Below are 1,005,509 nucleotides of genomic sequence, written 5' to 3'. Positions count from 1 at the left end.
ACAGCAGTGGACAACTACATATTCACTTGCTGATTAATACTTGAAGCTTCAAAGCCCAGAATATGGCTTTCGGGACAGCCCTATTTTGCAGCATCTTAAAATATGAATTAGCATAGCGATAGTGAGTTACTTGCTACAGTTACACATCTAGTATTGATTAAACTGCGACAACAGTGGAGTGTGCAGAGGGAGTGTGGCTGAGCTGAGTGAGAGATGGTGAATGTGAGCCAAGCAGAGGAAAAAATGAGCAGTGAAGTTGTTAGTTTATCAGTAAAGCCTTGTGTCATTCAGACACAACTATTCCTCAAACAAATTAATGAGGTGATCCTCTTCCCTCAGTCTAAAACTCTGTCATTACTTATTTTCTGAATAATAGTTAAAGACTGTGTTTTGTGCCTGGTGCCACAGAAAGGAAATCCTGTTTATGTGGCGTGTTTATGAAGCAGCTGAGCTAGCTAGTTAGGAGCTATTAGGTAACCTCAAGTCGGCCCGTGATCAAAGAAAACAGAAGCTCTGCAGCTCCAGTTAGAGTGGAGACCATGTCAGACTGAATATGGAAATGGGGTGTAACAAGCTTATAATTCAGTGTGATATCAAGCGGACAGGTGACATACCATACTCTCTAAAACCAGACATGACTTGGCAAGCTGACGCCATCAGCTGAGATGGGTATGCATTTCAACCCTCCTGATTTTCTCAGGAGAGAATTGTGTTTGGTTTTGATAATGAAAAGGAATAGAGGGGTTTAAATTTGTCATAAATCGGGAGAGTTTCTGACTGACATTGTACAATATATATAAGCCCTATGACTCTAAAAGTTTACTGGTTGCACCTGGACAACAATACAGCTTGATCAAACCAGACTTCCTGAAAAAAAGAATCCCAGTTTTAAAGGAAAGGAGCGTGCATTTTGTAAAATCTTTCTTTTCAGGGCAAGGGCAAAAGTACATGAATAAAAGAAAACAGATGAATATTAGTTTATGCCAGAGATTTACACAAGTTCACACCACAGGGGTATTTTTTTCTGTAGTCTTTCCAGAGTATTAAAAGTAAAATGATGTTCTGTGTTAATGTACTGTATTATTTTAATTCTTTAAAAGTCACCAGAATGCAGGAAACTATGGGACAGTTCACATTGCTGCAACTTCTCCCTGCAACGCTCTAAAATAATTTTGTCTTGTCATCAGTTGGTCTGAACGGAGTTTTAAAGAGACATGAGGACATACATTTGTATTTCCTGTTTTGAGTGCACAAATGTGTTCACATTGACATTTAAGACAAAACGAAGTCCACTGTTGGTACCTGAATGTTGTAATCAGAACGGCCAAAAAGTTGAGTGCTGAAAGCCCTTAACGGTCGCCATCTTGTGTACTTAGTGGAAGATGTGGGCCTTCTCCACTGGCGCTCTTGACAGTGCCAAGCCAAATCATATCTCGCCAAATTATATTTCCATTATCACTTTCAGCACGCCAAACCATGTCCAAGATGGACCTACTCTGGAGTGTGGCCAAAGCGAGCGTGACCCACCACCAAGTGGGTTGCGGCTTGCTGTGGCCAACCCATGATGACCCTCCTTTCTCCCCCTCGGACAAGCTCCCTTCGTTGTGATACTGAGCTTTTGTGTGTGCAGCAGAGCAGAGAGTTTCTTTAAGTCTCTTATGTTCAGCTCTCAGTACTTCTGTAGCTTCTAACAGAATTTTTGTGTATTGAAATTTAGTTTCTCTCCTGTGTCACTGATTGTATTTTCAGGTATCTGCTTTATTTTACTGTTTCATAATCGTTTTCCACTGTGTCTGAGTCGTGTTAAGTTATTGCTGATGAAACCCCTGAATGAAAGATTTCCTGTTTATGCTGTTTCACAGTACAAGCATTTAAATAAAGAAACTTACAGGGGACTTTTATTGTCAAGAATTTAAGGAAACAGTATGTTTATCCCAGAGACGTAAATTAATGGTTTATCCACTGCTATACTGCCACTTGACACAAACCTCCTTGAGCTTATCTTCAGGTAAAAGACACACCTTCAACTGGGTAGCACTGTTGTAATGGAAATGCAAACCCCTGCCATGCTGGGCTGACAGGCCGAATCAAACCGAGTCAAGCCAGGTCAGCTCTGTGTTTGAGTGTGAGTATGGTGGTCAAGTAAGCCACGGTAACTACAGTGGCTGTGGTGAACACCCAGTTATACTGCTATAAATCATGCATGTATTTTTATCAATAAGTACCACTTAGACAAATACACATATTGTAAAGATTTAGTCCTGTATTTTTCACCTCCCAAGAAACAGAGGGCAAATAAACACAGTGGACAAATAAACACAAATAAAATTAAATGGATGTTCATATTGAATGAAGTCAAATTAAACACAAAAGAATAATAATGCTGGTAGATGTTTTGGCAGGTCACAGTAAAGCATTTCTGATTTACATGTAAACCTACTGTAGTATACACCAAAAGCAAATGCATTGGCTTGAAAATGAGAATAATACAGCCCCTTTAAAGTAAAAAGTAGCTCCTAACAGCGACTGGCATTTAACATTCTGTTTCCCTTATGGCAAATATGCAGATGAAGTTCACAACCAAAGTGGCTGTCTTTTATCACTCCATAATTTAACACTTACACTGAGAGCGACGTGTACCCAGTCAGTGTACCTGAAAGAAACACTTTACTGCCCAGAACCCCACTGAGACATCAAATGAAAGCAGATATCTCCCTTTTTATTTATTTTCCTGAATCATGTTTTTTATTTTTTGTGCGGTCCAGGAAGTATCAGTCAAAATGTTTTCATATCTTTTAATTCTTGCATTTTTTTTTAACGTGCATTCAGGAAATATTAATCAAGCTGCTCTTGGTTTATTCATTTGAAGAATGTTTTTTTAAATAGACTCTTCAAATGTATGGCTCAGTTACACACGGTTAGCCTCTTGATTACTGACATTAAACACAATGAGCTGACACACAGTGGATCAGGCCCGCTGCAGTCCATATGTGTTTCACTTGGGAATTCATACGTTTATACTCCGTTGCTCATGTTGCCCAATATGACATGTAATCACTGCTGAGTGGGAGCAGACAGAGGAGGTGTCATCGTCACAGGAATGGAACACAGGGAATAAAACACCTCTACACTGTGTAAGCTTAAGCAAACAGCGCAGATATGTGAAAAATCTGTGAGAGGTATGCACGGATCAGTCCGCCTCATATCATCCTTCAGCTCGAACTTCAGAAGTAAATACAGTTCACTATACTGATCAATAATTATAATGAAAAGGTGAAAAATGAAAACGGGAGGAAACTGTTTTGGAGCAGATAAAGACTAATTTGACAAGATCACAAAATGATCAAATCCAAATGGGTGAGTTCACCCAAATGAACCCACAAAATATATTTTCTCTAGTTGTGGTTTTATTTTTCCAGATTTTGAGATTTATGTCTATGAGACCTTTTTTATAAACAGCTTATTTGAGGTAATGAAAACACACTGGGCCTCATGAAGAAACCACAATTTTTCTCTTATTAGTTTGTGCCCATGATTTGTTCTTATTGTTAGTATCCGATGAGAAAACTGTACAAGATGAGAAAAACATCTTGTTGTCACAGTGCACTGTCCACAAACCAATGCAAGGAAACTGAAGTTTAACAAATATTTCAATATTTCTAATAATAATTTATTAATTTAATTAATATTTTAATAATAATAGTTATTGATCATATTTCAAATTAAAATATGTATAGTTATATAATGTTTAAAAATTCAGTGTTTCATTTAGTTAAACAAGTCCTCCCACATTTTATGCTTCAAAAATTTGCTGCTTTTATCTATTTTATATCATCTTATATTCAATATTTTAGTCTTTTCTTTTTTCTTTTTTTCTTTTTTTTTTTTTTACTGTTGGTTAGACGAAAACAAGTAATTAACCTTAACCCGTCTGTGGAGGTCAACTTAATGTGATAAAAAGTTATCCAGCAAGTCAAAAAATATAACTAAATTTAGAATTTAATCATTAATAATTTGATATAAAAAAAAAAAAATATTTTCAATAAAAGCATAGAAGGAGGTTCTAGGTTGAATGTCCTGGGTGGATTCTAGATAAAACCCTTAGAATATCAGTGGGTTCTTGGTAGAACCCCTTGGATAGTTTCTAGATGAAACCCAAATTGGTTCTGGGTTTAACATCCTTGGTGGGTTCTAGATACAAACCCTTGAAACATAAATGAATTCTTGGTAGAATCTCTTGCGTGGATTCTAGATAAAAATCTTAATTATGAAATGGTTCCTCCTGGAAATCCTGGGTGGGATCTTGTTTGCTCTTGTTTGTTAGAACTCCCAGAGAAGGTTCTGGGTGGATCCACTGCACCATAGAAACGTTCTCCTTTAGAACCTCCCACAGAACTTTCTGGGTGAAACCTTTCTCAGGTGGTTCTAGATAGAACTCAAATGGTTCCAAGTAGAATGTGTATAAAAGGTAACCACAAAGGGTTCTCCCGTGGGGCCAAGTGAAGAACCCTATATGGTTCTAGTTAGAAGTGTTCTTCTCTTCCATGGCTGCTGCTCCTGTCCCTGTCTGACTGCTGTAAGTCTCCAGGAGACACCATCAGGTGCCAGGAGGACTCTCTGCTCCACAGAGTGTCCATTCCTCATAATCTCTCACACCAAGCCCGGATGTCAGCTACCAGTTTGGCTCTCACCCTCCTCCCCCTGCCACACACACACACACACACACACACACACACACGCTCAGTCCTCCCCTCCTCCCACCCCCCTTGGGCGGCACACATGAGGGCTCTCCTGTGCCTTTTTGGCTTCCTCTCCTCCTCTCCTCCTCCTCCTCTGTCTGTTCTTCACAGCCTGTTTATTCAGCAGCTCCTTGGCAACACATTCACAGCCTCACAGCCCCCTCTTCCAGCCGGCTCTGTTGGACAGGCAGCCCGTCCCTGCTGCCCACCTCTGCCCGAGACAAGTTTCTGATGCGCACGCACTCGCCACCTCACCAGCACCTCACCTCCCACCACTTCCTTCTGCCCTCTTCAGCACCACTTCTTTGCACAGTTAACCCTCTGTCGCTCTGTCTAGTACTCGTATTTCTAAGCACTGCAAAACATTATTTACATCCAAATGAAGATTGCTGAAGATTAGTGTACAGAAAATCAGCTAGTTCCTCAATTTTATCTTGAAACCAAGGAAACTAAAAAGAAGAAAGGGTCAAAATGTCATAATACCAACATTCTCTGCTCTGCTTGGTGCCAGAGAAGTCCATGGGAGATGTGAGGAGAAGCACACTAAAACCCAATATATCTACAGAGTATAAACCTTGATGAAGAAAAAGAAGAAGAATAACGTACTGGCTGGTACTTCCAAATGTGCACTTTCATTTCCTTGCTCCCGGCTTCCAAATAGTATCCAAAGATGATTATAAGCATACTTTACAGTGCAAGTCTAATTAAAATGTCCTCTCTGGCAATTTTTAAAATATTTTTTTATGGATTTTCTGTTAAACACACTATACATTTGTTTGCAGCTTATGCTGGAATTCAAAGTGTACAGTGTCAGTGTGTAGTCAGTTAAACTATTTAGCAATATTTTATTCATGCACAATGCCAGTTAACTGTTGCCTCTAAGGTGCAGCTGCCCGCTAATAGTCGGGACTGCTGCTCCATCCAACGAGAGCTCGTCTTGCCGCATGCCGTAAGTGCATATGCCCCGATGGCCCAGGCAACACTGGATGTTTTTATCAGCAAAGTCAGACAGATGACAGCTCGTAAAAACCAGCACGGTTTGGCAGGGTTTTAATCTAGAAAATGGAAATAACATTGAATGTAGACTGTGACAGAATGAACTGGTATGTAATCACTCGACTAGAGCAACATGTGATCACATTCAGCACAGACACGGACATTAACCTGCAAGCAGAGGAGCAGCTGCTGCTAGCAGTGCTAATGTTAGCTACACTGTGTAGCAGGCTGGCAGGTAACATCAGCTCCAGGCTGTTTACCTGCAGACGCTGTGATCTTCTTCAGTCTGAAAAGGTGAAGCATTTAGTGAGTTGTTGTCATGTTTTGTAGGTTAATGTGTAATGTTCTTAAAATGACATGCATTTCAGCAGCATTAAAATACAATTTGATGATTGCAGATTGTGATTAACGGCTTCAAATGGCTCTTAATACACAGTATTTTTTGAGACAGTGTTAAACATTATCAATTAATAAATTGTGCTCAATTTTAACTGCATTTTGAGTGTTTTCTTACTATTAGACTAGTCGACTAGTCTGAATTAAATTTTGCATTTAATCAACAGGGAAATTAGTCGGCAGGAACGTCCCTAGAACAACTGGATCATTCAAATAATATTCATAAAAGTCATAAATCATACGATGTTGTCAAAAAAAGTGTGCTGAATAAGAGCAGCCTGGTCCAGCTTGCTGAGTAACAAACGGCTCAGTGGACAAATTTTACTGCAGTAGAAAAAAAAAAAGAAAAAAAACTGAAACACTGAATAATAAAGCAATTAGGAAAGTACCAGATACTCTGGCTGAGGAAGTGGAGATTGTGGTCAATGTGCAATAACATTATGATTCTACTGTGGGCAGCACGGTCACGGACTGGTCACTGGTTTGGATGGTTTTTAATTAACTATGTGGATATGGGATGGAAGGAAGGAAGGCAATGATTCTCAAATAGGGGTCCATGGCAAGGTTTCTCATTCATTCATTTAAATAATCATATTTAAAAACACATTTAAAAGGCTTCATAGTTCTACTAATAATATTTTACATTTTAAATCCAAAATACTTCATAGATTATGTTCTAATTTAATAGTCTTTAACTTTTAATAAATATATGGGCTAAGGAGTCCATGGCTGAGAAAAAAACTGACCTCTGTTCTAAAGGGACAGTTAACCACAAAACCAAAAATACACATTTTTCCTCTTGGCTGTAGTGCTATTCATCCATCTAGATAGTTTTGGTGTGAGTTGCAGAGTTTTAGAGATATCAGCCATAGAGATGTCTGTCTTCTCCCCCGTATATTTGGACTAAATGGCCCTCAGGTTACTCAAGATAATCCACAGACCCACTTTCATGTTGAGAACTACTTTCTTTTTGCAGGAGAGCCTATCAGAACTGCTTTAGAATCCACTTTCTCCTACATGAAACTGCTCACAACAAGGTCTGTGGATTATCTTGAATGAGTGGGTCATGACTTTTGGAAAGACACACTGGTTTTGAATTTTCAAATGAGTGCCATCTAGTTAAATTGTATTGGAGAGAACGCAGACATCTCTACAGTCTCCAAAAGTCCAAAAAATCGAGATGAATAAATAGTACTACAGGCCAGGAGAATATTGTGCCTTTTTTTATTTTAGGGTGAGCTGTCCCTTTAAAGAGCCATTCCTGCGCTACTGGGTCCTATTTTGAGCTGACAGCGATTTTGTATTTAAACTTTTGAAACTGTTCTCCAAAGATAAACAACAGTAAATGTCTTAAAGTTGTGTGCACAACATTTACTGCCTGGTACTCAATAAAACTGATGGAAAAAAAAAGTGGAAACCTTAAATACACACTGCTCACAAAACTCACATCAAACTGTCAGACTTCAAAGTGTTGATCAATTATTGCTCAAGATCCTGTCACTGCGATGCCTCTTTGTTGACTCAAATGTTTTCAGAGACATGATTTGGTACACTGTCAAGCTGAAATACAAGATACATTATGCCATTTTGTGTCTTGTTTCCAACTCAGACTCCCAAAACTCAGGTCAGACTGTCAAACTAGGCCATGTTGATGAAATATGGATCAAGATTCTGTAACTGCACTGCCTATTACTCACCTAAATGTTTTCAGAAACATATTTTAGTGTACTGTTTAGCTGTAATACAAGAAATCTACTCACCAGGCCGCCATGTTCAAAATGTAACGCAGGGAAGACAAAGACAGACACATTATACATGTTAGAAAATAGTTGCTGAAAACGTGAAAAGACTGAGACTATGTGATACCGAATTGTGATGTTGGACTGTGAAACTGTTGTTCACAACTTCTGTATTCAGGATTTCTTGGACGGACTTGAAACATGGCTCCGTGACGTGCCAGAGCCATGGTATAGGTCCCATATATCCCATATAGGTCCCACAAACCGACACATGAACAACACTGCCCTCCTGTCTCCACACCCTTTGTAATGGTGTGTTACAAATATTACAAACAGATCAGCCCAGCAGTTCACTTCAGCTCACTTCAGTTCCGACAACCCATCACAGAATAAAAAAAATCCTGTCACCGTCCTCTGGCTCTGGAACCTTTAAGAAAAGAAAGACAAGAGAATATGAAAAGATAATATATCTTGAACATGTAAAATCAAATAGAAGATACAGCTAATAGAATCAGACAGATTAAAAAATTGAAAAAAAGTTAGAGTGGAGTTCCAGTGGAGTGTAAGATACGAATAAGCAGACCCAGACTTCATTTTGTAAAATGCAGTGGCAAGCAGAAAAGTCTTAAGCCCTGAGAGTTGGAGCAGATATCAAGTTTGTTTCACATATGTGGAGTATAAAAACTGAATGCTGCTTCTCCATGTTTGGTTTAGACTCTACTAATCAGCCACGTCCCAGACCATCTGAGAGCAGATTAGAAAAGTATTTTGGCCCCATACCATTCAGTGCTTTATCAAATTTTAAAGTTAGTTCTTGGATATACAGGAAATAAGTGTAAAGATCTAAGAATTGGACTGATGTGATCCATTTTTCTCGTTTTAGTGAGGGCACTAGTAGTAGCTGGATCAGCTGCTACAGAAGATGAATACATGTTAACATACAAGTTTTTCTAAATCTTGCTGGGACACTTTACATTCTTTATATACACTGCCTGGCCAAAAAAAAAAAAAAAAAAAAAGTTTACACACACTAATATTTCAATGGACCGCCTTTAGCTTTGATTACAGCATGCATTCACCATGGCATTGCTTCAGCAACATTTATTTCTGTCCAGATTTGCATTAATTTTTCTCCAAGATCTTGTTCTGATGATGGGAGAGTCGGACCACTGTGTAAAGTCTTCTCCAGCACATCCCAAAGATTCTCAGTGGGGTTAATGTCTGGACTCTGTAGTGGCCGATCCATGTGTGAAAATGATGTCTCATGCTCCCTGAACCACTCTTTCACTATCTGAGCCTGATGAATCATCTTGGAATATGTCTGTGTCATCAGGGAAGAAATAATCCATTGATGTAAAAACCTGTTCATTCAGTATATTCAGGTAGTGAGCTGACCTCAGTTTTTTGGACACATAATGTTGCTGAACCTCAACCTGAGCAACTGAAGCAACCCCAGATCATAACACTGACCCCACAGGTTTGTACAGTAGGCACTAGGCATGATGGGAGCATCACTTCATCTGTCTCTCTTCTTACCCTGATGCTCCCATCACTCTGGAACAGGGTAAATCTGGACTCATCAGACCACATGACCTTTTTCCATCGCTCCAGAGTCCAATCTTTATGCTCCCTAGCTGACTGAAGCCTTTTTTTCCAATTGCTCTCACTGATAAGTGGTTTTCTTAAGGCTACACAGCTGTTTAGTCCCAATCCCTTGAGTTCTCTTCACACTGTGTGTGGCAGTGCTCATATTTTCACCTTCATTAAATATAGCCGTGAGTTCTACTGTTGTTTTTTTTACAATTTGATTTCACCAAACATTTAATAATGTGTTGGACAGTTCTTAACCCAGTTTTAGTAGTTTCATCAGTCTCCTTAGTTGTTTTCTTTGCTTGATGCAGGTCAATAATTTGACCCTTCTGAAACAGAGTAACATCTTTTCTACGACCACAGGATATGTCTTCTGACATGGTTGTTTAAGAAATGAGAAGCTCCTCACTGCATCAGTCAGAGTTCAATAACTTGTTGGCAGCTGAAATATATTAATCACTGCAGTAATTATCCAATGGGAAGCTCTTATCTATTTGCTTAGTTAAATCCAGGTGGTGACTTCTTTTTTGAATGGCAGTGTATATTCTTAAGGTAATAACAGACTATGTCATAAGTCCTAAGGCCAAAACGTACTAAAAGCTTTGACTGATGTATGCTTCTATGGTGCACTGCAGGGTTCAGATTTAAATTCTAACACCACAGAACAGTAGTATTTTAGGAAAAGGTCACTATTGATATGTATCTTTTTATTTCTTTAGTATTATTATTGTTAATAATAGTTTATTTCTTTAATAAAATATTTTCCTCTGAGGGGAAAAAATCTCACATTTTTTTCAGGTCAGTCTACATAAAGACCAAATGGTGTGTAATATTCATGTTTTTGTATTAAGGAAGCAGGACAATTTACATGAGTTTCACTCTGACAATTTACATCAGTGAGGATTTTTTAAACCACAGCAGACAGAAAACTGAACACACGCCGAGGAGATGAAGAGGGAGAGACAAAGTCTAGACGGTTCATCATGATTTACATTAATGCAGCGAAGTGACAGACCTTTCATGGAGGAGACGAGCGTCTGTCTGTTACTGAGACAGATATTTTAGTCACAGAACTGTACAGTAACATTGAGATTCATCATTAAAAAAGTTTTTACATCAGTCTGCATTTCACACACGCTCCCCCTCCCTCCTCTGTGCTGCCTCTCTGTGCTCCTTCGCAGTAAACGCGCATCAAGACATTTTCAGTGCTTGTTCTGCCATATAGAACAATGGGTGTACTTCAAAACATGAACATCAGGCGCCTTTAGTATGTTTCGGCCTTCAGTGTGGGTCTAAAAATCTTTATCTACGTCCATCAAGATTTCTGGCCTGGTTTCACATCAAGACATTAAGCTGAGCACTGACTTTTATCACGTTTATTAGCCTATCCAGTTATTTCAGTTTTATCTCTTTTATTGAAGAAATGTCTATAAATATAGCCACCAAGTCAAAATAATGAGGAGGTTGGGGATGGCTGTATGGATCAACAAAAGGTCCAACATATTCTCACTCCTAATTCGTCAAATGCGATAGCTTGATCAATAGCCCTTCAAACTATCACACTTTAGGTACCCCTCTAATGTCAGTTTTGCATGTGTGGCTCTGCCATCCATCAAGTTAGCAACATTAAATACAAACATCTGGTTAGACCTAATAATAAATAATAAATAAAGGCATAAAGTACTTGGTTAGGTTTAGGATAAGGTAATTGTTTGGATTAAAATAAGTATGTTACTTACATAAGTTAATTTAACATAATCGTAAAGGCCAACTTTACTGTCATTCAGAGTACAATTATACAGTCAAATTCATTCAGCAGTGGGCAATATGCAAGCAAAAAAATCAAAAAAAGGCCAAAGTGCCTGCATAAATGCCATGTGACATACTCATGTTACATATGTGAGTTCATAATATGACATTATGTCAAATAGGTGACGTCTTAAAATCAGTCCTCACTGATTATTTGGGGGATTTTTAGCTTTTATTTGATAGTACAACTTTGGACAGATAGGAAGTGGGTGGGAGAGACGGGGGAAGACATGCAGCACAGAGACACACGCTACATTTGCGGCCCTGGCCACTTCGAAGTGACCTTTGAATCACATCACATTTATGCAGCCGTATGAGATGCACCAGGCTTTCGATGTAGTACAAAGAGGCAGAAGTCCGGAGGGTGGAAGGTGGAGGGTGGATGGATCCAAACACACCTAGGAGGCTTATACAGCTGCTACAGGGCACCATGTGAGCCTGTGTGAGTCGCAGAGGGGTGGTGACAAAATGTTCTGACGAGGTAGGATGAGAACTGGTTGTAATGAATAATAAAATGAAATGGACTTCGGGTTTAATCTCACTAAAATCAAATAAAGTATTTTCTCATCATGGAGATCGGCAGACCTATTTCTATAACCTGGTTCTCACATGAACACCTGACTTTTGACTGTCAGTTAAATTCTGCTACACATAAGGCTCTATGCTGTAGCTGTAGACAGTTTAGATTTGTACTAAATATCAACAGAAGAGATCCACTGGCTGCAGTCATACCCGCAGATATATGGATAAATCACGGACTGGGTGGGGTGGATCATACAAAATTAATATATTAGATTACTGGCAGGTGGGTTTGGGTGGGTAAAACCATCAATGAGGAAAATATTAAACTTAAGGCAGGCAGTAATGAGCAGAGTAGACTCATTGTGCCTGTTGCGGCACCCTTTCTTGCCACATTAAATTTGTATATAAGCCTACAAGAATGTGTTTTATGACTCAGATTTGAATCCCTTTCGTAGTCGTCTGTGATGTGGAAACATTTTCAGTTATAAAATCAGTGGACCTATGGAGTTTCTCTCCTGAGGATACGGCAGCCGCTGTCCGGCATCACCTGCACCTGAATTTGTGGACTCCTTCATCCCATGAATTGAGGGATTATTTCAACAAAACCAGAATTGGCTATTGTTGGTACAGTGAAAAGATAACCCGAGATGTTTTGGTGAGTTTTATTTTGTTTCTCTAAAGTCTGAATGAAAGCTGACGACGATGGTGAAGGGATTTGGTGAGTTTAGCCAGAGCAATAAATCAGCTGATTCGGTTAAACAAAATGTATTTTGCAGTGCGCCGGTGTGGCACAGCGCATCACCTGCAGTCCTCTTCTCCCCTTCCATCGCAGTTAGTTTTGTGGTTTGTGGTTATTTAGAGACTCGTTTTGTACCGTTTACAACCTGTCATGCTGATGCATTGCTCCGTGTACCTCGTCGCAGCTTCAAAGCAAGATTCATCTTCTCTAATAAGTTAACCACCAGTGCATGTTGTCATCAGGACTTTTTTAAAAAGCAAGTGCAACAGAAAAATATATTTATGATTCCCCTTATTTATAATTCCTCATTGAAATATTTTCCCAGTGCAATTTGTAGGCTTCTATCTGTGTTGTCCTGTAATACACACTGACACACTCAACTGACTGAGAGCTCGACTGAAAAAGTAGTGCAGCCTTAGGCAGGATTTATGCCCATCGTGGTTTCCCCAGCGCGTGTCAAAAATTACATCCTATCCTCTATCGGCCCGAATGCAGAGGCTCCAAAAGGTGTTGCATGACTTGGTCGTACACTGGTATGAGCTGCAACCTCTCATTTCAATATAGAGGAAGACTGGGCAAGCAAGATTGCATGTACAAAAATTCTTTGTTAAGACCAGAGTATAGTGACTGGATGCTATGTGAAAGCTACAGGAGGATTAACAGTCTTGCACAAAGTACAGAGTGCTAAAACTGCATCTGTTCAAACAAGATACATCACAAACACCTGTGATATACTATATATTAAATTATGATGAAATATCCACTGATCTCTCTGCAGGGATTATACAGCTTTTTAAGAGTAAAATTAAAGCACTACCAAGGCACCCAAACAATAAAATTTCCAGACTCTTGAAGCCTTTATCATCTCATCTAAATGATTATGAATGCAATTAGAATTTCTACAGCTGTATCGTCACTTCATTTTACCAGCTGTTCATATTAACTTTGATGACATGGTTTGATTATGAGCAAGAGATCAACAGGAATTATCTGTGAATGACAAGTATGATGACGGGATCGTTTAATTCCAGACATTAAAGTATTTTTGGTTTACGTGAGTGATTGTGTGTTGAGAACTTAATTAAGAATACCATACTGGGCAAAAAGTTAAATAACAGGGATCAGGTACCAGACTTCTTAACAGGATAAAACAGACAGCTGTTTTTTTGTATGTATTTCATTTTTATTTTTGATTGACATGTGTGCAAAGAGTACACCTACGTTAGGAAGCAATTTACTATTTATACATTCAGTTATACTGTATGATATGTTATTTATAGTTATGTTTGTGACCACCTCATGACTTTAAGTCCATTATTCACTCAGTTTCACGTGTCTTTCGTCTTTACAAACTCCTCATAATAAAAATATGAGGCTTCTTAGCAGCTACATGTAGCTGTAGCTGCATTTCCTTGTCAATGAGACATTACAGCCATATTCTCCACTGAGACGTCCCTCTGCATGTAAGCAATGGACAGAGCATCTCACCTTGTGTTGCCTTTGTCTTTTCTAACATAATAAGAATAATTCTTCTCAGAAGCGATGAGTTTCATGCTTGGCCATGTTGGAGAATGACGTTTGTCCGATTGAGCATTTTGTCTGTACATCCTCTGGCATTTATGGAAAATACTGCATCAGACAACACATTGAGCATTAACGTATCTGTGCTGGCTTGGAGGTAATGCACCATTTATGGGGGCTCACGCCAGGGTGTCTCGTGCAAGAATAAACAAGGCTTTACAGTGCAGGTGCGGGTCTCTAAGTTAAAGACAATAACTGGTCCAGGTGGGTGGATGATTTATGTGTTCATGCGGTTTTGGGTGATGCCAGAGCCGATCTACACATCTCTAATCAACAGACTCAAGTGACACTGAGTACCACAGATATTATACTGTAATCTGTAAATCAGATTAGTTGTTCAAAATAAATATAGTGTTGCCTTGGTGAAACTGATATTTTTTTTGAGGAAGCAGCTATTTTAGAGACTGCCAGCACATGAAGGTACAGAACACTCATCCTTGACCCAAGATCATAATCTTCTGCTTATTTTCAGCTGTTTCTGCAATCTGAAATATTTTATATGGCGATGTCAGTGCTACATTTGAACCTTGTTGATTTCACTTTTGACTTCAGGCAACGAGTCTGAAATGCAACCACTTTTACTTTTCCTTTGGTTTGTGCTGTTGCACCCTGATTTTTCATTTTTTGGTCGCAGATCTACGGTTCACATTTTTCTTCTAGAAATTAATTAAAAACGAAAAGCTCCTCAGTCAGTGAGTATTCAGCTTCTCTGCAGTGTCACTCCTAATTGCATTCAAATTCTTTTGAATGTCCTTGAGATGGCTGACTCACATTCAAATGACAAGAATGAATTCAAAGGAAACATATACAGTTAGAGATAGGACTGCGCAGACACACACGGTCGCACACATCTGGGTGGGGAGGCTGTAAGACAGAACGCTGACCCGAGCCAAATTAAAGCTGGAAAGGCTTCAGACAACCATGCCGGAGTCTTTGGGAGGGCCCTGGTCAAAGAATTTTGTGGAATGACTTGAAGATAACTGCCCCCCAGTCCAACTCGATCGAGCTTAAAAGAATCTGCGAGAGAAGAATGGGAGAAAATCCCAAATCAGGATGAGCCATGTTGTTGCACGCGGTGCCAAGAAGCCTGGAAGCTGAACCAGCTGCCAAAGACGTGTCTACTAGTAATGAAGCTGGGGAGTTGTTTTTTTTTTTTTTTTCAAATGAAATCTTTCTGGATTTCAATCAAAGTAAAAAAAGATATACATACATATATATATATATATATCTCCACAACTCCCCAGGGACTGAGCAACATAAATCAGCCCTGATGCACAGCAGATCAATGATCAATGATCAATGAAGACCAGACACCAACAACATTGTGGTGTTATTAGTGGACTAATGCTGGAGGAGATTCTATTTCAGACATTTTAATTCATCATATGGGAGAATTCTACATCCTGTCAGGTTAAATATATTTAATTATATTCAGCATTTATATACAGATCTTACCAGGCTACCTGTACTGTAAGGCAGTTGCAAGAAGTGGTGACAAATGTTGTCACCTCCCCCAGGCCCTTCAAGTAACCAGTGACATAAATAAAATATGGACAACACCTCTCCACTTCTTCCCACCGTACAAAACCAAAGACAAAATATCCTGACGTTTTAATTTGAAGCCATGCTTTTTGCCCACACAGCCGGCCAACTCAATTATGAGCAGAGCCAAGCTATCAAACATGGTACGAAACCCCCTTTTTCTAGCATCAAACAACTAATTGAAACCAAACTGATGAGATACATTAATGCTTGAACAGACATAAGCATGATAAGAACTACCTAAAATGACAGAAACCAACTTTGGGAAAAATTTCTTAGATGTGTACTGTTTTTTTGTTTTAGTTTGGCCCAGGCAGGATTTATGACCTGTACTGCAGCCAGCCACCAGGGGGCCATCAAGATGCTTAGAAAGAAAGCCTATTTAACACATGATTACTTTTATGAAACAGTAAAAGTTTGCTTCGTTTTAGGCAACAAAACTACTTGGTCAGATTTAGGAAAAAATCTTGTTAGGCGTTACCATACTATATTATGTAATTTACATCTTGTGATATTAGTGACATGACACATGTAACGTTACACCTTACAGTGTTTCATAATGAATCTCGGTATCCTGGGTAAACGTCTTGTGTTTGTTTAAGCTGGAGGCTGACATTTTATTTTCAGGAGTCCCTGCAAGATTCCTGCACAATGGGAGTCAGTTTCAGTATTGATCACAGGACTAGAATGGAACAGGAAAAAGCTCAAGGTCAATTTGTTGCAGGCACTTGACTGGGGATTTGCGGGAATGGGACAGGATGGCAGCTTTTCTTCTGGGATTAGGACAGTACAGGATGTATTTTTTGGGATGTCATGGCATTGGAATGGGGCAGGTATATTTTTTTGGCAGTGGGATGGGACAGGAGTGAAAATCCACTTCCGTGTCGTGCTCTAGTTTGAGTCATCCATTCACCCCGGCTCCTCCATACACGGACTTTATAAGTCTTTACTACACTGAAAGCCACTATCATCAAATGGGTTTACATTAAGGTCACTTGAAAGCCCAGTGCGCTGCATACAGGTATTTGACAACTCAGAAATGAGAAGAGGCTGTTCATGTACTGTGGCAGCATGCTGGTGCAGGATAGCATGGTGGTGCAATGGTCAGCACTTATAGTGAATATAGTTGAATGCAGAGAATACATTTAACTGTATGATCACAACAATGTTGACCTTTACCATTAAGGTCAAGCGGGAAATAATCAAATGAAATTAAAACAAAGAGAGCAAAGACACAAGGGAGGAGTGGAAATGCTCAGAAAAATTTGTTTCACAAAGGCATTCCTTTGCTATAACAAGACATGAAGTTATGTAGTGCATGTTATGAGGCAGCTGTAGACATAAAGTATAGTCATGGCAAGTGAGTGCGAACTGACCAGTACACTGGACTTTGATGGTATTGTGCATTGCTTTGCATAAGGTCAGACTATTTTATGATTAATTTAGGTTTTACAGTGTTTGCTATATGTGACACCATAGCTTGCCGTTACTTGTTTTTTAGGCTTTGTATTTTAATTTTAGAGATGACTTAAACTTTTCTCTTATTTGTGCCTGAAAGCAGTATATTTTGTTGATGTGCTGTTAGCTTTAATTGAGTGTTCCTGCATTGTAAATCATGTGCTGTTGAGATACAGGTGGAATTACTGTGCTGTTGGTTTTGAGTGTCCCCGTACTGTACTGCACCTGCTGAGATGAGTCGGCTGGACTAAGTCTTTGATTCTTTTTTTCCCTGATGAAGTCATGGTAACCCCAGACCTGCGGAAGATCTTGCAAAAGTGATCATTTTAGCGCAAACCATCTTTCCCTTACCCTAAACCTGTTGTCCTACAACCAAAGCAGGTCTGAACCACAGCACTGTCACATTATAAAACATAATTGGTTTGTGTAATGTGCACAGTGAAGAAACAACACGTTCAAATTCTCTTCTAGACACGACAGTTTAAAAGTCACAGTAGCTATTAAATGTAATGGTTGGTAAAGGTCAGCCTTTGATTTTTATTTTTTCCAATACTACCCATAACTTTGGTGTGAAAATAATGGAAAAAAAAAAGTTCTTTACAGTCACAGTCACAAGAAACTGCTAAAACAAAACATTTCAAAATTGCAAAATAGCAAAGATCTTGCACAATCACAGTTTTCAGGTGTCGTACCTCACCTCAAATGACTGCATTAAGACCTCTAAGATTCCTCCTGAGAGCCCGCCGCTCGCAGCCTGGAAGGATGCAGGTGATCCCTCCGTCTCTGTGGGTATTGAGGGATAGTCCGCTCAAAACCCAGAGAAATGAATGTGCCGGTGAGCTGCTGGCATTGACTGATGTTGTTGTTCCACCTGAAGACGAGAGCATGGTCAAGGGCAGGAATCCGAGTGTATTTATATGACATGTCTGAGCCGCTGGTCCCCCGAAGGTTGAAGGAGGCACTGACCGTGAATGACATCTGTTTTTCAGTGGACAGAAAGAGCTCACGTGTGCAACATGCTCTTTTGTTAATGCTTATTATATCCAATCAGACACAGAATGATGTAATGTCACATTCACATATGAGCAACAAATCTTTTCTTTTTCTTCTTCTTCTTAGTGAATTATTAATTAATATTATTATTATTGATTGCATTGATGCTATTGAATGTTGAACTTTTATGCCATTCTTTGCCTTCTAAAGCTTCAAAAGCTTTCAAAAAACACAATTTAATTTTTGCTGGAGTCGAGAAGCCTGTAAGAATAAACAATATCAGATGTGAAAGCCCACTCCAAACACTTTCTTATGTTGGTTAGCTCCTCCAAAAAGAATAGCAGTAATGTAATGCTATTTTTTAAAATCAAATCAAGGCCCAGAAGCATTTTTTGTTTTGTTTGTTTTCAACAAACCTTTTCAAACAGCTCACAGAGACACTTTGATTTGAAACTTCCCTAATCTATCATTTTAAATTAGACATATGTTCATTTTTTCTTAAGTTGACTTCACCAGTGAGGAGATAAAATAAACCTACTGTCAGTATAAAGGGGTGATACAGGTCATATTAAAGGCATAATATGCAGGATTTCCTCCCCAAAAAACTGTATTGGCTATTGGCTGGCTAACTGCTAGTCATCAATTAGTCCCAAAAAATCCATTCCATTCATTCCGTTCGGGAGCTGTGTTTAGGCCTGGGGGGTTGTTGCAACATGATAGCTAAATGTGCTATAGCTGCCATTAACTAGTTAGCTCAGTTAGCTGTCCTGTGAGATGGGAACACAGCCCCTGAGGTGATTCATACAGGGTCTGACCATGACTGTGACTCCGTTGACGAAGATGAAGATGAAGACATAGCGGGTTTGGGTGGGGACAGGAGGTGCGCAATGGTGGACGAGTGCTGGTTGTTACAAAACATTCAGAATTATCACCACTTATACTGTTAGCATTTAACAGGCATATTTAAATAATTAAAGTAATATAATCAATATGCAATGACTAGTCGACTAACAGCTTGAACTACTACTGGTTGAATCTTTAGTTATCTTACAGTTATTATCAGCCAACAGAAAAATAATCTCTGTCAATCATCACTTTGGGACGTTTCTTGACATCGGCCTTTGGAGAGGTGTGTAGCCACCAACAAATAACAGTGTTCAGGTTGTGAATTCAGGCCTCTACTCAGCTATTACATTGCTGTCTCCCTCTCTCTCCTCTGCTCTCTCTCTGTGAGAGCTGCAGAGAGAGATACACACACATATACACACACACACACAGGCAGCAGACTGGAGCAGAGGATGAAGGATTGCTTCATTGCATTCACACAAAATCTGCAGTGTGTGGAAATGTGGATGTGTCTATTTGAGCCTTAAAACGTCTTTATTCATGTCTTTATTAATTCTCTTCCTGTCTTCGCTAAAGAGGGACACAGTTTGAATCAGGACTGTTGCGGTGAGGAAATTTCCCCTACATATATTTACGTTGGCTAAACAGCGCAGTATTTGTTATTACCATCATTCTTTGTTTTTGCAAATTACTTCATTTATGATGAAAAAAATAAAATCAGTGCAGCAACTATATGTCAACTTCACTGCTCAGAGGGCAGCTTTATGGCCTGAGCAAGCTAGCTGCTGGATGCTATGTTACACAATGTTGCAATGAATTCCTGCAGTTTGACCTGTTTTTTTTTTTTTTTTTCTGTTTTCATATATAACCATATTGCTACCTTCAGCAGGGACATATCATTACCTTCATGTCTATCAGCAACACAAACACACACACATACACACTGGCAATAAGGATCATTGAGCAAAAAAAAAGTGCAACATGAAAAAACAGTTACCAGCATCCATATTCTCATGATTTAGTTGCTTCAAATGATGTTTAATTCAGTTTCTTCCAACCGTCCCTCAATATTACAACATTAGTCCAACATCGCTCCAGCCTGTAGTAACAGCCACATTAGAAACACACTAACGCCGAGTTCAACAGTTTGAAATCAGGTCACAAACAGCCGGTATCGATCCATCTTTGAGCTTGAACCTTTACTGGCCCTTCAGTTGCTCATATTTGGAAGCACTGATTTAATCTTTCAAAACTGCAGTTATTGCGACAGCCCTACTTTGAGTGGTGCATTTGCAAACAGCAACCAACAAATCCTGCATATTCTACCTTTAAAATCTCAAACTAAATTTGACACAGCTGCAGTGACTGTGTGTACACCTCTGTTAGGTGAGACTCCCGGTCGTGTCATGTTTGTTAGCACTGCGTTGCACTTCTTCAAGCTCTTTTTAATGGCTTTTCTAAAAACGGTGGGAGCCTATGTCTCCTGAGAGAACAGGAGGAGTGTGACTGATACATCCGGGGGTTTGATGTCTTCATGGCAATACTGGGAAGAAAAAAAAAAAACACTCTTATTATCTTTTAAAAGCAAGACGAGGCAGGTTTTACAGGCTGTCACCTCGAGGCTGGTCAAATCCTCGTATCACTGACAACGACAGATGATTTTTATTGAAAACCGGCACATATTGGTGTGAGCAAAACACACAGCAAAGCACACAGTTGCTGAATCCCTTCGCATCGAATCCTTCTGTTCTCCAGCGTGGGTGAGGACGCTTGGATGGAGCGGTCTGGCCCGCGTGACTTCACCTACTGTCTCGTTCGTACGAGCGGAAGGAAACAGCAAAGGAAAGATCACAAACCTGCGTGGGGGTTGGAACAGGATGTATGGCACTGCAGCTGCACGCTCACTTCCCCTCATATGGAGATGATTTAGTCTCATGCAGGCAGAGATTAGCCACACGGTTGACTGGGGACCTCAGCAGTTGTATTGGTCTTCTGATTCGTCCCCTTCCCTGCAGCTACAGCCTTGACCTGTCTTTGCATTTAGCCAGCTGCGCCCACACACACACTCTCAAAATTAGTGCTTAATCACACATCCAGTTAACACATCATCATGCTCTTGTTGTCTTCTTTCTCTGGCTCATCTTCAGCACACAAACATGGATTCATCTTATTTGGCAGCGGCCGTGTGAAGTTAAATAATAAATGTTTTAAAAAAGCATTCATTAGGTTTGGCAGGGTCCTTGTCAAATGATTAAATTGTTTGTGTGCTGGAGTAAAGGCCAGAGACTAATAACCTTTATTTATGCAGGAAGTCTAGTCGAGATTAAAATCTGTTTTGCTAGCCTTAATCAAATGTTTGATTGTGGATGTTGGAGAGCATTTGGATATGACACAAGAAGGTTAGAAATGATGGTGAGGCAGACAAACGGAAACATTTTAAAAAGCACGAGGACAAAAGGAAGGCAGAGAGCCTGCCAACTATTTCCTCTATTTGCACGCAGAGATGTGGGGAGGAACTCAAAAGACTCCGATGACTAAAAGATGCTTCAATTTTGTCGGCGCTGGCATAAAGTCAGAAGTCAGAAGAGAGTTGGATTTTAATCATGCGGTTGGGGAGTTTGCACAAAGACCAGAAAACAAGGCCATGCCTTACCCCAGCCTTCCTTTCTCGTCCCTGTGTTCCTGCTCTGGTTGATGTCTTTATTTTTACATGAGGTGTTTTTCAGTGTTTTGTTAATATAATGGTGATAACCGGGTAAACAAAATGGAATACTCTCATACACGGAAACAACATGTGGCTGATTCTTGAGGGCGCTCAGCTAAGGTTATTTTCGCAGCGAGTGGTCCTTTAGGACTGTGCAGGATGTCTATCGCTTTCGTCTTCTGGTATTATATTTGCAGTAGTCAGGAAAGTATTGTTATTGATTTGATGTGCATTTATCACTGTGGGAGAACATAAGACTATTTGCATTCAAATATGTGATGGGAAAATGTTTGATATTGTAGAAATACAGTAGTAGTAGTGATTATATGATGACATATATTTTATGGAATGGAATACATCAATTTTATTTATATAGCGCCAAATCATATCAGGGCAATTTCCATATAGAGACGGTCTAGACCATTCTCTTCATAGAATTATTTACAGAGGCTCAGTGGTTTCAAACATGAGCAAGCACCACTGTGACAGTTGCGGGGCCAAACTTCGCAAGAGACACAATTTGAATCTTTCATGTGTTCACTGTCGCCTGAAAGCAAGAAGGTTCTGAGTTTGAATTCCCCAGCCGGCTGGGGAGTTTGTAACTGGGGCAGGACCTTTCTCAGAGTTTGCATGTTCTCCTCATGTCCACGTGGGTTCTGTCTGGGTACTCCGGCTTCCTCCCACAGTCTAAGGACAGCATAATAGGTTAATTTGTGACTCTAAATTGCCCGTAGGTGTGAGCGTGAGTGGTTGTTTGTCTCAATGTGTCAGCCCTGAGATGAGCTGGGGACTTGTCCTGGGTGAACCCCGCCTCTCACCTAATGTCAGCTGGGATAGACTCCAGCCCCTCTGTGACCCGTGGATGTATACTCATGTTATTTTGTGTCTTGACAATTGAACAGACACGCAGTCCAAGAAAGTCAGCATCAGAAGTCAAAGCAACAATTACTATAGATTTCACCCTACTTGAAAACTAGGGGTATAAATCACACGTTTCATCATGATACAATAGTACATTGATTCTTTGGACAACGATATGATAGTTTCTGATATCATGAATTCTGTCATGATATGTTTCAATTAATCCAGGGGCCTTGATCAATATCAGACAAAATTATTTGTCAAAAAGTAACTAAATAATGTTTCAACAATTTTATGACTCAGCTCTTCCAGTCATTTGTGACACACACACGCCATAGAAATTTAAAGCTAAGTCTTAAACATGACAATAAAGATGAATATTTTCACTTAGATTGTTGAACGCTGAATCCATATATCAATCCAGATCAGTGTATCCTGACACCTCTATTACATTTATCATTCATCCTCATCAACCTGAAGCAACAGTCTCTCACTCTGACGTCCTCTGAAAGCTTGACTTTGTTCAAAACTGTCAAGACAAAATAAGATTCAAACTAAAAGTTCATGAGTGCTCTGTCAGTGGAAGAAATGTTGGTCGGTTGGAGCTTAACTGCTCATTTACGCAAGATGGTGTGTGTCAGTCATTTCACTTCTGGTTGCTCTTCCTAACACAGAGTGTAAAAAAAATTAGCCATAAGCGATCTAACGTTAGCTAAACTGTGAAAATCAACGTTGGCGCCACACGGAGTGGCTAGTGAATATCACTGATTTCGTTATCAGAAATGTTGATTAGCAAAATGTTAAAGCAAATCACCACACATACAAAAAATGTGCAAAGATAACCAAGAAAAGTTAAGTAACCTAAGGATTTTTTTAAAAAAAGCACTATGGGGTAATCACTAAGGTTGGAGGCGTAACGTTACTGTAGAGTTGACAGGAAGTAAACAGACATGCAGTTCATAAAACTGATGTATGTCATAGAGAATAATGTTGCAGTATGATCATCACGGATTTGTTTCAATCAGGGGAACTTATAGGGAGGCGGACTGCTGAGATTTCATAGTTGTTATCCCTAATTACATCCATTTACAGCTCCTCTCTTTTCCTGAACTTAATGTGAAGAGCGAAAGGAATAAGTGTCTCTGGATTGACACTTGTATCAATCATTAAAACCATTCTGGAATAATTTCATTAAACTGTCTATTAATCCCAACCTATCCAGTTAAGGTAATGGGGGCATTTGCGGACAAAGCAAGGGGGGGATAAAAAATGCATGATTTATCTCTGCAAAGCATGTCAAAATAAAGCAATTCATCAATCCAGCTGTTTGCAGTGTGTACAAGCAGGCACTTCAGCTTGCATTAAAGCTGTCTGCAGAGAACAATCCTCATTGGATTTGTCGCATCTGAAAGATTTCCATACCTCTGTTGTACTGTCATATTTGTGACAAAGGAGAATGGAGATTGCAAGAGATGAAACAGCAAAGTAATCCAGTTATTTTTAAAACTATATTATAAACAAGATCAAGTATTATTGTGCGGTGCCAGAGGATGCACTGGATATCATCAACCCTCATGAGAACAGTTTTACAGGACTTAGATTGAATATAACGGCTACTCAAACGGATATTATTTTATTATATTCGACTGCTTACAGGCTATATCTATAAAAGGAAAATCACTTTTCTTCCTTCTTCCTTGCTGACTTTGGTCTGAGCAAGACACAAAAAAAGACTTTGATTCCCTCTTCAGAGAAGCAATAGAGTTATATCTTGTAATTGGAACATTGTTGGTGTTCGTCATGCTGTGAGACCACTGGCAGGTTAGCACTTCAGGCTCATCATGCAGTCATAAAGTTGAAAAAGATTTCACGTCAAGAAGCTTTTCAGAGGACACGCTCATTTAACATCACCTGGGTGGAATTAATTGGATTGAAACAGAAAATTCGGGTTTATTCTTGTTGTGAAATGACACTTATTTTTATACTATGAAAGTACAACAAAAGGTCCTCATTACTTTGGAAAGAACCATATGGGTAACACTTCACTTGCTTGTAATACGTGTTTTTGTTGTTTGTGCAAAAGTTAACTAGGTATTTAGAGATTAGATCCAAAGTGTTAACAATTCCATATTAAGGTTAATTAATCCTTTATCATGCACATATTCACAATTAACTATGCATTTTGGGGTTACTAAATCTAAAGTATGCACAATCCTTATTAGGTTACTTAATCCTATATCATGCACTTATTAACAGTTTATTCATTTTTAGGGGTACTAGATCTGTTAACGATGCTTATTAGGGTTAATTAATCTAATATCATGTACTTATTTACAGTTAACTATGGATTTTGGAGGGTACTGGATGTAAAGTGTGAACAATTCTTATTAAGGTTAATTAATCCTTTATTATGCACTACACAGTTAATTATGCAGATCTAAATTGCGAACATTGCTTTGAAGGTTAATTAATCCGATATTATGCACTTATTAACAGTTTATGGATTACGGGGTACTAGATCATATGTGTGAACAATGCTTATTAAGGTTCATTGATCCTTTATTATACACTTATTATACTTATAACAGTTAATTATGCATTTTGGTGTTACTAGATCTAAAGTATGCATGTATAAAGTATTATAAACTATTATAAGAAACTTATAATCTCACAATAAACATGTTTATCATGCTATTATTAACACTTATATAGTCATATATTCGTGTTAATAAGCATCATTTAAGGTCCTTATTACCTTTTAACTTACACTTGTCACAAGCACCTTAATATAAGGTGTTGGTAACACAGTCACACTAGTGGCTTATAAACTGGAGGAAAAGTATTTTTGCACCAAAAAAAACTGGAGGCAAGAATTAGCATTAATATCTCACAGATCTGTCACCAGAGTGCATCTGCTGCCACTCATTTAAAGACACAAAGAGGTAACAGGCAGCTTGACTGACACCACAGTTACCTGACTTGCCCTGCATTTTTGCTCTTTTTACAGCTTGCCTGTGATAACAAGGTTACACTGGAAGGAGCCCAGGATCTAACGCATGCAGATATTGATGTCATTGTGCGCAGACTGTATGAACCCCTATCAGTTCTGACAGCACTGACACTCAATATTCCTGTTTATTAAGAATGCTGCTGAAAAATAAGACAACGTGGGTGCTGCTGGGGTGCAGAGGAAGTACTGACAGGGATTGAGAGGACAGAAATAGCTGCCTTTATGGTAAGATTTCATGTAGATCTATTATATTGGGCTGGTTAGTCTAATGCAAATTGATGCCTGTCTCTTAGCATATTATCTGTCTCCATCGACTGAATGATACCTGTCACTTCTCTGTGATTTCAAATCATCTTTCCTTTAAAGCTGCAATTATCTTTTTTCTGCCACTTTTTCAACAAGCTGATACAAAAATGTGTTTTGACAACTGTGAGACCCCTTAATTATTGATATTAACTGCATGATTGCTTTCATTTTGTCTGTCGCAGTTATTAAACTATTTAAAGGTCCAGCGTATAAGATTTAGGGAGATTTATTGGCAGAACAGAATATAATGTTCACAAGTATGTTTTCATTCTTGTATACTGACCTGTAAAGAAGTCATGTTTGTCATGTTTTTATCACCTTAGAATGAGCCGATTATATCCAGTGATTTATTAAACACAGAATACTGGATGCAAAGATAGCATCTATTCAGTCCAACAGAAATTGCTCACCCAGGGCATATGCCAAAAAAAGTTTTCTATATGTATATGCTGCCTACATACTTGACATTGTTAATGATGCCAAAGATTTTTAAATCGCTCGTCTCTTAGTTTTAGAAATGTTTTGCAAATATAAAACCTTCATGGCTCAGGAGATATAACTGACCTTGTTTGCAGTTTGTGGTGTCCTGTCGACAGTTTTATAGGTTTCTCTTTTATAATGGTGTCTGCAGTACCGCACGTGGCCACTGGGCAAGCGGCGACACTTTATCCCGTGCTTCATATATCAGTGGCTCATATATATAGATGGCATGGGTCCTCTTCCATTCAAGCCACTATGTTTAACTGCCATGTTTCTACAGTAGCCCAGAACAGACAAACCAAACAGACTCCAGATGTGACCTTTTGCGTTTTCCGCATGTTTTGCCGTTTTTCTATTATATGCTTCTAAGTGATATTCAGTTGTTTGCAATCTACAACCACATCACTAGGTGTCACTTAATCTTACACACCGGTCCTGTAAATTTCTCTTTAACACACTTTGGTCAAAATTTCCGAGGTTTTAAATGTTTTTTTGACTTGACTTTTCACACACAGCCAGAAATGTAGCACCATAACCATTAACTTGGAGCTGAGTTTCTGGCCTGACAGTCCGATTTCATTCTACTTTCAGCTCAGTTTTGGTCTCCACTTCGTGCAAAAATACGTAGTTTCATTAAGTACTCCACTGTGTTCACCAGCTAGCCGCTAGCTTTTTCATGTTTATTACTGAGCAGTGAGTGTACATTGAGTTTATCAGAACCTTTTTGTAGAGATGTTCCAATACCATTTTTCTTCCCCATTACTGATCCTGATGTCAGTCAATACTAAGTACAGATCCAATACTTGTGTGTTAAAATTATATGTGTGTAAATTATTTTTTAACAGCTGTATAAATGGCTGTATGTATGGAATGCTATCAATGTTGTTTTGCCTGGCTTAGGTTAAACCCTTTGTAAAATATCGATAAATACAGATTGAGTGATATAAAACATGACGTCACCATCCTGGGGAAAAGTGGCACGCAGGACGCTGCTGGGAAGTAGCAGGATCAATAAGGGTTAATAAATTATATGGTATCAGATCATGCATAGACTTGCATTCTAGCCAATGCCAATGCCGGCATTTTAGAGGGTATTGGAGGCATTTTTCAATATTGGTATTGGTACAACCCCACCTTTTTGATAGCAAAACAGTAAAGCTGCAGGCTCTAAAATCAAATCAGTGAACCCGATGGGCCTAGAATGCTCTATAAAGCTGAGGGGAAATCGCAGAGTTGGTGATAATTCTCTGATGGTTTGTCACTATGATTGACACCTTTCACATGACACATAATCATTCAAGATGTTGTTAATATGAAAGTAATAACTTGTGCAGCTTCCAGTGAAAACACAAGAGTGACAGTAATGAATGGCATCATAGTCAGAACAAATGATTGGCAACTTGAAGTCACATTTAACCAGTTTATGGACATTTTTGCAATCTCTCAATCAAATGATACGATGACTATATACCACAATAGTGACTACTGTATGCTGAACCTCCAGTAAGGTCAGAAAACATATCAAACAGGTCAACAATGCAGCCGTCAATGGGATCATACATTGTAAAGTCAACTGTTTGGAAAAAAAATAATAATAATTGACAAGTGAATTGTGAATACTGCAAACTTTAAAATGCCCAGAGATTATGCATTAAGGAGGATTATAGATATAGTGTAATGCATAAATCTAAAATCCTTAAACAATAAAAAAGCACAAAAAATACAACTTCATATGGTGCCATATGCAAAAATACACCATTTCAGTATCAGTTCTTTTTTAATTGGGATTTTAAAACAAATTGATTCAAGCTCATTGACATCAATACTTATCATGTTCATCTATCTTGGATGGAAAGGGTAGCAGTAACCCTTAACTTTAATTTTGCAGGCATCTAAGTTTCACCTGTCTGTGTTTTTTGCAAAAACGTGAAATCACATCCTGTCACATGGTCTGCAGCTGACTGGTTCACCATCATTACAAGCACATAACTGAACATGTGAGTACAACAAAAGCATTCCCACATACATCAACCTCATCCCTGTTGTTTTGTCTTCGACACAGGTCTTACTCATAAGGTATGCACAGGAGTGAACTGGACAATAGCAGAACATCACATCATCAACCACTTGTGCTTTAAGTATATTCTCGTCACCGGAAACTTCTGTCCGAGGCAGGCTTAAAAGAAAAAAAACGACCCCCACCCTGCCCCGAGAATGCATCCACTGACCACAGAACACAACAATCACCTCTGCAATCTCAAGAGCAGCGTCTTGATCGCGCCATTGATCTCTGGGCAAACCAGGTTAAAAGCACACATTCATAACACCTGAAAGAAAAAAAGCTTCATAGCAGCTGCACGGAACATTCATTCAAGCTGATTTTGGTATCCTGTCGTTCATGAAATGTTCTAGCTTGTGATGTCTGTTTCTTGGATGTGGACCAGAGCTGAGTGTCTGCTTTGTGGTTGAAAATGTCAAAGAACACCCCCAGCCTCCCCAGGCGTATTTAAATTGAAGGAGTTTTAAACCAAGGACGTTTATTCAGCTCCTCCGCCACTTGACATTAAAACACTGGGGTGATAAATATGACAAAACACCTGTTTTCTGGCAGAGTATAAACCTTCGTCATGAAGTTAATTTATGTATTAGAAAATGTGTGCAGAGGATAATTAAAGGAACGCACTGCAGTTTTTATTCATGTTGAAGATACAGCAAGTCATTCTAAGATTCAAAGATGACTGATTGTTGAGTCTCATTCGCAGCTCGTCAAACCAATGATCTGAAGCGTCGGCACACTCATAGAAATAAAAGTTCCAGAATGGCTTGTCCTTATGGGCTGAGGTTCTGAGGTTCCCTGTACTGTTTTGAAGAAAAGGTTCTATTAGGAACATTAGAAATGAAGAACCTTTGGTCTTCCACAGAACCCTTTTTGGAGGGAGTTCTTCAAGGATTGTTGAAAGCAACAGTGTTATAAATAAATAGATTTTTAGGAACCAGCTAAAATCATTATTGAAGGTTTTCTCAATTTAAACAACAGCAATTAGAATATAGATTGTTGAAATTATAGATGACTACAATATGCAATGAGAATATGGGAGTTTATTTTTGCCTCATCTCAAACAAGAGGGTTAAAATTGAAATCCTTATAAAAAGGCTATTTTTAGATCCCCTTTGGCGGGTTCAAGAAGAGAACCCTTGGAATTTAAAAGGGTAGAACCCTCTGGGTGAGTTCTAGATGAAACCCATGGAAGGTGGAACTAGATAGAACTCCCAGAGACATTTAGAACCATTTCATGCACCATAGCAGGGGTTCTCTGTATAATCTCGCATGTGTGAACCCTTTGAAAAAGTTTCCACCAGGAACCAAAAATGGTTTTTCTATTGGGACAAGCTGAAGAACTCTTAGAATGAGACTCAACAATCACCCATCATACCAACCTATGGTTGGACAAAGTCTACGATCACAGGTAAGATTTTCTGCAGCCTGAAAATAGAACCAAGAGGTGGAACAGCTTTATCTCAGACCACCTGAATGACATTATGCTTAAAGGTTATTATGGAACTCTTGCTCACTGATGCCCAGAATAAACTGCCTACCCCAGCTTTAATTCATCATTACATTAAAATACAGACTTATGTTTGAAATACAAGTACGTAGTAAACAGTGTCTGTCGTTATTGTTCTCAAAGTTATGTTATCGTGCATACTTTTGATTTGCATTACTACACATTAATAATTTAACCTTAACAACAATGAAAGCAGACATGGAGTTTACTGTAATGAGTCACTACATTGACTTTTTATGTCATACACATAAAAATGCTAAAGAAATACTGCCTGGAAAGTTTGAAAGACAAATATTAAAATCTAAGACTCTTATGTGTTTAATACATAAGATACAGTCTACATAAACACTGATATGGTCATTTAAGTAGCTCTAGCTTTTCTCACTTGGTGGTGAATTCTTACTGACTCTGCGGGTTTTCAGAGATATTTTGGATTTTAAGAGGTGTTTAAAAAAGTGATTATTGTTTAATATTAAGTACGAGAGCATCTATTTTCCAAATGAAGATGAACAGAAAAACAAACTCCAGATATTACAATAAAATATTTGTGAATCCAAATAAAAAGACTCATTTGTATAAAAGTCTACTGGTCAATGAGAGAGGGAATTTGAGGACCCCCATGTGGCTGACTTTTCTGGGCCAAATATCACTCTCTCCAAAGTAACCAGACTCCTTTGGTAAAAACAGCAATTTTAGCTCACATATAGCACAGGAGGCGCTGGTCTACCACTGCCTCGATAGGTGAGTTTGTCGGTATGTTTGGGTGACCATAGTGAATCTGAACAGCAAACTAACAGATCGAGGCAGCGGTAGACCAGCAGCTTCTGTGTTCTGCAAAGTAAAATTACTGATCTTGCCAATGGAGTCTGGATGAGTGAGACAGAGCGTCATTTGACTTGTATTTGGCTCATAGAAATGGTGGTTTCCTGCCTGAAAAGGCTGTCTGGCAGCAATGTAAAGCAGAGGAAATACTTTGAATATAGTGTACAGTTAAACTGATATGTTTTTTTTAGGTGGCTAAAATACATTTTACTGCAGAACCTGTCCACAACAGTACATTGCTTAACTTTGTACACCAGTACTCCAGCTGTTTTTTTCAAACTGGGGGCATGTTAACCACCATCTACTGTAGGCAATACAATGATTTTGGATAAGTGCCTTATACAACCCCACTTCAAATAATCCGAACTATCCCTTTAAAGGCTATTCATTAAATATATTTGTATTTACCATACTGGAAAAATTGAGGACACCTTAATAACTTCACATGATATTGAATCAAACTACTTTAAAACAAGACCTCAAAAGCCAAACATAGAAGGAGTTTGTTGAAAACTGCATTTTACAAATTAAATTTGGTTTTACCAATTAACAGCAGCACTTAGTGAGAAGTCAGTCGGTGATATGTTGTTAATTAGACCACCCACTAACCCGAAGCTTTAATGATGCCATCAGCACTGCAGTACCTGGGGGTTAACAATACCGGTCAATGAGTTTTGACTCCGAGCGCTCATTCAGTTTTTAGAGAACAAAGCTGCACGCTGACCAACACTTCTGTCCTAAATGACACTTCGCATAACAATACAGATGTTCAGTCCTCGGTATGAATGTGCCGTGAAGCTGCTGTGATGCTGTGATTAGGTGTTTCAAAAATGCCATTTGATAAATGTATGCGTTTGGAAAAAACAGTGCAGGAATTGTCTGTACACATTTGTACATTTTCTACACACACTACGATGGAAATACAAATTTGGATGCACTATGCTGTAGGACTTTGCCTGAGAAATCATGGTGTACTATTTATTATTCTGGACTGTTTATCATGGAGGATCTGTTACTCTGTTTTGCATACAACTGTAAAAATACAGTAAAATTCAACAATCACATTGCATTTTTTCCTTTTTTGTCATTTACTTAAAAAAGCTTAATGGTATTATACAGATATTGAACAGGACGTGACACAATAATAATAATCTGAATGTACACTTCAATATTGGGCAATAAACAGTCAACTATCAACAGTTACATATGTATTTTTTTCTTTTTCCCTTTTCACATACAAAAAGGTTTGGGGAGACACAAACTCGGTAGTTCTACCATCATCAAATTAGTGCATGATTCAAATTTTTCCCTTCCTCGGATTGACGCCTCTCGCTCTTGGCGAACCAACAGAGAACAGACTCTGATGCAAAGCCAGAAAGAAACAGAAAGAAAACTAAGGGTGGACCACTGGCGCTCTTGGGTTTCCATTCTTCTTATAGGACTAATAGTCTGTTCTTGCTGTTCAATGCTGAGAGAAGCTTGAAGGTTGTTCACGTCTCACATCAGAACTTCAGCAGGTAGAATAAGGTTACAGTCAGCAGGAGGCATACGGAGCAGCGGGGCAACACGGCCGCCCCGTTCACATCATGCATTGCCCCGGGACCTGCAAGAGAAAAACACAGAATTTTCTTCATACAGTGTTAATTAGAGGCGTTCCTAATGAAAATTGAAATGTTGACTAATCTAGTAGGTAAACACAGTGGTAACACCAGCAGCCTACTCTCCTTACAGGTTAACGTCCCAACACATCCTCATACCGAAAAGCCAGAATAGGTCAACTGTCAATTACTTTCAAAATGCTATACATTACTGGAGTACCGGCAGAGACATGCTTACCAGATCTTAAGGGATAGTTAACCCAAAAATGAAAATTTCAGTCATTATCTATTCACCCCCATGCTGATTAAGGGTCAGGTTTATTCTGTTAATCTGCAAAACAAACAATGAAAGTGAATGGTGACCAGTTTTCAAATGTTAAAAAACAACTGGGAGAAAAAAAGAAAAAAAAACAAAACAGAAAATGCCACCATACTAGACAAGCATGTCTAGTATGTGTAGTGTGTAGTATGATGTGCACACCATCACACCACACACACCCAGTTCAGATGTGAATGTGGCTCTAATCTAAGGATCTACAGTGAAGATTCAGGCTAAAAACATGGTGTAAATAACTTTTCTTTAGTCAACCTTGCATGTTGGGGCTTTAGGAGACTTGGGTTACACCAGACGAGCAGTATGGAGGCATTTTATGTTTTTATTCAGTTGTTTTTTACGTTTGAAAACTAGTCACCATTCACTTCCATTGTTTAGGAAATTCTGCAGTGCTGTCTTCCTCTGAAACTCCAGCAGTGTTTTGTGGACAAAAAGACTAAACCCAACCTTCAGCTGACGTGAGGATGAGTAGACAATGACTGAATTTTCATTTCTGGGTGAACTATGCCTTTAACTATATTACATAGGTCATGTGACATAACTCATGTGGCATTACACACGTGGTTTATGGTCATAATTTGGTTAGGTGTAGGCATAAAAACTACTTGGTTAGGTTTAGGAAAAGATTGTGGTTTGGGTTAAAAGAACTATATAACTCATAAAGTCACTCACACACAACATAACACACATGACACACATAGTTTATGTCAAGTATAATGGTTGCAGTTTTTTTAGATTCAGATACAAAAGTATTTGGTTAGGTTTAGGCAGTAAAACTAGTTGGTTAGGGTGAGGAAAGGATCGTGGTTTAGGTTAAAATAACTATGTTATGTATGTCACATAATGGAACAAGCAACAGATGTGACACAATGGATGTCAAATCCATAAAGAACTTTACGTTACTCAAAACTTTATATCAACTTGAAGTTCCACGCAGGACTCAAACCGAGGTCTCCTGGGTCAAAGTCCTGTATTTGTCTGAACCATCCACCCACCCCACTTTCTCCAAATGTGGACTTTTTCACTCCTTATACTTCTGTAAGGTTTACTACATCCACTAGGGGATGCTGCCTGACAATAAAAGGATATATTATATTATCTTGATTCACATATCAGCCTCTAAATGTTTCACTTAATTTGAAACAGTTAAAGAGTTTAAAAAACATTCCATTACTTCATTGTGGGCCTTCATTTTTGGGGTGATGACATTGTGTGCTTACTGTTGAAGGATTTATCCTGGTAAGGCGTGTCCTTGAAAAAATAAAAAGTGCGTAGGTTTGTTTGCAGGTGTATTCACCACTGTTCAACTGCCCTGCCTTTAGAAATCCCCAGATGATCGGTAGGCGGCAAGATCTCCAGTCTTGGCTAGCTGACAATGTGTTGCCTGCAAAGCATAATAATGGATGGACCTCTATTTTGATAAGACTTTTATTTTAATAACTGTTAGTCACGTCTGGTCAGTCATTTTTCAGGAAGCTGGCTGAATCTGCCCACATGCTTGTCTGTATCCACTGTTATCCACGCTGTGAATGCCACACAGGAGGTGTCGTGAGTAAATAACTTCATCGCTTTACACATACATGTTACATTAAAAAGTAGCTGATTTGTCTGTAATTAGAAGGGTTTTATTTGCATGTACTTACAATAGAAAACCACATGCTGCCAACACAATGGGGATTCTGTTTGTTTTCACTCTGTCTGTGTAAGATTGTCTTAAGAGCCACAGTAAACAGCAACCCACTGAGGGGTGTTTGTGTTCAGTTCAGGCTCTGACTGAGCTGCGCACTAAAGAGACTCTCAATTATTTCCCTCCAGTCTATCTTCTTTCCCCTCTACTTTTAATACATCTGTATTTTCACGAAGTAAAGGCCAGCGTACACTGAATCAGAACAGAGTCCGACATGACTGGAGATGTTTATTCCTCTCTTTTATTCTTTAGTGTTTATTGCTCCAGCTCTTGACTTTCTCCTCCAAAGCTCCCCAGAACTCCATTCAGATAAACGCAACAGTGTTGCCAGCTACATTATATCAAGCGACAGTTATTACCAGGTCTTGTTTTGGTGCTTTTTTATGACATTTAATAGTTTAATAGCACAGGGCTGCTAGCACCAGCTACATGTTGCCTCTAAATTATGGTGGCTGTGTAGTGTCACACAGGACAGCCAATAAAAAAGACCCACTGACTTCCCCTGTAAATTTACAGTAGGTAACATGACAGTGCCCATAGTGAACATAATGCTCAAGACTGCTGGAGTAATGTTTTCACATAAATGTCTGTCATTTTGGAACTATTCATACCATATACTTGGGCATTACTATAATAAATAATATATGAACATTTCACCCAGTAAATGTAACGATAGATCTGCATTTTGCCCTCAAGTGTATGAAATAAATATGAAGCTAAATCTACTGTAGAGTTAGTTGTATGCCAGTTTGTCTTACATTTCAAATCAGTGCTTTGCTTCAGTATGAACTGTGATTAACAGGAATTCAAATGTTCTGCCAAGTATGAGCTTTACATTAGTGCTACAATTACCATGGGAACTGGTAAATGGTAGAAATGAAAAGGTACGCTAGTGATTAACATACAGTGGGTGGCCTCCTTCTCAGGCTTGATTTTTTTTTTTTTTTATGTTTTTTTATTTTAATGTGCACAACTGCTAGCATGAAAAAAGCAGCCACTAACATGGTCAGTTCAAACATAAATTACAATAATTTACACATAATTAACACTTTAATTCATATTCAGATGTGCTGTTTTTTTTTTGGTTTTTTTTAGCAATACACAGCATTTATATACTCACCGTAAAGGATTATGCTGGCATTAGTGTTTCCCATGGTGTTAATGGCAACGCAAGTGTAGTTTCCATAGTCTTCTTCCGAGACGTTGAAAAAGACGAGCATGGATTGTTTACCTTGATTCTCTATCTTTACCCCGTTTAGTCCATTGAAGAGCCTGGAGAGAAAGAAAGAAAGAAAGAAAGAAAGAAAGAAAGAAAGAAAGAAAGAAAGAGCAGCTTTCAAGGCTTCTGCTGCCGAGCAGGAAAGAAAAGAAAGCCTAACTGTGCTTTTCTTGAATCCTCTGAGAGGCCATGTGTCTGTTCACCACGGCCCTTTGTCAGATCTCCTGAGAGTATATCCACTTAAAATTCATGCCAACATGAAATTAGAAATATATTTACACCTGCGAGCTGTAAAAGCAATGGCTGAATAGGCCTCACTGTGTGTTTGTGCACTACGTCCTTCGGTGCCACTTTACAGTAAGACTAACCTTTATAAAAAGGTTTTTGATTAGGTTGTAAACATGTTATAAATCATTTATAAGCTGCTACCAAGCGTGCAGATCTTATTAACACTTGTGCTTATTATGTGAACTTTTACTATGAGCATAGAGAAGAAAATAACAAGTCAGTACTAGCCCCACTTTTTATTTCACTTTGTGCTGTTTACAAGGTTCATTAATAGAAGATAAGTCAGGTCAATTAATGCGAAATATTAACACTAAAATACCCTTTGCTCCCAGCAGTCTTTCAAGTGGACTGTTTAACCAAACTCCATTCAAAAAGTAGGTGGACCATATTTATTCACAATAAAATCTTTAACTACACCAGCACTTAGGCTCCTTTCTGATTCATTTCAAGCAGGCACCATCTGCACATGTCACTTATATGACTCTGGCCCTTTCTCAATATGCGTTCTTTCCTGTACTTGTGTTCTTGTGTACTTGAGAAACGTCATCAGTCTCAGTCCAAGTACTGTTCCAATTCAAAAGTCCACATTATCGAACTTGCCATACTTGGTATTGAGAAAGGGCTGTTGTCTAGCTTACAATGCTGTGTGTCTTGCTGGGTTTGAAAAATTATGACCCAAAGAATAATAAATAGATAGGATATAAATGACATTTTTGACCCAATGACACTTGCTGCAGATACCACATCATTAGCTGAACAAAGGTGATTTGTGGGTGTATTACATGGCTAATTGTGTAGTTGGAAGAAGTCATCTCATCTCAAGTTGTATGTAGCAATATTTTCATGATTCCATATCTAATCATATTGAATTAATTAGCTAGAAGACCTAAGTTATAGAGCAGAAATGATGAGCCAATTATTACTTTTCTACCTCCAAATAATTCCTCTGTTGGCCAAGCTCCCTATTGTAATAAATGAATTTCATTTAACATCTTTTATTTTCCATCAGTAAAATAAAAACAGTGCAACATTTTTTTTCACAATGATGGCATTGAATGTCAGACCTTTGTGATTTCTAAATACTGCAGTCAAGGCAGTCATTCATGCCAGAATAGTCGAGTAAAAAAACAACATAAATTTGTCCTTCCAAATTATTTTTCATACTTGAACCACAACAGAATAATTCATCCATAAGCACTTGAACAGAAACTGTCTGCATTATTTTTTATCATTTTATTTAAAAAGGTAAGAGGACATGGATCATTCTGGCCAGTGGGGGCTGCAGCCATGCTGATGGCTGGATATCATGATATTATTGGTTGAAACTGGTTGGTCTACACTTTGACAGGAAGAAAACATGATTGGAGTTTAATGTAAAAATAAATAAAAATTGGCATATAGGCCTAAATTGTCAAATAGGTGCACAATATAGATAGGGACATGATCAAAAAGACATTTTTCATTTCTTCTTGATTTTAATTAGCAGTAATCGGTGACTGGATCTTGCGAAATAGTGAGCAGCCGTGTTTAAAACCTAATTCGAAACTTTTTTGAATAATTCATAAGGGTTGTTTTATTGTTAAGTGGCATCATGCGTTTGTTGAATTTTCTCTGTCTGTTTGTCTGAGTCTTTTGTTAGATCTCCAGCAAATGTACTTCAAATTTATATCAGCATGAAATTAGAAATACATTCACACCTGTGGGCTGTGGAAGCGCAAACACTGAATATGGCTCACTGCCTCGCTGAAGTAAGTGTTCATGTATTAGTGCACTTCATCCTTCGGTGCACGACAACCTTCCTTCTGTTTCAATCATTGCGTTTCCTATCCCTCTGCCACTGTTTCACAGCCTTACACTGTGTCTGCGGACGCCAGTCATTTATTTTATCAGCGTCCTCCATCTTTTTGGTTCTCGAGGACTGATTTTTGTCTTTTGGGGACTGACGAGCAGAGCTTCTGTAGCCGTCAGGGACCATTTAACAGTGAAACATAGGCTGTGTTTACATCAGCAGATAGCAGCTCTGATGCTGCTCATGAACATCTCTGCAGTCTCCAGCCTTCACTTAGAACAGACTGTATTATACACTCTTAGAAATAAAGGTGCTAACTAGAACCAGAAAGGGTTCTTTGGCTTGTCTTCATTAGAGAACCCTTGGGTTCCTGGAAAAACCTTCTATGAAGCTACTTAGAACTCAACATGAACTCCCTGTGTTCCAAAGGTTGTATGTAGAGCTCACCCATGAGGTTCTACTGATAGCCCTTTTAGATTCCATTGATTTTTTTCTAGAACCCATTCCAGGGGGCTCTACCAAGAACCTTTTTACATTGCAAGCGTTTGATCTAGAACCCATCTAGGTGGTTTTTCTGATAACCATTTTAAATTAGATATATTACTTTAAAAGGTCCAGGAGCTATGAGAGGTTCTAAAGGAGAACTTTTCTATGGTGTAATGGTTCCACCCAGAACCCTCTCTGGGGGTTCTATCCAGAATTTCCACCTTCCAAGGCTGCTAACAAGAACCCACCAGGAGGTTCACCAATAATCTATTTTTCATGTTCTAGAGGTTTTATCTAGAACTCACCCAGGAGGTTCCACTGATAGCCATTTTATATTCCAAGGGTTGTAATCTAGAATCCACCAAGGGGGTTCTACCAAAAACTTTTTTTTACATTTCAAGGGTTTTATCTAGAACCCACTGTGGAGGTTCTACTGATAACCCTCTTATATTCCATGGGAACCCATCCAGGGAGTTCTACCAAGAACCTTTTAACATTCCAAGGGTTGATTTCTACAAACCATCCAGGAGGTTCTACCAACAACTTTTTTACATTTCAAGCATTTTATCTAGAACCCACCTGATGACCCTTTTCTAGTGGTTTTATAGTTCGTATATAGTGTTTATAGTTTATAGTGGTATATCTAGAACCAATCCAGTACTGAGTATACTTTTACATTCCTTGGTTTTTATCCAGAACCCACCTAGATGGTTCTTGTTTATATTATGGTGCAAAGAACCCGTGAAGAAAGAGTTTGTCAAGGATTTCAACAATTCTTTAAGAATTCTCTCTTCCAAAAAGGAATCTTCGGATGAAAAGGGTTTTAATAGAACCCTTAGTCTTATAAAGAACCCTTCAATAAACCTTTCTTCAAAAAAGGGTTCTTCAGAAGCACATAGTTCTGGGTAGAACCTCTGCCCTTCAAGAAGAACCCTTTTGGAACACTTATTTCTAAGAGTGTACTATAATATCCTCTAAACCGCTGAGCCCCAAACCCCACTGATATAAACCGATTACAGTGTTAAAATAATAATAATAGTTGCCTGTGGTGTCCATGCCTGTTCTGCAAATGATTTGACTTAAGATTTTTTCTTTATATGAAAATTATGAAATTTCATAATGTGATTAAAATGGAATATTTTGCCCATAGAGTGAAGAGACACACAGAGCTTGAAGGATAATCTCATTAAGCACAATCTGATTTTAAAAAAGGAGCGTGTATAAAGACATCACTTATCAATAAAGATGATGCAGTCTGGCTTATTTCAAATAAGTCCACAGCCTGCAGAGGAGTAGGTGTCTGTTGTGAGTCTGTAATACTGACTTCAAACATGTGTAGCCTGTAGAAATCACAGAGCTCAGAGCAGAAACTTGCCTGCGGTCTTCTTTGTACCACTCAAAATCTGCCCTCGGGACAGCAGAGGCTTCGCATTGCAGGACTCCTTTTTGTCCGACCGGGGTACCCGTACTCCTCGCTTTGGAAATGAAGGGAGGATCTATAAAACAAAGTGAAATTGGTTTTACGGTGGGATATAGTCATACAGAGGACATAACCACATTGCTTGTTGTTTTGGGCTGCATCATACTCCCATTACCTTAAATGTGAATGGACAGAATGATGAACAAGCTGCAGCCTGAGTACAGGCTGGGAGGGAGTTTGTTACATTATTTGGGACAGCAGCATCCAGTTGAATCTTTACTCAACCATGACAAATTATACATCCTCTGAAGACACAAACCCTCATGACTCTATCTGTGTAAACCATTTTATCATCCCAGTATAACTGCAGCAACAGTTAGTTGTAGCAGGCGTAAAACAGCAATGCTTTATATTAAGGTCTTTGTAATAAGCATTAGGAAATAGGTAATAAGGTACTCATAAAATGCTTATTAACATTACTATGCCTTATTAAGATTAAATAAGTGTTCATAGCATCATAAACACACTTATCTGTAGATTAAAAGACATTTAAAAGCACTTTTAAGAAAATTAACAGCTAACAATTTATAGAACGCTTAAGAATGTCAATAAAGACATGCATTTCTTATCATTTCCTTTTTATAAAAGCATTATAAACAGAATGACTAATTCACCCAATATGTCATTGTTAAATCTTTAATAAGCTTTTATTGTTTTTTTTATTTTTATGAAGCAACAAAAAAGCTGGTTAGATTACAAAACATGTATAAGAAATATTAAACACAAATTTACATATTATCTAATTTACCTATTATCTAATTGTTAAACCTTTAATAAGCGTTTTTGTTGCTTTATTAAAATTAATACATAATTTATTGTGCATTTATTAACATTTAACTACACTTTTCACAGCTACTAGATCTTAAGTGAGAACAATTCCCTATTAACGCTAATAAATACTTTTCGCAGCTGCTAGATCTAAAGCAAGAATACTGCCTTATTATGGTTAATAAATCCTTTATTACATATTTATTAAGAGTTAACAATACTTCTGGATCTTAAGTGACAACAAAGCCTTATTAGGGTTAATAAATCCTTTATTGTGCACTTACTAACAGCTTAACACATGCTTTTCACAGGTACTGGAAAGATGCTTTAGTGGAAAAAATCAGAGTTAACTATTAATGAGTGCATAGTTAAGTGCTAATAAATGCATAATAAAGTATGCATTAATCTTAACAATGACATAATAGGTAAGTTAGTTCAACTCAATAAATGTAACTGTAATGCTATTATTCTTGAGCAGTCTATAAACTCTTAGTGAATGATGTTTATAACATGCTTATAAATATCAGAATCTAATAATAAATGTGTTCATGATGCATCTTGTAAAGTCTTAAAAGGACCTTCTTACCTATTAATTAATTCTTATTACAAGGTTCACATTATGAATATTCTGTGTGGAGTATTTCTATAATATTGACAAAACAGTAAAGCATAAATATAAAAACAAAACATTGGAAAGAAAATGAAATGCAGTGTAAAACAACCAACTAAAAACCATAACTTCACACAATCAGGTAGTATTTGAGATACAGTTGTTGGCTTTTTTATGTCCCCCATATGTCCCCCCATGCATGTCTACAGTGAGTGTGATGGTTGCGTCCCTTACAGTTGACGGTGACTTGCACTGTCCTGACATCGGGGCTTGAGATGTCATTAGAAGCAATGCACTCGTACGATCCTGACTGCTCTTTGGTGATGGCTGTCAGTTCCAAATGTTCCCCCTCCGTCACAAATTTATGAGTGCCTGCAGAGAAGCAAAGAAACAGAGGAAGAAATGCATTATTACAGAAGTCCTATTGTAGTGGAAAATAAGTGACTTGTACTGACCTGGATAGAATTTTCACTTCCTACATAAGTGACACTGATGCACATCTTGTATTGAATTACAACCGCCTCAGCAGTAAATTGACCAGACCAACCGTCACCCCAAAGTGGTTTGTTTAGCCTTAACAATCTTTACGGCAGTGCTAGAAGTTATTCGTTCAGCAGCCAGGGCTTAATTTGCACCAGACTTCTATGATGGACTGGCACCTATTGATTGGATCCAGTACCTCCTTTGTCACTATCAAAATATGAAATAACCTTTGTGAACTAGGCTTATTTAATGTTATCTGCTGGTTACTACACACCTTTCTCTACTGATTTTGAGTGATTATTAAGACTGCTCTCTAGTGTTGACAGCAAGTGCCTGTGCTAAGTTGTCCAATGTGCTCCAGGCGCTGTAGATTTTTGATGCATTTTGTGACTTTTTCTTTCCCCCTGACCCACCGAAACAGTACCTGTCTGTGCTCCCGGACCTCCTGATTTACAATTTAAGCCCTGCCTGCAGCTATCTGTCTTTTAGCTGCTCTAGCAGCTCTAGCAATGGCTGAGCCGGTCGTTGGGTCAGTATGCGATGAACGTACGGACTGAAATCTCATCAGCCATTGGATGGATTGTCATGAGATTTGGTCAATCCATGGACAATCATCGTCCCCAGAGGAGGACCACCAGAGTTCATTTTCTCCAATACATTGATTTATCACCAAATACCTCTCAATCTGATGATATTCTCATCAGCCTCAGCTGTGCTTTGTGTTTATTTCTAATATACCCTTTTCCCAACAGCCATGTTGATATGAAATAGTTGGATAAACAAAGGTGTTACCAATTATACGAGTTAAGGTCCCATTCTGTAGTAGAGCCTTTCCAGTGAGCCAACGTGCACAATAGCAGCAAACTGACTGTGTTTGACCTGAATGGAACAGAACTTTAATTTGTATCATTGGGAACAACTTTTTTTTACCCTGCTATTTCATGTCAATATGGCTGCTGTGAAAATGGTTTATTAGAAAACTAAGAGTAGCGGCCTGTCAGGAAAACAACAACAGTAACTGGGCAGGTCCACCATGAAGATCAGTCCGCCTTAAGTAAACCTAACTGTGGCGGAAGCAATATTCAGTAGCAATGGAAATGCAAACAGGAACTTGGCTTGGGTCTGGAGAAATTGTAGCATTTATTCAGAGGAAATAGCCTAAACTGTACACACACTGCACTGCTACATTCACAGCTATAACATTGCACAGTCTCTCTCTGTCTGGCTCTCCTCTCTCAACTGCCTGATCACCAATACACACAAGAAAAACCCTGTCATTCCTTAAAGGAGTTCACGACTACATCATAGCCTACATCAAGGCACCATTGATGTATATAATCTTTAGTTGAGATAATTTACTGTTCTTAATCTTTGAGTTTTAGAAACTCAAAACAAAATGAATTTCAAAATTTGGTCACAGTGAGCTGTGAACATGATCTGTCATTGGTTTGGTGCCTGAAAATTAAATGGTTTTAATTGAAAATATTAAAATTTAATCATTCAACTTCACTTCAACTTTTTTAAATACATTTTTTTAAACTCAAAGGTTCAAGTTAATCTAAAGAAGAAAAGTATTTGGTAAAACTTTTTCAAGGCTTAAAAAAATTGAACTGAGCTCAGAAATCTATTGCAATATGTTATGCTGAAAGTTTGGGTTGTCTCCACTTTTTCATAGACCTACAACAATGATAAATGAAAATTAATATTTTGCCAAAGTCACAAAGAGCCACAGGAGAGGAGCTAAAGAGTCGCAGGTTGCAGACCCCTGTCCTAGATGCTTAGGCCTGGAGAGCTGCCTGGCTTGCGACACACTGGCAGAAACCCTCACTCAGCACAACTTTCAGACTAATTTATTATCCACTACCATTCTCATTCTGCTGTCAAGTTGGCAATAATAAACAGGCCTTTGCAATATCTGGTTAGCTCTAAAGCTCTTGGGTAGGTTTAGGAATAAAAACTTTCAGAAACATTTGTGGATTGGGTTAAAATAACTAGCTAGACAGACACTGAGATATTGGTCTCCCACAGGAAGTGAACCCTAGTGTCCTGGGTGAAATTCCTGTGTTCGACCCACACATCCACCTTGACCCACTCCAAACATAGACTTTCTTGCTCTTTATGCTACCTTTGTTCTTACTCCCTTGAAAGTCATGCTGACAGTCACAAGAATCATTAACAATTTGTGTCCATAGAAAGTTTACATAGATTATGTTTACGTGAGTATTTCATGATCTGCCATGATATTTTTATGGTGTAATTAGTGTTTTGTTTGACGACTCCTACAGAGATGCAGAAAACATTATACAACTGTTTTAAACAGGCTAAGCAGTAATCAACAAGACAGCGGTGAGTTTCTCCTTTAAGCAGTGCATCTACATGTACATGTATTACTTGATTGTTCATAAACTTTAACGACCATCCCTACAGTATGCAGTGCAGATTTTTTTTAATCTGGACACTAATTGTTAGATACCTCTTCTTTTTATGTAATAGTGTGGAAACTTAACAGATGTGGACAATCTTGGGATTATCCTTGTCAAATATCTTAATTCAAATCAACACACCACAGTAGCAGTGCGTACCCGAAAACTGGGATTTGCTTGTTTTCCAAATATCTCCACGGGGCAGTGGCAGCTCAGGGTATGCTCTCGTTACACAAAGAAAATAAACTAATTGCATCGAAACAAGCCCACTTGAGTAACACCACAAATTACCCCTGACACCAGCAATGTTAAAAGCATGTTCTGGTGACAGAGAGACCTTAAGCTATTGCTGCGTGGGTGGGAAAATGGATAGGAGCACTAATCCCAATCAGTAGAAATGTCAATCCAGCAATATCTCTACATTAGCATAATATCATTATGTTTTCCAAATCCTCAGCTGCAGACACAGTTGCAGCTGGCTGGGGATTCGCTGAAAAGGTTGTGGGCTAGGATAATCAGCTTGTTGCATGTAACCAGGGAACTGCTAGCACAGGTAATTGAACATTTTCATCATGGATAACTATATTAGGCAGACTGCGGCTTACAAAATGCTGTTCAGTTAATAGCTGGTAATGTGAGACTTCTTTAATGATGGCCGAGGGTGCGAGGAAGTTGACTGTCAAATTATAATCTAATTACCTCATTGGCTGTGCAGTACACTGGATTATTACTTTCTAGAATGCATATGTATTGCATTATTGTGTCTTTTAGTGTACGATGCCTCGAAAACCTAACCTAACTAACACTGCTTGTTAAGTACATCTAAGTGGATGACAGACCTAAATGTTGTCTTAAATACATGCTACCAAACTATTTTAGGGATCAAACATATTTCTTCTTTGATGGTGAGCAGATAGACACAAACTTGATTCAGATTACTTGATTCAGTCTGGCAAATTTGTCATAAATTGATGATATTTTGCAATCCATCAAGCCAAAAACTAAGCGGTGCTTCAAAAAATAAAATGCTGCTACACTGCATATTCTTAATTTCCTGTCTAAATGGAAAGCACACCCAAATTAGCCTAAAACACTTAAACCAAGTAAATTGAAAGTTTTTCTTGAACCATCTGGAGTACATGCATGGTTTTAGTCTCTTTCAGAAGATATGATTTTTTTTCTCCAACAATCAGAATCACTGTAAGTCCTGCACACTGAACATATTCATATTAAAAGCAACTCACAGCAAATTATGGATAAATGCAACTTCTGCCAGCTTGTTTGAGGAGTTTGTGAGTATTTATCAATCGATTTGTGTTTTGGACTGCTTATGTTACTGGATTATTTTGACTTGACCCTTGCCAAGACATATTTGTTGGAATATCATCAATCAGTGGATCACTTCTGTAATTGTTTGCCTGCTGGTTCGTGGCACTGGTTGTACCTGTTGATGCGACTGCAACTTAAAATGGTTGGTATCAACTGGTCACAGGTTTCTAACGGTACATGAGCACACAAGTTTATATAGTAGTTGCTGGGAATCTTCAATCGTGAGTTGCCTCAGTTTTGTAATTGTTTGTTCGCTGCCTTGTGGTTCTGAGTGTACCTGCTGTTGTGATTCTGTCTTAAAATGGTTGGTGTCAACCAAAATCAGTCAGAATCTCAGTGTGCTGTATGAGTACCCGTTTACATAGTGTATTTTGACGCATATAAGCGGAAGACTAAACATCTGCTGACTGGTTTGTGCAGTTTGTGGATATTTCTCAATGGAAATTGCACGTTTTGGACTGAATGTGAGATTGGATTGACTGAACCTTTGCCAATGAAACAGGACCGTTGTTGCTGTTGTGATTGTATCTTCATTAGCATCAGTCGAAACACAGAACTCTCAAACACTTTGTCGTATGAGCGTGCATGTTTACATAGTAGTTGTATATTTTGACAGATATCAGCAGATGAATGAACATCTGCCAACTGGTTTGTGTCATTTGTTGGTATTTATTGTTGGACTGAACATGTTACTGAATTGGATCGACTTGGATCGATTTGCCAGTGTAACAGGATCATTGTTGTTGGAACATTATTGATCGAGGGGAGTCTCCAAAAGTGAGTTGCCCAAATTTTGTAATTGTGGCACTGATTGTACCTGCTGATGTGACCGTATCTGGAAATGCTCAACATCAATCCAAACACAAGAATTTCAGCTTTCTGAGCATTCGTTAACATAGCAGTTGTGTATTTTCCTCCCTGCCCCACTGAATGCTACGACACTACACAACAAATGAAGGCAAGTACTGTTTCACAAGTTTTTTATCATTTTTCTGCTGATTGCCTCTCTGGTGTGTGTGTGTGTTATGACAACATTGTTAACAGTAACGTTTCAGTGCTCAAACAACAATACAATCAATACACTATTGATTCCTTTTGAGAAACGTGATCATTACACAGCAGGTGCAGAACAGCAGAGCTGACCAGTGTAGAAGATTACAAAAAGTACAAGGTAATGAGTGGACGTGGCTACAATCTAAGTATGACAACATAAATGTCAATCCAAATTACCCAGATGAATGAATATAAAGAAGTCATAATCATCACATATTACTCCGGATGAATGAATATAAAAACAATCACCATCATCATCAACACCCACATCAGTGGTCTGCAGCGATGGCCATAATTCCAGCACAACATCAGTGTCAGTATAGCATGACTGGATGACTAATAAGAGGGCCATTAAAGTACCGGGTGGCAGCCGGCACAAATGAGCGTCTAAAAGCACTCGGCGGAGCACCTCAGCAATATTAGCCATTAGCTTAAGGAGCTCTGCTGCCTCGGTGCCACTCTGCAGCTTTTGTAGAAAGATTACTGCAGGCCAATTACAAGCATTACAGTAAAAAAAGACCTAAGAAAGCAGGAAATCACTTGGTACCTTAACACAAAGCAGGCGACAGCTCCTCTATAAAATTAGTCATACAAAATCAGTTAAAATCGAAAAGGGGCAATGTGTTAAAGAGCTATAAAGGTGACCTCCAACTGACAGAGGCTGAAAGCCATCAATTTTAATCTCACACAAGACTTTAAGTGAATGCTTTTCAGAATCCAAATCACATTTATTACCAAGTAGGTTTTGGTACATAACAAAAAACATCAAGTAAAAAATACGAGGGAAGATAGAAAAAAAAGCAAGTGCTGCAAGTCAAAAAGCAATGAAAATAGAAAATTGACTTTTATCCTTTTTTGTTTTCAAAACAATACAATAGCGACTTTACAGATACAACAATGACAGGGGCACACAGGGACAGAATACACAAGGACAGACCAGTGCAGAACAAAACAAAACTAAAACAAAGACAAAAAAAAAAAGAAAGAAAAGAAATAATAACCAATGAGGTGCAAAGCTTTACACGGCACATGTAATGGTGATGAACTTTATAATAATGATGATGACATTATGCAATCATGTCCTCCCATTAATACTGATAATTATAATAATAATAACAAAAATAATGAATAATATTATCATCAACAATGATATAAAGGGAGGAAAAATAGAAAAGGAATTAAATAAAAATAAATAGAAACATAAGTAAACACATACATTGTGACTGAAAAATAAACTGAGAAAATTGAGAATAAAATCTGAAAAAAATATATAATGAATAAAATTTAAATTTTAGTTTAGGCTTTGCTTCCATGTACCTTTCAGTTGCAGTATAAAATAAAAAAGTATATGGACATGCTTGCGTTTAAAGGTAGTAATACTATCTGGCTGGAACTGTACTTGAGTCACAGGGGCTTGTTTCACGAAATTTGCAATGTGCGAGCTGTAATTTCCAGCCCGATCATTTGTGCGTTCTGACACTGCCACCATTTGTGATCACAAAACGGTTTCATAATACGGTTCCCTGCAACTGTGGACGTACGCTCCATCAAAGACAAAAAAAGAAAATTATATCCGTATATGTGTGATTAGGTGCCACAGTGTGACTGCAAAGTGGTTACTGGTGAGTCACAAAGCGATGATTCATCCATCCATCCCTCCATCCATTGTCCGTAACGGCTTATCCTTGACGGGTCGCGGGGGCTGGAGCCTATCCCAGCTGACACTGGGCGAGAGGCGGGGTACACCCTGGACAAGTCACCAGTTCATCGCAGGGTTGACACATAGAGACAAACAACCACTCACGCTCACATTCACAGCTACTGGCAATTTAGAGTTAACAACTGACCTATTATGTGGCATGTCTTTGGACCGTGGGACGATTCAAACTGGCCTTTCTGTGTGGACTTTGTAGGCTCTTAACGTGTGTGTGGTTTCCTCCCATAATTCAAAGATGTGTGGATTATCATAATTGGCTGGCGACTGGTGACCTGTTCCAGTTGTGCACATATTGTGCACATATTGTAGGATAGAATGGATAGATTTGTTCATGCTTTTGTTCTTTTGAACAGATGGCTTCTACTCAGAAAACAAATAATTACATATCAATCACTTACTTTGCTTTGAGGTCAACCTGTGCAAAAACTACTCATGAAATGAAAGAAATCTTTAGGTTTAATTGTAAAGGAGTCAAATAAGTTTCACAGGAAATAGATCTTGCAGCAGCTCCCAGTGCAGCATGCTGGTTAGAGCAGGTGAAGGTGTTGATATGACTCATGACTCACAAGAGTACGGAGGTAAATGTTGCCAGACAAACACAGGATTATAGTTATTGCTATGTTTATGCCTGCTTTCCAGGTTTAGAGGATTTTCCACACAAATCTGTAAATCATAACTCATAATATTCAAGGGGTGGCAAGATGGTGGTGTGGAGACTTTAAGGGGTGGCAAAAATCTATTGTGATTGATTATTGTGTGGAAAAAAAAACCCAAGCAAAGATACTTTAACTCAAAAACATTATGCTGTTGTGGCACGTAGGTATGGCATTAAATATGTATATCTAAAGGTGAATAAATGAAAGCATTAAATAGTTTTTTTCTTTCAAAACTTCAAACATTTTTCCAAATACCTTTCTTTTTTTCATTGAACCTAAGCCCATCACCTAAAATGTGGCCAGGACAGATCATTAAATTCTATGAGTAATCTCTTGCTGCATTCACTTGCACTTGGACTTCAGAGTTTCAGTCTTGTAAATTTCCATCCAGCCCAACTTTTCATATATATATTTTGAACCAGAGCTGTCCAAAACTGGTGTGGCAAGGCATCTTTAAAAGGTGGTAACTAACACCTCATGCCACCCTCGAGATCTGCCCCTGCTTAATTACTTTAGCTAAAGTAAGTATACTAATAGCATCCTTGAATAAACTTTATTTAGTAACATTTTATAGATACAAGCAAAAGTGGACCACAACAGTCTGCACAGAGATACTTTCTGTGATCTGGAACTGGAGTTAGACATCATCTTATCTGTCTGTGCCCCAACCGATCAAACCCGACATTAGCACATTTACGTGTGGAGGCCGATCCATTTTGGAGGCTACTGGGCAAGGACAGAAACTCTGAAAGAAGAACAACCTGTAATTACTGTTAACTTCTGAGTGATATTGAACTGGCCTCTCTATTTTCACGCATGTTTGAGTCTGTTGTTTTTAGTGCGATGCACACAAAGGTGTGACGACTGCAAGTACTAATCGACTTTCAAAGAGTTGGGTTAATTATGGGGCTCGAAAACAAAAAAACAAAAAAACAAAAAATCTCTCCATTTAACAAGCACTTTTTTTTCTTTCCTCAAAAAGGTTACAAAATGATTATTTTGATCAAGTCGTTCAGTATTCAGTGTGGGGCAAACAGTGTTCAGTCAGGGACATATATGAGAGCATCAACTTTAAATAGCCTGTCATGTGGACTGTATAGATGCCACCAGATGTACAAGCATGACTGAATGAGTCACTGTAAATTCTATATCATTACCGTTGAAGCTTTCATTCAGCGTTCCATTCTTCATGGGGAGGGATGTTAAGCTTTGAAAAGCTGCGGCTGGTAAAGAAAGCTCTCCCTCCCTGTAGTCCATTAATCACACCATGTAATTGTCAGCATCAATATGGAGCAGCGGCGTCCTCCAACACGGGAACAGGCAGATAAATCTAAAGTGTCATTTCTGCATACATAATTGTCCACCTATTTCCGAACAAGACACAGCTGCATACAGGACGTGTGTGTGTGTGTGTCTGCACTGCAAAAATAAACGGTTGGATTTAACTTGAAAAAGTTAATGTCCAGGCTGCCCTAAAATTTTAAGTTGACTAAAACTAAAAACGTGTTGAGGCGATTTTGTAATGATTCAAAACAAATTATACTTCCTTATCAAATAAACATGATATTAATTCAGTTGTACTTGAGAAAACATGTTCAGTAAGCAGAAGATACAAAGCTAAACCAGCAACCCTTCAGTCACACTAACAAACATTAGAAAAACACATTTGATTTCCTTTTACTTTTATTAAAAAGTGGGACTGATTTCAATGCTACGCTGTAAAAATAAGTTATTTGTTTTAAATTAAAACTTTTATTTTCTGGGCCGCCCTAAAATTTTAAGTTGATTGAATTTGAAAACACAAGTTGAAGTAATTTTGTAATGGTTCAAAACAAACAACTTTTCTGGTCAAATAAACTAGAATTATATGGCTTCAGTCATACTTGAAGATCTGTTCAGTAAGCTTAAGATAGTAATTTGAACCGACAACCCTTCATTACAAATAAATTTGACTTTCTTTTACATTTTCTAAGTTTGAAGAGTCAGTTTCTTCATTTCACACAAAGAACTCTTGTTGGAGACACATTGTTCCAATATGTTCCAGTAAGACAATATGTGAAACTGCCCCCAGTTAATTTACTGCATTTTAAGTGTAAGAGAGGATGGAGAGTCAATACAATGCTAACCTTCATCATGGTTCAGAGTGTTTTCATTACTGTGAAAACAAGCCACCATGACTTATCTTAAATGACCTATGACAGCAAGTATTCATCACGTTTTCTTAAATCTATGAAACAGAAGGGTTTCAGGAGAGTTTTAACTCTCAAACAATGCATGCTGGAAAGACAGCCACAGTGGTGGTCATTTCTTCTTTAAAAACTTTAATTAATGAGTTGATTGAACTCATGTGAAGATGTGTTTATAAGTTCTGCGGTAAAATTTTAAGTTTAATTAAGCTGAACAAATGAAACTTGTATATTTATGTACAGTTAATGAGAAAATATTCGATAATTCCACAAAATTCATACATGATTTTTTTTTTAACAAAGTAATCTTAAAATGCATTAGAGACACAGGAAGTTATTTATATTTAGTGTATATATCACATCTATTTTCTTCAAGCTAAAAAAAGAAGGATCTTGAGAGAGAATTAACTCTCAAACAAAGCATGCTGGGAAGTCTGCTGGTATCATCATGATCATTTTTCTTTAGGAACTTTTAGCAACTCATTGATTCATTCAGCTCATCATTTCAAGTCAACAGACTTCAAGTTAGAAGAACTCAGTTCATTGGTTCTGAAGTGTTTCACGAATCGTGAATATTGGGGAATTTAAATTTAATGAACTTATAAATTGTATATTTACATTCCATTAATGAGGAAAGAGGAGTCAGGAGAACCCATGTTTATGTTTATGATTCTGAAAATCAACTAGAGTTACAGAACAACTAAGCTGAATTAACTTGATAAACAGAACTTCTATGTTTATGTTAAATTGGATTAGATGATTAAATTATATTCCTGTCTGATTTTTTGCAGTGTGTGCATGTGTGGCCCTTTTCAGAGGACAGTGATGTGGGACAGGAAGTCACTTGCCCAGAAAACACACTTGAGGACACTTGATGGGAAGCAGTGTGTCTGCGCTGACAGCAGCCAGCAGGTAATTCTAGAGTTTCATGGTTTCTAACCCTCGCTGAGCCCTGTGGTCATTCTCTAAGCTGAATGCTGTATCCAGCAGACGGTACTTGAAACGGTCTATGGTCCATTTGATGGCTAGACACTCCAGCTGCCCCGTCGAGGACGCCGTCTCCCTCAGGACCGGTTTTTCCTGCTGACATCGGCTACCGGCCTTTTTTCTCTCTTACCCCTCACCTTGCCGTCACGTTCCGCCAGTACCCTCTGCCCGAGGCATCGGTCTGGGTGTTGAAGGGCACACTAAAGTTTAGTTGCATCTGCCACCGTCTTTATCTTTTTTTGATGACCTTCTGGAGCCACCTTCGCTCTCCTTTCACCGCTCCCCCAGGGAGTGAAAACACTGCTACAATATGGAGGCCAGTGGAACCGTATCCTCTGGCACTGTTTGGTCTCAGAGGGGGCAGCTGGGTACAGCCAATCCTCTTACAGCCCCTTCCTGCTGCTCCCACAAAGCACTTTCCACAGATTACACACTAGTTACATTATTGTAACACTGTACAGCAGGGCTATAGCAGACTTCATGCATTAACACCATCTCATGCATGACTTAATGCTAGAATAATACATTAATTAATGCAATTAATTCATGCTGCCAATTACATGGCTCCCTCAGTGGACAAGAACAGCGGTGTTTATCTCTTTGGAGATGAAGATTTTTATTTAAGTTATTTTTTTGCATATATGATTGCATATATTCACAGACCTATTTTTCTGTAGGATAATAACCATCAGTGATCCCATTCAAATCTAGAATTACTCAGAGTGACAAACAATTAAATGTGTTTTATAAGATTATAAATATTTTAACATTAACAATAACAAATTTCCACTTATAACCATCACAAAAAAGTATCACAGCCCATGGGAAAGGGCTGGAAACAAGTACAAAAATAAAACCAAAAAAAGTTGTTAACATTAATGTTTGTAATAAGTAAGAGTACTTTGTTAGAAAATCTGAGTTTTAACACAAAAATTCAGTAATTATAGGTGCTGAGACAAAAAGTGTTACAACCGTCCCTGGTCTCCCCTACTTTATTATTTAATGGAGTCTAATTAATTATTTGTATTTAATGTTGGAAAATTAGAAATCAAGACCACTTGTGAAGTTTAATTGACATAGTCGATGATAGTTGCTAAGCAACCAAGATGTATCACCAACTGTGCAAAAAGTGGCAATATGTGTTGGTCAGTATGACCTACAACCAAAATAGGTAAAATATGCTCGCATTCTTTTCTTTGCATTTTCTGTCATTTATTTAAAAAAAAAATATTTCAAATGAAAATACAGACACTTTCTGAAAAAGTCAGGCACCAGCAGCAGTGTATTTCTTAATACAACAGTTACTGCACATATTTGAAAATAGTCAAAATGAATGCCGTGGCTGTCCAAGTGTTAAGGACCATTTTGAACAGCTTTTGTTGCTGACCAAAGGTTTTCGCCTTAATTGATAAGTACAATGGAGCTCTTAAAAGCCTGTTCTCCTGACACTGTTACATCTCTGACTATTATTACGATTCTCGAGCTCAAGCTCTACATCTGATGCTTCAAATGCTCCAAATGTTGCCATTCTGGGAAATAATGTGCACTTTATAGTAGGGTACATGAATTATCCTGAATTCCATCATGACTTCATACATGAAAAAGCATGAATTCATTCATGAAGTACCTCATGAATTGTCAGGAATGTATAAGAATAAACAGTATCTCATGCATGGCTCTATGCAAGAACAGTATGTTAATTAATGCAAGAACTAAGGCACTACAACCACCATGATTATTGAGTTATTAAAGGGACAGTTTGGATTATTTGATGTAGAGTTTTATGAGGTACTTATCTACAGGCCTGGGGAGTAATGGATTGCATAATTGGGATTACAGTTATTTAAAATAAAATATAGTCAGATTACAGTTACATTTAGTAAAAATGGGGATTATTAGCAAGATTACAATTTTGAAATATATTGTAAATTAAAAAAACAACAACGTTATATCACCATGCAGAGTGCAAACACATTACAGCACAAGTTTAATCACCATAGTGGCTTGAAATCTGCCAGTTGCCATTTTATAATTGCATGAAAAAAAATTGTTAATTTTTGGTGGAAATTTTGACATTATCTTGTCTCAACATTACATTTAACATTTACAGGTAAGACCAACCACTAACTTTAACTACACAGGCCAGCCAGTAATGTTAGCTACACATATTCAACATGAGTATTACCTACACAGGACAACCGCTAATATTAGCTACACAAACCAACTGCTAATGTTCGCTACACAGACCCAATGCTAAACAGTGCCTACACAGACCAACCACTAACATTAGCTGCATAGAAAAACTGCTAACATTAGAGGTAATCCAAAAATATAGGAAAGCAAGTTTTGTTACTTCAATATTGCGATAGCTGGATTAGGTTACTGATGACATTTTTTTTTTACAGTAACTCTCCCAACCCAGCTTATCCACAGGAGAGAAGCAGAGAGGACACACACACAAAAAAAAAAAAAAAAGAAAGAAGAAAGAACAAAAAATCTACAAACTCTCTCTCTGTTATATATCATGTGTCTGCTGCAGACTCTAGTCCATCTAGATAGTTTTAGTTCGAGTCACAGAGTTTTGGAGATATCAGTCTTTGAGATGTCTGCCATCTCTCCAGTATAATGGGACAAAATGGCACTCGACATGTGGTGCTCAAAGCGCCAAAAAATTACATTTGAAAAACTCAATACCACTGTCTCTTTTCAGAAATCATGACCTGGGTACTCAAGATAATCCACAGACCTTGTCGTATCATATAGGAACTACTTTCCTTATACAGGAGAATCTACTGGAATTACTTTCTTGTTCCTACGTAACAACTGCTCACAACAATTTCTGAGATCTGATTTATGATTTCTGTATTTTTGATCTGGGGGTGCACTGTCCCTTTAAGTCATGCATGAGATACTGTTAATTCTTGTACATTCTTGATATGTCACAAAGTACTACATGAATGAATTCATGCTTTTTCCTTTTGGAATTCATGATAATTCATGTACCCTGCTATAAAGTGTGCACATTATTTTTTTCTCTATCCCAGAATGGCAGCATTTGGAGCTTTTCTCACACCAGATGTAGAGCTCGGGCTTAAGAATAGTAATAACAGTCGCAGATGTAACAGTGTCAGGAGGACAGGCTTTCAAGAACCCCGTTGTACTCATCAATAAAAAAGTTTCACCTTTGGTCAGCAACAAAAACTGTTCAAAAATTGTCCTTAAAAACAGCTCAAAAATAACTTAAATGAAAATCTTTATCTCTAAGGAGATAAACACCCCTTTTCTTGTCCATTGATGGAGCCGTGTAATTGGCAGCATTGCACTCAGATGGCAAACATGATCAGTCCAGGAGGTGGCACCTTATCTAAAAGGCAAGATGGCTCAAAATGTATGCATGCTTTGTGAGGCCTCTACATAAGCTAGAAGTCATGTCTGCGCTTGTTTCTGGGTCTCCTCTCCCTTATCCCTGTGCTCTGCAACGTGACTAATACAGTGCATGGACGACAGGACTGGGCCCGTGTCCCACGAGGCTCCAACAATTACCAAACTGCTGCAGAGCTGCTGTGATAGCACCGCTCCCATGGGGTCCAGTGCATTACTGCTGGAGCCAGTTTTCCGCTGTTTAATTGTTTGATCCAGTCGTCGCAGGTGAATATTTCTGCAAGCCGGCGTTCTTGTGTAAATCAAACTCTAAATCAAACTCACAAAAGTAGGCTAATTACTTTTTTGCCCGGTGTGCGTTATTGGGGGCTAAAACATCTGCACACTTTGAATCAAAGTTAAAATCAACAAGGGCTCTAGTTTAACGTGTTAATAAGCTGTGCTTTTGAGAATTCCTCTGTAAAAATCTTGCTTTGCTGACCTCAAGGGGTTTAATATCTCACTTTTTTTTGCAGTGACATACCGATAGATCCCAGGACTTGGTGACATCACTGCACCAATCACTGCAGCAAGGATGGTGTGGTCAGAGATTAAACAGGTTTGCACCTTTTAAGCAGAGAGGGCAGCAATACTCTGCTTTTCAGACACAAGTTATTCTTTGAATTGTTAAAGTAATACTTTTTTTTTTTATCTAACTGAGAAACATAAGACTTCAACAGAAAATGTTTGCGTTGTGGAAGAAGTCATAGCCCATTTTCATTCCCAGGTTGTCAAATATGATGCATTGTTGCACCCCTTGGTGAAGAATAATTTCAGTTACTTCAACTCATTCCCATCAGGTGACATGATATAAGGAACCAGAAAGTCTGAGTATGGAGGAGGTTGGATGCACATCACATGTGCCACGTGAATGTCACTTTATTTTAACCCACAACCTTTTCCTTAAACTGACCCAGTAATTTTGTTGCCTAAACATAACAAAACTGCAGCCATTTCATTAACAACATTAACCATGCGTTAAAAAGGCTCCCTGGCACTGACGTAACTTGTACATGCGTATGAGATGCAGAGGGTTGTGACAAAGTCGTCAGTTTTTGATGAACTGGGATGGGAACAGGTTGGAATTCAACAGTTTCAAGGACAGTTCAGTGAACAATACCGGAAACAAACAGAACAGGCTCGACAGGTGCATCGAGGTCAGGCTCAAGATAGTTTTTCTTGACAGGGTCGTCATTGCAAAGTATTTTAAACAAGTTACCATTATCTTATCATTGTTTGGTCCACAGCAATACAACTGCTTGGTCATTGTTTGTGGTTTTTATTTCTGAGTTAGCATAGGTGTAGAGTTGCTAATGTTTTAGTCTGAAAAAAAGGCATCAGTTGTGTATAAAAGTTAACGAAGTGCTAACTGACCCAACAATAAAGACCTGTCTTTATTTATGAAAGTGTCTCAGGTCTGTGGCTGGACATGAACTCAGCAGTTCATTGTGCTTTTCTTAACCACAACCACTATCTCTCCCTACCCCTAAAGGAACAGTGCAATCTGCAAGCTTACTTCTAGATGTTACTAAATCCTGCTCAAACACCTCATCTCACCCTCCCCTTCCATGTTTAAATGAGAACCTACATTGGCTGTGAAACTCACAAAAAACACAAATGTCTCTATCTAGAGCCAGTGGTTGGTTTGTCCATTCCTGGCTACTGTAGAAATATGGCAATGCAACATGGAGACCTCCATGGAGGAAGACCTGCTCCCATGCACACACACACACACATACACACAACACACATATATGTATACATATTCTATTTCTGCCATATTCTGCAAATAGACCCCGCCCCCCCTAAATTTTGCACCTTGTTGCCATGGGCAGATATCTCAGAAACTAAAGCAAAACATAGACTTGTTGACATTCTTTTTGAGGCTTCTTGTCCAGTGGGGTTGGTCAGCTTTGAGTTGCTTATTATCAAGAATGACCAACCAAAACACCAAAAAAAGCTCCACTGTGTGAGATACACTGGCCTAAATCTTATACTCCACCAACAAAAAAAACAAACTTGTGAGTAACAGGTTTTATTAACAAGTGTGGAAAAAAAAACAGCTATTTTCAACACATTAATACCAAAATACCTTCTCTTGGGTGTTAATGAAGTGCTGGATAATTATGACCACAGTGTTGATATAGTATGTGAACTGATTACACTAACAGTCCTGTGCCCTTTTTTTTCAAACATTGCTATTAATATGAACCGTTTCTTTGCCAACTATTTTTTAACACATCAATGATACTAAAACAGCTTCTGTTAGGTGTAATGAAGTCCCTGATAATTATGACCACAGTATTGATATATAAGGTAAATGTATTACAATAACACTCATCTGCCATTTCTTTTCAATATTGACTGACAATAAATAAATTCTATTACAATACAGTGCTATGCAATACTCACTCAATGGAAATTCAACCATCCAACCAACCAACCAAACAAGTACTTCACGGATAACCAACCAACCAACCAACCAACCAACCAACCAACCAGCCAACCAGCCACCCAACTGACTAACCAACCACCCACCCAACCAATCATTATGCAGTTCAAAGTATTTCCAGGCTATCTATCTATCTATCTATCTATCTATCTATCTATCTATCTATCTATCTATCTCAGATATTGATGTTGGGTAAACTACTACTGCCTAGTAAAATACTTTATGTGTCATCAGGTTTACCCTCACTTTAAAGAAAGAGTAAATTCATTCTTTAGGAAAAAAAAAACAAACAACACTGCAAATCATTTTAATTATGCAGAACACAAACTGTCCTTGAAGCCAGTACAATTTACAAGTATTAAAATATGAAAAATTATGTTGTGAGAAACTGTGAGAAAGATGAAAAAGCATCAGTGTGTTTTTGCGAAATGTAAAAACATATATTTTCACAAAGATGTGCTGTCAGAGAGAGGTTTCCTTTCTTGTGCCCTGCTCTAATTTGTGCCAATCTGTTCTTATTACACCCGAGAGCTTGCCATTAGGAAACAAAACCACTGATATTTGTGCAGTAAAACGTCTCAAAAGGAAGCGTAATTAAAATAAATCATGCTTACAAAAGCTTTCTAGTTGTCTTAGAAACCTGTGGCAACCAAAGCTTCCACCTTGGACGGGAGGAATGCAATATAATAACAGCTGTCAAGTCATCACCGCTAAATGCTCTCTCATATCACAGCCACAGTTAGGCAATAAAAAGCAGATTTGTAAAGTGGAGGCGGTGTGTATATTAAGGCAAACATATACTAAACTCTTCTTTGATGTGGGATCAAGAGTGGGTATTAAATCAGTCTTGTTTCCTGATTAGTCAGTCACCAAAACATTAATAAGCTGCTGGACAAACAGTGATGCAGTGCTTTTTTTCAAAAATTAGATTAACAGCATATCATAACATAAAATAACAGTCCAGTTGGTTTAGATCTGCTCAGTATCCTAACTAGCATAGAATAAATCAGTAACTGCCTGGTTAAGACAACCAGAGAGAGCTCATTTTGTATTTCTTATGCTTTTTTTTAATATTTTCAGCTGTAGGGAGATGACCAGAGCCTGTGACCCCAGTGACCAGTTAAAAGACTGTTGAAAGTAATTGATGATAATTGATTATAGTCAATTATAGTCAATTATCTTTTCACAGAAGAATCTTACATCCTGCATAAAAATTTGTGCAGTGCTGATGTTTGGTGATAAATCTCCCTCATAGCAAAATTGGTCTGGCCCAGTGATGGTCCACGCTTGACCCAAATGCAGCAATGAATTACAGATATGGGCCATGACATAGCAAGAGCCAGCCAACTGTATGACCATGGCTGGCCCTTTATTCTGTTCTGATCTTCTGGCAATGGTTTACAAGCGTACAATGTTCAGGCCTTCTGTTTGCTTGCTGATTTCCTCATTTAGCCATTTAGCAATCATGCAAATTGTCTGATGTATGGTTTTGCAAATGGCTTTTCACATTGGCTACTGTCATCATTGAGACACTTTTTGACTGGGCTAGGGCTATGTCACAGGTCATGTATGGCTTCCAGATCTGGATCACCTTTGGACTCTTAATTCATTGCTGTATTTGGGCCCAGTGTCAGTGGACTGCCACAGAAACTGAAACTTGCCTCTGCACCAGTGTAATAATCAGATAATGACAGTGAATATTTGTGTTTTGCTAAGACTTTATACTGTTTTTAAACACAATAGTTCTTATGAAATAGTGGACTTTATTTGGTTAGGCGAAGATATGCATAGATCCAGAGTGCTCATTTGCATAAGTCATTAAAGGGGGCATTGACCACTGACAACAAGAAATTGACCCGACACTATCTGGAAATCAATTCTTCTGAGACTGTATCAGTGCTGCTTCCACAATCAAATAAGGCCTGCATGTTACCATCAAGACTTGTTTGTTTGGTTTGAGGCTAAATTTTGCAAGACAAATGAATGTCTTAATAAGAAATATGCAGTTTAAACATAACTTTACTGATGCAAAAATACATTACAGCACAGAGTCCATTTGCAGAGTATGCAATTGTCCTATAGGACAAACTGCAACAATAACCTGTGATCCTGTCTTTGCTGTTCATCAGATATTTCTGATGATAAACGTGTCCTTGATTGAGAATCGAGAAAACCTCTGATGCATGCAAAATGATGCACAGTCCCTCCGGTCTTTGTTCATACACATACACACACATTAAACAAGTTCATAACAGGTGACTTGTCCTGAGGCTCCTTGGGAAAATTTACAGAAAAAACAATGATGACGCACAATCAAATAAAAACTGATTTGTTTATGTATTGTTCAACATATTGTCATACTCTGAAAACTCCCAAAACAACATATATGACTGGTGGAGAGTACCGGTCACGACAGGCTTACTGGTCCTTATGTAACATAAGTCACATACACAGGGTTAAAACTGTAAAACTGTCACATTATGGTTACGTATAGGCACGAAACGTACTTGGTTAAGTTTAGGAAAAGATCATGGTTTGGGTTGGAATATGTATGAAGTCATATGTAACAAGACTACCAACAGGTCTTCATACCGACACAACAAAATAGCTCAGTTGCCAATTACTCTCAAAATAACCAGCCCACAAAAACACGCATATTGGTAGCAAGTGCATTCGTGTGCATTTATTGTTAGGCAGCGCCTCCTTTTGGACGTAGTGAAAATTATAAGGAACAAGAAAGTCCATATTTGGATGATGTGGGAAGGATGCATGACTGGATGGATGGATGTTGAAAGAAGCACAGGACTTGCACCAAGGAGACCAGGGTTTAAGTCCTGTGTGAAAGAAAAGTAAAGGTAAAGTTATTTGAAGTTTTGAGTAACTTAAAATTTTGTTATGTACATGACGTCCATTGCACCACTTGCGTGAGTGACATCATTTCCGTTATGTGATCTTTTCCTAAACCTAACCACGTAGTTTGTGTGCTAAACCTAACCAAACTGTGACCATTTTACAATGTAAACTACATGTGTTGCATGAGTTATATTGTTGTGCGAGTGGTGTCGCTTCTGTTGCATGGCATATAGCTTAAACCTGGCCAAACTAACTATTTTACAATGCAAAGTATGTAATGCGATGTGAGTTGTGTCACATGACCTAGTTTAGGTATGAGAATGTGATGAAAATAACATTTGACTGGTGGAGAGTAAGGGTTAACTAAGTTATGTAAGTCAAGTGACATAACTCACATGACATTATACACACAGTTTACATTGTAAAATGGTCACATTTTGGTTAGGCTTAGCCATAAAAATTATTTGGGTAGCTTTAGAAAATGATCATCGTCGGGATTAAAATAACCAGAAGAACAGAAGTGAAGTCACTCATGTAATGGAAGTGACATAATGGAAGTCACGTACATAACGAAACCTGAGTAACTTAAAACTTTAAGCTAACTTTAAGTAACTCGAATCCCAAACTCATAGGTGAAAGTCACATGTTTGTTTGAGCCTTCCATCCACAATCTCCTGTCAGACTTACTACACCCACTAGAGGTCGCCACCTAACACTAAACTGAAATATCAGTCGGAATACGCTGCTTGCAACTTGACCTAAATACTTTTTTTTTTTTTTTTGCTGGTGAGGACGGGCTGAAACTACAGTAACCTAAAACTTAAAATCAGTCAACACTGATTATTGTTTTCACAGAACTGTGTTTGACCCTACCATTCATCCCACCTCCTCCATTTGTGGACCTTCTCAGACTTTATACTTCTGTCATGATTCTTACAGCCACTAGAGGACACAACCTAAGACAAAAAATGTAAATTTGGGTTGTAAAAAGCTGCTTGCACAGACAACCTAGACGCTCATTTTCCTGGCGAGGACAGGCTTGTTATATTATTATGCGGCATTATATGCACGTGAAATGTATTTCATACCTTGACAGAAGCTCTTACAGTCTGAGCAGTGAGGCTGTGCAGAAGGTACATTCTAACTTTTCTCCAAAGTCATTTGACTTTAGAAGAGAGTCGAGTCCTGCAGTCTGATTGCAGCAGCTGTACTGTGAGTTCAACAAAAGTAGGGCATCACATAAAGTAGAGCAGCGTTTAGCTTTTCTCTTATGTCTTAAATAAAATATCTGCATTACTGATACCAACCAAAAGCAGTGAAATCATGTGTTCCCTTCTTCAGAAGGGTTTTTGATGTCAAGGTCATATTATATTCCCCTTGACCAAATTCTGCTATACAATGCTCACTGATGCATTGAAATTTGTTGGTCTAGAATATAGGAAAACAGCTATATATATATCTGTACTTTCTACTCTATTAATTTCAAAACAGGTTCTTTAGTTTCAATGCTTGATGACAAGATGAAAGCCAGGCAACAGACGTAACAAGATTTAATAAAAGGGCATAAACAACAGAAAAGAGCTAACAAGGTGAAAATTGTGAAAGGGCAAACAAGATGAAAATGACATGAAAGACAGCAACATGAAGACATGAGCGGTCCAAAACTGTGTAAAATAACATAAAAGACAAAACAAGATTGTGCAAAAGGCATAACAAGATGAATAGAGATGAAAACTATGTTAAAGGACTAACGAAAAAAAAAAAAGACGTATGGATGGATGTAACAAGATGAAAGCAACATAAAAGACATGATCAGTCTAAAACTATGATGTAACAAGGAACTAAAGATGAAACAAGACAAAAAATGACGTAAAAGACGTGATAAAAGATTAAACAAGAAGTAACAAGATCAAAAGAAATGGCATAAACAACATGCTAACTAACAAGATAAAAACAACATAAACGATGCAGCAAGATGAAAACTGTGAAAGGACTAACAATGAAAATGGTATAAAAGAGGTAAGATGAAAGCAACATGAAAACTAAAAACTATGTAAAAAATATAACAAGACAAGAAAGCGACAAAAGATTCAACAAGACAAAAAATTATGTAAAAGGTATAACAAGACAAAAAAACGACACAAACAATGTAAAAGATGTAACAAAATGAAAACTATATAGAAGGACTAACAAGATGATATCGATGTAAAAGACATAAGATTAAAATTATGTAAAATATGCAACAAGACCATAAGAAATGGTGTAAACACTATACTAACTAACAAGGCAAAAACAACGTAAAAGACATAAGAAGATTAAAATGACGTAACAAAAAAGAAACAGAAAGGGGGACACGACAGTGGAGAGAAGGTTCAGTTAGCTTTGCACAGAAACAGCCAGTAGAAATGTCCACCAGAAGGTGACTTTTTACGCAGTAGACAGTACATTTCGGACCTGTACATTTTCACTTTTACTTAAGTAAAAAACCTGAATCAGTACTTCTACTTCTAGAGTCTCTGTACTTCTACTTGAGTACAGAATGTGTGTACTTTTTCCACCTCTGCATAACATGAAATCACAAAAGCTGTCGTACTTGAACAAAATTCACCTTGTCTGCAGTCCTCGCAGGTTTCTGTGATTTCACTTCCACAGTCACTTATGTGTAGATGTTTCAGTGCTGAAAAGAATAGTCTAAATGTTCATTCAAGGGTTTCAATATGGCATGGGAAAAATTTGTGTTTGGTGGAAGCAATTACCCTGCGTGTGCCGCAGTTAGATGTCAGGGTGAAAGTACATTATGTATTTATTTTCTGTATGCCAATTTAACTTGTGTACGCCTTGTGTAAATGAAAGTGAGCCAATGATTTTCTGCATTCTTGAGGTAAAATTATGGCCTCCGCAAATCAGTATATTCTATTTATGTGAAACCCAGTAAACCGACCTGAATCAGATGGTGACGGAGAAAGGAAAGGAGGCAGAAGACTTAGAATCTAGATCTGTCCATGGATCAAATTCAAGCTGTGCAACTGTGATAGATTTGCTGCCTGTTTCACTTCCTAAAAATCAACTGGAAGGGTCCCGTTTAATTTCCAGAGAACTTAATATACTACGAGAACAACGAGAACAATATGATAACAAGCTGACACCATCTTGTCACAAACATTAAAAGCCTTTAGAAACGTGGCTGAAAAGCAGAGTACTAACATACCATCTGCAGTGCCAACATTCACTCATTATTTATTCATTTTTAAAATTACATGGAGTGACCCTGACTGTTCTCAGTTCTGTTTTTCACTGTGTTCCTCTCCACTTTCTGTTCCTGGAGGTTGTATATTTTGTGACACTGTCTCCTGCAAATTATGTTTCTATGCACTAATTAGTTTGGTTAATGTATTTTGGGGGAAATGTAACACCAGGAAAATCACTTTTTCTTATCAGCAGAATAAACATTTGTTATCGAACTTTTTTTCATTTGTTTTCCTGCAACGTTTGCTTCCTGTACGACCAGTGTTTTCAAGGTTAGTGAAATCTTGAAAAAGCCAACACTGGTTTGAAACATTAATCCTCTAGACCTCATAGCACCCCAGAGTGCCCATTCTATATTTCATTATAGCACCCAATATTATAAAATCATCCTTAGTGGATTAATATAGGGGGAAAAGTCCTGAGCTTTGTGTTGTAGGTACATTAAGTTGCCATCAATAACCAGAACTGGAGATATTCAACATAACATTAGATTTGTAATTTTTTTCTGCTGTTAAACAGCAGGGCCTCCCTGCCTCTGTTTGACCGAGACAGATGCTGTTGTCTGGGGTGAACCACACTGTCGGTATGGATGAGGGTCGCGACTTTTCTACATATAAATTCAGCTATTTTTCTTACCAAAAACACTACCTGCTGCCACATTACTGATGTTTGTTCTTATAAGAGAGCTGTGTGGGGTTATCATTTCTCTTTTATTTTGAAAGCCCAGCATTACCCAGTGAAGGATCTGTGATTGTCAGATTCTGAATGTTGACACTTCAGCATCTACTACTACTTTCTATTAGAATGAATTCTAATACAAAGAAAGTAGTTTTTTTTTTCAACGGAAAGAAAGTAGTTCCTACATGAAACTGCTCACAACATGGTATATGATTTATTTTGAGCAAGTGGGTCATGATATCTGAAAAGAGATGTTGCTGTTGAGTTTTTCAAATGTATTTTTTGGCACTTTGAGAACCACAAGATTGGTGCCATTTAGTCCCATTACATTGGAGAGAAGGCAGACATCTCTATGACTGATATCTCCAAAACTTTGCAACTCACATAAAAAATACGTCTGATTTTGTGGTGTCCTTTTTTTAAATTTGGAGCTGAAGTAAAAACCAACAGGTTCAGCAATACACACACACACTGCTCATGCAGTCAGTGTGGATCAACCAAGGCTGCCTGGACCAAATGTGATAACCACCCTGCATTTTTACCTCTGCTGAAATAAAATAATGCTGTATCCATCCACAGTGGGTGTGGATGAGGAACAGAGAGGAGGAAAAAATTGAGTGCCAGTGGATACACTCAGACAGGTGCTGGCACTGGGAATTTAAGTTTAGTATTAAATTTGTCTTGTGGCAGTAAATGTACAGGTTGTCCACGAAAAAATTGCAGAAAAAGTTCAAGAAGGTCACATCTTGCTTCTTAGCTACAGGGTGAAGTGAAGGGAGCAGCAGTGGTATTAAACCAGAGCAGAGGGAGCTGCTCTCAGGCTCCGGAGCACACACTGCCCCACCTTGGTTAGAAAATGTGGATAAAATATGCTGCAATGCCTTTTACTAGGCACCAGTCTCGTGTTTATGCACATATTTTTGAAAAAAAAAAAAAGACTAAATAAATGTTTCAGGTTGCATTAACGCCCATCCGGCGTGGCTAGAATGCAAGATGCAACACCTAGAAGTAGACTCTTACAGAAAAAAAAAACATGAATTTCCCAAGTTTTCCACGTGGCCACATGTAGGAAATGCGACCACATGCATTTTACATGGGAATATAGATGTTATACAATGAAAATGTTCCAAAAACACATTTCTTGCAAAGAACATGTTTAAAACATGGCCCACATATCTCATGTGATTTTGCACATGTGGAATTCATGGATTTTCCCCATGCAATTAGCAAAACTTGGGAAATCTGTGTTTACTTTGGTGGTTCATATAAAACTGAAGGTTAGGATCTAGAAGCAGCTCTACAACTAAGATGGCGAGTGCAAAGTCATTGTGACCTTTAGACAGAGTGGCCACAATTATGAGAGAAAGACCCAGGATGAAAGATGCCAGAATTTTCCTTTGATTGGCTTTTACAAACGTGGGCAACAAACTTAATTCGGTCCTCAAAGACATCAGCCTGAGGTTTGTTTTGTTGATTTGATCCAGCTGTCTGAACCACAGATTGGATTTTGCTCTCTAATCTTTTTGCTCTGTCATATCCTGAACCCTATACAATACTGTGTTACTGACTTATCTTTTTTCATACGGAGCACCAGCTGGCAGCAGAATATTTATATCAGTCTGCATATGTCGCATTTAGCAGGCAGCAGCATAATGTGTGCAGATCTTATACATAAGCAATACATGAGCATGTCATAACAATGCAATCCCCTTTGCCATCCATCGTAATGACTAGATTGACATGTGTAACTGCGGGCATTAACCACACTCTGTTCCAGCTTCAGAAGCTCCCACTGGGCAAACTAATCGTCAGCAGAAGTTGTCACCTCTCCACCAGAACAATGTGCATGATAATGTATTATGCAGCGGCTGTTTTGTCAGCTAAAAGGTGAAGAAGATATCGGCCTTCTGTTCCCACTAGCCATTTAATTCCTGTATGACTCGTGCCATATGCCCTTTAAAGCTCGAGTGGTCGTTTAGCATGCACCCTAAATATTAACCACCGCGGCTTCACTCAATTACCATCTGTCTGTGCAGAGAGGGACCGGCTCAGTTTCACCTGACTTTGGAAACTAAAAGTTACGTGATGGATAGTTGGATCTGTTATTTAATCACATTTCAATGTCGACAAGCATTCATAAATGTAAAACTGTAAACCTTTAATCTCTGCATAATGTGACAGAAGGATCACAGGGAAATTATTTCAGAATATGTAGTAAATTATATTTCGTAGTGTTTTTTTTTCCTTTAGTTAAAGGGGTAGTTTGAATTTATTGAAGTTGGGTTGTATGGGGTGCTTTTCCATAGTCAGAGTACCTCCAGTAGATGGCCATCGACACGCCCCAGTTTGGAGAAGCAGCAGGAGAACCAGCATGGAACCCAAGCAATGTAAAGCTGTGGACAGAGTCAGCAGCATAACAAATTTGGAAATTGCAAGTCTGCTACCGCCTCGATCGGTTTGTAAGTTTCTTTCATCGTTTGATTTTGGTAAATCTGAATTTTTACCCTTCAAAACACCAAAGTCACACAAACAAACCAACAGGTCGAGGCGGTGAGAAGCAACTCCTGTGTTCTCTCAGGTCACAATACTGTTTTTCCAAAGGAGTCTGGTTGCTTTGGAGAGAGCGATATTTGGCTTATATAACAGTGGTTTCCCATCCGAAAAGTCTGTCTGTCAAAAAGATAAAGCAGTAAAGCAATATATATATTTTTTGCACTGTTGGAGTGGTCTCGATTTCCAGTTCCCCTACATTCAAATACAAATAATCAATTAATTATACTGAATTAAAAATAAAGTAAAAATAAAGACCAGAGATGGTTTACACTTTGTGTCAGCACCTGTAACACACTGAATTTTTGTGCAAAAGCTCTCAAATTTTGAAACAAAGTACCCTCACTTATTACAAACATCAGTATTTACAAAGTTTTTGGATTTTGTTTTTGTACTTGTTTCCAGCCTTTCCTTATATTTATGATTATTTTTTGTGATGGTTCTAGATGGAAATGTTTTATTAATAATGTTAATGATGTTAACAATGTTTATATTCCTATAAAATACATTTTATTGTTTGACACAGTATTCTAGATTAATCTAAAATTTGAATGGGATCACTGATGGTTATTATTCTACAGAAAAAGACCACTGTAAAATATATGCAATCATTCACTACACATGATGGCATGCATATAGATAAATATATTAATATATAAATAGATTTGACAAAATTTACATTTTGGTGTTATTTCATTTTTTAAAAGATAAACTAACAGAGTAAATGCATTAATCTCTTAGTTTGGCATTTATCATGAGAGATCATAGTTTGGAAGTCAAAGGTCAAAATGACCACTTACAGCCATTTTAGTAGTTCTGGAATTCTGGCACTGCTAATGTTAGCAATATATTGAATATCACATTAAAAAATATATATCTTGATTCTGTACTGGGGTGTGATGATATCTACTATGATATCACATGGTATTTTTTTTTTATTTATCAGTTTTATTCAATAAAAGGGCTGGTACTGACTGCTGCAGTGTACATACTTAATTCAAGTGTTCATTGCGAAAGTCATTTCATGCCAATTTTTTGCACATGCTGAGGTCAAGGCTGCTACTTTTATTTCATTAAAGAAGGAAAGCAGAAGCACTTTAAAGTAGAACTATTATGCTTTTCCTCTTTTCTGACCTATAAATGTTGTCATAATGTTGGATACTTGTGTTAAACGATTCCAAAGCGTCAAATAATGAGGTTCATGCATTTGGAAGTGAGCCCTGCAAGCTGTTTTGGATGGTTCTGCACGCTCTGTTTTACAGTCTTTTTTTTAACGGTGTAGTAACATTGACGTTAATGCGTGCCAGAGTTACTTATATGGTCATACCCCGGCATGTGCTCTAGGCCTGCCCGCTCCCCCGCTCTGCTTCGGAAGTTACATCGCTGTGCGCTGCTCTGCTGTCTACAACGATTTTACAGTGTTAGCATGTTGAGCAGTGGCTCCCAGAAAATGTTTGTTCGGGAAAGTTAACTTTGTTTAGCTTTTCTAAAGAGGCGAGAACCAGGCAGAAGTGGATAGAGTTGCTTTTTCCTGGCCAGCAAAAGAAAAACATCTCCGTGTTTGTCTGTCTACGGCACTTCACACGGGACTGTTTTGTCAACACGGGCCAATACGAAGCTGGATTAGCTGGTAGCTGGGCTCGGCAGCGCTCGCCAGCCCTTCAGAAGTCCTTGGGAGTGTGACCAATCACAGTGGAGCGGGCTCGGCGGGAGGCGTACATGGAGGAGGGCTGGGGGGTGGAGTAAATTACACAGACTGTTTTCGCAGGATGCAGAAAATACAAGGAAGTGATGTAGTTAGAGGCACAGTGTCCCGAAGATCTACAAAGCTTTCTGTGCGGGCGATCATGTGTAGCTACTCTACAAGAGTCCAAAATCAAATACAAAGGCAAAACACTAACAATTTGAAGTTGGGCTGGACCTCATACCACCCAATTTCAAATAATAAGAATCTGAATTACCCCATAAAATAACATTTTTTATTTAAATAAAAGATAATAATTAAGAAAAACACGTGCAGTGAAACACTAATGAACAATTAATTACAACACTAAATTCAATCAGTGAATCCAAATGAAAAGTAATAATAACGAACCACAAAAAATGTCTTTTCTTAATTGCAAATTTAATCTGTCTAATTTATTTGAAATGAGTTTTCTTTGAAATAAAAGTCATCAACCTTTTTCTGTTTTTAAATCAATACAGAACAAATTCATACTCTGACTTTATCAAAACTAAAAAGGTTCTTCCTGGTGGGCTGAGGTCCTACACAGCACCATTTGTGTCTAAGGAACCCTTTTTTGAAGAAAAGACTGTTGATGGACTCTTTTCTCAAGGGTTTGTCAAAGGTTCTTTGCACCATAATATGAAAGGGTTCTTGGTAGAACCCGCCCCCAAGTGGAGTCTAGGTAGCTCCTTTGGAATATAAAAGGGTTTACAGTAGAATCCGCTGGGTGGGTTCTAGATAAAACCATTGGAATATAAAAGGGTTCTTGTAGAACCTCCTGGGTGGGTTCTAGATCAAACCATTGGAATATAAAAGGGTTCTTGTAGAACCTCCTGGGTGGGTTATAGATAAAACCTTTGGAATATAAAAAGATTCTTGTAGACCTGGGTGGTTCCTTGTTAGCACTTAGAAAATGGAAAGGTCCTTGATAGAAACCCCACAGAGGGTTCTAGATTATACTATAGACAGGTTGTCTCTAGAACCTCTCATAGGAGGTTTTATGAGAAATCTCATAAATGGTTCTATGTATAACCCTTTATATTGAGTTCTAATCAGAACTCTGAAAAGATTTCCAAGTGGAATCTTTATGAAAACTTTCTAACAGAAATGAAAAATGGTTCTCCCATGGGGACAAAATAAAGAATCCTTTATGGTTCTGGTTAGCACTTTTCTTTATAAGAGTAAGGTTACTTTCTGAGAGAAAATGATTCTTTTCTGAGTATAAAAACAAATATCGTTTTTTAAATTCACGCAAAGCGGTGATCAATGGTTCATAAATTCAAAAACCAAAAGTAAAATCACCAGAGTAAACAGCAGAAAACAATGAAACCAGAACCTGTGACTGTGTGAGACTGAACTGAACTCTTGTGGTAGCGCTTAGCTGGTTTTCTATTCTGCTGAGTGACCCCAGCGGGTGTTTGGCGGTAGTCTCAGAAGGTTGCCGCTGAGGCCTCACCTGGCCCTGACTGCACTCACCGAGCAAAGCAGTGGTGAATGTGCCGAAAAAAATCCATGGCACTTGACCGCGGGGTGCACTCTCACTCTCAGCTCCTCTGTCAGTGTTTCGGTTTCTCTCCATCCACTGTGTCCTCTCGTTGCACTGTGAGCTAGGCAAAGTAAACACAGCATGCTGTTCCCCACTGAAGCTTCTGTTTTCGCTTTGTAGTCATATTTTCCTGCTTTCCCAACTACTCCAACATACATACAGTACACTCTGTGGTGTTTACAGTCCTCTGACTATTCTCTACAACTTTTTTTTTTGGACGTTTGTTTGATGAAACTATGCAGCAAGAAATATTTTTCATTTGTTCCAAATCACTGGAGTAAAGAAACGTTCTAAGTAAATAATCAGACTAGTCCGTGTGTAAAATAGAGTGTCATTTCTGTTGTATTCATGCTGAGTTCTTGCTTGTCATCAGCAGTTTGAGGTGAAGCATTTGCTGTGTGCTGGAATTCAGGCAATTTTAATATGACTATGTCATCATTTTCAAATGGGAAGTCAGTGAGGGATCATGTCCATGTCATCGCACTGTGAATCCATCCATCATATTATAAAAAATATTATAATAATCATAAAGAAAGAATTATGCTGTTTGCTGATTTCAACTCAGTTGTGAAACCTCTAAACTCATCCTCAGCACTCCACTAAGAAAATATTTTTATTTTCATAACTTATTACTCATTCAGCTATTTTTGTGTGTATATATATATATATATATATATATATATATATATATATATATATATATATATATATATATATATATATGTATAAACCTAATCTTGAAAAATATAGTACAAGAAAATATAAAAGACAAGAATTGTTAATAGCTAAAATTTATATTTTCAGAACATCATAAAGTTGAGATCTACAGTGCTGCTCATCTTTGCCATATTTTTGCTAGTCGTTTCTGTTTTAAGCATTTACTGTAACTGAAGGTGGAACCTTTACTTGCAGGCTCATTTGTTATTTTTGCCATTCATTCATATTTTATTAAGAGTTGATTACCAATTGATTATTAGTGAAGTTTTTCTTTTCTACAAGGTTTTTCCTTTATTAACCCATAAATATGCAGCTGCCATGAGAGAACCACCCCGACCACAGCCTGTTCACCCTGCTGCTGTCTGACAATAATAATTTTCTGTATATTTTATGTTTTTGTGAGTATAAAGGGGACAAGAACTCTCTTGTTCCCTGTGCTGTATAGTGATAAAAAATTAACATTCTAACCTTGAAAAAAAAAAGAACAAAAAAGTGAAAAAATAATGACTAATTAATTATAATATTGTTCAGAACATGAGAAAGTTTGAATCTAATGGTGCTCACCTCTATCATATTCTTGCCAGTCATTTGCTGTCTGCATTCACCTTAGGATAGGACTTTGACTTTTTAGCTGAATTGTGAAGGTAATTGGTGACTTAAATACAGTAACATTATTATTAGAATTAGTGGCCGTGGCCTTTGTTTACCTCAACTGCAGAGAGATTTAGGCCTCTAATTGCACCTTATTTGTTCATTCATTCATATTTTATTAAGAGTTGATTCACAATTGATAATATATGTAGCTTTTTAATGGGAATTTTTCAAGGTTTTTGCATTATTACTGCATAAGTATGCAGCTGCCGTGAGCTGAATACAAATTTACTCTCCACATATGCAATGTGGTGCAAAGGCTACTTGTCAAATCATCCCACTCTTCTCTATAGGCTGTAAAAAAAACAGTCACCTCAAGTTGATCTTCCAGGTTCACAAAGATAAAACTGGAATAATGAGGAAAGTGTTGCTGTGGATGGCATTAGTGTAACACATTGCAAAACGCAAAACAGAGATTAGGTTTTTCAGGCCTGCTCTGTGATCTGAGGTCGGGCTGCGCCTGAATGCGACATCCCCGCCTTCATCGCCGTCCTCCGCCTCTGTTCCCGTCTGCTCTGTGTGTTTCAGACAGTCAGGATTACGTCTGTATCCTCTCCCTCGCACTGCCTCACAGTTTATTGTTAATTATTGCCGACATGCTACGGGGTAACATTCGAGCAATTATTACATTCCCCGGTGCAAATGATTTCATAATACTGACCATCACTGCTGGCATCACCTCTAATTGCGATATGAAATCATCCCTGGATGAGATGCCCAGAATAGGTTTTCCTGAGACAATTGCGACTCCTTTGTAAGCAGACTAATTAAGAGACTGCTGACATTTGATAAGAAACTAGCTATAGTGAAAATAATGGGAGGGCAAAAGGGAGCCTGTGAGCAGTGGAGGAAGTAAACATTTGCATCTCTAGATAAATGCTACATACAAACTTATTAATACTCCCTAAATGAGCAAAACTCCTCAACATACCCATCAAGATATGATTTGTTTGCCTTTAGAAGTATTTCACTGAAAAACAGCATCAAAATATTAATCATATCCAACCATCTTTGACAATAAAAGCTGACATTTACAGCCATTTAATATTTCTTTCACAAAATTTATAAAAACAAACAAATAAAGGTCATCATAATATTTAATCTTAGTGTAATAACAGATTTCAGGTGAGAATGACACATAGAATATTATTTCCCATTTTTCTCAGAAAACAATAATTTGTTGTGGAATGTGACATTATAATTCTCAAAATGAACATTAGCCATTTTATTTATAAGCCCCTTTTGGCCTAAATATTAGTTATACATGAAGATTTTTGCACTAAAAGAACTCCTGTTCCTGCTGTATTGTATTAATTGTCCTGTTCTTATATATTTACACTAATGGTTTGGGTTTCTGTGTTAGTATTTCCTGTTTTATTTTGTAGTTGTGTCCCCTCTTGTTTCTGTCTGTACTTCTGTCTTTGTCTGTTTTCCCGAGTTCTGATTCTTTTCACCTGCCCCTGCTCACCTCCCATTGTATTTAGCCTTGTGTTCCCTCTTCAGCTGGCAGTTCATCTTGTCTGTTCGTCTCTTCCTGTGGACTTTTCCCAGTCTTTATTCCCCTCTGAATTTTTGGATTATTGCTTTTTCTGGACTTTTATTTCCCTGCCTCACCTTTTGGACTTGTTTGCCTTTGTTGGACTGTTCGGTAAGTTTTTGTTGACTGACTTTTGTTAAATCTTTTGAACCACCAAGTACAGTAAACTAGACTTAAAACATTATTATACAGATGTGTTGCAGTATCTAATTTAATGATTTACTTTGGGTGGGTCTTTGGTAAGTCTTGGTGATGCCCACATTTATAATGTACTACAAACAAATTTATAATGTGTTAGCACCATAGACTTATATTCATAAGCGCTATTACAATAATCAAAACACATTATTACCATGATGCTGTTGTGGCTCAGGATGAAATTGAGTTTGGCACCGTTGCTCAAAGTGCACTGAGTGCTTTAATTGAAGCAATGAAAAATAAAACTAATAAAAATAAAAAATAATATCATAAAATCCATGTAGGAACAAAATGTATATGTTGTAAAATGAATGTAATTGTTTAATGAATCATAACAGAAATTGAGCCTTACTACTCAAACTTGACCCAACTTTAGAATACACAGCTATGAGAAGTATGATACATTTTGGTCCTATGAAGTGTTATGATACTTGACCTTAAAAGGCAATATAAAATGCTTTGTAGTCTGTCAGGATTATTGTTATAACAGTTGTTATAACAATTAATAATTATGAGTGCTTATACTTATAATTATACAGTGTTATAAAGATATTATAACCTATTATAAGTATGTTTATGTACTGGTGGGCCATGAAGGCCCTGCAGGTGGGCCTTGAGAGGTAATTATAAATAAAGAAATGAATAAATAATTAAAATATTTTTAAGTTTTAATTTGATAAGTTTGACATTACTATAAAATATTTAGGTAACAGTGCTTGCAATGCTTATTAGGTTAATATTAGGTTAAAAGGTTAATTAATTAACAGTTAACTAATGCATTTGGGGGTACCAGATGTAAAGTGGAAACAAAGCTTATCATGGCACCTATAACAGTTAACCATGATTTTTTAAAAAAGGTATTATTGTTATTATAAATTTCAGGCTTTTTGCCTGTATTGGACAGTGACACCTGCAGAGAGAAAGGGCAGGGAGTTCCGGGCTGGGGAGCTGGATTCTAACCTAAAAAGATGAAAAATACTGGCATGCTCAGTGTGTGTCCTTTAAACTTTTGGTAGGACAGGGTGCTCTCTGGTGCTCTTTGGTGGGAACACTAAAACGGTGAGCCAGCTTAACGTCCGGCTGGTCCAAGGCACTCTTGTACAGGAAGGAAAGGATAGTAAACAGAGGAATACACACTTTCTCATAGCACGTCTGTGTACAACCCTACACGAGCCCTGACGAAGGCCACGGAGCTGAAACATGTTGACATTTTTTTCTCTCCTTTCCACCCTGTACAAGAGCGCCAGACAAGCCACTCCACTTCTCATAGGGCAAACAGGCCAATCGTTTTCTCGATTCTAACCTTTTTGTTATAATCTAATGATAAACATGTTTATTATCCTATTATTAACACTTATATCGTTGTATCAACACATATCAATGTTAATAAGCATCTTGTAAAGGCCCTATTACCTATTAACTAACACTTATTACAAGCACCTAAAGTGTTACCAATACTTATGCTTATTTTTTAAAATGAAATCTGAACTAATAAAGCAAAGCCATAGGGTTTAAATTCCATTTTATTCTTCATTTATCTGACCTGGTTTTAGAGGTGCTACGTCATAATTATTATTATTATTATAATTATTATGTCATCGATTATTAACACCAGAACATATCCCATATCTCCTCATTGGTATGATTAGTTGTGATTAAAGATTTTCAGATTTCATTCTGCATTTTAGGCGTAGGTGTCATAGAAAGTGTTTTCATCTCTTCTAGGTGCCATTTTTGGAAGAATAACAGCACACATGTGATTGATATTCATCTGTAATAAAGTTAAAAGCGGAGTTCCCAAGTAAATCTATCAATGGAAAGAGATTCTACTGAACAATCCTGGACATGAGTGGGTGTAAAAATTCTAACACAGGCAACAATGACTTCTCACTTTCCCTACAAAAAGAGCAGTTTGCACATCGTTATTTGAGAGCATTAGAGCAGTAGCCACCTAGCACCAGGAGCACTACACATCAAATGGAACATAAAAGAGCAGTTTTGCAATTGATTTTCTTAACAACCAGGGGGCACGATTCATTACAAGTGCCATCAGTAGCACCTCTGAAGACTAGTGGCTTTATTTGGCTCATTCAAGCCGGCACCAACAGCCCGCATGCTTTAATCAGGGGGTATGCATGTGTGCAGGGAAAACCAGAGTGTGGTGCAACATACAACCAGTGATCAGTTTATGTGTGTGTATGTGTGTGTGTGTGTGAGGGAGCTCAGCTGTGACTCATCAACAGCTGCCTAAAAAAAACAGCACCATTGGGCTGCTTGACCTGCTAGTTAGCATTAGCAGGTGAGCCATTAGTAAGCTTAGCTTGCAGCCAATGGCATGAATTCACTGCTATTACAATGTTTTGTTTTGTTTTTTAAACAGTGGCATGGTTTGTCATTTTATTATCATCTCCATCTCAGACATACAAGACAGGATAGCAGAGCAACAAACCGCAGCAGCGCACACTAATCCAGCTACACATCTACCCATGTTTACTGAGCAAACAGATAATAATATTCCCAATATTTACCATACTGGGATGACATAAACACTTGAATTTCTCAGTTTGCCAGTTATTAACTAAATATTGAAGCATTTTCTGTCTAGTATGAACTGATTTTGAAGTGGATGGTGCATTTTGTCAGGTGAAACAGTTTCAATTCCTGGTTTAGATTACAACAGTTTTATTGTTTAATGACTTCTACAACTCTGTAATAAAAACACAAGGGGAACTATGTATTAATTTAAAGGCAAATAATTCTCTAGTACAGGCCAGCCTAAATAGCACTGCAGTGTATTTTCTCCACTGGAGGGGCACACTAGAGGGCAGTTTATCATGTGTTCACTGGATGGGTACTTTAGAGGGCACTTTACCACATTCTGTCCACTCCAATGACACTTTGTGATAGCTAGAACAGCACTGTAAAGGGCACTTTACCACCTCTTGTCCAGAGGGCATTTTCATCATGTTCTGTCCACTTGAAGGGCACCATAGAGGGCGCTGTACCACCTTTTGTCCAGAGGGTTCTTTGATATGTTTTGTCCACTAGAAAGGCACTTTAGAGGGCACATTGCCATATTTTTTCCACTACAAGCACACTTTATTGGGCACTTTACCATATTTTGTATACTAGAAGGGCTCATTAGTGGGTACTTTACCAAATTTTTGGTACATTGCCATACTGTGTCCACTAGAAGGGCACATGGCCACATTTTGTCCACTCGAAGGGTCCTTTAGAGGGCACTTTACCATATTTTGTCCACTAATAGGGCTCATTAGTGGGAACTTTACAATGTTTTATCCACTAGAAGGGAACCCCAGAGGGCACTTTATCAGATTGTATCTACCATAGGGGCATCCAAGAGGGTACATTTGTTTGTATTTTCAAACATGCTGTTTTGGTTAATTAAAAATGGAATTAAAAGGGTGGTTCAGCTCAATTTATGTGAATTATTAATGTTAAAATACCCTCTGCTCCTGATGGTCTTTCGAGTGGACAGACTGTCAAACCAAACTCCATTCTAAAAGCAGCTGTTAGGTCCATATTTTTAAAAAACCTAAGTTACACCATAACAAAGCTTCTTTTCTGATTCTGTCAGCACACATCATTCACTCAGTACCATCATAACCTGTGATGAAGTGTTATATATATGTATATATAATGTATTAAAAATGTTGTAAGAAATATATATATATATATATTTTATTTACAACATTTTTTTTCACCCTAAAGGGAAAATGTGAATACCTGCTCTACAGCAGTTTTGACCACAGCACAGGATGCATGGAGACATAAACAAGACTTGTCCCCTGAAATCTGCACCCAAGTCAAGGTCAGTCTGAAATACAGACAGCGCTGTCCCATTCTGACCGAGCTTCCTGAGCCTCTCTCACTCTGTTGTCACTGTACTTTCACTGGTTTCATTTGCAGCAAACAAACTATACAACAACAGTATGATAATAAACCACAACCATCTTGTCACACACATTAAATGACTTTACAGATGTAGCTGGAAAGCAGGGTATTATCATACCATCTGTAGTGCAAACATTCACTCGTTATTTATTCATTTTTAAAATCAGGTGACCCTGACTGTTCTCAGATCCGTTTTTCACACGTGCTTTTCTTCACTTTTTTTTATTCCTTGAGGTTGCATGTTTTCTTTTGACTCTTTTGCACTAATTGCTTTGGTTAATATATTTTGGAGGAAATGTAACACCAGCCAAATCACTTTTTCTTCTTTTCTCACTATTTTTTCAGCATAGTAACTATTTATTATTGAACATTTTTTATTTGTTGTCCTGTAATATTTGCTGCTTGTATGAGCATGTTTTCAAGGTAAGGCAGCACTAACTTGAAATATCAGACAGAATGTTAACCTGTAATGCTTTTATCCAAAAAGCTTTAAAATTTGCCTCTCATCAGTGCACATACCGATGGCAAACTAACCCTCACAGGACAATTTGAGGTTCAGTGTCTTGCTCAAGGACACTTGAGCCAGAGATCCAACTCACCACCAACCCCTCCATCAACAAACCAGCTCTGCCACCTGAGGCAGGGAACATAATCATGGAGGGATTACTGAACAGATGGGGCCCAAAGAATCTGGGGCCCCTCTGAGCTTCAGCTGCAAAATGTACACCAACTACAAAGACACACAAATTAACTACAGAGAGACACAGACTACTGCAAGTACATGCAAAATCACTACAGACACAAAAACAACTACAGAGAAATGTAAAAAACCACACAGAGAAACAAAATGACCAACACAAAATCACCACAAGGAGACGCACAAAATGATCACAAAGAGCAGCCTAACAACTATAGAAAGGGGGGAAACAAATAGACACAAAATGACCACAAAGACATGCAAAATGACCAAAAAGAGACACAAAATCACCACAAAGAGATGGAAAATGACTAGAAACAACAATTACAGAGAACCAAAATGACCACAGAGAGAAACTAAACCATCGACAGAAGACAAAGAGACACATAATGGCCATACAGAGAGGAAAAATGACCACAAAAAGACACAAAAGTATGACAAAAGAGATAAAACAACTGCAAAAGGGGGAAAACAAGAACAAAGAGACAGAAAAAGTGAGCATAAATATGAAAAAAGATGCAAATTGACTACGGACACTAAAACGACTACAGAGAGAAACTAAATAACCACTAAATATCCAACATAAAATGACCACCGAGAGCCACAAATCAACTACAAACAAAGCGACACAAACCGAAGACAAAGAGACACACACAAAATGATACAAAAATGCGACAACAGATACAAAATGATCACAGACGCAAAACAGCTACAAAAAGGGGCCAAACAAGCACAAGAGACATAAAATGACCACAAAGACACAAAACTACAGCTAGATGCATAACAACTAGAGTATAAAGAGACACTAAATGGCTGCAAAAAGGCACAGAATGACTTCAAATAAATGTAGTGCAACTACAGAGAGAGGCAAAACAAAGTCTGTGTGTCTTACTCCTATGGGGCCCTTTACATATCTGTACCCAGGGGGCCCGTTGTCTCTTAAACGATCCAGGAACATAATCCAGGCACCATGACTGTGTGTTACCTCCAAAACATATTAGCCAAAGCAAAGTAGTCCTATCGGAATGATTTGTGTAAGTAATATACTGTATGTGCGAGCCAGAGGACCACAGTCCAAACCTGGTTTCAGCTGACGATCAGGTTTAGAAGTCAGGAGGGTTTTTTTCCTACGAGAATTTCTAAGAAATTTCTGCATGCATTTCCCAAAGCAGAACTTGGGAGTGTGCCATTAAGAGCCTCTCAGCGTCAGCTGTCCTTGGTTCTGAAGAGGGAGATGAAAACACTTTAAAGTAACTTCACCTTTTTAACTCTGTAAGCTGTGCTGTTATTAAAGATTCAGAAAATCACAGAGTGTAAGTGTTGAAAAGGACGTAAAGACATGTTTCATACTGCTAGAGGAAGACGTTAACCTGAAACCCACGTTGAAGCTGAAATGAAGCAGAATCTTCATGAATGCGCAGGTCAGTTATTTATCATTTCCTGTCATCATTTCCATATGACACCAACTGTGCTTAAGCATGTGGTGAACAGACCATAAATAAAAAGAAAAGTTACACAAAACTTGAAAATACATAATTAGGATGTGACAAGCCAGAAGAGATTCTAATGTTGAACAAAAAAAGAGACAGAGGACAGAAAGTGGCTGTGCAAATGAAGCTCAGCGTAAGTTCAATCAGGAAAACTTTCTTTTTCGTGCCTTCATGCACTGTTCCATACTCTGTCTCACTCCTCCTATTCCCTCTAATCAGGTGATTGTCGGCGTTCACCTTCTTCCTTACTATCCAATCAGATTTTGCCACGGTCACGGTATCGATTGTTTATTTGATTGTCATTCCCAGGCTGTCAAATACTGACATATTGAAACTGAGACTCAACAGTCAACTATCTGTGATTGGCCACTGTCTCCTGTTGCTGGCTAAAACCTGAAAACAGAGTTAAGAGGAGGAGCAGAAGTCTAGTTCTCTTTTAGACCACTTGAATTACAATATGCCAAACGGTTATTAAGTTTTGCACCATTAGGCCTAAAAATAAACTGCCCACTCCAGCTTTAAGCGATGACTCATTTAGTCTATGAAATGTAAAAAAAAAAAAAAAAAATAGAAAAGCTCATTACAATTTCAGAGAACTTCAAATTGCTTCTTTGTCCAACAAACAGTCCAAAAGCCAAATTTACTGTCACAAATGACAAAGAAAAGCAGCAAATCTTCACATTTAAGAAGCTGGAACCAGCTTTTTTTCTGTTCTTGAAAGACAATTGAAACAATTAATTGTCAAAACTGTTGTCAACTAATCATTGCAGCTCTGATGTTAAGCAGTTCAGCACAGCTTCCATCTCACTGACACTGGCCTTGAAGAAAATTTGTGGATTTGATAGAACTATAAGCACTAAACAAAAATCTGTTTGTTTTAGATTTTTTTTTCTTTTAGTTGTGTTTTCTCGCTGCCCAGCACAGGCCAGGTAGTGTACAAAACACACTGTGACAAGAGCGTGAGTGTCTTGTAGTGCTGCCCTGTTGACTAAGTGAAAGGTCTCTCTCCCATTTTAGCTCTTAAAGCTCATGGTGCTATGGAAACTGTGCTGTGGGAAAAAAAAAATAAAAATCTGACAAAAAAACAACCTGCAGAGGAAGTGAACACAGAACACATCTGCCTTTAGTGTTCAGCAGTGAACACCTAGTGCATCCAGTGAATGACAGAATCAGGAGAAACTCTGAGAAAGAAAATATTTTTTTTTTCCCGATTGTGGAGACATTTCTGAGCTGACCCACTGCTGTATATTTAAGGTGGTATGATGCTGCTCGTCACATGCTACGTACGGTCTTGGAGGCTCACTCTGTCAAAAAATCTGCCTGCCCTTATCACCAGCGAGCACAGAGTGCTAAAATCTCCAGGAATGTGGTGTGACGGTGGGGTGTGAAATTCCCAAGCCTGTGTTGCATCAGCCTGATAATTCTACCTGATGATAATTAATAACGATCCACCAGCGAGGCGTTCATGCACACCATCTCAGTTGCACCCCTGTGGCATTTGACAAAGCCGGCGCGGAGACGGCGGGTACACATGCGAGATGAAAGGAAACATGACGTGGACTGGGAATTCGCGTTGCATTCAAGCTTCATCAGGTGTGCGACTGGCTTCATAATATGTAAAATAAATTAATAAATAATTAAAAAGAAGACTGTGCTGAAAATGCAGCTAAGGGTGGCTCGATAATGATATAGGAGCTTTAGTCGAGAAGGTTTTAGGGAGCTCTCGGGAGAGATCACAAACCATTAGCTGTTGCTTTAGGGACCAAAGAGCCTGAGTCTATTCAACAGTTCATTAATGTTTTTGCTCCTTTGAAACCTGCAGGAAGAGTAGCGGAAATATGCCCAGGGGCATCACTGTGCAGGTGGGATGGATTAGAACAAAGGACATTTAGGCTAAAAATCAAGCGAGACAAGTTAGAAGGCTGCAGGATGGAAAGCAAGCATGCATTACTTCAGACAGCTATGTAGTTCTGCAAGCAGATGCAACCTGAGGACAGTGATATTCACCCATTGGTTTGTTGGCGACTGTTTGGCATTACTGGGGTCGCCATATTGTTTTTTTTGCAACCAGAACATGCAAAATTCATATGATAGTACGGAGGTGGTGGGTGACATACTGAGACTTGGGCGGTGCTTGGTTTTGGCCTGTCCGTTTAGCAGCAACAGCCTTCCTGGTTGCAATTTTATCTCATATTGCAGCTACAAAGTAGCATTTTCATTAACATAACAAAAAACATTTTCAGCAAGAAATAGGCAATGTAGTAACAGAATCTTGCTCCATATTTAATAAGCACTGCATAGTTTGACAGTTTGATTGAGTTTCAGGAGGCTCTGTCGGAAACTGGAAGCATAATGGCGGCCGCCTGGTCCCCTGACCTGCTAATGATGTTGCGAGAGTGACCACATGGGGGTTGCCATGTTGATTTTTTGCAGTGGTGGCCTCAGGCTGTCTGAGGGGCAGGGGAAAAATAAAAAATAAAAAGGGCACCAATATGCAAAAAGTTGTGATTCATTTTTGGTGAAATCACTGGTTTAGACTAAAATTATTTTACCATATGACTTAAAGAATAACTAAAAATACACAGAGAACTATTAACTATTTAACCCTTTAGAGGCACGAAGAGGCCAACTAATTTTTCAGCATGTACAGCAACCAATATTGCATTTCTACACTGGAAGAACACCCAAGAGGGCACTTTACCACGATTTGTCCACCAGAAGAGCATCCTTGAGGGCACTTTGTCACATTGTCTTAAAAACTGGACCGCCTTAGAGGGCATTTTACTGCATTTTATCTACCACAGGGGCATCCAAAAGGAGCTAGTGGGTGACATAGTGTGACTTGGGTGGTTTTGGCTGGTCTGTTCGGCAGGAAATAATGGCAGCCTTCCTGGTCACCATCTTTCCTGTGTTATAAAAAACATTTTAAGCAAGGTTTAGGCAATATAGTAACAGAATCTTTGATCAGCGCTGATTAGTTCTACAGTTTAATCTCTAAGTCACAGCTAGAAGGGAACCTCAGACAAGAGTAAGATCTCAGAAGCACAACCATTTTAACCCAAACCTTGCTCCATCACTCCAAAAATAAATATACTCTGGCCTTAATCAATTAATATTTTAGTCTTTAAAATGTCAACAAATGTGAAAAATGCTCGTCACAGTTTCTGAGAGCCCGAAGTGATGTCTTCAAGCTGCCTCTTGCTAAATCAACAGTCCAAAAGACTCTTCATTTACTGTAATGAATGACAAAGAAAAGCAGTACATTTAGAAAGCTGGAAGCAGCAAATGTTTAACATTTGAATCTCAATCTATATTTGATCAATAGGAAACAGAATGGTGGAGGCCTGGTCAGAAAGGAACCCCAGAGAAAGATCAAGCATGAACATTTTAAACCAACCCTAACCGTAACCAGGTGTTTTTTGTCACTAAACCTGCACATGGAGGAGATTTTAGGGCGCTCTCCAGAGAAATCACAAGCCATTAGCTGTTCCTTTGGGGACCAAAGAGCCTGAGTCAATTGAACAGTTGCTCTTCTGAAACCTAGCATAAGAGTAGTTGAAATATGCCCAGGGGCATCACTATGCAGGTGGGTTGGATTAGAACAAAGGACATTTAGGATAAAAACCGAGCAAGACAAGTGAGAAGGCTGCAGGATGGAAAGCAAGCATCCGTTTCTTCAGATATCTATGTATTTATGCAAGCGGCTGCAGATTGGATGATGAATTGCTCTTAGGACACAGCTCCATTATGTTCACTCTGAACCAAAGATTAACCTCTTTGTCAAGACATTGATGTCACACGGCTTTAATGATGATAGGCAACTCTTGGCTTCACTCGCCACTATTTCAATTATACTTACCTGGACATAGAGTGTTTGCTCTCTGATAACCATTATGGCTTAATTAAACATAGCTTAATTATTGGGATAAAAAGTCGTCCCGATGCCAGGAGGCGGCAGGATTCCGCTCCAAAGGCCCGCAGAGGAACAGCCGCGCTTAATCACAACTTAGCCTCCGAGCCGAGCTTCTGACAGCCATGTCCACCTCCGTGGATAAGTGACTGTCATCTGTTCTCTGGCAAACCCAACGTGTGACAGCCACTTAGCATGTAGCATTTCTCACCTCTCTACAGATGCCTTGTCATCCCCGTAGGGTTAGAACAGCAATACCTGTCAGAGGGTCTGTCATAAAAGCTTCAGATGAGCAGTGACAGAAATCCAGCGTCAAAACACCAAATTAGCCACTTTGTCAAGAGCAGGGGAACCTGCTGACAGAGTTCTGGCATATGATTCAGTTAAAAAGCAAAGGCCTCTCTCTGGAGAACTGCTAATGGCTCTTAAGACACATTTTCTGCTTAAAATCATCTGAATTATATCAGGACAGGAACATTTGCAGAGGCAAAAGAAGAAATCAAGGGTTCACATTTTCGCATTCACAGCTGACCTCTGAGGAGACAAGGCGATGTCAGGTAAGGTAAGCACTGATTATGCTTTGAGAGCTGTTTATTGTGAAGGGATTTAAAATTATGTTGTTATATTATATAGCCCACTGTTATATCCCCAGTGTTTGTGCAGCCATGTCTCCTAGAAATTATGTTAACATCCTACAAATTTGTCTCTCTCAAATGCAATTTGAAGAAAATTTCTGCTGAGTTATTCAGTGGCATGTCTTTTCTGTTAGAGGAGATGTGACATTTTACGGTCAAGGTGAATGATGACCAGACAAAACTTAGAACTCTGACACAAAAAATATGCCAGGGACACCCCTCATGTATGTCCCTTGGAATAATTTAGCATATTTTGTGCACAACAGAAGAGAACAACACAAGAAAAATGTATCAGAAAGTTATGAGACGTGTATTAAAAATTTTTGCGCCATCCATTTCAACGCAGAATAGCCAAAACATACACAGAGACACGTCAGGAGAGTGTGTTTCACCCTTATCTGCTAGATAATATACAGATCTATGGAGTTTTCAGATCAGATAATATCATGATTATTTAAAAGAATTAATGTGAAAACTTTTCTCTGACCCCTTGGCAGAGAACCACAGACCACAGGGCCCCTATTTGAATACTACTAGGTTTTGGCAACAAAAGCACAACAACAACAACAACAAAAAAAAAAAAACTAAATAAATCCATTTCTCTGGGGGATTTCATTAAATGCATCTCTGCCTAATCTGTTTCATTTTTATTTTGTAAATACTGACATTTACTTATCCACTTTTCTCGTTCTGTTTTCCCTTTTATGACTATTCTTTTTTAATTTTGAGTGTTCATAGATGGACATTTCATCTCCTAACAAACCACACAGGAACATAGCGCTCAAAAAAAACATCTTTTTTTTGCATGATCATTGCCCAAAAGACTGCCCTATACTGAGTCTCTGTACTGTCAAGATTGTTTCATGTGGTATTTCTTAAAAAGAAAGAGAAGATTGGTCAAAGTTATGCTGATATGAATAAAGTGAACTTTTCAAGTCCCTTTCAAGTGTGAATATTCAACAAGACCGCTGATCTGCTATTTGGTATCAGTATCGGCCTGACTCTGGACAAAATCACTGGATCAAAAAGTATAATCCAACATGATCCATTAGCCAAAACTGTCAAGTAAATGCTTAACTAAACTTTGAGTGACGTGCCTTAAAGAGAGATATGTCACAGCAACAGAGATAAGCAGCATGTGTCAGCTGAACAGTAGCTGAACGTGAGTGAGACCTGTCAGCAGCTGTCAGCATGTCAGCTGTGTGGAGCTATTTTAAACTCAAGGAAGTAAAAAGCAGCTACCAGCCAAATACAATTTATTTTAATTTCAATCCAAGTTTTGAATATTTGAATGAGTGTTCTCTGTGTGACAAAGTTTAAATACAAAGATGCAGCAGTTTTGTGTGACTGAGTCATGTTGTGGACTGTGTGCTTCTTCCTTTATGGGACCGTTTCACAGTTTGAGCATGATGTTTTTTTTAGATGGAGAGGTTAAGCAAAGTGCATCCATATTAATGCACATTAACAGCTGATTTTTTTTAAGAGAGGAAAAAAAGATTAGATAAGAGAAGAGAAGATCACTGACATATCATTTGGAGCAAGCCTATAAACGCCTATTAAAGAATACAGACTATGCATAATACAAAAATATATAGACACATATGACACATATATAGAAATAAGAAAGCAGATATTAAAGTTTATTGTTTTGCATATGATATTGCATTGAGTGATGTTAAATAGAAAAATATTGCTGCTGAGTTATGTTTTATATAGGGATGCACCAATACCACTTTTTTTCAGACTGAGTACAAGTACAAGTACTTACATTTGGGTCCTTGCTGATACCGAGTGCCGATATGAGTACTTAATAATGCCATTAAAGTTCTTACAATAACTTTTAAAACATGTTTTATTTTCATTAGATGTTCACTTTCTAAATGTAACAAATCATTGTTGCTGTTTCCTGCTACAAGTGTAACCATAGTTATTATACACATTAAATTTTTTGGTTATTTGTAGTCACTTTACTGATTTTGTGTTCCTTATTAAGCCGTGTAGTTTACTGGGTATATGATATATTTCAGTATAATAATTTCACAACATTATTATGGACTTGCAGAATTAAGTTTACTATTATAAATGGTGTTATATATGATAATTGTTTCATTATCATTTGCAACATTTTACCATATAGTTTATTTTAACATTTACATGTGTGGTATTTAAGTTTCTTCTTCATGTCCCTCTTGTCTAAGAGCTAATTAGTTCCTACCTGTCATTGTTTAGGGGGGACAGGTATGAGTGTGGTACCATGTATGTAACAGTTTAGTTTATCCTGCTGTGAACCTCAAAGAGTGAAGTTGTGTGTCCTGAGCTGTCAGGCTGTTTTGGTGAAGAATAAGTACACAAAGAGAAGTTGGAGCAGGCGAAAAGACAGTTACAGACTGATGGTGGCAAGTGATTTTCTTCACCTTCGGATCAATTTGCTGAGACATTCAACTAGTTCAAACCCGCCAGGTCTTATTGGACAGCGGCTAGCTCCAGTCTACAGCTGCACTCTGTGCATTTATTTCAGTTTTACATGGACTTACATGGAATTTTATGGACAGTTTCCAAAGTCTCTGCAGTCATTGGTGGATGATGTTGAGGACAGTCCCTTTCTGATGATGACGCCAAATCCAAAAAAAGAGGGTAAGCATCAGCAAAGGCTTGAACTCTGCATCGTGTTGGATCTTTAGATGTTTACTTGTATCGAGTGGCTACTTTTCGTGACATTGTATCCGGTGTGGGGTATTGGAGTAGTTTTACGAGTACCAGTAGGTGAGGACAGTATCAGACCGATATCCGATGCTGGTATCGGTATCAGTGCATCTCTAGTTTTATAGAACTAATATTGCACTTGAAGATATATTGGACAGAACAGATGATAGTTTGGGGCGGGGATAAATAAATAATACAGTCAGTATCAATAGAAATGGTTAACGATCAACATGTTAAAGTGTTAAAATGTTTGCACAAAGGTGAGGTCCAGCTCCAAGATTGTGTTGGATTGGTACTGGTATCAGCAGAAACTCAAGGGCATGAAAAAACTGGTATCAAGCCATCACTACCTATAGAAGAATCTGGCAGCTTGTGTGTTCTGCCATCGGTGCAGTGGCACGTCATGTCAGTCACTCTCAGTGTCTGCTGGTTGGGTCTAGAGGGGAACCCCAAATTTGTGAGACTTTTGCGAGTTTTTTCATGGTTTCTGTCCAAATGTTCACTCCCATGAGATCTTGTGGATCTGGGGTTCCCTTCTAGTGTCTGGTTTTACTTGCTAATAGTGACAGCACAGATAATTGGATAGAAAGCAGCCTCAGTAAGTGATGAGGGTCCCTTTTATTAACCTTATTCAAATGTTACATAGTAGTTAGACTTTGGTTGCAACAACAGTCAGAGATGGATAATGGAGAACAGAAAAAACTGACCACCTCAACCACATTTAAGTGGTACAGTACTGCGTAATATATGTTAAAAATACATATGAATTCACATTTTTCATCAGGTATTGAAGATTTTCAAGAAGAAAGTTCCTTTTTGTTCATATTTTTCATCCATGACACATCGTGATCCTCTGTATATTCAGTGATTCCTTTTAGAGTCTCTGGTCTTAGACAGCAGCACTTTTCATGAAGTAAAGGTTTGTGTATTTTGCATTCTGTTTTTTGCCAAAGCGGAAGTTTGACACGACTGTTGAAGCATCAGAACTGCATGGGTTCTTCCAGACTTCCTCGACATTGTTTTCAAAAGTAATGTTGCATAAAAACTAAGTGTAAAAGTACAAAATTGAATGGTTAACGTCCACTACTTCGACATATTTGTCTATAACAAAGTAATGTGAGTGCCTATAAGCATTAAAAAAGCTAAACATGTTGTTAGTGAATATTCTGCAGATATGTTAAGTATGAACATTTCTTGGCTTGGCAGATACATTTATTGACAATGATTCATAATGTTGCCATAATCCATGCAGCATCAGGTTTCACTACATTTTTGGCATCACAACTCAGTAGAATATGAATGTTTTGAGGAAACAGGGTTGTATTTGAGAAATAAACAATCACATCAGTCTTATTTCAGCTGCTGTGATGCCATTGTAGATAACATCAGCATGAGGATACACTTACTGAGTTACTAATTTAGTTAATTAGTATGTAATTCAGGTGAAATATATAAATCAAATCTGGCTAGTCCAGATGTAGGAGGAAGAAAACTGTAATTTATCAAGACGTCAAGTCATAATTTACTCGTAATTTATCCAGAGTGTGTGTGTTAGTGTGTGTGTGTGTGTGGTGTAATTAAAGCATCAGCTTTTAAAGTAAGCGTAATTGAATCCTCATTAATAACAACAATAGATGTGTGCAAGCAGCATGTCTTTCTGTTTCTTTCTGCTTTGATTGTCAGCACTTTGAAAAACAAAGCCACCAGACAGCGTTTTCATCTTCTCCCTCCCAGTTTTCATCATGTAAGAGCAGATTAATCAGCATCATCACAGTGACAGCGTGGCATTGATCTCTCACTCGTGAGTCTGACACGTTCTGACGCACAGGCGTCCATCCGCTGCTCGGGCAGATAGCGGATGGACGGAGGAGGACTTAAGTATGTTCACTCCTGAGCTGCAGATTAACATGCATGGATTTACTTTACAACTGATAAGCTGAACAAAGTCATGTACTCATTACAAAAGGTAAGAACTGACACTTCACTAAGCCCCTCCTCCAAACGGCAACTGTCCAATCATAGATTGGCAAACATAATTAGGCACCACAGGCCTGTCAAGCTTTTTATTTCTCTACATGTTGAACTAGTGAACATGGGGCTCTGAGAAGAATGATACTCTGTATCTTATTGCACTATAAAAAAAAGAAACACTTCAGATAACTGAAAATTTCAAGACAACTTACCGCAACAGAATTTTGTGTTATAAGCCACACTCCAACTCTTAAGTTTTGAAATAAACTAAAAAATAAATAAATAAATAAAAGATTTGCTGACCTATAATCTTAAATTGACAGAATTTACTTTTTGTCTTTAGATGAACTTTTTTCAAATCTTTTTTTTTCAAACATTGGTCATGGTGGGCTGAGCTTGGCCATTATTTGCCTATAAATGAAATATTTTTAATTGAAAATGTCAAAATATCAAAATATTAACTGTCATTCACTTTCACCTCAGTGTGTTTACTCAATAATTTGTAGGGTGTGTCTAAAACTCAAAGATTCAAGGTTATCTAAGGAAGAAAAGTGAATCATCTCAACTGGTAAAACTTTCTTTTTGAATTTCATTTCTTTTTTTTCTTTTACAAAAATGTAAAAAATGCGCACACACGTGAGAAATTGATTTAACTTTGTCTTTATCTGTTCTAGCATAAGCTGCAAACATTAGCATGTGCAGTCAACTAGCTTACTACCTGGAGCAATCAAAGTGGACCGGTGAAGGCTGCTTAGCTTAGCTCTTATCCAGGGTTTCTTCATGAGGCTATCGTGGTCCAGCTGGTCTGGCTGGTTTTCTGTCATCTGACCATTGTTTGCTTAGATGCAGCTTTAGCTTTAGTCTGTTAGAATTAACGTTATATTGTATGCAGCCATTAAGTAACTTTACGTATTTCAGACCCTTTTATAGAGTTCTTGTTTTAAAATGTGTCTGATGGAAACACTAAAAAGCCAGCTAGTGATGGGCTTCTCAGGAGTTTAAGCATTAGCATTAGCTTGCGTTAGCTAACTTACTTATGAAATTTACTACAATTTTTTTGCCAGCAACATCCATGACTGTCAGCTAGAAATGAGAAGCTGTTTTTCTTTACTTCTCTGTGGAAATGAACAACTGGTGTTCAAAAAATACTGTTAATTTTGATGTTAAATCTGTCACCATCATCACTGTAAACTGTGCAATGTTGTTTTTGTTTTTTTCCCAGGATGGCAGAGTCATTTGATTGGTTTATCCTGATATTCTCACTCTAAACTCTAAACCCTACCCAATCCAAACAACTCAACCTAATGAAAACAACAAGTACAAGCCAATGAGAGTCAGAGGAAGGCGGGTCATGACTCCTAGGGAAAAAAATTGCAAACTGTGTATATGCAGTGTGAGAATGGAAAGCTTGACAGACGTAGCAACAGTAACTAAGGAGGGCAGGGAGTAGTGAAGGGTCACTTCCTGTGGCATTTAGTGAAGGGGAATGACTACTACACCACTGTCGGTGTCCTTAAATGACAGCATGGCAGCCATCTTGCAAGAAAACTGCATATATACCAGCATCCCCCGCCAGAGGCCCAAAGCACCCTTCAGCTGGCTGCAGCTGAAATGCATCAAAAATGCCCAGCATGAGAACAAATGAGGGAGATTAATCATACAGTATCAATTCATTCCGAAGCCTTTAATCTAAAGTCATGTGGCTGGGCTCTTACTTGCTTGTGACCCACATTCTCCCTAAGCAAAAGAAAAGGAGAAAAAATCCATTCACACAGAAGTTACTTCCACTTTCTTGGCTCGGTTTCTCACATCTTGACAGAATGGGGACAGTCTAATTTGATATATGGCGATAAAAATTTTGCTTTCTCAGCAGAGCATAACAAATTATATATTGAAAAATGGTTACACTTTATTTCACAATGCCCTAATTATGGCAAGATGATGGCTTAATTATGAAAAAAATTGCCCCTCTTTGCCAGTATGTAGGTTGCTTAAACGTTTGACAAATGACGAACGCAGAAACAAAAGTAAAGGGGAAAGTGAGAGACCCTGAGTGCTCCATAAATACACTTGCAAACTTGCAAAGCAGTGTGAATAAGCATTGCAATTTTTCGGCACCTAGCAGTGCTGCGTGTGACATAGTACCATATTACTGAACATATGGTAAAAAATGTATTACATATGGCTCAGCAACCCACTGAACTCTACAGGTTGTTGTACAGCAGAGATGAAAATTAAGTTTCCACAACTTCAATCTGAGATTACAAGTGCAGTGCCTGTTCAGAACGTGTGCCCCTTTGGAACCGGCTGATTGTTTGTCCCCTGGAAGTGCTGCTTGCGGTGCTGTCAAGAACTTTCTTTAGAGCCGCTCATCCGATCAACTTCACCCTACAACACTGCACTCCTTTGGGGTCCTCAGACCAAGTGAGAAGTCAATTGGATGAACGGCTCCCAAGCTATGTGGAGGACGGTCTTACACACATACAGTGACAGACAGAGAAATACAGATTCTTTCCTTTACAGCGAGATGATGCGGCTACCAAAATCACACCAAAGTGATCATGGTCACTCAGACATCGTATCTACACACGTCCAACAAATGTGGTTGCAATGACACAAAATGTACAAGAGATATAACATTTTTTAGACTATAAGCCCTGCCCACAGTATTTGTGCAAACATTCAGGGCCAGCTACAGCAAAAATGCATGGAATATTAAACATTAGTAAAAGTAACTTTTTTCTGATTTTGTCCAGAGATGTTCTGCACCAAATTTGGTGTCGATTGCACAAAATTTGTGGAATGAGTTGGGAAAAAAGGGATTTGGACAGTATCTTAAACCTGCATTCTTTCTAATGTCCAGCAGAGGGCGACTCCACTGGCTTCAAAAAGAAGTGCAGTTGTGTGGAATGTTATGAGAAAATGGAAATACGACCTCAGTCAACAGATTATGGTCTCAAACGCTAGTTCATTTTGTAAATTATGGTCCCATTTAGAGTAAAATAGACCATAAAACAGGGTATATTTTAGGGTGGGGCTACCTTGTGATTGACAAGTCATTCTCACTGAGTCCCCAGATGTTATTACAATGCCTATTTCTTGCCTAAAATGTTTTTGGAAAGATGTTTAAGCAACTGTTTAGCTGTAATATGAGAAAGATCATGACTGGGTGGCCACATCATTTTGTGTCTGGTTTCCAGCGGAACCTACCGAAGCTCAGATCAAACTGTAAAACTAAGCACTGCTTATAAAATATGGATTAGTATTCTGTTACTACATTGCCAGTTAATTTCTTCCAGTGTTTTCAGAAACATATTTTATTGTACTGTTTATTTGTAAGATGAGTTCCTGCTGAACCGAAGAGCCAAAATCAAGGACTGCCCAAGTCGCAGTGAGACACACAGTACTGCACATGCTTTAGTTGCAAAAACCAGGACGGTGGCCCCCATAATCCCAAATTTGAGTCTTCACAACAGTAGTATGCAAACTGGTAGGTGACATCACAGTTTGCACGTTCTACGTATTGCGTTTACACCAACCTATGAACCAAACACAGCATGAGGCAGACAACTTCCAGATGTGTTCAGGCCAATCTGATCACACTCTGATTACGTCACTTGTAAGCACTTACAGCGTACATTATTGTGCATTTTTCCTTATCACGATCGCATTTTAATACCAGGAGTAAATGGGATATTAGTGTCACTGAGATTATGTGTAATAAATGTGCGACTGCTCAGGATATATGGAAATATTTCATATCTGATTAAATATATTTTGTGCTCTGATACACAGCAAAGACAGGTTTAGATTTACGTGCTCATCCTGCAGTGATTTACCTGTAAATCAATATCTGACTGAGAGGAGGCAAACTAATGAGTGCTATCATTTCCATATTTATGAGTGACCGTGTCCTCATATAATAGAGAAACACCATATTTCAAAAGAATAACCTTGCGATAAACACCAGTGTCTCGCAGCCTTTCTCATTCGAACAAAAGCTCGCCGTGCCACTGCTGGTCTGCAACAACATAATATCCTTTCACAGCTAACCCCCCCCCCCCCCCAAAATCCCCATGTTGGACTTTTCATGGCATATCCAATAAGTAGCTTGAAAAATTAGAAGTCCTGTGTCATCATGAGCACTAGTACGCTGAAGTAGTTCGGCCCCAGTGAGGCTCTTTGTGTACTTTCTTCTGTTTGTTCTATGTGATCCGTGTGTGTGTGTTTGTTGTCTCTTTTCTCTATCTGTGCTATTAAGTGAAGCACAACAGCAGCCGGGAGTCATGATGCCCTCCCTCCACGGCGCTCCTGCTCCTCCGACAGCAGAATCATTTTTCCTTTTCTTCCTCGGCGCACCTTTGATGATGGGTCACGTTAACTCCCCTGAATGTGCTGTTTATTCCACTTGAAGCCTCCCCGACCCCGCCTCCCGCCGCATCGTAATTTAATTGCCACACGCTCTCCCATTTCCCCCTCCTCGTTCGCCTCATTCATTTCGAATGCATGACCTTTCCTGAGAACAATGATCAATCAATAGGTGTTTTCCCTCATCAGGCCCTTTCAAATTAAAACCGCTGAGTGAATTAAAAGCCTTTCGGAGCAGGAGTTATGAAATGCAAGTGCTGTAACTCTGGCTGGGGAAAAGGCCAGTTATCAGAGGCCTTTACAGGAAAGTTTTTGCACCGGAGATTCATCAGGATACAAATAATTAATCAGGACTGATTGCACATTCTAGGTCATAGGCAGCTGTTGAAGAAGTACTCAGATCTTTTACTTAAAGCTACCACAAGGACTGGTTATGAAACCGTCTCAGTTCTATATGACCTACATTAGCAAACGAGACCATCAGAGAGAAGATTGGCTATTTCTCTGTAGTTGTTCTTAATGGCTGCCACTAGGTCGGTTTCTCCTTGAGATGAGATCAAATGAGACTGTCTTTACATTTCACAATTACATTATAAAAGCTGTTATAACTGCCCAGCTTGTATCCTACTTTGCACGTCCATTAAAAAGTCTGTGACAGCGATACCACATTACTATGTTACAGAATTAAAAAAACTCAGGTAAGGGTAAGCAGAGGGTGCAAAAGTACTCAAATTTGGTGCTTAAGGAGAAGCACTGATTCAACTTCTTTGCTGCTGTAAAAGTGGAAGTACGGGCTCTGAAATGTACTTAAAGTACAAAAGTAAAAAGTCGTCCTCCTCTTCTTCACAGTCATGTCTTTCTTTCTTTCTTTCTTCTCTTTCATCTTGTTACATATTCTGTTGTTTTTATCTTGTCAACAACTTTGTCTTGTTTGCCTTGTTACGCCATCTTACGTAGTTTTTGGCTTGTTACATTGTTGTTGTCTCGTGACATCCTTTATGTAATTTTTGCCTTGTGATGTACTGTTACAATGTTTCCATCTAATTACTGTAGATCTTTGATTTAATTTTGATTTCGTTATATATTGTTGGGTCTTTGGGTTTCTTGTCTTGTTACACCTTTTACATCATTTTTGTCTTGTTACATCTTTTATGTCGTCTCCATCTTTTGAACTGGACCATAACTAAAACGCAACAATGTATTGTTATTTTTCCTGGTCCGAACCAAATGAACTGAGCTACAGGCGTGAAAGCACCCTTAAAGGGACAGTTCACCCCAAAATCCAAAGTTCATCTGCCCTTGGCCCATAGTGCAGTAGTGTAGTGTATTTATCCATCTAGATCTTTTTGGTGTGAGTTGCAGAGTTTGGGAGACATCGGCCGTAGAGATTTCAACCTTCTCCCCAGCACAATGGAACTAGATGGCACTCGGCTTGTGGTGCTAAAAGCACCAAAAATAAATAAATAAATAAATAAATAAATAAAAAATACATTTGAAAAAACAGTGTCTCTTTCCAGAAATCATGACCCAGTTGCTCAAAATAATCCGCAGACGTGAGCAGAAAAAAAGTTGTTATTCGAAGAAAGTAGTGTTGCAGTTTACTGCAGTAGTTCCCAAAGGGTGATAAGATAAATCTCAGAGCTCATGAGATGATTGATGCAAGAGGAAAGAAAATCAAAGTTCTGCTGATATTTTGGACTTTTTGATTTATAGTGAAATACTGGATATTTTAATCTTTCTGGGATTGAAACAGTTGTTTAAATAAAACCATCTGACATGTTTAGAGAAAAGTCCCATCAACAACTTACAGACATCATTTGAGAAGTGAACTGTTCAATCAATGTAGTGGAGCAAAAAAACACAAGTACAATTTCCCAGTAGAAATATAAAGCAACACAAAATGAAAATTCTCAAGAAAAGTATCTAAAAATTGTACAACACTTGAGTAAAGGTACTGAATTTTCTACCACTGGTTGTAGGTGAGCCGTATGTACCAAAGGTCTTTCAGTGAAGTTGAGAATTTTCAAGGAAAAGAAGTGCGGGGAGTCGATCAGCATGTTGAGGTAGTTTTTCCCCAAACTTACATTTAGCAGCCGACACTGAGAGACATCCTCCAGCTGGGCTCGGAGAGGATCCTCTGAGGAACTGCTGCATTATTGATTAGATCTGTTAAAAACACCTGCCTCTGCATCTGGGACCAGTTAAAGTTCCTATAAGGTGTGGCTAAAGTCTTCTAACTGTTCAACCTCGCCTTCTGCAAACAGGTAGGCAATCTGTAGTCCCTCACCACAACAATATGTTGCAAACATGTGTCCTGGCATATTATCCACTTTCACAACTTTGAAACTCCAACTTTATTTCCTGACTCCAAGTCATAATTTTCTGACAAACAGCTCTGTTTGTGCTGTTAACACCGAGACACTGCTGAACTGGCATCATTATTTACCATAACGATGGTTATGACATCATCAGGGTTATTATCTCACACGTTTGTAAAATCATTGTACTATAATAAAGTAATAAACTAATGGGATATCCCCTTTAAAGGTTCAGTGTTTAAGATTTAGGATCTATTGGCAGAAATTTTTAACATGGGGTTGGCCTGGAGCACCCTGGCAATGAGAAGACCTGTTCTTTGAAATAACCTGGTAAATTTTGTTCCTCCAACACTAGCAAACCAAGGATGACTTTTTTGGTTCTTCCCTGTGGCTACATAGTTTAGAGAATATCATAGATCCAAGAGGAAACTGACAGAAGGCACAATTACAAAGTTATCTGCTGCTTCAGCACCACAGACAGCACCATGGATTTATCAACACACCAACTGAAACCAACTTTGTGAATGTATTCCAATACAATTACTAATTACCTGTTTAAAAGTGTAATCAAAAATGTAAAGTAATGTAACCTGATTACCTCAGTATAAAACACGGTGAAATATTTTAGCCTGAAATAGCGTTTTTAGCACTACATTAATAGAGTAATTGGTCGACTGTATTCTCAATTAATTGTTATTTGGTCCATGAAATGTCCAAAAAAGGTGAAAAATTTTGATCAGTGATGAAGATGTCTTGTTTTGTTCAGAGATATTCATTTTACTGTCAGAGAGCAGTAAAGAGACCAGAGAAGAAGCTGAAATTAGAGAAATGTATTTATTTTTTTAATCAAAAGTGACTCGAAATGATTAATTGATCAAAATAGATGCAGATTCTCTAGTCGATTAATAATAGATTAACCAGTGGCTCTCAAACTGTGGGGCAGGACCCCCTGCAGGGGCTGACAGCCAGTGTAAGGAGGAGGGGTGTGGATGACCAGGAGATGAATATGAAGTGATATGGAGCAAAGTTAAATGAATAGGATTTATTTTAGTTTTCTGATGCTATCATGATGATATTAATTGCACTAACATTCAGCTGGGATCATTTAATTTGATATCATTTTTTTCATTTTAATGCAATACAGTTACTGTTTTTTGTATCCAGATTACACAATCCCATTACATGTAATATGTTACTCCCCAAGCCTGGTTGTAACGCATTCATTGTAACCAAACATGGTCTCATCCTATACCTGTAGTTACGGATGGCGAGTTTGTTTCCCGGTATGCTCTTACAGTTACACACACAGGTAACTTAAGATGAAAAATGTGCTGAATTAATGTACACTTGAAAAATAAAAAGCTAAGTAGCTCTTGCAACGAAACTGTGTGGAGAAAAGCAGGTTTCCATCAGCATACAACGGTCATTTGTGTAGCTAGTTAACATTATGGAGAATATAAAGATGCCACTTCCTTTTCTATCTGCAGAACAAAAACAGCTGTGTTGGAAATAATGCAAAATGCACCATAAGCAAGGACAAATTCTGCAAGTGAAAAAAGAAAATCACTCTGTATTATGATACTGTATTATGTTTTATGGCAAATATGTATTCACCGTAAAAATTCGCACAATTCATTCTAAAGTAAGCATCTGGTCATTATATTGCACCGTTTTACTGCATTAATCACCTTTTAAAGGGCTTTCTGCCAGTGCATGGTACAGCAGCTAAAGGGTAACTTTATCGGATCATTTTACTTTCAGTTTGTCTTTATTACAATGATGTTTGTTTTTAAAAATGAAGGCTTAGAGCTTTGTTGTGGTTTCGATCACTCCACAGTCTCCAACAATCACTGTCTCTTGTGAAGATGAGAGACTGTCTATCTTTGAACATTTATGAATGACTAAAAAGTCAATTACTGCCAGGATTTCCTGCTCAAGGTTAAAAGCTGAATGTCAATCACGTCAGATGATGAAATGATAATGACAATCTATTTAGGTCCTTGCAAAAAGAGCCTCTGTTCTCTCATCAGTGGGTTTGCATGGAAATATTTCGTGTTTTAGTTAAGTTACGGCCTGGGTGTCCTAAAACAGGAAGCATCACCTGACCTCTTCAAGGATTAAAGAGCAAAACTCTTTTCTGACAAAAACTTTCGGACAAATGCAATACGTCGAATAGCTTTAGAAGCGTTGATGCATGTTGTGGAGAATATCCGCTTTGATTTGTGCATGCCTCGGCAGAGAAAGACAAAGCATTGGTGAAGTGAAACAAGCTGTTGTGGAGGGAAAAGCACGGCACAAAAGGCGCGGGATCCTCTGCATTCTAAAGCGGGGGAGAATCCTATAAGAGTATGCAAAGCAACAACGCTTGATTAAAAACACACGCTGTAACAGGTTTGGGTTTCATAAAGAATCTTGTCACTGTCGTGCATAAATTACGTGTCTGTACCTGAGTTTCCCAGTTGAGGTTAAAGTATTTGCAGATGACTACTGTGAAGGTAAATTTGAATGAGTTACATCCCTTGCAACTACACTGAGGAAAATGGTTGGCGGCTTTTGTTACATTCAAGTGAAAATAATTGCTTTTTTAAAGGTCTAGTGTGTAAGATTCACTGCAGTCTATTGGCAGAACGAGGCAGAAAACAAATATAATATTCATGCTTTCATGTATAATCGCCTGAAAACAAGAACTGTTGTATCTTTTTTTCCTTAAAATGAGCCCTTTATTTCTACAGAGGGCATGGGTCTTCTTCCCCAGGAGTCTACCCAGTATGCCTTGAGGGAAGACCCTCCCCTTGTCAGCCTCTGCTAAATGTGAACATTTGCCTAGCTGTAATGCTAACCTTTGCTCTACCATTGTCAGAGTTGAGAAACTACAAAACCTGGTGCAACAGCAAGCTAGGGCCTTCAGGGGTCATAGCTGGCCAACCGGCCAGTCGAACGTACAGACCCAGCCTTGAGCAGGCTGTAGCTTTATTTCCCTGTTCACTGATGGTTTGCTCAAATATCACAGCACAAACTATAAATTTACCGGAGAGTGGCTGTGGTCAGGGAGAGCACAAATAACAATAAGCAGCTACACCTGTGCCTGATTAGGACTAGAAGGGGTGGTCTGCGATGTGCTGAAAGGGACAGAGTTGAGTGGTTGCCGTTCAGATGCCAGGTAAGGCTGCTGGGCTATATGGAAAAACTATCATTACTTAGCATTTGACTTTAATTTACTTAAAGTAACTACAAGACTTCCGGTACAACAGAGAGAGGCGGAGTTGGGGCAGGTCTTCCTGCATGGCGCTCTAGGTAGGCATGCCTAGCGAATCATGATAGTCTCTTCCATAGACATATGTAGGTAGATGCCACATTAGCCTTTGGATCATATGTCAATGGCTATGTTCCAGTGTGTTCTGTCCAGAAAAAAAATGCAGTTCCCACACTTACATGTATTTGTTGACAGGCCAGTCTTTCCAGGACCAATTTGGTGGTGACACTGACGTATCGCAGTGACAAGCCGAAGTGGCCAGTGCAGCATCAATGTATTAAACGTCCATGGTCTGCGCTGCTGTGTTTCTACAGGAGCCCGGACCAATCAACACTGGCTCTAGGGCCTTTTGTGTTTTTCACAAGTTTTGCGGCCACCATAGTTTCTCCTCTATGCTTGGAAGGGGAGGGTGAGGTGAGTAGTGCTCAAGTCCTACACACTGGTCCTTTAAAATTTAGCTTTTATTGCTTCATAACCCCCCCCAAAAAAACTGTACAAAATTCTGCACGTCAGTGAGTGTCTTTTTGTGAAGACTTTTTACCTCCTTGAACGTGCAGTGCACTTGAGCCATCAGGATTTTGTGTATGAGAGTGCACAAATGCACTGAATTTCACTGATGATATGTGAGCTTTAATAAGCAAACCGCAAAGCTGCTACTGCTGAGCATGTCATTGAAAAGGTCTTCAAACAACCGAGCATCTCATTCAAGTGAATTAAACCAGCTCCCCCCTCCCATTGGACAAAACCCCTCTAGGACATAGGTATTTCAACAACTCATTATGTTGATATATAGCAATTAATTAGGAGACATTATTCCTCCTAACTCTCAGTCACAAGATAAGACGGTGCAAACCAACTCCTCACCTCCACCGCTCCAGAAGAAGGAAACAGGTGTGAGTGCAAATGTCCACCTACTACGCGTTATTAATGATTTAGTTTCTAGAGGGAAATACTCGCATTGGTTTGGTGATTAATGATGGAGGACAGGAGAGCAGAAACCATTCACTCGGAACAGTCTGCACCTGTCTGAGGATTTCTGATGGCTTTTACCTGCAAAACGCTCCGCATTAGACATCGCTGAGAGCAAATTGGGAGCTCCTTGGTGCACTAATCTTTCCTTTAGCCCCCTGCGCCCGTCTGTTCCTCCTGTTTTCTTTTTTCCTCTCCACCTCTGTCTCACTCACATCCTCGCTGCACTCAGACCCCTCTCCCTTTTTTATACCAGCCCCTCGTCAGGACATTTCCTGAATGCCTTACACTTCTTTCTCACAGCCTTTTGCGCCTTGTGTGGGTGGTGGGGTGAAACAGAAAGTTTGAGTGAGCCCTCCAGGTCCCCTGCATAGCATGCACACAAACACCTACACCGGCACGCCGCACTCACACAACCTAGCACCACTTTTGCCACCTCTAACAGCCAAACAACACCCCACACTCCCACGCTGTGATTTTAGAAGTGCATTTTGCCAATAAATTTGAAAAGAAAGCTTGCTTTGAGACTTCCCAAAAGTACACAGGCCACAGAACAGGTTATTGGGAAATGCTTTTCTCTAATGTTATATGCTTTATTTTCACTAGCCAGCGCTGTGTTTTGGCCTGGCTGGCTAACAATCAGCATCTCTAGACCTATTCCCAAGGCTAGACTTCTGATTTATCGTAATTGGCTTCCAGTACCAAAGTAATCCCTCTGCAGACATGACATCCTTCTGTATCTAATGATTGCTACTAACACTGAAGACTGAAAATGACCAGGAATCACTTTTTAATGTTACTGCCAATTGTTCTAAAATAGGTTTCAAGGGAGAATTCACTTCCACAAGGCAGAGGCTTGGTTTTTACTCCTCTTGGCCCCTAAGACATGCTGTATACATATTAATGCCCGGGATGCTGTCTGCCACAGAGCCATTGCTGTCTAAACCAAAGGCAGAAAAAAGCCTTCCCTCAGCACTTAAAATGGGTCACAAACCATATTGTTTTTTTCCCTTGTTTTTGAGCATTTAATCCCTGGTGCTGAGGGACAGTAACACACACTGTGATCCCACACAAAAGAGCAAAACTATAAAGAAAAGATTCAACCCTGGTCACAAACTTTCTCCTGGGATTAAACTGTCCATTGAATGTGTTATACATTATGTATTTGTCCTCTCGTGTGTGTTTTTGGGGGTGGTGTTAAGATGTGGAGAAGGACATTTCTTCAAATGTGGAACCTGATTCTGAACCACTATACTGGCTCCAGGGAGACTGTGCTGTAACTGATGATCCTGCAATGTGACCTCAGTGAAGAGCTGCCAAGCAAATCAGAATGAGAGTTTAAAATTCTTGTTGGTAGTAGCAGCAGTATAGCACAGGGACATGTCAAGACATGTAAATCAGACTACATATATATATTGCCACAAATCCAACTGTCATGGAGATCCTATGGAGATTTTATGTCTGAAAGAAGGTTTGCACATGATGTCACCAACATGCACCAGTGAACTCACTATACTAGCTGGGTAGTTTCTACTACTAATGGCCAGAGGTGTGCACTCACATAAATTGCACTTGAATTGGACACGAATTGCCAATTTGATGACTTAAGACTGAACTTAATAGCACCAAAAAATACTTGCAATTTCGACTTGGGCTTTAACATCAGTGACTTGTGACTTCACTTGGACTTGAGCCTTTCGACTTGACAATACTTGATACCTTCCCCCAAGCCCTACCTGCCCTCCTTCACACGCAGTCACAGAAAGTGAATGTTGGAGACAGGAGATGAAGCTGTTCATTGGCAGAATAGCATCCAGAAGAAAACAGACAGTATGTAAATCCTGCAGTGCAATGCTTACTGAGGGACTGCTGGGATGACATCAAACTTTTATTAGCACTTAGAAAGGAAGCATAAAGAAATGTAAGCTAAGGGTAAATAATGCTATCAGAGTGAGCTTGTGACTTTGCTTGTAATAACCATGATGAGTCAGGTCACATTAAGCTATGTAGCCAACCGTACATAACTCTACACACCATGATACCGCTCCTTCACTTGGGTGAGACAGCTACAGATGTGACAGCACTTGGTCTTGAGTCAGTCTCCCCCTGCCTTTGTCTTGGTCCTATGATTGACTTGGTCTCAGCCCCTCAAAGTCTTGGTCTTTTCTTGGTCTCCCTCTGCCTTGGTCTTGGTCTTGACTTGGTCTCCCCTTGCCTTGGTCTTAGTCTTGGTCTCCTCTTGCCTTGGTCTTAATCTGGACTTGGGCTCAACCCCTTATAGTCTTGGTCTTGCCTTGGTCTCCCCTGCCTTGGTCTTGACTTGGTCTCAAACCCTCAAAGTGTTGGTCTTGTCTTGGTCTCACCCTGCCTTGGTCTTGGTCTTAATTTGGACTTGGTCTCAACCCCTTATAGTCTTGGTCTTGTCATGGTGAAGCAATACACTCTGGTCCTTGTCATGAATGCACTCCGTGAGTTCGTCTCTATTTAACTGGGTTTGACAACAACACTGATAAAAAGTGGCCTTAGATTAAACGTTAGTTAGTAAGTTCTCTGCTACATCACCTTGTTATAACCATTAAAACTCTTAAAATGTGACAGCGGTCTCTTCAAATCCCTTCTTTAAAGTAAAAAAATGTCATGAATATGCATGAGGAAGTGAAATGTTTTAATCATTACAAGATTGATATAGCTCTGTTGTGTGAGTCTCTGTGCCAGTGAATTCTTTATTGGGTGGCAATCAGGCGCCAATTAGTTTGACCCAGTTTTATATGAGAGAAGCAAGAGTAGATGCATTTTTTATAGGTATTTTTTATTTCAGTATTTTACAGCAATGCATTATGGTACCAAATTCATACTTGTAAAGAGACAAAAATGCATTTGAAGGCTTTGTTGTCTTGATTGTTTGTGAAATTGGACCAATGTAAAAACCGAGTAGAGCAGAAACCCACAGAACCGTGACGTTACTGAATGCAACCACAAATTCAAACCAAGACAACCAATTTAATAATGAGCTCTTGTGAGTCAAGCAAGTAATGAGCATTGGCCCACTCACAAGGATACATTCACATACCAGGAAGTAACTTGGTTATCTGATTGTGATGGTTGAATTTGAAAAATGCCAACTTCAGTCACAGCCAAAGTTTTTCTTGCGGGCGCTCAGCTTCATTACCCTTGTGTGTAACAGCTTTGTTAAAGTCAGGCAAAGATAATATTACAAATAATCAACAGCCAAATGAGTCAGGTGTCATGAATGCTAGAAAACAAATGGTTCTGTGAAGATGTGTCAAGGTGACACGTAAGGTGCTTGTAAGTGAATATGATTCCTGTCAGTGTTACACCTTTCAGGTCGCACCACACAAGATTTTGCACTGTAAACATGGCAAATTATAAACATTGTAAATCCCTAATTGGATCCTTTTGGGTATTTACACTCGTTAAAGGAGTGTTATGTGAGAATTTTAGTTCAGAGTAATAATATGTAACATTTCTGCATTAAAATTTCAACTAAAAATGCTAAATGTGTTTGCTGAGTCGTATACTTACGTTATCCCAAATGTTTCAAATAATGTTCAGATCCATAAGGAAATGGTGTGTTTCCTGCTAGCCATTCCTAGTTAGTGTGACAGTCAGACACATCTGAGAGTGAAGAAGCATGAATCTCACTTCTGGGACCAAAGAAGGTATGGAGATTCACCTGCCAGTACACATTGGAGGAATTTGGAAAATGGAAAGCTTATATCAAGTTGCGAGTGGTTTATCTGGTCCCCTTGTCTTGTCTGTGATCATACTGCCACACCACTAAAGTCTGTTTGTTTCAGCCAATTTGTATGAGTTACCTTTCTGCTTATATACTTTGCGTTATGATATGACACACATCCAAAGTTAATGTGTGTATTTGACTTCCTAGCACGCTGTAATGTTTGGGGGCTGTTTGATTTACCTACCAGAGTAACCCGAATCGTTTGAACCACACTGTGCATTGTGTTGGAGCCACTTGTACTTATCCGTAGATAAACTTAAACTAATTAAAAGATGAATTGTTAAATATGATTAGAAAATGGCTGTTGTATATCCTTTCCTTACCTATGTTTTTGATAACAGGATCCCTATGAAGACCTGGAAGAGGACCTGTTAATCTTAATGGATGCATTACAATGTAAACTTACTCAGGTACACTTTGTGTATTATTACTAGTTATGTTCTGCATGGCAATATATTCATTTTTGTTTGTTTTACACAGAAAATCATCCAACCACATCCTCTCATCCCATCCTATTATCTGTTAATCCCAGACAGTCAATAAGTGGTTAACACGGCTCTTGGATCCTTGCGTTTGAATGTGCACAGAGGTTCTATGGTCCTTTTTTTCAACATCTATGAAAGAAGCGAGAGAAATAGAAGAGCTATGAGTGGTTACCACTACTGCCTCAACAACATGTCTGTATGATTGCCAGAGAGCCTTTCTAATGTTGTGAAAGGGGTCTAATTTAACCATAAGCCATGATTTTCTTTTCTTTCTTTTTTTTTTGGTAATATACCCAAGAAGTTTTTGTGCCCACACTTAACCACATATTTTTCTTGCCAAAATCTACCCAAGTAGTTTTTGTGCTTAAACCTAACCAAACTGTGACAGAAAACTGAAAATAATAAGTCAGCTAAGCCTTAAAAGAAGTTGAAGATGCCATTTAGCCTCACACAGGACAGAAAAAACACTGGGTGAAAGTCCTGTTTTTGATCCATTCACCTACCATAGCGGCCGTGCTAAACTTCTCCCAAGTGTCAGTCTACGCTCACATTCACCAACGAGCCAATCAGAGCACAGCCGTAGTAGCCAATGACAGCACAGTAGGGCTGAACAGTCTGGGTGGGACTGTGCATTTGGTGTTTGTTAAGATAGGGGTGGACACCCATACTCCCTGGTGATATGCTGCCCCCTGTTTGTTTGGAGTATAATTTCAAGTCAAGAGGTCAAGTCTTACATGATTTATCACTCAAGTGTATGGTATGCGACATTACAAGACTAAAATAAAATTTAAAAAAAAGAATAATACAGTGTGTAATCATTCTTACGTAACAAATTCTAGGAGAGTCACAGAAGTCATTAACTTTTTGGAGACACCAGGCAATATATTTACAGCCTAAATGATCTATTTCACCTTGCCAAGGACTGTACCTGTTCTACAGTAGGATCATTTTTGTAGGATCAGGTTTTATTATTCTGGTAACATAATATTTCAGGACCGACTGACTCTGCCCTCACCTTGTCTCACTCCACCACTCTAAATAGAGATGTACATACATTTATCTTTTTTGTTCTTTCCACTTGCATCTCTAAACACTCAGGAACCAATGTTCTACTTTTCCACCACTGTGGTCCAGATGAGAGGAAAATAAAACACTCATCCCGCTGTCTTGGAGGCTGCCCCAGCCATCCTCATCAGCCAAGTGGCTGATATGGGAGGGCTGTCAGCTGATTAGGCCCACCTGGGCCCTTGAGCTATAAAAGATGACTTGTTTGATCACTGTCTCACCCCTCCTCTCACTGGCATCCACCCTGCATTTCTGTCTTTTTGTTTGTCTAATCATTTATGTTAGCTTTGGTTTAATAAATTAGTCTTGTTAGTCTTGCTTTTTCTGTCACAATCTTCGAACCAGTCCGTGACAAATGGGGGCTTGTCTGTGTGGGGAACTGGTAATTTTTTATTGGCCTGCTTGGTATGTTAACAATGTTTTGTGTTTCAGATGTCAAGGTGGAAGATTGATCTTAAGAGGGGGGTTGTGATTCCCCACCTATTGTCTTGTAGGCTGCCCTGGCCATCCTCAATAGGCAATTGGCTGATACGGGAGGCTCATCAGCTGATTAGGCTCACCAGATGACATCTGTGATCAGTACTACCGTTTCCAGAACAATGAGTGAACAGGCAGCAACAAGTCACACTGAGAGTGCTTGATGGACTGTTTTTGCTCTGGGTTCTCCCTCTCAGGCTACTAACAGGCTGCCCTATCCTATTGGCAGTGTTGTGCATGAATGCACTAAAACAGCACATTGATTCAATGTGTTTACATTTTTGGCGAACAGTGAACTGAACATATCTATTTGCAACTAATGAACATGAATTGTGCTATACAGCTGTACAGTGGACTCACAGTAGGATGCACCTACTACATGATGAGCCACTGAAACACGAGTCTGACCTTCAGCCACATCGGCAACAAATTTGAAACAACACATTGCCTTGAAGCATCTTACCAGGCTTAGAAAAGTATCTGCGAGTGAACAATGACCACAAAAAATCAACACCATAGGACTGAGACCATGACCCAACAGCTGCAAAGATCCCCCTCCCAAGTCAAACTCGCACCATTTTGTAAAGGACCGGCAACCTTTTTTTTTTCCAACAGCTATTAGACAGACTTGTATTAAACTACGTTATATGAGAAAACACAAGAAATGATTGTGAACCAGATCATTTTTTTCTGATGACCCTGAATAGGACTATTTTACCTGCATCCAATACATTGAAGTTTCTGGACTTTCTGGACAGGATTGCTCATTGCAATACGACAAGCTAACAAATAAACAAAAAACTGTATGAACGTGTGACAGCTGTTCCTGAGAGGAAGAGACATTTTCTGAAATCACAAATAATATGCCCAAAAGATTCTATGACCTATTTGCTAATACTAAACACTGATGTGATACCACTGCCATATGTAATATCTATACTACAGCTACCTCACAGGATCAAACTCAATCAGATAAATAATACATCATGCACCAATCAGTAGAATCTGGCTGATAATGATCTTCACAGTATGGTCAGAATCAGGGCTGATACCGGCAGATTGGATTGGTGCCTTCAGGTGCAAGAAACAAACCTTTCCATGCATAAAAATTTGGCTTTGATCACTGCTTGTGCTGCCTTGGCACTTGCATGATCAGATTTCCCAGCACTTCTGACTGGACGTGACAATCCAATAATATAAGAAGATAAAGACCTGTATATAGTCATCTGGCTCTTCGTTTTGTCTTTCCACAAGAGGCTTCCATAATGAACAGGAGGGCACAGGTAAGGTTTTTCCCTGGAAAGTTACTGTTTCACTGCATTCCCATTCTCATGATGCTCCCCGGTCTATAGATGGATTAACAGCAGGCTAACTGCCTCTGGGCTGGTTCTTATACATGGTTGGATGTATGCGTGGATTGCTAAAGCCAACCGAGCAAAGGCTGTTGAAATGAGTCTTGTGTTTTTTTTCACCCAGTTGGCCTCCACTGTTGATGTCAGCACTTAGCTGAAGTGTTATAATTTTTTTCTTTTATTATTGTGGACACAGGACAGAGTGAAGGCTGCCCCTGTTGCTTGAATGTCCTTGAGCGTTCTTGTCTCGGAGGTGGTGCAGTTGTCGCAGGCAAGGCTTTAGATGAGGAGATGGACACAAGAGAGGCTGGAGCTGTTATGAGCTTAATAGCAGGAGAGGGTCTGCAGAAGAGTGTGCAGTTGTTGGAAGTGAGAGTGAGAGGGGCACCTGAATGGTTGCACGGCCAAGAAAAACTGACTAGAAATTCCTGCATGCAAGCTGGCAACAACATTCTGAGAAGAAAGGACTATTTGCTTGATATATTACTTATTTTTTTGGCCCTTTGGCTGAGCCCATCTTATCTGTTGGCATTCATACATGACCCAAGGCAAAAAGTAGAATGTCAGTGAGAACAGGTAGCTGTAGTTGTTCACTGCTGCCCTTAAATATTTAGCCAAGCAAAAAACCAAAACTGTTAACAAACCTTTTTTTTTCTAAGAGAGCTTCTTTAACTTTTACTGTCACCCATGAGATCTGTAAAGGATCTCCATCCATTCAAGCATGCTACATGTAACTTGGACAAGAAGATTGTTCAGAAGCTTGAAAGATGTCTCACTGGTACCACTGCAAACTATCGTTTTGCCTTTTAAACAAAGCCATCATTTGGCTGTTTCCTGCATTTTCCACTTGCACTCTGTGGACACAGGTTCTGAGTCACAGCATCTTTGGGGGAGTCAGGTCTCCTAAGAGCAGGTCATGGAAAAGCAAAGATACCACAGACTTGGGCGCTGATCCCAAAGGGGTAAATAACCACACATGGTCGTGTTGTGTTTATGGTTGATTGTGCCTGTAGATTGAGGCTAATCAGAAAAAAAACTCTAAGTAATGGTGTAACTAAAGTGGGCCCTACCATCTAACAACTATTTTTAAAATGGAGTTTGGTTTAATGCAGTGGTGCCCAACCCTGGTCCTCAAGACCCCCTATCCTGCATGTTTTAGATGTTTCCCTGCTCCAACACACTTATTTCAAATGATCAGGTTGTTGTCAGGCTTCTGCAGAGGCTTGATGATGAGCTGATCATTTGAATCAGGTGTGTTGGAGCAGGGAAACATCTAAAACATGCAGGACAGGGGTCCTTGAGGACCAGGGTTGGGCACCACTGGTTTAATGGTTTATCCATGAGAAAGAGCGGTGGAGCAGAGGGTATTTTAATGTTAATAATTCACATAAATTGAGCTCACCTACCATCTAAAAATGAATCTTGTAAACAGCATAAAGTAATGGAAGTGGAGCGAAAAACAACCTGTTTTTTTTACCTCTCTTGGCTCTCAGTGAAAAGTTGCATATTAACCACAATGGCAGTCAAAACAGAGTCAGTGGTTCCCAGCCACAGCCAAGTAATTAGTTTACAGTAACAGTATTACACTTTAGGACCCATATTGAACCAAACCAGCCATCCTCCTTGGTCCCAGTGGAAAAGTTCAGGGCTGAATTTCTTTCTCAGTACACCGCTGTCCCCCACTAAGTTGTAATGAGATCTGCGTTGTTGACCATAGATTACCCTGCACATGTCTTAGGTCAGACTCAAAGGGTAATCAACTGTAACTAGCAAGGGAACCAAGAATAGGGGGCAAAACAATAACTTTACAAAATACTCTCCAGTAGATATCATGTCTATTAAAACTGGGTAACACTTTATATTAAGGTGCTTGTAATAAGCATTAGTTAATAAGTAATAAGACCCTTATAAAATGTTTATGAATGTTACTATGTTACTATATTAAAACTATATACGTGTTAATAATAGTTTTAGTCTTTATTGCAGAGTCCTGGGTTCGAATCAAGCTTGGGACACCCTGTCTTGCTCCACCCTCTCCTGTATCTCTGCAGATGTCATTGTCCAATTAATTCCAAAAGACTCAGAGTACTAATCAATTAATTAAAAATACTAATTAATAATAATTTTAAAAAGCCATGGTTAACCATTAACATGTGCTTGATAAATGATTAATTACCCAGATAAGCACTGTTCACATTTTAGATCTGGTACCCCCAAAATACATAGTTAACTGTTTATAAGTGCATAATAAAGGAGTAATTAACCTTAATAAGCACTGTTCACACTTTAGATCCAGTAAGCCAAAAATGCATAATTAACAGTTAATGAGTGCATAGCTATCTGCTAATAAATGCATAATAAAGCAACAACAAAAGCTAAGTAAACGTTAGCAATGACATAACAGGTAATTTAGTTAATTAATGTGTTTGTAATGCTATTATAAACAGTTACAAGACTCTCATGAGGCTTGTATAAACATTCATAAGCAGTCTATGAACAAGTTTCTTATAAGTCCCTATAAATGTCTATACTCTCACAATAAACATGTTCATTATGCTAAAAACTTCAACACAAACCACCGCACACTGAACTGACTTACAGTGATTTCATTAGAAGTGAACAACGCTTGTTTTCACCTGTGACTGTCCTGCGACCAACCGGCACCTGATCCCTGAGACTGGCTGTGCAGAGGGACTATTGTGTATTTGTTTATTATGCAGTAATCAAAAGTGTGTCTATGTCTTCAACTCATTATATAATTCTCCAGTTCTGCACAAATGCTTCTTGTATGTGGTTGTGTCAGCAGAGGGGAGTCAGTAAGTCAAAAGCATTCATTATTTCCTGTGCGCCCTCTTGGCTATGTGTGTTATTTTATCCAGCTCTTTATTTCCATGAGATGGGTCTTGTCATTGTAATGAAGTGTTTTGTAGGTAAACCATGCAGGGAGATGAGTCTATTTTCTTCTGAAAAGTGTGTCTGCCAGCTCCAATACTCTTATTAGAAGCTTGTATGTCTGCATTGATATTGCAATATTGAAGATGTCTGTTTGAAACAGACTAGAAATCACTACTCTGCCGATTTTGATGAATATTGGAACTCGCAATGAAAGGAGCCTGTGTCTTCTATTCCCCATCTAAAAAGACCCAATACATGTAAGGCTTTCTTTCCAGTGTGGGTGGCACGTTGTGAAGTGTCATGAAATGTAATTTTTCTAAGCATCATTTCTCTTCCAATTTTTTTTTGTGAGACACACCTGCACACATGCTTTTTTTTTCTTCCCCTAGCGATAACTGCTTCACCACTGTCAGCAGGCAATGCTGGCACATTGTTCTCTTTGTAAAGCAACATCGCTGCAAATAGCGTGCCATTCATTTCTGCTGTATAATTCTGTGAATGGCACTCATCAGGAGACTAATCACAAGTTGACAACATCTGTCTGTGCCGCGGTGGTTCTGTCAATCACGTTCGACACTGCCAATTTTTCAAACGATTGGCCTTCACATGTCATGTAAGCTTTTTGCCTCACAATTTACTTGTCACTACTCAAAATCTGAAACTCTGGAAAAACATTAATAAATGAAAAGTAAAAAAAAATAAAAATAAAGCTACCTCTTTATGAGGACAAAATTAGACTTGTTTTAAAGTTTATTAAATATTAATAACCAAAATATTTTCAACATTTAAATGTTTCATCAGCTTTTGTGGTTAGAAAGAAGTAAACCATGATGTTTTGCCAATTATGTTTTGCACAAAGCATAATTGCTGCCTTTCCTTTCTTTTTTTAGTGAGAGCAGTGGTACATTTTTCAATACAATTTGTGGTGAATGGTGAGTGTACAGGGGCTTTGAAACCAGAGACTTGAGTTCACATCTTTAGATCATGTGGTTAGACTTAGGCTTAGGCAACGAAATCATCTCAGTGAAGGAAAGAGTGTGGTTTTAGTTAAAAGTGAGTCAACATATCTGGTGTCATGCTTTGAGTCACTGTTCACCTTTGCACAATTCCTACACCCCACCCCTTTTTACTTGGCCTTGCTTAATTTTCTCCATTCCTGTTTTTTGTAAGTTTGCTCATGTTAGCAAAAAGTGAGCCAACTAGCTAGCCAATCTACATCAGTTAAAAGCTATCTAGTTGGCTAGCATTTTGCTAACATTAGCTATCAGATGTAACCTATTTTACATGTCCCCCAGCAAGATATTTTAACCATCTACAAAATTTATTTTTTAACATAGTCTAGACTCTAGCACATACAGGGAAGGAGAAAGTTGACCGAGGTTCCACTGGGTAGGCCTACCAAGCTTGCAAAGCAAAAAGGACCAGGACTTAGGAAGGGTCAACTGGACCAAAATAACGTGCTTTCCCTAACTCTATCCAAATTCTCACAGTGTCAATGCTCACAACATTATGTTAAGAAGGTGCAATTGTTTAACATTTATGTTAACCCTTTGAGTTTGGCTTGTTAGCATGCTAACAATTACTAATTAACATTGCTAAGGCTGGTCGGTATGTCATTACTTTTGCAGGTTGTTGATCATTAACCAAAATTGAAATTTTGATGGTGAAATTTTAAAGTATCATTCATACATCAGAAACATTGATGTGTGTGACGCATTCCATGGCAATCCATTCAATGTCAAGATATTTCACTTTGGACGAAAGCAGTGGATCGACTGGCCAATGTTGCCATTTCAAGTGCCACACAGCCAATCCTGGCAAAGGCCAACGTTTTTTTTCGCTCCCATGGATTCAGGAAAGAAACTTACTTAAAAACACAAAGATTCAGTTAAAAGTGCCAATGGAAAAGCCCCATTAGTTAACCTGGACAATGAATATCTGGGCCATGACTTCCTTGCCCGTGCACAGCTCACTGTTCCAATTGTCTGATTAGTATCTTGAGATATGAGAATAGAGACTAATCTGTATAAACAGATATTGCCATATGAATGTGGCTAATTAAAAAAAAGGTAATAAAAAGTCAAACCTTCCTGAGATTGGATTCCAACGTACATCTGCCTCTTTTGCTCTGCACATGGACTGTTACCTGCATGCAGCCAGAGCCAACTCAAATGTGATTGGTCAATACTACTCAGACTACAAACAGAAACCAAAATGCCTCAGAAACCAAAATCTTGTCCCTTATTGTATACAGATTCTGCATTCATATGCATATATTACCAAGCAGTAAGCATGCAAATTAGTAGTATACAACATAATTTCTAAGACTGAAAGAAAAGCATGTATACCATGAACACAACAACATAAATCACCAAAATACATAATAGTGTTTGTTATTTTTCTTGAACTCCGCTCTGGAAACTTTAGATGAACTGTAACTGATAGCCAATAACAATAATATGTGTGCTCAGTCACAGCACTTCTAAAGGACGGCGCACATTACAGCAATCGTTCAGTGTGCAGTAATCTGAAAGGAAAGGCACAAACGTGTGTTTGAGAGGGCGTACATTCACAACCTATCCACTTTAATGAGCCTTAATGGGTCGAAGAGATCCATACTGCATTGTCCCCTGAATAAACTGTTTTCCCCCGACCATATATCTTCTAATCCTTTTAGTGGCCAGCAGCCAGAGATTCAGTGGACACTGCTGAATAATTCATGTGCTCCCTGCTGAGTTGAAATGGGGACGGAGACTCGCAGTGCACAAAATAAAGGTGAGACTTAAATTGACATTAAATAAACGACCGTAGAGGCATTTATGGGCTGCTACTCACACAGCTCTTACTCGTGTCACCGTCTGTACTGGAGGATTTATTGGCATATACTGGAGAGGCTCCCCGGTGGAAACGGAATTCATATTAAATGGTGACACAGAATTTGACAATAACTCAGTTTATATTTAGTTAACAAACTTCAGGCTTAAATTAAGCAGTGGGACTTTAATATTGTGTCACCGTTCAGAATTCCTTCTGTCTGCTAGAGGCGATTTTCTCATGTCACTTGTCATTTTCATAGTGAAAGGTGAAGCATCTTTCTGCATCATCAGCTGCTGCAGTACATTTGCTCATGTTCCCGACACCACGCGAGTGTGAAAATCTTAAATGATATGCCGGTGGGAAAAAAAAAACAAAACAACAACTATCACATGGCATGGCAGCTACATTGCAGATTTGAGACTTTGGAAAAATGTGGTTTAACTGAGGGAGAAGGCTGCTCACTTTAGTGCTGTACTAACAGACACAAACACTGTCCTCTGAGGGAACAGTCCATTATCGCTGGTGACAAACATGAAAAGCAAACGGTGAGGAGCTAGTCGGGGAAAATGCCACTCTGCAGGAAAAACATTTAAGATTCTGACTGCCAGCGAGAATTTCTTTGGCTACCCAAACATCTCCCCACATAGTCTCTCTTTTCATTAGTGCGACTCAGAGAAATGTCAAGTAAGATAACCCATTATCTTCCCTGTTGACAATAACACACACACACACACACACACACACACACACACACACACACACACACACACACACACACACACACACAGAGCATACTAGGCTCCCTCGCTACAGATGCCTATATTACTTTTCAAGTGTGATTCTGTTGCTTCATTCACTCTTGCTGCTGTGCATCAGCTCAGGCTTGGTAGTGAGGAGTGACTCCTTGTCTTTCTGCTACTGGAGTAATTTCACATCACATGACAACATACTGACAAATTTTCTGTGATTTTCTTCTTGTACAGCAGAAAAAAACAACATGTTGTTAACAGTGTCTATCAGATCTGTAAATGGGATATAAACAAGTGGTTTGGACCGAGCCACACAACACTGTACCAGTCAATGAGCAATTAGTGATGTTCGTACTCATGCGCAGGATAGCATACGGAGGAGGGAAGATTAAGGAAGCGAAACTGACTATGCATCAGCTCGCCCGTGGGTCAGTGCTGCAGACAGGTTGAGAAGCAGGAGTGTCGATAAATCTGTCAAAAGTTTGTCAAAAGTTTGAAACATGAACTCTGAGCTCTCTGTTTCTTCCACCAGAATCTCCTTTCTGTCCCCGGTTCCCTCCCCTAAAGCTCCCCGGCTCTCAGCAGCTGTCTGTCGGCTCTGTGCTTCAGCTTTCCCCCGGTCATCTCCACACTTGCAATTTCATTGCAATAAAATACGACTTTCTGTCATTAAGGCTACAGGTAACTTTGGGCTGCACATGCACTGGATTTCACCAGGTGCTACTGTTGTTTTCTTAGCAATGTGCGCTCACAAATTTGAGGGGTGGAGCTTCTGAAGGAGCACTGAAAGGAGCGATGAGTTTGTTTGGCTATTTGTCTTTCTGAATTATGTTGCAACCACAGAGTACTGATGTTAAATCAGCTGGAGTCAAATTTTAGCACCTAAGAGCACATCTGGGTGAGAGAGTAACAGAGACAGACAGAGTGAGAGAGAGAATGACATTAAGAATGACACAACGGCCATGCTCAAAATGGCTGAGGTGGATTTGAACATGCCTTAAACCCTTGCACCTAACATGTGCTTTAGATTGACTTAAAATAGAGCCCTAGCACACCTGAAACCAGCGCTGAAGCCAGTGCTGAAGACATCAACAAGACTTAGCTTTTTTTAATTGGCGTTAGCCCAAACCACACGCATGACTTTTCATTAAGTCCAAAACCGTAGTAAAGTACCGAAACAGTGAAGTACTGAAATCTGAGAGGTTTGTGACCCTCTGAATGAATAATGAAGCTGAGCTTGCACTGAACAAGAGGAAATCAGCACTAAAAGAACATGACATCATGTGAGTTTTTATCAGCCTCTATTGGAGACACGCTAATTGCAACATGGACAGGTCTCCTGCACAGCTTGTGGTGGCTTGTATTGGACAGAAATATAACAATATAATAGGGTTAATAACAAGTGCCAAATTCTATGTATATCAAAACACCAAATTGAAGTCGGACCCCAGAGGAGTGTTACTAACTATACAGTCAGTGTAAATGGGACCATCTGGTTGGTGGTTTCGTGTTAGTCATTAAAGTCGTCCCTTTTGAATGGGATTCACACTTCAAACAAATGGTTTGTGGGGAGATCATGATATTCAGAGTAAATACTGGGGAGGGATGGAACTGTTGTGGATGGCTGAGGTGGTGGAGGTCCACTGGGCTGTGAGAAGCAGAATCTGCTGGCTCTAGATAATAGGGAGGGAGAGAGGAACAGCTGGGCTGTAAGCATTCATGTCATGTTGGAGGCTAAGCATCTGATCCTATAGAGAAGCAGTGCATGACTCACACCGCTGAATGCTCAGTGGGAAGCACGGAGCCGACACAATTAGAACACAGAACACACATGCGCGCACACACATACAGAGCTTCTTTGCTCTCCTTCAGGCTGCGAGGTGCCAGCAACAACACGACCGACTGAACCAGCCGTGGCCTCCAGCCAAATCATGGCTGATTGCGGTTGGGTCCTGTCAGGCCACAGGTTCTCCAGCTTCAGCCCCTCCAATCCAGCAAGTTGAAAAGAAAACAAGGCCTCAGTCAACAGATTAAAGAGCGGCATTGTTCGACACGAACCCCCTCGTGGCCGTGTTAACACAATAGCTGCAGATTCCTATCGCACCGGAGGTAAACGGCTGCTCTGCACGTAGGCGAATATTCATGTGCAGCGGTGTTGTGTTGGAGGTGTGCGTTGTGTGGGAATGTCGACACCGGGTCGTGTGAGTAGGAGGGCTGGTTCAGTCACCTTTACACTGAGGTAAGGCTGCTGCAGCTTCTCCTGACACATTTGTTTTGTCAAATTTGTGAATTACATTTGGAAGATAAGATGATGAAAGCTTTGTGAAAAATTCACATTACAGAGTTCAGGTGAGGATTTTATAGATTGACAACATAATAATAATAATAATAATAATAATAATAATAATAATAATAATAATAATAATGCTTTCTGACTAAACTCTTAAAAATAAATAATGCTTTCTGATGCCATTTATGAACAGTCATAAAACATTCTAAAATCAATTTGGAGATTGTCCTTAGAAACTGTTTAGAAAAGGGCAGGCACTTAAAAAAAAAAAACACTATGTAGGTTATAAGATGAATCATCTGTCTATGACGTTCAACACGGGCTAACTTAAACCAATCAGATCAAACTCTTGATACTGATATTAGGGAGTAAAAAATCTAATATCAATAAATCTAATATCAGTATATCGACCAATGAAGATTATCTTAATATACAGAACATAGAATATATAATATATAACACATGTTTTTTGTGTAATGATCCCTCACAAATGGTTAACAATAAACAAAAAAAACCCAAATTAATAAGACTAAATCAGTAAATTTTAACCATTACTTTTAAAAATTAAGAATATATTAAATCTCATTTAGGCTCATATTGGACAAGATATATGCTGATATTAATATAGTTGTGACAGGCCAATATAAGGCCAATAATATTGGTCAACTGATATAGTGGTTGGGCTCTAATTATAAGTTCAACTGTTTTATGGATGCTTCTGAATAGTACTAAAGTGGTCAGTATGCTATAATAGCTCATGCCATAACATACAGGTTTTATAGCTGAAAGTTCCCTTCCTAAAGCACACAATTTTCAATCTTAATACTCAGCATTTTGGCATCTTACATAATAAATTCACTTATGATGCAGCATAGATTCGATCAAATACATTAAAAATGTATTACAATTTAATTACCGCCAGCGCGGAAACGCTATGATTGAAGAAGGCATTATTATAGGTGCATCAATATGTACTGTACTGTACCTAACACACTGTATCTGTGTCTGTTCAACTAACAAAATGCTTTGTCTCTGTGTCTCTATTTGGACAGAAGACCAGAAGTGGGTGTGTTTTATACTGGAAGCCATGTAAAATCGAGCAAATGTCTTATTATCTAACTTAATGTTCACTGGCAGTGCAATTACTTGGTCAAATACTGACCTATAATTGTAAAATATATGTCCACGCCATCATACTGTACTTTTCATCTGTTTCTTTCTATTTGTTTTTAAATAAACTTAATTTTGTGAAGTGTCTGAAGCACACCACCACCTCCCCTTTAACTGGAGGGTATCAAAAAAATCAAAAATGTGAAAAAAGAAAAAGGTTTTATAAAACAAAAGATTCTGTTTTGCTCCAAAACCACAAAATACCTTCCCTGACGAAGGCTGGATGCCGAAAGGCTTCAGAGTTGTTTTGTTTTGAGGTCTAACATGACCATGGCTTGACAATAAAAGCAATTCAAAAGAGAGTTTTTTTGTGATTTTTGTGTAGACAAGTCCCCATCCAGACAGCACCTGAAGCAAACACATTTTGAGTCCAGGAAGTGCTCCTAGCCAAACATTTTTGGAGATATTGCTTTGCATTGGAAATAGAGTAAAAATACAGAAGTATATAAAAAATATCCTACAGCTGAAAGGGAATAATCTTGGTGCAATAAATCAGTGACTGATTACGGCAGATGCTGTCGAGGTAATCATAGAGCTGACTTTTTCTGAATGATAATCACCAACTTCAGATAGAAGAAATATCTGTTTCCATCACATTATTTATGTTTTCCCAAATAACATAATCAGGGGCATCTTCTAATGATAACCTGCTGATGCTGCACAGGCTATTTGAGTCCTTACTACAGTTGATTGTTGAGGTGTGTGCAGGTGAGTAGAGGCAGTTATAATGCATTATAAGTCCCATCACTGTTACCTTTCAAGGCAGCTGAATACAAGTTATCTATTTGTGTCCGCGGCAAAAATGGTGCAGCCAATCAGCACATAGGAGGGACTACTGGCAGCTACAGGCGTGGTTTTAGGTGTGACGATAGCAAGAAAAAGTCCACAGAAGCAACTCATCTTGAAGAAACAACGGCAGCTCATGAAGACGTTAGCGTAGATACCGTGATAGCATCAATTAGATCAAAACTGGAGAGTATTTCTTTGTTGAAAGAAGAGCAAAGAACGACACTGAAGGTTTTTCTCCACGGAATGGATGTTTTCGCTCTTCTCATGACCAGCTTTGGCGAGAGTTTGATCTGATTGTCTGTGTTAGATAGGATAGACAGATGTTTCTTTTTTTTTTTTAAGTGCCTGCCCTTTTCCAAACAGTTTCAAAGGATGACTTCCCAGGTGGTTCTATGACAGATTACCATCAGTCAACCTTATAATCAGTCCAGAGCATCCACCTGACCTTATTATTCATCAGTGGTGGACAAAGTACTCAACCCCAGTACTTGAGTCAAAGTATAGATACTCCTGGTCAAATATATCTCAACTACAAGTGAAAGTTGCTCAGTCAAAATTTTACTTGAGTTAAAGTACTAGAGTACTTGGTTAAAACATACTTAAGTATTCAAAAGTACATGTTTTTAAAAATACTTAAGTATTCAAAAGTACAAATTAAAAAGTACATTTTCTAATATCAATACATGCTGTACTGTTTTCATGATGCATTTACAGAAGCTTGTAACTCTCTGAAACCATCTAATGATGCACTGACCTGCTTGTAGAACCACTCTGCTACACAAAGTCTATAGAAACACCTATAAAAACTTCAGCATAGAAATGCAATCAAAACTAAAAGGACAGATATTCATTTTCTGACGTAACTGTATTAAAATCACTGCATTAAAGCAGATTGAAGTTAACTGTAAGGAGTTCTCCAAGTCTGTTAAATAACTGAGATTTCTTTCTGTCTTCAGAGGCAGTATATACATGAATTATGTGGTATTTTTCACCCCGATAAAAACAATCCAACTTTAAAAGCTACCTGGAATAATTAACAATTATAATAACATCTTGAGATTTAATTTTGTCTTTCTCCTGCCGTCACCATTACCACTTTTTGTTTGACTGAAAGAGGGAGAGTTTGCTTGTGCTTGTTAGTGCGTCTGGACGTATTTCTGCTTTTACATCAGTCCCATTTGAGAGGAGCTACTGTGATTGGTTTCTTTCTGTGAGGAACACAGCATGTGACCAATTGCATTTTAGAAAAGAAAAAACAGCAACAGCTGACTTCAACGATGTGCTCAGTCAAAAAGTAACAACAACCTTCCTAGAAATGTAGTGGAGTCAAAAGTACAATATTTGTCTTTGAAATGTAGTGGAGTGAAAGTCAGAAGTTTCCAAAAAAACAAATACTCAAATAAAGTACAGATACTCAAACAATGTACTTAAGTACAGTACTCAAGTAAATGTACTTTGTTACTGTCCACCACTGTTATTCATTATAAGTCACATCTATAATGAGCTGATAAAGTGCATCAACATTGTGTGTATATGTACATTATGAATGCTTTATAACACACCAAACTACCCCCATAATGCGCTTGTCTGTCTTCAGATGTTGTCTTTATGATTTTGCATTACCATGTGATTCTGTACCTTCCCTACTGACTCACAAATTCAAGCTGCACTTGTGGCTGGAAATTGTCACTGAAGATTGTAATCTGTTGATTTTAAATTTCCTTAAAGTGTCTGAATTTTAATTTAAAATGTTTTCTGTATATATAACACAAAAGGCAAAGAAAATGTGATAATTTTTATCTATTTCATCAATAGGTGGTCATGTTGACCACACAGAAATTTCCACTGTTATGTTGTGACTTTTTGCACAGTTTGAGGTGCATCTTGGTTGCTTAGCAACTACTTATTTCTGTCAATAAAACTTCATAAGTGGTCTTGATTTCCAATTTCACAACATGAATTAAGTCGACTCAATTAAAAATAAAGTGGGGGAGACCAGGGACAGCTATAACACTTTGTCTCAGCGCCTATAACTCACAACTTTTTTTTTTGGTTTATTTTTGTACTCATTTCCAGCCTTTTCCCATAAGCTATATTTAGTTTTTGTGATGGTTTAACATGGAAATTTGTTAATACTGATATCACATATTTATAATCTAATAATAATAATATAATACATTTAACTGATTCTCGTTTTGAGTAATTCTAGATTAGTAAGCTTTAGAAGTCATAGTCACCACTTCTGGCCATTCTAGTAGTTGGAATCCTGGCACTTCTTTAACCAACTGCACACAAAAACCTCTAGTTTACAAATGTACAACATCATTTTCTTGTATAAAGCCCACCCCCCACACCAGAACTTGTAAATAAGATGCTCCTCTCCACTACAAGATATAAAACAGCTTAAAGACCAAAAATACTCTTATAATAACCCTATGTCTTACCTCTCGGTGAGTGATGCTTCCAGATGATGTTGGCCTCAGGTCGACCGACCGCCAGACACATGAGATTGACGGTGCTGCCCTCGTTCACTGTGACGTCCTTCGATATGTTAGTGATCCTGGCGGGTACTGTGGGGGACAGAGAAAATCATGATTGATGTTTTTGGCTTAATTAATGACACGTGAGCAAAAGGGTCCGCCGGTCCACGTGATCAGAACAGCGATGAGGTTAAAAATAACCGCCGGGTTAGGGACTCAATTAGCATGAAATTAGCTGACAAATTTGACAATTCTCTGGCTCGCTGTGGTGTTATACATGATTGATTTTCTTCATCATGTATCTTTGCCACACTGCTCATTAGACAAGCATCAGCCTGATTTGGAGTAAGACGTACTTTCATCTCTCTGACTGGACCAACTTGATCTGTGTGTGCGCGTAAGTGTGTTTGTGTGTGTGTCTGGCTTCTTGATTAAGTGTACCCCGTGAGATTGTAGCCTCAAATCAAGGGTCAGGACTTATCCTTCTTCACTGTAATTAAACTCAGTCTTGGAGACTTGAACTTTAAGATCATTAGTGCAGCAGACAAGATATGTTTTTCTGTAGATTTACAAATTTTCTACTATTTTTCAATTAAAAAATAATCTTATTTTGACCTTTGGGGCTGATAAATGGTATAGCAGTAGAAAAAACAAGCGAAGAGCATTACAGTTGAATTTACATGTATATGAAATTAATAGGGCTGCCCCTGAAAGTTAACGAGTCAAATCATTAGGCAGAGACCCCTCAGTCGACTGAGATTCTAACCAATCGAAGCTGAAAATACACAGGAATAACATTTCAGGGAGGAATTAAAATGGACAAGCACATATAAATATTTCTGGAAAATTGATTAGTTGCTGTTTTTTAATGTGTCTGGGCAAAATTGACAAAATTTCATAATTTTATTTCAAACTTTGACTTTATACATGGCCCATTCATTTAATATTTTCCTTTTCTTTAATAATTCATGTGTCAACTGTTTAAATATTGTAGAAAAAAAACAAACAAAGACAAAGAAAAACATTCTATACCTGTTTGGGCAATGTATCGCTCAATGTATCGACATCCAGTGCCTGATTATCAAAAATGTAGTTCATTATATTTCAAAACCAACATATAAAATCATCCAAAAAACAATTTTCTGAAACAAAGTCACGCAAAATATAATAAACATGAAAAATAACGATGTAATAACAATATAATGATATGTCTACATATGCTGACATTTTGAATTTTGATACAAATTTGACAATTACCTTAGCTGTGACATTGTACATGGATCAATGCAACAGCAAGACAAGCTGTCTTGCAAAGCCAACTTTGCAAACAGAGTCTCTAAATCACAACAAACCACAAACTAACTGTGACGGAAAAAGAGAAGCGTGATAGAAACAGAGCGCAGGTGATGCCGGACAGCGGCTGAGAGTTGTCCGCAGCCTGGCAGGAGAAACGCTTCATGGTCCGCTGGGATTTTATACCTGAACTATGAGCATGACGGACACCTGTCCTATCCGACTGTGTGGAAATCTGATGTTTTCACATCACAGATGATGAAGACAGGCATTAAAACACGAGGCAGGCTAAACAATGAGAGTCATGTGTGCCGATAAAGGAAGTTAGTGAAGTGCTGAACTGTAAAACAAAAGATCAAACTGCTGAACTCAAAATCCTGAGTTGGGCACAGCCTAAGAAATTAAGGCATCTACTATACACACTGGCCACATAACTTACAGCATTTGAATTTTTATTTATACATATATTTGACCATTTTCATTTTCTGTTTCATAGGATGAGGTATTGGTCTCCTGTTTTATGCACAAAATCAATGAGCACTACTCTGACAGAGCAGAAGAAAATCCTCCAGGGTCTTACTGAATGTCACATTTGTAATGCTGCTTTATTACTGCATGATAATGACATTGACAATGTCAGCTCAGTCCACAAAGACAGAGCAACATCTCAGGTCGGTCTGTGAGTTTGCTGTAACCCCACATCTCCATAATCAATAATAATAATATAAAAAAAAATGACATTGAGCATAATTTGAGTCATCATCGACTTGATTTATTTCTCGGGGTATTTCAGAGCAGTTGTCATGGTTCCCTACAGGATTAATAAGCTGCTGTTCTCTTGCTGTCAGCTGGTCAAATAACTCTGTAATTATATTGTTAAAATCTTATCATCAAATGAGATTTCACTCTGTGATTAAGAGTAAGTTTATTTCTTAATTAATCAGCTTTGAAATAATTGAATATGCAATGGTAAAACACAGTCATATAGTTTCATGGAAAGAAAGTTTGAATTTTTTTTTCACCTTTTCAGTACAAATAAAAAGTAATGAATAGCATAGTTATAATGTGTGGTCTGTGCCAGGGGATCAGAGCCGGAGAGCCATGCTACTCTGCATCCCATTGACCTTTGAATTTACCGATTCAATTAGCATGCATTGCTAAAGCTCACCCGATTGGTTGAATTTAGGACACTGTGTGCAGCCTGGTTCTGCAAATGCCACCCAAAAAATTACTGTTGACATGGAACCCAGTTTATAGTGCACTCATTCTTGAAGTCTGGAACAAAACTGTATTTTGAGGGAGTTTTGATTATTTTTAATTTTCACTTATGCTAGAAAGTAAAAGTTCGAATTCTTGGCTATTAAACCTAAAGGGCCAACTTCTAAATTATTACATTTTTACCCAAGTAGATTAAATGTCTTACAGAGTTGACAAAATGGGAAAATCTTCATTTCACAGCATTGTAATAATGAGCGGTCATTTTATTTTTTTAAAGTTATTCAGACTTCTCTTAATGCAAATCAGAAAAAAAACATTTTTAAACCATAATTCATTATTTAGCTTTAGAAGGCTTGACAGGTTATGGTTGAGACACATCTGATAGTAATAAGATAGTAATTTTATTAAAGAATTTTGGTGAAAAATAGAAAATTTCCCTCCTTTTTTAAACCGGGAAATGTGACAGGGATCCTTCGGGTATAGCTAACCTTTTTCATGCCTGATTAAATCATGTTTTGTGAAGTCTGATGTAAAGATGAAGGATATTTGGAACACAACTTTAATGGGCCAATGATTTTCATTAAAAAAATTATTTTAAAAGGAAGATAGAATAGTACATACATAGTTTTAGATTTTGAAGGTTTTTAACACCTTTTTGAAATGTCTCAAGTAGAACAAAAAATAAAGACAATAAAAAAATTTAATAAATGACATATATTTCAATATATTTTGATCAGAAAATGGATTTTTAAATTTTTTTGGTAAGGCACAATTTGTCCCAATCCTTTTCTTCAGAATGGGTGACAACATAATAACATCACTTAAAAAAATGAGGCCCTATCCTGAGATTTACACCCCTCTGTGTTTCCAGCTCTAGCAGCATCATCACTATATTTCTTTAATTTTTTAAGCTAAAATTAAATTATAATTAGTAGTAAGTACTGCACCATTTCTTCTCAGACATTAGCACATTAAGGGTGCACCCATTCACAAAACTGGATCACACAAACAGAGCTGATCACAGAATGAACTGCATTATGAGGAGGACAATTACACGCAACACTCATTCCATGAAATTACAGAGCCGAGTTCAGCCATTAATAGTAACCTCTTTTAACGCTGGCGGACTGTATCGCTATTATTCCAGCAAATAGAAATAGCATCTATACACTCGTGTTGTGCTGTGTGTGTGGTGCACGTACGCACTCACACAATGTATATAGAGATAAATAGACCAGCCCGTGTGGCGAGGCTGCGCAACATGCCAGCGTCACCACATCCGCTGGATGAGGGCGAGGGCACACATCACACTGTCGCACGCGCACATCCTCTGTATCAGACTGTTACCCCGAGTCACGGAGGACGAATTCGACGTGTAAACTCCTGCAACTGACACGAGCTGTGCGTTCATCAAAGCCTTGCTGCGTCCACTCACATTTTCCTCCTCTGGGGGAGTCAAACGTGTGACCTTTACCATACAAGCTCGTCTGTCCTTTTGCATTATTTTCATGTGACTGGCAGAAACTGGCACTTTATCCAAAAATAAAGCCTTCTTATTCATTTAACTCTCAAGAGCTAGCCCTTCACACCCAGAATGAATCCGGAATAACTCCTCAACCATAAGGCCTATATTCATACTTCTAGTCACTTTTAAGAAGCTGAGAAATATTATTATATTTTAAACCTATTTCTATCGCCATTCCAGAGACAAATAAAGATTCAATGAAGGAGAGAATTTAATTTTTATCTTCGCCTAGTATAAAAAATCTGAATTTCAAAGCAATATCACCATTAAAACGAAGTTCCAAAAGCCAGTTACGCAACTGATTGTCTTCTCCTACTCTGACTTATAAAGATATTCTCAAGCACTTGTCAAGTTCTGGTCATGTTGGCTGTGGGGCTGGGGTCAACAACCAACAGCAGTGAAAATGTGACTTTTGTGAGCTTTTAGCCAAGTTTGTTCTGTTTCATTTGATGTGCGCAGTCGGTCACCATCCAGGGTCCTTGCAAGTACGTCAGGTTTAAGGGGACGGTCAAGTAGAGAAACCTGGAGGTGCTGGTGACAAAAGTTGAACCTAGCTTAGCATAAAAACAAGACTTTAGACAGAGCCAGACTAGCTGTTTCCCTGTTTCTTGTCTTATTCAAAGCCAAGCTCAGACTAACTTAACGTAAGAAAGAAGTAAACTTTTTCTCCTTTTTTATTTGTAAACTGTTGGAAATTGATTGCCTACCTACCAGTTGTTGCATATTTCAATGCAAGACTTGTAATGCCAGTTTTTGTAAAATGCTGTTCTGAAAACCAGGGGTCAGAGGTCACCTCCCAAAGCCAATAAAAGCATTGGGAAACTTAGTTAAGTATTTGTGCTGAATACAGTTTTAGAAATATTAACTATATATAATAAATCACAAAAATAAACCAGCCCAGAGGAAAGGAAAAGTTCGAAGTAAGATTTCGTCTTTGTTTAGTTAGTCAGCTCCTGAGAATGACCACTTTCTTGTACTTTTTAAATTTGGCTCTTGAGAAATAGCATTTGTCTCATCTGAAGACTAATTTAAACCCAGCTTATATTATTTTTTTGCACTGATCTTAAATTTGTCAGAAATATTTAGCTCTTGAGATAACAATGAGATCTAAAAGAAAACTCTGTTGTAAATGAGATCTTAAATTTGTCTCAGTGGTCAAATTAAAGTCTTGTTGCTCCATACGTTCATAAAGGAGAAACCTCTGAGACACGAAGAAAGCTTTTGTTTTGCTCCTTTTTTCTCCTAAAGGGGGGGTTAAGGAGAAACAGATGAGACTTCTGTAACCTCAAAATAAATATTGCATTTATTCCTCATAAGACAAATAAAAGATGATTGTGAGAAGTAAATCTTTCCTCTAGGAGTTGAGCTGACTTTATTGTGACTTTATTAAAAGTGAACAACACATTTCGCCCGTAGCTTTGGGCCCTCAGGGAGAGATGAGCCACAGGGTCCCCTGTCACTCACCCTTGCCATTATTGGTGTAGAGGGACAGCTGCAGGACCTGTAGTCTACTGTTTCAAGTTTTTTAGCATTTCCTATTCTGTCGGTTTATAGTGGTATCAGTTTAAATGATAGAAAATGGTGTAATTATTGTAACTCTTTATTAATCTTACTGTTTTTTTGTGTAAGTTGTCATGCTCTTTGGATCAATGTTGAAAATTGTTGAAGCTGCACTGAAAAAAGTGTAACAATTGTGATTATTAGTCACATGATCAATGTTTTTTTTTTTTTTTTATCACATCTGTGAGTGCTTGTGTAATTTTGCTGAGCAAACCTGAAGAAACCACGGGCAAAACTTCACAGTAGAAAGTCACAGTAAAGTCAGCTCAGTGTGCGGTGGGTTATTCTGAGATTTTACCTGGGATGTTCCTGCTACCAACCAGCATCTGATCCTTTATACCGGCTGTGCAGGGGGAGTTCTGTTTAATATTTCATAATATATTTAATATTTTCATATTGAATCTTATGGAGGTGGAATATAGAATTGCTTTGGGCCTTAAATCGGTGCCAAGTTTGAGAAGACAGATACCAGCCTAAATCATAAGTGTTTCACTGCCCTCTCTTTCTTCTGATCACAGCCAGAATCATTCACCCCATGTTCATGTGGTGTTAAAATCTGTTTCCTGACACATTATCCTGGACTCACAAATTAGTCTCTAAACAGTTTGCTCGGTACTACTGAGACTGGGGACAATCTCCCAGTTTTTGTTGCTAAAACTGTTTGGAAACAATTTTTGGGGCGGTGTCATGCAGAAATCTCGTGCCTACCACTGAACAGAATGGGGGCAGAGCGTCGCTTCCAGTAAGGTGCGTCCTTGACAAAATATAAAGTTTGTTAGCAGACTTTCTAAAGAAATAGAAATCCCCAGATGATTGGGTGGCTGAGAGAGTAACATTATCTAGATAAGAAAAAACGTGTCCATGATGCATTGTGGCCTGAGAGTGATCAGATCTGCCTGACCACATCTGGAGGTCGACTGGCTTGTACTGTGTTTGGGTCTTAGGTTGGTGTGAACTAGGGTGATCAGACATCCTGACAGGACTAACTTACTTGACTTCATCCTGTTGGCCCCTAGGGGGAATAAAGGACCACAAAAACTCCAAGGTGTCCCTTTTGGGTCAACTTGCCAGTCCCAAGCCCAGATAGAGGAGGAAGGCTGGGCAGGGGGCTAACAACCATACTCTGTGAAACCCACTGACTAAATCGAAAATGACGGCCCCAAATAATAAGCATTTGTCCTGAATTTAACGGTTAGTAATAGATAATATGAATAGCATATGAATCTGTGAAAACATTCTGATTATACACTTATGTAAGCTATAATTCCTGCTTTTAGTTATTAAAAATGTTTATTTTTGCAAAATATATCAGTATTATTGATGTGTTTGAACTTTTCTCTTGATTCAACCTGTTTTAAACCAAATGATGAGACTGCCGCCCCCACTGTGGGAGGAATTTGTGATAAAAAAAATATCTTGAAAATGTGTTTTCAAACTCCTACAGCTTACTGACAATATTAGCTGCTGGAATGGCATTTAAAATGAGTGTAACACACCTGTCAACTGTGCATAATGGATCATGCATCATGCAAACAGATCTGGGACACTGTGCTTCATACTAACCTCAGAATCTGTAACTTTATTAATAACAAATAATCAGAGTTAGAGTCCAACTTTCCTCTGACTTATTTTGTACATTTTAATCCTTCTGATGTGATATTAATGTGCAACCCTGTGCTGTAAAATGACTAATGATGAATAAATTACATTGATACCTTCATATACAAAGAAAGGAATACTTCTACGTATTACATTTGCTGAATTTACAAGAGGGGACAAATAATTAAGAATGAATAGACAAGTTTCCCCTGAAGCAACAACTCACAAGACTGATTTAACAGCTCAAATTATTCATGTGCAGGTTTTGCTCTGGAAGAGAGAGTTCTGATCTCTGAATAAGGATAACGATACCAGATTAAAGTCTCTGTGAAGGAAAAAGGCAGTTTTTCTTCTTTAGACGTTGTACATGTTAGAACATAGTTTCTGAAAACACTGGTAACTTTGTAATTCTGAATTGTGGAGTTAGACCTTTAATCAGTTGTTCACCATTCCTGAAACATGGTGTGATGACATGGTCATGGTCCCCCAACACTATATAAGCCCTATCAACCAGCTCACGACTGACACCAACTCCCCTCCCCAACGGTCAGTTACAAACATGCCTTCAGTGACTCTCTCAGTCCAAATCAGCCCAGCTGTTTATTTCAGCTCACTTCAGTTCCAACACCTGAACACAGAGGGAAAAAATACCATCCTGTCACCATCCTCTGGCTCTGCTGTTAGATGGAGCCTCCATGTTTCGGGGGTGTGCAGATCATAGTGGTGTTAGACACTGGACACGCCTCCAGCATTTCAGAGCAGAGAAAACTGCTCTTTTTTCTTGATTTGGAGACCTAATTTTATATATTATATATTTATTGCTGCTTTGTATGATCTTATAAAAAACAAATGCAAACAAAAAGAAAAAAATCGGATCGTTTATCATCTGGATAACACATCCAGGCACAGACTCCTTTTTTATGCCAGATGTAAATGCGGTGACTGATGATGGGTGTGGTCAGCAGTTTGACCTGTTGCACCAGTAGCCACATTCAACAGTGATGTCACAGTGTACATGGAGTACACTTCCTCATCACTGCAGCAAGGTGGGAAGTGAAAACAATTGAGGTCAGCAAAAACAAGACTGAAATTTGCTTTTCTCTTCTTCTCATTCCATCTGTTGAGTTACAACGCTTTATTACAGCCCTCTCGGCTATGTTTAGTTTACCAGAGTACCTTCAACAAAAAGTAACTCTAATTTGAAATCCAAGGGTTTGTTGTCTGCGTTTCTGCAAACCCTCAGCACCCTTTCCTCCATGAAAAGCCAATAGGAAGTTTCCAAGAAGTGGATAGAAAGTGTTCACTTTGAGGAAAGTGCAGTGTAGTGCTTCTTTTCTGGCAAAGTGGTGAAAGTTGACAAAAGTTCAACAGTTTAGCAAATTGCACATGATGTAGCGCACAGCTTTTTGTTGGTTTCCTACAAAGACAGAGTGATGCTACACAGCCATCTGGCTGCCTCCTCTGCCCCGTCATTTTCTTTTCTGTGTGGAAACAAAATACACAGAAAGCCAAGCCAATGGTGCGTTCACCAAGCACACAAGTGTCTGTATTTGCGTGTGGAAAAAAAAAAAGTTTCTTATATTGTATCTGGCCTTCATTTTTAAAGTTATCAATTTTTTCACCTTTATGTATTCAGTGGTATTTCACTGAAAGCATTGGTGAACACCCTGATCATATTCAAACAGTTACTCATTCACACCTGGGAGCTGTCAAGTACAAGTACACTCTGATCTTCTGTCCACTGAGCAGCTTCTCTGGAGAGGTTTCAGAGCTTTGCTCAGGGGCAAGTGCCTTTACTTTCCCCAACCCAGATTTATGGTCATGTCTAGATAGGAACCCAAGATCTGGAAAAAAACTCTTATGAGATTTGGTCAAATTGTTTCTTCATTGTCCACCTTGTATAAGCTAATTAAAGGGGCAATTTAATTCCCCCCAAATAAACAAACAAACAGAAAAAACATTTTTCCTCTGGTCTTGTGTCAGATCTTTTTTTTTCCATTATATTAGAGAGAGGGCAGATATCTCTATGGGGAAAAAAGTCATTTGAAAAATTCAAAACCAGTGTCTCTTTCCTTACTCAAGATAATCCACAAACCTTGTTGTGAGCAGTTTCATGTAGGAACAACTTTCGTTCTGCAATAGAATCTACACCAGAACTACTTTAGAATCTGCTGGGACTACTTTCTTTGCTATAGAAAGAAGCAAATTTCTTTATTTCTATTTTTTTTTTTTTTTTGGCACTTTGAGCACCACAAGCCAAGTGCAATTTAGTCGCATTATATTGGAGACAGAGATGGGAAGTAATCAAGTACAAAATACTTCATTACTGTACTGAGATGGATTTCACACCATTACAAGATGAAAATGATGTGAAAGGTATAACAAGACAATAATGATGTAACAAGACAGACATGACGTTGTAAGACAAAAACAACATAACAATACATAAAAAGACAAAAATTATGTAAAAGGTGTAACAAGATGAAAACGACAGAGAGGCAGACTCTCTCATGGAGGAGAGTTGAGGTTCAGCAGCTTTGCACAGAGACGCTCAGGAGAAATGTCCTTCAGAGTACAAGATTTTACATTTAGACTTTGAGTATATTTCAGAGCCTGTACTTTTTCACTTTTACTTGAGAAAAGACTGAGTGGAGACTGTGCCATCTTTGATCGGAGAGAAGGCAAACTCTGCAACTCACACCAAAATGTTTGATAAATAGCACCACAGACCAGGGAAAAAAATCTGTATTTTTTGCTTTTGGGGTGAACTGTGTCTTTAAGTTTTATAATGTGACAACTCTGTGGGGAAGATCTTCTCAGGTTTAAGGCCAAAAAAACTTGGTTAGGTTTAGGGAAAGATCATGGTTTGGGTTAAAATGATTACTCTTGTGAGCTCTTTCATGTGTCTTGGGTTCCCTGAGAGACACGACCCACATTCATCCTCCTGGTCAGGTGGACTGAACCGATGACATTCTGGTCACATGCTCGCTTCTCAAACTTTACAAGACTGGAGTGGTATAGAGGCTGATAAAATACAGGTTTTCAGAGAATAGAAGAAAACCTTGGTGAGTTCTTTTGATCAGCATGCTTAAGAAAACTAGAAAAGGAGGTGATTCTTGGATACAAAAATAGCACGCTGAGGGACCTATCCAAAGAGGAAACATGTTCCTTGTCCAAGTCTATTTTAAATGTAAATTTTTCTCTCTTTGTCTCTTCTGTGATCAACCAAGTATTCAGTATGTTAAAAATGGCTTTTCATCTTGTTCCTGAAAACCGCATCACCTAGAACAAAGAGATATATCTTAATCTTTAATCCTTAGTTATCATAAAGCAATATATCTTAATGCCATTCTTTGAACAAATTTGGGGTCTGGTCGATGGAGAAGAACATCATTTGTTCTCTGCGCATATTCAGATCTGAACACATTCTATTGAACTCTGTTTGTGTACATGCAAATACATGCAAATGCAAATATCACACCATGAAATGGTTTCGAAAGCTCCTGCAATTCATCACACCCAACCGACTGGCTGGTGGAAGCTAGTGTTAGGTGATAACAGTTGTTGTGGAGGCCTGAGTGGCGGATTCCAACAGTGATGGTATATCACAGGGTATTTCGTCCATATGCTGCTATATATCAGCCATTGTCTTCCAGCTATGTTGGCTTACACCACGAGGAGGCAGGAAGAACTTCTGATTTTGGAGGCGTCTGGGCCCTCACTTGGATTTAAGCCTAAACAAAACAGGGGAATTACAGGCTGTGGGATGTCTGCCGACCGTAGCGTAAGGTGGTGTGATATCAGGACTAAGGCATTGTTCCGACTGCCAGCCAAATTGTATCTATAATGATTTTAGAAAGTCTTGATGGCAAAAAAAATACACATGAAAAGTGATCTTTGCAAATAGGATCCAAGCCATATTCAGAGATGGCTTGATTCAGATTACTACAGACAGTCTGGACACTCAGATCAGATTTCAAAGTGTCTTTTGTGTAGACTCACAAGTCAGTCTCCCAGCTTTCGTCACAAAAACAGGGTTGAAACAATTGGAGAGATGAAATAAAACCTCTGTTGTAGAACCAATGTCACCGCCCCTTCATACAGGGGCGGTGACATTGTTTCCTTACTACTGAGCAAAACCAGGGAAGAGCATCATTTCTAGTAAGGTGTGTTCTTGAAAATGAAAAGGGCATAGTTTTATTCACCACTGTTCTTGACACTGTTCAAGCAACTATTTTGTGTTAAAAGTCCCCAGTCGATCGACAGGCAGTGAGCTCTTTGATTGTCTGGTATCACAACACTGTCTTTGCAAACAAGAAGTTCTGCACTGGGACTTGACAGTGGGGTGAGATGATGGATCTCCATTTCTCATGCTTTTGCATTGTAAACTCACATAACTAGTGCACGCAACGACTAATGCCTACGTCATTACTGCAGCAATCCATGCTGTTTCAAGAAAAGAGATTTTTCTGGGTCTTTGTGTGTTTACAGATTTATGAAATGTAAAACTTTGCTATTATAATCATCTTTGCTTTATTATTATTATTATTATTATTATTATTATTATTATTATTATTATCATTATTATTATTATTATTATTATTATTATTATTTAAATTAGAATGTTGGTCCTTTAAAGTTCATTTCATTCAACTCCATCAGTTTTGTTTTTCTTTTCTTTTCCAAAAACATGATCTAGTCAGGGGCAGCACAGTGGTGCAGTGGTTAGCACTGCCGCCTCACAGCAAGAAGGTCCTGAGTTTGAATCCCCCAGCTGGCTGGGGCAGGGCCTTCCTGTGCGGAGTTTGCATGTTCTCCTCGTGTCTGTGTGGGTTCTCTCTGGGTTCTCTGGCTCTGGGAGTCCAAAGACATGCATGCTAGGTTAATTGGTAACTCTAAAATTGCCCGTAGGTGTGAGTGTGAGTGGTTGTCTGTCTCTATGTGTCAGCCCTGTGATGAACTGGTGTGTACCCTGCCTCTCGCCCAATGTCAGCTGGGATAGGCTCCACCCCCCCGTGACCCTTCGGGAAAAAGCGGTTACAGAAAATGGATGGATGAGCTAATCAGGCATGAAAAGGGTCAACTATAGCCTAAGGACCCCTGTCTCACTTCCTGGTTTTAAAAACTGTGTCTATAACCTGTCAACTCCGTAGCACTTCTAAATCAAAGCTAAATACAAATTATGGTTTAAAAATGTATATTTTGAATAGCATTAAGAGAACTCTGATCAAAAATGGCTGCTCAGTGTGACTATGCTGTGAAATGAAAAAAATGTGACATGACCTCTCAACTCTATAAGACATCGACTCCGGCAGATTTTACATCTGATGATGCTGACAGTCACATTTAATAAAAATGTAATCACTAGCAGGTTGGACCATTACAAGGTTTTATAGCCACGAGTTTGATCCTTTAAAATATATAATATATAATATAATTTTCCAGCATAATTGAAGAGTCAACCCCTCAAAATACAGTTTTGTACCAATTGTCAAGAATGAGTGAAACATGTTGAATGAAGCGATCCGGTAGAATTCCTGCCAAACCTGCACGGTGTCAAAACGCAGTGAGAAGGCTTCCCTGCCACCATCCTCTGTTTACAGCAATTAGACTATCGCCACTGAACTAATGTGGTAATGATTCATTGAGGGTAAAATGCAACATGTGGCATCTTTAAGAGGCTCCAAATAGAGAGGGGTGAGGCGCGGTGGTTTGAGGACGCAGCAGGCGCCACTTTCTCAGCGACACTGACCTCCGGCAGAGATGAATGAGCAAGCATCTGTGTGCAGAGCAGGTGACGGGTCCCCACAGCTTGATAATGCCAGTGGCCAGGTGATTAAAAACACAGCTCCCCTGCCACCAGGGCTGCTGGTGTATGTGACTGGGGGCCCCGGGACACGTCACTCTTCATGTCGGCTCAGCCAAGGTGTTGCAGCCAGTAATTAATTAGAAAATGGAATCAAGAGGCTGCCCAAATAGGGAAAGGATGCTTTCTCTGGGTGTTTATTTAACAGCAGGCCTTGACAGATGTGATTGTATTTCTTTGTAAAAGTATTTTTCTTTTTCTAATTTCGACCGTCATTGTGCTGGTAAATGTGTTTCATTCACAGGGAGAGGAGCAGATACGGGGCAGAAGTGCAACAATGTGTCGTTATCTGCAAAGCACAAGAACACGATGGTATAGTATGCATTGTTATAATACCATACATTGTCTGTCAGAATATGAATTATACATTTACGGCAATTCTCCAGTCAGACAATGCAATGGTGTCATATGTGGGGGAACTTTTAGCTCTAACTTTTCCGCATGAGAATGAGAAAAGATTTCTAGAAACTGAGTTTGAAGGGTCAGGACAATGCAGAACAAGAAGTTTTCAAAGTCGACTTAGCAGCAACATAATGCCTTTCTCTTGGGAGTCTTCCCTACCGGTGAAAGAGATATTCTGGCAAAACCGCAGTGTAGAAATACTGCACGACAAGTCCTGGCTTCAGAATGAGGGAGTAAAAGTACATGTATTTACATAAAAATGTAGTAAAAGAGATTAGTTAGAGTTTAAATTTTGGAGGGTTGCTGTACTGGTGTTATGAAGTGAGGTAATGTACAGCTGTGTGTAGGGTCAGCAACAAAATGTATGTGGACAACCTAAAAAAAAAGGTCCACCTAAATAAATCAATATTGGTTTAACCTTCCTCTAGTGTTAGGGTCGGTACCGACCCGTTTCTGATTTTAAATGCATACAAGTACTACATAATTTTTTTTATTGCATCAGGACTTTTTGACTTTGTCAGGAACTTCTATTTAAACAAAATAAAATTTAAAAAAATAAATTTTACTAAATTATAAAATGCTCTGTGTACACTGTACTAAGTACACATCTCCAGTTTACAGCATGCAACAATGGGAAGATTTACTGTAAGAACAGAAAGACAAACACATTGTGCTTCACCTGCAAAAAATATCTCTGCAAAGAACACACTAAAAGTGTCACTTTTTGCCACACATGCATCTAAACACACATGCATACACATGCATGTTCTTGCAAAGAGAGACTTTTATGGACCTAGTACAAACGTATTGTGCCTCTTCTGCAAAAAATAGCTCTGCAAAGAACACACTAGTGTCACTTTTTGCCACACATGCATCCAAAATACACAACACAAATACACATGCATGTTCTTGCACACAGAATTTTTATGGAACTAGTACTTGATTTCTGTTGGTTTGATTTGCTTGATTGGTTGTTGTTTGTTTGACCTTGCAAATCTATATTTTGTATTATTACTAGTTCTGCGGGGAGGCATGGTGGTGCAGTGATTAGCACCGCCACCTCACAGCAAGAAGGTCCTGAGTTCGAATGAGTGGCTGGAGCGGGGCCTTTCTGTGTGGAGTTTGCATGTTCTCCCCATGTCTGCGTGGGTTCGCTCTGGGTTCTCCAGCTTCCTCCCACAGTCCAAAGACATGCATGCTAAGTTAACTGGTCATTCTAAATTGCCCGTAGGTGTGAATGTGAGTGTGAGTGGTTGTTTGTCTCTATGTGTCAGCCCTGTGATGAACTGGTGACTTGTCCAGGGTGTACCCTGCCTCTTGCCCAATGTCTGCTGGGATAGACTGCAGCCCCCCACAACCCTTCTGGAATAAGGGGTTACAAAAAATGGATGGATGGATGGATGGGGTATGCTGTCAAAAGAAAGGTGCAGGAGGCCACAACAAAAATATTAAAACCAATTTTTTCATGGATAAGGAAGCCTAACAAGGTAACCAAGAGGTAAGAAACAAATTGGATGATAAATAATTGTTTTTAGGGTATTTTATGGCTGATTCAAGACACGGGTCAAAACCGACTCATTAACATAAGAGAGAGTAACAGAAAGCTAACACAAGAGGAAGGCTAGGTGTATGCTGTATATAGAACATTTTTACTGGTTTATCATCATCATCAAACTGCTTTTTCCAATGGGAAACCACTGTTATATAAGTCAGATATTGTTTTTTTCCAAAGCCGCCATACTCCTTTGGCAAAAACAGCAGTTATACGTTTAAGAGCACAGGAGTTGCTTCCTCAATTGGTTAGTTTCACTGTGTTACTGTGTGACTTTGGTGAATCTAAACTAACCTTTTAAAACACCTAAGTCACACAATAACAAACTAACTAACCAATTAAGGGGAGCTGTATACCACCAACTCCCATTTGCTGCAAGGTAAAATGACAGTTTTTGCTATAGGAGTCTGGTGGCTTTGGAGGGAGCGATATAGCTGCTTATATAACAGCAGTTTCCCACTGCAAAAGGCCATCTGACAGCAGAGTAAAGCTGTTAAAATGTTTTAAATAAAGCGTACACTTGAACTGACATTGGATAAATACCTCAAAAGTACTTGTAAGCACTTAAAAAACCTGAGCCATCCCTTTGAGTATAAACAAAAGTACTACTAGATTAACATAGCATTACATGTATCTACAGCTGTGAAATCAATATCATGAATAGCCCCAGAAGTGTGGTTGTGAAAATCTGTTATTTGAGGAGTGCAGCAGGAGAGGCTGAGTGGATCAGCTCCACTGACGATTAACAAAAAATGAAGTCTGACCAAGGGCAAGACTTTGTGGACAAGGGGTCTCTCAAGGCTCTCTTCGCTCTAAAATGTGTCTGTGGTTTGAGCCCTCTGTGGTGTTTATATTGGTCAAACATCTATGTGTTGACTGATTTGGTGATGCTCCATTCTGCTGTTGTTGGCTGTTTTATTATTTGTGTGTTTACGTCTGCGCCTGCCAAAGCATCTGAAGCCTTTTTTTAAAAAAAAAAATGTATTGTTGACCATTTTTTGTTTAATGGCGTGTGTTTTGTACGTGATATATTCTGACTGAGTGGTTAAATGTTTATAATTGGGGGTTTGTTGAATGCATAGGCTGCAAAGTGCCTGTCTATAGAAAAGGAAATAAAAGGCTTTTTTTATTGGACAAAGGGCCCCATGATGAGGTTCACACCTGGACCCAGTATGATGTCCACTAATGATTGAATGAGGTAAAAAAGACAATCCTTCCCTAAAAATTCGACAGGTAAACACTCTTGAGAAAATGTATTAAAGAACAAATAGAACAAACAAGATAAGGAGTATACAGCCAAGCTTGGGGTTCTGTAACACTTTAATGTGTGATGAAAACCAAACTATAATAGTTAAACCAAAATATTGAACAAATAGAAATTCCACTGATGATGTTAGAAGTGGATATCCCCAGAGTTCTGTTCACAGTATTTAACTTTAAACTGCACACGGCAACAGACTGGTGGCACTAGTAGGAAAAGTCAAGGGGTTTGCAAAGGAAGATTCATCCTCTGGGGACCAAGAATGTCCAGGACTCAACATTAATGTTTTTTTTTTTTGTTTTTTTTTTTTTCCATTTGTCTGGTTGGGCAAGTGGGTCAGAGGTCCAATTGCACAAAGTCAATAAAATGTCAAATAACAAAGACTAAAGTTGATTGTCATGTTTAATCTAGGGCAGAACAGTCTATAAAACAAAGACAATACTTATGTCCATCCCAGTTTATCAGAGTCCAAGGTCTTTATATGTCTTATTTTATAAGAACAAAACCTGAAGATATTCAGGTTAATATCTGGCCTGGGAACACCACAGGAGCCCCAAAGAGGACTAGGAAAGCATGGCTAGGGAGAGGGACATCTGTGGTGGTCATGGTGGTCTGTTAGAAAACAGTGGATTGTATTGGGAGCAACCACTTCTTGAAATAAGGCAGATCAAGTTCACATCCGCAAGGTGCCATGTGAAATAGAAGAGCAGTTTGGTGCCATGTCTGAAGCAATGTGGATGTTGTCCCTGGCTACTGGGGTGAAGAGAACACCAACCCTGAAGGCGAACCTCTTGATTTACTGGTTAGTCTGCAATCCAACCCTCATCTACAGTCATAAGCTTTGGCTACCGACCAAAAGAATGAGATTGCAGATACAGTCAGCAGAAATGAGTTTCCTTCGCAGGGTGGCTGGGTCGCCCTTACAAGCAAGGCGAGGAGCTCACATATCCAGGAAGCGCTGCTCCTCCATATTGAAAGGGGTCAGCTGAGTTGATTCATTCAGATGACTCCTTGACACTTCCCCGTGGATGTGTTCCAGGCACATCCCACTGCGAGGAGGCCCTGGGGCAGACCCCGAACACGCTCGAGGGATAACATAGCCCATCTGGTCAGGGAGGATCCCCCAGGAAGAGTTGGAGAACATATCAAGGACTTTGGTTTACCATGCTTAGCCTGCTGGGTGAGCAGTGTAAAATGAATGGACAGAATTAATTTTCTTTACCTCTTGATGGTATGTCTTCCCCTGATACTAAACCTTGGCCGTTTATTGATGTTGTATCTCATATATAATCCCAATTAATTCTGTTTCAACATGTCATATTAAAATGATAGAATAGGTCGATTGCCAATGATTCCCAAAACAACATATAAGACCACTGGAGAGTACCAGCGACAAGCAGCACATATGTCATCTACATGACATAACTTAACTAATTCAAAGCTTTAAATAAGTCAACTTTGATTGCTGGTTACAGAGGGGACACAAACCCCTGTCTCCTGGGCAGAAGTCTTGTGTTTGACCCATTTATCAACCCCACCTCCTCCATATGCACCTCCACACTCTTTTATGCCGGTCCCTTATAATAACTGGCATTGCAAATGAAGCTATCAGTTCATGTACAATTTTCCAAGGGGTGTTATCAACCTGTGCAGGCCAGAATGCATCTGGATGCAAATGGGAGCAATGAAATGCAGCCTGCAGCCAATCAGAGCTTAACATGTGACGTAGTGGTGCTTGGTCCGTTTCCAAGAAGGGCAAAAAATGGCGGCTGCCTGGTTGTAATTTTTCTCATATTATAAACATTTTAGTTGAGAAATAGAGATCTTCAGATTCACATTATTCCTTTTGCAATTACAATGGTGAATGTTTGCAAAGCAATACATTCCCGAATAGACCAGTTTGCCTTGAGTGATTTTCACAATTCAACAACTTTAACCACCTAGATCCCATAGCACTCTGTAGACCCATCTGTAATAAAATACTGAAACAATTTCCTGAGCATGGTGCTGTAGATACTTTAAATTGTCATCAATAAACGGAAGTGGGTATTTTCATCACGACATTGATATCTGTGATTGTTTTCCACAGTTAAGCTGTTAAATATCAGGAACTGCCCAGCTCTTACTGTCTGAGGCAGATGCTGTTGTCTCAGGAGAAGTGCAACATAGAGTCAGTGGGGAGAACTGACTGGGTTGCAACTTCTCCACACACTACCTGGTCAAATAAAGTCACACATTTGCCCTGGTATCGTTTTGATAAGCTTATGCAGGAGCTTATGCAACATTTATTTCTGCCCAGAGTTGCATTCATTTTTGCCAAGATCTTGTATTGATGATGGGAGAGTCGGACCACTGTGTGAAGTCTTCTCCAGCACATCCCAAAGATTCTCAGTGGGGTTAATGTCTGGACTCTGTAGTGGCCGATCCATGTGTGAAAATGATGTCTCACGCTCCCTGAACCACTCTTTCACTATCTGAGCCTGATGAATCATCTTGGAATATGTCTGTGTCATCAGGGAAGAAATAATCCATTGATGTAAAAACCTGTTCATTCAGTATATTCAGGTAGTGAGCTGACCATATTTTTTTGGACACATAATGTTGCTGAACCTCAACCTGAGCAACTGAAGCAACCCCAGATCATAACACTGCCCCCACAGGTTTGTACAGTAGGTACTAGGCATGATGGGAGCATCACTTCATCTGCCTCTCTTCTTACCCTGATGCCCCCATCACTCTGGAACAGGGTAAATCTGGACTCATCAGACCACATGACCTTTTTCCATTGGTCCAGAGTCCAATCTTTATGCTCCCTAGCAAACTGAAGCCTTTTTTTCCAATTATCCTCACTGATAAGTGGTTTTCTTAAGGCTACACAGCTGTTTAGTCCCAATCCCTTCAGTTCTCTTCACACTGTGTATGGCAGTGCTCATACTTAAACTATTAAACATAATTCTACTGTTAATTGTTTATTATTTGATTTGACCAAACGTTGAAGTGATCTCCAATCACAATTATTTAAGATTTTTTTCTGACCACATTTCTTCCTGGAAGATGATGGTTCACCATTATCCTTCCAGGTTGTAATAATGTAACCCAATTTTAGTAGTTTCATCAATATCCTTAGTTGTTTTCTTTGCTTGATGCAGGTCAATAATTTGACCCTTCTGAAACAGAGTAACATCTTTTCCACGACCACAGGATATGTCTTCTGACATGGTTGTTTAAGAAATGAGAAGCTCCTCACTGCATCAGAACTTGTTACCAGCTGAAACATATTAATCACTGCAGTAATTATCTAATGGAAGCTTTTACCTATTGCTTAGTTAAATCCAGATCGATACTTTTTTTGGCCAGGCGGTGTATAAATTCAGTGATTTTTCTCATAATCACCATCAGTAAACAGCGGGACCTTGTTGACGCTCACTGCCCGAGATTTAGGCTGTTTTTACGGGTGAAGCGCCACAAAGAGTTGGTAGAGACAGCTGACCACAAATTTTCCACATATACCTTCAGCAATTTTCTCATAGTGTCCAAAAACGGTACATACTGCCACATTACTGCTGGTTGCTCCGATAACATATTTGTGGTGGAAGAAAGTGTGGTCACATTTCTCTTTTATTTTGAAATCCCTGCATTATTCATTCGAGGATCTGTTGTTTTCTGACTCTGAATGTTGACTCAGAAAACAAACAGAGAGAAATGTTGTGGATCATATTTGTTTCAAAATTGACCTGAAGTTACTTTCTCCTCTTTTAGGCAGCCTGAGATTCATTCATCACAGATTTTTTTCAGCAGGTTTAGTGCTACTTGTTGTTTTGTCTGGTGTTTTCAGAAATATGTTGAATCAAATACGATCTAAAAAAAAAAACTAAAAATGACACAAACTTGGTACCGAATTGAACAAGAAATAGTGCTTTTTCAAATGAAAACCATTTGTAATTGTTTGAGCTGTTTGTTTGGGTTGAGAAGGAAAATTCTCCTTTAAGTGATGATACTCAAATGCAGAGACGTTCTAGGATTCTTCTGGGGTCTGGAGGGTTAACAGTATCTGGTGGAACACTGTGGTTATTATTTTACTTTGAAACACTAAAAATACCACGTAAGAAATGATTAAAAAAAAAAAACTCAAATTAAAGCAAAATGTGATTTGAGTTAGATATGAATGAAAAGAACATGAAGGAAAGAAAAGAGGCCTTGCTCAGAATTGTTTTAAGGCGAGTCTGAACCTTTGACATCTCCCAACATCAAAGCCTCTGCTCCTGTGCCAACGTTCGCCAAATCTATAATAGATGCTAACTCTTCTTTCATAACAAATTACTTTGCCTATGAAACATCAAAGGAATCACTGTCTTCCAATCTGCCATCTCATCTCGGAACAATAGACATCCGTGACAGATATCTGGGTAACGTTCAGTGTTCTTGTCAGCGGTTATTGTTAATTCAGAGGCACGCCCAACTCCAGGAGAAGGAACAAGAAAGAGATCCAAACATCCTAGCCTGGGAAGTGCGATAAAACACTTGGGGCGGGGGGGATTGGGGGGGCGGCTGCTCGAGCTTTGGTGAGGTGGAAATAAACTAGGTTAGTTTTCCCACTGGCTGCTAGAACGCACGAGCGGTGACACCTGCCTTCAAACTTCCAAGCTTTCTCAGTTCAAAGGCAGCTTTTCATATGGGACCCATTGCATCTTATGTTCCAGGATCCAGTCCAAAGTAATGACAGCAGCACTGAAGTGAAACCAAATGGCAGGGTATGATGCTCCGCGTAAACATATTACCTTGTGATCAGCATGAGAAAAGCGCCACACACATGCTGGCTGAGATAGCTGGGTCTTTAATTCTTTGTGTCCAGACTTTCAGCCATGTGTTCATTTTATTGATGAGCTGACAGGCGATTAGAAGCACTGCCACCCTCTTGTACGTTTCCTGGTGTAGTATCCTGACCCAGTATATATTTTATACATCTATCTTTATTTCCTCTTATGCAACCAAGCTGTTATTAAATTGACCATAAAAAGGACGTATATTCTGCTTTTCAGATGCGGAATATAAGAGCTGACAACATCCCAGCGGGAGAGCCGTTCAGCATATTCCTCTTTTGTTCGTCGTCCTCCACATACAGCAGTCATGCTAACCCAGATCACTCGCTCGGTATCTGAAAGCATTTGAAAATCTATCTGTAGCCACTCTGTGTGTGTGTGTCAGCTGAATTAGCACGCCAGAAATAGTCTTTAGAAAAGGAAATTGAACATGAAAATCTACCTTTTAGTGGAGAGCAAAAATCACAACCACCAAAATCCCATTTCAAATGAAGGAACAAATACTTTGCTATTAACATTTTACTAATTAAAGTACACATGAAGTCTATGCGGAAAAGAAGGTTGCGCTTCAACAATGGGATTTTCAGTGGAGAGTTAAACCCAAAATCCAGTCAGCATCTTCCAATAAAAATAAATAAATAAATAAATAAAATTGAAAAGGTGGCACATCTTGAGCCTTCGAGTTGAGGAAGACAAAATACTCACATTCTACTTTTTCATTCGGTTCACATCACAATAAACCAAAGCTTGGACGTTTGGGCACAGAGCCTTCATCAGAGCGTTTCCAGTTCAATTTTGGAACATACACAAGGGCAGAGAGAACACAGCAGGGGGTTGGAACCAATTATATAGGAACCAATCACTTTTCTTTTCCCATTCTTCTAGATACGGGGACCAATCACAAATAACCCATGAAGCTCCACAAAACACTCTTCCTGGCCATCATTCACTATTAAGACCATGCACTACATGGGAATAAAGACACCTTTAAATTGGCAAGCACATATATATTTAAAACTTTTTTGAACAATTAATTTGCTATTTTCTTTTATGTTTTGTATAGTGAAAAAAAACCCTCAACAATAGTCAATCAAATATGTTTTGAATGTCGGAAACAAAAACAGTCTTTGAATAAAAATGAGTTATTAACATTTACAAACAAATTATCTTACTCCTGTGTTTATTCTATCATTTTCCCCTGTTTCCCCTAGAATAGAAATGTCTTATTGGAAATGGAAGCTGAACAAACAGGAAAAAGTTGCCAGTGATCATGCAAAAACATGCACACTGGTGAATTAATCAGCAATACACATTTAAGAGGAAAATAAAGAGTATTCAATATTTCACACATTTATATTATTAATTATCAGAGGAGTATAGGCCTAAAAACTTGAACGTATCTCTAATATATCCTTATCTGGCCAATATATACTCAGACACACATATTCAATACCTAATTGTAAAAAAAAATGTAATAAATTTTTTTTCAACACCTTTAAAACCTTTAAAATAACCCTTGAAAAATATAAAAATAGACAAAATCCCGTCAAAATAAAATAAACATAAATAAACATAAAAACTAAGAACACTCACATCATGACCAGTGTCTACGTACACCACCATTTTGGATTTTTGATCGACATGATGAGTTGATTTTTAAACGTTGGCGTGAAGTCACATGACCTGAGTGCTTGATGCATTCCCCCTTCAGTGGAACCAGGCTGAGCCGCCTTAAAGTGAGCACGACAGGAAATACAGCACTGAGGTGATTTACAAAGTGTCCTGATGGAACGATAGCTTTACTTATAGCTAAAGAAGTTAACTGACACAAGCTGTTTTAGCCGTGCAGCTAACCGCCTCAGCCTCATGGTGGACAGGAGCCAATGTGGACCGGAAAACCACCTCGATACTGTTTATTCCCTGTCGTCAAAATGGCCTCCGTTTGCCTTGGAGTCTGTGATTGGTCTCTGTCCGGCCATGTTCACCAGGAACTCTCAGTCTGGAAACAGTCAGCTAATATGACCGTTCTCCTTAAAGGGGTAGTTCCGGTGCGCAAAGTCCCAACATGCCATTTGCACACCGTCACAACACACACACCCAGTTCAGACGGTGTGCATCTGCACATGAACGTGGCTCCAAGCTAAGGCTCAAATTCAGGCTAAAAACAGGCTAAAAACATGGTGTAAATAACATTTTTTAGTCCACTTGGCTTTAGGAGACTTGGATTACACCATATGAGCAGTATGGAGGCTTTTTAGGTTTTTATTCTGTTGTTTTGAAAGCTGGTCACCATTCACTTCCGTTGTGTGGGAGATTCTGCAATTCTGTTTTTCCGTGAGCAGTGCTTTGTGGACTAAAAAACTAAACCCGACCTTCAATCGACATGAGGGGTGAGCTGATAGTGACTGAATTCCCATTTTTAGGTGAGCTATTCCTTTAAAACATTAATGGACTGCTATAGTTGCATGGCAGGGGGACATATGCAGAGGTATTGGCTAATGTCTCCGAAAACGGGAGCTCATTGTGTCAGTAACTCTCACTTAAAGTAACCTGTTCAGTCTACAGTCCACAGACCGGCCTGTGGTCAGTGGCCGGAGGACTTCGCTTCCTTTCATCATTCATTAGAATAAAAGCCTCTCATCGCAGCGTTGTACATGTCGATAATTTCTGTCTCACTCCTCATTAGCGAATCAATTAAATCTCTGCTCGATGTTAAGGGCAGAGGAAGCCGATGTTCTGTTTCAAAACAAGCTGACGTAATTTACGGCATCGTATTCACTCGAAGCAAATCTACACTTGTGGGATATCAGTTTGTTTTTGGTAGCATGATTTATATGTATCAGCTGTGGACTGTATTTTCTAACACACAGCTGTCAAAACACCATGACACAGAGATCAAGACTGCTAAAGTATTCCTCATGATCCCTTATAAATGATTTATAGTCACAAAGTTACAATAGTAAGACTCCACATCCCGTGCAACAGCGCCCATGTGCCACCAACTGCACGGGCTGCTGTGCACCGTTAATTTACATACCCAGACCTGAGAGACTCACATTCTACTGATTTGTGGAAATATGTTTTCAATTGCTGCCCATGGCCATCTACTGTTCGTTCTGTCTGGTTTTTTTTTTTTGTTAGTTTGTTTTTTTTCTGATCTGTCAAGCAAAACATTTCAACATCTGCTCAAGATTATGTGGGGCTTCAAAAAACAAAATACACAGCTCTCTGGCATTCATCATCATCTTTATAGAACTAGACAAACACTGTATTAACACTGTTTCAAAGGAACATGAAGGCAAGGTTAAGGACTTAAAGGGACAGGTCATCCCAAATTGAAAAACATAGATTTTCCCATGGCCTGAAATTAAGTTTTGGAGTTTCGGAGAGTTCGGAGAGTTTTGGAGATGCTAGCTGTAAAGATGTTTGCCTTCTCTCAAATATAATTGGACTCCTCTTGTGGTGTTCAAAGCACCAGGAAAACAAAACAAAAAAATACATGTTAAAAATTCAAAAACAATGTCTCCTTCCTGAAAACATGACCCGGTTACTGATGATAATCAACAGACCTTGTCGTGAGCAGTTTCAAGTAGGAGCTATTTTCTTTCTGCAGCAGAATCTCCTTGAACTACTTTCTTTTCCTCTAGAAAGGATGAAACTGCTCACAATAAAGTCTGTGCATTATCTTGACTAACTGGGTCATGACTTCTGGAAAGAGACACTGGTTTTGGCATTTTTTTTTTCTAGTGCTTTGAGTGCCACAGGCTGAGAGTCGATTCTAAATCCTAATGAATAATAATAATAAATAAAAACTAAATATAAAAAATATGTATGACTTCTCTATGATGGAGCTGAGAGCAAACTGACAGACACACACTTTTTGACCAGATGGCTCAAGTGGGGCATTAACTAATGTATTTACTTATTATTACATGTTAAAAAGTACTCATTTCAAACACATTTAAAGAGAACTAAGAGTTACGTCACTTCTGTCCTCCTGCATAGATGTCAACTCCATCAGATGGAAAACCATAATTCTTATTTGGCTTTGATTTAGAAGGGCTACAGAGTTCACTTTTATGGTTGAGACACATCTGATAGCAATATTATTTAATCATTTTGTCGAAAAATATAAAGTTTAAAAGTGCTTGAGCAGTATTCAAGCCTTTTAAAAAAAAAACAGGAAATGAGACAGGGATCCTTAGGATATTGCTAATACTCTATGTCTGATGAAATCATGCTTATGCAAAAATCTGACAGAGCTGTGCAGAAATCTGGGACGCAACATTTAAGGGCCAACATTTTCATTTAAAAATGGATTGAAAAAAAGATGATTATTAAAGCATGTTTCTGTTATTGTTAGTCTTTGATTGGTGAAGGTTTTTAATCCATTTTTTAATTGGTGAAATTGTGAATTCTTGTCTGGGACAAGGGTGTTTTCTGCCAAAGAGAGCAAGTTTAGAAATTATTATTATTAAGTAATGTTTAAAGAATAAAAAAAATGAAGGATTTAGAGTGTTAGTAGTAATATTTTTTTAAGTTAGTAGTTAATCATTTTTGTGATAGGACATGATTTGTCCCAATTCTCAAGAACTGGTGAATTTTATTATTATTATTATTATTATTATTGTTGTTGTTGTTGTTGTTAAATATCCTAATTAATTAATTAATTAAATATCCTAATAGTTACATCTTACAGACACTAAAATCAAGACAGAAAGACCGTATCAAATCAATGGAGGCTCACATTCAGAAAAGTCTTGTTCATAACACAACACTCCATCGGGACGTATGTTGGGATGATATTTTTTGCTGTCATGTCAGTGTTGTAATTTTATGCATGTCAGGTGATCAAACATGTCAAAGTGTTCCAGTACCACAGGCGCTGATGTTCTCATGTTATTTGAGGCATGCAGGCTTCGATGTCACATGACACAAAAGGCGCTATACAGCGGGGACTTCAGTGGAGTAATCAGTTTGACAGGAAATGTACTGCGCAGCGTGTTCCTAGAGAGAAATGTGTGGCTATTCCCATACGGTGTGTTTGTCAATCTGCAGCCTAACGCCACACTTTAAAATTCCATCAGAAACTAATCATGACTTGTAACTGGTGACTGGTAAAAGTAATATCGGGTTGATTTTACATGGAGAGGAGTGCATCATTTGATTCTCACGCAGCATGGCTTATATTCACAACATGCCCAGTCAGCCTACAAATTAAATGACTGGCAGTGTGATATGAATGTGCACTTTGCGAAGAGGCAGAGTAACCGCCATCGAGATGGAATATTCTCTCGTTCTCCCCTGCTTTCTCCTGCTTTCCGTGTCCAAAGTCTCTTCCACTCCACATCCCTGTCTGCTGTCTTTTCATGCCTGCAGTCATGTTTTCACACAACAGATTTTAAAGGTTTGTGCCAAATTAAAATGTAATGCATCCTGCTGTGCACCAAGAGACTGGCATATCTTACAGAGCACTTTAAATATATTCTGCAGTTTCTTTAAGCAGGTGGAGGCATGGTGCAGGAAAAACTATTCAAACAAAAGCTATTGCTTCCGATCTTTATTCTCTGCCTTAACCATACCTTTGAAATTTACATCCACAGCCTGTATGGATGATTGAGTTGATAGTTGTATAGAAAACTGCATATGAGCTAGTTCAATGTTTAATCTTAAGTATATATGCTGCTGATGGTTGTATATTTTTTGGGGAACCAAATTTTGGTGAGTAGGAAAATGTATTCTGGATCTGACCTTATGTGCCTTCAGTGCACAATGTCTGCTGCCAGCAGGAGTTCTGTATCTGTAATGACTTGGGCAACCACCTCATGGAAGTCAGTGCAGGAGCAGCAGCACACAAGCGTGGCTTTTATAACAGCTGAGGAAAGTAACATTTTACAGCACTGCAGTGGTATACCATAAAACCCCTGCTCCCTCATTATGCTCTAATCTTCACAGACAGCAGAAGACATTCAAGAGTCTTTTCACAAACTTCAACCAAATGCTTTTCTTGCCTCCCAAATTACAAAAAAAAAAAAAAAAACTTCAGTGAACCAAGTGGAGAAATCCACCTCTTTTCTAGCTTTAAAGACGTGCACTGGGTTTCACCAGCAAGTTCTGCAGGGTCTAAAGTCGACACTAGAGCCTTAGTTCTCTACTTGTTAGTTTGTAACTAAATCATCTACTACTACTGGTTGCAACACAGTTTTTTGGAGCATAACGTAACAAGTGTGGACATAATGTAATAACTAAGTAGCCTGGTATTGCTATACTAATTCACATATGTCAGTTAGTCTGGTATCTCTCAGTTCATTTTCAGTTTCCAAGGGCCGTTATCAACATGTGCAGCCTAAAAAGCCTCTGGATACACTTGGACAGACCTACAAGTTATCAGAGCTGCGAAACATGTGAAGTCATGTGACCTAAAGCAGACATCACCTGATGTTCAAGATATAATGTAGTTGTTGTGACCTGAAACATGTTCACCGAAACGTACACCCATTGATTCCACCAAGCACGGCACATTTGCGCCACGGTTCTGATCCATCCTCCGCACGGCCGTAAGCCCCACCAGCAGAGTTTCAGAAGCCTTTCAGTAGCGGAGCGTTTTGCCCGCCTGATTATGTTTACTTGCACAGATTTTGTTGATTAGGTTCTCTTTCCTTGCTTTTTGTGCTTCTACCATGGATAAGCAGGCTATGTGGTTAAACAGTTTCTTTTCTGTCTGTGTTTATGGTCTTGAGTCTGCACAGGTTCTTTTACTTTGAAAATTACTTGTACTCTTTCTTTGTCTTACTTCCTGCCCGTTCAGTCTGCTCTGTGCTAATTCACCGCGCTAATTCATCCGTCAATAAAAGACTATTTGAAGCCAAGCGGAGAGCTGCTTCTGGGATGCGCTGAGGCGCTGCTGGTGGAATCACAAGCATTGTGTAGAATGGCTGTGATCAGCTCCAGCTGAAGTGGCATGTCATTTTAGCCCAATTTAGCCATAAGCCTAGTAAAGCAGTTATTGTTCCTAAACCAACCCAAACAGCGACAATAACCCCAAGTTAAAAAGGCTTTCTGGCTGCGTTTCATACAGCCTCTAAAGGGTACCTTGTGGTTCAGTATCAGAGGTGCTGACAAAACGTTGGTATGAAGCCTTGTTTGACAGTTTCAGGAGAGTTTCAGGAGCCTGAGGCGCCGGACAGACCTGCTGCCTGCAAGCAACTGGATATATCACCAACCAGTTAGAGAAGCGAAATGTGTGACATGTGACTTTTCAAATGTGGGTTGGAAACACTTGTTTGTCAATCAATCATCGTGCAAGACCCCCCCCCCCCTCCCCCTATTAAATAGACAGCTGTGATTTGCAAGACCATATCCAAGGCTGGCAAAATTTTGTTTTGCAGCGGTATCTAAAATGAGCTCAGCGGATTTGTCTGATTTGTCTAAATAAACATAATAACTTGAACAACAATCAAAGATAGAGGTCCATTGTCATGGTTACCATGTGCATTAGCCCTCTGGCTGTCATGAGCCAGTTAGCACATCGTAGTAAGCTAGATATTAAAATATCATATTGATAAATATGTTTCTACTGGATGTATGTGTTGCAAAATGTCTGCAAAAAATGCAAAAAAAAATGATGCAATTTGGTAGAAAACTGCCGTTTTACGATTAATGAGTTAAATCCTGATGACATTTTATCATTTATAGCTACCCTTAAATTTGAAAATACACAGCTAGAATAGAGAAAAAGAAAAAGGTGTGTAGTTCAGAGTTCAGGTAGCATGACATGGACAATTGAAGCAATTATAAAGACAAGGAGGCCATTCCCCTTGTTAGGTATTTGATATTATCGGAGCGTAAGGTGATGCCCTTATTTTCTTCACTACCTGCTCGTCTGAGCCTAGCATCAAAAAGGGCACCGGAAAGATCGACTCATAATCTCCCACAAGGAGGGTGGCCCTGACAGGTCACAGAAGAAGAAAGATCAGGATCATTCATTTATCCAACACAGCGGGAGAGCATCAGCGTATTCCTGAGATTTATACAAAGTATCAGGTTTAATCCCCTACAAGGGATGAGTTTGAATTCACTGATGTGATGTTTGCTCCTCTTGTGTCTCATAAAGGTCATGCAAATGATCCTTCATGTAATTCAAGTCTCAATTCATTATTAAAAATACAGCTTTTCACGCTGCAATAGAAGCTGTAGTCTCGGCATGCGGAGCACAACTGAGGTCCCAAAAATGGGATGAATCAATGGAATGGGAATGGGATACACCATATGATTTACATTCCAAGCTGTTACAGAATCAAGAGAGGCTTACAGGCAATTGGGTACAACCACAGATTTACAGTGAGTGTAATTTCTACAATGAATCAACATCCCAAGTAGCCCAAAATAGGGATTTGCAAATGCCAGGGCCTGAATGTTAAGCCCTGAACAGATAGAGAGCATCAGATTCTGGCTTCGGCGAGCAGCCCTCTAAATGGCTAGAGGCAAACCCGAGGCGTTAAGTAGGCTAACGTGTCAAAACAGGCTAATGTGGCTCCTAGCTTCAGCTCACAACCAAGTTCAATTTCAAAGCACTGCTGCACTGCTGCAAGCAGTCCACAAAGATGCAGTCTTTGGATGAAAAGGAGAGATTTGTAAGGTGAAGTTTACCAGTCCTTATGTACTACCTCTTGTTTATGTAAGGATATATGACCCTGACTGTGCAGGGCTTTACAATTTGTTTCCTGAATGATGACAGAAAGTTACAAGACTATGAATTTAGAGAAGAAAGAGGAAACAAGCACACAGAATATCTATTATCTTTGGTTTGAAACTAGTGGATGCTTGCAAGATTTGTTTCCCTAGGACTGCAGACATCCTGCCAAGACCTGAAAGAAAAATAAAAGTTGCAATTTCATGAAAATCTGCCAATGATTGAAGTGGTTAGATACCATCTGCTTTGCATCCATGTGGCCACACAACCCAGTGACATGACAGAGCATGTAATAGGCTGTCCATCTAGACAGTGACAGTGTCATGTTTTGACTTTCCTTGGCGTGAAAAGGACACACATTGTGCTTTTGTAACATTCAGTTAGACTATCAAAATGAAGCTTGCTGAGAAACATTTCAGGTGACACAGTTCAAGTTTGGTTAGATTTGAAACTACCGAAACTACTTGGGTGGGTTAAAGAAAACATGAAGGTTTGGGTTGAAAAAACTTCTTCCATGAAACAATCGACTTTAACTATTTGTCTCACACAGGAATTGAAAGTCCTGGTTTTTTTTTTACCCATTTGTGTTTCCCTGGGACACCTTGCCAAGACCTAAAAGGAAAATAAAAGTTGCAATTTCACAAAAATCTGGCAAAGACTGCCTTTGTGTTCATGTGCCCGTATAACCCGGTAACATGACAAAGCTGGCACTTGACCTGCCAGACCACAGTGAAATTGTCAATTTTTGCCTTGCCTAGTCGTGAAAAGTAGACACATTTCCTACTGCTGTCAATTCAGCAAGAATAAATGTGCAACATCAAACAAGACTTTCAAAATAAAGCTTACAGAGAAACATTTCAGGTGACAGTCACAGTTTGGTTAGATTTAGGCTTGTTTGGTAGCGGTTTGGTTAGGTTAGGTTCATGACAGTTATTTCCTTATAGCAATCTACTTCAATTATTTGTCTCACATGGGAATTAAATTGTGGTCTCCCATCCACCCACCACAACCTCTAGAGGACTTCGTCACTCTTTACTCTGCTTGTTTACTACATCAATATCAGCCCCTGATGGTACTGCAGCTTCAAATAAGTGTGTACTTTCCACGCCAAGTCCAGCCAGAACGTGACATCAATACTGTATCCCCCAGTGGATTGGATGGTTTTTTGACATGCTTTGGCATGAGATTGGGCTGACATATCTGTCTGCTGCTGTAGAAGTGCCCGCTTTGTTGCCCCTATGGCAGATAAAATATGAGAAATGCCCTTTTGTGTGGCCCAGTGGTCAAGAAAACACGGTAAAGTCTTCATTAGAGTGCCTTTCCAGTGGACAAAGTGTGGCAAAGTACCCTTTAGCGTGCACTTCCAGAGGACAAGAGGTATGGACTTTGGTCATTTTACAAGGGGGATGGTATCCCCCTTTACATTGCCTACTGGTTACAAGACTGAATTTAGAGAATAAGCACACAGGGTGTCCATTATCTCAGGTTTACAGCTATCAGATGGTCTCAAGATTGGAGTGTTTTCCTTAGACTGCAGACACTCTGCCAAGACCTGACAGAAAAAAAAAATACAAGTTGCAGTTTCATGAAAATCCAGCAAAGACTGGAGTGTTTAGAAATCATCTGCCTCTGCGTCCATGTTCCCACGTGTATAGAAGAGTTATGTATGACCAGAGGTATTACATATAAAAACTTTCACTGTATTTCCCCCTTGAATTATGCTCTCAGTGACTGTTCCCTGTAACTACAACACTGGGTTCACAGCAGGGTTAGACAAGTTGTTAGGTTTGATCTGATGATCTGTACCGTGGCACTGCCTTCACTCTGAATCAGCAGATGCTCTGGTACTTGCCATTGAGGATTTTAGTGTAACAGAACTTTCTGTCTGATGTGGACTGTTGATATTTAACTGAGGAGACAGTACGCACACCACTGATGTTTGGAAAGTTGGTGGTCCAGACTTATGCTAATTCATCAGCATGTGCAAAAACAACTGAAGCTGATTTTCATCCAATTAATCTATTTTGTGTGTGTAAACATAGTTTGGTACAGTGTGGGAGATGTTAGCATTCCCAGCCTAATTATTAAAGAATGTGAAGAGTAACAGTGGGAAGCTGCAAGATCTGGGTAGGTGACTGCACAAACTTCTGCATGTTAGCATCCACATGTAACTTCAGTGCGTTTACAGGCATTTAAGTAACCAGGATAAAGTTAGCTTTGCGCAGTGAGCTGATTTCTTAGAAGTCATGTCAAAGACAAACCACTAAATCTAATAGACTTTTTTTTTAACAAGTACGCATCTGCATGATAAAAGACTGCAGACAGAGAAAATAACACCTCAATCCAAATTAAAACTGAAACTTAAAGGAGTATTATGTACCCACTGCGAGTGCAAAAATGTGCACAGCCTTCCAAATAGTGAGACTGTATACTGAATGGGTAGTAATCCTGTTTAATTTACAATCTGTGGTTGAAGCGAGTAGTTTCCCCCGCCGACATTTCAAAGGAAGACGCTGTAAGATAAGTTAATTATTTCAACTTAATATGTTTCATTAGTCTCTGATGGCACACTGTGGTAATTTTATGATTTATTACAGTTAATATTCTTCCTTAACTAACAAAGTAACCTCTATAAGTCTATTGAAATTTTACTTTTGTTCATCTAAGTTAAATTTAGACACTTTTGAGCTGTCTGTCTGCCTACCTGTCTCAGCCTGGGTGGATGTTTTTTTGTTTTTTATTTTCATTCTGGGAGACAATTTGTTCAACAAAATAAGTTTATTTCATTTTGTTATTACTTTCAATTACTGTAAAATAAAATATGAAACTGAAGAGCAGACAATGACAAGTCAGACCATTCCTGCACTAACAGTAATAAGTAAGCTTTCATTTATTTACCACAGCAGTATAGCAGTATTCCACGCATCATTCCTCTCTGCCTTAGCCTGATTCTTCTGGATGTTTATTTCAAACCTTGGTTAATGAGTTAATATGTCATTTGTTTTTAGTCACTTGTTTCAGCTTAATTGCCTTCGTTTGGTTCACTTGGTGTAAATGTACAACATATAGATAGTCAAGTGATGTGTATTGCCATTTCAGACAATTGCATTTGGTGCAATTTGAATTAAAAAAAGTAGTTAATAAGCAACTCAACTGCAGCTGAGGAGCTCTTGTTTCAACATCCATCCCACAGGCTTTTTATTGATTTACTCAGCAGACAAGGCTAAGTAAACATCCTTTCAAGTGGTGTTGTAAATGGATGGAAAATGTAACATGGATGGAATGTAACTGGATATCACTGTTTTCAACTCTGTGTCTCTCTGCACTTTTTGAGGGACCTGGGCAACTAATACCTCTGTCTCAAATGCAGGGGTGGAAGTAACTAATTACAACTACTCAAATTACTGTAATTACATAGATTTTTTGGGGTACTTGCATTCTTATGAGTAGATCTTCTAGTCTGTACTTTTACTTGTACTTAAGTATGCATTGCAAGATGTAATCTACTTACTTACTTTTAGAATCATAGTTGAGTACAATTTGAAGTACTATCCAAACCTTTCATCTGCATTTTTGTAGCAAATCAGGTAATCTGATCACAAATGAGCCAATGAAAACTATGACATACAACTGAAAAACAAAACCAAACACTGCGGCAGCACACATTTGGGGTAAGGACGTTAATAATTAATCACTAATCCATTAATTGCTGTTAAGAATTTAGCCAATTTAAAATTTCTTCATGGATATTTAATCAATAGTCATGGCAGTAATTGCTCATTTGACATTGTGTTATCTGGTGGAGCCGTTTGTTGAATAATGAACATTGAGCTTGGATTTAAAATGACAAAAAAAAGTGACCCAAAGAAAAGAAAAAGAGTAAAAGATGCTCATGACAAAGCTTACATTAGTCAAGATAACACATTCAAATCCTTTCTTTTGTTCAACCGGTCCAAAATCTCAAAAAAAAGGTGATTGGTGCATCCCAATTAGTAAGATATTCATTATCATACTATTAGAAAAAGCACTCTAAAATGTAGCCTGTGCAGGAAGCTGCAGTTATAAAGCAGAAAGATTTACCACCTGGCCTGGTGTACTAAATTAGAACAGATGACTTCTCAGAAGTAGATCAAAACCAAAACCTGGTAAGTGTCTGTGCTAATGCTGGATACTTTGGGCTCAGTCATACTGAAGAATAAAAAAATGTAGCCAATCCTTCTCTGCTTGGCAGTTTTGTGTTTAAAAGATGGATGTGGGTTGAGCCCCTGCAATGGACTGGCTTCCTGTCCAGAGGGGTGTATGGCTAAGCTGCTTCACGCCTCAAAAACAGGAGATAATCTCCTTAGCAATGGGCTCCATCAGCTCAAACAGGGCTTACTTTTAAGACTGAACAGACTGACTTCCCACCAGATGAGTGTACCATTGTTCATTTTTGACGCTCTTTCATCTAATGAAAACATCTCGGTGAAATCAGGTGGAGTGATTAGGATGCTTACATATCCCAAAATTAGGCCTCGGGGTATTACAAACTGCAGGATGGGATGTAAAAATGTCTCAGAGCAAATCATTAATAGTACACACAGTGCTGTTGAATATAAAACATCAAAAGAATGTATTTGAATGCGAGCCAAGGAAGCTGGTTTAACATCTCTGCATGTGTTCATCATGTGAACGCGGCCATCCAGCAAAACAAGAAAATGAAAACAGTGCAGCCCAGGCCAAATAGACACGGAGCTCGGTAGGTGAGACACTGAAAGCGAAAAACATAGCAGCCTCAGGAAAGAACGAGCACTTTTAAATGTGTTACACAAGCAAAGCTTATAGGGCTTACTCTCCAATTTCAGTTATCCTAATGTTGTGGAATATTTCAAATGCCTCATTACTTGCATTTTGCGAGAAAGGGAGAAGCCTCTCTCCTCTCTATAATGAGCCCTGAAGCTTATTAGACCAGTGTGCATTGAATTGAAAGGACCAATGCTCTTTTTTTTTTTTCTCTTCGTCTCTTTATGGCAGAGAAAGGCTTGGGCCCTAATCAGAAAAACACAGAGCCACATCATTACACTTGACGAAACTAAAGAGGATAATCCTGTAGTCCGTTTAGGCTATTTTATAATTGAATTAAATTACTCTTGCCTTCGAACATATCACGGTGCACTGGCATTCTGTTCAGGAGATGCAGTGTGTCGTCGAAGTTTCTCTCAAATGGTTGCCCTCAAACGGACGTATCAAAGGGCTCCACACCGCAGCGAATGTGTGAAGCGGCGGCCATGCAGAGGCTCCCTGTGGTCTGGACCCATGTTGGCAGCACTGCTGAGAGGGCTAAACAGATTAACACAGTCTCTGTTCACTACTTCCTCCGTCTTAACTTGCAGTGGAAGTTATACTATATGACAGTATTAAGCCATGTTTCCACCGAATGGTAACACTTGACTTGACTGTTCTTGCTCTTTTTTGATTTGTTGTGGATTGTATGGCGGTGCGATACCAAGAATCTGGCAATATGATATATACAGCGAAACAGATGCTACGATTTATATTGCACACAATGGCAGCATCCTGGTCATGATCTTTCTTGTATTACAGCTAAATAGTGCACCAAAACATGTTTCTAAAAACACGAAATAGGCAATATAGTAATAGAACTGTCTGTTTTGTCTGTTTGATCTGAGATTCATGAGCCCTTTGTGATGCACTGGACGAACTCACCGAGAATGACCTGAAAGCATACCCTGTTTTATGGTCTATTTTACTCTAAATGGGGCTGTAATTTACAAAATGATCATCATGCTCTCTTGAAGAAGACTTGAAACTAGTGATTGAGGTGATAAACTCATTAGAAATCTGTTAACTGAGGTCATAAATCAGTGACAAGTAGGCTCATTTTTCCAGAGGAGTACATGCAATCAGACTTCTCTTTGCAGCCAGTGGAGTCACCCCCTGCTGATCATTAGAAAGACTGCAGGTCTAAGGCACTTCCACATTGGCTTCATTTTTCAGACCTTGAAGCTCCACATGCTATTTAATAAATGCTCTGTTGTGTTTCCCAACTGCTGGTGATAATGTCACGATGACAATTAACTCTGCCAACATTAAAGGGGGCAAAAAAATAGTAACCAAAAGCTAGTAGAGTTAAGTCAAGCTGAGCTGTGCCATGCAGTAAAAAATAAACCTTTAGTTTCATTAGAAGTCTAGCACCCTTACCACTCTTTGGTATATTAAAGGTCAAAAATCTAGTAAAATAAAACAGAAGAATTTGAATATTTTAAAGGACCAGTGTGTATGATTTAATAGCATCTAACTAGCAGTTTGTTTAACATTCCATCTCACCCTCCCCTTCCAAGCATGTAAGAGAACTTACTATTGCTGCATAACCGCAAAACGCAAAGGCTATATCTAGAGCCAAGAACACACACTCTCAGGGCTCATTCTTAGGTATAAAAAAATGGAATTATTTCTTATTTTCAGGTATTTACACACTGATTAAATCATACCTATGAATATTATGTTCAATATCTGACATATTCCGTCAATATATCACCACAAATCTTACACAATGGATGTTTAAGAAAATAACTTTTCTTAAATCCAAAGTCATGACAAGTTCCTCAAGCAAGCAGCTTTGTCTCTTTGAGCACTCTGTCCAACTTTATAAACAGTTCATCCTGTGAATTCTTATTAGGACTCCCGGCATCATTCAGGGCATCGGGACACTAAAAGGGCATCAAACTGTACAACCACTGTACTGAACATGCACTGCATAATAATGTATATCTCAAGTCTTCTTCTCAAACTATACATGAACTGGGCTAAAGTGCTGACACCGAACGTGGAGTTTGAATGTTACAATCTGAATGCATGAGGATTCCAAACATGGGGTCACACTGCGTGAATGTAAAAGCTGCTCACACAGTGCATATACTGAAACTTTTTCTCCTGCTCTCTCCTCTGAGCCCCCGAAGACTTAATGTGTTTGTGTGTGGTTTAGGGATCTTTCTTTTTCTGCAGCTTTTTCTTTGGAGATGTTTATCAGGGAAAGTTTTTTCTGACTCGCAGGATATTACATGAAAATAGGGTTGGGAATGGAACTCTGTACTTTTAACCAACCGAATTCTGTCTGTACTAGTGACTATCGATTAATGTTAAATCTATCTGAGCCACATTTCAGTACCTGAGAGTGCATCTGGGTGAAAGTGTATGGAGAGAAAGCAAATCAGAGAGAGTGGTGTTGCCGCAGCACCTTGTCCCAATGAGTTAGGGCAAAAGTGAGTCCAAAGCAGTCATAAATCTTGTTAAACTTTTCCAAACTCTTGACACTTGCTGCAATATTTGTAATATGTAATGCAAAGCTGGCCAGGGCAATGTCTAACTGCATCTAACACCTAGTCAGACACAAAATATAGCCTGTCTAATGGTTGTTATCATATCAGGACTGATAAACACAAGTTCATTTCACCTCCAGGAGATCGATCCTTCAGTGGTTTCTTTGGGATTCAGTTAAAATGGTTGCGGCCAATTCTTTGCCAGGATATGTGCCACCTCAACATGCTAACAGCTGTTATAAATGCCTTTCTCTTTAATACAGAACAAACAAAAATACTGTGTTTACATGCAGATGAGTATCCTGGATATGATAGCCTGGTTTCAGTAACCTGAATTATCTATGACTCCAGAGAACACAGAATGGAAGACGTACAAGTTTACAAATTGTTAGTTTCTGAAATTAAGCACAGAGAAACAAATGCTCAGAAATCTCTACAGTAATACAGGGCAAGCTAGTGCAACTAGCCAGCTTAACACTTTGTGAGGCTACTTTCCAAACGCTAATTACTAGACTAATTAGTGAAACACACTTTTTGCTGATACAAACAAAACACTTAACACTGACAAGGCAGTGCAACATAGTGAACAACAGACACGGAGAGAGAGTTATTGTGCTACATGAACCTTACAGCAATAATATAACAGTTTACATCATCAGTGACTTCTGCACCAGTAACATCGGAAAGATACGGTGAGTATGATAAGAAGGAAGTGGAAATAAAAGTGTAATTTCAAGCAGACTTTCAAAATAAATGTCTGTGAACATGAAGAATTCACAGTTTAACATAAATAACATATTTTGTTTCTTTCACACAAGGGTCCTGGAGGGTAAACAGTAGAGTTGACATGTAATATGCCCCTGGCCAGATGCATAATGGCAACTGGATTGTATTATACAGCATGTGGTGATTATGTTCAACCACTACACCATTGTCACAGGTTCTGCTTTTGTTTTTCATGGTACTCTGCCTGCTTTGGGGATGCATACCTGAACTAAATTCTGGGACTGCTCTGCAGCTAGAGAGAGCGTGTTTCCATATACTAGGGTTCTTATGCAATTGACCGTGTTAATGGTAGATTTTTTTAGTGTTGGTATTTCCAGGAGCAAGCTATTTATTTCACTTTTCACCTCGCACCTTCCTGTCCTTCCTGAGGCAGAGCAAACCAGCCAGTCCTGGCATTCAAATTACTGTCACCTTTTCAATGACATATTACCAAGACGTTGTAGTTTGTAAAACACTGTGAAAAACAAAGTAGATCCCAGAAGCAGAAGCTTACAAGATCAGGTTATGGAATGCTCCAGGAATTGGTCATTAAGTTCCCACGGTGGAAAACAGCTAATAGCTTTGCACCCGCTCTAGGAGTCCTGCAATTTGGGCACTGCTCAGGAGAAATGAATGTGCTGCCTCCTGCAGTTCGTTCTCTAACAGATTCTTTTCCTGCACCTTTCTGTCCTCTGATTCAGGAGGGAATCAAACAGAAACAGAGAGATACTGCTCATTCAGTCTATCCACCTCCTACTGCAGACAGGGCACTTCCATGAATGTATGATGATAATGATACTGAAAATTCATCATATTTATTATTATTCCATTGTTGCCTGTTCCACAGCTTCCCTCGCCTACCAAACAGCACATAAAAATGATGTTTGTCCTGATACTGCTTATGAATGCCCGAGATGTTACAGGTTGTAAAACAAAAAGGCAGAACCTGGCACTCAAACCTTACAGGTCCGTAAAAGTTGAGGTTATGTGGAGCTCCAGGTTAAAGGTAGTTAAGTCCCCATTGTGGGAAATGTCTTAAAACTCCTCAAAACATGTTTCACTTTCTCCATAAAAACAGCAGGTATTAGCAATGCTTTTACCGGTTATAAATAAGCTGGATATTCCTCTAAAATAATCAAACTGAAGGATTTACCTACTGGTCTATTACTGGGAATTCCCTCAGGGAAGTTTGATGGAGCTCACAAGCTACCCCACTGGCAAACATTCCAAGTATTTAAGCTTTGCAGAGAAGGACACAAAGGATGCCTCCCCGGCGCGTCTCAGTGTGGTATGTGTGAAGCTTCCTTCACTGGCCCACAGACTTGTGCACCGTCACCACTTCTTAACAGTCCGCCCTGTAATGGCATTTCATGTGAAAGTCGACAGTCGACTGTGCTAAGCCTGATGACACACTTTTTCTTCCCCCCACAGCTAAAGCATCAAAAGATTCTGAGCCCAACAAAGTGTTGGAGTCTACCTTTTCACCAAAGTGATTCTTCCCTGTAAGCTGCTGGAACCCACACCTCACACACTTCTGTCATTTTTACTGTTGGGGCTGTGAGCCACCAGCCTTCTCTCCCTTCAGAGGGATTTTAATAGATGTGCCATGAGTGAAGCATTAGCCTGAGGAACATCCTGGACACTGGAGTTGGACATGGATGCAATTTATTTGTTGTCCACAGACATATCTGCAGTGTACATTATCTCTGACATGTGACCTGATAACTGTCTTTACATTTTCTTTGAAATCAAGCCAGACATGTGGGGAACACTTGCTATGAAGGTAATGTCTATAATGCATTATAAGCCTATTTATGAGCCATTATAATGTATTTATAAAGCTTTACAAAACTAACTATAGATGTTTATATTCACGCATGACAACTTGTAACAATGTTTGCATGAGTACTGTGTAGTATAAATGGAAATAATGTATCATAAGATCAGATTCGTAATGCTTTATAGCTGTGCCAAAGTGACAACAGTGTTTAAAAGAAGAATCTAGAAATAGTCCAGGTTTACACAGCACATTATAACTACAGTGACTTCAGCCTGATATGAAGGCACAGAGAAAAGAAAACAGTTTTAAGACATTATAATGCATTTATCAGGCTTTGTAAAACTCTTTACAAATGTTTATAACCATGCATGACATGGTGTTCATATGTCCTGATAATTGTGCTATAGTATCATAATGTGCGATTGCTAATAGCCTTGCTGTAAGTTTACTTAAAGCTCACAAACTCATGTTATAGCGTATCATGGATGTTCATAAGACATTGATTCATTTTCTGTGATGACACATTAGAACATTTCTGTATGTGTCTTTATACTTGGCTGAAGTCATTGAATTTATAATGTGCTATGTGGACTACTAGATTCTTTAAACACTGTTGTCACTTTGGCATGGCTATAAAGCAATATGAATGTTCATCTTATAATACATTAGTCCACCACTTATAATCCTCCTACAACCCTTGTTATGAGTTGCCATTAGTGAATAAACATCTATAGTTTTAACAAGGTTTGTGTAAGTATTAATTTGTGGACATAATGTATTATAAGATGAGCATTCATAATGCTTTATAACCACAGTGTTTGAAAGAAGAATCTAGAAGTCCAGGGTTACACAGCACATTATAACTACAGTGACTTCAACTGGGTATAAAGACACACAGAAAACTGCTCTAAGACATTATAATGCATTAATAAGGCTTTATAAAACTCTTCACAATTATTTATGATGATGCATGACAGCCTAGATGGGGGTGGTTGAAAATACTGCTCATAAGTTCTGATAATAGTGATGATGCTATATACTTGCAAATAGTCTTGCTGTTACTTTCCTTAAAGCTTACAAAGTCATGTTATAGCGTATTATTGATGTTTATAAGACATTATTCCATTTCAGAAACTTAGAATATTTCATCTGTTACAATACGTTAGAATCATTCTGTATTTGTCACTATACCTGGCTGAAGTCACTGCATCTATAAAGTGCTGTGTAACCCTCAACTTCTTTTAGAATCTTCTTTGAAACGCATTATAAATTTTTATCTTAAAATGCATTAAGTCCACCGCTATAATACTCATATTCATGCATGACAGATAAATCCTGACTGTGCGTGAGAGGTGAGGAACGATCACATTTCAAGAGAAATACAAATTACTGTGCATTTGTGTGTAAACGTAGAGCACTTCATTAAAGGAAATTGTCAGGCTGCTTTACTTCCTTTTAGTGTATATCATTAGGTACTGCAACTGTCAAGAAGATGAACTGTGTGATAAAAATTCATTCGATAAATAGCATGGAGTGAATCCACGGTTCAAGAAATTACTGTTTTTATTTCATTAGCTTTTAAGTACTCAAGTGCTTGTGGTAATGTTGATGTAAGATTTTATAGAGTCAAGTATGTTTTTAAGAATAAATACATAGACAGTGATATAACAACCTTTTTCTTTTTGCACATAGTGGTTCATATCTTACATCCGCTGCAAAGCGCTAGTGGCACAGGTGGATTTGTTTCTTACAGTGACGCAGTTGCTATTTTTGCCACGTCTGCAAGATAGCAAATGAACTTGTGCCTGGTCTGTAACGCCATAGACCAGAGTTGTAAAAATGAAGGCAATACGAAGACGTGGCCGGGCTCATTTGCTATCTTGTGCTCGGCACATTGGTGTCAAAACCCACTTGCGCCTTAGACGTCCTGCCATCTCCATATATTGCATGCTCAAACCAGGACATCTGTCTCCTCCCTTTAAAAAATCTTTTCTCTTTGTTTTCTCCTGGTAAATCCACCATCACGCTGCCACCGCTTGCACTCCTGGTGCACCTGCCCCTTAAAGGTGACGAGAGCCAACTTTCTGATTGGTTTCTTGCTTGCTCAGCCTAAACTTGCCTGTGAATTAATCAAGGTAATCGGGCACAGCTGATAAGTGTATCCCACTGTGCCCTCCTGGTGCAAGGGGTGGAACAGGCAAGACAGCAAAGGTGGATTTGGACAGACCTTGAATAAATTAAACCCACTGCGCCTCGCGCTTTCCAATTGCACTTTAGATCAGTGTAAGATAAGGCCCAGTATGGATGTATTCATTACTTCTAATCTTCTTAAAGAAGGCATTCCAGTGTAGAGTATGACATGTTGAGTATTGTGGATAGACTGTAGCAAATTCAGCAAAGTGAAATTCGTCATGTTGTTGACAACTTCACAAATCTGTCTCTCTGTAGAGCTGCTGTAACTCTTGAATAAAATGTGTTTGACAATGTAATTTTACACAAACTATTTGATGACAGGGAGATAAATCAAACATGTTTTTGCAAATTAACTGTGACAGACTCATCATGATAATTTTTACCTCAGACGAAATTAAAAGCAAAATGTGACAATGTGCTATGGAAACAGTGAATAAATAAAGATGATGAAGAAAAAACGAGCTGGAGTTTCACCTCCTGGGCACTGTTGAGGTGCCCTTGAGCAAGGAACCGAAGCCCCAGCTGCTTGAGGTGCCTGTTTCAGAGCATCCATCACTCCACAACCTCTTCCACAAAAATTGCATGCGCATGTATCTATACAAGCCTCTGTGTGTTAAGTAATTAACAAGGCAGTGAAAAAAAACTGAATTTCCCCCAAGGAGACTAATAAAGAATGTTCTCTAAAATAAAACAAACATAAATTCCATATTTCCATTGTGTTATCTACTTTGTTTTTCGCTGTTTGAGGTTCGACTGGGGCTCATTTAATTATGTCGTGCTGTTCCGCCGTCCTCTTCTGCAATGGCATAATTGCACATGACTGGAAAACCGGCGCCACCTACTGCTTATCTTGAAAAACCAACTCTTTACCAGAAAGGGTCACTCAGTAGAGTGCAGATCTCCACCAGGCAACAGTTTGTGAAGCACCTACTGCAATGCCACCACAACTGCCAGCTGCAATCAGTGGATATTTGAATAATATTTGGATGCAAACAAGTGTTAATTTGCATTTTCTTTTGCAGATGATCTCAAAATCTGCAATATATTTGGATGGAAACACCTATTGTGATCATGTTTCCACTGACTGACCCACCACCGAAAGGCCGCTGTCAGAGTGTGTGCGCAGCTCCTCCAGCCTGTAGATTCACCTCCATGGTAGCGAGTGAGGGAACACACTGTAAGATGGATGAACGTTAAGAATAAGAGTCTCAGGCAGGTAACAGGGGCTTACCAGGGGGCTTTGGAGTTGGCCGGATTTTCTAAATAAAAGCCCCCAGACAGTAAAAGGAGCTTACCGGGGGGCCTACTGTAAGGCTGAGCCCCAAGGGGTTACAAGCTTATTGAAGGATTCATTCAAAATCAAAATCTCAATAAGTTTGTTTCTTTCTCTCTTTCTTTCATTTCATCTTCCAGTCTGCATTTCTTCCTTTCCCTTCTTCTTTCCTTTTTTTTTTTTTTTTTTTGTATTTTTTTAACTGTACTTTTCAACTTTTCAGCAGTCAGCACCTTGTAAGTTGTCAGCAACTTCCAGCTCTCAGACATTTTCTTCAAAAAAGGCTTTTCCAAGTTGAATCTGTACCTCACATTTGCTTTGGGGCTGTGTGAGTAAATACTTTTTATCTACTTCAGGATCATATTCTCAACTACACATGACTGTACTGTGTGTGCACGTGAAATGAATTTTAACAAATCTGAAGTTTTTGCCCACACACACACACTGGTCATATATAATACATTTATAGTATGTTTTAAAATATGTATCCATATTAATAAAAAAAAAAATCTGAAAGTTTATCAAAGTGTAATCTGTTTTTTATGAGTGTTTGAGGCCTTGTATGTTTCATGCTACTGCATGTGGCTCAAACCAAACATATAAATATGGGAACTAGTGTGGACATGAATAGAGGGCTATGAGGGTTGATGTGATCCTGGTGTGATGCTGACCTCAAACTACTGCACACAGAAAAACGAAGGTGCTAAGTGGAACCAAAAATGTTTAGTCAGAGCATAAAAGAACCATGTTTGGTTCCACAAAGAACATTTTAACAAGCGTTAAAGAGCCATTTCAACCCCTGCCTCAAAGAAACATCAAAAAATGGTTCTTTTAGGCACTTATAAATGGTGCTTCAAAGAACTTCAGCAGAAACCACTTTCAAGAAAGTTCTTTGTGGACCCAAATGGTTCATGAAAGAATCTACTTTAAATGATTCTTTAGTAATTTTTCAGGATAAATGATCCTCTGAGCATTTGACCGAACATTCATAGTAAATTACCAGCTACTATTTGAATTCTTTTCATTGTTAATTTACAGTAAATAATTGTAAAATAACAACTATACACTATAAACCCAAATATGCTGTCCATATTCAAATAAATTGTAGCAATCCGTTGCCACAGTTTTCTAGAGTTCATAAACTCAAAAGCTTGGAAAGGAAAGCAAAAGTTTATCAAAGCTAAAATATTTGAAGTTAGCGTTACTTATAGACTTTGATGTACTCTTTGATTACAATTAAAATAAAATTATTGATGAAACCAACTGAAATATTTTCAGTCCATACAAATCAGTTTCATTCATCCCTTATAAGTTAACAGAACTGATACTTTTAGGTTATTTCATGTTTACTTAACTCAGTGTTAATTAGTTTTGTTTTGTTTTTAATGTCAAAAACAGGCTTATTAAAGCTCAAAATCATTAAAATGTGTATTTTAGGGATTTTATTTCACTCATAGTTTAATGAAACATTTTGAGTTTAATAAACACAAAAGAATGAAAAACTACTGTCACCCAACATTTTTAAGTTAGTAGAACTTCCAAACAAATTTTAAGATTTCACTTCTTATTACAAATAATTATTTTGAGCTTTTGGTTTTACAGTGTATATTGTGACCTCACCATATTGATGCCTATTAATTACTGTCAATTAGCAGTATGCTCTGTATACATCTATACCATGGCATAGATTTTGTGCAGAGACCAATGTTCACCAGTCACCTCATTGATTCTAAATGAAGACACGTCTATCTTAGAACCACAGAGCCTTTGTATTCAATGTGCTTTGTCCCTATAGGAGCCAGGCTTCGTCTTACACAACTGTATTATTTCTACACTTCCACAAGACTGATGTTAAGTGTAAATTCTGTGTCGATTATTCAAAATAGAATGTTACGCCGTCATTATATTATTATTCTTTGGAGCTTTGTTTCCCGATTGAATCTATGAAACAAAATAAAAGCTACATTCCAGTTGATGCATTGCTCCATAACTTTAAGCAAGCTTTGATAGTGAATGGAGCCACTGTTGCTGTTATCTGTGATGAAAAGATACGTTATGGCTGACACAGGCTTAAATAAATGGATGTGTAGCTGCTGAGATCAGCTAATGATCAGCCAATGTGAAGGCAGCCAATGACTTTAAATCTGAACTAATACTATAATACTGATTGATGTTCCTTAAAATTTTGCAGTTCAAAATCTCCGTCTTGCAATTCATGTTTGAATAAAACTGTTTTGTGAGGCCAGTTCAAACTCCATCACATCATGTCTTTCGTGGTAACTTAGTTAAATTATTGATTTTTTGTTTCCTTCACATGATCTAATTTGCCTTCATTGTGCTGAAGTTATTTATATCAGATAAACATTTACAAAAGAGATTAATTACATTAAAGTTTCATCAAATAAATGCAAAGTGCAATTTCAGAAGCTGTTTAATAAAGGATTTGTGTTGCATTTTACCATCAAAGGCCCTGTCTACCATTGGTAAAGGTAATTTTTCAATCAAACGTTCTTGGAAAGATCAGCAGAACGTGCAACATTCCACATCCTGGATTCTCAAACTGTGGTTTGTGTACCACTGGCAAGCTATTTCTAGTAGTACGCAGAGGAATATCAGAAATGTTTTCTTTAAGTGAAATAAATAATTTCAAAAATATATAATATTAAAATGCTGCAAAATATATCTAAATCTTATGGTGACAGAATCTCAACAATAAAAAGAAATAATAATTATTACAGACCAACAAAAAGGAAAGATTTGGAATGATTTTGTTTGGAAACATGGATCAGGGAAGGCAGGTTGGTGGGTAAAAAACAGTGACAGAGGAAAGAAACACCAAGAACTCTGGCAATTACAGTATTGTAATTATTGTTTTACAGCAGCCCTGTTTTTGTTTCAACTTATTATTTTTCCCGAGTAAATGACTACATGCAAAGCTACAGAAAAAAATAAAAGATACTGAAGCAAGTTGCTGCATTTCCAATTAATTCTTTTTACATATAATTTAATGAAGTGAAAATGTGTTTTTCTTCCAGTATTCTATAATGAAATACTGATTTATGTGAAAAATCACTCCCTGTTTTTTTTTTTGTGTTTTTATGTTGTAAGTTTTTTCAATGAGAGTTGTTGTCAGTGCTTCAACAAGCTTATTTTGAGACATTTATGAAGTTGGTTTGAGTGAATTTTGGAGCTGAAATTAACTGTTTGAGAGTTTTGAAAAAGTGGCTTTTATTGTTGACGATGCTTGTTAGCAAATGAAAAAAACTGTTATAATTGTAACAGTTTGTTGCTATTATTATTAGTAATTAGCACAGAAATCCAATATTTTGTCATTTAAAAAAATTAAAAACAGACAGAATACACAAACAGGGTCCTTATGCTCACAATCACATAAAGACACAGCTATGTACACATGAGGACATAAACAAAAATACTACTAGATAATGAAGTTAACAGCTGGCCAAAGAAAAAAGCTGAAAAGTGATGTAAATGAGAGATGAGAGATATTCTTGGTGACTAATTTCCCTGTCGATTAAACATAAAATTTAATTCAGACTAGCTGACTAGTCTAACAGTAAGAAAACACTCAAAACGCAGTTAAAACTGAGCACAACGTATCAAGTGACAATGTTAAACATTGTCGAAAAAAAATACTGTGTTTATTAAGAGCCATTTGAAGCCGTTTATCACAGTCTACAATCACTAAATCGTACTTTAAATGCCACTAAAATGTGTGTCACTTTGCATGGTGCAATACAAACAGTATACATAATCCTACAAAACATGACAACAGCTCACTAAATGCATCGCCTTTTAGGACCGAAGAGGATCTGGGTAAATGACCTGAAGCTGACATTAGCTGCCAGCCTGCTACACAGTGTGGCTAATGCTAGCACTGCTAGCAACAGCTGCTCTCCTTGCAGGTTAATGTCTGTGTCTGTGCTTAATGTGGTCACATGTTGCTCCAGTCGAGAGATTATATACCAGTTTATTCTGTCACTGTCTACATTCAACGTTATTTCCATTTTCTAGATTAAAACACTTTTAAAAGCTCATCTACCCGACTTTGCTGATAAAAACATCAGGGGTTGCCTGGGCCATCAGGACATGCACAGTTACAGTGTACGGCATGAGGGGCTGCTGTCTGATGGGTCCACAGCCCTGACTAGTGGCGGACGGCTGCATAACACCTTAGAGGCAACAGTTAACTGGCATTGTAGTTGAATAAAATATTGATAAGTTTAACCGACTAGTATTTCTGGTGCAGACTAGTGAGAGTGGTAATGTTTAATCATGTAGTCGACTAACTGCGCACATCCCTAGGCGTGATGGATATTAGAAGGTGACTAAGAAAAAGACAGAACCAAGAGGTAGAAAGATCAAGAGGCTGAAACAGAAATGAGCAGCTCCCTCCCAGGTGCAGCAAAATCAGCCCAGTCATTCGTCCTTTTCCACCACTCTAATGTTTGCCTCAAACTTTTTGCAAGTTCTGTTTTAACATTTCCTTTTATCTGTTGGAATGGAAATCTCAGTGTAAAGTGCAAAACTGCTCTTTCCAAAACAGTGAAGGTCAGCAGTAAAATCCTGAGAGTCCAGCTTAGTAGCCTCACTGACCTGTGCAACAGACAGGTGGCGCGGAAGACTAAATCCATCCACGCCATTTCCCCTCTGAACTCAGGTCAGGGGAGTAGATAGCAGTGATTGTGTTCTTTGTTGATTACTGTTCTGTTGTTCTTTGACAGCGATGATGATGATGATGATAATGATGATGGTGGTGGTGATGAGTATTTCATGATGCTGCTGACCGTGTCGGTTCTGATGCACTGTCTGAAGTGCACTGTAAGTTTCAGCACTATCGTTCTTTGTACCCTGTGATTGTGAGGTCAACCCAGGGCCGCTTTTGTTTTGCAGAGCCCACAACATTCAGCGCCCACCTCCCCTCTTTGATGTAGGCTTTTTAAGTGTTTTTCATGGTTTGTATCTGTCTTGCTTGCAAAACCGATTGCCCTCCAGGGACAAATAAAGTTGAAAGTTGAAGTTGAAGATGAACATGAAACTGAAGCTCCAAGCTACACCGTTCTTTCCCAGGATAATTTGGGCACTGACATACCCAGGCGGGTGAGTTCAGCAAAGCTCCCGTCTTTGTCTGTTTTAGGGAAAAAAGGCTGAACTTCAGAGCTGTTGATGTGGTCTGTAGTGAGATGGTGCAGTTAGAAACTGATGGATGTGCTCCGAGCCCTGGATTTTGATGATCCAGTGCTCCTGGAAGTTTAATGGTGTGACCAAGACTGATTGTGGTGTCAGAATTCACAGTGGCAAAAATACTTTCTCCTCGACCAATTGGACAACTTTCTCTTCAACCAATTAGACGAGTCCTCCCCACCAAACAGCGGAAAATTGACAGTTTAGAAAGAATTCCAGCAGCAGAGCACTGTGCTGACGGTGCTCAAAACTTTTCACTTAGGAGGTGTCAGTGGAAAAACATGGCCTCCCACTCTATTAACACTAGACCAGCCAAGACGGTCATTTTGACTGTTTTCAAATCTGTATGTGCAATAAAAAAAAATACTGCTAGCTGACGTATCCTAAAAGTGCCCTTACTTTCATTTTTGTATATAAATTAGACAAAATGCAAAGAAAATGTGATCATTTTCATTTATTTTGGCCACAGACGACCATATTGAACATGTGTTGCTACTTTTTATACAGTTGGAGATGCATCTTGGTTTCTTAGCAATTATCATTGTCTCTATCAATACAAGTTCACAAGTGACCTTAGTTTCCAATTTCTTGACATTAAAATACAAGAAATTAATTAATTAGACTCAATTAAAAATAAAGTAGGGGAGACCAGGGGCAGTTGTAACAATTTTTACCTCAGCAGCTATAACTCACCGAATTTTTGAAACTCATTAGAAATAGCAATGTTTCCAACTTTTGGAGGGTTTTAGTACTTGTTTGTTTTTTGTACTTGTTTCCAGCCTTTTCCCATAGGCTCTGATAAGTTTTTGTGATGGTTCTAGGTGAAAATGTGTTAATATTAATGTTAAAATAACATGTTTCCAATCTATAAAACACATTTAACTCTGTCTCTCTCTGAGTAATTCTAGATTAATCTAAATTTTGAATCAAATCACTGATGGTTTTTATCCTACAGAAAAATAATACTGTGAATGTATGCAATCATTACAGTTTAGTACATACAGTTACATGCATATTGATAAATATATAAATAAATTTGACAAAATTAACATTTCTGTGTTATATCAGTTTTATAAAGATAATATAAGGATACTGTCAAGAGATAATAGAGTCTGGAAGTCAAAGGTCAACATGACCACTTCTGACCATTCTAGTAATTCTGGATTTCTGGCACTTTTAGTGTTAAAGAACTTGATTGTGAGTTAAAGAACTGTCTTATCTTATGTAAGTGTGAATTTGTTTGTGTGATACTGGCCATATTGCTCGATAGCAGACTGCAGATTAAATCTTGTGCACTGAATTGCTTTTTGTCATGTCAGAATTGTTCTGGGACTCGCTGTGTAAATTTAGCCTGTTCCCTTCAGCTTTGCCTTTCTTTTATTTTTATTGCAGTAATACAGTATATCTCTATGGCTGCATGCTATAGGCAACATATAGAGCAGGTCTACTTTTGAGCTGATTTGCAATTAAGAGTGCCAATTTATTGTGCCTTCCAAAAAATCTGATGCCCCCCTTCCCAACAACCCTGCTGCAAGGTCTGATTCATAACCATTTCATTAAGAATCTTATAAACTGTATGTCAGCTGTCAAACAGCCATGCACCTGCGAGACATTATTAACTTCAACCCTCCAGTTCATTTTATGCTGCTATCATGCCTTAAGGTCATCTAAATAAATTATGAATATGTTATGAATTATAAAGTTCAACCCTGTGATCCAAATCATTCATACATGCTGTACTCCTGTGAACATGGGCTGAATATATGGCCAAGCCACTGGACGGCCAAACCAATATTCTACAGTTAATTTATTTTCTTAAATGACATTTTAATTCATGCACTGTAAAGGAGACCCAGGAAAATGTGTTGAGTGACTAACTTTTATTGATTTTTAAAGTCCTGTTGCCCCTTCTGCAATGAAGAGCTACTGCTGATGAACACGATTTTATAAGGGTTAAGGAACCTTAAAGACACTGTGGAATTATTATTATTATTATTATTTTTGTTTGTTTTTACCTCCATGGTAGCAGAATAGCATATTTTTAAGCATACTCTTATTTCATGTGAATGAATTTTAGTCAACAGACATTATTTTTAATCTAAGAATCAGCTCATGGTGACCCAGATGAGGGATTTCCACTATTATATATTTTTTTCTTGTTTGTTTGCTTCTTTTGAAAGCAAAGCATCTAGAATCTCTGGTTAAATAAGTACGAAAGAACGTGTTGAATTCCTGCATGCTCTCAGCACAGTATTACACATAATTAAAATCACTATTTGATGCCTCATAAAGGTCAACCCTGCCTATTTAGCATTTATAAGCAGTAAATAAACATTCCATAAATCTTTGTAACACACTATAATGTAGTTATAAGCAGCCATAAGTAAAGTAAAACATAGTTGTGATAATAGTGCATGCTGACACTTGAAAACATCCTTATACATTTACTATTACAGTATATAGTTTTCCATAAAATTCTATAATAAACATAAAAGTTTATATACTGCTTATAAATACTAAATAGGGGAGACTTAATGCAACAGTTTCTTGTTTATACCTTAATTTTTCTGCTAGATGTGCATTGCACACAACACAAGACAACATGCACTATTACAAAATATGTAGCCTTTCAAGTTGGGGAATTCTGCTGAAATGGTGCAAGTCTGTATTGTAAAAAAAAATCTTTGCTAATGTCTTTTCCAGACTGCCAGCGAAAAACCATTTTTGGCATATCCAGACTGTGTCCAGATTGATTTCAGAAAGTCTGAACAACAAACAAACAAACACATGAAATTCTGATCCCATGACAATTTGATCAACAGCTACACTCTGCTATCACTTCTCTGACAGTTCCGAAAAAACAAACAAACAAACAAACATTTCGTGGACGAGTTCATGAGACAGCCAGGCTAGCCGCTACAAGAAACCAGCATTTGGTATATCAGCCTAAGGAACACAAATGCTGCAAACGACAGCCAGGTAATACCCCAGACTGTGTCCGAGGCCAAATTGCTTGAGAACTAATTTCACCTGTCTGCACTGATTGATATTGACTGAAGGAGCGAGATCAAGATTGGCACCAGTGACAGTGTTTTCCCAGAGCAGCTAGCATGGGAGGCCCAGTGTGCCTTTATATGTAAAGTGTTACCATGGTGCTAAACCTAAAGGTGGTGATCCTGAGGGATGCTTACTAAACATATCCATAACTCCATCATTATCACTTCTATCAGTCATTTAATTGTCTAAACTGTTTCTAATTACATCTGTCATTATTATTCATAAAAACCTCATCAACTCCTTCAGATCGCACTAAAATGGCAGGTTTCATTTGCGGGCGTTGGCAGCAGCTCTGCTAAATGAGGAAAGGACAAAAGAGTTAATTGATGTTCTGCTGTTTTTACGACTGAAGCCATATTGACAACTTTGCTTGACGAATCACAATCATGCTCAGTAGTTTGAACGCTGAGATGCTGGATAATTAACTCAGACGACAGACCAACAATACAGTAAAATGAGCCCAGTCAGTACTGTCGCACTGTAGTGTGCAGTGTAAACTAAGTAAAGTCCCCTCATTTCGTGCATTTATTACAATTTCTGGGCATGAGTTCTTGTGGAAGCTATTTTCTGGGATGTTTTTGTTCTTACAGGCACAGCAGGGTATTTGCAAAAAGGTTAGAAACAGGTGGAATACTGATCGGAGAATTGTGGCAATTCAGCATATTCATCTTAGCAACCCACAACATCTGATATAGCTGTATATCTTTTAAAAAGCTGATTCTCCAAAATCCACAATATGATTTGACTTTGGATTTTAAAGTAATGCTTCAGTTCAATTTTTGATTTAAACGTGTTTTATTTTTTAGCAATTTTTAACAAATCTGCCATTGCTAGACTATAGTCTAGAGTCTACAGTCTCAGTTTTATGTCCTGACAACTGTCATTTACATTTTCTCCCACCAACTTAAAAAAACAAAAAATTGCTGTTTTCACACCCAGGCGGTAGGGGACGCTGTGACGGATAATCTGACAAAAGAATTTGACACTTGGAGAAGAAGATGATGTTATGTAGCTTGAAATACAGCAGTGCCCCTGGACAGAGCGAGGCTGCTCGCGCTGCAGCCCATGGGACTCGCGCCGCAGCCCGGGCAGAGAGCACTCCAGCCTCCAGGCCTTTTTGGACAGAGTGTTTCGGCCAGGAGGTTGAGGACACGCACAGCTAACGTTAGCCACACTGGTGACAGCGATGTCACAAATCTTACATTAAGTAATAAAAAGACAAATATAAGAATGTGAAGTTGATATCCGGTTAAAAATGTCTCCTTCACAAAAACGTTTTCTCAGTTTTTTCTGAAAAGTGGATTTTACCAACCAACATTCAAGTGCGTGTAAAAAAAAAAAAAGAATGAAGAGTCTGAAACTATCAGATCTCTTCTTTCTTTTGATATCTTCCATGTTAACATATTCTTAGAACTGAGTGTTCTGTGGGTGTTGAAAAATCTGTGAATTTTGTAAAAAAAAAAATGCTGGCACCGGCTGGCTACTTTTCTTAAAAAAACACTGGCGAGGAGAGAGTTAAGATATCTAATAACTGGGTCCTGATATCAGAAACATTAGAGCACATTTTGTTAATCTTTTCTTTACAATAATGTAACTGGTTTTAATTGAACCTGGATGGATCCTCTCCATCCTTTCTCCCCACACCTCATCAGTCACCTCCACCTCCTTCATATGGTTCGATGATACAACAGTCACATTAGAGAACAGTAACACAAACTTTGAGATGCGATGTTTGGAGTCGGGGTTTTGTTTTATGAATACACAGAAGCAATGCTCCTTGGGTGGGTTTTACAAAATGTTTCAAATTATTTTTTAACAAAATGTCTGACTTGCTAATTAAACAGGAGGGAAACACTGAGAACAACGGCTGCTTTAACAAGTATCTGTTTGTTTCTGGCTTTGCTTCAGGCTAAACTCTGTCCACAATGTTTAACTGTCATTCGAGTAATTAATCTGGAAGTTCATTAGTCTGTTATGGGGATTGGCTTCATGACAAATAAGTCCACAGATTAGATATTTATTTATGAACATATTTAGTTCTATTGAACACTCTCACTTGTACATTTGAGCTCAACTGTTGCAAAACTAGAGAGAGGAGAGTTGAACATGAAGAAACATCTTTGCCTGCTCATAAACATCACTAATGACCTAAATATTTTAGAGCTAACTAGTCACATTTTAATTTTCTACACAGGTCTGTGTGACTATGTGAAAATATTATTGCATAATATAGCCAGCAGATGTCTGGATTTAGAAAAATAACCCAGGAAAAGCACCTCCTGAAACAAATTATTCCGGGCCATGCTGTAGGCACAGCACCTTCATCGCCTTAGGGTTAAAAACAACAGGATTTTTTAGAAGAATGGATGCCTGAAGAAGCAGCCACAATGACCCAGATATCTTCCATACAGCTTGGGAACTGTTTTGAAAGACAGAGGAAGTATACACGCTTAGAAATACAGGTGCTAACTAGAACCAAATATGGTTCTTCTGCTTGTCAAGAATCCTCTTTGATGACTGGTAACCTTTAATAAAGGATCCACTTCTAACAATGTCTGAAATTTCTATTTAGAACCTAACTTAAATAGCTAAACCTAGAACCATCTGTGAAACGTTTCACTCAGAACCCCCTATGAGAGGTTCTACAGAGGACCCTTCTATGGTATAATGGTTCCACTCAGAACCCTCTCTGGGCATTTTAACCAGCACCTTTCCACCTTGTATGGGTGCTAATAAAAATACACCCATGAGTTTCTACCCAGAACCCTTTTATATTTCAAGGGTTTTATCTAGAACCAACCCAGGGGTACCCAGGGTTCTACCGATATATTATGGTACAAAAAACCCTTGACAAACCCTTGACAAAAGAGTTTGGGTGAAGAAAGGTTCTACTTAGAACCCTGTCAGAATTTCACCTAGAATCAAACTTATATAGTTCTACAAAGAACCCTTCAATTATGAAATCCTTCTTATGGTCTGTCTAGAACCTTTCCACCTTCTACGGGTGCTAACAAGAACTCTTATAATTCAAGGATCTCATCTACAATCCATCCACTGGGTTGTACTGAGAGCCTCTTATACTCCAAGGCTTTTATCTAGAACCCACTCACGGGGTTCTACCAAGATAGACCCAGTATATTGTGGTACAAATAATCCTTGATGAACCCTTAGAGTTCTCCAAGGATTTCAACAATCCTTGAGGAAGTCTATCTTCCAAAAAAGGTTTTTTGGATGAAAAAAGGTTCCACCTGGAACCCTTTCAGAGAGTTCAACCTAGAACCTAACATAAATGGTTATACCTAGAACCATCTGTAAAAGGTTTCAAACCCTATGAGATGTTCTACAGAGAATCCTTCAATGGTGTAATGGTTCCACCTTGGATGAAAAGGGGTTCTTAGTTAGACTTACAAATACTGCAGAAGCAAATGGTTCTTTTGGAACTAAGAGTGTACTAGGAATTGAAACAGAACTAAATTTGTAGGTAATTTTTCATTTAATCATTTCAGAAAAGGTCTTCTGAGTGCTATAGAGACCTTTTTACAGGTTATTCCATATTCTACGAGGAACTAAACATCTCCTCACTACCTGACCTGCATGTCATTAGACTGCGAGAGATCAGACGCAAGAGCAGTCCTTTTCCGCTCCGAGGAAAGAGTGCTACCACTGAGTTGTTCTGGCATCTCAGCTGGAAGCTCACTAAACATCAGAGAAGTGGTCAAAGACAAGCTGTCTTGAATAGTAACTGGTTTCATCGTGACAAACCACAGTTGGGGTGAAGCTATAACTGAAGGCAAAATGTTGGGTCCTCCTCCAGAGGCTTCCCTCGGCTTCTCATCATGAAAAAGCATTACAGCCAGGATGGATAGGACAGAGACACAGAGCAGACTGCATGGGGCGAACACTGTGTACGCTCGCTGTGCTGAGAGTTTGAAGCAGCATGTGGTGAAGGGAGGGGGGACAAGTTCAGTTGTTACAGGCCAGCTGAGGCGCGAAGAGGCAGGGGGGCAAAAATAAAATGACAAGCAAAAATTAGTTTGTCTGCTGGCTGAAGATGTTGACTTGTGCTACTGACATCTTGAGGGATTTCAGCAAGTTATTTCTGGCAACACTTGTGACAATAAGAAAGTTTATTTCTGCACTAGTGTCACAGCAACTGCAAGCTGCACAAAACTTCTAGCTGGGAAGATACACTGTATATGTTCAGGCTTTAAAATCTGAAGAAAATCTAACATAACAGATTCATTTATGTACTATTTACTCTTTATGCTAGTGCAATTATATTTAACAATGGCAAAACCACTTGAAAACACCCAATCCAATACATGTATGTATCGAGACTGTGTAATGTTCAGTGAACAGCAGCCACTGAGGCCAAATTTGGCAATTCATGGTGACCCTGGCCACAAATTTCTGCTCATAGACTCTACATTGTGATGATGTTACAGATTTTTAAATCGCTTTTCTCAGTTTTACAAATATCAAACCTCCTTGGATCAAAAATACATTATAGGAGGAGTCCAAATTCACCTTGCTTGCAGTTCAGGGTGTCCTGTCAACAGTTTTACAGACTATTTGTTTATAATGGTGGCCGAGACCTACTTCTTGTTTCTTTTTCTTTTCTTTTTTTTTATCTTTACGGTGTATTATTGTTTCTTGCTTCTGTCTGACCAGAACATCTCATAAAAACAAAAGCAGATTCAGTAAGTTAGCGTAAGGCGGGTCACACCATCCTTGTTAAGTCCAGCTGAAATGAACCCTGGAGCATTTACACCCTTTGTGCTGTTCTTTTGGGTTGGAGTGAATGCCAGACTCAAATCAAACAGCTGCTCTCTGGTCCATATAGAAGGGATGGTCTCAGACCACTGAACTCTGAAGTGGCTCATATGAGCACCTTTCAAACCAATCAGCCTATTCCTGTTGGTGAGTGGTGAACTAGCAATATGAAGTGAGAAATACCTGCATTAGTAAATTGTCTTACGAAATGTTCATATGTGCATTCCTCTAAAGCATTCCTCTACCTGATGGTAGTCTATGATGTACAATCCAGGTAGAAAGTGGATCGTTTGTTGTCTTTTTACCCACTGACAATAGAAACACATTTCTTTGATCAATTTCAAATTGAAAGTCCTGGAGTGTCTAACTGGATGACCAATAAGTGAATATGTCTGCATAACTTCTGCATGAGAAACCAGACCAGCTGGAAAACTGGAACTACTCACATTGATTCGATTCAGGAACCAGATTTTCAGATGTGAATCTGCCCAAGATGAAGTCTCACTGAAGACTGTGCTGTTTGCTATGTTAGGAGGGTAGCTAGCCAGCTTTTGTTTGACAGTTCTGTCGGTATCATACCACTTGGAAAGATAAGTACAAAGCCTTGTCTTGATCTGCTACCATTAGTGCATTACACTGTAAATACAAACTCAATATTTCCTGTATCCATTTCAAATTAAAAGGCCTCTAGCTTATCTGACTGTATGACCAATAAGTGAGCAACATTTCTGCATGACTTGTGGTTACAATTTCAGGACCGTTTGAGTCTTGCCTTTCTGAATACATAAAAAGACAAGCTGGAAAACTGGATCAATGTATCATCCTTGCATTAGTTCGATCCAAGAACTGGACCTTCAGGTGTGAACCTGCCCTAAGAGTCCCATCTCAAGATGAAGTTCCACTTCACAAGATTGTGCTGTTGTGGTGGTGTTTCAGGGCTACTCAATCAGAGGGAAACAACAAGGCTTTTTGCTCATTAAATAAACAGAACCAGAGTCTTTAAAGTTGGGATCAGAGTGTAACTACCACTTGATGTTGATGCAGAGTCCTTGGCTCCTTCTCCACCACCTCTAGTCCTTGGAATACATACGCTATGCATTACAAAGCACTTTAAGATATTATTCTTTGTTGTAGTACGGCTTAACTGCAGTCGGTCCACTCCCTGTGCAGTCACCATGGAAGCAGATGCCCTATATTCCTGAGGGTATCAGCTGACAAGGTCACCAGGCTGATTGATGCTAGCCTCCAGAGTCCTTCTCTGTGTACAGGTTCAACAGCAATCTCCATTTCTGAGGTGCTAGAAAGGAGAGCGCCTGCGGGGACAAAAGGCACCACTAACATCCCCCATGGACCTTCTGATCTGTCTTTGCCATAAAGGTGGCTGTACTGTACTGTATTCGTTCATTTGTAACTCCACGGTGTGACAGAAATCCATGCCCCCTCCTATAAAATGCTGCCACAACACAAAAACTCTCACAAAGTTTAACAAGTGGCAGCAGTTGTATGACTGTATTCATCATGTTGGGTACTGCTAGCATGTGTGTAATCAGGCCAGAGCAGCATTACACCACTGTTGGGCATAGAACGAGTGCCAGCATGGGAGAAATACTGGGCCATGCTATTTCCCTGCATGTCTGTCCCTCTACCCAAATAAACAGCAGCACTGCCTACATAAATATCACAGTCTACTTCACCACATGGCCCCTTTCATTATGCATTGCACTCTTATACAGAAGCCATACAGAAATACAGAACAAAGGGCGATATGAAAGTCTCCACTTGCATTGTAAAAAGAGCCGCTCTTATATCTCTTCAAATGTTTTTTTCTGCCCGAGGACACTCGATCTCAAAGCCTATCTGAAGGAGATTTTAATCCAGAACTTGAGAGAGCTGAGAAATAGATTATACAGCTAGCTTCCCCATTTATATTAGCAAAAATACCTCTTCAAAAACATCCATTCTATTTAAATATGACAAATAAATATGTTATATATGTTACAATTATAGAGACAGACTCATTCTGCATGTAACCCATCCTATTATTAGGAGCAGTAGATAGAGCGCCTGGGGACCACTGGGGTTATTAACAGGAGAATTTAAGTATACATGTTTTTAATAGTGGGGAACCTGGAGCACCTGGAGGAAAACCATGCAGGCATGGGAAGAACATCCAAACTCGACACAGAACGGCTGAGTTATAGGATGTCGCTGACCCCAGCAAGATAAAATAACACATTGAAACTCACAGAGAATTGTTATCTGGCACGTATCTGGTTTAGTTAGCTAACTAATTACTCATTTTGATGCTCCAGTCCAGTTCAGTGTACTAGCTAAACTACACTAACTAACTGAACCAGCATTTGTTTTCATTAGACATTCCAGTATAAAGACCAATAAGTAATATCAACCATTTAAGAAGCCAAGAACTCATAAAAATCATCTCAAAATACACCTCAAGAAATGTAACAGCCACCTCACTGATGATTAAACCAACAAACCAGCACAAATATGACAGTTACCAAACATAAGCCACCATGTTCTGAACAGGCACAGTACAAACACCTACAATGCTGATTTATTTAGTAGTTTCTTAGTTTGTGGTTTGCTGCTGTGTTCCAGCTATAATAGGCATGATGGGAAATATGGGGAGTCATTACAATGCTCTCTGCAGCACATGCAGCAGACTATGCATCACAGCTGAGCAGATGGAGGAGCTAAGTTGCTAACTAGCTTGTGAAATACACTGCTGAAAAGTGAAGTCACCTCATCATTTTCCCCTTTCAGTAAAATTAAAATATAACTGTGTCCCCGACTGCTTGTTATGTAACTGAGGTATCTAGACAGCTTTTGTTTGCCGGTACAGTCAGTAATGTACCAGCTGGAAAGTTAAGTACAAAGCCTCGTTTTGGTCCGCTGCTGTTTACCCTGTTAGAGTGACTACATTACGCTGTGCCCGTATCCATTTCCAATTAAAAGTCCTCTCTCATTTCAGTGGACAAAACCCCTTAATTTCTTATCAAGGCTTTTATGGAGAAATATTTGAAATTACATGCCTTGAAAAAATTTGAAAAGTTTTATGTCAGTCCAACCCTACAAGTAAGGCTGGAAATATACTTGCTTTTAAGTATGAGTTCCCATTCGCACCCCTATGAGACCCTACACTTCATGGCTGCCTCGCATATCCTGCATCCTGAAAATGTCTAAAATTCTGTAAACTGTTTAAATCCAATGTATTTCTTGTCATGAAAAGTTATTCAAGATTTTATGGGCTGGTAAAGTTGCTACAAATGTATCTGTGCAACCCCAAAACATATGGTCATCTGAGCAGGTGCATGACAAGCTGTGAACAAACAGTGTTCAATATACCTGATCATGTAGCTAAGATCCTAAATAAGACTAGAGCATATTTTATGTCTGGTTACCGATATTAAATAGTTTGGACTTGTCTGTCATTTAAAATGTTATTATGAAGGAAAAACCATTCACTTTGTATCATTTCTTTAATGATTAATCAGTTTCTTGAAATTTGTATTCTTACTTGCTTAACTTGCATAATGCTTGTTGGGGCAGGTGCATCCCTCCTCTGGTGTAACAACACAAAGCACTAGCACCAGTGTTTTGTTGGTGTATCAAAGCCCGGCTTCACCCTTTCTGCAGATTTCATGGCGGCTCTTAGTTTCGAGTGTGAGCTCACAGCATCCAGATGGCTGGGTTATTCAAGGTCAGGAGAACGGACAGATAAAATCCATGGGAAAGTATAATTGGGAAGTACTTTCTTGTCTTTGCAAGAATATGCTTGTCTATTGTTTGATTCAAACCATGGCCTGATGCTTCACTCCATCAATTAAAAGTTAATGAGATATCATCGTGAATTATACAGTGTGAAAAATACTCAGTGTTAATTATGATTTCTTGAAAGTGAATAAAAAAGACAATTTATTCTCAAAGAAATACAAAAAATGTTCTTTTCTTTTCTACACTCATATTAAATGGAACAATCTGTGTCCACTTGGGTCGCGGGCAGTCTTTCTTGGATATTGTGTATTCTCTTTGTGATTCTGTGTGAGATATCTGTTTGATTATATGTCAATTTATTCCAGCTGCATGATCTAAACCTCCAATCCAGAGTCTGGGCGGTGGTGCTAATTGTTTGTGGAAAGTCACCACAAAGGAAATAGATTTCATCATAAGAGATAACAAAAGTCCTGGTGCCGACAGTTGATTTAGGAAAACTTTGCAATGAAACTGAGCTGGGATATTTTTTGACGTACTGTGTCCTAAATCAATATCTATCAGCAATCCGAAATTAAATCGAGATTGAATCCTGGTTTCATCGGCAGGTCTAATGCCTGCTGAATTCCATCTAATCACACCAGACTTATTTGATTTGACTGAAGACTCGCACCGGTCAAATCCAGCAAGAGCGACTTGGATTTACAGCTCTCTACCTGTGTAAATGAGTACCCATACTGCAAAATAAACAGCACACAACACGGTTGGAGCACCAATCTTGATTGACACCTGTGCTGTCAAAGTCAGGTGATGTAATAAAAAGAGAAAGTCTGTTGATGGAGGAGGTGGGGTGGATGGATGGGTCAGACCCAGAGTCAAAGATGACTTAAACACAATATCCATAAGTTATGTATGGGAACTTATAGTTTTGTGGCCTAAACCTACCCAAGTAGCTTTAGTGCCTTTATTTTTAAAGTCTACCTGGATGTTGCTTATTTATTAAGCAGATGCTATTTATCTCCATGGTGGAATAGCCTGTATGGCTATTTATAACCAGGTATATATAGCCTAGCATGGCTGAGACAAGCACCTAGGATTCGCTATTTGCACCACAAGTGTAAATATGCAGTGTGGCAATTTAAATGTGCATGGCAAACCACGATCTTTTCCTAAGACTAACCAAGTAGTTTTGTTTCCACCCGGGGTTGGAATAAGCCAATGTTACTATTGACATCCACAGTGATATACCCAATGAGGCTATTTACACCAAAGTATATAAAGCATAGCATGGCAGACTCATGCACCCAGGTGTCCATAGCCAATAATGCTATTTATGCCCAGGGTGTAAATAAGTAATGTGGCCATTCACAAACACACAACAAACCATCATCTTTTCCTAAACCTAACCATGTAGTTTTGTTGCCTGAACTTACCCAAGTTGCATTAGTGCCTTCATTGTAAAGGTCTACCTGAATGTTGCATATTTATTTGGCAGGCATATTCATTAGGCTGTTTGAACCTGGAATAGAATAACCAATGTGCCTATTCCTGCTTGAGGTGGAATAGCCAATGTGGTTATCCCAGGCCAATAATACTATCGACACTCAGGGTGTAAATAGGCTAAATATGCTAGTTACTAGAGTTGGGCAATATGCTAAAATTTTCCAAGCGATCATCGTCAGCCCATCCATTGGCGATCGGCGATACCATTGTCCCCCTACCCACCTTTTCCCAACTTCTCAGGTCTCAGCTGGGAGATGTGCACAAGCGGCGAATTCACTATGTTACACATGCTGTATACGTTCACTATGTCCAGTGGACAAAATAAACTCATAAAGTGTCTACAAATTATGTTTGTATGCTTATTTTCCATTTAAAATGGAGAAATAAAAACCGTTCACCTTATGAATTAAAGTTTCTCTCTTTTGCCGAACTAATACAAGCTTAATTGGTTTGTCAACGCCTCGGAAAACACACTTTATTTAAATGTAAACTGCAATGTAAAAACGTAAAACTCACCAAAACCGTCTTTGTTAATCTGTCTATTCTTCCAACAATCACGAACTCTGGTTTGATCAAAATAAATCCTCACTTTACTGCGTGGAAAGAGTTTGAAGAGCCTGACTCTGCAGAGGGTTTTCCTCTCACTCGTCACCCAGCTTAGCACACTCATGGTCAGCTGAGTGGGTGTGTACTGCGCCGCTGGATGAGAGCGCAGTACAGAGCAGATGCTGTCACTCTGCAGACTGTTACATTAGCAGAATAAAATTACAAATATCGCCCTAAAAATCGGGCAAAAAAGCAATTGTGATGGATTCAGCCCATCGTCAACAGACGATATAGTCGTCCAATTGCCCAACCCTACTGGTTACATAATCTTTACCAAAACTAAGCCACATAATTTTATTACATTTTTTTTAATTAAAAACTGAAAATAGTCAAGTATGTTGAAAAGGTAGGTTAAGTCTTTTTCTAATGACCTATAATCCCACACTGGACTCAAAATGTAGTCTCATAAGACAAGACTCAAACTCTGCTTTTCTACAGAAGAGTCCTGCGCTCAAAAAATGCCCCACAGAATTCTTTCCCACATGTATACGTGTATGTATACACATATTTGTTTTTTAGTTTTGTGTGTATTATGAAGGAACTTGCTGTATAACCCCATGTTGTATAATGATAATTAATTTCCTTGAATCCTTGAATCCATCCTGTTCAAGAATTCAAGGCTAACCCATCCACCACAACATCTTATTTATACACACCTTTTTGCTCTTAAGAACTAAACTAAGTGGGTCAGGTGTGAATAACCAAAGAGCAGTCATGTACCTCTTCTCACCTTAGTTAAAATGGAGACTGTGTATTTATTGACTTTATTGCTAAATTGACCTTGGAGCCCTGCATATGCATTTTATATAGCAGTTTTCTGGTCTATCAACCACTGAAAGCACTTAACAACTATATGTCACATTCACATATATTGCAATTTGTGGTTCAGTATCTCGCACAAAGCTATCGAAAAATCGACCTTCTGATTACTGCATGACCCGCTGTACCTCCTGAGCTACAGTCGCTCCAGATGGGAGCCAGAATGTGTTGCTGTGGCTAAATACAGTCGTGACAGAGCCGGGGGAGGTCTTACCTTGAACGATGAGATGTACTTTTGTGGATTTTGGTTTCTTGTTTGTGAGGATGGAGCAGACGTAGGGCCCTTCATCGTGGACGTCCACATTTTGGATCTTGATGCTGTACTCTGTGACCGCTGTGTTCTCCATCAGGATGACGCGGGGGTCCAGGGACCACTTCTCACTTCCTGCAAATAGAATGGTGGTGCGGTTGAGCCACGCCACTCGAGATACTTTGCTGTCCACGTTGCATCTGTAAGGAAGAAAAACAGAAAATACAAAGGACACGTTAGAGATTTAGGTCTTCAGCTCAGTGCTTTGTCTCTGCTTCATAAAACCTCTAAGAAAAACACAGCTCAAGAATATTTCAAAATGGGATAATTTTGACATCCAGCTGCATCTGATGAGGTGCTACGAAAGGTGAAATTGCTCTATAGAAGGTACAGTTGTGATTGTGGTCGTGGGATTTTGATGAGAAGGCAGTTTTTTAACAGAGTGTCCTGTAAAAACGCCAGATTTTATTCTTTGGTATAAATATGAAATACAAGTTGTTAAGACTTAAGACCTGCAGCTGTTCCTCAGTACAATGTGAAAACGTTTTGTGAACTTGCTTCTGTCTTGTGGAATGGAGGAAAAACAACTTACACAGTTTAATCCTGGTTTAAATTATACATAACTCTATACACAGTAAAATATCATTATCAGCAATATTACATATCTTTGTAACATTTTTCAATTCTGTTTGGTCAATAACAGCATTCTAAGAACTGTTATGTCTTTCTAGCAGATTGTTGCTATGTATAACAAACTGTTGCTATGAAGAACAGACCATTGCTATGGACGCAGCTCTGATTATAGATACTTGAGGAGCAATACATTATTTTTAAATCCATAAAATCATTTTGAAATCAATATCTTTGTTCAAAATATTGACTTTTTTGTCAAGTAACCGTGTATGAAGTGCAATAAATGTACAGTGAGCAGGTCATTATTGCTAAATAAACCCCCTCAGGATGATTCAAGTCCTGCAACACCCTGTCAGGGATTATTTTGCAATATTAACCTTCCCATTGTACATTATCCCTTATATATCATATCACAAAGTCATTGTAATTAGATAAGTGTGGTAGTTTAAAGTCATCAACTTAATTGTCACTTTTACAGTTTATAATCATGAGTTGACCAAATGCCCAACGTATTGCTGGCTTACATCATCGAATTATATTGTTTAGATATAAAAAAAATAGCCTACTAGCATACAGAATGCACTGTATATGAAGGCTGTATTTGGCTCCAGTGTTCAAATCAAGAGCACTTAAACTGAGACCAAATCCAGAGTGTATCGAAACCAAGACAAGACCAAGAATTCATGGAGTGGAGGCAAAGTCGAGACCAAGTCAAGACTGAGTGCTGTCACGTCTCAAGATCTTTTGAGGGAGTAGTAACTTGGATTGTAGTGTTTATGTTGGCGCTAAGGTTGCCAGGTCTGTGTGACAAAGCCAATCCAATGGCCCATAAGACTGGCACTGGCAAGCAGAGAGCATAGGCACAATGTATTTGTGTGTACGAGCTGGTTTGGTAGGGTTTAGGTGTAAATAAATGATGTATGGATGTGTATTTACAGAAATTATTAATGCAATTTGCAAGCTAAATATGTCCACCCAAACAGTGGACAAAATATTCATCCTGTGGCATCACTAAAAATAGCCCAGTTCCACGGAAATAACACAGGCCTGGCAACCCTGATTGGAGCTGACACGAGCAAATGTATATATTACATACATATATAACAAACCTATATCCACATACTACCATCTGCTTTGTTTCAGACACTGATTTGCAGATGAACTCTTTGTGGTTTAAGAAGATAAAATTTATTGCAGAAGATCTGCAAGACCGATTTAGCAACATCTTAACTGGTCTTGAAATGAAACCTCTTTGTCCTCTGAGTCCTCTTTGTCAGAGACTGAGAAAAGACCAAGAAAAATGTGGTCAAGACCAAGTCAAGACCAAGACCTTTAAGAAGTGCTCTTGAGACTGGTCTCAGAAGCAAGGCAAACCTTGAGTACTACAACACTAATATTCGTCAATCAGCCTTTCAAGCCACATGTGTCAGTCCAGGTCTGAAAATAACTTCCATTACTAACTTAAAAAAGCTGCTGCTCCTCATACGGCATATGGCTTATTTAACATTTATCATATGGTTGGAACTTCTAAGTTGGACATACGTGTAGGCAAAAACAACAACAACAAAAAAAATAAATAAATAAAATTTTGGAGTCGTGTTTATGTCCACCTAATAAATGTCACTCCAATAATCACTCTCTTTTAGCTCTGCTTGTTGTCTCAACTCCTGAGGGAAATCTCTGGCTCTTTAGCTGCTAAATGCTTCACTTTGTTTACCAGCTAGTCTTTAACTGTGTCTCTCTGCTGTTTGTTGCTAAGCGTGTGGTTTCAGAGATTTTTCTCTGAAAACAGCTGTCTTCTGTGGCCGAAAATGACGTCACGATGGTGGCGGGAGTGAACCAAAACAGTCTGTAAAGTTCCAGAGCTCACAAAATTCAGATTCAGCAGACGAGTCTTGGAAGACTTATCAGCGGAATGAGCCCCCGTCGCAATTTAAAGTTCTCCTGAGTCCTCCTTGAGAAGTTGAACTCAGGCAAAATTTGTCACTGACTTGTAATGACACACGCGTCATCCTTTAGATCACATCACTCAAGACATGAGAGCTCTCTTTAATGAGCAGCAAACGTATTCACTGCACAAGCACTACACAGAAGTTCATATCAGGATGTGACACGCAGTCCCAGTGATCCAGCGAACACAGATCATGTGCATGCCGGCACTGCCTTCCACCTCGATGCCAAAAAAGATCAAGAGGGTAACAGGTGAAAAAAACAAAGAAAAACAGATGTTTCTGTGCCTCACGTTCCATCAAAATGACACACAATATGCATACCATAAAATCAAAATAGAACGTTCTCTATCTGTTGAAATACAACCTATACCAACTAAATTACCCGGCAGTTTATAACCACTTTAAGATAAAATTTGTGAAGACATTGGTTAGCGTCAGAGCTTAATACATGTGAACATTTTTCTTTCGGAATCGGTTCCAAAATGATACTGTCAGAACAAAACCATACGTTAGGAGTGTATTTACACGTTGTGATAAGTGATGAGAAGAAAGCTTGTGTATATTATGAATGAATTTAACATTTCAGTCCAAATGCATCAAATACAGCAGCCTGGTTAGCGCTTCTATGCTTCAAAGTATGACGCTGTAGGTACCCCTCCGGTGGCATTTCTTTAGGTGGTCCCAGTGTCATGTTTTCATTTGGTGTCAAAGTCAGCTGGTATATAAGAAGTGGACAGGACTTTGACCCAGGAGACCAAGGCTCATGTTGTGTCTGAAACCCAAAGTCAAACTTTACTTCATTTAAACTTATATGACATCTGTCACTTGTGTCATGGGTCCTCAACAGGTAGTGTGGGACCCTATGTCCTCAGCGACTGAATTTTCATTTCTGGGTGAACTATCCCTTTAACTCACCACATAGTCCTTTTTTTATTTAGTCTTGTAGCTAATAGTGCAAAAATATAAGAAATTGAGAAATTCTTTGGAAAAAGAGGTCCAAACTGTACAAACAGCGAGTGAAAACATCACTTCACAGTTATAACCCTTAGTAGCCTTTAGTAGATTGACAAAACATTTTTTCATTTCACAGTGTAGTTGTAATGAGTATTTAATTTTCTCTGAAGACTAATCCAAAAAACCCTTTATAAAATATAATTCTTATTTAGCTTAGCCTGACATGCTATGGTTGAGACAAGTTTACCAGTGCTTGAGCAGTGTTCCCGCCTTTTTAAACCAGGAAGTGAGACAGGGATCGTTAGGGTATAGCTAACCAAGACAAACAAAGACATTTTTACATGAACATTTTTTTCTGTTTTTTCTTTTTTTTTTTGGAAAGACATGACTTGTTGCAATTGTCAAGAACGAAATTGATCACAGAGTTCACAGTTTTAGATCACAGTTTTAGTTTGAAGTACAGGACCCCTGACCAACCTGCTGTATTTCATGAGCTGGTAGTGAGACTGTGTTGAATATGTGTGTTATAGTAATACAATATTACATACAAAGGTATTTACAACAACTAAAAACACTAAATTCTCATTCTGCATGTCATCTGACACCAGTGACAACACACAGATTGTGCACAACAATTACCACATTAAGACTTTTGATCTAATTCATAAAGCCAGGTTAAAACAACAACACCAGCTGGATCATTTGCTGTATTCGTCCAAATGCAAGTCTTTTTTCTGCCAGGAAACAACAGAATATAAATATAACATAAAAGACTCAGAATGCACTGGAGTATTTACACCACTTTAAAGCAGCATTTGGCAGAACATTTACTGATAGTATCAGTATGAAAGAATGGAAAGGCATTTCAGTTCTGTGTGCCAGTTCTTTTTTTTTTTTTTTTTTTTTTTTATTAATGGATGTTATAAATTTGGCATGAGTTTGCACAAACTGTGAAAAGAGTCTTTTAAATCCAAAACACCCTGCAGTTGAAGTAAGCTCACAGATGTGGGCAGATGAATTCAGAGCAGAAAGCATCAGCGCCCGGCTGATTAGTCTGCAGGTCTCAGCTCAACTTATCACATGCGGTCCATACACACATGTAGCACGCCAGGCGGGGGGCTTCACACGCCCAGCAGTGTTTGCTAACCCCAGAGTCACACACACACACACACACACACACACACACACACACACACACACACACACACACACACACACACAATGTTCACAGTAAATAGAGCAAAACAAGAAATTTCAGGTTCACAGATTAACACGTCTCGGCCAAAACTAATGTGTGCAGTCTGTGTGTGGTGCTGAATGCAGGGGATATGGAGGTGTGAGGGGAATTTGAAGGAATGAGGCTGTAAATGGAAGCGGACTACCAGAACTCACTATAAGGAACCTGATTGACAGAAAAGAAAGCTAAAGGGAGCACGTATGAAGGGAGGTGAATCAAACAGGAGCTACTATCAATCTGACAATTACCATGGAGATGAAAAAAATGACCCAAATACAGGGATATTTTTAAGGTTTTAGCTTGATTAATAATTAGGATAACTTAAATCAGCTATCACAATATTGGGAAACTTATAATGCAGTTGTAATACTATTCACTATTTATTATTTTGTACCAAATTGTTTTGGCGCAGCAATCTGTCATATAACCTAACTAACTAAAGCAGACAGCCAGCTCTCACTAAATGGCACATATTATCAGAACGCCCTTTTCGGTTTTGTGTGCCCTGACTTTTGACTTTCTGCAGTGCAGTCATTTTATGTGTGAATGTCATAGACAAAGAAATGTCAGGTGATGTAGTATAAAGAGCGACTAGATCGGCGCACAGAGGAGGTAGGTTGGACAGATAAGTCACTCAGGAGGAGACCACAGTTCAACATTAACTTAGTTTAATTTACATAACATACATTAGGTGCATCATGTACATCAAGATTACATAATGTATGTCACGTACGCAACATAAATTAACATACTAAGCTTACTGTGTGAGTACCTGGTACCGGTAATGTGCTTTTCAGTAAGTAAAATGTGTCAATATCTGTTGTCGTGCTGAAGGAAAATCCTCATTGGGTAACTAATACTGCATGTGTTGTGTTCATTGATTCATTGCAGTTTATACATGCATGTTTATTAAAAATAAAAAAAAGAATTATCCAAAATTCTTCTTTTACTGTTATGATCAAAACGATAGAACTGAAGTTCATCTCTAAGACTGTTCTGTCAATAGTTTTCCAATAATAATACTATAATATAGAGGTGTAACGATTCACTCATGCACTCAGGTCTGTATCGGTAAAAAGCTGAACGGGAAGCCGAAAAAAAAAAAAAAATCATTGCAGCACTAGCGTATCAATGCATCTGACTAGGATGCACATATGTTTCAATTTTTGGCATCAAGGAACAATGGCTGTAACTTTCCTCTGTTTTCTCTTCCCCCTGCCTCTGCCTGTGCCGCTCTCGCTGGATGCCGGCTGCCTCACTCACACAAAACAAGAGCTTCCATAAAAGAGACAGTGAAAGAACAGACATCGCACCGCGCAAGTGTGGAATAAGTTTGGGCTTCATAATAAAGATGAGAAACGCTGCTGCTTTCTCCTGACCCATGTAGCATCACTGTTCCTCCACACCACACTTCCTCTACGCAGTCAGATTCAATCATAACCACAGAACTCTTCAGATGAAACAGAGCAGCAGATCATCTTACTGCAAAAACAGATTTGAAACAGTTTCACAGTTTGTTCAGGGATTCTCATTCAGGCTACAGTATCTCATTTACACATGGGATTCCTAATCAGATGTTAACACCACTATAATGTCCCCTTCTCTCTGTCTCTCCTTTTACTGGATTTAGTAAAACTATCAGGATTTCTTCTTGCAATGAATAGTACCCTACAAACATATCATTGACAGAATAAGAACATAAAGATCACATTGCATTGTGACAGGGCTGAATCATATAGTACGTATAGTAAGCTGTTTAAAAAATTCCAAAGATGCATCATATAATTGAGAATGTATCAAGATGCATATTGTATCAACTCAGTCAGTGACATGCTTGTTTATTTTGTTTCTATTTTTATATATCCTCCTATTTACAGTGCTTGTTTACTTATTCATTATTTACTGATTTTGTTTATGCTTGTTCTATTTTGCTATCCACTTTTCTGCTGTAACACGGCAAATTTCCCTGTTGTGGGATTAATAAAGCAATATCTTATCTCATCTCATTTTATCTCATCTTATCTTACAAATTTTGCAACTTCTGAATAAATGGGTTTCAATTAACAACCTCCGGTTTAATCACCACCAACATCTGGTTTAAACGCTGCCCATTCAGAGTACAAGTATGGATACAGATGCAGATAATGGGGCATTTACTCATCCCTATATGTAACTTACGTTATGTAACATATTTATTTGAACCCAAACACAATCTTTTCCTGAACTTAATCAAGTAGTTTTTATGTCTAAACTTAACCAAACTGCAATCATTTCACAGCGTTAACCACAATGGAGATCATTGAAGGTCAGCTGACTCCACAGAAATTAATGTGAAAGATCTGTGCAAAAAGCAGATAGGTTCCCATATTTAAAGAAGCAACACTTTTGATTCTTATAAACTAAATTTTCATCCTTCTAGGACCATAAAATGTTTTTATCTGCCTGGGAATCACAGAATTATCAATTGATTTAGATAAACAGACACAATATGTGTCAGAAAATCTGGCAAGACAAGAACAAGTCTTTGAAAATCTTCATGTTTTTGCTAAACTCTCACCATGAAGTTGACTCACACCATCTTTGACTTCATCAAAACAATACCGGGTAGAACAATTATTTACAAAAGGAATAGCAGGTTTCCTTCATATTTGCCTTAGGAGAAGTACGCTCTCCACAGGCTCTGAAAGTTACCTTTAAAATAAAGAGGATTATTTATATCTGCAAAGCCTGGAAGAAAATTAAAACATTTGGTCAAAGCCCTCAACAGTAAAAGAGCAAAAATGTCTCTCTTTGAGGAGTCCTAATGGTCTTGAAGGTCTAAAGGTCAGTAATGGTCATTAAACTGTAGCCTCTTTATTTAAGCCTGCTGACGCATATTTTACATGGGATAAATAGCCTTATTTAGAAAGACTGTGAGGCTTACCAGAGCTCAGTATTTCTACACTGTTCCATCTGTTTCTGTCTTCATTAAATGTAAAAAGTGGGCTAAATTAATGAAGAGTGAAAAAGCAAAGAGGAGGGATATTTTATCTCGTGATCTGGCAGCCCTCAGACTGTGCATCACAGAATTAAAGATCATTTCAGCCCTGCATTTCACTAACATCGGTCAGTGGATTTTAACATTAGAATTTTTTTTTCCCCTCTTTGCTTTACATCATATTAACACATGCTGTGCACACGCTAAAATAATATTGACTTTGTTTTTAAACTTGACCCTAATTCGCCGCCAGGTCCACACTGATTAGAAAATTGATTAGTCTATCCTATTTGTCAATATTCAGTTTTCATTTTAGTTTGATTTGGCAAAACCTTAGGTGATTTCCATGTCTCCTTTATTATGGGAAAGTGTCAGACCGTTGGTATTATGTTCAAATCTATACTATAAAGTTTAATTCCTTAGAATTAAGAGTTTCGGGGGAAGTCATTTTCAATTGAAGCTGGCAGCATGAAGCAAGAAACCGATATCTGACAATCGTTGGGTGTGAGGCACTACAAATCAAAGTTGAGCTGGCATTTTTTTTTTTCAGCACTCCAATGATGCAGTGGCACATCAACCAATCATGTTTTTGTTCCACAGCATCCACTTTCTGTCTACCCATGATTCCTGTACTGTGCAAACAATGGAAGAAGAATGTATTCTTGCTGTAAGCCAGTTTCCAGTTCAATTTGACCCTACAATGCAACATCAATAAAACAAAAGCAGCTTGACAATCCCTTATCACTGACTCTACACACAAGCTCATTGAAGTCCGTCATGTTTGGTGTTTCGTTGCTATGTCGCTGGTAGGGTTGGGTGTCTAAAAAATTGCGATACCAGTACCAATACCAGCATCATTAAAGTGATTCCTTTCCTTTCGGTTTGGTGGCATCTTGGCAGACTGAACATCCAACTCCATGAAGTACACCGTGTTCGACTTCACCACACCAGAGACTGTATTGATCGTAGCTACTGTGGTAGTGGGCCAATCACACATTGCTTTAAACCGAAGAACACTTGTGGTGATTGACTGCAAGCACAACCACTTTTTATAGATCTGAGTACAAAAAAGCTGGTATAGTTTGACTGGAGAAGTTCTATATTATTTGGTACTGGCTTATTTCAGCTGATAACTTAAAGGTATTCAGTACCAAAACCCAGCCTATAGTTGCTGTTAATGTGAGCATGCAGTCAGGCAGGTCAAGGAAAGCAGTGGAATCCATAATAATGTATTGGGACAGCATTCACAGTGAGAAAGGAGCATTTTCTGTTGCTCTTGCTACACATTAAAATAGGCTTGCAATATTGCAAATACAGGAAGCGCATTGTATCTGTCACCAAATTTAATTCACCACTGTTTTCTGCCATGTGGGCAAAACAAGGGCTTTTTTTCCAGGGAGAAAAAGTGCTAGCAGAGGTAGTCTGGTTCGATGACCTGCAGGTGACACTCTCCCTACAGTCACTTTGTGAGAACACACCTCCACCACGTTCTCAAGGGTAAAAAAAAAACACCTTTTACTGTTAGGAAGCTGTTTATCACAGAATCTGATTGCAGTTTCTCATGGCATTGCATGCTGGGAGTGTCCCCGCCCTGTAGTTGACCTGTTGATCCACTGGCTTTTTTTTTTTTTTTTCATTTGTCAGTCTTTCACATTTGAAGGTGTTTCTCCTCTGCTGGCTCGTGTAGGAGACGAGGCTGTTTCATTTCATGCTGTGCCAAAATGTGAAAATTCAAAACAGTCAAATGTACTACAGTTATATATATTACATTATTTATATGCTAATTGGCCACAGCAAGCCTAAGGGATTAGTTTTTTTTTTTTTAAATGCCATGCATCATTTAAAAAATCCTGGTAGCAGCAGCTGTACCAGCACAGTGATGCACAGACAGATGGAGCCACAGACTTTACAGTCTCAGGTGAAAGAAAGGTGAGGTTATAAATAGCTTAGACCAGAAAAGCATAACACACTTCTTACTGGTTACACAAATCTATTTTCTTGAATTTATTTAATGTGTCCTACGAAAATGTTAAGCAAAGTGTCTGAATATCTTAATTAATTAATCACCAGGTTTTTTTAACAATTGATTAATTGTTTTGAGTCATTTTCTGTCCAAATTCTTTGATTTCAACTTCACAAATGTGATTTTTTTCTAGTTTCTTTAATCCTCTCTAGCACCAAACTAAATGTCTTTGAGTTGTGGACAAAAAAAAGACATTTGTGGATGTCAACTTTGGGAAACACTGATCAATGTTTTTCACAATTCTCTGATATTTTATGGACCAAACAACTCATCGACTGATCAAGAAAACAATCAGATTAATCAGTCAGTCCCTCCAGGACTTCACAGGTTTTTTGGAGGATTTTTGCAGCGTAAAATGATTGACTGATTGATTGAATGAATGATTTCAGGCTGCTTTCCTAAAAAAAAAAAATAAAGTTTGCAAAAAAGTTGCAATTTTTAAATTCTTTAAATCATTTTTTGAATAATACATTAAAAATCAAAGGCAGCTTTCTCCAAGGAGAATGAAACCGCACTCTCTTCTGACTGTTCAAGCTCAAGATTACAAAAATTCTAACAAAATATCCTTTAAATGTAAATGAAGTTCATCTGAGAGATATTCTACCAAGAAGCAAAATGATATGGAGCTCAAACTCAAAACCAGCTTAAAATTGTTAAGACAACAATAATACCTGTGACAAAATTAAGAAAACATAAAGTCAGTTCACTGAGACATACATGTATGATTTTAGCGTGGGGACTGCTGTGATTACTGAAACTCACAAGACACTACATTGATTAGTCAAATTTGTGGAAAAGTTGTGGTGATTAGACAAAATTGCGAGGTTGCGCAGAATTCACAGGGATTGGCTGAATTTGCATTAATTGTTGCGATTGCAACATCGCAGCTTCCCAGAGAGACTGATCAGTTGTAGCCCTAATGACTATATGTCAAGCTTTGAAATTATAGTTGGCCTGATGAGGTTGCGTTGTTTTGATTTAACAACAATAAATGTCAAACATTAGCTAGTTATTCCACTAGTATGACAATACTTAGGGCCCTCAGGCTACTCCTTTAACTATTAACTTTACTAACTAATGTTAGTATTTTGCTGACAACTACAACAAAAGCTGAGCTCCTCATCCAAAGTGCGACATTAATGTTAACTTTAGCTCATGATGGTTCCATTTTCTTTAAGCTAAAATGATATTAGGAAGGATAATACTGTCATAACCACGACTTGTTTCAAACCAAGTTCAGGGTTCAACAATAAGAGCTGCAATTAAAATGCAATGGAGGGCGAGTAAATCTAGCAACTCACCAGACAGGTGGTCAAAAAGAATTAAACTGTTCAACTATTTTGATAATCCATTAATGTTTGAACTATTTTTTCTATGCAAAAATGACAGAAATGCTATTTTTCTGCCTCTCCAACATGGAGATTTCCTGCTCTCTATTTATTATCATATCAAATGGACAAAACAAAATTTTATAGATGTTGCACCCCTAAATTAACCATGACAATGTCTAAAACACTGGTCCTTTATGTTTCTTGATGACTGCTAATTACTAGAGCAATTTGAACAGAGGCAAGTAAAAACAGACCTAGGGCAAGTAGATTTCTGACCCACAAGCCCAACCAGACTGGTGAAAAAAAAACAACAACAACAACAAAAACATTAACGTTGAATTTATGAGGTGTGGACCTTTCGCTAAAATGCACCTTTGCTACTTATTAATTATGTCACTTGCAAAGAGCACAAATGCCAAGCTCAGTGAAAATGACAAAAAACTGAACTGAAATGACATTGTGACTGTTTTCCATCTGATTTGTCAGTTCTTGTGTATGTTGTGTTTTTCTTTAATACAAGTTTGGACCTGGCTCTGCACTCTCTTGACTGTTTTTTTTTTAACTGACATCTCCTGATATTTCCCTGGAAACCTCACAAACTGGCATCCTGTGCTGGTCAGCAAAACTGCCAAGAACATCACTGGTACCCATTTTGTTCGAGCACCAGTGATATCAGGGAGGTGAGGTGCCCGTACAGAGGTCAGAGGATGCTCAAAGATAACACCCGCCCAGGCCACAGCCTGTTCACCCTGCTGCTGTCTGACAAGAGATACAGAAGTACCAACACTGCTGTACCACCAGACTGAAGAGCAGCCCCTTCCCTCAGGCCATTTATCTCCTCAACTAATTCCATTTAATCAATCAAGGGGGAATTACATCAAAATCCTGCCATACAGTCTTTTCGTGAAGGGTTTTCACTGCCTATCTAAATAAAATATGCAAAAATAGAAAGGTTTTTTTTCATACCATTGCCTACCTACCATTAATTTTGTGACTCAGTGACTTCAGATCAAATCAGTATCAAACATTCTTAAACACACTGGACAAATAAGATACACCTATTATTATTTATTGGATTTTAGTTCTTCTTCTTTTTTATATTAATATTTTAGCAAAATTCAGTATTTTTGACCCACCCAACAGTACCTGTTCACTGGTCACAAAGGAAAGCGCTTTTCCTTCATCATACTTGTCTATACTTTTCCATCAGGCTCTGTACCCTTTTATTTTATAAAAAAAAAATAGAGCCAAGGGACTGAAATGTACATCGAAATATTGCACAGTCTGATTATCTGGCTCCCAAATAAACAGTGTCATTTGTTACAATCTTTGTTTTTCATCGTTTTTATTCCATCTTGGTATAAAATTTTAAATCCTTATGGACACTTTCATGACTCTGACATGTAAGCACACTGTGTACAACCTGAACATGCCACGTTCTCCAGCCCTTGCTACCTTTGTCGCAAAAATATCAAAGGAAAACCTTGAGCAGGGTTACATCACTTTTTTTTCATCACAGTTTTTCCCTATATCATCATACATATTTTGAACCGCACTTCATGTCAGTTATGAATTTCCCACATGTTTTTATGTTTATTTTTTAGTGTTTTCTTTTGTTAAATGATATTTCTATGATACTTATGTTTATGCCTATTCTGTGCTGTCATTTTATGCTTCTTTTGCAAAACAAATTCCCTTAGGGGCAGGAAAGGTTCAAAAAGATTTATAAAGGCTAAAATTGGCACAAAAACCTGACATTTAAAAAAAATGTATTCCCAGGGAGGCATGCCCCCAGACCACCCTAGGGGGTTGGCGTCTTTGTCACCTTTTCACCCCTGACAAGTCTGCACCCCTGGCAAGATATACACAGGTATGTACTGACTTAATGTTTTGCAGAATGCGGCACAGAAAAAGACAAAGAGGTGCAGACGAATGCTGATATCGTCCGTTCAACAAGAAATGTCCCTAACAGCCAAACCTACGCCCCCGCACAGGATATTACTACATTATTTATGTCTATCTCCACTTTTCCTTGAAGAAATATACAGGAACCAATTTTCCACGGGGGTTATTCATTCTGGAGAGAAATGCTCCAGTAGCAAATCCTGGCAACAAACAGATAAAAAATATGAAGTTAATATTAAGGTTAGCGCAACATACTTGAAAAGCCATGCACACACTGAAAAAAAAAGCTGCAAAAAGCACTCACCTAAGTATTTCCTCAGTATATAAATAAAATAGGTCATAAAATGTAAATATAAAAGGTTATCTCCCTCTCCTGCTATTTCCTTGGCAGGTTCTCCGGTGGATTTAGTTGAATGCGTGCCAAGTTGCTGCAAAGGAGAAAAGGCTGCAGGTGAAGGTGCAACAGGAGGAAGCTTTTTTACTCATTTTATTAGTCTGCCTCTGTAGTAACTGTGTGAACACGCTGAGGGAAAGTTCTGGTGCTGTGTTCAGCGCTGTGCTGCTTCATATTCAGAATGGTGCTCACGTTAGCACTGGGAGCTGCTCAGGTTCTGTCCTCCTCTGCCGGCTACTGAGTCACTCCTGCAGAGCTACCAGAGGTTAAGTGCTGAAGGGCACCTTGTCAGTAGCTACTCTGTAAGGAGGGGCATTAGTAATCCTTTTCTTTCCTGCGGAAAACTATTGTTCCCAGCTGGCATTGGGATTCAAAACCTTCCAGTGTCTTTGACCTTTAAAGGGGATTTCGACCCACGTATCTGGAGGGATATCTCTTCATCCAGATAGCCCTTCTTCTTTGGAATCGTCTTCCTACTCAAATCAAAGAGACTAGCGCAGTCGACACGTTCAAAAGCAAACCCAAACACATCTTTTGGCATTAATCTTCAACCTCGCAGATACCGCTTTTCGACCGAGGCAGTTCCAGGGCTGGTTCAGAGCCAGAGCCTAATTTTGAACCAGTTCTTTGTGTTTCGACAGCCAATGAACCGACTCTCAACCCTGAAACCTAACACTTTCCTAGGCCAAGAGAGTAAAAACTGCTACGCCAGGGGCTGGGGGCGGGATTACCATGAGCAACAAAAAGGAAATGTCCACCATTGTGACTCCTTTACTTCAGTTAAGTATCTCATATATTAAATATATTATATTAAATAAGTACAGCATTAATACTGATGAGTTAATGCACAAGCACGTCACTTAATCTAGCAGATTACCAAATATAGTGTAGTATAGTCGTGATACAGTCATGTCTTGCTTGAGTACCTGTCCATGTGATCGATCTGTTGGTAAGGTAGTTTGAAGTTGTTGTGCTTCTTTTTCTTCCTTTTTATTGCGAGTGGCAACCAGTGTTATGGCACATTATTGCCACCTGGGTTTGGGCGATTGGATGAATATATCATGTTTCAACAATGGACTGAATCCATTGCCAGTTGCTTTTTTGTACCAATTTTTGGGGCATTTTTTTGTCATCTTATTTTGCTAATGTAATAGTCTGCAGAGTGACAGCCACTACTTCACGCCACACTGTCATCCAGCAGCACAGTACACACCCACTTGCCGGACCATGAGTGCGCTGAGCTGGGTGAGGAGTGAGAGATAAACAGCCTGCAGAATTTGACTTTTTGCACTCTTTTCAAGCAGTGAATTAAGGATTTAATTTGACCAAACTAGAGCTGATGGTTGTTGTAAGAGTGGGCAGAATAACAGATGGTTTTGGTGAGTTTTATATGTTATTTTGTCGAGTTTGAATGAAGTGAATTTTTCAAGGATTTACTGAGACAATTAAGCTCGTCTTAGTTCGGTATTGGACATGGTGAGCGTACACAGCAGGCATGATGTAGTGAATTCACCGCTTGTGCACATCTCCCAACTGAGACCCGAGAGGACGGGAAGGGGGATGAAGATATCACCAATCACCGATTGATGGCCTGACAATGGTTGTTTGGACAATTTTTAACATATCGCTCAACTCTACTGCCACCTACTGTGTCAGAATGTGAAATGTTTGAAGTTAGTAACTGGAGGCATGTACAGTGATGTCATGACTTTGCTCTCTAAGCCTGTGGAAAAGCAAGTCGGTTCTTGGATGATTGACAAGTTGAATCAACTGTGAACCAGCACTATGTTCTTATTGGTTTCCCTTAAAGAACCAGATTGTAGCATTTAATGGTGTCTAGCAGTGAGCTTGTAGACTGCAAATACTTCGTGTTGCCCTCCCCTTCCATGCATGAAGAAGAACCTATGGTGGCCACGAAACTCATGCAAAAAAGTGAAAGGCTGTATTTAGAACCAGTGTTTAGTTTGTCTGACCTGGGCTACTGTGAAAACATGACTGTGTGGCATAGCGGATTCCATGGAAGAGAATCCAGAGGTAATAAAAACACAACAATTCTTATTTTCAGGTGATTATACACTAATGAAAACATACTTAGGAATATTTTATTCAATTTCTGCCATATCCGTCTATTAGATCACTGGAAATCTTACACACTGAGCCTTTAAATACTGAACTACAGATAAGATGCCTGCACATGATCAGTGGTAAAAACTGCTCTGGTTCATTGTTTTCCTATGGGAAAAGTGGTGACATCTGAGTGCTGTTCACATAAAGTCGACATAACATCAACTTTGACCTTGATTGCGTTTGACCTTTCAAAGTGCGACCAAGGAGAAAACATTTACATGTGATGACATAGCCAGAAGCGACACTTACAAGTATGGGAGGGGGAAAGTGATGGAGAAAAACTGTTTCAGAGTTCCCCGAATTCTGCAACACAATCTCGCCAGTAAAAAGTAATGCATGGAGAAATGTCTGCAGTCAGATGGGGCTGCCAGATTTGTGAACAGGCGTGAGCCTATAGTTTACAAACTTAGCTAAATCCAAGGCTAAAACTGGCTTAGCTGTTTATGTGCGCCAGGCAGACATGACACGTAGTGCTCTGCTTTGCTTCTACAAATCTCTGTACCCTACCATGCAGTGAGCCAAAAGCAAATTTCTTAACATGTGAAGACAGCTTTAGTCAACTAACACTCACTATATGTGTGTTATCTCATTTCTGTGCCTTTTAATGCTGCTTATTGCTTGTATTTTTTTTATTGTATGACAAATATTTAATTTATAATGCTTTGTTTATTGTTTATCTTATAAATGATGACAGATGGTTTGTAACACAGAACCATCTGGGAAGTCGTCCTTAGAAACTGTCTGGAAAAGGGCAAGCACTTTCAAAAAGTACTTTGTGGATAATTAGATGAACCATCTGTCTATTGCGCCTGACACAGGCTAACATCAACTAATCAGGTCATGAAGGTTTCCATGGACGCTTCTTGCTGTCGTCACACCTAAAACCACACCCATAGCTGCCAGCAGTTTCCTCCTCCTAGGGTGCTGATTGACTTTTGGTGCAAAGACAAACAGGCAATTTGGAGCCTGGCAAGATGGATTTACGCGTGATGCTGTGATCTCACAAATCCAGCTGTCTCGCATGATAAAATGTTGCCTACTGCCCTTTTAGGCATGCTTTTGGATATCAGGCCATATTAAACTTAGGTTAAGTAGGTATCTGGAAAATTCAGCAACAATGCAGAAATACAGAAACTGTTCACATAAAGTTCACAGTAACCATATGAAGATGTCACTCACTGATCTGAAGAAGGCTGTCATCACATCTTGACTATTGCAATTCCCATGTCCCTCCCAAAAGTCCACATTGCCTCCAACTCACACAAATTGCTGCAGCTCGGCTCTGAACTGGTTCCAAGAAATGTGACCATATGACGCCTGTTTTAGCTTCATTACATTCGCTACCTGTGTCACTTCCAAGGCCCCGTCTGGGCTGGCACCTCCTTCTGTCTCTGAGCTTCTCTCCCCTTAGCCTGCTTGAGATCCTCAAGCGAAACATTGCTATCTGTTCCAAGGTCACGGCTAAAAACTAAAGGTGACTGTGCATTTTCTGTTAGAGCCCCAAGACTCTGAGATAGTCTGCCTGAAAAGATCAGGAGTGTTGAATCAGTGCCCAAATTTAAATTAGTTGTATAGAGCTTTGTTTCATTTTGGTTTTTACTTATTTTAATTACTTTTTTTTCTCTCTCTTTTGTACATTTTACTGTTTGTTTTATTTGGAATTTCCCATCTAATACTTGGTTTGCTAACACTTTGTCTCTTTTCCTTATGTCTTCCAATACTTTGCTCTGTTTCAAGTTTTTGAAAAGTGCTATATATGTAGAGAAAAAGTTATTATTCTGAAACAAGAAAGAATCATTGCTGAGTTCCACTGAATTGGGGTGACATCTCTATATTCTAGTAAATAACACTGGGAGGTCTGGGTGTATTTACTGTTTCTGTTCTTTGGGGAAAATGTCCTTTAAAAAGCACACACACAGTGTCCAACAACACTTAACACTCCTGGGTCTATTTAGTTGTTCAAATGTAAAACCAACACAGACAGTGCCACATCCAGATATCTGCTGCTCAGCTACAGCAGCAGCTCTGTTCAGCAGGGATACAGAGAGAAATCAATCATAGAAAAGAAGTCACACCAACTTCTGTACTGACAGGAGACTCAGCAGACCAGAATGTAATGCAGACTCTATTCCAGGCTGAAAAAAACAATCCATTCCTGCTACTGATGTTAAATATAAAGTCTACAAAGCAAACTGAACACAGGACGGTTCACCAGAGGAATGAATCAGAGCATTTAATCGCAAAATATAAAAAAAAAAAAAAACTTCATAGTGATAGTAATTCATGTAAGCATGTATTATTACTGAGGTGATGTTAAGAATGACAATGGCAACACTTTATAATAAGATGCCTGTAATAAGTCTTAAATAATAAGTTTTAAGGCCCTCATGTTAATTAACATTAATATGTGTTAGTACAGTACACAACTGTTAATAATAGCGTAATTAATGTTTATTATTAGATTATAGGGCATTTAAAGACACTTATCAAACTGTTAACAGTTTATAGACTATTTAAGAATATTAATAAAAGCTTATTCCTTATAATTGTTTATAACGGTGTTACAAACACATTTACTGACTACAACTTTACTTTTTTTGTTGTTGTTGCTTTATTAAGATTAACACATGCTAAATTATGCATCAGTGATCTTTGCACTTATTAACCGTTAACAATGAGTTTTTGGGGTACTGGATGTAAAGTGTGAATAGTGCTTATTAATCTTTTATTATGCTTAGTAAAAGGAACAAACGCTCTTCTAGGTGAGCTTCTGAGTCACCCCATGTACTATGGTTATGGGCTGGGTGGCATGAGGTCAGCAAGGTTTAACAATGACCAAATAATTAAGTTAATTAAATTCAAGAAATGTTTGTGATGCCATTATAAACAATTATAAGAAACCCCTAAGCAGACTATACACAAGTGCTTATAAATGTCTTATAATCTAACATTAAACAGGCATTAAATGCCATTATTAATAGCCTTATTGACATATATTGCTTGTAAGCACCTTATATGGGCCTAATTACCTATTAGTTAAAGCTTATTACAGGCACCTTGATATAAAATGTTACCAATAACAACAGAGAGTGCTGTATGTAACATGCACCTTCATGTGATGTATTTAGGTCATAGCTTCAGCAGGGTTTTTCCCCAACTAAGGAAGACACCTTGCTGACAAGATGGCACATGAGGTCTGAAACCTTCACATCAGACAGCAGACAGCTTTCAGACTGGCTGCACTGAGCGATCCAGTAGTTGGAAAGAGGCCAGCAGTGGGTGGCTCTGTCACAAACTGTCCTGCTGGAACACTCACAGAGTGACAACCAGTAGATTTTTCTCAGATGCACTTCATGACAGCACGGTTTGTGCTCTGTGTTGTGATGGCACTCAACTCCATCCATCAAGATAAAGTTATGGCTGGTTAAGGGATCATTGCAGTTGTTTGTTTTGCAGTGTCGGTCGGTCCAGCACAATAGCCCAACCTGTAATATCTCAAAACCTATTGATTGGATTGCTGTGGTATTTGCATAACAGTCATGGTCTTTGGATGATGATGATACCTGTAGTGCTCTCTTAGCCACAAGGTTCAGATTTTTATTATCTAGTTCAGTCTATTCAAGGGGCTGCCATGAAATCTGGGACAGACTCTTCCATGGTGCCTTGAAGATGACCCATGATGATTCTGGGGATCCTCTGACTTTCCTCTGGTGTCATTATCAGGTCAAAATGTCCTTAATCCTGTGGTTTATGAACAAATACCTGCAAAACTAATGACATTCCCATCGGCCTCAGGTGTACTTTGCATTCCGTCCTAATTAGCTAATGTTAATTGTGCTAATTAGCTAATTAGCATGCTACTGTACTATACTAAGATGATGAAAAAGACAAAAGATTATAGCTGCTAAACTTGACAATGCAGACCAAGGTTCACCACTAATTTTTAAAAGTGGTTGCCAGGATGGCAACCTGGCATCAGCTTTTGGCTGCCAAAACTGAAAATACATTTTTAGTCACATTACACTTTGAGTATACTGGCATCAAAACTGCAGTAATACTGTACATTTCATCAGTACTCTTATCTATAATAGACTTACTTTTTAACACTTTATTATACATATTTCAACATGCTTCTTATTTCTATTCTTGAACGGGAGCGGCTGTGATGTAACCCAGTTTCCCCCCAGTGATCAGTAAAGTTAAACATCAGCTTAACAGTGTCCCCACTGGAAAGGCAATATCTAAATACCTCTATTGCAACAAAGTGAGGGCATGTTTTACTGTTTGCTGTCCCTGTTTGTTTTTATATGTGTAAAAGCCACTGGTGGCTAGGGCCAAGACATAGTTGCCAGTCTCTCAAAATGGGTGCCAATGGCAACTTGGCAACCATTACTGTCGAGCCCTGCTGGCATTGTTATTATGAGCATGAAAGCATGCTTAATTTAGCATGTAGCCCAAGGCACTGCGGTGCACACATATAGCTTTAGAGCTGCAGGCACGGCTGTAGACCCGTCTTGTTTGCAGACATCACCTCAAAGAAAACCATCACTTAATGATGTCACAAGAAATTTTTTGATCAAAAAAAAAAAATAAAATAGAAAACAGTGTTTGTGATCCTTTGTTATTTTCCATACAGTGTACCTGTCATTACCAGACAACTGCCTTTGGATGAAGTTAATATTGATTCTTTACACTTTTTATTTATTCATAATACTGAATCCCGAGACATCTTTGTCAGTACAGTACAGGCTTTTACATGAAGAAAAAAACACAATTGCAAAAATCTTTTCACAGTTTCCCAGAAATGTGTCTCCTCAGTGGATGTGTATTTCTATTTTTCACTTCCAGCTCGTGGACAAACACACTGCTTTAGTGTCACAATGTGTCATATTCCCATATTTCCCTCTGCAAAATAATTTCAAACTCAATAACTGATGTTCTCTGTTGTTACTTTGCATTCTAATAATACTCTGTGCAGGGGATTTCATAAACTGTGGGTGAAGATAAAAATATCTTCCAAATTTATTGTTTTGAGCAAAGCTTCCACAGCAGCCGCAGCAGCAGTAGCAGCCACTCTGGCTAAAATATGTATTCCTGAAATAAAATAAACAGACATGAGGCTTGGCTGCTGTGTCACACTGAGGTTACAGTGATTTTTTATGTAGTGCCATTCATCCAGTGTGCAGTGGCGGACTAAGGTTGTCTGAGGGACAGGGGCGCAAAAAAACGGGCACCATACTACGAAGCGCATTTAATCATATTTTTTTTCCCTCAGATGGCATTTTATCACGTTTGTCCACGAAAAGCTCACCCTAGAGAGCATTTTATCATGTTTTATCCACTAAAAGCTCACCCTAGAGAGCATTTTATCATGTTTTATCCACTAAAAGGGCATCCTAGAGGGCACTTTATCATGTTTTGCCCACTAGAAAGGCACCTTAGAGGGTACTTAAGCATGCTTTGTCCACTGGAAGGACACCCTAGATGTTTTGTCTATGAGAAGGATGCCAAAGAGGGTGCTTTATCACACTTTGTCCACTGGAAGGGCACCCTAGAGGGCAGTTTATCATGTTTTATTGTCCAAATGGGCACCCAAGAGGGCACTTTTGTGTTTTCTTTTTAACACAGGGGCCCCCTCCTTGAGTCCACCAGTGCCAGTGTGTATGCACATTTTTATTGCTCTTCCAAGTCTATACTAGCCTGTCCCTTAAGTCCTCTCCTATTTGCTTCTGTCCACCTTAAAACTTTATTTATTGGTTATATTTTATTTTATTCTGTTGACACTGCATGAAGCCTGCCAAGGTGTCCAAGCACACTATAAAAGTCCTTGTTGTGAGGTTAAAAAGCAGCAGCACCTGGTGACTGGAGGAGTCTAATGCTGGTTTATATCTTCACCAGTCCAACACTGTTGTCAACAGCTGCATGGAATGAATTGGAAATGACTCCTGGAAAATAGGACAAAAATGACAAAACATAGTAGAATGCTCTCACCTCATGTGGTTATGTTTCTCACCTAGAACACAAACTTTCGGAGCATGTTCTCCAAAAGTATGTAAGTATCAACTGTGAGCTCTTGATATATGAGACATAATCCCCAGAATGACAATCACATGAGGACTGTCAACATTCTGCTCACCCACCTAACAGATACGCTGCTTTCTACTATTATTTTCCACACCTAGAATCCGTTTCATTTGATGTGTGGCACACCACTGTCACATTAATATTTCAGGTGCCAGACACAAAAATGGTAACTAGAGGTGCATCCGAGAAGCAGCTGCTTTCTCAGCAGCGTTCGACAAAATAATAAAATATAAAACATCTACAGTATATGCCCAATGAGGGCTGTGTACTAAGACAGAAATAGAAAACAGACACTTCTGTGAGTCGGATCCCTCTTTGTGTGCTGACAGGTAGAGTTTAACACAGAATCTCTGTATAGTTTATGGATAAAAACACTTAAAATATATATATATAGTCCCTCTGACCTGTAGTGCTATTTATCCATGTAGACTTTTTTTGGTTTGAGTTACAGAATTTTGGAGATATTGGCCATAGAGATGTCTGCCCTCTCTCCAATATAAAGGAACTGGACAGCACTAAGTGTTGCGGTGCTCAAAGCGGCAAAAAAAAAACATTTTAAAATCTCACCGGCAAAATTCCAGATATTATGTCCTGGTTACTCAAGATAATTCACAGACCTTATTATAAGCAGTTTCATACAGAAACTATTTTCTTCCTAATTACAACCATCAACCGTATCACTGTGCTGGAGGAAGTGTGTATCTACTCATGGATGAAAGGTCAGAGTCCTGCAGGGGGTCAGGTACTCAGTGGGTAACCTACAAAAATTTGTAGGAAAAAAAAAAAAAAAAGTAAAAAACATATTTATATAAACATATGGGTATATTTTTGTTTGTGGATGATTGTGCAGTATTTTTCACTATTAAATACACTAAGCCTAATCAGCTACCAGATTTTTTTTTTTATTATTGTGAATGTCTACGCCACAACCTTTGACCCCACATCCTGCCAAATAATGGGACGTCAGTGTCAGCAATGTTGGCTAGCTGGTAGCTACAATGGATGACACAGACAAAAGCCAGAGGAGAATAACAAATTGGACAATACATCATTGAAATTTGAATTGGACGTTCGGGAGAAATTTGGTGTGATCAGAGACCGTGACAATAATGTTGTCAGTGGCTTTGCTGCTTGCAAAAAGTGCCAAAGAGGAATAGAGGAAACACATCAGCAGCTGCAGAAGCACAGCTGCTACACCAATGGAAAACACAAATGAGTGACTGTGTATGTGTATTTAACAGGGATGCACCTGCATCCAAAACGTTATTCAGGAAAGCACAAATAATGCAGCGGAAACAGATATTCCTTCTATCTGAAGTCGACCATTATTATTTTTTAAAAATGTCAGCTCCATGATTACCTCACCAGACATAAAAAATGTCAACAATTGAATTCACTGAGACGATTTCCTTCACCTGAAGGACAATTTTATGTGCTTGCATATCTCTTCAGTTGAGAGTTTTTATTTCCAATGCAAAACAGAGTATTTTCAATTTATAAAACATTTTCTCAGTTTCTGATTTTTCAAAGTGGTGGTGGTGGGTTTCAGACATTTCATGAAACTTAGTTTAGCTAAAAATAAAGAGAAGGAGAGATAAATGAAAAGTACAGCATGAGGATGGGGAAATAATTAATTATATGCTGAAATTAAATCATTTTGATGCTTTGTGGGCACAACAATTGTATTGCCAATGAACATTAGGTTAGAAAATATTACATTTGCCTGATTTAATATGACTCCTGATATAAACCATACCTAATTCTGGTCTTCTATCTGAACATAGAGACAAATAATTTTGTTGGTTGAACAAATACAGGTACAAATAACAAAGTGCACCTCTAGTGTTTCATCATGGGTTGGGATGCAGGACTTGTGGGATATTAATAGTTCTCGGTGGGTCCAGAGCTTTGTGGGTGCGGGCAGGTGCTGGTTTGCAAATCTGGACCTGTGCAGGACTCTGCGACAGATCACAGCTCAGCAAAGGAGGACGTCATTAACGTTTACATCCTGTTTTGTCACTGGAACCTGACACACCATTATTTAGTATGCAAAAGCATCTGAGAAGTTGTCTTTTGAAACTGTTTGGGAAAGGGCAGGCACTTTCAAAAAAAACCTTGCCAGGTGAATGCATGAACCATATGTCTATCACATCTAACACGGGCTAACTTCAACCAAACAGATTAAACAGCAGAGCTAGTTTGTAAATCAAACTCTGTGAATCATTAATCGATTGATCACCATTAAAAATTTAGACAATTAAACATGTATTCATGGATATTCAGTCAATATTCATGGCAGTAATTTCACCTAATTTGACATTGTTTTGTAGGGCAGAACCATTTGTTGGATAAGGAAAATTAGACTTAGACTTAAAATGACAAAATTGGAAAAAAACACAAAATTTGCAACCCAAGTTTGGAGAGGTGAGAGTAACCACTGAGCAGAACTGAGAACGAGTTGGGAGTAATTCAGACTGAAGATCTGGAGAAACAGGAAGCCCTTCTGATAATGCATTAAGCATCAAGTAACTAATACTTTGAGTTATTTTTCAGGGGAATACTTTGTACTTCAACATAAGTACATTTCTAGCACCAGTACTTTCCACCCCTGCACGCTTTCCTCTCTGCAGTGACAGGGTTAGCGAGCGGTAGAAAGAAAGTAGTTCCTACATGATACTGCTCACAGCAAGGTCTGTGGATGATCTTGAGTAACCAGGTCATGATTTCTGAAAAGAGACATCGCGAATGAGTTTTTCAAATGTACTTTTTGGCTCTTTGAGTACCACAAGCCGAGTGCCATCTAGTTCCAGTATATTGGAGAGGAGGCAGACATCTCTACGGCTGATATCTCCAAAACTCTGCAGCTTTCACCAAAACTATCTAAATGGATAAATAGCACTACAAGGAAGGAAGAAAATACGTATTTTTGATTTTGGGCTAAAGTGTCCCTTTAACACGGCTGGTACAGCAGCTCTTGCAGACCTCACAAAGTTGTCACAAGACAGTGAAATGCATTGTTTTGTGAAGTGCTGTGTGTTTGTGAGATATGAGGCAGTATTCACAATGATGCTGAACAGCAACAGAGGAGCCACAGACTGCCACACACAGAGTGAATGTACTCCGTAATGATCACCACGCTACACTGCCCAAAATGTCAGCACCTGTGAAAATTTCCATTTACCATGAATCTCCGCCAAGTCCTGAATTAGCATATCTTTAGCATTCTGTGGAAAAGGAGTTTGGAGAATGTGTGTGAAAAGAGAAGGTTACGACACGGCGAGTCCTCGACCCGCGGAGTCCCTGGGACAGGACGGGTGACAAAGGATTCATATTAAAGACAGATTATTGTTTTCTCACCACACAATGCCTAGCCTTCAATCCAATGGACCACACTGGATGAATAGCATTACTCATACTGTCATTTCCTACTGCCACTGCAGGGTCAGAGGAGAGCGCCGTATGGGAATCCAGTTCTATCACAGCTCTCCATCAAAGTCAAGACGTGAATCAGAAATAGTGGAGAAATACTCCCCACAGGACACGTGTGACAGACATTTTAAGTATGGAATATGTTACCCACTGCCGAGCCACTGGTGACTTTGTGATTTTAGTCACAGCTAATTATTTTTTGGGGGGGATATTACAAAAAAGGCTTTGACAGCTAAACATATTTTTTTTTAAATATATATTGAATGGTTCCCATGTAAATGTCTGTCAGCAAGAGACTGAAACTTTTAGACACCATGAGATATTTCAAACCACAGCAGTGTGACCTTGTACAGTGTACTTTAATGCACCAACACGGTTCGTACTTATACATACAAATAGGTGAAAGAGAACAAAATATGAAGTCAGAGAATAATAGAAAAAACTGTTATTAATGTGTACAGTTTGACCTACTGAGCTACTACCTGGTGTTTGGGAGGAATTTAAAGCAAACAGTAACTGTTTTTAACTACCAGGTATCCATCCTAATATGGGCATGACCATCCTTTAGACTAAGACTGTCTTTCATGAAGCTTTTGTTAAAGTTCACCTCAAAATCAAAAGAATATATTTTTTTCCCCTCGGCTGTAGATGTCTGTCCTCTCTCCAGTATAATGGAACGGCACTCAGTGTGCTTAGAGCACCAAAAAGAAAAAAAAAAAAAAAAAAAAAAAAATTGAAAAGTTCAAAATCAGTGTCTCTTTTCAAATATCATGACTTGGCGGCTCAAGATAATCCACAGCAGTTTCATGTAGGAACTAATTTCTTTTTATTAGAAATAAAGTAGTTCCTGTAGATTATATTGCAGAAAGAAAGTAGTTCCTGCATGAAACTCACAACAAGGTCTGTGGATTATCTTGACTAATCGGATCATGAATTTTGGAAACAGACACTGATTTTGATTTATTTTTTTTTTTTTTGTGTGTGTGTGTGTGTAATCATCACAAGCTGTGTGCCATTGAGTCCCATCATATTGGAGAGAAGGCAGACATCTGTAACACCACTGGTCAGGGGAAAATATGTATTTTTGATTTTGGGGTGAACTGTCCCTTTGAGGCATGCTATAGAGGGCACAGTCTCACTCCAGACTTGCCAGATTCAGCAGCTTGGTCTTACTGTAGGTAATCCTCCAGCATCACTTTTGAACATGCAGGGCTCCACGGTCACGTCAGCAATAACAAATATGCAATATCAGGGTAGACTGTCAAAATAAAAGCACAAAACCTACTTGGTTAGATTTAGGGAAAGATCACAATTTAGGCTGAAATAAGTATGTTTCATAAATTCATGTATGTATTGTAATGTATGAATGTTCTGAAACATTTTTAAAAGAAGTCAATGTGGATTCTTGGTTTCACATGGAACACAAACCTAGGGTCTGGGTCAGTGACTTTCAAAGTGGGGCCTGCGGCGGGGTTTGGGGAAGGGGGCAAAATGTTAATATATATACATATATATATTATCATTATGTGATTTATCATAAAACATAATTTGTGATGATATATAACACTTGACAATCTTTCCTGCTCATCTTTCTAATTGGCTGACAGTCAGAACAGCAGCTGCTCTACTCCTGAAACTCAGAGCTAACTCACAAAACAGAGATGTTTTTGACAAGGAAGTAGATCAACAGCCCAGCTGCAAAAAATCTTAAGAAGTCCTGGCCAAGTAAAGCTTTCAAATATGATGCAGCATACATGAAGTATGGATTTACTGCTGCACTTAAGAATGGCTAAGAGTGCCAAATCACTGCTTTGAGACAAACGCATCCTACAGAGGGTTTTCTTTCAGCCCAGAAAGTGAAAAAGACAGTCATTAAAGTTTGCTGTGACCTCATGTCCACAAGTATCTATTAGGATAAAATGATGAGGTGATGATATTTTATATCCAATAAGGTCAAAAGTCAACTTGACTTTATAATATTCTCTAAGTCTCTAAGTGAAAAGAGCATGTTTCTCACTAGAAATTATTCACTGGAATCACACATGTATATTGAGAACATCCATTTTGCCAAAAAAAAAAAAACAATACACTTAATACTTTTTATTAAATTCTGTTACAGGTCAATATAGTGATAAGTTCCTAAATAAATTGCTTCAAAGTCTTCACCACATACATTGGTACATACAAGGATGTAAACTGTAACTTGAATTGTTGGTGGAGACACACAACTGTGAGGCAGTAATTCTAGTTTTGACTATATGACGACTGACATATGACTTCTCATTTTTCTTAACCGGCCACTAGGGGCCACAAGTGAGCAACAACCTCTTCAGTTTGAAATCTTGTTTCAGCTCGGGACAACTTTGCAAATCTGCGCTGGTTGCATCTGGCAGTTATGGTGGCATTGCAGTAGGTGCTTCACCATCAGTTGCCTGCTGGGGATCTGCGCTCCTCTCCTAGTTAAAACTTGGAGTAAGATAGTAAGATACCAAGTAAGGTCCTGAAAACTTCCAGCATCGCTGTGCAACGGTTTTGTGAGAAATGAGAGAAGCCCTTAAAATTAAGATTTAAATTTATAATACAAAGTATTGCTTTTCAATAGCAAACCAAACAGTTGGAACATATTGCTACTGATGCCTGCCATCTGCTTCTATTAAGCGTATGCACCACCACTTTTTTATGTGTGTGTGACATGCAACTGATACCAAACTGGTCACGTTCATCAGAGTCGGTGCATCCGCTGCCTAGACTCTGTGCAACAGCACACTGCATAAAAAAATGTTTTAAATTAGGCGAAACAACTGAAGCACTATACTGCTGTCATGTCACGCACATTTGCATAGATCCCACCTGACCTTATTAATCTTCCTGCACCTTCTTGGAAAACTTAGTTCTATTAAACTCCTCACCAGAAGCACCAGGACAGCTACATATGGTGGAAACACTTTAAGTGCTAATGCTCTATGAACACAAGGCATTCAATAATACAACAAATTATTACCATAAATTATTCATAATTATTCACTCAGTATTCATCTATTCAAGGTCACGGGCACTGGCTGGTATATACACCAAATGGATGCGACTGCCCTGTCACAATTAATCATAAGGAACAGATAACTGGTGGGCAGCCTCGGAGCTCATGTCAAGGATTCTTCATCATTACAATGGTGGGTGTAAGCAGGGACAGCTTTAAGTGCACAGTGGCAGTGTGATAATGTGCAGCACATGCAATCATTACACCATTAGTGTTGTTTCTTCAGAAAAACAGCTTGAAGCGACAGAGAAAACTAATCTGGTTTATAAGTGATGCCAGTCAGAAACAAACACATTTAACAGAGAAAGTAGGCAAATAACACAGACACTAACAAGAACTCTGCGCCTCCAGCCTCAAGTGCAATGTAAGCCAATTCATGAGCAAGCAACTCAGTGCGAAGTCTGGTGTCCATTTGAGTGGGAGGGAATGACTGTTTCATATACACCTGATGCAGAACAGCTGGAAGGGAACATCAGCCAGAGTCAGGCTGAGGATAACACCTGAAACTCAGGCGGGCATGAGATCTGAACAATGGATGGTTAGCAGCATTTATGCACATTCATAGAATCGTGAAAACCCCTTTGTTGGGATATTTAGTATTAATAGCGAGTTAACGCTGAGACAAAACAGACCATCGCTACACTGGTGGGAAAAATGCCCAAATCTGAAGCTCGTCTGAGTGCCAGATTAATTTAATATGCAACATGAATGTGGACAAAACAAATAAAATAACCAGATGTCACATTGGACGGACTGAATGAAGCCTTTGTGGCACTGTTCATGCACATTTATGCATCTTTTCTGTGGCATTTTCTTTGATATATGAGTAAGAATAACAGCCACAAGATATACAAGTCATATATCTTGTTTAATCATGTGTCATATCTTGAAATGAATTACATGTAAATGCTTTTAGAAGTAAATTCAGTAGCCATTTAATTTTGTGAATCACAATGAATTGTTTTTTTCTTCAGAAATAGTATTCATGTGTTATTATTTATGATTTATGACATTTTAGCTGAAGATATGACACTGATAAATGTTTCAAATGCAACCAGTTGAGAATAGCCACACAGCATCTTTTAAGCTATTTACACCTGGCCCCATAATTTAGTGATAAAGAGCAACCAATTCTCCATAAAGAAGACGCTGTGCTGGGTGAATGGGTTAAATAGGAGAGAAGGACTATTTGCCAAATAGACCAGTTAGAGTAAATTATAAATTTCTTTTTCTTTTTTTTTCAGTTATTATTATATTTGGAGTCATACTTTGGTTGGGTTTAGCCAACAAAACTATTTGGTTATCTTTAGGAAAAGATTATGGTTTGTCCCTGCCATGATATTTGCACCCAGAGTGTAAATAGCCACATTGGCAAGGCAATGCTAGGCTATATACACTGAGGTGTAAATGGTCACACCCAGGTGTAATAGCCACATTGGCTATTGACACCCTGGGTGCAAATAGCATTGTTTGCTACAGACACCTCTGTGTTCATTTCTGCCATGTGAGGCTATCTACATCCAGGTGAAAATAGCCAAATCCCAGTGGAAATATCCACATTGAAAATTTACACCCTGGGTGCAAATAACATTGCTGGCTACAGACATCCAGGTGCTTGTCTTTGCCATGCTAAACTATATACACCCAGGTTTAAATAGTTGCACTGGCTTTTCTACCCTGGGTGCAAATAGACACTTGGGTATAAATAGTCACACTCAGTTGTAATAGCCACATTGGCTAAATGGCATTGTTGGCTACAAACACCTGGGTGAATGTCTCTGCCAGACTAGGCTACAGGCACACAGCTGTAAATAGCCACGCTGGCTATTTACACCCTGGATGCAAATGGAATTGTTGGCACAGACACCTCGGTGCTTGTCTCTGCCAGGCTAGGCAGAGACTCTCTTTTCTAACCCTGGGTGCAAATAGAATTTTTTTGGCCACTGACCTTAGGGTGCTAATAGCATCTGCCTTCATGTTTGTAATTATCTGTAATGTTTGCTTGACAGTCTATTGTCCCTATGGAAATACACACACCGTAAATAGTTAATCAAAATGTAAGACATATATCTATAACCATATTGTATTTATTATTATATAAGTGTGCAAAAATAAGCTAATTAACTGCTGGTGACCCACGTCTCATAATTCAAACACAGGTTATTACTCCCATCACTACATCTAGACTTTTCAATCCAAGTGAATTTTGTTTTTAATAATCAAAGAGCAGCAGCAGAGACGGGAGTGTAACTGACTTCTCCATGAACCTCTTTTAACAGTTATACAATGATGATTAATATGTCATTTTCAACTTTCTCCAGAACATGCTTTCAAATTGTCAAACTGGACCAGCAGCTGGTCTTTAATGATACCTTTCTTCAAAAGGAATAAAGAACACATACCAAATATACTTTTATTCTTGCAGGAATTATGCCCGCCTCAGGCAGGGTTTTTTCCCTTAATTGGTTTAATTCCTCTTAAACATGAAAAAAGCATGAATTTCCTATGTGAACAGCATGAAATTCAACTAGAGAAATATGTATTCAACAAACCCAGTGTATAAAATGATATATTATTAAAAAACTATGGATATTTTAACCTTTTTTAAATGATGTTTTCGAATATGTTCTAATCCTGTTCAATATAACCCAAAGACATCGATCCATGCTCCTCGCTCCTCAGCCCCTCCCTACTTCCCCCTGTTGAACTGAATGTTTTTCAATGAATATTTTCTACAAAAAATAACAGAAAAATACTGTCCAAAGCTCTCCAAATACTCACTCTCTAATGTAATTCAGCAGTATATTCTCATCAATCTTACTTAGTGGAGCACAGTTCAGTTCACCAGGTTTATATCCTGTAAAAGTTGGCAAAGCACCCATACAGGGCACACAGCCATGACACACTGCATGCAAATGTAGGCTATTTGGTTTTGCTGCACAAGATATAAAGCTGACAAGTGTTACTGTTACACATGATGGAACAAATCTGCAAAAAATATTTGTTTGAAAAACTGCAGGTTACAATCTGACATACATGAACTGAGTTCTAGCCAAAAAAGATGAAATATAGCCATTGATGCATGATGTCCAATTTGGTGGACAGATGATTAATTCTAATTTCTCCCCAACATAAAATAAATACCTGGAAATTGTGTTACTCCTCAATTTGGGGCTTATGAATATTATCTCAATATTTTTAGGCTAATCCATGAAGCACAGTGTGTATCTCGATAAATACATTTTCTCTAATGTAACATACCGCAAATTTTCATATTTTGCACCCTCGGATAATATTTGGAAAATAAATGCCAAGTGTGAGATAGTAGATCGCGCAACTGCGGTGTCCAAAGCTGTCTGTGTGTGCCTGCATTTGAAATATACTCGGGGTGGGAGCAGGTGAATATAGATCAGCGGGTGTGGTGATTATTAAATACTCTCTCAGCCAGTCACATCACAGGTCTCACCGCTCTGAAACAGCTGAGAAAATCTCGGTTAAACGTGATAATGGCAGCTCGGCAAAGCTTTACCACAGGGAATGTCATGACAGTGTCCCGATGTGGACCACAAATCTACACCCAGACATAGACAGAGTATCAGGTCGGTTTAATAACAATGTAAATAGAAAATAGAGAGATTTATGTGACTCCATCCTAACAAAAAACATAATAATTAGTTACAACCCACCAGTTTGATGTGTGCACAGGTCAGTATGGTTATACTGTAGCAGCCTGGTGTTGTCTTCAGGTGACTCAATGAATGTAAACAAATTGAGCACTTGATTGGTGTCATTACTACTCATGAAGCAAACTGCTGCTGAAAAAGAATGACACTGTGCTCCCTCAATACTGTTTACAACTTTTTCCAGTTGTGTTGCAGCATCTGTTCAACAGGGACCACACTCAGATCATAACACCAACTATTTTTCATTGCTGTCACCATCTAGCACTTTGGATACTGGTGCACCCCCATAATTCCAGATGTAATTACACATTAGAATGACAAATTGGCTTTCAAAATTGGAGATAAACATTCAAACTTCTTTCCACAGGGCAGAGGAGTGAAATAAGGCTGCAACCTCAGCACCACTCTCTTCTATATTTATATTAATGGACTGGCATTGATTTTCGAACAATTGCCAGCACCCAGTCTCACTCTTCAAGACACTGAAGTCAAGAGTCTGGCCATACTGTCTCCAACTAAATAAGGTCTTCAGCAGAGACTGGGCCCTCTTCATCAAGTGCTGTCAGACCTGGGCCCTGACAGTTAGCATGAGGAAGACCAAAATGATCACCGCCGAAAAACGATCAAGGCTACGGGGAAACCAATGGAACAAACAAATACGTATACTTATTTTGGTCAGGAAAATTCTGCTCTTCTGTGAAGGAATTCAAAAAAGACCAATTAGGACATGGGCCAAAATATTTAAATCACTTAAAAAAAAAAAACAGCTGTATTGTATGGCAGTTAGGTTTGCGACCCCTTACAAGGAAGTGATTGCAAAAAAAAGGGATAAAATCCAACTGAAACCCTGCATACAGAGTTCTGCAAACATAGTCGGTGGAAAGGAAAACCCCAAACTCGGCACGCAGGGTTGAATTAGGCCAATATCCTTTTCTTCTAAATATTCAAAAAAGATCAAATGAATTCTCCAGCCATATTAAAACGAGTGACCCTGCATGCTACCATTATAAATTATAAAGCCCTCGTCTGCTAAGAGATGCACATAGAAAGGAGAAACGTCTTTGGCCAACTGGTCCTGAAGCTGGCTGACCTTTCCCCACCTGACATCTGAAACCCCCCGTCAGCCCCGGAGCAGTGATGCTACACACTCAGAAGATTAGACCAAACCAAATTAGAAATGAAGAAAAGGAAAAATACATCACTTATATTGGACACACTCACAACGCAAATTAGAAGCATATTTGGTGTAAAACAGACAGGACATTGTGGCAGACTACAGACAGAAATAAGCAGACATATAAGAGGAATTTCTTCTAATAGTTAAAACATTTCTGAAGTTTAAAAGTTTGAAAGGGAGATATCACTTTTCCTTCTGGGGGAAAAGAATAAATGACAAACCAGTGTCATCTGTAGTGGCTGATGTGCGACTATACCATCAAAACCTATACATAAGGAAAATTTGTTCTTTAAATGGCTGTCCACTGGCATAAGCAGTGTGCATGAAAGGTTTTTCATGCTGTTGGAATATTAAAGATTCTTTTCAGCTCCTGTACAAAATGGCAGATGTAGCATAGAAGGTGTAGTGAGGGTATAAAATGCCTTAACTGACACGTTTGTGTCAATGTCATGCTTCGCTCACACTGCACTCTGCCTGTCATCTGAGTGTGAGGACGCCTTCAAGGACACGGAGTCCATTTCAAAGAAGTCAGTGATGTAAAGAGAATAAAAAAAACAAACTAAAAAACAGCCATATTGCTGCTGTTTCTCTTACTTATTTATTTTCTATATGAGACCATGTTGAGGTTTTTATGACACATCAATAAAGGAGATTGAGAAAAGAAAATATTTCACTTATCTAAAACATGAGGGAATATACAGTAACTGCTACTTTTTCTCAAATCTGTCACCAGTTTTTATTCCACTACACATAAAACCAATAAATAAACTTATTCTGCCACACATTCTTCAGAATTCATTATTTAATACTAAAACTCTAATTCCAATATGTGGTGAAAATGTATTCTTTATATATATGAAATGTTTTGGTTGGCTTTGATGGTTTAAATTTCTAAACTTGCTCTGTGCCAAAAAACACCCTTGTCCCAGACAAGAATTCACAACTTAAAACAATTTAAAAATGTATTAAAAGCCTTCAAAGTCTAAAACTAATAATACTGATATTGAAGGTATAAAAATGTGCTATTATTGTTTTAAAATCTATTTTTCATGAAAATGTTGGTCATTTAAAGTCGTGTCCCAGGTTTCTGGCAACAACAGCAAAATTATTGAAATAATGTTGCTGCCTCAACCATAATATGGTATATAATGCATTTTGATTCAGCATTAAGAGAAGTTTAAAAGATAAAATAAAATGGCTGTTCACTACGACTATGCCGTGAAATGAAAAGATGTGACATTTTGTCAACTGCACCATGCACTGCATCAGGGTAAGAAGAGAGGCAGATGAAGTGATGCTCCCATCATGCCTAGTGCCTACTGTACAAACCTGTGGGGGCAGTGTTATGATCTGGGGTTGCTTCAGTTGCTCAGGTCGAGGTTCAGCAACATTATGTGTCCAAAAACATTAGGTCAGCTCACTACCTGAATATACTGAATGAACAGGTTTTTACATCAATGGATTTTTCTTTCCTGATGACACAGACATATTCCAAGATGATTCATCAGGCTCAGATAGTGAAAGAGTGGTTCAGGGAGCATGAGGCATCATTTTCACACATGGATCGGCCACTACAGAGTCCAGACATTAACCCCACTGAGAATCTTTGGGATGTGCTGAGAAGACTTTACACAGCGGTCCGACTCTCCCATCATCAGAACAAGATCTTGGCAAAAATGAATGCAACTCTGGACAGAAATAAATGCTGTGACATTGCATAAGCTTATTGAAATGATGCCATGGCGAATGTGTGCTGTAATCAAAGCTAAAGTCGATTCAACAAAACATTAGAGTGTGCATCTTTTTTTTTTTTTTTTGGCCAGGCAGTGTATATTCTGTTAATATTACTCTCAGCAACATGTTGAGAAGCATTCCTGAAAATATTGAAACAGATAAATTCCAAAGTGGAAGAGGAGAGTGACAGGAAAATAAAAACGACAAATTTATTTCAATAAATCCAGTACACCGTTCAGTCTCACTTAATTATGTCAGTTCTGTCCATGAATCAATAGTTCACCAAAACTTTCTTGAACCTCTTCAACTCTGCTAGAACGCCCACATCAACAGCCGACATTTCTGTCTTTCAGAGGCTGTAGCAGCCTCAGTTTTAAAGCTGTCGTATGAAATTAGAAGACCTTATTGGTGCCAGTCATGTCATGCTTGCCTGTTGGTAAAGGGGCTAAAGAGAGCTCCAACAGTAATACACAGACTTAGTACCTCACAAACCAACCTTAAATAATGTTAACCGTCCCTTTGAGGCTAAATAAGTATGTATACGGCATCATCTAGAAAGAAATATGTACAAATACTGTCCATGTAGAAGCACTGGAAGAGCTCCTGTAGTTCCTAGCATCCAAATGAAGACACAAACAACATATTTCAATCTGAAATATAAATATTAATGCAGTCATGACATAACATTTTGCAGGATATTTGTAGCATTGACTCCATTTGTACAGTTAAGGTCGCCACCTCCTCAGTACAGCTGACACTGAACACTTGTACATTCAGTATAACAGAAAGTGCTTGAAGGCATTTAAAATGAAATATAGAAAACAAGATAAAAGGTTTTTAAAAAAGTGAAGAAAAGGTAAAAGGTTAGATTTAAATATTCTGAAACTGCAATAACCCTCACAGAAAGAATATATGCTCTTTTTAGGTTAATTTAAAATGAGTAAGTCAGGGCAAGTCTCAGATCATTTGCAAGATTTTTCTAACTATACGTTCAGAGTGGAAGTGCACCCTGCTGCACCCTGTTTTATTTGTTTAAATCTGGAACAGTTAGCAGACGTCTCCCAGCTGATGTGAGAGGTCTGCAGGGTTTCTGCTGCGAGAGCCAGTCACAGATGTATTTTGGCCCCGAACCATAGAGTAATTTATGGACGGAGAGGCAGCGGTCCTTCAGCATCAATTTTACAACACAGTGGAAGCCTGTGAATGAATGTGAGAAATACTGCACTGTTTTCATCTTTTGGACTCTTTAACAGATATTTATGAATAATTCCAACACTGGTGGCTATATCCATTAAATATGTTGTTAATGAACTTCGGCTTTATTAATTAGACAGGGTTTATCTTTGTCTGAGGTTTTAACATAATTAACATAAAGTGTGTGTATCTGTAAAAGGGAGACGCTTGGTATCCACATAATCCATTTTAATTCAGATATCTTGAGGTTGCTGAGGCCTTTTAAAAAAATGACAATGCCAGTTTTTTCCCCTCGCCAAAATTTTGTTTAATTATGGCAGACAGTGGATGACTTTCCCCTTAGTTTGGAGAAGCAGCAGGAGCGACGGCGTAGGAAGCTAAGCAATGCACTGCGGTGGACAGGGTCTACAGCAAAGTGTCTTTTAGACACCTGAAAGAAATCAACATCAGTTTATGTCTATGATATATTTTGAATATTTTCACTGCATTACCTTGCTATCAGAAAGTATTTTCCAACAGGAAACCGTTGTTATAAAAGTTAAATATCACTCTCTCTCAGTCAACTCCTTTGGCAAAATCAGTAATTTTACGTCTCATAACACAGGAATTTCTGGTCTACTGCTGCTTTGATTGGTTAGTTGTTTGTGTTTGGTGAATCCAAATTTACCTTTTAAAACACTGAAGTCACACAATAACAGAAAGAAACTAAACAAATCGAGGCAGCAATAGACTACGGTGTTCTGCGAGGCAAAATTACTGATTTTGCCAATGGAGTCTGGTCGATTTAGACAAAGTAATATCTGGTTTATATAACAGCATTTTCTGTTAAACAAAAGTCTGTCTGATGGCATACACTTAAACTTATGGTGGCTAAAATACATTTTGCTGCTGACCCTGGCCAAAGCAGCACATTACTTAGCTTCCTACACCAGTACTCCTGCTGCTGTGTCGACTATGATAGGTACCTCATACAACCTCACTTCAAATAAACTGAACTGTCTGTTTAATATGTTTGCTATGCAAAGCCATACACTTCATGCTTCTGTAGGGTTAAGCTTTTTACGTTTGACAAAATAAAATGTAATAAAATACATGTGGCCGTGCAGCTGATCTTAATGAGAGCTTCTCACATATATATTACATAGTCTTCCATCAGTCCGTCATGCCAGAGAGGTCAAAAGACCACAAGATTCAACAGGTTTTTTATTCTCATTAAGGGCTTCCCAGTGGTTAGATTAGATTAGATGAAACTTTAATGATCCCATGGGGGAAATTGATGAGATGTCACTCTACAGTTTGAAGAAAGTGGAATGGTTTCATACCTCATGGCACATGGTAAGAATCATCAGAGAACAGTAGGTCAGAGAATTGCCAGGGGGTTTTGGATTTCAGTACTTGACAAGCATTATATGTTGATGCTGGTGAGGGTCACAGGTTAAAAAGGGATGTCATGAATATATAACACTGTAGCTTGAAATGCTGGATTTAAGATTAAGTTACAGGCTTTAGTATGAACTGGTGTGAAGGTCAAACCAAGGATGTGGAACTTCAACTTCCTGCATCAATCAGGCAACTGAAAAAAAATCAGTGGTTAAAGGCTCTATATATGACGTTCACTATCATTAGATGTCGTACTCCAGCATCTCAAACCAAACCAAATGGGCGCATCAGCCCACCAGACTCCCTGACAAAAACAGTAATTTTACCACACAGATCACTGTAAAAAATGGCAAAAAAAAGAAAAAAAAGTCATCAAAACTGTCTTGGTTTGTCTTTCCACTGTTCCAACAATCACTAACTCTGGTTTGGTCGAAATAAAGCCTTAATTCACTGAGTTCGATGTGAAAATATTCTGACTCTAAGGGCCCTATTTTACACTGATCTAAAGCACAAGTGGCAAGCACGAGGTGCAATGGATTAAATTTATTCAAGGTGTGTCCAAATCCACCTTTGCCATCTTGTGCCAGGGGTGGGAGTATATTTTTGCCCTGCCCCGCCCTTTGCGCCACTAGCGCAAACTGGCTGAGGAGTGGGGAGAGAGATGCTGCAGTAGAGAGGGGAGGCGAACAGATCCAGTCCAGCCGTGAAGCTTCCTGGTTCTGCTGGCCCACCTGAGCAAGGTGGAGGAGCAGATACGCGGCTGTCCGTGCTCCTCCTTCTTCTCCTCTCCCACCTAATCCTCATCTCCTCCTCCCACCCTCGCTCCTCTGACCCACTGCGAAATAATCAGAGAGAGTTTCTGAAGTTTGAAGCACGCAAAATTATGCACAGATCTATCTAACCAGCTCTGACAGAGGCACACAGACCTTTTTCTGTCAGTTTGGGCCGGACTCGTGTGGCAAAAATATAGTGTCTTTTATATTTTATATGTTATAGATCATAATTCTTTAAACATTGTTTTTCTGGATCATAATAAACACACAGAATAAACACTACAGCTGCTCCAGTTGTCATGCTGACTCATCTGATAAAGACGATCTAACAGCTGTGATCCCGGCCCGTGTGCACTTTGCAGGTCTGTTTAGATTCATTAAGCTTTATAATTATATACTTTTTCCTTATTAGTGAGTTTATCTTTAAAGACACATGTGCGCACGGCTGTTTAACATTAATGAAAAGTGTTCTGTGATTGTGGAGACTTGTGTGCGCCTCAGCCAAGCACAAGACACACATGAACACTTTTAACTTCAATATTTACATTTTATTGCTGATAGAAAACATGTTCAAATAACACTTAACTAATCCACACACCCGTGTGAGGAAGAGAATGACCATAAATGACGGTGTTTTGTGATTGTGAAGACGTGTGTGTGTGTTTTGGCCAAGCCCGCCAGGTCCTATCTTGTCCTGAAAGACCACAGACTTTGCGCTTAGACCAGGTTTTGGCTAGTCTAAATCGCAAGCGTTTTTTACCCCAATGCACTGAGCACAAGATAGCAAACGCACTGACCACGCCTTCGTTTTGCCTTCATGCTTAGACCTCCCACCCACAGCGGCACAGACCCAGCACAAGTGCATTTGCTATCTTACACACATGGCAAAAATGGTACTTGCGCTGGTGTAAGATAGGGCCCTAAGTCTCAGCTAACACCTGTGAAACAGGCTGCAGTGGCTATAAAATAATCCTTGTAGGCAACTATCAAAGCATGTCAACTAAAGTGTTTGTTTTCGCCACAGACAGGCTCAGATTATTATTTTAAGAGTCTAACAACATTATGGGAAGAATCCCTACAGAGACAGAGCCTTTGTTAAAGAGTACAGTAATTTTACCTTGCAGATTACCATAAGAAAATACTTGATTCAAATTTGACAAAAACAAATATGGCTCAACAAAACTGTCTTTTCACTGGACCAACAATCACCAACTCTGGTTTGGCCAAAATAAATCTTTAATTCACCAATTTAGATATAAACAAATTATTATTATTATTATTATTATTAAATTTTTTTAATAGTGTGACTTCATTCCCTGCTCAGGAAGCCATTACTCCACTATGTCTTTATAGGAAATAGTTGGTTATGCTATATTAATATTAAAAATTCCATATAACCTTATCCAGCACATCCCAAACCTTAAAAAAAAACAGTTCATGCATATTTATGTAAAATACATCATTATTTTTGACAGGACAGAAGTTCCTTAGTTTTTCACATGTATTAACAAAACAGTGTAGTAGCTCATATTTTCCTTTTGCAAAGTGAAGCACACACACAGTAATCTTTCAGAGGAGCTTTTCCAGACAAGGTTTTCAAAAGAAGCAAAGAAACACCAAGTCAGGACACCAATCATCCTGTCAGACAGATGCATACAGAGAGTTTAATCCAGCCAGCTATAGCTACAGTGATGTAATGTTAATCACTGCTGCTGGGCACTGATGAGTCATTTGTACTTCATTTAAAAGGAGGGACTCTTGATTAGAAAAACAATCCAGCTAACTAGGGGTTGCTCTAAAGTTTGGAGAGTTCTTAGAATCTTTAGTCATTTTATTTATGAATTTGTTTTATTTTAATTAATGATATTAATTGATAGCAATCTGATACAGTATTTACAAAATTAGTGCGTATATGTAGGTTTTTTAAAAGTGGCTAAACCTGCTGAAAATAGGCAATGGACTCCTTTCACATGGCCAGTAAATGAGTTTGCCTTTTTCTTCTTTTTTTTCCCTGATGTGTGCCAGAAAGCCAAGACTCAACTCGTATGTGTGCAGAAGACCAAAACAAAGTGTGTTCAACTCTGTCGCTTCTAACTGAATCTCTGTGGTTTGAAGTTTAGTGTCTCTCCTGTGATGCTGTTTGTACTTTCTGAGATCTGCTTTATTTTATCGTTTCATGTTCACTTTCAGCTGCAGAGGAGTTAAGTTACTGCCGATGAAAACACAATATTTTCTGATTTTGCTGCTTCACAATAAAAGCTTTTAGGTAATAGATTAAGCTTTTATTGTGAAGAGCTTAGAGGAAATAAAATGTGTTTATCCACCGTTTTACAGCTGCTTGTGTGTCAGTTACACCTTCAAGTGGGGAAGAGAGGGTGACACGGGAGTGGATTTTCACGCGTCTGACTCCCACAAAAATACTGGTCCCATCCCAATCCCATGACAGAGAAAAAAATAAATCCTTTTCCATCCAAATCCTGGAAGAATGATTCCCATCCTATCCTGTTCCCATCAAACAACATTCCATACACAACTTTACACATGTTTTTATTGATAAAAAAGGAACCAACTGTTATTATGACTCCTGTTTTCATTGGCTTTTGTTCAAGGCCCGTCCCAGTCATGTGAGGAATAGCAAAATTGACTCCCATTCCACTTAGCTGACACGCTGAGTCAAACCAAGTCAAGCCAAGCAGCACAAGGGGCAAAAGGGTTGCAGAACTTACTGACGGAGGTGACAAGCCTTCATTGCCTCTGCCAGAAAAGGGGCAAAAATTAGCGTGTCATGTTCCCATCAGAGCTGGATGAGAAGTTATTCGACTGAAAGCTGATTGTGCCCTTTCACACTGAAGACAAACAGCTAGATGTTAGTGGGTGTTTTTTGTCCAGTGTAAAAGCAGCTTAACTGGCACCCTCAAGTCTGATGTCATCCAGTGTAACTGTCTGCCGGTGAAATGTGTGAAACTACACAGCAGACTGGAGTCCATGTTAACCACAACCAGAGGTCTGCACAGGTCCAACTTCCTCCAGAGGAGGACAGGCACGACCCTGGACCTGAGTCGGACCAGGTCCAGATTATACTGATTATAGTCTAATCAGGTCAGGTAGAGTCTCTGCTCCCTGCCTCACAAACTCTGTCTCCTTACAGTTTTCATTAGAGTTCTTTCCTGTTCAGATGTGGATCATCTGACACACATAACACTGTTGTAGTGATGTGTAAAATGTGCTAAAATGGGTGTAAAATGTTGTTAATAACTGAAAGATATCAAGTTTTCTACATGTCTTAGAGATGAACGTAAACAAGTCAGTGTGCAGCATTTAGTGTGATCTTATTATGTAAAGTATGTCACAACCCTGTATGACTTGAGGAATTCATGAACTTATTTAATGGTGTCTGACTTGCGTAATAATTATAACATGTTTCATGTGTCTCATTTATCTCTAAGCGCTGCGGGGCATTCAGAGCAGTTTCCAGCTGTAATCAGACTGTTAGCCATGCTGCCTGAATGTAAATAGACTGTGAACACAGAGTGTATGCAGTTCTGTGGTGGTAAATAAACAGCAAAGCACTGGTGTAGCTCATAATGGGAGGCTGGCATGTAAACAGTTCCACTTCAGCTGACATGCATTGTTGTCACAGAGGGCTGGTTCAGTATGTAATTGCTGGTGTCGAATGTTGTGGCGCGCTTTCTTCTCGCGCGTGAACACTGGGCTGTGTCAGAGTGACTGGCTGCTTTTTAAGGTGAGCTTATTTTGCGAACCAAATTTGACCTCTTGTTTTATAATACAATTGATTTCCAAGTGTTGCTGCATGGTTTCATTTGGGCCATGTTTCACTTTTGGCCAGACTTAAATGAATAATGGCACTGCTGGTGTTTAGCCTTCCATGTGCATGTCTGTAACTTTCACCTGTTACACTTTTTACAAATAAATCATTATACTTTTGTTTTTTTTTCCTTTAACAAGCTGTATTTAAACATGTTTTGTGTTAAAATACATTGTGTATTGTCGTCGACAATCGCTATTCCTCCAATCAGAAACATGCTAGAGTGATGACACTCACACTGCACATGCTTAGTTAGACCCCCCCCAGCCCATGATGTTTTGTCATGGCTGTAGGATGGGGATAGTTGCAAGTTGTTGCAACTAAGCAACCGTATTAAAACAGACCACACTACAGTATTTTTCAACATAAAAGGAAGGATATAAAAGGATTGTTTGCCCAAATATAAATTTATCTCATTTTTTTCAACATGCACAAGTCATTCTGAAGTGCATATGGAGCCTATCCCAGCTGACATTGGGTGAGAGGTGTTCATCACGGGGCTGACACATAGAGACAGACAACCAGTCACGCTCACATTCACACCTGCAGGCAATTTAGAGTCACCAATTAACCTGCACGTCTTTGGACTGTGGGTGGAAGCTGGAGTACCCTGAGGGAACCTACGCAGACACGTGCAGAACATGCACACAGAAAGGCTGTGTGTTCGGCGCAATGTATATGGCTCAAAAACTGTTATTTGACAAATAAATAATATTATTGTAAAGCAGCACATCTTTTCAGATTACTGTACTTATGAGAAAAAAGCAAAAGTAAAAGTAAAAAGTGAATTTTGTACATTTTTACTGCATTACAAACATCACAGATAGAGTGAAACTGTCTTCGGGGTTGGCGTCAGTTGCATCATCTGACTTTTTTCATTCAAATAAATATCGTGAATGATATGTCATATTAAGTGCTGCATGATATGTAAAAAAAACAGTGAAGTTCCTCTGAAGACTGAAATGTGATATGATTGGTGGGAATGATCATTTTTCCATTGCAATTTTTACTTTTACTGAAAAAAAAAATTAAAATCATGATGATGTGACATTTGTTGTGGGTCTGTATCAAGCAAATGTTTTCTTTCATTTGGAGAACAAGATCTTTAGACTAGAGCATCTCTGCAGCACTACAGTATCTCATCTGTTTCTGCTATGTGGATATTGCACTTTGCCATATTGCGATTCTGATAATACTGAGATTAATTGTGCAGCCCTAGACATATGTAATCATCTTTTAATGGTATGGTCTTGTCCAAATAGACTCTGAGTAAATGAAAGAAATGCAAAAAGTGTGGCAACAGTCCCGGGTCCCTGCAAACACAGATTGTGAAATCAATTTATTTCACGATTGACATCTCAGACTGTCACCACATTTCTATAACACTGTTCTTACTCTGAAAATAAGAGATCCTAAAAGCCAGCTGCTTTCCCATTCCAACATCATTATTCTATCTGCGGTAAAATGCTAAGCAGGAGTGACACAGGCATCCATTTGTGTTCATTTGAATCATCACAGTCACTAGAAACTCATTTTAAACTTATTTGGCCATCTGTAAATTGATTACACCATGCCAGTTTTAGACATGTTCCCCGAGCCTGTGTAACCTTTCCAAATGTTGTGTGCCAGCGGTGGCTGATTACTCTGCTGGGAAAAATAAAATGATACAGATAGGAACAAAATGAGCAAATAGAATGGTAATTTGTTCTGTATCAATTTGCGATATCAGATTATAAATTAAATAAGGGCACGCTGAAGCAGCAGGACTCCCTGTTAGTAAAGGTAGATATGCAATCAGCATCATTTAAGCTCAAACTGACATTTCTCATAAAAAAAACAAAAAAACAGACACACCTAGTACTGCTAAACCAGGGAACAAAGACAACTGTTCACAAACAATCTTCTTTTATCTGTCTTTTGGGTAATAAGTAATGTCAGGATATGATTATGTTTATTCTAATGACGGTTTCTTATTTAGGATACAGAGACACTTAAATATTAGAATGGTGCTGCAACCATGACAAAAATAAGTTGCTCATTTCCCTGTTTTTATATGATAATTTTCACATTATAACAACGTTTTTCATGTCAGTATGACAGTGGTGGACTCAGGCTGTCTTAGGGGCAGGGGCAAACAAAATAAGGGGCACCGGCTGTATGTAGTGGGGCACCAGCAAGACAAAAGTCATTATGCACATAATGATGTTCTACCCATTGGTGGGGCATCTAAGAAGGCACTTTGACACATTTTGTCCACTGAAGGGCCCTCTAGAGGGCACTTAAGCATGTTTTATCCACTGGAGGGGAATCTTAGTAGGCATTTTTTTCACATTTTGTCCACTGAAAGGACATCCTGGTGGTCACTTAATTGTACTGGGTACTTTTGTTTGCAGCAATTTTTCAAAGACGGGGCCACCAGACAGGGGCAGTCGCCCACACACCTTGACGTTTGACCTGTCAGGCAGCACCGCATTAAAAACTGCATTAAAAACTGACAGAATTGAATAAAGGATAGTACATGAGCTCAGGAACACTTTGGAAAACTGTTGTCAGTTTGTTGTTGCATATAAATATTCAAGTAAAGACTTAACAATGCAAAGAGAAAGACATATATCAGCATTCAGAAATGCTGCAGACCTCTTTGGGCCTCATCTGAGATGGACTAACACAAAGTGAAAAAGAGTGCTGTGGTCTGATGAACTCACATTTCAGACTGATTTTGTAAATCATGGACGTTGTGTCCTCCAGGCTAAAGAGGAAAAAGGCCAACCAGACTGTTGCCAGCACTAACTTCAAAAGCCAGCATCTGCGTGGTATGGAGGTTTGTTAGTGCCCATGGCATCATGGGTAACTGTCACATCTGTGAAGGCCATATCAATGCTGAAAGGTACATACAAGTTTTGGAAGGACATTTGCTGCCATCCAGACAACGTCCTTGGTTATTTCAGCGAGACAATGCCAAGACACATTCTGCTCATGTTCCAACAGCGTGGCCTCAAAGTAAAATAGTTCAGGACTGACCTGCCTGCAGTCCAGACCTGTCTTCCACTGAAAATGTGTGGTGCATTATGAAGTGCAAAATTTGACAACAGAGATCCCAGACTGTTGAGCACTTGAATTCATATATCAAGCTTTTTCAAGACTTCAACAACCAGCGTCCTTCACCCCAAACAATGACTGTGTGTTGTTAAAAGAAAAGGTGACGTATTGAAGTGGGAAACATCATCCTGCCCCAAGTTTTTTGGAACATGTTGCTGGAATCAAATTCAGAATTAATGAAAAAAAAAAAATGAATTTAATCAATTTGAACAATAAATAACTTGTCTTTGTACTGAATTCAAATTATTGCATTATGTTTTTATGCACATTTCACACAGTGTCCCAACGTTTTTGGAAGTGGGGTCTGTAAAACTAGTGCTATGGACAAAAAAAAAAAAAACAAAAAAAAAAAACACCCTAGTGTCTGCAGGTCTCTTTGCAGGCCCTTGGTCTTCTCAGGCATGTATGGCAAAATAGTCAATCAAAGAAGAAGAAGAAGAATAACAACAACAAAAACAGTTTCTTTCTGCTTTGGCAGAGGATATTATAGACAGCAACACACAACAAGCTGCTTACCCCAACTGGCCTCTGCTGAACACAGGCCAGGAGGCAGGCTCAAGTATGGGGGTAGACAGTCACGACCCTGCTGCCAGAGCTGAAGCGCAGACAGTGAAGGGGTCAGCAGAGGAAAGCACAAACCCGGAAACCTTTTTTTTCTACACCTGACCCAATATTCTCGCCGTGCAGAAGAGAAGCGCAGACTGCATCCACCATGGCAACATGTCATTCAGTGTCCTGGTGGAGAACCAGACGCTGCCAGCAGATGGGCCATAGTGTTAAATAAAGACTCTTCTGCACAGAGCACCTGAATATATATATAGCTTAACTGAAAATATCTGTTTCTTTTCAGCCATACTAGTAATGTGATTGTATGAGTGGCAATGTCAGTCAGCTGGTCAGCCATCCACCACTTTGGTTCAGAGTGAAACATCAGAGCAACTATAGGATGGACTGCCGTGGAATTCTGACTTGTGGTGACCAGTAAATCGAATTTTATCATCATTGTGCTGTCAACATGAACAATAAACACATTGCAAAAGAATGCCTGAAATTATTTCATGCAACATGCATTCACACTCAGGATGCAAATATCAGACCTATCAGATGGTGCCCCGGATACATGCCATTTGGCCAATTAGATGTAACCCCAGGTAGCAGTAAGCTACCCTCAGATTAATCCAATTTGGTGGTGGCTGCGAGGTTAGCTAGCATGGTGGTTGAGGAAAAAGAGAAGAGAGAGAAATATGTGGTTAATGAAGATATCGTGGTGAAAAAGAACCTCACTCCTGCTATTTGGAATTTGTTTCATTTCAGGAGAGACAAAGTGTTATGGACACAGATACTGTGTGACACTCGAACCACACTGGCTGCATGTATCTGTGGATGAAGGCTAACTGCTACAGCATGCGTGCCTGTGGCGTCCACACGGACAGTGTTTCTGCTGTGGTGCCGCTACTGTTAAAACAGTTGTAAGTATTTCATTTATAGTTTTATTTGTATAGTGCTGAATCATACCAAAATTATTAAATACTTTTCAAATAGAGCAGGTCTAGACCGTAGTCTTTATAAACCCAACTGTTCCCATAAAAGAGCTAACACTGAGGTGACCCTGGTGAGGAAAAATTTCCTTTTAATACATAGAAACCCTGAGCGGATCGACATTCTTTATTGGTGAGGCCAATAAAGGTGGGGGACATCCACCAGACAGAGAGAGGTGGAGGACAGAGAACAGGCAATCGTTGCTGGTATGAAATTACTATGACTGTCAACAGACCATTTTCACTGTCTATTTACATCAAGAAATTGTGTAAAATGCTAATGAAAACAGCATGCGTGTCACATGGAAGAACTAGGTGAGATGCAGAATTTCCGTGGCTGCATAATGTGTGAAAAAACCTAACAGGTTCCATGACACAAGCAACAAAACTAATATCCACACTTCAATATTTGAATAACTGAAGAACTCTAGTGATCTTTTAAACGTCGGGCTGGCAGTAGCTCAGTCTGCAAGGACTTTGCTTAGGAACCAAAGGGTTGCTGGTTCAAGTCCCCCACAGACCAAATCATGGTGTGTGGGCTGGTAGCTGGAGAAGTGCCAGTTTACCTCCTGGGCAATGCCAAGGTGCCCTTGAGCAAGGCACCACACCCCTAACTGCTTGGGACACCTAACTATATATACACTTCAGCCCAGAACTACTATAAAAGTCGACTTGCTTGTGACATTTCAGTCATTTTCGAGTCAACACAAGACTTGCCATGGCAAAGACCAAAGAGCTCAGTGAGGACTTGAGAACACGCATAGTAAATGCCAAAAAGGAAGGGAAAGGGTACAAAAAAATTGCCAAACAATTTCAGGTGCTAGTAGCAATGGTGCAAAGCATCATCCAAAAGTACCAAAAATTTCACACGGTCAAAAACCTCAAAGGACATGGCCGGAAGTTAATAGTGTCACCTCGGCTTGCCAGAAAGATCAAGCGGGATGTTGAAAACAATCCAAGGACCACTACCAGGGCTGTCCTGAAGGAACTGAGTTCAAGTGGTGTGACTCTATCAAGGCAGACACTCCAGCGGATACTGCACCAAAATGGCCTCTATGGATGTCGACCAAGAAAGACCCCCCTGCTTCAACCAAGGCATGTGAAAGCTCGTCTGACCTTTGCAAAGACCTATTTAAAGAAAGATGAAAGCTTCTGGTTGTCTGTTCTGTGGTCAGATGAAACAAAAATTTAGCTTTTTGGCCACAGAGATGTGGCTTTCATCTGGCGAAAGAAGGGTGAAGTCTTTAAACCAAAGAACACAGTACCTACTGTTAAATATGGAGGTGGAAGCATCATGCTGTGGTGCTGCTTTTCAGCAAATGGGCCTGGCAACTTGGTTTAAGTGGAAGGAATCATGAGGAAAGAGCAGTACACCAAGATTCTTGAAGAAAACCTCAAGCAGGCAGCAGAGAACCTGAACCTGGGGGAGTATTGGACCTATCAGCAGGACAATGATCCGAAGCATACAGCCAAGGTGGTGAAGAAATGGTTCCAGGACAATGATATTAACGTTATGAAGTGGCCAAGTCAGAGTCCTGATTTAAACCCCATCGAAAACCTATGGATGGAGCTCAAGAAACGGGTGACAGCACGGAAACCCTCTAACCTCAAAGATCTGGAAACATTTGCAAAGGAGGAATGGTCCAGAATTCCTGCCGATACTTGCAAGAAGCTTGTGAGCAATTATAAAAATCGTTTGGAGGCTGTAATAAAAAATAAGGGGTATGCAACTGATTATTGAGACAGGGTATGAATAATTTTGGACAGTGTGATTTTTTGTTTTCACCCTGTTAAAGATGTTTATTTACACATTCTATCTAAACACAAATCGGTTATGGCTTCAGACTTTCTTTTGTGTCCTATTTAAGTAAAAACTGAGGTGAAATACTAATTTGTGAGTGAAAAAATGAAGAAATCCCTTGTATTTGACAGGGGTATGAATAATTTTGGGCTTAAGTGTATGTATGGGTGCAGCCTCCTCGCTCTGACATCTCTCCGACAGATTTTTATAGACCATTTTACAGCCGACGTCATCGAAAAGCTGCACACGCATTTCAGCAACAGCAGTAGCGGTCTCCCCCAGTCATCCCGACGAGTTATCAAGCTGCAAAGGTTGAATTAAACATTTGACCAGGACCAAAATCACCAAAATGTCTGTTTGTTGAGTGTATGATACTTCATAATCGATAATCCAGCAGTCGATATAAGTTGTTCAAAATTACAATAGGATCAGGACTGTTTCAGAGCAACCGGTGGCGTCTACGGCTGCAGGCTATTAAATATGTTGACTGGACTGGCGACACGATCAAAACGGCTTGTGTTTGCAGCGGCCCACTGACAAGCTGTTGTGGTCCGCCGTACTTCTGTAGCCAAAATGCGCATGCAGCTTTCACATTGTTTACAAGCTGTAAAAGGATCCATAGGTTCTGTTTTGGGATTCCACAAGGGCTTGTAGGTATGTACAAAATTACAATAGAGTGAAAAATGTAATTTTCTCTTGGGGATTAATAAAGTATGCTTACTTCATTAATCTAGGACCATCATCAGGTCAACCCTTTGATTTGTTTAGTATTTTAGTTTCTGACCAAATACCTGCACAACTAATTAGCAAATATTAGCATGATAACATGAAAACTGTAAACCTCAGCAAGCATTGTCATTGTGATCATTTGGCCCACAACATTGCTTGGTGTTAACTGCCTCACAGCATCACTGTAGACAAGATAAGAAAGCATTATAAACAAATACATATTGAAATCATACTGTTTACTGTCAGACTCAAACAATAATAATCCAATAACAAAGGCAAACCACAATATCAGGGAAAACAAATAGGTTTCAAGGATTTAACAGCGGCCTAGATCTGACCATCCTGCTCATTACCTTCAACAGGACAATATTTTGAATATTTTCTGATACGATAATGATGCATTCTTTATGTATTCATAATGCAATACCTCAAAAACCCCACCAGTTAAATTTCTCTGAAACAGGTGGCGAGATGATACACAAAAACAAAAAAACAATTGCGTGTTTGAGGGCTGATGATAGCATAGCCGAGGCAGAGTGACAATACCTTTATAAAATCACTTCATGGAATCAATTTCCTCCTCAGAACAATGAATATTGGAAAACACTGTAATGCCTTACATCACAACCCAGAGCAACCAAATCAAAGTGAGGCTTTGCTTTCCATTACCGGCCGACACAGGAACATAAAACAATAGTGCGCTGCTGCAATATTAAGCAGCCACTTTCCTTTAAGTGTGCTCTAGTCATGCGTTGCGGGGCAGCTGGCCTGTCAAGGTGAGAGTAAACTGGTATGTCACTTGTTGGAAAAACACACACACTTTCCAACTGCAAGCACACACTGCGGTGTTTGTATCGTGTCTGATTGTGGTATAATATCCAGCTGTGAGAGAAACTGTGATCTGGACTGTTTTCAACATCTGGCATGTTAAAAAATTCTCTGCTCAACAAAGACAAACTGCTACCAGCAGTGTGAAACATTTTTACACAAATAGATGTGACATCACACTTTGGTTTTCATGCTTTTTCTGCTTTGTAGAATAATTTGTTTTATTAATAAAATATTGAGAACGTATTTAATGTAAGCAGAGGTCGCTCGGATCGCCACCAGGCAACATATGGTGAAGCACCTACTGCAAAACCACCACAACTGCCAGATGCAAAAGATATGCAAAGTTTTTAATAAAATGTTTTGTACTTTATCAGTGTTAGTTTTTGTTAAGGTGTACAGTGGTACTGTAACCAAGCATGCTGGTTCACCTAATTGTATAAAATTAATAAGGAAACAATAAATGAAACGATAAGTCCAAACTTCTCAATTAAAACATTATTCTTTATTTAGAGCACTTTTAAAAATATTTTTAGAACATTACAAGCTACCAACTGGCTTTGCACCAGTGATATATAAATCAATTTTTTTGGAAAAGCTCACAAAAGCTTAAATTCAAAACAATTACACTTGATAAACAGTGAAGTTGTAGCTATTCAGAAGATTAATTGGTTGAGGATTAAGCAAGTTGCAGTCAGAGTCAGCGTGGTGTCTGCGTCTCTCAATACACATATCAAATATGGTCACCACCCAGATACATAGTGGTGACATATAGCAGCGGCCAGTGAGATATAGTCAAGATAATACAGATAACCAAAACAAGGATTAATTCCTGTCTTACTGTGGCGTATAACTTTAGTGGATCATCACATAATATGTATAGAATTACACTGCAGATGCCCTGGTTGAAGTTGACAAAACTTTCCTTTACTTTATGGATGTCATGACTAAGGACAAAATATGCCCTGCACCAAACTAGGTGAGCCATGTTTTTAGCCTAGCAGTTGTAGCAGTCAATAAAACTGCTTTTTCATGTTTTTTATAAAATTGTGAATCACTGCATCCGTAAGAGGTCCTTGATCATACAGTCATAAATAAGTCCAAACGCCGAACGCATGATCCCCTCCATGGTTACGCCTGACAGAGATAATAATATGTATTTCTTGGAATGTGAAGCTGCAAAAAAAAACAAAAAAAAAAAAAAACAGATCAACAAATATGTTATCTGAGGATTTGAAGGAAATGGAATAGAGACAAAATGATAGTTTTTGTGTTTTATGCTATTAAATATTTTTTGCCTTAGTCGCATTACCCCACTATTCTCTACTGAGTCTTTGAGCTTCATTTTACAGGGAGTTACAGTGTTCAGTGTGTATCTATGATTTCCTTTGTGGATATGAGTCATTAAAAGAGAGTAATATTTGTCTTAGAACAAATATTATGTACTACTTTTCACAATGGCTCTGATGATTCAAAGGGCAATTAAACCAACTGTGGCAAACAAATCCTTATTAGAATGATAGATGACTCATTTCTGCTTTCGGTTCCTTTTGAATATTCATCTCAATTATCAGGACTGTTATGTAGTAGGATAGGGCGCTGCTTTCAAAAAGTTTCTTTTGTTTCTATAAATATTGTCACTAAAAAAATAAAAGCAGTTATGAATGCAATCAACATCATTCAGAGGCTGAACAAAGATATTAATTTGTATTTCATTTGCTCTCTTTTCAAATACTGTACCAAACTCACAGTATGAAAGAAATTCTAATATTCACATGTTGTGCTGTGATTCACAGGAGTTCAACTTCATCTCTTAGAAATAAAGGAGAGAACTAGAACCATTAAGGTTTTTGGTTCCTGTTAGAACCTTTTGTAAAGAGTAGAAAGTAGAGAGTTCTACCTAGAATTATTATACCTAAAACCATCTGTGAAAGGTATCATCCAGACCTCCTACGAGAGGTTCTACAGAGAACCCTTCAATCGTGCAATGGTTTCACCTAGAACCTTCTCTGGAGGTTCTATCCAGATACTTTCTGCCAACAAGAACCCACTCAAGGGGTTCTATTGGGACCCTTTTTATATTTGAAGGGTTTTATCTAAAATGCACTCAAGGAGTTCTACGGAGAACCTTTTTATATTCCAAGGGTTTTATCTATAATATATTTAAGAGGTTATACAGAGAGCCTTATTTAATATTACAAGGGTTTATGTAGAAGAAACTCGGGTGGGTTCTACAGAGAACCCTTTGGTATTCCAAGGCTTTTATCTAGAACACATGCAGTAGGTTCTACCATGAACCTTTCTCTATTTCAAGGGTTTCTGTTTAGAACACACTCAGGGCATCCTACAAAGAACAGGAAGGATGTTATCTAGAACCCACCCAGACACGTTCTAAATATGGTACAAAATATATTATGGTATATTATATTATGGTACAAAAAAATCCTTGATAAACCCTCGATGAAAACATTCAAAGATTTCAACAATCATTGAAGAACTCTGCTGAAAACTCTTCTGGGTTGAACTTTGGCTCTTCAGGAAGAACCCTTTTGGAACCGTTATTTCTAAGAGTCTTAGAGAGAACTTCAACACGGCAACTTCCCTTTAAGTAGTGAAAGACACAGTCCTGTGTGGGGTTGACTGTAGGCTGCACAACAGAAAATGCCGTATTATCTTTGTCAGACATTAACTCTGACTGGCTCCCAGTCAAAATGCTACAATTCTACTGGGGTCTACACTGAATTTGGCCTGAACCTCCTTCCCAGAGTTATAATAAATAAATGCATGACATGTTTTTACTGAGATGTCATTGGACTTGGCATACCCACAGGTTTAACCCGTAAGGCATTCTTAATACTTGAAGCCATAAAACAGACATGTTGCAAACATCTTGAATGTCTAATGGCACATCAAAGGAATTCATAATAATCCTCCCAACAATGCCTGAAGCATATTATCAGAAAAAACAAAGTTTACATGATCAGTCCCGTAGAATTCATCTTTCATGAGTTATTTTTCTCTGATGCGGCTCGTCTCAGGACTTGAAAGTGTCACTTGGTGTGTTGCAAATAAATGTTTCATGAGACTTGTTAAGAAACCGGTCACAAACACAGACAGACAGATCCAGCTCGTCTGATGAAAACAGCTTGGTGTTTTGTATGAAGAAGCCACCAGATTGTTCAGTCACAACATGAAGCAATTTCCTGTCATGTGACAGTGTTCTGGTCATAATGGTGTCAGTGACAGGCTCATTTTAAAATATACCTAAATAGTAGTAGTTTTTTTGTTTTGGCTGTTTTTGGGAAAATGACAAAAAATTCAGTAATAAACTTGATTGAGTCTAAAACTGGATGGATTAAAAAAACACCCCAAAATCACGTATTACTTCTGGCCTGTAGTGCGATTTGTCCATCTAGAGTTTTTTGGTGTGAGTTGCAGAGTTTTGGAGATATCAGCAGTAAAGATGTCGTAAATGGCACTCAACTTGTGGTGCTTAAAGCATCAAAAAAATAAATTTGAAAAATTCAGAACCAGTACCTCTTTCCAGAAATCATGACCTGGTTACTCAAAATAATCTACGGGCCTTGTAGTGAGCAGTTTCATGTAGGAACTACTTTCTTTCTATTGGAAAGAAAGTAGTTCCGGTAGATTCTGAAGTAGTTCCAGCAGCTTCTCCTGCAGAAAGAAAATAGTTCCTACATGAAAAAAGGTCTGCGGGTTATCTTGAGTAACTGGATCATGACTTCTGGAAAAGAAACACTGATTTTGAAGTCTTCAAAGATATTATTATTATTTATTTTGGGGTTTTTGAGAACCACAAGCCAAGTCCCATTATTTTGGAGATATATCTCTAAAACTTTCAGGCTCACAACAAATAAGTCCAGATGGATAAATGGCACTACATGTAAGAGGAAAAATATGTATTTCTGATTTTGATGTGAACTTTTCCCTTTTAAAGGACAATGTGAATGATGTGTTTTTCTGTCTCTTAATACTCTGCCCTCCCTGCCCTCTGTGGCTCTCAGCTAGACCATTAGCTCCTACTCAAGATTTAGATCTAAAAAAAAAAGCCTCACTGGTAAAGTATTTAATTTTTTAAATTGCTTTTCTAAAACAGCTGGATACTAACAGAAAGAAATAGTTGCATTTGTCAGGGACTATTTTCAGTCACAGCGCATCTGGGATAGAGTCAAAAACAAGCTGCAGTGTGTGTGTGTGTGTGTGTGTTCATGGTAATTAAGGAACATGTCACCCGGTGCAACAGTGTGACTCATGGATGTGTTTTTAATAGTTTTTGGACAACAATGGAGCTCAATGGCACAGAGGAAAAAGACGTATCGGGCTTTGATACACACTCAGCACTTGTTAGTGGAGCTGCAACAACTACTGGATTCCACAGAAAATTAATCAGCAACAAATTTGGTCATTGATTATTCTGGGAAGTGGTTTTACAAGCAAGGTGAGATGCTGAGATCTGATGCTTTCCCTTGGCTTCGATTTATAATACACCGAGTATCTTTATCTTTATCTCTAGGCTCTTGAAAATTGTTTTTTCTATTGTCTTGTAGACTAAATGGTTAATATATTCATCAATTAATCAAGATTCAATTCGTTCAGTTAATCAAGTTAATTGATCAAATCAACAGTTGAAGCCCTTATTAGTATGGGATCAATTCAAGTTGGTTTTGGTCATATCATGGGATTTGTGGATGATAAGGCATGGTCAATTTCTTTATTATTGTAAAGAACTCTGTATCCCGTTTGGATGAACTGACTTGTGACTTCACCTGGACTTGATCCTTCTGACTTGAAAATACTGGATACCTTCACCCCAAGCCCAAAGATTAAAAAGTCAGTTCTTTAAAAAGTGTGAATACAAGAATCAAGAATCATTCCCTGAATCAGCTAATATTAACACCATTCTCTCTCAGATCCACTTCGTTTGAACCAGTCAGGCAGCATCCAAGTTGCAGGAGAGAGGATGAAGAACTAATATTACGTCACTGAGCTCCAAGTGGAAAAAAAATGCTATTTAAGATAATTTTCTTCATGCACAAACTACCCGTTGGTCAACAAAAAAAAACAAAAAAACAATTCCAGGATGCAAAATGTGCAGACCAAATGCCAGGAACTATACAAAGGCAAATGGACTTGCTTGAGGTTCTCAAAGACATTTCAACTCTCATCCAAAAGGCTTCTTCAACCGACTAATGGGGACTAATGGATCAGTTAAAAGCAAGCAAGCAAAGTTCATCTATATAGCACCTTTTACAGACAGCAGTCACAAAGTACTTCACAAACTCAAACAAGGAACCTCAAGTAGCTCCAGGTGCCTTCGTAGGGCTCTTACAGATATCATGACCTGAAAGACCTCTAAAACTACAACTTCCAACTTTGTTTGACATTTTAAGTTGTGAGTTGAAAAGTGAGTTGAGGCTAGTTTGTTAAAATGATATTACATTTTGTGAAGAGGGGAATATGACTTGTTTAGGACTCGAAACTCGAAGTTTAGGGCTGGCAACTTGACTCAGAACTTGCCTGGACTTGAGTGCAAAGACTTGAGACTTGCTTGTGATTCGCCCCCTCCTGTCATGCATGAGAGAGATTATACATCTGTGGGGATGTCACTGACTAATTTAACACTGTGATTATATCTTGTCTCCAAGGCAAAGCAAATGGTCGTTCATTTTACTTGACTTTTGTTGGAATAAAACTATAAGACACTCACAGACTGAGCTCAGTTGCACAAGGACATTTGGGGTGTATACCGCTCAAGGGTGTAGAATTAGGTGGGGACAGTAGAGACATGTCCCTGCCAATATCCAGGGATTAGTGAATTGCCCCTAGCAATAACTTTGATCAAAAATTTAAAATAAAACCACTGTTGTCTGTCAATGTCAGTTAGTGCGATTCAGTATTGTTCCAAATCGGCTGTGCTAATTATAGATGCAAAACAATCTTTTTGGGGGTTTTACCCCTGGTTTGGTCCACTACCAGCCTATAGTGTGTCTCTTTTTTCTGACAAAATACTTAATGTAGAGCTGCCCCCTGATAGTCGACAACTTGAATCATCAGTTGGAGCCCCTGTAGTTGAGTCCAGTTGAGCATTTTTTTTTTCCTCTTTGTCAGTCAGTGTGTGTTACAGTTCCAAGATAAACCAGACAGAAGTTTACAAGAATTAAAGGCAATCAAATGTATTTTTATATTAGCTGGTGCATTTATTAAAAAATATCCTTGGGACTGCATACGCTGTCCATTGACTGATGAGAGAGGGTGAATTGGGTGAAGATGATAAACAAGTTTCAGGTTGTGTTTTTCATTTCATGTTTTTCACTAGAGCAACAGGTCTCTAAATCACCACAAACCACACAACAAGTGTGATGGAAGCAGAGAAGAGCGACAGAAACGCAGAGCAGTGTGATGCGCTGTCCGACACCTCATTCAGGTGCACTCGCAGACCACGCAGAGACTGCAGAACAGGTGACACTTGCGTATTTGCTTGTTGCTTGCTATTGTTTTCACAATTGGCAGGCTCGTATTGTTACTGCTAGTATCAGACAACATTATGGAAAGGATCACAACAGTGCGGGACTTGATTTTAAAGAGTAAGATACGTTTTGTTTAACGAGAAACAGCTGTTTAACTGCTCTTGCCAAACTCACCAGACTCCTTTTGCATCATCAGCTTTGTTCAAACTTTACAGAAACGAAATAAAAACCACAAAAAAAACGTCTTGGTTCATCTTTCCACTCCCCACCCCCCCAACAATCACCAACTCTGGTTTGGTAGAAATAAATCCTAAACTCACAGCATTAAGGAACGCTCAGTGTGCAGTGCAGTGGCTGAAGCCTTGGGAGAAATGCTCCGCAGGTCTACTTATTTTATAAATAAGGAGAAAGCACACACATTATTTCTCTATGTGTAAATATTGATATTTTCACATGACAAATCACATAAAAGGGCCTATCTGGTAAAACATATTCATGTAGGCTCGTGCAGGAATTTAGCCTGGCGCACTGCACTGTAAATAAAATACCCAGAGGAATCATCAAATATATGTGAAGGACGGCCAAATCTGATCTAAGGACAGTTACATGACAAATCTAACAAGTTATTCAGACCATCAAGGAGAAAGTGACAGATTTACTGTACACAAATCTATTATTTCATCATTTATTCTCATCCTGTAATCTTAGTCAGCACTCCTTTGGAAGAAGCACAGCATCTCTCCATATCCTCTCACACTGGAGACTGACAGCTTTTACTATGTTTATTAAATACTTGCCCTTTATATTCTACTTGAACATCCACTGACATTTGGATATCAGAGAGTTAAAATACTTTCCCTTTTTTATGCAGTCTTAGGTTTAATCTGCGCCATGAGTGGATCCACCTGCATCCTCTCTCTTTATACATACAGTAGTAAACACAGATGCTCCAGTCATAAATTTGAAGTGTTAATCAGCATAAGACCGGGGCTACAATTAAACCCACTGTCGGATAAACACTTCCTTCTCCAGCAGTCCATGAGAATATTTGATTATGAGTCTCTATTTACAAATATGATACCTGCAAGTGAGAGTTATTGCCATGTGTGCTTGTTCACTGATGTACAGAGCGCTGGCACAGAGCAGCGAGTGGGAAGCATGTTAAATTCGTGTGGTGGGACAGATAAGTTCTGGAGAAGCAGCGGATCAAAAGGAATTGACAGCTCATAAAACTCCTCTGAGCGTTGGCTGTAAGGTGTCAGATCTGGCCCCCTCGGAACCTCCCCGTCCATCCCGCGGCCTGAACCGAAATCCCCGGCCAGATCAAGAGTTCAATTTAACAGGACATATCTCCCAACAAAATTTGCCATCTCTCACGGTTCTATCATCGCAGTCTGTTGTTGGTCCTGCCAGCAATCACAGCCAAGCCTCCCCAGAGAAAGTGCAGAGTTCCTGGCAAGTTTCATAAAAATAGCCCGGGACTGTTCTGTTATCTGGTGGATTTCTGCTGATTTAAGCTGTTCTGCACCCACTTCACCACGTACACCCGAGGAGATTAGATCTTGTACAGAGTCGACTACCTTTTCCCCTGGATGTTCCACTGCACAAATCGCTCAAAAAGGTCATTGATACATATTTCGGCTGTCATCAGCACACCGACCACTTGGGTTTTACCAATTATGAATGTGACAGAAATTTCTTCGAAGGTTGAAAGACTGAAGTGTAAAAGTCTGGTTTAGTGACATTTCTCTAAGGACACTAAAGTGAAATAATTCACCAAACTGTTTCAATCCCATCAGTCTCACCAGTAACCGTTCTCACACAGATTTTATAGGATGTGATAACACAAAAGCTGTACTTTCTCTGTTCATAAAATGACATGTGCTCTTTATTAAAAGCTGCAAGATCACCTTCCAGTGCCATTACTGCTTCTATTTTTAGAATTGTTGGCACCAATCATAATTAAAATCTCTGAATACAGCAGAGTACTGTAGGTGTTATGCTCCACCCACTGAGCCACACGGGAGCACAAGGACTAAATTAAGTCATCACAGACATTTTAAATCTTCTACCTTCAGCACTGAAGCTCCTCAGCTGTGCTCAGCACAGAAGTGTTAGCAAGTCAGTTTTTGTAAGTCTTCGCTCACAAGTCTAAGTTAATTCTCAAATGTTTGCCCACAAGTACAAGGTGAGTATTAAGTGTTTGGTCAGAAGTCAAAGTCAAGTCTCAAGTCTTTGCCAACAAGTCTCACTCTTATGTCTTTGCTCACATGTCCAAGTAGAATCCTCTCTGTTGTTGCTCAAAAAAGTCCAGTTGTCAATAAAGTCTTACCTCTTTGCTCACAAGTCCCAGAAGAGTCTCCATTCTTTGTTCATAAGTCCAATTAAAGTCTTGTGTCTTTGGTCACAAGTTTAAAGTGGGTCTCAAGTCTTTGCCAACAAGTCCAAGTAAAGTCCTATGTCTTTGGTCACAAGTCCAAGTAGAATCTGCACCTTTGCTCACAAGTCCCAGTTAAATCTCCATTCTTTACTCCTAAGTCTGATTAAAGTCTCTGTCTTTGCTCACAAGTCCAAGTCAAGTCTCAAGTGTCTGTCAGCAAGTCCTAGTAGAATCCTGCGTCCAAGTCAAGTCTTAGCCAACAAGTCCATGTAAAGTCTTATGTCTTTGCTCACAAGTCCAAGTCAAATCTTAAGTCTTTTCTCACAAGTCCAAATAAAGTCTCAAGTCTCTTATGGTTGGAAGGTGCATTTGGATACCACAGACATTGCATTTAGTGGGTCTTTTGTTTGGGCCTTGTGTGAATTCATTATCGCCAAAGGTTATAACAAATGGCAGGGTGTTGTTGCTGCAGCTTACAGCCATCTGTAAGTCCCAGTTCTCAAAATCCTTTCCTTTTCAAAATAGGCTCATCACAAGACACAACAAGAAGAAAACAACGTGACACAACGAAAACAACATAGCAATACATAACAAGACAATAATAATGTAAAAGTTACACAAAACTATGATGTAACAAGACAAAAATTACTTAAGAAGATGAAAATTATGCAAAATAAGATGAAAATGTAATGTAAAAGATGTACTACAACAAAAATGACACTGGCGATGTAGCAAGACTGAAACTACGTAACATAACAAAAACAACAACATAACAAGACAAACAAGGATGCAATATAAGTTCATAAGGAGGCGAAAATAACATAAAAGATGCAACAAGACAAAAATGACGTAACAAAAGATGATGAAACAATAAACAACAGGACAACAATGACGCAAAAGATGCAACAAGACAAAAATTATGTAAATGATGTACCAAGACGTAACCAGACAAAACAGACAAGAGAGGGAGACTCAATCATGGAGAAAAGGTGAGGTTCAGTTAGCTTCGTACAGAAACAGCTGGTAGAAACATCCATTAGAGGGCAACTTTTTACTTTTATACTTTGAGTACATTTCAGAGTCTGTACTTTTTCAGTTTTACTGAGTAAAGAGGTTGAATCAATACTCCTACTTTTTAACCTTTCTTTTTACACAAGCATCTGTGCTTCTATACAGAATCTGTGTACTTTTGTCACCTCTGAATGTTACTCTTTCGCTTCTACACATTGGAGCAGCCTGTTTTGCATATTTGCTTGTGATAAAACGCCATGCTACAGGATAAGTGATGTCTCATTATGTGTTTTGCCTGAGCTTTGCCTTGTTTGTTTGCAGCAAAGCAATTTAGAAAAGGTGCAAGTGCTGTATTAACAATGCACTATTTTTATCATATTCTTTGCTTTTCACGGTAGATTCTTGTGAACCTTCAAGCCCAGTGTGACAGCACACAAGTGCATGATTGACTTGTGGGGTAGGTGTAGGACGGAGATAAACTACCACATCTTCCTTTCACTCATCCTGTCAATGATGAGAACAAGAAAGAGTCTTTCACTGGGAACGTGCATGTGTCGACAAATGATTATAATGCTTCCTTTGTGAAACGGGATGATTTGCCACATCATAGAACATCTAGCATTTTGATAGAGACCTCCGCGAGATATTTGATTTGTCTGTGCGCCTCACAAATACCTGCCAGTCAAAACAACTCAGAGGGAAATCGCAGGTGGGTAGGAATGTGAAACAGCTGGTCCCTTATTCTACAGCACATGGAGCTGTGTGTGTCTGTATGTGTGTGTATGTGTGAGTGCGTGTGTGTGCACAGTGTTGGGTTGTGGATGATGATGTGTTCTGAGAGAAAAAGAAAACTGTGTCCTTTTCAGCACCTCGGCACAGCCGTTTGAAATGCATATGACAATGGCATATTGGAAAATTGTGGTCTGCTGGGAGTAGCGGGCATCAGAGGAGCTCAAACCATGTTTTACTCCAAGAAACTTGCAGGAAAACTTTTGCATAATTCATTCAGAAAAAATCATTATGCAGCATTTGAATATTTTCTTCTTATATAGGACCAAATAAATGAGATTTCTCCTCTTTTTTAAGTCCATATCTGCCGACCAGTTTCTGGCATTTTTGTGTTTTATGTGTGGTGTTTTTAAAGGACTAGTGTGTAGGATTTAGTGGCATCTGCTGTAGCGATGACCTTGCCAATTGCTAACACCTCACCTCACTCTCCCTTTTAAAACATGTACGGTGCCAACAAAACAGAAATTAGCATTGCAATCATAGCAATGTTATCTTAACAAACGATCCATTTAACTTCACTATCTAAACATTTAGTGAGAACTGCAACAACAGAGAATTGTTATACATATCGAATCGCCACCAAAGTATCATAATGGTATTAAATCAAGATTTTTTTTCTAAAGTACCTTTCATACCAGGTTTGAAATTTTTCCAGGCATGAGAGGGGCAGCATATACACCTACAAGTGTTCTAACCTGCTGTTCAATGCCAAAATAAGGAGAGTGTTAATAATCTCTGCATGCTCAGTGAATCCATGTAGGTTAGAGTTTCTGGTCTCAGACAGGGACACTTATTAAATTAAAGTTTGTGTATCTTGCCGCACAGGTTCTTTGCAACTTCCTAGACAATGTTGTCAAAACTAATCTTATATAACACATAAAGGTAAAAGTAGGAAATTGTAAAACTTTTATGAGGGCCTGCATTCTTTCGTGCTCATACTACCCAAGCCTAATATATGTTACCTTTAGTTCTGTTTGAGACAGTGGCATTGCTGTGTAGCCAACTATGATCCACAATGTTTGCAATGGCTAAATGCTAAAGGCTACCATGTTCAGGCTAACATATTGTAACCATAGCTTATAGTAGCAGGCTACTGCCCTGAGTCCTTACTGTTCAGGTTGTCATCTGTCATTAAAATATATGTATATATAATGTTGGTATGTTAAACAAATATTTACAGACTAATGATCTGTCACCATGTCAGTTAACTACTGCTTGCACTTTGCGCTCAATTTAGATTCAAAGTTCCAGTCCAGTCATGAACAACATGCTCTCTTGACAGTGATTTACATCAGGCTTAGTAAATATCCCCCTTAGTTTTTTTGTCCTAGAAGCTCAGAATGTTTTGACTGGTTATTAATAATCATGGATTTATCTAGTGTTGGTATGGATGACTAAATTTCTTCAGTGAGGACATCCTTACACTGGACCTTTAAGTCTTCTATGTGCTATTGCAGCTCACTACGTCATTTTTGTATTTCCTCTTTCATAATTTAGAGGTCACTGTCACTTTCACAGCCGAAGCCTGCAGTGCTGATCCTGCTGTGATTCTTACTGTTCTCGTCCTCAGAGATCCGATCGAAAATGAATGCGGCACATGTGCCTTTGATCCAATTTCACAGAGAAGACAAAAGCCTTTGTTTCCATTTTGGCTGATCGCTTGTACAGCGAGTGTTCCTCTATGCTGCGTTTAGTTTAAATACGGTTTTAGGTTATTATCTGGTTTGTTGGTTTGGTGATGGAGCGCTGTTAATAATTCAGCAGCATTCTGTGTCTATCCTCCAGAGGCATCCATCCAGCCAGGGAATCACTTAATGCCTGTCTTGTCCAGTGTACACAGGAAAAAAATGTTATTCCCATAGACATGCATCTCGGATTAAAGAGAATACTGCTGCATTAAGTATACACCGACATGTAAAAGCTGCAGTTTTCAGTTATCCTTTCTGTATCTTACAGCAGCATGAATGACTACTCAGGTCATCATTTGTGAAACAGAAAGTGTTATCAGCAGACCATTAAAGTATCTCCTTAAAGTCCAGCAGCATGAGGTGCCAACTGTACTATCAAACTCCATGTTGATTTAGATGTAACACATCAATAAATAAAGAGCTCTGAGGCATGCAGTACCACTAAAGGCCAATATTAAAACATCTAGTTGCTTCAGGCTCAAAACTTTGGATTGAACAGACTTTAAAACAAGCTGCTGATAGTTTGGCCTCGGTGCATCATGAACGATATGAGCCAGCTAATACATTCCTCAGGGTGGTGGAGGAGATGAGATCGGAGAGCAGAGATATATACCTGCGCACCACTGGGCGCTATCGCGGAATATAATCTGCCACATACATGCAGCTGCAATCTGAATCTCCCCGGAGGCCTCCTTAGCGAGGTTTAACTCGACCTCAAGCTTCGACAAGATGCAAGGGAAAGGAGGGCAGGAGAGGTCTGAAAGCATCATTGTTAAACATCGCTGCTTACCCAAACTGGAGAAAATATTGCACCAACACTGTACACCCCCATTCAGCCATTACCCAATGTTAGACTATCAAAATAACATTAAAAAATTATGTTCACTTGGCTATTTGCACCCATGGTGAAATAGCTGATGTGCTTATTTTCACCTGGGTGTTTATAGTCAGACAATCAACCCAGTATGCATAGCAAACAAAGCTATTTGCACCCAGGGTGTGCCACACCAGTGTGACTATTTACATCTGAAAGGCAGGAACAGCCTATGATATTTTGCTCAATCTAACCAAGTAGTTTTGTTTCCTAAACCTAACCAAACTGCAACAGTGGTATAAATATCCATTGTGGCTATTTACACCAATGTGACTATTTGCACCCATATCACAGTGATAAACTTTGATCACTTTCTAAACCTAATTAAATAGTTGTGTTTCCTAAACCTAACAAAGGGGTTCATTGCCTAAATTGTAACCAGGATATAAATAGTCAGTGTGGCTATTTACACCCGCGTGGCAGCATGTAACTGTCTTTGTGCCAATACTGGCACAAACTGTCTCCATCAGGAGCGACTGCAGCTGGAAGTTCACTCACTGTGAACAGTTTTTGAAATACAGAATTTTTGGGGGGTCTCTATAACTTAAAGATTCAGAACAAAAGTAAATTATCTCTACAACAGATTACAGGTCTGCAAAACTTTATTTTAAAATTCAAGACCTGCTCATGAAACTAAAAATTTAGTAAAAACGGGTGCTTTGAAATTATGAGTTTTCTCAACTTAATTTTTTTTACAGTGTGCAAGTTGTCCCTGGTGTAAATACTTAATTACTTAATCCAGACTCACAGTCTATACACACAATATAAAGCCTGACCATGCCTGTTTGTGATAACTACCTGTGCCTGATGATGTGAATCGAATTTGTTCCACCTCAGTCAATACACTAAGTGCTCTAAATAATCTGTTGCCATGTGCTAATGACATTGAGATGATTATAGCCAGGATTTACATTCGACTTCATGATAAACACAATTAACAGCTCCAGCCTTGTTGACAGGGCTGTTAGCACAAGTGGGTCATCCACACTTGTGCCAGCTACTCACTATTCATCACTCCCTTCAGCCTATGAGCTCAGATTTGCTTGAATGGGCACACTGTACAAGCAGTTGCTAATGCCATGAAAGCTTTCGAATAAATATCTACAACCAATACTACAGCTGACTAAGATAAAGCTACAATGTGTTCTTCTACATGTAATTTAAAGGATAACACTGGCATTGTTTTATCTGCTTTATTTTAATCAACAACTTCCCCTGAAGGGATAAACCGATAATGAATTTATCCAACTAACGAGTATTGTATTGTGTGCAGCCACAGCCTTATGTCTCTATGCCACGCTGCCACTCCGTTATTGCCCCGAGACAATTAAAAACCCATAAAAGAGCAATACTGTTGCACTGGGTGACATATTCCTTCATTACAGTGAACACAGTCCGTGTAGTTTATCCCGAAACTGAACTCTGCAACTGCAGTTTCCATCTCTGGAGAGTAGTTTAATGTCCGGCTGACGTCACTAAGCGTGCTCATAGGTGCCGCTTTGATGAATGGATTTGTTACCTCGTGGTGACATATTGGCTCTTTTATGTGATTTAAAGCTGTATTAGCCTCTGGCTACACAGACAACACTTAATAGGATATATTCATTGATTCATTGATGGTGGAGGTCCTTTCATGGAAATTGCTGTTAACCATTTAAACTCCTTTGAACTGCAATAGAAATGGTTTGCTAGTGTCTACAGTGGTAGTTTTGCTTATTATGATGTCATTTTTTGGGCAATCTTCAAATGCTTTATAGTCCAAAAATCTGCACAACTTAAGATAAAAGGTGATGCAAGTCAGTAAACCATAATAACTGATAAAACTATTCAAATTGTGTCATAATAAAAAAAAGCATCAACTTTTATGAAATAATACAAAAAACAAATTGATCAAAATATTTCTTAATGTTTCATATTTATTTCTTAATGTTTAAATGTTTCATCTGCAGTTCAGACATATCCGAAGCAGACCTGGTCCACTACAACATCCCTGATAAAGGTGTTGCACTGGATCATGTTCCAAGCTGAGAGGACGCAACACACGAAACCACAGCAGGGTGAGGAGAAGAGGACTCTGTGTTCAATGACACCACCTGGTCGAACGCAGTCAAAGGTGATGGACAATGTTTCCCAGATGTGGTACTTTTAATGTGAAGATAACAATTATCGCCCCTATCTTGTTGCTGCTGTTTCAACCTGACACAAATAAAAAAGTACTATACAATTATTTTTAAGTATATGTGTATGTAAATAACTGTACATATTGTTGTCTTTTATTTTATTTTGTTTTATACCATTCTACTCTGAATAAAACTATAAAACTACCTTTAATCCAAGTACTAGCATGGCTGTAAGGTTCTTGACCTAATACTGAGAATACACAGAACATGTAATTCCTAACCATTTACATCAGATTAGTTCTAGCTGGCTAATAGATTGAGCTGGTTGGAAGAAGCATTGTTGGTCCTTTGCTGGTCTTAAATTGACTGGTTCTGGTATATTTAGTAAACCAGCATCTGGGTGGCTCAGCAGGTGGAGCAGGTTCTCCACCACTCATCACAGGGGTGGTGGTCTGATCCTCAGCTCTACTTGTCAACATGTCAAAGTGTCCTTGGCACTGACACTGAACCCCAAGTCTCAATGGTCGGGCCAGTGCCCAAGCTGAATTGACAATTGTGAGCACAGATCGGCCTCTATGTCAAACTGCTGGTTATTATGCCTCCATCACTCGTGTTAGTGTCAGAGTCACACTGCCATCAGTGTGTGAATAACCTGCTGGTAACCTGCTGCAAGCAGGTGAATTATTGTATGAATGCAGCTTGCAGTTGCTCAGTTTATTTAGATGTTGTAATGTTCTAATTGTATAGTTGAGGCTAAATATATTGTAATGCATGGCAGACTTTTTGCAGCAGCTGATATATCCTGTCTACAAGCTTTAGGAGTAACAGATTGCATGTAATGGGATTACATCATTAGACTACAAAAGAAAATGTATTACATGACAGTTAGAGAATAACATTATATATACATTTGGCAAAACAGGGGATTTTTTAGCAGGATTATAATTTTAAAATACATTTTAACATAAAGAAAATGACAGTCAATTCATTGGCATGACTTCGAGTGACAAAATGCTTCTCTGGGTGGAAATTTCAACATTATTTTGTCTTTAAATCAAAAAAGAGGAACAAGATCACAGCACAGTGACAGTTCTACCTTCAGCTGTGGTAAATGCTAATGTTAGCTAAATAGACCAACTGCTAACATTAGCTACACAGACCAACCAACTGCTAATGTCAGCTTACATTTCTGTCCATAATTACCACTATTAATAAGCATGCATCCATGCATTCCAATTACATTCCAACTGTTAATGTTTCTGTCCGTAAGTCATGCATTATAAAAGAAGCAACCAAATATCTGGACAAATGAGAAACCAAAACATTGTATTAGGCTAAACAATTTCATTATATTTCGTAGAGGTAATCTGAAAGTGATGGAAAATAATCATGTTAGATTACTTTATATTGTGATACTTGGAATAGGGTACTGTACTGTCTAGTGTACATTTTTTAACATGTCATCAGTAATTGTATCAGAATACATTTTTAAAGTAAGCCTCACAGCCCTGCCTGCCTAAATAAAAATATCTGTTTCATCCTCACACTGGCTGTAAATAACCAGACAGTTATACTTGTGCTCCCATTAAGATAATATTAAATCATCAGAATGTTTTTCTGAATATGTTCAAAACTATTTATGTCAGGAAAAAAAAAAAAACATATTGAGGTCAGAAATGGGGTTGCTTCAAGAACTGGGCCCAGGGAATACAAACAAATACTCAGTTCTAAATAAGAACAAACACTAAAAGCATTTGGAAATAATCAAGTTATCCACAGCTCGTCTTTGATCTGATCCAACATGCATTCTTGCAGGATCATGTTTTTAGAGCTAGTGCAGGCATATTCATAAAATGGAGCAGACCTCTGTGTTGTTCAGACTTATATCAATTTTGTTATTTGGTCTGGAAATTTTCACATCATTTCACACATATCCTCGCCTGCATGGTGGAGCACTGGGAGTTTCAGCTCTCAGTTGACATCTCACTAACATGCGTGACGGAGGCAGAATAACTACCAGAGTCTGAAATAGAAGTCGCTCAGCTCTCACAATTGTCAATTCGGCTGGGTCGGAGATAGCCAGATTTATCTGTGATACAGCTGTCCATCATCCCATACAATCAGTTTTCCTTATCTTTCATCAATCTGAATTACTACGGACAGCGTCTGATAACTCGCAGCAAATCCCAGCCCCAGGGCGCCAGCCGCCCCGGCTCCGGCATGTGCCACAGTTTTCATTTCCACAATCGCTGGGAGAAAGTGACGGCAGGCGTGATATGTTCTGCAGGTAGAACCATCGCCTGTGAGATAACCATGATCCATCTTGTGAGAGCTGCTCTGCTCATCTTGGTGTATCTTGGACTGTATAACAGATCCAGTGTGCAGGTACACTCTTAGAAATTAGGGTTCTTCCTGAAGAGCTGAGGTCAAGGGTTCTTTGTAAGACAGGGGGTTCAATTAAGAATGCTTTCCATCTACAGAACCCTTTTTGGAAGAAAAGCTTTAGCAAGGATCGTTGAATGTTTTGAGAACTCTTTTGTCAAGTGTTCTTTCAAAGAGACTATTTCAGAGTTCTCCGTACAACCCTCTAGGTGGCTCCAGATAAACCTCTGGAATACAGGGTTCTCAGTAGTACCCCCTCAGTGGTTTTAGATAAAACCCTTGAATGTGAATGGGTTCTTGGTAGAAGCCCCTGGGTGAGTGTAACCTTAGGTGGGTTCTTGATGAAATCCTTAGAATGTTAGAGGGTTCTAATCAGAAAGCCCTGGGTGGGTTCTAGACATAACCTTGGAATGTAAAAGGGTTCCTGGTAAGTAGAACCCCCTGAGTTGGCTTGTAGATAACACCCTTGGAATGTAAACGGATTCTTGGTAGAACCCTCTAAATGAGTTATGATTAAAACCCTTGGAATATAAAAGGATTCTTGGTGGAACTCCCAACGTGAGTTCTGGACAAGACTAGTTCTAGACAAACTTTAGAATTCAAAAGGGGTCTTGGCAGAATGCCCTGAGTGGGTTTTAAATGAAACCGTTAGCATGTAAAATGGTGCTTGGTAGAAGCCCCTGAGTTGGTTCTAGATAAAACCTTTGGATTCTGAAAGGGTTCTTGGCACAACACCTTGGGTGGATTCTGGATAAAGCTCTTGGAATATAAAAGGGTTCTTGGTAGAAGGCCCTGGGTGGATTCTTGTTAGCACCTTTAGTAGGTGGAAATATTCTGGGTAGAACTCCCAGAGAGGGTCCTGGGTAGAACCATTACACCATAGAAGGGTTCTCTGTAGAACCTCTCCTAGGGGGGTCCTAGATGAAACCTTTCACAGATGATTCAAGGTATAATCCTTTATGTTAGGTTCTATGTAGATCTCAGCAAAAGTGGAACCATTATAAAAGATACTACCAGGAACAAGCTGAAGAACACTTTCTAGGTGTAGTTTGCCTCTTTATGTGTCAGAGTGTATTTGTCTCTGCAGCCCAGACGCTGCTATCTGCACACTGCACCAGCCCCGAACATCAATCAGGTGAGGGCCCATATACCTGTGCGTCTCACCTAAACAGTGGCAAGTGCACCTTCAGAGGTGATAATGAAAAAACGCTCTATCACCATATGCCATGAGTATGAGTAATTAATTTGAAATTAACAGGAGAGGGAGTGGGTCCAGGGAGGGATTTGCAGACTGTCTGTGCTCTGGTTAGACGTTGGCAGCCTCCGCTCAGTTGGACGGTTTCTTGTCTGATTCATCTGCTTTCTTGTGCCGTTTCAGGTCCAACGTTCCAGCAGATGCTTGTTTCATAAAGAAACAGCGGCTGCTGCCAATCAGGATCCTAACACCTCACTGATTTCTCAGCACTCCGTCTGAAGACACAAACAACAAGAAATAGCTCGCTTTGCCCCGAAATGTGATGTGTCACTTGTCTTAAAAGGGGAATTAGAAAGGGAGTCAAAAGGTTTCATAATGAATTTACTCTGTATAATGATAGATCTAATACTCTAAAGATTAAAAGAACATATTAAAAAGTATCTTTCAATTCCCAAAGGTGATACTCAGAGATTGGTGTCAAGTTCATCTTTTCATTTTATTTTAGGAATGATATAAATGCTCAAACAGTGTCATCCCCTTTTAAAGAAGAAAATACAGTATGTGTTGTATCTTAAAGGACTGGAAGCTGAGCAATGCACTGCTGTGGACACGGTCAGCAGCAAAACTGTATTTTAGACAACTAAGAAAGCTATATTTAGAATGTTTTAATCACTTTACCTTGGTGTCAGACAGCCATTTCTGTTTGGCTATAAGCCAAACATCACTCTCTTTCGCTCTACCAGACTCCACTGAAGAAAGCAGTATTTTACCTTGCAGAACACGAGAGTTACTGGTCTACCGCTGCCTCAATCCTTTTGTTTGTCTGTGTTTTGTGGTGACTTTGGTGAATCTGAACTAAGATTTTAAAACGAGATATTCACGCAATAACACAAACAAGCTAGCAGATCAAGGCAGTGGTAGACCAACAGCTCCTGTGTTCTGCAAGGTAAAATTATTGTTTTTCCTTAAAGTCTGGTTGCTTTGGAGGGAGCGATATTTGGCTAACATGAAAGTGGTTTCCCATTGGAAAACGCTGTTTGATGGCAAGGTAATGCAATAAAAAATATTCTGAATATAATATACACTTACACTGATATTGATCTTTTTTAAGTGGCTAAAATATGTTTTGCTGCCAACCCTGTCCACAGCAAGACATTACTTACCCTCCAACAACAATACTATTATTGCTTGTTCAAACTCAGGGTGTGTGTCAACCACTGTCCACTGAAGTTTAAGGTGCACAGGGATGTCATTATTTGTATCTTTATGTGTACGTGTTCAACCAACAAAATTATCTGTCTCTATATTTGTATTTGGATAGAAGACCACAGGTCACGTCAGTGTTTTATTTTTTAACCTAAGATTCATTGGCAATGCAATTGTTGTACCTACAAAGCAGTAAAATCATTTAATTCTGACAGTAACTAATGATGAAATTAATTTCCACATTCTACTGTGCTTTATTTTAGATCCTGTTCTCTATTTAATTTAAGCTAAACTAAGTTCTGTGAAACCTTTAAATTCCACCTCCCGTCATGATTTAAACAATATAAAATGTTCTGCACGAAGTAATCATGTCTGATATGTTCTTTTTGTGCAAAATAAGTTCAAATACCTTGTTAAAATGGCTTACATATAGCTCTACACTTCATCTTCATTTAGTATTCAAGGTTTCATGAATATGTAAATCGACGCTGCCCTCTTCACACATCCGACAACCCCCAACCTCCACCCCCACCCCTACCCCTAAGTAGCTGCACCTGGCTTCTCCTGTGGGCTGGGCTAATGATATACAGTATATAGAGCCAGTCCCTTGAATATCTGGATTGGTTCCTTAGGTTCATGACATCATATACCCAGCCTGACTGAATCCCTTTTCTTGAGACTGCCCTTGCTCACTGCAGTTTCAAGAAATGCTCAGATATGACGTTTACTGTATTTATGTCATGTAACACAAGAAAAACACCACATGGACATGTTAACTGGACATGTTAGAAACATGATTTTCATTGGAAGGGGTCTTTAAAAGCCCACCACCACCTCCCCTTTAATTTTGAAAAATCTGATATCCACGTACGGGAATAATCTTGGTGCATTATACCAGTTATACATTTTAAATCATGGATTTTTTCTGAATAATAATGAGCCATTTTGGGGGCCATTGCATTATTCGTGTTTTCCTTATGGATTTGATTGCATCCCTACAATAGGCAATATCCTGTCTATGTGTAATTACCTTGTACAACCCCACTTCAAATAATCTGAACTATTCCTTTAAGAATATCAAGACATATATAAATACATATATATGTGTGTGTGTATACATATATATATATATACATATACATATTTGCGTTTCAGTGCAACAAGAGGAGAAAGGAAGTAACGAGATATTTCAAACGTGCATATGCAGACTCATACACACCAGGGGGATGAGAGGCAGACAGCTAATAACCCATCAAAAGAATAACTGTGGCTGCCAGACCACGGTATCTGCTCCGGGCTCCAGGCTCCGGGCCGAGACGTCCCGACGCTTCACAACATGACCTCCATTTTACAGACAAATCAATCTCTGAACGGCGGGCTAATTGCCAGGAAACTCGCAGCGTGACCCATTAGGCTCTCCGTTCCACCCACGCACACACGCAGTGACATGACAAGCTGCTGAGTGACGTGGAAGGGCTTGGATTTTTGCAAAAATAAAATCAAATTACTTGTACCTTTAATTGGTGGTGCTATCGCACCGCATACTGATTTGTAGTTACACTCTTTTGCTGGCAAAACATCACCTCCTAATGAAAGACTTCAGACGGACCAGTCAGTTTTTAAGTTTTCAGATGAATGATGTTTCCAAGTCTCATTATCTGAAGCCTCACCAGGTTTTGGTCTTAGTTAAAGACAGCAGAGGCAGTGTCCAAATGACCTTGGCTGAACTAACTCTAAAAGGAAGTCAAAACTAACTGTAATGGTCTGGTGGTCCTGGGGGGTTCACTAAATGTGTTTCCTCTAATAATGCTGGACTGAGATGGTTTGATCTGGTTTCACTTCAGATTATGACTGTGACAGCAGAGGGAAAAAATGATTTTGTGGTGTCAGTAACCTATAAATCTCAGCAACTTACAAAACATTTCAAACAAACTTATACACAGGGTTGCCCCAAGAAAGTGTAATTTATTGTAAAGTTTGTCCTTATCAGAGTTTAGCAAGGCTAGGTTTAAAAAGGTAAAAATCTGTTGCACAATTACAAATTAATCTCAGTTTATTGATGTAAACCAAAACTAAGCTAAGTGTAATCAATGGAAATACTTTCTTACCCAAAATTAAAATAAGTATAGACAAAAATAATAAAACTGCATGTTATGGTGACAAAGCAAGTACAAAAGAGAAAGACTATTAACTTCTGCATGCTTCACATTCCTTAAGAAAAACATTATCATTTTTGCTAGCTAGCTACAAAGTTATCACCTACTTACATTGTTTCTAGCTAGCTAAAAAGTTAATTAAGTGTTACACTGTTTACTAGTTAGCAAAAAAGTTATAAACCATTACATTGTTTGCTAGCTAGCTAAAAAGTTGACAAAATGTTACATAATTCATTAGCTAGCTAAAGAGTTAACAAAACATTACAGTGTTTCGGGCTAGCTAAAACTTTACCAAAGTATTACATAATTTGCTAGCAAGCTAAAAAGTTCCCTAACTGTTTACTAGCTAGTTACAAACAGTGGTTCTCAAACAGGGGTCCAGGGACCGCAGAGGCACTCTGCCAGGGACCTGTGAAAAGTTCAGATTAATTTTTTTATTTTCATTTAATTATCATATTTATCATTTATGTATTTACTCATTGTTTTTAGGCCCATTTTATTATTTTTAGTTAAAAACTTAGTTAACTCGACAGAGATGCTCTAATTTATTCCTTTGAGAAAAACTTGGCAGCCATTTTATAAGTTGAACTACTTCAAGTGAAAGTTTAAAGTTAATACTATTTTTTTTTATTGTATTTAATCTCTATTTACAGAAAAAAACAACTTTCTTCATTTTAAATTAGTTTTAAAGATTGGTGCAACGTAATTTAAAGCTAAATCGGGTTTAAAAGTGAATCCTTGTTGGTGCAACTCAGCCATGAAGTAGGACTTTTTAGTTTTTAATTGGTTGACAACAGGACGTACAGATACTATAGACAAAGTGTCCACTCAATAATCAAGCCTTCAAGCGAAACAGCTAACCATATGTTTTTTCCCTTTAAAATGCTTTTCAGGCATCGGCCAATAAGCTCATAGATGTCAGCTCACATCCAGTGTTGCGTTCTACAGAGAGAGGCAGTTCTGACAATGCTCCGTTTTACAGTGTAAAACAAATAAGCACAAGACAGCTGTGCGCTACCCCCGCAATGAGCGAGCTCGCTGTCAAAGCACCCCTCTCATTCTCCGTACCGTTATCTCTCCTCATTTTTTACACACATCCACACTTACATGGTAAACAGCAAAGTACAAGCAGCCCCCCCACCCCACTCCGCATGCAGCGAGACAGTTTCCAAACACTTGCTGAGTAGCTATCAAACACTTTCTTGATCAAGGACAGCTCTGTGCAAACCAGGCCTTCCAGCTGTGGATTGGCAATGTGAATCCACTCAGTGAACAAAACAAGACTACATGGATAGCGATCAATAAAGCCTCCCCATCTTCACTTTAACCTGCACTGCTTGCATGTTGCTATTTGAGCGGCTGCACAACACTGATACTGATGCACAGATAGTCGAACATGAGAGAACCAGGTTACAAATTCCCTTCAGGAGGACATATATACACATCAAGGGTAGAATCAGAGAGGACATGAGTAATGAAATGCAAATCGCACATTGTGTCATGGCTTCTTGGAGAGCTCCTCGCTGGCTAACAAGGTGAGGTTGCACTCAGTGAAGACAGACCTCAATTAAAGACGCTGTTATATATAGTTCAAATGAACTAGCACCTTCTTCAGCATGTAGAAAACACAGTCGTAGACAGCTGAGTTACAGTGTATATTTATATTACAGGCCTATAATGTCTCATCCTTTTCCCACAAACCAAGATTCCAAAAGAAATTCTAATGTCTAAAAGGTAGAAACTTCACAGAGAGAGCAAAAAACTAAACTGCTGCAGCAAGCCAGTCCTCCTGTGAGGAAGCCAGATGTTACATAGTTTGTAGGGATGGCACAATACCACTTTTACATCAATACTGCAACCTTGAGTATCTGCTGATACCAGTACCAATCTGATACCGTTTTTTTCCCTGTCTTCAACAACTAAGCTGTTAATCATACCTTTAATGTATTAATACCTGTCACTAGATAGACTTTGCTTAATCTAGCCATCTAAAAAAATAAGATAAGAAGGAATACACAGCCCCTTAACGTGACTCAGTTATGAAATACTGCTGCTTCGTTTTATTTAAACTTTTTCGCATAGAGCCAGCTAAAATGCTAGATTGCCTCGCCTTTATATTGTTATAATTGAGAGTTTTTTAAGAGGTTAACAAAATGTTACATAGTTTGCTAGCTGGCTTAAAAGTTTACAAAACATTACATTGTTTCTAGCTGGCTAAAATGTTAGTTAGCCTACTTAGTTAGTTTGCTTACTCATGATGGCTTAACAGAAAGGCTTTAAACAGACAGTAAGGGAAAAAAAAAGAGACTGCCAGAGGGCAACTGGCAGATTGTTTTGATGGATCAACTGGAGTTAAAAAAAAGAAAGACACCTTAAACACCACTGGGTTGAATCTGTCCATTAACTTTCCTCAAATAGCTCAATTATTTTTGCTCCATTCATCCTGAAAAGGCAGCCACTTAAAAGTTAGACCTCCTCAAGTGTAAGTCTTGTTATAAGTTAATATCTTGTTTTCAGATGGCGTTTACACAGTTTGGTGCAACTAAATTTAGGTTTAGACAAAAGGGTACAATTAAAGAGGACATTACTCAAATGTTAATCACACATTGTGTCATGACTAGAGATCTCCCTACTCGCTAACAAGGTGAGGTTGCACTCCATTAAGCCAGAGCTCAATTAAATATGCTGTTAAAGTTCAAACACGCTAGCACTTACTTCAGTATGTAGATAACACATAGAAAGCTGAGTTACACTGTCAGAAGTTTAATGAAGGTCAATGAAAGTACTTTGCGATTAAAGCCACACTCTGAAAAGTGTGGATGAGAAAATGTGAAAATATGCCTATATTATCTCCCCATAGTGTATCATGCAGCAGCGAGGAACATCCAGCCTCCACAAGCCGACATCCCATTAATCCAAAAGAAGTTCTGGAGTCTAGAAGCAGAGAATCCAAACTCCACAGGGAAATCGAAAGTCTGTGCCTGAACTGCTGCACAGACGCAAGCTAGTCCTCCAATGAGGAAGCCAGACTCACTAACACTGAGAGAACTTGTTGCAAAATAAAAGTTTTTGACTCCAACCACCATCAGAAACAAAGTTACATGATTTGGGAGTAAACAGCTGGTTCCATTCACGGCTGGCAAAGTGCAAAAGTGCAACATTAGAATTGATGCCAACGTTCAGATTTTCTGGGATAACAGAAGGGAAACGTTCGTTCTTAGGAAATCCAAAAGCAGTCCCATCTGCAGGCAAATTACTGACGCCCGTTGATCTGAGTGTGTGAAGCTGGCGGTGGTCGGTCATGTGATTCCATTTCAGAAGCTGCACTGTAATTGGCTTCTGCTGCAGTCAGATATGTGGTATACACGTGGACTGAAATCATTTACAGAGCTTTTATTGAGACTGGTGAATAGTTGCATACACTATAAAAATCTCATTAGAGTTTTCAAATTAATCTGACTCAGAAATAAGGCTTTGCTACTTGCAAGTAACAAAAGTTTGTTGAAGGTAGAAATACATGGCGTTGAAGCAAGAATTTCAAAATTATATTGACAAGAAAATCCAAGTTGGATTATTTTGAAGAAAACAAAGAAAGGGATACTTCAACCAAAAATAAAAATTCAGTCATTATCTACTCACTCTCATGCCCATCGAAGGACGGGTTTAGTTTTTTTATTCCACAAAACACTGCTGGAGTTTCACAGAAAAATAGTGTTGCAGAAAGTCCCAAACAAAGAAAGTGAATGGTGACCAGTTTTCAAATGGAAAAAACAACCGAACATACTCACAAAATGCCTCCATACTGCACATCTGGTGTAATCCAGGTCTCCTAAAGCCCCGACATGCCATTCACTTGCATGTGCATACCGTCACACCACACACACCCAGTTCAGACAGTGTGCACATGAATGTGGCTCCAAGCTAAGGATCTACAGTGAAGATATAGGGTAAACACATGGTGTAAATGAAGTCTTTCAAGACAACTTGACATATTTGGGCTTTTGGGAGACTTGGATTACAGCAAATGAGCAGTATGGAACAATTTTATGATTTTTATTTGGTTGTTTCTTCCATTTGACAACTGGTCCATTTACTTCAGTTCTTTTCCAGTGAGACCCCAGCAGTGTTTTGTGGACTAAGAACTAAACCTTCAATCATGCAGTGAGTAGATAATGACTGAATTTTCATTTTTGGGTGAACTATTCCTTTAAGGCAAACATTTTCTACATTATTTTGTAACAGATTTTTGGCCATGGGTAGAAGTGATGTGATATCTGAGGCAAATTCTGTTAATCCACATTCTCGAGGAGCTGTGGGTTGACAGAATTTGTGGTGGCAGTGAGTGACAATTTTGTAAAAACCTTGAAAGAAACTATTTTATCGACTGCTCTGTTATGTACGGCTGACTCCTGACTCCTCTTAACCAGCTGACAGGAGCCACATGTCATCAACAACTGCTTCAGTTTGGTCCATTTCACAGTAGGTGTTACAGCCTGGCATTTTTGGCAATCTGCTAGGCTAAAAGCATGTCAGTTGCAGGCCACAATTTAGTCTTTGTTGTGGCTCAAAAACTGACATCCATGGGAAAGTTTGGTCTTTCGGAGCCTCTTTAGATCGACTCCATACCTGATGTGTTATGATTTGCTGAAGTTAAGCATGATATGAGCCTTATAAATCCCTGTTTTGGTTATCTTTGGCACCATCTTGACTGTAGAGGAGCCAAGGGAGGGACAAATGATTGAGATTCAACTCTCCTTTCTTTAGGAAAGGATGTTACTACATTGGACATTGTGTCCAAGGTTTGTCTCCATAGCTTGCTCGTCCGTCATTTCACAGCTCTCATGAATACAAGGTGGATACACGGGTCGGCCTGCACTTCCTGTCCGCCGGCCAACTGTTCCCAGACACATCTGGCAGAGATTTGCACTCTTCTAGTTTTAACTAAATTCATTTTGATAGCATAAGGGCCTTGACACTCTGAGCTGACAGTGGGGCTGAGTGTATCTGACCATGAATGATTATGATGAGTCGAGGCGGCCTCTTAGATTCTTCAGCCACTTCAACCAGTGATTTCACAACATTTAGTGCAGTTTCTCCCTTTTTTTTCCACTCCTACTCTTTGTTTGATTCTTTAATGTTTTAATTTTAATTTGTATTCTGGGTACAACAGGGAAATAAATTGAGTGGTGTGAAAATAGTTGGCAGGTTTGCTTTGTTTATCTCATGACAATGTTCTCATGAAAATACAAATTACTATTATTTCCTCTCGTGCGGGCGCAGTATGTACATGCGTGTAATGTGTTCACGCGAGGCCTCGCAGCTGTCGCTTTGTGTCAGCGCAGGTAATTTGAAGTCGGCTCGGCGTGTCAGGGCTCTGAAGGGCAAAGCAGTGAGTAAACCAAATGACATTAAGGGAGGATGTGAAACACCCCGCGCTCTGATGACTGAACGCTGACCTTTTAAATGTGCAATGCAATGTTAGTCAACCACAGCGTGCACGGTCGACATTAAGCTTCACTGCAAGTATTTATTGTCTTTAATGCATGTGCTTTGTATCAGAGAGTCCTGTGTAATATTAGTAAAGTTACTGCTTCTGATTGACGAATGGCACCAGCAGTGTTTTGTCCCACATCTATTCTCGAGAACTTGGACGAATCATGTCATGAAAATTATTAATACCAACACTTAAAGTCCAATTATATATATATATATATATATATATATATATATATATATATATATATATATATATATATACCCTTCGAAATCTAAAACTAACAATACCCACTGATAATATAGGTGTACAAATGTGCTATTACAATCATCTTTGTTTTAAATCAATTTTTTTCAAATAAAATGTTGGCCCTTTCAAAATATGTCCCCGATTTCCATCAACTCTGTCAGATTTTTACAAAAACACGATTTAATCAGGCATAAAAAGGGTTAGCTATACATTACAAACCCATCTCACTTCCTGGTTTAAAAAAGGTGGGAAAATTGCTAAAGCTCTGGTACTTTCTATTTTTCAACAAATTTATTAAATAATATTGCTATCGGATGTGTCTCAATCATAACATGTCAACTCTGTAGCCCTTCTAAATCAAAGTTAAATAAGAATTATGGTTTAAAAATGTGTATTTTTAAGCAACTTTAAAAAATAAAATGGCTGCTCACTACGACTATGCTGTGAAAAGGAAAATATAACATTTTATCAACGCTGTAAAAAAAAAAAATGTTGGAGTTAGACCCATTACAAGGTTTAATAGCCAACAGCTGGATTTTTTAAAACATGTTTTCCAGCATAATTAAAGAGTAAAAATCAGAACCCACTCAAAATATGGATTTGTCCCACTTCTCAAGAATTTAACATGTGCTTTGCATAAGAGTCCTGTGTAATTTCAACAATGTTCCAGGTTGTGTTTGACGACTGGTACAGGTCTTTTGTTCCCAATAACATTCCGACTCCAGCAGCTCTCACATGCAGGATGGAGTTAATTTCACATCTGCTCTGGAGCAAATGTGTTGATTTCATTGGGGCTGATTCTCCGACAGGCAGGAAACAAAGAGCTGCTCTGAATTGAAAAGTCCCATCTTCCCTTTTGTTCCACCATTCTTGTTTATATAACCGGGACGTTTGGCGTGTTTGATCCTGACAAGTCGAAGCTCCAGGGCCATCAACCAAGGCTAAAATGTTCAATGCTGCTGTCTGGGAGAAAAATGTGCTGAAAAGATATGCACAATGGAGAATGTATTCCTGATTTGTTTTTGTGAGCGCTTGTCTGCACGTCATGTCTATTTGCGATGCTTCCCAGCACCACAGAAACAAAAAAAAAAAAAAAAAAGAGGCCTTTTTCTCTGTTTGGCTATTGGAGGAAAACTGGCAGATTCCCTGCACAGTGAAAGAGAACGCACTGGCTTTCTAGTAGAATTTTCTCCAAAGCAGAGCGACTTTGTAATTGTCAGCAATACGGAGCCAAAAACATAATCAACTTTTGAATACACGCTGGCACAGGCGAGCTCTCCCGCCACACAATGGTTTCCTCCCCACGGACTGGACGTAAACATGTGCGCACACAGAAATCCTTTAAACCGCAGGCGTAAACACACACACACACACACGTTTCACACACACAGTCAGACACTGACCGCACCTGCAAAAGTGTATTAAAGAGGATTTCATCAAGCCTCAGCGAGCAAACCAGCGTCCTGTTTGCCTTTAATTAGAAGCCAGGCCATAATAAGAGGATGGGGCGGCTATTTCCCTGTTTCCCATGAGCAATCTGGGGGACTACAAATTGAAGATGAGTCCTACACATGGCCTAGATTCCGCCTGCAGTCAAATTCCCCTCTGCCCTGTGTAACAGCTTATCATTGTGCAATAACAATGTCAGAGAAAATAGTGCACCTGACGCTCCCACCCCCCCTCCCCCGCCGCACATTCTTGTTATCTATCATCATGTTGTGCTCTCCGTCTCAGAGCAAAGGCAAACCCCGGGATCGGTGGGCCGTGATTGACGTTCCGAGCCTCGCATTAGCCAGGAAACGTTGCTAACTCCGTACCGACATGTACAATGGCGGCACGATAAAAGGATATACTTAACCCGTCTTTAAATGGAATAATAAGAAATCTGCAGCAGCCGCTCGCTTCTAAGCAAAAAGTCTATTCTGCTCTGCTGTGGGATTTCGGGAGCGGCTCCTCCTCTGGGCTCGGTTAAGGTTTGGATTAGGGGCTGCTGCTGAGTTCACCATGTGTGAGCCTCAGTCTGTCGAGCATCTGGCTGGAGACTTGTCCGTCGCTTTAATTTTTAAACCTGTTTCCCCTTTGCTGCGGGGAAGAAAAAAGGGAAATATACATTTCTAGTGCTGCGTATAGCATGGTGGTGTATTTCCAACATATTACTGTGATCTGTCAGTATCTTTGAATGCCATCAGTCCTGGAATCATGTCAGTTTTAGGGCAAGGACACTTCGGCCTTGATAAATACTCATTTATTTGGAGACTGTGGCCAAAATGTAAGCCGACAAAATGGGATTAGTGCATTGTTTGAAGACAAAACAGTATAAAGTTAACAATCAGGAGTCAGTATATTAAAAAACACTACTGAGTTCATTGAAGCTGCACAGTGAATTTTTCCACAAAAAGCTGTCTGTCTTCATATTTTTAATATGAACAATCCATTATGCCCATACAAATTGTTTTTCGCATTTTCATTTATTTTACTTAAAATAAATGAATGATCAAAAGATTCAACATCCACAGTCTTAGAAATAAAACTGCTAACCAGAACCATAAAGGGTTCTTAAGCTTGTTCCCATGGGAGAACACTTTTTGGTTCATGTTAGACCTGTTTTAAAGGTTCCACACAAAATCCTCTATTAGATTTTCTGAAGAGAACCTATCTGTGGTGTAATGGTTCCACCCAAAACCTTCTCTGGGGGTTCTATCAAGGACCTCTCCATCTTCTGAGTGCTAACGGGAAACCACCCAGTGAGTTTTACCAAGAACCTTGTTATATTCCAAGGGTTTTAACTAGAACCCACCCAGGAGCTTCTAGAACCTAATTTGGGAGTTCTGCCTTGTTCTGCCCATGTTTTATCTAGAAACAGTTCTATTAAGAACCCTTTTATCTTTAAAGGGTTTTTATATTCCAAAGGTCATATCTAGAACCCACCTAGGGGGTTCAACCAAGAACCCTTTTATATTCCAAAGGTTTTATCTTGAACCTGCCCAGGGGGATCTATTGAGAACCCTTTTATATACCAAAGGACTTATCTAGAACCATTCCAAGGGATTCTATCATAAACCCATCATATTCCACAGGTTATATCTAGAACCAGCTGAGGGTTATTCTACTGAGAACCCTTTTATATACCAAAGGATTTATCTAGAATCTTCCAGCAGGATGCTATCATGGACCCTTCTGTATTCCAAAGGTTTCATCTAGAACCTACCTGGGGAGTTCTACCATGAACCCTTTTATATTTCAAATGTTTTTATATTGGAAAGGTTATATCTAGAGCCCACATAGGGGGTTCCTACCGAGAACCTTTTTAAATAATGGTACAAAGAACCTTTAACAAACCCTTGACAAAAGAGGATTGTTCTTTTGAAAATTTTAAAAGTTTTTGGATGAAAAATGATTCTAAATTGCAAAGAACTCTTGACAAAGCCTTTTGACAAAAAGGGGTTCTTTAGAAGCAAACTGTTCTGGGTGAAACATAAGGCCTTCAGGAAAAACATTTTGTAGAACCCTTATTTCTAAGAGTGCACGGGACTATTAGCATTTGAGTTTGAAATCAAAGGAGCAGTCAAAATTACTTTAAAGACTTCTTACAAGTTAAACATTGAAGAGACTGATGAGAAACTTATCAAGGAGACACAAGGATGATAGCTGCCAGATTTCTCACTACATTATGTGCCGGTTGGTGGATCAGTTACAACAGGCCGACACTCATAATTCTGTTAATTCACCATCTATCATGTGCGTGTGTGATGGTATTTGAGAATTAGTTTCGGTTGTTGCCGAAATAACCACCCAGTTTGCTGCTCCCCTTTTCATGCTGGAGACATATATGTATTCAAACAGAAGGAAAAGACAGATTTCTGAAGTTTCTTTTGTTTATTTCTATGAATCTCAACAAAGATTTGATTGTCACAATGTAGAATTATAAGTAAAGAAAAAAAAAAAAACATAGTATGTCCCCTGGATGAGTTGATAGTGAGTTTATTGTGTCTTTCTTGATTTTAACACAGGTTACGTACCCATCACTGTGAATTGTAAATTGTATATTACTGAATGCTGCAGACAGATTGGGCTGAAGTTATTAAGTGAAAAGTGAAAATGTTCCAATATTTACTCACTGTTTCACACTTATGTTTCGTGCTACTTCTGCAGCATCACGATGGAAAAGTAGCAGCCTGTCAGATCAGAAACTGATAAACTCTGTGTTTGGTCATAGTTAGCTAACACTGTTTTACAATATCCTGATAAACTTTACAACACACACATTAATATTTACACTGTACAGAGTTTAGCTGCTTGGTTATATGACATAACATTAATTGTAAGCTAATGTTAGCTAGCCTGTTAGCTGTTAATACAGATATATTTGAGGGAGTTGGAGAAATCTTGTGCTACTGTTCCAACATCTGCAACTTTCTACTAATCTACTATTAAAAGGACAGTTCACCCCCAAATCAGAAGTACATATTTTTGTCCTTGGCCTATACTGCTAATCATTCATGTACATTTTTTTGGTGTGAGCTGCAGAGTTTTGGAGATATCGGCCATATAGATGTCTGCCTTCTCGCCGCTATTATGGGGCTCAATGGCACTCAGCATGTGGTGCTAAAAACACCAAAAAATACATTTGAAAAATAAAAAAAGTGATGTAATGTGACGTATTCTCAGTGTGTAACACATGACAATCAGTACATTTACATAAATACATACAGCAGAGATGAGATAAGTTCGTTCTGCAGTATGAAGTTCCACAAAAAGCAACGGGATGTCTTGCATCCAACCTACAACATTTTTTCTTGACTGTCCCTCCATAATACAACATTAGTCCAACATTGTCCCAGCCAGTGGGAGTACAACACATACTGTAGCCTCGCAACATACAAACACCAAGTCCAAGCTGCAAAATAAACAGTAAAGAAACATAAAAAAAGGCAAAACTTAAAGGTATACCACCCGCCACAGCCAGTTCAAAGGCATGTCAAACTGGTCATGTTGGTAGTTAATTTTAGCACAGGAATTATGGCCACACTCTGGGGCATCAATGGCAGTATAATTCCTGTCTTGTGCCACGCTCCCTGAAACAATTATAGCTATTTCAGCATCCCTGCAGTATGTTCAGTATCATATATTATCCTCACCTCTCTACTCTGAAAGGTTCTCAATGCACTTCAAGAAAAATCATTAGGCTGCAGATGAACCGCTGACCTCATACTTGATCTGTGATGCAGACAAGAGCAGGAATAATACAGCTCTTTGCTACATGGACTTGTAAGCTGTCAACACGTCCGGAGCAAAACAGCATCAAAGAGAAGCGACGGAGGAGGAGGAGCAGGAGGAGAGAGGAACGGCAAAATCTGGCGACGCAGTGAAGCCGAAGGCAAAAGGCCATCATCCCCCTCGCCCGTGTATCCTCCGCCACCTCCCTGACCCCCGCTCAATCAAAGACCCATTCAACCTCGGAGTATAAGTTAATACCGAGCCTGGCGCGTCAGCTCCCGCAATCACACAGGTAAGACTGAGACTTGTCTGAAGACGCTGTTTATTCTGTCACCGAGTGGACATCGTGCCTGCTGTTCTATTTAAGCTGTCAAGCATCACGGGCTGAAAACAGGCCCAGCTGGCTCCCTGCGAGCCTTCCACAGTAAGATTGATGAGGGGAAGCCTGGCAGAGTGAGGCCAATACAGGCGAGCCTTTGTGTCGTTCTGTATGTACACATCATTTTCTCTCATTCCACCGGAGGATCAGCAACAGCAGATTAAATGACAGAATGAATTTCCATCAGACCATACACATTGGTTCAAGTGAATCTGTGTAACCATTCAGTGTAACCTGGAATTAATTACGCACGCTTGTATTCCATCGCTGTAATGCCATCCTGCTATTGTACACTAAAACATAATTGATATCTTCATGCATTAAAATCATATTTTATCATAATGTCAGATACAGAGCCTTTTATGTTTTCTATTGCAATTTGTCATACACCATAAATGAGATTTGATATGAAAGTGCAGCAATGCTTCTCAGGAAGCAGTAAGTAAAATGCATGTGAATACTTAGCTTAAAATTACCATAAACAATCATAGTGTAGAGTGGATAGTTATATTTATCCATCAGAAATGGATAGTAACTAAGTACAAATACTTGATTACTGTACTAATCTACTACTGTAGATTACTTACTTGAGAATTTATTTTTCTGGCGACTTTTTACTTTAAGTCCTTACATTTTAGCACATATATTTCTACTATTTCTCCTGTGTCTACTACTAGATAAAAAGACGTAACAAGACTAAAACAATGTAAAGTGAAAACAATGTAAAACATGTAACAATACAAAAATTATGTAAAAAACATAAGAAAACCAACATAACAAGCCAAAAAATGGCATAACAATACATAATTGGACAAACACAACGTAAAAAGATGTAAAATGACAAAATCAAAATTAAAATGATGTAAGAAGATGTAACAAGACAAAAACACTAAGATGAAAACAACGTAAATGACGTAAAAATATAAAAATTATGTGAAACACATTAGACAAAAACATTACAAAACAAAAAATGGTGTAACAATACATAATCGGACGAATACAGCATAAACAGACATAAGATAAAAACAATATTAGATGAAAACAATGCAAAACTTTGCATACGTTTCAGAGCCTGTACTGTTCACTTTTACTTGAGTAAATAAATTGAATCAGTACTTGGAAGAATCAGGAGGGGTTTTTTTTTTACACAGTGTGTGTACTTTTGCCACCTCTGTTACCCACTGACTAACCGCTGCTACATAGGGTGCCATTTCCTTCAACAGTCACTTCCTAGTCTGTGGTCTGTCTGGGAACAAAAGCTTCTCTTCCACTGGCTCTACAAGATAACAACCACCATCATCTCCTGCCTTCAGTCTTGGTGATGGAGGATGGCGCTTACAAGAGCAAGAAGAGAAATTTTATATAAGAGGGTTAAAGCAACATTATGTAACATTTCCACCTTAAAATAACAGCTTCAAATATGTTGTGATGCTTCACTGGCTTGTAATAGGGTGAACGTTTTACGGCACTAAATCACACACCACCAACTGGTGGAAGCTCAGAGCACTGGAGGAGTTTACACCTCGAGCCAAGGGGCTTCGGACTGCCGGTTGGAGGAAGTTAGCGAGGGGGGGGCGGTGCCAGAATGGACACCAGCACTGAAAACCGACCGGACAGCAAAGTAACCGTGCTCAGCCTCTACGCACATTATAGTAAAGGTAAAGAGAACTAAGAAGACACTGATGATGGAAGCTGTGCTAATGACTGTTAGCAAAGCTGTCATAATGTAATTATGACAAATGCATGAGAAGAACTGTCCATATTTACCACAGCGGTGTGTGAGTGGGGATGCCAAATCACAAAATATAACAAATCTTGCATGATGTTAATTTAAAATTAATTTGCTTAGAGTTTCATGATGTTTAACTTAGCTTTAAAAATTATATTGGACTATTTGGAAAGAAAAAAGTCATTTACCACTTTTTGAAAAGAGTAAATTATATTTTAAAGGACCAGTATGCAAGATTTACAGGGGTTTATTGTCAGAATATGGCAGAGGTAAGTAATTATGTTTTCATTAGTGCATAATCAACCAAGTGTTTGGCTAGTAAAATACTTTTTTAAAAAAATGTAAATTCTTTTTTAAATTATGCTCAGGTTTTACATTGAGAAGTGAGATGGTCAGTTTTCTCTCAGATGTCTGAATGTCTGCCTGGGGCAAACTGAGCCACAGTGTCATTTTTTTTTTTAATTAAAATATATCATCGGGGTCCTTTGTATGTGCTCTTAGAATTTCAGCTGATAGGAAACATCCTGAAATAAGGGTAAATGTTTCCTTAAGCTGGTTGTCTCATTTTTCCTTACCTAGAGGGCAAAAATTAGCTCTTCTCACAACGTTTCTTTCAATGGATTATTTCCATGACAAAAGAAAAGCAAATGGCAGAGCAGATTCATTCTTTGCTCTTCTATTTACATCTACATCTACACCTTCTTTACAGCACAACTGTCTTTTCCAAGTTGTGCCAATTAATACCTATAACCAGCAGGAGTAGATGATTAAATGCTGCCACTGCACCTCATGTGTTTCAGCCACATTTTTCAGTAGTCTGCTTAATGTGCATCCAACAGAGCTGATAACTCTCAATAAAATCACATGTCTACACAGGCTGCACAGTGGCTAACATGTCACTTCTTTTTTAAGCGTGTAACTGCAACTCAAAACCTCTTTTTACGCTTCGGGTCCTTCTGTCTCACACACGGAACTAAGATCATTTGTGTATTTGGCTGTGGGCACTAACAAAAGTGTAGCGTGTCTGAGTGTAGCAGTGCAGTGCCTGAATAGATCCAGCTGAGGACCAACTGCAGCACAGCTGGGATGCTGTTTTTGCAACACAGCCAGTGTGGGAATGTGGTAAAATCATCTCAAAATTGGTTATCATGAGGAGAAATTACTTTAAAATTCCTAGTGACTGCACCATTCTACTTTTTTCTTTTTTTTCCAGTTCTGAAAATATATTTTAAAAGATCAAACTCTTGGCTATTAATCCTTGTAATGGGCCAACCTCCAAAAGAATTATTTTTTTATTAGATTAGTCAGATTTTCCATCTGACAGAGCTGACATCCTGCAGAGTTGACATGTTGTTGTTGTTGAGACACATCTAATTTTGACAAGTTTTAACACATTTTTTTGTTTGAAGTTGCAAATTCTTGTCTGGGACAAGGGTGACTAAATTCCACCAGGCGTGGCTGTGTCGCGTTATGGCTGCGCCACGTCAGCTGGAGCTGATTGCAGCCATTCTACACAGCACTCGTGATTCTACCAGCAGCGCCTCGGCACGTCCTACAAGCAGCTCTCTGTTCAACTTGGCTTCAGATATACACCCAGAGTCTAGTTTTGACGGACGCTGCATCAGTTAGCACAGAGCAGATCGAACGGAAGTCATACACAGAAAAGGCAGGAAGAATCTGGGTAACTTTCAAAATAAAAGACCCTGCGCAGACTAATCAACAAAATCTGATCAAGTAAACATAATCGGGCAGGCAAAATGCTCCGCTGCTGAAATGCTTCTGAAACTCTGCAGGTGGGGCTTGCAGCCATGCGTAGGACGAATCAGAACCGCGGTGAAGACGTGCCATACTTGGTGGACCCAACCGGTGACACAGAGCAAGTTTACAAATTTAAAAAAATGAAGCAAACTAAAACTTCCATTTTCATGACAGGACACGATTTGTCCCCGAGTTCCAAAGAATGGCTGTATTACGTCCACATTTAAATGAACCTGCAGTGAACCACACAGAAGTTCTCTAATATTCTAATGTGCAAAAATACATTTAATTTAAATGTTATTCCAGAGTAATTTATCTGAACAGTAGGTTTCATGTACAAACAAGTGTAGGAGTAAAAATTGCTATGGCAACTCTTTTAACGGTTTGAAAAACAGTTAAGGTACAAAGGAACAAACAAATCAGGCGTGCAGCAATGCATTATCAACTTTAAGTAGATTCCATACTAGAGACCTTAAAATGAATGCAACGGCAAAATAGACATGACTCACTTCAATACCACTCTATCTCATTTCACCCACACTTTGAAATGACACTGATGTCTAATGACTGATACTGATACCAGTATTGGATCGATCATCCCAACCTCTAAACTGTTACAGTTCTGCTCCAGTCCAACTTCCACTAAATCTTCCTAAATACATCATGAACATATATTTGTGATTTTCTTGCATTTTCTGCAATTCACATGGCATGGATCCACGTGGCACAAAGTTCATCGTGCGCCTCATGTATGCAGACACCAAATATAGGCCAAACAAAGCTGCGTGCACCTCCTGTCCATTTTTGGATTGAACCCTGCCGTTTAATTTTAGAACCTCCTGCCAAAGGACCGGGAATGAAAATTCGCCAGCTGGCTCTCACCAGCACCTTTACAGAAAACGTTGATTTATGTGCGTAGTCCTTATAAATAATCAACCGAACAGAAAAGGTTTGTACACCTGCATATTATTCCTCTGTTACGCAACAATATAGATAATATATTAACATAGTACTGGCTTGTCTGTTTCCGAAACAAATTTCCTTTGTTTTATTTGCTGGTTTCATTTTGGTTAGCCGAAAACACAACTCTGGCAGAAAATATTACAAATAGTGAATGCTCCTGGTAAGACACCATATGCAACTATCATTCCAGGTTTTTATAAAGCTGACTTTTCGCCATCAAATTTGATTACCCACCAATTGAGTGTTTGTGGTTCATTACAGCATCCTGCAGACGCGCTTATCTGCGGCACCAGGGAAGTAATACCAGATAAATTGATGTTTTGAAGTGAGTCATGTCTACTTTGCCATCGTGCTGAACAGCAGTGAGCTCAGAGTCAGAAACTGTGTATTACAATAACAGCATATTCCCCTCGGATTCATTAGCAGACTCCCACACACGTGTCATAAGTGATCTCTTTTCAAATTAAGAAATCAACACTTGGAGTGTCAGCGCGCAGTGAGACTGCTAATTGAGCTGGAAACTATTCTGAGGGGGTCAGCTGATGGATTTAATAAAAAGGGTCTGCTCTCTGACATTTGGTTTTGTTTTTTTTTTAAAGCAAGAACGCGCTTCTGCAGGAGATATTAAGGTTTGATTTTGAACTGGAGCTTACTGAACTCTGTTTTAATGAAGGTTGACAGATAAGAAATACATTCATAATTGAGCTACATGACAAAAAAAAAAAAACAGACACATTATACCTAATTACATATATTGCTGAATCTAAAGATAAGTGGGTGGTGAAAGATTAAGATCATAAACAAATTAAATGAGAGGATTCTTTGTTAAAGCTTCTTTCTCGTGAAAACAGAACGTCAAAGGTGATCAGTTGCTACTGAATGATGTTTATTCATTATCCTGTAGACACACTTAAGGTCTGTGTGAAGGAGTTTTTCTACACGTCAGAAAATAGTTGCTGAAAACATGAAAAGACTGAGAACTGTGTAGTACTGAATCATGAACTGGTTTGTCGCTAAGCGGCTTTTCGCACGCAAGGAATTTTCTTTGGCATTTTGTTGCACGAGGGTCACAATAAGCATATTAACAGAAAAGACAACACATACAAGTTCTGAGAAGTCAAGCATCTATAGAAATTAGCATCTGTAATATCTGTATAGTTTTAAAATGAAAAGCGCTGTAAAGTGTTTAAGAACTAAGAGGATGGAATGTGTAAAATATTGGCTTCATTCAGACGTTGAAATAACTGATGAGGGGAAAAAAATAATAATTTTTATCACTGTAATTATAATTAGCCACTTCAAGTGTCTATTTTTAACTAAGATGAGGACTGACTGACATTATGTTCATGTACATGACTACTGCAACAGATGGAAGCACGCAGACTCTCGATGTGTCGATGCCTCACAGATTACTCAGATGTTTGTCACGGCACACATGGTGAGAGTGATACGGGTCACGTTAGACAGAGACACGACGCAGCGGTGTGACACGCTGCTCCTGATGGATGTTTGTTCTTTACATTTTAGCGCGTGAAGACCATCACAAGAAGCAGATGATCAGCTATTAATTACAAGGAAAACCTTTTACTCTCAATGTCTTATATTACCTGCATCAGTTCATCCATCGTTTCATCAAAAAAACATAAATAAATAAAATATTGGATGTGTGGGCGGACAGTTTACCACCTCCCACCAAACAGCCTTCAGTTAGAGAAGTTGGCGTCTTCTGTATAAACCTGAGACTTGGTTGTTTATTTCTTTTCTCCTTTTTTTTTTCAATTTTAGGTTATTTTTTTCCCTTTTGACTCACTTTCTAGCTTTGAAAATGCACTCACATTCTCTCTATAACGATCAGCTTAAGGACACTGAACAAAAGTCGCTCAATGTAAACAGAACTCTTGTGAAAAGCATCATTGAATCGCATTTGTGCAGCTTTTTTTTTTTTTTTTTTTTTATCCAAAGCATTTTACAATTTGTGCCTCGCTCGCCCGTTTGCACACTGACAGTGAGCCACCATGCAAGACACTGGCCTAACAGCAGGAGGGCAAGTTGGGGTGGCGTTTTTTTTTTTACCTCAAGGACACTTCAGCGTGTAGACAGGAGGAGTCAGGGATCAAACCTGCCGACCCTGACTGAGCCACAGCCACCTTTTCGGTGTAGCTGCATATTTAAAAGACTCCACATTTAGAATTACACTCCTATAAAACTGTCAGACTCAGGACCTATGAATAAAAATCAATGCAGCAGAATTAGATATATTTTATTTTTTCATTTCACGCCTTCTTCTTTCTCATCAAAATCTGGTTCCTACATTTCCGATTACGGATATTTCGGTCAGAAATTTGTGGCCTTGTCCAGCGTCAAGCAGAGACGAGGAACAATTGCTGATAAGCTCACATCTTTCTAATATACATTTGTTTTATTCGCATTTTTGTAGTTTCCAGCCCCAACTGATGCTGACTCGAGTGACATATGCCATTTGGATACTCAAAAAAACCCTGCTTCAGAGTAACTGAAGCATGAACACATTATTACTTTATTTACTTTATTATTACTTTTTCTCTTCTTGAAACTAAACTTTGTGCATATAAAGGCATCCAAGCAAGTGCTATGGTGGAAAAAGTAGTTCATATGGATTACTGTGAGTCTTCAAATGTGAGTTGCTCAAATTTTGAAATTGTGTATTTGCTTGTGGCTTCAATTGTACCTGTACAAGATCCTGACAATTGTTTATGCACTTTTAGATTACTAATATTGCATAAAGATGTCATACACATATAAATACACCACAAATTCCTGTTAGTTTGGATGTCATATCTATGCAATGGGTTGAAAAGTGGTGATTAAAAAAGTACATATCAGAGAGAGGTAAAAATAGTTATTTTGATGAACTAAGCTGTTATGTGTGGGTGTTGTCTGTGGAATTCATGACGCACAATCAAAATATGAACCAGAATTACTTTTCCTTGAAATGAGTACAGGCTGTTGTTGGCCGTTTGTTCTCGTCTCATTCACTGGACCTGTCCAGAGGAAGGGAGAGTTCAAAATAAGACCTCGTCTTGTGTCTCCTAGATAAAATGTGCTCAACTTTGACCATTTTCTCATTCTTCTTAAATTGGGCTCGTGAGAAACAGCCTTTGCCTCATCCCAGCCTGACACTGATTTGAGTACAACTGAGGATTTTAAAATGTTCTTTTATTTGTCTCACTGTACCGATCTTAAATTAGACTTAAGTAATCGGGGTCTTGAGATAACAGAGAGATCTAAAAGAAAACGTGGTTGTCTTAAATGAGATCTTAAATTTGTCTCAGTGGTCAAATTAAATATCAAAGATCTCCTGGTTTTCTTTTGTTCTGCTCCTATTTTTCCTGGTGGGGGTGGAGGGGGTGTAGAAGAGACAAATGAGACTCCAGTAAGCTCAATATAAGAACAGGATAATTTAACAAGTCATAAAAAGGTGACGATTGTGAGAAACACATTTTTTTTTTCTCTCCTCCTCATGCTGATGTGCCTACATCATAGTTTAATCATCTTAAATAGCATCTCTTTAGCCTACCGTTAACTCCCAATTAAGGGGCCCCCCACAGGCAAGAAAATCTGCACCTCTCTTCCATTAACCTACTAAGAGAACAAATCATTGCCCATACACGCGGCCTCTTTCCCTACCTTCCTATCTCACTTCTGTAGGTGGATTTTCTGTGTTCAGGTACCAGTAAAAGCCTTTGATACTGGCGAGAGATGCATGAAACATATTTCGCCTCAGTGCCTATGGAGCTGTGTCCTCACATGAAAGTTGGCTCGCTAACACAAGGTAGTTGTGTAACCCAGGAATCCAGAGTCTAATTTAAGACAGCCTGCTTTTTCTGGGTGAAGGAGCCACTTAGTAGTCAATAAGAGAGACTTAACATAACCATGTGTCATTACTCTGCAAAGTAAAGCCACCCATTTCTAGACGAAGACGCATGTTTTAAGGCTATGAGTCGGCGCAGATATTGAGGTCTAGCGGCCAATCTCATGTCTTCATGTCTTCCATCATCCATTACCTTTGATGTCTCCACATGCTACAGCAGCATCACTGTGTATCTCTATTCGCTGCCACTTTGTTGCCAGACCTGCTGCAGCCAAATTGGCCGGCTGCTCCACAGCTTCTTTAATGAGGAGATCTCTAACTGAAAGCTGACTGCCTCCCAGTAAGTGGCTTCTTAAATTATTCTGGAGGTTGTTAATCCAGAGGATCTATGGCGGGTGTGAAGAAGAGCTCTCAGGGAACTGCACTATCCAGTGGCATGAGTACGCACACAACATTTCTGCCCAAGATAAAAACATATTAAAGAGATCTTTGATCTGAGTTTAACATCCTCAATATAACTATTGATGAAGTTAAAGATCCCCTTCAGGATAGCCTGCTTGGAATGACAATGCGTGTCTGATATGTTTTTTTTTGTTGTTGGTTTCTTTGCTTTTCCACAAAAAAGTACAACATCAGACCTCAACAATAAGGCTTGCCCATTTCACCGGGCAAGTAAGCTGCCATCTCAGGCAAGTAAATGTGGCAGCAAAAGAATGCAATAATTAATTAATCATTAAAGTAATTTTTCATGCAAAACAGCAGAAAATGCTGTTTTCCAGCCTCTCGAATATTTCTGCTTTTCTTTATTTGTTGTTGCGTTAAACTGAATATCTTTGGGTTTTAGATGACAAAACAAGACATTTAAAGAAATCATTCTGGACTTTGAAAAACTGGGATGGATATCTTTCAACATTTTCTGTCATTTTATAGAGGTTGCAGCTCCAGACTAAACATGACAATTACTTGACTTGAGCTTAGTCTTTATTGTTGTTTGATTACCGCTAAAAAAATGTATACATACATATATATATATATATATATACATATATATATATGTATGTATTTAAATGTACAGGGGCAAGTTAAAACATGACTTTAGGCAAGTAGATTTCTTATCCATTTGCCTGACCAGGCAAGTGACAAAAACTGTTAAATCTTAGCCCTGAATTTCCACATTAAAATCCTTATAGAATAGAGTCAGACAGATATAGTGGTTGACCAATATTATCAATGTATATGTATATGTTGTCTCCACTGCAGGAATGAATCCTAAAACACAGAAATGAGCAGATTAGCCCCTCCAGTTCCCTTGTCTAGAGGTCAATGACATTTTCTGAATTTTCTTTGTTATTTGCCTCAAACAAGGTCCATGGTTAAGAGGTGTCTGAGATTTTCACATTTTTTTATGACAACATAAAATGCATCATCCCATTTGTAAGTTTTAGCTTCTACATACCAAAAAGTGGTACCTAGCGTCTACACTAATCCAAACTCTAATGGAAAAAAAAAACACACTTTCTTTTTGTGGAAGGAACCAGAAAGATGATAATGCCATTAAAAAAAGCACATATTAGTTCAACCTCAAAAATTCCAGAATCTATGAAGTGCAAATTTTTGTTAAAGTCTTAAGTTTTCCTGTGGATACGAGACATCTCTTCTCCGTGCATGTGCACTTGCGGCTTCAAGTTTCTACATCGTACATCTTCAAGTAGAAAATTGGACCAGGATTAATTTTCAAACTAGTTGTGATGTCACAAATGCTGCTCATTATTCCTGCCCCTTAAAATCAGGTTTTCAATGAGCACAGAGAGACTTTCCACTGTCAGCAGGTGAATGTTAAAACAGCCTTCTAGCGTCAAACTCTGCACATCCATCACTCTGCACGGTGAATCTCAAACATCCAAACGCAGCAACAAGAAAAACTTATTTTTGAGTTGAGGGGGGCTTTAATGATAGAGGCTGTTTCTGGAGTTTGTCTTAAATTGTATCTCAAGGCATCTTAGTCCTATCTGAAGGACAGACAAGGACGTCATTAGAAAAATACAACTGCAGCATCTGCAAAAATACCACAAGAAATATAATTATATTCCATTTTGTTGAAGAGACAGTGGTATGATGAAGAACACATTGGATGACATGCAAGAAAATCTCACACTACAAAAATTAAAATAAAATATGAGGACTTCCACTGTGAAAGAAATGATCTTTGATTCACGCCTGACTCCTCAATTTGACTGTTTTAACCTAAGATAACCTCTTGAAAATTCTCATTTTTAAGAGATGATCGTGACATTTTAAGATGTCCCCTTATATGTATGTGATCAGAGGATAATAAAAATGAAAACCATTTTAAGTTTAAAGGCCCAGAACACGATTTAAAAGACCCCTCAGGCCATCTGACAGTGGACTCCTTTTGATCACTTGCAAGAAGAAAAGAAAGCTGAGGAAGCTGCTTTCAAGTTCTCTGCCTGATGATCCGGGCTACAGTATGCTCCACTGAGCTTATCATTCAGCTCAGCTGTGCAGTCCTACATCAAGTACAATATTTATAATACTGTTTTTAATTACACATCACATCATATTAAATTACTGTGCAGCTATTGTCCTCCAATATTTATTCCATCCATGAGTAATGAAAAACATTATCTTTATGATGTAGCACTGTAATGGCTTCCTGAAAACATGATCAATACAAGCAAAAGTTTAGCTCGATAAACACATTTCAGGAAGAATCACACTGTCTGCTGCAGCATATAATAAAGTATGGTCATTATTTGAGTCCAAAAACAGCGGGCAAAGACACATCATTTAAATAACACTTTATTTAAAGGGGCGCGCATAAGACTGGTATGACATGACACCATCATAACCATGACATTACACGTGTCATGAACATGTGTTTGACTTGAATAGAGGAATATTATTTAGATGAGTCATTAAGATAAATATTTTAAAACACTTGATGTTTGGTTAAGTTTTTCAAATGATGCCTAATGATAAATTATTTGTATTACACTGTCATAACCATGACATGAGTTTTTATTAACGTTTAGTGTCATTTAGTCAGCTCTCTAATTTTTAGCGCAAAGTTGACATTGTTTAAGATGTCTTTGTTATGACATCTTGATATTAATCATGATAACATAACATGTCCAGATGATGCCACCTTTGAGGTCAAGGACACTGGTACAAAGGCCTTTTTACAGTCTAATAACACTTAATGATATGTTTATGACAAGTTATGTTTGGTAATTAGGCCTGGTTATGTTGTCTTGGCTAATGTCAAGTTATCATAACAAATACATCTCAAACAATGTCAACTTTGCATTACAGCTGACATGATTGACCTACTGACATTTAATGACAACAGACATAAACATTTATAATGACTCCCTCATATTAGTGACAGGTGTCATGTCATGGTTATGACAGTGTCGTGTCAGATTTCAACACCTCTTCAAACCAGGTGTTAACATAGCTTATCATAAAGCATCATATCAAAAACTTTACCTGGGATACATTAAAGGTTTAAAACATTTTCTTAATGACTTGTCCAAATAATTTTCCAGTATTCAAATTGTATTAAGGGATGGCAATGGTGTTTTTAAGGTTTGAGCCAAACTCAAACCCAAAGTACTGAAATAACCTTTAAAAGGTTTTGCCTTATAATCTTTGGCTGAGATAATTTACAGATATATCCAGTGTATAAATCCTAATCACTTTTGTGATCCCCTAACTTTTGTTCTGTAGTGCCACCAGCAGGTCAAAGTTGTCACGTATAATTTACATTTCTAACACCTGAAACTAAAAGCAGTCTGTGATTTGTTCATTTAAAACACTCTGCATATAGGAATATTGTAAGAATACTACGGGCAGCAGTGTGTCTCGTGGACTCCACAGAGTATATATGCTCCGATATAGTGTAGAATTGAGTATTTATAGAATACAGTTGAAAGAATATCATAATAACTGACAGGACAGAAAAAGGCAAAATTACAAATCTGTCTGCTGTTTCAGCACCACGGATTTATCTGGACACAGACTGCTGATATTTCAGAGCCATGGTCAGAGCCATAGATTATAACTGCCACAAAGCTCAGTCAGATAAATGATCAATAAATCAGACAGATTACACTGACATATCCATTAAACAACCCCTCAGTCGGCGCTCTCTCTGCTGCTCGGGGATGGAGACGGGGGGATGATCAACGGGGTTAACAAGGGGGATGCATTTTGGTCATTTTGCTAAAAGGGGGTGATGGCATCCCCCCCTCAAATCAACGACTATCTACTGCCTAGAACAAATACAGTCTGATGCATTTCTGCAATCCTCCCCCATGAAGGTCATAATGATCAGCTTTGGTTGAAACAGTTTCAGAGGTGTTGATTCAACTGTGCAGGAAGTAATTTGTGGTGCTGATGAGCTGCATTGCGTTGCACGGTAAAGTGTTTCTATTATTTTGTGCACCTCATTTATATTAATGAGGGCGAACTAAATATCAGAAACAACTCTCTGTGTGATAGAATAAGACATACTTTATTACAGCTCAAAAGTTCAACTAAAGTGGCAAACATGTTTCATTATATATTCCTCTTCAACTAATTTTGTTAAAGAAAGTCATTTGGTGTTTTCTCAGCCATTCTATTAAACTAAGTATTCGACGGCTGCTCTGCTGGTGCGAGCCGAGGCTGCGAGTGCGAGCTGCCTGCAACAGATGAATTCAACCTTATTAACTACTGTATTGGTGTAATCACAAGAGGTCAGCCTGCAACAGAATGAATCTGATATGATATGTTCTGTGTTAAAAAGATAAGATATTCCCAGGAAACAGGAAATGGTCTTGATTAGATTTCACAGGAATTCCTTTTCCCAGGATTAAACCCAGACCCTAACAAAGATCATATCATCACATTTTAAAATACAGAAATAAATAGATAAAAAATAAAAATTGTAATGCAAAAAAAAAAAAAAAAAAGATTATTCCCACTAATCGTAGCACATTTCCCAAAATAACTGCCATATGACTTTTTTTTTTTACCACGTCATGCAGCCTTAGTTAGCATGGCGTTTGTTAGCATGCTGACATTAGCATTCATAGCTCAAAGCACCACTGTGCCACTTCAGCCTCACAGAGCTGCTAGTGTGGCTGTAGATTTAGTCTTGTTTAAACAGTCACCACATCTGTCTGATAGATTCTCTGTAAAATTATGTACAACAAAATAAAAACCACGTCCGTGGCCTTTCCCACAATACATACACCTTCCTATTGCTCTCCTATTGACAGATACTTCTCATTTAAACTTTTTTTCTTTCGCCTTTACTTTCTGAAACGTCCATGTCTCCAATTGTAAATTAAAAATCATTACTATTAAAGCCTCTTCATCCGGCTCCTTTTGTCCGTTCCTCACTGAATGGGCCTCTTATCTAATAACCAAGCATCCCACACACAGTAATGTAACATTACGTCTGTAAAAGTTAGATTATTCTGTTGGCAATGAGACCAGTCCCTAACAATCCTGTAAGTGCTTCCTTTGGACAAATGGCTGTATTTACAGAGCTGGGACTTAAATGATAAGGAGTCGCCTTTAGAGATCAATATACTTAACAATCACAATTTCAGCTCCGGAAACACGTTGATAACCAAAAGCACTAAACAGCTTCATAATTTCAATAATAGGAAATGTTTGGGGGCAATTTAAAACTAACAGGTGGATGAAATTAACTTTAACAGCATGAACTCACAGCACAGTAGGCCAGAATAGCATAAGCACCATTACATGTGCTGTACTGGACCATTGAATCCCAGTTGATTAAAGGGCTATGAACCATCTGCCACCTTTTGAAGGCTGGACAAAGAGATTGATGATGTTTATCATGTTTCTATAAAACTCCAGAGGTGGCTTCAGAGCCAGCTCATAACTGGGCTGCAAATCGATATCTGTACGTCAGACGAGGCGAAGCTGGTGGAGGCGCGATTCCGGTCCAACATGTGCGTCTGTGTCTGTGTGTTTGTGTGTGTACTGCTGCCGGGGCCTGAAATTGAGGCATCTGCTACCAAGCACATCCATTCCAAGTGTGGAAATGGGTTTCAAACAAACCAATAAGTTAGCTGAAAATGAACTAGTCCAACTGCAGGGACATTCGAAAAAAAAAAAAAAAGAAAAGAAAAGAAAGAAAGAAATAGAGATTCACATGTGGTTTTCACACCCAAACAGCTAAATTCTGCTCATGGAAGGAAACGGAAATAAATATAACACTCGGACAAAACTGTATTTGAGGGTAGGTTCGATTTTTACTCTTAAATTATGCTAGAAAAGAATAAAAGATCACACTTTTTTCCATCTGTCAGAATTGACAAAATGTTACATTTTTTCATTTCACAGCATTGTTGTTGTAGTGAGCAGCCTTTTTTTTTTTTTTTGTAAGTTGCTTAGAGTTCTCTTAATACTAATCAAAATATACATTTTTATACCATAACTCTTATTTAGCTTTGATTTAGAAGGGCTGCAGAGCTGTTATGTTATGGTTGAGACATGTAAACATTTAAAATTAAAAATAAATTTCATCTGTGAGGTCGTCCACTTAATCGGAAGATTAGCAGTTTCGATCCCTGACTACCTCAAGTCTACACGCTTAAGTATTCTCGGGCAAAATACTGGACCTAACACAGGTACAGCCCTCAGTGTGTGAATGTGAGCGAATGGTTAGTTTCGGAGCGGGCGCACCTTTTGTGAAAGTCTCTGTCATTAGTGTATGAACATGAATGTGATGTGCTTTGAGTGATCATGAGACTCTAGAAATCCAGTCCATTTACCATGTCGTACAAAGTTTAGCTAAGTAATTTTATATCCAAACCAGGGATTTGGGACAGTTTCAGACACATACCAATATTAAGTACACTTACAAAAAATGTTATGCTGAATTTATTTTATTTTATTATGTGAGCAGTTGCACAAAATAAATGTATCTAAATGCAGATATATCTTTTTTTAAGTTGAGTGTACTTATTATTTAACTAATTTCATCTTCATTATATTTATAGTTTTAGTTGAACCATTTTGAGTAGCATTTACCGTGTTTTAAATGCAGTGTACTCGAACTGTGTATATTTAAATCAATTTTATGTTATTATTAATATCTAAACTTTCAATAAATTCAACATTCAGACAAGGACATGATTTGTTCTGATTCTCCAGATATGATGTGATATGTGAAAAGAAGAAGAGGAGGAAGGATATCTAAAAATATTAGACAATTTGAGGAATATTTCTACATGGTCTACGAGATTGGCACAAACTTACTGCACAGGCACTGACTGACTCTGGAGGACTTTCATCCTGAATTTATTGGAACTAATTCTAATCACTTACTGAACTGTTCTCTCCTCACCAGCACACCATTTATCCCCATTAAATCTGCACCATTTCATGCAGATAAAGCCCTTTAATTTTACTCGCGGTGAATCATTGTTGATTACTTTAAAACCCTGCGTCGCTTAGATAAGAACCACACTTACCGTCTCAAAATATACATACTATAAATCTTGTCCTTATCCTTTGCTCTTATCAGTCTTATTTATCAAATCTTTATCTATCTTTATCTCCCTTATCCTTGCCTTTTATAAACTACCACTAATGCACTAATTAATTAAATTTTCTCAGGAGGGCACGAGGAATATTATAAACTGACTAGAGAAAAAGGACAAAGCAAAGCAATCCAGCTGCACTGCAATGTCATCTTCAAACATCTTCACAGATGCTGTGATTTGGAAATTGTTTTGCACACATAACAAATTGTTTTTAATTAAAAGATTGGATGATACCAAACAGATAACAGATATTTGGAATTGTCATTTGTTGGCGTACACATGGAGAATAGCCCTCTACCTTCAGCTGAAAGTTAGAGACTGAGAACACTGAGCTCAAATCTCATTCCAAGTTAAATTGTCAATTTAGGAAGACAGCAGACCGGTGACTTGTTTGACTTTGAGAAATCTGAAGTCCTTTAGTGTTACTTGCTGTAGGTAGAAAAATGTCCAAATGCAGCAGCTTGGTCAGAGCCTCTAAGTTTTAAATTATGATGCTGTAGGTTCATGAGGAGGCGCCATGCCATCGAAGTCAGGAGATGTGTAGAAAATCAACATCTGGAGTATTGTGTCCTGTGTGAAACCAATACTCAACACTGAGTTCTTTTGAACTTAATGTGCATGAGTTATGTTACCTATATTACATTCATAACATGTACACAAGTAGTAGTACATGTAAGTTACGTTACTTATGTTATGTAAATGACATTATGTACATTACTTATGTTAAGTAAAGTTGTTATTTATGTTATGTGAGTTATGTTACATATGTAAACACATAAAAGGCGTAATTATTTTAACTCAAAGCATGATCTCTTTCCTAAACCTAACAAAGTAGTAACATATATAAATTATGTTATGTATGTTCTGTAAGTTACATTACCTACGTTATGTAATTTATTATCCATATGGAAACACTAACATTTATTTGAACCTAAACTATGATATTTACCTAAATCTAACAGAGTAGCAATGCATCTAAGTTATGTTACATATATTCTGTATATTATGTAAATTAACTAAGTATTAATGCACGTTAGTCAGGTTACATGTATTATGAAAGTTACATTACTTACCTCATGTATGTCATGTAAATTACATTACTTCCATAACCACATAACTGATGTAATCTAATCCAAACCATTGATTCCTATACTCAACCAAGTAGTGCCTAAGTTACTTTACCTATGTTTTTTAAGTTACATTACGTATGTTACCTATGTTATCTAAGTGATGCCATAATACATGCTTTGTTGATTATGCTACGTATATTCATATGTACCTGGCATAATTATTTTTTAACCCACACAATGATCTTTTCCTCAACTTAACAAAGTAGTAACGTTCTAAGTTTTGTTACAAATGTTGTGTGTGTTATGTAGTTATGTAAACACATAACTTGCATGTTTATTTTAAAACCAAATCATCTTTTCCTGACCCTAATTAAGTACTAAAGTTAAGTTACACAGTAAGTATTAATGTATGTAAGTTAAATTACGTACATTACGTACATTATGTAAGTTATGTTACAAACATAAGCATGTAACTTACATACTTATTTTCTTGTTTTAAAATGAAACCATCTTTTCCTAAACCTAACCCAGTGGTAATGTATGTAAGTTTCATTACATGTTAGTTATGTCATGTTATGTTATGTTACATATATTACCTTTGTTACATAAGTTATATTAGGGTTGTAAACATCTCACTAACATAAACCTACCCAAGTTTTATTTGTCTGTTTATTTTCTGAGAGTCAATCCAGATGTGATAAATTTATAATTGCTAACTAACCTGCAGAGCCTTGAATGTGCAACACTGACACTACAGGGGCACCAACAGCAGCATAATTTGAGGCATACTGCTTCTCACTGAGCTGCCAAATTTGACAAGTAAGAACGTGTTGCCTCTTAAAATAAAATGTGTTAATTAGTAGGAATGGAATAAGTAGCATTTTTGCTGCACTTTGAAATGTTTTTATCGATACAAGCAGCACATTGAACTTGTCAATCTTTATCAAAGCGCAGCTTTAATAAGTTTGAAATGATGCATGTGGATTAGATCCTGCATCAGACTGCTCTACCTTGAGATTTCCAGACCAATCTAAAGGATTAAATATTTGAAACTGACCCGAAACTCTGATGGATGGAATCCATCCTCGATAAAGAGATTATATATCAAGGCATCAGATTTTCTGCCCCTCAAACACAAAGTAATCTCCTGCAGCCTCCACTCCGATCCCTGTTTAGACTGAATATCTCTGTACACCAATCAATCAGAGCGTGCACAGTGATTTGGGTATGCATTACTCTCTGAGGCCACACGCTTTAAAAATGGTGACCTTTCTGTGAGCTGGAAATACAGTCTGAAGTTAACTGCAAGGATATTAAAAGAATGTCACAGAGAGAATAATAAGTGAGTTCAGTTTTTTTTTTATGCAAAGCCACATTTATTCGTTCTGTCTACCAATTTTATTTTTAAAAAAAGCCTCTATTTTTTAACATAAAAGACTGCTGTCTTTGTTCAAAGAAACACAATTAATTTCGACAATATAATGACCCTGTTAAGCAAATAGTTACTTTTTTCAAAACAAAAGTGTAAGCAGTGAATTACAGAGCAGCATGATCAGTCGCATCGAGACATGTCTCGTTTAAAAAAAAAAAAAACATCACTCTCTGCTTCTAGTCTTCAGATGAATTATCAAAGTTGTGAAGCTCTACAAACTTTTTTTGAAGCAGTGCGCGGCTGTTTTTCTGACTCGAGGCTGATTGCGCCGCACCGATCCAAAGTGACACGGCTCATTTCACCTAAGACAAGCGTATGGATTTAGAGCAGGGCGCCGAGTGTCCCAAAAAGTTTGAAAGTGCACCTGAAAGACAGACCACTATCAAGGCTCGCGAAGGTGGCACTGCCCTTGTTCCGGAGCTAATTTTATCAGATGTACTACTACGGTCAGGAAGCATTCTATTTTATTTGCCGGGCAAATGTGCCACCCGTGAGGCAGACAAATGAGTGCAATGCACTTTGCGGAGAACAACATCATTGACCCTGTGCTCCCTCACAGCTATAGATTTTCCTCCAATGCAAGCTCCATATCCACGGGGGCACAAACAAGGCCTAGCCAATGATTCATTTACGCACTTTTGTACCTGTTTAGGTATTAATCTATCAGGGCACCTTGCCAGAGTATTTCATATGTCACACCACTGTTTGTGCCTCCTTCCAAAACTGAGACATTATCTATTATCTATAAAATCCAGCATTGTTGTCCCTGTGCGTTTACTGTGTGCAAGACAGAAATATTTCTGAACAAAATCTGTTTCATCCCTGTTGTGTGTGTTCTCGCAGTATGTCTTAGGGATGGATTTCTGCAAGACGGGAACACCATCAGGCGAAGAAATAAAACTCTGAAGCTACACTGTGTAATATAAAGGCAGCACACAGAGGGGCTGGCTCCGGTAATGGCTCATGCTGACACACACAAGCAGGGGATGGTCACTTAAAAGTTCAGCCCTGTGGCAGTTTGCAAAAAAAAAATGATGTCGGGCCGCTCGGTTATGAAGTTGCTCATTGCTGTTCTCGGGTTCAATAAAACTAAAAGCTGCTAGAGAGGAATGCAGGGTCTTTTTTTTTTTGCCCCACATCCATCCAAGCTAAGCATGTTAAGCACAAGACTTATTACACATATCTTATGTAACTATTCAGATATGGCATGTTACGCAGTGTGAATTGTTTTGGGTCAAGTAATTCGCCTGCTGCCTTAAAGATCTCATAAAGCAACAATAAACGTGTCTTCTGAGTTTGTCACACCACAGAAATGTGTGATTATTAACCACTCAGACAAACTGACATGATTAAAGTTTAAAGTCTAAGCCACCAGAGGACAGTGACAGGATGGTATTATGATTTTTCTTCTGTGTCAGGTTGTTGGAACTGAAGTGAGCTGAAGTGAACTGCCTGGCTGATTTGGACTGAGAGAGTCACTGAAGGTACGTTCGGAACTGACTGTTAGGGAGGGTGAGGGGAGGCACTTATAATGGCTCAAGCATGTCACAGAGCCATGTTTCAGATCTGCCCAAAAATCCTGAACAAAAGAATAGTTCAAAGGTCTAATTCCACAATTCAATGCTACATCATTCTCAGTCTTTTCACATATTTTCAGCAACTATTTCCTAACATGTATTAAGTGTGTGGAAGAAAAGTTCCCTATTTCCTTTGGACAAACGTTAATGTGATTAAGTGGTTGGATAATTAGTTCAAAGTTCTGTTATGGGTTTTGGAAATGTAAAACCCACTGAGTTGAGTGAACTTGAGAAAAAGTCCAAGTTCAGTTAGCCTCAACTGAAGCATGTAGCCTCAACATGTAGCCCTGGATTCTGATGGACTCCTATGCAAGTGCATCAGCTTTAAAATGTAAGTTCAAATTTTCATGCTTTTTTTTCCACTTTATTAAATGAGTGGACAACTCAAATATTTTAGAGGCTAGCGGGGACATTCAGGACAGTCCTAGTGCAGGCACATAATGCTAAACGATGATGCCTCTGTGTATTTTGTGCTATTTGAGCATTTTAGCCACTTGTGATTTTAAAACAGCAATTTTGTTGCATGCAATGACTAAGTTGTACATTTTCTAAGTAAGACTGCAAAATATGTAAACCAGTAAACTGGTCGGGTTGTAATTGATTGTGCTCATGTTTCTGTTTGAAACAAACTTGCTTAAGTTATTTATTATCATTTTTTTTTAAACCAATTCTAAAATTCAAATAATTGTAATCACTTTTAAAGCAATATGATTAAGTCAGTCAGCCAGTCTGGAGCAGTCAGGTTACATAAATGTACAAATGTAAATCTAATGGACTAAGATAAATGGATGTTTAAGTTCAAATGACCAAACCTTTTTAATTAACCTGAAATAGATTTACAAGTTCAAACAACTACCCTGAGCAGTTCAATCAGTTCAACCAAACTTAGGACACAACAACTGATATTTAATCAAGAGAACATTAAGGTGATGTTAGCCACACACATTTCACTTAATTTAAAATTTGAAGGCCACCCTTTCACTCATATTTTTAAACAACACATTATAATTCACAGTGTAAGTGTACAGGGCTGTGGACTTGATTTAATACTAACTTTAGTCACAGTTAGCCCTATTTTCATTATTATGAAAAAAAAAAACAGTGATGATTCATCTTCACATGTATTAAAGACACACAGTAAGTTTGCATCATATTTTCTTTGAAGCACAGGAAACAGTGATCTCCTGAGAGTTTAGACTCTCAAACAATGCATCCTGGGAAGTCTGCTTATATGCGGATCATGTTTTGTTTTTAGAAACTTAATTTAATGTATTGAGTGAACTCACAGCAGTAAATTAATTAAAGTCAGAACAACTTGTGTATAAAGTTTTGAAGTGGCCTGCAAATAAAAACTAGATATTTTAAATTGATAAAACTTTATTAAAACGTATTTATTTACATTATGTTTATCTTACATTAATGTTATGTTTATACCACTAAATTCCTGTGCAGTATTTTACAGTGTAGTACATGTTACATGACATGATATGATAATGTGTTAGGCCTGAAATTAATCAGTTAGTCTATTAACAGACAAATAACTGGCTGAAAGATTTTTTAATAACCACTAGATCTGCTGATCTAGTTTTACCTTCACCCAGCCATTCTGCAGGTCATGCTGCTGAACTGAACTACGTACATGAAGCAAAACTACGACATCAACCAAAATAGAAGATGCACATGGAGTCCACAGTCTGTATGACCTGAATATGCTCCCAAACAGAAATGTACACAGACAGCTACCGACAGCTGCAGACGCCGTGTAAGTGCAACCTACACGCTTGTGCTTAGCATTTATTATTCAACTTTCAAATGAGGGTGTAAAACATTAACCTGAGGGTACAATGCATGTTTTTGCACCCGAGAACAGGGCCCAGGCGCAAAACTCATGAAAAAGACAGAAGGCGCTATCCAGAGCCAGTGTCTGCTTTGTCTGTTCTGGGTTACGGTAAAAACACAGTGGAAAGGAGCCACTGTGAATACTGTAGTTATTTTCTGCTATATTCGTCCAATGAATCCCTCTAAATCTTACACACTGGACCTTTAAGTTGATGAACTACTCCACCTTTATACCCATAAATCCGCTGAGAGCTCTGCTCAGGCAAAGTTGTCTCCCTCTGGTACACAAAGTACCACAACTTGTGGATTGACTGGACTAATCCATTAAGTGCTGTGTAATGATTCATTCAGTTTAGAAATGTCTTACAGCAATAAACAGAGTCACATAGCATGAAGAACATTATGTTGTACAAAGCCCAAGGTAACCTTGCTTTGGCCCCACATCACTTTCACTTGTAGAAAATGAGAACGATGTTTACTAAAAGCCCACCACGGAGCCATGAACCTCTTGCTCGGTGTTTTTCACTGACATATCTGACCTTATCGAAAAACACAATTCCTGCACACTCCCAGACACTTTTTAGTAAACAATAATAAATGCACACATATGCACATAAATATATCACGAGCAAATCAATCTAAAATGCAGAAAGATGTTTTGACCCAGCGGATGAACCCACAGAGCTGTGAAATGCTTTAAAATGATAATTTCAGGCGGTACAACGGCTGTCTCAGTGCTAAACACTTAAAGAGGTGATTTTCCACGGATGTTGAACATGACCTACAAGCCAGCAACATTTTACCATGTTTTCAAGAGTGAAATCAGCAGGAATAAAAAAGACAAAATAGACTTTTTTTTTTTTTTTTTGTAAACCTGCAAACCCTTTTCCAGTGCAATCCAATGTGCACGAAAAAAAGTAATTCCAGTAGATTCTGCAGAAGAATCTACTTCTACTACTACTACTACTTCTTCTACTTCTACTAGTAAAAAGTAGCTTGTACATGAAGCTGCTCACAATAAGGTCTGTGGATTATCTTGAGTAACCAGGTCATGATTTTTGGAAAGAGACGCTGATTTAGAATTTTTTTTTTTTTTAGGTATTGTTGGACACTTTAAGCACCACAAGCTAAATGCTGTATAGGTCCATTATATATATTGTAGATTATGCTGTAGATATCTCCAAAACTCTGCAACTAACGCCACAAACATCCAGATGGATAAATTGGTCTACAGACCAGAGGAAAAATGTGTATTTTTGGTTATGGGGTGAACTGTGCCTTTGAAGAGGAGAGTACAGGCGACTGTATACACATGGAGTACAGTATATATGTGGACAATATCCATAATGGAGGCCTCATGTTCATGCACACATTAGAAAGCTTTCACCTCGCCGAAGATTAATTATTAAAATCTCTTTTAACATTTAATCAGTAAGGCTGACTAGTGGTGATTTTGTTTTCACTAATGGAAGGTGGATTCTATATTTTCCCATGTATAAATGACATTTAGTTAAAACTGATTTACAGATAACTTTATTTTAATTATAGATATCACAAATTGGTATTTCAGTATGAATTCCTATTATTACAGACATCTACAATAAAAAAAAAGGATTGTGTCCACTATAGATACTTTTGGAAAACATTTTTTTTATTACGATACATGTTTTCAAAAGTGACTTATCTTTTATTTAATTATTGATATCAGTATTTCATTTTATTCTTTTAATGGTTTATGTAACATTGCAACAATACTAATTTCCACCTGTTTTCTCTGGGTGTGCATACAGGGTACATACGATTTTAAAAATAAAAATCAGGTTCCTATAACACACATACATACACCTGTAGGACAGAATCAGAGGGGCAGAACTAGAATTACCATTTTCACCAGTAAGTTTAACGATGACTAATGTAGAACTGAATTTCCAAATGTAGTGGAAATTTCAATTCAATTAACCAGATATGAACAACTAGCATGTTCGTTTTGGATGATATCTCCAATGATATTTTGACTAGTGGAAATTCTTTTTTAGATATCTAAAATCATATTCTGACTAGTTATACAGGGAATTTAAAACTGAAAAATAATTGTTTCTAGTACAAATATTATTTCGACTACTTACAGTTGCATTTCAGATATCAGAAATTACATTCTTATTAGTTACAATTTCTGGCTCATATATCAACAATTTTTACTTGTCAGATTTGAGCTGTAAATATCATTAATTAGAATTGCAACTAGTCAAAATTACATTATGGATATGTCAACTTGGAATTATAACACGTCAAAATTGAATTATAGATATCTGTGCATGAGTATGAATAGAGGTTAATAGTAAAAGCTGACTGCTTGAAATTAAGTTACCAATATTTACAATGGATATTTCTACTAGCAAGAAATTAATTGTTGATAGTAAGAATGACCATTTTGCTTGGTGAGAAATGAATTGTGGATATCTTTAATTATAAGTACTACTAATTATAATTACAATACAGACTGTCAGTGACAATTTGTAATTGAAATATGTCGAAAATGAAACTATAATTGAGTCTGAATAGAAGTCAATGGTTAAAATTGACCTCTTGTGATTAAGTTAGAGATATATACAATGGACGTGTCCACCAGTAAGGAATTAGTTGTTTATACTGAGAATTACCATTTTGATTAGTGAGAAATTAACTTGCTACTTGTTATAATTACATTATTGATTGCCGATGACAATTTGTAATTGAAACATGTCGAAACTGAATTTGTAATTGAGTTTGAATAGAAGTCAGTGGTTGAAATTGACATGTTTTAATTAAGTTAGAGATCTCTACAATGGACATGTCCACCAGTAAGAAATGACCTATTGATACTGAGTATTACCATTTTGATTTGTGAGAAATTAATTGTAGGTATCATTAATTATAATTGTAACTACATAAAATTATGTTACAGATACGCTCTCGTCAAAATTAAATCTGTAACTGAGTTTGAATGGAAGTCAACGATTAAAACTGTCTGGTTGTAATTAAGTTAGAGATATCCACCGTGGACAATTCCACCAGTAAGATAGTCATGATTACATTGGACTTGGAACTAGTCAAAAAGCATTTGTGACATACAATAGCTACTGGCACTAAAAGGTCAAGTCAAGTCAGTCAAGTCAGGTTTATTTATAAAGACCTTGCTTTAAATCTATTATTTACTTCACAGCAGCTCATGTTATCTGCAATTTAATATGCAGTACATAATACCATATGTGGAATCCTAGAAAATGCACTGCCTTGCATATCTGCATGTACAGCAGATATACTTGAGCTTAACCCGTACGTATATAACAATGCATGATAGTGTGCACTCTGCAGTTCCCAGCCCTGTAATTAAAGCTTTATGGCCATGATAGCTTTGACCCCCACAGAAGCCAAGAGTGCCGTCTCCACTTGACAGCAATAAATTTAGCGCGGAGTCAACGGGGTCACTGTCAACAGTCTGCTTTTCATGGTTCTCATTATTCTCAATGCCAACTAAGGGACACTGGTCAGCCAGTAGAAGGTTAAATGTCTACAAATTCAATATTCACACCAAGCGAGCCCCGATACTGAGGTTGGAACTCAAACTGTATGAGCCACGTTGCTTGTATATTTTTTGAAAGATTGAGGAGGATGCCATTCAGCCGCCACTGCAGGAATACGCCGCTCTTTCATTTTGAATGTTTAACACAATGTTGTCTGAGATAAGTGGGCCATGTGTCATAATTATCCCCTCCCGGTGAGTATACTATTAGAGGCGTACGAGTTGGTTTTTCTCGTGAAAGGAACAAATAATAATGATGATGGAATAATGATACTGAAGTTCAATGCTTAATTTTATTCTGTCTTTCCAAAAGTCTGGAGGCCCATTAAATGCTGGGCGGATCGGCCTATTTCTCAGATGAAAAGGTAGGTTAAAAGCGGGGCTCGCTTAGTTTGCCTTAAACATTTGTATCACAGCCAAGATGTTTGTTTGATTCATGCTCACCTCTTTAAACATGTACAGAAAGGGCTGCTTCCTCAGGTGATGTGACAGATGGAAATGGCTAATTACTGCACTTTCATCGCTCATTCTTTAGTCCTGCACTTCAAAAAGCATCAGAAGCTCCATGAGGAACTTCTCAAACATGCGCGGATAATATATGCATGTATCATATGCACTCTTAGAAATAAGATTCTCTCTGAAGGGCTGATGTTTCATCCAGAACTGTTTGCTTTTCCAAACCCTTTTTTGAAGAAAGAGTTTGTCAAGGGGTTTTTAAAAGACTGGGGTTCCATTAAGAACCATTTTAAAGGTCACTGAAAGCGTGAGTGTTTATAATGTTTTCTCAGTTGGAATAATAGTGTGGTCATTGTAACATGGGTTGTATATTTTAGCAATCTATTGGATGGGAGTTCAAATGGTTCTTCATAGAACCATTGGAAGACCAGTGCGTTGTAGGTGAAACCCTTATTTTTTTAGATCAGCCATGGTGGGCTCTACATGAAACCTTCAGAATATAAGAGGGTCTTTGGTAGAACTCGCTGAGCTTTAGATGAAACCCCGGGGATATAAATGGGTTCTCACTAGAATACCATGGGGTGGTTCTAAAGGGTTTTAGCTAGAACCCACACAGGGTCTTTTATAGTAAAAGGGTTCTCCATCAGCGAGGGTTTTCGAAAGACCCATTACACCATGGAAGGTTTTTCTGTAGAACATCTCATGGGGAGTTCTGGGTGGAACCTTTCATAGATGGTTGTAGTTGTAGCCCTTTATGTTGAGTTGAAGGAAAAACCTTCTCAAGGGTTCCACTTGTGATCTTTATAGCCAAAAAAGGTTCTCTTGTGGAGACAAGCTGAAACTCCCTATATGGTTCTAGCACAGCAAGAGTGTGGTATGCTTAAACTAAGTTGGTGACTATTAATTACATAATGCACAAGACTAAAATATCTCAAAGGAAAAAGTGCCACTAGTCATTTTCTGTGTTGTGAGCCGCATTTCCTGGTTTTAAATAGATCTTTGAAGAAGCACAAAATAAACAAATAAACAATGACACCAATAAAAAAAAAATTCAATTAACTGGGAAAAAAGAAAAAGTCTTTGCAGGGTTTACAGACTTTTCATGTCCCTATGTGTAGACAGGAACTGACAGGATCACATTGGCAGTGAACACTATTGATTGGCCAATTACCAACATTGGCAGCATGGTGGCTCAGTTGTTACCATGGATACCTAATAGAAAGCAGATACTGGGTTTGAATCTGACAAACTAGCAAAGATGTTTTCCAAAGCAGACCATACTGTAGGTTTTTAGATTGATTACTGTTGGTGAGTTCATGTGCCCGTGGGAAGGTGAGGAAAAAAAAATGGCTCGAAGAGTGACTGAAAAATCCCCTGATCGACTATATTATCAGTCAACAAACATAAAAGGACACACGCTGTTCACTGTGATGAGTTCAAAGTCTGTGAAAGTTTGTTTTCATATGGCACTGAAATAATTAATGGCACAATGTGTGCTGTCAGATGCTGAACCTTTATTGTGCTGCTCTGTGGACAGTCATGCAGGGATTACAGAAAATGACACTTTGGCACTGACAATTAAAACCTGCTGTAGCTATTAGGTTTTTCGATTATACTTTTCTCTGGCACTTTTGCATCATTTGATATGTAAACCAGAAGAGATCACCCAGAGTGCAGCTTTCTGCCAGGCAACAGATGGTGAAGCACCTACTGCAATGCCACCACAACTGCCACCAGATTTTATGCAAAGCTTTAAATAAAGTGTTTTTGTACAGTATAAACTCAGTTTTCTTTAACATGCATAGAATTATGAAATGGTATTTTAACTGTCCAATGTCTATGATCTGAACTGTGTCCATAGCAATGGTCTGTTCTGTATAATAAGAGTCTGTTATTCATAGCAACGGTCAGCTATACAGAAATAACAGACCATAAAATGCTGTAATTGACCATTCAGTATCGAGTATTTAAGAAAGGCATGTAGTTAAAAAGTTTAGAATCAGTGTGCGAAATACGGGGGGGTCCAGGGGGGTCCGACCCCCCCGATTAACCCATGAGACCAACGAAAGCCTCAAAAGCAAAATTTGAAGGGGGTCTCAAATTTTGTCAAAAGAAATATTTCATTGTCACTAATGGTCACTAAAATGTTTTTTAAGCTCACCATGTCCAGTATTCAGAATTTAAAAAAAAAATACTCACAAATATATTTTGCCAAACGGAGCCAGCCAGTGCTGTGTGTGTATGCAAATAAGCCATGTGCGCACCAAACAAAAGAAAGACGTAACGTTGAGAAGTCAGACTGGTCATATTAAAAATGGCAAGCAAGCGAAAGCTAAACCAGAGTGTATCACTCGCACACTTTGGGTTCACATTCAAAAAGGTGGCACTCAGAGATGAAGATGCTGGTGCAGGTAGCACAGTGGGCCCACTCACTACCAGAACAGAGGATCCTCTCCCACCCAGTGACTCCACAGAAGAACAAGGTGAAGTTGAGGCCGAGTGCTCTGAAGACGCAGCAGGTGCTGGGGTAACGTTAGCTGCTACTGCTGCTAGCACTGTCATATTTGCTGTAGATGGATGGTTAAATTATGTCACACAATCGGTCATACTGCAGGCTCTCATTTGCAAGTGCACTGATCGCATGCCGATAGGTTATACCTGACATTTATTCAGTCAATTGCTCTTGTAAGTGCGCCAGATTGGTGTCAATTGTTGTTGTGTCTGCATTGTAATGCACAACTTTGCCTCTCCTTGTTATAAAACAACGTGCATCCATACAACTTTAGCCAATGCAACCTCCTATGTCAGTGTTGCTTTGCGAATACTATGGGATTATCAAACATTGTTAAGTGTGTGCTTGTGTGCTGTCACGTAGGCTATAGACTGATTGTCTTGGCTTGCATCCATGAAATATTGTAATGTTATAGACCTACTGCATATTTAGTAGAAATAGTTTAGTAGAGAAAATTTAGATCGGTATTGCGCAACAATCGGGAGATGGGGACCCCCCCAAATATTGACGGGTATTTCGCACACTGTTTAGAATATATAGCTTTTTATTTAGAACATTACAAGCAACTATATTTACCACAGTTTAATAGATATAGAAATCTACATTTTGGAGGAACTCACAAAAGCTGAAATTCTGTAGGCTATTAAATAATTTCCATTTCTTTGCCTGTTTTATATTTATAAATTCATCTGGTTTACTTTCATCATCCATTAAATGTAACTGCACTTTTTGTGTGCCTTTGTACAGTTATGGTTACAGACTCTCCCTCCACCTCCCTGCACTTGCATTTTGAGTGTAATGCACTTGGCAAAAAAGTGACAAAACACAAAATAAACAAAAGTAAAGGTGAATAGATATCACGATAATATGGACTATTTTGGTCAGGACGACCTTAAAGAAAATCTGAAATCTTGACAGCCCTAATTCACACTTGATGTTACCTGTTCATTCTAAATTTAATTCCAACAAGGAACCACTATCATGTTGATGTTTTCAGGTTTATAACAAACTAGATTTAATTTTGGTTCAGAATGAAATGAGTTACAGTCTTTATCTCGTATTTATTTATGTGCAGAGATGGTGGCGATTTGATCATCTCCTATTGTGCCGAACTTTCGTTGATCGTAACATGGAATTAATCTGCAGATGCTGCACAACAAAGGCCAACGTTTGACCTGCAACAGACTAGGTAAACCTTGTTTTTAGCCTAGCAGTTGTTAATGAATTGTCATTAAGAGGAGTTAATACAATTTGTGTAAAGCAGTGCAGTCACCAATTTTCGAGTTTTTCCTTTTTTTTTTTTTTTTGAGATGTCCTTGAGAATAAATGTGCACAAAAAATATTAGACTGATGTGCGAGATTGGTGATAGTAGCTCCAGCCTTATTGGTTACTCATAAAAGCGTACATATGAAAAATGCATGAAAACACATGAAAAATACAGCACAAAAATTTGATTACTGAACTACCCTGGAATCATAGTAGCAAAATAAAACCAAACGTTTTTTGATTAGAAATGATGACATGGCACAGTGTCACACCTACTAAGCGTAGAATATGATAATATCCGTTTCCCTGCTATCAGCTCAGTAGGTGAAATTCTGCAAGCTTAACACTCCTCCATCTGCCGTCTCAGTCAAACGGTGACAGGTGCTGGTGAAATGTCAATTAATGTAACACACATACACTCACACTGCTTACAGATAGAGTTACAGTGAATGCAGACAGATGCACACTGATAAATGAGGCCTAGCTTTGGGAAGACATGGTGCAATATGTAATTCAGGCTGAAAAGTGATTACCTGCACTTGGTCTCAGAATTTATTGGACCCATGTAAACGTCAGCGTGACCTTTTTGAGCCGGCCAAACCTGGGTTTAAATCAAATTTGGAAGGCGGGTAAAATTGTGCCTTGGAATCCCCTCGCTGTTCAACAAGCCTGCAGAAATATGTAGACACACAGAATCTGTGTTGCAAGAGAAAACAGGAAATTGTGAAATTCGATTGAAGATTGAGCTTAAACTAATTATACTCTAGGGTAGCTGCTAATTCCTGGTCGGGAGCCACCTGGCAACAGTAAATCACTTCAGGAGCCACCCGTAATTGTCTGGCTGGAGTGTGATACTTTCCCATATCCAATATTATTTGCCCCACTTCCACACCTGTCAATTACAATTTGAAAAGAATATTTCCTGCAAATTGTGCTCAGATTTAGTCACTTAGTATCATCTGTCACCTGCCACACCTATTCACATTCTCTTCTTCTCATTTATCAAGTCAATGAGAAAGTCATTTGAAATAAACTGAAACACTGGCATGGCTCAGTTGGTGAATTTAATGGGTCAAAAATAGTCCTATTAGAGTGATTTCTCCTCTTTTACACAGATGTATTCCTGCCCTGTCTGGCTTCTTCTTTCCCTCTGATGGGGTTTTTGGGCAGTGATCCTGACAGCAGCCCCCAGCTCACCTTCTTTGAGTAACTTTTTTTATTAAGTTTGAACCTCACTGCTCTGTTCACTTCAATGCGTGTAAAGTTATCCACCTGTGCTTGTCAGGTGGGTTAAAGGGATAATTTGGATTGGATGAGAGTGTGGGAGGGATGACAAGCAGCAAAGGGCCTCAGGCTGGAATCGAACCTGCGGCCCCGCTGCAGAGGATATATTGTGCACATTCTAGCAACAGAGCTACATGAGCTATTTAGGACACTTTCACCACTTTACTTTGCAGTCAGACAGCCTTTTCTGATGAGAAACCACTGTTATGTATGTTGTGTGTTCATCAGCAGTAACTTAGCATGAATCTGACGCAGGGGAAAATGAACATGAAAAGGTAAAATAATGCAAACACTTGAAAGTACAAACCATGACAGAGGAGAGAAACTGCATTTCAAGACATAAAGATTCTGTAAGAAGCTACAAAAGTTCTCCTCTCACAACACTCGCTTCTTTGAGGAAGAGGAAAGAGGCTTGTCACGGGTTGGCCGCGGCCGGCGAGACGTCACCGCAGCCCGCTTGGAGGCGGGTCAGGCTGGCTTTGGCCCCGTTCCAGAGTAGGTCCATCTCGGATGTGGCTCGTTGCACCGAGCTGCGCTGAATGTGATAATGGAAAATGTAATTCAGCGCAGTACAGTTTGGCTTACAACGGGCAAAAACCCCAGTGGAAAAGGCCCATACAGAGCTTCAACACTGAGAGAAAAAAAAAGCTGTTGCAAATGCTCAAATTTAAGAAAGTAAGTTTGAGGATTTCCTGTTTTTCAATGTCTTTTAAGATAGAAAATAAGGAACCTTTGGGTTGATGATCAGAATTAAGAATTTACTCACTACACGATTAATTAGTGATTAAATGTTAAATTAAATTAATCAACAATAAAAAATAATCATTAGTTGCTGCTCTACTAACAGTTCTGATTTCACCTATGGAGTTTGGTTGGTATGGAGAGAGCAATATTAGGCTTACTTAACGCCAGTTTCCCATCAGAAAAGGCTGTCTAGTGGCAAAGTAAAGCAGTGAAAATATTCTAAATATGCAACACACTTGAACTGATATTGATTGTTTTAGGTGGACCTTTTTAAAGGACCAGTGTGTAAAATTTAGTGACTTCTCATGGTGAAAAAACAGATCTCAATCAACTTGTCTGCGTTGCTGTGATCCCAAAACTCATGCAAATTGTGAAGGGTTATATCTAAAGCGAGTCTTTGGTTTGTCCATTCTGGGCTACCATAGAAACATGGAGGTGCAACATGGTCACTTCTCCGGAAGAGGACCTGTCTATGTAAATGTAAAGGGCTCAGTCTAAGCTAACAAAAACACAACAATTCTTAGTTTTAGGTGATTACACACTAATGAAAACACACTATTATATTTCATTTCTGTCGATAGATACGCGCTACACATTAATGTTTATGTAGCTAAAATTGCTGTTGTTGCTGACCGTGTCCAAAGCTTCCGTCATCTATTGTTGATGGATGAACGATCCCTTTAAATCAAGCCACTTGTCATGGTAGCTCTCATTTTCCACGTTCTATTTCTGCCTTTCTTGACAGAATCATCTCCCCTCAGATAGTTCTTGTCTGCTTCTGAGGGAGCATCTGGTCTCTTTTCATGTGTGCGGTTTTAAGGGAGTGAAGGGTTTTTGTCATCATCAGTATCAACGATGGCTGCTCTGCTGAGAAGTAGCCTGAAAGAACCTCTGAGAAGCAGGCGGCGAGAAGCTTTGTTAAAGAACCCTGCTGGGAGGGTGAAAAGTTACAGGAGTATAGAATCCAGGTGTTGTATACCTGACTGAAACAAGCAATTAAAAACTTCGGCCTGTCTATCAATAGAGAAAGGATCCCCTCCTGAGTAACCTGAGACAGCCCCCATGAGGAAAAAAGGCTGATTTTCTCCCAGTGCTGAGATGACATGTTTTAAGACCCGATGCGAAACCCGCGACTGAATCTACTGATTAAAAACGATGCACAGAGAAAAGGTCATAAAAGGGAGAAGTTTCTTTAAAAGAAAACAGCTCTTGAAAGACAGAGAGCATTGTGTGAACTGCTGAACAGTGTGATTCATTTGATTAAAAAAGATCAGGCTTCAGACACGTCCCCTGGAGTCCTCAGCGAGAGGCTGATAAGCTGGAAGGTACACACACACACATCAGACAGGCATTTCTTGCTTTGGCTTCCTGGTTTCATGTTCGACAACATGCTTCGTACACTTAAGGGAGTTCTGTCTGTGTGCTCAGCGGCGTCTGTAAATATGGACCAGATGTGCCAGCAGAACAAATATGACTCTATAAACCATCCAAAGCAAAACAAGTGTATACAAGGCTTAAAGCAAGAAACATGTCTGTGCATGAAATGTGTTTGAAGGTGAGGAGAAAAAAAAATGGAGGAAAGGAGGGTTCACAAAATGATGATGAAAAGGAACAAGTTTTTAATACAACTGATATTGGTAGAATAGATATCACTGCATAAGAATAAATCAAAATGTCTCTGGCATTGGTGGAGTAAGCAATTTTGTAATGTTGTCAGCAGTTTTGTTTGCATAGATTAAAAGCAACAGAAGTTGAATATTTTTACATGTATTTTATGAAACATGCTTCTTCAAATTAAAAACATGCAGATGTTGTAAGGCTTTAGATAATTTGTTTTTAATTTGTTTAAGAATGGTGTACATTAAGGTAATTCTTGCTAAAACAAGATGGTGAAGCACCTACTGCAATACCACTACAACCACCAGATGCAACCAGCTGAGATTTGAAAAGTTGCACCAACAGTAGCATGGTCCCCACACACACCGTCTCTAGATGAAACAAGATTTCAAACTGGGGCGGTCGTTGATCACTTGCGGCCCCTGCTGCAAGTTTGAAGTTTATTTCAAGAATCACAGAAGTCCTTGATCAGTGCAGGTCCGTTTATCATGCACGCATGCACTCATGCATGCATGCGTGCAGGTTATTACATGATCCCCTCCCAGCTTAGGCCTTGCAGTGATAATGAAAATTTCACACAGGGGTGATACTACATGGTGCACCATGACACTTTTGAATAGTGTGTACTCTGTTGCTGTGTTGAATTTCTGCCATTTGTTTTGTATGTAGTTTGGGGTAGGAGCTACTTTCTTTTTAGTAGACAGAAAATACAGAGTGCTCACAACAAGGTCTGTGGATTATCTTGAGTCACCAGGTCATGATTTTTGAAAAGAGTCGCAGGTGTTCAATTTTTCCAATTTACTTTTTTGGTGCTTTGAACGCCACAAGCCAAGTACTGGTTTAGTCCCATTATATTCAAGAGAAGGCAGACATTTCTACAGCTGATATCTCCAAAATCCTGCAACTCAGACCAAAAAAAAAACTAGAAGGATAAATAGCTCTACAGCCAGGGGGAAAATATGTATTTTTGATTTTGGGGTGAACTGTCTCTTTAACACAAAACAGGATTTGTGACAGAAATTTACAAGAACATTTTTTATAGACACAGTAATTATCTGTTTTTGAATATAAAATGTCCTCAAACTGGAATTCCAGCAGTGCTGGAGAGCTTTAAACCCTGTGTGCCTAGATGATGAAGAGGATTTATTTAATTTTATCTTTATTTTTTTTCTGTGTAGGTACATACCATTTAAGGTGGAATCAGTAGAATTTATCAGTGCTGTTCCTACACGCACCAGAAAGATGTCAGGCTGCCAAATATCAACTTTGTGGATCGCTCCTGAGCATCCTGAGCAGCAAAATAATGAGAAAATAAGGAAATACAGGCAGCGTCTCTGCAGATACAGCCGCCACCATACACTTCTAGTGAGTCATAAGTGATGATTGAAAGGGATTATGTTTACATGAGTGTATTCATTATTTTTTCTTTAGGAAAATGTTGCATAATGTGCCTTTAAAATGCACAACTGTTGCATTTAATGATCTGTTTTATAAATAATGGATGCATGGTTCATGGGGTGCATCCAGAATAATGACTAAAGTAACATGCAACTGTCATCTTATAATGGATTTATATTTCACAGGTATGTAAAACCTATGGGGGAAAAAAACGAAATTTCTGGCATTTCATTTGTAATTTTTTTCTATTCTGAGAATCCAGACATTACATATCTTTTTTTATTAACACTTGATCAATGTAACCTTTCTGCTTTTTATCACATCGGGGTGAAAAGTGTGCTTTTTATAGCTTGTCTCCAACCCTCAACTTCATATTTTTTACCAAGCGATCATTATAGTCTATATCTTCCTTATGGCTCGCTGCACTTCAAGCCAACCATTAGGAGCTGGTCTGACTGCCAAGACAGCGAGAGTGGGAACGGTAAAGGTTATAAAGTAGCTTACACAGAGAAATTAATTAGATCCTGTCAGGCTTATGGGCTTATTATTTAGACCAGGTTATCGTCCTCCCACATGCTGAAAAACTACAAAAGGTTAATCACATCGGGGTGCATCAGGACGTGCTGGTAGGCAGAGGGAAATAACAGCAAGGAAAACAACCAGAGGTATCAGCTTCTCAGTCCTGCTTGTTAGATAACATGGCCCCAGATTTCATTTTTCAGAAATGGACTTAGAATATGCCGTTTTAATCCAAATTTTGCAAAACCTCAAATACGTTCACTAGGACCATTATTTCACATTGTCCTACCGCCACCCTAAAAAGATGTTTTATGGTAAAACCAACACCAAGCACTTCATCCTGATTCTTTTATAAAACCAAATAAATAAAAAAAAGGAAAAATAACAGATGTGTCCTTGTGCATCCCTGTCTGGTTTTACGGTGAGTGATAAAACAGCTTATTACGGGTCCATACTGCTGCAGTGAATCACACCGAGCTCTATAAAACGTGTTCTGTAAAGTGGAGCTCTCACTGATTTGCCCTCTACAAAGGAATCCAAAGACAGGGATCAAAATATGTGGGTCAAACTCAACACTGACCTCCTCAATTATACATCATCTTCTCTTCTCTGTTGAGTAGTGTGGAGCGAGCACTTCAGCTTCTCTCACTTACAACGCTCGGTGAATGGAGAAAATATATGGCAGCGCTGCCCTGATTAATGAAAGCGCACATTAATTTGATGAATTGGTTTGGTTTGGATTACGGATGATAGTGATTAATCAACGAGCAAGAATTTGTTCAGTCACGTAAAATTTTATTGATCTAATATGAAATAAAGATCTGAAATATAGCAGTGAGAGCACTCGGCATGTTGTCTGATATTCAGTTATGTGTGTTTAATTATGGAGGCCTCTTTGTCTAGATGTGTTTCAGAGGCTATGCAACACTGTCAGAGAAATAAAACTTTAATTCAGTTAAAAAAAGAAAAACAGGTATTGTTTGACATAACTGCCATGCAGGTAATTTATCCTTCACTGATAAATAATATAGTAATTAATACAGTTATGCACAATAACCCCTAACCATTTTTGAGAATTGGGACAAATCCAACGCTCTAGAGGATTTATAAATATGAAATATGTATAATTTATGAAATGTTTTGGTCTGCTTTTATTTCTTTAATTTCTAAACTTGCTTTGTGCCAGAACACCCTTGTTCCAGACAAGAATTTACAACTTCGAACAATTAAAAAAATGTGTTGAAAGCCTTCAAAATCTAAAACTAACAATACCTACTGGTAATGTGCTGTTACAATCATCTTTGTTTTAAAATGGACTTTTTTATATAAATATTGGCCCTTTAAAGTTTTGTTCCTGACTTTCAGCACCTTTTTATGAAAACCCGATTTAATCAGGCATAAAAAGAGTTAGTTATACCCTAAGGACCCCTTCTCACTTTCTGGTTTAAAAAAGGCAGGAATACTGCTCAACACAGGTCAACTTTATATTTTTCTACAGATTCATTAGATAATATATGGCTATCAATTCTGTAGCCCTTCTAAGTCAAAGCTAAATAAGAATTATGGTTTAAAAATGTATGAGAGAACTCTCAGCAATTAAAAAAAAAGGCTGCTCACTACGACTATGCTGTAACTTTAAATAATTTAACATTTTTTGAACACCATAAGACATCAAAATCAGGGAAATCTGACAGAGCTGACATCTGCATTTGATAAAAAAATGAAATCCAAGAGTTTGCAGTTTGAATAAAAAGGACTGCAGAATCTGGGACAGGGTATAAGGGTGGGACAAGGGCATGGAGGGATTTGTAGGTGAGGAAGAGGAGGATATTGTAGGAGATTCGGGACTTGACCGCCAGTGAAGGTGAATGAGGGTGGGGGCGATGTGTGCTGCCAGGGCTCGCTGCGGGTGAGAAACCTGGAAGGGTTTTGAACATACTAGAGCATGTCAGGCAGGGACCTAACCAATCAGAAAACTGACGGTTCAGGTCGTATGACTGTTTTCTGTCATGGATCGGATCATTTTTCAGATCAGCACAAAAAGGGGGATAGGGCTGAGATAAAATTAACTTAAAAACACACTACTAACTCTGCTGCTGGGTTGACTTCTCCGTTAAACAAGTCAGAGTTACGGGAGTCATATATTAATCAGTTATAAAGAAATAGAAGGAGAATTTTATTTAGATAATTTTCACATTATATTTTCTGGTAATGGCAGATGAAACACTACCACTTTTGTCCACAGGGGGCTCCAAAATCAACACAATAAGAAAGTTCCTTATAGGAGCTTTAAATAAAAAAAAGATCTTTAACACTGAAGACAGGCAAAGAGACAAAGCTGCTCCAGTGAGTGAATGAACTGTGTGTTGAAAAATGACAGCAGATATTGTTGAATAAGTTGCAATAAACATCTATTTATTTTAGCAACTTTGCATCAAGATTTAGGGAATTAATACTATAAAAAAATATCAGTATAGGAGAATCAGCATATAGTGCCAGAATATTTTCACATCTCGGTTTGTTAATTGAGGGTTTATTACAGCCAAACTAAAATTGATGATTGTTGGAGCAGTGGAAAGACCAACAAAGATGATTTTGGTGAGTTTCATTTTGTTCCTGTCCAGTTTGAATTAGGATTTGGCCCGCCGGTGAATCACAAGAAAAAACGTTCAGATACATTGGTGGCAGTGATGTTTCTGTGATGTTAGTGTGCTGTAGCTACTGTTTTCTCAGCTTAGCTTCCTCAGTATAGCTAGCTGGCTAAATTGGTTTCAAGCTTCAGAGGCTGAACACAACACAAGTTACGGACATGTGGCGCGGAGATGAAGTTCCTTTTAAAACTGGCACTTGGTGTATGTCAGATGGTCGCCCAGCAGGGATGTGAGAGTTAATCTGAGTTTCTGGCTGAGTGTGACAGTTTGAGGTTCCTGTCAGAGCGACAGTAGGAGGCAGAGGTGACTACTCTTTAGCAAGGTGGCTGAGTGAGCCTCCCTGATACAGTCATAATATCATAACCCATCAAGATGTCTCACTGTGGCCCAATCTTAGTTTGAGGAACAGCACTGAAATGGCTGTTTCTGATTCAACCAAAAGGATCTTACCCTTTACCAAAATGGTCTGTCTCTGTAGGGATCCGTTCCACAGTGTTGTCAGACACTTAGAATAACAATCTGAGCCTGTCAGCTGAAAAAACAAGCACTTTTAGTAGACGTACTTTGACAGTTTGCAATTGCCCCAAAGGATTACAATGCAGCCAATTTCACTCTCTGCTGGCTGCAGCACTCTTGCTCAATACTAGACCAATTTCAAAAACTGTTGCCCTCCTTGTCTCTAATTAAAAAAACATGGGGAAATAGGTTGAAAAATACCAATATTTCTTTTTAATTTAAGTTGTTAGAATATCACAAAATTCTTTCATAAACTGTCTAGAACAATGGTCAGCAACCTTTACTATCAAAAGAGCCAACAAGAAAGGAAAAAAAATCTGTTGAGCTGCAACAATTAAATTCTCTATTTTCCTCTAAAACTTTTTCTGGATTTGGCTTCTATAGCTAGCCTAGGAAGACTGAAGACTAGCCGCTTGCAAAGTTTAGAAGAAGTCGCATGAAGCTGTAGACGTAGGCTTTCATTTGGCTAAATACTAAAATGTTTTTGGTTTTTTTTCCCCCCATTCTGTGTAAGGGTTGCAAATTATGCCTTAATGATTCAAATGAGTCAATTCAATGAATTTGGTATTGGCACCTGGGCTTAGGTTTCAGAATCTTTATCAGGACATAAAAACACAGATTGGTTCTTAAATTACAGTAACATTTTAGACGTTAATATTGCATTTTATTTTAATATAAAAGAATATATTAGCTTTAGTTATTACCTTTTATTATAGCCTCAGGTAACAAGGCTCAACAATAAGGCTTGTAGGGCAAGTAAATCTGGAAACTCACTGGTCCGACCAGGTAAGTAGTAAAAGAAAAGAGTTAAACTATTTATATTTATATTACTATATTATATTTTGATAATTGATTAATATTTAATTTAAGTAATTTTTCATGCAAACTTGGCTTGTTTTCAGCCTCTCAAATGACAAGATTTCCTGCTTAACTTTGTTTAATGACATTTTTCACTATTTTTGACATTGTATGTGTACACTGACATGGTATTTATACATGCAACCCTAGATTAAACATGACAATTTGTCCCTTGTCCCGCCACTACAATCCCATCCCCCACCCCGACCCCAACACCAGACTTGGCAGGTAAAAACTGACTTGGTAATAATTGCCTGTTATGTAATATATGATTTTGTTGCTTCATCTGAACATGAATTCCTAACACTGCACAAACTTATTGCATTTTGCAGTCTGTCTACTGTCGATAGTTGTGCAGTGTCAACAGTTTGCATCGGAGTTCTCCAAGACTGTGAAACAGCTTCCCAGCGTGCCAGTCAAAGGAAGTTGTTTGCTCGGACACAGATGATGGTGAGCACGCAGCAGAAAGGTCACACCTTTGGCTCTTATTGTATAATATTCTTCCAAAAAGAGAGACAGAGAGAGATAAAAAAAAAACAAAAAACAGAGCTGGCTAAGGTGGACCATTTCTGATAAACAAGAACAGCCTTCTGTTAAATTGCCTTTATTGATTTTCCAAAGTTAAATAGTGTATGTCAGAAATGTTTTACAATAGTTTCTCGGTTTTCCCTCCTGTCGGACCTCCATTTATTATCTAAGCAATAGCTCCACAGACTTTCTCTGGCTGACAGGGTGGCCGTACACCACGGGTTAGAAAAGTCACATAATGGTCGCACTGAGTGGAAAAACAGTAGCAAAATGTCCACATGGATCATTCAGCAGCAGTCACTTTAACGGTCCACATGCTCTCTTTTGTAATACACTGGACAAATCTAACTGGCTGATTTAGTCTGAGGCCTGGTAACGATTACCACAGACTAGTTTCGTGATGTTTTCTTTGCGCTGCATTCATCTATTGATTCATCTTCTCTTGCATCTGTCTCTTTGAGATACTTGAGCCTTTGCACGATTTGATGCATCACAAAAGCTCAAATAAAATCTGCCTAACGCTCTCCTCTCCCAAACAATAACTGTCAATATGCCCTTGACCGAGGAGGTGAACTCCCGACTGCTCCACCGCTCGAGCTGCTCAGCGGCCAACAGTAGAAGAGGCCAGCTCCCGAGTGTGAATAGAAGCGGGGTGGTAAAAGTCGTTCTGCTGTTGGAAAACTGAACACTCAGGCTGGATGTAGATAAAAAACATACAAAGGTGCAGATCTCATTACAATTTATAGGGGGGGCGGTGGCAGTGGTGCACTGCAGAAATTCAGCCCTGGATTTTTCCACTGGGACTAAAATTGATAGCCGGATGTGCTCATTACGCGACCTTTTACTTCGAACTGAGAGAAGTAGAAAACAGTTCGGTTTTAGCCCGACTTCCTACGTTAATTTATGCTGTTTACAAGGTTAAGTCAGCTCAATTTATGTGAATTATTAATGTTAAAATACCCTCTCCTTCCTGTGGTCTTTCGAGTGGACAGGCTGTTAAACCAAACTTCATTCTAAAAGCAGGCAGGGCCAGATTTTTTCACTGTAAAAGCTTTAGTTATTCCATTTTTTTACACTCATTAGCACAAATATTTTTTATTTAACTGTACAATGTTTGCTTTTGTAATGAATTTGTTATCAATCATTTAAATTTGTATATTTAAAAAGTTTGGTATCTCCCATCCCTACGTCATACAACCCCACTTAAATTAATGCGTACTATCCCTTTAACATAATAGAAGTCAGTCTCTGCTCAGTTTTAAAGGCTAATCGAAAATGTCTTCCACAAGTTGCATACTAGGGAAGTGGACATAGCCTGTCCAATTTCCAGTAAGCCTGTGAACATTTCAAGTGGACAGACTGTTGAACCAAACTCCATTCTAAAAGCCGGTGTTTGATGGTAGGGATGTAGTTTTTCACAGTAAAAGCTTTAGTTACATCATAACTGAGACTAATCCAGTCAGTAACATCATTAACCAACCTGTGATGAAGTGTTTGCCACAGACGTACTTGTATTTGACTGGCCTGGTACTTTTACAGCATTTGTCTTCACCCCATGATTGACATATGTATGTGGCAAGGTTCTGAACGGATCCACTTTTGCGAACCCGCAACCCACAAAGATGTATATCAAAGGGGTGCCCCTATAGCTCAGTTGGCAGACTGTGCACCCCATGTTCTGAAGCTACTAGTCCTCTACAGCGGCCGCCAGCTCGACTCCCATCTGCGGCCCACTTGCTGCATGTCTTTCTCTACCCCCTTTCCTATCATATCTTCAGCTTTCACTATCAAAATAAAGGCAGAAGCCCCAAAAATAATCTAAGAAAGATGCATATCAGAACTGACCGGTTGACCGCAATTATCTCGAATCTGGACCCGCCCGGATTCGTTAATATACATCCCGCAACCTGACCTGATTAAACGCATATAGACAGTCGCTGACTTGTGTTCTCAACTGGCACAGCAGCTGGGCTCCTGCAGCTGTTGATGTGTTTCCTCAGCAACAATGTGCCTAGCATGTGACAAACAACAGATAATAGTTTTCGGCACTTTTTACAGCCACCAACAGCGTTACTCCCACAGTCTCTGATCACACCCAATTTCTCCCAAATGTCCGGCACGGCCTTTGATGATGTATTGTCCACAATTTGATATTCTACAGTGGCTATTTTTGCCACAGTGACATCCACTTCCACATCCATCAGACAGCCTACATCGCTGTCAGATCAAACAGAGATGTCCCACTGATTGACAGGATCTGAGGTCAAAGATTATTTTGCAGGCTTTCAAAATAAAATCCTGGCGGCTTACATTAGAAAATATTAACAGATTTAAATTTCAAAAATTATACGCAAACATTTTTTTTTCTCCAGGAAAAAAAACATTTTATTTGCTTGCATGTGTTCTGTTATTTAGAGAAATAGATTTTTTTTTCTCATGCAGTTCAGATCACTATGTAGGATAGAACAAAAACATCAAAATATGTTGTGTTTATGTGTGAATTATCTCAAAACTGGAGCTGGCTTCTATTAAATACATATTTAATATGGAAACCCCCACAGGATCTGCACCCAATACAAGATCAAACTCCTGTTCCTAACTTTTGAAAACTTATCATATTCATCCAGAAATAATAAATAAGTCTTATTCAACTGCCTGAGACTATGTCATCATTTAACTGCAGAGATATTCTAATTTAGCTGGATTTGTTTAAACATAAAACAAGTACAATGAATGATGCAAAAGTAAAACGTGGAATTAAGCCCCATCCACTTAGAATATTTAATATTTCATAATTGCGCAAATTCAGAACATGAACATGATTCCCAAATGTGATTAACAGCGGAGAGAGGGAGGGGGGATCAATGTGAAGCAAATCAATTCATTACAGCCAGTGGTTTCAGCCACTTATTTGTCTAATGTGGTATGACATTCTTCCCAGATGACTCCTAGTCAGTTTTATCCATATTAATGAGCACCATCAGCTGGCAGACTGAGACGAATTCCCTCCTTCCTTCCTCGTCCTCAGACACTGAAATCTGGTTGCAATAATAAATCAAGGGCACTTATCGATTTTAACGCGCCTAAACCAGCCACACCAAAACTATGTGCATTAAGATGTGATATCAATCAGAAAGGCAGGGAGCGTGGAGCAAAGTCACTCCAGGATGCTGTAGTTCTCAAGATGGATGCCTTTGATTTTTAAATGACATCCGTTCTTTTTTAAACGACTGCTGTAGGCTTTAAAGGGATAGTTCGGATTATTTAAAGTGAGGTTGTAAATGTCAGTCTACAGTAGATGGTGGGCAGCATGCCCTCAGTTTGCAGCAGGAGTGCCAGCATGAAAGCTAAGCAATGCACTGATGTGGACAGGGTAAAGTATATTTGAGCAACTTAAAAAAATGTGTATGCTATATTTAGAATATTTCCACTGCTTTACATTGATGTCAGACAGCGTTTTCCAGTGGAAAACTGCCATCACATAACCCAAATACTGATCTCTCCAAAGCCACCAGACTCCATTAGCAAAAACAATAATTTTACCTCACAGAACACGGTGGTTGCTGCCTTGATCGGTTAGCTTGTTTGTCATTGCGTGACTTTGGTGAATGTGAACTAACATTTTAAAGTCACACAACAAAAAAAAAATGCCAATGGAGTCTGGTTGGTTTACACTGACTAAGCCGACAGATATATCAGTAGGCCAATATTATTGCCCCAGTATTGGCCTATCACAGCTATATTGTCTATATCAGTATTGTCATATGGATGATACAAACAGAACATAACACATAAAGGCTGTTTTGTTTGTTAAATTTTAGTTTTATAGGCAGCGTTCTTAAATGTATATTTGATCCTCTGACTTAATGGAGGTTTTATGTATCCATAAATATATGGATACATAAAACATAATGTAATGTGTGTATGTGTGTGTATGTGTGTGTGTGTGTGTGTGTTTTACAGAACATATAATGCATTTTTTTGACATTTTTTAAGTTTTAATAGGCAGCTTTTTATGTATTTTTGATACTCTATTTGCGTGTTGTTGTTTTTATTTATAGTTATTCATATTAATTAAAAAATACCATTTCAGTAAGTGAATAATCCCGGTTGACATATCTTTATCAGAATTATTTTACTCCCCAATATCAGTATTTAACCTCACATGACACAGAAGCGACCAGAAGTCATCCTTAGAAACCATTTGGAAAAGGGCAGGCACTTCCCAAAACAAACAAAAATACACTTGATTGGATGAACCATCTGTCAATCAATGACACCCCTGGCCACCAGTCATGCCTCCTAGGACGTTAATTGGCTGCCCCACTTTTGATGCGGATTCTTGTGTGATCTTGTGAATTCAGCTGCCTTGCAAGGTAAACAGGTTTTGGCACCAGTATCGGTTGGACTATACTGACCATGGCCCAAACCTCATACAGCCCCACTTCTGAAATACCCCTTTCACATATGATAGACATCTGGCTGTCATGCTCCTGTCAGACTAATCAAAATGTCTCTTACAAGTTGCCTGCTAACAAAGTGGACTGTCCAGTTTCCACTCTGCCTGTCAGTATTTCTAAAAGAAAGAGTCAGTCCCATTCACTTCTCTCTCAGATCTCTGATTAATACTGAAGGCGGATGGGGTCACTGCAAATGGTCTCAGAGAGCAATAAACAAGTTGCTAATCTAAACATAATGGCTGTAATGCACTGCCTGCTACATGACAGACATGTTCATGGGAAGGCTTTCACATTGTGATCAGCTTGTACGGTACGGCTGGCCGCCAAGTCCCATTTAACAGCCATATTTACTGCATTCTGTCACCACTCGCCCACTGTAGCTGCTTGGTTTGCGTTGAAATTGCTCCATCAGGATTAGTTAAGTGTTCATCACCACACTGCCCTTACAGAGCATTTTGAACACAATGAAAGAGCAAAAAATATTACGTCAACCCCATCCCTGATTCTAAGTATAGCTCAGCTGCACTATCCTTGAGGCGGCATTGGCCAGGGAACAGAATCAATGGGAGGCACTTTCCTCTGCCATATTCCTTCATTAGGGGGATCTGTTTCGTTAGAGGACCGACGGCCAGGATCCAGGACCAGAGGAGAGGCGGGAAAATTAGGAATGATTTGTCTGGTCGCGGGAGGCCAGTGCTTTGTGTTGACAGATGGCCGGAGACATCTCATTTCTGAAATGAGGGAGATCTCGAGTGGAACGGACGAAGAGCATCGCACACGAGATCTCAAGAGCTGCCTTAATGCCCACCAACAGTGCATCAACTCATATGGCAGCGCTTGAAATGTGAAAGCCTGCAGTGATGAAAGTGTTAGTCCCTCACTGCCAAGGTTTTGCAACAAGTAACAGTGCCCAAAAAATGAGAGGAAAACTGCAAATCTCTAGTGACTCCGGCAAGTAGTTATTTTCACTGTGTTGGTTTCCACTCTCGCCACGACTCCGATGTGCTCCTGATGTCTCTGATGTGAATGTTTCTAGTTGTGCTGCACACTGAAATGTAAAGTTCATGACCCCTCATAGTGGCAAGCAAAAGGAGTGTGCTCACACAGAATGTGTGACCTTTCTTCAAGTACACTGTAAAAAAAAAAACATACAGGAATTTAGTGGAATCAGCTGATCTTTTCTCTTCAACTTAGGCCTGGGCGATGACCCAGTAGTGAACAGTAGTTATAGTTATTTATTACTTACTTATTCATTTTAACAATAAGAAAAATGTTGAACAAAATGTTAAGTAGTTTCAAGTAAATGCAATAAATACAAAAAGGAAATTGTTAAAGGTCAGGTCAGCTCAGCTCACCAGTGGCTAATGTGAACAACATGAGATCATTATTTGTCCTTATTTATTTGTATTTCTGAGTGTAAATGTTTGTCTACATTTTCCATCGTTGTGTGGTAACTAACTACCTGTGTGTGTATTGATAAAGTGATTAAATTCAAAATAAAGTGGATTACCTTCAAACTTAAGTGGGTAAATTTACAACAAAGTGGTTAATTTTATTTTTCTTTTACCTTTTTTTCCTGGTGTTTAATAAAAGAACAAATTAGCAATAATTGTCAATAACAACTGGAATTAAACAGTATTGTGATAAACCTTCCAGCAGTGTGACCCGGCCCTATCTCAACCGAACATAATTATGTATTTTTTTTTATTTATTCAAATTGATTAAACCTAAAATGTCTCGTATTTATTTTCACAGCACTTCAGAACTCAAGGGTTCCTCTAACTTGAAGCCATTTGATTTTAAATGATGAGTTGAATAAATGTAGTTTGATCAGCATATTAGCGGACTTCCCAGCATGCATTGTTTGAGGGTTAAAACTCTCCTGTGGCTCTCATAGCTTGAAGAGAACATGAATGAAAATACTGCAGACCATGATGAAGGTTACTACTGAATTAGTTTATGAAAAGTTGAAATTTTAATAAATGTTAATCACTATAAATGTGGCTAAAGAGTTGTTGGTTCAACTTAATATCTTCAGCTTACTGAACAATTGAATTAATATAAAATTTATGTGGCTAGGAAAGTTGATAGTCATTATAAAATTACCTCAAATTGTCATTAAGGCCGCTCGCACACAAACATTTTTTTAGTTAAATCAAATAGTTTATTTTTACAGTGTACCTTGGTCACCTCAGAGCACATGTCCTACTTTTCTAGCATCTGATAGTCATGTTCTCCTACCAGAAACAACTGTGACAGTAAATGGACAAATAACAGCCATTACTATGGGAAACAAGAGCACATGAGCTCCCTAATGCCCCCATAATCACTGTGATATATTAAACACAAGCATTTCTGCTGGGGAGGTCAGTAATTAAGCTAATTTACTCATTAATTAACAGATCTCAACATACTTATCTTCACATATCACATGGGAAGTATTAAAATTAACTTTCAGTCTAACACGCCTTAAGGAAGTAAAAATTCAAGAGAATCACTTTTTCATTCATTATTTTGCAAATATATTCGTCTCAGCGCTCCAGTCCGACCAGATTATCTTTCCCGCCGTGTGACGGTGACAACACACATCTCAGTTATAACAATCAAACACGTTAATTAGGACGGCATCTTTCATCACCCTGGAAATTATAATGTTATCGCCCGACTATTAGCACTGCGACACAACATTTTCAGCATTTTGGTGCAGACTCACAACACACATGTTCAGGACTGTCTCAAACACTGATATTTTTAATTCAATCAAGCTTTGAGTCTTTTGTACTACTTGACCAATTAACAACATACACCTTTGTACACTTAGCCAGGGGTTGAATAGTACAGTGGCTTTGGGGGAAACCCCGTTTTCCTTTGCATACTGCTACTGAACATGCATGTGCGTACATTAAAGTGCGGCATGGTCAATTGTAGGTTTACTGCGAAAAAAAAGGTTCTACAGTTAATACTGCAGATAGTTCATACCGGGGCCTGACTGATATTAGCTGTTTGGGGCCAATGCCGATATTAGGGAGTTTAAAAAAAATCTTGATATTGCTACGTCGGCCTCGTGACAAAGATATTTAACGGAGGCAGAATATTTCACAGTTGAACAATAAACTTAAACCTGAACTGAGGAAAATGATCAAAATAAACAAAATCTCTATTATGTTCTGTTAAAAAAAGGGGGGATTTCATATCGGCCTGATGTATCGGTCAAGCTCTAGTTAATACTGTCAATAACATGTCATACATTTCATAGAGGCTATAACAACAATATAAGGCTGTTTCAAAATAAAAGATACACTTTTATAGAGCAATAAAAGAAAAGAAAGTAATTTTAAAAATTACAAAACCAGCAAGGGGGCATGTGTATGTTTTTTTCTGCCTCTCATATTCACCCCCTCAAGAATCACACTTAATATGATAAAAACAAAGTTCAACAAATGTTTGTTTTCAACTGAAGAGGCTTCTTGCGTTTAAGGCTTTTAAGGCTTTTACAGAGTCAGGTGTCAACATAATCATGTGAGCTTTGTGAATGGAAACCAATGTGAAGAGTTTGTGAAACATAATTCAACCACAGAGACATTTGTTTTTCCATGGGAGGACTTTGCATAAAGCGTCATAGGCAGGTGGAAACAGCTGTTTTGCGGCTTGCAGCTGTCTGTCTCCTTGACTGTCCCTTCTCTCCCCTGCCGTTTACCTTCTGTCTGTGAATTATGACAATGGGGGGGGGGGTGTGGAATAAGGGCTGAAAGTTTAATTTAACACCATGGAAAGCAAGCAGAACTAAGTGGCGTGTTCTGTCTGTCTGTCTGTCTATTGATCTCGTCTGCTCATTTCAGCATCATGGACAGCCGAGCTGCCGCAGAGGCACACACACCACACACAGCACTGTGGAAGTAGGAATGTAATAAGACAATGAACATACAACAATGACATATTATTCTTTATCTCAGGAACCTTAACATACAGAAAATATGAATATCTCAAATTAGGCTTTCAGTCGAGCTTCCATTAGCTCCAAAAAATCATTGTCTTTATTTATTTATCTTATTTATTTATTTTTATTTATGCTCACATGACATGTAGTCAGTTTTATGTTGAATAAAATCAATAATTTGTGTTCACTTAACAGAATAAAAACATATTACTAGAAGAGTAAAAGTGTTATGCAGAAATGTTCTGCTTTCCTATCATAAAACTTCCTGCATTTTGTCAGCTTCTTATTTTCTTGTACCACAATTTAGTAAAATGAGTCAAAGCAACATCAATTTCTACAATGCAGCAGAACTTATAGCAGACTTCAAACTGAGAAAATGTATAACGAAATCGAATTTGTTTGTAATGTTTGTCAGTGTGGTTGAGTGTGTTGGTTCAACTTAATATCTTCAGCTTGTTGAAAATATTTTCTCAAGCTCAGTCAACTCAATTGGTTTTGCAAAGCTCAAATAAAACTTTGAACTAATTGTTCAGCATACATTCAGTCAACTTGACTCAACTGTTTTTGCAAAACTTGAATATAACTAATTATTCAACCTAAGTTCAGTTAACTTGACTAAACTGATTTTGCAAAACTCAAATAAAACTTGAAACTAATTATTCAGCACGAGGTCAGTTAACTTGACTCAGTTGATTTTACAAAACTTAAATTAAAGTAATTATTCAATTAACTCAACCCACTTGGTTTTACAAAAGTAAAAAAAACAAAAACTTGGAACTAATCATTCAACCTAACTTAAGTTAACTTAACTAAATTGGTTTTGCAAACAAATAAAATTAACTAATTATTCAGCCTAAGTTCAGTTAACTTATATTTTTTAAAGTTAAATCAGCTCAAAATTATTTACTGTGCTCATTAAAAGTTTTGAGTGCAAGTTGTTTACAATAAACTTTCAGGTTAAGTGAAAAATAGGTGTTTTCAGTTCACCTGGACCAGGAAGAGACTCAGCCGTTCTTGCTTTGATCAGTCATGATGCCCAATTCAAACTATAATCGATCCAACAATCATAATGTGTGGTCTCTGCTTTACTGCTACCTTTTGTCCAAACACAGTGAGTTCTGGCCTTTAAGTGCAGAGGTAGATGAGTAAGAGGGATGGCAGTGTGCTAAAAAGAGGAAGGAGAAAAGTAGGTAGGAGAGTGAAAGTAGTAGAGCGTAAATTGCCTGGCAGGATGTGGCATGAATGTAAGGTGTTGCTGATGAGTATTAATGATATCAGAAAAGTGCAGCCAAACATGCACAGGGAGGGGACAGCAGAGACAGGCTGTAATGGATGTGGCTGGCTCTCAGAAGTGGAGGATCTAGTTGGACTGCAGCACGGCGCATAGGTTCCTGGATATTAAAAATTAATGACTATCTCAGTGATTTACGACAACACAAAGATGCTGAAACCCAACCTGTGTAAGATGGATGCCCGGGGAATACTAGAAAAAGACTGATGCAACCCTGGCGGACTGACCCAACCCCCATCCTCAGGTACACCCAGTGGGTCCATCTGATGGAGGGAGCTACATCACTGCGTCACTGTTCTTGATATTCAGAAGTCATTTTAGCATTCTGTGATCGTTGGACTGCACAGAACTGAAGAACTCTGCAGAACATTTAACAACACTCCAGTCTAACCACTGCACTCAATGCTGCACTCTTAGAAACAAGAGTTCTAGCTAGAACCATAAAGGATTTTTGTGTTGCGCACATAGGCAAACCCTTTTTGATTCCTGGTAGAAGCCTTTCTAAGCCTTTCTAAAAGTTCCACTCAGAACCCTTTTAGAAAGTTTGACCAAGAACCCAAGTTAAAGGGTTATACCTAGAACCATTTGTGAAAGATTTCACCCGTTATGAGTGTAAAGGTTCCACCTCTCTGGGTGTTCAATTCAGAACCCTTCCACCTTCTCAGGGTACTAACAAGAACCCATGCTGGGGGTTCTATTGAGAGCCTTGGTGTGTTCCAAGGATTTTATCTAAAACACAGTCAGAGGGCTCTACCAAAAACTTTTTTATATTGCAAGGGTTTGTTCTAAAACCAACCAGCAGAGTTCTATCGAAAACCTCTTTTTATAATCCAAGGGTTTAATCGAGAACACAGAGAGCCTTTTTGTATTCCAGGGATATAATGTAGAACATACTGAGAGGGTTCTACTGAAAGCCATTTTATATTCAAAGGGTTTTATCTAGAACCAACTCAGTTCTGCTGAGAACCTTTTTGTAATCCAAGGGTTTTATCAAGATCATCCAAGGAGGTTCTACCGAGAATATTTTTATGGTCCAAGGAGACAGAAACAACCAAGGGGCTTGTACCGAGAACCTTTCTATATTTCAAAGGTTTTATCTGGAACACAGTCAGGAGGTTCTACTAAAAATCTTTGTGTTATCCAAGGGTTTGATCTAGAATCAAATGAGGTCTATCAAGAACCTTTTCATATTCCTAAGGTTTTAGGTTCTAGAGCACAGTCAGGGGGTTCTACATAGAACTTTTTCACTTTCCCACAGCTTTATCTGTAATCAGCCCAGGGGGGTTGTACCAAGAACCCTTTTAGATTCCAAGAATAAACATTCCAAAAGAGTTCTTCAAAGACTGTTGAAATCCTTGAAGGGTTATTTGGATGAAGAAGGTTCTTGCTGGAACCCTTAGTCTTACAAAGAACCCTTGATGAAAGAGAACAAACCCTTTTTTCAAAAGGGGGTTCTTCAGAAGCAGCTGGATCTCCAGTCTGCCTTTTTGGAACCAATATTTCTAAAAGTGTGGGTTGGTGAAAGGTGATGGGAAAAAGCTTCCACTTGTGCTCAACTTGTGCGGTTCACGCTGGTGTGTGGCAACTCTGTGGTCTCTCTGAACGGTATAAAGGTGACTTTTTTTTTTCAACTTAGAATCTAGCACATCTGTTTGTGCTTTTGAAAATCAAATTTGTTTACAGTGATGAGGCAGAGCGAGAGGTTTTCCATCCAACTACTTCTGAGACCGAACAGATCAAAACTAACGGTTGCACTGGATGAAAAACAGGAGGGTTGAGGGAACAATAAATAAATAAAAGATACGGAGCTATGTACAGTAAGGCTTTTCATGTGCTGTGTGGGCAGTCAGGAAAACATCCAAGGCCCCTTCATTAGAGATGCCCCAAGCTGATCCTCTGAAGATCAGTATTTGTGCTGCATGGATCACTATCAGCGCAAATAAACACAATCAAATTCCGATCCTTTAAAGGGACAGTTCACCCAGAATCAAAAACACTTACTTTCCCTTAAATTGTTTGGTGCAAGTTGCAGAGTTTGGGATACATCAGCTGTTGAGATGCCTGTCTTCTCTCAAATATAATGGGACTAAATGGTACTCAGCTTGTGGTGCTCAAAGAACAAAAACATACCTTTGAACAATACTTTCCAAAAAGGAAAGATACTCCACTTACAGGAACAACTTTCTTTCAGCAGTAGAGTCTACCAGAACTATGCTCTTTCTATTAAAAAGAAACCTGACACAGAGGGAAAAAAATAATAATTGTTGCTTTACATGAACTTTAAAATAATGTTAGAATGGTAAATACATGGAAATGTATATGAATGACTGCCTTATTAAAAATATAACATGACTAAAGTTTGCGTTCTTTTTCTAACAAATAGCTTCATATCAAAGAAACAACTGAAAAGTATGCTTGGAAAACTATGGTCTCCCATTTTTCAGGGACTCAGGGTTACACGAGTGTTACTCTGATTTTATTTCTACGAAGCTGCAGACAAACTGCCTTGAGCTGAGAGGAAAAATCTGGGCTTGTTTTGTCATGACTGGGTGGGTTTCTGAAAAGTATTGTTTCAAATGATTCATCGTTGTAAGATCACGAACAAAGAAGCTGAGCTCACTGCGTCCATCCCCGTTATCATCCCCTCAGGCCTGCCTTTGTGAGACGTCCTTGTCTCCCTGCGATCCTGATATCATTTTTAGTCGAAACTAACCTATTATTGTGGTCGGGTTGCATTGCAAGGTCAACATCCACAGCACAATTAAACAGACTAGACATCTTGAAGTCATTACGCCAAACCAGGAAAGCTATGCAAAGGAGCATAGCACAATTGGAAGTTCTCATGACCCGATTTCAATTCTGCACAATTTAGCTGATGTTTTTGAGATTTCTGTTCAGTGTTGCAGAGAAGTCATGCCCGTTTGAAGCATACCTCTCAAAACTCCAAGGCTCTCCAGTCTAGATACACTAACATGTTGAAGCGCAGGCAGTGAACGCAGCGTGCTTTGTCGCTGAATTATTTAATGCGGCTCATATACTCTTAAAACCTTCATCTTTTCAGCTAAAACCTTGGTGTTATGTGCGAGTGCTGATCTGAGAGAAAGAAAAAGCATGACTGGAAGAACATTAGAGCATCACCCTACACTTACAGTATTTTAACGTATGTATCTCATGGCTCATATGTATTTATTCCCTCAGGCTGATAGTTTCTGAACATACAGATCCACAGCATTGTTAAAAGCAAAATGAAACACTTATCCTTGGTTTGTTGTCAGGAACTGCTGAAAGCCTGACAGATTTAATGACATTTCTCTATTGAACAACAGGCAGCATTATGGTTTTATGCAGCTTTCTGAAAAGGCTACAATTAACGGCACGCTTTTGTTTTATGTCTTTTGACGGGAAACCAGACATTCAATCAGCCCACCATGCACATCTCCACCCAGCGTTTCAAGGATCTGTGTGTAACAAGTGTTGAGCGACGACGTTATAAAATGCAGGCTGGAAATAATACCCACCTGCTTGTCATTTCTGAGTGAGATGTGAAAATCACCAGGCTGGGAATTGCTAAGACATAAATCAAAGTGACATACGGTTTCAGTGGCATCAAACATAAATATACAATAAATTCATTTGATATCTCAATATATACACTCTAATGCATATTAGGCACTTAAAGATTATAACATAACCAAATTGTTTCAAAAGCCAAACTACGAGAAGAAAAACTTTAAATTGTTTTGTTTCTGTTAGTTGTATGTTTGTCAGTGATGTCTGCATGTATGTGTTAGATTGGAGATTGTGATGAAGAACATTTTGTTAGGAAATAAAAATTATATTTGCATTGTAAAACTGAATGCTCAAATTACCTGACTTAAAAAGTAGTGACAACTTAAAATTGTTCTACTTTGCTCTAAAGTTTTACTATCTAAAAATGTTAAATTCCAGTACATTTTTCTTTCTTTTGCGTTCATTGTAATTTTTGATTAATATCAACTTCAGTGAACATGAAACAACAGGTTTCGAAACTTAAAATCATTCACTTCTGTTAACATATTGCAGTGTAAGTTGTGAATAAAAATTCTGAGTTGCATTTATTGGAAATATCTGATTGTCTCAATTTTTGAGTACTGCTTACTTGTTCATTTTTACAGTGTGGCAATATTGTGACGTCTTCATAAGCAATAAGCCTGGATGATAAAACAATAGGTGCAACAAGTGACACGCGAACAGCCAATCATTTAACAGGAGTGTTGTTCAGTTGTACCATCGACATGTGACACAACAAACGGTATGGCGTGAGAAAATGAGCGCAAACGGTGAAGAAATTGTAAAAATAAAAAGGACATGACAGCTTGTCAATATTTAATGTCTATCAAGGTGAGATCATTTGTTTATCCTTATTTATTTTTATTTACTTGCATGTTTTTAGGGTTGTGTTAACATTAAAATTATTACCTGTGAGCCTTGATGAATAAAGTGGTGAAATTCAAAATAAAGTGGTTGAACTCCATCCATCTGACCATTTTTTTTCCTGGGCTTTATTAAAAATAGGTAATTAAAAATGATCAATTGTAATATTGTAATGATGTACTATATCGCCTAGCCCTCATAGGTGATAATTCAGAAATCTTTATGTAGAAAGTGCTAAATCAGAAAAAGAAATGAAATGCAGTGCTGCTCTAACTGCAGTGAAGATACAACTAACAAATATTTTCATTATCAGTTAATCTGTCAATTATTTTTTCGAGCACTTAATAAATCTTTTAATTGTTTATCACACTTTCCTAGAGCTAAAGATGAAATCTCCCAATATAAAAAAAACAGCCAGAGAGATTCAGTTTACAATGATGTAAAACAGAGAAAAGTAGAAAATCATAATAATGGAGAAGCTTGAACCAGAAAATGAAAAATACTTTTCTTTAAAAAACAGTTAATGAGTTATTCAATATTTGACAATTATTTTTTTTTTTTCTCAGCTAATCAACAGATTAATTAATCCACTGAACATTTCAGCTCTAAGGTTTGTCATTTATTGTCAATTAATTTTTCATTTCTTGTTCTTTTCTATTTTCAGCATTTCATGTTAAAACTCTAGAGGAGTCAGGAGTCCTGTCCTCAAAATCAAAGACGACAAGGCAACAGATGAAGTTTTCCTTGGGCCTGAAACTCCATCACTGTTGGTTACCAGAGCCATAAAATCTCAATCTGAGCAGTGGGCTTGAGTCCTATTGAGACTGAGACTGAATGAGGAAGTGGTATCAACTGTTGACAGGAAGTGCACAGCTCTAAGTGCAGGTGTGAATGCACCCAAGATGCATCGAGGTCGCACTGAGATGCAATTGCTCAGAACACATTAGGAGGTGGTCTGGGACACACTGAGGGACCACCTCCTCAACTCCACAGGAAACATCTGTCCAGTTTCCATTTGGCTCACTGTGGTACAAATTACATGTTTCGGCTCTTTTACCAGCAGCTGATGTTTGTGAACACACCAGTAACAAGAATATCCCCAGACTCCTGTAAAAAAAATTTTTACAGTTGTGGAGTGATGAGAAACTTCATACACTTTGTATTATAAAATATGGAAATGTTATACATTAAGTTATTTCTCTTTATGTAAAAAAATAAAAAAAACATTGTGGCCATCTGTCTCAGCATGCTGGCTACTACTCTTGGACTGCAGGTTAAAAACAACCACGCATTTTGCAAATGTGTTTATTTGCATATAAAGCAGGGAAGTGAAGCGGCTACCAAGCAAATTCTTAATTATTCGTGACTTCTTGTAAATTCGGCATCTGGAAATGCATTGTGATGCAAGGTGTGACCTCCCGTACTTAGAGCTGTCTACCTGTGATCGGATCACCCAAGACACGTGTTCATACCATGAACAGCCTCAGTGTGAAGCTGACAGTGAGAGAAGGCGCGGAGCCTGAATTTGCCGCATCAGCCTTTCTTCAAACACGCTTCCTTGTCAGAATCGCTCAACGTGCAGCTGGGAGATCACATGATGAGAAAGAAGTGCTACTTCCTACAGCAAGAAAGAGTTCTGGTGTGACTGCACCTTTAGTCCGACAGGCCTGCCATTAGCCACCACTCAGCTCTCTGGCTTACAAGGCTAAGACAGGGACTGTGGCAGGGGTCAGACGCACATCACCTCAGCCCTCTCTGCTAATCTGTCCACCTGGGAGAAGGGCCACGGGGAGCCAAATTATAAAGGGCCTGTCAGTGACACAGCAGTGGAGCCGGTGACACTGAGGGAACACAGCGGCCCTCAGTTGATATTTTCAGTCCCGCACTAAAACACGAATCAGCAGCAGAGCGGCGGTGACACAGCCTTGTGTACGACTCCTCACTGAGAGGACAGCCTCGCTGTCATCAAGTCTGAGTGCTCGGTCGACAATGGTTCTAGGGAAAACAGGATTTACCAGCTGCTCTCCAACTAGGCTCCAGTTCTGTCTCTGATCAGTGTCACAGCTGGATCGCTGTCAGCCACAGCTGAATGAAAAGACTTTTGTCTCGCTCCTGTACCACTCTCCTCGATGCTAGCAGTGGCTTGCTCAACACAGAGGAACAAAAGCCCTGGCTGGTGCAGGCTGACTGGAGTTTCCAAGCAGAGGAGGTCAGCCCTATGAACTCCATTCATGACTATAATGTCATTCATTGTCACTGCAGACACAGGGAATAAAGTGGTATGACCACAACCCCTTAAGCTGGTCATACACTGTGTGAATTTAGAAATGTTGTTGTTTAAAGAAAGAAGTCAAAATCAGTCTTTTTTTTGTGCCTCACAGCAGATATATGCCAGTATCTGACACAACAATGACAAAAAAACAAATGTACGTATTTTTCAAGGTACTTCAGAGTTTGCCTTTTCCTGGCAAATGATTTAAAAATGTCCCATCTTGCACTCAGGGTCATTACTTAATTTGCATCCATTGAAACACTTTCGTGCTTGGATGGATAATACATCATTTTGACTGTTAGCTGCCATTAGTGTGTTACAGAAGCAGGGTCAGCAGCCTCCCAGAGAACATGACGGTCACCATGACCAAACATAGCCTCCAAGACCAACCGGGAATACAGCACCAAGGTCGCTTACAGAATGAAATGATGGAAAAATAGCTTAACTCGGTGCTAAAGTAGCTTAGCTAGCCACTACTGTGGCCAAACCGTCTAATAACAACATCATGTGATGTAAAGTGGCCATAAAATCATTTTTCACATATGCTTACATTGTGATTGAAGTGGCTGTAAAATGCTTTTTTTTTGCATCGTAACCTCCATGAAACGACTTGTTTCAGTCCAATAACATTTGGAAAGTCTAGAAGAGCCACACAATTGAATAATTTTAGCCCCATTCAAGTTAATAGAGGCTAAATTGTAAGTTAGCTGCTCGGCCAGCAGAGGTCTCTAGTTGGCTTGCTGTATGGGCTACAAAATGCGAAAGGTTATGTGGAAGATCTAGTATGGAAGTCAGCTTTATATGCCTCTGAGCAGCTTTTATACTAATGAATGGAGGCTCGCCTCCGACGTTGTATCCAGTTCTCCTTAATAAGTCAATGTACATGACCTGCCATGTCGCCATGGCAAATTCAAACGCTCTTTTTGCCGTTTTCTGCAGGTGCAGCAGGAAATAAGACCCTGACCTCAGGGAATCGACTGTTTCAACTGCACAAGAGCTTGACAAGAGCCAACCAACAGTTCTGACATGTCAGAAATCCATCTGAACATCCGACACCCATTTGGGAGCTGTTGATCGATCTCCACTCCCCCCCTTGAACAAATGATGTCCAAGATGTTGAAATCTGGTCAGACTAAAATGAGTCATGCGGCTCAAAAATCTTGTCAGAAGTCGTCTCAAATGGTGCAGTGTGTGCGCAGATTTACACATTAACAGCTCCCATACACTTTGAGTGGCTCTTCTTGTGTGTCTGAGTAGATACAGGCAAATTTTTAGTGGAAAGATACTGTGCTCCCGCCCCTTGTACGGTTACAGGTCAAAACTAAATGACATTGTCGAACGGCCCAGTGACACTTCACACCTCCATTGTTCCAATAAAGACACCTGGCCATGATCGCAGGTCGGAAGCCAGAAAAGGTTGGTGTCCTTGTCATTGCACATGCGACTGTGGTTGGCCAGGGTGCCTGCATGGTGAGGGGTGGAAATGGAGCGGGGGGGTTAACGTGAACCACTCGTGTTTTTGAGCCCTACCAATGAAACATACACGTGTCAGAGAGTTTGTCTTTGTCTGTATAGCTCTCCCACACCCCCCCACCCACCCATCCATCAGCCAGAGAGCTAGCAATGATAAAGACTGCAAGGACACAAGAACGGGTCAGTCCAGTTTTGGAGTGGAAAATGGGAGCAAAGTCTGTAAACACAAAAACAAATAACGCTTGTTTGAAAGCATGCTTTTTCACAAGCAAATTTCTAACATGAAAATAAAATGCTTGCACAACCTTGAGATAGCATTCATTGCTCCTTTGCATGGAGTCACATATTCTTCATGTATTCAAGAAAAACACAAATTCTTCCACATTTGAAAAAGTAAATTAGAACAATATTACTTTTTAATAAAACTATGACACTAAGCACAAAAAGTACAGGTTGATGAGCAACAAATCAGACTTGTGTGTTTCATATTTCTGAATATTTTCATGAAAGAATACATGACAGGGTGGTAATGCCAGCTGCACAAGCATTTATTAAAAATTTGACATCATAGGTTGCTTATTTTATCAGCATTACTATTTAAAGCCATTAACATGAGGACAGGATGACTAATGCTACTTGTGTTACTGTGCATTTGTTTGTGGATGGTGGGTGAAGGATACAGAGAACCTCCATGTGCTCATGCCAAGGCAGGAAAAAGCATGCACGTCTGCGGTGAAGTGTTGGATCGGCTGCTCCCATCTATCAGATGTTGATTGTACAAGCTTAAATAGTCTAATCCTACCGGAGATTTTCATTATTTGCCTTGGAAATGCTACAAACGGCAGTTTCCAGTGTATTGGTCCACTTTCTCCCAAACTCTAGTAATCTTGGTGTTATATTTGACCCACAATTTAAATTTGAACACCGTGTTAATGAGTTGGTTCAATCTTGTTTTTTCTTCAACTCAGGAACGTTTCGAAAGTAAGACCTTATTCATCAATTTTTGATTTAGAACACGGCACTCACGCCTTCATCTTTTCCTCTCTCGACTTCTGCAATGCCCTTTTCATGTGCCTTACAGACTGTGAGGTTTCAGCTGTCTTAAAAGCTTATCGCAGCAACTGTGCAACATGGATGGATCAACTTGGATATGAAATCAAGTTTGTTGTATGTCAACCATACAATGATCACATCTACTGAATCCTAGGCTACAACGCAAGTCAGTATACAGGAAAAACTCATCAGTGTGCTTCATCCTTCTGCACCACTGTGTGATAAACAATGAAGCTAAATAAGAATTAAGCCCCTGCATTAGTGGGCTTTATGTGTATGGAAAAAACCCAAAGAGGAAGAGGACGAGGGGAAAGTGGCCAACTTGTGATGGCAATTTTATAAAGACAGGTGATGTTACAAGTATTTTTGTAGTATATTAAATATGCCAACAACACACACAACAGTTCTATCAGTTGGTCAGTAGATGAGGGTTGTAGCAGCAGTTACATTATGACAGTGATTATAGTAACTACATTTCTGACACAGAATTTTTTTCAAAGGCTATCTTCGGTCACGAGACCACAAGAATAGCCGACTTCCTTCCTACTTCTTTCACGTTGTAGCCTACATCTTTGGCCTGGGACATCCAAAAATCACACAGTGTCTTACCAAAGATGGGCCACAGATTGCATATTACCCCTATCTGGCTGCCGGTGAAGTCCAGGATCGATTTCAAGATTTTTTTTTGTCACTCACAAGGCACAACACAGCCTAGACCCTGCCTTCATTTCACCACTAAGCGACCAGTTATGTCAGCCAAGCAAAACCTGTTGGTTATACCACACCCCAAGTGTTAAACCAAACGGTCTGGGAACTTCGCGCCTCCCATTAGATCAGGGGTGGGCAATTATTTTTCATGGGGCACCACATGAGCTGACTGATCAGACTGCTGTGAGCCAGACACAGATGATATAAGGTCCTAATATTGGCCAAATCTCTTATAATGGAATGATCAGAAGTTCTATATAGGACACTTCTACTGTTGCTCCCCTTTTCTGAATTACCATGTGATGAATATTTATAATATTTTGTTGCAATGTTCAAAACTTGATCCATGCAGACTACAGGTACAAGAACAACAACATAAACAACATGGATATGCTGCACTGAGTGAATAAAGTTACAGTTTAATATAAAAGACACAGTTCGTTATCATTACCAATGAACACAGAGCTGACCCCTTTCAAAATAAAGGTCTGACAATGGTTTAAAGGTAAGTAAAACACTATTGCCTGTTTTTTCTAGATTTTCAATTTTTTGGTGTTCCATATGATGGCATTGCGGGCCACATGAAACCTTTCAATGGGCTGCATCCAGCCCCCATGCCACATTTTGCCTAAGCCTGCATTAGATCATCTAAGTCTGCTGTCTGTTTCAAAACCCAGTTAAAATCCCACAGCTTTAGGTCGGCTATTATAATTCTGAGGGTGTGTTCTTCTGGCTGTTGTATATATTTTCAAATTTTTAATTTTGTATGCACTTTGCATTTTTACACTTTTAAGTCAAACACTTTGCAACCTATGTTGGTGCTAAAAACAAGTTTTACTTATTTTCTTACTAAATATTTAGTACCCTTATGATCATTTCTAGCATCTCCACTGCCAAAACAGCCAATAGCAACAAGGAATTCCACTGATTGACAAGTAGAAACAATGCCTCCTGTCTTCACAGCTGGTAATAACAAGACAAACTGATATCACTGAGATTTTGACATGTTATCTCACTCACATTTAACAGTTCCACTTAACTTGCAGCTTAATTGCCATCACTTGTAATTTACCGAAAATCACTTTGTGAATTTTTACCATTTCTTCAACACCCGGCATATCTGTTACTCTGTTCGGTATGTCACCCACCTCCCACCCTTCAGCTAATTAGAATCAGATATTTATTACAACTGCCACAACTGACAGAAATTCTGGCAACATTCCAGCCAATTAGAATCAATTATTCACAACGAATCATGAACGGTGGAATAGAAATTGAATTACCTGTACCTGGAAATACCACTCTAAAGACAAACTGGCATCGGCTGCTTGTTTCTCTGCAAGCAGAGTGACACCATGTGCCACTCAGGCATTTTATTCTCCCTGTTGATGTGTGTTTCTAAAAAAGAAAAAAAAAATGTTATATTGCTACTAAAGCTGTGTTGAATGATGCTAATTATTCTGCCGCTCACATCTGCTTAAGTTCCTGTTGGCAGTGGCTTTCTTTATGTGAGAATGATGCCGCTTTGTGTTGCCCTTGACTGTCTTATTAATACAACCCTGCAGAAATCAAATAACACCCTAGGAATGTTGCCAGCTACAGGCAAGCACTCAGATGCAGCAATCTTTCATTTAAAACATATTGCTGGGATCACGCTGGGGTTGTAGTTTCCGTAGCCTAAAAGCATTTAACCCCTGACAAACCTCTGTGAATTGGCTCACTTTTTTTGGGGGGAGTCCTGATCTGAGATAGAAGAGCTTTAGTGTGCCAGGCTGGAATGAGAGTATCACTGTTGAAATCTCTGTTTGTTGGACACCATTCATGCTGGTGACATTAAGCCATTTTAGCCTCAGAGTCACAAATATGGCAGTGTGAGATTTTGATTTTTTGGGGGGGGGATATTATAACAGTTTACACCAAAATACAAACATTTGAATACAGCTAAAACTGCTTAAATAGGCGATTTAACTTTTTCCTATTGCCAGTAGACCTGTGTGCAGGAGAGCAGTGAGAAGTGTATTTTTGTAGTTGACTGAATCTCTGTGGTTTGAAGTTTCTGTCCTGTGTTGCTGTTTGTATTTTCAGGTATCTGCTTTATTTTACCGATTAACGTTCACTCTCAGCTGCGTCTTTCAGTCATGCTAAGTTACTGCTAATGGGGACATAACATTTCCTGACTTTGCTGACCAGTTGAGTCAAACCAAGCAGCACACATGTATGAAAAAGGGGCAAAAGAGGCAACAACCCTTCATCGCCTCTGCCGAAAAGGGATGAAAATAGCGTGTTCACTGGGGTGTCATATTTGCCTCACTGCTGATCAGAGCTGGAGACGATAAATACCCATGACTCCTACAGAATCATGTCACTTGGGAGTAAACGCTGATTCTGCCCTTTATCATTGAGGACAAAAGCCAGATGTTAGTGTGTTTTTTGTCCAGTGTAAGGGGCTTTTACATATATTACAAATTGGTTGACCAATATGGGTTTTTCAATGGCCATTGCAAATATTTCGAGAGCTGGGCAGGTCGATGGCTGATAAATATTGTAATAGAACCCCCTGAGAACCCCTGAGACTCCCTAAAACCCAGAAGGGGTCACTGACTTTGGAAAACAACCTTTTAGAATTCAGTTTAAGAAGTTTATCATTTACAATTTTGCTTTAGTTAGTAGACATAAAAAGTCAAAACTAAATTAAATCTGAGTTTCAGTAGGAAATGACATCTCCCTTTCTCTGTAGAAGTGTCCTGCAGTGGTGATATGCAGCTGGTCATTCTATTGAGGATAATTATTACTACATTATATTGTGATGTTTGGTTTATGCTATGGTTAGCAGCCTATCTGACAAGACCATTTTCTTTTATATTTCAGTTTTATTAAAGGTGGAGTCCAATATGCAGGTTTCATGAATAAATTTACAGATATATGGATAACTGATCTATAAATACAAATGTGATATAAATAAGAAAATCAGTAAAAATACACAAAACTTATATAGACACTATTCTTTAAAAAAAAACTAATTGAAAATAACACAGTAGAAGAAAAGCTAGACATCACTTTATGGGAATAACTCAGATCTGCTCACATGATTATTCCTAAAATATATGATTCTTTCTTCCTCAAGAGTGTTGACAAGGTCATAAAACCACATTTTAGCATTTAGAATGTTTTTACCCTTCCATAACATCTACAAACACAGACAGGAAGCAGAGGGGAACCATTTATTAATCTTAGAATTGGAAATGCGTCTGACATTGATAGAACATTGATTAATCTGTTTTAAACTGTGGTTCCATTGTTCCTCTGTGATCTGGATATTTAAAACCTTTTTCTCCATTTCTCTCTTATGCGAGAAGCGTCCACTTTTTCATCCTGCAAAAGTGTATAAAGTGTAGATAACAGGCGGGGAGCACACAGTGACATCTTGACAATGGATCTAAGAAGCACAGTTACAGTCTCATAAGATGGTGTAAACTTCAACATAATCTCTTATCTGAAGGTGTTTAAAGAAAGTACATGTAGGTAATTTACATTTCTTGGCCGGTTGCCGAAATGATGAAAAGTCCCTGTCAATTTACAGATCTAGTCATGTCTGAAGCCCAGAATTTTCCCAAATTTTAAAGGCGATATCCAGAGTAGATGGTGCAAATGAAGGGCTTCCATAAATTGGCATCAGGGGAGCTAGAGAGCTGAGATTGACATGTTTATTTAATTGCTGCCAACTGCGAGTTGATGCATGTATTATTTCATTACCCTGGAGTTTTGATTTGGGAAGTCTGGAAAGAGATAAGAGAATAGCCCTTTACCCCTGAGGCCTTTTTCTTTGATGGGGTGAAGGCTCGTACTGCTCCTCAGATGAAGACCATCCATCAGGTGAAAATGACGATCAGTCATATCGATATCTCTCCTTCATCAGATTCTCCCTCCTCGCTCATGTCCTGAAGCCGCCAGAGGCTCAAACATTTATGTGTCTTTTGATACGGCCTGTTTTTTTTTCTTTTTTCTTTTTGTAAGATTAGGGCTGAAACTAACATTTATTTTCATAATTAATTTATCAGTTAACCGATTAATAGTTACTTGCCTATATAATGGCAGAAAATGGTGAAAAATGTTGATCAGCGTTTCCTAAAGCCCAAGGTGACGTCCTCAAATGTCTTGTTTCGTCCACAACCCAAAGATATTCAGTTTACTGTCATAAAGGAATGACAAAAAATTACTAAGAAAATCTAAGAAGCTGGAATCAGAGAATTTTATTTTCTGACATTTTATGGACCAAACAACTAATTGATTAGTGGAAAAAATATTGCCAGATTGATCGCCAGTTGAAAAAAAGGTCCAAACGTGAAAACAGGTGCCGCGCATGGATGTTTGTGACATACATGTCCTGGTTTTCATTGGTCCATTTGTGATCAGATCACCTGATTGGCTACTAAAATGCAGATGGAAGGTTTGGATAATCATTTCAAATTGTACTCGGTACTCAACTATGGGTTTAAAAGTAACTAAAGACATTACATCTTATAATGCATACTTAAGTACGTACTTATGATGCATACTTAAGACGACAAAATTTACTCATAAAAGTACAAGTACCCCTGCCTATAGATGCGTCTGCAGACATTTTCTGTATATCGGCCTCCTGGGTGCAGGCGTCGCCCAGTGCTGATTGTTATTAATGTTATTAACGATTATAACACCCTGAGCTACACAGGTGCTTTATTCGATCAGTCCAATTTTGCATGACTTTGTCAGTCAGTTTGTTCCTACTGACTTCATATCACTGTTTTGCTTCTGTTTTAAAGGAGCAACACGTAACACCACTGCATTCAAAATGAGTACTGCCATCCAAATAAGGAGTTGGAGCAAAACATACAGTATGTATTAAATAGATTAAAACTACGTTTGATGTCTACACAAGCGCAACATTATTCTTTGACACTGACAAGTGACAATGAGTCCTATGCTGTAAGTTGATCAGCCTGCTTTCCTGGAAACAAAAGCTGGCGACTGCCTGCCAGACTCCATTAAGATATTTGTCGATTTAACTGTTACAAACATCTACTACTTCTAAGAGATTAATATTGATTTCTAGCGATTCATAACCAGATCGTAACTCATTTGGCATTAATTCTAACTCTATGTAAAGAGAATAAACGTGAAGGGAGCCGTGGAAATTTCAAAGGAAAACTCTGTCAGTCATTTTGAAGCAGGCAGACAGATTTCCTCATGTGATCTGTCTGTTACCCACATGCAAATTAAGTGTAACTTTCTTAAATTATTAATATATTTTTTCCCTTCAGATGACATTAATTACATCACTTATAATATTTTAATAAAGAAGTAAACTAATATTTTGCCATGATGGTGGTGGTCTTACAGTTTATTGTAGAGTCAGACAAATGTATCAAAGATTATTGGCCCAATATTTGCCTATCATTGGTCTATACTGTTATCGGCATATATGTTGTGCTGATATGAAATCTTTTTAAATATATTGGCTGATATATTGATCAGATTTGTTTTACTCCCTAATATCAAGTCAATTCAAAACAGCTTTACTGGCAGTTTCTCACAGATACATTGAAGTAGTCTTTTTTTCCCTTTCTATGATGTATCATATAGTATAATACAATTTAATACAATGACTCACAACAATATAAATCTCTAATTCAGGGTTGGGGGTGGGATGGGGGGGTACTGAATCCCTCAGGCTGTGGCAAGCAGATTCGCATTTAGCTGCCAGAGGAGCTGTCGCCCCTTCACCCAGAAGAACTGTCAGTTTCTCCCCTGGGATTAATAATAATAAGAAGCTATTTCTCCATAGTGGAAGTCTCTTAGCGAAGAGAACTTCTGACAATGGAGGAGGAAGTGCACCTCCGTTTCTATTTCTCCTGTAGCGGTGACAACATAGGCGCTCCTCTCTGGGCGGCCATGTCTGTCTCTGTCTTCCTGTTTCTGTGGACAGGTGGTGGTCACTGATCCCGTATTTGGTGAGGATCAGTCTCTGTTTCCTGTCTCTGGCAGAGTGGAGATATTCAGCCAATTTATAGTCTCTGTTTAGAGTTACATAACAAGTTAATCTATTTTGGGGTTTTGTGTCACTTCTGCAATGCTCCAAATAAAGATCTTTTGATTTATTCGTATCTGTTTTATTCCGTCGTGTTGTGGTTTGTTAATTTTATAATCAGCTGACTGTTTTCTGGGTTCAGCTCTTTGGTTTTTAATGTTTGAATGGAACTGTGTGTTTTGGACTTGAGCTTAGATAATGATATTATTGGTACTGATGCTAAAAATCCTATATTGGTCAGGCTCTAATTTATCTGGTTGTATGTAAAATATATTGGTAGGATGGGGTTAATCAGTCCATCAGTAAGAGCCTTGTTTATGTGGCAAAATGCAGGTTTCAAACACTGTAATTTATTCAGAAATATTAGTATGCTGGTAGAAATTAGTTGAATAAAAGCAGCCTTTTCATACATAATATTTTCAAATAAAAACACAGCAGCAACTACCAATTTCTAGTCTAGACTTCCCATGACGGCGATCAAATCAGAGGTCAACACCACAGCCGCCCTCCTCTCCAAAGCTTTCTGCTGCATGTCTGAGCCCCTGCATCACCGCCACTTGGGTGATGAGCGAGTCAGAGGTAGGCAAGTCGGTCCTCCCTACGTCAGCCTCGGGGCGCGCCAGGCATGTACCGGTTTGCTGTCAAATGCGCAGACAATGCTATCATACAAGCAGCTCCACAGGCCCTATTCCCACCCGCAGAAGCTGGGAATCAGAATGAGAATGATGTTCTTTGATTCCTCTGGTGCTTTCAACAGCATCCAGCCCCTTCCTGCTCGGGGAGAGGCTCAAAGCGATGCAGGTGGATAGTGCGCTTTCCTTGGACTACGGACCGACTAGCTCGCTGACAGGCAGCAGTTCATCTTCCTCCAGGGCAGCGTGTTGGATACATCGCGGAGCGGCGCGGGGACGCCCCAGGTAACCACATTGTCTGCTTTCCGGTTCACTCTCTACACCTCTCCTTTCAGGATTCGAGTCAGGGTCATGGCAGCTCCACCAGTTATTTGATGACTCCTCCATTGTGGGGTGCACAGGTTAGGGGCAAGAAAAGGAGAGCATGAGTCTGCCAAAGAGTCCTGTCTGCTGCTGCAGGGTCGAGCATTCGCAGCTCCACATCAGCGTGACAAAGGAGCAAGAAGTGGGTTTCAGCCTGTCACCGTCCAGGGTGAGGACAGTGAAATGGTTAGCTTCAGTGGATCCAGCTGACTACTTAAAAGGATAGTTCAGATTATTTGAAGTGTGGTTGCAAGAGTTATTATCCATAGTCAGTGTATTACAGGGCTACACGATTTGGTAATCATATTGGTAATTCTATTACAATTTTCATGTTTGCCAAAAAAAAGGAAAAACTATTAGAATCATGATAATGTGATATTTATTGAGGTTTTCACCAAACAAACATGTTATTTATTTTGGTCAAGATTTTTAGGCCAGGTCATCCATGCAGCTCTACAGTACCTCATTATAATTCCCACATGGGAATTGATTTATCACTTCTCTTATTAATTCCTGGTTAATTTTTTTTCTGTTTTGAAAAAGGGTAAACCCATACAAGTTTTCAGTGACAGATGTGCTGTTCTGTCAAATGCAGTATCAAATACATGGCATTCCTGGACTTTAACTCCATATTGTGTTGAGCATATTGCTGAAATGATGTTACAACAAGCACTTCTGTAATTTTTCTTTGTGAGATGAAGTCATGGTTTGGACTGTTTCTTCCTGTCCGCCACGGCCAAAGTCACCCAGCAGCTCTGTGTTCTCTGAGGTAAAATTACAGATTTTGCCAATGGAGTCTGGTTTGGAGAGAGCAGTATTTGGCTTAAGTAACGTCAGTTTTGCTGTCTGACAGCATGGTAAAGCTGCTGCTTCTCCAAACTGAGGATATGCCAATCACCGTCTTTTCCACTTCAATTAATCGGAACTGTCCCTTTAAGTAGTCTGTTGGTTCCACTGAAATGAACCATTTCACTTTCTTCGCCCTGAAAGGTGACGGGCTGGATATTTTCGCCTTGCCATCAGACAGAAAACCATTGTCATATAAGACAAACATTGCTCTCTTCAAAGCAACAAGACTCCTTTGGAAAAATTGGTAATTTAACTTCGCCGTCACGGGATTTGCTGGTCGACCACTGCCTCAGTCGGCTTGTTTGTTTGTATAATTGTGTGACTCAGGTGTTTTGAAAGCTTAGTTAAAATTCACAGAAGTTACACAAAAACACAAACAAATGAACTGATTGAGGCAGCGGTAGACCAGAAACTCCCATGTTCTATCAGGTAAAATGACTGTTTTCGCCAATGGAGTCTGGTTGAAAGGGTGATTTAAGAAAACAGCTGTCTGGTAAAATAGTGGAAATATTCTACATATAATACACTTGACTTTTTTAAGTAGTTCAAATATGTTTTGCAGCTTCAGAGCTAGTTCACCTCTCTGTTTCTCCGGGGCGTGAGGACCGCCATCTACTGCAGGTATTACACTGACTATGAATAAGTACCTTATACAACCTCACTTCAAAAAACCTAAAGTTCTTCTATCAGTGGAGGCCAACACTCATTTGTAATTGCTGAGAATAAAGACGGGATTAACAAACTGATGAGAAAGACAGACTTTGTCCTCTGAGGCCGTGCGGAGCAGAGAAGAAAGGAGATGAGGACTGAACTGAACCCCATCTTGGATGACACTTTTTCCTCCCTCTCCGCGGCGAGGCTGCTGGTGCGGCTACGGCGCGTGATCGCCTTCCACGTCGTCTGCCACGAGGTGCGACAGCGAGCTACTGAGCTGCTCGTCTGTGTCAACAGGCATCAGACTGTAGAATAATTCCAGTCCAAACAGCTCCTATCTGAGGCAGCGTGGAGCCAGCTGAACTGCACTGCCCTGCACTGACAGCTCGAGGTACTGAACGTGCTGCCTGTTAGAGACATGCTAATGTGACTGCATGACCAAACAGTCACATTCACATTACATTGTTCTCAATTCCTCTTTAGGGTCTGTAAGGTTAATTAGTATTTTATACATGTGTTTTCATGTTATTTTGTCCCTTTATTTCTCACTTTCTTTGTTGCTTATCTCTACAGTTTCTACCTTATTTTTTTGTGTATAAATAATAAATTAAATGGTCATGTTATGTTTAGAGTCAGACAGATATATCATTCATTAGCTGATCACAGCTATATTGGTCTAAAAGTAATGGCGCACATGTTGTCCAATGTGAACTGATATTTTTTACAAAACATAATGTAGATTGCTTTTATGTCTAATTAGAGCTCGACTGATGTATTAGTCGACCGATAGTATCATCTTTCACATCTATATCAGTATCAGTACACAACATAATGACGATTGTTGTTATTTGTATGCTTTATAGGCAGTGTTGAGGTTGAATAAATACATATATTTTGCTCTATGTGTCTTTTATCTATAGTTATTCATAATTATTAATTATCATGTCGTCACAGTGTTAATCACATTTGAAGAGTGTGTGTGTATTCTATATTCTGTTTATTATATTCTGTATATATTTAATGTATATTTGTACATCTTACTACAAGTTTACATCACGCTTACTTCAAAGTTACATTCATATATTCTTTTCTACAGTTATGCTTACAGACTTTCTGTCCACCTACCTACACTTTGAGGGCTATTCCTTTACCAAGAAAGAGACAAAACATAAAATAGTTAAAAGTTAAAGATAAATTTGACTGTTTTTTTTTTTTTTTATTATTATTGACATGTGATTATCAGTTTTGGCATCAGTACCAAAAATCCAGCATCAGTTGGTCACAAGTTATGTTATGTGATCTGTCCAGGGAGTCTTCTCGTCCAGTGTCAGGTGGGATTGCTCCCAGTCCCCCCAACGACCCTCAAGGATAAGCAGGTATATTGCATTATTTAAACCTTTTCCACGCCTGTTACAGTCAAATGACATGGTGGTTTATGTCTGCACGTGATAAGGAAACACTGTTTGTAGCCTACTGTGCAAGACCGCATGTGTACAATATGTATGTTTGTGTGTGTGTTTGTGTGTGTGTGTGTGTGGTGTGTGGGTGGAGCGGGGCCTTTTCTCACATTCTCCTACAGAGATGCTGACTGTATTACCACACCTGCTCTATTCTTACACAAACTACAGCACAGCCACAATGCAGTTTACAGTAGAAGCATTAATACATTGGATTTAGGGCTGAGCGACGTGGACAAAATCAAATATCACAATTTTTTTTTTACCAAATACAATATTAATACTCACTGATAGTGTGACAGTATTCATGGCATGACTGTTGATGGGTTGGGAGGGTTACTTTAAAAATGTATTTGGATACAGTTACTAATTACCTGTAGTCAGTAACCTAATCCAAGTACCACAAAAAGTGAAGTAACTTGATTACTTTCAGTTACTTTGGGATTGCCTCAATATAAAATATGGTGAAACTGTTCCACCTAATATAATGTTCTACATTTGTTGCAGGTTTGTCCAGCTGTTCCTTCCTTTGTTGTGCGCAACTGATTGATTAATTGATTGACTGATTTAAAGACAAAAAGTAGTGAAATTTCCGCCCAGTGAAGCATTTGGTCATGGTAACTGTAAGGTAAACTACGGTTTCATGAAGGGCTGCAACTAACGATTATTTTAATAGTTGTTTAATTGGTCAATTATTTTCTCGACTAATCGATTAACAGTTGTTCGGTCTATAAAATGTCAGAAAATGTTGAAAAATGTCAATCAGTGTTTCCCAAAGCCCAAGATAACATCCATGAAACCCAAAAAAATATTCAGTTTGGTGTCAGAGAGGAATAAAGAAACCAAAAAAAAATTAAGAAGCTGAAATCAAAGAATTTTGACTTTAACTGACAAAGTGAATAACTGATAATGACAAATAGTTGTATAGTGATTAATTTAATAATCTCATTAAATGTCAATCAATTAATTAATTAATTAATTGTTGCAGCTCCAGTACATCGTTCTTTATTTTAAAATGGATTTTAAAACAGTAATCCTGCTAATTATCCCCATTTTTACTATATGTAACTGTAATCTGATTACGCCTTTTTTTTTATCTGTAACTGTAATGGACTATAATTACCTTTATTTGCATCCAGATTACATAATCCTGTTAAATGGAATCCATGACTCCCCAAGCATGGTGGCTTCAGAAAGATATTAACACAATGAGATTTTTCATAAATAATCATCAGTAATGTGAATATAATGACTAAGTGGGTGAAGGCAAATAATAAAACTGTGACAAAGCTGCATCACTTTACCGATATGGAGCCTTTAAGACCAGGAAAAGACTTATTCCATATCATGACATAATGATATCCAAGACACAAGATGATATCTAGTCTCATATCACGATATTGATATTATATTGATATATTGGTGAGGAGAGAAAAGATAAGAAAACAGTATATTTCATGTCACAGACAGTGTGACCCTCTGGAGGAACATATGGATACAACTGGAGATCAAGTGTGATAAAGCCGGTGTAGAATCATGGCAACTCCTCATAAGAGTGTTATAGCACTGATGCATAAAGGGTTAACTGATGAAAACTGCCAGAAATAGCCTGTGCCCAGTCTTCCAAAACATTTCATGAAGTGTAACGAAAACAACACAGCCCTGAAAATGAGAGTCATAATTGCATTTGTATCACATACTCAGATCAATACGCACGCACGGCACCCCTCCCAGTGCTGAATTTGAGTATCTGAGCTGTGTGCATCCTCAACAAGACATTAACCAACCGAATCAATAACATTCAAGGGCAATGAGCAGGACACGCTGCACGCACAGTTTGTGCACGAACTTGCAAACGATGCGCATGCAGCGCCAGTAGTTGCGGTTCGTATGGAAAACAAGCGTGTGTGCGTTTTTTTTTTTTCCTCCATATTTATGATGACCTTTAGTAACTCCTGGACCGCTGCACTTGGTTAGCAGGAGGACAGGAGTCCATCCGTCCCCGTGGCGCACAGGAGGAGACAGAATCTGTGAAGCTGTGAGGATGAAATACAGTGAAAGACTTACTTTAAGACGGCGCTGTCCCCCTGTCTCACGGTGATGTTGTCCTTTAATACAGAATCCCCGCTCCTGGCTGGAACTCCTGCAGGTACAAGGAATAACAATTTAAGTCCGAGGACGACAAGGCATTTCCCAGGCGCCGCCAAATAGCCACAAATTCCCATGTTTTTTTTTTTTTTCTGTCAGCTGCGCAACTTCCAGGAAAACTTAGATAAAACCGTCGGATATTCCCTTTTTATGCGTCTTGGAGCTGCGGATCGCACAATTCCCACTCCACGAGCAAGACGCAGCAGTGCCGGAGCTGCGGACGACCTGCTTTCGCTCCAAGTAAACAGGCTTGTTATGAAATACAGTCCGTGTCGATGAACGCAGAGGAAGGAGAAGAAGAAGAAGAAGAAGAAAAGTGTCTTTTCGCCCGACAAGCCGCTCGAGGAAAACTGAGAGAGTGTGGAGGAGAGGAGAGGAGAGGAGAGGAGGAGAGCACCGTGCTGGTGAGAGGACTGCGCACCGTCTCCTCCGCTTCAAACTGTAATCGCCGTGAAATGGATGCTCTCCGAAAGATGCATCAGCCAAGTCTCCTTCTATCTCTGTGGTTTTTTTTTCTCTCTCTTCTCTCACTCCTCGGTGTTCTCTCTGTTTCCTGCTCTGCCTCAGACTGTGTAAAGCTGCTGTGTACACTCTGCAAAAAAAAAAAAAGCTCAATTCGCTTCACTATCTGGTTTTGTTCGTTAAGTAGCGACAGCAGCTCCTGACTACTCTCTCACTCTCCCTCTCTCTCTCTCTCTCCCTCTGTGTGTACGTGTGTGTGTGTCCCTCTGTTAATCGCAGGTAGCATCACTCTCGTGTATCATGAGGAACATATGTTCCTGCAGCCTGCAGTGTTCTCGTGTTCACGGGGTTTGAGGAGGTGCCTCCAAAACTGGGGGCCAGTAGGGACCTCCAGCGGGCCCTCACTTGGCGACACTCCTGTTTAGCAACATGCCAAATAAAAAGCTTTTATGCGATTTCATTAAAGCACACTGTAAAACCAAATGTTCAAAATAATTATTTGTAATACAACTTAAAAACTTAAACTTGTTTTGTTTAGAAGTTCTACAAACTTAGAAATGTTTAATGCAGTAGAGTTTTTAATTCTTTTGTGTTAATTTAACTATTAAAAAATCTGTAGGTGAGTACAAGCACTGTTACACTGCTAAAATATTACTCAGTTACAAGTAAAAGTATTGGTATTAGAAATATACTTAAGTAAAAGTACAAAGTATTTGTGTCAAAGATTACTCAGAGTATTAGTTACTTTTAAAAGCTGATGCCATGTCACCTCTCCAAATTAGGGCTGCAAAGTTTGTGCATTTTCCCGAACCATTAATTGAAAATGCTAACAATTGATGAATCACTGATAATTTATTAGACACAAGTGTGTTTTTTTCCTCATTTTCAATATTTTTCTGTTTAATTTATGTATTTTTTCTCATTTTAAGTCAAAGTTTAATTGTCTCTAATCAACAAATGGTTTAGTGAAAATTGCTGCCACTTCTCTTAATTAAATATTAATAAATACATTTTTTATTTGGTTAAATTCTTAATGGCAAATAATTGATTAATGATTAATCATTAACATCCTTACTCGAAATGTGTGCTGCTGCAGCGTTTTGTTTTGTTTTTACTAAAATGCATCCAGTTCTGTTAACTTCTGAGTTGGATTTACTGGGAATATTTGTGTTGGTTTAATCAGTAATTTCAATTTCATATTGTAATCAAAGAGTTTGGATAAGTGGTTGAAGATGGATGGATGGATCAAAGAGTAGCTGTAACATTAACTCCAAATATTTAAGCTCTAATAACCTCCAACTTTTGAGTTGCACTCAAGAAAATTGTAGCATCTGATTGCCTTGATTTTTTTTTTCTCTTTGAGTACTAACTTTTTTCAGGTTTACACTAATGTCAAAGTTAAGGGTACTTTATCATTTCCTATAGGAGGAAACTGTCTTGAGTGACATCTGCATCAGAGCAGATGTCACAATAAATACATTAAAGGGATGGTTCACCCAAAAATGGAAATTCAGGCATAGCCACCCTCATGCCAGTTGAAGGACTCTCAAACAGTTGAAGTGAATGGTGACCATTTGTCAAACTTAAAAAAACAAGCAGCTTGTCTGGTGTAATCCAAGTCTCCTAAAGCCCTGAAGAGCCAAGCTGGCTTGAAAGATGTCATTTACACAATGTTTTTAGCCTGAATCTTCACTGTAGATCCTTCGATTGGAGCCACATTCAAGAACCTGTGTGGTGTGATGATTTGCACATGCATGTGAACGGCACGTCAGGGCTGTAGGAGACTTGGATCATCCCAGACGAGCAGTATGGAGGCATTGTATGTTTTGTTTCTTTTTTTCCTGGTTGTTTTTTCCATTTGAAAACTGGTTACCATTCACTTCAATTGTTTGTGAGGTTTTGCAACACTGTTTTCCTGTGAAAATCCAGCAGTGTTTTGTGGACTAAAAAACTAAATCTGACCTTCAATTGGCATGAGGGTAAGTACGTAATGACTAAATTTTCATTTGTGGGTGAACTATCCCTTTAAAAGGGAACACATGCAGACACAAACCTCAGATTAAAAAAAAAAAAACAACAACAACCCAGCAAATTACTCACAAAGTCATTCACACAGTCAAAACTTATAAATTACAATAACCTGGTTGGAGACCACACATGTTTTGGGACTAACCAAATATACAAAAAAAGTAGATATAGAATTGCCCTTAAAACTATTTTATTTTATATTGGGAATATTACTTTACTTTTAATTACTTAGAAGACGATGACAATCTCCTGGCTGAGGCTGCAGCCCCCCTCAGTAACTCAATGGAGAAGGTGAAGGATGTTTACTACATGGAGAACATTACTGCAGGGTTACAATTAAGAACAGATGCATGTTTCACAAAGTGGTCCCCAATGACAGTAATAATAGTGTTTTTTTAATCTTATTTTTCTTTTTTTTTTATTCTCCCCTGCTAGTATAAATATGAACAAATGTTATTTTTTAATACCTGTGTACTTATTTATATATTTATTGGTTTTCTCTTGGTTCATGGACAAAATGCATTATTCATCCATACTTATTGGAACAGTAAGTGGACATTAAGGGCATGCTGAAACTCACGGACTGCCTCCTATTTATTGACCACAGGACTGCGCTGAACCTCGGCTCCTCTTAAAAAGAATTAAAAAGAAGTTTAAAAAAAAAAAATTAAAAAACCTTATATTATACAATATCAACTTACATTTTACCCAGCAATCATTGTGGCATATTTTCGTATGTAAAAAAAAAATACTACAAAATATGAATATGTTTTAACAAGAAGAAGAAGAAGAAGTGGGGTTCTCAGTGCAGTCCTAGACCCAAAATCTGCTCTGATGAAGGCTTTGTGCCGAAATACGTGAGTGTTTATTTATTGTGATGTGAGCCAAATAAATGAATGAAATGAGAAAATTTTGTCCTCCTTGACTTGAAGACTTAAGATGTGCTCCCTTTTCAATTTTTTTTTTGGAATAATAATAAACCACCTTTTAAAACAGAATTTACAAAATTGACAGACAAAACAAGAGCAGGATACTCAGGAGGCAAAATAATATATTAATAGTCAATTCATGGTTCATGTAGAATAAGCATAGTTATAGATTCCTAAAAAGACAGAAGGAAAGAAAAAAAACCATGATGGAGATGGGCTTGCCTTTTCATGTAGCTAATGGCACAATTTTAACATGCGTTCTTTGAACACAGGTGTATTTCCCATGTGGCAGTCTGAATCACACTTAGGTGCCCCGTTCTCTGCCCAACACACTACACACCTCACCCCACCTTGTTTGTACCAAACTACACCTGCCAATCAGCTATAGCTGGATAATTTGCAGACCACTCTAACTAACTTTAAACTTAAAATAAAGTTAAAACGAAACAATATACTGAAAGTAATGATCATTAACTTTGCTCCATTGTACAAATCAGTTCTCAGTGTCAACAGAAGCTGAAACATTGCGATCAACACAAAAACACAACACATATAATTAAGCCTTGCCTTCTATTGTTGTCGTTGTTTTGTTTCTTTGTTCAGCCTCAGCAGAAGCTGCTTCTCAAGGTTCTTTGAATCAAGTCGTGCCCTTTTGAGTCTAAAAATCAGTCCTGCGGTGCTAAAAAGCCTCTCAGAGGCAGCTGACAGATTCACTACATGCCTTTTCTCTGCAGCCCTAACAAAAACAGAAGTGGGAAGTAACTAAGTACAAATACTTTCTTACTGTTCTTAATTAGAGTTTTCAGATATCTGTGCTGAGTATTTATTTTTCTGACAGCTTTTTACTTTTATTTCCCGCTTATTAACACAATATCTGTACTTTCTACTCCTTATGTTTTCAAAACAGGCTTGATAATTTAGTTTTATTGCATTGGAGGAGAATTACTGATTATTTTTATGTTGCATCATTGTGCCGTCTTGATGTATCCGTCAGTACATATCAGGTACGACAAACATAAGATGTAAAAAGAGATGTAACAAGGCATAAAACAGCATAGCAAGGCGTAAAGGATGTAACAAGATGAAAACGATGTAACTCGACAAAAACACATAACAAGGCGAGAAATGACATAAAGAGATAAATGGCGAAGGTGTTATAAAATGAAAAATGCTGTAACGGCACTATAAAGATGTCACAATATGAGAAACGACACAAGACAGAAAACAATGTAACAAGATGAAGTTAACAAGATGAAATACATGTAACAAGAAAAAAATGACCTAAAAGACATAAAAAGCAACAAAACAAAAAAAGCCTTTTCACTTTTAGTTGAGTAAAGAAGTTGAATCAGTACTTCTACTTCTACCAGAGCCTTTTTTGTGCACAAGTATCGGTACTTTACTTAAGTAAAATGTGTGTACTTTTGACACCTCTGAAGAAAAGTAATACTCAAGTAAAGAAGAGATACCTGAAAAATCTACTTAAGTAAAGTAACCACAGGTTTGTAGTTTATTTCTTCCTACTTCTGGTGGATGGTAGAGAGAAAGTTCCTACATGAAACTGATCACAGCAAGTAGATTATTATTATCTGTGGATTATCTTGAGTAACCAGGTCATGACTTCTGCTCTCGAGTTTTTGAAAGCCAAGCCAACAACGTGTGAACAAACCACTGGTATATACAGGGCTGGGACAGATTACTTTGAAATGCAGTCGAAATACAAATGATATTTTTTGTAATCATTACTAACTTTGGAAAGATATTGGAAAAAATAATATAAAGTAATTCATTTAAATGAAATGTTGTCCCCTTGACCCCCGCATGGAAACATCTGCACTCATGTCTTTCATTAAAAGTTACATAAGCATCTCACACAGGCGAAAACTGAAAACCTTTGATCGGAGGAGTCATTTTTGTATTTTCTCTCAAATTTAACATCTGTGATGACCTCCAACCCTTTTTGGGAGCCCTTTATTCTGACACTTTTGATTCATGCGTTTTTTTTTTCTTTCTTTTTTTTTTTTAATGGATGAGGTGAAGAAAAGAGTCACTTTCTCAGAGAAGGTTCAAGTCACTGAGAGTCTGAACTTCACTAAACCACACTGACTTTGATGGCTAATGTGCTTCAGTGATTTTTCTCCTCATCCATCATCTGTTTGTAATATATTGGATTACTAAAAAAAATACTTTTGGATTACATTTGGATTACTTCAGAATCAACTGCTGAAAATATTATAATAATCTACCAAAAACTGATTAGAGCCTCAAAATGTTCAGTTCCACAAATATTCTTTCTCTTTTGAAACATCTCCAAACTTTTTGGATGCAAATAAAATGCATTTTTACACGTGATTCTTTTTTGTGGAGTGCTAATAAACTCTGTCAAACTATGTCAGAAGTTATGGTTTGGGCTTTTTGCTTTTATTGGACAGGACAGCTGAAGAGCAGACAGGAAAGGAGGTAAAGACATGCAGCAAAGGCCCATGGGTGGGAACCAAACCAGTGGCCGCTCCAGAGGACTTACGTGGTCCGTACATGGCGCGGACGCTCTACCGACTGAGCTACAGAGGCATTCTTTTAATGAGTTAACAGACTATCATGAATAAAATTACAATGGAAGAAAATGTAATCAAGTTATCCTAATGCAACTACGACCTAATTACACATTAGGGCTGACTTATTTTTGGTAATCTGATTACACAATCTCAATCACATGTAATCCATTACTACCCTACCCTGCTGACATATCCTGCAGCAGTCTGAGATCTGAGTTATCTCCTCTGTCCACACTCCAGGAGCTGCCCTTTAATAAGTTTAACCGACAGAGAGGATGACATACAGTATGTTACTTAATTCAATTTTCAGATTTTCACAGACAGCACATGAGAGACTCCTGAACACCTGGAATATTCACTGCCGTTCTAATTGAGATCACTTGGAACACAAAGTGGGTGACCGTGGGAGCAGCCAGGGGACGGGAGGTTACAAAACAAAATGAGGAATTGTTAAATTTCACAATAATTTAATTCACCTGAATCAGAGAATGAATCAGGGAGACGAATAATAGGTTTCACAGCACTCTTAAATCAAAAAGGGTTGAAGCACTTACAACGTGTTTTTTGTGTGTGGTTGTGCTGTTGAATGATTGAGGACAGAGGTCCGGTGTGTGTGCATCTGGCAACAATGATGTGGAATGCATGGGTCAACCCTTGACCCCTTGACGGTGCATTGTATGGAAAACATTCACCAGTCTCTTCATGAATTTTACTCTTTGCACAACACAGACTTCCAAAAATATATTTTTCTCTTTTGTGTTGCGTAATAAAACAGTTTAGTCTGTGTCCTCATGTGGATCACTTCTTGTGTATTTCACATCATCCCAAGGCTGGATTTCCAATCAGGCAAAGCAGGCAGCTGCAGGAAGCTTCAGGAAAAATCATTTATATATGACAACATTTAGTTTAAATGCCATCATTGCGTGAGTTTTGTGCTCATTTGTTGCACATTCCTAAATGAATGTGTGTTTGATCAAATTTACACAGCGAACCTGGGGACAGGTTGCATTCCAGCACTGGAAAAGTGCAGGTTTTTCATGTTTTGGAGGCAGGAAGCTGCTCGCTTTCAGCAGGTTAATCCAGCCTGAAGATCAGCGTGTCTGTCACTTATATATTTGCAGTCAGAAGTGTAAATGAAGTGAGGACTGAGGAGAAGTGTGACATGCTGTAGGGGAGAAAGGGGGTGAGTGGGTAAAAAAAAAAGAGTCACAACCTGAATCTAGCTATAAACAAAAGTAATCATGTGACCACAGATAAAAGAAGCATGGATCACATTACACAGTGGTAAGAAAAAAATAAGTATTTTTGTCATGCAAAGTTAATTTATCATGCTACTAAATTTATCAGTCTTGTATCTTAATTAAAAAAGATAAGATTCCAACATTATTACATGTTATTTTAAGTCAGTGTTAAATAATAGTGAGCCACATTGTGACACGGTTTTATCAAAATGGGGGATCTGGGGTAAAACATGCCAGTGATGTTGGGGCAAGTTGAGTCAATGGTTCAGTTAACCTCCATAAGTTTAAATAGTCTACATCTGTCCAGAGTAAGCTGTGTATTTTTCTGATATTCTACAGATGAGTTCAAGATGGCAGGCGGAGCAAAAGAAAGACAAATAGCGGCTCCGTTTCATCGGATGATCTGAGGATCAGCCTGTGGCAAAGGACCACGGGACAGACAGAATGACACTGATGAAGTACATCAACAGAACAAAACAAGTTCCCAGAACAAAAACAAAAGCTTGTCAGATTTTTGATGATAACATGGAGCTTGCAGAAACTTGCAGACCAGTGTCACTGACAAACTCTCTTGGACTTAGATTTGAGTTAGCACACAAGCACATCTTTTCTTTTTCCTGAAAACTAACCTTTATTGATGGATTATTGTTCTAAAACCATAATAATTAGATAACTTGCTTTAATATCCATTGTAAAAAATCATACAGGAATTTGGTGGTACTAACTCATCTTTCCAAATGTTATTATATCGAGTAAATTGAACATAAAGGGGTATTTCACCCCAGATTCCCTAATTGTGTTTAATACTGTGTCCTGGTATGAGTACCTAAGTGTCAAAAGCAAGACAAATCTTTCCAAAGTAGTTAAAGTGGGCAGATCAATTACAGGCTGGCAAACAAACCCAACTGTCCTGTCACCACTGCAGAGCACACACATGCCTAAGAAGCAAAATTTTAGATGACCACAGCCGTCCTCTAAATCACCACTTTCAGCTGCTGGCCTCAGGGCAAAGGTACCGAGTCCCCTGTGCAAAGAAAAACATCTACAGAAAATCATTTATTCCTGTTGTCATAAAATATCTTAGTCAGTAGGGACAGGCACCTTTCGTAGTCAGCCTCAGCGCTCAGCACTTTACATCTATTTACTGTCTCTCCTAACCTCAACTCAGTCCATCCAGCACCTGGTGCTCTTTTTGATGTAGCTTCTACTGTGCCTATATGTAAGTGTTTTTTAATTAATTTTTTTTGGACATGATATATTGTGTTTTTAACGTACCTGCCTTTTTTCTGCAGCAGACAAATTCCTGCCATTTGCACGCAAACAGTAGACAATGAAGTTATTTTTCTAAAATATATATTTTTCCTCTGGACTGTAGTGATATTCATCCATTTACTGTATACTGTTTTGGTGTGAGATATGGATCAATATAATGGGACAAGATGACACTAGTCCTATGTTTACAGTGCCAAAGAAAATACATGCATACAAACACTGGGCAGCAATGTCTCTTTCCAGAAATCATGAGTCGGTTGCTCAAAATAATCCGCAGACCTTGTTGTGAGCAGTGTCATGTAGGAACTACTTTCTTTCTGCAGTAAAATCTACCCGAACTACCTTCTTTCTGATAGAAAGAAAGCAATTCCTACATGAAACTTCTCACAAAAAGGTCTGCGGATCTTGAGTAACCAGGTCAGGATTTTTTGAAAGAGGCGCTAGTTTTATTCTTACTACGTTTTAGTGTCTTTTGCTTGTGTCTTAGTTTTACCTTCTTGCTCCAGTTTAGCCTAATTGTGTTGGCCTTCTGTTGTTATTTTGCCTCCGGGGTATCCTGCTCTTTTGCTTTGTCTGCCAAAGCACTTTGTATACCCTGTTTTAAAGGTGCTGTATAAATAAAGTTATTAATCTTATTTTAATTTGGGCTGAACTATCCCTTTAAAATCCCTACTATTTTCAAAACACATAAACATGAGTTATTCTGTCTTGAAATAATGACTTGAATCAACAGTTCAGTCAACACGTTAATTAAGTTTATATGAAAAACATGATCAGCATCAGCACTTCCCAGCATGCAATAGCTGAAAGTTAAACTCTCCTGAGACCTTTCTTTGTTATAGTTTGAAACTTTAAACTCCAGTACAGTTAAATTAGTATTAGTAGTCAAGTATATTTGTTTTGAAATATTGCAAAACCATGAACTTTTCTTTTCAAATTCAAATTCAAATTTTAAGGCGGCCCAGAAACTAATATTTAAAGTTAAAACAATAACTTAATATTTACATTGTCCACAGGTGCAGAGCAACCTGAAATACACACAGTGTGGTAACTATTAATTGAAATAAATGTACTTTTATTTTGCAGTAAATTCAAACGTTTTTCTGTTCTTCCCTATTATAAGATAAAAATCGCTCATTCAGACAAATTCTGACACAATAACTTTTTTTAAGTCAAGGACCCACATAATTATATAAAGTAATACATTTAAAAGAAATGTTGTCCCACTGATCCCTGCATGGACAGAACTGTATTGATGTCTTTAATTAAAAGCTACATAAGCAACTGGAAACCTCTGATCAGAGAAGCCATTTTTGTATTTTCTCTCATTGGTGCTCAGTTGTAGTAAAAATTAAACATCTGATGACTTCTAACCCTGTTTTTTGCGAGTCCTCAGGCGTTGCTTTTGTGAGGCGTCATTTCATACAAGTTCAGACGCTGAATGAAAGGTAATTTATTCTGAGATTTTCAGGTCATGTGTCGGTTTGATGAAAGGGTGATGAAAAGAGTTTTAGGGAAAAGGTTGAAGTTACCGGGAGTCTGAACTTCACTAAACCACAGACTTTGTTTGCTAATGTGCTCCATCGCTGTGTCTCCCCGTCCATATCTGTATGCATGGAGGGGATGCTGGCCACTGGGGATGAGAGTGGCACTTTGCTGCGCATCCGACAGCAGCACTCAAAATTACTATGACAGCTTTTGAGTCTCATGAGGAGACTAAACGGGATAATTTCTTACCTTAACAGCAATTTGGCACGCTGTTAAGATATTGGGACGGGAGGCAACAAAATGACAATGCACCGACAGCTCTGGATGCCGTCAGTGGGGAAGATACAAGTGACACATGGCATTGTTCTCGTCTGCTATCAAATGTTTGCGCAAGTGTGAAAGCATCGACGGCTTGTGTTTACAGTCTGCATGCTGTTGTGTGTTCATCAATCTTGTCTCACATACGATTGACTTCACAGTAAAAGCCTTTGTCTTTACAATAAACACACTTAAAGTGTGCCGCATGAGACAGTGCCAAAAAGACAATTATGTCTTTTAGCAGGTGTGAGGCTTTCTTGAGATTTTATTGCCCACTTTCTGGCAGTCTCAGTAGAAGACAAAAAACTTCAGCACAATGGAAGTGGACCTTGGGGTGTCATTAACAGTGAAATATATTCTCCACATTGTCCTGTGTGTATATCCCATTTCTTTCATTTCCTTCATTTTAAAGGGGGTCTGTTATGTTCATTTGCAGCTCTGTATTTTTATTCTGGGACTCCTCCAGAGTAGCTTTGCATGATTCACAGTTCAAAAACATCCTCATTTATCTTATACTGGCCCTTTATGCGGCCCCTCAGGTCATTCTCTGTCTGAAACAAGTCATTTCAACTCCTGTCTCTTTAAGGGACCCTCTCCCAAAAAGCCCTCTCTCCTCTGATTGGCCACTTTCTAAAATCCTGCTGAGGGGCAGTATACCATAGACTGTATATTAAATAGTGAACAGAGTTTTCAGGTCTGAACAGTGAAGTAAATACAGAAACCTTAAACCTGCATTCTTTCTAATGGCCAGGAGGGGGCAGCTACACTGGTTGCAAAAAAAAGTCCAATTTTATGTACCCTTATGGCAAAATGACCCCATTTCTTACTTGATTTATGAGCTCAATAAACAGTTTCCTAACGAGTTTCTGGTCTCAATCACTACTTTCAAGTCTTCTTCAATGCATCATGATGTTCATTTTGTAAATTATGGTCCCATTTAGAGTAAAACAGACCATGAAGTGAGGTATGCTTTAGGGTGGGGCTACCATTTAATTGACAAGTCATTCACAGTGAGTCCATCCAGTGCAACACACAGGGCTCACGAAATTCAAACACAATCAGATCAAACTGTCTGGTTTCAGAAACAGGTTTCAGTGTATTGCTTTTTTGTTGCTGTTCTTGTTTTTCGTAGCATGAGAAGCTTTGCGCCCAGGCTAGCTACCATTATTTCTTGATAAAAGGACAAACCAAAACCAAGCACTGCCCCACTTGCAATATCACCCACCAGATTCACGCTCTTGTTGGTGCTGCACATGCTCTGTCTGCAAAATCCCAAGATGGTGCCCCCCATAATGCCCAGTTCGAGGATCTCAAATGTTAGTCCACAAACCTACAGTTGGTTCAAACTTGACACCCCACCTCATCCTTTCGCTGGTGTGCTTAACAGCATATTTAAGCTAAGCTCTGGTGCACTGACTTTGATGAGGCCAGGCCTCTGTGATCACTGTACAAAAACACAACTTTATAACTTTATTCGCTGTTTTTTGTAAAACTGGATTATATTATTTTATATGAAGAAAATAAGTCTGCAACTTACTGAGTTTCCTGATGGACAGATATCTCTACGTGTTGTTAAAGTTACCATTAACTGTGGCCAACTGCTGACGCTAGCTAGTTAGCTCAGTTAGCACTGGAGATGTGTTAGCAGGGGATCTGTGGACAGCTGGGAGGGGGAGGTCCTGAGCTGTGGCTCCCAGCAGAAACAGTCAACTAATAGGAGCACTAACTGTATAAATAATTGAGGTAACTAGCTAACTTGCTAAGTTATAGTTAGAGGCCATTAGCAGGCACTTTTGTAACTAAATTTGGTAAAACTAGATTATATTGTATGCAGAAAACATCTCAGTCATTTCTGAAGTTTTCTGATGGACAGATAGATTTGCTTGTTGCTAAAATATCTGCTAACTGCTGCTAACTGTGGCTATTTAGCTCAGTGAGCACTACGGGAGTGTTGGTGTTTAAACGTCTAGTATAGGATCTTTTTCAGACGCGGGCCTGGGAGACCCAGCACGGTCAGTCAGCTAATCGGACTGTTAACTACACTGCTAACTGAGCTAACTAACATCAGCAAATGACAGCTTGCTATCTGTCCATCAAGAAACCCTTTAAATCACTTATAGTTGAGTCAGAGCAGCCAGAGGACATCAGAGAGAAAACCTGAAAATATTTTCTCCATAAAATAGAATCCAGATCATAGTCCTGGTTGGAGATGCTGTAAATTTTCTTTGTATGAATAAACAGATGGACAAAGAAATCTGAGACAAATTTAAAAGTATAAAAAAAAAACGTAGAAAAACATTGCAAACATTGGATTCGGAGCATTCTGAAGACTGAGCTTTCTGTTCACTATGTTTACCTCATTATTTGAAACTGGCCACATTTAATATGAGAATCCAACATTGCAACATTATATATGGCAGAAAACATCGGAAAGCATAGGCCTATTTGGTCCCCTTTAAGCAGCAGCTAAACACCATAATACTCCAATTCAAATCCCAGCAAATGTACAGACTACCCTCCATCATTAGGCATCATGTGTTCAGAAAAATCCTGAGGTTCACGGGTCATTACTTGTTGTAACATATGAGCAGCTCATCACATTTACCAAACTGTTGTTCAGTTTATTCGCAGGTTGTTATTGAGGAATTATGATGATGTCTTGTGCCGGAGAAATTGGGCAAAGATAAGACTTAATTAAAATGATATCTGCCTGGGATGCAACACAAGTCCTGACTACGTGTGCGTCTTAATGGTTTTTAAATTAAAACCCCTCCCTGACCTCAGCAAAATCTAAGATATGTGGTCTTAATTAGAGTCAAGGGTACAGGGAGGGGTGTGCGCTGAGGCAGTTGCTCACAGACACCCCTCCCCTCAGTCGATTAAAGCTGCAACGTTTGGCCATGTGATGTCCTTTTTAACACCTTGGTGGCTTCTTTTATCAATTCACGGCGAGGATAAAGAGGGTTTAATAACGAGGATCGAGAGAAAGGAGGAAGAGTTTCAGGTGCGTGTAGCATTTTCAGCAATCAGTTCTGCACAGCAGTGTTAGGGGGGATAAAATAAGACTGCAATCCATTTCAATCCATGTCATGTGCATTATGTTTTTGACCCTCATTGTTCTGCCTTACAGCGGGTCAGGTACATCCCATGACCTTGCCAACACTCGAGCACCAGCGAGGGTGCCAAGCATGCAGAAATGACAAATTAGAATGGCATTGTTTGTAGCACGGCCCACATGAATCACTCCTGATATATGACACAAACAAGAATGGGCTGAGCGCCAAAGAAAAAACTATGTGGCCTAGATCAACTACCCATGCTCTAAAGGAGGAGGTGGGCATATTGATTTTAGCATGCTCAAATGAACAAAGCCATTTCACTTAAATCTACGTCTTTTTGATTGGTTGCAGCCGTATACAGTCCGGCTCTTCCTGGCAGATTGTGTTTCTCATTTATTTCACTTATACATGCAGTGACATTCACATAATTTCCTGCTGCGACGCATTAACACCAGACCCTGGGTGGTTTATTCAAACAATCCACGCTAATCTTCATTCATATCATGCAAGGATGGGCAGAGCTAGCAGACAATGGACCGGCCTCTGACCAAAGCGAGCTAATACCCAAGCAAAAACATGGGTAGACTGAATAAAGAGCGCTCACTCAATGGATTCAGTCATCTGCAGAAGCTCGGATTCCACTGGCACACGAACAGTAATGTTACGCAACTTATTCATGAGTGGCTGACATCCTGGGGTCAGTCCAGCACAGTTCTGTGAAATGTTTTGAAATGAGAAAGAATATTTAAGTGGCAATGGAAGGAATCAGGCACATAATGTTCTTTTGTATCAGCTAATAGTTAAATGTACAGTATTCAAATAAATGAACTTTTTTTAAGGCAAGTTCAGGGTTGTGTTTGGGTTAAATTCTTGTTTTGTTCAAGTTAGAGAATTGAATTTCAAGCATACATAAGTCAGTTAATAAAAGAAGTCACCCATCTCATGTCCTCAGTTTTCACAGTGTGTCTTTTTTACTCCTGGTTTCAACACATTATCAGGGATTCCAATACCTTCCCACCTCTGCCTCTGATTGGCTTGCCTTTGTTAGTTGGATTGGCTAGGTTCAGGCATGTGAAGTGAGATATAGTAGACTCAAGACCATGTGAGTGCCCAAAGTGTAATTGCTTAATGGTGCCTCCTAGATCTAGCTAAAATATGAATAATGATAGCATGCGAAGCTATATAATTAAGCGACGTAAGCACCTTGTATGTCTGTGTCGATGTACTTTTCCCAGTACCCCATTCCAATTGTAACGGCTAAATTCTACCTGGTGCGGCTGCATCGCGTTACGGCTGTGTCACATCAGCCAGAGCTGATAGCAGCCATTCTACACAATGCTTGTGATTCCACCAGCGACGCCTTGGCACATACCAGCTCTCTGCTCCGCTTCAAATACGCACCAAGTCTATTGTTGATGGATGCCGCATCAGTTAGCACAGAGCAGCTTGAATGGGCAGGAAGTCAGACACAGAAAAGGCAGGGAGAATCCGGTTAATTTTCAAAATAAAAGACCCCGTGCAGACTCACGATCATAAAGACAGACAGAAAACAAAGTATTCAACCAGCCTGCTTATCCATGGTAGAAGCACAAAGAGCAAGGAAAGAGAACCTAATCAATAAAATCTGAGCAAGTAAACATAATCAGGCGGGCAAAACGCTCCGCTGCTGAAATGCTTATGAAGCTTTGCTGGTGGGGCTTGCAGCTGTGCGGAGGACAGACCAGAACTGTGGCATTGTGGTTAGACACCAGAACACTGACCGACACTCACTTCACTGACTGAGGTTCTACCATGATACCAGCATACTCCTGCAACCCTTTTCACAACATATTTTTGACTTAACATATCTGCTGAGTCTCAATTCTGTATTTTCATACTGACCATGTTTTCCAAATTTAACTTGACAACTTAGGCTAATTTACTTGTTTTTCCTATAACATCTGCTTTTGCAGGAACATATCCAGTCTTAGCTACTGAGGGATGGTTTCTATGGTGACATAAAGGGACTCAGTATGGCTGAGGTCAGAGAAAGATGGTGGTTAGTGAACAAAAACCCAATAACATCCACTACCATCTGTCTTTTGTCTTCAGTCTTCAGGGCACAATTGGTATTCATTCTTTGTTAAGTCTTTTACAAAGTTTTTCATCTTGTTTCATCTTTTTTTCTTTTCTTTCTTTTACATGGATTTAGTTTTGTTTCATCTTTTGCATTGTTTTTTGTCCGGTTACATCTTTATGTCTTTCATGTCATTCACCTTGCTATATCTTGCTACATCATTTTTTGTCTTTCTGTGTCTTTTTGTCCTGTTACAGCTTTTACATCTTTATTATATTGTTGCATCTTTTACATTGTTTTTTGTTGTTGTTTTGTTATGATATATACGACTTTTATGTCTTGTTCCATCTTTTTTTCTTGTTAAAACTTTTATGTCTTTTATGACTTGTTGTGTCTTTTATGTCTTATGTTTCATGCATATTGTTAGATCTTTTAGTCCTGATACATATTTTGTGGCTTGTTACGTCTCTTTAGTTTTGTTAGGTTTTTGTGTTTTGTTAGGTCTTTTACATTTTGTTATATCTTTTACATCTCATTTCATCTTTTTTATCTTGTTAGGTTTGCAACAAGAATCATATTTTCTTTGTGTTATTGTTGCATCCATTGTGGTTGACATCAGTCTTGTTTTTGTAATTGTTTAGCCTCCCATGATCCCATGCTATATCACGCCAGCATCAAACAATGATTTTTGTTATTGTTTTAGAGTGTGAAAGCTCCCCTGCAGCATAACTTTCATATTGTGTCTTAAAAGTCCCTCACCACTTGTGTGAACTTATCAGATCACAGGACATCACAGATACTTCCAAAAGATTTGGACACCAGGATCGCCGGTCGGTTAGAACCAAAACTGCTTTGTTATTTAACTGCCTGCTGTGCAGGACTGGCTGGTATTTCTCTTTGAGAACACACAGAGGCAAAATGTTTTTTTTCTAATCAAATAGCAACTTGATTCAGGTCTGCTTTATACTGTGTAGGAGCTTAAGTGCTCCTGGCATGGAGAGCTGCGCATGATTCCAACTTTGATCTCAGATAACTACATCTGCCTCAGTCCTGACTTATCAGACAGCTTTAATCAGACGCCTCGGCTGCAGTCACAGCATGTGGAACAAAAGGCTGTTTATGTCTGTAGCTGGCCTTTCAAATGTCAGGTTGGTCTTCCTTTGCTTTCAAGGAGCTGTGCTGCTGGTCTTTGTCACATTTGATCCGATCCCAGCCCTCCTCTCTCCACCTTTCTGCTAATGCTGCGCGATGTGTTGCAAAGTCAGTCAATGTATGCATGGAGCAAGGGCATGAATTATTTAAGAAGCTGGTACCTTTAAATGATCTGGATGTTCAGACATGGTGTGTTATCAATAGGTGTAATATTCTCTTCTCCCTGAAGATATGCTGATACACACTGACCTCTGTATGACTTTCTAGTGCGCAGGCTTGGGTAGTAGTGGATTACATATAACAAGATTATGTAATAAGATATAAAAAAAAAAACAGGTAACAGTAGTCCATGACAGGTACAAAAAAATAAGACATAATCAGATTTCACATACAGTTAAAATACATTCAGCAGCCATTAGATGTAGTTAGTAAAAATGGAGATTATTAGCAGGATTACAATTTTAACATAGACTTTAAAATAAACAACATATACTACCATGTGCAGTGCACACACATTACAAGACGCACAACACCACTCTGGTCCCTGCACTGAAACCAGCTAATCTGATAGTTGACAAAAATGCTTTAAGTAGGTAGAAATTTTGCCATTATCTTGTCTCAACAACTAATTTAAAGAAATATTTACAGGTAACACTAACTGCTTACATTAGCTATACAGACCAATCGCTAATGTTAGCTACACTGATCAACTGGTAGTGTAAACTACACAGCCCAATGGCTAACATTAACTACACATTAGCTACACAGTCTAACCGCTAACAGTAGCTACACAGACCAACAGCTAGCTTTACCTTTACAGGCCAACCGCTAACATTAGCTACACAGACCAACTGCTAATGTTAACTACACAGACCAACCGCTAACATTGGCTACACAGACCAATCACTAAACATAACTAAACAGACCAACCATTAACATTAACTATACAGACCAACTGCTAACATTACCTACACAAAACAACCACTAACTTTAGCTACACAGCTCAAACTACTAACTTAAGCTACAAAGACCAATGGCTAACATTAACTACACAGAGCAACCATTATTTTAAGCTACACAGGCCAACTGCTTAAATTAGTTAGACAGACCAGCCACTAATGTTAGCTGCACTGAAACCCAGTTAGCTAGCTAACTTGCCAATACTACTACTACTACAAAATATTTTAGGACTCTAAGTGATGTTGTTGGTGACTTGGATGATGTGTGTGAGAATACATTTATGACAGTTCACTTCAAGTTTGAGTTTGAAGTGTGAACAGTACTTAACCAAGTGCATAATTACCATTATTAATCTAAATGTGCATTCACACATAACAATAGAAATATATGGACAAACGATTAAAGAACATAACAATGAACATAAAACATATTAGGTCAAACAATTTCACTGTATTTGCTACTGAGGTAATCCAAACCTTAAAGTAAGTTACATTACTTTGATATTATGGTACTTGGAATAGGTAGCAAGGTAACATTTTTAAAGTAACCCTCCCAACCCTGCTTGTGCTCGTGTTCCAATCAGAAATGTGCACACAAAGCGACCACACTGATATGGAATATGTTAGCAGGGGTCAGAACTGAATGTTCAATATATAAAACTTTTTTTTTTTGTTTGTTTGTTTTTTTTATCCAATCTGTCAATATTCCACCATTTTTAGCCACTCTATTGACTTCAAGTAATGGACATAAAAGCTGCTTGAAGGTCAGAGCTAAATCCTCCTGCATTAAAGAATCCAGCTTTTATGAGAGCCTAGAAAATATGAAAGACATCAACAAGGACTCAGTGTGTATGTTAGTGTATGTTTTTTCAGCAATACTAGTATATTTACACTCCAGGTTCAAAGGAGAAAACATTTCATCCCAAGAACATTTTATCCTTATTGTATTAAACTTTGTATTTAAACTTTACTGGTAAAAGAAGGCCATTGTAGTTTATGAAGCACATATACATCTGGGTGGAATCAAACGTTGGATTGTTGCTCAGTAAATGGTTTGGATAACGATGGCTGTGAGATGGCATTTCAACAGTTACCTAAGGGGGAAATGCCTAATAAGGTTTCGGAGCGCGTTGGGATGAAGAGATAAGACTAATGAAGAGCGAAATGATCCGGCAGTATTTAGTTATGTTTGCAACAAAAGCAGCTTCTTCACAAAACGATTACTACGTCTCTCTTTCACTAACACTCGTAACTTTTTTTTTAGAATCCAATATTATGGCTCATTTACACAAAGTTTCATTAGTAAGGGGAAGTCACTTTGGGAACTGTATTTATCAACACAGTGTCACTGTGATGCTCGCAGATGCACGGTGCATTCACATGCTCCTTGGAGGGTCTCACTTTTCCTAAGTTGGGGAGTTGTTCCTCCGAAATTTGTGTCTTCATGAGCTTTCACTCAGATTTGCTATGACGGTCGTTTTGACCATTTTCAAATTTATATGTGCCAAAATTTTGTTGAATATAAAAAACAATATATATACTGTATTCAGTGTTGTGCCTGAACGGGTTCACTGACAATAGTTAATGAAATTGTTCATATTTTGGGCGAACGTGAACTGAACGTACAGTATTTCTGCCTGATGAACGTTACTGTGAACGCGTTCATTCTGATGTCTGTGAACGGCAGGCTCTCTCAATTTAACTTCGTTCAATAGGGTGCCAGATTTCCATAGAGCCTTCCAAGAGAAAACCTGGCTAAAACACACCATACACAGGCCTTAATATGTAACGGAAAAAAACACCCAATCTGGCAACACCAGCCACCACAATGTCGCACCGCCGCATGCATCATCAAAACACAAAGCAGCATGGAGGCGACAACAACAGCAACATGTAGCAGCAGCACTACCTCAGACTCTTATCATTTAAAACAGTTTTATGAGTAGAAGAAAGTGAACTTATATATACATATATATATATATGTATATATGTATATATGTATATATATATATATATATATATATATATATATATATATATATAACAAAAAAGTGTCTGTAAAGAAAATGTGATCAATTTTACCTATGATGGCATGGAAATTGCCGCAGTTTGATTATCACTTTTCGTGTGGTTAGAGATACATTGTTGTTTCTTAGCAAATATTATTGTCTCTGTCCCTACCATTAATTTGCTGACAGTAAAATACAAATATATAGACTAACTGTCTTAATTAGTAGAATAATTGAAGAATTTAAGGAATATATGAAGTAGGGGAGACTGGGGACGGTTGTAACACTTTTTGTCACAGATAGCAAGACTACTACAAGTAGCAAGATTTTAAATATATTATACAAGCTCAGCTCATTTCTAGCCTTTTTCCTGTTGGCTATTATGTTTTGTCACAGTTGTAGGATACTTTTAAAATAAAAGTTTTATAATCTTTGATATAAAATATATTTAATTGTTTGTTTCTTGTTCTGAATGGTTCTAGATTAATCTAATGGCATCTCTACGGGTTATTGCAGGGCATGCATACTGATAATTACTTAATTACTCTTCACAAAATATACATTTTTACATACTAACAGAATAAATATGTATTTTATGACATGAAATTATAGTGTTTAGAGGTTGAAATGGCTCTAAAATATTGAAGATGTGTTGTGTTTTTTTGATCAGAGCCAACAACAGTTGCAATCTAATACTATACTACAAATTACAGGTGAGCAAAAAGTTTTTCAATATGTGAAATATTAACAGTTTTCTTACCCAACCGAACATTTACTTTTGTCTGCTATGTTTCTGCATTATCTGACATCACCTCTGCAAGTCGACATTCCAAGTTGCTGTTCCAACTTAAGGGAGTGATTTTCCCAGCCTAGAGCTCATTTTTCCAATTATTCCGACACCACATGAATGCACTGAGATTGTGGTTACCTAGGACAAAAGAGTCAACATGACTGCCGCTTCAGCCCTAATGTCAGTTTCATCAACATTAAATTGTTCATTTGTATGTATGCAAATGGAGCCGTCTTTAACCCTAAGGTTATAAACAATTTAGACGCCGACAATAATGGCGTCCAATGTGAAGTGAGAGGAGCCGCTCCCAGTAATGCTTATTTAGACAGAAACTGTCATCCCGGAGATGGATTCTGCTCACTTCAAGGTGAACGCATCTGACTGAGCAATTTCCATTCAAATATTAGTCAAATGGAACTAATACCTTGGGATAGAATGAATCAACCAGTCAGATCATATTTGACACTGACATATGGATGACGATTTGGGAAAGTTGGGAAAAAAATATTTTACATGATGAGGGAATATTTAAAGAGAGGTGAGGCACAATTTCAGATAGTTAATCATCCAATTTTCACATCAGTGTGAGCCAATCAGAAAGTGATATCAGTGATGAATTAGTTTTCAGGGAATGTGTACCCATTTAGTTTGAACTCGCCCAGACTCGTCAGCCCTTGATTCAAAGTATTTAATGAAGTATTGTCTTTCTGTGGTCAGCCGATGCCCTTGATAGCCACAAGCAACTAAACCACAGTAGACCTCTGCATATTCAAAATGTTAATGACAGCCCTTATTTGCAATGCAAGCTTGCCTGAGACATGTTTTTCTAAAAGTACTGCCTGTGATAATGATGCTTCACATCCAGCATATGTGTAAATGAGTAAGTAATGTGCAAAAGATAGCATCATATGCTGTGATCAGCTGGTTCAGAGACCTTTATAGCTCGTCATAGTCCTCTCTCTACCTCGCCATCTCCTGTCTGTATCTGCACTATGATCTACTAAAGGCAAAATGCCAGAAAAATAATTGCTAAAAAGAAAGAAAATGCGTAGGAGATTGTGTGTTTGTTGGAAAGATATGCAGAAAGAAAAGAAACACAAAGTCAATGCAGTTAAGAGTACAAGGCTGCTCGGTGTTGGTATTGATTTGTTCTCTAAAACACATTCCAGATAGCATCATGATGTCAGCTGAGAGGAGTTGGACACAGTAAGGGAAACTTTTACCTCTAAAACAATTTCTGTCCTCATTGAATTGCAGATTAATTGCCAATTTATTTCAAATTGAAAGCATGACTCGGGTTTTTCTGTAGGGTACAAGGTTATTTGAAAGACAAAGTCAACCGCTTTACTGTAAAACCTAAATATGTACAGAAAACCATGGTCATCGTGATCAACAGGGTCAGCTGTAAAATGTATTTTAGCCACCTAAAAGCAATCTATATCAGTTTATGTGTACCCGATATTTAGAATATTTTTTCGACATTATATAAGCCAAATATTGCTCTCTCCAAAGCAACCAGTGACCAGGACTGTAGTTCTATTTGTTTTAGTACTGGAAGGGCACCTATTCATATAGACTACTGATGCGCGAACCATAGTTTACCGTAGGCACTGCAGTTAATCAGAGGAACAGATGGGCTGGGTCATTCAAAATAGGGTGCATCTTCCAGTAAAAGACACTGAGTGCATGTTTACACACGAGGCACAGCAGCACGACTTCTTTGACTGTTTAATTCTGTTTCCTCTGTAGAGTTCCTTCTGTCCTTCTGTTACGTAACGTTCAAGTCATAAAGTTTTTAATTTTGCCATGGTTGTCTGTCTATGTGTCAGCCCTGCGATGAACTGACTTGTCCAGGGTGAACCCCATCTCTCACCCAATGTCAGCTGGGATAGGCTCCAGCAGCCCACAACCCTTACTGAATAAGCGGTTACAAAAAATGAATGAATGAATATCCCACATTACTGCACACATGGAAATGGGGCTGGGGGCTTGTACATATATATGAAAGTACCACATACAACAACAACTCAAAACTCAAACTATCCCTTTAACCATAATAGCACTTTATTCACCTCATTCTCATGACCGTTCATCCAATAATCCATAGTCCATATTTATATAAATTCAACTCTGAGGAATTTATCTATCATATGTTACTTTTCTCCTTTGTTCCCATGCATTAAAAAGAAAATGCAAAAACATTATCAGAGTGTTATTCAATTAGCACCACAACTTGCACCAAAAAAAATATTGAGGTCTAAAAAGCACTGCAGGTCAAGAGAAAAATATGTACTTTTTCCTTTTGGGGTGAACTGTCCATTTAAATTGCCGACACAAAATTATAGAAAGTTGCACATTAAAAATAATGCTTAGTTGAACTTAACAATAAAAGCATATAAAACCTTGGATACTTTGGCTCTTGAAAGCTACTGTGCATTTCAGTTAGAATCAATAGTCTCTCATTGCTTTTATGCATCCTGGGTTAAGGTCATCCTGTCTTAATGTCTTCGTGCAAGAGCTCAGCCGATTGTGCAAGCCTGAGTCGGAGGCTGAGAAAAGGAGGAATTTTAAAGACATTTGCGCCAGAATGCTCCCGACTGTCTGCGTGGGTGAGTGAAACTTTCTACAGCTGAAAGTAATTAAAAACTATTTGCACACACCAGTGCCTTGGGACAGAATATGTGGACTTGTGATCTTATCCACTGGAAGAGAAAAAAAATGAAAGCAAAGACATCAAGTGTATGGTGTCCATCAATGTTGTACATTCCGGCTTTTGTTGTTTGGAAGGACTTTAAAAGCACTAAAGAATGAGGTGATCTGCTGCTGAGTGTTGCCACAGATAATGCCTGATGCTTTTGACCATGACCTGCTTTCTTATTTTCCTCCCTCATACTAAACTTCTCAGTTTTCCTGTTGGGTAGGGAGTTTCAAACTGCGTGTGTATTAACCTGTGCCATGCAATTAAGCTTGACCTTGAACTACAAATAGCTGTGAGCACAAATGCATGCCAATGGTCAGGAACGTTGCACGCCAAGTTCACACAGGACCATGGATCAACCCTGTAACAGCACTGTTTTCCGGATGTGTGTGTGTGTGTGTGTGTGTGTGTGTGTGTGTGTGTGTGTGTTTGTGTTCCAGTGACAAAAACATTGGCCATGATGCTCTCTTTGGAGGACGTGCACTTTCGCAAACCATTCACTGGGATCAGTGTCAAAGGTTCTCTGTTTTAAATTTTATATTTAAAATAGTAAGCCATAATAAATATAATAATCCACTTTGTACTTGATGTCACTCAGAAGGGTGCAAATCTCTGCCAGGCAATGATGGTGAAGCACCTACTGCAATGACACCACAGCTGCCAGACGATAAGTCCAAACTTCTCCATTTAAGCATTTTGTTATTTATTTTGAGCATTAAACAAGGTAAAATTCTGAATAATTTACACTTTGCCCATTCAAAGGTCAGGGCCTGCATGTCCCAGTGGAAGTCGTGCCTTTTCAGAAAGTTCATGTTTTGGCCTAGAGCTGATTAGATCACCCCCAGTAACTGAATTTAATTCCAAAAAGCAACCATTATCATGTTTAAATTTGTTTATATCAAACCAAATTTGATGAAAATCTGTTCAGAATTAAAGGAGCAATATGTAGCAAATTGAGCATGCAAAAATGAGCACTGCAGCTCGAATAGCGAGTTAGAGCCATAGATGGTACATTAAATAGATTGAAATACTAGGTTAGATATGTATAATCTATGGTGGAAGCGAGTTGTTCCCCCCTGCCCCCTCCTCCCCAGACTCAGGGAGGTTCGGGCGGCAGGAGCGCAGGACTCGCACAACATCATAAATTTACAAAAACAAACGCTGACGAGTCCTCCACTGTTAGTTGATCAGCTGATTACAATTGTCAATTGTCTGTCAATGTAAAGTTTAGCTCATTATCCTGAAAACAAAAACCCACGACTCTTAAAATACACACTCTGGATTGTTGGTAAAGTGACTGTCTGTCTCACTGCCTGCAAAACTCCATTTCCATTTTGCTAAATTTAACTGTTATGAACATCTACACCTTCTACAAGATTATTAATGAACTCTTACAACTCATAACTAGACACTTACTCATTCTGCATATGTTCAGCATTAATAGGAACTCCAAATAATATTAAACAGGCAAACTAAAACAGTTACTCTGGCTCAGAATAGAAATTTCAAAGGGAGACCCTACGGTTGGTGCATTGTTGTTAGAGAAGCCAGTATTTCAACTTTACATGTTTCTTTGATTTCTGTCAACACGTTGTGGTCATTTTATGGTTTATTACAGTTGTTTTTGTGGTGAAGTCTCTCATTACACATTTATTAGTTTAGTAGTGGACCTCTCAAATAGCGGTGTTGTGCAGCAATGTGGTACAATTGAGATGGCACTGAAGATAACAAAAATAGGGATTTCTTCATATCATATCATGCCTCACTTCAGTGGATCATAACATATGGAATTAATCTGCTGATACTCTGGTTCAGGATAAGTCCAAACCTCATTTTTTGAGCCACAACAAAGGTCAAAAAGACTAGCGAAGCCTTGTTTTCAGCCAACCAATTATTGATAACTTGTTATTAAGCTGCTTATAACAAGTGTAATTTAAATAATAAGGGCCTTATAATGCTTATGAACATTATTAAAAGGTTACATATTTTTATTCTTATATATTCACATTTGTTTGAAAGGTGCTTTAAAAATAAGTTAAGTTGAGATGGGTTGAGTTCATATTTCATTTACAGTCGTTGTTAGAGTTTCTTGGGTCCAAATTCAGCTCAGGACACCACGTCTTACTCTCCTGATGTTACTGTCCAATAAAGGCTAAATAAATAAATAAATATTAATAATTAAAAAAAAACAGTGCATAATAAAGTATAAGTTAACCTTAACAAGCATTCTTTACCATTTGGATCTGGTACCCCCAAAATGCATAGTTAACTGTTAATAAGTGCATAGTTAATAAGTGGCTAATAAATGCATAATAAAGTAAAGAAATCTTAATAAAGCAAAAAAAAAGAGGCTTGCTATGTTTGTATAAAAAATCATAATGCCTTAACATTCTTAAGCAGTTTATAAATGTTAACAAATGCTTATAAATGTCTTATAATCTAACAATAAACTGTTTATTATGCTATTATTAACATGTACATAGTCTTAACACATTTTAATGTTAATAAGCATCTTATAAGGACCTTATTACCTATTAACAAATGCTTAAGTACCTTAACATAAAGTGTTACCATACGTTTTTCAAGATTCCTGAAAAATTGTGACTCAAGACAACTGCGGGAGGAACACTCGCCACACTAGTGATGTGTCGGTCGCGAACGATCCGGATCTTAGAGCCGGCTCTTTGAAGTGAACGACGGGAACCAGCTATTGATTGGGAGCCGATTTGTTTTTTTCTCCTCTTTTTTTCTGTTAAAGTCGCACATGATTGGTGGTGTGTGTGTGTCTACACTGAGTAGAAGGGGGAGGGGAGGGGTTATAGACACACAACACTGTGAGCACATGAACAAGTGGGAGGGAGACGAGAGAGAACATGTGCTACAGACAGAGACAACACGCTTGAAAGGTGAGAAAATACACTCGTTTGAGATGAAGTCATATATAAGTCATATATATAATCTTTATTATTATCAGACAAAATATCTGCTTGTTGACAGATTAAAACTTCATTGCACAACAGAAGACTAATATATCCAGTGTTAAATATTTTTTTATACAGAAAATTAGTAATTAATATAATATGTGGTGTTTGTTGTCAAAATTAAGCACTCTGCTTGATATTGTAGTACTCTCCTCCATGTTGAGTATGTTGAGTGTATAAATAAAGCCATATAAATAATAAACACTTGATATAATGTATGTTTTTTACATTAGTAATTCATTTTACATTATTTTGGGTAAAAAATAATTTGAGCAACAAAAAATCTGAGGAGCCACTTGGGAGCCGAAAGAGCCGGCTCTTTTTAGGGAGCCGAGCCAAAAGAACCAGCTCGCTAAAAAGAGCCGGAATTCACACACACATGCTTACATGACCTGACCTGATCTCTGCTAGATGTAATGAAGGAAGAATATTATCCACATGTTAAAACACAAACAGTATAACAGTTCAAATTTGTGTACAGCATGTAGAAAGAACTATTTGTCATTCACTAATTGGGTGTTTAACCTGACTGAATAGAAGTTGGGGAGTCATGCTAGTGTCGACCGCCCCCTGTTAGTCATGCCCACATCACCAAAGGCAACAGACATGCTGACATGACTCATCTCTTGGAGCTTTCTGCCTCTGTCTCCCCATCATACATTTTTTTATTCCATCTCGAAATTCAGCGGGAAATGACTGCTGAGTTGCAATATTTATTTCTAACATGGATAATTGTGTTTTCAGAGTTGACAAAATGATAAATTATCACTTACAACAATTACACAGATTAAGTCATTACGTGGAAACTGAGACTTCCTCTAAGAACTGAGATCATATTCCAGCTTTTTACCAATTTCCATATTTAATTAACTTAACTCAATAAAAGGTGATTGCTTTGCCGCCTGTGTCACAACAACACCAGCAAATGGCTCATTGGGGCATTCTGATTCAGCCAGGGCTGTTTTCTTTGGCCAACCAATTTCTGCGCTCACTGTATAAAAGTCTGGAGGGCACAATTACAACTGGCAATGGAAAGGAAAATGTTGGCATTGAGAAGAAAAATGAGGAGTAATCTCACTCATTTTTCTTATCTGTGGAAGTCCAAGAAGCCTGAGAGGGTACAGTATTTCCCCAGATAAAAGCCCAGACGATATTCCACTCGCACAAACAGCAACGCACAAGTACATAACAGACTTTACTATCTGCACTTGGAATCCCTTTTGGTTTGTTTTGAATTGAAGGAGGCAAAAGCATTTTCTTCTCCATCTCAGATGAAGGTGGATGTGACTTTCAGTAAAAATTTCCCACGTTTTTCATTATTTTTCAATATTAGGGATTAAATTCAAGTTCTGAGTCAACAATCAGATGCTGCACAGTTTCAGTTTTCGTTTCGTTGTCTATGTCTATTCACTCTGTTTCAACCCAGGGTTTCTGCACACTTACAGATAAAGATAAGGCTACATTAATATTCAGAGTTGTGCAAGTTATTTCCAAAAGGAATAAATTATATATTACCAGTTACTTTAAAGGGATAGTTCACTCAAAAATGGAAATTCAGTTGTTTTCTACTCACCCTCACACTGATTGGATGTCAGGTTTAGTTTTTCAGTCCACAAAACACTGCTGGAGTTTCACAGGAAAACAGCGCTGCAGAATCTCCCAAACAGTGTAAATGAATGGTGACCAGTTTTCAAATGGGAAAAAACAAAACAAATGAAAGCCCTGACATGCCAAGTTGACTAATAAAAATGTTATTTACACCACATTTTTAGCCTGAATCTAGATCCTTAGCTTGTAGCCATGTTCATGTGCATGTGCACACTGTCTGAACTGGGTGTGATGGTGTGGAAACGGCATGTCAAGACCTTAGGAGACCTGTATTATGCCTGGTGAGTAGTATGGAGGCATTTTATGTTCTCTTTCCAGCTGTTTTTTTCCATTTGAAAACTGGTTACCATTCACCTCCACTGTTTTCCTGTGAAACTCTAGCAGTGTTTTGTGGACTGAATTTTCATTTTTGGGTGAACTACCCCTTTAAGTTGAAAGTTAAAAAGTTACTTTACAATATTAATGTCTGTATAGAGTACATCATTACACTACATTTGTGTTACTTTCACCAAAATAAGTGCCAAAGTACAACTATTACTACTGTATTTTACGCTTCAGGTCTATCTTCTTCTTTTCTGACAATGAAAGTTTCACTCACTTTTTGACGCTCTTTTAGAAAATGCCACTCTGCTGCTCTTGATAAAAGGTTATTTTTACTAAGGTCAAAATTTAACGATTAAAGATCAATGTCATCGTTTCCAAAATTTTTCCCACCCAGTGTCAGCTGGGATAAGCTCCAGCCCGCCAAAACCCTTCAAAGATAAGAGGTTACGGATAATGAATGAATAAATGAATGAATGAATGAATGAACTTGCAAAATTCAAGTAATTTTTATCCAACAAAAAATTGGATTTCAATCCATATTTGTCTCCTTTTGGTCTTTCTCAAACAACATTTTCACTGTCCTTGTTGCACATGAAGGGAAGCACGCACACATATTAACAGGGCAGTCAAAGTTGATTTAATTAAACAAAAAAAGCTAACTGATTTCAGCTGATGAATCACTTTATGCAAATTGAGGATTTTATTCAAGGATTTTACATTTTTTTGGGAGGGTGGTGACATCATAAAATATGACAACATTCATTCAAAGCGTCACATGAAAAACCTCAATTGAAACTTCAAATTGAAAAAAAAAAAAAAAAAAGACATTCAGTACAGCCATAATGTTATGTCATCATCCTCATCCTCTCCCTGCAGTAGTCATCCTCACAGATAAGACGGTGCAGGTCCGGTGACGGAAGACATTTCCAATGCCATGACTTGATTAATTCCACACACTAGATCTTAATTAACTCGTCATAACCACACAGATGATTTGTGTGCCGATTGGATTTGGTCAATGGGGATGATTGCATGGAGTAGATATGCTCATTCAATATTCATTATTTCCCTGTCCCATTTTCTCACGGGGCAACGCAGGTCCTTCCCGAGATCAAGATATCTTCCTTATGTCTTCAAATGCATAAAGAGTCCGATTTAAAGCCTTCATGTTAAATTGATTCTATAAAAAGGTTGAACTATTCCAAAAAATTAATCACTGGTGAATTATTTTCTCCCGGGCTGCATTAAACTATTTTAACCTTCCCAGCGAATCAAACACGGAATAAACACATCCAGCCATTTATTTAACGCTGTGAAAATTGCTTTTTGAAGGCTCAAATGCTTTCCTGAGTCACACATGTCTGATTTCAGGGCCAATGTGTTTGTACCAAATGGTATTATTACAGAGCTAAGACTGCAACAGGGCGCACCTTCCATTTTTAGTTTAACTGCAAGGAAGATGAGTGAGAAGGCTCGGAGGATGGATTTATTATCCTTATCAAAAGCCAAAGAGAAGACAAATATAAACCATTCTTCTGCTTGTGGCCCCTCAGCACAAAGCCCTGGGGAGTGGCATAAAGACAGCTAAAATGTGGTGTTTAAAAGCGTGTTGAAAAGGAAATGCCACAGCGCTGCACAAACCCATAATAATATGATCAGCACAGCACTGTGGGCTCTTTTGCAAACCTGTTATTGTTCCCATCACACCTGCGTTGACTAAACTCCGTGGCCCGAACGCAGTCGCCGCCTCTAATCTGCTCCGAGTGCGCCGAGCGCGCGGGAAAAAAGAGTCTTAATGGTGTCTCGCTTTAGTTATTCCACTTGTTTGCAGGGCTTATGCAAGGTTATAAAACAGCATACTGAACCAGAATAAATGCGGAGACAGAAGATGGTTTGACCTCACACATGACCTTCAGCTCTTCTGAGTTTCACATTATTCACGCTTTTGTCACTTGTGTCACTGCAAGTTTTAAAAGCTGCTTTATTATATGACACAGAAAAGGCACTGTTGAAAAGCATGCAGCAGTGGTGGAACTGGAAGATCTGACTATGTATTAAAGGGATAGTTCACCCAAAAATGAAAATTCAGTCATTTACTACTGACCCTCATGCTGATTGAAGGTCGGGTTTAGTTTTTTAGTCAGCAAAACACTGCTGGAGTTTCACAGGAAAACAGCGCTGCATGACCTCCCAAACAATGGAAGTGAATGGTGACCAGTTTTCAAACATAAAAAAAAACAAGAGAATAAAATGCCTCCATACTGCTCATCTGGCGCAATCTAAGTGTCCTAAAGCCCCGACGTGCCGTTCACTTGCAAACGCACACCGTCACGCCACACACACCCAGTTCAGACAGTGTGCATGACAACAAAGCTCAATGCTAAGGACGTACGGTGAAGATTTTGACTAAAACCATGGAGTAAATGATTTCTTTCAAATCAGCTCGGCATGCTGGAGCTTTAGGAGTACAACGCCGTTTCCCCGCGAAACTCCAGCAGTGTTTTCTGGACTGAAAAAACTAAACTTGACCTTCAGTTGGCATTAGGGTGAGTAGATAATGACTTTTGTACATAAACTGTCACTTGAAGTCATAAAATGACCATGATATGTCACTAGAGATCAAGGAAATATGTTAAACTGAAATGCTAATTTCACTGACAACAACTCTGTAGCTGCAGTGTCTCCCTTTGAACTTTCTATTCTTGGCTGGAATAATTGTTTTTGTTTGCCTTTTTCAAGTTAATTAGAGTTCAAATTAATGCAGAATGTTCTCCAAATTAGTTAGTGTCCATTTATGAGTCATAACAAATCATTAATAATCTTGTAGAGACTGTAAATGTTTATAACAGTTAAACTGAGCAGTATGTTAATGGGGTTTGGGAGGCAGTAGGACAGGCAGCCACTTAACTCAAAGTCCAGAGTGTGTATTTTCAGAGCAGTAGGCATTTGGGTTATGTGACTACATAATAATATTACATTAAATGCACCACGCACCATAACAAGTTAAGACTTTTTTTGTAACACCTGATTTGAGGGCGTGTGCTTAAGAGTGATATGACAGTGTCATAGCCATGACATAAAACCATGTCATGAACTTGAAAGATGACAGCCGACTTAAGATGACTTGTGACTGTAATCATTAAGTGTCATTTAGTCGATTGCTGCGTGTCATTTTTAATGCAAAGTTGACATTGAGATATTTTTGCTATGACAACTGACATTAACCAAGACAACATTTTTGTTTGTTTGTTAGTTTTTTCCCCTCCCTGTTTCTCTTTGCTAGTTTGACTTTGCATTTTGTCCCTATTTTTCCTTTCTTGTTGTATCTATAAAGCCACTAATGTTTTGTTTTTGCATAAATAATAATAATAATTTAAAGAAATACATTTTAAAAAAGAGTTCAAATTAATGCCAAATGTTTGCTAGTCCAGAGTTTGCATTTTTGGAGCAGTGACCGTTACAAACAGCAGATCAGTTTACACTAGAGGACTCGTCGTCCATTGTTATTTTCAATTTATGATGTTGCATGAAACCTGTGCCCCTGTGGAGTTCCTGCAGAGCTCCCACAGAGCTTCCTTGAGTCTAGGCAGGAGGGGATGGGGAAACAACTTGTTTCAACCATAAATTGTACATTAAATAGGATTTAACATACAGTCTATGACTCCAACTCACTATTCAGACTGTGGTACTCATTTTTGCACGTGCAATGGCTATATACTGCTCCTTTAAGATGACAATGTCTTTGTTATGGCAGCTTACCCAAGACTAATAATCATGAACATGCCATAGCAGGCCTCTTTATCAACCTTAATTACAAGTCTAAAATGTGCCATGATGGTTGATGTCAAATAACTTATTCATGATACAGTTATGGTTTCATGACAGCCAGTGTCAAAGCTGAATATGACAGTGTCAACACATAAAGCTGAACCATTTCTTCCGGTTTGATAGTTAGGCCAGCTATGGTATGTTTACGACAGGTTGTTGTCTTGCTTACTGTAAAGTTGTCTTTTAAAAGATATTGTTGTCTAGGATAATGTTGTAAAGTTGACATAAAGATCTCAGACAATGCAAACTTTGCATTAAAAGTGACATGAATGACACTTAATGAATCATAAAAAGTCATGAATATTCATAAATGCTCCTAACATTCATGACAGGGGTCATTGTCATGGTTGTGATTATGTCAGTCTTATGCACACCTCCCTGACATTTCAGAAGTGTATTTTTAAACATGCTTGGTAATTAAAACAGATTTTATCAATAAATAAATAATTTTGTCTTCAACTAAAGTATTAACAGGTAAGGCTGCTGGTATGCCAGTTAACAAGACTGTGAATGTTGTACCAATAGCTGTACCAGACTTTGTGCGAATTCATCCAGCAGACATTGAGACATTTCACTGGATAATAAAACTTTTGATAAATGCCTGGTGGATGACATGTGCTCTGTAAAATAGATGAATTAACTTTTTCAAAAGAGTATTTTGGCATAGCCAGGTAGACTGAGGATGCATTCACCTACGCTAGACTAAAATTTTCAAGGTGAAGTTTTAGAAATACACAACGAATGGGTGTTCAGCAGCTGCTTTAAATGCAGCCACACTAGAGGCTCTGTGAGGCTGTACACAGGCATGTTCAAGGTATTTTGGGCTAAGTACCAATGTCAGCATACTAATATGTTCACATTGACAATGTTAAGAGGCATAATGGTCACATTTTAGCATGTTTGCATGCTGAGGATTTAAGCAAGTTGTAGACTTGTAACATTCCAGTTTACATGTGTTACTTTTTCCAAATTCTTGGCCCTGATCCATAGTTGGGAGTTCACGAGTTTCTGTAATTCATAGCTGCTAACTAGCCTTAGTGTATCTGGACCTCTCTCAGGGTTGCCAAGTCTGTGTGACAAAACCAACCCAATCGCAGATCAGAACAAGCCCAAAACCATCCCAAAGGCCAATAAAATCATAAGCACATCATATGCATGCATGTAACTTGTGCCAGGTCCGTGCATGTACATGCTGATCTGGAGCTATTGATATTAATGTTATCTGTATGTAAAATACGTCCACCCAACCAGTGGACAAAAAAATTTATTCCACGCCAATACTTCAAAAGTAGCCCAATTCCACAGAAATATGCAGACCTGGCAACCCTGACCACCCTACTGATGACGGATTCTAGCGGGAAGTTGTAGTGGCATTCATTGCCAAACACAAGACATGACACTAATAAAGAGTCAACCTGAACATGTCTCACACATTTACCAGCTTCTGGTAAATGCAAAGGAAAATATAATTTTTTAAGGATTTAATTACTATTCAAAAATTCAGCAATCATGACTAATCCATACTAATTAGCACTACACAGAAAACACAGCTGAGGCTAATGGGAATTACTTTTGTAGACATTCATGCTATGCTGTATCTTGAGTGGCACTGTTGCACAGTAGTAAGCACTTTTGCCCCACAGCAAGAAGGTTCTGAGTTCAATCCTTCAGCTAGTCGGGGGAGTTTGTGGCTGAGGCTAGGCCTCTCTGTGCAGAGTTTGCATGTTCTCCCCGCGACTGCGTGGGTTCTCTCCAGGTGCTCTGACTTCCTCCCACAGTCCAAAGATATGCATCTTAATAGGTCAAGTGGTGTGAATTGGAGAGTGAGTGGTTGTTTGTCTCTGTGTTTCAGCCCCATGATGAAACACAGCGCCAGCTCAGATGAGCTCCACCACCCCTGCAACCCTTCGAGGTTAGGCGGTTACAGATAATGAATGAATGATAATGGTGTAAGATAAAAAGTTAAAGCATCACCAGTTTATTAGGTTCAACCCTCTGGGGACATTTGCTCAAAACTTCATAGAAATCCATCCAATATTTATTTATAAGTATGGGTGTAATAGATCACAAAATTCATGGGTTGGATTCGTGATTTTGAGTCACGGATCAGATTATTTTTCAGATCAGCAAAAAAAGAAAAAAAAACAGTTGAATTATTTTTAAAATTCACTTAGCCTTGATCTCAGTCTGTAGTCATAACCAGAGTAATATAATGAAATAATAATTATAGTAATAATAATAAAAATATATGTGCAATCATACGTTAAAAATGACACTATAATAAGAATAATGACAGTAATAATACTGTGCAGTATACTTACAATACTATACTCTACTGAATTATACTACACTACAGTACATTTAATAGCTAATTATGCACTGTACAGTGTAATACACTACTACACTCTGCAGTCTCACTCAGTGTTATGCCCATAACACTACAAGGTGGTGTGATTGGTTAGACATCGCAAGTAATGGCCAATCAACACAGACACACTGTGTCACAGACAGACAGAGACACAGAGCTGCACCGGTGAGCAGAGGGGAACTGTGGAGAAGATAAAACAGCAGAAATCCAAAGTTTCAGTAAACATCACAATCTTGTGATCTGTTTCTATGACGACAGCATAGTCACTCCAGTGAAAATGCCCAAAGTCATGGTCGGGATCTGACTCAAGGTGAAGTGACAGCCGCCTCACAGAGATGTGCTGCAGCGTAAAACACAGAGCGCATCTGTCTTGTCTTTTCATCCCTTCATTGAGTTTTCAGGTATAATTACTTTAAAAAGCAGCAGCGGCAGTAAAACTTGTTTCACACTATGATGTTTACATGTTGTCAGCGGATCGTGTGCGTGTCGAATCGTTGGGGTGGGGGGGTGATCCATACAGAACATGGGCCAACTGTGATCCCTCACATCAAGACATTTCACTGCGTGCTAAAGTGGTGGAGTGACCAACCAACACTGCTTTTACATGAGTCACATTGCTTGCCTGGGTAAAAATACATTTTCCAAATGGGAATTTATTATTAATGTGTAAAATAAGGACAATTTTGGCAACAAACATTGAACTTGTATATGTTATGATAAGGTATAGAGCAGACTGGGTCAGGATGTGGCCCACTGAAAGGTTTTCATGTGGCCCTCAAAGCCATCATGGAAATACAAAAAAATTTTTAAAAATTAGCAAAGACAGTCAGTAGTAGTTTGCTTACCATTAAACAGTTATTATACCTTGATTTTAAAAGGTGCCAGTTTTGTGTTCATTGATAATGATAATGAACTGTATCTTTTATATTAAATTGTAACCTTATTCACCCAATTTTGCACATCCATGTTGTTTATGTTGTTCTTCTTCTACTTTTCTACTGCTACTATCACTGCAACCTGTATGCATCATGCATGGTACACTGTAAAACATCAAGTTTTGGATATTGCCAACAAAATATTAGCCCACAATTCATCACACAGTAATTCAGACAGGAAAACCAACAGTGGAACTGTTCTATATAGAACACTTCTGACCATTCCATTTGAAGATTTGGCCATTATTAGGACCTTTTATAATTTGAGTCTGGCCCACGGCGGCCTGATCGATTTCTCATGTGGCCCCCCATGAAAAATAATTGCACACCACTGGTATAGAGAATTATCCAATGCCTTGTTGTGATTTTACCAAATATATGCTTTGAGGGATGTGAAGTCCAACAGTGTTTCCTGTTCAGTTACACCGATTGATTGACTAATTTCTTTGATTTTTCTGTCATGTACATAAAGTGCCTAACCCCCTTGGGTTTACAAGACACAATTGCAGCATTCAAACATTTCATTACATTTCCTTTCAGTACAAAATCACAGGTTATTTTCAGCTTGGTCTTAAACAAATTATTCTGCCTACTCATCCAAGCTTGGCAAATAAAGTATGCTACAAAAAAAGATTCCCTTCTTTAAGCACAACTTAAGTGTCTTTGTTATCATCCAGCTGAAAGAAATCAACAGAAATGAAGGACACTTACTAAGCTTAGTGAGCAGTAAGTAAAAAAGTACATCCTTTAGATCCTCATACACAGGACCAATAATGAAAAATAAAAACTGAACTTCATTCTTAATTTTACCCAGCTTAGACAGCAAACAAAGCCTGTCTGGAGTGCCATTGAACTTCCAGTCTCTTGAGCTAATGGTAATGTTTGCAGAAGGTTCTACACTACAGACATTCTTCATAAGACAGTAAATTCACACTTTCTGACAAATCGTTCAAGTAAAATAAGGATTTCAACTCATTAGCGCAAGGATGACCAATGCAAAATGTCCAACTTGCACATCTTTTTGGTGAGTCTGCGACCCACGTGTGTTCCAGGATGAGTTGTGTCTCAACCCAAAGCATCCGTAGAGCTGCATCTCTCGCTCCTCTGAGCGATGACCGCACCTAACGCTTTGTTACGGCTATGTCAGTAAAATATTGAGGCAGTTTGGATAAACTGATTGCAGAGGCTGTGCAGACTCATCCAGGCCTCTTTGAAAGGGTTACATCGCTCTCCAAATGCAACTTGATGTACGACCACACACCCGGCTGTCAGTACTGCTTGCTTTAACAGCCACAGTGAGCAGTGATTTGAGGTTATAACACCGACTTCAAATATCGTTATGATGTCATCTGGTGATACTTGATATGATTTTGAAATATCTGCAGTTCTGTGTGTAAAAATATCTCAGCTGTATCTTACTAAGACTACTAAGAGACACATCGTGTGAATTTAAGTGTAGAGGAAAGAGAGTTGTTCAGCTGAGGTGTGACTGGCTCATATTATCACATCCATAATTACAAGTCTATAAAAGTCTCCATCTGGAGGGAGGCTCGCACTATCACTGTTTTAACTAGGAGCTAAAAATTCTGACATAATCTCCCCAGAAATTTGTCATACTTCAGATAATTGCCTGGTGGATACTGACATATGCTCTGTGAACTAGACGAGCACATTTTTCAAAAAGAATCTTTTGGCAAAGCCAGGTAGGCTGAGGACGCGGTCACCCGCAATTCATTTCATTCCCGAGGTGAACTTTGAGAGAGACACCGCACGTGACAGTGTTCAGCAGCCTGTTCAATCAACTGAAGACCTACAAAAAAGTGTCTTTATCCACCGTCACGACTTCCTCCAAATATCACAGGTCTTTGGAAATGACAGTACACCCTTACATTTATTTTTCATGAAAAGTCAAATCTTAAGAGTCCTTACACAACTTTTTTTTTCCCCTTTCCTTTCTCACTCGTCTTTCATTTTGGAATTTTCATCTTCTACTCCTCTGACTTTTTCAAGTATAACACATCACTCTTTATTGGGCCTCTTGGAAACTTCTTAGCAATTTTGCCAGACCTGCTAAGAAAGATGTCTTTGCAGCATCCACAATGAAAGCAGACTGTGAACGAAATGTGAAATTTCCCACCATGAATTGGATGATACGATGTGATACAATGTATTTGAGGACGGGCTGCAAGAGACGGTTTAATTTTGGATTAGGTGTCAAGTTCCAAGGCTTATAAATCTGATCGAACCTTTACTTTTTAAAATTGTATTTATTGTTTATTTAGCAGGGACAGTGCACAACACATGCACTGAACCAGATCTAGCTAAAAACTACTTTTCATCAGGGGCCAGTTTCACAAAGTTATTTCAAACCAGTCTGCACTGTTAGACTGGTCTTTATTGTGCTCATAAATCAGTGTATCGCACAGTTAGACCATTTCACAAAAATATAAGACTAACTATAAGCTAAAAAGTTCAACTCTCCTCCCTGAGGCTGACTCAGGCTTAAGACCCATGTTACCATGGTAACAATCAGTGCCACCAACTGATCTGTAGCGCCCAACAACAACAACAAAAAAGAGGAAGAAAACTCATGGCTCATCATTTGTGCTTTGCTAAGATTGCTCCAGAGAGAGCAACTTCTTTGCATTTTATACTGTGTTTTTAGATCTTTTTTTGAACATCTCTGATGCTCCTTGTATTTCTCGGATTAACACTGTTCACTGTCACTGTCATTCCATTTTTGTGTTGTTACCAGTGGTGGAAAGAGTACTGAAAATCTGTTCTCAAGTACAAGTACTGTTACATTGCTAAAATATTAATTAATCGCAAATAAAAGTACTGGTGTCAGAAAAATACTCAAGTAAAAGTTCAAAGTATTTGTTGCAAAAAGTATTAGTTACTTTTAACCTTTTTTTTTTTTAACCCTTTTGTGTGTTATCCTACAACTGATTAATCATAAATGATTTAGAAGACACAAAACAAGTTTATTTCCTTGTGTTCTTTTTTTTGTTGTCATTTTTTTCTTATTTTAAGTCTAAGTTTAATTTTTATCGTCTCAGTCAGACAGACAAAACAATATCAAATGAGGTGGAATCATTGCCATTTTTATTGATTAAATATCCAGGAATAGACTTTTAATTAGTTGAATTTTAAAAGGTTGTTTTGTTTTTTGTTCTTGTGTCCTGGTTTTCATTGGCCTGTTTGCAATCAGATCAGATTTGTGATTAGATACTTCCACCCTTGATTGTTGCACTCTTTGCTAAACTTTCCAAGTAAAATGTTTTTGTAACTGTTGGAGGACCAAAAGACACGTATTTTCTGCTGAGGTAAAAGCTCTTAATTTACCCAGAATTAATTGCGCCATAGTCCTATTTATGATAGTCAAGAACTAAATTACTTTGCGAAACAGATTTAGACTTCCATCTGAAGTCTGTCTATCTCTTATAGCTAAGCAACAGTCAAAGTCTGTGTCTGTGAAAGCTGCCCCTGTAGTCTGTGAGTGGCCACTACTGATGACATATATCACTTTGTGTAACAACAGACATTTTTACTAGCTGAGAGCAATATAAAAATGTAACAGGCTGCATTTTTGCTTTGCATTTTTAGCTGTGGGTGACTTTTGCAGGGAAAATTACAAATGACTGGAGCAACACAGACTTATACCTAAACAACAGAACAGGTAGAGTGTCAAAGACTCCCAAAACAAAATATGCAATTGGTGGAGAGAACCAGCAACAGGCATAACAGACCTTAAGTATGTGATGGTTGTAACATGGCATAAGTCATGTGACATTACACACAAGGTTAACGTTGTGAGACAGTTGCAGTTTGGTTAGATTTAGGCACCAAATTACTTGGTTAGGTTTGGGAAAAGATTGTGGTTTGGGGTAAAATAAGTATGTTATAGAGGTCACATACATAACGACACTTACACTCATTCTCAATTTGATGCCTGAAACAGGTTCCAAGAAGGTTGGTGTGATTCATCCCCTTGTCTTTTAACAACACTCAGTAACTGAGTGGGAACTGAGAACACTAATTGTTCAAGTTCTGCGAGTGAAATTCTTTCTTGTTCTTGCTTGATATATGACTTCAGGTGCTCAATAGTTTGGTGTCTCTGTTGTTGTATTTTGTGCTGCATAATTTGCCATACATTTTCAGTGGGAGACAGGTCTGGACTGCAGGCAGGTCAGTCTAGTACCTGAACTCTTTTACTATGAAGCCATGCTGTTATAACCCAAGCAGAACGTGTCTTGGCGTTGTCTTGCAGAAGCAGCGACGTGTCTGAAAAAGACATCGTCTGGATGGCAGCATAACCTGTGTGCACCTTCAGCATTAATGGGGCCAGTTACCCATGATGCAATGGGCACTAACCCCCCCCCCCCCCTTTGGTAACAATCTGGATGGTCCTCTTTCACCCGGAGGACACAACATCCATGATGTCCAGCACACTCTTCCACTTTGCGTCACTCCATCTCAGATGAGCTCAGGCCCAGAGAAGTCTGCAGCATTTCTGGATGTTGTTGATATATGTCTCTCTCTTTGCATGGTCGAGTCTCAACTTGTGTTCCTGAGCTATGTAGTATCATTTAAACAATGATGTGGGTTCTTAATGGAGTGCTACCTGAGGGGCCAAACGTCACTGGAATTCAATGTTGGTTTTCAGCCTTGCCCCTTATGGCAAGAAAGTCAGAGTTCACTGCCCCTCTGGTTTAAACTTTGAAGTCTGTTTCACCTTTGACCCACCATCAGCAGGGCTGTGAAACCTTTTTTACCTCCTCATCTTGCCCTGTCCATATGTTGACATGTCCCAGAGCAAGACATTAAACCCAAAATTGCCAGTGTCTTGCGTGGGAACTCACTTGGTCTGTGAGTATGTGAATGGATGAGCAAGAGGCAAATTCCCAGGGGTTCATCTTTAAACTTTCATGCAGATCTTATCAATATATCATCATGCATATCATTTCCAGGTTGGAGCAACTGGTTGTGAACATTAATTAGCCTGTCACTCAAAACTGTACTCTTAATGATGATTGCAGATCCCAAATGAATCTTTGAGTGTAAGTTATTTATAAGGTTACTGAGATAAAATGGTGAAAGCTGAGCTTGAGTGGATTTGATTACTGTAGATCTGAAAGGAATCAGACCCAATTACCATAATGTTTTCAGATTTGATACCTATTTTAAAGGAACAACTCACCCCCAAATTAAAAATACATATTTTTTTTTCCTCCAGCCCTTAGTTCTATTTATCTATTTATCTTTTTTTTTTTTTTTTGGTGTGAGCTGCAGAGTTTTGGAGATATCAGCCATAGAGATGTCTGCTGCCTTTCCAATGTAATGGAAGCAGATGGCACTTGGCTTGTGGTGCTCAAAGCACCACAAAAATACATTTAAAAAATTCAAAACCAGTCTTTCCAAAAATTATGAGCTAGTTACTCATGAAAATCCAGAGACCTTGTTGTGAGCAGTTTCAGTAAGGAACTACTTTCTGTCTAGTGGAGAGAAAGTAGTTCTGGTGGATTCTACCACAGAAAGAACGTAGTTCCTACATGAAACTGCTCACTACAAGGTCTGTGGATTATCTTCATCAAAATTATTTTTGGAAAGCTGATATCTCCAAAATTCTGCAGCTCATGTCCAAACTATTCCATGAAGGACCACGTGGCTGCGGGTTTTTAATTCCTTCCAAGCCAGAGCACGCCAGGCTCAAATCATTTAATCAACTGATGTCAGTCTTCAAACAGCTGATTAGTTGAGTCAGGTGTCCTGTTGGTTAGTTGACTGGTTGGAGTGAAAACCTGCAACATGCCTGCTCTACATGGATAAATAACACTACAGGCAAGCGGAAACATATGTATTTTTGATTTTGTGGTGAGCTCTCCTTTTAAATCCCAACCATAAATATATTTTCATACCCTATTTGTGAGATTCATTTTAACACAACAGCTACTTTCAGGCCATCGCGGCTGTGGACAGTGGTTTATATCTCACTGCAGAACCAATTTGTCCTGACTAGTTTTTATTGGAGGGTGGGTTTGGGGAACAGGTGGGGTCCCCTTACTTAAGACATACGGTGTGCTACAACTCTTCTGATATAATTCCATAAACATATATTTCTCTGTCAGCTGAGCGACACGGAGTCCTTGGCAGTACAGTATGTCTTTTGACGCGGGTGCAAGAAGACAGCGGTTGTAAATAAGTAAGGTCGCCGATGATCTAACTCAGCAATGGTGCTTCCGAACGCTGGCAGCTTGGATATTTGCTTCCTTTGTCCATAAATATCACAATCCCCCTTCATTCAACAAGAGTCTCTCAAGTCTGCGATGATGAATATCCGGCCTAACCCTGAAACGACTGAACAGGCGATGATGACTAATGTCACAGCAGGAAGGACTTGTGGAGCTACAATCCCTCACTGTCATAAAGTTTGCCTCACCCAGACGACCCTCCCCGGGATTTTACCACCGCGCTCTGCTTTGACTTGCAGCCTTTTTGTCATTCAGTATTTATAGATTTGAAGACATATTGTACGTGTTGCTCTTTTTATTTTCTGTACCACAAAGTGCTTGTCAATTTGCTGTAAATTAGTAAGAAGTCAAGTCATACTAAAGCCCTTTGAGCATCATCACCCTTAAAGGGTAATTTTGGTATTTTTCAACCTAGATAGTATTTTCCTGATTTTGTGTCTACGTTATAAATGTACTCAAGATTTTATAAAATGGTACAGTGGTGAGGGACAGCACTGCAGCTGGCAGTAATGAAACTGAGCTACAATGTCATTCTTATGAGCAACTATGCATTTCACAGTATGTGTATAAAGTGCTTGTTTTTGCTACTGACGGGCTCAGATTGTTAAGAAATAACATTTCATAGAGGCGAAATAACAAAAATATGAGGCTACTGTTTCAAAATCAACGAATGCTTTTATTAATCAGAGCAAAACACATGAAATAAAATCACAAAATTGTCTGAAAACATTATGTAAAGGATCACTACAGGGAGAGGACTTTTTAAAGAGTAAGATAAACTTTTGTTTCACTAGAAAAAGCTGTTTTGTTGCTCTTACCAAACTGACCAGACTCCTTTTACAGAAAAGAAACAGCTGCTTCTGCTTCAACAAAAAGTATCTCACTCTTTCACAGAAAGGTCTGTCTTTGTAGGGCTCTTTTTTTTAATGTTTCCAGACACTTCAATCAATAATCTGAGCCTGTCAGCGGCAAAACAAGCACTTGAGCAATTTCAGAATTTGTTGTCCCTATTAGTCACTTAGGCGCACAAACATTGGCAAATACGGTCCTGGCTGAAAAATACTGAATTTACCCTTTAAGAAATATTTTCTGTGCCTCTTCTGTTCTATTTACTTTGCTGTCTCATCCCTTAATATCCACCCTTGACATATCCAGGCCACAATATGCCATTCTTTAAATCTATAAACAATTTCAGTTTGCCTGAAACAGCTCCGGAACAAGAGGGGAAAAAGCCTGCTCAACGTTAATATCAATGGAAATAACAAAAATAGACATGATGTTTTTATCTCTGCAGTATTATTCACCAAAGTACACTGTTAATTGGGTGCTGTTTCATATAATTTGGAAAGAATAAGTGTTTTTTAATTTAATATACAATCTGAATCACCTGTAATTAGTTCTTCATGTCTCAGATGAGTAAGTACAAAGAGTGGGCTGTCAGGACGAGTTGTCAAATTAGCCCTCACTGACATTAATTGGATGTAATTATTTTTCGTGTGTTTTTTTTCCTAGTGTTTTGCAGTGGTATCTTAAGATGTAAGCTAATTGCATGTAAATAGACGTGTCATTCATATCAACGTTCCAGTGGAACATTTCAATTTAATTAGAAACAGAGGAGTCGCTTACTACTACGGTTAGATAAAAGAGAGCACTGGTTCATATTAGCAATTAAAATGTATGGTAAAGCTTTTCTCCTCCCATCTCATGACTCTGAAAGCATGTTTGATCTTACAACCAGCATGTTTTGCTATCAATGATGGATGCAGTAATGCATGTTAACCAGAAAATCTGTGCCAGACACACGAGCTTCACTGGGACAAAAGAAAAGGCGAATACATCCGGATAACAAGGAGCCTTAAAGGGATAGTCGTATGAGGTATTTATCCGTCATCCATAGTTTTCTCCAATATGATGGCAGCCAACATGTCCCCAGTTTGGAGAAGCAGTAGCAACAAAACGTATTTTAACCGCTTAAAAATATATTCCACCCCAAAAAATCAATATAAGTTTAAATGTAAGCTATATTTAGAATATTTTCGTTCATTTACCTTGCCATCAGACGGCCTATTCTGATTGGAAACTGCCATTATGTAAGCAATACAAACAACCTAACCGATCAGGGCAGCGTGACCAGTGACCAGGTAAAATTTGCCAATGGAGTTTGGTTGCTTTGGAGAGAGAGAAATCTGGCTTATATAACAGCGGTTTCTCAACAGAAAAGCCTGTCTTTACCTACAGCAAGGTAAAGAGATAAAAATATTCTCAATATAGCGTACACTGAAAGGAGAAACGTAATATATTTGCTGTACTAAATCAAAAAATTTGGTTGCCTTTGAAATTTCCATTTCGTCTGTTTTTGTTTACCCGTTTCACATTTATTCACTTTAAATGGAGTTAAAATTAATGCAGAATGTTCACAGCATATACGTGTCTGTTTATGAACTGTGAGAAATCATCAGTAATCTTATGAAAGGAGTAAATGTTTATGATGGACTGCACCGACCTGCAGTAGTAGCTTGGTGATATTTCATAGTACTCAGGCTATATACATTAATGTAATACTACATAAATTAATGTGCAAACGGACAGCTGGAGGTCTGTTTACTTGCTGGAGTCGAGTCAAAGGTCAATGTCTCTGTAATCTGCAGGTAACCTGTCTTAGCTTGTCCAGTATTTGGACTCCAGAACTCATTTTTTAAAGCGTTTAAAGTTACATATTTCACTTTAAATAAGAGGCTTATGCATTTAAAAAAAAAGATAGAATTGTTGGAACAACTTTTAAAATAGAGTTGGTAGTGCAAATAAATTAATAAAAAGTTTTGTTTTCAAATCAAGTTAGATGAAGACAGTTGTTTAAGTTAGATGAATTGAATAATCTGATCAACTTAAAATTCTTCTTCTTTCACAGCTTTTCCTTGATGTCAGACAGCCTTTTCTGACCAGAAACTTATGTTAAAGAAAGTTAAATATTGCTCTGTCCTTTCATACAAACAGTAATTTTACCTTGCATAAGAGCTGCCAGCCCAGTATCATTCCCACCTCGTCACATACCAATGATTTGTCAGTGCCTCTCAGTGACTCAGACATGCACAAGGTACAGTACCCGTTCATGTGACTTCAAAGTTTATCCCTTTATCCCACATCTCACATATTGAGACCATGCCCACAGTTTAACTGGCTCTAGTTTTCAAAAGTCAAACCACTGCAGGATGGGTGCTGTCCTAAAATCTTGCTTTTATCCAGTGACTGAAGAATTTTGGGAGAGCTGTCACCACGTGTCACAAAATTGCAAAGTCACAAGCTTTGTGGATTTTTGCAGAATATTTGGAAGACTATTTCTGCCAGTAAAAGAAAATAAAATGTCTCCATTGTAAGTCAGAATCATAAGATATTATAATACAAAAGTCAAAATTATGAGATACAAACTTTTTATCTTATAATTATGACATTTTCTCTCATAACAATAGACTTACCATGGTGATATTATTTCTTTCACTGGCAGTAATGGGCTTCCATATAAATATGATGGAAATGACCACAAAATAAAAGAAACAAAGATATTATTTTTAAGATAAAAATGTTAGAGAGTGCCACATTGTCCCACACAAACACATTCTTTGTCCCACATTTGGTTTGTTGGAAACTGGTCACCCTATACGTCATACAACCCCACTTCAAAATAACCTGAACTATCCCTTTAAGACTGAGTAAAGGATGCTGAACCTCCAACAGTAATGTGGTTGGTGTATCACCAATTCCACCCTTGGCAAATGCACCGGAGCTTGCTCAGATAAGCGGCTGTCATTTGAAATGCTGCTATCTACTGACAGTTTGTAGGGCTCAGCGAAAATAGGGAGTGATGCTGGCGTTCTTAGAGAGGAGGGATTTTCTGTCTCTTATCAACCACTGGACAAACTGACAAGTTGCTCATGTAAAAAAGCCAGGGGTCAGAGTCAATCAAGCCCGGTATTTTGCGACAGACCACTCAAGCATGCTGTCATTTGATTTCCCTTAACAGGTGCTCACGGATCAACATCTATTAGACCGGCAGGAAAATGAGTGTTAAGAGTTTTAACACGTCTCCACAACAACATGCTTCTAATGCAGATTAATGTTTGGGTGAAGGCAGGATTTGTGATTTTGACGTGGCACCGGTGGAATCTGTCAACATTAAAAAGTCTGTGTGTGATAAAATCACTCTAAACACACTTTAACTGCAGCACTTTGAGTCCCTGCAGGAATATAACGGCGACTGTGTTCTTAAAACGGACACTTTTTAAAGCCCGTTATCGCTGACCACGCCTGTAATTTGCTTCTGCCGAAGCCAGCGAAAGGTGCTCAGGACTGCGTATCCTGGGCTTTGTAACGTGGGCTGCATAAACAGTGGCAGCGCAGATGGAATGGGACAGTGTGTGACGCCCTGCCAGGCTTCACTTTTAACCTCTATCTTTAGGGATTCCTCTGAGGTCACGCAGATCGCGCAGTTCCCTGTACAGTATTCTTTTGTCTAATAACATACACAGCATAATAATGATATCTGAGCAACCTGAGTGTGTCCAGTTTTGACCGCTGTATGACTGATCACTTTTTTAAAACTCAGTTGTTTAGTAGCAGAGAAATCTCAAAGGCTGCAGGTTTGTCCACCACTACAGTCATGCAGTTAGACAGTAAAATAAAAGATACAGTGATAAATGATGATCCCAGCCTGGGGTCCAGGCTCCCCTTAGGGGGGCGCCAGAAGTTACAGGGGGTCCAAAAGACTTTGTCTGCTCTGACGCCTTCAAAATCAGATTTGCACGTCAACTAAAATCACAGTTTCAAGGTTCCTACTGCACTTTTCAATCATTTTCAAGCTTTTCCAGCACCTTACAGTTTTGATAAATAAAATATTTATATACAAAATGATTATTTCACCACTTCATCACATTAACTCAGATGTTATTGTGCTATTATCAACCAAAAACATGTTTTGTGATAGAATTCTACAAACGGGGGACAAAAAGGAAATCAACAGGCAACAAAGTTACATGCTTCCTGTTGGTAAGTAGACTTCCTGTTAGGGTTGTGAATTTTGTGCTAGCTCAAATTCTTTCTCTTTTTTTCTTATTTTGAGTTCAAGCTTAACTTTCCTTATCCAATGACTGTCTACACCAGACAAAACAATGTCAAATGAGATGCAATTAATGCCATTTTTGGACTATCGATTAATTATCAGTTAATTCATGTTTAATTGGTTACATTTTTATTTGGCAATTAGTCAGTTAATGATTAATTATGAAATTCCCATACAATGTGGCTCAGCAAATATCTGACTTATTTTACTTCTTTGTCTAAAAAATTAATTAATCAGTCAGGCAGCAGTTTTTTTTTAATGAAAGTAAGTTCAAGCAGTTTCAAGCACTTTTCAAAGTGTTTTCAAGTTTTTCTAGCATCTGTATGAACACTGCAATTTGTACAAAAGTCTGAATACAAAACTATTTAAAAAGAGACATTTCTTTGTGCTAAATTAAAGATAGTAGGTTACTTTGTAGGACACAAGTCTGTGATAATGAATTATTTTTGTCCTTTTGGTGAGAATGACTGCTAAATTGTTCATATTAATTGTTCAGAAAAAAATAATATATTTATACTAGAACATTTACCAAAGGTGAGGCTTCTAAGGCAAATGACATTTCATGCCAGGTAGACACACAATGTGCTGCACAAAGACGGAACCATAACTGGCGTTAAAACCAATTAGGATACAAAATAAAATATATTAAAACCAGCAATCAAGCAGGAAGACAAGGAAGATAAGATAAGATAAGATAAGATAAGATAAGATAAGATAAGATAAGAAAAAACAATTAAACCCAACAGTTGACTAACAAGAATATAAAAGCATATTAGGTGGAAGAAATAAGAATGTAACTTAAAATACAATAAAATAAACAGACTACTGAAATTGGCAACTAAAAAGAAATGTCTAGGTTTAAAAGACAATAGTGTTATGGCACACCTGTCATGATCGGATAGCACAAAACCTAAAGGCAGATTCACCTGTTTTTGTGGAGACTTGGGGAATAACCAAGTGGCCTGTTCCAGAAGACCTAAGGCATCTAACTGGCTCATAGCTTATAAGACTGTCAGAGAGATACGGAGGTAAAACAAGTAATAAAAATTTTAAATCAATTCTAAAACCTACCAGGAGCTAGTGTAAAGACTTAAGCACAGGTGTTATATGATCAAAAATCCTTTTTCTAGTTAAAACTCTAGCAGCTGTGCTCTAGACTAGTTGCAGTCTGTGAGCAGCACGTTACAGCAGTCCAGCCAGCTGGAAATAAAAAAAGCAAGGACGAGTTTTTCAGCATCATCCTGAGATAAAAAGCTCCTGACTTTGGGAATATCGACTCTAAAAAGATAAAATCCAGTTTTAACTATAATTATATTTATATGGCTCTGGAAAGTTCTGGTCAAGGCCAATCCAGACATTTTTTATTAATACATCCAGATGTTTCCACTTGGAAAAGCAGCTGTGAAAAACTGCAGTCAACAATCATTTTGCATCAGCAACATCTTGCAGGTTGAACACCCCTCTAAAGTGCAGCTGATTGAACACTTTACTATTTTGAATGCGAGCCCACAGTGTAGCACTGTAAAATGCAAAGTGTAGGGAAAAGAAATCAAAAGAAAAATTAATTAAATTATATATATATTGGATAACAAAATAGGATACTTAGAGAGGCACTGATAATAATTGTGACTTAGTAGAGAAATGACAGATTGTGTTAGATGTTGAGGGATCAAAGACTCTCTTGCAGAGATGATCTGAACAACCGGCTTTCTCATGTTATGCCAGGTAACATGCAAAAACATTGTGTAGCAGGTAAAAAATATATAAATTCACAGGTACAGGCAGGTGTAAAAATAACTAAATGTGGGTGGGCAGCGGATGAGAGCAAAAAATATGTTTTTGTTTCTGAAGGAGCTCAGGAATGAAAACGTTTGTGCAGTATTTTTGACATCTAAATAAGACCAGAAGCACTGTTTTAAAACTGTGAAAGCCTACGACAACAATGTTTAAATTCACATCTGACCAAATAATAAAGTGCTGCAGTGATGATGTATTTTAAGTTCCGTAGTAAACAAAAGTTGATAATACATTTGCTCAGCACACATCACCACCTTTTTGAAGCATAAATGCAATCAATAGAAGTAAAAATCTAAGGTTACACTATAAATAAACTACACTATGGTCACATGACTTCATGTCACCATGGTCACTATGTGAATCATGGTCAGCGTGACGACATTTAATGTCCAACAAAAGCATTGTTGTCTCATTTAAGCACTTGTTAGCAACCACATTTTTAAAGACACATAAAAGCTTCAAAATTCATAAATGAGGTTTTTAATGATGTATTTTATGCTACAGAACAAAATGTGAAGTTTCTCAAATTTGTATAAACCACAGACCTTATTTCAGGCATCTAACCAAAACCTTTTGACTTTGAGATGAGGGAACCAGAAGCGCTAAGATGCTAACTAATTTCTTGGTTTTAGGACTCATTCCTGCTGCACTCTATGGGCATCACTGATTAGTCCACAAGGTAAGCTTAGCTGCTGGCTAGTGCATCAAAATTCAACTGAAGCGCAAATGCAATCACCAGAAGTAAAAAGCTAACAAACTAGTAGATGCAGCAGCTAGTAGCTCCTTCAAACTTACTGCTGAAATGTGCATCACCTATGACAGACAAATACACTCAAAGGCATTGGAAAAGGAAGATCGAAGGTTAGAATTAAAGAGCAGCGGGCCGTGAGACAATCAATAAATGCAGTCGGCATCTTTCGAACATGCAGTCAGATCTGCTGGATGCACAGCCGCAGGTGACCGTCCCAGGAGAGGAGGAGGTGAGCAGGTAAGAGCCATGCTACAACTGGGCCTTTAAGCTGCTCCTGCATAAAATGAAGGAAAGTGAAACAGACGAAATGGGACTCAGGCTGCACAAACAATTGGAAACAAGATATTGTTGTGTCCACACAGACACCTGCTCCACAGCATCCTGGATCAGGTGGATCATAGTCAAGGGACAAGGGACAAGTAGGACTCTGTTTACACTGATGATGCTTCATGCTCAAACACAGCCATTTAATGTGAGGATGTCAAACATATTATCATCACTATCTTACTCCTGCTGTTTAAATTCAGCCTGATGCAAATTCAATAAATGCACTTTAGATTTATTATCTAGGTGTATATGTATACATGTATTTGTTTTGTTCTACATTTTTATCCATTCAGAATTTAACTAATTATCTATATGTATGTAGTGTTTGTGTGTATTATGAAGGAACTTCAACTTTTTGCTGTACAACACTGTGTTGAATGATTGAATGTAATAAATGTCCTTAAATCCTTTAAAAAGAAAACAAAAGGCATAACTTGATGGCAAAATTAGTCAGAGGTGATGAATACCAAATTGTGCACAAAACACTGTCAAAGTCAAATGTTCAGGGGTATTTTGGTGGGATCAGAGACTGTGCGATTAACATTATCAGTGCCTTTGCTTGTAAAAAGTGCCAAAAAGTTTTAGCTTTTGAGAGCCACAAGCTATAAACATGTCATTGAGGAAATACATCAACAATTGTGGGAGCACAGCTGCTGAGCAATATGACACAATATGACACAGTTGTGGTACCCTATATGCTACTCACAAAAACAAAACATTATACACAGTAAATGGGTGAATAAATAATAAATCATGAAAATAAAACTATTTTTCACAGTGGAATGCTGAGGATAGAGGTAGAATTGAGGTATAATGTATTTTTGACTGTGGAGGCTTTATATTTCATTTCATTTCATATGGTGCCACTCTGTTGTGTTGTGACTGGTTGCATTATTTATCTTTTAAATGAAAAAAACAACAACACAGGAACATAATAAACTGTAACCTGCAATTTCCACCAGGCACGGCTGCGTTGCATTACAGCCTTGCTGCAGCAGCCAGAGCACTCCGAGATCATTCTAGACAACGCTTGTGATTCCACCAGAAGCACAGTGACGCGTTTCAGATGCATCCCAGAGGCGGGTCGGCGCTCTGCTTCAAATATACGCTGAGTCTGTTTCTGATGGATGCTGCGTCAATCAGCACAGAGCAGATCAAATGGGCAGGAAGTCAGACACAGAAAAGGCAGGGAGAATCCGGTTAATTTTCAAAATAAAAGACCCCGTGCAGACTCACGATAGTAAAGACAGACAGAAAAGAAAAACTATTTAACCATGTAGCCTGCTTATCCATGGTAGAAGCACAAAGAGCGAGGAAAGAGGACCTAATCAACAAAATCTGAGCAAGTAAAGATAATCAGGCGGCCAAAACGCTCCACTCTGCTTCTGAAATTCTGCTGGTGGGGCCTGCAGCCCTGCGGAGGATGGATCAGAAGCGTGGCGCAGACGTGCTGCGCCTGGTGGAATTTACTGGTAAAATACTGCAATATCAGTGAATAAAAGTGATATGAGAAACGTAAATTAATGCAAATCTGATGCACATGTGCCACGTGTGTGCATGAACTTTGATGCCACCCTTGCATAAGTCAGAGCCCCACAGAACCCAGTCAACAACCTCTGGAAAACACTCCCGATCATGAGTCTGACTTATATTAATGGGTCTGGATTTGACTTGTAGATAATTGCAGGTAATGAGTCTGGTTCTGGTTCTGAAATATGTGGGAGCAGGTTTGCAAAACTTGACCGGTGCAGAACTCTGGATCTGTCTCGTCAATTAAATCAGTGAATGTTTGGCCCAGGACACCAAAATGTAAAGAAACAGCCCTGCTCACACTAACATAAGGAGACAATATACACACTCACATGCACACTCCATGCCCTTGCACATGACCTTTGAGATTACTTTCCACCTACAACTTACTACTTACTTAATATGTAGTTTCAAATAAATTGAGATCAAAGTAAAGCACATTGTGACTGCATATCCTGCTACAGTATATTTGACCCTATAAGGAACAGTGGAGTTAAGCAGATAAATAGAAAAATGTGATCACATTCATCATACTGATATTACCCTAATTGCATGGCACTGGAGAAGGAAATTAAACCCTACACCTATTTCTATGCCCCATTTGTCAGGAAGTGAATGGCACTTAGAGGTTTAGCCAATGCTGATGAATTGTTGCTGTTAAGGTGTGAGACTGAAATGCTCTATCATTTCAATGAAGTCTCAGACAGGTGTAGTCGGATGCAGATGCTGTAGAGGCAACATGGCATTTGCACAAACCAAATGAAAAGCAGGCAGGCCAGTCCGTAGATAGAGTCTGGGATGTCTCTAGTGGAATGACCTTGGCTAATGCAGCCAAGGCTAAACTGGTTGCCAAAGATTCTGTCTGATCCAATCAGTATCTTGTTCAAAATCAAGGACTTGTGTTTTTCACTTTCTCCTGGGTCAGGGTATTGCCATTCCCTCTGTGAGCTACAGTACAGCCTCAGAGAATTCAGCCTCATCTACCGTGAATCCCTCATGAAAGCCATATTTTTGTCCTTGGGAGTGAAAATGAAAAGATTCAATATAGATCTGTTTATTCCATCCCATAAGTACAGCAGTGTCTTTGATCCTCCGCATGCACACATTTGCAGGCAGCATTGTGTGATGCAACAAAAGGCAGATTGGACTGTAATTTTCATAAAACGGATGGCTCCTCGGAGAATATGCCAGTGGTCAAACAAAATGAAATAAGACTATTAAGAAAATGCAATCTTATAGATGACGAATGACCCTGAATCTAAACCAGATGCAGCCTCATATAGATCCTACAAGAGAAGATAAGACAGAAATAATTCAGATTTTTCCTATTTTGGCTCTGAATGTCTATCATTTCAATCATTTTAAATCAGTGAACTTAACTGGTGCAGCAGCGTTCAGGGCAGGACGATTGCTTATTTCCCAGCTGTTATTGCTACTTCCTGACTGATGCAGTTGTCATTTTCACAGCCATGCTGTTTAAGTAACAAACGTGCTTGTCCCCACTGTTACGTCCATGGGTGTGCAAAGCGGCGCACAACCCAGCACAGCTGTCATTGCTACTTTCTGACCTATGCAGTTGACAGTTTTTCACCCAGCAACTACGTTGTATAGGTACCAAATGCACATGCACTCATCTGTGCACCCATGTTCAGGTGCATTGTGGATACATTGCTAACTTGAGGCAGCAGAAAGTGATTACAATGTTAACCAACAAAATCCTGATCTGAAGTTCAAAGGTGCAGAATTTTATTTAAAGGACACATTAATCAGACAGTAAGATGAGCCTACAGGCGGGTTGACAACACATGAACAATCTGCTTGTTGGGCACCGCACTTAATCCGTTGTTAGTAAAAAAAAATGAACATTCAGATTTATAGCGGATGAACTGCAGGTGGGTGAATTAGGAATAATCTTTTGACTGCTTCGATCACGATTTAATGTTTAACTCTGACTGCCATCAGAGCTGTCTAAAAAATGATTTCCTCTGGAGGGTTTCCTTTGTCCTGTCAAGTTTATAACTGCAGGTTTTAGTTTGGCTTTTTAAATTGATCAAATTTGAATATTTGCTGCGGTGGCATCACTGCGCATATGGACAGAATGCAGCCTCTCTTGTTAAATCATCTTTTACATGATGTCAAGCTGCACAAGCTTTCCAGGTGATTTATTTATTGTCTATGGTATTGATGTCTGAGTGCTTTCTTTAACAATTTTCATGATGGTTAGAGAATCTGTCTTCATTAATTAATGTAGTAATGTTTGCTTTTGCACAGTAATGTCACTGCAGTCATGGTACAGTGTGTGAATGCACACACAGCCTTCAGCCTATTTTATTCACCCGCCAAAGTTTTATGACCCGGCCGACCTGACCCGCAGATTAACTGCAGAGCTTGCATCACTACAAGTGGGTCATTTCAGCATCTCTGTTCACTTCTCGACCTCGCCAAATCCATGATTTAAATAGCAATGCTCCAGACGCAGGCGCACCTGGCTCTCCTAAAGGGAACCTAAAATGACACTCGATTTGGTTTAATTCATGTTACAATTAATTAAGACACTAAATGCAACCTCTTCATATGCCATTTAAATAGAAAAGTGGAGTTGAACATCCCCTAAATGCACTTGCGCCATGCACTTGACATCATGTCCACACATTTCCACCAAATGTGGTTGCACTAGAATTCTGGACCTGTGACATTTTTTGGAATATAAGCCCTGCCTCTAGCATTTGAGCAAACTTTGAGGAGCACCTTTTGCAAAATTGTATGGAATATAACAGATCACAAAATTGCACTAAATTTGACTGTGGATTCCCATGGGTATTCAGCCATACACCCACCATGTGTGAAGTTAATTTGATGAATAGCTGTAGAGAAAATCGAAGGACATGTATGTCTACATACAGACAGGCAGAGATTAAAGTAAGATCATGCTTTATACTGTATATAATAGAAATCCATACTGAACTGATGAAAACATACTGAAAATGTGCTTACCTTGTTTTTTGCATTGTCAGTCTGTTTTTATAATAGTTAGACTTGATATGTCTGTGTTGACGCAGACTTGTGTATCTTTTCATACAGTTTTTTTGCTCCTATATATCACAAGAGCACTGAAACAAAATAAAACAGCAGATGGTGCTGGTTACTGATAAGGAAAGGTTTAGTGGTAAGGTGGTATTTTTTTATAGGCCATCATTCCTCAGTGGAGTTGCTAGTATTGTGTTTCACTCTAAATTACTGTTTTTATCACTGCAGCTCTTGATGAGGGTAAAGTGAAGCATATTTCATTTATAAAATAGCACCTGCAGTCTTATTTAGGCTATTACCTAAATAAACTACGTCCCAGGGAATCACATTAGAGGTGACAGTTCTTGAATGTCATTTGCCGCAGACCTGCATAAAAGAAAAATCAATCCGTTATGCAACCTGGCAGAGTATTGCTGCATAGGTGGATATGGGGGCGAGTCGACAGTAACCTAGAGGTAAGAGAAGGAGGCTCGAGAATGAAAGGTCGATACGCTACACACAGCTCTGCAGCTGGTGGCTGCTTTCACTGCTCATTCTTCATTTCTCATCATTGAGCGTACATAATGATCTACACTGTTTAGCAGAGGTCAGAGGGGTGTCTCTGAACAACTAAGAGCCTATCCACTTTATAATGATATGAAATGTAGATCTTCTCAAGGCCATAACCAGTTAAGACTGGAGAACTGTACACGATAAATGATACTGACACTGAACGTGAAAAAATACCACGGGCACATTGTATTTTACAGTACACGAGAAAGATGTAACAAGCTGTGCTTTGTATGAAATCAGACAAAAGCTAGAGTCTGTTCTTTTAGACACTTAACTTATGGAGTGGCACTAGATTAATCTATAAGGACTTGACTTTGGAGGCGGAGGATGGTCAGTTCAAGTCCAGCAACAACAATACAGAGTGTGGACAGGTTGCATGGAGAGGTATAAGCTGCTGTACGTAATACATGACATAAGTTCTGTTTGTGTGTAAAATATTTCAGGCCCGTGTGTATATAGAACAAACAGTAGACCCTTATTAGAGTCACGACTGGGGTAATATGTATTGTGATTCGATTAGGATACATTGTGATTTTTGCTTCCTTTTTTTAAGACTAGGCCATCAGAGAAAGTTTGAACCATACACCTTGAGAGATTGATTATCATGACTGATATTTCCAAAACAAAAACACGCACATCACGTCAGTCAGTCTTTCAGTTTGAATCACAAGCATTATTGCTATAGTGCATAAACAAGCAGTAAATTCAATACTTTCTAAAGTTACTTCTAAGCCGTCCATATTCATCATGCTGGTGCTGTAAGAAAATAATGGATAAAAATAAAATAAAAAAAACAATTAGAGCCCTTGAGAGTGCACATAACACACATGTGTCTTTAAATTAATGTACTTCACATATGAAACTCAACTTGAAAACTGTTCTTTCAAAATCCTGGACTTGACTGGATATAAAACTGGTTGATAAAATGTACAATACAATGTACCTCTTCGAGTGAGGTGAAAAGTATGAAATATAAATATATGTGCGGCCCCCTCCTGGCACACAATGTCTCTTACAAGTACCGGCTGTACTTTGAGTTTTGACCCTTTGAGGCTGCTGTAGCTGGTCAGTGTGGAGCGCTGAAGCCAGAGGAACAGACTGAGTGAAAAATGTGGAATCCTCAGCTTAGAAAAAGTTACTTTTTTTTCAGATTTTTGATATCCCTATTGTTTTGCTGGGTCCTAATTGTTCAAATGTTGTGGGCAGGGCTTATATCACGAAAAATGTCATATCTCCTCAATGTTATTGCAACCACATTTTGGTGTATGTGTGTAGATATGACACATATGGTGCCATTTGGCCAAAAGGTGGAGCTGTAGAAGCATAATCTTGGAATGAATCTCTATCAGTATGTATGTATGTATGACTGTCCTTTGCATGTCACAAAAAACACTCATCCAATCAACTTCATGCTTGACTGGTGTGCTGCTGAGGACCAAAGGAAGTGCAGCATCGAGTGTGAAGTCACTCAGATGGGCACTTCTCAACAACACAATAAGCAGCACTTCTGGGAGACAAACGATCAGCCCCCTCCAAACGGGTATTTGTTCTGAAGAGCCATACATTATGAACGGACTTGCCCTGCGACAATGCTGCAAGCACCAATACTGGGAGCCAAGAAATGAGCCCACTCCAAACAGGAACAGCCACTGCACAAGTGACTTAAAGATTTCAGGATAGGGATAAAACGATAATCGGTTTTTGAACATCTTCAACACAATAATACTGAAAACCATAATCATTTTGGTGACTGTAATCATGATATTTAATTTTAATGTTTCATCTTTTTCAAAATATTGCAAGCTTTAACAAAACCAGATGAAAAACTAAATATCTAAGTTATAACACAATGTTATTGTAGATGACATAGGCTGTGCTTTAAAACTCAGAAGCCTTGAGTAAATGTTGTGAATGTGGGCAATAAAGATGCCATCTGTCTGCGAGGCTGTGTGGCTTTAGGAGTAATGTATATTACATTTTGGATACTTGTTTTCCATCTGTTATTTTAGTAAAAATATCCCTTGTAATGGCAGTTTAATGGAACTTCTATAAGTCTCAAGATGGCAAAAATTAAAATAGAAAGCTGGTCAATTTTACTTCTTATTAATAGTGGTAATTATAATTTCAGCTAAACTGTTTCACAGATAATTCCATGCAAGAAAGAAAGATTTCTGAAAAGCTTTTCAGTTTTCAATAGTTAAGCTGCACATAGCGTCCTATTGGCTGTTGAGAAAACTGGAACTTAATTATAATTAAACTAAACATCACAGGTGCAGACATTTTTATTACTGCATGGGACATGAGATCTAATGATTTAAATTCTCCACATTTATGCATTTCAGACAGTTACTGAGACACTAAATAACACTACCAGACCAGTGTTGTTCCGATACCAAGATCAGTTTCAGAAATGCCTCTGATACAGCCTCAGATGCCGAATTTGGAATCGGCAAGTATGCGAGCCTATCCACTAATACAATATCTCAAAATTTATATGTTCTAAAATGGAAACATCCTACTTCCCAGCAGCATCCTGACCTGCTAATATTTTTTAACCTGTGCCAGGCTATACAACAGTGTTAATAAATCATACCACATCCATAAAAAGTTGCAAACGTCCTTGGTCACACCACCGTGTAATTAACCACCTAGCCAAAATTTAATGATTAAAAAATAGCTAAGTATGTAAAATTAGGTCTCAAAATTATGGAAAAATTAACAGTTTTCTTTGCTCTGAAATGTTGGGGGTGTGTGCACTCTGCTGTCTCAGTGTTAAATACCACTACAACCTGAAACATGGACACTCTGTCTAGCAGCATTATTGGACATGTCCAGACACGTTTGAGCCACCAGAGCCAGAGGACGGTGACAGAATGGTAATTTTTTTTTTTTCTTTCGTGTCGGGTTTTTGGAACTGAAGTGAGCTGAAGTGACCTGATGGGCTGATTTGGACCAAGAGAGTCACTGAAGGTATGTTTGTAACTGAACATGATGGGGAGGGTGAGGGCGTCATTTGTGAGTTTCTTAGTGGGGCTTGTATAGTGTTGGGGGACCATAAGCTCTGGCACGTCACCGAGCCATGTGTCAGGTTTGCCCAGAGAATTTTTTGTCTTAGTCTTTTAATTTTACTTGATTACACTGATTTTCCAATACTTTTTTGCACTGTGATCTCATTCTATAATATTTACTTGGTTTTTGATGGCACAATTTGGCACAGTTAAATACTTGCTTTCCATTTTTTTTTTCAATATAAACTTAACTTGTTAGAATTTAGAGTGTATAAGGCACTTGTTTAGACAGCTACACAAAGTTACAGCATCAGAATCAGTATTAGGAGGTGAAAAATGATATCAGGACCTGTCCACCTTCCTCCTTTGCAGCAGGCACTGAAAAACAGTTTTGTTAAACAGGAAATAAATTCTCCAACGTGTCAATGTCGGTGGATTTGTTCAAATTATTTATGGTGACAGGTATATTAAAGATGTGGCATTCTAAAATGACAGATCTGTTTATGACAGGGCATCAAGCTTGAGCATATTAGTGGCTAAACCTGCTCATGTTAGCAACTGAAAGCATCAAATTTGACTGAATTTAATTCAAATGAATCTAATGTGAAGCCTAATTACTTTTATTAATGAATACAAACTCTTGGGTGTTTGTGCTTTAGATGATTGGTTTGATCTACATGTACAGTGCACTGTATCTGCACAGGTTAAACACATTCTAAGGCATTTGAAAAGCTGAGAATCAAGGACAATCCATCATACTCCTCTCAGCTTTCAGTGTTAATCAGAGGAGGAACCCAAGCATGAACCAAGGCTAGACGGCTCGCCTGTTCAGTTTTTTTGATTACCCTAATAGTTCATTAACTACTGTACTTCATCAGCCAACGAGGACTCGCTTTTATTGATCCATCACATACCGTTTGATCAGTTTGATCGTTTTGCTTCACTTAGTCGTCACACGGCCCCTGTTTTGTCTCTCCTTTTGCTAATTTATATACAACAGAGAGCAACTGCACCCACAGATCCACTGTGCCAGAGTTTCTATACATGTAAAATATCCTTGCATTTTATTTATCTAATCAAACTTTGCATCAGTAATGACTCTCAGTCTTCACACACTATGGGTTTGATAAGAATAGTGAATAAATTTAATAAATCTAAAATACTGGAAAGCTTTCAAGTTGTATCAGTATAAATTCTGCATCCACAGAATTGAAGAAACAGTAACTCAGTGTTCTTCCTTACCTCTCGCCTATCCTCTGAATTTTACAATGCTGGCCAGAGCTTCTTATTTTCTGGTGCAAATATTGTGTTTTTCAGGGACCAGTATCTACTTGGTGAGACACTGTGGTTTTTCACAAACACAAGCAGATGTGTCTTCTCTTTTATGACAATGTTCAGGGATATTTTTCATGGTTTTATACCTTTTACTACATTTGGCAAGCTGAGTCAGGTGCAGGCTGCTTTGTCATTGTGTAATTGTGGGGAACTCATATGCTGTGATTATCTCTGATTTCCAGGAGATGATAATCAACTGATGAACCACAGCTGTTTTAAATATACCCCCCATCAGCCACAACATTAAAACCACCTGCCTAATATTTTAATATTGTAGAAGTCCCCCACGTTCCTACGGAACAACTCTGGTCTGGCGAGGCCTGGTCTCCACAAGACCTCTGAAGGTGTCCTGTGGTATCTGGCACCAACATGTTAACAGCAGATCTTTCAGGTCCTGCAAGTTGTGAGGTGGGGCCTCCTTGGATCAGACTTGTTTTGGAAGATTCCACGGATGCTTGATTGGATTGAGATCTGGGGAATTGTGAAGCCAAGTCAACACCCTGTCAACACCAGGCCACCTTTTTCCATCACTCCATGATCTAATTCCAATACTGACAAGTCCATTGTACGCGCTTTTGGCGAGGGAGAGGGGCCAGCATGGGCACTCTGACCAGTATTCCAGGAATCCCATGGGACACATTATTTCCATGGGACTTCCACAGGAAGGGAGTCAATTTCACTATTGAGCACAAGACTGGGATGCGACAGGAAAAGTCAACTGGAGTGGGAATTGTAATAATAGTAGGTCAGTGTTTCGCAAGCACTTGTCAACAGATTGACTGGAATGGAATGGGACAGCCGCCATTTTTTGGGGGATTGGGACAAAACAATCTTTTTTTTTCTCTGTCATATTGGGTCGGAGTTAAGAGCATTTTTTTGGGAGTGGGATGAGACAAGTGTGAAAATCCACTCCTGTGTCATGCTCTGATGCGGCCCAAGTAGCGGCATATAGTAGCTCTTCCGTGGGAACGGACCAGATGGGTTAAACTTCCCACTAGCATTAATGACACCTTGGGTGTCCATGACCATGACCCGGTTTACTGGTTGTCATTCCTTGGACCACTTTTGGTAGGTACTAACCACTGCACACCAGGAACACCACACGAGTTTTGAACATGCTCTGACCCAGTCATCTAACCAACACAATTCTTTCTCAGATCCTCATTTTTACAGCTTCCAACACCTAAACTTTGAGAACTGACTGTCTAATACAGTACTCTAAAGTGTCGTGCACAACATACCAAATGCACTCGTCTATGCCTTCATTTTACCTTCATTTTACCTTCATCTTGCCTTCATTTTTAGACCCACGGCCACACAGACCAGGCGCAAATTCATTTGCTATCTTGCAGACGTAGCAAAAATTACAGCTGCTGATGGCCACTTTGCATCGGGTGAAAGACAGAGCCTTAAATGTGATTCACTTCATTTGTCTGAGATTTTAATGTTATGGCTGATGAGTGTATACGTTATGCTTCTGTGTGATTCATAAGCTCATTGGTATATTATGCAAAAGCCAAACTTTTGACCCTCGGTGGCAATGGAAGATGAGTGGTTTCCACCAATCACTGTGTTGATGTTGTCTTGTTAAGCTGAGTTGATCAACTGTAAATTGGTCATTTAAACCAAGCATGGACTTAACTACATCCTACTAATAAATTCAACTGCATTTAATTAAAGGCCACAGGATCTAGATCACTATTTAGATCAGAGAATCCACTCTCATGATATCAGTGCTTGAACTGTAACACAAACACCTTTTAATTTGCAGTTACCAGAAAAAGATAGCAAAAGAGATGTACCGCTGCAGTGGAAGTTCCCACTGTGGAACCCTGACTCCTAAAAGCATATCCTGCTGTTCACGGCCACAGACCACGAATGAGGTGAGCACGACTCACCAAAAGCTGTCTTTACATCTCAGAGATATCAGTGCCTTCAGAATGTGTCTCCTACAAGGTTTTGAAAGGAGCCAACAGCAGAAGCCGCGAGGTTAATGGCAAACACTCTGCTGTGAAAGTTTCTCCCCGAGCGTGTGGACATGCTGGTGTATCTACAGATACACAAGACGTAGGCTGATGGTTTGGTTTATTTACTCTTGTGGAGGAGTCGGGCTTTAGAAGATTCTTACAGCTTTTGTTTAAATGTTAAAAAGCACAGAGGTCAACACAATGTCTTTATTTGCAATAGGTTTGAAATTATATGATGAAATAAAGGATGGCGATGTACTTGACTTTTATGTGCTTTTCAGGCCAGACCTTGCATTCCTCAATCTATTCGTTAGTTTGTTTCATTGTGTGACTTCGGTGAATGTGAACTAACCTTTTAAGACAGAAATTATGTAATAACATTTACCAACAAACCACTGAGGCAGCGCCGGACCAGCAATTCAACTCTCATGTTCTGTGAGGTAAAATTTAGCTGGAATCTGGTTGCCTGGGAGAGAGAGCAATATTTGGCTTATATAATTGCAGACAACAAAACAAAAATATCTAAATATAGCGTACGCTCAGACTGGCAGTGATTTTTTTACACTCCTGCTGCTTCTCCAGTTTATTTCCAGCTCATGTGTCAAAGGTTATTTTGCACCAACAAGGATTCATTTTTAGATAATTAAATCATGGTTTAACTTTTAATTATGTTCCATCAAACTTGTAAACTAGCTTAAAGTAAGGAAGATTCAATTTAAAGCTCAGTTTTTACTCTAAACCAAGATTAATTCTAATTCTGTTGCACCAAAACTTAAACTCAAAACTAAACTTAAACTCCAAGTTAAACCGTGAGCCAGAATTAACTTTAAACTTCCACTTGAGGAGGTTTAGCTTTTAAAACAGCTGCTTTGTTGAGATGGATTAGGAAAAATAATTACCTGCTGAGCCATCAAGAGTGGGTTAACCAACTTTTTTTTTTTTTGCTAGGGAATAAAAAAATTTACACTTACCAAGTCCCAAAAGCACTTGATTTTTTTCAGTTTAATTTAGGTAAACAAACATCTCAATACTGATTTACTTTTAGCTTACGCAAACAGATAAAAAATAAAAAACTGGCTTAATGAATTTTAAACCTAATTTTACTCAACTATGATTATTACAAATTAATTAATTTAATCCTTGTTGTTGCAACCCAGTTTAAAAGTGTTAATATATCTGTTTATAGAGCTTGATTGGTTCTATAAGCTCAGTCGTGACGTGTCTCTTTGGACGTGACCACCTCTTGCCTTTGTTATTTTCTGTTAATGATGAATGATATAAATGAATTATTCATAATGAAAATGATAACTACTTGTAGTTTTGCCGAGCAGTGTCTCGGCAAAAACCACATTGATTGTGACTTGCTAATGAGTAAGGTGGTGAATGTGACAAAGCTCTGCTCACTGCAGCTGCACCAGCTCCCTGCTACACTGCAGAGAAGGCGGCCAAGAAGACACACCTGCTGCCTGCCGTCTTCATGCCTCACTTGAATCTATCATTGTAATTTGCAACATCAGCCCGGTAACAGTTAAGGTTTTGTCACCGTGGATGTGTGGCTGGCACACATCGCTGTTTTGGTTTCTTTGTTTCACGCGGAGGTGTCAGCAGGACGTCCACACAGATCTCAACTGACACCCACTGAAACAGCAGTATGTTTTTTTCATTCGAAACTCATACAGAAAAATAACATGATATCGATCACTACTCTATATTTGTGCCTCTTTTGTGTGAGCGTGTGTCTGTGTACACTGGTGAGACTGTGCTTTGACAGTTAGGTTCACACAACTACTTGTGTTTTCTCTTTTTATTTAGATAACAAAACAGGTAGGGTTCACTTTTTTATGTATATTTTATAAGAACCTGATTTAGATGACACCCCTCATTTACACGGTGCTCTCACCTCAAACCTGTTTGCCTCTGTTTCAAGGAACTCAAAAAAGCGATAATTGGTTGATATGGTAAATTCACATCTGAATACAGTATTATAGGCTCAACAGTTATGTGTACTTTATTTGTGTTCAAGTTCCCAACCCCATTTTAATTGTAAAAGTGAAATAACTGCAGATTTGTCATTTCTTCAGTATGTTTTCAGTCTGGGACATTTAACAGTTATATTAAAGCTTAGTGTAATTAGTGCCATCATTTTACTGAAGGTGTATGAATGTGATTTAAAAAAAAAAACTGTCAAATGACTGGCAGCAACAACTTCTAAAAAAAATACTGTAAAATGGAAGCATCCTAATTCAAATAAAGTGCAAAAACAATCAACTTACAGGAAAAATCTGTAAAACTGTTACTGCTATCATTAATTTCTGGTGTTTTATTGGAAAAATCTAAAAAAGCACCAAAACTTTAGGAATAGTACTTTTTCATTGTTGGTCTTTTCTTTTAGCAGTGAATGATAGATAAAAGCACGTAAAGGGCAGCCATTTACTGCATACTGCCGGGAGAAACTGAAAATAATCAGCTGATAATTAGCTTGACTGTCCTCTGCAGGTAATCAATGCATCTTATTAAACCATTAATCTAATGAACAGCAGTCAATATCAGCCAGTCTTATGCTTTACCCATTGTTTATGCAGTGGTGACGTTAAAAAATAAACATATTAGCTGTTTGAATTAAATTAAAACTCCCTGCACTATCTAAGGAAAATATTACATCAAACTCCCTTTAAGAAGTATGAAATTTAAATTGATTTCTTATTCGTCCATACACACACATAACTACAGAAACACAAGATAAAAAGGCGCATATATCAACAGTCTTCTTGTCGATTCGGCATCAATATAATCCATTTTTTAAAAAGTGTTCCTGCATAAACTTTATATTTTCTTTATACTTTATATTTTACTCACTACCAGCCCCTGTTGGTTAGCTGCATTATTTAAGTGGGAGAAGAAAATGGGATTGAGAGGCTAACCGTTACTTGAGATTTCTCAGTAAATTAAGTGCTGGTTGGCGGATCTGAAGCACGCTGAATTAAACACTGACTCAACCCTGTTAATTCACGGTCTTCCGTGTGTGTGTGTGTGTGTGTGTGTGTGTGACCATGGTTTGCAGCTTCCTGTTTGGTGCTGGAGAGTGAGCCCCCACCTTCCAATAATATTTAACAATATTAAGTTTTTATGACCACTTTACACACAATTGATTAGGGGATATTTTGTTTTCTTTTGTGGGCTCTTTCTTTTTTTTTCCATGGGGCGAGGATTTTGCTGCGGTGGAGCTCAAGTATTTAAAGATAGTGAAGTTGTATGATGCTCAAGGTGAAAGCAAAGCCAATAGCCCATGTTTTTGTGACAGTTGACAGACCTATGTGAAACCGTGCAGTCCTATAACTGCACTGTATTCAAATAGCACTCTCATTCACACACACGGACCATCAGGACCAATTTTGGGTTTAGTGTCAAGGACATTTCAACACATGGAGCCAGAGTTTGAACTCACAGATATGTGCTCCATGGACCTGCTCTACCTGCTGAGCCACAGCTGTCCAAATCTCATAAATGATCTGAATTAGAGACAAAAATGTACACATCTGTATGTTTCGTTTTGAGTGATAGAATTTCCTCTGAAAGTTAAAAGGAGCTTAAAACAGAGGTGTGTCGTTCTGTTTGTGTATCTTGGCATCAAAAGGCAATGACAGTATCTGTCTTCCCGCACACAACATTACAGTAAGACACTTTTTACATCACGTTTCTACCTGTTCATCATTATTCTCTGCAAACCCCAGTTCATCCATGAGACAAAGTGTTGGCGAAGCGTCGACACAGATGCTCAGGACTGTCAAAATGACATGAAAACTTTATGTTCGCTTGACGCAAACAGAGGAACAGAGATCCGCACACCAAAAGGCTCCCGTTTAAAGTATTTATTTGCGTGACGTTTTGAGCTCCAGGCTCTTCCTCAGACAGTTTCTCGTACAGTATGTACAGAGTCAGCAGCTGAAGTACCCATAATTCATCATACGTCCACCATGTGATACATATGTAGCAGGTGTAACAAACCTAACAAGCTTATACATTACACATGTGCACACCAATCAACTTTTTTAAAGAAAAAAATATTAATCATTTCAAATAACTGTATATCCCTATAATTAATACAATATATAGGATTCTTGTTGCATAGATCTACAGATCTATAATAAATATAATCTCACTGGAATATTTATTGATGACATTCATTATAGATCTATATTTTTTGAGCAAAAAAATATTTTTTTGAAAATTTTATTTTTTGAAGCCTGGTACATGAACTCATTTAAAGACTTGTATTATACATTCAAAGGTATTTATTATAGATCTGTATTTTGTGAGAACATGGGTGGATAGAATCCGTATAGATTGTATTTTTTCTTTGAAAATGTTGTTTTTGCTCTCTGACTGGTGTGGACATGTATAATGTAACACAATGGATGTATGATGAATTATGGGTACTTAAGGTGGCGACTCTCTGCACATATGAGAAGCAGTCTGAGGAAGAGCCTCGAGCTTGAAACGTCGCACAAATAAATATTTTAAATGGAAGCCTTTTGGTGTGCGGATCTGTCCTTCTCTCTCTTCAGGTATTTCTTCCACACACATCCCTTTGGGTTTATGGATTACTTAACAAATGACTCTGGTAAAAGTAGAAGTACAGATTCAGTGTCTTTAGCCAGGTAAAAGTGAAAAAGTACAGGTTCTGAAATGTACTCAAAGTCTTCCTCTGAAGGACGTTTCTACTGACTGTTTCTGTGCAAAGCTAACTCAGTTGTGAAACTCATCTTGTTGCGTCATTTTTGTCTTGTTATGTGTTTAAAGTTGTTTTTGTCTTTTTACTATATTTTTGACTTGCTACATCTTTTTTTGTCTTGTCATGTTGTTTTTTCATGTCATGTTGTGCACTGATGGACACAGCAATGTATTATTGTTCCATCCACTTAGATTAAAAACGGTCTTGTGTTAGGAAGGCTGACAATCAGTTATACTCCTCAAATGCATTAAAACTTTTCATTGTTACTTTTACATCATTCTTTGTGTTATATTGTTTTTATCCCATTATGTCTTTTTCTCTTAAGTGCAGGGAAGAATTTGTATTTGTACTTAGTTACTTCCCATCTCTGAATTTCTGTAGGGAAAAGAAAGAAACAAATTTTCTGATGCTATCATTCTGAAATTTATTTCACAAATCTTAACATAAATCTTTTTTTTTTTTTTATCTGTGGTAAAGTGCTGCATGAGCTGCTATCACCAAAACTATCACTTTGCAGTCACTTTGTCATCCATATGAGTTAATATTTACTCCCCTTGGTTCGTTTGTTAAAGGCCAGCTGTGAAAATGAAGTGGACCGGAATTAAAATAAATGTATTACCTTTTTCTTGGTCATTTCATTACTGAAAAGGCAGAAAGGCCTGAAATCCCATCTCCCAGGCAAGCAGGAAAATGTACTCTACAACACTTAAAACGAAACGCACTTGGAATAAAAGCATGATTCTTCTCTAAAAATAGAATCTGAAGACTTAAGAGTACGAGCGGTAAGTAATCCATTATGTTACAAGAGGCTGATGTGGCAATTCTATGCAAGATTACTCCTGATTTCCATCCTGCACCTCCCAAGAGTCAGCTCAGCTGTCACACACAATGTTGGCAGTCAGAAACTGTCATGACACTTAATTTTGTTCCATGAACAATTTCTTGGCAGGTTATTGACATCAAAGTCACGGGGCTTTTTATGAAGCGCTGCCAAAGCTGCGTGTGGATGTGCTGCGTACCACCGAACTGGAATTCTACCCAAAGGAGAAAGCTGCCACGGGGCAGATGTAAAACCCCGCCATATGGCAGAAAGCTGCGCTGTTGATGTCGAGCTATTGAGGATGAACTTGGAGAATATAGCGCCACGAGAGGGCTCCTTTGAAGGATGGCTCTCTGTTATATTAGGTTGGGGAAATTGGAAAGCACTTGACAGATCCCCTTGATCTCCACTGACTTTCATCAAAGGTTCTGGACTGCATAGGAAGATAGCGGGATTATTTCTGAGTGTTTGTAGGCTTTGGTGCTGAATTAGTTATGGCTTAAGAACACAGATAGCCTTCTTGCCATTTAAAACTACATTTGTCCAGAATTTACAAGACTGCTGAGGAGTGGAGTAGGATTATGATGGTGTGGAGATGGAGTCAGATCACTGCGTGACCCGAGGATGTAGAATTCTAGTGATTACAGCTAACAGTTTAATATTAACACTACTGGAATCCCAAATTAAGGCTTTTATGTACATATTATTAAACATCTAATTCTTAGGTATTAATCAGTTTTCATCAAAATTCAAAATGTAGTAATTTAAAGCTGTAATATGTAACATTTAGTTTTTTTTAGCAGCTGATTCTGGTCACTTTATTTTAATCCTTTTAGATCTTACCACTGCTTTTGATTCTGTGGATCATTTGATTTTAATTGAGCATCTTACAAAATGTTTGGTTTTATTCATATCTACAACATAGACCTTTTGGTGTTGTTATTAGTGATTGCACATCTTCTGCAGAATCTCTCTTGTATGGGGTACCAGAGGTCAGTCCTTGGCATCCTGTTTTTCTCCGTTTTCATGTTACCGTGAAATAAAAACATAATATTAGTTTACATTTTGACAACACAAGCATTAAAGATAAATTAGTCACTCTCAGTGCGTGCTTAAATTACATTGAGAGAAGAAAACAACTATGTCTACATATTCATGTAAGAGACTCTTAGCAGCAGAATTTACAAACTGTGTAAGTTGTATTTTCTTTACACTTTCCTGATATTGGATTTGAATTTGACGCAGGTGTCCACCATTTTTAAGAAAATTACACCATTTATTCCGCAAAACAATTAATCTTAAAAAATCTGTGACTTGTCCCACTCAAATGGGTACAACAAAACTTCTCTTCTACCACTTAATTTGAGCAGACTCAACAACGGCAAAGTAAAGCTGTTTTATCGCTTCAAACTCCTTTGATAAAAACAGGCATTTCACTTTGCAGGACATGAGAATTGTTGGTCTACCACTGCCTCAGCCCACAGCAAGTAACATTAGTTCACATCCAAACAAACAGGTTCAAACACCAAGGCAGCAGTAAACCAGCAACTCCCATAGTCTGTGAAGTAAAATTACTGTTTTTGTTAAAGAAGTCTGGTGGCTTTGTAGAGAGCACTGACTTCAGTCCCCTGCTGAAAAGAGCTGTCTGACAGCAAAGTAAAGCAGTAAAAATACTCTAAATTTAGCATATACTTAAACTGATATTGATTTTTTTTTTTTTTAGATGGCTTAAATATGTTTTGCTGCTGGCCCTGTCCACAGCAGGAGGCCTACATTGATTAGCATCCAGGCCGATACTCCTGAGGGAGGTGAATCAAAACGTGCCTGAACAGTCTTGAGAAATGGACTAAAATTAGCTGCCTTTTGAATCAGGTTCCCTTGTAATTATGAATGTTTATTTTCATTCAGATTTTTGTGGATGTTTAATGAGACACTCAACCTCGATACCATGTATGCATTTTTGTTATTTCAAGCCAAATATCCAGAGGATTTAAGGTTCGGATTTGTCTTTGTCACAGGTCACAGGAAAATTCAGCATAGGTTACTGACTAGTGTGATTTTAATAACAATTTTTACAATTTAAATACAGTTGTGGGCGAGGCATTGATTGGCTAAAGTTTTCATTGCAAATCACAATCATGAAGCCGCACTCATACAAATACAGTTTTCCTAACAATCAGCCAGCAGGAAGTCCATGAATATTTTGTCTACGAGCAGAAAAACACACAGGGGTAATCAAGGGTTCTGTTGATGTCTAAAATAAAAAGACAAACATGTTGCACACAGGGTGAAGCTTTGTTAGGTCCTTTGTTTTTACTATAATGAGGCCATTGATTTGCCCTTCAGCTGTAATTATTTTTTGCAGTTAATTGACACGTTCTTAAGAATTTTTTCCTTTGAAAAAAAACATGACATTTTGTGCCCAAATGCCAGTTTAATAAAAAAGTTAAGTGATATTATTAATTACAGCAATTAATATGTACTGTACTTACTGTATGATGACAAACAGCAAACAATTTATAGATGTGTTCTCAAGACATCTGATTATGATAAGATAAAATGGTAACACTTTTTATAATGCATTATAATCTGCTTATAGAGCTCTGTAATTATAGCGCTCATGCTTATATCTATAATTACACAGTGCTTTAACAATAATCATAACACATTACAAAGCAGACTCATAATGTGAAGTATCATAATACTTTATAACTATATATTTATATACTTATTAACTAAATATACAGTGCAATAAGCAGATTATAACACACTTTAAGTATGTTTACAATGCATTATAAAATTCATTATATATGCATTATTAAATTTTGTAATCAAGCATTCATCAATGGTTTTTACACCAGTTAAGAATTCTTCAAAGGAGGGGATAGAACTGTCCAAATATACTGGAAAAGATTAATAAATAAAGGCAAAGATTGAGTTTGGAGCCCAACTCAAACACTAAAGTTTTGAAATAAACTGAAGAAAGAAAATAGTTTTGCCGACTTATAACGTTCAGTTGAGATAATTAACTTTTCTAAACTTCTAAACTTAAATCTTTAATTTGAAAAAACTCACAAAGTAAAACTGGTATTTCAGAAATTGTTATTTGTCATTATTTGGGTGCCCAAAAATGGTTTTAAGTGAAAATATTAAAATTCACTTTCACTTGAAAGAGTCATGAGTATTTCTAAGCTAATTTGTTTTTCTGCGTATAACTACATATTAATGTGTTATAAACAGTTTTAATAGAAGTTTATAAAGCAATGAGGAGTTGCTTAAACTTAAAGAAACTACTAATCTTAATGATGACTGTCGGGATTATAAAAAAAGGACAAACAGAAATTCCTCTCCGATAGTCTCGGCCAAGTCTCTTGTGTTCAATACACACAACTACACCGCATACACTTGAGCACACACCAGACTTAGTCCTTATAAAGATGACCAAAGACAAAAAACACATATCTGCACTCTGACAGAGTCACTGTGGTCATGAATTATAGTGTTAGAGATGTACTCCTAAGTACCAAGAGTCAGCACGCCAGTAGCCATTAACAGTTTTCCCCCATCGAGCCTGTAGAACTGTCCTTATGGTCTGAAAACACAGACAGTAACTGTGGGCAGCCAAACACATTTGAATCACAGTTTGTGGGTGGAACCAAGTTCAAAGTCACACACTGAGTCAGCAGGACAGGCTGCGAGGCCTTTTGGAGTGTGAGTAATACTTCTGACACCTACGTAGTCTGATCTGTCTTTCTGAGAGCAACTGTACCATCAAAACAATAAACACTGGAACACTCCCATCATCTCATCAACTCAGAAAAAAACCCCAAAAAAACTAGCAAACACATGCTGGCTGTTATGAGGAGAGCTGACGACTAATGCAGTCCAGTGAAAGGTCATTGCAGATGTCAAACGGCGGCGTTAGAGTCGACACTTACTCAGACCCAGTGTCACGTCACGTAACAAGTGGCTCTAACACTGTGGAGGACACAGACACCGCAGGTGTGGTGAAAAATATGGAGTGAAACTTAGTCAACTGAGTGTGAAAAGTACACACACAAATTACTCAAGAAGAAGTACAGATAGTAGAAGTACTGACTGATCTTCTTCACTCAAGTAAAAGTACAGGGTCTGAAACGTACTCAAAGTATAAATATAAAAAGTCGTCTTCTGATGGGGATGCATGTGCAACGCTAAACATTTTTTTGTCTTGCTTATGTTGGTTTTGTCTTGTTACGTTTTTTACATTGTTTTCATGTTATTGTGTTGTTTTTGCCGTGGTAAGTTGTTGTTGTTGTGTTAGCTAGCTTTTTTCCTTAATTTTCATCTTGTTATGTCTTTCACATCATATCTGTGTTGCATCATTGTTTTTGTCTTCTTATGTTGTTTACGCTGTTTTCTTCTTGTCATATCTTTTATGTTGTTTTCATCTTGTTGCATTGTTTTTGCCTTGTTATGATGCATTTTTCGTTATGTCATTTTTTTCTTGCTACATTGTTTTTGTCTTGTTACTTCTTTGCCATAATTTTCATTTTGTTATGTCTTTTACATCATTTTTGTCCTGTTACATTATTTTTGTCTTCTTACATCTTGATACATCTCTTTCATAATTTTGATATTGTTTTATCTTTAATGTTGTTTTTCATCTTGTTACATTGTTTTTATCTTATGTCATTTTTATCTTGTTACATAATTTAAGTCATTTTTGCCTTGAGAGGTTGCTTTTGTCTTACGTTGTTTATGTTGTTTTTGTCTTGTCACGTCTTTTACATCATTTTTGTCTTGTTACATCATTGAAGTCCTTTTGTCTTGTCATGGCTTTTTCACGTCATTTGTCTTGTTCAGTCTTTCAGGTCGTATTCGTCTTGTTAAATCTTTTACATCACTTTTGTCTGTTGTGTGTGACACGCACTGAAGGACTCATAAAAGAATAATCTTGTCTGTGTGTTACTGTCCCATTCATTTAGCTTAAAATCAGTGTTGATGGCAATGCACAATTATGCAAAATAAAAATAATCAATAATTCCCCTCAAATACATTAAAACTAAATTAACAAGCCTGTTTTGAAAATATGAGGATCATGTGGTCACTTGCTGGTGTGTGTGTTCATGTTCATGGGCCTTGCTTGCCCCCAGATCTCCCATACTACTGGATCTGTAGCCTTTATGCATGACTGTATTTGAAAAACCTTGAAAAAAACATTTTTTTATGTTATACCTTTTTATGCCTCCATGCTGGGAACAGTCATGGCCAGAGGCATAATATTTTTGGGTCATCCTTGCGAATATGAAATTTGGTTCACATGTCCAATTGACGGCTGATTGGATTTTGGTGGTCAAATGTTACTATGACCTTACAAAACAAGTTTTTGTCCTTAAATCAAAAATGCACACACTAATTATGACAAAATTTCACATAAATGTCTAATAGGATACTTGTAGCACTGGAGAGTAAAATCCAAGATGAATGTAAATGTAATCTTTTACAGTTACTGACCAAAAAATATGTCCTTAAATTCAAAAATCAAAATGTTATCATTATAAAGTGGATACATCCAAATATCTCATCTGGTTACCTTGCAGACATCTGAACTCTTCTCCACTTGTAACTAGCTTTTAGTTGCTTCCGCTGTAATTGTTAATTATTGATGACAAAATAAATAAATTGTGGGGAGTGAGGCGTGAACATTTTCCAGCTTGAGAAGTAGGGCATGCCAGAAAAACTTTAAGAAGCACTGAGTTAGAGGAGGAAGTTTAAAAATGTAGAGATGAGCTCCGACTTCAGATTTTTATTGCGGTTTGTTTTGGATTGTTCCGTGCGTTTCCATTGACATTTTGTTTAATTTATCTCATTATTGGGTGGCTTATCTTGTCTGCCTGATGTCTATACCTTTTTCACACATAGTCCAGAACATGGTGGTAACAACTGGCACCTGGGTAAAGAGTCAGGGTGCAAGATTAGTGACAAGGCAAGAGGAGGGATGGCAAGAAGATCTTTTATTCCATTCACATCTAAAAGTGCCATTTCCTGCAATAAAGACCCTTCAATCATGACCAGATCCTAAAAAACGAAGCATGGGACACCGATGCTGAGAGGTAGTTTACAATTTCAATAAAAAAAATATTTCTGTCCTGTGGTTGATTCAGTAGCACACAACATACAATCAATCATTAGTTTCTATTTCTGTTTTCCATCAGGTTCTGCCTGAATCTGCATAGCTTGTGACTTTGTGGTGACTCTGAGTTTTCCCTGTCGGGCGTGCAGGCGTAGGGCAGCAAAGTCTGTGGCAGGGTAACTTGCACTTGACCCCCTCCTGCACAGCTTGATTGACATCAAACACAGCCCCGTGATGACAGTCATCCCTGCTTTCTGCACAGCCACTGGATAAAAGCCAGATTTTACAGACCGGCTGTTCTGCAGTGGTCTGACGTTTTAAAAACTCGAGTCAAAACATGGTGGGAGGAGGGACGAGGAATAAACATGCTGGTGCAGTCCTGCCTGGTCACCTTTAGAAATGAAGGTTCCAACAGGGTTCTGTCTGAGGGGATGAAGTTCTATCCAGAATCTTCTGAAGAACCCTTTGTGGACGAAAGGGCTCTTTGTAAGATTAAGGGTTCCATTAGAACCCTTTTTTATCAAAAGAACTGTTTAAAAAAGAGAGTTCTTCAAGGATTGCTGGACTCCTTCATCAACAGTTTGTCAACGGTTTTTGTACTTTAATAGATACGGGTTCTCAGTAGAACTCCCTGACTGTGTTCTAGATAAAACCCCTGGAATATAAAATGTTCTTTGTTAGAAACCTCTGGCTTGGGTGGATATTAAACCCCTGGAAAATAAAAAGATTCTCCATAGAACCTCCACAATGGGTTCCAGATTAAACCCCTGGAATATACAAGGTTCTCCGCAGAACCCCCACTGGCTGTAATAGAGTATAATAAAAGCTATATACTCTATTTCAAATACAGAGCAAACACACACACAACTAATATTAACATTCGAGTGCTTATAAAAAAGAATGAATGAAACTAGTGTCTGAAACTAGAAGATCTGTTCTTTTTTATACATATATATGTATAAATATATATATATATATATATATATATATATATATATATATATATATATATATATTCCATGTTAAAATCAGTGAATTCTGTCAAAAATGCTGGCACTGGCTGGCAACTTTATTTTAAAAAACACTGGCGGGGAAAGAGTTAACTGCATGACATTGTCAGACGATGATGAGTGAGAAATTCAAGGTGCGGATTTTCCCCTTCTTTTTTCCTCTTTAAAAAGCACTTTCCTCTGTGTTACTACAAACAGCACACTGCTCTGCATAATTCCATTTATCAAATCGTTTCGGTCAATTAGTTCTTCAGTCTGGCTTTCACCTGCCTCTCAGATAAGCCCCGGCTATCACAGTTACAAACGCTTCCCGACCAACGGTTGGCTGCACTTATTGTAGCAACTTGCGAGGAAGCCAAAACGGCCCCTTCTTCTGAAAACACGTGCATCATGAATGCTTATTAGTGTCAGGTGAGTCACACCACCAGTGTCAGATAGAGTGATACACCTGGTCAGAAGGCAGCACAATGCAACATAAAGCTTTAACCATGTTTGGTGAAATCTTGTCCATTATCATCTAAATCAGTGTTTCCTAAACTTTTTTTTCTCAGGACCCACTTTTAAACAATGAAACCATCAAGGCCCAGTGCACAATAGACTTAATATATGCACAAATGAATGTTCCTGACCATTTTTACTGCCTTCTCCGCATCACTTTAAATCACCTGGACAAGAACTGCAGTGATTATTTGACAATAATAATTATTTTGATGATCAAGTAATCGTCAAATTTCCCAAATTTCAGCATCTCAAATACTCCTTTATGACAGTAAACTGAATATCTTTGGATTGTCGGCAAAACAAGACATTTGAGGGCGTCGTCTTCAGCTTTGGGTGCCAGTGGTTGACATTTTTCACCATTTTCTGCCATTTTATAGACCAAAGAACTAATTGATTAATGGAGAAAATAATCAACCCATTAATCTGTCATTATTTGCAGCCCGATCTTGTTTTTTCCCAGTAAAAATACACACATTTTAAATGCATTATAAAAGGTGTAGTGCAGATATAAATCCCAAATAAAATCTCCCATGATCCGCCTGTGGGTCACAACCCAGTCTCTGAAAATGACTGATCTAAATAATTTAGTTTCTTCTACATACATTTTCTATCATTGAACTGTCACAAACTACTCGCCTCATTAGAGAAGTATATGAGCACAGTCTTCCATACATGAATATCATCAAACTCTATACCAGTCATGATTATGTATATGAATGACTGGACCTCCTCCTGTTCTTCATCACAATGTTCCTGAAGCTTAGACCGGTGGGTCTCATCACGAAGCATAATATATATGTATAGGATGTATAGCACAAATGATGAACCTTGTCATATTAAACAGCAGGCAATGACAGCAGGACCCTCATATTCTACACAGTGCAATTGAATCCCTACCTTCCCTATGGGTTACAAGTTATCAGTGTGTCCTGATGTGTTTCAAATTTGATGTCTTGTCACTGAAGGATGGAAATTTCTTGCATGTTTTAAGAAAGCAAAAAACTCTTCCCCTTTATGAGTTGCGCTAAAGTCACCCTTTTTCAAGTTTACCTGAGAATTTGATGTCAGTCTCGAGACTGGTCTCTGTCTCGCCTCAAAAATAACTGCATGTTTACTGTGCAATGTAAATAAATAAATAAACAAATAAACAAACAAATAAATAAATAGCTGAGATGACTTAAAGGCAATGCCCTGCCATAGATTTTTGAGTTTTGAGCCCAACCCCAACTCAAAAGGTTTTGGAAAAAACTTTTGCGCTGGCCTATAATCTTTAGTTGAGATTTGAGTATATTTTTCTTCTTCAGATAAACTTGAACCTTTGAATTTTACAAACAAAATTTAAAAAAAAATCAAACATGTGTCACAGTGAGCTGCAAACCTGATTTCTCTCTATTTTAAAATGAAAATATTAAAATTTTAACATTTACTGTTACTTCAAAGAATTTATCTAATATTTTATTAAGTACAATGTTTTGAGTTTCTAAAATTCAAAACGTTAGGTTTATCTAAAGAAGAAAAGTAAATTATCTCAACAAAAGATCAGTGGTTGGTAAAACTTTTTCAAAACTTATCAAAAATCCATTGCAGTCTGTTGCCTTGAAATTTTAAGCTTTCTCAACTTTTTCATTTTTACAGGGCGAGGACTCAGGATTTCATTTCAAGGCCACAAATTTGGCTGTGCATTGTCTGGTTTATTTTTTAACATCAGTACTGTATTTGGGTGTAAAAGAAAATCCTGCTGCAAATGTAACCAATAACTTGCTTTATTGCTAATATGAACTTGTTTTAACTGTTAGCAGCCATCAGCCCTTCCCGCCCCCCTTCGCACACACGCCAAGAAAGTGAATGTAGGTCACAGGAGAAGCGGCTGTGGTCGTCTGGGAGGAGATGTCAGACAAATCTCCTGTAATTTGTCTATCAAAACCACAAAGAGTTCATCTTCAAAACAGCATCCAAAAGAAAACTCACAGCAGTGTTTAAATTCTGCAGTGCGACTCTGGGACCATGTCAAACTGCTGCAAACTAGAATATAACACCACTCACTGATATCAGTTAAGAAAGAGCCGTTAAAGAGCTTTTTATCCAGAAAAAACGCAGCTCTCCTTGTACCTTAGAGTCACTGAGACACAAAGAGCAACTGAAGGCTCTAAGAAAAGGGTGTACACACACCCTTTTACTGATGGTGTTAAACAGCGGCAGAGTAACATATACTCCTCGTGCTAAATACAGGCTGACAGTCCAAGCCCACCGTCCACCCATGCTCAGTATCCCACTCATGGGCATCCAGTCCTCGGAGAGCAGGATGGACGATCTTAGGACGTGGATCACGATTCGAACAAGACACTGTGGCACCCTCTGTCCATCAGGTGCCGAACTGAGCTGTCCAATTATCAGAATCCTCTGTTCTTTTGTGCAGTGAGTGCAGGTGTCTGACAGGTCCAAAGGGTTGGTGAAGTCTGTCTCATGACCATAAACTGTGTGATAAATAGAGGACGGTGCTTCTGGGTCTAAAAAAGTAAAGTCATTTCTGTCATATTACTTGCGAAAATAAGTCGGATGATAGAACGACCATACTGCTCACTTGATTTATGACCTCAGTACAGATTTTCTAATGAGTTTATGGTCTCTGGACTATTGTTATTCTCCATTCAAAGAGGGCACTGGAGCTTGAGCCTCTTTTAGCTCATTATTTGGTTTCATCACATGGACAAAAGCATGACTAAAAATGCATGCAACTGTTGTGCCGTGGCTGCTAGATGTGTAAATAATATTGAATATCACAATATTCCAGAAGAAAAATGTCTCAGTGTGGACTGTCAGTATTTACAATGACATTACATGGTGAATTATTCTATTATTTTTGTTTTGCAATTATACAAATTCAAATATTGTCATTTTTTAACAGATGTTTAGGTCATGGCTGACTACTTATTTTATTAAAAGGGGAAGCAGTTTAAATTAATATGAATAACAAACAAAAACAATGTTGTAAACATCCAATTAATTATCTAATATTCAATGAATAAATAGACATTTTTCCAGTAGTACAGTCTTCTTTCTGCATGTGTATCCACTATATACAGTATTGTGTCTGTGGATACATTTCCAAAACTATTAATTGTTTATCATCGTTAGTGAATATAATGTAATAATCTATATTTGTTATGCTAGTCAACAATACCTGGCTAATTTACAACTTGGAGAAAACAGTAAGAATAATTTAGGTATTGCTAATTTCTACCAAGTCTGATGCAATTTGCATTTGAGGTTTTGTTGTGTGTTAAGTTGCACCACACCATTCACTTCAACTGACCCTTTGCTAAGCCCCGCCCTCCTTAGTTACTGTTGCTAAGCCTGTCCAACTTTCGTTTCTCGCATTGCATTTATGCAGCTTACAGTGAGAACAGTGGGAGATTTAACATCGAAATTGGGTATAATTGTGGATTTTGTCGGCTAAAATAATGACTAACAAGCAGATTTTATAAGTGTGGCTGGCTGATTTAAGCTACTGCTAACTCCTTGACTCGGGCAAAAAGTCCATCTCCAGCTGACATTTTAAGGTTTCCATCTGACATGTTTTAAAACAAGAACCCTGTGAAAGTGTAAATGTAAAGTTACGTCACAGCTGGGCACTTGATATAATGTTAATGCTAAGATTGAGACTAAAGCTAGCTTACATCTCAGCAAACATTGGTCAGATGGTGAAATACAGCAGGTCTATCTACATGATAGATGACAGAAATACACTCATTAACGTGGGTAAGGGAAGCGCAGGGACTAGGAGACAGGTCACCCAACCAGATGAGCCGGACCGCGATCGAGGAAAACAACCAGGGTATAAGCTAAACTAACTCGGCTTAGACGTGAGACAGCGAAGGGAAATGCAAAGCTTGCCACCTCTAGTTACGGTTGCTAAGCTATGATGGACAGCTGCTGTTTAGAGGTGGGACTTAGCAAAAGGTCAATTATGACGGGTTTGCACATGCACAACAAATTTAGTTCATTTTGCCATGGATACCTGTGTTACAATTGACCTCCAATCTTGCAGTGGTAATGACAGAGGAAAAATATTTGTGTATCTGCTCTGTGATTCAGATCCGCTCCAAAATTTAATGGGTTCTGCCTTGGCCCATGCTACACCCTCCCACTAAGTCTCATGAAAATCAGAGTGGCAGTTTTTCTGTAATCCTGCTGACAACAAACCAACCAAACCAAAAACATAACCTCCCTGGCAGAGGAAATAAATGATCTTAACACACTACAGTAGAGTAAATGATTTGGGTGAAGTACTGGAAAGATTTGGTAGTTCTCACTGAAATGAAAATAAAAATGTTGTGCTTAATCCTGATATCAGAGAATCTGTTCTTAATGCAAGAAGTAAGGAAGCTCAGTATTAGTAATTCAAGGTAATGTAAAAAATGTGCTTCAGTGTTTCTTTGTGCCTTCTTTTAAATTTTGTGTATAAAAGACTGACAGGATATTTGGAGAAAGAGAAAACAAAGAGGGACATCAACGTTTCAACTGGCCCAACTCAAACCAGCGACATCACAGTTTAACTGGATGTGCCTTCCACCCATAATCCAACAGCACAACCCGTCTTCACACGTTTTCTCATTGTTCAGTATTACTCTCCTCCTGTGCCAGTGTGTTATTTTCTCTGCTACGTAGGTGAGCGATTGACTCTCAGCCTCCCCGCATGAAAGAGCTGCATGACACCGGGGTGAGAGGGAAAAAAAAAAAAAGCAGGAAGCGTTGCTAGCGACCCTGCGTGCCAGGCAACCATCCTTTCAACAAACCCTCCTTTAAGACACAGTACCAGTCCATCATGACTAAAGCCATTCGTCACCTCTACAGCTTCTTCCCGAGAGGTGTCACCACACTTAAACAGGTCTCCTAAGATTCCTCCTAACCTTCCACAAACCCTGAAAATCTCATTTCCTTCTTTAATGCCTCTAGAGATGTGTCTTCAGGCCATTTTTTATATTACAAGTAGGTTTTTCAAACTGCTTCCTTTCACCACCTCAATTATGTTCATGTGATGGAATTTTTCAACATATACTGAAAGACACACTGCAATTTCATACACTGTTTCCCCGCTTCTTGTTTGTGAGCAGCAAGGGAGAGGGAGGGAGAAAGACAGAGGGTGAAAGGAAGGATGAAGGACAGATTATTTTATTTCCTGCTGCCAATATACAGTATTAGGAATTACAAGGTGGAGGTGTAACGGTACCCACTGAAGTCACGGTTCGGTTCACACCCCAGTGTAGGACTGGTGCAAGTTCACAAGAGCGGAAAGAAAAAATCAAATGCGCAAGGATACATTCCTTCTCATTTACTTTGGACAGACAGCAGTGCCAGCCTGTCCTTAATCAAAATATTCATGTTTTGTCTCACCCCTCAGCGACTAATACAGACCCACATATACCTGTTAGTAACGGTACCACAGTTTCAATGTTAAATCAAAAATTATTTAAGTATTTTTCTTTCTCTCTAGCTCCACTTTCTTGCAGCATCTGGCACATATCCGCGACTTAAATGAAAACACAGTTTACCGGCCATTACATCACACTTGACACCATATACATGATCTTTTCAAAGAAGAAAATGTAAGTTGCAGTTGTCAGAGCATGAAGCCAATTAAGTGTTAATCTTTACGAAGAAATACTTCATAGTTTAACAATCTGCATATCCGAATCACAAAACTGAATTGAATCATGATCTTAAAATCTAAAGCCAAATCGAATCATGAATTTGGAGAAAAGTGATACTCCTACCCTACCAAATTGTTATTAAAGATGTTTTATTAAAGATGTTATGAGGTATGGGTGCTCTGGTGGCTCAGTTGGTAGTTCTCAGCAGCAGCCTTGGGTTCGATTCCTTCATGTGGCCCTTTGCTGCATGTCTTCACCGCACTCTCTCCCCCATTTCCTGTCTATCTAATGCTGTCCAGTCAATAAAAGCCAAAAAATAAAACCTTCCCCGATCATTGCTATACTGATGACACCCAGTTATTCATCCTTCAGCTCACTGGTGTGACCCTCGATGAGAAACTAAAACCGTTCTCATTCCAACAGACTCTCAAGGTTCATGAAATAGTCACAAAACTGAGTCTATTACATGTTCTATTTTTTTCTGTGATTCTACCATTGTCAAGTAATAAATAAGCAACATCCTGTTACACTTTCAAAATAAAGGTCTTGGGTAGGTTTAGGCACCAAAACTGCTTGGTTAGGTCCAGGAAAAATATTGTGTTTTGGGATAAAATAACCACCTCCTTAAAACAATTAACACTAACATGAGAATAAACCCTGGTTTCCGCTCTAAAAAAGTCTTACACATCCACCTGAGGTCCTTCCTTTCACCACTTTCTCACTCTTTATGCTATGTTCACTTACTGAAACACTTCTTGTTGTACAAGAATCTATGGATTTCACAGACTGCCATGATACTGGACAACTACTTCCCAGGTTGTACAAACTATTTTGGCAACCCTGCTGTTGACACGCAACAGGTACCCTTTGGCTTCTGTATAGTGACACACTCTCTGGTCAGCTGACTCCAACATTAACCAACATGTGGCAACGGTACACATCCAGACTAACTGCTTATATATACCCACCCCAAGCAATATTTTTGCAAAAAAAAAAACTAAGAAGCCAAGAAATAACTACAACAGAGATGTGATGGAACCATGGCACAACTGATATGTGATTAATGTCAATTAATGGACATCTGGAGTTAGATTTGAGAATTTAGTTTAATGTCCTTGCTCAAAAATGCTGCCCTCCACCTGTCCAAATAGTTATGCACATAAATAAACATAACTAGTTTGTTAGGAATGGACAGAGGAGGCGATGAGACATGATTTTTGTCATTCTGCAGTTTAATAATATATGGAAATGTGGAGAACATGGGAAGATGGATACCATGGATGCAGCTGTGATACACATTTAAACGTGCCAGCGGTTGGAGGAAGAGAACGGCATCATTCTGCTGGCGTCTGGTTGTGATTCTGTTTGTGCTCTGCGGTAAATGTCATGTTCTCCGCTTTATCTTAGATATTCATCTTTGATATGAGTCACAGCAGCCACATACTGTACAGAGTCTGTATAGGAATAAGATGACTGTCTCTGACAGAAGCGTCTGGGATTTTTAATGGCTTTTCACAACATGTTTCCTTTATGAATCAGTCACATACCAGAGTAACACATGAGCACATGCTGCCAGTTATGATATACATACATATATAGTGTGCCAGTCTTATAGTTGTCTAAGTATACACAGCTTGCACCTGGAAAACATGAATCTGATCCATGTACAGTATAAACTATCACTCCCTCCATGCACTGAGAGATATACACATGTTAAATCACACCAATAATGATAAAGGCCTCAAAATTACTCACATCCATGTCCCGCACATTCCCTGAAATGTTGTTCCACCTCTACTACCTTGTTACATCTTGTAACTACAAACCCTGGAGTGTGTTTTGTTTTTTTTGTATTCTAATCGTGTCTGTAAACCTGCAATAACAGATTTCTTTGCCAGCTGGGGGGGCAGCAGAAGCAAGTTCTGAACATATCATCTCCTTTTTAGTCATTTCACGTTTCTGGTCACTTGGTGAATGTGAGTCCAATATTCACCCTCTTTTAGCCAGGTCCTGAGGGAAATCTCTGGCTCTTTAGCTGCTAAATGCTCCACTGTGTTCACCAGCTAACTGTGTCTCTTTGCTGTTTGCTGCTGAGCAGGTACTGTACAGAGGTTTTGAAGATTTTTCTTTTTTTCCCCACTGAAAACAGCTGCCTGCTGCTGTCTACTCTCTACTCTACCTCAGGCTGCAGCTGACAGTACACATGGCCTTTCATTTATTGGTGAAAATCTCAGGCAGTGGTGAAAAAATAAGAAGGGCACCACTTTTACACTGCAGTTAAAATCATTATGCATTTAGGGTGAAACAGTTGAAATTCCTGGTCTATATCTACCATACAGGCATTCATGAGAGCACCTTTGCATCACTTTTTCGAACACTGGACATTGACCCCTGACTCGCTAGAAGTGATCATGGAGAAAAGAATGAGTAGGAAGATAAATGGCCCTCTTGCAAGAACATTTTCATATTCTTGTCTTCTATTTTGCTTACTTTTTTTCGTACGAAGGGTACAAAAACGCCACGTCACATTCAACAAAGGCTCATAACTTCAGCAAACCATGTAAATGATCCATCTGTGCGTATTTGACTGCACGTACACAAGACTTGCGCTTTGTGCTTCATATGTCAGAAAAATGGCATCAATGAAAAAAAATGAGAACTTCACGAGTTTGACGTCCTGCTTTCAGAAATCCATAAAGGAAAATCTGTCATTTAACAGTGTCAGCAGTGAAATTAAAAGACCTGCTAAAGCAAAGGAACGGGAAAAGCAAGCGCTGTTAATGCCGTGTTACCAGAGGGTCGGACTGTCACTGAAATAAAGAAGAAATGTCTTGATATGAAAATTACTTAAGAGGGGAAAAAAAGAAGGGAAAAAAAACACTTGCCACAGCCACAGTAAAGGACGATCGATGACTGCAGTGAGAGGAGGGGGTTAAGGAGACGTTTTCATCACGGAGACAGGGGACAGAATAAGTGAGGATGTGGGTCTGGACGGAGACTTCACAAACCTGCATGTGCAGATATATACGACCAAAACACCTGACAGCAGGTAATAATAGATCATCGAATGAATGATGATAGGCTGTTAACATAATTATGAAGTATAATTTGCTTTTAAAACTCTTCAAACAAATGAAATATACAGTTATTAGTTGAGCAACTTTGGTCTGGATACCAGCAGACTGTCTGCACATGAGTCTACAACAGGTCTGGACCACTTGGGAATTATATTCATAACTGAAAGAAAATTCAAAATACAAGAAAATTGGTGAATGCCACAAGTCCTCTTAATTCACTCCTACGCACCACTCAAGAACAAATCTGTTTGTACAAGTGGTTCTTGCGTGAGGCCCAATATTTTTAGTGAGCTGAGGAGCTCTTCAAGTGACAGACTTGTGATGCACAGGTGCTCCACAGAGAGATTCAGGAAATCCTTTGTACCTGCTGCAATGAAGTTTTTAATGAACACTGTCGCTGCCTGTCGCTGTTAATGCTGGTGATGATAATCTGATGCTGATGCTGAGGTCGATGTCATTGACTGTCGATGTTGTCCACTAAGAAGGTGGACGTATTAAGGATTGTGGTTAATGCTGGCATCCATGAATACTGTTGATGTTGATGTTTCATATAGTCTCACTGATGGTCACTTTATTTTGCTGCTGTGCTCTCCACTTGTCTTGTGCTGCCTTGACATATGTATGCTTTTATATGTTCTGTGTTGGTGACATTCAGTTTGCCTTCCAGCTGGAAAATAAAGTATCTCAAATGGTCAGTGGTGGACAAAGTACTCAACCCCAGTACTTGAGTCAAAGTATAGATACTCCTGGTCAAATATTACTCAACTACAAGTGAAAGTTGCTCAGTCAAAATTTCACTTGACTTAAAGTACTAGAGGACTTGCTTTTAAAAATAGTTAAGTATTCAAAAGTACAAATTATAAAATACATTTTCTAATATCAATACATGCTGTATTGTTTTCATGATGCATTTACAGAAGCTTGTAACTCTCTGAAACCATCTAATGATGCACTGACCTGCTTGTAGAACCACTCTGCTACACAAAGTCTATAGAAACACCTATAAAAACTTTAAAGGACAGATATTATCATTTTCTGACAGAACTGTATTAAAATCACCATTTAAAATTAGATTGAAGCCAACTGTAAGGAGTTCTCCAAGTCTGTTAAATAACTGAGATTTCTTTCTGGCTTCAGGGTCAGGATATATATTAATTATATGGTATTTTAAACTCGATAAAAACAGTCCAACTTTAAAAGCCAACCTGGAATTATTTCTTTTCTTCTAATTATAATAACAGGTTGAGATTTAATTTTGTCTTTCTCCTGCTGTCACCATTACTGAGTTTTGTTTGAATGAAAGAGGGAGAGCTTGCTTGTTCTTATACAGTGCGTCTGGATGATGTATTTCTGTTTTACATCAGTCCCAGTTGAGAGCGGGTTCTGTGATTGGTTTCCTTCTGTGAAGAACACAGCGTGTGGCCAATTGCATTTTAGAAAAGAAAAAACAGCAACAGCTGACTTCAAAGCTCTGCTTAGCCTAAAAGTAATGAGTAACAACAACCTTCTTAGAAATGTAATGTCAAAGAGTCAAAAGTACAATATTTGTCTTGGAAATGTAGTCAAGTGAAAGTCAGAAGTTTCCAAAAAAATAATACTCAAAAAATGCACTTAAGTACAGGACTCAAGTGAATGTACTGTTATTGTCCACCACAGCGTATGGTATACTATTTACTGGAGTAGTGAACAACATTCCCACTAACCCTCAGGTGTAACCAGGTAAAGAGTTATGACTTTTGAAAAACTTTAGATTTAGACACATGGAAATAAAAATTATGTTGTATTTTTTTCCGTCCTTGACCGGTAACCCTGGTGTCCATAATCAAGAAATAATGAACAATGGGGAGGCCAGAACTGTCTGACACGCAGCATGGTTACCTCTCTTACTTAATTAATTCTTGGCCATTTTTTAATAATGATATTTTATAATAATAGTTCTCAACAAGTTACACGTTGGCAATCTTACTACACTTGATTTTTGGTCCTGTGCTGTTCCATTTACCAGGGACTCAATGTCCATTTTCTGTTCCATGTTGGCTATGCGACTCTGTGTCTGTTTTGTCTGCCTGGACTGCTGTTAACCTATAATGGCATAATGGTATCATTGTTATTACATGCTTATACTGATGTCAAACTGTAACTCCACAGTCATAGATAGATTCTCCTGGTCCCAGTTCAGACTCTCTCTCAGGGTTATTTAGTCTCAGCTTAGCTGCTCTCACACTCAACTCTATGAACCTTTTGTACCTCATGAGAGAAACTTTAGCAAACATTTGTTCACTTCAATATCTAATTAGTCCAGTGTGTTTAAAGAAGGGGCCAGAAAGCCTTGCACACACTGTCCAAGTTCAAACACGAGTGTGGTCCGCTGCACAGAGAGCAGATCTGCATCATCAGCGCGTTTGAGTTGAACCTGCTAGCTGGCAGTAAATGCTCTCTCATTCATCACACTGTTTACTAATTAGTTGGCAGGTCAGGGATTTCCTCAACTGAGGAGTCAACACATCCAGTCCTCCATTTTAGTCCAAGAGATTCCGTAGTGTCCACTTACGTCAGTCTCAACACATTAAGGCAGAGATGAGGGCTGCTGATGCTACGTTTGGCAACAGTGAACATTTGACACATGACCATATTTTCTGCAGAGTGGACAGACAGGGAAGATTCTTCTTTTTGTTTGTTTATTGTTGGATTTTCTACTTTGTTTTGCATATTAGGATATAGGGCATATTTACTTGCGAACAGAATAAAAAAATAAACAGCTGTTAAACAGACCCCAGCAGATTAGACAGTCTCCGTCTGGAGGGGATCATGTATTTGTCTCCATTTGTGTGTGAGTATGTTGGATCACTGGACCCACAGCTTGTCCACAGCTAAACTCAGATATTACCAGACTGATCAGACTTATTGTTTTTGTGCACATGCATGACTGTATGATGAAGGACCTCTGTGGTTCAGAATTCTTGAAAACCTTTTTTTTTTTTTATGACTTTTATGCCTTTATGTTTTTTATGGCCGGAAGCATTCTGTTTTCAGGTCATCCCATTCCTCTGAACGCAAAATCTCAAGAACGCCAAGAACGCAGCTTATTCTTGTCACTTGTCAGGAATGCTCACTTGGAGTCAAAGATTAACTGATTGGGTTTTGCTGGTTAAAGGTCAAGGTCACTGTAGCATTATGTCCGTCCTGCTCTCATAAACGCAGTCTCTAATGAATTTCTTCAAACTTGGCACAAATAACTACTTGGACTCAAGGATGCAAGTGATCCAGAACTGATTCAAATCAAATCTTGTTTCAGCTCAGGACAACATATCATGTTAATGTTGGCAGAGCTTCACAAATATCCACTTGTTACATCTGGCAGTTGTTGGGGCATTGCAGTAGGTGCTTCACCATCTGCTGATTGGTGGGGATCTGCTCTCTACTGGGTGCTAGTTTTTGAAAGAAACCACTGAAGCAAACAGCTGTTTGTTTTCTTCTTATTTTTCTTTTTTTTTTCAGTAGTTTTGTGTACCACTTTAGAGTGACAAAACCTGGATGTTTGAACAATTTAGGCAATACTTTTTAACTTCTAACGACTTTTCTTCTTGAACTCCACTGATTGAAGTTGTAGAGTGGTGTGTCCTGCTTAGGCAGACTATCATCGATGGCTGTAGTGACAATAAATACACTCACAGTGAGATCAGATTATACTAATTTATACTGTGTATGTATATTTTCCATCTATACATATATAAGGGTATTGATAGTTTCAATGTGTATGTTTTCAATTAACATCTGTTGTTCTCCCTGCATCAGTGATGTCACAGTGATTTCCAGAAACATAATGCTAATGAACTTACAGTTTTAGACAAGGGTAGTTATAGTAAAGCTAATGTGCAAAGCATCCTGGTACTTGTAGGCACTGCCAACACTGCTCTGCAAGGTCCGATTTGGCTTTTCTCTTAATGTTGAGGTGAAACACACAATTCCAGTTCATGAAAGGACCCAAAACGAGCAGCAGAATATTGTGAAACATAGGCCTATAGAAAGTGATGTTCATATTCATATGACGTACAAAAGTGAAGAAGGATCTGAAGAGACTCAGGGTCAATGAACAAGGTTTGTTTTGGTCAAGAGGCACTTTGAATCAGAGGGAGTGGCACTCAACAGACGGCCTGAAAGGCCATAATTATTTAAAAGCGCTTTTCAAGACACTGACTTTTCCACCATAACTATCGACTGCTCTGTTTTGGTTGCTCTAAATAAAGAAAGGTTCATTATCTTCCTTCTGAAATCCACTGGGATGTATCGATGGAAGCCCTGTTGTGCTGGCAAGTGAGCAATGCTGTCTCCTCACTGGGCATAAATACAGTATTGATTAGCCATTCTACACAGCTTTCACTGTCATTTTTCTACCCCTCTCGCCATGAAGAATTAGTGGACAGTAATCACTCTGCAACCTGCAGGCAGGAGCATCCACCATTAGAGCTGGGCCAGTATGAAACCCAATAAATCATGCTCACACACTCACACCAGATCCACCTGTCACCATGAAGGATTCAGCAAGTAGAGCGTGGAAATATTGCCTTTGTTATTTGTTGCTCTAAAAATCAGGTCAGGCAGTCTCTGTTTTTCTTTTCTTTTTTTTTTTCCTCCCTAACTTTTTTTTTCTTTCTTTTGATAGACTGTGATTTTAGGCACCACAGCTCAGCCAGATCTCTGCAGTTTCAAGCTATTCATATCTCAGACATGGATCCAATATTTGGACCCTGTGTTTGATATTTTATCACAGCCTACTCGAATTGGACAGTTTCTTGGGATTTTCCAAAGAGGGCGACAGCTTGCTGTGAAGGCTGTACAATGTGTAAATCAGGTCCATGTCACAGCCGAAACCAACAGGGAGGCGTCAGTCTGTTCGGATCAACACAGGGATGTTAGCATTCGTATGAATAAGTTTTATACCAAAACGGCTTTAAAATACTCTGTGAGAACTAGAATCTAATCCAAGTGTTACTGAGAAACACTTGATTATTACTGAATGCAGATGAGTAGGAGGCACAGTGTATCATAGTGGGCAGGGGCGGTTTTAGAGATTTGGAGGCCCCAAAACCCAATATGAGGCCCCTCTCCACCTTGCTAAACACAATCACAACTAGTGACCAAAAATTAAACTGGAGGCCAAACTTTGAACTGCTGTCTTACCTCATCTACTAAACTATTTCACTCATTGGTGCTCAGCAGTGGTGTAACGTAAATAAATGCAAAGTACTGCACTGAAGAACAACAATGATGTACTTGTACTTGACTATTTTCAGTGTCTGCTACTTTATAATTCTACTCTGCTTTGTATATTGAGATTAACAACCCAAAATATAAACAACAAATAAATTATGGTGTATCATTTAACTACGCAGCCATATACTGTATGAAGTACTTTAAATCAGCTCCACATTTACCAGCTGCAACAGTGAACTGATGGACACATTCATGCATTAATAATTATAGTCCAGTTATATATAATTCTCAAATGAGTAACGCTTCACAACTTAAGTGTTAAGTAATTTAAGTAATTTTACTACTTTTGTACTTTTTGTGCAGTCTTCTTCAAACCAAATATATATGTACACATATATTTAGTATATCCAAGTTAAATATTTAGTGTTTCAAATAATTTTGTGTATTCAAATAATGATTTAGTATTTCTAAATCATTATTTAGTGTTTCAAAATAATTATATAGTTTCTCAAAATAATGATTTAGTATTTTTAAATCATTATTTAGTGTTTCAAAATCTTGAGTATTTCAAAATAGCGACTCATTATTTTTGAGATAGTAAGTCATCATTTCGAGAAAGATTCACATTTCAGTAACTTCAATAAGTTATTTTTTCCCATCATATTGGCAGAAATGGTACTCCGCAGGTACAGACGTACGGAGATGAGAGCACAGCACGGATCTATCTGTCTGTTTCTAACAGAGACTTTATACACTTCTCTGATACACAACAGAATTGCAGATAAACGTCAGACTGCATGATCAAAGAAGGTTTAAAGTTCTTTCCATATTCACGTTATTCTCTTTCTCGCATCCTCAGCCCTCTCTCTTTCTCTCTGCAGAGAAATAAATTTCCACATCCACGAGGCTGTTCTGGCATCTCCTCTGGCACTCAGTGCCAGACACACAACACGGGATGTGTCTGTATGTAGCGACAAATTCACAAGGCCCCCCTGGTGAGCGAGGCCCCAGGCAATTGCCTACCTATGCCTAATGGTAAAATCGCTTATGATAGTGAGGGATTTATTAGCTGTATTTGCCCATCTGACCCATCACTTTGGTCCAGATCAAGATATCTGGTCAACTACTACTAGGGCTGGGTATTGATACTCAGTACCTTTAAGGTATTGACCAAAACAACCCAGTACCAAATAGTATGGAAACCTATCCAGTCAAATGATACCTGCATTTGATCCTTTTTGGATCCAGATCTAGAAAAAAAAGAAAAAGCTATTTCTGCTCACAGCCAATAACCAAAAACATTTTTGATTTAATGTGACATGCCTGGTTCTGCGGGGGTGTAAACTCATGTGTTGCCATCCCACCAAATATAAGAAATGTGGAAATTTGTCCTCCCCCATATTTTTATAGAAGAAGCTAATTTACCCCGAAGATGTTCGGTGTTAAACAGACACACTGGATGCTCACTGAACTCCTCCTGCTTCGTGTTGGCACACACGTCTACCAGCAACTGTGAACAGCTGTGCGCAATGGCTGGCAAGTTTTTGGCTGTTTTCCCTCCGCAGGCTATCACAGATCTCTGATCAGCACAAGTTGATCACAGGTCTGTTAAATGTATCCCAGAACGGTGCTGCTGTGGATGATGATGAACACATCCGGATGGGTGTTTGTTAGTGTACCACGCCGGATGACGATCTTTTGAAATGTTGATTCTGAGAATATGCAAAAGTACAGACGAGCGTGTGACAAATTGGAACTTAACAAGACTTGTTTTTGTTATCTCTGCCCTGAGGAAGCACCCGTTTATTCAGAATTCATTTTCCAGAGCAGGTTCCCTCAGGTGCATGTGAAACTGAGCATTTGGATTTCTGCATCACTGCATGAGAAAGTGCAGTATGATCTTTTATATGCAGGTAAAATATAGCACAAAGCTAATTATTTAGATTTTTTTTCAAAGAAATTGCTAAAACATCACACACATCACTATACAATCTCCAAGTTTTGGATTGAAATAGTTTATAAAGTTTTGGAAATGGCTTAAGAGATGTTTCCGTGTTGTTACACACTCCAGTTGCAACCTTAAACTCCCAAAGCTGCTCCTCCTTTCATCCTCTCCCACCTCATTTTCTGTGTTGCACAGACAGTAATCTTCATGTCGTCATGTTAGCTGCAGCCGTCCTGGTCAGGCAGGAGATGAGAGAAGCTGCTTAAAAACATCTCTCAGCGGAAGATACACAGGCAGAATCTGTCTACATTACTGATGTGCCGGTTCCCACAACACCGACTGTCTAGCTCAGGTTCACCTGAATGTTTGGAGCATTTTAAAGTAATAAGGTACTTTGTACAATTTTCACTGACTGTACCTATAAATGTTGCTGGTGTATCAGAAGGTGCCACAAAACAATGACTCAGTCCGAGGCCAGTTTTACCCATAAATCTTTCTTTGGAAAATATCCACTAATACAGGGGGTGAAACACTGTGTTCTTTTGTGACTGAAGAAGATGGCTCCATCAGCACAAGCTATTTTTAATTTACCTTGCGTAGGATCAGGAATGGGTAGTGGTTGATATAAAATGACCAAAATCAGAAGTATTATTCTAGGATGTCAGGGGCTGCTGTTGCCCATTTGGGTGTAGGAATGGTCGGACTGGCTCTAATGGAAAAGAAGCCTGTGAGAATTGAGAAACTACTGGAGACAATCCTCTGCCATTCTATCCAGTGTGTTCCCCATTCTCAACTCATCAATTTCTGATGTTTTGCCACCACCCCTCTGCCACTTGGCTGAAAGTGTTGCACTGGTGTTTGACGTGGCTTCAATGGAAAACCCATCTGCGGCTGTATGAGCCATACCGGGCCTTTCAACGTAGTGCAAAATGGGAGAAAGTCATAGAAGAGTTGGGGTGGATGGATGGCTCAGACAAACACAAGACTTTGGAAATAAGGCTTTTGCACATGCACAAAGTTTTGGCATTGTCTAGAAGGGAACACGAAACTTTTGCGATGACGAGTTGTGGAATATTTAACCATAAACCATGATCTTTTCCTAAACCTACCCAAATAGTTTTTGTACCTAAGCCTAATCAAACTGCAACTGAAAATGGAAAATTAAACTGAAAATAAGCCAACTAAGTAAAAAAATAGTGACATTGAGTTCTGCTGGGCTGACTGAAGTGCACATGTGCAAGTTTCACAAATCTCGGGTTCTCTTGGCACAACCAGAAGTTTCAGAATTATTGACATTTATTTATAAAAAAAAAAACAGCAAGAACAACAACAGCAAAAACATGCGAGAATTCTGATGACAGAATCAACCATTTCTGACTCTTAAGCTGTGAATCTGCACAGAGTTTTATGTATCTGGCCACAGGTCCAGTCCCCGTAGCCACAATTACACTACTCGGTATGATACACAGAATTCAGCACCAAATTTCTCAAGCCGATCCCAGCAGACCCTGGGTGAGAAGTGGGGTACACACTTTTCACGAACGTGATTTGCGAACACTGCACAATTGCAAATGTTGGCAGTTTCACGGACAATTGTCATTCACAGTTTGTAGATAAATTCATAAGTTCCACAGTCTCTTACATGCTCCGTCATAAGTATAGTTTGTTTGTAACAAGTGAAACGTGTCGAAATAAATGTGAGAGGAAATGATCTGATGTTACAAACTGCAGTTTGGGTGTGCAAATTTGGTGAAGCAGACCCCTGATATAGACCTCTGTCCTGCAGGTTTTTCTCTGTCACTGTTGATGATAATGATAAAAACCCTGTGATGCCATACTCATATCCCATGTTATTTCATGCATTCACAGAGTGTCTGTACTATAACTGTAGTGAACTGTGTTTGCCTGTTCTTAGTCAGTGGAGCGATATGCCTGCTTTATTTGGATAACAAATTAAACTGTCATGCTAACTACTTACGTGGCCCTCTGTGGTCAATGTCCAACTAAATAATGTTCACGATAAAGTCCATGATGCCCTTAGATATCCAGGGATATACAGCTGCCACATTGAGTGTATCAACATGTGTTTACCCTTCACCAAGAGGCATGGGTAATCTGCTGAACACCATTTGTGATAGGGATTGGGGATTGCAATTATATTGCCATAAATAAGGAAGTCCCTGCCCTTTGTACGCACCAGCCATCACTCCAGATTAATGTAAATCTTAGCTCATTCTCAAATACGAGTTAATTTAGCAGGTGTTTGTTTCAGCTTACAATATCTATGGTACTGAAGCAAAAAAAAGAAAATAATGGACAGTCTGGTTGTGCCATTTTAACAGTATTTACATTATAAGATTCCAAATGCTTTCTAGCTATCTTGGGAAGCTCAACAAATCGTATAAAGCATTTCTTCAGTGTAATAACATCGAGATAATTATTTCTAAGATGTGTAAACAACAGCATAATCCAAAACGGGTATCTTTCATCTACATCTCTAAAGCCAATTTAGCATTAACAAGAGTTTTACTTATATCTGTGCAAAGCAATTATCATAAACCACATTCACTGGGATGCTTAGCAAAATACCTCAGTACACACTTTATTATTTGCCTTGTTCATATCTTTCCAACAGGATGTAACAAGTCCAGACACCTTATGTTTATATGTGGGGTCATTGATTCCCTGCCTCATTCCATTTCACAAATGAATGAGTGTTAGCTCCTTAAGCTAAATCAAAAACACATGCATTTTGCCAAAAATTACAGAGGGTCAAAGGATTGTTCTCAGAGACACAGTGTGCTGTGATCTAATATTACTGTGCAGCGTAAATCAAAGGGATATCTCTCCTAAAGTAATTTTCTTCGTGCTTCCCTATAATGTGGTTTTGACTGGCCTAAATTACACGAGTCGAAAAAGTATGAACAAAGTCAATAACAGACTTTGTTCAAGCGTGCAGCAGAATGAAAATGCTGTTGCTTGTCTTCTGCATCTATATCTGATTTGTTCTGAAACTTGCGAGTTCCTCTGCAAGTTCTGTTGGAAATAAAAATGTTTAATCTTCTGCTGAAGTCACTTGGGCTCATATTCAGAGCTCAGATAAGCGCAGGTAGTGAGGGGTTTGTTTGAAAAAGTGTTGGGAGTGGATTTTTTTTTGCCCCAGTAACACAGCTCTCGCTGTGCACCACCTGAGAAACTGCACAGGCTGGTCAGTGCACTCTATAGCTGTTCTCCATGGTTCTGATTTACAGCAATGCTATTTTCTGCATCTACAATGCCTATAATGCTTGTAAGATTTCTCTGTAAGCATTTTCATGCTTGCAAAAATGTGAGGAAGTAGTTTCTATTTAAAGGAAAATTTAAATTTATTGCAATTCGGACCTTATCTTTCTAGTTTTCCAGCATTTCTATCCGTTATTACAATCTTGTTTGCTTGGAAACCAGACAGATGATGGATGTCCACCAGTGTTGGTTCCAGTCAGACCAATCCAATATACGATGACTGATAGAGGAGCATCACTGGTCCAGATTTGAAAAGTCACAGCACGTTTCGCTACTCTGATTGGCTGTAGGTCTGTCCAATTGCAACCAGTCAGCAAAACCATCCAGCACAGGCTCTCAAAAGTCAGATCAAACAGTCAAACTAGGCAGTCCTGATCAAATACGGATCAATATTCGCTTACTGCATTGCCTATTTCTCATCTAAAATGTTTTCAGAAACATATTTTAGTGAACTGTCTAGCTGTAGCATTAGAAAGGTAATCAGATCGTATTCAATGGCATTCAGAGGTATTTCAGCCTGGGCGTGTTGATAACGCCCCTTGGAAATTTAAAATGAAATGAGAGATTTAGACTAATCCGCATTTGTGAATCAGCCTGGTGGTCAGGCTACAGTTTTGTGCTAATCAAGATAATTGCTGAAATCTGGGAATATAGTAACTTCAGTGGTAGAACTAATAAGCAGTCAGATGAGACGGTCCTGCAACCAAAAAAGACAGCATTAGTTAATTCAAACTGCTGTTATTGAGCCACAAGTTTGCAGAGGAAAGAGGTCGGGTTGGTCAACAAAACAGAAACTGGACTATGGAGAGCTGCAAAAGATCTACTCCAAACCATGATCTTTCCCTAACCGTAACCAAGAGTTTTTTGTCCCCAAACCTAAGCAGATCTTGTGTGAGTTTTGCATATCAAGGGTTCCTGCTTAGACATGAGCTTAGATTTTACGCACACTATGAAAGTTTATTTTCCAGGCTATGGGAAGGCTTTACAAATATAAAACCTTAATAGAAACGAAATAGAAAAAGTAATAATTGACCTCGTCTGAAGTAAGAGGTATCATGTCAAACGTTTAACAGAAAAAAATGTCAACAGTTTAGTCAGATCATCTAAAACTCTGTATTTGTACAAGTTGTACACATCCAAGTGTACAAGTGCTGATAATAGGGACACAATTTTCTCATCCAGACAAGTTGGGAGGCAACTTCTTTTTAGTGATGTCACCACATTCTCAGATCAATAAAAGAGCAATTAAATTAGTGAGTACAGTGTTATTACCCAAGGGAAGGGGGCCAGAGCTACAAAAAAGAAGATCCAATCTGAATTTTCCTTTAACTACACTTAAATGAAGAAAGGAGTCATTACTACAATGCCCTCTCTTGCACCATCAGCTCAAAGCCATGTGAGACAAGTCTATGTTCGTCTTGTCTGAAGGACATTTGCTCAGAGGGGCAATCCGACCAAGATACGTCTCTAAGAATCCTTGTCCTTACACAAAGCATAGCAGGAACTGCCCACGCATTTGCAATGGATGATTTGTCACCGATACCAAATGGCTCAAAGGATCATAGAATGTGAGGTTCAAGTGAATGCTCCGTCATAGGTTTCCTCCATTTCTTCCATAAAAGCCATGCATCGTGATGGCAGCTTCTCAGTGAATCGTTCGCATACAGGTGAAGGACACGTGGGTGGCGGGGATCAACTTTGTATACTTGGAAGCTTTCAAACTCATAAAACCTTGTACATGTATGGATATTGATCCAGTTTTGACTGAGAAAAGAGACACAATCCCTGTATGAGCAGATTTTTTTTTTTTCAGTGCCTGTACAATACTACCATAGGTAGGTCAAGGTCAGCTGCTGAGCGGCAGTCATGGAGACAATGGGACACAGCAGCTCTCCATAAAAACTGCACAATGCAGCCCTGAGGCAGGATATTGGAGTCGCCACTTGAATTAATTTGTGATGTATGTATAAGAGAGGTAGCAAAAGTACAGACATTCTGTACTCTAGTATAGGCACAGACACTAGTGTATATAAAACAGTCTCTGGTAAAAGTTGAATCAGTGATTCTACTTTTACCAGAGACTGTTTTATATACACTAGTGTCTGTACTCTTTACTCATGTGAAAGTGAAAAAGTACAGACTCTGAAATGTACTAAAAGTATAAAAGAAAAAAGTCGCCCTCTGAGAGACACTTCTACAGACTGTCTTTCTGCAAAGCTACTGTAACTGAACCTCACCTTTCCTCCACGCTTGAATCTCCCTCTGCCTGTGTCATCTCATTACATCTTTTGCATCATTTTTGTCTTTTTCACACTTTTTTCATCTTGTCACGTCATTTTTCCCTTGTCATGTCGTTCACGCTTTTTTGTCTTGTTATGTCTCGATGTTTTTTTTTTTACTTTTTATGTCTTTTACATCATTTTTGTCTTGTCCTGTCTTTTACACTGCTGTCATCATGTTACCTTTTACGTTGTTTCTTTCTTGTCATGTCTTATATCATTTTCATCTCATTACATCTATTTTCTTGTCACTTCTTTTATACTTTTTTCTGTTACATCATATTAAGTCTTTTTTGTCTTGTTCATGTTATTTTCATATTGCTTTGTCTTTTATGTCACTGTTGTATCTGTTTTCATCTATCTATTATGTTAAATCTTGTTATGTCATGTAGGTTTTGTCTTTTTATGCCTCTTACTGTACATCGTTTTCTTCTTGTTTCATCTGTCATGTGTGATATGCACTGATGGTTGCACCAGGGAATTGTCTTTTTTTTATGTGTTATTGTTCCATCTGTTTGGTTGAAATCAGTCACAATGTTGGAAAGGTGGTGCACAATGATGCAAAACAAAAATAATCAATACTTCCCCTCAAATGCATTAAAAATAATAACGAGCCTGTTTTGAAAATGTTAGCAGTTGAAAGTAGAGATATTTGTGTTAAAATGTATGGAGTAAATTAAAAAGTTGCTGGAAAAATAAATACTCAGGTAAAGTACAGATACCTGAAAAATCTACTTGAGTACAGTAACAAAGTATTTGTACTTTGTTACTTCCCACCTCTGTACAGTAGCATTAGTTTTGGAAGCATTTTTCTTTGGCTTAACCCCGTGTCTGTCTTTACACGTGCATGACTGTCCTGCTTTTGTCTTATCCTGTTCTGGATCATATTCAGGACATGGTGTTTACATGGAAAATGAAAAATACGGTTATTCATATCCTCAAACACAATCATAATGTTATCTACCTGTCTGATCATTGGTGTGTCACTGTTCTGTAACAAAGAGTGTTCAGGATAAGGATCAGGATTAGATGTTTAGATGCTGCAGTATCCTGGTTTCTATCAGAGTATTCCACATAGCATATTCAGCAACATGAAATTAACTATGTCCCAGTGTCCTAGGGATAATGAAATAGGACCAGGGATACAAAGTGAAACAGTGAAACTTATGATTACAAAAACGCCTCAACTTTTCAAATAGCTGCCTTTTGGATAAACAGACCACATAGTAGGAATTTATATGATTATTCATCTGAATCATTCACTGTCACATAGGTGTATTTTGACATGAGCTAAAAATCTGACTAAATTCTGACTTTTCACTTGCCCCACAAAACATCTTGTAACGTGTATCATAACATCATATAATGTCAAAATGTAATGTTACTCATTAAAGGTATAATCTGTGATCTTATGACACACTCAGTGTGTTGTGTGTCTGTATCTGCACACACTTTGTTCTCTGCCTGTATTTCCTTATTTTTTCTCATCATTTTGCTGTTTGGGACGTTTCACCAACCCAAAAGTTTGACATCCTGATGTCTTTTTAACGCTACATGTGTTCGGATTTGTTCTAACTTTTTGAAAAATACACCAGTGTTACTTTTGGTTGCGTCTTCGTGCTGTTTTTAGCTCAGAGAAGGTGTACATTATCCATCAAGGTAACAGCAGTAGACGAGGGCAGCCAAGTCTGTATTGTCCCCAATCTCGAATCCATCCGCTACCAGCTGAAGATGATTCAGCATTCATATACATTCCCATATGCATGAGTGGATTATGAGACAACGGGCCCCATCATCCTTCCTGCAGGAGCAGGACACACTTTGTGGTTGTTTTGCCTCATTTTGTAGTTGTTTTACGTCTCTGTTTCCACTCTTTATGGTCATTTAGTGTCTTTGTAGTTGTTATTCATGTTTCTGTAGTTTGTATCTCTTTGTGGTCAATTTACACTTGTCTTTTAGTTTTTCTTTTCTCTTTGTGCTTCTTTTGCTCCTTCTGGTAAAAATTTCCTCTTTTTTTAAATACTCCTGTTATGATTTGTTTTAACAATAGAGGGGTAACACAATGACATTGCACCCCACACAAAGTTATAACAATCAATGCGTCCTTTATAATCCTCAACTCTCCATCCCACTCTTCCTTGCGTAACAGTGCATAGTTTCCACAAAGGAATAAAAACAAATAAAAGAACAATAAAAAACAAATAACACCGTAGGTGTGTAACATAAGAAAAAAAGTAAAAGTAATCACAGGTTATAAGTAAAATATATATTATAAGTAAATAAATAAATATGATTAAAAAACAATCAAGAAATGAAATTCAGTTTTTTAAGATACATACATACACATGCATATATACAAAGACACTTTCATACACACACAGCAACAAAAAAAACAAATAAAATAAGAAAGATTTTTTTTTTTATAAAATTTAAACAAATTACAAAGAGATAGAATTAAAAAATTAGAGAAGCTGAGGGGTATTGTGCTGTTGTCTGTGTTTTTGTCTCTTTCCAGTAATTATACATCCTAACCCTTTGAGCTCCTGGGCCTGTGCCCTGTGGGCCTGTTCGGTTAATCCAGCTGTGCCCACATGTCTACAGATTCTGCATTCAGATGCAGATGTCAGTTTAGAGAGATTAGTATGTTCCCCACATGTTGCACCCTTGGTAAGATGAGTGAGGTATGTAACATTTGGCTTTGTGCACAAATGGTCGCAAAAACCGAACACTAAAAACGTGACTATGCAGTATTATTCAAGGTCGTAATATCTTTGCCACAAGAGCTGACGTACGTGTTCTCTGACATGTCATCCAACATGCAGTAAAGGTTTAGGAAAGGTTTAATGAGCAGTAATTTCAAAATCAAAAAGGACAACTTCAGTTTGGAACAATGGTTGTAAAGTCTGGGACCGCTGAAAGTAGATTTCGGGACAGTCGTGGGACACTGAGGAAAAAAAGATCACTTCAAGCCAAAACCAGCAGGTCTGACAGTCAGGCTTCTGAAACCAGGATGTGATGTCTACAGACGCGATAGAAAACCTCGATCAAAACCAGGATACTTGTAAACTCACTGTATTATCCCTGTGTTGCGGGGCAGCTGGTTTACAGTGCCCCTCCACTTCTTGATGGAAAATCCGGGGCTTTAGTTCACTCTCTAAAAGTCTGATCTAGAGGTTTTACAGTCAGTAAACTGTGTGAGCCCACTTGCACACTTTCGAAACATGGTGCATGCAAGCTGAAAGGCTTTGCATAACATTCTTGTCCCGTCACAGTCGGAAGTAAAGGTCAGATTCACTCCAGTGTGCGCAGGTAATTCAAACATAAGCCATTTACACCCTCAAACTACAATAAAAGATATAATTAGATGTATTTGTGTCATGCCAGTTCCTGTGTACCGCCAGCTCTTGCATCAAAGCTTATTCATAACCTTTTGCTTGAGAAAATGCAAATTTGTTTGTATTTGGATCATGGATTGGACTCTGACAAGGAGGGGCAGAGAGGAGAGCAAACCTCAGCCTGCTGAAATCACACATCCACAGCTCAGTACCGCCTGTAAGCCTCAGGTTTGCTGGCATATCCCTACTCTCTGCCTGACTGGGAACACAAGCATTTTTTGTGAGATAAGTCATGGTTTCCAGTGATTATGTTGCAAAAAAACACTGTCATCTTGCATTGCTTTTGACTTCCCATGGTTCACAATGGAGCGGACAGCATCTCTCATTCTGCGCCTTTATGTGGCTTCATAGCTTCATAGTAGTGAGCTGAACAGCCAGCGGGCTGTCTGAGAGGCAGGGGCAAAAAGAATAAAAAATGGCACAATCTGTATGTGGTGGGGCAGCAGCACGCCAAAAGTCATCATGCACCTTATCCCATTTTTGTTCACTGGAAGGGCATCTAAAGGGAACTTTACTACATTTTGGCTACTGGAAGGACATCTAGAGGCCAGTAGCATACTGTCTTGGGCATTAGGTCACTCTAGAGAGCACTTTATCTTTTGTCCATGGCAGGGGCAACTTAGAGAGCACTTTATCATGTTTTACCCACTGGGAGGGCAACTTATAGGCCACTATCATGTTGTCTTGGACATAAGGTCACTGTAGAGGGCACTTTATCTTGTTTTCTCCAGTGAAAGGGCACATTCCATGTTTTGGTTAGTGGAAGGACACCCTAGACAGACCATGTTGTCTTCACTTAAGACAAGAGAGGGCACTTTTCATATTTTGTTAACTGGAGGGCCACCATACAGGGCACTTTACCGTGTTTAGTCCACTAAAAGGACACTCTAGAGGGCACAATCATGTTGTCGTGGACATTGAGTCATTCTAGAGGTCACTTTATCTCATTTCATCCTCTACAAGGGCAACTTAGAGACCACTTTATCATGTTCTGCCCACTGGGAAGGCACTTTTCATGTTTTGTTTATTGGAAGGGCTCCCTTGCAAGCACTTAACAATGTTTAGTCCACTGGAAGGGCACCGTAGAGGACACTACCATGTTGTCTTGGACACTGGACCACGCTAGAGGGCACTTTATCTTGTTTCATCCACTGCAAGGGCAACTCAGAGGGCACTTTATCATGTTTTGCCCACTGGGAGGTCAATTTATAGGCTACTATCATGTTGTCTTGGACATAAGGCCATTCAAGAGGGCACTTTAACTTGTTTTCTCCAATGAAAGGGTACATTCCATGTTTTGTTGTCCAGAAGGCCACCCCAGAAGACACTTACCCACGTTTTCTTCATTGTAGGGGCATCATAGAAGGGACTGTCATCATGTTTTGCCCACGGGGAAGGCACGTTTCATGTTTTGTTTATTGGACGGGCTTCCTAGCAAGAACTTTACCATGTTTAGTCCACTGGAAGGGCAACTCAGAGGACACTTTATCATATTTTGCCCACTGGAAGGCAACTTATAGGCTACTCTTATTGTCTTGGACAATGGGTCACTCTAGAGGGCACTTCACCATGTTTTATCTACCATAGGAAGATCCAAGAGGGTACTTTTGCAACTTTTGTTGTTGTTATTGTTTGTTTTTTTTAATAGCATTGCAACATTGCAGCACCAATCCACCAGTGTGTACAGCTGATTCTGTGATACAGACATCAGTATGAGCAAAACTGATTTCAGTGTGCCCATATTAGAATAAAATGCCCTAAGCACATAAACTCAGAATAATTTATACATGGGTAGATCTGAACACTCTCCCAACCTACCCGTGTTTACAAAACCCATGACAGAGCACATAGCTAATTCATAATCCACCAGGGTCATTGGTTATTTAAGTACAGCTACCCACGCTATAGTTCTCCACCAGGAACGTTTTTCTTTAGCGGGGCGATTAACCTCTCTCGCTGCAAGTGGAAGTGGATGAGACTCTGCCCGGGTCACGGGGCTAACCAAAAAAGGCTTGTCCCTGTGCTTTGCTACCTAAAAGGCCCAGAGGTCAAAACTTCCCCCCCAGCGCCTGAGCTGCTGATCTTTATTCAAAGCTACAACAAGCGACTAACTCGCCAAAATAAAACCCTCTGCACTGACTGTGCAAAGAGTACCAGGGCACAGTCTATTTTAAATATTCACACTGGCTCTGCTGCAAATCCTGCTAAGCACACAGCCAAAAATGAAGCATAGTTTGTGGGTAAAAAACTCTGTGATGGTGGGAAAAATAAGTCATGTCAACTAAAAATACGCCCCAAATTTGTGCCACATTATATTCCAGCTCTTTGAGCCCAGAGCCAGTGAGTTATCAATCAGGACAAGCATCTGACTGGGGCAACTTAGAATAGATTAATGGTGCTTTTAAGTTGCCTAATTACAGCTTTCAAGATAATGAAGGTCATTGCTTGTTGTGTAGGAAACAGAGCATGTCATGTGAGTAGAGAGGAGTTAATTTAACTTGAGAAATGCATGAAAGTCTTCCACTTAAGCCCTGTCCAAATAGCTTCACACCCAGTGCTGTACCTAAAGGGCTGCGGGTGATCAAGTGGGACACCTCCTCCCCACTACCTCTTATTATCCAGCCCTCAACCATGACTTCATCTTAAAGGGTTGGTTCACTCAATTTCCTCCAAATCTATACCTATAAATATCGTGTCTTTTACATTTTGGAGGAATGAATGAATGAGATGGCTGTGTTTTTTCTCCAGGTACTGGAGGAGTTCATACCTACAGGTTATGTTTTGATTTATAGTGAGTAATTAGTAGTGTAAATAGGCTCGGTTATTTATAGTTTACTGTTGAATTTCTCTCACTGAAGACACCACAGCAACACAAGATGGATGTATTGTACATGATCAGGCTGTATGTGTGTTAATTATATTCCTCACAGTAACTGTGTTTGTACTGTATCATTTACTTTGATACAAGAGTGACATTTGGGAAGTTGTAAATGTGTGACTACTTCTGTATAGTTGCTATGCATTGCTTACTTTGATTTGCATTCCTTCATTTACTGCACAGAGCATAGTTTTGCAGGTATTTGGTCAAAAAACAAACTGACATTTTAACCTAGTGATTGTGCTAAATGGAAAGTTAAGGCATCACCAGAGTGATTACAGTTAATCCTGTGCAGAACATAAATGTCTGAACCAAATTTCATGGCAATCCATCCAGTACTTTCAGTCTGGGCCAAAGTTGTGGATCGACTGACCAAGCAATCAACAGACCGCAATCACCATCCCTAGATCCACGCCGATACTGTATTCTCACAATGCCAGACAATGAAGGACCTTGAACGGAACTGGAATATGGAGATGTAGCACAATGAACAGCAGCAGCATCTTCTTTTTTTGTTTTTTTGCTTCCACATTTCAAAAGTGGAACCAGGAAATAACAGGCATCGCATTACACCTCTGCACGTCCTGCTCTGCTTCAGCAGTCCATTTTTGACGGACGCCGCAGACACAGAATAGGCAGAAAAAATCCAGTTAATTTTCAAAATAAAAAAAACCCGTGCAGACTTACGATCAAAAAGACAGACAGAAAAGAAACTATTTAACCATGTAGAACCAACCAAAGTTACTCATTATTATTCAGAAAAAGTCAGCTCCATGATTGTCTCAGCAAAGTTAAAAACGTTGCATCTACCTTAATCAATCACTGATTTAATGCACCAAGATTATTCTTTGGTTATTTTGTTTGTCTGTGCACCTCTAGTATCCTCAGTATCATAATTTGAGGCATATCAGCACCGGTCAAGCCTCTGTATTTGCTGTGTTGGGAGTGAGAACAGGCTGGCTGATTAAAGAGTAATTGTTTGACGTTGTTGAATTTTTAAATGGAATTTTCATTTTTTAAATATTTTTTTCCCTGAGCACCACGAATGGAATTCTGTTCATCTCCACTGTATCGAGGTAGAAGAGATAGATTTCAGATAACCTGGGAAAATAAAACACAGAGGACATTTGCAAACACAAATACTGTGTTACATAATGCAACAGAAACTACACTCAAGCACCCAAGTGGTTTGTTTTAGTCCACCTGGATGGCAGATGCCAAAAAATAATAATAATAAAGGCTGTACTGCAACCTGAAATTCTCAACTTTCTGTTATCAACTTTTAGTTCAACAAGCCTGTATTGATGCTTTTAAGCAGAAAGTCCATCTGGAACTTCAAGTAATTAAAATGCCAGCTAAGAAGTATTTGTAGCTGCATCTGGACAGAAGGTAGCAAAAGACATCTTATCCAAAACCACAATCTTACAATTTTAAAATATTAGACAAGTTAAATCTACTAAAAGGAGTTTTTAAGTGGTTATGAAAGTTTCAGTTTATTACTAGTGCCTCTATAAGACCTACATAAGTTAACAAGACCATCCACAAGAATATTTAATGTTTCTGTACAGTACTTCTTAGCAACTGCCCCCCAGGTTGGGTTTTCCTTGAGATCAGATGAAACAAGCCTGTGTTAACATTTTTAAAAGGGAGTGAACGGTACATTAGGCAGTTAAAAAGAAGCAAGAGGAGATTTTTATTTTGACCATTTTATTTTAGATGTATATTTTGGGGTTTGGGATATGGTAGTAGTACCGCTTTTGTCCACAGGGGGCTCTAAAATCCACACAACATGAAAGTCCCTTTAATACTGATCCCTCTCTAACAGTGTTTCCCAAACTTTTTTTTTTTTTCACTCACAACGCAATTCACAATAGACCTTATAAATAAATCTTGGGAAGAGTAAATTTGCACATAAACAATTTTAACTGCCATTTCTGCATCATAACATATACACGTTAAATACTTAATGAGAAATTAATGAATTTATGCCATCTCATTGTTTATATTTCTTTACATCAGGAATCCAATGCAGGACATTTTAGTCTACTTCATAAATGCGACAAAACAAGTGCATATAGGCGGAATTAAAATGCTCTGGTTGTTTCCTCATCAGTATACACATTTTAAACATTTTATAAAAGTTGTTTTGCACATATAAACATTATATTTGTAGAATTTCTCCCAGAGTCTTGTATTTATTTGGCAACCCAAATAATAGTCATCTGTGGGTCACGACACAGTCTCTGGGAATCATTTTTTATATGACCTACATAAGCAGTCAAGACCATCAACAAGAAGACCGGCTGCTTCTATAGTTATTCTTAAAGAGATAGTATGGATTTTTTGTAGTAGACTGTTTGCAGCAGGAGTACTGGTGTACTAAGCAGTGTACTGCTGTGGACAGGGTCAGCAGCAAAACATAATTTGGACATCTAAAAGAATCAATACCAGTTTAAGTGTACACTATATTTAGAACGTTTTAAACTGTCTGTCCTGCCATCAGACAGCCTTTTCCGACTGGAGACTGCAGTTTCATAAGCCAAATATTGCTGTCTTCATAGCAACGAGGCTCCATTGACAAAAATAGCCATTTTGACCTCACAGAACAGAACAGGGAGTTGCTGGTCCACCACTGCCTCAATCTTTTAGTTTTCTAGTGTCATTGTGATTTTGGTAAGTCCGAAATAAATCTGAAACACTGAAGGCGGCCTGGTGGCTCAGTTGGTGCAGCGTTCGCCCAGTGTGCCGAGACTGTGAGTCCTCTGCAGGAGTGGGTTCCACTCCCACCTGTGGGTGTTTGCTGTATGTCATCCCCCCCCAAACCCTTTTCCTTGTCATATCCTATAATAAGTTAAAGGTGCAACAGCCCAACTGATCGAGACAGCAGCAGTCTAACAGCTGGTGCGTTCTGCAAGGTAAAATCACTGATTTTGCCCATTAAGTCTGGTTGGTTTTGAAGAGAGCGGTATTTCGCTTACATAACAGCAGTTTCCTGTCAGAAAAGTCTGCCTGACAGGAAAGTAAAGTGGTGAAAAAAAAACTAAATATAGCATGCACTTAAACTGATATTGATTTTTTCCGGTGGGTCCTTTTTAGGTGTCTAAAATACCTTTTGTTGCTGACCCTGTCTCTGCTTCTCCTAAAACAATAGGGGGGGGGATAAAGAAATACAGACAGAGGACAGATACAGCCACCACCGCACACTTCTGGGCTATAGGTGATGATTTAAAGAATGAAAATGAATGCACATTACACGTTTAAGTTCCTGGTCAGAACAGTATCTTTAGTAGTATTTCCTTCAGAGCAGTTCATTGCAGTATGGCTTAAGTGATTAAGTATAATGAGTGTGGCTTTTGCTTTGAACACACCAGGGACGGCTCAGTCTGTTTGCCCTTTCCTGTAACTCATGCATAATTGCTTTATTGTTTATAGACATTTCTATTGGTCAAGGAACAGCACACTTTAATTTACTGTCACAATGATTCTCTGCGATCACACGGCGCCGAGTCACATCAAAGGACTCGGACAATGAGACGGGCCTGCGTTTATTCGCATTTTAAAGAGGATACCGACATCCTGATCACTCTGTCCGCCATGCCTGAAAACTTAATTGCCCATTACAGAAAAGTGATTGAAAAGAAGTCCTCTCAAATCTCAAAGACTTTTGTGTCACATTTAAAAGAAAAAAAAAAGACGTGGAAAGCAGCTGGCAGGAGCTCTCACTTCATTCGGCTGTTGAGCTTTTGGGATTTTTTCTATGGCCTCTCTGTTTTTTATTAGCTAGTAATTAACCAGGAGTGGAAACAAAGAAAGGCGGAGAAGGGAAAGAAAGGCAAACCGTGGAATTATTTTCACGGTGGTGAGAGCAAATATAGCATCCTTGGCTTAATCAGCTGAATATGATAATACTTGTAAGTCTCATTGTTATGGAGGCTCCAGTCTTCCCTCAGCAAAGCTCTTTAAACATCTGCCAGCAGCCAGATGAAGAGCCTATATTGTCTCGACTTGCTATATATCCCACACTGTCTCTGACAATTTCCCTCCCTCCCACTATCCATCTCTTTCCTCCTCTATCTATCTCTGCCCGTCGCATGTATCTCCCCCCTTCTCTCCCACCATCCATCTCCATCCCGGGCTCCTTCCTCTCCCATCAGATTAGCTCTGGCTGGGTCGTTCTGCCTCCTGTCTAATTGCCCGGCGGTGGCTGATTGGCGTGTGAATCGCGGCGATGTGAGAGCTGCCTAAATATTAATTGCATGTAGGTGAGGGCAGCGTAGGTGTCGGCGCATCACACGCTCGCTTTCATTAGGCAGGATCATTGCATTGACTTTACTTTTATTTTTTTATTTTTTTTTTTTGTTGGTGATTGCTCCAGCCTGTCCTGTCCTACGACATTTAAAAAACACAACACATATCCATTTGAAAGCAGCAATTTTGGGCGCCTCTGTCATTTGCATTTACCCGTGCGCCGCCACAAATGTTCGTTCCAGCTGAGATAAGTGGAGCGCCGTAAAATGTACATGTTGTTCAAAGCAGGCGTAGCATTTATTTCCATATTATTTGTCAGCATTAGTTACGTCAGCTGAATTCATATAAAGTATCTTCACCTCCTCCTCGGATAGTAGACACATGCAGCTGGCTGGAGCCCGGCTGAGTGCTTGATGGACCGCTATTGGTGCATGAAGCGGATACCCCGAGCAGCCATTGGGCAGCAATATATTGTAAACAAATAGCCAAGATGGAGTGATTCTCATAAAAGTCTTAATCTTCCCTTACAGGATGTGTATGACAGATAAGGCAGGGTCCAGGGAGAGGAGCGTGGCAGGGTGTCAGCTGCAGGTCAGCAGAGATTTTGCCAGAGGGAGCGATCTGCCTTCTGAAACGGCTCTTACACACTCTCTTACACGCATTAGGACTTCGAGGTGGCACTTTACACTACAGCTCGGTTTAATCTAGTATTAGCATGAAAATTAAATAGAAGCAGGTAGTTAAGCGTTTTGCAGCGCTGATTCACGGTTATTACGCAGAAAGTGTTTCCAGGTAACAAGTCACAGCTTTAATTTGCATTAGCCTGAAACAAAAGGGGATGTCTGGAAAACATGTGAGGATGAAATTCAGCCTTGTAACCTCCTAAATCAGAAGCTATTTATTCTTAATAATTTGGACAAAACCGTTTATGATTTTTACTCTCCTTTATGCTGGAAAACATATTTTAAAAGATCAAACTCTTGGCTATTAAACTTTGTAAAGGGATAACCTTTTGGTGATAAATTTGTCTTAATCCTAATCAAAGTACACATTTTAAAACCATAATTCTTATTTAGCTTTGATTAAGAAGGGCCACAGAGTTGATATGTTACAGTTGAGACACATCTGAAAGCAATTTTATTCAAAGAATTTGTTGAAAAAGTAGAAAGTTTACCGGTGCTTGAGCAGCATTGCCGCCTTTTTTTTAACCAGGAAGTGAGACAGGGGTCCTTAGGGTATAGTTAACCCTTTTAACACCTGACTAAATCATGTTTTTGTGGAAATTTGAGTTGATGAAAATTTTGGACACAACTTTAAAGAGCCAACATTTAATTTTATTTATTATTTTTTATTTATTCATTTAAAAAATCCAGTTTAACAAAGGATGATTATAATAGCATACTTTTATATCTATATTATCAGTACCATTAGTTTTTCGATTTTTAATGTTTGTAGTTGTGAATTCTTGTTTGGGATAATTGTATTTTCTGGCACAGAGCGAATTTAAAATTTTGAAAATTAAGGCAAACCAAAATATTTCATAAATTAGATATATTTCACACATATAAATCCTTAAAGACAACATTTTCCCAAAAAATAACAAGCGTGTTGGGAGCTATTAATACTTAGTAAGTTTTTAGTTTTTATATTTTGGTAGGTATTTTTTTGTCCCAGTTCTCAAGAACGGTTGTTGAATTATTAATCCCTCCTAGCTCTTTGGGATTGGTAAGCGCTGATAAGTGTAAACCCCAAGCATTGTCTTTGAACAGGAAGTTTTTGGGGAAAAAAATGATGTCCTCATATGGGGGACAATGGGTTTATTTTACTGTATAACACAATAAGGTTGCCAGTGTGCAACGAAGTATAAAATTGGTTATTTCAATGACTGAACATGGCTTTTGCAAAAACCTAATTTGCAAACAATGTTACACATCTAAAAGCCTTGTCATTTTCCATTTTGTGACTTCTTTGCTCCATCTGCATTCGGCAATCTTTCTGCTGTTGACAGAGAAATACCCTGAAAGTAAGTAAATGTGTTTTTCCTCTGTCCTTTATCCATCTATATTGTCTTGGTGTGAGTTGCAGAGTTTTAGAGATATCGGCTGTTGAAAAAATTAACAGTCATGTAACTTTCTAGAAATCATGACCTGATTACTCAATATAATACTGACCTTGTTGTGAGCAGTTTCATGTACATAGGAACTACTCTCTTTCTGCAGTAGAATCTTCCGGAGCTACTTTCTTTCTAGTGGAAAGTTCTTTCTGGTAGACAGAAAGTAGGAACTCTTATCTCTCTGCAGTTGAATCTACTGGAACTAATTTCTTTCTAATAGAAAAAGTCTTACTACTAGAAACTATTTTGCAATTTCATGCAATTAATTCTTTCTGCAATAGAATCTACCAGAATAACTTTCTGTCTAAGAGGAAGAAAATAGGAATTACTTTACAGGAACTACTTTCTTTCTATTAGAAAGACATGAAACAGCTCACAAGATGTGTGAATAATCTTGAGTCAAGATTTTCTACAGAGGTTTTAAACTTTTCACATGTATTTCTTTGGTGCTTTGAGCACCACACGCTGACTTTCATTTAGTTCCATTATATTTGGTGAGAAGGCAGACATTTCAACAGCTGATATCTCCAAAACTCTGCAATTCACACCCAAAAATAATAGATGGATAAATAGCACTACGAGCCATGGGTGACAATATGTATTTTTGATCTGGGGCAAACCGACCCTTTAAGGAAGGCTGTGTTAAGCTGTGCGAAACTGCAATTTCTATCATTTTTACATGAATTTAAACCAAAAATGTACTTTTAAATGCGCTTGAAAATATTAGCGTGTATCCTTTACAGTGCTACTGACTTTGACTTCACATTGCATAACACTGCAGCTGCTGTCTTGGTCCCCACTACTGTGAAGGGGGGAAGGAGCAGGTGTTATGCTGTGTTTGTACAAATATACTCAGGGGGGATGTTGCTTTTGTCCTGCACATGGGGGGCTGCTCTCCACTGCAGCAGTGACTAAACTTAATGCTTTGTTTACTGCCCCGTTCTATCCGAGCAGCTCTTAACAATGAGAGCTTTAATTGTAGTGACTGCGTAAATGGGGGGAAAAAAAAAAGGGATTCCATCAGCAGTCAGCAGATGCATACTTGTGTTTTTATTTGTTTTTTTTTCAATGCGGTCTGCAGGGAGAAAATGAGCAGTTTTAAGGGGGAAAGAGAGCTCCGGCTAACTCTTTCAAAGTCAGAGGTTGCTGTTTGTCCGGGGAGTCAGCACGCCTCTGAATGCCAGGCTGAGCGAGGCAAAGATGACAGTCGGGAAGCTAATCCTCTGAAATAATTTGCTCGGCAGTCTCTGAACTTCCACATTATCTTCCTCTGCATACGGCTGATGATTTAAACGCCTTAGCCCACTTTTGACAGGTGAATACAGGCCTGAACCGGCTTCCTTAATAGCCAAACATTATGGACCGGCTCCATGTTCTGGCCTCCAGTTTGAATTCCTTGTATACAGAGGGTGCGAGGGACCTTTATTTCAAGATAAGGCGGCTGACAGAGCGCGCAGCCAGAGCCGTGGAGCTGAAATATGCTTGCACACTGGTTTGTAGGCAGTGAGTGATGGTGGATGGCATTATTTGCTGGTTCCTCATCGGTACACAGACCACAACAGATATCTTCATTTAATATGGTCCCTCAAGTATGCCGGTGCCTCACTACACCTGCTGGCACCAGAGAGGACTTGTTTATCCAGTCAAACAAATAAATAAACATGTCACAAAAGCAAACAAGGAAGACTTAATTCCCAAAAGTAATAACAACGCAATCTAATTTATGAGAGATTTCTTTAGGGGCTGTGAAAGGTTCTGTGAACTCAATAATGGTAGAAACTCCTGGGTGAAAAGAAAAACATTCTTAGGAGAACCTTACCGACAGAGTAACAATGTTTAATAAAGAACTTTTGAATGTGTCAGAAACAGTCCTGCTAATATTTAAAGATCGTTTTGATTCCATTTGAAGAATGAAGTAGTCCTGACCATTGACTGTAAATAAAAGTGGACAACATATGAAGCCTTCATATTCTGATATGAGTGCTGCCGTTTGCACTGGTGACGTGATCGGGAGCGAGATTCTGTGCAGCAGTGATCGGGTTTTAGCCGCGGTACCGAGTCCGCTCAATGTGAAGCACCCATTTTATAGCATTAAATAACCAATTAAAACCAAACTGAAACTGAAAAATGAACATGTTAACAAAAATGTAAACTAATCATCTATCTATCTTTCTTATTATTTCTTATATTATTAGTGCTCATGTCCCATCTGCTAACATGTGGGGGGGGGGGGGGGGGGGGGGGGGGGGGTTTATGACTTGTACTGCAGCCAGCCACCAGGGGGCGATCACATACCTGACCTGATAGTGAATGGAGAATTTTATATGATTTTGTTGTTGTTGTTTGTTTGTTTGTTTTCTCTCTCTCTGTCTCTTTTTGGTTTCATGTTATTTTGATCTGGAAGCAGTTTCCCATTTTTCTCTCCACTGCCAACATGATGATACTCTTTGGGGGGGATGACATGCAGCTTTGGTTTTCAACATTAACCAATCAGTAATAAGGAGCCTGGTCAGATCACCTGCCCTTGGCACAAAATGTTTTTTGAAACCTTGTGTCAGGTCAGCCCCGTGATGAACCGGCAACTTGTCCAGGGTGTACAGTGTCAGCTGGGATAGGCTCCAGAGCCCCTGCAACCCTTCATGGATAAGCGGTTATGGACAATAAATGAATGAATGGATAATGGGAAAGTGTAATCGTGGTGCAAAGCAGTTCCAAATAAAGTAATTATTAGATGTTGTAACACAAAAAACATTAATTCATAAGAACTTGTACTCATGTATTAGGCTAAAATTACACTGGCAACTCATAAACACATTATTATATATATATATATATATATATGATATATAGATTCATGGACAAACATGAATTGTCAATATTTTTCATGGCAGTCAGCAGAGCTTTCAAAGTGATGAACGTAATATAAAGAGCTAGAAAGTCTACGTATATGGTGTTTGTTGGTTGGTTGGTTGGTTGGTTGGGGTGGATGGGTGGGTCAAACAGGACTGTCACACAGGAGACTTCAGTTTGGTTCCTGTGTGAGACCTATAGTCAGTGCTAATTGTTTTAAGGAAGTACATATTTTAACTCAAACCATTATCTTTTTTTCTAATCTAGCCAGGTAGTTTTGGTGCCTAAACCTAATCACAAATGTGTCTTAGCAAACTTTATCTTAAATGTGACCAGATGATGCATATTTGTTATGATTATAATTTATTATGATGATGACGGTGGAATGAGAACAACAGGTTGAAAGCTGGGCTGTGTGTCATGGGAAAAATGAAAGATTCATGACCATGAATAGAAATCTAAGATGTCATTTGTTATCCTTCTAATTTTAATGTAAAAGTTCAAACAAAAAACTTTGCTATATGTAGTAAGTAGGGGTATTTTGTGTTGTTATCTAAGAGCACTCACACAAAAAAACAGCAAATTATAGGTGCAGGGAGAAAAAGGTTACAACCCTCCCTGGTCTCCTCTACTTTATGTTCTTCAAAGTCTTTGATGAAGACAAATGGTCTAATTACTTCTATTTGAATTTAGGCAAATTAATGAAACTTGCAAAGTTTCTTTGAAAGAGACCATGATAGTTGCTAAGCAACCAAGATGCATCTCCAATTGTGCAAAAAAGATACAATCTAACTGGGGCAACATGACCATGGCCGAAACAAGTAAAAACTGTCATATTTGCTTTGTCTTTTGTGCATTTTTATATAAAAGCATTTTAAGTTAAAAAGTCAGGTACCAACACTGTTGTATTTTTTAATTCAGGTCCCACCCTCTCACTGGACAAATAACCAATCATACTTGAGGATAATGGGGCTGCACTTGGGGTGGCCAATCAGTGATGACTGTCATGGCAGTTCTAGTGTTAACACATTTTCATTTCTACATCACTCTCTCCTCCTCTTGCTCATATCCGTTACCCATCTCCATCAAAATTTACCCTAATCATACCTTTGCCTGCATGTAACCTGACACTCAATGTAAATAGGTCTGTTCAAGAGCACCTAAGGGTGCTAAATGCATTCACTGTAAAACGCAGTGTAATATTTTCAGTGTTTGGCTGCAGCTCAGTCTTCAAACCTCCATTTAAGGTCCTTTACTCACTTCTCACAGTACATCTGCCACACTCTAGATAGTCAGGCCTCTGACTGTGATGGGAGCCAGATAACATCATCTTTGGTACACTCAATATTTCCTAAGCCAGTGGGGATGCAAGCATCAAATAGCACATATTCCAGCTTATTATCACTGATGTAGAAGTGGCAGGATGAACAATTCAAATCGAAAAACCTTTACTTCAGAGGCTTTTTTTTCTCCTCGCCAAGCTGTCTGCACATGTAAGCCAGCCACACACCACGGAAAATGCCTCTTTTAGTGTCTATAAGATTTAAATAAGTTGGCGGAATGCAGGTGTTTCTGACAAACTGTCTAAAAAGAACATCTTTTGACTCCCGGATATGTTGGTACATCGCGATGTGTCATTACAGCTCAAAAAACAAGGCTGAGAGATCGCAGACCTTTAAAAGCCCCAGACATCACGGGCTTTGTGTATCAAGCAAAGATTTTGTTGCCTGAATCAGACGCTACCTCATGCCGTCTGCTTGGCAGCTGCTGTGCTTTTCTTCCTCTTCTTCTCCTCCCGCTCCTCTTCCCTTCACCCAGACGCGAAGCAAAGTAGGCCGAGGCCTTGGGAAGTCCCTCAAGTTACTTATCTCAGCAGTATGGTTAGACACGAGCCTCCCACTTTCCCCAAATGACTCAGGTTTTAATAGCGTTTGGTTCTCTATAACCTGCTGCGCGAGTGAAAATGTACACAGGTTTTGTTTTTTCGGCAGAGACAACACCTACCACCGAGCTAAATTATGAATCACTTGCTGATGTTTGGAAATATATTATTAAAAGGCTCCTCCACACCTCCACAATACTTTTGGCGAGTGCGTGTGTGTAATGTTCAACTGCTGGTATACTCAATTTGTAAATGATCTTTGTTTACACTCCCAGTGTTTGTATTAACATTCAATTTTGCATTAATGAATATGAATGTGGTCGTCCAAGTGTTGCTTAACTCGCACAGTCTTTTCATTAGCTGTGTTGCTGTCACAGAGCGGTGAGAAAAAGCTGCTCTCGGCTCATATCTGCGCTGTGGAAACGGAGCTTTTCATACAGATTGCACACTTCATCACTGAATTCTGTTCACCCTCACATTCAGTGAGCGAGATTATACTAATTAAATGGGGAACATGTATGAAAAATATGACAGAATGAAATCAGGAAATTAAAAGAATTAAAAAAAAAAATCCAAAAACTGTGTATCCACCACATAACTGAGAAATATTCCTACATTTTGTTCAGTTCAGTTTCTTCACTTGTTTCAGACATGAGCTAATATGTATCAGTTTATTAGTTTAAAGGCTCTATAATCAATTTCTAACTATTGTCATGCAGCTAACAGGACAACAGTTAACACTTTATATTAATCTGCTTACAATATGCATTAGTTATTAGTTAATAAGGTCTTTATTAGATAGTTATTAACATTGTGTATTCATAAGACTATAAGTGTTAATAATAACGCAAGAAAGTTTTTAAGCAGTCATGAGAAACTTGCTATCAGTTAATACACTCCTGAAGAATGTTAAAGAGACAGTTCACCCAAAAATGAAAATTCAGTCATTATCTACTCGCCCTCATGCCCATTGAAGGTCAGGTTTAGTTTTTTAGTCCATAAAACACTGCTGGAGTTTCACAGGAAAACAGTGTTGCGGATTCTCACAGACAGTGGAAGTGGATGGTGACCAGTTTTCAAAAAAAAACCCCCAACAGAATAAAAACATGAAATGCCTCCGTCTCCTAAAGCCCCAGCATGTCAAGCTAACTAAAAATAATGTTATTTACACCACGTTGTTAGCATAAATCTTTGCTGTAGATCTTTAGTTTGGAGCCACGGCACGTGCACACTGTCTGAACTGGGTGTATGTGGCGTGATGCAAACGGCATGTCAGGGCTTTAGGAGGCTTGGATTATGCCAGACAAAGCAGTATGGAGGCACTTTATGTTTTTTTTCCAGCTGTGTTTTACATACGTACCAGATCTTAAGCATGAACAATTCTTATTAATGTTAATTAATTCTTTATTAAGCACTTGTTAACAGTTAACTATGCATTTGGGGGTACCAGAAAGTGTGACCAGTGCTTACGAAGGTTAATTAATCCTCTATTATGTACTGATTAGCAGCTAACTGTGCACCTACTAACAGTTAAGTATGCATTTTGAAGTTACCACATACAATGTGTGAACAGTGCTTATTAAGATTAATTAATCTTTAATTCTGCTATAACATATTATCAGTTATGCAGCTGTTAATAGTTAACCATGATTTTTCTTGAATTATTAGTATTTTGAGGCTTCTTGCCTTTATTTGCTGCAGAGAGAAAAGAGAGGGGGGAGAATAAGAGGGGATGTTCTGAGCTGGATTTGAACCCAGAGTACCATAATAATGACTCTGAACGTGAAACATATTCTTTACCAGGTGAGTACCTGAGGGACCAGCTCAACTCATTGCAACTAAACTCTATTTAGGTTGCACTTTTCATGCAAACATGAAGCCCAGTGTATGGCTGGACAGCATGTCCACTGGGCTATTTAAAGGACATATAATGTGCAAAAGTGGAATAACAGAAAACAAAACCTTTTCTCAAGTATATCAAGTACTACCTTCTGCTGTAACTACTGTCATTGGACATCATATTCAAATCATTGTTTTCTGCAAGTTGTCTGACTTTTTACACCCAAACCATATAATATATACAGTATATGTTGGCAGTTGTACCAGTCTTTTTCAGTTCCTCCTCACTGCAGACACTGTAGCAAACTGTTACTAACAAGCTAAAGTGACAGCTGTCTGTATTTTAGTTCCATTGCCATGTTTCTTAAAATTTGGCAAAACTCTGGCATTAACATTTTAGTATACCTCATCATCATGCTGCAGCCCCAAAATGCAGACTTAATTGTTATTAAGTGCATAATAAAATATGTAGAATTATCAGAATTGAATAAAGCTAAAACAGCTTCAACGATATAATAGATATGTCAGTTAAATGCAATGAATATGTTTAAAATGTTATTGTAAAGAATTATAAGACTATTAATATTCAAGTAGTCTATGAGCTGTCACATTTCTTATAAGTGATTAAAAATGTCTATAATCTCACAATAAACACGTCTATTGAAACATTAATGTTAATTAGCATCTTATGACAGCCTAATTACCTATTAACTAATGTTACTACAAGCACCTTATTATAAAGTGTAACCAGGTTAACCAAGCTTTAGTATGATGGCTGCCAAATGGTTGCCTTAAAGACAGACCATAATCAAGAAATGTTAGTACTGAGAATTAATTGTCATACAAATAATTAGCTACTGATTTAATTGTCTTTTTCTGCTCATTTTATGCCAAAGTAAAATCCTAATACATTTATGATTGTCCTTTCAGGCCAAACAAAGAAGAGATGACATGAATAATAACATAAAGGTATACTATGCCAGATTTTCCTAACAAACAATGTGTAGGCTCTAATAGAATAATCCCTTTCAATCATCACTTATGACCCACTAGAAGTGTGTGTGTGTGTGTGTGTGTGTGTGTGTGTGTGTGTGTGTGTGTGTGTGTGTGTGTGTGTGTGTGTGTGAATCTGCAGAGACACTGCCCTCTGCCTGTATTTTCTTATTTTCTCATTATTTCACTGTGTACGAGACACTGTTCCAACCCAATGCATCTGTATACGATGACCTAGGAATGAGACTCAACAATCAACTGTCTTTCTCATGTGTTTACAAACAACAACAAACAAATTCTACCTATTCTTTCAATATACATATTTAAATATTCTATTATTGAAATATACAAATGAATTATTGACAACGCCATGTAACAATATTCAAAATAAACAACGTAAAATGCCATCGAAAACGTTGTAGTGCAAATTTCGCTACTTGTCCCTTTGACTATAAAAGTGACACGACTAACTAACTGTATAGAGATTATAGGATGTAACGGAGTATGGAATGGTGAATTTTGAATATATACTTATGAGAACATTATAGATCTCAGTTAACACTGACTGAAGGGCAGAACTCAGACAAAAGCCACAATTACAAGTCTACCACCACGGACAGCTCCATGGATTTATCAACGCACCACACAGTTAAGCCTCTTTCACACATGGTTCCCAGTAAATTACTGGGAATACTTCCAAGCACCACCAGCAGTTTTCACCATTCAATTATTGTTAATGACAGGTGACATTTGTAAGGTGGTGGGACGTGAACTGTTTTTCGGATTCTGAAAGGGGGCCCCTGAATTCTCTCTGCTACTAGGGTACGGGGAAGGGGGGATGGCAGGTTGCTACCGAAACTGCCCCTTGAATCGTCAACTGAAAGTGACAGTGGAAACAGGGATGGAAATATGACATTTCTGTTCATCCAGTTGTTATTATTCAGGCAAATGGAAACGATTCAACAATTTATTGGGGTCAGCTCTAATCAGGCAATCGTGTAATAATTGTGACAGGCCTCGCCTCAAGATTTACTTCCAAGTTTTTTAATGTTACGCTGACATTTACATGAAATCCACTTTTATAATATGTATTCAGATGTATACAAACAGAGGAACAAATATATACATATCAAAAGCCAGCTATATCAGTTATTATGCTGTTGCTAAGACATCATCTCATGGTTACCCGTTGCCATAGTAATGCAACATGCTTTCCATCAGAAAAAGTGCCCATCAAAGCAGTGATGGATTTGTGTAGAGCACACAGAAGTGCGGATAGATCTCGACACAGCCAAAAGAATGAAAGCTACTTGGCTTATCAAGGACAGAGGAAGCCAGCTGTGCCACATCTGCAGGGGAAAAACTGTCAGATGTGATAGTGATGCAAAGTAAACAAAGGCGACATCACCAGACAAACACCTGGTTTAGCCAGCAAAGATGAAAAATAGAACTAATATATATAGTTAGTTTTGTCCTTGAAAATCTAAAATATAAGCTGGTTTTACTTTTATGCAGGATGATATTTGCAGACTCTGGTGGGAGGAAGGCTGCTCACCACAGAGTCTGATTCTGCTCGAGGTTTCTGCCTGTTAAAAGGCAGTTCTTCCTCACCACAGTCTGCTTAGTGCTTGCTCATGGTTGGAAATGCTGGGTCTCTTCAAATAATATTATAAAGAGCACAGTGACTAGACTTCTCTTTAAAATATATGCAATAAATTAGCATACTTAAATGTATTTATGTATTGTCTAAATGAAAATCTGTATAGCCAAAACAGCTAAGCGGGTGGCTGAGAGTGGATGAAATAAAAACTGCTTTAACTGCAACATTCAGAAAGGGCAGCACTACCCACCTGTAAAACCTTTTGGATACACACTTATCTAATATTTGTATCGATATATAAGAATGTACAGCAATCTATGGAGCCAATGAAAAATAATTGAATTTGTAGACTACTGTAGAACAGAAAGCCTTTATTGCCAGTGTACAGAATACAAGGAAATTAGAAGCACTACTCCTGATCAGTGCAATAAAAAAGACACAAAGAAAAAATACACAGGAACAAAAACAACCTCAGTAAGCAAACATCCACTGCTGAATAATAGGTAAGAAAAAGAAGAAAAAGCTTAAATAATGACTAAAGTAGAATAGTAAACTAAAATAAAACTAGTAATCTTGAATAGTAAGAAAAAATACAATGAAATATGCACTACAATAGATGTATTATTGCACAAGAATTGTTCCATTAGTATGGATAATTGAGTGTAACATTGCACTAATATATATGTATTTTGCACAAAATAATGTAGTTATTGCACTAGGTCCAGCCAGTTTGCCTTAGAAAGTCTTATGCATGTAACGGCTGGAGTTTATTGTGCCTGAGGAAAGAAATCGCTCTTGGCCTATAGAAGAACAAATCCTAATACACTGTTCGAAGAATGTTTTAGTATAAGATATTTCATCCTAACATAAGGTCATAACTTTAAAAGGAGCAATATGCATGGAACCATAGATATAATATATAATATATGATCCATGGTTGAAGCAAGATTCTTACCACTGGCCCACCCTCCCTATAGACACGGCCAAGACAGGCAGGCTGCAGGAGCAAACTGGCAATAACAAGCGACGATGAGACCTTCGCTTTAAGTTGATCAGCTGTTTATCAGTCAATTTTCTGTTGATGTAAAGGAAAGCCCGTCATCCTGAAAACAAAAGCCCACTGCTCTGAAAATAAACACTTTGCGATGAGTTAAGTGGCTGCCTGTCCCACTGCCTGCCAAACCCCATTAATATTTTTCTCATTTTAATAGTTAAAAATATCTGCGCCTTCTACAAGATTATAAATGATGTTGCACGACTCATAAACAGACACTTACTCATTCAGGCAACAATTCTGCATCAATTTGAACTCTGATTAACGGACATACAAAACAGTTATTCCAGTGCGGAATTGAAATTTCAAAGGGGGAAACCATGGCTGGAGCATTACTGTCAAGTGAAACAAGTATTTCAACTTAACATGCTTCCTTGATCTCTGATAACACTTTATGATTTATAATAGTAAATGTTTTAAAGATTTCTTCTTTAAAGATCATGTCAAAGTCATTAGTCAGCTCAGTGTTATAACCCTGCATAGCCTCTACACTGTGAAAAGCCTGCCTGAGGATGTTATTCAACAAAAACAGTGTCATCTTTCTCACCGCAAACTTAAAGCTTTGTGCTTTAGTGTTCTTTTCTCAAATTCATGTATTGATTATTTATTCTCGTATTGTTGCTTCCTTTTGCGCAGCTGTCTGGTTTTGTGCCTTTATGGTCCTGAAAATACATTTCATATTTTTCAGTCAGATTTGTATCCTTCTCCAATGCCGCCTCTCAATACAAACAAAAGATGCTGCAGCCTTGAGTGCCTTGAAAAATGGTGATAAGCAGAACAATCTTTCCCTGAAACAGGACTAACGCTGCTGCATGTACGCCGTGACAACTTGCATCTATTGTGCTGTAGGTAATAGAAAAGTATTTGTGAAATTATGAATGTTGTGTGTGGGTTCAATTTGAGGAGAATGGTTTGTGTGTATGCATCCAAAAAGTTCCTCTCTGTGTTCTCTCCTACAAGCTAATGCATTTCTCCTCATCTGGGTCTGCTGCTACCAGTTTGTCATAGTGATTTCCCCGTATTGCAGCGCTGGAGCCCATTTCAATTAACCTCCCAGGGGGGGGCGGGGGTTCATCAGAGCTGCACCCGAGGACACCGGCAGTTACAGGAAATCGACAGCGAGGCTGGAAGGAGACGCTCAGCCGTCCACCTGATGCACAAGACGAGAGCAGCCACCCCAAAACCAAAGAATGCTTTTTTTTTTTTTTTTTTCTTGGAACACAACTATTTTTAGCCACCCCCCCCCCCCCCACAGTGGGAGCAAAAATGCTAATCTGCAGCCAGCATCTCTTTGAAGTATAAGAGGATACTTGAGGTGGATTATTTATGGCCATATAGCTGTAGTCTTAAATCCTGTTAAGAAGCCTTCTCTGTCATGTTGGAGGGCTGGTAAATAAATAAAAGTGTGAACATATGACAGTTAACTGAGGATAATGATCAGGTGTGAGCGCTTTTAAAAGCTCCGATCTTATTGCCTCCCCGTCTCAGCTTCTCTGTCTTTCCACTAATGACGAGAGACGAAAAATTAGGCATCGTCATTTGATGTCCGCGACGTGTTAATGATATGGCTGGCCTTTGCTGCAGTGACACAGCATTCAGCAGCGCCAATTGATATGGTAATGCATTATATGTTTATGCTCACATACATATTTTCATTTCAAAGGGGCAACAACAAATGCATGAGGCGAGCAACAACATTTGGAAAATAGGTCACTGCTGCTAAATGTTGATAGTGCTACTTTGCCCCCCAGTGGCTCACAGGCTCAGTGCAGACAGGCGGCGTTTCATTATCATAACCTTCAGGCTGTTGACTTTCTTCCACACAGCAGCAGGGATGGAGATAGGCTGCATGTATTGCTCTTTTCAAATATATGGGTTTAGTTCTTACAGACTTGCTAAAAATGTGCCCTGCATCTGCATGTGAAGGCAGCCTTGTAGTGGTAATTGTATGGAGAAGCAATTTTTTTTTTTTTCAATTTCACATCTTGGATGTTTTTGCTGGTGAGTCATCTCCACGCTGCTGTGATGGATGACTCATGTGTTAAATTCACTTGGCAGAAGCTGCGTTTAAACCCGCTCTATTTTTATTTAATGTATCTTAAAAACCCCTGTCACACATGCAGTTTATCCCTTAAATGTTCAGGAATATTTCCTGAATGGTTACAGGGATCGATATTCGGGGGAATTAATGCCTGTAATGCCAAAACCCCACCTCAAGAATGGTTGCATGTCTGGGCTGTGAATGAAGGCAGGGACAGTGCAGGGACAGGCGTGTAAAGGGTTACGTCTGTCTGACTGTGCAGTCCCAGGTAGGACAGACAGAGACCAGAGAAATATCTGCATTATTTACTCCCTGGGACAACATTTATCTGTCACTCACTGCTGAAAGTACACAACACCATAAAATAAAAACTCTTTTTAGATATAATGGCGCAATATAAACTGAGCTTTATAGTGAAAGAGCAGCCTTACCAGCCAAGAGTCGTTAAAGGCTCTATATTGCAAGAAATAGCACTTATGTGTTAATTACAATGGAGTTTTCCTGACATACTGATTTTGCTCCCCCACTTGCAGTGGTGGACTCAGGCTGTCTGAGGGGCAGGGGCAAAAAAAACTCAAAAGGGCACCAATTGTGCAAGACAGGGCACCAGTGTGGTGGAAATGCTTAAGGTGAAACAATTTCAACTCCTAGCTTAGATTAATATTATTTTATTGGACAACAACCTCTACAACTCAGTAATAAAAAAGAACACTATTTAACTATTTAAAGGCACACAGAGGTCAAATCATTTTCTAGTATGTAGGGCAGCCTATACGGCAGTGCATTGTGTTGTCTCCACTGGAAGAGCAGGAACTTGACCATAATTTGTACACTACAAGGGCATCCCAGAGGGCATTTTATCATGTTTTGTCCACTGGAAAGGCACCTTAGGGTCGAAATTTATGCAGCGTCTGTATACAAAAAGATTTAAGAAGATATATATATATTTTGTCCTTTTGGTAGGCTACTCTATCAGCCACAACTGTGGCCTCTCAAGCTCTGTGATAATGAATCATTATTGTTCTTATAGTGTGGATGAATGTGTATAAGCTTGTTCTGTTGGGTTGTTAAAATTAAAACTGTTAAGCTAATACTAGAAAAGAGACATTTACCAAAGGTAAATACTTAAAGAAAGGAAACAATTTAACTGATGCTTATTTTAGTCAATAACCAAGTAGTATCACAAATTTCTCCAAATGATGCCCCCCTTCAGTCCTGGGCCATAGATCACTGCAAGTATCAAAAGAAATACTCCATTAGCGGTGGTATCACTTGAAGGGTACTGGTATAGTAATTTCTTAAGCAATACTCAGTGCTCATGATTACCAGCGTCTACTGGACCGTCCCTCGACCCTTCTGTTCCAGCACTGCCATCACAGGTGGTGTGGTAAATACAGAGGTGGGTAAACTGTAGTTTGATGCAGTTGATGTGAAAATAGAGGAGTAAACTCTCAGACTCATTTAAAGATGTGAGTAAATTGATTTTACTTGGCTTTGCCTCCCACCGTGCTCATGATTACCACGGTATGGCAAAAGGCACAAGACTGAAATGTTCCTGTTTAAATAGCAAGCTATTTCTATTTAAGGCCTTTTTAAGACGATTATAAATGCAATTTAAGGCCTGTTTTACTGGGACGTGTGTGTAAAGTTTCATGTTTTTCTGGCCTCCCATGCAACTCTAATGCCTTAAAGGAACAGTTCACCCCAAATTCAAAAATACACATTTTCCCCTGGCCTGTAGTGCTATTTATTCATCTAGATTGCTGATTCTCAAACTGTGGTATGAGTACCACTGGTGCCTCTTGTGGTATGCAGAGGAATGCCTGAATTATATTTAAAAAAAAATAAAATTTATTGATTTAAAAACATATACTATCAAAACACTAACAAATTCAAATGAAAATACATAAAATTAGAGATGCCTGAAATTTCACTATCCGCATGCTACATAGTTACAATAGTGCATGTAGAGTGTGCCTTGGTCATCCGTGATTAGTTACGAGCAAAACTGTGATGGCAAGATAGCAACCAGAGGTAAAATAAAGAAACTGAAAATGAATGTTTCAAAAACACTGCAATCGTTTCTCCAACCAGGAGCTATTACAAAGATGAGGAGAACAAGCAATTACGTTAAAACTGAAGTGGATACTTAAGAGCACCTGCTGGCACCAAATGGTGCTAAACACTAAGGTGGTACACTTGGGGAGCTCATTATTTTATGAGGTGGCACATAGTGTGAAAAGTCTGATAAGAACTGATCTAGATAGTTTTGGAGTGAGGTGCAGAGTTTTGGAGATATCAGCAGTAGAGATGTCTGCCTTCTCTCTTCTATAATGGGACTAAAATGGCACTCGGCTTGTCGGGCTCAAACAGCCAAAGAATTACACTTTAAAAATTCTAAATCAGTGTCTCTTCCCAGAAATCATGACCCAGGCACTCCAGGTAATCCACAGATCTTGTTGTGAGCAGTTCCATGGAGGAACTACTTTCTTTCTTCTGTAGAACATACCGAAACTACTTTATTTTCTACTACAAAGACAGTAGTTCCTACATGAAACTGCTCACCACATGGTCAATGGATTACATTGAGTGACTAGATCGTATTATTTTGAAAGTGACACTTTTTCAAATGTATTTTTTTGCTGCTGTGAGCACCACAGGCAGAGAGCCATTTAGTCCAATTATATCGGAGAGGGGGCAGACATCTCTACTCTATGGCTGACGTCTCCAAAACTCTGCAAGTCACACACACACACACACACACACACAAAAAAAAAGTCTGTTCCTTTAAAGCCACAGTTCCTAATCTGAACATTTCCTCAAGGCTTCAAATCTACTGAACGTACACTCAGTCATATTAGACGAAAGTAACAGTGGTGCTGTTCTTTTTTACTCACACACCATATTGTGTGTAGCTTGGTGTGCTCTGATAATTCTGACTGGGCCGCACAGTTTGCATTTTGTGTTTATTGGTTCCAATGTTGGTTTTGTTCTGGACTTGTTACTGCATACAATTTTTTTCGTGCCATTACTCTGATCAATTTTTAAGACCTGTCCAAATAATGTTTAAGACATTTTAAGGACTTGATTCTTCGGACGACACAGTATTTGCTGATATCACAAAGTCTGCCATGAGTTCCATTCAATTCAGGGGCCTCAGTTAGTATCAGACAATATCATATGTCCATTTAACTCATTTAATTCATTCATGTCAACTCACAACAAAGAACTGAACAGTTACAGACATGCTATGGGAATTTCAAAATAAAAGCATATTTCAAAGATGATGATATGGATTGTTAAATTCACTTTGCATTGATCATACTGGATACAACTGATTTCACTGATAATAAAAATAGATCAGTTATTTGTGCTTAAATGAAGTGACTTGAAGTCTCATCTAGAGCCATACAGATATATCGGTATTGGACTATACAGCTACGTATATCTGTCAGTTTCACTACCAGTGTACATTTTGTCTGATTTATTTTCCTTTTACTGAAAATAATGCAGATTGGTCTTTTTTATAGCCAATATTGTATGTATATTGTATGTTTGTATTCCATGTATATCAGATCTTTTTTGCTTGATCCTAGTTGTTCTATTTATGCTTTTTTGTATTTTTAGTTATTTATAATTATTAAAAATACAAGTGAAAGTTTCCTGCTTCACATCCTTGTTGTCATTTTGGATTTTATATATATGAAAATAAAGAATATTGGCTGATATATTGGTATCTGATTTTTATATTTATTCTATAACACCAGCATTGACCCCAAAAGTCCAGTATCTGTTGGGCTCTAGTCTTCTTGATAGGAGATCGTACAGAAAACACGACTTCACTGTCTTTCTGAAGCCTGCAGACGCAGCACACACTCAAGGATTTGGATGTTTAAACAAATATTGGAGCCTGGCTGAGAGGAACACACACACACTTCATAATTCATAGTAGGTTTTTGGAGGCATAATTCCCATGAACACTACTTATCTTTGTTTGTATTGTCACCCTATACTATCATCTATATTCCGGCCCAGCTCTCCAAATAATGTCTTAATTATGAGGAGCATGAAAAGGAGTGACCTCAGAGATCTGCAGAGCACACTATTCATTTGATGAATATATGGATGCGGAATAATTTAAAGGATCTTGCTGTGTTCAAACTCACAGTAATGTATTATCGAAATTAGCGGCCGTGCTCATTGACATATTGTGACAAGCAACTTCTCCTCAGTGCTGGTATAGAAGCCCAGCTGATTCGGCTGTATCTGGTCCCCCATTGTACTGACTGTCACACTGATCCTCTTTGTGATCTACAAAGGGGATGAAGAAGAGGAAGGAGGCAAGTCTTGCAAGCCAGCACATGCTCGCACACGCACACACATGCAATCTGTCAGTCTCATTACTTTCTCACTCTGTCTTTCTCACTTGCGCGTATATCTGTCCACACACGCTCGCCAAAGACACAAACATGTCGGAGCTGAGGCTCATTGTTGCGTCAGGGGACACGGCGCAGCCTGGAGCTACTACACAGAGCTTTACAGTGCTGCAGCAGTGACATCTGTACAGTGCGGGCAGCTGGTGCCATGTGAGGTTTGGCCTTGATTTCTTACACACATACAAACACGAGTATGTACACATTAGTGCTTGTATGTTTTGTTATTTATATGGACAAATTTCCACCTTGAACCATTACAAAAAATCATCATAGCCCATGGGAAAAGGCTGGAAACAAGTACAAAAATAAAACCGAAAAAAGTTGGAAACAAGCATTTGTCATAAGTAAGGTACTGTGTTTCAAAATTTAAGAGCTTTGACTAAAAAATTCAGTGAATTATTGGTATTGAGACAAAAAGTGTTGCAACTGTCCCTGGTCTCCCCTACTTCATTCTTAATTGTGTCTTCTTAATTGTGTCTTAATGAATTTTTTGATCTTTAATGTCAGGAGATTGGGACCACTTGTTAAGTTTTATTGTGAGAGACAGTGATAGTTGCTAAGCAACCAAGATGCATCTCCAACTGTGCAAAAAGTGACAATATAACAGTGGCAATTTCCATGTGGTCAATATGACCGTCTATGGTCAAAATAGGTAAAAATTATCAATATTTCTTTGCTTTTTGTGTAATTCATACACAAAAAACTTTCAGGAAAAGTCAAGTATCAGCAGCACTGCATTTTCTAATTCCAGTTATTGCACATATAACACAAAAACTTTCTGTGATAAGTGAAATGACAGAAACTGCAGAACATACTACTTTATTTTCTTGTTAGAAGTGTAATCATTGTTATTGTGTCCAGCAAGGCCTCAGCACAATCGCCACACTCATATCCTGTCTGCAGCCGTTGGTCTGTGACAGTTCAGAGTGGCTGTAGAACCTCCTCAGACCAGGCTGCTTCATGCTGGCACATCATTTGCCATCTCCTCCAAACTACAACCCCAGGACCAATAAGAGCAGGTGGAGATAACACCTGGGGATAAGCATCCCACCCTCTAATTTGCAAAAACAGCCTTCCAATACATCCACCGTCTGTCGGCGTCAGCTACTCAGCGGCCATTTTTGCACTCGATGCGCTTGATCTGAGGCTAGCTCGCAGGTGAGCTGACACCGAGTGGTTCGGCGTGTTGCTCCTTCCAGCTTGGAAACATCGCTTTATTTCTTGTAGTCAGTCCTGCGAGACTTGTACACGACCCCATGTGCAATTTTCCACAGACTGTCATGCATATAAAGTGGAAAGTATTTCCACTAAGTGAATTCACATTGTCATCCTTAAATGGCTTTTTGCTGAAGGCTTAGAAAACGTAATCCTGCATCTCAATAAGGACGGTTACACCTATCTCCAAAGAATTCCATTCACAGAATTAATCACTCAAAACACATTTGTGCAATCATTTAATTTAGCTTTTCAATATTCCCCAAACTAAACTGAGCCGTAAATCTGTATATACTCGCCTGTTTTCATAAGAGCATTACATCTAATCTACGCTGTCGTCACAGGCAGACATAAATAGGAAAAAATAAATGTAGAATTCCTGCCGCAACATGACGGAGCACCTCATTAGAGGAGGGGGAAGGAATCTGGGTCATCCCGATCATAATATTTCACAGCTGGCAAGTCGCACTCCCATTCAAGTATTGACAGTCTGGGAGGTTTGCATAGAGAAAGCCATTACTATGCAATTACTAAAACAAGTGCAGCCTATTGGAATGGATTAGGCGGTTTATTCTACAAAATAAATATTTCTTGGCATTTATCATTTCATCTGGAGGTCCAAATCGTAAGCAGCGACTGGGATAATCTTGTTTTGCTGAATCGCAGCAGCACTACAAACAAGCGGGGGATTAGTAATCCCTGTTGGAGATTTTTTTTTTTTTCTCCCGGCGAAGACAGATAGTGGCTGGCACCTGGGGCAAGGGCTTGATTTCTGAACAGTAAACATTGATGTTTTCCTCGCTGGAAGAGCTGCAGTCTGTCTGGACAATATTTCATATTGATAATAGCATTTCAGGGCGCTTGAGTAAATGGAGTTGGATACTGCAGGTGACAGCGTGAGGTGACCTTATCAAACTGTGATAAACTGGAAATGGGAAACTGAAATCAAAATACCATCACGGAGACGGAGGCAGGATTCATCTGCTGTTCTTTTCCGGGGCCAGTAAGAAGACGGGGGAGAGAAAAAAAATGAATTGCCTTGTTCCAAAGAAGATTGTATGACATGGTCTTTGGCAACGTGACAGTGCAGGCAGGCATGATTCAGTGTGCAGCTCGCACTCGCTGAGCAGTTTCAGTCTCCGTACGCTCACATCTCACATGAGGTCCATCTTTAGCTGTGAGCACTCAGGCTCCTTCAGTTGAGAGGCACGTCATGCCAAGTAATATGCAAGTAACTGAGAATTAGTAATTAGGTACTTTTACTAGTTACGTCTCTCAAAAGTAATTAAACACACCTTTTTCGATGTAGACATGAAATAGAGTAAACAGGTGGTACCAGTGACACTAAGTAGGGTTCCATTCAGGTCAAAAAGGGTCAGGGTGCTGCTATTGTGCATGTTGGCTTACTGCAAAGGCCCTGCTGCACTAAATGGAACGGGACCTAAATTACCTTAACCCACAGTGGAATTTTATCATTTCACATGTGTTTGCATGAGCGTATGTGTGTGTGATTGAGTTTGGTAGTGGTTGAGACACTTCAAAAAGGAACAGAGGTCATTAGTTCATCAGAATAGAGTCAAAGTCATGGGGTTCCATTCATTTCTATGAGGTTTTTAGGTTAAAAGAGGCATGGAAACTCATAGTCATGGAGCTGTATTTCTCATCATTTCTACCTAAAAGTGCTTTGGAAATTGTTTTTTGTGATTCAGAAATAAGAAACCAGAGATGGTTTTATTGCCAAGTAGTTTTTCACTTAAAAGAAATTTGCTGTGGCATGTTGGTGCATAACAGAAAACATAGTACTAAAAAATAAATAAAGATTAAGGCAAGTACTGTCATTTAAAATAGAAAAATAGAGAGTAGACAATAAACACACACACACACACACACACACACACACACACACACACACACACAAAAAAAAAAAAAAACAGGTGTAAAAAACAGTAAACAGAGATGTAAAAAAACAGTAATTCTTACCAGAGTCTATCTGGTGATCATGTTATCAGAGGAAGCTATAATTCAAGTGTTTTTGTGAAAAAAATGATAAAATGGGTTGTGAGTAACAACTAAAAATAGTATGTTACAGAACTGGCTGTATCTCAAAAACTGCAAGGAGGACTATCAAGTGCTTGATATCAGTGGATTCAAAACAACTTAAATTTCAATAATATGTGCTTTCATCCAGTACTTGGTCTACCAGTTAAGACATGATAAATATGTTTCACATGCAGCCACATGTCTGAACAGTTTCCACAACAAATTGTGTTTCCACCTCTAATAGAAAAATGACTGTCATCATTATCATATCACCATCTATCAACACCTGAGGTACGTTACAATGGGGCTGCTGTGAAAAAGACCTATTACTTTACTAGTTATTGCGTTTAAAAGTAATTAGTTTCTTGGGAAAGTAACCTCTTATTATCAGTAGTAGTATTTCATTGTTCATTAATGCACAGACTATGTTATTTTAGTTTGAACTGTCAAATTTCTATCTATCATTGTACCCATTATCACTGTTAGCAGTTATTAACACTACCGGTCACCAGAGGGCAGCAACAACTCGCATTCCTATGAGTAAACTACGTGCAAGCTTTTAGGCCACGCAACCCATCCTACATCCTGACTGGGTTGATGCACTCCCAATTCCCCATACCATTAAAAAAAAATACTAAATAGCCTGTTCATCACCATAGTGAAGTCTGTGCATTCAGGTGCAGATTATGTGACAATTTGAATTAAATTGCAATAAAGTTAAATACAATCTGCAACATAAAGAAAATGAGTAGGCTGTAATAATAATAGCAAAATTACACCATCTCACCACTAGAAAGTACTATGTAGGATCTGGAAGAGGAAGGCCACAGAGGGTATGTTACATGGACTGTTGGATATGATATATATATATATATATATATATACATATTTACAGTTAATAAATAATTATATAATGAATAGTTTAGATTCTACATTTGTGGGTGGGTCTTGTGGGCCTGAGCCCACCCACTTGTACAACTGGTCCATCCTACATGACTAAACTGCCATTCAAATACACAATAAAGGCTACAAAAAATTGCTTTTGAAAAAAGTCAAAGAAAAGTCTGAACCAATCACAACGGGCCATTTCACATTGATTTCCTCTTGAGTTATTAGATCTTTGTAGCGACAAGGAAGAAAAGAGTGCTTTCACAGCTAAAAGTCTGGACCAAGGTCCGAACCAAGGTTCATTTTTTTGAGACATTGTTTTTTTGATTTCACATCACTATTATCCAAGCAGACTAAAGTTATACCTACAGCCTGTCATCACAGCCTGCGTGGGCTGTGTCTCCGTATATTTTCGCATTAATTGGTTTGACGAGCGTTCGTCTCATGTCAGCGTGTTTAGAATTCAGCAGGTAGCCTGATTTCAGTGGCCGTTTATGGAGAGAAATGAAAGAATAGATTTGCATCATTGACACCATAATAACATTATTATTTCACTACTACCAGCAGCACCAAAGTGAAACAACAACTGAAAAGTATCCACAGTTTTTTTTTTCCAGCTGAGTATTTATAAAGTCATGAGACCAGATGTCAGTTAAACGTGGCCTCTTCCTGTCCCCATGTGCTCCCAAAGCTCATTTTGTTTTGGTGTTTTTCTGTAATTTCCTGTAATTGGTTCAAAAGTCGGAACATTCCAAAAAATCTTTTCACGCTTGACACAAACTGAACTGCTTCTGTTTAATCAAGACTGTGAATTTTGGTCTGGATCAAACTATAAAGACATAAAATCCAGACAAGTAACAAGTGTGAAAATGCCACAAGTCAGTGCTTTAAGGATTTACTTCAATCAAACCAGAATTAATGACTGTTTAAACATAATTGTTTGTTGCTGAAGCTATGATGAGTTGGGGCAATGGTTGTAGTTGTAGGACAGGGGCTGATTCTTGCTTCACTTGATTGTCTCTTGAAAGCATAGACTGTTTCTGTTGAGACAAGCTTATGAATTGACAGCCCAGTGCGCTACTCTCTCACTTGTTAAAATTCAGTATAGTCAATCTAGCTCACCCAGCATCTCTTTTTCTGCAGTCAATTTAAACAAACAACAAAGAATAATCCAGCCAGATCGATTAAACGAGGTGGTGTTTCTTTACAGAATTAAAATGTCAGTGTTCTTAAGGCATCTAAAGGTGTATACACAATGCACAGCAAAAAATAAACTTAACAGATCAGCTACTGTGTTTTATTTTGACACGATTTGAGCAATATACTGATGTATTTACCTTGTGAGGCAGCTGGATTCGCACGATCACGAGATCGTGCAAGAATCCATCTCATCAGGCTTCAAATTATCCGTTTGTGTCCGCACCAAAAGTGGTGCAGCCAATCAGTGTCCTGGGAGGGACTACTGGCAGCTATGGGCGTAGTTTTAGATGTGACAACAGTGAGAAGTGAAGCAAACGAACAATGGCAGCTCCCGAAGAGATTAGTATAGATACTGTGATGGCATCAGTTATATCCAAAAGATGAAGAGTATTTCTTCATTGAAAGAAGAGGAAAGAACAGCCCTGGAGGCTTTTCTCCATGGAGATGTTATCTCTCTTCTACCAGCTGGATTCAGCAAGAGTTTGATTTGATTAGTTGAAATTAGCCCATGTAAGACCTGATAAACAGATGGTTCATCGAATCACCAGCCAAGTATTTTTTTTATTTTTTTTGAAAGTGCTTGCCCTTTTCCATATAGTTTCTAAGGACGACTTCCCAGTGGTTCTGTGTAACAAACCATCTGGTGTGTCAGGTTAATGCTGTGGTTCTCAGTTTTATGATTAACTGACCTGCCACAAATTGCAAAAAAACGCCCCATCTGGAGCCATGTTTGTGTGTTGTGTGCTACTTGTAATAAATACAAACTGTTGTAAGTAAATGATAAGATACCTCTTAAAAAAATTAAAACATGTCACAAATTAACCAGACGCTCATCATTTCTGTCTTAGCAAGACTACCAGTGGGACGGCATCAAAAAATGATCAGCTATACTACTAAAGGTCACTATACTATGATGGGAAACAAGATCACAATAGATTGTATGTTGATGAGGGAATAAGCTGTATTTGTCTGCTATCCTCTGCAGTTATCCACTATTTACACCAAATGTAAGGATTAACTAGCCATTTAAATTTAAGTCATTGTTTTAATTTGAAATAACAATTGTAAAAGTAGCATGTCAAGCTACTGCCTAAAGTCGTGGAACTTCGCCGGTCACATCTTTCGAGCTGCAGCGGAGTTGTTTTAGGAGTTGGGGCAGTCATTAGTATTCAGAAAGTAACAAACAGCAATTTGGCCCTAATTAGGTCTTAATGGCACCTGATCACTCACATACACAAACATGCAAAAGCACACGCACGCAAGCACGCACACACACACACATACACACAAATTGGCCCAAAATGGTATGTCTCTTTCTGAGACCCAACACATGAATATCAACTCATTCTGTCCAAGTCTCTGGGCAACAACTAAGGTCAGGACAAATTGAGAGTCTTCGCAGGAGTGAGTGAATTGTAAATTAGCAAGATGAATATCAACAGAGACGGACGGACTCAGAATAAGATGGAGGGAGCACACACGCACACACACACATATACACACGAGATATGGACTCATTTACATTAATGGTTTACGGGTGCTCTTTAAAGGCGTATCAAAGAGTTTATCTTACAGTACCCTTCAGTGATGAAGAAGACACAGGAAAACTTCTTACCTAGAAGGAAAGACAGAGAAAGTGCAATTAGTTTGAAGGAAACAGACAGAGTGCATGTTGTGCTTGTAAACACACTTCAAGGATATTACTGTCATAAGGCAGTTGCAGCTACATGAAGTGTGTTGACGTAAATGCCAGTCTGAGACAGTGCTATGCTGATTGATGGAGCGTCACGACACACTGTGTCATATCACACACAGCTGGCTCAGACATGCCTCAAATCAACACCATGTTTGATTCATTTCTAAACAGCGTCTTGGTTTAATTTGCTCTGTATTTGAATGTCTGATATTTTCGGAGTCTGAGTTCATTTTAGAGCATTCTTGCCAACTTTTTATGCATCCATTTTTGTTTGGCAGCTTTTAAACTCGCACACGTCTATCATTTTGTCAACTTTGATGGTTAGTTCAGATTATTTGAAGTGGGGTTTTCCGAGGTACTTATGAAAAGTCAGCTTATTATTCACAGTAGATGACTATCAGCGCACCGTTTGGAGAAGCAGGAAGGAATATCAGTGTAGCAAGCTAAGCAACGTACTGCTGTAGACACAGTCAGAGGCAAAACCAATTTTAGCTACCTAAAAAAGTCAATATCAGTTTAACTGTATGCTTTATTTAGAATATTTTTACTGCTTTACGTTGCTGTGAGACAGCCAAATATTGCTCTGTCTCAATCAACCAGACTCCATTGGCGAAATCAGTCATTTTACCTCAGAGAACACAGGAGTTTCTGGTCTACCACTGCCTTGACTGGTTGGTTATTTTGCATTGTTGTGTGACTTTGGTGTAGCTAAACTAATGTTTTAAACATCCGATGTCACAGAATGACCGACCGATCAAGGCAGCGGTAGACAAGCAACTCTGGCGTTCTGTGAGGTAAAATGACTGATTTTGCAAATGGAGTGTGGTTGAACAAAACAGAGTGATATTTGGCTGATATATCTGTATCTGAAAAGGCTTTAAAATGTGAGGTAAAGCTGTGAAAATATTCAAGCACTCTTTAATTGATATTCATTTTTTAGGTGGCTAAAATACATTTTGCTGTTGACCCTGCCTACAGCAGGACATTCCTGGTCTACACCGGCACTCCTGCTGCTTCTCCATATTTGAGGCATGTCAACCGCCATCTACTGGGTAATTACATCATCAGACCCCACTTCAAATAATCTGAACTATCCCTTTAACAAAGTACTATTTAAAGCTGACAAGAACCCAAAATACAAGAAAGATGACATAACCGGTTATAAAAAAAATTGAAATCTTTGCTAATAATAAAAATATATTGCTATAGAACAGTTCTAGGTTGTAGAAATTCTTAATTCACTATTTATACACACAAAAACAGCAGAAAACTGCAAGAAATATGTATATATATATACTATACATATATATATATATATATATATACATGTAAAGCTTTTTCATCCAAACTCATTTTTTGCCCATGTAATTGAAAGTCAATATATGTCTGTAAATCACTGAAAAAATGTCTTTCAGATAGATTTTTTTAAAAATAAAGAACAGACAAAAATGAGAAAGTCCCACAGCAGCACTTTCAGTTGTTTTTGAACCATCTTCACTGATATATAGCCTCCAGAGAGATTATTTAAAACCACACAAGGACACAACAAAGGTCTATTGAGCCCACATGAGATTTTCAGCTCAGTATTTGGTTTGAAACTGTGGCCCTTCTCTGACCATCTACAACACACTGTCCCAGCAGATGTCAGTGTTACTCAAGCTATTTAAAAAGCCTAACTGACTGACTGTGTGTGTGTGTGTGTCTGTACAGCTGAGTAAAGAAAGCAACCTTTCTTTGACTCAGCTGCCAAAATCATTTCCATAGCGAGAATACCTTCAGATTGCAGACACACTTGCCAAAAAGTCAAAAATGCTAAGTGTGTACACAAAGTGCTTGATGAGCAAACATTGTAAAGATGCAAGAGAGGAAGGAAACAAGCAGCTCGACTGCAGCATGAGAGGCAATCGCCTGTAGCACGCTCGAGATCCCTATCCCTTTGAAAGCGGGGTAAGCCAATTATACAAGGTTTGATTTAATAAGTCGAACCAGTAATTTCACTGAGTGTTTGTTTGCTTGTTTGTGTGTGTTTTTGCCTTTTTTTTCCCAAGGAATAATGATTAAATGTTATCCATAATCCCCACTGTCATACATTATGAGAGGATTGTAACTGGATGAAAGATTTTTTTTTTTAAAGTCAGCATGGAAATCAGAAGCAACAATGCTTTCCTGTTTGATACAGACATGTTATTTTTGTCTACATGACGTAGGATATAATGCTTTTGACAAGAAGAGAGTCTTCATGGATTGACAAGATAAAGGGTATGATGATAACAAGACAGTTTTGTGCTCATTCTCAAAAATACCAAAATAGTCTCACCATTTTAGCAATTCAAACCAAACCTTTGCTGTCAGACAGGCTTTTCAAACAGGAAACCACGTTATATACGCTAAATATCACTCTCTCCAAAGCCACCAGACTCCACTGCTAAACACAGTCATTTCAACTCACAGATCACATGAGTTGCTGTCCACTGCTGCTGGGATCAGTTGGTTAGTTTGTGTCATTATTCGACCTCTGTGTTTTAAAGGGTTAGTTTGGGTTCACCAAAGTTGCACAATAACACAAACAAACTAAATGATCGAGGCGGTGGTAGACCAGCAACTCCTGTATCTGAGAGGTAAAAGTACCGTTTGTGCCAAAGGAGTCTGCTTGATTTGGAGTGAGCAGTATTTGTCTTATTTAACAGCAGTTTCTCATTGGAAAAGACTTTCTGAGGGCAAAGTGGTTAAAAAATCCTAAAGATAGCGTACACTAAGGTGTATAATATACGTTTTGCTATTGACCCTGTCCACAGCAGCACGTTGCTTAGCTTCCTGACACACCAGATGGTTTGTTACACAGAACCATCTGGGAAGTCGTCCCTAGAAACTGTTTGGAAAAGGGCAGGTACTTTCCAAAAAAAAAAAAAAAGAAAAACACCTAGCGGGGTGATGATGAACCATCTGTCTATCACATCTAGGGCAAACTTCAACCAATCAGATCAACACTTCCATGGACACGTCTCACTCTGGACACAAATGGATAACTTGAAGCCCGGCAAGATGGATTCTCATGTGATCTTGTGAATCCAGCTGCCTTGCAAGCTAACACCGGTATTCCTGCTGCTTCTTCAAACATGGCTGCCATCTGCGCTTCGTACACTGACTACAACCCCACTTAAAGTCATCTAAACTATCCCTTTAAGATGTATTTAAACTCAGTACAACATTTCATTCCTTGAGCAGTATGATAAGTAAATGCATTTAAAATGATGTGAGGTTTGAACTCATAAAATTATCCCTCTGATCTGTGTTTCTGAAGTCTGTGGTTTTCTCAAATTTACTGACCTTATCTCTCAGATATGATGTCAGAGGGCTCTGTGTAACATCAGTGTGTCAGAAGTGAAGTGCCTGTTGTTCAGCAGCCACAGTAATAATAGAGTTTAGAGCTGTTTTGCCGGATTTCAGCATGCGTTGCAAGCATAAACACGTATTTGCAGCTGACCTTCTCTGTCATCATCACTCATTTTATACATCAATATCGCTGACCTCATAGCACAGCTGATGACTGCAGTATGTTAGCCGCAATCAAATTTCATACAATCTGACAACACAAAACTGATTTTCACTTTTCACAAATTACAGACATGCGATTAACACCAAAACAGCCATTTTAACAATTTCAAATTTATGTGTATACAAACTTGAATGAAACAATTCAGTGTTGCTGCTACCTGAATTTTGACCGTTTTTACCGATTTCGGCCATAGACGGTCATACTAATCACATGGAAATTGCCACTGTTATTTTGTTACTTTTTGCACAGTTGGTGATGGATCTTGGTTGCTTAGCAACCATCATCGTCTATGTCAATAAAACTTAACAAGCTGTCTCAATTTCCAATTTCTCGACATTAAAAATCAAATAATTAATTAGACTCAATTAAAAATTAGTAGGGGAGACCAGGGATGGTTGCAACACTTTTTGTCTCAGCACCTATAACTCACTGAATTTTTGAGTTAAAGCTCTCAAATTTTGAACCCGCATACCCTTACTTATTACAAATAGCTTGTTTCCAACTTTTTTTGGTTTTATTTTAGTACTCATTTCCAGCTGTTTCACATAGGGCATGATGATTTTTTTTGCCATGGTGATAGATGGAAATGTGTCAATATTAATGTTAAAATAACTTGTTTATAATCTTATAAAATACCTAATTACCTAAAATAAACTGTTTCTTGCTCTGAATAATTCTCAATTAATGTAAAACTTGAATCAGATCACTGGTAGTTATTATCCAACACAAAAATACTGCTGTGAATATATGCAACCATTACAGTTTACTACACTTGATGGCATGCATATTGATAAATATGTATGTAAATGCATTTATCATGAGAGTTAATAGGGTTTGGAGGTCAAAGGTCAAATTGATGCTTACGGACGTTCTAGTGGTTCTGGAATTCTGTCATGTCTAGCCTTAAAATCACAGACAGCATCTGCAATTATTAAAAATCACGAGAGGTCCTAAGATAATACTAGTTCCATGCAAATAGGGCTTAAAAGTATGTTTTGCTGCTGACCCTGTTCACAGCAGTACACTGCTTGTATGTTGCTGCTTCTCCAAACTGGCCAACTGACTATGGATCTCACACGATCCCTTAAAAGAAGTTTGAGGGCTCAAAGCACACGAGACAAGACGGTCAGTGCACAAACTATACAGCAGAAATGACACTGACAGTGATGAATGGTAAAGATTTGAAAAGAGAAACAGCCACAGAAACACTATGACTACTAAAACATCTACAACTAGACTAAGAGGAAGGTCACATATGAGGAATATGATTGCAGGGATCATTCATCACAGTCATTACATTTAGAACTGAGCTAAAACAGAGGATTTCATCTGTAGGTCTTGTGTCTGTAATGAGGTCCACAAAGGCAAACGAGTGTTGCAACTCATCCCACTCGCCTGCAGCAGCAAACTGGGCGCCTGTTTCCCTTCTGAACTACATGACATTTGTCTTTGATGTATTTAGCACAAGGATCAGTGCAGAAAAAAAAAGGCATCTGCAAACTGTGGCAACTGTCCTGAAGAGACTCCGGGGAGTCTCTAAATGAGTTCCAAACTGTGTTGTCTGGAAAATAAATGGATGGATGATGTTGCAACAGCACAGACAGGGATACTGATGTAAAGGGTTAGATTTTATGGAGCAGAGCTGTGGGTATTAGAGGCAGATGTCGGGCTTTACTTTACAACAGTATGACTTTCTGTGACAATCAGAAAGTTGGAGAGTGAAGCTCCAGTGGACGGAGACAACACAGAGGGCAGAAGTGATATAAAAAATGCAATGGCATACCCATAAACTAGAGCGTATTCCACACAACACTTCTCAAATCAACACTGGCATTGTATTAATCATCACTGACTGACAGTGTTCGAGGAATATAAGCAACAGATTTTGTTTTAAATGCTGCAAAATCCTGCTCGGTGCTCAGAACGCCACACTCAGTTGAAACAAGTGAGAAGAACACAGACAAAACAGCTGAAGACACAACTCTCCCAAATGAAATAACCAAAATTAACATTGGAAGGAAAGTTTATGTGTGTTTTCATTGCTTTAGAAAGAACTGGGCACATTTTTTTCCTGAGCCAAGTTGTTTGTTTGTTTGGGCCTAATCCTAAACATAGCTGTGTCCTACCAAAAAACAAATATCTTTATTGTAATTATACATGCACAATGAGAATCAGTGGGCCGTACATGAATTAAATATAGAGATGGAATACAAAAAATATACAAAGACAATGCGAAAAGAACAAAATGATGTGGGCATTGTGAATATCCAACCTGTCCTCACCAGAAAAATGTGCATGTTGGTCGCATGTGCAAGCAGCTCATTCCATCTGATAGCTGTTTATTGTTAGGCAGCACCCCCTAGTGGACGTAGTAAACATGTCAGGAGAAGTCCAAAGAGAAAATCTGTATTTGCAGGAGGTTAGGTGAATGGATGGCTCAAAAAAGCGTAGGACTTTCACCAAAGACACCGGCATTTGAGTCCCATGTGAAATGACTTATTTAAAGTTTTGAGTAACTTAAAAACTGGTTATGGACGTCATGTCAATTGCAACCATTTTAAAACTAAAATACACGTGTCGTTACATCATCACACGATTGACGTCACCTCCATCACATGACATACGTAACATAGTTAGTCAAACCAGTATCTTTTTCTAACCTTAGGTCATTAACCGGATTCTCCCTGCCTTTTCTGCATCTGATTTTCTGCCTGTTTGATCTGCTCTGTGCTGACTGACGCAGCATCGGTGTGTATTCTCCACGGAGTGGAGTGCCGAGCCGTTTCTGGGACACATCTGTAATGTGCTGTGGCACTTCTGGGGGAATCACAAGCATTGTATAGAATGGCTGTGGACTGCTCTGACTGTCACAGCGTGGCTGTAATGCAGCACAGTATTACAGTATGTAGGCTACACAGACATTTATGGACTTAAGTATATTACATGTAGTGGTTAAAGTGACGTGTGACTCATATCGCACAATACATCAGCTATCAGATTGACGACAAGTTTGCATTAACTCAATAATTCTCATAATGATTCTTACATTCTCCAGTTGTAAAAATGTGTAGCCTACACACTGAATAAAAATGAAATTTTTATTTCTTGTGTTTCATACTTCAAACAAGGGGGGCAATAAGTTATGCCAGAGACCACCATGTTGGGGCTTGTATGGCCATGACCTCCAACCCCTGTGACTGGCTGCTTTTTTCCCCCACTGGCTGGCTTTACTTTATGTCCTTGTGGAAAAGCCTGACCCACACTACCTCTGGACCTAACAATATGTTTCTATGGCTTTAACATTCACAGTGTTATCTTGTAGCCGAGGCACTGTAACCAGCTGTTGAGAGAAAAATAAAATACAATAGCTTCTCACAGAATGCTAATCCTGCTAGCATATAAAAAGGATCCTGACCCAGAAAGGAGGCTACCTCTATCTCTGGACTGATGCATAGTCTCCCACACACTTTGAAACACAGCTTGCAGAGGATATGTGTTTATTCTTTTTCCACTGTAACCATGTAGAGGTCAGACCAAAATGTCAAATATGGCATATTATTGCAATACACTACATGCAATCTTTCTTATAAAGAAATAAATCTTCAACAATATTTATATCTGTCTCATGCTATAGAACATGAACCTTGCCTTCATGAATGCTAGGCTGCAGATGGAATGAAGGGAATTCACATGTACTTGTTACTGGCAGGTCATTTAATATGAGCTATACATTAACTCACCCACTAGCTTTATTTAGTGAGAAGAAAAAATGTTGCATTATGTCACGTTGTTTCATCATGTCTTCCACAAATAGCAGCCAAACAAGCAGGTTTACTTAAACTGACTAACTATTATGGCTAATTAGTCATATAAAGTGTTTTTAATAAGGAAAGACTAAAATCTAACTTTTTATTTCAAGCCAGACAGGGCTTTTTTTTATTTATGTACTGGCCAATTTTGAGACTTTGAGCTATTTTGCTTCCATAACATATTTTCCTCTAGACTAGTGGAAAGAAATGTCCAAAGTACACATTTAGGTGTTATTTTATTACACTTAAATCTGTTTGCATCTGTAGATTTCTCCTAAATAGATATATAAGACATAGGATGTAAAGTATAGGATGGAGGATTTAGTTAGGTATTGTGTCTGAGAAAACTGGTTTCCATTAAAAATGTACGGAATTTTATGATGCATATCTTTGAAGGCCATTTCTTCAAAGTGAGGTTTTTTTTTCCCAACACAAAAATCAATTCTTTTCTGCACTTACATACAACAAGCTTTCCAGTTTTATTTAAAGTCTGCACGTTATTATAGAAGGATTTGTTCATGTGTCATTCATAACCTGATAACAGCTATTTCCTAAAAGCATGGTGAAAACGTATTTATTTTATTCTATTTTACCTTTTATGTCGGTTGACTGGTTTATGGAGCAATAAACACAGATATCCAGCAATGCCTCTGTAAAAACATTTGACTCAAACTGAAAGGAGACTTTTGAGCCTGGCTTTGTCCAATGTTCAGATTTCTGTTCTGGAAATGTACGCCAATTAGTGCATATCAAATTATATAATGCCTCATTTGCATATTAAAACATAACATTTCTGAAAACCTGAAAAAAATATTGTAACAGTGTTAATGTCAGTAATTAGCTGGGGAAGTCTCATGGTAAAGTGTTACATTTTTCCCCATTTACATCCCTGTTGGTGTCTTATGGATAAAATACAACTGACAGAAAAGAAATCAGAACACATGTACCCTGATAAAATACCAGTTGTAAGAAGCCTGCGGGGTAAAAGATTTTACAATGAAGATGTAAGTGGGAGCAATTTGAAAAGGCTGAAAAGGTTTCACAAGTTAAAGACAGAACATTTTGGTAACATCCTCACAAGCGCAGACAAAGTGATGCCTGACATATTATTTCTGGATGGCTTGTTGTTTGGTGCCCTTTATGTGAAAATATCCAGCATTTACTGTTGAAAGAATATGCCATCCTATCTGTCAGCTGAGGCCTCGGCCACGTGGTTACGAGCATCAGAATTCTACAATAGGATGGGTTAGGCAGTTTTAGTCTATCTTGTCCCTGTGGATTGGGATCTATCTGACATTTGTCAAAATTGAGTTATTCACATATTCTTAGTTGTGATGTGAGGTGTTATTTTAAATTCTATACAATTTTGAGCTTTTTATTTAAAAGACAAAAAGGCTCTATCTATCACTTCTCTAACCGCATGAGCCAATCAGCACTTGGAAGGCACACAAGAGGACCAATCAGGTTCTTCCTGTTTGTCATGTTGCCGTCCTGCTCAGTGACAGAAGAAAATGTCTCACAAAGTGATGCTTTTAAGAAACCTGAGGATTGATGATTTTATTGATGGTCTCATGAAGAACAGCAGTACAAATGCCAGACATGTTCAGTCTTTTAAAAGATTTTAAAACTTGCTGAGGAGTTTATTTTCATCATTAGCTAACTACCACATTAGCCAGCTAGCACTAGCTAACTAGGTTTTTGCCTGTGACTGGAAAAAAGGTTCTACATTTTAAAAAATAACCCTAAATCTGTCCATTAGTGCTTGGCTCCTAATGCTATGTTAGCATTAGCTGTCAGCAGGGCTGGAAATTAGCACCAGCAAAATGCAGGTAAAACATAAAAGTGGCTGAGAGATTTCAGACATAAAATGTGTGGCTGGTGAATTTTGAACTTTTCAGTTGCTGGTAGATTTGTCGTTCACATTTTAAATTTTTATTTCCAACCCTGGCTGCCAGACTAATATTAGGAAGCTAGCATTACCTGGCTAGCATGGTCACTAACAATGAAAATAAACTCCTCAGCAAGATCTAGAACTTTCTAAAAGACTGAACTTGCATTTGTACTGAAGTCCTTCATGAGAATTTGAAAACATTCTATTATTGGTCCTTTTGCAGTTGGTTAAAAAGTTTTATTAAATCACAACAGAAACACTAATTTCATTCATCCATCATTCCTTTTCCCCACCAAAATAAGGTCACAGAAAGTATTAAATTTGTTTTTGACCCTTGAAAATCACTGCTTCTCATCATCTTTTGCAGACAGAACCGTATAATTCCAAGCAGAAAGTGAGTTCTCGGGATCAGAAGGTTCTATTTGCACTAAATCTGTTCAAAAAAAAGAAAAAAAAACAATTTTCAAATTTGATAGGACTTTGATATCATACATTTAGAATACATTTCGGGTGTCTGCCATTTTACATTAAAGAGACTTGCTCCTCGTATTATTTTCACTACTTGGAATTCAAAAACTTTGAAGCTCAAACTCAAAACCACTCAGAACACAGATAGAACCCTCTAATTCAAAGGGGACAATGTGTCGAGAATGGGAGCTAATGAGCGTGACCTAATATGGTCACTTTGTAATTCATCCCGAACAGACTGTATCCAGAAACACAACACCACACTGCAATTGTTTTCTGCTTGTTTCTTCATAATGAAGTGAAACATTTTCCAACAAGCTTTGAGATCAGCTTGGTTGCATTTGGTGGGTGGTGCAATTCAATACAGCACACAGAGAGGGGTGATGTACAGAAACACTACAGGGTTCCAAACAGCCATTAAAAACAACATGCAGCACATTTGGCTTCAGTAAATATAAAATGAAACCATCACTCAGTTTTCTCTGAGAATTTCTCCTGCCTGTTGCTAGAGTGCATGTATACACAGTCTGCAGGATCTCCACAGAGAAGTGCTGCCTTTTCCCCTGCTGGTTTAGATGAAGGCCACTTTTATATTTAGGTCTGGTAGCCAGAGTATGTCCTGCACCAGGACAGGTTATCATGCAGTCTGGTTCCTAGTTCAACAAGCTTGAAATCATCTTGTTAACCAGGTGATGTCACTCAACATGTTTTCACTCCCAGCTCCTCAAATATGGCAGTTTCTGACAGTGTCAGTTCAAGCTGTCAAATTACATACCAAATCCAGCTGACTCAAAGGAGGGGGCAAGGGGTTGAACCCACCCCACCCCTGCACAGCAAAAGTGCCCTCTTGGATGGGCACGGTAAACAAAACACGACAAAGGGCCCTCGGAGGCCTTCCAGTGGATAAAATGTAGTAAAGTGTCCTCCAGACTGCCCTTCCAGTAAATAAAATGTAGGAACAGTCCTCTATGGAGTCCTTCCAGATGTGGCAAAGTGCCCTCTACAGTGACATCCCAATGGATAAAATGTATGAAAGTCCCCAAGTGCCCTCTGTAGTGCCCTTCCAGTAAATAAAATCTATGAAAGTGCCCTTGATGGAGTCCTTCAAGTGGATAAAATGTAGGAAACTGCCCTCTATGGAGCCGTTCCAGATGTGGTCAAGGGCCCTCGAGAGTGCCCTTCCTGTGGCTAAAATGTTATAAAGTATCCTCTGGAGCTCCCTTCAAGTGGATAAAACATGGTAAAGGGCCACCTACAGTACGCTTCCAGTGGAATAAAATGTGGTAAATTGCCCTTTCAATGGATGAAATGTATGACAGTGTCCTTTAGGAAGCCCTTCCAGCATAAAATGCAGTAAAGTGCCCTCTAGAGTGCCCTTCCAGTGGATAAAATGTATGGAAGTCCCCAAAATATGGTAAAGTGGCTTCTAGAATGCCCTTTCAGCGGATAAAATGTGGGAAAAGTTCCCTCTAGAGTGCCCTTCCAGTAGAAAACATGATTAAGTGCATCATGACTTTTGACCCGCTGGTTCCCCACCACATACAGCTGGTGCCTTCTTATTTTTTCCACCCCTTCCCTCCAGACACTGTGAGCCTGCCACTGATATCAAACATCTCATTAAAGCTATGACCCCCAACATTAATGAGCATATTGTACAGTAAGATGAAGTGGGAAGTGACATGTTGATGACTTCAGTCTGTTTTCTCTGTTTCCCAGTGGGCCAGTCTCACAAAAAAATGACATTTAAAAGCACCGTTGAAGCAGCTGATAGGAACATTATTCAACAAGAGGAAACACATTTTGGGTTTGTGCTCAATGAGAGTCAAACATTGGATCTAATTAGGAAGTTAAAAAACAGCTCTGTTAGTGAGAACACTGAGCCTTGAAACTGCACAAAGAATAATGTTTTTGTAACAAAGATGCACAACACCTACACAGTGTTGAGGGAGGGAGTGAGTGATGCTGGCTGTGTGTCTCTTGTCATTGGCTGATATATGAGGACAAACCATATGTAAATAAAATAAATAAAAATGTTATACCTTGGATTAATGAACATGTTTGTGAGTTACTTCCTGAATGCATGATGTACTTAACATCTGACACACACTTGTTTTATTAGTGTAAATCACAAAAATGGCACTTCAAGACAATCAGTCAACAAATCAACCAACCAACCAACCAATATACCAACTAACCAACCAACCGACCAGCCAACCAACAAACCAACCAACTAACCAACAAACCAAGTGATCAACCAACTGACAAACAAACCAACCAATCGACCAACTAAGAAACAAATAAACAAATAAAGTTATTCTACAAAAAATTTACCATATAACCAGTCACAATGTTAACTTCTGAGTCAATAACCCCTGTGTACATACAATTAAATGGAAGCAATGTTAAATGTTTTCTTTTTTCACGATGTTATTTCAAAGTCTATACATCCAATTCACCTACAATGCATATTTTATGCTTTTATTATTGTTAGGTTTGCAAACTAATTTAACTTTTGGGCCACAGACTAAAGAAAATAACAACTTGAATTTACACAAAACTACCAGTTTGTCAGACCAGCAGTGAGATGTCCCCGTTGGGACGCTAGCAAATAAAGGTAATACATAAAGAAAGTAAAGCAGATAATTCAGCTAGATCAGACCATCATGTTTTACTTTATATCTTTAAATGTTGCAGTTACAGCTGCAGTTCAAATCAGCTGCCAGTTCTCAATCTGGAAGAGACATCTTTTTGCGCAAAACATCATGGTTATCCAGTATCTTGTGCTCTAATTAAGTTGGGGGACTCGAAAGAGACAGATTAACAACGGTGAATTTGCAGCAGCTGTGAAGCATTCACACGTACACAACCTAACAAACACTTCACCTATGTGGCTAAAATACAGGGGGTGGGACTAATTAACACAAGAGGCAAACAGACTCTTTGCCAAGTCCAATGACATCTCCAACAAGTATCTTCGACAAAGGGACATGGCTACAGTGGAGGGGACTGATCAAAACATCACCAATGGAAAATGGACTCTGGTTAGTCCAATGATGACTCCTACAGTGCCTAAACAGTTAATGAGTTGGGCCAGGGTTAAAGTATAGGAGTGGGATTAAAGTGCACTATTGAAACAGGAATTCCTCTGAGACCAATGAATGCCTCCCACAACAGCATACGACAGGTTCAAGAGTTTGGCCATGGTGCACAAATCTGTTTAGATAAGTTATCAACCATTTTGTGTCAGCGACTCCCACGGTCACACCCAATTTTAGCCAATTGACATGAACACAAACACACTAAATTTAAGCCTCCTATGACAAAAACTGTGACCATCAAAAGGTGGGGAATTTTTTGTGGACAGAACGAGCTATAGAACTGCTAGTCACAGCCAAAAAAAGAAAAAAAAAATCAAAATCAAAGCATCAGTGGCCTAGATATGCTAACTTTTAGTCCTGCTATCACCAAACTAAAAATGCTACATCCTACACTTTCTGTAATGCACTGCAACTCAACAACATTTCAGCGTCTCTCACACTTGACAAATCTCCTCCTGAACCACAGAGGACATTACAGAACTATTTTCATACACTTAGTTGCATCCCCACTAATGACAAAACTGATCTTGATGTGTCAGTGGCACACATGTCGTGGGGTTTCCCCATGCCTTCTAATAAGTAGGTTTCACACAGCTCTCACACACAGCCAGGAGACATACAAGTCTATTTTTATTTCAGTCTTGGAGGCTGATAGGATTGTTACCACTTGTGCTGTGCTAACATCATTGTTGCCCTACTTCCACAGTGTTCAAGTGTCATTTCCTATAAGGCTAACCTTAGCATGGTAAGCTAGCATTATCTAAATCATCAGCTGGCTAATGCATGCAACATATAGTTTAACTTTAGAGGTTATTGACTGAGATATTCTTGGGCGATTCTTGGGTGTTTTGTCAGTTCTCATCCATCAGTTATCTCCTTCATGCAAGTGTCAAACTGAAAGTCCAAGAATCCAAAGTCTTTTTTTTTTTTTTACTAATTATGGTTCATCTTGTAGACAGGGGGATAGAGCCCCCTCTTGTGCTAGATGGGCCTAGTGTTAGTCATTTTTGTTTTGTTCATTTTGACATAAGTTTTCATAGGATCATTTAAGTTTGACCTTCTTTGTATTTTTCCATTTTTGTCGATTTCTTTCTACAGTTCCACATCCACTACTGGACCAATTTCTATAATGCCCCTTTAAAATAAACTGAATATAAAAGAGACTGCAGAGGACAAGCAACTGAAAGAAACAAGCATTGCAGCAACACTTCCGACCAAAGGTAACATATTAACAACCAAGAAAAATGTATCTGAAGTAGGAGCAGCTGTCACCCAGTTGTCTTTCCCCCTGTAGAAAATGTCAAAGGGAGAAAGATGACACGTATGTAATTGTTTCCATGCGTTGCTTGTTCCAGTGTTTGTTTCTCTGTGTCATCCAACCAAGTGAGAACAGATTGCCGGTCCTGGAACACACCTGAGACCGTCGGGTTGCGTCGGGCTACGCTGGCAGCCAGCAGGCAGCCTGACCTTCAGGGAGAGTGGAGGAATGAACAAAGTTTGGCAGATGCTCAAGGTACCATCCATCTTTGGATGAGGAATCATATTATAACGGGCGTAAGCATTGCCTCACTGGGTAAATTGCCAATTTATGGGTATGTAATTAATTTTTGGGTTGAGAAGAAGGTAATTACCACCCAGGCATGAAAGTGATACGTATGTAGGAGGTGTTCATTAAAAGAGCCTGCTTCAAAGGGACAGAGTGGCACCCGGTTGGGTGAAGGATGTAGAGTGGTTTTCAATATAAGAGCTCAGCTTCAAAACATGTGCTCCCTCAACTGAACTGAACCCAAGATTCACAGTGAACTCCAAGTTCAGCGAGAGATAATTTCCTGACAGTGGGTTTTAATTGAGTTTAAAGGAGGTTATAGAACAGAAAAAATATGTTTATGTATTCATGAAAATGTTTAAATATGTTATTCTTTCTCTCCATCACACCAGTGATACTAAGCTTGCAGCCCACGGATATAATCTGGTCCCTGATAGGGTGATGGATGGCCCTCACAATGAAAATAAACTGATTCACACTGGAAATCTTTCTGTTTGTTTGTACATAAGGATGCACCGACTGACCGGCCAGAGACCAGAACCAGCTGGTTTTTAGTGTGACCGGCCCTAACCAGTGACTGCGCGGCCAGTGTCACATATCCAATTCTGTACCGCTCATATTCATACATATGGTCCACAAGATGGTCACGTCATGTGTGCAGCGACACAGACAGTGACGTTACAGCCACACACACTCAGACACATGCTTGCATGAAGCTGACGTTAGCGATAGATTCCAAGAACTTGTTACATGGATTGTCTTATAAGACAATCCATGTAACAAGTTAATTTAGTTAATGATTTAAAGTAATAAGACAGTTAAATGGAAAACAAAGAATTTCAAAGAAATCCATGTTATCCTTTTTGTCATTTTTTCCTGATAAATATTATTAATGTTTGTTTATTAAGTGGCCCATGGCCTCCTCACAGTGATCCTCAAGCAAAGGTATTCTTGTCCTGCATGCTTTGTTAGGTTGGGTTGATGTTTTTTTGTTGGGAATTTGGTAATCTGCATACAAATAACACAACTTTACACTTTCAAATAGTGTGCAGTGCATATGCCAAAGTTTTGTATGCCGATCCTTTCCATTAACTTCTATGTAGAGCAGATCTATAGTTAGGCAATCTTCATTGTCATGGTAACAAAAATAAACATGTGGTTAACATTAAAAAAATGTTCCAAGTTTAGTTTGGTTTGGGCAACAAAACTACTTGGTTTGGTTAAGGAAAAGATCATCATTTAGATTAAAATATGTTCTAATGTTATGTTATGTAACTTGTTACGTGACATACACAATGTTGTGCAACTTAAAACTGTAGAGTTTCAACTTTTTGTTTCACATCGGACACAAACCTTGGCATCCTGGCTGAAAATTCTGCATTTCTTTGACTCATCTAACCACACCTCCTCCATATGCAAATTTTCTCGCTCTTTCTCACCTGCCTGCGAAATTCGACTTCGGGGTATGCACTATACTCAATTTCAAACTCTAAACTTGCGTTATTTGTATGCAGGTTGAAAGGAATGGGCTGGTATAATACTTGAGGCAGGAAAGTCACACTCTTCAGAAGTCTCTGGTTGCCACCATGATGGACTTTTCACTTCACAGTAATCTATAAGCTTTCCTACAAGTGTATGTCATTTCAGGTCATTCTCTTTAAAAATGAACAAATCCTTTTGCTGGCCACTTCTGACCAAGAGAACACCATGCCAAGCCCACAAACCTCTGACACTGCCTTGACCTGCCTTGAACCTTCAACTCCTGTGAGAAGTACACAGAGATTGTTTGACTTTCTTTTCCCACCAGTCATGAACTTTGTCAGCCTGCTGTTTGCAGTTGGGCAGGTAGTGTGCACTGGGTCTATCTGAACTTTTGTTTTTTTTGACTGAAAACACTTCAGTTGGAAGTTGACTGGGATTGATTAGAATGGATTTGCAGATGTATAAAACTGAGACAGTTGGGTAACAGATGCTTTAAGCTGCAGAGTTGGGTATATGACACCACATATAGTGATTTTTAATTCAGTCAGTTACTATAAAAATTAAATACCGATTACTGGAGGTTTAAAGCTGCATTATGAAGTTTATGGCTGTAGGGGGAGTAGAAGCAACTGAAAGGATCCATAGACTTAATATTACCATCTGCTTATAAAGTTGCTATGCAATGTCTGTCTGCTTAAATTGCCTTGTTACATATTCAGCTGGTACCATTCGTATATAATCATATTACTGGCCATCTGATATCTGATGAAAGTCGGTCCAAAATATGGACTTAAATTATTTTTTTTCACCTACACCAAATTTCTGAGAAAAATGTCTGGCTCTTCAGCCACATGTTAAGTGCTTGATTATATTGTATTGACACTCTTTCTGTCTGCTGCTCTCTACTTGGCAGTTACCATACAGTCAGTTTATCAGAGCCTTTTGGTGAAAAAGGGTGACTGCAAGGGGAGGGAGGGATGAGAGTGGTAGGAAAACACAGTAAATTTCCAGATTGTTTTCCTAGAAAATATAGCATAAACTATCTCTACGATCGCAAACTGTCTAGTTTCAATTAAATGATAGGTTTAAATAACCAAATGTGCTGATAACATATGCATATGCTTCCTATATATTCTTCAGACTGGGAGACACAGTTTCACTTGCGAAGCACATCAGCCAGGTAGAGTAATGATAGCGATGTGTGACTATTTGCCGAGTGACTGATAGCAGATGACCCTGTGCCCTTCATCTGATGGCCACTCAGTGACAAATCACCCTCACGCTGTTCCAACAAAGAAAACACATGGGATCACAGACGGGCACAAATGTAACCCAAAGGAAGCGTTTGATATACGTTAAGAAACTGCTGTCAGGGCGGTTGAGATAACAGAAAAGTGATGGGCAAATGGAAAGTAAAGAGCGCGGGCTTCGTGGACAAACAGAAGGTTAAACAAGAGTCGCTTCTCTTCTTTCACCTCATGACAGTCTTATACTCATTATGCGAGATGTGTAAAATACTAGCATTACACTCACATCGCCTCTAGCAAATAAATATCCTATTGGTGTAGCTGTACCCCCTAACCTCAAAAATAGTGCACCATCAACAGCGCTAAAGCCTGGAGCTAGCTGCACCCTACAGCTGTCGGAGGTTGGCCGACGTCAGACGCTGAAGGGAAAAGTACATGATGGCAAAACAGCAAGACTTGGTCAGAAAAAACAGTCGACATTTGGACCCACTTTGAATATCATGCCGCAGAGACAAACAGTGAGTGTGTAACATTACACAATAATGTAACATTGCTGGGAAAGAACCCAAAGAGACAACTCAAAGAGCACCAGAGTGAAACTGGAGGATCGCTGAGAACAAGATGTTGCATAATGTTATGCTATATTTGACCTAATATTAACTTAAGTCATGTATGTAATCCCTGGGTAAAAGACCTAGAGGGACTGGCTGATGTGCTGCAAGGTGGTGGGAGGGGGTGGACTGTGGCTGCGGTCAGACAACAGTTGGATCTCCGCTTTTTACTCTATATGTAGCTTGTTAGTGACAGCAGTATGAGCTAGAAGCATTTAAGGACTGTAAAATGTCAAATGAGATCAGTGTACTCTCTGTGTGGCTGTGTGAATGGTAGAAAAACTGTTGCCGTGACCACGTAGACTCAGTGTACACAGTAATGCAGGGCAAGGTCGCTGAGCTAACCAGTTAGCTTATCACCTGGCATGGCTAATTTCTTCCCAGGCTAATCACTGAAACAAGTCTTTACAGACATCACAGTAGTACAAGAAGCACACCAAACATAGACGAGACAGTGCAACATCATAAACAGCCAGAGGGGAACACTGAGGGGCTTCTGGGCCAAACATAAGTATTTTAAATGTTTTATTTAAATATATTTTATTACTTTCATTTAATTATTAGGCCATTCTCATCTGATTCTAATTTTCTATCAAGTTTAAATTGGAAATGAAAGTGTTACTGTCCTGAAAACAGTAAAATAGAGTTATCCAATCAGGTTTTTTTGTTGTTGTTGTCGTCTCTCGGCGGAGAAAGGTCAAAGGCAGCTCATTGATTTAGAGCGGGTGGGACCAAAAATCACCTCCCTAGGCCTTCCCGAAGGCCCATTTTGCTCGCTTTCTTGCAGTCTAGAGACAAAGCAGCAAGACCGACAATGTCAAGCTAAGACGTTAGCTGAGGAACTGCAACTGTGTTAACGTGGAGACTGAAATTGCATTTTTTCCCCAAGTCTGACACTTGAATCTTCTGCATTAAAGCTCCTTCCAACAGTGCAGCACAGTAGAAAGCTATGTTGGCAGACAGAAATAATATTACTGTGGATATACCACATGTAACTGTGTGTGTGGTGCTGAAATAGAGAAATAAGATTGATAAAAGAAACTCAGAATGATTCATATAGGCTATTACAGCTCTTACTATCAAACCTAAACTTAATTTTAACTTATTATAACAAACATAGTAATAGAGTAAATGGATATTGTCTACTGTTCAATGCAAGTTTCAGTACAGAAAACTCTAGAGAAGCGTAATTATATGGTGTTTGCTGCCCTCTACTGGGTTTTGACATGCGACATCTACATACTACAGACATTTTTTCCAACATTTTTGTGTCTGGCTGAGTTTTGGCCAAACTCAAAAAGTCCCAGCTCTAATAGTCACAGTTCAATGCTGTAAAATACAGTGACAGAGTTACAGTATTACAATACATAGGCCTGACGGCACTGCAATCTGCACCACTAAGAAGGTGAAAACACAGTAGAGAAAAGTGGAGGCAGAAAGTGAAAGCACATACTTTCAAAATAAAAGTCTTGGAATAAAAATGTCTGAACATTAAGAATTCACGACATGAAATTATAAATTTTGTGTCTCTCAAGGGGGGCAGGTGGTCCAATAAAGCTATGGTAGGAGAGGCACTAAATGGTAATACACAGATGATAATTAAACTTGAATATAACACATTCTTCACTACAGCTAATGCCTTGAAATTACAGAACTTCCACACATGCACAGATGGTATTCTGTAGCTTGTTGCAGTGGCTTGTCTGTAGCTCGCCTAGTGGATTCATGGACAAGTCAGTGCCATCATCACAAATTTGAGGGTCATGTTTGCCTGCACAAAGCACCTCAGATTATGAATTTCATGCAGACACTACATACACATGGATGTGGAAAGTACAACACAGATTCTAGGGCAGAACAGACCTTTTTCACTGCGAACATTTCGATTTGTCATAAAAAAGTCCAGCCAAGCAATTGCAGTGAGCGAGCACGCTTCAACATCAGGACCCAAGAACCCGTGCACCTAAACGGACTGCAGTCACTTTTTAATGTTCTCAATTATGCCTGAGGTTTAACTACTATGACAGCCCGAAATGTCTGCTGTGAAAAAATATCCAAAAGGCAGAGCTAAAATAGATTAAAAACCACAGAGACAGCTCAAATATCTCTAAAGTTGAATTTTCTGTGGAACTAGTTTGAAATAGCAACACATGTTTGGGAGAAATGCAATTAGCAAAACATTCAGTGTTATTTTGCCGTTAGACACTGCATGCGTTGTCGTGGAAGTTCTGTAAAAAAGTTCTGACTCATAGTTCTCACAAAGAATGGTAAAGAATACAATGTGTGACCCCGACCTTGCTTTTCATACAACAACAAATTGCAAATTGTTTGCCACAAGGAAAACTAAATCTTCCCACCTGTAGCCTACTAACACAGCTGTTCCTGTGAGACACTGATTAGAGGCTTGGTTTCACTCTCAGTAAAAATTAGGCAATCCAGCAATCGATGTGCACTCTAAAATGTAAATTTGCCAAGTCGTCTCTTCTCTGCAACGGTGAGCAGCAGCAATCGGAAACGAGCACGAGTCTGTACAGCAATTATTGCTGATTGCTGATGGACTCTTGATTTGCCTTATAATTAGAAAAGCAGAGAGCACCACTTGTCAATGTGAATATTTACTGAAAGTTGATACTCAAATTAAGTCCCAATGCTTCAATATCTGCTGCTGATTTGACATTTTAATTAAAGGTGGTGATAAAAGTATGCAGCATTTAAGGATTTATGGCACTTTATTCCAGTGTCATCTCTCTTTATAGAGAGTGTTTGCTATCCTGACAGGTTGACAGTGGTTTGGATTAACATGTTATTAACATCCATAAAGCTCTGCCAGAGACACAAGTTACTGAATTTAAAATGCTTGATAAAGAGTTACGTCAGCCGGAAAAAATGTGCTTACACTGCCAACTTGTGGTTGGATGAGCAAGTGCAACTTTCAGCAAGCTTTGCAGTTCAGCAGTTACCAATACAATATTGTGCAAAACTACATTGTGTGTGTGTGTGTGCATGTGTGTGTGTGTGTGTGAAATATGTGAAATAGCTAGGGTCTGGGAGCTTGCTGACATTTGTGATCACAGGCAGGGCTAGCTGTAGAACTGCAAGCTGGTGAGCTAAGTGCTCACTAGCTTTTAAGTTTTACTTCAAGTAAAAGTGAATCGTGCAACACAGTGAATAAGCTATGATAGCTTCCTCTGTTTTGGACTCGAGATCATGCTGTTGCACTCGAGGGTGTAGAATTGGGTAGGGGTGGTAGGGACGTCCCTACTATGGCTGGGTATCATTTAAAAAATTAGGATATCACAAACGATACCCGTACCCTTAAGGTTCTACTGATACAATAGCATTTTTAGTATTCATTCAACATTTTTTGACGGTTCTTCTGTATGAAGATCAGCAGTGAGCAAAACCATATAAAATAGTCTTTTCTTTCTAGATCTGGATACCAAAAGAATTGAATGAAAGCATCATTTGACTGGACAAGTTTCGATACTACCCTACCCTACTCTTCTGGAATTGCGGAATTGCAATTGCAATAATTTTGATCAAAAAGTGAGAATGTAACAACTTTTGTCTTTTAGCGTCTAATCAGTGTTTTTTAATGAGATTCAGTCTTTTGACAAAGAACATGTGTTAATTATATCTGCATATTAATACATTTTTAAGTTTTGAAAGATTGTATGCTTCCCCTCTTTCTGCCTCACATTGGTTTGATCCACTGCCTACCTATAGCCATGGGTCTCTTTTTACTGCCAAAATATCTAATATATAAATTAAGCAATAAGCAACACATCTAATGATAGCTGTTCAGACCATCAGTGGGAAAGTAAGAAATATACACAAATGTATTATATTGTCATTTATACCCATGCTTTAATCTTAGTCGGCGCTCCTATGGCAGCAGCACAGCATCTCTCCATCTCCCCTCGCACCTTGTGCTTTAAACTATAATCTTTGACTGTGCTTTTAGGTATACACTGTGTCTCTGTCACTCAGAGACTGTGCAAAATCAGACTGGGACATGTTTATTGTCCCCGCCAACCGTGGCATGACATATCCGCCCTTGGTTCTACTGAATAGCAACACAGCTATAATTATCTTCAGCACTCTGCCTTCAACCAAGTCATAGTCGACATTAGCATTTAGGTCCAAGCAACACAGTGTGTTGTGCAGCCTACAAAAGCCTTTTGTGTGGCTGTAGACTCCTGGAATCACTCTTAAAGAAATGTGACAGCCCAATAAGAGACTTCAGTTTAGCATGGTGTGGTGTAAACCTTATCAGGGAGCCCTCCTAATGCTGCTGCTCCCTGCTCCTCTCAACAGAAATAGTGCTCTTCCTGAAGACATGAGGTCTCCTCTTAAAAAAGCTTAGAGCAGTGATTAACCTTGAACCAAACTACATGGATGAAGAAAAACGTCTGAACAGGCTTCACTTTCATGAACAAAAGAATGACCTTGAGGAGCCTATAGGAGTTCAATACAACACATATCTGCACACAGAGGTCTTGGTACAGTGTTCACACATGGATACAGTTCATACCAAAAGCTTAAAGATACAACACACTTTTAGACAAGGGTTCCACAAGTGTATTTTCATGAAGAGCTGACCATTTGCTTCTGGAGGACCCTTTTTTGAAAAAAAAAAAAAAAGGGTTTATCAAAGTTCTTTGTAAGACTAAGGGTTTCATTAAGAACCCTTGACATCTGAAGAACCTCCTTTTAAAGAAATTGCTCTTCAAAGATTATTGAAATCCTTTCATCAAGGATTCTTTGTATCTTAATATAAAAGGATTCTTGGTAGAACCCCCTTGGTGGGGGTCCTATGCTGAGGTTCTCCCTTCCGTAGAACCTCGGCATGAGTTCTTGATAAAACCCTTGTAGTATAAAAGGGTTCTCAGTAAAGAACTTGGGTTGGTTCTAGATAAAACCTGTGTAATATGAAAGTTTCTCAGTAGAACCCCCTGGTGGTTTCAAGACAAAATCCTTGTAATACAAAGAGGTTCATGGAAGAATGACCTGGGTTTGTCATAGATAAAACCTGGTCAGTTCTGGATAAAACCCTTGGACTATAAAAAGGGTCTTGGTCAAACCTCCTGGGTGGGTTTTTGTTAGTACCTTTAGATGGCAGAAAGGTTCTGGATAGAACCCCCAGAGAGGGGAGTTATGGCTTGAACCATTACACCATAGAAGGGTCCACTGTAGGACCTATTATTAGGGATTCTGAGCGAAACCTTTCACAGATGGTACTAGGTATAAGCCTTTATTTTGGGTTCTAGGTAGAACTAGGTAGAAAAGGGTTCTCTCATGGGTACAAGCCTAAGAACCCTTTATGGTTCTGGTTAGCACATTTATTTCTAAGGATGTAGAATCACTCAATTTTATTCAGTATGTCTCACGTCATAAAGAATCATGTATCATCAGGACATTAGACAGGAGGGTGCTACATTACGTAAGAAACAATGTCACTGTCACAGACGCTCTTAGGACTTTATTACTCAAGATAGTTGAGTATCAGACAGTTTGGCACTCCTGAGACAAAACATGAAACTTTCTAAACTGAAGGGCACTGAGGTCTCTCAAGTCACCACATGCCAGGCTTAATTATATATCAGGCACTAATTAAAGCTATTAAAAGTTGTCTTTGCTTGTTAATTCTCAAACATACTTGAACATTTAACAGTTAACACACACACACCACACTTCAGCTAAAACCAGTATCTACCAAGACCATAATATAAATAACACAGATAAATGATTGTTGCGGTTGCTGATATCTTGACAGTATTGTCAAGTTACCAGACTTCACATGTAAGTTGATAAACACACCCTAACACACACACTTTCCCAGTTCATGCAGACTATCTGATTCTGCAGTGATGAATTGCTGCTCTCGAGCGTGCAGCGTGTCTGCAAGTTGTTTCTGATACTGCTGGGAAAAATAACAGGAGAGATTGCAGTCTGATACACGGAGGAGGCATCTTGTATAAATGCAAACATCGCTGCTGCTGTAAACCAGTGTGTGTATCATGTAGGAGTTAACATGCCTGACAGATTGACATCTTTTTTTAACCGAACGGGCTTATCTTTAAAATATAGGACATGACAGCAGCACTGTTTCTGTATCATCAGGAGGCCGACACAATGTCCGGGTATCAAATTGGGTCAGCCAAAATCAGTTGATACCTCCCATCAAAAGTACTAACACATTTGCTCTAAGCCATTTTCCCAGGGCTGAATGTTGGGAGCTCCAGCAGGGATGCAGCCAGCATCAGACTGCTGAAAAATAGAAGAAATGAGCCGTAGAAATGGAGCATTTATACTTGTGCTGACATGCTTGGAGAAGTTTGAGAGGGGATATTTGTTCGCTTTAGGAAGATCTCTGTGACTCTTCTGACAGAGGCCGACAACAGAGCAGTTCGTGTAAGGACTTTCTTTGAAAAAGTCGATGCCCAAGAGGTGTGAAACCTTCTGTCAATATGATCAAAAGCACTGGATTGAAAGATATAGACAGAGGCAGGCAGGGAAAGGGGAGGCAAGGTCTAAATGAAAAAAGCCAGCGAGTCACTCTCTAATGATCCCAGCTGGAACCTTGTGGGGGTCCATCTTTTATACTGATGACCCACCAGGTGACCCAGTAATACCTTTCTGCTGCATGGAAGACAGACAACAAAACTAGTGACCACACAACAACCCAGTCCAACCTACCTGCATTCCAACTTTACCATATTTCTCAGTTGAGGTGTTTCAGTGGTTACACTGGCGGTACATGGAGCGATAGGAAATAATCTTTTCATGAAAGAGAGCTTTGAAAATGGCTTCGCTTTGCCAAAACTTACTAATTTGTTTAGCATTAAGGAAAAGGTGAATGTCATGAATTCTTTCCTGTGCAAAATCAGCCAAACAAGCACAGGAGACCGGGGATGAGTCCTGTGTGGAACAAAAAGTAAACATAGAGTTATTTAAATATTTGAGGATCTTAAAATGTCATTATGGACGTGATAGTCAGGGATGGAACTACCATATATGCAGGTAATGCAGTTGCATTAGGGCCTGTGACCAACCAGGGCACATGTGCACAAGCCTCCAATCATTCACTAGACAGATACAGGCCCTTATCTTCACAAGATAATATAATATTGTGCTGCGGCTGCCACTTATGAACACACATCTCTTCGGTGTGGTGTGGATGGTATTTAAAGTGCTTATTCAGTCAGACACTTAGTAGTTGCTGTCATTCACCAAAGAAATAAGATTACAATAACACAAACTAAGTTTTACATATACGGGTTATAGTTTATTGACTCATACATCTATGTCACGTTTCTAAATTAAGTTTAAATAAGGATTACTTGGCAATTTCATGCTCAAGAATGTGCAAAGTCTGCCCATGATACAAAGTGTGTCCATGATTTCAGGTTCAAGAATGTACATAGAGTGCCCATGTGGAATTCTGGGTTAGTGCAGTTATGGTCATGTGCGATACTACCGCGAGGAAAAATCAACAGAAAGTTAGCGAGTGAAATGTCAAGACAGCAAGTAAGTGAGAAACGAGCAACATGCAAACACAAAAGTAAGTTTGAGAAGCCAGAGTTGAAAGAAGCAGCAGAGAAAGAAAAAGCAGCTTCCAAAAATAGTTTTCTGTCACAAAGTTTCAGAAAGACGAACAGTACAAGTTGTACCCATGGATGTACTGAAGAGAGTGCACCTACCAAACCAACACACTTAGGTCTTTGTTTATTTGCCAATGCCAACATGTTGACATAGAGATTGTTATCAATGTGAAGGTGCACCATCACTGAGTGTAAGGTGTGCAATCACCTGTTAACCTATATGTTTTTCATCCATGTAAAGATGCATCGTCACCAGTTTTTATATACGAGAAGGTGCTCCGGCAGTGATGATGCTTTAATCTATTATGAAGTTCCAACACCAGATTTTGTCAGGCAGGCGAGTTCATCACTATCTTGGCCTTGCTATTATGACTCCTCTATATCACTGCAGTGCAGCTGCACGCTTTCACTTCTTTCATTCACTGACATTATGTCATACTACATCTGATTGTGATGGGCAGGGCCCAGTTCGATAATCTTGCATTAGGGTCCGGCGCTGACTCGTTATGCTACTGGTGACGGTGATGGGGACTCTTCCATGGATGCTGCCATGTTGCACGACCACATTTCTACAGAAGCTCAGAATGTACAAAGCAAACACTGAATACAGCCTTTCACGTTTTGTGCTACTTTTGCAGTAAGAGTAAAATGAAGTGTTATGCAATTTGCGAGCTCACCTCTGGGTGCCACTCCAAGTCCTTTAAAGATCTGATTATGGTTTGCCTGCAGTCTGAACAACGCCTTTGATTATCACCTAGATCAGCCATTCACAAACTTAAGGCAAAAGTTCACCCAAAAATTAAATTTCTCTGAAAATCTCCTCACCCCTGTGCTGATGTGAGGATGGGTGAAGATCTCCAGTTCACAAAACACTCCCGGAGCTTCAGAGGAAAACAGCGTTGCAGCCAAATCCGGTACAATTAAAGTGAAGGGAAATGTCTCCATACTGCTCGTGTGGTGTAATCCAAGTGTCCATACGCCGCAACATTAAAATTTGACCCCCAAAAGATGACATTTACACCATGTTTTAAGCCTAAATGTCTACTGTTGCTTCTGATCCATGTGCACACACCTAAAGTGGGCACACAGGCTCTCGCCCAAGTGGCACGACATGAAATATACGAGATCTCACGATACCTTCACATCTGCTGGAAGCAACTCAGACAACAGAGAGAGATCTGCTCAGAAATATTGACTTGTTGTGCACACAGTTGACTTTGCAAACTTTCAACAAACAGTTGATATTTAGGTTAAAAACATGGTGTAAATGGCGTCTTTTTGGGGCAAATTTGTATGTCGCGGCTTACGGACACTTGGATTACACCACACGAGCAGCATGGAGATATTTTATGGGTTTTTTTGTGTTCTTTTTTTTACATTTTAAAACTGGTCACCATTCACTTCAATCGTACTGGATTTGGCTGTAATGCTGTTTTCCTCTGAAGCTCTGGGAGTGTTTTGTGAACTGGAGATCTTCACCCATCCTCACATCAGCACAGGAGTGAGGAGATATTGAGTCAATTTTCAATTTTAAGTGAACTATCACTTGAAAAATATCACAGCCCAATTTGAAATCTGAAAGTCTTCTGCAGCACACTCAAACTTTTAATCACAGTTCTGATCAACACATGAGACTGTTGTATCAATGACAGGATATAAGATTCTGCATTAATGTGACATATCACCAAATACAGTGTAACACCTGTAATCTAAGTCAGATAAATGAAGAACGTGTAAATTAAATCCTAGGACTTTGTTGTATTAGTTCAGATTTTTCTTTTTTAATTAATCATACTATTTTATGGTCATTTCATTTTATTTATTTATTTTTCATGATCTCTCAAGGCCGACCTAGATGATAGTACTGTTCTACATAATGTTCAAACTTTTTCTTTTTTTCTAATCCAAATGACCCCCATTTTCTTTTGTAACTTTATCCCATTCAGTCTGTCTGGTGACATTTATAAAGCTGAATATGAAATTTAAAAGAAGAGGACGAGGTAAGAAGAAAATCACCTTGGTCATTGGTAAATTATAATACTGGGACAGTAAATCTCTGGTTCGTCCATGGGCACTAATTAAGGAGATCAAAAGATCGTCCAGTAGCATTAAAAGCAAAGAAAGATGAAACGAACTTGATTAAAGTCCTGATTATCAAGCGGGCTATATTACAACATACACAAATGAAGTATTTCACTTTCACAGCTTGATGTGTACACAAATATTTGAGCATTTTTTTCTCTTCTGGAAGATCTCCTGCATACAGATTACGCTCATCACATTTAGGCACATTTCCCCAAGCCTCCTGTGCTCCATTATTCCTCACTTGCTTCAAGCTGTTATTTTCAGTCGCCCCCTTGCCAGAATTCTAATGATAAAATAGCAGAACTGCAGATACCGCTGCTCCACAATCACTCCGAGGTATTAGCACCACCGGTGAGCGAACTGGTGGTCAAGGGCTGTCACCTGCAAATTCTTCCCACAATTGACATCCCATTCCTTCTCGGGGCGTTAAAAGGCACTTTAACCAGACCTGCTGAACTGTAAAGGAATATAAATGAAACTACAACACCAACTCAAGCCCGCTGCTATTCTCACCATCTTCTGCTGCTGTATGTGAATTAATATTCTGATGAAGAAGCCATTTTCAATTACTGAGAGGGGTTTCTTCTGTAACTGAGGCCAGCTGAAGTTAATAAATGTAATGCCTCAAGTCCACAATGATGCAGATTGAATATTTTGGTCACAGAACTGCTACCGACTCCACGAGCGGGGGCCCTCCGTTCCTCACAAATGTATGGTATCTGGTATGAGGAGCCAATCATTTCCGCTCAAACAGTTATGCATTGGAAGTAAATTGCCGTGGCTCACATCGCTGCATTGTTGGCGGTTTAAAACAATAAGCAGCCATCAAACTTAGCTCTCTGTAAGAAGAGTGCACTCAGTGTGTCCCTTGTGTCAAAGTAAACACAGAGCTTATCAAATTCCAGCCATCAAAGGAGATTATTTGAAGTGGGGTTTTTTGAGGTACTTATCCATAGCCAGCGTATTATCTAGATGTTGTTAGACATGCCCACAGTTTGGAGAAGCAGCAGGGGTACTGGTGTAAGAGGATAAATAATGCACTGCTGTATGTTCAGCAACAAAAGGTATTTTAAAACACCTAAAAAAAATTAGTTTACATATAGGCTATATTTAGAATATTTTTGCCATTTTACCTTGCCATTGGACAGACTTTTACAGTGTGAAATCACTGTTAAATAAGCTAAATATCACTCTCTCAAAAAAACAGGAGTTGCTGGTCTACTGCTGCCTCAATCGGTTAGTTAGTTTGTGTCATTGTGAGACTTCTGTGATTTAAAAGTTTAATTTGGGTTCACTGAAGTCACACAATAACACAAACAAACAAATGGTAGGTCAGCAACCCCTTTATTCTGCAAAGTAAATTACTATTTTTGCCACAGGAGTCTCATTGGCTGAGAGAGTGACATTTAGCTTATATAACAGTGTTGTTCCAATAGAAAAGGCTGTCCAACATTAAGGTAAAGCGTGAAGCGGTGAAAATAAGATGTGTCTTTATTAGTCCAACAACAGGGAAAAATGCAGTGTAAAAGCAGCAAGCGGATAGCAAGATACAGTAAGCGTCAGTAAGAAGAATAGTAATAAGTAACCACATTCGGCAAATTTTCACCATTGCACACAGGAAAATATTGATAATGCGGTTGTAATGGTAGTACACCTAACTGGTTGATTTTACCAAGCACGGCACGTCTGTGCCACAGTTCTGATCCGTCCTCCGCACAGCAGCAAGCCCCACCAGCAGCGAAGCATTTCAGCAGCGAAGCGTTTTTCCCACCTGATTATGTTTACTTGCTCAGATTTTGTTGATTAGGTCCTCTTTCCTTGCCCTTTGTGCTTCTACCATGGATAAGCAGGCTATGTGGTTAAAAAGTTTCTTTTCTGTCCGTCTTTACAATCGTGAGTCTGCACGGGGTCTTTTATTTTGAACGTCATTCTCCCTGCCCCTCCAGTCTGCTCTGTGCTAATTGACGTAGCATCCATCAAAAATGGACTTGGCGCATGTTTGAGGTGGAGCAGAAAGCCACTTATGGGCTGTGCCGAGGTGCTGGTGGAATCAAAAGCATTGTGTAGAATGGCTGTGGATCACTCCAGCTGCCACGGTGCAGCCCTAACGCGCTGCAGCCATGCCTGGTGGAAATTGCAGGTAAGGGCGATACTGATATGGCACAGCACGAGATGAGGTGAAATTAAACCTGAGACAAAATAATCTAAATATAGCAAACTGATATTGTTTTCTGAGGTGGCTTAAATACCTTTTGTTTGTATTTAATTTCTTAGAAAAGTACATCACAGCAATAATCAAAACAATCACACAACATACTTGCACTGTCTACTGAAATACTAAAGAGTTTTTAATTTGAAACCTAGACAGGAAGTGTTAAATATGTATTCATAGCATAATGCAGTTACTGTGCTGTTAATACAAACTCAGAACTTCCTGTCTACATTTCAAATTAAAAGTGCTCTAGTATTTTATCGACAGTGCAAGTTCATTATGAGAAAAAAACAGAGGGAATCCAAAGTAAATGCCTGCCTGCCTGCTGAAGAAAGGAACTGTAGCTCACTAAAAAGATTAGACTTCAGATGTCAATGGATTTTTTTAGCACCCTGTGCCCACCAGAGAGGAAAAGTTAAACTGACAAACTCAATTTTTCCAGTAAATCTCAGTGTCTCTTCTCCTTACCTTGCTTTTCTGAGACAAATGATCCCCCTGAATGGCCAGAGGTAAAATTCTTTAATGCGAACAACTATTTGATCGCATCACCACGTACAGTAAGATCAGCACTGAGTCTAACAAAGATCAAAAACAGGCCATTTTTTGGCCAAATTAACAACTGTAATCTAGGCATAACTTTACTGAGTGTCAGGATCCTACAGTTTGCCCATTCATCCTGCTGACGCCTCACATCTGTATCCACTTTTGTCTTACTAAAGACTTATTTTTTTGGTTTTGGCAGCTAATAAAAACTTTGACTTATTGGTAGTGTATCCCAGCACACAGCAGCTTTCAGACTTTATTTTTGCTAGCAGACAAAAAGTGAATGGGCAAGGCTTAAATACATTCTGTCTCTATATTTGAGAAAATACAGGATGCATTTTACTCATATATTTATAACAGAAGGAGGTAAATCCAGAAGCTAGAAAGCTTTTTTGGCTTATGCACCAGATGAGAAACTCTCATTTGGACTGAGTGTGTGCCATCTTTGCATTCACTCTATAGTTCCTCAAAATATATCTATGATTTTACTCCATGGTGACACAATTTAAACAGGTCACGACTTGACAAAGTTTTAGAAACACTGCTTCAGATAACATTAACTGTGATACTCCTCTCCTTTGAATTATTGCCACTGGTGTAAACACTCAGTGGATTTAGAGATTCACACAGTATTTCCCTTCTGGAGAGAAATTTGAGCTGCTATTCTTGTAGAGCTGAATGTAAATGAAACTCTGGTGTTCCAAAAAGTACCTCTACAGACCTGAGAACTGCTAGAACTATATCACCTATCAGCGATTTAGTAATGCGAAAGTCACAGCACAGTTGTTATTTCACACCGTCCATGTCCAGTGAATGCATAACATTGCGCTCTGCCGGCTATCAGTGACCTGACACGCATATGAGGAAATGGAAATCTGCAGCAGAAAAATAAACCTTCAAAACATGTTAGCACACTGAACCAAGACTGGGCTCCTCACTGTTTCAGAAAGTCTCCACTCCGCGGGCCGCCTCGCCATCCTCTGCCCTCATCCTGTTGGACCTGTCTGCTGCATTTGACACAGTCCAGCACCACCTCCTCCTGCACGGCGCTCATGCAGAACTCGGACACTGGGAAGGCGAGGCTGGGGAAGCACGGTTAATTTCCTACTTTTCCAAATGTACCTCGCAGGTTTCCTCAGCTTACTCTGTCAGTTTTCTCCAGCATGTGCACGGCTCATCATGGTGTGCTGCACAAAGTCTCCAACTGTTGCCATGTGGACAATAACCAACTGTAGCTACTCCTCCTGTCCTCTGATATAAAAGCGTGAAAAGCACATCTGTCATACCTGGCTGCCGGCTCTGGGTGAATTCTTCCAACCAGCTAAAGCTGCTGAACTTACTGTTGTAATATGACACTTCAGTGTGGTTTAAATTCTCCGTAAATTGGACTTTATTCACTTAAAGTCTTGAACTTAACCTGATTATTGCTGCTGCTGAAATTAAAATTCACTAGAAATTCAAACCCATCCCATCAGCTCTGCCTCTATTTGCATTGCATTCATAAGGTGTGTGGTTTTCATGAAAAAGCCCTGTAGCACTGTCCGTTGGAAGCATGGGTGGAAATAATGTGTGACGTTGTTCAAGAGCCACAAAGTCTGCAGAGCGAGGCCGTTCAGGTGGTTGACTAGCTCAACAAACTGTTAGACTTTGACCACTACTGGTTTCTTTTTACCATCACCATGATTTTCCCTTCACCAAGTTGTTTTTGGCCCCTTTAAAACTTATTATACCAACTCCCTTATTCCAATTGTTTGGTTAAAATTTATTCGTTAAGGACTTATATAGATATGAAATATGAAATTCATTCAAATCAAAATCATTTTTTGTAACTGCTTATTCCATAAGGGTCACAGGCTGCTGGAGTCTATCCCAGCTGACATTGGGCAAGAGGCGGGGTTCACCCTTGACAAGTCGCCAATTCATCGCAGGGCTGACACATAGACAACCACATTCACATCTACGGGAAAGTTAGAGTCACCAATTAACCTAGCATGCATGTCTTTGGACTGTGGGAGGAAGCCGGAGAACCCGGAGAGAACCCACACAGACAAGAGGAGAACATGCTCCGCACAGAAAGGCCCTGCCCCAGCAAGCCGGGGGATCGAACTCAGGACCTACTTGCTGTGAGGCGGCAGTGCTAACCACTGCCCAGGTTTGCTTCAATTCTTTTAAAAAATTTTAAACTTCCTTGGTGCCAGAAAAGATCTTGTCACAGACAAGAATTCACACCTTCAAACAATTTAAAAATGCGTTAAAAGCCTTCAAGTATCTCAAACTAACAATAGCTTCTTATTACATAGGTATAACAATGCGCTATCATAATCATATTTGTTTTAAAATATAATTGTTATGAAAACACTGGCTTTTAAAAGTTGTGTCCCAGATGTACATCTTCTCCGACAGATTTTTTACAAAACCATGATTTAATCAGGCATAAAAAGGGTCAGCTGTACCCTTAGGACCCCTGTCTCATTTCCTGGTTTAAAAACAGGCAGAAATACTGCTGCGGTAAGTTTTATATTTTGCAACAAATTCACTGAATGATATTGCTATGAAATGTGTTTCAACCATAACATGCCAACCCTGCAGAACTTCTAAATCAAAGCTAAATAAGAATTATGGTTTAAAAATATATATAATAATAATTTGCATTAAGAGAACTCTGAGCAACTTTAAAAAATAAAATGGCTGCTTAATACGACGCTGCTATGAAATGAGAAAACAGCATTTTGTCAGCTCTGTGAGACCATAACGCCATCATCAGGCAGAGAAAATAGATAGGATTGGTTTTGTTTCTATGATAACAATATCTTGAAATTTCCTATGACCACCATTGTTACACAGTCCAGCATCGCCCCTTTGGTTTTTATTATCTCCTTGTAACAGTTTGACATTTTTTTCATTACGATAACCAACCGGAAGATGTGCCGGCTCAGTTTTACTCAGACCAGTGCTGATGGCTTGAAGGTGTGTCTTGATGCGGGCTTGTCTCGAGTCAAGCAGCTGTAAAAAGGCTGGTTAACCACATGCCATTTCCTATAAATTCTTCACAGTAAAGGTCCCTTGACATTTTGTATTTAAGAAACTTTATTATGAAGCTGGAAAATCAGGATGGTTTTCACCAGCAGCAACTTGACACAACTTCTACGGCTGATAGTGAACATGAAACCGTAATATGGCAGATACCTCAGAGAGTACAAACAGCGACATCGGAGAGAAACTCAATTTCAAACCCCAGAGGTTCACACACAGGTACAGAAGACTACAAACGTACCGGGAACTGAAAACACAGACACCTGCACTGACATGATCTGAGTCTCTGCACTTAGGCGCAGATCAGATAAAAAAGGAAAGGGCTCAGTTTTCTTAGATTTTCAACTCGAAAACACGTGGAGAAAAAAGGCAGCGTGCTTTGAAAAAGACACCAGAGTGTCTTTTCTCCAGACGGCTGCAGATTCTCTCTCAGAAATAAATGCTATGTGAACACAGGCCATAACAGGACAAAATTAATGAAACCAGAGCCAATAATGTCTGTATTATTGCCATGCATTTTATCACTGTATCAATATTTACCTGTAAGCTGCTTGAGGCTGTTCCTTTAATTAAAATAAAACACATAAAATCTGTTAGAAACATTATTTAAGTCTATAATAAGTTAATAAAATCATTAATCTTGCAATAAATATGTATGAGTAATAAAGATAAACAAAATTAGCAATTAAGCTTGTGACCTCGGTATAATGCAGGATATTTAAGCATTATATATTCATCTGGCGGGCATGATTATGTAGAATTTTCAGTCTGGCCCCTGTGGTGATTGAGTATCGTTCACGTGTTGTAAGGTATGCATATACTTACTCTTGTCTAATTGTCTGGCTCAGGTTGTGTTGTGTGTGTGTGTGTGTACAGTAACCGGAGCTTGGCGCAGGAGTTTGCTTGCACTCTGACCCTCTGACTAATTAGTGGCTGTAATCTACAGGCTCGCTCTAGGATCTTGGTTTCAAGGGCACCCGGGTCCCTGAGCATGGGTGCCCACCTGCCCAGCCGTCTGCCTCCCCGCCGACACACAGATGGTTTGAAACGGAGCGCGCTCTTCGTTATCTGCTCCTTCAGAGAGGATCGAGACATCGCTCCATCAAGGAGATAAAGACCTTTGTACCACACGGTATTAATCTCTCGCTTAACAATGAGTTTGCAGTCTGTTGTCCCACTGATTGTGGACAGGGGGTTCATATCTTCAAAGACAGACCAGTGTCTCCCTCAGCTGGAAATCAGACCAGGCTATAAACTTTAATGTAATTCACCATATTCACACAGCTCCATGTTCGTGTAAACATATGGAGAATCTGACAAACTTTTATAATTTAACCACTTCTCGATTGATCAGCAACTTTCAGTGAAAATCTGAGAGACATTTGGATATGTTTCAAGACAAAACAGCATATTTATTAACCCATTATCTACTGTAGCTAAAATTAGCATTTAACCACTTCTTACCTAACGTTACCATTGCATCACAAATGCCCCTATTTTGTGACACTTGAGGTTAAAAAACGGATCGTTTCAGTTGTCAGAATCAGGTCATTACAGACAATGTTTGATCCTACCATAATCCGCGACATCGTTTGGATGCATCAGCATGGTTGCATGTCCTACTAGCAGCGTATCAGAAGCAGAGCATTTTGCTGGCTAGATTTTGTTGTTTTTTGTCTGATCACAAGTCTGCACAAGGTGTTTTATTTTGAAAATTTATCTAATTGTCTTTGGTGTTTTTGTGTCTGACTTCTATCCGATTGATCAGCTCTGCGCTGCTTGATGCGACATCCATCAAAAATAGACAAATGCATATTTGAAGCAGAGCTTAGCAGAGAGCCGCTTCGGGGATGCGCTGAGGTGCTGCTGGTGGAATCACAAGAATTGTGTTGAATGGTGATGATAAGCTGCGGCGGACGTGGCTCGTAACACGATGCAACCATGCCTGGTGGAATCAAATCGTAATAGCAGCAGCACATCCCAGATAATACAAGATAGTTGCCGTGTCAAGCTGCACAGAGTGGCTCAAGCCAGGCAGGAGGTTAGATATAGGACCGGCATACAGAATCCACTCAACTTTCAAAATAAAAGACCCCTACAGACTCCCGATCATAAAAAAAGACAAAGAAGAAAGCATTGAACTGCATAGCCTTCTTACCCATTATAGAAGCACAAAAAAAAAAAAAATCAAGAAAAATAACCAAGTGAACAAAATCTGAGCAAGCCTACAAAATCAGGTGGGCAAAACACTCTGAAATACTGCTGGTGGGCCATGAAGCTGTGTGGAGGATGGATCAAAACCGCTATGCTGCTGTGCCCGGTGTAATCCTGTGGGAGCGTTTACTTAAAGCAAGATTGATGCCCAAAGAAGGCCACTGAATAAATATATTTATCTACATTTTGTGACCTATATGGAGCAGACTGTGCTGCACTCTGGCTCTCTGCTACATAGTATATGGTAGCAAGTAGATACAGCCCAGATTTCGCATCATGCATATAAGGCTGGACTAAGTGGTTTGTTAAAGTTTGATATTTTCTGTTCCAAAAATGCAAATGTTACTTTTTGGCAGGGTTGTGTTAATGTTTGTAATGTGTCTCTTCATAACATGGTGGTTTATGTTTTGTAATTTTTATGCTGGTTTATAGTTTTAACCATTAATGAGGTGGCAATTAAATCTCTTGACACCAGTTTCTCACATTTTTTGGGACCCTTCTGACATGAATCTGGCATCCTTAGTAGTGCAGTACTTGATAGTTAATGTGCAATAATACTGAAATCCTATTAGTAAAGCTTCATACTACTTCCTAACTGCTAAAATTATATATAACTGTAACATACTGTACTTTAAGTTCTACACTGGCAGTAGAATATGGCGTAATCTAAGAAAAGGATGGTGAGAATATCAGTTGAAATGATCACATTACCTGAAGGCTACACCCCCTAAACACAATATGGGAACGGGATGGGATGGGAGTCGTTCCTCAGGGACCAGGATGAGACAGGAGTATTTCCGTGGGAGTGGGATGTGACAGGAGTGAAAACTCCACTCCTGTGTCACCCTCCAGTCCTCGAGTCCATTTGGTCCAGTGAAATTGAATTAGCGGCTGACTCTGGCTCCTGGGGCTTTTGTCTGAGTTATGTAAAGCTTTGAGCTGTGATTCAGAAAATGTGCCCATACGCCTGTAAATTCACCGTGGGTGCTGTCATAGTGTCCTCAGAGTTGTCTCATTATGTACTCTGTGTGTGAAGCAACTCCGGGATTTGTCACAGGATGACATCATCACTACAGTCTATGTCCACAGGACTTCTGAGGCATTCAGAAGTTAAAACTGAGCCACACTACAGAAACTAAAGAGCGTCTTGGATGGGATCACACCAGCTACGACTTGAAATATCTACTTAGGAGTATTCAGTACAACCCTCAATTCATGCCATTAATTGCCTGTTTTTGTGCACTTATTCAGCATAATAAAATTCCCCATTTTTGTCTTTCCTCATCGTCACTCGATCCTGAAGTCTTCTCAGGTTTTATTGTGGAGTATAGAGTTTTTCCTGTCTTGGTTTTTTGTATTTTTTCCATTTTCAGGATTTCTATTCTCCTTTCTCACAATCTGGAGCCAATTTGTTTTTGAGTTTTGCTCTGATTGAGGACATTTACGGAAGCCTTTTATATTGTATTTTTAGTCCAAACCTGAACTTCACAAACTCTGTCAGGATGAACTGGCCACTAAACAGGGAACAGACACAAGACTAAATACACAGGGAGGTTGGCAAGGGAACGTTGGAAACAATCAAAACTCAAAAGGGCGGGAGAACAGACAGACAGGAAGTAAAGCTTGAAACAACAGATAACTACAAAATAAAACAGGAAATGACTAACAAAAAAAAAGTCAAACCATGACAAAAAGTCCTTATCTACAGCCAGCATTTGGTTTGTCCATTCTGGGCTACTGTAGAAAGATGGTGGTGCAACATGGCGGACTCCATGAAAGAGGATCTGTTCTCTCTGTAAATATAAAGAGTTCATTCGAAGGTAACTAAAACACAAAGATTCTTATTTTCAGCTGATTATACACTCATGAAAACACACCCTTATCCATGATATTCTGCTAATAAATCCCTGTAAATCTTACACACTGGACCTTTAACATCCTCGGTCCTGAGTGGCTCTTGCTTGACATTCACTCCCCATCATTCTTAAATAATTAATCCAACCATGCCTCTAACTAGTCACAGCGTGGTGCTAGAACCGTCTTCACCGCAGTCCAACACTGAGCTGTCTAAAGAGATTCAATGCATTTTGGGGCAGTTCAGTGTGAGTCCATACTCAGAAATTCTTGCTAATCTAGTATACATCCAGATATTTCTTGCACACTCAGTTTCCAGATACTGTGTAGTTTGAACTCACTACATACTGAATTTAACATGATATTTAGTGTGAATGTGTGGAATATGTGATTCTGAACACAGTTACCCACCAGCCTGACTTTCTGACTATAGTTTGGACTTGTGCACTTTTGCCTCTCGCGTGTTTTTGTTTTTCATTAAACAATTTTCATTTGTACGATCACAAAGGCACAAAGGTCATTGCATTGCCACATGGGAACAGGTGCATACAAACAGACGAGTGAGGAAAAACAAAATGCTATTACAATACTAAAGGCAAGTTAAAAATAAATAAAATTAAAAGGGTGAGTACTTTTTTTTTAAAATCATATTCTTCTGTAATGCTTAAACGTTCCACTGCATTTTTATTTGTCATGACTTTGAGGGCTTTACTAAGAGAGAAACTCATTATGAAGCACACTTAACCTAGGTTTCATCTTCACATACTAGGAGCTGTGAATCAAATAGAATCCCTAGTCAGAATGTTATTAACCAGAAAGTCATATTTGTGTTTGTACATGACGAGTCTATAAATAATGTCCTTTTGGAAAGTTGATAAATGGGCTGTGCAAAGTGTGCGCCCACACGGGGCCTCGCACTGACGCAAACAAGATGAAAATCAAAGCGAATATAGCCCATCCCCAGAGCATGCATAAAGATCTACTGGCGGAAGTTCCTACGTGGAATCAATGTATGCAAACTCAAGTGTTTGGAAGGCAGAACACCGCTTACAAACCGCAAGTGATGCTAACAAGTGAGCAAGCGAACAGCTGATTGCTTCAGTTTTTCCCAGTGAGGATGTCCTAATCTCTTCCACATGCCAGCAAACTGGCTGAACGACATATCGCATGTTTAAAAAAAGACAAGTGAATCATATGAAATGTGTCATATTAGTTGTGGTTTTTTTTTAAGTATGGGAGGTATCAGAGATGCAATTCTTCTGGATATGACAGGGACAACATAAACACCCGCAAGTGCTGCAGTCTGCTGTTGAATGCCAGAGGAAGGAGACGAGCGCCGACCAGCACTGAACAACAACGACGATATGTGGAAGATAGCAACATGTGCTCGACTTGTATCGATGCAGTTAACCCATGGGGTGGGCGGTTAGGAGCGACTTTGAAAAAAATACCACGGGTTATGACAGGCGGATCGAGTGACAAAGCTGCGGTTGGAGTAAATATTATTGACTCCCAGAAAGACGAAGCAAGAGTCCTCCTTATACCTTCCTCTCCCCGGCTCTGTCTTCCTTTCAGTCAGACACACACACACACACACACACACACACACACTCACTCACTGCACACAGCAGTGCATCCAGTGCGTTCTGTCAGTTCAGCTGATTAGTGCTCAAGGCCTGAAAAAAAATCTTAAAACAATGGACTCCTTAACTGTTAAAATATGAAAAGAAAAAGAGGGAGAGAATAGAAGAAAAAAGCAACAGGTTTAATACCTGAGCAGAAATCACTTTTGTATTACTTTCCAGACATGGAAACATTTTCTTTAGTGATTTGTGGCAGGTTCAGTAAATCTCCCTCTCAGTCTTTTGTTCTAGAACCTTAGAAGAATTTTTATTTCAGGTGGCAAAAAACCTCCAACAATGGCTGAATTTCATTCTTGTTTTTGTCCATTTTGGTAGGTAGGTAGGTTATCTTTATTGTCCCCTCAGGGAAATTTGTTGTGCAGCAAGAGTTTACAGTAAACTCACAATACAAAAGGGCCGCATCATCAAATATAAAACATAGGAGAAAAACACTCATTCAATGGAATAGAAATTTCATATCAAGTATAAATATGCAAATATGTCCTGAAACCGCGACCTGAGGGCAGCAGCTCAAACTCCCTCTGGAGTGGGTGGTCCTGACAGGCCAGTATGGTGTTTGCTCTCTTAAGTACCTGTCTGATATAAATGACCAAAAGCTTGACCCGACTCCTCCCTGACATTTTACTGCCAGTTTTCGTAAGGCTTCCAGGTCGATTCTTACCGGACAGATTAAGATTTCCAAACCAAACTATAATACAGAAAGTTAAAACAGATTCAGTGACACTTCTGTCAAAGACCGTCATCATCTCAGTGGAAAAATAAAGAGAAATTAAAGTATTTGTTGGACCTTTTCAGAGGTAAAGTCAGCATGGGAGTTATCAAGAACAATAGCCAAATATTTGTAAATCTCAAATAAATCGACACCTTTTACAACAGCTGGCAGAGAGCTGGGTGGTGTCTTCCTGAAAACAATTATCATGTTTTTCATTTTGGACACATTTCAATGGAGGAAAGACAAAATTATCCTCGACCGCCCCATCATCCCGTTCACTCATTGGTGTACATGATGTAAAGAAAGGGGGAGAGACAGCAACAACTTGGGGGACACCGGTGGATGAGCACAGCTGATTGGAAAGAACACTGCTAACTCACACACTGTGACCTATCAGTTAAAAAATCCATTATCCAACCAATCAGGTTAAGTTTAAAATGACGAATGATGATGAGTCTCTCTGCAAGCAGGAATGACTGTATGTTGCTGGTATCAAATTATGTATCAAGAACCATGGAAATTCACCAGTATTGTTATCATCTGCTAAATGTCTGGAATTGTGACATCCCTGTCTGCAACTATGATTTAAGAAAATTCTGTTAGGTCTGAATAGAAAAAGAAAAAAAATGAATATGTGTATCTCTCACATCAACTCTGCACCACCCCTGCAACAGACCTGCATCCAAGCTGGTAGCCAGTACTTCACTTCACAAGATGCATCAGCTATAGTATACAAATACTTAAAGAGAAATCCCATGCGCTGTAGTCGACAAACTGAAAACACATCTGTGCAGGTGGGTTGTTTTCAGTGACACATCCTCGTACGTCTTTGTCTTCACTGCTGAAAAACATGAGTAAATCTCGGAGAGGGTTAACAAGTCTCAGGTGCCACTTGTCTTCTCCTGCAGCAGCTCATTGTCTCCGCCCGCCTCTCGAGCATCACTCAATCCCACCCTTATGTGTCACAGTGACACCCTTACAAAAAAATTATTGCTATGGGAGAGGTGTAACCGATTGTATAATATTAGTTATTCATAGTCCTGCGTCCTCAAAAAGTACCAACTTTTGAGGGAGAAATCCTCTGCCTTTGCTGAAAACTTTAACTTTGTCCAGATGATGGACAGAAGTGTAGAAACTAATATCAAAGCAGCTTTGTTTTGAACAGATAATGGAAGAAATATTTTGAAGTTCAATTTTAGAAAATGATAAAAGGGGCAGTGATGGATGACTGCAGCTGACATCTCAGCTTGCCTACATTCAATGTTTAGGCTATTCTATCCACATTTATTAAAGCCCCCAATGTTTGCTGCCTGTGTTTTAAGATGAAGACATTTATCTTATAGGAGCCTTGCAATATTATACAGCCTGTGCTGGGTCAGTGAAGTGAAAACAGACACACACTTTAAAGGGATAGTTCGAATTATTTGAAGTGGGGTTGTTTGAGGCACTTATCTGACACGCCCCCAGCTCGGAGAAGCTGAAGGAGAAACAGCGCAGAGGCTAAGCATTTCAGTTAAACTCTCCATTTTCCCAGTATGGTGGTTTTCAAACGGGGGTCTGGGGGCCCACAGGGGTCCTTGAGTAGGTTGTGGGGGATCCCCAGCAAAAGACGGAATACAATAATATATAACTTCTAACTGTTTCGGAAGTTGGAACATCAAGTGAAGAGACAGTGTTGGATATTTTGATTGACTGTAATTTATAATAATCCTGGTTTGATCATTGATTACAAACCTGGAGTTTTGAATAGCTAGCCTAAGGAGACTTGAAACTATCCATTGGCAGAATTTAGAGGAAAAGCCACCAAGCTGTAGATGTAGGTTGTGATACACATTTTAGTTGACAAAAAACCCCAGTAACTTAATTTGCAAAATATATAAATTGCTGGTCTACCACTACCTTGATCAATTACTTTATTTATGTTATTGAGAGCGATAGTTGGAGGTTAGCGGTGAAAATGTTCTAAATATACTGTGCACTTCTTTTTTTTTAGGTGGATCTTTTTTAAGAGGCTAAAATACTTTCTACTGCTGACCTTGTCCACCCTGCTTTGCTTCCTAAACCGGTACTGCTGCTGCTTCTCAAAACTGGGAGTATGTTGACCGCCATCTACTATTCGTAGTACACTGACTATGGATAAATACCTCATACAACCACATTTCAAAAACGTCTGAACTATCCCTTTAAAGCAGCGCACCCCCTTCTACCTTCTGATCCCCAAACACCCACAAAAAAGCAACATACCACATTTCTGTAGCTGGTTGCAGATTCAGATGCTATATTGCAACAATTTGAATTCAATTGCAATAAATGTACACACAATCTGCCACGTAAAGAACAAAGATGATGACACACACAGAGGCTCAGAAACAAATACCCTATAATAAACTGAGCTTACCCACTGATTGAAGACAGAGAGAGGAGGCGCAGTAACCTAGTAGTAATAATAAGAATACTAAAATTACACGCCATTACATTTCTCCTCAGCAACACCCCCTAAACGCAGCTGGCTCACCCCAAGGGGTGTACAGACCATGCCTCTGGAAACCCTGTCTTACAGTAAAGTTTGAAAAGTGGCACTCTGCTGCAGAGCCTGGGGGCAAGAAGCCTCCACTGGCTTTTCAAAATAAAACTGCCAAAGAAAATCTTTCAGAGTAGCGGTAAAATAATTCATAATCTCATAAACAATTTTGAAGGGACAGTCCATCCCAAAATGAAATTTCATTATTTTTCCTCTGTTCTCTAGTGCTATTTATACATCTTGAATTTTTCTGGGAGGGAGTTGCAGATTTTGGGAGATATCCAAAGCAGTTTCATGCAGGAACAGAATCTAACAGAACTACTTTAGAATCTACTGAAACTACTTTATTTCTAACAGAAAATAAAATAGTTCCTACATGCAACTGCTCACAACAAGGTCTGTGGATTATCTTGAGAAACCAGGTCATGATTTTTGGAAAGTGACACTGGTTTTGAACATTTCACGTGTATTTTTGGTGCTGTTTAATCCCATTATATTGGAGAGAAGGCGGATATCTCTACAGAGAGCCGATATCTCCAAAAATCTCATTAAAAGAAAATAATAGACAGACGAACAAGACTGAACTGTCCCTTTAAATGCTGCAGGACATGACCCTGTGATTGGATCCCTCTGCCACTACATTATAAGTATGTGAATCTTCTGAGGTTCAAGTGGATAAAAACATAAATCCCTACTGGTGACCTTGAACAGAACTAAACTGGAAGACAAGAAAGTAAATGAACGAATGATGGATGTAAACCATGGTGGTCAGATACTCATTATATCTAGAAATGTGGATTCAGTTGAGAAGAGGCATCATTTCCCTTGGCAGTATATTTTAGGTTGCTTATATTTGCAGTACATGTCCCGGTGTGGGAGGCCAGACTGGACTCCATTACCAAGCTGTCAGGGAGGGCACTGCTTTAAAAGTGATAATGGAGCTGATGTGATTGGCCTCGACTGATGGCGGCCTCAAACATAAACCCCTGACAATGAAAAGTAATGGATTCCTTCGACTCCCAGACCATTTTATAGAGCTCTCAGTTGCACTACAAACCTCTGGCCTGAAAAATATTAAAAAGAAAATATATTGTGAAATCAGACTGAATACTGCATTCTCCACCCATTCGGTTATTTACTCTGATGAATGCGCAGCTCCAGCACATTGTGAACCAGTGTTCAACAGTTTTTCTTCTAACCACATCATACATATTAGAAAATAGTTACTGAGAACATGTGAAAAGACTGAGAACTATTTAGTACTGAATCGTGGACGTGGATCGTTAAACTATTGTTGACGATTTCTGTGTTCAGGATTTTTTAGGCGGAGCTGGAACATGGCTAACATCATATAATCCCTGCCACAGATTTAAATACAGAGACAACCAACTGAAGCCATAGAAAGCCATACAACATATGATAATTATAAATGAAACTATGCACTCGTATCTGCCGATCTCTGACAACTTCATCAGTGTAGATGCAATTTGTCCTGCTGTTCAGCTTATTATTTATGAGAATGCATTTCAGAACATGCAAACACTGTTTCATAATTACAGAACATATTTGCGGGGTTGTTTTCCTGTTTGTATTTATTATACCAAATCATGCTTTCTGTGCATCGCATCAATCAAGCAGGTGTTTATTCTGAATCCATTGTTGAAAATTAACACTCCATATATGATATGTGTAGTTTCTCCTTTCTCAAGTTTATGTGTGCACACATGGGTCAGAGTTACCACCTCAAAAGTGGAGTATACCTTATATGTGTGTAGAACTTTTATAATTGAGAGCCCCGGTTTCCACCCATGGAAAACAGATACGCAAGGTTAATTCTCCAGTCAGTCCCCCTGACTGAGGCGCTGGCTTAGAAGGAGATTTCATCCCCATCAGCTGCACAGTGGCTGCTCACTGCTCCTGATACCAGGGTGAATTAAATACGGATAATGCTGACCTTACGGAATAACCATCCATCCATTGTCCGTAACCACTTATCCTTGACGGAGGGGCCTGGAGCCTATCCCAGCTGACATGGGACGGGAGGCGGGGTACACCCTGGACAAGTCGCCGGTTCATCTGAGTCCGCCACTCACACTCACACTCTCACCTACGGGCAATTTAAAGTTATCAGTTAAGCTATTATGCTGCATATCTTTGGACTGCGGGAGGAAGCAGGAGAACCCGGAGAGAACCTATGCACAGAACATGCCAACTCTGCACAGAAAGGTCCCACCCCTGCCACATCTCCAGCTCCCCAGAATCATATAAACTGATTCACAAAAATCTCTTCATCATCTCATACTTATGACTTATGGCTGAGCCAGTGAAACAAATACTGTAGTGACATATTTAACAAACCATATTTTGCATTTAAACAGTCCAAAGGCCATGATGAAGGACATATTATGTGTCCTTATGATATAAACTTGCTACTTGCAAGTAAAAACTAAAATGTTTGTCCCCTTGGCCCAGTTGAGTGTTTTTTTTTTCACTTACATGCAGCCATAACTGCCTGCTCTGACTGTTCATACATCTGAAGTCCCCGGAGGCCAATATGCGACACCATATTTATTGGATTGGGAAACAGACATCCCATTTACGGCTTCATGTTCGCTTTTTTCTTACATTCTGTATTCAATGTAACTCCCCAGACATCTCCGCTGATGCCGACCACTCATAACCTGGCATGTTTGCTGCCTCTGCATTATTTTTCTCCTCACTTTTGCAAATGTATCCGCCATGATATCTTTTCCATAAACACTGTGTGACAGCGCTGATTTCCCCAGAGTCAGATTACATAAGGTGAAATTGGTTCAAAGTCCCTGGAGTAATACGCTACCAGTCTCCTTGTATTTCGAGCCCAACTTCACCCAATAACTCCTTGTGTGTAACACATGCGTGCACACACACACAAATACACACAGTAAACTTCTCCCGAAGGCACACCAAGCCAGACAACTTAATGTGTCTCATTTTCCTAAAGTTCACTTTTGGTCCATTTTTCTACTCTTAAATAGAATGGTGTGTCTATGTGTCAAGAAAAAAAAAACAAACAAAAAAAACACATCTGCAGTTTCTAAATATCCTTATTTTCAGAATCTACTGAAACAAACAAACACACAGTTTGTTACTGCTCAAAAAGCATTATTCATATTTCATACATATACACTAAACAGTACTCCAATTATCTTTTCATTGTTTTTCATCCATTTTATATATGAAATATATGTAATTATTAAATTGTTTTGCTTTTTTTAATTTCTTAATTTAAATTTAATTTAATCTTGCTCTTGCTCTTTTAACTTGCTGTGCCAGAAAACATCCTTATCCCAGACAAGAATTCACAACTTCAAACAATTTAAAAATGTACATCAAATTAACAATACCTACTGTGCTATTATAATCAAAGTATAATTTTTATGAAAATCTTGGCCCTTTGAAGTTGTGTCTCAGGTTTCTGTCAACTCACTGGTCACTTCCTGGTCTTTCTATTGTTTGATAAATTCATTAAATAATATTGCTGTCAGATATGTCTGAACCGTAACACGGTTACACTAATTTAAAGCTAAACAAGAATTATGGTTTAAAAATGTGTATTTTGATTAGCATTAAGAGAACTAGCAACTTTAAAAAATAAAATTGCTGCTCACAACAACGATGCTGTGAAAAGATAAAATCTTTGTCAAATTTGTCAACTTTTAGACTGTTAGACATCAACTCCATCAGATTTTTCTTTTTTTCCATTATAATACAGTGTTACTCTCAAGAATAAGCGATATATATACATATACAAATATATGTGTGTATATATATATATAAGTTTTTGGTTGTTTTTTTTTTTTTTGGTTTTGTTTCCCATACCGAATACACAGTTTATACAGACCATTTTTTAAATTTTCTTATTGCAGCTGTGTAGCAGTATTACAGTTCAGTTTGACTGCTTCATAGTGTCTTTGACTCTCCACCAGGTGGCGGCATAACCTTGAATATAAATGCTGTGTGACTGTCCAACACCTGAGAAACCACAAGCACCTATCCAGTGGACAAAGTAAGAGGAAGGACTGCACCACACGCAACCACACGGTTGTTGCCCTCAGGACGCTGTGAAAACTTGGTGTTTTGTATGTGGTTGTAGCAGTGTACGTGTCGGTGAGCTCATGGGTGAGCTCTGTGACTGTATCACCTCGTGCTTTGAGAATACGAAAAACAGTTGGATGAAGTGGCAAAGCACAGCTAGGTTTTTTTTTTCAAAAGCTTAGAAAATTAGGCAACTAGACTGAATTAGACTGAAAATGATTTAATGTTTATGAGCCTGTTGGGAGATACTGCACTGATATCAGAATTTAAACCCCAAGTCTTGTCAATATATTTTCACACTGTTTAGTTCAGGGGCGTAGTGGGGGGTAAACCCAAGTAAACTCAGTTTATCCACCTCTTTGAAACACAGCTGACAGTTTGCTCATCTATTTTCAAATCAACTCTACCAATCAATAAGTATTATATTTCTGTATTTACCATGACACTAATGTTTTAGTTGACGAGTAGACGAGTTACAATTAGCCTTTAAGTCTCCTGAAAGATTGGTTAAGACAAAGATTAGATTAATAAACAGCTTTTCAGGTTAAAGTTTTACTAGTTTGTCCAGTGACGAGATGACCCAAAGCAAACTACAAGAACACACACACATCAGGCTGTGTGACGCGGGACATAAGGCTCCGCCCCCAGGCAAAATACCAAGATTTGGAGTCCCGTTTGACCACAGGTGTGGACTAGTTTGGCTTTCTGTCAAAATGATTTCATTTGCAAGTGTTTTTGGGAGGACTGAGCATATGACGAGATAACTGAGATGTGAATTATACTTTTCAAGTTCAAACACAGTGGAGGATGTGGCTTTGTGTTATCAAAGTATCATTTTCTCAAGGCACAGTGAGAGTTTTGTTTGACTAAGTCCATTAAATGGAAGGTGTCATTATGGGTGTCTCATTGGTTGTATAAGTTTTACCCTGACCTTGCTTTGCACCGACTTCAAGCTAATGCAAGAGGAGGAGGAGCCAACATGGCGGATAACCATTGTACTAGCCTATTCTTTTAAAGCTGCAATAATGAATATTAGCCACTGCAGCACAAAACAAGACAAATGGGCCATTTACACAAACTGGCTCAAAAGCTAGGACAGTGGTAGGCTACTATTCATTTTCTCCAGGACCTGTAGCTGCAGATATTCAAAAGGCATCCAGCGGCACCATGGGGAAACTTGAGAGAACCTCAACCTTATGCAAATGTCCTCTGATGCAATGCAAGAAACAACCAGGCAAGAGCCAATCACGCTCCTTTTGATTCACACAGAAACAGAAGCTCAGAGTTGCTCACAACTCAGCTCCAAAGGAAGAGCGGGGATTGCTTCCAGTGCAGGTACAGGACCGCAATACCGATCAGTCTTGGTTTCTCAGATGTCATTGTTGCATTATAACAGTTTCAACAATGCATTCTGCATGCTAAAAAAGATGGAAAATACAAAGCTGTTCTGTACTCTGGGAAATAAACTGTACTGCAGAAAATGGAAAACATTTCGAGGGGAAGCAGGGATGAAAGTAAAACATTTTAATGAGTTTTAAGGAGGCTAAAGAGCTCCTGTTAACAAATGTAATCCATAAGTACTTGTCAGAAGTGAAAAGTAACTAAATACTGTACTTGAGCAGATTTTTCAGCTATTTGTACTTTACTTGAGTATTTATTTTTCTGTTTTTTTCTCCTACGTTTTAACACAAATATCTGTACTTTCTACTCCATGCATTTTCAAGACAGGTTTGTTACTTTAGTTTTTATACATTTGACGGGGAATTATTGATAATTTTTAGTTTGCATCATTGAACGATTTTTCAACCCAAATGAATGTGACAATAAGACATAGAAAGGATGTCCATCAGTACGTATCATGCACGACAGAAACGAGACAAACACAACATAAAAGGCGAAATAAAACAAATAAGACCTAACAGGACAAGAAAGACCTAAAAGATATACCAAAACAAAATGCAACAAAACAAAAAAGACCTAACATGATGAAAAAGATGTAAAAGGTGTAACAAGTTAAAAAGAAAGAGACATACCAAGACAAAATGACATATAAGACATAACAAAAAAAAAGACTGAATGTGACAATAAAAATGTAAAAGACACAGCAAGACAAAAAAGACCTAAAAAAAAAGATGTAAACAGACAGAGCAAGGCTATTAAGACATAAAAGATGTACCAAGACAAATATGACGTATAAGACATAACAAGACTGAAATAACATAAAAGACATACTAAGACAAAGATGACATAAAAGACAAAACAAGACAAAAATGACTTAAAAGAAATAACAAAACAAAATAGACCTAACAAGATAAAAAAAAAAATGTAAAAAGACATAGCAAGACTGATAAGACATAAAAGACGTACTGAGACAAAAAAGACGAACTGAGTAAAAAAACAATATAAAAGACACAAACAGCCTAAGAGACATAACATGACAAAAAAGACACAACAAGATGACAAAGATGTAACAAGATGAACAAAGACGTGAAAGACAAGAACAACTTAAGACAAAATGAAACAAAAACAGACAAGAGATGGAGACGTGACTACAGAGAAAAGGCGAGGATCAGGTAGCTTTTCACAGAAACAGCTGGTAGAAATGTCCCTCAGAGGACGACATTTACTATTACTCTTTGAGTATATTTCATTTTTACTTGAGTAGAGAAGTTGAATCAGCACTTGTACTTTTATCAGTCCTTTTTCACAAGTGTCTGTACATCTGCTCGAGTAGAAGACCGTGTGTACTTTACCACTTCTGCTACTTGTTGACTTCGTGAGGGCCTTTGTTTTCAGTTGACTAAAACCTTCTGTCACATCAGTAACCTCCAAAAAAAAAAACACTTAACACCTAACACAGAATACTTCTGTTTACACATTAAAAAGCTATACATTATGCTGTCGTGTTAAGTTAATCTGTTCATTACAGTGGTATGCTTATTATATCTGTTCATGGACAATTGAATCTTCTAGCAATTAAGCAATTAAATAACAAACCTATTCAGACTTCTCACTCGCTGACAAGCATTAGATTTCTCACCTCTCACAACACTTGTGTGGCACAGATCCAAATTTTGCAGCGTGTGTTTTTTGACCCTGATCTTTCTTATTCTTAAATTGAGCTCTCTGACTTTCTCTTGGGAGCCAGGCTGCCATGGACACTTGTGTTTTATGACAAGGTCACACAGACTGTGTTATAAAGAGACAAGTTGTCTCGCACACATTCCCCCTCATCTGATTTCATTGACCCTGTGCAGATTCGTGTTGCATAACCAGCGAAGACAGAAGAGAAACTTAAAGTCAATTAGGAAAGTCTGTTTCTGCTGAACCCTTTGGCTAAAATGTGCACGTAGTGATAGGTGAGTATCATGGTCTTGTTCTAATGCCTTTACTTAAGCATACTCAGGCATGAGTGAAACCACCCTCAGTACAACACACATGCACCAGGGTTGGGGTATATCATAGTAACGGACCATGTTCTTGGACACTCCTTCAACACATGCACAATCATCAATGTGCCTTCACAGTGAATATGAAAACTGTCCCCCGTGAGCACTTCAGCTCCCCTCTCTGAGACTTACACCAATTACACAGATGCCGTCAGTCTGGACACTAAATCAGCTTAATAATGGCAGACAACAAACACATCTCAGGTTAACGTCTGACAAAAAAAAAAAAAAAGAACCATTCTCAGATTGTCTTGGTCAGCAGTTAGAACCGCGGCAGTAGATGTGACTCACAGTTCAAGGAATGAATTTAGGTCATAATTTTGTCAACTCTGAATACACAGACATATATATTTTTAGATTTGTTGGGACTTCCCGAGGAAATATTTTCCCTGATGTCCATTTTGAATAAATAATTGTATAAATATGAAATACTGGGAGTGTTTCCACTCCATTGCAACAGTGACAAACACCACTATGACCTGAAAACGACCTGGAAGACAGACAGTCTGGCAACTTCACTGGACACATCCAAACATGTTTGAGCCACCAGAGGCAGAGAACAGTGACAGGATGGTATTTTTTTTTCTTCTGTGTCAGGTTGTTGGAACTGAAGCAAGCTGAAGTGAACTGCTGGGCTGTTTTGGACTCAGAGAGTCGCTGAAGGTACGTTTGGAACTGACCATTTGGGAGGGTGAGGGAGCAGATTGGCTTGTTTGTTGGTTCCTGGGGCTTAAATAGTGTTGGGGGACAATGGCCCCGACACATCACCAAGCCATGGAGCCCCTTCAATTATATTCCCTCAGTCAGGACGATGGTATTCCTTCAGACAAAATGTTCTCAATTTAGGGGTGGTCTAATGTGCATCTGAATGTCTTGAAAAGGTTTTGTATCAAATTCCCCAGTCGGGCATATGTAGGGCAGCCTTACAGTAATTAAGATACTAGTGGGCTGGCTCACATGCTTAGCTAAGCCGTGCAGCTCTTTTGTGAGGTAAGAAGCTATCTTTTGCTGTACCTTTCTTGTTTATATGGCTTATAGAGCCCCATTCTGGCTTTTTGTAACATTAACCACACAATTCATTTGCACTGTCAAAGAATATATTTATTTGTACTGAGGAAAACATCTAGATATTGTGTTGCTGCTAATTACTCATGGTGATATAGAGTCTCTTCAATGTTCATAAAGAGTATAATAGACGGCACTGTGAAACTATTTTCTGTATTTTTAATTTCTGTTACGGTTGTTACGGCTGTGTTGCAGAAGCCATGTCAAGCTCAACATCAGTAAACCTTTGAATGGCATATTTTAGACCAGCACCAGCTAAAGTCTTCTCAGAACATCCCAAAGATTCTCAGTGGGGTTAATGTCTGGACTCTGTAGTGGCCGATCCATGTGTGAAAATGATGTCTCATGCTCCCTGAACCTCTCTTTCACTATCTGAGCCTGATGAATCATCTTGGAATATGTCTGTGTCATCAGGGAAGAAATAATCCATTGATGTAAAAACCTGTTCATTCAGTATATTCAGGTAGTGAGCTGACCTCAGTTTTTTGGACGCATAATGTTGCTGAACCTCGACCTGAGCAACTGAAGCAACCCCAGATCATAACACTGACCCTACAGGCTTGTACAGTAGGCACTAGGCATGATGGGAGCATCACTTCATCTGTCTCTCTTCTTACCCTGATGCCCCCATCACTCTGGAACAGGGTAAATCTGGACTCATCAGACCACATGACCTTTTTCCATTGATCCAGAGTCCAATCTTTATGCTCCCTAGCTGACTGAAGCCTTTTTTTCCCGATTAGCCTCACTGATAAGTTGTTTGCTTAAGGCTACACAGCTGTTAAGTCCCAATCCCTTGAGTTCTCTTCACATTGTGCAAGTGGAAATGGTCCTACCTTCACTATTAAACATAACCATGAGTTCTACTGTTGTTCTACTGAAGACATTTAAGTGATCTCTGATCACGATCATTCAAGATTTTTTTCCACCCACATTTCCTCCTTGAGGATGATGGTTCACCACTATCCTTCCAGGTTTTAGTAATGTGTTGGACAGTTCTTAACCCAGTTTTAGTAGTTTCATCAATATCCTTAGTTGTTTTCTTTGTGTCAGAACGGTCAAATTATTGACCTGCATCAAGCAGAGTAACATCTTTTCTACGACCACAGGATGTGTCTTCTGACAGGGTTGTTTGAGAAATGAGAAGCTGCTCACTGCATCAGTCAGGGTTCAATAAGTTGTTGCCAGCTGAAACATATTAATCACTGCAGTAATTATCCAATAGAAGGCTCTTATCTATTTGCTTAGTTAAATCCAGGTGGAGACTTTTTTTGGCCAGGCAGTGTATTTTCCAACATGTATAATGTGTTAAAAAGAAAAACTCCTTTTTAAATAGATAATTAAAACATTTGCTCAATCATTGGTATTTGCAGTAATTTACTGGGGCAAATCAAACAACACTGAAACAATTAATATATTATATTTTACATATTAATGGAAAATTGTCTTGTTATCATAGCAGTTTTAACTAGTTTTTGATAGTAGTTACCACTGTAGAGATTGATTGTGAACTGTGAAACCTGCTGATGGTCACTGTCAGTCAGTCAGGGTCCATTACTGTAACACATCTAGGGATGTCATTCACAGTCACTTTGTCCAGATGTCCTCGGTATCCTTTCCCAACCTCTGTAGCCTCAGCAATATTTCTTCCCAAACAGATAAAAGCCCTTTCATCCGCGGCATGCACGGCTCCTGTGAAAGTTTCATCTCATCAAACTTTAAAGAAAGATGAAGGGCATCAATCCTCTCTAATGTGCTCCCTTTAAAGCATGTTCTTGACATATAGCACTTCCAGATGTGATTCCAGCTCGCAGCGGAGGGCTTGGCCCGCTGCCACAGGTGTTTTAGACCTCGGCCAAATGGAGGCTGCTCTCCCATGTGGAGTCAAACATGATTAATGAATCCACTTTCTGACAAGTGTGACAGACCAGGTTGACAGCTGATGTCTCCCTTACGATACATCAGTCACTTGCAAGACTTTTGGCGCACAAGACAAGGGCATTAGGTGTCAGTTTCCCACGAGGACACTGGTGCATATGTGAACTAAATATAGGCCCTCTAGTCCGGCTTCATTTATTAATTGTGCTTTAGTCTGTGGCTGAGAGGCAGTTATGAACTTGTTGTTATGCAAAGGATGATTTCTGCAGAGATGGAAAGTAACTAAGTCCAAATACTTGTAAGGAAATTTTTCAGGTATCTCTGCTTTCTGTTACTTTTTCTGTCAACTTTTTACTTTTACTTTCTACTCCTTAAATTTCCAAAACAGGCTCATAATTTTCATTTTATTGCATTTGAGGGGAAGTATCAATTATTTTTCTTTTGGCAACGCAAAGATGTAACAGGATAAAAATGACATAACGATGAAAATGTCATGAGATGAAAATAATGTAAAAGATGTAACAAGACAAAAATGATGTTACAATACAAAAAGACGTAATGATGAAAAACGATGTAACAAGACAAAAACTACATAAGATGTGTAACAGGAAATTCCATTAAAGCCATAACAAGACAAAAATTATGTTAAAGACGTAACAAGATGAAAAACAACGTAACTCGACAAAAACTACGTCAAAGATGTAACAGGATGAAAACGACCTAGAAGTCATAACGAGATGAAATCAGCTAAAAGACAAAACAAGATGACCACAACGTGGTAGATGCAACAAGATGAATATTAAGTAACAAGATGAAAATGACATAAAAGATGTAGCAAGGAAAATGATGTAACAAGACTAAACTGACGTAATCATACATAAGATCAAAATTACAGAAAAGATGTAACAAGACAAAAACGACCTAACAACACGTAACAGTACAAAAACGATCTGACATTAACGATAAAACAAAAAATGCCATAAAAAAAACAAGACAAAAACAACATAAAAGCTGCAACAAGACAAAAACAATGTAAAAGACGTAACAGACAAGAGGAGGAGATTCGACCATTGAGAAAAAGTTAGCTTAGCATTGCGCGGACACAACCAGTAGAAAGGTCCGTCAGGAAGTGACTTTTTACTTGTATCCTTTGAGTAAATATACTGTCTGTACTTTTTCACTTTTACTTGAGTACAGAAGTTGTTCAGTACTTCAGTACCTTGACAAATCCTTTTGGGTTCTTCAGAGTCAAATGGTTCTGGGTAGAACCGCAACCCTTCAAGAAGAACCCTTTTGGAAACCTTATTTCTTAGAGTGTCCTCTAACTACTGGTTGAATCACTTTAAACTCTGAGACATTTTGAAGAGCATTTTATGACAATTTAAACACGACATGATTGTATAACCAAAAAATAAGTGACAAACTAATTGATGATGAAAATAATCAGTAATTGCAAAAGGTAACGTGTTCACCCTCCAAATATGCCGTTTTAATCCCAGTGAAATTGTTTCATCGAAAGAATTCCACATGCAGGCAATTCATTCCCTGAATAATGTCACTACTGAGGAAAATGACCCACTGACTCACATTCACTGGTTATTACATTTGAGGAATGTCACCATAAATCATGATCCACTGGTGCTCATTAGTATGCCACCTCTGTGCATGTGTCTTCATTTCTTTCTTTCTGTGACTGTTATTTCACATTGGATCATTACAGTTTCAAAAATCCTGATAGCTCTGAAGGTCTGCTACATCTTTTCTACTGACAGCTGTGAAATTGAGGATTTTGCACTAAAAAAAGTCAAACTATCAGTGACAGTAGAGGGAAGATTTGTCATAATAGCCAAAACCACCATGAAGTGCACCTGAACTGAGAGCTTGCTCCCTCTCAGGAGTCTCTATTATTATTGAGTATCTGCTCACTTATAAATCTCTCCATCCATTTTCACATTAATCTAACTTAATCAACAGGTGCCCTAAAATACTATATAATTACAATACCATGTCATTGTCTATACATGTCTAAATATGTGCTGATGTGCTGGTGAACTCAAGGGGAGTAAGGGGGGTGATCACCTTCTAAAGTGCCCTTCTACTGGACAAAATATAGTAAAGCAGCCTTGAAAGTGCCTCTCTAGTAGACAAAACGTGGTAAAGTGCCTTCTAAAGTGCTTCTCTAGAGGACAAAATAAGATGAAGTACCCTCTAAAGTGCTTCTCTAGGTGACAAAATGTGGTAAAGTGCCCTTCTAGTGAAGACAAGGTGGAAAAGCGCCATCTGATGTGCTTCTCTAGGGTACAAAATGTGGAAAAGTGCCCTCCAACGTGCCCCTTGCGGAGCCAAAATGTGATAAAGTGCATTCTAAAGTGCTCCTCTAGAGGACAAAAAAGGTGAAGTTCCCAGTGAAGTGCCCTTCTAGTGGACAAAATGAGGTAAAGTGCCATCTAAAGTGTTCCTCTGTGGGACAAAATGTGGTAAAGCACCCTCTTAAGTGCCTTTCTAGAAAACAAAATGGATTAAAGTTCCCTCTAAAGTGCCCTTTTAGTGGATACCACTTGGTAAAGTACCTGTTAAAGTGCCCTTTCAGTGGAGAAAACACAGTGCAGTGCCACATAGGCTATCCTACATTTTAGAAAATTATTTTGCCTCTTTGTGCTTTTAAATAGGTAAACAGTTCCCTGTGTCTTTTTATTATGATGAATGCTTTTTGTCCTGCTGGTGCCCATTTATTTATTTATTCATTTATTGTCTTCTGAGGTGCAAAATATAAAAGAATATAAAACATATATAAAACAAAAACATACATTTTATCCAAGGTGTATGTTCAGGTATAAGAGGAACAGCATGGCCTCTGTGTGATGCAGAGCATCTAGCTGGCATTAGTTGCACTTGTTTAGTGTATATGGGTCCAGTTGGGGTGACTGTCAGAACAATGTGGAGTAACAAAGAGTGTTCACATCACAGATGGGACCAAGTGATGCTAACGGGCCTGTAGCAAGTTAACTGCCTGTGTGGCTGTGTGGAATTAAAGTGATACTATGGACTATTCTTGGTACCCGTCCACATCAAATTACCAGTCCTAATATTCACAGTCAGGTTCGAAATAGCGCCTTGCAGTTTTATGCCTCCACCAACCAGTCAAGTAATAGGTCTGTCCAGACTCCTATAATGTCCTTAGTGAATACTTCAAAGAAACTCAGTAAAAAGTACTAAGTGTATTTCTGTCAATTATGTCAATAATGCCAAAAAAGTGTTTTTTTTGTTTGTTTGTTTTTTCTTCAGGACTGTATGAGGTCACAGTGAAGTTGAACTTTGACCTTTAGGATATAAAATGTGGTTGAGTCAGGAAAGGAGCCTCAGACCAGCAAAAGAGTTCCCCAAAGTGATCATTTTAACCCAAACCACGAATTTCCCTAACCCTAATCAGTTGTTCTTTCATCCCTGAACTCTCTGGTCTTAACCACAGTGCTGTCACATTAAAAAACACAAACTTTTACAAGGTGCACAGTGGAGTTTCACGTGCTTCACTAATCTAAGGTTCCCTTCAAGAAACATCCAGAAAATGTCATCACCTAATTATTTTAGCCTATTTGATATTTGTATTAACTTTGCCATAAATGAGTTTTATCAAATTCCCACCGGACATTCCTGAGGTTTCCTGTTCAGAAGAATGGGACAGACATGAGGTGACATTAACTTGACCTTTGACCACAAGTCCAAATGGACATTTGTGCCAAATTTGAAGAAATTCTGTCAAGGTACACAAAGCACTCAAATCAAAACAAACAGCGAGCATCTACTAATTTCTTAGCAAAAATAACATTTATTTTCACTTCAACTTTTATTTAAATTCTCTGAGACTGCAATGTTTCATGTCGGCAGTCAATAGTACTTCCACCTGTGAAAGTCACGCTCTGTCTCCATGATCCTTTATCCTTTGTTTGTTTGTTTTTTTGTTGTTTAGCAGCTGATGTGATCTGCCCTGACCTGTCTCAGAGTAAGAGTACAAAAAGTAATTCAGTAACATAGAGTTACTTGGATTAGTAACTGTAATATTATTACTATTTCGGAAACTATAATCCCTACCACTTTATAAATTACTAGGTAAAGTAATAGTATTACTATATGCTAAATATTTTACACGTAAGACCAATTGCTAATGTTAGCTACACAGACCATCTACAGATGTTAGCTACACAGACAAACCGCTAACATTACCTACACAGACCAATTGCTAATCTACACAGAAATCCAGTTAGCTAGCTAATCTGTCAATACTTCAGCTAAAACTAAAAAATATTTTAAGGCTTTTATATGGTGATGCTGGTGACCAGGCTGTTGTTTGTGTCAGTAAGTTTATCTCAGACCATCTTTGAATCAAAATTCATATAATAGTTTGATAAGGTGGAAACATCGGTTCGAATATGATTGTACCAGTTTTTTTGTAACACATGAAAAAATTTCCATCAAAATGCATATCAAAACCTATAATGAATACACACAATCTAAATTTGGATTGATTACAAGCAACTATAGAACAAAATATACATGATCATAAATCATATTTCTGCTCTGAAGAGGCACCTCGAGATGCATGACGGTTTCAAGGGAAATTCATGCAGATGTCCACAGACATCTCTCACTGCCGTTCAGACATAATGGTATTTAAAGCTCCTCAGAATGCTCTGGGACATCCCAAATCATGCGTGTCACTGTTTGGGTGTCTCAGCGTTATGAGAACCAACAGCAGAGGAGAAGTCGAGCCCAACTGTGTCCTACTGTGTGCTCCTTCAAAAACTCTGCTCACGCAGAGTTGAAAAGGTCATTACAGTTACAGACGCTCATCAGTGTTTCGGTCTTCATACGACACCATGAGGAGCACACAGTGTGCTGGCGTGGCCTTTGTTCGCATGGTAACATATCACATCAGCAGGAATCTATGCTGAGATCACCACCAGTAGGTTTATTCAAATGGTGACATTTACTTAGTTTTCATTAGTTACTCTCTTAAAGCATGTAATATTTAAAAAACAAATCAATATCCTCACCCACATAAAATTGGAGACGTGTATAAATGTGTTGCCATTTTCAGTATTCTGGATTGTTATGTACTATTGAGCTAGAATAGAACATTTGCAATCCTGTGGTCATACAATCTGCAACACACACAAATGACAATCTGACAGGAGAACACAAGATTTTGGGACATTTCACAACACATTGTCCAAACAACAGATGATTGGGCTGTCAGATGAGGCCCATTCACTGCCAAGATTTGCTTGCAAAACATGTAATATGCAGTAAACAGTGAAAAACAATCCATCCACGCACACATTCATTCATTCGAGGAGTATGGCAGGTAAGAAATTAAAATAGCTCATTATCATATTACTGATAAGTTATTCATTTATCATCCAAGTATGCCAGGGTTTCATTTTCAGCAAAGGTTACATTTAATAGTCTACTTTCCAGCAATGAGAACCTGAAAATGTTGCGCACACCCAAAGTTTTCTGTCAGAAATATTAAGAATCCCCAGTATTATGAAACTGCTGGATGCTAACTTGTTGGGCAGTTTGCATAAGTAGCATTAGTTAGCATGATCACATGTGGGCAATATTTCAACAACTGCTGCAGTTTTCACTCATTATTCTTTATTTGGATTCCCGTTAGCTTCTGCAAAGCAGCGGCTAATCTTCTTTGGGCCCACATAAATTTAACTTAATCAATGCATGTACAGAAGTGATCTGACAGCTTGCTAATTAAATCCACACATCTTGCAAACATCATTCTTGGTGTATGATCTAACTCTTTAGTTTTCATTGATTTTTTTTTTAAATCTATATTTGGTATTGATTTGTTTAATGCCTTGTAGGTGGTGTGTTCCGCTGGCTGGAGGCTCCATAAACAAATGAGTTTTTAAGTTGATTCGTTTTTGGCTTAAAAAGTTCGAGATGACCCGTGGTGACCTGTCTAGTATGCATTAATCCTGTCCTTACAAGCTGTTTGCACCATCTACTGTTGGGGTTTTGGTAAATGAGAAGGCTCGATTTTAATTTTTCCTTAATGGTCAACCAGACAGACAGACAGATAGACAGACAGCAGTGCTATTGAGGATGCTAAATTAATTTCTGACATTTTCAAAATGGACGTTTGCCATATTTCAACCTGTAGTGTGCTGACTTTAATTAAGTTTCAGTCAATTTGGAAGTTTTAGAAGGCACTGACTCAAGTGGATTGCAAAGATAACTTATTAAAATACGGGTAATAACTTCAACCAAGTTATAAATTGTAGGATGACCACAATAATCCAAATGATGGAGAATATGTGCATTTTAATTCACAGACCATTACAGTCTGAAATGGCTCACACTTGGTTATATTGTCCAACTTGGAAAGGCAGTCACTGAAACGTTGTGCATATAGTTGATTATGCTCACTAATGCTAATTATGCAAATTGCCCAACCTTGCAGTAAAATATTGGTGTGGACCCGTACTGTTTTAATATTTCTGGGTTCACAATAAGGCTTTACTGGCCAGCAAATACACTATAACTTTTACTGCAAGCTGCAAATAAAAAGTAAAAATGATAGATCTTCTTAGTTGTACTCCATTATTAATCATGCCATCAATTCAGTTTTGGTGGTTTACTGGATAATTTGCATTCACAAAAAGTTATGTCTCCCTGAGATGCACTGAACTGTATAAACTACTGATGATCACAAGAAACAATTAATTTAAAACTTATATGAAATGTATTTATTTGATTATAAAAGCACATCACAGCAATAATCAAACTTTGTGTTTGAGTGTTCTTATTATGTGACCCCCTGGGTTGACTTGACTTGCTCATTAGTTTGCTCACTAATTAGCCACAAATAAGAGTTTTATTTATTTTCTTTGGTGCTGCAATGTCTGTGTATATATCTATATCATAATTAGACTGACTTTGAACCAAAAAGCTACTATAAGGGTTTTTTTAAGCTGATTATGAAATTCTTAATTCAACTCTGATGTGTCTATATGACCTACATAAGTTAGACCATCTGTGAGACCATCTGCGAGAAGATTAGCTGTTTCTATGTAGTTGCTCTTAATGTTTGCCACCAGGTCAGATGAAAATCAGATGAAACGAGTCTGTGTCTGTGTTTCTTTGCCCAGGAAAAGGTACAGGAAGTAGTACCATAGCCAGTGAACAAGTAAGATTAGAAAGATTTTCATTTAGAGAATTTCAGTTTTGATGTTATATTTTGTGGTAATCGTGGTGGAAACGCTACCGTTTTTGTCCACAGGGGGCTCCAAAATCAACACAACATGAAAGTTCCTAAGTAGCTTTAAGTGGGAATGTGGGAATGTCGGAAATGAGCCGTTCATTCAACACATGATTCACATTATATTCTTTGAATGTGTGAGGTGTGCATAAGCTGCCGTACAGTTTGTCACAGTCACAGTGTGACCTGTGAGAAAAGTAAGAAATCATATTTCAGGGAATGCATTCACTAATCTGTGATGGGATGTATTTTGACAGTAATCCTCCCCACACTCCTTATGCAGTTTAAAACATTACACAGACTCTATTTCTCCAGGGAAAAGTTAGAGGCCTTTTTTTTCTGCGGGTAATCAATGTAAGTCTATGATCAGTAATCGACCACACTCCTTCTGGTGTTACAGTGAAGTTTAAAGATATTGGAAAATCTTCTCTCTTTGTTTTTCTGAGGCTTTTGAGAAATATGAAAAAAATGGCTGTTTAGTTTGGAGTGGTGATTGCAAAAAAAGTTAATCTTTTGAGTGTGAAGATTGGACTCTGTGCCCACATATGATTTGTGGCTGGGAGAAAGGGCAAACACACTACATCTGGAGGGACTGAGATTGTATAATGAAGATAGAGGAGGAGTGTTTGATAAAATCTGGGACCCTGGACGGATTTTTTTTTTCAAGGCAAGGACTGCAGTGTAATATTTTTTTTTTCTTTTTTGCTGTTGTACTTTTTTCCTTTTCGTTCAGAAAGAAAAACTGCTTTCCACTTTAATTATGACTTTGGCTATTGTTCTAATTTTGTTCCTGCTATTCTCTCAAATATGAATAAACATTTCACTCTTGGAAAAGAAAGTAAATAGATGAAAACTCAGTAAACAAGTTAAAAATCTTCTTCATTGTGACTGCATTTATATTCTTATTTTTCAGTAGTGGGCAGTACAAATACTTTGTCACTGTACTTAAGTAGAGTTTTCAGGTATCTGTACTTACATTTTACTTTTACTCCCAAAATTTTAACACAAACTTTGTCCTTTGTACATTTTTAAAACAGGCTCAATACTTAAGTTTTAACGCGGGATGAAAACAATGCAAAAAAATGTAACAAGAGGAAAGTGATGTAAAAGCTGTAACAAAAACAGGACAAGATAACAAGATGTAACAAGATTAAAATGACATCAAAGATGTGACAAGACGAGTGACATAACAAGACATAACAAGATGACAATAATGTAAGAAGACGTAACAAGATGAAAATGACATCAAAGCTGTAATGAGATGAATATGATGTAAAAGATGTAACAAGACAGAAATGACAGACACAACAAGATGACTTCAATGTAACAAGACATAACAAGATGAAAATTACGTAAAAAGTATAACAAAATGTAACAAGATCAAAATGATGTAAAAAAAAAAAAAATCGTAACAAGACGAAAATGATATCAAAGACGTGACAAGACAAAGTTGATGTAAAAGACGTAACAAGACAAGAAAGACATAAGAAAACAACCTAACAAAACAAAAAATACGTGAGACGATAAGACGAAAACAATGTAAATGATGTAAGAAGAAAAAAAACAAGATAGAAGACGTAACAGGATGTAAAAAGATGAAAATTAGACAAATGACATAAAGAACGTAACAAGAAGAAATGGGCATGAGAGGGAGACTTGACCATAAAGAAAAGTTGAGGTTCAGCAGTTTTGCACAGAAACAGTCAGTAGAAATGTCCTTCGGAGAGCGACTTTTTACTTTTATACTTTGAGTAGATTTTAGAGCCTGTACTTTTTCACTTTTACTACAGTTAAGTATTTGAATCAGTACTTTTCCCACCTCTGTTATTAATTTTAATACAGAGAGTTGGACTCTTTGAGGATTCTAAAAATGTGTGTTGAATCTTGTTCAATGACCTTCTGTTTTTTTTTTTTCAAAGATAGCCATGGATGTCTCTATGACAAAAAAAAAAAAAAATTAAAAATCGACGTTCAGCTCTTTGAAACGTCAATACAAGAGAGGATTTGCCTGCTTCTCTGGTTCATGGAAAATGTCTTTGATTCTCGTGTGTTATGAATACACAAAACACCGTGACCAGTATATATTGATATATGCAAACACTTTCCATTAAAGCTTTAAAAGGATGGGTAAATGAATAGATGAGTAAACTTGAAAATATGACCTCCTATCTAGCCTCTAACCAGCATTTCTCTGTGTCTATAATAAGCCCGAGCGCGTACGTGCACCCAGACCAGCAACACTTGTCCCAAAGCCTTCTTATCCACGGGGTCATCCTTTCTGACTTTGCCCTGTGGAAGATGTTCCTCTTTAACGAATATGACCTCATCGCTGCCCAGCGGAAGTCCGAGTAGCACCAACAGCAGTGACACAGTGTCGAGGGGCCGGTGCCTACATCGCTAACGGCAACATGACAGCAAATGAGATGTGACAGCTGAAAGAGAAAACGGGCCCAGCTGATGGGGCTAAACCGAGAACAGAAGGTCCTTTGTATCATATGCTTTAGTATTTTCACAGTGGGGGTACAGTACTGTGAATTATGGAGAATCTCAATGCATGAAGATTATGTTTATCTTCTTTTATTTAAAGGGATAGTTTGGATTATTTAAAGTGAGGTTGTATGAGGTACGTAACAATAGTCAGTGTGTTACCTTCAGTAGATGGAGGTAAACATGCCTCCAGAGGAGAAGCAGAGAGCAGAGAGGAGCAGCAGTACAGTGTACTGCTGTGGACAGGGTCAGCAACAAAAGTGCTGCATCCAAAATTGCACAGTATGAACTACATAACCCAAAATGTGTGCTATTGTTGTTGTAAATAAACAGCAGCGTGTATCTTTTCAGACGCACTGCTCAGTGCATATCATGTCACTTCCTGAGAGCCTGTTTGCCAGTTGGAGACGGGTAACCATGGCAACCCTTGGCAACAATGAACTAATTTTAAAAAATATATATTCTGCATGACAAAGTGAAACTTTACTTACATTTAGATTGAAGCTTACTGATGTTACACAAGAGCTCTCAGTCTTTGTCTGTTATGTTATTGTATTTGTTGTCCCTACTGCATTGCATTATGGGATAGTGCTTGTATACTGCAATACTGGATATTATTGGTTTTAGGTTTTGGACATACAAAAACAAGAATAAAAAATCAGACTATTTTAAAATACTAAATAGCATGTTTTATTCATTTTAGATGCAGCCAGTTAAAATAAAAGGTCCACCTAAAAGAATCAGTTTAATTCTAAGCTATATTTTCAATATTTTCACTGCTTTACTCTGCCATCAGCCTTTTCTGATGGGAACCAACTTTTACGTCCAAATATCACTCTCTGCAAACCAACCAAACTCCACAGGCGTAATCAGTAATCAGCGTTTTATTGTGTGATTTTGGCATTTTAAAAGGATAGTTCGGATTCTTTGAAATCACACAATAATACAACCAAACTTACAGATCAAGGCCCCAGCAGACAAACAAGGTCTGGCTTAACACATGCACATTCTGCAAAAGGGAAAAAAACACCCTGCCTTGTTTGCATTTCTTTAAACCAATCACAGATTTCTTGGTCAGCGATAAGCCCAGGATGCAGCGACGGTACAGCTGCAAAATAGCGTTGAAGGGGAACTTATTTTGGTGGAACATTTTATTTAACTGGCTAAAATAACTTTTGCTCCTCACCCACCCACTCATCCATAGCAATACATTGGTTTGTTTCCGTGCTGGTGCCCCTCTCTGCATCTCCCAACCGATGGTGTGCCAACCACCATCTACCATGGGTAGAACTATCAATAAGTACGCAACAAATCATCTATCCCTTTAAATATGACAGATTTTATGTGTCCAGTGTTCTGCAATGACCTTGTTATTGTGAAGTCTGAGAAACAAGCAGGCTTCACATTCAGCTCAGGGCTCGTCTGTTAGTGAAAGATCTGAGCTGCCCTCGTGATGTAAGAGGGAAGGTCTGTGTCTGTGTGTGTGTGTGTGTGTGTGAGTGTGTGAGTGTGGGTGGGGTTGTTGTTTCATCAATAAATAATGGCAGACAGAACTCTGATGGCCACACAGCGCCTCTGATCTATGATCAAACAGAAAGCACTGTCCTGCTCTCAGACTACAAATACAGCCACACGCCTTGCATCAAACAGCACACACACAGATGCATGCCTCAACACACACACTAACAAATAAGTCGAACTCTTCTGGCAATCTTAACAACTGGAAATCTTATCAAAGCCTTTAAAATTTGAAGTGGGGTCATTTTCCATTCTTTCCACACTTCCCATGAGTCTCAGCTGTAGCTCTCGCAGTTCTCTTGCAGCTTTCTTTGCTGCTCCGAGCCTTCCACTGACTCGAGCTACTCACAAAGCCTCTTATTTCCAGCAGGTAGATTTGAGGGGCTCCAGCCAGTTTTCCTGCACTCAGAAGCCAAGCGAGTGCTTGAACCTTTTCTTGTCGGGAGCGATATCCTGGCTCCGCTCCGCGTGCTCGGCTCAGTCGGGAGAACTGCTCCGGCTTCTCTGGACCCGAATGTTTCTCACCTTCCTTTCTGATGTGAGGAGTGCTGCTGCTGATCTGTCTGCTGCCTCTTTTCATCTCCTCGTTTTCCCCCCTCGGGGATTGGATTTGTTAGGCAGGTGGCCCTCCAGATTTTTACCTCCAGACTTTTGCTTTCCAGCGTTTCTGCCAATTCTGATGGTAGCAGCTTGTGTAACCATCTGCATTAGTCACATACTTAGAAAAACATTACTGCATGATAGGATACAAAGGAGTTATACTGTATGCCAGTCCTGTCTGTGGTTAGGTTTAGGGCAATAAATGAACTTTGGTTGAGGTTTTGTCTTTTTGCTTCAAGTGTCTGCAGAATTTTTCTGTATGAACTTTCTCTAACCTTAAGTAAGTGTAGTGATATCTATGGGCAATAGACAAGTCATCAATATCAGTTTCACTTGAATGCATTAAATACAAACCACCATGAAAGCATGAAACAAATACCCCCCCCACCCCCAGCTCATGAACAGCCTGTCATATCCCTTAATAATAGGTACAGCGTGCAAAATGAGTGCAGATGAAAAAGGATAGTTCAGCTCGCCGGTACAGCAGGTTTTTAGGGGGGATGTTTTTTGTTTTAAATCAGACAACTATCGGGGGGCTCGGACGTTTGGAGGGAACTCAGACTAGAACCTACTCCTTCGTGTCGAAAGTAGCCAGCTTAGGTGGAGGAACTGAAAAGCGTTGCTGGAGAGAGGGATGTCATGCTCGAGCAGCTGCCGCCGCGACCTGACTGCTGATATGGATGAATGGAGAACTATCAGAACAGGAATACCTTCCCAACTGAGACAGGTAATATTTTATCACCTCAGCTGCTTCCATCCTTTGGAGTGCACAACACACTGTCAGTCACAACCAACATGACCGACAGCTCTCGATATCTATCAATATGAAACTTCACTATTGTGACAGACTTTTCAGCTATATCACCTAGGCCTAACTAAGTGCCTGAACCTGACCGTTACCTTTTAATACACAAAATTCCAGTTCCTTACATTTGAAAGTAATGTTACTTTACAGTATTACTGTCTGTGTAATGCATTACACTATATTTGTTTTATAGCAGAACCTCTGCAAATGTCCCTGTACTGCAACACTTGGGGCAGGTTCAGACCATCCCTGTTTAGTCCAGTTAAACTTAACCCTTAAGTGTTTACCCCCTTCGTTCAGTCCGTTTGACTAAATATGCTTGGGTTTTGGACTGAGCAAGCAAGACATTCAAACTTGGACTTGGGATGGACATTTTATGGACATTGCTGGGCTAGATTAAACATGACAGTTAACTGTAGTCTTTGTTGTTATTTAATAACCAATAATATATGTATATTTTTTAAATGTTCAGGGGCAAATAAAAATGTACCTTTGGCAACTAAATTTCAACAGGCAAGTGAAAAGAAACAATGTTGAATCCTGTTATATATTACTCTAACATCTTTTGGAGTTTTGTGATGCATTAGACCCAACAGTGGTTATAGTTTGGTTAGGTTTAGGCACAACAACATCTGGTTTGGAGTAAGGAAAAGATCTCAGTTTAAATATGTTAGGGAACAATTTTGGTCATGGCTTTCTTGGTCAAGTTAACACCAGTCTCCTGTGTCCAAATCTGAATTTTTTTCAAACTCAGGTCAATAATTCCTGTGATTGCTGGATGGCTTTGCCACTTGAACATGAACAGATGTCATATGCGGGGGCACAATGGCAGATGATCACTCAATATATCTGTAAACCCTTGGTTTAATCCTTGCACTAGTTGAAACCACTGAGTGAACTTTTTAAGTCTGATCACTGTTCTTTAGGGATTGTTCTACAGCATGAAGAGGTGTCATTCCTGATGACAACACCTTCTGGTCCTGGTTTCTCCTGTTAGGTGCCATGAACTAAAGTAAAGACTGAAGTTTAGTTCAACAATCTCAGTCAGCCCTGGCTGCCGTCTTTGCACCACTTCCTGATGAAGGTTCGGTCTTTTCCCAAGCTGTTTACACCTCTCTGCCTCCTCATCATTACTCCTGTACAGTAACTCTGTTGAAGGTCAGTGACGGGATTGGAAGAACAGTTCATTTCATAAAGCCACGGTCATTTGAACAGTTTCAAACCAAGGCAGTGCCTCCAGTTTTTTTTTCCTCCACCACTGTAAAAGTTTGGGCGACATCAACAATGGGTAGCTGAACTCCAACCGACATCTGCTCCTCTGCACTTAACTTCTTTTTCATGTTTCTCTTCTCATTTCTCTTTTATGTGGTAACATCCTGCAGCAAAGATGTTTTCTTTCACATTTCTGTTCCGCTCCGAAAAAGGTTGATGTTCTTGACCTTTTGGATTCTCACACTCTGCTGTGCACAGGAAGAAAATTCATGCGCTGCTTCTGCTGTGCTGCTTCACTGTATCATCAGTGTGACTGTGTCATGTTTTGCTATTTCTTTTATAGAAAAATGCAAATGTACAGGCAAGATGGTAGGTTGAATAAAAACTATTTCACTCCTGACCTTTAACCCATCATTATTAAGTCATCAGCTCATATACGATTCTGTTTTCTGGATTAGATATACTGTTACTTGTAACATATTCTTGTACTGAGTGTAACCATTGTATGCTGGCTATCCAAAGATCATCTATGCTGATAATACAACATGCAATCACAATGTACAGAAACACTTTACAATAAGGCTCACAAAGAGCATTCAGACATGACTCATTATGGTAAAATAACACTAATAAAACATGCACAATAAATAAGTACATAAAAAAATATAGGTTACTCTATAAATTAATGAACATCTACATGAAGATAAAGGGACATTCAAACATCTGCATGTAGACCATGCATGGATTGTGTCCACTGATCTTAACTGTTACCAAAAAACGAGTCATAAGATGGAGGATGAACAAGTAAGTGGACAACTATTAGCCTTAAATTAACATTTATAAAAATATTTTTCTCTACATGAAATAGCTTAACTGTGAAGTTTACCGTTTCATCAAGCCTATACTAATATTAGTACCCCACTTAACATGTAAACCTTTAATAAATATTTACAAGACATATATTAGTGTTACTTACTGCTTATTATAGCATTAAGTAATGGGTAAGTAATGCTTATTAACATATTAACTAATGTTACTTGCATCTTCATAAACTATCAAATAAGATCTGAATCAATACCACACAAATCCCACCTTAGTTAACTATTAATTAACATTAGTTGATGCGTATTACCACATTAGTAATGTTAATTAATGGACCCTTATTGTAAAGTGTTACCCAGAATACAAATGTAAACAGGCGTGGTTCAAGTGTTCTTTCACTGTATCACACATTCGAGGTAAATGAACAAATGAGCTCTGAAAGGCTGGGGACGTGTCCACTCTGCTGTCTCAATTTCAAACACTACTACAAACTGAAAACAATCTGAAACATGGAAGCTCCGTCTAGCAGCTTTATTAGACATGTTCAAACCTGTTTCAGCCACCACAGCCAGAGGACGGTGACAGGATGGGATTTTCTGTGTCGGGTTGTTGGAACTGAAGTGAGCTGAAGTGAACTGCTGGACTGATTTGGACTGAGAGACTTGTTGAAGGTATGTTTGAAGGGTGAGGGGAGGGGGAGGCTGTGTCGTGGAGCTCATATCGTGTTGGGGAATCATGGCTCCGGCACGTCACCGACACGTTTCAGGTCCGCCCAAAAAAATCTTGAACACAGAAATCTGAGCAACATTTTAGAGGCCTAACTCCACAATTCAGCACAACATCATTTTCAGCAGCTTTTTTCTAACATGTATAATATGTATACGACGACACTAAGTGAATTCCATTTCCTGACTGATTGATGCCTAATTTCTTTTTTCCCACCTGCACTCCACGAGCTCTGCCTCTGATTGGCTTGCTTTCCTCCACTGGTTAGGTTGGGTAATAGAGGCTATTTTGCATGGATATGAATATAGGTGTGCCTTGAGATTTTGGCCTTGGGCGGAAAAAAAATTGAAAACCACTGCTCTAGGCCACCAGCAGCCCCTGATGTTATCTAGGAGTTTAGATAAAATGTAATTATGTTGTCAGATTCTTTGCTGTTAAGAACAAAGAAAGATTAAATTTAGAAAAGGTTCAACTTTAATGACCCCTGAGTCATTAATGCTTGAAGTCACTCATCACAAAATAGTGTTATGTACCCTAAGGGAAGTGCTTATAAAGGTCACTGCCATTTCCAAACACACACGGGACTGGTGCAGAGCAGGGTTACACAACTGAATGCAATCTTTACAGGCAACAGATGAAATAGGATTATAAAATATTAACTTATTCATTAAAAATAATGACTGCGTTTTCTTATCAGTATGGGTTTAAACCTCTATTCAGGAACTTGGCGGTGACAGTGTTTTTGTTCTTGCTGTATTCTGGTGGACTAGCCTGCAGTATTTGTGTAAACAGTGAAACAGTGGCACGACCTCGCCGTGACTCTATTCAGAAACACACTCTTGGCAGTTAACATAAGAGAATTTTTTTTTTTGAAGGGTGCACACAGTTTCTTTTTGTGAAATGCAGCAGACAAGCGTGCAGCACTGTGTTGGTAGGAAAGTTCAACACTCTCTGGCCCAGATACAGTACAAGGGTACTGGACCTGTGTGGTTATTGTGTGGTACGAGATAGTAGGTAGTGGTAGAGGACTGACTTTTTGTTCTACAACTTTAGAGATGAAGCTGTTTACAAGTATAACCACCTACAAATATATTCACGATCTGCTGCACAGACAAACTTAAAAGGCTGGTTGGTACATATAAAGTTATTCAAAAAACTAGGATTAATTTCCATATTGACTAAAACAGCGCAGACTGCGATCTGATTGGAGGGAGTAAAATGTACTATCATGGCAAGCGGCACAGATCAAGAGCCAGAAAGCAGCTCTCAGCAACTTATACCTGTGAATAATATTCAACAAATGGGTAAGCGCTCAAAAATATGCAAAATACACCTGGCCTCAAAAAATGTAACAGACACCTCACCAATGGTTAAAACTACAAAGCACAAAATGTGACAATTTGCAACCACATTCTGTGACACAGACACTAACAAAAAGTAACATTTGCATTTTGAAACATAAAATGGCAAATGCTAAGGTCCAGCGTGGAAGATTCATAGAGGTTTATTGGCAGAAATGTATGCGTAAAGAAGGTCCAACAGCGGCATCATCGACTGAGAAACACAAGTCGCTGGAGTTTCTGACAGAGTCCCGAGCTCCCAGAAGCTTCTGACATATCACCCTGACTGCAAGACGGATTATGGATGGATATCTGGTTATTCAGGGGGGATGCAGCTTGAAAAGGTTGAGAACAACTGTCATAAACAAAATGTAACATGAACAAGACTTAGAGTTAGGGATGCACTGATAGTGCAGCTAAGTGTAACCATAGTTAACTAAACACATTTCATTTTTAGGTTATTTGTAGTAAGTCACTTTACTGATTTTGTGGTCCTTATTAAGCTGAGCAGTTTACTGGGTATATGATATATTTCAGTATAATAATTTCACAACATTATTATGGACTTGCAGAATTAAGTTTACTATTATAAATAGTGTTATATATGATAATTGTTTCATTATCATTTGCAACATTTTACCATATATTTTATTTTAACATTTACATGTGTAGTATTTAAGTTTCTTCTTCATGTCCCTCTTGTCTAAGAGCTAATTAGTTCCTACCTGTCATTGTTTAGGGGGGGCAGATATGAGTGTGGTGTCATGTGTGCAACAGTTTTGTTAACCCCGCTGTGAACCCCAAAGAGTGAAGTTGTGTGTCCTGTGCTGTCAGGCTGTTTTGGTGAAGAATAAGTACACAAAGAGAAGTTGGAGCAGCTTATTACAAAGAAAAGACGGTTACAGACTGGTGGCAGCAGTGCTTTTTCTTCGTCTTCGGATTAATTTGCAGAGGCATTCAACTAGTTTCCACCCGCCGGGACTTATTGGACAGCGGCTAGCTCCGGTCTACAGTTGCACTCTTTGCATTTATTTCAGTTTTACATGGACTTACATGGAATTTTATGGACAGTTTCTAAAGTCACTGTGGATGATGTTGAGGACAGCGAGTTGCTGATGATGACGGCGCGTCCAAAGCATCAGCAAATGCCTTGAACTCTGCACTGTGGAGTTTTTTTAGATGTTTACTTGTATCAAGCGGCTACTTTTTGTGATGTGGTATTGGGTGTGGGGTATTTGAGGAGCTTTATGAGTACAAGTATGTGAGGACAGTATCGGACTGATACCCAATGCTGGCATCAGTATAGGTGCATCCCTACTTAGAATCTTTGCACTTGGTGGTTTGAGGTAAACATCTAGCTAACATCAGTGTGATAATGTAATGTTTACCATCTTACTTTGGTGTGTTATCATGCTAACATTTAGTAACTGGCATTAAACCAAGTGTAAATGTAAATGTAATTGCAGGGAGGGTTGGCGATAAAACCAAGGGGAAATTGAAATTTTGACCTGATAATCTCACCACAAGAAAAGTTAAGGGATCATCCAAATGATTATCCAAGTTCATCCTGAGAGGGGCATGACCATCTGTACAAAATGATGATGATAGCAGTCCATCCAATTGTTGCTAAGATATTTCAGCCTGGACCAAAGTGATGGACAGACTAACCAAGATATAGCTGGGCTATGAAAGCACAGAAACAATACAGATGCCTCGAGGTTAGAATAAATAAACTGCAGACAAGACACATAAAATTATCAGAGTTCAAGTCACTTAATCACCCTGATTATACATTTTCAATTTGAACTTTTGATATGTATCGCATTTGCAAATCTTGAATAACCCTATGTTTCCAGTGTTAATTTGTAAGTTTTATTCATTGATGGAACTTAAGTTTCAGGATAATGAACAAAGGCATTACTAGTCGATATGATGGCTCCATCAGGGCACACACTCCTCTCTCTATAAATGTAGATAGATTAATGAGAATAAATCTACATACAGTATATGTAAATTTATTGCCGAGGCTATGATTTCTGTCTCTCCCAGTGCAGCATCTTCTTAAAACCGAAAGAGAGATAGAGATCAATGCAACTTTCCCATGAGCAACAGAGCTTGCAGGTGGATTGTGAGGTGGAGGTGGGGTGTGACAGACACAGGCACCAGCAGCCATAGAAGCAGCAGAAATGAGCAGCTTTATTGTCTGACTGATGACATATCAGAAAGTACTGAAGCTGAACAAATAATATTTTACGCCAACATTACCTTATCTGTTCAGTTTCAGCCTACTCTTACAGACAGAAATATACACAAAAGATACTTTTCTGAATATCAGTAGCGGGCAGATATAAACTGCAGGATCAGTTCGCTGCAACAAGGTCTGGGGCGATTCGGTGACATAACCGATGTCATCGATTACGAAAATATGTTGATTTGCATATTGTGCGTCAACGCGTCGCTATGAACTGCTACACCTGGTGAGAGCAAGTATTCACCCACAGAACAAGCAGCAGAGAGCAGGACTCACCGCGATCATCTAAAATGTGGTCGGATTTTGGACGGAGATGCAACAGTTCGGTTCTCTTTAGCTCCACAAACAGGATGTCACTTATCAGCGGAACAACTCCACCACACGAGTACCAGAAGTGAAGTGCTAAGCACCCAAACACAATATATGAGGATAATCAACATGTGGAACATATTTCGGTTTGTAGAAGTCACTTATGATAGATTTTCTAAAGTCTCTTCATCACCCCGGTGTTAAAAGTGATGTCTGCACCACTGCTGTTAACTTTACACCGTGTGTCATCTGACGAAATTATTTGGTCGTTTCATACTTTGTGTTCACTTTATCAGCCATGTATGAGACAGAAATTGCTAAAACTAACATTATAGACTGTCTGTAATTCATTTCATTTGGCAGAAAAAACTTTTGGCCCACAGTGGAGCAAAAATACACTGTGATCATCTTACCTGCATACGACTCCAGCGATGATATAACTTCATGTCATAACCAGTTTAAATTTTAAGTCAAAATACTGATAGTCCAGTTTAGTGAAGGGGTGACAGTGATTAGTAATTAAATTAATATGCATCACTGCTCCATTTGAAATTGAGGCCGAGTACTTTTCTAATCAGGCATCTCATATGGAGTCTATTAAATAGGGTGGAAATTAAACTTTAAAATATGCCACTGTTATCATTATTCTAACATGACTATTTTTCAGGATTCAGATTAAATAAAATATTGAAATATTAATGAGACAAGTTTTTGATATGTATTTTAGATAACTTGTTATGTAATTAAATTAACCAATAGATTAATCATTTAAAAAATAATCATTAGGTGCAGCCCTGGCTACAACACAATATTCTGAAACCAAAAAGACTTCACACAACTCACTTCATAAACACCACACTATACTAACATCATGATGCCATAAGTATCTAGGAACAAGAGTTAGAGTTGGTTACAGTGAAGCTACAGTGTAGCAATTAGCACATACACCAATGCTCATTATTCTTACAAAGGGACACGGGTGTTATTTAGACTGGCAACTCTGGGGACACGTTCCCACCACTTTTTGGGGATTTTGTCCCCATCCTCTATTAAGAGCATAATTTGTTAAAAATGTTTAGAAAATAGCTTGCTACCTCATGAAAAACAATGCAGTTTAAAGATGATTTATTATATTTTCCTGACTTCTGTGTTATTGCTTCATTTGTTTCTATTTTGCATATTTTAATGCAGTGATATTGGATATTGAGCTTACTGTCATGTACTTGTTTTTTCCACAGTGGATGTGATATTGGCATTGTTCGACTGACTGACATGGTGTTGTGGATGTGATGGATGGCTGTTCCTTGTGCTGTCAATATTATTTAGTGTTTTACACTGAATATTTTCATATTGTCAACTCTGTAGTAGTCCAGCCTTTGCCCTTTTGATATGCTCTAAATCAATTTTCTTCCACTGTAATTACTTAGACCTCATACCTATCCACCCATTACAAAATCACATATGTTTAACACTGTTTAATAAAATGTTTTTCCAACACAAAGTGATAGCCTTGCCAAGGTGTTTTGCTAGCCTGGCATCACAAATGTGAGTTAGACTGGGGCTGGGCTGAAACCAAACAAAGAACATCTTGGTCGACTGAAATTCTACCCACTCTTAAACCAATTGAATGGTTGATGTGGGGAAAAAAACTACGTCATCTCTTGATTAATTTTATATCAGTACCTTCAGGTGATTTATATCAAGTACATTTATATACAGCAACAATATTGCAAAATCCCTCAATATTACATTAGTCCAACAACACCCCAGCCTGTGTGGCCAACATAAAACAGGCAAACAGCTGGTACAGTGGTAAAACCAACTCATGTTGTCATCAAAAATAAACTTTTTATCCACTCAGCTCTTCTGTCCTCTGAGGCCAGAGGCCAGTATAGCGATTAGTGCTGTTTCTCCTACATGGTATAATTTAATTTGGAGCCTGTAAATGCTCAGTAAATACACAGTCACTCATAAATAGAATGTCCCTCTAAAGCAATAACGGATTAAGAGGCACTTCCCTCCTTATTTAAGTAACATCAGCGTGGCTCTGGATGCAATAAGATAGATCTGCAACCAATCAGAGCAACAAAATGAATGATGTAGCTTCTGAGCAACACATGCAAGTTGGGGTGATGTTTGGCCCGGTTGCAAGCAGGAAAGAAATGGCACAAACTTTTTCAAATTACAACTAAACCGTACACTAAAGTGTGCTTCTGAAAACATCTGTGATGAGAAATAGGCAATGCAGTAACAGAATCTTGATTGACATTAATCAGCATCGCCTTCTTTGACAGTGTGATCTGAGTTTCAGTGGCCTCCTCGGCTCCTCTGTCAGTCATCATATCAAACCAAGTTTCAATCTGAGTGGAGGGTGGCCAGTCCTATCTGCCAGAGTAAATGAAACATGACACTTGCAGATACATCCGATTGCCAGGCAAACATTAAGCTGTGTTAAATCTCACCTTTGTGTGGCTTCTCCCAGTTTGTTATTGAGCGTGGAATGACCTCACTATTGCTCCTCATGACCACTGGGGGAAAAAAACGCCCACTACAACCGGTGTTCTGACCAACCATTGAGTAGTTTGCAGCCCTTTGGCTTCAGTAATGAGCTTATTATGGCTTGGTGCATCACAATAAGGAGAAGAAGACACTGCACTAAAAGGCTTACTTGGACACAAAAGTGAGATCTGTGATTTCATAATTGATTTCAAACTGTATTTTTTAGTTTTACATGGGAAGAAACTAAACAACAAGCTACAATCACATACACTTGACATACTGTGGCTTTGTGAAGCTGACTTAGCTAATGTGTTTGCAAACTACTGCTGAACGTATGTTCAATATGCACTCTTCTTTTAGCTCTGGATGGGTCTCCATGAACTTCCAAGAACGATGCTGCAAAGTTGCACTATGTTCACCAGTCATTAACTGTATCTGATAGCATTTAGCAGGAAAAAGTAAACTACAGTGGATTTTTAGATAAAACGCCTGATGAGTGCAGTGAGGCGTAGGGCACAGATCTCATTAGGCTACAAGTTAAGCAGAGACAGTGGTGTGCTGAGAAAGAAATCCAGTCCTGGACTTATCCACTGGGACTTGTCGCTGTTGCGAAGTGGAACCACTGTTTCTCTTTTGATTGCCATTATTCCCTACTACACAAACTTTTACCACAAGCAGAGAAAAGTAGTAGTAGTGATATTTTATGCCGTTTACAAGATTCATTATTAGAAGGAAGGTCAACTTGATGTGTGAAAATTATAAATATTAAAATATCCTCTGCTCCAGGCAGTCTTTCCGGTAGACAGACTGCTAAACCAAACTCCATTCTAAAAGCAGATGTTTTATGGTAGGGACATATTTTTTCACACTAAAAACTTTAATTACACCATCACTAAGACTCTTAACTGATTCAGTTCAGTCTCCAGGCACAATCGGCACACATGTCGTCATCATCAACTAAACAGTGATGAAGTGTTTGCCACACAGATACACATATTGACTTGCTGGGTCCCACAATTAACCATCCATCCTCTCTGCGGATGGCCTGAAGCCACAGATCTTTTCTTCTTCCTTTTTTTTGGCAGGTTTTTCAATTTGGCGCTGGCACTATTACATCGCTTGTAATCACAATAGGGAAGATAAACAAAACCTTCAAAAAGTGTTGAGTTTATGTGTGAATTATTTCAAAAGTTGAGTCGTCTTCTATTGAATATATTCTCAAATACATAATTTATGTAAAGATATTTTTTTCTGGGACAACTTCGTGTTTTCTCTTTTCTAATTTTCTTTTTTATTGTTTTTTTTCCAACAGGAAAAAACACATTTATATACACAAAGCCAATAAAATGTACTGTGCGTCAGAACATACCAGCCTCATGTGTTCCAGTCCTTCCCCTGGGATCTGTGCCCAAGGGTAAAGTTTTAAGGCAAGAAAATGTAAAACAATGGGCTGAAAGAGACTGGTGAGGAGAACGGCAGAGTTTGTGATAATTCTCTGGTGATTCATCACTATAAATGACCACTCATTTGACCCCCCATCATATGAAAGTATTGATTAGTGCAGCTACAGAGACTTCATCAGCTGTAACTCCAATCTAATATACTGACTCACTTTGTCCCTGTGGCTGTTTTTACTCTGCCGCCCAGCAGACTGGATCAGTGAACACAAACAGTCCATCAGAGCAAACTGTTGGAGCTAGCCAATGGCCAAACACTTTCAAGCAGTTCATTACAGTAATGAATCTCTTTTACAAGTATTGAGCACATAAAGGGATCGATATCAGGAAGAGACTTCAAGCTTGTTCTGATGTCCTGCTTCAACATCACTGATTTTGATGGATTACAGAACATACCTTCTTAGTCTTCTTTATTACATGAAACCGTATTAATAGCAGACAGAGCTTCCAGGTGTGAAAAGTGAAGCCAATGCAGATGCGCCTTAAACCTGTATTTTTTTTTCTAATGGCCAGTAGGGGGCGACTCCACTGGCTACAAAAAAAGAATTCCAACTGTATAGAAGAGCAGTGTTTAGATGTTTCCCTGCTCCAACAGACCTGATTCAAATGATCAGGTTGTTATGAGGCTTCTGCAGAGGCTTGATGATGAGCTGATCATCTAAACATCATCTAAAACATGCAGGACAGGGCTTGGGAAACACTGCTTTAGGGCAGTGATTCCCAGAGTGTGGGCTGGGGCTCACTGGTGGCCCATGACTGCCCTTTAGATGGGCCTTGGGAGGTCATAAGAGAGAAAAGTTTTTAAGTTTCAATTTTATGAATTCAAAATTACTGTAAAATATATATGATTAATTTTTGAAAAGGTATCAGAACTAGTAAAACAAAGCCATGGTATTTAAATGATGTCTTATTTTTATTTTATCTGACCGAGTTTAACAGGTGTTAACCCTTAGATGGTGAGAATCTGTGTCATCATTGATGCAGTTAGTCTCATGTCTTGATCAGAGCTGTGATTAAAGGTTTGGATGGGCTCCAAGAGATTTTTAGGTTTCAAATTGGGCCTTAGCATTCTTAAGTTTGGGAATGGCTGGTTTATGGCATGTCTGCATTATAACTGACCATTTGCTTTCATATTTGTCTCCCCAGCTCAACTTTCTCATCCAAATACAGTCACTTCTGGCTTTGAAAAACCAAGATGGCAACAGCCACAATGACAAATTTCCAAACAGTCGTCCTCAAAACAATAGGTGACATCACAGTGGGTTTACACTGGCATGTACATTTATGTTGCATTGGCAACGGCAACATGTGCAGGTGCTACGCTGGCGGCTCCTTCAAATTTTGCTACAGTTTTGTTTTCATGTTATTTTTCTGGCTCCATTGCTTAAATAAGCATTGTATCATATCGTATTGAAAAAAGAACCGTTGAGTTTGGATTCAAGAGCAGCAGAACTTAAGACAATCAACAATGCACATGGTATCTTTCAACCACCCGGCCAGATGAGCTGGATGCACCGCCGCAGACCACCCCGGAGGAGAACAGTGCCAAGACCCATGATAACCCACTTTGGACTTAAGGCTGCTCCTGGCTAATGTGACAGGAATTCTGGGGGTGTGTCCTCTCCACTGTCACCGTTTAAAACACCAGTATGACCTTAAAACGACCTGAAACATGGATGCTCCGTCCACACGTTTGAGCCACCAGATCCTGACGATGGTGACAGGATGATATTTTTTTTTTCTTTAGTGTAGATTTGTTGGAACTGACGTGAGCAGAGGTGAACTGCTGGGCTTATTTGGACTTACAACATCACTGATGATACATTCCTAACTGCCCATTAGGGCGGGGGAAGCGGTGCGTGTTGGTTCGTGGGGCTTATATACTGCTGGAGGACCATTGCTCACCGAGCCATGTTTCAGGTGCTCCCAAAAACAATCGACAGTTAAGTGCTACATAGTTCTCAGTCTTTTCACATTTTCAGCATCTATTTTCTCTTATGTATAATGTGCTTAGAAGAAAAACTCATTTTTCCTTTACATGGTCTTTTCAGGCAAATTAACAAAAGACTACTACCATTCAGAATCAGCTACTATTCGGCAGTATATAACAGATAAATGAGTCAATGAAAGTTTGTCCTGAATGAAAGCAGCCATAGATGAAACTGAGGACATTTGTATGCCACAGGAACACTGCCATACTGTAGTACCAATAGCCTTCAAACTGATTGGATTCTGGTTTCACAATCCCTTCTCATAATACAGCCCCGCAGCCTCATGACACTTGAATGCTTGTTCTCGCTTGTGCCATCCGTCGCCTATTCAGCGACAATCTATTACTTGCATCCATTCAAACACGGCGATGCTCTCATTGAGCCACCAGCGTTCACTGAATGCTCGCTGGGGACCGTTCACGGATGCCAAGAGACAGTGTTCTCACAAATCTATCCCCCCTCCAATGAATGTTTGCCTGTGTTCACTATTGTAACAATGCCGGGGCTGGGTGTAAGTAGTGACTCACTGTCAATGATTGTTCCATTGTGGAGCTTTCGAGACAATACCCCAGTGTCCCGAATCCCAAGTAGATTATGTGTTATCTGACTTTGTTAGTGGTTTCTCAGTAACATTTTAAGAAACTCTCTTTTGATTTGTGTTGCTGGGACTCTTACACTGAATGCTGGGAGCACAAACTACAAATAGATTGGGATTTAGGTTTTAAATTCACATCTCATGTGAGCTCCCCTGGTAGAATAGGACACATACTACAGAACTGCTTCAAAGTCACAGTGGTAAACTAGAAAGTAAAAGTAGCAGCAAACTTTTCCCAGAACTTTGTGTGTACATAAACTGTATAACATCCAAGTCACAAGTTTCTAGTAATTGTACAGCTATTATTATATTTCTTGACAGTTTCAGAATATTTCTCCTTTTTCTAAAATTTGTCACTATTGACACACAAAAATAAATATCATAATATGTATGCTTATGTTGAACATCTATATTGAAAAAAATATTTTTAAACATTTTTAAAAAGGTTTTCACATGTTAATGAATACAAATAATAATTTAAACTATTTTTTAAACCTAATTTTTAGAGTCATTGTATGTTGTACCCTGTAATCCAATTTTTCTTTTTAAAGGCCATAAAATTTATCATACTGATTAAAAAGATTTCATTAGTTTCAGTGTACACTTAATCAAACACTGTAATAACATCTTAGTTGATTAGTTTATTTTTGACAAAACATCACATATTTCAGTAGTGACTGTTTCTATAATAACAATTTTAGAAGTGTTATATTTCAGCTAATAGTCAAACAATGTCACATTACAGAATGGAGTTTATACTCAAATACTTTGAACTGACTAAACTAAATTTAATCTGTTTTGGTTGTGAAAAATGATGCTATTTCATTATGTTTCCGTCGTGGCCATATAGGGAACATTTTAGAAGTGTTGTATTTCAAGGGCCGGGGCGATTTGTCGACAATTACAAAAATACATCAGTTTGCATATCGTGCATCAACAAGTGGCAGAGAGTGAGACTCGGCACGATCATCTAAAGCGTGGTCGTATTTTAGACAGAGATGCAACATGCATCACAACTTCTTCTGAATTTGAGGTCCTGTATTTATCTGATCAGGCATCTGACATGGAGTTTTTATTGTCATGATTCTAATGTGCTTTATGTGTCTATTTTTTCAGGATTATGATTGAATAAAATATTGAAATATAAATGAGACAAGTTTTTGATATGTATTTTAGGTAAATTAATTGTTATATAATTGAATAATTATTGTTTGATTAATCAATTGATTAACTTAACACTAAATACTAAACACTAAATTACTTTTGATTGACAAAACTGGGATAAAATTTTGTTTATTTCACCCAAGTAAAGGATTAACTGTTCCCTTTTCTCTCTACCGAAGCTATCAACGTATGTTTCAGTAGTGACAATTTTAGGTAATTTTGAGGAACCTCAAAGATGCTAGTCAGCACATGGTTAGCCAGCACAGATCTGAACAAGTGATCACACACAAAGAAATAACAAAGGTTTGGTCGTGACATTCCTTAAAGTTACACACTGATTTTCAGACTTTTGAACCACATTTACTTTGAAATAATGGAACCTCTTCACTCACCATGCAGCCATGAGACAGAGGGACACAGACTGACTTCCTGATCAGAACTGTAGGGTGTGGCTTAAATCAGTTCCCGCCCACGGTCTTAAACCCACACTGTTTCATGTAGTGGCATGAAAATGAATTTCCTAGATTCATGATTTACAAAGAAAATACTATATCAATGTAGATTTTTCAAAAACATCAAAAAGACCATTTTAAAAATATCCATGGGAAAAAATGCAAAAATCATTTTAGTGTTACTTTCATCAGATGAAATTTAGGGGTCAGGGTTCAGGACCACCACCACCCCATTCAAAGTACTCTACAAATGATGATTTCATATAATATAAAATTACTGCTATCACAATATTATTTTGGATTATACTAGTTAATAAGAGGATCATAGTGAATATCTCAGATTTGCACATTTAAATGCTTTGTTAATTAGTTTTTTGGATGCGAGAAAGCAGTTTGCACCAATTCAGTAGAGAAGCCCATATAGCTGCGTACTTTCTTTAAATAGAATTAGCTGGATAAGTGTGAGGGTGACAGGAGCAGGTACGCTTCACTGCAGCTTCATGACGACCCCGACACAAGAAATACTCCGACAGCTTTTGCCTTTCATTGGGGTTAACAGCTAAAACTGCTTAACCCCTCTGATATATGTCTGGAGTTTGAAGAGCCTTGCTTCACTTATACTGACAAAACACGAATGTGTCAGAGAGCTGCATGAGTGATGTGATCCCCAGGAAGGGTGTCAAGGTGATAAATTGTCACACTTTCCATCTCCTTTACAGACATAAGTTGTGTCAACTGTGAGTAATATGAGGCCATAAAATTTGACATATCATACATTTCAGGGAGAACAACAACTGCAAAAATAACTTTAACTGCGCTGCGCTTCCCACTGTTTCCACACAGGCCTTCCTGGGATCTTCTGTGTGATGAAGGGCACTCTGGTTAGGGTGATTTACACTTACAATTTGGGCTAAGTGACACTTGATGGCATAAATATTAAGTAGAAACGGATGCATACACTGATCATCAACGGCCAATAAACTGAAGCTTAATTTTCACAACCAATTTGACTCACGGATAATTGCAATCCATCATTTTGAGTCTTTGGGATCAATGGGCAGAAGCGAGCGGTGATGTTGTCTATAGATGGCTGTAGGCGTGTCATTATGATAAATGGCTCTATCAGCTGCAGCTGAGGAGGCTATACCTTATGAGTCACGCACGGATCAGAAAAGTTGAGGCAGAAATCGGCCGCAACTTTATCTTGTGACACTATCAGTTTGATGAATACGCAGCCTCGAGGGATGCGTCACGTATTGAGGAGGGATTACAGTGTGGCAAAGAGTTTGCCCTGAGCAGCAGATAGTTTGAAGGAGAAAACTGGTCCAAGTCTTCGTCTGTTGTGTTTAATACCAATGAAGAGTCCAAACACACCAGAGCACTGCTGTCAGATTTAATACAGATGTGTCTCACCTCTGGGAAGTCAGTGTTCAGTGGCAGACTCAGGCTGTCTGAGGGGCAGGGACAAAAAAAAAAAATAAGAAGGCAAAAAACACTCAGAGAACTATTTAACTATTTAGAGGCACGTAGAGACAATTTTCTAGTTTGTAAGGTAGCCTATATGGCGCTAAATTGTGTTTTCTCCAGTGGAACGGCACTTCAGCACATTTTGCCCACTAGAGGGGCACCATAGACTACCCTTCCCACATTTTGTGGGCTGTAAGGGCACTTCTGAGTGAACTTTACCATGTTTTATCCACTAGAGGCACTTAACCATGGTCTGTCAACCCTAAGCCCATTTCAGAGGGCACTTTTTCACATCTTGCCCACTAGAAGGGCACTTTAGAGGGCACTTTACCACATCATGTCCTCTGGAAGGGCACTTAACCATGTTTTGTCCACTAGAAGAGGACTCTAGAGGGCACTTTGCCGCATTTTGTCCACTAGAAGGGTACCTTATCATTTCATTTTTTGTCCACTAGAAGGGCACTTTACCACATTTTGTCCACAAGAAGAGCCAGTAATAATGTTAGGAAATGCAGAACTACTGTTTTTCATTATAACTGTTTTTTCCCCCAACATGGCACAGCTATGCTGCGTTAGACCATTTATCCTTTGTGCGCCCACTCAGTTTTTTTTCTTTTTCAAATATCATGATGGGTATTACAGCAATTACAGTTTCTGTTTCATCCATTTTAATCTATCCACGTCATGTTTACTGGCAGCGATGATGAATTTGGAAATCTTCAGAAGACTTGAAACGACTTGAGAGGACAACCCCCCCCCCCCAACCCACCCTAATTGTCAAACTTTTATCTCTCTAGATTGTTTTTTAATCGATTTTCCAAAACAGTCTGAGTGTGTGACTTCTGATGGTTAAGACACAAATGCAAATGGCTGCGACTAACACGTGCATGTAAGCAGAGGTCAGACAAAGCATGTAATCTACTGAGAAAACAAAAAACCCAAAAAGACAAAGACAAAACAAAAAAAATTTAATTTTAAAAACAAAATTACTTTACTTAATGAAAAATATAAAAAAATATATGTAAAATATTTAATATAGTTCCTGTACTAAATTCCAAAATGGCCATGATATTTCAGGGATGAAGGAAACATGCAAAATTGAAATACTTCCGCCTCTTGTTCCAGCGTTACAGCCAGTATGTTCTCCCATGAAACAGAACATCAGTTTTTGTTTGCCTGTTTCAAGTCTATTCAGGTTACACAGAGTTGATCCCCAAATGAGTTAATGTCCTGTGAGTCGCATGAAATCATTCATAACCTCATAAAGGAAGTAGAAGTTTATAACGGTTAAACTAAGAAAAATGCTAAAGGAGTCTGTTTCTACTGCACAGGAGTCGCAGAGGGACAGGATATGGACGTGGTGCAACAAAGACATATGATTGATTGACGCATCACCGCATCATTGAGGCACTGAAAAAAGTTGAGGCCAGCTCAACAAAAAGTGCTGGACATCTTTTCTGACTTCATGTGGCAGGCTTCTGTTAAAAATGACTTGCAGCCCGATGCTTTGTCTGAACATACAAATACAATACATTACCTTAAGCCACCAATGCACAAACTGTGGTACATGTACCACTGGTGGTAGGTACGTTCCCTCAAGTGGTATGCGGAGAAATGTCAAACATATTTTTAAAATGAAATAAATTAATTTGAAAACATAATACAGTGAAAATACTATGAAATTGTGGATGAAAATGTAGTTTTGTAATATCAGCCTGCTATGTAGACACATCCATGCACAGAGCAGGTGCATACATTATCTATGATTACTGGCAGTTACAAGTGATGGAAGTGACTACTTCAAAAACACTGTAATCGTGGCTCCAAATTAGGGTTCTTGATACGTTAAAATTTCCCAGCTAACCATTGTCAGCCCATCCATCGGCAGTTAGTGATATCTTCGCCCCAGCCTCCCATCCTCTCAAGTCTCAGCTGGGAGATGTGCACAAGTGACAAATTCACTGTGTGACCTACGCTGTGTACCTTCACTATGCCCAAGAAACAAAATAAAAGTGTCAGGAAATTAAATATTCTCACATCTGTTTTCCTTTTTAAAAAGAGGAAAACAGCCGCACACCCTATGAATTCAAGTTTCTGTTTTTAACTGAATTAAGACGAGGTTAACTGGCTCATTAAATCCTCGAAAAACACACTTAGTTCAAACTTGACAGAAAAACATGTAAACCTGACATGAACCATCCTTGTTAGTGTGTCCACTCATCCAGCAATCACCATCTCTGTTTTAGTCAAATTAAATCCTTAATCTATAGAGTGAAAATGGTGCAAAGAGTCTGACTCTGCAAGCTGTTTTCCTCTCACTCCTCGCCCAGCTCAGCACACTCATCACCTGGCTGAGTGGGTGTGTACTGCACCGCTGGATGAAAGCGCATCACTCTGCAGACCAGTACATTAGCAAAATAAAAAGACAAATATAATCAAAAATTGTCCAGAAAAACCAACCAGCGATGGATTCAGCCCATCGTCAATTCCCAACCCTACTCCACATAGCAACTATCACGAAAAAAGGATGCAAATATTTCAAGCAGTCATGTTGAAAATGTAGAGGATGACAGTGAACTGAGCACGACTGTTAGTGGCTACTGAAGAGATGTCAGTGAAGTGCCCACAGCACCTGCTAGCATCAATGGCACAAAACAGTAAGTGCTCAATATTTTTTGAGATGGTATGCAATATAAAGTCTGAGGCACACTGCACTAATACATAAGCTGAAGCTGTCATATTAAAGGTATAATCTGCAACATTTTCCAAAAGTAAACACTGACTCAAATTACATAATCAATAATCACTTGCGACCCACTAAAAGTGTGTGGTGTGTCTGACCGTATTCTGTGCCTGTTTTGCTGTGCTCGGGACGTTTTACCATCCCAAAATGTTGATATCTGACACCCTGATGTGTTCAGGAACAGCTCAGACAAATCCGACTGACTGTACCTTTAAGTCACCATCTCTGTATTACATGATAAAGAACTAATGATGCCTCTTCTGTAAAATAAGACACACATGCCTTCTGATCCTCTAAATAAAAACTACCAGACATTGCAAAAGCACACAAACTCAATGTGCATATGTGTGAATGTGCATTATGTGTGCATATGTGGCCTTTAATTGTATCTGTACTTCTCATAACCATTTTGTTAGTGGTCCATAATTAAGAAGTCTCATTTTTCACAGCTAAAAGCATTTCGGCTTCAATATTACAGCTGCTTAGAGGCAAAAAGCAATTGTGCTCCTTAATGGTGCTAAATTAAATGAAAATGAGCTGATAAAGCCGTTTTATGTGACTTAAATTTAGAAATGTGTGGTTCGTATCAAATGATGTCAAAATACACACAACACTCAGCGTTTCTTAAAAATTGGACTGACATCAGCAAACTACCACAGAGGGACCATCAGGCATCCTCATAATTACACTTTACCCAGGATAATGGGAAACAGAAGGTGTTACAGGACTTTTATTCTGACAGGCTCACGTATGAATGTTTAAATTGAGTTCGATAGATTCCTTCCTGTACGAGCCAGAATATGGAACTCATTTGAACATCTAAACTTGGACTGGGCTCGGACAGCTTAATTTGCCGATGCAAATGAGCGTCGTGGAACGTCCTCAACCCCGTCTGAACCCCGAACGGACGGGGGGGTCATTTTCCTCTGTTCTTCACAGACACTGAAAACGAAGGCAAAGCTTTTTTACAGGCGCAAAATACAGTCGGAGTGACAGTCCAATTAATTCCAATAAATAAACAAAGGCAACAGCAGGGTGTGCGTTTCAGCAGGACGTGTCATTCAGCAAAAAAACACACACACACACCCCGGCCTGCGTTCTCCGACGCACCGTCGCAGGAAAATGGTTGCGCTGTTTTGTGTCAAAGTCAGCTTTTTCTCAGTACCTGCCCATACACACACACACAGTCATGACTCCATCACTTAAGAGGACGCGAGATTGATTTACATTAATTTCCTGGAGACTCGACCCACAACCACTGCTTGCCTAACCCTGACTCCAACCCTCAACCTCATCAGCCTCAGGACCGGAGGGATGTTCCATGAACATGGATAAAGGAAAACCCTGGCTTATTCTGATAAGTCTGGCTAATTTAAGTGATAGATCTGCTCCATGACAGTGGCTTAAAGGAATCCTTGCTCAGTAACCATGGTAACTTGCCCCACTCGAGGGCAGGCTAAATGTCACGCTTAATTTATCTGTGTGTTGAAGAATTTCCATTAAGTGGAAACGGGACCCCAAAAGACAGTTCCCGCAAGTGTCTTTTTGTGCTCATGTCACTTATGTCCATGTGGAAACACAAGTTTACACCTTTTTTCTACCTGACAAAGCATGAATTTAATTGTTTACATTAGTTTTAAAGAACATGCTAATTTAAAAACTTAACAAGCCAACAACGTCCTTTTATTTAAAAGTTTAAGATTTAAGAAGAAAAGTGTGCCGAAGTTATTTATTCATTCACTCATTTTGTTCAAGCTGTGAAGTTAAAAAGAAAAATATTAAGTAGGCTGGTAAATCCTCTCTACAATGATTTTTATGGCTTTTTGCCACAGCTGAAGATAGACAGTTAAAGGAGGGATGGGAGCGAAGGGACAACATGTAATTGGCCTCTGGTTGGAATCAAACCTGTGCTGCTGCTGAAGCCTCAGTACATGAGGAAGGGACTAAGCAAGGACCACATTATCTTGTTTTTTCGTTTTAATTGAGGTAGTATTGGCCTTTTTCATGATTACCCATTTAAATTCTTAATATAGTTCAGTCTGCAGGGTTTGGCATTTCATTTTCTTCATTTTGCCTTCATTTTGTGACATCTTATCCTCTGTCCCACAATCAGCTCGGCTGCTTCTGTTCTCTGTGCACGCTCACAATAGATAAGCTTGTTTTTAGCCTGGAGTCAGCGCCGACTAGACCAGGCGAAACTGTGCTGGTGGAACGGGTGAAGTCTGGAGTGGAAGCTGAAGTTAATACAAGCCGGGCTTTTTCATTTGCAGACTTTGCGTATTTATCGGCCTTGATGAAATGACCCCCACCCACCCGAACTTCAAAGTGGCTGTCTCTTCTCACACTTTCACACACTTTCTATCCAGAGCTACTGAACTGACAAGGTGCCCTTGAGCAAGACGTGCAGGTATGAAGCAGCAGCTGCTCAGTCAGTAGATGCGAGGTAACGGTACCTGGGCAGCTCCCAGGTGTGATGGTATGTACAGAATGTGTATGACTGTGAAGCGGGGCAACACTGAAAAAGAACATGCACACTCAGCAAAAGCCTCTCCTGGACGAATAAAGGAGGCAAAGAAGCAGAAGATAAGGGTTCGTATTTGTGCTGCCAAAAAAAAAAAAAAAAAAGCAAAATAACTGTGATAACTCACTGACAACAGTACAAATTGTACATGATAACATTGTGGCTTAAATGAAATGTTAACCGTGGTCGAAGATTTACATGGTCCACTACAAGTCTGTCCTGTTCCTTAAAGGAACAGTTAAACATTTTTGGAAAAACACCTCTCTTTCTTTTCCTCAGTGTTCAAGGTTATCTTTATTGTGCCTTGGTGGACGTTTGTTTTGCAGCAAGGAAGCAAAAAGCAAGCAAGCAAAACAAAAAAAGTCACAATACAAAAAGGACAGTTCACCCCGAAATCAAAATTGCATATTTTCCCCCTGGCCTGTAGTCCTGTTTATCCATCTAGATTATTTTGGTGTGAGTTGAAAAGTTTTTGTGGTGGGGCTTGTGGTGCCCAAAGCACCAAAACAACACAAAATCAGTGTCTCTTTCCAAACGTTTTGACCTTGTTACTCATGATAATCCACACATCTTTTTGTGAGCAGTTTCATGTGGGCAGTACTTTATTTCTAAGAGAACAAATGCAGCTCCGGTAGATTCTAGTGCAGCAAGAAAGTAGGTCTTAAGTGAAACCGTCTTTTATAAATGACCAAACGCTTGGTCTGACTCGTCCCTGAGATCTTACTGGCAGTTTTAACAAGTCCACTCAAACTGAATTGATTTACGTTTCCAAATCAAGCAATAATATAGAAGGTTTAAAAAGATTCAATGAAACGTCTGTCAAAGAGACTCACAAAGAAATGTTAAGAGTCACTTTTGCTCAGGAAGAAAGGGCTTCACTTCACCTTGTTCAAGGTGCCATCCATGTGGGATTCAAAACTCAATGAACGACATACATACCACACCTTAAGGTGATAGTTCACCCAAAAATGAAAATTCACTCAATATCTACTCACTCTTGTGCTGATGTGAGGATGGGTGAAGATCTCCAGTTCACAAAACAGCATTGCAGCTAAATCCAGTACAACTGAAGTTAGTGCTGACCAGTTTTAAAATGTAAAAAAAGAACACAACCCCACCCCCAAAATGTCTCCATACTGCTTGTGTGATGTAATCAAAGTGTCCGTAAGCTGCAAAATTAAAATTCGATCCAAAAAGACGCCATTTACACCATGTTTTTACCCTAAATGTCAACTGTAGCCTCTCAGACAGTTGATATTTAGGCTAAAAATATGGTGAAAATTCTGTCTATTTGACACTTGGATTACACCACACGAGCAGTATGGAGATGCAGTATTTTGTGGGGGGTTTTGTGTTCTTTTTTTAACATATTAAAACTGGTCACCATTCACTTCAATTGTACTGGATTTAGCTGCAACGCTGTTTTCCGCTGAAGCTCCAGGAGTGTTTTGTGAACGGGAGATCTTCTTTCATCCTCGCATCAGCTGGGGTGAGTAGATATTGAGTGAATTTTCATTTCTGGGTGAACTATCGCTTCAAGGAAGTTATGTAAGTCACATGTGAAACGGGAATAGTCAGAGTTAGGTATGCTAAACTATTTGGTTGGAGAGTATGGTTTGTGTTTTCTATGTCACATGATAGTGGTGACATGTGTTATATAATGTATGGCACTTAAAACTTCAAATGAGTCAACATTCACGTTGGGTTTCACATGGGACTTGAACCCAGATCTCCTGGGTGAAAGTCATGTGTTTGTCATTTCTTTACACCACCTCACCTGACTTCCTTCTTTGCTCCTGTCATAATTACTACAGCCACTAGAGGTCGCTGCCAAATACTAAATCAGTCATAATAAACTTCTTGTTCAGATGACCTATACACCTGTTTTTCTGGTAAGGACAGGAGTTAGAGGAGGCGATCATATCTGTTTAGTGTTAGAGCCTATAGCTGATAGGTTAGTTTAGCATAGAGGACCAGAAACAGGGGGAAACAGCTAGCTAACTGCCTACATGTAAAACAAATTCACCTAAAGCTCACTGATTAAAAAAGTGTAAAAACAATACCTCGAGGTGCTGCGACGGGTTTATGTGCAGGACTCTTTCTCAGGTGCAATGACTTCCTGAAGTGTTTTTGTCATAGTGAAGTTGCAAGGCGACTTTTTAAGTAGTAAATTAGCAACTGATGTTAATAAGTGGGCTCTAGAAGTGCTTTATGATCCTGGCTGTAGCTTCATATTTAACTGGGTGACAGTGATATAGATCCTCTGCTCTAACTCTCTGCAAGAAAGTAAATAAGCAAGACTGGACTCTAATAAAGAACAGAAGCATCATTAAGCTGAAATTATACTTTCTCCATGAGAAGTTTTTTTCGTAGGCGCTGTGCGGACATCAGCATACCTCCAATTTATTGTGACAGCGCAAACTTCTCTGCAAGGCCACTATGCTACAACTAGTTACAGAAGGTGTGTGTGCGTGTGTGTAGAATGCATCCTTCAAGCAGACTCCAGAAAGCAGTACAAATATAAGTATTAGACATCCATGGTGTCCGCAGCTGTCCATGCACACGTTAGTTTATTCAGGCCTTTAGTCTAAGTGAGTGCTCTGAAATGTCATATGTTGCGTTCAAGTGACAAAGCCCTCTGGTGGCGATAGGAATTATAGCAGAAGTAAAGGAGGAAGTCAGACAGTGTTATCAGAGGAAGGATGGAAGGATGTCAGGGTAGATGGATGGGTCAACAAAATGTCAGACTCAAACAAAGGAGACATTCTCTCATTTCCAAGTTAACAATGCTTATTTAATGTGTGTTTAATGTTTAACCATGTGTTTATTTTTTTAACCATGATGATGAAGTTCCTCTAACTTCAACAAAGTAGGTTTTTTACCCCAATCCTAATCCTAGCCAAACCTTTACCATATCATTTCAAAATCATAAATCAGACGTATTTTTTAACAGTGACTCTTTTGAAGGTACAAATGATGTCGCCCTGCTTTCTTGTTGGAATAAGCTTATTTCCCAAAATGTAAACCAAGACTTGTGGAACTCTTTAGATAGTGGGAAATGAATGATGATCGCACCACATGCAGAACCCTTCCTGAAATTATTTCTTGACCTGTGATCAAACAGTGATACAACAAAAACATATTTTCCAATAAGAAACTAATGATACAATGTAGGTCAGACTTCTCATATATGTCCACAGCTTATTAGCGTAAAAGATTTCCATACATTAGCATCACCACTGCAATGAATCAGAGCACATAGAGCAATTAAAACTGAACTTGGATCACACCGATAGTTTCCTACAACTGACTGCAGCACGTGTGTTCATGAAACACTAAATAATGACTAACATATTTGCAGCACAGTTGGTAAATTGCACATACATTAGCAACATGCTGAGCGGCACGCAGTTCGAGGTGCTGCAGGAGGGCCACCTTCGCCAACACATAACACACTGTGACGACTGAGAGGAGTGATGTCAAAACATGCAATATCGAGATATTTCACACCCAGCTGAGCAGCTCCACACTTTCTATTTTTGATTATGTCTGTTGGTCTTCGTATTCTGTTTCATGCTATTTCTCTTTGAGTTACAGCCAACCTGCAGCGCGTTCACAACTGGTCTTATGTTCAATTAAGCTAAAACACTGTTTGCCTCGCAGGGCGTGTGATCTGCCAAATGAGTTTTGATAATGTCGTCTGTTGCGGATTTGATTATGTTTTTTCATATTAAATGACATGAGCAATGTCTGTTTGCTGTCAGTCATTAATAATGTCCACAATACAGCAACAATATTGCCAATGAGAGCATATTTCATGCAATTACTATTGGCTAGAATGCAACAACAGGAGGAGTAGTGTTACTAATTACTTTTCTAAGGGAGCGATAAAGAAAGTCATTTTTCTCCTGACACTGTACACATGTATGTGAATGTGTCCAAGAGAGACTGATAGACAGATCCTTGACTCATTTAAATGGTCAGTTCATATCAAAATCAAAAATACAAGTTTTTCTTCATACCTGTAGTGCTATTTATCCATCTAGACAGTTTGGGAGATATCGGCTGTAGAGATGTCTGCCTTCTCTCCAGTATAATAGAACTAGACTGCGCTTGGCTTGTGAATGGTGAATGATAAATGGACTTGCATTTAAATAGTGATTTTCTGGTTTAAAGACATCTTGTTGTGCTCACAGCGCCAAAAAGATTTATTTTATATTAATGGTGCCTTTTTTTGCCATTTGATTTTCTGGGTGAATTCTGCGTTTAAAGAGCAAGTTTAAACATAAATGAAAATTCAGTCATTATCTACTCACCCTCATGCTGATTGAAGGTCAGGTTTAGATTTTTTTAGTCCACAAAACACAGCTGGAGTTTCACAGGAAAACAGCTTTGCAGAAACTCCCGAACAATGGAAGTGAATGGTGACCAGTTTTGAAAATGCCTTCATACTGCTCACCTGGTGTAATCCAAGTTTCCTAAAGTGCCATCATGCCAAGTTGACTAGAAAGACGCCATGCACACCATTTGAACTGGGTGTTTGTGGTGTGACGGTGTGCAAGCGCAAGTGAATGACAGTTCTCCATTCCCAGCTTCCTCTCACTCAGTACTTTTCCATTCACCCCACCCCTGCTCCCAGCCACACCCACCTCATTAGTCAGCCCCTTTCACCTGTGCACACGGCTGTCACTCATTTTCAATCAAGCCAGTATATAAGCCTCTCCTGCTCACACACTCATGGCCAGATTGTTCCCCTCCCTCTTGATGTAAGACTCTTCAGCAAAACACTGGAGTTTCACAGGAAAACAGCGTTGCAGAATCTCCCACACAAGTGAAAGAAATGGTGACCAGTTTTGAAATGGGAAAAAAAAAATAAAAGAAAACACTGATCATCTGGTGTAATCCAAATCTCCACAGGCCCTGACGTGCCATTCACCTCACTCACGCACTTGAACGTGGCTCCATGCTAAGTGAGGATTTTGGCTAAAAAATGTTGGGGCTTTAGGAGACTTAAATAACACCAAACGAGCAGCACAGAGGTATTTTATGGTTTGTTTGTTTTTTGGAGGGTTGTTTTTTACGTTTGAAAACTGGTCACCATTCACTTCAGTTGTTTGGGAGATTCTGTTTCCTGTGAAACTCCAGCAGTGTTTCCTGGACTAAAAAAATAAACCCAACCTTCAGTCAGCATGAGGCTGAGTAGATAATGACTGAATTTTCATTTTGGGGGGGAACTGTCCCTTTAAGGGCAAACTATGCAGGTTTTCACTCCCAGAAGTGTATGACATCCACAGAGACCCCACCCTCCACATGTAACTTCTAATTTACTCATTATTTTGCTTCACCAAACCCAAACACCGGTATTTAATGTGTTTTGAATGAAACTCAACATTCAGCTATCTTTCTGGTGCATTTACAAACAGCAACAGAAAAAAATAATACCGATTCTACGTTCAACTATAATTGCAACCCAATGCCAAATTCATCAGCGCTGCAACAACATCAACCTCACACACCAGAGCCAATTTGTCATAGTCCTTCCAGCCTGGTATGAGTGATACAACGACTGGCATGGGCATAATGCAGCCATGGTGGAGTGCATCCAAAACTGTGAAACACAGTTGTTTTGTGATGCAAGTACAAATTCTGAACGTGAGATAAAATGTGTGGCAAACAGTTTTGTTTCACCAACACAAACTAAACTTTATGATGATAATGAATTATGAATACCAACTTTACCACTAGAATACCCAAGGTGCTCATTTTGACCATTTTCAAATTGCAGTAATTTCAGTGTCCAGTAATTTTGTTGAATAACAGAAATACAATGCTGTTCGTACCTGACTTTTCCTAAAAGTGTCTGTATTTTCATTTAAAATGTTTTTTGTATAAATTACACAAAAGGCAAAGAAACTCTGATCATTCATACCTATTTCAGCCATAGATGTATTGTTGAACACACAGAAATTGCCACTGTTATATTGTTACTTTCTGCACAGTTGGAGATGCATCTTGGTTGCTTAGCAACTATCACTGTCTCTGTCAAAACTTCATAAGTGCTCTCGATTTCCAATTTCCAATTTGTACAGTAAAGTACAAATGATCAATTAATTAGACTACATTGAAAATAAAGTAGGGGAGACCAGGGACGGTTGGAACACTTTTTGTCTTATCACCAATAACTCACTGAATTTTCATGCTAAAGCTCTCAAATTTTGAAACAAGGCACCCTTAATTCTTATCAAAAGCAATGTTTCCAGCTTTGTTTGGTTTTATTTTTGTACGTGTTTCCAGGCTTTTCCCATAAGCAATGATTATTTTTTTGTGATGGTTCTAGGTGGAAATTTGTTATTATTAATGTTAAAATATCATGTTAATCTTATAAAATACGTTTAACTGTTTCTCGCACTGAGTAATCCTCTATTAGTCTAAAATTTGAATGGGATCACTGATAGTTATTATCCTACAGAAAAATACTGCTGTGAATGTATATTTACTTCATACAATGGCATGCATATTGACAAATCTGTTTAAAGAAAAAAAAACTACAAAATTGTTGTTATTCAATTTTTAAAAAGATAAAATCACAGAATATATACATTAATCTCTTACTCTGGCATTTATCATCAGAGATAATAAAGTTTGAATGTCAAAGTTATTGAATTCTTGCACTTGTAATGTTAAAAGTGTTAAGTGTTTTAAGTGCCAAGGAGAAGAATTTGTCACTGAATTTCTCAAAAAAGAACCCTTTTAATATTGTTAAAAAAAAAATAAAAAATATGACAACAAAACAAAAACAAAATACAAAAAACTGTGTAAGAAGTTCTTGTTATGTATTAAATATAACGAGAACTATCTAAAATATGTCACTTTATCAAGGTAAGGGAACCCTTGCTTGTTTGGAACAGACTCACATCATCATTTTTATGGGTTTTTTTTTTTCAGTGAAAATGAAATGTAAAAATGTCCATTCCCTACCATTTGCAATATCTGTCAAAATAATCCAAATATAGTTCTCTTTGCACACAGTTCATTGCTATCTGTTGACAGCACATGTACCGATGGTTAAAGAAAGGCTTTCAGCTCCCTCACAGGACTTGTTTGAAGGACTTGGACCCTGAGTTGGTAGAATGAAAGGTAAACGCACACACCCGTGCCTCACATTATTTCCCTGTCAGACTCTGTCACATAATCTCCCTCACATAATCCCTCTGAGGCGAGAAAACATATTTCTCTCACTTCAGGTGCTTTGGGCACATATTTGCATTTTCAGACGTCAGGCTCATTTAACATAATTTCAGGACACCGGGATCCCCGGTGACACCGCCGGGAAGCTGCTTTTACTCGCCTGTCAGGAATGTCTTCTCACCTACTGTATGCGAGGATATTGAGACTAAATTTTACAGGGCAGTGCTGGCATTACATACATGCATCGATTCACAACTCTTTAAAGGGTAGCTTTGGTATTTTTCAACCTGGACCATATTTCCTTTTGTTCCCTATGTATTTTGTGTCTAAGTGTCTACTTTGTGTCCCATAAAAGTGTCTGACAACATTACAGAAAAGATTCCTACAGAGATAGAGCTTCTTTAGCTGCAACCAGCAGCTCTATAGGTCACTCCATTGGCTGGTTGATTGGTCAATCAGTCAGTCAAAAATTCCTCACCCTTTGGTAGCTACAGTTTGATCCAACTGGTGTTTGTCTGTGTTCAGTCCTATTGATTAAAAGGGGGTGTGGCACTGCAAATCACAAAAAAGTGACAGATTTAGTGGAAAGGTTGGTCATGAGCCAAAGGACAGCTTATTAACTGTTGCCAAGAAGCATAAAGGGGGTGTGGCAAAGAACAAAAAGTTGCAGAACTTCCAAACAAATTCAAGCAACATAACCTAACTTTTGAACCTTGATGCATGCCCTGCCCCCTACACTGTAGCCACGCCCCATTCAAAACACATCTCTCATAGACTGTTACGGTAGAGATCATTGGAGAGTTCCTTTTGCCACTGGTGTGACTCAGTCCCACTCGTTTGACCAAACTCCCTGTACAAAACTTTTGTCATCTTCATTCAAACGTAACTGGAAAAAAAAAAAAAAAAAAAACTCACAATAAGTGTTTTGGCTAGTCTTTCCACTGTTCCAACAATCGCCAGCTCTGGTTTGGTTAAAATAGACCCTTCATTCACTGAGGTAGATGTGAAAATATTCTAGATGTACAAACCATTTCTCCAAACTGTTTCTCTAATGTCCAGTCTCCCTCTTATTCATTTTAACATCTAAAGTTGTGAATTAAGGGTTTATTTTGATCAAACCAGAGCTGGTGTTTGTTGAAACCGTGGAAAGATGAGCCAAGATGCTTTTCGTGGATTTTATTTTGTTTCTGTAGAGTCTGAATGATGATGGCGATGATGGTGTTAAATTTTCACTTTTGCGAATGGAGTCTGGTTAGATTGGTGACAGCAAAAAACAGCTGTTTCTGATTAAACAAAGCTTATCTTACTCTATACAGTCTATCTCTGTAGTGATCCTTTCCATAATGTTGTTAGACACTTAGAAGAACAAACTGAGCCTGTCAGCTGCAAAAACAAGCATTTTTCGGGGGCATAACTTGGGTGGTTCGCAGTTGCCCCTAAGGTTTACAATATAGCTTAGTTTAGCCTCTGCTGGCTGCAGCACTCTCCCTCTGTACTGGACCAATTTCAAAAAAATTTGTCTCTATTAGTCACTTAGACACACAAGCATGAGAAAATAGGGTCCAGGTTGAAAAAATACCATAGTCATCCCTTAAAAAAGCACTTCTGCACTCCCCGCTCCACTGACCAACACATCTTGGTTGCTCACACTTAATCATGGACACAATCCTTCAATATTATTGACTCATGCATACATTGTTGGGATCAACTGATCAATATTTCTTTCAAAATGGTAGGTAGTAAAAATAGATTTTTCCATAAAGGCTTCACAAATAGTGATTTTATTGACCAACCTGAGGTTCAGAAAAGCACAAAATGCTATTAGAATTTTGAATTCACTCAATCCGAAGAGTAATTTAGCTCCTGCAGGAGATCTGTGACATTCGGGCTAAATGTCATTTTCCTGACGAGCTGACAAGTTTGCGAGGCAGAGGGAACTTTTTCCCCAGTCCTTGTGGGAGGACTGAAGCAATGCAGAAAGCTTCTCCGTGAACTTAAAATCAACTTCGCATCTGTGGATGTCCCAACAAGCCTGCGTGGAGTCGCACTGACAGGTGATTTGCAGACAGAAGAAAAAAAAAAAAAAAAGAGTCTGTAAAGCTGAGTCTCAACAGTGCAGCACTCAGTTAACTGAGGAGCCACAGACGAGAAGACAGAAGGATGTAAACATTATGCGTACACAGAACAGACACAGGGGAATAGAAGAAGTCTTACCTGGGAACACAAGCACAGCAAACACCCATGACAGGATGATGAAACATACCGAGTTATACATGCTTCCTATGCAGTGCTGCTGATTCTGATCTGCTCGTTTGTTTTACAGACGCTCTTTTTGTATCTTCCCACAACAGGGCTTCAGAGAGCTGCTGCCCACTTTGCTTTTTTTTTTCTCTTTTTCTTTCTCTGCCTTTTTTTCCCTGAATGTCAGTTTGGGTAGCTTTTCATCCCCACTTGCAGGTTGTAGTGAAGATGCTTTAAATCCAGTGCAAGTAGTAGTTGGCGGCAGAGGCACACACACACACACAGAGGCTGACTGGCTCCCTCACGCAGTATTCGATCTCCCTCTCCTCCTCCACGTACTACAGCACACAGAGGGACCAGCACTCTGCAAGATTGGGGGGAGAGGAGAGGGGAGGGCGGGCTCCGCTCGGCTGGGATTGGCTGAAGCTCGTGTCGATCAGCCGTGAACAGTCCTAGCTCTGTTTTTTTTTTTCTTCTTCTTCTTCTTCTTCTTCTTCTTCTTCTTCTTCTTCTTCTTCTTCTTCTTCTTCTTTCTTGGGTTGCTTTGAATCCTCAACCCTGCATTCCTTTCTCTGCCCTCTGACAGAACTAGAGCAGGATTAAAAAAAGATGATGCAGGATTGATGTTCAATCAAGGCAAAATAAATAACAGCCTGCTAATTAATGCAAAAGGTGATCTGGGATTGGGGCAGTTTTCTTAAAAAAAATAAAATCTTCCCTCGATGTGATATTGGTATTGTCTGACATGTCTTGAATGTGCTTTAATGAGGGATTTGGATGCAGTGTTATGACAGTTTGGACCGCTCTATCTGCACATAGATGTGTTCATTTGTGGAGAGTAGAAACACTGGTGGACAGAAAGGAACATAATGAGGTGACACTTCATGTGTGATGAGATTCTCCCTGCGGCTATTTTGAGTAAAGTCAATGGAGTTGAAGTGTGACTCATTTTACAACCTGCCACAGAAGTGTTACATATCAACTGTCCATTTTTCATGTTGTAGTTAGAATTTATGGAAATTTTTTATTGTATTTTAAGAACAAATATTAAAAACCATTCAGCCCTGTACTCAGTGACTTTCTGCTGCTCTTTGTCAGAGTTGAAGAAGTTAAAAGGATAGTTCGGATTATTAAGTGAGGTTTTACTTAGTCTACAGTGGATGGTAGTCGACATGCCCACAGTTTGGAGAGGCAGAGAGGAGGGCCAGCATGGAAGCTAAGCAATGTACTGCTGTAGACAGGATCAACAGCAAAACATATTTTAGCTACCTAGAAAAATCAATATCTATTTAAGTGTTAAACTTTCACTATATAAGCCAAATATCCCACTCTCTTTCCCTCAACCAGACTCCATTGCCAAAATCATAAATTTTACCTCTCAGAACACAGGAGCTGATGGTGTACTGATGCGTGTCGACTGCCATCTACTGTAGGTTATACACTGATATGGAGGTAAGTACCCTATACAACCCCGCTTCATAGTATCCAAACTGTGTCTTTAACTATGTGTTCATTGGCCAAAGTTAGTCTTCATCCTTGAGGCATTTTTAGTTTAAAAACACATCTGCTACACAAATCTATCTTTATGTTGCTTTATCAAGTAGCTGTTGAATTTTAAATTGACTCACTGCTGCTCTTTAAGGGAAAATCAGCCAATCAATCAATCAACAAAACAAACAAACAAACAAACAAAGACCAGCTGCAGTTGTAGTTCCTACAAAAGTAGTCAAAGGTGTTTTCTGCCCCTCAGCCACAGGGGGCAGTAATGAGCCCATATTGTATTGGTGTGAATGAGAATGAGGTAAAGAAGATTCACTCAAAGAAAAAAGGTAAGATTAATGTTTTCTCATAAGTGTTTTCATCCACTGTGTTTTTGTTTTACAAAAGGCTTCACATTCCTTCAGAGGGCTCCCTGAACCCTCCAGTGGCTGTAGCCAAAAATGCATGAAGGGATTTAAATATTATAATAACATAAAATGAATAAAAAGGGTAAAGTGTCTGTGTGATTATTGTCATAAAACACTGATTCTAATTACATGGTATAGTATCCTGTAGTGATACATAGGCAGCCAATCATCACCACAACAATAAGTGTCTATGTCATCTGTGCAAGTAGCTAATTTATAACCCATATTTACATTTATTGCCAGATGGCGAACTCTACTGGGCATAGTGATTATGACAGGCAGTATGTAAAAGTATGGAAACCGACAAAGTCCACATATGGAGGATGTGGGGTGAATTACTCAAAGTTACTTAAGTTTTGTTACTGTAACAGTTCACCCCCAAATCATAAGCCCATATTTTTCCCCTATCCATCTAGATATTTCTTTATGTGAGTTGCAGAGTTTTGGAGATACTGGCCTAAGAGATGTCTGCTGTTGAATAAAATGGAACTAAATGGCACTCAGCTTAAAAAATTCAAAACCATTGTCTCTTTCCAAAACAAAGTCTGTGAGTCATGATATTTGGAAAGAGACATGGGTTTTTAATTTTTCAAATGTATTTTTTTTTTTGTGGTCCATGCTCCCCAAACATACCATTTAGTCCCGTTTTACTGGAGAGGAGGCAGACACGTCTACGGCTGATATCTCCAAAACCAAAATAATCTAGATAGATAAATAATACTGCAGGCCAGGGGCAAAATATGCATTTTTAATTTTGGGGTGAACTGCCCCTTTAAGCCTGTAAATATGTTGCTCTGGGAGTCACTGGCAATCGTCCTATTCTATTGTGTAGGTATGAGGACATGTTGTGCACGGGTCAGTGCAGGATTGTGGGTTGACTGGTTAGAAAATACCACAGGTTTGGGTGCAAGTTATTAATAACTTGCAGAAACATTGCGTTCAGTTGTCCATCGTCCACCTTTTTGTCCTTCAATCACACACACATGCTGGCTGGAGTGGTGTGCCTTCAAACCAGTGCATCCAGTGCGCTCTTACAAGTCAGCTGATAGGTGTAAAAATCATAGCTTATAAACAGATTCATTCGTTTTGCTACAGTTCCACAGCTGGAGAAACATTAATAGTTGGTTTCCTGTCAAGTTCTGTTTGTGTGAGTTCAGCTTCTATGGTAATTCTAGCTTTTTTAAATTTTCATATAAATTAAACCTTTGATATACATATTACATTTCCTTTAGACATTTTTTGTGAACCCTCGACCTTAAAGTTCAAACTGACTATGGCTTGAGGAAGGAGGGCTGTTTGGTTAATAAATGTAAATCTTTACTGCCTCTGCTCAGCGCACAGCTTCTTCCCCAGCCTTTTCAATGCTAAGCATCTCCCACGCACAGAATGAGGCAGTCCTCAATGGGAATGAGGAATTTATAACATATATTATTTAGGATTTACCTTCAGGTTATGTTTTTCTTTCAATACATTTCCAATGCTTTGAATGACAGCACAGCTCAGAAGTGAGCTCAAACGAGTGAAAACATCAGGTTGAAAAGTCTGTGCTAAAGATGTTCAGAGGTTTTCTTCTGAACACAGTAGTACTGAACTGCGGAGTTAAACTGTTGCTCATGATTTCTGTGAGTTTTTGGGCGGACCTGAAACACGTACCTTCAGCAACTCTCAGTCCAAATACGTCCAGCAGTTCACTTCAGTTCCAACAGCCCAACACAGAGGTAACAAAAAAAAACACATCCTGTCACCATCCTCTGGCTCTGGTGGCTCAAACATGTCTTAAAAAATCCAAAAAAAGCTACTAGACGTAGCGTCAATGTTTCAGGACATTTTCTGTTCGTAGTGGTGTTTGACTAACCTGGCACGCCAGATGATTTGTTACACAGAACCATCTGGGAAGGCATCCATAGAAACTGGTTGGAAATGGACAAGCACTTTCAAGAAAACTTCTGGCAAGTGATTGGATGAACCATCTGTCATGAACAACTTCAACCAGTCAGATCTATTAAAGACTTAAGTGTCACTCCTCGCTCTTTCAATGAAGAAATTCTCCCCAGTTCTGATATAACTGATGCTATCGCAGCGTCTGTGCTAACCTCCTCAGGAGCCAGCATTGGTTCTTCAAGACGAGTCATTTCCGTGGACGCCTTACACTGTTGTCACACCTAAAACCACACCCGTGGCTGCCAGGAGTCCCTTCGAGGACACCGATTGGCTCGCACCACCTCTGGTGCAGACACAAACGGATAGCCTGGAGCCTGGCAAGATGAATTATGTCAAGATGTTGCAAATCCAGCTGCCTCGCAAGGCAAGTGTTAAAGTATTAAATAATACATTTGCCAATCATTGTTTTTCATAGGATTGTTGTAATATTCAATTTAATGAAACCCAAACACATTTATGGTTGTTTTACACAATTTTTTACTGTAAAATCTAGGTACCTTTGAGTGCTAGACTTTGCAGAACAATGATATTACTTTATCTGCACAGGAGACAGTATCATTAAAGGACTTCTGTAGGAAGTTGTTGGATGGGCATTTGTGTTGCACAGGAGACAAAGCACTGATCCACCACTGCTGAGCCCAGGATTTAACCCTAGTGTAGGTTCCAGCTTTTCACAGGCACCCCAGTAAACATGAGTGGCTATTGTTGGCAGTTGGTAAGCCAGTCAGGGATCATGTTCATGTCTTCAACTGATAGGTTTGGTAGTTGGATCATTTGGGGGATTGTGTGAAATCTCCAGTAAAGCTTCTTGACAACCAGTGAAAAGGTTACTCCACATGTAGTAAAGGAAGAATTTCACAGTCTACAAGTAGAAATAGCTGCATAAGTCGACACCCGTTGTTGTTGTTTTTTTTTGTTAAACTAACTTGACAAAAAGACAGCAAGACACATAGGCGTCTGTATATGTCATCTCATTTGAATAAAATGAAAGGAACATTAACGTATGTGCCATTTTGCTGGAATCTCCTCAAGGACTCTGGCAGCTTTCAGAGCACTCTGGGAACCAGCACCTTAAACACAGCAGCTTCACTCTGTGTGCACTTTCATTATTGGTAAACTTCATTTTTATTAAAGCACACTGACAAAGTTTGGCAAAACTCCCAGTCCCTTTTCATATGCAGATTTATTCTGTGGCATTCTCTAAATAACTTTATTATACCTTATTGGTAGAGATAGTTGCCCCAGACTACAAAAAACTGAAAACTTCTCCTTAACTTTGTAGCAGGATAGTATTATGATTAATGAAGCTGTCATATAAAAAGATCTTTGATTTGATTGGCGCAACGGAGCTTTGAGACTGGTACAAATTAAAGCAATGAGCCCATACAGGTTTACAGTTCTGCACAATGCAGAGTGAGCGCAAGACCCTTCTAGATGTTTATAGAGTATTTCACAACGGTTTTGCAATCAAAATCTAGGACCAGAGCTATCTCCTTTTGAGAAATATGCTTTCATTATGCATAATGTATGGAAGCCCATTTCTGCCAGTGAAAGAAAAAAATACACCTATGGTAACACATAATTATGAGATAAAAAGTCAAAATTCTAAGATAAAAAGCCAATATTATTATTTTATAATTACAAGATAAATGATTGAAATTATGAGAAAGTCATAATTATAAGATAAAAAAAAATATTAAAAAAATATATGAAAAATTATTATTAGATCAAAAATCACTGGCCACTTTATTAGGTATGCATGTTCATATGCCTGTTAACGCAAATATCTAATCAACCAATCACATGGCAGCAACTCAATGCATTTAAGCATGTAGACATGATCAAGACAACCTGCTGAAGTTCAAACCGAGCATCAGAATGGTAAAGAAAGGCAGTGGTGGACAGTAATGAAGTACATTTACTTGAGTACTGTACTTAAGTACATTTTTTGAGTATCTGTATTTTACTTGAGTATTTGTTTTTTTGGAAACTTCTGACTTTCACTCCACTACATTTCAAAGACAAATATTATACTTTTGACCACTACATTTCTAGGAAGGTTGTTGTTACTTTTTGACTGAGCACATCGTTGAAGTCAGCTGTTGCTGTTTTTTCTTTTCTAAAATGTAATTGGTCACATGCTGTGTTCCTCACAGAAAGAAACCAATCACAGTAGCTCCTCTCAAATGGGACCGATGTAAAAGCAGAAACTGTAACAAGAACAAGCAAGACGGTGACGTCAGGAGAAAGACAAAATGAAATCTCAAGATGATATTATAATTGTTAATTATTCCAGGTAGCTTTTAAAGTTGGATTGTTTTTATGGGGGTGAAAAATACGACATAATTCATGTATATACTGCCTCTGAAGACAGAAAGAAATCTCAGTTATTTAACAGACTTGGAGAACTCCTTACAGTTAACTTCAATCTGCTTTAATGCAGTGATTTTAATACAGTTACTGAATCAGAAAATGACAATAACTGTTCTTTTTGTTTTTGATTGTATTTCTATGCTGAAGTTTTTATAGGTGTTTCTATAGACTTTGTGTAGCAGAGTGGTTCTACAAGCAGGTCAGTCATCAGATGGTTTCAGAGAGTTACAAGCTTCTGTAAATGCATCATGAAAACAATACAGCATGTATTGATATTAGAAAATGTACTTTGTAATTTGTACTTTTGAATACTTAAGTAATTTTAAAAACATACTTTTGAATACTTAAGTATTTTTAAAACCAAGTACTCTAGTACTTTAACTCAAGTAAAATTTTGACTGAGCAACTTTCACTTGTAGTTGAGTAATATTTGACCAGGAGGATCTATACTTTGACTCAAGTACTGGGGTTGAGTACTTTGTCCACCACTGAAGAAAGGTGATTTAAGTGACTTTGAACGTGACGTGGTCATTGGTACCAGACAGGCTGGTCTGAGTATTTCAGAAACTCCTGATCTACTGGGATTTTCATGCAAAATCATCTCTCATCTCAAAAGAGAAAATATCCAGTGAGCTGCAGTTTTCTGGGTGAAAATGTCTTGTTGATGTCAGAGGTCAGAGGAGAACGGCCAGACTGGTTCAAGACGATAGAAAGGCAACAGAAATTCAAATAACCACTCGTTACAACCAAGGTCTGCAGAAGACCATCTCTGAACGCACAACATGTCGAACCTTGAAGCAGGTGGACTTCAGAAGGAGAAGACCACACAGGGTCTCACTCCTGTCAGCTAAGAACAGGAAACTGAGGCTACAATTCACACAGGCTCACAAAAAATGGACAATAGAAGATTGGAAAAATGTTGCCTGGTCTCATGAGTCTCGATGTCTGCTGCGACATTCAGATGGTAGGGTCAGAATGTGACATAAACAACATGAAAGTCAACAATACCTGAGTGTTATTGCTGACCATGTCCGTCCCTTTATAACCACAGTGTGCCCATCTTCTGATGGCTACTTCCAGCAGGAAAACACACCATGTCACAAAGCTCAAATCATCTCAAACTGGTTTCTTGAGCATGACAGTGAGTTCACTGGACTCCAGTGGCCTCCACAGTCACCAGATCTCAATCCAATAGAGCACCTTTGGGATGTGGTGGAATGGGAGAGATGCATCATGGATGTGAAGCCGACAAATCTGCAGCAACTGTGTGATGCTTTCATGTCAATATGGACCAAAATCTCTGAGGAATGTTTCCAGCACCTTGTTGAATCTGTGCCACAAAGAATTAAGGCGGTTATGAAGGCAAAAGGGGCCCCACCCAGTATTAGCAAGGTGTACCTAATGAAGTGGCCAGTGAGTGTAAATAGTTATTATTATGAGAATAAAGTCAAAATTATGAGATAAAAGTCCTAATTATGGAATTCAAAGTCATTATTGTTAGATAAAAAAAAGTCCTAATTACAAGATAAAAAGTCTAAATTATGAGATTAAAAAGTCCTAATTACAAGATAAAAAATATTCTGAAATAAATAGTAATTATTATGAGAATAAAATCAAAATTATGAGATAAAGTCGTAATTATCAGATAAACAGTAGAAATTATGAGAATATCATCATTTTTTATCTAATTTTTGACTTTTGATCTCATAATTAAGACTTTTTATCTCATAGCCATAACTTACTATTTTTCTTTCAGCCCCAAAAATGGACTTCCATAATGATGTGAGAGATTCTGTCCCTTGATTGGTTGAAAACAGAGCACAGAACCTGTGGAGACCAATCGGTGTCAACTTCAGGTCTAAGACCTCTTGCCTTTTCTTACTGTACTTTAGTCCCTCATTTCATTTCTTCTACAAAAGATTCTTAAAGTATCTCAATGGACCAGCATGTTCTGAAGCACAGACACAACATCCTCGTTTTCTGCACTTAGACCAAAAGTTAGGATTAGTTTATTTCTATCGTGTCTTTTATTTAGAAAAAGTCCAAAAATCTCTGCAGAATACTTGCTAAATGTTAATTATTTGTCCTAAAAATACAGCCCATATGTAGCTGCACTATTTATTCTTACATGTTGCATCTTGATCCTAAAGTGTGGACGGACTGATAGGAATAGATGAGACTTGGGTGTGATTGTATGTTGGCAAACGATACACTGAGATCATTACATAATTACTTTTTTTTACTAATTTGAGCAACTTTGTCTCTGTCATTTTCATACAGAAGTCAAAAATATGCTAACTTCTTCTCTGTGAGGCTGTACTGAGACACAACAGCGCTTTAAATGCTAACATCACCCATATTTGTCAACCTTGAGACCTCAGATCCTCAAATAGGGAGGATCTGAAAACAAAGTTGGGGGTGAAGGTGATATTTGGTTTATGTAACTGCAGTTTCCCATCGGAAAACACTGTCTGCTGGCAAGGTAAAGCCGTGAAAACATTCTAAATGTAGTGTTCGCTTAAACTGGTATAGACTTTTTTCAGTGGCTAAAATACATTTTGCTGCTGACCCTGTTCACAGCAGCACATTGTTTAGCTTCCTCCACCAGCTGCTTCTCCAGCCGTACACACCGACTATAGACAGAGGTGGGAAGTAACTGAATACAAATCATTGCTGTACTTAACTTGATTTTTCAGGTATCAGTACTTTACTTGGGTATTTACTTTTTACTTAAACTCAACATTTTAACAGAAATATCTACTTTCTACTCCTGACATTTTCAAAACAGGCTTGTTACTTTTGTTTTCATGCATTTTAGGGAAGTTATTGATTATTTTTAATTTCCTTCACTGCATGCCCCCTTCCTAACAGCAAAACTGATTTCAACCTAAATGGATGGAACAATAACACATAGAAAAGATTATTCCTTGCTGAAATTGCCTAACTTTCCTAACACAAACAATGTAGCAACACATCAAAAGTGTTAAAGATGTAAGAAAAAAGAATATTGAGATGAAAAAGACATAAGACAAAAAAAGATATGATGAAAACCTATGTAAGACTAAAGAAAGCAATGTAAGACCTATGTAAGACGAAAGAAACATAAGACAAAAAAAATATGTACAAGACTATCGAGACTAAAAAGACATAAAAGACAAAAAAGATGTAACAAGATTAAAAACTGTGATGTAACAAGAAAAAGAGATATAAGATGAAAAACTACACAAAATACTATCAAGATGAAAGAGACATAACAAGACAAAAAACTACGTAAAAGACTGTCTAGTCTTCATCTTATCACATGACAGCTTTATCTTATCAAGATTAAAAAAAGATGTAATAAGGCAAAAAACTATATAAAACGACAACATAACAAGACTGAAATAATGAGAAAATGTAACAAAACAAAAATTATATAAAAGACTTAACAAGATGAAAATGACAAAAAATGTAACAAGATAAAAAAAAAAGACACAAGATGAAAGCAATGTTAAAAAAAAAGTAACAAGACTAAAATGATGTGAAAAATGTAACCACACAAAAATGATGTAAAGACGTAACAAGATGAACAAGAATAAGTTACAACGTAACAAGATGTTATTCATTGAAAAAGATGGAAATTATGTAAAAGGCATAACAAGACTAAAAAGGCGTAACAAGATGTAATTAGACAAAAAAGATGTAACAAATGAAAAATGATTACACAGCAAAAAACAGTGAAAGTCATTTCAAGACAAAAAAGACCGAACACAACAAAAAAGACGAAATAAAACAAAAACCAAAGTAAAAGATGAAACAGGACAAAAAACTATGTTAAAGTCAAAACAGACAGAGGACGATTAGACTACAGAGAAAAGGTGAGGATCAGTTAGCTTCACACAAAAACAGCAGGTAGAAGTGTCAACTTCAGAGAGCAACGTTTTACTTTTAAACTTTGAGTACATTTTGGAGCCTGTACTTTTTCACTTGAGTAAAGAGGTTGCACCAGTACTTCTACTTTTACCAGAGTATCTGTACTCTTCTGCCACCTCTGACTAAAGACCCACTTCAAATAATCCAAACTATCACTTTAACATGTTTAGTGCTGTGAAATTTACTGTGAAATATTTAGCAAATATTTGGCTTTATTGTTTATTTTGTTGCAGCAACCGAGGGTTTAGGGCAAGAAGAAAAATTCTCAGACCGAGGTAAGAGAAAGGACATGCAGAGACAGACGATCATGGCGACAGCAGAGAATCAGGCAGAGTTAATATGCATTTCAGAGTCGATGGAAGCTGCCGCTCATATAACCCCCTCGGCTGCTGCTGACCTGTCCATGGCCCTGGATCTGTCTCGATCGCTCGCATTTGTTTTCAGAAGATTTTTCACCATAACGTCGCTCCTTTCCAGCGCTGACCACGATTTAAACCAGATTTTGCCTCACTGTGTTCTTTGTCTGTTAATGTTTTCCTGTTCTCATGGCCAAGAAAAACTGTAAAGACATACACAGAATTGGCCAAGAATGTGCATCTCCTCCGCTTAAAGTCAAGTTCAGATTTCTTCTGCAAGTTTCTTTATTTATTTGTTTGTTTTGTTGCGAACGCTGCCAGCACCCTTAAACCGTGACCCCCTGCAGTTATACACCTCCAGAAACCACAGTTTTTGGCGTGCTGACTGCAGATATCTGTGAGATGGAACAAATACTTTAAAACTATGAAAACAGCACTTTCTTAAAGATTATTTTTCCTCTTCTTTCTGTTTTATAGTAGTAGTGAGTGTCAAGAAACATGAGGTGAGAGTAGGATGATGTAATAAAATAACCAGTTAGTCATCACTAACCAGCGTCCTGTCACGATTCTCTTTTGATAAGGCAGAATCATGCTCCAGCTTTGGCTGCGGAAATGTTTTGTTTACTTCAGACTCATAATCAGCTGCATTCACTCGCACAATTGAAGCCAATTGATCCGCTGCAGTGTAGTTAGACAGCCGCCTAATCCTCCTCTCTAATTTGCCATTGATAGCCTCATTACTAATGCAGAGGCAAATTGCTCTTGTTGGCTGGCAGTCTAACAAACACAAACCTTCACACAACTGAGAGGTGAGATCAGACGACACATGACAGGCAGACACTTTGAAATGCATCTGATTAGTATACAGTCACAGGATGATTGAAATCTTGACGTCTCTAAAGTGAAATTATTATGTTCAAAGCACAATAGAGCAGAGACAGGAAGTAACTAAGTACAAATACTTCTGTACTTGAGTATTTATGTTTCTGACTTTTTACTTTGGCTCTACGTTTTAACAAAAATGTCTGTACTGTCTACTCCTTACATTTTCAAAAAAAAACAAAAAAAAAACAAAACAGGCTTGTTGCTTTAGTTTTAATGCATTTTAGGGAAATTACTGATTATTTTTAATTTCCTTCACTACACGCCATTTTCCTAACGGCAAAACAATTTCAACCTAAATAGATGGAACAATAACACGTAGAAAAGATGATTCCTTGCTGTTTCCATCAGGCATATCTCACAAAACACACATAACAAGACAAAAGCAATGTAAGAGACCCACTGAGACTAAACCAACGTAAAAGACATAGCAAGACCAAAATAACGTGAAAGATGTAACAAAAACAAAATAGCATAAAAGACGACACAACGCAAAAATGATATAAAAGATGTAACATGATAAAAACTACATGACAAGATGAAATCAACATAAAAGTCTGCATCACGTAACTTGTGTCATGTGACTTTCATCTTCTGAGTCCGTTCAGTGGCATCACGTGACATGCATAACCTAACATATCACCACTTTGGTGAATCCAAACTAACCTTTGGCAGCGGCCAACCAGCAAATCCCACATTCTATGAGGTAAAATTACTGATATTGCCAAAGGAGTCTGGTTGCTTTGGCTTATGTGGTTTTCCATTTGAAAAAGCTGCCTGATGACAAAGTTAAAGTAGTGAAAATATTCTAAATATAGCGTACAATTAAAGAAAGAATCTGTAATATATTTACTGCAATAAATTGTGAAATGACAACGACACGTCATCAGAGATCAAAGACACGTGTCAAGTTCAGCTACTTACTGAAGCCACAGCATCCCACTGTGAAATTTCTGTTCTGTGCCAGAATAACTTTTAGTTAGTCCATTTCATGTTAATTAGAATTAAAATTAATGCAGAATGTTCGCCAAATGTGTAAGTGTCTGTTTATGAGTTGTAAGAAATCATTTGTAATCTTGCAGGAGGCGTAGATGTTTATAGCGGTTAAAATGAGGCAAAATGTTAATGGAGTTTGGCAGGCTGTGAGCCAGACACTTAACTTGAAGTCCAGAGTGTGTATTTTCAGAGCAGTGGGCTTTTGTTTTTCAGGATAACAAGGCTAACGATGACAGACAACTGACAGTTATAAACAGCTGATCAACTTACAGTCGCAGACTCGCTGTCACTTTTAGCTTGTTATTGTAAATTTATTATGCTACTGCTGCAGAGATTGTATATTAAATAGGATCTCAGTCTATTTAATATACAGTTGCTGGCCCCACTTTGCAATTGCTACATATGGGTCCTTTAAACAGATTTTCTTTTTTTTAGTTGTTTAAAATATATTTTGCTGCTGACCCTGTCCAAAGCAGTACAGTGCTTAGGTTCATGCTGCTTCTTCAAACTAAGGGAGTGTCGACAGCCATCTACTGCAGGTAAAACACTGACTATGCTTAAGTACCTCATGCAACCCCACTTCAAATAATCCAAACTGTCCCCTTCATGCACTGAAGCATTCACAGCCATGAATCATGCAGACAGATGCTACTGCATTCTCAGGCATGTTGACAAATCTTTGCGTCTGACACACTGTGGCAGAATAACTCAAAAATGAGTTATTCTGCTGGTGTACAAAGTGCGCTGAATGTGTGTGTGTGTGTGTGTGGGGGGGGGGGGGGGGTTGGGGGGGCATTTAGCAGAATGAGTGTAATGACATGCAAAATTGCTTGGAAAATAAAATAACTGCTGCGCCTTTGTTTTCAGGGCACAGTCACTTGTTCTTGTTCTTGCACGCTGTGACATGCCAGGTCGTCGGTCTTAATTGGATGCTGATCCAAACCCGCTCTTTGTGACACATCCAAAAGGCAGCTCATAGTGAAATAAATAAACAAGTGAAAGAAGAAAATGAGTAATTAAATAAATAATAATATGTATAAAATGCACATGACACCTCTTAATGGTCAGATTTGTTTGTTGAACTAATTTGATTCTCACTGTGTTTGTTGCAGTCTGTTGTTTTCTCTGGTCTGATTTTGGTTTATCCGCCAACAATGAAAGCAAGAACACATCCCACAGAGAATACACGTGCATTTCCCAAGGTGCTTTGCTTCCTGTATTTGCCCTTGGCATAAACCTACTGTGATCTGAAAAACAATGTGTTTTTTTTTTTTGTTATTGTTGTTGTTCTTACAGCATCATTACTGAGAGTACTTTGAATTCCGGAGCTCGCTTCACACCCAGGGCTTAACCATGGCATATTTCAAGAGGAATTCTTTCAGAATGGCCCAGTTCAGCTCCTCTTGTCCTCTACCTGATGGATTTCTATTGTACATTCAGTTCGGTTCTAGTGGTCTTATGGTTTCAGTGGATTTTCATTTCCCTGTTTGTCTTGAGCTCTTTACAGAAACAAATCTTGAGGTTAGTGCTGAACGATAGAAGCTGCTTCATATAATGTAATTTACAAAATAGAGAAATATGCAATATTTTAACATTAATGTATTCTGATTGCATTTCCCTGCTTTTTACTGCCAGTTAATATTAAAATAGCGATAAAAACCCACATTAAGTTAATAGAAGCCTCACATCAAGTTTAGGGTTATTTGTCATTTCCACATACAGAGTGTATGAGAACAGCATTTCATTTCTCACAGCCTAATGTGTAAACATGGACATATAGATATATAGAAATATAAAAATATAGAAAAACAAACACATAAAACTATTTTTAAAAATAACAAGACCTCTTGTGCACAGAAGAAAGTACAATTCTGACCAGGCTCTTAGTGTAACAGTCAACACTATGAGCTGTGTGACAATTATTGTGAATACTGTAAAGTTTAAACAAAATAAAATGATAAGAGAACTATATGAACACAAGCAATGTAACATTTGGAAATTATAATAATGTAGACAAAAATATTTAGAAAAATTAAAATCTACTGCACAGATGAATTACAAAATCTGTAGAATATGAGTGTAATAGTAAAATAAAGATTTAAAAAATTGCAAATAATGTCTTAAAACTTCCAACAATGTGTAATATAACAGTTATTAGGAAGATAATGAAAACTTGGGTGGAAATGTACAAATATTTCTGTATAATGAGTTGAAAAAGACTATAAGATATCAATAATAAAAAGTAAATATTGCATCACAAGTTTGCTTCACAAGTGACCTCGTTGGTTATTATAGTTTATTACAAAGCTTTGCTAAATACTTGATTCTGATTGGCCAATTACAGCATTCTAAGGTCGGTTGTTCCTACATAACGGAAATCAATTTTAAATTAATATTTTTTGTCAAACTATTGATTTCTTGTTACATAACCATGTTAAAAGCACAATAATTCACAGTGAACAGGCCACCATTGTGGAATAAAGCCATAAAGTAATTTTAAAATCAATATTTTGTGCCACGTAAATGTGTGCCAACATTTTTTGCTGGGGTAAGTAACCATACAATAAACTGGATAATGCACAGAGAGCAGGTCGTTATTATCCTGCATCATCCTGTTGGGACTTATTTCATGATAATAATCTGCTCACTGTGCATTATCCCTTACACAAGTAAGAGGCACACCAGTGGTGATTGTCCAGTATATTGTGTCAGTGCAGGTGTCACGAAATACACATTAGTGGGAGCCAGAGGGGCTGCTGTATCTATGTACACCAGTATCATAATATGCCAGAGGATGCCTGTCAAGTACATTCACACACCAGCAACACAAACACACACATCTACAGAGCAGGTTTTAGCAGGTTTTATACTGCAGCTTGCACTGCAGTATAAATGTCCACGATAAAACATCATGAAAAACCAGTGTAGAAACAGGCTGATCCAACATGCGTAAATTTCATCATGACAACTCATAATGTAGCTCAGTGGTGTGTATGGCCCCTGGGTACCTACCAGCAGTCAGGGTACCGTTGGCTAGCAGATGGAGGCTTATGCGACCCTCCAAGGATATGCTTCCCCAGACCATCACTGACCCGCCGCCAAACCGGTCATGCTGGATGATGCTGCAGGCAGCATAACGTTCACCACAGCATCTCCAGACCCTTTCATGTCTGTCACATGTGTTCATTGTGAACCCGCTCTCATCTGTGAAGAAAACGGGGGCGCCCATGGCGAACCTGCCAATCCCACTGGTGTTCTCTGGCAAATGCCAGTCGAGCTGCACGGTGCCGGGCTGTTAGCACAGGTCCCGCTAGAGGACATCCGGCCCTCGTGACACCCTCATGGAGTCTCTTTCTGACAGTTTGGTCAGAAACATGCACACGAGTAGCCCGCTTGAGGTCATTTTGTTGGGCTCTGGCAGCGCTCCACCTGTTCTTCCTCGCACAAAGGAGCAGATACCGGTCCTGCTGCTGGGTTGATGCCCTTTTACGGCCCTGTCCAGCTCTCCTCGTGTAATGGCCCACTGCCTGATATCTCCTCCTCGCTCTTGAGGCTGTGCTGGGAGGCAAAGCAAACCTTCTTGCGACGGCTCGTATGAATGTGTCACCCTGGAGGAGCTGGCCCACCTGCGCAACCCGACTGGGCTGCAGGAACCACCTCATGCTACCAGTAGTGACAAGGGCACTAGCAAAATGCAAAACTGGAGAAAAATTAGTCAGGAAGGATCAGGAGAGAGAAATGGTCTGTGGCCACCTGCAAAACAATTCCCCTTCTGGGGGGCATCTTGCTGTTGCCTCTCCTGTCCTCCTTTGCACCAAAGCAAATAAAACGGATTCAGAATCGCTTTGTAACGTTTAATTCACTCAGTGCTATAATGTGATAATTAAGTGTTCCCTTAACTCATGCTGCTCATTGAAAGATTGTTCATTATTTATCATATTTTGTATGTTTCATTTTAGTTTACATTTACACTACTCAAAAAAATTAACATTTATGTCCTCTTCATACTTAATCAACAATACTCCATAATCAAGAAAGTGAAAAGAGAAAAGAACCAAGAACCACAGCATCACCATTAACATGCTTTATATTCCCCCTTCCTCATTTCTGTACCTCGCAAATATAATTTATTTGTGCATATTCTCAAACTGTCTCATATTTTCGCTTTGTTTGATTTCTTCCCCCAGTGAGCTCCACAAAAATCACCCTGCGAATGAATATGCACATACTTTGAAGATTGATGCAAACACAGCATTGTTTCAAACTTAATTTCCCTTTTAAGTTCTATAAGTTATTCAGCCAGAACCCAGAATTTCAATGAGGTCAGGAGCTGATGCTCAGTAGATGTTCTGGATAGTTTTAATGACCCCCTGCAGAGTCTTCCGGTCCTGGACTATGCACTTCCGATGCCAGTTTGTGATGTTTCCCGCTAGGATGCTTTTTCCGTTGCTCCTTTATAGAAGTTAACAAGAACTTCTCTGGGCTTCTTAAGTTTCCTTAAGAGACACAGACATTTCTGAGCCTTCTTTAACAGGGAAAACATGTGTGATGTCCATGACAGGTTCCCCTCCTCCACCTCACCTCCTCTGATGAAGACGGGGGCGTCTGTCTTTGTCTCCTTTCTCCAGGAATCAACAATCAGCTCCTTGACTTCACTTGAGTTTCAAATATATAGAGCTGTTATTTGCTTCCATTAACTGTCAAGTTGGATGAGCAGTGGTAGATGTCAAAGCTGTACGGATAAGAGCACCACCTACGGAAACTCAAACCACACCGACAGAGTATCCCAGGAGAAGACATCACACCGTTTGACTGCTCTGACAGCAGTTATTGTTTGGCAAAGAAACTGAAGACAGTTTTAAAACAGTTTCAGAAAGGAGAATTTGGCATCTAAACTTATCAGATCACCTTGTTTTTTTTTATTTACAACAGACATTTTCGTACAAGCCGTAAAATAAGGGCCAAAAATAATTGTCTGCCACTGTTACTGGCCCTTTGTGATTGTTTGATTGTGATTTATTTCCAACCCTGCTGATAATACTCTGAGTAATAAAGCAGGTTAATTAAGAGCAAATCATTCTTTTAGTCATTCCAATAATCTCACCGCAGCATCTAAGATTACACCACCAGCTATTTCTGCAGTTTCTGGAACGAGCAGCACTTGGACTGTAGCTGTAGCAGCACTGTCAGTGTCTGATATATATTGTATGTATCAGCTGTATTTGTCAGGCTTATTGCAAAGTAAACATACAGTAGATTGCATCTCAACCCCAGAGTCGAAGTTAGCTCGAGTCAAATCTGAACCAAAGCCACAGACAAACTGCAGAACATTCTGTGCCAAATCAGTGCTGTACAGTACACATACAAGACTAACCCTTACATTCATACACATCCAGAACAATCCTACCACTTGTTCTGGAAAAAAAAAGTTTAAAGATACGATTCATCCCAAAGTTTTGAAGATATCAGCCGTAGAGATGTCTGCCTTCTCTCAAATACAAGATATAAAAATACATTTGAAAAATCCCAGAAATCATGACTGAGTTGTAAGTTTCAGTTTCATGTAGGAACTACTTTCCTTCTGCAGTAGAATCTATTGGCACTACTTTCTGTCTAGTATGCACATATGAGTGTTTAATCATGGGTCCGGTCATGGGGCTTATATTCATGAAAGAAAGAAAGTAGTTCAGTAATTTCATGTAGGAATTACTTTCTTTCTGCAGTAGAATCCACTGGAACTACTTTCTGTCTGATAGAAAGAAAGTTGTTCAGTAATTTCATGTAAGAACTACTTTCTTTCTGCAGTACAATCTACGGGAACTACTTTCTGTCTAATAGAAAGAAAGTACTCAGTAATTTCATGTGGGTACTACTTTCTTTCTGCAGTACAATCTACAGGAACTACTTTCTGTCTAATAGACAGAAATTTCATGTAGGAACTACACTTCTGCAGTAGAATCTATCAGAGCTACTTTAGAATCTACCGGAACTACTTTCTTTCTGTAGTAGAATGTATCAGAACTACTTAATAATCTTTAGAATCTACCTGAACTATTTTCTTTCCACTAGAAAGAAAGTATTTCCTGCATCAAACTGCTCACAACAAGGTCTGTGAATTATTTTGAGCAACCAGGTCAAGAGATCAGGGAAAAAAAACATTGCTGTTGAGTATTATTTGGCACTTTAAGCACTGGCGCCATTTAATCCCATCATACTACAACCGATATCCAACACTCTGCAACTCATAGCAAAAAAATCTAGATTTGATGGATAGCACTACAGGCCAGGGGAAAATATATAGTTTTGATTTGGAAGAAAACTGTCCCATTAAATCAGGAAAATCTCACAGTAATAGCAACAAACTAATTTCTGGCATCATATGAGTCACTCTCCCTGTGAAAAAACACAACATAATCCTTAATAGACAGATTTTAAACTGCTGAATGCTGAAAATGAATGACAAAATACAGAGAAATATAAAAAATCTTGACCATATGTTACTGAGATATAAAAAAAAAAAAAAAGCTGTATAGTTTTGTGCAGGAATGTGTAGAAGTATTCACCAGGGAATGTGCAAAAGTTCAGTGTGTGGTATAAGAATGTTTGAAATGTGCAAAGACCCCGAGGGTCAACAACAAACGGTCCCATTTGTAAAATCACTGATGAAATGCTGCAATATTTTATTGTAACAGTGACCTCGGATTCATGGATGAATAGATATGTGGCCTGCTATTATGTTTGGTATCTTCAAAATAATGAAACTAAATGAAACTCTGCTTGTGGCATTCATACATTTGAAAAATTCAAAACCAGTGTAAACACTGGATGATCCGGTTATTTAAGATAATGCACAGATCTTGTTGTGAGCAGGTTCATATAGGAACTATTTTCTTCTGCGGTAGAATCTATAAGAACTACTTTAGAATTTAATGAAACTACTTCCTCTCAAATAGAAAGAAAGCAGTCCTGACTGCATCAGTGTCATGCTAATAATCACATTAAACCTCACCCTTGAGCATAACTTTGTAATTATACACCAGCTTACCAACAATCTAGAAGAATAATCACAAAATGATCAATATGTCTTCATATTGTGGGGCAACTGGCTGTCAAAAAATATTTTCATTATTTTTTTTCTGTTTCCCTGGAAACACATGAGGTCTGACTAATCTCCTACTCCTCCGTCATTATAACTCCTCTGTGATGAAGCCTAATTTACTACTCCAGCAAGTAGTCTGACCTTTACTAACTATGTAGCAACAGGGATGATTTCTAGTTCCTGATGAGTCAGCAGCCCACCTGAGCTAATGTTAATGCTTTCTAGAGATCATGAGATTTACCAAACTAAATAATGTACAAACACAACACTGCTTTGTTTACTCATTCTTGCTGTAACTATGACATCTGCTGAAAGAAAACATTTTCCATGGACGGATTCAGCTTTAACGTCTGCTAACTTCATATGTGTTTTTAAGCTAGTAGCACCAGAGACTCTCCAGGGGACACAGCTGATGGAGGAGTTGAGTGGAGTTTCTGTATGTGAAACATGTCCCATAACTCCAGAGTGTTGTAAAGTCCAAAATTAAAAATGTATTGACAAAAGATAGGCTTCCACAATTCCCATATTCTATATTTGTTGGCGAAATCTTGAAAACAAAACTGTTTGTTCTGAAGGTTGTTGCATGTAAGAGGGGCAGCACCTGTAGGTGAACTACAAAAATGTTGTGTAACGGGTAAAAAATGTTTATATAAATTCATGGGTAAAAAATAAAGTAGTTGCAGGTGGGTGAGAACCATAATATAACACATACAATACAATAATATGCTTTACTTTTCCCTGGCAAAATCAAAAATGAAAATGAGTGTGCAGTATTTTTAACATTTATATCTACTAATACAGTAATATGAAGCCTAATCAGCTGGCAGGATTTTACTGTGAAAGTCTACAACACAACCTTTGACCCCACATCCAGCTAAACAATTGAGCTAAACAGTGGAGGACACCAAATTGTGGATGATACATCATCAAAGGAAGTCAGTTGTTTGGGAGGATTTTGGTGTGCTCAAAGACTGTGCGAACAATGTTTTCAGTGACTTTGATGCTTGTAAAAAGTTTGAAAAAGTTCTAGGTTTTGATAGCAGCAAGCTAGGCTTGTTGTCACTATGGAAACACATGGCCATCTGCAGCATACGAGCTGCAACACTTGAAAACACAAGTGTGTAACAAGTGAATGACTGTGTGTGTGTTTAATCACAGGTGCGGGTCAGGCCGCGGGTCTTATGTAACGGGTCGGTTCTGGATCTCTGCGTTGCGGGTGGGGGCAGGTTTGCAAAACTGGACTCGTGGAGGACTCTGATCAAGGGGGTGGTCTGCAGCAATTTAACAGCACAATAAAATTATATTCATCAGATAAAGTTAATTTAATTATTCTATGAATGTATTTAAACTGCTGCAAGAAGGAAGGTTATGGTCAATATAGGCTCACTGTAGTTTGTGATTTATTTTATGAATAAAAATGGTTCAAAAACATCTTCCTTGTAAGCAGAGTAATTAAAACATTTTCTGAATGTCTAGGTAACCAACCTGATCGCTTGGTTGGAACTACCTGTTGTATAATAATTGTTTATTCTAGAAAATGTCAGATGTCTTGAATGTGTATATTAACCATGTTGCAAGACAGAGTTGATGAGTTTGACCTCATCATCCAGGGAAATATATCCATAAGTACGAGTCCATGTCCTAGTACCGAGGCATTTGAAGTGTAAGAAGATGAAAAGACAGAGATGAGTGCTAATAATCTGTTGTGCTGTCTGAGTAGACACAGGCATAATCCTCTTTAGTTGTTTCTGATTCACTTGTCAGCTCTCTGAACAAACAGTCTTTCCAGGCGGTCTCCACTAAACCACAGACAGTTTGCACACTGAAGCTTCACAACTTAATGCTTGATTCTTTCACTGGGTGGTCAGCTAATATGCACAGTGGTGGCGTGTGTGCGATTATTCTGCAGCACTTTGTTCTTACTTTTGCACAAATCAAGAAGGATGCCACTCGCAATACCACACAGGGGGAGCGGTATGATGCCACACCACAAAAAAAAACTGTCCTTAGAACAGTTCATGGCTGACTCGGGGCTCATGATGTCCTTAATGAGCTGGACCTTCTGTCTGAGTGCCTCGAGAGGAGCACAGCCTCTGTAGTTTCCACAGATACAGTCCAATTACAGCCGTCATTTCATCAGGGGGCTTCAGAAAAAATAAAAAAAAATAGCAATAAAGAGCCGAAGTGGCTGCATGTGTGCGCAAAATCAACACAATTTCTATGATAGACAACAGCCTCAGTCAACAGTAATTTGGAAACATCTTTATTAAAATGTTGCACCGTTTCATACAGAGACCTCAGGACTAAACGGCAAGTCTCAGTGTGAACACATCACACTTAAAGCTTTTATGATTTCTGGAGCCCAACAAATGACTGGTACTCTACACTCTTACAAATAAAGGTACTTACTAGAACCAGTTTGTCTTCATTGCAGAACCATTTTTGCTACCTGGTAGATCCTTATATACAGGCTCCAACTGGAACCCTTTCAGAGAGATCCAATTAGAACCCATTATAAAGAGTTATACCTTGAACCATCTGTGAAAGGTTTCACCCAGACCCTCCTGTGAGCGGTTCTACAAAGACCCCTTTCATAGTGTAATGGTTGCACCCACAACTCTCTCTGCAGGTTCTATCTACAACCTTTCCACCTTCTAAGGGTGCTTAGAGGAGCCCATGCAGGGGGTTCTATGAGGAACATTTTCAATATTCCAAGGGTGTATTCTGGAACCTATCCACGGATTCTACTGAGAATCTTTTTTTTTTTTTTTTTTTTTACATTCCAAGGATTTTATCTTGAACCCACCAAGGGGGTTCTACCCAATATCTTTTTTGATCCAAGGGTTTTATCTAGAACCCACCAAAGGGGTTCTACCAAGAGCCTTTTTATCTATGGGTTTTATGTCGAAGACTCTCAGGTGATTCTACAGAGATTTTTTTAATATTTGAAGGGTTTTATTTAGAAAAACACCCAGGAGGTTCCACTGAGATCCCTTTTTATAATTCAAGAGTTCTATCTAGAACCTACCACAGGGGTTCTACCAAGAAACTTTTTGTTCCAAGGGTTTTCTCTAGAACACACTCAAGGGGTTCTACTGAGAACCTTTTTATATTCCAAGTTTTTATCTGGAACCCACAGAGGATTTTCTACCCAGAGCTATTTTCTATCATGGTGCAAAGAACCCTTGAAGAGTTCTTCAAGGATTGTTGAAATCCTCTTCCTTCTTTTTCTTCTTCCTCTTTCTTCCAAAAATGGTTCTTTCGATGAAAAGGGTTCTCAATGGATCCCTTAGTCTTACAAAGAACCATTGCCAAGCCCTTTCTTCAGGTTCTTCAGAGGCAAATAGTTCTGGACAGAACCTCAGCCCTTCAGGAAGTATATTGTATGGAGTGAAAAGTGCCAGACAGCAAGCTGTTGAACAGATTCCAGATGTACCAAAGAAGAACATTCTTTGCTAGACACAGTGAATATTGTACTCATGTTTAACAGGTGAACACAGGCATGACTCCAAACAAAGCATAATGATGCTTCTTAACTGCTATATGTGTCTGTCTGCTAACAAGTTCACCATTTCAATTTAACATGTGATGATATGTCAGTGATGTGTTCCAGAGCTGTAGATTTCAGACTCGCACCACTTTTACACCTGGTATTAAAATGGGATCTGCGTCCAGATATGTTAAAAGGATAATAAACAATCTCATCTTGTCTTTGTGTTTACACCTGGTACTGGTATTTTTAATGTGCCCTTTTTGTACCTATTGACATCTGTTCTCTTCAGAGCAAAACCTGGGCGTGACTAGTTTGAGGTGGCAGCAAATCACCCCCAGACTCTGTTATAAAAAACATGTTTTATGAGTTTTTGAGTTAGGGGAAACAATGCGAGCCAGTCTACATCCAGATGTGGTCTGACACATCCAATCACATTCCGATCACATACATACAGCTTGCATTAACATTCATTTTCCTGATCTGGATAACATGTCCAAATACAGATTATAGTTTAATATCAGGTTTAATTTGGTCTCGGACTTGAGATACACAAATTAGGACTTGCAACTCGACTTGTCTGCTGTGAGGCTAGACTAACCATAGCAGTTAGGTTTACAGAGTACGGTCTAGACCGAGCTTGCCTGCTGGCACAAGCATACAACTTAAAAGCCATTCCTATTAAGATTAATTAGTTCATGCAGATAAATGAGTAGCGCAATACTCCCCCCTCTTCATATCCTCATATCTTCATATCTTAGCTTATTACTGTGAGCGTAGCTAATAATTGAAGATGACTTGGCTGAACATTTTAACCTACATCTGCATTTTGGCAGCTGGATAGAAAGAGGACATTGTCAGAGAGATAAAAGGAAGTCAATTAAACAGATGATGGTGGAGTCATGGTTCCAACATTTTCAATTTCAACTTTTTAACTTATCTGACAACTGATAAGTCTGATTTATTAGTGCAATAAACCTGACATTTGGATAAGTATTGTGTTCTTTTGAACATTTGGATCCTTTTCTGTTTTAGACAAATTTTGTTGTTACCTTCTTTCACTTCTTTTCATGGAGAATATGACCTCTGTCTTCCATTATCCATTTGTAAATATCCTCTTTAGTGAGTGTTTCTTTTTTATTTTTTAGGCTTTTATGCCTTTATTACACAGGACAGATGAACTGAAGACAAAAGGGAGACAAAGTCAAGGGATGATATGCAGCGAAGGGCCACAGCCTCAACACATGAGATGAACGCTCTACAAACAGATACCTGGCCACCTTTAGTGAGCACTTCTGGCTTAATCTAAGTTGACTGTAGCTGAGAAAGCTTCTCACTGAGTTATGGCAACTTGTAGTGAGTCAGCTGTCTACAGTGCTGACATGCCTAATTGGGATCTGTCCTTTGTAAAGAACTGCAGCGGATTTCTGCAGGGGGGCAATTTGATTTTGCTGAGACCAAAAGTGACTAACACACTGAGCTCCATTCACTTTCAGTGTTGCTAGCCAACATACAGTTAGCAACAGATAATAAGACTACATATGGTTCATCAAAAAAACCAAATGATTGTTCCGACTAGTCTGTCTTATGGCTGAATTCCATTCCAAATGCCATTCTACACAATGCTTGTGATTCCCTTCAAATCCGCTACACTTCAAATACTCGCCAAGTCTATTTTTGACGGACGGCACATCAATCAGCACAGAGCAAATCAACCAGGCAGGAAGTCAAAGGCAGTAAAAGTAGAGAGAATCAGGTCAATTTTCAAAATAAAAGACCCCGTGCAGACTTGTGATAATAAAGACAGACGTGGTATGTGGTATACGTATCCATGGTAAAAGCTCAAAGAGCAAGGAAAGAGGACCAAAACAGCAACAGCCGCTGAAACACTTCTGAGACGCTGCAGATGTGGACGTACAAGTGGACTCAACAAGTTATGCTCCCTTTGCCACCCTCCCTTTTACTAGTTGCCACTAGTTCAAAATATCCAGTAGCAGCAAGGAACCTCTGGAACTCAGGTCAGCTGCACTTTCGTATCACTTCAAGCAAATGCAAGCACAACGCTTAGAAACACATTTACCAGCTGATGTTGAGAGGCATCTGTGGTGAGGTTGTTTCTCATACCTCTGCTCTGATCAATGGTGCAGGTACAGAATGGAATTTTCTCAAGTGTCCGAGGTGAAACGGTCTCTGGCTTGTCTTTATCACAAGTGAGTCAATACGCACCTTTTAGGTCAGGCCCTCAGTGATGTGGACACCAAGGTGCTGTACTTGAAGCTGTCCACGCTGCCCAGTGACAACCTGTTGATATGAAGAGGGGCATAGTTCCTTCTCGCTTCTTCCACTATCCTCTCCTCCTATCCACCCCTTAGTCTTCCTGACATTCTGGAGTAGGTCAGGAGTGGGTCAGGTAGCTGTGTCAGTGTGTGACGCTGGAGTAAAAAAGTGGCTACACAGTCATATGAACAGGGAGTACAGCAGTTTGTGATGTCCTCTCCATCATGCCTGCATTATCTTACGTCCTGCATAGCTGCCGGGAATTTTAGCCTGCATGTTTCTTTTATGAAACCCATGAAGACAAACCACTTTATTTTCATCTGACAGAAAGTAACTTAAGCTGAAGTTAAGTGTGGAAGGTCATCAAACCACAGTCTCTGCCACACAGGCTCCCTGACCACGATCCCACACCAGCTGCTCGACTGTTTCTTCATAAAACTGCAAGATTCTGACTGCTTCAGAGTGGTTATAACCAAAGTATGACAACAATCAGTAATTGTTGATTCTCACTGATGTTCACAGTAAAGGAAGAGCAGTCCAAGAGAACATGACAGAGTAACAACACTAGCAGAGGGTTGAAGAGATGAAGAATATACAGCTAACGGCAAACGCAAATGAAAAGCGGTTGCAGGGATAGAGACAGATGGAAGTAAAGGGGAAGAAGAAAGCAGTATCATCTACAGCATAGACACGAGATCAAAAGATGGAGACAGAGAAACAGCAGAGACGGCACTGCTATTTTCCACTTGTCAGTGAACTACGCACTGTTTGAACGCAATTTAAAGGGCCTGCTATATGAAAGTTGTGTCCCACAAAATGATAACTTTTGGACATTTGGAGAACTGAGCTGTGAACTGAGTGTTCTCTATCTCGAGGCGAATGCAGACGAGCATCAGCAGAACCACGACGGAGCAAAAGATCAGGAAAACCCTACTTAAGCCGTCGACATGGAAAATAATGAGGCACAAAAAACTGGGTCAAGAACAGAAAATAATCTTTACAGCTTATCCTGACTAGAACAATCCAAGACAGGGGTGTAGTGGAGGTCAAAGCCTTACCAACTCAACTCAGTGCACCACCTCAACATCTGCATGTTATCTGAGCTGTAGTGGGCTAATAAAGATGGAGATACGCTTGCTTTGTAACCAAACGTCTGCAGTTATATAGCGTTAATTTCTGAGGATGCCCAGAACTGTTACTCCAAATGGATGGACACTATGTGAGGCAGCAAGTATACCTCTAGTCTAAGAGTAAGATTTAGGCCCAGGAACGCTGTTGGTCATAAATATGTGCCTATAAACACCATATAATAATTTCCATGGTAACAGCAGAGCAGATGCTGAGAAATTAACTACATTTTGTTTTAATCCTTTAATACATTTTGTATTTAATAATTTAATTTCTGTCTTTATTGCTGAAACACATACCAATGACGGAACGACGCTCATGGACATTGAGGTTTGGATTAAAGAGCAGTGGATCTTGACACACTCAACAATGCACACAGCATCTTTCGACAACCCAGCCAGATCAGTCAGATGCACTGCCGTGGACCACCCCGGAAGGAGAGGAGGAGAGCAGGGCTAAGAGGCATGCTAACCCAGCTTGTGCGCTGGGGTGCTCCAGGCACATGTCTGGTCAGGAAAATTTCCCAGATCAAGTTATTGCCCTTGACAGGGAGGCCGAATTCCAGGCCGTGAGGACAAAACACACAAGACTCCAGCAGGACTCTGACTGCATTTGAGCACTGAGCATCAGTGATATAAACACAAAGTTGACAGTCATTGTTTCCCAGATGTCGAACTGCTGTTGTCGCACATAAAACCACACCCATAACTGCCAGTAGTTCCTCCTAAGATGCTGACTGGCTGCCCGGCTTTTGGTGCCGACACAAATGGATAACTCAAAGCCTGGAAAGATGGATTCTCTCATGATCTTAGTCCAGCTGCCTTGCAAGGTACCAGTGGGCCATGGTTAATGTTGAGCCCTGGAGCATTTCATCACCACTTTCAGTTCATTTGGGCAAATGTGAGATTTTTTTTAAACCCTTATTTCTCCAGGAAAAAAAAATTCTGAGAAGAAACCTCTCCTGACGCCCTGATTCATTCACAACTGGAATCTGCCCAGTACAACCACAGTCTGATCTGCTGGCCACTGAGCAGCTCCACTGGAGTCGTTGTGGTTAAAGGCTTTGCTCCAGGGCACCTCAGTGGCAGTAATTAGGGAGGTACAAGTGCTGCCTTCCACTTTCCTCACCCAGATTAATGTTGCCAGTCAGGGGAATTGAACCAGCGACCTTCTGCTGATAAGCTTCTCTAACCTTTATGCCACCACTGCGCCACTTGGATGGGTGGCGAAAAAGCAGGCTAGAAAGGCTGGAAAACTGAGACTATATTCTACAAAATCACTTTATTAGAAACTTTGCATACATCTATGTAACAAAACGTACACTATACTATACAAAAACATTGATTATAACTGGCACTTATGTCGGCATTGCAGTAGGTGCTTCACCATCTGCTCCCTGGCAGAGATCTGCACTCTGCTGAGTGACCTCTTCTGGTGCACCCATTCACCTCAGTTGCCCCTGTATCTCATGTAATTTTGCATTAGGTGAAGTTTCTTGCAGCGCGAGTGCGTATTACCATAATAGTAGATATTGTAGGTTTTAATAAAATGGTTGGCTGCCAGATAATTAAGTGAGCAGGATTGTTAGAGCAGATACGTTGGGGGTATTAATGAAGGTGCGACGTGCAGACAGAGACAGAGAGAGTCGGCCCTCTCAGATAGCCTGTCAAGACTACAAGATGATTACAAGCTCAGTTTCAAATTGAACCCTTTGAACTGTCAATTGCAGCTGAACAGAGTTTCCCCACTGCCCTCTCCTTGCCTTTCACATGGACACACACCAACTTTCAATTTGAGACTTCTTGGCTGGCTGGCTGAAAATGGCTGATTCTATATTTGATGCAGGCGAGGGTAAAATTTGTCTGCACAGCGCGCGCACACACACACACACACACACACACACACAGATCTCCCAACGCAAACATCAATCATCACAGACAAACACCAACAGACTTTATTGCAATATTCAGTTTGGAGAACTTAAAGATTTAAAGAACATTTCAGAGGGAGGCCGTGTTGACATGCCGAAGTTTTTTGTTTGTTTGTTTTGTGCTGTGATTGATTATTGATAAGTTAGTCATGGTCTTTGAGACAAGCTTGAGAGAAGGACTTACTGAATAAATGGAAAGTTAAATGAATGTTGGGTTGTCTCTTCCTGCAGTAATGGAGTACTGAATTTACTAAGCTGATCTAGTAAGCAGTGAGGCTACACCATCAGGAATGCAACCCCCACTACACTGAAAAAAAAAAAAAAAAGAAAGTTGAGATGACTCAAAATTTCAAGGCAATGCACTGTAATAGGTTTGAGTTTTGAGCCCAACTCAGACTCTGAAGTTGTGATACTTTAAAAAGTTTGGCTGACCTATAATCTTTAGTAGAAATGTTTTACTTTTCTTCTTTCGATTAACTTGAATCTTTGAGTTTTAGAAACTAAAATAAAAAATGAAAAAAAAAAATGGTCACAGTCAGGTCAGGCTAGTGCCTGAAAATATAAAAGTTTTAACATTTACTTTCACTTCAGTAAATTTATTCCTTTTATTAAAACAGTCTTTTGAGTTTCTAAAATTCAAAGCTTGAAGTTTAACTAAAGAAAGAAATTATCTCAACAAAAGATTAGTAGTTGGTAAAACTGTTTAAAAGCTTTAGAATTTGAGTTGGGCTGGTGGACATGGTGGACTCCATAGAAGAGGACCTGTTATCGTTCTAGGACAGGGATCACAAATGTTCAGCACCATTTTTAGCCAAAAAGAAATTAATAATATCTGGAGCCGCAGTTATTACCTTTTTTCTATTTTTCTTGGAGAAATGTCAAAGTGTCCTTGGACAAGACACTCTAGCCCGGTTCCCAGCCAGTGGGGATGCACAAAAAAGTGCATTCCCAAATTGCCGGTCCCAAACACGGATAAATGGGGAGGGACGGAAGTGAATCCGGCATTAAAAAGCCTATACCAAATCAAATATGCGGATCCATACTGGGTTGGGTGGGGCCCAGTCTTCCAGCAAGCACATGATCCACTCTGGTGCTACATGATGGGAGCAGAAGAAAGACAAAGAAGATCCATAGCTAGCCAATGGAGACTCGAGAGTAGCCACAGGCAAAAATTCAGAGTAGACAAATCCTGAATTCTGTCCTGTTTTACCCGAAAATGAATGATATGATTAGATAATATCAACAATCCTTCTGACATGACAGGCCCACTCTCTGTCCTAAATTTCACCCATTCTCATCTGGTCACCCTAGTTCATTGCACAAAGATGCTTTTTGTGAGGAAAACTATATGTTTGTGTGTGTGGACAGGAACTTTCAGTGTACCTGTTAGTGCTTTTCTATTAAAAGAGCCAAACAGGAAAATTGAGTCTTCAGATCTTATGCAAATATCAGTTATTTTAATAGCATTGTATTTCATCCCTGAAAGAATACAGGCAAATTACACCATGTGGAGACATTAAAAAAACTGAAATAAATACAAGTAAAGTTCAATTAGTCATTAAAAAAAGCCAAGAAAGCAAGAGGGGGTAAAATATTGGCACTGATTTCAACCTTCAAATCTGCTCCTCTGGAAAAGAAAAACAGTAGGGGGTGTGAAGAAAGTAAAGCCAGGAAGAAAGTACTGTTTTATGTCTCTCCAGTCACATGATGCAGTTCCTGTTTCCATGTGGGAAATGTTTAAGATCACACTGGTTCAGGTTGTAAAAAGGTAAATGGCCCTTTCATTAATGAACAAGATTCAAAACAAGTGTTTTCATTCACTGTTTTTATTTTTCCTTCTTTGATTCGTCTCGTCTCTCATGATATTTTGGGCGGTATTGGTGCTTTCTTCATGCACTCTGGCTGCAATCCTATCTGCTGCAAATAACATTTAAATACTACTATTTTATGAATCTATTGTTTGTTTAATCTGTTTGAAAACTGAGGGTACTGCTCAGAGCGAAGACATCAGTGGTGGATTAACCACTGGGAGCTCTGGCCAGTGTTAGAAATAAAATAGATAAATCAAATAGAAAACAAAGGGCAGCTACAGTCCTTTAGAACTGTAGCTGCCCTGTGTTTGCTTTTAAACTGATGGTATGATCTCTGCCATCACACGTGATTGGAATACTGGCAACACTGTAAAAAAAAAAAAGTTGAGAAAAATCATAATTTCTAGTCAACTTTTCACTAAATGTTTCACTTTTGAGTCAAACTCATACTCTTATGATTTGAAATGAATTAAAACTACGCTTGCTGACCTTTTTTTTCTTGTTGAGATAATTTACTTTTCTTTTTTAGATTAACTTGAATCTCTGACTTCTGGAAATCTCCCAAATTTGTGCAGCTTGTAAAACTTGTTCAAAGTGAACTGTGAACCTGATTTGTTATTATTTAGGTGCTTGCAAATGACTTGGCTGCAGGTGAAAATATTAAATTATTCACAATTATCCACCACCACTTTAAGGAATTTACTGAACAAATCCTGAAATACAAATTTCTTTGTTTCTAAAACTAAAAGATTCAAGTTTTTTTTTGTAAGAAGAAAAGGAAGAAAAGTAAATCATCTCAAGAAAAAAATTTGGGAAAGTTTGGGAAACTCCAAGAGGTTGAGTTTAATTCAAGACTCAAAAATTTTGTGAAGACAGTTGCCCTGAAATTCTAAGTTTTCTCAACGTTATTACTTATTTTGTTTTTTTACAGTCAAGGATGAGCGCATGGAAAAGAGAAAAGCCAGGGAGTAAAGTGCTGTTAAATGCTGTAAAATTGCAGAATCTTCACATGCAAGGGAAGTGTTTGGTGTTTAAAGAAAAAAACAGGGCCACCTTATAACAGCTACTTTCTGAGCTGGTTATATGTTTGAAAAAAAACTTTTACAAATTTAAAAACCATGCAAGAAAAGCAGAAATCGCATATGCATGTCAATAATCTGGAAAATACAGACCTATTGGGCAACTCTTTTTCTGTCAAGCAGAAGTACCCACTTACTCAGAGCTACCAGAGCTTTATGATGGTCAACACAAGTCCAGTCAGGGCCTGAGACAAACCAGGTGCACAAAAGCACAAAAAATGTTATATATGAATATTTATTTTTCTCGCCTTCATCATGGAAGTGAAGCAGACTAACTCTTGAAAATGAGGACACTTGTCTTTTTTTTTTTAACTATTCTATTTTTTTTTTTTTTTTTTTATTTCTTTTTAAACTAAAAGCCTAAGTTACTGCCACAAACAGTTAACAGAAAAATATATTTCAACAAAACACTTAGAGTATACACACTCATAGTGAATGTAGTGAACTTTGCTTCAATCAATATGTATTATGTTGAAACAATATTGCAAAGGCATGCATATTGTAATTTAAAAATTAAAATACACAATGTGTTGATATGAATCTTAATATTTATTATGTTACTGATATTATTGCTGCAGATTTCTTAGTTAATTAATGGGGACTATTATTGTTTAGTATTGTGGTCGATGTGATGTCACTGAACTTAAAATCAATATTTTGGGGACATTCTTCTATAAGGCTTTTAGTAATATTATTTACATATTATTAGTGTACTTTCTGGCAATCAGTGTGCCAACTTAGTGACTCAATAGATTTGGCGATTTGTACACCATTTTAGTGCCAAGAAAAGCCTTTTCAAGAAATCTTGGTCAGGATGTTTGGTGTGCATCAGGGTTCCTGGCAACCTGACAAATGCACCAGGATTCATTTTAATCAAACCTTCATATCATTATTCAAATCATATTATAATAAATCATCTTGCAATTACTAAATGATTCATCGAATGTTGCACTGGAACATGCCAGGTAATTATCAAGAGTCCAATTAATATTCATTTTGCATGATGAGGACATGGAGTTTGAGGCCTGAATATGGGGCCTCCTGTGTGATTAATGCTTTTCCACAAGATGCCAATTTGATAAAATTTTCAAAAGATTAAATACATGTGATTAAGCTTGTGGTGAATTTACTCTGAGTCTTACTGTAACAGTTGTATGGTTCTGCTCTCCTCTGTCGCTGTGTGCTGTAGGACCCCTGCAGATACTCATTCTTGATGTAAAGGATATTACATGAGTATGAGGAAACAGCTGTCAGTCAACACAGTTTGTCGTTACATCTACAAATGTAAGCTAAGACTCTACCGTGCAAAACAAAAATCAATCAGAAACGCTGCTGACCTCTGGTAGGCATAAGCTCTTCTGAGATGGACTGACAAGACCTGGAAAAGTGTGATGTGGTCTGACGCATCCACATTTCAAATTGTCTTTGTAGATCATGGATGTCCTGTCATTTGGGCTAAAGAAGAAAAGGACCACTATAATGTTACCAGCGCTAAATTCAAAAGCCAGCGTCTGTGATGGTATGGGAATGTGTTAGTGCCAATGGCATGGCTAACTGTCACATCTGTGAAGGCCCCATTAGTGCTGAAAGGTTTTGGTGTGACCAGTTACAAAGATGGAATGAGTATCAATGTGGGTCCTACACTCCACAGAGACAGAGGGGGATGGACAAATTGAGTTGAGTCCAGCTTTCCCCAAGCCAGTTATCACACACGACCTTTTTTGTCAGAGCAGGAAACTCTGCTGTGATTCATTATGATGTCAGATGAGAGGCTGACAGCCAATCCCAACTATGACATCATAAAACTGGCATAGAAGTCTATCATATCTGTAGTGTGACATCATCTATGACAACAATGGATATGCTCATGCATTGAACACACAACCTCCAACTTCCAAACCATCTTCTTATAACCTGAGCTATCATATCAGGTGAAGAACCTCTCGTTCTCAGAGGTTTTCACTTTTTTCTTTGGCCTTCAAAAGTCATTGAGTCTTGTAAGGATTGAACCCACAAGCTTCAACTCCCAAACCATCCTCTTACAACGTGAGCTATCCCATTGGACAAAGCAACTCTGGTTCTCATGGGTCTTCACTCTTTTCTATGGACTTCATCCTTCCAAAGTCATTGTGGGCAATAAGAATCGAACCCACGATCTTAAACTCTTAAGCCATCCTTTTACTACCTGAGCTCTTGGAAAAGACCCTCATTCTTTGGTTGGTGTCTAATAGGCGACTGGACGACCACATTGCTTTGACTTGAAAATGGAACAATTGTGTTTTCTTTTACAACAGAGACATACCTGTCTTTCAGACTGAGCTTACACCTTGACTTTCAATTGTAGTTGTAATTCTTGGCCAAAACACTCAAGAGAAAACTTCAGAAAAAAAAAAAAGAAAATCTCAAGGCAGATGAGCTTGGATTTGATCCTTCAACCTCACGTATCCGATATTAGTTGCTTATTTTGTTGAGCTATTCCTGGTGACAATTTTTTTTCCAATATTACTAACAGTAGTGTTCATGAGTTTGAGCTGTTTAGAAACCAAGTGTTGGTTTCTCTCCAGTCAGCGCTGTATCGAATTATTTGACAATGAACAACCACACTGACAGGAAATGATATTGATGCTCTGTGAGATCATGTTGAAGCTTTCAGGTCCTCCACCCCTCAGCAGGAAGTGTTTTATCATGAGACAGAATGGGGAATTAAACCATCAACCTTGGGACAACAGACAATGGAGACTAAGCCCTAAACTAATGCAATCACACCCCCCACCCTGCTCAACCAGAATTTACTGAACTGTGGTAGACTTGGTGCTACTGGTGGGGACTCGGCAGACTCCTGCTCATGTGGAATTGACATGACTGTGGTAGACTGAAGTTTATTAGCCACGTGATACACCCATAAATCACCTTCGTTCAGCCAAATGATGTGGTGGTATCCATGGCAACAAGGTGTCATCAAGTCCTTTTGGCAAAAACGTATGGAATAATGGCGCTTCCATCCTATCTATTTGTTATTCTATAGACCATAAGTATTTAAATTCAGCACTGTAAGCTAGGTGATGTCATGCTACAATGACTTCTATCTCCAGCTTTTAACAACTTGTTTTTGTTTTGTTTTTTTCACACAAATAACGTCATATACCGTATACCCCTGTGAAATGTCAGGAAGGTATGAAGATGTGAAAAAATAGATACTGCCCAATTCTGATACACTGGTATATTCAGTAACTCTGTGGAGGCATTCAGGAAATCTGCAGAAACCCCCCAACTGCTGGAGAACAGACATCTGATCTCCACACACCGCTCTGTGAAGCATGTAAGTCTGTCTGTGTCATACAATATATTTTTCATTAGTATTATTGTTTAATGTTGCAGTTACACCTTGTGTTACTAACAACTCACTATGTAGGTCTAAGTCAAATTAAATCAAGCTCTACATGCAGTAAATTGACATAAAACACTGTTCTGTATGTTTGAATACAGCTGCAGGTCCAGCAACATATCAAACAGTCCAGCTACCTCTAGTGAAACACAACCTCCAGGCCAAACACCTCAAGCACCAACACACCAACATCACTAACAAGTACAACTAACAAGATAGTTGGTAAAAATGTAACAAAGTATTCATACTTTGATACGTGATTGTTTGTTTGAGAAATAATAATATTAAAAAATATATACTTTTTGCCTTGAAGCCATTGTAGTGATTCATGTTTTTGGTTCACATTTCAACTGTAGAATGAGTGGGTGGTGATGAGGCAGTACTGGTGCCGTGGTGTTGTTGAACTACTCTTGCCTCAGGCACTAAAATGGCAAGAGCTCGCCCTTCCACCAAGAGCAAGCACTGGGGCAACACTGGCAAGGAAAAACTTCCTTTTAAGTGGCAGAAATCCAGAGCAATTCTCCTTTAATTCATTATTCATTTTTCTGTGTTAAAACAACAAGGCAACATTTGTTTAAAAAAGTAAGAAATTATTTATTTATGTCCTGTGAATAAAAGGAATGAAAAAGAATAAACAGACTTTAATAAATATTGACAGTAACCTCTAGTTTTTCTCTTTCCAACACAGCTCACTGTTTTGACACCTGAAGCTGTGTGTGTGTGTGAGGTAGCAGAATGGCACTCCACAGCCTCAACGTGTGAGTCTTCTCTGAGGTTTGCTCCTGGGAGAAGAGTCTGTCCTGATTTCCCATCAGCCATCACTACACAGCCACGGACCAGGGTTGGTCAGACTTGACCAGAATCTTAATACTGCCATGAAAAAGACCTACTGAGATGCACTTTTTTTTTTTTTTTGCCGTAGAAAGAGAGCATGACAACTCTGACAACAAGAACCTGTAAATACACCAGCTGTGAGGAAAGAGCATCACTGACAACTACAGACTGATGACAGCTTTTAAAGGAGCTGTCATTCAATTTTTCTGCTTTAGGCACAAGGCTGCTTCAGTAGGATACAAATAGAAGTTTTTCCAGACTGATTTTGGTTTCTTGAGGGATTTACTGCAGCGGGGCAGGGCTCCGTCCATCCCTTCCCCTCATTCCTCTTAACTTGCCAGCAACACATTAGAAGTAAACGGTTTGTCCAACTGAGAAGGCCGTTTACAACTTGGCTTTCCTCGCGGGGTTAAGAGTGATGAGATTTTGATCCCTTGTGTGGAACTATTAGCTCCCCTCTGCACAGATGGTAGTGCGCACTTCACTCTCCATTTGGCCACAAAATGGGAGGCTGGAGGACAACCAGATGAAGAGGGGAAATTGCAGGCGCAAAGAGGAGGAGGCGAAGAGAGAGCGACGGCTCGCCTTTCTCCGTCACCTTTGACACGGCAGATTCATCCGCACCGACGGGAACACCTCCAAGGGAGGACGTTGATTAGCAGGAGCGGAAGCAAATACAGGCTGTTGTTAAGAGCGGATCCATCATGTCACGGCGGTGTGAGCTTCCCTGCTAGCCACCCCATCTGTGTGTGGGATACTCTGCTCAAAACGGCCACTGAGCCACTGCCAGGACTGTAATCAAAACCAAAAACCTGGCTAATTTATGGGCTTCAAGTGTGGTTAATTAAGACATGTTTGCAACTACTACACGCTGCATGATACCTGCAGGAAAATTAACTGCAGAAGAAGAGATGGTGGAAATGTAAAGCAGCCTCATCAGAAGAATCTTTATTGGCCCAGTATGTGTGCACATACTAGTTTTTTTTCATTGCTCTTACTGTAATTAAAGGAATAGTTCACCAAAAAATGAGAATTCAGTCATGATCTACTCACCCTCATGTCGATTGAACATCAGATTTAGTTTTTAGTCCACAAAACACTGCTGGAGTTTCACAGGAAACAAAAACAAAATAAATAAATAGAAACATAAAATGCCTCAATACTGCTTGTATGATGTATTCCAAGCCTTCCAAGTCACTTGACAGATGTAATTTACACCATATTTTTAGCCTAAAACTTCACTGCATTGTATCATGACAGAGCTGAATCGTATCGAACCAAATCGTTGGCCGTTTAAAGATTTATAAGACATCTCGTTGAACAAGTATTGAGATACGTATCAAATCATCTCAGTCAGTGAGATACACACCCATACTGTTTACCTGACCTTCAATCGGCATGAGGGTGAGTAGATAATGACTGAATTTGCATTTTTGTATGAACTATCCCTTTAAACAGAAATAGCCATAACAGCTAATTACAAGGACAACAAAGCCAAACAAACAAAGGTATACTGACAGTGACAGTGTATTATGATATGTTCATGTTAAAAATGAAGTGCATTTTAAACAGTACAGTAATGGACAAAACTATTAATGGAAAAAAACCAACAAAAAAACAGGCAAAAATAGCTGCAGCCCTAAAAATGATTTGGTCTTAAACAAGATTTATTTGTAGTCGCAGTTGAGCTGTGAGCTTCTTTTTTCACCACTTATTCTCATCCTCTCTGACTGGCAGTAAACCTCACGGACCACACTGAGCACCACTGTGTCAAAAAAGAGAGTAGAATTTAGTGGCATCAAGTGGTGAACTTGCAGATTGCAAACACCTCACCCCTTCAAAGAATCAGCGTTTGATTGGTCCATTCTGGGCTGCTGTTGAAACATGGCGTTGGAACATGTCGGCCTCCGTGGCATAGGCAATGATATAAAGATATAAACTCATTCTACACACATTCCTTCCTTAAATAAATAATATAACAAATAATTTAAGTCTTCTACGTTTTCGTGTTGTTAAGTCTTATTACGTCATTTTCATCTTGTTAAGTCTGTCGTGTTTGATATGCACTGACGTAAACACCAAGAAAACCTCTTTTCTATGTTATCATTCTATCCATTTAGGTTAAAATTACATTTACATTTACATTTATGCATTTAGCAGACGCCTTTATCCAAATTCCATTACAAAAAGAGGATTACTCCACACAGAAAGGCCCTGCTCCAGCTGGGGAGCTGGGGGATCAAACTCAGGACCTTTTTGCTGTGAGGCGGCAGTGCTAACCACTGCACCACCGTGCCATAAAAAAAGAAAAATCAAAAACTAATAACAATAAACCAATCAATAATTCCTCTCAAATGCATTCAGAAAAGTAACAAGCCTGTTTTGAAAATCTAAGTATAAAGTACAGATATCTCTGTTAAAATATAGGGAATAAAAGTAAAAAGTTGTCAGAAAAATAAATACTCAAGTACAATACAGATACCTGAAAATTCTACTTAAGTACAAGTATTTGTACTTATGCAATGTAAACATACTTATGAATATTACATCCAAATTTCTGCTATATTCTGCCAATAAATACCCATAAATATTACACAGTGGACCTTTAACAACACTGTGAACGTAAAGTACAGACAGAAGCAGCAGTAAGGAACAGTAGCCGAGCTGTGTTCATCAAAGGCAACTAAAAATCACTGAAGAACATTCAATACTCATTCCTCTTTACTGAAGCTTATGAGAGATGCAGTGTCAATCATGCTAATTGGAGACCGACAGCAAATAAACAAATGCACACATCTGGAAAAAAAAAAGTCAATTAGTGTGCCAGTCTCTCAAGTGTGTTTTTAGTGTTCTTTCACTTGCTAGAGGCATTTCTTCATTAAAGGTCAAACGATGTAGACATGTCTGCTTTTAGTGTGCATCTCCCATAGGCTTCAATAGAACTGGCACCAAGCAGAGCCGAGAAAGACCCTTCCTTCTTTCTTTTTTTTTTTGATTTCCTTGTGTTGAACCAGGGAGTGACTGCTGCTTTTCTTTACAATTAACAGCAATTTAACCAGCAACATTTCAAGGTACAGCAACCAGAAACAAATGGATCCTGCTTATTCAGAGCTTATATACTATATATTTGCACTGCACTTTGTCACAGAATAATTCAGGTTTGTATAAATGAAGGTAGGAAGACTAGTTTAAATGTTCCAAGGAGAAAATTTAAGTATATAAGAGTAATTTTGAGTTACAAAAAAGAATCTGTATTCAGTTAAGCTCTTTTTCCATTATCAAATAATAAAAAACAAAGGCCTGTTCTTGAACCCCGCAGTTGCTGTCAAAGTTTAGAAGTAATGCATTTTTTTGTCCAGTTCACCTTGCCTCGTATGAGACTGTCATTTCACAATCCAGTACAGCCGTCCATGTACTGTATGCCTGCATGCAGAGCTTAATTGCAGTCATTATGGTCATTTATTCATAGGGTAATTCATTAATGTTTGTGAGTAATGATGCTCAAGAACAGCTCGAGCGCCGATGGGAGACAACGGCAGACTTGACAAGGGAAGTGCATATGGAGGTTATGCCAATTTTCTAACCAATGCCGTTACAATCGCCCAGGATTTTTCTTTTATTTCAACTGCAGTCACTTAGAAGCATTTGACATATTTTCTTTTCCCGGCTCTGACTGTGCTAATCCCCGAAAACAATATCCTCTTTTTTTTTCTCAGGACTGGAGAGGTAAGCTCCCCCCCACAATGATCCACTTCAAAGTCAGTGATGCGCTGTGCTTGTCTGCGCTTAATGCTATTTGCTTTTGCAATTTTCATATCAAATGTGAATGTGCTAAGTGAACAATTCTATGATAAATAGGCAAATCAGTGGCCTGTTTGTTGGCATTAAGCTCATATACTTTAACATAATTCCATGCATTTTTCCCGGAGAAAATGCTGATGGTGTATGCAACATTTCATATAGTGTGCATTCATGATGCTTGTAAATGGTGAATCTACATATCTTTTCAGATAGTGAAGCACATGGGTGAGAAAGATAAGACTGTTGATTCTGGGAAATGTGATGCTCCTCCACGTCGGACTGACTGTATTGAGTGAGGGGCTATAGTTGAGAATCCCTTACACATTTAACCTTGTGACTAATGATGCATGCAGGTATTTTTACTGTCACACACTGTGAATAATTCAGCTGGCACTAGACTGTAAATTGGGACTCAGACAGACATCCCAGTTTGTCAAAATCCCAGATTATTAAACACATTCTTTAAAGACTGTGTGAAGCAACAACTGTGCTGTGTCTCCACTGTGTCAAACACCACTGTGAACTAGAGGCTGACATTTTTTCAGGAATCATCCCACAGGAATCCTGTATCTCACAGGATGGGAGTCAGCTTCTCTACTTATCACAAGACTGGGACAGAACGGGAAAAAAATCAGCGGGAGTAGGAATCATAATGACAATACGTCAGGGTTTTTTGATGCATATGGGCTGTGGATTTATGGGAACGGGATGGGAATCATTCTTTGAAGATTTAAAGACTGAAAATCCACTCCCGTGTCACCCTGTCCTACGAAGTGAAACATGGATGCTTGTCCAGCAGCTTTATTGGACATGTCCAGACGTGTTTGAGCCACCAGAGCCAGAGGACGGTGACCTGTAAAATCAATCGAGACTCAACTTGTTCCCCTCTGTCTACAACAGGATGTTTTTTTCTTCTGTGTTGAGTTGTTGGAACTGAAGTGAGCAGTAACTGCCAGCTGATTTAGACTGAAAGAGTCACTTAATATACGTTCATAACTGACTGTTGAGGAGGGTCAGGGGGTTGTGTTGTTTGAGAGTCGGGACTTATAAAGTGTCAGGGTCCATGTCTCTGTTGCATCAATCAGCCACATTTCATGTCCATCCAAAAATCATTAGAACAGAACTCCACAACGAGGACTACATAGTTCAGGTTTCAGCAACTAACAGCAACCTGCAGAATGTGTTTAGAAGAACATGTCTGAATTTACTTCACAGACTTTTACATTCTGCCTGTATTTAAGTTTTAGTGTGAAATCAGTCAGATTCACTCTACTGACAGATGTTCAACTCATTCTGAAGTATTATAATTAGCTAGGCAAGACAGACAGAACAATTACAAGTCTAGACTACCATTCCAACTGAGATGCATTTTGACATATTGCATTATAAAAACAACAGAAAAATCTGAATAAACATACTAAATATCACTAAAAAGAATTTAAGCTCACTTGAGGTAGTTTTTGTTCATAAAACACATTATACATAAATACAGTTGCTGAAAACATGAAAAGACTGATAACTATGTAGTACTGAATTGTGGAGTTCTGTGATTCCATGATTTCTGTGTTCAGGATTTTATGGTGGACCTGAAATACACATATGCTATATAATCCATACGAACAACTCCGACCCAACCCCCTCACCCCGCCTAACTGCTAGTGATGTGTTGGCCAGCGAAAGAACAGATCTTCAAAGCAAACAAACTCAACTGACTACTGGTTTGGTAACAATCTGCCTGTCAATCTCAAACTCCACCTTATGATCACTCATAAATAAGACCTTGACATCCCAGGATAGGATACGGAAACTAGGGATGTGCGTGATTAGTTGTCTATATGATTGAACATCACCACCTTCACTAGTTGGGAGTAGAAATACCAGTCGATTGAACTATCTATCAATATTTTATTCATGCACAATTCCAGTTCACTGTTGTCCAAAAGATATTATGCAGCCACCCACCACTAGTCGGGCTGCAGCCCCTCTCACCATACGCTGTAAGCACGTATGCCCCGATGGCTCAGGCAACCCTGCATGTTTTTATCAGCAAAGTCAGACAGATGACGGTTCATAAAACCAGCAGTGTTTAGCACTGTTTTAATCTAGACAATGGAAATAACATTCAATATAGACTGTGATGGAATAAACTGGTATATAATCACTCGCCTGAAGTGACAAGTGACCACGTTAAGCAAAGACACGGACATTAACCTGAAAGGAGAGCAGCTGCTGTAAGTCGCCAGGAACATCCCTGGTTTTTTCCAAATAAGTTCAACATTTACTTGACATGAGTGATCAGCTGTTTCTGCTCCGACAGTTTCCTCATCACTCTCATGGGTCCATAATACATCTGTGATCGCTACACACAGATCTGATGGAACCTTCCTCACATTAACAAAATGTCAGACTTACATCTCATTTTCTACACCGTTTCTGACCATTTGAGTTTTTTGCTGGCTCTCAACCTGTTCTTCTTCTGCCTTGTCTCGATGAACCAAATCCTAATCTTCCCTTACAATAGTAGATGGAAACAAGCATTCACTGGCTATTTCTTTTGCTGATTTTAAAGAAACCTGTTGAAAAGTTTAAATACATTTGGGTGGAAACACGGATAATGACTGGAAAAGACATACGTGTATATATCAGAGCACTTCAGTGTTCAAATGTGACCACAGTTAGCTTGAAATGAAATAGCTTGCATGCTACTTTATGTTCAGTGCTGCTATTCTGCCCCCCCAACTTTCCAATAGTGCTCCAGAAGAAAAGTGTCTGAGTGAAAAAAAAGAGCCTTCACACTTATACATTAAAAAGTAACACTCAATGACACAATTATACTCTGAGTACAACATGTGAATCACTGCGCCATGTAATTGACCTTGCCTGCTCAATAAAGTTTGGGAGCAGCCCCTCTGTTCAACGTGCGCACAAAGAAATGCCTGTGTGCTGGAGCGCATTTGAGGGGATCCTTACATAATTACATAAGGTTCTTTAACCAGTCAAAAGCTATACAAAACCCCAAACTAGCGGTTATTAATTTGGATAGAGAACACAAGGCAGATGGAGCGGGTAATTGTAAAGAGTCGCCAAGCACACAGCAGAGTGTTTAATGGAATTAAAATGTGATTTTACCCCGTAGGCAATAAATCTTATCTGGTTTCTACAAAATCCCCTCCTAGCTGCGACAGCATGGATACTGCATGTTCATGTGTGTACAATTCTGTGTGTTCATGTTTGCATAAACTGTTAAAGGCTCAGCTGTGTTAATTTATTGAACAAGTGTTGGAAGAAGTACTGAGATCCTTACTCAAGTAAAAGTATCAATACCACATTGAAGTATTTAATCACAATATTATTTATTTCTCTGCTCTGTTACTGAAATTGAAATCATAACCACGAGTGTCTGATTTGATTTAGCATCTGAGTTTATTAAATGGAACTACTGCAGTTTGAGTTCATTTTTCAAGAAGTAATGATGCTCAATTTGTTATATTATGAACACTGAACAATTAATTGCATTTCAGTAATTGGTCATTTATATTCATCCTGTTACAGATCCTAATTATTATTCAATATATAGAACATGGATGATATATTGTTTATTTTGTTTCCTCTGTGCAGCACACCCAATACAAGTTAAAATACCACACAGTAGTTCAAAGTTAATCCCTCCCTCCCCTTAACTTGTCCATCACCTTACACAATTAATAGCCTGAACCTTTATCAAGTCCATTAGAAGAACTCTTGTATTCAAACTTTTAGTGAAAGTGTAGAAATACAATCACCAATCATAAAAGTAATTAAGAGAATGCCCCCTCTCAGTGTATTATGGGATTATTTTTACCACCACCAAGAAGGTTGTGTTTTCGATACCATTTGTCTGTTTGTCAGCACGATTATAGAAAACTACCCGCCCAATTTTTCATGCTACTTGGTGGAAGGGTGTACCATGGGCTGAAGAAGAACCCATTACATCCCAGAGCGCCCTACATCCTGCCAATGGCATGTGATTGACAGCGATGTTGGCTAGCAGCTAGCTAAAATAGATGACGTAAAGGCAAAAAATAGCCACAGCAGTATACCAAATTGTGGACAATATGTTGTCAAAGGCCAAGTTGGCCGTTTAAGAGCATTTCAGTGCACTCAAAAACTGGTTTTGCTGCTTACAAAAAGTTTCAGAAAGTATTAGCTTTTGATAGCCGCAAGTTAGGCTCGTCATCGCTATGGAAACACATTGACAGCTGTGTTAGTTGAGAACACAAGTGAGTGACTGTGAATGTGTGTTCAATAACGGGCACAGGTCAAGTTGCACTTACATTCATCGTTCCAGACAGGTGTGGATTTAACTTGGAAATGGTTCTGGTTCTCATCTTTGTGGGTGAAGCGGAGGCAGTTTGCAAAACTGGACCTGCGCAGGACTCTTCATACAGAAAGCAGTCATTAGGGAGCACTCAGTGCTGTGATAATTGTGGCAAATGTGTTTCTCCCATCAAAACAATGTCCCTTTTTTCTCAAACCAAGGCGTTCCTATGGACATAAATACACACATATCATGAAACTGATTATACTCTTTCTGAAACTGACATGTTTTCTTCCCTTCCCAATTTCTGACCTGATGGCAGGGGCATATTCCAAGATGACAATACCAGGATTCATTTGGCTCAAATTGTGAAAGAGAGGTTCAGGGAGACATCATTTTCACACATGGATTGGACACCACAGAGTCCAGACCTTAATCTCATTGAGAATCTTTAGGACGCGCTGCACGCAGTACAAGTAAGCAGAAAATGTGAAAAACAAGGTTTCACATTAGATTCTTGGACACTGACTTCTGCACTTGCAAGCAAAGATTTAACAACATCATTTCTAAGTCTTTGATCGCAAGTGCAGAGGACAGTGTGTGTGAGTCTTTTTGCTCATTATTGCTCATTATTGACCAACCTTTGGTCTTCACCTGTGCACCTGTTGAACTACCAGTGTGCAAAAGCTTTTGCTCTTTGGCATTTTAGATTCTTCAAAGAAACCACACTTTGCTTTGATCACAGCTTTGCATAGTGTTGGTGTAATATGAACCATTAAAAAAAATGAAATAAAGAAAAATTGTGCCATAACCTGAATCAGACCATACAAAAATGCCAGCAATCATATCACATCCACTCATGGTTGGTAAGATATAAAATAAGTAAGATTTTTTTTTTTTTTTTTTTTTTTTAATGCACTGGTATCATATTGTTACTGGGGTTTCTGCTGATATGAAGTTTCAGCACTGGAATCAGTATGGGGAAGTAAAACATGGTATAAGTAAACAAAGTAACAAATGGTTTGTGACACTACTTTCCCAAAACTATTTCCATACATTTTTCGACAGAATGTACTTATAAAATATTCATTGCCCTATGATGCTGAATGAATACACCAACATGTGAGTCTATCTGGACCTCACAACGGCAGATGTTTAAGGGTTGAAAGAACGCCTGAGGCATATATACACACACACATCAGCTACTGCAAGCAACTATGCTGCCTGTTTACATCTTTTAAACCAATGGTGCAGTAACATCTCTCCTTTCTGTATGCCTGCAATAATCCGATGAGACACAATACAGGGTGTGTCCCAAACTGGGGGAGCTGGCCTTGCTGGGTTTGAGAACCCCAGCCACACAGCATCATCACCCAGAACACTGGACAGATGGACAGACGGCCTTCAAGAAGCTGTTTCTGCTGTGGTTGAGAGTCTATGAAAAAGGACAGCCTGCTTTAATGTGAGACATCTGGGCAGTGACTGCCACACTGTGTACTTCACTTGATATTTCCCAGTAGACACCTTGTCTTCACTGTCTTCAGCAGGACAGCATCCCTCCTTGGAAACATGAAATGGGCATCAAGCAGCCCAGAATGGCAGAGATTCCCGAATTAATATTCAGAGCCCAGTCACCTTAAAGTTCTGTATGCTAAACGTTTGCCCACATAGCTGCGAGGAGCCCTCAGTAGTCAGTATCTGGTAGAGGAGCTCGGTGCAGAATTTATATGAAGTAAGACTTTAAGAGTTATGAAAGCATTCTAAGTTACTGGGCTGCTTTTCTCCATTGACTTTAATGGCCGAGTGAACTCAATGAACCAGGTCAAGGCTCTCACACAAAGAATACTACTCAATGTAATAAAACCCGAGCATTACTGCTGCAGATGATAGAGCAAAATATGAACTCTTCTCCAAAACGTAAAGGGACAGTTCACCCCACAAATCAAAAATGTGTTGAAAAATATCCTCTTACCTTTTTGCTATTTATCCATCTAGCTTTGGTGTGAGTTGCAGAGTTTTGGAGATGTTGACCATAGATATGTCTGCTCTTCTCTCCAATGTAATGGAACTAGATGACCCTCTTTGGTGCTCAAAGCACTAAACAGCAACAACAACAACAACAACAAAAAAAACATCTAAAAAACTCGACAGCAATGTCTCTTTCCAGAAATGATGACCTGGGCCACGTTTCCCACTTTCAATGTACCTTAAGGTAGAACTTACAATGCACGTAGCACTAAGGAGGCTCTGGGAAACGGAGCCCTGGTTATTTAAGATCAGGGGTTTTCAAAGGCTGAGCCTGTGGGCCCCCTCTCAGCCTTGGATGCTGATTATGTCATTTTATCCAACAGACACTTAACAACTGTGTCAAGATCGCCTAACAATGCCATTTAATATAACTTCAGACTATAAAAACTATATATATATAAAAAAAGGCTTGTCCCAAAGGCATTTATTAGTTTGTGACTTAACCTTTCTTTAACCAAAATAACTAATGCAATTTCTTTTCACTTCATTCACTAAGCCTCCCCTGAAACTGTGTGGAGTCCCCATGGGGAGGGCTTGACTCTGACTTTGGGGAGGGAACTACAGGGAACTATTTATCACCAGAGCGTAGCACCGAAGCATGCATCTAATCATGGACGGAAATAGTTCCTACATAGAACTGCCCACAGAAAGGTCTGTGGATTGTCTTGAGTGACCAGGGGCCTCATCTATAAAAATCTTCTTAGATGTACACTTGAACTTAACCATTAAGATGTGATTATGCTCAATTCATAAAAGACACTGGGCCTCATTCACTAATGTGTGTATAAATGAGATCAAAGTAAGTTCCCACACAAACCTACAGTCTCATTCATGAAATGTGCACCATAAAGTTTATTCTTACCACCCTACATATGGTACAATCCATTAATAAAATGCAACACAAAGTGCTTAACATAAAATCAGGTAACCATTTAGTGATTAAAGTCTAAAACAAGAAAAATAGAAAGATAAACCAACTATGAAAACACTTTCAAGACACTGCTTTTGAGTTTTCAAATGTATTTTTAGGCGCTTTATGCGCCACAAGTTGAGTGCTATTTAGCCATTATATTGGAGAGAAGGCAGACATCTCTACAGATGATACGTCTGAAACTCACACCAGAACTATCTAGATGGATAAATAGCTCTACAGGTAAGAGGGAAAATATGGATTTTTGATTTGGGGTGAACTGCACCTTTAAAAATCAGCAAATTAAGATTTCAACTTGTAATGAAAGTATAAAATCGATCTGTTCATTAATGCCTTCCAGTTGTAACCACAAAATATATTATGGACATCTTTTGCTTATGAGAGATTCCATTATATCCCATAACTCCACACTGTATTACTTCACTCAGAATGAATTTACATTTCATTTGAGGATGGAAGTCATCAGTTAAAAGGGCCATCCTCCTTTTATTGGTAGTCTCTTAGGGTATTTAAGCCGACAGGCACAGGCTCAGCATAATGCATCAGTAACGTGTCCTGCATGAGTAGTTTTGGGACAGGAGTCAACACTGGGAAAAGTAGCAGCTTTTCAGGGGAAGGTGCAGGATGAATGAACTCCGCACTGCCCTGACAGGACTGTGGTACAAAAAATAAATTCCACTGGAAAATGTGCCAACCCACAGGTGCATCAAATGAAAGGTTATCTAAACTGAGACATAACTGTCCACGGCAGCACCATCGGCAAGCAAAACGAGGTACAGCTCCAAATTAACACAGCGGCACACTGACAAAACATCCTAATAAGATCTGTTTGCTTTGAAGAGGGAAAAATAATGACCATCCCAGCCCATCAGATAAATAAAAGCCTACAAACCCAATTAGAGCTGCCTTTTATGATGGATGAAAGGCACTCACTGTAATGGTTTGTTAATAATTCGCGCAACCGCCGGTTTGCACAACAATGGTCTAATTACGGGAGACTGTTGGGATGTGACCCATTTGTATAAAACATCTGCAGCCGCTCGCCATCAGTGTGATTCACTGGTGTCTGAAGCGTCCAAATTGTGACAGATGGGAGGAAATAACGGCAGGTAGCGGAGCAGTCCTGTTACTGAGTGCTTGGCATTGTGGGTAGGCAGTCATGCGCGCGCTGTGGGCGGACAAAGTGCCCACATGCCAGGGGTACAATCAAGAGTATAGAGCGAGCTTTGTGACAAATAACGGAACCTTCTTGCAGCATCTATCACTTGCTCATCAAAGCTGGCGTCTAATCAGTCGGCATATGGAATAACTGGCAATCATCACTCATTTCATCCTTTTGTGATGTACGGACTCGCAGCTACTACACAAACTTTTGTGTCGCTTCTGTAAAAAGAAGTAAGAAATGAAAATCTGGGGAGTTACATCACTCTCGAATTGATTTCCAAATGATTTTGCTCAACGTGTCAAGCAGTCACGTTGAGCGAGAGAGCATTTCGGTATGCTCTCACTGTCTGCTCGACAGGGTGTGAGAGTCCCTCTGTTGCTGCTCAAGTTCTCTCTCTCTTCGGGTTCACGTCAGTTTTAATATCTTGGACCAGACGTGTAACTGCAGCACTCACATCCAGTTTGTCCACACAGGCCTGTCCTCTTTGGTGCGAGACATCCAGGCTGCCAACCATTCAGAGTGTATTCACCACAAGCTCCTGACTTCTGTGAGGTTGAAATAATGCAATAATTAGATGATTACGGTCAGCTCATATGTTTTATTATTGTTGTTTATTTTTGCAGGGAGGCTGCACAATTAAACATAAATGCACCAGAGTTTGCCAGCAGCTAATTATTCACAGGAAGGTAAACGACATAAAATAACACAATACATCAAAGTCTGTCTGTGTGAGATAATAAATAAAATCATGATAAATACAAGGCATACATGGATGGTGACACTTTTGTGTTGGCTTTAGCCAAAGCTTGAGGCTGGTTTTACACACTGCAAACTTTCCTGAGACTGTTTGTAGCTATGGTTTTCCACTTCCTTTCTACTGTGACTGAGAAAGCCGACTGACTTAAGACTGTCTTTCTGAACTGTGATACACAGTCCCCCCCGGTTGATGTTCTACTTCTACTGGCCCTGCCACTGCTGTGACGGGCCCAGCATCCTCGAGAGAAGGGGTTGCGTGAGTATGAATCATTTATATCTAGTGCTTTGGTTGCCTTGTTTAATCTTGTGACACAAATCCTACAGTGAGACACGATTCAAACAACACAATTCAGATTATTAATATTTCAATGAAACCTAAAATAGTAGCTACCTCATGGTGTGCCGCCGTTTCATGTACTGTAAGTTCAAATTACTATGGAACTAGTAATGGAAAACTTGAGCAAACAAGACTAAGGCTGCGTTCACACTGCAAACTGTAGTGCTCAATTCTGATTCATTGCTCAGATCTGATGGTTTTGTTAGCACTATTTTTTAAACATGGCTCAGATCTGATTCTAGCATGAATCAGTTAGAGTCATAACAGCAACAGAGACTTCACACACACATCATGCTGTCAAACAAAGTAGATATGGAGGGCAATGAAGTCAGCATTTACACTTTCAATTAAAAGGATATGAAAGGTTGTGGAAGCCAGCAAATGTTCAGATTTGGACCACCTTTGCCTGCAGTGAAAATGTAGTCTAAGACTTTGTTCAGACTGCAGGCAAATCAGATTTCTTTCTCACATCAGATCTTTAAGACAGACTGTCTGCACTTTTATTTGCTTAACTTGTTGTCCTCCATACTACTCTGCTGGTAGCAGCTTGGATTCTGTTCAGCCAAATTGATGCACTTCTGTCATGTTTCGAGTTTTGCACTTCTGTCATGTTTTGAGTTTTGCAAAAAAGACCAGAGCATCCAGACTGAGACTGTAGAAATACAATTACAATCACATTTCAAACAAGCTCTAAATGTGGATCTGATTAGCAAAACTCACATTTAATGTGATTTTTTTTTGTGTGTGTGTCCAGCGTTTTCTAAAATCTTTTATCTATCCATCAGTTTTCTTCCACTTATCAAGGGTCAGGTCACAGTGGCAGCAGGCTAAGCAGATATTTCAGACATCCCTCTCCCCAGCCAGGCTTTCCAGGTCCTCCTGGGGGATCCGGAGGTGTTCCAAGGCCAGATGAGTCATGTAATCCCTGCAGGTTTCTGGGCTTACCCCAGGGTCTTCTCCCAGTGGAACGTGCCTAGAAACCTTCAAAGGTAGTCATCCAGGAGGCATCCTAATCAGATTCCTGACCTATCTAAACCATATTTGACACAAAGAAACAGCAGCTCTACTCCAAGCCCCTCCCAGATTCCCTAAGCTCCTCAAACTCTCTCTAAGGCCGAGCCCAGCCACCCTACGAAAGAAACTCATCTCAACGCTTGTGTCTGGGATTTCATTCTTTCATTCACTACCCAAAGCTCATGACCATAGCTGAGGGCCCAAACATAGATCAACTGATAAATTGCCTTTGCCTTCCGGTCTAGCGGCCTTGTCACCATGACAGTCCGGTACAATATCCATACTACTGCTGATGCTGCACCAATCTGCCTGTCGATCTCATGCTCTATCTTCCCATCGCTCCTGAACAGGTCTCCGAAATACTTGAACTCCTTTGCTTGGGGCAGCAACTCACTCCCCACCCAGAAGGAGAAATGCACAGTTTTTTGGCAGAGAAACATGGTTCTGACTCTCATCCCGGTTGCTTCACACTCAGCTGGAAACTGCCCCAGTGCATGCAGAAGGTCATGGTGTGAGGAAACCAACAGAACCACATCATCTGCAAAAAGTAGCAACGTAATTCTGAGGTTCCCAAACCAGACACTCTCTTTACTGTGGCTGCAAACTGGATACAATCGAGAAAGAGAGAGAGGTGGCAAAAAAATTGATTTGGGCTGGCAGTCTGAATGTGAGGCTTAAGAGTCACCATAGTGACTCTCTTTGGCTGTACCTTGCACAGTGGTGCTTTGAGTTAAAGGTTAACATCATGCTAACATAATCACAATGACCACATTGGTCAGCAGGTTTGCTGGTACTTGTTCATAAACCAACATAGTGGAGGAATGAATTAACCTGAAGGTGGCACTAAATGAAAAGTTGTCTATTGACAATAATCAATCAGTGGATCACCATCAAGAGTCACCTGGGAAACATGAATGTCTCTACCAAATTAAGAGAGTTTTTTGTGAAAAAAAAAGGGAAAAAGTGCTGATGGCTTCAGAGTGAGAGACATTGTCCCTGCTGTTACCATCCTCTATTCAATTTATACAGTGGAGTATAAACACGATGTTACCAAAAACAAAAAATGTGCACCTCTCGTTTGTAGTTAAATATATATAAAAAACATAAATGCAATGCTATATTTACTTCAAGATTAGTTGCAAGTTATAATGTGCATCCACCGAGCAAGACAAACACATCCCTTCGCACGCAGGCACGCACACACGCACACACGCACACACACACACACACACACACACACACACACACATACTGAAGTAAAAAAGCTGTCTCCAGCAAAGTTCTTACACTCCCCTGTGCATATGCTGCTGCCATGTTCACTGATCCTGGTCTGGAAACATCTGCTGGTTTTAACTACACAGGCAGATCACAAGGACACGTGAGTTTGTATATCACACTCTTTGACACCCAGGTAATGAGGCCTTTACTTTGAAAAAACTCTTGCTGCACAAGGGTACGTAAGTCGTATTCGATGCCCAGACTCTTCTGAAACATTTAGTAAGTCTCTGGTGGGGTCATTTCAGCACAGTGTCCTTCACATTAAGCTGAAAAGAGACTGTGGGCACAAGCTTGAGCAACTATTCATAGCTGATATTAGGGAGTTTGAAAGTGCTAATTAGCAATTTCCTTGTTACTTGAACCCAGTAAGAGGGTCCATCTGAAGTATATCAAATTATCAGGTACCATTAAAAACCGGTAAAGAAGTAAAAAAGTGAAATACATGTATCTGCAGAGCAATGTCAAGAGCAAACACTGAAGTTCATAAATTGCTGCAAATTATATAACAAAACTGCAGCTTGGTTGTGTTATCTGTCACATCGCATCATCATGCTGCAGCCGTGGCATTATTCATAGTAAGCAGAGGGGTGAATGACATGAAAGGACACGGGAGGACAAGCATGTCTCCGAGTGAAAGCAGTTTCTGCCATTTGGCATTTGGGTGACATCGTCATCGGCTCGGTGTGCACTCCCCCACCATTCATTCATCTGACAGAACTGCCCATATTTTCCATCAGGAACTGGCTGCTGATATCCACCTCATGGACTCTTTGGAAGGCCACATTTATTATACTATAAGTCTCCAGCCAGGGATGGAAAGAGTACTACAATATTTTACTTAAGTAAGAGTACTGTTACTTTGAAGAAATTTTACTTCCTTATAATTAGGGTACAAGTGAATTTAACATGTTAACATATACACATGAAACCTCAAAGCACTTATGTCCAAACCAGCGGCACTTTGCAGCCTGTACAATTGATAATCAATTATACAATAATAACTAAATGATAATTGTATAATAAATAACTGCCACTTTATATAGAGTCAATCTAAAACAAGGCAGACAACAAAGACATATAAACAATTAAAGGAAAAGTGTGTAGGATTTAATGCTATGTAGCAGATTGCAAACACCTTGCCTCACCCTCCCCTTCCAAATGTGTAGGAGAAACTCGCAAAAAAACAGAAGACTCTATCTAGAGCCAGGTTTTATCCATTCTGGGCTACTACAGAAAAAAAGGCAGACTCTGTGGAAGAGGGCCCGTGCCCTCTGCAGACAAACAGGTCATTCTAAGATAACAAATACACAATGATTCTTATTTTCAGGTGATTACACAATTGAAAACATACTTAGATAGATTATAGCTAATATAGCAACAATAAATTAATACAGCTACCCTAAAATAATGTAGTTAATATAGCTATGATAAATTAATATAGCCACACTAGTATAATATAGTTAATATAGGAACAATAAATGAATATAGCTACAATAAAATAATATAGCTAATGTAGCTACAACAAATCAATATAGCCACACTAAAATAATATGGTTAATATAGAAAAAATAAATTAAGCTACAATAAAATAATAGAGCTAATATAGCTACACTAAAATAATATGGCTACAATAAAATAAAATATCCACACTACAATAATACAGTTAATACAGTTACTTTTCCTGGTAATTAATTATTTTATGCAAAGTAGGTAGGTAAAGCAATTCTGTTACTTGTAAGAGATGTAACTACCTACTGTAACTAATAACTAAATTTCAGTCACTTGCCCAGCACTCATCTTCCCTGAGGCACATGGTGCAATGAGAGACAAAGATGTGCTGTGCTGCTGCCAGAGGAGTGCTGACTAAGATTGCAGCATGTATGGAAATAAATGACAAAATAATAGCTTTGCATACATTTCTCTCTTTCCCTCCGATGATCTGAATAACTCAAAAGATTTGTCACTAACTTCATTCATTTTTTAAATACTTTGGCAGTAAAAAGAAATCCGTGGCTATATGTAGAAGGTGGATCAGACATCAACAGACAACATTGTTTGAAATTATATTTTGTATCAAAATTATTGCTAAGGACATGTCCTTACTGTCTATACCCAATTTTACACTGTTGCATTTCTGCCATATTTTGTGTATAAATTTCAGTAAGTCTCCCACAGTGGACCTTTAAAACTGCAGCAGCTTTCCCACAAAAACACACATTACAGCAAAATGCGAGCTGCATGATTTTTACACACTGCCTTGCACAGATGCAGCCACATCTCCACTCTGCAGGACTGGATTCTCCTGTGGAGGGAGAGTTCCAACCTCAGAGAGTTTATTGTTGTGCTCACCTTTCTGAACAGTTTTGTGTAAGCCTTGTGCACCATGAAATCCTCCGCAGTCTGCTCTGGATTCAACTGCATTGCTCTATCATTCTCAAATCACACTATAACCAGTCCACTCAGCCTCTCTGTCCCACTGTGATCAAAGATTTCAAACGTCTTGGGCTGAAAGAGGCTCTGCAGTCACATCTGTGATAAAGAGTTCAAAGCAGGAGAAAGAATTCACACACCTCATTGAAGGGAAAAGTTTCTCAGTCACCGCTGGAGGATCCGCCACGAGCATTTTAGGGCATTTTCACACCTGCGGTTCGGTTGATTTGGTTTGGACTAAAAGAAAAAAAAGAAACATAATTGCATTTTAATCCTGGTGCGGTTTGTCTTCACATGACATTTTACAAACAAACCAAGAAGAGGAAACCTGCAGTTTTATAGACTGACAGGTAACGCATCAACTGGAGAGCAATGGTGGTTTTCATCCTGCCTCATCAGGACCAGCATGGGGAAATCAAATTCCTGTAACTGACAGAGGTTTACACAGCACTTTAATGCTTCAGATGTGTATATTTAAGCTCAAAGAAATAATCAATTACCAATAAGCATTATTCAGCAAATTGCGGCATGTTATGAATAATGACTGACAAAGAAAAAGGATGCAAAGTAGGTGTATTACAGCCTACAGAACCCTGCGCACCTCACTGACCTGGCTCATATGTATGTAATAGCCACACAAAGACAGCATGCTGCAGCGCTGCGTCTACCAGCCCTTCTGTATATCTTTATATATTGACTTTGCAGAAGTATTGGGCAGAGAAGAAAAGAATAAGAAGGAAGCACTGGAATTTTGTTTTCCCTCATTCAGAGAGAGAGAGGGAATGTGCCATCCTTCACCCAACCTTTTCATGTGTGACATACAGTTGTATTACTATGGGATCACCACTTTTTAAATCAGATGAAGCATACAGAGTAGGAAACAAGCACAGCACACAGCTTTTGGCCTGTTAATCAGTGTAAGTTCCTGCAATGAAGTACTTACCTGTAACTAAAAGAATTTCATTAATGTAGGCTATACGTCTTATCAATTATACAGTTGCCTCCTGATCATATTTAACAATCAGCAGATCGATTTATTAGCAGTTTAGCTTTTGAAATTGTGCTAAAATCACATCTGCTGTCAAAAAATCCTGTGGTTGGTACATTTGCTTTCACACCACAAACAAAATGCACCAGTATTTGTTTGGAACCCAACCGAGACCCACCTTTTCAGGTGGACTCGGTCCAGTTCTTTGGTCCACGCCAGGGTTTGATTGACAGTTTTCACACCAGTCCAAACAAACCGTGCTCAATGGGCAAACAGACCAGGGCTCATTTTAACCGGAGCAAAAAAGGCAAACAACTGCTAAGTATGGCTGGTTTGCGGCTGCATCGCTCACAACTCCTGACACTCGTCCAGTGAACATACACATTTAGAATATGTAGAACATGAGCGTATCCTCTGTGGAGTTCTGCTCTCCTGCAGCTGCAGACACAAGAGCATCTTCTCCTCTGCTGCAGCTGCTGATTTACCACTTTTATTTTATTTTTTTTAAATGAATAACATCTTTTTCATCTTGACTTTTGTTCTTAATCTTCATCATAAGCAGAAAATCAGAGAGAGGGAGTTCACAAAACTTTAAAAGTTCACACAAATGTAATTATTGGGTGCACATCAACTGGCTTTTCTTGAGTGAAATGGTGAATATTTTTCTGAAATATGATCAAAAATAAGACGAAATAAAAAATGTTGTGCACACAGTAAAAATTACAGCTAGATATTAAATATCACTGAAGCCACAGGGCCCCAGTAGCATTTGGTGAAGCTCCAAAAGTAAAAGGGGTTGGCCTCCATTTCAAACAATTAATTAATTCTTTAATGTACCTGTGGGTCCATAAAAAGCCTCTTTTATGGAGCAGCAGTCTCTGTGGTCGAGGAAGGAAGAAACTGTTGTGAAGTCAGCAGTGAACATATATAGTGACCAGGCCAAACTAAATAACACAGAAGGGGAAAACAAGAAGGAAGCCAACTGCAACTACTACAAGGTAAAAACTACCAGAAGCCTGATCCCCCCTCTGACTTGGTAGCACATGGTTTGTCCTGATTGGCTGCCTTTAGGATTTAGGAGTCCTCATCCCTCTGACACAACTTTGCTTAACCAGGAAGTGAACCGCCCCCAACAACCACAGTAAATCAGAAACAAAGAAACACATGGTTAATATAACAGAAAAGCGCTTGTTTAACCCCACAGTGTGGGAATGTGTGCGCTCAATTTAAACAGTGTGTGGATAAAAGCAAATCAACAAGATTCATCAAACAAACGGTGTAATTGTGAATTGTTTGGGTGTGGTTGACTGCAGATGAAATGAAACCTGTGCAGGTGACTGTGACTGGCTGTTAGCAAGACTGGCTATTAGCATGTGTGGCTGTTAGCATGGCTGGTAGCATAGCCGTTAGCTTGTGTGGCTGTTAGCATGAGTGGCTGCAGTCATCAAACATTTGGCAAAGACACCACTCATACAGAGCCGCAACATATTCTCTGCTTCTCCAACCATGTACAGAAATGTGCAACAAAAATGGTAAGTGTTAAAATGTGGGACATTCATCCAAATTCCTTTGTTCCCTTCTCATCTCTTGTACTATTTATCCATCTTGATAGTTTTAGATTACAAAACATTTGGACTCTGGGAAACACTGACAAAACATTTTTCACCATTTTCTGACATTTTGTGGAATAACTAATTGATGAATGGAGAAAATGATCAACAGCTTAATTGATAATTAAAATAATCATTATACAGAAAATACTTGAAAAATAGGTCCAAACATGTGGTGCACATGGACATACATTTTTCAAATTTCAGTTTCTTAAATTAATAATAATAATTTCTTTTTTTTTTTTTTTTTTTTGGCTCCTCTCTGACATTAAACTGAATATTTTTGAGTTGTGGACAAAACAAGACTTTTGAGGACATTTTTTAGACACTGATTAACATTTTTCACTAATTCTGACCCCTAGTAAATACTGCATGTTTCAATCTGTTTTTTTTCATAGATTTTAATGTGTTATTAATCCTAGTTAATTGTTTTAATTACTTTTAAAATGAATTGTACTGTTTTAAGACAAGTTAATTTCACTCAATTAAAAGTAATTAGAAAAAATATGAAAATTTAATTTCCACATATCCTGTGTAAGAATGTCTGCACATGCTCAGAACAATATTTTCATTTTTTATTTCAAATTTTTCTAATGTTGGTGTGAAATGGAAACGTGGAGATTGTAATTATTTGGAGAGCTCCTATTATGGTAAGTTCATACGTTCGCTAAGCGAACAATCTTTAACACATCTCACTTTTCAAGCTGATATTTCAATGCATTAATGAGTTAGAACACCTGTTTGAAAATGAACTATTTTGATCCAAAGTGATCGGCTCATGAAATCCAAACGGATCCATAAATCAATCAGTGGGTTTATGATTAAACTGATTATGAGTAATAAAAGTTTACATTTTTAAAGTGGATTAACTGAGAAACGATCCAGATGAATTGAATGATTAAAATGGTGAAACAATTTTTAGTCTACACCAGGCCGTTTTCAAGATAATTAAAAAATGTTATAACTTGTTTGTTATAGCACCACCTTAACGCCATTGAGTGTCATTTCTGTTGCCTGAGGAGTGGGTGAAATTTGCAAACCAAATGCCAATTTTGGTGAAATGTTTTCTTACAGTTTCTGGTGCACAAACATTTTTAGTGGAGAAGAAGAAGAAAAAGAAAGAAAGAAACTATAAGAAGAACAAAAACAATTGCGGTCCACTGGGGGTGGCGCTGCTTGGACCCCTAAAAATACACAAGGACACAAATATAACATTGTTACAATAACGAGACTAAATGTAATTTGTTACTCCCACCCCTGCTTCCTAATATTCCCAAATGAAATTTCAGTGTCCAAGTTTTTAACTAAATAATCAGATAGTTCTAACCAATAGCAAAGGTGGAAACCACTCACATTCACACTGTGTGACAAGTTGTCATAAACATGCACTCTCTGCTGCATGAGAAGATGGCCTGAGCCTTGCCCTGAATTGATTCGAAAAAAGAAAAAAATTGCAAATCCTAATAAGTGGGTGGCTTAGTTTTGAATAGTCCCACGAGGTCAACAAACAGCACTGCATGTAAAATGAATACTGTATTTATAACAAACCTCTGAAAAAGAAAGAAAGAAATACAAAAATCTCAAGGCTTGACTTTGGGGAAAAGTGAATCAGATGTATCTATCAGTTTTTGGTGGTCATTTCACCCTCACTTGATGCTTCAAAAATATATGCTATCTGAGTGGCTCAAGGGATGGCAGTGTTGGTTTGGTGGTCCTTTGACCTTTCTTGTAGTGCCACCAGCAGGTCAGGATTTTCACTTACAGTATTAGTGATTGGTGCCTTTGGCACAGCCAGCCTTCGCAGGTGATGCATTTTAATGACTCTGGTGATCCCCTGACCTTTTCTCTAGTGCAGGGGTGGGCAATTATTTTTCCTGGGGGGGCCACATGAGAAATTGATCAGGCTGCTGTGACTCAAATGACATAAGGTCCTACTAATGGCCAAATCTCAATGGGATGATCTGTTCTTTATAGAGCACTTGTACTGTTGGTTACCCTTTCTGAATTACCATGTGATGAATTGTGGGCTAATATTTTGTTGGCAATGTCCAAAACTTGATGTTTTACAGTGTACCATGCATGATGCATACAGGTTGCAATGATAGTAGCAGCAAAAGTAGAAGAAGAACAACATAAACAACATGGATGTACAGCACTGAGTGAATAAAGTTACAGTTATATATAAAAGATACAGTTCATTATCATTACCAATGAACACAGCACTGAGCCCTGTCAGAGGTAAAGGTCTGACAATGGTTCTTGATATTTAATTGGTCTGCTTTGCAGGTGGACATTTTTGGTTCCAAATGAAAGGTCTGGAAACTATTGGATTGTGGTCAAGACATTAGGTCTAGACATTCATGTTTCCCACAGAATAAATCATCCTCTCTTTGATTTCCTGACTTCCCCAAGTGCCACCATAAGGTTGGCATTTTGTGTTTTTATCTGGACATCTATTGGATGGACTGTACTAACGCTGGATAATGGTGGTCCACATGACAAGTGAGAGGATCAGTTTGTTCCACACTTTGGTTTATGAACAATTATACCTGTAAAAACACATTGATATTCTCTCAGCTTTACTTATTAGCAAATGGTTGTTCACACACAGACTCAAAAGGGACAGTGATAAGCTGCTGTTCACTGAGAATGGGACATGGCGCCCTGTGCCACCCGCTGCGCTACAGAGACTTCAAAGGCGGCCGGCGGCAGCACTTGGGAAAGTTGAGAAAACCTGAAATATATGAAGATGTCTTTGAAGATTCGTATTCATCAAGGTCATAGTTATCCGAGAAAGGGCAGCAGGACAGTCCAGTTGCCCTCAGTTCAACTTGTGTTTGTCAAAATAATGAAAAATGCCCTCTGACGCAATGTGAGTGACAACCAGGTGACAGCCGATCATGTGTATTTTGATTCCTACAAAGCAGAAGTTTGGAGGTGTTCACGAGTACACTATTGTTGTATTAACGCAGCAACAAAGCATTCTGCACGGCAAACAAGACTAGGGCAAAACCAAGAATATGTCTATGTACTATGTACTATGTACAGTATGAAATGCTAGGATTTTTCATCTGAAATAAAGACTTTTAATCTGAAATGTATACAGAAAGTGGCGGCATCTGTGATCCCCGAAGGGGGCAGATTGTCCATTCCTCACTGTAGGATTCCAACACACCAAAAGCGACACCATCGCATGGGCATTAACTCCTGGGGACATAATTCAGGACTGTTCTTGCCCACTGACCCTGCTGCCATCAGGCAGGACATACAGATGCATCTGCTGTGTGGAGTGTTATTGGTATGTGGTTATAATACTGTATATAGATCCTTTTACAGTTTCTAAACAATGAGAAAGCTGCTCGTGCATTTTGGCAACAAAAGTATGGTGGACCACAACAGCTTGTCAATGGACCGCTGCAAACACAAGCAGTTTTGATCGCATCCTCGGTCCAATCAACACATTTAATAGCTTGCAGCCGTAGACGCCACCAGTTGCTCTGAAATGGTTATGATCCTGTCAGACTTTTAAATAACTTATATTGACCACTGGAATATCGATTCTGAAGTATCATACGCTCAACAAACAGACATTTTGGTGCTGATAAAATGCTTAATTCAACCTCTGCAGCTTGATAACTCCTCTGGATGACTGGGGGAGACGGTTACTTCTGTTGCAAAAACGTGTGCGCAGCTTTTCAATGACGTCGTCTGTAAAAGGGTCTATTGTTCAGTCTACAGCATATGAACACCCCATCTTTCAATTAAAGGTACAGCAGAGTTCAAATTGCAGTCCCCACGTGTTGACATGGTAATACTGACATTAATTTTAAATAAGTAGTTCCTAAGTAAATACCTTAGTTTGCGGACGAACCCCTGTGGCAGGATAAAACTGCAGAGTTTAATTCAAACTTTGTGTTTGAGGTTTGCTTGACAATGATGTTGTTCTTTACTGGTGATACACTGAGTATTTATTCATCCTTGTTGTTTCAGCAGTGAATGAGGAGATTATTCAAGGTGAACTGAGTTCTGTTCGCCACCAAAATGAATCAGCTTTAAGATGATCAAATTTTTCAGCAAGGACACAAGTCCAACAAGGAGACTGCTTGCATTTCTGTCACACACCCTCATCCACCTTTACTTTCTCCGTATTGTTCTCCCATGCATGCATTTTGAATTCAGGATGCAATTTTGCTATATTGAAATAATCTACCCCGGTCCACTCTGCTATCTCTTATGCCATGCTAATGAGAAATTGTGCTCAAAAAAAGACTGATTTACCTGGATAAGCCAGGGTTGGATGCATGAATAAATGAAAACCTCGGTGGTCCCAAATAAAACAGATGAAAATGTCTTTTTTTTTCTGACCTTTGCCTCTGTGAGATGAAATGCAGTTGGGTGATACCTTGTTTGAACTTCCATTTATAATACAATGAGTAACAGTTGAACACCAGCTTCTTAACAGCTACAATGTGAATATGTTCTGTCTTCAGGAGGTGTGCGAAAAAACAGGGTAGGTGCATGTCATTTATACTTAAATAAGTTCCATCTATTCATTTTCAAAGAGTAAAGTCACTTACATGCAATGCCTCTGCACATTATTGGGATTATCTAATGATCAGCAGTGTTTGAGGTGCAGCGAAAGTCGGATATATTGGTTGAGAAAAGTGCAGAATGTTAAGAGCGATTCTTATTAGAGAGCTGGGTGAAAAAATAAGGCTGAACTTGAGTGGAAAGGCAAATGTTAATTACACACACATAGAGCAGGGGCAACAAATCATTTAAATCTAATCAAGAAGCTGAATTATTTAATTAGATACACTGATATGAATATTGTGTTTTGCAGATTTAATGAGCTTGATAAGGACTTTGGAGCAACAAATCATATTCCTATCTTCAAAGTAATAAAGCAAAGGAACAGCACATGATATGAAAGGTTACCCCTCTAGGCCAGTTAAAAACACATGTAAGCTGCTACTGTTTTGCATAAAACTGCCATGTTTTCTTTGAGTAATGAGGGTGATATGTTAACTTTGTTAGGAGGTGACACAAGATTAAAATTCTGTAGCATTAGCGTGGACATGACTATAATAATGTTTCTAGAAACAGTTTCTTTATGTTTAGAATTCTAACAGCATCATAAATATACTCAAACAAGTTACATTCATGCATACCCTGTAACCCTGAACTTATCAAGACATTAACACCACATTTACACCTGGTATTAAAATGTGATCCATATTCGGAAAACTTATCCAGATACAGAAAACACATGTGAATGCAAGGTGTAAGCACTATGTGATCAGAATGTGAGCAGATCTGCCAGACCACATCAGGAGGTAGTCTGGCTTGGATTGCGTTCGGATCTTACATCGGTGTAAGCTCAAATCGTAAGTCAATCTGAATACCTTATCTGGATGCAGATCACATTTTAATACCAGGTGTAAATGGGGTCGATTCCAAATTGCATACTTTTTCTTTTGACTTTTAGTACATGCTGCAAAGTATGCAAAGTATGTTCTATTGTATACGGTCCGCATGCAATTATGACATACTAACTTTGCGCCTTCGACTTTTACCTTCTTGCTTATACACCCATCACAAAGGATTGTGGGTTAGGATTAGAATTGCCGGAAAAGCATGCTGGCACTCATGCTGCAAACTCCAACCACATGCAATAGGAGAACCTGGTATTTTTGGCATACTGCATTTGACATGCTGTGTATTGGGACATACTAAATCTTTTTTTCTGTCATTCTAAATAGTATGGTAGTATTGGTATTGCAACGCAGTGCATGAGAAAATAAAGATGTCTGAATCAGTTGGACCAGACATTAATCGGACTTTAGCCCGATGGCTCCAAAGTCAGCCTGTTCTTACTAGAAAAAACATAGATGTTGGTCAACAGGGCAAGCAGCTTATTCTGACTGATATGTACGTAATCATCAGGCGGTACCCCCTAGTGGATGTAGTAACAGGAAAAGTATAAAGAGCGATGAGGTGGGGTGGATGGACGGTTTCAACAAGCACAGAAAGTAAAAGTTTTTGATACCAAATCACAGCATGACAGATTATCACAATATGAACTACAGTCAATATCAACCACATATTGATGATCACTTCATTTCAAATATTTGAAAAACTTCTTTAGACTTTGAGTGTATAACAATAAGATACCAGCAAACTCAAACACAGGCGTTCTTTGTGAGAAAGCTTTCAAAGAAGCTGAGCAGCCACCAATTATAGAGACAAAAGAAGTTGTGAGTGCTATTTGTTTGAGCAGGATGTCTCAGCAAATCAAAGTGCTTCTGTGTACAATAGCAGAACGCCTGACAGAGAAAAGCTGTTATTTGTTCTTTCCAAAGTTTCCCAAATGACAAATCAGCATTGCTAATAGATTTTTCACCTAGCAGTTCGAGGAAACCTCCCGCTGGGCCTAACGTACCATGGTCCACAGTCCCCGCAGTCTGTCCACCACACTCCCTCCTGAGATTGGAAAATTGCCTCACACCGCATTACACAGGAGTTTACTGAGAGAAAGAATGTCTTATTTCCTATTCTTTGTAAATCAGAGGTTTGATACAAACATAAGTACAGTAATCCCTCAAAACAGACAAACAAGGTTGAACCAAGTGATTCACTGGCTTGTGGGTTGCAAGGAGACAGGCACTGACAAATTAAATTGTGAGGGAAATTACAAGAAAAACAAGAATATTACTGTTCTGTGTTAATAATACGATGACAGTAAACTGCAACTTTATCATTTGCATCGATTTCCATGTTCTTGCTGTCTTGTTTGTTAGCACAAAGATCCAAACTTTAACCAGGTTATGGAAGCTGATACGATTTTGTAATTATAAATGCTTAAGCTGGATTCTCAGAAGTTTCTAGACTGCATACATCAGAACAGGCCTTATGTTCTTCTTATAAAGGTCCTCAAACATGGATGCTCTGTCTAGAAGCTTCATTGTCCAGACATGTTTGAGCCGCCAGCGGACAGTGACAGGGATGGCGTTTTTTTTTTCTTCTGTGTCAGGTTGTTGGACCTCCAGTGAGCTGAAGTGAACTGCTGGGCTGATTTGGACTGAGAGAGACGCTTAAGGGTATGTCTGTAACTGACCGTTGGGGAGGGTGAGGCGAGGCGGTGTCATTTGCATGTCGGTTCATGGGGCTTATATAGTGTTGGGGGACCATGTCTCCAGAATTTCACTGAGCCATGTTTCAGGTCTGCCCAAAAAATTCTGAATGCAGAATTTGTGAACAACAGTTTAACATTCTAATTCTGCAATCCAGTACTACATAGTTCTCATAGATCAACTTATTCCTAACATGTATGATGTGTTTAGAAGAAAAAACTAAACTTTTCCTTTACACAGACTTTAACCATTACCACCATCTTTCACTAACTTTAATCAAGTAGTTTTTAGGACTAAACTAACCAAGCCTTAACAGGGATGGACACTAATATTTTTAAGCACTGGTCCACACGCCACCAACCAATCCCTAAATTTGGTGGTACACTTCGGGTGGCCCAAATGTAAACTTCTGTTAAAACAATGCAGAAAAGGTATTGTAACCCAAATTAAACACAGCTTGTCTTGACTGTGACAATTGTGTTGTCCACTTTGTGACATGGTTTTTGCAGAGGTAATTGTTTCTGATGAAGAAACAACTAGACTTCTTGCGGAAACTGGTGGCACACACCACATTGTGTGTTTAGGTGTGTTAGGCTTCAGTTTTGTTTCTTCATTGTCTGCCTTTTGTATTTCAGGTTCTTCTCTAAGGATCGTGTAGGCAGTTTGAGTAGGCTTAGTAAACCCAGACTTCAGTAGCCCCAACACATCGGCAGCTAGCCAGCGACAAGCACTGTACACTGTTTTTGTAGGATGTTGAACAAAAAGGCTCAAAGGAATCTGGATGTTTGTGGACATTGTGTTGGCAAAGGCTCACAGTATGAAAATAATGTCAACAGGGAGTGACTACATTGGTGGCCAAATAGTAACTATTTGTAGCCAGGGGCCTTCAGGGCCATGGTTAATTTCAAACCCCTGCTTACCAATGGTGGAGGCAGATCAGAAAACACCCAGGAATCATTTTTGTAATGACAACAAATGTCCTGTTGATATGGTTGTCAGACAAGAAAACACTCAAATGCATCATTTTGGAAGGCAAATGACCCATTTTGTCATTTAGGTTTAGAGACATCGCATCTGGTAGGTCTTTAAATCCAATGGCAAGCACAGAGTGTTTTTCTGTTTCCCGTGAGAGAAGCATGTGTTTTATGGAATATACAGAAGAACAGCAGAGAGAAAATAAATGTTGTCACCTTGACTGAGAAGACAAAGAATTGAACTCCACCCACAGACAAAATGACAACTATAAAGACAGGTTTATCATGTACAAACGGGAGCATATCTGAGCCAAATGTAAGCACTTGCACTGTGTTGATGCCCCAAAGATTAAAAGCTATCCAGATGACAAGAAGATATAGCCTTTTTCTTTTTGACTGCTAGATTTCTCTATCATATACAAGCCACAATCCACTTTGAAAGTCTAATTACTGTATATTTGGCTCAGTGTGTCTCTATGGAATTGTCCTTTCAACATAATTCAACAAATCTGTTTTCAGGCCGATGTATTCACATAAAGTATGTGAATATATTGATGGATCCCATTCATGTTTACAGAGTCAGCTTACAAAATACATAATTGATGGTTGTGGCTTTACTACAGCTGAAAAAGGAGGCAGGTATTAGGGATGCCAACACTGATTATATCAGACGTTTTACAAGAAAAGATACAAATGACGCACAGTAAAGCACCTACTTTGACTTTGATTTTAATAAAATGAAAGCTTAGAAAGTTACCAGCTCTCTCAAACATCCGCCTCACTGACAACAACAACTGTAGCTAAGTAATGCAACATTAGGCCAATGTACATGTCAGTGGTAATGTTAGCTCCTTGTGAAGGCTCAGATGAACCAGGTTAGCCTTTGTTTTTTTTTGTTTTTTTAACAATTTAGGAGCAGTCTTAATGGTAACATATTCCACAACAGAATACACTTTTTATGTCTGCCCGCACGGCCCGACTATTTGGCAACCATACATGTTGTCAAGCAACCTCATGTCAGGCTGTTATTAGCCTACAGCGCTGACTATAAATGAAGATGAACAACTAGTCTCCGCTTCCTCCCACTGTACAAAAATATCCATCCTTCAAGAAGGAGCCATAAGAATTGTAAATAAAACCACCCACAGAGAACCAACCAATGCACTCTTTATCAAACTAAAAGCACTAAAATTTAAAGACCGGGTCGACTTCAAAACGAGTCAAATCACGTATAAAGCAAAAAAAAAAATCTGTTATTACAGCAGTATTCATAAGCTGTTTCATGTGAGAGCAAGTCACCATGATCTGAGAGGAATTTTTATGTTCAAGAAGCAGTGTTGCCAGATGTACGATAATTACTGTGTTTGTATCATAATTTCAACAACCATACAATATACAATCAATAACTCCAAAAAAGGCTGAATGTATGATAATTTTGACATTTTTCACACCTTATTTGAGAGCAACCAAATCACAGCAGCATCGCACTGATCAAGCACTAAGACAGTCTGGCGCTTTTATTTTGACGGGTGAGAACAGAAGGAGTGATTGTGTGAGGAGCGGCGACTGATTCTGTGTGAAATGACAGACGTTTGCCATTCAGATGACGAGAGCCTCCATGTAATATGGTGCACGTGACAAACTTTTGACATTCGATCTAGTACTTTTGTTAAAATATCATCATTTTAAAGTCACTGTATGATATTGCTTTAGTTTGCTTCTGGCAACATTGTCAAGAAGCAACCAGTGATGAAGCCATTGCATTACAAGCGAAGGAGTTACTCTATGGGATGACTGTAATGACAAACTAAAAACTTGTCCAACACAGAATACAATTAAATGAATGTTCAAAAATAACATACTGAATGCAGATGTAAATCTAAAATGAAGCCAAAATATGCAGGATACAAGCGCTGCCGTCCCATGCTGGTGACATCATTTAGAGCCTGGGTCTGCACAGGAGTGACCAGCATTGGAGGTGGGGTATCGAGGTCCTACCCACACACCCAGCTGACCCGATCACAAGCAGAGCTCAGCTGTCAATCATGGTATGAAATCCCCTTTTTTTATATCATTTTATATCATTTATATCACTTGACCTTGTGATAAGAACTACTGAAAATGACAGAAACCTTCTTTGGGGAAAAAAATGATTTGTTGATGTTTTAGTTTGGCCCACGTCCCATCTGCTAACATATAGGCGGGTATTTACTACCTATACTACAGCCAGCCATGAGGGGGAATCAAGATGTTTTGGCTTCACTTTTTAGGAGCTGTCATGTTGTTCATCTTTATATGTCAACAGCCTGCAGCGTTATATTTGAAATCTGACTACTCTGTGCTGCGACTCTGCTGCTGCTGCTGGAGCAGACAGATATTAGACTGTTTTCACAGAAGCCATTTTGGTCAAATAGAGTCAGAGTGCTGCTGTTGTGCATATTGGCTCACTAGAACAGCTCTGCTACATTACATGGAACAGGACCTTGATTGGTACCATTGCTAACACCTGTGTTTACCCCACTATTTCATACTAATGTGGCTGCCATGACAACGGTCTATTGTAGCGTCTGTCATCCGACTAAGTATTACACAGAGCAGGTATTAACTTTATCTTATCTCATCCCATTTTATGAAGGAGACTCACTGAATGCAGAAGACAAGAATATTTTGACATTACAGTCACATGAAAAGAACAGAAGAAATAAATCCATGTATCTCTTCTTAAATTTAGCTGTCTTTTGACTCAGAAATATTAGATAATAATACAGATAAATAATGATAAAATATTAGTAATAAATAACTTTTATTATAAATACTACTACTACTACTATAATAATAATAATAATAATAATAATAATAATAATAATAATAATAATAATAAATAAAAACTCATATTTTGACCAGTAAAACAGTAGTAGTAGGGTCATTAACAATGGTGGACAGTAGTGAAGTACATTTACTTGAGTACTGTACTTGAGTATTTTTTTTTAATATCTGTACTTTACTTGAGTAAAACGTAAGACTTTCACTCCACTACATTTCAGAGACAAATATTGTACTTTTGAGCTGTTGCTGTTTTTTCTTTTCTAAAATGCGATTGGCCACACTCTGTTTGCCTCACAGAAGGAAACCAATCACAGTACCCGCTCTCAACTGGGATTGATGTAAAAGTAGAAATACGTCATCCAGGCACACTCTCTAACAAGAACAAGCAAGCTCTCCCACTTTCATTCAAACAAAACTCTGTAATGGTGACGGCAGGAGAAAGACAAAATTAAATCTGAAGTTGTTATTATAATTAGAAAAACAGAAATAATTTCAGGTAGTTTTTAAATGTTGGATTGTTTTTGTCGACATAATTCATGTATATACTGACCCTGAAGACAGAAAGAAATCTCAGTTATTTAACAGACTTGGAGAACAACTTACAGTCAGCTTCAATCTGCTTTTATGCAGTGATTTTAATACAGTTACATCAGAAAATTACAATAACTGTCCTTTTTGTTTTTGATTGTATTTCTATGTTGAAGTTTGTATAGGTGTTTCTATAGACTTTGTGTAGCAGAGTGATTCTACAAGCAGGTCAGTGCTTCATTAGATGGTTTCAGAGAGTTACAAGCTTCTGTAAATGCATCATGAAAACAATACAGCATGTATTGATATTAGAAAATGTGAATACTTAATATTTTTAAAAGCAAGTACACTTTGATTCAAGTACTGAGGTTGACTACTTTGTCCTGCAGTGGTCATTAATTTAATTGGTTTATTAAATTTCACTTACACCTCCTTGCAGAAGTGATTGAATCAATACACAGTTTTTAAAAAACATAAAGTGATTCTTCATTCATCGTCACATGGATTGGGTATCCGTTTAGAAAAGTCATAACCAATTCAATGCATTTTTAAGGGTATTAATAAACAATACTGAACTGTGAGAGAGGATGAGCCTTTGAATTCAACACATCCATATGCACAAGGCCTCACAATCAATGACTTCAACTTCACAAAAGCCTCTGTCACTCCCCTGTCACAGCTGCCATGGATTTCCAAAGACCCACACAAAGGCACACACGGTCAATTAGCTTTCTGGCGCATTAATATGTGCAATCATCCTGGCTTACGCTGTGTTTACCTAACGTGATATGCCACTTAGCACAATATTTACAAGAAAAAAACTGATTGTACAGCCACACACCGTGTCGCACATGTGGCCCAGGATTTTCAGCGAGAGGGATGAGGACAGCAATCTCTTTGTCTCTCTAATGTTTGAGTAGGCAGTCATCTTGGACGCATATTAAAATATTTGACAAGAGGAACAGCCTGGAAATGACAATGCCAAGTGATCCTGCATTCTATAATATTCACATTAGGAATGGAGCTGCCTTCGCCCGGCTGGAGATATTGGCGAAGAAAAATTAGCATTTATAAAAAAAAAAGCACAGAAATCTGTAAGTCATGCTTATAGGCTATTGATTGAGATTAATGTCCAGGCTTATGGGAATGAGCTCTAAAACAATAACCCATTACATCGGGTAATTGATCATTTGAAAAATCTATACCAATCCTTTCCCCAGGCAAGAATTAATGTCTCTGTGGACCATAATTCATTAAGTGCTTGGCAAACTAGTTGGCATGTTTTCAAGAATGAGAAGTTGAAATGCAAAAAGAGGAAAATCTCCTGCTGACCTGATACATAAAGTCACTGAACTTCCCCTGCTGCTTCACAAGGCCACTCTGCCCCCAGCTTCTCTACTCTTCTCTCCTCTGATGCAGTGGACACCACTGCAAACACTGGTGCACTCACCTCACTTAAAGGGATAGTTCACCCAGAAGTGAAAATTCTTTCATTACCTTCTCACCCTCATGCTGATTGAGGCTCGGGTTTATTTTTATTTTCATTACTGTGAAAATGACCAACCATGATAATACTTTAAAATGCAGCAGAGACATACATGTTTTCTTCAAACTACAAAAAAGATGTGGAGGTCTAACTCTCACACAATGCATGCTGGAAGTCTGCACTCTAAAAATAAACATTTGATTCATTTTATTATGTTGCGTGTATAAGAAAATAATAAGTTGGTAAAAGCACAGGCAGTTGCTGCAGGTTTATGTTATGAAAGCAAAACCTTTTTGTGTTCAGCACAGCCCTGCAAGTGAAGTGATGCTCAGTGAACACAAATTGAGATTTTTTTTGAACATTACATTGACTACATCATGAAAAAACTGAGCACATATTTTTACAATACTTTTTTTTTTTTAGTTAATTTAGCTTTGTTGCAAAATATATTCTCTGTGCACAATTTATGTTTGATCTCAGAGTAAGTAGGCTATATTGCTTCATATAAATTATAATAAAAATGAACTCCAAAATCAAAATTTCTTAAAAAAAAAAAAAAAAAAATCAATCTCATAAAGGTTGAGTTTTAAGTGAACGCAGAGTTTTCATGTCATTTCGACAGTCCGGAACATTTGTGTGGACTCTCAAACACTCAAACACAAACTTTGTGTCTTGAATGAATTTCATTTTATAGTGAATGACGTCAGGTTAAAGGGTTGACAAATTGTGCATTATGTCTAGTGTATGCCACAATGTGATAAAGTGTAGTTATGAATGGCAGTCATGAAATTACAGGAAGGATATAATTTTAGTGATAACCATGCATTACTCCTTGATTAAACTCTGTATGAGATATCTTTCCAGACACTCTGAACCTTATTGGAGGAGTAAAGCTCCCTATAATTAAAGTACGATGATGGCAATCACAACTTGCATCAGTGTCACAGTGGAAGAAATGTATAATCATGTCTTGTCAGCGGTCAGGCTCAAACCTTTCCGCCGTGGACTTGGATGACCCGTCTAGTGTCTGGCAGTTCAGGCAAATTTAACTCGCCCAGATTTTGTGTTCTCAAGGCAGCGATCGAATTTCAAATGTGGGCCACATCCTTCGAGGGTGCTGGAAAACACGCTGATGACCCAGAGAGCGATATTACACCACCATAAAAAAAAACTCAATCACGGCCGACTCTCGTGCGGTGATGGCAAAGCGGGTTCAAAAGTTCACTCTATGTTTTATTGCTCTTGATTTGTATTTGAACTTCTATTAAAAGCGAATTTACAAAAGGAACGGCGGAGTCAAGGATGGCCAGGCTGCATGAGGATGGAGCGAGCCGAGCTAAGTGGCCTCATTTGGCACGAGGCAGGCTGGAATCTCACAGACGTCTGCAGGCAACAACATCCGTACATCCAGGATGGCAACACGCCCCGCAGGCACAAAAGTCTTTTGAAATCTGAAGCAGGCCAGACACTTTAATCATCAGAGGGGGGATAAACAGACGAAGGCTCCACAGAAGAAGTGGACACTAATAACTGGCTGCTGAAGGTTGAATTAGTAAAAGAATTAAATGTCATTAGACTTAACCAAAACTGCTCCTTGCATCTTGCTGGATTGATGAATATCTTAGGTTCTGACAGAGATGGAAAGTAACTGAGTACAAATACTTTGTTACTGTATATATGTAGATTTTTCAGGTATCTGTATTTTACTTGAGTATTTATTTTTCTGACAACTTTTTACTTTTACTCCCTGCATTTTAAAATAAATATCTGTTCTTTCTACTTCTTACATTAGCTATTATTTGTTTTCTTGCATCATTGAGCGTCTTTCCAACATTTAGACTGATTTCAACCTAAATGGACAGAACAATAAGGCAAAGAAAAGATGATTCTTTGGTCTATCAATCATATCTTGGTGTATCATGAATATCATGCATGGCAGATGTGAGAAGATGAAAACAATTTAACAAAAGGAAAAATGATGTACCAAGATGAAAAACAACATCAGGATGCAACAAGGGAAAGAAGAGTGAACACAACGTAACAAGATGAAAGAAAGTAACAAGAATACAAAAGACAGACAAAAAAAAAAAAAAAAACGGAAATAAATGTAACAAGACAAAGATGTACCAAGAAGTAAAACAACAAAAATCATGTAATGAGACTAACAAGATATAATGAGAAGAACGATGAAAAAGACACAAGACGAAAAAGACATAAGAAGATGAAAAACACTGTAACAGACATAAGACTGAAAAACGTCATGAGAAGACAAAGATGTAACGAGAAGTAACAAATAAGACTTAACAAGAAGAAAAGGATATAACAAGACAAGAATATAAAAACAAGTAAAATAACAAAAAAGACATAATGAGACAAAAACAGAGAAAGAAAAATGATGAAATACACATAACACAAAAAAGACAATGCAGGAGGAAAAAGAAGTACCACAAAAAAAGACAAAAAAGATGTAACAAGATGAAAAAGACTTGACATAATATTATGTAATAAGAAAAAAAATGTAAAAGACACAGAAATAGTCAGTAGAAATGTCCTTCAGAGGACAACTTTTTACTTTTAGACTTTGAGTACATGTCAGAGCCTGTACTTTTTCACATTTACTGCAGTAAAAAAAAGTTGAATCAGTACTTCTACTTTTGATGTTCTTTTTTTTTTTTTTGCAGGAGTATCTGTACTTCTTGTAAAAAGAGTGTGCGTACTTTTGCCACCTCTGGGTTCTGATGGGGGGGGGCGGGTTGTTGGATTTAGAATAAATTGCTTTCTTGTCCTTGTAGCTGTCATGTTGTGTGTGTCAGTGGGCAAGGAGGCTCTGTCCGTCTCCTTCTGAGACTCGGAGCGAGCTGAGACTGACATGAAGGACGGAGCAGAGTGAGCAGCAGAGGCTCCTACTCCTGCCAATAGTTCTTGACAACAGCACCAGCAGACTGCGGCACACGGCGAGGACCATGTGCTGCTACTTCATGTAGTGCCCGAGCAACTGACATCCAAACTGATTGCTGGCCAAGTCTGAGGTGCTGAATTGCACATCGACTGAACTCGAGCAATCCTTTTTACGAGAGGAGAACGTTTCAAGGCCAAGACGACCAGAACGGCTGAGGGAGCAGATGAGCAATCGAACTTTCAAAATAAGACATTTGCCCTTCAAGTTCATTCTGTGTATGACTGAAATAAATTGACATGTTTAATACGTTTATGTAGTGCATAGTCAGATGATTTTTTTCTTATATTTATCAGCTTTTATATTGTACAGTACAGTTTTGTTTTCATGAAATGGGTTGTGTGTGTGATTTTTTTTTATGCACATTTATAATCGTATGCTCAAGGACCTCCCATGGTTGCAGTGTGTCACAATTTTTTAAAAACCTTGAAAAATCTGACTGCTATTTTACAGGAACCACCACTCCTTACTCCTCGTAACTGCCAGGTGGGAGCCACGAGTCATCAACAACTGCTAGACTAAAATAAAAAAAGGCTTACCAAAACTGTTGCAGGCATATAGAAACCATACCAGATGAATCAGTCCCAGAGATCTTGACTATACCTCATTGGCCGCTGTTGCACGCTAAGCGTTTGCCATATTGGAGCATTTAAGGTCTGCTAATAAACAAATGAGAGATGCAGACTTCACTTCAAAATTTATTGTAACCTGATTAATTCTCATCTGATTTTCATGAAATTTATTTTGTTATAACGCGAGAAACTAAATACAATAGTAGTTTTTTTTTTTGTTGTTGGAATTAAATTCAGTTACTATGGGTGATCTAATCAGCTCTAAACCAAAATATTAATCCTCAGAATAGCCACAGCGTCCAATGGGACAGGCAGGCTCTGGCCAATGAATAGGAAACATCAAGAGTAAAATATTTGCAATTTCTGCTTCTGGGAGTTTCTCCAAAAATGTACTAGATTTATTATTATTGTTGTAAAGCTGGCCGGTTGCTTGTAATGTTCTAAATAAAAAACAAAATGTTCTAGATTCTATCATTTGGACTCTGTTTGTTTCTCTCTTTTTGTTTTTCATGAATAAATGTTTCACATAACTAATGTGCCACTAGAATTGTTTGAATCAAACATAAAACTGAGAAAAAGACATGCATTTTGTATCTAATTAATTATTCATTATGTGTGTTGAACATTTTCAATTATCAGTTAAGGAAACTTTACAAAATTTGCACCAGAATCTACATAAGAAAACTTACACTATACCATACTACAAACAGACTTATTTGAGACAAAGCTCCACTGGTTGCATCTGGCAGTGGTGGCATTGCAGTAGGTGCTTCACCGTCTGTAGCCTGGCAGGAGATCTGCACTCTGAGTGCGCTCTTCCAGGTGAACATACAATATGTACTACAACAAATACAACTCTCACATTAAAATAATAAATAAAGATGTAGTTTGATGATGTCATGAAGCAGCTTTGGATCATGGTAGTTGTTATCTTCACTGACATGACTCTGCCATAAACAAGGTAATATTAAAGCTTTATTCACGTTACATTTAGTTACGTTCATGATTTCCTTACGCACTCTCTGACGAAGCCAGCGTATCGTTTTGTTGGACATTTTATTGCAGAAATGTCACATTTTACAGCTTGAAGCCTGTTGCTCAGGTATAAAAAATCTCAGAAGATGTTCTGTTGTATTCATATTTCTCAGTAATTCAAAACGTCCATGATCCAGTCCATAATTCACAACCTGAACTAACATCTTCACTTTCTGTATGAGGAAGGATTGTTGTCTCTCATGAGCTGCTGCTCTAAATGTCCTTTCTCATCTTAACCTTATGATTTTGATAATCAAAACCAATTAATCAGTTCAGCTTGTACCCCTTTTGTACATTTTCATATATTATTACCTCTTGATGCATGTAATTTAAAGTCTTGAATATTTTAGCGTCTTATTTTCATATTTCTTCATTAAATACTGTCAGGTTTTTTTTTCTGAAATGCCCTTGAAGTGTTAGACTGCAAATGGAATATTTGCAATGCAAATATTATTCACGGTTATTAATAATTTGTGTAAATCTGCCTGATTGGCTCTTCAGCATGGCTTTAATCTAATGTAATTTAACCTAAATGAACATCGTGCCACACACAGAGCACAGGCCCTCTCAGAACCTATTTTACTATTTTTCTTCAGCATGTCTTTACTTTTTAGGAACTTTGATTGTTTAAGAATTTTAAATATTTATTCACTGCCCTCTGTCTGCACAGCTTCATAATATTTTAGGATTTGTGCCTTGATCTCATTATACCACAGTCATATCTGACCTTACACTGTGAATGACAGTATCTCTCCACCTTATTTACCTTTTTATAGCTGCATCTAACAACCAGTCAGTCACCATCAATTTGCCCACACACACACACTAATATGTGTAGCTCCTTATTTATTGGTTTTCATCGGAGTGCAATTTCTACATTCAGCCATCAGACAGCTGTCTAGAGTCCTGTCCGTGTAATCTAGGTCAGAACTTCATTACTCCGGGAGTGCATTCTCTTCATTTGTTTTTTCTAAGTAAGACATCCATGTTTTAGAAAAACAGCAAGACTGGGGACATACCGGCGCTATGATGCTTGAGAGAATCATTTAAAGTCAAAAGCAGCAAGGGATGACCCAGATGTGGACGTGTATCTGCAGAAACAGAGGCTGCGTTTGAGAAATTGCCACATGATGTCACTTTGAGGTTTCAGTCAAGAGAAGCACAAACAGAGGCAGTCTTTGCTGTTCAGAGTCACTTGATAAATAGCTGGATTGACTGGAGTCCAAGGGCATGTTATCAAAAGGCTGGAATGCGCTAAGGAAGACATGACCGAGGCAATAAGCGCCCCTACGACGCCAACGTATACAGCTACACTGAATTCAACAAACCTGATATGGAAGACACACGGCACAATGAATAAACAGCACAAAAACCAAGGACTCCACACTCGCAGGGTTTCTGGTGTTCTGCTTTTCTTGTTGGCAGGAGCAGGCTAAATCCCTCGGGCCTTGAATAATGTCACATAATCAGTAAAAGTCTGAGAACAGATGCTAAAACTGGATGAGCCTCTCAGTTGTGTTGGAGAGGCGGTGTTAAGAAGGCAAAACGCAGGTTCACCTTGAGCACCGAGATATAGTGAAACCTTTTATGTAGCTGATATACTCTCTGCTGTTTGAAGTCAGTCACGGTAAGAAAAAACTGTGAGTCACATTGAGTCTTTAAAAATAAAAAAATACGACTATAGCATTACCTTCACTTTTTAAAATCATACTGTATTCTCCAAAGAGCTCGTGGAATTCTTTCACAGGCTGAACATGTAGCGTCACTGAGGCCTTTCATGGCTATTTATCCCACTGATGTGCGAAGGTATGTGCTTTGAACACAAGGACATCAATCACAGATCAGAGCCCTTCAGGACAGCTGCCCAGCTTAGAATATGCACATAAACACGCCTACACGAACGCACACACACACACCTCTCTGGCGTGCGATGCATCAGGACTGTTGACAGATGAAATAGATGTAGATGGGCCAGCAGCTGGCACATTTCTATCAGTCTTTTCTTCTCTCCCTCCTTCCATTTCTCTCTATCTTAAGCAAGTCATCAGTCAACATGGAGCTTTCACTCAGCCGCGTCAGTTAGGCCGCCACGATATTTATTGCATGGAAGCGACACGCGACTAGCGCCGCATCTGCACCCACGCCCCCATCGACAACGACGGACTCAGGCTGTCTGAGCAACAGGGGTGAAAAAAGTAAGGGAACCAGCTGTATGCAGTGGGGCATCAGCATAAAAGGGAACATTACCACATTTTGTCGACTGGAAGGGCAGTCCAGGGAGCAATTTACCACATTCTGTCCAGTGGAAGGGAACTAGAGGGCACTTTACTATGTTTTGTCCACTGGAAGGGGACTCCAGAGGGGACTTGATCATGTTTCAGCCACTGGAGGGGCACTCTCAAGGTCACTTTACAATGTTTTTTGCCTTGGAGAGACACACAACTGTAAAGACAGATTACCATGTTTTGCTGACTGGAAGGGCACTCTAGAGGGCACTTTACCACATTTTGTCCACTGAAAGGCTGTTCTAGAGGGCACTTGATCAGGTTTTGGCCACTGGAGAGGCGTTCTAGAGGTCACTTGATCACATTATTCCCGCTGGAGGGCCACTCCAGAGGGCATTTGTCATGTTTTATCTACCACAGGAGCATCAAAGTGGGCACTTTTGCACAATTTTTCAAACATGAGAGCACCAGGGGAGCAATCAGGAGTCCATCAGTGCCTCTATCAGCAGAGCAACCAAACTGATTTCTTCAGCTAATAACAGAGGAAATTGGTGAGCCAATAAAATCCACACCATATCACCAGCTCCCACAAGAGGTTCCCTCTTCACTATTAGGCGAGAAAGCAATAGGACATGAAAATCTAAACTGGTAATTGGTTTATCTTCTTGTGCAACAAAACAGAATAGTAAAACCCCCAGGCTTTTCTATTCTTGTCGTCATTTTCAGTCACAGAGAACACAACTTGAACTTCCAGCACAACAAAACCCATGAAGCTCAATCTACCCGGCACCATTTGGGCATCTGTTATGTACACAATACGCCAATGGGGTTTGCCATTGTGTATTGGAAACTCTGGAACAAGATGGATGATCTGTGGGCAATGCCAGGAGAAGCAACAACACTTGCAGTAATGAGAGCAAATATTTATGAGCAACGCCAACCTGCTTCAAGATGTAGCCTCCATGAGTGTCCTTGAAACAATTACTTGAAAAGTAGGTAGGAATTCCTAAGATGCACTGAATTCACATTTAGACACAGCTGAAATAAGAGCCAGGCAGAAACCAAGGATAGGCTCAGGTGAAAATTAGATGAAGACTGGCTGCACCCTCTTCTTGTGAAAATTACTTGGTGAGAATAAATTAATAAAAATTAATTAATTACCTTGATACATTATGTGTTATTAACAAGTTTTGTCTGTTTTTTTTTTGTTTTACACCACTCTAATTTTTTTGTGTGAAATGAACTCGAGATACCTTGATACCTGAGACAAAATAACTGCAATACACAGATCACCTACTAGTATTTGTGGAATCTGCGTCCCTTGGACCCTGTCCCCACTTTGACAAACAATCCTTCTCATGTGTGGGAATACCAAGGAGGCTAAGGGCCAAGCAATGCTAGAAAATTATTTCATACAACGTGTTGTCGGATGGCAAAATCAAAGGTGCAAGAAAAATCTGCCCATCGTAGAGAGGGTGAAGACTCTGTGATTTTAATATGGAAACGATGGTGTCAGACTGGGAATCAGCCCATTAATCCAGCCGCCCATTATTCCAGTAATCCAAACAGGTGTTTCACTGGCCCAAAGGCCCATTTGTTCCACAACCTGTTATCCTAAAAACAAACACCCATTGCTCCAGAAATTTACATTCTCTATGCATCTTTCTGGACGTACACCAAATACAGGGCTGTGTAATTTTACTGTCGCAGATAAATTTCCAATGTGAAAATGAAATCATAAGAGTTTTACCTCAGTTGGGGTTAGGGGTTAATGTGTATTTTCAGAGAAACTGGCCTATAGCAATAGGCATGTGATTTTAGGATAACTAGCTGTCAGCCAAATGGGCTTTCGGTCCAATGGGACGTCTTTTGTACTACTGGGGTTTTGGAATAATAGGCGGAGGGCACAATGGCATGGGACCTGTCAGACTCTCTCTCTCTCTCTCCTATAAGGCATTCACAGAGCTGCACTCATTTGTACATGAAAAAGTGAGAGACAATGCAAAAAACAGAGCTTGAGAGAAGACCAAACCCTGGCCTCTTTTTTTTATCTCACAACAGCTGACCAATCACTGTGTAAAGTGGGCGTGAATGTCGGATTGTCACTTTTTGAAAAGCTATAGAAATAGCTGAACGCAGGACCTCAACACCATCATCAGAGAGGGGGTTTTCTTAAAGACCTCCTCCAGGTTTTTAACCTTATTAATATGTTTATGTGGTGTTTTTCATGTGTTATAAGACATCTCACAGCAAACAATAAATACCATGTTTGAACAATTCTTTCTGTCTTATTGCAGTGAGCAAGGGCAGTTTTAAAAAATGAATTCAGTCAGGCTGGGTATATGACGTTATAAACCTAAGGAATCAATCCCGTTAATCAAGGGGGTGGCATTATTAGGGGTGTTCCTGGTGACAAATTTCCCTGTCGATTAAACACAAAATTTAATTCTGACTAGTCGACTAATCTAACAGTAAGAAAACACTCGCAAAGCAAATTTTAAAAAAACTAAGCAGAATTTATTAATTGATAAAGTTAAACACCATTCGAAAAAAACTTTGTGTGTATTAAGAGCCATTTGAAGCTATTAATCATAATCTACAATCGCCAAATTGTATTTTAAATGCCGCTGACGTGTGTCACACATTACACATTACACATTAACCTACAAAACCTGACAACGGCCGTCTAATGGGGCCACAGCTCCAACTAGTGGCGGGCAGCTGCATGACACCTTAGAGGCAACAGTTAACTGGCATTGTGCATGAATAAAATATTTATAAATAGTTTAACCAACTAGTATTTCTGATGCTGACTAGCAAGGGTGGCGACGTTTAATCATGTTGTCGACTAAATGCACACATCTACATATCATTAGCGGTGAAGCCCAGCCCACAGGAGAAGCCAGCTACATAGAGGTGGGGGCGGGGGCTGGGGTGTGTGGAGAGGGCGAGGACTATTTGCATATTCATGAATGAATACTAAATGAAGACAAGGTGTAAAGCTATTTTGCAAAAAAAAAAAAACAAAAAAAACAAAGCACATCAGACACAATTTATCACTTCTTGCTGAGCATTTCATATTCTTTAAAACATGAGTGTAGGTGGACTTAAAGCTGCTGGACCATCTGACAAGCACTTTGAATGAAGTATACTGTACTGGTGGTTCAAAAGAGTACTCCACAATTTTGGCATCACACTCTTATAACACCGTTTTTAAAAAAATTATCAAAATCAATGCAGCAGAAACAGATATCAGCTGTGTGCTCCACTTAGTATCCATTTTATCTGAGTGTGTCTGAATGTGAGTGTAACAATGCATCTACTATATAGTGCCCTCAAAATTGGTGCAATGGAAATGAACAATGGCATGCACACTATTTACTGCTAACAATCCCACAATGCTTTAAGTTTCATTCAATAGCTGAAAAAATCACTGTTGTGTGACTTTACATCTGGCAACGATCACACCAAATTATGCGTCTGAAATCTCAACTAACTGCTCATTTTTGACTAAACTGTCTATTACACAGTGAGCAGTGAGAAGGGGAGCGTCTTTGGAAAAACTCCACTGTCTGTTTTATTTCATGCATTCTTTTTCTTTATCCATGTAAGTGTTACACACTGGACCAGGAAATCAGATTGGTTTCCAGTTTGTGAATTCACTGTGTAATGTGATAAATTGATTGTGCTCTTTGCTACTGATACCACTGGACACCACAACTAATTGAATTTGCAGCTACAAGGCAGAGGTCAAACTGTTTCCAACTGTTCCACTCATGTAAATGAGTTCGGGCCTTTGAAACTCCCCCCCCCCCAATCATCAAACTGAACGGATCTGACACATCCTCCGGCTCGTGAAGAGCTGCATAACGATGTGCCTGATTCAGCATGAGCGGCTACACCTGAAATGTTTCCGGGGTGTGTTCTCACAGAGGCCTTGTGCAGTCTCTGTTTTTGTAAGTGTAATGTTTACACTTTTACCATTTCGCATTTATGCAAGTGTTGATGGAAGTGTGATGTTTGACCCATGTTCCATCATCCTGCACCAAACTGGGTTTTCAGCTTTGCCCTGAAGGCGTTTGCATTTTTTGATCTTTTAACACCACACTTTGTACATAGCCTTAGGAAAAAAACTACACATACAATATATTTATATGTACAGACACACTAGTAAATACCACTACTACTACCACTATGAGTGTCAGGATCAAATAAATTGTGTTACAGCTGCCATGAGGGTTATGTTTCCACCCATCAGTTAATTTGTTGGTGTGTCTATTGGCAGGAATAAAACGTTAAGAGCGGATGAGCAGATTTCCAATGAAATCTGGTGGACAGATTGGACCGATTGATTGGATTCTGCTAGTCATCTGGCGGTGGGATTTCCTCCATTTAAGGATTTAAAATTTCCTAGCCACAATTATGAAACTAACAGAAGTAGACTCGACTCCAAATCCAAAGAATATGTTCGCAGAGTCCAAAAAGATCAGCTCAAGTTAGAAGATAAGTGGTGAGAACCAAGGGTTTGAGTGCAACAGCGAGTCGGAGTATTGCTCAGGCGGAAGTGTGAAGTGCTTTTTAACTTAAACTGCATTTTGCACAGATGTCTCCATAAAAACATGAACAAATGAAGCAACTGATGTAGCATAATCATCACACCACTAAAGCTAAGCATATTAAAAAGAAAGCAGCAGCAACTCGAAGACAAATGACATTAGCATTGCAGAGTTGCTTGTGTCTCTGTGTGCATCTTGTCTCAGCACTTTGCTCTGCGCTAATGTGATGTCAGTTCTTTTCTCTAACAACCAGCTTATTATTCCAGTGCACGTGGTGTAAATGACTAAATGAATAAATAAGCTGAAGTGATCTGCGGTGGCTCAGTGCTCTGCAGAAGTGGAGTGGAGTTGAGTGGAGAGGGGATATATCTGCACCTGTCAGGACATTATCAGTGTCAGGAGCTGACAGCTCTGACTGAAATACAATGTCAGCCACCCTTTTTCTGTGTCATCCCACACGCTTACCTGCTGACAGCTGCGCTCGACTTTGACACCTGAGGTAAGCAGCTTGGCTGCGCTATGAGTCAGGAGTGAAGGGACGGGAGTCACGCTGGAGGTCAGACTTTCAATAGTTTCAGCTGCATAAAGGTTCATGTGAGGTAGCATTCTGCAGCCTTTTCATATGAATACATTGTGTTTTATGGTGCACTTACGTACATGCTATTATGGTGTCATCATTGCAATTTAAAATTATGAGTCATTTGATAACAAAAGCCTTTCCAATTTATTGAAATTTATAGTGTGTATACAACTAATTTGCAGCAAACAGCAAATACTTTTTAAAGGAAACCTAATGCCAACTGAAATACGTTTTCTATTAACAATAATTATTTAATGCAGTAGTTGGTAGGGGCAATAAACATATAAATAATAAGCATGGAGAGATTCTGTGCTGGAGGAGTGCTGACTGAGATTACAGCATGCAGGGGAATAAATTACACAATAAAAGATGTGTGTACATTTCTCTTTTTTCACCTGATTGTCTGAATAACTGGATTTGTTGCTCATCATTTAATTCATATATCAGATATTTTGACAATAAAAAAAGAGACCCATGGTTATAGGTAGGTGGACCAAACCAATGTGGGGGAAATGCAAACTTTCAAAACCTAGAAACATATTATTTGCGCCTGAAGACAGTTACACAAAACACTGGTTCAACACTGACGGACAACAGTCAGTATATTTTCATTTTTTAATCGCAATTATTGTTTGGACAACTCAGTAGTTCCTGGATATCAGCAGGGATATGTTTCTACCATCTGCACCCCATGCTGCATCCTTGTCGATTAACATAATGAGGAAATGTTGCTAATTAAGGTACCTGGCAAGTTGCAAAAAATGTATACTAACAAATAAATTAGTTCACTGACAGAATATTTCAGGTGGTTTCTGCCACAAATAGGCAATCTTGCAATACACAGTCCAGTTGTAGTGACTACAGAACTGCAACGATTCATCAATTAACTGATTAGTCAACTGAAAGAAATTTAATTGCCAGCTATTTTGATAATTGATAATGCTGGATTCTGGTTTCAGGTTCCTAAAGGGACAGTCTGTCTGCTGTCTGTAGTGGAATTTACAGGAACTACTTTAAAATCTACCGAATATAATTTCTTTCCTGCTAGAAAGAAAGTAGTTCCTACATGAAACTGCTCACAACAAGATCTGTGCATTATCTTGAGCAACTGGGTCATGATTTTTGAAAAGAGATGCTGGTTTTGAATTTTTCAAATGTGTTTTACTGGTGCTTTGAGCCCCACAAGCCGAGTTCCATTTAGTCCCATTACATTGAAGAGAAGGTAGACATCTCTACAGCTGATATCTCCAAAACTCTGCAACTCACACCAAAATAATCTACATGGATAAATAGCACTTCAGGCCAGGGGAAAAACATGTATTTTTGAATTTGGGTGAACTGCCCCTTTAAAGCTACAATTTAAAACATTAATGCAATATAACGCCTAAAAACACTAGCACGTTAAATATTTTGTTGAGTTGTGTACTTACATTATCAAAGATGTTTCCAATAAAGCTAAAATGCAGAGAAATACATAATTTGTTCAGTTTATTGTGGTTCCTTGCTAATCAACGTTAGATAGTTGCTAGTTTCTATAACTTCCAGGTAAACAATGGTTATGTTAGATATGTTAGAAGTTAGTGAATGTGACTAAAAGTAACGTGAATAAAACTTTAATACTATACACCATGTCTTTTGTTGTTGTTTTAACGTGAGAGACCCCTATTGGCAGAACCTACATATTGCACGTTTAAAGCTAACATGTTAGCAAACAGCTGCCTACTTACACATTAAGCAGAAATGGGTCAAAATTAGAATTAATTTGGGGTTGCATGTATGTATTAAATGAAATAAGACCTCACTTAGTATCATTGGTAAGACCTGTGTTTACTCTCTTTCATATCAATATGATGTGGTGGCCATTGGTGAGAGCAGCTCTGATGCAAACATGCATAAAGCATGTGTATCGAGAAATTTGTTAATGAGCAAAAGATGCAAAAAGGTTTAAATGTATGGATTTATCATATTATCAGTAAAGGTTTTACATGAGAGGTCTTTGGTTGTTTGTATTTGACAACAGAGGTGTCCTTCAAGAGTCCAGAGGTACCCCAGCAGACCTCAAGGTGACCAGGGGGAATGATCCTGTGAGACAGACCTGCTGGAGGTCCAGCTGTCCTCTGTTTATGAGTCCCTGTGCACCAGTTCTGACCTTTCCAGCAAAGAGTAATTAATTTAATTTGTTCACACCCATTTGTTTTAAAGGGGAATGGTTCTTAGTTAATAAAAATATTTTACAAATGTGCTTTTTACCTGCTTTAGATTCTAAGACCAACTCAGCCTTGTGGATATGTGTTAGTGACAAACCTCTGCATCATTATATTATCAGCTTCTACTCCTGTTTGATGAACTACTGGACACAGAGCTTCATAAACACAGAATAGTCAAGATTATTCGTCTTGTGCTTGAGAGGTCTTCATTTAAGATGGGCATACACTTTTCTAAAACTCTTACTGTTCAAGTTTATCGTCTGTGATGTAAAGTCACTCATGATTTATCCTCTCACTGTATGAGTCACGACCCGAGTGCTTACACTATACATATAAAAATCTTTCGGCCACTGCAGACCATTCTAGCTATCAACAATTGTCAATAAAGATCTGTTTGCAACTGAGGCAGGTAGGAGTTTGTTCTTTTTGCAAGCAAAAATGCTAACAAGGCAGAAACGTGCTGGCTTAATCATCTGTGCCATCCTGGGTGCGGAAACAAAAAGGTACACCAGCCTGTATGGACTTGCAGGTGCCAAGGAAGACATGAACAGCATTGCTTGTCCATTTTGCAGAGAGAATTGGAGGTAAGCTTGCTATATTTTACTGTCCATATTTCCCATCCACAGAAATTCATCCTGATGGCTGTTCAGGAGCAGTCGATCGGCCCGCATTCCTCCCTGTAAACTACACAGCAAACAACGCCTGATGAAGCTAAAAATCAGTCCAACTCAATGTAAGTCACATGGCTCAAAAACCGGGCCAAAAACTGGCTCCAATTGTACAGTCATGGTGCAAAATACAGACAGTCTTGTGGGGTCTGAGGCCCCTCGATTGACACTTTAAACCACCTGAAAGCATCAATCAAAAAAAATCTGGGGATTCTTTAGAAAAATGTTTAAAAAACTATTTGGAACTTGGAAGTATGACTTTTTGAAAGCTTGGTATGTCCAGTGTTCACTATTGAAATCATAAAATGCTGTTTCCACTTATATCACCACTGAATACCTGGTTGTTTCTAGTAAGGCCTTCTTCAACACGTGGCACTGGTGAAAACAGTCTGCAATCCAAATGTTGTATAGTTTAGAAAACCTAATGTTACCGCTTACAACCTGAAAAGCACTAGACTCTTTTTTTCTGCTTCAGCATCAATGGTTAAGAATACAGACTCAGTACACATCAAGTTGGGAAAATTTGTCAAAGAGAAAGTTCATTACTTGCTGGCAGGGTAAAGCCTAGTTTATTGCCTTGGCTTGCATCCATAAAATCTTGCTTATTGAGTCTGTGGAAGACTTAAAGTCTGTGTAAAGTGAAGAGTTTTTCTTCTAAGCACATTCTACATGTTAGAACATAGTTGCTGGAAACGTGAAAAGACTGAGAACTATGTAGTACCGACTTGTTAGACTGTTAAACTGTTGTTCACAGTTTCTGTGTTCAGGATTTCTTGGGTGGACCTGAAACATGGCTCAGTGACTTGCTGGAACCATGGTCCCCCAACACTTTATAAGCCCCACGAACTGACACATGAACAACAAGGAGGGGTCAGTTATGAACCTTCAGCGACTCTCTCAGTCCAAATCAGCTCAGCAGTTCACTTCAGCTCACTTCAGCTCCAACTACCTGACACAGAAGAAAAGAAATACCATCCTGTCAACTGTCCTCTGGCTCTGATGGCTCAAACATGTCTGGACACGTCCAATAAATCCACTAGACAAAGTGTCCGTGTTTCAGGTCATTTTCAGGTCATAGTAGTGTTTGACACTGAGACAGCGGAGTGGATTCCTCCAGCATTTCAGAGCAGAGAAAACTGCTAATTTTTTCATGATTTTGAGACCTGATTTTATATACTGCAATGTTCTTAATCATTCAAATTTGGCTGGGTGGTGAATAACACGTTTTTGTGGTGTGAAAAACTTACATGAAATTAATGCATAGCACTGGAAGTATTTCGCACACTGCCTAGCTTTATTCATCCTCAGATGGCTTTATATCATTATTTTACAGCTTGTTCTTGCATTTGTTTTACGAGTCAAGTTGAATTTCATAAAGAGGGCAAGGACTTGTAGATGCAAGAGCAGAAGTAATTTATAGCCACTTCATGAAGGCCACACACGCCGGTGTCAGATAGGTCTTTTCATCAACATAACTATTGCACATTTCCTGCAGCAGCAACAGCCCTTTGTGTGAAGAGGAAGGATGGGTGCTTAGCATTGGTAGTGTTGGCTAACCTGAAGAAGAAGGCCTCTCAGTGCGAACTTGATGAACAGAAAACCTGAGGAGAAGAGACACAGATTAATCACTCAGAGGAAGGAAGGCATGCTTAAAAGGAAACCTGTGAGTCAAACGTGGAGTGAACGTTTATTCCACCCTCTGATGATGAAGAGCTTTTCATGCTGAGAGGGGTCAATGAGGACGACTGCAGATCCGGATCCTTTTTCTTTTTGTACAAGTTTCTCTAATTAGCCACAGTCTACAGTGAGTCACTGTGTAAAAAGCACTGAAGCAATGACTGCTTAAATTATTAAAGACATCACTAAAATCTATGAACACATCATAGATATGAACATCGATTTTTGTAGTTTGCTTTTGGTAAATGCTGGAAATATTTTAGGTAGATTTTATCATCCAGTAGCTTTTGTTGGATTTTATTATGTGTCTAACCCTGACAGACAGCTTTGGCTTCCCAAGGCTCCTCTAATCACTGCAGCAGCAACACAAAAGTGCCTGTGTGTGTGCTTTTTGCTCAGTGTGGCCATCGCTTTTAATTTAAGGGTCTGTCTGCATTACGTGGCCGTCTGAACAAGGAGGTGAGCTACAGTAGATCAATTGTGTCATGAACTGGAGGTCACCTCAGCTGTGCTTAACGGTTTACTATCAGCTCCTGTTTTGCATGCTGTCACCACTTTAAACTCACTTGAAATTCCTCAAGAATCTGATTTGTAGGCGTCTGACCTTGGCTCCTCTACAGCCAGCAATCTAAAAAGTTAAAATAAGCTGTTTGTTAAACCACAACACAGGAGAAACAAGCTGTTGTCACTAAAAATGATAATTTTCCTCATACCTAAGTCCTAACCAAGATGGTAGCGTGGTCAGTCTCAAAGCAACTCTGTCCTCTACAATTACAGCCACCTTCCAACATGTCTTAAATGAAATAATGGGTTGATTTCCAATTATTCCCAAATCAATATATAACCGTAGGACAGTACCAAAAATAGGTAGCAGTGGACCTTAACTGTGTTACGTAAATTATGTGACATAAGTCATATGATGTTAAACACACAGTTAACATTGTGAAATGATCACAGTTTGGTTTAGGCACCAAAACTAGTTGGTTGGGTTTTAGTGGGAATAACTATGATATATTATGTAAGTCACTGAATCAAAGGACAAAAGTCATGTGATGCAAATCATGTGACATTAAAGGCATGGTTAAAGTGAAACGGTTGCAGTTCGGTCAGGTTTAGGTAATGTTACATTGCTTTGCACTGCATTGTGTTGCACTGTGTTTTGTTGTTATGTTGCATTACATTGCACTGGGATACATTGTATTGTGTTACTTTGCATTGTGTTACATTGCATTGCATTATGTTGCATTAGATTGCATTGCTATACCTTGTATTAAGTTACATTGCAATGCGTTACGTTATATTGTGTTACATTGCATTGCATTACACTGGATTGCACTATATTACATTGCGTTACATTGCATTGCATCAGGTTGCATTGCATTGCATTGCGTTATGTTATATTGTGTTAGGTTGCATTGCGTTATGTTGCATTATGTTGCATTACATTACATTACATTGCATTACACTGCATTGTGTTATGTTACATTGCATTATGTTACATTGCATTACATTATATATGTGACATAACATCAGTAACTTAAAAGCTTAAATAAGTCAACTTTGACTTTTGGCTTCAAATAGGATACAAATACTGGTCTCCTGGGTCTTGTATTTGTGTCACTCATCCCTCCACACCAACTCTTCTATATACAGACTTTCACACTCATTACAATTTCCCTGTCATAATTACTACAGCCACTTGATGTCATTGCCAAGAAACAGACTTGTACAGACGAGTCTTGTGGCTGTTTTTCGGGTGTTTTTCCCTCATCAGCTTCTAACACACAGGTTCAAGGTTCAGCTTTCATTATCATACAGTACAGGACTGCACAATGAAACACAGTCATGGCTTCCTCCGCACTGCATACACAAAATATATAAAATAATAGATACTCTTTGTATATTCTATATATTTTAAATTAGAATAAAATCAAAATACAAATAACTATGCAAATGAAAAGCAGCACTGACAGAAGGATAAAAGTAACACTAAATATATTATATATTTACAAGGTAGCTGTACAAGTATGTATATACAGTTCATACATATAGTCTATGTAAAGTAATATATCTATATATTCATATGCACAAAATGTTCAACATCAGGGTTAAAGTTATAGTTAGAAAACTTTAGGTAACAGTGGGAATGAGGGTTGTGTAAAGGTAATGAGAACAGTGTGCAATCTAGAACATACATGTCATGTACAGCAGAGGTTTATGACAAGCATAATCTATTTATGGTGGTGTTGTTGAGTTGTGTAGTCTCAGCCTGAGGAAGGAAGCTGCTCTGCAGTCTGGTGTTACAGCAGCAGATACGTCTGAGTTACAGGCTGAGGCTCGGGTGGATGTTGTCTTTGAGATTAGTTTGAGCTCTGTGCATGTACCTCACCTGCAGTCACACCCTGCAGAGCCCTCCGGTCCTGGGCCAGGCACATCCCATGCTAGTTCATTATGTTTCCAGTCAGGATGCTTTGTACTGCTGCCCTGTAAAAGTTAACAAGAACTTGGCAGGGAAGTTTACCCTCTTATGTTTCCACAGAAACTCATTTCAATCACCTGGATCTTGCGCAGAGCCCTCTGCTGTGCAGTATCCATAAGACTCATGTAAACCCTGTGATGATATCGCCTCAGCATTGTTTGGTTGTAACAGAGTCATCCCCATTATCCGGGCAGGCCGGAGTGACAGTGTCGAGCAAGCTAAGGACGCCTTTGATCTCTCATTTCACTCAGTCAAATCCTGCTTTAAAGCGCGAGCATTATGCCCAACATTCTGGGAAACACGGAGTGCAAACAGTGGTAGTTGGTGTCCAGCCTGCTGACATCGCCGAACTCGATGAAGATTGCCAACAATTTCTTGATTCCAAAAAGGCAGTGCTCCAATCACAGCAGCAAGCAGCAGCCTCCTCACACTTTCTGACTCTGGGAAATTGGCTGCAGCACAGAAGCTTTTACAGACTCTGGCAGAGGAGTCTGGACCTGGTGAACGGCTGATAAGGCTGATTTGAATGAGACCGCATTCTCTTTTGTTTTGATTACAGGAATTATAAATATCAGCGGTGACCCTACTTGTGATGCAGCCCTAAATTAATATATTGCAGCTATCAAAACAAAGCAGGCAGACCGGTTTCAGCACGACTCAATGATGCCCTCAAGTGGCCTGAGCCAGCCGGCTGCAGCCAACACAACAGCAGCACCATCCCAGACAGACAGCACACACTTCTGTTTTTGTCTTTGTGATGAGCTCTGAATGAAGTTTGCTCCTATTCAAAACACATTGAGAACATTTATTATCACCATCTGTCTGCCTCCTCCTCCGTCTGTGCCAGATGGATGGCGGATGATGGGATGATATGCGTGACTGTTGACGACGAAAGGAATCACAAGATCTTCTTTTTAAGTTTTGACAGCCTAACTATTATTTTAGCTCAGAGAATATCAAAGAGCTGAAAAGGCCCTGACTATAAAGTGCTCCATGGCCCGTGACTTCATGTTTCAGTAATAAAGCACATTGCATTATTTTTCTGCAGTGACCTAAAATACTTCAAAAGAGCTCATTCTTGATAATTGGGATAAAACCGTATTTGAAGGGAGTTTTTGATTTTTTTTACTCCTCAATTATGCTTGGAAAAATATTTTAAAAGATCAAACTCTTGGCTATTAAACTTTGTAAAGTGCCAACCTCCTCATGATTGCATTCTTTATTAAATTTAGACATCTTACAGAGTTGTCAAAATGTTACATTTTGTGAATTTCACAGCACAGTTGTAGTGAGCAGACACTTTATTTTTTAATGTTGCTAAAGGTGTTCTCTCAATGCTGATCAAAATACACATTTTTAAACCATAATTCTTATTTAGCTTTGATTTAGAAGGATTACAGAGTGGACATGTTGTTGAGACACATCTGGTAGCAATATTACTTAATGAATTTGACAAAAAAAAAGAAAGAAAGAAAGCTTACCTGTGCTTGAGCAGTATTCCTGCCTTTTTTAAACCAGGAAGTGAGACAGGGGTCCTTAGGGTATAGCTAACCCTTTTTATGCCTGATTAAATCATGTTTTTGCAAAGAGTTGAAATCTAGAGCACAACTTTAAAGGGCCAACATTTTCCCTAAAACATATATTTTAAAAGAAAGATAATTTTAGCAGTAGGTATTGTTAGTTTTAGATTTAGGATTTGTTTGCTAAATCGCTGTGGTATTTCTCTTTGAGTATCACTACTTTCTGTAGTATTAGAGGCGCCTCCATTAAAAAAAATCTAAAAAAAATTAAATATATACATATACATATATATGAATTATAAAAATATCTTCTTCTACAGTTTCACCTTGAATTTGCATGTCATTATGACATTTTTTTTTACCTGGTGTTTCAGTCATGTAATATTCAAGGTGATCTAGACACTGCTGGCCTATTTTTGTAAATGTATTTCTAATGGCGCAATTTTGTACTGATTTTGTAATATGTTGTACTATGTCTGATGAAGGGCTGGTACCCGAAACGTCACCTGTGGTGATACTATTAAAACTTCCAAAAGGAGCAGTTTCTGGTGTGTGGCCCTATTTTTGCGTTTTCAAAGGCTTTTAACACATTTAAAAATTGTTTGAAGTTGTGAATTCTTTTCTGGGACAAGGGTATTTTATGACACTGAGCAAGTTTAGAATTTTTTAAAATTAAAGCAGACCAGAGTATTCTATAAATTTCATATATCCTTAAAAATAAAATTTCAGCAAAAAATTGGATCTATAATGAGAGTATTAATCATTTTATTTTTTTGGTGTCATACATGATTTGTCCCAGTTCTCAAGAATGGGTGAAAAACACACACGCTCCATTGTAACTGGACTTCCAAAGGGGTCACTTGTTCATTAAAACTCTCAAATCCACTCTGCATTCCTGCTGTACACAAATGGCCCCTTGTATCTTCCACTACATTGAAATAACTGCTTTATTCTGTAGATAATTCACTGTTGCCGCACAGCAGTGCAGCAGTCACACATGGTGACACAAACAGAGCAGTTTGCTACATAGACATATATTTTTTTTTGCCAAGGCTGTCTCATGTAAGAGAGGCAGCGGGTCTGTAATTGTGTCCAGTGAGGCCTCACTTCAAAAAGGTATTGGTCGCTCTGGAGAACATAGTTAATGGTGGATGGCTTTCATTTACTAGCTGTAATTAACAGTGAAACATGAACAAACACTTTGACCAGAAACAACTCCCTGTCAGCTAAGATCTGTGTTAAAATGCTGAAATGTGTACAACTATCTTTTTCCCCCTGTCCATGCCTTATTTTAGCATGTGAAGTGGCAGTTCACCACAAAATAAAAGCTACACATTTTCCCTCTTACTTGTAGTACTATTCATCCGTCTAGATGCTGTGGTGTGGCCTGTGGAGCTCAAAGCACCTTAAAAACACGTGAAAAACTTCTATGCTTGTCAACAGGGCCGTGTCTAGAGAGGGGGCCTGAGGAAGCCCTGGCCACCCCTGAAATCTGACTGACCACCCCAAGTTCCATCCTCAACTATGATTGGTTACCTGCATAGTGAATAGCAGTAGAATGGATGTACAAATTCTTTTTGACCTTATAGAATAAAGTATGGATGTTTTATATTTGTATGGTGCCACTCTGTTGTGTTGTGATTGGTATGACTATTTAAGATGCTGTAATGTTAGTAATTAGAGTTGATATTATAAATTATAAATGAATGCTTTCATTATTACATTATTGCTAATAGAACCTATTTCATTCCACATCTACATAAGTGAGTGCCCCATGTTGGCCACCCCACTCAAAAAAGTCTTGACACGCCCCTGCTTGTAAATACAACTTCAATGCTGGTGACAAATCATACAGTGATGAAAAGCTGGCTGTCAGCTAATAACATTAAGCCTTCTTGAAGTCAGTGTCAGACTATTTTGTACATTAAATGTCAAGCTTCTGTACAAAAGTATGATTTTGTGCACAGAAGCAGCAGTCCTTGAAGCTGCACATACTAAAAGTAAAAGGACTAAAAAGACGAATGACTCTCTGATCATCTTCTTTGACTTTCTGATGTAGCGCACTGGAAGCTTGTAGCCCAAAATTCAATTTTATAAATATAAATTATATGGCTGCAGAAACTTCTGTGGCCATAATCACAAACATTTTTTAGAATACTCAGAAAGCTTTTAACTTAACATTTCTATCAAGGAGTCCTGGATCAGCAGTGATTTAGAAAGATTGTTAGAGCAGCTCTGAGCAAGGAAGGGACAGAAACTTCTATCTTAGTGAGGAGGTGTGGTTGACCTTGGTGCTAGGCATGATGTGATTGGTTGATGCAAAAAAGAAAAACAAAAAATAGAAATTAAGCATTCTTAGTAATAATGGGCAAACATACAGTAAAATCAAAAGACTTAAGTCTGTTAAGACATGGAGTCATTATGAATATTACTTTATGTAATTAATATTTCTGTTGAATAAATTGTGAAGTAAATAATGTAATATAACTTTAAAAGTAGTCTACACTATATTTGAAGATGCAATCAACCACAAACTTTATCCCTGCACAATCTAATCTGCAGCATATCAATATCATTCAGTGTCTGGAGAATATTTCTCCACTTCTTTGTCATTTGGTCTTTTTCTCCGCTGCTTCAGAAACTCTTAAAAGACCTCCTCACTACTCCTGTTTTTCCCCTTATGAGCCATTTTAAAGGCTAAGATCCTGTATAAATAACTAATTAAAATATAATTCTATTAATATCATAATTCTAAGAAAATTCTTGATTTGATCCTTGAGTCACAAGGAACATCTTTTTATACTCAGAAACTTTGTGAATACTGCCCCTGGGGGTTAATGTAATAATGGATTATTTAGGATACTGATGAGAGAAACACCAGCAATTACTCAAACCTTTATTTTGAAAAACATACAATGCAATACACCTTTATAATTCACAGGAAGACAAGTTTAATTTATATGCTGATAAAGAAAATAACAATAGAAAGAAAAAAAAAAGAACAACAAATATAATATTACATATTTTAATTCATGAATAGAAAATTACTGACACTGAAGTCACTCAAAATGTTTGTCTGTCCCTTGATTGACGTACACTTTTGTGTGCTCTCACCATGATAACAACCCCCACTTTCACTTGCATGCTCTCCTTAAACTACTAACCATCACTGGCTTCTTTAAAAATAACCAAATACTAACCGACAAAATGGAAGTCTGCAGCAGCTACACATGCACACATGCTGAAAATTGACAAATCCAAAATCCTTTGACATTTCCAGCCAGAACAATTTACCCTGTAATTCTAAAAGAGGTTTTTATTTTTTTTTTCCTTCAGACTGCAGAAAGCTTTGATTGGAGTCCACAGTCTTTGTGGGTACAGTACTGTTGAAAGTCTACTGTAGAGTGTGCCCCGACCCCCAACCCCCCATTGTTATCACATTGATTCAGTCCGTAGGAGGCCTAGTAATGACTAAATGGTGCAGTCTCCTTCAACTCATGGTACCCCTGGTGGTTTGGCTCTGTGAAGAGACAGAGAGGGCGGTTAGAGCTCGGAAGTACCACAAATCCATCTCTTCTACATTAGCCAAAGCTTTTAACACTCTTTTAGAAATACAGGCGGTTCAGTTTGGCTTCAAAAATGACAAGGAATACAGGGTACCAATTTACAATAAGATTACAGATACATGGTTCATAATTAGGTTGTTAATTAGTTAGTTAACACTGTATAAGTCATTAATAAACATTATAAACCAGTTATAACAGTTTTCATACATAAATGTGGCTTCCCTATTTGGCAAGATCCAGTTAATACTTACTACTAATTAATCTGACTTTTAAAAAGGAACTTTATTCATCATATTTACATGGTGGCCATTTTCCTCTGCTGTCACAGCCAGCGTGGGAAGGTCAAATGCTGTTATAAAAAGTGTTTCAGGTTCCAAGTCATCAAAACGTTCAGACTCTGACAAACTGCTGTCATGTTACTGACTCCTGATTCATCAGCAACTGAATACACAATTGATAGTGACAATCCAGAGGGACTTGTGAACATATTTCAAAGTAAAACAAGATAATTTGCTAATCCATTAGGTACTGCTGCCAAGCAACAGCTAACATTTCGATTATGATGTTTTCACATTGAAACTGAAGTAAATTATGTACAAAGTTAACGTAAAGACGGGAATAGAAGCAAAATTCCAGGTGCGACATGAAAATGCTAAATTTGTGTCAGTCGCACAAGTTGAAAATATTCTGCTTGAGACTGGAGCTTCTGGAGGAAGAAACTGGACCCACACCAGAGTCTGCTCTGATGCAGATTTGTTTCAGTGGCGGCAGAGCTCAGTGTTTCTTTTTCATATTTTTGGGATTACATCTTAACTGTCGCTTCTCAGCCTGTCTGCAGCAGCGACCCACAGAAGAGTCAACCTTCAGTGTTTCTTGTAATTCGTCTGTGGTCCGTCCATGTTGACTGCTAACTGGAGGTTAAATATACTTTAAGTTACTTAATGAACGTACAGAGAGGAGAGAAGATAAACAAGAGAGACTGAAGGGAAATAACAGAAAGAAGCGTATTCTCTCGTGGGTGCTCTCAGAGGCTGACACACAAATACATTCGTACATACAAAGCCAGTGCTAGCTGGCTGGTGCTCACTGGCTCTTAGCAAGTTGCTCATGAGCTGGCTGGCTGTTTAATGTGAATAAACAGACTCACGCAAGTAATGCAATCCAGGGGCCAACCTTGTGCAAGTAACAATGATGATTGAAATGATAGGACAGGCCTATAGGGCATTAATATTTCAAAATTTACACATTAGCATTTAACATTAGCTTGGAGGAGGTTAATACCAACAATGACCATTGTATAACAGTAGCAAACGGGTTTTTGAGTATGTTGTTTTACCTTGAAGTATAGCTTTATATCCCTCCATATTTTAAGTATCCATTGTCTGTTCAGCTGTTGATCAATCATGAGTCAGTGACATGATAACGATTTGTCAGATTTCTCACATTTAACACAACTTAAAACCTGCAAGACAACAGTGCAATATTATCCTTTTGATAACAGCATTTGATCTTCGCACCCTGAGTGTGATGTCAAAGGAAAATGGCTGCCTTTGAATATGGTGAATTGTGAAGTGTAAAATATATCACCATTAATTAATGACATAATTTATAACTGGCAAAAGGGAACCTTATTGCAAAAGGGTAAAATGGCGAATGCTGAAAATGTCAAGATGTCAACAATATATAATAAATCTGGCAATTTAATGTTAATCTGACGTGTCAAATGAACCTTTCTGACTATTAACACAATGGTGGCTAAACACTAGTAACCTATTATGTGATGGCTGGCTGATGGAGAAGACAAAGTAAAGTAAGTTAGCAATGTGATCTGATGTTTAACATTACTGTGGGCTCACTATTTGGCAATAAAATGTCCCTGTTGCCCTTTTTACATAATTGCAATAGCTAATAAATGAATATAAAGTGTTTACAACCTAATCAATAATTTAATTATATACATTTATAGATTATTTTAAGGGTAGTATTATTGTAAAGTGGTACCAATTATTGTTACAGACAATAGAGAGAAAAAAATGACAAAGTTATTTGAATTCACTGCCTGTGCTTGTTTTTCAAGTTTCTCAAAGTGTCTTCTCAGGTTGATTGGATTTGACCTTATTCTGTATTCAGTGGCTGTTCTGTGAGAACTGCTTCTCCTAACTTATATTTCAAACACTTGCTATTCATTTACAGGGTCTGTATCTGTAGTCTGCAGGTCACTTAATAATTTTCTGTACATCCCAAATGATGTAGACAAAAACAGCCACTAGAAGAATACGTTTGAGAGAGTAGATAAGTGTTACAGTACCAAGGCTCATACTCTGCTCCACAAGAGGCCTCTTCTCACTGCAGTTTACCACTTTTCCCTGTGCCGCTCCCAGAATAGTCATGATATCCACCAGGCTGAGCTTCCCCTCCTCCTTGGCCTCCTCCACTTCCTCTGCCAGCTCCATCGCAGCCTCTTCACGCTCTTCTATCTCCTCTTGGGTCAGCATTGCGTTCAAGCCCTGCCCCGCGGTTGTGTTGCCCACCTGCGGTGGCGCCAGCGAGCACAGTGCCCTCACCGGCCCATAGGACTTCAGGTGTGCCACGTTGGCACGCAAGAACAGCAGAAGGACGTTGAGGTCGTTCAACGGGCAGCCGAGCCTACGAGGGTTGATAATATCGAGTGCCGGGAGGACCTCGTAGACGGAGACGAATGTGGTGTCCCAAACGAAAAGCCGGATCAGGCTGAAGAGGACTATCGGAGCCAGCAGGAGGTAGATGGCGCCGTTGGCCACGCTTATCACCTGAAAAACCAACTGGCCGATCATTTTACACTGGACAAGTTCAGGAACCCAGTTCTGATCGCGCAGCATGCCCGTGCGGACGAAGCAGCTGAACTCGTCCTGCAGGAAGGCAGAGAGGTGGAAGTAGGCGAGGTAGAGACAGGCAGCAGTCATGAAGGTCAGGAGGAGGAAGCCCCGCAGGAAAAGCATGCTGACGAGGAAGTAGGAGTTTTGTTTGCACTGCATGTATCTCTCCAGCAGAGGGTACTCAAAGTATCTCTTCTTCTTGGCTCTGCAATTGCACAAGGAAAAGAAAATCAGCACCGTGTTCTGCTTCATGTTCTTACAGCTACACATTTTCCCAGCTGGGAGTGTCCCAGCCCAACCACAAACTTCTACTTTTGGCTACAAGGAGTTGCCCATGAAAACAGCCAGTCCTCCACTGAGACTGCTGGAGGTCATGAGCCTTGTGCAAGGGTGTATCAAGGAGAGCTGCTGAGGGGGAAGAAAACATTACACTCTGAGAAATAAAGGTGCCAACCAGAGCCATAAAGAGTTCTTCAGCTTATGGTCCCCAATAGAACCTTTGATAAAGGTTCCACTTGGAATTCTTTCAGAGAATTCTACCACGACCCCAACATGAAGGGTTTATACCTAGAACCATTTGTGAAAGGTCTCATGCAGAACCCTCAATAAGAGTTTCTACAGAAAACACTTCTTTGGTATAACAGTTCCACCAAGAACTTTATATGAGGGTTTTATTTTTGAAACCTTTCCACCTTTTAAGGGTGCTAATAAGAACACACTCAGTTTGACTCTAATGCAAACCTTTTTATATTCCCAATGTTTTATCTGGCACACACTCAGGGAGTTCTACCAAGAACCTTTTTATATTCCAAGGGTTTATCTAGAACCTACTCCAGCAGCTCTATGAAGAACCTTTTTATATTACAAGGATTTTATCTAGAACTGACTCCAGGGGTTCTACAGAAAACCTTTTTTTATAATATGGTACAAAAACCCTGAAAGAATTCTTCAGGGATTTCAAGAACTCTTCCAAAAATGTAGAATGATGAAAAATTTTCTTGGAACCCTTAGGCCAGAGATATACTTGCTGTTTGACCATGTTTGTGTTCGCATATGTGTAGCGTTAATTTCTGAGGACACGCACAACCATCTCTCCAAATGGGCGCAGGATACGTGAGGCAGCCATGAAGCATAGGGATGCGTGGGGATATGTAGGGGTGCGTATGCAAACGCGTAGTTAAAAGCAAGTATATTTCCACTAGAGACTTAAGAAACTATTAGACTTAAAGGGAACTCTTGACAAACCCTTTCTTCAAAAAGGATTTTTCAAAAGATAATGGCTCTAAGTAGAACCTCAGCCCTTCAGGAAGAACCCTTCTGGAAGCCTGATTTCTAAGCGTGTACCCTTCACTTTCGCAAAGCACATTTTCTCAGTTTACCAAGCGATTCAAAATGACAGCGTCAGATTACCTCTGCAGCCTCTAAGCAACATTTCTCACTGGCATGAAAACATGATCATGGATATGGAAACATTTAATTTGAAGCAGACATAAAGAGTGATGAATATTCCTGCTGCAAGCCAGCAGTCGCTGGCGTCTTACCTTTGCAGTTCGGCCTGAAATGTAAGGGGGTTCTTGGTGTTCTGGCGCATATCCAGGATGTTCTGAGCCAGGCGGACGGAGCGGTTGTACGACTTGTCCAGTTCGTCAATTATGAAGAGCAGGTCGGAGCCCAGCGTGGGCATGACGAGCTGGCGCCAGATCAGAGCCGGCAGGTACATCAGCACGGCCATGGCCAGGAGAGAGTAGGGGAACATCTGGACGGAAAATGAGATGAGATGCAGACGGAGAGAAAGAAAAGGCAAAGTGGCAGGAAAAAGTTGGAAGAGGCAGATGACTCATATAAACAGTGGCTTCACAACCCAGTATTATAAATGGACAGCTATTATTCCCAGTTTAGAGCTACTTTTTGTGGCTGGGCCTTGACGGGTAACCAGTATTTTTGAACCTATTTTCCCCATTCTTTTTGTGTATTGTGACTGATGTAGACAACAACTTTTAAAATTGGTCCAGTACTGAGCAAGACCACTGCAGCCATCAGACGCAAAATTGAGTTACAATGTAATCCCTCGTACTAACTGGGCACTACCAAAATAGGTCAACTAAAAGTGCTTGTTTTTGCCACTGACAGGCTCAGATTGTTACTCTAAGTCAAAATTATGAACGGATCACTACAGAGACAGAACTTTTTTAAAGAGTGCAATATATTTTGTTTAACCAGAAATAGTTGCCAAACAGGCCAGACTTCCTTTGCAAAACTGTAATTTTAACACTGGCATCACTGGCGCCATGGTAGCTCAACTGGAAGAGTGTATGGCCCATATACAGAGGCTGAGTCCTCAGCAGTAGCCATGGGTTTGATTCCAGCCTTGTGGCCCTTTACTTTATGTCTTCTCTCCACTCGTTCCCCCGTTTCCTGTCTATCTACAACCTGTCCTCTCCAATAAAGACCCAAAAATAATCTACAATAATTGCCACCTTCACTTAAATGTGACAGAAAATAAATAAATCTCACCAACTCAAGTCTGTTCAATATTCCAACAATCACGCACTTAAATCACTGTGTTAGATGTGAAAATATTCCGCTTCTCTGATGTCCATCCTCTCCTACACTCCTCTCCGGAAATTTTCACATCTAACACAGTGAATTATGGGTTTATTTCGACCAAGCCAGACTAGGTGATTGTTGGAACAGTGGAAAGACAGGCCAAGATGGTTTGGGTGAGTTTTATTTCTGTTTCTGTTGAGTCTGAATGAAGATGAGAATGTTAAAATTACAGTTATGTAAGGGAAGTCTGGTCATTTTGGCAAGAGCAATACAACAGCTTTTTCTCCTAAAACAAAAAGTGTCTTACTATTTAAAAAAAAAGCTCTATCTCTGTAGAGATAATTTCCATAATGTGGTCAGACACTTAGAATAACAATCTGAACCTGTCAGTGGCAAAAACACTTTTGGTGAACGTACCATTGCTGGTGCTCAGTTGACCAGAGGGACATTATTTTTATAATTAGGTTTTTATTTATTTGGATATACAGAGACATTACTATTACTAGACAGTATGATATCCAAAGGCCCATAATGAATACACATACTCCCCATGTCCTCTTTAAGTTCTCACATCTATCATCTATCAGTAATTAACAGTTTTTAATTTGTGCGAGAATCCATCTTGCAGTGGTGCAGCCAATCAGTGTCCTCCGAGGAACCACTGGCAGCTACAACCATGGTTTTAAGTGTGACAACATCGAGAAGTGTCCATGGAAGCGATTTGTCTCGATCAAACAATGGCGGCGAAGAGGTTCGCATAGATACTGTGATAATATCAGTTATATCAAAAATGTTAAGCACTGAAGGTTTTTCTTCATGGAAAAGGTGTTTTTGCTCCTCTCCTGACCGACTTTGTCAAGAGTTTGATTTACAAACTGGCTCTGTTGGTTGAAGTGAGCCCATGTTAGACATGACAGACAGATGCTTCATCCAGTCGCCTACCAAGAGTTTTTTTTTTTTTTTTTGAAAGTGCCTGTCCTTTTCCAAACCGTTTCCAAGGACAGTTTCCCAGATGGTTCTGTTTAACAAAGCATCTGCCGTATCAGGTTAATTCTTTTGATATATTTGGTTGTTGTGTGGTCCTCTGTCATGCACAGTCTTGGTGATTTAGGTACAGTAATACCTACACACTTCCCTATGTGTGCTAGTGCTTTAGTTTCAATTTTGCCCCTAAACACAAAAAGCATGGGAAAACAGGGTCCAGGTTCAAAATTCCTTGAACTAAGTTACTCTTAAAATGTTAAGTGGACAGAATATGAATATTTTGCAAATGATTTAGCAACAAATACGGTTCCCTGCTTTGTATTAGAGATGTCCACAAACATTTTCAACTGAAGTTTTGCACACACAGTGCAGGGGGAAAATGTTTCAGCAGTTTAACATCTCCAGCTACTCTAATTGGAAATTACAAGTTAAATAAGCTTGATCAGTATCTCAACTTACTTTATGTACCCAGAGAGAGCGCTCCTCAAAGTTCCCGTTGCTGTCAAACTCATGGTGCATGAGAGAGTCCCAGCAGTACGTGTCGACATAACTGGCCTGCTTGATGGTGAAATTGCTGGGAGGGAAACAGCTGATCTGAGGCCCTGCAGAATAAACAAATGTTCATCTGTAACATTATCTGCTTATATGGGGAATTACTGTCTGCAGTCGCCTTTGATCCTGTTTTATCAGTTTGCCTGTAAGCAGTGTCTAAGCACTTGATATCTCTCTCACACACTGTACTGGAGGTCCACTACCAGACATGTCCATGTGAGTGTCTGCATGCCCTTTTCTGTTTAGTTCTTGACAGAATTTCACTGGAGAAATCATATGTTTCCAAATGGCAACCTGGCATTTAAAAGCCCCGCCTGACTCCATCCCAAAATTGGGCTCCTCCACCTTATATTTAGTTCACCTTGATATAACCACATGTAGTCCAACCACTTGAATCCATGTTCCGCACCCATCTGTCATTTCCAAAGGGTGCTCCACCCTTAAACAGAGAGCTCGGGAGGGAACGCACCACGGGTGTGCCCCACCTATTACCGAGCCTCGCAGCAGAAACTCGGAGCTTCTATTTTTTTACAAGCAGCCTCCACATCTGCCCCGCTGTCTGTAAGTAGAAACATACTGCCTCTAAATTACTGTCAGGATGTGATTTCTGCTGCCAGTCCACCTCATTACAGGCAACTATTACATGCTCCAATTATATATGAGTGTATGTAATTAATCAGCCACATTTTAACATATTGATAGTGACACCTAAAATGTAATTATGGCAGCTGAGGTTATGATGGAGTGTATTCATTTTAAAAGTGACCTTGTACATATATAGAAAAGAGTGCAGTATTTTTAGGCTTACACAGAACTCAAACTAAACATGTATGTAATTGTCACTGTTGGTTAGTGTATCATATGGTTGCCATGGTATACTATATATACTGTATGTGAATACAAGATGGCACTAGAAAGACAAGCCATACTATTCAACATTCACCTTTTCATCAAGACAGTACGGATAGAGCTATATTAAACTACATATGGAAATTGATTATGTTATGGAAAATCATTTTTTTAATGTATGTTATGCTTTTAATCTTTATATCTATTCATTTGCCTGGCCTTGACATAAATCTGTGAATTAAATCATAGAGAATTTCAGATTTTTTTTTTCTCAGACTGTAATCTCAGAATATTCAACTTTTGTTCTTGTAAGTATCCATATTTTGTTTTACCACTTTAATCAAAGAATATCTGAGTTTTTTTCTCATAAATTTTCAATGTTTTTCTTGTAAATTTATAATCTTGAGCTCAAAGAATGTTCAAGTTTTTTTTCCTCATAAGTCTGTGAGGTTTTCTCGTAACTTTACCACTTCAATCTGAGATTTTTTTTCTACCCTCACAAATTTACAATTTAAATCTCAGATAACATCCAAGTTTTTTCCTAGTAAATTTACAACTTTTATCTAAGAGATTTTGACTTTTTTCTCCAAGTATTTCCCCCTGCCCCAGCTCCATGGGTTTGTTTGTTCGTTTTTAAACTTGCAATACGCAAATATGCCATAATAAATTTGTAATGGCATATATTGAAACTTGTTTTGAATTAAAAGTAGATTTTATTGGAGGGCAAGATGGCAAGGCTAATGATGAAGACAGATGGTCAGTGGTTGGTTCATCCATTACTGGCAGCCACATAATAACACAGTGTAATATGACACTATATAGTTTCTACAAAGGTTCTTAAAGTTGTATGTCCAATTTCTAAATGGGAAAAAAAACAGTAGAAAAAACATGAAGTGCCTCCGTACTTGTCTGGGTTAATCCAGACCTCCTAAAGCTCTGACACGACAAGTTGACATGACAGATGTCATTTACACCATGTTTTTAGCATAAATCTTCACTGTAGATCCTTAGCTTGGAGCCACGTTCATGTGTGCGTGCACACCATCTGAACTGGGTGTGTGTGGTATGGCGATGTGCCTGTCTGTTCTTTCGGAGACGTGGATTACGCCAGATTAACTGTGTGGAGGCATTTTATGGGTTTTTGGTTGCTTTTTACGTTTGAAAACTGGTCACCATTCACTTACAATGTTTGGGAGATTCTGCAACATCGTTTTCCTGTGAAACTCCAGCAGAGTTTTGCAGACTAACAAAATAAACCGGACCTTCAGTCAGCATAACGGTGAGATAATGACTGAATTTTTCATTTTTGGGTGCACTCTCTCTTTAAGACATATATACAACTAATCTGGAACAATAATGTGTGTCTGATATGTTTTTTGTTTTTTGATTAAAGAAGTTATAATTTTCACATTAAAGTAAGGCACCTTCCAGTTGAACAAAATACCTATTTCACTGTGTCCATTGTCAGTGTACGTTTCCACAACATGCTTGTATAAGCAAAAGGGACTAAAATTGACCTCCAAACTGGTTGTGATGTCACAAATCATGCTTGTAGTCCCAGCCCTTAAAATCAGACTTTTCTCTGAGCAAAGAGAAACTTTCCACTTTCAACAGACGAATGTGAAAACAGCCCTTTAGGACTAAACTCTGCACAGTGAAGCTCAAATATTCAGCTGTAGGAACAAAAAGAAAAACATATTTTGGAGTGTAGGGGGACTTTAAACTAATCAGTGAAAACAGATTTTTAATGTGATTAGTATGTTTGTGTTTGGATTCCACATGAGGCAAAAGAACATCATGTTACATGAGTTTAATCTTAAATTTTTCTGAGCACTAAAATGATGGTACTTGCTTGGGTTGAAGTTATAGTGAGTGCTGCAGTTCTAATGCTAACTGACACCGCTGTGTTCTCATGCAGCTTACTGTGGGAATCTATTTTGCTTGTGAGTGCATGTGTGGGCGCATGCGTTGACAAGTCAGCCTAAATACAAAACAACAGCGCGTGCCGTCTCATGAAATCTCGTCAAATATTCTCTCCCCCCTCAGCCTCCCCACCCCTGTGAGGCATTTGGCAAAGCAAGGGAACCTAAAATTTCTGCCACTGCTCCTATCTCCTACTCCCACTCCCCAATTAACGCTGGCAGATCATCCGCACATTTGTGCTTTGTACAAGAATTCTTGGCTGAGAGTCCAGGTGCAAGTAAACCAGACTCCAGACAGCAGCGCAATCAAGCACTGTTGTGAAACTGACAACCCGGCAGATAGGCAGCCAAGATCCATCAGTCGAGCCGCGCACGCCCCCACCACATCGTGTTCTACGCCACCCCCCCTCTGGTTAATCAACATATCCTCTCATTTGACTCAAATAGGAGGGAGCTGCCACAGAAGAAGTTCGCCTTGTAATTACAGCGTGCCAGCGTTAGTGAACGCTGCTCTCAATCATCCCCCATGGCAATTAGCATCAGGAGCACCGGGCTGATTGCAGACCAGCTCTGAAGAGACAACGTTTAGTTCAAAGTCAAGGGAGTCAGCTTCCTCAGAAACACACTGGTGCTGAACACTTGTGCCACGTTAGATATGTTTTCTGTGTTCTTCGAATGATTGTGGGTAAGGATTGCATATTGTAAGCACTTTCCTAAATTGATTGTTGGTAACATTAACAATAATTCATTTTTAAATAATCATTCATTTAAAAAACATAAAAAATGTGCTTATACCGAACACCAAATGTGATTTTTTCCTCTTTAATCAAAGCTTTATTTCCACATTCTTTGACTGTATTATAGTTGATAAAACATATTAAGACATAAAAGCCTGAAAATTAAATATACTATAATATACTTGAATATCTGATAATATGTGGAGCAAGCTCATAAAATTATCAAATTTCACTTGATAGAGCAAAGTCTTGATGACCGATTAACAGATCATTTTTTCTAATAACATAACAGTGACGTTGATTTGACTTCAGAAAAACTTGCTGTTTTAACATCCAGAGAACTGTACGCAGAAACGTGCAACCTTGAACATTCAATCAACCTTTCCAGAACCTTTCTGGAAATGCATCAATAATAATCAAAAAGAAAAAGATGCACCGATCCACCAGCCAGAGACCAGAACTGGACCGTTTTCTGAATGACCGGCCCTGACCGGTGACCAGCCGGCCACCATCACGGGTCTGATTCTGTGCCGATCATATTCACACACATGCTCTGCACACAGCAGACACTGACCTTAACGTCACACCTACAACAGTGCTGATCACAGAAACACACTCAGACACATGCTTGCATGAAGTCAGTATTAGCCATAGATTCCAAGAACAGGATAAAGAGAAGACAGAGTCTACAACGAGACAGAGCAGCTGACAGTGTCACCAAACAGCCATAAACTTTCTAGCCCTTCAGGCTAATGTTAGCCAACAGCGGACTGCTGTTCACAGACTGACAGTTAAAAAAATCAGAAATCGGACACAACCAAGAATATTGGAATTGGTGCATCTCTTGAAAAAACTTTTTTAACATTGTAACATCTAGGGAGCATTAAGGGTGAACTTTCACGTAACCCTCCTAGAACATTCAAAGAACCATCCAAGAATGTTAGCAATGACATTGGTTAGCCCTCACACAGTGTTTTAAGAATGTTGCACAAATGTACAGAGTGTTCTCGGACTGGAACCTTTACATAAGCTTTATAACAGAAAAAAACATTGTTTTAACATATGAAGAACATTTAATGGAACATTCAAAAAATGTGGGGAGAATGTTACTTTTACATCTGAAAAAACTCTTTTTAATTTTTGGGGAACATTCAGCTCATCTTCCTAGAATGTTCTAGTAAGGTTGAATGTGTGACAAAAAGACATCTATCCAACCTTAAGGGTGAATGTTCAAGTAACCTACTTAGAACATTCAATCAACCTTTCCAACACGTTCTGGAAATGCATCAATAATGTTTTCAAGACGGAAAAACTTCTAGGTAAATAACATTGAGGGGAAACCTTCATGTAACCCTACTGGAACATTCAACTAACTATCCCATAATGTTCTGAAAACGTAACAATAACAGTTGGAAAAACTTGACGTTTTAACATCCAGGGAACATTTTGCAGGAATATTCAATCAATGTTACCAAAAAACAAATGCTCCTGGAACGTCTTGGGAAACAAATTTTGGCAGGAAAGCTTGAAGACTGGTGATAATGGGTAATTTGTTACCATGAGAAAATGAGATAATTAAGTCTTGATCTCAAGATAATGACATTAAAAAGCTATTTGTATGTGCGGCCGTCCCAGGCTTCTGTAACACAACGGTTGCGTGCGCGTTTCATTCCACCAAATTTGATTTAAAACATGTTTTTCCTCCTTGTCTAAAACACTTGTGGCAGTAAATGAAACAGAAGAACAGTCAATAAGCTCATGAATGGAGTTGGAGCCAAGTACAATTTAGCATTTTCAATAATTTTGTGTTGTCATATCATTATTGTTTCTTTCTGAGGAGCTGTGAATGGAGTCAGCAGTTAATGTCTTCTTTTTATGATAGGTGTTGTTTAAGTGTTTTCTTCCTCTTGTTTCACAGCACTCTAATTGTGTAAAGGAAAGTGCTGTGTAATTACAGCTCTCACTGTTATTACTCTTAATATTTAGTCTCTTCGAGTAGGGATTGTGAGGGATGAGGAGATCTGAGTGCGGAGATAAAAGCCTCGTCACGGTTCAGGACTTTTTAACTCAGCCCTGAAAGAAAACACATTTAGGTCACTTCTTTCTCAGTACACTTGTGTTAACTTTGAATTAAATAGCACAGGCCATAGGAATAATAAGTATCTTTATATTAGTATGTATGATATTCCTCCTTATCACAAGTTCAACTAAATGCAGTTTAGCAGGTAAATAATAAGCAATTCAAGGGCAAACAGTGCAATTACTTTACAGAGGACACTGCATAAAAGTGCAGCACAGAAAGACCACAAAGCCAAAACACAACCGCGGAATAAAAGATAAGCACTCAGGAAAATAGGCCGTAATTAGGGGCACAAGCCAGTGGAATACAAAACAAATGTCCTAACATGGTTTGAAAAAAAAAAATTTAAAAAAAAGGAGCAAAAGTGAGATGGGGACTTGCTCACCCAGGGAGATCTCGCGGGCGAAGGCCATGCACACCAGCATCAGCGGGAGGCCCACGGACACAAACTTGATGACCTTGTCCAGGGGAAGCTCCAGCTCCAGGTGGTTGAGCCGGTTTATCCCGGGGCTGTTCTGCAGCAGGGCATCAGATAGCATGGCCTTGGCCGCCGCCTGGGCGATGGACATTTTGAACACCTACCGCGTGATAAGAGAAAGGGTTATGTTTTTTTGACAAGGTCAAGCAGGAATGGAAGATATCGTGTGCTCTCAGTGCTGTTAGTGCAAAACAGGCTTATGACCTCTGTCACATGTCATTGATTGTGTTTCTCTACACTGTAAAAATAAACAATTTGTTTTCACTTCAAAAAAGTTAGTGTCCAGGCTGCCTTAAACTTTTAAGCTGGAAGTTGAAGTAACTTTGTAATTACTCAAAACAAATGAACTTTTAAAATTTAATAGTTCAATTGTTCTTGGTGTTCAAAACATATTCCGTAAGCTTAAAGGGATAGTTCACTCCAAAGGCACTGAAGAACTGTCCCTTTAAGATATTAAGTTGAACCAACAAGTCTTTGTCACACTGACGACGTCACGACCAAATTTGATTTCTTTTTACAAAGTACCGCAAACTTTTTAGTTCCAGGAACTTGTGATGATTAGGCAAATTAGTCCACTGTAAGTTTTTACACATCATTTTTGCAGCCGACTATGAGATAACAGAATCATTGAGCACTGCTGCAGGTTTTTAAAAATGGTGCCTAAAATAAAATATGGTAATTACCTAACCAATCAGAAATTTTATGTGCTACAGGCCCTGCCCCCAAATTTGCTGTACCTTTGGAAAGCTGTGTGTGTGTGTGTGGGGGGGGGGGGGTTGTAAATTAATGACCCCAGAACTTAATTTAGACCCTGGTCCCTGCAGTGGAAATGTAACGAGCTCCTCCAATGGTTCCTAGTCCCTGAGGAAAGTTTGCAACTAATATGTGAAACCACTCCAAATGAATTTAATATATTTTTTAATTATAAGGAGTTCAATATTAACATTCATCATGGTTCACAGTGTTTCATTATTGTGAAAATTAGCAACCATCACTTAAAGTGTATTGGAGACTATAACTATAAAAACTATAAACTATTTTTAAAAAAGGCTCTTAGTAGAATATACTGTCAAACAATGCATGCTGGGAAGTCTGCTAGTACACTAGAAAAGAGAATTGTTAGGCCAACTAAAAAAAAAACTTATTACTTCAAACCAAGTTAATAAGTAACATAAACACAGCTGCTTTAAATCAGATGTATTTATTAATATGATTGCTTTCTAATTAACATTTTGCATTAATGACACTTAAATTAACTTAATTATTTTCTTTACCCAAGAGTAGAATCCTGCTTCTGAACAACCTAATAGTACGGTTTCAGGAGAAGTAGATTTTTTATAATACTATATATTATATATTATATTTCTTATAATTTAACAGAGTTCACAAAAAATAAAAAAATAAAAAAAACAATAAAAAAAACAAACAAACAATCAATTCAGGTGGATCATTTTAAACCTAACACAATGCATTTTTAATCACAACATATAATTTTGTCTTGCATTAGACTTAACCTTCCTTACAAGTCACCAAGAGAAAATGGCGGCTCAACTGCAGGGGAAAAAATGTGATGATGTAAGACACAACGACACACAATACTAAGAGAAACCCAACGGACAGGCTTTTACTCAATACGCATAGCAGGTAATTTCAAGATGTTATAATCCAAAAAAAACAGACTGTCATCACTAAAGTAGAGAGCTGATAGGGACTGTCAAAACATTAGTGAAATATACTTTTTACAGTGTATGCCGATCATGTTTCTTTAGAACCTTAATTTAATAAGTTGATTGAACAATATACAGTACATTCAACTTATCATTACAAGTTAAAGATTAGAAGAGCTCTTGTTTATAAGTTCTGAAGTGTTCTGAAAATAAATACTAGTAATTTTAAGTTTAATTACCTTGAATAAATAAAACTTGTCAAGTTTAAGATTAATTGATTTCACTATATTCCAGTATGATTTTTTACAGTGTATCTTCTCTTCTCTCTCATTCTTCACAACATAGGATATAATAAGGCCAAGTAAATCCACAGTTATAAAAAAAAATCTCCAGAGTAGTGGATTGCTTTTCCAATTAGGAGGAAAATCAATCAGAAATGCAGTTAACACGATGCCAAGGAAACATCCTCAACATGTTATGAAAGCTAACTTACCTTGAGTCTTCCAGCCTTCTATTAGAAATCTGTTTGCAGAGCCAGGGTTCCTCTAAAGGCCTGCACCGGCTTGGAAAGCTCCTTAAGTATTCAGGGAGGGCCCCTGTAAATGAGAGGTTGGATCTGGGTTGGACCAGGCCGAGCCGGGTCTGGCTCTAATTACAGAGAGGACATCTGGGAGCATGTAGGCGCCCAGATGGCACTGACTGCAGCAGACCTCCAGTACCCAACACTGGGCTGTGCAGTTCTGTATATGTGTGTGTGCGTGTGTGTGTGTGTGTTTCTCTGGTGTGTCCACACTGTGAGGCACGGTGGCTGTGGCCCACTTCAAACAAGTGAACCATCGCCTGTGGCTTTTTCAGCCTCTGTCATTCTGGGACTATTTTTACTGCACTTCAGCCTCAGAGCTGCTGCGAGCTGAGATACTGTACCATACAACAGGGATGTCATGTTTCTGACCTTCGCAGTGTATGTGTGAGAGAGAGAAACTAACAGTGTGGAAAAAAATGATTTTTGATTGAGTGAATCTGACATGCAGCACCTCTGTGGATGGGAAGAGCTCTATCATGGTGTTTCTGAATCTGAAAACATGAGAAACACAAATGAAACAGAAGAACTTTCTGGGTTTTTGCCACTGTGTGGGATGTGAATTATATTTTTCAGTTCTAAAGTTTGTGATATAAATCAAGGACAGAGACAGTGTGTCATCAGACTTGTCATGTGGAGTTCAGCGTTATAAATGGTTTGTCTCCAAACAAAACAGTTTTCACCAGAACAGCATTGGTCATTTGTTGACTGCTTAAAGGACAGGTTCAAATTTTCCCACATCTGTTAAAAAAACACAGTAGTCACAGCTTATATGTACATTTAAACAGTTTGATTGCTGTAATCAGCAATTAGCTTATGAAGTGATCTCTTCTAGGACTGCACAATATTGGAAAAAACTGACATTGCAATTTTTTTTAACCCTGCGATATATATTGCAATATGAAAAAATACAGGAATTTTCACCAGATGACTTGAATAGGGCTTTATGTTATGCTGCACCGCTGCCATCTTGTGGACAATTAACCTGCACTGATCTTGTGACTCACTCCATATGCAGGGGCGTGGTCTGCTTTGATTGGTGGATCGCTGCGTGCAGTGTCTGTCAGGTACCCTTGAAATTAGATGAGAACAGGTTTAGTTAATTTGCCTCCTACATTGCAGGACCCACAATGTGACTATTGCACACACGCACATCGCAATGACGATGCTCAAACGATATATTGTGCAGCTCTAATCTCTTCCTAGACCCAAACAGAAGTACTTGGAGACAAAATGCACAGTTACACACATTACCATGTAAAAAATCAGTCAGTATGTAGGCTTTAGTAGCATCTATCGGTGAGTTTGCAGACTGCAAACACCTCGTTCCACCATGTATAAGAAGCTACTCCGAAATATTGCCCCCTGCTACAAACGCAGGAAGCCATATTTGAAGAAACACAGCAAAAGTGCCATCTTGGATGCCCCTATGGTAGATAAAACATGAAATGCACTCTTGGATGGTGGATCTAAGAGTCCAGCTGACATAGCATTACAAAGCGCCCTGTAGGGTGGCCCTTGAGGGGCGAAAATGCGATACGGTGCTATATACTGCACTGAATAAAGCTGATACCCTTTTTATTTTATTTTTTTCTGCCACTGGCTCTCACACAGGCTCTCTCAAGTCTACCAATGCCATTAAGCGTCACTTTGAACAATGACCACAATCTTTCCCTAAACTTCAGCCAAATAGTTTTTGTTGACTAAATTTTAAAGAAATCTCTTGGTCACTACCAACTCCTGGAGGAAATATCCAGCCCACTCTCATTCCCAACTCATCAAACACCTATATTTTGTCACCACCCCTTGGCGACTCATACAGACACGCATGGTACCCATTAGCACTGGGCTTTCAAGTGACTTCAATGTAAACCCATCCGCAGCTGTATGAGACACACTGGGATTTCAACGTCATATAAAGAGGGACATAGTCCACATTTGGTGGAGGTTTCATACAGGACACTCTGGTCATGTCCCATGTGAAAACCAACCAAAATGTTACTGAAAGTTTTAAGGTATATAACATGTGCCTGTAGGTCATTTCACTGATGCCACGTGACACAGGTAATGTGACGTACTTACTGTAACCCCAAACATGGTTCATTCTAAACCTACCCAAGTAGTTTTAATGCATAAACCTGCCCAAATTGTGATATAAGGGGCAGATCAATATATTTGTATTGTTTTTTTGTAACAGGATTGGTAAGAAATGACATTTGCGGTAAGCTACATAACCCTGAAAATAGCTTGGTGGTAAAATAAATGTAAGAGGCTCTGTTGGTTGCTGTTTCAGACACCAGTGAGACAATGAAATAGGATTTAGCAAGTCCAGTTTGAGTGATGGATCCATCAGTTTGAAGGCTTTTCTGATACCCAAGCAATGCACAGGGTTTAGAAGTTATAACGGCGACAATAACTTTGTTTTGTCCCTCAGATTGTGAGGTGACAGCAAAATAAAGGCTCACGACACATTTCAAGGAATGAGTGAGAATGAGAGTTTTGAGACAGTGAAGATGCCACAGAGAGGCTGTAATAGGGACAAAATCCTTCTACAAAGGGAGATGTATCGATACACTTCCTTGATACCCTTATTCCTAATGAGATGGTAAGTGGACTGTATTTTAAACAGCACTTCTCTAGTCTACCATCCAATCAAAGTGCTTTATAATTCATCTATTCACACACATATTTCCAATTTGGGGTTCAGTTTCTTGCAAGGACATTGCAACATGCAGACCGGAGGGGCCAGGCATCGGACAGCAACCTACTGATTAGTGGACAACCCTCTCTACCTCCTGAACCACAGCTACCCCTGGGATGACTATAATTATCCCCACCAGGATCACGGGATCACCTCCATGTATGGGTGCCCATGTGTGTGCACGACCTGCATCTTGTCCAGAGCTAGTCTTGCACATTCCCGGACCAATCAGACGCAATTTTGAGTGCACATTCATGACCGTATGCTGGTGACAGCCATGGCAGCAGGCTTTTTATTTTAGGTCATGTAATTCTAGTTAGTATGATATCTCACCAACACCTTATGAGAATTTCTTCAAATTTTACGCAAATGATCAGTTGACCCCACTAAATATGATAATTATTTATTACATTATAAATATAAATGACAGTATACATATATATTACATATTTTTTTACCATAACCGCTCACCCCCACGTACTTCTTCATCTACAGATAAACAATATTTTAAGGTTTTTATAATCCTGAGCCATTTTAGAGAGGGTACTTACAACTCTTAGAATAGAGTGTAGAGTGTTTATTTTCACTTGAACATGTTGCCTTTGATTTTAGTACCCCAGATCTGCAAGATCTCGCAAGAGTGAACTCGCAAATTTGGGGTTCCTTTTAGACCCAACCAGTAGACACAAAGTGTGACAGAAGCGGTTGCCAGATTCGTCTATAATTAGTATGTTCAGTAGCTTACCTTCAGGTTTCAGTTAGGGCCTTTTGGTAACGAATTTTCACTTAATATGCTTCATATACATTAACTGGCATCAGACACTGTCAAAGTGCGTCAGCAACATTGAAACACAGCATCAGCATCTACTGCCCTCCAGCAATACCAAACATATACAACCAGAACAATAAATAATGCTACATAAACTAAATGCCACAATAAATGTATCCCTTTTAAACAGAGTAAAAAGTAACACTCACCCATCACTTGTAAACGGTAGGAGATGTAAATTCGGCAGCCATCACGTTTCCATTAGCACTTAACTAGCTTAGTTTAGCGTTAATACCACTGTCAAAGGGGCAAACTCCATTGGTGACAACACCTGGGGCTCGCGCCGAAACACTGCAGGGCTCTTGCGTTCTGTCACTGCACATCAAAATTTGATTGGCCAATCAGTCAACGTTGTTATCAAATTGCAGCAAATTGCAGCTATACGGTGCTTGCGATCATAGACATATATACGTAGACGCCGCATTGAGCGCTGAATCATACGTCGATGTTGTCGCCATATTGGATGTGGCAACAGCAAACGGAGAATATACCTTATTCATTCATGCAGAGTGGCAACACATGGAAAAAGTTGTGCAAGACCATTCTTTTCCAAGGTTTTCAGTTTACAAACACACACACACACACACACACATACACACACAGACTGTAGGTATATAGTTGTATAGATATATGTATGTATATACATTAGGGGTGCAATGGGTCAAAAAACTCATGGTTTGGATCATATCACAGTTTTGAGTGACGGATCGGATCATTTTTCGGCTCAGCAAAGAAGAAAAAAGTGGTGGGATTAGAGTTAAATTATTTTAAAAATGCACTTGTCTTTAATCTTTGTCTGTGTAATTATCACCATAGTTATGTAATGTAATAATAATGATAATAGTAATGATAATGGTAATATATTAAAAACTTCAAACTTATACAGTGCTGTACTATGTATATACTACACATATATTAGATCAACTACTACAATTACGCTCTGTAGTCTGGCTCAATGTCCCGCCTACAGCACAGCACATCTGATTGGTTAGAAGTCATGATCAATCAGCAGACACACTGTGTCACAGACTGGGTGAGACAGAGCTGCACCGGTGAGCAGAGTGGAGCTGTGTAGAAGTTAAGACAGCTGATATCACCAAAGTTTCAATGAACACCACAGTTTTATGATCTGTTTCTTTGGTGATAGCATAGTTACATCAGTGAAAAAAGTTACAGTCTGGATTTCACTCAAGGCGATGTGACGGCTTTTAAATCAGTCGCTCTTCACAGAGATGCGCTGCACACAGCAGCATCTGTCCTGTCTGTTCACTGTAACTCTGCATTGAGATTTCGAGTATTATAACTTATACAAAAGTAACAGTGACAGTAAAACCATGATGCTCACATGTGGTCCACGGATCACATGCGTGCCGATCTGTAGATGGCGATCCGTACGGGACACGGATCAACTGCGATCCGTTGCACACCTAATACATGTTTATCAATCAATCAATCAATATCTGTACAGATAGATGTATGTGTCTATGTTCATGCTCCTCCTGTACAGACAGATGTATGTATATATGTTCATCAATCACTGAATAGCAAAATGATTAATCAAAATCAGTTAAATGTAAACGTTCATGCTCTTTATTCAGAAAACCCACCTGTCACATCTACGTTTTAGGATCTGGTTATTATAAACACAGATGTTTAATATTAATAATTCAATATTTATCATCACAATAACAGTGTTACGTACATTGATAGCTGTAAAAACTCATAAAAACATTAGAAAAATATATATGTTGGTTTGGTGCTTACCTATGTCCTAAACATATAAGGAGTAAACATTTATAATCATCACATTAAAAGTTACATATGTTGTTTTTGATGCCTATTTGTTTCCCAAATATATTAGTGTGTGTGTGAATGGGTGAATAAAGGGCATTAATTTAAATCACTTTGTAGAAAGGCGCTTTATGAAGTTCGGTCCATTTCCTTGCATTAGTTTATGGGGCAGTTCTGCTACATCCAATATGGCGGACACGCTGACGTATCGCAGCAAGGGACCAACCCGCTCAATGCGGCATCTAAGTATATATGTCTATGCTCACGATACCACTAGTGTTGGTCCACAGGGCTGTGATGCATTTATTGACATTCAGATATATAGGAAATCCCAGCTCTACTTCGCAAGAAAATAACCACATCAGTTCTTGGTATATTATAGTACCTCACTCAAAAAGTAATTGAATTCAGACAGATTCGGACACACATTAATGTAATCATGAAAAAATATGTGATTTTGATTTTGACAGTTCCAGCAGAGAAGGCCCTGATGGCCCTGTCAGCCCGCCACCGTTGTATCTTATATCATGAGACTGTGAGTTTGGAAAGGCTGTGGGGAGCTCTGTTGGGATGTACTTGTTGTGCTAGATTGCAGTCACCTACAGTTAACCCCACCTGTGTATATTAATTGTGAAATTGCCAGAATACACACACTGAAGAAGGGCGTCTTGCCAGATGGCAATATTAAAAACTCAGAACTGAGTGCTGTCCTAGTCTGTCTTGGTTCCAGCACCCTTCAAGTTCTAATTGTGAGGTGAGAAAATTGCATGATTTTTTTCCACCAAAGGATTTGCCAGACATCATTGCAAATACGTTTTTTTGGCATTGTCACTGCATCAAAACAGTGTCATATTCACTCATCATTGAAAACTCTTCGCTATTAAACCTTGCAATGGGCCAATCTTCTAGTGATTAAATATTTTATTAAACTCCCACAATGCCATCAGATGGAAAATCTGACAGAGTTGATGTCTTACAGAGTTCTCAAAATGTTACATTTTTTCATTTCACAGCATTGTCATAGTGAGTTGCAATTTTATTTTTTAAAGTTGCTCAGAGTACTCTTCTTAAAATGCACATTTTTAAACCATAACTCTTATTAAGCTTTCATTTAGAAGGGCACAGAGTTGACATGTTATGGTTGAGACACATCTGATGGGATATTATTTAATGAATTTGTCAAAAAATAGAACTTTTTTTTTTAAGAAAAAAGGCAGACTTGACAGAAATCTTGGACACAACTTTAAAGGGCCAACATTTTCATAAAGAAATTATATTTTAAAACAGTTTATTATAATTGCACATTTTTATACCTATATTATCAGTAGGTAGTGTTAGTTTTAGATTTCAAAGGCATTTAACACATTTTTAAATTGTCTGAAGTTGTGAATTCTTGTCTGGGATGAGGGGTTTTGCACAGAGCAAGTTTCAGTCATCAATTTCCATCAAAATTATTAAAGTAAACCAAAATATTTCATGAATTACATGTATTACGTGCCCATAAAGAATACATTTTCAGCAAAAGAATGGAATTTAAGTGTTGGTGTTATTCATTTTTCAAGGTTTTTTAATTTATTTATATATTTTAATTAATATATATATATTTATTTATTGGTAGGACATGATTTGTCCCAATTCTCAAGAACGGCTGAACTCTTACCTGTCTTTTTACACATAATAATAAAATATTCTAGCTGACCATTCTTGCATTATTAAGTTTTATATTCATTCAGCACTGAACCCTGCTGGCCTGAGCTGAACTGGAGTATACAGCAACAACTCCACTCTGTATTAATAATAAAAACAAATAAATAAATAAATAAAACAACACCAGTAAATGATTTATGACCGGTTCTGCTGCTGTGGCTAATGCCATCCCATGATAAATGAAAACGCCCACTGTACTGTAGCTGCTGTATGGGATAGATTATTATATTTACATTTCATCCCACTTCACACAGGGCCACTGGCTACTCTGCTCCTCTGACCTGCTGTTCACAAAGTCCTGTGTGGAATAATTACAGGATTGTGATGCCCATCCTCTCAAACAAGGCTTTTTTTTTTACATTAGTTGTATAAATATGTAAGATTTCCTTCCTTCGTATGAGAATTTTGGAGCATTGCTTCCTCATGGTAATATAAGGTACCTAATGACCTCATCACCATCACATTTCCTACCATATTATTTTGAAGCCCATTTGCAACCACTGTAATTCAAATTCCTCCTACCAGAAAATGTGTCTGAAGGAAGAGAGTAGTAGCAGAGGTAGACATTAACAGATATTTAATAAGTGTTGAAGTGCAGTTAAGGATTGACCTTTTTTCAGGGGTCAGAAAACAATGCAAGTATGCAATTATACACAAGCTGTGCAAAGACAATACAATGCATGTCGTGCTGTGAACACCCACAAGAGTGATTATCGTTTACTCCGAGGCAGCAGAATCCACATTTCAGAAGTTGAAACCCCGTGGTCGAGCGCCCATTTGGGTTCTTTTCATGGTCGCTGGCTGAAAAGGTGGGAGAGCGTTTGGGTGGGCGTCTCCCAGCGAATGAAATCACAGGCTAGAGCAGTAACCAGTGGGTGGGAGACTGCACATGTGACAGGAAAGCAAGGGAAGTTAAACCAATATTTAGACCGCTAACTCTGTAATCTGGAAATATGTTACAGCGAAGAAGAAAGGCTTTTGAAGTGTCACAGAAGCCTCACTCTATTATGATCCTGGCTCAGATAGCCTCTATGCAGCAGAGGACAATGCTCCTGTTAATTGCCTGGTGTTTTGTTCTTTTTTTTTAAGTGCTTTTCTTTTCTAAATGTTCTCATGAATCAAACTGCCAACTTCCCGTTTGGGAATTTATGGCCCTGGATGTGTTTGTTCAGCGTAAACATATGCAGAAGTTTCACATGCAGTAGGTTTAAGAGGGGATGAGGGGGAGGGTGTCTTTGTTAGCTCTTGTTAGCAAAATGCATCCATCCATCCATCCATCCATCCATCCCCTCTTCTCATCCCCTGGTAGCAGAGAGAGTGCAGGGGCAGGGGGGCTGTTTAGTTGGATGTGTTAGTCTAGTCTGCCTTAAGTGTAGTAGTTATGTTTAGAATGAGTCTCATTCATCTTCCTGCTTTAGTGATGGAAGTTAAAATTACACCCTGTTCCCTTAACCTGCTATTCTTATCTCCATTTTAAGTTTTCTCACTAAATCTGCTGTCATCAGGTCATGCTGACATTAGCAGTTATATTGTATCTGAAACCATACTATTAGGTTGTGAAGGTGCACTGTTTTTATGTTTGGGCAAAACAAATAATTGAGTTGGAAAATTGTAAACTTTTAAGTTGACCTGCATTAAATTAGAGTTGCATGAATGCAAACTGTTGAAAGCAGTCAGATTGTTAAGTACTTTTGACATAGAACAAATTGTGTCCATCAAAGCTGTAAACCTGATTTGTGTGTGTATGTATGTAAGTGTACGGCCCCAACCAAGGCTCTGAAATATCAGTAGCCTAAGGGGGCATTCAGATGTATCTAAAATCATGTGGAAAATGTCAGCTGTAACAATTTCATCTTATTATCCAAGGTGCCTGGGAGGTTGTGCTATTACTGCCCCTGCCGTTACTAAGCGATTGGGAATACCCTGGTATACACTGTTGAGCAACAATATGCTCGCAAACACAACCATTAACCGTTACAACTAGCAGCATAACAACAATATCTCCAGGCATCGATCCTTTGGTGTCAAAATATTAAGAATCTGACAGGCTGTACAGCAGAATGAGTTTAAGTTTGACTGAACTTTCAACCGGGTGTTGTGATGTCCCTGGAGGGGAAAGGGTGAGGCATGTCATAGGATACTTGTTGTCTGTTGTTGCATTCAAGAAAGTTAATACCCTTCCATCTCTGTGCGCCACACATGCACCTGAAAAAAAGGCACGATGCAACAAATGCACATCACAACATGTTTTTTTTGAGTGCACTTGCCATGCGTCTTCATTTTAAAATAACAAATGAGCACAAGCAACATCTGAATGAAGGGTTCTATAACAGACCCTAACTGATGCGTACATGGACAGTTGCAGACACCATGAACACATATTAGTTTTGTTTATACTAACTTTTTTTTGATGATTGCAAAAGGGTTCCTCCTAAAGGGTTGATGTTCTACCCAGAAATATGTACTTCTGAAGGACCTTTTTTGGAAGAAAGAGTTCAGAGATTTCAACAATCCTTGAAGAATTCTTTCATCAAGTAATATAATATAAATATAGTAATATAAAAGTAATATTAAAGGATAGAACCCACAGGGTAGTTTCTTGATAAAACCTTCGGAATATAAAAAGGCTCTTGCTGAACCCCCTAGTATGGTTTCTAGATAAAATCCTTGGACTATAAAAAGTTCTTTAGTAGAACCCCCAGGTGGGTTCTTGTACAAGGTGGAGGTATGTAAATAGACTGATAGTAATAGAATGATTCTCATTTAGAACCTGTGACAGATGGTCCTAAGTTTAACTCCTTATGTCGGGTTCTAGGTACAACTCTCTGAAAGGGTCCCAAGCAAGCTTTATAAGAGGTTCTACCAGGAACCAAAAAGGGTTCTCCTATGGGGAAAAGCCACAGAACCGTTTATGGTTCTAGTTAGCACCTTTATTTGTAAGAGTGTAATTTCTGAAGTTTGCTTTGAGGACGTGTCCCACATATGCACAGTAGATCGGCGTCTGTAGAGGTCACATGGAAACAAGTGGGGGTACGCAGACTCTGCACAGGACCTACACATACACGGACCCCAGTGGACCTTCGCACACTCACAGACGCAGAAGGTATCATTTCAGTTTAACTGGCTTCTGTATCGATAGATCGATGGCCCTGTCCGTGAACCTGAAATATCAGATGCTTTGTGTTTGCACCTTTCTGCACACTATACACCGATCAGGCATAATATTATGACCACTGACAGGTGAAGTGAATGGCACCTGTTAGTGGGTGGGATATATTAGGCAGCAAGTGAACATTTTGTCCTCAAAGTTGATGTGTTAGAAGAAGGAAAAATGGGCAAGCGTAAGGATTTGAGCGAGTCTGACAAGGGATTAACTGTGATGGTTAGATGACTGGACCAGAGCATCTCCAAAACTGCAGCTCTTGTGGGGTGTTCCTGGTCTGCAGTGGTCACTATCTGTCAAAAGTGGTCCAAGGAAGGAACAGTGGTGAATTGGCGACAGGGTCGTGGGCGGCCAAGGCTTACTGATGCATGTGGGGAGCGAAGGCTGGCCCATGTGGTCTGATCCAACAGACGAGCTACTATTCCTCAAATTGCTGAAGAAGCTGATGCTGGTTCTGATAGAAAGGTGTACATCACGTGGATGGTCGGGTACGTTTGCGTTGCTTACCAGGATGCACTATGGGAAGAAGGCAAGTGGCGGAGGCAGTGTGAAGCTTTGGGCAATGTTCTGCTGGGAAACCTTGGGTCCTGCCATCCATGTGGATGTTACTTTGACATGTACCACCTACCTAAGCATTCCCAGCTGGCATTTTAACTTTTTTCACTGTTGAATCAACGTCATGGATCATAGTTGAATCAAGGTTGGATTATGTTTTGATTTTGAAAGATGAATCAACGTTGGTTTCGTGACCTTGTTTCAACGTAGGTGAATTCAACATAGGTGAATTTAGGTCTTGTGTCAACATTGAATTAACGTTGAATTATGTTTTGATTTTGAAAGATGAATCAACTTTGAAATTGCGATCTTTCTTCAACATCTCACAAATTTATTTACATAGCACATTTCATACACAGGGGCAATTCAGTGTGCTTCAAACAGAACATCCATATAATAAATACAATTAACTAGTAAGTAAAAGGGGATCATTAAAGTTAAATATAAAAGACATATAATCATATAATACTAATAACATGACAACTGATAAAGCAATTGAGAGTCTATGTATTACCTACAGTAGATGGATGTCAACACGCCCCCTGTTTTGTAGAAGCATAGACGAATACCATCACAGTTAAATAGTTTTTTTGTTGGGAAGAACACTTTTAAGTGGTTTAAATATGTTTTGCTGCTTACCCTGTATACAGCAGTACACTGTTTAGCTCTCCTACACCAGTACTCCTGCTGCTTCTCCAAACTCAAGGCGTGTCAACTGCCATCTACTGTGAGCAACTATAGACTGACTATACAACCACACTTTAAATAACATGAACCATCCCTTTAACAGTTATGAAGGTAGTGTGTGGCATACTTTTGGCCATCTGTTGCAACGTGACATATGTACTGTGCAGACATAAAAGTCTTTATTACTGTGTGTGTGTGTGTGTATATATATATATATTAATGAGTACCTGTAGACAAAGTATGCATAGAAGATTATATTTAAATTCCCCAGACGTGAAATGTGATGAAACCATGAATGCAGTGTCTCATGTCTCATCTATCTATCTATCTATCTATCTATCTATCTATCTATCTATCTATCTATCTATCTATCTATCTATCTATCCACATGTTTAGATGAAATACAGGTGACTTGAGTGATGAGGGTGAAAACACAAGACAACATCACTGAAATTTGAAAGGAGAATGAAACATGATACAAACAAAACTGATGTTGAAATTGACTTATGGTTAAATTTCAGACAGTTATGTTGTAGCAGCAGCTGTAGTAGCAGGAATATGTTTATGATGTCGGGAGAAAAAGGGAAAAAACCACAACTGTTGAGAAGGTGGTCTTGGGGCTGCTGGTGTTGGACGGATGGTGGTGGCAGCCTTCAAGAAAATCAAAAACATACATTGTCAGATATACAGTAGAGAAGTTTTCTCAGGAATTTTACAGTGATTGACATTCAGGTGTGTTGAATGTTGAATTCTAGAGAAAGCACTCACCTCGTTGGACTCGCTGGAACCAGAGTCTGATCGAGCAAGTCGTTTGTGCTCTGCCTCCATCTGGAGAAAATACATAAGTCACACAGTCTGATATTGCCTGCGTTATACTATTACAATATTATATGGTATGAACATATAAGAACACTGGTATTGATATTGAGTTTGAGACTGTTACACTTACAGGATGAGCCAGAGTGAGGCTCAGGAGGCATCCAAGCACAATGAAAACCTTCAACATGGTTACAGAGATCACACCTGTTGAAAAGAGAACATTCAAGACTTGTTCACATCAACAGCTTTTCCAAAATATCAGCAACATCACCATTTCACCAACCTTACACAAAAACAAACAAAACATTCATATATTTACCTTCAAGTCTTCACAACTTCAGCAGACTGTCTCTCAGACGGTTGAGGAGGTTGTTATTGTGTTGCTCTGAATGTTGAGCTTTTCTTTTATACAGTTACAGGAGCTGATGTCATGTCATCAGCATAAAGTATTGTTGGGAAATTGCAGCTATTAGGAAATCTTCCACCTCCTTATTTTGAAGTGAGGAAATAGGCAGAGCTGGTGATGATCAGAGACACACCTGTACAGTATGGTAAGAGCAATCTGTTCAAAAACTCAGAAATAATGAATTATAGCGTAGTCTCAGCTCTGTTTGATACGTGTTTGTGACTTTTTATGCGTTAATTTGAGTCCTTTTTTTTTTTTTTGCATGTTTTATCCTGTACTTAACACACTTGCATCCTATCTGTTTATTCACCATAAACCCAGCTAAGAGTTAGGGTTAGGGTCTTACTTATCGTTTTGACAATCTGCCATGAACCTCAAAGTGAAGAAGAAAAATTACAGTCACCTATAAACACGGTTGTGGATTTTATCCTTTCCCCATACATCAGAAGAAGGAAGTACACAGGAGTCCAATATGTCTTACGCTGAAACTGGTTTAATAATACTTGATCAAGGAGAATGAAGGAATAACCAGTGCACAGTTGGCATTGATGTTCCCTTCAGTTCTGGAGTTTCAGTCCTCCGAGAAAGTCTTTAATCATTCACGGACAAGGTCATGTTGAACCTATGCCCAAATAAGGTCAGACCCAACACACTGAATTAGCCTATTGGTCTGTAAATCCAAACACAGGAATTATGAATACACAAGGTCTGAGACCACAGGTCCATGCCCCTGGCTCCACAGGTCAGGGTCAGTGTTATCCAAACCAGATTACAGTTTACGTCTTCTCTGTTCCGAGAGACAAGACAACACCTCTCCAACCTCAACCGCCAAAATGACACTATCAGATTGTTCCCTTGTTTATCTGAAAGGAGAAGACAGCTGCATCTACTGTCTGAAGGAGACAGTATGTCTGTTAAAAGTTAGTGTAGGTCTCTCAATATGTCCAAGGCCTTAGCATGTTGCCTAAAGATTGGAAAATTCCCTAACAAACATGTACAAATGAATCTGTCTAAATCTATCAATTTATCTATCTATCTACCAGTGTTGGGCACGTTACTTTAAAAAAGTAATTAGTTATAGTTACTCAGTACTTCTTCCAAAAAGTAACTGAGTTAGTAACTGAATTACTCTATAGTAAAAGTAACTAGTTACCAGGGAAAGTAACTATTTCCGTTACTTTAAAAAGAAGTTGTTGTATGTCAAAGAATTTGAAAAATGCTCTGCCATCATATCCCTCTGCATCTGTTTTGCGTGTGTGTGTTTGCCGCACGCGCTGTTCCGGTTTGTGTGTGAAAACACCGGCTCTGATTGGCTTACCATGACACATGACTCTAACCCTCAGCCAATCACAATCACTTCTATCGCATCTATCCAGGGGGTGCATTCAGGTAGCCTCGTCCCCCTCCTCCTCCTGTCAGCCTCAAAGCGTCTGCCGTCCTCAAGATGGAAGCAGCATTCTTGCTGGCTGACAGTGGGGGATGGGAACGAGGCTAGCATTCAGGTGTAGCAAACACAGAAACGTTAGCAAGCTTTGGAAAGCATTGTCTAATTGAATGAGCAGGGACAAACAGCCTGGAGTCATAAGAAGTACGTGCGCTATTCTCGAACCTGAACGCACCCCAAGTCTTGGATGACAAATAAACAGAGCAGAGTAGAGTCGCTACAGCTGGTAGTTTCTTCAATTTATTCAGAGTAAGTAACGCACCGCTTTTGACCGTCAGTAACGGTAACGGCGTTGTAACAGCGGAAAAAATAATTAGTTAGATTACCCCGTTAGTGAAAAAATAACGCCATTACGTAACGGCGTTATTTATAACGGCGTTATTCCCAACACTGCTATCTACACATCTTCATTAATGTTTCTCAAAGATATAGATTTTATCAAAAACAAACACATTTGGTCCATGTTTTGCATTGGTGAAGTGTATTTAGCAGATAGCTGATGCATCCCAAAGATCTGGTTCACCCAATTCATCCTAAAAGAATGAAAGAAGCATCATTCACTAATCGCATCCACTGAAAAACCATAGAAACTAAGGCTGTGGTGAGCATAGAATTTTGATTACGGTTGATTGTCATAAAAATGTTGCAAGTTGAAAATTAGCCTGCTTACTGGTTGGCTAACATTGGCACATGTACAGAAATGTTGATTAGGTTATCCTTAGAAATAAATAAAAAATATGAATGTATTAATAAAGAATGGGCCTGATTTTTCTTACCACACACTATAAAAACTTCCTCACGCAGAAACACAGGAAGGGCAGGGAGAACAGAGGTACAACTTGTGTTGATATCATGAAGTTCCTAAGAAGATAAAAATTGTGTAAATTCTGTGACAAGTTTATTCATGAAACCCATTGCCAAACCGTTCCAACCAACCAGCCACTACAACTTCTGAAATAAATCCACAAGTGATGTGCTGACTTATCTGGTGCAATCAGAGACAGAACATGTACAGGCAAAAACACAGATTATGGAACGGAGCAATTGTGGAATTAAAGCTCATTTGAACATTAAAATAAAACATTACACAAAGATTGAACTTGTGAAATGCATAATCACCTGCTCATCGTGCATCGTGTTTTGGAAGCCGTCTGTCTGAATAAGGTCATCAGTTGAGGAGTGTGGCAAGTCAAGCTCACAGTGTGTTAAGATGGTTCTGTAGACGTTGGAACTCTGCATACAGCTACATCTAAGAAAAGAAAAAGTAAGTAAGTTCAAGGTTTGTGTATCGTTAAATTATTATTTTATTTAAAAAAATAATTAATTCAGAACAGGATTAGAACAGAATATTGTAATTATGACTAAATGTTGTTTGCAGCTGTACTAGTAATGTTTATAACATAAAAGTCACTACATAAACTCAATATCTTATTGCGAACAAATCTATAAAGTAAAAATAAATCATTCACAGTAAAACCAATTAATTATTTCAAGAATAATCAAATTTGGCAAAACTACACTGAGCTGAACTACATTACCTCAGACTGCATATGAAGAACAGGTCAGAGGTCCATGAGCTCTTTCACACAAAGTTGATTCTGCATGTTTGAGATGTTGGAGTGTGAAGGTTTAGTGCCTCGGTTTCTTTGGCTTCTTATTTCAGCTCAAGCAACCAACCCAAAGTCTCCGTATGAGATGATCTGAGAATGAGACTCAACAATCAAATGCCTTTCTCCAGGATTGCTCACTGCTCCTTGAAAATCTGGACTTGTCTGACTCTAGGGAGAGACAAACACACAGTGTGTAAACAGACAACAACAATATAACGCATGAGCTATCTGAACATTTGTATTAAATTTTGAAAAGCACATAATAAGCTTCCTGTGAGAAAATGTACAAAACAAGGGGTTCAAAATGTGTGAATTTAATTAATTCCCCTGCTCTGGCGTGACATCATCACGTCAGGTCAAAATGTAACGGTCAGGCTCAGCCAAAGGGGCAGCGGGAGCTAATCAAATGTTGCAGAAAATATTGTTTATTTATCTTTTCAAAGCCCACAAACTCAAAAAAAAAAATAGCAGAACAAGAGGACATGGTGTCATGTTCATGTATCATTACCAGTGTGTCTGCTACATTGGTAAGCCAAGCTGCCAACATACCCAGACAGCACGCCTACGTCTTGCTGACGTCGGCACGATGAATAAAGTTGCAATGCTGCGACATGGTATGGAGAGCGTTTGCTCATTGGGAAGACGTCGCCAAGACGTCGGCATTTGGTTGAAAATGCTCTCCAGACAACGTTTGGCCGATGTATCAAAGCTGCACAGCGTAGCCTCTCTACAGCTTCTATGACCTTTATTTATTCAGGTTGAATCATTCTATCAGCAAATATCTCATATCTCATAATATCTATCATAATATCTCATCTTACATGTGATAGGAATATGGTAATATGACAATAAAAAACAATATGCTTGGCCATCAAAATAGCTTCCTAATTTAGTGTGTGAATAAAATAAAGAGACACAAACGATTCAAGTTAATGATCATACATTTATTTCGGACTGCATAGTCAAAACAACTCCAGCACAGAAAAGATAACCAAGACAGAACATATAAAAACATACAGGTGGCCGGTCAGGAGACGCACATGGACAGCACGGTCTGGACTGCTGGCAGACTTATGAGCCTGCAAAGGGGAGAAAAAGACAAAACACATGAGCCCATGTTGTTCACTTAACTTATACTATACAATATTATACCCATACTTCACAAATAAACAGTGGTGGACAGTAACGAAGTACATTTACTTGAGTACTGTACTTAAGTACATTTTTTGAGTATCTGCACTTTACTTGAGTATTTGTTTTTGTGGAAACTTAGTACTCTCACTCCACTACATTTCAAAAACAAATATTGCACTTTTGACTCTACTACATTTCTAGGAAGGTTGTTGTTACTTTTTGACTGAGCACATCGTTGAAGTCAGCTGTTGCTGTTTTTTCTTTTCTAAAATGCAGTTGGTCAAATGTTGTGTTTCTCACAAAACACAAGAAAACAATCACAGTAGCTCCTCTCAAATGGGACTGATGTAAAAGCAGAAATATGTCCAGGCGCTCTGTAACAAGAACAAGCAAGCTCTCCCTTTTTCATTCAAACAAAAAGCGGTAATGGTGATAACAGGACAAAGACAAAATGAAATCTCAAGATGATATTATAATTATTAATTATTCCAGGTAGTTTTAAAGTTGGATTGTTTTTATTGGGGTGAAAAATACCACATAATTCATGTATATATACTGCCTCTGAAGACAGAAAGAAATCTCAGTTATTTAACAGACTTGGAGAACTCCTTACATTTAGCTTCAATCTGCTTTTATGCAGTGATTCTAATACAGTTACATCAGAAATTGACAATAACTGTTCTTTTTGTTTTTGATTGTATTTCTATGTTGAAGTTTTTATAGGTGTTTCTATAGACTTTGTGTAGCAGAGTGATTCTACAAGCAGGTCAGTGCATTATTAGATGGTTTCAGAGTTACAAGCTTCTGTAAATGCATCATGAAATCAATACAGCATGTATTGATATTAGAAAATGTACTTTGTAATTTGTATTTTTAAATACTTAAGTATTTTTATAAACGTGTACTTCTGAATACTTAAGTATTTTTAAAACCAAGTACTCTAGTACTTTAACTCAAGTAAAATTTTGACTGAGCAACTTTCACTTGTAGTTGAGTAATATTTGACCAGGAGTATCTATACTTTGACTCAAGTACTGGGGTTGAGTACTTTGTCCACCACTGCAAATAAACACGTACAAATAGACACACCAAAGAAAGAAAATGTAGCTGTGCCTTTTTTCCCGGCCGCTGTCTGATCTTACAGAGCCACCGTAGTTGATAAGAGACCTGTAGCTAATACTATTAGCCCCTATGCTCTTTAGCTATTAAACGTGTTAAAAAGCACCACAACAAGACCTCCAAATAACCCATGATTCATACAGTGTCACAGGCAACACCTTATGAAGCACCAGCAGAAAGCATGACTTGAACATATGAACCACAAAAAGTTGGCGTGTATTATTTTGCGGTGCGGTCTGACAGCCCCGGCTTGACCGCGGATAGCTGATGAACTCCGGCCAGCTCTACAGGAGAGGCGGGGGGGTGACTGGAGGGACATGACAGAAACAACTGGAGTCTGTTGTGTTTTCCACACACCTACGTCAAGTGGATATTAACTTCACTTACAGTACAAACACACCAACAAAAGTCCATAACCAGTACTGAACTATGAGAAAATGTTACACCGAGTCATATTTACAAATGGAGCAGAGCAGAGCTTCCCTTCATTAGCTGCCAGTTAACTACTAAAGTTAACTCCGCAGCTGTAAAAATGCCGAAGCCCACCAGCTACTAGCTAACAGCTAACGCTAACTAATGTTACCTGACCCTTTCCCAAATTCAACACTGATTTGTTGTCTAGATGGAGACTGTTCATGTGCTGAAAAGACTTATGGCTACCTAGCAATGGCTAAATTAAGTTAGAGCTAAATAGTTGATACATTTGCTGGTCAGGTCTAAGCAACTAATGTTTGCTAAGCTAGCTGGCTAGCCTGTTAGGAGTCGGCATCTGGGCTCTTCACCTGTTCTAGTATACCCAGTCAGGGCTTAACAACTTCTGTTGCTAAATCCCGACTTATCTTGCTAACCCTGTATGTCATATTTATAAAACAGCTATTTTTTATATATTTACGTTAAGTGAGCTTACTTGAAGACTAGTCCTGGCTGACATGAAGTAGCCTCTCCGTCTCCAAAGCCTGCTCTCACTTCCGTTGGCACCAATTGGATAACATGCAATGTATCGATCCACAGCCAACCTATCGCCGACTTTGAAATGGCGTGCATAATCCTGACCTCTAGCAAACCATGTCCCTGCTATGGGCCGATGCTTCTCCGATGCATTTACAGACGTCAGGAGTAGAATGCCGACGCATGATCTGAGGCCGACGTCGGCGAGACGTATGCGTGCTATCTGGGTATGGCAGGTGTCGCCAGTGTACCTGATGAAGGTCGTCCGGACCAAAACGTTGTTGGATATTTAATAAATTAACAGAAAGCGAGACAGTGTGCGGGAGTCTTTTCTGATCTTCTTCAATGTTGATTTATGTGAATTTTGTTTCAACGTTGAAGGTCAGTCGTGTTCCAGCTGGGGAAGAAGAAGTAGTAGTAGTTAACGTGCGCCACGAGTGAAGGTGCCAACAGACTCTGCATGTGCAGTAGAAGGATGGTAATAAGATATCAGTTTCTTTGCCACACCTGTGTGAGCAATGGTCTCAGTCTGGCCACCCCTATGAAAATTGTCTGGCTCCGCCAGTGGTTTAGCACTGCCCAAGACTATTGTGATTGGTTTAAAGAAATATAAAGAAGCCAAATAATGTGTTGAGCCAGACACTTCTCCATTGCTGACATAGTACTGTATAGATCTGACTAATGACAATCTAAAAATACTCAGTTGGCATTCAACAATTATAAAACTGTTTCCTTTATACTTAACTGATGCTATTATTTACAGCAAGATGCAATTAATACAAACTGATTTAAAGTCTTTTATATGGACTGTAAAATGTCAGCAGCCTTTATATATATAAATTAATGAGTACCTGTAGACAAAGTATGCATAGAAGATTATATTTAAATTCCCCAGATGTGAAATGTGATGAAACCATGAATGCAGTGTCTCATGTCTCATCTATCTATCTATCTATCTATCTATCTATCTATCTATCTATCCACATGTTTAGATGAAATACAGGTGACTTGAGTGATGAGGGTGAAAACACAAGACAACATCACTGAAATTTGAAAGGAGAATGAAACATGATACAAACAAAACTGATGTTGAAATTGACTTATGGTTAAATTTCAGACAGTTATATTGTAGCAGCAGCTGTAGTAGTACGAATAGGTCGATGAGGTCGGAAGAAAAAGGGAAAAAACCACAACTGTTGAGAAGGTGGTCTTGGGGCTGCTGGTGTTGGACGGATGGTGGTGGCAGCCTTCAAGAAAATCAAAAACATACATTGTCAGATATACAGTAGAGAAGTTTTCTCAGGAATTTTACAGTGATTGACATTCAGGTGTGTTGAATGTTGAATTCTAGAGAAAGCACTCACCTCATTGGACTCGCTGGAACCAGAGTCTGATCGAGCAAGTCGTTTGTGCTCTGCCTCCATCTGGAGAAAATACATAAGTCACACAGTCTGATATTGCCTGCGTTATACTATTACAACATTATATGGTATGAACATATAAGAACACTGGTATTGATATTGAGTATGAGACTGTTACACTTACAGGATGAGCCAGAGTGAGGCTCAGGAGGCATCCAAGCACAAAGAAAACCTTCAACATGGTTACTGAGATCACACCTGTTGAAAAGAGAACATTCAAGACTTGTTCACATCAACAGCTTTTCCAAAATATCAGCAACATCACCATTTCACCAACCTTACACAAAAACAAACAAAACATTTATATATTTACCTTCAAGTCTTCACAACTTCAGCAGACTGTCTCTCAGACGGTTGAGGAGGTTGTTATTGTGTTGCTCTGAATGTTGAGCTTTTCTTTTATACAGTTACAGGAGCTGATGTCATGTCATCAGCATAAAGTATTGTTGGGAAATTGCAGCTATTAGGAAATCTTCCACCTCCTTATTTTGAAGTGAGGAAATAGGCAGAGCTGGTGAAGATCAGAGACACACCTGTACAGTATGGTAAGAGCAATCTGTTCAAAAACTCAGAAATAATGAATTATAGCGTAGTCTCAGCTCTGTTTGATACGTGTTTGTGACTTTTTATGCGTTAATTTGAGTCTTTTTTTTTTTTGCATGTTTTATCCTGTACTTAACACACTGGCATCCTATCTGTTTATTCACCATAAACCCAGCTAAGAGTTAGGGTTAGGGTCTTACTTATCGTTTTGACAATCTGCCATGAACCTCAAAGTGAAGAAGAAAAATTACACAGTCACCTATAAACACGGTTGTGGATTTTATCCTTTCCCCATACATCAGAAGAAGGAAGTACACAGGAGTCCAATATGTCTTACGCTGAAACTGGTTTAATAATACTTGATCAAGGAGAATGAAGGAATAACCAGTGCACAGTTGGTATTGATGTTCCCTTCAGTTCTGGAGTTTCAGTCCTCCGAGAAAGTCTTTAATCATTCACGGACAAGGTCATGTTGAACCTATGCCCAAATAAGGTCAGACCCAACACACTGAATTAGCCTATTGGTCTGTAAATCCAAACACAGGAATTATGAATACACAAGGTCTGAGACCACAGGTCCATGCCCCTGGCTCCACAGGTCAGGGTCAGTGTTATCCAAACCAGATTACAGTTTACGTCTTCTCTGTTCCGAGAGACAAGACAACACCTCTCCCACCTCAACCGCCAAAATGACACTATCAGATTGTTCCCTTGTTTATCTGAAAGGAGAAGACAGCTGCATCTACTGTCTGAAGGAGACAGTATGTCTGTTAAAAGTTAGTGTAGGTCTCTCAATATGTCCAAGGCCTTAGCATGTTGCCTAAAGATTGGAAAATTCCCTAACAAACATGTACAAATGAATCCGTCTAAATCTATCAATTTATCTATCTACACATCTTCATTAATGTTTCTCAAAGATATAGATTTTATCAAAAACAAACACATTTGGTCCATGTTTTGCATTGGTGAAGTGTATTTAGCAGATAGCTGATGCATCCCAAAGATCTGGTTCACCCAATTCATCCTAAATGAATGAAAGAAGCATCATTCAATAATCGCATCCACTGAAAAACCATAGAAACTAAGGCTGTGATGAGCATAGCATTTTGATTACGGTTGATTGTCATAAAAATGTTGCAAGTTGAAAATTAGCCTGCTTACTGGTTGGCTAACATTGGCACATGAACAGAAATGTTGATTAGGTTATCCTTAGAAATAAATAAAAAATATGAATGTATTAATAAAGAATGGGCCTGATTTTTCTTACCACACACTATAAAAACTTCCTCACGCAGAAACACAGGAAGGGCAGGGAGAACAGAGGTACAACTTGTGTTGATATCATGAAGTTCCTAAGAAGATAAAAATTGTGTAAATTCTGTGACAAGTTTATTCATGAAACCCATTGCCAAACCGTTCCAACCAACCAGCCACTACAACATCTGAAATAAATCCACAAGTGATGTGCTGACTTATCTGGTGCAATCAGAGACAGAACATGTACATGCAAAAACACAGATTATGGAACGGAGCAATTGTGGAATTAAAGCTCATTTGAACATTAAAATAAAACATTACACAAAGATTGAACTTGTGAAATGCATAATCACCTGCTCATCGTGCATCGTGTTTTGGAAGCCGTCTGTCTGAATAAGGTCATCAGTTGAGGAGTGTGGCAAGTCAAGCTCACAGTGTGTTAAGATGGTTCTGTAGACGTTGGAACTCTGCATACAGCTACATCTAAGAAAAGAAAAAGTAAGTAAGTTCTAGGTTTGTGTATCGTTAAATTATTATTTTATAAAAAAAAAATAATTAATTCAGAACAGGATTAGAACAGAATATTGTACATAATAAGCTTCCTGTGAGAAAATGTACAAAACAAGGGGTTCAAAATGTGTGAATTTAATTAATTCCCCTGCTCTGGCGTGACATCATCACGTCAGGTCAAAATGTAACGGTCAGGCTCAGCCAACAGGGGCGGCGGGAGCTAATCAAATGTTGCAGAAAATATTGTTTATTTATCTTCTCAAAGCCCACAAACTCAAAAAAAAAAATAGCAGAACAAGAGGACATGGTGTCATGTTCATGTATCATTACCAGTGTGTCTGCTACATTGGTAAGCCAAGCTGCCAACATAGCTTGTTAGCTTGCTAACGCTAGCTGTGTAGCTAATATAGTCTGTATACACACTGAATTTCCAAACAAATATTTAAACAAGTATTTGTTTTGTGTAAACTACTTACAGTTATGCCAGTAGAGCTGATAGTTGATAGTTGTAGTAGTAGACACAAGGAGATGGTCAGCCTGGTCTGCTACGCTGTCAGTGTAGGTCAACCGTTAGTACAGGAAGTGCAGAAACTTCAAAATAAGAGCATGTAAACGCTTCCAGTCCTGCGATTTTGTTGGAATTTAAATTAATAGTCAAAATTAGTCCACAATATAACATGAAAACTATTGATTAGCAGTTATATTTACTTATGTATAACACTCATATTATTATTATTGGTAATATTATTATTATTATTATTATTATTATTATTATTATTATTATTATTATTATTATTATTATCATCATTATTATCATCTATTTTTTCTGGTATTATTTTGCCTGATTATTTTTTATTACTATTGATTTATGAGAATTTTGTTAAGCTTTTCACAACCATTTGCATTAAACGTCGTTTCAATATTGTTTCAAAGTTGAAACAGATCTTGTTGAAATTTCAGTGTTGAATTATGATAATTTTCTGTATCTTTTTACAACCATTTGCATTAAACGTTGTTTCAATGTTGTGTCAGCGTTGAAACAACAACTGACATAATTTCAACCACATTTCAACGTTCAAGGTCGGTCGTGTGCTGGCTGGGTTGTTGCAGACCTGGAAACAGTATTCCCTGATGGCTGTGGCCTCTTTCAGCAGGATAATGCTCCATGCCACAAAGCAAAAATGGTTCATGAATGTTTTGAGGAGCACAACAACAAATTTGAGGTGTTGACTTGGCCTCCAAATTCACCAGATCTCAATCCAATCGAGCATCTGTAGGATGTGCTGGACAAACAAGTCCGATCCATGGAGGCCCCACCTCGCAACTTACAGGACTTAAAGGATCTGCTGCTAACATCTTGGTGCCAGATACCACAGCACACCTTCAGGGGTCTAGTGGAGTCCATGCCTCGACGGGTCAGGGCTGTTTTGGCAACAGAAGGGGGACCAACACAATATTAGGCAGGTGGTCATAATGTTATACCTGGTCGGTGTATAGCTATGGTGGAGAACTGAAAGAGTTGTTCATGGTGGTTCACTAGAGGTGAATGAACCAAACGAACCAGGTTACTTAAGAGAACAGGTCTTCTCATCCTGTTTCTCCCACTGGACCATCCCTGTTAAAAATGAACAAATCTCCTCCTGTTCATATCACACAGTCAAAATCAGAACCTTTACATGTTTTAATTATTAAAATTGGTCTATTGAAACACAATAGATTATGACAACAAAGTGTACAAATGAAATAGAAATATTCCCTATTGTCTGTCACTTGCTCTGGAAGATCCATTTAAAAAAGTAATCGAGAAAAGAATATTAATGAGCAACATACTTCACAATGAACAATCAGAACATTCAATATAACATGGTTTTTCTTTTTTCTAGACATCTTCACATTAGAAACGAGCGACTCCATTTGTGTGTTTTAGTACAAAACAGAGAGCTGAAATTGTTTCACAGTTTCTTCAAAATCCTTCACATAAAATTGAAAGAGACGTTACTGCTGAGTTGTTTTTTTTTCTCTCTCTCTTTCTCGTTTTCTTTAAAATTGTCTTCTTCCTTGAAAAAGTTTTGTCAGTAAATGACATTGGCTCTGTCGCGTGGGGATTCCAAAGTCATTGTCCGTCCTCGGTGCGATCTCTCTCCGTGCTGACGTGCGGCTGAGACAGTTTGCGGTGACTGGCTGGCAGTGCTCGCCATGCTCTTATTTTGTGACAGAATTAGCCCCCAAGGTCACAAAAATACACAAGCAGTTTCCTAAGAGTTGATGGTTGAAGTCAAGTATGTGCATGGCCACCAGCTAATAACAATAGCCTTAGTCAGAAAGTTTGCAAAATCTACAGTATATGCAGAAGCAATTGTCATGTTGTTCCTTGAGCTACCCTCTGAGGCCACACCAAATAAAAACTGAATAAATATGCAAACCTTCAACACCAGAATGCAAACATATGAAAAATCTAATATACATACTATATGTGCAGTCCGTATACACTGGTTTACTACAGTTGTTTTTTTTTTTGTTTTGTTTTTTTTTTGCTCATGGGATAAGAAAAAAATAAACTAAGATTGTTTCAAAAGTCATGCTCGAAAAGGTTTGCTGCAGCAATGAGTCAAGTGTTTCACTCATGAGGAAGAGACATGCCGAATGCGAGTGTTGTTCGACCTGAGAACCTATGAGTCATTTAAAAGGCGTGAATGATGTCCCAGCATTGGGAGCCAACATATACAGTCACTTCTGCACATATTTGGACAGCATCACACCTTTTTTTTTTTCTCCTCCTCTCCTTTGGCTCCTCGCTCTTATTTTAGGAAGCGAAATGACACAATAACTGTAAAGTTAAAGTGTAGATGCGTCAGTTGGAAATTGAGACTACTTTGAGTCACATTAAATGAACGGTTAAAAAAAGCCACAACGTTTTTTGTAACTCATTACATGGTGCAAAACAGATTATATTCAATTAAGTAGCTGTTTTTCACATAGAATTTAAATGTTTGGTAACACTTTGTTTGAAGGGGTGTGCATAAAACTGACATAACACTGTCATAACCATGGCATGACACCTGTCATGAGTCTTTATAAGTGTTTATGACTATTGTCATTAGGTGTCATTCAGTCAGTAATGTAATTTCAATGCAAAGCTGACATTCTTTGATATGTCTTTGTTATGACACCTTGACATTAACCAAGACAACGCTGTCTTCGTTATGAAAACTCGGCATTAACAAAGACAAACATATTATCATTATGACAACTTGACATTAATCGAAACAAAATAACATGTCAGTGTCTTTGGTCATGACAAGTTGGCACTAACCTAGACAAAATAGCCTGACAATATCTTTCTTATGATAACTTAAGATTAATCAAGACACAATGTCTTTGTTAAAACAACTTCACATTACTCAAGATAATATAAGCATAAGCATGCCATTGCACGTCTACTATCAAAGTTAATGAAACTATTTGTGTCTTTAAGTGTGATAATGTCAAGTAGTCATAACAAAGATATTGATGGGTTATGTTGTCTTGGCTGATGTCAACTTGCCACAACAAAGACATCATTGTCTTGGTAAATGTCAAGTTGTCATGACAAAGACATTGTTTATGTTTCCTTTGACGAGTTTCCTTAACTTTGATAATTAGGTGTGCTATAGCATGTTTATGACAGGTTATGTTGTCTTGGTCAGTACCAACTTATCATAACAAATAGATCGACAGGTTATGTTGTGTTAGTTAATGTCAGGTTGTCACAAGAGACATTGAGAGGTTATACTCTCTTAGTTAATGTCAAGTTGTCATAACAAAGACAGTGATAGGCTATGTTGTCTTGATTGGTGTCAAGTTGTCATAACAGCGACATTGTGTCTTGATTAATGTGAAACTGTCATAACAAAGACAGTGGTAGGATATGTTGTGTTGATTAATGTCAAGTTGTCATAACAAAGACAGTGGTAGGATATGTTGTGTTGATTAATGTCAAGTTGTCATAAGAAAGGCATCTCAACCATGTCAACTTTGCAATAAAAATGACAAAACTGACATAACAGTCATACACATTCATAAAGACTCCTTCATGTTCATGACACTTGTCACACCATGGTTATGACAGTGTTATGCATGCATCTTCAAATGAAATGGAACTAAACTTGTTGACTTTATAATTTTTTTAAGCAGATGTGAATACTGAAGACTCCACATTCTGCCGTCCAGCATTTTCTTTTTCAGTTCACTGTAACCTGAATTCAAAATGTCATGTCTCTTTGAAAGCATCAACGTAATCATGCATTTTTTTTAACTGTTATTCTAACAGACCTGAATTTATAACCGGCAGTAATCTTTGCAAACTTTTAGTTCCTGTGCCATTTCTTTCCACAAAGAAGAGGAGCAGCAGAGTAAAAAATGTGCTGCTATCCAAATAATTCAAGAGCTCACTGCATGAAAACATACTATATTCAAAAGAAACAACACATATTCATCATTAAACTAATCTTCGTCCTCTATAATCATGATGATGATGGTCATTGTGTCTGATTAGTCTCTGTGGTGGCTCTGCTGAAGAGTCTCTGATGAATTTAGAGAAAACCTAATATGCCCTTAAACGCTCTCGAGAGTCACTCAGCATCAGAGTCGTCCCAGCTGAGTCTGAATGAGGCCATGCTGAGGGGACGACTGAGGTCAAAGTTCATATAGTCTTTCCCTCTACTCCAGTTCCTCTCTGTGCTCCATGCTCAGATCTCTCCTCCCTACGCTGGACATTTGCCTCCCCCTGTCGTTCTCCTCCTCTCCGTCCTCCTCCTCCTCTTCCTCCTCCATTCCTTCCTCCTCTTCCTCCTCCTCCTCCTCTTCGTCCTCCTCCTCGGTGCCGTCCATGGAGTCGTCGGCTCCCAGCATGGCTTGCTGCATGGCCAGGGTGGCTGAGTCTGACGACAGCGACTGGAGGCTGTCCATGCTCAGCGGGTCTGAAGGGACACAGGGACACACAGGAGGTGTTAGGGGGTGGCGCACAATTATAGCACAAATTAACAGACCACAGCCAGTCAGATTTCAACATTCACCTGTGCGCCTACGTAGTATTTGTCAAAATTTCCTTTCAGGCAACCGAGGTATAAATTATCTCCAGGATGAAAACTACACTGTAACATTTCCCAATATAGAGACAAACATCTTGGAGCTAAAACAGGCCTCAACCAGAACAATTACACATGTCCCTGTAACCACAATTTCTTCATCTCAAAAAAGATGGACCCCTCTGAGTCATAGGAGTGCCATAAAGAAGAGTAAATCTGTAAAATAATAAGAAAATACATAGGAATAAATAATAAATAAATACGCTTTTTCTTTTATTTTCACATTTATATATTATTTTTCTCATGCAAACTACTACTATTACTATTGTTACTATCCTCCTTTTTACCCTGTATATATTATATATTATATTTATTTACATAATGTCATTTATTTATTTGGAACCCTTTTTTTTCCCTTATTTTTTATTTTTTTATCACTTTTTTTCACGCATGACTCCTGCCAGGATTCATGTGTTTATTCAGGCAGGAAGAATAATAATGAGCCTTTTCATCTATTTTCACATTTATTTGTTAATTTATTTCTGTATCATTTTTTTCAAAAATATCTATTTATTTAGTTTTTACATATAAACTGCATGTTTTTCTGTATATTCTCAACTTTTGTCTTATTTATTTGTATACGTATATGTACGTACAGTTATTTGTCCGTGTAGTGCCACTTTAATTCGTTTTTCCATATTTCTTTTACAAATGTTCGTTGCACTCCTATGACTCAACAGACACCAATGAGTTTGAAATAAACATTTAGATCGAACTAGTGTGATTACTGAAAGAAAGATTTAGATTTTTTTTTTTTATCAAAAATTGAACACTCCTCATTTTTAACTTTTTCCCTTCATGTGTCGCCTCACATGAATAAAATAACAGAGCCAATAGTGGCACCTGGTGGCTGAGTTTAAACACCAAAGATGACATACTGTCTGAGTTGTTTCCTGTTTGAGATCTGTGCGTCTGCAGAACTCCAGCCACGATGGAGTCTGGCCAGAAGCGCTGTGTTGGACGGTGCTGGGACTTCATCTTCTTGGCTTTGGGAGCCGGGTCAGGATTACTGGCATCCAACATGGGCTGGAGGATACGCCGGCGAGCGTTGATGAACCTGTGAGAGTGAAGAGGGGACATGGGATGAGGAGGGGGAGTGGAGATACACTTCAGGTGGAAAATCACTGATAGATTATCATTACCATGAAATGGTGGGTAAAATAATTTGTAATCGGACAGAAAATCAGGAGAAATTTTGAGAAGAGTGAGTGCACAACACTTTCTAACACACAACAAGGTAGAGAATTATGTGAGCTGCAGTGAAAGTCAGTCCAAAATTATTCGTCAGATCTCATCAATGTGATGTCAGGGGGGTCTTTCTGATCACTCATTGATCAGTGATCTTTATATTACCAAAGATACAAAGTATACAAAACATCATTTTAAATATCATCATCATCACCATTTTAAATAGTGATTTTTTAATTTAAAATACACAAATTACTCCTATTCAATACAGGAAATTAAAAAAAAAGAAAAATAAATGATCAGAAATACAAAACAACAAGTTTTAAGTATTCTTTAATAAATACAATACTTAGTAACAGTTTATAAGAAGCTCATGTCTGTAATGCATCATAAGAATATTGATTTAGGAAGTTATATAAAATGCTTTATAAATATTTATGATCATGCATGACAATTTAGAACAAGGTTTATAAAGTACTATAAGTGATGGACATAATGTATCATAAGTTCAGCCTTCATTATGTCAATAGCTCCATGCTAAAGTGACAGCAGAATCTAAGCCCTGGGTTCCACGGCACATTATAACCACCATAACTTTAACCAGTTAAAAAGGCACACAGTGAACTGTTCTAATGTATCATAACAGATTATAAACTCTTAAGTTTCTGAAATGGAATAAAGTCTTATAAACATCAATAATACACTACAGGATGACTTTGTGAGTTTTAAGTAAAGTGACAGCATGATGTAAGGTTATTAGCAATTGTATGATACAATAACACAATAACAAGGTCTTATGAGCTGTATTTGGCTGCAAGTAAATTGTAAAAGAAATTCACTATGATTACCAAAGCCATGACGAGTCTGTATTGTCCAGAACACACGACTTAACATTTAAATGAATACTTTATAAACCTTGTTGTCATGCATGATTATAAACATGTATGGAGCTTCATAAAGCCTTATAATGTTTTAGGAATGTGCTTAAAGTGTTGGCCAATATCTAAACCCATCAATGGATAAAAAGTTTGGATCTCCATATTTCTGTACAGTAAGTAGTAAATTCTGCTCTTTCCACCCTCATTGTTTTGAAAAGTACAATCAAATCTCTCACATTTCTAAATCCTGTTCCTTGAGAACAAAGATCTAAAATTAGAGTCACTTAGTGTAAAGAATGGAGACAGTTTGGTCTCAGGTGTACTTGATATGTGCTGCCACTAGATGGCGCCACCACATCAGTAATAAGATGAGCTCCAGTAGATTCAAGTTCAGTTCAAGTAAAGTCTCCAGTCATTTTTGCTGGAGGGTTTTCAGTAACATGAAGTGGTGTCTCTCTGTCTACATGCACACATGAGGTCAGCATCTTACCAGTTGTTCACTTGCAAAAGGGTTAGATTTGTTTGTGCTGCAATCTGCCTCTTCTCGTCTTCTGTTGGATACGGGTGCTGAAAGAAGGCACAATTCATTGATTTAATACTGACTCATTTTAAAACCTCCTCACACTGAAATTTCCTACACTCTGACCATTCAGTAAACCCTCCTGATCTCCATATACGTTCTGTGCATCATCCTTTCCTTCTCTGCATCCACAGCTAATATTTCCCTTGAAAAAGCCAACAAAATACCATTTCAGATTAAAGGGACAGTTCAGATTATTTGAAGTGGGATTGTAGGGGGTACATATCCACAGTCAGTGCATTACCAACAGTAGATGGCAATTGATGCCCCCCAGTTTGGAAAAGCAGCAGGAGCACCGGTGTAGGAAGCTAAGCAAGTCCTGCTGTGGACAGGGGTCAGCAGCAAAACATATTTTAGACACCTAAAAAACAATATCAGTTTAAGTGTAGACTATATTTAGAATATTTTCACACCTTTACGTTACCTGTCAGATGGGACTCAGAATGCCTGATCTGCATTCTCAACGGCTCATCCCGTCACTTTTTAGATAAGCTAGCAAAACTTTAATGTACAACCCCGAGATGAAACATACAAAAGCCCTTGTACTGCTGGCACGGCTACAACCGTGACTAAACTTCCCTCCAGATCACTTTTAACTGACTTCTCACTTTAAACATCATAATATCATACTGGAAACTATGTTGAATATATAAAATATATTGACATTTAGATGGGCTAAATAATGTCCAACAACGAAAGTCTACTATGATGGGGAGGGTCTAAATTCTGATATTTATGTAGCCTTAAAGTATCTTGCATCAGTAGACACCCAAACATGAATAGTATATTCTATATGCCTTCATACTAGATATAGGTTTAATAAACTGATTTCATTTTGTATGTGTGTACTAAAGACTATTTTACACCACATGCAGCACAGTGGTGATATGTATACAGCACATCTGATGTCATTATACACCAACACCATTCAAAACCCACAGAACTTAAAATAAAGCTATGTTTTGATGCTAGTTTCTTTTATGAAATATGTACCAGAAGTGATGGCTACAGGCACCAAATGTCATCTTTATAAAGCCAGTCCTGCGGGTCATAGAGCTCTCTACGTTTCTTTACCTCGACAAATAGTCTTTCCTTGTCCTTTTCTCTACTGAATTAGCTCAACTATGGGGTGACAAAAAACGGGATGTCTGTGATTAGGACGCAGTTGGTTGCTAGGTCGTTTGTAGGTGGTTGCTAAGCAGCGCAAACGGGGGACAACATGAAGAGGAAATCCCAAAGTCTTAGCCAAATAAAATATTTTCAGCCAGGAAAAATAAAGAAAAACACATGATTTTAAAAAATGATATAATATGTAGGTCATCATTTAAAGCAATTATACATGTGTTCAAACACTATTTTGTGTGCTGCAGCACAAGTTTGCAGCACAAATACAGAACTCTATTCTATAGTTGCTGCATGCTGCAAGCCTGCATTAATATATTTTAGCTGCTGTGGATGCAATGTAGAAGACATATAGCAGTTGTGTTTGCATACATGCTACATGCGGCGTAAACTGGTAGGAAGACTACAAGGTGAGATGGTCATGGAGCACTGTGTGCACTGCTGCATCCTGCAAAAACCACGCCTACACCAGTGAAATACCAAGTTTTGGGGGAGTCCCGCTGTCAGACAGCATTTTTCAGCGATTGTATGAGCCAGATTAGGCTCTCTCCAAAGCCACAGGACTCCTTTGGCAAAAACAGAAATTTTATCTCGCAGAGCACTGGAGTTGCTGGTCTACTGCCGCCTGGATTTTTCTTTTTTACTTTATTTGCATTATTGTGTGACTTTGGTGAATCTGAACTAACCTTTAAAACACAGAAGTCATAGAATAACACAAACAAAAAAATGGTCAGCTCAGCATTAAACCAGCGACTCCTGTCTTCTGTGAGGTAAAATTACAGTTTTTTTCAAGGGAGTTTGGTGGCTTTAGATACAACTGTATTTTACTAATAATAACAATGGTTTCCCACCTGAAAATACTGTCTGACAGCAAGATAAAACTGTGAAAATATTCTACATACAGCATGCACCTGAACTGATATGTGCATTCTTTTGTTAGGTGGTAGTTTTGCTGCTGACCCTGTCCACAGCAGTACATTGCTTTTATTTCCTACACCAGTACTCCTGCTGCTTCTCCAAACCAGGGGCATGTTGACCCCCATCTACTCTAGGTAATACACTGACTGTGGATAAGTACCTCATACAACCACACTTCAAAACATCCCTTTAATGTACACACACCCATACACAGCAGCCCTACTTCTCTGCCTCACCATGAGATGCTGAAAGAGCCAGGAGCGCATGATGTTGGTGGCGTGTTTGGGCAGGACACCCCTCTTATTCTTGGACTTCTTGTCTTCGCTGTCCAACAGGGACGACAGGTCCACGTTTACCTTCACAATAAACAGCAGGAAGGGAAGAGAAAGGAAGAAAATAAAAGAAAAAAAAAAAAAAAAGAGGAGCGAATGGTAGGGCTTAGTTATTGTTGCCACGGAAACAAAGGGAGACTACCAATTACCTATCTTTTTTTCAGTGGCAAGGGCAGAAACACCTCCTCAAGTGTCACCATGGTAACTGAATTTGAGTAATGATACTTAAAATATAAAAAAGCAGCACCCTCGACTGTGTGGAAACACGAGAGGGTCAGCAGTCTGTTTGGTGCTCAGATGAGGAGTTGAGAGAGCCGGGGGTCAGGCCAGCCTTCGGTTAAAAGTTTGGATTTGACAGTTTGGTGATGAATTAGTGAGGAGCTGGTGTGAAGTGTGACTGTGTTTGGCTTCGTTTTTCATTTGTGTTGACCTAAGCCTGTCTTTGTGTTCAGTGAGAAATCATTATTCAGATGTTATTGTTTGGAGTGTGAGCGCTGAAGGACGAGACGCTCTCACAGTATTGACAGTCTCTGACAGCCTGCGGTGTACATATGGATGTGTGTGTGCGTCTGTGTGTGTGTGTGTGTGCGCCCATGTGTTTGGTCTAGCTAAGCCTTACTTGTGAGGACTGACTCTTGAGAGGCAACTATTGTCATGAGGACATTTTTGGTTGGGATGCTCATCGAAGGATTTGACTGTGGTTGCAGTTGAGGTTTAAGGTACAATCAAGGATCCGGGGTGTTAAAGGAGAAATCTGGTTTATTCTATATTTTTCTTTTTATAAACATTCCCATAAAAGACACAAACCAATAACAAATGTATCCTACTAACTTTGATACATCTTAACATTGTGCTGCTGTCTATGTTGATTTCTCCAAAGCAACACTGTTGATCATTCCTTGTTTTCATGCACTGGTGGACTCAAGGTGCTGCCCCCATGTTTGAAAAAAACAATGTCCAAAGTGTCCAAACTGCCCTCTAAAGTGCCCTTCTAGTGGACAAAATGTGGTAAATTTCCCTCTAGTGTGCTCTTATAGAGGGCAAGACATGGTAAAATGTTTTCTAAAGTGCACTTCCAATGGACAAGACATAGAAAAGAGCCCTCTGGGGTGATCTTCTAGTGGACAAAATATGGCAAAGTGGCCTTTAGGGTGCACTTCTAGTGGACAAAATGTGGTAAATTTCCATCTGTGCTCTTCCAATGGGCAAAATATGCTAAAAGAGCCCTTTAGGGTAATCTTCTAGTGGGCAAAACACTATAAAGTACCCTCTAAAGTGCCCTTCTAGTGGACAAAATGTGATACATTTCCCTCTAGTGTGCTCTTACAGTGGGCAAAACATAGTAAAGATCCCTCTGGGATACACTTTTAGTGAACAAAGCCCTCTAAAGTAGTCATTCCCAGAGGCTGGGTTGGGACCCACAAATGGGCCACAGGAGATATTATTTGGGTCCCTCCAAAAACTGAAGACTATAGAGGAAATTTTGCAAATTTAAAATTTGTATCTGCTGTACACTTTTCATAAAGCATTTAAAGTTTGCATATTGTTTACTGATGAGAGAACAAAAATGAAAGCCTGTTAATTTCACTAAAAGCACTTCTTTTGTCCTGAAGTAATAGTATATAGTTTTCCAGATGAACAACAAACACAGGAGCTCTGTCCATCTTGAGAAGCTGCAGCTTTTATGCACTGACAAACTCAAACCTGAATTGTACATTTACAGCGCTGCTGCTGTACATACTGTATATACATCACTCTCTGACTCCATAAACCGTAATTAGTCTGCCAGTCACTCACTCTCATGCTCGCTAAAGTTCACACTCATGGTTCTCAGATGTTCTGTGCTCTGACCAGTCGGCACTCCCAGGGCAGAGGCATTTTTCTTCTTTTTTACTGGTTAGTCCTGTCACTTTATCACCCAGATGCCATGTTTTTCAGTTCAGCTGGGCTGCAGTGCAGAGACTGATGCCTGCTGGTGTTTACTGGCCACTATAATACATGCTGCAATCAGTTTAATAGAAAGAAGAGCATCTGTATTTAGGTCGGTATTGAAAATCATACTGTAGGGATTACTAATACCCTGGTATGACGTAATACTTTTATACTGCCCAAGCCTAGGTCATGTGCTGAATTAACTGTGTGATCAGCGGAGGTCAGTGAAGTTGGGATCTATTCACTCAGATCTTACTGATAACCCAGGGAGTTAGTTTTGGTCCACTTCTTTTTACCATTTATATTAATATTTTTTCATTTTTAACCAACTGTTATGCACATTTTTAGGCTGATGATATGATAACTGTTTTTATAACTTTTCAATGATTCTGAGAACTGTTGGTCTTATAATTTTTATTTGATTTAGATTTTTGTTTCTGCACCGCAGGAACTATGAATGTTCGTTGTGCTTCGAATGCAGTTTTTTAGGGACTGCTTTAGCTCCTACTTCAGTCTCCCAGCACAAGGTGTACTTGGTCCAGACATGACTTTACATTGATTAGTCTGCTATGAACCAATGCAGCACCAGCAACCGCCATTTTTAATACCCCATATAAACATTAGCTTGAAGTTAGCAGCGTAAAAAACAGCGTGTAACAGCCTATAATCATTGTCTAAAAATGGCGCAAAACACAGACAAATGGGCCAACAATGAAGTCCAGGCTTTAATAACAGCGTTTCCTGGCAACTTGTTACATTAGGCATTCTCCAGAAGTGTTTCAATCTGAAAACACCTAATGTTGTACTGTTGAAATAGTTAACTTCCTGATATTTTGTAGAAATAGGATCACTGAATCTGTTTTTCTGTCTATTTTGCATTATGACGTGATTTAAAGGTATGCCTCTACCTCCACCCTCAAGCCCCTGAATGCTGTTTATCATCCTGCAGATTTATCACTGGTGATGGTTATAACACTCACCGGTGCATCTTATATAATAAGGCTGGGTAGTCCTCTCTGTCTCAGAGGTGGGATGAGCATATGTACTTGTTTATTTCCAAGGCTATCATTGGCAAATTGCCACTGAATATTTTATCTATGTTAATTTGGACTTTTGGACCTCATGGAACTCGATCCAGTGACTGGCTTTCCACACGAGTCCCCAGAGTTTTTACTGAACTGGATAGATCTGAATTTAGTTTCTTTGCACCGACCATCTGGATCTCTTTAAAAAAAACTAAAATAAAATAATATACTGGTATTGCATTTTTGTCCAAAAATTACAAAAAGTGAGCCACACAGTTGCACTAAGTGACATGTTCCTTCACTACCATCAACACACACTGTAGTTTATTTTGTCTCAGTCCCACATCCACCATTCTCCTGCCCCAAATACTCACTGTGGATTAATCCTTCACTGAAAATAGTCCCTGACACATGAATAATAACAGTGGCCAGCTGTTTTAGGAAATTACTGAGCCTATTTTCTTAATGAAACTATATATTTGTGCACCGTTTTTAAAGATTTATGTCCTCAGTGTAGCAACCAATGTTTTGTACTTGGGGCTCAGTGTTAGAAACGGGTTAGGGAGGTCAGAAAGTATTGAGAAACGGCCAAAGGCAAAGTTGTTTTTGCTCTATTTTTAATGGGATTTGTTGACAGCAGGAAGCATATAGAATACACCAGAATTCTAGCTCTCTGATGCCAGTTTTTTGTGTGTTTCTTGTGCAGTAAAAACTATTCACACAGCCACATGTTAGGGGCAAAATGCTTATCTCCTCATGGTGAACCAATATTTCTTACACGGGGCTAAGACTTGGTTTTGGCTTGTTTTAGGGTGTTAGGTGAAAGTTTGGTTTAGGGCTGTATTTGTAATAGTTAAAGGGATAGTTTGGCTTTTTTTGAAGTGGGGTTGTATGAGGTACTTAAGGCACTCTGTGGTCAGTGTAAAGACCCTTTTATAGCTGACATCACTGAAAAGCTGCAGGCGCATTTCAGAAACAGGACTAGCAGTCTCCCTGAGTCATCCAGAAGAGTTATCAAGCTGCAAATGTTGAATCAAACCTTTTACCAGCACCAAATACACAATACATCTGAATCGATATTCCACAAGTCTACTTAAGTTGTACAGATTTCCGACAGGATCACAACCATTGCAATCAGCGGCGTCGATGGCTACAAGCTATTAAAAGATGCAATCAAAACTGCTTGTGTTTGCAGCGCCCATTGACAAACTGTTGTGGTTCCGTTGCCAAACTACATGTGCAGCTTGCTCATTGTTTACCAGCTGTAAAAGGGTCTGTCAACTATAGTTGATGGCGGTTGACACGCCTCCTCTTTGGAGAAGCAGCAGGAGTACCAGTGTAATGAAGCTAAGCAGCTATGTACTGCTGTGGACAGGTTCAGCAGTAAAATGTATTTCAGCCACCTAAAATAATCAATATCAGTTTAAGTGTACTATATTTTGAATATTTTCACGTCTTAACCTTGCTGTGACACAGCCTTTTACGAAGGGAATCTGCTGTTATAAGCCAAACATTGGCTCCCTCGAAAGCTGCCAGACTCCATTTGCAAAATCGGTAATTTTACAGTTGCTGATCTATCACTACTTCTATTGGTTAGTTTGTTTCTGTTATTGGGGCAATTCTGTGTTTTAAAAGGTATGTTCGGATTCACCAAAGTCACACAATAACACAAATAAACTAAAGGATCAAGGCAGCGGTCAGTGAGCAACTCTGTGTCCTGTGAGGTAAAATAACTGATTTTGCTAATGGAGTCTGGTGGCTTTTGAGAGAGCACAGCAGTACATTGCTTAGCTTACTCCACTGTGCTTCTCCAATCTAGGTCTATGGATAAGCACCTCATACAACCCCACTTCAAATAACCTGGACTATCCCTTTAAAGGTTAGCCCCACATTCTGCAGAAAGAATGCAGGTCAATAAAGTATTTTCCTTTGTGTCTATGTATCTACTCTAGTACAGTATGTGTGTGGTGATTTTATTGTGGAGATAAATATGTGTGTGTGCTCTGAGGCAGATAATATGAAACACAATGGGCCCTCAACAGCAACCATTACCAAAACCTTTCTGACACTATCTGCAAAGAGCTATACTTCATATTTGGAATAGAAACACATAAAGGTATACACTCATACACGCACAATAAATTACATCACACACTGCCTGCATATTCATAAATATGTAACGTATAACATGAAACTCATGGCTTTAATCTGTCATTGCCATTGTACTGAGCAGTACCAGCTACTTCAAGTGTTGTTCTGATTTTTTTTCTGAATGAGGTGCCCGTTTGTGAAGGCTAAAACACTTCAGATGGGAGCGTACTTATGAAAATTTCATATGCATAAGCATGCAGGACAAAATGCATGAATAAATAAAAAAGTCTGCTAAAGAAAATAAAATTGATTAATTTTATGCAGAGCATAGTAGTGGAAAGGATCCCGGCTGTCTTTGAGATAAATAACAGACAACCTTCCCTCTTTAAACACGGCGCCCATAAATACACACTCAGAACCCCCCTCATACACCCCACACAAAACAAAACTCATTACTCTTGCAGCTGGGTGTCACGTGGATCGCCCTCCTCTCATCCCTCCCCCCCCCAGCCCTGGGAGTGCGTGTGTTCCGGGGGAAAGCGAGGTTGAATTAATTGGCGGCACCGAGCTCAAGAGTGTGATTACTCGGGGCTTGTCGTTAAAGCAGCGACGGGGCTGTGTTCAATTCCCAGCCCACATGTAGCGCTCTGCCTCAGCTGGGTCACAGCTATTCACCGAGGCCTCCTCTGACTGTCAAGAACAGAATCACCTGGCTGAATGTGAGCCGCTCTTCAGGCCACTGCTGCCGTACACTGAGCCCTGCTCCTAGTTTTATTTATATCTATAGGCAAAAACTGGCCACACCAGTGGTACCTTAAATCCACTCAGCCGGGTGCCTTTCTGAAATGTCTAAGAAATGAAAGAACGGTGGTTATTGAAGGCAAGTAACATTTCACCTAGACATATGTTGCATATTATGTTGAGTCATGTATACACAGGTTTAGGAAATAATGGATTACATGTAACAGGATTACATAATTGGATACAAAAAAGGAACTGTATTCCATTACAGTTGCAGAGGTTCATTAGCAGGATTACAATTTTCTAATACATTTTAAAATAAAGAACTCTACTAAAGAACTCAAGAACTCTCTCATCTTATTTATATAGACATTTACAGGACAGACCAACCACTAACCTTAGCTGCACATAACAACCACTAACGTAAGGTTCACAGAGCAACTTCTATGGTTAGCTACAAAGAACAACCGCTAATATTAGCTACACATAGCAACAACTAGAGTTAGCTACACAGACAACCGCTGACATTTGCTTCATATACCTCATATAGCTCATGTTATCTACACAGGCCAACTGCAAACATTAGCTACACAGACTAACTGCTAACATTAGCTACACAGAACAACCCCTAATGTTAGACAGCTAACATTAGCTTCACAAACCAGCCACTAATGTTGGCTACGCAGAACAACTGCTAACATTAGCTACACAGAAATCTAGTTTACTAGCTAACCCGTTACACTATTACTATTGCTACATTTAATTATTCATAATTACCACTATTAATCCAAACATGCATTGACAGATAACAACTGAAGGAACAGCTGGATAAGCAATTAATAAACCAACAACAAATATAAAACATTATATTAGGCTAAACAATTTCACCATATTTGGTATTGAGGTAATCCAAAAGTAAAAGAAAGTAATCAGGTTACATTTCTTTAATATTGTGATACTTATGGAATACATAAGTATCCAAATGTTTCTGATAATAGTCACATAGAAAAATCTGTAATTTATTCAAGGTAACAGTGATGGTATGAAAGTGTTACTTCCAATAAAATACCACTGAATTGAACATTGAGCTCTTGTTTGTTTTTATGTTCAGCCTACTTCCATAAAGAATATTTTGTCTGCTTTACATTTGTTGGTTTATTGTTTTGTTTTCAGTCTGCATTGAGACTGAGTCAGCACCAGTTATCCAGGTCAGATTCCCTCTGTTCTTCCTTTGTTTACAGAGCATTAAAAATAGCTTTGTAAAAGCAACAAGCAGTGCATCATATGTAATAATGTACAATAAAGTTGTCTTTTTGTTTTGCTATGTTAACAGTAACATTTTTATGGTTGTATATTGTGAAATACACAACCATAGAAAAGTACAATTACACAGTCAGTTTCAGTCTCTGCATTTAACCCATCACAGTATTAGGAGCAGTAGGCAGTCAGTGCATAACATCCAGGGTTTAGCTCCGGAGGAAACCCCACACAGGCATGGGGAGAACATGAAAACTCCACTACGACCCAGGACTGAACCCACAACCTTCTTGCTGTGAGGCTAAAATATTGTTAAATATTTTAATATGTCATTCACCTTGGAACCAGACAAATCTTTTAAACTTTTAAACTCATATTTTCTCTGCTCTGGCAGATTCGTTTAGCCCTGCTTCCATTATGATAGAAATCCACCAGCCAATCACAACTGTTTATTCAATATGGGTCGGGGTCTATATGATGATTGACAGATTTGAAGAGTCACATATCATCTCTTTTGTTGCTCTGACTGGCTGTATGTTCATTCAGTTCAACCACAGGCATTTTGGCCTGCGTGTGTTGATAATGCCCCTTGGAAATTACAAATGAACAGAGATGTTCCAGATTAATTCACATTCTCAAAACGATGCCAGGCTAATATTCAGCTGTGATGAATATTATGGGTGGAGCTAAACAAAATTAGTATAATTAAACAAATGTCAAATCAAATCTGACTCATCATTCAGAAATAAAACAGAGTGAATGAATTCCCTGGATGAACATATGAGGCTAAATTGTTGTTCTCTATCTGTTTGCCTTACAGTTGCTACGTTTAGATGTTTTTGTGTTATTAACCACCCAGCTATATTTGAATTAGGGTTGTTCCTGGCAACTAATTTCCCCATTTATGAAACGCAAAATTTAATTTAGACTAGTCGACTAGTCTAACAGTAAGAAAACACTCATAAAGCAGTCAAAATTGAGCAGAATTTTTTTTAATTTATTATGTTAAACACTGTCACAACCCTAATCTGAATGATTAAAAAAAATCGCTAAAAATATAAAATTAGGTCTCAAAATCATAAAAAAAGAGAGTTTTTTCTGCTCTGAAAGGCTGGGGACATGTCCACTCCACTGTCTCGGTGTCAAACCTGAGAACAACCTGAAACATGGACTCTCCGTCTAGCAGCATTATTGGAAATGTCCAGACATGTCTGAGCCACCAGAGTCAGAGGACGGTGACAGGATACTTTTTTCTTCTGTGTTGGGTTGTTGGAACTGAAGTGAGCTGAAGTGAACTGCCGGTCTTATTTGGACTGAGAGAGTCACTGAAGGTACATTCATAACTGGTTCATGCGGCTTCTATAGTGTAGGGGGACCACGGCTCTGGTGTGTCACCGAGCCATGTTTTAGGTCCGTCTAAATCCTGAACACAGGAATCGTGAACAACAGTTCAACTGTCTAACTCCACAATTCAGTACTACATAGTTCTCAGTGTTTACACGTTTTCAGCAACTACGTTCTAACGTGTGTGATGTGTTTAGAAGAAAAACTGTAACTGTAACTGTAACTGTAGCTGTAACACCCAGCCCTAGTGCCTGTCCCAAAATATTCTAACACAACTGCTGAAGCCTTTTGAGCTGAAAAAAGTAAATATTAAAACTTTAAACGTGTCCTTGACTCATAAAAAATCCAGTTCCATGTGTTCATACTTATTTGACTGTTCTGAAGCCTTTCACAGAAAGCAGATAAAACATTTGTGTGCTGTACTTTACAAAAATCAAGTCTGTCAAAAGGTCGAGCGAGTGTTAACTTTGAGTTTTATTTCCTAAATCATCATAAAAATACATAATCTACAGTCTGAATTAAGTTGTTTTAAGTGTTTGTCCTTACATGACTTTAATTTGCAGTTGAACCTGACAGGATCATGTAAGCGGCCTCAACATGATGGGAACAAACAATTTCCATTTTGTCTGTCAGCGGGGGGGCCGTGTTCAGACAGAGACAATGAAAAGGAGCCCTGGGGGGGTTTGTGTGAGATGTAAAGAGGCTCTTTTAATAATAACAGATCGAGAGCTGGTGGTGAGGGCGCGGGGGAGGGAGGGAGGAAGAGAATGTGACGGCCAAAGCGTCGTCAGGTCGAAATGTTTTACCTGTGAGTTCTGGATCTGGATGGTTCCCGGCGGCAGCGCCTGCGTTAACACTTGCCCTTGCGATGTCACCATGGCAACCGGCTGGTACAGGGTCCCACCTGAGGGGATAATTTGCCGTCATGAGTATCAAGTGGCTTCAGCAGCCACTGGCAGCCACATCCCTCACCACCACCAGAGCCTTATTAACTTCTTGCGAGCCTCGCAAACAAAAACACAGCAAACAAGAGAGCGAATGATTAAATTCAAGGTGCATTAATGTCCTTTAACCCTGGCAAAAAAAAAAAAAAAGAAGAGGGGAGTGTGTTTTTGCTGCCGGCTTAATTAGTCTTGATCAAGACGCTCTCATCACAGTCTGTTTGAGCTCTTCAATGTGTAGTGATCAAAGGCAGAGACATTGATTTATTTTGGGTTAAAAGGGATTTCCAGAGGGCAGGATTAACATTTCACTGTACAGGCTTGACATTATAAGAACCTATCAGCTAAGCACCCTGTGAAGGATACTATCGTGGCTCTCTGATACACAAAGCTCAGTCACTACAGATGTGTATTCAAAGAAAACATTAAAATAATAGCATTTCCATCCATTTATTGTAAAGTAGTGCATAGTGATTTGGTTGAAACATGCTCACCATACAGATTATTATTCATTATATGGGTTATTTATTCAAAATCCTGCTAAATACTATAAATTGACATTACATACTGTGGTGGTCAACTACTTTAAAGGGACAGTTTACCCAAAAATGAAATATACATACTTTTCTTATGGCTTGTAGTGCTATTTATCCATCTAGATTTTTTTGGTGTGAGTTGCAGAGTTTTGGAGATATATGTTTGCCTTCTCTCGAGTATAATGGAATTAAATGGCACTTGACTTGTGGTGCTCAAATCAAAACCAGTATCTTTTTCCAGAAACTGTGACCAGGTTACTCAAGATAATCCACAGACCTTGTTGTGAGCAGTTTCATGACGGAACTTTAGTAAAAAGCGAGTGGCTTCAGTAGATTATACTGCAGTAGTTCCTACATGAAACTGCTCACAACAAGAACTGTGGATTATCTTGAGTAACTGGGTCGTGGTTTTTGGAAAGAGACACCAACCTTAACCCTAACCCTAACTCACAGCAAACAAATCTAGTTGGTTACTCTGGCACTACTGGCCAAAGTAAAAATATGTATTTTTGATTTGGGGATGAACTATCCCTTTAAAGGTTCCATGCCTCAAGTGTCAGTTTGTATGTACATTTACAACAGCTTATTAGAATCTGTTTAGCATTTTATGTGCCAAATGTCATTACACTGCAGCCATCTTCTGAGGAATACATTACAAAGTGATTTCTAGTAAAAACAACAAGGCAACAAGACGGGGTAGAAAAGTATTAATAAATAAACACTTGGCCTGCCATGGAGCGTTCATGGCTACTGCATTTTAATGGTCATTGACTGCTCCCTAGTCGCAGGAGATATAACATATTTTTTTCATTTAGTAACAACGATCACTTCTCGTTAAAAAGGTCTCGAATACAACCACTTAAGGGTTAATTAATGTAGGTGAAAATAGCAGTGACCTTGTCCTTGAATGGCTCTGGGAGCATGTCTACAAATGAGTTGCAGTCTGATTGGACTAAACCTCCAGCAAGCTTGTCTGAGCTGCAGACAGCTGGTTTGATTGCAGTAACAATGCATTGGCTTTCTTGAGGTTCAGGTGGGTGCCTCTTCTCTAAATATCTTTAATTCTGCTTGTTTAACATGGTTGACCACAGATGATCAATACGTCTACGATGACCGAAATCTGCAGGAAGCACAATTGTATGGAGCCCCAGCATTGGCAAACAGTCATGGAGTAATAACTACTCATAAAAGTGAGTATTGTGTTGTTCAACGCATTACCATGAAGGTGCTAGGTGGTGCTAATTTGTCTAAACTAAGGCTAATTTGGGGATGTTTGATAGACCTGGCAACTTGAAATTTATAAAGGAACCAACCTTATGAGCACTCATTTTGTTCAAATTCAGAGGAAGATAACCTTAAACCTTAAAAATGCTATAATGTTATAAATATTGTCATCTTTTCTTGTGTAACATTGTAATTTTGAGTTGATTAACTGGTGGGAAAGTTCCCTCAATGCAACATCCCTAATAAACATAATCCAACTTCTGAAATGTATTACACTGAATAAATTAGAATTAAAAAGATGGTATTTGAGCCACACAGCAACATTTGGATTAGCTGGAGCAAAATTTATGGTGTCTTCTGACTGAGACCTGAAGGAAAGGAGTAGTAGTAGTCTATAAAACTAGAAGAGATTTTAAAAAAGGTCCAAATCTGAGAGAGGTGGAAGTTGTTTAAATTTGTTTTTTCACCCTTGTCACTTGATTTCCAAAAAAACTAGAGTTACATATCACATCTAGATTGCATGCAATGTCTGTTATTTTAATAAATGACTCAGCTATGACTGGACAAAAGTAAAGGGTTCATCAATTTTGGAAATACTGTATTATATAAGCATGTGTGACCATGGAAACTTGGAAAATTAAGCCTTTTAAATGTTGAAGCTCCACAGTCTGTGTGAAATGAGACTGCTTGTCTGACCACAAGACTCATGGGTGTCAAAGTTATCAGATTTAACTATGAGGAGTCAGATAAATTCAAGTAGTAATTCACTGGAAAACAAATGCAAGTCAGAATGAATATTGTTTGTGTATGTGTCTAGTGTTTTAATGTTTGTGTGTAATCAGATGCTCACCTGATACCACTTGAGAGTTGATTGTAGTCATGGCGACATTGCCCTGTTGCAGACCCCCGGCAGGCACCACAATCCCTGAAGGGTTAACAGAGCTGGAGACAGAGGTCATGGATGGAGAGGAGGTCTGAATTAGTTCCTGGGGGATCACAGAGAGACACTAGTGAGCAAAATGTAAAGAGGGAGCTCTACTGCTCTGTTGTCGTGACTGAAACACTCCCAACAGCAAACTCTACCTGCTGGTAAATGACAAGGCGTATCATGGCAACTGCTACACAGAGAGGGATTCGCTATGAAGGAAGTGCAGAACCCAGAGAGAGTCTCCTGACTGACCTGCTGCATGTTGAGACTGGTGTGTGATGGAGAGTAGGGTCCTCCGAGGTCGTTACGGAGGAGGTTGTCGCTGTGCATCTTGGTCTTGAGGCAGGTGATGTAACGGTTGCAGAAATCTTTACAGAGCTCATTGACCTTCTCTAACTCCAATAGATGGATCCGCAACACTTGAATGGCCTTTACCATCTGCGGGAAACAGAGACACGCCATAAAAAGATCACCTTCAAAACACGCTACAAAACTGAATCACTTTATTCACTGTTTTTATTTTACAATATCATTAATAATGGTCTTATTACATTTATAGTTATTAATTAGACCCATGAATTAATGATTTTTAACACATTTTCTGCACTGATTTTTAAGGGGAAAGACCACCAAGTTCACCAATCAGCGTTAAAGGACCAGTGTGTAGGATTTAGTGACATCTAGCACCTCCTCACCCTCCCCTTCCAAGTGTGTAGGAGAAACTACGGAAACAAAGACCCTATCTAGAGCCAGTGTTTGGTTTGTCCATTCTGGGCTACTGTAGAAACATGGTGGAAAGAGGACCTGCTCCAGTTTGTAATGCAGATCTATCTTTTGTTTTTTTTTAAACTCACATCCAAACATATAGGGCTGTGACTGTCATGTATAAGGTGGTCCTTTAGGATACAAATTAACGAGTTTCTTTTATGGTGTCTGGTTCTTTTCATGGTTTTCCCCCTTTAAAATCCTTAATTCAATGCTGGAAACCAATTAAAAATCATTAGAGTGGCTAATAGTTTGTTCAGCATACACAGATGCATAGATGATCGCTCACATCAGCTCTGGACACACTGAAATACACATTTGACCACTTTAATTGAAATATACTCACTAGATGTGGAACAAATGAGAAAAGGTGTTTACAGTCTGTTTTTAAAGGGTGCGATGCGATGAGTGGAGGGGGCATGCTGCGGTTTCTCTTATTGATGAGCGGGGAGTGACATTCAATTTTAATGTTTATTCCAGAGATGCATATAGATTGCAAGTATACAGGGGGGCTGTAATCCTTTCATCCTTCACTCTCCCGAAGCCAGAAATCAACCGAGCAAGCCTCTAATATGCAATGCTGAGAGGTCAAACTTCAAGCCTCTCCACTGTCTGTCTGTAGGGCAGCCTTTGGGGGCTACAACATCTAAACAAATAAAACTGCTATTTTTAGCATGATATTGAGGTTGATTCTAGTTTAAGGCTTTGTCTGTTCAATGCATTTCTTTTAATTGGCTTCACCACAAAGAATGTACAAGAAAGGATCTTTTCTCTCTTCATATAGCCAGAAACACACACAACATTTGCGGTTTGAATTTTCAAAGCCTTTGTCCCATACAGTACTTCACCCTTTTCTTTCTACTATAGAATGGTTTGTAGGGGTGTTGAAGAGCAATAAAAAAATCTAAGGTTAAATTTACAATTGCAGGGGTGGAAGTAACCAATCATAAATACTAAAGTTACTATAATTAAGTAGTTTTTTGGATACTTGTACTTTTATGAGTATATGTTCAAGTACTCGCACTTAAGTACATACGTAGTTCCTTTTAAAATCATAGCTGAGTACTGAGTATTCGTTAATCAGTCCCTCCAGGTTTTCAAATGTTTTTTTGGGGGTGGGGGTTGGTCTAAAATGGCAAAAAAAAAAAAAAGTGTTGCATATTACAGTAAAAGTGAAAACTGAAAAAAAATAAATAAAAAAAAGTTGTTGTTTTTTTGCTATATTTCAAATATCAAGTTGTTTCAGGGAGAATAAAAAACACATTTTGTTCTGAGCATTCTAAGTAACCAAAAAGGTTCAGGATTAGAAAAATTCTAACAACATATGCTTTATTTGTGCACTTGGGGGGATATTCTTCAAAGAAGCAACATCTTTTTGGTTCTCAAACGTTGTCAAAACAGTAATATAAAAACAAATTATAAAATATAAAAGTGCACAGAGCGTTGATGTCATTGACAAAGACAAACCTTGTGTTCTTTTCAGTGCCTGTGCCAAAATAAATAAATAAAAACACAATAAAATTAATAAATAATTAAAGATTGAGTGGGTTCATTGAGACGACATGTATGATGTTTGCATGGGGAGCTTCTGTGATTGGTCAAATTTGCAGAAAAGGTCATGCAGATTTCAGAGATTGGCTGAATTTGCATGAATCATCAACATCGCACCTTCCTGGAGGGACTGATTAAACACCAACGGTTAAAAAGTAAGTTTTTGAGAATACTTTTACGTAAGTATTTTTCCCAACTCCAGGACTTTTAGTTGTAATTGAATAATATTATAGTGATGTGACAGTATTTTTACTTGAGTACAGATTTTCAGCACTCTTTCCACCACTGCAAAATTGTGACCTAAAAAAAAACAAACAAACATTGAGACTGACTGGCTATTGCAGATTTCTGTTCAGCAGTCCATCACTGTTTCACACTACAGGAATTCAAGTCATAAATATCCAACATGTTTGGTATCGCTACAGGATCATTTGGGCAGATAACCTGTTCAGACCGGCCTTGAATCAGAAACACCCTGCAATTGTATGAATCAGACCCTCAATCAATTCTCCTCTAGTGTGGTTTTTGAAAGTAACCTGCAATACAAGAAAAAAAAACAACAAAAAAATGCAATAACTGGACATCATGATCACTAGACACCTCCTTTTGATGTCCAATTATGTTTATTACTACTACCAGTACTTTGGAGCATGAATGAGTAAAATACTAATATGCTGTACTGGATTATTAGTTTTAATTTCACTGTTATCATGCCAATTCTTTAGTTTTGTGTTTCAGTATTTCTCACAACAGTGTTCGTGGCAAACAAACAAAGAGAATTCAAATCATTAAAGGTCCAGTGTGTAAGATTCAGGGAGATCTATCCATAGAATATGGCAGAAATAGAACAGAATATTAATAAGTATGTTTTCATTGCACTCTTAGAAATAAAGGTGCTAACTGGAACCATAAAGGGTTCTTCAGTCCCCATAGGAGAACCCTTTTTGGCTCCTAGTAGAACCCATTAAGGTTCCTCTTGAAACCCTACCTAGAACCCAGCATAAAGGGTTATAACTAGAACTATCTTTGAAAGGGTTCACCCAGAACCCCCTATGAGAGATTCTACCGTGAACCCATATATGTTGTAATACCTCCACCCAGAACCCTTTCTAGGGGTTCTGTCCACAACTCTACCCTTTTAGGGTGCTAAAAAGAATCCATCCAGGGGGTTCTACCGAGAACCTTTTTATATTCCAGGGTTTTTATGTAGAACCCATCTGGGGGTAATAGCTCCATCCAGAACCCTCTCTGGGGGTTCTGTCCACAACCCTATCCTCTAGGGGAGCTAAAAAGATCCCATCCAGGGGATCTACTGAGAAACCTTTTATATTCAAGGGGTTTTTACCCACCCAGAGGGTTCTACAGAAAAGCTTTTACATTACAAGGGTTTTACCTAGAACCTGCCTAGGGGGTTCTATTGAGAAGCTTTTTATACTACATGGGTTTTTATCTAGAACCCACGCAGAGGGTTTTTACAAAGAAAGTTTTTATATTACAAGGGTTTTATCTAGCATCAGTTATATCAAAGCTGGAGAGAATTCATTAAAAGAAGAGCAAAGAACGGCACTGAAGGCTTTTCCAAGTGAAAAAGACATTGATGTGATTGGTTGAAGTTAGCCCGCGTTAGAAGTGATTGGCCGATGGTTCATCCTATCATCTGTGAAGTGTTTTTTTTAAGTGCGTGCCCCTTTCCACACAGTTTCTGAGGATGACTTTCCAGATTTGTGTAACAAACCGTCTCATCCTAGATGCCACTGAATCTTACATATACACTGGACCTTTAAGAATCTCCACTGCCTACAGGAAGTCTTGTGGAGGTTTCTTAAGGCTGATGAGGCAGGTCTCAGAGCAGCTTTTACAGACTGATGCCCCTGAAGCTGCCCACGCCATCACAGAGTTATTGCTCTGCCCAGACATGTTCAAATAATTCAGATGGATTAAATAGCAGGGGTCAGAGAGGAACTGCTATCATAGTGGAGGTTGATGATACCAATGGACAAATATCTGATATTTAACAGCCCATTAATTTGAGTTGTGTTGCTAGGAAACAGAAAAAGGCACTTGAACTTGTTTAGAAAGAGTAGAATCTTTCAGTTCATCTACAGTATTCACATACTTCTGTATTTTCTTCTCTTCAGCTGTTATCTGACCATCAACAGTCTGGCTTTTCTGCACTCTGCGCAGCACACTGTAGTGCACTCCGTCAAAGTCACAACTCAAGGTCAACAGAATGGACAGAAAAGTGCTTGGCCAAGGAGGAGATAAATCAGCTAATTAAACTCCGCTCACTTAATCAAGGGACCAGTAACTCTTTGCCCATCGCAGCCAGTCAGGCCCAGTGTAACATTACTGCCTTGTGGAAGAGTTAGTGCCCTCTGGGAGGGATGCCCGCACCCAGTGCCTCATAAAACACACAGATGCAGGGTTAATTGACTGTTCAGCACTTGTCGGCCTGCCGTCCCAAGTACTGTAATGGCAAGAGTGCACTTTTTTTTCTTGTCTCTGTCTTTGTCTCTGTCTGGTTTCAGCTCCTCCCCCTCTTTTCTCAGTGAACATGATCAGCATCCTCCTTGTCTTAATTTGCAATTACTGTTAGTTGTTGTGCAGGGGGAAGTGCAGGGGGAGGATGAGGAAGATTACAAGAAAAAGGAGGGATTGATTAGGAGCAGTAATGATGGGACACACCGGGAACAGACAAACAGGAATTCCTACAGCTTTAATAGCTGCGGTAACATGGACAACATTGTTTGAAACTGAAACCATTCGGATAGACAGATTCCAACTCAACAGTTTACATTGACGCTAAATAAAGCAACCCAATTAAATCTAAACAGTTTGCTCAATAGAGACTGATGACAGTCTCCCAGCTTTTGTTACTAAAACTGGGTGGAAACAGTTAGAGAGTTAAGAAAAGCCTGCACTGCAGAACCAATCCAAAGTCTTTATATTGGGGCGGTGACAAGGCAAAGTCGAGAGAGCATGGGGAGAGGGGGTAATGAGATGGGAGATGGGGCACTGTTTCCAATAAAGCATGTCCTTGAAAAAATGTAAGGTTTGTTAGCGGCCGTTCTTGCTGCTGATCAAGCAACTACCCTGCATCCAGAAATCCCCAGACAATTGGCACATAGCGACATCTCCAATCTCATATCACAAGACTACGATCCAATGTCTGTTTACATGCCCCAAAGCATTTAACCACAATCTAATTTTTTTGACACATTGGCTAATGTTGGGCCTTTTGCATTAGCTGATGAGATTGTACTTAGCAGTAATGCTGCTGTCCCCTTGAGTAGGAACAGTATACATTATCCTCCAACCAGAAACTTGTTCATGTCACCTCGTTTGCCCTACGTTGGGACCTTCAAACTTTCCCAGCTGTTTTTGATTTGGTCAATTGTTCAGTGGATTATTGCTTAAAACACTCTAAACTAGAACTCTAAATTGATCATTGAGTTGTTCAACAATCCTTAAATCCTTTAAGGTCTTCATCGAATAAGTTGCATCGACCACAGACTAGATTTGTTTTTCTACTACCATGTAATTATCCCATTTTGTAAACTTAGTGTTGCCCCCCACATGGGGCAAACCATTTGTGACATTAGCCTTTGCTGTTAAGATTGAACTAACTAGTAATGCTGCTATCCTTGTGAGGAGGAACAGGAGTCTCAGGCAAGTTATCCTTCAACTCATGTAGCAAGTCATGTTCACCAATGGTCACTGCCCCGTTAGATCATTCATAAGACTGCAAAACTGAAGAGTGGTTGGGTCAGAACCACTTTTGCCATTTTGACTTTTAGCTTTGTAACATGAGGACTTTGATTCGGTCATTGGTTCGGATTCCATCCTTAATCGTCTTTTCAAACACTCTCAACCGACCATTTAGGTGTGCGACTATCAAAACAACAATAAAAAAGTTGTTAGCCACAGACCAGTTCTGTTTTTCCACTTTTGCTTCTGCCCCCCCCCCCCAAAAAACTTGTTTGTGTCCCTAATGTTTCCCCACATGGGGCAAACATGCATGACATTAGCATCAGATGTTAAGATTGAAGTTGAACTTTAACCAGTAATACTGCTATCCTCTTGATGAGGAACAGGAACCTCAGGTGAGTCACGTTTGGCAATGATTACTATCCCATTAGGTCATCCATAAGACCATAAAATTAAAAACTGGCTGGGTGAGAACCACTTTTGCAGTTCTGACTTTTCACCTTTTAGTAGGCGGTCTTCAAAGTTTTCCAGCAGTTTTTGATTTGGCTGAAGGTTCAGTGGATCTTGGCTTCGTTCATCTTTTCAAAGACTTGTTTGAACATCTCTCAAGTGACCACTGAGGCACACAGCAATCCTTAAATCTTTAGAGGTTTCCAACAAAAAAGTTGTAGCAGCCACAGACCAGTTTTGTTTTTTTCTGACCCTCCCAGAAACTTGTTCACATCACCTAATATTACCTTGACATGGGTCAAACATGTATATATTCATTCCAACCAGAGAGAAATGATTGGATTAAGAGAGTACATGGTTATTAGGTGCTAATATTTTCCTATTGGACAGATACCCTCTCAACCCAAATTCTCTCCAATCAGGCAGATCAAGCCAGTTTCATCTGATTTCAGGTGGTAGCATGAGGCATTTTTCTTCTGATTGGGCTATAAATTTGAATATTAGAGGAATATTAGGGTCCATGTAAATACAACTAGTGACTTCCTGAAATCAAAGGAAATCTGAGGCCTATGTTGTGTTGATGATTAATCATGCACATCCCAGCACTTTGCTTACCAAGTTGTCCAGCTCTGGGTCTTCACTGAAGAAGGGCTTGTGTTCTCGCTCCTGCTGGTGCACAAAGTTTTCAATGTCCACATCAAAGCTGGCTGACGTGATGCATTCAGATCCCTGTGTGGCCTGCTCACATTTCTCAAACAACAGCGCCAGCAGGGGGAACAGTGGATGTCTAAGGAGAAAGAAAAAAAGAGAGAGGCGCAGCATGTGTCAGTTTGTACCATAGATAATGTCTTTGATCTTAATTCATGTCTGTATCATTGATTGTGTACTAGACAGAGATGTTGGTGTGTCTTGACAGAACTGGAGCTTTGGAAACCGTCACTTCGCAAACTTGATTTAGAAAAATCTGACATCTGCCATTTATGTTTTACATGAAGCTGAAATTGTTTCTGAAACTCTATTGGATTATGTGGACACGATGTGACATTGCAGTGCATTTTACTTCAAGCTGTAAGACTAAGCCAAAATTACAAATGTTACTATATTATGACAAGTGGTAGAGGGCATATTCAGATCATCTTCTTAGTAAAAGTGCCTCAAAGTAAAATACTCTATTTCAAGTAAAAGTAAGTATTATCAGCTAAATTTACTTAAAGTATTTAAATTAAAAGTACTTGTTTTGCTAAGACACTTGTCCTTGTGACTGGCATGATAAATTAAGTTATTAACACTGATGCAACCAAAGGGTCAGGCCTATCCAAAGGTCACTAGATAAATCTGACAGGTTATCAGATGATTAATAGGAGATGGAAGAGGAAATTAGATAAAACAAAGTTCTGGGTTCTGGTGCTAGGTCTAGATAGACTTTTCAGACTTTCAAAAGAAACCATCTCATAGATGTATAGGGTAATGTCTATTTGCCGGAATTTTCTTTTGTAAGGGATCACAAGAGTAAAAGGTTGGGAAGTATTAGTTTAATATTTAATCATTTTATGTATTCCAATGATACATTATCTTTTATGAACTAAAACAGAAATACCTGAATAATGTGAATAAAACATTGCCCACTAACTATAAAAGAACATAAATGTGTAACATAATTCACAGTTCCAGAAGGGTTCTTCCTTGGGGTGCAAAGATTCTACCCAGAACCAATTGCCTCCAGGGGTTCATCAAGGGTTCTTTGTAAGACTAAAGGTTCCATGAGAACCTTTTTCATCCAAAGAACCCCTTTGCAAGAAACTATTATTCAGGAATTCTTCAAATACTTGAAGGAAGATTTTCCTTCCCTGGAATATAAAAGGATTCTTGGTGGAATTCTCTTGGTTGGTATTAGATAAAACACTTCTAATATAACAGTATTAGAACACCCTGGGTGACTTCTTGTTAGCACCCTTAAAAGGTGGAAATGTTGTGGATACACCCCTCAGAGAGTACTGTAGATGGAGCTATTTCAACATAGAAGGGTTCTCTGTAGAACCTCCAATTGGAGGTTACTAATTCTCGTTACTACCCTTTATGTTTGGTTTTAGGTAGAACTTTCTAAAAGGGTTCCAAGTGGAACCTTAAGAAAATGTTCAACTAGGAACCAAAAATGGCTTTCCTATGGGCACGAGCCAATGAACCCTTTATGGTTCTAGTTAGAACCTTTATTTCTGAGAGTGTAGTGACACTGGCTGGCTTTGTCTGGACTTCTGTGAAGACAAGTCATGGATCAAGTTGTCATTATCCATATTCAGTGGCTGTGAGTGACAGCTTGTTGATGCATCTCTAGTCTTTTCTTTTGAATCCTCGACATTTGACAAAACATTACATTCTAATTGACAGTAAGTGTCCGATACACTTTTAATGAACATCGGGAAACACTGTCTGTTGTCAGTAGCTCTGATGGAGGAACACACTGTCCATCAGGTATGATGATCAGTTCATCAGAGAGACATTTCTGCAAAATGTGTTTTCTCTTTCTCAGTCACAACACTGTCTGATTTTAAAGTCAATAGCTGCATCTCAAGCTTCTTTTTCAGTTGTTAAGTTTACATTTTGCCAACACACTGCAAGCATCATCTTCCTTTTGACACTTGACATTGGTGTTACTTTAATTCCACTCAGCAGGCAATTTAATTGGTTATGTTACAAAACACCCATACAAGAGTTGCATTTATATAGCATTTTTATTTACATGCAAGGCTGCTGTCTTATAAATGCATTTCCTTTTACCCACTTAAAAAAATCCATATGCCTAAGGACCCCCATTCACTCCATGGCTCTGAGTGCATGTCCACGTTGCCCATGAAGTACTTTGTCTGTGGTCTTTTCACTGTGCATATGCGAAAAGACGACACATTAATGGACTCTTAATAGGGTGACTAAATGGAAAAATCCAAGAGAGAAGAATTCAAGACAGCTCCACTCCAAAACCCTCACCGTACTCCCTCCCTTGCTGTACTGTTAATAGCGTGGCAGCTCCATGACATTCCCTAAAGGACATGCTGAACATACGGACAAGGTTCAGCAAGAGATCAAAAAAAGATCTTTAAGTGGATAGGACATGGTCCAGTGACAGCGCCGGGACTCACAGTGTCACCTACATTGTTACCATCTGCCTTTTATAGGGAATGTCACTCACATAAGATCCCCCAGATACACTGTGCAATGGTCCATACTGCACTGCTGTATGTAGTACATGCCAAATTATTGAGCACTTCCACTTGGAAGAAAGCTGAAGAGAATATTACAATGCAATAAAATCTGAGAACTTGACTGGCTGAGAATAAAAACTTTTGGCTCAGGTAAATATTTGTGCCACAAAGAACTACATCCAGATTTCCATCCTCTCGCACAGGCTACTGTCCTTTGTGTTACCTTTGACTCAGAGGAAACCCAGGGGAACTTCTCAAAATATGTCCCTGTCAAATTCATTATGATAAGGTCTCTTGGCAGTATGTTATATAAGCCCTGTAAGCAGCTTACTTGTGGCATATTTCATTATTTCCGCATCCAGCAGCTTTAGCTGTTCCAGGCTATACAAGAAGACTTCTTTAAGGAATGAGGCCAAATTTATTAGCATTGACATGAGAATTAATTATTCTTACACATGTAGTAATTTAAGGATTTCAAATACAAGACACTGTCATTCAAACAGTGCTCAGAGCTTCAAGGCGTAGCCAGGTCTGTGCCTTCATTATTGGAAGCATGAAGCATTTCCTACCCTGATTCTCCTCTTCTCTTGGGAGTTTTCCTACCACCGTGGGGCGCTGGTGTCAAAATTTCAAATGCACTGAGTAAAACTTAAGCTACTGAAATTAAAGTTTTTTTTTAAAACTGAACTTTTTATCTCCACCAGGTGTAGGCCAGGAGGGGATCATGTAATCATTTCCGCGTGCGCATGAACAGACCTGCATCTTGTCCGGAGCTAATCTTGAATACTACTGGAACAATCAGCCTAATATTTTTATTTTTTTTGCGAACATTCATGACTATATACTGAAGGACATCTATGATTCAGAATTCTTGAAAACCTTTTTTCTGACTTTTGTGCCTTTATGCTTTTATGGCTCGATGGCTCACGTTTTCAGGTCATCCCATTCTTGGGAATGTGAAATTGCAAAAATTCCGTGAGGGAATTTCTTCAAATTTGACACAAACATTCACTTGGACTCAAAGATAAGCTGCTAAGATTTTGGTGGTCAAAGGTCAAAAGTTAAGCAAGCAAGCATGAAAGTTATGAATCAAATAGATCTGATTAAACAACCAGACTGAGACCAACTGAAAAGAAGGGTCTCAGTCCTCTTCCGAGCAGTGTGAAAACAAACCACAGGATTTAGGCCCTGTTTACACCTGATATTAACATGCATCCTTGCTGATGTGATCACAAGTGGGCAGCTCTGAGTGCAGGTGTGGATGCATCCAAGACGTATTGAAGGTAGTGATGCGCAGATGGGCTCAGAGTTCACCCAAGTCTGCATAAATCATCCACCTGCCACCCACCAGAGTGTATTATTTTCTCCAATTTAGGAACCTGCAACTGCACCTCTACCTCTATATTACCTTTTAAATGATGTCGAGCAGTGTGAGCTTTCCGGGTGATTTCTTCATTGTGTGTTGTATTGATGTATGAGTGTGATTGTGACTGTCTTCAACAATTGACTAATGGCAAGAGAAGCTGCTTTCAGCTTCATTTCCACGCATGCAGTAATGTCACTGCAGCAATATGGGACATTTAACTGCGTGTCCGCGACTGTAAATGCAGTCCGTGCATCTCTAGTGTAACAATGTGTCCTGGGCCACAATCAAGGACCGCCTACTCAAGTGACATCCTGTAAGTCCACACGAAACAGCTGTCTGATTTCCATTTGCTTCACTGTAATGCAAATTACGTGTTTGGGCTCTGTTACCTGCCAAGATAAGCAGCAGATGTTTGTCACGCCTTAAAAATGGCGCAATTTTGAGAAAGAGTTTTTGAGTGAGGAGAAACTTAATAAACTTTGTGAAATGACTATGGCATATTCATAGGATGGGTAAAGTTGGCATTAAATTCAATACATTAAGTTGTGTCTATCTTCATAAAAAAGTGTCAGTTTGTTGCATGGCTACTTCTTTTTGAAATGTTTCTACCTGTCAACATTTAGCAGCTCTTTGAACAAACTGTTTCAACTGTTTACATCATTTACATAAAATTAATGAAAGACAAAATTTCATGATAATAAACATGACCAGGAAAAAAGTAACCAATATAGGCTGATTCTTTTGCCCAGACTTCCTTGAAAAAAATTCACAATTTTGTGAGCTGTTGAATTAAGAGAAACGCCATTAACTTTGTGAAACAGTGTCTGAGACAAATTCTTAATTATTTGGGCCCTCTTGTAAGTTCAGAAAATGTTATACATTCTTGAGAATTAAAAAAAAGTATTTTAAGGGGATTTTGATTTTTACTCTTCAATCATGCTGGAAAATATATTTTAAAAGATCAAACTCTTGGCTGTTAACAGGCCAACTTCTCACTGATTTCATTTTTTATTTAAATTTAGACATTAGCTCCATCAGAGAACTCTGCACGTATTTCAAGTTAATGAGTGTATTTCTGTCATCTATCATGTAGATATACCTGCCGTCTTTCACCATCTGACCAATGTTTGCTGAGATGTAAACTAGCTTTAGCCTCAGTCTTTTAGCATTAATGTTATGCCAGCTACACTTACAAAATCTGTTTTTGAGTCATTATTTTAGTCGTCAAAATCCACCGTCGTCAGCTAGAAATGAAAAGCTGCTTTTGTTTATATCTCTAAGGATTCAAAGACCTCGTGTTTCAACAATTATCCCCGATTCTGATATTAAATCTGCCACTGTTATCACTATGAACTGCATAAATGCAGTGCAAGAATGGAAAGTTTGGCAGGCTTAGCAACAGTAACTAAGGAGGGCGGGGTTTAGCGAAGGGTGAGTTTAGTTGTTATGGTGAGATACACATCTGATGCCAATATTTTACATATTTCATGAATTTGTCTAAAAATAGAAAGTTTACCAGTGCTTGAGCAGTAGTCTAGACTTTTTCAAACCAGGAAGTGAGACTGGCGTCCTTAGGGTACAGCTAACGTTTTTTATGCCTGATTAAATTATGTTTTTGTAAAAATCTGATGGAGCTGATGGAAATCTGGGGAACAAAACGGACAACTTTAAAAAAAAGAAAAAAGGATAATGATAATAGCACATTTTCATACCTACGTTATCAGAATTTATTGCTATTTTTTAGATTTTGAAGGTTTTTAAGACATTTTTAAGGATGTTTTCTGGCAAAGAGCAAACCAAAACATTTCATAAATTAAATGTATTTCATATATATACATATATGTCACCATATATCACCAAAAATTGCAATGGAAATACAAGTGTTGATATTGATCATTTTTGAAGATTTTTGGGGGAGGACACGATTCGTTCGGACACACGCTCTAATGCCTGGTGTGATCGGATCATCAAAGACATTAATATCATGTGTATGTGAGTGTGGAGGAGGGTGTTGCTAAAAAGGGCGCTGAATCTCGACCAATCAACCGTGGATAAATGACAGTTAGATAAACCGAATAAAATACAAGTATGTAGAATTGATTTCTGCTTTTATTGATAATTGTTTGCATTTTGCTCACAGTTTTATTTCATCGTTGCGGACGTATGTGTGTGTGTGTGTGTGTGCGTGCGTGCTGAGTGTATATTGCAGGGGACTGCACTGACATGGAGGCAGACTGGGTCCCTGCTCAGGCTCTAACCCATGGCTCTCATTTGCAGCCTTTAATAGTCGTCTATATTATACTCTAATCTGCCTGATCCCAATTTAATGCCGCTCCCTCAGCCAGACGTGGCAGGAATACTAAACAGGAGGCTCACGTGCAGAGTGGAGAGCCGCTGCCTCGTCTGTTTAATGTCTGCTGGTGGTGGTGGTGGTGGGGTGGAGAAGAATCTGGGTGGGGGTGTAAGAGGAGGAGGGAGGGGGGCTATAACTGAGAGCAAACAGGGTGACTCTCAGCACTGCAGATGGTGTCTTAACAAGTTATTTACTCTCACATTCGCTCTTTGTTATTTGTGTTATTTTTATTGCGCGGAGTGGTTAATTCTGCCAATGGGGTGAGATCATTTAACTTTCTCTTTTTCTCCTATGAGTGCTAATGTCTATAAACAGGAGAGAGGAAGACATGTCAGCCCACTAGTGTCAACAAAATGACACTTTGTTTGAGTCGTGAGTCGCTTTTTAAACACCACACACTAACACGTCTATTCACAGATATCTGCTGTCAAGGAGATGTGGCACTGCAGGGCCCAAGGACCCAGGGGCATTGTGGGTAGAGCTACAGAGTACACAACACCTTAATGGCTGGTAAATATATAGACTGCTGTGTGTGCATGAGAGAAGAACACCAATAGCCGAGCTAAAAATAAAGCAAATACAGCAATTAAAGGTGTGATAATCCATGATAGAAGAAGAGCTGACATGTCAGAGAAAGAAAATGTCTCATTAAGTGTGTCAGAATGTTGCCTCAAACAACCTTTAAAAAACAATCAAGTCTTTCATTAGTATTAATTAAAGCACACCAGTAATATTTACATGACTGCACAGGAGATTTCAAAATAAAACGTAAATATTATTATGCTACGTATCGCTGCCATTGAATGAAACTTTTGTTCTGTTTCCTTTTGTTAATGTATAATTATAGTCATAAGCACTCAGAAATATTGCTAATGCTTTAGAACAATAATGATAACACATTATGAAGCGTTATAATGATTTACAAGCTCAAGTATTATAATGCGTCATGATTGCTGACATTTTTTCATAGTGTGTTAGAATTCTTATACACACAACCATTTTATGATACATTATAATTGCTGCTATAATACAATATGATGTGATTATAATGCATTATAAAAGGACCCATTAATGAAATAAATGTTTTGTGTGTTATTGTGTAGAGGTCGTATAGATTTAAAGATTACTAAATCTATGACTATGATTTTTTTCACTTTACTTAAAGAAAATAATGACCATCGTCGCACTAGTTATGTTTAACCAGCTAGTTATTATTTTAAATCTGCCTATACTTCAGGAATGTCATTACTTTACTTAAAGCTCACAATGACCACTAGAGTTACTTATAATCACCCTATAATGTATTATAACATGGAAATCAACAGGAAAGAGTGATAGTCGTTATAAAATGGTTATAATGTATTACAATCATGTATAATGTAATACACTATGATCCTTAACAAAAAGATGTCAGTGACCTTATAAGCTATTATAGAATATAATGTGTTATGACCTTTGAAATAAACATTATGAACATTTCTGAGTGCTTATAAGTACAGTTATACATTGCTACAACAACAGTATGATGCAGTGTAAGTATTTTTATATGATTATAAGACATTCTTGGGCACCATAAAAAATGTTACCCAAATATTTTTCGTGTTGTCTTTCTTGTCTTTTAAGAAGAAACATGTCAAGTTATAACATCCTATCATACAATCTCCGTAACTTTCTTGTAACAAACAAACATTTATCATCATAAGATAACAAGTTATGCTGTTATAACAACACTTTTATATGTGCACTGTAAAAGCAAAAAAGTAGAGAAAACTACAATTTTCAAGGCAACAGAGAACATAGATTGAGTTTTGAGCCCAACTCAAAGTTTGGAAAAAGTTTTAACTTTTGTTGAAATAATATTTTTTTTTCTTTAGAAACCCCCCCAAAGAATGTGTTTCCAAAAGTATTGACTAAACCGCAGTAAAAGTGAATAATGGTTAATATTTTAATATTTTCAATTAAGACCATTTGATTTTCAGCCACCCAAATAAAAAAGAAATAAGTTTCACAGCTCATGGCCAACAGTTTTTGAAATATATATATATTGGTAGTTTTTAAAACTGAAATGTTCAAGTTAATCTAAAGAGGAAAAGTGAACTATCTCAAGCAAACATTATAGGTCAGCAAAACTTTGTTGAGTTTTCTCAGTGGAGCTAGAACAAGAAAAATATTTCATGATAACATAAAAGGAATTCTTGTTCTAACAAAATAATAATTTAAAAAAATCATGGTGGCAGTCATTTTATACGTTTAGAATTTCTCAGTTAAATGGATCAAAATATCTATTATTCAGCAATTTTTTGGATAATGGAGCTGTTTTGGTATTGCCATCCTATAACTGAATATGAATATCAATGACTAAAAAAACAGTAGAGCTTGAAGAGGCAACTGATTATGAGAGCTATTCTGCTATGATGTTTATTAGATACTGTAATTTCATGTGACACTCAGGTTATCTGACGTCTGAGAGTGAAACAAGTAAAAATTGAATCTGTATTTTATCATAATTGAAGATTATGCACGACCCTCTTCCCCTGAATCCAGACTGCCAAATTTGTAGTTAGGTCTCACACCCTGCATCTTTAATTCTGTCCAAATTGAGCCAAATTCTTTACAGCTAACAAGACAGCTACCAAGTGAGGCTTGTCATTTATCAGCTGTTCTTTCTGTTGCTCATTTTTCTCAAAAGCATGTCTTGTTTAATGGCAGTGAATCTAATTAACATTCAGAAACAGTAAAGTACATTAAACTGAAAATGCATTTGTTCAACAGACTTTGCTGAGCTGAAATCTGTAAACAATTTGTTAACCTACACGGTGAGTTTTATCTCGACAACAACAGAATGTAAAAGCCTGATGTGGAGCCATTTGCATAATCTATATTATAACTGCAATTTATTTCCTTTCTTTGCTCATTTATGGAGATGTCAACAAACATTTCTTATGTGGAGCCATTAAAGCAAAATTGACTAAACTAAACATATTAAAATAAATATCTTTCAACCAAAAGTCATTTTGAAAAAAAAAAAAAAACTTTACTTCTGGTGTTAGCCACAATGGAGATACTGTGCATGAAAAAAAAGCTATTCTCAGAAATAAGGGTTCCAAAGGGTTCCTCCTGAAGGGCTGGGGTTCTACAGAAAGCCATCTGCTTCTGAATAACCCTCTTTTGAAGAAACGGTTGGTCTAGAGTTCTTTGTGAGACTAAAGGTTCCCTTAAGAACCCTTTTCAACCAAAGAACTCGTTGTAGAAGAAGTTCAAGAACAATTTCGTCAAGGGTTCTTTGTCCCATAATACGAGAGAGTTTTTGATAGAACCCTGTTGGTGCGTTTCAGATAAAACCCTTCAGATACAAAAAGGGTTCTTGGTAGAACACCGTTGGCGGGCTCTAGATAAAACCCTTCGAATATAAAAGGGTTCTTGGTAGATCCCCCTGGGTTGTGTTCTATGTTAACCTTTCAAATATAAAATGGTTCTTGTCAGTTTCTAGATGAAACCCTTGGAATATAATACGGTTTTACAGTAGAACTCTCCGGGTACATTCTATATGAAACCCCTGGAATATAAAAGGTTTCTCAGTAGAACCCTCTGGAAGGGTTCTAGATGAAACCCTTGGAATATAATAGGGTTTTAGGATATAACTGGGTAAAACGAGAACGGGTAGAACGGGTAAATTCTATATGAAACCATTGGAATATAAAAGGGTTCATGGTAGATCCCCTGGATGGGTTCTAGATGAAACCCTCGGAATATAAAAAGGTTCTCATTAGAATCCTCTGGATGTGTTCTAGATGAAATCCTTGGAATATTTAAGGGTTCTCTGCAGAATGAGAGAGAGAGAAGTCTTAGGTTGGTTTCTCGATGAAGCCCACTGAAGATAAAAGTTTTCTCAATAGAACACTCCAGTTGGGTTCTAAATAATACACTTGGATATTAGAGTGTTCTCAGTATAACCCTTGGGTGGGTTTTAGATAAAACCCTTGGAATATAAAAGTGTTCTCAACAAAGTCCCCTGATTGGGTTCTAGATAAAACCCTTAGAATACAAAAGGGTTCTGGGTAGAATCCCCTTGGCGAGTTTTAGATAAAACTCTTGGAATAGAAAAGGTTTCTCTATTGAACCCCTTGAGTTCTATTACACTATATAAGGGTACTCTGTAGAACCTCTCATTGGGGGTTCTGAGTGAAACCTTTCACAAATGGTTCCAGGTATAACCATTTATGTTTAGTTCTAGGTAGAACTCTCTCAATGGATTTGAAGTGGAAGTTTTAGAAAGGTTCTAACAGGAGCCAAAACAGGTTCTCCTATGGGTATAAGCTAATGAGCCCTTCATGGTTCTAGTTTGCATCTTTATTTCTTTAGAGTGTAGGAACAAACATCTTTCAGATTAGATGTGATATGACTAAGATCATCATGGGTTTTTAAGATGAGCTTCGGTGTTGATGCTCTATGGGAATTGTAGTCTCTTCGATGTCATTGGTGCTCTGCGGCTAACAGCCAGATTTGGAATAAATGATGTAAAAGGCTAAAGCTATCAAGGCAATCAGGGTTTGCATGAGAAAACGTCTATCCTTGACGACATACCAGTGCGCACAGTTGGACCTCGCCAACTTGGAGCGAGGCAAAAACACTACCCTTCGGCGCTTTCTATGACCTTTACACAGGAAGTCGGGATTAAGGTAGATGGGGTGTGAAAAGGCATGCATTTTTATGAATGTGAACATAGCTGCATGTGTCCGCTTGTGTGTGTGTGTGGGTGAGTGCATGGTCACGCGATGTGTGTTTTCCAGTCTCCCACTACCTCCTGCTACCATCCTGAGCTCCCCCCTCCTTCTCCACACCGGCTGCCAGAAGCGGCAGGTTCTATCTGCAGTGCGACGGAGTGGAGATTGCCGGCTGGGGGATCATTACAAGGGCCATAAAAGAGCGATTTACAGGACGGCCAGTGAGTGGAGTCAGCACGGTCCCCACCCTCCAGCACAGCACCGTGCTGGGTCACCAACGAAAAGCCCAAAACGGAGAATCAGAGGCCAGCGGGGGAACGTGATGACTTAAACATGAAGGTGAGGGACGTGGCAGCTCCGGTGACATCTGCTTTATGGACACTGAGTCAGAGGCTGAAGAAGGAAATAAAGTGCCACTTGTTTTTGATGTCAGATTAGTAAGAAACAAACTTGAAAAAGGTAAAATACACACTCTAACAACTTGCTGTTGTTATGTGAAAGTTGCCAAAAATTTTTTAGCTTTTCTGGATCTGAATAAACCTTTTGGTGAGATTTTTTTCATCGAGAACAAACTTTCAATCTCAACATTCAAGCCAAAATGGCAAGATGCCTCTTATCTAGTCTGTTCAGTGAGGTTTGCACATTAACAGACTGATCCATCTTCCCGGAAATCAACATATCAATTCACCTGGTCAACTCAAACAACTCTTTTTTTTTTAAACACTTATATTATGCTGGGAAAAAGTATTTCAAAAGATCAAACTCTTGGCTATTAAACCCTCTAACAGGCCAACCTCCTAGTGATTATATCTTTTTTATTAAAATAGAAGTCAACTCTGTCAGATGGAAAATCTGACCATATATATATTTATTTTTTATTAAGCTTTGATTTTAGAGGAGGAGTTGACATGTCATGTTTGAGACACAACTGAGAGCAATATTATTTAATCAATTTGTCAAAAAATGTAAAGTTTACAAGTGCTTACGCAGTATTCTTGCCTTTTTTTAAACCAGGAAGTGAGACAGGTGTCCTTAGGGTATAGCTAACCCTATAACCCCCCTATTTTTATGCCTGATGGAATCATGTTTTTGACAGACTTGACAGAAATCTGGAGAGGCGAAAGTGGTGAAAATATTCAAAATATACTGTACATTTGAACTGATATTGATTGTTTCAGGAGGCTAAAATATGTTGTTCTACTGACCCCGTCCACAGTAAGGATTAATATATTTTTCTATCCCGGGAAAAGAAGCAAATTTTCTCGGGAATCCCAGGAAATAAGCTTTTTTTTTTAAAGGCATAACTTCAGGTAAGTCCTGGTCATTTCAAGCAACACTAAATGCAACAAGAAAAAATACACATATATATGTTCCTAACCTGACCTTTGTTATGTATTATTGTGATCATTATCAAGTCAAGAGAACACAATTTATGTCCATCAACATTAGAATTAATAAACGCTTCGTATCCAGGTTGAACTTTGTTATATCTGCTGCTCGACTGTGACTGCCAGAGTCATGAAATGTCAAGTTTATTGTCTGTGATTTGTCTTCTGAGAATAACAACCTCATGAAAGTAATATTTTACAAATTGCAAAATCTGCTAAATAAAGTAATTTGGTGTTTTCTGAGCCATTCTATTAAAATAAATATTCTACGGCTGCTCTGCTGGTGCGAGCCGAGGTTGCAAGTGCGAGCTTACACCGTATTAACTGCAGTACTGGCGCAATCACAAGAGGTCAGCCTGCGACAGAATGAATCTGCTGAAAGGTGTTACCGTACTACCTACAGTAGAGGTGCAATCCCACAAGCTCACACTTGGCGCATGCATGTGCTTTTTAATCTGACTACTTTGAGTTAATTAATAGGCTGTGTTATGTTTTACTGGTGCACAGCACACACACATATCTGTTTTATGGCAGTAAGCTGAGCTCTTGATATATTTCAATATGTTCTGTGTTTAATAAAGATAAATAAACAAAACATTTTTTTTCCTGTTTCCCATCATTGTTTTTCCTGGGAAACAGGAAATGGTCTTGATTAGATTTCCTGGGAATTCTGCTTCCCAGAATTAAACCCTAGTCCACAGCAGAATATTACTTAGCTTCCTACATGGCACTCCTGTGGCTTCTCCAAACTTAGGGTGCCAACCACCATCTACTGCAGGTTATACACTTAATATAGGTAAGTACCTCACACAACCACATTTAAAAAAAAATCTGAATTGTCCCTTTAAAAACCAGGAAACTGAAAACAGGACAACAATAGGGTGCTATGATATTTGAACAGTTCGAATTGTGCAACTCATTCTGCTGAGGAATATTGTGTTAAACAATCAAAAGCTCCAGACAGCTACTAAATCAACTAGTCAACAACGTTCCCAGGGAATGACCTTCCAATATCAACAGGAATTATCCCTCAAGTTTATCACCAAAAGTGGAGTTAGCGGGTTTTCCTCCAGACAGTGAAAACTGTTAAACCTGCAGATGCAGAGCGGTGCATGAAAACAAGCTCAAATCAAAGCAGCGTAGTCATCTATGGAACCAGTCGTGTTTGCCTGCTTTCGCAATAATCTGCCAGGCCACCGAGGGGGTAGAGAGAGAGAGAGGTGGGGGTGGGGGTGGGGTTTGAAGGTATGTGTTTATGTGGATGTGTGTGTGTGAGGCTCTCTCTCTCTCTCTCTCTCTCTGCTCCCCACTGTTTGCCAGTCTAATCAGGCCTGCTGTACCCCCGTATATTAGAAGCCAGTTTGTGGTGGAGTCCTGCTGTGTTTGCTCCCGACAAGGCCCCAGTTTCCCCAGGCTACATGTCTGAAGCACACCCTGTGTAAGGGTGTGTGTGTGTGTGTTTGGGGAGGGGGGGGTTGGGGTACACACATATATACAGTACACATGTGTGCACACTCACACAGACACACACACACAAAGAACCCCCGGCACTATCTGAATAAATCCTGTCTCCTTTTCTCTACTTTTTCAAACTCCCCTTTTCATTCTTGTGTCTGGTCCTGAACTTCACTTGGGGTTTTTGTTTCTCCGAGGCCTCCTGAACCAAAGAGCTGCTGCTACACTTTGGTTTGTACAACATCTCTCCCAACACAACACAACACAACCGTACCCAGCAATGCAGGCTGAGTCCTCAGCTGCCTGTGTGGAATTGTGGCTGAAGTCCACAGCACATGTATACAGATGGGATCTGAGAATAAAGTGTAGTTTTTCTCTTAACTGAAAGGACACTTTACTGCTGGCCTGGTGGTAAGTCATAAACCCAAGGTCATAGGATATACTGCAACATAATATATAATTAGCAGGGATGTAAGAAAATATCAATATACTTCTTGACTATTGCAATATTATGTTTAAATTTTTGAACCTCATATTAATAGATGAAACAGAAATGTCTGAATTACATCCAGAATTTTTCACCATTTGAGGTTCAAGTGGTGCTTTTGCAATGATATAATGGTTTTCCAACTGGAGAGTCGGCGCCTCCTACTGCTTGTCTTGATGAACCAACCCCTAATAAATGCATAGTGGTACTGGACTGAAATTCACAAAAGAGGCAGCTGGATCACAAGATCAATTGAGAATCCATCTTGCCAGGCTTCAAGTTATCCGTTTGTGTCGGCACCAAAAGTGGTGCAGCCAATCGGCATCCTCGGAGGGTCTTCTGACTGTGACGACAGTGAGAGGCGTGTGTGGAGGCGCAGATTTGATTGACTGAAGCTAGCTCATGATAGACAGACGGCTCATCCAATCACCTGCCAAGTCTTTTTTTGTTTAAAGTGCCTGCCCTTTTCCAAACAGTTTCTGAGGATGGCTTCCCAGATCGGTCTGTGAAAGGTTAGTCTCCAGCAATCAAAGATTTAATAACATCACTGTCATTGCAAGTGCAGAAGACTGTGTGCGGCAGTCTTTTTGCTTTTTAAGAATCTAAAATATAAAACATATTTTGCCTTGTTTCCACATTTATTGCTTTCTACATAACTGATGTCTCCAGTAATAATCTACAACAGTGGTTCCCAACCTTTTTTCCTTGGAGCCCCCCTTATTTCTATCTAAGGAAAACTGAGCACTAATGCAATTAAGAGGTGAAATCATCATTTTGTATAAATATGTAATTTATCACAGCTGTAGGGTACTGGAAAAAAGTGCCTGAATTTGACTTTGAAAAAAGGTTGGTGAATTTTGAAATTGTGACTGTAGTTGACATGTGCGAATCTTATATTGAGGACCTCAGAGCAGAAAAAGTCTTGGGGACCCTCTGGAACCAATGATCTACAATGCAGACAAATAATACATATCAAATAGCGTGTAGAATGCAATACATTACAACAGCACCACAAACTAAATCATAAGGCATAAGGCAATCTGAGAAGTGAAAAACTGCAAGTCTGCACTGCATGGTGACAACTGAAACTAATACAATCGAGTGACTAAGGTGAGTTGATCAACTAAGGGTTTGTCTCATGTGCACTGATAATAATAATAAAAAAAACATTACAAAACACACACAATCGTACACAAATTCTGCATGTAGCAACAATTCTTTCATTGGTGAAAGAGAGAAATGAAGATAAAATTTCAGTCTGAACGCATGACTGTTTCCAGAGGGCATTACATGACAGCTGTGAATTGCAAATGATGTTCCATTCTCTTCTAAGTTTGCTGCAGGCCTTTCTTGTGCCAAGAAAAGATAACATGGATTGCTAAGTTTCCCAAGTAAAAAACAAAAAAAAAGGGAAAAAGAAAATTGTGGACTTCCTTTCTCATCCAAAGTCAAGCGGTGAGGAAACTCATAAAAACGGGGTATCTGAAAGAAACAGCCAATAAAACTACTTGAGCTTTGACACAGTTTCCTGCATTCAGCAGCGGCTGAGCACCAACACACGCTGACCTGCTAAATGGAGGAGGCACGGCCCGTTTTAAGCCCGTCAGACAGCGAGTGTTTGCGCTGCTGGAGAAGCAGCACAGTGGTCGAGGATGCATTGATGCATTGTGTCAGGGAGGATAAACAGACTTTATGGTGCATTACAGAGGCAGACAAACACAGAGGCGAGCACAAATGCGGATAACGCCGTCCTTGGACGTGTCAAATTAAACGCACTCCCTCCTGATGTGTGCAACACGAGAGGTCTTCAAATCTGCACTTCTTTGATGCCATTAACAACGAGTGCATATACAAGCAGAAAGACACCCGAGGCTGAATAAATTCCTGTAGTTCTCGGAGTTTGGCGACTGTCAGCATGACGGCATGTTAACCTTCCCACAAATACACACACAAAACCTTAAAGCCAGCCTCAATGCAAAATACGCAGGCTGGCCAGCATGAGAGAGGCTTTCAGCAAAGACCCACTATGGAGGGAGTGAATGATAATATGCACCATACAGGGCTCTGCGCCACAACGCTGGCATCTTTGTAAAAGGATCCCACCACTGTCAAAACAGAATGAATCCAATTTTAGTCCTGTTTTCTTTCATTTTCTGATGGAAATAAAGTGAGTTAGACATGATGAACAACAGTTCCTTATAGGGTAACTTGTATTTTTCAACCTGGAGACTATTTCCCCATGTTTTTTTATATCTAAGTGCATGCTGCAGCCAGCAAACTGAGCTGCATAATCTATAATGCATAATCTACAATGCTTTATAATAACCTACCTCTTTGCTAAAACGTTGTATTGATAACTAATTCAAATGTAGTTAATAGCTATTTCAATGTTAACAAATAATATCAAAGGTTGTGTAAAGCAACAATAAATGAGTGTTTCTGAGTTTGTCACACTGCAGAAACATGTGTTATTAACCACCCAGACAAATTTGAATGACTAGTGTATAAAATCAGGTCTCAAAATCATGAAAAAATTATCAGTTTTCTCTGCTTTGAAACGCTGGGGCCGTGTCCACTTCACTGTCTCAGTGTCAAACACCAATACGACCTGAAGACGATCTGAAACATGGGCGCACCGTCTAGAAGCTTTATTGGACATGTCCAGATGTGTTTGAGCCACCAGAGCCAGAGGACGGTGACAGGATCGTATTTTTTTTACTTCTGAATATCGGGTTTTTGGAACTGAAGTGAGCTGAAGTGAACTGCTGGGCTGATTTGGACTGAGAGAGTCGCTGAAGGTACGTTTGTAACTGACTGTTACGGAGGGTGAGGGGAGGGGGAGGCCATGTCGGTTCATGTGTTGGTTCGTGGGGCTTACAAAGCGTTGGTGCACCATGGCTCCCACACATCACCGAGCCACTCAAAAAAAATCCTGAACACAGAAATGGTGTAGTATTTGTTAATGATTGGCAAATTATTTTGTACACTTTTAAGAAATCACTACATAGAGAAATGGGCCATATATTTCTAACACTTTTTTTAATGGTTAATAATCAGTTTGTAAACTGTATATAAGTAATATTATATGTATATTATGTAGATTACATTTCATTCTGTTACACTGGTATGTAAACTTGCATAAGTAACATATTTATTTTAACCCAAACAATGATCTTTTCCTTAACCTAGTGGTTCCCAAACTTTTTCCCAAACTTTCTGCCCGCCTTCAGAAAGGAAAAAAAAAGTTCATTGCCCCCGACCCTATCAATTGTTAACAATAATCTGGGAAACAACTAACAACTAAAAAAAAGGCATCAAGCTGAATTTTAGTGAAATAAAGGATAACATGATAGTATCAGCAAAGTCTTGTTTGTTTATTTCCCTATATAAACAATATTCATTACACTCTATATTTCTCCTCTGGTCATTCGTGTCCCCCCTGCAGTGTCTCCACGCCCCTCCCATGGGGGCCTGCCCCCCAGTTTGGATACCACTGCCTTAACCTACACCCAAGTAGGTTAACATCGTTTCCTATCCAAGTAATTTTGTGCCTTTATTTTGAAACTCTACCCAGCCCTTTCTCTCAATACTGGACCAATTTCAAAAACTATTGTCTCCATTATTCATTTAGACACAAAAACATGAGCAAAAAAGGTCCATGTTGAAAAATACTGAAGATACCTTTTAAGCCAAATAGAGTTCAATACGTTTGATAATAGGTTCTTTTTAAAACTAAATCTACAGAACAGATTGTGTCTTTTATTTTAGACAATTAAGGTAAGAGTTCTCTGTCTGGAGCAGTGAATGGAGCAGCTCAGACTGTATACAGCGGATGTGTAATGCTGCCTGCAAGGACTTCTGAAAAACACACTTGTGTTGCTGCTTATAATTGATTCCCTAAGTTCTCTCCATGTAAAGCAAGCGAGCAGTTAACTCAAACAAACTCATGAAAGTGTGACCTTAAAACAGCGTGTTCTGGTAAACACAGCTCCTCTACCCGACTTGTTTCTAAGCATCATAAGGACATTTCTGCTTTTTTTTTTTTTAAAGAAACACTATTATGATGTCTCTTTCAATTAAGCGCATGTTTCCATCTCGGAGCCCGAATCAGCCTCCATCAGCGGCGAACACCACATCCGCAACCTGAAAAACAAAAGCCTTACCGGCTTTTTAATAAGATGCAGAGAATCCAGAAGGATCTTTATAGTAAATGCCACAACTCATTAGGCTAATTACCCTATCACACATTTACTCCGCCGCTAATAACAAAGTAGGCAGAGAGACAGAGAGAGGGAGAGAGGAAACCACACATCTCCTCATAAAGTTGGCATTCTGGCAATTAGTGAAAAGAAACATTAAAGCCCACACAGACTTCCTGAGCAAAATAATTAAAGAAAAGTGGCAGAGATGTTGATTCTCTCTGCTTTTCTCTTTTCAAAGTCTACAGCCCCCATATGAGCACTGTGTAGCGGCAGCAACACTGGCAGATCAGACTTCTATTAAAATAAGAGTGCTATTTGTGTCTTTTTGCATAATTTGACTCACTGTGGGAGACATGACTTGTGAAGTCAAATTTAATTGCGTTTATAACAAGGTAACAAGGTGCGTTTAGTCATTAGCTCCTCGCAAGGGCAAAAATAATTCCGAAAATTCTAATGTGCTCGGCCTCCTCTGAATACAGAACAGCGAGGGTTTCACTTAAGAGCTACAAATAATCATATTTTAACGGCACACGCTGGCGAATCCTCTGCTCGTGTTGCTCCCCGAGCTCAGCGCTGCCTCTGACACTGTTGATCACAACATTTTAATTGGCCATCATACACATTTACAGACTCAGCTGGCTCCATATTCTCCATAGCACCATTTAACTGCTAAGTAACTCTACTTCCCATCTTACAGTATTTTAGTCTCATCCTTGGCACTCCTGTCGAGTCACATACAGACACTGATAATGTACTGCTATATTTGCCTGTAAAACTATATAATGTGGACCCTGACACTCTTTAAAGGGATTTGGTGGAAGTGCTAACACTAAAATACTACTGGAGTAGCAGTCTTTTCTAAGAGAATTAATCATCTTACTGACTGATAGTATTTTAGAGAAGATAAGCCCACTGATAATCCCAGCTGTGTTAAGTACTCTATTGAACACACTATAATTTATCTGAATATGGAAATTCTCATACCTGCAAAAATAAAGAAATCCGTCTTTGTGTTAAATGACCTCTGCCCACTCCTGTACATTCATGTAAAATTAGCCTGGATTTTTTCCCCCAACTGTCACTGTAAATGCACCTGGAACTAAGTAAAAGAAAAGACTGAAGATTTTTTTTTGCAAACAGATGCCTGCTAATCAATCGACCTCTGGCTCTATCTATCTATCTGTCTATCTGATGACCTATAAGTGGGAGCTACAGAAAACACACTGGAGCCACAGCATTTAGCCTTACCTATAGTATTTGATAACAGTACCATATAAAATGAATATTTACGCATGTTTTTCTAAAGGTATGTCTCTGTGTTTTCAGGACAAAAGGCAATTTGGAGACCCCAAAACCTCCGACTGAGAGCTGCAGTTTTTTCCTTAATCGTTTTGGCTCATTTTTCACGACAGTCTTAACTTCCATCTTAACTGTGACTGCAACTGTCACCACTGTTTCATGGGGCATCAACACTCTCTTGCATGTTTCAAAAGGTAGTAACTCACCCAAAACATTTCAGTCACGTTTCGAAACCAAGTTATTGTGTCAGTAATTAGGCCAAAAGGTCTTTTCACCGTAGTTGTCAACCTCTGAAATGCTTCTTGAATACAAACCTCTATTTTGTTCTACTTTTTGTTGACACTGACTGCTAGGATGTCAGTTTGTCTAGCTGAATGTTATTATGTATCGCACTGAGCTTTTTATATTCAGATTTCCACGGTGTAATTAATGGTTTGCTTGGAAAAGTCGATACTGCACAGTGCTGTGGTACATCAAATGTATGCAGTAAATTTATTTGAGTAGTAATGTGTTACAAGCAGGGTGTAGCAGTAAATACAGAGGTAGGTAAGGTGGTGTTTTCCCTCTAATCGATACAGTTGATCTAAAAACTCTCAGCCTCATTTCAAAGAAGTTATACTGTAAACTGAGTTTACTGGGGTTTACCCCCAGCTGTTTGTATTGCAAACATAAAATTCATCTTTGATTTAAAGTCATACACAGAAAATTTGCCACAAACCTCCATGACCTCCGTGTGATTGTTGGTTCACTGCTGTTACCTGGCAGCTCATTAGCCAATTCAGCAGACATCACAAACATTTCGCGCTATAGATATTTATGGAATATATGTGCACGTCTGATGGATTTTGAAAACTGAACGTATCATCTTGCATGTAACAGTTTCACTGAGAATCAACTCATCAGTTTTGATCAGCAGAGTCATTTGCAAGTGGTTATTGTCCAAATTTGTAGAAAACCGCACACATGCGCAAAAGAGTAAGTACAGTTAGATGTTGGACATGTGCAATTTGCTTGAATGTATGAGAAATTATAAACTGTTCTGAACAACAAACTAATTGTTAAAAAAATGATCAGCATAAATACAGTGAAACCAAAAGAAGTGCTTAAAAGGCAGTTCATATTTTAAAAAAAAACAAAAAAAACCCACAGCAAACTATCTAGATCTAAATTTACATAATATCCCTGTTCTGGCAACTTATTACCCATAAAAACTGCATATGGTCATTTACAGAACCACATTGGATTTATGAATTGCCAGTCATCTGCACAATCTGTTCCAACTGGATCAGTCTTTGAGAGAAGAGAGGTAGGCTCTTGCTTTCAACACAGACTATCACTGCCTGCAATAAACTGTGGACAGGACATGGAAGCTGCTGTCGGGTGAAGTGAGGGCTCTATCAAAAGGGTCAGAGTACTACTGCAAATTCAGTACTAAGATATTGCTAATATCAACATACTCACGTGAACAAGTAAGTTCAACAGTTCAAGATTAGGGCATTTGAAATAATGCTGGTATGTTGCCTTAGAAAAAAAAAATATTATTCAGTCGTTTCAGTTAGACTAACACCTATTTGGATTTGTGAAACACAAATCTAGTACAGTCAAATACTACGCAATGCTATGAAATTAAAACTGTGATTGAATTCAAGGGCTCCTTGTTTCATTTCAATGAAATGGACTGTATTACATATCTGTGTGGCTGTGTGTATTTATCTTGTAGGTATATTAAACCTCACTCTGGCACTGTGCACTGATTGACTGAAATAGCCTGGCACAGAATGAGGCGCAGTAGCCTCGGCTTCCATTCCTCTCCTCACACATTTATTATTATTAGATGATACAAGGTCAAGTTTATTGGAGCCAAGGCCTATTTATATGGTTCTCTACAGTCCAATTGTGAAAAATCATGCAAAAGTTTTGACAAAGACTACAGTAAGGGAAGCTTTTGTCAGCTGACAGTAAGCCATAATATTCTTGCTTAAAAAGAGAAGCCCTCTGGTTTGTTTGCATTTATTCACAATCATCTTGGGTGGGGTTAAACCCAGGATGCAACGACTGGGTCCGTGCAAAACAGTGTCAGGGAGGACTTGTTTTTGTGTGACATTTGCACATAGGGAGGAAGACCTTGGCTTTAACATGGCTAAATCATCGCAAAACAAAAGGTAACAACCAAAGCCATTTCATCATAGCTTGCTAGCTCTGAGGTTGTTGTTCTTACCCTTCAACAGGACTTTAAAAACAGATAGCGGATGCCCCAATGCTGCCTGAAACAGACGGTCAGTGGCAAGCTTATACTTACATTTTACATCGGGTGAGTCAGACTAGGTAGTGACCTCTAGTGGCCATAATATTTCTAAAAGGAGTAGCAAAAAAGTCTATGTTTCAATGAGGTGGGCTGGATGGATGGGTTAACTAAACACAGGGGTTTAAAACAGGAGACTGTGGTTCATGTCCCTTATGAAACCTAAAATCAGCTTTTACTTATATAGAGTTTTAAGTTACCAAACGCTACATACATAAAACTGCATACATGTGGGTTACATGAGGTTGACCTTTACCTTAACCCCCTAATCCTAACCCTTAGCCTAAACATGATCTTTTCCGAAACTTAACCAAATAGTTTTGGTGCTTAAATGTAACTAAACTGTGTCTGTTCACAACATTAACCGTGTGTATGATATGATTTACATAACGTGAATTTGATAACATATTTCAGGTCTGGTATGTCTGTCGCTGGTAGTCTCCGCTTTTCATATATTGCGTTTTGGGAGTCAGTAGTAATCGACCTATTCTGTCAACCGAGTCTCATTCCCAACTCGTCAAATACCGACATTTTGTCACCGTGCCTTGGCAACTTATACAGATGCACAGTAACTGTTAGCTTAGCGGCTGAAAGGCATGCACCACGCTTTTCAAGTGACTTCAACGTAAACATCCACGGCCTCAAAATCTGTTATTCTTCCTGCAACTAATGATAATTAGGCAGAACTACAGGGTGTTCCAGCTTGAATCCCACGTTTTGTCCAGCAAAGTAAAAGCTATAGGGTAGGGTGGTGCTCACCCACAATGCATCCTAGCGCATGTGGGCACTGCTGCATGGCTCTATTAGCAGGAGGACTGACTATAAAGCCCCTTGAAACAAATTGTGATTTGTGATACTAGGCTATAATACATGAAACTGACTTAACTATCCACTTTACAAGAAAGAAAGACAACAAATGTTTTTCCCAGTATGTTGCACTATTCCCTGAATCCATGCATTGACTTACTGTATGCAAGTATGTATGTGCACCGTCCTCCTATTTGCTCACTCCAGTGCTTTTATAACCACACACCACACAAACAATACTGCAGGGTCTCTCCTTAAGTGCATGTTTAAAACAGTTTGACATTCATTAAAGCGACAAGAATGAATGCACAGATCCCAGCTCTTATAGAGGCACTCCAATCAAGCAGCTAATAAAATAAATTAGCATCATTAACATTAATATATTCTCTACAGAAGACAACAAAAGAGCTGGACAGCTGAGGCTACATTTAAATAAAGGTAATAAGGTCTGTATCACTGCTGCAAATGTTGTGTTCAGCTGATACTGTGAGCTTCCTCTGTTCTGTCTTTCCTGCTGTTTAGGGGAGGAAGAGGAGGAAAGTAGAGATCCAAAAAAAAAAAAAAACCCCATGGAAGTGGAAGAGGGGCCGATTTGGGCTGAGAATACACCCACCACCACCACCAGCACCCGGAGCTGCTCCAAACATGGCTGCTCACATCAAAGGCAGCCCTGTATCTCAAAGGAGCTGCTAAGGACTTTACAGCAGCTCGCCTGAGGCCTGAGCGCGGGGGCTCGCACCTCCTCAGACAGCAGCGGTGGATACCCGCAGGTGGGACCTGAGGAGCCGGGACAGACGGGCCGACACAGTCTGCAGTGTCATCATTACAGGACGGCCCGCGCCAGACGGTGCAGGGCAGCTCGCGTCTCATTCCACTCAACAAATCTGGTAAGTTGTTGGTTTGCTGCCTACGCCAGGAGATCACCCAGCTCGATTAAAAATGTCTGTATTTTGAATAATTTACTTCATAAATAGATAATACAAGCTCATTATAAGGGTGCATCAATATTCTAGTGATAAGCTGGGAGAGGAGTGAGGTGTTTTTTGTTTTTTTTTTATTTTTTTTTACTAGAGTTTTGGTTTCACCCAGCAGTGATTTTCTTTCTTATTTTCTACACCTAACAAGGTGGTGCCTTCCAGGGCCTCTACATGGTAAATAACAGAATAAAATTTGGAACAAATGTCTGTAGGGTGATCTGTAAACATCCTAAAATATGGGTAACAAAAAAAGGCACAAAGCTGATGTACAGTGCAGTGTGGAAATGATCAGATGCATTTCACAACGCTTTGACTCAGAGCTTTCAGCAAATTCATCTAAAAATCTACTTCGAAGGCAGAACAAATACTTTTGTGAATGGAAAATGATTATTTAAAATATTCCATGCTGTCTTCAATTCATGGTTTATATATGTTTATTTTGTCAAATATTGAAATTGTGGTCAAACTTTCTATGAAGGTCATGTCTATAATGAATTATACACACATGACATGACATTATGATGCATTCCTAAAGCTTTACAAAACTCTTTATAAACGTGTATACTTAAGCATGACAGCTTATGACAAGATTTATAAAGTATTCTTAGTAGTGGACATAGTATGTTTATAAAGTATTCTAAGTGGTACACATAACGTGTTTATAAAGTATTGTAAGTGGTGGACATAGTGTGTTTATAAAGTATTCTAAGTGCTGGACGTAGTATATTTATAAGGTATCATAAGTGGTGGACATGATGTGTTTACAAAGTATTATAAGTTCTGGGCATAATGTATTTATAAGGTATTATACACGGTAGACACAATGTGTTTGTAAGGTGTCATAAGTGCTGCACATATGTATTTATAGGACATTATACTGTACATGCTAGACATAATGTAGTATAAGTTCAGCATTCATAATGCTTTAATCCCTCCATGCCAAAGAGACAACAGTGAACCAGTAACTTTTTCTATGAGGACCACATACATAGTGCATTATAGATGCATAGTGAATTGTAATGCATTCATAATGCTTTACAACTACATTCATAAACACAAATAATGCTTCCTGATGTACTTTATTAGCAAGTCATAAAAGATTATAGATGTGAATTATAATGTTGTGAGACTGCATGGACTATTAGAGCGTACTATGAGTTCTTACTACAGTTGATTGTTTGTATAGTTGAGTATAGGTGGTCATAATGTATTATGAGCCCTAGCAGTCAAACTATAACTAGTCAAGAGCATCCAAAAAACACTTGAACCTAAATTTCATCATAAGTCACATCTATAATGTTTTATAATTGTTGACACAGTGCATTAGAAAGCATTATGTGTGTTTGTGAGTGTTGTCATATTGTTGAAGATTATGCACCCATAATGCATTAAAGATGAGGTTTTCATATTAAGTGTTATTGAAGAATCTGAGTCCTCAGTTACACAGCACATTATAACCATCATTACTTTAGCAAGTTATAAAGACACACAGAGAACTGCTCTTACATGTGATAACATATTTTAAATTCAGATCTTCTGAAATGGAATAATGTGTTATAAACATCAATAATATGCTATAAAGTGACAGCACTTTATAAGGGCTTTATAAGTAGGTGTAAGGCATTATGTATGCTAAAACATTATGTCCACCACTTATATTCTTTATAAACTTTGTTGTAAGTTGTCATGCACAATCATTAACATTTCTAAAGAGTTTTACGAAGCCTCAGAAATGCATTAGAATGTCTTATAGATGTGCTTATAATGTATTTTAGACATGACCTTCATAGAAAGTGTTAGTGAAATTTCTTTTCACAAAAGTACAGTGCCCCCATCAGAGCGGTTCATTTATAGATTCTGACTGTATCTGGACCAAGAAGTAAAGCAAACGAATAGTTTAGTCTCTACCACTTGAAGAGTGATGCTTACCTTTGAAAATGACTGTTGGCGTGAAAGAGAAATAAATTATGTTTTACAATTTAAGTCTGGAATCTTACACACAACAACTCTGTTTGCCTGATGAACATTTTTTTAGTTTATATACTTTAAGTTTTTTAGTTTCCTTTTCCCCTCTTGGCTTTTTATTACCCAATAAAATGACTTGAAAACATTCCAAAGCATTTTTAATTCATTCATGCATTCTTTCATTGTCTCACCATAATATTCAGAATCATAAAAGGCCTGAAGTTATCCCTGAACGCACTGTACAGAAGTCACAGGAACAGTCTGACTATTGCCAGTATACCAAATGCTTATTTTGAAGTCAATTTATTAAATTCAAAGAGAAAATGAGGGTGCTTCTGGTCGCCTTTGATGAGTGAACGCTTTTACTGAAGGTGCTCTTTACTGAAGGTTTATGAATGACATTAAGTGAAAAGGAAAGGAGGCAACCTTCAAGTAGAATTTTCAAAGGTGTATAAGTCATGGCTAGTTTAAGAGAAATTATTAAAAACAACACTAGTGCATGTAGCCTTCACCAGCAAGCAAATTTAGTACAATTTCATAAAGCCAGCATAGGGCTTGAGAGAAAATACAATAATTATTTTAAAGTAAGAACACATGAGGCAAAATTCAGGGGCAGAATAGCACACATTGACATAACATGTTTAACAAGTAGTCACATTTATGGACCAAGAGGCAAAGTGAGTTCAGATTTGTGCATAGTTCAGCCAAGACAGACATACAAACTTTCTAATGACACATGAACCTCTCGTGGGAGGTTGCACCAACCTGTAAACGGCCCTCTTGTCAGACTCAAGCTGGGCCTGGGGGTCGAGGGTCACACTGACAGAGGTATTTCCTGCTGCAGAGGCTGCTGGGATATGGACCTGTGGGGTCTTGGTGTTCTGCTGAGTGGTGCCCGTCATCTGGGGACACACAGAAAACAATCACAAAATTACTTGAAACTGTTTTGTTAGTGTTCAGTGCCCAGTTGCATGAAGTTTCAAACTTAAGTTTGCATTATAAGCTCAGGGGTCCACTTACGAGCGTTCCATAAAACCTCTTAGGTTGTCTCCTTGCATCAGACTATGACTTTCATGGTAGTTACTGTCATAGTTCAGCACATGTGCACTTCAGTTACCATGGTTCCCCTTCACTCATGTCATCATTCTTTAAAAGTTACCTAACAAAATTACTGTCAGTGTTAGCTAGCTTCTCAAAAATTGACGATAAAGAGAATACAAAAAGAAAAAGAAAGTCAAACTGGACAGAAGCTGAGAATGTGGTCCTATCTAAAGGATATGGAAATCTTAAGTAATTTCAATAAAACTATGTAGCTAATGATAAAATATGAAACAGCATTATGTAAATGTTTTGCTAGCAAGCTACAAAGTTGCTAGTGCAAAAGTTGTTACAGTGTTGACAGCAACTATAACAGTGTCTTGGTATCTCCTCTTCCTCCCGTTCAACCACCATAAATTCCATTATTATCTTATCTTCCAAAACTTCAGTCACCTTAAAATGATTTCATGAAAATGGTTACCAAGGACCTTCTAGCAATGCATAAACAAATCCTTAAGTAGCTAAGAACAAAACGTCAAAGGTTTTCCCTTACAATACTCTAATTTTATGCCACTCATCTTTTTTCTGAGGAAGGTTACGCTTAAAAATTTAAGGGCAACCATAGCCGAAGTAGTTTTATGAAACACAGATACTTTGATTCCCAGCTAATGAACAAACCAAGCAAGTGGCTCTCGTAGGCTGCACTTGCACTGTGGTATGCATACTAACATGCTTACAGTGACAATACTAGCATGATAATGTGTAGCATATATAATGTTTACCTTGTTCCCAATCTCAGTTTAGCATCTTAGCGTGCTACCATTTGCTACTTAGCACTAAATACAATGTAGTACAATTGAGGCTGATGGGAATGCCATTAGTTCTGATCATAAACCAAAATATTGCACATCAGGGCCTGTTCTCGCTCCTCAAACACAGGATTTTGGTCAGTACCCCATGCTACAAACTGTGATGCTGCAGGTAATCTCTGTTATCTTTTAATGTGCTGTCAAAGTCAGGTGACATAGCATGAAGAGCTAGAAAGGCAATGAATAGGCAAGGATGGATGGGTCAAACAAACACAAGACTTTTAGCCAGGAGACTGCTGTTCATGTCCAATTATCAATGTTGCCTTCTACATAAATTAAATTATACATTTTCACTCATGTAACATACCTAGGTTAAGTTATATAACTTAACTAACATGCTCTCTATGAAAGTCTGTACCAAATTCCATGGCAATCCATTTAATAGTTGTCGAGAGTTGATGGACCAACCAACAGTAGGACAAACTGACATTCCAGAGAGCCATGCCACTAACATGGCTAAAAAAGTTTACATCATGTTTGAACAAATCAGGTGTTGAAGCAAATCTGGATGAAACATTAATTCAAGAAAGAAATCAAGGAAGAAAATGTTTTTTATATTATGTCAGTTAAAATTCTGCACAGTGAAAGGACTGAAGTTGCAAACATTCCAACCCATAAGAGAGGGGTCAGTCCTACCTCAACAACAGATATTTCTCTTTTGTAATGGGGAGAATCCTCCTCATCCCCAGCCCCCCACCATGTGGTGTTCCCCAGGGGTCAATCCTTGATCCTGTATGATTTCTCATTTATATGCTTCCTTTGGTTCAAATAATCAATCAATCAGTCGATTTCCACTGCTATATCGATGGCACACAACTTAATGTTCCACCAAACCTGACCTATGACTTGAACAAGAATCTTGGGAGCCTTTAGCATTAACCATTCTGCCCCCAATTAGGGTGTAATTTTTTGACTCTGAGCTTTGTTTTGACGCACAAATTACCACGGCAATACAATCATGCTTTATCCAACAGGAACACTGCAAAGGTTAAGATTTTCTTGATCTCAGGCAGACCACGAATAAGTTGTGTAATTCCCTGTATTTGGGGCTCAGCCAAAAGGCCATCTCCCATCTGAAGCTTGTTCAAATCTCAGCTGCCAGATTTCTGATAAATTCTACGAGTCAAGATCGTATTCCCATATTTGCAACATTACACCAGCTACCTGTTTTATAACTTTTACTGGTTACATGACCTTGTTCCTATTTACATCTTACATTGACTAATGCCTTATGAGCCTAGCTGCTGCCTGCATTTTATTGCTTTTTATTACACTTTATTGGTTTGTTACACAGAACCACCTGAGAAGTCATTGTTAGAAACTGTTTGGAAAAGGGCAGGCACTTTCAAACACTTGGCAGGTTATTGGATGAACCATCTGAGTATCACGTCCAACATGGGCTAACTTCAACGAATCAGATCACAGCCTTCTGTGCCGTTCTTTGCTCTTCTTTCAATGAAGAAATTCTGATATAAGCAATGTTATCACAGGAGTCGCCATTGTTTGTTCGAGATGAGTCGATTCCAGGGACACTTCTCACCTAAAACCACACCCGCAGCTGCCAGTAGTCCCTTGTAGGAGTCTGATTGACTGCACCACTTCTGGTGTGGACACAAACGGATAACTGATCACGTGATCTTGCAAATCCAGCTCCATCGTGATTTTGAAAAGTATACAAAAAAAGTTTATTTCCTAAAAATTACACGTATATTTGTTTGTTTACTAGCAGAAAATCTAACTATTCAGTACGTTAAACCTGCTCCTCAAACTACTGTTAACCAACTAAACAACTTGAATATCACATGGCCAAAATAACAGATGTATCAATGATATGAAAGCCTGAGATTTCTTCTGTGTACTTGTTATAAACAGGCAGCTGCTTGTGCGGTCTAAATAATTTCTTAATCACTTTTCAAAAGCAATAAGGTGCAACATGCATCCAATGCTGACAGACTACAAATGAGCATGTAGCTGGAATGAATCATTGTTGCTGACAGGTCAGGAGCCTTGTAATGAAGCTGTTAAACAAAATGAATGATCGGATAGATTCAGTAATTGAACAAGGCATGCTGTCATCTATAGATTCCTGTTAAATGATAAATATTCAATTACTATTTAGCAACCGAACACAGCTGTCCATACAGCTGAATCACACTATCCCTTTGCTCTGATGGTGGTTGAACATGGAATCATTAGAGAATCTGTGAACTTGTTTTGATATTATTTGTGCTGTAGGGTGGGCAGGGGAGTGACACGCTTTACGAACACAATCCGTTGTCTTCTTCATCCTTTACCCCACTTTCCTCTCTCAATCGTTCTCTCAGAGGAAATGAGTCTAACAACCCCCCACCCTTTTTTTTTTTTTTTTTTCCAGTCGGGGTGGGATGGGAGGAAGCTTCAAGTCTTAATCCCAGCACCAAATGGGAAATAAATTAGCTTCTTCACACTTAACTAGCTCTCATTTGCATTTGCCGAGCGTGCAGACTGCGGCTCGGGAGCTCTCCCCTGGCACTAATCCTCCGGGCGAAAGCAGACAGAGGTGGTGTGGACAAGGAGGAGGGTTAGGCGGTCGGGTGAACCTGCTCTACCTCCACTCCACGGGATGGTCTGCAGCGTCAGACAAAGCCTGAGTCCAGACACTGTTAGGCTACATTAATTACACTGACCTGTTAGTGGCATCACGTGTTGTGTTGAGCACCGCAGGCTGGGGCCTGACCTCTTATTCTACACTTGAACATGCAGTATATATCACTCTGACACTCGGCTCTTAATGGAAAATCATTTTAATATTCCAACAGAAAATTAAATCATGTTTGATACTCAATTGTTGCCTTACATTACATTACATTTCACTGTGACTGTACCATATGCAATTACATATGGCAAATAAACTTGATTGATTTATAGTATTAATACTATACTTTATGATATTTTTTCTCCCATGCTGTTGCTCTAATAGTCTTACAGGCCCATACTTTATTTGTAATGGTCACATACTGTTTTTAGTGACCTTTTAAGATCTTTCTCACATGATATTATTATAATATTTACATAAAAATTAAACAATCACTTTTACTTTAATGTTCTGTATCAGAACAACTTTGTAACTTTACTGTACTGAGTTTGAATAAACTCACAAGAAAAGTAAAAAGCTATTGCTATTTATTATTTATTATTGCCATTTTACTGTCCATGCAATTTATTATTTCCCATAAAGAAATGTTTGTATTATACACAAATTAGGAAAATCAATGAGAATTGTGTTAAAATTTGAAGTACTGCCTTAGTAGTACTTTGGGTTAAATAAGGTGAAGATTAAGTAATCCTAAATTTCTGTTAGGCTACACAAATCTGTTTTTAATGACATTTTTAGTGAAATATTTACATTTTGCTAATAAAAAATCAGGTCAAATAGTATGTACAGATAAATACAGTATATATCCAGTGCATCAGCTGGGTTGTGAAGAGCTGCAGTGTAGAAGTTACATGTTCAGATAAACTAATCTTAGCGCCAGGGAGAAGACTGAGGCTGCATGTTTATACAAGAGAGATTAGAAAATACAAATTTAGCTCTAATATCAATGTCTGAAAAATTTGCTGATTGCTGATTAATATCTATTTTTTTCATTTTACAGATACAGAACTTTGATAAAAATATGACCCACTAAAAGTGTGCGGCGGTGTCTCTGTTTGTAGAGACCCTGCCCTCTGCCTCTACTTCCTTATTTCTCTCCTTATTTTTCTGTGATCAGAGGTTTTACCAACCCAAACATTGGTATTCTGGGAAATTCTGGTACATTTACAGACAGCTCAGACAAATCCTGCTGACTCTGCCTTTAAAGCTGCAAAATCATCCGCCACTCTCTCTCTGTTGCCTCGTATCACTCCACTAAGCCCCTCCCACCAAAGCCCACCAGACTTGTGTGCACATTTTGCTGGGCTTGTAGACACACAATCAAGGTTGTCAACCCTTGTAACTACCTAGCAAACTACAAAATAACAGACACATGTAGAACCTGAATGACCCTTGTTTGTACAGTTGCTGTGATTGGCTAGTTACATGCTAGCTAACCCTGGCTGGTTGTTGTTTGTTTCAGTCCAGGGGCACGTTCAGTCTGAAAATGCTGTGCACCATTTTGCTATGTTTTCCAAGGTGAACTGCATGCTTCGACAGAAAGGTGTGCAACAGCGTGCAACGGGCTTTAGATATGTTTCCTCTTGTTTGCTGGGTGTGTCACAGTTGTTACCCAATCAGCAGCAGTCTGTGTATAAACACCACCACATTAAAAAGGCGTTGCAGTGCCGTGCACTTGCATACACAACAGGGTACTCAACTCACCACTGTTTCAGAGCTGAACACAGCCCAGAATTATTCAATAACAAAAAATACAAAGGGGTGGGCACTCAGACATATTTTTTAAAGGATCCCTTCAATAAATATTAGTGAAATGCAATGGCCAAAATGAGTTATTTCAGCCAAAATAATAATGAAATAAGACTGCATACCCCAGCTTTAAATAATCATGCATAAATTTAGGTTCAAATTTGGGGGGAAAAACATCCTCAGCCATTATTTTGATTATTTGTTTTAGCTTATCAACTGTCACGAGACATTACATCATTAAAACCGGTCCACAGAAATATATGACATCACCTTTTTCCATCTGAGCCTCAACCACTTCAAACAGGTAAGAACAGCACAGGTAACACAAATCCAAAAATGTATTTAAACATCTTCTCTATCTTAAAACTGTTTTAACTTTAACATTACGACATTACGACCCCATCGTTCACAGGAAGCATTTGAGAAAATACAGCTAGGTTTTTAGAGCACATTCGGTGCTACCATGTGTTGAGTGTATGAGCTGGTACATCAAGCATCAATCAAGTTAAATTGTGATGACCTGTTGGCTCTCCTGGTACGATGGTGGAGGAACGCTCTGGGTGGCCATCATTGTCACTGCAGGTGCTGGGGACACATGTTGCATCATGGGACGGCTTCACATCGAGACTGGGGACAGACACAGGAGGGGAAAAAAGAAAAAGAGAGAGAGAGAGAAAGAGGAGCATAAATCCAGTGCGAGCTAGCAGTGATTGTAAATTCTATTACGGCAGCAGCCACCAGGTGCTGCTATGATTAAATAATAGGAGATGAGATCCTCACGCAGCAGCATCTCACTCTTCCCTTTCACACTTCTTTTTCCCCGTCTCCATTTACTAATTCATGTCTCCCCTCAGTCTCCCTCTGCATGTACCGCACAGAGCTGACAGAAGAGTGATGTGTTAATACTGAGTGATCTGACTAAGCTACCAAGCAGAAAGAAACAAAACAACACAGACTCAATCATGGAAGCCTTTACAGAAATACTTTACATACCAGCAGGTTCATAATGACACCGCAAACAAACCCGACTACTTGTTTACCAATTACAGACCGCCATGCTTGTTTACTAATTACACTACAGCTGGCTTTAAAGCATCGCGTCGTGATCGAGTCACCTTGGTCGTCTCTATGTGTTGGCTGCTGCTGCTGTTGTTGCACTATTACCAAGCCAATCAAGAGGGCTAATTAGGGCTCTTGTTGGTGGGCTAATTGCTATTGGCCGGGACCCCACAGGGCTGAGGGGCTGTACCCTGTGGAACGCCGCTGTAACCGTGGCCCCCACCCCCACCGAAGGAGCTAATTGGTTCAGGGTTCCATTACACATACAAAGACACACACATACACACATGCAAGACCCCCTACCATCACCCCAACTTACTATAGGCAGGCACAGCAGGTGCTCCATCCTGAAGCTACATATAACCTATGTGTATACGCTGCATGAAAATGTCCTCGAAATTAACTGTTTGACCTGAGGGGGAAAACAGTGTTTTTATAAATGTGAGGGAGAACTTTATCAAACCTTTTTTTTTTTTGCTTTTTTACAAATGCTAACAAGCGTTTACCTATACGTATAGCTTTTTCTGAACACTCAAAGCTCATGTAAAAACCTGTTGTTTTCACTCAAAATTCCATATCCCATTTTTCGTAAATGTCTCAGCATCAATTACAGCCTTTTGCACACTTCATTCACCTGGAAAACACTGGCCTTCAAGATGCCACGCCCTAATTACCAGTTGGAGTTACTCACGTCTCACCTGTTAAAACTCAACTGGCGAGACACTCCTGTCACCTGTTAGAAGATAAAGACACCCCTGGTGACCTCAGCAGCGTGGGGAGCAAAATCGACCAGCATGGAGAACACAGAGGAAGAGTGACAGCAAGAAGAGGAGGAGGTGGAAGGTGACTCTATATTAAGAATAGACTATAAGAAATCTGCCTAAACATTTTCTTACTGTATTGTTTCTCATTTTATGCAGCAGTGTAATTACTGTGACTTTTTCTTTGCTTCATATTGCAGGATATCAGTGTTGCTTGTGCCTGGAGGGGATCATGCAATCACTTCAGTGTGTGTATGCGCAAGTGAGTGAATGTGTGTGTGATCAACATACCCACATCTTGACCAGAGCTAATCTCGAACATGACTGGACCGATCAGCCTAATATCTTTTGTGCGCATTGATGACGGTGTGTTGAAGGACCTCTGTGATTCAGAACTTTGAAAAATCTTTGAAAATGTTTTTTTTTTTTTTTTTTCTTTTTTAAATGGCTCCATGCCAGTGACAGCCGTGGCTACAGGCATTATGTTTTCAGGTCATCTCATCCTTGTGAACACAACATCTCATGAACACATACAGGGAATTTCTTCAAAGTTGGAACAAATGTTCACTTGGAGTCCAGGATGAACTGGTTAGATTTTGGTATTCAGTGGTCACAGTGACCTCACCAAACACATTTTGGCCATAACTCAAGGTATCATTCACTAATTATGACAAAATTACACACCAATCTCTAATAGGATAAAATGAGGGGGTGATGTCATTTTATATCTGCAAGGTCAAAGGTCAACTTCACTGTGACATCATAATGTTCAGCTCTCTATCAGTCCTCTGTCCTCTGTAAAAAATAGTCTCTAAGTGAAGACAGCATGTTTCTCACTGCAAATTATTCACTGGAGTCACACATGTATAGGAAAAACTACATTTTATTAAATTCCTTCAAAGTTATAGGTCAACATAGTGAGAAGTTTCACATTAAATTCCTTCAAAGTCTTCACTGCATACATCATATGAGTTTGGACAGACATGGATGTAAACTGTAACTTGACTGGTTGGTCAAGACACACAACTGTGAGGCAGTAATTCTATTTTTTGACTGCTGTGTTTTAGTTTCAACTGCTTCAGTTTGAAATCTTATTTCATTTTAATGTTGGTGTGGGACTTTGCAAATATCTGCTGTTTGCGTCTGGCAGTTGCCGTGACAGGGATTGGCTCTACTGAGCGACCTCTTCAAATTGACCAGGTTTTCTCAAGTACAACTGAATTAATATCAAGTTTATTTGATGAGAAAATTCTGTTAACTTATCTTTTCAAATTCAGTCAACTTAAAGTTTTAAGACAGCCCAGATGCTAACTTTCTTAGGTTAAAACAAGTAGTTTGTTTTTACAGTGTTGGAATCAGCTGTGATTGGTCTATTTTAGACAGTTTACTGTAAATAAGCTATTTCTCAATGTTTCAGTGATCTGTTCATTCAAAAATGATCATCAGCTGTTTCAATATAACTTTTGTGCTGCTGTGTTTTGCTGAAGTAGAGGCCATACACCATATTTAAGGTTTTGAACATTAAGTTTTCATTTCTGGAATGGAAATGTATGCATTTTAGAAACATGGTAATTGACTCCATAATATGTAAAAACAGCATGAATTGTGTTAACGATATTGTCTACAACACACAGATATTGTACTACTTCAGTTCTGAACATTTGTACACAAATTGGACAAAAGGATGTTAGCGTAAACTGTAGCTTCAGTGCTTTTAACCATTATAAAACATAAATGTATAATCTGATCTCACAAAAATCGATGGATATAGAAACTCCAAAGGTCAATTTGGTGCACAAAACACGGATGCCGACTGTCAACATTCAGAAATCAACAAATGCTCAGAGACTGAATGTTCGCTGGATACCTTGAGCCACTGGACTTATTGGAAAAAAAGCCTTATAATGCCACATACAGCCTTGTGTGGTCATGAAAGGCAGGCAGCAATTACAGTGGGCCAGTGTGCTGCACTTGGGCTGAATGGTATTGACCTGGAGGAAAACGCTTGATTATGAGCTCGTGAAATGGAACTGGAACATCTGAGCAAAATCTCTGCATCGGTTGCAACATCCGTTCAGAGCTGACGCCTCAGGAAATAAAAATGTGCAGTAAATCCACCTGAAGCTGAGGATTTGCAGTGTCTGACTGAGTTGTGAGGTTATGGCCTGATGAAAATTTAATAATCAAATCATTTTTACAAGAATGCCATGTAAGGATCTTAGAGATACTACAAATACAGTGATATCATACAAAATAAAAATATACCATAAAGTTAATGAGCTCATTATAAATGTATAAATGAACACCAGAGACACAGTAGGTGGGATCATTACAGGAACATTAAATGTGTGTAATTCTGGCAAGAATTTATACTATTACAGCAGAATTAAGCAACACTTCAGCGCAATAAACCCCCTGCTGTATGCTCCTATACTACAGTCTCATACATCAGACATGTATGTACAGTAGTGATAAGACAGTCTAAACTGAGATCAAGTCATGAGCAAGACCAGAGTGCTTCAAGACAAGACTAACCCTTTGTGGGGTTGAGGCTGAGTCAAAATGAAGTTTGTTACATGGAACCATCTAAGAAGTCATCCTTTTAAACTGTTTGGAAAAGGGCAGGCACTTTCAAAAAAACACTTGGCAGGTCATTGGATGAACCATCTGTCTAACACAAGCTAACTTCAACTAATCAGATCAAACTGTTGCCGAAGTCAGTCAAGAGAAGAGCAAAAACATCTTTTTCAGATGCTATCACAGTATCTACGCTAACCTCTTCAGGAGCTGCCATTGTTTGTTCAAGACGAGCTGTTTCCATGGACGCTTCTTTCTGTCATCACACCTGAAACCACACCCGTAGCTGCCAATAGTCCCTCCTAGGAGGCTGATTGGCTGCCGAATGCAAATTGATCATGCAAAATCGATTCTTGCATGATCTTGCGAATCTAGCTGCCTCACAAAGTAAAGGTCATGGCTGCCTACCTTTATTTTACTTTAATAAAGAATAAAAGAAGAAGTACTTTAAGCTAAAAGAAGAACACATTTTACACAAACAAAAAAAACTGCACACATCAGATTTATTATATAATGAAGGATATTTTCTTCAAGTCATAATTTTTCACAGTACGGTCCAGACCTGCATGAAAAATGCCCTGGGATAACTTCAGTTATGATTCGGTGCTATATAATAAAACTGGCTTGACTTGATAAGAACACCCACAGAAAACAAATGAAGATTCCTCTTCATTCACCTCTTTTATTGCAATGTTCTGGACACCCTTTGTGGTTTAGATAGCCAAATTTTATTACTGAGGATTTGGATAAAATCTCTTCCCAGACAACCACAGCTTCTGAAGTCTTCTTCTTCTTCTGTCACTTTCTTGGAGTGCGTGTGTTGGGCAGTCATTCACAGAGCAGAAATTACGAATTAGAAAAAAGTCAGGTTATTGGCTGCATTTGAAGCAGGAAGTTTAACAATCAGTAATTATGTTAAAAAATAAATCAGACACTGCACAGGCAATTCGGTGATATTGAAATAAAAACATGAGTCCTCTTTGTCTGAGACCAAGACAAAGCCGAGTAAAAATGTAGTTGTCTTGAGACCAAGACCGGTTTCGAGTACTGCCACACTATTAAGCCCCACACTCACACAAATTTGTTAATCGATAAGATAAGTTTTGTGTACCATCACAACCAAGTTCACAGGTTTTCTCACAGTTTGGTTTGGTCTAGAAATGTAACTGTGGACACTGTTTTGTTTGAACATTTGGTGGACAAGAGCAGCCCCTTCAGGTGAGAGCCTTATTATTATTCTGTTCATTCAAACCATTTTGTGCTTTTTGATTTAATGTTTGGCATAACTAATGTACAGGTAGCATTGTTTCAATAAAATTTAAACGCAATATGTAAATTCTACCAATTGCGGTCTCACATTAAAACAAAAACAAAAGATTTAGTTTGATGGCATCATGAAGTAGCACGTGATCATGGGAGTTGTTATTTCAGGTTTAAACAACCATGATAGCTAATTAAAATCTGACGGGACTCAGGCAGAAATCAGACCTGGGGTGACTAGATCCCAACAAACCGAATGTGGGACAAAGAGCGTGTTTGTGTGGGACGATGTGGGACACCCATGATGAGAGGTCCAAAATTTTTACCTAACTTAAAAAATAAACATTTCAATCTCTTTGCACGATGGGTAGCACACAATAGACAACAGACAAGCACTCTCCAAGTCTTTGTTGCAGCTGTATTTTCTTTTCTTTGTGGTAGTTTCCATCATACTCTACCTGAATCTGCAGAACCTGTGACCCCCATTTTTCCCTGTTGCCCCGTTTCTGTGTCTACCTTTGTGGTCTGACTTTTAAAATCTAAAGCCAATCAAAATGCTGTGCGGTCCCAAATGAAGTGGGACCCCTGGTCACCCTAATGAGGACATATTAAAGTGGCACATGTGCCAACTTCCTTCCTTACTCTCTGATGTATCCTATGTATCCTGTGGGCTAACAACAGCTAGCAGGAAACACACCGTTACCTTGAATGAACTCTGGATTTCTCTGTGTTTGTCCATTGTTGGACACACATTTCTAAGTACACAAATCAACAAAATAACTGATGTACATTCAGTGTTCTTAAGCCTTTCAGAGCCATAATACAAATATATTGATGTGTTCAACTATTGGTTAAGGAAAATGGACAAAATGTACGACCCTACTTTGGACAGTTTTCAGATTCCGGCTGTCAGACAGGAAGTGATGCGAACATCTCACCCCCTCTCTTCAGAATCAGGACAATACATGACAGACTTTCTCCACCAGTGAGCTCACACCCCACTGAGATCCAGACCCTGGCACTGCCTCTGAGTGAAAAAGTCAGAGACAAGACAAACTGGCTGAGACCTTTGTCGACTTGAGTGACATCCGAACCCGCCGCCGCCGCTGCCAGCATGTTGATGTTAAATGCTGGTTTAGTTCCATTGACGAGCTCTAATTTGGGGTTTTAGCTGCAAATCTGCATGTTCTATCGTGTCATACTGTGCTTGTGTTTGCTGTGTATGCATCAGCGTGTGTGTGTGTATCCAGTGCGGCATTATATGAGCATGACTGTTTGCACTGTGTGTGTTCACACTTGTTTGTGTGCCATGTGCATGTCTCCGCGAGTCATTTTGTGTACTGATTGCGTCTTCTGCTTTCTGTTCTCATTCCAACTGGTATCAGCTGAAAGGCATCTTCTCTGTTATCAGCCCTCATTTTAATTGCAAATGCAGTGAGCGTGTTAGTGATTAAATGGAAAATTGCACATTAATTGATGAGACTGAAGATAAAGCAATTCCAATTACTGCACAGTATTTTAGGCGGCCTCTCAAGTTTCGCCATCCCTCGAAGGAACGAGCCACCAAACGCCAAATTTGAGCAGGCAATCGTGCATCCATAAATATACACACACAGAGACATAGTGTGCGCACAAACACATACCATGGCTGCTGAGGCATGGATGTACATACAAGAACAGACAAGAATATTGCAAAAACACCAACAAATAAGATTTAATTTCAGCAATGCCTCATGAAACTTAAAATACAAATCTCCCCCCCCTCTCAAAAAAAAGGAGACAATAATCGCTTCTCTCTGAACTCACCAAAGGTGTACGGTTACACAATAAGTCGTAAAATTCATTTTGGGGACAAATGACATGTTTGTTCCTCAACAAAGGCCTTTGAATTATTACAGAGTTCATAATGCATATCAATTGAAAAGTGCCTGTAGTCGCAATCAAAATTCAAAAGCAAGCATAAAATGGAAAATGAGAAGTAGGCATAAAATTATTCCAACAAACATCAAAGGGTTTTGTGAATTTGGATTGGAGGCAGTCGCACTCTTTCATCGGATTCCGTGCAGTAAGAAATACTTCTATTCAGCATTCAATTTTCCAACAATTCTGCGGCGTAGAATGGGCCTCTGCTGTATTGATGTAAGGTTAGTCAGTGGCATAGCTGCAGTTTCACCCCGTTTACCACCGGCATTGAAATGAAAATCCATATCTGGTCACATGTGATGTGATCACTGCCTCTGGCCGCCACACTTCAACCATGTCCAAAGCCTTTTTCACATGCTTTGGTTTGGAGGTGAATTTATTGTGCAGTGTTGAACTTCTATTAAGCCTGGAATGGGAATGCTTCCTGTGAGGTGATGAAAAAAAAAGTCTCTGTGATTTAAACATAAAAAAAAAACTGTCATGGAGTATGGTTCTGGCACTCCACATTGTGACCTGGCACCTCGATATTTGCACCAGCTCATTAAAAGCAGGCTTGACAAAGATGTGACTCTCTCATGTTGAATTATCAACACTTAAGGAGAGTAACGAAGCAGTGAACCGAGGTGACAGGGCTGACAGAGACACGATTTGTAGTGTGTGTTTAACTGAAAATAACTACAGTGGTGAGCTGGCTGTTTGATGCCACTGCGGCTGTGATGTTCTGATTTTTATAGCACTCCTGAGCAAAAACTCACGTCACTCTCTTCCCAAATCAAAGATGAGTGTTGATTAGACTGTAGGGGATGGAGTATGATGGTATTTCCAATCCTGCACGCAAGGATGAACATATTAAAAAACAAGGCTACAGCCATGTTAGCAGGTGGATTTGCGATCCATCTTAGGAGGTTTCAAGTTATCCATTTGTGTCTGCACCAAAAGTCAACTACTGGCAGCTACGGGGGCGTGGTTTTAGGTGTGACAAAAGCGACAAGCGTCCATGAAGGGACTCGTCTTGAACAAACAATCGCGGCTCATGAAGAGGTTTGCGTAGATACTGTGATAGCATCACCAGCTTTTTTTGAAAGTGCCTGCCCTTTTCCAAATAGCTTCTAAAGACGACTTTCCAAATGATTCTGTGTAACAAACCATCTGGTGTGCCGCAACTGGTATTTTGAGCGAATGTCAGCATGCTAACATGCTCAGAATGACAATGCTTACATGCTTAACTTAACAAAAGTATAATGTTTACCATTGTCACATCTTAGCTTAACATATAAGCATACAGCCGAGGCTGATGTGGTCATTAGTTTTGGAGGCATTAAACAGGTTATAAACCATATCATGCATTTTTGCGTGGACTAAAATTATGAAACCTCAAGTATGACATTATGGCTGACATGATCTCATTTTCTGGAGCCAGAGGCAACTATATTTGGACAAGACGGTAGAGCGGTTGAGGATACACATTGTTACGTTTCAATCCTGATTGGATCTGACTGAGAACCTGAGAGCATGCCTTGGTATCAGTCACAAGGTAGCCATGCCCTGCATACCCTGCTTTATCATCTATTTTACTCCACATGAACATCATGCTGTATTGAAGAAGACTTGAAACTAGTGACTGGACCATGAACTCACAAGGAAACTGTTTAGCAAAGTCATAAAGTAGGTGAGAAATAGGGTCATTTTGCCATAAGAGTACATACAATTGAATGCCCTATTGCAGCCAGTGGAGCTGCCCCCTGCTGGCCATAAGAAAAAAACTGCAGGCACTCAAACACTGGCTTCACTTTTCAGAAATGGAAGCCCCATACACTATATAAATAGTCCATGTCTTAAACAGTACTGAAACAATCAATGCTGAGCCTAGATGGAAAGCTTAGGGATCAGCAAAGTTATTACAATTCAAGACATTTGATTCACACTCCAAATTTCAGCTTCATGATGGCACCAAAAGAGAAGTCAGGGGATCACCAAAGTCATCAGGATTCATCCTCTGGAAACTATCAGTGTTACCAAATGTTATATCAATCAAGCCTGCCCTTTTTCAAACAGTTTCTAAATATGACTTCTCAGACGGTTTTGCGTGGTGTGTCACATTATATCTTTTGGCATCTAGGTCACAATTTCAAATTAAACTTTTAATCAACATTTTGAAACCTTCTTAGTATGTTTAATGCAAAATTGAGTTTTAATGGTGCGAATGGAGAAATTCAGAGGTTATTTTAAGTCTACAGGGCATTTCAAAACTGAGAAAAAAGACACAATTTAGATTGTGAATTATGATTAAGATTAAACAGATTGTGATATGATTTTTTGGCCAGATTGGCCAAGCCTTTCTCCTGATTTAATCTGGACAGCATGGACAGTGACTGAAGCAATGATAAAGCTCATCTGAACCCCGTGGATTCTCATTTTATTTGATTCGCATTAAACATCTGGACCTTCAAATAAATCACGTTGATATTTATGTGTACATTTATTTACTTCACTTAGTATTGATTGCCAACCGAGCTCTTCCTAGGGCATGCAGAAATCTCCATGCTGTTTTCAACAAACCAGCAAAAGCCTCTCAAAATCACACGAGAGACAGTCCATTTGCTTTCATTACCCACAGAAATGCTTCGGAAAAAAATAATGAAATAATTTCACAAGGGCAGTATGCAATTCAGAAAAATAAAAAAACCCAATCCCCATGATGCCAATTTCTTAAAAACAACAGCGCACAGGCTTGTCTGACTTAACTAGTGATCAATTGGATCCGCTTCTAGAATCCTGAAGCTTTCCATAAATAATATCTTGCGCATATTCATGGAAACAGAGACAGCGTATCACAGCTTTACACTCAAGGCTAGATTCAGATCCACTCTGTTAGTGTTGAAACCGTGACAGATTGCAGCACTTTAACCCATTCTGATACCTGATCTGATATCACACATTTGTGCATGAAGGAGGGAACGAGGAGGAGCTGCACACCGTCGCCTCCAAATCTCATTTAGTCCGTCCTGTTTGAGTTTGTTGGTTAAGAGGTTGACCTGCAAATGCAATGAATAACATTTGGAAGTGGGTATGTCACCTTGGTCAGATATTATGCATCTTGATGGCGTGCAAGAGAGGAAGATGAATAAATAAATCAGGTGTTTTTGAATATGAGTAGGATCTAATCATCGCCTTATTGTCAGGCCTGATTTACAATGCAAACACCAGGAGGCGAGGCCTTGATGGCGTGGAGTAAAATGGTGGAGGGAAGGGCGGAATGGTAATGAGATTGGAGCTGAGGAAGAGGAGGGAGGAGGGAGGGAGGGCGGTTGTGTACACATTTGTGGTCGGACCCGACACAGAAATGGGAAAACACACGGATCAGAGCGCAAACACCCCACACACACGTGGGAATGGGCATGCATGCAAACACAGGCATGTATATTAATGCACAAATGCCAACATTAAACACAGAGATAGCAAAGCTCCAACCGGTGTCATCCTGAGGCCAGTATCACACAAACCGTCTCGCGTAAGCACACATACATCCTTGCACACACACTCAAAGGCGCAAGTGCATACACAGCCGGAGGCGAAGATAGTCTCAGCAGCGGTCTTAGGGCTACAAATCCCCCCCAGGCTACAGCGAGCTCCACACATACCGCAGTCAGGACCCAGTCCACGCTCCCAGACCACCTCATTAACCTGAGCCGGCAGCCCTCCCTCCGCCCTGGCCTCGCAACACCCTGCTCCTCACCGCACCGCACTTACAATTCATGCTAGTATTATTTATTCATCTGCTCTTGTTGATTGGACTCATCCTCGGCCACGAGACAGATGAGGCATGGATCTGAAGCTCGGTGAAGGATGTTTCAGCATTGTTGTTAACTCCGGGTTCAGCCAGAGTACGGCAAAAAGTGGCGAGGCGCAAGGACTGGTGTAGGGTTTTTTGGGAAGGTTTCGTCTCAAGGGTGGAAGGAGAGAAGTTGGTATGTGATTTCATATCTCTGCAGTGTTCTGGAAGTTCCTCAGTGTTAGCTTGTTGCAAACATTTCAGCAGCAAGAGATACAGGGCAAGGTTTTGTAGTCAACACCTGACTGAGCATGTTCTGATTTAGAGAGAAGAAAGAAGTGAACAGACCTTGGACAAAATCAACATATCATTGTGTTGTTTGCTGCTTATGAATCCTGATGATTTATAGCCTCTGAGCAACATTGCTGGGACAGTTAACCCCAAAATCATAAACAGATATTTCTCCTCTCACCTCTAGTGCTATTCTTCTGTAGTTTTAGTATGAGTTGCAGAGTTTTGGAGATAACAGCTGTAGAGATGTCTGCCTTCTCTCAAATATAATGGAACTAGATGGCATTTGGCTTTGGTTGGTGCTCAAAGCTCCAAAAAATACCTTAAAAAAAAAAAAACTGAATAGCAAGGTCACTTTCCAGAAATCATGACCTGGTTACTCAAGATAATCCAAAGCTCTTGCTGTGAAAAGTTTCATGCAGGATTTTCTCTGTGCCAAACTGCAACCACCAACCAAAACACTGAGCAGAAGGAAGCAGAGCTGCAACAATTAATCAAGCAATTAGTTGCCTTATTTGCCATCTATCATGATAAGCAATTATTCATTTTCAGACATTTTTTTAAAGAAAAATCTTGGGCTTTGGGAAACAGTGATCAACACTTTTGATAGTTTCTGATATTTTATGGCCCAAGAAACTAACTTATTAATCATCAGCTGAAAACCTAGAAGGAGAAGGAAGCGTACATCTACTCATGGATGAGAGGCTTGTGCACAGGAATGTGTCCTAGGAACGTCACCTAGAAAGTCACATAAATGTTGATACCGAACATATATGTTTGAGGACAGCATGTTCCATTTGTTTTTGGCCATAATAGGCAATCTTGCAATACAGTATCCAGTCATAGTTAGTACAACTTTATTCAAAAGTCAGCAGTGGCCTGAGACGTGGGTTATTTATTCATATTTAACCAAAATGATGATCTTTCCCTGACCTCAACCTTACCCTACAAGAGTCTGATTGTGACTGTGGTGTTAAAGTCCTGCACAACCTTCTTGCAAATCCAGCGTGTTATATAAACATATTGTGGCACAGAAACTTTTTTTTTTTTTTGTTGAGAACATAATCCAGGGATAAATTATCCTGTCACCACAACATAATTATGAAAACAATTAGGAGACCGGGTTGGAAGGCGGATATCCCAAAACTCTGTAACTCACACCAAAATGATCTACATGGATGTATTTTTGATTTTGGGGTGAACTGTCCCTTTAATTAAACAATCGCAAGCTATAAACAAATTGAAACGTTTGGAATTTGTTGGTTAAATCTTCACGTAGTGGCTTCACTCTTCAGCCAGGAGAAAACACATTTATGAAAACAGCTGAAATAATTTTACTTTTTATTTTATTTTTATTATATTTTAGTCAAATCAAAAAGTTGCACCATCACTGTCAAGACGATTCTACTCTCATGAAAAAAATTGAGTCCTTTGGCGTTTATCTCTCCTCTCTCACTGGGTTGACTTCAGTCACAGGGCTCCTCTGACTCGTCCTTATCAATTTCCAATGACATTTTATGCTTGAATTTAAATCTATAACCTTTCCAGTTTATTCTCTCACACTGAACTTCTTAATGAACGTCCTTCACATATTCAAATATGCCCCACAGCCATAATGAAGACACAAGGATTTCCCTCGGGGACGACAGTTTGCAAGATTCATCGCTTTCTTTCTAACTGCTGACAATGGCGTCAGTGCTCCAATCTGACTGCAATTCTTGTTTTCTTTGTATTTATGCTAATGTTTGTTTGGATATTACACATTCCGGTTTGATTGTGTTCCTTCCTGCTTTTAAAAATCAGATTAAAGTCGCCAGTAAAATGGATAGTGGTAAAACTACAGTACAGTGGAAAATTTTTGTAATTCCCCAAGGACAGGTGGTTTGCATGCAAATAACCTTATTAGCATAGCTAAAAGCCCTTATTATAATGAGGTGAGCCTTTTTCTGAAGAGGCTAAACATATAAGACAAAGATGAAACGAATATTCAGGCTGCAGGTAAATGATTGTAGCAGCTTTAATCATCTGTATCAAGAGGTACCTGATTTGTCACCTTACTATAAAAAAAAAAAAAAAATAGGTAAGAAAGAAAGCAAAGCAATAAGGTCCATGCATGTCTCTCTTCTATTGCTTCTTCAATTAAAATGCAAACCCCCAACCCCCGACTCAAAAATGTCTGATTGCATTTTATTTTAACAGGTTTCTGCAGTACAATAATGCCTCATTTTAATTGTTTTCCATTTATTAATAGATTTAAAGGTCCAGTGTGTAAGATTTGGGGGGGGGGGGGTCTATCAGCAGAAATGGAACATAATATTCATAAGAATGCTTCATTAGTGTATAATGACCTGAAAGTAAGAATTGTTGTGTTTTTTTAAACCTTATAATGAGCCCTTTATATCTACAGAGGGCCTCTTCCACTGATTCTGCTGTAGTGCACTACCATGTTTCTACAGTAGCCCAGAACGGACAAACTTAACACTGGCTCTAAATATGGCCTCTTGCATTCATGCTGTAAAAGGTAAAGAAAAGTTTTGAATTCAGAAAGGTTGTGCAAAAGTAGAAGAGCATTATCAGCAAACCATTAGCTCATGACGTCTACGTGCATCACCAGTGCCCCATATAGCAGCCTTCTGACTCATTATTATAAAATCAGAGTTTTACAGTGTCTGTGTCTATCATTAATTACAATCTTACACTAACATCTTGTGGTTCAAAAGCACAGTTCTAACTCACATCCAGGTTTGGGTAGTAATGGATTACATATGGCAGGATTATGGAATTCAGGGGGTGAAATTTCACCATCATTTTGTCTTTAAATCAAAAAAGGGGAACAACATCTCAGTACAGTGACAGTTCTGCCTCCAGCTGTGAAAATACTGTCAACAGCCAAGAGCTCGACATCTAATTTAAAGAAACATTTATAAGAAAGGCCAACTGCTAACATTACAAACAACAACTGCTAATTTTAGCTGGACAGACCAACCACTAATATTAGCTGCAGAGAAGAAGCGCTAACATAAGCTATACAAAACAACCACTAATGTTAGCTACACAAACCAACTGCTAATGTTAGCTGCACAGACTAACATAAAGTATATATGGAAAATATATTTTAAATGATCAAACTCTTGGCAATTAAACCTTGTAATGGGCCAACCTCATAGTGATAACATTTTTATTAAGACGTCAAGTCCATGAGATGGAAAATCTGATGGAGTTGTCTTATGGAGTTGAAAAATTTTCATTTCACAGCAGAGTCGTAGTGAGCAGCCGTTTTATTTTTTAAAGTAGCTTAGAGTTTTCTTAATGCTAATCAAAATACACATTTTAAAACCATAATTCTTATCTCATTTTGATTTAGAAGGGCTATGGAGTTGATATGTTTTGGTTGAGACATATGTGATAGCAATACTATTTAATTTTTTTTTTTTTGAAAAACAAAGGTTACCCATGCTTGAACAATTTTCCCGCCTTTTTTAAACCAGGAAGTGAGACAGGGGTCCTTATTATTATTTTAAAAAATATTTTCATGAAAAAAAAAAAAAAAATTTAAAACAAAGACAATTATATTAGCACATTTTTATAACTATTTTACCAGCAAGTTTTTGTACTTTTAGATTTTGAAGGATTTTAACTAATTTTTAAATTATTTAAAGTTAGAAATTCATGCCTAGCACATGAGTATTTTCTGACACAGAGCAGATTTAGAATTCAAAAATATTAAACCAAACCAAAACATTTCATAAAGTGCATATATTTTGTATATTTTATAGAAATCCTTTAAGAATAAATTTTCACCAAAGAATTAGACTCATAGTGTTGGTATTAATAATTTTTAAAGGTTTCTTTAGGTTGGATATGATATGTCCCATTTCATAAAGTGATATATGATTACATGATCATCTACTGTGTCACATGATTAATAAATATCAATAATATCCTTTGAAAAAATTGAAACAGAGATCCTCTTTACTCTAAAACAAAATCTGAGTGAGCACTCATTAATGTGAAACCAGCTTCCTATTGGCTGCAGCTCAAATATGCCAGCGTGGAGGTTTCTCTCCTCCCAGCAGGCTGCAGCGTTCCTCAATCCTCCTACATAAAAAATGATAATAAGAACATGGACATGCTCCACTACATATACGATGCACACACTGCAAACACGGCGCGTGGCGACCAAACGGTTGTCGGACCTGCTTCACTGAACTTATTTTTGTTTCAGCTCTGTCGTGGATAAATTTACACAAACTGGCGCTGCATCATTTCCTAAAACAAACACACACACACTCATACAAGCACATGAACACACACACACACACACTCCTGGGAAGCGGGTGGGGTGGGTGGGAGGAGAGTGCCAACATTGCACTCCCTCCACCAACAAAAATAGCACTGCAACAGCGTCTGGATGGTGCAAAAGGCTCAGAGAAGCGGAGAGGAGATGATGTTTAGTAGAACGTGGATCTCGAGCCATTCTATAATTTTCTTGTTGTCAACAAATCTAACAAAAAGACCAAAACCAACAATCCAACTAACAAGTTTTGTGTATCAAGGCCTGATACGTCTTGTTCCTCCGTGCCACAGAGCGCCAGTGTTGTCCAGAAACTATTAAAAGCACAACAACGAGCAGTCCCTCCAGGATTCGAGGGCTTTTTTGCGGCCTAAAATGCCTGACTCTAAAAAATGACGATACATGTTGCAATGTTTATTGACATTCTGTTGCACTGAAATTGTGGGAGCAAGTGAAAATTGCCAAAAAAAAGGTTTTTTTTGTTGTTGGTGTTTCGTTTTGTTTTGACTTGTGAGAGGAGGAGGGAGAATAAAGTAATCTAGTGATCTAGTAAAAAAGTAATCTTACCAAAAAGGCTAAGGATTACAAAAAACACACAATGAATGAGACAAACATGTATGACGTTCAGGTTGGGGACTGCTACGGTTGGTAGAACTCGAGAGACATTAAGATGATTGATGATGACACTGCAAGGTTGTGCAGAATTCACAGAGATTGGTTGAATTTGCATTAATTGTTGCAATCGTGACATCACAACTTCCTGCAGGGACTGAATGAGTCACACTGTTGCACCGGGTGACATGTTCCTGTACTACCATAAACGTGGGTGTTGTAGTTTATTTTCACCGAGTCCCACATATACTGTCCTGCTGCTGTAAATACTCAGTAGCTTATCAACTCAATTGACTCATAGTCCCCCAACAAAATAATGCACTTTTTACTTCTGTTTGAGTAGCGTTTGCTAAAAACTGTGGTACTGAGCTGTTTACAAAAGTTACTGAGCCTTGTTTAAAGCTGCACTGTTAAAGATTTACTGTGATTTGATGGCAGAACATGACAGAAATGGAAAATAATTAAAAAATAATAATGTTTTCATTGGTGTATAATCACCTGAAAATAGTATTTGTTGTGTTTTTGTTACCTTAGAGTTAGCCCTCTATATCTGCAGGGAGCACGGGTTCCATTGAAGCTGCCATGTTGCACTGCCATGTTTCTACAGTAGCCCAGAACAGACAAATCAAACACTGGCTCTTTCCTGTTTGCAAAGCTGAGGCGGCTGATTTAAGTGGCTACCTAGCAGTTAGCCACCTGTGATGGCACCCACCTGTCAATCAAAGCAGTCACACCCTTAATAGAGCTTTTTCACAGCAGCCGTTTGTTACCAGTGGTGCTAATTAAGGTTCCATTCCATTTGGGTCAAATGCTGCTGTTGTGCATGTTGGCTCGCTGGAGGGGCTCTGCTGCACTAAATGGAATGGGACATTTATATATATCATTGGTAATATTGGTAATATTAAGCAGGTGAGTATTAAATTTACCCTCTGTGCAGTTATCATGAATAGGGAAATTAGCTATAGAGACCAACTGTTTACTGTTACCAGTAAACAAGTTTATTTCTGCTATTTTAATATGGAGGTCTATGAGGATTGACTCACTTTTGGAACCAGCCTCTAGTGGCCATTTGATGAACTGCAGTCTCCAGCCCTTCATTTTTCAACTCCAGAGGCCGCATCTTCGTACTCAGTCATAATTTGTCCTTAACGTATTGGAGAAATTAAAATTTTTGACTCGCCAGCATCGGTAGGATTCATTCTCTTTACAGCACAAAAACTTTTTATTTTGTGATATGACTGGACCAAAGTGATGGACCGACCAGATGAAACTGGAAAAAAAAACAGGCATAGGTCTGAGAGTTACAGACAGGGTAGAGGAGTCAGGGATGGACTAGTTTGTCTTTTCATGAGATTTTGTTGTCAGTAAGAAAGATATTAAATATTGACAGCCTTATCCTTTCAGGTTGGGGTGAACAGAGCATCGTATGAGACAACCTGGCAGATCTTCACAGGATGAGAGAATTTTCTATCATCGCATTTGGGATGTGCAGCTTCATTAAGTATGTCTTGATTAATAGCATCACTGAACCCTTTTAGTAAGAAAAAAGCATAAATATCATGAACACAGAGGAAAGGTAAACTGATGTTATATTCAAGCCATCATGTTTTGTCAGTCAAACAGATTCATGGGTGATTTAGCCTGAAATACGTACATGCATGTACACATGTAAGTCCTGCATGTACCTTGTGATCCATTCAGCCAAATCCAGGAATAGCAGCTAAGCATTTAGATGTAGAAAGGTGGTGCGGGGCAGAGTGTCTGCGTCCTGCTGTCGACACACACACACAGACACACACAGGAGGAGCATTTCCTCTGCTAAGCTGATAACCATCAGAACACTGAAGGTAGAAAAATTCAAGCTGAAATTGGAACGGCCGAGCTCATGGAGAGGAAATGTAATCTACAAGAGTTTCCCGCTGAATCCGGCCCCCCCTCAACCCCCACACCCACCCTCCTCTCCTCAGCCCCGCCACTTCAGTCCCCCTCTTCCTCCGCTGTCATGTTTGCTGGCACATACATTGTGCGGCTTATCTGCCGTTGCATCTGCGAGCGTCTTCTTCTTTTTTTTTTAAAAGGATACCTCCTTATCACAGCGAGTGAGTGCCATCCGTGTCACTCCGGAACAACTTTAGCGACTGGTGGGGGCGTGGGGGCTGGGGGGCGGGTGGGGGGGTATGTGACTGACAAGCGAATGGCATAGGAGGCGGGCTGGATCCTTCGCTTTAATATTTAACTCTGTACAATATAAATGATGTGGTCCAGTTTGTGTACCAGGCTGTAATGCAGAGAGTTGACAAGTCAGAAAGTGACACATAAGTCACAGTCATTCATTTTGTCTTGATGACTTGAATTGATGGAGTCGAGTTGCTTTTTTGGCTGAAAGTTTTTTGTGTTACGCTGTGTTACTGTTTCATCCAAAGTCTGCTGTATTCTGATTGCGAAGAACGTTTAAAGGGATAGTTCACCCCAAAATCAAAAATGTCATTCATTCTTAAGAATTGGGGGAAAAAATGTGAAGAAAAATTGATTTTGGAGGGGCCAGAAAATATATTTTAAAAGCTCAAACTCTTGGCTATTAACCCTTTTAAGGGGCCAGCCTCCTAGTGATTACATTTTTTATTACATTAATAAGACAGGATTTGTATATATTTTTCCATTTTTGGAGTGAGTTGCAGAGTTTTGTAGATACCAGCTGTAGAGATGTCTGCCTTCTCTATAATATAATGGCATTGGATGGCATTTAGCTACTGGTTCTTAAAATGCTAAAAAAAAAAAAAAAAAAAGCAATGTTTTTTTCCAGAAATCATGACCTGCTAACTCAAGATGATCCACAGATATTGTTGGGAGCAGTTTCTGTCACGAGCACGAGCCTCTTCCTGATATAGTTTATATACGAGAAAAAGCAGATATCACCACAGCCGACAGAGTGACTAATGATTAATTTGGATGAATTTGTTGATTATCTTCTTGATGAAGTGATTAATTGTTTGGTCTATAAAATGTCAGAACGGGATGAAAAGTACTGATCAGTGTTTCCCAAAACCCAAAATGACATCCGCAAATATCTTGCTTTGTCCACGATTTAAAGATATTTAATTTTCTGTCAGAGAGGAGCAAAGAAACCAGAAAATATTCACATTTTAGAAGATGAAATCAGAGAATTGTGACTTTTTCATCGATTATCTAAACTGTTTGCAATGAATATAATAGTTGACAAGTTCTGTTGTTCTGTTCTTCTTGTTGTTACGTTACAATAGACTGTTGTAAAATAACCGTTGTGTAATCCCCCTGTGCTGTGATTTGTAGCTGTAAAATCCCCCTGTACTGTGATTGGCTGTTACAAAATCCCCCTGTGCAATGATTGGCTGTTGTAAAACTCCCCTGTTTTGTGATTGGCTCTTTAAAAATCACCCTTTGCTGTGACTGGCTGTTCTAAAATCATCCTATGCTGTTTGAAAATACCATTGTCCTGTGGTCGGCTGTAATAAAAAAACATCTGTACTGTGACTGGCTTTGTTAAAACTCCTCTGCTTTCTTGTAAAACTACCATTTGCTGGAATTGGCTGTTATAAAATCCTCCTGTGCTGTGATTGGCTGTTGTGTAATGGCCCTGTGTTGTGATGGGCTGTTGTAAAATGTGTCCACAGCCAATTCTTAAAGAATAACACCGGTGTGTTTTGAGGTTGTTTTTGGTGCAGATCACCTGTGACACCCCAAGCATGTGAATGCATTCATTTCACACCTGTTCTTGGAGCCTGACTACTACTTGGGCAAAGACTGCAAAGACCTGCCCTGAGGGTGGAGGCACATATTCACCCTCTCTCCTAGAAGATACATTCGTGAAAGGACCCACATGTAGGATTCAGTGGCATCTATCAGTGAGCTTGCAGGCTGCAAACACGTCACCTCACCCTCCCCTTCCAAGCGTGTTTGCCCATTCTAGATATAGAGGGCTCATTCTAAGGTAATGAAAACACAACAGTTCTTATTTTCAGGAGATGATACACTCATGAAAACATGCCTATGTTTATTATATTCCATTTCTGCCATATTCTGCCAACAAATCCTCCTAAATCTTACATGCTGGACCTTGAAATATGTTTTATTGGAAGCAACATTACAGTCTGGTTTGTATTCAGCGGCAGTGTTTTGAGAGTGAAAGAAGTAGAATGTTTTTGTAAAGTTGTAGTAAGGTTATGGTGAATGGTGAGCATTCAGAGCGCAGACCTTCATGTGGTTTTGGCAACAAAAGCCCTTCGGTTAAGTTTAGGGAAAGATGGTGGTTTCAGTTAAATATAAAGTCAACATGTTGTGTTATGAGACAGTTTTTTGACATTTTAATCTCCAACCTTCCTAACCTGAATGAGTGCTGTGGGTGCCTAAAACATAACCATAAAAAAACATAATTCAGGCTGTTGTTGCTACAATACTAGAGCAGATATAAACCTTTGTGAAGGGTTTATGTAAAGTTTAGTGTGTTTGCTTATTAGCATGCTAACAACAGCGTGTAAACAATCCAATCCAATATCCCAGAAAACCAGCCCTATCACTTTGAGTTGAGATGGTCTTTATCATGAATAGGCTGCAAATATAAATAGGATGAATGTTACCATGGGAACACAGCTAATGCACACACCATGAAAAAGAGTCAATGGGTTCAGGTGTTCACACATCTCAGGGAGGAGAAGACGCTCCAGATTATATTAGGAGATGCCACATTTAGGGATATATAGTCGACATAACGTGAGCTTACACAGCTCAGGTTGACGATATGAAATTAACCCTTTCATGTATTAGTTATGGCCACCTTAGTCGGGATTTTTTTTCCTTTGGTGTTTGTATTTCTCTTCAGGCATTAATACACATTTCCACTCAGGTGGACGGTGTGTATTGGAGTTTTCAACTGAAGAAATGTTTATTTAACAAACCCAAAATTATACATTATATTATATGTATTATATAAAAAATATATTTCTAATCATTGTAAATGACTGTCTCCTCATAATTAAAAGTGTTCTAATACTAAATATTGAATCTCCTCTGGTCTCCTTCTTTATTCAGCCCCTCGGTAACTCCCATTTTTTTCAATGAACATTTTTTTCAAAAATAAGACAAGTAGTAGAGTCTCTTCCTGGTCTTTCTTCGATGAAAACTGACACTGAACCCAGAGAGACAAAGCCACAAGACACTGCATGCAGATGTTACCTAATAGAAGTAAACTGCATTAAATATTGCTTTTGTCACTAATAACATAAATCAATTGATTTAGAGCCAAAAAGGTGACTGTAGATGAGGTAATTAAGTAAGTAGAACTACAAAATTACAGTAATAATGTGAATTGTAGTTGAAACACAGCCAGTGATGTTTGATGTCCAATTTAGTGTACAGATGATTAATTGTAATTTTCTCCCATCATAAAATCCATAATTGGAAATTTTAACAAATCTATTACTCCACACTTGTTACTTGATGTTACCCAATTTTCTTTACCTGTGAGGTTCTCCTACTATAGAAGGAATGGGAAAATATTTCTGACCTTCTGTTCACCATCTTGGATTTAAAATGTGTCTTTTACCTTGAATGGCCAGTGGGTGGCAGTGTATGGGATGACACACTAGTTTTCACTGTGGTGGCATCAAAAACCGTGCATATCCTGTACCACTATGCATGAAAGAGTTAGCACAATACACCGTGTAAATAAAGGGACGCAGGCTCTGGATCTGAAAACTGAAGCCAAGGTGGAGGTGATTTAAACCTGCATTATTTTTAATGGTCAGCAGGGGTGACCTCACTGGTTGCAAAAACAAATCTGATTGTATGTAAGCTTATGAAAAAAACAGCCTATCCTAACTTGATTTATGTCCTCAGTAAACAGTTTCCTAATGGGTTTATGGTCTCACTTACTAGTTTCAGGACTTCTTCAATACAGCATGGTGTTCATGTAAATTATGGTTGCATTTAGCGTTGACAAGATGGTAAAACAGGTGTGATTAAGGGTGGGGCTACTGTGTGATTGACAAGTTATTCTCAGTGAATCCATCCAGTACAACACACAAGACTCAGACCAAACTGTCAAACTAGGCTGTGTTGACAAAGTATAAATACTTGTATACTTGACACATGGACACTGTCCAGCAGCTTTACTGGACATGTTTGAGCCACCAGAGCTAGAGGACAGTGACAGGATGATATTTTGTAACTGACGGTCAGGGAGGGTGAGGAGAGGGGGAGGCCGTGTTATTCATGGGTCGGTTATGGGGCCGAACCAAGTTTCAAGTCTGCCCTAAAAATCCTGAACACAGTAATCGTGAACAGTTCAACAGTTAACTCCACAATTTAGTAAAACGTAGTGTTCAGTGTTTTCAGCAACAATTTTCTAACATTTACACAATTGCACAGACTTTAAGTTCTACCGAAAATTGGCATTTTAAGCGCACACAATGCTGTGGGATTTCACAGATTTCATCGACCAAAACAAAACTGAATTTGGTTAATTTCTATATTTCATTTGGGAACTTTGTACCTCCAGCAAAGCTATAAACAAAAACAAATGACACCTTGGTAAATGATGTTTTCTGTTTACCTTTTATACAGGTAGTTGGACATGTTTGCAATTATTTGGAGTCCATTAAGGGCTGAGAAGTGATACTGCAGCTCGTCCCCCTGGGCTGCACAGATGATGTTTGAGAGCGACTTCTCCTGACTCTGGTGGAGGTGTGCATTTGCTGAAAATTGGAAATGTTCTTCCAAACTGAAATGGACCCAGGCATCTGCAGAAGGCCCTGTTGCACTACCCCCATCCCTCCCACCACCACCACCAATACACACACATACACACTCCCTCACAATGAGATCAGCAGAAGGGAATATTTGAGGAGAGTGGCGGGGGATTAATGAGAAGGGGATTAGCAGGTGGGTGGCTCTCTCGCTCTGTGTATGTGTATGTGCGCTTGTGCGTGTCTGCATGTGTGTGTCGGCAATGTTAGCCACTTGAGTGTCAGCGGCGCTCTGGTCGGGGAGGTGAGGGGAGGGTGGCGAGTTTGTCTTGGAGGGACGAGGCGGGCGGGCAGGCGGGTGGGCAGAGAGCCGCTGCAGGCCAGACAGAAGCAGAGGATGACTGAGCAGACCGGCATGTTCGACAAGTCCGCAAGAGGAGCCCAGCCAGGGTAATGACAGGTCAGACTCTTTGAGCATGCAAAGCAGAGTAAAGACGAGACATCTGACAACTGAGTGTGTTAGAGCTGTCCGACGTCATTTGCATACCACTACAAGCTATATTTGTATATCACAAAAACTCAAATACTTTTACTTTATTTCTGTGTACTATATCTTATAAAAGTCTGATCTTTAGATACCATCAAAACTGAGATATACTGTGTAGAAGGAGTTAGAATTAGAACCCTATGTTTGAACCCTACTTTAAGAAAAAACAGTGTATAAACTGACACTTATAAAAGCTGATTGATTGTTGATAGTAGGGAAGAATTAAGAATTAATATATAAAAATGAAAATCTTGGTGTCAAAATCTAGAAAAACACAAACATATTCCAACTCAAAACATTGTTGAAATGCCATTAAGTAGGGCCGGACAATTTTATCAAAATGACTATATAACAGCAATTTTCAAACCACAGGAGGATGTTCTAAATGCAAAATGTGTGTCGAACTACCATTCTAAATTGCATATCGTGCTGCGGAAATGTCCTGACCTGCACATCATGTTTTTATAGACTGGCACAACAGCTTTGTTCGTTACAGATCCTTGCAAAAGTCACACCATAATGATGAGAATAATGATGTCAGATCAGAGATCCTTCTAATACTGGAAATCATATCACAATTGAAATATCAGTCAGAATAATGAGATATCTTTTTCAAAATCAAATTTTCGGCCCTACCTTTAAGCATATGGACAGAACTTTTCATCTTTTTGACATTTAGTGAGACCACAGAATGCTGACTGACTATAGGCTATAACCAGAGGGAGATGGTGGCACTGCATCCTAATTAGCACATTTTTAACTATAACTTTTTTAGAAAATTAATAAATTGACTGTCAAACATGTTAAGATAACGACAATCCTAAAAATGCTGAAAATTGCATCTGATAATCAGCTAGCCAAACCTGACATGCCAGATGGTTTGTTACACACAGCCATCTGTGAAGCCGTCCTTAGAAACCAATCGGAAAAGGGCAGGCACTTTCAAAAAACACTTGGCAGGTGAATGGATGAACCATGTCGATCTCCTCTAACACAGGCCAACTTCAATGCAAGGTGACAGCCAGCTTCTCCTCAGCAGAAAAATTACCGTGTAGGTTGTCTGTGCAAGCAGTATAAAGAGCAAGTCCACACATGGAGGAGGTTGGATGGATGGATGTTTCAAACAAGCATGGCACTTTCACCCAGGAGACCAGAGTTATTGTCCCATGTAAAACTTTAAACTCACACTTGCAACGTGTGACTTGCGTAATGTAATTTTCATTTAGTAACCAAAACTATGCTCTTTTCATAAACCTAACCAAACTGTGAACGTTTCACAATTCCGTGTTTAAAATCATGTGACTTCCCCAACATATTTAATGTCCATTGCTGCGTGTTACCGGTACTCTCTATCAGTCTTATACGTCATTTTAGGAACCACTGACAATTGACCTATTCTGTTATTTAGGTATAAGGATGTGATCATAAAGATGGAAAGCACATGTCCAAGATCAATCAAGCTTCACCCTGCACTGACAAACAAACCTGGTGAAAACTGATGAAATGTTACAGAGTATAACCCTCACTGAATGTCTAAGTATCAAACTTAAACTATGCAAAGTATTTACAGCGTATGTTTTCAGCCGACAGCCTATTAGTTTACATTGAGTCAAATCATGGAAAATCCTGCTGCTTTGGCTGCCAGCAGCTCCTGTTCACACTGTGCAGACAACAATCATGTGGATTACTGAAGAAAAAGTCTGAAGCTGACGAGAAGATCTAAAGTTAAAAGGAGGCTATCTTTTTTCTGGCGGATCTTGCCAACGGTATAAAAAAAGGAGGTGAGTTGCATTGATTGTAGCAGTGTGTTTGATGACTTTATCTCGATTTAAGTGACTCTGACTCTGAGAAGTAGTGTGATGTTTCTGCACAATCATGTCAAAGTGAGGGGGGAGAATATGTGGTATATATGAGTGCTGTTGTACTTGTTCAAAGGGCGTTGCATGTCTGTATGCGGATGATGTATTCATATTTGTTTACATCCCCAGTAGGTAGGAAGAATCTATCAAATGCCCATTAGAAGTAACCAAATGCTCTGCAGATATCATCTCTAAACTGTATGATAATGTGTGGATTTTTTACTGATGAGCTCACATATTTGTGCACATGGATGTGCAGCAGCTCCAGAACTGAAGCTCTCTGGAAGAGAAGTCAGGCAGAGGGGAACAAACAGAAAATGAAGTGGAGCTGGAGTCGTCTGAAATGCGAAGACCAAATAATGAGGCCAACACCAGTGGTGTTTGCTGCTCTTGGCTGGACGGCCTCTGTTTGTCTTAGTGTCGGGGGGCAAAGAGAGCCGGCAGCCGAATGGAATTCTTGGAAACACCAAACAAACCTATATTAAATTTCCTCCGAAATGCCATGGGGAGAGGCGTGGAGCATGCGTGGCAGGGGGAAGGATGGACAGAGGGGTGGACAGCGGAGGCAGAGGAGGAGAGGGAGGGAGAGGAGAAGGCACATTGTGAGGAAAAGGGTGAGTGGGTGAGTTGAGAGCTCAAAATAAGAGGGGAAGTGGGAGAGAGAGGAGCAGACAGATGAGGAGAGGTTTGCAGGCTGCAGAGGTAAGTCGAGAGGAGAATGGAGAGTGTCAGGTCAAGTAAAGGAAGTAAAGGAAAAGCTAGAGGACAAAAGACAGTAACAGTTGCAGTAGTAGAAAGACATATCATCCGAGCATGAGAAACTGGGCTTCCGCCCTAAGGACCTCATCCATCCACTAAATACAAAAATGCAACAGAGGAGCCGAGGGTAACATCTGTGTGAGGTGTGGCCTCGTGGCTATGGAGTGTGTGATAACACACACGGGGGGACACTGAATCACCACCACTCAGTGTATGGATAGTGGTGTGTGTGGCTGCAGACTTAACCAGCCATCACCAGGTATCATCTGTTTCTCTGCTATAAGAACAGAGTCTGGTGGAGCGTTGACAGCTACAAGAAGTCAAGTCAAATTTATTTATATAGCGACAAATCTTAGACGCTAGCACGCTTTACATGTAGAGCAGGTCTAGTTCTAGTTCATAATCGTCTTAGCATTATTTACAGAGATCCAACAGTTCCCACCATGAGCAAGCACTTGGCAAGAGCGGCAAGAAAAAAACTCCCTTCATACAGAAACAGAAACCTCGAGCTGAACCAGGCTCTCAATGGGCAGACATCTGCCACGACCGGCATATTAATGACCCTTTGAGAGAGATTCTGTGTGGGTTAGAGCTGCAATGACTCATTGATTAATTGATTATTAAATTAATCACAAACTATTTTGGAAGCAAATCAGTACCGATACCTTTTTTCTGTAGTTAACTGTCTGTGTAATAACAAAAATACAATTTCTCTTGTGAAAAATAAGTGCAAACTTATACATTTTAATAGTGTTATTTGTTTTGAATACGTTGGTATTTATTTAGAGGATTTTACACACCACCCAAACCTCTCCCCACCCAAACCTGCTTCTACAACCTGCAGCCTGTCAGTCTGTGACCAGGGCAACACTGTTGCGTATGTCACATAGGAAGCACATGTGATATCCCGATAAATGACAAACGTGATTAACAGTGCACTCTAGCTTTCAGTTATACTGTATTTTGTGAACAATTTGACCTCACCAGCTTTGTATTTCACATTATGTATACTGCAGCCAGTGTCGAGTTTTGAAAAATTTAACCACGCTTGCGACTCACTCCACTCTGTGACTTGAACAAGTTGCTGCTAACTTTGCTTTCTCTTCGGTCGGTGCCCTTAACAGCACCGAGTTCTGCACCCAACCCTACCTGTGCTGTAGCTTGGTTAGCGTACGAGTGGCCGTCCTGGTGTTTGTGAGGAAGCGTCAGTGGGCTACATAGTTGTAACACAACACTAGCCACATTAATACACTATGTCATGGACTTATAATTATGTAACAAGCAAAAAATGAAAAACAAGATATAATCAATAAAATATATATGTATATATAGAAACCATTATAATGAAAAACCTGATTTAGTGTTCAAAACATTGATTTTATATCTCAAAAATGAGCACACATTATTTTAAGATATTAGGTCATTATCATATTTATTTATTCTAAATCATATGTCATTATTTTCAGAAGGTAGTGAGTGGTATTGTACATTAGTCATGTATGATATGAGAATCCTATGTCCACTAATTAATAATACAACTGATATATTTTCACCAATAAGGGCAAGATGGTAATATTAAATTTAGTAGTATCTAATAATGTTAGTTTTCCAGATGTCAGCCATCATCTGCATTCATTGAAAAAGCCTATTTTTTTGCAGAAGGCTAGACAAGAATTTAATTATTTGAACTGACTTGAAAGAAATTCTACATTTACAAATGAGACAATATTAATGAAATCTCACTCTTTTTAAGTGTGAACACTAAATAACCGATTGCATGATCTCCTCTAGACTTCCCCGTTGAAGATTAAAAGTATTATGGCTTCTACTTGTTTAGTCCTTTAAGTGCTGCATTGAGACTGATTTTCTTATGTAAATACATGTACCTGTACATTTTATTCTACATGAGCAAAGTAATAAATACAAGTTTTTACAGCTCAGAACAATGTTTTTTTTAAAGTGAAGTTACTTCCAGTGTAGTTTGGAAGGGAGAAAGACAGAGACGGGGAAGACAAAGCCACCAGACTGCACGGAATACACAAAGATGTACACACACAGACGAAACCAAATGCTAGTCGGTGTGTTATAAATGGGGAAATAACTCTCTGCAGCTATCAAAAACACAAAACTGCAGGTGCATCAACAACAACCCCCTGAGGAGAACGTTTGACAAACCAGAGCTGCAGTCTGTGAGCCAGATCGAGGTCTGCTTTGAGGTACTAAAGCCTCACATTCTCCCTCTCCGCTCCCCTCCTTCCCTCTCCCGGCTGAAGGGACATCTGGAGCGCATTAAGGCACTAAGGACATTGGATCTCCCCAGAGCGCCTGACTGGATGGGTGGCCCGCTGTAGCCCCCTTTCAGCAGCAGGGCCCGGCCCTACCTGATTGATAGAGGGAGCCCCACACGAACACTTAACACTCACACACACTGACAAATCCCACACGGTTGACGTACAGCGTGGAGCATTGAAACTCTGGTGTGGCTGCTAACATGGATTAGTAAGGACACATGTACTTCCACCTTTCACTGTGTGTAGTTCTGCCTATCAATCATGCATTGGCTACTTAATACACTTCATGTGCTGTACTTTCCTACAGTGTTAGCTAGTGAATTTAGAGTGTTGAAGTGCCTTGTTTGTGATCAATAAACACAAAATGGCTTGGTTTTAAAGGGACAGTTCAGATTGTAGGGTTTGACGTACTTACAGTCAGTCTATTACCTACAGTAGATGGCAGTCAACATGCCCTTTGGGGAAAGGAGTATTGGCATAGAAACCCTTGTTATATAAGCCAAATTGCTCTTTCCAAAGCAACCAAACTCCTTTGCCAAAAACAGTGATTATACTGTGCAGAATACACTAGTTGTTGGTCTCCCACTGCCTCGATTGTTTAGTCTGAGTTATCATGTGACTTATTTAATCCAAACTTACCATTTAAAACACCAGAGTCACACAAGAACACATGATTGAGGAAATGGTAGACCAGCAAGCTGCATGTTCTGCAAGGTAAAATCACAGTTTTTGCCACAGAAAACCGGTGGTAGCGCTGCACCATGCATTATTACGCCGTATTAGCACAATTCTTTTCTTTGGTTTTGTAAATTACTTCATTTATGATAAATGAAGTAACTTGGTGCAGCAACTCTAAGTGCAACGTTATCTGTGGATCTCAACTCACTGCCCAGTGGACAACTTTACGGTGTGAGCGAGCTAGCTGCTGTGTGCTGGTCATAGTTATACAACACTACAAATGAATTCCTGCAGTTTGAACTTTTTTTTCAGACGTTGCTGTACCGTTACCTTTCACAAAAAAAACATGAAAAAAATAGTTGGCATGCAACTCTCATGGCTTCAACTGAAACAGTTCACACAGTTTCTCTTGACCGTCCCTCAACATTACAACAAGTCCAACAAGATAACCTACAAAATGAACATGAAATCAACATAAATCATGGCAAAATTTACAGCCTTCAAGTTTAAAGTCACCTGCAGTATTCATCGATCCTCGAGCCTGAATAGTTACCATCCCTCTTCTTGCTTGTAATGCTGGTGACTGAACTTCAATTTTATGGAACCGAATTGAATGAATTGCTTAAATGCAGTCGAGTAAAGAAAAATGCCTTATCTTTCCACAGCACAGAGTGTCAGTGAACCATAATACTGATGATTGGCTGTCTAATGTTACACATCATAGAGGCATTCAGGAAAAACATCACGTTATACCCACAGTCTTTTTTCATTAACAGTTTTCTTTTAAAGTAAGTAAATGTACCTTAATTTGTAATGTAATTTTCTTTTTGTTAAAATGATGTGGAATTGAAAAAAGTACGGTTCAGGAACCAGAATCAAAACCAAGATGCCAGTACCAGTACAAGTATTGCACATTTTTTAATTATAACCAGCCCTTGTCTAATTTCTGAAGCACTGTATAACATGAATTAAGTGTAAAACAATAAAAACGAAAAGAAGACAAAACATGAGCATAGAGTTTGTTGCAGTTGCTTGCCATCCTATGAGGTTGGTTTGTCAACAGCGCAGTATTTCAATATTGTGGTTATTGCAACGGACCTATCTGGTCGTTTCAGAGAGAGAAAGCGATATTTGGCTTATATAACAGTGGTTTCCATTTGGAATAGGCTGTCTGACAGCAACATAAAGTGGTGAAATATTCTAAATATAGCATTGGTTTAAACTGAAATTGATTTCTTTGGTTGGGTAGAATAGGTTTTGCTGCTGACCCAGTCCAAAGCAGTAGGCCCATATTGCTTAGATTCTGTGCTGGTACTCCTCTGTGCTTCTCCAAACTACAGATGTGCAAACCACCGTCTACTGTAGGTAAATACACTGATTATCAATACCTCATACAACCCCATTTCAAATCATTCAAACAGTCCCTTTAATGTAAGCAACAACTCCAGACATATGGAAGTAATATGGGAAGATGAATACAACTTCATTGACAACATGCAATTTGTTCAATGGCTGAAGATTTCCAAAGCGTTCCCCGACACCTCATTCACACAAATAAAGACGTGAATCAAAGCCCGTCTTGTTTCTCAGAATTGTACTTTTTCATTAAAGCGCGGCGGAGACGTTTCCATAAGATTTTTTTCAGCAGATGCTCTCCCATGCGATGAGAAAACACAAACTTTTTCAAAGGAGGAAAGTTCAAAGAACCTCCTCATTTCCAGTAAATTGCTTTGCCTGATTTGCCATTTCAAATAAATTGCAGTGTTGGCCAAAATTTGCAATTCACAGGAAGTCGTCCCCTCAGCCACACAGAAGAAGTTAATCCATATTTCACGTTTGAATATAAGATGGAAGCAGAGAGAAAGGGAAGGAGAGGGAAGATAGGTAACTCCTTGCCAGGAGATGAGGAGCGGAAAGGGGAGGGGTGGCGGGAGAAGCTGTGGGAGTGGAGAAAAGGCGAGAGAATGGGAAGAAACAGGCGCCATTTAGAGTAAATGGCATCCAAAAACCCTCTCCAATTATCTTTGCCTACCATGCCAGTGAGACTGACTTAATTAAAACGACTTGAGAGGGAGGGGAGAGAGGAAGGAACTGCCAGTGATTGAGGGGGCAGGCAGGCGACGTATCTGCACCGAAACACAAAGCTCAGGCATCGCGCAGGCTGTCGACCACTCTCCCTTTTCAATTCCCGACTTCAAAAGAGAATAAAGAAATAATAATAAAAAAGAGAGGGGGCTCTCACCATTCGCAGCCATGTAATTGCGCTATTTAAATCCTACATTTTTATCATTGTTAGAATATTCGTTGGGGGGGGAAAGAGGAATGTATAAAAATGGATAATAAAACTGCTTTTTTTTTGTTCTTGTCTGACTCCCCCCGCTCCTATAATCCTCCTGCCTTTTTCTGAGAAAAACCTTTGACAGTGACCTTTTCGCATGAGGTCTGTTTCTATGGAAACCACGTCCAGCCCCTCTATGTTTGGTGTTTTCCTGTCATCAGGCGTCCAAAATGGGCCCACTTGTGACTAAGAGGAAGAATGCATCACATTTAAAGATTTGTCTGTGTGGCTTTTATTTCATGTTTCCACTCATGGTGCATCTGCAGGCCTGGGTGGAAGCAGAGAACTACTACTGCTGCTGGAAAGTCATGAAATCATGCAGAACATGATATTTGGTTTTGACTTATGCTCTAAATTACAGCAAAAAGAAACCTCGAAGCATCAAATAAGGCAACCAATTTGAAGGTAAATTATAGGTATTTAACAAATTTGAGATTAGAGTCAGACCCAGACAGTATCACTAAAAATTAACCATTAACTAATGACTTTTAGGTGATATTAGTCATATAAAAATATTTTACTTTGAGTAATACTTTGTGTCCAGTGTTTTTTCCACAAAAAAGTTCAAAATTACACCTATTTCTTCTCCTTCATTGAAAAACACCCAATCTATACATGTGCAAATATTGTACTTCACTCAAAAGTCCATTCTCACTAAGTTCAAGTTTCCACATGTCTAAGTTGTATACTGAGCCATGATTGGTTTCCAAGCTAGTTGTGATGTCACAAATCCTGCTTGCACGTTGCTGTATTGTTACCGTCAGGGCACGTCTCTCAACGAGGATCACAACCCGTTGGCTTCTATACAAAAACAAAGCTAGCATGGCTAAATTTCACAAAAAGCAACTGAGCTAACTTGCTAATGGCAGCTACAGCACAGTTCCTCTACTTCTTCTTTTAATGGCAACTTGCTACCTCCACGTACCGTTATGCGCCACAGTACAGGTGGCAGCAGCATGCCAGAAAAAAAGGTCCACGTTGCAACAATCCACAAAGCCTAATGGCAAGGAGCAGCTCTCAAATAAAATTTGAGGTGTTTTTGCCATGACTAATGAATAAATGAACGTGTGGTCAACTATGACTCTTGGCACGGACAAATAGCTTAGTCAATTATCAGGGGGCAGCCCTAATATAAAGAGCGAGAAAGTCTGCGTATGGAGGAGGTGGAGTGGATAGATGGGTCAAACAAACACAGGAATTTCCCCTAGGAGACTGGGGTTTGTGCCCCGTGTGAAACCAAGAGTCAACAATGACTTTCAAGATGTTGTATAAATTACACATTGTTACATTGCATTACATGCTTAAATAGAGTATGTTACATACATGAATTTACATAATATGGTTATTTTAACCCAAAGCGTGATCTCTTCCTAAACCTACCAAGTAGTTTTGTTTCCTAAACCTAACACAGTATTTTTGTGCCTTTATTTTGAAAAACTACTCAATAGTTGCATTTTTACTATTGCTAACTTGACCACAGAGCCGTGCACATTCAAAACTGATGCTGAACAGGTATCTGCAGCATCATAGTTTGAAGCATATATAGGGCCACTGACTAAGCTGCTGTATCTGATGAGTTGGAAGTAAGAACAAAAAAAAAACATGTCTGAGTCAAGTACTTTTCATAACATATGCTTTATCTCTGCATTTACATTTGGAAAACTCAAGGCTTCACATTATAATGGTAATGTTATTCTGTGTAAACTGGTGCTCCTCGTACTGAAAGCTCAACCAGCAGAGTGGGAAATCTTTAAATCTTTTTGCAGAACTGTCAAAAGGCTTTTATTTTGAAAAGTAGATGGAAATGCAAATTATTTCTCTGCTGGATAATCATAGTGTAAAGAACTAGAAAGTCCACACACAGAGGAAGTAGGGTGGATGGATGGGTCAAACAAACACCAGACTTTGACCAAGAAGAGACAATACTGATTTACTTTTAAGACCTTACATAAGTTACATTTCATTATGTACTTTTACAAGTTACTAATATATGTTACACTGTGTACGAAAACTCAAATCATACCCAAATCAGACCCAAATCATAATGATATTTTCCTTAACCTACACCCAGTTTTTTTGTTTGTTTGTTTGTTTTCTAAACCCACCCAAGTCGTTTTGTGCCTTTATTTTGAAAATCTACCCATATGTTGGATATTTATTCTCACTAACTTGGCTGTAGAGTCCTGCATTTTCAAAACTGCCACCAGAGGGCTACCTACAGTGTCATAGTTTGAAGCGTAGGACCACTGACCAAGTTGCTTTAGCCTACTTGACGAGTTTGGTGAATGTATTGGAAAAACACATTTCTGAGTCATGTATTTTTCATGACGTATGCCTGACTCAGCATTTATAGTTGGAAAGATTACAGATGTTTCACATTCCATGTAATACTCAGGCTGTATAAACTGATGTATTATATCCTTGTATTCAGGCAATCCAGCTGAGAGTGGAAAAACTTTGGCCCCTTGTTTTTTAGGGGGAAAAAAGGCTTTTATTTTGAAAAGTTGCAGGAAATTAAAATTAATCTTCTGCTGGTCAATAATTAATTGTGGCCACACAGTATGATTTTTACAGTATTTTGACACTTATCTCAAAAAATGTGTCATATTAAATGTCGTTGTTAACAATGATGTCACATTTTGACAAAAGCTCATATTTTGTGTCATGAAAAAGAAGAATAATCCTATAACACAGTTTATCAGGTATCAAAACTATCACAGCATTACAAGCATTATCCTATAATATCATACCACAGGAGGTTAAAAACTACCATTAAGCGCAATAAGGTTCAGGTGGCGTTAATGAATCTTTAAAATATGTGCATAAATTTACATCTAAATATGAGCATAGAGCTGATTTAGATCTAAAATGTGTTAGATTACACACAGTTTTATAACTCGGCGTCCTTTATAAACATATGGGAGCAAATTTAAATTCACTTTGCATCAAACTATGTACTGCTGATGCTCTTCTCCATAAACACACACGCACATTCACACTCACTCAGACAAACACACACTCCTCTGACACCTTGATCAGCCAATACTGCTCATGTGTCACAGCCAACACCTGTTACTGTGCTTTTGTCTTGTGAGCTTATTGTAATAGCCCGCACAGTATTTCTCACTGAAGACGACACAAACTGAGGCTGTTTCATCGAATGTGTCTGCACAGAAGGTTGGTGGGCGCCAGAATTTGAAGTTTAAGTGCGAGAATACGCTGTATACGATAATTGCCAGGACTGAGGAACCACTGCATCAGTATACATTGGCTGGAAAGAGTGGGCAAAGGCAGCTTGGATGTGAATCAAAGTTTAAAAAAAATAAATAAACAAAATAAAATAAAAAACACCAGCGATGATTAAAACTTTAAAATGACCTGTTAGTGCATTCACACAAAAGTTTATGTATTTTTAAGTCACTGCAAAACACAGTTTAAAATCTAATCTTTGTTTAGTAAATCCAAGTTTACCCAAATGAATAAAATGTACAATTAAAAAGAAAAGCTGCTCCAAACTCCTTAGAAAACCTTAGTAAATTAGCCAAGAAAATAATAATAATAATAATAATAATAATAATAATAATAATAATAATAATAATAATAATAAGTTAGTCATATTGTTTGAGAGTGAACAAAATGTTACATTGCTTGCTAGGTAGCTAAAAAGGGAACAAAACGTTACATTTTGCTAACTAGCTAAAAAGTGAACAAAGCATATTTTTGCTAACTAGCTAAAAAGTGAACAAAATGTTACATTGATTGCTAGATAGCCAAAACATTTTACTTATTTACTAACCAGCTAAAAAGTTAATAGAACATTACATTTTTACACGTTTTAACTATCTGAAAAGTGAATGGCATTGTTTGTTAGCTACCTAAAAAGTAAAAAAAATGTTACATTGTTTGCAAACAATTTTGTTGAGCAAAACATTCCACTGATTGCTAGCTAGTCAAAACATTGCTTTTTTTTTTTACTAGCCAGCTAGAAAGTGAACAAAACATTGCACTGTTTGCCCACTAGCTAAAAAAGTGAACAAAGTGTTGGCAATCTAAAAAGTTAGTGAGCCTGATGGCTCAACAGAGGCTCTCATTTCTTCTCGTTTGAGAAAAAAAATACTGGCTGAATTAATGGAGCAAAATGTCCAAATAAAAGAAACTAAATATACTAAAACTAACAGACAGACTGTTTTAATGAAGCAACTTGTGTGAAAGAAAGAAGAGACACATCATTAGATTCAACTGGGTTGAGTCTTTCATCTAGGAACTTCATTAGTTTGCTCAATCCATCTCAAAAGGGCAGACATTTTTGAAGTTAGACCTGCTCAAATGTGCCTTTAAAGTAAAGACGGGATCACATTTTAAATTGGAAGTAAACCAAGGTTTAAAGAGAGGTTTAAGCTTAATCTTAATATAGTGGCATCTTTCTTCATTCTAAGCTAGTTTTAAAGTTTGGCGGAACATTATTTAAAGCTAAGCCATGATTTAATCAGGTTTAAAAATTCATCCTTGTTGGTGCAACCCAGCCAGAAAGTCTTTCTCTGTGTGTGTGTGTGTGTGTGTGTGTGTGTGTGTGGGACAGAGAGAGAGGAAGGAGGGTTGAGTTAGCATGACAACCGCTATTTTGATGGGGCCAAAGCCAAGTATCTCCACATATCCACTTTCCCTCTCCTATTCATCCCGTCCTCCCTGCTTTTCCATCTCCAGAGCCCTCCCTCTCCTCTGCGCTCCATCCCCCCGTCTTCTTTCTCATTCTCGCCATTGCTCTCCCTCTCTTCTTTCTTCCTAAACTCACGTTCTCCTCTTTTCACTGATCCCCCCCCCTTCTTCCCTTTTCCCTTTTTCCCCCCTTTTCTGAACGTCTTGCCCTGCTCAGGGAGCTTCACATTCCCTTGTGTTGAGCTTAGAGAGTAGTTAGAGGAAAAAAAAAGAGGGAGAGACAGAATATTAATCATCTCATTGTGGTCTGAATGTGGTTGTTTGTTGGTTTTTTTTTTAAGGGGAAAAAATGACACTTTGTGCTCTGCTTTGGCCACGTCCCATATTATCTCAGGAAAACAGTCGATGCCAACAGTCTCTGAATTGAAAGAGATACAGATAAAGTGAGGATCGACTCCACACCCTTAACCCCCAGTACTCTGCTTCTCACTGGCCAGATTGTTCGCTCGCGGACACACACACATTTACTGTACACACAGACACACACACACCACAGTCTCAGCTCCAGTTGCCAGGGAGACCGCCATACCAGGGCTCTGACCCAGGAGGTTTGGGACTGTTTTCCAACCCCCCCCCCCTCCACCTCCACACCCTCCCCCCTGAAAGCAGGAGAGATGGCAGCTGTAGGACAGCTGTTCCTACCAGGCCCGAGCCTTAAACCACAACCATCATCCCACCATCAGCGCAGCCTGGACGGCATTTTGGGGACAAAAACACCCCGCAGCCCAAATGATTAGACACATCTGCCTCACTTAGTGGATTCTTCCGAAAAGTCTGTGGAAAGGAACAGGAGACAGACTCTGTACAGTGCAATAAAGAGCTGACTGACTTTACTATTTCAATATGTTTTCAGCACTGTAACAGTTAACGAGCTGCTTTCATTTCTTTTAGGTACACAATCATGTTTGGTTGGTTTCTTTTGTTGGCTTGATCAACTTCATATTTCCATGCTCAGCTTGTATTTTATTATCAATACTATATTATAGAGAGTTTAGGCACCAGTTTTAATTTAAACATGTTTAGACATAGTTTAAGCTTGACCGTTCAAGTCTGGCTTTATTTTAATACTGATGATGCTGTATTAGTATTATTATTATTATTATTAGTGGTATTTAACACGTGTTATTTTCTGCATCACTTCATGATGTGCTCAGGCTACGATAAAGTAAAGAGGCTGGGTAAATCCTTCTCTTTTAATCCAGCGTGTTGCAAAATTAAGTTCACAGACCCGTTTTTATTAGGTCATCAATTGGTATTGGGGAAAAAAAAGGGACAGCTGACCCCAAAATCAAAGATCCAGAGGTTTGTAGCGCTGTATATCCATCCAGATAGTTCTGGTGTGAGTTGCAGAGTTCTGGAGGTATCAGCTGTAGAGGTGTCTGCCTGCTCTCTAATATAATTGGACTAAATGACACTCGGCTGGTGGTGCTCATAGAACATTTGTACATGTTTATCAATGCATTCATTGACAATTATAATTCTTACTCTTTTCATGTAGTGTAGTGTTAGTTTCTCTCTAACTGTATGAACCCTGACCAGAAGCCGAGAGCCTTTTAGTCCCATTATACTGCAGAGAAGGCAGACATCTTTATGGTCGATATCTCCAAAACTCTGCAACTCACACCAAAAACAAAGATGGATAAATAGCACCACAGGTAAGAGGACAAATACATATTTTTGATTTTGGGGTGAACTGTCTCTTTAAGCTACCAAATACACCACAATGTTCTCAAAAGACACAATGACACACAATGCTAATACTAACATAAAGTACATTTTCAGACAAAAGACATTTGCTCCTGTTTGTTGTGTTAAAGTTACCACACTACGCTGTAAATACAAGTTCCACACTTCCTGTATCCATTTCAAATTAAAAGCTCTCTAATGTTTCAGTGGACACTGGTAGTTTGTTATGAGTTGATGAGAAATTTCACATTAAACTCATAGTTGGTTGTGTTCTTTATTAGCAGTTTCTAAATGTAGATGCTGTGACAATTCATGATGTAGTTTTGTAAGTTTGGGTCCTGGACACCAAATTTCTCTTTTGGGTCTTTTGGGAAAAAGTTTGGCAGCCGCTGTTTTAATAAATAATAATAATCACAATGATTTTTTTTCAAAACAGAGAAAATATAAAAAACAAATAACTGTTGGAGTGTTTAGAAGCAAATAGAATTTGCTCAATTCAATCAACTTCTTTTTCAGGGTCAAGCTATTGCTTCCAAAATTATTATTATTACAATTATTTGTTTTTCTTTTAGGCAAACAATGTCACTCTAACTAGCATAGTAGAACAACTAAAACAACTTTTGCTTAGTGCCATACTTCAAGTATGTAGTTTTTAAACTCTATCATTCATGTCTTGTAACAGTGTGTAAGGTAGATGATTTTTGTTGCTGTCAGGCAGAAACCTTCAGGACAGGAAATGAAAAAACAATTGAAAAGCTGCTTAGTGAGATCTAGCATGTTAATATTTTTAAAATACTTGTGAAACCCACAAACAGAAATGTGACCAAGAGAGACCAATGTCATTGAGTTATGAAGAATAAATAAAATATGGAGACAGAAGGTGACATATAAAACACTTTCTGGCTATAGAAACGTTGACTGGGTTGGTGGGGTTTCTTTCTCTCTGGGTGACAGTCCAATGACGATGGCTGCTCACCCTGAACCTGGTTGTGCTCAGGTTTTCTTCTTGTTAAAAGGGAGTTTTTCCTTGAAACTGTTGCCAAGTGCTTGTTGGTTCTCTGTAAATAATGATAAGAGTACGGTCTAGACCTGCTCTATATGAAAAGCGTGATAACTTCTGTTAGGATTTGGTACTATTTAAATAAAATACTCACAACAGAGTAATGTAATTCTTTTAGCTAATCATAACATCAGACTGCATCTTTCTATCAAAAGACAATAGTTTTACCTCTGTTCACTGCCCACAACAGATAGAGCCTGTGGATAATTGGCCTAATTTCCACTGTGTGTCCAGACAGGCCGTACGACGCTTCCTGGTTGTTTATATCGCTGAATTTCCCTCGACACCCACTCTGTGATTCCTATTTGCATGTTGTCCCCAGAAGAGATAATTACCTCCCGTTTGGCCTCGCTGTGAGGAAGCAGCCATGCAGAGCCCGAAACTTTTTTATCGACTAAAGACTAGTCCAGTCAAAGAAGAATTCTGCCATTTTCATGCAACATTCAGGCAGAATTTTAGTTTGCAGAAGCTTATATACTGTAGAACATGTAGACTCTCTGATATACACAAACATCAGCTTAATGTTGTCTTTGCTAATGGTGCAAAAAGTATTTCCTGGTAATATTATAGCTTGAAAACTAATACATTAAAGTGTAACAGACTGATTCTCTCCCATGCTCCCATAAACAAACTAGCAGATACATAACAGCCAGGGAAAGAACCCAAGTCAGGGTTGTTGTGGTCGTAGTACACCCACTTTACAGTATCCATTACCCCACTGACTCTATAATGCTTGCTTCTCATAGGTGAACACGTTGGTTTATTCAGCGTGTAATAGAATTTGGCAGGCCCCTCATCTGCAGGAGCCAAAGAGGCCATTGAGCTGAAACCGACGGCAGACAAACCGTGTCAGCTTTAAGATGGCGCGGCAAATGAAAGTACAGGGCAACTGATCCTGCAACTGCGGAGCGCACAATGTAACTATATTCCAATGGGGGAGCGGAGCGATTTCGCCAAGATGGATGGCCACCTCTCAATGCATTTCAAGGGCAGACAGATCAGTGAGGGATCATTACGTCTGTGAGGGGTTGGTTTAGTGGTCTGAATGGAGAACTTTGTTAACGTGACTGCAATGAGCATTTTGTGGAAGAAGAAAAAGTAAGAATACAGACACACAATGAAATACTTGTAAGAATGGCTTCTGCTTTGTTCTGTTACACATCAAAACTAAAGAGAAATACCAAAGAATATTGATTTTTGCAGCACTTTTCTTCCAATTACAGACATTCTCTCACAGTCTCACTTTCTCTCTGGTCATATCTGGTTGGAACCATAATATCAAAAAGGAAAAGATATTTTGGTAACACTTTCTAAGACACCCGTGTCTATAATGCATTACAAACATACTTACAATGTGTTATACTGTGCTTCTAGCAATAAACAATTACAGTTATAAGTGCTCATAAGTATTTAATGCTTTATACAACATTGTAAAGCATTTTATGTCAGTCTCAGGAGAGACGGTCAGGGGAAACATTTCATTTTTTTTACTTACTAATCAAACAATGCCAACTTATACTGAATTATAATCACATTATAGTGTATTATAATTGACTATAATGCATTATAAAATGGTTATAGTGCACTGTAACTATGACTATTAGACTACGATCCTTGCCAGATGCTTGACTTTGTAAGTAATTATAAAATATTTTATAATGAGTTATGTGTGTACTTTACCTACTTAAAGCACACAGTGACCACTTATAGTGACTTATAACCAGCTTGTAATGTACTACATCTGCTCCACCTCAGGAATTTCATTGCTTTACCTAAAGCACCCAATGGCCACTTATAACTCATAATCACATTATAATGCATTATGGCACTGACTATAGTGTACTATAAAATGGTTATAATCTTACAGCTATGAGACCTACTGTTATAAAGACTTGAGAGTGCCTCTAACTATTGCTCTAATTCTTGCTTTAAGCACAGCATAATGGATTAAAAGTATGTTTATAATGCATTATAATGCCTAACAGACATGGTCATACTTTACTTAAAGCACCCATTTGTCAGTAATTTATAATCACATCATAATGCATTGTAGCAGTATTATAATGCTTTATAAACAGGTTATAATGTATTAACTATGGACATTATAACATAGTATGTTCCTTGCCATCAGAATTTCAGTGGGTGACCAGCAATTATATAGTATTATGGTATTTAATGTTAAAGTCATTAAAAATACTTTATAATGTACTATGAATATTATTATTAAACATTATGATTACTTATGAGTGTTTATAGCTATGAATATACATTTTATACAATAGTACAAGACATTATAAGTGTGTTTAAGATGCATTAAAATGTATTATGCACATGTGTGTGTATTATGTTATTGATATTTTCAGAATAATTAGAGCAGAATTTAGCATCTGAAACAAAAATAACAGATTTAACAGAATTATCTGATGACCTACTGGCCTTTTTTTTGTGGCGTTGGTTGGCCTTGAACCCATATGCAGATTAACAGTATGTATTATTGCCTTGGTCTCATAACATCCTGTTCTGTTGCAGCCATATATTCACATCCATCCATGTCTGCGCCCGTCTAAGTCTCTCTCCGTCTAAATGAAGTGTGAAAAATGTGGGAGGATTTGGACTGGACTGTCCACTCACTTGTAAAATATATAATTTATACATATCTATTCCTGTTACTTTGCCAATAAATGGAATAGCTGCCTTGAGACAGCTTCCAAGAGCATGAGACACATAAAAATAGCTGCTTTTCATGTTCAACTGGACAGCCAGAGCACACTTCTCCGTTTATCAGTGTGTCTATTTTTCCACTGTAAGTCACTGTCGAGTCTTTCAGTATGTCTTTCTCTATAATTAGCCAGTAGTCTTCCAGAGGAAGACTTACCTGTCCTTTTTTTTTTTCATAAGAGTGCCAGGAAAAGAAGCGGGCTAAGTTAGAATAGTGGTGATTTGGCTCTCCCCCTCCATCTGTTTTGTTTTCCTTCCATCTCCCTCTTTTTGATGAGCTGGGTCTTCAGTCCCCCTTATAAAATCCCATTAGCTCTTAATGAAGTCGGGCTCCTAGCCTCTCGGCCTCACCTCATTTAGCACGATTGTCTGGCGGCCATTAGCATGGAGGCAATTACAGCCGCACGACAAGAGTAATTGGAAATGCCGACAGGGACCCTGAGAAATGGGAATAAATAAATATAAAAAAAAATATTCAAACTAATAAGCTTCCATTCAGATGGTGGGGAGGGAGCCGCATGTGTCTAAGTTAAATCAACATAATTACAATTAGGGTTGGTAGGGTAAAGAGCCCGGGTGAGGGAGAAATGGATATGGATGGATTGGAGGATGATGGTTAAGCATAGAGGTAGCGGGTGTGGTGGAGGGAAATGTGGGATCACACAGTGAAGCTAATAATGTGGAGCTAAGCATGACCCCAAATTCATGTAACAAAGAGGTCAGAGAGAGGATGTCAGCGCGTGCCTGTTTGCCGTCTTTGATTAAAGGTACATTTTCCATTCTGTAGCCAAAACAGAGGCTAAGATGATTTCATTAGCTCAGAAAATCCCCTTAACCCACGGCCTTAGAATCTGACAAATTCTTAACTGAAGACGCTGTGATATTTACTTAGAAGAGGCTGCTGCCCTGCGTTGAATTTAAAATGGCAGCCTACACATTTCATGTCTGCTAAGGCCATGAGCTGAAATACTATATCTACAGCATTTTTCAACATTATGTTCATCAGCAACAACTACATAGCTCAACTCCCAAAAGTTATCAAATGCTTATGATTAATATGCACTTCCAGATGTCTTGATTTAACTAAAATCTCACAGAATGAGCGCATAAGCCTGGCAGGCCTAAAATCACAACTGAGGAAACCTGCTACTCTAACTCAGGAGGAAAGGCAAATGAATTTCTCTCCACGAGCGAGGCTAAATGAGGCCCTAAACACTTTACTGCCAGCATTCCGCCAGCATCCAATCTGTAATAACGTGCTGCGTTTGCGAGATGAAGTTCCAGTGATGAATTACGGCAGGTTACCCCCGCCAAGGAGGTGATGTTTTCGGTCCAGGTTGTTTGAGCTGTTTGTGTGTTAGTTAGCAGGAGAGCGGGATGAAAAGCACAATGCAGAATCTTAATAGATTCTTAAGAATCTATTCAGGTTAAAGTGAGTAGTCATACGCATGATTCAGATACCGCCTGGAAACATGCATGACTGTCTGTCACTGTGCGCATGTGTATAAACTAAGGAGCAGATTAAAGAATTTCTACTATAAAAGTTTCTCTGCATGGTTTCTAGAGTGGATGTGAAACCAAAAATTAAAGTAATAAAATGCAATCTTCACTGACTGTAAAAATGTGACTGAGATCAGATGGCTCAAAAGAAAAGTGAGACTTATTTTAAAGTGGTTGTATGAGGTGTACTGCTGTGGACAGGGTCAGGAGCAAAACATATTTATTTAGCCACCTAATAAAATCAACATCAGTTTAAGTGGACACTATATTTCAAATATTTATAATTTTTTGTATCATAAATTTTGTCATCAAATTCTCTGTTCTATATATGAGATATCTATTGCAGGTCTGTGTCCTCTGTGGCTCTCCCTGTGCTTTCTTCCTTTTTTTTACCTCTGTTAATAGTGCTTTTTGAGAGGAGTTTTTCCTTACTTATTTGAGGCTCCAAAGGACAGAAGCAATATGAATAAAATTTGACTTCACTTCACCACTTCACCCTCCCTACCTACCGGAACCAGCTGTTATATTAGCAGAACATTACTCTCTCCAAACCAACCAGACTCCATTGACAAAAACAGTCATTTTGTCTCACAGAACACAAGTTACTGATCTACCGCTGGCCAGTGGGTTATCTTGTTTGTGTTATTGTGTGACTTCCATGAATTTGAACCGTCCCCTTAAAACAATGAAGTCACAAAATAACACAAACAAAGTAACAGGTTGAAGCAGCAGAAGACCAGAAACTCCTGCAAAGTAAAATTACTATTTTTGCTAATGGAGTCTGGTGGGTTTGGAGAGAGCAATATTTGTCCTATTTAATGGTGGTTTCTCGCCGGTAAAGGTCATCTGACATTAAGGTAAAGCTGTGAAAATATTCTAAATATAGCGTACACTGATATTGATTTCATTAGGTGGCTAAAATATGTTTTGTTGCTTCCTGTACCAGTACTCCTGCTGCTTCTCCAAACTGGAGGCGTGCTGACCACCATCTACTGTAGGTAATACACTGACTATGGACAACCCCACTTCAAAAAATCTGAACTATCCCTAAGAGACTTACCCTTTTGACCTTCATTTGCAATAAAGGCAATGTGACACAACAATTATGAATGCAGATATATGATTTTACTTTTAAAGGACTGTTAAGTACTCAAGGAATCTGTAAGGAATGTTGAGTACTCAATAAAAATAGTTTGGCTTGAGAGCCAATGAAGTGTACTGAACTACACTTCATAGTCTTTTCTATGCTATTCAGTGATGTCATGTGGAAGGTATACTATAATATTTAGTAAATTCAGTTAAAATAATATGACTGTGTGAACCTGGCTCTCTTTATTATTAGATCAAACGTTGAACTCACCACTGCCTGCACCAAAGGACTACTTGAGAAGTCTGGGAGGCTACACTGAAACAACAGCAGGCTGCAGGCTTGGTGCCAGATTGCCATGGCATCTATCCTGTTAACCCCCCCCCATCACTCCACCCCGCCTCCTCACTCCCACCACCCACAACCCCTGTTGCCCCCTTTCCTGCCTCCTAAGCTGAATGACAGGTGGCAGAAACCCGATCAGCACGGGCCTTCATCGAGGAAGCACTCCCATCTGAAATGGGCACACTGCCCACTCACCCACCCGATGGGCCACAGCACAGGGGCTTCTGAGGCTGGACGGGCTCTGTGTGTGTGTGTGTGTGTGTGTGTGTGTGTGTGTGTGTGTGTGTGTGTGTGTGTGTGTGTGTGCATAAATGAGGCAGGGGATGGGGTGGGGGGAGCTGGGTTACAATGGACAGAGGGGCATGGGAGGGAGAAGGGGGTGTAATGGACTTTTTGGCTAGAGAAACGAGCGGCAGAGCTGGCACCGGGTGTCCAGGGCTCAAACGGGAAACGGGAGGCTGGCTCCCACAATAGGCAGTGTGAGAGTCCCAGAGGGTCGTCCACAATAGCGGGGCAAGCGGCTGCTGTCAACAATGACCTCGGAGGCCTCGCTGCTTGAACTGAGATGGTCCCACCCTTCAGCACTTCCCTTTTAGCGCTGCCATACAGCTAATGCAGGGATTATTATTAGGGACATGTATCTGGAACATGTGTGCGTTTTGTCAGTGAAGCCCTGTCACTTGGATTTGATTGTGAGCTTTGGCTACTGTACAAAAGTGAAGGGATATATAATATGGGAAGTTTATAATAGGATAGCATTGTTTTGAAGGAAACCCTGAGTTCAAGCTGTAACAAAATATTCTAATCCATATAAATGACTAGAAAATCTCTCACAAAACTGACAATGAGAACTTAAAGGGATAGTTTGGATTATTTAAAGTGTGGTTGTATGAGGTACTTCACTTTAAAAATGCATTTCAGTGGTAGTTGAAGCAATGTAATGTTTTGAGTCCCATTCAGCTTTCTGCTTTAGTGATGGCAGTCTATTTTTGTGGGTTATAACAACTTGAAATTACCTGTTCCCTCAACCTGCTATTCTTATTTCAGTTAAAGCACTTAGGTTTCTCTGCATGTTGCACATCTCACGTCAAGACAGCTGTGTTTTGAGCTGCCATTTTCTTTCGATGACTCGGAAAGAAGGTTAAGTCCAATGTCAGACAAAGTGGTGTTTTGGTTAAATTGTGTAAAGTTTCCATAAACTCACTGAATGAAACCAGCTATCATTAAATCAAGCTAAGGTTGACTCATGCTAACATTAGGAATTATATTAACAATCTGGAACAACACACTAAGGTTACTTTAAAAGATACTTAGTTCTACTTTATGTTACTTTTGAGGGAAGCAAATAATTGAGTTGGAAAACTGGAAACTTTTAAGTTGTATTAATGCAAACTGTTGATTTGAATGCAATCAGATTAAGTACATGTGGCTTAAAGCAATTGTCTTCATCTAACTTGTAACCTTGATTTGAAAAAACTTAATTCATTTGTGTGTTAACAGTTGAAGTAATTTTTTAAGTTGGTCCAACAATATCGTGAATATATTATTTAGTAGATGGCATCCCCACTGTGGAGAAGCAGGAGGAGAACTGGTGTAGGAAGCTTAGCAATACTATGGACAGCATCAGCAGCAAAGTGCATTTGTTATTTTAGCATATTTATTTACAATGTTATCATGGCTTTACCTCACCATCAAACAGCCTTTTCCATGGGACTGACACCTGGCACATTTTTTGCTGCTCTTCTACTCTTACAGAACTCATTTATCCACCAACACATCCTGCTACATCTTCTCAATGACAATTCCTTCCTTTCCCTTTAGGAAAAAACACGCAAAGTCCGTCTGCCAGGCCTAACTGCAGCCAAGAAGATTATAGTCCAGTGATGGAGGCCTCCTCACAGTATTTCAAGCATTTACTGGCTCTGGAGCTTTTTGGACATTTCTTACCTGGAACTATCATCAGCAAGAATCAACGATGCAGAGCCAACCGCCATTTTAATGTGGATGACTCTGATATCTGACTTGAAAGATCTTCTGTTTAAACAGTTGTCTATCTATATGTTTGTCTATCCTGTTGGTTGGTTGAAGGGCAGATGGTATGAACACTCAACATGTAAACAGCGACTGTAAACAGTTGATGTTGCAATAAAAAAATGAGTGATCATATGGGAAATTGGTATCATGTGCTGTAGGCCAAATATTCGTGTCCAAAAACCAACTGGACTCCATTGACAAAATCAGTCATTTAACGTCGAAGAATACAGGAGTTGAGGTCTACCACTGCTTTGATTGCAGCCATTAGAAAATGCTTGTGCATCCACCAGGAACGTCCTCTCAAAGGCGTCTCTCCACTCTGCTCCACAGAGAACACAGCAGAATCTTCTTTTGACGGAAGCCACATCAACCTTCACAGAGCAGATCAAGCCAGGCAGGAAGTCAGACACAGGATCAGCGTCGACAATATAGTCAACTTTTTAAATAAAACACCATGTGCAGAGGCCCATACATAAAAACAGGCGAAAAAAAGAAACCATTTAACTATGTACTCTACTTGTTCATGGTATGAGCACAGGAATCAAACTAACAAAATGTGAGTAAATCAGCAAAATTAGGATGGCAAAATGCTTCTAAAACACAGCTGGTAGGGCATGAAGCTGTGCAGAGGACGGATCAAAACGGCATCGCAGACATGGAATCAAAGGAATCAGTGGAATCAAAGTGTAGCAGATCAAGGCAGTAGCAGACCAGCAACTCCTGCGTTCTGCAAAAACAAAATTGTATCAGTTTACCTGAATGGCTGTCTGACAGCAAGATGAAGAGGTGAAAATATTCTAAATATGGTGTACATTTAAACTGATATTGACTGATTGACTGATTCTAACACAACATGAGCTGTCCACAACACTGGTGCTTCTTCTGCATTTCCAAAATGGGGACATGTCAACCGCCATCTACTGTAGGTAATACACTGATTATCCATAAGTACCTCATACCTTATACCATTTCAAATAATCCAAACTGCCCCTGAAACCACTGTTCTTACTAGCATCTTCTGACATCCTCTGCAGCACCTCATCTTTATGATCCAAAGACATCTCGATGTACTCGACAACTACTTCCTGCCCTTACACACCAAATCAGATTTGGAAACCTATTGGCTATCACAAGTGCAGCAGAGCATCTTGGCGCGAAATTGGAAATCCACAGTGTAACACAGGCCTGTCCTTGTGCAACCCACTGTCCCTGTTCTTCATGAAAAAGTTTATTTGTCTAAAATAGCTCTACAAGCAATCACTCCATGGGCTGGAGTGATTGTAAGTGGAAGGGGGTTGTAATGTAAGGGTAGGGGGGGGGTCCTCCAACCAGGAGGAGATTTAATTAGTGAAATCTCATTAAGTCTAACAAAATTAAGCGTAAAACAATCCTTGGTGGGGAATCGTGCTGGAGGTTTTTGGGTGAGGAGAGGGAGGGCAGGAGTGGGGAACACTTAGGGGCTGAGAGGACATGGAGACTGGCTGCGCGATTAGTCTGGCCTGTGTGTAGGAAAAGACAAATGGCTTAGTATAACCAGACCTCCTCTGGCAATCAACTAGAGACTGCCATGTGTGTACAGATCCCCCATTGTCCTAGCTCTTACTTTGTCTGCGGCCTCTTCCCAACACAAGGGCATTTACAGGATCTGACTACAAAGACTAGTTAGGATTTAGAGGCATATTTTCAACAGCAAAAAGTTGAAAAAAACAACACTTGACATGACAAGCTTGATGTTATAAGAGAAGAAAAGTTACAGAGGATAGCAAGTTTGAAACAGGGAAAATGGTGATGTGGAACGACCCCATCACCAGACAAGAACATCACAAAAAATTGGATTATGTTGAACATCAACTTGTTTAATATTCTGCTTTTTGTTCTTTGTTTTTATTTCTCACTTTTAACAATGTCTGCATATCATAAATAAACTATGGTTTAGGTTAGTCAACTTAAATTCTGGGCGAAGATTAGGGAAAGAACATCATTATGCTTAATAAACACCAGTGTTAACACTGCAAGTCTTTGATGCAACACATCCTCATAGTTAAATGACAGAATAGGTTGATTCCAAAACAACAGACCAGCAAAAGGCCTTAACCTTCAGTAAATTACAAAAGTCTTGTGATGTTAAACACATTGATGTTGTGAAACTGTTGAAGTCTGGTTAAGTTTAGGCAACAAAACTACTTGGTTAGGTTTCAGAAAATATCATGGTTTTGGTTGGAAATAAGAATACTTACAAGTTGCAGCCCTAAAATGATTATATCACTGACTCAAGAATTTTCTTTCATGTGATTGCATTGCGTTGCATTGTGTTATGTTACGTTCAGTGACTTAATTCCACCAGGCACTACGCCACAGCTGCCAGAGCTGACTGCTGCCATTCTCCACAGTGTTTGTGATACCACCGGCAGCACCTCCAAGAAGCAGCTCCCCGCTCCACTTCAAATACATGAGTCTATTTTTGCTGCATGCTGTGTCAATCTGCACAGAGCAGATCAAATGGGCAGTAAGTCAGACAGTATAAAAGGAGAGTGAATCTGGTCAGTTTTCAAATTTTTCAAAAAAGACCCCATGCAGACTCAGGATGATAAAACAGACAAAAAATAAACTGTTTTACTACGTAACCAACTTATCCATGGTAGAGGCTCAAAAGCAAGGAAAGATGACCACATCAACAAAATCTGAGCAAATAAGTAAATGCCTCTGCTGGTGGGGGCATGCAGCTGTGTGGAGGACCAATCAAAACTGTGGCACATACATACCATGCTCAGTGGAAACAACTAGTAAGTCTAGACACAAGTTACGAGACATAAGTCACATATGTAATGTAGCTTGAAAGTCTGGTTTTTCATCTAGGCACAAAATCAACTTGGTCAGGTTTAGGAAAAGATCGTGGTTTAGGTTATAACTTAGCACTTTATTTGACACTGGATGTGAACTCCAATCTCTTGAATGAAGGCCCTGTGTTTTGTTAAGCTTACCCATCCACCATGTCCAACTACCTTAGTGGATTTTATCACTCTTTATACTTCTCCCTCATAATTACTGTGCCCACTAGAGGTCGCTGCCCCTAAACATAGGGCCTGCTTGCACAGATGACCTATATTTGTTTCTGGTGAGGACAGGATGCTGTGATTAGACGTGAACATCAGTCCCCTGTATAAGATGACCATCCACCACCCCTGACTTCCAGATTCATACGTTCCACTTTGCTACATAAAAGACACTGAACTTCCTATTATACCACTGAGTGTTGGCACTGTGTCTAAATTGTGAGGTGCAGAATCATCCAATATGAATCATATTCCAGTACCTATATTCATATAGGATATAGAGCTGTGTCAAAAGTGGACATGTAACACCCATTCCTCAAGAGTGTGACTGCCAAGATTTCCGATCCTGTGAAGCTATCCACTACTTTAAGACTGCCAAATAATGATGAATGAAACAGCAAAGACACGCAATCAGAAAGAGACATGAGTCAGACATAACATAACAATGACAGCTGCATGATGCTCCAACAAACAATTTTTTTCATATGCATCAAGGCAAGTCTGGTCCAAGACCTCTAAGTTTTAGACATCTTGACACACAGACACAAGACTCACAGAAATACATTATGTACGGATCTGGTCACACTTGGGTTCCAGGTCGAGTCGCAGTTACTTAGAATCAAGTGAAACCCTGTAGACCTCTGTGCTACAAAAACGATGGCGACTTTTCCTTTAGATAAAACTTTAAATCAGCCAGGTGTAGCAGCACAAGCAACAGTAGGTTTAATAGTGGCTCTGTGTGTTATGAAGAGAACCATGATTTAAGATCAAATATATAAATCAAAAGAAACACCCAAGAGTGAAAAAAAAAGAAAGAGGTGTTCATTATGCATTGAGATAAAAAAAAAAATATCTGAATCCCTTTCAATTCAGCAGCAATGACCGCAAGTTTTTCAGTTCTTCAAATCAATTTGCAATTAGCTGCAGACATAAGGGAGCAGAGGATGTTAAAGTCCTTTGCCTTATTTCAATCTGAACTATAGGGACAGGCAGTAACATTCAAATGCTCCAAGACACTAATTTCTACTTAATTTCTAATATCATTGTCTCTGGCACAACCTAGGTGAAGGTGGGAACAACAACAAAGACAATTCTGATGAACAATTCCTTGCGCATGATCTAACCCTTCTAATCACCATATTGTTGTGCTCAAGTCATCATCAATTGTAGTTTTAGTAATAATAATAACAGCTGATTGTGATCCCTAAAAGTAGTTCTTTGTCTAATAATCACGACTGCTTTTGTGCAATCCTAAATAAAGCCCATATTGTGACAGCATTGTTAGCTGCTGCAACAGCTAAAGTCATCACAGCACACCACACACTGGTAGTTATCACAGCGACAGCAACATGAACACTTAATTATCTTGTCTGAGGAATAATGTTAGAGCTAAGACAATTTTTCTATTGCAGCAATTAGTTTCCTAAAGTGGCAACATTTCATGGAAGAACCAACTTGTCTAACATGTAATGCTAATTTGTGCTGCTTAGCTTGTTTTGTTTTTTTGCACCTACCTGTGCTCATATATACAACTTGAACACAGCATTACCATGAAATGTCTACTGTATTGTCAAGACACCTAACAGCTAAATCTACACTAATGGGAACCTGTTTTTTACTTCTAATGAAGACAAAATCACTGTTTAGACCAAAAGGGAATACAGCGCTGGGTAATTTATGTTGTTTTCTATTGGATAGTTAGCTTTACTTGTCACTAAAAGTGAAGCTAAGTGCTGTTAGGTCGGTTTAGGCATGCAGCAAGCTGACTCAGCCAGGAGCCAAAGCAATGACGGTAAACAGAGATGGACTACACTTCTCCACTTCCTCCCACTGTACAAAGCTGAGGCCAAAATATCCCTGATACAAGCACTTGCGGTGGTGACATCATTTGGAGTCAGAGTCTGCCCGGTAGTGACCAATGTTGGAGTCACACTTTCAAGTTACCCCCAACACAGCTGACTGACTGAATCATGAGCTGACCTCAGCAGTCAATTATGACATGAAACCCCCTTTTTATAACATCAAATAAGTAGTCAAAACCAAACAGATCAGAAAAAATACACACTTGAACAAACATCAGCATAATAAGAACTACCTAAAATGAGACCTAAAAGAAACCATCTTTAAGAAACATTTATTTGACATGAAGTTTGATGTATTGGCCCATGTGTCACCTAACACTTAACACTGGAGAAGCAAAATTTCCTGATTATACTGCAGCCTGCCACCAGGGGGCAATCAAGATGCTTTGGCTTTGCTTTTAGGGAGCTCTGATGTTTTCCAATTCTTTATGTACAGTCTGTAGACTAATCACAGCCTCTGGGACCAACAGGGAATATAGGACTGAGGTCATTTACAGAGTTTTCTAGTGGATAGATAGATTTACTTGTTGCTAAAGTAGCTAATAGATAACTGCTGTCAGTTTGGTTAGTCATGTAGCTATCTGACTAAGCCCTGGGATACCAGGAGCCAAACCTGACAAGAAAAACACCTTGGTACTGTATTCCCTGGTGTCAAACTGGCTTTGGTTGGTCTTGGAGGCTGTGTTTAGACCCAGTCTGGCTGTGTTCACTGGGAGCTCCCAGTCTGAGAAAAGTTAGCTAATGGGACCATTCTCCTTAATAGAGCCATGGACCGCCAAAGCTGCATGGCGGGGGGTGGGGGAGTGGACACACATTCCATGCTATTGGCTACAGTAAACTGCAATCAATAAGGGAAGGGAACTTTAAAAGTAAAACACTATATGGTTGCCTGACTGTCTTAGCAGGAAACTCACTGAGTGTTTTTGCAGGAAGAACTCCAGTTCCAGTCATGGGCATCCAAAAACCATTTGGGGACATTAATGTCCCATTCTGTCATGGCATTCCAATATAGAATCACTATCCACCGCAAAGAAACACTGAATAGCCAGACAATTGCTTATTAGAAAACAGCATACTGCCCTCCTCTGCCCTACACCAGGTACAATAGGAAAGGAATGGTTGTCAACTTTCATTAAAGTCTTTTTACAGTTGGTGTCCCAGTGACCCACCATTTCTTCTCCTGACCACAAACAAGCAGACAAATATTCAGCTTTGGGGTCTCTTTTTCTCATCACCTGGTCATATGAGTATGGTGAGGAATAGAACATTTGTGGAAAACATAACAACAGTCAATCAGTTAAAAGCTAAACTCTCCACAAAGTGGTGGGCAGCGTTAAATTTCAAATGTCAGAAATAAAACAAAACCACCCCCTACAGAAGACAGCGCCAACATCCCAAATTCCCTTCAGGTCACATTCATTTTCACCCCGGTCCAAGATGCAAATAGTGTGTTTACTGCAGAGTGAATCATCAATCATTAAAAAAGAAAAGCTATAGATTGAAGTTCCAGCAAGAACTGAGCACAGAAATCGAGATTCTCATTTAGTGGTTGAAGTAATGTCAAGCAAATATGCTCAAGGGACTGAAATGATCATTTGGTCTCAAGCAACTTGAGTGAACTGCAGCAGGGCAATCATTGACTGTGTATTCCGACATGCCAACGTGTTTATAGCATGAATTACATTTGATTGTGTGCTCTTAAATTAAATCACAGACTGGTGCTGGCCTCTGAAGAAACAGATTAGCTCTGCCAGATATGCTATTACTGAAAGTGTATCAAGACAGAATGAACGTTCAGTTCATGGAACACATATGTGTTGGAAATTGCACACTGCTTTTTTACTGACAAGTAAAAACAAGCACAAGCTCATACAATGTGGTTATATCATAAGATTTATAGGAACTTACAGTTAGCTTGCCCACAGCAACGCAGCAGCTTTCAGTGTCGTTCTCTTCTCTGTGGCCCCGGTATCCAACTCCCCACAAAAAGCCTGTTGACACATGAACAATGTGGAAGTGGTACAACTTAATAAAGTCTGAAAATTACTGAAAAGGACATGAAAAGAGGCGACATGCAGAAGATGAGTTAAAAAAGCAAAAGATGTATGCAGGGATTCGGTGTATGGCCAACTCCACTTTTTTAGTGGAAGAATAATTGTCAGTATCTTCATCTGGTCAATGAATCAGTCTGCTATATATCCCTCAACTGATCTGGCGTTATTCTATATGTTTTCCTGTCAACATATCCCATGGAAAGACCAAAACCAACGTGTTTGTCCGCCCATTAGTACTTTACGACTTCCCTACTCTGTTTCTGGCACTCAGTCCCAAAATCCTTGGTTCTATTTGTTGTTGTTTTTTAAACTACTATCATTTTTAACAAATGTTACTCAGACAGGAGGGTATAGTACATTTGCTGGGGACTATTTCAAGTAGTGGATTGATACACATGTGGTGACTCTCTGGGGCAGCAGGATAGTGTATATTAACCTGACATGCTAGATGGTTTGTTACACAGATCTATGTGAGAAGTCATCCTTAGAAACTCTATAGAAAAGGGCAGGCACTTTCAAAAAAAAAAAAAAAAATTGGCAGGTGACTGGATGAACCATCTGTCTATCATGTCTATCCCTGGCTAACTTCAACCGAACAGATCAAACTCTTGCTGAAGCCAGTCGGGAGAAGATCAAAAATATATAAAAATATTTTCCTTTGAGAAAAGTCTTTCAATGAAGAAATACTCTCCAGATCTGACACAGCTGATGCTATCACAGTATCTACACTAACCCTTTAAGGAGCCAACATTGTTTGTTCGAGACGAGTTGCTTCCAGGGACGCTTCTTGCTGTTGTCACACCCCAAACCACACCTGTAGCTGCCAGTAGTCCCTCCTAGGACACTGATTGGCTGCGCAACTTTTGGTGCAGACACAAACAGATAGCTTGAAGCCTGGTAAGATGGATTCTCACACGTGAATCCAACTACCTACCAAGGTAAAGTGCATGTTGGATTGAGACAAAATAAACTACAGTGTTTGCAAGGTTCAACATTTACTATGGCCAAATGGCCAGTAGCAGATAAAAGTTACTCTATGGCCACCAAATATTCCATGTAGATGGCCCCATGTGGCTTACTACTACTCGCACTGCTAATGCGCTCCTTAGAGGACAATCAGAGACACAAAATACGTACTATGAAAATGAAAAGGGATCAAAAATGTAGGAGTGAAAAATAAGTTTACATTTGGGCTATAAAAAATGTAGTTTGGCCACCAAATTTAGGGGCTTTGTGGCACATGGGGCCAGTGCTAACATAGTAGTACATCCCTGGTGTGGTGAAGACACACATCACCCAGTACAGCTCACTGATGTGTTTTTAATAGTTTTTCAAGCTCTATGGCACTAAGGGATAAAAAAAAAATATCAGCTTTGGATACAAACACAGAATTATATATTCATTTTTGGTCTGTGTCTTTTTTGTTGTGGTCGTCTGGTGGCATGGTAGCTCAGTGTTTGCCCCGTGTACCAAGGCTTTAAGTCCCCTGCGGCGGCTGTGGTTGCGACTGCCGCCTACGTGCCTTTGCTGCATGTCTGTCCCCCACTCTCTCTCTCTCTCCCCCTTTCTCCTGTCATATCTTCAGCTATCGAATAAATTAAAGGTGTACTACTGTAACTAGGCCTACTGTAACTAAATATCACTGTCTGATTGTATCCTAATCACAATGGTCTCAATACAAAAAAGTATCTAAGCATGTAACTTGGCCTTGTTTCTGTATTGTTCGCCATCATTCCCACCCATTGTGATCATAACATTTACTTTCCAGTTTGAGTGACCAGACAGCTTTTGAACAAACCCCTAATTTAAGTCAATAAACCACTTTTTGTTACCTTGCCTTTGATGATAGACAGTAAAGACTGACAGCAAACAAGGGAAAGACATGCAACAAAAACCTCTGCTGGAATCAAACTGGGAACGTGTGGTAACACTGGTTATGAAGTAGGTCTGAAAAATCCTAATGGATATTGTAAATCTTGAATTACAAGTAAATAAATGCATGAAGATTCTACACTAAGTGAATGATAATACATTTGGTGAGTAAAATGTTATGGTTTATGAGCAAATTGTTATAATTACCGGCAGGAATAATCCATCCAAAAAGAAACTCTGAACTCAGACTGGCTGTGTAATAAATATTGATTTAGAGTTAAATTCATAATCTAATGCAGCCCTTCATCACTGCAAACAAAATGCATCTGATTATAATTTTCAGTGACACAGGTGAAAACGGGGTGGTAAAAGAACTGCTGCGACTCAAATTCCTTTGAGCAATTGACTGGCCGGCCATGTCTGAGCCACACGGAGCACAGCGCTGCAGAGAGAGTTATGGCGCACATGCAAAAGATTTAAGTTCAATCAAGCATTCAGGGCTGGACACCTGATCTTTCGCTTAAAGCTCCTCCAGAACAGTGGGAGTGTGGTCGGGCCTCACAGCAGGCCGCCTACCTCCAGCAATCTGCTAACACAGAGCCTCTGAAGGGATGGTATTTATCCAGTCCTGCACAGCTCAGTGGGGACTACTGTGTGTGTGGTAGGTAGGTACGACCAGAGGCCCGCAGAGGATGGAGGAGGGGGGGATTGGGATTGGAATGAAAGCTGTGGAGATTTAGCAAGAAGAGCCCAAACGTTTCTCTTTTTTAGAGTTGTATCAACCTCCCTAAAGTCGTGGCAGAACAATAAAAAGTTCATGTTACATCCCACTGTCATGTAAATTCTGAGGAAACTCAACTCTTCTGACTCCTCACATGTTTTAAACAGAGAATACCAACTCACTGCCCTCAATAAGCAATTCAGTCCTTTCATTTGAATGCAACAGGCTAAAGAATTCTTTTAGCCCACCCTATTGCGCAACCAAAATCAGTTTTTGCTAGTTGAGACCTGAATTCAAAGGACAGAATATAACATGTATTTTTGTCATGATTATTTGATGTGTTTTGCACATCTGTGGAAAGTGTCATCTGTGTAACTGTGTTTGCTTTATTTTTGTTCTCTTGAGCAGAGCTGCACAACAATGCAAAATTAATTATAATAAAGAATAAGAGTGTAAAGTTGTATCGTATCATATCATATCGAATCACAGAGTCCTTCATGGGCCCAGTTTTGCTAACCCGCCCCTGCCTGGATCCGCAAAGCTGAGAACTAGAACCAACCTGTTACCTGCAATTATTTTCAAGTCAAATCCGCACCCGCCTTGATATAAGCCCCGTGACCCGACCCGCACCCATGATTAAACACATACAGTACACAGTCATCCATTTATCACTCACTGGTGTTCTCAACATGCACGCCTGTGCTCCTGCAGCTGTTGTGTTTCCATAGTGACGATGAATCTCGCTTGGAGCTATCAAAAGCTAAGACTTTTTGAAACTCTTCACAAGCATTAAATAGCGTTATTTTCAGTCTTTGAGTGCACAAAAATCCTCCCAGCGTCCAATGTGGCCTTCAACAATGTACTCTCCACTGGCTATTTTTGCCACCGTTATGTCATCTATTTTATCCAGCAGTTAGCCTTCATCACTGTCAGATCAAACACTGATGTTCCATGCTTTTGCAGGACGTGCCATCAAAGGGTGGCTGATTGATCCGTAGTTTGTTCAGTTTTACCCATGCTCACATTTTTACATAAATACATTTTTTACCAATTTCACAGCATTTTTGCGGGTCACCTGCTGAGTACCCAACCCGAGGCAGGACTCTACTGTACTATTCAAATTGTGTCATATTGTATTCTATTTTATCACATCACATTGTATAGTATGGTATAGTATCACAACATATCATATTGTTTTGTATCGTATAATGTCACGGTCACAACATATCCTAAAACACATTTTTTTTCTATCATTCTGATTATTTGTTCAGTTGCAGAGTGTAAGAAAGGCGATATTGATTAGTGTGAAGAAATATCAGGTCCAGACAAAGACGTAATTTCACCGCTTTTAGTGTTTCATATAAAATGTCAAAAATACAAACTATATTGGCTGTGTGCTGCCAAGAAGAAGCTTCCGGGACACGGTGATGGAAGACGTTCTTCATGTAAATTAAAGAAATTGAGCTTACTGATGTAGCCTAACATGCATGCGCAAGTAGCTTTAACTATTCCGTAGGTATATGCACTGAGACGCAGTACGGTGTAGATGTGGTAAATGAATGGGTAACACTTTCGACTGAGAAATCTGGATGTAGTTTTTTAGTGAGGGTCCAAAGTGAGGGTTAAATTTTGCACATTGTCACCGTTGCAAATCCCGGCGAAATATCATGTAGATGTGAATGTTCAATCAACTTCTTCAAATATTTGGTGAAGAAAAAAAAATACTTTTGAACCTGCTGTGGAAGTGTTGGGTTGTGCAAGGTGTTATTGGTGTTTGGTGTCCACATTTTTCACACTTGTAATTGAAAACAAAAAGAGGGAACAGTGTTCTAAATAATTTGAATACACTTATTCATGACAGCTACAGAACATATGAAATGTATCCAGTGTGATTTGGAGGCAGACTTTGGCAGAAATCAGCATTCACTGAACCCGTTACTGAATGCAGTATCTCTCAGTTTCGTTATCAACAAATCCCTTTCCATTCCTATACTGATATTTACATTCAGTTTCTCCCATCATACTTCAAGTGACTGTTCTTTATTTGGAGGGAAATCAGTATTGGTTGAACGTGCCCCCCCAGGTTTGATAAAAAATTTGAAACTCCAAACTCTGCAAGCAAACAGGGCATGTTAATGATAGTAAATAGATAGCTCAGCCCAAGAAAACGAGAAAGTCTTTAAGATGTAGCTTGAGTTTCGCTGCCAAACACCCCCACCACCACACACACACCATGGGAGATTTGGGTGAGAGCATTTCTTAGGTTTCTTTCAGCCACAAAGAAAACATTTTAGCCCCTCAGTAATCCTTCCCGAAGCCCTCCCTAAGCTCCAAGGGCCCTTCCTCCCTGGGTCATCCCTCCGGCCCCGTCTGGGATCCTGGAGGAGCGTCTCCGCTCTGAAGCCCACCACACACACCATTCGGCGTCTCTCCATGACCCCTCTGGGACCCGGCTGACCTTCCTGTTGACGTCAAAGTAAATCAGAGCGGGAGCTGGTGCAGCGAGGGGCTCCACCCAGGGGGCTGGAGGTCTAATCACCGTGTTCCTCGCTGAAGCCACAGAGGAAACATTAGCATTCCTCAATCTGCCCACCATCACTCACACTGCAGCCTCTCCTTTTACATGTGTACACAGGTACACAGATACAGACAGTCAGTCATGATATTTGTATTTATTTACTTACTATTTCAATTTTCTGCTACTTTATATCCCTACTGCACTAAGGGGTAAATGCGCTTTTCACTTAACTACATTAATCAGGCAGGTTATTCTTAGTTGCTACTTTTTAATTAATTACTTTTAATAAGATTTTAAATGCAAAATGTGTGACCATGCAGCTCCATTATTATAGATCAGTTTAATCTTCGTTGTCCCACAAGAGGACATTATTTTTGCAGCACAGCAGCAAAGAAACAAGGGAAAGTATAAAACAATCACAATATGACCAGTGATCATTAACTTGCAGGCCACTTCCAGCCTGCAAAAGTTTCCCATCCAAGTCTACAAATAGCCACAGCTGGAAGTATTGCAATATTTATATATGCTGCAAGGAACTGCTAATGCTAACCGAACATTTCCTATTGATGCAGATTCACATTAAAAGCTTTTTACTTGCTAAACACAAGTTGACTTTTATTATGAAGTAGCCACAGGAAATGCAATGCGTTTGTCAGTGAGCATAGCTTTCATGCTAATGTTCACCAAAAATGCATCTATAAAACAATAGTTGTTTTCAGCACTTTTTGACAGCAGATCAGTTTGAAACATGAGAGGGAGTAAAGGAACAGTCAGGCGCAGCCACAGTTAGTATGTAATTCGCTACTGTCATATCACAATTATTAATCTTACATAGCCACAAACAGATACATTACTTCATTGCTACGCATCCTGCAAACAGATGTGTTTAAAAAAGAAAAATAAATGTGTCTTTCTTTCACTTGGTACTAAACTGAACTTTTCCTACTGCTGCAGCTTCACATTAAAAGTATTTGACTGACGAAACACAAGTTGACTTTTATTCTGAAGTAGTCACAGGAAATGCAGTGAGCTTAGTTTTAATGCTATTGTTAATCAACAATGCATCTATAAACCAACAGTTGTTTTCAGCATTTTCTAACAGCGGATCATTTTTAAATATTGCAAGGAGCAATGTAACAGTCAGGGGCAGCCACAGTTAGACGAAGTCTGGCTTTTGAACAAATGTAGTTCAATGGTACAAAAACGAAGTTTACCTTGTTTCACTACTGTTTTGCAATTATTAATCTTACATAGCCACAAATAGATATGTTACCACATTGCTGTGCATCCTGCAAACAGCTGTGTTTATAAAAGAAAAATACTATTAACTTGCTACTAAAATAAATGGATGCACCAGCCCGCTGAAAGTACTGCAATATTTATCTGGGTGTATGACTTGTACTGGGTGTTTGCGGGTGAAACCCCAAACAAAAGCTGTACTGGTATAAGTTGGTGCTAAGGCAAACTGAACATTTCTTTCTGCCACAGTTTCACATTGAAAACATTTCAGTGATGAAATGCAAGTTGACCTTTATTCTGAAGTAGTCACAGGAAATGCAGCGGGTTTGTCCTCCTGGGTCCTCTCCTGGCTGAACTGAGTCCTTAGTGGAGGTCTGAGCACATTTTCAAGTTAACTGTCATATTATCATTTAATTTGAATCAGAAATTCAAGATATTAAATTTAGTAAGTTTAATTTGCCTCTTATTGTTTAATTTATTTTATCTGAAAATCCTCCAGCCTCCACTGTGTCTGCCTAAAAGCAGTCTGGCCCTCGTGCAAACATACTTGAATGATACTAAAATAAAGTTTACTTTGTTTCACCATTGTCATATTACAACTATTAGCCACAAAGACCTGCATTACCACATCACTATGCATCCTGCAAACAGCTGTTTAAAAAAATAGTATTAAAAATAAGCTGTGTCTTTCTGTCACTTGCTTCCAAAACAAATCCACACTCAAGCCAGATCTAGATCTGTACGCCGCAAGACAGTGATGCTCATACTTCTTTTGTCCGCTGCACTACTGTAAAATTAATCACATTATTATCAAAAACACAGTATGCCCAAGTAAAGTGCAACATCCAAATTGCAGAAACAGGAGTTATAATACATTATAATGACGTACTGCCAAGCTTCAGAGACACTCTGGTCCAAAAATCCTGTTCTCTAGATGTAATAAAGCATTCTGACTCCCAAAAATGTCACATAAACACCATTTTAATAGTTTTTTTGTTCAGTGAAAATGAAAATTGTGACGCAAAAATCAACATAAAATGAAAGTTCCTTGTAGCTTCTTTAAGTGAAGTGTCTGAGAACTTCTTATTCAGTATACAGTACTGTATGAGTCACGGCAAGGCCATAACCATAATACTGATAATCCTTGCACACACATCTACAGTCAGATCCGCATTAAATCAAACAGTGGGAGGATGAGACCTTGCTCTTGGGTTACGTTCCAGCATTATTATGGCTGAAGGAGTTGGCCTTAGAGAGTGCTGCTCCCCGGACAAGTTGTGCTTCTTGTGAAATGATTGTTTCATTGTTGCACTGTGTACAACATTTGCTCATATCAATAATGGGATATGCTCCAATGCATCACGCAAACCCTCGGAGAGAATCTGGCTTCATTTGACTCATTTGATTTCGCTGCTCGCGTTCGCGGTGGAGCAGGTTTGGAGAAGACACAGACATGATTAAATATTCACAACTTCCTGTCTAAACTTTCCCTCTAATCATATGGAGGCTCTGTACGGCGGAGAGAAAACTCCAGATGGACATCTTTAAGATTCCCAAATCCTCCTCTTTTTCGCTAGCAGGAGTTTTGGGGTCAAGGTGTGAAGGGAGGACCAAAAGACCCGTTTCCCACAATCCCTCCGCAGCTATAGCCCCCCAGCTGTTCAAGGGCTTCCATAACAACAGCTGCGCAGAGGTTTAGTGGTTCATGTTGCTATGACAACAGCAGGATCAATTGGCATGCACAGACTCTCTGTGCTAATAGCAAAAGTGACATTATACCATAATTTCATTTCAATAAAACACAGGCAGTTTTTTACTGCACTAAGATTCAGGGGGACATAAAAAAGAGGCAAATAATTAATTTTGCATGATAATGCCGGTGGCTTGTGCGCCCAAAACTCGCAGGAATCTCCCACGCATATTGACAACCAACCCAGCAACCTCACACTTCAAAATCATTCCCTGGCATTGAAGATTAAGTCAGTACAGAGTGTGATTGTTTCCGAGCTCATACAATAGAAGCTAAATAAGTCCTCGTGCCCGGCAGCAGCTGTATGTGCCACAGATCACTGACCGGCAGGATGTGCAACAATCAGAAATATTTCTGTTCTCCTGACAAACAGGATATCGGGTCACTCGGCCACCTTAAATCAGACAGTATGGGGGTGGGGGTGGGGTAGGGAATTTATACTATTGTACAGGGCCAATCTGAGCTCTACTTGAGGTTTACACATGTAGGACAATAGACTCTCAGGTGGCCAGTCACAACCAGAACCGTCAGATGAAGTGGAAGTGGCTTACAAAATTACCAAAACCTTGCAATACTTTGATTTTACTATTCCTTCTCATGTATTTAAAGTGACAGTTCAGCTAAAAAATAAGAAAAGATGATAAATGAAACGATAAATAGATGTTCAAATACAATTCTTTCCCTTTTTTTATGACCTGAACTGAAGATGAACTTTTTATATCAGCCAACACCAAGTACCAATTCAATACGAGTGCATTAAAAAAAAATCTCAGTCCAGTGTCAGTTTTGTTTTCCCCATAACCCCAAAATAGTTCAGTCTGATCCAGTTCACAAAGACAAAAGAAAGACAAGAAGACAGCACTGGGTTTTGCTGACAATGCCCCAAAAAACCAAATCAAATCAGGAAATAAAGATTGAAATGATCGGCTGAGCTGTGACCTCTTGTCCATGAGTAGATGCACGCTTCCTTCTGCACAGTGATATGGTTGCCAGATGTAGTTCGGTAGAGAGAAAACAGGGATGGGAATCATCAGAGGGCTACGATGTGATGATAAAATGATTATTGATGCATCTTGATGCATCTTAAAGCCTCATCATTTTAAGCTTTTAAGCCAGGGAGTGCCTCTAGTTTTGTTTTCCGTTTGCAGCTGCTCACACTCAGCCGTCGTCTGGATGTAAACATTGATGCCTATTTTTGATTCTGAATATTCTTGATTGAATGAATAGAAAAAGGTTCACAATTTTCAGTCTCTTGCACCAGTTCTCAGCTGTTTAATATGCCTCTGCCTAGTTCACTCTCAGATCATCAGAACAATATAACCAACATGCGAAAAACCAGAAAGTGTTTTCTTGTTTTTGGTGATGCAGAAACAAAGAAACACTTTGCAAATCCATTAGATGAGAGAGGTGCATAAGAAAGGGCACAGTAAACCAAAAAGTTGCAAAAGGCCTCCCACACATTGTCTAACTTGCAATATATATATAAGGTTTTGCCTGATAAGTGTTATATTGCAAGTTAGACACTGTGCAGGAGTCATGTCGTGATGTCACAATTTACTTTCAAAAGTAAAGTTCCCCAACACTGCTGTTAAATTCCATCTAGTTCCAAAACTCTGAAACTCACACCAAAACTATCTAGATGGATAAATAGCACCACAGGTAAGAGGAAAAATATGTGTTTTTTCTTTATTTTGGGGTGAACTGTTCCTTTAACTGTTTGTCAAAGCTCACTCCTTGCAGCTTTATCTGAGCGGCCAAACTTCAACCATTTGAGTCTAATTCCAGGGAATTATAAGGGGCTCACTATGACAATGGCAGGTATTCCCACAGGAGTAACCGGAGCCGGCGCGGCGTCAGCGCGGGTTTAAGCCCAACATTTAACGAGCATGCAGCTGATACGGGCAGCTGTGCCAGACAAAACACAGCACAAACACATACATTTACCCCAGACACACACACACGAGAACTTTATCCAGCTGTTACACACACTATATGTAACTTCCAGCATGACACAAGGTTTTCTAACTTTGTGTCTCTGCCACTAATCGACTCTTGGCTGATATTTGACATTGATTATTCCTCCCCGTCTCACAGAATATGATAGCCCCTTGTGAACAGCGGGGGAAAAGCCAAACAGGAATCCACAGCTAAAAATACCCACGTCGTGATGAGTCAGGATGGATTGAGCAAACAAAAAGAGACCAGCCTAATTTCCTCCAGTCTGGGCTTTCTGTAAAGACTTTCGGAAAAGAAGTTCCAACCCTCGGTGCCACCAGTGGATTCCTCGATTTAATGAATCGAGCTGCATCAAGAAGAGGGGGAAAGAATTTGCAGACTAGTGGGATAAAAAGAGATTATCCAAATGGAGGCTAATGATGTGAAAAAGAATCACAGCCTGAAAGAGAATAAAGGTGCAAGAACATAAAAAGGTTTTGTACTGAGATGTTTGGGGGTGTTCAGTGACATTCATTTGCTAATATTGACTTTCCAGGGATGTATTTGTGTCTAATATAATACCTTACACAACATACTTTACATAATTAGCTGTATGGAGGCCAACAACTAAGTTAGTAAAACATTATCTGTAGATGTCCAGGGACTATCAGGGCCAGGCATAAGGAAAACATTTAAAGGTGATCTTGCATTTTGAGAATAACCGCGAAATGACAAGAACAAAGTCAAAATGTCAAGAATAAAGATGAAATGTTGAGAGTAAAGTAAAGAAAATAAAGAAATTAAGAGAATAAGGTCAACTGAGAATAACGTCCAACTGACAAAAATACAGTTGGAATGTCAAGAAGTTGAAATAAAGAGAACAGAGTCAAAATATCTGGAATAATGCTGAAATGTAGAGAATAAAGATCTGGAATAAAGTTGGAATGTCAAGAAACTGAAATGTTAAGAATAGTCAAAATAAAGATAATAGAGTCAAAATGATGAGAATGAAGTCAAAATGTCAAGAACAATGTCTGGAATAAAGCTAAATGTAGAGAATTAAGTCAAAACATTGGGAATAACGTCAAAATGACGACAATAGTTAAAATATCGGGAGTGAGGTCAAAGTTAAGAGTGACAAGAATAAAGTCAAAATGTTGAGAAGAATGTTGGAATGACAAGAATAACCATGAAATGTTAAAAATTATTTCAAGAATAAACTCAAAATATTGAGAATTAAGTCTAAATCTTGAGAATTGAAATGTCAAGAATAAAATTGAAATATCTGGAATAAAGTTGAAATTAAAAGAATAAAGTCAAAATGTCAAGAATAACATTGAAATATCTGGAATAAAGTTGAAATGAGGAAAATAAATTTGAACTGGTGAGAATAATGTCAAAATGACCAGAGGAAAGTCGAAATGTCAAGAATAATGTTGAGAATGAAGTAGAAATATTGAGAGCAAATGTTATTTTTTAAGTGTTTTTTGTTTTTTTAAGTTTCTTCTTGACAGTGTGACTTTGTTCTCATAATGCCAAATTGAAAAAATCTCTTCCTCCTGTGATTTATTTATTCTTACACTAATACTTCACAGTGAAATTACTGTCCACATTCTCTTTTTTCCTCGTCATGGTCTTAATACTAGCCAAAAGAAAAAGCCAAGCTGGCGAGCCACACAGTCCTCTCACTGCTATAGGTTGATGCTACACACACACACACACACACACACACACACACACACACACACACACACACACAGGGACCAATCCCTTTCGTTGACATGCACCACCTCATTATCATATAAAAATACAGAAAACTAGAAATGTGGTGAAAAAAAGAGGGACTAGATGAATAAAAATGGTTGAATGATTTCTAGTATTCTGACTGTGTTGTTGTCAATATTATGACATGCATTATTATTTATCAATGTATTCAGTTGTGTTTGACCTTTTCTTTAGGATCCATACATGTAATTCATCATTCACACCTTACTTTAAGGCAGTTTGCTCAGGCGAACATGATACCTATGTCTCCATGTACAAATACCAACCTTTCAACAGTGCTCAAATTCAGCATGACTGATTTTGAATATTGCATATTTCTCACTGTGCAGTGCACTTATTATATTTCAGCCCAACTTCCCAAATGCAATAAAAGTAAGGTAAGTAGTGAGCTACTGCACATAGAGTCTATCATCTGAACGATGCTTTTCAAAGCCCTTCAGGCTCTGCTGAGACTCCTGCACTCATATGCTCTTTCACTTACTCAAAGGCAAATACAAGGATCTGCTTTTCAGGTGGCTCTCAGCGAGGCAGAGACCTTCCAAAGTTTCTGAATAGTTCTGTTTGGTTTGAAACTGGGCTACTCTTCTCAGATAGATGTTTTAAATATTCCCTCATTCATTCTTTTGCCCACTTATTGTGATCACGTGGTTTGTTATTGAAAAATGATAGTTTAGTTAATGACCTTTCACTTTTTTCTATTATCATAATGTTCAATATAAATCCAATCACATTTCAAGATATAATACACATGCTTTGACCTTGGGACTGTACAACAAACTTGAGTACCACATGGGGCAAAAACTATCTATCTTGACAAAAGTCGAAAATAGCTGGAATAAAGTCTAAATGTCAAGAATAATGTCTGGGATAATGTCGCTATATTGACAATAAAGCCGAAATGTTGAGACTAAAGTTGTGTCAAGAATAAAGATGAAAGATTTACAATAAAGTTAAAATATTTGGAGTAAAGTTGAAATGAAGAGAATAAAGTCAAAATGTTGAGAATAAGGTCATCTTGAAAATGCCTACTGAATACAGAGGGCAGTGGCGCTTTGTATTTATTTTCACATCGTTATTCTCACAATGGAAAACTGAGACAGGATCAATTATCTCACCCCAGTGGCAGATATTTTTCCTTGTTCTCAGAGAACACAATACTCGATACTAAATGACTTGTTAAGACAGATATCTTTGCAGAGTAACCAAATCCATTAACTGTACAGCAAGTGTGCCTGAACAGAAGTAACACCTTCTGGACACCTGCTGGATTTTTGACTTAAAAGCAGAAGCCGTGGTTCTTACAGCCATGACTGACATAATAGTCAAGTTTTCACTTGCAAAAAAAATTTTTCTTTGAATATTTTCTTGATACTGACAAACAGCTCTGCCATATGTTATCTCAACACCTTGTTAAGAAAAGTGCTATATAAATAAAGTTTATTATTATTATTATTATTATTATAACATATTAAAGGTATAGTTCAGATTTTTTGCACTGAGGTTGTATGAGGTGCCATCATCAGTGTATTACCTACAGTAGATGGTGGTCAGCGCAGCCCCAGAGGAGCTAAGTAATGTACTGCTGTGGACAGGGTCAGCAGCAAAATGTATTTTAGACACCTAAAAAAGGTCCACCTTAAAAAATCATTACTTTTTTTAGCATTTTCACTGCTTTACTTTGCTGTCAGACAGCCATTTCTGATGGGAAACTGCCGTTGTATAAAGCCAAATATCACTCTCTCAAAATCAACCCAACTCCATGGAAAAATTACTGAGCAGAAAACAGGAGAACATGCATTTTAGCCCAGTACAAAAGGTCCAACTTTAAAACATAGATCAGTTTGAGCGTACACTATATTTAGAATATTTTCATCGCTTTCCCTTCCTGTAGGACAGCGTTTTTCGATGGGAAACTCATGTTATATAAGCCAAATATTGCTCTCTCCATAGCAACCAGACTCCTTTGGCAAAAACAGTCATTTTACCTCATAGAACACAGGAGTTGCTGGTCTACTTTTGCCTTGACCAGTTAGTTGGTTAGCGTTACGGTGTGACTTTGTTGTTTTAAAGGGTTTACCAACACAAAGCCCCATGTTAAGCAAAGTAAATTTTTTGTTTTTGCCAAAGGAGTGCGGTTGCTTTGGAGAGAGTGATATTTGGCTTAACCTATAATGACAGTTTCCTGTAGGAAAAGAGTGTCTGACACCAGGGTAAAACAATGAAAATACTTTAAATATATATTGAAACTGATATAGATTTTTTATGGTGGCTAAAATACATTTTACAGCTCACCCTGTCCACAGCATGAGTATCGCTTTATTATCTAACAGTTTACAGAAAGACAATGCATTCATCAAAGTTGCAATTTGGTTGAATTTTTAAGAATTTAATACAAACTGTTTCAACCTACATGACTTGTTGTGATGGATATTTTTACAGCAGGATTCAGTTACTGTTACTGTACAAGCCAAAACGAGCTCTATATATGCACACAAATGCATATGTTTCTTGTGCATGCATACTTCATGCCAAATGTATGTCTGCACTGCTGCACTGTGCGGTACGAGGTGAACAGCAGTAACAGAGAGACACAGGAGTGACATCTTCTGAAAAGCTGAAGCATGTCTTCACACTTTACACCAGCTGTCTAGACTGTCATGTCTAACACGATGAGGAGACACTGCAGAAATATGCCTGGTGGAATCCTCCCTTGTTTCTCAAAAAAAAAAAAAAAGAAAACAAATCAGACAGACAGGTATGGGCCAGTTTAAAGACGTTATCGGGGCAGAATTATGCAATATCCACCTCAATATCCACCTCTTTATACAAATGAGCATTTTTTTCTCAATCCAAATGCTCCTCAAGCGACCCCAAAAATACCACTCCATTATCAAGACAATGACATTTAAATCTTTCTAACATCAGTTGACGTGCATTTCAAGTGCGTGAAATTAATCAGCTATTTTGCAATAATTACGGTCTCTATGACAAAACAGTGAAATTATAGAGCATGATGGAATGGACCTGTTTATTTTGTTCTGATTGGATTCAGTGTTGCACTGAACATCCTTCAGGGGGTGACTATAGGCAAGAGGTCAAGAAGCAAATATCAATTATTGTCACTTAAATTGTGAGATATTGTATAATCATTATTAACAGTGCATCGGTGTTCATCATAAGAAGAGGGCTCTGGTCTAAAGTTACTTCCTATTTATTGCACTCTGCCATTTTATTTGTGTTCAAATTACTTGAGTGTGAGAGTGTGAAATGTATCCACTACAGCTTAAAGTGCCTTAAAACATTTTCACAATGGAACAAAAACATGTCAGATCCACAGCATGTATACTACTTTCTGCTAACAGTTCCACAGTGCAACGTGCTGCATTTTAAAACAACTCTACAGCTCAGTAATGATGCAATACTGACATGTATTATAACAATACATCACGTTACAATGTGACATTATCGTGATACTTTAGTCACAATACGATATTATCACAATACTTAAGTCATGATATGATATTAACACAATATTGAAATTGGGATTCATTCATTTTTTTATACTCCTCACGATACATTCACAATACAATATTATCATGATACTTAAGACACAATATTGCGATAATTAAGTCATAATATTATATTATCACAATACTTACACCATGATACGATATATCATGATATTTAAGTTGCAATACCTTCCCAATATTACAACCATACTTTAGTGACGATACGTGCATGATATGATATTATCACGATACTTAAATCATGATAGAAATAATATAATAGTTAAGAGACAATACAATATTATTGTGATTTTGTTCTGATTCCAGTATTGCAATAACAAATATTTTCAGTCAGATCAACTCACTTCAGTCATTTTTTCATTGCAGCAAAATGGGACAGTCAAGCAGACAGAATAATCAACACTGTCATAAAAACCAACCAATCCAATCGTGTTGACCATGACCTCTGCTGACCTCCCTAAAAAAAGATTGATATTTCATGTACAGGATTCAAAATGAATGTTTTTTTTCACAAGTGGGTCGCAAGTGGGTCAGAAATCTACCTGCCAAAATTTTGACTTGCCCCTGTACAAACTGTTTTATTTATTAGTGGTTATCAAATAAGAACAAATACTAAAGGTAACTCATGTTTAATCTATGGCTGCAACCTCCATAAAATGTCAGAAAACTGTGGATTATATCCATGCCAATTTCTCAGACTCTACGGTGATGTCTTTCAATGTTTCATTTTGTCATTCCAAAACCTGAAATTATTCAATTTAATATGATAATAAACAGAAAGAAGCAGCAAAGCTCCAGAAACACTATTTTCTGCCATTTTTGCACGAACAACTACTTTAATGATTAAACGGTTATCAAAATAGTTTAATGGTTTAATTCTTTTTTACCACTTGCCTGACTTTTGCTGGATTTACTAGCCCATTTTGGCATTTCACATGCCTCCTTATTGCTGAGTCCTGGTGTATTGGTGTATTGCAATACTTTGTTTTTTCCCACCCCTAATGTATATATATGTCCATAAAAAAAGAAGCTGATGCCCCTCTCTGGAAACATTAAGACAGTTTCATTTGACGCAGCATCATTCATTTGAACAGCAACAGTCTGTGTCATTCATTTCCACTATAGATATATACAGGTAACAGTTCTGAGACGTGAAAATGCAGTGAATTTAAACACTCTTTCATCGTCTGGCCATGAAACAGAGGAGGCAGGCAGGGAACACAGCAACACAATGGACTTGGCAGAGCCGGCCGAGGCAGAACAGACAGCGAGGAATTCCCCATCAGTGTCTGAAGTGAGCTAACCTTGCTTTTTTTTTTTTTTTTTTTTTTTTTTCTCCCTGACTCTTCCCTCCTGGTGAGCATCCAAAAGGAAGAGAGTTAACTCTTTCAGTGACTCGCCGCATGTCTGCTTCAGTTGTTTGTTCAGTGTTCCTCATAATAAAGCGTTTCGTCCCTACGGAATGAGCCTGCAGAATTTACTGACAACCAGGTGCTCTCTGCAGTCCCCACCATGCATTTTCCACACATTTGAAATGCACCACTTATTTCACAGCCCCCTCCACCCCCAAGGCTCCATATCCTGGTAGTTAAATACAAACTACTTTCTGTCCATTTCCCAGGACAGAAAATAGTGCCTTTAAATTTAAGGCGCTCTGCCATCTGTATTAAATGTCTGCGGCTGTTTATAAATACCACTGACCAGCAGTGAGCCGCTTCACTGAGACGGAGACAGACTCGCACAAACACACTATAGGCTAGTGGGGAAAAAGTAAAAGCGACAAAAACTCAATCAATTTCCCCCTCCTCTTTCTCCGTCTCTACACACTCTCTCTCTCTCTCTCACACACACACACACATACAAATCGGCCTGTTTTGAAGTGGGCGTCAAGAAGGCAGGCGTCATCCCTCATCTCTCGCCACGGTACGTCTCACCTTCACAGTCCGACTGACGGCCCTCTCCAAGCCACTACTCTCAGAGAAGTGTCTCCCCCGCCTCCGCCTCCGTGTTGACCTTTATCTGTTAAAGAAGTACGCCAAGTTTTTTTGGGAGATTGGCCCATTTATCAACCTAGGCCTACAGAGATGAAAACATAAAATCATCCACGTTCTCATGATGGATCTTCTTCCATGGTGTTAAATGTTAAAATCCACCATGTTGCATGCAGCACAGTCTCTTCAAACGCCATAAAAAAAATAAATAACACGACTTTATACTTCCAGATACTCCAAAGTCCAAGTTTGTGTACGAGTGATATGCCAGTTCTAAACATTAATGTCTGTGGGGAATAGATGCATAAAATACTATGCATATAAAATGTTTGGTGACGTAAGGATTGATGAAGTCTGTGCAGGGTGGAGGTTTGGGGTGGATACAGGACTTTTACTGTGGACACCAGTGAACGTATCCCATGCAAGACAAAAAGACTTGTTTTGAAGGGACACTACATATTGTTCCTGTGGCCTGCAGTGCTGTTTATTCATCTATACCATTTTAGAATTGCAAGATTTGGCACTAGTCCTGTGGTGCTCATTGTGCCAAAAAATACATCTGAGCTCAACAGCAATGTCTCTTTCCAGAAATCATGACCAGGTTACTCAAGATAATCCACACATCTTGTTGTGAGCAGTTTCATGTCGGAACTACTTTCTTTGTGTGGTAAAATCTACCAGAACTACTTCAGAATTTACCAGATCTACATGAAACTGCACACAACAAGATGTGTGAACCATCTCGAATAACCGGGTTACGATTTTTGGAAAAACTGCTTTTGTACTTTTCAGATGTTTTTTTTTTTTTTTTTTTTTTTTTTTTTTGGCCATTCAGTCCCATCATACTAGAGAGCAGGCAGACATCTCTCCAAAACTCTGCAACTCACACCAAAAAAAATCTAGACAGATAAAAGCCATTTCAGGCCAGGGGAAAAATATGTACTCCCATGTTCTGTGAGGTAAAATTAAAGGAGTCTGCTGGCTCTGCTGAGAGGAATATTAGGCTTATATAACGGTGGAAAAGTCTGTCTGATGTGAGGTCAAGCATTGAAAATATTCTTAATATAGCATACACTTAAACTGATATTGATTTTTTTAGGTGGCTAAAATACATTTTGATGCTGACCCTGTCCACAGCAGTACATTTCCCAGCTTCCCACATCAGTACTCCTGCTGCTTCTCCAAACTGGGGTCATGCTGACTGCCGTCTACTGTAGATAATACACTGACTATGGATAAGTACCACTTCAAAAAATCAGAACCATCTCTTTCATGATGATAAGCAGAGTTATCTATTTTTTTCTCAATTCATTTTTAATATAAAAGCTTGACACTTTATTTCTTACAGGTCATGTTTGGAGAGTTAATCACATACTACAACTGTAGAGCATGTTGAAGAGTTAGAATGGACCCTGCCATCACCTAACACTGCAGGCCTATTTCTCAGCATTTCATCCATTTCTGTGAAGAAAAGTAAATTAAATTGTTATTTTTAGAGTTTAGATTATTATTTAAGATATGAACATAAAAGAAATCTCACAGTATAAGGGAACAGTGAGGACACAAACACAAGCTATAGTCGCAGCTTTCACTCCATGCTAAACAACCTACATTAGAAAAGAATACAGTTAAAACAACCAAAGAGCTAATAGAATAATGGTTGAGTGTCAGAGAGAAGGAAACGCTGAGTTATTTCCAAAGAACAAGCCTATTACGTATGTATGATTGTCAAAAATAAAATAAGGAACATAATACAGACAGGGAGTTGCATAAAAGGTTTGTAATAAATCAGGAAAACTCATCTCTGATGCAACATTCAGGGGAAATAATCTGTTCAGAATTCATCCAAATCGCTCGTTTTACACAAACTTCCTGCAGTTGTTGTGTTCACTGTTTGGGTTAATTGTACAGTGAGTCAGTTGTTCTGCGCTGTTATTGTTATGCACTGAATATAATATCAAAAAGGGGTCCCTTAAGGAAAAAGGCTGGGGACCACTGACCTAACATAGAGTCATGTAACTTAGGAAACTCAGTCAGATGATTTGACACAGACGAGAGGTGGACATACTACTCTACCGCCCAAAAAACTTCTCCTTCAAAGCTAAATAAACAAATCCGACCCGCAATCAGCGCTATCGCGTTACAAACTCCCATTGACACCACACTGACACTGTAGCAATGCCAGCGCGGTGCCAGCGGGGAGACGGGTACAGACATACCACAGAGGTATCAAGACCTTGACCGAAGGCGAGCGGCGGCCGCGGGGAGGGGCGGTCGGAAAGCTTTCTCTCATCACCCGGCGAGCGGGCTCGTCATATAGCAGCAGACATGACACTGTACCGCCTCGGCAGCTGTTTATAACTCCCTTTTAGCACACAACCTTCATCACTCTCTGGAGATGAAGCTTTTATGAAGTTACAGCGAGTGGGAGGTGTGTGTTGGTGTGTGACTGTCATTTTTTACTCTTATTCAATATTTCTAAGACTGTGATAATTAATGTGCTCTAAACTTTGTTAGTAATCCCTCAGAGATGCTTCATCTCCTCTATGGCTGCAAACTTTTGTAACTGGAGGAATCTCTATGGGGTTTTGATTATTTCTATTGTTATTTTTAGTTAGGGATGACGTGAGTTATAAGGGTAGTTACAGAGGAGGATTAGGGCCACGTGAAAAATGTATTTGAGTTCTGAGTTTAAAGTCAGAATTATGAGTTTTAATCTCAAAATTCTGAGATTAAACTCAGACTCCTAAGAACAAAGTAAGAATTTTGTGAAGAAAGTCGGATTTCTGACTTCATTTTCGGAATTCAGAATTTGCATTTGGAATTATGAGATTAAAATCAGATTTTTCAGAATTCTGACTTCATTCTAAAAATTCTGAATTTATTCTCAGAATGCAGTACTCTCAGAATTCTGACTTGATTATCAGAATTCTGGCTTTATTCTCAGAATTCCAACTTCTACCTTAGAAAACTGACTTTAATTTCAGAATACCAACTTTATTGTCAGAATCCTGACTTTACACAGAGAATTCTGAATATATTCCTGCAATTTCTGATTTCATTCTTAGCATTCTGACTTTATTCTAAAAAAAATATATATTTTTTTTTATTCTGACAATATTCTTAGAATTCTGACCTTAATCTGAGAATTCTTACTTTATTCTCAGAACATATCACTCTCAGAATTCTGATTTTTATTTTAGAAATATGATTATAATCTCAGAATTCTGACTTTAAACTCAGAACTCAAATATTTTTTATCTGGCCCTGATCCTCTTCCGTAGATAACTAATTTATCTACAGAGGCTCAGTTGGAGTAATGTGCCCTAACACTGTCATGTTGTGTTTGCTAGGCAGAGATTTAAAGGACATCTTTGCAGTCCAGATCTTGCTTCAGAACTGCTTACCTTTACAGACAACACAGACAAAACAGGCGCAAAAAAGAGACTTTACTCCCAAAATCTGCAAAACATGTCTCTCTTATACTCTGTGGTAATTACAATGTGTCATGTCATTTATTGATAATAGCAGGATTCACACTGAATTTAATTGTATAAACTCTGACAGCCATCTCTTTTTAAATAATGGCTGTCATCACATTCTAAATATGAGGGGGGGGGGGGTTTTCCCTTTTTTCTCTCCTAAATGAAAAAAAGTGCTGAAAATAGCTCATTATGTCTGTGTTTTACAGGCTTTTGGCACAGGTTAGTGAAAGGTGTCACTGCCAAAAACACTGCAGGGCCAAGAAACTACAACTGAAACATTTGGCGTCAAAGAAGTTGTTCTTGTTATTTAGTGGTGAAAAAAGAAAGCATCCGAGGTTCTGCGAACTTGTATTCTGACAGCCTTTTTTTGTACATCAGTAATCTGAGAGGTTGATGAATTTATGGGCAAATGTTTAAGAAACATTAAAATGAATCATTTTAAACCAGGGTGATTTCCTCAAGTCAAATATACAACTTTTTAAGGCCTTTCAAACTACAAATTCGACATCGCTGCTGGTTCCCACTTCCCTCTATTTATGTACATCACTTTTCACTGGTGTGAAAATTGGACTTTAATTGGGCAGTAAAATTTGAAGTTATTGCATTTTCAAAAATCCCTCTGTCTTTATAGGCAGTTCAGACTAACTCCAGGCAAGGCATCACAACTGGACTTGGTCCTGATTGGCTCCTCTCATTAAATACCTGCTGAAATGTGTCCAAGCAGGGCAGCATTAAACTGGAACAGCATCCAGCAGGTTTACCTCATTTGAATTGGAAGAGCTGCTGTTGTCAGTCATATAGCCATATTAGACCCAGTCTGCCTTCAGCACAGATTAAGTAGTTCAACCTTTGACTGAACTTTATTTATTTGATTTACAGTGTAGGTACAAAAAAAAAAACAGAATATCATGGAATTTTTAACAACCTATAAATACCTAAAATACCTAAAATATACAGTATACACTATGTTAGGTAGGCCTACACAGCTCAGGCATAAATTCTACCCAGGTTTATAATGGCACTGTATATCTGCTGAAAGGACTGTATAATTGTACTTGTATACAGTAAGTGTAGTTATAAGCACTCATTCATAATACATAATGGCAATAACAACACATTATAGAACATTTTATGACTTATAAAGTCAGGCATCATAATACTTCACAAATGCTGGTTAATAACTGACATTTTCTTCTCTGAAGATCATAGTGTGTTATAACCTACTATCCCCTAAAACCTAACCTCAACCCTAACAGAATGGTTAAATGACAAGAAAGGACTGATAGCAGGTATACATTTATGAAAAGTAATATTAATTTATTATATGTCATGGTAACACTTTCTATGACACCCTCCTTATAATGCATTATAACAGATTATTATAGGATTGTATACTTATGTTTCTTTGCTGAAACACAAGGATATTTTTTTCACTCTGAAGCAAATAATACCCCCTTAAGTGACTTATGACCAGCTTGTAATGTATTATACCACTTACACTTGCTTATAATCACATTATAATGCATTATAAGATTATAATGCAGTGCAAAATGGTATCACTTTCTATGGCACCCATGTCTATAAGGTGTAATAGATTATAAACATACTCATATTACATTCTACTTTTCCTATAGTAATGTATAATTATAGTTATAAACACTCATAAATATTCATAATGCCTTATAACATCAATCATAACAGCATTTTATAGTGACTCATAATTTCAAGTATCATAACACTTTAGAAGTGCTGAAACACTGATATTCTTTCACTTTACAAGCTGGTCATAAGTTGCTATAAGTGTTCAGTGTTAGCATCAAGTAATGTATTATATTTGCCTATTCCTCAGTAATTTCATTGCTTTACTTAAAGCACCCAATGACAAGTTAGAGTAACTTATAATCACATGATTATGCATTTTAACAGTGATTATAATGCATTATAAAATGATTATAGTGTATTACAACTATGAGAATTATAATACACTATGACCCTTGCCAAAAAAGTACAGTGAGTGACTGGCAATTATGAAGTATTATGGCACTTGACATTGTAAGTCATTATAAAATATTTTACAGTGTGTCATGATTATTGTTATAAAGCATTATGAATTTCACATGTGCTTATAACTATATTTCTACATTGCTGTGAGCACATTATAAAGCATTATAATGTATTGGTTGTAATAGAAAGTGTTACAACGTGTTTATCACTGAGGACTACATCGCATTAAGAGGTGTTTCTAATTTTTTTGTACCTCCTGGAACACCTCTGATTATAATGCCGTCCAGAAGACCTTCATTACTAACTATGACCTTAATGCTACTGAGCGTATATAATTAATAATGTAATTAACACCACTATGACAATGTCGAAATGAGGAACGTTAATGGCATCATAAAATTCAATGGTTGTATTGGATTGTATTAGACTGCGCCGGTGTGCCAAATAAATAAAGTAGCCAGTAAGTGCGTCCTTCATATGTAAAAAAGGAACACTCAACCTATCACATCAACACCATCAAAACCTGCTTACTTATGACTGGGATCTCCACTGAAGTGATGCACATCTGTCATTTGGATCGGACAGATCTATGCAGCAGACAGCTGCCAAAGTCAAGTAGCATATTGGTCTGTCTTTCACAATAGTCTCCATTATGTCTCGTTATGTCTTCTGCATTTAAACTACAGTCTGCTCCCAGAATCCAAAGTAAAATACATTACAAGCCACATTACATTACATGAGAAATCCCCCCCGCACATACACACACACTACAAAATCAACCCAAAAGAAGAATATTTCCTGCTAGATTTCTCATGGCGAAACATTCCATTTCTTTCTGCATTTCTCACTTTTCAGGAATGTCTTGAACAATGCAATCTTTGAGAGAGCAAACCTCTTATCGTGGCACATATCCTAACATGCTAATTACCCCACACACAGTTTGAGTTCATTTATTATGCATGAAATAATCTAATATGATGACTGTGATAATTATGCGCACATAGATAAGATAAAAGAGTAGTAACCAATTATGGCGCGGGAGTTGGGAAAAGTAATTATTCTTTGTAGTGGAAAGAAGTCGGGAAAAAAAAGAGGGGGGTTCAGTCTGCTTTTTTTTTTTTAAATTCAGTTCAGTTCACAGTGCTGCAATTAACATGTGGAATCATGTCTGCACTGCCTGATAATGTATAAGGAATATTTTCTTGATTAAGCATACAGTAACACAGATATGCCTTGTTGCTGTGAGCATTTAAGTATCTCTGAGTGACAAAATAAAGCTTTAACAGTGTAAAACCTGCATGAAACAGCTGCCGAGGTAAACAACTTTCTGCATAGATTCATTTACAGCAATGTGTCTGTTATGATAATTGTGCTCTCTCCCTGAGACTCTTCACACACTCCACAAATCTGACATGTTTACATTATTGCTTGAAAGGCAACATGACTGGAAGCCTCGGGCCTCGGCGGCGGCGGCAAATCAGAAAGGACACTGCAAAACGAAGGAGTGGTGCTCAGAGTCGAGCGCTCGCAAATCAGACGCGCGCTGTAGAGTCATTAAATATTACCACTTCTAAAATCAGAGCCGGCGTGCGGTTAGGCCGCACCACTGTGCAAACACACTTAACACGGCGCAGCTTTCTTTGACAAATTATGTGCCTGCCACCGCAAATCACAGGAAACAGAGACTCGACAGTAATTTAATTTTTCTGCGACTGTTTTGGATTGAGTCGTGTAATAAATCAAACTTTTATGTGATGGAATGTGGCAGCCTGGAAACAGAGTTTAACAGGGTTTAATATGTCGGCATCCATGTTCATCATAGTGAAGGAAAGAAATGTTCTGGATACTTTGGATAACAGGCGAACTGGATGTGACACATGAAAGAAAATGTAAAAAATAATTAATTAATACAAAGAGCCAATGAGGGTTATAGAACCACTTATTAGAGGCAGACAAATACTGGAATTTTGGAGCTTATGCTGACACCAATATTCTTTATATATATACACATATTAGAGCAAGACAGATATATTGATCAGGCAATATTATCAGTCCGATATTGGCCTATTACAGCCATAGTGGTCTATGCTGGTATCGGCATATGTAGACCAATATGTTTTTATTTTATTGTTTTGTTGTTTCACAGAACACAATGCAAATTGTTTTTATAGGTAGCATTTAATTTATATTTAATGCTTTTTGCAATTCAAGTTTAATATGTACATTTGTTTTTTTTATGCAACATATAAAATTAAATCGTAAATATATAAAAACAATCTGCTCTTTGTTCTGAAAAGCAGTGATAGGTCAATACTGGCCTGGAAATATTGGCCGGCTGATATATCTGTCCTGCTCTATCACTATAAACAAAAAATGACTCCACAGTAATTTAATTCTTGTGCGACTGATTTGGACTGAGTCGTGTAATAAATCAAACTTTTATGTGATGTAATGTGGCAGCCTGGAAACAGAGTTTAACAGGGTTTAATATGTCGGCATCCATGTTGGTCATAGTGAGGACAGAAGTGTTTCACAGCTGCTCTCAGATACTTTGGATAAGACGCAAACTTAATGACTGAGTCAGAAAAAGAATATGGAAAACATAATTAATAAATAGAGCCAACGGGAGTTATGCAACCACATATTTTAGGGAGTAAAAACATATCTGATATCAGTATTTCGGCCAGTATTCTTTATTAGAGCTAGACCGATATATCGTGCCGATATTGCCAATTTTTCTGCGTATTTTGCCATATTTATAATTATTTATGAATATTAAAAACACCAGTTAAAGTTTTAGTGACCTGATGTCATTTTGGACAATTAAGTTTATCATTAAGCTGTAAAATATCCCGCCTTCATTACATATCTGTGTCACATGTTGCAATGTGTTTATTTACATATTCTATATTCTGTGTATTATTGTCTGTATAAAGAATATAAACTCATATCTCAATATCGGAAATTTTGAAAATCCCTAATCTCATTATCAAAACCTTCCCCAAAAATCCAGTATTGGTTGGATATATTGATCAGGCAATATTATTGGACTAATACTGCTCATCACAGCTTTGTTGGTCTACATTAGTATCCACGTATGTGTTGATATTCATTTTTCTTTGTTGGTTTTTTGTTTGTTTGTTTGTTTACAGAATATAATGCAGTTTTTTTTTACTATTTAATTGTATTGGTGGCATTTTGTGTATATTTGATCCTTTTTCTTAATTCAAGATTAATATATATATATATTTGATTTTATGCTAGCAATAAAAATAAAAAGTAAAAAGAATCTGCATTATGTTCTGTTAAAAACAAAAAGTTTTCCATATCGTCAGACAACATACATCCATACCATTAAATACTGATATAGGTTTGATCAGCCAATAACTGGATGATATCTGTCCTGCTCTACCACAACAAAAAAAAGAAAAAAATAAGTGGACAGTAATTTTATTTTGCTGAGACGGTTTTGGCTTGACTTGTCTTATAAATCAAACTTTTATGTGATGGAACGTGGCAGCCTGGAAACAGAGTTGAGAAGTGAAGGAGAGAAATGTTTACAGCTGCTCTCAGATACTTTGGATTAAATGCAAACTTGACATAATAAAGAAATGTTCAACATAATTAAAAATTAGAACCAATCTGTTTTAAACAGCCACATATTGAAGGCTGACATCGATACTTAAATTTAGGTGACCAGATGTCCCACCTAACGAGGGACTGCATATCCCTTGTCCTGCATATTGAGACCATGTCCCACATTTTGATTGGCTCTAGTTTTCAAAAGTCAAACCGCTGCAGGACAAACACTCCTCTACAATCTGGCTTTCATCCAGCGGCTGCGAAGAAAGCAGCTGCGTGTTTTATGTCAATCAGACTGCACAGACGTGGGTCAAGTGCAAGTTAACCAGTCACCGTCGTCGCTGCCCTGTACGCCCAACGAGGAAAACTGTGAGTCACCGCAAAGTCACAGGCTGTGCAGACACAAGAGTATGATGGGAACTGCCACAAAGAAAAGGAAATGTAGCCACAACAAAGACGAGGAAACTGTCTATTGCAAAGCAGGGAGATGCTGTGAGCTGAGGGGCAGAATGGAAATGTTTGGGTTTTTATACATAACAAAAATTTTAGCCAACCTCTCAGCATTGCTAACGTGTCCCTCACATACTTTGTCCTACATTGTATGTATGTATGTATGTATGTATGTATGTATGTATGTATGTATCTATGTATTATGACATTAAGTATATATAGTCGGGATGCCTTGTAAAACATAAATAAAACAGAAAGTGATAGCTGTGAAAGTGCTAATACAGTACAACACACTATATAGATCAATATAACTATGATAGGCAGGTTTGGGTCAGATATGCAGTCAGTCACTGGATACTGATGACTTAGCACTTTTTTTGTAATTAATCTAATCTGAATACTATTTGGAGCCTGACCGATATATCAGTCAACCGATATTATTGGCCCAATATTGCTCTGTTACACCTATACAGATGTTGTCCAATAAACTTTTTCTTTTTTTCTTTTTTTTTTAAACAGATGATTGTATATTGTTATTATTATTTGTTAGCTTTAATGTGCAGCATTTTAAGTATAGTTGATCCTTTTTCTAAATTCAGGTTTAACATATACATATGTTTTGCTCAATTTGTGTATTTTTAATATATAGTTATTTAAAATTATTAAAAAATAGCAGTGAAACTTTACTTCACTTTCAGTGCCGTGTTATCATTTTTCATATCCGTCACATATAGATTTGTGTTAATGTTTATATTCCACATTCTGCATCAATTCTGTATAAAGAATATATTAGCTGATATATCGATGTTAGAATTTTTTTTTAATCCCTAATATCAGTATTGGCATCAGCCCTGAAAACCCTGCATAGGTCAAGACCTAATATTTTTTGGACTACTTCAAAATCAAACATTGAAAATATTGCACCTTATATACTAAAAAATGGTTGCAGCCACAAAAAACTGAGTTCTACAAATTTTCCTTTTTCTCTTTTAACATCTTTATGCAAATTCTTTTTTTCTCACCAGGTTCACCACAATGTGGAGCACTTTTTAAGACACCACATATGTCAAACATGCTTTTCATGAATAAGTAAAGCATTAGTTAACATAAAAAAATACTTTCATAACTGACATAATCTAAACAGTGTAAAAACAAACTACTTGTTTAAAGTTAAAAAAGTTACCATCTTGGCTGCCTTAAAACGACTGAACTGGAAAAGACAAGTCCAGGTCATTTTGTCAAGATTCAAAACAAATAAAACTTTGTAGTCAAATAAACTTGGCATTAATTCAGCTGAACTGGAGAGAAACGTGTCCAGCAAGTTTGAGATTTTAAGTTACACTGACGGACTACAAACAAGTTTGATTTCCTTTTAGATTTTCTCAGTTTGAGTCAGTTCTTCATTTCACACAAACAACTTACGTCTGCAGCTGCTCCTGTTGGAGACACTTTGTTCCAGAGTTGGCACCAAGACAATATGTGAAACCGCTCCAAGTGAATTTATTAAGTTTTAAAAATTCAATACTAAAACTTCATCACTTTTTTGCAACATTTTCATTATTGTGAAAACAAGCAACCAAGTGTAGAAGAGACACACATCAAGTTTGTATTACATATGTTTTGTTCAAATTATGAAAAAGAAGCGTCTAAGGAGAGTTTTAACTCGCACAATGTATGCTGATCTAGTTTCTTTAGAAACTTGATTTAATGAGTTGATGGAACTCATTAATTCATTCATTCAACTCATGATTTCAAGCCAAAGACTTAAAGTTAGAAGAACTCATGTTTACAAATTCTGAAGTACTCTCATTTTAAGTTTAATTAACTTAAATAAATAAAAGTTGTAAATTTACATGAAGTAAATGAGTTGATTCCACTAAATTCCTGCATACTTTTTTACAGTGAAGACATAAATCGAAAACCTAACTATAATCTGCACATTTTTTTTAAACGCAATCTGTGCTGACTATAGTTACTCATTTTTTTGTAATCTGATTACATGTAATCCATTACTACCCAACACTACATCAAGCTAATAATATCAGGCCGACATATCTGGCTTGCTCTGCCACATATAAACAAAAAATAAAGTACTAATGCACAATTTGTACAATCTAAACAGACATTATCTCGAGGCGGCTCATCTTACTGACCTCTAACTAAAACCACATTGATGTGACTCAAGAGAACACACGTCATCTTCACACTCCTCCGGAAACCTCTGTCACACATTACCCCGTCCAGTCCACGTCTCCCCTGGACCGCTGCACTGACTCATGATTACTTGCAGAGTCTGAGCTCCAGGCCAAACATGAGACTCCGAGAGCAGTCAACAAAGCTCAGGACGGCTCTCACAAACAATACCAAATCACTTCAAACAGGACAGCCAGATTTTTAAATTCACACCAAACATCAGCAGCACAATGGGGAACGTGTTCTTGGAAGAGACGTCTTCACGTAGGTGTTGATCCTGCAGTCATCTCGGAACAGGAGAGAACAGATAAGAACAAAGAGACTAAACTAGCCATCAACTCTCCGTGTGCTCTGCGGCTTTAAACTGGAGGTTAATGCCGGTGGCACTCGTGTTTCCTTACACTCTCAGCAAAGTCATAATGTTCTGAATGTAATGAAGTGAGGAGAGGAGACGGCAAGGACGATGAATGCGGCCAAGAGACGACGACTGCTGCACTGCCCGCGTTCCATACGGACAGCTGATGTTCGTGTATGATTCTGCGGAAATGACTTCTTTTTTTTTTGACACGTTTAGTCAGACCTCGAGACATGTCACAGCGTGGCCGCATTCAGGACTTTTAACTCAGAGCCTCTCACATCACCGAAAAAAGAAAACTCTTTCACTAAAGCTAATTTATTTGACTTGTAAAAACTCAGCCTCTGTGGAATTGTTGTAGGGATTTACTACATCCACAGCACACCGCCTGGCCTGACAAAAACAATGTGAAACACATAAAGGTTTTAAGGCCTTTTGAACTTGAGCTTTGCTTTTAAAGTAATTGTATTCAGCGGATGAACTGAATACAATTAAAACATTAAAGTGAAGCTGGTCTTGCAAATAATTTAATGGTGCGTCTATAAAATGCTAGTTATGCACATACTATTTGCTTATGAGGAGTCACATATTCTGTGTCTGTAAAACTTGATGTGTGAGGCATCATAACTACATTGAAAAGTAAAAATCACACATGATAATCACAGTGCAATGATTACACTTAAAGGGACAGTTGTTTACAGTCGTTTACAGACAGTTGTTTATCCATCTAGATTTTCTTGGTGTGAGCTGCAGAGTTTTGGAGATATCAGCTGTAGAGATGTCTGCCTTTTCTCCAGTATAATGAGACTAAATGGCACTCAAAGCATCAAAAAAATACATTTGAAAAATTCAAAAACCAGTGCCTCTTCCCAGAAGTCATGGCCCAGTTTCTCAGGATGATCCACAGACCTTGTTGTGAGCAGTTTCGTGTAGGAACTACTTTTTTTTTATTAGCAAGAAAGTAGTTCTGGTAGATTTTACTGCTCACAACAAGGTCTGTGGATAATTTTGAGCAGCCAGGTAATGATTTCTTGATTTTAACTGTACTGTTTTGGTGCCAATTAGTCCCATTTTATTACACGGCATTGTCAAATGCTCGATTCTGATTGGTCAATCACAATCACATCTAAGGTCTGTTATTGCTGTATAGCAGACTGTTGCTATGGACGCTGTTCTGATCGACTCTGGCGGATCACATCCTGTCATATCAATCTGCAGAAAGATGTTTACACCCTGCGGCAAAAAACTGATAGTTTTCTGTTGCTCAATCAGGAAAAAAAATGGAAAATTTTTCCAATATCAATTTTAATATATTTGGAGAGAATGAAACTTTGGATTCATGGTTAACGGCTAACCAGTCCCACTAAAGAAAAGAAGAGGAAAGGTAAACAGCACAGAGAAAGAAAGAGAGGTGAAAAGACACAAGGAGTTGGATGACAAGGAAACTGACAAAACTAGACAGAAGTAAATACTAAATTGAACACGGTATGGCCCATAACTGTGAAGTGTTCAAAACAAATGGATTATTTTTCAAGTGGATGCAATGAAATCTTTTCTAAATCAATAAAATCATATTTAAATCCAGATTTTATGTCAAACTTTTGATTTCTTTAGTAAGTAGCCGTGTAATAAGTGTACATTTGGAGAGAACCTTCTTTGGCCAATATCTCCAAAACTAGACGACTCGTAAGAAGACAGTATAGATGGAAAAATAGCAATTCAGGCCAGAGGAAATATATGCATCTTTGATTTGGGGGTGAACTGTCCCTTTAATGGTAGGATTTGCAGTTGCATTGTGTGTCACTGTTCCTTGTTGAATTTGCGTTTATGCACTAATTATTTCATTTTCCAGTTATGTTTTAAGAAAAAACAGCATGTCTCCCAGAATGCTCTTCACTGCAACAAAGGGAGTTTTTCCTCACTGCTATCGCCCAGTGCTTTCTCATGGTGGGGATAGTTTAGTCTTTGTAAATAATATTATAAAGAGTACTATCTAGTATGAAAAGTGCCCTGAGATAACTCTGTTACAATTTGGTGCGACATAAACTAGTCCCTCAGGAAGCTGCAATGTTGCAATCGCAACACGTGACACTAATTCCTGTGAATTCTGCACAACCTTGCAATTTTGTCTAATCACTGCAACTTTTCTGCACGTCTCTATGAACCGAAGTCAAAGTTTTATTATTCACTTGTCATGAGTACTGAAAAGAACACACAGTTTATCACTGTTCCTCTGTGCATTTTTATGTTTTGTATGTTTTATAATTTTGTGTTTGCTTTTTTGACAGAGTTTGAGCTCCTGACAGATTTTGCTTCTTTGTCGAGAACCCCCCAGATGCATTTCATTTACAAGGAAAGCATATTTTATGAGATTTCTTGTAATCCTGAGCCTTTCTGGGTAGCTTGCTGAGAACACTCAGAACAGAGTGACATTTTCTTCTCACCACAACAAGCTGCCTTTGATTTTAAATGAATAATACAAGGAAATCTCAGGAGGACTGATAAACAAAACTGACCTGACTTGGAGTCAAGTTGGGGTGGACGCTGGACGGACAAAGTGCGGGACTTTGACACCTCAGAGCAGAGTTCACATCCTGAACCCTGTGTCTGGTTAGCGCTCTGTTTGGCGTTCTCAGGAAAAGACTGTGGTTTTGGTTAATCAGAGTCAATAATGATAAAGTAAAGACATCCTATTGGTTTCCTGTTACTGTTGACTTTTTCAAAGTATAACCAAGACCATGTCATGATCTTTACCGAACCTTGTAAGTGCTTTTGCTGCCCCAACAATCAGTAATCATGTTTTATTGCTATTAGTGGATAGTGTATTGCAAGGTTTTACTGTGGGAAAACAAATTAAATACTTTGTTTTCTGCAGAGGCGTTCAGGTAGAACATTTTGAGACTTGGCAGATATGTTCAATCAAACTGTTACCTCATTATCTTGTAGGCTGTGATTAGAACTGCTTTTGTTGGATGATACATTATCCCAGGAATAATTCTGATAAATGATTCTATTGTCATTTTAAGACCATCTCCACTAATAATATGATGGCATAATAAGGCATGCAACCCCTCTCAAAGAGCAATAAACTTTCACTACTAAGAAATGGACTGTGAAAAAAATACTATATTATTAAAATATCCTAAATAAATAAAGCATAAATATAATAAAACCACATCCATTGCTCAGTCCGGCTTTGAAGCAAAGTCCGTTTGAACTTATTCTTCCAAACTTTCTTACCCTCGAGTAACATGTTATCCTCACTTCACCTGGTTCACTGTTACTGTGTATGTCTGTGTGTGGGGAGCTGCCTGAGCTCCGCCCACAATGAAACTCAACAAACAAAGAGAGCATACAGCACAAGGGGACGAGAGGACAGAGGTGTCCCAACAGAGATTTTTTCCTTCTGTTCATTTTGGCTTTTAGGTGAAAAATATACATGTCACATACAAAGTCTTATATTGGCAAGGAAAAACCCTTTCTCTGGCATCATGTTGGCTAAAATGTTGGCGATATTCTTCTTTAAGAAAAAAAAAAAAACACGCCTGGAAACAACAACAGGCAGGAAATATCAGCAATATTATTGAGGTCATGTCTGTATGTTGTACAATAAAAATAAATTGATAATGTAGCTCACTCCTCCCTGATAACTGAGACAAAACCATACTTTTAGAGGTTTTGATTTATGCTGGAAAATATACGTGAAAAGGTCACATTCTTGACTATTAAACCTTGTAACAGGCCAACCTAGTAATGATTACATTTTTATTAAATGTAATCGTGGATGGAATCTGACGGAGCTGACGCCTTACAGAGATAGTGGAGTTTAAGTTGATTTCATAACATAATTGTGGTGAGCAGATATTTTAATTTTTAAAGTTGCTCAGAGTTCTCTTCATGCTAATCAAAATACAATTTTTTAAGCCATAATTCTTGTTTAGCTTTGATTCAGAGGAGGCGACAGAATCGACACATCTGACAAGTGAGACAGACAAGCTCAGGGTATCACTAAACCTTTATATGCCTGATTAAATCATAGTTTTGTAAAATTCTGATGGAGCTGACAGAAATGTGGGACACATCTCTAAAGGGATATCATTTTCATTAAAAAATGCATTTTAAAACAAAGGTTGTTATAAGAGCTCATTTTTATAGAATTTAGATTTGTCTGACATGAATTTTTGTCAGGGAAAATTATGTTTTCTGTTTAGAAATAAAAATCAAAATAAAACATTTCATGAATGACATATATTTCATTTATATAAAAATCATTAAAGAATAATGTTTTACAAAAAAAAAAGTGGAATTAGTGTTGGTATTAGTCATTTTTAAAGTTTTTTTTTTGGTAGAACATGATTTGCCCCAGTTCTCAAGAATGGGTGAATTATCATCACAGACCTATTATTATGATTGACAAAAGTAACTGTGGTGGCATTAAAGGGATAGTTCACCCAAAAATTAAAATTCAGTCATTATCTACTCACCCTAATTCTGACTGGGGGTCTGGTTTATTTTGTTACCCTGCAAAACTCTGCTGGAGTTTCACAGGAAAACAGAGTTGCAGAATCGCCTGAACAATGGAAGTGAATGGTGACCAGTTTTCAAATGTAAAAAAACAACTGGAAAAAAAACATAAAATGCCTCCATACTGTTCGTCTGGTGTAATGCAAGTCTCCTAAAGCCCCAACATGCTGTTTGTACACTGTCACAACACACAATTCAGACAGTGTGCATGTGCACTGAATGTGGCTCCAAGCTAAGATCTACAGTGAAGATTCAGGCTAAAAAATATGGTGTAAATGACTTTTTTTTTTGTTTAAGTCAACTTGGCATTTTGTGGCTTTGGGAGACTTGGATTACACCAGACGAGCAGTATGGAGGCATTTTATGTTTTTATTTTGTTGTTTTTTTGGTTTGAACATTGGTCACCATTCACTTCCATTGTTTGGGAGATTGTGCAACACTGTTTTCCTGTGAAACTCCAGAAAGAACTCAACTAGAAATCTAAACCTGACCTTTAATCAGCATGAGGGTGAGTTGATAATGACTGAATTTCCGTTTTTGCGTGAACTACCCCTTTAAATGTCTTTCTTTGCCGTTACAAATAAGTACTATATGCACAGAACGGGTTGCTGCATTTGCTTACTGTGCACTTGTCCCATCATGTGACGTGTTATGTAGCATTAGCAGCACTTAAAATTAAAAGCTACTTGCTAAACAGTTAAACTCCAGGCTAACATGGGACTCTGTGTGACGGTGTCGGAGGCATTTAGATCCTCAGGGCGCTGACATGAACTTAAATGAATCCAGGAGCTCTGGAGCATCCAGGATGCCGAAAGCCGTAATGAAACATAATACAGGAGTAAAGCGGCGTAGTCATTCTTTAATATTTTAAGAGCGACAAGTCTTATGAAACACCATAAAAGATGTAGCCTTACCATGGAAAATGAAATGCACTTCGACTGAAGCCTGCTGTCATAAAATCATGGCACTTTTATGGCAGGGGACAGAACTACATAAAAGAAGTCATTTGCAGCTAATAAGAGCGATCACTAAAATGCATTAGGGCAAATTATTCTGTCCTTGCCACCGTACAGTGCTTTTACTAAAGTCTGTTGATAAGCTGCTGTTTCAGCCAAGAGCCCGCACACTAACAAGTGTTTCATCAGGCATCTGCAAAGACCACTCAGAGATTAACAGCAAGGTATACAAATGGATTTGAAGAGAAAGCGGCTTTTGTTAAAGTCTAATGTCAAAATAAAGGAGCAGCTATAGACGGAGTGAAAATATTGTCCTTCAGATCAATGGTGTCCTGGAGTGCAATAGGCTGGAACATTCAGATGAGACGTGAGTGGCAGAAAGAGCAACACACTTGAATAATATCTTTGGAGAGGATTTTGAAAAATGGAGCCGTGCTCCAGTAAATAGCCTTCTGGAGGTCACAACTTTAGCGCCGTTGCATTTCTATTCAGAGTGCAGCCGAGTTCAATGGGCTGCTCTGCCAATAATCAAAGTAAAGGGTGATTTCAAAAGGCCACCTACCAACACTCCAGAAAGGCTCGTTGTTCATCTCTGTTGCGCAATTTTAACACGTTGCCTCGTGTCTTGGGCACAGAGACCGACTCGCTGTCTGGAAATTGGGCAAACGCCAGAAGGGACACAGAATTTGTGCAGCTTGGGGTGCTCAGAAGGAAATAGTTATAATTGGATTTATATAAAAATGCTTTGTTTTGCCCACAATGCAAAGACACTCAGTTTACTGTCATAACAGAGTAAAAAACTAAGAGGAGACTCATATTAAGGAAGCAGAGAATTGTAACTTTTTATTTCTTAAAGAATTACTCAAACCAATTAATCAATTGTGAAAAGAGTTGGGAATTAACTGAACAATCAGTTAATGACGGATTATTCATCGCAGCTCTGCATACAGCCCAAACTGTTTGAGATCAGCCTAATTGCACCTTTTAATAAACACATTCTCCCATGATCCCATCGATGTAACAAGTGGCGAGGTCAAGTGGGGGCTGAAACTTGAAACTGAGTGGGTATGAAATGCAACATTGTGCCAACGTCGCCGAGCTTAAGAAAAATGGAATCAGGGCACCAATGATGAAAAGGTGGAGGGCAGAGAAAAACAGACGAACAAAACTAAGAAAGCTCTCTTGGCTATGGTTGATAAATGTGCAAAAATAGCAGAAGGAGATTCTCATGAATCTGGGCTCTGACGATGCGATTAACAAGGTGGTGGTAAAAAGCTAACTCCTTTGTAGCTTGTGAGGATGCACGATAAAGGCTTTAAAATGAATCACCGACATCAGTTCGAAACGTGACGTGTGCCATGAGTACGTCTGCAGTGTGGTGTGTTTGAACCAGATATCAAAGCTGCTGTTTGCAATGACTGCTAAGTGTCGGTCACGCGAGGAGGAGCCTTTAATTGCTCATCTTCAGAGCCGTCATCCTGATCATTACAAAGAATTTGAGAGGAACAAAGAGACGTCATATTGAGGAAATACAGCAATAATCCCCGTCTCTGCCTGTCACACTGTTCTTCCTGCAGGCCTCTATGACGTGTAGCATTAGACAGCCAATCACCAGCACTATTAGACTTTGGGAAAAGCATGTTGCGTGCTTAATGGCTGAGTGACGCCGATGAGATTTACTACTTAGGTTTTAACATTTGGTATCCAATGACAAGTAATTTTATTGATAGCGTTGAAACACTTTGGTTGGTGCCATAAAAGTATCCAAGTTTGGTACCCAGCCCTGAATCTCATCAGTTTTTATGGTTTTAAATCAAGTTTTGTCTGTTAACGTTTGGGCGGCGTTGGTGATGGGTTTGCAAGTAAGTAAATCCCAGACCGTCACTGTTTTGGCAACCCAGCCTGCCTGTGTCTGCAGCTCATCTGTGGATTAAACTGTAAATGTATCTGAGCGAGTGAAAAAAAAAAAAAAAACAACCTGAGAAGTTTGATCAGAGGCGCAGACACAGACAACAGTGGTATGAGCTAGCTTAGTGTTCACAAAAATAGCTTCTGTTGATGTGCACTTGGCTGTAAAACTTTGTTTTCAACATTGTCATAAAAGTTAGTCTGACTCACAGAGGAGGAACAACAGCTTTCCTGCTGGCAGCGGCACTGCAGTGCTGAGAAACAGCTGGAACTGTACCTGCAGTACGGAACCACTGACGTTTAAGTCAAAGAAGAAAAGAATCAAAATGCGATGGCAATTCTGCTGCAAACTGAGCTGCACACAAACAGAAAGCCACTGACACTTTTACACACATTATATTGCCCATACTGGGACAAACTGGGACAAATCGTGTCCCACCCAGGGGTGTGTCTAGGAGGGGGGACTCCATATGCAACCCCAATAGTTTGAACAAAGTGTTTGAGTATATTCAAATGTACATTATTTTCTTTTATATGTAGTCTACTTTTATTTTTTCCAAGTTTAATTTACTTAAATAATACATCTGAAATTTTTAATTAAATAAATAAAATCAAGTGAAATTTTTCAAATGCTTAGGAGGAATGAAGGAATACAGCATGGAAGCTTAATATCATATTTGTTCAGTGCACATATATATTGGCTTAAAGTGTATTCTTTAAGGATTTTTATATATGAATTATATGTATTTTATGGAATGTTTTGGTTTACTTTTTTCTGTTTCTAAACTTGCTCTGTGCCAGAAAAAACTCTTGTCCCAAACAAGAATTCACAACTTCAAACAGTTTAAAAAATGTATTAAAAGCCTTCAAATTTTAAAACTAACTATACCTACGAACAACATACGTATAGAAATGTGTTTTTAGAATTAATTAATTAATAAGAATTTAAATATTTTGTGTTTAAAACTGTGTAACTGTGTTCCATATTTCCATCAGCTCTGTCAGATTTTTTTTTTTTTTTTTTTTTTTTTTACAAAACATGATTTAATCAGGCATAAAAAGGGTCAGTTATACCCTGAGGACCTATGTCTCATTCCTGGCTTAAAAAAGGTAGGAATACTGCTCATGCATTGGTGAACTTTTAATTTTTTGACAAATTAATTAAATAATATTGCTATCAGATGTGTCTCAACCACAGCATGTCAACTCTGTAGCCCTTCTAAATCAAAGCGACACAAAAATTATGGTTTAAAAATGTGTATTTTGATTAACATTAAGAGAACTTTAAAGAATAAAATGGCTGCTCACTACGACTGAGACAAAAATTGGACATTTTGTCAACTCTGCAAGACGCCAACTTCGTCAGATTTTCCATCTGACAGAGGTGACGTCTACATTTCGTAAATCTAATCACTAAGAGGATGGCCCGTTACAAAGTTTAATAGCCAAGAGATCAAATTTTTTAATATATTTTCCAACATAATTGAAATCAAATCCTCCCAAAATACAGCTGTGTCCCAATTCTCAAGAATGAGTGATATAATAATGCATGGTGTTAAGTCGGGGGAAACCCGACATTGACATTTCACTCTTAACCAAGTTTTAAAGAGTATTACACTTGGGTGTGTGTGGGGGGGGGGGTATAATAGCAGTGACACCATTTTGGCCCATGCATTTATTCATTTCTGAGGGAAGCACAAATATGCAGCCACGCAGTGCTTGGTGGGATTTTCTCTGCTATGATCTGCCGTTGAATTCAAATCAAATATTTTGAACCTCGCCCAGCTCAGCTGTTACTAGGACTCTCAAATATAATAAATTCAGGATTTACTGTCAGGCTTCATATTTCTCTGTGTGAAGCCCTACTCATTTATTAGGATTATCTACATTCCACCAGAGATAAGAAGCAAAGGCACAATGAGCTGCAGAGTCTTGTTAAAGGTCTTTAAATGCAGAATATATAATAAGCTGTTGCTAATTTGATTTTGTGCTTGATCCTTGAATAATAACCACTGATGTCTAAAAATAATGTGTTTTAATTGTTTTTTACTGCAAAAATAATGACATCAAAAGCAATTTATACCCACACTATGAACACAGAGTGGAAATAGCCTACTTCTTTCAGCCACAGTAAACACTGCATGTACGTGTGCATCCTGCTGGTGAAAAGGCTAAGCTGTCCTTCCATTCTTCTGCCATGACTTCGACTTAGTTTATGGAATGTGTCCCTGCTGGGTTTTCATTTCCTCTGTCTGAAAAAAGGAATGCAATCAGAGTGCTGATGTTAAAATCATTACCTAATGACTAAAGCCTTTGTGCGACTTCTTCCATGCTGCGGCGTTCACTCTTCGACAAGCACACTTCGCATGTTACTGTGTGTGAAGAGCGCTTCTGAAAGTTTGTTTGAGGAATGTCTGCAGCTGATTGACTCAAACATGCTCAGCCCGGTCAATCACTGAATCACAGACTGAGGACTCATATGGATTTTTCTATGTTTTGATGACATACTAAGAGCAAAGCCATATTTATTGAGAAAACGCGCTGCTCATATGCTGTGTAGCGGGGATTGAACGGTTACCGGTTAGTATTACCATTTCAAATTTTTAAAGGTTGAATGTGTTTGCACTAGAAATACAGTTGATCATGTAGTCTCAGTCAAAGGATATAAAACAGCAATGTTTTGGGTTGGTCAAGCGCCCCGAGCTCAGCAAAATGCCGAGAAAAAAAGGAAATACAGGCAGAAGACTGCAGGGTCTCAAGCCACTGCTGCACACCTCTACTGGGCTGCAAGTGATAACTGAAATTGATTACATTTATAGGAGTCTATGGAATATTTTTGAAGGAAAATGTTGCATATTATGCCATTAATTGTCATTAAAACTACAATTACTCCTGGGAAATACTGTCCAGCATTATCCAAAGTTTGCAACAGTCTCCCAGATGCAGGCGCAGCAGCAGCGTGGGTTTGTTTTGCGCCAATGAAAACATGTTGGAAGGCAGTGTCGGCGCTCCAAAGACAGACGAAGTCTGAAGCCAAGGACGTATTTTCGTTTGCTGAGAGAAACTAGACTGAAGATGGTCACCCTGTCTGCAGAAAATGCTGAAAGAAAATTACCACAAGTCATTTTTGTGACCACCACCAACTACTTTATAGCAAATGCAGGTTAACCTTTAGCTTTTTTTGCCTGTCTTAACTTACTAGCAGCTTGACAATGATGAAAACTGAAGCTTTCAGTGTTACCTGCTCTTACTGAAACACTACATGTTGTTCTGCTGTTTGCATTGTAGAGCCAGACTCAGTATTGGCCTATAGAACAGCTCTATCTGTCTGTATCGATATCAGGAAATATGCTGTCCAGTATTTTTCACATAACATAATACAGATTCTTTTCTTTTCTTTTTTGTTTTATAGACAGTATTTTATGCATATTTCATGTTTTTCTCAACTTGAGTGGCTCCATTAGTGTTTATGTATTTATATTACTCTATAATATGTATAATATATACCAGTGAACATTACTTTTTAGATTTTGTTTACTCCCTAATGCGTCGTGTGTCTTCAGACTCATTCCTGTCACACGGTAACATGTTACATAGTTCAGTCATCCAGCCAACATATTTTGTTCAGTCGTCAAAATAGTTGTGACAGTGTTCCAACAAGATTTAGATTATTATATTATTATTAGGACAATATTAATGCACATTTGATATGGTTTTCAAACATTTACATAAGGGAAGGGTTGTGTTCTTACTGTGCTGTTTATGCAACAAAAAGTGTGTGGTTTTCACTATAAAATTTGAAATCATTTCAGTGTGTTTATCAGCGCTTTTTGAACATCTTCAGCACGCTGTAACAATAGGTTAACATTGACAGCTGTCATAATTTTGGTCACTATAATCATGATATTTTCATATTGTTTCATCTCTGCTGTGTAGTAAAGTAAGCAAACATTTTTTCCCAAACTACCAGTAACATCAGCTGCATAAATTTGCTAGAAATCGCTGACAGATGATCACTGTGGCACCAAACTAGAGCTACGGAAATACAATACTTTATTTGTTGAGAAGTAATAAATAAATAAATAAATAAATAAAGATATTCTGATAGTGTTTTTTCCTTCCCGATACCAATTCTGTTTCCTGAACGCTGACCACTGATCTGATACCAGTGCATAAAAAATCACATATATATGTATTATTTTTGAACAGCTGTATACTACCAACCCTACGAATGTCACACGATTGCTACCATTGTTGTATGGCTCAGGTTAAAAAAACTGACGTACGGAAGCTGTTGAGAAGTAACAGAATCTCATTTTGGAGCTAATAAATTATGATATTGGATGGGTCGCTCAGCCTTGTGCAGTCTCCATGGCAACGGTGGCACATACAAGATGCTGTGGTCAGTGACTCCTTCAAATGTTGCTAATCTTCTCCTTTCATGTAATTTTTTTTTGGCTTTATTGCTGAAACATGTTTCACCTACGTCAGAAATACACTCGTAGGCATCGGAAAAGGAAGCGAGGGGTTTGGATTACAGAGCGGGGGAAATTGAGACGATCGGCAGCGCATACGGCATCTTTGCAAACACCCAGACTGACCAGCCGGATGCATGACCGCAGGCCACCACAAGAGGAGAGGAGGAGAGACGGGATAAGAGCCGCGCCAGCCCAGCTTGGACTTAAGGCTGCTCCTAGCTAGTATCCGGTCATGGAAATGAAACCGACGACAACGTGTGTTGTGCCTACAACTTACAAAGCTTCGCGACTTCGTGGGTCAAGCTGCTGAACTTGACGGGCGGACCGTGGTCTGAGCTGAAAGGACGCAACCCGCATGACTGCTGCGGGACGAGGGGAGGAGAAGGACACTGAAGATCCTTAGTCACAGCTGACGGACAATGTTTCCTAGATGTCAAACTTTTTGTGAAGATGTTGATCATATTATCAGCACCAACTTGCTCCTACTGCTTATAATCAATCAAAATTCACAACACAAACAAATTCAAAAAACACAACAGAATTATTTCCTGCATGTATACATGTATGTGTGTATGAATATCTGTTTTGCTTTATTTTAATCTACTTTGTTTTATAATTTATTTGTTATGCATCTTATTTTATTGCATAATGATAAATAAATGACCTTGACACCTTGATTTTAGGCTGTATTTGAGATATTTCTGATGCTGGTATTGTATCAGAACAACCTTACAAATAATCTGAAATAAATTCATGAAAACCAAATTGTATTGATCAGGCTCTTTCAGTTTAATCAACCTGAATCAGAGGAAACGTAATTTCAAATGTTCTACTGATGTGTCAGCAATAACGCTACTGTAGGCTGCAGCACACCACCATCACTGTCTGACTGCACTTTCCAAACTTATTAACCACGCTGCAGTCATATGCTGGATGTATTTTCATGACATCTTTATGTCCTTCCAGAAACAAAGCTTCGTGATGTTGACAGTATGGAGGATCATTAAATTTGCCTGCTGCTTCTCTCAGAGCATAAATCAAGCCAATCCATCTCGCTCCGACCCCGCTCCCTGGTGGCTTACTTAGAGCCATGCCAACGCAGCACTGGCTGCGGAATGAGCAAGGGTAAGCATGCACGGGCTGTCCTTAAGCCGAGCTGTCTGACGGTATAAACAGGCCTCGGCCTTCTCTTGAGAGCGATGGGGATCAAGCGGGCTTAGTGGGCATGACCTGCGAGGGCCCAGACGGGGCCTAAAACATGCAACACAACACAATTGTCTTAAGGATTGCCGCTCTATTGAACATGAGGAAACTAGCCTACATCACATTGCTTACGGGCCCGGAACAGGACCTAGATGCACTCCGCTGAGGATACCCAGCAGACTAAAGCCTTATGAATAATTCTGAACATCCTCTCGCTTTTTTCCTGCCTGATTTAAGAAAGTGAAGCCCTCAAAAAACAAATTAGACATCTCACAATCTGATTGCTATGCTGTAAAAAGTGGATTTCAGTAGTAGTTGAAGTAATGTTATGTTTTGAGTCCCATTCAGCTCTCTGCTTTAGTGATGCCAGTCTATTTTTGTGGATTATAACAACTTGAATTTACATTCCATTCCCTTAACCTGCCATTCTTATTTCAGTAAAAGCACGTCAATTAGATTTTTCCTAGCACATGACACCACTTATCTCCAAGTACATCAAGACGTCCACACTTTGAGCCGGCATTTTTCTTTTCTTGATGACTCAGAAAGAGAGTTAAGTCTGATGCAAGACAAGGTTACATTTTGTAAACTAATAATGTATTGTTAAATATGAAATGGTAAATTGGCTAAACTGTGTTACTGCGTTTTTATAAACTCACCGAACAAAACCAGCTGTCCTTGAGTCAGGCAAAGTTTAAGTTATGCTAACATTGACAACACACTAAGGTTACTATTAAAATACTTTTCCTGAAATCACACTATTAGATTGATAAGAAGCAGTATTTTACTTTTGGGTTCAGCAAATAATTGAGTTGGAAAACTGGAAACTTCGAAGTTGACCTGATTTAAGTGGCATTAATGCAAACTGTTGATTTAAATGCAATCATATTATTAAGTACATCTGACTTAATCGTGTTCATCTAACTTGTACCCTTGATTTGAAAAAACTTCATTCATTTGTATGTTACCAATTGAAGTAATTTTTAAGTTGGTCCAACAATTCTCTTTTTTCAGTGTAAGAAAAGTAGAGCTCCAACAACTAATCAAGAATTAATAAATTAATTGGCAACTATTTTAGTAATAAAGGATCATGTTGTACTTGGAGAAACACTGATCATTTTTCATAATTTTCTGACATTTTATAGACCAAACAACTAATCGTTGAACAGAGAAAATGACCATTGAAAAATAGGTCCAAACATGCAGAGCACGCGGACGTACAATCTGATTGCACTGCCAAAAAAATGCTGCAACAATTAATCAATTAATTGATTAATCAATAGTTAATCAACTATTAAATTAACTGTCAACTGTTTTGATAACTTGATTAATCGTTTTTTTGGTTTTTTTTTTATAAAAAATGCCAAATTCTCTAATCCTAGCTTCTTAAATGTGAATATTTTCTGAATTCTTTAGTCCCCTCTGAAAAGTAAACTGAACATCTTTGAATAGTGGACAAAATAAGACATTTGAGGACGTCATCTAGGCCTCTGGGAAACACTGTTTGACATGTTATAAACCAAACAACAAACTGATCAGTGGCAAAAATGGGTGACAGATTAATCAACAATGAAAATAATCATTACAGGAAAATATTCTGTTATATTTTTCAGTTGGCAAGATTAATTAATCGATCTAAATGATCAACAGATTAATCGACAATGAAAACAATCGTTAGTTGCAGACCTAAAGAGAAGCGATCCTGCAATGGAAAGCCTATCAGTCTTACAAGTCTTAGATCTTCTCAAAAATGATGTATCTGTTTTTTCGGCACCACGCAGGGCGGAATTAGAGGCAAAGGCGAAGGAAATGACAAGACATTTGCTCGTGCTTTAATTTCCTCAATTGCTTTATGGCCATACATAAATGCTTAAATTGGTTTGTAACATATGCTCTCCTCGCTCTGTTTACTTCCTTCATTTAGTGTGACTGAATCACTTTATTAGTGATTATCCCCCCAAAAGCTGCAGGAATGCACAGCATCACACCTCATCATGTAATTTACCCATATAGTAGGAATGGGAATATGCAAATAGTGTCGGAGTATTTTTGCAGCACCAAATATGCCCCCGGGCTGCTTGTCCAATGACACAAATCATCAATTAAGATCTCAGCAGGGTTTGGGGATAAACTAAATTGGCATTATCTCTATCTGACAATATGTAGAGCCGTGTGGGGTACATGACAACAAAGAACAAACATCACTGAGGGTGATTGGTAGTGATGCATTTCCACTCGTGTGTTTGTGTTTGTGTGTGTGCACTTTTCCATTCCCAGCTGAATCCCCCCCGCTTTGAGACGCAAGGTACACAATCGTCTGAATCGTGCAAGAAGAAAAAAAGGTAACAGACCTTCTTTTGGTCTTTCAGCAGCAGCAACAACAGTGTCTTTCAAAGCGTTCACTTTCACAGGGGCTGCGAGTTTGCTCGCTCCTCTTGGGATTTTGATGCTCAGCACTGCACCTGCCGAACGCGTCTGACGGAGGGAGCTAAAGTGGTCTAAATCGCCATTGTGATTTCTCAGGGAAGCAGATGATTAGTAAACAAATGGTTCAGGCATATTTAATTAAGCTAATGTACTCCCAATGCTCTGACTATAGTCTGATCTGCTGTGAGGGGCCTTTACTGCAACTGCAACATACAGCAGGAGGCGAAACTGGTGAGATTTACATTTAGCAACATGTGATTCTTATTTTACCTTTTTTTTTTACCCTAATTTAGATGCAACTCATGATTGTTTTCACTGTTGATAAATCTGCCAATTATCGTCTTAATTAATCGATTACTTGTTTGGGCTTTAAAACAGGGCAGCAGCATTAATTGCAATATTATTCAAATCACAGAACCAGATCACAATTTTTTGAAAAAGGAAAAATGTGTGAGAATACAGCGTTATAATGAAGTACTGCATGCAGTACCATATGCGGACAATCCGGTTGCATGGGGCCCCCAAAAGCCTCCAGGGGCCCCCAAGCAGTGCAATGCAGTTAGTTGAGAGTTTAGCAGCAGATCTGCCACTCAGTATTCCCACTGGCAATCATTGATCCTTACATTTAGAATCAACATTTTAAGGAAAATGCAGCTTCTGTCTCTTTTATGTGCATGTGGCAGATGTTATAATGCAGAATCTGTAAATCCTGTCAGTGTTACCCATTTATGATCATTTTCTGTTGGCTTAAATTCCAGGTGTCACCTCGAGATGTTTGATTTGAACATGAGAGGAAATAAAAAGTTGAGTTTTTTCGCAAATCTAGTCTCCTTTCCTTTTAAAGTGCTCCTTATTGATGCATAAATGCATGCCCCAAGACCATCTTAGAGGGTTTGGAACCCCCTCTTCTGTAGTTTCACAAAATAGTGGCTGTAAACAACATTTTTCATAAGGCCCCAGAAAAGCTAGAAACAGCCCTGGCTGCATAGATGCCCTGGCCTAAAGATCTTGTTCTCCAGATGTTTGTTTGGTAGAGACCCCAACAAATGTCACATCATAATGATTCTGATACTTTTCAAAGTCAATCTTTTGATGTTTTTTCAGTAAAAAAGAAAAATTGTGATGCAAAAGATCATTCCCACTGATCATAAACATTAATCAGAATATGACGTTTTTACTGTGTCCTGCAGCCCTACTCTAAAATGTCCAAAAATGGGGAAAAATATCGACCAGTCTTTCCCAAAGCCCAAGATGACGTCCTCAAATGTCTTGTTTTGTCCACAACCAAAATGTTTTCAGTTTACTGTTATAGAGGAGTAAAGAAACCAGGAAATATTCATATTTGAGAGGATGGAATCAAAGAATTTGATATAGTAAAAGTTCGTAATTAATATAGTTATAAATAGTTGGTAATTAATTTAACAGTGAACAGCTAATAGATTAATTGTTGCAGCTCCAGATGTGTTTTGCCAAAACTATGTATGTACACAAACATTTATGCAATATCAGAGGGGCAAAGATCGAAGCTGACAGTCGACCAGGTTCGACTCACTAAAACTACCAAACGAGCTGCGAATCTGTGCATTTTTAACTGCAACATCATTAAAATCAAATCGAACAGGGCCTCAGTGTACGAGAGAGCGCCGACAAATCGCGCTGACGGCATTTCACGCCACTCAAACGTCTCCTGTGAGTGAAATAGTCATCGGAGCAATTGTGGAATAACCTGGTCATCTGAAATAGAAAGTGGCGAGTGGCACACAAAGAAGGCCAGTGTTCGGTGTAGAGAGGTTCTGCAGGGCAGGGAAGGCTGAGAGTAAACATTAGAGCTCACTGAGATGCAGTAGAAACACTTCAATCAAAGATGAATTCACAGAGAAATGCAGAAAGAATCAGACTCCCTGTTTGACCCTTGAAAATACACTCAGGTGAGGAAAATAGATGTGTTTTTCTGGAATAAATACTCAAAAATCTGTAGCTTTCTATAAAAAAAAAAGACTGTGTTGTTTTACTTTGAAAAACTGCAAAGGGAAAATGATGCCTGTCACAAAACATAAAAAGAATACATTTGGAGAAAAAACTAAGATATTTGCATTATCAATAAAAAAAATACATTTCAAACTAAAGGTGGCAGATGAGATGCAATAGATACCACTTCACTTAAAGCTGACTTCACCAAGAAATGTAAAAAGAATGAGGCTCCCTGTTTGACCTTTTAGAAATCATGACATGAGGAAAACAGCTGTGTGTTTGCTTTAATGTTTTCTGGAATAAATACAAGACTTTAGCTTGATATAAAAAAACCTTTGTTGTTTTACTTTGAAAAACTGCAAACAAAGAATATTTGAATTATCAATAAAGAGGCTACATTTCAAACTAAAGGTGCCATATATGAGATGCAACAGATACGAATTCACTTTAAGATTAATTCACCAAGAAATGCAAAAAAGAATTAGCCTCCCTTCAGTAAAGACACATGAGGAAAATAACTGTTTCTGCGTTACATTTTTCTGGAATAAATAGCTTGGTACAAAAAACAATTGTGTTTTACTTTGAAAAAAACTGCAAACAAAGAATAAAAGGCTACATTTCGAACTAAAGGTGACATATATGAGATGCAATAGATACCACTTCACTTAAAGATGAATTCACAGAGAAATGTAACCAGAATTAGACTCCCTGTTTGACCTTTTACAGTAGAGACACTGAGGAAAATAACTACCTTCTTCTTTCACATTTTTCAGGAATAAATACAGGACTTAAGCTTTGTATAAAAAATACGTTGTTTTACTTTGAAAAACAGATATCTGAATTATCAATAAAAAGGTGACATTTCAAACTAAAGGTGACATATTATCTTCAGCTTGTCACTATTGGTGTGCTGTTTATTTGTTTATTTCTATCACAAACAAACAAAAACAGCCACACACACAGAGCACATACACTAAAACTAAAGACAAATTATTGTGACCAAAAAAAAATAATACTGAATTAACTTGGGAGTTATTTTACATTGAAAATCCAAGCGCGTTTTTATACAAACACACCAACTTTGCCATTCAAAATAAAAGCCTTTTTACTCGAATAAAAACACATGTAACTTCAGCATGAGAAAAATCGCAGCAGCAGTAAAAAAAAAAAAAAAAAAAAAAAAAAAAAAAAAGACAACAAAATGGGTTTTTTGCGCTCAAAATCAAAATTCACTGTAAATATACAAATAATCGGAATGCGATGTGACAAAGCCGTGGAAATAAGTCGCAGCTTTTCCTGCAGCTATGCGCTCATTCTGTCCGATCCGGTCACTATTATCACTCTAAGTCTCTAAATTACAATATATATATTTTTTTATTTTTTTTTGCACAAAAGCATCCGCCGCTAAACACAACACATCCTACACACTCGCATCACAAACATTACCGACATTTTTTTTTTAAATCCAAACGCAGCATCAAGCAAAATAAAGGGGAAAAAATCCACTGGTCTTTCAGTCCAGCACAAAAATGCATCTCGTCTCTTTTCCCTCTCTCTTTTTTCTCCCCCACCTCGACTCTCTCCCCCCCCCTCCCTCCCTCCTTTCTCACTCTCTCTCTCTCCCTCCCTCACTCTCTCTCTCTTTCCCTCCCTCTCTGTCTCTCTGTCTCTCTCTCTCACTGTGGCCTGGCTGCCTGGCTGTCTGTCTGTCTGACTGTATGAATAATGTCCTGCCTTTTGTAATGAAGGGGGGGTAAAGGGGAAAAAAGGACGCTGAAGTGGTAAAGCCCTGCTCCCATGCACTGACATTGAAAATGAATGACAGCTTACCTGCATGCCAATCTTCATCAGACTGACACTGGGCTGACAGCACAGCCTATACTCCTCCACACAGCCGCTGACGTCAGCCACACCAGGCCCCTCCCACCTCCATCTCCATCTCCAGATCCCCGTTTTCCCAGCGCCGGGCTGCTGATGCCTTCCAGTGTCCGTGGGAAATACGGCAATTCACGATGATGGTACTCTCCCGCTCGAAAACACATAAATCTGGGGGAAGACAGAAAGTGTGTTCAGGCTGTACGGCAGTCCTACTTACAATGACAACAACACACATTTTTGTATAATCAGCTGAGGTTGTTCCCGATCAGCTCGAATGATTTTAAATAAAAGATACACACAACAGACCACAAATTCACGAGAAATGTCTCTCTTGTGTTCTGTTTTGCAGTAAAAACACAAACAAAAATCTAACGTGGCAATGAAATTAAAGAGTATCATGAGTATCTTATTCAATCATCATTCATGTCCAGTTTGTGGTGAGTGAGGCAACAGCATCTCTGAGAGGAAAACAGCAGAATGAGACACTGCAGGCTGAGAGGGAAATGTGTCTACAACCTTCAATTACTTTGGTATGGAAGAACATTTCCGCCAGTGTGATTCAAAACACAAGATCCTGCAAGTTATTTGAGGAAACTTTCTCAGAATAATGATTTAGATATTTCGTCAATAATTCGAGATACTGTATCATTATATGTCATTAGCCTACTAACTCATTATTTTGACACCAAGTCATTATTTTGAAATACTAGTCATCATATATAACTCATTGTTTTGAAATGCAAACTCATTGTGAGATAATAAGTCATTATTTTGATACTAAGCCATTGTTTTAACATACTAACTCATTGTTTAGAGATACACTGTCATCATATTGAGATACTAAGCTATCATTTTCAGAATTTCTTTCAAGAAGAATTCCCATTATTTTGAGATACAGAGTCATTATTTTCAGAAAGTTTCTCATATTAATTGGGTTGCCCTGGTAGCTCGGTTGGAGGAACACATGCCTCTTGTGTGGAGGCTGGGGTTGTCAGTTTGATTCCAGCCTTTGGTCCTTTGTGACATGTCTTCCCCCCTCCTATTAAATAAAGACTAAAAACCTGAATTTTTGTCACCAGAGAGACAACAGATGCAGGAAATCCATGTATGGGTATTCACGCTGTTAACAGAGTAATGAAATAAAGACTTGCATCTGAAAATAAACTGTTAATATTTCAAAATAATGATTGATATATCGAAAAAATTACTTATATTTAAAAAGAATGATCTATAGCATCTCAAAATCATGAATTAGAATCTCAAGTTATAGACTTTTATCTCAAAATAATGACTTAGTATGTCAAATAAAGACTTTTATCTCATAATGAGTTAGTATCTCAAAATAATGTCTTTGTATCTCAGAACAATTACTTAATATTTCAAAATAAAGATTTATATCTCAAACTAAACATGCTCAAAAGAACAATCTAAAGATTTAGGTGGCATATATAAGGGTTAAATTAGGTTTGCTGTATGTTATTTTTTTTACTCTGAGTATTGATTGTTCTAAATTGTTTAAAATAGGACTCAGTCCTTCTGAAGTATGCAAATCACTAATAAACCTTGGATTAACGGATCTTACGAGGGTCACTTAAAGGCAACACGTCTCCTTCCAGTAAGCACTCAGAGGCACCAGCACTCCGAGTGGGACTGGAGCGCACGCACGCGCGCACGCGCCGAACCTGCCTTTGAATCGCGGGTCTGGCCAGCCCCCTGTCGGTCTGCATTAACTATTACATTCTTCAAACAGACAGGTGGGATGATGGGAACCAGGAGCTCTGCTGCAAATAACAGCCCCAATAGACAGAGATGAATTTCTACTGAGAGCAGAAATGTCTTTCTAAATCGTCTGGATATTCTCAGATAAAAACACACAAGACAAGTGACTGATATCAGAAAAAAAAAAGAACTGCAGGAATGCCCTCCTTGCCAGGATGGGATTGAGTTTTTAAACAATTACTTTTAATTGTAGCCTGTGACTGTTTCTTTCTAACTTTCCTGAAGTTGAACTGGAACGCCCATAAAACAAGCACACTGTAATTTTCAAGCCGAGGCCACTGCAGTGAATTAACCATTATGACACGCTCCATCCATAGGCAGCCAGGAAGTAGTTTTGAATAAAATGTCAAAGGGACACAGGTAGAAGCTGCAGCCTTGTGATTACAGTGAACAGCCACCAGCAGAGCCAGTGATTGTGGTGATAATTGCAGCTGTAGCCTGTAAATGTGCCTGGATCAAATGTGCTTAATGCTCCAATGCATTATTGTGTCATAGAACAGCATCCAAAGTATTCTGAGTATGTGTATAGGTTAGTCATGGGTGCTTGAATGGTGTGTGTGTGTGTGTGTGTGTGTGTGTGTGTGTGTGTGTGTGTGTGTGTGTGTGTGTGTGTGTGTGCCTTGTGCTGATGATTTGTTTGGTATTGATTTTACATAGCTGCTGGTAGTTATCCACTTTGAATAATAGAACAGAATACATTAGAATAAAAAGCTGCACAATTAATTGGAATTTTATCAAAATTGCAGATTTTCAAATCGCAGAAGGTGCAAAATTTGTTAAAGGCAAAATGTGTGTTAAAAATCTTTTAAATGAATGAATGTCGTGAGGCAGGGACATCCTGTCCTACACATCTACAGACAAAAACATCTTCATTTGATTTCAGAATCGAGTCAAATTCTATTTATATAACCCAATATTACAAATCACAGTTTGCCTCAAGGGCTTAATAATCTGTGCAGTGTGGAACACCCTCTGTCCTTTAAGAGCCTTGATTCAGGTGAGGAAAAACTTTCAACAAGTAAAATGGAATGTAATAATAATATTAATAATAATAAAACCAGCTGCATCTGATAAAAAAGACAGAACGAACATAAAAGGAGAAATATAATACCACAATTGATGTAAAATATGTCAAATACGTAAGGATGATTTATGGATTTAAAAATGATATTATTGCCTCACCCTGTTGGGATTTATTTCACAATAATGACTTGCTCACTGTACATTATCACACTTACTATACAGTTACTTAAAACGATGAAAAATTAAACCCAGATGTGAAAATAAGACAAGATGAGAACAGAATACACAGAATGCCTATTCACATGAATAAAACTCACTTGGTATTACTAGTAAAAGTAAGATAGAAAAGAAAAGAATAGAAGGGGGTAAATAAATAAATAAATAAATAAATAAAAACCTACAGATATGAATGTAAAAAGCCAGACATACTGGGTGACTATGTCTTTCAGTAACGACGCATATGATTGGCTCAGCTCGCGTTTGTGTATCCAATCAAACGCCAGTTTGCTGTTACCAGGAAGCAACAGACGCTGAAAAAGGGTCTCTATCCGTTCAACTGATTACTGCACGAGAATTGACGGGTTAATGTCCACGAAATAATATTTTCTACGGAGGAAAGTTGCGTGTCGCACAACAAAAGTGACGTTTTTCATTAGTTAAACATGCAGCTGTCGGTCTCAGCACAGCAGAGCTAACGGTAGCAGCTAACTTAGCATCACGCCAGTGGAAGTTCCCACGAGCTAATGTAGGAACTTAAGTCGCTACAGTGTTGCTTAATAATGCTCGTTAAACCATATTTTAAGCAAGACACCGTTTAACTGTCTCAAAACGCCGCTGAACAAAAATGGCCAGTACCGTGTTAGAAGTGGGTACAGGCGTGCTCGTCATCGCCGTGGTGTGGATCGCTGCTCTGGTGTTCGGGATGATGCTGCTGAGAGCTTCTGGATCAGCGAAGTGAGTGACCACAGAGACACCAGCATTTATACACACTCTCTCACACACAAACGGTTAGAAAACACATAAGGTAATGAAAAATTAGATAAGATAGATAGAATGGGAACAAACGAGTCAGCATCACATTTCTGCAAATTTACTGTAAGTTTGCTTGTCGGTCAAAACACATAAATTCTTGAACATACAACAACAATAACATAAACTGTGGCATAAGTGAGGTGTTTTGTTAAATTCGGCATTTGTTTGACTGACCAGGTAGCCCTTTATTCTAATAAAATGTAAAAAACAAACAAACAAAAAAAAAAAAAAACGGTTCCTGTATCTGACTATTGAACACAGTGATGTGTTTAAGGGATGGGAAAATGTAGGAATATCAAGGCTGGAATTTTAAGCAGGTGAACTAAATAAATGGTGAACTAAAACTGAACTAAAAACTAAAACTAGTTATGAAAAAACATTGTAGTTAACTGAAATAAAAAAAAAAATAACAAGACTTGAAATGAAAACTAACTGAAATGATATTGTGTACTTAAAAAAAACAGCAAACTAAAACCAATACTGGAACTAAACTAAAGTGAAACAAGCAAACCCAACCTTGAAACAAACTGAAAGAAAACTGAATTGAAAATAAAAGTCTAAAGATTACTAAAAATAGAAACAGCTAAAAAATACTGAACTACAAAAACTCAAAAAAAGAAAATAAATAACTCAGTGACTTTTAGCAGGCATGAATCAATTGCTGATTTAAAAAAAAAAGTCTTAAACAGTTTTAATATATTTTCCTGGATTTCACACAGAAATATTGCCCTTTATATTGAACACGGCGGTATGTTTCAGGGAGGGGAAAATGCAGAAAGAAAGTCAAAGCTGGAATGTGGTTTAATTGAGTTTTTAGCAGGGTTATCATAGTGACCTAAAAATAAAACGTGTGAAAAAACATTTTGGTTAACTGAAATACAAATAAAAAACAGACTTTAGACAAAATGAAAACTAGCTGAAACAACAACACTGTGTGCTACTTGTGTAAACCAAATTAAAATGAATACTGAAACTAATATAAACTAAACTAAAACTTAACATTTTTAAACAATAAAAATTAAACAGTTTGAGCAAACCAGTCTGCAAACTAACTGAATTGAAAACAAACATTTTAAACAAAATGTAAATAAAAATTAAATGAAAACAGTACTACAATAACTGATTTTTAGCAGGCATGAATCAATTGCTGATAAAAAAAAAAAGTAATGTTTTTAACTATTTTCCTGTATTTCACACAGAAAGGCTGCAACTCTTTTTTTGCCACCTAAACAGTTTGTTTGGTCCCCTGAGAGAGCAGTAAAAATAACCACAGTTTCCTAAATTCTATGAAACAATTAATTCGACCCACATGCTGCTTTACTAATTGATTGCTGGCCCCATGCACCTTCCAGTCCCTGCTGATTAATACTCATGCAATTACTTTACATCAGACCCTAACACAGCTAAACGTTCCTTTTGTGTAGAATGCACTGTGACACCAAACACTGTGCACTTGTGTGGGGTGCAGTTATAGTAAAGTTAAATTGAGGTGAAACACGGTGCTGTTTACTTGATTGGAAAGTTAACAACTACAAAACAAAAATACAGCGGTACTTTCTAATGACTTTATCCTCAGATAACCCAGAGTTTACTGCAAGTCTTAGTTAATCAGCAGCAGGACTCCATCCTTATGTTACCCTCCTTGTTTTGACTTTGTTTTAACTGTGTGTGTGTGTGTGTGTGTGTGTGTGTGTGTGTGTGTTTCCAGGTTAGGAGTTGTCCCTGTTTTCCTCCTGGCTCTCTCCATCACTTTGGGGCTGGTGTTTTTCCCCCGCAGCCCGGAGACAGCTCCTCCGTTCAAAGAGACAGAGGTGAGCGGCTCTGTGCACTGATCTCACACACCTCTACACAAATCCCTGTGTCAGTTTAATCATTTTTTATTGGCCACAGGTTTGTATTTTCAGCTAAGTAAACTTGTTAATCAGAATATCAGTTTCTCTGATAAAGGTAAAATGTCAGAACATACCATTAGATGAAGCACTGTGGTGCTACAGAGTTGCCCCGACCTACAAATCATGTTCTCCAGACGTGTCTGGTACCGGCCCAGCAAAAATCTCGCTACCGTCAGTGAAAATGAAATGCAAAAATTAACATTTGTCATACTGCAATCGCCATATCAGTCTGAATAATGACAGCATTATTTTTTTTTTGCATACCGTTCAACCCTACTCATGTCCTGCCCAGGCTTGAAGTGAGTCTGTTGTACTATATTAAAATGCAAATACCATAGATAACTTTTTTTTGCCTGAGAGCTGTTATCGATTTGATTTTGTTTACTGCATTAAGAGGCAATTTATGACCTCCTTAGGGCTGCCTCCAAAAAAATCGGTGATTCAAACCATAAGTCAAGAAAACCCTTCATCAGCGTACATTTTGTCAGTCAGCTCTCTGCACTTATGTCTTTTTAGCCGCATCATTGCACAGGAGCAACAGTATGGCAGGCTGTAAACTTTATAAACCTCAAAATGACCACAGACCAACAAACTAACTGTGATGGGTGCAGAGGCAAAAATGCACAGGGAGAACTAGAAATAAAGGGAATCTTAAGTAATGTTAGCTGTGTCATTGTGTACAAAACAGAAGCAGCATGACAGGCTGTAAATTTTACAGCCACAAAACTTAAGTGTGATGGAAGCAGAGAAGAGTGACAGGGATGGAGCGCAGACGTGGAGCGCAGGTGACGTGCTGTCAGCCGCTGCAGCTACCCCAGCGTGTGGGGCAGGTGACAGTGCTGTCAGCAGCCCAGGAGAGACGCATGCTGGGATTTTATATCTCAACTCGCCTGTGATAGAACGGACACTTATACTTTCTCTGACTGTGTGGAAATCTGATGTGTTCATATCACAATGCTGGAGTAACTACGAGGAATCTTCATTTTGTTTTGATTCTGATGATGCCTGTGGACAAAAGTGGTATGACCACCTCAACCATAGTTTTGTTTTTATGACTTATCACTGCATTAGATTCTACTACATGTCTATTTTGCAGCAACAAAAGCACAATATGCAATCAGTATCACTGTGATGAACAGCTAATAATGGATAATCAAATGCGCTAAACATGTTACACACACTGATAGGGCAAGGTCTGCTCATAAATAGTTTTCTGCCTTTCAGTGGTCGAGCTTCTCAACTTCATACAGATGTCATGAGTGCATCGTGCTCAGATTTACTGCTCATGTTAACTATTTTCAAGTAAGCTTAGTCAGGCGTTAGTTAGCTTTGTTTTAGCCACCTACATCAATTCATATACTGATGTAAAACATTTTAAAAATGTATTTCACATGATATTCTTTACTTTGCAGTGTTACAGCAGCTAAATAGACAGCAAAATAGAAATAGCATCAATAAAAAAACATAAATAATGTTTGGGAAATATAAAAAATAGGACACCATTGCACACAGGAAGAAGGTATTGCACATATTGCACAGTCAAATGATAATACACTTGAGGGATCTGAGTGATTGATTTTGCACAAATGAACGACATTCCCTGAGTGAGATTCGGGATTGGTTTTGAATCCTTTCAAATATGTTTTGCCACTGTCCCATTCATCCTTAGACAGTATCAGCCGTAACCTCAAGGTGTAATGTGAAAATAAAATTTCCTCAAGATAAATCCACTGCTTCTTTTTAACTGGGTAAAGGAAAACTCACTGCAATACTTTGCCTGTCAGAATGTAAACAGGCTCTTTCGGGTGAGTGACATAAAGTGTTTTGTCTGACTTCCGGGAGAATCCAACCTGACAACGGGTATTATAAACAGCTATTTAGAAATATCCAGTCCTCTTGCTTATTGTCTCATTTGGTTGTGTACTTCATCACAAGGCATCAGTATAACCAAATAAAAAAAATCCATGTTGCTTTATCTGGTGAAACACTAATATATGGAGTTTAGAGTGGCGCTAAACTGAAAAAAAGAACAATTTATCGGTCAAATCATGTTCAACTGACAAAAATCTGAGTCTGTTACGGCCCTGCAGGACTCTGTGTGTCTGTGGACAGCTGACATGAGGTGGGCTAAAACATGAGACCATGAGAGTTATGTACAGCCCTACACCTGTATGCTGTGTATCCTGCTGCCCTATCCATGACAGGGAAACATTCAAAATCAGTATTATTTATATCAATTTATTGCATTAACAACACAGAGGCTTGTGTCACTGTCGTCTGTTATTGTGGCTCATGCATAACGACAACATAATGTACATCAGTTGGAAATTAAAGCAGGCCTGGGATGTTTTCAGTTCTGTTGTGAGGCCATTTGGATTCCATTAACCACCAAATGTTTTGGGTTCTGAGACCACTGCGTGAAAAATATGAGGATTCAGACCGAGCCCACAAACAAACAGCTTACTTACTAGCTGAACGGTCATCTCTTGCACACATTTGTGCTCCCAAAAATGATTGAATTTGAATTTAATCACATATTATAGAGCCTGTTTTCTTGTTGCACTATAACACATTTAAAAACAGTAAATGAAGTAAAAATAGTCACTTATTTTATGCTTGTTAATCGTGACAGTAGAATAAAGGTGTCTTGTGTCACAGATCTTAGCATCTCAAAGGTTAATTCATATTTTGTGTATGCATGTGTGCGTCTGTGTGTTTATATGAGGCAAAACCTTAAAAGACAAAGCTCAGATCATGTGTGGTTGTCAGTAAGAGCAGAATAATTTTCCTTTATTTGTGCCGATTGAGGATATATAAGCCAGTATCCGCAGCAGACCACTACCTGTAAATAGCATGTGTCATCGCGTGCGCACGTCTGTGTGTGTGTGTGTGTGTGCTCGCCGTAAAGGCCTGTTCTGCTTTATCTTAGTCCAACAGCAACACAGAACAAACACTCCCCCATGTTGCCTCCGGGTCGTGCCAATAAGCCGGCCAGATCTGCCAAGCAAGCTGCCACCCCATAGAAATAGCAGAGCAGAGCCGGCCGTCCTGGCCAGCTCGCATTTTATAGCCTTTGTGCAAAGGCAGATACCAGACCAGCTACAGAGGAGGGGGGGGTGCAGGCAGCAAAATGTGACTTCCTGGATTTCTGTACGAGGCTGACGGGTAAAACCAACCCATGGCTACTTTTAGAAATCGATTCCAGGGTTTAAAAGAGGTCACATGTAAAATCACTTGTAATAATAAAAGCTCATCGCCAGCCATGGGCTTACTTTGAGTTCTCAACATTTATTAATTAACAAGTGGCCTATTACTTATTTAATATTTCATCTGAAGACCTCACATGATTGTAGGATGTAACAATTAGCTTTATAAGTAGGGCTTCACATTTAAATTATTACCAAAAACACAATATGGCCAAGTGCAATATCCAAATCACAGAAGCTGTAATTTTTTTTGATAAAGGAAAAAAAAATGTGTGACAAAACAGCCTAATATAATGAAGTGCTGTAGTTCTGCAGAAATGCTCTGGTCTACAAATCTTGTTCTCCAGATGGTACTGACCTCAACAAATGTCACATCATCATGATTTTCTTTTTTTCTGTTGTTGTTGTTCAGTGAGAAGTAAAAGTGCAATACAAAAGTGATCATCCCCACTAACCATGAATCATGTTGCAATCTGTCAAAAATAATCACCAAATGATTTTTTATTGTATACCATACGGTGAAGCCCTAATTGTAAGGAGTCTTCTCACAGTGGTTTATTTTTATTTCCGCCAGGCGTAAGCTGAAGAGGATCATGCGTTTGATCGTGTGTATGCGTGTGTGAGTGTTTCATCTGTGGCAGATCAAATCTAGAGTGAAGATGCTGCTGCTATCATATGAAACTAGATGATTTGAGGCTTTCATTGGTACCAACCATGTTCTCCAAGCTTGTTGGGAAGTTGGCTAAATCGTTGGTTCCCGACCTGTGGTCCGGGCCCCCAAGACATTTTCTGCTCTGATGTCCTCAAAATCAGATTTGCATACGTATTTTCAAGGTGCATTTTTAAGCTTTTCCAGCACTGTACAGCTGTGGTAAATTACATTTTTATACACAAAATTATGATTTCACCTCTTCATTGCATTAAGTCAGATGTTATTGTGCTATTATCAACCACAATTATGTTTTGTGATAGAATTGTTCAGGTGACAAATTTTAGGAAAACACAACAAAGTTTCATGTTTCAAAATGTGTCACCTGTCTGTAAGTGATTAACTGGTTAATCTTTACTTATAAATAAAATTGTTAAAATACTTTTTTTCTTTTTTTCTATGTTTATTTTGGACAGTAAAGCTTTTGAATGAATTATTTATTCTTTTGGTGTGTGTTTGGGCTGGGGAGGCTCAGTTTTCCTTAGATATTAGTAAGAAGGGCTCCAAGGAAAAAAGGTTGGGAACCACTGAGCTAAATAACCGTCCAATGTTAGGCTAAGATTAGATAAGATAGGCAGGGGGAAAAACTGCCATGGTCATTTCCAAAAGGGTATCTTGACATCTCACCTCAAGAAGTCTGAATGAAAACAGTCTTATAGCTACCTAAAAGTCTCCTCTTGCCCTGCCCTTTTTATTTGAGTCCCATGCAGTTTTTTGCCTGCTGTATAAATGTGTTATTTTTGTCTATTCTAAAAATGATGTATTGGAATATTTGTACATGCTGGGATCCATAACCAGTACTGGAATTGTATAAATTGGGTCTGACTGGAAAGCTGAGACTTGGATTCAGTGAGTCTAGTTGTAATCATGACATCAGTCCCTGTTACGACCCTCAAGATTTGGCTAATGGATGAAGGGTTTAACAATAAATAAATTTAACTGAGAGAAAAAGGAAGAAGGGAAAACAGACAAAAATGTAAACAGAGGTTCTTTTATTAAAGTGTAAAATTAAGTTAACAAATTAAATAAAACAAAGAGTGTCCTTAATAGCCAGAGTGGCTAAACAAGAAGACGTGGACAACGAGTGATTTTGGTAGCTGGCAGAGCTAGCGAAGCACATGGGGGCGCCCAATGAGTGTCTTCGCTAATCGGGGAGGCTAGCAAGACACATGATACATAAACACGAGTGACTTTGCTCCCTGTGAGAGCTAGCAAAGCACATGTTACACAAACCGCCACGAGCAGTCTAGCTTGCCCCTGCAGGACTCGACTGCAGACTTGCAGGCCTCAGTCCACCGAGTGTCCCACTGCGCCCCTGACTCTCCCAGCTTTTAACAGCCAGGCCCTGATTGCAGAGTGGCTGCACCTGCTGCCAATCACTGCAACTCACAAGGGGGAGGAGGGGCAGAACCTGGACAGAGGAGAGCTCAACAACATACACACACTGTGGCACGTAACAGTCCCCATAATAGCCATTTCATTGTAGTGAGACTATTTTTTGAAACTTCAACATCGTAGTGGTTACTTGTCGTAATTAAATTCACTTATTGGGGTCGGTCTAATCACCTCTATGCCAAAATATTAACTTTCTAATATACCACAGCTTCCACTGGGAAATGCAGGCCCCAACCTATGAATAGACAACAGAAAGTGTACATTATTTAGAATTTCAGTTTTCCGAGTTTCTCCAAAAATGCTGATTTCTACATCTGTAATATTGCTGTAAAGCCTAGATTCTCAAACTGTTGTCCATGTACCACTGGTGGTAAGGAAACTACTTCTAGTGGTATTCAGAGGAATATCAGAACTTTTTTCTTAAAATTGAATATATTATTCAATCAAAATGCTGCAAATTTTGACTGAAAACACATGAAAAATATGAGATAACTGAAATGTTAAAATAAGTTTTGAATTTCTTGTATTTTTGTCTCAATATCAACCTGCTACATGGTCACAGTCATGCACGTAGCATACTCATACATCATCCACGATTACCAGTATGAGCTCAACTGTGATGGCAAGGATAATAAGCAGAGGTAAAAATGAAGAGGCTAAAAATAAATGCTTCAAAAACACTGCAATTGTGGCTCCAATCAAGAGCTATTACCAAGAGAAGTGAAGTGAAGGTCAGGAGGAGACAGTAAACTTGTTCTTTTGCTTGTGGCTACTTAAGAAGCGCCAGTGAAGTTTCCAGAGTGCCGGCTTATACCAGATTGCACAAAATAGTCAGGTAGCACTTGGAGAGCTCAATATTTTCTGAGGTGGACCATGGAATAAAAAGTTTGAAGAACACCGCTATAAAGCAATTACTTGTTGAGAAGTTTGGACTTATTGCGCTTTTATCACTATCATATACATCTTATAGAAAACTTTATTAAAAACTTAACATACATCTAGATAAGAAAACTTACACTGTACTATACTATACAAAAAACTTAATTCAAAACTTTGACAGTATCCCCTGGTTGCATCTGGCAGTTGTGGTAACATTGCAGTAGGTGCTTCACCATCTCTTGCCTTGCTGAAATCTGCACCCTACTGAGTGACCTGTAGTTTTTTCATGAATTGAATATATTAACAGTTTATTTTAAAGGAAGAATACAATTTTTATTGTCCACAAAGGTGGAAGAATGTTGTTGGCCTGTGCAGTATTTCATTAAAACATCAAAACACACATACTCCAAGTAATGAAATGCAATACGGAGAATTTAAGAAAAACACCTCAAGAAAAATGATTTAAATTGGGTTTCTAAGAACTGAACAGACGTGGTATAACTGACTAGCCAGAGGCATCCTGCAGCACCTACCAGAGTTTAGTTCTGGAAACCAGAGAATGTGTAATATCCTCTGTGACTCATTTTGGTTATTTTAAACAGAAAGAAATCAAGGTTGATAGACAGTTTTCATACAGGAGTAGAAACACTGGAATTTTAAGCATTAAAAATCCTCATCTGTATGATTATCGACAGCACTTGAGCAGAGGTAAAAATAAAAGTGAAGGTGAAAAACTGCTTCACAGGCAAGGATTTTTTTTTGTGCGTTCATGTCATGTTTCGGTGTTTGTAGACCAGTTTTCAGCGAATACACTCAAAAACCTGAAATCTTGCTTGCAGGCGGAGAGATAACGTGTATGACTGTGTTTGCTGCTGCTGTGTGTGTGTGTAAGAAATGTCTAACCTTGCTGTTAAACAAAAGTAAAATATCATAGTGCCAATTAGGCTAGTCCCAGACAAGAGGGTGGGGGTGGTTTATACTCTCCCACCTGCCCCCCGCCCGCCCGCCCGCCTGCCTGCCCGCCTGCCTGCTCCCACCCGTGCACTCAATGGCACATTAATAAAACATGGCCCACACTTTGGGGTCCTGCTTGCTGTGTAATTGGCAAATTAAAAAGTGAGATGTGTTAAATGCATCCATAAGAGACGATATACATCATCCCCACCTCTCCTACACACACACACACACACACACACACCCCTACTCTCTGTACTGTGAAATCTCTCTTTAGTCAGCAGTAGGGCTGATGGTATTATCTGGCTTAAGGGCATTTTCTCAGTTTGTATTCGCATATTCATGGCTCATGATCTTAATATTAACAGAGACCCAGAGAGCCATCAGTGAAGTGTTGATTAAATCTCTCAGTTGCAACTTCATGAACTCCAAACTTCCTCTAACTTAAAGGGACAGTTCACCCCAAAATCAAAAGTACATATGTTGTGCTATTTATCCATCCAAGGAACTACTTTCTTTCTGCAGTAGAATCAACCGGAACAACTTTATTACTAATAGAAAGAGATTAGTTCCTACATAAAACTGCTCACAACAAGGTCTGTGGATTATTTTGAGTAATCTAGACATGATTTTTGGAAAGAGACACCGGCAGACATCTCTTCGGTCGATGCAACTCACACCAAAATCAAACAAAATCTAGATCAGGGGTCAGCAATCTGCAGCTCTTTTGCTCCTCTCCAGTGGCTCCGAGTGCCTTTAACAAAAAATGGTGTGAAAAATTCACTTAATTTCATTAAATTGATTTCATTTAATGGTTCTCTTTTCAATCATTTAGTTTTAATTAATTATCGTTTTAGGCCCAGAGTGCTTCTTACTCCAATTCTCCAATTATAAAAATGTGCAGCCTTTATCCCAAATTTCAAAAAAATGTTTTTTAACATTTTGTCAACTAAAATGTCCATCATAACCTGTCTATTGGCTGTTCGTCCATATTAGCTAGTGTTGAGTCTTTCTAGACTAGCTATACAAATCCAAAAAAGTCCCTGCGGAAAATGTAGAATTTAATAATTGTTGTGCCAGACATTTTTTTTCTTTTTGGACAAAAATAGTTCTTCTGGTAGTAAAGGCTGCAGGCAGCACTACAGGCCAGAGGACAAATACGTTTTTTTGATCTTGAGGATCTTACTTTTCCTGCCTCGCCTCGTTTGCTCCAGATCCGTTAATTGACGTATTACCGAGGCGAGCTGCAGTGTCGTGTGGTTCGTGTCCCTGCTGATTATCCACCGGGATAAAGAACAGCAGGATCAGAAAATAACCAGCACCCCAGAATCAGCAGCTAGTTTTCAGCAGCTGAAACAACAAACATGTGGTGTCTTCAGACACACTGCTGTTAAAGTTATTCCCTCAACATACAGTACAGGTCTCAGTCCTACAGTATAGGAATCAATAACCACTGCCTGGCTGTGTGTCAGAGCCTGTGGACTGTGGTCGTAGCATTTCGTTTCATCAGTGATGCCAGGTCTAAAGGTCAAATCTGTTTATTAACTAGTTACCAATAATAGATGCTGCATATCAAGTTCTTAAAGCACCTCCTTCAGTACCCTGCACACTCTCAGTACACCTGGTTATCGGCAGTGGTGGAAAGAATACTGAAAATACTCAAGTACAAGTACTGTTACAGTGCTAAAATATTACTTGATTACAAGTAAAAGTACCAGTGTTAGAAAACTTTTTCTAACTTTTTCTCATTTTAATTTTTACATTGAAGTTTCCTTATTTGACAAATGGCTCCACCAGACAGAACTGTGTCAAATGATGTGCAATCAATGCAATTTATGGACTACTGATTAAATACTAGGACAGCAAACTGTCAGCTGGTTCCTTAACCGATCATTGGTCAAATTAATGATCAATGAATCAATTAATCATATCTGCAAAATGTTAAAAATGTTGCATTTACCAAACAGCCCCTCAATCAAAGCTTCATTTCCACAGCAACATGTTCCACGTTCTCTCACAGTGTTACATACACCATTAGAAGTAAAGCTGCTAACTAGAACCATGTAGGATTCTTCAGCTTGTCCCCATATGAGAACAATTTTTGGTTCCTGTTAGAACTTTTTATAAAAGTTCAGTTGGAAGGTTTTATAAAAGTTAACTTCACTTGGTTCTACCTAGAACCCAACATAAAGGGTTACAACTAGAACCAGCTGTGAAAGGTTTCACCTAGAACCCCCTGTGGGAGGTTCTACAGAGAACCCCTTTATGGTGCAACGGTTTCACCTAGAACCCTCTCTTAGAACCTTTCTAAGGGTGCTAACAAGAATCCAACCAGGGGGTACTACTGAGAACCTTTTTATATTCCAAGGGTTTTGACTAGAACACATTCAGGGGGATCTGCAGAGAGCCATTTCAACAGTCCTTGAAGAACTCTTTCTTCTAAAAAAGGTTGTTTGGATGAAAAGGGTTCTTAATGGTCCCTAAGTCTTACAAAGAACCCTTTCAGAAAGGGTTCTTCAGAAGCAAATTGTTCTGGGTAGAACCACAGCCCTTCAGGAAGAACCCTTTTGGAACCCTTATTTCTAAGAGTGTAGCCTTTGAAACACATGAAGAGCTACATATTTCAGAAGCTGATTAAATTTTACACGATCAATTCAATTCTTAACGACTGATTAATCGATCATTGATAAATTGTTATCATCACTATTAAATACCCATGAATTTTAATTGGTTAAATTCTCAATGGCAATTAATCAGTTAATGATTAATCATTAACATCTTTACTCCAAACTTGTGCTGCTGCAGTGTTTAGTTTTTGGTCCATATGTCCTGGTTTTCATTGGACAGTTTGCAATCAGATATTCGTCTTGGCTACAAAAATGCAGATGAAAGATTTGGATGTTAATTCAAATTATACTCAGTTACTTTTAAAATCATAATTGATCACTAAGTAGATTAGAAAGTGTAATGCATACTTAAGTACAAGTAAAAGTGCAGACTTGAAAACCTACTCATAGAAGTAGAAGTACCCCCCAAAAAAACAACTTTATTACAGTAATTTGGGTATTTGTAAGTAGTTACTATACAAATAACCCATAACTAATAACATGCTGCTTCCACTCTTCTGTCCTCCTACTATTTAACTCAGGTTATTGGCTAATACTGAGGAGTGATTCAATACCAGTGTTTGTTTTTCCCTCTTTGGGAATTAGCAGGAATTGTTTTTTGTGTGTAAGAGAATAAGAGGCTGTAACTACACATTGTTGCTTAACTTAAAATTGAGATGTTAAAGGGATAGTTTGGATTATTTGAAGTAGGGTTGTATGAGGCACTCACATAGTCAATGTATTACCTACAGTAGTGCATAGTGTCTGGTGTGTCTGTGGGGGAGTGTCAGTACATAGCTGTAGCCCTAACCACCACAAAGTTAGTTTTACGTTGGTTATTCCAGTAGACATCTCCTGGATCTGGAGTGAATGTCTTTTGGATAACCAACTTAAAACTAACCTCACCAGGTTGCCATAGCCTTCGTAGTTGGATCAATCAGAGGAAAGAACACAGTCCAGTGGTGCTTCCCCAGCTGTCAGAAGCCTGGAAAGTGTGAACCATGGCACCAACATGTGAAAATACTCAATATTGGGCTAGCAAAATGCAGTGTAAACTCCTGTGAATGAGTCTTGATCAGCTTATATTTGAAAAGAAACACTTTTTCAAAGACTCGAGGGGGGGCTGGAGGAGGTGAGCCAACTCTACTTTGAGGGAGATGTTGGTTGTTGTTTTGTTTCTTTCTTTCTTTTTACAGCAGGCAGAGAGGTGGAGTTTGTTGGTGTCAAATTAAAACACTTGGAACAAAAAATGACCCGAATCAATCAAATACCAATATACATTAGTTTCCAGCTAAAAAAAGTGATTGTGGAGTTAATCTTAAAGTGCACTCTGTATTTCGAACATATTTACCTTTACCCTTTCCAACAGGAAACCACTGGTATATAAGCTAAACATCTCTCTCTCCAAAGCCACCAGACTCCATTAGCAAAAACAGTAATTTTACCTCAGACCATGATGCTTCCTGGTCTACTGCTGCCATGATGGGTTAGTTAGTTTGTGTTATTGTGTGATTTGTGTTTTAGCATGGATTCACTTAAGTCCCACAATAACACAAACAAATTAACAAATTAACACAGTGATAAACCTGCAACTCCTGTGTTCTGTGAGGTAAAATTACTGTTTTTCCCTAAGGAGTCTGGTTGCTTTGGAGAGAGATATCTGGCTTGTATATCAGTGGCTTCCCATCAGGAAAGGCAGGGTAAAGTGATGAAAATATTATAGCGTACACTTAAACTAATAGAGATCTTTTTTAGGCTAATACATATTTTGCTGCTGACCCTGTTCTGATCCTAAACAGACTTTTTTATTAAGCCTTTGATTACCTTTTTGAAATTTTGATTATATGATTTAGGGTTCTGCAATTACAATTTTGTACCAACATGACTAAGAGACCATCATGTTGGGCTGATCTGTTCAGTGCAGATACAGATCTGCTACACTGATGCATGACTTATTATCATTGTTAATTTTAATCAAGTAGTAAATAGTAAACTTGAATTCAAATTAAAATGAGATTTACTGAAAATGGCAGCAGAGAATTTGCCATTTAGAGCCCAAAACATACCATTCATAGTATGTTTGAGTTGGCTCTGATGTCTCCATCACTCCTCACACAGTTGAAACCCTCACAACAGCACGTCTGCTGAATGCAGCACAGAGTTAGGCCGGTTATCATTCAGGATTATCTCAAATTAAATCTAACTGTGCGTCCTTGTAGCCAAATATTCTCTCTCTGTCAAAGCCCGCAGTTGACAGCAGTCACCGGTTTGTCACAGAAAAGAAGCCAGCTACAACGTAACCTCAGGCAAAGTTGTCTATCAATGACCAAACACTGTATGTCTGAGCGCTGGCGCTGCAGGTACTGTCGGCGTCAGTCACTTTACATTCCACAGCTGTGTGAGTGGGCCAGGAGACTGCTCGCTATTTAAGACGCTGCATTAGAAATATTGAAGCTCTCAGTGTGCACTTTAGTCAATTCAGCGTCTGCTGCCCGTCAGTTATTCAGCATTGTCAGCTACTGGGAATATTTAAAAGTAAATGACATCACCTTATTTTGTTCTCATTGTAATTTAAACTTTAAAGACAATAAGTCTCGTAGACTTTCCTGTGTAGAACTGCAACAATTAATCAATCAACTATTAAATTAATCGCCAACTATTTTGATAATCAGTTAATTTAATTTAATTTAATTTTTTAAGAGGAAAAGGTCAAAATTCTCTGATTCAAGCTTCTTAAATGAATATTTTTGGGTGGTGGACAAAACAAGACATTTAAAGACATCATCTTGTGCTTTGGGAAACACTGATCAACATTTTTCACTATTTTCTGATATTTTATAGACCAAACAAGTAATTGATTAATCAAGAGGATAAACGAAAGTTTCATCAGAAGTTAAAATGGTTGTTAGTTGCAATCCTGGTGTATTTGCATGTGTGTGTGTGTTTGCAGAATGTCCATTCAGGGCCTCATATTATGCCACATCCTCTCTCTGCTACACAAAGCCTTTCTGACAGCCCTCTCCTGACATCTAGTGGCAAATAGAGGAAATAGTGAATTTATGAACGGCCATGCTTTCCCCATGCATTCGATACTATTTATTAAAGTTAAAAATTTGCTGTGTTATTGTTAAGAAGTTTTGACAGTAAGCAGATTCACTCTCTCTCTCTACAGATAGTGGACACTTTGTTCATCGGACGCTACGTGCTGCTGGCGGTGACCGGCACAGTTTTCCTGGTGGCGTGGTTCATGCTGCTCCCCTTTCATTTCCTGGAGCCGGTCTATGCCAAGGCCTTAAGAACACACTAGAGCTGCCAGGGTCAGAGCTGGCACAGGGATCACGGCGCCGATGTACACAACTTAAGACAAGCAGGGCTAACGAGAGCCCCCCCCCCCCCCCCCCCTCCTCCATGTGGAAACAGACTACAGAATGCATCCCAAACAGACACAGCAGGAGAGCCTGTTTCTGTACAACCAACTGTTTACAGGTTGTTTACTGTTTATGTAGAAATGAGATATCCAACAGCACCCTGGGTGTTTATTTATATTTTGTATCATTTAATACATGAGATGAATGAATAGTCTCTTATGTGTGTAATGCGTAAAGTCTGAAACACTGAAACTGAAACACTCCCTCGAAATCTTATAAAGAAATCAAATATTTGATTTGTCTTTTTTCATTACTTGACCTAATATGTTCCTGAAGTACTGTCTAGCTGCGGTAAAATTTCCAATGTTAGTGACAGTCCATGACACAGATTTAACTCAGGATGACCCAGTGAGTCAATGAAAGTTCATTCAAATTCTGAATACATCTTCTGTGGTGTCCCATTCACAGTTGTCTGACGCCTGGGGGTTCCATTTATGGCTCCTCAAGTGGACTGACTGATGAACAGTGTTAATATCCAGTATGCCTAAATTCTCCAGACTTAATACAGCCTGCCACAGCCAGACTAATTCACAAATGTGAATTATATTTGCCAGAGCAAATGAAAACATGAGCTCGGCAGATTGGGCTGGTTTCCAGGCTAACATGTTTCAGTTTGAGATATGAAATTGAAATGAAATGGATAAAAGAGTGCACATCAAAATTAGCATTAAGCTAACTTTGATACAATATATCAAATGGTAATACAATTATAAAAAATAAATGTATGATGCGACACCTATTTTATTTGACAGTCAGATTTTACTGGTTCTGCAAAGTTTTTTGTACTAAAATGATGAATATTAAACTTTTGTAATTTGCGCCTGGTCAACAGATATTTTATACCAGCATTTGTGTTACAGGGACAGTTCAACCCAAAATCACCCCTGGCCTGTGGTGCTTCTTACCATGTAGAATCTTTTGGTGTGAGTTGCAGAGTTTTGGAGATATCAGCCATAGAGGTGTCTGCCTTTACTGCAATATAATGGAACTAAAGGGCACTCAGCTTGTGGTGCTAAAAGCGCCAAAAAATATGTTTCGAAAATGTGAAGCCACCACCATCCAGGGTAATCCACAGATCTTGTTGTGAGCAGTTTTATGTAGGAACAACAATCCTTCTGTGAGAAAGAAAGTCATTTTTATTTTGGGGTGGTGACATGCAGAAGTCGTGTGCTTATTACAGAGTAGAGAGTTGCTTCTGGTAAGGCGGGTCCTTGAAAAAATGAAGGTTTGTAAGCAGCTGTACTCGCCACCCTTCAGGCTACTGGCTTGCACTCAGAAATCCCCAGACGATCATTAGGCACAAGAGAGTCCCGCACCCTCAGTAGGTATAAAGGGCACATTGTAAGGTAAAGAAAACACTATGATTCTGATTTCCAGGTGATTAAACACAAATCAAAACATAATTATGAATATTATATTCATTTTTTGCCATATTCTATCATTAAACCCTATAAATCTTAGACAGTGGAACTTTAAGGTTGGTTATTGGTGTTCAAATAGGAATGAATAAGGAGGTTTTGCAGAATTTATCTTTATCAAACATTCTCTAGCCTTTAAAAAAAAGCCCATACAGGTCTCATTCACTATGTAATAATATTGAATGAAAAAAAATCATGTTTAGACATTAATTTTAAATTAAAAAGTAATTAAATGTTTCATGGACACATACAGGTACACCCAACTATACAGAAAATAAACTAGATGGATAAATAGCATTCAGCTATACTAGAAAAGAGAAAACAGCTACCATCCAAACCGTGCAGAATTCAGCTACAAGTACTTCAAAGCTCACTATTTAACATGCTATCGTTGTTGTTTTTTTAGGACATACAAAGGCAAATGTAAAAATCTCAATGCTAGGCTTATTTGTAGCTTTAGAAGTGCTGGTTAGGTGGATTTTCGTACTCTTGGAAAGAATAAGGCTGGCTGTTTCCCGGGGGCTGGCCATAGTTCTGACAACTCATTGTTCCGAAAGCCCAGAAATACGGTTCTTTGGATCAAAAGCTCATTTGTCCAATAGAATCCAATATATCCCATAAACAAATGCCCATCGCTCCAAAAATACACTCTCGCCCTGCAGTTGTTACTTCACTGACTGTCAGCTCTGTCCATGGTGCTGAATTTCTGCCAAACAACATTTCGAGCAATTTTACTGTCACAGAAGAATTTCAGAATGAAATCACGAGTTTTACCTCAGTCAGTTCACACCCCATCTCCCAAGTTGTCAGAAGTGTTGTGGGTAAGGTTAGCAACTGCAGGTTAAGTGTATTTTTAGAGTAGTGGGAACTTGTTTTTTTGGATAATGGCCTGAAAGTTAAATGGGCTTTTGATCCAGTGGGACATTCTTTAGACTATTGGGCTTTTGGAATAATGGGCTGTCGGGACAATGGTATGGTTTTACTTGGCTTCCAGTCTTTATGCTGAGGTGAGTTAGCTGGCTGCTGGCTGTAATGAGAGTGGTATCAATGTGCTCATAGTACTCTCAGCAAGAAGGCAATAAGGGGATTTCCCAAAATGTCCAACTCGTCCTTTCAGCCCATCAGGAAACAAGCTGCTAACTGTTTCAACTGGTGGTGGTAGAGTGCATAGAGGTGGCATATTTTTGTAGGCCAACCATCTCTCTGGTTGCCTCCACAAAAAGCCAATTGGATTTTTCATTGGATTTTGGTGCAAAACAAAAGCTCTATGGCAAAAAAAAAAAAAAGTTTTTGATAGTTAGGCATTTTGTCCAGCAAGATAATCTTCACAAGTGACCACCACTCATATATGTATTCTAAGTGCAAATGCAATGAGTAAAAGTAAAAAGCTAACATTAGATCTTAAATGAAGTACACCACATTCACCTGACTTCACGTCACCACTACTAAGTGATTAGTGTTTGGCATGACGACGTTTAATGTCCCTGACAACGTTTGTAGTCTAATTTAGCCACTTGTTAGCCTTCACCATTTTTAAGACACATAAAAGCTTCAAAATTTTACGAGAGGGGTATTTACTGACAGTTTATGCGATAGAACAAAACGTGAAAATCTCTTAAAGATTGTGTAAAAGAAAAAGGGAGTTTTTTTTCTAAAGATATGTTAGAAAATACTTTCTGAAATTATGAAAACACTGAGAATGTCAGGCCACAGTCCCCCAACAATATATAAGTCCCATTAACTGACACAGGAACACTGCTTCACCCTCCCTAACAGTAAGTTAGGAACGTACCCTCAGTGACTCTCAGGTCATTGGAACTGAAGTGAGCTTAAGTGAACGGACACAGAAGAAAAAAAAATACCATCCTGTCACCGTTCTCTGGCTCTGGTGGCTCAAACATGTCTGGACATGTCCAATAAAGGTGCTAGACAGAGTGTCCATGTTTCGGGTGGTTTTCAGGTCATAGTGGTGTTTGACACTGAGAAAGCCGTGTGGACACGCCCCCAGCATTTCAGAGCACAGAAAACTATTCGCTTTTTCATTATTTTGAGAATTTTTCAAATTTGGCTGTGTGGTTAATTACATATTTTTGTGGTGTGACAAACCCAGAACACACATTTGTTGCTGCTTTACATGATCTTTTCACTTGTGTTAACCACAGACCTTTAGGCGTCTTGCCAAAACTCGAGGGAAATGAAAGTGCTAATATGGTAACTCATTTTCAGGTTTTAGGACTAATTCTTGCAGCGCTCTATTTACGTGAGGATAGAGCGGTTAATTCCTGAAGAAGGAATCATCTACCTACTAATAAGGCCCAGCAAGCTTTGGCTGCAAACAGCTCCGTTTCCTTCAGCTTTCTCTGAAATGTTATTTAGAAGCCATTCATGTATCACTGTGTTTTCTTATTGTGCATTGCTATTCTACATTTTGGTTGCACATTTTGCCAACCATTGAATCATATCCTGTACTGTGTTGTCAGTACTTTGACAAACACAGCAGCAGCATTCACATGGTTATGATGCTGATTCCATGGGGTATAAATAAGCAAATGATTCCATAGAGAGTAATGAGCTTTTGCAGTCTAGAGGCTCAATTATAAACACTTGCCCCCCTCCCACCTCCATTTTAAAAGTGTGAAGCCCGAGGAGACGTGGAGTGGAATTCCAACCAGGATGATGAAAGAGAATCTAATGAATCAAAACCAATCCTATTAGTTCCGGCCCACATCTCCATACTGTGGTCCCTTTTCTGCACAACAATCTACCACATGATTTCACACAAGCTGGGGAGCTGGGGGATTTCAGCAGGGTGGGATAGGGGATCTGAAACCTTTCAACCTGGAGGGACTTGTTGCCTGTAATTGACCGCATGATTACCGCAAAACATGATCTTAGCCCCCGCAGAAGGTGCCACTGAGAATTTAAGTTCACTGAAATTTAAGGACAGGATTCAGCTGGCAAATAAGGGATAGTTCAGTTTATTTAATGTGTGGGTGTATGAGATTCTTATCGGTGATCAGTCTATTACCTACAGTAGATGGCAGTTGACACACCTCAAGTTTGGAGAAGCAGCAGGAGCACCGGTGAAGGAAGCTTAGTCATCCAAAACCAATCGATATAAGTTTATCTGTACGTGATATTTAGAAAATGGTTATTGCGTTATCTTGCCATTAGACTTTTCAGATGGGAAACTGCCATTGTATCCATGAGATATTCACAGCTGGCCTGAGGTAAAACTAGAATTTAGAATTTTTAGAATTTATTTCGGTCTGCAAATAGAAATAAAAACATCATGTACTGATTTACATGCATATAAATAAATGCATCACCTCTTGATGTTGTACAATGCAAAACATTACACACTTCTGCAGTCCAAAAACGTGTAGGTTGAAGCTACAGCTTATGACACCTACCCGTTTAACAGCACATCATATTAAGCAATCAACAAGAAAACAAACCAAAACAGGCAAACAAGGCAAAATAGCAACAAAGATCAAGTACAACCCAAAAAACAAGTATAAGCAAACTAAGCACCTGCTAAGAGGCTCCTTGGCCACCAAAGGGCGCCCAAGAGGCCGTGAAATGTTATTTATTTTTATTTTTTGTGATGCATCATTGTCAATGGTAGCTGTTTCCTGTTTGAAAAGGCTGTCTGACACCAAGATAAAACAGTGATAATATTCTAAATATAGCATACGGTTAAACTGATATTAACATTGCTTAGCTTCCATGCTCATGCTCCTCTTTGCTTCTCCAAATTGGGGTGTGCTGACCACCATCTACTGTATAAACTACAGTAGATGGCGAGATACAGTAGATGTGGTACAGACCCACATTAAATAATTTGAACTATCCCTTTAACTTCAACACAAACTTTCTGCGACTGCTCAGATGCAGTTTATATTTCAAGGTCACAATGCAAAAGATGTTTACACCAATCCCTTTCTGTCTTGAAGCCTGCAAACTCAAGGTCTCTGCAGTCCCTGAAGTGTGTGTCCTGAAGATCTGACAGCATTCCTTGGCTTCCTCTCTCGTTCTCACACGCTCTCACTCTTCCTCACCTTTTTTAATCTTCCTCTCTTCCCCCATCTTTCCTCCTTTCCTCATTTTAATTTTTGCAACTAAACTGCGTCTCTGGGGAGTGGGAAAATGAGCAGAACAAAGCATGTGGGGGTTTGAGGATCATTTGGAGCCGGGAGACAGAGTCTTTGTGGCGCAGCCAGCTGGACATATAAAGAGACGGGGGGCGGGCGGGATAGAGAAAAGGGGGGAGCAGTGCGAGGGCAAAGAGGTGTGAGCAGAAAGCTCAGGGTGCTTGGTTTTGAAGCCGCAGAGGGGACGGGGTGCGCTTCTCTCGGGTAGATCCCGCATTCAGATGCACTCAAGCAGAACTCCCGGCTTGCCGTTCACATCCTCAGCCATCCCGGCCTCTGTTTGTGATACGGATACCGTCACCGCCCCGCCCGGCTCTCACAACACCCAAAATCCATTAAGGATTTCAGGCAAAGTTGGTGCACTTATCCCAAAAGAATGTGATTCAGTTCATGTTAAATCAAGCAGACGGCAATGTTTGCCATCCTTTCAGGAAGTTTGGTAAATAAAACTTGATGAGTCCTCCATGGGGTAAATCTGAAAAAGTTCATTTTAAATCCGTATGTAGGCTTGGATTAAATACGGGTTTATTAGCCAACAAGTGGATGTTTGGCAAACCTGAAGACACCAGAGTTCACTGGGTGTTTCACTGAGCTGTGAAAGAGCTGCTGATAGAAATAAATCGGAGGCTCGTCGCCCGAGCAACAAACTATGCCGTTTTGAGGCCAAGAGGAGTTTTTTTCTCAGAGCTGCCTGGTCGTGCTCTATTATGCACTTTTGTATACGACTGAGGGATGCTATCATTGCAACACACACTAGGGGGGCAAAATCCTCAAACCGAGACCCCGGTGTTGCCTTGGCCTTTTACCTCTCTCTCAGGGAAGAATTAGCCCAAAGCTCTGCCTCACGGGGGGATGATGAAGGCCCAGATTAGAGGTCAGGTCGCTCACCAATAGCCCCTCTGCTGCTCGGACATGACGCCCCATCGCGGGCCGAAGCTCGACCCTATGGGGGGTTCCATTTTGACAGTGCCGAAGACATGATTGAATATTGGCCACAGGCTTAGAAAGGCAGTGGCTACACTGATCAAAGAAAACAGTCACAATAGTCAAACATGGGTGGCCACGGTGGTCCACAGAGCATGCTCAGTTACAGCATAGTCTCCAGCTGGCCTGTGATTTCATCTTTTAGCTTTTGGATTGTCCAACCTTCATGTACAGAAGATCAACATTAATAAATGTGAGGTGTTTTAAAAATATGTAATGAATTGATGTGTATGATTATTAGATTAAAATGTTACTTGATTTGTTTGACTCAGACTGCACAGAGTGATATTTTTACAATATAATGACACAAAGTTGTCACTTTATAACATCTCATTTTTTCACAATATGCTAATTATCTTGTTATAACATAAAACTTTTCATGTTGTAATGTAATAACTTGTATTGCAGTGGTGGCTGTCTGGGGGCCAGGGGCAAAAAGAAATAAAAAGGGCACCAGCTGTACATGGTGGGGCACCAGTGTGGCGAAAATCGTGATACATTTAAGGTGAAACAGTTCCTGTCCCTGGTTTAGATTAAAATTGCTTTCTACTACGACTCTGTAATAAAAACACACAGGGAACTAAAACTATTTAAAGGCACATAGAGGCCAAATAATTTTTTAGAATGTAATTAAGCCTATATGGTGCTTTTTTCTCCACTGGAAGGGCGTCCCAGAGGGCATTTTATCATGGTTTGTCCTATGGAAGGGCTCTTTACATCTTTAGAACATGGGGGCACCAGGGGAGGTGATTGCCCCCCTTGCCACCCCCTTGAGTCCACCAGTGTTGTATTGTTACATAAGTTATCACGTTATAACAAAAGAATTAAATTAAAATACAACTAAAGTCATGTAAGTTTCACATTACAAGATAAAAGTTTCTTGTTATAAGGTAATTACAATATAAGTTTCATAACGTGTAACATTTAATGTTATAACAGTAACTTCCAGTGTTATAATGTGAAACTTTTCACATTTTTACATAATAATTAGTGCATTTTCATTAGAAAAAAGTTTCTTGTTATAACATGTTAAGTTTGTATGTTGTTACAAGGTAAAAATGTCTTCATATAATGTGAAAACAACTTGTTATAACCATATCACATTGCCTTTTGATACATGATTATAGCATACATAATGATTATAGCCACTTTTAACTGTCCTTAATATTCAAGTTGTTTTTGTTAGTACTTTGATGCTGACTGAGATGATCTTTGATAGGAACAAAGAAAGCTGCAATGAATTCAACTTGATTTAAATGTTCCCCTCCATCAAAAATATGTTTTAGTTAGTTAAGATTATAGTTATTTGACTGTGATGTTTAAGCTTCACTGTGTACAATAATGGATTTGATAGTGAAAAGACATTCATGTGCCAAAGGGGTTAAGTTTCTCTGTGCTCCCTGAAGTCACTGACGCTCAGTAGATGGGTACCAGTGATGTTCTGGATGGTTTTAATCATCTGCCGCAAAGTCCTCCTATCCTGTGCTGAGCACATCCCATGATGCCAGTTTGTGGTGTTTCCAGTCAGGATGCTGTCTATTGCTCCTCTCCAGAAGTTAACAAGAACTTTTACAGAAGAATAAGAATTCTCTCTTAAGTTTTCTTAAGAAATAAGAGTCATTTAAGGCATTCATTCATTTCACTAGTCTTTCCTTGAACCCAAAATAGTTGATGAAATGCTCATTAGAATGTAATAGCAGATATCTGTAGTCTTTATAGTCTGTATTTAATAAATATATATAAAAAAGTCCTCAGTCAATTCAGAATGACCTCATCCATTCATGACTCTTGAAAAAGTTGTACTTCAGGTCAGACTTCACTTTGATGAACAAAAGAATAAATTTGTGGAGCCTTAGTTCTTCCTTGAATACATGAGTTTAATACAAGATATATCTTTTCACAGAGAAGGTCTTTGAACAGTTTGTATAAATGGATACAGTTCATACCAAAATCTTAAAAAATACAATAGAAACACTTAGTTTTATACAGCATGTCTCACGTCGTACAGAATCACTAGACAGGAGGACACTACATTACATAAGCAACAACATCAGTGTCACAGAAGCTGTTCAAACTTTACCCCACGCTCAAAATATCTGTACACCAGACAGGCTGGCACTCCTGAGACAAAACATGAAAAATTCTAATCTGTCTTAATTATATCACAGGTTCTTATATTAATTCACCAACAACTACACCAAATATCACACAAATTATACATGTAATTCTCTGCATTTTGGCGTTTTAGATAATAATCCCTTATTATGCAACATAGATTTATTTAAATGCATGGAAATGATTTACGCTTACTTACCACAAACATTCAGAAAAGCATCTGTTATGATAGATGCATCACCACGTACTTTACTTTACTTAACACATACAATAGTGATGTGTGAGATGCACAGAGCATACTATGAGTCCTTACTACAATTGATTGTTGAGGTGTGTATAGGTGAGTATAGACATAGTGTAATATAAGCCAATCAACATCTAGACTGTCCTCAAAAGTATCCATGAGACACTTTAACTTATTATTCATTATAAATCTCATCTGTAATGCATCAGGAAACATTATTTGTAGGGCTGCAAGTAACAGAATATTTCATAATTGATTAAAATGATTATTATTTCCCAAGGTTCAAGATGACGTCCTCAAATGTCTTGTTTTGTCCACAACCCAAAGATATTCAGTTTACTGTCATAGAGGAGTAAAGAAACCAGAAAATATTTACATTTAAGACGCTGAAATCAGAGAAACTGGACATTTTTCAATTGTTGCTCCAATTATGTGTTTATGAGAGCAGTCAAAAGCATTATGAGTGCATTATAATTCACCATTAATGCCCCCATAATGCACTATAGAGGTGGTCTTTATGTAAGTGTTACTGAGTTCATCATTTTCAGGCAGTTGTTTTTCAACAGTGAAAAATGCAAAGAAAAATTGGGCATGAAGGACAGAAGGAGTGTAATAAAAATGTAAAATATATTGTTATAAAGAAGGCCAATCATAATCTTATTATAAAACTCTGCGTGAACACAACCAAATGCTCCTGGTTTCAGTTCTAATGAGGTTCCATCTCTTTTCTCTGTAATTGAGGGTTTGCAGGGACTGATGCGACACAGAAAAACGGCCAAAGCCTGAAACTATCTGCAGCATTTTTGCATGGAGCCCCATTTGTTTTCTGTTTACAGGCAGATAAAGCGCAGAGCAAATCAGAAGTGTAATCTCTGCACGCTCTGGGAGTCCACTCAGACCAGACCAACTGACTGTGTTTGAAATTAAAGCAGTACTTTCTGACAAGGTTGACTTGCTACTTTTGTTTGCTTCTTCTGGGCGAGCCAAGATGATGTATGAGACTCATACTGTGCAGACAGGCAGCTACAAATTTGCTTGGCTAGTTGACTGGTGGGAGGTTGGGTGGTGGTGGTGGGGGGGGGGGGGGGGGGGGGGGGGTTGAGTTGTCACATTAAAGCAATGCAGTGAAAGAAAGAGAAGCCTTTGTAGCCATTTAGTCTTTTTTTGAAGCTGTTGTTTGTCAAAAGAAACAACATTCTTCTTCTGGTCCAATAATTTCCATCTGAACTCAAAATGAAACTTATACTTTCTGATGTGAAAAGAAGTGCTCTTCTCTGTGACAAATGATAATACTGCAGACTGACTTCAAATCTGTCAGCCTGCACTTTTAAAAAATATAGAAATATATATTTGCTCATTTAAGATGAAATACTGAGCTTTCAGAAAGATCACAGCAAAGATTTAGGCCGTTTTTCACCAACAAAGATAAAACCAGATCAAATCATGGCCTAAAATTTTGGGCTCCAGACTTAATACAGTTACATAAAAGATTAAATTAAACATCTATTTAAGCCTCAGTTTAGTGCTTACTCTAGACCTAGATTAAGTTTATTCTGTTGCACCAATACTTTAAACTTTAATGTGTGATCGAGTATAGTAAAAAATAGTACAGTAACTTTTTTTGCTCATTATCCAACAATTGAAGGCTTTGTCAACTTTTAGCTAGCTAGTAATGTAGCATTTTGGCTTTTTTTTTTTAGTTAGCTAGCAAAGAATGTAACGTTTTGTCACATTTTTATCTAACTAACAAACAATGTAGGTTTGTTTACATTTTATCTAGCTAGCAAACAATGTAACATTCTGTCACCTTTTTAGCTAGCCAACAAACAATATAATGCTTTATTGCCTTTATCAAGCCTGCAAACAATGTAAACAAAATGCTATTTTTTTATCTGGTTAGCAAACAGTGTAATGTTTTGTCAACTTTTTAGCTAGCTTGAAAACAATGTAACCTTTTGTCACCTTTTTAGTGAGTCGCAATGTAGCCTACTTTGTTAAAGGATACAAAGCAGCTAAAAACGTTTTAAACTAGCTAGCAAATAGTGTAACATTTTGTTAACAGTTTTGCTTGCCAGTAAATAATGTAAACATTTTGTCAACTTTGTAGCCAGCTAGAAAACAGTAACATTTTGTTACCTTTTTAGTGAGCTAGCAATGTAGCCTAATTTGTTAAAGAATACAGAGCAGCTAAAAGTTTGTCAGCATTTTTGCTTGCCAGTAAACAATGTAAAGGCTTTGTCAACTTTCTAGCTAGCTTGCTAAAATATAACATTTTGATGTGCAATACAAATACTCCCTATATTATGCTTATTCAGCAGCACTTAAGTTTATTTGTTATTTGTTTATTTATTTTGATTTGGCTAAACAAGCAAACCCAGTTTTGCTAAACTCTGACCAGAACTAAACTTACATCAAATTAATCTTTGTTGGTACAACCCAGTCTGAATTATTAAGCCTACACTGATCTACATAATTAAAACCTGTTGTGCTGCATTTGATCCATCACATGGTCTGCAGTTGATTAATGAAACTTATCTGACTTGGGAAACAGACCTCTCTCTGTGTTACCTCCCCCTTATTTCAACCTCCTCGCCTCCCACCTCCCTAGACTGAGCCTTGTTTTCTGCCCCCCCCTTTATCCCATGCAGAATGAATGGCACAGATGTTGTTGGACAAGACAGTACCCCTTGGTCCCCTTCCCCTCACTACTCGCCCAGCATGAGGTCTGAAACTTGTTTTTTGATCATTGTTTCCCCCCCAACTTCTCCCTCCTCAGGGGGAAAAAAAGGACCCAAAGAGAGGAGGGATGTGGGGAGAGCAAGAGCAGCCAAATCAAAGAGGGAGGGAAGAGGAGCACACAGCCATGTCTGAGGAATATGAAGAAAACATACTGTTCAACTGTTTCCACATAGGACATGTCACATGTTGAATGTTGAATTCAGACTTTATTGAGGGTATGGATGTTCCAGTGGAGCTGCAGTAGGGGGGTTTGGGTCTTCCATCCAGGAAGTGGTGACTGAAGATGCAGCTCGGTGCGTGGCTTCTCTGGGTGTCCTGGTTCTACACCTGGGCAGAGTACTCACAGTGTCAAGACACCTATCCGACAAAGCTGGGATCGCACAGGGGGTCAAAGAGCCGGGTCAAGGAGCATGTCCGTCACGGCGTCGGACACCAGCACGCGCCTCACAGGAGCAGGCCGCACCGCAGAAAAGGTGAGCCTTTAACTCTCACGACTTTTCAGACTGGAGGCACGCAACAGTGACGTGCTGCAACCTGCTGCACAGCAACTGGTGCTCTGTCATGCACGGTCTGTGCATGTAGGGGTAAAAGTAGCTAATAGGTAGGCTTCTAATGCATCTAATGAGCTAAGATCAGCTTCTGAACTATTTTGAAATGTAATCAAAGCTGAATAAAATGAAACATTTTTTTGTCCACATTGATTGTACTTTCTCCTTGTTTGGTGTCCTAATTTTCCCTGTAATTTTTTTCTCCTTTCTGACTTTATTAAAAGCCAATATATAGAAAAGTACTGAGTAATCTTATTCCACACTAAATAAGGAAGTATTTCATGATTTATATGTTACATGGAATATCCTTAGAATAGAATTGATTTGTGTAAATATACACTCATTCTGAATTTGATGCCATCAATATGTTTCAGACAAGGTATGACAGGAGCAACAAAAGACTAGGAAAGTTGCAGAATGCTCACCTGTTTGAAATGTTCCACAGGTAAACTGGTTCATTAGCAGCTGGCAGTGTCATGATTGGATATGAAAATGGCATCCCTGAAAGACAAGGCTCAGTCATTCACAATCAATCAATCTATCAATCAGACTTTATTGTTATGGCGTCCCTCATATCTCATAATGCAATTCAAAAAGTTTAACAGATGCATGACAAACCGTCCATAAGACGAAACATGTGAAAGGCTGTCATAGTAAGGATGAAGTGTATAAAAGATACTAAGACACTGGCTCAGGAACACTTCCTAAAACTGCTGTCGGTGAACACAGCTTGTTTGCAAATGATTGCATTCTGCTTTTATTTATATTTTACACGGCATCCAAACTTTTTTGGAATCAGCGTTGTATAATGACTTGACTGTACTGATGTTTGGCCAGAGTTAGACACAAAAGAGGTCAGACTCTCAGTTAAACAAACGTGGAATTGTGGAATAGTGGTGCTGTCTGAAAAGTACTGTCAACACTGACCGCTGACATAGAGCGCACTGCATGACCACCCACGGTCTGTAGCAAATTCCTGAAACATGTCATCAGCTTAAAATCATGTTTACAAGCACAGAAAAAAGTTCTGAAGTATTGACAACTTTTGTTTAGTAGGCCTATGTTTTTGAGCTGTAATAAAAATACTACGTTAAGGTTAAACTGTCTATGAGGAAAGACTAGGGCTGCACATTGTAAGCGCTTTCCTTAATCAGTCATTGGTAACGATCAATTAATCAATTAATCGTAATTTAAAAAAAAATACCAAATGTGTGTTCTCCTCCTCAATCAAAGCTTCCACAGGAACATATTACAGATTCTCTGTCAGTATCTGTCAGTAAAACATAGAGGTGTACATGTTTATGTAAGGGATAATGTACAGTGAGCAGGACATTACTGTAAAATAATCAAATAATAGGTGATACAGGACCCACATGTGAAGCCTGATGGAGTTTATTTTGCAATAATGATCCACTTACTGTACATTATCCTGCTTATTAGATGGTTACCTACCAAAAAAAAAGACACAAAATATTGTTTTTAAATGATTTTATTGATTTAAAAATGATTTTATTGCTCCTCCTGAGTCTATGATCTGTACTACATCTGTTCTTCATGGCAGCAGTCTGTTAGACACAACAATGGTCTGCAGGAAAAACTCAAAACACTCACAAAAATAATCTCAGTTGTATTTCATTGATAGTAGATTGATCAACTTTAACTTGATCAACCAAATTCTTAACTGACAGACATTGTTTTAAGACAAATGAAAAATTTCACAATTGTATTAATAAAACACAACACTGATTTACTCAGGGCATTTCATGCACATGTCAGAAGTAGAACGAATCCGTTATATGAAAAATGTATTATAACAATCTGTTTTCCATGTTATAACAAGATATTTTCACATTATTACAACTTGTAACATTAAAACAAGAAACTTTTCTTGTTAGAAGAATATACTGTCTATCGTAGAATATTATAATGTGAAAAGTTTCAGGTTATAACGTGAGAAATTTTTATTATAATATAAAATGTTTCCTGGTTTAACAAGATAACTTACATGTTTCTATTGTTACGTTATAACAAAACATGATAACTTATATTGTTGGGAAAAGTTTCATGTTATCATGTGCTAACTTTTTGATATAACATACGCTTAACGGTATAATGTGATAACTTATATTGTTATAATGTTAAATTATAACAAGACAGATTGTATATTGTTATAACAAGAAAATTTCTTTATAAAAAGTAGAAATTGTCTTTGTTGTAATAATGTGAAAATATCTTGTAATAAGAATGAACAATATATGAAAAATATTGATGATTCTGATTTGTTTTTCTTTTTCTGGTGTGACATCAATATGATAATTTATTCTAAACAGTTGAATTATTCAACAAATTGATTTAAATTGGAAGAATGTAATTGTGATGGAACGCAATTATAATGTCACTGAAAGAAAAACTTTTAACTCACCCCTGCTCTTTAATGATTTCAATCAGGTTTAGTCTTAAGAAATCGAGGAGCAGCAGTTTGTAAGAGTCCAGAATGCATTTTTGTTTAAACCGGCTTAAAGCAGCCATTCATGTTGACACTGATTGTTGATTCCTTTACAAAACACACTTGAGTTACACTCTGAATTTACTCTGAAGTCACTTTTTATCACATTCCTCACTATAGCTGACACATTCTTTCTTTTTCTTACTCCATCCCGCCCTCCGTGCCCGTTCCAACACTTCCCCTGACCTTTGGTCCGCAGCCTGAAAGAGTTGGTTCCTTCCCTCGGCACATCCCAGCCCAGCGCCATTCCCATGGGCTGTGTTTAGCCGGGACTCATCCTTCATCCTCTCTAAAGCTTTTGTTGCTGGCTGAAAGCTGACCGATGCCGGGGCCATCAAGCCCAAGTTGTTGGATCAATATAAACATCCATCACTTAGCCCCGGGCCTTTCTGAGCCTCACAATGAACAGCTCGCTAAACAATACCTTATTTATGTGAGCCATTGGAAGGAATGAACTAGTGCTAGTTCACTTATTTCTGGGTCGCCTTGCTTTCAGTTTGTCATGATGGAACTTGGAAGTAACTCAGTATCTAGAGGGCTTTCTGTCCTGCAAAATTACATTTCAGCCAGATTGCACTACTTTTTATACAACATGCCATCACATAATAGTGTAACGAATTTCCTCTACTGTGTATCACCTCATATAGAGAGTTGGCAGTTAGTACATTGTAAAAGTAAAAAAAGTAAACAATACAGTTACATGACTGGCAGCATGGCTGCCAAACAAAATATCCAAATTCAAATAAAATGCAAAAACAATAAATTTAGACAGACAGAAATTTACATTAAAACACCGTTATTTTACATTTTTTCCCCCAACTTATTACAATCAGACATTGTTGATAAAGTGACAGTACTAATAGAAACCGACTTGGACTTGAGTTGCTTGATTCTCACCACAGTGACTTGGGACTGAGATCTGAGACTTGCTTTTAACTTACTCTCACCTCCATGGAACCCAGCCCTGATGTAATGGAGAGAGATGCAGTGGTGTGTGAAGGTGTTGTCTTTGCAACAACAACACTAACCATAATGCCACTTGGCAGAGGTAAAGGGAGAGTTGGAAAGTTGTCTATTTCCACTTAAAAGGGAACAGGGATCTACTGACAGAATATGTCAGAAGTGGAATATAGTGTTCATAAGAATGTTTTCATCAGTGCATAATCACCTGAAAATAAGAAGTGTGTTTGCAGTACTGTTGCATGAGCCCTTTATGTCTACAGTGTGTGTCCTCTTCCTTCTGGGTTCTCTTATACACCTGAAAGGGGAAGGAGAGGTGAAGTGTTTGCAATCTGCAAACTCACCACACCACTCACTAACTCATCATTTAATACCTTTTAACTTTAAGCTGCAATTCAGTTTCTTATGTGTATGGCTCTGTGGAACAGTAATGTCAAATAGCTAGCCTAGTCTAGTATTTACCAGAGCAGCGTTCACTCAACATGGTCATATTTTTGATGAACTGTAAACTGAACAAATCAGTTTGGATTTATTGAACATGCTTGTGAGCGATGTTCACTCCTGTGGAAGCTCAGGACGGTGCTCACATTGTTAGCTGATTAAAAACAGCGTGATAACAGCAGAGAGAGCGAGAGAGAACATGGACAAAAGTGTTAATGTGATAATTCTCTATAATTCTGTGGTGTATCAGTGAAGTGTATGAACTATACTGCAGACTGGAGTCTGCCAACAGTGAAAAACACACAGATAGATCTGTGTTGTATGTTCATCTTCAAGTCGCTTTGTTTATTGAAGCACATTTCTGTCCTGATCCTGTGAGTCAGTGTCTCCCAGTCCTGGTCCTCAGCATGTTTTAGGTTTCAAGATTCAAATGATCAGCTCATCATCAAGCCTTTGCAGAGGCTTGGCAGCGACCTGATCATTTGAATCAGCTGTGCTGGAGCAGGGAAACATCTAAAACATGCAGGGCAGGGGAGGACCATGAGGACCAGGGTTGAGAAACACTGATTTTGTATTTCAGAACATTGACTATGTATCTCAACATAATGATAAACATGATGATAAAGTCATCATTTCGAGATATCAAATCATTCTTTTGAGATAACAACTCAAAAGCTTTAAGACAGGGGAGGCTGAGGAAAATTGTAACATTTTCCTTTTCTTAAAATTTTTCTTCAAAACTCACAGACTACTTGAAATACAACAGTCATCTTCTGATATGAGAAACATGAATATGCGTTCTAATTACTAAATCAATTAATATCTTTTCACTAATAAGGACAAGACTGTAGAAATCAGAGTGTTAACATTACCACCTTGGTGGGAAATTTAATTATCTGAATTGAGTTCAAAGTAATTTTACAAATAAAATAAATACAAAAGCATGAATATTGTGTGCCAGTTAATACAACATCAGTATGTAGACTCCAGTGTCCCTGGCAGGAGGAACTTCTATTTCAAGTTAAATGAAATAAATTAATAAATAAATAACCAGAAGAAATTAGCATCATTTTTGGGAAGTTAAACTTTAACAAAATTTAAAAATGCAATAAACACAAGCAACCATTTTTATTTGCAGTGGTCAAATTTATTTCTTATTCAGTGGGTTTGCATTTTTTTAAGAATTTTGGGGCTTGTTTGATAGGACAGGTGGATAGAGACAGGTAAGGTGTGATAAGTCAAGAAAAAAGTCTCATATCATTCAGCTATTGTAAAATATACAAAACCACCAGACAGACACTGACTCCCAATACAAACTACTCACTAACAGTTGGAATACTCGGTGGCGTCGTACAGATACATAATTTCCTTCTATTGTTTAGAGAGCAAGGAGACTGAACTTCCTGCCTCCTGGTAGCGTTGACAGAACTGCTGCCACAAACTGTCAAAAACAAACTAAAGCACAGCCAAGATGGGACAGACAGTGGCGTCAGTTTAGACAGACAAGATTAATACAACCACTACAGCCATTTGTATTCAATTAAATAACTGTGAAAGACACAATATTTTGAGCTACACTCAAACTATCCTGTGCGATTTCAGAATAGGAGGTTGTGCAGATTCACTCAGAGTTTGATGGTCATGTTTCAAAGAAAGTGGAGGAGTTTGCCTTGCATGTGCTCCACAAAATATAGAATAAATACATAAATAACATATACTCAAAAAAAGTACGAATAGAAAGCTTTTTTTTGCTCCCATTTTCCCTGATCTTCTAATACTTCTTCTATGTACACAAAAGGTTTATTTCCCTCAAATTTTGAGCACACACAAAAAAGTCTGTATTAGTGTGCATTTCTCCTTTGCCAAGATAATTCATCCACCTGACTACCTGCCTTTTTTCTTACTTACCTTTTTTCTTTTCTTTTTTTGCTTTTTTTTAAAAATTTGGTTTATTGTATTTATTTTCATCAGTCAACTATTTGTCTTTGATTCTGCTGTGTATCACTTTTCTAAATTATACTTCATCTAGAGTATTTTGGAGAGTGGGGTAGAGAAGGCGGGAATGGTAGGTTTAGTATGTAGATTTATTCAATATCTGATTTGTACACGTGTTCAAATTAGAAATGTCAATAAACAGACTTATAAAAAAAATCCATCCACCTGACAGGCGTGGCATATCAGAATGCTGATTAAACAGCAGGACTATTGCACATGTGTGCTCATGAGTGCCCACAGTAAAAGCCCACACTGAAATATGCAGTTATGAAGAAAAAAAAAATAAAAGACATTAATCAGGCACTGAACTATGTCTGTTTCACGCAGGACTACATTTCCCTCAGGTAGTTCGAAACATCTGCAGATGAAATGAAAAACAGATTCATATTGCATTGTCATCTCCCTGGCTCCACATGTTACTGATGCCTTTTGCCACTGCGTCTATCAAGTCCGGTACAGAAAGCCAGAACAATGCAGGAAGCTGGAGGTATTTTCAAATTAAAATAAATGGAGCGACAGCTTTGCAAAAAGGGGGGCAAAAAATAAATAAATAAAACCTGTTAGGGATGCAGTATGACACAACCATAACGAACACTTGTCTAAACTCAAATGACTTGGGTTTATATTGTAAACTATGCGTGAGTTGCATTGTAGTGGAATGAACATTTGTCAACATGGGCTTTATTTTGAAAATTCAGCTAACAGGAAGCTGAATGTCACTGCGGCGTCTTGACGCTTCTGTTACTGAAGTAGATCCAGCTGCAGCCGCACATCCTATGAGCGGGTGGGAAGTTGAGGAAAGTTGAACCTCCAACTGTGGCTCGTGGGCTGGTTGGTCTCATAACGTGATGACGTATCTCGTGCGCTCAGTCAACTTTGACAAGTAGATCCAGCTAGACCCCGTGAGCATGAAGAAAGTTGAAGAACTTCCAAAATAGGACGTTACAGACATTTTACAAGTGATTTAAATTTAATATTGTGTTGTAGCTTAACACAAAAGAAAGGGGAAATTAGTCGGACATTCGGTTTAATTACGCGTCTTAGTTACGTAGTTAATTAGCGTAATAAAGAGTTATTTATCAGCTGGTTCGGACAGTGTCTCAATGACTGTTAACGTCGCTGTCAAAGATGAACAGAAGTGGATTCATGAGCATGTTGTTGTCAGTGTTTGGAGTTCTTCTGTCAGGTAAGAAGGATGTGTTCACTTATAACACTGAAACATTAACAAAAAATGGTTGTAATGATAATTTTACCTTAAAGGTATAATTGGGCTTTAAAGCACAGATACTCAGTGGTGGAGGAAGTACTCAGATCCTTTACTTAAGTACAAGAACTAGCATAGTGTGAGTCTTGTATTGAAAATTTTAGTTATACTTATGTAAGCATACTCAAAATGTACTTGATGAAAGTATTTAAAATAAGAGTAACGTGTCCCCTGTGACTGTTCTGCTATATTAGATTATATCAGTCAATCAAAATGAGTCATCATTTGGAGCTCATATAGGACTACAACTAATGATTATTTTCATTGATTAATGTGCTGATTATTTTCTTCAGTAAGTAGTGAGAAATGCCATCACAATTACCCAGAACCCACAGGGACACCTTCACAAAATGAGTTACGAAAAGACTTATTTAAAGGAAAAGCAATGGAGCTATGGGATGTTTTCACATTAAAAATGACTTGACTTAGTTTCTAAGTAAATCCAACATTAAAGGCAGTGACTGAGGTTTGACACAGTATTTATAAATATTTATTTATGTTAATGTACACTTAAAATAATGCTATGATACTTTTTCCTGTTTCCTTTCATAACAAAGTTTGCAACTACCAATTATTTTTATTAATGATTGCTAATACTGATTATTTTCTTGATGAATTGCTTGATTGTTTGGTGTGTAATATGTCAGAAAAGAGCCCAGTAGTCCAGTGCCCATTTTCCAAAGCTGGAGTTGACATGTTACTTGTTCTCATATAGTCTAAAACTCAGAACATACAGGTATTCCCTTTAAAAAAATAACTAAACGCCTGTAAATATTCACATATGAGAATTTCCAACAGTGAAATTCTGGCTTTCTGCTTAAATAAATGAGCATAGAAATGATCATATTTGTTGCCAGTGACTTTTCTGTTGATCAGCTAATTGATGAATACAACAGCCAATCATTTCAGCTCTGCAACAAGAGCTCACAAGGTCTTTGTTGGGTTTAAGTCTGTTGGCGTGTTGCTTGGTCAGAGTCTTTCCCACACAGTTTTGAATACTTCTTTCTTCAAGACACATTGAAACATCCTCATCACGACCTTCCTCCTCCTGAGAAAAGAGCTTTAAGGAATGCACAGAATACGTTGACCATGATGCACTGATGTTTTGGCTGCATCCTCTTTTGACTCAGTGACAATGACGTTAAACACGCTATTGTTAGATGTAGTTTGAAGGCATTTCCGGCTGTAGTGAAAGAATGAACAGCTCAAGAAGCACAAGCCTTTTGTTGATGGTCCCTGCCCATTTAGAAAAGCCAAAATAATTAGACAGATTAGGATTACATTCAGTTTAGGTGTGAATAATTACAATATTTGTCAGATGACTCTTAATGTTTGCAGCTCTTGGTCATCTCCAGACTTTATGGAAGACCGTTTCCTCCAGTAAAAGAAAAAAATATATACCCATAGTCATAATTATGAGATAAAAAGTTACAGTCATGAGACAAAAAGTTGAAATTATGAACCCAAAAGTTGAATGATGACTTAAAAAGTTATAATTATAAATTAAAAAGCTATAGTTATGGGATGAAAAGTCATAATGATAAGACAAAAAGTAGAAATTATGACTCATGAGTTGACTTATGAGTTTAAAAAAATCATAATTACAAGATAGAAAGTCATAATTCTGAGATAAAAAATCTAAATTTTGAGATAAAAAGTCATAATGATATAAAAAGTCAGAATTATAACTTAAGTAGAATTCTGAGTTAAAAGGTCACAATTATGAGATAAAAAACTGAGTTAAAAAGTTATAATTATGAGATAGAAAGTCAGAATCATGAGATAAAATATCAGAATTATGAGATGAAAAGTTTAAATTATGAGATAAAAAGTTGAACTTGTGACTTACATGGTTAGAATTATGTTAAAAAGTCACAATAATAATTTAAAAAGTTACAATTATGAGACAAAAAACAAATCATGATATAAAAAGCCATTAAAAAGTCATAATTATGAGATAAAAAGTCCTTATCATGATATTAAAGGATAAAAAAATATGACTTGAATATTTAGAGTTTAACAGTTATTATGACATAAAAAGTCATTAAAAGTCGTAATTATGAGATTTTTAGGACTTTTTATCTCATAACTATAATTTACCATGTTGACAGTCTTTTTGTCTTTTAATGGTGGAAAAAATGGTGGGCGTTTATAGAATTTACTCTTTGCTACTCTCTTATTTTGTAGGGGTGTATCAGTGTCTGATTCTGCATCACTCAGGCAAGCATGGGCAAGTTTTTATAAGCGTTTGTTTGTGTGAGAGAGGCGGGCAGCACCATCTGTGAGAGTTTTTCCAAATCCGTTTAAGCCCAGAGGCCTTTTAGACAACCGCAAGTCCATTTTAGAAATTTCCTTCATGTTTGAAAACAAATCGGTCAAAAAAAAAAGTCAATGTCAAAAATTCCAACAGCGTCTTTTGTTCTGTTGCGGATATGCTGCTGATGGGGGGAGTTTGAGTCTGCTTTTGTTGGGCTTGATGTCCCTGAGACCCCCCGAGCTTCCTCTCCTGTCAGGAAGCTGATCGCAGTCTCCCCGTTTCCTTCAGTGTGGTCATCCAGCTCCATGGGAAGTTCAAACAATGGCATTCCACTGCTGCTGCATGCAAACACACATTGTTTGTTGGTAGCAGGGCTCGGCCTAAACCTGTTTGTTGTGGGTGCTCTGTTGCCACTTAAATGAACTCAGAGGTGGTGATGCATAGTGCTAGGTGCTGCTGTTTGGGTGTGGCTCCTCCAGAAAATGAAACATACATTGGAGAGTCTTATCTACAGGCGAAAGACCTCAAATCCAGTTTTTAGCACCCCAGCAACCTGTAATATTAATTTAACATACTACTAACATACTTAAAATCACCACAATGGCTTCTGCACAGTGAAGTATATCTGAACGTTGGGGGAAAAAAGAGCATTCTCATCAAATTGGCATTCTGTATCGGCACAAATAGTCTAAAATCAGTGTCAAGAGAGAAAAGGTTGGATCTCTGCATCGCTGCTAAAGTTGTTGCGCTCACAATATTTGGCTTTTTCAACTTTTCTTTACTTCCTCAGCTCTGCAGGGATGCCCGTGTCTGCGACCAACATCACTGTCTGTCAGAGGCTGCAGTGAGCTCAGTTTTAAAGCTATGCAGTAAACGTGTTATTTTCGCCTGCTCTGTTATATTTCTGCACACTGGGTTTTTATTTTTACGCTTCAATTTTTCTGGGAAAATATATTCTAAAAGATCAAACTCTCAGCTGTTGAGTCTTGTAACCGGCCAACCTCCAAGTGATTACATTTTTTAAAAATGTAGATATTTTGCAGAGTTGATGTTACATTTTTAATTTCACAGCATAGTCGTGGCATAGTAGCAAAATCAACAGCCATTTTATTTTTTGAAAGTTGTTCAGAGTTCTCTTAATGTTAATCAAAATACACATTTTTAAACCATAATTCTTATTTAGTTTTGATTTAGAAGGGCTACGGATTTGACGTGTTATGGTTGAGACACATCTGATAGCAATATTATTCAACAAATTTGTCAGAAAATACAAAGTTTACCAGCGCTTGAGACATGGGAACTTAGGTAATAGCTAACCCTATTTTATGCCTGATGAAATCAGGTTTTTGTAAAAATCTGACAGAGTTACAACTTTAAGCAGTAACATTTTCATAAAAAAATTGCTTTTCAAACAAAGATGATTATAACAGAACATTGTATACCTATGTTATCAGTAGGTATTGTTGGATTTAAATCTTGAAGGCTTTTAACACATTTTTAAATTGTTCAAAGTTGTGAATTCTTGTCTCGGACAAGAGATTGAAAAAACTTCAAGCAAACCAAAACATTTCAGAAATAACATATAATTCATTCATAAAAATCCTTAAACCACAAATTTTCACCCAAGAAATGGAATTGGTGTTGATATTGTTTAAGTTTTCTTTTGGTAGGACATGATTTGTCCTGATTCTTCTAATTTATCCCAGTGTTCTAAGCCCTTGTAAACTTTTCAAAATGTAAGTAGGTTTTTAAAAAAGCAAACAGAGACTAAAATCTTAGATGAATCATCTTAGATGAATCATCTTAGATGAATCTTTATGTTCCACCTGTCTGATGATGTATATCACTTTGTTGTGGCATGTACCTTTGACCTGCTATCTGCCCCCCCTAAAAATGACAAAGTTGGGTCTGTGGTCTGGGTGGGTGAAGTGGGAGAAGTGAGCCTGATTAAACAGAAGCACAACATGCAGTATGTCACTAAATACACACTTGGATGCTCCGTAAAGTCTTCACAAATCTCTGCATTCTCCTCAGGTTACAGAGTTCGTGGAGAGGACACGCCGCCCCGCATCATCCACCACCCCTCTGATGTGGTGGTGAAAGCTGGGGACCCCGCCACGCTGTCCTGCCGTGCGGACGGCAGCCCAAAAGTGACCATCGAGTGGTTGCATAACGGCAAGCCTCTGGAGACGCCCGGGCCGCTGCAGCCCCTGCCTTTGATGGAGGGGAGCCTGTTCTTCCTTAAAGTAGGAGGGGGCAGGCGAGAACAGTCACACGAGGGCGTCTACACCTGTGTGGCCAGGAACAGCGCAGGAACGGCCGTCAGCCGCAATGCATCACTGTATATTGCAGGTAAGACTGGAAGATCCTACTGGGTTTATTTTACCACTAAAGACTGATAAGTCTCATTTCTCAGATGTAATATTTCAGCTTCATATTATCTTGATATTGAGAAACAATTAAGCAACTAAAAGAGGTCACTCAGTGAAGTGCAGACCCCCGCCAGGCAACAGACGGTGAAGCACCTACTGCAATGCGGCCACACTGCTAGATGCAACCAGCGGAGATTTGCAAAAGTTCTGCCAGTTTGTTGTAATTAGTGTATTAAATCTTGGTTTATGACCAAAAATGTGTTTAGTGAGGTCACCGTAATCTGTTCATCCTCAAGTCATCTTTGTCTCAAATTAGAAAAAGATCCTTTAAGGTGTTCTTGAGACATCACATTCTCAAGAATTGGATGACCTGAAAACATAATTCTGGTGACCATAAAAACCTAAAGCCAATAACAGTCATAAAAAAAGAGTTTTCAAGGTTTTTGCAAGAATTCTGAGTTCCTTCAGAATATGGTCTTGAATGTGCACAAAACAATTTGACTCATCAGTCCAGTTGAATTTTAGTTTAACTCTGGTCAAGACGTTGGCCCAGTGATCACGCACACACACGGAAGTGGTTACATGATCGACATGATAAATTTAATTTCTCAAACAGGAACATAACTTCTTACATATTACATTACATTTACTATTACGACCCTCAAGTTGGGCTAGAGCAGGGGTCTTCAACCTGAGGCTCCAGAGCCACATGCGGCTCTTTAGCTCCTCTCCAGTGGCTCCCTGTGAATTTTGGCAAAAAATGATATGGAAATGAATAACATTATATTTTTTAAAAATATTTTTCATGTTTCATTGTTGTATGTCTATGAAAACGTTGAGACAGCTCAAAATTTAAAGCCAACATACTCCATACATAGTAGATCAGTTTTGAGCCCAAGTCAAATTCTAAAGTTTTGAAAAAGTTTTACCAACTACTGATCTTTTGTTGAGTTATTTTACTTTTCTTCTGTAGACAAATTTAAAAATTTGAATTTTAAAAAATCCAAAATGTTGTATTTAAAAAATTAATGCCTAAACCATTTAATTTTAAGGCAACAAAATAGTAATAAATCAGGTTCACAGTTAACTGTGACCAAATTTTGAAAAACAATTTTATTTGGAATTTCTCTAACTTTAACTTTTACTATAAATTTATCTAAGGAAGAATAGTAAATTATCTCAGCTAAAGATCAACAGAAAGTTTGTAAAAGTTTGAGTTGGGTACAGAACTCAAAAATCAATTGCAGTATGTTGTACACCAAATTTCAAAAAAGTGTTAATATTTCATCAACTAAGACCGTGTCTATGGCTCGGTGTCTTTTTCCTCTAAACTGTGATGGTGTCTCGTCCTCTTGAGTCTCCATAATCTATGGCTGCCAAAAAAGTCTTCAGGGAAAAGAGAGCATTTAATAATTCTGGCTTCAGACAGATTCTTTTCCTCTTTTTTTGGCCAAAAATGGCTCTTTTGATCGTAAATGTTGCAGACCCCTGGGCTAGAGGATGGGAGGGTCTAATAATAAATAAGTATACCCGGGTGAAAAAGGAATAAGAACATATAAACACAGACAACAAGTGCCTTTGCTAGCTGCCAGAGCTAGCAAAGGCACAAGGTACATGGTAAACACAGACAACAAGTGCCTTTGCTAGCTATGAAAGCCCATGACACACAAATTACCACAAGCAGTCTAGCCTGCCCCTGCAGGGAAAGACTGCCAGTTCACAGACCTTGAATGGCCCACTGGCCCTGACTGCCTGCAGTCTCCCAGCCTTTGAGCACCAGGCCCTGATTGCAGAGTGCCTGCACCTGCTGCCAATCACTAACATTTACAAACAAGGAACTTTGTCTTCTGCCCCAAGCTCTATATATACATTTTGCATGCAAATAAATATCACAAATATTACATCCTCATGATTTCTTTTTTCAGTGAACATGAAAGCTGTGTTGCAAAAACAATCATTCCCACTAATCGTGTCACATATTGCAATTTCAGTCAATATAACATATTGTGCAGTCCTATCCTGTCCTGTGTTTGTGTTTTTGTAAATAGTCATCGATCCAGTAGAACTCAATTGAATTGAATCAAATTTCATTTTTATAGCTAGTGTAGTCCTTAAAGGGACAGTTCACCCCTAAATCAAAAATCCATATTTTCTTCCAGTTTTGGTGGGAGCTACAGAGTTTTTGAGATATCGACTGTAGAGATGTCTGCCTTCTCTACACATAGCCTTTGCACATAGCTTGTGGCGCTCAAAGTACTGAGAAAATGCATTTGAAAAACTCAAAACTGTCTCTTTCCACAAATTTTTAACAGGCACAAAAAGAATCATCGATGCATCAATTTTTAAAATTCTTCTTTTAACCTTTAAAGCATTTAATAGCCTTTCTCCAAATTATTTAAATGGCCTTTTGACGCCTTATGTGCCTCAGCATTCTCTGAGATCCATGGATGCAGCTCTACTTGACGTCCCCAGATCCAGACTCGTGACCAAAGGTGACCGGGCCTTTGCTGTCAGAGATCAGACAAGCTACTTCATTAACTTCTTTTAAATCCTTGCTCAAGACCTTCTTTTATATGAAGGCATTTGTGAATTGTTAATCAGAGTCAGTTGGGTTTTATTACTTTTATTTTTATCAGTGCTTGTTCTTATTTGTGCTGTTTTACTTGAGTTAGGATGAGGGGTTTTATGGTTGTTTCTTTGTTTTGGCTGTTTTTATTGTTAATTTGTTGTTATGTTATATTAAGTTATAAATTATGACAAACCTTGTGAGCTGTTTCATGTACTAATGAAAGATAGTACTTCCTTCATGAAACTGCTCACACACAACAAGGTCTGTAGCTTATTTTGAGCAACCAGGTGTGTTCTTTTGAGGCTTTAAGCACCACAGGGCCAGTGCCATCTAGTTCCACACAAGTTGATCATCAGTCTGCATTGAAGAATGCCCCTATTTACCTAAGGAGTCACCCTCAGAAAAGTTTTTAAAAGTTTTATTATCCTTAATTCTTGCTCTAATAACTACATTGTAGAAAAAATAAGCAGCTGTATATACAGGGATGTGGTCAGTGCTTGCTACATCTACCCTTTTCTAAGTAAGCAGCAAAGGAGACAAATACAATCTGTTTTTGCAGACCAGAACACCTGCAGCTACACACACACACACACACACACACACACACACACACACACACACACACACACACACACACACACACACACACACACACACACACACACACAGGAAAGTGTAATCCCTGAACCCTTTTAGAGGATAAGGAGATGAAGGCATGACCCCCCCTTTAAACACACAAACACATGCAGAGGTCTGATGAAGATGTATGGTGACAGAGACAGAAGGGGTGCAGAGGTCCAATGTCAATGTTTGCTGGACAGGAGGGGGTCAAACAGTGGTGCTAATTGACCTCAGACCCTCACTGTTTACTCATCCTGCTCTCTCTGAGCCAGTCGACACGCAGCGGCTGCTTGTCTTGGAGTCTTTACAGGCCACTGAGAGCTGCACTGGATAAAAAGACAATGTAGGAAAGTTAAACTGAACTCTGACTGTGGTGCTGACAGAGACAACAGTTGCTGTCCAACAGTTCTTCAAACTTTAACACTATTGACTTCTCTTCCTCATTGCTTGGGGTCTCACAAACCCTACTCCTGTATGTATAAAATTAATAATAATAATGATGTCAGTTTATTTTCTTTCTGAACTTGTCCAACCTAATATGCAGACAAGTTTTTAAGCTGTAACTTTGTTTTGTCACTGCACACTGGTGACATGAAAAACAGAAAGCACCATAAAAGATAGTTATTAAACCAAACAAGGAGACATTTCATGTTTATTATATTATATAGGTTATGCATGAGCAAATATTAATATATTCAAGTCCAAAAGTCATTCACTGACAAAAAAAAGTATTTTGACGGGACAGGACTGAGTGTAACTCTGACTCTGTTGCTGTAGTGTTGCAGAAGGAGTTCAGCGTGCAGCCCAGCGACGTGGAGGTGGCAGAGGGGGAAGTGGCCGTCTTAAACTGTGTCCCCCCAAAGGGACACCCTGAACCTAACATCACGTGGATGAGGGACGGCCTGCCCATCAACACCTCTGACAACCACTACACCGTAAGCCCTCTGCCTCATCATGAATGGGATGACACTTTTGTATGTTTCCTTACATCATGACAGTCTCACTAAATCAGATCTAGCAACATTTACAATTCTGCACAAATCTGAACCCAAGGTTTCAGTTTAATGTGAAGGTGTAGCAGGGAGAGTGTTTAAATGCACATTCTGTTTGCATGGTTAAGAGTACTGTCACAAATTTATCACTTAATTATAACCACACATGGACACAATAATCAAACAAAATGATCAGACAAAATGATTTATTTAATTTCGCCCAAGCGTTGTGTCTCCTTTTTTGTCAGCGTCCTCAATGCAGCCAAAAGGCAGTGTTTGTTTTATGTAACAGACACTGCTGTCTGAATGGCAAAAAAACCACATTGTTTCAGCAGGTAAATGAAGCTAGCTATGCTACATGACATCCAATCAGAAATTAGAAGATCTTGCTGGCAGCCAGCAAAAAGGCCATCACAGAACATTTGCTCCAGAAAAACTGCCCTGCTGTGGGCATGTTCGTTAATATTGTTAATATCATATGACTCCAAAACGATCTGGGAGAAAAACGGTGGCAAAAGTGGAGTGCTTATTTAGCCAGGAAGACAGATTATTCCTTATTATTGTTTGCATCATGTGTGGTATTTTGTTTTGAATTAGACAAATTTGCCTTGATTTACAGATCACCCTAAGACCTGTTTTGTTCTTACTGGGTTCTGTACTTAAAACTTAAAAAATGTTTATAAATAAAAAAAACTATACATATATGGTAGCTAAAGCAGTAAAATAAATACAGTGGAGTATCAAAGTATCATAAAAATGAAGTACTCAAAATTATACAGTACAGTCCAGTACAGTACTTGAGTAAATGAACTTTACACCACTGATATATTGAACTAACATTTGAAATATGAAATGCAACATGATGTCAGAGCTAAGTAAAAGCTAGGTAAATTGATAAATTCTTATGACATAATAAATATTTCTACACATTACTCTTGATACAGTGTTGAGATAAAGTGTACCTAGTTTGGCTTCTAAATCCGATAAAAGCATCAGCAGCAGCAGAACTCAGGCGTGGAGGATGATTAATATAACATCCTCATGATTCTGCTGTTTGATATTTTAAGTGTCAGAACAGAAACATTTTTAAATGAATGACAGAAGTTCATAATGAGCAGCACAGGATCATATATGGTACCTGTTTATCTGACACTAAGTGCTTAAAGCCGTATGTATGTATCTGAAGTGTGTAACCTGTGCTGATGCTGCAGGAGCTCAGCGGGAAGCTGATCATCGCTCCTGCAGAGAAGAAACACTCTGGTGTTTACGTGTGTGTGGCCAGCAACCCTACGGGAGTGAGAAAGAGCAGAGCGGCCCGGGTCTCTGTGCTGGGTGAGACAACACGATCCCATTCCTGCTTTAACATTATCAGTCAGCCCCGTGTTCTGATTTCTTTTTTTTTTTTAATTATTATTCTGACTGTCCACACAGTTCTGAGTTCTTCTTCTCTTCTACTGCAGAGAAGCCTGTGTTGGTGCTGAAGCCGGAGAATGTGTCAGTGAGGATCGGGGAGTCTGCGCACTTCTACTGTCGAGCTGAAGGCGACCCCCCACCGTCTGTGGGCTGGAGCAGGGAGCAGGGGCCTCTGCCCAACGGCAGGTACTTTATCACGGCTAGACGCACAAATACAGACCCCATAAAAATATATTTTTACATTTAGATTACTGTGGGAGACCTTAGTTTTACAGTGTTCTCCCTCTTTTTCTTTACCTGCAAGAAATTAAAAAAAAAAAAAAAAAAAAGATTTGACTTTGGTTTGACAGTCTGCACCAAAATCAAACATACACACACTTCAAATGGCCTCGACAGTCATCCCTTCTTATATTGCCATGCACACATTTAAGGTTTTACTTTAGCTTGTCACTGAGCTGCACCTAAGTTTCCCAAGGGCTTATTTCTTTTCTGACATTCATGGATGTAACTTCTAAAAGTACGACACTGTATTAAGGCAATTCTAGGTAAAACAAAAAAAAAGGGAAAAAAAAGAAAAAACAGCCAGAGGAGGGAGGTAGTATAAAGATATAAACATTAAAATCAAGCTGGTATTCTCTGAGGTTAAAGTGGTAAATTTATGAGAAAGAATCACAAATTTGCAAGAATAAAACTTGAATATTCTCTGTTCTTTCACTTATTGTGAAATTATGATGGTGGTGATTGTAGGTTAAAAAATAATAGAGCCAGCAGAGGAGGGTTTAATATAAAGATAGAAAGATTAAAGTAATAAATTTGTGATAAAAAACTGTGACAGCCTGTGAGATTAAAGTCATAAATTCATGAGAAAAAAACTTGGAAAATAGGTGGATTAGGTGAGGATTTTGTGCATCAACAACAGCAAAACAGATGTAAAGATATTGTTGGTTACCTCTGTGGGTATTTCAGATAGGATTTGTGGTAAAGCAGGACTCAGTAGGACAGATCATCAGTTTGATTCATCTGAAGTATTTTCTTATTGCTAAATTCAAATGCAAAGTATTTTTTCTTGCAAATTTATGACTGAAACTAGTTTTTTTATCACCCTGTTCCCGTGGCTCCGTATTATTATTATTATTATTTACCCACAATGGCCCTAATGCATATGTCATATGAAAGAGGTTAGAGGGCCAGAGAGTGTGAAAACTAACTGCTCTGTATGTGTGTGTACAGGTATCTTATAAACCCAGACCGGACCCTCCAGATCCATTATGTGACAGCTCAGGACGCTGGGAAGTACACATGCACTGCCGTCAATGATGTGGGTGTGGTCAGTGCCAGCGCGCAGCTGGCAGTTGAAGGTAAGATGATGTGTGAAAAAGCAGGGAGAGATTCCCAAAATGTCTGCCATCACAGACTGTTTTTCAGTTTACACTTTTGTTGCAGACTGGCTGAGTTTAATTTTTTAATCACTCTATTCAAAAACACAAATCAGCCCTGATATGAGTTTAAAGAGAGACTTGGATCATGCCTGATGAGCAGTATGGAGCCTTTTATAAATAAAAAAAATCATTTTTGGATGAACTGTCCCTGTAACAAGTGGTTTCGAGTTCCAGTTTCCCAACATTAAAATACAAATAATTAATTAGACTAAAATAAAAATGAAGTGGGGAGACCAGGGACGGTTGTACCACTTTTTGTCTCAGCACCTATAACTCACTGAATTTTTGTGTTAAAGCTCTCAAATTTTGAAACAAAGTTCCTTTACTTATTACAAATAGCTTATTCCAAACTGTTTTTGATTTTATTTTTGTACTTGTTTCCAGCCTTTTCCCCTAGGCTATGATTATTTTTTGTGATGGCTTTAGGTGGATATTTGTCATTAAAATAACATATTTACAATCTTATAAAATACATTTAACTTAAAGAGTAAAGTATGAATTGGATCACCGATGGTTATTATCCTACAGAAAAATACTGCTGTGAATATATATGCAATCATTACGGTTTGCCACACAATGGCATAAATGATAAATAATACATTTGACAAATTTATAATAAATTTGACAATTTTTTTTCAATTAACATTTTGGTGTAATGTAACTTTTAAAAAGAAAACTGACAGAATAAATGTATTAATCTGCTAGTCTGGTATTTATCATGAAAGATAATAGAGTTTGAAAGTCAAAGGTCAAAATGACCGTTATGGAATTTGTAAGCCGAATGTTAAACTGTAATTCTTTGGTTTATCACTTAAGTGTATGAACTTCACCGCAGACTGGATTCTCTACTGACAGACAGAGTGACAGATGACTTAACTTGAGTTGAATGTGAGTCAGTAGGTCTGCATTAGATACGTCTCATATATGAGTTGCCCTGGGACAGGTGCATTTTTCTTGATTGATTTTGAATTATATTTTAAGGTTTTGATGTCGCTCATGATTTCTGTTGTTCAGGCACAAGGAATATGAGAGGAGTACAGGGCGCACAGCAGCCTCACACACTCAGACAAGATACACAGAAAATTGATAATCTACATAAATTATGTTTATAATGTTTGTTCAGAGACAAATGTCTGCACATCTAGTTGATGTTTGTTATTTTATTTTATTTTATTTATTTATTTATTTATTTTATCATACTAGCTAAATTTAAGGTTCACTGTCACATATGCATGATAACACCCTGAAGCTCTTTTTAAATTTTTGTGAATTCTCTGGTGTTTTCCAGAGGCTGACAGCGCTAAACAGAAAGACCTTCACAAAGAGCTGTCAGCGCTGAGAGTTGCTCTGGAAAACGTCACCATCGTGGCCCCTGGGTCCAACATGTCCCAAGTACAGTGGAAGGTATGAGCGAGCTGATTCAGACAGTTTCAGAGAAAGCGTTGATATTTCAGGTGTGTGATCCATGTTGTGTTTTGTCTCTGAGCAGCTCCAGTCCCTCCAGGCTCAGCCGCATTACCTCGACGGCTTCGAGGTTCTGTATCGCTCTCTGCTGCCTGCCAGCTCCGACTGGGCAGCAAAGAACGTGACGCTGCCCAGCTTCCAGACTCAGGTGGGGCCGTTAAAGAGAGGCTTCAAGTACGAGTTCAAAGTTCGTCCTTACGGCAGCAACCTGTATGGGAGGGAGAGCAACACTCGACACCTCAGAGTACCTGAGACAGGTGAGAAATGATTAAATGTGTCCTTTCTTTTGTCTTACTGAACATGAATATACAGTACAACCATCTTTAGAAGACAATAGCAAACTCTTTATCCTTCTTTTTCTTTTCCAGTGCCCAGCTCCTCTCCACTCACTGTGTCCATAACAGTGAGCCATGAGCAGAACAACACCATCTATCTGAGCTGGGAGCCTCCTCCTCATGACACCCACAACGGGATCATTCAGGGTTACCAGGTAATCACTGGAGAACAGACACAGTTCAATTAGCATTTGTAGATGCAGCAACAAACTGACAACATTTTTTTCAAAGTGTTTCTGAGTCCACGTAATATCCTTCATACAATTCTGTGGGTTTTTAAATGCAGTTTTGAATGCACCTGAGGGGTCGAAGGTCACAGACATTCAATGTTGGTTTGCAGCCTTGTCCCTTACATGTCCAAAACTTTTTTGAAACGTGTTGAAGACATCAAATTCAGAATGAGTGTATATTTACAAAAAACAAAAGTCAGAACATTAAATAGTTTGTTTTTGTACTGTATTCAATTGAATACCAGTTTTTACAACTCATTCCATTCTGTCTTTTTTACATTTTGCACAACATCCCAACTTTTTTTGAATTGGGGTTGTAGAGAAGGCTCAATGAAAAAGCAATAATTCATTTTCCATTTCTGCCATATTCTGCCAATAAATCCCCTGAGATGTGACACACTGGACCTTCAACTCAAATACGGGAGACATAACTGTTTTGATCAGACTTGGATCAGAATGGAACACCAGTATTATCTTTTGGTCACTTGCCTCTTGAGGCTTCTGCATTCCCCAATATGCTGTTGTACACTTTTTTTTGCACTTTAGACCATGAACAGAGAGAGCTTCAGTATTTTGATAAGCATTTAATAAAGGAGTATCATTGATCAGGTGATCTCTTAAGGATGCAAACTGTTTTCCAGGTGTGGTGTGTGGAGTCTGAGGAGCAGCAGTACCAGAACTGGACAGTGGACAGCGGCCAACACAACCTCGAGATCCCTTCTCTCAAACCAGGGAAACGCTATTGGATCACCATAGCAGCTGTCAACGGAGCTGGAGTCGGAAAGATGAGTGACCCCCATGGATTTGTCATCGGTAAGTGAAAGGACACAAGGAAAAAATGCTGTTAGTTTCTGTATCAGGACAGCCTCTTCAGCGTGTAATCTAACCACGTTAAAGAAGAGAAGTTATCATGACTTCATATCTGATTATCTCCTCTTTCTGTTTGCTCTTCAGACCCACCGATAGGCGGCCCCACTGAGTCAGACAGGGAGAGACAGGATCAGTCTCAGGTCCTGGCCCTGCTTCGGGACCCGGTGGTGATCGGCAGCATCGGCGCCCTCCTGTGGTGCAGTTTGATGGTTGCAGCTGTCTGCCTCTTCAGACGCCACAGCAGGACAGGCCACCTCATACCAGGACATGGCAAGGGTAAAGGTGTGTCTCCACACAGGTTCAGTGTTAAAGGTTAAAACTGACTCAGCTACACCAGCAGGACTTAAAGTCTTTTAAAGTATTTTGGCATCTTTAGTGACCTGAATTTTTCTTCTTTTTCATGTTTCTAAAGATCAATTTTCAGATTATCAGCAATTAGGACTGTTGGTTGACAGTGCTGAGTGAGTACAGTCTCGGCTCTCAGGCGCTTCTTCTCACTTGTCTTTGTGGGGAGGTTGAAGCTGAAGGGAATGTCTCCTCAAGGTGTACGCTGCCACTGTCGACCCCAAGACCAGAAACCCTCAAACGAGCAATCCCGCTGCTAACACCAAATTGTGGTGGAAAACCTGAAAATGAAGACACAAAGACCAAAGCTGTCTTTGTGGTGTTTTAGTAACACTTTGCAAAGGATCCGAGTGCAGTCACACGCAGAGTGTAATAATGAATAATATATAATAATATATATAATAATGAATAATGAGATGAAGGAGGCTGAGTCAGGATGTACTTTAATACTATCAGAAGTTGTCCTTCCAAAAAGAGGACAGCTGTGTGTTCAAGGACAAGTAACCAATTAGTCCCTTAGTGCAAGCAACTAAGGTACAAAGTCAGAGATGTCTTTAGCATTGTAAGGTGGGATCCAATCAAAAGTAGTTAAGTGAGTCATCTGAAGAGAAACAGATTTGTGAAATGTAACACATTGAACCCTGCAGGTTCAGGTCCAGGGTGTCTGAATGGGTGCCATGGCTGTCGTTCGGGTTCCACTGCTGATCCTGCGATGGTAACACTGAGGTTCACTCAGAACGCCGCTTAGTCGGAGCTTGACACGCTTTTGTTGGACAGTATGCCAGTACTGTCACCTCTACCTCTCTTCCTGGTCTTGGAGTGAATGTTTCTGTGCTGTTAGTCACCTGAGAGCAGCAGTCTGCTTACACTCTCAAAATAAACAAATCCTTAATCTTGTTGCAGTGACTTATTCTATTATAGGTGTCCCTGGTGGAGGAGGGACCCTTTTACAATGATTGGCATGATGCAGCAGCACCTGGAGCAGACCCGTCCACAGCTTAGAGCGCCAAGTCTTTGGTCTCAGGTCTCTCACCACTACCCAGTCACCAGGCTGCAGGCCATGAAGAAGTCCAGTGACTGGAGCTGGTAGTGTGTCCTTCACCTGGCTGTGAATGTTAGATAAAACAGCTGTAGGAGTGGAGCATGTCTTAGGGTCATCATGTAGAAAAATGCAAACGTAGTTCACTCTTGGCATGCTGCAGCCTTGGCCGCTGCATCTGTTCTGGTGTGTGAGCATCACATTTACACACACCTGGTTTGGGAGTAGAATAGCATCCAGCAGTTGTGACACAAACATGCGGTGTGCTATAGGCGTTATATGTTACGTTTCCAAATTGTGCCGAAATAATGCACAACGCCAAAAGTTTACCTACTGTCTGTGTAGATACTCTATGAGAGCTGTGAGCTCTGCTGCTTGTGCAGACAGTGAAGCAGGAAGTGATTTGGTGATGAGTGTATCATGTCCAGTTACCAAACCAACTTGTTTCTTTCTTGTGTCAGGGTTGTGTGATGCTTTTCCATCCACAAACAGTTCAAATTCTGGACTTAACAAAGGTGTTCTTGCAAATATGGTCTGGGGAAAAAAACTTCAGTTATTGTAGCAACACTGTTGTGTTCCTTTCCATCACCCCCTGCGGGGAGAGCAGTTGCAGGGTTAAGGATGTTGCATCTTTTCGCAGTGATGTTAGGCATTTCAAGCAGAACAGTGTTATAACAGAGCCATCTTGCTGCTGAAAGATGTTTTCTGCTCAAGCAAAATCAATGAAACAGCACGTGGAGAGAGCAGAGTTAGTTCAGAGTAACCTACTGTGTCTCTGGAGGCCATCACAGCTTTTTCTGCAGCTGCATCGACTCTCAAACAGTTTTGAAGTCCTGCAGCTACAGGGTCAAGTTTAGCTGAAAAGTAGGCTTTGGTTCTCCGTCTGCCTCTGTGGTCCTGGAGTAACACTGAGGTCATGCGTACTTTCATCTACAGTCTGAGTAAAAGGTCGGCTTGGATCTGGTAACCCAAGAGTTGGAATCGTCTGGAAGGCAAGTTTTAAGTCAACAAATGCTTTACTGCTTCAGCAGTCTATCTCACCTTACTCTGTGCTTGCAAGCCTCGCCCGTGGGTGATTGCACTCAGGAGCACCTCGAGGACAGTGTCATTGAGAATAAAGGATCTGCAATAGGAACACATTCCTCAAAAAGACATGACTTCTTTCTTTGTGATTGGTTTTGGAATATTTCGAGTTGCTTTTACGCTTTTTTGGGGAGAGGGATTTGCCCTCAGATGTGATCACACAATCCAAAAATGTCACTTGGCATTGGACAAATTGCAGTTTTGACAATCTAGTTTTCTGACCTTCTTCAGCCAAATGTTTCAGCAGTGCTACTGTGTCTTTTTCACACTGACCTTAACTTGGACCACAAATCATTTAATCATCAACATACTGTAACATTGCATTTCATAGTTTTAATGAGCTCAAACTTTCTTTCAGGGCATCGTTGTAGATGGTAGTTGATTCACAAAAACCTGGACGTAATCGTGTGAATGTGTACTTTTTGCCATTACAAGAAAATGCAAACCAAAACTGGCCATCTGGATGAACTGGAACGCTGAAAAATGTGTTTGCCAAATTAACTACTGAAAACCATTTACTGTCCGGTGGCACCTGAGAAAGAATGGAACATGGGTTGAGAACACTTGGAGCTCATTGTTTTACAGCATCATTTTCAGTTTGCAAGTCTTGCATGAAACGTCACTCATCTGGCTGATTTTCATCCCTGTTTTTTTTTTTTTTTACTGGTGCGCACTTAGGAGAATTTTCACAGGGAGTGATGACACCTGCATTAGTCTTAGGGACTTCCTGTAAGGCTGGATTGTTTGTGACAACACGTTTCATGTAAATAGGCCAATATGTGTTGTTTGTCTGGTCATGTCATATCAAAGTATACTTTTTTTTTTTTTCCCTATGTTTTTCTCTTAGGTTTACACAGATTAGCCAATGAAGATCTCATCATAAAACACAGGTAAAGTGGAGAGAACTGGCAGATTGGCTAAATCTAGTTCTTATGATAGTAAATGTAAGTAATACGGTCTGATACTTGTGATGCCAACCTGAGAATCACCTAAACCATCATGAAGCACAGTAGAAATATTTATTTTTATAGTTGTTCAGATTGAATGATTCTACTCATATGTACATTCAGTAGAGATAACACTAAGGCATTCTAAAAGTACTTTTCCTTCACGTGCCATGTGCTGCCTCCTCCACAGGATGGCAGCTCCAGACTCCCCGTGGATCTCTGGAGGATGGAGACCTGCTTTCAGCCAGAAGTATCAGGACTTATGGGCGCAGGGTCAGAAACATCCAGGGCTCAGGAGCACCAGTGAGTAGTGATCATAAAGTGACACAGATAAAACGTGTTAGACATGACAGATTTGTGGCTGAACTAGTGGCCGATCACTTGGCCTCGACAATGGAGGCTTATTGTTTACAATAAGCCGAAACAGAAAAGAACTAAATGGTAACAATATATCTTTTTTTCTTGGTTTGGACCAAATGAACTATACTAGAGGTAAGAGTTAAGGACAGTAAACCTTACTGCCAAAAATGTGCTTGGGATTGTCTGTACATATGCATCCGTCTCTGTTTCAATAGGCCTCCCTGTCTCATCCAAGAAGGACCCCAGCTGCCTGGACTCGGCTGTCCCCATAGTGACCGACAGTTGCGGCGTCTACGGCACGTTTTACGTGGACCTGGTGGGCAACGGCCTCAAGACCTTCAACAGTCCCGGCCGCTGTCCTAAAATGCCTCATGGTCCGTTCCATCAGCAAGGAGCTGAGACCATCCAGATATTCACCCAGCCTATGGCAAAGAGCTCGTCCCTCGGTAGCCAGGAGATGTTACCGTGGAAACAGGCCATACGCCCGCAGCCCAAGATGGGTGTACTGAGGGAGTCATGGGAAAAGAACCACAGCAAGCAGGGTGAGCAGTGGTAGACAGTATGAAATGTGACATTAATACCACTATAGAGTTTATTTACCTTATTTTCATGGTCCTACTACTTCATTTGTATCAGCACACCATATTAACTTCTGATAGATCCCTTCATATAGTAAAAATATGTCAGTACACACAGTAATACAGTTGATAATATTGTGTTATGTGTTCTTGGTTAATTCATTCTTTTCCTCTCAGAGTTGCATGCAGTGAACAGCGTCCCCATAGTGCAGACCAGGAACCAGGCCTGTCCATCCAGTATCTACAAACAAAGACTCAGTCACATCCCATCAGGCCGACACGGTATGACAAAACCTACACATCATCATCATCAAACCAGCTCCTATCTCAACAGTGAGAGTGAGTGGGAGAGAAAGACAGACATCTCACACTTTGACTTTCAGATACTGGACTGTAATCTTGTGCTTATAACATGCTTATTATTATTATTATTATTATTATATGTTATGTGTTAATAATAACATTAACAAGTTAACTGTTTGATTTTATGACCTTTATAAGCACTTATAAGACCCTTGTTGACAGTTTATAGACTTTTAATAACGTTAATAAAAGCCTAATAAAACATTTACAAACACAGTTTAACTAACTGATACTAATCAAAACAGCACTCATATAATTTAAGAAAAACAAAGTTACATTTTCCCATGACATAGGGTTAATAACCCTGTATTATGCAGTTAACTAACAAGGTATTGATCTTGCTTTCGCTCCAGGAGCTGCAAAAAGCATAGGTAACTGTTAATAAATGCATAATAACATATGTATTAATCTTTAAAATAACTACTAAAAAGCCTAGTAAAGGTGTAACAATGACATGATAGGCTAGTTAATATCAATAAATGTGTTTGTAATGCTGTTATAAACTATTCTAAGAAACTCACAAGGATTGTATTAACATTCTTAAACAGTCTCTTAAATTTCATCAAGTTTCTTATAAATGCTTATAAATGTCTTATAGTCTTATTAACACATAAGGTTAATAAGCATTTAAATTCTTTTAAGGACTTATAAGGGCCCTGTTACCTGTTAACTAACTCTTATTACAAGGATCTTAATATAAAGCATTACTGAAATGATAATAGTAATAATTGGTAATTAGTAATTAGTAAGCGTGTGTTATTTCAACTTTGTCCAGGGGGACATCCAGACTGTAGTAAAGTTGCTGGCTGTCCCCGCCTGCTGCATTACTCTGCATCATTACACCTGGTGGACATGCTGCCCCCTCCACCACCACTACCCATAGAGGACAGCACGGACACACACAGCTTCACCTCAGATGAAGGGTAAGGAGACACACACATCTCAAAAGAGACGGATGCATCGCAGATGCACCACTAATTCTCAGGTGCCACAATACACATCCAGGGCCGAGTACTGGTACTCAATACCTTTAAAGGTATCGATTAACATAACTCAGTACCAAGTAGTATGGAAAATTCTCCAGTCAAGTGATACATGCATGCATTCCTTTTGGTACCCAGATCTAGAAAAAAATTATTACTTATATGGTTTCGCTCACAGCAAGTCACTGCAAGTGTTGTTCATGAAGAAGAAACTTCAAAAAAAGGTGTTGAACGAAGTACTCTATTGGTATTGGTATCACTTTAAAGGTACTGTTATCATATTTTTTTAAATGGTACCCAGCCCTATGCATATCCCATAAAGACATTGTATATTGGAAGAATACAGACATCACAGCAAATCAGATTAATCAGTGTTGAATTGATGAGGTTCATACAACAGCCATACTAGTCTGTGTCTGTGGAGGTGACTAAGTTGGACTTTTAGATGTTCCCTAAGGACATCCAGTGTACTTGATAGTGTTACATGTCTTGCAAGACTTCCATATATACAGTAGCACATACTTTATGTTCACTGTTCTTATATCTGTTCCAGTACAGCTGAGTTTAGCTCTAATGTGACCTGTTTGGAGCCGCCTGTTCCCTTTGAAATGAAAAAAAAACAACAGGAGTTCTGTACAGTCAGACAAAACATCAAGCTGTGTGCCATGTTTCAAAAATGAGGCTTTCCTGCAGTGCATCCTCTCATGTTGGAGTTTTCTGTATGCCTTATCGGTTCGAGATGACCTAAACTTCCTTCCTTTGAGTGTGCTTTTGTCCTGTTGAGAGGCCCAAGAAATGACCACACATGGAAAAGGATAAGGATCTTGTTTGCAGAGATACATATGTGAGTTAAAAAACACAGGAAGCGAGGCTAGTTTCTGTTTCCCAACACAGGAAAATAGATTTTCATAATACATACTGAAGATAGATGGCCTGAAAACCTGTTGTTTCTCAGGACCAACTGGGAAAACAGAAACCGCTGAGTAAAGGGTGTCAGGAAGTCCAAGTACACAAAGGTAGAAGAACACTTTGATTGGAAAGAATTTGAAATATCACCAGTAATGTTGTCAGTCATTGGTTAAATCTGTGGGTATTATTACTTGGACTAAATTAACCCTTTATCTGCCGAAATTTTAAAATGTGCTCACGCTGTTTCAGCTGTACCAATCCAACAAGTATTCACATTCATATGAGTACATTTACATTTTGAAGCATATCAACGCAAAAAAAATTAATTAGCAATTTAACAGCACCACACATTACATTTATATTGAAGCTGATGAGTTACATTTATTAAAGAAAGCTTATCTAATTTTAAAAAGGTGAACTCATTTAATCTGATGAATCACTTTATTCTAAGGGCTCTACACGGACAGCTTCAGACGGCACGGATGCATATTGGGGGATGCATTGAACACATGCGTGGTAGATCAGCAGTCACAAAAAGTAGGCAGACCCTCGCACGGTCACAGACATGGATAATGTAGAATAATCACTTAAGAGAGAATTTTTTTTGAGGTCATATGAAGTGTCATTCAGAAACCTCAATAGAAGCTTCGAATGTTAAAGAAAATGACATTCAGCACATCCCTATCCCTAAGCATGACATCATCATGAGAAGAACTGCAGTGATTAATCAAATAATTGATTAGTAATTGATTATTAAATTAATCGTCACCTATTTTGATAACTGTACTACCAGTTTGAGTAATTTTTAAATAAAGAAAATCAAAATTTTCTGACTCCAGCTTCTTAAATGTGAATATTTTTCTGGTTTCTTTACTCCTCTATGACAGTAAACTGAATATCTTTGGGTTGTGAGCAAAACAAGACATTTGAGGACGTCATCTTAGGGTTTGGGATACACTGACCACACAATTTTCTGACATTTTACAACTATTAATCAATCAGTTGAGAAAATAATTGACCGATAAATCCGCTATAATAATAACCATTAGTTGCAGCCTAGACAGAAAAGTAAAGAAAAGAAGCTAAATGGATGCACAACAACAAGAACTTATTTGCATAAATGACTAATCATTCAGATTCTGATTGATTAAAAGAGTACTGAACTGTAGCAGATATTACTAAATCTTGAAATATGATTTCTTTTAGAACTGAATTTGTGTGTGTCTGTGTTTGCACAGCAGGGGGCACATTAATGATTCTTCTAATTTAAGAAAGAGGAAAACAAAAAATAAACAAACAAAAACTAGTCTCACGTGTCTCCCTGCATTTTCCTCAGCTCCAGTCGTTCTACAAAGCTGACGGTGGACATGGGCTCTCTGCAGTCAGTGTGTGCTGCGTCAGGCCACTGTGGACAACCAACACCCACCATTACCACCACCACTTCCACCACCACCACCACCACCTCCAACAACAACAACTGCAAGAGCAAGAACAGCTGCCCCTCCTACAGCCACCCTTCTACATCTTATTACATGTCAATGGATGATGAACATGGTGGAACACTGACAGCTGAGGAGGCCACCCAGTATCTGGAGCTCAGTCCAAAACCTGAGAGATGCAGGTGCAGATATAGAGATGAAATAATGAAAAGATCTTTTGTTTTAGAGAAAACATCAGTTTTGTGCAGACATTAATACAACTATTTGTTTTATGCTCTCGTCAACAGTGTCCTGCCTGAGCAGCGTCCCTCCCTGCCCCACCCCTTCTCCTCCAGCCTGGGCTACATGTGCGGGCCGGTCCGCTCCGCTCAGCTGGAGGACGATGACGGCGCCACCAACGAGCCCGAGGCCCCGCCCATCGGCCTGCGACGCGCCCGCCTCCAGAGCACGCCTTCCTCCTGCTACAGCGAATGGGACAGCTCGCTGTGGAACACCTGGAGCTCGATCATGGACGGCAACATGGCGAGCGCGCGCACCAGCCTCATCAGCTCGGTGGACAGCTGCTACACCAACGACAGCGCCAGCTTTGCCCGCTTGCTGGCCGTGGCGGCAGACAGCATGAGTGGAGCCTCTCTGTCAGGTAAGCAGAGGAGGAACCTCAGTCTGGAAGAACAGGGAAAATAGATTTGACCATTTTCATATCCTGGGAGCTAAAACAACAACAAAAAAGAAAGGCTAGCAGGGTTTGGTCCGTGTATCTTTTGGTAATTGGATTTTCTGTTCAGAAACGGATATTAAAAAACAAAAAGTGACTGGTTATTTGATTTTTATTTTAAAATGCAAAAATTAAAATTGAAATACAAGGCATTTTTCTTTGTCATGGTCAAAAGGGAATAAGCAAAATTTTAAAAATGCTTTGATTTTCATTTTCTATTTCAAATAACAAAAAATAAAATCAGTAAGACAGAAACAAAAAAAGTCCTGTTTTTTCTTTTCCTGAGATTAAAATTAATTAAATTTCCACATGAAGCTGCTTTGGAGACATATATTCAATTCACTGTCAGTTATGTTCAGTCAGACGGTGACAGATCACACGCCGAACTTGTCATTTCTGCTTCATCCAGGCTCAGCGAAGGTCAAGCTGCACTCAGGTCATACAAAGTTTTGAAATCAAACTCCAAAACTGCAAAGTAGTATTTAAATTGTTAAGTGAGCTTAAAACGGCATCAATTAACATGTTCTGCTTATTTTGTAAGATAAATCATGCAGAATCAGTTGTTTTCAATGAGCTAAAACAAAATGTTACCTGGATGCTGACATAGTTAATCAGTACAGGTCTACCACTAAATAATGTCAAGCTTCAGTGGCTCTTGGTGCAGAGAGCTGCATCTGTAACCAGTGTTACTGTTATTCTGGGGAGATCGAGCCCAGTTTACTGTGATCTTGCAAATATTATATTTTCATAAATTGTTGTTCTCATAGCTGTTTGTCATGTAGTGCTGCTTATCAGTGGTGGACAGTAGTGAAGTACATTTACTTGAGTACTGTACTTAAGTACATTTTTTGAGTATCTGTACTTTACTTGAGTATTTGTTTTTTTGTTTGTTGTTTTTTTTCCACTCCACTACATTTCAAAAACAAATATTGTACTTTTGACTCCACTACATTTCTAGGAAGGTTGTTGTTACTTTTCGACTAAGCACAGCTTTGAAGTCAGCTGTTGCTGTTTTTTCTTTTCTAAAATATAATTGGTCACATGCTGTGTTCCTCACAGAAAGAAACCAATCACAGTAGCTCCTCTCAAATGGGACTGATGTAGAAGTGGAAATACGTCCAGGCGCACTAACAAGAACAAGCAAACTCTCTCTTTCATTCAAACAAAAAGTGGTAATGGTGACGACAGGAGAAAGACAAAATTAAATCTCAAGATGTTATTATAATTATTCATTATTCCAGGTAGCTTTTTAATTAAATTGTTTTTATCAGGGTGAAAAATACCTCATAATTCATGTATATTCTGCCCCTGAAGACAGAAAGAATCTCAGTTATTTAACCCTCCTATTATTCTGAAATATTACTAACACATTTTACCCTTGGGGTCAATCTAACCCCGAGGATATTTGCCTCCAGAAAAAGATTTACAGAAAATTGTTGACCAAGTTTTTGTGTCAGGCACTTTGTTAATTTGTTGAATACATAAATAACCCCTTGATAATGAAACCTTGACCTGTTCTCTAGCGCCACCATCAGGCCAAACTTTTAAATTAGAATTAATTTATCTTGAAAAGTTTTCATCCAAATCTTCTCAAATTTACCGACAACATTAATGACCACAAGAGTATGAACCCTATTGGTTTTGGTGATGATATGACCTTTCCTGCAGCACCACCATCAGGTCAAACTTTCAGGTCAAACTTTCAGTTTAGGTAGTTTAGGCAAATTAAAGCATCTGTTGAACATTTCTTCACCACTGAAAATTATAATGATTAAATCTGTACAATGGGCAGTTTCTTCAAAGCTGGAATGTAAAATTCTGCATATCCATTTAGTAACCTACATTTTCTTCCACTCTAAAACAATGTTGAAATTCATTAATGATTGGTATCCATCACCAGACCAGTGCAATGTTCTAAAGTGATGAATAAATGTTCATGCAGCAAATATAGTGACATGGTCAAAAAAAAAATCCACCACAATATAAGCAAATTGAACATGTTTATTTTTTCTTGAAGTAGTTTTGCTTTTGTAAACATCATTGAATAAAAGTGCATTCAATGAGTTTTTCCTCATATAAACATTTTAAGTCAAGTACATTCAAAAGCTTTGATTGCTTTTAACAGTTAAAATGCCTAAAACACTGAAATGACAACAATTTATTAAACAATGTGCAAAGTAGGGATGCACAATAATTTCAGCACATCCTCTGTATTAGCCGATAAAGGCTTTAAAATGAAATATTGGTATCAGCCCAAAATGAGCAATTTTGCTGATATGGCAGGTTGAGATGTCGCTTTCATTATGTGCAGCATAATTAAAATCATTAAACATAAGAACTGTCAGCAGTAGTTTTCTTATTTTGCTAAGTGAATGTGTGCATTTTGAATAGCACTGTATTTTATGTTTGCATCTGCCAGTGGGCCATCACAATAAGAAAAAGGCAGTCTTGATGTTGTCAGCACTTCACTGCACATCGGCCAAAATGAGTTGGAAAAATATCTGTATATCAGCAAAATCCAATATTGTGCATCCCTTGCTTTGTATAAGAGTTTTTTTTGTTGTTGTTGTTGCTTTAAACGGCAACAAACAGGATAAAACATGACAAAATAAAACACTGACATGAAGATGCATTCAGTAATTAGTATTGTACCCGTGAAATGGTGTGCGGCACCACGGGTAGTTTAAATGGAGTCAACTATGAAATTAACCACCAACCATTTTGATGATCTATTAATTGCTTTGATGATTTTTTAACAGACTTGGAGAACTCCTTACAGTCGGCTTCAATCTAATTTTATGATGTGATTTTAATACAGTTACATCAGAATTTGACAACAGCTGTACTTTTTGTTTTTGATTGTATTTCTATGTTGAAGTTTTTATAGGTGTTTGTATAGACTTTGTGTAGCAGAGTGGTTCTACAAGCAAATCAGTGCATCATCAGGTGGTTTCAGAGAGTTACAAGCTTCTGTAAATGATACTGATACTACTAATAATAGAAAATGTACTTTGTAATTTGTACTTTTGAATACTTAAGTATTTTTAAAAGCAAGAACCCTAGTACTTCAACTCAAGTAAAATTTTCACTGAGCAACTTTCACTTGTAGTTGAGTAATATTTGACCAGGAGTATCTATACTTTGACTCAAGTACTGGGGTTGAGTACTTTGTCCACCACTGCTGCTCATACAATCATTTTCGCCGCAGTAGATATGAGATGCGACTTAAAAATCACCAGTATATATGTTTGTGAATGTGTGACAAATCTGGTGACAAGAGCACACACAGCTGCACAACACAACACAACACAACACACACACACACACACGCACACACTCACACACTCACCGACTGTAGCCAGTTAAAAACCAGAAAACCAGAAGGGATACAACACCGACACACATATTTGGTGCTCTTGCTGACGACCACATCCGGTCTTAGGAAAAAATTACCTTTTTTCTTTTCTGTCTATTACTGATTTCATTTTTTGTTATTCTAAATAGAAAATGAAAATCAAAGAATCTTTAATATTTCGCTTATTCCCTTGATCATGAAAAGGAAAAAACACCTTGTATTTTAATTTTAATTCTTGTGTTTTAAAACGAAAATCAAATAACCACTCGTTTTTTGTTTTTTAATATCCGTTTCTGAACGGAAAAGCCAATTACCAAAAGATACACGGACCAGGTTTGTACACAGTAAAGAAAAGTATGGAATGTGATTTTAGTCATTTCCATGTGTGGGGAAAAAAAGAATGGAAAAATATTTTTTGTTTCCAGACTGTTGCCCCTATTCTGTTTTTTAAAGTATGAAATTCACATTCTTGATGTCATCAAAAGTAAAGAAATAAGGCGCAAGTTTGAAGAAAAATGTGGCGATATCTTTGAATTTCCCCCTGAAAGTTAACAATTCAAATCATCAGCCAGAGACCTTCAGTCAATGTGCATCACAAGAACAGGATAAACAGATAGAAACTTACAAAAAATGCACAGGGATAACATTTCAATGAGGAATTATAAATTCGGGGAATCTTGATATAGTCTTACATGACCAAAGTGCTGTGCAATAAAATGAAAAAATATCAGTAGAATAGATATAGTAAAGAGAAAACATAACAGTAGAAATAACATGCACAATTAAATAATTAAAGAAACATAAAAATATAAAACGGAAGAAATAAAGGGGAATATAAAACCTTAAAGATCCTCAAAAGCCTGAGAGAACATGTGGGTTTTAAGTTTTGACTTCCAAGTATCTACAGAGGGGGAAAACTTTATTGAAAAAGGCTGGAGTTTTTGGGCGGCTACAGCCAAAGCCTGATTCCCCCTTCTTCAGCCTCAATTTAGGGACAGCTAAAAGAGGTCGCAGGGACACCAAGTGGTCTGATGAAAAGAAGGTGAAATGAGTGGAAGGTAAATGAGTTTGTAGTCGTATCATTGTACACAGAGCAATGTAACAACATGGCAGGCTGTAATCTTTACAAACTGAGTCTAAAAATCACCACAAAAGTAACTGATGGAAGCAGTGAGGAGTGATAGAAACAGAGCACAGAAGATGCACAGCAGTGGAGGAGGAGAAAGAGTCTAACCATAACTAGAACTCATTTAAGAGCATTTCCACCAGTAAAAGAAAAAAAATTATCCACATGGTAAGTCATAAGTATGAGATGACAGTCAGAATTTGCATCAGGATTTGTCATTTTGACTTTTATCTTATAATTATGACTTTATGATCATTTTTACTTTTCTGTCTCTTAATTATGATGCATTATATGTTTCAGAATTGTGATTTTATCTTCTAATTTCAACTTTTTTTTTATGATTTTGACTTTTAATCTCTGAACAATGAGTTTTTTGAGTTATCTTACAATTTCAGCTTTTTAATTTTGTCTTACTATAGGGATATTTTTTTCTTTTACTGGTGGAAAGGGGCTTCTGTTGTTCCGGCTGGCTCAACACCGAACATAATAATGAACACAAAACCAGGAAAGAAGTTTACTGCATTAAAGTTTCAAATAAATGGATAAACTGAAATGTAAAACCCAGCACCACAAAGGTGCTGTTGCAGCTGGGTGGAGAGAGAGAGAGAACTGTAAAGGTTGATAAAGTCAGCTTTTCGAGACTGGGCACGAGTCACAACACAAGCAGGGTAAATAGGAGTTTGCAGTGTTCTATCACCAGGGTCAGGCTGTTCAGAAGGCACAGGATTTTCTGTAAGAACCGGTGAAGAGAACACCTTTCTGCCTGCAAGGTCATGGCCCAGAATGAGGCTAACCCCTTCAACTGGAATGCAGGGACACAAACCCACTGATACGAACCCTGTGACCAATCCACACCTTAAATACACAGTATGCAGGGGTGCAGGACAGTTCACATCTGTGTATCAATGCATCACCACCAAGGAAAGTCAGACTTCAGATCAGACAAAGGTAACACTCCTTTGTAGGAGTATGGACTTGGATGCACCAATATCGCGCAAAATGCTAATCAGTACGGCAGGATCAGATTCAGACAGTGCTACAAAGCCATCAGTGATAAATGGTTCAAAGCCTGAGGGTTCTGAACCATCTGAACAGCACTGTGGCTGCTTAGAGTCAACAGCAGGGAGCGAGCGAAGCACAGACCCAATTAACACCACAGGTTTAAGTTTCTGCTTCTTACTTAAAGCAGGGCAGTTGGCTACAACATGGCCTGGCTTCCTGCAAAAGAAGCAAATCTGATCTGAGCTTCCATTTTTAGAGCTGGAAAGTTTGTTAGCGTAAACATAGGGAGTGGAACTATCACTAGAAACCTAATTGGGAAAATTAGACAACTGGATTATCAGTAGCTCTACTTCCTGATTGAGCTCTCCTTGAGCTCTCGCTCATGTGCAAGTTTAAGTTTTTCACGTTCCAGCTCATGCTGCCTGAGCTGATGCCTTTCCTTTGCCTCTGTCTCTAGTTATAGCTTCCTCGACTGCAGCTTTAACTCTAGCCCCCTTACCCTTAAAGCTTTGTCCTCAGTAGCTTCATGCTCACTCTGTTGCAACTCACCCTCTTCCTGGTCTCCCTCAGAGGATGCAGATGTCTGCTGATTGGGCAATTCAAGTTTTCCACACAAAACACCCTGCTCAATCAAACCATCGATATTTTTTTTCTTATTATTTGGGCTTTTGCCTTTATTGTGATAGCTGAAGACATGATAGGAAAAAGTACAGAGAGGAGATGACATGCAGCAAATGGGCTACAGGCGGGAATCGAATCGGCAGCTGCTGCAGAGGACTGACAACCTCAATACATGGTGCACACTCTACCCACTGAGCTATAAAGGCACCAGACCATCAATAATTTTTGTATGCAAGTCCTCTTTTCTTAAATTGCCAACTTGCCAATATCAGTGTTCTGCTACCAAACGAAGATCTTTTGTGCAACATAAGAGTTGCTGAGCATCAGGGTCTTTAACAAACCTGTCCAATGCCATGATGGCACACAAAAATGGACACTACTACTACTCAGTGAGTAACCAGATAATAGCACACACTGACATGAAACCCTGGCCTGTGAACCATAAAATGGCATCCACAGATGTCTCCACTGAGACTCTAACCTGACAAAGGAGCTCCCAAAAGCTGTACGAATAGTGACTACAAGCCACAAATAAATTACAACCAACACAAACAGTCAAAAAATACTGTAACGCACTAAAGTACACTCAGTACAAACTACCCCTTTAAAGTACCACACAATGTGCAGACTGCAAGAGCAGAGCTACACAATAAACAACTCACACTATCAAAAGGGAGTACAAGCCACAATGGCAGCTAAATTAGTAGCCACACACAAAAGGTAAAAGGGCTAATCAAGTGAAACAGCTTTATTTTCCTGAAGACAGGGTTCTGACTTGTCTAATCTCCTGGTCTAGAACTAACCCAGTACCCTTTCTACCTGTGGGGGTTACTACCTTACATTACCTCACTATGTTCAGTGATGCACCCGGGCACACCAGGGGTGTCACACAAAATAATTAAGTGGTGCTGGTCTCTCCAGCACCCACCGGGAGAGATCAAAAACCACCTCATGTGGCTGCACATAGATGACCTCACTAACTAAAACTAAAGGACTAGGTTTGAAATCCCGGACGAGCCCCCATTATTATGTTCCGGCTGGCTCAACACCAAACATAATAATGAACACAACACCAGGAAAGAAGTTTACTGCATTAAAGTTTGTTGAAATAAGTGGATAAACTGAAGAGTAAACCAAACACCCAACACCAAAATGGTGCTGCTGCAGCTGGGTGGAGAGAGAGAGAAGTGAACAAAAGGGCCGGCCTAAATAGACTCAGCACAGGTGTGTGTCTGTCAGGTGATCAACCTAGAGGGATCAACAGGAAACACCAGAATACTCAGGATGTAAAGAGGTGCTGGATTATTTACAAAATACTATCATATCAATATTTCATTTTTTATATATCACAGTTATCATAAATACCGGTAAATCAAGCAGTTTAGTGTGGTGCTCAACTGAAAAAAAAAAAAAAATGGAACAAAACAACAAATCTTTCTAACAGCCAAATCTGATCCAGCTGTCAAAATACATAGCATGACATATAACCAAATATTAAGGTTGTATAAGCAGTTGTGAGAAATGTAAACAACTCTTTTCTGCTTAAAGAAAACATACCTTTAATGCTGCATTCATCATCATTTCCATGGACACAGTGAATAAAGACACAGACACTGAAAATTCAATTAATTAACTTTTTAAAGTAATCTTCAGTTCTTATTTATAGAAGAGACTAAAAATGTAAAGGCAGAACAACAATATTGCATCATTTATTCAGTATGTTAAGGGAAAATAATAGGAGTTTAGGTAGCACCATTTAGTTTACTTCCTGTTTGTGCAGAGATGTTTGACAGGAGAATGAGTGTGGACTGAATGGCCAAATACAAATTGAATCAGATCATCAAATCAGGTTCACAGTTAACTGTGACCAAATTTTGAAAAACATTTTTTTTAGTTTCTCTAACACTAACTTTTACTATAAATGTATCTAAGGAAGAATAGTAAATTATCTCAGCTAATGGTCAGCAGAAAGTTTGTAAAAGTTTGAGTTGGGCACAAAACTCAAAAATCTATTGCAGTATATTTGTGCACCAAATTTAAAAAAAAGTGTTAACATTTCATCAACTAAAATATGCATCAAAGACCGTATCTATGGCTCGGTGTCTTTTCCTCTAAACTGTCACGGTGGCTCGTCCTCTTGAGTCTCCATAAACTATGGCTGCCAAAAAAAAGTCTTCAGGGAAAAGAGAGCATTTAATAGTTGTGGCTCCAGACAGATTTTTGGGCCAAAAATGACTCTTTTGATCATAAAGGTTGCAGACCCCTGTACTAGGACAAAAGCACAAGTATGGTTTAAAAAAACCTACTGAGAAGTTGGTGAAGAAAAATGTGTCAGAACTCTGTACTAGTGGCTAAAGGATCCTGGCCTGTTGTGTTTATTGCATTCATCCACTAGAGGGGGCCCTCTGTCTATGAATGATCCCAGCTGGTGACATGCAGCCCTGTAGACAGACTGATGTCAAACAACTAATCTGTCCAACAGAACCATCAAACTCAAGACACACGTTAGTTTAAAGTATTCTTATAATTTTGATGATTAAGGTTGAAAGTTTGATTCTAAATCAGTATAAAGAAGCATGCACTAGCATGTATGTGTGTGTCTGTGCTCACATGTGCTCATACATGTCAGAGAAGGTTTCCCATCAGCGCATGTCAATAGTTCTGCATGTGTCTGTTGGTATAAAAGACAAAGACATGCAGTGCAGTATCTAAGGTGGCACCAGGCAATTACTTAGGACCTTTCAGCAAATTGAACCTCCAGATGAGTCATCCCCCCCCCCACCCCCGAGTCCCCTCATCAGTCACTCTGCTCTCCCTCTGCAGGGCAGGCACCGTTCAGCCTTATTCCATTTGCCAAACTCTCACTTTTGGCTGTTTTCTGCCTCTGATATTTTTCCACACATACAGCAGTGCAGCGTGAACAAAACCTCTCAGTGTTTTTTCTCCCCTAAAGTGTTGATAATGCAGCATTTTCACAATGGCTGGTGTTAAACTTTAATATCATGATTTCAAAGCCTCAGATCGGATAAAAGTCCTAACCCACTAATGGCAAAGTTGCTGACCCAGAGCTGTGGTCATTTTGCATCCTGAAAGGGATAGTTGAAAGCTTTTAAAGTGTGGCTGTATGAGGTACTACTATATCAATAGTCAGTGTATTACCTACAGTAGATGGCAGTCTGCACGAGTAGTGGTGCAGGAAGCTAAGCAATGTACTGCTGTGGACAGGGTCGGCCTAAAAAAGTAAGTATCAGGTTAAGTGTACGCTATATTTAGAATATTGTCACTGCTTCACCTTGCTGTCAGATAGACTTTTCAGATGGGAAACTGCTGTACATGAGCCAAACTCTCCAAAGCCACCAGACTCCACTGGCAAAAACAGTCATTTTACCTCATAGAACAGAGGCTGCAGCTGCCTCGATCAATTAGCTTCTTTTTTCGGTTGTGTTGTGTGACTTTTGTAAATCCAAACTAACATGCTAAAACACAGAAGTCACACAGTAACACGAACAAACTAACAGATTGAGGCAGCAGTAGATGAGAACAATTCCTGAGGTAAAATTACTGTTTCTGTCGATGGAGTTTGGTTGCTTTGGGGCGAACAATGTTTAGTTTATATAACAGTGGTTTAGGTGTCTAAAATCTGTTTTGCTGCTGACCCCGTCCACAGCAGTACATTGCTTATCTTCCTACACCGGTACTGCTGCTGGTCCTCCAAACTATAGGTGTACTGACTGCCATCTACTGTTGGTGATACACTGACTATAATACAACCCCACTTCAAAAAATCTGAACTATCCCTTTAAAGTGTATTAATATGAATCCAAAGCCTCAGATAAGATGAAACTCCTTACTCACTAATGGCAGACTTGCTGACCCACAGCTGTGGTCACTTTTTATCTTTAAGATTTAAGGAATCATATGCATCAAATCAGGAAGTAGGGCTTTCATCCATGTGACTTTGTATTAAGTGGACATTAACATGAATGGACCTGAAGGCAGGCATTTCATCTGGATATTTACCAAATACTATTAATATTCTTATTTAATGCAAGTTTAGTTGTCAGAAGTTTTCATTTTGAATTTAGTTTTAGTTTTTTTCACTTACTAAAGGTTACAGTTGGTTTAAAGTCACATTTTGCTCTCCTTTCGGTTTTGATTTGTTGTAGTCAAGATTCAGTCAGTGGAACTTTGAATCTTAGTCAGAATTTGCTCTGACAGTTTTATGATGCTGTCATGGATTGTGCTGAAGGATATTTCTCCCGGCTATAAAAATTCCAATGAGAAGTAAACAAACCTTGGACCGTGTGTTTGGTCATCTAGGCTGAGATTGTGTTCCTGACTTACTGTAATTCTTTCATGTCATATAAAACTACATGCCTCAAGTTTGTTGGAAAAAGTGCTGACACACACTGTTGCATAACACACAAACTGATCTTTCCCTAACCAGGTGTGTTTTTGTGCCTAAACCTAACCAGACCTCAACCACAGTGTCACACCAGATATTAAGGACAAAAGACGACAGACGTACCATGATGACAGTGCATCACTATTAGTTATCAGACACTGATACTGTTTATCACATGACAAAACAAATTTTTTATACTGTATATTACTGAGGTCTGCTGGATTCTGTGTCATCTTTCACTAAGTAGAACTCTGATTCAATAAAGTAGCCAGAGCTGCAATGATTAATCAATTATTAATCAATTATTAAATTAATCACCAACTATTTTGAGCACTAATTAATCAGTTTGAGTCAGAAAAAATTATAATTCTTTGACTTCAGCTTCCTAAATGTTAATATTTTCTAGTTTCTTTACTTTTTTATGACAGTAAACTGAATATTTTTGGGTTGTGAACAAAACAAAACATTTGAGGACATCATCTTGAGTTTGGGAAAGACTGATTGACAATTTGACAAGAAAATAATTTGACAAGAAAATAATTGACCACTTAATTGATTATGTTATACAGTTCACTATATATTGCAATTGCAAAAATCCTTATGTTAAATGTTCACCAAATGAGTTAGTATCTTTATCAGTTGTAAGAAATAATAAATAATTTTGTCACAAGACTAGATATTTATCACCTGAATACACACAAAGTTTTGAACTACAGTAGCAGAATCAACATACATAATATGTTCTAGAATCAGTCAACACTAATAATTGATATTTACTTTTGTAGACACTCTGTCGTTGCGTCTATTCAGGTGTTTTGTTTGTCCTCCTGGACAGAGACGGCTATTTCATCTTGTCTTTACTCATCAGGACATAATTAACACAGACTCTTTTGTCTATTTTTTCCATTTGCACTGTCATTACAATTTAGCAGTGAAATAAATGCATGTCAACAAACACTTATCAACGTTTTTGTCAACAAAAGTACCACTGCTGGTCAGCAAGGAAACAGTTAAAGATCTAGTAAGTCCTGAGTTTGTCACCACAGAAACATGCAAATAAACACCCAGCCACATTTGAATGATTGAAAACATTGCCAAGTATTTAAAATTAGGTCTCAAAATCATGAAAAAATGAGCAGTTTTTTCTGCTCTAAAATGTTGGGGGCTGAAACACGGACGCTACGCCTAGCCGCTATATGGGACATGTTTGAGCCACCAGAGCCAGAGGACGGTGACAGGATTTTCTTTTTTTTTATTTCTTCTGTATCGGGTTGTTGGAACTGACGTGAGCTGAAGTGAACTGCTGAGCTGATCTGGACTGAGAGTTGCTGAGGGTACATTTGTAATCGACCATTAGGGATCCCATTAGGGTTCACTGGGCTTCTATGGTGTTTGGGGACCATGTCACCGAGCCATGTTTCAGGTCCACCCAAAAAAACCCTGAACACAGTAATCATAAACAACAGTGTCTCAGTGTCTTCACATGTTTTCAGCAACTATTTTCTAACATGTATAATATGTTTAGAAGGAAAAACTCTTTTTCCTTTACAGAGTGAAAGAAAATATTCAGCTTTACACTGACTCAGACAAAAGCCCTGATGTTCCTATCTCTGACCCATCCACACTGAGGTTAAGTGGCTTTAAGGATAAAGACAGTGCAGACTAATCAGCAGGAGCAGCTTGTTTCAGATTGGGACACAGTGTAATGTGCACTTTCACTCTCACATTAATTGGCAGAACCTTTATAGCTTGAACCCTTCAGCTTAGAAAGAACTCTTATTATTCCTGGACAGCTGCACTCACTGAGCTCTTTGAAATGTACCAGTACCTTTAGAATCCACAATGTGGCTGATGTGAATTGCCAATGTTTGTTTTGGTTCTATTTCCAGTGACAGACAGCTGCTTCAAAGAAGCTTCTAAATTTGCTTTTCCCCGAAGAATCAGCGTGAAAGGTGCTGCTCGGAGGGTCTTGAAATGTTTACTCGTTCTGCTACCTTATCCGAAGGCTAAAAAAAAAAAAAGGTTTCTGTTTTAATATAATCGCTCCACTCGATATTGAAATGCACGTCAACATGTCGTCCTCTCGTGTGTTGCAGACTTCTCTCCGCCGGCCTCCCCCCTCAGCGCCTTGTATCCGTCATTTCGTGCAGAAGGCGACTCGTTCGGGGAGCTGGAGGACGTGCCTGCGTGGGACTGGAACATGGCCTGGGTGGAGGAGATGGAGGCTAAGTACAGAGCACAGTATCCTGGCAGAAACACCAGAGCCTTTGACACTTAGCGACTTTGCCAGAAGAGTCTTGAATTTTGAGAACTTAAGAAACGCCTCGCAGCGATGCCAGAACTGCAAGAAGAGAAGAGAAGACAGACATGATGCTGCAGCAGTTATTGATTTACTTTTTTTTTTGGACAAATTTAAAGGTCTGAATAATTCAGGGTTTGACGTTCCTCTGTCAAGCACAGATAAATATCTGGATGTGAAATATAATTGGAGCCAGCTGTCGATGTCTGAGACACCTCTGCTCATTGATGCACGTCTGTTGTTTGTCTCTAATAGTTTTCCCAGTTTACCTCAGGGCAGTCCGGCTACTATTTTGCATCCTTCAAATGACTTCCATTGAGTTTCTAAAGTTTTTTTTTCTTTTTTTTTCCCTCTCCGTATCCTTCCCACTCATTAAAGAATAGGATAATGAGAATCTTCCCTGGGGATGTTCTCACCCAGTGTGTTTTGAAAAGGCCAGAAAGACACAAAGACAGGATGGGAGACAGTGAGACAGCAGCCATTAGTAGGCAGAAGAAATGCTGGAGTTTGTTTCCTGTTTTCATTTGTTTGTTGCAGGATTGGTTTGGGGCTGAAGTCCCACCAAACACAACGCAGCACACAGAGTTTTGTACAAACCGCTTTCCTGGTCGAGTGTATATATGCAGCATATTCAACCAATGTTATTTAAAGAATTGTAAACACATTCCAAATCTGTCTTCCTGTTTATTTTGGTGATTTCTTCAACATTCTGGGAATTATTTTATATACATGAAGATTGTTTTTGTCTTTATACACCATCTCCACTTTTTACTGTTACATACATTTTGCATTAGAAAAAAGATTCTGTAGTTGAGAATAGCAGAAGTAGAAAAAGTTATTTTTTAAAAAGTGATTATTAACTGAAATAACTTGGGGTTTTATCTTTGAATAACTTGAGTTTTAGTAAGAATTCAACAGAAGCTGTTGTAAAAGTTGAAGTGCTGCATGCATAGCTTAGTCTCTGCATGCTTGATGATGTTTTTATCTATATAAATTCACTAATGATAATAGAATCAAAATTTTACATCTTGTAAAAATTAGAATTTTATTTTGCTCACATACCGTACAGATGTATGATGTATTAGGGCCATTGGAGGTTAAAAAAATAAATAAATAAAAGAAATAAAAGAAAAAAGAAAAGATTCTCAGAATAAAAAAAATCTGAGGGTTTTTTTTGTGTCAGAGTACTTGTTTTTTTTTTTTTCTTGCAAATTTCAAACTTTATAATCTAACAAGATATATATCTCTAAAAAAAATAAGTGGTAAGGTTATTTTTGTGTATTTACCACTTAAATCTCAGAGAATATCCATGGGTTTGTTTGTTTGTTTTTTTGTTGTTTTTTTAATTCATGACTTAATTCTCCTAGAATTCCTGAGTTCTTTTCTGGAAAAGTTATAGAGAATATTGGAGGGTTTTGGTGGGTTTTTTTTCTCATAAATTTACCACTTATTTCTTGGAGAATATCCAAGTTTTGTTGGGGTTTTTTTCTGCAAGTTTATGACTTTATAATCTAGGAAGGATATTCATGTTTTTTCCCATAAATTTCTTGGTAATTCTGTTTTTGTTTTTTTTTCTCAGAATATTATCCATCTCCCTTTGCTTCGTATATAAATATTCGTATTATTTTTACGTACAGTGGCACTATTACATCATAGTACAGATGTGTTTTATATTTTGAATAAATCTTTTTATTGATTTAAAACCAAGTTTGACATTTTACAAGGGCTTTACATTTGGAACATGTTGGTCCTAGATGAACTGTGAATTAAAACCTCCTGCCATGTTACATTATATACAACAATGTTTGACTGAAGCAGAATTTATTTTCCCTTGTGACATTTATAGTAAAAAAACAAAAAGAAACTTCCCCACTTGTTGTCTTTACTGTCTTTGTCCAACATTAAAAACAAAACACCTTCATACAGTCTTCAAATGACAGTGAAAGTACTTTTGATTTTGAAATATCCACCATACAGGATGTATTTGCAGTTATTTAAAAGTTTTTTTAGTGCTTCACTAAATACACACTGCCCTGGGAGTGTGTGTACTGAGGTGGAGGAAGTGAAGAATCTTTACATTACACACTCTCCCTCTGTGGCCTGTGGGCAGGATTTTAATTGGCCGCTGCTTTATCTTAATGGCTATGTAGAGCAGGAAGGTGATGTTTAGAACTCATCTGTTTGGCTTGATTAACCAAGGCAAACAATGCTGCTCCACCTGATAATGACTTCTAATTACAGACCATTGGAGAGAATAATTAAACTCTAATCTATGTTTGTGTTTGTACAGAAACAGGAAAAGTGTGATTTTTAACATGTGTGTCAATAAGGTTTCCTACAGAGGAGGACTTGGCCAACATGTCAACAATCTATTTGTGTTCTGAATTTAGAATTCTGAGTCAGTAGTGTGACTCTATTCTTAGAATTCTGACTTTATTGTCAGTATTCTGAAAGTCAGAATTCTGAGGATAAACATCAGGATTATGAGATTGATGACAGATGATGTAGAATTCTGAAAGTTAGAATTCTGACTTTATTCCCAGGATTCCAAGTTTACAGTCAGAATTCTGACTTTTATTCTGAGGATTCTGACACTAATCTCAGAATTCTGAAAGTTAGAATTCTGACTTCAGAACTCTGAAGTCTGACTTTATTCACAGAATTTTGAGTTTAAAGTCAGAATTCTGACTGTAGACTGTAAACTGACTGTAAAATCCTGGGAATAAAGTCAGAATTCTGACGTTATTCTAAGAATTATGAGAATTAACAAAGCATTCTGACTTTCACAATAATGAGAATCAAGTCATAATTGTAGGAATAAAGTCAGAGTTCCAAATTTTAAGTCAGAATTCTTAGAATAAAGTCACAATATGGACTCAGAATTCTAAATTCAGAACTCTATTTGAGTTTGATTGTTCACGTTGCCCTAATCTTCTTCGGTATTTTATTTATTTTAAGAATTTGGAATTCTGAAATGAAACAGAGCTTTCTGAGAATCAAGTCAGAATCCTGAGGATAAAGACAGTATTCTGAGACTAATGTCAGAATTCTGACTTTATTTTTAGAATCCTGACTTCATTCCCAGGATTCTGACATTAATTCTGTCACTTATCTCAGAATCCTGATGTCATTGAGGACATTCATTTTAGAATTCAATTCATTTAAGACAAGGAATCCTGACTTTATTCTCAGAAGTCTGACTTTGAAATACAGAACTCTGACCTTCAAAGTCAAAATTCTGACTTTATTCCCAAAACTCTGAGTTTAAGTCAGAATTCTGACGTTATTCTCTGAATTCTGCCTTCAAAACTCAGAACTCAAATATTTCACATGTGCCTCTAATCCTCTTCCTCAGTTTCCTCTTCAAAAGACAACCTTCTATTTCATGTTGTTTCTCTGTGTTTTAAAGCAGATTATTTGCACACACTTCTGACTCGATGTTTCAGTCAAATCTCGCCTGACTTGCATGAGTATTAGGGAGGAAAAAGCTGTGAGACCCAGCATGAATTCTTACAGTAAATCTAATGTGATTTCCTCAATGACTTTGTGTTCAGGATGAGTATTTGTCATGCAGCTGCAAAGCACAACACGCTCTCTTTCAAAGTAATCCGTGTCTTATATCTGGGCTGCTGGGGTCAAATGAGACTGCGAGTGTCGAGCTAAGAAGTGCTTTGCTGTCTGTTTCATTTGTAAGCTGCACAGGAGAAGCAGCCATGCCAGGATGAGAATTTATGTGTGGAGTATTTAAAAAAAAAAAAAAGCAGTCCATAATTACCAGAGCTGAAAAAAACACCTCAGCATGTGAGGTACAGGAGTCATTTATTTTTTCCTTTCAAAAGAGGAGGCTTTTTTCTGTGAAAAATATAAAAGACTGAAGTTTTTCATGGCTTTTCTTTTTTTTTTAATATTTCATTTTGAAGATTAATCAGCCTGCTTGATTTGAAGTTATTGTCTGATCTATCAAGCAGACCCGCAATTAGAAAGGAAGTCAAAGCGGGCTAAAAACATCAATAATTAAGTCAAAAACAGGCTTTCTAGCACAAAAATCAAGCTTTAAACTGAGTTAAACTACTGTGTCACATTTACAATCTATATGCGATGTAAGCACTGGATTATTTGTCTGTCTGTGTGTGAGTGTGTGTGTAGACTGGACTGCCAAAGGGATTATCCTTCATCTGTCTCCTTCACTAAAGGCCATATGTTTCTACACGCAGCCTCCAGCTCCTCTGAGCAGCACACACACTCGCTGAAAGATGAGACCACACACACACACACACACTATGAGCTCCACATAGTATTGAATCAAGCACCACTGTATGTTTGACTGTTTTATTAGTTCATACGTGCACACACACACACACACACGCTGCTCCTGGGATTTGTGCATCACAGATTTTGGTCTATGCCAGAATATCAGCTTTATATAGCATGTCAGCAGACCGATGACCCATATTAGACATGGCCTGAGAGCACGCACACACTGCACGCACACACACACGGACACATGGACATGTAGATTTACTGCTCGTCATTCCTGCAGTCTGTTATTTTACTGAATGGATAATTACCATTCTAAGACTAGACATAAAATATGTGCAGCGGTGTGTGAGTGAGTCCAGCGTCATGGGATATGACCGGGGTCGTGAACCGATTTTAATATTTGTGCAGCTTGTCTGTCTTAAAGGGACACTTCACCCCAAAATTAAAAATTCATCCTTTTCCTCCGTTTACCCTCATTTCCCCACAGATCAATCAAGTTCAACTGTATTAGATAAATAGTGGTGGCAATACAGTAATTGGATCAGAATGAAAGGCTGAGGGTTGAATTATGACAATCTGAGGATGCAAACTTGTAAAACTGCTAAACAATTTAAAGGAACAGTTCATCCCCAAATCAAAAATTCATATTTTTCCTCTTATCTATGGTGCTATATATCCAGTGGCGGGCAAAGTACTCAACCCCAGTACTTGAGTCAAAGTATAGATACTCCTGGTCAAATATTACTCAACTACAAGTGAAAGTTGTTCAGTAAAACATTTACCTGAGTTGAAGTACTAGGGTTCTTGCTTTTAAAACTACTTAAGTATTCAAAAGTACATGTTTTTAAAAATACTTAAGTATTCAAAAGTACAAATTACAAAGTACATTTTCTATTATCAGTAGTATCAGTATCATTTACAGAAGCTTGTAACTCTCTGAAACCACCTGATGATGCACTGATTTGCTTGTAGAACCACTCTGCTACACAAAGTCTATAGAAACACCTATAAAAACTTCAACATAGAAATACAATCAAAAACAAAAAGGACAGCTGTTGTACAATACTAATTATTGAATGCATCTTCATGTCAGTGTTTTATTTTGTCATGTTTTATCCTGTTTGTTGCTGTTTAAAGCAACAACAACAACAACAAAAAAACTCTTATACAAAGCAAGGGATGCACAATATTGGATTTTTGCTGATATACAGATATTTTTCCAACTCATTTTGGCCGATGTGCAGTGAAGTGCTGACAACATCAAGACTGCCTTTTTCTTATTGTGATGGCCCACTGGCAGATGTAAACATAAAATACAGTGCTATTCAAAATGCACACATTCACTTAGCAAAATAAGAAAACTACTGCTGACAGTTCTTATGTTTAATGATTTTAATTATGCTGCACATAATGAAAGCGACATCTCAACCTGCCATATCAGCAAAATTGCTCATTTTGGGCTGATACCAATATTTCATTTTAAAGCCTTTATTGGCTAATACAGAGGATGTGCTGATATTATTGTGCATCCCTACTTTGCACATTGTTTAATGAATTGTTGTCATTTCAGTGTTTTAGGCATTTTAACTGTTAAAAGCAATCAAAGCTTTTGAATGTACTTGACTTAAAATGTTTATATGAGGAAAAACTCATTGAATGCACTTTTATTCAATGATGTTTACAAAAGCAAAACTACTTCAAGAAAAAATAAACATGTTCAATTTGCTTATATTGTTGTGGATTTATTTATTTTTTTGTTTTTTTTTTGACCATGTCACTATATTTGCTGCATGAACATTTATTCATCACTTTAGATCATTGCACTGGTCTGGTGATGGATACCAATCATTAATGAATTTCAACATTGTTTTAGAGTGGAAGAAAATGTAGGTTACTAAATGGATATGCAGAATTTTACATTCCAGCTTTGAAGAAACTGCCCATTGTACAGATTTGATCATTATAATTTTCAGTGATGAAGAATTGTTCAACAGATGCTTTAATTTGCCAGAATTTTCTGTTATAGGGTTGAAGGAAGTGTCCGTAAACTTAACAGAAAATGTACTGGTAATTTTCTGCCGGGACATTATCCGTAATTCTATGTAATTCTTTCTTACAGTGTAGAACATCAGCACCTTAATAATGTTCCTTCAAACAAACACTTCTCTTATTAACTCATTTTTCTGTTTGTGTGTGCGTATGGATGTGTAATCACTGGACGCACATCTTAGCCGGAGCTAATCTTAGATATAACTGGACCGATCGGTAGGTCTGTGCATCTTCACTGATCTCACGATGCGATTCGATTACGATTATCCTGTCAATGATTCATGATGCATCATGATGCATTGCATTGCATCCTTAAATCAAAACAGAACGGCTCTACGCTATAATCGATTATGCTCTGTCACTGCATCGATGTAGAATCGTCCACATCCGCATCACGATGCATCTTAGAAGTGATTCATTTTGACACTCCTACTGATCGGCCTAATTTTTTTGTGCACTCACGGCTGTATGGTGAAGGACCTCTGTGATTCAGAATTCTTTTTAAAAAAAAACTTGAAAACCCCTTTTTTAATTATTATTTTTGTGTTTTTATGGCCCGAGGCTTTATGTTTTCCGGCCATCTCTTCTTGTGAACATGATATCTCAGGAACACCTTGAGGGAATTTCTTTGAACTTGACACTTAATAACCTTATTAACTCATTTTTCTTTAGTTATATGTCTTTTCAGTGTCCATTATTTTTGATTTGACCACATTACACAACCAGACATTCATGTCAGTCCTGTGCAATTATTATCAAATTGTACTTTTTTGTTTCTAAATGACAAATTGTAATTAAATACCTGAAAAACTAAAGTAATTTAATGAAATTCCCATCAGCCTCAGCTGTACTTTTAGCACATGTTAACATGCTAACATGGTGAACATGTGAACATGGTGATCCTATAACTTCAAACAGCTGATGTTACAGCTGATACTGCAGTCAACAGGAAAAATTAAATGCCACTGGAGTAAAGGATTGTTGTACTTTTCCAGTCTCTCCAGCTCTCTCCTGGTTGCCTTTCCTCTGTTAATGAACATCTCTTTCAGGGTCTTCTGTCGTTCGAACTTGTTTGTCGTCTCATCCAGCTCTTGTTCATACTGGACTCTCCTGTTCTCCTGACAGACAGCGTTGGCCCTGTCCCAACCCAACTGGTACTCTTGTGGTCATTAATGTTGTCAGTAAATTTGAGAAGATTTGGATGAAAACTTTTCAAGATAAATTAATTCTAATTTAAAAGTTTGGCCTGATGGTGGCGCTAGAGAACAGGTCAAGGTTTCATTATCAAGGGGTTATTTATGTATTCAACAAATAAACAAAGTGCCTGACACAAAAACTTGGTCAACAATTTTCTGTAAATCATTTTCTGGAGGCAAATATCCTCGGGGTTAGATTGACCCCAAGGGTAAAATGTGTTAGTAATATTTCAGAATAATAGGAGGGTTAAATAACTGAGATTTCTTTCTGTCTTCAGGGGCAGAATATACATGAATTATGAGGTATTTTTCACCCCGATAAAAACAATTTAATTAAAAAGCTACCTGGAATAATGAATAATTATAATAACATCTTGAGATTTAATGTTGTCTTTCTCCTGCCGTCACCATTACCACTTTTTGTTTGAATGAAAGAGAGAGTTTGCTTGTTCTTGTTACAGAGTGCGCCTGGATGTATTTCCACTTCTACATCAGTCCCATTTGAGAGGAGCTACTGTGATTGGTTTCTTTCTGTGAGGAACACAGCATGTGACCAATTATATTTTAGAAAAGAAAAAACAGCAACAGCTGACTTCAAAGCTGTGCTTAGTCGAAAAGTAACAACAACCTTCCTAGAAATGTAGTGGAGTCAAAAGTACAATATTTGTTTTTGAAATGTAGTGGAGTGGAAAAAAAACAACAAACAAAAAAACAAATACTCAAGTAAAGTACAGATACTCAAAAAATGTACTTAACTACAGTACTCAAGTAAATGTACTTCACTACTGTCCACCACTGCATATATCCATCTAAATAGTTCTGGTGTGAGCTGCAGAGTTTTGGGGATATCGGCTGTTGATATGTCTGCCTTCTCTCCGATATAATAAAAGATTTAAAAACTAAACCTTCTAGAGATCCTGGCCTTATGAGCATTTTCATGTAGGAATTAGGTAGGAATGACTTATAAAGCTTATGATAGCATGTGGCAGTAAGCAGGTCATGATTTCTGCAAAGAGCGTTATTCTAGTTGTATATGTCCATGAAATAAGAAAAGAGGGTCACACTCAGAGGTGTGTGCACATACATGTCCTCAGTCACTGCTTGAATCATCAGATGAGCTGCCAGGTGAGGGCAATTGTTGGTTAATGTGACCTCACATAGAATGGAGCCACATAGAGTGAACTCCACAGCTCACTGACACAACTCTACACAGATGTTCTTCTTGATTTTCCAGACATTGTTAATGAACATAATTGACACACAGAGGAAAACAAAACAACTACAGCCATCACTGTTAACACCAGGTTCTTCATCGTTCATAAATTAGATCTGACAAATAGTTGACCAGCATCATGCAACCCACGTATCCCAAGTCACATAACAACATGCTGAAATGTTTCTGTATGTAGACAGCAGATATCTTCATGGCTGATATCTCCAAAACTCTGCAAACTCGCAACAAAACTATCTAGATGGATAAACAGAACTACAGGTAAGAGGAAACATTGTCCCTGTGAATTATCGAGCAGTTCTACAGGATTATGTTTACATCCTCGGGCTGTCATAATTCAAACCCCGAGCCATTCACTTCGATCCAATTACTGTATCGACATCGCCATTTATACAATACGTTGGAACTTTATTGATCTGTGGGGAAATGTGGTTAGTTTGCAGCCACCAAAGTGATTCTACAGGGAATTAAAGCAAATAGAATGTAAGACCACAAAAAGAACAGAACATGAGGAGAAAATAGATATTGGCAAAGCAGTTAGCTAAATATATATTTTCAAAACCAGCAAAGTACATTCACAGCGTATTGATTTGATAACTTGTCTGAAATAAGACACACCACAGCAGCGCCTGATAGAAGCAGTGTTATCCTCTCCAGTATTTAGTGTGACTGGGTCGCTGGGCTGTGAGCAACAGAGTCTCAGTGTCTGTCTTTAAACTAATTCCTGCTGCTATCATGCAGGCAGCAGTTCAGCTGGCAGTGACACGCTCACATTGATTGACAGCACTGGTTAACTGTGGTGCTGCATGCTAAAGCGGTAATCATCCAATTAACTGGAAATCAATGGCACCCATACGGGTGATCTGTTTCAGTATAGCCCTGTCAGTCAGTCACACAGGGCCAACTGACCGCTTCAACACACACACACGCACACACAAGTGTCTCACACATTAGCACATTTATTAGGAGACTGGACCGCTGGTAAACTTGCACACCAGATTTATCCATATGTCCCTGCTCATTTAGCAGCTTGTATTAAAACTACATCTATAATGTGTTATGGGGGCATTCATAGTCTATTATAATGCATTCATTACACTTAATGACTCCAATCCTAAACACATAATGTTTTTTGATCTACTACATCAACAGTCATAAAACACTATGGATGTGACTTAAATGCATTATAAGTGCTCTTGACTTGTTATAAACTACAAGTTGACTGATTGGGCTTATAATACATTATGACAACCTATACTTACCTATACGCCCCTCAACAACCAACTTAAGTAAGGACTTATAATATGCTATAACAGTTCATGCAGTATCATAAGTTATCATTGTATGTGTTAAGTAAAGTGAGGTACATATTAATGAATGTATACAGCATCATAAGTGATTATTATGTAAAACAAACAAAGTACTGTGTGTGTTTATGAGTGCTGTCACACGAAAATAATGCATTAATTCACCACAGATGCCCCCACACACTACAGATGTGGTGGCACTGCACCATGTCCTGTGAAAATGATGTTTTTTTTCAAAAAGTCTGTAAAATTAAATGTTTTCCTGTTTTCTTCTTTTTTCTGAGTCTTGAGAAAGAGGGGGATTTTATTTCCAAGCCAAGAATGAATGACTTAATCCTTTGGAGATGGTTGAACTTGATTGCTTTGTTGATTAGAGACTACAAACGTAGCATCTCTACCAAGAAAATGCTCAGTTTAAATTTGCTAAAACTTTCAACAAAATACTGTCAAACTTCATAGTTTTCAACAACTTGGGGACGACTTTTCTTTCCAAATAAAGTGGGGGTTGTTGGTAACAAAGCGTTTGTCAAGATGAGTTATGTGGCTGTTAAACAGAAGCAGGCACATCAGATTCACTGAGAGATGCTGATAGTGATGATGATGAAAAGAAATACAGAGAACAAACAAAATGTTTTTACTAAAAACTTCTCATATCTCTGTATAACACTGGTGCTTCGAGCTTTAGCATGTTGGCTGCCAACCAACATGCTAAAGTGAGTGCTGTTTAACTTGACCTGGTCTGTTCACCTAAAGACTATTTGATAACACTTTCTAGTCATGTCTATAATGCATTATAATTACTTTCAAAAGACCTTATATAATTATAAGGCATTTATAAGCCACTATAGCACTTTTACACTTCTGTTTATAATCATGCATGACCACTTGTAACAAGGTTTATAAATGTAAGTGGAAAACATGTTATATTATACAGTATATTGCATTATAACCCTATACACTCTCATGCACCATTATGAACTTTTAAGAAGAGTTTTATATAGAATTACAAAAATGCATTGTAATGTCTTATGAATGTGCTTATAATACACTATGACCACCACTTATTATATTTTCTAAACCTTGATATAAGCTGTCATGCATGATTCTAAACATTTATAAATCATTTCAGCCCTATAAAGGCATTATTATGTCTTCTGAATTTGTTTATAATGCATTATGTCCAGCACGCATACTTTATAAACCTTGTTATAAGTTGTCACAAATGACTATAAACTTTTATAAAGAGTTTTACAAAGACTTATAAATACATTGTAATGCCTTACAAATGTCTTCATAATGCATTGTCCACCACTTATAATACTTTATAAACCTTGTTATAAGTCCTCATGCATGATTATAAACATTTAGGGAGAGTTTTATAAAGCTTATATTGTATTATATTGCATTATATTGTCTTATGAATGTGTTTAAGATGCATTATAGACATGGCTTTCATAAAAAATATTCTTCTATCTGCGCTAACTGAGTATTGTGCATATATAATGTACTGTCTGTTTAACAATTAGATCTTTATGTTAATACAAAATAAAAGGTTGTAGTATTGATCATTTTATAGCCTCACTTAAATGTTAAATGTTCTGTTACCCTGTGAGCCACTAAATCATTTACCTTCAACATCCACTGACCCTTCTGCCTACATAATGGCTTCATTTCAGCCTCTCTATGTATGCATCACATCAGCCAAAAAGTCACATACATCCATCTCGCCTGTCACAGGGCAAATTAACATGGAAACTGGTGTGTTGCATTTCAGAATGAGGGAGCAGGGCTTTAAACGACGCCGTCCCCTCCCTTCCATCCTTCCTTTTCTGTCTCTGTCTCTTTTCTCTCCTCGCAGGCCGCCGGGCCCTCTTGCCTCAGACCCGGTGGGCGTTTTCGGCCCTGACACCGGCCTAATGAACGAGCGGGATGATTTATAGCCGAGGGAGACGGGAAAGAAGGGAGGGAAGGAGGGATAAGGGGAAGTTGAGGGGAGCACGGAAAGGGTAAGGGGTGTCGGGTCACACTGTAGAAGGTCAGTAACGTAAATCTTCTTCATTGTCTGATCTGTTGTCCTTTGCTCTTGCTGACAACCTGCTAACATAATATGCATTATAATCTCCGCAGGGACATGTGAGGACACAGGACTTCCCCGCTGAGACAGACACTACAGTGAGGGAAAACAGTTAGTGGAACATCTAATCCCTGGACAATCTTAAATATGGCTACATAATTTTTTGACCTCTTGATATGATTGCAGCAGCAGCGGACTAACTGCCCCTTCAGTGGGTGTCTGATAAGCCATTTTTAGTCCTTTTGGAAAATAAATTGGTGCTTTTCAAAAACCATCCAATTTCTGTCTTTTGGCCTGAAATCAATTAAATGAACAGAGAAGTCATGCAATAAGTAATCATTTATCAGAACGCTGTGTCCATGCAATGAATTAATGAGCTGAATATTTGTCAGGGCTTCTTGGATGACTGTCAAATATTAAGGTCACTCTTATTTCTTAAACTACAAGCAATCATTAAGGATTAAATGATCAGTTGACAAGAAATACTAAAAGCCAATGGTAAAAGATATTTACTTAAAGGGAAAATTTACTTTATATGTGGATGTCTGGTCAGTGTTGAAGGTGAATGTAGTTAATCCTCAGTGTGTTCTGCAGGATATTGACAGAGAAACCTGAGTCTTCCTGTTTCAAAACCTTCCTTCCTGCATCCAGTGATGTCACAGTGATGTAGCTGATAGTGAGGAAGAACTACAGGCTACTTCAGCTTGGATTTCTAGGTGCCATGCAATGCATCCTGGTACATGTAGGCCATGCCAGCACTGTTCTGTGAACAGGAGAACTCAGCTTTCTCTGTCAATATAGCAGTAGTGAGGAACTTATTACTTTAACTGACTACATTTACCATCAACACCGACTGGACATCCACATTTCTTTATACCGTCCACAAACCATATCACACCACTAGCTAGCTTAGTGGTGCTAACACTACAACTCATCTGAGGAGGACGCCATTAACGTTTAAATCTCGCACTGTCATGAACGAGAGCCTCTTGTCATTGACTAGATGCACACGTCCTTCTGCATGGTGCATGAAACTGCTCACAACAATTTTTGTGGAGACCAAAATCAACAATAAATTTTAACTATTTATTATCTATATTTCTACATACTATCTCACTGGACCAAATGTTCCTTCATCATCAACATCATCATCATTGCCATCATTATCATCTTCATCGCCATTGTTATTGTCATTGTCATCATCATCATTGTCGTCTTCATCGTCCACATTGGCATCATTATCTTCATCACCATCACATCATCATCATCATTACTGTCATCACAACCGTCATCATGTTCATCGTCATCATCATCGTCATCATCTTTGTAATAATCATCCTCATCTTCATTGTCATTGCCATCATCATCATCACTATCATCATTATTGTCATCGTCATCATCACCATTGTACTAATCATGTCATCATCATCATCAGGAGCATCATCTTCATTGTCCTCCTCATCCTCATCCTCATCACTGTTGGTATTGTCATCATTGTCATAATGATCATAGTCATCATCATCGTTATCATCATAATTATCATCACCGTTGTCATAATTACCATCATCATTAAATCATCATCGTCGTCACCATCATCATTATCACTGTCATCATCATTAGCACCATTACCATCGTTGTCGCTGTTGTCATCATTATCATAATTGGCAGAATTATCATAATCAGCATCATCATCATCATCATCTTCATAATTATTACAGTCCTCATAACGAGGTTCATCTCAGAGTGAACCTGTAGCTCTCTGTATCTTGTTGAATTGTATCACATTTAGCTGCAGTCTAGTATAGAAATGAGATGAAGCCCATGAAACCTGTTAACCGTCGGCTCTGTGTATGATTATCATATATAAATATTACAGTACGGTTACACTATGAACTGTAGTGTCAGGCCTTTAAAGGGCATGCCAATCAAATCTCAGTACATTCATCAGACTTTTCTCTACATCCTACACTTCTTTTGAAGATTTCTTTTATGTTCTCACTCTGCTGCCACCTCCATCATCTCTATCTGTGAACTGCAACAAAGCTGTGCTGCAGCATCTTATCATGCTCTTTTCACTTGATCACAGAGCTCTGAAAGAAGAAACACACCCCGGGCTATTCATGTATACGTGTGGTAGAGTGTGTGTGTGTGTGTGTGCCTGTGAGTTAGTGAGTCTGCGTATGCCAGGACACGGCGAGCATCTGTAGAGCACCGGAGGGTAATGCATGCCCTGTCTCAGGTGGACAGCGGGAGGGAGTGTGTCTTGCACTCTCAGAGCAGAGAGCTCGGCAATTTCACGCTCCTTGGCGCGTACAGCACTCACCCAGGTGCAATGCACTGTGAAGCTGGGGGAAGAATGGGGCATTAGGAGATTAAGAAGCAAACAGAAGTTCGGGTTTTTATTTATTTATTTCGGTCCGACTGGAAAGTTCTCAGGGAGTTGAAGCTTTCGAGAAGTTTAGAAGCTGAGTGTATTAGATTGTGTATCAGAGAACACACTGAACACACGTTTTCAGCCTTCATCTTATGGATTACTTATACACTCAGGGTTCCAAAAGGCTCTTCTAGAAGGGCTGAGGTTCTACTTCTGAAGACTACTAACCTTTAAAAAATTCTATAACATAAAAGTGTTCTTGGTAGAACCCCCTGGTGGGTCCTAGATAAAATCCTTGCAATAAGAAGTTTTCCATAAAATCCAGGGTTAGGTCCGAGAAATAACCTTTGGTAGGCTGGTAGAACTTAACAGTTTTGTGTGAAACCTTTTCACAAATGGTTCTAAGTAGAGATGCACTGATCCCGATACCTAAGGCAAACCGTTTTAACATTTAACGGCTAGGCTGGATATGTATTGCAGATATCCGTAGTTCAATTCTTCCTATTCAAAAATAACATTTCAGATATCCACAATGTCATTCTTACTAGGACAAATGACGTCACTTTCCACCATTCATGTGTATGGAGTTTGTCGTTACAGACAGTCATAATTAAGTTGCAGACATCCACAACTCACAGTGCAGATATCTACATCTGAATTACGTCTATCCTTAATTCCAGGTTAGAGATATCTACAACATAATTTTGACTAGTCATAATTCCACTTCAAAATATCTACAGTGTTATTCTGACTAGGTAATTTAAGATATCTAAAAAATACAGTGTTTGTACAACAATCTTGAACTAAGGTGGGTTGAAGATATTTTAGTAAGAATGACGTTGTGGATATGTAAAATGTTAGTCTGAATAGGAAGAATCGAATTGTGGATATCTCCAATACATATTCAGCCTAGCTATTAAATGTTAAAACGGCTTGCCATAGGAGCAAGTGGGAGGTGGAAGTGGCTTCAATTCAATGAATCAAACCCATTCAAGTTCTCGTCTGTCATAAATTTCCTTGTTATATGCTCATTCTATTTAATGGCATTTTCTAACTATTTTATCTGCAACAACAACCACAATTCCTCTGTTTTCTCTTCTTCTTGTGGATTTCTTCTGCTAACACTGTTCATTTGTATTGTTTACTGACCCAGTATCCAATGGAAAGCTTGCCATGATGAGCAACGTCTTGCACAACAATTCTCAAAATTACATTTGAGATATTTTTAACTTTCATTCTGCCTAATCAAAACTGAATTACAGATATCTATAATTGTCATTTAGGATGTGTGACGAGTCGAGTGTCGTTTCAGTGATGTCATTGCTGGTATCTGTAATTCAATTTTGATTGGTCAAAACTGAATTGCAGATATCTAACTGTCCTTTTGACTGGTCAGAATGAAGTTATAGATATCTTGATTGAAAAGTCTTACTAGTCACGATCAGTGGTGGACAGTAACGAAGTACATTTACTTGAGTATCTGCATTTTACTTGAGTATTTGTTTTTTTGGAAACTTCTGACTGTCACTCCACTACATTTCAAAGACAAACATTGTACTTTTGACTCTACTACATTTCTAGGAAGGTTGTTGTTTTTTCTTTTCTAAAATGCAGTTGGTCAAATGCTGTGTTCCTCACAGAAAGAAACCAATCACAGTAGCTCCTCTCAAATGGGACTGATGGAAAAGCAGAAATATGTCCAGGCGTACTAACAAGCACAAGCAAGCTCTCCCTCTTTCATTCAAACAAAAAGTGGTAATGGTGACGGCAGGAGAAAGACAAAATTAAATCTCAAGATGTTATTATAATTATTCGTTGTTCCAGGTAGCTTTTAAAATTGGATTGTTTTTATCGGGGTGAAAAATACCACATAATTCATGTACATACTGTCTCTGAAGACAGAAAGAAATCTCAGTTATTTAACAGACTTGGAGAACTTCTTACAGTCAGCTTCAATCTGCTTTTATGCAGTGATTTTAATACAGTTACATCAGAAAATGAATATCTGTCCTTTTTGTTTTTGACTGTATTTCTATGTTGAAGTTTTTATAGGTGTTTCTATAGACTTTGTGTAGCAGAGTGGTTCTACAAGCAGGTCAGTGCATCATTAGATGGTTTCAGAGAGTTACAAGCTTCTGTAAATGCATCATGAAAACAATACAGAATGTATTGATATTAGAAAATGTACTTTGTAATTTTTACTTTTGAATAGTAGTCTTTATTTAAAAATATTTTTAAAAACATATACTTTTAAATAAGTATTTTTAAAACCAAGTACTCTAGTACTTTAACTCAAGTAAAATTTTGACTGAGCAACTTTCACTTGTAGTTGAGTAATATTTGACCAGGAGTATCTATTGTTGCAGTTTAACTAGGAGGAGGACCCAAATGCAGAAAACAGAAGGCAGAGGGGAGAGTTCAAATGATATTTAATTAACCAACAAACCAACAAAAGCTTACATGAAACACGAGGGGAGAGTCCTATGTCCGGGCAGGGAAGAGGGAATCTAAAAATCCATTCAGGGGGAATCAAAGGCACAAGCAAACTGAACTCCAGGAAACACTGACAAAGACGGGACCAGACGAGTATGAACCAACAAACTCAGGAGGACAAGACACAGGATTAAATGCACTAGAGAGGGGGGAGGAAAACAAGACACAGGTGAGGGCAGTCAAAGACAGGTGAAAATAATTACTGATCACAAGGGCGGGAAAACAGACAAAGACAGGAAGTAAAAAGCAGACACATGAGGGAGGACCAGAACTACCTAAATAAAACAGGAAATAACCAACAAAATCCAAAACCATCACATCTATACTTTGACTCAAGTACTGGAGTTGACCCTTTGGACCATTGGTTAAGTCTCAAAATGGAGTCTAGAAGAAAAATTGGGTGGTTGCGATGGGAAGTGGATGATGCTGATAGAAAACTACAAAACTGCAAAAATCTAAAAAAAAAATGAGAGCGGGGAATATTAAACTTAAGCATTAACTGATCAAAGGATATAAAGACATTATCAATAAATAGATCTCCTAATGTGACAACCCCTCTTTTAACCCAAATATCAAAAGCGCCATCTATAGTTGATGGGGTGAATAGGTGATTACGCATTATGGGAGCATACATTGAGAGTTCATTGAATGAAAGGAATCGCCTTAACTGCCTCTAGATTTTAAAAGTGTTTCACAATCAGGTTTGAAGTGTATTTGGATATTGGATCAGAAAGGGGGAGTTTTGAGCAGAGCAGGACATACAAGGAGGTGGGACCACAAGATAAATTCTCCAATTGTAACCATTTGGGGGCGGTGTCATTGGATGGGGATTCCTTCCAATACAGCATCGTCCTACTGTTGGCAGCCCAGTAATAAAACTGAAAATTAGGGAGTGATAGTCCACCATGTTGGCGATGTCGTTGTAACATGCCTTCCATATCTGTGGGTTTTTCTTATTCCAGATGAATGTAGTTATCAATTTGTCAATGGACAAAAAAAAAGATTTCAATAAAAGTACAGGGACACACTGAAATACATATAAGAATTTGGGCAGCATATTCATTTTAATTGTATCAATTCTTCCTCCTAATGATAAGGGCAATAAACTCCAACTTTCCAAATCTTGTTTCAGATGAGCCATTAGAGGGAGGAAATTAACTTTAAAAAGGTCTTTGAGGTCATGTGTGATCCAGATTCCTAAGCATTTGAATTTTTGTGTATTTACTTTAAGTGAAATATTTACTTTTTTGAAAAGAGAATTTGTCAAGGGTTCTTTTTAAAACTAAAGGTTCCATTAAAAACCCTTTTCATCCAAAGAACCCTTTTTGAGGGCAGTGGGTCCTAGATAAAGCCCTCGAGATATAAAAACGTTCTCTGTAGAACCCCCTGCCTAGATTCTAATTCTAGAAAACCTTTGGAATATAAGAGGGTTCTTGGTAGAACCCCATGGGTGGATTCTTGTAACCACTCTTAGAAGGTGGAAAGGTTCTCAATAGAACTCACAAAATGCCATTTTCTACCTCTGGTTCTTGAACTGGTTCTGTTCAAAATTATTGGAACCATCAAGTGAACCAGCCTGTTTTGAGCAGAACCATTGTAATTAAGGATATGACATGTCCACTTTGTTTCCCAAGAAAGACCTGATATTTGGTTCCAGATAGGAACCAATTTTTTTAGGTTCCGAACCAGTTTATTTTTGGTGGAAATGCTTAGAACAGTTCAAAATTAGGTGCTAAACTAGAATGGGGCTGGTTCCTTGTTGGTGGTAAGAGAGGGTTAGGCAGAACTCCCTGAAAGGGTTCCAAGTTGAACCTTTACAACAAGTTTTACCAGGAACGAAAAAGGGTTGAAGAACCCTTTATGATTCCAGTTGCACCTTTATTTCTAAGAATCTCCGACCTGATTCTACTGCATGGATGTTGGTCAACACTGTATGAATATGAGAGCACGGATAAAAAAAAACTAAACACATCACTGTTTTCAATCCCATGTGGGTGTGTGTGTTTAAAATTCACACCTTAATTCTTGTGACTGATGGCTCTCATGTGACTGTCATGTGACCTTTATGACTCAGGAGACCTCAGTGACTTTCATGTGACATCAAGGTGTGAATGACCTTTAACAGTGTGACAACTGCTCACTCACCGGCCAGCACAGCCCATGAAACCTCTTTGAAAAGTGTAAATGCATCTCCAACACATGTGAAATTATTCTTTCACTATTGAAATAATGAGTTCAATACTATACTTCTACTTCTACTTCTTGGGAAGAAACGTGTTCAAAAAACACACATGCACCTGTTAATTAATGTGTCACAGTTTCTGCTATGTGATGCCATAAACTGATATTTAGCTTTGACTTAATGGTCCAGTGTGTAAGATTTAAAGGGATCTATTAGCAGAATATGAAAAGGAATATATATATGTATATATATATATATATGTTTTCAGTACTTTATAATTACCTGAAAAGAAGAATTGTATGTTTTTACCTTAGAATGATCGCTTGAGCTTGCTCGCTGCAGCTTTCATGGAGGCTGCCATGTTGCAACGCCATGTTTCTACAGGTGGTTCTCCTACATGCTTGGAAGGGGAGGGTGAGGGTGCAAGCTCACTGTTAGGTGCTAATAAAGCCCTTCAAAGATTGGTTCACATTTCAGAATTAAACTGGTTTTGGTTGCTTGTTCGTCCTGTATATAGCTGCAGAGACAAGATCAATTCCTAATTTGATTCTAATACACATAAGAGATAGACGACATGATCCACTGTCCATGTTTTGTGCAAAAATGCACTTTAAGTTTTTCTGAAGCTAATGTTAGGCTTTATGGGGTTTATAAAATAAATATGGTTTTGTCTACTTATTTACAGGATCTGTTTTTGTTATGAAATGTCCTATTCGTATTACTGTCCCTCCACCACAGCTCATCAAGGAAGCAGTGTCCAGGGAGACAAACAATGATGAGGTTTGGAGAGCTGATTTGCAACAAAACAGATGAAAGGCATTCTTAAAATGAATAAATAAAACACCAGTTTGAATGATATTCTCCAGGGAGCGCAAATCATGATTATTACCGTGGTTTAGGAAAACAAATCAAAACAGAGATGACTGCTTTACTGCAAAATGAACCCTTCACTTTAAATTCGCAGGAAACACAATTTATTTGTCTAACTCACCAGGGATGCATACACTGCTGATATTTTGAGGGTCTATTTGTCTAAGCTGAAAAATAAACCGAACCCCGCTGCCTATATGTTAATCAGCTATTTAGCTAGCTAAGATTGGTTCATGTGATACCATAATATAAAGCAACACCATGCCACATAATGCAAAATTACAAAGCTGTGCATTGTTCAGAATCATATGTGGTGGTTGTACTATAGTTGTTAATCATTTAAAAGACTCATCCAGAGCTCTCACACTGCAGCAACAACAGGAATTTTCACAGCAGCTATTTTGACATGAAATAGTGTAAACAAAAGGTGTTACCAGTGATACTAATTAAGATCCCATTAAATTCAGGTCAGACAGAGTCAGGGTGCTGCTATTGTGCATGTTAACTCACTGCTACACTAAATGGAATGGGACTTTAAGTAGTATCAGTGGTAATATCTGTGTTTACTATTTCATGCCAATATGGCTGCTGTGAAAAAAAGTGTCGAGGCCGAGTTTGGATCCCACAGCGTCACATGAGGGGGGGGGGCAGAAGGCATTGTGAGGTATTTTATTTTTATTTTTTTATGAGTCGAGGCAGGCCCATCTCTCTTTCCCACGGACGCATGCTTATCAAAGTTTGGATGCTATGGTGATTTAATTTGGTCTGACTTCAAACATTATGGGTTACTCATATTTATGCAGCCACACCAGCATTTTTCCCCCCCAGAGTACAGCTCAGCTTAGCCAAATAGGGCAAATGGGCTGCGTTTTAGCACAAAACAAAGACTGTGTTCTCCATCTCTCTCTTTGGACTTGTGTTTGGAGCTCTCCTGACAGCTGGTATAGACAGGAGGAAGAATTACAGCAACCGAAAGCCGTTGCACATATGTTGTTACATATGAACATGAAACTGTTGTTTTAATATCCAGCAGAAAAAAATATGAACACATTGTTTCATACTTATGGATGTTTTATGGCAATGGATTTGCATTTATTTCTCTCCTTCTCGCTCAAGTTTTTCCTCAACTCTGTCGCCAGGTGCAACACAGGTGAGGAACACCCCCATCCAGGTACTTTGCTCCCACTGCTTTCTCAGTGAGGACAGCTACTATAATGTGACTGATGGTTAATACAAATTATAAGGACTTTGCCCATTTAAATGCATTAAATAAGAAAAATATACTGATTTTTAGCTATTAAGAGTCCCAAATCCCCTGGGCCATCAGGTGAGCAGTTATGCTGTCTTTGCCGATCAACGACCAGTGTTGTTACATAGAAAGATTTAAAGAAATAGCACAAACAGGGACATACAACTACCTTATTGAATCTTTGGGTCATGCATTTCAGACATCTGTTACTTATTTTTACATGTGGATTTTATTTTTCATCTTATATTACATTTATTATGGCTTTATAGTCCTGTTTTTATGTTCATTCTGTCTTTTTATGTGAAGCACTTATGTGAAGGTTTGTGTGCAAATACAAATGATTATTATTATTATTATTATTATCATTATTACTATATCATTATCATCTGTATTTGCTGTAAACTAAACTACATGTGTAGAAGTTAGCTCAGCTTGATTTATGTGAATTATTACCAGAATATACCTTCTGCACCTGGTGTTTTTTTGTGTTACACCAGACTCCATTCAAAAAGCAGGTGTTTTATGGTAGAGCTGTTTTTTCATAGTTAAAACTTTAGTTCTGCATTGACTAAAACTCTTTTCTGATTGATTCTGATCTACAGACACAATCGTCACACGTCATTTACTCAGTACCATCACGAAGGCGTGGTTGATCTTGATCAGGGGCGTGGTCTATGTCTGCTCTCAACCATTCCAGATAATGGAGGGCAACAATTCTCAGAAACCCACACAGGTTCCTGAAAGCTGCTCCAAAGAAGTGAGTGACGGCTCGGATCAGCAAATGTATTTTATTGTACATTTACAAAACAACAAGAGTACAAAAAAGTCAGTCCACAGACATTTTTTTTTTGTTTGTTTTGGAAGGAGTATATGCAAATTTCATCTCACAACTGCAGCAAACAGTCCCTCAGACGAACAAGGAGCAGGAACGGGAGAGGAGCCGGAGGGGTTACAATCAAACTTTTATAAAGCCTGTCAGTCTGCTGGCACACCGGAACGTTTTTTCGCTGCAGAGGAACCGAAGGAAACATAGAAAAGTCTGACATTCTTAGCGGACTACGTGGGTGCAGGGATCCCGGCGGCGGGAGGGAGGCCTCCTTCCGGGAGCGAGAACCCGCTCGTTTTGGCTTTTCCTTTTCCGCCCCTCTCGACCAGCAAACACACTTTGTGCTTCATATTTTCTGTTGTTTTGCCATCACAACAAGAGAGTGCAACAGTAGTTTAATGCGTTTCCAAAAAGGATACATTTTGACAAAAAGGTTGGCACATTCAAGAAGACATGAGCTTTTTTTTTATAATAACAGACTTTTTTTTTTTTAACATTGTTTTCTTTTTTTTATCCTCATAAATACAATATACGTCTCTTTCCCTGTATCCAGAGCCCACAAAAGAACAGTACAGACACAGGTATTTACAAATCAAGGGAGAGGAGTGAACTTGATAGCTCATAAATAATCATAGTAATACCAAAAACAGGATGGAAAGTCCTTTGTTCTTTCTTTCTTTCACAGCAATGACACAGAGTCTGGTGTCCTGAAACCAAAAACTTGTCTTCTTGTCCAGCTCGTTGTGTCCACGGTGGGAAGATGGGTGGTGATGGAGGCATCGAAGGTACACAGATGGAGTCACTGGTGTCCTTATCTCATTTCCTGGGAGGAGAGAAATATTTTAACATTAATAAAAACTCAAATCAGTACTTAGAACAATGCTTTATTTTGATAAAATCAAGGCAGACGTCTGGCTCAGGTGCATATGGATCAATCTTTAATCAATATTCTTTCTGATCATAAACCCACTTCTACAAAAGTCTTCCCATGAGCTTGAAAGGATACCCTGCCCTCAAACAGCCTTTTCCGATGGAAATCCACCATTATATAAGCCAGAATTTCTCCAAAACACTCCACTGGCAAAAATAAGAATTTTACTCTGCTGGTCTACCACTGCCTCGATCTGTTAGTTTGTGTTACTGTGTGACTGTGGTGAATCTGGACCATCCTTTAAAAGAGAAGTTGCACAATGATGCAAACAAACGAACCAAACCAGGCACAGCTGGACCATCAACCAGACCTTTGGCAAAATCAGTCATGTTGCCACGCAGAACATGTGAGTTTCTGGTCTTGATCTGTTAGTTTGTTTGTGTTACTGTGTGACTTTGGTGTTTTAAAAGGTTAGCTGCCTCACGATATGAGGGCTCACATGTGTTGTATCTCGAGAAGGTTGACTAAAGTGTGTGCTGCACGGAAGTAAAGAAATGTCTAAGAGGAGATTCAAAGTGTGGCTCCGTTTTATCAGGATTGACACCAATAATACACAATGCAATATATGCAAAAACATTGTTGGCAAGTCGGGCAGCGCAACAAATTTGATTGAATACTTGAACATGTCTGGAATAAATTTAAGAGCAAAAAGTTACGGACCCTCTGTAAAAATCTCCACCACCAGATTCCCCCTTATCCAAGATTACTGAGGATGATGCTTCCTTAAAAAGTATTTCAGTAATTGGTGCAGAGAAAAAGTATCTCTCAAAATCCAATATCAAAGTCACGGTATTGGTACTGAAATTTTTTCAGCAACACCCAGCTTTAATATGCTGTACATTGGCCCTGTTAATGCTTGATCTTGTACATTTTTACGTGTGTTGCTTGCTGTTAAGTGCTTCTTAATATCGGCTTTCCACGGTCTTCCAGGGGTAATGTGGTGTTGTGTATCAAATATACATGAATCACAAACTGTGAGTGTTGTAAACCACACAAAAGACATGTTTTACACTTGGAAGCAACACAGTTGAGTGTGCAGTAAACTGTCGATGGCTCTTTATAATTCATGTCCCTCGGCAGAAGTCAGTTTAAGAAAGTACACTGAGTGATTTATCTGCTGCGACACACACAGTTTGCTATCACACATATTACAGGTGCAGTAAGCCACTGTGGAGAAAGACAACTGACTGTTATGTCTCATTCCTAGATTGTTTCTACCAACAGCATCGGTATTTTATGCCCTGGGAATGAGACTCAACAATCAAACTACCTCTCTCCAGTGTTGTTAACTGTGATGGAGGTCTCCCATCAGAGGCCAGGTTTTCTAAAGCCTGAAAACAGAACTAAGAGGAGCAGAGGTCCAATTTTCTCTCAGACCACATGAATTACATTATGTTTAAAGTTTTTTTTTTTTTAACTTTTGCCCAATGATGCCAAAATTAAACTGCCTTCCTCAGTTTTAAACCTAATATCTAGCAAGTAAGCATGTGTTGAACAAAAAATCTCAGAGAAGACATGAAGCCTGCAAACAGAACACGGGGAAGGGAAGCGGCATTTCATTTCAGCGATGACAGAAGCTGGCAGTTCTGTTGTGGATTTATGTTCTTGTGAGAACAGGGATGCCTGAAGGGGTAGCGAGTGTTTTCTGAAGTCTAAACTGCTTGTCAAGTCTGTGTTCTTTTCCTCCCCCACCTCTAATCGGTCACAAAGAACCGGTTGCTCAAATTAAAAGGATCAGTTTTGCATGAGCAGTGTTTGGTACGGTGATGTTGTGTGTCTTTTTATTCATGCCTTTCACATTTTATAATAAAGATGTGGATTGTGGCTAATGGGACAGACCCTTCATCCCCCGACTCTCCCTTCTAAGACCGACCGCCAGGGTCAGAGGTCAGAGATAGCAGTCAGCAGCACCACAGGAAGACGGGGTAACCTGACCCAGCCTTCCTGTGGAAACACCTCAAACTTTATTGCAGATTACGGAGGTCGCGCTTTCATGTCCGAGGCAAGGCGTGAAAAGGCCTGTGTGGGTCAGTTAGGGAGGTGGGGCTGAGGTTTTCCTTACTGCTCCACAGGGGGGTGACCTGAGAGGCACGAGATACAACGGAGCTGTGTGTGTATGTGTTGACAGTGAGTGAAAAGAGCAATTGTGTGTGTGTGTCACTTTTACAAGTGGCTTTGCTACATTCCCATGTCAGATGTGTGTTGAGGTCGGTGAGGAGTGACCCGTGACAGGGCCATCCTTTCTCTTTCTCCACACGCGGGCGGATTTATGGAGATGCCTCAGGTTACAGCGTTAAACTTAACAAGAACAGCACTAAAACAAAGCATCAAAGCAGCTACACTGTTCACTTCTCATTAAACTGTGGCTCCAACTCCTGTTGGCCGACTCCGTTTGAAGCCAGTCAGTCTTTTAGTCAATTCTGATGTTTTTTTTGTTTTGTTTTTGCTAATTATGTTTGAAAACTTGAATTGAATTGAATTTCCTATACAGTACTTGACTAAATGCACTTTCAAAAGCAACTCTAAAACTCTAGAGGCTCATTTTGCTTTTGCGAGTACATTTACTCAAGTACTTTACTTAAATGCAGTTCTGAGGTACATTTACTTTTGCTCCATTACTCTTTCAGAGATACTTTGTAGTTTTTACTCTTTTACATTTACAGAGTGCATTAATTAACATTAGTTAAGGCAGTAATGCACGTTAATTACTAACAGGTAATTAACAGTTAACTGATAGTTTTGTAATAATTTACTAATTAACTGGTTAACTAAGTGTTCATTTAAACATTATTTAATGTTTATAAAGCTGCTATAAACTTCAGTAAGTAATAAGCATTAACTAACAGTTAATTAACAGTTAACAATCAGTTAACAATTTACTGTGTCATTTGTTCATGTAAACTAAGAATTCATTTAAAAATTATTTAATAATTTATAAAGCTGCTATTATCTTTAGTTAATCAGTAATAAGCATTAAGTAACAGTAGTATATGGTTGATCAAGATATTATAAGCATTATAGCTCATTAAGTTGACAGCTAAGTTGTTTCATAAAGAAAAAAGAGTTTTTATCAATGATAATTAAAGGCATAATATGCAACATTTTCCTTATAAAATAATATACAGACTCATAAAAACATGATCCCTTCCAGTTATTTCTTAAGAGCCACTAGAAAAGGTGGTGGTGTCTGTATATGGAGACCCTGCTCTCTTCCTGTATTTTGCATTATGTTCTTGTGTCTGAGACCAACACAAAACATCAGTATCTGACACCCTGGGAATGCGACACAACAGGGTTTATACTGTGTACAGTCGATACCTGCTCTATATGAAAAGTACCCTGAGACATCTTTTTCATGATTTGATGCTATCAAAATAAAATTGAATTGAACTGAACTGACCAGCAAAAGACTGAAAGTAATGAAAAATTTATGTATAACATGATGCACCTCTATAGATAAACACACCAACAGTATATAAACACTTACAGGGGTCATTGTTCCAATTTTCTTCTTTTACTTTTGATATTTCAAGTACATTTTTTCCAATAATGCTGACATACATTTACTTACCAAGCATTCTCAGTCCAGGCTTATAATAGGATATTTTTTCAGTGTGGTACTGCCACTTTTACCCAAGTAAAAGATTTGAATAAACTGATTAAAAGATGATAAATCATTATTTTGTTCTGTTACTGTACTGTGGATAATCAAACCATGAATGTTCAAAACAGGAGGGAAAATTGGATGTTGAAATAACATTACAATAATTGTGAAATAGCAATTGGAAACAGAAAAAATTAGGAAAACCTTTTGCAAACAGAGGTTGACTTTTTAAAAGGAGCAGCAATTTTTCATTTCAATATCCAATTTCCTTTCCAAGTTTCCTTTTTTTAAACATTTAATAATAGCCTGGTTATTCTAAGAAGCAGAGTAAAATAATGATGACAAATTTCTCATCCATCCTTAATTTTAATTTGCGGCAGACTTATTATCAGCAAGAAGCCATCCTATCCTGCAGATATATTGTGTGTATTTCTTGTTGTGTGTTTCTCCCTGACAGTGAGACACTTCTTCAGTTTTTCTGCACTTGATCAATACAGATAGATGCAGCAAGGCACTGGCCTGCCTATCTGGAGTTACTTGGGTTTCAGTGTCTTGCTCGAGGACACTTGGACATGTGGACAGACGGAGCCTGCCAGGCCTGTGATTAGCAGACAAAACGCTCCACCTCCTGATCCACAGCTGTACAAAGCGATTCTGACTTTTCCCATCAGCTCCTCCACCTCTGCCTACCTGCACTAATGCTGAGGGACATGTCAAACACTGTTTGTAAGTGTTGCCTCACTCGCACCAAATCCCCGCAGAGCTTCCCGTTCGCCTGGCACAGCTTGTTCTGCCATAAAAGACAGCAGCGCGTCGCGAGGGAGCCTGCAGGGGGTGCATTTAAAGGAGCGCTCCCACAGTGAAGCGCGTCTTCAGAAGTGCACTCCAGAAAGAGCAGTGGGCGTGCACGCTTAGCATTGTTTCTTACTGTAAAGCCGATCCTGAGCAGACGGTAATGGTAGATCTGTATGTATGAGCCTGGAAGCATGTTAGTGTGTGTGTGTGTAAGTGTGTGGGCAACAAGGGAATGTAGACGCTCTTTCCATGCGCCGCATGCTGTATAGGATGATGTGTGTTTTATGGAGCTGAAGTAATGATATGTAGATAAAACTAAACCACATGAAACTCTCCATGGCAGGAAGACTCTTTGTTCCCTTGCTCATAAATATCTAAAAGCATCAATTATTAAAACCATTTGAGGTGAAAAGAGAACTATTTTTCATGCATAAAACCGCAGTGAAATCATAAAATCTTGAGCGTGGATGTATCCTCGTACCTCGTTGTGTTTTCTGGCCGAGTTGAGCCCTCGGGAGCCCGTGGAGCCTCTGGACGAGGAGCTTCCTGTGGTCGAGCAGTTACTGGACATCTGACTCCTGGAGAGGTAGCCGGCCTTGCTGCTGTACGCCATCATGTCCTCGTCTGAGGAGGGAAGAATGAAGGAGACAAAATGGGGTTAACAGTGAGGGTGTTTAGTCTGTTGAAAAGGCAGCTCAGTGCTGGAGAAATGACAGTTTTGTATGCTAATACATCCTGACAAAATTCCTTCTATTTGTGCGTAATCCAGGTGTTGAATATGGTCGTTAGCTGAGATTAAATTATTTGAAGTGGGATTGATGGGAAATGGCTGTTATATAAACCAAATGTTGCTCTTTCCAAACCGGCCAAACTCCATTGTGAAAATCAGTAGTTTTACCTTGCAGAACGCAGAAGTTTCTGGTCTAACACTGCTTTAATCTTTTAGATTGTTTGTGTTAGCATGTAACGTTGGTGTTTGAAATTCATCAGATTCATACAATAACACAAACAAACTGACTGATCAAGGCAATGGTAGACCAGAAACTCCCACATTCTGCAAAGTAGAATAAGTGATTTTCCTAATGGAGTGTGGTTGAGCTTCAAAGAGCTATATTTGGCTCATATAACAGCGGTTTCCTATTGGAAAAGGCTGTTTGACAGTAAGATAAAGCAGTGAAAAATGTTCTTAATATAGCATCAGGATATAACAGGGGTTCACTTTTGTTTTTCACCTGCCTGGCTGGGCAAGTTGGTCAGAAATCTACTGGCCCAAAATCAATTTGTACTTGCCCCTGTAAATTAGAACAACAAAGACAAAATGTAATTGTAATGTTTATTCTAGAGTTACGTCTATAAAATGTCAGAAAATAGTGAAAAATGTCCACTGCCCAGTTTCTCAAAGTCAAGATGATGTCTTGAAATGTCTCATTTAGTCAGTCCAAAACCCAAACGTATTCAGTTTACAATTATAATAAATTGAGAAAAGCAGGAAATCTTAAAAACCATATTTTCTGATATTTTTGTGTTAAAAATCCCTTTAATGAATCTAAAATCTTAGATTTACTAGCCCGAAACGGCTTTCTACTTGAGCCAGGAAAGTGTGCAATCCTCATGGTTGCTGCTGACCCTGTTCACAGCATGCTGGTGCTCCTCTCTGCTTCTCCAAATTGGAAACATGCCAGCCTCTATCTATTGTAGGTAATACACTGATTACGTTCCCACTTCACTGTGACCCCACCTCAAACAATCTGAACTATCCCTTTATATGAAAACATGAGGTCAAAATATTGAGTTTTCTCTTTAAAAACTGTTTTTCTGCAACAGGGGGCACCACGTTGCTTCGGGTTTTCATTTACGGCCACCAGCTTGGGACACGTGTGGTTGCCATGTGACAGTTGCATGTTATGAATGTTACAGTCCTTCATAAGGAATGATCTGGAGACCAGTCAGGGACACAAGTGTTTGTGTTCCAGCTGGTCCCATTTCACTCCACTGTGCAACACGGGAGCAGAAAATACTGCAGTGCAGTAGCAGGGCATGATACAGCAGAAATGTGGAGCGCGGTTACAACAGTGAGCAAATTTTACTTGATTCAGTGAAATATACTCGCTGTCTCGTCGTCCCATTTCTACAAGAAGTTAAATATTTCAGGAGGAACACACGCTGTCTAAAATATTACACTCTGCAGAACTTTGTCTTACTGTCGCTGTGTCTCTGTCCCGAGCCTTTGCGCTGCTGACTGCTGCTGCTGTACTCACTCCTCTCCAGGGAGGACAGAGCGCTGTTCATCGCACCGCCGGCCTCTGTGCACCCCTGAGGGCCCTGCAACCTGTTCTCCTCTGGGGGCGGCTCTGGAGGTGGAGGCAGGTCTGAAACAAGGAGGAAAAAAAAAACATGCATGGAGAATTTTTTTATTAGCTGTGTTTTTCAGTCGAATTTTTATTGTCAGGTTTGTGTTACATAACTGCTTTAAAAAAAGAATGAGAGCAATTTGTTTTTCTGCACGTAATTGAGAGAACCAGAGACACACATTGTTGTTTTCCTTTAGAAAACAGGGGCAAATTTAAATTAACGCAGACTTTCTGCTTGTTAAAATGAGGGTCCTGACTGTGTGAGTCAGATGGTGAGCTGGTTATCTGGTAAACATATGGTGTGTGCAGAAAAAAGACAATCTGTAAGTTAAATCCATGCAAATAATCAGGAATTCTATAGCCTCACATGTTGCCTTTGTACCCCAGTTGTAGATATTCAATCACAGATGGTGTTGCAGAATATCTGTGCTGGGTTATTATGGGGTGTATTATTTCATTCACTGGCAAAGAGCAATGAATAGTGACGGAAAAGAACGGTGAACATGATTTTCTCTTTCGCAGTAGAGCTGCACATCCAGCTACTGAGAACATTTGATGTCCTGTGACAGCGTCATTGTCGTGCAAAATAATACCTTCTTGAGGAAATGTCAGTAATGAAAAACAGAAAATGTTATCGTTCCCCTCTCCCCGAGCAGAAATCCACTCACCTCCTTGTATATCTCTTCTGTACGCTGAACTCTTCGACACCTTTTTCTTTACTCGTGATTTTTGGTTGGGAGGAGTGCATGTATCTGCTGGGGAGCGACTGTGCACTGTTAGAGGAAAAAAAAACACAATCAAAAAGAGAACAGACATGGAGAATTTCATGTATTCATGCATATGGATTATTTAAATGACAAACAGCTAGTCAACATGATTCTAGGGTGCGTGCATACGTGATTGTTCAGCTTTCATGATCTTGTTTGCTAATGTGCCTTTGTGCGTGCGTGCAGGCGCCGTCGGCCACTTTACCGGGTGTAGTCGCGCTGCCGTTGTCTTCATTGAGAGCCGGCCCCTGGCTGTGGAGGCAGCGATGGGCAGGACTTTGGCACTGCAGCGTGCCAACCTCTGATGAGCCGTGATGCTGTTGGCCGGAGAGGTTGGGGTTGGACAGGGTGAGCGGCGGGCTCGGTGCCTGGGGGACTGGCACTGGACCGCAGGGTAACCTTCTGCTACGGGAAGTAAAAACGACATGTCACTGGAGAGAACAAATCAGGGGAACAGGAGGCTAAACCTTTGGTTCAGAGTGTGGTTTGCAAAAAAGAAGATATAAATTGTCTGCATGTTTTTTAGCCTCTGTCTCATATTTTGCTGTCTGTTTTAATTTTATCTGCTTCATTGTTATTTAAATGGATAATTTCACATGTGGCCAAAGGATTAGCCATTTGGCTAACAATGGCACATGTGGATCAATGTGCACTGTCACTGCAAAAATACAACAAATGAATAAATTACAGGCAATGGTGTAGTTTTCCCTAAGAAAACTACACACAGAGAGAACTGCTGTAACAAATCATAACTACAGTGCTATGCATATATGCTATAGTGTATTATTAATGTTTATAAGACATTATTCAATCTCATATACTTTGAATTTATAATCTGTTATGATACACTGCAGCAGTTCACTATGTGTCTTTATAACTGGCTAAAGTTACGGTGGTTATAATGAGCTGTGTTATAATGTGCTGCTGTTGTCACTTTGGGGTGGAGGTATAAAGTATTATGAATGCTGAAGTTATAATGCATTATGTCCACCACATTTATACAGAGTTTTTATAAAGCCCTATAAAAGGTATTATAATGCCATGTAGATGTGCTTATAATGCATAGAAAATGTTACCACAAAATGTTCCTTTTCCAAAGTTTTATAAATCCTTACAAATGCACTGTAGTGTCATATGAATGTGCTTATAAAGCATTATAAACATGACATTCATACAGGTGTTAATTTTTTTTTACCTTTTGCAAAAGAAAAGTGAAATTCTTGAACCAGTTGTCCTGCATGATTATAAACATTTAGAAAGAATTTTAAAAAAGCCTTATAAATGCATTATAATTTCTAATGAATGTGCTTATAATGCATTATAAACATGACTTACATCGGAAGTGTTAGAAATGTTGTTATTTTATCTTTAAAAAGTTACAGAACTGCTTTTTACATTGAAATGTAACATTTTACAATAAAAGAGCTTTTGATTTATTAAACAATGCTAAAAAAGAAGAGAGAGGAGACTGATTACTGAGTGTTATGGAGGAATTTCTCCATGTTGATAGTAACAACAACTGCACTGAAAAAACATCCATCTGTTAACTAAGCAGTAAACAGTGGACAGTAAAGACTCAGACAAACATGAGGAATCCAAGTGAAATAACCCTCTTTCCACAAAGCAGAGCAGAGGTTTGCGTTCAGCAAATCAGATGCAGTGTGTTGGTGCATGAGAAAAGTTCAGGGTCATGACTTAGTGCTGACATAAACAGTGGATTCAAATAGGAACACAACCATTATCTACCAGTCATGCACATACCGTGACAGCTGCTGGCTGTCTAGCTGGTTGAGGCGGGGGAGGTCGTGGGGGGCTCGGCTCTCCTCATGAGGCGACGGGGTGAGTGTGGCGGTGGACTGGTGACTGTAGGAGGTGGCGGGAGAGGAGGCGTTGTTCCTCTGCGGGGGACAGGGCCCGTCCTCGCAGCCCTCCATCAGATAGGTCCTCTCCGGGAGAGGGGGGCACCACTCCTCGTCGGAGCTGCAGAGAAGATGATGCATCGTGAGCGACGCGGCCGGATCTCATCTTTATGTGTTCTTAAAGGATATTGTTGAGGGCCTGCCTGTTGTCTCACTGGTGCCTTTAATTCCAGCTTGCTATGAGGCTATTTAAAGATTAATGCAGCTCTTTCAGGCTCCATTCAAGTCAGAGGGCCTTGCCGCTGGCAAAACTGCAGGAGGCTAAGCTTCCACCTGGGTGGGATTGCAGCTCTGAGTGTGATGCTGAGCGATAGTTTGCTCTGAGGTTGCAGAGAGCAAGTGTTAAGGAGGAACACAGCTAATTGTGTTTTAAGGGTGGAGAAAACAGCTAAATCACTAAAGCAATTGACCACAGCTGGGGTAATTGAGTTGTTAAAGCCAGAGGCGTCAGAGCCACGCTGGCTTCCATACTTAATGTGCCTGTTAGAGGTGACAGTAAGTCTAAATGATGATGTAGCAGTCTAATACTAATTTATAGAGCCGTGTGTGTGGGAGTCTGACTCACCCCAAGTCCATGTCCTCGTGCTCCAGGGGCTGCTCGTCCTGCTCACACTGTTCCAGCTCTCCGATGGGCGGAGGCGGGGGCAGCGCCTCCATCCAGGTCAGAGACGGGGTCTTGACAGCCTTCCCCATCGCCTTCTGCTTGGGCTTCCCTGTAAAAAAAAAAAAAAAAAAAACACAGGCAGACGAGAGAGAGAAACACAATGAGTCACCTGGAGAGGATACTCTGTCACACTGAGCTCATTCATCATGAGCATGATTTGACACATTTCCCAGCAGGCCTGTGGCTCAAAGATATGACTATAGGTGTGGGAGGAGGGCACAATGGAGCAGCGAAATGAGATTTTTAAAAGAACTATTTTCACGTGACCCTACAAAAAAGCTTCCTTCGCCTGTGTGCCGCACTGATGCTGAGTGAAGTGAATTTATTCATAGACAAGGGTGCACATTTACTTGTGTACTGTACTTTACTTGATTATTATTTTCTTTTTTTGGAAACTCGTGACTTTTATTTGATTATATCAGAAAGGCAAATACTGATTTATACTCCACTTCAATTCTATGAAGGCTCCTGTTACTTTGAAGCATGGCTTTGAAGTTTCTTGTCTTCTCTAAAATGTGATAGGCTGTATGCTGAGAAAAAAACAATCAGTAAAACTATTCCTCCGGGGTCAGTCAAGTTCAAAATGCTTGCTGCATTTCTTGAACAGCTCCCTTTGAACTCGGAGCTGGTAAGAGCAACGATGGCTACAACAGATAAAGACGACGATTCCTCCCTAGAGCAGCCGCTGCCGCATCTGAAGACCATGTTTGATATTTCTGAAATGAAGAAAGATTCATATCATTTTAAGTGTTCGCTTGACTACAAAAATTCGCTTTCCGACCCGAGAAAACATGTTGTCATATTCAAACCCTTTGTTTTATTCCAGATAAACATTTTTAACAAAGTTTTCTGTGCTTGTAGTGGTTGCAGTTTTTATGGATTTTTATGGATTTGCCCACCAAGTCATGTCATATTGGGAGCAGCTATGTGACTCCTCTGCTCGCATATCATGTTACGGATAGTTAGCTTGTCAAAACAAAGAGTTAGTGTTACTGACAAAAGTGAAAAATATATGTTTTAATCTTGTTAAATAAACACAGTAGTACAGTATCAGTGGGTACCGAAACTTGGTATCAAACAGGTCAAAAAGAAAGTGTACCTTTGAATACTTAAGTATTTTTAAAAGCAAGTACTCCAGTAAAAACTGAACAGCTTTAACTTTCGCTTTTCACACTCACAGATCACGTTTAAACACAGCAAAAGTAAAGAGGTTAGACAGAAAATATATGTGCAAAAAAATACTACAAAAATGGAAATTAGGATTTACAAGTAATGATGATTAATCAGTTCATCTTTCACTTCATGAAATGTTGGAAAACACACCATTTCCTAAAGCCCAGGGTGACATCTTCCAATTATTGTTTCTCAAGCCAACAATTCAAACACAAAAGTAATCAGTTTAATATAATGCAGCAAAGAAAAGTGGGAATTAAGAAGCTGGAACTAGACAATTATTGGTATTTTTGGAAAATAATTACCTAACTGATCATTTCAACTCTGATGGAAATAAATTATTATAGATAAATGTGAAAATATAATAGAAAACTATTGTCCAATAAATGCAGAATATGAGACATCCTACAGTCATAATAACATTTGAAAAGCTAAGAGCAAAACAGAAAAGATGTTTGATATCATTTAATATCTGGTGGCGAAGCTGGAAAAGGCTAAATCAGGATCAGGAGCAGTGTTTGAATAGAAGAACGGTGGCAAACTGCTGCCAGACAATGCATTGCTTTTAAAATCTAGCTCTGCATGCTGGGAACTAAACAGCTGTAGCATTAAGTTCTGCCTGTACTGAACAAAGACAGTAAAGGTCACGTTCACTGTGCCCTCCTCACCGTTGCAGCGGTCCGGCTGGGCGTACTGAGCTCCAGATGGTCCCGGCTGGGTGATCCAGTGTCCGTCATCCTGCTGCTCGCCGCTGAGGGCCGGCGCCTGCGTCTGGTTGGTGAAGGGCATGATGGAGGTGGAGGCGTAGGGGGTGGTGGAGGTGTGCTGGGCGTACGTGAAGCTGTGCAGGTCCTCGCTGGTGGCGTCGATGGTGCTGTAGATGGGACCTTCGGTGGAGCCGCCCATGCTGTACTTCTCAGTCTGGTTCAGGTAGTTGGAGATTCCAGCTTCTACACGGGGTGGAGGAAATATTTAGCATTGTTATTTCTTGCTTTATTCTGAGTCTTTTAGCTTGGTTTTGTTAAGTTGAATGCTTCTATGTATCAATGACGCTTCAACTTCACTAGTAAACTTTAAAGCTTTTACATGAGTACATTAATACAAAAACAGACAAACTAGTCTGTTGAAGCAGCATCCTACCATTGTAGTATCTCTCAGCTGTGTCGTGATTGGTTGTGCAGCAGTTGACGGCCTCTTTGCCGCTGTGGACCAGGTTGGTGGTGGGCCAAGAGTCTGCCAGCCACGGGTAGTTGCCCATGTTGCCTCCCAGCACGCCGGGCCTACAGAGACATTCTGGCATTAATTTAAGAACATGGCGGGACACAGTACAAAAGCAACAACTGTCCAGATGGAGATACAAAGAGCGGCAAAGAAAAAGCTGCATGAATAGACCAGTGAGAAACATTCGCTATCATCAGTCCAGTCTACTGATGACTGTGACTTTAGGCAGAATACAGATACACAGCAGAATATGAATGTTGGTATAATTTAATTACCTTCCATTGAGTCCTGATCCTTCTCCATGAGGAAAACCAACTGCAGAGGACAGAGGAACAGACAGAGGGATGAGGAGGGATGGTTGCTACATTCTGTGGCCTAATTGCTTATATTTAAAAATGTCATCCTATTTTTATATTTTAGTATAGTGTGTGCAGTGTAGTAAGAGAGCATGTAAGTAAGTGAAGAAGTAAGTCAGTAGTAAGTAAATAAGAGAATAAGTAAGTAAATATGCAAGTATCTAAGTAAGTACATCACTCAGTAGTACTTAAGTATGTGTGTCGGTAGTAAGTAAATAAGAACATATGTTAGTAGTAAGTAAGTATGTAACTAAGTCACTCAGGAGTACGTAAGTATGTGCGTCAGTTGTAAGTAAATAAGTGCATATGTAAATAGTAAGAAAGCAAGTATGTTAGTAAGTAAATAAGTGAGTGAGTCACACAGTTGTAAGTAATCAAGTATGTAAGTCAGGAGTAAGTAATAAAGTAAGTCAGTAGTAAGTATGTAAATAATTAGCTAAGTAAGTACATAAAGCAAGTATGTAAGTTAGTAGTAAGTACACATGTATGTAAGTAAATAAATAAATGTTAAGTAAGTAAGTACATAAGTAAGTCTGTCAGTCAGTAGTAACTAAGTAAGTACATTAATGAAGCCCCCTGAGGCAACTTGTGATTTTGGGCTTTACAAATAAAATTTGACTTAATTTGAATTTGACTTGAAAGTACATAAGTAAGTAACTATGCCTGTAATTAAGTAAGTTGGTTAGCACAAATAAGTCAGTGAGTAAGTCCGTAGTAAGCAAGTAGTAAATAAGTACATAAGTAAGTCAGTAAGTGAGGATGTAAGTACTAAGTAAATAAATAGGTTAGTAAAGTAAATAAGTAAGTAACTAAGTATGTAACTACGCGAGTAAGAAAGTACACAACTAAGTAAGTACATAAGTAACTAAGTAAGTAAGTAAGTTGGTAAGAAAAAAGTAAATAAATAAGTATAGCAGCATTTCTCATTTTGGGATCAAGTAATTAAGTCATGTGTGACTCAGTCTGTGTATCTACTATATTATGTAAGATCAGCTGTTCTTATTTCCACAGAAATGTTTTCAGTTCCATCAGGTTTGATGTATCCACTGTGTATCCACACTAAATCATGCATCTGTTCCTCTGAACGGAGTCTCTCATGGTCAAGTAACATATGAGTAAGAGAAAGCACTGCTGCAGTAAATGACACAGCACACTACTACTTATGTACATTATGTAGAGGTGTTATACAAGTACTCAAGGCCTAATTTAACCAATGTGAGGAAACACTGTGGCTATTTTTCCTGTTTTTACTAAATGAATCACACTTGCTCCCAGATGTATTTAAATGTGAAACGCCTTGGGCTACAATTGAATGCCACTTTAGGTAATTCACACGACTTCTGCCAGAAGTGCCAGGTATCATATCAGACAGCAGCCAGAAAGAGCCTCGGGTCAATAACAAAAATACCATTCCACACATCTTAATCATTCCTCCTGACCTGCGGGTGTGTAGGCGAAGGAGGCGGTGTAGTGGCTCAGCTCCTTCCTCTTCTTGCGCCGGCAGTAGATCCACACGCTGAAGCCCATGAGGATTACCCAGCAGGCTCCACCGATGCCCGCAATGAACGCCGGCTGCTTGACCACGTCGGTGATCTGCTCGGCCAGGCTCACGCTGCTCTCCTCGCCGCTGTCGCTGGTGCCTCCGCCACTTCCGCCGCCGCCTGGTGCAGAGGGCTGGTCAGCAGGTGGCTCTGGAAGAATAAATTTAGCATTTTCTTTGTTAATCTGTTGTTTTTTCCATCTGGTGCATTTCATTTATTTATTTAACTCCAATATTTTTGAAGACAAATGCAATAATCCATCCTAACCAAAGCCTAAAGCAGGTGAGAAATGATAGACATTGTGCTATATATCAGTGGACTCACTGATGAGGACAGACACCGGCTGACTGCGAGTTCCGATGCCGGCGCTGGTCACCGCCGCCACCTCCACCTGGTAGGGCACGCCGGGCATCAGGCCTTTCAACATCGTGGACAGCGTGTTTCCGTCCACCGTCCTGTTGATGTAGTAGCGCGTCTGGTTGTCGCCGCCGCCGCTGCCCACGCACCAAACCTGGTTGGGATACGCAGAGTTGGGAGTGAATTTGTTATGCAGATCAGTTCAGTCTCTGGTGTGGTTTTAGATCCATGTCAGTGTACGTTCCTCAGCTGAGAGTGTATTTGCATTTTCCTTCACTGATGAAATAGTTAACTATAGGCTGCAATATTGGATCTGTTCAAAACGACATCAAAGCACAGTCAGATGTTCCCTGTGTTAAATATACAGTAGTCATTGAACTTGAGCAGCAAGCAGTGTGCTGTACTCTCTATTTGAAGTCTTAAAAACACAGCCATTTTCATCTCCTTTGACAAGGAATGAAAAAATATTAGGGTCATCTTCCTGAGTTTGAACTGCAGCCTCCTCTGCTCTACCCACAATCCTCCAAAAACCTTCAAAAAACTTCATCTAATCTACATATTTCTGTGGCTAGTGCAAAATCATTTAAGGAAATCTCATTATGAATCCATTCAAATATGTTGAAGTATGTGCTGCATGCTGAGGTGTTTACCCTGTACTCCTGGATGATGCCGTTCTGCATGCGGCTGGGTGGAGGCTCCCAGGAGACGCTGATGCTGGAGCTGTTGCTTAGCTTCACTGTTGTCACTGTAACAGCTCTGGGCGGGGCGCTGGGGACTGTGAGACGAGAGGGACAGCATTCATTTCAGTTCATCAACATCCTTACAGTGAGCACAGTGAATGGAATAACTGTTTGACAAACACATGTATTGGTATTTTGCATTTCAGCACACTGAGATGTGCACAAACACCCCATGTTAACAATCTTCACACAGTGTCATCCAAAAATAAGATAAAAAGTAACACTGATAATGAACCTATAAACAATTATATTAATAACAATAATCAAAAAATAACTTTAAAGGACAAAATTAATTTGTAATGACTAGATGTAAGCAGCATATTAAAACAAAAACAAAGCTGGTACAAAAGATGCCTTCGATTATGCGATCATATCTTTAATAATAATCTGGCACAGTTACACCTAGTTACTTTCCAAAACATGTCAGAATTTTTCATTTATTTTACAAAGGCCTTCCTTCCACTGTAAAATTTTTTAAATATATTTATTCATTTGAACGTTGAACTTTCAGTGTTAGTACCAGGCACAAGGAAAAATACATCAGGTGAGGAAGATTTTGAAAACAAAGTTGAAATGTTCAAAAATAAATTTAAGCGTTGGGGGAAAAAAGTCCCAAATAACAAAGGCAAAACTGAAATTGAAAAACCGTCCAAAATGTAGAAAATACTCAAATTATTGACAAAAAAGTTGCAAATGTCAGGGACAAAGTTGAAATGTTGAAAACAAAATTGATGCAGTATTTCTGCTTTATTGTTGACATTTTAACTTAATTTTCAAAATAAATATATTTAAAAAAAAAATGGCCTTAATATGGAAGTTTGTCTTAAGTTTCAACATCTCAACCATCTTCTCATAATGTCTAATACTCTTCAGTATGAATCTCAGAGAACAGAGCGAGAACCATTTGGACATTATGGTAGTTTGGCTGATACTCTGATGTATGTGTGTACTGATAATCTGTACTGCGGGACATTAAATCTGCAGTTAATAGTTTGAAACTTCATGTCATACCTGCTCACACTGAATAAAATACTGATTAACAAGTGAGAACTAAACATTTAAGCTGCAAAAACCAAACAGCTCATGGCGAGAAAAGTGCGGACTTGTACAACACAAGTCCAGAGACATGAAAGTGAGTTGTAGCAGGAGGGGAAATGAAGTTTTATCGAGTGCTTTAAAAAGTTAATAATGTTTTTTTGTCAGACTAAGCTACTCAGACGGGTCGATCCAAAGTCTATAAGCGCTGATGGCAGAAAAAAAAAATTGCCTGCTCCCTTGTTTTTAATCTAGAGTTTGCATCAACCAATATAAAGCTGCTGTGAACCTCAGGCTGCAGAATTTGCAGTGTGGAGGCTGAATTTAATGAAAATAGGGATCAATATAAATGAACCCAAATTGCAGAGGATATAAAATTAACCCCAAAATGAGATAACATTACTGAGATTCATGTGGTGTCAGACGGGCTAATGAACAGCCATTTTCAAGGCCCCGCAATGTCAAAGAAAACCTGGCCTAGTTTATTAAAAGAGGTTTTTCTTTCTTTCTTTGTGGTGCAGACGCCTTTCAAGAGATTTAATACCTTCTTCTGGGGTTCGAACCAGTAATGTTCGGCTGTCCTTGCCCTGGAATTCATCGAAGTAGGGACGGATCTTTATCTCGTACTCAGTTCCTTTGAGCAGGCTGGTGAGGACGGTGCTGCGTTCGGAGGGGGAGTTGATGTCCTGGAGGAGCCAGGTTCCCCCGCTGGGTCGGTAGAAGAGACGGTAGCCCTGGACGAACTGGGACTGACGGTCAACCTGATGGTGGGTGACACAGGAGGGAAAATTAGAAAAAGACGGACCTTAAAAATCTCCTTCCCTGAATAAAAAAAGGCTCCACTCACAGTCCAGGACACTCGGATGGAGGCTGTTGTCAGCGTGACGGGGTCCTGCAGCTGGACGGCCACCTCTCCCAGCTCCCTCTGCACCTGCCTGTGGTCCACCCCCTGACCCGTGGGACTCACGTCTGAAGGAAAACACACAAATTCACTTCTCCGTAAGAGTGCTGCTGCCGGTGCATTAGCGCAGTCATGTTTTATTTGGCGGCAGAGAGGTGCAGACTGACCTTGCGTTCTGACGGGCTCAGAGATGGGGCTCGGGTCGCTCAGGCCGTAGGCGTTGACAGCTCGGACGATGAAGAGGTAGATGGTGTTGGGGAGGAGGCCGGTGATCGTGTGTGTTTCCATCTTGACCATATCGGCCACAGTCTGCCATGTGCTGCCTGCTGATTGGCTGTAAAAGGACAGGGATAGAAAAATTATGATGTGATATTTTCCAACCAAATTTGAAATCTAAGACAACACAGGTACTAATGTATCATCTCAACTTTACCTCTGCTCTACACGGCTTTTCACAGCTGATACTTGTACACTGAAACCTCCTGCACATTAACATTTATAGAATTTATGCACATGACTGTGTAATATGTCATGTAGGCTGCACTTCAGTGTTGTGAGGTGGAGCAAATTTTTTATTATTTTCTACAAAGATGTAACAAATGATTGTTATGCAAATTCATTAAATCATTCATTCATTCATAAATCCATAATGAATGAATGATTGAATGATTGATTGATTATTTGGTTCATAAACCATTAGGGAAGAGATGGAAAAAAAACAACCTGTTGGAAATATAATTATGACCGTCCGTATTCTTCCTGTTGACACTTGATTTGATGTTTACATTTACAGCAGTTATGTTTACATTTATAGTAGTTGTTTACAAATACAACTGTTATATATATATTTAAAAACACTGTTCATATCTATAGCAGTTGTGTTTATAAATGCAGCTGTTATGCTTATATTTCTACAAGCTGTTTACATCTACAGCAGTTGTGTTTACATTTACAGCAGTTAGGGTTATATTTATAACAGCTGTTTACATCTACAGCTGTTGTGTTTACAAATACAGCTGTTATACATATATTTAAAACCATTGTTTACATTTACAACAATTATATTTATGTTTACAGTTGTTTACATCTCTGGCAGTTACGCATACATTTACATTTATTACATTTATATTTACATTTTCTACTATTTTTAAACAGTTCTTTTAACTTTGTATTGTCTTGGTATTTTTACACAGTCTGTCAACATCTTTAGCCAGACCTGAGGAATCCTATGGGATCAGACAAATTTTTTTTACATGATAGCACACATATATTTTATACAGCCCTGTGTAGGCTCTTGCATAGCTCTGTGTAGTCTCAGTCATTCTGTGTAGCCTCCATGTAGCTCCTGGAGGGACACTGTTTAATTTTTCTCTCTACTTGCTGTATATATTTGAAATGACAATTAATACAGTCTGCAGTCTGATTGGTTTATATGTTTTTGTTTTTTATGGGGTAAATGTACAATATTTGTCTATGAAGTGTGGAGTATAAAGTGGTGCAAAAAGAAGATACTCAGGTAGGACAGAAGTACCTCAAAAAACTTCATTAAATGCACATTCCACTATACAACTACATATACAGAAGAGTGGCTCATGCTGCACTGAGGAGTGCTTTGCAATGCTGATTTGAAGTGCAGCCACACAATTAAACAATGCATGAGAAGATCTCCAGGCGATAGCAGCATCTATTTTTGTCTTCCTCTAATATTTCTTATCTGGTAAACAATAGCAGATGTGAGCAAAGTCACCCGGTTCAGAGAAGTTTGTGCTCATAGAAGATCTCCTCCAAATGATACAATTTGCTGTGCTGATGAATAATGTAATGAGGCTTGTAAGAAGGCACAGCTGCCGACAGGAAATGAGGGCATGTTCTTAGCCTTGTGGCACTCCCCCAGATGCATTATCCTGCCACCCCTCAACCCCGTCCCGGTCCCTCTTCCTCCCCGTCTCTCCCTGCCTCTCTGTGAATTTACTGTCACCTTGGCAGAGCAGCAGTCACAAAGGCCTCCCCGACCATTTGTTTGACACTTTTAGATTTTCCCCAAGGGTGCTGTGAGGGTTTGTGGTGAACTAGCACAATTAGACCAAAGAGGAAAACGACTCATGAATACTCATCTCCTGTGTGTGAGCGTAGGCTGCACTGTGGAAGTGCTACAGTCAAGGTAACTTTGTGCAAGAGATGCTCGGAGGGAGTTCATACACTCATACACAAGGCTGTGGCCCCAAAAAAGAGAAAATGAATGCAGGCCCATGAGGAGAATGGAGAGTCTGCCTTTGTACATTAAATAAACACTATTCCACATTGCATATGTATACACACACACATACACACAAGCCCCGACCTCGCGCTCTTCCCTGTGCTCCTACAAACAAACCTTAGCACCTCAGGCATGGAAATGTTATTGCAAACATCCCAGCGGTCCCCTCCAGCTGCTTTATAAAGAATCAGTTTGCGTTACTCGGAAACGCTCTGCTGCCGCCCACGGGCCACGGTGGACGTCTGGATCTGATTAAGCTCTGCCAGTGCGCCCCTCTTTATCGAATTGGAAGGACACATTTCCACAGAACGCTGCCTGTCTTCATCTGGAGGCCTCCTCCCATCCGCAGAGCCACCCATCCTGCTCAGCTAAATCTACTTTGTCCCCCCTAATTAATCCAAGGTGGACCTCCTCTCAGGTGGCAGGACCTGAAGGGTTCTCAGAGGTGCGTTCAGGTTCATGTCTAGATTGTGTCGAGATTAGCCATGAGAACAAGACAGACCGCAGAGTCCTTTCATATGTCTGTCACTAGGAGCTGTATGCATGTGTCTGAGTTCTTAAACAAGTTTTGGTGACTTGTCATGACACTGAACTGCACAACTTTGTTGAACCAAATGATGCTGCAACTATAAACTCCATTACTACCTGTCTTTTGGCAACAAACACACAGATGAGCAATAATTTCTTAAAGTTAAATATGAACAAAACTGAAATTCCTACTAATCAGCCTAAATGGGACTCAATAATAATTATTGCCTGCTTGCTCAGGACAAATAAAATGGTAAATCCAGCCCAACCAGGAAAGTGTTAAAAAAAAAAAAAAATTAAACTATTAGTCTATTTTGACAATTGATTAATGATTAAAGTAATTTATTATGCAAAAATGGCAGAAAATGTTGGTTTTGGCCTCTAAAAATATGGAGATTTCATGCTTTTCTCCATTTGTTACAATATTATCGCTTTCGCCTTGGAAACACACCTGAAGTATGACTATTTATAAATTAAAAAGATGTTGAAAAACTGATTCATGCCTTTATTTCAAGCTGACTCGATTACTGTAACTTAAGCTCATTCAAAACTCTGCAACTCAACTATTAACCAGAACCAAAAGAAGGGATCACATTAGTCCAGTTTTAGCTGCTCTGGACTGGCTTCCTGCAACATTTAAAACTCCTTACATACAAAGACCTTAATGGAACGAGGCTACATCGCTAATTCCCTTGTTCAATACCAGGGACACTGCGATCATCTGCAGCTGGTTTCCAGAAACAGTTGAAAGAAAATCAGGGGTTCAGCCTTTGTCAATTATGGCACAAAGTTATGGAGCACACTACCTACAGATATCAGGGACGCCAGTTCACAAAGTATTTTTCAAAGAAAGCTAAAAAGGTGCTTCTTCACTTTTCAGGCTTTTCACTAGCTGACTTTTCTGATACAGGCTTCATGCTCTCCTTTGCACTAATATACTGCACTACTTTTAAAATGATTTTTTACATTCCATGCTCTCTATTTAAAACTTTATATTTTGGGTTTTATTCTCAAACTTCTATATTATTACTTATAGTATTCTATCCCTCTTTTTATGACCATTCTATGCCTATCTTCATGTGAAGAACTCTTTTCTCATCTCTTAACTGACCAAACTGCCCTATAAAACCAGGAAGAAAATGTAACATTCCTTGTACATTTTATTCACCAAATTGTCCTGCTTGTGTTTTTTGTGAATTGAGTCTTCTTTTCAAGGTCTGATAATAATTAATAAATGCGGAGACTCGACTCACTTTAAAAAGCAGCAAAGCATGAAAGAATTTCATTAGTCTGAGCTTTAGTGAAGCTGTTTAACTGTCCCAAAATGAAAAGGTTTTCTATTCAGGCAAGACCAATACTTTTGCATTAGAAATGTCACATTTTAAGAGGAACCTTGACTGCTAAATAAAGAAGGGGACACTTTGACAAAATTAATTGCTGAAAAGCCTACAGGCGAGACTGAAAAATCTCATTCATCCTCGATGAATGATGGCTGTGAAGATGTACTGATACCAGGTGGAAACTTTGCAGCAGCTTAGGTTTTCACGAAACTCACCTGAAGGCCTCGATGATGTATGAGGTGACAGCGGCTCCTCCCTCGTGGGCGTTGGGTTGCCAGGTCAGAGAGACGCTGTTCTTGGACACGTCAGTGACTATGGGTTTGTGCGGCGGGCCTGGCAGCTGGAAGGGCTCCGTGGCCTGAGACACAGATGTGTCTGCACTCTCTGGATGGCGAGGGAGGAAACAAAGATGGAGGCAGGAATGAGGAGGGGGGGGGATATAAAAGCGGAGACAGGACGTGCACAGGGTGCACATTTGATTAAACTGTAACATCCACCTTTAGCATTAGCGTTTCATAATGTCCCCTGTAATCCTGTTAACATTGACTCAACATTTGCATCAGCGTCGCTACAGGCTCAGTTCTAACACACTTTACAATTTTGCTTTGCTTCATGACAACTATTAGATCTTAACTAACCATTACGACGCTAATAGTCAAATAACAAACTAAGGTGTCATCAGAGGAGCTTGTTAAGTCGTTACTCCTTCATTTAATACCACTAATGAAATCTCTACAGCTTGAAATATTTTATGTACTAAAGCTTGATGGGATGTGGAGAATAGCCTCACAAAGCACTATGGTTCAGATGACAGTGTGCTTTGAGCTGCAGCGTCGGCGGCTGATGATATCTCTCCATTACAAAGCAAATGACAGCATGTTTTAAACTTCCCCAGAAAACTGCTTCAAATTCATGGACTTACAGACGTTAATATTTGCTGTTAGACAGCCTTTTTCAGAGAGTAAACTGGCGATGTATAAGCTAAATATCACTCTCTGCAAAGCCACCAGTGAAACAAACAAGCAAAAACAGTCATTTTACCTCACCACAATACAGCAGCTGAACAAAATATCTCCTTCACTCTCTGATTTTGTCAAGCGAAAGTCACTTGACAAAATCAGTAAAATTCAAAAAACAAAAACTTTTGCACACCTGTAGGTGGTCAGATAGATAAGAGAAGACCACACTGTAAAAAATTAAGAGAAAAAGTTTTGAGAAAAAACAAAATTTCATGGCTGTGTACTGCAATAGCCCAACTCAAACTCATTAATTTTTTAAAAAGTTTGATCAGCAACTGTTTCTTTGTTGAGACAACTTAGTTTCCTTCTTTAGGTAAACTTGGACCTTTGAGTTTAAGAAACCCCCATAAATTGCATTTCAGAAGTGAAGGTGAATAATGGTTAATATTTTAATATTTTCAGTTAAAACCATTTAATTTTCAGGCACTCAAACAATGACAAATACAGATCACAGCTCATTTTCTTTAGTTTCTAAAACTTAAAGATTCAAGCTTGTCTAAAGAAGAAAAGTAAATTATCTCAACTGAAGATTATAGGTTAACAAAACTTTTTTTTTCAAAACTCAAGAGTTTGATTTTGCTTGAAATTTCTAGTTGTCTCAACTACTTTTTTTCCCTAGTGCATAGGTTGAAAATGACCAAACTGACCTGTAGTGTTCTCCTTTACACCTGTCGATCTACAAGTGTGCAAAAGTTTTTGTTTTTTGAATACTGCTGACTTTGTCAATGGAGTCTGGTTGCTTTGGAGAGAGACATATTTGGTTTATATAACAGTGTTAGCTGTCTGATGGCAAGGTAAAAGCAGAGTAAATATTCTAAATCTAATATTCTAATAGGTGGCTAAAATCGGTTTTGCTGCTGACCCCGTCCACAGCAGTACATCGCTCAACTTCCTGCATCGGTGCTCCTGCTGCTTCTGTGGGTAATACAGTGACTATGGATTAGTACCTCACACAATTCTACTTCAACTGGTCCTAACTGTCTCTTTATGTGTTTTAATTGGACCGAGCTGCTTGTTTCATGGTCACAATGGACACTATCTTGTAAGTTAGACTTTAACACAAAGATCCCACATTAAGAATTACTTCTCAGTGTGTGCTTTTTTTCTTATCAGCAGTCACACTTTAATCTAAAACTGATCATTTGTACTGTTAATTAAAAACAGTAAAAGTGTCACACAGTGACTTTTTCAAAGTTTTTCACAATTAATAACAGCTCAGAAATAAAGGAGCGATTATAGACACTTCTATTTTCAGCCAGATGAAAATGGTTTCCTTTAAATCATATAGCTCTGTGTTGTTGTGCGTCGCCACTTCATACAGTTTCTATTTGCATGTATTTAATTCACGCAGAGACAATTTACCTTTGACTGTGAGCACTCCACTCCAACTCGTCTCTCCACTGGAGCTGGAAGCCAGGCAGGTGTACACCCCAGAGTCCGTTTCCTGGCAACAGTAAAATGTGTATCATTAGTTCAGCAAGCATGTGTGTGTGTGTGAGTGAGGCCGTGATACTATGTTAATGTACCCATTACCAGTGATTGAGACTAAATGTCATATCTCTCAAACCAGAATGTTTGTACTCAGAATACTGAGCAGAGGGAAGTTGGCGTGGATGAAGAGCTGGCAGAGCAGAGAGCTGTTATTCACACAAAGCCGACCAAGTGACTCTTTCCACTTTCACATCAAAGTAAGATTGGCTTTTTAGTATCAGTGTGAAGCAGCTTGTAGCTCCCATCGGTGCCAATATGTTTAAAAAGCGTATCTGTAACTCTGTCATCGCCTTTTGTCTTCCTGTCTTTTTCTGCATGGTTATAGCATCATGATGAGGTCATGGAAGACGCCTCTCAATCCACGCATGAAAAACCAGAGATGACATCAAATATACTGATCTGCCACAACATTAAAACTGCTGGCAGGTTGTTCATCTCGTCTGTGAAGACTCAGTCATCCGGGTCACGGCCTTTCTCTGAGCTATACAAAGGCTTCTTCAGTTCTAACTAAGTAGTCGGGAGTTCAGAGCCTGGAAGCCTTTCAGATTACAGGTGAAATATCTTCAAGAACCTCAGCTGCCTTTGTATAGCTCCTAGAAACTGATCATCTCATTCCAATGGCCCCTGTCAAGGGGTCCGATATAATAGGCAGTGAACTGTCAGGTCTTGAAGTTCATATGTTGGAGGCAGGAAAAATGGGCAGCTGCAAGGACCTGAGCAACTTTGACAAGGGCAAAGTGTCATGGCTAAATGATTAAGTCAGAGCATCTCCAAAACCACAGGTATTATGGGGTGTTCAAAGTATTCAGTTGTCAGTACTGACCAAAAGTGGTCCAAGGAAGGTGCCCAAGACTCACTGACGCATGTAGGTGGCAAAGGCTACTCCATCTGGTCAGCACAAGAGCCACTGTGGCACAAATTGCTGAAACAGTGAATTCTGGATCTGATAGAAAGTTTACAGACCACACATTGCATCACACTCGGATGCATACAGGGCTGTGTAGCTGGAGGCCGATACCTCTTTTTCGCTCATGGCAGTTCCAGGGCCGGTTCAGAGCCAGTGCCCAGTTTCAAATTAGAACCAATTTTCTTCCAGTGTCAACGGCCTAAGAACTGGCTCTCGGCCTGGAAAACTGGTTCAAGATCAACACCAACAATTTGTTGATCTAGAGCGGGATTTTTGTGACCAAAAAGACTGGCTAAAACGAATGTTTTATAAAATCCAAAGAAGAAGAAAAAAAAAAATTATTCAGCATGAATGTTAGACGATGGAGTCCGCCATCGTGGACTCTCTTAGATGGCTGTCTTGCCCACGGACAGACAAATATCTTCTTAGAGGGTTCCCAAGTTGAACCAACTCTGAACTAACCTGGCTCCATGTTGATAGAAAGGAGATAAGAAGTCCCATGCTGGACCCCGCCCACTGCCCAAAGCACCCACAATGAGCACGTGACTGTCAGAAATGGACCATGAAGCAATGGAACAAGTTGGTCTGGTTTTGACAAGGTGTTGACTTGGCCTCCAAATTCCCCAGATCTCAATCCAATTGAGCATCTGTGGAATGTGCTGGAACAACCAGTATGATCCATTGAGGTTCTGCCTCACAACTTACAGAACTTAAGGGGTCTGCTTCTAACGTCTTGGTGACGGATACCACAAGGCACCTTCAGAGGTCAGAGCTGTTTTGGCCGCATGGGGGGGAACTTGGCAGGTGGTTTTCATGTTGCGGCTGATTGGAATAAGTATCTGGGATGGAAACTAAGCACGCATTGCTGACAACAGGGACACAATTACTCATGCATGAACAGATATAATAACATAAAGATGAAAATTTTAGTCCTCAGACAGGTGAACTTTAAAGGCACATGGGGTAATGCGAATCGATTTCATTTGCATGATTTGGATGTGAAGTGACATCATGAATTTTGATAGATCTTCCTCTTATTCATCAGTAACATGGTGATAATATTTGAATTTCATAAGCCAATTCACTGGGCATGTTTATCTAAACGTGTTCATCGTTATTCTTTCATAGCTTCTCTTGGGCATCAATTATTGCTAATTGCATATGAATATTTGCATTCCATTAAGCATACCTTAATATAACATCTGCACTAATTAACTGCTTCTACTTGGACATTTTGTCAATTGTAGTTATTTCAATTTTTTCATAAATGATATATTCTCCGTGGACCTATTTGAAGTCAGAGCTAAAGTCAAGCTGGTGGCTTTTATGTTCCTCGTCTGATTGCTACACGGCAGAGGAGGAGAGTTAAAGGAAGGATCAAAGGACAGAATTTTAATGACCAGCTAGAGGTCTAGAAATTTCTGAGGAGCCAGTCTTTATACTCAACAGCTACTTAGCATTCTGGACAGGCTATGAGCAGATGTAATTAAGAGGTGTGTGATAAATGTGCCTGTGCCTGTGTGTGTGTGTGTGTGTGTATGCACATGTGAATGCTGGCTATTAAATTTTTTGGGGAGGCAAGCCAAAAGCTAGACGGGCTGTGAAATTACTTACAACAGAGGGAGATGTTGGGGGTCTCTACACTGGGGAATCTGTCAATGTGACACTGAGGTAGTAACAACTCGCCTCTGAACATGTGTCTGTTGCTTTAGCTTCATTGCTCCAGGACATTCTTTTTTTTTGTCTTTCGTTGTTTCCTTCTTTGTCTCTGTCTTTTTTCCTCTGCTTCATTTATAGTTTCAAGGGGATGTTCAGAAAGAAAACCCCTTCATTCATTTTAAAGGCGAACCTGGCTCAGCCTTTTACTGCTACGCAATGCAATGTCATCAAGGCACTTTATTAGCCAATCAAATATGTGCAAATGCTCATTCCTAGTAGATTACTTGTGAAGTTATCTCTGTAAACAGATATCTGCACATGGATGCAAAGGACAAGATTTTGGCATCTGATGCAGGTAAACAGTTTGTGTGGAGAGCAAAAGAAGTGGAACACATTGGCTGAAATGCAATCTTGGAACTATCAGCTATTGTCTGACAACAATTTAACTTTTTATTCACTTTTTAAAACGTATGTTTTAATATGCACATAGCTGTTTATAGAGATTAGCCTCCGACTCCATTCTCGCATCTCAAGTTGCCGTCTGGACTGTTAACAATGACTGGCGCAAGGAAGGGGAAGTCCGTTATCTGGCTATCTGCTGGCTACATCGGAAACCCCAAAACATTGGCCATCGACCCAAGGAGTTAAGCCGGTGTCAGGTGATAGCCGGCCATATTTCTATTGTTTCCAGCAGAAGGCAAAACCACTGCCCTAAAACTCGTCTGTTGCTGCAAATGGACTTTTTGAGTTGTATTACATCGTCTCACCGTTACCTGAAACAATATGGCACCACCAAATCCCCTTGCAGTCTGATGCCAACTAACACACCAAGGAACATAGCAATGCATCAGCAAACGGTGGAACGAGAAAACTGCTATCAAACAAAAACTAGTATGTAAGTAAGTATGTATATTTTAGCGTCAAAATGCTATTTTCCTGTCACTGCTTTTTGCTAATGGCTGAGTGTGTTTCCTTAAAAAAATACAAAAGAACGCAGATGGCGTCATCATTTACATCCCTAAATGTATCCTGTGGAATTTTTGACAACTGGTGGTGCTGTAGAGCACATGGACAATGTAGGTTTTAAAGGCGTTGCAAATTTTATAAGGTGTGAAAATTTGTCACAGTCTTAGGTGAGATTTTGCCGAAACAAAATCTTGTTTGTTTACAATCCATAGGCTCCACAGAGTCATGTAAAACTCAAGCAATTATATCGAGAGTGGCTCCATTTACAGTACACTGTATTTAGTGTGTTTGTATTTTAATGTTAACTGCACCTGTGAGGGCTGCTGGCTCTCTAAATAGTTCTCCTGTTGCACTCTGTGTGTGTGTGTGTGTATGGTTGTACAGGTGTGTGTGGGAGTGTTACGGGGAATTTTAATTAGTTTTCATCTGTTTTGCTACAAGATGTTTCGGTTCATCAATTTACATGCAGAGCCAATCCACGGCAAACACAATCAGCCTCTCCTTATTCACTTATTCTGCGAACACAGCCCACATTATTCCCATTGAAAACCTTATACATTATGCAGAGGATGTGCGAGGCAGAGCCTATCATGACTAATGCCTCGCTGAGCGGCGCACGCGTCCTCGGCCATTCTCCTCTCTCGCATCTGGGCCCACTCATCAGTAACGCTGACAGAGGAATTACTCAAGCCTAAGTGGCTTGTCAAGACCGTCCTGCAGGACACGGGACAGGTGACTCTCCATCCCATACAACATCGCTCGCCGCTCCTCCTCCTCTTCTACAGGCCCTGACCTTGGGTTGACCTGTGGGCCGGCTGATGGTGCGTCTGTCTGCGGGGGTAAAAAGCGGGTCCCCAGATGGTGGCGTTTGATCGGTGGATGGGGAATCGGCGAGGAGGGCGGGTGGGGTAAACAGCCGAGACACCTGACTATTAATCAAGGCCGGCAGCTCTGGGCGCTGCGCGAAACAGATTGCTGAAAAATGGATGAGGCAAGGGGAAAAGAGGAGAAAAGGAGGGAGGGGAGCAGGAGAGAGGAGCTCCAAACTTAAAGAGGGGATATGAGAATATTTATTTATTTATAACTCATTCTAGAGAATTGGGACAAATTATATCCTACCAAAAAAACCTTTAAAATGATTAAAACCAACACTCTAATTCCATTTTTTGGTGAAAATTTATTCTTTAATGATTTGTATGAATGAAAAATATCTAGTTTCAATCTTTTTCATTTCTAAACTTGCTCTGTGCCAAAAAAGTCTTGTCCCAGACAACTTCAGATAATTTAAAAATGTGTTAAAAGCCTTTAAAATCTAAAACTAATTATACCTTCTGATAATGTAGGTAGTACAATTTGCTACTATAATTATGAAAATGTTGGCTCTTTAAAGTTCAGATGACTCCATCAGATTTGTACAAAAACATGATTTAATCAGGCATAAAAAGGGTTAGCTATAACCTAAGGACCCCTGTCTCACTTCCTGGTTTAAAAAAAAAGTGAGATTACTGCTCGAGCACTGGTAAACTTTCTATTTTTTGATGAATTCATAAAATAATATTGCTATCAGATGTGTCTTAACCGTAACATGTCAACTCTGTAGCTCTTCTAAATGAAAGCTAAATAAGATTTATGTTTTAAAATATGTATTTTGATTAACATTAAGAGAACTAACTTATAAAACAAATATAAACAAATAAAATGGCTGCTTTAATAACAAATGTAATCACTTGGCCTGCTACAAGATTTAGAGACTAACTGTTTAAAATAAAATATATTTTCCAGCATAACTGAAGAGTCTGAATCAAACCCCCCCTTAAAATATGGTTTTGTCCCAGTTCTCGAGAATGACTGTCATAATAGTTTGATTACATCTTTGACATTTAGGATATTTCTGCACCGCACTTCCCAGAAACCATCTGCCAGTCGAGCAGAGTGATGTGAACTTTGGTGTCTTTTTTCCTTCTCTTTGTCCACCACCTGCTAACCAGTCAGTTAGCATCAGCCGTCTGCGTCGCAGCGCACAGCAGGTTGATAATGATGTCAGTGTTTTTTTAGGAGAGTGCAGACGTGAAATCTGATTACCGACTATAACACGGTGTATGCTGGGATTTAAAGTCAACACATGAACTCGATTTCCTGCCCTAACCTGATTACTCCCAGTAATCTGTTTTCCTTTGTCCAAGCAGTCCTCCTCACACTCCTCAGGCTTTGTTTGGGTTCCTCTTGTTTCCAAACTGTCCCCTTCTCTCTTCCCTTTTTTTTTTTTTTTACCTTGCCATACCCGCACACACCCCCATACCCCACGCCCACATCAACTGTTTAGCAGAATGGCAGCACAAACCCCACCACCACCGGCACCACACACACACACACACACACACACACACTTCCCGTCTGTCCAGGGCGTCTTGGCACCAGTGCGGGACAGCGATAGTGTGTGTGTCTGGCAGAGCTCCCAGGGTAATGGCATCTCTTCATTGCCAGGGTACGAGGAACAAACAGACCATCTGTCCCCCTCCAGGGGCCCAGATGAAATCGACTTATTTAGACTGATTATTTCAGGGTTAAATGTGTTTTATGAATGCGGATTTCAGTTTTTTTTCCTGTCATGCAAGGGGAAGATTGTGCTCAATGTTTTGTGTTTAATGCGTTTCCCATTTGAATTTTGGAAGTAATTCAGAGCAGAGCTCACATAAAGGCATGTTTAGAGCTTTTCAAATGGAAAAATGTGGTAGATTTAAAATCGACCATCTTGGGGAAAATAAAAGGCTTTTACTTATGGGAATTTGGGATAAATATCAGCATATTTAATCCTTGTGTCATTCAGGAAATAGCCACACTGACAGTGAAATGGTCAGACTAGATAATCAAATTAATATCTGAGAAATGGGTGTCTGTAGTATGTCTACTTTTTCAGCTGTATCGACTTTGACTCTCTAAAGACGGTGGATAATATTACGTTACACAAAGACTCTCAGTTTACAGCTCGTTTGTTATTTTTGTAGCTTTGGCACCAGTTGGAATCACCAGGTTTATGGACCTGCTGGGATCTTGAAACGCTGCGACACTGCTAAAAATAAATCCAATTGAAGTTGAAACTGAAGCAAGATATTGGTGTGTAAACTGAGATGGATGTTAAATGTTATACTTAGACAGCTTGGGTAATTTTTTTAACTGTTCACCTTGTCTTTTACAACATTTGGCTAACTAGGGGAGGTTATTAAAAATCTGCCTGATTGTCTGACTTCTCTGTTTCCACATTCCCAGATTTCAGTAATTCATAACTGATATCTTAGAATAATACAATTATGGGAAGCTGAATAAACATGTTGCACTTGAAATGGACTCAAACCTCTTTAATGGGAGGAAGCTTTGATGGCTGACGTCCAAACTGAGCTAGAAACAATGGGCAAAACTACAGAAGTGAAATCCAAGCTGTAATAAGCCAGACTCATCTTTTACAATGTAAAACACAAACATCTTTTTAGACACGCTAGCGGCGTGGCTCTTGGGGATGTTGGTTGATCCACCACTTTGGTCCAGACAACAACTATTGGATGGATTACCATCGCGTTTTGTGCACACATTCACAGTGCCCAGATGGTGTTTTCTCATGACTTTGCTGATACTCAGACTTTTCATCTAGCAGGTTTTCAAACACCTCAGGGGCTATTGGCTGGATTTATAAGATACTAGAAACATTTATGTTCCACTTGGGATGAATTGTTTTTAACTTTGGTGATCCCTTAACTTTGCCTCGAGCAGCATTATCAGGTAGAACTTTTTTTTGTTCAGTACTTTGGTTTGTGACCAAATACCAACTAAATTAATGACATTCCCATCAGCCTCAGCTGTACTTTGGTATGAGTGCTCATTAGCAATTGTTAATATGCAAACAAGCAAAATTTATGCAATGTTTCCACTGTATGGTACAGCCTGGCTCAGACTCAACACTGTTTTAGTATTAGGTGCCGGGTGAAACTGACATAATCTGCAACACTACACAAAAACTGGAGGATAACCTGGGGTTTAGATGGTTTCCCCTGACAAGAGTGATCATTTAAATCCAAACTATGATCTTTCCTTCAGTCCAAGGGTCCTGTCTCGACACGACCTGATAGCCTTTCCCTCTGAGATCCTTGCATTGGCAACCACTTCATCAATCGACCACGGTGTGGTTTTGCAAGCTGCCATATTTTAAAAACTGGGTCGAGTGCATTGAGTGCATCGAGTGGACGACTCTCTTTGAACAATCAGTGGTTTCCAACTGACAATGGAAAACTAAAAAAGAGCGAGTCGATCAAGCAGGGCCCAGTCTGTATGTGCACAGATGATCCGCTGTGGTGACCCGCTAATGGGGAGAATCCGAAAGAAGAGTTCAAGTGAGTCGAACCGAGCTGTACCATGCGGTGGAAACACATGTGAGAAGTTGAACATGGTAAACATTATAACTGCTTAAAATTAGCATGTTGCATTGTCCTTGTTAGCATGTTAACATGTGAGCATTTCAGTGTAATTGTGGTTCTTTCACTTTCCTTTTAATGACGGACTCAAGTCTCCAATTTCTGACATAACTGACAGGCCAGAAACTGAAGCGCATGGAACAACATCTCAAATGAAACAAATGATCACTACAAGTACGTTTGTGATCTCGTCTCTGAAATCCAAAGCCATAAATACCATTTGTTGTTATGTTTTGCTGTAAAACAATAAAATCAAATACAGTGCGTCAGGCGAGGGCATGTCAGTTCACTGTGTAGAATCTGATCAAACGGAACCAAAGTCTACAGAGAACTTCAACGTTGTGTTTGACAGCTTAAAATGGGTTCCAAAACATAAGCACTTCCAAGTTGGTGCACTTAGCTGTCAAGTCACTCCCTTTTATTCCCACATCACATGAATGCAGCATAAAAAATGTACTTCAGGCTTCTGACTCCCAACTATTCCTCTTTCTATCCCCTCCTCTCCGTCATCCTCCATCTCTATCTCCCGCTCTCATCCATCCACTCCTCACTTGCGGTGATGTATTGAGGATTTAATTACAAGTCTCAGCGATCGTTAATCATTGAGAACCCACAATCAATTAATGCGTGAGCCTCCTCGAGTCGCGCAGAGGCTGCGGTGACCTCAGGTGCTGCCTCGTACCCAGGAGGGAATTCTGGGCAGAAAGGATTTCATTAGCATGGAGTAAGACGGTGCTAACGACTGCTAATGGCCTCGCGCGCTCATTAACATGGTGATCACGCCTCACAGATGCGGTTTTGCTACATTCCCCACCTCTGCTCCTCTCATAAAAACTCGTCATTTGAGTCAACCGTAAAAACGTCCTCTGTTTAAGTGCTTCATACTTTCCCTGTAATTAAAACCGGTGTGTTATCATGTGGAATATGTTTATCTTGCGTGAACTGCGTCGTGTTTGATGTGCAAATAGTGATACATGTAGATGAACACATTTTAATGAGTTCACTGGAAGGTGTGGTGCCATGGAAGGAGAAGCAGTCATAAATATACAATGATTTAAATAAATCTGAAGGTCACAGAAAAGCTGTGGATTTAAAAGGCACATTAGCACACGAGTAAAAGTTTTTAGTTTTGTGTTTGATTAGTCATAATGAATCAGTAAACTGTCTGCAGTTTATTTTGGTCAGTCTTTCATTTAAATACCTGCAGGTTGGTGATTTGGAAGGTGCCGTTTTCCATCAGGCTGATCCGACCGTCGTTTCCCAGGATCCTCTGGCCGTCTTTCTCCCACTGGATGCTGGGGATGGGGTTGCCCATGATGTGGCAGTGCAACTGAGTGGTGGAACCGGGAGCCAGAGTGTGATTGGCCGGCCCCTGGCGGATGATCGGCGGGACGCGGTCTGAAGGTGCTATAAAGAATGAATCCATATTACTTTTGGAACTGAAACCTTATGTTCCCTTCTCTATGTTACGACAAAAAATAAGCTAGGGATACAAAGAATTATTATACTTTTTGTATTTGTCATAAGTTTTTGTTTTGTTTTCAGTGCAGTTTAGTTCCAGTTAGTTTCCAGAATGGGTTTGCTCATTTCAGTTCAGTTTTAATAGAGTTTTTCTTGTTTTAGCGTTTAGCATCAGGGGCAAGACTTAAGAAGATTAAAACTAAATACATTTCTGTATATTTATATTTCATTTTAGTTAGTTTTGTAAGTATACAAGATTGTTTCTTTTTCTTTTTTCGTTGTTTTAGCTTGTAGTTTACTTTTAGTTAACTTAGTGCTAGCCAGTATGGAAAAAAAAAATCAAATATCTCAATATTTTTGACCAAATACCTCGATACTGACATTGCAATAACATTGCAGTGATGACGATTGGTGCTTTCATAAAATATTAAATTACATTTTTTATAATAAATCATTAGTAATGTGGTTATAATGATTAAGTAGGTTAAGGTCAACATTAAAACAGTCTGGTAAGTTCAGAAAATGACCACTTTACTGTAATACAACCTTTTAAAACCAGGAAAAGACAACAAATATGAGATATCATGATGCAACAATCTCTAGGACAATATCTAGTTTCATATCGTAGTATTGATATAATATTGATATATTCCCCAGCCCTTAGTGAACTATAATAATCTAGGTATGTATCACACAGTGGTATGATAGTGCTGTTTGCCAGTATTGACTACATGGGCTTATTCTGACTATCCATGGCCTGAGATGTGATCATTAAGTACTCTAGTGGTCACCTTCATGTTAATATTTAATGGGGGTTTTGAAAGCTCAAATATTTCCCACTAAAACACAACTCACGTCCAAAATACACACAAATATCTTGAACAACGGCATTAATAATAGATTGCATCAAACCTTACTGGTAACTCAGTTTTAGTGGCTGCGTAAAAACCCACAGACATCTTTGCTTAACGCAAAATCCACAACATCCTGTCTGGTGTTTTCCACTCTCACAATCCGTGAGGCCAACAAAAAGCTGCAGGGCTTTAAATATTCATTTTATCCAACCATCACAGGCTAAATGGAAAAAATTACATCTCACTTTCTGCTTCAGATCCATTACATATTAAACTATTAGACTAATCTATTCGGGGGTTTTCAATTACTGGCAATTTTTTCAGTTTGTTATCACGATCCTGGGAGCCATATTTACAGAGAAAGGCACCGCTGAAAGTCACTGTTTGCTCTCTGGGTCACACATCTCCATGTTTGCCGGTAACATCACAGCCTGTCCTGCCACGGCGAAATGTTAAAATGTCACTATGAGAGAACATCCTCTCCCAGAGGCTCTAAAGTCCACCTCTCTGTGGTCCTGCCCCAGTTCAACATGCAAATCGATGACATAGATTTTCCTCGGGCAGGAATGTGTTGATACAGTTACCTTCTGTCGGAGTGATGGACCACTTGACATGAAATATTGAGTAGTACCTTGATGTATACAGTGATTAATATTACTTGAAATATATACTTGAAACTGTCCTTATTAGGAAGGATAGTCTTGTTGGATAATTAAGAGAAGACATATTTTCTTTTTACTATCGACTGGAGTCATGAATTTGATGATTTTAAACTTAAAACTTTGCAGTATGCAAAACATGTTGATCAAAAACTACAGACGGAGATGCAACAACTTCAAATTCTGTTTGACATAAACATGAAGTTGACAAAGAACGGTAAGTCGAGGATCTGTTGTTAAAATGGCATTAGAGAGCACAATGAGCTAATTAAGACTCAGGCAAAACAATGACTTGATCCCACATGTGTCCGGAGACTAAAATCTGTAGCCCTTTTCATATGTCGTCAATAAAGTATTACTTCAGTATCCTGATTACCTGGTTATTAACCATTTAAATTTAAAACATCTACTCTATCGCTGTACACTGTAAAAAAAAAAATTGAGACAACTCAAAAGATGCAATAGAATTTGGAGTTTTGAGTCCAACTAAAACTCATAAGTTTCAAAATAAACTAACAAAGGTTTTACCAACTGCTAATCTTTTGTTGGGATAATTTACTTTTCTTCTTTAGATAAATTTGAATATTTAAGTTTCAGATGCTCAAAAGAAATAGTTTGTGAACCTTCTTTGTCATTATTTGGGTGTCTAATAATTTCAGTTTAAACCATTTAATTTTCAAACATTATTCATTTTCACTTTAATCAGTTAACTCATTTTTTAAAAATATTTTTTGCAACAACAACTTGGGTTGGTTTAGGAAAAAGTCAGTTTGGGTTAAAAGACGTATGTTAAGCAAGTCATGTCATGTCATGTCATGTCATGTCATGTCATGTCAAGTGAAGTAAGTCATGATGCAAATCATGTGACGGCCATAATGTTATGTAACTTGAAACTCTAAATAAGTCAGAAAATATCATGGCTTAGATCAAATTGTCTGTTCTGTTCCATTATGTTACATTACCTAAAAGCTCCTCCATACACTGACTGTTGCTCTTTCTACCACATCACTTGTTTTTCTTGTTTTTTGTTTTTTTGGCGTATCACCTGCACACAGAACTGGTCTGTGGCACACAATTTCACAGTCTACAGTTGTGTTACTGGTACGCAGATTGAGGACAGTGGGTTGGGTCCAAAATACTGACGGTGAATTTGCACTAAACTTTGCTCAGCACTTGTGAAAGTTAACTGTGAAACTATTTTATGGCTTCTTTTATTAGCTTGAAAAAAAGAAAAAAAAAAAAAGAATGAATAGCTCTCGTGCGCTTTGTTTTCGTCAGCTGCAGCGCTGGGCTTCACATCAGAGGAAAACTTTTCACACACATGTGCACATCCCTGTTTGATGTGCAGCCCTCAGCCTCATCACAGACAAACTCATGGAGATATACGCCTGCATGCCACGTCTGTATGGTCAGTCTTTATGTAAATACTCTGGTGGGAGTGTTGTCCACTAGAGTTATGCTTAGTTTTGAGAAGTCTCACACTCATAAATGCTTATGGAAAGAAACGGACGCCTGTTTGTGACTCAAAGTCCCAGCTTTTCTTTTCTTCTCTTCCATACAAATGGCAACTGGCGACCACAAAGCCCTCGCCACGCGGTGACTGAGCGAAAATAGAACATTTTCACTCACCTCCTACCGTTTGACATTTGCCTACAGACGTGGAGCACACCCTGATTAGTATTCTGTGCTGGAGACAGCTCTGATATCATCAGCTAACTGAAGCTAACTGAATATGTGAAAAGTCAACACAGGAGTTAGTGTAGTTAGAGCTGAACAAAAGCCTTGTTTACTCCCTGGATGGGAGGGATGCAGCGAGGGGAGCATATGTTGCAGCAGGGTTATTTGCATAGAACGATCACCAGTTGTCTCTTTTGATTACATCAGATAAGGACTCCTGCTGTTTGCTCATTTGGAGGAAGAATATTTTAATTTGAGGCGGATTTGAAGGGTTTTCTGATTTAAAACGGCGTGGGGGGGAGGGGAGGGAGGTTAAATCAGCAGGTTATGAGAAATGATTAATCAATTATGCTGAAAATGTGAAGTTTAAAGATTAGCAGAGAAGGTGCTGCTGCTGTTGTTGTTCGGATTGGGAATGTATTTTTCTTCTTCAAGCTTCAAACACATGCATCGTGTATTTTTTTGTCCCTTTGTTCTCTTTACTGCATCCAGTTAATTGGAAAGTTTCACAGTTGTTCCTTTAACTTCTAAAAGGGCCACATGCTCATAATATTTTTCAAGTGACCCTCACTAAGTGTTGCTCCTTTTTGCTCTGTGCTCCAATAACAGTTGTGCAACCTTAGTGCCTCTGTCAAGTTTCTCCTTTCCTGTTTCCTGTACTTTGATATGCTACATGCTAAGCTAGTCTATGTTGAAAAGAAAAACATGGTGGAGGATGGTGAAACGATGCTGCTGAGGAACCTGTAAAGCTGACATGTATACTAACTCTTAACATCTTAGCTAATGTTAGCAAAATGCTAGATAACTAGCTAGCTAGCTAATCTACATCTTTCTTTAGCTAGCTGGTTACATTTGATAACTAATGTTAACAAAATTCTTGCTAGCTAACTAGCAAATTAATCTATATCAATAGTGAGCTAGCTAGTAACATCTGCTAGCTAATGTTAACCAAACATTTGGCCTTGCGCATAATAGAGTAGAGGAAACAGGAAACAGGTGTTCCACCTGGTACCAAGCTTGCTCAACTGTTATAGGAGCACAGAGCAAAAAGGGGTGTCATTTAGCTCAGTAATAACAGTACACACAGTTCAAAGATGCCATTTTAAGCATTTTATAATGGAATTTGTGATTAAATTACTTGTTTAAAGGGTATTTTACAGGGTGCCTTCAATCAATATAAAGATTTATGGTGTCATTGCTGTCTCAACCAGGACACTCCTGTAAAGGAGATTCTTGGCTTGGAATTCTATCTAGTCAAAAAGCAATTGTTGATATCTACAATTGCTATTACTGCTACGGATTAAATGTTGCTGATTAAATCTTATAGCTTGATTAAAGAGAGCACTAAACAAACTCTAGAATATGAGGCACCCACTGATGTCATCGTGGTTTGCACTTCCAGCTGGGAACCAACTTTTCATGTTTTAAAACATTTTATCTTTGGTTGAAATCCTCCATCATCATCCATCCTCCATTGGTTCAAAATGAGATACATGAACGTGAACCAAACCCGTTCCACGCTGGTGGAAAAGAGGTGGAAAAGAGGTATCAGTGAGACACTTCTCCTGGTTAAATAAAGTTCTGTATTTGGAGCAAACTCTGAATTCAGCAAAAGCTATAAAGTATATAACAGATGTGAGAGTTTTAAGAGTGGAAGCCAGAGGCCAAGTGACAACAACACTGTGTTTTATGAGCCACAAACAGAGAGAAAATATTAAAACAGTCAAGTAGGTTTTTACTCTCCATAAATATTGTAGCTAACAATTACTTTATCTTTATTGCCCTTTCAGTCACAGGTGACTGTGTGTGTGTGTGTGTGTGTGTGTGTGTGTGTGTGTGTGTGTGTGTGTGTGTGTGTGTGTGTGTGTGTGTGTGTGTGTTTTCACTCACCACTCTCCACTTCTAGCAGAGCTTTAGTGAGGATGCTGCCGGCCACGCTGATGGCCTGGCAGATGTAGTAGCCTGAGTCTTCCACTTGGACGTCGGCGATGGTCAGCTCGCCGCTCAGCGACACGGAGAAGCGACCCGACTGTGACGGCTCCTGGATGGGGAACAGCAAGATCTGGAGAAGAGAAACATCATGTGGATGAGTCCTTTTTCATCGAGCTGCTTCAGGGTCATTTACTCATTCCATACCTCAATATACATTACTGGATTCTTTTTGTAACTGAGATAAATTTGGCGTAGAGTCAGGAATTCATTGTTCATTCCACTGCACACACATTTTTTTGTGCTTTCACTCAATAGGCTGATACTGAACGAATATATCTTGAAACCCTCATGCCAGAACACAAAAGAAGTTATGCCAATGTCAAACAGAAGCTGTGACACTTTGCACTTCATTCAGAGTTTGAATTTTGCAGCCATACACACTCTACAAATGTAGCTCTCCTGAAGGTTCATAGTATGAGGCTTGTAATGACATATTCAATTTGACAAAATGGATGATTTGGATTATTTGAAAATAAAGACTCAGATGACATGGAGGACAGTTTGTGTAAAGAGAAAAAGTGAGAGCAGTGAATGACCGTGAAAAGGCAGATGTAATTCAAAAGACAGACCTTAGGTCAACCTGGCACTTTGTAAAAGAATCTGAAAGTTTGAATGCATACTTTTCTTTTTTTATTATAGTACATACTTCAGCTGCCCTTAAGAGGTATGTACTTCAGCATGTATGTGCATAGAACAGGGACATGCTACTTCATATTAACACTATGCTTTAAACTTTGACCCTCTTACTCAAAATCTGATGTAAATTCAGGATATTCTGGGTGAGAATAGCCAGCAAAGAATGCTGGCTTGCTTGCTGCCAAATGCAACCAGATGCAGTAGGACATCCTGGCATTTTCTTCAGATCAAATCAAAATCAAATCAAATTTTATTTACAGTATATAGCCAAAAATCACAAATCACAATTTGCCTCAGGGGGCCTTACAATCTGTGCAGTGTGCAACACCCTGCTCTTCTGCAGACCCTCTAAAGACCAAGGAGAAACTCTCCATTCCTATTGGCATACCTCATTTGACATACTATCTATTGGAACATGCTAATGCTTTTTCTGGCGCACTAGATAGCACGTAAGAAAATTACAAAAACAAACACATGAAACGGAGTAACAGGGAAAAGAAAATCAAGCACATGAAAAAGAGGCATGATGATGAGGGACTGATGGAGGACCAGCAGCAGAGAGGATGAACAGATGCAAACAGTGGTTTTTCATTTAAAGGCGAGACATCTATATTACACAACACTGCAACAAATGATTGTAGTTAAAAACTCATTTTCATTATGCAGCAGGACAAAAAAAATCAAGAAAACAAATGGTGCCTGTGACCAATCTCTTTCATTACATCTACATCATAATCACACTCTGAGCTGTTAGTGTTTGCTTAGTGGAACTTAAAGTGGGGCTGATACCTTGTCCAACCACTGTGAAGACCCATTTACACCAGTGTAAAACCCTTTCAAGATAATGACTTTATATCTCAAACTTATGAGAACCTTTCTCAAAATCATGACTTAGTATTTCAAAATAATGAGAAACTGTCAAAATTAATTACTTATTTATCTCAAAATAATGAAAAATTAGCAAATTATTGACTTAATATCTCAAAATAATGACTGAGTATTTCAAACTTATGATACATTTCTCAAAGTAATGATTTAGTATCTCAAATTAAGGACTTAGTATTTTCAAAATAATGACTTAGCATCACAAAATAATGAAAAAATTTCTTAAAATAATGACACAGTATCTGAGTCATGTGATACTAAGTCAGTTTATTTTGAGTTACATTGTTTCCAGAAGATTTCTCATTCTAATGACTGACAGGATCTTTTGTTTTCATCACACTGGTTAAAATGGACCTCCATAAAGCACAGAGCTGTATAGCTGAAATCAAACTGTTGGATGTTATTGTTCATGGAAACTTCAGCAGCATTAACTATTACCAGTGATATATATACACACATAACTGTTTATCTATAGCCAAGAGCAATTCACAGCCAGGCTAGTGCAAATATAATAGCTTTCACTTTCTAATGCAATACAAAGTGTTTTTCCACAACTTTCCTCCCTGATCATCTCTACTTTCCCGTCTCATTTGTCAGTCTGAGATAACTGTATATTTCCTGGGTATTTCACAGAAAGACAGCCATTACTCACAACATGCTACCCACATACTTCCTCTCGTCGTCCTCCTCCTCCTTCCCGTCTTCCTCCGTGCGTTCTCCTCTTTATCTCCCCTCCACTCTTGTTCTCCCTCTCCCACACACACACATTCTCCAGGCCTCCTCCAATCTCACTCTTCCCCTTCTAATCTGTACCTGGGAGCCATGCTGGAGGCACCCACGCACTCCCATCAGGCCTTTCAGCGCATTCCAACCCGACTGCATTGCTTATTATACGCTCGCCTTTTTTCTCGCACACACATACTTGCGCATGCACAAAAACCCACATACGCAGGCACTTCTGAAGGCACGCAGGTCTGTGCAGACTCACGCTTTGGAGAATAATACCCAGTTTGGTATGATGGGAAAATGAGGTGTGTGTGAATGTGTGGTTGTGTGCGGGTGTGAGTCACCCTGGTACCAAAGTAGAGCATAGTGGAAAAAGCAAAGGATGACAGTCAAGAAGATGACAGTAAGAAGAGATGCTGGCTCTCTTTACATCATAGTGGCATTTAAAGAGTTTAAACTAGCAGAAGAACATTAGAAGAACTCAGCTTCAGGGCTCTTGTTTGATTCTGATAATTCTACTGAACTGATGCAAACTGCTGTCCTACAACCAAAAACCAAATTTAAAATACATAAATGTGCAAATCCTAGATGTTCTCTAAGCTCCTCAGATTAACTACTGTATTAAAAATAACATTTGAGATAGCAGTATTCTTAATATATTTATGAAATCATCTTTTGTTGGGTACTTTGAATCAGGAGTTGGCTGTTCTGATCCCAATTTTTCCATTGTTGTTTTCTAAAAGATCTTTGTGATATTTTTGAAACTTAAGTCAAAAAACCTAGGGTCATCTTGTATTTTCTTTATAAATCATGAATCTTTATGTAAAACATGTTGCCCCGCATTTTCACATCTTTACCGAAACAGTGTTCATGTGAGGACACCAACACATGATCAGCAGTAAAAACACTTTACGCTGGCTGTCCCATTGTTTTCCTATGGAGAGAGCGATGGCGCCCAACTAAACGGCACTGCTACCCTTGGCGTGATGGGATCTGATGCTGACCACTGCACTCTAAGTTCAAATTATTTGAACTCCAGGACAAATTTCTTATCGTGTGAAGGCCCTTGAGTCCATGGGCGAAGGGCCACACCCCTACATTTCTGATGAGGAAGTACATCTGTGTCCCTCTGTCTCATAGCTGTATGCCGTGGAGAAAGATACCATTACCTTGAAGTAAATGTTTGAAAAGTTTCTACGTGACTACAGTGCTCCTGTTTTCTGCAATTACGGAAACTTTTTTTGGTTGTCATTCCAGTAAAACTTAAGTTTTTATGTGAGACAGCTGTTCAGTTCTGTGCTAGCTATGATGATGATGTTTCAGTTGTGACAAAAGGGGGGGGGGGGGTAAAAACATTTTTAGCCCAATTATGCAATCCAGAAGTATTCTTGCAACCTCCATATCATTAAACACATACCAGCTGAAATATAACACTTCTGCAATTGTCACTACTGACATGTAATGATGTTTCAGTTATGGCATCATTGTTTTGGTCGTGACAAAGTAACACTTAGTCCTGTATTTGACAGAAGTAAACAAAATTTTAGCCCAGTGTTGTCAATCAAAAGTATATAAACTCCATGTCATTTAAAACTCTGTCATGTGATATTATTTGAATACCAGCTGAATGATAACACTAAATTTGTCACTACTGAAGCATGGGATGTTTTGTGAAAAATAAAATACATTAAATAATCAACTAAGATGTTATTTTAATGTTTGGTTCAATGTATATCAAAACTAATACATCCTTAACTTTTACAAAGAAAAATTAGATTCAAAATACAATAAATCTCAAAAAATTACACTTAAAAATTTTGTTCAAATAATATATATTTTTTTATATTTATTTAAGTCAAAACTTAAAAATCTCATTGTAGATGTAAAAATTTTAAAAAGACAATCTATGCCTTCTTATTATGATATTTATCATTGCGTTTTGGAGAGAGGAAAATATTCAGAAACTGTCTGGATCTTGGATGTTGTACAATTTACATACATCTATCTAAAACAAATTCTGTACAATGGCTCAAATATGGGAATGTCAAACGTTTTAAGATGGATGATGGTATGCCTTACTCTGTAGCAAAGGTTGACCCGGGTTTACATGTTTTGCTGACCAGCCTTGGCCTTTTTTCCTTTCTACATGAACACTGTGGTCTTCATCTTTCATGCTGTGCTGCTCATGTTGACCTGGACGTGGCAGATTTCAGATGTGGTTGTTTACCACAAACTGCAGCAAACAAGAGACACAACAGCCTCTGGATCGATCATTTTAAATTTTCAAGATAGATGTGAACTTTCTGTGAACTGCATTTTTTTGTACATCGCTCCCTGGGCTTAGAATAACTTCCAAGGCAAGCCTCATTTGGAAAACTGTTTTTACACCAGGCGCCAAAGCCCCACATTCAAAACATGTTTCACCGAGCATCTAACTCATCTACGTTGGCACCAGAGGTGCATGCAGATGCTGCAGCTGGAATAAGTAAGTGTGGGGTTTGGATTAAAGAGCAGCAGACCTTGAGACGATCAAAAATGAACACAACATTTTTCTACAACCCAAGCAGATCAGCGGGCCCAAGGACTGCCGTGGCTTGGTGGACCAACTTGGACTTATGACTGCTTCTGGGAAATGTCCGGCCAAAAAAAATTAAATGGACAAAATGTGACTCAGGCTGGCCAAGCAACAGGAAATAAGAGATTGTTGTGCCCACAACGTACAGAGACCAAGCTGACAGAGCGCAAGACGGCAAGACCAGGAGAGACGGACTCTGTCTTTACATTGATCATGCTTTGTGGACAAACACAAATGTGATGGACAATTTTTCTAAGATGTCAAACTTTTTATATGAAGATTCTGACTATTGAAGATGTGTCAGTATCCCTATATTACACAGCATCATCATCATCACATCTAACAGACAGAATAGGCTGATTGCCAGCGCAATGAGTCCTTCAACAGCATATAAGACTGAAGTAATGATCACGTACCCCAGTTATTTTATGTATGTCATGTCAAGTTAAACATATGGTTACCCTTGCGAATCAATCGCAGTTTGGTAAAGTTTAGGCACTAAAATAGTTGGTTAGGTTTAGGAAAAGATCATAGTTTGGGTTAAAAGTGTTATGAAAGTCACTTGATGTGATGTAAACACACAGTACATGCTGTGAAACAGTTGCAGTTTGTTTAGGTTTAGACACAAAGATTAGGTGGTTAAATTTAAGACTATCGTGTTTTTGGGTGAAATAAGTACGTGCATTGTATTACATTAGTTAAAACTTAAAATAAGTCAAATTTAACTTTTGGTTTTACATGAAACACAAACCCTGTCCTGTGTTTGTTTGACCCCTCCATCTAATCCACATCCATCGTACGCAGACTTTCTCCCTCTTAATGCTGCTCCCTCATAATTACTAAGGCCACTATTGGTCTCTGCTTAACAATAAACATTAATATGGCTCACAATAAGCTGCTTGCCCAGATGACCTGGTATTATCTTAAATGCACTGTGAAAAAATAAAACTGGAAACAACTGACAGCCACCAAATTAAAAGCTGTACAATATATTTGGATATGTACAGTACAAATGTGGCCCATTTGCCTGATTCACAGAGGCTTCACTATTCCAACTTCCTTTTATGTGATGGCACAGGAACTTCTATCACCAGTGGGAGCTCTGTTAACCAAAGCCTCTCCCTGCCACTCAAAAGCCATTCTCCAGTACACCCACTGTCAGACACAAATTGACCGTGAAACCCTGATGGATGCCTCAGAGGGCAGAAGCGGTGTCACCCTCTATGAAATAGAAGGAGTCTCACAGCTGACTTTGACACATGTCACAGGATCTTTCTTACCTGGCTGCCTTCCTTTTGCCAAAAGACGGCAGGCGGAGGGTTTCCTTTGGTGCCGCAGAGGAAGGTTACGGTGCGACCAGGTGCTGTGATCTGGTCCCGCGGCCGAACCACGATCTGAGGGGGCACTGCAACACAGAGGACAGAGAGAAAAATGGTTATCGTGGCACAATATAAATGATATCTCTGTGTCATTCTTTGTGTGTGTGTGTATGGCTGATGTGTGTTGCGTGGGCTTAATACAGTGAGAATGTTCCAGCAGTGGCATTGAGTGCATTAAGCCGTGACAGGCCACCAGTGATGACAACAACTCATAACTGACAACTCTATCACACTCAGGCTCTCCCTGTCTTTTCATCTCTCATGGACACACATGTACACACACAGCCAGACACACACAGTCACATGTACACAAAACTGTACTGACTGAGAGTAAGCATAAAACACAACAAATCTCAGTAACACTTGCAGGTGACTGCAAAAAGCATTAGTCAATAAGTGTCTTATTACATGCTTATTAACACTGACACTTAATAACCAACAACAAATTACATAATAGTTAAATAATTAAATGTGTTTGTAATCCTATTATTAAAAAGTCATAAGGCTTTTATTAACATTCTGAAGCAATCTAGAAACTCTTAACGAGTGCTTAAAAATGTCTTATATTCTAACAATGAACATATTAGTTGTGCTATTATTAACATATATCGAGTCTTATTAACACATATTAATTTTAATAAGCATCATAGGCCTTATTACCTATTAACTCATGCACCTTAATATAAAGTGTTACACTAATCTGTGCTGCCACCTACTAACAGCCAGCAGTTCTCACCTGCAGACCACAGGGTATCACTGTTTATCTGACTGCCAGAGAAACACTGTAAAGTTGAAAACACTTCACTGAAGGCCAAAGTGGAACAAACTTTAAAACAAAGTATGACTATTGAAGGGTTTCTGATGTAGAGGCAACAAAGTCAAGAGGACTTTGTGACTGAACATTTTTCAATTAGCGCAGTTAATGAACAGAGTTCATTGTTGAGAACGTAAGTCGGCTGCCTTGTGACAGCTGATAACTCCTGATAAATCACCCAGCTGTTATTCTATCATCAGCTGCTATTTGCTTTCAACCCTCAGTTAACTATCCATTATGTCCAAACATTCAGTCAAGGTTAGCAACTAATTACTCTTTATGAAACTGAAGAAAAAAAAAACACCTTTCTGTCACCATCCTCTGGTGGCTCAAACATGTTTGAACATGTCCAAATAAAGCTGCTGGACGCAGCGTCCATGTTTCAGGTCGTTTTCACTGAGACAGAGGGGAGGATACGGCCCCAGCGTTTCAGAGCAGAAAAACTGCTCATTTTTTCATGATTTGTTTTTTAATAATTTGCACTTTTCTGGGTGGTTAATAACATGTTTCTGTGATGTGACAAACTCAGAACACACATCTATTGTTGCTTTGCACAGTCTAGCAGCTGCTGGCTACAACTAGCATCAGTATTAGAGTGAGTAAATGTAAATGTTAAATAAAGTTAACAACAAGGTTGCTGAATGACAGAGAGACAGCTGCAATGTAGGAACAAAGCCAGTGAACCAGAAGCTTAATTTGCTAATTGTAGCAAGCCAATATGTACTAAAACAGAAATAAGTAAGAAAAAAAAAAAACTCAGACGTTTTCAGCCTCCTCTTCCACTTCTGTGTGCCATCGTTGCACCCAATCCTTCCATTTATCTGAGTCACGCAACAGTAAACACAAAGAACAACATAATGGCTGTGTCTTGTTGTTTCCTTGTGAGCGAAAAAGCCATTATCAGACTAATTTCACTCATTTTCACAGGCCTGCAGATGCAAACAGGATCGTGTAAAGGGGTTCCTGAATGAGGATACGAAATAGATCCTCTGTGACCTTGATTTCTTTGGCTTTGATTGATGAAGGCTGCTATACAGTTGCTTATTGGTTAAGCTATAGGCCATGATAATCAATCTCCTACGCTTGGATGTAGAGCCTATCAAGAAAGTCGACCCAGAACCCACAGGAGCTGAAATTCAGGTTTGTGGGTCACCTTTCTGATCCCAGGCACACCAGGCTAATCAGATGTCTTTGATGGAGGGCAGGAGAGGAAGTCTGTATTTGTGTCTTCACACACACACACACACACATATGCACACATGCAGAAAGAGACACACACCTCTTTGATTTCTATTGATTCTGTAGCAAGTGACAGGCCTTCCTGCACAGAGGGGGGTGTGAATGCATAATGATGCCCTCCACCAGTCCTAATTGATTTCTCATCTTCCCACCTGATCTCCTGCTCCTCTTTCATTCTCTGTCTCAATTAGCATTGAGAGAAACCCGGAGAAAGA

At 38.8% G+C, this 1,005,509-nt stretch overlaps 6 protein-coding genes across 8 annotated transcripts in view; 2 read left to right on the top strand and 4 right to left on the bottom strand.

Moving 5' to 3' along the window:
* Positions 1-30,884: 30,884 nt before the first annotated feature.
* opcml (opioid binding protein/cell adhesion molecule-like) lies at positions 30,885-566,400 on the bottom strand. 2 transcript variants are annotated; one of them, XM_084730695.1, is made up of 8 exons: positions 565,898-566,400; positions 337,873-337,948; positions 182,949-183,184; positions 119,889-120,014; positions 41,193-41,330; positions 39,476-39,596; positions 35,439-35,590; positions 30,885-32,302 (listed from the first exon to the last, which is right to left on the bottom strand). In XM_084730695.1, the coding sequence occupies exons 1-8, from the start codon at positions 565,956-565,958 to the stop codon at positions 32,202-32,204; spliced, it is 1,011 nt and encodes a 336-aa protein (XP_084586821.1). In that variant the 5' UTR covers positions 565,959-566,400; the 3' UTR covers positions 30,885-32,201. The 2 variants fall into 2 exon arrangements, with proteins under 2 accessions (XP_084586821.1, XP_084586820.1); XM_084730694.1 differs by lacking the exon at positions 565,898-566,400 and having other exon boundaries at positions 337,873-338,858.
* Positions 566,401-660,111: 93,711 nt separating this feature from the next.
* Positions 660,112-674,225, bottom strand: LOC146318643 (pannexin-3-like). The gene is made up of 5 exons (XM_084730692.1): positions 674,112-674,225; positions 671,859-672,051; positions 665,793-665,935; positions 663,344-663,558; positions 660,112-662,007 (listed from the first exon to the last, which is right to left on the bottom strand). Exons 2-5 carry the CDS (start codon positions 672,040-672,042, stop codon positions 661,164-661,166), a joined length of 1,386 nt encoding a protein of 461 aa, XP_084586818.1. The 5' UTR covers positions 672,043-672,051; positions 674,112-674,225; the 3' UTR covers positions 660,112-661,163.
* A 27,067-nt stretch (positions 674,226-701,292) lies between these two features.
* On the bottom strand, positions 701,293-864,645 carry pknox2 (pbx/knotted 1 homeobox 2). Its single transcript, XM_084730691.1, has 13 exons — positions 864,557-864,645; positions 860,852-861,067; positions 812,002-812,084; positions 758,813-758,919; positions 752,767-752,903; positions 726,095-726,266; positions 719,258-719,443; positions 718,928-719,063; positions 716,183-716,280; positions 706,891-707,010; positions 704,525-704,601; positions 702,847-703,025; positions 701,293-701,800 (listed from the first exon to the last, which is right to left on the bottom strand). The coding sequence occupies exons 4-13, from the start codon at positions 758,897-758,899 to the stop codon at positions 701,541-701,543; spliced, it is 1,452 nt and encodes a 483-aa protein (XP_084586817.1). The 5' UTR covers positions 758,900-758,919; positions 812,002-812,084; positions 860,852-861,067; positions 864,557-864,645; the 3' UTR covers positions 701,293-701,540.
* On the top strand, positions 864,221-879,768 carry tmem218 (transmembrane protein 218). The gene is made up of 3 exons (XM_084730693.1): positions 864,221-864,655; positions 866,442-866,544; positions 879,547-879,768. The coding sequence occupies exons 1-3, from the start codon at positions 864,546-864,548 to the stop codon at positions 879,679-879,681; spliced, it is 348 nt and encodes a 115-aa protein (XP_084586819.1). The 5' UTR covers positions 864,221-864,545; the 3' UTR covers positions 879,682-879,768.
* An 11,655-nt stretch (positions 879,769-891,423) lies between these two features.
* On the top strand, positions 891,424-935,965 carry robo4 (roundabout, axon guidance receptor, homolog 4 (Drosophila)). Of its 2 annotated transcripts, none has more exons than XM_084730689.1 (19): positions 891,424-891,929; positions 903,462-903,779; positions 907,767-907,924; positions 909,193-909,313; positions 909,442-909,580; positions 910,625-910,752; positions 912,122-912,237; positions 912,323-912,554; positions 912,666-912,787; positions 913,504-913,675; positions 913,817-914,014; positions 917,047-917,089; positions 917,337-917,449; positions 917,722-918,048; positions 918,262-918,366; positions 919,223-919,370; positions 921,676-921,960; positions 922,066-922,418; positions 935,099-935,965. In XM_084730689.1, exons 1-19 carry the CDS (start codon positions 891,740-891,742, stop codon positions 935,278-935,280), a joined length of 3,450 nt encoding a protein of 1,149 aa, XP_084586815.1. In that variant the 5' UTR covers positions 891,424-891,739; the 3' UTR covers positions 935,281-935,965. The 2 variants fall into 2 exon arrangements, with proteins under 2 accessions (XP_084586815.1, XP_084586816.1); XM_084730690.1 differs by lacking the exon at positions 891,424-891,929 and adding an exon at positions 898,807-899,092.
* A 21,390-nt stretch (positions 935,966-957,355) lies between these two features.
* Positions 957,356-1,005,509, bottom strand: part of robo3 (roundabout, axon guidance receptor, homolog 3 (Drosophila)) — a 234,745-nt gene continuing 186,591 nt past the window's right edge. Inside the window, exons 7-27 of the mRNA XM_084730686.1 lie at positions 1,003,143-1,003,267; positions 996,939-997,110; positions 991,599-991,804; positions 982,274-982,355; positions 980,108-980,276; positions 975,935-976,101; positions 975,714-975,835; positions 975,411-975,627; positions 973,742-973,866; positions 973,059-973,245; positions 972,633-972,884; positions 971,113-971,152; positions 970,757-970,896; positions 970,285-970,566; positions 968,345-968,492; positions 967,622-967,840; positions 966,066-966,265; positions 965,762-965,866; positions 964,944-965,111; positions 963,224-963,366; positions 957,356-958,235 (exon numbers count right to left, since the gene is read on the bottom strand). Coding sequence (XP_084586812.1) covers positions 958,224-958,235; positions 963,224-963,366; positions 964,944-965,111; positions 965,762-965,866; positions 966,066-966,265; positions 967,622-967,840; positions 968,345-968,492; positions 970,285-970,566; positions 970,757-970,896; positions 971,113-971,152; positions 972,633-972,884; positions 973,059-973,245; positions 973,742-973,866; positions 975,411-975,627; positions 975,714-975,835; positions 975,935-976,101; positions 980,108-980,276; positions 982,274-982,355; positions 991,599-991,804; positions 996,939-997,110; positions 1,003,143-1,003,267 — 3,281 coding nt within the window. The 3' untranslated portion in view covers positions 957,356-958,223. The remainder of the gene's footprint in view (positions 958,236-963,223; positions 963,367-964,943; positions 965,112-965,761; positions 965,867-966,065; positions 966,266-967,621; positions 967,841-968,344; positions 968,493-970,284; positions 970,567-970,756; positions 970,897-971,112; positions 971,153-972,632; positions 972,885-973,058; positions 973,246-973,741; positions 973,867-975,410; positions 975,628-975,713; positions 975,836-975,934; positions 976,102-980,107; positions 980,277-982,273; positions 982,356-991,598; positions 991,805-996,938; positions 997,111-1,003,142; positions 1,003,268-1,005,509) is intronic.

Source organism: Lutjanus erythropterus, chromosome 11, assembly GCF_056507025.1.
Source record: "Lutjanus erythropterus isolate fLutEry1 chromosome 11, fLutEry1.hap2, whole genome shotgun sequence".
NCBI lineage: Eukaryota > Metazoa > Chordata > Actinopteri > Lutjaniformes > Lutjanidae > Lutjanus > Lutjanus erythropterus.
Note: the sequence above shows the minus strand (reverse complement) of the source record. Positions and strands in the feature narration are given on the sequence as shown.

Excerpts from the sequence above, each read along its gene's own strand:
- pknox2 (XM_084730691.1), bottom strand. The coding sequence starts at position 758,899 with ATGATGCAACATGTGTCCCCAGCACCTGCAGTGACAATGATGGCCACC. Across the intron at positions 707,011-716,182 it reads TCCAGATCCAGAACTCACAG|GTAAACGTGGACCTGTCGTC; the intron begins GTAAAACATTTC and ends TTTATTGTGAAG. Across the intron at positions 703,026-704,524 it reads CTTTTGCAAGTGAACAACTG|GTTCATCAACGCTCGCCGGC; the intron begins GTAAGATGCTGA and ends TCACTCTCACAG.
- opcml (XM_084730694.1), bottom strand. The coding sequence starts at position 338,030 with ATGGGAATTTGTGGCTATTTGGCGGCGCCTGGGAAATGCCTTGTCGTC. Across the intron at positions 41,331-119,888 it reads GAAGCATCACTCACCGAGAG|GCACTCATAAATTTGTGACG; the intron begins GTAAGACATAGG and ends GCTTCTCTGCAG. Across the intron at positions 32,303-35,438 it reads TGCCAGCATAATCCTTTACG|GTCCCGGGGCAATGCATGAT; the intron begins GTGAGTATATAA and ends TTTCTCTTGCAG.
- tmem218 (XM_084730693.1), top strand. The coding sequence starts at position 864,546 with ATGGCCAGTACCGTGTTAGAAGTGGGTACAGGCGTGCTCGTCATCGCC. Across the intron at positions 864,656-866,441 it reads AGAGCTTCTGGATCAGCGAA|GTTAGGAGTTGTCCCTGTTT; the intron begins GTGAGTGACCAC and ends GTGTGTTTCCAG. Across the intron at positions 866,545-879,546 it reads CTCCGTTCAAAGAGACAGAG|ATAGTGGACACTTTGTTCAT; the intron begins GTGAGCGGCTCT and ends CTCTCTCTACAG.
- LOC146318643 (XM_084730692.1), bottom strand. The coding sequence starts at position 672,042 with ATGTCCATCGCCCAGGCGGCGGCCAAGGCCATGCTATCTGATGCCCTG. Across the intron at positions 663,559-665,792 it reads GCTCTCTCTGGGTACATAAA|ATGTTCCCCTACTCTCTCCT; the intron begins GTAAGTTGAGAT and ends TTTTCCGTCCAG. Across the intron at positions 662,008-663,343 it reads TTTCAGGCCGAACTGCAAAG|AGCCAAGAAGAAGAGATACT; the intron begins GTAAGACGCCAG and ends GTGCAATTGCAG.
- robo4 (XM_084730689.1), top strand. The coding sequence starts at position 891,740 with ATGCAGCTCGGTGCGTGGCTTCTCTGGGTGTCCTGGTTCTACACCTGG. Across the intron at positions 910,753-912,121 it reads CGCGCAGCTGGCAGTTGAAG|AGGCTGACAGCGCTAAACAG; the intron begins GTAAGATGATGT and ends GGTGTTTTCCAG. Across the intron at positions 912,238-912,322 it reads TGTCCCAAGTACAGTGGAAG|CTCCAGTCCCTCCAGGCTCA; the intron begins GTATGAGCGAGC and ends GTCTCTGAGCAG.